Source organism: Pleurodeles waltl, chromosome 10 (assembly GCF_031143425.1).
Source record: "Pleurodeles waltl isolate 20211129_DDA chromosome 10, aPleWal1.hap1.20221129, whole genome shotgun sequence".
In the NCBI taxonomy this organism is placed as follows: domain Eukaryota; kingdom Metazoa; phylum Chordata; class Amphibia; order Caudata; family Salamandridae; genus Pleurodeles; species Pleurodeles waltl.
In genome coordinates, this window is record NC_090449.1 from 167,101,376 (window position 1) to 168,254,808 (window position 1,153,433).

At 43.0% G+C, this 1,153,433-nt stretch overlaps 1 protein-coding gene across 4 annotated transcripts; it reads right to left on the reverse strand.

Annotated features, from left to right (window-relative positions):
- Nucleotides 1-104,258: 104,258 nt before the first annotated feature.
- Nucleotides 104,259-835,320, reverse strand: CACNA1H (calcium voltage-gated channel subunit alpha1 H). Of its 4 annotated transcripts, none has more exons than XM_069210130.1 (34): nt 835,213-835,320; nt 826,668-826,801; nt 796,001-796,098; nt 759,853-760,012; nt 687,012-687,327; nt 594,541-594,633; nt 572,214-573,003; nt 563,377-563,798; nt 380,043-380,194; nt 375,884-376,069; nt 375,021-375,138; nt 374,143-374,298; nt 369,044-369,134; nt 363,968-364,188; nt 346,467-346,904; nt 330,090-330,190; nt 327,094-327,217; nt 318,299-318,367; nt 314,849-315,033; nt 299,374-299,500; nt 296,838-296,963; nt 285,939-286,028; nt 283,644-283,836; nt 244,882-245,033; nt 228,206-228,315; nt 190,718-190,851; nt 188,617-188,687; nt 172,859-172,937; nt 141,301-141,422; nt 132,727-133,062; nt 125,718-125,855; nt 115,951-116,131; nt 113,623-113,801; nt 104,259-107,990 (listed from the first exon to the last, which is right to left on the reverse strand). In XM_069210130.1, the coding sequence occupies exons 1-34, from the start codon at nt 835,303-835,305 to the stop codon at nt 106,788-106,790; spliced, it is 7,188 nt and encodes a 2,395-aa protein (XP_069066231.1). In that variant the 5' UTR covers nt 835,306-835,320; the 3' UTR covers nt 104,259-106,787. The 4 variants fall into 4 exon arrangements, with proteins under 4 accessions (XP_069066231.1, XP_069066230.1, XP_069066229.1 ...); XM_069210129.1 differs by having other exon boundaries at nt 283,623-283,836; XM_069210128.1 differs by lacking the exon at nt 125,718-125,855 and having other exon boundaries at nt 835,213-835,319.
- Nucleotides 835,321-1,153,433: the final 318,113 nt, after the last annotated feature.

Genomic DNA, 1,153,433 nt, shown 5'->3' on the forward strand with positions numbered 1-1,153,433 from the left:
TCTTCCCCTTCCATGATTCTAAGGCTTTCAGGATCTTTTCTTAACCATTGTCTCTCCTGGCATCCCCCAGACTCTGCTGCAGTTCATGTCAAGACCCTATCATCATCATCAGAAGTGGTGCTTGGACAAGATGGTGGATTAGTACCCTTCCTTTTTCTTGCTGAAGATCTGGGAGCCAATGATTCTACAAGAGGAGGTTCTTGCTCAGCAGGAAGCTCCTGTTCTGCTCCATCTTCAGGAAGATCTACTATTGGTGGCTGCTGTCTACGTTGCTCTGTTTCCTGAAACGATTGGGTACTACCTTGAGAAAGGGACAAATCAAATTCCAAGCCACTGAACTTCAGCACCGCCATGAGTGCAGTGGCTGCCTCACTGACACACATGGTCTTGGGCTTAGTTTGGGGTGGTGCTGTTGGTGCAGGAGTGTTGCTCCCAGGGTCATCCTCTGAGGCTGGCGTGGCAGGCACACATCTCCTGAAAAAGGTTGCAGTAAGCACGCAACTGGTGGAAACCTGCTTCTTCTTACTGACCACTTTCTTGGGAGCAGCAATCCCACTGCATACATGGGGATGGATTATCATGTGTGGCAACCAGCCAACTGCAAGAATATTGGCCACCTGGATGATAATATGTGGCATTACACCTCCTACAGCTCCAAGACAACTATGGTCTACCTGACAGCAGATTATTTGCCACTATGCAGTGGTTAAGCACTGGGTCTAGCACCTGTCAACGCAACCACACGTTATTAAACCGCTCACTTAATTTGAAAAATTGTTATTTACTAAATCAGGTAACAAACACTTGCTCACAGACATCTACACCTTTCTGAACTCACCAACTAAAAGCAGCGGGTCTGCAGCTCAGAAGAGGTGTGAGGCAGAATTAGAACGCACATTCTTACTTAGGGAATGGTCCAATATCCTCCATAAAGCTCACACCTCCTCCATTAGCAAGACTAAGAAAGAATTTATGCTGAAGCTGGCCCACTATTGGCATTACATCCCTTCATGGGTGGCGCTCTGGAAGGCTAGTGCTCCCGGCATATGTTGGTATAACTGTGGTCAGGTCGACACACTTACCCACCTCCTACGGAATGGCCCCAAACTCCCGAGGTATTGGGAAAGACGTCCTCAAATTTGTAGATGAGATTGTCATCACTGACATCCATGCTTCCCTCGCTACACTCTTGGAGCTTCCTAACCCACTGACCTACCCACTTAATTTAGTTAGAGGCAAGGCGAATACATTAGGCCTCTGGCCAGCTAGAAAAGCTCTCTTTACCAATTGGGGCAAGGATACTGAGCCCATGTACTTGAGCTGGCTGCGTAGACTGTCGGACACCTTGACAATAGAGAAGGTCACTGCCTCTGTGGAAGGGGGAATACCTCACTTCGATAGGATGTGGGGCCCTTCCATCCAGTTCCTAACCTGCAACTTCCAAGAACTCACCTGTCGCAGGTATCTCAGGGTGCTTAGACTGACTGGTCAGGAGCCCTAGGAACATGGATACAACCTTGCTGACCCACGCATCTAACGAAACTACACCAAACAATTTGATGGACATATACTTGCCTCCTGTTCACCGCTCTTCCCGTCTTCTCCCCAATACCTCACCTTCTTTCCCCTCCTCCACTTCAATATCTCTGTACCTCCCCACCTAGATATTGTTTCCTCTCATAACCACCCACACCAGCCAATGGTTGTAGGTGAGTGTATGTGTTTCTTGCAAAATTAATAGAGATTTGAACTATGAAAATTGACATTTCCTTGATAATATTGAGCATAGTCCTTGTCAGAAACCAGAGAAAGTCTAGTGCCAGAATCATAATGGAAACATCAATACCATTGAGACACACTGGGCCTCATTTACAAGGCTCGTGGGGCATAGTGACACAGAAAGTGCCTTGCTGTGCTGCCCTGCACCACCGAGGAAGGGAAGAAACGAGCTGAATCTAAAAGGTATGGCACATTTCTGTCCTCTCCTCCTGTGTTGGTATACAAACTGCAGCCATGTGCCAATGCAGGCACCATTGCACCGTGTTGCAAGGGTGCCTGCGTTGTGGGGATGATTGTTTTTGTGCAAGAAGAGACACAAAAACAATCAAAAGAAGTGTTTTACTCTTTCTGTGCTGCAGAATGGAGCAAATTTAGAAAGAGGAAAAAAGGGGGAGAAATAAAGATATTTCTCCTTGTTGGGTTACTCTTACGACATCCCTGAGGTGATGTAGGAATCTGACGCATTCCCAGACTTGTAACACCACAAACAACACCCATGGAATGCCGCTTCCATGCAGTGTTATGCATGAAAGTGGTCCATATTTACAAGGCCATGAAAAGCCACGCAAGGCAGCTTTGCGTGTCCTTGAAAATATGAACAGGCACAATGCGCAATCGAAGCATCAAGAAATAAATGCTCCGGTGGCACAGTGTGCTGCTAGGGCTTTCTAAATGAGGCCCACAGTATCCAAAGGATATTCACATTCAACACAGGATACATAATTGACATCATTTATGATTTGAAGTACTACATCTGTAAAACGCTTTCTCCTTTGAGATGTTAAATCTACAGCACTTTGCTAAATATCCTTTTTCCCACAAACCTTGCAAATAACCTTTGAGGCAGGACAATCTTTAAACTTGGCTAAAAAGTTTGGATTACCACACCTAAAGGAAGAAGCCTTATTTTTCATTACAGGGAGTGCAGAATTATTAGGCAAGTTGTATTTTTGAGGATTAATTTTATTATTGAACAACAACCATGTTCTCAATGAACCCAAAAAACTCATTAATATCAAAGCTGAATATTTTTGGAAGTAGTTTTTAGTTTGTTTTTAGTTTTAGCTATGTTAGGGGGATATCTGTGTGTGCAGGTGACTATTACTGTGCATAATTATTAGGCAACTTAACAAAAAAAAAATATATACCCATTTCAATTATTTATTATTACCAGTGAAACCAATATAACATCTCAACATTCACAAATATACATTTCTGACATTCAAAAACAAAACAAAAACAAATCAGTGACCAATATAGCCACCTTTCTTTGCAAGGACACTCAAAAGCCTGCCATCCATAGATTCTGTCAGTGTTTTGATCTGTTCACCATCAACATTGCGTGCAGCAGCAACCACAGCCTCCCAGACACTGTTCAGAGAGGTGTACTGTTTTCCCTCCTTGTAAATCTCACATTTGATGATGGACCACAGGTTCTCAATGGGGTTCAAATCAGGTGAACAAGGAGGCCATGTCATTAGATTTCCTTCTTTTATACCCTTTCTTGCCAGCCACGCTGTGGAGTACTTGGACGCGTGTGATGGAGCATTGTCCTGCATGAAAATCATGTTGTTTTTCTTGAAGGATGCAGACTTCTTCCTGTACCACTGCTTGAAGAAGGTGTCTTCCAGGAACTGGCAGTAGGACTGGGAGTTGAGCTTGACTCCATCCTCAACCCGAAAAGGCCCCACAAGCTCATCTTTGATGATACCAGCCCAAACCAGTACTCCACCTCCACCTTGCTGGCGTCTGAGTCGGACTGGAGCTCTCTGCCCTTTACCAATCCAGCCACGGGCCCATCCATCTGGCCCATCAAGACTCACTCTCATTTCATCAGTCCATAAAACCTTAGAAAAATCAGTCTTGAGATATTTATTGGCCCAGTCTTGACGTTTCAGCTTGTGTGTCTTGTTCAGTGGTGGTCGTCTTTCAGCCTTTCTTACCTTGGCCAAGTCTCTGAGTATTGCACACCTTGTGCTTTTGGGCACTCCAGTGATGTTGCAGCTCTGAAATATGGCCAAACTGGTGGCAAGTGGCATCGTGGCAGCTGCACGCTTGCCTTTTCTCAGTTCATGGGCAGTTATTTTGCGCCTTGGTTTTTCCACACGCTTCTTGCGACCCTGTTGACTATTTTGAATGAAACGCTTGATTGTTCGATGATCACACTTCAGAAGCTTTGCAATTTTAAGAGTGCTGCATCCCTCTGCAAGATATCTCACTATTTTTGACTTTTCTGAGCCTGTCAAGTCCTTCTTTTGACCCATTTTGCCAAAGGAAAGGAAGTTGCCTAATAATTATGCACACCTGATATAGGGTGTTGATGTCATTAGACCACACCCCTTCTCATTACAGAGATGCACATCACCTAATATGCTTAATTGGTAGTAGGCTTTCGAGCCTATACAGCTTGGAGTAAGACAACATGCATAAAGAGGATGATGTGGTCAAAATACTCATTTGCCTAATAATTCTGCACTCCCTGTAATGTGGGAGATTGTTTTTTTTTCAAACAAAACACAATGGTGGTCATTACAACCCTGGCGGTCGGTGTTAAAACTGCGGTAAGACCGCCAACAGGCCGGTGGTAAAAATGTGCAATTACGACCGTGGTGGAAACCGCCAACAAAGACAGCCACTTTAACACTCCGACCGCCACGGCAATACAAACAAACAGAGCGCCGGTCACCGCCAACAGGCGGGAGACAATGTACCGCCCACACTATTATGACAGGCCAATCCGCCACCTTTTCTGGGGCTGATTCACCGCGGATAAAAAAACGGCGGAAACAGGACTCCCGAAGGGAAAACGCTCACCTCTACACACCCCACGAGGAACGAGGACGCCATGGACCCGGAACTCCAAATTCAATCCTGGGAGTGCAAAGCCACAGTCTCTCAAGTCTCAACAGTGGGTGGTTTGACCACTGTTCAATCCTGGGGAGTGCAAAGCCACAGTCTCTCAAGTCTCTACAGTGGGTGGTTTGCCCACTGTTCAATCCTGGAGAGTGCAAAGCCACAGACTTTCAAGTCTCTACAGTGGGTGGTTTGCCCACTGTTCAATCCTGGGGAGTGCAAAGCCACTGGTTCTGGAGGGGGCATGGTGCACAGAGTGCTTCATCCTGCTAAGGACAGAGGTAGTGAATGACAGTCTCCACTGGTTCTGGAGGGGGCATGGTGCCCAGAGGTAGTGGATGACAGTGTCCACTGGTTCTGGAGGGGGCATGGTGCCCAGAGTGCATCATTCACCCCGTGACAGACTCAGTTGCGTCAGTGCCCTTGCCTCTCATGGGCCAGCGGTGCTTGAGATGGCGGTGCCCTGTTCAGCGGTGCTTAAGATGGCGGTGCCCTGTTCAGCGGTGCTTGAGATGGCGGTGCCCTGTTCAGTGGTGCTTGAGACGGCGGTGCCCTGTTCAGCAGTGCTTGAGGCATCGGTGCCCTGTTCAGCGGCGCTTGAGACGGCGGTGCCCTGTTCAGCAGCGCTTGAGACGGCGGTGCCCTGTTCAGCGGCGCTTGAGATAGCGGTGCCCTGTTCAGCGGTGCTTGAGACGGCGGTGCCCTGTTCAGCGGTGCTTGGGATGGCCGTCTCCATTGCAGGGTCTCAGCTGCTGGCGGTCCTTCATGGCCCAGCGGGGCATTTGCTGGCGGTCCTTCATGGCCCAGTGGGGCTTTTGCTGCGGTCCTTCATGACCCAGCGGGGCTTTTGCTGGCGGTCCTTCATGGCCCAGCGGGGCTAGTGCTGTTGGTGGCATCCTGGGCAGCTGGGCTGGTGGTGGCCTCCTGGGCAGCTGGGCTGGTGCTGGCGGTGGCCTCCTGGGCAGGTGGGCTGGTGCTGGCCTCCTGGGAAGGTGGGCTGGTGGTGGCCTCCTGGGCAGCTGGGCTGGTGCTGGCGGTGGCCTCCTGGGCAGCCGGGCTGGTGGTGGCGGTGGCCTCCTGGGCAGCGGGGCTGGTGCTGGCTGGGCTGGTGGTGGCGTTGGCCTCCTGGGCAGCTGGGCTGGTGCTGGCGGGCCCCTCCTGGGCAGGTGGGCTAGTGCTGGTGGTCCTGTCCTGGGCAGCTGGGCTTGTGCTGGAGGTGGCCTCCTGGGCAGCGGGGATGATGGCAGTCTTCTCTGCCGTGCTGCTCTTCCCAGACTTGCCGGGTTTCTTGTGGCCCTTCCCCACCTTGGAAGGTGTCGCAGCTGACTCCACACTCCCACCGGGACCCCTGGGAGCGGCTTTGGTGGCTGGAGTCTTCCCCCTCTCCCGCCGGGCACTGGCCAACTTCTGATGCTTCACAGGTGGGGGACTGTCTGTGCTGTGGCTCCGTGCCACACTGGCTGCCCTGGTGGCCAGTGCACTCCAGATTCCGGTGACTACAGGCACCACTGGTCCTGGAGATGTTGTGACTGAGGTGCTAGTTCGGGACCTAGGAGACGGACGGGGTGGGGGAGGTGTGGGAAAGAGGTCAAGGGTGGACAGGAAACATTTTTTGGACACAGTGGGACGGGTAGCTGGAGGGGGTTTGGGAGTGGAGGAAGAGGTGGTGGTTGTAGGAGGTGTACGTTTGGTGACTTTGGGTGAAGGTGCATGCGCTGGAGGCTGTTGTGAGGTGGATGGCTGTTGGGTGGGTGTATGCCTGTGTTTGTGTATCTTGGGAGGGGGCGTCAGAGACACACTGGGAGAGGACACAGGGGACGTGTGAATGGTAGTGGTGGTGGTGACTGCACGTGAGCGGGGTGTGGTGGTGGGTGTGCTGGAGAGGGACGTAGTGGCTGTAGAGGTAGTGCATGCAGGTGTGTGTGTAGACGAGACTGGGAGGAAGGAGGGAGATGAGGAGGAGGGGGACACAGTGGAGGCAGTGGATGTTGGTGTGTTTGTATGTGTGTGTTGCTTGCGTGAGTGCCTGTGCGATGTGTGGTGCTTATGTTTGCCAGAGCTTCCCTTGTGTGTTGACGTGTGTGCAGGCTGGTCTGTAGGTGTGCTTGGGATAGGCTGAGATGGAGGGGATTGGGTCTGGGTGGAGGAAGTTGGAGGGGGGAGTCTAGAGACTGGGACAATGGCTGCGATCAGTGCTGAGGCCAGAGTCTGAAAAGCTCGTTGAAGGGCCGCCTGACCAGAATGAATGCCCTTCAGGAATGCATTAGTTCATTGCAACTGCCTCTCTATACCCTGGATGGCATTGAAAATGGTAGACTGCCCAACAGTGAGGGACCTGAGGAGGTCAATGGCCTCTTCACTGTGGGCAGCAGGGGTGACTGGGGCAGGGCCTGAGGTGCCTGGGGCGAAGGTGATGCCCACCCTCCTGGGTGAGCGGGCACGGGGCAAAGGCTGAGGGGCTGCTGGGAGGGCGGTGCTGGTAGGGGAGTGGCGGCTGTACCTGTAGATGCGGGGGGCACAGATGTTGCCACCACCACAAGGGAGCTCCCATCAGAGGACGAGTCTGTGTCACTGGTGTCAGCTCCTGTCCCCGCCATGGAGCTCCCCTCGACCTCCGTCCCACTGGTGAACTCTGAGTCCGTAGTCTCCCCCTCCAGGGCCATGTGGGATGCAGCTTCCTCGTGCTCCGGTGCCACTGCTCCTCCGCCTGATGATGCTAATGCACACAAGAACAGGGAGACCGCAAAAAGGGGGGGGGGCAGAAGAAAGACATGTTGAGTGCATGCATTACCGCTACCGTTGGCGGACACAAAAGACACAGAAGCCCCCAGCACTACGCCGCGCTCTTGGGCTCCACTGTTCAATTACTGGGAAATGGCCTACAAGGCTATGGACGACATCTGCACACATAGATGACACAGGGGCATGACTAGGTGTACTTGGCACTCTACGGAGGTGGGGTGGGGTGCCACATGGCCTGCCTTTACGGGGGGTCTTGCCTACGGAACTCGCCCTGGCCTAGGGAAACCCACAGCCCACCTCCCCCACCCAGACACCTCCACTGTGCGCAAAGTCAGCAGAATGAGAGTGTACTCACCCCCTTGTGGCTGCTGTGATGCCCTCAAGCGCCCATCCAACTCCGTGTAGGCCACCGACAGGATCCTGAACATCAGGGGGGTCATGGTGCGAAGGGCACCCCTCCCACGTTGGGAGGCCATCCCCAGCTGAGCCTCCGCCATCTTCTTGCTCCAGCGGCGAATGACCTCCCATCTTTTCCGGCAGTGGGTGCTCCATCTGTGGTAGACTTCCAGGGTCCGTACGTCCTTGGCGATGGCACGCCAAATTTCTTTTTTCTGGTGGGCGCTGACCTACATGAAATGTACAGGGGAAAAAGAGAAGTTATTACCAACTGCACCGTCAAAGTGATTGGCCCCCATCCCTACCCTTGCCATGTGGCACATGCATTCACCTTCTTTCATGCACGCAGCACTCTCCCCCCTCCTTCTTACATCCAGCCCTCTCCACACAGGCATAGCCCATACAACATGCTCCCTGTGTACTTACCTGTTTGTCTGGAGGACCGTAGAGTAGCGTGTACTGGGGGAGGACCCCATCCACGAGCTTCTCCAACTCCACCGATGTGAAGGCAGGGGCCCTTTCCCCAGACACTCGAGCCATTGTCTCTTCCAGACCGAGGTCACAGCAGCACTTGCAGTGTAGGTCCTCTCCTGTCGAAGATCAGGTGTCGAGTGATTGAACAGATAGAAAATGGCGTTCACGTCCGCGGCGGTGCGTACCGTCACCGCCGGCGTACATCGTCATTGGCTCCTGGGACACATAGGGTCCAATGTTAACCAATGCAACATTGCGTCACGGTCTTTGACCGTCTACCGCGACGGTGTCCAACGCCAGCGTAGTTACCTCACATCCCATTGTCCTACTTTACAGGTCAGGCGGCCGCCATTTCAGGGGTCCACATGGCTTCATTTTCAACTGCGTCACACATACCTAGGCCTACACTCTACACACATACAGGCCATCTTTTGTGCATGAATGGTGTTCTGTGTAAACTGTGGGTACGTACCTCTGAGTTGTTTGACTCTGTGCTCGCTGTGCTCGCTGTTGTCCTTCATAGGCTCCGTCTGCTGGGACATGTGAGGAGATGGCGGCATCCTCCGGTGTACCGACCGTTGGTGGACCTGTCGACAATGGAGGAGCGACATGTGATTATCACATACAGGCTTGACCGTGCCACAACCAGGAACTGTGTACACAGTTGGAGCCAGACCTGATGTCAGCAACCCGCCATCCCACAGGAATCCCCCCCTCAAGTGCAGGTGCTGTCAGTGCTCCATTTCCTTGAAAGTGGGTCTTTTCAAACAACAGTGGCCATAGCATCAGGGATGTCCCAGCCTATGTTTTCCAACGTATTGTCCAGAGTGTTGTCTGCCCTTCTGAAACACATGCGGAGCTACATCGTTTTTCCTCAGGTGGATTTGCCTACAGTGAAAGGTGATTTCTATGCCCTGGGACACATCCCCAACATCATAGGTGCCATTGATGGGACCCATGTGGCTTTGGTCCCCCCCACAGGAGTGAACAGGTGTACAGAAACCGGAAGAGTTATCCTTCCATGAATGTACAGATGGTATGTTTGGCAGACCAGTACATCTCCCATGTGAATGCCATGTTCCCTGGCTCAGTTCATGACGCCTACATCCTGCGGAATAGCAGCATCCCTTATGTGATGGGTCAACTCCAGAGGCACCGTGTGTGGCTATTAGGTGAGCACCTGGAAGCAAGTCAGTGGGAATAGTTGTATGGGGCTGGGGATATCCCTCCAGGTTAGTGCGTGTCTAACAGTTGTCCCTCGCCATTTGCAGGTGACTCTGGTTACCCCAACCTGTCATGGCTACTGACCCCAGTGAGGAATCCCAGGACAAGGGAAGAGGAACGCTACAATGAGGCCCATGGGCGAACTAGGCAGGGTGATCAAGTGGACCTTCGGCCTCCTGAAGGCCAGGTTCAGGTGCCTCCATATGACAGGTGGATCTCTATTCTACTCACCAAAGAAGGTGTGCCAGATCATCATGGACTGCTGTATGCTTCACAACTTGGCTTTGCGACGACAGGTGTCTTTTCTGCAGGAGGATGGTCCAGATGCCGGTGTTGTGGCAGCTGTGGAGCCTGTTGATAGTGAAGATGAGGAAGCAGAGGAAGAAGACATGAACAACAGGGACTCAGTGATCCAGCAATATTTCCAGTGTGACACAGGTAAGAGTACAGACCTGCCTACTACATGTACTTTAACACTACTACCTCTCTACTGTCTGTCGTTTTCACCCAGTGTATGGACACTGAGTTGTCACTTTCCCTTACGATTTCACAGATGTAGGTCCCACTGTGTGACATCTGCTTAGATTCCTCATGGACTAGAGCTGTGTGACATAGGTATGTTGACATTACAATTGAAAGAGCATTTTGTCACTGTAATTGCTAATGCACTATTTCGAAATCACAGACAGACTCCTGATTGTTTTGTGCTTGAAGTGTGTTTATTTAAGTGCTCAATATTGGAGGGGGTAGTGAAATGGTGAGGGGTGATGGCGGAGGAATGTCCATTGCAGAGTCCAGTCTATTAGTCTCACAGGTGCATTGCCCATATGGGCATAGGAAGTGGAGCTGGGGCAGTTTAAGTATGGACAGGGTGACAAAGTGGGACAGTAGGATGACAATCAGGGTGGTCTCATTTCTTGGCGGGGTATTGGCATTGTGCTCTGTCTTGTTCCTGGATCTCAGGGACCGTTTGCGGGGTGGTTCTCCCTCTGCAGGTGGTGGGGTGCTGGTGTGGTGGTCCTGTGGCGGGGCGTCCTGTCCACTAGCGCCAGCGGAGGTGGTGGGCAGTTCATCATCCATGCTAGTGTCAGGGGCCCCTTGTAGTGCCACAGTGTCCCTCCTGGTGTTGAGTACTTCCTTCAGCACCCCAACACTGGTGCCCGGGGTGGAGCTGATGGTTCTGAGTTCCTCCCTGAAGCCCATATACTGTTCCTCCTGCAGGCGCTGGGTCTCCTGAAACTTGGCCAGTACCGTTGCGATCGTCTCCTGGGAGGGGTGGTAGGCTCCCATGATGGAGGAGAGGGCCTCGTGGAGAGTGAGTTCCATTGGCCTGTCCGCCCCCTGTCGCACAGCAGCCCTCCCAGTTCCCCTGTGTTCCTGGGCCTCCGTCCCCTGGACCGTGTGTCCACTGCCACTGCCCCCAGGTCACTATTGTTGTTGGGGTGGTGGGTTAGCCTGGGTTCCCTGTAGTGGTGGACACACAGCTGATTGACGTGTCCTGGGGACGGAGGTATGGGCCTGCTGGGTGGGTGCTGTGCAGGTGTTTCCAGAGGGGGGAAGGTCTGTGGTGGCCTGTGACTGGGTGAGGAGAACCGACTGTCCCGAGGTCCCCGATGGGCCAGGCTGGTTATCTAGATCCAGTTGGACAGAGCAACTGTCATCACTGTGGGCCTCTTCTGTTGGTGGTGTGGACACGTGTGGACCCTCCTGTCCGGTTACATCTGTGTGTGGCATGGTGTGCAATGGGCGGGTGACCGTGTACCCCAGTGCTTGCATTCCTGTGTGGGACCTTGTGTGATGATGGTTTAGGGGGTTGTATGGGTATGTGCAGTGGGCATGCTTTAGTGATGGGTGTCCATGCTTTGTTGTTGCATGCAGGGCCTGGTGTTGGGATGGGTGGTTTGTGATGTTGGGACATATGTGAAGAGTTGGGGTGCTGGGGGTGAGGGTGGGGGTATGTGCTGGCATGCAGGTAGGGTGGGTGATGTAATAATTAGGATTTGTCTTACCAGAGTCCATTCCTCCACCTACTCCTGCGAGGCCCTCAGGATGCAGAATCACCAAGACCTGCTCCTCCCATGTTGTTAGTTGTGGGGGAGGAGGTGGGGGTCCACCGCCAGTCCGCTGAACTGCCTGGCGGTGTCTTGAGACCACGGAACGCACCTTCCCCCATAGGTCGTTCCACCTCTTCCTGATGTCCTCCCGATTTCTTGGGTGCTGTCTCACTGCGTTGACCCTGTCCACTATTCTTCGTCATAGCTCCATGTTCCTTGCAATTGAGGTGTGCTGCACCTGTGATCCGAATAGCAGTGGCTCTACCCGGACGATTTCCTCCACCATGACCCTGAGCTCCTCCTCCGAGAACCTGGGGTGTCTTTGCCGTGCCATGGGGTGGTGTAGGTGATGTGTAGGGTGGAGTGTGTGGTGATAAGTGTGCTGATATGTAGTGGGGTGTTGTGTGAGGTGCGTGGAAGTTCTGTGGGTGATGGTGTTGTGTGCCTGTGGATGCTGTTGTTTTTGCTGGTGCTGTCTCTCTCTGGCCTTCTTTCTGAATTTTTGGTAGTAGGGGTTTGTGGGTGATGTGGGTGAGTGTTTTATATTGTATTGGGTGTGTGGGAGTGATGTGTGTATGTGTATTAGGTGTATGTATTTCGAATTGTCCAATGTGGCTGTGTTTTGCATGTGTGTGTGTATTTTGAGCGTGGCGGTGTGTACCGCCAATGGAATACAGCGATTGAAAGACCGCCACGTGGATTCATGTGTAATGATAGTGTTGGCGTATTTCTGTTGGCGTGACGGTGAAGGATTTGTTTTCACCAGTTAATCACTGACCTTTGGTGTGGCGGACTTGTGTGGGTGTCTGAATTTTGGCAGATTTCGAAATGTGGGTCATAATAGCTGTGGTGGAATTCTGCGGCCGCGGCGGTGTGTTGGCGGTCTTCTGCACAGCAGTAAGCGGCTTTTACCACCAATGTTGTAATGAGGGCCAATGTTTAGGGGCAACGTCTTTGTCTGTCTGCAGTTCTTGTATAGACAACAAAAAGTTTCTAAAACGTGTGACAGTTACGAGAACCTCATTGAGTTTGGGAACATTCTTTGTCCAAAGTTCATCTCTGACCTGGTCACATCTGCATTCCAACATGAATTTGTCCCTGATTTTTTCTTTTGTATTTTCTCCGATGTTACATGTTAAAGCTAATTTACATAAGGCAGTGACAAAGTCCTCAACAGATTCGTCTTCCCCTTGTCTCCTTTTCACAAAATAATAGCATTGTAAAATAATTAACACCTTAGGGAGAAAATGAACATCCAACCTCTTAATTGCTGACCCAAATTAATTTAAAGATTGTGAAGCATCACCTTCACCTTCAACACAATCAATGTCAAGTACATTTTCAAAAACTTCTTCTTGCCCTTCTGCCCCTAAAGAAGAAATTAACGCAGAAGGTTTTTTTTGAAGAATGATTTAGCCCACAAATCTTTAAATAGTTTATTAAAATGTTCTTCCATTTCTGCCATGAAAGTATAGACCTACCACGCAAAGGCAATAAGAGAGTAGGAGAAATGTTTTCCATAGTGAAGGTAAAATATAGGAACACAAAAAGAAAAACAACTAGAATAGGAAATAGGGAAGGAACAGAATGAAAGAGTGAAAAAAAAATAAACATAGGTCATATTTATGGCCATGCCACGCAGTGCATCACAGCAGGTCACCTTGCTGTGGTGCACTACGTGACGGGAAAAGGGCAGGAATGCACCATATTTAAGGCAATACAGCACATTCCTGTCCTTTCCACTGTGGTGTCATGCAATGGGCTGCCTAGCGGCAATGCTGGCACTCTTGGACCATGGTGAAAGTGTGCCTGCCTTGCATGCAGGATGGTCTTTGTGCAAGAAGGAACATCTTCCTGCAAAAAACAATCCCCTGAGGCTTTTTCCTCCCTCTCTATCTCTGTGCTCAGAATGGAGCACACATAGAATGAAAAAAAAGTTGGAGAAATCAAGATATTTCTCCTCATTACTCTTCACCTGGGAAGGCATATCTTTTTGGCAGATTTCGAGGTTTACCTGCGTTTGTGGCTCTAGGAATGTGTCAAAATCCATGGATGTTACATGGGAACTCTCTCTGGCGCAGAGGCAGAGTAAGGCAACGCAGCATTTGTGCTGTGTTATATTACTTGAGATTTATGAAGCCACGCAGGACCACTTACGGCAGCCTTGCATGACTTAATGAATCTCAATTTTCATTGGTGTCGCTCTTGCACCATGTTGCGTGGTGCAAGAGTGACGCAAAGGGACTCATAAATATGTCCCTCAGTTTACACCCCAGGACTCAAATAGGTACCCAAAAACCACCGCAAAATAACAAATTTTCTTCAGTGGAGTCCTTTTTTTCATTTTAGTCTTTCTTCTCATTTGTTGAAAAAATGACTGCAGGGTGAATCACAAGACGCAGGAAGTGAAACTTCCTTGAGTCTGAAATAGCTGAAGTGCTGAATTTCAGAGTACTAGGAAAATAATGACAGGGAAACAACGTGCAGCCATACGGAGATTAATAATTGGAAATACACATTTGGTAGGAGCAGGCGTGAATTTATTTTAATGTCATAACACATTGAAATCATCAACAGCTATAAGCAGTAAATCCATGGACTGGAGAACATGCACAGGCACCTCTTCTTTGGAAGTGTCAGACAGCCTGTTGCAGCGAGCCGTTGTTGCATTGTCCAAAAAACATCTTATGTAAAAAGAGCAAACTGGGGGCAGGAATGCAGCCCATGTGAGAATCGGCAAGATCAAACTTGCAGCAGGAATGCAGAGTGTGCGAGACTTATTGAAATTCCAGAGAGAAAGTGCTTAGATGTTGTGACCTTCTTCAGAGATAAGCTTCGGTTAGAAATTGTGGTTCTTTGCCACAAACGCTCTCAAATATGGGGCCAGATTTACAAGAAAATGGCGCATCAGTACTGCTAGTGCGTCTTGTCCTTAGTAAGTAAACTTACAAGGGGACCCGTATAGGTCGATGAATCTTTTGGATTGCATAGGGTATCCTAGTCAAGTATAGCGAGTAAAAAGACAGCTACAACAAATCAATCCAATCAACTTAAAATACCATGAACTAATCTAATCAGAAAACCCACCATCACTCATATGAAAGTTAGTTCTGTTTATTCCCCATTAATTACAACTATAATCATAAACCTTTATTCAACAATATCATGATTTCCAATTTTTATTATCAACATGAGCAATGAATTCTCAGCAACTTTATTAATATGCAACCAACGTTAAACAAAGCATAGCAGTTCATGAGCAATCAAATAATTCAGGAATATAAGTCAGTAAGTCTAAGTCACACTAAGTCACCCTTGTCAGCCTACCTGTCTCCAAACTAGCATCAGCATGTGGGTCTTCATGCGAAAACAATTTAGTCAAAATCATTAATTTGGAAAAATCTATCTAAAAGAGAAAAACATTTGAAACAGCACAGTTGGTACCTAGAAAGAAAAAGCATTCATTAATCAGTCAGGTTATAGATACCTATCCACAATAGATCAGCAACAAGTCAGTCTTCGTCTCCAGGTCATTAGTCATCAATAAGACTCGGGCTCACAGGAAGTAAGCCCAAGTTTCAGCACTTCGGACAGCGTCTCCTGACGTCATCAACTTTCGCCTCTCCATTCTGATTCTTCCCCTCATGTCATTACTTTTTATTAGGGTCTCTCATTCCATCCCACAATTTGCCCATTGGTCAACCTTATCAGGGGTTATGACTCTGACCTATAATTTTTGTTTACCACTTGTCTACATTATTTTGAGAGTCAAGTTCCATTAACATGATTGGGCCTCTTGTCGATGAGTACATCATGCGGTTCTTCGGGTAACAAAATTGTTTCTCCCAACTCTTAGTCTGTAGCTCTATTGTTTGAGTCCTGGGAAAGTACAATTAGCCTACTCTACACATAATTGTATCAATTTGTTCCGATCGTCTCCTGTCCGCTGGTGAGTTTGCAGATTTTTCTAGCAGTGTTTCATGGTGAACTCTGTGCAGTTCAAGGTCTCTTTTCTCCAGTTCCAGTCTACGGCAGCTCATCGCATCTCCACGTTTGAGAAAGCAAGGCCCAGTGCCGACTAGGCCTCTGGTATAGCTAATTTAAGGGTATGAAACATCATAAAATAAATTTATATCTCTCATTATAGCACATTACTACAATTATTCGCATTTCTCATTATTTTAGGACTGTTAACACAGATGGTGACCACTCCCCGTGGGCACATTTTGCACATTACACGTTATTTTCAATTACTGTTAATCAAATGACAAATTTTCTCATTAGTCATTATACGCAACTCAGTAGCATATTCTCATATTAGCATATCTGCTGCAACAGTATTGATGCATCACTTTTTTGCGTCACCCTTGCCCCATCTAACAACACCATGTGTGTGCCATATTTAGAATACGGTGCACCATGGCGGTCATTAGAACAATAGCGTCAACATTTTTGGTGTTATTGTGGCGCTTTGCTACACTAGCATCAAAAATGTTGATGATAGAGTAGCAAAATGTAGCAAAATGCAGGAAGGCCCATTGATTTCAATGGGTGCATCATTTTAACACCTGCTTGTAGAGTGTAGATTTCACTGCGACATTTTTGCTGGCCTCCTAATGCCAGAACGACCCCAAAGCATATATTATGCCTGACGCAGGCATAATGTGGTGCAATGGGCCCCAAAGTGGTGCAACTGGCTGCAAAGTGGCACAATACATACATTGTGCCACTTTGTCAAATATGGCATGATGAAAATTGCTTCCTTGAGCCACATAAGCGTAAGAAAATGACGCTAATGTGGAGCAAGCTAATGTGGGGCAAGGAGTACTAGGGCCTTGTAAACCTGGCCCCTGGTTTCAAAGAGATACAAATGCAGCCAATAGGCAATACACAAAGCAAGTAAAATGAGCACTGCATCAGTTTCCTTGAGTATCTTATGTCCAACACCATAAGTAAGGACAACTATTTCCTTTAGTTAGCACAGAAAAGTTAGTAAGTGTTGAAGTTTCTCCAAACCGACATAGGGAGGTTCAGCCACTCATCACCAATGTGGAAGAAAAAGACACTGTCGAAATTGCCAATTCAGGGTTGTTAGTTTATTGCAGAACATTGAAACCTCAACCACTGTAACACAGCTCTCATGGATCCACTTGCAACTGCCCTCACTTCATCTCAATCAAACATCATCATTCCAGCATTCTATCAGAACATACCACAGTGAGAAACAGAGGGAGATAGGCAGGAGAAAACATAGAAACAGGGAGAGGTACGCAGGAGCGACCATAATAACTTTACAAACATCCCACAGGTATATTATATGTACCGACCCATAATACATCATCACTGCCTTCAAGCACAGGAGGCATTTGTGATTCCAACAACTCTTTAATTCATTGATCTCCAGTACCCAGGAGCCATAAAGAGACTGTGTGAAATTAAGAAAGAAATCAACATTCATGCCACCATCAAGTCCAAGGTTTTAGAATAGTTTGAGAATTTCATTTAAAAAGATTTTAAAAAGGTGAATTTTTATACGAATATCAGAATGAAAAACATGACACCCAAAGAAGATTATTCTAAACAGACTAGCTCAAAACAGCAGTATAATCATATGTCTTGGGTGCAACAGTGGAACAGTTATGTTATGCCGATGAACAATACACGTATGAACACAAACTGGCAGAACAGACGCTGTCCTAAAACTGAATGAAAATTCCAACAGAGAATGCAGGAAAATACTGTTGAATGGACAATGCACGAGATCTGAGCTAGGTTTATATCTGAACATACAAAATTATTCTTGCAAGCTGAACATCCAATAATAAATCATATAAATATATGTATATATATTGCCTATCAAAAATCCCTAAGAATCTATTCTATTCACATGAGAGACTGAGGTGCATATTTATACCTGGCTTGTGCTGTTTTCGAAACTTTTGACGCTAAAACGGTGCATAGCTAACTTTTAGACCTGTCTAGCGTCAAAACATAGGGGTTAGCGTCATATTGTGGACGCGATAAACTACCTTGCGCTAATTATATGCATTACCAACCACAATAACACGCTAACCCTCTACTGCCGTATTTATAATGCAGCGCAAAAATGACATGCAAGGAGTAGGCGGAGCAAAATAATGCCGCTAAGCCTGGTTAGCACTATTATTTAATGCCTGGTTCTGAACACCATGGAATGGGCCCACAGACGCCCACCCCATGCCCCAGGAACACCCCACCCACACCAGAGGGACACCATAGGATGGGGGACCCCAACCTGGGTAAGTAAAGGTACGTTTTATTTTGTAATTTTTTTCTGTGCCATTGTGGGCCCCTTACATGGGGCCTCCTGCCTTGCACTAGGTATTGTGGCCTTGCCAGGGGGCACTGGTCCCCTGGTCTGGCAACTGGGGTGGACAGGACTCCTGTCTTTACTAAGACATGAGTCATGTTTGGGAGGTAGTGCATCAGAAAATGATGCTAGGCTGGTTGGCAGCATATTGATTGCTGCTAACCAGCCTAGCGTCATTTCTGGCACACTTGTGTCTTTTCCCCTCCAGCCATAACCCTCCCGCCGACTAGCTTCTTTTCTTTAGATGCTAGACTGATAAATTTGGCGTCCAGCTGGCACAATGGAATGGTACTACCAGGCACTATGGAATTTGACGCAAACTGCATAGATGCAGTTTTGCATCAAAATCCATAAATATGAGCCTGATTATCTCGGCTGTTGAATGTATACATGAACTCGTAGGCAAATATGGGGACCATCTCTTGAAAAAATGGTCAGATCAATGCCATCCTATATTAAGGATACTGGAGACTTACAAAAGTACAAAAAAAAAAGTTGAAGTATTCTCAGATTTACATAGCATGCACAAGGATTTAAGCTCCTTATATAACCTATCCTACAAAATGAGGATGTGGAGTGGGTCATTTTTAAAGTATTTTTATTGGCATTTTTCCATATAACGTACAATGTGAGCTTACAACTTGACATGTATATTAACGGCAGGATACCATACATTAAGAATACATTTAGACCACGTCTAACCAAGGTGAATGGCCTGTTTTCTGGGGGCCTCCCTTGGGAGCCTGACAATTCCTCCCAAACCCGAAGATTGTAGTTCAGTTCTGTACTCCCCCATATCAGTGCCCATGACCGGAAATGAGCATATTTCCACTGAACATGTTTTTTTTACCTGTTTATAACTTAGGGGATAGTTCCTTTTGTTCACAACTCTACTTCCAAAGGCTTGAAGACAAGTTTCTCTTTTTTTATCCACAACAGGCGTACAACGCTTTAGACAGGCATCAGTTCTGAATTCTTCAGCTCTTGATCTTTTGCTATTATTTGTAGTGGGTCTTTTTTATGCATCTTCATTAAATATTGTGGTCCTGAAGATGTCTTGTGAATTCACACCGTATAAGATTGAAATGTTGACGAACAACCCTATTTTTTACCTTCACAAGTTTTGCCTTAATACCAAGTAGGACATTTATGTGTTTTCACTGCAGAGTTGGTTTTCAGTACATTGTCAAATGTTAATGAGTAACAATTGAAGCTTTTTGGACAATACATTGTCAATGTACTATTTGTCATCATTGTCTTTGAACTCCATTATTTGTTTTCCAATAGAATCTAAGAAAAGTTGTTGCTTTTAAAAAGCATTTACGCCCGTCTGTGTGATTCATTTGACACTTTACTGTTACAAATTCATAACAATTTACATATGATGTCACACATGGGCATCGACAACTAATTTAAATGGTATAATTTATTTTGTTCAAATTATTCCCTTATTGGTAGTTTACCTCATAGTTGATACCCAAGCCTACAAGGGAATGTTGGGTAGCCCCTTTGTACACTATTAAACACTTCAAACAGTAAAACAGTGAAAACACCACACAAAAAGGATCCCGCACCATGTACACCATGTTAGGAAAATATAACTTAATAAATAAAACAAGACCAAAACAACAAAAATCCAATCATTACAACTTGAGTTATGACTTTTTCAGGAATAAACTGTAGACTAGTGCTTAGAAGCAAAAAGCACCAACCAGGAATATCTGGTTGCACCAGACTGGTGCCTAAAATCCTGGTTGCGGAGTGCCACAATGATTGGAGGCAAAGATGTGTTGTGCAGCCAAAGCGATGCTCTGGTTCTGAAAAGTTGTGAGGCTGCGGTGCAAGGTCCAATGGCGTCGTCATTGAGGATCCAGTCAAAGGGGCTTGTGATGCAAGGCAGATGTCAGGGATGCGTTGTGAAGCTGAGGCGATGTGTCGGTTCTGATGAGCAATGAACCTGCGATGCAGAGCTTTGGCATTGTAGTGAAGGCTGCCATCAATAAGTGATGTGAGGAGCTGCTACAGGGAAGCGTTGCTCAACAGAGGTTCTGAAGGTGCTGCGTCAAACCCAGAATGTGGGAGGGGATGTGTCAGTTATGCTCAAGGATGTACCGCTCAGCAGAGAGGATGAGTTGGTTTCACAGGGAAGCACTTTAGGCCCACTTCAAGGGTCCAGTACTGGGGTGTGCCACTTTTCAGGGTAGACTCACAGATAGCAGAGTACAGGTGCAGAAGAGGGGTGGTTGGAAATGTTTAATGCCACTAAGACTTCAGATCCAGAGGCCAGCCAACTAACCCTTGGAGTCACTCTGGGTACTGTTTGAAGAGATGCTGATCCAGTTCTTCTCACTCCCAGGCAAGAGGGCAGCAGGCAACTAGTCAGCACAGCAAAGCAGGGGTCCAGCAGAGTGCAGTCTAGCAGTCTTTCAGCAACACAGCAACTCTTCTTCTTGGCAGAGTATCCACAGCTCCACAAGTGTACTGAAGTGCTGGTGTCTGGGGTCCAATTTTTATACCCAGTGGTGCCTTTGATGTAAGGGAGACATCAAAGCCATGCCTTTGAAGTGCACACATTTCCTAACTTGGCTCGGCACTAACTACAGGGAGTATGCAGCCTTTTGTATGGTGACAGGACACAGCGTATTCAGGTGTATTGAGGCTATGTCTGGCTCCTCCCTCCCATCCTGCCCAGGATGGCCTATCAAGTCACAGATGGCCCATCAATTCACACCTAAGCTGCCACTGTGTGAGACTGTCTAAAGGGATTACACAGAGCCCAACTGCCAACTACACCCAGTCATTGACCAGTGACAGGATGCAGGAACCAAATGGTTAAGGCAAGAAAATGCCAACTTTCTAAAAGTGGTCTTTTCAGAATTTCAATTTAAAACCCAACTTCACCATTAGTTAGGGTGTTAAATTGTGATTTCAGTTACACAAAACACGAAGGAATCTTCTTCATGATCAGAGTATTTTATTACTATGACATGTAAAACTTAAAGGTACATGTCCAACTTTTTAAATACACTGCACCCCTCCCTTGGGGCTATCTAGGGCTCACCTTAGGGGAGACTTATATGTATTAAAAAGGAAGGGTTTGACCTGGCAAAATAAACCTCAAAATAGCATTTGAAACCAGTTTATAGGTTCTGCAATGGAAGACCTAAGACATGTTTAAAGGGCTACTTAAGTGGGTAGTGAAATCAGTTCTGCAGGCCCACTAGTAGGATTTCATTTACAGTTCCTGGCCACATCTAGTGCACTTTACTAGGGACTTATAAGTAAATTAAATATGCCAATTGGGTATATGGCAATGTTACCCTGTTTTAGGGAAAGAGCAAACGCATCTTAGCACTGGTCAGCAGTGGTAAAGTGCGTGGAATCCTAAGGCCAGCAAGCACTAAATCAGCAAAAACAGACAATATGAAGGCAAAAAGTTAGGAAAAACCACACCAAGGATGCCAGGACTAACATAAGTGTACTAAGAAACACATGCTGTTGTTGCCGTTGGCATTGCTAGCACAAGAATAAGTGTATAGTATGCAGCCAAGTGTTGCAGTACTGCTCAAGGGTGACTCAATGCTGTCTTTCATGAGATTTGTAATTGAAGTATATCTACTAATTGCACATAATAATGGAAGAGGGGTTGTCCAAGGACCAGCAAAGTAAATATGCATTTTTTCAGTAATTACACATCTTGACATGGGATGATAGAAGAGAAGCAGGGATGATGGAAGAGAAGCAGGGATGATGGATGAGAAGTAGGGATGATATGTGATGGATGAGAAGTAGGGATGATGGATGAGAAGCAGGGATGAGACACAGGGATGAGAAGTAGGGATGATGGATGAGAAGTAGGGATGATAGATGATTGATGAGAAGTAGGGACGATGTATGATGGATGAGAAGTAGGGATGATGGATCAGAAGTAGGGATGATGAAGAGAAGCAGGGAAGATGGATGAGAAGCAAGGATGAGAAGCAGGGATGAGAAGTAGGGATGATGGATGAGAAGAAGGGATGATGGATTATGGATGAGAAGTAGGGATGATGGATGAGAAGTAGGGATGATGGATGATGGATGAGAAGTAGGGATGATGGATGAGAAGTAGAGATGATATATGATGGATGAGAAGTAGGGATGATGGATGAGAAGTAGAGATGATATACAATGGATGAGAAGTAGGGATGATGGACCAGAAGTAGGGATGATAGAAGAGAAGCAGGGTTGATGGATGAGAAATAGGGATGATGTTTGATGGATAAGAAGTAGGGATGATGGATGAGAAGCAGGGATGAGAAGGAGGGATGAGGAGTGAGGAATGGGGATGTCCTAAAAAATGGATGCTGTACATCTGAGCCAGATAAATACCTGGTGGAATACTACCTTAAACTCTGCTCTGTGAATCTTTCTACATATGTTCATGGCAGGAATAAATTAGGGATGCTTACACTTGGAGATAGATCTGGCAAGGTTATGTCCTGCCAAAACCAGGCTTTCCCCCAGATCGCTTGTCTCCTATCACACAATTTATCTTATAAACACGGAAGTCAAACTACATTTAAGTTTTAGCTAATCACCTCCTATGTGTTCTGACCCACCTAGTCCACCAAGGCCAATATATGTTGTGGTCGCCTTGAGAGAGCAATACTTAGGAGCATATTTATATTATGTTTGCGCCGAATGTGCATCAAAAATGTTGCCGCACATTCGCGCAAACCGTGCACCATATTCAAACTTTGGCGCCCGACCCCGCCGACGTCAAAAAACCTCAGTGTGCGTCATTTTTTGGATGCGGGAAGCCGCCTTGCGTTAATGACATGCAAAATGATTTTAAGGCCTGGGCACCTTATTTATAATCCTGAGTCATTTTGACGCACAGGAGGGGGCGGGCCTTAAAAAATGTCGCACAGCCTGCTGTGCGCCGTTTTTTAATGCCTGGGTGAGGGCAGGCGTTAAGGGACCTGTGGGCTCACTTCCATGGTCTCAACCCATGGAAGCAGTCCAGAGGTGCCTTTCCCGGCCCCTAGGGACACCCGCTGCCACCCTCACCCGCCCCAGGAGGACACCCTTGGATGGTGGGACCCATCCCAGGTAAGTACAGGTAAGTTGAGGTAAGTATTATTTTTAATTTTTTTAAAGTGGCGGGGGGGGCAAATTTGGGCCCCCCTACATGCCACTGTGCCCAATGGCCATGCCCAGGAGACAGAAGTAACATGGGCATGGCCATTGGGCAAGGGGGCATGACTCCTGTCTTTGCTAAGACAGGAGTCATTTCAATCGGGGGTTGTGCATCAAAAAAGTGGCGCAAGTCCCGTTTGAGCCACGATTTTTGACTGAAACGTGACTTGCACCATTTTTTGACGCACAACCCCCATTTTCCCCTACGCCGGCGCTGCCTGGTTTGATTGATTTTTTTTTACTCTGACCAGCCCGCAGCGCCAGCTAACATCAATCCTTAAATAAGGCGCCCGCATGGTGCGTAGGAATGGCGTTAGCCGGCGGTAAATTATTTGACGCAAACCAGCGCCGGCGCTGGTTTGCGGCAAAACGTATAAATATGGATCTTGATCTATTGAAAATCAGAAAAGATTTCCTATAAAAAAAAGTATGCCTGAGCGAAATTTTAATTATACTGGGGTAATCCATCGGTGACTTCATGTCACGCATCTTACACCTTTACATCACATACATAACGACATGCCATCTGCTGTAAAGATATACCAAGAATGGCGCAATTCACAGTAAAAATTTACCATGCAAAAGACAGAACATGGTTTTTGCGTACAGTGCTTTTTTCGTTTAATGTGTCCTCATGGCAAAATTTGGTATGAGGACGCATTCGGTGCTAAATATAGCATAAAAATACAGATCTGCATTCCGCACAATTATACGTCTTTTTACATGTTGCCATAATTTCGTGTACGTACACAAAAGTAAATTGCGCAAATTTCACAACTCTACTCAAAAGGCACATATCTTTGGCGCATGTAATTAAATGAGTGTACTAATGCTTTAAAGGTGTACCTGTCGGCACCCAAGCCTATAAAACCGGAAGTACATATATCCTTGTTACAGTCACTACACCAAAGTGTCAGTAAATGTTGCCAGTGAGGTTTAACTGAGTCCATTAAACTACACATCCCACAATTCACTGACAATGCAGACGTAAATCCTTTTCTGGCCCTAGTTTATCAGTGAGACAAAACCCTGAACTTGTTTTTGCTGTATATGTGCCTGCTTGTAGGAGGCTGGACTGGCTTGTAGTGAGTACCAAGGGGTACTTGCACCTTGCACCAGGCCCAGTTATCCCTTATTAGTGTATAGGGTGTCTAGCAGCATAGGCTGATAGATAATGGTAGCTTAGCAGAGCAGCTTAGGCTGAACTAGGAGACGAGTGAAGCTCCTACAGTACCACTTAGTGTCATATGCACAATATCATAAGAAAACACAATACACAGATATACTAAAAATAAAGGTACTTTATTTTTATGACAATATGCCAAAGTATCTCAGAGTGTACCCTCAGTATGAAGATAGCAAATATACACAAGATATATGTACACAATACCAAAATATGCAGTAATAGTATTAGAAAATAGTGCAAACAATGTATAGTTACAATAGGATGCAATGGGGACACATAGGGATAGGGGCAACACAAACCATATACTCCAAAAGTGGAATGCGAACCACGAATGGACCCCAAACCTATGTGACCTTGTAGAGGGTCACTGGGACTATTAGAAAATAGTAAGGGTTAGAAAAATAGCTCACCCCAAGACCCTGAAAAGTGAGTGCAAAGTGCACTAAAGTTCCCCAAAGGACATAGAAGTCGTGATAGGGGAATTTTGCAGGAAAGACATCAACCAACAATGCAACAACGATGGATTTCCAGTCGAGGGTACCTGTGGAACAAGGGGACCAAGTCCAAAAGTCACAAGCAAGTCGGAGATGGGCAGATGCCCAGGAAATGCCAGCTGTGGGTGCAAAGAAGCTGCTACTGGACAGTAGAAGCTTGGGTTTCTGCAGGAACGACAAGGGCTAGATACTTCCTCTTCGGAGGACGGATCCCTCACGCTGTGGAGAGTCGTGAAGAAGTGTTTTCCCGCCGAAAGACTGCCAACAAGCCTTGCTAGCTGCAAATCATGCAGTAAGGGTTTTTGGATGCTGCTGTGGCCCAGGAGGGACCAGGATGTCGCCAATTGCGTCAGGGGACAGAGGGGGCGTCGAGCAAGACAAGGAGACCTCTCAGCAGCAGGCAGCACCCGCAGAAGTGCCAGAAACAGGCACTACGAGGATGTGTGAAACGGTGCTCACCCAAAGTTGCACAAAGGAGTCCCACGTCGCCGGAGAACAAGTTAGGAGGTTGTGCAATGCAGGTTAGAGTGCTGTGGACCCAGGCTGAACTGTGCATAAAGGATTTCTGCCCGAAGTGCACGGAGGCCGGAGTAGCTGCAAAAGTCGCGGTTCCCAGCAATGCAGTCTGGCGTGGGGAGGCAAGGACTTACCTCCACCAAACTTGGACTGAAGAGTCACTGGACTGTGGGAGTCACTTGGACAGAGTTGCTGGATTCAAGGGACCTCGCTCGTCGTGCTGAGAGGAGACCCAGGGGACCGGTGATGCAGTTCTTTGGTGCCTGCGGTTGCAGGGGGACGATTCCGTCGACCCACGGGAGATTTCTTCGGAGCTTCTAGTGCAGAGAGGAGGCAGACTACCCCCACAGCATGCACCACCAGGAAAACAGTCGAGAAGGCGGCAGGATCAGCGTTACAGAGTTGTAGTAGTCGTCTTCGCTACTATGTTGCAGTTTTGCAGGCTTCCAGCGCGGTCAGCAGTCGATTCCTTGGCAGAAGGTGAAGAGAGAGATGCAGAGGAACTCGGATGAGCTCTTGCATTCGTTATCTAAGGAATCCCAAGAGACAGAGACCCTAAATAGCCAGAAAAGAGGGTTTGGCTACCTAGGAGAGAGGATAGGCTAGCAACACCTGAAGGAGCCTATCAGAAGGAGTCTCTGACGTCACCTGATGGCACTGGCCACTCAGAGCAGTCCAGTGTGCCAGCAGCACCTCTGTTTCCAAGATGGCAGAGGTCTGGAGCACACTGGAGGAGCTCTGGGCACCTCCCAGGAGAGGTACAGGTCAAGGGAGTGGTCACTCCCCTTTCCTTTGTCCAGTTTCGCGCCAGAGCAGGGCTAAGGGGTCCCTGAACCGGTGTAGACTGGCTTATGCAGAAATGGGCACCATGTGTGCCCATGAAAGCATTTCCAGAGGCTGGGGGAGGCTACTCCTCCCCTGCCTTCACACCATTTTCCAAAGGGAGAGGGTGTAACACCCTCTCTCAGAGGAAGTCCTTTGTTCTGCCATCCTGGGCCAGGCCTGGCTGGACCCCAGGAGGGAAGAAGCCTGTCTGAGGGGTTGGCAGCAGCAGCAGCTGCAGTGAAACCCCAGGAAAGGCAGTTTGGCAGTACCAGGGTCTGTGCTACAGACCACTGGGATCATGGGATTGTGCCAACTATGCCAGGATGGTATAGAGGGGGCAATTCCATGATCATAGACATGTTACATGGCCATATTCGAAGTTACCATTGTGAAGCTACATATAGGTAGTGACCTATATGTAGTGCACGCGTGTAATGGTGTCCCCGCACTCACAAAGTCCGGGGAATTGGCCCTGAACAATGTGGGGGCACCTTGGCTAGTGCCAGGGTGCCCTCACACTAAGTAACTTTGCACCTAACCTTTACCAGGTAAAGGTTAGACATATAGGTGACTTATAAGTTACTTAAGTGCAGTGTAAAATGGCTGTGAAATTACGTGGACGTTATTTCACTCAGGCTGCAGTGGCAGGCCTGTGTAAGAATTGTCAGAGCTCCCTATGGGTGGCAAAAGAAATGCTGCAGCCCATAGGGATCTCCTGGAACCCCAATACCCTGGGTACCTTAGTACCATATACTAGGGGATTATAAGGGTGTTCCAGTAAGCCAATGTAAATTGCTAAAATTGGTCACTAGCCTGTTAGTGACAATTTGAAAGAAATGAGAGAGCATAACCACTGAGGTTCTGATTAGCAGAGCCTCAGTGAGACAGTTAGGCACCACACAGGGAACACATACATATAGGCCACAACCTTATGAGCACTGGGGTCCTGACTAGCAGGGTCCCAGTGACACATAACAAACATACTGAAAACATAGGGTTTTCACTATGAGCACTGGGCCCTGGCTAGCAGGATCCCAGTGAGACAGTGAAAACACCCTGACATACACTCACAAACAGGCCAAAAGTGGGGGTAACAAGGCTAGAAAGAGGCTACTTTCTCACACTGCTCCATACTCTTATTCACAAAAGGAGGGTATTGATTGTTAAGGGAATTGGCAGCAACAATTTATATTAAGCATTCACAGTTATTTCTAACAACATAAATATTCTCCCTTGAAAGATATATTCACTTTCAGATATTAGGGTTTTAAGTCCCGATGCTACAAAAGAACACTTGGATTCAGTCAGGGCAGAACAGTCACAATGGCGTGACCACGGAATTAAATCGGGCATTGCAATTAACTAAAACACAGAGAATTCCCTGGACAGTAGCCGATGACAGATTTATTTGGTTTATATACACCTTTGATTCAAATCAGAGAGCAAAAGTTCACCGAGATGCCATTTACACATTATTGTCAGTGAAAAAAAATATATTGATGCCTCTTTGCATTGTGGTCAGCTCCCGACAGTATGCCTTAAACATGCTACCATGTTATGTCCTCATTTTCTTTTTAAATACTTTGATCACTACGATGGATTCGGAAATGTATTGTTTGGCCTCCACAATTTTGGAGCTTGCCAAATTGCTCGCTTGGTAGCACCACAGGGGAAGTAGTGGTCTCCGGGGCAGGGGGTGGTTGATCTGCAGCACTATCAGATTATCCATTCTAGATTTCAAAAGGTCCATGGACAATACAAATGCCTTTACATTTAGTTTTTATCTTGCCACATTTGCCTTGTTCAAAGACAGAGGTCAACGCCAGGCTGTGTCTTCTAACAATCTGACTCTTCTGTATTTTTTTATGTGGCAAATTGTGTTTAATTTTCTTTCCCTGACTGAAAATGAAAGGATTTTGTATAGTGAATTATCTGATAATCTTGCTTGGGAACAGGGGATAAGAAAAGAAAAGCTGTGGAATGACAGTTTTTTTCTAACACACATTAAAATTCCAGCTAAATAATGACAAATATTTCTAATCATCATCATTTAGGAAAACACAAATGAAGAATATTTTTGTCATTCTTAAGTATAATGGAAACAAATATTTAATAGGATGAGAACAAAGCAACATACTATACCTGGTGATGTGTAAATGGTAAATATTCACACTAAAACCGATTCCCACACATTATTGTTTGCACAATACATAGTTTTTGTCATTAAAACTGCATGTCAGTTTAAATGTTGTGGCTATTTCGATGGAATATGTGCTGTCTGTAAAGGACGGTGCACTATGACACCATGCTTTTGTAAAATATTTGTGACAGTGTCCTCCAAAATGCACCACTAACTACATTCCACACCCTTAATACTCCCCTGCTGAATGGGTGTGACTCATTGGTCAGGCCTGCTCCTGTGTGATGCTTTGATTTTACAGAATCACTTTGACTTCAGTGATATAAAATTGATGCCAGCATCCCCACTCTGTTGTACTCAGTTAGTCTGCAGATTTGTATTCCGTACAAAACACCAACAAAGCTTTTGTAGTGATGGATCTTCTTCCTATCAGCTTTTCACTCATAGAGTTGATGTATTACTGACTTTTCTGGAAGTGCCGAATATCATACAGCTTGTGTGCTTCAACAAAAACTGCCTTCAGATTTGACTGTGGTTTTAGTCGTAGTTCTTCCACTTTTTCAGAGTTTACACCGATTTTCTTCATAGTAAATGATGAGGTTCTTGTTCTCCAACTACAAAAATAAGTCCGTCATATCCATCAATGAGGCACTTCAGCTGAGGATGGGTCGTACATTGGAGTAGTTCTACTCAAATATATGTTTAATCTTCTCACCAAAATCTCCAGCTGATTTCGAGCGCCAGACCATCTTCTTGTCTTTACATTTTTTATTGGAAATATTTGTTGATATTCTTTTGAGTGACAGTGGAGTTACACCTATTAGCCGAAATTGTGGCATGATGGGTGTAGGATCTCTCAATTGCCTTACATTCTAGATAGAGTACATGAGACTTTCACTTTTTTTCAAATTTGCTGCTGTCTAAGTCATTTGAGGGCATTGCAAGACCACATGCTACAATATTTTATCAATGGTCCTAGAATACAGTTTTTTGGGAACTGTATTGCAATCTACAGATTTCAAAACCACCAGTCTCTGGTGCTCATGCTACTTACCCTTCTTGATGTCAACTCTATTTCATCCTACAAAGGATAAAGCCAGTTACACCTTCAATCACAGTGAAGACTCCTCTTCTACAACATCGTCTTATTCTTCATCTGGTTCCTCAACCCCATATTTTCTGGATTCCAATTTCAATGTGGTGAATTGTTCTGTTCAATTTCTGCACACTAGTCAAAGTTTGTATATCGCTTTTTGCATAATGTTGTTTTGGTGTACATTGATTTTTTTTTTAACTACCTTATTGCATCTCTCTCCTGGCAAACCTTTCCTGGGACATTTGTGGAGGGTGAGTGGGTGGAAGTTGTAGGCTTTCTCTTTAGACCTTGGATTTGAGACCTACGATCTTTGGCTTCTGCTTTCAGGATGAAATATCTTATTGAGCTTATCTTAAAATGTCCTTTTCCCCAGATGCACTGAACAGTTATGATGTTTGTATTATTCTTGGATAGATTTTATATATAATTTTAGTTTTGCTTAGCAACGTTGTGTACCGGTCACATGTTTTATTCTCATCAACATGTTGGGGAACATGTCCTGCCTGTGCACACATTTTTATTAAGTGTACCGTTTTATAAAGTGACCATGTTTTCATACCGTAGGTGGAGAGGATAATTGCCATGCTGAGGGGCATTCTCAAGGACGAGGGTTAGAATCCTCTGCCTCTAGATTCAGGACCTGATTTAGGCCTCGGCAGAGGGCTTCCTCCGTCGCAGCGTTGACGGATATCCCAGCTGTCGAAATCTAAATACCATTGTTTTCTATGGTATTCAGATTTGGGCGGACAAAATAACCGTCACTGTTGTGACGGAGTAACCCGTCCATCGAGATCTTAAATCAGGCCCTTAGACTTAGAATTGGGTCATAGGCTGCACTCTCAGAAGGTACACTAGGAAAAGATATGCGGATTTGATAAATAATGATCCAATATCAGGACACTCACCATCAAGGCCTTTATGTAGATGGATCCAAGACTGCGTAGCACCATCCAAGGCTAGCATGCTACTCAGATTGAGATGGTGAAAGTGGGAAGGTCGTTTTTTCTGATGACCCAAAAGAGTGTGCCACATGGAACCATGTGATTATAAAATCTCGTAGATGGCTGTTGAACATATTGATGGTCAACATTTACTATTATTTTTTTGGTGATTGCATTATAAAGTGCTGTCAACTGTGATTCTGCATCGCACCTTTATGATGGCCAGATTGATTACTTTTAAGTGAAGATATTCTGGATGTCGGAGCAAGTAGCATACTTCTATAGTTTCTTGATTTCCTTTTTCAAAAGGCATTCTTTTATCTCATAGCTCTAGGTAGAACCAGTGTTTAACCCCTTCGCTGCCAGGCCTTTTCCCCCTCCTGTGCCGAGCCTTTTTTTGGCTATTTGGAGCAGTTCGCGCTTAAGCCCTCATAACTTTTTGTTCACATAAGCTACCCACGCCAAATTTGCATCCTTTTTTTCCAACATCCTAGGGATTCTAGAGGTACCCAGACTTTGTGGGTTCCCCAGAAGGAGGCCAAGAAATTAGCCAAAAAACAGTGAAAATTTCGTTTTTTTCAAAAAAATTGGAAAAATGGGCTGCAGAAGAAGGCTTGTGGTTTTTTCCCTGAAAAGGGCATCAACAAAGGGTTTGCGGTGATAAAATCACCAGCTTCCCAGCTTTCAGGAACAGGCAGACTTGAATCAGAAAACCCAATTTTTCAACACAATTTTCGCATTTTACTGGGACATACCCCATTTTTATGATTTTTTGTGCTTTCAGCCTCCTTCCAGTCAGTGACAGAAATGGGCATGAAACCAACGCTGGATCCCAGAAACCGCAACATTTTTGAAAAGTAGACAGAAATCTGAATTCAGCAAGGGGTAATTTGTGTAGATCCTACAAGGGTTTCCTACAGAAAATAACAACTGAAAAAGAAAAATATTGAAATTGAGGTGAAAAAAACATAATTTTTTCTCTACGTTTTACTCTGTAACTTTTTCCAGCAATGTTAGATTTTCTAAAGCAATATACCGTTACGTCTGCTGGACACTTCTGGTTGCGGGGATATATAGGGCTTATAGGTTCATAAAGAACTCTAGGTACCCAGAGCCAATAAATGACCTGCACCCTGCAGTGGGTTTTCAATCTATGCCGGGTATACAGCAATTCATTTGCTGAAATATAAAGAGTAAAAAATAGCTATCAAGAAAACCTTTGTATTTCCAAAAAGGGCACAAGATAAGGTGTTGAGAAGCAGTGGTTATTTGCACATCTCTGAATTCCGGGGTGCCCATACTAGCATGTGAATTACAGGGCATTTCTCAAATAGATGTCTTTTTTACACACTGTCTTCCATTTGGAAGGAAAAAATGTAGAGAAAGACAAGGGGCAATAACACTTGTTTTGCTATTCTATGTTCCCCCAAGTCTCCCAAAAAAATGATACCTCACTTGTGTGGGTAGGCCTAGCGCCCGCGACAGGATATGCCCCAAAACACAACGTGGACACATCACAGAAAACAGAGTTGTTTTTTGCAAAGTGCCTACCTGTAGATTTTGGCCTGTAGCTCAGCCGCCACCTAAGGAAACCTACCAAACCTGTGCATTTCTGAAAACTAGAGACCTAGGGGAATCCAAGATGGGGTGACTTGTGTGGCTCGGACCAGGATCTGTTACCCAGAATCCTTTGCAAACCTCAAACTTTGGCTAAAAAAACACATGTTCCTCACATTTCTGTGGCAGAAAGTTCTGGAATCTGAGAGGAGCCACAAATTTCCTTCCACCCAGCGTTCCCCCACGTCTCCCGATAAAAATGATACCTCACTTGTGTGGGTAGGCCTAGCGCCCGCGACAGAAAACGCCCCAAAGCGCAACATGGACACATCCAAATTTGTGAAGGAAAACAGAGGTGTTTTTTGCAAAGTGCCTACCTGTAGATTTTGGCCTGTAGCTCAGCCGCCACCTAGGGAAACCTACCAAACCTGTGCATTTCTGAAAACTAGAGACCTAGGGGAATCCAAGATGGGGTGACTTGTGTGGCTCGGACCAGGTTCTGTTACCCAGAATCCTTTGCAAACCTCAAACTTTGGCTAAAAAAACACATGTTCCTCACATTTCTGTGGCAGAAAGTTCTGGAATCTGAGAGGAGCCACAAATTTCCTTCCACCCAGCGTTCCCCCACGTCTCCCGATAAAAATGATACCTCACTTGTGTGGGTAGGCCTAGCGCCTGCGACAGAAAACGCCCCAAAGCGCAACATGGACACATCCAAATTTGTGAAGGAAAACAGAGGTGTTTTTTGCAAAGTGCCTACCTGTAGATTTTGGCCTGTAGCTCAGCAGCCACCTAGGGAAACCTACCAAACCTGTGCATTTCTGAAAACTAGAGACCTAGGGGAATCCAAGATGGGGTGACTTGTGTGGCTCGGACCAGGTTCTGTTACCCAGAATCCTTTGCAAACCTCAAAATTTGGCTTAAAAACACATGTTCCTCACATTTCTGTGGCAGAAAGTTCTGGAATCTGAGAGGAGCCACGAATTTCCTTCGACCCAGCGTTCCCCCACGTCTCCCGATAAAAATGATACCTCACTTGTGTGGGTAGGCCTAGCGCCCGTGACAGGAAATGCCCCAAAGCGCAATGTGGACACAGCCAAATTTTTGAAGGAAAACAGAGGTGTTTTTTGCAAAGTGCCTACCTGTAGATTTTGGCCTGTAGCTCAGCCGCCACCTAGAGAAACCTACCAAACCTGTGCATTTCTGAAAACTAGAGACCTAGGAGAATCCAAGATGGGGTGACTTGTGTGGCTCGGACCAGGTTCTGTTACCCAGAATCCTTTGCAAACCTCAAAATTTGGCTAAAAAAACACATGTTCCTAACATTTCTGTGGCAGAAAGTTCTGGAATCTGAGAGGAGCCACAAATTTCCTTCCACCCAGCGTTCCCCCACGTCTCCCGATAAAAATGATACCTCACTTGTGTGGGTAGGCCTAACGCCCGCAACAGGAAACGCCCCAAAGCGCAACGTGGACACATCCAAATTTGTGAAGGAAAACAGAGGTGTTTTTTGCAAAGTGCCTACCTGTAGATTTTGGCTTGTAGCTCAGCCGACACCTAGGGAAACCTACCAAACCTGTGCATTTCTGAAAACTAGAGACCTAGGGGAATCCAAGATGGGGGGACTTGTGTGGCTCGGACCAGGTTCTGTTACCCAGAATCCTTTGCAAACCTCAAAATTTGGCTAAAAAAACACATGTTCCTCACATTTCTGTGGCAGAAAGTTCTGGAATCTGAGAGGAGCCACGAATTTCCTTCCACCCAGCGTTCCCCCACGTCTCCCGATAAAAATGATACCTCACTTGTGTGGGTAGGCCTAGCGCCCGCGACAGGAAACGCCCCAAAGCGCAACGTGGACATATCCAAATTTGTGAAGGAAAACAGAGGTGTTTTTTGCAAAGTGCCTACCTGTAGGTTTTGGCTTGTAGCTCAGCCGCCACCTAGGGAAACCTACCAAACCTGTGCATTTCTGAAAACTAGAGACCTACGAGAATCCAAGATGGGGTGACTTGTGTGGCTCGGACTAGGTTCTATTACCCAGAATCCTTTGCAAAACTCAAAATTTGGTTAAAAAAACACATGTTCCTCACATTTCTGTGGCAGAAAGTTCTGGAATCTGAGAGGAGCCACGAATTTCCTTCCACCCAGCGTTCCCCCACGTCTCCCGATAAAAATGATACCTCACTTGTGTGGGTAGGCCTAGCGCCCGCGACAGGATACGCCCCAAAGCGCAACGTGGACACATCCAAATTTGTGAAGGAAAACAGAGGTGTTTTTTGCAAAGTGCCTACCTGTAGATTTTGGCCTGTAGCTCAGCCGCCACCTAGGGAAACCTACCAAACTTGTGCATTTCTGAAAACTGGAGACCTAGGGGAATCCAAGATGGGGTGACTTGTGTGGCTTGGACCAGGTTCTGTTACCCAGAATCCATTGCAAACCTCAAAATTTGGCTAAAAAAACACATGTTCCTCACATTTCTGTGGCAGAAAGTTCTGGAATCTGAGAGGAGCCACAAATTTCCTTCCACCCAGCGTTCCCCCACGTCTTACGATAAAAATGATACCTCACTTGTGTGGGTAGGCCTAGCGCCCGCGATAGGAGACACCCCAAAACGCAACGTGGACACATCACATTTTTTCATTGAAAACAGTGCCTACCTGTAGATTTTGACCTCTAGCTCAGCCGGCACCTAGGGAAACCTACCAAACCTGTGCATTTTTTAAAACTAGAGACCTAGGGGAATCCAAGATGGGGTGACTTGCGGGGCTCTGACCGGGTTCTGTTACCCAGAATCCTTTGCAAACCTCAAATTCTGTCTAAAAAAACACATTTTCCGCATATTTCGGTGACAGAAAGTTCTGGAATCTGAGTGGAGCCACAAATTTCCTTACACCCAGCGTTCCCCCAAGTCTCCCGATAAAAATGATACCTCACTTGTGTGGGTGGGCCAGGTGCCTGCAACAGAATAAGGCCCAAAACTTGTAGAGATAGAGGGGATAGCACAGCAAGTTTATAAGGACATATTCTTTTATACATCTTTAGACTGACTCTGCTTTGGGGACCCACATAAGTGAGGTGTCATTTTACTTGGGAGACTGAGGGGAACACTGGGGAGTAGGAATGTTGTGCTGGAGTGGTGATCCTACGAAGAAAAGTAAGGAAAATATTCTTTTTTAAGCACATTTTGAGGTTTACAGAGGAGTCTGGGTAAGAAAATGTTGGGGGATCCACGCAAGCCACACCTCCCTGGACTCCTTGGGGTGTCTAGTTTTAAAAAATGTCTGGGTTTGGTAGGTTTCCCTAGATGAAGACCGCACACAGGACCAAAAACATAGGTGCCCTCTCCCCCCCAAACACAGGTAGTTTTGTAATATATTGTTTTGATGTGCCCACATACGTCCGTGATGTGCCAAACACTAAAATTTTGAAAAGAAACACACTTAGGTTATGTGAAAAAGACCCCTCACCCACCAACCAAGTTGGTGGCATGCTTCATCATCGGGGACCCTCCTGAGGCACCTAGCGTGTCACAGGTGTGCTGCGACGCCTGATTACAGCGGAGCAGGTTTTGTCATTTTTACCACACATACTGGTTGGATTTGGCATGAGGGTGAGTGATGGTTCAGTGGATCAAATTTTACTAACAAGAGCTTTCACAAAAATTAAATGCACGGTTAGTAACTGAAAGGCAAAAAACTGAACCAATGACTCACAGCTCGTGAGCTGTAAAGCCGCGACAAGGCACCAACCGCTTTACAGTCCATTCACACAACTTTCATACATGACACACACAAGGCCATTCACACCGCCAGCCACGGGCCCAGCACATTACAACACTCACATCGACAGACAGCGCCACTCAAGGGCCCATCACTTACATACGCCCACATGCCTGATACAACAATCACAACAGCTGATGGGAGTGTGTGGACTGGTGTTTGGCTGGCAGTGTGTTGCAGTAGCCAACAGCAAGTCAATATGTACACTCTCAGCCAAGCCCCACTCCACACACAATGGCATCATTTTTTTTTTTTTTTTTAACAGAGGAACCCCTAACTAAGTAGAAAGAATTACAAAACTACAAACACAAAAGCTCTAACTAAGAACATGAGAGAAATGCTAACCATGAAACTAAACACATGAAAATACAAAACAGACATGAGTTTACACTCATGGTTGTTCCCAGAAATTCTTCTGGGTGTGGTAATTCTTAAAACAAGCACCGACACACAGCCCAGGCTTTGAAGGACAATCTGGGCAGTACATTTGAGTCTCCCTCCGGATACCTCTTCGAAAACACACTCTACATTTCTTAGCTGGAAAGTCTTTTTTGGGTGTGGGAGGAATGTGCTCAGCAAAGTGGCGATCTTTCAATCTAGCCACATCCTCCACCACTGCTTCTCTAGGAACTCTGGCCTGTTCCACCACAATAAGGCTCTCTATCACTGACTCCTGAAATTTCACAAATGTCATCTTTGACTCTGGAGACCTATCCCTAAACACAATAAAAGCATTGAAGGTTGCTAAGTGGAAGAGGTGAAGTGCTATCTTCTTATACCAAACGTAAGACTTACGAATAGCAGTATAAGGTTCCAACCTCTGGTCAACTCTATCTACACCTCCCATGTGCTTATTATAATCTAAAATGCACACAGGTTTGCGCACTTCAGCAACCTGGCCCCAAACAGTCACAGGGGAAATACTCTCATCATGGATGGTACTTAGCATGTAGACATCCCTCTTGTCTGAAAATTTCAAAGCTAGCAGCTCCTCGTTCCGCAAGGCACAGCACTGTCCTCTCTCAAGTTTTTTACAGACAAGCTCCCTTGGATAGCCTTTCCGGTTAGAACGGATTGTGCCACAAGCAACTGTGTCCACTCTAAACAATTCCTTGAACAATTGCACACCAGTGTAGAAGTTATCTACATACAAATGGTGACCTTTGTTGAACAGTCGTCTACCAAGATCCCACACAATTTTCTCAGTAACTCCAAAAGTGGGAGGACAACCAGGGGGGTCAATATTGGAATCCCTACCAGTGTACACACGGAAACTATACACATATCCTGTCCTACTTTCAGACAGCATATACAATTTAATTCCATATCGTGCCCTTTTGCTAGGAATGTACTGCCTAAAAACCAAACGACCCTTGAAGAGGACCAAAGACTCGTCCACACTTAACTCTTTGCCTGTAACATAGACCTCCGAAAACCGATCTACAAAATGATCAAATACAGGCCTAATCTAAAAAAGACGGTCAGAATCTGGGTGATCTCGTGGCAAGGCTAATGCATTGTCAACAAAATGCAGCATCCTAAGAAGAAGCAAATACCGATTACGACCCATGGTCGCTGGAAATATAGCTGTTGCCATCAAGGGACTAGTAGACCAATACGAAGCCAGTGACGGCTTCCTTATCAACCCCATCAAAAAAGTCAAACCCAAAAACTTTTTTAACTCCTCCAAATTTGTGGCAATCCACTGGGCAGCTCTAGAGTGTGGCCTAAGTCTAGCAGCGTTGTCCCTCAAATGCTGCTCCGCATACAAATTAGTCTGCTCAACAATCTCTTCCAAAAACATATCATCCATGAATAACTCAAAGAAATTGATAGGCATAAAGTTCTCTGTATTGGCGTTACACCCCGGGAGACCAGTAAAGGCAGGCAACTCTGGCTGCTCCATGTTTGGGGCAACCCAGACATCAGGTCTTATAACGGGAAACCTTTCAGCCCCAGGTTGCTGCACTATTGGCACATCAATGTCCTCCTCTAAAACAGGCCCTTCATCTGCACTGAGTGTGGCTTCATCATCAGAAGATTCCCCTCCAACAGAAACATCACTGCCAGAATCTCTGACTTCCTCCTCTGCCTCAGATGCAGAGTCTGTCTCATAGTCATGATCAGACTGTGACTCAAAAAGCATACCAACCACCTGCTGAGCGGTCATCCTGCGTCTAGCCATGATCTCTCCTGCTAAAATTAACTGGACAAATTCACCACCAACAACCAGCACTGTGTAAGACAAGTAACAAAGTGTAGCTTTGTTAGTAAGAGTTATAAACTCAAAAACTATACCTCTCACTTGCCTGAAAAAGCTTGATTCACCAGCAACTACACAGCAATCACCAATGATATCCCACTAAAAATAAAGAAAGAAAGGCAAATTAGAAATAAGACAAAACAAATATCATTGTGCACAAACCTAAGGACAATTTCACACACAATCCTGCATTTAGTACACGCCCTACAAACATGTCATTCAGGCATTGCAACAATACTCCTTTGGAGTAAATTGTTTTTACTTACCTAAAACATGCAACTGTGCAAACTGCAGGTCAACCACCGCCAAAACCGCAAGGAGCCACAGCAAATAAAGCAAAAGCTTTGAACTAGAACAAAAAGGAGGAAAACATTTTTTATCACAAATGCAAAGACTTCTTCAGTTGACAAACACCCCACCATCAAACATTTAGAAATTGGTGCCTAAGTGGATTCTGCCATAGGGGCAGATGGGCCTACTAAAAAAAAAGGCCTGTCTGCCCCAAGGAAGCCAGAAAATACCTTTAGTAGTGTGTCCCCATGGAGAGCGACCCTTGCCAAAGGGGACAGCCCTCAAACAAACAAAAAAACAAAAAAACACACACAACACTATCCCTGGTGCCTAAGTGGCTTCTGCCCCCCTTGGGGGCAGGTGCGCCTAAGAAAATAGGCCCATCTGCCCCCAGGGGGTGTAGAAATGGCCAACAGGTCAATGCCCCCCTTGGGGGGGCGCCCCGTGACCAAGGGGACGCCCCCCCACAAAAATAAACAAATTTAAAAAAATCCCTGGCGTTCTAGTGGTTTCTGCCCCCCTTGGGGGCAGACCAGCCTAAAAATAATAGGCTGATCTGTCTCCAAGGGGTGCAGAAATGGCCTGGGTACATGTGCCCCCAAAGTGGGGGGCGACCCTTGCCCAAGGCCCCCCCCATCCACTAACACACACACACACACACACACACACACACACTATCCCTGGTGTCTAAGTGGCTTCTGCCCCCCTTGGGGGCAGGTGGGCCTAACAAAATAGGCCCATCTGCCCCCAGGGGGTGTAGAAATGGCCAACAGGTCAATGCCCCCCTTGGGGGGGCGCCCCGTGACCAAGGGGACGCCCCCCCACAAAAATAAACAAATAAAAACAAATCCCTGGCGTTCTAGTGGTTTCTGCCCCCCTTGGGGGCAGACCAGCCTAAAAATAATAGGCTGATCTGTCTCCAAGGGGTGCAGAAATGGCCTGGGTACATGTGCCCCCAAAGTGGGGGGCGACCCTTGCCCAAGGCCCCCCCCCATCCACTAACACACACACACACACACACACTATCCCTGGTGTCTAAGTGGCTTCTGCCCCCCTTGGGGGCAGGTGGGCCTAACAAAATAGGCCCATCTGCCCCCAGGGGGTGTAGAAATGGCCAACAGGTCAATGTCCCCCTTGGTGGGGGCTCCCTGTGACCAAGGGGACGCCCCCCCACAAAAATAAACAAATAAAAAAAAATCCCTGGCGTTCTAGTGGTTTCTGCCCCCCTTGGGGGCAGTCCAGCCTAAAAATAATAGGCTGATCTGTCTCCAAGGGGTGCAGAAATGGCCTGGGTACATGTGCCCCCAAAGTGGGGGGCGACCCTTGCCCAAGGCCCCCCCCCATCCACTAACACACACTATCCCTGGTGTCTAAGTGGCTTCTGCCCCCCTTGGGGGCAGGTGGGCTTACAAAAATAGGCCCATCTGCCCCCAGGGGGGGCAGAAATGGCCAACAGGTCAATGCCCCTCTTGGGGGGGCGCCCCGTGCCCAAGGGGACGCCCCCCACAAAAATAAACACATAAAAAAAAATCCCTGGCGTTCTAGTGGTTTCTGCCCCCCTTGGGGCAGATCAGCCTAAAAATAATAGGCTGATCTGCCCTCAAGGGGGGCAGAAATGGCCCTAAAAGACATGCCCCCCAAAGGGGAGTGACCCTTGCCCAAGGGGGTGCCCCCCCATCCACTACACACACAATCCCTGGTGCCTAAGTGGCTTCTGCCCCCCTTGGGGGCAGATGGACCTAAAAAAAATAGGCCGATTTGCCCCCAAGGGGGGCAGAAAAGGCCAACAGTTCTCTGCCCCCTTGGGGGGGGCGCCCCTTGCCCAAGGGGGCACCCCCCCCACATAAATACACATAAAAATAAAAAACCCTGGTGATCCAGTGTTTTCTGCCCCCTGGGGGCAGATCTGGCTAAAAAGTAGCCAATCTGCCCTCAAGGGGGCAGAAATGGCCCTAAAAGACATGCCCCCCAAAGGGGAGCGACCCTTGCCCAAGGGGGCGCCCCCCCATCCACTACACACACAATCCCTGGTGCCTAAGTGGCTTCTGCCCCCCTTGGGGGCAGATGGACCTAAAAAAAATAGGCCGATCTGCCCCCCTTGGCCAACAGTTCTCTGCCCCCTTGGGGGGGGGCGCCCCTTGCCCAAGGGGGCACCCCCCCACACATAATGCACATAAAAATATAAATCCCTGGTGATCTAGTGTTTTCTGCCCCCCTTGGGGGCAGATCTAGCTAAAAAGTAGCCAATCTGCCCCCAAGGGGGGCAGAAATGTCCTAAGTAATTGCCCCCTAAAGGGGAGCGACCCTTGCCCAAGGGGCCGCTCCCCGCAAGCCGAAATCTGCAAATACATCCAAAAAAAAACAATCCCTGGTGTCTAGTGGGCATTCCTGCTGCCCGATCGCAATGCGATCGGGCAGCAGGAATGCTCAAAGAGACACCGGGGGAAAGGAAAAGCCTTTCCTTTCCCCCGGTGCCTCTTTAGCCCAAACCCCCCACCCACCGGGAAGAGGAACTCACCTCTTCACACCACGCCGCACAGGAAGCAAATGGCTTCCTGTGCGACGGCACCCGATAATGAAGTCAGCGCGCGATCGCGCGCTGACGTCATTATGGGGGGGTGGGGGGGGGGTCGGGGGTGGAGTTGGAAGGGCTTCCCCTTCCATCCCTGACTTTGGGGGGTGGGGGAAGCACACAGAGGGAGCGAGAGCGCTCCCTCTGGGCTGTGTGCCGAGGACGTAGTGGTTACGTCCTCGGCACAGCAGCACTGTGCCGCAGGACGTAACCACTACGTCCGCGGCACAGAAGGGGTTAAGCACTCACATGTTGCTCTATTTGTGGCATTAGTAATATGCATATTGAAGATTGCCATCTGCTTTTCTTTACTTTCACAGCAAATAGGGCACAACTGCACCCACTGAGATTGGAAACTGATGGACGCCTTGCTATCCTGGCCTTAAAACCCTTAAAATACTTTTCTAACCAAGCTTTCCCTTTATGGAGACCATTAGTAATGCACAAATAAGAATCAGAGGAAGAATGCCCATTTTCCATATAAGGCTACATGATCTGTAAAGGGTGAAATAGCGTTTTCCCTTTAAGTCCCTATTTTAACAAATGAAGATTGATTGCTAGGTAGAATGCTGGTTCTTCATATTCAGAACCACTATCAGCCAGCTCAATCTAAGTGAGCACATGATATTCAGCCTAATTTAAAGTAAGTCAGGGGAGTGGAAGTACATCAGTAGCTTGGTGGTGGTCTTGCCCCGCCAAACTCTGAGTTTCTTTCCTCTATTTATGTTTTCATGGGAGATTTCTAGTTTACATCAGTGGAACATGTACTGGCTGTGCTGGTATAAGACTTTGACTCGGCAACTTGTCCACCAGTGGGTTTCCAAGCCACAGTGACAGTTGTCCCGAGTGAGGCAAAACTGTCACTCTTTTTCACTGCATGGATGATATGGGCAGAGAAAATGCAGAATAACCTCCATGTGCAGTACAAAGCTCCCTGCACCTCAGGCCATTTAGTCTTGGTTCAGAGAAAACAAACTCCCACTTAGGGAGTATGCTTTCTCTGAACGAAGAGGATCGTCTAGCATGGTGCCTGCTCTGCAAACCTTCAGGGGCAGTCATGGTAGTGGGTCCTTTTACAGCACAGGGATCCTTGCTAAAAAGACATGGATCTCTCAATCGAGTAGGCAGCTCTCCACCAGGGCAGTGGCAGCATGTTGCCAAGGGGCATTTGAGCGGTACCAGGCTTTCTGAGTGGTCACACTCAATAATAGGGGAAATTTGGTCTTCAGAATGCATTACTGATTTCTTTGATCCTACTTCGTAAATTCTGTTTGATATTAATACTGCATGAAAAGAGTGTCGTTTCAAGAATAAACTCAGAGGAAGGATCTTACTTTCACACTAACCTACCAATAGGAGGGTCGTGTACACAAGGAAACGTGGCCACCACTGCACGACTGCGCTAGATTTAATTATTGAAAGCCTGATAAACATGAGGGTTATTAAAACAGCTGAGATTAAAGTTGACAAATATAACATAAATCCTCACGGATATTTAATACTGTTTCAGCTATCACGTGACCATGTCTCATCAAGTCTGTAATAGGAGTATTTGTTTTGAGGATGGTGTTGATAAATAGCTTGGGTTATATTTTAATACAAATTGTATTGCATTTTATCAATAGCGGGACATCTTCACACGTGTCTAAAGCTGCAACTATATACAACAAGTGGAAGAGCATTGCAAGATGTTTCTGCCGATGTTACATCTTTAATTCTTAATGTAAAGAGCAAACGACATGAACATTACCCTCCCTTCTCTTACTTTTTGTAAAACAGTTTCTAATTGGGTTTTACCGTATTACGATATAGCAACATCAGTCAACGGCGCATAGACATTATGTATGTGGTAAATATTAGGTTGGGTAACTGGCCTCTGTATCAGAAGCATAGTAGTGGCTCACCCTCCAGTGATCTCTTCCTGTGGCTCACTTGTTGCGTTGGTGTTGCAGTGGTACGAGGTCCCTGTTGCTGAGCCTACGCCCCATGCAAGGTGGTCATCACAAACCCCCCCCACTTCTCTGCTCTGGGTGTATCATGAATAGTATAAGAATGACGGAAGTGAGGGCAACCTGCTGGGGCTACGGAGTGCTACGAAAACTGGGGGGCACATAGAAGTGGTTGGGTGTGGTGCGTGGTCAACTGATGTAGATCATGTGGCTACATGAGCATTGGAGGGCTCTAGGTTAAGAGGCCTGTACCAGAGTGTGAGCGGGATGGCCTTGATGAAGAGGGAGGAGTGAAACTCAAGAACTTGGAACATATGAACCTGGACAACCAGTGAGCGACTGTGGTTACTGAGGATGAAAGTGATTGCTCAGTAGTAGTGGACCGACCGTGGAGGGGAGTCAGGAAGGTACGGGGTTGAGATGAGGGGGAGAAATATTCAGGAGGGTGGGAGTAGTGTCGCTTCTATTATATCGTTCAGTGGAACGGGGAACCAGATGGAGAATCTAGTGCTTTGAGGTGCTGGTACTGCAGTAGCATCACATCCGTTGCCGCCACTATTGGGTGTTGCTGGATCCTCAAGGCCTCCTCCCAATGTAAGGCTGAACTCTCTGCCTGCCGCCAGCAGGATACTGCTGAATGCCACTGGGCCTGCATCAGGGATGTGTGGCTTTCCAATTTAAGGCCAGAAGACGCTCGGCCAGCATGAGTACCAGGTTCGCAAAGTGTGCCCAAACTTTGTCGTGTTTTCACTTAGGATAAAGGCCCAGTGCTGTGGCCTCCCAGGATTTCAGGTTCTCTAGCTCAGTCACCTTGGCCAAGGTGGTGTGAATTCCATCCCAGAACAACAGTAATCTGGGGCAGGACCAGAGCATGTGTTGTAGGTCTGCAGCTGGGGCTGAGCACCGTGGATAGGTGAGGCTGTGCAGAACATTCTATTCACATGGGAGGGAGGGAGGTACGCTCGGTGTAGGAGCATGTATTGCATATTCTTAAAACAAGTTTTCCGGAACACTGTCTTGGGAAATTCCTGGACCTTAATCCCTTCAGATTCATGTAATGGCCTCCTCAGATCCTCTTCCCAGTGCTTCCTTTGTTGTGATAGGGGTGTATCCATGTGTACTCAAACAGATTTGTAGAGCCAGGTGACAAGGTGTCGCCCCTGTCCCTTTAGGTAGAGGGTGTGTATGACTGCGTGTTTTGCTGGTTCCTCAGCAAGAGGACCCCACAGGGAGCGCATCAGTGCCAAGAGATGCCCTTATGTGAGGAATTGATTGAGGGGAGTGAGTAGTGTTTGCAGAGCTGGTCAAAAATTAAGAGTTGACCGTCTCGGCAGAGGTCCCCTACTGTATTCATAGGTGTTCCTACCAGTCTATCAGCAGTCTGCTGTGAGTGGGCCCTGGGGGCTGGGGAGGCCATGTAATGGGCTTTTGGGGACTTAAGGGGTGACCTTACTCGTCAGTCTGTAGGTTCTGGTCAAACACGTATGGGCTATCCATCCTTTTAGGGACCAAGTGAGGAATAATTTGTTGGTGGGGTGTAAAAGCTGTCGCTGGACATGTTTCGGAAGCAGCCCATCTGCTGTACTGGTCTCAAACGTATGCGAACCTGCCAAACACCTTGCTATCCACTGTAGCTGTGCCGCTCGATAGGAGGATTCGGAGGACGGTGCCCCTAGTCCCCCTGACCTACAGGCATCTGCAGTTTACAGAGGGCCACTCGGTGCCTCCTGCCATTCCAGAAAAAGCCCCTCAACTCGAAAAAAAGGTGGGTTGAGGAAAAACAGGTACACTGATGAAATAGCGGAATAATTGAGGAAGAATTATCATCTTTGAGAGTGCTATCTTCACTGTAAGGGGTAGAGGGCGTCGCTGCCAAAAGCGTACCTGGATCATGAAGCAGTATAGGTTTGCTTCAGATTTCCCTCTAACAAGTCGACTCTGGAACGGTACAGCCTAACCCCCAGATGGTAAACAGCTTTGTTTATGGGTGTTTGATTAAAGTCAGATGAGTTTCAACCCCAAACCTACCCCTTCTCACCTGCAACTGGAGCATAACTGAAATCTGTGCTCTATCCTGACTGCTTCCATAAAAGCTGCAGAGCATCTTTTATTTGAATATAGCACTGTGCGGAAGATGGGAAACAAATTAGGTTACACATTGTGATACGCTTTCATAATATTTACAGTGCAATAGAAGGTGCTCCAACCTCAACAAATACATAGAAACCAAACAAGTCAGTCATTGTTTTGCTCTACATTTTAATAAACCATCACAAATTTGCACTAGAAAGATAACATCACAATAGCTAGGGGAAAAGTGTCCACAAAAACAACAGGGGAAGACACTTTCGTAGAATTTGTATAAAATAAATGACTTAGGCCCTCACTAGGAGTGGTGCAGTTTCATCCAGAGTTATATCTCTTGGTGGAATTACGTGACTCCTAATTGCATGTGCCCTCGGGCCAGAAATTGTTAGGTCTGCAAAATCTGGACACAATAATTCTGGGTCCAAGGAACACCAGATCTATCTTGATTCTGCAGGGGCTGTGGATATGGACTGGAATGAGGAATTCTATTCCTCTGGTATCACCACATCGAAAAATGCACTGAATTCATAATGAGAGCCTTAATGAATATTAAGAAGCGGCATAGATCTACACTCTTTTACCCCGGTATATAAGCACATGTTGAACTATTACTTAAACTAATGGTACTCTGTAGCAATTGCAGTTTCCCACTGTGCTACTACACTATTGTATCTCTGCTACATTATTATTTAAAAATAGAGGTTTGTTGTTCCTCTTGGAACTGGGGTATATACACGTATTGTCCAATTAGTTGTGGCTTGTGCGTGCTAATAGTGGTGGCCTGCAGGTTTAAAATATGGTGGGGTGCCATGGTGCCAAACTCCCCCGCGTCCAAGAGCAGGAATGGAAGGACTTTCTTCCTGCTCAGTAAAACAGGATTCCAACCAATCCTGGAGCTGTTCTCATGCTGTTTCCAGCATAAGAGCAGCTCCAGGATTTCTGGTAGCAGGCTCATTTCGAGGCTAGGGTCCTGTGCCAGCAATTCCCCAACTGTTTGACTGCACTGGGATTGCTGAGTCTACATTGCGCATGTTGGGCTAGCTGTAGCTAGACATCTGGCCAACCCGACATGCGCACTGAAAGGGTCAGCAGTCATTCTGCTATTGCAGGATGCAGCCCCACCCCATGCCCTCATGCTTTGCAGCATGAGCATAAGGGCAAAACAAAATGGTTTTGTCTGCTCCACTCACAGCAGGTGGGTGACGCTCCTCCGCTCCTTAGGAGGAATCGCCGCTGGGTGCTAAACATACTGTCTGTATATACTTATATAAACTTAGGGGAATGTTTAAGAGCCCCTAGCGTCACCTTAGTGCCGACAAAGCATCATTCCTCTGACGCTAAGGCAGTGCTTATGTGCCTTTGCTGGCGCGCCATATTTACAAAGTGGTGCAATGCATGCATTGTGCCACTTTATGGTGCAGCGCTTGGCAGTGGAAAATGGTGGTAATAAAAAGTATTTCAAGCCACTTTGTTTTCATGAAAACACTACTTTGTTTTTGATAGAACTGAATATATTTTTCCAAAATGAAAAACTCACATTGATCAGATATATGTGCTCAATTTTATAAACACAAAGGCTCATACATGGGGCAAAATGATTGCATTTCGAATTATATATTTAAATCTAATAGTTCACTCATAATTTACACTGTTGTCTGAGACCCTAATCTGTAACAATGGTGTACCCCCTCTTGTTTCCAAACCTGCAATGTAATCGTAACCTGAACTATAGGATTACCACACGACCCTAAAGCAGCTATTCACCGCAGGAGATTGTGAGATTTGTGTAGTTTTTGTATTTTGTTCACCCTGCCCCTTCCGAGACGTTTATCAGTCACAATACATGACTGAACATCTCTTGAAGGTGAAGGATGGAAGAATAAAAGGAAGAGGTGCGTTGATAGGCTCTAAAAAAATGACAACGCATGTAAAAATACATTCGTGAACTGCATGTATCTCGCTTAACCTTTAGGAAATGTTTTACATTTGTGCTGAAAAATACATTATTTTGAATCCACAATCTCAATATATTTTTGGGGGATGAAAACGTTGAAAACTTCTAGAGGTTGTAGGGGGTGGGATGTTGATTGGCTTGCTTGCCACATAGTGGAGCCTAAAATAAGTGCCTCTAAGAAACTGTGGCTTTTACCTTTTAAGCACATCTACGTGAAAAAGTATGCAGTAAAATGCACTCACTGGAAGATCTGCTTGAGTGAGTACTCTTCCCCGCAGACCCACCTCGATAAAGCTGGGCTTGCTTATGCTAATTAGTGGCAGGCATTTGTACTTCAACACTTTTAAAGTTCACCAGCCACCGCCAGGGCCAGACTGGGGACCCAGAAACAGCCCTGGTGAAAATGCTCAAACCAGTCTTGCTCCCCTAGTCTCCTTGTGCCATTTCTCTTTTTCAGCCATCCATTCTCTCTTTCTCCCTCTCACTCTTCTCCCTCTCTGGTCACGTGCTCTAAATCGTTCCACTCCCTACTTCTCTTTCTCTGTCTCTTGAAGTCTCTTCTGTGGCTGCTGCAACTATCCTCGAGGACCTGGGGAGAGTGACCGAACACCTGGAATGGCCGTGGGCTTTCAAAACTAGCTTCTATGAGCTCCTGCCCAGGGGGAAAAGCCAGGTGGAAAAAGGACAGTCCAGTCCTGCCTGCCACAGCTCAATGTGGTGGAGTCAATACCTCCACCCCCTGGCAAAGTGGGAGACTGTGCACCAGGGACTAAATGATGCTCTTTGTAAGAGCTGATAAAATGACCCATCCTACCTTTCCCTTTGGAGTATAGCTACATCATCTTTTGGGCTGAGGTGTTACAAGGCGAGAGCGTTCGGCATCATATAAAACTGATGCAGATTTTTTTGTAGCTCACTCAAATTCGGCTTTGAGCTACAGGGAATCACAGAGTAGAGGTGTAAAGGAGAGGCTCTTTGAATATATTTAAAAATGCACCACAGATAATTTGATATGTTCTATAATAAGATCAGCTACAGTCTTGCTAAACCAGGTACCTGGTCGATTCAACACAGTAGAGATTTTGGCACAAGCTCTACAGTATAGAGAGAACTTGATGTTTTACTTTAAATTTTCCTTCAGACTTTAATAGATTGACTTGATTTAACAAATCAAGACTAGCATGTTTACTTCGAGAAGTAGTTGTGGTGGAAATAAAATTATTTTGGGTGCAAATTCGGAGCTGGTTACAATTGATTGTCATTGAAGAACCTTTGATCTTGTTTCCTTTACCTTCATAGATGGACAATTTCAATAGACCAACTATTGAATTATTTTAGCTGCACATTCAACATTGATAGCAATACTTTTCCATTCTAAATTACTAAATTAAACTGTTAATATTTTATTTTGTGCATCAAGCTATGAATGATTCTTTACAAATAGCTTCAGAAATAGTTGTCTTTCCACCACCAATTTTCACTACTCTTCCCTTCAAAGTGGGAGAATCACACTGACCTACAGAAAACAATTTAAGATTGGAATACAGCCATTTGTTATAGAAATTACCGTTTGAAAAATTCCAAGAAGGGCTTTAATGTCTTGAGAATCAGGAAGCAACCATAATATAATGGATCATTCATAGCTTCTTGAGCCTGATAACTGTTGGCTTGTATGGAGTCCAGTTTATTATTAATGGGTGTGATGTGCTAACTTATTGTTAGTAACAGCATCACTTAAATTTCAGTTTTTGTTGATAGTCATTTAATGGCAGTCTCAAGTGCTTCAAGTGTTTTGCACATTTGCACATCAAATTTAGTACTGAGTTGATTGCAGGTGTTCTGGTTTGTTGTTACAAAACGAAAAAAGGAGAGTTAATCATAAAATAAAGGAACCTGGCTAATGTAATAAAAAAGAAGAGAGGTTTGATTTAATAGCGTTTCAATTGACTCCCATCCCAGCATGCTCCCGCTCTACAATGCAATTCCTGAAATACAATACAGAACCTCAGACACCGAAGCGAGTAAAAATATGGGCTGGAAATAAAAGAGAAAGCGAGATAGGCTGTCGGTTATGACGTTGCTCTGTGGCTCCTCCCGTCCGTCTTCAGAAAGCTGGAGACTGTTAATGGTTTAATTTGGCGTTGATTTATTCTGGTCTTTTTCAGGACTGCAAAAATAAGGTCACTCAGACGAAAACATTACTGTCTAGAGTTTCACTTCCTCTTCAAGTACTTTCAGCACAAGATTGATCAAGTTTTTCATATCTTTCCACCTAGTATGGCTGCATTTCATGTTGAAATATAATGAGTATTCAATGTATTCTTTTGGAAGTATCTCATCTTTATAAGACCTATAAAGGGGTTAAAAACAATACTGCTATTCATACCAGCAGTCACCTTCAGTGTCTCTGAGCTCAGCGGCTGTCTGTCAGAACTTCACCTGACCATTCTTGAAACCCCGACCTCACAATCGTCGTAGATACCAGAATGGTCATGATGAACATTCAGGCAGCATGCAACACATGGCCAAGGATGTAGCAGAAAGCTTTGTAGTAATATGAAAAGTGTTAACTCCGCGTTGCTAACTATTGCTTTTACTTTAAAGGTTATCAGTGGTTCTTCAAGATGAATGGACCTTGGATGTTTGGGCTGCTCTGCTACCACCTGAACCAAAATATGTAATCTTCTGCAAGCAGGTGCAGAACAAGACATTTCTTCCTTGCTTGGCACTCGAGAATTGGCTAGGCCTCCAAGGATGGATGCTGGTAATATATGAGCCCTGCACAAAATGGCTGGCAGATTTACAAGATACCCACATTTTATGGCAGGACCAGAGGCTCTGATTATGCTTCTTAAACTATACTACTACAAATATAGCAGCCAATATAAAAACAGTAACACATAAAAACACTACATTTCCCATGAGGATTTGAACCAAGCCACTAACCAACCCACCAATAGTCTGATGGCATAACATACAAAATAGAGGCACCATTTTAACTGCCTCTTTCTTTGCTGCTCCGCAGTCAAGATATGTGCCGATCTATTGTGCTTAACGTAAATATATGTTTCTATATGTATAAATTGTTTATACTCTGAACATGTGCAGTGTTCCTCTTTGAGCAGTACGGGGCGGATCCTGCCAATCAGCTAATGCAGCCACTCTGCAGCTCGCTCGCTCACCGCTCTTCTCCGGTGCTTGTTGCACCTTATTGCCATCCTTAAACCAGGGTTTTACCCCTTCTGTTTTGTTTCCATAAACGTTCTGATTTTGTTTACGTGCCTTCACATGCAGCTGCCTTAGCAGCAGTGGGCCCCTTCCAGGAGCGAGCTTACATGGGCAGCCCAATTGGGCTATGTGTGTGCTGCCTCTGTATCATCGATCAGAAGTCCTTGGTCAAATTAAGTTTGGCGACTTGTAAATTTAACTCCTGCTGCCAGCTATTTGCTCCTCTTTCCTGAGCTGGCTAGGGATGCAATAATTGATATTTTCAGGGTCTTCCCTTTTTTGTGTTGATTAAAGACCCTTGCTTCCCTGTGGGGATTTTGAGTCTGAGGACCCCTCCTCCAGTGAGCATGTCTGAGAATGAGACATTTGAGCAGGTCCTGGAAAGTTATGGCCCTAATAAAGATGAGGACCATTACTATGAAGAGGGTATGGAAGAAATCATTGATAAATCTGTACCAAAAACTATTGATAAAGCCCACTGTTCAGCTCTTCTTCCCATTTCTCAGTGCTTGTATGACCTGGCAAGGCGCTCCTATGGCAGTTCTCCATCTGGATTCCTTATCCTCCCGACAGCCCACCCCCTCTACCGTTCCTACCTCCTAGCCACATTCAGCTGTCATTAGTAAAGTGGCTCAATGAGTTTTGCCTGTCCATGTTCATAGTACCAGTGCAAACTCAGCCCCCTTTCCTCCACCAACTCCGCACCCTGCCAACGACTCTAATTCCAATTCACATTCTTACCAGGAATCTCGTGCTCACAAATGTTCAGAGAAACAAATGCTCAGTTCCCCACTACCTTCCTACACCTTTTACCTTTGACCCTTCTGAAATTGTGCATCCTAGATCCTCTAGTTGAAACCCTTCCCCTGCAGTGACAGATTACATGCATCTGAACCTTCGTAAAAGAGGTCAGATCCAGGTTCAAATCCAAAGGTCCTAGACCAAATCTACCCCATAAGACTGCTCTTACCCCTGATATTGACACATTCATGCTGGCTTTTCTTTAAAAATTCAATAAAGATCCCAAGAAAGGCATCAACCAAGCTCTTCAGGCTTGCCAGAATAAGCTCCTGGATGTCTCTGGGCCCTGAGCTAAGATCCTTAAACTGGCCCTGCACGCACAGGAAACAGGTGCTCATATCAACCCTGAGGTGCTGGCTTGGTGTTCACAACAAGCGACTTGCCTCTTGGGCAACTGTAACTGCGCTCTGGCCTCAGAGCACCACAAATCGGTTTTGATGCAGATCGATCCGCAATTGGTTGAACTGGCTTCAGCTGAACCAGGGTCCTTGGCTGAGGGTCAATTATTCGGAGATTGCTTTGTGAAGGGCATAACTAAATTTGTCTGCACTTTTACCTCTCTGAACAAATCACAGACCTCTTTAAAACCCATGTTCAGTCCTCTTTTTGGCTGGGCTGGCCATGGCAGAGGACAGGCGACTGGTCGCTTCAAGCAGCAATGTTCTCCAAGAGGTTGAAATGCAAGGGTTATGGTCAACACCCAGCCCAGGCGGGCTTCTCTATGAACAGATTTAGAGATTACAGAGGCCACTTTAAGAGCGGGATCAATAGAGGTTACAGTGCCTCAGATAATCAGTCTACGTGTAAGGAATCACAAATTTCCTTCTTTGCTTCCTCTGGGGACAGACTGAGACATTTTTCACACAAACTAGGCCAACATTTCTTCGGATTTCTGGGTGCTAGACACAGTACGAGTTTACCGTATAGAACTGTCTAAAGACCCAGTCCAACCCTCACTGCCTCTTCCTCTTTCTTTTTCCCAACAAGACGTGTCTTTTATAGACTCAGAGGCCCATATTTATACTTTTTCAGGGACACATTTGTGCCGCTTTTTGACGCAAAAGCGGCGCAAACTTACAAATACAATTGTATTTTCTAAGTTTGCGACGCTTTTGCATCAAAAAGCGGCGCAAATGCGGCCCTAAAAAAGCATAAATATGGGCCAGAAATTTTCGAGCTCTTAACAAAACAGGTTTCTGCAGCAATGTGTTCTTGGTCCAAAAGAAGGGTGGAGGTCAGAGACTTGTTCTCAATCTGAGACATTTCAATCTTTTTGTGATTTACCATCGTTTGAAGATGGAAGGCATCCATCTTTTGAGGGACTTGCTTCAGGAACATGCCATGATTCTGAGGGTTGCGGCGAAGGCAATTCCTCAAGTGGCAACATTGGTTCTGGTTCCTCTGATGTGGAAATTACAATCTTGGTTTCAGATTCTTCTGGAAATGTCAATTGCTCTTCCCATTCCTCTTCCTGTCTTCTTCCTGTCTTTCCACAGCTTCTCTCAGATCCAGTGAGATCCCCCACATTCTCTGGTTCTGCAGAATCAATTGACTCTCATGGCTTGGAAGATACTGGGAGACAAGGCTAGTTGGCAGGTCTTTCATCAGTGGCTACCGGGTTTATGCATCATGCTTGGACTCCTTTCACCTGAAAACGATACTCTTTGGCATGGAAGAGATGGGTGGGTTGGTGCCTTCTACGGAAGGTGGATCTTGTCTGCTTCGATTTAACAGATACTCTTAACTTCCTTTCAGAATGTACTGAATCTGAATTATGTTACAAGTCAGTAAATAATGTCAGATCAGATTTGTCCGTTGGTCACGATCTCATCGAAGGTAAACAGGTAGGTATCCACCCTATGGTGGGTAAGTTGGTAAAAGGTATTAGGATGGCTAATCCCCCCTAAACTGAGATATTCCCAATTTTGGGATGTTGCACAGGTTCTGTCTTTACTGGAGTCGTGACCTGCTAATTCTGATTTATCTTTGAAACAACTTTCTGCTAAATTGACAAGTTTTCATGTTTGATTTCATGCCGCTGGGTTTCAGATGTGCGGCCCTGAATCTTGCAGGTAGGCTGTTTTCACCAGAGGGTGTTTCATTTTTGATTTCCAAACGGACAAAAACTATGCCAAGGTCTATTGATTATCCTTCTTTTCCCCATAATGCAAAGCTATGTATGGTGCAATGTCTTAAAGTTTCTGAAGAACGTACTCTGGCACAAAGAACGGACCGTCTAGTCCTCTGTTGTTAGCTCTTCAGAAGCCCTTCCATCCATTCTCGGCAGCGAACTTGGCCTTTAAGTCCGTTGGGTGATGTCAGAGACTTGCATTGATGTTTTTCAATATGGTGCTCACTCAGTTAGGGGAGCCATGGTGTCAAAAGATTTTGCGTTGGGATCTAGGTTAGAAGATACTCTTCATGTTGCTTATTGGTCATCAGACTCTATGCTTAAGATTTTTTATTATAAACCTATTGTAGATGTTTCTTTTTTAAAAAAATTTTTTATTTAGAACACACAGCGGGTTACATGTTTGCAACATAAAAGAAGAGAAACAAAAATAAAAAAAGAGTTGTAAGTACATCAATGTTGTCATACAACGGAAACATACATTCTATTCTAAATCAATAGTCATAGTTTCTGCTTTTAAAGATCTCATATAAGATTACTTATTTAATTAACATATTCTCGAGGCCCCGAGAGCCATGCAGAAAAGGGTGCCCAAACTCTAGTGAGTCTTTTACCGGCCACTGCTCCTTTTAGTTCATACAGGCTATTCTCCAAGTGATACATAGATAAAAGTCGTGAAAACCATTGATTAAATCGTGGGGGATCTACATCACGCCACAGAGATGCTATGCAGCTGCGAAATACCGACATTGCTATGAACAGGAAATATCTATCTCGACTATTACAGACTGCATGATCAACTCCCAGCAAAACCATTTGAGGTGTCAGATAGATAGTCTGTTTCAAGATTTTCTTCAATATATTGGATATCCCGGTAATCAGACTTTCCAGTTTTACACATTGAAAAAACATATGACAGAGATCTGCATTCGGGCAACCACATCGTGGACACATGATTCCCATCGTTTTACCCCAGCTCGCAATCTTAGCAGGTGTATAGTATAAATTATACAATACCATAAAATGTTGAGCTTGCGGGCTCGCAGACAATAAAATGGTCCGTGTCATTTCCATAGATTCACAAACCTCTATCTCTTTAGCTCCAACCCGTCCTTCCCATTTTTTAACAAGTAAAACCCGGTCGTCCAATATAGCATTTAGAAGCAACGGATACAGGTTTTTAATGCCGCAGCTAGTGGGGTGTTGTGAAACTTCCATTAGTTTAATCTTGTCTATGTGCCAACCTTGGGTCATACTAGTTAGTAGAAAAGCTCTAATCTGTAAAAATTTTAAAAAAGTCTGTTTTTTCCAGCGCAAATTCCACACTCAGTTCCTCAAATGATTTGAAGTGGCTGCCAGAATGAAAAAGGTCCCCGACTTTATGAATGCCCCGGTTACTCCACCTCAAACAATAGTGGTCTTTAAATATCGCCGGAAACGTGGGAGTAATCCACAAGGGAGTGTAGTAGCAGATTCGTCCTATACCTATCTTGCGCTTAACCTGAGTCCATGCCTTAAATGCAGCATAGATTACCTTAAATTTAACCTTTTTGTAGTAGCTGGGTTCTAGAATCCGCAGAAAGACTGCATCTGCTTCTTTGCCCAAAATCAGGGTATATATCGAAGGGAGAGCATCTTGCCCGGATCTATCTGTGACATAAAGTGTCTGTGCATACTGAAGCACTGCTGCCAGATAATAAAGTTTAAAGTTGGGAAGTGCCCACCCCCCTTTCTCTCTAGGAAGAGTCATATAGTGGAAAGCCCGGCGCGGCTTTGTATAGGACCAAATGAAACTATTAACTAATCCCTCTATTAGTTTGAACCAGTCTTGCCCAATCTCTAGGGGGATTGTTCTAAAGAGATAGAGTATTTTGGGTAGAATGACCATTTTTATCACGTTGCAACGTCCCATAAGTGACAAATGTAGATTGTTAATGCGAGCGAGATCTTTCCTAGTCTTTGTTAAAATCGGGCCCATGTTTATTTTCACAACTTCGTCAAGGTTTACTGTGAGTTTAACACCTAAATATTGCACCTGTGTCAGCGCCCGCTCATCCTTAAAATCTATTGAGTCGTTCACCAACATTTGGCATTTACTTTTGTTCAGCAAATAGCCAGATCTTTTCCCAAACTGCAGGGCTTCCTGCTCTATTTCCAATATAGCAGTCCTGGGGTCCGTGGTCATCACCGCAATATCATCTGCATATGCTAAAATCTTAGTACACCCTCCTTTCAATGAGACTGGAATGATCCGATCATTCCTGATCATTCTCCTGATCAGGGGGTCAATATATAGCTCAAAAAGCAGTGGTGAACACGGGCACCCTTGTCGCATACCTCTCTGGATACTGATTGAGGTCGACTTTAGCCCGGCAACTTGTATCGTAGCCGTTGGTTTGTGGTAAAGCTGTTGAATTGCTTTAACAAACCCGGGACCGATGTTATTTTTACGCAAGACAGACCATAAAAAGGGCCAGTGAACCCGATCGAAAGCTTTTTCCGCATCTAGCAAGATTACTGCCATGGGAAGCTTGGCTGTTGCACTAACATCAAGTAACGTGATGACTCGTCTTATATGATCTGCCGTGCTCTTCCCCGGGATGAAGCCATGCTGCCATGGAGATGCTAAACCTGAGATTACTACACTCAGGCGACTGGCAAGTATTTTAGCATAAATTTTGGCATCGCTGTTAATGAGAGAAATTGGGCGATATGAACCAGGCTGCGTGGGTTCCTTGTCCTTTTTCAAAAAGACTACTATCTTAGCCTCCCCCCAGAAGGCCGGTTGAGGAGCCCCTGCTTGTACTTCAATAAATAAATTAAGCAACTGTTTACATATCTCCACAAAAAAAAACTTTGTAGAATTCCAGTGGAATTAAATCCCCCCCTGCCGCCTTCCCGCTTGCCAAGGCGCGAGTTGCTATCTCCAATTCTTCCAATGTCATAGGTGCTTCTAAAGCTGCCTTATCTTCCTCTCTTAACTGATCTGATATCTCATTGCCCGTAGCATCGATCCCTTCCTCTTCTTGGGGCTGTTCTTCCTGGGTATATAATTTTTGATAGAATCGTCTAAAAACTTCCATAATCTCTGGACCGTTGTGTACCATCCGCCCCTCTTCATTCACTAAACTTTTAATGCTCCCAAATACCTGCTTTTGTCTTATTCTTAAGGCCAGCTGTTGGCCCACTTTCCCGCTATACTCATAGCATTTCTGGCGATATACAAAAATTTTTGCAGCAGCCTTATCCATAAAAATCTTAGTGGATTATGCCTTAATGATATTCACCTCACACAGAATGTCTGCGATCTCTACTCCGCTGCGGATCACTTCCCCTAGTCGCTGCTCTGCTTTAACCAGCTTTGTCTGAACTCATTTTAACTGATCCATGCGTATTTTTTCCTTTCTTACCCCATAGCTCAGGGTTTCCCCTCTGACAGCAGCTTTGAATGTATCCCAAACTGTCTGGCAAGAAGCAGAGTCCTGATTTATCTTAAAGAATTCCGGGATCCATTCCTTCATTTTTTGGATATACCCTGGATCGGCTAATAGTGCCCTATCAAATGTCCAAGATCTAGGCTGCGGGCCCTTTCTCCCAATCTCTAAAGCCAAAACCAATGGGTTGTGGTCTGATATGATTCTAGGAAGTCTATTGATCCTTATTTGGTTTTGTAGAAAGGCTGTCACAAAAAAGTAGTCTAACCTGACTAATTTCTTATGCGGGGCAGAGAAAAAGGTGAACCCTGAGTCCTGCGGGCAACACAGCTGCCAGACGTCGATCAAGCCATGATTAATGGCCAATGATTGAAGTGCCCTAAAAACTTTATTCTTTCTAACCAGGTAGAGTGTTTGTTCCTGAATGGGTTCTTTATTATCTAAATGTATATTGAAATCTCCACACATTATGATAGGTGTTGCCCAGGTCGCCAGTTCTAAATTAAGCCAATCCAGTATCTCTGGATCATCTGTGTTGGATCCATAAATAGAACATAGAGTGAACCTTAGCCCCTTAGCCGAACATTCCAACAGAACCAGCCTGCCGAGTTTATCAGCGAATTGTTTTTGTATAACCAAAGTACTGATCCGAGTTAATATCGCAACCCCTCTAGTGGTTGTGTGTTGTCGTGTAAAAACCGCTAGCTTCCAGCCATAAAACTCCATTAGTTGCTTTTGTGTAACTGGGATATGTGTTTCCTGCATACAAATAATATCGACATTCCATGACTTGAAAACCTCTCCTACAAGCTGCCGTTTTTTTTTATTATTGAGCCCACAAACATTCACTGTGGCAATACGTATTTCACTTAACTGTCCCATTTTCATGGATGTTGGTCCTTCTGGCTCCCCTATATGCACCATTCAAATTTGCTGCTTTCACACCCTGTCCCTTTTTCCACTGATGAGAGCCATCCCCACTCCCCCTGCTGTGTTTCCCATTATCCTTTTTGTCCCTGTGACCCCCCCCCACCCTCCTTTAACCCACCCCCCAACCCTTACCCCTACAAATGGAATCGCCAGGCTCCTGAGCCTGTAAGATGGTATTTGCCAGTCCCGCTCCCGTTAGCTCACCCATACGTAAAAAAAACCTTCACACATCTATTACCAATCCTTACCCGCGGCCCCTATTCTTCACCCTCCCGATCGAAACCCTTGACCAATAAACAATTCAAAGAGAAAAGAAAAAAAAAAAGAAAAAAAAAAGGCCAAAAAGAGATACATGAAAAGAAAAAAAAATGGGAGAGTAGAGAGCGGAGTGAGGGGGGAGTTTACCTATCCCCAATCAGTATCACATACATTTATTGTACATGTTTCTTCTGTTGTGGTTGGTCAGCTTTGAACTAGCATAATCAGAGCCTCCGGTCCTGCCATAGAATAGAAAAGTTTCTAGGAATTTGCGACAAGAATTTTAGAATTTATTAAGGACATGGAGACAGGGATTATCCCACCCATTGAGAAAGGTAAGAGATTTGAGATCTTTCTCTGTTATGCACATATTGTTTTATTGGCCCAACCATTGTGATTTTATGTATGTTGGGAAAAGATTTATTTTACGTTTTCTTTGCAGGCTCTGAGTCCAAACAAAACTGAAGTGCCTCTGAAGAACTTTTTCCTGTGGAGAGCTCACATTTATTTGGTTGCTGTTTTTGTATTCCTTTTGCCGATCTTTCATTACTCTCTGTTTAGAGTGGTGGAACAGTTCTTGTTCACTTTTGGACATGGGTTTTCTTATTCCTTGGACTGCGTTTTTACATAGAAAGAGGCAGTTAAAATGGCGCCTCCATTTTGTATGTTATTCTTTCAGTCTGTTGGTGGGTTGATTAGAGGCATGGTTCAAAGCCTCATGGGAAATGTAGTGTTTTAATGTGTTACTTTTTTTTTATTCGCTGCTATATTTGGAGTAGTAATGTTTGAGAAACATAATCCTCGCCTCCGTGTCCTTAATAGAATCTAAAATTCTTGTTGCAAATGCTAGAAAATTTTCTAGTCCCATGAAAATCAGAATGCAGGAGATTCCATGAAACCGTTCAACAAGTCACAGTGACCACCTAACTCACCATGATTGGGTACCAACCAACTTAAGGGGTAACAAGTTCTTCTTGAGGGGATGCCTAGGTGTGGGCGATAAACTTTTCAAGTCCCAATTCCAGCTCTATTGATTTGTCTTTGGCCATAGAAGCAGATGAATTGTCTTTAATGATAGGAGCATGGCATAAAGACAGTGAAAAACTGTATGAAGTGAAAAGGAAGACTACAGCTTGCTGATGTTGTTAATGTTAATAAGTTTTCCGATTGGGCCCCATTTGTGTAATGTGTGTAAGATGGCAGTCCCTAACAATGTAGAGGAATAGCATTGCTTTCTTCTGTATTTGTATTCATCATTTCAGAAACACAGACAATGTTTGCAACTCCCTAAAATGCACATTGTCTGTTGTTTTAAGAGCCATAAGTCTCATTTATACAGTACGCAACACAAATGCTACATTGCCGCAGTTACAAGTTAGAAGCCAGAGCAAGCAAATCTATGCTGAACACCACTAGGTTATAAGTGTCTACAGAAAATAGCTTTTATCATTCTGCTTAATTTGCAATTAAAGAGCTTGCGTGCTCCTTCAGGAACTATTAATAATGTTTTTAAAGCATTCCTACAGAGTGCCATGAGACCCTGCTGAGCATAAATACAGTAATTACGCCTTCTGCTCTTATTACATATTTAAAGCCAGAAGCAGAGGTATCAACAGCCACCAGTTTCACTCTTTCAAGGAATCTAAAAAGTTTTAAGGACAGATTACATTCCTAAGTGAGCTATTGATGAGGATCCACTGGTTCTTACGGTACTTACTATGAAATGAGTTTCTAAAACATGAAGCCACTGCATGGAAAAAGCTGTGTTACAAATCATAGATGCTGCCTTTCTAATCACAGATAAAAATGACCCCTACCTCCTGATATTATTGGCCCTCTCAGCAGCTTTCAATATTGTTGACCACCCCACCTACATGTATACACTGCAGTGTGGAACTCACAGGAAACAATCTTCACTGGTGCTGAAGCAGGTGTTTTAACTAGAAATTATAAATGAGTGTTTATGTATTTTGAATGATTGAATTATGTAGAAAATGAATAACGTAGAAAAATAATGCACCTGTTTGAAAATGTGACCTCGGAGAATGGCCACCAGTGTTCACGATATGTACTAATTAATGAGTAATACTTACGAAATATTGCAAATGTAATAGACTAATGTAGTAATATGTCACATTAAGGGTTATGAAGTATGTTTTAGTTTATTCATTTTAATTGTAGGCCTTAACTTAGTGAGTGTCTTGGCCTAGTTTTGCCAGGACTCCTGCAGAAGCTGTATTTCTTAGCATTTAATAAAATTGCTGACAGAGTGAACTAAACTGTGAAATGTCCATTGTCTTGTTAAAAGTGCTTAACCAAAGCTTTCTGTGAGATCCAATGGACAGGAGATGATGTTCCTAGCAGTGTAACAATTTGTGTATAATGTGTGTGAGATGTACTTTCCCAGGACGAGAACAATGAAGACACTAACTGGAGCTGAAGAGGCAACAAAATTGTTACCTGACGAGCCGGATGATGAGGACATCGTAAAGTGGACCAATCAACTTCGTGTGAAGAGCGGAATATTGGAATTCATAGATTTGGTATAGAAATATTATTGGGTAGTGTATAAACGTATGATTGACTGACCAATAGGAAATTAGGGGATAGTTTAGGTGACTTTGATAGAACAACGCTACAGAGGACAATTATTCTGATTTTAGAATTCAGGGAATTACTGCGATATTGAGAGAGAAGAAGAGACTTAAGAACAGGCTCAAGATTCTGTCATTGGGCTCATACTCCCTGACTGAGAGCCTGATGCGTTGCTGATCGTTTGATGACCTGAGGATGAAGACTGATTCTGCTTGCTGACCCATACTGTGGATAGGTAGATATGACAATGTGACTGAAATACATTTTTATGACTTTCCTTTCTAGGTACCAACTGCGCTATTTTATTAGATCCATAGCTAGATGTTTTTCTAAATTTGTGTTCTAAATTTTTTTGCATGAAGCCCAACATGCTGATGCTAATCTGAGGTTAGGTGAGGGTATTCACATAATGACTGACGACTTTACAGTGACTAATGTTTGACGAGTTATCTTGCTGAATTCTATGTACGTGATTACTTCGTTGCAACTGACTCTGCTATTGATATGCACCAAAACCTTAGAATGTGTTGTGATTCAAGCTTTGATTAGATTGCGTTTCTTTCGCTGCTTTGGACAACCAGTTACTTTCTTATATGTGTTTCAATTGATTTTGAGATTAATCTACATGACTTTAGCATTGCTATTATAAGAGAAATAAACTTTCTAAACTTTTTTTATTATAAGAGAAATAAACTTTTTTTTATTATAAGAGAAATAAACTTTCTAAACTTTTTTTAAAGGTGTGGTTATTCATGGTTGAAAGGTCATGGTGCATGACATTTACTGACTCCATTGCTTATTCATTTTATTGATTTTTACTAATGAGTATCGTTTATTGGGTATTGATTATTGTTTATGTACTGGAACTATGGTAAGAACATCTTAAACGGGTCAAAAGGTTCATCGACCTATTCGCGTCCCCTTGTAAGTTTACTTATTAAGGTCAGACGTGCTAACACTGGTTCTCCCCCTACCTAGCCAACTGAGAACAGTTCATTCACATGGGCACCTCGAGATACCAGAGGGCCTGCTTGGCCCCTGTTATATTCATCCAAAATAAGCCTTTTGGGGATCTCTTCATATTTACGACATCTAAATTCACCAGTAGGCTGATGACACACAACTGTATGTGAAGTTCCACACATCTAGCACCTCAAACACTGTTTGAACATGATCTAGACATGGATGTCCAGCACCGATCTGAAGCTTCACCCCACCACAACCGGATTCCTGTTGTTCACTGAAGATCTGGAACACAATCCCTCTCTATATCAGGACTCTGCCAACCTTGCTCCAGATAATGAACGAGTTGAAGATTCTCCTGTCTAAAGAGCACATTATGATGCAGTAAAAGTCCACTTTTGATGTAAAAAACCAGCAACCCCTCCATTCTCATGTTGCTTTTGTCCCTGTACCGTACTCTACTTCCTTTCGGCTAAGATCATTCTATAAAAATACCACATAGACACATACACATTGGTTTTGAATTCAAGAACAAGATATGGACCATGTTGGCTGCACCTAAGGGAGTAAATAGCTCTACTCAAACGATGCAGGCAATAAGTTATTTACGGACTTTGCAGAATGAGACTTTTAAGATGGAGAAGATTGTCTAAAACTATACTCCAATATTAAAGCTTCTTCCAGTATAAGGGACAGAATGTGTCTGAAATAGGTCAGAATTTCATGAATTACAAGCAGTGAAGATGCTCAGCTGATTCGACCTGTGACGTTTGCAGAAGTTAAGGAGGTTTTAGCCAAAACACCTAAGGTTAAAGCTGCTAGGGCACAGAGTGCGCCAAGTCTTTCAGTCACCTGCAAACTAAAGCCATGTGACAGGGAAGAAGATTATTCTGCTTCCTTCAACTTATTTTAAAAAGGGGGTTTTCATTTCTCAAGACAGAAAAAGCTTCTAATTTTAATTGCATCATTTTGGCCTCTTTCTTAATTGAATGTTGATGGCAAAATCTGCAAGGCTTTATGATACCTGTAGCTACGTGTGATTCGAGGGGGCTGGAGCCATCTTAATTTTCAAGCTTATAAAATAATGGTCTATGCCTACTCTTCAAGTATTTAAGTTATTTTTGCAATTTGTACTGTCTTAGCTTTTTTGTCAGTCGCATCATTACAGTCCGAAATTGTGGTGTGGGACAACAGATGATTTAGCCAGATACCTGTACCTATGTCCTCAGATAGTTTTTATGGCATTCATTGATTCAGTTTGTACCACGCAGTTACCTTCATCCTTGCTATTCATGCCTAATAACAGTATCAGGATTTTCTAGCTTCGACATCAGTAGAAGACTTGTTTATTCTTTTAAGTGTTTGGCTCACTCTAAAGGGTGAACTGTCTTGCAACTGATGAGTAAGTAAACCCCTGCCTGTCTTCCTAAGTAAAAGAGAGCCTATCCCCACCGATGTCTTCAACTTCTACTTCACAATGTTGCCCGAGAACTGGTTCTTATAGCCTTCCGCTGACCCACATTCCACTAGGTTCAAAGTTGTGCCAAAGGAACCTGTGTGCCCCATGGAATTACCCTTCTGAGGATGGGGGGCACATAAGTTGCTGAGGCAGAGGATTCTGCTGTTGAATAATTTTTAGGGTACCTGTTGGAAGTAGAATTGTATCCTGCTTAACCCCGTAGAACTTCCTTCTAGAGGCTGAGGGGAACAGAAGTTCCTTCCTGAAGGCCCTTTAGACTGCCCATTTTTTTTGGGACCTGAAAGAAGACTTGTGGGACCATTTCATCTACTAGTAACCTTTCATTAGATCCTGAGGAGCATGCCTTGGAGATCTGATGATGTTTCTTTACGATAAAAGTGCTACTAGAACCTAAACATGCTATGTAAGTATACTAAAACTGGTGTAATTCTCAATTTTCCAGCAATTTTGTTCTGCCGCTGGCCCTAATGTTCTCTATGGATTCTAAAGTGGAGAAATCACGTTTTGGGAAACCCCATTAACATCCCCTTGAATAGTCTGTACTAAAATTTTTAGAGATCAACCAACGATGCATTAAGATTTTATTTTGTTCAGATATGTCAAATGGAAGCAATGTTACGGTTGAAAGAGGCTTAGATTAATTCAGCATTTCACTCATTATATTTGTGTTTTCTTGTTGGTTTTGTCATTTAGCCGCTGACAATGTAACAATCAACCTTAGGGCGGAGTAATTTTTACATCCCTTTCCATAAATGGTCAAGTGTGAGGGGTAACGTTTAGTAACAGCTGTCTTGCCTAAGTGCACCTTTAAAAAAAAAAAAATCCTGTAATGCGCTCAATCATCGGTTTTAAAATTATGAAAGGTGTGGGCGGCGACCTACAATAACCACATCGTCCCTCTCCAAATGGTGAGTGGGTGTGTACTGGCAGCTTAAAGCCTCCTCCTTGCCCAAGGATGTGAGGTAACCTTGACCTACTCCACCTTCAGCCTCAGACAAAATGTGTCAAGGAGGACCAGAGCCTCCTACCTTGCTGAAGAACAGCATGGCAAGATTTTACTTGCACTTGAGCATATTCCTGTTGTCCTTGTGTGCCACTGCCCCAAATATTATTTAACTGCAAGGAGGGAATTTAACTTACCCACCAGCCTTTCCAGAGGCATTTCTAACTTTATATAACATTCAACTTGCTCAAGGTCATGAGTATTTCTCTCCCTCCAACTTATCCAAAGTTAGATTAAATGGACCAAGGCAGTTTACAGCTGTCTCGCTATCTGTGTGCATTTGTATAGCGAGCAGGAGGATGGCTTTGAAATGTCACAACCCTTCTTCACCATGGAAATCTTTTTTTTTTTTTTAACGCATGTCTCTAGAAATGAGAGTTTTATTAAACTGTGCCTACGCGGTTTTACAATGGGCCCTATTTTTTATTAAAATGTACAGGTTTTTAGTAATTGTTAGAAAGGGAGTCTCTGGTTGGCAGTCAGTTTGTACTCTGTCCAAGCAGGGACCCTTACTCTAGTCAGGGCAATTGAAATACACACTTAGATAACCCCTGCTCACCCCCTTGGTAGCTTGACACAAGCAGTCAGGCTTATCTCAAAGGCAATGTGTAAAGTATTTGTACCAACACACTCAGTATTACAGTGAAAACACTACAAAATGGACACCACACCAGTTTAAAAAATAGGCAATATTTCTCTAAATCAAACAAGACCAAAACGACAAAAATCCAAAATACACAAGTCAAGAATTGAATTTTTTAAAGTAAAAAGAGTCTTACTTCATAGAAAACAATGGAAACGTTGTTGTTACACAAAGTACGTGGTTTGCATAAAAAATAAAGCCACGTGGGCGAGCGTGCGTCGAAACAGTTAGCGATGCATCGATTCCTTACACGCAAGTGAGGTCATGTGTAATTTCTTCTTCGGTCAGGTAGGCACTGCGTTGTTTTTCTCTCCTGCAAGAGAGCGGTGCATCGATTTCCAGAGAGGGCGCCTTGGATCCACGCAGGCTCACGATTACTTCGTGCCCAGCAACGATGCATGTGAAATCCATTCGCACGGTGACTGAACACCGCGCTGTGTGGGGTTTGCATCACTTTCAGTAGACGCAAGCAGGTGTTGCGTTGTTTCTCCAGCCGCGTTGCAGATGGCACATCGAAATGTTCCCGACACAGCTCCCTGTATGTGGATTTCCGTCCTTGTTCTACCAGCTTTACCTTTCAAGGGTCCAGGGACTGGATAGGGCACCACTTGGGAGGGCAGGAGTCTCAGCAGAATCTAGATGCTGGCAGAGAAAGTCTTTGATGGCCGTAAGACTTCAAAATAGGAGGCAAGCTCAGTCCAAGCCCTTGGAGATTCCTCACAAATTAAGTCTTTGTCCCCTTTCACAGGCAGAAGCAGCAACTGCAGGATAGCTGAACACATCACAGTCACAGGCAGGGGCCACACTTCTCCTTGGCAGAGGTTCCTATTGGTTCCGGAAACAAATCTTGAAGTAATCTAAAAATCTGGGGTTTTGGGTCCATTGCTTATACCCCTTTCTGCCTTTGAAGTAGGCAAACTTCGAAGGACAGACTCTATTGTTCACAAGATACTGCCTTGCCCAGGCCTGGCTCCAGACTCACACCAGGGCGTTGGAGACTGCATTCTGTGAGGGCAGGCACAGCCCATTCGGGTGTAAGTGACCACTGCTCTCTACACTCTAGCCCAGAAGGCTCTTCAGGATATGCAGGCTACACCCCAGCTCCCTTTGTGTCACTCTCTAGAGGGGATTCACAAACAGCCCAACTGTCAGTCTGACCCAGACAGGGAAAACACAAGCAGGCAGGGTCACAGACTGGTTTAAGCAAGAAAATGGCCACTTTCTAAAAGTGGCATTTTTAAACAGACAATTTAAAAAACAGCTTTACCAAAAGATGTATTTTTAAATTGTGAGTTCAGAGACCGCAAACTCCATACCTCCATCTGCTCTCAAAGGGAAACTGCACTTTAAGGATATTTTTAAAGACAGCCCCATGTTAACCTATGAGAGAGATAGGCCTTGCAACAGTGAAAAAACAAATTTGGCAGTATTTCACTGTTAGGACATGTAAAACACAACAGTACTTGTCCCACCTTTAACATACACTGCACCCTGTCCATGGGGCTACTTAGGGCCTACCTTGGAGTGCCTTAGATGCATGAAAAGGGACTGTTTGGGCCTGGCTAGTGGGTACACTTGCCAGGATGATTTGGCAGTTTGAAACTGTACATACAGACACTGTAGTGCCAGGTCTGAGACATGTTTATAGGGCTATTAATGTGGGTGGCACAACCAGGGCTTCAGGCCAACTAGTAGCATTTGATTTACAGGTCCTAGGCACCTCTAGTGCACTTTACTAGGGACTTACCTGTAAATCAAACATGGCAATCATGGAAAATCCAATTACACATACAGTTTACACTGGAGCACTTGCACTTTAGCACTGGTCAGCAGCGGTAAAGTGCCTAGAGTAACAAAACCAGCAAAAACAGAGTCCAGCAATAAAGGAAGCAAAGGCAAAAAAGACAGGGGAGTCCACGCCAAGGATGTCATGTCTAACAGTAATGTTAAAAGAGGATGCTGATTGAATCAATGTAGCATAGTTTGGTGCTGTTTAAAGCCATTATCATCCTTAGTGACCATTTGGATGGTCGCAAAGAAATCAAACTGAGACCAGATCTTCCACTGGACAAACATTTTCACAGGATAACTTCAGTGCAGTTTGGAAAATAGTTAATTGGTATAACATTATCCCTGTGAATTATGGGTTTTGAAACCACTGTTTTCGTGCAACAAAAGCATTCAAACATGAAACATATGTATTGTGCCTTGTGGATTAACAGGTTACCTGAACTCCACGAAGGCAATATAAACCATATTACCCGGTTAGCCATTATGTACCCTCTCTACATATAACAAAGTCTGGCCCAGATTTATGAGGGCCTAGCACCATCTAACAACACATTAGCATCATTTTTTTATGCTAATGTGTCGTTAGATGGCTAAAAACACCACGCCATATTTACAAAGTGGCGCAATCCATGCTTTATGCCACTTTGTAAACCCTTGCGCCACATTATGCCTGCACCAGGCATAATGTATGCAAGGGGGGCGTTCCCCCGTTAGGGGGGCCAAAAAAATGCCACAAAGAAATGTAAGTGATTTCTTTGCATCATTTTTTCTGGCATTTTTAACACCTGCTCAGAGTAGGCGTTAAAATGAGGCTCCCATTGTTTTCAATGGGCCTTTATGTGCTTTGCAGGATTAGCATCAACATTTTTTATGCTAATCCTGCAAAGCGCCAAACTAGTGTCAACCATTTTGACGCAAGTTCCCTAACTACCCCCATGGTGCACCGTATGTTAAATACGGTGCACGCATGGTGGAGTTAGGGGGTACTAAGGGGTGCAGGAAAAGTGGTGCTGCATATGATGCAGCACCACTTTTCTTAAAGATGACCCTCTGTTTTCATGGCTGTGTATATATGGTTTGGTGTAAATGTAGGATTGCTTACCAATTCTGTCAGAAATTTGTCAGTCTCAGTGTATTCAGCTGTGATTCTGTCAAGATGGGTGATTGTATGCTTCTTAGAAAAAATTCCAGGATCTAATATATCGTGTTACATAAATATTGCAACTAAAATATTGTGAACCAAAATACTGAATTTACATACCTCGTATGATACCTACAAAAACTATCAGAAAAATACTGTGGACCAGAAAATTGTCAAGAAATAGAAAAGTCTATATATCTATCTATCTATCTATCATATTTAAATTATTTTAAATATTAACATTTTAAATAATATATTCTTAAAATAAATATAAAAATATTCAAAATAATTGTAAAATAAATAATATGTATCATTAAAAATGAAAACAACATGCAAGCAACTAAAATAAAAATGCATTCATTATATATGATAAAATAAAACGTTTAAGAAGTCAGATTTACTATTCCCAATCCAATCAAAGGAACAGTAGGGAAAGTGTTGGATTTTGGGGAGGGGATCAAATCTACTATCCTCACTCCAATGTGAGCAAAAGCAGCAAACATATGTTTCATGTTCTTTGGAGAGGATAGATTTACTGTTTCAACTCCAACATAAAAATCAATTGGAAAGTGTTGGACTTTTGAGGAGTTAAATGCACTAATCCCATTTCAGTCTGAGCAACAGTAGCAAAAGTATTGGACTTTGGTTGGGTCACATGTGGAACTCTGCAAACTATACAAGAAAGAGCTGGGAAAGTGTTGGACTTTGGAGGGGTTAGATATACTATTCCCACTTCAGTCGGGGTAACAGCAGAGAAAGTTTTGGACTTGTAAAAGGGTACCGTTTACTATTCTCACTCAAACATAAGCAAAAACAGAGAAAGTATTTCACTTAGGAGAGGTTACATTTACTATTCCCACTCCAACATAAACAACAGTGCGAGTAAACTGTTTGACTTTTGAGGGGTTAGCTGTATTATTCATACTCCAATTTAAGCAACAGGAGGGAATGTGCTGGACATCCGATGGTTAGTTTTACTGTACCTACTCCAATCTAAGCAACAGCATAGAAAGTGTTGGACTTTGGACAGGTTAGAGTTTTACTCCAATTCCAATGTAAACATCAGTAAGGAAAGTGTTGAACTTTTAGGGGTTAGAATTACCACTTCATTCCTATTTAAGTAAATGTACGTAAACTGTTGGACTTTGGAGGGGTTAGATTTAATATTCCCACTCCCATGCAAGCAAAAGCAGGGGAAGTGGTGGACTTTAGAGAGGTAACATTTATCATTCCAACTCCCACATGAAAGACCCAAAACATTTAAATGTAGACTAAAATGAAAAATGTCAGCATATTAAAAATAACAGGATATATTCATTAATTATTTAAGGAAATAAAATTCAATAAAATTCTAAAAATACGTCTTTGGCAGAATTACTGAACCCAAGGGATGAACATCAACAGTGGAAGATGACATCTATGACTCGAAATCAAAGGTCTCTCATCTTATGTTTCAGATTGTGGAGCTGCGGGATCGGCGGGGGATGCCGAAAACTGATCTTGATGCAATATTCCTAGGTTGGTTGGCTTCTCTGAGGGCTCAGAAATGCTGAATCCTGCTGAATGCTTAACTTCTGGATGCCAACGGGTAAGTTGTCAACTTTGTTTGTGATGGAGGGGGCGCACAGAGCACTGACACCAAAGCCTACTCGCAGAGCCCCACATAGACACGTGATTGCTCAAACTCTCAATTTTGGGGATAGAGACTCCATCCTTTGCGAAGCCAGACAACTGAAGGACTTGCATTATGAAAATATTAAAATAATGGTGTTTTGGGACTAAACTATAGAAGTGCAGGCTGAACAAAGGTCATACACAGAGGTCAAATAAAAATTGAAGTCCATGAATGTGTGCTACATGCTTTTGTTCCCCACAAGTTTGAAAGTGATTTTTGAGGGCAAAACTGTTTTTTGACACACCAGAAGCTGCTTGGGACTGGCTCACAGAAGAAAGACAGATACGTCACCCAAATCGGTCTTCCCCGTTCGCTGGGTGAGCTCCCCACAGAAGAAACCTGTGACTGGCCAACTGAAATGGACGATCGGGAACAGCTCCTGCAAAGGTAGTGGACAGTTGGCGGCCTGGTCTCCGTCATCAGGTTAGGATACATCTGAACTACAGCTAAAGGCTCCACAGCAGACATCGCAGACTGACCTTGCATCCATCCAAACCACATTGTAATCCACTGACCCTGAAGACTCATCCCTCTAGGAGTCTGATGGCACCGGCATGGGGGATCGCTAACACCCTGGCGCCGGTTGGGGGGCATCCGGCTGTCTGCTAAGCTGAGAGGACCAGCTTGAACTAACGCTAAATGCAGCCTTTAACTGGACAATAGCTAGCCTGAGATCCTTAGAGGAGGAGGGAGTCCACCACTCCATGTCTTATTTACGTAATGTTTCAGGATTATGTGATAAGTTAAAGGGCAGCAGATGCTTCCAGGGTAGAAGTATGAGATGGAGTGCTGTTGGGGGGGGGGCAACATTGTTCTACAGTAATAGTTTTTGTTTGTATATGTTGTTTTATGATTGCCATTATGCCACACTACCACATTCAACATATTCTCAGCATTGACATGCACAGCAGCAACAACAATGGTGCCCTGCCACAAGTAATACGTGTGAGGTGTCCACCTTTCTGGCTTTGCTCTATCATGCCATCCTTCACAGACTTCCACATCTTATCTTGGAATATTAACAGTCTTTTAGACAGTATTAAGTGGTCCACAGTCCTGCGCTATGCTCACCACATCCTCTGGGCAATCCCGATGCTTCAAGAAACACACTTGCTGAGTACTCACTGCCCCTTATTGCTTTGTAAAGGGTGTGACAAGGCCTTCCACGCTGGCTTCTCGAGAGGCTCCAGGGGTGGCAATTTTATTTCACAGCTCCTTTCCCATGGTAATACCTAAAGCCTTCCCTGATGCTCAAGCCCAATATAGGCAGAGTGGAGGAGCAAAGCCTTAACCTGGTATGATTCTATGCCCCCCTGTTGACTAGTGAGCCATTTCGTCACACTCTAAAAAATCTCATCCTGCCGCTCCTGGGTTGTCCACGGTGGTGGGAAGTGATTTTAATGCTGTCCTGGAAACTCACGCTGACTCTACCGGAACATACCCCGAACACAGGTGTGTGAGGGCCCGTCAACTGACCAACTGGATGGGCACCCTTGGTTTAAATGACATATGGAGAATATGGCAACCCCGACAAAGACAAAACAAACATACACCAGCAGCCCACCAAGCTCATGCGCACATAGGCCCATATTTATACTTTTTGATGCAAAACTGCGCCAACGCAGTTTTGCGTCAAAAAAATTAGCGCCGGCTAATGCCATTCTGAAGCGCCATGCGGGCGCCGTATTTTTTCAATGACGTTAGCCGGCGTTAGCCGCCGGCGCTGTCTGGTGTGCGTTAAAAAAAACGATGTACACCAGGCAGCGCCGGCGTAGGGGGAAAATGGCGTATGGGCGTCCAGAAATGGTGCAAGTCAGGCTGAGGCAAAAAAATCGCCACAACCCGATTTGCGCCATTTTTTTACGACGCCCATCCCCCATTGAAATGACTCCTGTCTTAGCAAAGACAGGAGTCATGCCCCCTTGCCCAATGGCCATGCCCAGGGGACTTCTGTCCCCTGGGCATGGTCATTGGGCATAGTGGCATGTAGGGGGGCACAAATCAGGCCCCCCTATGCCACAAAAAAAAAAAAAAATACTTACCTGGACTTACCTTAATGTCCCTGGGGTGGGTCCCTCCATCCTTGGGTGTCCTCCTGGGGTGGGCAAGGGTGGCAGGGGGTGTCCCTGGGGCAGGGGAGGGCACCTCTGGGCTCATTCTGAGCCCACAGGTCCCTTAACGCCTGCCCTGACCCAGGCGCTAAAATCTGGCGCAAATGCGGGTTTTTTAGACCCGCCCACTCCCGGGCGTCATTTTTGCCCGGGAGTATAAATACGACGCATATGCATCGCAGTCATTTTTTAAGACGGGAACGCCTACCTTGCATATCATTAACGCAAGGAAGGTGTTCATACAAAAAAATGACGATAACTCCATGAACTTTGGCGCTAGAAGCGTCTAACGCCAAAGTATAAATATGGAGTCAGTTTTGCGTCGAATTTGCGTCGAAAAAAACGACGCCAATTCGGCACAAACGGAGTATAAATATGCCCCATAGATTTCATACTAATGCCAGTCAATGGGTGCATATACATGTCTCTCCGGGGTATTGTGGATCACTCCCCTGAGCTACTCCATCTAGGTTTTACGGCTCCTTCCCATGTGGTGTTTCAACATGCGACATCTTAAACACAAGAGTTACTCTTGTGCATTCTGAAAAGAGCTGAAGGCATACTTCCAAACCAATCAGGGAATGGTGGAATCAGCTGGCACCTAGTGGGCAGCCTGCAAAGCTACCATTAGAGGGTATGCCAAAAGTATTCTCCAGTCGAGGGAAAAAACAGGCTCCAACATGTGACTCATTTAGAGGCCCAAGCCCTGCGGCTGGAAATGCACTTTTCTGATGACCCCCAAGGTGAGGATTCCCAGCAACTTGCAGTTGCCCATGAAGAGATTCAGTACATCTCGCTAAAAGAAGCACACCAGATCGGTTGTGCTTCCAAGGCGAGAATATATGAGTGGGGATACAAGAACGGCAAACTGCTCTATTGGTCGGCCACCAGGCCCCTGATCTCCTGGGTGATCCCTGAAGTGCTGGACATTGGCACCACCCTACTACTGACAGTTGTATGCTGCGGTTCCAACACCAGATGCAGAACGGATCTCCCCATTGTTAGACAGCATTCCTTTAACTAAAATGTCACAGGCTCAGTGACATGACCTGGATCAGTCAATTACAACTGCAGAGATAACAGCCACTATCTTTGAACTGTCAACTGGAAAATCACCCAGCCTCCAATGTCTACTCTACAGAGTTTTACAGTGCATTTAGAGATATCCTCTCTCCGCATCTGCTTGCACTTTACAAAGAAGTCGATAACATAGATCATACGGCCACCATCAAGGTCATCATGAAGTGGAGCCCTCCGCCCCAAGCCTGCACCGCCTATCGGCCCATCTCACTGATTAATGGGGAAATTAAACTCTGCCATGATACTAGTCATTCCACTGAAAATAGTTCTAAGCACCCTCATCTACCCTGGTCAGTGTGGATTTATGCCAGCTAGGGGTACGAGCCATTGCCTCAGATGGCTCCATGTTGCATTGGCATACTGACACCTCCTGACATCATCCATAACTCTGCTGCTGATAGATTTTGAAAATATTAATGCACAAATGGTCTAGTAGGGGGAAGTATGTAACTAGACTTCCACGGCAATGATTTGGACTACACCTTCAATAGATAGGATAGAATATCAGAATAATTTATTATTGTAAAATATCCTCATTAAAAATGCAAATATTACCTATATTTTCCAAAATACAATAAAGCTTAAACATAGGTGATCCTTTTGGTGATAAGGTGCAGTGCAAGTGATTTAGTGAAATAGAATGTTCATAAGTATTTGTCTAAAAAATAAAGTTTGTACAAATGTCTGGTAGCAGTATATCAGATGAGGAGAATCAACACCAAGCAAAGGCAATGCTTAAGCCCTTTGCACAGTTCTTAATTAGGACCAGCCCATTGCAAATAGCTGTCGATGTTTCGACCCCTGAGGCAAGTTAGTGAAGGGTCATTATCAGGACTAAGAACTTTAACCAGGAGGCACCAAGGACAGGTAAGTGAAGCAACAGCCAAATTGGCATTAGTGAAGAATTTGTCCCTTTAAGGTTCTAGTGTGTTTGAGAGAAGGTCCTTTGTTTTTAAACCCTCTAAGTATCAAATTAAAGTAATTAATGAGACAAAACTGGAAAGTTGTCCAACTACTAAATGGACATAAGTAGAGAAATGTATGTCAGGACATTAATGGATTCACTTGTAATGTCTTGTGGAAAGAGGTGAAATCTACAATCTTTCACTTTCAGGAGATGAATTAGGCCTTGTAAAACGGCTCTGTGCAGCTGCAAGGAAACATCCCTTGCAGGCATAGCGATTGCAAAGATTGTGGCACGAGACAGCATTTGCCACGGTGGACTCGACCTTTTTCTCTCACGTCCGGCAGAAAGTGGGCCTGGATCCTTGCTTCTGTGGCTATGTTAAACTGCTTTATTCTAACACGACTGCATGGGTACAAATTAACAATGTGGTCTCAGATCTTTCCCTATAAGAGAAAGGGTTGCCCCCAGCCCCTCTCCTCATTGCCCTTGTCATTGAGCCTCTAATGTCACTTATTCATTGTGATGCACAGGTTTAGGGCTGGACACGGGACAGAGGCCATGATGACCTTATTGCTTTATATGCAGACAATGTCCTCCTGTTTCTGTCTAACCCCTCAGAGACTAGCCCGCACTGTCTTCATATTCTCCAGCTCTATGAAGAGGCCTCTGGCTTATATGTTAATCATTCCAAATCTGTGCTGGTCCTGTTCCATCCTGCTAGGTGTGTGTTGCATAGTAGACATCCATTCACGTGCAAAGCTTGAGCTTTTGTTACTTGGGGATTCATATTGAAGTCCTTCCTGATTTGGAGTGGAACCTTACCTTCACTCCGCTGATACAGAAAGTAAAAGCAGATCTGAAGAGAAATAACAGGAAGAATTGCACTCTATAAAATGATGATTCTGCTGAGTTTTTTATATCTTTTTCGAGATTTTCTACAGGCAGTGCCCCGCCAGTGGTTCAGGGAGTTGAAATTCTTGGTGCTGTTGCTCCTGTGGCAAAAATCCAGGCTGAGATTAGCCCCAGCTAAATGTCAACACGCACAATATGATGGGAGCCTGGGTATGGCCAACCTCTATTATCTGGCGTCTCAGACCTTTGCTATCAATAAATGGTTCAATGAGGGCTGGTCAGACCGAACATGGAGAGCATAGCAGACTTTGATGATGTGTTCGGGATGCTTTATGGAGCCCATATTTCTCAGATGCTTCCTGAGGTGACCTGGGTGGGTTGTCTCAGCTGATGAGCAGTGCTTCGCTAAACAGGCTGGGCCTTCAAATGCACATTGAAGTCCACCTTGTGGTTGCAGGAGAACACCCGCCTGGAGGGATTTACTCAATGGGAGACAATTGACATTTCCTTCCTGGAGGTGTCTGGTCTGGTACCATATGCACTCCTTTCAGGAGCATCAATCGGTCTATGCTCTGTCATCTATGCAGTTCCACAAATATCTTCAGTTGCACCACACATTAAGGGTGTATGTCTACCTGACTACAACACTCCCGGAACACAGTCCCTTGAAAGCTAAACTCCTGATTTGTGCGCTACCGAAAGGTGGAATCTCCCAAATCTACACTCCTCAACCATTAACTCCCCTAATACCTTTGCACCACTGTGAACTCAATTGGAGGAATGGGTGGGTCAGTTGGAGGATGATGACTGGAAGAATGGCAGGATGGCCCCCGCACATCACAATTTGTTTCTTGGCTACGACTAGTGCAAACATACTATATCCACTATGCCTATCTCACTCCCAGCCATCTGCACAGTGTATGCCTTCACCCTGGCCCCAAATGTTTCAGGTGTAGACTGGTGTGTGCAACAAAAGAAACCAGTACACGAAGGACGTAGCTGCCCCAAAAAGCACACTAAGATTTGGAGCAGTTGTGGGACCATTTTGCTCTTGGCACTTTCTTGTAAGCTCTTTGAGAACGTGTCCTTATGAGTTTGGATAATGCAGACTTTATGCTGTCAAAGTTACACGAGATCTAAGTACTGTTCTAATGGTGGTGGCCAGAAATGGCTGTTTGTGATATATGCTTTCTTGTAACCAAAATAATAATACTGTAAAGTTGTTTATAAAAAATGTGGACCAAAATGAAAATGTAAGCATATTTAAAAAAGAGACTATATTCATTAATTATTAAACTAACTAACATGTTAGAAATACAATTTTTATAGTACATATGAATTAAAAAATACTATAAAATATAACTATGTAAAGTAAATCCATTTTCCTTCCTACTTACAAAAAACACCAAACATCAATTGAAATTAATCAAAAAAATTGAAAAATGAAACAATATCAAGATAATATTATTTATTAAACAAAACAAATTAAAGCAATGAAGAAATATAAATCCATTAAAACGAATTAAATGAATTGATCAACTGATCAATTAAAACATAATTAAAATAATAATTACTCAATTAACTATTTACATAATTAACTGCCAATTAGTAAACTGAGCTACATAAGAATGTAACTAAAATGTTGATGTAACTAAAAATGTTAAACCAAAATTTACAATTTGCATACTTTTGCACCAAGCCACTACTAAATAAAACATTTCAAATTAAATTTAAAAAATGAACATTTCTCTTTAAAATTTGCAAACTATGCTAAACAAGTAATTGAAATATTATAATATAAATACTGTATATTGATACATTATTAATAGTTGTCAAATTAGTTAAAAAATACTTTTTTATAGAACTATATTGAATAAATATACTATGATATTTAAAACAAAAAGACATAAATATATGTAGCACATGTTCAATATCACAAAATTTCTCAATTTGAGAGGATGAGGGGGCGTAAGTAACCTACGGTGTTATATGCATCAGAAACAATGCTACCAAGTGTAATTAACTTGTTCTTCTAGTTAATATTGACTCCTGCAGATGAAGCAGCCACCAAAAGGAGGAAAAAGGAGGAATGCTGAGGACAAGAATCAAAATTAGAAAATGAAGGATTGCAAGATAGCCCTCCAAGAAAAGCTTCAGCTTGGAGTCATTATTCCTTCCTGTGGAGACGTTAGGCATGTGGTAGGTGCATGTTCTTTCTCATGTAGGCACGGTATTTCCTTTTTCGTTGGCCGGCCGAACAGTGCCTTAGGAAAGTGTAAGTATCTCCAAAACTTGGCAGTATGAACTAAAAGGTTTATACTAATCTTATCCACAGAGCCTATCATAAATCCCGGCCTCTTTTTCTATCAGAACTGATAAGTTCTTACTGCCCTGTGAGGACCGTTCAGTAAATTACTGCTCTTGTGTTTAAAGTATTGTTGTGTAACACAGTATGATCAGGGGGCAGGCCTTTCTGAGCAGTGCAGTCAATAATCTGGAATGAACTTGCTCTAGACATGGGAGCAATTTATACTTTTAACAGATTTAAGAAGGCAGCACATGTGCATCTTTTGTGCAGTCTTAAGTATCTTTCTCTATCATAGAGCTAGGATTGTTCGGTTCTCTTTTACTGCTGTTACAGTATTTTGGATATTTAATTATTGGTTCGAGCAGAGTTTTTTGGCCTACAATTTCTCTCCTTTTGGGTCATTAATAACACCAAAATGCTTCAGTGAATGCACGCTTAATAAATATACTACCACTACTACAATACTACTACTAGTAATAATAATTATTATTATAATAGAAATAATAAGCACAGCGAGCTGTGGGTCCTCTGATCTGGGGAAACACTATGGGAATGAAAGTCTCTCATAATTTATATAGCTGGTGTTCCTGCCGTTTATGGGTCTCGCCTACAGAGAGCTTGAGCTCCTTGAAAAGACCTCAAGACATCATTACACATTAAATACAACCCATAACAACATACCACACAACAAACAATCTTTAGAAGGGGGCTTTAGTTCATCGTTTTTCAGTCACTATCTGTGTTGCTACCCTCACTTGGCATTAAACATTTGTCTCTTTAAGGAGTGTTGAGGTAGGTAAAAAGTAGCCCTTTCGTGCGTGCGGCATTATTTATTATATGTTTTGGTAATATTGTCAGCTTCCTTGGGGGAACACATCTTAAGACACCACTTAAGACACAACAGCACTGAGTGCATCAAGAGTTCGGATTCACAGAGGATTAGTGAGAGTGGTCTCATCAGGAGCAGGGCCCTGCAGCCCCTGTGGCGCAGGCCGGCCCATAATGCTTGTGGGGTCCCTCACTCAGACCACTGAATATGGATATCTGTGGGGTAGAAGAAACTCAGGGACCCCACTGCACATCCTGCATGTGCCCCATCTTTTTTGTGGAAGGCCGCTGCTTGAATGTATAAACTTCAGAGATAAATAGTGTGCACAGCCCATTCATGAAAGGCAATATGGACTTCATAACCTCCTCCTTTCGTCCCTTGAAGCAAAGTGAGACATTTTTATTTCTGCTCTTGTGCTAGATGACTTTACCATGTGCTGCATCTTCCACAGATGTCACTTGTGACCACACGGTCAATGTATTTGATTGTAAGCTGGAAAAGTCCTGTTGATGTCACTGTTTGACTGACGTTTGGTGGCGGCTGAATAAATGTTTCTACTCCCTTCCCTTTGTAATTTCCATTGCTTTAAAACTGTTTTTATGTGGCTCGACAAATGCATCAAGAGGTGCTACCTAAGGCAAGCTCTCATCTTTCCCATCAATTTGTGGATAATTTTGACAAACGTCAGCATCCATAATAATACAGAGCTGCCAAATTTTCAGTTTGCTTACGTCTGACATTTCCATATTAGTAATATGTCGGACTGTGATATTTCAATGACTTTTGTGTGACACTTTGTGTGAGACCGTATTTGTGTGACAACCAGTCATGGCCATGAGATGAGGTAAATTTCATACACTACTGCCTCACGCGGAATGTTATGGTCTAGAAAGGGCCTTAAAAAAAGACATTGTACTTATACAACGTCACTAACTTAGTTTTAAGCTCTTTTTTATCTTGAAATGGCAAACCCTCAGAGATCGCTGGGAAAGTATGAGACTCGTTCCCAATAAGGCGGCGGAGCAAACCCCCCCTGCTTGTAAGCAGAAGGATAGGAAAAATAAAATGGTAATAATGAAGCCGTATTATCATTTTATTTTTCCTGGGAGCCAGGTTAGGGCAGGGTGGGGCGAGGCTGGGCTGGAGGGGGCCGGAGGAGGCTTGGACGGAGGAGTGGAGTGCACAAAAAATGCGCATGTCTGTTTGGCCGACTGTGTTAGGCCGGCCAAACAGACATGCGCACTTTGCATTTCTCCACCTGGGTGTATTGAGAAAGTGCACAGGCTTCCACTCCTTGTGTGAGCGCCAAAGCAGGGTGCTCACACCAACCATGACGCTGCTGTCGTACTGGTGACAGCAGCGTCGTGATTGGCTGGGAGCCTGTGTGCTGCCCAGAAGAGGACAGAGGAGACGCAAATGCATCTCCGGAAGAAAGGTAAGTGTTTTTTTTTATTCCCTGCCCTGCCACCCCCATTCAGTGGCAGCCACCACTGGTGGTGATGCGTGTTCATATATCCGACTGGTCAGAAGAGGTGCTGTGGAGGCATAATGCACAAGGCACCTTAAGGAATCTATTTATGTTTAGTGATTCTAAAACAGGGGGAAGTGATTTCATGTGGCAAGGTGGGCAAAAACTAGCAGCTGACCAGCTTTATAGAATTTAAGGCAGCTAACTGAAGTTCAATTATAGACCTTTTAATATTGTTAACTTTCAAGGGTACTTCCTGGCGTTCTTGTAGTTGTGGAAATGCAGTGCAACAGACAGAATGCATTGTGTGTTCTCACATGCAGCTGCCTCTTATGGCTTGCTTGTAGGCAAGGAAATTGCAAGTAAGAGAGTCAAGAGCAAGGGTCCTCAGTCGATCATTGGGAAGGAAGGGGCAAGCTCACATATGACAACCTCACTAGAGCAAGACAAACGTGATAAATGGCAGTTGTACGCCGGTATGTGACAGACTGGCATCTAGAATTTAGCTCACTAACTTTGATTGCTCCTGCAGGTTAATCATATGTGTTGATCGTCTCAGCTGTTAGTGAGGGGTGGGAGAGTGTGAGGTAGCGAGTACCACCATACAAATGTTAATTGTTTCTCTTGACAAAGGACAGTCTCCTCCTCAACCATACTGTGTCCCACAATACTCTTACCCACTCTCTCCCAGACAGTCTTAGTATGCCCTTCTGCTTGCTAGTGCAGACTTGCTGATCCATGGGCTCAAAGTAAAAAACTGCATATTTATAAGCCCCTAGAGCTACCTTGCACGCTCTAGCATATATTTTTTTTTATGCTAAGGCAGTGTTATGGAGGATTTTATCCTGTGCGTATATTTACAAAGTGCTGCATTGCGCCACTTTGTAAACCCTTGCGGCACATTATGCCTGAGCCAACACATGGAGGCCCAAAAAAATGGTGCAGTGAAATTTTTTTTAAAAAATCTGTCATTCTTAACGACTGCTCAGAGCAGGCATTAAAATGATGCACCCATTTTTTATTAATGGGCCTCCCTGTGCTTTGCTGCACTAGCGTCAACATTTTTGACACTAGTGTACCAAAGCGCCACAATAGCGTCAACATTTTTGGCACTATTGTCCTAACGACCACCATGGTGCGCCATATTGTAAATACGGTGCAACCATGGTGTTGTTAGGTGGGGCAGGAGAGACGCAAGAAAAGTGGCGCATCAGGACCGATGTGCCACTTTCTTGTAAATATGTCCCGAAGTTTGCAGCAGAGACCTTATCCATCTCCGGTAGTGACACAGAAGGTCTTGTGGAAGAAGCGTGCATGCGTGCACACACACACACACACACACACAAAAAGTACTCCGCAAACAGAACATTGCTACACAGTTCCACCTCTTTCCTCTTACTGAAGTACAAGTTACTCTTTTCTCTGTGTTTGAATTAGAGACCGGGCCCGTTAACATAGCAATCACCTCCCCCTCGAATCCCGAGCAGCACCTAAATCCTAACACATTTCAGCCTTTGGATTCATTTAATACAAGAGTGGAATGTAGCACCATGATGCTGACTTGCAAGTAGCTCGAATGATCAGACTGTCCAGGAAAGAAGTGCAACACTGTGTGACAATGAGGTTAGATGCAGAATTCAGAAAAACTACAGATTTTGCATTAGTGTAACCTGTGGTGAGTGACACTTGGCAAGATTTATTACAATATGTGCCCCACCATGTTTGGATTAATTACAATGATTTGATAATTTGGAGGTGCTAGTATCTTTGATCTTCTGCCTTTTCATTTTTTCAAAAGAAAGAATCTTTACTTGTTATGAATTATCAAGGTTTTTTTGTTGTTGTTTGCCAACGATGGCACCCCTACCCTGTTTGTTTTCCTACTTGTTATCATGCACCTTGTATGTGTATTTTCCCATTGTGCTGGGATGTTTTTGTCAATGGGTCTTCTGGGGTTATGCGCCACCATATTCTAGGGCAGTGAGTAAAAAGCTTTCAGTTGAGTCATGCAGCGCTTTGAACGGGTAAAGTTCGAATCAAGGGCTGACATCTCCACGTTTAGTCTATCATGGTATATCATCTAGGTAGACATGTCCTCTTCCTGGTTTATTTTCATGCTTGTAGTGTTGGGGGCCCTAGGCCCTCATGCTACGAAATAATGGTGATGCAGACACAGTAGTAGGGTGCTGTAAAACTGGCCCGGGGCCTATTTATTGGCAGGGTCACCTGACTGGTGATGCCTGTGTGAGATGGGTGTGGGTTGTGAGTGTAAGGCGAGCCCTCAGTCGAGTGGCTGGTGAAACACTAGCACGTGTCTCGCAGGACACTACATCCCTCCAAAACTTTATTGAAGAACAAAACAAAGTCTAACCTTTAAAAGAAAACACAATAACAAAACACCACCATTAGTCGCTTGACCTCGCGAAGGCAGGCCACACTATTGCAGGGGACAGCTGCAGCTGAGAGCGCCCGGACATCTCCGCACGAGTCCATGATTTAACCAGGTACAGCTGGGGACGAACACTGTGTGGAAGAAGTCCGGACTCTGTGACAGTCAGATGGTCGGTTAAGTGTCCACTCATGCACTGTGGCTCAGTCCTGTGGGCACTCGTGGCGAGGCTGGTAGTGTATACAGTTCACTTTTTTCGAATTGGGTGTATCATTCGAATTGGGTGCATCAGGAGAATTGGTGGTGTCCTCTGAGAATATGCTTCTTGAGACATCCTGGCTTCATGAAGGCAAATACCTCGAAGACGGATGACATCTGTGATGGTGTGAAGTCATCCTCTGAAGCCTTGCAACATCTTGATACTTTGTCGGTGGAGCAGCTTCTAGACCATCTCTCTTTTGTGGATTCTTCACCCGGAAACTTCCTTGAGGCCCTTTCAATGGACTGCCACGGGACTGGTGTAGACTGTTCTGGGCTGAGTGTGGGCCATCTCTAGGCCTCTGCAGGCTTTCCGACAGGAGCCACGGACAAGTCATTCGTGCAGCCACAAGGATGGGTGATTTGTAGTCAGTGTGCTTGCCAACATAGACCAGGTGTAGGTGGGCTCTCAGACGGTCTCAGGGCAATTGTCTCTCACATTGCCAGGAGGGTGTCTTGTTGGTGTTGTTGTATTGCGGAGGTGATGATCCACCTTGATGTTTATCTGCTCCTTTGATGGATACTGTGATGCACATGGTAATGATGGTGCTTGCCATTTGGTGACCTGGAAGACAAGTGATGTTGCTGGAGTGAGGGTGACTGGAGGAACTTCACCAATAGCTAGTGCAGTGTTTATTTTCCTCATGTGCAGTGATGCCATCTGCTTCAAGCAGCTGGTGACAGGTGCCTGGACAATCACATTGTGAAGCGTGGGGCAAGTACACAGTTCACGCATGTAGGCGTCTTATGTTTGTCACTCCCGCTGAGCTGTCTCCAGTGGCGTTGCTGCACCCCAGTGGCTGTCTTGTCTGTGGCTGCACTCTTCCTTTGTGGCATGAGTCCCCCATCTCTCCACCCTGTGATCTTTCACTCTTGTAGTCCTGTGGTCGTCAGGTGTTGCAGTGTGACAGGTGTTGTCACACAATCTCCTCTCTTCCTTCTTCACTGCGTGGTGTCGCGCCGCGCTCTCTTCTCCTTTGCTGTGGCACTTTCCCAGTGTTGCAGTGATGGCATCTTGCCACTCAGGGTGTGCGACTCTCCTCTTGCCTGTTGCGGGTTGCTGCTGACTCTGTCTTGAGGCAGTGTGGGGGAGGACACTTTCTTGATTCGTCACTGCCCGTTGCAGGGCAGTGATGGCGGTCACTTCCTTTCCCACCTCCTCTTCACTTGAGGGGCGCAGTGTTTGTACCTCAAGGCAGTTCCATTGCGGCACTAGGTCCTGCTTGAGCCTGGGTGTGCCTTTCAGGGTTGGTCGCTTCTCACGATCTGCTGTGTGATGGGCTAACGGTGGCCATCTTGTGTCGTGGTAAGGCCGGCTGGCACGGCCTCATCTCCCGTGTTTTACATCACGCTCTCGGGTCTCTGTCCATCTTCTCGGGTTTCTGCCCATGTTGTCAGCTTCGTTGTGCATCTCTCTGTGCACCTCTGACATTGCCCCTTTTTCTCCTGGAGTCTTTTGTTGACGCCTGACATGTCCCTCTCTTATCATTGCGGTGATGTCCATCACTGCTGGGGCATGTGGCGTTCTTTTGGCGGCGGATGGCTACCAGGGGCTGCGCAGGCCATGCGTGCTCTCCTAGTGCCTCACTTGGCAATTAAGTCAATTTCTCACTGTTGCAGTAGGCTGGGACAGCTGCAGTTTTCTCTTTTCCTGTGCAGCATCGTACCCATCTATTCCGTCTTCTGCACCGTTTCCGTTCGTGGGTGCGCTACTGGTCTTGCGCAGTCATTCTCTGGGGTGTTGCTGGCAACTTGCTTTTGCTTGCGCTTGTTTCCTGCTTCAAAATAGAAATAGGATGCAGTACCTTTCTTTGGTCACTAGATGCCACTGTGGAGCTTCTTTTCCAGCTTGAAGACAATCTTTCATCCCACCGGCCTCGTTTGTCAAAGCTGATGCCGGTGAGGAGCCATGCTGCCAGGGAGGAGTTCATCAGGCTGGAGGGGGCTGCAGGTAAGTGCATTTTTCTTCTTTTTTCCATATCTCTTCATTTTTTTCTTTGTTTTATTGTAAAAAAAAATTACAGCCTCGGTGTGAGGAGGCAGGAATACTGTGGTGGGGTCAGCTTTGTTGGTGCAGGCCGTCGCCGGCCTGTGCTGTGAGACCCCATTGGCATCTGATGTAGGCTTAGGTGGGGGGGTCTCCGGGCACTTTGCTTTGTCTTTGGTGCCTGTCAGCACCTCTCCCGGCGGCCGCAGCAGCATTCCCTCACACTGCGGTCACGTTACCTTCCTGTGGGTGGGGGCGGCCGGGCCCCGGCCATTGGTTTTTTAATATTTCAGGGTTGGCGACAGCACCTTTGTCTTGCTCGGCCGCAGCAGCCTTCCCTAATGCTGCAGGACGTTTCTGCTGTTAAGGGAGGGTGGGGGTGGCTCCTGGCATTTTTCACTCGGTGCGTGACAGCACCATTGCCCTCCCACGTCGCGGCAGCCTTCTCTAACGCTCGGGCCATTTTTTATTTTTTTTACACGGTGGTGGGGGCAGCCTTGGGCATTAGTGCAAGCTTCTTTCGGTGCACAACAGCACCATCATGTTCACAGTGACCACAGCCGTCCTGGCAGTGCTGTGGCCGCCACATCGACTGGTGGGTGCTTTTTAGCACCGTAGCGCTTCTCTTCACGGCCGCAGCCATCTTCTCAGTGCTGCAGGCCGTGTTGCTCAATGCCAGAGAGGCTTTCCTCATACCCACATGCTCACCTCATGCTCGGTGGGGTGCCGGGTGGCGCTCCCGTTCCCCTCCTTCCACGGGGTGGCATTCATGCTGGCAGCTCATGCGGAGCTGACTCTGACACAGGAAACTCTTCCCCCTTTGTGCAACATCGAAGTTGCTGCCAGTGCCCACGTGGAGTCATCGACCCTCGTCGCCAATGTAGTGTTGGGGGACCAAGGCCCTTATGCTATGAAATAACAGTGACTCAGACACAGCAGTAGGGTGTTGTAAAACTGGCCCTGGGCACGTGCGCCCAGCCTTTTTATTAGCAGGGTCACCTGACTGGTGACGCCTGTGTTGGATGGTCTGGGGTGTGAGTGTAAGGCCAGCCCTCAGCCGAGTGGCTGGTGAAACACTAGAACGTGTCCCGCAAGACACTACAATGCTGGCGCAATAGCTCAAACGGTTCTATGTTCCTTGATGCGATGTACAGGTTTGGGTCCTGCATGTGCCATGCTTTTCTTCATTTTTGGGAGATCTAGACGTTAAGAGTTATTACAATGGGTGCTAATAACAACTGTTATAACTGATTGGAATCCACATGTTAATGTTTGCTTATGACTGTGAGGGTGGACTTCCTATGCTTACTTAAGCCACATTATTTTTTAGGACATTTAGATGATTGAACTTGTTTATGATCTGCATTGTGTTGAGTTCCTGGCTCTGCTTCTTTTAGGCTATATGGCAGTGTTGGCATCCATGCTGATTTTAGTTTAGTTATTGCAATATTAGCTTGTGTTTTCATGCACTGCTTCATATCACACTGGAGCCTTTTCTAAGCAGTGCAAATTAAATGGTCCTTAATAAGATGCTGTCCTATAAGCAGTGAAATCGTGGCTTACCAAAGGCATAAGAAAAGATAAAAAGATCTCTTTATGGTTCTACCGGGATAAATAACTGGATTCGGCCGAGAATTACATTTTAATTTACAATTTCCCTGGAATTGACGAATTTACTTTCAGTGCAATGGGCGCAGTTAAACTGGGAGCTAGTAACATCTGTTATTACACAGCTCAGAAAGTGCAAGTGGGTATGAAGTGCTACGCGTGAAATGCTATTTAATACAAACACACACACTGTTGACTGCTTAAAATAAAATAAAGATTATCATTACGGATTTTCAAAAACTGCCTTGCATCATAGAAGAAGGATGGCTAAATACATGTCCATAGAGCATACAGAAGAAAACCAAAGGGCGTTACCCCAAAGTGAGAGTAAGAAGTTAACATTTACATCTGGTTCACACATATTGGTTTGCCACGGTTAAGCAAGCTTATCTCAAAACTATCTATTGACTTTTAATTACTGGATGTGTAACATCTGCTTAGCAGCAGTATACATGTTTGAAGTATTTTATATTCGGCACACAATGGAGTTATTTACATAGGTATTATACAGGAGGTCAAAAAGGAAGTTGAGTAATTGTGTAGTGATCTCACTATTAAGCGGTGGTCTGAGTCAGGTGTCTACTAGGTAAAGGATATTCAGCCTCATATTCAGGACTTTCCTCCCATAAGGCATATAAGTGTTTTGTACTCAATAATGGTCTGTACCTTAATTCTAACTTATGGTCAAACAGTGCCTGCCTCATGTAACTTTACATGGACACCGCTGTCACAGTTGGGCCTATGTGCAGGCTGGCTAAGTTAAGTTGTCCATAAAAGTCTACAAAAAGCACGTCTTTGATACATATGGCTCTTCACTGGGTGAACTGGTGATTATTAATTCCAATACACTGTAAAACTATGCGGCCTGTGACATATGACATGAAAGTCTTATACACATAGCACAGGTCATCTTATGTCTCGAGTTTGTTCGCTGGGGACCAGCCCAAGTGTTGTTGCTACTCTAAAGATCTATCAATGCTTAATACAAATTTAGAATGCGGACACAGGAACCAATTCAATTGTGTTTGGGTATGAAGATGTTTGATGTTAATAGGTTAGTTCTATCATCAAAAACCGAACCACAGAGGAGATGACCTACATTTCTAAGCCATATTCTATATTCAGCTAAACATTTCTCCAAACGGTTGGGTCTCTCGCTGCAGCATTGTTAGGATGGGCAAAACTTTGGATTGTTTGGTGCCAAACAAGTTTAGTTAATGCTTGACACGTGAGTTGTCCAAGTTTGTGACTATGCTGCACGTTTCCATGTGACTACTGGGGAATAAACATAATGGCAAACCATTACTTCTCAAGGTTGGGCTGGCACTGAGAGTTTCCTAGGTACAAATGTCGTCGTGGGGCAGTGGGTCAGCCTCCATCAGCAGTTGGCTCTCTTCCGATATGAGTGATGGCATTTTTGCCTGATCACACTGTTGGAGTGTAACTTTTATAATCAATATTAACATGAAAAGCTTGCAAAATAATGTATAATGAAGCCGCACAGAAAATGTATTAATATGGTACTAATGCGCACGTTTGAAATGTGCCCACGGGGAGTGGCCACCAATGTATACGATGATTAATGAAACTGACTAATAATGAGTTAATAATGTACTAATGTATGATTTAGTATTAGCATTATGAGCTATGTGTTAAGGTTTTGCTAAATTAATCACTAGGCCTTAGTTAGCAAGGGTCTGGGCCTAGCTGCCTGGTCTCATATTAAATGTGTTTTTCTAACGTGCAATGTGCTGTCTTCCTGAAGGACGTGAAGCTGTACTTTTCCAGAAGCTAGAGAGATGTGTGTGTAACCGTAGTAAATTCTTTCTTATGAGACCCGACTTGCTCAAGGAGACATTCTTGCTGAATGCAACAGTGTAATTCGCAAGAGGTGCAAGGTCGCCTGTACGAGGAGAGGACAATGGAACTACTGACTTGAGCGACAAGTGTAACTTTTCTTACCTGTCATTCTACCCGTTGAAGACGTCAATCACAGGAACCAATAAACTACATGAGAACTGTCTTAGGTGGAAAATTCTAGTAAGGTGTGTGATGGATCATTGGACAGAGACAACGATGCACCAAATATTGCCCAATGGGAAATTAGAGACTTGTTCGACAAGTTTGATATAACGGCGTGACACAAGGAGAAATCAGCCATTCTCTGTCATTCCTCTCACTTGACCATTCTTAGCCATCCTTTCTGCCACTTTAATGCAGGTACTTGCCTCTACTCTTGATACTCTGAAGAGACTTTGGGGGTCATTATGACCCTGGCGGAAGGCGGAGAAGCGGCGGTAAAACCGCCAACAGGCTGACGTTTTTTTTTTTGTATTATGACCATGGCGGTTACCGCCATGGTCATCCGCCGGTTCTCCGTTCCGCCCACCAGGGCGGAGACGACCGCCGGGCTGGAGACCAGGGTCTCCAGCCCGGCGGTCGTCACTATACCGCCTGCGGTATTTTGACCCGGCTTACCGCTATGGATTTCATGCGGTTTGAAACCGCCATGAAATCCATGGCGGTAAGCACTATCAGTGCCAGGGAATTCCTTTCCTGGCACTGATAGGGGTCTCCCCCACACCCCACCCCCACCCTGACTCCCTCCCCTACCCCCCCACCACCCCTGCCACCCCCCAGAGGTGGCAGGACCCCCCTCCCCACCCCGACCCCCAACATAACATCACTCATACACACACGACACGCACGCAGGCACCACCAACACACATACACGCACACACACCGACATACATGCAAACATCCACACACACACAGTCAGACACGCACATCCACATTCAAACATACACGCACACATCCATACAGACATACCTACAGACATACACACACTCATTCCCAAACACACAACACCCCCGCAAGCATACACACACTCACACACCCCCTCTACATACACAGACGCACACCCCCATGCACGCACACAACACACAACACCTCCCCACCCCCCTCCCCTAACGGACGATCGACTTACCTTGTCCGTCGATCCTCCGGGAGGGGACGGGATCCATGGGGGCTGCTCCGCCGACACCACACCACCAACAGAACACTGCCACGCCGAATCACAGGACGTGATTCGCTGGGCGGGATTCTGTTGGCGTGGCGGTGGAGGTGGAGCAACCTCCACTTCCCCGCCACCCGCCAGCATGGCTGTTGGCGGCTCTCCGTCCGTAAAAGGACGGAGAGCTGCCAACGGTCATAATAGGCCGAGCGGCAAACCGCCACCACTGGCGGTCTTCCGCACGGCAGTCCCTCGGCGGTCTTGGAAAAAGACCGCCGAGGTCAAAATGACCCCCCTTGTCTTGAGCCGTTTGATACCTTAAACCATCCTCACTTTCCTGCCTTACCCAATACTTACTTCTCCTCCTTATGAGGGAATAGCCTTTTGCCCTATCGTCCTGAGACTTTGCTGTTTATCCTGGCTGATGGCGAATCGACTGATGTCCTGAGGACGAAGACTGACGCTGTATGCTGCCCTATTTGGAGGGGTAACTATATGATGATGGAATTGTAATTGTCTGTTTGCCTTTTCTTTCTAGGTACCAACTGCTATTTTGATAGAGGCCACAGTTAGATGTTTTCCAAATTCATGTTGCTAAATTGTTTTGCATGAAGCCCAACATGCTGATGCTAATTCGAGGATAGTTAAGGAGTTCACTAATATCGGATGCAAATAGACAAATGACTGAATCTTTGCTTTGTTGAATAACGTGCTAATGATGCTCTGCTAAAATCAATTCATGTTGACGCCATGTTTTGTTGTAATGTTCATGATCTTTGCTTTGATAAAGTCTTATTCAAGTTGCCATATGGTAGTGTTGTTGATGTGTTTACTGTTATTGAGACTAATAAACTTGCTAGTAGAGTGTAACAAATAGGGAATAAATATCTTAATTCTTACTAGATTTGTGTGGTTATTCATGACTGAAAAGTCATGGTGTGTTTTGATTCTTATTAATGTAATTAACTAATTTGATTAATTTGTTATCGTGAATATTGATGAGGTTATTGATCTATTGATTGAAATGCTGAATAGATATCTCGTCCCATGGAGTCTCCAATCAGGGTCAAAAGATTAATTGGCCTAAAACGAGTGAAGTAGGATTTGCGCTTGCACAGCTTATGCATACCGCAGGTGAATTGTGAAGTCTGTGAGAATTTTAGGCCAGGTGATGTTTTAGTAGGAGTGTGCATACTCTGCAGTATGAGAGTAGGGAAGTCGGCGAACTTCATGTGAGTGTGGCGCCTTGTGCTCAAAAATTGTCCAAGTGGTTGTTGGTGATGTACGTACCCTGCATGGTCTAAGACTCCGGAGTATATTGATAAGTATATGAGACACTTGGTTTATGTTGTAATTTGCGCAGTTTAATAGGTCAATCGGGCGTGGTTGACGAGTTGAGTTTGAGTCAATGTGAGTGAATGAAAACTTCGATGGAGATTTGGTAAGTTCTAACGTGCACTAGGACAAACCATTGACAAGTCGAGAGTAAAATTTGCGGGTCAAATTTTGCTTGCAAGTGCGGGATCTGAGAAGGAGAGAGTAGCGGCTGCGACTTAAAGTGAAATCCCTTTAAAGTTCTGAAGCGATTGTGTTACCCTTTCCTGTAGTAAACCGGCAAATTTGAGTTTTTGTTAGTGCTCACAATATATTGCATTAGTTTGTGTGGATCGAGAGTGAGAAGGACTAGCTGCAAGACTTTGTCAGCCGCAGTGTGTGTGAGTGTGATATCATTGGAGCCGCGCTGGGATAGGTCGGTTAGTGAGAAGGGTCACGCAAGGATTGGCATCCGTCCGTGGGAGGCAATTGGTTGAGAAGGTAGGCGAAGAGAGTTCTGGGAATTAAAGTCACTTCCTGATTCAAGTGTTAGAGAAAATAAAAGACATAAAGATGAAGTTTTTCAAGGCTTTAAAGAGCGCCTTGAGGGGAGATATGTACATTACCGCGAGTGTGGGGGAGTCTACACCGCCAGAGGATACGCCAGCTTATACCGTAATGGAAGAGAGGGGAGTCGCGCCATGTCTTTGGCTAAAGCAGTGGTTGGTGCAAATAAACAGAGAAAGATCGGTGTTTAGCTTTTCCGGAGCATGGATCGTTCAATATAATGATTTTAGAGAATTTGCGGAAGGCATTAAATGAGCAAAAGCCACCTCCGAGACCAGCACAGTTTGAGGCGCTAGCAGTTTGGAAACTGATGGCCATACGACAACGGCAACAAACGTTTGAGAGGATGATGAGGAAAACAGAAAAGACACTAGCGGAGGCTAGGTGGGATAGTGAGCACAGGATGTGGAGAGGGGAAATAATAGACGGAGTTAAAATGTTTCCAGCAATAACTCAAGAAAGTGAAACACAGAGGGGTAAAGCCACCTGTAAGACGGATAAGGGCTCTAGAAAAGCAAAAGAGACTAAGAAGTCCTGGGCAGATGCAGATGACTCGGATAATGATGAGTTGCTTAATCAGTTGTTACATGATCGACCACCACCATATGCTATAGATGATAATAGACCAAGTACTAGTGCAGGTCCTGTAAATTCGACGCAAAACCAGGGAACAACAAACTAGGTACAGGTAAACACTGTTGCAACACCAGCTCCAATACAGAATAGTGTCAGTGTGTCTACTGCTCCAGAGATGCAGACACAGTTTCAGCCACCACCGGTTCAGAGGATCTATCCTGATGTCCCAATATTAGAGACAACTACGAGTTTGATGGTGCCGCGTGATCCGGCATATATGAGATCAAAGTTAGTACAGATTGAGCCAACTCCACTTTTACTGCCACAGGCACAGCAACAGCTGTTGCCGAATTGCACTTCGGTCACAGGACCGCAGACAGTCACAGCACCGATAATGAATCAGAATGTGGGAGTTAATCCTCCACAGGGTTTGGGAAGCAGGCAGGCGCCAGCCGCCATGTCCTTACCTATTACAGTTGGTCCACCAGTACCACTGTATGCACAGGCGAAGAGATGACAAGTGGAGGGTTCGTAGGGAGCTCTCTGGGGATGACTCCGGTAAAACAAACGGGAGAAAGATCTAGGTCCCTGATAGACTTCAGTCCGATTGGGATTCCTCCAGACACCATGAGACAATCAGATTTGGGACTGCTGACGCCGCAGATTCCAAGTGCGAATGTGCCGCAAACACCAATGATGCAGGCTTGAAATATCTTGTTGCAAGGTTTAACTGCGCAACAACTGAATGAATGGTTAGATAAGTTTAATTCACCACAGACTACTCCTGCAACAGCAAAGCGGTCAGAAAGAGAAAAATACCTGAACTTTGTGAGGTTGGGCATGGAAGCAGCTGAGCTAATTGAAGGGAGCATGGGAGTGAACAGGCTAGAATCGTATACTGAAGCAGAACTGAGGTATCTGTGCCCGAAGATAACTAAAGAGGTGAGCAAGGTACACCAGAGGTTAGCGAACTTGGCAGACAAATACGACATAGATCTAGAAAATACCAAACATCTGAAGAGGAGTTACAGTTAGACTTCGAGCCTAAGGATTTTGATCACATGAGATCTACTGGGATGAAGGCCCACCTCAAAGAAATACTACAGAGTGCACAAGTTTGGGGAGCCTTAGAGAAGTGGGAAGGCAGATGGGCAAAGAAGAGAGATAAAAGGTAAAGTGACTGCTTAGAACAGCAGCAGGTGAAAGCCGTGCCAGATACGGGTACAATAAAGATTTTGCCAAGGAGGGAGACAGCTGAAGGGGTTCTTGGCCATGTACCATGGTTGAGAGGTGACATTCTGTCTTTCACGAATGACTTTCCCAGGTTGAGGGAGAAGCCGATAGAGTGGTATCAGCAAACAGACAGGTTTGTGAAGCTTGCGAAGTGTCTTTGGGAAGACTTGAACACGCTGTTTGAGATCATAGTTCCAGCTGACCTGGCTTGAATGCAAAAGAAGTGTGGATTGGCCGACAGCAGAACCGGCAAGGGACAGAGTCACAGGAGCACCGTCTCCTGAGGTAATGAGGTACTACTATAAGGTGATTGAGTTCTTGAAGCAGAAAGTTTCGCCGCAGAATATTGATTGGCAAAAGATTGATCGAACAGCACAGGAGACCAAAGAGTCAATACATGCCTACTATGAGAGGTTGTTGAAGGCGTTCAAACACTACAGTGGTACAGTGGTTATAGAGCCGAAGGACATAAATCACCTAGGCCCTCATTCTGACCCTGGCGGTCGGCGGAGAGACGGCGGTCGGACCGCGAACAGACCGGCGGTATTAAAAATGGCATTCTGACCGCGGCGGTCCCCGCCGCGACCGACCGCTACTTCTCCACTCCGACCGCCGCGGCGGTCATGACCGCGGGGTTGGAGTTTGCGCACTCCGGCCCGGCGGTCGTCCCAAGACCGCCAAGGGTATTATGACCCTGCCTCCCGCCGCGGTTTCTTGCGGGCGGGAACCGCCGTGCGAACCATGGCGGTAAGCACTATCGGGGCCAGGGAATTCCTTCCCTGGCACTGATAGGGGTCTCCCCCACCCCCCACTACCCACCCGAGTCCTCCCCCCACACCCTCCACCCCCCTGCCACCCCCCAGAGGTGGTACGAACCCCCTCCCCACCCCCACCCCGACATGCACATACATGTACCCCGACATGCACACACCCCCAACATGCACATATACACACCCCCTACACACACATACACAACGGGGACACATACCCGCACACATACATGCCGACATGCGCACCTGCCGAACAGCACACATTACCCATAGACACAGCAGCACCCCCCGCCCGCATGCACGCACTCACACACCCCCTCTACACACTCACACGCACACCCCCATGCACGCCCACATCACACAACACCCCCCCACCCCCTCCCCTCACGGACGATCAACTTACCTTGTGCGTTGGTCCTCCGGGAGGCGACGGGAGCCATAGGGACGTGACCGCCAACAGAAGACCGCCAACAGAAGACCGCCACACGGAAATGTGGGTCGTAATTCTGTGGGCGGTGTTCTGCTGGCGTGGCGGTGGAGGTTGACCAGTCTCCACTTTCCCGCCGACCGCCAGTGTGGCTGCTGGCGGTTTTCCGGCGGAACGCTCCCAGCGGTCAGAATGCGCACAGCGGCACACCGCCGCGGTCGGCGGTCTTCACCGCGGCGGTAACTCAGCGGTCTTGCGAAAAGACCGCCAAGGTCAGAATGAGGGCCCTAGTGTTCAGGTTTGTTGAAGGGCTGAGACCTGAGATTAGTCAGATGCTTAGGAATCATTTGATCTGTTGGCAAGCAAAGCCGACTGATGGGGTGTTGCAGTATGCGAAGTACTGTAGTGACGAGATTGAGTTGAAGCAGAGAAAGTTGAAGGAGAAGGTGATGGTGATGCAAATTAAGGCACCCCAAGCAGGGATGCAGGGAAATAGCATACAGCAAATGGTGCAGCAGCCGCAAGGAGAAGGAATGTTACAGGCGCAAGTGAGAGGTAGAGGTCGAGGAGGTTTTGTGAACCGTGGTCCAGATTTGAATGATGTAGTAGTCCAAAATGATGTGCAGGGGATGAAGAAGGTGTTACCATGTCATGCTTGTAGGGGCGTTGGACACTGGAAGCGGGAATGTCCGATGATGGTGCAGGAGGGTGTTGTTCAACAAAGCAATGATGTCAATGCATTTGAAAATGTTAAAGGACCAAGCATGAGGGGTCCGAATCCGAACTTTCAGAATAACATGGTTCAGATGCAGGGTCCTCAACCCATGCAACAAGTGCAAATGCCACGTGTATAACCAGTGCAGATGCAGCAAGTGCAACAGCAGATTCCCGTGGTACCTAGACAGCAAATGCAGTTGCCCTTAGCACCAATGGGACAGCAACAGGTGATGCTTCCTCAACAGGTCACAGGTCAAGGAATGAGTCAAAACAACGCAGTACAACAATTCCCATTGCGTGGTGAGAATAGAATAAATTATGAATGGTAGGATGAAAGCTCAGATAGCGAGTAGTGCAGGCCTGCAGCGACCTTAGAAGTAGATCAGAGGGGACCCTATGTGGAAGGGAAGGCAATGGGTCACAATGTCTCATTCTTGGTTGACACACGAGCTACACGCTCTACAGTCAGAAGTGCAGAGGTTCCGAAGTTGCCTCTTTCAGGGCATACAATAAAGGTAGTAGGAGTGGCGAACCAGCTCCTGACTAACCCGATCACAGATCCGGTTCAGGTTGAGATTGGTACCTTCCAAGGATTGCACAAGTTTGTAGTCTGTGACTCAAGTCCCGTGTCCCTACTGGGAAGAGACTTAGGGGCATATTAATACTCTGTTTGCGCCGGATTTGCGTCGTTTCTTTTTACGCAAATCCGACGCAAAGCTAACTCCATATTTAAACTTTGACGCTAGACCCGTCTAGCGTCAAAATTCTTGGAGTTTGCGTCATTTTTTAGCGTGGGCACCTACCTTGCGTTAATGAGATGCAGGATAGGTGTTTCCACGCTAAAAATGACTCTGAGGCCTTTGCGCCTTATTTAAACTCCCGTGCAAAAATGACGCGCGGGAGGGGGCTGGCCTTAAAAAATGACACACAGCCGCATTTGCGTCATTTTTTAACGCCTGGTCAGGGCAGGCGTTAAGGGATCTGTGGGCTTGGAAGGAGCCCAGAGGTGCCCTCCCATGCCCCCAGGGACACCCCCTGCCACCCTCGCCCACCCCTGGAGGACACCCATGGATGGGGGGACCCATCTCAGGTAAGTACAGGTAAGTAGAGGTAAGTATTTTTATTTTTATTTTTAAGTGGAATAGGGGGGCCTAACTTGGGCCCCCCTACATGCCACTGTGCCCAGTGGCCATTGGGCAGTGGGGCATGACTCCTGTCTTTGCTAAGACAGGAGTCATTTCCATGGTGGTTGTGCGTAATAAAATGACGCAAGTCAGGTTAGCGTACATTTTTTGGACTCTAACCTGACTTGCACCATTTTTTGACGCCCAACCCCCATTATTCCCTACGCCAGCGCTGCCCGGTCCGCGTCATTTTTTTTTACGCTCACCAGGCAGCAGCGCCGGCTAGCGTCATTCCATAAATATGATGCCCGGCTGGGGCGTTGGAATGGGGTTAGCCCGCGTTACATTTTTTTACGCAAAACTGTGTTAGCGCAGTTTTGCATCAAAAAGTATAAATATGGCCCTTACTGTGCAAGACGAGGTGTTCTATCACCTGTTCTAACGAAGGGATTGAGGTACAGACAAACAGTGATGATGAAGGGGATGACAGACAAATACCAGAGACAGAGACAGAGACCACAGATGAGGAGTACCCCTTGATAAGCTTCTTCCCAATGTTCACAGTGACTGATCTGCCAGCAGATTTGCAGGGGACAGTTAAAGAGAAAGTGTGGGATTTGACAGGAAAGGAAGTGGGTCTGATAAAAGGTGTAGATCCAGTCAAAGTCAGTGTGAAGCCGAATGCTGTGTTTCCTCAAGTACCACAGTATCACATGACACAAGGTGTCCTGATACAGGTAACACAGATAATTGCAGACTTTGTGAAGCAAGGGGTCCTGAAAGAAGTGATGAGCAGCCCATGTAATTCACCTATAATGGGACTGAGAAAGCCTTGTGGGAAAGTTCGAATTGTCCAAGACTTGAGAAAGATTAACAACATAGTGGTGAAATGTTTCCCAGTGGTGCCAAATACAGCTGTGATTATGTTCCAGGTCCCATGCGATGCAGAGTGGTTCACAGTCGTGGACTTGTCCCAAGCATTCTTTTCTGTGCCTCTTCATAAGGACAGCCAATTTCTCTTCAGTTTCAAATTCTTGGACAAGGTTTACAGTTGGTGTTGAATTCTTCAAGGGTTTTCAGAATCACCTTCCATCTTCAATCAGATAGTGAAGAAGGATTTGGAGTCATTGGATCTGCCTTTTAATTCAACTCTAGTGCAGTACATTGATGATTTGTTAATTGCATCTAAGACAAGAGATGACTGCAAGTATGATACTATTGCCTTACTGAACCATTTGGGAAAAAACAGGCATATATTGTCCCCAAAGAAGCTGCATTACTGTCAGAAAGAGGTGAAATACTTAGGTCATCTAATTGAGAAAGGATCGAGGAAAATATCAAAGGAAAGAGTGACCGCCATATTGCAGATGAATCCCCCTACAGCTAGGAGAGACGTTAGGATGTTTTTGGGAATAGTGGGCTACTGTCGTCAGTGGATCCCAAATTTCTCAGTTATCTCTAAGCCATTGGTGAGGCTGACTGTTAAAGAGGTTAAAGATGGGCCAGGTGTTCTAACTTTGTCTGAGAAAGAAATGAAGGCATTCATAGAGTTGAGAGAGTGTATGTGCAGGGCTCTAGCTTTAGGTATGCCTGATTACATGAAGTCTTTTATCCTGTTTTGTCATGAACGTGATGCTTGTTCCTTGTCTGTCCTGACACAGGTCCATGGAGGTGCAAACCGACCAGTAGCATATTTTTCAGCTACATTGGACCCTGTTGCAGCAGCCTTACCGGGTTGTCTGCGTGCAGTACCAGCAGTTGGTCAAAGCCTCACACAGTGTGAAGGCATAGTGATGGGACATCCTTTGACAGCAATGGTCCCACACTCAGTTGATATTTTGTTAACCTGTACCAAGACGCAGCCTATGACAAATGCAAGATTGACAAAATATGAAATTATTATATTGGGGTCACCTAATGTAACTTTAAGGAGGTGTACAGTGCTGATCCCGGCAACATTGCTTCCAAATTAGAACACAGAGGTTGAGGATGCTGAAGAGGTAGAACATGATTGTCATGAGGTAACAGAACTGTGCCCCAAACCTAGACCTGACAGTAAAGATACCCAGTTGGAAGAAAATGACTACATTATCTTTGTTGATGGCTCATGCCTGAGAGACTCAGTAGGAGTACTGAGAGCCGGATATGCTGTGTGTACAATCACTGGTATCCTAGAAGCATCTTGGCTTGAAAGAGTATACTCTGCTCACGTGGCTGACTTGGTTGCTCTTACTAGGGCATGCCATGCCACTGACAAACTGAAGGTAACCATCTATACTGACAGCAGGTATGGATTTGGAATTGTCCATGATTTTGGCCAGCTATGGTCCCAGAGGGGTTTCGTGACTTCTTCTGGTTCTCCAGTGAAAAATGGCGAAAGAATTAGGGAGTTGTTGCATGTGATTCAGTTACCTCATGAAATTGCCGTGGTAAAATGCAGCGCTCATGTGAAATCACAAGACTTTGTGTCAATGGGAAATGGATATGCGGATCAAGTCACAAGATTGTGCGCATTGAACTGTATATCGTTTAAAGATCAGTGGGAATTGTTACCTGAAACAGAAAATGAGACATGCACAGGTTACGCTTTGAGGGTGGTTGACACATTGGAAGAATTGAAACTGTTGCAGGGACGTGCCAGCAGAGAAAAGAAACGTTCTTGTCTTAAGATGCAATGTGTACAAAGACCAGATGATTTGTGGGTGTCAGGCGAGGGGAAAATGGTTTTGCCGAACAGTCTTTTGTCACAGTTTGCAAGGTTTTATCATGGTCAAGCAGATATTGGGAGAGATGCCATGATTAGGTTGTTCAAAATTGACTGGTTTAACCCGAAATTCAGACGAGCTGCAGAAGTGATTTGTCACAGGTGCATCATCTGTCAGCAGATGAATGCGGGGAAAGGGACAGTGGTAAATTTGAGCCACATTGGGAGAGCAGGAGGTCCATTTAGCAGAATGCAGTTGGATTTATTGAAATGCCCGTGTGTGGAGGTTTGAGATACGCGTTGGTGATTGTGTGTATCTTTAGTCACTGGATTGAAGCATACCCCACACGTAGAAATGACAGTCTCACAGTAGCGAAGTTGCTGCTTAGGGAATTGATACCACGTTTCGGGTTTCCGATCTCTTTAGAATCAGATAGAGGAAGTCACTTTAACAATGAGGTGGTTAAGTTATTGTGCGCAGCATTGAACATTGAACAGAATCTGCATTGTAGTTACCGCCCGAAGCATCAGGATTAGTGGAACAGATGAATGGTACCTTGAAGTTGAGAATGGCAAAAATGTGTGCAGCTACAAATTTGAAATGGCCTGATGCATTGCCTTTGGTGCTAATGTCAATGAGAAATACACCCAACAAGAAAACAGGACTGTCTCCTCATGAAATTCCCATGGGCCGAGCTATGAGATTGCCTGCAGTAGCTGCAAAGGCTCTTGTGAATATCACGGATGATATGGTGTTGGACTACTGCAAGGGTCTGGCTGATGTGGTCCGCTCTTTCTCTCACCAGGTGGAAGCAACCACACTGGTGATCCTAAATACTATAGTGTAAAACTAGTTAAGGGGTTCTTTGAAGCGACAGTAACAATTAGTACATCGTATGCACACCGCAATAACTTGACATGTTTGCTTACACATGTAGAGAAAAACTTTCTAGATCACACGGAAGACAGAAGAAGGGCTTTGAAGGGGAAATTGGAGAAAGGCTTGAAGCAACAGTCTTTTATTAGTAGTGAGAGTTATAGTGCAGTTAGAGAGCAGGGCAAGTTAGCTTTAGATGCGTTACACGTAGGTAAGCTTTGCATAACGCGACCAAAGTCATATTATGACAATGTGTTTGTGGGAACGAGTGAATGTAAGCATGTGTTTTTGTTTCAGACTAAGTGGATGTTCATGTTAAATGGACAGGATCCAGCGATCCCTGGGATCTATTACATATGTGGACTTAATGCTTATTACCGTCTTCCAAAGGGATGGTATGGGACATGTTATTTGGGGATAGTTTTCCCAAAGATATATCAGTTGTAGGATTTGAAGAAGTTCCCGAAATTGTCTGAATTACATTGTGCTAGACAAAGGAGAGAGAGTGCTGCTTGTGTAGTAGGAGACATATTTGGGGCAATAATTCCTTCACTGGGAGTTATCTTGAATTCGATAAAGATTCGAAAGTTGTCTACTATTGTGGATAACATGCTGACAAATTTTACAGGAGCTATACTCCTGATGGATACTGAACTTGTCGCGGAGAGGGCTATGACTCTTCAAAACAGGCTTGCTTTAGACATTCTTTTAGCGAAAAATGGTGGAGTCTGTAAGATGCTTAATGAGCGACATTGTTGTGCCTATATTACGGATAATAGTAATGAGATTAGAAGTATGCTTACTAACCTAACAAGAGATAGTGCAGATTTGAAGGAACTGAAAGAACCAGGAGTTTGGGAGAAGGTGGAAAGGGAATTGCTAAAGTGGGAAGCTGGTTTAGTGATATTTGGCATGGAATATTGGGAAAAATATTACAGGGAATATTGACTGTTTTGGCTTGTTTATTTGGATTATGGTTGGCATGCAGAATTAGCAAAAGAATTAAATTGAAATGGGTGAAAAATAATCAGAGGATGGAAGAAAAGAAAAGGGAGAAATTGTTCAGAGGAAAATTTTATGTAACCAAAATGAGGGAAGAAATAGAAATGAAAGAGTTGAGAAGATGAATAAAGCTGTGAGGAAAGATTTGTGTGATGACAAGAGTCATCAGAGGAGGGATTGTTGGAGTGTAACTTTTATAATCAATATTAACATGAAAAGCTTGCAAAATAATGTATAATGAAGCCGCATAGAAAATGTATTAATATGGTACTAATGCACACGTTTGAAATGTGCCCACGTGGAGTGGCCATCAATGTATACGATGATTAATGAAACTGACTAAAAATGAGTTAATAATGTACTAATGTATGATTTTGTATTAGCATTATGAGCTATGTGTTAAGGTTTTGCTAAATTAATCACTAGGCCTTAGTTAGCAAGGGTCTGGGCCTAGCTGCCTGGTCTCATATTAAGGCCCATATTTATACTTTTTGACGCAAAACTGTGCCAACGCAGTTTTGCGACAAAAAAATTAGCGCCGGCTAACGCCATTCTGAAGTGCCATGCGGGCGCCGTATTTATTGAATGACGTTAGCCGGCGTTAGCCGCCGGCGCCGTCTGGTGTGCGTTAAAAAAAACGACGTACACCAGGCAGCGCCGGCGTAGGGGGATATGGGGCTTGGGCGTCAAGAAATGGGGCAAGTCAGGTTGAGGCAATTTTTTCGCCTCAACCCGATTTGCGCCATTTTTTTTCACTCCCAACCCCCATAGAAATGACTCCTGTCTTAGCAAAGACAGGAGTCATGCCCCCTTGCCCAATGGCCATGCCCAGGGGACTTCTGTCCCCTGGGCATGGTCATTGGGCATAGTGGCATGTAGGGGGGCACAAATCAGGCCCCCCTATGCCACAAAAAAAATAAAAATAAAAACACTTACCTGAACTTACCTTAATGTCCCTGGGATGGGTCCCTCCAGCCTTGGGTGTCCTCCTGGGGTGGGCATGGGTGACAGGGGGTGTCCCTGGGGCAGGGGAGGGCACCTCTGGGCTCCTTCAGAGCCCACAGGTCCCTTAACGCCTGCCTTTTGCAGGCACTAAAAAACTGCGCAAAAGCGGCCGTACGTCATTTTTTTTGACCCGCCCACTCCCGGGCGTGATTTTTGCCCGGGAGTATAAATCCGACGCACATGCCTCGGAGTCGATTTTTTAGACGGGAACGCCTACCTTGCATATAATTAACGCAAAGTAGGTGTCCACGCAAAAAAATGACGCAAACTCCATGGACTTTGGCGCTAGACGCGTCTAACGCCAAAGTATAAATATGGAGTTAGTTTTGCGTCTAAATTGCGTCAAAAAAAACGACGCAATTCCGGCGCAAACGGAGTATAAATATGCCCCTAAATGTGTTTTTCTAACGTGCAATGTGCTGTCTTCCTGAAGGACATGAAGCTGTACTTTTCCAGAAGCTAGAGAGATGTGTGTGTAACCGTGGTAAATTCTTTCTCATGAGACCCGACTTGCTCAAGGAGACATTCTTGCCGAATGCAACAGTGTAATTCACAACAGGTGCAAGGTCGCCTGTAGGAGGAGAGGACAATGGAACTACTGACTGGAGCGACAAGTGTAACTTTTCTTACGTGACATTGAACCCGTTGAAGACGTCAATCACAGGAACCAATAAACTATGTGAGAACTGACTTAGGTGGAAAATTCAAGTAAGGTGTGTGATGGATCATTGGACAGAGATAACGATGCACCAAATATTTCCCAATGGGAAATTAGAGACTTGTTCGACAAGTTTAATATAACGGCATGACACAAGGAGAATCAGCCATTCTCTGCCATTCCTCTCACTTGACCATTCTTAGCCATCCTTCCCGCCACTATAATGCTGCTACTTTCCTCTACTCTTGATACTCTGAATAGACTTTGGGGGTCATTACAACCTCGGCGGTCTGCATGGCAGACCGCCAAGGTTGCGGGCGCCAGAATACCGCCATTGCTGGCGGTATGGCTGGCTCCCTATTTTGACATTTCCGCTGGGCCAGCGGAAAAGTCACATCAACATTGCCGCTGGCTCGTAATTGAGCCTGCGGCAATGCTGATGTGCAGCGGGTGCAGTAGCACCCGTCGTGCATTTCACTGCCCGAAATTCGGGCAGTGAAATGTGCGACGGGGCTCTGCCTGGGGGCCCCTGCACTGCCCATGCCAAGTGCATGGGCAGTGCAGGGGCTCCTTGAGTCCCCTTACCGCCAGCCTCTTCCTGGCGGTGCAAACCGCCAGAAACAGGCTGGCGGTAGGGGAGTCATAATCCCCAGTGCAGCGCTGCTTGCAGCGCTGCCCTGGTGGATTATCACCGCCGGGGCTAAAATGGCGGTATACCGCCGGGGCTAAAATGGCGGTATACCGCCGGCCCCGGTGGTGCGACCGCGGCGCTACCGCCGCGGTCCAAATACGCCGGGAGGCACCGCCAGCCTGTTGGCGGTGCCCCCGTTGTTTTGGCCCTGGCGGTGAAAGACCACCAGGGTCATAATGACCCCCTTTGTCTTTAGCCGTTTGATACCTTAAACCATCCTCGCTTTCCTGCCTTGCCCGATACTTACTTCTCCTCCTTATGAGGGAAGAGCCTTTTGCCCTATTGTGCTGAAACTTTGCTGTTTATCCTGGCTGATGGCGAATCGACTGATGTCCTGAGGAGGAAGACTGACGCTGTATGCTGCCCTATTTGGAGGGGTAACTATATGATGATGAAATTGTAATTGTCTGTTTGCCTTTTCTTTCTAGGTACCAACTGCTATTTTGATAGAGGCCACAGTTAGATGTTTTCCAAATTCATGTTGCTAAATTGTTTTGGATGAAGCCCAACATGCTGATGCTAATTCGAGGATAGTTAAGGAGTTCACTAATATCGGATGCAAATAGACAAATGACTGAATCTTTGCTTTGTTGAATAACGTGCTAATGATACTCTGCTAAAATTGATTCATGTTGACGTCGTGTTTTGTTCTAATGTTCATGATCTTTGCTTTGATAAAGTCTTATTCAAATTGCCATATTGTAGTGTTGTTATGTGTTTACTGGTATTGAGACTAATAAACTTGCTAGTAGAGTGTAACAAATAGGGAATAAATATCTTAAATCTTACTAGATTTGTGTGGTTATTCATGACTGAAAAGTCATGGTGTGTTTTGATTCTTATTAATGTAATTAACTAATTTGATTAATTTGTTATCGTGAATATTGATGAGGTTATTGATCTATTAATTGAAATGCTGAATAGATATATCATCCCAAGGAGTCTCCAATCAGGGTCAAAATAGTTAATTGGCCTAAAACGAGCGCCCTTAGAAGATAAATTATCTAGATTGGGACGCGTTATCAGTTCCAAACACACTTGCCTGTTATGTAGCACCCACGCATATGTTTTAAACTTACATGCAATGGTTAGCATTTTTTGCAGGCATATTGCTTCCACGCTTAATTGTCAATATATTTTCTTTTTTTTTCTTATTATTTTTGCAGAGTATCCATGCAATAAAAATTAATCATAGCACTAGCTTGCCAAATCTGTACCTATAAGCTTTGCAAACGCCTGTTATATTTGTCCATGCAGTACCTATGTGCGTTTTTGGTCCCTATTTCTATGAAACCGCCAAACTACAGTTAGGTATCCTTATGGATATTTTGTGTGAGTTGTGAGTGGGGAGACTCTCAATGATCTCCCAAGCAACTAGTCTTAAGTGATTAGTCCCCCATACTTACACGCACTGGCTGGTGGCAGTATATTGATACTTTATGGGACACCTAGGTGTACCAGGGAAGCTGGCTACTGAGCTTCCTGTGTAATAGGAAGTCCCGGGGAAGTAATGTTTTTTTACTGCTCCTAATGCAGAGGTCTGGAAAATCCTGAAAATATTTCTAGAGAACTTTCAAAAAATTATGTTAAATGTTTCAAATGGTTCAAAATGTGAATTGGCAGTATCTCACATACATTCTCCACACAAGGGAAAACCTATGTAAACGTGCCCATTTCCAGTCAAAAAATATTTCTCTGGAAAATGTTTGGGTTTCTGGTCAGTACAATAGCCTGAGCAAAAAGTTTTTTGCGAATTTCATGTAATTGTACATTCACAAATATTGGAAATTTAGTAAGTGTCAAAACATTAAGGCTGTGCGAAATTGTAATTCTTGCAAAATTTATGAGCGGTCACCACCATTGTAAACCTTTGTGAACATTAGTGTGCATGAGTTATATTAACACAGTTTGTGATAATTATTGATGTACATGATTTTAGGGTTACCTGTAAGTGGTCGTGAACATCTGTCATGTAGTATGAATGGCCATTGAGAAATGGAGGATGAGTACTGCCCACAAAGGATAAGCCCTTGCACTACTTTTTCATCCTGTTTTTCTTTATTTTAGGTAGTAAGGAGGGACCTTGCCATGACATGGAGGAACTGGGTGCAAACAATGAATCTCCCACATTGTGGCAAGGGAAAGCTGTACATGATCGAAAGCCATTCACCGTTATTTCTCAAGACACCAGGCATAGTCACAGGGTATGACTGTAGACATCTCAAATTGTTTCTGAGGTCATTGGCGCTGGAGATGGGCATGTCTAAAGTCCATGCCTTGCACCAAGAGACCAATCTAAACGCTCAAAGAACACGCAGACCAAGTGAATTCTGGATCCACAGAATCTGGGCAGGAGGCATGTTTGGAGGCCATTCCCAGTGTCCTAAGCCAAAGCACAAATCGAAGGGCTATACACTGTGGATTCTGTGGCAGGAAGGCCTGATTTTAGAGCATGGATGAAGGCTATTCCCTGAACTCACTGCCTCTTGATGAAGGCCATTTACATGTTGATTTGGCAGTGACAAGACTGGGGAATGGGAATGGCTATAACCGGGGCCCCGTGGCCAGAACATGCTACACAGAGCCAAAGGTTTCCCACAGTGAGATGGTATTTGTTATAAAAGTGTAAAGAATTCCCGTTAACAAACTTGAGTTGAAGTGACGGTACGGTCATGATGCAAACTCTCAAAGCTTCTGAAATTTGCCAGATGTGGTGAGCTATGCAACCACAACTACCAGAGTGCCCTGCACAGGACATCACAATTCATAGACACAATGACACCAATACGTCTGCTTTGGGTGTTGGGCGACTCAGCACATTGTCTGGTCGAAAGACAGACCAAATACCCAAAATATCCAGGGCACAGCTAAAGGAAAAATATGGTAAGGTGTGATGGGGAGCTGTGGGAAAGAGAACTTTGCATGCATGAACTTTATGCGAATTCCATACAGTGCAAATATGCATTTGCAGAGAGAAGTAAGAAACACCACCAAGACGGTTAAACCTTTAGTCCATCTTCCAAAGGGACAGTTTATTAGTATCCTGACTTTAAGACATGGCCAAGGAAAATATATGAATAGTAGGACGTGAGCTCTTTGGATTAATTAATTTACTGATTTGAGAAGAAACATACTCAACAAACATTCCGCAATGGCAGCTGTAGGGCACTTGAAACAGAAACAAGAAATAAAAAGGTAGGCAAAGCATAGAAAAAAAGAGTAACTGAGATATTTAGGCATAAAACAATGTTTTCTTTCTGGACTAGTCTGGACTTCCATCATATCTGACCTGATTTGAAGACAACAAGGCGATCACCTCTCCAACTGTGCTCAGAGTGATCCCAAGCATAAAAGAATCCTGTGCAACTTGTGCCCCAAAAGTTGAATGCTAAGTCCTGATTGTGCTATTTAGTTCAATAGTTTACTTGCCAGATCATAGATTTTATTTTACTTACTCTGTAGCCAAATTTGTCACATATTCACAAGCCACATTTCCGTACCAAAAAGGCATCTCGACACTTTTCTGCCTGATAATATTCTATCGATTTTAGCAGCACGCAAGAGGAAAATATTAGCAACAATAGTCATTACGGTGGCATTTAATTGTATTCATACTAGACATTCCTACTTTTTTGCAGGTCCAGCTTCTGGCTCCCAGAGGAAGCATCTTCACGACCCGCAGATATTGGCTATCATGAATCAGGATATAAAATTGCACAAACTTTTTAACTGGCTCATCTATCTATGTATTACAATTCTGAGCCAAAACAGTAAAACGTTGAATATAGCATTTCCTTTTAATACCCAAAATATATAGAGATGTTTATTATTCAGGTGAGTGAGGCCTCTGGGAAACATTGACGAACGCCTTATCATTGCTACAATTCTATTGCATTTCGGATCAGAGACGGGCATTTCACAGTTCTTTACGCTCCTCCAGTGTAGGCACCTCATCGTTACAGATCTAAAGTCTACACATTAGTACCACCGTTGGGAAATGGCATTTTCATCTATCTAGCAGTAACACTCAAAGTACGATCGCATATTAAAGTTTTGAAGAAAGACCTGAAAATGGTATGATGCATAAAAATCAGACCTGCGATGCAAAATACCAGGTGGAGGCATTTTATAACCACAAACTAAATGAATCAGTTAGTATAAAAAATAACAGAGCTAACACACTTTGTTATTTTCTGTTTTCCGCGAGTACTAGTGTTTTAACATACAATGACATATCCCCGAGACATTTCTAAATGCACAATGTGGCGCCATTGTCTAACAAAAGTCCACCTGTTTGAGAGTCTCATTCCATTGCATAACAGCATTACATTTCCTCTTCGCTTCCTTCCAATTCTTTCCTCTCATTTGTTCAGTCTGGGCGTGGCATTGATGTCCGGATGTGACGCAAAGTGCCAGTCAACCCAGCACAGTCCAATCGGGGATGCTGTCCTTTTAATTCAGACCTGCCGGCGAAAACAAAAAAATAAAGGCACAGGAAGAATGGCAGGCATAAATGGGCGCTTGGGCTGAGGTGCCCACTGGAGTAAAGAAAGCATGACACAATTAGTGTAAAATGCCACAGAGCGGAAGTTATCAATGACAAAGCCTTACCATATATTTTTCACCATGATTAGCAACTCGCTCTTGGCTATCAGAAACAATGCACATCTTGAACAATAAACTATTTTGCTTCCTCCCGTAAATCTACCTTTTTTCCTTACAACATTTTTACAAGATTACATAACGCCATATTATTGCAACATTTAAAACAAAAGGCCGAACAATCCCAATTAAAAAAAAATACTAGGACGCTACTAAGTATTGATAACTTATTGCACTTGCAAAGGCTCAGCAGTAATTTGGTTTACTCCGCAAAGAGAGCTTTATAAAAAGAGAAGTGAAATACGGAAATATTCCCGGAAAGGAAAGTACAAGCAAGCAGGAGTTCAGGATGGAAGCCTTAACATAAGAGGGACATTGAGGGGTCTCCGCCTTCAATCAATTGCCACATAAAAGAACAGGAGAGAAACCACCATTCCCGTTTGGACGTGTGCAAAACATTTGAATCCTTTAGAAAAATATGTGCATTATGAAGACAAGAGATAAAGTCCGTTCTTAACATTTCTTTCTCTCACAAATACATTATTTCTATTTTATTTATACTGCTGATATACAGACAATGTACAGTTCACTTCTTCTCGGGCACTTCTGCATACTGTGCTGTCTACACAATAAAAAGTGCCAGAATAAAAAATAAAAATACAAAACAGAAAAAAGGAAACCAGTGAACCTGAATCAATGTGATTGAGGCTGTGTGGGAAGCTAAATCTGTGTCCGTTTAGAAAAAATAAACACACTAACAGCAAAGCCCATAAAGGTGTTTGCATAATTCCCCTTGAAATCTCTTTGTGCCAAACCACAGCACTCTGAATAGTGACTGCAACAGCAGGCCATTGAAAGTAGCCTTTTCAAACCCTTTCGTTCTGTTTTTTTTTGTTGCTGTTATAAAACAAGTCAGTCCCTGACTCTCTAAAAGCTATACTGGTTTGTCAACATCATCATCTGTAGTGTTAGCCATTCGGACTAGTACATGCCGTCTCATCGGGCTCTTAGGAATTCGAATGCCTATTGTCTCTTTATTCTGCTCAAGGTTCTCGCAGTGAGTTTTTAGGTGGTCTACTTTTATTTCTAATTCCACAGTGTCCGGCCTGATATCTACAGAGTCCACAGAAGAGGGTATCGACTGGCCATTGTCACAAAACAAATTTGGGAGACTGCTTCGAGGATTTGTGTCCGCCTGGTCAAAGGAGTAACTAGGCAATGTCAAATGTTCCCCCCGGCATGGCAGCTGCCCCCGCCGGTCTGTTTTAGAAGGTTGCTCCCCAGGCTGATTATCTCCAAGGTCCAAGGAGTCCCTGTAGGGGGCAGACTCACAAGATGGAGTCCTCCTCCGCAACATCATGTTGCTCTCCGAGACTTTGGTACGGGCAGCCGTGCCATTGTCGTCCTCCATGGGAGGCTCTATTGAAATGCAAGGGGGGCTCATCTTCTTCTTCCTCCGAACACCATGGAGATACTCAGGATCTGAATGCATGTGGATAGGAGGAGAGTCCTTCCCATCTATGGACTGTTCAAAGCAGGAATCTCCATCATCAATGGATGGACAGATCTCAATTGAGTGCCTTCTTTGGTCATCTGTCCATGTAGGTTTTGCCAAGAACCCATGAGTATCAATACTGTAAAACTTCTTCAAGTCTTTCTCTTTGCTTTCACTGCCAGTCAGGTTAGTTGTGCTGTTGCAACTCTTCAGGGGAACCGCAGGACGTGAACTTGAACCGATGAAAGGAGACACAGAGTGACTTCTCGTTTCGGACTGCCCTATCCAGTCTTCTGCTGAACTGTTAATGTTTCGCACCTCCTCATCAGCCAGGTCAGATGATTCGAACAGCGAGTCTTCATGGTCTATGCGCTCACGGTTTCTGCTGGAAGATCTACTGGGAATACTGTGCTGGCTATACACATTCTTGCGGGTGCGGACGCTTGATCGTCTACTGTGAGAGGAGAGCATGGGAGAAGACTGAGGGGTGCCCGATGGGGAAAGAGCAGGTGTGCAGATTAAAGGAGGAGCCAGTGTATTGGGCGATGGGATTTTCAAATGAAGGCTGTCACTGGAATCGGCCTGGAGCCCGTCCTTGGACTCACAGGCTTGGTGATCAATTGAGTCTGATCGAATGGCCTCCTGCAAAAGAGATACAGAATTAGTGATCAGGTGTGGTGTGGTTTCTGCACATTAAATGAATCCACCCTCTTATGTGTGTCTATCAACTATTCTGTTTCTTCCAATATCAATCAATTATTGTATCTATATTTTGATCTCATTATTTTGTGCTTAATAATATTATGGTTACGACTTTGATTTATTCTCAAACGTGAGAAGCAAAATGAACAAAAACAGAAGAAAAGTGAACTGATGTACCGTTAAACCATTTTTGAGATTATTAACATATTATTTAGACCCAAGCAATTATTCAATTATACCTTTTGATGTAGGAACATTGTAGAATAATACATCTTCAGATGAGAGAACAAAACAAAAAAAACGACTTCACTAAACATATTTGTAAGATTCCTGATACACCTGAACCGAAGGTTAGTCTCTAGAGCTAATAGTATACTATGTACACACAGATTCCTATTTAATTCTAAGCAGTCAAAAATATCATTCTTGTCACTGATGCAGCATATGGCTACTGCACGTATGTGAATAGTGTTGTACATGGAATCTGAGGCTGCTTGTGTTGAGGTCAGCCTAAGTGCAGGAGTCAGCTGACATTAATGAACAAACATGTCCCCTTCCTTGGATTTAGTCCACTAGTCCATTCCTTTCTCTTTGCATGCCTTGACTATGAGATACTCCAGTAACAGATATTCCATATTCCTAGCCTGTAGCCTGTTCCTTGAACAGTTAACTAACTTGGATGACATCTTGGATGTTTATAATCGCAGATCGTTATTACCAAAGGACTCAAAGCCCCCTTCCTATTAACCACATATTGGAGGTGCCAGGTGGGGACCCATTATGATGAGAAAGCTCCACCAGGTGGAGCCTCTGCACTTCATTAATAGGCAGTGGCAGTGGGACTTGATTTCCACTGGGCATATTCGAGTGGGCACTGAGAGGGGATACTACATCAAAAGTTAGACCAGCTTTTTTCTTGTCTAGACATTGGTGGAGTATGCCGGAGACACAGGTGTGTCACCACAAGACCTACTGACACGTAGGGCATGCAAGGTGAGACCATCCATCTTCAGGAAGTGACCAGAGAGACTCATCTATCTGTGGGGACATCACACAGTCCCCCTTCACCCAATGAAGAGATTTTCCACCTGCTAGGAAAAATAACTAGTCCTTGGGAAGGGGGCAGCAAGGAGAGTTTGCCCATTTTTCTTCTGGCTGTCCGGATGTAAAGGGGTGAAATGAGAAGCCAGTATTTTAAATCCAGATAATACTGTCTAATGGAGAAAAATACTGTACATAGTTCGCAAAAAGTGATGGACTGGAATATGGTCCATTGCCAGTGGCTAATAATTTGTTTGTAAATATTCTACCATCACCTTTGTCTTTACTACAGTGCAGGTGTGACGGTTTTGGGGGGATGCCCTGAAGTGGGTCCTGTGCTCACTCTGCTATGGGACTCAACCTATACCTCACTGATGAAGCCTCACTAGGCCAAAATCTGTCTAAGGGTGCCTGTGTTCCAGTTCAGAGAGGGTCTGACCTGACAGATCGTGCTGGACTGTTTCAAAGGCAGGAGGACCAAAACTGCTTAGCGTACAGCTGGTCTCAGTCTTGTGTGCCATAGTGGGGGGAAAACGCAGGGGCGGCTCTTCCATAAAGGCGGAGGAGTGTCGTCCCCCCGCCAGCAGCATCAGCTGCAATCCTTTCCCCCCAAAACAAAAATAAACTTTGTTTCTTATCGTTTTTATGGAAAAGGTTTGGGGCCTCGGGAGTGACTAGTTTGAGGGGGAGTGCTCTGAGCGCATGTATTTTTGGCTGGCTGTCTCGGGCCGGCCAAACACACATGTGCAAAGGGCCCTCTCCAGCCCAGCAACCTGGTTGCTGGGCTGGAGAGAGCCTGCACAGGCTCCCAGTGTGCCTGGGAGCGACATGGCTGGGTGCTCCTAGCCAATCCTAACGCTGCTCTGAGCAGCGTCAGGATTGGCGCAGGGCAGGCTGGGAGCCTGTGCCTGCAGGGAGAGAAGAGGAAAGGAGTAGCACGTTGGTGAAGGCAGTGGACGCAGCACAGGTAAGTGTTTTTTTAAATTTAATTTCCCCCTTCCCACCGTTAACCCTCCTTCCCATGTGCTCCGCCCGCTCCTTCAGTGTTGCGCTAGCAGCGACTTGAAAAACGATGGGTTGGTATGCGGCCAGAGCCACTGCAAGAGGCTTAGACCTTTTTAAAGCATTCCACCCATCACCTATGTGTTTTCCACAGGAAAAGTACCAGGAGCCTGGGATGTCACTACATTACTGTAACGACGGCAAATGTTTTGCAGGCAAATTGACATTAAGAGTCCATACTGCATGGTTTATTTCTCCTACATCATCTCCATTAGATTTTCTGCGTTCTTCTAGACAATTTAAACTGCAATAATACTTAAAAGTGTCTTCCCAAAATTAACTTAGTTTTGTCCTTATTCATAAAGTTGAGAAGTAAATAATTTGATTTATTTTCTTACCACAAATCTCGAATTTTGTTAATTAATAACTGTTTCTGGGACTGATTGGGAAGTGTGCTTGTTCACAGCCTGTGCATTATTGTTGTTTTGGATCACAAATCCAACTTTATCACCAATATATCACCTTACCGCAAGTGGAACAAGATCTCCAAGGAACAACTGATCTCCAACCTCGCCCAAGCTACACCCCCCATTACCAACGACCCCAACGCCTCCGCCCTCAACCTCACACGATGGCTTGACGTATGCGCTAACTCCCTTGCCCCACTCAAAAAAACCAACAACACCCGCATCAACAAGACAGCTATCTGGTTCACCGCAGAACTTCAGACCTCCAAACGAGAATGCCAGAAAATTGAGAAAGCCTGGAGCCAAGAACCATCAGTGAATAACTTCTCCGCCCTCAAATCAGCCATGCGCAAACACCACCAGCTCATCCGGACCACCAAACGATCCTTCTACAAGGAACGCATAGACAAGAACGCACACAACAGCAAGGAACTTTTCACCATAATTAAAGAACTCACCAAACCCCAATCCTGCGCCACTGACCCTCTGCACTCGCAAGACCTCTCCAGCTACTTGCACCGCAAGATCGCAGACATACACGAAATCTTCATATTGTCGCCACCCACCATCACCACACCGACGCAGCCAACCCCACAGCACCCTGCTGAACACCTGGACCCCCACCCACGATGAAGAAACCAGCAAAACCATGACCTCCATCCATTCAGGCTCCCCAACAGACCCCTGCCCCCACCACGTCTTCAATAAGGCCAGCCAAATCATCGCTCCCCAGCTCCGGGCCGTCATCAACAGTTGCTTCGAGACCGCAACCTTCCCAGATATTTGGAAACACGCCAAAGTCAATGCCCTGCTCAAAAAACCCAAAGCAGACCCTGAAGACCTCACAAACTACCGACCTATCTCTCTACTCCCCTTCCCCGTGAAGGTCATAGAGAAGATAGTAAACAAACAACTGTCCCGCTTCCTGGAGGACAACAACATACTCGACGTCTCCCAGTCTGGATTCCGCAAAAACCACAGCACCGAGACCACCCTCATCACCTGCACTGTCGACACCAGGACCAGAATGAACAAGGGTGAAACCGTTGCCCTCATCCTTCTAGACCTCTCCGCAGCATTCAACACCGTATGCCACCAAACCCTTCGCACACGCCTCTTCGACGCCGGAATTCGCCACAAAGCCCTGGACTAGCTCACCTCCTTCCTCTCTGAAAGAACCCAAAGAGTTCGCCTCCCTCCATTCTGGTCTAAAGCCACCAAGACATATGTGGAGTCCCCCAAGGATCCTCATTCAGCCCCACACTCTTCAAGATCTATGACACCCAGCTCATCCTCTCCCTCACGAGGAACCCATCTACCACCAAGAACAACCTACACGCCGGACTCCTCGCCATCGCTAGCTGGATGACAGCAAGCCACCTCAAACTAAACTCAGGAAAAACCAAGATCATCATCTTTGGACCCACAAGACAGCATGGAACGACTCATGGTGGCCTGCCACCCTAGGACCACCCCGACACCCACCACCCACGCACGCAATCTCGGCATCCTACTAGACTTGTCTCTCTCCATGACTCAGCAAATCAATGCCATATCATCCTCCTGCTTCAACACCCTCCGCATGCTATGCAAGACCTTCAAGTGGATTCCAATAGAAACCAGAAGAATGGTCACCCACACCCTCATCAGCAGCAGACTGGACTACAGCAACACCCTCTATGCAGGGACCACAGCCAAGCTTCAGAGAAAACTCCAGCGCACCCAGAACGCCGCCGCACATCTCATCCTCAACCTCCCTCACCACAAACACATCTCCGCCCACCTCAAATCCCTACATTGGCTGCCCATCAACAAAAGGATTGTCTTCAAAATCCTAATCCACGCTCACAAAGCAGTCCACAACACCGGATCGGCCTACCTCAACGCACGAATCAACTTCGACATCATGACCCGCCAGCTCTGCTCCGCCGAGCTCACCTTCGCAACAGTCCCCTGCATCCAACGCACCACCTCCGGTGGCAGGTCCTTCTCCCACCTCGCCGCCAAAACCTGGAACTCCCTTCCCACCAACCTACGTAAGACCCAGGACCTCCTAACTTTCAGAAAGCGCCTCAAAACATGGCTCTTCGAGCAGTAACATCCCCCCACCCATAGCGCCTTGAGACCCTACCGGGTGAGTTGCGCGCTTAAGAAATGTGATTGATTGATTGATATGGCAATGTTGATGTTTTTGCCCACAAACCGCATCCAGTTATTTATAATAACCATGGGATGATGTTAATTTTTTATGATAAATCAGGCAAAGGGATTTAGACATTTTGTCACAATAAAGAGATTTGATTATGGTTGATAATTTCATCATTTTAAAGTAGGAGGCAGTCCACCAGCACTGAGCATAAGGAACAGAGACACAGTAGTTTTTGAATATTTGGGTACATTCTGATTAGTGTGCATGCATGTTTGCTTGTCAGTAGATTATTTTTTAATTGGTAGGGACCAGGATGATTTTTGCTGCTCTTTTTCCAGGTACACCATTTAAAAAAACACAAAAGTAAAAAAATGTGATTGAAACAAAAGATGAAGATGTAGAAAACTAGCAAACATAACATATTTAATGGATGCACACAGTTTAAGAAAGATGAAAAAAATAATGCAACATGTGGTGTAATAAAGAACACCATGAAAATACAAAGAGAAAGATAGAGGCATCTGATTGGGTTGCATATTAAGTGAAGATATGTTTCTGCTTTTTCCCTTGACGCCATCAAGGTGATCACTTAATTAATGCAGAACATGTGTCGTTTATTGATGACAACAGAATCTGTAAGGGACTGATAACTCTGAAATAAAGTACTGATGATATCTGTTATTTAGCACTGTTATTGCAGTATTATTTGTTTTTCTGTACTAAATCAAACGCAGATGATATTACCATCTAGTCTTAGATCACTGTTTGGCAAAAATTCAACTTACATTGAAAATGTGTGATTCTTTAAAATATAATTTCAAAATAACATGCATGATGGAAGGGCTAAATATAATGAAAAAGAAACGCTGCTGTCTGAGTTTGTGTTCTCCGCCTTGATGTCCTCAATTATTACCTGTCTTTGGAGGAGCCTGTTGAGGCTAGGGGACCTGGAGACGGGTAGCGGGGCTGGGATCTTGGGCAGGTCAGGAGGTTCATGGTGGCATGACACGGCGGCTCGAGGTAGGCGCTCCAATGGGACACAAAGCGTTGACCCTGTTTCACCGGTCTGGGAATGAACGGAGGCCACCGAGCCTAGAAAGAAAAAAACACATTGTTGAAACAGATAATTTACAAAAACATATTTATTAGAGCACAGCATTTGAATGATACCTTAATTGTTTTTTTGTTTTTTTTAGCGGTTTTATAAGGGGCAAACAGCTAAAGGACATTAGGGTGCTTTACATGAGAACCAGAATATACATTTTTCTGTAGCAAACATTCATGTCACAAGAGCTTTTGGCGTTATCGAGCTATAAGGTCTAAGACAGGCTGCATTGAAACCTGCTAGTCATCACCCTTCAGCCAAGTTTTGAATCGCTATTTGAAAGTGACACACTGAAATGAGAAGACGATGATACTCAGTATTGTCTTCTATTCTTAGGTCATGCTAGTTCTATTAAAGTCTCACTTCTCCATCAAAGAAGTGCAAGGGCCTATCATTAACCCCTAGATTATCTTAATTTAGGCTCATTTAGTAAAGAGTAAGAGTAAGAAGGTGCTCATATACCACGATGTAAAATTTTGTAGAGAGTAAATTAACATAATTGGGGTGTTCCTTCAGCAATAATTTGTGGGCTTTACTTTTGAGACTTGGAATTGAGCCACTTATCAACTTTTATGACAACATCCCTACCGCTTCCAAAGGGACCCATGTCAATGAAATCTTCTGATGGGCAACAAGGTCCATTGAGATACCTTTCACAAAACATACTAAGGGATCCTGAGGAAAGCCTCCTTGGTTCTGCAATCAAATACTTCCAACTTGTTTTAATTTATAGAGAAGTATTTATATTTATTGTATGTAAACATAAGTACAGGTATACATTAAGAAAGTAGAAATCTATTATATCTTATCCAGTGACTATAATGAAATCATATTTTTCTTTCCTCAAATTGGAGATGCCCTAACGAGGTCTAAGCAGGGCAAATCAGTGGAAGCGTCTCAGGATAACACTAATTGTTTAAATCATTTCCATGCAGATTCTTTGTTTGCAAATTTTTATTATACGGATAGCCTGAAAATCTGCTATAAATCGGACCCTCAAGGACCTACATTGGTCAGCTGTGCCCCAAATGACCCCTTTATCAGACATTCTACCATGACCATTTTAAAACTTTCTGTTCTGGGACAATTTATTGTTAGTTTAAAAACACGTGGCAATCCATGCAAATCTGAACATCTTTTTTTGGTGTTAGTCATATTCTATACAATTTATACATTTAATTGAAGTTTGCGTAGGCAAATCATCTACACATTGCTAGATTGTAGTGTAAATGAAGGAATTCTGATGACTGTAAAACAAGGTATTATTTAACTAAAAAGTGTGTCTTGCTCCCATCCGTCCAATATGGATAGCACTGGTGCAGAATGATCCATTGAATGCAATGCTGGTGAATACACGAAGCTATCATTTAGCAATCAAGGAGAAAAATATTGTTGAATATGTATTTTGAAAAAAAAGCACCCCAAAAACACTTCTATCCGGTACAAGAACTCTTCTCCAAATAGAAAACTGATAATCCACATTCTTAGTCCTCTGCCTAGCTGTGTCACTTTCATTGCATTACATATTTTCCACTCCCATTTCTGTGTTAAGCTATCTTTTTTTCCTCCTGGATTCCAAATACGAGCCCATTATGAGAGGGCCAGAAAACAGGGTAGCTTGAAGAGAGGGAAAACCAAAGTTATTGGTAATTCCTGGGAAGGGATTGTGAGTTGATCATTGAGACTCCCCCGAGAAAGGAAGAATGAAGTGAGGACCTTTTTCTTGCAAGTATCCCCTATTTCACTTCCTGACCTTTCACATGGACTTTCCACCTGCTTGTAGTAGACAAAGTGTCGAGTTTGAACTCTCTCGACCGATGCTGTTTCCACTGGGCATGTAATCCCAATGGGTCTGATATCTCCCATTAATCAGACTTACCAGGCCACTTCTAATGAGGCCCTAGGTATTTATATTTCGGATTTCAGAACCATGGCTTAACTATCAAGGGATTTGTGGAGCTTCCACATGTTCGCATGACAGGTCGTCTTAGGGTACACAAAAGAATGCATGAGATGTAAACACCTGTGCCTTTTCATAAAGTTCCACAAGCAAACATTTGACATTAGATTGAACCTGGGGGTGCTATCCCTCTGCTGATGCTGTGCTGACAATATAAGCCATGCTTCTTCTCCTACCTGTGGGTGAAGCTTCCTCGTACGTTTCCACCTCGTGTAGGGGGTAGGGAGCTTTAGCCGGCATCACAGGACGGAACATATAGCTGTCGTTAGGCAGTGAGTGCATCCTAGAGACTGAGATCTTGCGCACTGTCAGCAGGTTCTGTGACCCCTTAGCATCCCTCATATAGGCTCCTTCACCCTGAAGATCAAAAATGGCATTGCAGTTAGTTCAACCATCATCTTGCCTTAAATGTAACATCCTGGCCTTGGATGGCCAACCTCTTTCAGCAGCCCTGATTAGCCCGATAACTTTATTTAGAACCAAAACCATCACATCAATGAACCACCTGCACACAGCTCCAGGCTTAGCACAGATATGACCAACATCCAGCTCTACAGAAAAACTCACTGATTCTCGCAAAATGAGTGAGTTTCCAGTTACACACACAAAGGTGGCAGCTGCATAAATAATTTATTTTGAGACATTTATGTTCCCCCTTTAACACTTTCAACACTAGCACCTTGTGTTCTACTCGTCTTATATACAGATGGTGCCGTTGCAAAGGGGGATTTTTTTATAGGAAACCAACGAGGCTCCTTAACTGAAGTTGAAAGGTTTTCTTATACTACCGACATCCAGTAGAAAGCGTAGGTCGTCAAGGGGGGAAATATTTAGTGCACACGAAACATGTAAGTGCAGGTACGCCCTTTTCTACTCATAACAGATAATCACTATTTATAAAGTAACAAGAGATCACAACTTATTAAAAATGATGGTCTTTCATCAGTGTGCCAAAATATGTAAGGAAGGATGCTAAGGCTTTTCTAAAAACATGTTTTCTGTCCTCATTAACTTCTTTACTTCTGGAGGAGTCTTACCTTCAAGACTTGAACATGGAAAGCTACAATAGTGGGTGGTTCTAGTGAACTAACTCATAATCGGCAACATAGGTGTATCTACACTTCCAGTTATCCCAGAGGCTACTAATGCATCCTCAAAAACAGACAGAATTATTGAATAGAAAATGGGTATGTGATGTGGTTTTATATCCCCTTGAATTAACCATGTGCAGTGTTTTCTTGCTTGAGCTTTACAGGAACTTCTAAGCCTGCTCTTTTACAACTTTTCTTAGTTTGAAGTCTCAACTGCTCACTTCGTCACATATTACCGACCATGAATCTGAGCACTGTAGCCAACCAAAAAGATAAATACACTTTGCCGATTATGTACAAATGTAATTATTGAGTCTTTGTCATTCTGTGTAGCATCATGACATAAATGGGGTCCCCATATTTGGAACTTACTCTGGTATGAATGTTATGTTATGTGTGTGGCTTTCCTGTAGGTAACTCCCAACCCACTCCTCCTGTCCATCTTCTTGTGGCGTGGTATTTGGCACAAGTGGTAATCTTCCTTTCTGTCTCGCAAGAGTATGGTACTTCTACATATGATATCACTTCAGTGGGGCGCACATTTTCCCGCAGCTGTAATGTAACAGCTTCGAGTTGGTAGACTGTGGGCCTCAGTTACAAGACCTTTGCGCCACAGTTGTGTAATTTTTATAGTCATAGTGGTGGCACTAAGCAGAGTTTTACACTGCTCCAGATTTACAAACTGACGCATTGGGCCAATGCGTCAGTTTGTAAACCCTTGCAGCACATTCCACCTGTGCCAGGTATATTGTATGCAAGGTAGGCATTCCAAAGCAAAAAGCCACACAGAACTGACGCAATGAAATTTACAACATTTCACTACATCATTCTGCGACTTCACGGCATCAAAATCTTAACGCCTGCTCAGAGCCAGTGTTAAACTGACACAGGGCTTTTGTCAATGTGAGCTTTCCTCACATTGGTGGAGTAGCATCATTTTACTTTTTTGATGCTAGTCAGCAATGCGTCAATTTAGCACCACAGATGCGTCAGAATTTCTGACGCATCTGTGAAAAAGTGCACTGTGGAGCTCTGTATAGTAAATACCGTGTATCAATGGTATTGTTAGGGAATCGTGTGGCAGCGCAAGACATTTGACGTTTCAAGGCCACATAGTCCATTTCTTGTAAATGACACCCTGTGAATCCAGTATTCTCATGTATTGCTTCCTATGGAAGTTGTAGATAAAACATAGAATTATGGATGGTTAGATATCAATAATGGGCTATTTTCCACTGCGGGGTTCTCAAGTCACATCATAAACACCGACAGCAATTATCTGCCATTATTCAGATGTCTGTCCCTCAGCAGCCACTGTATTGGACCAATGATCACATTCTCGTACTATCAACATCTCCATTATACTTCTGATGATTTATTGTATTTGGTGTGAAGCGAGTGTTCTGTATTTTGTTTTAGATGGTAATTTTGAAAAAACAGAAAGTGGAAAACAATTGAATGCTATGTTTCTGAAGCGTTTTGGCTTTCTAATGAAGTCATGAAATAAATACATTACTAATGTCATTATTTTCAATACTGCCTCCCATCTATATAACAAATTGAAAAGGTGGCCTGGGGGCCCACAGACCTGGCCAACCATCCGAGGGCAGAATTAGCCGTACTGAGGTACAGCAAAGACGATATAAATGAGAACAAGAACCAGTGCACTACAGTTTTAAATTGAAATGTGACACATGATTAAAGTACCCACAAAATGTACACAAAAAAATTGCTGTTATAAGTGGGTTCCATAGTTATCTTCTAGCGTGAACAGCGTTAATCACTGTAATTTTGCCACAGCAGCGAGAATCAAAGCTTGTTTTACACTGATGTACCCTCGTAATGCACATTTCTTCAGTTCGAGTCTGCACATTTCAGTAAAGGAATTTCAGGATACTCTGACAGGGTTCTCGAGAGACTACCTATGCTGTATTGGCTCCCCCTTCGACTTCGAGCAGAGACCATATCTTCTCCTGGCAAAGTGCTATTGGCTACCAAATTGGAGTAGCCTTTAATGAGTTGTTAGCCCATCCATCGGGTTTTATGAATTACTGCTTAGGTGTAATGGGAAATATAAAAAATTGTGATTACTGAATTATTTCCTGCATAGAGGAGTTCAGCTGAAGTATATGGCACTTCCAGGCAATCTACAGGTTTATAAAAGATGGGAAAAGGGAAAGAAAAGATCAGTTACTACCTACCACAGATACTTTACCTCCCTACCCTACATCATCACCAAAACAGCCACGTACACCAATATTTTCATCATGCATTCACCTCCATCACCACTAGCAAAATATGGCACCGCTGTACGTCTAAAACACCTATACCCCACAACACCACAAGCACACTGCAATGCCTATATTCTACCCCATGTACAGTACTATCTACTGTACTAGCCTCATCCTGCATAACCTACACCAAAAGCTACAAATATACCATCACCGATAGTGCCGCTTGCACCCTATGTGTCAATCCTGTAACACCCCTATACTTTATTTCACTAAACTCTGGCACATGCAGTACACTACAGTACCACTTATACCTACCCCAACACCCCGAATCTACGAACTACAACATCACCTCAATACTGCATCACCTACTACAATCTACAAGGTCCCCTAGTTCATTCACGAGCACCTACATACCACATCAACTACAAAACATGCTTGAAGGTTTTGCACCACTCGAGGCATGCTACATAACCACTTACAACCAATTTAACAGATTTCAGAAAGAAAAAACTTTTGCAGCCTGCCTAGCTTTAATTTTCATGAGGAGGGGGATTTTCGAATGTAACTAAATCATTATGTGGTAGTGACCTGACATTTACAGACAGCTCATTTTCCACTGAAATGGCCACTAAATGTGCCCCAATATGCAGTTTTACTGATAATACTATATTGCATATAAATAATAGTGTGTGGAAATTAGCTTCCATTGAATATTTACATTTATGTATGATCAATTAAAGTATCTTGATTTGTTTTTACCCTATTGCAAACTTTGTTTCCATCAGACTTCAGTTTTGCAAAAAATGTGCTTCATTGTTGCCTTCCTAATTGCTGAATGTGTACAGTTCATTTAGAGGTATTTACATTTTGTTGTGTGTTACAAATTGCATCCTACAGCCTTTCCTTTCATGGTTCGTGATTGCTACACAATTCACTTTACTTTTCTTTCTCTAACTACAAAGTGAGGGAGTTCGAAGTTCGTAAACATCAATCTCCTTGTTAAAAGTAAGCAGCGATTTATCAGAAGACACAGCCTAACGTTTGACCTCTGTGTTTGAAGTGCAGCAAATGTAACAAGATAGTTACAGAATGGAAAGGCATCTTTATTTATTGTTTGGACTTTCGACCCATAAAATTGGCTTGTGACCAACCAGTGAGTCTCCACCCACAGTTTGGGAAACTCTGCTCTATATTATGAACTGAACAGTGTTCTACACAACCACTATAATCTGCTAGTATGGGTGTGATGTTATTAATGCCTGGACTATGGTCTTTTGAGTACATGGTGGAAGAGCTCAGAGAAATTTCCTCTGGCATCCGAGGAGACCAAAACAGTACACAATTAGACAATTAGAGCAGAATTTTGTCAAACTAAACAACAAAAATCCTAAATAGGCTGTGAGAATGCTAATTAGAAAAAAGTGTAGTGGGGAATGGATGGCGAGCCATGCATAATGCTAAAGTATTTGCTTCACTTACAGAGGGAAACAACACAAAACAGGAACTCACACCCCGTTGAGCAAAATATATGAAATTTTTTCAGATATTAATCACTTATTTATCATCACAAGTCTCTTGTCTTCCATGGCACTGTAGGCTATCCTCACGGTCTACCACAACGCATCAATACGGCCAAAGACATGAGATCATGCTTCAAATTCCGTGTTCTTTCTATCCTCAGGTGCTCTGCTGAAAATCTGTGGTCGGTGGAATTTAGTAAAGTGGACACCTACATGTTCTGCATAGTGTTGAAACAACCAATACATGTCACACAGAAACGTAAAAATCTGGCAGATGGCAGTGGCTTTAGTTATCTTCTTCATTGTGAACTAGGCTAAACCACCGAACCACAGAGACTTCTTCTAAGGCCTCCTCTCCATATGAGTCAATCTTTTTCTCTGAGAGAGTAACACTGATTCTCTCACTAACACACTTGTTTGGGACACTTGGGCATGCATAAGGGATATGTGTGTTGGGTAGCATTGCACCTGTGGCCACCTATGTGAAAACAGCACTGAATATTGACACATTCATTTACTTGATCAGAGTCCCAGCGATATGCATTGAAGGTCTGTTTTATGTCCTATGAGTTAGTGTTTGGGCTGCTGCTATTTGTGGGGGAATCCATTGGATTTCCCACAATATGTCATTTTTGCACAGTTGGTACTTCTTAAACCCACATTCACTGCCTTTTTCGATACACTCATGTCAGTGACTCCATTCCTCAAAAATATACTAAGACTGATCCATCAGGACTCCTTGGTAACAATCCACATTCTATCAAGGGTTTTCTCCTACCGACTTTTGGCAAGGCTTTTACCAAGGTATGGTAATGGGAGTCATGAAAGAAGAAACACACCCTTTTAATGCTGCTCCGGGTTTTAAGCACCACACCGCTTCCAAGTACCTTCACTGGGCTTTATTTCCCAGGACTGTGTATTGCTGGCTGGTAACATTCCCCGTCTGCCAGAATAGATGGCATCTGTTTCCCGGCTACGTACGACTCTGGGTTAGGGCAGCCTTGAAAGATATTTTTGAAAACTAGGGCACAGTTCACTGCAGCCTGACATCCTGACTTTCTCAGGCAGGACATCCAGCTGCATAGAAAACAAGTATTTTCAATGCAACGGGTCTCGCATTTGCTCAAGTTAGAGCTATTAGCGTTGTAAAGAAAAAAAAACACAGCGCGATCGCACTATGTAAAATGCAGCGCGATCGCGCTAGAAAATAAACAGATAAAGTGGTGCGGACCTCAGGCTGAAAACATTGAGCCTCGTATGTTTTTAGTAGTTTACCGGTGCTGTGAAGGTGGGCTAAACATCGGAAAAGGCATGACGTATGCATGCCTTTAACAAATGAAAGCAAGCGGATTCTGAAAGGCAAGCCCACGAACCAATGAAAGTGACTGACATGGCCTGGGCTGGTTTCAAGCCCAACCAGAGATTACAGAATAGACGGAGCACTTTGCGCTCGCCCATAAAATGATAAGCTTTACTTTGTCGAAGTTTAGAGAGCGTCAGAAGAAGGTAAAGTTAATAGCTGGCAGTTCAGACACTTGGTTGCAGGAATTGTCCTTGTACTCCAGTTCTTTCAGTCCAGTATCGATAATCAGCTACAATTCTAACACCTATCATTTCTGCCTTGGTTATGGAGGACCATTCCAGCTCATGTCTGCGTGAAGATCATGTTTTATTCTTGCCTTCCCAGTATAATATCCAATCCGGGAAACCAGATTTGAAGTTTCTGCATCTTAACACACTACTATGAGTTTTTGCTTAGTCGAATGGGCTAGAAGATTGTTATGGTTTTGAACCTTTTCCTGTACTGGCTTTCGGCAGTACTTTCGATTGGGCATCATTATGTAGCATGTCTTACAGCTGGCGTAGAAAGTATGGCTGCTGCAAGAGCCACTCACTCTCACCCTATCTTAAGAAGGTAAAGGAGTGATTCTCAATGTTAAACCTTCAACAGCTCTAAACTGTCATCACAACTTATCATTGAGACATGTAACCCTGGCGCTCTAGTCAAAGACACAAACACCACTACTCAGTAATATGCTGACAATGCATCACTCTACCTTAAAGGCGCCGCCAAAAGAAGGTGTATTCTATTTGATGATGTGCCTATATTCCATTAATGAGCAAATGTGCCTACCAAACATAAAGCAAAACTACAGAAAATGTTGATTTGCTTCTCCTGCCCTATTACAACACCCACCAAGGAATAGATATCAGCCTGTCTGATCGATGGGATGATCTGTGCACTAATATCTAAATATGTGCATTGCCTTTTGAATAGCAAAACAGCACCTATAGCCTCACATTAAAAAAAAGTGAATGCGTCTCAAAACCAACTACACTTTTTGATATGCATAAATTAATCAGTTTCCAATACTGGTTTTTGGGCTTACTGTAGTCCAATCTGATATTGCCTACTGAAGTGCCCCTCCTATAGGCTATGCAACAATCTGATAAATGAATGACTTTAGGCATATGTTGCTTCAAACACATGGCATACGCCAAGTCGTTTTTCCTCTAAACTGGCTTTCTATAGAAAGTCAGTTTATTTTTTAGATGGATTGTCTAACATACAATACGTGTCAGAAATGGTGTTATTATTTTTTTTTGTTGGGGGTGGGGGGGAAACCCTACCAACTTAATAAACATAATCTGGTCAGGCCAAAACACAGTTCTTACAGAATCTAAACCCAATCTCTGGTAAAAATGGCACACGCATCAGGCAATTCCCCTTAGAAATGTGTGTTAAGTTCAAGCCCTAGTAACAATTTTAAAATCAAGACCATAACATGTCCAAACTTATTTGGAAAATAGGGGAAATGTAATGAGCAAAACATTGAGGTGGGGGAGCTCTAGATACAATTTTGTAATCTACAGAGCATGATTTCAGGTTTCAGGTGAACCACAATGGAGTGGAGGTTGGTTAAGCCAAGCAGATCGTCCAGACCAAAGAGTATAAATTATAAAATAGTCACTGAAATGGAAGTCAGAAACCTTTAGAATACAAAATATGTTTTGCTACATGGCAAAGGCACTTTACCTAGCCCTTTGTTAATGTAGTGCCTATAAACTCCAGCCCAGTTAGAGTACTCTGGTGTAGATACACACTACAGTCTACATATGACATTTAACTCCCATGCCCTTGACACATTTTCTGTGTCACCCGCTATGGTCTTTTAGGAAAGTTAAATAGAACATTTGCTTGAAAACAATTTTATCAATACTGTTTTAGAGCTATATCACATGCACTGTGGGACTGAATAGCAGTGCCACAGGGCACAAAGGCCTAATACCACCAAAAATAAGGTTCAGAAAAGGCAAAAAATCTGGGATGATCATGCAGAAGTGCCATTCACCCCAATTTCCCAAGGTACCTCTTGGACAAACGCAGCTTCTTCAGGGGCATCTGAGAGCTACACTGTGAGAATGTACTTTTCTGGGGGACCATGAGAATCTGAAGGTAGGTCTCATAACATTTCATCTGAAGGAACACCCATAGAATCGGACCCTCATGACCTCCTGATTTGCACCTAGCACCCCCAAATAATATTCAGAAAATAACTTAAATCATTACTTTCCTGGGTATACTCAGGTGGTTCCTACCCTCGCCCACCCACCTCTAATCATAGAGTGTTCAGAAGAACATGGGTGAAAGTCTTACTATCCACCTGCTGATATGCCCTAAATTGTGCAATTTTAACCCCAAGCCATGCACATATACTGTATATCTGTTCCATGACCCCATTTTCATAACAAACACCATTCTGAAATGGCTTGCTGTTCAACAACTCCTGTGGCAGTTCCTTCTCCTAAAGCACAATGCATGTCCTGTTTGTGCAGTGTATGGAAAGTATTCCAGTGTTCATTCTGTTTTCACTCTGAGTTCCATAATGATATTTAAGAAGGATAGCTTTTCTGTACAACCTCATATGTGCTGCCTCAATGGAGTTTCTACGTTTATCCCAAATAGACTGATTCTGAAGTGACTTTGATACTTTGGAGTACCATATTTTCTACAGTGTGCTTATATATGATGCATGGCATTTAATACCCTTAAAATAACTTTTCTGTTACAGTAGGTGTTCCTGTCATCCGTCAATTGTAATACTCAAGAAATAGACTTTGGTACCATTGAAATTCTATATATTCTGATACCCTTGATTTATGCTTTAAGCTTTGTAATCTTCTGCTCTCCATTCTCCACATAATTTATCATCTACTACTCTACAGGATATACAAATTCATGGCACACACTATAATAACCAGCAAAGAAATACTACATATTTGTTTTATTAGGATATAATATACAGTTAGCCATCACACGTTTCTCCTTCTCTCTATATATTTGGTGTAGTAGTACAGTTAACCCATGTCCTTTCACATAATTGCACATGGATCCACATTTACTTAAGTTGCATGGGTACTCGTACTACACCATGAATTTAGTACAGTGCATGTGGGCATTTATATTTGTTCATAAATAGATTTCAAACGTTTAGTAAATGTGTTCCTACAAGAGCACTCTACTCTCTCTACGGCCACTAGCATATACACTGAAACTTCAACTCAACCAATAATACTTTACTTGAACCTGGAGCAAAATCATTGAGATCCAGTTGGTAAAAGGGTTATTTTGTTTAAAAAAATAGACTTTTTCACTTAAGGCACATCTTGGCAAATCAGACACTGTCTCTATGATGCACATTGTTTCTTCTACTGTACATAGAAATACAAGAGAGTTGCCCTTTTCTCTTGCCATGGACTACTGGCTCAAGCTTTGGAATTCCATTGTCAGGTGCAGGTTACATGTGATACTTCTCTGAGCAGCTTGAAACAAGTCTGAAGGGGTGATCTTTAGTCTTTGGTGAGGACATGGATATTAAGGAAGCTGGAGGTATGGACACTTTTACACAGCAAACCATGTTTGTTACGATTAAAGAGCTGTTACTGGAAAATGCAAAAGCAGCACCTTGAGTTACAAAGAAGAGGAAAGAGCATAGGAAAGTGATAGGACCAGCACAAGCTACTAAAGGTGTGCATGACATACACGGCAAAGCTTCAGGCCACACACTACGGCACTACAATGCAGAAGCAGCAGTACCTCAATCACCTCTTGCCTGCTCCCCGAGGCCGAGTAGAGTGGAGGCATGGAGAAGGCTGATGCACTTTCCTTCGGGAGAGCCACTCCCTCCTCAGACTCTGGGATGGCTAAGGACACATTGTGCAGGCTCAGAGCCCCCTTCAGTGCAAAACATCAAGGAAATACATGAGTAAGGAACACACCTCCATAAGTGCCTCAGTGGAGAGCAGCTCTTCATAAGACACAATATCATGGGTCAGCCAAGTAACAATAAACTAAGCCTACCTTCTAAGATGCACCACTGTATCAACCAACTGCTCCCACCCTTAGGTGTTATTGCACAAAACTGGTTTATCATTCTATGCGGTAATGGACCATGAATTGTGGACTGAAAACATATAAAACCTATTTGTTACTGGGGTCAAGTATTTTGCTGGGTTTCTCCTTAATCTAGCCTTCATGTAATACTATTAGACACTGATTACAGGTTGTGTGTTAAATTCCGATTCCTCACAAATAGAAGTTTGTACAGGGATCAGAATTCTGAGCTGTATGAAAATAATCAGTCCCCCTTTCTATTGTGGTGGACGTTATCAGTGGAGAAAACCCAGATAAAAGGAAAAAACGAGGATTTTGGAGAGTTACATACCAATTAGCATGTTATGCCTAATTTAATATTCCAATACTCAAAATATGAAGTACTTACATCACCCTGGCCATAATTATGAATTGCCTGTTTCTTTCAGCCCCTGTGAAAACACATGTCTGCACAGGGACTGGAATCAAAAGGGTTCAGGTGAAAAATTATGCTTTATATATCATGTGTTTTATTCCTTTGTGCTCCCTTTTTATGTGGACCTCTTAAAAGTTTCAAATCATGAAATAAAAACTTGAACTTGTAAGATTTCCAGTAAAAAATAACAAAATCCAAATCTTTCTCCCCATCTGAATGGCATAAACTTGTGACTGCAGTTATTTAGGAGCTCAGATAAATACTGATCCCAGGGCTAATGGTTTTCAGCATGGCTGATAAATAACTCATTCCACTTCGGGCGTGTTATAAAGATTGCTCTGGTAAATACCTCACGTCAGGGTTATGGTATTTGCAGGGTGTGGTAAACACCTCACTCTACTAAGCACAACTTATAATGAGGGCATTAGAGAGTTGTAATTTTAGGTCCTAGTTATGGTCAGCTTGGAAATGGTGCGCTATTTCATCAGCCGCGGCTCCTTCGTTAGGGCGGAGGGGCATTACCCCCGCGCCAGAAGCAGCCACTGAAAGTCCGTTAGCAAACAAAATGATAATAAACCATATTTATTATTGTTTATTTGGTTAAAGGGGAGGGCACTGGAGATGATGAGGATATGAGGGGAGTGCACTCCCCTCAGTGTGCGTGTATGTTTGGCCAGCTATCTCAGACCGGTCAAACACACATGCACAGTAGGCGCTCCCTCCAGCCCAGCAACCCAGTTGCCAGGCGAGAGAGAGCAGGCACAGGCTCCCAGTCTGCCTGGGAGACCCCTGGCTGGGTGCTCCCAGCCAATCCTGCCACTGCTCTGAGCAGCATCAGGATTGGCTGGAGGGCAGGCTGGGAGAGGAGACGGAGGCACGACGTCAGACCACGACGTGCAGGTAGGTTTGTTTAAATTACATTTTACCCCATCCAACCCCTATAGCTCCCCCACCCCCCCATGCTGCACCCATCCCGCGTGAGGGCAGCGAGTCACATCTCTATTTCTTTCACCCGATTTATTCCAATACCACAAGGATTGTAGTTTATCAGGTGCAATAAACAGCACCCAATTACAACTATTGTCCGAAAAGTGGGGCATAACAAAAATCCTCATGTCCTCTATTTTACCGTTTCTTTCATTAGTATATTTCTTCACGTTTTACCTGCCAAAATTTACTGAGGAAAAATGCAGAGATGAGGTGCCTATGAAATGGATCCTAACTTTGATATGTTCAATGACAGGAGTTACACCACACATCCGAAATAACTGAGTTGACTGAAATCAAGGCCTCAGAAGTGTACTCCAAAAGAAAGTTTATCTCCTGCAAGTTAAGCAAGCATTCTCAAAAAGGCGAAAAGGGATATTTTCACCTTACCATAATGGTGAAGTGAGCAACTCTGGACTGGGAGAAGGATGCCTAGGAATGTGAACATAAAGTGCTTAATTCACTAAACTCCATGTCCATATAGGTTTCACTTTTATGGATAACAATCTACATGGGAAACCTAAAATGAAGGACCCTATGCTTTCAGATGGAATTTTTCAGGAGTGTAAAATGTGCCAGAATTACCAGAACTGTAATTTTCAGAAAGTAATTAAATCACGGATTCTCCCTGGGGTGGGGCTGTCAATGGGTACCATTGAAATATGTCTAAAAAACAAATTTGGAACTTTAAACAGAAATTGAGCTGTGACTTTCTCTAGTGATACTCCTGAAGTCCAGAATTTCACTAGTAAGTCAGGGATAGTGCAGGAGCAGGTCACACATACTCACGGAATAATATTTATCAACGTGTACTCGCAAGCATTCCTATCCTAAATCATTTTTCCATTCAAAGTAACCAAACATCCTTACTTTAAAGAACCTTTACAAGAAATGTCCCTAATGAGTTTTCCACATTAAGAAAAAGATGTTCAAGTCCAAAAACAAGAACAAGTATGGAGCTTGATGTTTTTCTTAACTTGGCTTGGAAAATTCCCACCTGCTGACATTTGCAGGTATAGAATTGGGAGGAACAGGTAAATGCCAGGAAATGAAAATTTTCATAGGTTTTCAGGCATACTTGGAGGTTATTTTGTGAATATCCAGAAATGAATAACGTTGAAAATATTGGTTTAAATCTGTTGCTCAATAAAAATATTTTTTTTGTAAAACTCTAGATTACAATCAATTCTCAAATTAATTTCTTACATGGCACATCAGTTTTAAAGTGTGAAAATTATTTAACATGTGAAAATCATTTATAAAAACCTATGACCAGGGCCACTGGAATTATACGATTGTGTGGCCGCGCGGATTTTCACATAATTACAGATTTGCCACATTGCTGCATAATCCATCATTTGCCACATAATCTGCAGATTTTAACAAAAAAAATGTTTCTAGCTCAAACGGTTCAAAAGTTACTAAAAGTGCAGTGACACGTGTTGCCACGTAGTGAAAGGCCCTTTTCAAAGCTGGACTGGGCACCTTTTCGTTGCTTATTGCTAAATCTGGGTATTAAAATGGTACTAACAAGGCACAACCACTGCCTAGACGGTGTTATGAAGTTTAACAATGTTGAAATAATGAAGTAATATTATTACAAAATGTGCAGCATTATGCCGCATAATTTGGCTTTTCCTGCAGCATAATTTACTAAGCACTGCCTCATACTTTGGCATTTTCATGCCGCATAATTCCAGTGGCCCTGCCTATGACTCTTAGAAGTGATTACATTTTTGACTCAGACTCCCAAATCTCGCATATAACCTACATTTCATCTGCAGATAACGATTCGAGGGAATATAATTTTGTCTGGTGGCTGTGCTGCTGACATTGAACGTGAAGATCTTGCAGCTAATCTTCGCTCCATCACTTGATTGGAAACAATATGTGGTTCTCTGCCAATTGCTTATTTATCTCTATGTGCCTAATTCTTTACACGTGTGTGAAATTCAGTGTCATTGTGAACTGATGCACACTGTTCCACTGCTGTGAATTGATTCACACTGTCCCGCTGCTCGGCAGCTACGTTCATACATTGGTGGACTATTTTCCGAACCTGCTAAAAGCACTTCTGAGCCTCGGCTAGCCCTCCCCCTGACAGTCTTGCCCAGCTGATTTTTGCCAAAGTGATTCCTAGTCAATGTTTTCACGATATAGGTCTATGAAGAGCCACCTTGGAGGAACAAAGGACCCAGACACAGATGAATACTAACATGATTTTTTAAAGAAAGTCCAAAAATATGGAATTCCCGTAGGTAACACAGCTGAGCTGCGGCTGCATTGAAAGAGACAAGCGCAATACCTACCAGCATTTTCTAAGCGAAAAAATGTGCACTAAAGTACACTGGCCTACACAATCGAACTGAGTAAAGAAGGGAGGGGATGCTACTAAGTTCAGAGAATGCAAATATGCACTAACCTAAGAGTGTACAAACACTAATTGCAGATTGTTGGGTGTTTATCAAATGCTTTTCAATTTAACCTAACTTTTATGTGATCACTACAGTGTCTGCTTTTCCCTCCCTGATTTTATGTCTTAGTCATTCAGACTCAACATCCATGAATTGACCGTTCACTATTTTATTATTATTTGATTTTGTTGACAAACATGATATCAGCAAGCGTTATTAATTCATGAGGTAAACTATCTCAGTAATATCACGTGCCAAAGTAATTATCAGAGCTCTCTGCGCTCTTGTCTCAGGGCAAATGGCTCTGTCAGGATTCTACTTCTAGGTGGGACCCATGTATTTCCAGAATAAAGTGGAATGGGAATATGGTGACGCTTTGCCAGCAGCTCAACTAACACATGGGCACCCGAAGTAGGATGATCTGGGGCCTTATCTACAAAGAATTGGCGTGGGGCAGCATCGCAAGTCCTGTTGCTTCGCTGCTCTATGCCAATTTAAAAGGGCGGGAATGCACCGCATGGACAAGATATGGTGCATTCCTGTCCCTTCAGCCAGCGCCGGTGCAGAAATTGCAGCCGAGCGCCAACACAGGCACCCTTGCACCATAGAGCAAGCATGTCTGTGTTGTTGATATGATTGGTTTGTCCAGAAAGGGGCTCCTTCCTCCACAAAAACTGTCACAAGGAGCATTTTCCTTGCTCTGTGCGTGCTGCAGAATGCAGCACATGTGGAAAGAGGTAAAAATTAGGAGCAATGTAAACATTTCTTCTTGTTACACCTGCTCTGGGTAGGTATTTGTTTGTGGCGCTGACCCAGTTTTACGCTTTGTTGTAAGTCTGGGGCAGTGTAAAAAAACAGTGAATGAGAACCACCCTTGGAATGCCTCCCCAACGCAGTGTGAGGCAACGCAGCTACTTGCTCTTCATTGTCTTACACCAGATCTACAAGGCCATGCAAATCACGCAGGGTGGCTTTGCATGGCCTTGTAGCTATGGGTCTGCAGTGTGTGCCACAGGAGCGTCAAAAAAGTTACACTCTGGTGGGGCATAAGGGCTTGCAAATAAGCCCCCTGGTGTCAGTGCTTAATTTGTGGTGTCTGCTGGTGCTCAGCACTCGCCATTAATTGATAACATCAGCACTTACTTATGACAGACCACCACATAGTGGTGCTGTCTGTCTATTTTGGAGCATAAACAGCAGTTTAACAAATAAATAAACACTTTAAAAAAATAATTCTAGAGTATCCAGGCCGTGTAATTTTAACTGCTTTCGGTGGCCTGCAATCTGTCATACTCGCACTGTTATAGTAGCCGGAGGTTTAATAGGCAGCATTTCTACTGGCATGTTGCAGTGATGGCACTTCCAGTCGGTAGTGCACGCTGTAGGGGTCTCCACAGCAATACTTTGGGGCCTGGCATGTGTTTATTTACAAACTAAGCACTGTCTTGTGTATATTACTGCTCAGACCTCTGGTTTGGTGCAAATGTTTCTAAGAGCTGCATTGGTATTGAGATGATGCTGCCACATTTAAATGTGTTTGGCTGTGAGATTTCTCCTTCACAATGGGGAGCTGCATTTTAGTATAGAACGCACTCCTGATAAAGAAAGCGAAAACAAATCCCTTAAGACCCCATTCTCTAGTTTACCGTGTTGCACAAAATTCTACCATTGTGCCAAGCAAGGCGCAGAGTGAGGCTGACCAGACCCTATATGTTCTTATCACTAGACTTCTGTTTTGTAATTTACAGAATATCATAAATAGGCTTACCTGCAGGCCCCAGGGGTTCAAAGCCTGGCATTAAGTGTATGTAGGGCACATAAGGAGCTCTGTACACACATGTGTATTTAGTCAGTGTAGAATTATTACATGGATAGTGTATCCTAATATCCTAGATAGCTTGTATGCCTTAGCGGTGTACCCTAGACAACGAGGAGTCTGATTTGTTCCCCGACAAAACCACCTCCTCCGTCTCTTGTCTGGAGTAACCTCATGCTGATGTCACAAAATGGTCCTGCAGCAGATTAGCCTTGTATGGAGGCGGGATTTTAAAACGTTATAATCCATCCTCCTAAATGAATTGATTCTCTGTGGTTTGCTGCGATTGAATCTTAATTTCATTCACTCTATTAGTTTCTTATTGTGTATAATTGCAGCTGTTGATACTCTCTCTTTATTGCTATATTGGTTTATTTCCAAATGCAGATGTGTTGAATGGTTGACTTTGTTACATGTTGGGATAAACATATTCATTTAACGTCCAGGAATGCGATTGCACTGTTCAACATTTATGTCATTGAATTCAATATTTAATTCCAAAGGGATATATTGAAACATAGAAAGCACACCCTATTGTAAAGTCACTTTTACAGAATGTGTGTGGAATGCGAGGGTTAGTAGGCCCTGGACTGTGGTTACTGTGCCCGCAGGGAGTTGCAATATCATCCTGAAATTATTTGAACGGAATAGAAGTGAATGAGTTGTGAGGATTCAGAGATTTTCTTCAGCAATCTTTCTATAATGCTTTCAAATGTTTGCCAACTTCCTGAGACTTTTTAAAACATGCTGGAAAATTCCCTATCATAACCCAGTTTTAGCAGGCACACTGTCTCACCAAAGGGGTTTGCAGAAACACTTTTTACACAAAATCTATTTTTCAGGCATTTATGGATTACAAACTCCTCGTTCTAAAGGAGTGATGTGGGTATTACTTCACTGATAGTCTAATGATTCATCTCCGTATTACCACTAATCTCTTATTCCCTCACTAAAATGAAATTGCCTGCGATTGGGAATCATATGTTTCTCTTCATGGCTTCGTAAGACAACAGTGGTTCATACACAAAGCATCGTGAACAATGCACGAAATGGAGAAATAAAAATATATGTTTGCTTTACCATTCCTAGCTTCGTCGAGGCCGGAAACTCAGACTTTAGGGTCTCCTGACTTCCAAACGTGGCTTTACTGTCGGGTATGGGCGTGCAGACCCCAGCACTACTGGGAGAGGTGACACCACGGGACCTTTCCATTTCCATCTCAATCTCAGCATCCATTTCTGCATCCTCCCTGGCTTCCTTGTTACTCTCCTCAAGGTGTTTCATGAGTACCGCCACCACAACATTGACGAGGACAAATTGGGCAATCAGGACAAAAGTGACAAAGTAGACCGGGGAGATGAAGGGCAGGTAGGTGAGGCAGTGCTTGTCATCAAGGGTGCATTCACGCAGAGTATCCTGGAAGAAAGAAAAATGAAATCGATTTTGATAGTATGTCAGTAACAGTGTACAAACCACAGTCGCAAAATGGAACATGGAAAATACATTTAAGTTTGATGGTCAAGTCACATTACAGATGTAGGTTCTACAAACAATGGTGCAGCAAAACAAACTCTTTTCTAAAAACATATGCCTGACATGATAGCTGCCAATTGCTGATACTGTTTCCACTGAAACGAGGATATTTATCTAAGATGTAAATTAGCTAGGCGCATTCTATCCGTCAATATTCTGATCTACAGCCATTGGGTGATATTTACCATGATCTCAGGATGTCTTCTCCCCTTGGGCCACTAAGATACCCCAATGTTCTAGGTCTTATTAAGTGTCCTTGATCTTTATCTTTCAGCCTGACCAACACAGAAGACATCTAATTGATCTTCTGTAAAGAAAAGCTTGTGTTGCCCTTGACCTAGTTGGCCTCCCCGCCTTGCCCAGGAATATTTTCAGGATTCCTTGAAATAATTAATTTCTTGCACACAGCATTTATATCCCTGTGGGACTTCAAAGTTTCTATTCTAAGCCCTTGCCTGCACCTTTCCTCTAGCTTGTGTATATAGATGTTCTTTAGTTTGAAAATAGGCCCGTCCAATCCAAGTCAGGAGAATCTGCAATGTGGATGAAAACCCAAGCTGGTAATACTACCTTTCTGTGGGTTCTAAAAGGTGTGCTTTTTCATATGACAGCTTTCATAGGTAATTCCCTACATTTAGTATATATGTTGATAGTGTGTGTTGGTAAAATAAAGCCATCAGAGACAAGCACGCCAATTTACTAGGATTTCAGCAGAGATACATCAGACTTAGGCTGGTAAAAGTCATATCATGTGTAATTAACAAAAACAGCCAAAGAAAGGGGCCTATGGATGAATAATCAATCCCATTTATACATGAGACAAGTGCAAATACAATTTGACAAAGATGTGAGATGTTGCTATATTCAGGGGAGCAAAAATGTTTCAGCCTACATGTAAATGAACTATCTCATAACCTTCAATGAAGGGAATCAGAAAGCCTTAATGCTGACCTCTTTGCACTCAAAGATGAAGTATACCAAACCATCCTACTTATCCAAAATGGATGGGTCTCAGGAGCAACTGACCAGGAAGACGTGCAGATAGTTGAATCCTTAAGTAAAAGGGTTCCCTGTGGAACACCTGTATTTTTCCTTGTTACTCTTTCCAGTCCACATTTACATCTAACCATCAGCTCAGATAACCAAGCACCAATGCTTTCAGTTTCAGATGTTAGCTAATGGTCTGAGGCTTGGGGTTTGGAAATGGGATTGCAAACCAGGCCAGACTAACACAGTACTTGCAATATGTCTATGATTGGATGCCTCACAAATTCCTCGTTCAATGGCATTCACCTTAGACCAATCACAACATTACAATGATCAGCTGATCCCACACTATTATCAGATCTGTTGCAAAAGGTCTATGACCTGTGGATTTATTTTTGACAGTGAGCACTCCTCCCCACAAGTGTAGTGGTTTAAGGATCCAGTCTCCAGCTTTCCAAGTTTCACAAAATTCAATCACTTGACCCAGCAAGCTGAAGTGTGAAGCTGGCAAGATCCTCTGTAAAGGCATGGTTAGACCCCATAGAGGTATAAACCGTTTTGTGAATTCCATTTTCTCTTTGGAAAATACACACAAATGTTAACATTCAAAATCCTCAAGCAATGGCATTTTCAAATGTTTCCCACATAGGGAAAATATTTTTTCACAGGGACATGTTATACGGTTCCTACTAAGATAATAGGACTGTGTAGTAGCAGAACAGATCTTCAGAAAGTAGGAGACTGAATCCTTCCAATACATCAGAGACTATTGGCCAGAATCCTGGTTAGCACACAGTGCCTCACCCAAACCCATAATCTTACCGAGGTAGAAGGTGATTGTGGCAGCCTAAACATAACAACTTTGACTCGCAAGGAAGTGGTGGAAACAGATCTCTCCCCTTTGTTTTATTACTCATGCATGCCCAGGTGAAACACAAGGGAGATACAAGATACGTTTTCAATACATTTATTGAAGCAATCATTGCCTTGCATAGGGAGAACGAGCTGTGATAATTAGGCAGATGAAACAAAGCAAAGTTACCAGCATTATGAGCATGGTAAATAGAATGAACAATCCAATCATGATGAATGATTTCTAGAGGTTTCTAAATAATCATAAGTCTGCACTGAGAGCATAGTGGGTGTACCCTCTGCCTTTGCCTGATATAAGGGATTAGCCTTAGCTCAATACCTGGAGAACAGTGTCAGGAGTCAGCCTGTAATATGAATGGCAATCCTTTTGGGAAGCTGGAAGTTAGTGCATGCAGAGCTGCGTGTTGAACACAGCATTCATGACAGGATGACAGGGTTGGAGTACACCTCTGCCCCTTCCGGGTCAGTGCATCGTTTATATAATCAAAGTGACACTGTGTTAGAGACATTTCTAGATATTAAAAGCTGTCTCTGAATGGGCAACACAAGCATTAGGATATCTTGTACTGTGTTCCTAGCTTTGGACAGAATGTACTGATTATATCCTGAGTAAGGCTAACTAAAACAAGTAACTCGTATAATCTATTTCTAGAATAATATCCTGCTAGCAAAATGTATAAAATGTCTCCGCTAAAAAGTTGATACAACTAAAAACATGTAAATTATAATATATAGAATGAAGATAAGATAGGGAACCAATGTGTGTTCAAGAGGGACTCACTACAGAGAAACCCCTTTCCTTACACCCCGAAAATTTGGGGGATTTTCATTGTCCGTTTTGACGCTGGAAACAGATATACTTCCCATGTTTCCAGGCTGGCTGTGATTAGAAAACCATTTGTGATAATCCACAAACTCACAGGTTTGTTGTGTGTGTGTGTGTGTGTGTGTGTGTATGTGTGTGTGAGTGTGTGCAAAACCTTTCAGGGAATCTCTTCCCTTGCATGCCCACTTTTCCTCCATAGGCGATTCACTCCCATCTAAAGTATAGACTCTGTGAAAGCACAAATAATTTTGTACAGGTCTGCCCTGTTTCTAATAGCTGTGCACTAAACATTTTTGTTTTTCATAAATAAACTTTGAAAGAGGGAATTTGTTTCTGAAAAACAAAAAAAATGAATGGCCATTTCAACTTAGGTATGTTCTTCCCTGGCGTGGGGGGTTGCGGGTTATTGTTTTATTTTATGTTGGTAGCAACAGAAAAAAAGGACATCAGACCATCCACTCTAATAAGGGTGGCAGTATGTTGCCCTTACTCTCATGGTCTGATGGCCTCTAGTCCATCAAACCTGCGGAATAAGTTTTCCAGTGGCAAAGCCAGCAGGGGCACAGCCTTAGTAAAACTGACAGTCTGAACGACTCATAATTGAGGGGATGGGCCATGGTTTTTGCAGACAGGGTACTCTTTCATGTTTGCATTTAGTACCTGTGTGCACAACCCTAAGTCAGGCCCTTAGCGAATACAGCCCACTGTGTTAAGACGTAGCTCTTGGAGTCTTACTCCTGTCAACTTGTGAACTTTCAGCGTTATTACTACTCCCTCACTCCACAGCTAACTACCCTTATATACCTGCATTACCAAATAATTTGGAGCTTCTAACATTTTTATGGACTGTACAAACACACTCTTTTAGTCTATGTTTGAAACATTAGTCTATTTACTAACTTTGCATATTTGATGTTTGATCATGCTCTAAAGTGACCACAGATTGACATGATTATGCTTAAGCAAACATTTTATGTAAAAAAGGAACACTCACAAATTGGTGAGCTTCTTGGTGTCAATAATCCTTTAAACAAGCACTTTTCACAATCACCTGTGCATCTTGCTTAGATCCAAATAAATCTTACCTCAGTGGTGGACAATGGGAGGTAAGTACACCAGTCTGTCAAGTTTTTATGGGGCTTATTTATGAGGGGTTGCTATGTGTATGAATATATTTGGAATGCAGAAAAAGGTACATTAATAAATGCTAACAGAATTTCAAACTTTTTATTGTTTTCCGCATAATTAATGTAATCGATGCATGGAATGCCCTCACCTACATTTATCATTTGGGTTAGTCAGGGCTTAAATGGAGCTGGTGTTTGCATTTGGGGCCCATCTGCACTCATTTTTGGGGACTGAAACTTAGCTTTCCTCAACAGACTTTGATCCAGAGCGTGAAAAAACGTACACAAGGGAGAAAAAAGGAGGGAGATAAAGAGGGAAAAACTGTGATAAAGTGAGAAACAAGAATGAAGAAGAGCCGGCAAAAGTGAGATAAAGAGGCATGGAGATCCTGGTGCCGGATGAAAGAGTCATGAGGTGCAATCATGACTAGGTAGCGTTGGTATTCAGCAGCATCGAAATTTTACAGCACCGGGTCCTGACCTCTGAGCATAACTTTGGGCCCTGGCGCTTGGGGTCTGATTTAGACTTTGGTGAATGGGTTACCTCTTCACAAACATGTCAGATATCCTGGTGCTGCATTACAGGGGCATTATATCCAAAGGCACTTCTAATATGGCAGATGCGATATCAGTCACAATTGTTATGGAGTAACTCATCCGCCGAACTCTAAATAAGTCCCAAAGGACCTGATTAGAAGTATAGGTGCTATTTATTGTACCAGGTAAACAATGATATCAGGAGGTTCGTCATTTATCGTGTGTGATAAACAGCACCTATTATGATGTTCTTGGTAATAACATGCAGATTTTGGTGATAAACTCATCAAAATCCTCATGATATGGTAATTACCATATGTTTTTTACCCTGTTAAATTATGGCACGTTTGACCTGCTGAAATGTAACAAAGGTTGAGGTATTAATTGCATTCAATAATTATCGGATGTGTTAAGTAACCCTGAACTGGTACTTCCAACCCATACGAACACGTGTTTAGGCACGGGTTGGAAAACAACTGACTCGTAGACAGGTCCTTAGTCTTTTACAAATTGGACACTGGTTATAACCCTTCAAACACAGGCCTATAAGGCCCTAATATGGGAGCATTATGATGAGCTCTTAATATATGCATGCATTCTAAAGCAATCTATGCAATCACCCAAACTCACGGGGACATATAGGGGGTGATTCTAAGTCTGGCGGGCGGCGGAGGCCGCCCGCCAGACTTCCCCCTCCAAAATACCGCTCCGCGGTCGAAAGACTGCTGAGGGTATTTTGGGTTTTGCACTGGGCTGGCGGGCGACCGCCAAAAGGCCGCCCGCCAGCCCAGTGCAAAACTACCTTCCCACGAGGACGCCGGCTCCGAATGGAGCCGGCGGAGTGGGAAGGTGCGACGGGTGCAGTGGCACCCGTCGCGAATTTCACTGTCTGCAATGCAGACAGTGAAATTCTTTGTGGGGCCCTCTTACGGGGGCCCCACGACAACCCATACCGCCATCCTGTTCCTGGCGGGCGAACCGCCAGGAACAGGATGGCGGTATGGGCTGTCAGAATCCCCATGGCGGCGCAGCGAGCTGCGCCGCCATGGAGGATTCAAATGGGCAGTGGAAAACCGGCGGGAGACCGCCGGTTTTCCACTTCTGACCGCGGTCAAACCGCCGCGGTCAGAATGCCCAGCGGGGCACCGCCAGCCTGTTGGCGGTGCCCCGTCATTTTAGCCCTGGCGGTCTTGGACCGCCAGGGTTAAAATGACCCCCATAGTCTAGTGATGAAATAAAGTGTTGTAAGAGAATGACATTTCCAATAGAATCAGATTAAATGGTGTAATAATGTTAATTGACTGCTGCTGTTAGGTTGAATGTATTAATTGTTCTAAAGTTTCGACTCGCTGTATGTGGATCAATACATGTTTTCAAAGTGATTTGTTCATAATCGCAAATAGCAGCATCCAGCTAAGAAATAACACAGGAGCATTACTCAGTGATTTGTTTGGCTTCCTTGATGAATTCCGATTCAGCAGCATCATTAAAGTGTTAATAACAACGCAAGGAATGGCTCCCCTGCAGTGTACTACACTGTGCAGTTATATGTTAAGAGGCAGTTAGAGCTTTCCTGGGCTTCCTCACCAGAGTTTTCATTAGTGGTTGTTAGAATTGGGAGGTTTTACGCATCTGCTTCTGAAAGAGCTCTTCATCTTGTCTCCCTAGTTCTTAAGCACATACTTTCGCTGTCACTAGAGTTAAGGGGGCCACTTAGATGAGTGCCAAATACATTTAAAAAACAAGTAAAACGAGGTATATTATCAGTTTTCAAAAGCAAACAGTAAACTAGGCACATACACACACAGGTCACGCATGCACGCGCGCACAGACACACACACACACACTCAAACACACACACACACTCATACACACACACACACACACACACACTCTCTCTCTCTCTCTCATCTACTCTCTCTTTCCTTTTCTTTCTAGAGTCTATTATTATTTTGCACTGTGGATTGCATGATGCTATATGATCGAAAATAATGCTCATTATGACATACGAGGTGCTATGTTAGCAAATGTACCACTAGGTGTCAGTGAGAAAGCTAAAACACAGCTTAGTGATGGAAGGGGAAGCTAGAGTCCAGTCTGGTAGTGGGGGTTATTTATCTGAGTTATAACTCATTGACATGAGGTTTGTCTTGTTCTTTCTCTTCTTAGAAGAAGGTTGGATAGCTTCACCTCCTCTCCAAGATATTAAGCATTGGAGGCTCTGGTTGGATAGCTTCACCTCCTCTCCAAGATATTAAGCATTGGGGGTTCTGGTTGGATGTGCAGCAAATGCATAGCTGGCTGTGAGCTATAGGGTCCTTACAAGCTAGTGTAGGCCATGCCATCTTGATCTGCGTCTCACATACAGAACGCTTCAAAAGGTGCGCCTGGCGGTATAATGAATAAACTGCCCTTAGGGCCTTTGTGAACTCTTGGCTGCCCTTGGGGTAGCGCAGTGAATGAAAGACGGGGTGACTGCTTCCACGCTACTCTACTATGTGTTTGACTGTGCAGGTACTTTAAAGAGGGGACAGATATCCACCTGCCGGCGGATCCAGTGAGTGACTGTACTCGCAGACACAGGGCATCTGGGGAGGTCCATGGGACCTGCTTTGCCCCTCTCAGATGGCAGCCTTCAGACAGCACACTAACAATGTGCCACCTTTTTGTGGTGCCCTGTCACTGTGATTCCTCAGGTACTCTCTGCCCATGCACCAACATCCGTAATAGGGTGCAGGAGTCACTCTATAAGTTGGTTCAGCATATTTCATGCTTTCTGTTTCAATCCTTCACTGTTGGGTTTTTGAGCCTGGAGAGCCTTGACACCTTTGGGTATTTGTGCACTTTACAAATTGCTTTTTTTATTTTTCTTCTCCTTCCTTCATTTATATGGGGCCACTCCTCCATGCAAATGAGAGAACACCCTTTCAAGATAGTGCCGGTGCTACATGTATGCGAGAGCTACCAGTATTACAGAAGGAGCTGCATAAGCCTCTGTGGCCACTTCTGTAATACCATAGTGCATTGAGGATGCACAAAGAGGGTACACATTCCTGGGCGCCCCTGGAGCACAATGCATGACGTGGCCTCTTGTGGCTATCTGCATGACATCATGAGTTTGTGCCCATCTTTAAAAATGTCTTTGCTTCTGTTTGCACTTGAGTCCAATTTCACACACGTTTTTGTTAACTTAAAAAATTAGAACCAAACAAATAGGCCTAGATTTAGCTTTGTGAAGATGGTATTTGAGGCAGGTGATAGGATGAGTCACATTTTGCTATAATGGTACATTGTTTTGTTTGCTCTGGTTGTGCATGTCTGCAGATCTCAGTTGTACTGCAGATGAGAGGGCTCAAGTCACACTTGTTGTGGTGAGTAGATGTGTATATTCTAGTTAAACTGGGTTCTTCCTGAATACCAGGAGTATGCCAGGAGTACACCTTGCATAATTCTTGCTTACTCTTGAAATTCGGGAGTAATGCTAGAGTAATATAAAATAAATTCACATCAAATTCTTTGTGAATCGGGCACACAAGGGCAGGAGAATACAGTTCATGTAAGTTGTGGTCCTGATAACTTACTTTTCATAAAGAAATGTTGCCTAATTAGCTCAAACACATAAAGCTAGATAACTCTTTTTGGGAAATGGGCATCATTCCCAGATGTAAAACAAACAGAGTAGAGTACACCCCTACTATCACCTCATGTATGTGCCAGAGAAAGGGCTGCATTAAGCTCCTCCCTTTCTCCCAGTGCTAACAATGATCATACCTTCATGATTCCATTCCAGTTGTCACCTGTAGAGACCCTGAAGAGTGTGAGAAAGGCCATCCCAAAGTTTTCAAAAGTTGCGTGTCGGCTCAGACCTTCACAGGGGTTCTCATCGTTGCACACTGTAAAAAGCAGACGGGAGAAAGGAAACACTGAGAAGAGCAGTTGTCATGAGTAGACTTTCATCACATCTTGCAGCCACTGAGCTTTCAACAGAGAAATTGAAACTGATTGCAGATGGATTCGAACCACAAGATCATCGGAACCATAGAATATGATGGCAAATAATGACGTTGAGGGTAAAATAGTTTTTCCCATTTCACATAAAACCATACATGATCTGGAAATGTATCCTCAGTTTTCTTTTAGCCCTTGTGTACCTTATTTGTGCCTGAATGCAGTCTCTGATTTCACATTCTTCCTGGTCAGGCACATTGCCTTCCTCAGACTCCTGCTTTTGTCCAGCAGATTTATGCTGTCATTTGGTACTGTGTACCTCCTCGAGCAACCTGATTGTCTAAATTAGGCTTCTCTAATGAGTAGCTTGTGAGCTGTCAGTCAATCTGCAGCTTCTTGTACGTTGTTCTACTATGTGCAACCGAGTCTTTAGAATTAGACTCTTTTGCATGGTTGCATTGATATGGGTATAACAAATCGACAAGTGTGCCATCAGGACAGAAATAGCTTGTGAATGAAGAAAAATGGTTTGAGTTTTCAAAATATATTTAAAGTTACTGCAGTGATAAATCATGCATTCTTGTGGAGAATTGTTAGTAATGTTATTATCTTGTGTCCATGGACATTCCTGCTATGACTTTTATATATTATCCATGTACAGACATTCCACATTTTACACTGAAAAGGCATTTTATAAACTTTATGCTGGCGACCCTGCCTGATGCACTGAGGGGATCACTGCTGGCCATCGTGCAAATTGTGGCAGATAGTGTAATCTTGTTTTATGTTTTCACTGCTCCAACTCTCATAATATTAGTAGCTCTGTGTGATTTTCTCTTATTACTGAAATTTAGGAGCCCCCTGGACTAAATCACATCTGCCAACTCATATTTTCTTCCAGGATGCTTACCATAAAGTGTGCGATTAGGCAAATCACATGTCATCAAAATATGGGATTTTGAAGTCATCGAGTACGATCTAGATTAAAAAACCCTAAATTCAAGTATCATCCCTGATTTGTAATAGAAAAATAGACTGGTTGTATTAACTTTGTCGATCTTCATGTGCAGTCTCTGACAGCATTGGCTGTATGCCAGAAAATCAATATCCGAAAAATAGATGTATTGTGGCCTAAATATTGTTTACAAAAGTATTGCTTCATCAGGTGTAGATTTCCTATTATTAACATTGATCCACCGAGTCTTAGATTTCCTTTAATTTGGCAATATTTTCATGAACAATATTTGGGATACTATAGGCCTGATTCACAGTTTGGTGGAGAGGGTACTCTGTCACTGTGGTTATGGAGTGCCTTCTCTGCCAAATTCTTGGTCTACTGCTCAGTTTAGTGCTCGGTGAACCAATAGTATGACGCTAAAGGAGCCTACTCAGGCTCGGTCACTGACATCTTCCTCCTACAACCTGACAGAGCATGGATAGTTAGAGGTAAAGCATTGAACCATCGGCCAACTTTTGTGTGGGTTATTGGATGGCTTTTTTATAGTCTGAAAACAAACCCACATGTTTATGTTTTCAGATGACTGACCCGGCTTTAGTGCTGGTGACAACCTGTGCAACAATCGTTTTGGTGCACCTCCCCCCATGTCCCATGGACTCCACCTTGCATTCCTTCTCTACCAGTGGGCAAAACTGTCCCTCATCTCTCCATAGCCCCTCTCACACATATTTAATTTGTTTTAAAGTGCTGGTAAAGGCTGGCTTTTCTAATCCAGTCAGTTACCCACATAAAATACAGATTTGTTCTTTGCAGCAGGCATATTAACCCTTTGTGCTACTTTATAGCAACTCAAAGGTTCCACTGGACAAAACTCCAACCCCTCTCTCTCTCTCTCTCTCTCTCTCTCTCTCTCTCTCTCTCTCTCTCTCTCTCTCTCTCAAGAGCATTCTTCACAAGAGTTATCTTGACATTTTTATTGCTGCTTGAAATCGGAACACACAAGGAACTCTGCATCAGGTGCTTTTAAATCGTAAGTTATTGTTCAACACATTGCCCCCTTGCTGTCACTGCCCCCCCAGGTCAGTGCCCAGTGCGACAGTGCACTGGTCGCACCCCCCTAGAGCCAGCCCTGTTTTTACCAGAAGTAGGGTTTCCATTTATGCATGCTGTTTTATCATTTATCCCGTATTGAGCTCTTAGCTCAAATCTTATCCTCTTCTGATTCGCAAGTCCCAGAAACAATCTAAGAACAAACAGCAAAATATGTTCATATCCGGTTATACATTCTGCTCCTTCTTCCTCTTCCTTTTTCATAGAATCATAATGGAGTCAGCACCAACTACCAAGGTTACAGTCCTCTGAAAGGCTTTATTGAAAGGTAAATGTCATCATGCCAGGAGATTTCTTCAGTGAAAATTGAACAGCACTGTTTAAATGAAAGATTACATGATTGACCACAAACCATTGTTTTAGTGCTAAATAAAAATTTAAAGTAAATAAAAGATGCAGGAACTACACTACCATAAAGATATGGGGACTCACTCAAGCCTCCCATACTAAAAACACAAACCTTTGAGAGTTCTGTGTTGGAAAGCTCCCTCAATGCTTGTTTTTGTCTTTGAAACCTCGCACTTTTGTAGCCAGTGGCCTGCACTTAGTGGAACAAGTAACTGGGTATTTCACCATTTGACCTGCTCTGTATCATTCAAAGACAGCACCCAAAAACAAGGTTACATTCTGCTGAAGAGCTTTAATGAAGCTCATAATGTCAGGAGGTTAACACTGGACAGTATTGTTTAAGTGAAATTAGAACATTGGAATGCTGGGGGCTCCACTGAAAACAATGGAGTGCTGCGGGCTTTTACTGGCTGGTAAAAGCCCGCAGCGCCAACATTCCAATGTTCGCTTTGTTCACAGCAACAGCTGTGAACAAAGCCTCACGGAGCCCAAGGGGATTTTAATCCCCTCGGGCTCCGTGAACATTTTTTTTTTTAATAGAACATTCTGCCCTGAGTGGCAGAATGTTCTAATAGCCTTAGAACCCGCCATAGCGGGCTCTACCGGCTATTAAAGTCCCTCTCCCTTGTTAAATGCCCTCGCCTTCGGCTCGGGCATTTAACGCGGGGAGCGGGCCTTTAATAGCCGGTAGAGCCCGATACGGCAGGTTCTAAGGCTATAGGGGAAAACCACTCTGAAAATTAATTGCTATATTACTGCTAAATGAATGCAGGAAAATCAAATCAAAGATGCAAGGACTATGTCTACCACAAGGTTATGGGTCCCTAGTGATGGCAACCGTGCTGTTGGCACACATTTGTGAAAAGTTTAATGATGTTTTATTGAAGGAGTACTACAGTCTGTCTTCAAATCTTTGAAAGATTATAATTGACAAGTGAGTTTCAGTCTGTCATGTTAACTGAGTCTCCACTACAAAAACTTAGGTTATGTATGTCTCCTCAAGTCCAGGCTTGTCCAGGCTTGTGACAAGCTGCACTCTCCCACTGTGCGCCTGACTCACAGACTTAAGTAGGCACATCAATGCAGAGTGGAGCAGTGCACCATATCCCTAAAAGTGTTCCTGAACTCCTTTTGTAAACAAACAGCATCCTTCATCTTTCTCCACGGACCATTCTGTCACCACAGTGATAAAAAAACAGACTGGATAGTAAGCAAAAAGCAACAGGTTCTGCTGACTGTACTATTACCTCAAGCAAACAAATGACCAAATTCTCCTCATTCAAAACTCCAAACATACGATCTGTTAGTTTTACTCAAGCTAAATCTTAGTGCATTTTTACATTCAGTTGCACTAACCCTGAGATAAATGGTATTCAAATAATCGTTCACAATCATCCACAAACTAAAGCAACTCCCTAAAAATGCCAAACAAATACTATCACATATTGCAATTTTCATGGGCTTGATCCTGCATCTGTAGTATAACCACTGGTCCACGATAATGTGGAAAAAGTGAAGAGAAAACACCCAAGACTTTCCACAGCATAACTTCATCTCCTGCTTTTAAACCTCATAATGGGTATCAAAATGACCAAAAGGAATGAAAGTATATCAATAACCTAAGAATGATACATAATCCACATATTCCACATCTCAATAAGAACAACAAATACTGATTTACATAAATGTCCCTTAAGCATACTGAACTTGGAAATGGATAAAACAAGATACCTCTGTCCTAATGCCTGGTTGCAGTAAAGCCATGGCCAGTCCCCTTCGTGCAGTACTTATAGAGGACGACACACTTCTAATGACACAGATCCTAATTAAAGGGAATGGTATGCTATCCCCTAGTAGTATCTATCTGTATACTAATCTTGTACTTGATTTGAAGTCTGCAATGTCCATAAGTAATTTGCTTACTTACTGTATTTTGTTAGGATCCTAATAACCACACAAACTGAGCAGATGACAATCCTCTGTGATGAGCCACAGAGGCTGATCCACAGTTTGGCAGACAATATACTCAACCACAGATATGGTGGAGAATCCTGCCTGCGAAACCGTGGGTCTGCTGGCTCTATCATGATCTGGCATACCATCTTCTTTTCGCTGGCAGTGTCCTCCCTGGCTCCACCATCTGAAATCTTACTTCCAAGTTCATAGTGAACAGATGCTGTCAGAGTAAGGGCCTGCCATATTTAGGAGGGATGGTTTAATGTTTTTATTCTGTCCATTAGCTCCTGCAAAAACCTGGCAATGTCAGTCAGAAAAAAAGCAAAATGGCCTCCACACCCGAAGGGAAAACTCCAAGGGTGTGGGGATCATTAGATTTTTGCTTTCAATGACAAGCTCACACTTTGGAGTTTGTTTCAGAAAAACAAAAATGTTTGGAGCACAGCACATGAATCCTAAAATTATGCTAGAATTCTTCTGTAACAAGTGCAACTGTGGCTTATTATTAGGAGCATTTCTTAAACTAGCACATTATAGCTATTTATAAACATTAAGGCCCTCATTACAACTCTGGCGGTCGGTGATAAAGTGGCAGTAATACCGCCAACAGGCCGGCAGTAAAAAACATGGGATTTGGACCATGGCAGTTACCGCCATCCAAAACCGCCACTTTAACACACCGACCACCAGGGTGGTAACAGCTGCTGGGCTGGAGACTTCGTTCTCCAGCCCGGTGGCTGTCACAATCCCACCCTTAGGATTACGTCCCGGCCTACCGCCATGGTTTTCGTGCCAATCTTACTGCCATGAAAACCATGGCGGTAGGCACTATCAGTGCCAGGGAATCCCTTCCCTGGCACTGATAGGGGTCTCCCTGCCCCCCTCCCCGTAGTCCTCCCCCGCCCTCCCCCTCTCTATCCTGCCCCCCGCACATATACACATCCACATGCGTACTCATATACACACATGCACACACGCATACACACCACCACCCACGCATGCAGACATACATACCCACACACCGCAACACACACCAACATACCTTGTCACACACATGCAATCACAACACACGACACTCACAATCACTCATTCACACATGAATCCTACGCGACTCACACCCGCAGGCACGCATTCCAACACATACACACACCCCCCCCCACATACACACAACAGCCCCCATCCCCCTCTCCAGTGGAGAACCATACTTACCTGCTTGCAGGGGGTCCTCCGGCTGGAGACGGTCGGCGGCACTGCTGTCAGCAGCAGCGTCCGCCAGCAAAACACCACCAGGCAGTATCATTGGTCATGATACGGTCGGCGGTGTTTTTCTGGCGTGGCGGTGCTGCTGTCAGCATCACCGCCTTACTGCCGTCCACCGCCGCCTTACCGCCGTCCACCGCCATGACCGTCGGCGGTGTTCTGCCAGCATTCTGGCGGAATACCGTTGGCAGTCATGATACTCGTAGACGGCTGGTAGCCACAGCGTGGTATGTTGGCGGCCGTCGCCGTTGCGGTAGGCGGTCAATACCGTCAATGTTGTAATGAGGGCCTAAATGACTAGACATTACTTTCTTTTATCTAGGAGTAATCAGTGTCTCAAAATCCAACTGATCCATCTTCTCTTTAGCTGTACTTAATAATGTCCTACTCTACAGATCTAGGTTCATTATTTTTGCTATCAGACCCAAATTTCAACTATTATAACTTTTCAATGTATGAGTGAGGTGTAATCCCAGTGGTATTTAAGGTTTAAAAGTTACCTGATCTCATCAAATGCTTAGGATCAGTTTTTAAGGTACAAATATTCTTCAATCCACACCATCTCAGGGATCTCTGTCACACACATTAAAGGCATAACTTTTACCCGGTATTGACATTTTGTAAATCTAATGGCGAGATGGATAGTGCAAACCCAATATATGAACATAATTAGTCCAGTATGTGTTTTCATATTTATTTGCTGTTTAGTTATACAGTTTTACTAAGCAAAAACCAGGCAAAAACTTGCCGCTATGTCACAATAAACAGGCTTGGTGATGAAAACACAGGGGCAGTAACAGTAACAGAAACAATGCAGAAAACAGAGAATAAGATAAATAAGAGTAATCAATTGAAAAGGTTAGCAATAGTGAACATTAGACAAGGTGTACTAACAGTAATGGGCTGGTACATAGGAAACCATGGAACAGGTATGGGAGGCAGGGCAATGTACGAGTTAAATTGAAAAAAGTAATCCAATGACAGCGGAATTACAGGGAAGTTTAACAAATCTGCAGGGGGCGAAGTGTGACCCAAAAACTAAATTATATATTGTATCAAAGAGACCATGGAGGGAAGAGATGATGTAGTGTAAGGGGCTTAATGTTGAAATAGTTGCCAGTATACAGTTTTGCAGGTACCCATCTCACCTATTCAGCCATTGCTTTCGAAATTACAACAAATGTGTCATCAATTTTAAGATACAATTTAACAATCTCTCATAAGGCAGAATAAAAATTTCTTTAAAATACGTCATTGAAATACTGGCATAAGAAGGGGTACCTGTCAGAACATATGATTCGACTCATATTGCGTATAAACAACTGCTACTGATGCGGTTCTTGGGCTACACTGAATAAGTAGTTAAAAATTGTACATTAAGGGCCAGATGTAGCAAGTTATGCTTTTGCGATTCTGAAATTAATTTCAGAATCGCAAAAGCATATGCAGAATGGTGTCTCAGACACCTTCTACGAATCGATATGGGGTCGCAAAGACCCACCTCATTAATATTAATGAGGTGGGTCGCATTTTGTGACCCCATAGCGATTCCCTGCACTCACAGGGATGGTGGCCTGCTGAAGTCCGCAGACCTCCATGTCTGTGACTGCTTTTTAAATAAAGCAGTTTTATTTTTCATTTTGCAGCCCGTTTTCCTTTAATAGTTGCACAATGAAAAAACTTCCGAAATCATTTGGTTTCGTTTTTTCAGAGCAGGCAGTGGTCCATAGGACCACTGCCTGCTCTGAAAAAATATTTCTGCCGACACTCACAAAGGGGAAGGGGTCCCATGGGGACCCCTTCCCTTTTGCAAATGTGTTACCACCAGTGTGACACTGGTGGTAACTGCGAGTTGCTTTGCGACCGCATTCGTGGTCACAAAGCAATTCTGAATTGCGATGCGAGTCGCAAATAGGAAGGGAACACCCCTTCCTATTTGCGAGTCGCATTCACAAATTGCGAGTCGGTACCGACTCGCAATTTGTGAATGAGCATCGCGTTAGGTCGTTTGCATGGCGCAAACTGCGATTTTCGCAGTTTGCACCATGCAAACGGTTTTGTACATCTGGCCCATACTCTCTTATCAGTGACTATAACTGAGCTGCCTCAATCTCTTCTATGCTATAGAAGCTGGTGAGAGGTAGACTCCATACTATTCTTAATCCAGGCAGGAGCAGTTTTAAATGTTTCAAAGGAAACATCCTGTAGCTTTATCATAAACTCAAAAGTGAGGTATCAATTACTGTAAATAGCTACCAAGTAAATGAAAATGTTTTCCAAGAAGGACTTTGTGCCACCAGTTATCAGACAACTGAGAGTCTTGTGTGTTATCAGCAGAGTGCAAAACCTCAGTATTACACGGTATAAATTAGGCAAAATGGCTCTCAGGTGCTCATTAAAGCTATTATTTTGAAGTATATTTGTCAAAGATCTGATCTAATTATTTTTAATATGGGAATTAGGATTTCTTTCTATTTGGATAGCTTTGGGGTTAATTGAAGTACAGTTAATAGTTGCATTTATAGGAGTAACTGCACCGCCTTTATCAGCAACTAAATGGTCAGGATTTACTTCCGCAAAATATACATATGACTTAGTGGTCACTTTTTGTGAAATTTGTGTACTGGGTACTCCTGAAAAAACGTTACCGTTTGTAGGTTAACTTCAGTTAAGACTCTCTGCATGTAAAGGCTCAAAATATAGTTAAAAACAAGGAAGCAAATATGGACTGTTTGGTTTTAAAACTCTCCCAGGCTCCCCTACAATATCATGAACTAACAAAAACGTTACCTTTTTTAGCAAAAACCTGTTCAAACTCCAAAATCATTCAACCAAATCGAGGGTAGTTTCAAGCAAGTTGCCTTGCATTACCAGTAAAAAGATATGCCTTTTGTATCACGTTTTGTAAAACTGATCCATATTAACTTTTGTACGTGATCTTATCTATCAAGCACATACCTAGCTCACTAGGAATAAGTACTATATGGTAATCGTGGTGGTGGAAAGTTGACGATTGTGTACATTAGTTGGAAATTTAGACTTTTGAATTGTACAAACTCATTTCATTTCATCTATTCACAACTGCTTTCCAAAGCAAGCATGCTTACAATTTTAGGTACTTGGAGATTAGGGGGGGGTCATTATGAGTTCGTCGGGTGCCAGTGCGGTCAAGTCCCCGCAGCCCTATTATGAGTTTCCCGCTGGGCCGGACTGTTTCCGCCCACTGGCCCAGCGGGAAACAGGGCTTTTACATTGATGCCGGCTCCTAATGGAGCCGGCGCCAATGTGGCGGCGCGGCAGGTGCAGCAGCCCCTGTTATGCATTTCACTGCCCGTTATTCAGGCAGTGAAATGCCCGACGGTGCTGTGCAAAGGGGCCCCTGCACTGGCCATGCCAAGTGCATGGTGTTGGACTTTTTCTCTTACGCAGGGTCATCCCCAGTCTTTTTGCCTCCTTTCTCCTGGTTTTTCTGACCTCTCGCTGTTGGCTCTAGGACTCTGAGCACTTTATCACTGTTGACCAGCGCTAAAGTGCAGGTGCTCTCCCATCTAAAGTTGGTATGATTGGCCTATACCTAATTGGCATATTTAATTTACCTATAAGTCCCTTGTACAGTGGTATCCCTATACCCAGGGCCTGAAATTAAATACTACTAGTGGGCCTGCAGCGCTGCTTGCCCCACCCACTGAAGTAGACTTTCAAACCTGTCTCAGGCCTGCTAGCGCAGGGCCTGTGTGCGTGGTTTTCTGCCACAGGGACCTGGCATCTAAATTTACTTACCAGGCCCAGAACTCCCCTTTTACTACATGTAAGTCACCCCTAAGGTACGCCCTAACTAGCCCTATGGGCAGGGTGCCATGTATGTAGAAAGGCAGGACATGTGCCAGGTTGCTTGGCCTGTCCTGGTAGTGACAAACAGCCTAACTTGGTGTCTCACTGCGTGAGTGCTGCCTTCTCATAGGACTGCATTAGAAATGCCCTGCCTTATGTGTAAGGGGTATTGTCTGATTTATAAGGGGTAGCGTAGGCATGTTTGGTATGGTTGTGATGGTGATAATAAATGCTGCTTACTGGTGTGGGTGTATTTTTTATTACTATCACAGAAATTGCACTTCTAGAAAGTGCGCATTTATCTGTGCTTATGACTCTGGTGTTTTGCAGCTTGACTCCAATCCACGTCTGGGCAGAGTGACAGATGGGGCTTTGTGCATACTTTTCAGACAGCCTGTACACAGGAAGGGTGGAGGTGTCACAGGCTGTCTGCATACTGCAGAGGTGCATCTGCATTCTGAATAGTCTTCCTGGGCTGAGAGAAGGGAGAGGCGGTGCACACCTACATTTGTAAAGGCTGTCCCCTGCCTTCACACAATAGGGTCATTAACCCCCCACTGATGTTTGGAGCCTGTGTTGAAAGGAGAGAGGGGGCACTCTCAGAACCAGTTGTAACTGGCTGGAACCTCCTCTCCCTACCATTGCAAAACACTGTAAGGACTGAGTATAAGTATAGGAGAATGTTCCCCACAATTTGGAGACTCTTGAAACATCTGGGAACTGGACACAGAAATGCTGGAAGGACTCACCAGGGACCGCTATGGACTGCTGTGCTGACCTGTGACCTGCTTGGTCACTGTAAAGGACTTGCCACTTGCTGCATCCTCTTTGTGCTGGCCTGTTGCTGGGCCCCTTCACCTGTGGGCCTTTTCTTGGAACTCTGCTCCCCAGGGGCAGGGTGCTCTGCCCCTGACCCCTGCATCCATCTTTAGCATGAAGAGTGCTTCAAGATCCTTTTTTAAGACTAAGCGCTTTGGAAAGCGCTTTATATCTGGAGGCCTAGCGCTTGAGGTAGAAAAGCGCTGCCTCTGTTGGTGGCCTAGCGCTTCAATCGCACTTTTTGCTATGCCAAAGAATCACCGCTGAGACCCGGGTTTCCTTTGTGGCGCTCGCCCTCTTGACAGAGCGTGTCCTGGTGCTCGAGATCACCGCCGCAACCCGGGGAAGCTGTGTTCTTAAAGCGCAAGGGAACGCGCTGACTAGTGCCATCGGGGCATGAAGAAAATTCTTCCATTGGTAAACACGGAGCCAATGTGGCACCGGAAGGCCATACCTTGGGCCGGAGCGCCATCCGGACGATAGGAAAGGAGGACGCCTCTCCCTCGCCCATTGAATCCTCGGAAGACTTCAGTTGAACTGCGGGCGGGCAGCAGCCTCATCGGAGGCTTGTCCGCACTGCAGATCCTTCAGGGCCCCTGCGAGGGCCAGTCTTAGCAGTAGAGGTCTCCCCCCCATAGAGGAGGGCCAGGACAGGCCCGGGGGAGACCCTCGGGGATCACAGGCCCCTGGAGGGGCCCATAACAAATTCGGAGGGGGTGCGTGATGCCCCCCTCCTCCCCCATTATTGCAAGGACATTGGCCCCCCCTTTCGTGAGGGCCGGTTGAGGCTCGGGGGGCCCTGAGTAATCACGGGTCCCTGGAGGGGCCCGCGCACAAAAGAGAGGAGGTGTGTGCAGCCCTCCTCAGGTCTACCAGATAAGGGAGGCCCCCGTTTTGCAAAGAGGAGCGCCTGGGGCCCCATTTTTCACCTTCTTCATTTGTTGGGCGCTGGAGGTGCCTTTATCATCTACCAGGTATTTCTAAGTGACAATGTATATACCAAAAGTTATTTTTAGAGACTTTATTGTATTATATGTTGCCTACCTGTTTTATGATGTTTTTATACATGTGTGCAAATGTTCCTTTTATGGACATGCTTGCTAATATGTTTTTCTAACTTGCCATATGTTTTCTAATGTTCCTACTATGGGCATTTTATGATATTCTTATGACAAGTGCTTTGGTGTAATAACGTGTTTCCTGACTACTGCTTATGTTGCAGAATACTGAGTAACCTGTGTGTTATGTGTAACTACTGCCAGTTTGCAGAGTAACTAATGTGTAACGTTCTGACAACTGCTAAGGTAGCATGATAGTACTGATATGTGATGTTTGGTCTGATAATTGCGTTGTGTACAATACAGTATATTTTCATATAATCTGGTGTTGTGTTTCCTTTGTGGTGGGGATATTGCATCATGTGTGTTGTGTGTATTGTGCAAACGCTTTACACATTGCCTCTGGGATAGGCCTGACTGCTCGTGCCAAGCTACCAAGGGGGTGAGCCGGGGTTATCTTGGACGTGTAACTCCCTTGCCCTGACTAGAATGGGTAAGTTCTGCCTGGCTGACGTGCACCCTAGCCAACCAGAAACCCCATTTCTAACACATGGGCAGTGCAGGGGCCCTAAGGTGGCCACCGAGTCCCCCATTCCGCCAGCCTTTCCATGGCAGTGTTAACTGCCATGGAAAGGCTGGCGGAATGGGACTCATAATCCCCAGGACAGCACTGCCATGGCGGATTTGAAACGCCGAGACTGCCAGGCTGCTGACGGCGGCGGCGATTCAACTGTGGCGCCTCTGCCATGGTCATGATATGTCGGGCGGACCGCCACTACCGTGGCTGTCCTCCTGCCACCATGAGTTTGGCGGTCCATGGACCGCCAAACTCAAAATGAGGGCCCAGGTGATTTGCTAACAATGACATAATTATGAGTCAAGTGTCTCATGCAGAATTTTAACCAATGTTCGCTGGTTCCCAGTGCAGCAGATTTCCCTCCAAACCTTATTGCCTTCTATGAGTACTGTCCCTTCATTCACTATCAAATATGTCACTTGGTTTTCTCACTGTAGGCAGTCCTCCTTATTTTGAAATAAAGGAGTCTGAGTCTGTCCCCATTCTAATGCCATAGGCCCTGAAATTCTTGCTTCTGTTTCTATATTTTATTTCAAAGAACTACTATCCCTTGATACTGTGATTATGTAGACTTTCTTCGGTTACTTTGTTAATTTAATGTTAGCCTTGTTCAAATGATCTAAGTAGTTATAGCTGTGTCCCATTTGAATTAAATATTTTTCAGCTTTACAACTTTAGAATTTTCTTGATTTCTATCACATCTGATTTTAGTTGCCTGTTGAAGTTCCTTCAAGCCCTTATTTTGTTTCTGATATTTGACTTTCAATATAGGAGACTAAGCCCCTGATTACACGATTGATGTCCCAACACGGGACCGCCTAACTCGCGGGGAGAACACCACCGCCATGCCAGTGGCGTCCTCCCCGAGTGTATTGCAATGTTCCCGTTGGGCTGACCGGTGAGAACATTGCAATACATGTTCCCACCTGTCAGTCCGGCGGGAACCGTGCTGCGGTATAGCATTCAGCTCCCTTAAGGGAGCCGAGAGCTATATTGTAGTACAAGGGGCGACGTCCAGCACCCTCAGAATGCACACTGTCTGCAAAACACTGTGCACTGCCCATGCATGGGCATGGGCAGAGCAAGGGCCCCCACCTGTGCCCCCTCCACTTGTTCTCTGCCAGCCTTTTTATGGTGGGGAAAGTGCCATGAAAAGGCTGGCAGAGAACAAGGTTGTAATCAGCCAGGTGGGGCTGAGTTCAGCTCAACCCTGGCTGACTGCAACCAAGACTGCTGTCAGCCTGTTGGGAACAGTTTTCCCAGGTGGTACGGCAGTCCTCTGGTGGGTCTGCCTGCCAGGGTAGTAATTGAGTGGTCGGACCGCCCTGCGTGCGGTGGTTTGACCATCAACGCGAGTGTGGTAGTCCGAGGACCGCCACTCTCGTTATGAGGCCCTTAGTATCATTTATTCCAATATTGTCAATTGCATTGGCATATTATAACTAGTTGTGGTTTTAAACTATTTGTACTCCCAAAGTGTCTCTTACTCAAGGAGGACTGGCCATTGTTGTCTACTTTGCTCATGTTCTACATCCCTTTAAAAGGTTAAATAGCCTACTCCCGTCTATTCTACCTTTTTTCCATAGTCCCGACCACTAAGAGTATGGCTTTGATTTTTAATTTAGTCATAATTAATGTTCTCTATGCACAGATCCTGGAGGAGCCATTTAGAAGATTATAGAAGCTGCGCCGTCCAAGCTCCAAGGATCTGGAACACCATCTTTTTTTAGATTTGCCAATTTTGCACTCTAATAGCCCTTGGAAAAGCACTAAAGTTCCTTCAAAGGCCCTGATTATCAGTGGGTTGATGTTTTAAACCTGTTTGCGTAGGGGTTGGAATTTTGAGTTAGGTGGTATTTATTGCATCTGGTAGAAATTATACTGGTACTTGCGCTTTAAACTTAGAAGAGTATAGTGCTCGAGAGCCAGATAACAATCAACAAATAAAGCGGAGCCAATAAGGAACATGTGTGTCACCCTCAGCTCCATTTTAAGGTCCCTGCTGGCCTTACCCTGGCCAGCGGCTCTTCCTAACTGCAGTGCAATATGTTCCCTCAATTACTCCATGCCTCGTGTTCGTTATCTTTATTTTGCAGAGCACATTTTCCCACAAGAGGTGCTTAACCAGAATAAAGTGAGCAATTGTATTTTTTTCCCCAGGTTTAATATCCTAATGAATGCAAACTGCATAAACAAATGTCCCCGTCCAATAAAACACAGGGTCATTAAGTTTTCATTACAAACACGCAGCAATCACTCTTGCTTGGATATTTCATTATGGCCCATTTGTCGCTGAAGCACATAATAAGAGCCTGGAGTCGGCTCTGAGGAGAGATGGATGCCTCCTGCCCCGTGGTGGGCGGAAGCTGCTGACAGCACATGCATGGGAGCAATGGCATGTGTAGGAGGGTGTGAGAAGATGGTGACTGTCTGGCACAGATGACTGCCAGTTGTTAATGCACTTATGGTATTGCACATACACTAATTTGCTGGTTCCTGGCAATTTCGTGACACTTATTTTATTCATCACTTATCAAGCTTGTGGATCTCACACTGCCTAACGAGGGCCTCATTATGGTCTGGCTTTGCAGCGCAGCTGTTGCCAGACAATTATGTATCACCAGGAGAGTGGCTTTGGTTCCACACACGTGTTGGGAGCCAGTTCAACAAGCGTTGATTGTGCAAACGTTGTGTGCTTTAACAAAAAAAGTGCTTACCCTCCACACAGCTGGGATCATTTTAATTATCCAGCTGCCTGAGTTTGACCTTTTAGGGGCACACATGACATTGCAATGCTGTTAAAGGGTCTTAGGTAACTAGGGGCCATATGTCTGAATACATTTTCCCATAGACATAAAATGGGTAAAACCCTTTGATACATCTGGCCCTAGATAACATATGGCATTTCTCTCTGGCAGTCAATAACTTGCATGGATTTTTAGGCCTGGCTTGACAGTGCATTTATAAGCCATGCCGACTGCATAGCCAATGATTGTTTAAAGTGTGGAAGGAACTGACAATCCTCCATTTTCTGAAAGAAATTCAAAATATGTAGAATCATTTGGCAGAATTTTCTCTACGTTACTATTGCTGTGGTGGAGGAAATTCAGCTGACAAGTGATTTTTGGGTACTCAGTGGGGGCATTTCAATGTAGCATATCGCAAGGGCGTGCTCAGTTAAATTTTTGCACTGCAGAGAAGGAGCGAGAAGCTGATTTGAGAGTGGAACACACTTTCCTGTCTGGATAGTCTTGTTGCATTTATATTCACTTTATGCTTCTGATGAGTTGATGAAGTTCTTTGGTGGATGGTCCGCATGCTACACCGTAGGTTAAGCTTGGTTGGAAAGGTGTAGATTTGTACCGTGTGCTATCTCAGCTGCCTTTTGTTGTTTTTGGTAATGAACATAATTGTGCTGTACCCAGTCAATATGTCATTTTGCACTGGGTTTTAGTTGATTTAAGTGGAAGGAGAGATGGGAGGAGTAAAATTATAACATAGTTGTGTCTGGTTCGCAGAGTCTGATCTACAAGTATAGCCTATGTGGGAACTGTTTAGTGTCCTTAGTGCTGTACGTAGTGGGCAGTAGTTGCTCTTTTTATTTTGCTGTAGTCCTATTGCTGCACCTTTGTGGGCAGCAGAATTAAAGACTGATAGTTTTGCATTGGCCATTTTTGCTAGGCCTGGGGAAGGTTTGGTTTTGGTATGTCAGTGGGTATGACAATTTATCTTGTGTTATCCACATCTTACTTGTTATGGGGTGGCTCCCTCTCTTGGTGTTTTGATTCGTCATCATCTATTATGGGAAGGGTAATGTTTTTACCATTTTTCAGATTTTCAAGTGGTCTTGGATCTTTCTTGTCTTTGCCAGGAAAAAGTTCCATCATTTTTCTAACTGTACATAAAAGGAAGTTCTATAGATGCGCACCCAAAAGGAAGTTCCACTGATGGGCAACTTCTAGTAGCAGGGGTGTAATGCCAAAGCAGGGGGTTCTATTCTGGCAACATCTTTGCAGTTTTACTTGAATGGTGGTTGGCTCTTTAATGCTGATGGTCTTCTGTGCAATGAAGAGTGCCTTGTAGGAAAATATTTTTTCACAGGTAGACAATAAAGTGCTTGGAGGGTTGTGAGATGTGGTCATGAAGGTGTGGGTGCTGTCTTGCTGATATTTGAACTACTTGAAGTGGATGGTTTAATTTCAGGAGTTAGGTATCTCGAAAGTGTTCAAGGCCTTTCTGGGGGGTAGGTCATTATTTGGCCTTATAGTTTTTCACCACTTGGGAGAACTGTCTAACAGCATTCTTCTGAGGTTTCTGGGGCTTGTTCAGTTTTTGCTCAAGAGCTTTAAAGTACTCTGCTCTGGAATATTCCCTGTTTCATTATATTAGACATATTGCTAACACATGGTCATTGGACAGCATGTATTGTGATGGCAAGTGACATACAGAAAGGCAACAAAAAGTGCAATATGGAAATGGCATAGTTCCTGACTCTTCTTTATGTGCCATAATTGGTGATAAATGCCCGCTTGAAGGAAAAGGATGTTTACACTTCTTTCCGCAAAAGGATAATGGATAGAAGTAGGTACATTTGACCTGGCAGGGACCTGCATTTGCCATTTTCTTTTATAAATCTTTGAAAGCATTAGTTGATGAGAAGTTTCTGCTGATACTACAACAATATGGAACAATTTGTGTCTCAGTATCAGAAAAACGAATTTCATATTCCATTTCGAAAACACTTAAAACAGTTTGTGTTGTGTATCTGGCATACCCAAGGGCAAAGAAGTCACATATATGATGACTGCAGCAATCTGCAAATGGGAGACATACCATTGCAGCACTGCAGATAATGCAACAAATCCCAGCTCAACTCAACACCCTTCGAGCCTTATTTAGAGTATTGTACTTTGTCACAAACGGGTTGGATGTCTCACCCGCTGAGTACAAATGTATTATAGTCAATAGCACTGGTACAGTTGTGGATGGGACATCCACCCCATTTGTGATCTCTGAATATGGATTATGAGTCTCTTATACTGAGATAGAGATCCACTCTTTTCTATGGTTGAGGATCCTCAGTACCTAGTGATCTTATGTCATGCCTTTTTTATTTGGTCGGCAGAATGTGAGGGATTAGGCTAAATGCAGATGTGTGGCATGGATGAAATGCAGTTTTGCAAATGTTTGCTCTCTGTACTCCAGAAGACTGCATGCAATCTCCTTTCTATGTTGATTGGTTACACTATACAATGATTTAGAGCTAGTTCGGTATGTTCTTGTCTCTCCATTTTAGGACACATACTTACTAACTGGTTTTGCACCCTTTAAAGTTGATTAACTGGTTTCTTTGAAAGAATAGCTATCAAAGTAGCGCCACACACTGTAATAAATACTTATTAAGTGTCATCGACTCCGGCAGTTTACAGTAGGCACCTCATAATTCTGTGCTTCTTCCAAAATATTCTTGCATGTGAGTTATATTGATATTGTGTGGTCATCTCTGGGCCATGTCAACACCTAATTAAGAAGCCTGTCTTTCACTAATCCTGTAGTAGATGCCATGCACAGCAATATTTGCTAGCTGCTGGCCGCACGCTTTGCATTTCACAGGGGTGAAGGCACTGTAAAACAACTATCTGCAGTGTATTTGGCAATTTTGTTGTAAATTATTTTTTGACACAGTCCCACCTGTGGCCATAATGATTTGTTGATCCAGAGTCATCTTGCGCATTAATGCCCCTGTGAATGGATTCACCCCAAACACCAACCTTATTGTCAAGGAACACATTGCCAGAGAGCCTGGTACCAGCTCTCCCTACTGAAGAAAGCAAAACTTTCAAAACTATACAAGTCCTTATACTTTTGCAAATGTATGCTGGAAATGCTCTACTCCATGGCTTCTCAGACTCATTCACCAGTATCTACAGATTAACTGCCTGCTTGATTTAATTATTTATTTCTACAGCAAAGAAACGTAATGCTCCCCCGACTGACCTCCCTTGGAGCGTCTTATGCAAGAATGACAGCCAAATAAGCCTGTAATTGGACAATTACTATGCTAACCTTTTATTGCACATAGCTTGATCTCTTAGTCACCCCTTGTTTTTATGTAAAAATCCAAATCCTAATGAATTGATCTCACTAAATAATGCCAAAACGTAAAGTTTTTCATAGATAGTATTTTATGGGGATGAAACATTTTTATGATATTGTATGCATGTTTTTTTATAACTGAGCAGTTATAAATAAACAATATAATGATTAGTAACAATGGGCCTCATTATGAGTCTAGCGGTCTTCACGGTCTGACCATCGACACCGCCAGGTTGCTGCCAGCTGACAGCCTGGTGGTCCCAGTGGTTGTAATCCACCAGGGCAGCACTGCCCTGGGATTACGAGTCCACATACCACCAGGCTTTCCATGGTGATATACACTGCCATGGAAAGGATGGCAGAATGGGGGAATCCGGGGCCCCTGGGGCCCCTGCACTGCCCTTGCACTTGGCATGGGCATTGCAGGGGCCCAAATGCACAGCCCGTCGTGCATTCCACTGCCAAAATTACGGGTCGTGGAATGCTTAACAGGTGCTGCTGCACCTGCCGCACCGCCACATTGGCACCGGCTCCATTAGGAGCCGGCGTCAAAGTTAAGGCTCTGTTCACCTCAGGGAGCGCGAGCGGAAACGCTGTTTCTGCCTGCCGGCCCTGCGGTGAACTCTTAATAGTGCCAGTGGTGCTCAGGGCGCACAGGTGACCTGATGGAGGAACGAGTTAGGCGGGTGGCCTCGGCCGCCCACCATACTCGTAATGAGGCCCAATGTCTTTTCAGGTCATCCACATACACAAAGCATGTCTCATGCAAGGCCTGAAGAAATTGATATCACCACATCCTCGTGGAACTCCAGTGCCTCATCTTGCCAGCATGCACCATTTTTTAAATCATGTGTATCCTTAATAAAGCCATCATGTCTGGCACTTCTGCCTACCTGCCTGACAGGCTCATCATTTCTGGTGGCTCTCAGCACACACACAGTCAGGGAACCATCAGCCTGAAGACAAATATGTGTAAAACGAAAAAAAACAAGTCAATAGTCCTTTTCCATCTATGCGCCCACTATCTGGAACAACATCCACATAAACATCAGGACCAGCTCAACCCTTCTGTAATTCAACAAAAAGTTCAGCACACGCCTCTTTAAAGAACACTCAATCATGGTGTTGCGACAATCAACAAACCAGCTACTTCTCAACTCACTTGTAGACTATATCCTTGCCTTTAACCCTGAACAGAGCTCTGCCGTCTTTTGAATATGTCTGCATTATAAAGAAACTACATATGTACATACTTTCATATGTACCTTTTCGGGCACGTGTTTGGTAAGTCTGTGATGACAACTGCTGCTTTACATTTGGTTACCTGTGTCAAGGCTATGTTACAGTCCTTCAACTTTAAACATGGACAGTTCTAATACTCTAACACGACACAAACATGAGACAAAGGTTCCAAGGAGCAGAAGCAGGACATGACACACCTCGAATTCTTATTTCAAACCCTGAATACACATCTCTGCTGATCCTGTGTCATCACAGTGGCTGTCTATGAGTGAGCATTGGCCAGTGACATAGCAATGGTGCCATAGGCCTTGGTGCAAACAAAGAAAATGACCTAGTGGTTTTTGGGTAGTAGATTACTGTAAACATCAAGATTCACTGCACTGTGCAGACCTCCGGGCCTGGTGTCACTGCACCTTTTGCGCTACTAATAGTTAAACATTGGTGTGAACACTTACACATAAACTGACATATATAAGTTGAATGTTGGTGTGGATTCTGGCTATTATCTACTAGTATCCAGATATGGTTTGAGTAGAAATCCGTGCTTGATGTAAGCATTACTTCTTTGAATGATAGATGTGTAAGAAAGTGGGTTAGTTCAGAGGGATGAGAATCCAACTCATGTAACAATCACAATCCTTTGTCAGGGTGAACCCCTGACTCACTAAATCATCCTGAGCTCAATGGCACAGACCTACAGTACAAAGCACACAGACTTAATGTAAAGGCAAAAAGAGAAGTATTTATGCACTTCTAAAACAGTAATAAATGTAATATGCTACACAAGAAAAATCTCAAATAAATTTTGAAAAATTGAGAATATGTTAATGAATAACAGACACCAGAAGTACAAAAAAACGAATCACTAGAACTGGAGTTATGAATTTTCTCAATTTCAAGTCAAAAAGAGTGCCAGAAATTGCTAAGCACCAAATGCGGTCATCTGATTGCGCAAGACTGGGACAAGGGTACATTTTAAGGCTGACTGTGATGGTACACAACAACATCAATACTGCCTCCCTGCCTGGAAGCCTCGCCAGAATAGGCCTCAAGCAACTGGTCACCACGCCAACACACATAGCTGGTCACACTCTCGACCCCATCTTTTCCGCCAGCAACAACATCTCTGTCGACAACACCTCCACTCTACACTGGACTGACCACGCCTGCATTCATTTCTCCATCACCACACCGACCATCCACCACCGCACTGTCCACTCCATGAGCAGGAAATGGAACCAGATCACTGAGGAACAGCTCGCTAACACTCTCATCAAGTCTCTTTTCCCCTCGTCACAGATGCAAACATCTCAGCACAGAACTTCTACCAATGGATCTTCGAACGCGCCAACACCCTAGCACCACTCCGAAAGACCTCAGCTAAACACAACCTTAAGAAGACCAGCTGGTTCTCCTCCACACTCCAGGACTCCAGGTGCACCTGCAGATGGCTAGAAAAAAGATGGAGAGACAACAAGTCCCCAGACGACCTCCTGGCCTTCAAATCCACCATCAAACCCACCACCACCTCATAAGATCCACCAGGAAAGACCCCCTGCAGGATTGTATCAGCGCCACCACACACAACACCAAAGAGCTCTTTGCCGTGGTCAAGGAGCTCGCCAAACCCCAGTCTGAAGTGGCAAACATATCTCCATCTCAGGACCTCTGTGACAGGCTAGCCACCTTCTTCCACCAGAAAATCAAAAACATCAACGATAGCTTTGGACACCAAGATCCTCCGAGCCCACCAATAACCCCTCAGCTCGGACCCTCTGAACCTTCACAGACCCTGCACTGCTGGACCACCCTCACCATGGAACCTGACCTGCTCCATCATGGGCAGCATCCTCTCCAAAGCCCTTTTGGACCCCTGTCCTCACCACATCATCAACAAAACTAACACCTCCATTGCAAGCCAACACCTCCATTGCACCTGAGCTCCGCCACACTCTACTGCTCCATCAGGACGGCTACCTTCCCTGAAGACTGGAATCATGCCAAGATTCTCCCTCTCCTGAAGTAACCTACAGCTGACCCCTTGGACCTCAAGATCTACCACCCCATCTCTCTGCTGCCTTTCCCAGCCAAGGTCATTGAAAAGGCCATCAATGTGCAGCTCAGCAAACACATTGAGGATAACAGCATCCTGGACATCTCCCAATCAGGGTTCAGGAGTAACCACAGCATGGAGACCACCCTCCTTGCTGCCACAGATGACATCTGCTCGCTCTTCGACCGCGGCCAAACAGCAGCCCTCATCCTACTGGACCTATCGGCCGCCTTCGACACAGTCTCATATCACATCCTCTGCTCCAGACTCCACAGAGCTGGCATCCACAGTAAAGCCCTACAATGGATACACTCCTTCCTGACCGGCAGAACACAGAGAGTCAGACTCCTGCTTTACCTGTCAGAACCTACAGAGATCAGCTGTGGAGTTCCACAGGGCTCCTCCCTGAGCCCCACACTCTTCATCATCTACATAGCCCCACTCATATCCACCCTTAGGAACCATGGACTGAACATTGTCTCCTATGCCAATGACACTCAGCTGATCATCTCACTGACTGAAAACCCCACAACTGCCCAGTAGAATATCCACAATGAGATGGAAGCCGTTGCTGCCTGGATAAAGGACAGCTGCCTCAATCTCAACTCAGACAAGACTGAGATCCTCATCCTGGGACCCTCCACATCAGCCTGGAATGACTCCTGGTGGCCTGCTTCCCGCTGCACACCCTACCCACATCAACACACCACGCTTGCATCCTCGGCTTCATCCTAGACTCATAGCTCACCATGACCCGTCAACTCAGCCGCTTCCTCCTGTTTTCACACACTCCAACTTCTCCAGAAGATTTTCAAATAGATCCCAAATCACTGTCACAAAACAGTAACCTATGCCTTGGTCACAAACAGATTCGTCTATGGGAATGCCCTCTACGCTGGCACCACCCAGAAGAACCTGAAGAAACTACAGCACATCCAAAACGCCACTGCCAGGCTCATCCTGTGAACACATCACCAGACACCTGAGGGACCTCCAGTGGCACCCCGTCAAGAAAGGGATCAACTTCAAACTCCTTGTCTACGCATACAAGGCGCTCCACGACCTAGGACCCACCTACCTCATCCACCACATCACCTTTTACTACCCCGCCAGACCTCTTCGCTCAACAGGCACTAGCCACCATACCCTGAATATGGAAGACCTCAGTTGGAGGAAGATCCTTCGCCTACCTCACAGCAAAGAGCTGGAACACCTTGCCTCTTCACCTTAGGCAGTCACCATTGTTGCCTCAATTCAGGAAGAACCTTAAGACCTGCTTCTTCAACTGAAGCTCAGAGGACCATCCCTTTTAGCGCCTTGAGACCCTTACGGGTGAGTAGTTGCGCTCTATAAGTATGATTGATTGATTGATAATTGACATGGGTCGTATACAAAGACCAGGTTCATCCCTGTCAAAAAATTACCTTTGCACTTAGAAATTATATGCACATCAAAAGCACTCAGTCAAACTAGGAGGTTTGCTGGAGTCAAGGGAAGGGGCTCACTATCAATAGAATGGAAACCTGCATTGGCACGTGTTCTTGGTGAAGTCGTTGGTTTAGGTGAGAAAGACTCACTGAGGGAAAAGTTCAAGTTTTTTGGCCCAGAGGCCTTCAGCGTTGATCGGAACTCCTTTAATGGAGGCACTAGTGAAGCTTTCTATGCCAGTATTAGAAACTGTTCCGGAGCTCAGGTTTTATGCAAGGCAGCAGGCTGGAGCCGAAGAGGGTTTGCATTGACAGAATAAGGCATCAAGTGGAGAACATAGAGGAATCTACAGCTAAGTTAGGCCCGATGGCAATGCACCCTTGTCAGATAGGTTGGGCAGGTTAGTCCCGGCGTCCCTACGGTTCTCCAGGTAAAGAGCTGGCAAAACCTTTCCAAGTCCCGAGATTTAGGGTCACACAGGAGGAGTGCACATGGGCCAGGACCTTGAGTAGAACACTTGAGGGTCAAGACTCACTCCAGCAGAGACTAGCAGCAGGGTCCAGGGCAGGTCCAGTTGCAACTGGCCAAATGTGGGTGCAGGAAAAAGTTCTCTTGATGTTTGTTCTGCCGCTGTAGCCCAAACATGAGATCTGCCTTCTGACCCTTAGAGTCACTTCTGGGGTCTGTGGTAAAAGGAAAGTAGGTTCAGTCTTCTCAGCTCTTCAAGCAGCAGGGTAGCCCTCTACTGAATCTTTCTTATGTCCAGCAGTATTCTGAGGAGTGTTCTGAAGAGGGGTAGTGGAGCTGCCACATTTATGCCAGGTGCCAGAATATGAGTGGGGAAAACTCCTGGCAACTCCCTAACCAATGGAATAAAAGCAGGGTTGACTCTACCCACTTTTTCAGCCCTTTCTGTGGGTTTTACTCTAAACTACCCACACAGTGCCCTCTCTCTATAAATACAATAGGCAGAGCCTTTTTTCATTGGTCATAGGTTCTTGTGCCTACCCAGGGGTGTGGCTGTGGAACTAGGCAACCCCCTGCCCTGTGGTCACCTTAAACAAGTTCTGGGGCAGCTCCCACTCCCCCAGAGATTGATGTAAGCCTGACCAGCAAGACAATAGAAGATGAAGACCCAGGCATGGCCTACACCTGCCTGTGACAATTATGTCCCCGGGCACAGGACCCAAGCCAACCTGTCAAGGAACAGCTCCTGACACCGAAACCCTCTATGGCTGCCCAGGGAACAATTCATGCCTCATGGCAGGTAGGCATCAGTGGCCAGGTAACAGTTGTAATACTTACAGAAGGGCTTTTAGAGGCTTTAGACAGGGATGGGTATTTTTTCTAAAATACCCTCTGCTTAATAGTTAAATACAATTTGACTTTACCAAGAAATTGAATTAAAGGAGCCCTTGAAATATTTCTCTAGCTATTTCCAAATCAAAAAAGCGTTATAAGGTGTAATCATATAATCCGGTGGCTTTCTATGCAAGCAGTCAGCTGTGACACAGTGAATGTAGCTTTTAGGCTTGCGCGCTGTAACAGCATTTGGAACATTATACTTTTATGTATCTCACTTTTAAATGCCATGTACCCTGCCCTTCTGGCATAAGGCCTATCTTAGAGGTGATCAATTAGCATATAAATGGAATGTTAGGCATGTCAAATGAGTCTAATTTGACTAGTAGAATAGGCTATTAAAAGCTTCTCTGTCAGACCACAATGGTAGGCCTGGGACAGGGTTGGTGGTGTAACTGCGTGTGTTGTATCCCACTAGTGATATTTCATTTACAGGTCTTGGATGCTCTTGGTAGCATATACTAGGGATTTCTAGGTAGGTTAAACATGCCACTATGGTGTGTACCAATGTTATCATGTATATGGGGGGAACACAAGCACTTTGTGGCTAGTTAGGAGGGCAAAGTGTACAGAGTTATATGGCTAACAAATAAGGTCAAACAGCAAAAGATGGTAATTTCCAACATGATGCTTTTAAATGCAACAGAAGCTCTGTGCTTCAAACGTTTTGGGAATTGATTATCGAAAGCACTCTGGGAATTCTAAGGCCTTTTCACCTCTTATCGGTCCAGTGGGGCACTTTGATATGGCAAACACACAGCATTCATCTCTGAAATGATGAATCCATAACACAGTGAAATGATGACAGCTTGAACATGACTGGTAAGAAGAATGAAGCCACATAGCCTCCTGCAGACGTGTTTGTCTAAAATGGATGCATGTTTATTGTTGCAAAGTGAGAAACTATGAATGAATGGATGTGGATTTATGTGCTCTCTCATGAAGAGGACGTATTTTTGTGATTTAGGGCCAGATGTATCAAAGGGTTTTTCCCATTCTGTGTCAAAGGGAAAATGTGTTCGTACATATGGCCCTTACTTACTTAACTGTCTGATGTCACACAGACTGATGTGCATTATAACATGTATTTGGAGACTGATTTTCAAATGTAAACAGAAAAATGACGACTATATTTCTGAAGCACAGCTCGAAATCTCCAAGCACATAGGGGACAATAGCTTTTGTGTTTCTGAAGCTAACCTCCTTGCGTTAGGGAGTTTCTTTCTGAAATGCAAAACACATACCAAGCAAACCACCAGATCATGGAGGCCTGCCCAGCATACATTTTTGCCGAATGTGCTCCTGTTTGGTTGGGCTAGTACTTCTGGCAAAAAAAGCATACCAGTGAGAATCTGACAGATGAGCTGCCACGGGGTATGATAAGGCGGGGCCTTCGCCAACCCAACTGTATCGTGACCCACCCACCATATCCTAATAACTCTCTAGTTATTTATATCATATTTAAGTCTGGTTATGTAATCTTTTGCCCACCTTATTAACTTACAAATCTTAAGTGTAAAATGTCACTTATTTGATGTATGGAAGCTACTTATAACTTATGATGCTTTTGTTTTTTATCAAAAGAGAGATTTTCTATCACAATTTCGTGTTCATATTTTGAAGGCCTTTGTGACCTTCCACCGGTGAAAACACTCAAGGCCACGGCCTTACAAATCCAATTACACGTTGGGTTTGTATGTATATTAAAGCAATCACCTTGTGTTGTAGTTGCTCGGTTTGCACTGTTCACATTTTTTCCGAAGCCCTTCTTATTGATGCATCCAAAATATTTAACACATGCTGTTTTTCAGGTCCGAAATGCACCATATTTTGCTTTATTCTGTATTGAGTGATCTTGTTAAATTTCTGAGTGTGCTGGGTAATTGAGAAGATCTATTTTAAGGACGTTACCTAGAGATTTATATTTAGTTTGTTCAGCACTAAAATACGTATTTATTATATTCTGGTTTATAGTGGTGACTGATTCATTGTTATAGGTTCTCATTTTATGTTTAAAATTAAATGTTAATATGGCAGTGAATGCTAATTTTACTTGGCAGAGTGCTTTGCATCACAAGGTTTTCTCATTTTCATAAACGATTGCCACTCTTTATGTTTTCATATTAGCAACCATATTTTACAAAAAAAGTGTTTCTTGCTATCAGTGTGACATCGGCCAATATAGTTCTAGAAATGAATCTACCTCCATGAAAGAGTGTAATCCCTGAAATTGACGTTCACCGAACCAGTCTCTTCTTGCCTGGATTCTAAGCCAATTAAACTCCCCACACTGAAAGGTACAACGAAATAGAGAAGGGGCTGCAGATGCCAACACAACCCCTTCTGTAATATATTTAGTTTGGGATAACATTGGCTTCTGTGAAATGTAAAGTGAGTATTTCCTCATTTGTATGGGAGTGTGTCCTGATACAGATGAGGGGACGACTTGGTGGCTTTCTGTGGTTTAGTAAATCTGGAGTAAAGCAAGGCAGCGCAAGTCACTGCCTTGCAATACGCTGCTCTAAGTGCGCGTTCCATGGGTGGAGCGTGGGTGATCCCAAGAATTTTGGTGCATTCCCAGATTTAGTAAGACTAGTAAACCTGAGAAAGCTTCAAAGTGCTACTCCTTCCCAGGTGATGTCTAACAAGAAGAAATATGCCTATTTTGCATCTAATTTCATCTTTCTAAGTGTGCTACATTCTGCACCACGCACAGAAAGAGGAAAAAGCCTCAGAGGATTGTTTTTGTGCGGTATTCCTTCCTGCACAAAAATAATCCTGCATGCAACTCAGGCATCCTTGTACCATGTTGAAATGTAAGGGGGGCAAAAAATTCTGCCCCACTGGTGAAGTTCGCAGAGTTTTGCCCAATCCGCGTTCCACTTGAAGTGTGGAGTTCCAACAAAGCTCTGCAAAACACAGCACGTAGGAGTTATTTCTTGAGCATGGTTCACCAACATTAAGTTGGCGAGCACGAGTGAGAACTTGCGTCCCCTTGTGTGATTTTTAGGCACTAGAACAGTAGATTTTTCAAGACAGGCAGTCCCACTCTGAGTTGGAAATCTACCTGAGCAGCAGAAAGAAGCAGTGCCATCTGGCGTGCCAAGTGGTGCAGTTTGAGCTGATTTCACAGTGCGAAGAAGCTCCCGGCACTAAACATCAGTGCAAGCAGCTCCACGTGCCCATATTCCACCTGCGGAACTCCATCAAATCTCACAGTTTTTATGTAACTCTGCAGAATTCTGCAGAGTAAAACTCTGCAAACTCCGTTCATCCCCTAGTACAAGGATGCCTGCATTGATGCTAGGCTGCACTCAGGCCCATATTTATACTTTTTTAGCATCGCATTTGCGCTGCTTTTTGATGCCAAAATGGCGCAAACTTACAAAATACAATTGTATTTTGCAAGTTTGTGCCGTTTTTTTCATCAAAAAGTGACGCAAATGAGGCACAAAAAAAGTATAAATATGGGTCTCAGTGTGCCAGTGCAGGAGAGAGCAGAAAAGGGTCATCTCTTAGTAGATATGGTGCATTCGTGCCCTCTCCCTGTCACACAATGCAGCACAGCAATTCTCTTACTACATTGTGTTGCATGTAAATCTAGTAAATCTGCCTCAGATGTTAAAATTCAAATTTCAGATAATACTGTTACTAGATTCCTTCGGAAACCCACGTCAACATAGCATACCCTACCTGTATGTAGGTGACACGTCTTTAATCCAATCCATTGTGCACCACTTACGGACACGTGTGTTGGAAAATAGCCCACTCTGAGTGGTCCCCCTATACCTTTTGCCTTCCTGACCTCATTTGTGTTGGCCTTAGGACACTGGGCACTTTACCACTACTAACAAGGGCTAAAGTGCATGTGCTCTGCCCATAACACGTGGTAACATTGGCTCATACCCATTTGTCATATTTCATTTACTTGTAAGTCCCTAGCAATGTGTGCTAAATGTGCCTATGATCTGTAAATTAAATGCTACTAGTGGGCTAGCAGCACTGATTGTGCCACCCACATAAGTAGCCCCTTAACCATGTCTGAAGCCTGCCATTGAAAGGCCTGTGTGTGCAGTGTCACTGCCACTTCTGCCTGGCATGTACAAATATTTGCCAAACCTTAAACTTCCCGTTTATTACATAGATGTCACCCCTAAGGAAGGCCCTAACTATCCAAGAGAGAAGGGTGCTGTATAAGTAAAAGGCAGAACATGTACTAGTAAGTTTTACACGCCCCTGTAGTGAAAAAATCCCAAAGTCGTTTTTCACTATTGTGAAGCCTGCTCCACTCATAGGTCAACTTTAGAAATTCCCTTATATACTGTTAAGTGGTAATTTCTGAGCTGAGAGGATGGGCATTGTAATGTTTGATATGGTTGGAATGGTAGTGAGAAATCCTGCGTACTGGTGAAGTTGGATTTAACATTACTATTTTAGAAATGCCACTTTCAGAAAGTAGGCATTTCTCTACTCTCACTGCTCTCAGTGCCTTACAGCCTGCCTCCAATCCACGTCTGGTTTGTGCTGGTTGACTGCTCTCCTGGTGCATTCCACCCAGACAGCCACAAACACAGGACACTCAACTGCGCCTGCGTTCATCTGCATACTGATGGGTCTTCCTCAGGAGGAAAGGTGAAGGGGCTCTCACTTACATTTCAAAGGTTAGTAGCCTGACCTCATACAAAGGACTGATAACCCCCCACAGATTTCCTGGGAGACAGGACTGGGTTGAAAGGGAAGCTAGTGCACTTTGAAACCACTCTTTGAAGTTTCCTCCACTTCAAAGGCACATTTGAGTATATCTACTGGCTCATGACCCCCTAAAATCAGACACGTCTGGACCAGCACCTGGACTCTGTCAGAGGGACTGCTGTGCTGCCCAAAGGACTTATATGGACTGCTTTTCTGGAAGGACTGCTTTCCTGCTTGTTGCCCTGCTGCTCCATGACTCTGCTGGAAGGATTTTGCCTTCCTCCGCAAGTGACCTCCAGGGGGTTGTACTGAGCTTGCCTCATGTTAAGGAAGTCTCAGGGCCATCAAAGACTTCACCAGAGACATAAAATCCATTGCGTCTGAAAAATCGTCACAACACCTGCAATAATCGATGCATTGCCTGCAGAATCGACGTAGCGCCTGTCTCGCGACTCAAAAATTGCTGCATCGCCTACCAAATTGACGCTGCACCTGTTTCATCATCGCAGCACATTTTGGATTTTCCACACATTGCCCCTGGGTGTCAAAATATCCCTGTACCTCAGTAAGGAGCCGATGCTGTGCACCAAAAAATCGACGCATCACCTTGCCTGCGAGGAAAGAATCGACCCATCACCTCCACCCCCTTGGAAGGATCAATGCATCACTTTACTCTCCGACGCATCACCTCCTCTGTGGCCCTCTGCGTCGTTATTTTTGAATGCATCCCAGGTAATTTGTGCGAAAAAGATACAACCATTGATTCCTATTGATTAGGACTTACCTAAACCTCTAACAGTCATATTTTGACTTGTGCAAATTGGATTTTTTTTGCATTGGTCTTATTTGATTCAGAAAAAGATTATCTATTTTTCTAAACTGGTGTGGAGTACTTCTTGTGGTGTTTCCACTGAGTTACTGTGTGAGTTATTGCACATATGCTTTACACATTGCATTCTGCATTAAGCCTGTCTGCCTGCTCTGTGCCAAGCTACCAGCAGGTGAGCACAGGATAATTTAGGTTGTGTTGTGAGTTACCCTGACTAGGACTTTGGTCCTTACTTGGACAGGGTGCATATCTCTGCCAACTAGAGGCCCAATTTCTAACAGATGTGTTGAATGATTAAATGAATTGGGACAGTGACAGTGAATATCCAAAACGAGGTCTGCAATGTAATACAGAGATGTAAGACAGGGTATAACTGAAATATATATAGCTGACAAAGATAGAATCATGGACCCAGACCTCTCGCATTACGCACGACATTCATGCCTAAGTTCATCTATTTGCTTGCAAATGACTGGGAATGTACCTCCTCTTTTCAGGTACCCCTAAAAAATGCTTTAGTGATAAATGAAACATGGAAAATCTTAAATTTTAAAAATAAAGTGTGTTTGTATAGATATTCAACCTTCCATCTGATTGCTTTGTTAAGGATGCTATGCCCTATTATAGCCATCATTAACATTATCCAATATTGGTAAGTTACTGGCAACATATTTATCGTAGGAGAAGAGAAAGTTCAGGCTACACATTCTACATTTCACACCATAACACCCACCACTGATCTGCCAATATCACTTCCAACTTCTGGCATTAGAGAGATAGTGGGACTCACTGAGAGCAGGCCTAAAATATTCTTCCAAAAATCAACATAAGGTGAGTCAAAAGGATAAAGAATCTTGAGTCACCCAGACACGCATACACACGCACACACTTTACTTGGCATGAACACAAAGACATTTTTTTATCCAAATATTGTGTATATTGACTTCACTGATGAGTACATTTTCTAATGTGTAGTGATATCCATTCGCACATTTCTATATTATGGTAAGGGCACTATTTTTAAATTGAACGCTTAAAAAACGTTTATGAAATTTGAGGGAATTTTGAAGCCCCCCTCCCAAAACACATTTCCCACATATGACCTAATATACCCATAGTTTGTCTCATGCGCTCGATAGGAGACATAAATTGTCAAGGGACACATAAACAAAGAAACACACTAAAACACGTATACACACAGGCACAACCCCACACACTCAAATACACCTGTTTAAAGGCACACAAAATCACACATATATATAGCTGTTTGCGAGCCATAGGGCTTTGCAGTGATCATTTTTCATACAAAATCAATAGAATTGCGAAGTATTTTCCCAGCATAACAGAGAAAGGATGAGTCAATCAATAGCATGACATGATGTGTATGGTGGAATCCACTTTGTTACCCTAATAGAAGTATCATTCTCCTCTATCAAAAAGCTAAAGACTATTTGTTGACAGTGCCTGCTGCAAATTAAGATGTTACGCCAATGTTCACTAAATCCCATCTGCCTACTCCATGTGCGGCTCACAAGTCCATCTCCCGCGCATGATTAGCGTGCTGCGGATAGCTTACTATTTGCCTGTGTCCCCTGGTGATCACAGCCGCCAATTTTGTAGTGAAACCCTGAAGGCAAGGGAAAGCTCTTGCCTGCAATTACAGTGGCATCCCAGGTGAAGGCTGCCTACAGGAAAGGATCAAGCAGATTTGAATACCTGGAGGAAAAAGATGCTGTGTGAACAGAGATAAAGCATTACTCACCTAGTTTCCCAAACAACTCCACTCCCAGGGCAGCATAGATAAAAAACAGCAGCATAAAAAGTAGGCCAAGGTTTCCTACCTACACAAGGAGAAAGCAAGAAGAAGAATTAGGTGTAGTTGGGTTCTATGATGAATGAAACAGGGTGCATAAACCTCATGGATATGTTCCATTGGCATGAAGCATTATTGTAACGAACAGTTGGGTGTTTGTTCACTCTAAACTTTCATCAACTATAGTAAAGATTGTGGTCTAGTCTGCTGAAAATATTAAATATAACATATTTGTACTGTACTCAGCATTTTATGAGGAACAACTTTACTCAATCAAAGGACTGTAGGAAATATCAGAAGAGCACACACGTTTGAAAGGATCAACTTTGCATTAACATTTTGGTAAGAATCCCTGGGCAAACTACATTAAAGCATGATAACAACAAAACAAATCACTCCCATTCCCCGACAAAACGGAATCACGGTCTAGCATCTTTGATGCAAACCACATGCCACTTATACAACTCAACAACAATGCAATTTTACAAGGCTACAGGCAACAGTCTTCATATGAGGGGCTATAATGTTGGTTAGATTCAGTATGTGACTTCAGTAGGTGTAGGAGATTAAATTGTTAAACTAGGGAACAGAGACCACAGAATTGATCTCAGCTGTGGCTGTGTGTACCCACAAAGCCAAAAATACCTGGTCCCTAAAAGGAGTGCTGGGCTGTGTGAGGAATCCATAACTTTCTCTTGGTAGATATGCACAAGCAGTATGATGTTCCTCCGAAAAAAAAACTTGGTACATGTGAAACAACACACCAGAAATACATTTCTAAACGAAGTTAGATAAAAATAGAAAACACAAAAAGTAAATTGACACAGAAAATGGTGATAATTGGGTGTAGATTTCAGGGATTGTTACAAAAACAGAAATTACCCCATACAAATAATAGGAAATGACAACTTAATGTGAGATTGTGAGGTGTGGTAACCCAAGACATAAGCACTCCTGACTGCCAAAACTCCTGACTGACATGCTGCCAGGCACAAGTGAGCGATTAGAATTGGTCAAAGCTTTTACCTTCCGACTTAGAAACTTCTCCAGTTACCAAATTTTTTGCCCATCAAGGCTGAACGCTATACCGAGAAGGGTTGTATAAAGTCAAACATATCTGTTGAGTAGTCTCGCTGTTGCTAAGATCTTCGCACCTGAGAGTGTCAAGGAGGATAAAAATTGTAAGATAAAGCCACTGAAATTATGTCTTTTTGGGGAGGCTTTGCTCCTTCTGCAAGTTTTCTGAAGATTAAATATTTCCGAAATCCCACCTTTTAAATTGTGACTTCCATTTGTTAATCCCAAAAGTCTGCTGATGTTCTAGACTGAGTTCCCAGACACCACTGATTCAGGTTATACAGGAGTGTTTCTTCTAACCCCAGTTCAAAGTTAATAGATACGTTTCCATTTCCAATTGGTTCCTGGGACTGCTCTTCGGCAGCACCCACTTGCTTTCTCTGCAGGTGTTTCTGCTCTGCTGAGGCATATGGGAACATTTTCATAGAGGCAGCCTGGAGAAATGCCTAGTTGTAACTAGTCCACTCATTTTCTTCAAAGCAGGTCACAATTTCCTCTGTCTCAGAACCTTCTTAACTCTCCAGATACAGGAGAGGTATTTGGCAGGGATAAGCAGGCTTTACTGCGAGAACCTGACCCCTATGCCTTTTGGAGTCTGTGACAGGCTATTACCAACAAAACAGCTTTCCGGACCAGTGGTTCAAGACAAACCAAGAGACAAAACTTTCCAAGTCCTTTGTCAGGCAGTGAGGAATTCTAAGTGCATCAATAAAAAAATGTTATTTTCTTCATCAGTTTGATTCACCTGTGTGTTATCAGTAGATAACACAATGTAAAGAATAATCCCATTCTTGATTAATAAAGACTCCTAAAATAACCAAACTAAAGTCCTGAGGACTTCCTTTTACATCTTGTGCTGCTGTACAATCCATTCTTTGTTGTCAGGAAAAGCTTTCAGGCAAGAGCTATCCCTGCTCACATTGCTCCTTTTTTAAAAGTCTCATATTCCAAGACTGCAAGACTGATTTGCATATGGCTGGTCTAAACTGGGGTGGCATGATGAGCAAAAGAATTGATGGATTAATCCCAGATCTGTGACTGGGGGGAAATGTGTGATTGGTTCCGTATTCCATCCATCATTTGTGTTTGTTTGCTTTTGTCGCTATAAGTGCGCTGGGTATGCCGAGACGTGGGTCCCGGGCTCACTATGCCACTGGATTTAAGCTAGCCAGGCTGATGAAGCGTGATACCCTGAAACTGGGCCCAGGATGCTTGTTTGTGGACCAGGGAGGACCTGGCCTGGCGGTTTGGGCTAGGCTGTTCGCATGGGGAACAGGGTGAAGAATGATTTGCATATGGCTGGGTCTAAACCGGGGTGGCTTAGTAAGCAAAAGAATTGATGGATTAATCCCAGATTCATGACTGGGGGTGAATATTTGATTGGTTCCGCATTCCGTCCATCATTTGTGTTTGTTTGCTTCTGTTACTATAAGTGCGCCGGGTATGCCCAGACATGGGCCCAGGCTCACTATGCCACTGGATTTAAGCTAGCCTGGTTGATGAAGGGTGATTCCCTGAAACTGGTCTCAGGATCCTTGTTTCTGGTCCAGGAAGGACCTGACCTGGCAGTTCGGGCTGTCCCCATATGGAAGAAGGTCAAGACTGATTTGCATATGGCTAGGTCTAAACTTGGTGGCTTGGCGAGCAAAAGAATTGATGGATTAATCCCAGATCTGTGAATTGGGGGGTGAATGTTTGATTGGTTCTGCATTCTGTCTGTCATTTGTGTTTGTTTGCTTGGTTCTGTCATAGGCAGCAATGACAGGAGCAAATGGCTGGTGCAAGTTGAAGTGGCCTCCTGACTAGGGCCCGGGCTTTTATTTTTTCACAAATTAAGCACAGGAGAACCTGTTCCTGACAAAGATTAGCAGTAATGAATTTACTACTACAGGGAGTGCAGAATTATTAGGCAAGTTGTATTTTTGAGGATTAATTTTATTATTGAACAACAACCATGTTCTCAATGAACCCAAAAAACTCATTAATATCAAAGCTGAATATTTTTGGAAGTAGTTTTTAGTTTGTTTTTAGTTTTAGCTATGTTAGGGGGATATCTGTGTGTGCAGGTGACTATTACTGTGCATAATTATTAGGCAACTCAACAAAAAAATATATATACCCATTTCAATTATTTATTATTACCAGTGAAACCAATATAACATCTCAACATTCACAAATATACATTTCTGACATTCAAAAACAAAAAAAAAAAAATCAGTGACCAATATAGCCACCTTTCTTTGCAAGGACACTCAAAAGCCTGCCATCCATGGATTCTGTCAGTGTTTTGATCTGTTCACCATCAACATTGCGTGCAGCAGCAACCACAGCCTCCCAGACACTGTTCAGAGAGGTGTACTGTTTTCCCTCCTTGTAAATCTCACATTTGATGATGGACCACAGGTTCTCAATGGGGTTCAGATCAGGTGAACAAGGAGGCCATGTCATTAGATTTCCTTCTTTTATACCCTTTCTTGCCAGCCACGCTGTGGAGTACTTGGACGCGTGTGATGGAGCATTGTCCTGCATGAAAATCATGTTTTTCTTGAAGGATGCAGACTTCTTCCTGTACCACTGCTTGAAGAAGGTGTCTTCCAGGAACTGGCAGTAGGACTGGGAGTTGAGCTTGACTCCATCCTCAACCCGAAAAGGCCCCACAAGCTCATCTTTGATGATACCAGCCCAAACCAGTACTCCACCTCCACCTTGCTGGCGTCTGAGTCGGACTGGAGCTCTCTGCCCTTTACCAATCCAGCCACGGGCCCATCCATCTGGCCCATCAAGACTCACTCTCATTTCATCAGTCCATAAAACCTTAGAAAAATCAGTCTTGAGATATTTCTTGGCCCAGTCTTGACGTTTCAGCTTGTGTGTCTTGTTCAGTGGTGGTCGTCTTTCAGCCTTTCTTACCTTGGCCATGTCTCTGAGTATTGCACACCTTGTGCTTTTGGGCACTCCAGTGATGTTGCAGCTCTGAAATATGGCCAAACTGGTGGCAAGTGGCATCGTGGCAGCTGCACGCTTGACTTTTCTCAGTTCATGGGCAGTTATTTTGCGCCTTGGTTTTTCCACACGCTTCTTGCGACCCTGTTGACTATTTTGAATGAAACGCTTGATTGTTCGATGATCACGCTTCAGAAGCTTTGCAATTTTAAGAGTGCTGCATCCCTCTGCAAGATATCTCACTATTTTTGACTTTTCTGAGCCTGTCAAGTCCTTCTTTTGACCCATTTTGCCAAAGGAAAGGAAGTTGCCTAATAATTATGCACACCTGATATAGGGTGTTGATGTCATTAGACCACACCCCTTCTCATTACAGAGATGCACATCACCTAATATGCTTAATTGGTAGTAGGCTTTCGAGCCTATACAGCTTGGAGTAAGACAACTTGCATAAAGAGGATGATGTGGTCAAAATACTCATTTGCCTAATAATTCTGCACTCCCTGTATTTTGACATTCACAAGGATTTTCCGGAGCCCTTGTTCAGAAAATAGAAACATCTAAAATCCTTTTACATTATGAGAGCCTCAAGGAAACCTTTTTCTTCACCCCGGCCCTCTGTATGTGCAGTTAGTATGACTCCGAAAAACCTTTACACATAAATTTTAATTTCACAAATGCGGGAATTTCGTGAACTATTGTGAAATAATGGTGCGATTTTGCACACTCGAATTATAATAAAACTTGCTACTCAATTGATTGTGAATAGGTACGAAGGAGCAGGGATGTTAACCTGCAACTGACATGCACTGTGCTTCTGATTCACAACTGCTGTTGGGCACCGAAGTAGAATGTGCGTGCACAAACTACGTCAGTCGTGAAAGCAAAACAAAATCAGGAATGCGGGATTGTTCCCTCACAAATGTGATTTGCTCACATGAAAATTCCTCCCTAAAATAGATTTTCCCAAGTGAGAAATTCTGTTTCAGGTGGTGGATTTGTGGGCATTCTTGGGTGGGTACTCCTGTAAAAGGTGGATTAGTTGTGATGGCCTGAATGGGTATGTATTCTTTGAAAGAAAGACTATACGACTAAATGGTGCCACCTAATGCGAAATACTCCAAAGATCTCAGACTTCCAGTGCAAACTCTGAGCAAAACACAGGTGGCACCAGAAAGTCACTATTCGACAATTAAATCACATCTTCCTCATTAATAAATAAGTGCTATAGAAGTGAAATAACACACTTCTCATTCACTTAAACTGCAATAAAAAACATGGGTTGCTTATCTGTGGGTACCACACACCCTTAAACTAGTGTCTAAACTTCAGTACCAGGAGATAAATCCGTGTGAATGTCTGTGGAACTCATGTCTGCGTCTGACGTGTCTCATGCACGAAAGAATTGGTGGCGGCTTTTTGGCGGGGTTCCATGCCCTTCTGTTTTCATGCCAAGCTTATTATCACCGTTTGCTGTGCCTTCAGTGGGCTCTATGTGTCTGTGAGGGGGAAAACGTGCACAATTTAGAGATTACCGTTGCCTGCAAACATCCGATAGAAATGTGTAGAAAGCGAAGCACCGCACGTCCCACAAAGCACCGGAATGACAGTTGAGCACCACAAGAGGACAAAAAAATGAACTCCTGAGGGGGTCACTTGAGAGTGTTTCCATATGCCCCGGCTATTACCTGTAAAAGCCTTTTGACAATGTTACGTCTGATTGGCTATATAAAGTGATTTCTGGCGACTCCCAGGGGAAGGCAGCTTCCCTCGGCTGAGGTAACTGTGCTGCCAGGCTGTAAAAAAGGCTGGCACATACCAGATGAATAAAAGAAGCAGAGTGCGCGGTGCGAGTCGCTTAATATGTAGAATGGAAGGCTGAAACAGAGCAATTCAACTGCAGACCGCGGGCTTCTGGAACCTTTCACTCCCAGCAACAGGGCGCTCAGTCAGTAGAAAGAGAAAGATGCTTAAACAAAGGGCTTAACTAACATTCAGATATTAAATATGCAGCCCTGCACGACCGAGGAAAAATAGTGCAGCACCGTTAAAGCCAGAATCTGAGGCTATTTTTATGGGAAAGGGTCAATGATTTGTAAATATTAATCAAAATTTACATAATGCGATTTTTAATCGTTATCTTCTTGCAGAACTGTAGCCGGCACGTGTTTCGCGCCTTTCAAAAGCACAAGGTGTCTTCATCAGGGCCAAGAGAAGGAATGAATGAACTGGAAGCCAGTTATGATACAGCATGTGTGTTTGCGCTGCTGCTCATTTTACTGTGCTGTACGAGTGTATAGGAATAACAGCCACTCGCGTAACAATTGCCCTCATGGTGCGGAGGCGGGCCCCGAGCTCCAGGGGCCCCCTCTGCACAGTACACTGTGCACGGGCGGTGGGCCCTTGGTCTGTGATCTCTTGACTGAGTGAGGGATGGGGGACCTCCATGTTCTTTGCAGGGTGGTCAAGTTTTGTTACGCCTCTGACGACAGCGTGGAAGGGACACACATGTGTTGTTGCAATTGATTCAAAGTGCTTCACTAGATACTGCAAACCAATGCTTGATAACCTTCAGCGGGTCCCTGGGGAAACAGCCAAGTGGTAATAGCCATGAGACTCTTTATATTTAGCAAGAGTTGCCCACTGTTTGTTCTTGCTGGCTCAACAGCTGGTTTAGGGCATCGCCAAGTATTGCACTGTGGTGCAAAGGCAAGCCAGCGCTTTCTTGCAGGAGATTTGTACTCATGGTCCATGCACCCTGTGGTACAAAGTTCAATGCAAAGGCACTCATCCAGGCATAATTCTCGAAAACATGTAGAAAGGCCATGCACTATTCTGCTGACCCCCCACTAAGACAGTGTTTCATTTGGTGCTTGGATTTCACACATACTCAGGTCACACATATGGCCGTTTGCTCTCTTAGCCCCTATTTACAACCTCTTTGCATACATAAAAGGGGATTGCCCTTAGGAAGTGGTGATATTTTAATTGCACCAGTGAAATTTGCGTCTTTCAGGACTGTAGCTTTATGCTTGTTATGCAAAGTTCCTGAAAGTATGCCATTTCACTACATTACATTGCAACTATGTGCCATTCGCCGTACAATTGTACCCCAGATGCACCATTTGGGTTAAAGATTTACTGCAAACACGTGAACAACAGAACGTGAGTGGATGTTGTACACAGTGTTTTTGTTTTTTTTGCAGTTCTTTTTAGAATACAGTGAGTCCTTGCTTCAAAAAAGTAAGACAAGGACGCTTTTTAGCCTAAAATCTAGTGCTAAGTAACAGGTTAACATTTTGCGTAGCTATGTGTAATTTTGCGTAACTTTGCTAAACATTTTGTGAATTTCACACACTCTTTGGCATTCAGCAACTTAAAGAAATGTCGACAATGTGCTTGAAGAAAAATAAAGAGAATTCCCCAGATGGAGCTGGTGAAGCATGCAATTTGAAGTAGTATTCAGAGGGAGTGGATGTGATAATGGGTGAGATGGTAAGTAGACCTGGGAGGGTGAAACACACTTCTGTCTGCAACATTTTCTGATACATGGTCATATTGGTGTTGTACTAAAAATGGTGGAAAACTTCACACAAATCAGTAGAACATTGGGAATTTGTTCACTTATATTTGCAATATCGTTCAGGGCAGTTCAAAGTAAAACATTTGCGTATATTGCACCATCTGAGATTTCTGTGATGAACATATTTTGCATATAGTGATGTGGAGAATAAGAATATTGTTCACTTGTATATATTTTTTGTAACATTTTTGAGGTGAAGAAAATATCAATCCTTTGTATCTCAGTCCTGAGGAGGACTGAATGAATGGCTGAAATGCATCTGGTACTTCAAAGGAAATAGATATGCGATGAGTATTTATTCACAAAGGGAATACATCGGCTTGCTTCAACTCAGAAGAAGGTGTTTATCTGAGGGACCAAACACACTGATACCAGTGAAGTAGTGTCGTTTTTGAGTGACCCTGGTGGTTGTCCGAAAATTCTCGTAATAATGAAAAAAATATTCGTTCTTTGTATCTTGGTCCTGAGGAGGACTGAATAAATGGCCGAAACACGCCGGGACAAATCAAAGGAAATGAGGAGTGTATACTCATGTAGCAAATACATGAGCTTACTTCCAATCAGGGGAAGGTGTTTATCGGAGAGACCGAACACACTGACACCAGCGTAGTGTAGTTTTTGATTCTTGCAGGTGGTCTTCGAAGACTCTTGTAATAGTGAAGAAATATCAGTCCTTTGTATTTTGGCCCTGAGGAGGTCTGAATGAATGGGCGAAACACGTCAACAATCGCTTGTTTAGAGGTTCAACTCAGCATTTAAGTATTGAACACATTAATTGGAAATCATCAAAAAGGGGGAGCCGTTAAAGTGCCTTTAAGGCTGAGGAAGGGACTATGTGGAACACTCCTTGAGTGTACCTTGAACAGAAAATTTTAACATTGGGACACTTAAAAGGAAATAGATATGTGAGGACTGTCCACGCAGGAAATACATCAGGTAACAATTATTTTTTTTAATGTACCCATTCCATTGAATACGATCAATAAATTGTGAAGATTCTAACCATTCTTACGAAATGCGTGAGCAACCTGGATCAAAAGGCAGAGATATGAATGAATTATATGTACCAATTGTAGCTTGATTCAGTGACAGGCCAAACTGATTAATTCCTGTTTCGCTGTTCAAGAATCTGCTCATCTATCCCTCTAGAAAAGTGTTAACTGTTCCCAGGTAGATTTAGGGTTATTCGGGAAATCCCTGTTCCTTCCGACCCTGTGCTTGCATCACCTGTTAGCATCAAATTTCTTTTGCGTGCAGAAGTTAATTGCCACTGCCTTGAACCATGAAGCAACGCATAACATCACATGATCGCTGGCGTAAAATATTACAAAATCTGGGCCCAAATGTAGAAATCATAGGGATGTGAACAGTGACGTACTGAACTTGAGGGGGCCCCTGCAAAGTTCATGGAGGAGGCCCTCCCACCCTCTGGGTCCCGTGAGGAGCTCTCACGCCTGTGGCCTGCCCTGTGCACAGTGCTGGAGGGAGCTCAGCTCTCCCCGAGGCTGCAGGGACTATTGTTACGCCATTGGATGTGACACTGTAAATATTTATACAATGAACAGCAATTGAATGTTAAATTGGCGTGTATGAAATTCAGATCATTTGAAATCTGCCTTTAAGCTCTGAGAGCCAATGTAAACAATTCACTCCTAAAGTCAGCACTCCAGATTTAAGCTAGAAGTGCAACACAAGCATGCCAGCTTTCAACTCTGGCCAGGACACACTGCCTGTTTCTGACAGACCCATGAAAGAAAATAATGTTTTTTTTGCTTTCCAGACAGACACAGGTTGTACGAAAATAGGACTAAATGTGTCATCTGTCATCCATAGGCACAGAGAGCCACATGTAGTAACTTTGCGCGTACCAAATAACGAATCTTTGTGAATCGTTATTTGGTAATGGGCCACAAAAAGACCTAACTCATGAATATTAATGAGGTAGGTCTTGGTTTGCGACCCACAAAAATTACAGGAATCGTAACCTGCTGGAGTTAGCAGACCACCATGTGTGTGATTGCTTTTCAATAAAGCATCTTTTTATTTTTAAATGCAGCCCATTTTCTTAAAGGAAAATGGGATGTGTTTCAAAAAGTAAAATGAAAAGTTTTCTTTTCATTTTTTTAGAGTCGGCAGTGGTCCGTGGGACAACTGCCTGATCTTAAAAAATATTTTTGCAACCGTTCTCAAAGGGGAAGGCGTCCCTTGGGAACCCCTTTGCATCTGCAAATGGGTTACCACCATTTTGAAGTTGGTGGTAAAAAGCTAATGCTTTGCGAATGCATTCAGTCGCAAAACAATTATACATATTCGGTATTATGATGGGATGCCCCAAAAATGTCCCTTCTTAATACTGAATCACACACAAACCCAAATTGAGATTTGGTAACAGGTTATTGAATCGCAGTTTGGGCTTAGTACATGTAAAAAGCCTTTTTTAGCAAAAGGCCCGATTATCGAAAAAAACGCTCCATACATCTGGCCCAGAGTCTATTTTTTGACTTTTGGGGCTTGCATGGAGGGAGGTGAGAAAGAAAGGGATTATGAGAAAGAGACTGTGTATTTTTAAGTGTTGCGTGTGTGAGAGGGTGTGTGTGTTAAGTATGCTTCGGCACTGTTAGATGTTCATCCACCGTCAACACCTAGGGGGATTCTCAAAGCATCAAAAAAGTGCTGGAACCGGGGTACAACAAAGCAAAAATGACCTTAATGAAAGCAAGGAAAATGGGCCCTCTTCACTCTGCGGAGCGAGGGGGTAAATGACAGCAATAACTGGGATGCAGTGGGACCGTCACAACTTTGGACCTGGTGCCACTGTACCTGCATCGCAAGTGATAGCTGCGGCCTGACCTAGATGAAACCCAGCCTGACCAGGACGAGGAGCCTTTAATAGGTTAATTAAATTAAAATCCAGTTTTCAGAGAAAATGTTTAAAAAATATTCAAATATGAAAAGTCTCTCAGATTCTCCAAGCTTTGGTGATTTAAGTAAAGATACTTTATTGATATTTGTGTAGTATAATGTAACCATCCATCAAATGTTGGTAATTTTGTCTCAAAGATTTTTTTCTAAGGTTGTATTACTTGAGTGAACCATGCTTAAATATTTCTTCTATTTTGCAGACATCTCTATAATAATTAGAGCACAACCGAACAGTAACGTAACACAAAACAAATTAAAAACACAGCAAACATACAATAGAGCAAAGCAATAAGAAAAGTAATAAAATAAGAAGAAAACACAACAATCTCACTGCAAAGAGCAATGACCCATTGAAATAAAGCACCACAAAAACACAGCAAGATACATCACCACCACAAAAATGCAAAAACAAATTACCACAAACTTTCTTTCCATTCTTTGCCACCTCCATAACTCTGGTTTCATCATACGGTGGTAAAAGCAAAACACTGCCTAGTTTACTACCATGGACTATAGGCAATCAAAAATGCTTGGTGCTCTAGCTGTCATTCTCTTCCTGATATTGTGTACCTCACACGTGCTCCGGGGAGTAATTGTGCACTACAAGTCAGGCTCTTCTACTGAGTAGCTTAAGCATTGTCTGGAATATGCTTTTTGAAGGCCCTAGAGAAGTGTTTCTTAACTTGGGGTCTAGGAGGTCCACTCATGGGGTCCCCTTCTGTTTTAGAAAATTGAAAAATATGAAAATTAATCAATAAAACATAATATAGTACATATACGTGAGGACTCAGTTGGAGATTTGAACACTTTTTCTAAATTTGATTGTGAACTCCACAAAATATTTCGGCATATAAGCAACTGTTTGAAGTATACTTGTTTTTGCACTTTTGTGTATTGTTTTGAGGTCTAAATCATAGAAAACGCTTAGGCCAGGGGTCCCCGCCTTCCAATAATGACACAGTGGGGGTTCCTGGATTCCAGTAATGTTTCAGTGGGGGTCCACGAAGTCAAAAGGTTAAAAAACGCTGCCCTGGAGTATCCACTCCCTCCTCACATCAGCTTTGTTCTGGGCTCACAAGTATGTGCAGCATTTCTTCACGCAGGGCTTTCCAGGGCTCTATCTCGCACCTGGAGAGTGAGTTTCTTTGGCGCACTCCAGCTGCAGGCAGTCTCCGGCTCATCCCTATGCCTGGCTGTTCCAGAGATTGTTATCTCTGCATCAACAGCCCCTACCTTGGAGGTTGAGCCGGCCATGCGCACAGTACACGGAACTCCCAGGGACACCTGTCAAGAGTCATTTCTCATGAAACGCAGCCGTTGCCAAGGTGCTGCTGGGGCACAGCAGCAGTGGTATCTGCTGCTACCACCCGAGCAATTCTTCTTCACCTTGGGAAAATATATCATCTGTAACTATTTTTCAATAATACTAATAATTAGAAACTGATGTAACCACACTGGGTCTATACCTGGATCTCTGAAAAAGTTAAAGACGACATCAGGATGAAATTGCAGCGCTCTGTTTTTAAATGATCAGGTTGAAGTGTATTTCAGAACCACAACTCATTCATTTCCATTAAGCTGCAAGGGTAGCTCAGTGAGTTGAACCTTCGCCGCTGAGAAATGCTGTTATATAAAGGAGGTTAAGTTTAAGTGGCATTGAGAATCTTAATTATAGAAGTATTTTTTAAATTAGTGTAGGCTGATGTAGTGGACTTTATGTTATTTTATGTGATGTTTCTAATGACATTTAGTGATACACCATGAAACACTTATTTATGTCAAATCCTTCTAAACCAAGTTTCTCCTACGAGTAGCTCATGAGCTACTGGCCGCTCTCCGACTAACTGTAAGTAGCTCTCGCGCAAGTAGTCCAGTGAACTAAATTTGGAGCTCTTACTTAGTTGAATTAATATATGTATACCAACATTGAAAAGCGCTTATTCATGAAGAACATTTGCTCATTTTCAGAACTCATTGATGTTTAGGAAAAAATGGTTGAATTCCAAAATATTTTTAAAGGTGACATTTGAGTGATAAAAATCAAAATGTGTCGAGGAGACTTATTACTAATAATATTAACTTGGTGCTGGGGCATTGCAGCTGTGGCTTTAGGTATTATCCATGTGGAGGCATTATAAACTGATAAAGCCTTTTTTTACTTTGCTGCTAGCAGCCATGTCTGATGCACTGAGGTCATTACTGCTGGCAATCTTGCATATGATGGCCACTATTGTAACCTTTCCTTATGTGGTTACCATTACTTCTCTAATAATATTAGTAACTCAGGCGGATTTTCATTTAACATTAGAAGGGCTTATCAGAGTAAAGGTTAGATTTCTCTGTTCTGCGATGTACTTCTGAACATGCATGCACCTAGTCCTTTCAGTGGTGCCCACTTAAGTGTCTTCAGTAAGTAGGACATGGTTAATAATCACTTAAACCTATACACCATAAACTTGCATGGCACAGCTTTGGGTTTTCCTGATAATAGCGGCAACTACCTTAAACAATGTCTTCTTCTGGAAGCTTAATCTACTTGTGACCACTGCACATTTGGAACTTTTAGGTTTTTATTGACTTCCATAAATTATAAAAATGGTGTTCCGGTTAGAATTAATCTAGCATTGAGTGCCTGACATAAGAGACCAAGACTGAAACACTCAGGCTCACACATGCACCAAAGTGCAATTCATTATTGTAAAAAAAATAGGTTACTGGTTGAGGGTGGTGCAAACCCCACTCAATCAGCAACCATAACCCTTGTCAGGGTGAAATCACAAGAAAAACACAAATTAACCTGTGCTGACCATCTTGTAGCTTGGCAAAGAGCACTCAGGCTTCACTTTTATATATAAAACAAGACCAAGACCAAAACAACAAAAATCCAATCAGTAGATCTGGAGATATGCAATTTAAAGATTTCAGTAAAAATAGCGCCAAAAAGCCTAAAGCGCCACCTGTGGCTATCTGGTCATGCGAGATAGGAAGAATGCCACAAGTTTAGGCTGACCATGATGGGGCACAGGTCAGACACAGTCACCAGGTTAGTCCCACAGAAAGGTTACCTTCTCACTCCACTGCAGAGTCCTGTTTGCAGAGGAGACAGCGCGAGGAGCAGGGAAGCCTTACGGACAGCCATCAATGTAGCACAAAGAGGAGGCTTGGTGTCGCAGACGGGAGGTCTCAGTAGTATGAAGATCCTGTTGTCATTTCAAACAGTCAAGAGAGTGTTTCATGATGTTGCTCTCCGTGATTGGTTGATTGTGTGGCAGGAAGGGTCAGTCTGATGGGACCTTGCGTTGGCGGGATTTGGGAGTGAGAAGGTTTCAGCACCAACGGGCCTGGTTGCGGTCGTGAAGTGCCCAAAAACTTCAATTTAGCCTCTCTGAGGCTATGTTAGAACTTGAAGGGTACCATTTGGGGGGCAGAGTCTTGCTTCAGCTGGATCTGGGTGCTGTTGTAGGTGGTTGTGAGCCTGTTATGTCCCTATGGCTCCTAACAGGTGGCCAGCAGAACAGTCCTTGGAGTCACTCTGGGAGTCCTGGGTTCAGGTGCTGGTCCAATCCCTCTGATTCAGGTCAGTAGGGCAACAATCCAGCAAGGCAGCAGTCCAACAAGGCAAGGAGGGCAGCAGTCCAGCAGGGTGGCAGTCCTTTCAGCAGCACAGCAGTCCTTCTTGCTGACAGATTGTCCACAGGTCTAGAAATTTACTGAAGAGTTGGTGTCTGAGGTACTATATTTATACCTGGTGCACTTCCTCTAGAAGGTGGGAGAAGCTCCTAGAGGTTTCCCTTTGATGTTCCCAGGCATCCTGCCTACCCTGCTCAGGATCCAGACTAACTACAGGGGGTATGCAGCCCTTTGTATGGAGGCAGGGCACAGCCTATTCAAGTATAAGTAGGACTGTGCCCACCTCTGCCCTTCCAGCCTGTCAGTGATGGACCATTCAGGCACAACTAAGCTCTCCAGTGTGTGTGGCTGTTGAGGAGGAATGCACAAAGCCCAACTGTCAGTGACACCAGTCATGTGACCAAGGCTTCACACACTAAAGAGCTAGGGCAGGAAAATGACAACTTAAAAAAAGTGGCATTTTCAAAATTGTAATTTGAAATTCGACATTATCATGAGAGAGAATTTTTCATTACAATTCCAATGCCACCAAATATGAACTGGCTACCCGTTCCCATTCAGAAATGATCACTTATTAAATGTAATACAATAACTCCAATGTTAGCCAATGGGAGAGGTAGATCTTTTAGTGATGAAAAACAAATGTACTAGTTTACTTAGTCATTACCAAGATAGGTAAAACTTAAAGTTACATGTCCTTCCTTTTACATACACTGCTTTCTGCCCTCTGGCTGTCCAGGGCATTCACTAGGGGTGAAATATGTATTAAAAAGGAAGGTCTGGGCCTGGCAAAAAGTTTATTTGGCCAGGTTGAAATGGCAGTTTAAAACTGCACACACAGGCTGCAATGACAAGCCTGAGATATGTTTGAAGGGCTACTTACGTGAGTGGTACAATCAGGGCTGCAGGCCCACTAGTAGCATTTAATTTACAGACCCTGTGTACATCTAGTACCACTTTATTAGTGACTTATAAGTAAATTAAATATGCCAATTTGGTACAAGCCAATGGTTTCACTTTTTCACGAAGTGAGTTCATGAAGTTTAGCACTGGCTAGCAGTGGGCAGAGTTCTAAGTCCAGCAAAAATGAGATCAGCAAAAACGGATGAGGAAGGCAAAATACTTGGGGGAAGACCACTCTAAGGCTGACATGTCTAACATGTATACTTGGTCCAAAAAAGCCAGTAGCCAGAACACTCAGTTCCACACATGATGCACATTGGAATTCAGTACAGTTGGCCCAAATTCAGGACTGAAGACTGTAAAATTCAGCACCACACATGCACCACAATGAAATTCAGTGTAGATACACTTTGTGCATCACAACCACTTGCACTTTACTTTCATGAATACAAGTTTACATAATCACCACAATGGGAACACAACTTGTCAGGGAGACGCTCATGCATATTGCGTGCCTGTTCATAGACATAGGATTTTCCAACAGACATTAAAAACGTAAGGTCACTTGAAACATTAGAACCTTCCTGTTAACTTCTGGCAATTGACACTTGGAACAATAGTAATAAAGAATAGAAAGTCCTGCTCTTACCTGGGGCAAAGCCTGTACCACAGTGTCCAGCAAAGCACGCATGCCAGTTGCCATTTTCAAGAGTTTGAGAACTAGAATTGAAAACCAGAGTTAAACTATTATTATAAAATATTTGCCTTCTTGCTTTGTAAGCAAAGTATCTGAGCGCTGTCTTCTAATGTCCGAGAAATATCGGATAACAAGTCCAATTTCAAACTTTCAAGAGGGTACTTGAGTAGCCATAATCATAGTTAAGAGTGGCCTACTAGCTCTTGGGATGGCAGAGTAATCATGTTAAAAAAAAGGTTAACAAAAATTGTTTCTGTAATAACAGAGAAGCGCATTCTTTTACTAGGAATTCAAATAAGATCACTGCCATTCTACTTGCTATCATTGATTATATTTCCATGAATTATAGTTATAGAACCTTTTTTTAAAAACCTTTCCATTTTGGAATTCCTACAAAATACTTGGCAGTCTAAATAAGATTCTTCAATAAAAAAATGGAGATTGCTCATTTACTTTCAGCGACACAGCATAGCCATCCCATGTATTCCAAAATAATCGGACATGTGTGAATTTCTACAGAAAGTCCAAACCTCAGACTGATAAATCAGCACAGAAATCTGAACTCCACAAAGTAAGAACAAAAGATGGGAAGTATAAATAATGATGCAGAAGTGGTAACATCCGTACTATGCCAGGCACTAGGGCAAAAGGCTTAAACTCATCCTCTGGAGGACACTTCAGTATCCCTGACTGTTCTTACCTCTAATTCCTTGTGATCTTTAGCATAATGCTGGGTTGCTGGGTTGCTTAGTTGTTTCTTAGTGAGTGTAGCATTTTTTAGTAAACCAACCACCCAACACTGTATTACGTTCACCAACTTGTTTTTCTTAGGCTAGTACACATCTAATAGATGCTCACAATTTCTTGTATCATTGAAAGAGTATCCATAAGGGAAATGCTTTCTAGCAATTGAAAATCAAACAATATATATAAAGTTGGCATCTTTATTCTGTAGCTGTAGGCAAAAGATTAGGTTTATTAATCAGGATATCTGAACATGTAATTGACCCTACTTGACTTTGAGCAAGGATCGTCAACCTTGACAACCAGTTCTTTCACAATTGAACAAGATCAAGTACTGTAGTTGTAGGCAAAGAGATTAGGTTTATCAATCAGGATATCTGAACATGCAATTGAACAATTTGACCGTGATCAAGGAAATTCTACTTTGAAAGCCAGTTCTTACACCTTTTGAACAAGATCAAGTACTCCAAATTCTATACATCATTAATGTCCTCCAAATGTCAGATTATGCGTAGATTATCATGAGTGACATGTACAGGTTGTTAAGCATCTGTTTGAAATTGCTAACTGGAAAAAAAACAACTAGAAATGAAATGTTTTTAAGTTCAGACTTGGACTCCTTTTTTGATTTGGAAAACAGAAATTGATCCATATTATGACCTTTGAAAAAATGCCCAGGATGCCCTGGTACGCAATCAGTGATAGAGTTTTCTTGTGTGAAAACTATGGTTACAACAGATGATTTCAACAAAAAGATAAATACATACTGTTCTTCAAGGAAAGCACAATAAAGAATATTTCAAACACAACTTGTGTGTCAGATGTTTGTAAAATTTACTCTAAAACTCAGCTTATAACATGAACCGGAAACAAATATATATATAGGATCAAGTAAACTATTGGATGTTCAGAGATTTTTTTTACTGGAACTTTGCATTGTTAATTGACTGATTACGATGCAATCATTAGCTAGTGGTATCTCTACGATGAAGTTGTGATATAGTAAGTAAATGCTGGTCATATCATACGAGCAGTCTTCCAGTAACTTAGAGCATTACTGGAGTAAATATGATATTGGGTAACTGTTTATAGTGCAGACTACTTTGTCATTAGTTCATTAAATCCACCGTCCAGGTAGACTGGGAACAACAGAATATAATTAAAAGGTAGATTTAATCTCTGCTGATGTACTTCTTTGGTTGACTTAAAATAGTATAGAAGCACCTCAAAGCAGGCAAATAAATTCTCCATGACTCTAACATCTGAACATCGCAAGCAGGTACCTCCATGTTAAGACAAAATATCTCACCTCGAGCAATCCTCAGAACTCTCATGATGCGGATAATAGTCGGGTTAATCGGGAGTGAAGCATTGATTTCGATTTCCTCCAATGTGATTCCCATGATGGATAGTAGCACTATGGCTAGATCCAGTTGGTTCCATCTATAGTCAAATGTAAACAGGGACAAGACACTCATGGAAAGGGATGCCAATCATGAAATTTAGGCAAAAAACACATAATAGCATGATGTCTGGGAATTATTGATTGAGCCATCACTAGTGGAGAAAAGGCCCCTTTTACAAAATACAACCATTTATAGATAACAAATCTGGGGCCAACTAAAAAAAAAGCATTCATGAGTATAAAAAGCAGTACTTCAAGAGGACTCTTCTACATACTCTTAATTGCCTTTGTTAATCAGCACTGAAGCATCTACTTCATTATTAGTAAACGTGCAAAAAAGTGCATATTCCTTTCTAATGGTACTATCAATGAATATTCCCAGCACATTCCCAGTTTGTATTTTGTAGGCCAATTCACAAAGGCAAGAGTACTGCAGGAAAATTACTTTACATACTCCAAAATGTTTTTCAGAACAGATCCCTTGGTCATTACATTTACAGTGCAGCAATCCCAGAGAGGATTCAAGCCATAATAAAAAATTCTCTACTACAAAATTTGGAGCACATATATGGATTGCTACTACAACTGTATTTGAAAGTAGACAAAATCTGTTTCTATAAAATAACTTTTGTACCAGTGGTGCTCTTTATGGTTCACAATTCTGCGCATCTCTTGGTTTCTACTTACTTTTAGTTTATTAATGTAACTGCTTCAGTGCTGGTTTTATTGTTTCTATAGGTAACTCACCAACCCAGTCCAGTGAGTCCCTTTAATATTTGTTCTCGTAATCTCTTCTTATTTTCACTTTTCCTTCATCTTCATTTTTCCGTCTATAGTAGTTTTAGCACCTTTATGTATGGGAGTTCTTAACATGATGCCTTACTTGACTATTCCTGTCATTAAAACTGCTTCTGTTAGCTTTCAAAGTACTATTCTTTGGTTTGTAGCATTCTGAATTCATTTAAGAAGCTAAAAGTTCAAAGAAAAATTAAAAAGCTGGAAATTACCATGATGGTTCTGTGATAACACCACCAATGAATACACACATTACATGTTTTATATTGTAGGAAACAAATTCCAAAGGGAAAATTAGAAGGGCAATTTACTGAGCGTTGCACAGATGTTGATGTGGGGCAGTTCTGTGATGCAATCATAGGCTTTTACAATGGTATGTAAATCGATACAGTATTTTGGTCGCTTTGCACCATGCCAGTTCCTGGTCAAAACATTAGTAAATTACCTCCTAAGCTTACATTTGAGGTTTGTAAAGGGCTATTTGTAGGCATTCGTTTTACAGTATTGAGCATTTGGTGCAGATAGCCCACTACTCAAGGCTGGGCATTTCCCCGCAAGGCTGGAAGGGTGGGGGGCACTTTTGTTTTTGGGTGCCGGTTTTGTAGCATTGCAGCAGTTTTAAAAGCACTGCAGAGTTCCTTGTATATTCAATAGTTCTCAGGCAACAATACAAGTGGCATGATAACCCTGATGATTAATCTACCTGCTGGAGAGAGGTCTGAGTTTTGTCTAGTGGCAGTTTTGAGTTATCTAAGGGAGTGCAGAGGGTTAATATGCCTGCACAGAAGAACTTGTACTATGTTACTGTGCAGTTCATAAGATACAATCATAATCTAGCGCAGTGAGCTATGAACGTCCATCAAAGAGCTGCATGTAAACTACATGGTACAGGTTAGAAAGTTATGTTTTTCCCAATCTTCCTCTTATTATTAAAGTCAACCCTAAGCACTATGTTATGTTCTGAATCCTGAGTTTCTGCTTACCCAGACCAAGCATTCTAAAACATGCCTACTAGTATGGATGGCATGTGAATCCTACACCTTGTAGTCCCCTTTGTCTTATGTAACATTTTCTATACACAGATATACACATGTGTGATTAATTTTCTGTGTGTGTGTGTGTGCTGTAAAGTGCTCTGACACCTGACACTGGTATGAAAAGCGCTATAAAACAAATAAAATCCATGTGAGAAAGGGACTATGGAGAGATGAGAGGCACTGTTGGAGGGTGATAGAAATAGAAGGAGAATCTTTGAAAAGCCCCAATAAAGTTTTCTGTATCCTGGTGCCCTGTAAGGTCATCATCATTGTGCTTTAAAAACTAACATAATTGAATATATAATTAAACGAATGCGCCATTTTTAGTTTTTCCTCTAATTGTCATGGGGAAGAACACTCCCCACCCTGCCACTACTCCAAAAACGTGTCCCAAGTTAATAAATATGCCTCAAAGTTTTTTAAGAACAATTAAACATTCCAGGAAATGAAGAACTAATTTTACCATGATTTTAAGTGTACGTTGAGATTTGTGATTGCATGGGTGAGAAATGGAAGGTAGCCGTCTGTATAATGTTAGATGAAGATGTAGGCGATAGCATGTTTTGTGTGAGATAGAACTGTGGAATGTGTAGGATGAGGCGCAAAGTCTTTTTTCAGTCTTTTCAAAAATATTTTTTATATCAGATGAGTAACACCAGAGTACATCCCCTGCTCGGCTCAACCAGAGCAGGGAAACTTACTACAAGTATTAAATGGCAGCAGATTGCAATAAAGGGCACAAGCTATGAACATAGAGGAAACATCACATGACTCCAATATATGTCACATAAGAACTTTTTGAGATAAAATGTTGACAAGAAATGAGTTGGTCGTGGGATCAGCAGGTTATCCCAAAAAAACTTCTTTAAAGGATGTTTGAGATTTTTATCTGATATGAGTTAAAAGAGAGTGACTTATGTAACGTAAATGATACAAAATGGAATCATGAATTAAATAACTTCTATGTACATTTTCTCCCAAATTAAAGATAGAATAATTAATTATGCAGCGTGCAGGGTGTATATAGAATTGAACAATGAATTAAATGGTTTCTAAGAAAATACCTTCAATAGACACACATGGATAGAATGAATTCCTGGAATTCAAATTTAAAATATTTTCAGTACCGCTAGATAAACAGCAGGACTCCAAAGTAAATCTGAGCCTTCCATATATGTCTGAAACACACGTGGCAAGATTGATATAACTGATAATGGCAAATAATTTTTGCATGTTCGAGACACAGTATTCCAGGCCTTCTCAAAATCAAAGCGTGGTGTTAGGGACAAATTATATAATAAAGACACACTGCCCTAAAGACTTTAGTAACTTCGGGCGTTGATGTAACATTAGTCCCCGCAGCACCAGTGGGGTGAGAGGGGCCCTGAGCTCTAGGTCCCCCTCAGCACAGAATAAGCTTGTGCATGCAATCATGCACCAAGCTACGGCTAGCACTGTGTACGGGGGGCGGGACCCTGGCATGAGAGCTCCTGACTGGGTCCTGGTGGGCTCTTCTATAAACTTTGCTGGAGGGCCTCTCTGGTTTTGTTATGCCACTGCTTAGGGGCAGATTTTAAGATTGGCCAGTGGCTCTCTTGCCCAGTGGATGGTATGGTTGCTATGCCACTGCGGCTCCACTAAAGGCGCAGTAAGGGCCTGATTACAACTATAGGTGCTATTTAGCACATCTGGTAAATACCATATGCTTGTCCCCGTTAAATGGCAACAGGTCTGACCTGCCGAAATGTAATGATAGCTGACTTATTTAACGCATCCGATGATCACTGGATGAGTTAAATTCCTTCAGCCACATAAATTCTTACCCATGCATAAACAGAGGTTTACTCATGGGTCAGAAATTAACCAGTAACTCGTAATCAGGGGCTAAGTCCGATTTTTTTTTACTTTTGAATAATGAACTCCTGAAAGTAGGCATTTGTTATTGAGAAACACAAAGTAATGGCCCTGATCCGCTAACAGTTTTCTGCATGTGCTTGGGGTCATTTCTCTTGTTTCGTTTTCAGGGCCACCAGCCTTTCTCTGGTGATACTGAAGAGGAAAACTTTACTCCTAAATTGGCTGGACATTCTGAAATACATTGACTGACAATACTTTGACAGGGGGAGGCGTTAGACAAGGGTTTCCAATGAAGTAGAGAGCTGATGCTCAACAATTGGAAAGCAAGTGCTTCTGCAGGTCCTAATACAGTGGAGGAATTGCATGTGTAGTGGATGGGGAATCCGCCAAACTCTAAATCCATCATTATATAATAAGTCCAAATAAGACAAAAAACCTGGTACAAGTGGCACTTGGAATCTATACTTAAGCACTGTAAAAGTACTCTGGGCCTTAAACATAAAATCTGAGTAGGTTGCCCAACACAGCATTCAGTGACTAGCCTATCTGGTACCCTCAAACAGACTGTCAATGACTGACTTGAAAAAGTGAAAGAATGACCTTCCTACAAGGAAGCTTTGTTGGCATGTGGAACTGTCTAACAAACAGGTCTCCTTTCAGTAGTGTCAGAGCACAATAGAACATTTACAGAGGAGAGGGGCTTCGCGAGCACCGTGCAAGATGGCCACCGGAACTTCCGTCCGGCCTTGGCTTTGTTTATATAAGTCGACGCACAGACTCCAGATAGCTATCTCTGGAGTTCAGATTTTTAAATCGGAATGTGTCATCCTTCTGTTGATGCCTCTGTTTTGTACCTGGAGGTGGAAAGTCTCCTGATAATAGCAGGGAAATGGATCACACTTAGGGCCTGATTACAACTTTGGAGGAGGTGTTAATCCGTCCCAAAAGTGACGGTAAAGTGGCGGATATACCACCAGCCGTATTACGAGTCCATTATATCCTATGGAACTCGTAATACGGCTGGTGGTATATCCGTCACTTTACTGTCACTTTTGGGACGGATTAACACCTCCTCCAAAGTTGTAATCAGGCCCATAATCTTCTGATGCCATCTTTACTGCCTGACAGGAATTTCAGAGGTGAACAGTGTCACCAACTCCTTTTCATTGCTTTTGCAGGATGCTTTAGCTAAAAAAATGCAAAGGGCTTTCCTGTCGGATTTTCTGAGGTGAAATGAAGTTCGTTTACCGGCCTTCCAATTTTTATATGCAAAGCATTCTAGTAAGGCATTTACTTACAATTGCTTACGTTACTAATGCTTCTATCTACAGTACCTGCAAATGTTCTATTAATTTAAACACAAAGATCTATTTTGGCTCTTTTTGACAAATTAACTTTGACTTATTTTATTTATGGCCAAACCGCCAGAGTCAAAAGATAAAGACTCTTCTTTTTACCTCTTATCTAAGGGTATTGCCCATCCCAAGGCTCAAAAGTTAAATTTGCCTCCTAAATTTGTGTTGTTTATAATGGACGGAGCAATGGAAATTGGAATAGGTTGCTTGCCCTCATCTTCTGCTGCAACTCCCAAGAAGCTTTCTGACACAGTTAAACGTCATAAAAAAGGCACAGTCACCTCCAAAGCAGCCTCACTTCTAAGGATTGAAGATAAACTTTCTTCTCATGACCCAAGTATTACTGCAACAGAACAAAGGATTACCAAGATTGAGCAATCCATTCCAAATGTGAACACACTTACTAAAGAAATTGAGACTCTCAAGCGGGCCACTGAGAATTTAGAAAACAGAAATAGAAGGAATAACCTCTGTTTATATGGTATCCAGGAGAACTCAGAATGACCAAATATGATTGCATTTTTACAATGGATACTACCTTCTATTGTTCAGTTACAAGACCATGGTCCACTCAATATACAAAGGGCACATCGTCTGGGTCCAAAGTCACCTACAAATGAGAAATACGTGAAGCCAAGGGGCATCATTATTCTTTTTCTTCAACATACCGATTTAATGCGGAATCTTGTAGCAGCTAAAAACACAAAAAGTCTACAATGGTCTGGCCATAAGGTCTTCCTTTCTCAAGATGTTTCTAATGCAACAGCTAACAGACGCAAACGTTTTTTGGAGTTTCGACCACAACTTAAATCTTTGAATAAAAGGTATAGCTTATTTCATCCTTATATCTTTGAGATAACATATAAGGAAACAGCTTATTCATTTGAAGATCCTGCTAAACTTCAAGACTTCCTTCATCAGCATTGCCATGAGGACATGGAACTTGGAGCTAAGCGAAATTACATTTAATTTTTTTGCATTTACTGTACTGAGTCTACTTTACCCTTCCTTCATGGTCCTTGCTGCTTGCTGTTATATCTTACCCCACGTATTTAAGTATTTGTTTATTTTTTGTATTATTCTCTAGAGTCGACAATTCCAGATTGTTTGTCTTCAGTGTCATTCATGTGTAGTGTTTGTCTGTTGATTATCATATATCCCTACCTCTGTTAACTTAGGTAAATCCTCTGATATGGTTTTGGTTCCATGTGTCCTAAACCTCTGTCTTTTATTATTGCATATATAATGTGGTTTCTTTTTAATTCTCACTATTAACACTAAGATTTTCTTTAGTCAGCGTCGAGTTCGGTCCCATCGTTTGTGGCTCTCCACTCTCTCTGTATCCTTTTGGATAAACCCCTATTCCTTAAGGTTTTTTCTGCAACCAAGGTTTCTTTTCCCTGAGTTGCCTTCTCTTCTATCATGCTTTTCAAGTTTTTTTTTTACCCTTTATCCTTCCTTTTCTTTCTTTCTATTCTTCTTTCAGGACTTTTTCTTCATTTCCAACACTTCTGATGTCTAAATTCAAGGAACTAAGTAATACTCCTAATGCATATAGATGGCTTTGCATGACACGCCACTCAGAATTACTTCTTGGAATGTTAAAGGTTTGAAGAACCCAGTTAAACTCCAACTTGTGCTTTCTCACCTTTCTTGTTTACACTGTCATTTAGCCCTTCTTCAAGAAACTCACATGACAAATGCAGATTCACATAAGCTTAAGAAACAATGGGTGGAGGAAATATATATTTGTTTGTCTGTTCAAGGTAAAAATGGGGTAACAAGCCTTTTTCATAAAAGACGAAACATTAACTTTGTCAAGCTAGAGACTGACAGTGATGGTCGCTGGGTCATTATACAATTTAAAATACATAATATTCTATATACTGTTTTGAATGTTTACAGGCCCATAACTCTAGTTTATGGAAAATGATTTCCCAAAGGATTTTAGTGTATCATACTGACAACTTCATCTTAGAAGGAGATTTTAATACTATATTTGATCCTTTTTTAGATCAAAAGTCCACAACCAAATCCATTCCGAACAATGCACATAAAGCCTTCATTTATACAATTAAACATAATGCTCTTTCTGATTCTTGAAGACTAGCCCACCCTTCTCTTCAGGAATACACTTTCTATTCTAATCCTCACAGATCCCAAACTAGAATAGATTACATTTTTCTTAGTAAACATCTTACACAATATATTCTACATTCAGAAATAGGCTCTATCTTAATTTCAGACCATGCTCCGGTCTCTACTGATATAGGCATTCCCCAGAAATCTTCTTTCAAATCTAGATGGAGGTTCAATAATTCTTTGCTTTCAGACACATTTTTCATATCCGCATTTAAAGAATTTATCTCTGAATACTATGATAATAACACAGGTGACACTTCCTTTTAATTTGTTTTGGATGCTTTTAAGTCTGCTTCCAGAGACTTTATTATCAATTAGATTTCCAAAAAACTGAAAAATATGGAGAAATAATCAGATTCCATCTTAAGTAATATTAAAGCACTGGAACATACGTTTTATACTTCCAAACAAAACAAACAGGACCTCCAAGACTTACTTGCTGCTAAGATTCAATTCAATAAAGTTACAGAAAAGGCATGTTAGACACTTTTAAAGATTAATGCTTGATACTAGGGAGGCAAGAACAAATCAGGTGCTCTTTTAGCTAACTATCTTAAAGGGAGAAAGGAAAAGAGTTCTGTTAAATCTATTGGTAATTCATCTGGCGATATTTTTTTAAATGATGCAGATATTATGAAAACATTTGCAGAAATTTATAAAAGCCTCTACACCCAAGAATCCATGCCTTTCGATGATCTAATTAGTAAATATTTTTCTCGTCCTTCAATACGCAAACACTCTCAAATTGATTTGTCTCTTTTAGATGCTCCATTAAATTGGATAAATTGTATTCAGCAGCCAGAAATCTTCCATCTGGTAAGACACCAGGGCCTGATGGATTTACTGTAGAATTCTACCTTCAATTCTCTAATCTAATTTTTCCTAAATTATTCAAACTACTTAATTATTAAATTACAAATAACAATTCATCTGGTACCTTCACAGAAGCAATGATTTACAGCATCCCTAAAAAAAAGAAAGAGATCTCTCTCAATGTAGCAATTATTGTCCTATTTCCCTTATAAATGCGGATTGTAAAATTTTTGCAAAGGCACTTGCCATTAGATTGAATAAGTTTATACCCGATTTGATCGAGGGCGAACAGTCGGGTTTTGTTAAAGACAGGAATATAGTAGTTAACTCATGTGTCTTTCTGAACATTCTCAGAAAAGCCCCAATCTTAAACATTCTTTAGCTGTGATTGCTCTGGATGCTGAAAAAGCATTTGACAGAGTCAACTGAAAATTTATGATTCAGGGACTACGCTGGCATGGTTTTGGTGCAGGATTCATTAAATTAATATCTTTATTATACTCTTCTCCACTCTCCTCTGTATTAGTAAATGAAATTCAATCATTATACTTTTCCTTAAAAAGGGGTACACAACAGTGATGCCCATTATCCCCATTGCTTTTCATATTAGCTTTAGAACTTTTTTTACATAGACTCACAAATTCAGACAATTTTTCTTGTTTTCATTATAGAAATGTCCATATTAAATGTATCACTTATGTTGATGACATTTAATTATACATTTCCAAACCTTTCCAATTTTTTTACCAATTGCATCAGTATTCAATTGTCTCAGGGTATAAGCTTAACATAAATAAATCCAAAATAATACCTTTAAATAAATGTTGTCTTTGAACTGAATTTGCAGGTACAGGTCTGGCTTGGAAACCTGACAAGATTAAATGCTTGGGAACATTATATGGTAATACTCTCAAAGACACTATTAAAATCAATATGGACATTTTGCTTTCCAAAATGACCAAGCTGTCCCAAAATTGGTCTCCTCTTTTTCTTTCTTGGTGGGGAAGACTTGATTACATTGAAATTATGTTTCTCCCAATTATCAACTTCTTTTAATGATGCTGCCTCTTAAAATACCTGGGAAATATTTTAAATCAATTGATAAGATTTTAGCACATTTCTTATGGAATGTCAAAACACCTCATATGTCTTTAAATTGTTTAAAGTTACCTAATAACTCAGGTGGAGTTAAATTTCCTAATTTTTGCCAGTATCATAAAGCATTTAATATTAAGCAATGTCAAGGATGCTTTCTAAATGATTTGCAGCCTCAAACTAAGATACGGTATCAATTAGAACAAGCTTTAATTTCTCCCTTCCTTCATGAACATGTCTTATGTATGTCACAGCCCCCTAAATATTGGATACCATCATTGCTTTCATTCTCATGGTCCCTATTCTGACCATATATCATCACTAACTCTTCTTCTAGAGGAAACTTTTTATGTAGTCCTATTTGGTACAATAAATATCTTTTACGTAATGGCAAGCCACTATTTTGGCGTACTTGGCTGCGCAAAGGTATTGTTATAGTCTCCCCACTCCTTCTTCCTGATTGTGTCATAATTCCCTTTAGTTTCCTTTCCTCCACTTATAACCTACCTCCCACATGTATTCAGCAATGCAAGATTCGAAACTACTTCTTTCACATGCCATAACATTTTCTTCCTCATCTTTACACCAAACTAATTCACAGTCATTCCTATATCCCATCACAACCTACTTCGAAGCAGCACTCATATATAAAACCCTCATAACTCCTTCAATAGATAGGCATACATTTAAAAAAGAAAAGCTATGGGAACAAGACCTACTTTCTGACTGGCCTATCTCCTTATGCCAACGAATATAGGATAGATTACACTCCACTGCATGCCCAGCAAATCTTTCTATTATTTTTACAATAGAATGTTTTATACACCAACTCACTTTTTTAAACTAAAAAATTTGAAAACTGACACTTGTTGGCGTTGTAACTCTAGTTCCAGAACCTATATTCATATGTTTTTTTCATGCTCCAAAGGTTACCCAATTTTGGGAAAATGTTTGGTCTACTATTGAAAAAATTATTCATTCCCAGGTTCCCTTTTCCATCAATGACCTTATCTTAGGAAGTCTGAGTAATCTCTGTCCATAATAAGAGGTGTCATAAATGAATAGATCTGCTTGTTGCCATCGCTTACCAGGTGATTACTTCCAACTGGAAGTCTACTGAAAATGTTTCCTATCTGCGGTGGTTGAACTTGACGGTGATCATAGCACACCTAGATCGCTACAATTAACCTTCCACTTTACTAGCGAACAAGAGGGAAAAATTATGGGAACCATTAATGTCATTTTTATCAAATACTGCTAAGATTCTTCATTAGGATTTTTTTTAGTCCTAGCAGATTACCTTACTCCATAGCTATATTTTATTAAATCTATTGTCTAATATTCCTTTTTATATACAAAAAGCTTTTAGCTTTGTGTTTTTATAGTTTCATACTTTGCTGTGTTATTCTTTTATAGCCTTGAAGTTGTGGTATACTTATCTTCATATAACTAATATTCTATACATATTGTTACTTATCATATATAGTTTTTACTTATTTTTCTTTCTTTGTTTCTTTTCTTTCTCACTCTTTTCACCTTTCCTCAAAATTCCTTTCTATTTTTACATTGTTATAATTTGTCTAACATACAGTTCATATATTAATGAGTACATTTCATTTGTACAAGTTATATTGGAGTTGCCATGAACAGTTTTATCAATATTACTTTATTTATTATTGAACTTTTGTACTGTAATAATCTTCCTCTTAATAAAAAGTATTAAACTTAAAAAAAGAACATTTACAGAGACTTTTTGGGTACTATATTGTGTTAGGCCCAAGAAAGCGTGCTACAGACTGCTGCTGAGAGTTGAAGGACACTATTTTGAGATCAACAATATAAAACCACAATAATATTGTATTCACTACATCTACTTCCCTCTACATTGTAAAGACAAGTATATAAATACTATTGTTAACTCGACCTCTACTGACCTTATGAGGTGGGTATCAATTTATTGAATAATTATATACTTACCTCACTACATAGTGGTAGTTCAAGGCCATTGGAGACGTCAAAAGATCGAAGGCCTTCAGTACGAAGTTCAAGTAGTACCAACAATTTAAAAGTAGAGAACATAACAAATTAAAATTCCCAAAACAAGATACCAAAGTCATCAAAATAGGTTAATCGGAACCTGAGATGTGATTTATTTTTTATTTTTTACAGAAAGCACTAAGTAGAAGCAAATCACCTAATAAAAGTCACTGTTACAGTTTGACTAGAACCTAGACATGATTTCCGGCTGACCACAATGGAGCAGAGGTCAGATATATCCTGCAGGCCATCCTAATCAAAGGTTTTACCTGCTTAGACTCTAAAATAGAAGCCTAGATCTTCCAAGGTTCAAGGCTGTACTTGGCAAGGGTTCCTTGAAGTCGGGTACATGGTCATTGAGCACTCACTAACGGCAATGTCATTTGAGCCAAAATTTCCAATTGGAATAAGCCTGGATTTCATGGCCAGCCTAGTATGCTTCATAAGTTGGTGGAAAGATTTGACAACTTACTCAATTTTTTTAAGTTGAACTCAATCTTCCAATGGAGCAAAGCCTGACAGTGTAGCTCACTGGGCTTGTCCCGGTTCTCTGGAGGTGGAAAAAAATGATTAAGACCCGACTTCTAAAAGTTCTGGAAAAGTTCCTTTTGTCAGTCCTTCAGTCTCCAGCTTCTTAAGGCAAGCTTTTAGGTACCTGGTCTCTCTACAGTCACATGACCTACAGTATATGGTCCTCTTGGAACCAGGAGTGCTTCTGATTTTTGTGTACCTGCAGGAAAACAAGAGGCCAACCACTTGATCCAAGGAGAGCAGTTCTAGTCCCTACCTGTTAACAGTTGTCAGGAGTACTTGAGTCCTTTTGTGACTCCTCTCCTTTAGCAGGAGTCAGGAGTCCTCTTCCAGCAGGGCCTTCATCTTCAGATGGAATCTTCCGAGGTCTAGGAATGTTCTGAGAAGAGGGTGCTGGATGTGTCAAATTTTTCATTGCACTAGCCTGTGACGGAAGAAATTCTACCAGCCAATCCAAACTCATCTTTCTTAGTCCGTCAACATATGCAGGACTTTATCTTTGTGATGCTTCAAAAATACTCAGGAGTGTTTGCTTCAAGACTGCAAAACCCAGCTGCAAGCAGGCACACATATTTTCAGCACTTAAGCTACTCTCCTATTCAGATGTACTCTCCTCCCACCTGACAGGGTGAAAACAGGTTCTCCCACCTGCTTTGAATAACATCCGGCTGTCTGGGAGGGTCCTGAGATTAACTAGGAGAAGCCATCTTTGGAATATCTGAGTCAAATGAGGTAGTGATACAGCCCCCCTTTATCCTGCTCTGTCTGTCTACTCCCAGAGAGCTAATCCCTGCCCAGTGTTCAGCTGCTAATAACCATTGGCCCTTCCTGGACTCAGAGGCCGTCACTTCACACAGGATGTGCGTTCTAGCTATTGTGGTGTGATTAGTGTCAGAACTGGTTTTAAGCCAGCTGTGGCTGGGACAGCCTGAAGTACATGTTTATAAAATTATTTTCCTGTTTACATTATTAAAAATCAGATTTCACCATTAAATCAGATTTTTAAATTCAACAAAGAAATACATAATTTGAACCATTTTTTCGAGTCTGTTCCTAAAAAAATGAGACAATGAATTGCTATTTGAGTCCATCCCATCTTAGCTTACTTGGGAAAATACCTAGTAGTGGACGTATAGAGAAGCTAAATTAGCCAAAAAAGGAGTTTCAGAAAAGAGATAATGCTTTAGAGGGGAAGTGCAGGTCCTTTACTACTGTTCAGTGGCAAATTGCACATAATGCCAGCAAAAATAGAGATGAGAAAAAGGAAAAAATCTAGGTGACCATGAAGAAAAGGTGGATTTGCTACAAAAGGGTTTCCCATTTGTGAATCATGACTAGGCCTGGGGTAAAATTTAAATTATGCTGGAGTAATCAAAGTAATTTTCGTAATTTCGTATTACTCTTTTGATGTAAAATTACCAATAATTACACAATTACACTTGTTCACGTAATTATGAGTAATTTGGCACAAAAATACAGGAACAACCAATTTAGCAAGATCAAGCGGCTGTTGGCTGCTCAGAGCAGGCGTTAAAATGATGCCCCCATAGTAATCAGTGGGCCTCCCTGTGCTTTGCTGCACTAGCATCGACATTTTTGATGCTAATGAAGCAAACAGCCACAATGGCATCAAAAAGTTTGACGATATTGTGCTAATGGTTGCTACGGTGCTCTGAATTATAAATATGGTGTAACCATAGTGTTGTTTGGTGGCAGTAGGGGGACGCAAGAAAAGTGGCACATCAGGACCGATGTGCCACTTTCTTGGAAGTCTACCCCATACTGCCCCGTGAAAGTGAGAACTAGCATAAACTTATTGGCCAGGCGTAAATCTGTCTGCTCAGTAACTATGACAGTCCTGATTGACTTGGGAACCCTTTTTTGACCAAATCAACATGTAAATTGTTTATTTATAATAGTCCTGATTGATTTAGGAATTCTTTTTCAGAAAATCATCACCTAAACTTTGTGGTTACAGTTCAGCATTACATATTATAAGGCAGTGTGCCCCTTGTTTGATACACTGACATTCAATGATCATTTATTTAAGAGTTCATGCAAAGGTTCAATTTGCTCTGAATTGTAGCAAATCCCCTTTTTCTCCATGATCTCTCCAGATGTTTGAGTTTTTATGGACCTAATTTTTTTGGTATCATGACTTGGTGCACTGTGATAGGGCCATGTGACAGTGTGTGGATTTTGTCCCCATAAATGTGTGGTAAAATATGTTACATCTAACTGACTTATTTAGCTCTTCAGTAGGACAGTAGTATGTTGGTGCAGGAAATGCACTTGAGATGTGGGATTTAAACATCACATATAGCATGCAGTGTATATCACTAAAATATATGGCTCAACAAAACACCATTATGTGCCGCCTGGCTGCAGTTGTTTAACCAATGTAGTAACACACGGCAGCAAAAACTGATCTGTCATATAGGACGTACATTAAAGTTACCCCTAAGAGTACTCTGTAATCAGACCAGGTTGGGTACTTAATGTATCAAACTGGAAAATTCTAAATATTATAATAGTATGCAGTGAAAAGCTGACAAAAGAAGTTTGTAACTGTGTAGAAAAAAATAGCTTCCCGTGAGCAGGACTGATTGTGATTTAAAGCCTATTTTTATAATTGTGACAAGAATGATTGTAGAAACGTATTTTTTGTTTTTAATCATGCATTCAATGATAAATGTAGTTTCTTGGTTTCGGTAGTGGAAACATAACTTAGAAAAAGTGTATTTTGTGTTGCCTCTAATCTAACAAAAGCTTAACCATTTCTGCTGGCTGCCTTTCCTCCAGACACTCTGATTAGTGCCCAATATAGCGTGACTTGCTGACCTGCTAGGGAGAAAGGCAACCACTTCTAAATAAAGGAAAACTATTATAGTACAAACACTGGGCTCCTAGATGGAGTGAGTGATGGAGAACCTGGCTGGTACAATGAGGATTTATGAGTAAGTTCACAGTAAAATAGAAGCGGAAGTCATGCAGACGTGGATTCTGAATTGGTTGCAGTTCTGTCAAGATTGGGCCTAAGGAATTCTCCTGCCATTGGCTAACACACAGGATACAAATGGCACCTCACCACCACTTCCACAGAAGATTTCATGACCTAAATTACACCTAATAACAGAAAGAACTCTACCTGACTTCTTGGGAATGATGGTTGACAGATTCTGGATCTCCAGTGACACCCTGGGATGCAAAGAGCTCTTCTTCAGATATAGGGCTGCCCCCTGTTCATCACAATAAAAGCAGAGAAGGGTTTTATCTTCAGGAGAAGAAGATCCATCTGGTGAATTGTGGGTAGACTGGACTGGACCCTATGAGAATCGTGTCTGAAAGGAGACATGGTGCATAGGAGCCTGGTCTGATGTCCTGGCACTCTAAGAGACCTGGGTGACTTTCCAGGCATTGAGTAGTATTGGGGCTGTTATTTGTAGATGACACCAGGGGTACAGCGACCCGTATCACCGTTGGAGGTGTGACTAGAGTTCCTCAGAAGAGCACCAAGAATACTAAATGCGCTTGAATATACAGTTATGGAAATTTACTGCCTGTGCACCTTTCTCCAGTCCACTGTAAGGCAAAAACAATTGCTTGTAACTTTTAATTGATGCAAGAGTAGTTTTTGGTGGCCTTTTTTGGGCAATGTTTTTTTAGACTGACAGTAACTATTGTACCTTCATTGTTCAACAGGGGCATTTTTTGCATTTTTTTTTTTAAAAACTTTAAAAATAGTGGCCTGATTTGGACTTTGATGGGCGCAAGTAAAACAGTTGGTATGGCACATTAATTCACTCCTACGGTACGGAGGGTTCTCTGCCTGCCGTTTCTAGAGATGTACACCGACCCAGCGGGCATCCCACTGTGTCAGTGCTTCCTATCAGTGTATTAAATGTTTGATAGACAGTACCGTCAACATGACAGTATGCCTGTCAAAATGTAAACATGTTTTTGTATTTTCAAAACATAATTTCAAAGCATGATTTCATTTTTGGAAATACAAAATCTAATGCCCCCGCACCAGTGCTTTCTCTCAGGGAGTGGAGGTCACTTTGCAGTTTTCACAGCCACTTGACACCAGATATTACATGCAATATGCAGCAGTGAAAACTGGCTTTACAGCTGCTCACCCTCAACCGGGCAACCAATTGAGTGGCCAAACCAACGTTGGCCTTTACTCCTTCAGATAAATGTATCAGCGACAGAGATGGAGCAGTCTCCGTTATAGAGTAGATTTCTTCTGCTCGTCACTCAGATCTCCTATTCCTACTGTAAGAAACTCATAGGACCCCACTAGGAATTATACAAAAATCATGAGAAGACAAACATTGGCGAAGCATAAACACAGTACACATTAACAGTGTAAAAGTAATAAGAAAGGTAATGTGCATATCTTTTTCAAAAAAGTTACAAAATACATATCACAAACATAAATTAAAAACACGAAATGATAGCAGAATTGGGAACATGGCTAGCCAGTCTTACCAGTAAAGTGGACTACTTTCTAAGCACAGGTACCCCTGTGCAAGAGCAAAATACTCTCATTGAGACCAATTTCCGTATGATGAAGGCTGTGGTGGGTGGTAGCAAAATCTGAAAGACACTTTAACAAATCAATCAATGTAGTGGGCTCTCTGAAATCCTCTCTATGACCACGGCCGGTGCTACCATAAGGCGAGGTAAGGCTTTTGCCATAAGGACTTGCCTGGTGTTGGTGCTGGATTACAGCACAAGGGTTGTACACAGTCTTTAAAGGGCGTGGGGAGCGCTCCAGGGTCAAAATTCTATTTCACATATTGACTTAAAAATTCATGGACAGTTCTTTGTGGAGTCAGTCTATAGAATGATCTTCCTATTTTATGAATGCATCATCATGTTCTTGAGGAATTATGCCTTTGCCTCCTAAGGGATGTGGAGGCCAGGTTTGTTATTCACTCTTTGGTTTAGATAAGGATGAACAGAAAGGGTTAAGCACTTTCGCCTAATAAAGCAATGGCAGATTCGTTTTCTTAGCTCACTCTGATATGATCATTTTATTGCAGGTCAGTGACGACGCCAGTGGCAGCGTATAACCAGAGAAGGCGGGAGGGACATGATACGTCCCCTGTGAGTGCACGACTTCCCCGATAAGGACTCTCTTTAATGTGGCTCTGAAAGCTGTAACTCGTGATCTCCTGCCGCCGAACGGCAGGTATTATATATTCCCGCCTTTTCCTGCCCCCGTTGACCTTGTCTCGTGCTGCGAGTCCTCTGACAGCCTGGCATACTCTGCGGCGTTGTAGGCCGCACGCTGGGCGCTGCTCTGCTGTGAGGAGCACTGCCCTTGCCACTGTACCCTTCCATTTCAAATGTCTGCATGATAAATAACAAGAATGAATTAGCAAGCTGCCTCCAGGTTATGAATGGATCACGTTTCACCACAGAATCCAAATGAGCTCACACATTTACGACACCACTGGATTCAAAGATAGAGTCGTGCTTTTTATCTTCCACTTTAGGGCGAGACGTGAACTGCCCTCCTCATACAAAGTGCCATTCTGTCAACCAGAGCCACTCACGCAAAAACATAAAGGGAGTCATTTACTACGTTTTTCACATGGACTAAGCTAGGGCCCGTCCTTAAGGGCAGAAGGGCAAGCCCCTCACCATTTTGTAGACATGAAGAGTGTCAGGCTGAGCAAAGGTCAGCCTGACAGACAGACTTCATGTTCAGGTCAGCCAGCCAAGCACTATGCATGTGCTAAATGTGCAGGCGCCTGGCTGCCTAAGCTGAACTTTGACACAGCCCTGTGGGTGTGACCGTCTCAGCCGCAAAGCACTGCGTTCTCCTCCCCCTCATGGCGAGGGGAGCATCACTGAAAAACTTGGACTAGGCTCTTCAGTTTTAAGCTCTGAAGTGCCAGGGCTGAGGAGGTGGCAGTCCCAGGAACCTCAGAGGCTTACCTCCCACCACCTGATCGGTTTTTATTTAACGTTTGGTGTGTGTGCGAATGTATGTGTATTTGTGTGTGCTGTGAATGTGTGTTTGCATGTGTATGTGCTTGTGAAGGGCGGGTGTATGTTTGCATGCTTGTCAATGCATGGGTGTGAGTGTGCATATAGATGAGTGAATCCATGTGTGTTCCTGTGTTGCCAGCCCGGGCCTTATTCTACTCAAATTGCCGACCACCACTGAACTTGGTGGAAAGCTATGAACAGCGTTGTCTCTATTTACTTACCATCATGAAAGCTCTCAGGCGCACAGCACATTGTGCAGCACTGCATGAGTTCTGCACAACCCTTAATAAGTCGAGGTTTGGTGCTCCATCGTTGAACCTAAATCCCTCACAGAGAGGCCTAAGTCCACAAGTTCAGAGTGAGAATGTCTCTGGCACTCCGACATTCATACTCAGACCGAGGCCCCACAATGAACCTGATACCCACATACTGACGCAGACCAAATGGAATATTCATCTTGAGAAGCATACCTTGCAATCACCCAGCAACTCTCGCATTAAACGGAATGTTTCGTCACTGAGCCTACATCTCTCACAGACTGAGAACGCCTCATTCATACTGAGATGCCCACATTCATCCTGAGACTTTCACAATAAGCTTAACCCCCACATTTTCACACTGAGAATGTCTAATGCAGCTTGAAATAAACAGACTGATACCCTCACAAACAGCCTGGAGCCCAAATATTCACAGTGAGTGCCTCTTCAGTCAAAGGCCTCTCACATTGTTTGGAAGTTAACCCGTTTGAGGCTGGCATACACAACATTATACTGTCACACCCATTTGGAGACTTTCACATTTAGAATGAGACTCTTACATTAAGCCAAAGGATGACTTTTGGCCAGTGCCCCTGGATGGATGTGGTTGTGAAGCTGCTGTGTTTTTCTCATAATTATAGATTTTTAGCATAATTCATCATCTACTGCAGGATTTGCAGATATCAACCAAACATTGTTTCCAGCTCAAGTGGTTCAAAAGTTACTAAAACGTCTGAGACATATGTTGCTGCACAGTGGCTGGTCCTTTGAAAAGGTTGACTGGTCACCTTTCTGTTGCTTATTCCTATATTTGGGTGTTAAACTGGTAGTAATGAAGTGCAACCAATGTCCAGACAGTGTAAACAAGTGTAAAACATGACAAAATAATGAAGTAATACTATCACAAAATGTGCTGTATTACGCCACAATAAGTTGCCTTTTCTTGCTGCATAGTTTCCTTACCCCTTGCCACATAATTTGGCCTTGCTCTGCCCCACAATTCAATTGGCTTTGCTTTTAGTATGATAATGTCGTGTATGAGAATGCCAAATTGAGCTAGAGGCTGTCACTTTAATCTGAGATTCTCACAAGTCATTAAGCGACTTATTGAAAATAATCAGCCTAAAGTTTTCATAAGAAGTCTGAGATTCGTGGCCATATTCAATGTCAGACTGTTTCACTTCCTTGCTCAGAGAGTTATATATACAATTTGAGAGACACTTATTTTCATTCGATTTTAAGAGTTGGGTGAAAAATCAAACATTCACATTCACACTCTCTTAACACAATACCATTTTGCTCTCTGCTTGAGGACCTTCATAATGTATAGTAAGTTGATGGTACATTTTATGCCTCATTGTATCACACGAGAGGCTAAACAAAATGTTAGTAAATTCTGTGACATTCTCACAACCAACATGCTCAAACCTGATTTAAGACTTTCGTATTTACCCCGATACTCTTAAGTGCCTAGCTGCTACATTCATCCTGACATTAATACATTCACCCTGACAAAATCACATTCATCCAAATGTGGCTTTAGATTGTTTCACTCAGTGCGAGACCTTCAACGCCGACCTCATCCAGGCCAGATTCTAGTATTCATTTTGAGATATTCACCCTGAGGCCGTAAATTCAACCAAAGCTTCTCACGTTCAGCGTTCTTAAATTGTAGCCAAAGCCATCATACTCAACCTGAGGCACACACAGATAGAGCCTGATACACAGGTCATCTTAAAGAGTTTTGAGACTCTTTGTGGGGCTTCCCTGTTCAGAATATCTTTGAATCTTATTCGCCATTTTCCATTTCAAGCCTCCAAAATACCAAACAATACTAAATTATACGTTGTTATCACAAACAGGGTCACACAGAAATAGTCAAATTATGTCTTGGGCAGGGCCAATCATCCTTAAGATGACACTGGGTAAAGAGAGACAGTCTGAGGTGGAGGTAGGTTGACAGAGAGCAAGAGGTTGAAATGGAGAAACTGAGGTGACATAAAGGGCAGGTTACTTTTCCCAGGAGGCACTCTGGGCAATCACCGACTTTGCCCATGCCTTAAAACATCTCTCACTCATGTTATATATGAGAGAGTCACACTTAGAATGAAACACTGACATTCTGTCCCAGACTCTCACATTCAGTTTGAATCTTGTATATAGCCGAAACGCTCTCTTGCTATCAGACACTCCGAAATCCTGACGAAGTTCTCCCACTTAGCCTGAGAGTGTTTCATGGTGCCTGAGACTGTCACATTCTACCTGTAGATTATTTTACTAACATGAGGTATTACATGAAAATGTTCATGCTACCTCCTACCAGGGGCAACATATTCTCCTCTTTAGAATATATTCAGAGTTCTAGAATACAAATGTTTGATGAGATGCGTTGAACATTGCAGTCTCAAACCTTGTCTCTCTTACTATCACATCCTGACTACAGCCCAGGGTATCTATTTGTAACTAAAGAAAAAGAGAGCACGATTTGAAAAGTGTGCACTTAAATCATGTTTTTCAGGACTTATTACTCTTTGTTGCTCATGGCCTTATTTTGTAAATGCGCATGTGCAGAGAAGAAGTACTGTGTACCGACCGACATTGTGCTGACCACTAACGAGAAAAAATTGCGGACTCTTACACAGCCTTGCACGCTAATGTGTGAAGATGTATGAGGGGTTTGCTGGTTTCACAGAGAATTCCCGATCTTTGGGGACTCCTCGAGGCTCTTCTCTGAGGGGCGCTCAAGTTCCTAATCACCAAATTAAAAATCTTTCGCGCCATTTTCCTTCGTCTGATGGAGGCTGGGAGCGGGCAGTGAGGTCACACTTTTTTAGAAGGCCAGCATGTTTCTTCTCTAAGTCAACTGAGGGAAATCATGAGGTTTGAAGGCACCTTCATAAACGCTAAGAATGCACAGCCCCTTATAATTTGATAAATAGCCTTATCCTGTCGTTCATGCATCCTTTACAGGAGAATGTGCAAATTGCTCATGGGACTCCATTATTTTCAAGAGGCAGGTCCAGCTTCACACGGAGAAACATCCATTACGCATTATGCAGTTTCAAGCCTCAGTGGGATCACACAAGTCAGTGCTTTCAGCCACAGCACAACTGGTGTGGCATTCATCTCACATGTCCCCTGTTGCTTTATCAGTGATCACTGGCATTTCTCATGGGACCTGTTTAGAAGTCTTACTTGCTTACCTCCGATCCTCTGTGCGCATAACATCTTCTCTCAGTTTGATTCCCCCCAGTGGCATCACACAGGCGTGAGTGATAGCTGCAGATATCCGAGTCCACAATACACTCAATTTTTGTGAGCATCACATTTTAGTTCTATTTTGCCATGTGGGACCTGTGAATAAGGGTCTGATCTTTGAAATCCAATTATTCTATGACTAAACATTTATACTACTGCTCAGAGACAACTGGGCGTATTTACGACGGATTTTGGAACATATAAAGTAGTGGTCCTAAAGCAATCTTACATACTCTTACATGTCTTTGTGTGGACTAAAACATTTGAAATGGAAATCAAATGGGAATACGCGTGGAATATTCATATAGAGTTAGCCCAAACAGGAAGGACTGGGCCTTCTTTGCACAATTACTAATGTGGCGTTGGACATTGCAGGTCTGAGTCACAAAGGCATGAAAGTGAGCATGAAAGAATACTCCTACTGTAATAATTTACACGTCAGAATTGCTTTTGTAAATCGACCCCTATATGACTGAAAAAGATGTCACAAACTTCAAATGTGTGCTCTAGCAGTGGTACTAAGAAGTTGGTATTAACACCAAAGCACAGGATAATTAGTGGAGCCCTTCTGAGACCCAACAGCACATGCAGAAATACGAATATAGACACAAATCAAACTAGCGACTTAAATGTAAGGGCTTTGTTCTTCAGCCCTGTCCATGGTGCTGAAACCTCCACACAGAAATCTCCCACTGCATCTACGTACATGTATGAAGAGTGATTGTACACTCAGACTTTCTATGACTGTATGACTCTATAAGGAAGTTGTTCATTTCGACCTACAATAATATCAGACCTACTACATTGACCTATCACTACCTTGTGAGGTACGCACATATTTACTATTCTTAATTCCAATACTTTCCCTGAGTGGTAAGTTGAAGTGGAACTAAGAATAGTAATTATGTACTCACCTCACGGTTTATTTGTAGGACGATGCAGTAGATATAATATAATTGTAATGTGATATACGACATGTGATAAAGAGACCCACCACTGTTTCATGTATTAAAGCACTGTGGTAATTGTATACAGCAGCATTGACTAAACTCCCAAGACACGATATGTACGATCAACAGATTTATGATATGATAAAACTCATCGAGATGTTATGCATAGAGTGTGGCGTACAGAGAATAAGCCCACAGCCCTTCAGGGGACCCTTTGCTATTGCAAGCGATGTGGTCTGGAGGTAGGGTTGTGCCAGCACAAAATCTTGTAAATCAATCAATCAGTGTTTGTTAAGTGCAACTACTCACCCGTGAGGGTCTCAAGGCGCTGAGGGGGGCGTGTTGCGTCCATCAGTACGGTGGTTCTTCAAAAAGCCATATCTTCAGCTCTTTCGTGAGGTTGAGGGAGGGTGTAATCTGTCTGAGGTGGGGAGGTAGGGCATTCCAGGCTGTGGTGGCGAGGTAGGAGAATGAATGTCCCCCTGTTCTTGTTTTTCTGATGTGGGGTACATCGGCGAGAGAGAGCTGGGCTGAGCGTAGGGTCCTGTGGGGTACGTGGAAATTGAGTGGCCTTTTCAGGTAGGCTGGTCCGGTGTCGTGGAGGGCTTTGTGTGCGTTGGTGAGGAACCACCACGAGTCACTCCACGTGTTGGGTTGAGGGCCCATGATGAGTACTTCAGTTTTGTCTGCCTTGAGTTCTGGGCAGCTGCTTTTCATCCAGTTGGCGACTGCTCCCATGCCTTCGCGGGAGTTCTGTCTGGCTGTGTTGGGGTCAATGGATAGGGAGAGGATGAGTTGGGTGTCGTCAGTGTAGGAGACTATGTTGAGTCCATAGTTTCTGACGATGGTGGCTAGTGGGGCCATGTAGATGTTAAACAGCATGGGGCTGAGGGAGGATCCCTCAGCAACTGCGCAGGAGGTAGGTGTGGGGTCCGAGAGCAAGGGGGGAAGTCTTACTCATTGAGTTCTGCTGGAGAGAAAAGATTGGATCCAGTTGAGGGCCTTGTCTGTGATGCGGGGCTCGTGAAGTCTGCATATCAGGGTGTGGTGGAAGACTGTGTTGAAGGCCTTAGAGAGGCAAAAAGATGCTCAGCTTTGTATAGTTGTGATAGCACTCTGCACCCCAGCTTTGCAGGCCTATGATGGACGAAGATCCCTCAAGACCCTGCCACCTGAGGTCTGCCAAGGGAATGTCACACTCTTCAGGATGATGCTTAAAAATGTATGGTAGAGCAGATTAGGGCATCTGCACCAAACAGTAATTAATTAATTAATTAATTAATCTTTATTTCGGCCAATTTGGCCATAAAAGATGTACACAAAAAACACACATATGAACATGTAGAACCATCAAGGAAAAGTAAACAGGAAACACATCAAATAAAAGACCATACAATTAAAAATAAAAACTTAAAATTAGATAGGAGCCTGCAACTTTAAAATACGGGTACGAATATGCCAGACATTGGTAAGGAATTTGGCTAGTGCAAACACAATTGGACCTGAAACATCAGTTTTTAAAATTCTGTACACCGGGAGGAACTCCCTAAAACCAAGGTTTCTAATAAGTGGTAGGAGCCAATATTTCCTGGCGGCCTTGTAAGTTGGACAAAACAAGACCACATGCAGATCGCTTTCCTCTGCTCCCACACATGTCGGACATAGCTTGGTAGATGGCAGTGTTGACCAGGAGCAGGTGTAAGATCGCAGAGGCAATGTGCCATATCTCCATTGGAGAAATAGCTTCCTGGCCAGCACAGGAGACATAGCATCCAGAACCCTCTCCAGGCGGTATGAGTCCTTGCTTTGCGCGAATACAGATGTTAATGACCCCTCATTCTTGCAGTCTAGGGCCATAGCTAATTTCTGCTCGTGGTAAGCACTGACCAAAGCTCTTCGTGGGATCCTTAGTGAGGCGTTAGCTGGATCCGACCACAGATCAGGGAGGCCCAATCCCATACAGGACTTTTTTATATATTTTATCCACGGGATCTGTAGAGCTTTAGGGTGGGTTAAAAACTCCCTCAGTTCCGCCCTATAAGAAGAGAGTTCTTCGGTGCTCCATAGCCTTCGCCAGAAGACTATGGGTCTGAGACCTAATTCATCTGCTATTGGTCTCAGACCCAAATCCATCCTGAGGGGGAGGAGCGGAGTACTGGACGGGAGTGCTACTATCTGTCTAATTAAGTTGTTCTCAGTTATAGACAAACTGCAGGAGGCTGTGTGACCCCACAGTTCCGCCCCGTACATCAGAGCTCCTCTAGCCTGTGCCTTGTATATCTGGATAAGCGGCCCCAGCGGTCGATATGTGGAGCTTCTCATCAACGAGCAATGCCGCCAGTGGTCTGCACTAATTTAAGATTAGCCCTAGTCTGGTGAGTTCCCCAGGACATGGTTTCATTCAACGTTACACCTAGATATTCAAAGGTGGAGACTCTCTCTAAACGTGAAGCTCCCAGTAAGGGGTTCGGGCGTGGTCTTGGGGTTGGGTTCATAACCATAAACTTGGTTTTGTTAGCATTGATTTCTAACCCCCTATCTGTGCAAAAAGCCACAAAAGAATCAAGGATCCTCTGTATCCCCATAGGGGTTTTGGACAGCAGCAGGGTGTCATCTGCAAACATGATTGCAGGCACCCTGCTGCCATTCAATTTTGGGGCATCAGTGTATTCAGTTCCATTGAGATGGGCGATTACCCCGTTGACGAAGAGGCAGAACAGGGTCGGTGCCAATACACAGCCCTGTCTAACCCCCCTGTCAACAGGGAATCTGTCCGTTAATTCCCCGTGTTTCCCGCACCTGACCCGGGCATAGTTATTATGGTGCAATCTCTTTAAAATTATCAGGATGTCTGGGGGGACCCCCATCTCAGCCAGAACACTCCAGAGTTTCCCTCTGGGCACGAGGTCGAACGCAGCCCTCAGGTCCACAAATATAGTGTATAAACTACCCCCTTCCAATATTGCTGCCCTCCAATAGATAACGTTCAGACGAAAAACCTGGTCCACTGTAGAAACTCCCTTTCTAAATCCCGCCTGATACGGACTGAGGGCACCCGTTTCTTCCACCCAGTCCTGAAGCCGATTCAGCAGTATCCTGCCAAACAGCTTCTGTGACACGTCAATTAGACTGATTGGTCTGTAGTTGGCTGGGAGCAGGGGCGAGCCCTTTTTAAATATAGGAACCACCTCTGCCCCCAGCCAAGTACTCGGAATTTCCATGCCACACAAAACTCCATTAATCACTGCAGCCAGATAGGGGGCCCAAACACCGGGCTCCTGCTTGAACAGGTCCCCGGGCAGGCCGTCCAATCCTGGCGCCTTTCCAGCTTTAAGTCCCATTAGTGCTACCTTCACCTCCCCCACTGTTATCAAATCCCCACCATACTCTACCAGTCCAGTACCGAAATCAATCTTAGTTTCTCCCTGCTCGGAACTGTAGAGAGACTGGAAGTGTGCCTGCCACACCCCTGCTGCAATATTTGGTTCTATTGCCGAATGGAGGTTCCCCGACCCCCCGTTTACTACTCTCCAAAACATTCGGTGGTCTCTTGTTGCGAGGGAAGTGGTAAGCTCCTCCCACTGGTTCTCCTCCCATTCGGTTTTAGCATGGATGACCAGTTTTTTATAAGCCCGTCTACTTTCTCGCAGCTTCTCTCTATCTGTTCCCTCCTTGATGCATCTGAGGAGTTCTCCCTTTGCCTTCCTACAGACTGCATTGTACCATAAGGAGTTATGTTGTTGGATCCTCTTCTGATTCTGGACCCTGGTAAAAAGCTCAGAGGCCGCTCCCTTTATAAGGTCCTCATGAGCCTGATATAATTTCTCATGGTGGACTATATTGCCCACATCGTTGGCTAGCTCTCCCACTTTTTCCAAAATGGGGATTAAACCTGCGTAGAGCTTCGAAAGTTTCACTTGGCTCGTAGCTAGTTTATCCCACCTGATTCTTCTCCTGTTATTGTCTAATAGTAGTTCAGGTTTGGACTCCCCCATGGTTGTTATGGAGGCCTTTGGCCCAGGATGGCTAAGATCGAGTTCAAGGGCGTTATGGTCACTATCCAGTCTCTCCACCACCCTAAAGTCCAGGATAGAAGACCAGTTCACTATCTGTACAAGAGCATAGTCCAAGCGGGACTCTCTTCCCACTCTGTTGTACGTGGTTTTGCTTGGTACATCAGACTTAATACGTCCATTGCAGGTTCTAATTCCATGCTTTAAGGTGAGAGCAGTAATCTGCAAAGCCACAGGCGTCCATGCCTTTGGGGAAGGTGCTACAACAGAGGGTACTGACCACCTGAACTCTTCTTCCGTGGGAAATCCCTCTACGAGACCGACCAACGGCTCGAAATGGGAATTTAAATCCCCTCCCACTATGTAAGGGATATCTCTTGGCATTTCCGCTAAATATACTGAAAGCTCCTCTATAGTGGGGGATTCACGCGAAGCTCCCACTGGCCTGGAGTAAATATTTATCAGGGCAAGTTTCGCTAGGTTCGGCCAGGCTAATAAAACCACTAGGATATCATCTGATGGCACCGGTAGGCGTGAAGCCTGACATCCTAAGTGGGAAGCCACCCAAGTTGTGAGTCCACCAGAGGGGCGGCCCTTACCCTCCCACCTAGCCGAGATGGAAAATGACTCATAACCTTGATGGTTGTAATCTTCCCTTGCCCAAGTCTCTTGGAACATGCAAACATCCCCGGACTCAATGTAAGTTATCCAATCTTGGGTGCCCAGTTTGCTGGCTAAACCAGCCACATTCCACCAAATTAGTCTCATGTGCGCTGGCGAAGCCACAGAACAGATTGCAGGGATGGAGTGGGGGGAAGAGCCAGTACCAAAGCCAGAAACTACACCAATTGCTCTAACAGGGTCATTTTCAGAAGTGGGTTCAGCCGGATCAGGCAGTTTACTGGGACCATTATCCAAGGTCACAGGATTTGAGTTCGGGTTTGGGGGCAGTCAGTCCACACCATCCAGACCATTCAGGCAGTTAAAACGATTGTGGTCCAAAAAGGGAGTCTCCGAAGGTCGATAAACTGGACGTGGAGCATATCCCCTGTATCTAGATCTTCGTTCCACCCTTGTCCAATTACCTTGTGACAAGTCATGGTGCAAACGAATGGGAGGGAAAAAGAAAGAAACTGGCAAAGTCTGTATGGTAGAATCCAGTGATCTATTTGACCCAGCACAAATGTATTGTACTGTTCCAGGGTCTCGAAAAGACACAATGATACAGTCCCCTGCTATTGATTTCCCCGACTTCCCCAACCATGGTACCCTTCTTACCATAATGATCTCATTGTTGAGGTGAGCTGGAAGAGGTCTGTTCCAATTCAACCATTTAATGGTTTTCCTCTTGAGTGAGTGATAGTTCTCATTTTCACCCAATTCTAGAGAGGGAACACCAGCCAACACCACCATGAGGCTGTTAGCCTCTGGTGGTAAGTCGGGTCCTCGTGGTCTAGGGGCAGGCTTACCAGGGAGTATACGTTGGAGTGCTGGGCCATCTGTTTCTGATGGTAGGATGTTAGAGTTAGTAGGTAAAATTGGAACTGGGATAGCCATAAGTGGCTGTAAAAGAGGGGCGGCAGTGGTGCCCAAGGGAGGCCCCGTGTGGATCGGTGGGTTTTGTATATTGGGGAAGGTTCCTATTGGTAGATTGGACTCAGTGGTTCTGCTCTGTTTGTTGTCCAAAATTTTCAGGGTGGTTAAAGTTGCCTCCAGAGTGGTCAGCCTGAATTCTATTTTCTGCAAGCTCTCGCTAATGGGCAACAAGAGTGATCTAATTAAAGATTCAATGCTCCCCAAAGAGCTACCGGGAAGTAATGTGTTAAGTGGGCTCTTCCCTTTGTCGCTAATGGAAGCAGTGGTAATAATATTAGTACCCTTGGGGGGAGTAGCCTTCTGCACATTAACTAAAGGCCTGTCCAACATAGGTACGGACTTGAGTGATTTTCCAAAATCAGAGTGGGGGATCTTTTTCTTCCCCTGACCACCCCTCATCTTCCTTCTGCGTTTATTTGGTGGTAGGTCATATACCTCTGCCACCACAGTTTGCTTTAGCTTATTAATCTTGATTTTGGCTCTGGTGTGTGTTTGGGTGAATAAGTCAACTGCCGAACTACTGGCAACTAATAGTGGAGTGGTGTCCGTAGTTTGTTTAGGAGGTGGGCCAGAAATGGGAGAACTATCCCGGAGTAATAGGGGAACGTCTTCTTGGGATGAAAGATCCGGGCTGCCATTGAGGGAACCTTCCTCTTGGGAGATAGGATAGGGAGTTATGTCACTGAGGGGCCTATTTTTCATGTGTTCAATCGAGCGACGACGCTCTGTCCTACGCATCTCCAGAGAGGTTTTGATTCCCCCATCATCCTTTACCGATTTAAAGTAATTGTCCAGAGTCCCAGTGTTGGCTCCCCCCTCCTTCGCTGCTGTTCCACCTAGGGCTGATGATGGCATACCCAGAACCTTTTTCGCATACCAAGTAGGATCAAGGAAATGCAGGTGAAAGAGAGTGGGCCCAGCCCAGCCTCCTGCGTGCCCTGACGGCCACAGACGGTCCCGCCCTTGTCCCGGGCTTATCCCCGGGCGCACCCGCGCGCTCCCGCGGCGCGGAAGTAGCTGTTTGAGTTTATAAGAGAAAAGTTAAGCTATGAGTAGGGCGGGGCTTGCAGGGAGAGCGGCCAGGTGACAAGAGGCGCGGGTTAACAGGACTGCTGGGAGACGTAGTCCTGTCCTGACGCTCGCAGCCCTGCACTCGCCCAGTCCCTCACTGAAACTGTCCGTAGGTTTTGCACTCACGCTGCAGCGGGACCCGCGAAGTAAAGGAGAGTCCAAAGGCAAACCAGCAGCAAACAGCAAGTCCGACGGTATCCGACGGTATCCCCTGGTTATGGTTTCCAAACAGTAATGCTCTTCAGAGCATTAAACTTCATATATTACTTATTACAGCTCTAGGAAAATGAATGCGTGGAGTGCAAAAAAGGGGCTGAAACTAGAGGATACCTTTTCATAGATGTTTCCTCACTATGAGGGCCCCAAATGTATCCAGTGCAGAGCCAAAGTATTAACACCTATGCGACCACCAGACTCAGGTATCAGTGAATAGTGTGTCAGGTTTCTCCTGAGGTATAAAATGTAGGAGGCATTTCCTCATTTTCTCGGTATAGAGCCTGAGGACCACACACAGCACGCAATCCATATTGTAGCACTTTTACATCAGCCAAGAGTACTGAAATATTAAGATGCTGAGGTGGCCTAAAAGCTGCAGTCACCTCGGGGAGTCTTAAGGAGTAGGCTGAAAACTGCCATGGAGCTCCTAGATGACTATCGCCAACTCAAAGACATTGCAAGACATTGCATGCACAGGTATCTTCCCCATGGGAAGGTACTTGTGCATGCAGAAAACCCAGCAATCAGTGGCACAGCTCTCGAGTGCTCCCACTCATGGAGGCGGGGCCTTTGAGAAACTCAAATGCTAGGGTGAATACAGAAAGCAGCATTTTAGGCCTTCCTTTATCAACCTCAAACCAGTAAGATGTATGCCGTTCAAAAGGTACTCCATCTGGTCTATAGACAATCTTCTACCGGCATTATACAGTTGTGTCCGTGTCTGTGGAAGAATGAAGCAGTGAAGACTGTCTGCATCCAGCTGCGCAGGTGTATTGATGTCTGCACGTGCCCATTCCACATGGGGAAAAAGGCACGCGCGTATGTCAGGACCGTGCACGACTATGGTAAATTTGATCTTGTAATCAGTGGCATGTAGAGGATTATATTGGCTGGCAGTTCAAACGCGGCTGCTTGACTCACAAGGCTATCGGTGGGCGTGAGAAATCTGAGCTTGCGCCCCTTTCACATCAGTATATTTCAGTCCTCTGCACGTGCCTTGAAAATCAGAATCTGTATTCCACGGATTAAGTGCTCTCTCCCATTGAGTTCTTATCGCTCTGAGCTTCCAGAATGACTTGTCTCTGGATCCTTGGACAATCAATGATAATGTGATTTTTGGAAAGGACTTAAACACTTGTATCTTCCGTGAATGTGGCAATTTGCTCTCCTTTTGCTTACTGAGTTGGCTGTTGTCCTTCACCACTGCATTAGTGTCTTGGCGCCTTGAAACATTCACAGATCCGAGCACTTTACAAGCAGGAAAACAAATAAATAGCTGTTTAAATATCATTGCTTAGTTATGCAAATATGGCTGCACCGGCCAGGCTTTCCTCACTTAAACAATGCGTGTCCACTTCGGGTGATGGCAGGTACGTGATTAAGTATTTTTCTAAACTAGATTTAAATCTAGGACACATCATTGTCAACCCATGGTCTTTCCGCGATGAACTACCGCAGTATTAAGGCCCATATTTATACTTTTTGACGCTAAACTGCGCTAACGCAGTTTAGCGTCAAAAAGTTTTGCGCCGTCTAACGCCATTCTGAAGCGCCATGCGGGCGCCGTATTTATGGAATGGCGTTAGACGGCGCAATCAGACCGGCGCTGCCTGGTTTGCGTGGGAAAAAACCACGTAGACCAGACAGCGCCGGCGTAGGGGGAAAATGGCGCATGGGCGTCTTAAAATGGGGCAAGTCAGGTTACGTCGAAAAAATCGTCTTAACCCGACTTGCGCCATTTTTTAACGACGCCCATCCCCCATCAACATGACTCCTATCATTGTAAAGATAGGAGTCATGCCCCCTTGCCCAATGGCCATGCCCAGGGGACTTCTGTCCCCTGGGCATGGTCATTGGGCATAGTGGCATGTAGGGGGGCACAAATAAGGCCCCCCTATGCCACAAAATATTATTAAAAAAAAAAAAAAAAAACTTACCTGAACTTACCTGAATGTCCCTGGGGTGGGTCCCTCCAGCCTTGGGTGTCCTCCTGGGGTGGGCAAGGGTGGCAGGGGGGGTCCCTGGGGGCAGGGGAGGGCACCTCTGGGCTCATTTTGAGCCCACTTGTCCCTTAACGCCATGCCTGACCCAGGCGTTAAAAAGCGGCGCAAATGCGCCGTTTTTAGCCACGCCCACTCCCGGGCGTCACTTTTGCCCGGGAGTATAAATACCACGTAAAGGCCTGGGAGTCATTTTTTAGACGGGAACGCCTCCCTTGCATATCATTAACGCAAGGAAGGGGTTCACGCTAAAAAATGACGCACATTCCGGGAACTTTGGCGCTATTCGCCTCTAACGCCATAGTATAAATATGGCGTTAGTTGGCGTTAGTTTTGCGTCGAAATTGCGTCAAAAAAAACGACGCAATTTCGGCGCAAACGGAGTATAAATATGGCCCTAAGTATGTAATATGTTCTGCAACATTAACTTGTGTAGCACGTCGACTACGACTATATCTTCAAAGGTAAGCATTTACAAGTAAGTATAGGTTTGCCCTTCTTAACTCCTACCTACTTCGACGATATCTATCTATCTATCTATCTATCTATCTATCTATCTATCTATCTATCTATCTATCTATCTATCTATCGTTGCTTCCTCTCTCACGCTTTACTTTCATATTCACCCTCACCCCATACCTCTGTATCCTCTCTCCATTGCCTTTGTTCAGTTCTCGCATCCCCTTTAGGTCTATATCTCTCACTTTCAAATTTGTCTCTCTCTTCCTAAATTTCCCTTTCTGTCCATTCCACAGTCCAGTCTGTTCACGTCTTCTCTCATTTGCACATCTTTCTCTCTTTTTTCAATCACTGCTCATGCTGCTAAACACTGCTTCTAAAAAACTGTGGCATGTTTCTCTCTCCATTCCTGCCTCAGGTCTCCATCCCTGCATGTCAAATTTCCTCCATTTCTGCATCTCCTCTGAATTATTTTCTCTTACATTCTATCTATCTATCTATCTATCTATCTATCTATCTATCTATCTATCTATCTATCTGTATATCTATCTATCTATCTATCTATCACACACAAGCACACATATATACAGACATATGGCGTATTTGCGATATATTTTGTGATAGTATATCGCATGATTATTTCTTTGTCACTTGATATTGTTACACATATCCCATTCTAAAGTGCGCGTCATACGTCATAGAAATAAAAACACACATTTGTATGTCAAGCTGAGCTAAGCAAATCACTTGATGTGACCAAGACAGCACTTGACAAGTTTATTCAGCGTCAGTGGGGATGAGAGCTGCATGTTATAGGGATATGTAAGTGAGGGACAGGCGGTGCTCCGAGTCAGATGGCTTACTCCATACAGCATCTGACCCCGCTGTCAGAAACCGACTACAGAGAATCAAGCTCGAGGACAGATTTTGCTCTTCACTATTCCCCACATGGCTTCCCAGTGTCATGTTTTGTTGAGCGCGGTTGAATAAGCAATGCGGTTGAGGCTAGACTTCCATGCTGATCTGGTCAAAGGGCGTCGTGGGGAGGTTAACAGTCTTGACTCCTGAGCAGGAGCCCTTCCTGAGGCATCAACAGGCCAGATAGGTACCCAATCACTGTGGAGAAGCAGCCCCAAGTCAGGAAATCATTTCATTGGATAAACCTATGTGGAGTGGTCACGAGACAGTGTGCCACAGGGCAAACGCGGGAAGCACGTAGAAGAGAGTAAGATGGGAATAAGTCTGATGTCGGGTGGCTCCGGAGGCTTCCTTTGGCCTTATCCATAGCTAATTACCTTTCCTAATTGCTTTACGTACTGATTCTGCTGTGGATAATTATTCTGGGATTTGTTTACTTCCGGGGAGGGGCTGACGATGAAAAAGGGAAATTTAGAGAGTAATTAAGGAGAGGAACCAATGTTGTCCACCACGTGATGCAGGATGGGATAAGAGTAGCTTCTCGGAGGGTTTAGGTCTCGTTATGTATTATATTTCAATGTGTGTAATATCAGTAGTGCATAGCATGCAGGACCTTTTTTCTATATGAAATCCATCTACATGTGTCGTCATAATATTAAGAAAAAAATAAGAGATTTTCATAATTTATAGTATGCAAATGAGAATATAATTTGCCTCTTACAATATGACAATTACAAATGTGTGGAGGTTTAAGTTATTGTTCCCCTTCTTCGGGGAATTCCCCACTGCAAGCTGTCTGATGTTGTCTTACGACACTATTAAAACAACCACAGAGTATACTCAAGCAGGTTGCTCCTTCATAGGTGACTCATCGCAATGTTACCTGAATGACAGCTTATACTTGCGAAAGAAACTCTTTTGTTTGATATGTGACCACTGAAGTTGCAAGGGGGTCGGTGGCAGTTTTGGCCCAGTAACTGACTGCATATCTGCACACCAGCAAAGCACCTGGGGTCAATTGTCAGAAAGTGTGTGACTATCCGGGATGCAATGTTTCAATTTTATGGTCTGGATCGTCAGCGCAGCTGTAACCAGACAATTACGTGAAGAACACTAAGGGGCTTTGTCTCCACCCATATGTTGGGAGCCAGGAGTACATGTCTCGATAGGGCAGACTTTTTGTGCTTCCACAAAAAAGTGCTTGCCCTCTACGCAGCTGTGATCATTTTGTTTATTTACCCAGCTGCCTGAGATTGAACTTTTAGGAACACTCACATGACACTGGAATGCTATTAAAGTATCTTAGATAATTCGGAAATGTATAGTGTTTCTCCTCTGGCAACAGCAAGGGTGAGAGTTGGGGGTCACTAACCTACATGGAAGTTGAGATCTGGCCAGAAGTTCAACTGTCACCTAACCTGTAAACCTTAACCAATATTATTCAACAGTTTTTTGCTTCCACGCTAATACATTTCCATTCCGATGCTATTTACATGTAATGCTTCTTATCACCATACCACATTTTTTAAGGCAGACCTATTGGCGTTGCCAGCTCTTGTTTAATTGTGCAAGCATGCAAAGTACTTCATGATGTTCAATTTCCTTTTTGTTGAGCAGGATAAGGTCTCACCCAATCAGCATAGAAAACCCTATATAAAAAGAGCAGGAATCCTCCAAATCCTCAGTCGAATCTATTAAAAATGTGTAATAACCAGTAATCATTCAATTTGGATTGAAGGCTAAAATCTCGTAGGAGCAGATGTTGAAAAGGTGTACGTTTATCTGCTAGGAATAAAACAAGCAGGATGATTAAGATTGGGTAAAGTCTAGCGATTACATCATAGGCAAGAACGATCTGAGAAGTTTCACTGCTCCAGGTAAAATAGCATTTTGCTTATTGGAGCACTTTAGAAGCAATGGAATAAACACATTTTGAAGGCCTATTTTAGTAATTTGTTGCCATCAGACGTCGCTAGTTTCAGTGCTGGTCCTTCCTTTAGGCAGAAGACAATGCACTCCAAAGATCATGAGGGAGGGAATCACGAGGATATATGTCCCACATCCTGCTTTCTCTAAATTCCATTTTCAGAGGGCATAACACCAGTGTTTATTTTGTGCTTGTTGTTTTCGGTGGGGAACATCAGCACTTATTTTTGAGGGCCGACACTTATTTTTCTGCCTCAAGCATTTACTGCGAGCAAAAGACACATAGGGGAAAGACAGAGGAAGAGAAAAATGAAAAAACGTCACAACTGGAGAAAGCAGAAAGCTGCAGCCTTGAGCAGAGGGGCAGGGAGTGGCTGTAAATGGAATGAAGAGGCCTGAGATGGCTTTAGGATTATGTTGCCTCAGTATCCTCTGCTCACACATTTAAATGCAGCAGCCACATGTTTAAGAGGAGGGCTTTGGGCACCGGCACGTTTTTATTTACAAAACCTAAGCACTGCCTAACACTATTGGGCTGGAAAATCCAATCAGAGGGTGTATCATACATTTTGTGCACAGATGAAGCAGAGAGCTGTTTCCATGCTTTCAATGAAATACGTGTCACAGCACATCAAACGCTTTGACTAACTTGGTAATTCCCGAGGACAGAGCATGAGATACGGGTAGCAGAGTTTAGAAACACAGGGTGTTTCCTCTTATCCACCTCATCAAGTTCCCTTGATGTATAGCAATATAAAGCAGCACAAAGCAGTTCTGGTGCTGAGAAAACAGCACCCTTACAGGCCAGAACAATTTTTTTTCTTTTCTATTAAGGAAAGGCATTCCAAAATGCCCACCATGTTTACGCAGTCATATGTGTGTGTATGCAGGATGCATGCAAGTACATATTGGTGCTTCGGCGGCCATTTCGGCATTTTTATTTCACTTTTCTATCGTGACGGATGTCCATTTTAGACCAGTAAATAAAACTGAAAGATAGTGCATGCAGCTCAAAAAAGGAAGGTAGAAGTTCAGTAGCACTTTGCAACTTCTAAGCGCTAGTAAACAAAAATTGAAAATAGGGAGCTTAAGGTGGAGCTTCGAGAAGGCGAAGGAGGAGTTAACAGAGATCATGTGGGGAGTGGAATATCAAGTGAGCAAGAGAGAGGCCACAGACCACAGAAATATATACACATCCCACAGGGTTTTCAAGGATAAAGCAATAGTCCCCTCATATAATCAGTGGGTGTATGAAACTCATAAAATCCAAACATTGTGATGTTGAAATGTTCCTGGGTGAGACACACACAAGAAAATGATGAAAAGATGTTGAATCAAGAGAAAACAACTGAGACTACTAAGCCATAATTTAGAGGCTCGACATGTAATATACGTAGTAGAAACAATCGTTTTTGCAACAGAGACCTAAAGTTGTGTGTAGCTTTGACCTAAAAAGTACATGTATGACGTAGTCAAAAGAGAAAGATGGCACTGGGTTAAGTCCACCTCATCCATTGGTGATCATGGGTTCTTCACGGTTCACCATTGCTTGGATGGGCTGGTCATCTGGTGAAATTCAGTGTTTTTTGTTTTTTAAGCATTCGTTTTTATCTTTTTGCAACACCTAACTATAATGGCACTCTAACCTTTGTTTTTTCAGTGAATTTCTATGATTTTTTTAAAAATGTAAACTAAGAATCTGATTATCATACCTAACTATAACATCACTTTGACCTTTGTTTTTTGGAGAATATTTGTTTTTTTTAATGTAAGGAAGATATTATTTCTATACCTATCTATAACATCACTTTAAGGGCAAATCTTATTACCCTGCCTAACTATAGCACCACTTTAACCATGGTTTCTTTCAGTGAGTTTCAAGGGATTTTTAATCATTTTTTAATTTCAAGGGATTTTCAATCATTTTTGATCATTCTTCCAACTCATCCTCTGCTATGTGCAGCTGTGGGTTGGCCTCTGTCCTGGTTTTGTCTCCAACACCCCACAGGCGGCAGTCCCCCTGCTGCACACAGTCTTTGACCATGTGCTGTCATTGGCTGACTGCCAGGCCAGCGGCCAGGCCCTGCAGAGGACCCAAAGCCAACGACCTACCCCCTGTTGTGCACAGCTGTCAGCAGTACACAGCAGGGGGTGACCACAGAGCCTGGTCTCTGTGTGTCCTGCTGTTGCTTGAGACTGCAGGTATGTTTGCCCATGTTTTGAGTACTTTGTGCTTTTGTTGTGGTTAGTGATAGTGCTTATGCAACACTGTGTTTTATAGGCTAAATTTGAAATGCAAAGCAAATTGTAGACATGCAGTCTAAAATGTGCTTTTCTTTTGGAGTACTTTGACACTAAAGTGCTGTTTCAACAAGACATGTTTAAAGAAAGATAATAAAGTGTAATACGGGAAAGCATATGTTTTTGAAGAGTTCTGCATTTACAAACACTGGGTCAGACTCATTGCTATATGGTTGCAAGAGGGATGGGCATTCAAGGGTGTGCTTGTCAAGTGTGATGAGTAATGCTCTGGGTACAGCACGGTCATTGTGAGAGCAGCACTGTCATTGGGAATTTTTTTTTTTCACACCAGCAACTAAAGTCAACTGATGTGCTAACTATCCATTTACCTTCTTATTTGTTTAGGGAAGTTATATCCTGCAAATGAATTTAACACTGTGATTTCATGATTTACAGGAATTTACAGGAAATAATTCACTTTCAGACCTCTTGTTTTTAAATATGAGTTTTGAAACCACTGGCAAACATTCATTAAGAAGGTGTACCTATGAAATATATAGATCTAGATATATATCACTCTTCTGGGACACGTTTTCATTGATATGTGTATTGGCTGGTATGTTCTACAAAGGATTTGCACTGGCAAATTGGTGCAAAAACGCAATTTAGTACCAGTTTGTTAGCCCAAATAAAAATGTTGGTAGAAAATTTCAGTGAACCAGTGAATGTTTAATAATTCGAAAATAATGGTGCTACCAGTGTAATGGATCCCCTGAAATAGTACAGACTTGTAGCAGATGCCAGCTCCAAGTATCATACCTGTCTTTAAAGAATCTTCTGAATCCAAATGCCACCAGCTTCAGGACAGCCTCAAAGACGAACACGATGGTGAAAACATAATTGCAGTACTTCAGGGCTTCTTCCAGGGACTGCAGAGAGAGTCAGAAATGAGAAGGGAAACAGTGAGAAGGGTTTCCGTCTAGTCTTGGAAAAATCCCTGTTGATACTCATTAAAAAACTATATAGCGTAAAGCGATCCTTTGTACATACATAATTTTATATTATATTCATCGACACAATCATGTTCAATGCTCTACATATGCTCTAAATCAGGGGTATGCAAACTTTTCACAATGAGATCTACTTTTGTTTAATGAAGGGCATCCCAGGCTACTAAAATTATTAGTCTTGTACACTGTAGACAAGAGTACATTGGTGGTCACCCTATGCAAGATTACCAGCTGTGATTACTTCAGTGCAAGATTGCCAACAGAAATGAAAATACGTAACAGCCACAGCTTCAATGCCCCCTAGCACAAAGGGAATAATGGTAGTAATAAGTCTACCATTGCTGCATGATATAACATTCAAATATCAGCTATAAATATATTTTTTAAATAATGGGTACAGAAAATACACACATTTTCACCTCAAATACAAACCTTTCAATTTTGGTATATGCACATTAATTCAACCAAGCAAAAGTTGCTAATTTAGTATGCTGGGCTGCATACAGGAGAGCTACTCTGAGGTAGCCGGAGAGCTACCAGTAGCTCACAAGCTACTCGCTGGAGAAGCCTGCTCTACATATTTTCGTGTTGGCCTGTTTTTTCATTTGTCTATTTATATATTGTTTTAGGACAGTCCTAGAGATCTAGAGTGTGATTCCAAAGTGTTCTGAGATTGTGGTAAAGCTGTTAGTGGTTGAGGCTAAACAGTTGCATGGGTTGAAATTTTATAACACATTTTATAGGCTAGTTTGTCATATCAGATTATGCATCAGTTTATGTACCTGTTCTGTAGCATGTGTTACATATTACATTGTCATTGCCACCATGAAAGCTTTGTGAAGTCTAGAGTTGCCATCAAGTTCTGCTAGACACCTAAGTTCAGTAGAGGGTGGGAGTCCATTGTTCATGGTTGCTTCTCTAGTTTATTTGGTGCAGACTTTTTTCTTTTGCTGCACCTTGAAGCTTTCTAAGTCATGAGAGGGTGATCTAAAAAACATGGGTTTTTCAATTTTCCCTAATGTCAAAGAGGTTTAGGATGCCATGATGGATTGGAGGAAGGTAGTTTTATGGATGATAGTTTGTGACCGAGAAGGGTGTGCTTCCTTTTGATTTACAGTTGTTTCTGGAAGGTTGTTCTAGAAAGAAAGAATGTCTACGAGAGTAGCTAGTGATTCCTCCCTGTAAGTAGTTAGGTACTGTGCATTCCATGATCTTGTATGTGAGGCATGGGAATGAAAAATTGATAGTGGCTTAAATGGACAGCCAGGCTTGGTTTCTGAGACAGGCTTGCCTGACTGCAGTTTTCATAGCACAATGGTCGGGTGTACAGTTGCATTCTTTTTGTTTGGCTTTCAAATATGCAAAGGTAAATTCAATTCACCTGACGTCAATGACATTCTTTACTGTAATATATGGGATAAAGTCCCCACTGCTGTATACTATCAGGATATTGTAAGACACTGGAAAGGTTCATGATCATATTGAGGAACGAAGATGAAAGCCTCTACAAACGTTTAATGAGGAATTAGGTGAATTGTGGCCATGTTATGTGTCTTTTGAAGATATTTTCTCCCCCTTGCCACACCGATGACACCCAGTAGCACAGCTGTTGACCAAGAATGTTCTTCTGTCCTTCAAGAATGGCCTGAAAACATTTCCTGTTCAGGTGGACAATATCCCACAAGGTTGATTGAACAAGCAGACAGTGTAGCTGGGGACAAGTCTGTTGACAGTGAGTCCAATGAAAATACAATTCTGCTACCAAAGCTTTGAGCAGGAGGCAATTGGGAATAAAAGCCTGTTTGGGATAGGGAGGGAGGCAGGGAGAAGGGGAGGCTATGGGATGTCAGAGGAGATCATTCCACGCTCCCCTATGAACAAGAAAAAGGCAGGCATGAGTCTGGGCTGTGCCTGTGACGAAGTCCTAGCCTGACTGGTAAAATCAGGACCATTGTTTTCTCACAATATAAACTTAAGTAGTGAACCACTGTACTTCTCATTATCAGGTCCATCATGTTTACACATATGGACATTTAATGCCACATTTAGAGTTTGCATGACCAGGCATACAACCTCTGACAAGCTGCTGTTAACAATTTGCTGTATTTAGAGTTGGGATACCAGGACATAAGAGTTTTCTTTTTTTAATTACGTTTCTGTATTGACTAAAGGAGAAACCACTTTCAAGGAGACATTTTTTGATGGTTATCATGCCAATGTTCAACAATGCTGGTGGAAATTCTGCTGGAATATGTGACCACTCTGGACACCCACCAGGACTACCAGGGGGACAGGGTATCTCTACTTTGCCATATTTATGGTCTTCTTTGTAATTTCGGGACACAGGGACCGTGACAGTGTCCTGTAATAGGAGAAGCAAAATTTTTCTCAATTTCAGCAAGCCAAACAGATCATTCAATACCTTAGCGCAACTAAAATGACTTGAGGGAGAAAATTCTCCCACTGCCAATCAGACGGTCCTATTTTTTAAATTTTGTTGACCGTGAGACTCCTGTGGGACTCCTGCAGAATCAACCATCTAGATATACCTAACTTTTAAACCATTTCATGACCATTCTATCACATCTTAAATGCAAATTTCTCAAAAACCCTAAAAGGACTTACAACACATAATGAAATGTATGCTTTTTGGGTAAAAGTCAAATGTTCTGCCACATTTGGTGTAATCCTGTTCAGTCATTTTTTCTGTATCTGAGAGCAGAGTTTCTGGAATTAATATGGAAAATCAATGTTGAGCCATGACACTTTTTCATGGCTTCTGCCTAATCGATAACCATGAAACTTTACTTGAAGGAGCTGAGAAGAACAAACTCCGGATCAGATTTATACTTTTTCATGCAAAACTGCGCTAGCGCAGTTTTGCGTGAAAAAGTATAGTGCCGGCTAACGCCATTACAAGACGCCGGCCAGGCACCATATTTATGGAATGGCGCTAGCTGGCGCTAATGTCCTGAAAAATGCCTCTAAGCAGTGTAGCACCATTTTCCAGTGCACAACCCTCATGGACATGGCTCTTGTCTTAGGAAAGACAGGAGCCATGCCCACCACCCCAATGGCCATGCCCAGGGGATGAATGTTCCCTGGGCATGGCCATTGGGGCCAGACCCCTGCTGGGGGCCACCGAGTGGGGAAAAAAAAATACTTACCGGGACTTACCTGAGATGGGTCTTCCATCCTGTGGTGTCCCTCTGGTGTGGGTGGAGGTGTCCCTGGGGCCAGGGAAGGGCACCTGTGGGCACTTTCCATGGTCTCTGACCATGGAAGTATGTCTACAGGTCCCCTTACGCCCATACCCAGACGTTAAATGCACTTAGCACCATTATTTGAGGCCCCCATCCCCCTTGCTGGATTTTAGCATGGGGGGATAAATATGGCGCAAAGGCCATATCGACCTTTTCTGGACAGGAGCGCCTACCTTGCATCTCATTTACGCAAGGTAGGTTTTCACGTTCAGAAAACAATGATAACTCCACAACTTTGGTGCTAGACATGTCTAGCGCAAAGGTATAATTATGGAGTTCGATTTTCGCTGAATGAGCGTTAAAAAAATTACGCAATTTAGCGCAAACTGAGTATAAATATGGGCCTCCATTTTTGGAAGGTGTCATGCAGATTCATCAAACAGCACTAGAGTCGTTAGCAAAATAAAAATGCTCTTCCTATAGATACTATAACTACACAGTGACGATCAACACCATATAAATATGTAATATATGTGTAACATGATATTCACAAATATACTAGAATTTATAGGGAGAGTGATTGGATTGTCCATTTCCTGCTAGCTTTGAGTATGGACAGTAAACATAAATGTAACCCAATAAAACATTATTAAGAGCAGCTGTACTTATAAACACACTGTCACCTATTCAAATTTCAGTTTTTTACCGGAGTACATCAAAACTGGCAAGAAAAAGCTAAAAATGTTTACTGGCTCACAGATTGCATGTAACAATTACTTTACACAGGAAAACAACTATATATCTATATACATATATTTTACACAGTGGGTACCTATATTACATGGTCCTATATTGCAAACCCATGAGTCCAAAGGCCAGTGGTGAATTAAGAAAAATAAATCTGTGAACTAAAATCTTTGAAAGCATTAGCAAACATGCAATTAGAATGCTTACCAATGCAATACAAGCATATTTATATATATACATATGTGCTGTAAGAATAGCAAGTAATAAATCATCATTTAAACGTGTGACTAATTTCCCTGTACTCTGCTTCTCTCCAGCCATGCGCTTAGGTCTGCTAAATTATCAGTTTTCAGCCAGTTATCAGGTGTGCAGCCCAGCTCCATTCCCCAGCTGCGCCGTAATGGCTGACTCAGGCAGCAGGCACATTTCTGCGTGACAGGGAAGCATTTTCTCCATTTAACCCCTTAGCTGCTGGGCCTTTTCCCCCCCAGTGCTGAGCCCTTTTTTGGCTATTTGGGGTAGTTCGCGCTTAGGGCTTCATAACTTTTTGTCCACATAAGCTAACCACGCCAAATCTGCGTCCTTTTTTTCCAACATCCTAGGGATTCTAATGGTACCCAGAGTTTGTGGTTTCCCCTGGAGGAGACCAAGAAAATAGCCAAAATACAGTGAAAATTTTGTTTTTTCCAAAAAAATGGGAAAAAAGGGCTGTCGAAGAAGGCTTGTGGTTTTTTCCCTGAAAATGCCATCAACAAAGGGTTTCTGGTGCTGAAATCACTATCTTCCCACCTTTCAGGAACGGGCAGACTTGAATCATAAAACCACATTTTTCAACACAAATTTGGCTTTTACTGGGACATACCCCATTTTTACTATGTTTGGTGCTTTCAGCCTCCTTCCAGTTAGTGACAGGAATGGGTGTGAAACCAATGCTGGATCCCAGAATGCTAAAACTAGACAACATTCTGAATTCAGCAAGGGGTCATTTGTGTAGATCCTACAAGGTTTTCTTACAGAAAATAACAGCTGAAATAAAAAAATATTGAAATTGAGCTGAAAACAACAGCCATTTTTCTTTATGTTTTACTCTGTAACTTTTTCCTGCGATGTCAGATTTCTGAAAGCTATATACCGTTTTGTCTGCTGGACTCTTCTGGTTGCGGGGATATAAAGGGCTTGTAGGTTCATCAAGAACCCTAGGTACCCAGAGCCAATAAATGAGCTGCACCCTGCAGTTGGTTTTCATTCTTTACTGGGTATGCAGCAATTCATTTGCTGAAATATGAAGAGTGAAAAAGAGGTATCAAGAAAACCTTTGCATTTCCAAAATGTGATCAAGATAAGGTTTTGAGGAGCAGTGGTTATTTGCACATCGCTGAATTCCGAGGTGCCCATACTAGCATGTGAATTGCAGGGCATTTCTCAAATAGACGTCTTTTTTACACACTCTCTTATATTTGGAAGGAAAAAATGTAGAGAAAGATAAGGGGCAATAACACTTGCTTTGCTATTCTATGTTCCCCCAAGTCTCCCGATAAAAATGATACCTCACTTGTGTGGGTAGGCCTAGTGCCCGCGACAGGAAATGCCCCAAAACACAACATGGACACATCCTATTTTTTTTATAGAAAACACAGCTGTTTTTTCCAAAGTGCCTACCTGTAGATTTTGGCCTCTAGCTCAGCCGGCACATAGGGAAACCTACCAAACCTGTGCATTTCTGAAAACTAGAGACCTAGGGGAATCCAAGGAGGGGTGATATGCGGGGCTCGGACCAGGTTCTGTTACCCAGAATCCTTTGCAAACCTCAAAAAGTGGCTAAAAAAACAAGTTTTCCTCACATTTCGGTGACAGAAAGTTCTGGAATCTGAGAGGAGCCACAAATTTCCTTCCACCCGGCGTTCCCCCAAGTCTCCCGATAAAAATGATACCTCACTTGTGTGGGTAGGCCTAGCACCTGTGACAGGAAACGCCCCAAAGCGCAACGTGGACACATCCAAATTTTTGGAAGAAAACAGAGGTGTTTTTTGAGAAGTGCCTACCTGTAGATTTTGGCCTCTAGCTCAGCCGGTACCTAGGGAAACCTACCAAACCTGTGCATTTCTGAAAACTAGAGACCTAGGGGAATCCAAGGAGGGGTGACTTGCGGGGCTCGGACCAGGTTCTGTTACCCAGAATCCTTTGCAAACCTCAAAAAGTGGCTAAAAAAACAAGTTTTCCTCACATTTCGGTGACAGAAAGTTCTGGAATCTGAGAGGAGCCACAAATTTCCTTCCACCCGGCGTTCCCCCAAGTCTCCCGATAAAAATGATACCTCACTTGTGTGGGTAGGCCTAGCACCTGTGTCAGGAAACGCCCCAAAGCGCAACGTGGACACATCCAAATTTTTGGAAGAAAACAGAGGTGTTTTTTGAGAAGTGCCTACCTGTAGATTTTGGCCTCTAGCTCAGCCGGCACCTAGGGAAACCTACCAAACCTGTGCATTTCTGAAAACTAGAGACCTAGGGGAATCCAAGGAGGGGTGACTTGCGGGGCTCGGACCAGGTTCTGTTACCCAGAATCCTTTGCAAACCTCAAAAAGTGGCTAAAAAAACAAGTTTTCCTCACATTTCGGTGACAGAAAGTTCTGGAATCTGAGAGGAGCCACAAATTTCCTTCGACCCGGCGTTCCCCCAAGTCTCCCGATAAAAATGATACCTCACTTGTGTGGGTAGGCCTAGCGCCTGCGACAGGAAACGCCCCAAAGCGCAACGTGGACACATCCAAATTTTTGGAAGAAAACAGAGGTGTTTTTTGAGAAGTGCCTACCTGTAGATTTTGGCCTCTAGCTCAGCCGGCACCTAGGGAAACCTACCAAACCTGTGCATTTCTGAAAACTAGAGACCTAGGGGAATCCAAGGAGGGGTGACTTGCGGGGCTCGGACCAGGTTCTGTTACCCAGAATCCTTTGCAAACCTCAAAAAGTGGCTAAAGAAACAAGTTTTCCTCACATTTCGGTGACAGAAAGTTCTGGAATCTGAGAGGAGCCACACATTTCCTTCCACCCGTCGTTCCCCCAAGTCTCCCGATAAAAATGATACCTCACTTGTGTGGGTAGGCCTAGCACCTGCAACAGGAAACGCCCCAAAGCGCAACGTGGACACATCCAAATTTTGGGAAGAAAACAGAGGTGTTTTTTGAGAAGTGCCTACCTGTAGATTTTGGCCTCTAGCTCAGCCGGCACCTAGGGAAACCTACCAAACCTGTGCATTTCTGAAAACTAGAGACCTAGGGGAATCCAAGGAGGGGTGACTTGCGGGGCTCGGACCAGGTTCTGTTACCCAGAATCCTTTGCAAACCTCAAAAAGTGGCTAAAAAAACAAGTTTTCATCACATTTCGGTGACAGAAAGTTCTGGAATCTGAGAGGAGCCACAAATTTCCTTCCACCCGGCGTTCCCCCAAGTCTCCCGATAAAAATGATACCTCACTTGTGTGGGTAGGCCTAGCGCCTGCGACAGGAAACGCCCCAAAGCGCCACGTGGACACATCAAAATTTTTGGAAGAAAACAGAGGTGTTTTTTGAGAAGTGCCTACCTGTAGATTTTGGCCTCTAGCTCAGCCGGCACCTAGGGAAACCTACCAAACCTGTGCATTTCTGAAAACTAGAGACCTAGGGGAATCCAAGGAGGGGTGACTTGCGGGGCTCGGACCAGGTTCTATTACCCAGAATCCTTTACAAACCTCAAAAAGTGGCTAAAAAAACAAGTTTTCCTCACATTTCGGTGACAGAAAGTTCTGGAATCTGAGAGGAGCCACAAATTTCCTTCCACCCGGCGTTCCCCTAAGTCTCCCGATAAAAATTATACCTCACTTGTGTGGGTAGGCCTAGCGCCCGCGACAGGAAATGCCCCAAAACAGAACGTGGACACATCACATTTTTTCATAGAATACAGTGCCTACCTGTGGATTTTGGCCTCTAGCTCAGCCGGCACCTGGGAAAACCTAGCAAACCAGCACATTTTTGAAAACTAGAAACCCAGGGGAATCCAAGATGAGGTGACTTGTGGGGCTCGGACCAGGTTCTGTTACCCAGAATCCTTTGCAAACCTCAAAATGTGGCTAAAATAACACGTTTTCCTCTCATTTCGGTGACAGAAAGTTCTGGAATCTGAGAGGAGCCACAAATTTCCTTCTACCCAGCGTTCCCCCAAGTCTCCCGATAAATATGATACCTCACTTGTGTGGTTAGGCCTGGTGCCTGCGACAGGAATAGATCACACAACGGTCAATGTTGGTCCTTACGTGAGGCAGCTGTTGACCCTGGGGTGATCCATTCCTGACACAGGCACTAGGTGTAGGCACTCAAGTGGGGTAGTGTTTTTATCTGGACAGGTGAGGAGTCACTGGGTGGTAGGAATGTTGTGGATCCCAGCATATTCCTGTAGTTTGTGTGACAGAAATGCGAGAAAAATAGAGTTTTTTTTCAACATTTCAGCTTTGCAGGGTATTCTGGGTAAGAAAACTTTGGGGAATCCACACAAGTCACACCTCTGTGGACTCCCCCGAATGTCTAGTTTCCAGAAATGTTTGGGTTTAGTGTGTTTCTCTATATGGCCGCCGAATCCAGGACCAAAAACACAGGTGCCTGCCTTACAAAACCAGTTTGTTTTGCCATAGACAATTTTGATGTCTCCACAATATGATTTGGGTGGTGGAATTTGGGGCTGAACTAAATTGGTGAGCTCCCAAGAGAGCACTCTCTCTCTGCTTGCCGCCGCATTCACCTGCTCTCTGGGTTGGCCTAACCCACTATTACCCAGTTGCACGAACAGCTTGCGAAGGGACAGCAGGACTGTCCTCATCACCTCCCTCATAATGTACTGGAAGAGGAGTTTTCGAATGGGACTCCTCTGACTGAAAAATCACTCCCAGAGTCTGCGCCATTGTCCTATCCCTCAGATGCTGTCTCAGTATCTGATGTCTCAGTCTCTGATCCTATGTCAGAGCGGTCCTCTATAACCCGAGTGCAGGCAGCAGTCATCCATCAAGATGCCATCTCTGCTATTGGCTAAACTGTTGCTCTAAAACACTAGCCTACGTAGACAGTCACAAAATCGATGGTGTGTGTGAGATACGTGCAACAGTAGAGGCCACCTTACCTGCGCTTCTTCCCTCAATCAGCACGTACTTTCAAGACACTCAAAAAACACCTTGTCACATACCATTCGTCACAGTCTTTAGCACCTCCTGCGCCCAGTCCAACAATCATTATTGGTGCTCCCACTCCCTCCTCCTCGGATTCCCTCATTACCACCCAGCAAAAGTGCCCTTCATCTCTCCATAGACTTTACTAATGTACTCAGCTATTTACATAAAATACAGATGTGCTCTTTGCAGTAGGCATATAAACCTTCTGCGCTTCTTTATGGCACTAAAACTGCCACTAGACAAGTCGGACCCTTCTCCCCCCAGGGAAACCACACACATATTGACAAAAGTGATATATATATGACAGCCAACCACCTGAAACTCAACTCAAGCAAAACCGAAATAATCCTCTTTGGCCCACACAAAAACACCTGGGAACCCCCATGGTGGCCCACCACGCTAGGCCCTGCACCCACCCCCGCCAACCACGCACGCAACCTCAGCATCATCCTAGACTCCTCCCTCTCGATGACCCAACAAATCAACGCTCTTACCTCCTCATGCTTCAACAAACTCCGTATACTGAAAAACATTCAAATGGATCCCCACAGAGACCAGAAAAACTGTCACTCACGCACTCATCAGCAGCAGGCTTGATTACGGAAACGCCCTCTACGCCGGCACCACTCTAAAACTCAAGTGCAAACTACACGCATCCAGAACTCAGCAGCACGACTCATCCTCGACCTCCGCCGACACCAACACATCTCTCCACACCTCAAATCCCTCCACTGGCTCCCCATTGACAAAAGGATCACCTTCAAGATCCTCATCCTCGCACACAAATCACTCCACAACACAGGCCCTGCCTACCTCAACGAGAGTCACATTCCACACCCTCACACGAAAAGTCCGCTCAGCTGACCTCTCTCTCGCCTCTGTCCCCCGCATCAAACACACCACCACCGGGGGCAGATCCTTCTCCTACATTGCACCCAAAACCTGGAACGCACTCACAACCCACCTTCGCAAGACCCAAAACCTACTTCTTTTCAGGAAGGGCCTCAAAACCTGGCTTTTTGAACAGTGAACCTCCCAGCCCCTTTCCCTCCCCCCGTCCTCCCCCCCCAGCGCCTTGAGACCCTCACAGGTGAGTAGCGCGCTTTATAAATCTCTTTGATACAGATCTACCTCTATATATATATATATATAAATATATATATATATATATACATATATATATCTACATAGATATATCTATAGATATATCCATGTACCTAGATATATCTATCTACATAGATATATACATAGATATATACATATATTTTTTTTAAGTAGTTGTATGGTTTCCTTGGGGGCCAAAATGGCCCCCAGGGAAACCCTACAACATCTAAAAAAAAAATGCCCCCACAGGGGGTCACCCTGCCCACGGGCGACCCCCTGTCATTTCATTTTTTTTTTTTTTAAACAAAAAAAAAATCCCCTGGGGGGGGCACGATCGCGCCCCCCCCCCCCAGGGGGCACGATCGCACCCCCCCCCCCCCAGGGGGCTCCTACTTTTAAAAAAATAAATAAAATTATGCCGGGGGGGCGGCCCGTTTTCTGGGGGGGCCGCCCCCCAAAAGTGAAAATCCCTGGTGTCTAGTGGGGTTTCCTGGCCCCCGATCACAGCTGCATCGGGGGCCAGGAAACACTTTCAGGAAGGCCTCGTAAGAAAGGGGAGACTCTCCCCTTTCTTACGAGGCCTTCCCGAACGTGTAAAAGGCCGTTTTCCCCATCAAAGCAGGAAGCGGCCGCAAGGCTGCTTCCTGCTTTGATGGGGAAAACACCTTTGCAACGTCAGCAAAGGGGTGGGTGGGGGACGGGGGGAGACACGGTAGCTTCCGTGTCTCCCCAGGGAAGAAAAAAAAAAAAAGAAAAATCCTCGGGTGCGACGCACCCGAGGATTTATTAATGCCCTTCCTGGTGTCGGCCACTGGTCGTGACCCGCACCAGGGAGGGTGTGTGGGCGTCGGCCAGTGGCTGACGCCCGCACCTAAGCGGTTAAAGGTGTCGCAAATCACTCCTCCAAGCCGTGTACTTCTAAGCTACAGTTTATCCTCTGCTGCGATTCTTGCTTGAGGGCTTACTCACTCCAATGATGTCATTTCCAGATGGCACTATTCTGGCCTTAGAAATGGTTTAATAAAAGGCTCCAATGTTACTTCAACAAAAGAATATCACAGGAAACAGAGATCTTCTCACCATGGTTCCAAATAAACTTATTGCCTTTATGCAAGTCTTTTAACTACTTGATATCATTATGACTTTTGGTGCTTACATTATGGCTTATTTGATTTACAAAACCAAATCTTCATAACTGTTAAACCTGGCATCCTTTGCGTGGTTTCCCTTGTCTTTTTGCCCCTGCCTCCTGTATTTTTTACTGTGTTCTGGATTTCGTTTTTGCTGGTTTTGGTACTCTGGGCACTTTAGCACTGCTGATCAGTGCTTAAGTGCAAGTGCTTCTTGTGTAAATTGTGATTATGATTGATTATCCATGATTAGCATATTTAATTCGCTAGTAAGTCCCTGGTATAGTTAACCCTGTGTGCCCACGGACTGTAGATAAAATGCTACTTGTGGGCCTGCAGTACTGATTGTACTTCCCACGTGAGTAGCCCTGCAAACATGCCTCAAATGTGCCACTGTAGTGTCTGTGTGCAGTTTTAAACTGCCATGTCGACCTGGGGAGTGCACGTACTTGCCAGGCCCAAACCTTTCCTTTTAGTACATGTAGAGCACCCCTAAGGTAGGCCCACGGTAGCCCCATAGGCAGGGTGCAGTGTATTTAAAATGCATGACATGTACTGGTGTGTTTTACATCTCCTGATAGTGAGGTACTGCCCAATTCGGTTTTCGCTATTGAAAGGCCTATCTCTCCCATAGGTTAACATGGGGATTGCCTTGAAATATCTCTTAAGCTTAATTTTCCAATTTTGTAGCAATGGTGGTTTTTAACTTGTATTTTTGAAAATGCCACTTTTAGAAAATTTGCATTTTCTTGTTTAACCATTCTGTGCCTCTGCCTGGCACAGTTGAGCTGGTTGTGAATTCACTCTAGACAATCATACAAAGAGAGCTGATCTTTGCATATCCTGACAGGTCTTCCTGGGCTAGAGTGGTGGGAGGAGCTCACACTTGCACCTGAATAAGACTGTGCCTGTCCTTACACAATGCAGTCTCCAACCCTCTGGAGTTTGTCTGGGACCAGCGCAGGAAAGGCAGGGTCTTGTGCATTACAAAGACTTTCCTTTGAAGTTTGCCTACTTCAAGGGCAGAAATGAGTATAAGTATTGGACCCAAAGCCGCCGACTTTTAGAACACTTCTGGATCAAGAGGAGACTCTACCAAGGAGAAGAGCTGAAGAGCTATGAGGAGGAGTACTGACCCTTTGCTGTATGTGTTTGCTGGGTTGGTGTGCAGTTGCTGCTTCTGCATTAGAGAGGAGAACAACTGGACTTTGCTGTATATCCTGATTGTGATGTTTCTCAAAGGGCTTGGACTGAGCTTGCCTCCTGTTAAGAAGTCTCAGGGACATCAAAGACTTCACTTGCCAGCCCCTGGGTTCTCTTACTGAGGACCCTGACTTGCCATTGGTGTCCACTTCAGTTCGGGAGTCAAATCTGGCATAAAACAAGAAGAAACAGGCACATCGACATTGGACGACTCCAGGACCGGTGCCGCTGCTCGACTCTGCACCACTGCCTGCACCCGAAAGCGTGGTCCCCGCTGAAGTGTGACAACGGCAACTGACACCGCAGACCTGACGCAGCCGCAGCACCTCTGAAGTCCTGCAGCACCATGAGTCCTATGTGCTATATCACCGACGTCCATGACACCCGACTCAGCCACGACTCCTGTGGTCCCGTGGTGCGACTACGTACCCGAGAGTTCGCCCCATTGCATCTTGACTCACTGGAGTAATCAACACCACTGGATTGTAAGGAACTGATGCCTCACTGTCGATGCCACCTCACCTCTGCTGCCTCTGTAAGGAACCAACACCTCACCTCCTCTGCCTGCGTAGCAGTAAGGAACCGATACCTCACCTCCTGCGCAGCAGTACAGAACCAACATTGTACCGGCTCTAGTGATGCATCACCTCTGAGCCTTCGTGCCAAGTCTTTGACTGTGCCTCATTTCTAAGGTACTGTACCTGGGGTGCGTGCGACCCCGTGGCTGGCACCACAATCCCTCGTGAGTGGTGTCGGGCTGTTGGGAACGACGCCAAGGTAGCACCAGTTGGAGCTATTTTGTCTCTGAGCTTTTTATAGAGACTTAACCTTTAAAAATGTGTATCTTTGCTTGTATATTTTGGATTTTTGTCATTCTGGTTTTGTTTTACGTAGATAAATATTGGCTATTTTGCTAAACTGGTGGCGTGTCCATTTGTAGTGTTGTCACTGTGTTATTGTGCATGGGTACAAATACTTAACACATTGCCTTTGAGATAAGCCTGACTGCTCATGCCAAGCTACCAAGAGGGTGAGCAGGGATTATCTTAAGAGTGTGATTCCCTTACCCTGACTAGAGTGAGGGTCTCTACTTGGACAGGGTGTAAACTGACAGCCAACTAGAGACCCCATTTCTAGCAAAAGTGCTACAGGAAGTTCTGAAAGGTTAGTAAAGCACACACAGGTTGAAGGGGCCCCAGTTGCTTTATGGAATTATGGCTTTGAAGCTAAGTCATTTGTTCAAAAGACTTCCAAAGTAAAGTGTCTAGAAGAGAGAATGTCTGTTGAGCAGCTCAGCATGTGGAATAGGCATTTAAGGGTTTAGTAGTGTTTTTTTTTATCCAATGTTTGCAAATTATATAGCACAAAGTGAAACTGAATGCATTGGAGAGCTTTATATGAGCATCATTTACATTACACATGGTCCTGCTTATTTGTTTTATGAACAGGGAATTTAAGTGATTTGTCCAGAATCATACTCTGTTGAGCCGACGCTGAGGATCATACCTAGTTCCCGAGTTCCAGAGTCAGCAGCTGTGGCCGTAATGCCACGTGCTCAGAAAATGTCTCTCCCTCTGAAAACCAAAAAATAAAGCCGTTTCTGAGGACTGGAAGCAGGGCAGTAGGCTGCTTTCCTAAATGGTTATGGTCCAGGATATTCTTATAGGATGGAAATTAGGCCTTGGCGGAATTTCAATTGAGCCAGAGTAATCAGAGTTGTTTTGTTAATTCAATATTACTCTTTGATGCAGAATTACCAATATTACCACAATTACTCCTGCTTACAGAGTTTCTGCCCGCTGGCCCAACGGGAAACACCCCACAACATTGATGCAGGCTCATAATAAATCCAGCGGCAATGCTGCGGTGCGTAGGGTGCACCAGCACCCGTCGCGCTTTTCACTGCCTGCACCCCGTCTCTGCCAGCTTTTACATAGCAGGGCTACTGCCATGTAAACGCCAGCGGAGAAGGGACTCATAATCCCCAGGGAAGTGCTGATTGCAGTGCTGCCCTGGTGAATTAGGGCCACCAGCACCGCCAGCCCCTCCAGTGGAGGAGAAGTGGCATTGCTGGTGGCCAACCGTGACGCATCCATCACGGTCGTAATGTGGCCTTCGGACCGCCACATTGTCAGTGGCCGACCGCCACCACGGCCCTGGTGGTCTTAAGACTGCAAGGGTCGTAATGAGGCCCTTTGTTTGCAACAAACTATGTTAAGAAAAAAATTAAAGAGTCACCGCCTCAGTGTGCACATTCAGCGATCTCAGTCTGTGCGGCCAACGGCAGTGCCGTAACAAGGCGGGGTCAGAGGGAACATTGTTTCCGAGGCTTGTTTTCAGGGTCACTCTATTGCAGCTCTATTCATGGAAGCAAACATGACCCTTCATGCCTTCAATACTGCGGAGACCAGGATAAACACATCCATTTGCAGAAGCATATGTGACATTAGCAGCAAAGGACAGCCAAGAGTAGCAGATGCAAACCTCAACTACACCTAATTGACGTCCATGCATGTTTTTGAATTTAAAGAAGCTCATAAACAGTAACTAAATTATTGACCAGCACAATGGCTCTCACTGAACGATCTGAGTTGGCAGTCATGTGTCCTGCAATCACCTAGCTTGCTGGTGATGTTATGCTATTTATGTTATGATATCAGCACTTGTGTATAGCTCTTCCGACTAATAATGAGGCACTGTAGTGCCTTATATGCTGCAACCAACTCAAATTCAGTTAGTACATTCTGTGATCAAGGTTGAAATTAGTTGATATATTTTAACTCAGGGAAGATTCTTTTGTAAATATATTCTTGTACCAGAGAAATAAAAGATGCTTATTGTCACCCAGCTCAATGTCTTTTATTTTATCTATCTTGAAAGGCCAAGAGGACCTATTTTGTCTGAACATAAAATAAGAGAGATAATTAAGTAAAGACTGTTACTGAATACTCAATGGCTTTTATAGTAACAAGATGGGAAACATACGTTTCCATGCTGGACACATAACATATATTGTCCAGGGTCATTTCTACCCTCCACAGTCCTAGGGAAGATATCACTTCAAAATAAACAGAAGTTGAAGTTAAGCCTTTTTCTTTATTTCTAAAAGCTCACAATAAAGTGATAATATGAAGGTATGTCTCTCAATATGCATAAGCAAAATTTCAATCACTCAACAAAGATGTTTGACAATCACGTATGTATTTGGCCATTTTTGAGGCTCCTCTTGTGGATGTACTTTACATGCCGTTAATGCCTACTTTTTTTTAGACAAGAAAATAAATGCAGGAGTTCAAGTTTTCCTTAGGATTTCACCATCAGCGCTTCCAGTTGTCAGTATTGCTAAATAGCAAGGATGCCTACTTTTGATTCCACCTCAAGCCTCTTTCTTCCACCATCCACCATCTCATGTCCCTTTATCTCGCTTGTGCAGATTCCTTTTAATCTGTTTCTACCTTTGCCACTCTGTTCCTATCTTTCTCCTCCTCCCTCTTTCTTCCCTTTCTACCCTTCTCTCTCTTGCTTTGGTTCAAAGTCTAATGATGAACAGAAAGTCTAGATCCTCAAAAAATGAGTCCTGGTGCCCACCACCTGTAATCACCGACACAAATTAGGCAATGTGTGCTATGAGAGCAAGAAGCTCAAGAATTATACATTTGGTTTCAAGACATCTGCAATCCCTGTGTTCAGCTTGGAAAAAATAAGGTATCAGTATAATTGTGTTTGTTTTTATATATTATATATTGCTGAATCCATCAGCACTGTCATGCACAGAGAAAAGATACCACAATGAATTTGTTTAGGAATTCAACCAACAGATAATGCAGACAGAATGAGATAATAGAACTGTGCGTGCTCCTGACCTTGTCAGCGGTTGCCACTGGAGGCAATCAGTCATTGTATCCCTTACCTCAGGTTGGTTGTAGTGCTCCATGGACATTGTAATGACATTGATGCCGATGATGAATGTGATGAACAGGTCCAAGTAGTGGCTTGTGCAGAGCGTATGGATATACCTCCGGACGGGGGAGTAGTCGGCATAGTACGGCCTTCGCTGTGCCTCTGGGGAAAAGGAGAGAGCACACACGATCAATTAACACACTATCCAGTGGACCAGACTGCTCATGGGGATAAAATGTACTGTATCATTGTCCGCTGGGACATCACCCAGGGCTTTCTTCAGGACTGCTCTCATGATCTAGAGAGAAAAGGTGACAAGCAGAGAAAGAGATACAAAATCAGCAGTGAAACCCCAGGCAGAAGTCTGACCAAACTACCAGGAAGAGTTTAAAATGCCCCCTTAGGGAATCTGCAACTGGGAAACACAAAATATAGCATAATAAATGACACGTAAACAGAAACATGCCCTGCCTGTTTTGGCCTGTTTATGCAATATGTGGGGAATATAATTTATGATACGTTAGTCTAATAACGTTATAAATGGGAAGGCGTGGTTATGCTACAGTCTATTAAGGCGGAACTCATTTTATCTAACATGGTGGCTCAGTATCAAAAGGAACTTGGAGATGGTTATTATTTCAGGTAAGGTTTCCAAACGTATCCGTCCTATCTACCCCAGCCAAGCTGTCTAAACTGAGATGCAGTCGGAAGGTTATGTTATGTTGTTATGTTATGTTGTTTTACTCTTTCCTAAGTCATGTTATGTCATGTTATGTTAGATTGAGTTAAGTTATTTCAAATGATTGGTAAAGAACATGGAGCTGAGGGTTTGTATGCCCATTTGTTTATGTTAAACTGTATGTAGAGTTATGCAAATGAATAAGGTTATGTAGTAATTGTTTATTATGTGTATCTCCAGGTCACTAACGAATGTGGGAAATGTCACTAAAACTATATTTTGTAAACAATATTTTTCAGGATTTTTCGTGAATGATATGAATAGTTTTTGTAATTTCTCTGTATACAGTTTCCTTTCATTTCAACTTAGTCTCAAACTCTGTCTACTTTAATTCTGTTTTCATTAATTGTTTGGTCTTTGCCCTGCAAAGTGTATCTTTCAATGTGCTATACCTTTTCTGTGGAGTGTATCTAAATAGGCATTTATTTGATAACTAACTGATTTCGCTAGTTTTAAGTGGGCCTTTCATTACATTTTCTGGCACAGTCGGGAAAGGAAAGGGGACTTTTTAAGACAGTTTCTATAAAATATTTATGGAGTGAGACGATTAAACGGTTAACATTTTCGACGTTCTATATTCCTTAAACACGGAATATTGGAATGAAAATTCAAAGATGTCACGTAGCCTGTGTCTTACTGACTTCAAGAAGTAGTACAACACACATATTCTGAAATATCGCCTCGCTTGGGGCTCTGAAACCATGCCGCCTAACAACACTAACCATTTCACTTAAGGTGAAACATAGATAGGAACCTAAAACACAGCATTTTGTAAGCCACTCTCGTTTTGTGACAATGCATTTGTGCTCAAAGCCCCAGTCCTACACTAGTCATCATAGTCTCTTGTCCCACACTTCTTTTTTACAGGGGTTTGATTTAATGTTGACATAAGACAAATATATTCTGTTTTAGAACTTACGCTTTATACTGTGTGGCAATGTATAGGACATCCAAATGTTGCATAGTTGGAAATTACCCATGGGGCATTCGTTTGCCTACCATTACCTGCCCTTGTGCTCACTTCACTGTCACCCCAGGTTCTTGGGCGCACCTCATAAATACATTCACAAATGAGGACAAACATGGACACTATATCACCCAAAGAAAGCAAACAAGCTTTGGTCAAGTGAATAGATTTCACATCCTAAGCTGCTGACTATACCAACACTTGTTTGTAAGGCAATGTTTAAAAAAGGTTAAAAAAAACAAACAAACTGTCAGAGGCAAAACAAACCCATATCTTAAGGTATTTAAAAAATGTACATTGGATTCAATATTTTCAATCTATGTAAACAGCATGGCTTACTTTTCAAATACATTTAGAGTAGAAAACCCTGAGCCAATATAAAAAAGAATATGGAATGTGGAATGCAAAAATGTAAAGGAAAACATCTGTCAATGCCAAATTGTGTTATCCACAGGACTCAGAACTGAAGCAAATTTTTCAGCCATTTGGTGCTTGAAGCAGACTATTGGGCTGATTTCCAGCAGCCCAGCCCCTTCACTGCACTGAATGCTGCCTTGATGTGCCAAGACCCGGTATTTCATGCAACATGTGAATACAGAAAAAAAATCTAACTGCTAAAGTCTGGTGTGAAGTCGAACCACATCGAAAATATATAGCTGTTGTGATGGTTTTAAAGATGATCTGGTATGGCTGGGGAGCAGCACTGAGTGTGCAGTCGATGGGATCTTTAGTGGGTAAGAAGCATATGAGTGAGAGAGCAAGAAAGCACGTGTACGCCCTTGGAATGCTCAAAAAACGAACAAAGCAGTTTCCTGAAGTCAGCTGCTGAAGGATACAAGGCATGTGATCAAATAGATAGAAGAGCGGCTACGATCTAGAGGAGGAACAATCACATGAAGGGGAAGGGAAGCCACTACATAAGAACCAATCAAATGAGATTGAAAAGAAAACCAACCAATGGTGGGAAGACCTAAGTCCACTGTAAGTATGAGCTCTGTACACAATGGCCCTCATTCTGACCCTGGCGGTCGGCGGAGAGACGGCGGTCGGACCGCGAACAGACCGGCGGTATTAAAAATGGCATTCTGACCGCGGCGGTCCCCGCCGCGACCGACCGCTACTTCTCCACTCCGACCGCCGCGGCGGTCATGACCGCGGGGCTGGAGTTTGCGCACTCCGGCCCGGCGGTCGTCCCAAGACCGCCAAGGGTATTATGACCCTGCCTACCGCCGCGGTTTCTTGCGGGCGGGAACCGCCGTGCGAACCATGGCGGTAAGCACTATCGGGCCAGGGAATTCTTTCCCTGGCACTGATAGGGGTCTCCCCCACCCCCCACTACCCACCCGAGTCCTCCCCCCACACCCTCCACCCCCCTGCCACCCCCCAGAGGTGGTACGAACCCCCTCCCCACCCCCACCCCGACATGCACATACATGTACCCCGACATGCACACACCCCCAACATGCACATATACACACCCCCTACACACACATACACAACGGGGACACATACCCGCACACATACATGCCGACATGCGCACCTGCCGAACAGCACACATTACCCATAGACACAGCAGCACCCCCCGCCCGCATACACGCACTCACACACCCCCTCTACACACTCACACGCACACCCCCATGCACGCCCACATCACACAACACCCCCCCACACCCTCCCCTCACGGACGATCAACTTACCTTGTGCGTTGGTCCTCCGGGAGGCGACGGGAGCCATAGGGACGTGACCGCCAACAGAAGACCGCCAACAGAAGACCGCCACACAGAAATGTGGGTCGTAATTCTGTGGGCGGTGTTCTGCTGGCGTGGCGGTGGAGGTTGACCAGTCTCCACTTTCCCGCCGACCGCCAGTGTGGCTGCTGGCGGTTTTCCGGCGGAACGCTCCCAGCGGTCAGAATGTGCACAGCGGCACACCGCCGCGGTCGGCGGTCTTCACCGCGGCGGTAACTCAGCGGTCTTGCGAAAAGACCGCCAAGGTCAGAATGAGGGCCAATATGTCTTCAACAACAGATCAAAGCTGTTTGTGGGGAAGATCTAAACAAATCAGCCAAAGTGGGGGAAATTGGATGACAAGCTCAATATAAAGAGAAAAAAGAAAGCAGGCTAGCCTTATGGATGACTCTGACCCATATGTTAATTCATTATTTTGATCTACTCATTCAAAATGTCAGTGGCTAATGTACAGAAAGTTCAATGGGCCTGCTTTAATTGGCATGACATTCAAAAGACCATAAGCACTAAAGACAGCCTGGAACCATACAACATAATTCTTGTATTTGCATTAAAGGATCTTGGAACTATGCAACATAACTCCTGTATCTTTATCAAAGGACCATTTTACATATTAGGTGTGTGATTCTCAAAATCTTTAATGTGCTTATTCAAACATATGCACATAAAACATGACATGTTCGCTCATGGGTTAACGGGCTTGAATATTTAATGCTGGGTTCACGGCTTTAATGTATGGGGAGGCCTTTGATCTTCCTGCTGGCCAGCAGAGTAATTTACCTGTCCCCACAGGGAGGACAAAGGCCTGGAATCCGATTATGGCTGGTTATGGGAAATATGACAATTCTTAAAGAACCATAAGGAGTGTAAATATGATGAAAGTGGCTATGGGGCTACATGTAGGATGCGTGTGTATCCTAAAATTGATACCTCACTGGATCCTCTATGCCTAAGTGGGGCAAAACTGTACTTTGGTGTATATAATGTGTAATTCAGTTAAGCATCACTAACTTTCATTAAGGGCTACATTTCTACAGTTTGAATGCTGATTCACATTATAAGGACTACAGAAGGTCAGCACCAAAGGATTCTTTGTGCAATGGCCTAACTGTATCTCATATGCAGAGCTCACACACATGCACACAAGCATGTGCTCATGTCTTTACATGTAACCAGCTCAGAGCCTCTTACCATAGCTACCTAGCAGTGGACCTTCTCTTAAAAGGTCAACACAGGTAGTTAGCAGTCTCAGTCGATTTCCAAAGGATTTACCATGAGCGAGACTCAGGTAGTGAGACCAACTCATGGTAAAAGTCCAAAAACCAGACAGTCAAAAGTGAAAAATCCAGCAGGATTATATGGGTAAAATTAATTTGGCAACAATGGTCATAAGTGACATCTAGTGAGTGTCACCCAGGTTATGTGGTGGAATGGTCCTTTTGTAGGTGGTTTCTGCATTGTTTGTAAATCTGCTGTGGACTTTGGGATCTTTATGCGACAGAGAATGTTTTTTCAATTAACTAGGAACACTGTCGGCTATAGGCATGTGCTTGCTTTCTCTTTCTGAGGTGACACCAACATCCTTTGCCTTAAACACCTTTGAAGGAAAGACAAGGGGGTTTCAAACCTATGATGGTTTACACTCAAATGTTAGTAAATCTGGTAGCAAGTTAGATCATTTACCAAACTGAAACTTAAAGTTTGCTCCTTACTTATCTTCAGTAAGTACTTTAAGCTTAACCTGGAGTAAGTCAGGAAATGTACCTGGAAAATTAGAGGCAAATGATTTCGAATTTTTGTCAGTTTGTTAGTATTCCTTAAAAGAGAAACATGTCTCCAAATGATAGGAAAATATAACTTTTTCACTTTGTACTTGGCTGTGAATGATGTACATATCCTTAAGTATCTTTTTTTGCTATGAAAGCACTTTTTAAATTCTTTTTATTGAATTTATAAATAAGCGTGATGAAATACATATCTGTCATGAAGTCAAAAATAGAAAATCAACCCCAGCATATAAGTGTAACTGGATGTATCATATATAATACTGCAGCAAAAAAAAAAAAACCTTTGAGAGAACGAAACACAAGGCAAACCCTAGGGGAGTTGGTGGTTGTGACCAGACTTTAAGAGAGCGAGAAATCCCCTAAATGGCTTCCTTCCATATCCTCCTGAAATGGTGACACTGCTCATCAAAATCGATAACCAGACATTCAAGAAGGCCCATATTAATAAATTCATGCCACCAGAGCAGAAGATTAGGAGCCTGAGCCAACATTCTGGCCAGATTCAATCAAGCTAGAAAGATAGCACAGAAAGCACAGAAATAGATACCACTTAAATGACTAGGTAAAAGAGGTGAATGGCTGAGTATAATTAGTTTGGCATCCCACCTCAGGGTGATCGGACAGAGCAGATTAAGTTTATCAAAAACTTTATACCATTATTTAAGAGATAGGAGGGTACCTAGCAAAAATGTGAACGGTGTCAGCCCGGTCACCGGAGTATTGAAAGCACTTGGAGTCTGCCTTCAGATTCATGATAGATGGACAGTAGGGAGTATAGTAGAGTTCATTAATGAATTTGAACTGATGAATTTTAAACAAAGAGTCATTTAAAATCGTATGGGACAAGACACCGGACGTAATAAGGACTACAAGATGTCGGCCCCATGTTTCTGCCAAAGTCTGGAAAATGTCCACTCATTGTTGGAACTCCACTGCCTCAATCAGTTTGTAGGCCCAGCTAATACCATTCTTGGGGGAGTATCTTCCTCAGATAGTCAAGAAAAGTATTAGCAGAGCAATCAGTATCAGTCCCCTGCAGAACCATTACAAAGTGGCGAACTTGCAGACAACGGAGGAACCCTGTGCTAGGGAGCAGGAATTGTTGGGACAATGTCTGGAAAGAAAGAAAACAATCTCCCTCAAAAAAGAGCCCAGTGTGAGTAATCCAGATGCCTGCCAGCAGTTGATAAAGATATCATGCGTCAGTCATGGAAAATTAGGATTGTAACCTAGATGGGAGTATGCATTTTCAAAGAGGGCCAAATAGAATGAAAGACCTTCAATGTCTTGAAACAAGTCCGCTTGAAGCAGACTGTGTCAATAGTGTCAGTATGTGGGATAATCGCACTCCCCCAGGGGAGATATTCCAGAAAAGCATGTCCTAGCCCCCATGGTTCACACCCCAGTACTTTGACTAAGTGGGATGTAAATGCTGATAAAAAATAAATGTGCAGATTGAGTTGCGAAAGTCCCCCTTCGAGGCTAGGCTGCTGCAACACCTGTATCTTGGACCAGGGCTTTTAGTGCCCCCACATAAATCTTTGCTATACTGCTTTGTAAAAAAATATTTAAATAGATACAGAGGTATATACCGAAAAAGTTCTAAGTAGCGTGGAACGATAATCATCTTAATTAGGTTGCATCATCCTATTAAACTGATATGTAAGCAATGAGACTTACTAAATATCTTCTGCAGAGTGCCTCAAAGTTAAATTCAATTACCTCCTCCATTTTCAAAGAGATTTCAACCCCCAAATACGGTGCAGAATCATCCCAATGGCCATCATCTCCAGAAGGCCCAATATTGGCTAGGACCAGAATTTTATCAAGATTAACCTTGTATCCCAAAATAACTCCAAAGTTGTTAACCACTTGCTCAATAGCTAACAATGAATCAACAGTGGCAGATGCCATAATGAGATAATCTGCATAGGCGAGCACTTAGAGTTCAAGTTGGTGAATCTGCAATGAAATAATATCCCTCAAGCTCCTCAAGGCTTGGATATAAGGATCAATATAGAGCACAAAAAGCAGAGGAGGAAGTGGTCATCCCAGACATGTCCCACGGTTTATCTGAATTGTATCAGTGGGCAGGCCTAAACATAACACGCAGGCAGTAAGATTCTGATAGAGCTGTTGAACCCAGGTGATAAAATGCAGACCGAACCCCTTTTGCAGCCGTAATGGCCCAAAGAAATAGCCATGACACCCGGTCAAAAGCCTTTTCAATGTCCAACATTATAGCCCTGTCTGGGCTACCCTGAGCACACCCTGCTTCTAGGGCAGTAGTCTTAGTATTGACATGCACCGTGGTGTCCCGCTCTGAAACAAAACCGTGTCAATTCTTATCAACAAGATCTGTAATGTTGGCCAAGATTCAAATGTAAATTTTGGAATCTGCTTTGATCAAAGATATAGGCCTAAAAGAGACACAAAGTAAGGGATGGTTCCCTTTTTTAGGAAATATTTCAATATTAGCCTCTGTCCACGATCTGGGAATATTCCCAAGTTATTCAAAAGAGTTAAATCACAAATGATCAGACCCACAAGATGTGATAATCAAGAATAAAGTTAAAGCACCAGTTGTTCTGGAATACAAGCCTTACCTTGTGCCAACTGGATAATAGTGCCTCCTACTTTAGAGGCCAATATTAAACACTGCACAGTGGACAGTTTCTGATGATGGTGCAGCTGAAGAAACTGATAAATTGCCTCCGCAGATGGGATTACTTTCTCATCATAGAGCTTCTGATAGAAGTGGCAAAACTCCTCCCTGATGAGAGCTAGATCAGCTACTACATCCCAACAAGGGGTCTTAATCCCAGCGATACCAAATGAGTTGGCTCTATCTCTAACCTGAAATGACAGTATTGGTCCCATTTCTTCGCTGTTTTGAAAAAAAGTTAGTTGTTTAGCCCAAGCCTTCTTCATGACATTATCAAGCATACGTTCCTTTAGAGAAGATTGAGTGATTACGAACTGATCCATCAAGGGAACAAGAGATCGCCAGTCTTGAGAGATTGTCCTGCTAGACATAAGTGAGTCCAGATGGATAAGGGTAAACTGAATATTGGCCTCTGTCAATGCAGCCTGCTTCTGAAGAAGGGCAGCTTAAATAATGGTATGGTCCCTGAAAAAAGCTTTAAATGGGTCCCATATCATAAGAAAAGATGCTGAGTCCTTTTTACTTTTTAAAAAAGCTTGGCTTCCTCAAGCATAGAATGATTATATGCTTCATCCAAGAGAAGTTTCCGGTCAAACGTCCAAGGCCGAGACTTGAGATTTAATAATGTCCCCTCTACCCAAACAAAAAGAGACAAGAAATTGTGATCTGATATAATCCTAGGATTCAGAAGAATCCTGAGATAAGGCATAAGAGAATGATTGGCAAGTAACATATCTATCCGTGAGAAGGACCTACAAGAGGCAGGTAGTATGTGAACCCATGTTCTCTCACTTGAACACCAAACATCATCGGATTCAATTAGCAGGGCAGCTCTAACCGACTTCTTAGACCTATAGATAGTCGTCCTTGTGTAGTTATCCCCTTGACCACAATAAGAGGAGTCAACACATGGATTAAGAGTGACATTAAAATCGCCACATATTATCGGAGGTTCCGGCCATAGATGCAGTTCAGACAGCAAGCTTTTGAAAACCCCGGGATCGTCAGTGTTGGCCCCATAAAAAACACACAGTATGAAGTGGTGTTGGCCTTTATTAACCATTGGAACATGCCAAAGCCCACCCATGTCTCTACAATGGTCTATAAGTGTCCAGCTTTTATTCCAAGCCAATAAAGCAATCTCTCTCTGTGAAGAAGTAAAGCAGGCTGAAGCCAGGACCTGGTGCCCTAGGTCTTCGAGGAGAGAAGTCTGTGTAGGGTGGAGATTAAATCCTGTAACCCAGCTAATTGCAGATAAAGATAGTGTAGCTACTCTTTTATTAGCTTATGCTTATTGGATGCCTTCAGCCCATTTAAAGAAAGAATATTAACTCACTGGTCAAGTCCACCACCCTGACTAGGTCTTAACATACTGGAACAGACAACCAGCACACCCAGTTAAATAATGAAGAATCATTCTGCATAACACATTTTCAGAGGAAGCATTAGGGCATATGACCTTTTTCTTGCTGCACTGCACCCCTCAAACTCCATCCCTGAAAAGAGACCAGGTGAGAAAAGAGATAACCCCAACCGCTCCTGCTAACACAACCCCAACCCCAATCCCTCCCCAGACCCCAGATCCCCCGACCCTTCCCTCCTGAGCTATTCCCCATACAAAAAAGGGTCCTCCCATTCTCCTTCGTGATTATTAATAATTGCAGCTATTAGGGGCCCAGGAGGGCCCGGGCCAATGGAAAGAAAAGAAAAGCAATCAACAGCAACCACCCAGGAAAGAGAAACATTCATAGGTGCTGTCAAATATTAAGTAGAGAAATACTAAAAAGGTAACACAACCCTATCCCCCTCTACAGTGGCAGAGAAGTTTAAAAAAACTGCTAAAAACCTCTAGACCATCCAGCTTGAGAATAAAGGCAAGCTAAGACCTGCTAGGAAAAGGATGTGTGCAAGGGATTTCCCCCAACTCCACCCTTCAGTGAACCAATCCCAGCCCAGCAAACAGTTCCCAACCTGTACTCCTGGTGCACCTCATATGATAAACAGCCCAGATAGAAATCAGAGTAACAAGTCAGGCACGTAGAAGCCTTTCTCAACCCCCAGGCTGCCATTTCGACACCAGCTTTGGAACTTTCAGACCCTCATAGCAAAAAAAAGTCACCCCACCATGCGTATCCGTAGGGTTGCCGGTTCCATTCGCGAGATGACTACCCTCAGCTTTTGAAGTGCTGGAATATACGCCCAAAGCTGCCATTGCCTCACAACCATTTGATGTGAGAAGTCAGAGCGGACAAAGAATTCCACCCCACAGGTTTTGACGGGTCGCTTTGGGGTAGTGGCGTGGTATATTTCTCATGATAAAGTTCCCTATCTATAAGCCAAAATGGCCCGTAGGTACTGAGATGGCTTGCTGGGTCATTTAAAAGGAAAGCGAAGAGCCCTATGAATGATACAGTCTATATCCCAGTTAAACCCCCGAAACAAGTGAACCACAAAGATTTGTAGGTCGTCCCATTTCATGCCTTCTGGAACCCCAAGGATCCGGAGGTTGTTCCTATGTAACCTATTTTCAAGGTCTTCCACCCTTGATGAAAGTGAAGCAACCTGTTTGTCCTGCTGAGAGATCTTTGCAATGGATACCTCCACCATTGTTTTTAAGGGCCTATTGAGATGCTGCCACTGCGGACCACTCAAGACTATAGGATATCCATGTTCTTTGAGAGCTTCCGAAGGACCACTTAGGTTTTCGGATGAGCGGCCTTTAAAGCCAGGGAGTCCTTCTTATATTCCTCCTGATGATGCAGCAGAAGATGATAGATCGCAGCCAGGGTTAGTGCATCCTGTGCTGACCCTGGCCGCTGACATCCCTGTGGAGATGGCAGTGGATAAGTTTGGTCTCTGGACTGAGATAAGGCTCCGGTAGGTGATATGGTAGAGGGTATTGACATCAATGGTAAGCAGTTGTTAGGTGTCAACTTGGTGCCATCTTGACCCACAGTAGCTCTTCTGCCTCCACCACTGTGTCAGGGTTAGCATCAATAATGCCTTGGTCGAAAACATTTAGCACAAGGTCCTCTGGTCTGTGGGATCATCCTCCAACCTAATCCCTTTCATAAATACAGATAGTAAACTGGGAGCGAGGTCAGTGTTCGGAGAAGTTTCCTCTAGAAGTGATGAGTCGTTTGCGACCAGTACTGTTTCGCCACTTGATCCACCCCCTTGTCCTAGTCACTATCAGATAAATCCAAGAAAGAAAAAAAGTCTCCAGTGTGTCCCCAAGCCCAGTGTGATGCCAATGTTGACAGTCTTTTGAGATTCCCAGGCTGAGAGGGCACAAGGGATTTTTGTAGGGATACTTGCAGAGATGGGCAAGAAGAGCTAATACTTCAAGTTGATTAGCCCTAGAACCCTGCGAGGCAGCCAGTTCAGACATCTCTGTCTCCAATATACTCTCCATAGTGGACAACTCCAGTATAGGAAAGGAGGACTCTGGTTCTATTTTCTGGATTAGATCTTGGACCTAGGCAGCCATCCCTTTTCTGCGTAGGCCAGTATCCCTCCTCAGTTCAACAGGCCCAAGGAGTGTGAGGGGGTCTACGAAAGAGTCCAGTGTCTGCTGTGATCGAAGGGCAGCCTTCCCCTTCTGTAGACCGCTAGGTCCCTCTCCAGCTAGTGTAACATCCTCAGATTCGCACCCTGCACTCTCCTTTGTTCCTTTCTCCGCTAGCGTCAGAGTTGTATTTGTCCCCTTCTCCAGGGCATCAGTTGCTGCTGTGAGAGAATGAATAGCCCCCTTGCCCACTCGGGGTCCACCGCGAATGCTGTAAGTGCCCTCACTGTTTGCCAGACAAATGGCTCTTTTTTCCACCCACACTGGAAGCAATATGGGACCTGGTTATGTCCAGCCCACCTCCTCTCTTTGTCCCTCCCTTTGCAGGCATGTTGCTCCACGAAGAAATTATACTTAAGCAGGTGCCAAGCATAGGTACCAGGAGCCAGCAAGCTAGATCCGCCTCTTCTTGCAGCAACCTCAGGGGCAAGCCAGCCAACAGGAAGGGCAGTAAAAAAGGGGGATATACAGTTAAAAAAAAACAAGAATAAGGCTCCAAAGTTCAACAAAGTTCAACAATGTATCTGCATAGGGCCACAGTATATGTCTGTATCTGTTCTTGGGCAGGCAGAGAAAAGTTTCACAAAGAGAGCTAGAGTCTGCAACAAAGCAGGAGCCACAGGGGAAAGCAATCACCTTTTTACTCCACCAAGAAAGTGCCTGCAACTGGAGCTGAACCAGAGTCTGGGAGCCTGAGAGCTCTGACATGAAGTCTGCCTCATTGAGTGGATGAAAACACCCTGAAATGAATCCTGGCCACCATAGCCCAGAATGAGACCAGGAGGGTCAGAAATGGACGTTTTCAATTGTTGTACCTTTCTAATATTTCGGACTTTTTGATGTAGATGATCAAAGAGGCATGCTTAGAGTCATATTCATGCTTTTAGGTGGCAGAAAATGCACAGTTTGAGATTTTGTAAAAGTTGTTTAATAAAATGGTCCATTTGGTAGCACTGAAGCCTTAAACAGTGATTAAACGCTGCGGGAAGTGATTTAAACAGCACTTGGAGTCATTTTGAATACAAGCAAAAAAATTCAAGATTTGTGATGAAAATCGACGGCGCCTCTCCCAGGCACCTCTCCCAGCTTCTTCTATACGCAATCACCAAGGCAGACTGCACGACCTCGTCAGCCACTAAAACCGCCTCCGCTGTAACCCTCCTCCGTGCATCGGCCACAGTCTGCAGTCCAGGTAAGCAGGGTCCTTCGCTCATCTAAGGACCAGCAAGGGTTCATCAAAAAGTTATTCAGAGCCAAGAGTGTTGCACCACCAGCACCCCATTCCTTAGCTTTATCGCATACCTAGGTTGGAAAGTGAGGGTAGGGGTCTGCAATCATCCAATCATACTTCATGTTTCTCGAAAGCAGAAAGCAGATATCGGACAAAAGGTAGGTACTCCTCGCACTCTCACAGAGCCGACCCACCCACCGGTCACTAGCATCCTAGCCCCGAGCCAACATCATCCCAGCACACCAACCTGTCAAGCACAGCAGCCCATCTTCTTAAGTATCTTGAGTCATGCGTGATTTAAACACATGAAACAAACAAAGTATATGAATTAGTCAAAGTGTAACTCATGTAGGCATAACTTTGTAAAATTGTCACACTTATGTGAACCTTTGTGAATTGACCTCTTTTTTGTCTGCCTACTCTCAAAGCTGTTCTATCTTTGTCAATCTTTTATATATTCAGAAAGAGTATAAGAATTAGCCAGGAATTGCAATAACGCTTGAGGTTGCACTCTGCTGTCTTCCAATGTGAATTTCACTTACAACTCACGTACATTGGGTTTACTGTGCTTGTGAGAATAGATTCTATGTTAAAATACATAAAAATATCAAAAGAATTGAAAACACAGAAAGAATACTGAAAGGATAAGCACCAGAAATCTTTCTTGTAAATATGTATTAATAGCTAACATGTCTGGGGGCAATATTTCGAGAATTCATTACCATCAGTGGTCTAGAAACGGTTGGAAACAGTCTTGGCTCAACTTATTTTTGCAACCAAATTATCGGTTACATCAGCAAATACCCTGGATTTCGCACAATTTGGATGAAGTAGCAATTTTAAGATAGGATTTTTTATATACTTAGTGCACAAGGACATACAAGTCTACATTTGATCTGTCTCACAATTCAGTTGCTCTTCCCCTAGCCTTCAAATTTATGATTTTTTCAAAAACAACCCACTGCACAGGTTTATGTGGCCCTCATTTCCGGTTTCCACATTGGCCATGCCATTTGGTCCAGCTTTTGGAATCAATTGAACCACATCTTCAGCCAGGTGATGTTACCAGAGGTCCTCAGTCTCATTATTGCATTGTTGCACAGCATACCCTATTCCACTATCAAATGTCCACAGCTCAAGCAGCACAATGGTAACATGTTAAATGAGTTTCAAATGCACTGCCTTCGTGCCACAAGTACACCGCATTAGCACCACAGCACTCTTCTAGAGTCCTTGTACTTGATCATGTTGCAATCACAGGGAAGTGAGCTGGATTAAGAAAACATGGGCACACTTACTGCACTGCCCTCTAGCGGGGCGATAAAAAGTTGTTCTCATCGCAGAGATCCGGGTATCTAGGTTCTTTAGGAATCAAGATAAGTTAAAAAAATATCCAATGCCAAAGCACTTTTTTAAAATAAATGCCAGGTGATTGATCATCCAGCAGGAAAGGAGATGCAGACTGCATCAACAATGAGCGGATCATTAGTGAATGGCTGCACACGAGGTAGGCCCACATCACGAAGGCGCAGCCATACCGGTGCACAATGCAGAGGTCCAAGTAACCATGCATTCCAGCCAGAAGGAGACATTTAGAGATATATCCAGCACCACAATGCTTTACTCAATTGTCGGGCAACTGGCCGTCAGCAGGATCCTAGATGTGGATTGGATGAAGAATAAAGGGCTGCATTTACCTTGGGCTGTCACTATGTGGATGTGAGGCAGGGAGTCGCTGCGGCGTAAGTTCACACTACAAAAGTCCATGTAACCAAGAACCACAGAAATCAGAAACACTGATTGATTCTGTTCCATCAATTTTATCGGTTTAATTAAAAGGTCTGCCAGGGGAAGCGCAAGGAAGCCCTCAACTTTAGTCATGGGGTCTGATATAAATCTTTGTTAAAAATTCGAAATCACGTTTAAGAAGAAAATACTGAAAATGTAAAAACAAAAATATCTGAAACAATAAAATACTCGAAATACAGAATGGAAAATGGAAACTGAAAATACCCTGCATCAAAGTAAGAAAGAATATTGTATTCAAATACTGTGAAAGTGTATATAATAGTTTTCTTCTTTTGAACGGAGACTGCACCAAGCCTTACAAACTGTCCTTCTTCATTTGCACTCTCTTACATTAACTCATTTTGAACTTTCAGTATTATTAGCTAGATTCTCCGAAAAGTTGGAAATTCGGCTGAATTACTACTCCTTGTATAGCAAGTGTCTGACTTTTATTCAAATTCAGAAACAATTCTGGGAATACCCCTGGCAAGCTTCGTCAGTCCCAGTTTTCCAGGAGTGCTTCTGGAATTCCATGTTAAATTCAAAGTTATTCACACTTAGATGCATTTTGCATGTCTAAATCTAAAAGTATAAAGTTGCACACAGGAAAATATTCTCAAAAGTACATTTCCAAATTTCATGTTGTCTTTCTCCACGAGGAAAATATTTTCCTCTATTTGGAAAGTCCATCCCATTAACCCTAATTATTGGATTTGTTTCCACCTCTCCTCTTCCCCTCCTGATTTACTCTTCCCTTTGAGAAGAGTAAATCATTAACCACGTCAATGGAGCAAATGTGCCCGACGTGCTATAATACAACAAACCTGCACGTTTGGGTGCGTCCCCCAACGCATCTCCGTAATGGAATGTCCACAATATAGTCCCCGGAGCAGATATGTTCATATGTAATATTAGATCACGCACTACATGTGAGCATATATGTTACCATATGTCAGCCTATATTTTGTGAATAGCAAATGTGCATTTACAGTCGTAAATTGAGGTAATTGCAAAATTAAGTTATTTTTAAGTGAGCAAATATCTTTGAGAAGTTGCTCCTCTATAATTTAGGCAGTATATGTTTACCCTCAGTCCCTTTGTTACATTTTCTGTACATTTATGTATAAGTGTTTTCACAAATTACAGCAATGGTGTAGCACTATTTTAGTCAATGGAAGTTACTGTATGCACAAAGTTGTGGCAGGGATTCTAGTTTGGAGGATGCAGATATAATTTGTGCAGCAGGTGCAGAAGCACTGGGCCGATGGGGGTGAGGAACCCACTGCTTACAGCTTTCTTTCATTACTCAGCTGGGGGCATAGCGGGCCTTTTTCATTGCTTATCTAACATGATTTTCTTTCTGCACCACTGCTGTAGGATTTTGTATTAGCCAGAGGTAAGACTGACCTTAATGAGTATGTATGATAAATTGTTTTGAGAGGAGTGTTGCTTTGTCTAATAGACTTTAATATAATACCCAAGTTGGATTTTCTAATTATGTTATTTTTTGTAATTGTATATACATTTGATGGGAAGTGGCACTTTAGGTAATAAAACACAGCTTTGATTTTCCACTCTAAGCAGAGACTAATTATTCCATGTTTACTCACACTGACATTTAACTGAACACGAGCAAATGTCTTGGCAGCACTCTGACCCCGGAAGCACTGTCGCTGCTAGGAGTGAAAGGCCACATGAAGTAGTCCCAGACAATATTGCAGTGGGTAGGGTCTTGTCCCAGTGACACATGTTCATGAACCCCAGCATCTGTAAACATCTCCACAATATTTCTGTTCATCGGCTTTGCCACAGTGTGTAGACAATTGTGATCCTCTTGAGTAATGATTAGTGATAATAGCGAATACATGCTTCTCATTAATGCCTGCTGCGTGCACAGAGCCCGGCAGCAGGATCTCTGAATCAGAAGCATTAATTGCTGGTACAGTAGCGAAACAAGGGTACAATTTCCCTTAGTAAGAGAAATGAAAATGTCCCTACCTACGAGCTTGGCAGAAAGACAACTATCATTGGGGGCAGTGGACCGCTCATGCTCCTGGGACCCCATACCAGTGCACTCGTAGCACTGCACTGACCATAGTGAAACCCCTCACGGGTACCATGGCTCATATTTATACTTTTTTTTGCGCAGCATTTGCATCATTCATTCATGCAAAATTGGCGTAAACTTACAAAATACATTTGGGCCCATATTTGTACTTTTTTAACGCCGCATTTGCGCCACTTTTTGATGCAAAATCAGCGCAAATTTACAAAATACAGTTGTATTTTATACGTTTGCGCTGCTTTTGTGTCAAAAGGCAGCCCTAAAAAAGTATAACTATGGGCCTTGTATTTTGTAAGTTTTGCGTTAAAAAGGGGTGCAAATACGGCACTAAAAAGTATAAATATGGGCCCATGTGTCTATAGTGGATAACGCTCTACACAGACTGTGCACCAACCAATGGAATTCAATGTCATCTAAAATATTGGCAGGGAAGTGTACATTTATGATGCGAATTGAAGCAGGGGTAAATAAATCGTTTTTTTCGTGTTGGTCTTAAAATCCAAGAACGTTTGCAGTGGCAGCCAAGGTTATTCCATGCAAGAAGCTAGCTGTGAAATGATTAACCCATTGGAATCAATGATCGTTTCACATCTAATATGGCCCTAATAGACCTTCAATTTACCAAAGTAATAATCAGCTCTAAGTGCCACCACAGTTGCCTTTTGACACCTGGACTCCGAAGTCTCAGTGCCAAAAGGCCACCCTGGTAGCATGTTTCTATGTGGAAGCTATTTTAACTTAACATTACTACAACAAAAGATGGAAGGAAGCAGGTATTTACTGCCAAGTATTAGAGCTAATCATATTGCGTGAACATGAAATCCTACGCCTACAAAATTGGAAATATTTCACTACTTTTGCAAGTGATGTTTGTCACAGTGTTGAGCGAATGATTCATTGCTCATGCATCATCCCCCCAATATATTGTAATCAACAGTGGCAGATTTGCATTAAAAGGCATGTGTTACACGACAAGCTTTTCAGCTACTTGCTTAAAGGTTCAGTGAAGGTTTACCATCATTCAGTTCATATATGGGGATATTAAGCAGAACCTTCTTTCTTCTTTTGTCACTAGTCTATAAGTGGAATATCCAGAAAGGATTAGCATTCAAGGAGAAGATTTTGGTATAGAACACAGACTCATAAATTACACTCAAGATAATATAAGATTGGTTAAGAGATTTAAATGTGACCTGTTGGAATTAATTGAATGGTAATTCATGGTGACTGCAGATGTTCATACCTGCATATCCCCCTAGCTCAGTCTCCCTGGGGTGGCTATCTGTCAATAAAATTCCAGTTGACTTACTACATTTTATAAGTATAATTTCCAAATGGGAAGAGATAATTCCTTTAAGTTGAGTGCATCCGGAATCACAATTTAAAATCTTAGCTTACGATGAAGTCAGATTTTAAATTACAATTCTAAAAATTTCACTTTCAGAAAGTTGGCATTTTCTCAATGTCTCTGTTCACATAACTGGGTGTAGTTGACAGTTCGGTTTTGTGTATTTCTCCTAGACAGCCACGCGCAATGGAAGCTTAGGCGTGGCTTGATGGGCCACCTACAGTAGGTTGGAAGGGGAGGAGAGTATACAGCCTCACTTACACCTGAATAGGCTGTGTCCGGCCAACAAGCACAGGGCTTAACAACCCTGTATTGTTACGCCAGCCAGATTGGAGCCAGGGGAGGCAGGGAATCCCTTGCACTTCAAAGCCACGGTCTAGACATTTCTCCCACCTTTCAGACCCAGTGCACCAAGATATAAATACTGGACCCACCAGTTCAGTACACTTCTGCACCCGTGGATACTCTGCCAGGAAAAAGGATTGCTGTGCTGCTGAAAGACAGCCCCCTGTTGGACTGCACTCTGCTGGGCTCCTGCTTTGCTGTGCTGACCTGCTGACCTCTTGCCCAGTTAAGATGGTCTGGAACTGCATTTCCTGAACCCAGAACCCAGAGTGACTACAAGGGTTAGTTGGCTGACATCCTGATCTGAAGTCTCAGGGACATGAAATACTTCCATTCACCCTGCTTCTGCACCTGGACTCTGCCACTAGTGATTCTATCCTTCCAGGTCAGAACAGATGCATCCCCTCGGCTGAGCCACGCATCTTCAAGCAGAACCAATGCATAACTGATGCTGCATAGATTGTCCTTGTTGCGAAAGAGTTGCATCACTGCTGCATTCTGCATCTTTTGTTTGACGCATCTCATCCGGAACCAGTGTTAGGTGACAGAGCTCCAAAGCAGAAGCTCACATTTATCATTGACAGCAGCTTCTATGCCACCACCAAAAGCTCTGCATTGCAGCCTCAATGCTTATCAGAACCGACGTATTGCCTCGACTGAGCAACGCATCCCAGACACCGGCATTCATGTCGCAAGCCCTCCTGCTGGGATCCTTGACATTGATGCAGGAGGACTTTACATTGCAGACTTCGCTGCATCTCACAACTGACACCTCACCCCAGCTTTGTGATGCATTTTCGACTCAGATACATGCAGCACTCTGCAACCAGGATTCAAAGTCTCTATTCAGCAGGCCTAACAGGGTCCCTGTCACTGGCCATGCCACAACACAGTTGGCCTGAGTTTGTGAATTGGTCTAGTGCAACCAGATATCCCCAACAGTGCTTTGTGTTTTTTGGCACAGTTTTTGCTTAAAGCATTACAATTCAATATTTACGGTTCAACAAATTGTAGTTTTGTCATTTTGGACTTGTTTTATTTATTAAAATCTAGTCTAGTTTTCTAACTCTGTTGTTGACCCCCTTTTGTGGGCATTTGTCAGTGTGTTACTGTTTGAAGTGTTGAATAAATACTTTTTACATTGCCTCTAAGTTAAGCCTGACTGCTCTATGCCAAGTTACCGGGGGGTTAAGCACAGGTTAATTTCGGATTTGCTTGTGTCTTATCCTGACAAGTACGGTAGTTGCTGCTTGACCAAGGATCACTCCTAGTAAACAACATTTCCAAATTCTAACACCACAAAAATAAAAAGCTTTCCTACCAGTTTCATCTTTAGGCAAGGGGACACATGGGACATCTCATTATAATTAATACACCCATGACATCCAAGCCACTGCTCTGGAGAAAGTAGCTGTACTCAGAGCCAGGATCTCAGGGTGAAAAACAACTTTGCCTTTTCCTCAGTGCAATAATAAACACATTGTTTCCTTTGAAGATCACTTGTGACTTATGTAGTATTTGTCTACACACTGGGATGCCAGGGAGGTGTTTCTGACCTTTCTGTCGTCAATTTGAGTCACTGCGGCTTAGTTCCGTTGACAGATCAGGAAAACAAGATTGTTTTGTTTGTGTGTTCACTTTTAATTAGGTATTGAAATAAATTTTGTTTCAGAAAAATCAACTTAGCCATAAAAAAACATTCCTGGATTCGCTCTGATTCATCCTGCCTGCTCATTACTGAATCAAAATATATAAATTCATGTAAATCAAAATGAACTCAGAGTTCAGCTTCTGAGATGCAGCCAGCACCATTGGAAATATGGGACATGGGAAGGCCAAACTATAGGGTGGGGTTGACTAAATTTTGCAGCAGGAAAAAACAAATTATGCACTGTAAGGCAGAAAATTCTGTGATAGGATTAATTCATTATTTTGTTGCTTTTACAAAGTAATACCTCCTATTCACCTCACTATTAACATGTTAGCACACAAATACATCAATAAGTAGAAGAAAGGTGACCACTAAACCTTTGGGCAGCGCCATTGGTTGACCTGTTTGAGCTAGAAACATTTCTTGACAAAATATGCAAAATATGCAAAATATGCAGCAGATCACGGTTTATGAGGTATATGTGGCAAAGCCATAATTATGCAGAAGTCACAGAAAAGCACAATTCCAGTGGCTCTAGCTGTAGCTCTGATGACCACAGCCATCTCAGTCTCTATACAGGATCTACAACCAATTGGCTGGTCTTTAGGCCTCAATAAACATATCTGTCTCAGCCCAAAAGCATTTTAAGTACCAAGTGACAGTCCAGCCAACTCACCAAACTTTTTATAACTTTTCTGCAGAATTTGTTACCTTTTTAAAAATCCTGTGGAGGATTCCTCAACTCACAGACCAGTGTACGTGTATGTTTTTAAAAATGCATGTGAGGAGAGCAGGTCCTTTTTGAGAATCCCTGTTGGAGAGATCTGGCCCCATGTGCAATGCATAATTTCTATTCATTTCTATTATCTATGAGATAACAACACTGTTAGAAATGGCGTCTCTGGTTGGCAGTCAGTTTGCACTCTGTCCAAGCTGGAACACTCACTCTAGTCAGGGTAAGTGAGTTGCACTCCTAAAACAACCCCTTCTTACCCCCTTGGGAGCTTAGCACAAGTGGTTAGGCTTATATCAAAGGCAATGTGTAAAGTATTTGTACCAACACACAAAATAACACAGTGAAAACACTACAAAATGGACACCACACCAGTTTAATGAAACAGCCAATATTTATCTAAATCAAACAAGACTATAATGACAAAAAACCGACATACACAAGCCAAGATATTAATTTTTAAAATAAAAAGAGTCTTTCCCCATGTAAAACAATGTAAACGTTGTTGTTACACAAAGTACCTGGTTTGCATCAAAAATAAAGCCACACGGGCAAGCATGTGTCGGAAAGGTCAGCGATGTGTCAATTCCTTACTCGTAAGTGAGGCCATGCATCATTTCTTGTCGGGTCTGATAGGTGGTGAGTCGTTTTTTCCTCCCTCAGGATAGCAATCTGTCGATTTCCGGAAGGGGCACCTTGGATCCATGCAGGTTTGTGATGAGTTTGATGGCCAGCGAGGGTGTGTGTGAAATCTGGCTGCATGGGATGGAAAAACTCTGCTGTGAAGGGTTGTGTCATTTTTACTGCCGCATTGCAGGTTGTGCGTCCAGATTTTCCTCATACAGTCTCCTGTGCGTGGATTCCAGCCTTTTTCTACCAGCTTCACATTTCAAGGGCCCAGGAACCACATAGGGTACCACTTGGCAGGGCAGGAGTATCAGCAGAGAGTCCAAGTGCTTGCAGAGGAAGTCTTTGATGGCTCTGAGACTTCAAAATATGAGACAAGCTCAGTTCAAGACCTTGGAGACACTTCACAAGCAGGAATATACCACAAAGTCCAGTGTTTGTCCTCTTTCAGACATGAGAAGTAGCTGCAGGCAAAGCCAACAAAGCACAGTCACAGGCAAAGGGGCTGTACTCCTCCTCCAGCTCTTCTCCTTGGCAGAGGTTCTTCATGGTTTCGGAAGTAATCTGAAAATCTGGGGATTTGGGTCCACTACTTATACCCCTTTCTGCCTTTGAAGTAGGTAAACTTCAAAGGAAAGTCTCTGTTGTTTACAATATCCTGCCTTGCCCAGGCCTGGTTCCAAACTCACAACAGGGGGTTGGAGACTGTATTGTGTGAGGGCAGGCACAGCCCATTCAGGTGCAAGTGACCACTCCTCCCTCCACTCCAGCCCAGATGGCCCATCAGGCTATGCAGGCTACACCCCAGCTTCCTTTGTGACACTGTCTAGTGGAGATTCACAAACAGCCCAACTGTCAGTCTGACCCAGACAGGGAATACACAAGAGGCAGAGTCACAGAATGGTATAAGCAAGAAAATGCCCACTTTCTAAAAGTTGCGTTTTCAAACTGATAATCCAAAAAACAACTTTACTAAAAGATGTATTTTTAATTGTGAGTTCAGAGACACCAAGACCATCATTATGAACACGGTGGTGTTTACCGCCGTGTTCAGGCTGGTTGTCATATCACTGACCGCCAGCCCCCCGGGCCCCCACCGGACGCGTAAAGAACATTCTGCTGGGCCGGTGGGCGGAAACATTGTTCCCGCCTGCTGGCCCAGCAGAATGCATGGCCGGGACATTGCCGTTGGCTGCCATCAATGCCTCTGTGCGGCGGGTTCAGCTGCACCTATCACGCAGATCACTGCCCGTAAATCAGGCCGTGACCTGCGCGATAAAGCACTGCCCAGGGGCCCCTGCACTGCCCATCCCAAGCACATGGGCAGTGCAGGGGCCCCCAGGGGGGCCCCCGAGCACCCCTTCCGCCAGCCTTTCCGTTGCGCGGGAACCTGCCAGGGAAAGGCTGGTGCCAGAAGGGATCATTATCCCACAGGCAGCGCTGCTTGCAGCTCTGCCCTGTCGGACAATGATTCCCTCCACCGTTAGGAGGTGGCAGGCTGGCGGTGGAGGAGGGCTGCCCTCCCTGTGTTGTTCATATGGCGGTTCAGACCGCCATGCCGGTGGCGGTCTTTTCACCCACCGCCGGCATTGCTGTATGAACGGCCAGGGATCATAATGACCCCCCAAGTTCCATAGCTCTATCGGCTCCCAACAGGAAATTGCATTTAAAAGATATTTAGAGGTAGCCCCCGTTTTAACTTAAGAGAGAGATAGGCCTTGCAACAGTGAAAAACACATTTAGCAGTATTTCACTGTTAGGACATGTAAAACACTTCAGTACATGCCCCACCTTTAACATACACTGCACCTTGCCCCTGGGGCTACCTAGGGCCTACCTTAGGGGTGCCTTACATGTATAAAAAGGGATGGTTTGGGCATGGCAAATTGCCAGGTCAAATTGGCAGTTTAAGACTGCACACACAGACACCTAGGTGGCAGGTTTGAGACATGTTTACAGGGCTACTGACGTGGGTGCCACAATCAGTGCTGCAGGTCCACCAGTAGCATTTGATTTACCGGCCCTGGGCACCTCAGGTGCACTTTACTAGGGACTCACTAGTAATTCAAACATGCCAATCCTGAAAAAGCCAATTACACATACAATTTACACAGGGAGCACTTTCACTTTAGCACTGGTCAGCAGTGATAAAGTGTTCTGAGTACCAAAAACATTGAAAACAAAGTCCAGCACACAGCCAAATCATAGGAAGCAGAGGCAAAAAGTCAGGGGAGTCCACGCCAAGGATGCCAGGTCTAACAAACACTATATAAAGATAATGGATAATGAACAGGCAGCTACGCCTAAAGCAGGAGTACAGCTACAGGTATAGCCCGGGAGTTATTATCTCTGTATGGGAGGAGATCAGGGCAGCTTTGCCCTGTACCTTTCCATTTCTCCTTTTCCCTTTCCCTGAGCCTATCACCCTTGTCCCCCAACCCCTCTTCCTTCCCCTCCCTTCACTTTCTTTTCCCAGGGAGAAAACCTGGTGACGGATTGCACAATTAAATCCCTTTCTGGGAATTCCGCAGAAAGTGGCAGCACTTGTTTAAACTGGATACAACACGCTTTCATTTAAAATTTGCACACTGCATTATGGCCATGCAGGATTTCTATGATAGACCACGAACGACTTTATGTATGTGGTAATTGTATAGTACAAACCTAGGCGAAAGGCTAAAGAGAGTGTACATGATTATGGGCCAAGATACAGTAAAGAGTATTTGCAGGGGTAGCTTGCTTCTGATAGTGGGAGTGGATGGTTACTGTTAAATGACACATGTTCTTTAAAGAGATGTGTCTTCATCTCATTCATAAACTGAAGCTGTATTGGAGCTACCCTGATGGTTTACAGAGATGCCATTCCATATTCTGGCTGTATAGATAGAGAAGGCCTTTGCCTAGATTCTACACTTCTGTGTTTCCAGTCTGAAGGTGTCATGGCAGTGGGTGTATTAAGAGCCACAAGAATTAGTGAGCTTGGCAGCCAGAATTAAAATGTAAAATGCTGATCTGAAAAAAAAGAAGTATTACTATGTAAAACTAATAGTGTACAAAGTAACACAAAGGCACTAATCGTTGGGTACCAATAATTGGCAGAGTTTAGTTCTTTTCCTACATTTAGGCTTTAGCACTGCCCCTCCCTCCAACCAACATTGTAATTTTGCCTTGTAAGCACTGGCTTCTGCTGAGAATGGATGCAAATTGCACGTTAGGAGTTCATCCAGTGAGGTCGTGGCTTTGAAATTGGATGTATACATTTTTTTAAAATTAAAAACAGTAATAGAAGACCCAAGTTTCATGTGAAAATCCAAACACTGAGAACTTTGCCACTTTACAGTTGTTATTAGTGTATTTGTGATCATTTCAGGACGTTAGTGAGAGCAACCCTGAAATTTCGCAAGCATATGCAGACCATCCTTCAAAATCAGGAGGAGGTAAAAAGACCTTTTTCTGGTTCGCAGAGCTTGTAGAAGGGAACGCCAGACATGACATTTAGACCCAGCTTATGACCAGCACTGGTCAAATATCCATCATTAAGAATATCTGCCAGTGTCTGAGTCTGCCAGGCAGAAGCAACTTGGAACCCAAGGGAGTAATGCAGGCCTCTGCAACCTGGGGGTTTATGGGTCCATCACCCTCCAAGGGGACCCCTTTCAGCCTAAGGTCTGTGCATTGCAATGAGGTAAGGGAGTCTCGAGGGTCCCTCTTCACATTCTGCAGGAGGACTCTGTCATTTTACGGTACTCCACTGCTTGGAACAGTTCCATACTTAAGAACTTCAAGTTGATTCCTTGGCATCAGGGTTTCCCAATGATATTTATATTATTTCAGAAAGCCGGTAGTAGCAGTCTAACTGATGGCATTTTCGGAAGAGCTAGGATCATTAATACCTAATTTTTTAAGCCAAAAACCTTTGACCTTTAGCACAATTGACATTTTCCTGACTGTTTTACCATCAGTTCAACCAAGAAGAATCCAAAATGGCAGCCACTTTGTAGAAAACTGCCTTACCGATCTGTGTGCAGCCCTTCCTCATAAACCTCACGTGCTTCCTTTATTATTGCCACAAGAGCATGCTGACCAATCTATCTGCAGCCCTTCCTCATAACCCTCATGTGCTTCCTTTTTTGTTGTCACAGGTGTGACTAAAACCTATGGATTCTTTGCTACTGAATACAAGTTCTATTTCCCACAAGCTACTTCGGCGAGGACACGACCCCTTGCTCAAGGCTCAAAAAACTTTACAGGTGAAAACTGCTAATTTATTAATTAAAAAAAAGATATAGAGCACAACAAGCATATGTGCGAAAAAATCATAAACGTGCAACAGTACCTCTAAAACGAAATCTCCTCGTTGGGCTTGCCTTGCCTGGCTACCGCACCAGTACAAGGAGAGAGGATTGCTTGATCCAGGCTGCCTCTGAATATTTCATGCGGGGAGAATGATGCGCCAGCCGGAGGGCGAGATTTAATGCCAGAATTAATGCCCAGACTGGGAGATCACTCTTCATTAAATCCTAAGGGTTGGCTGGAACAGCTAACAGTAGTTAAATGCTCTTCAGGTGAAAGTAATATGATAAATTATGCAAGCCTTGGTAAATAGCAAAAAAGGAGGTATCACTTGAAAGGGCCCCCTGGTGATCATGAAGCCGACATATTATATCGAAATAGTTGCTCCTTTAATTCTCAGTCAATTTCTGCATTTTGTTATAGATATAGGCTGCCTTTTCTGAGCCTTCTGCCCTCACATTGTGTTATGTTTACGGACCGAAAACGCTCCCTAAACATAGCAGAATGTGCGGACAGGAGGTTGAGAAAGCCGTTAAAACCTTTTGATTTCAAATACTATACAAATGCAGAATATTAGAGGATCAAAGGAGTTAAACAAAAACTAGCTTTCCACCAGAGGTCATATATAGAAATAATTTGGAATCCTCGTGGGAGCTTGTGGTTAATGCCTTGTTTTGAGGGTTAGAGGCTGGTAAAGTTTTGTCCTAGCACGTTGTCTGGTAAGGTTTGTACTACTCTTGATCATACAAGAAAGCCTTGCTGCACACCACGGTGGTCATTTTGTCTTTGGCAATGTGTAACCAAGTTCTATAGTGGGAAAGATTTTCCTTGGCCCAGGTGGCCTGATCTCTGGCTCTATACATTCATTTATGGATAGTGAATCAAAAGTTGGTGATGTCAGCAGGTGACTGCATTTCCACCCACATAGATGATGTTCCTCACTCTTAATGGAGCAGTTCTCTGAAATTATTATTTTCCTTTACCGCCTCTTAGTGAGTGGTGGGGAAATATGTGTGGCTATGCTCATGTGATCATTTGAGGATAGTGTTAATCAACGCAGGGTGGATTACAGTGTAACACCACTCATCTTTGTGTTAGCACTCAATTGCCCTTCACTAGCTCAGACTAGTCATGGGGGCCAGAAAAGCAAAGAGGGCACATTTCTGAGGATATTAATCTGTGGATTATGAGGATGCTAACAAATATATCAAAATTATAGTAAATGAGGCAATAATGTTTTAAAGGATAGTGCATCTGGAGCTAATGTGTGTACACTAAGCACCGCACACTATGGTGCATACAGTCAAATGTACACAGGTGAAGACCTTTTAATAATAGCACTTGGACAGCTAATGCATGCAAGTAAAACGTTTTAATTTACTATGTATGTTCTTGAGCAACTGATTCTCTACATTTTACACCCTCTGAACAATTGGAGAAGGAACTGCAGTTTGTTAGTGCTTAGATACGACATTAACTGCTTTAAGGGGGATATATTAGCAAATATTGAGACAGGGATTCCACACAATGGCAGTGGGTTGCCAAATGTTATTACTTTGGGGAGTTGTGCTTCACTGCCCTCCTACTCCACATACTGGGATACTGGGATACTGGGGTTCTGGAGCCTTTTTCCTTTTTGTGTCCGTGTGATGATCCTTCATGTGCTTCTCCTGGGGGGGGGAGGGGGGAATGGTCCAGTAGGGTGCAACTTATTCATGGACCATATGCCATGTTATCACCTGGAAGTGACAGTGGAGCAGGGGAATTGCATCTCTTAGTCTGCGGGGAGGGACGGTGATGGGGGGGGCGACACCACCTTTTTTTTATTACCATCTCCTAGGGAAATGGTAGTTGGTGACACACAACAGCCAACAAATCCATTCACCCTAATCACCTAAATGTGCTGGCAGATTCTTTCGGCGGGCATAATCCGAGGTAAATAGCTTGACAACCTAACTCTTATTTCCTTTAGCTCCCCTAGTCTCTTCATGAGAGTAGATCATGGACATTGAACTCCCTGGATGGGGAAAGACTGACTTCATCGTCCAGACACTCTATCTAAAGCTAGGTATGTGGCTGGCTGGAAGGGGCACTGACATGCTGGTCCTGCAGATCCTCCAGCATTTGGGCCCAATGGACTGTACAGCTACAGGTGTGGCCAATAAGGCCACCGGACCCTTTTAGGGAGGGTGTATTGAATCGGTTACCTAGTTTCGAGCTTATATACTATGTTGTTTCCGTGTATGCATTTCTTATACTCTGGCGCTATGTAAAATATAAACATTGCAGTTGCAGATTCAGCTTGTTGGCTCTTGTGCCTCTTCCTGGGGTGGGGATGTAAACAAACAGAAGTACAATTACCTCTTTCTCAGTGACTATTGGATATGATTTTATGTATTTGTCTGACAGGTTGTAACAAGTTTTGCAATATTCAAAAATGTCAAGTGGGTTGATCTGTAATTTAAGTCACTGGAAAGCTACTGCCTCAGTGAACATCTAACACTGAGGTCTCTGTGTGATTCTGGATGACTACACTCTTCGACAATGTGCTAGGTTGTGACTACTAGGTGGTTATGTTTATGGTTGCCTGGTCACAAAAATTATTTGCACACGTGAGTCTCATATAAAAAGAGTGAGCCAACATAAGACAGAGTTAGTCAAGGGAGGGAAAGGGAGAGTAGGAATGGTAGGTTAATCTTATCATATGAAGCTATGCTTTTAAGCATTGGTTATTCTAGATGGTTTATGAAAGCAAACAGATTAGAGAATACAAACACATTGTAGAACACAATGTGAAGAAATTAGTGCAGCGTTTTTGAAAATATGTGTTTTTGTCTTTGTTGAGCAATGATAGAACAATTTATTAAAAATAAAAAGTCCTTAATTCCGTTGTCATTGCTTTTGTGTTGGAATGTTTCTGGGGCAGTGTTAGACTTCGCATCCTTGGTGTGGTCTCCCCTAACTTTTTGCCTCTGCTTCCCAGGTTGTTTCTCTGTGCTGGACTCTATTTTTGCTATTTTGTTTGTTCTGGACACTTTACTACTGCTGACCAGTGCTAAAGTGTAAGTGTTCCCTGTATTAATTATATGTGTAATTGGCTTTCCACGACTGGCATATTTGATTTACTAGTAAGTACCTGGTAAAGTGCACTGGAGGTGCCTAGGGCCTGTGAATCAAATGCTATTAGTGGGCCTTATCATGTAGTGTGCCACCCACATGATAAGCCCTGTAAACATGGTTCAGACCTGTAACTGCAGTGTCTGTGTGTGCAGTTTTAAACTGCCAATTCGACCTGGCAAGCCCAGGCCTAAACCTTCCCTTTTTCTTCATGTAATGCACCCCTAAGGTATGACCATAGGTAGCCCCATGGGCAGGGTGCAGTGTATGTTAAAGGTGGGACATGTACTGATGTCTTTTACATGTCTTAACAGTAAAATACTCCTAAATTCAGTTTTCACTGTTGCAAGGCCTATCTGTCTCATAGGTTAACATTGGGGATGCCTCAAAATATTATTAAAGTGAAGATCCCATTGGGAGCAGATAGAAATAAGGAGTATAGGGTCTCTGAACTCCCAATTTAAAAATACATCTTTTAGTAAAGTTTGTTTTTAGATTGTCTGTTTGAAAATGCCACTTTTAGAAAGTAGGCGTTCTCTTGCTTAAACCATTATGTGACTCTGCTTGTTTGTGTATTGCCTGTCTGGGTCAGACTGACAGTTGGACTGTTTGCTAATCTCCTCCAGAAAGTGACACAAAGGAAGCTAGGGTGTATCCTGCATATCCCGATGAGCTATCTGGGCTGGAGGGAAAAAGAGGAGTGATCACTTACACCTGAATGGGCTGTGCCTCCCCTCACACAATGCAGTCTCCAACCCCCTGTTGTGAGTCTGGAGCCTGGCCTGGGCAAGGCAGGATCTTACAAACAAGAGAGACTTTCCTTTGACGTTTGCCAAGTTCAAAGGCAGAAAGGGGTATACATATTGGACCAAAACCCCCTGGAAATCAGATTACTTCTGGAACCAAAAGGAACCTCTGCCAAGTATAAGAACTGGAGAGCTGGAAGAGGAGTACTGTCCCTTTGCCAGTGACTGCTTTGCTGGGTTGGCCTGCAGTAGCTGCTTCAGCCTGAGAGAGGACAAAGACTGACTTTTGGGTGACTTCCCACTGGTGAAGAATCTCAAGGACTTAAACTGAGCTTGCCTCCTGTTGTTGAAGTCTCAGGGACATCAAAGACTTCTCTCTGCTGAGACTCCTGCCCTGCCAAGTGGTGCCCTAACCTGTCTCTGGGCCCTTGAAAGGTGAAGCTGGTGGAAAAGGACAGAAATTCATGCACAGAAGACCGTGCGGGGAAACTTTCGATGCACCAACCTCGCGGCTAAAATTGATGCTCCACTGCATTGTGGCTAGGAGATCGATGCATTGCGGATGGAGAAGCAACATGCAACACTCGCTGGCAGTTGCTGATAACAACACAAGCCCCATGTAGCACGGTTTCCTGACATCATGTGACCGGATTTCGAACAGAACATCGTTGGACGTTAAAAATCAATGCAAAGCCTGCCCGGACCCGAGGTGCCCGCCTGGGAATCGACACATCGCTCTCTTGCGGGAGAGAGAAAATGACACACGCCGACCCGACCAGAGAAGGAACAACGCACAGTCTTGATTGTGAGTGAGAAATCGACGAATTGATGGTCTTTTCCGATGACCGCTCACCTGTGCGTCTTTATTTTTTACGCTAACCAGGTACCTTATATAACAACAGCATTCTCAATGTTTTCTATGGATTAAGACTCTTATTATTTTTAAAATTCATATCTTGACTTGTGTATCGTGAATTTTTGTGGTTTTGTTCTTGTTTGATTTAGATAAATATTACCTATTTTTCTAAACTGGTGTGGTGTCCATTTTGTAGTCTTTTCACTGTACTGCTGCATGTGTTGGTACAAATACTTGGCACATTGCTTCTAGGGTTAAGCCTTTCTGCTCATGCCAAGCTACCAAGGGGGTGAGCGGGTGTTAACCAGGTGTGTTTCTCCTTTACCCTGACTAGAGTGAGGGTCCCTGCCTGGACGGAGTGTAAACTGACTGCCAATCAGAGACCCCATTTCTTATAGGCAGTAAGTTAATCATTTCTTGGAGGTGAGAAACACTTTTTGTTTAGTTTACAAGACTTAAATTGTTTCAGGAAATGGGGGTGGACCCTGCTGGGAGAAAAATAAATGAAAGAACAAAGATTGGAGCTTTGTGGAAAAAAGAGATGGGAAAAGAGCAGGCAAGTAAGTAGGAAAGAGTGAAGACAGAAAGAACATGACTAGATAGATTGAGAAATATGGCTAGATTCACTTAACAAAAGCGTTAAAGATAAACAGCTATGGCATGCATATGCTTAAATTGTTTTGGTGAGCCACACATCCCTATAGACACATTTTAGTATTCCTGTGGGTTTTCCGAATGGCAGAAATGTGCAAAATCACATTTTCTTATAAGATTTTGCTCTCTATCCTCCACCCACTTGAATCATGGGAGGTACTCTTTCATTTCACACATTGGGTAGGCATTATATCCTGCTTTTCACAAGGATACTTTTTATGCTTTTGAGGATGGTAATTGTCCTGTAAAGTATATGAATGCCTGCAAAATATTGAGACCTATTCATAAAAGATAAATTTGCTTATGTAGATCTCCTAAATTGTAGATCAACTCCTACTCCTAGGTTGAAATCTCTTCATGGATGGATTTGCCATTTGCATGTGTAGAGTTACTCACAGATATAGACCTATGGGTCCTCCTACTCAAATGAGGGTGTAAAAACTCTTAAGCCTGGATTTACAGCCAAAATGTACTACTAGTACTTTTAGTGCCTGCTGTGGAGACCTCTGCCACTTGGAAGGAGATCTCCACCTTTATAAAGTAATCAGCAATTTAAAGAAAATTAGGGCCTCATTTACAAGTTTTTGCTGCAGGGCAGCGCAGCAAGTCATTTTACTGGGCTGCCTGCGTCAAAATCGAATCGGCAGGAATGCGCCATATTAATGAAATACAGCACATTCCTGTCCCTTCTGCCTGCTCACAAATTAGTGCCTACCGCCAAAGCAGGCACCTTTGCACCATGTTGCAAGGGAGTATGCATTGTTAGCATGATTGTTTTTGTGCAGGAAGGAAAACCTTCATGCATAAAAACACTCAATAGAGGTGTTTTCCTCTTTCTATGTGTGCTGCAGAATGCTTTGCTTTGCACTGCCTTACCTTACCCCTTATCTATGAGGCCATGAAAGGCTACACAGGGTGACTGTGCGTCACCTCATAGGTATAACTGAGAGGCCTGCGCCACTGGAACATCATAAAAAGTGATGCTCTGGTAGCGCAGGCCTTCTGTAAATGAGGCCCTTAGTTTGAAATGAAAAGAAATGCAGATTATTAGTCTTACAGTATAAAAATAACAGTAAACAGGAACCGCACACTTGCACTGAAAGTTAACATATTCAATTTGTACTTATGGTATTTTTAAACATTTTATTTCACTTATTTAAAATGATAACTTTTCTTCTCCACCTTTACAGAATTATTTGTGTTAAATTTAACACAGTTTTGGACGGAAGTTATGTATTATTTTATTTGTAATTTGAATTAAAACAGGAGTTTTAATTTACAATATATGTTATTGATATGTTATTATGTGTATTAAAAGATGAACATTTCTTATGTATTTGAAAAAATATTACAAAATAAACTTAAACTGAACGTACTAATATTATGATAATAATTAATTCAACATGTTATATCATTTACATATTAAATAATTTAATTCATTTTGTACATTTCTTGTACGTTAGTGATATTGCCTGTCTTTTATACCTATGGAAGTGTATTGCTGTACCAATGGTTAGCCATGTGTGGTGCTTGACTTAAAAAAGGCTGCACTGAATTGGAGTACATTAGATCCTCTTTTGCTAGTAGAAGTACTGTATTAAATTTACATGTGTATTTTACAAATTTCAATTGTCTTAACTTTTAAGATGATGCGTGCTTTGTATTAGCATGTCCCTCCCTAAACTTTTTCACTTCCCTGTAACCCCACACCTTTTGTAGCAATTATTCCCCAATTTCAACACCTACCATATATCTCTACCACATTTACTACAAAATCTACACTGTTGTGGGTGAAGATCTCAGCAACAGGGGCAGAGATTTTTGTACCAAAAAGATAGGTGGGTTAGAGGCAGAGATCTCTGGCCAGAGGCTTGTGAATTTCATTTTGGGGTATGAAAAGTAGTACTACTTTTCGTACACCAAAATGTCTTTTGTGAATAGGACCTATTGCTGGTTCCCTACATTTTTCTGAATTGTCACCCAACAACACTCCAACTTCCATACCAGACATAGATTTAATCTATTTAACAAACCACAAATCTGGTGCATTGTACATATGGTAGTAATTCTAATAGGTGAGCAGAAGTATCCACTCATATTGACTTTGCCCCTAAGGATCATGGCATTTGTGCCAGCAGAGATATGTGCACACAAAATACCTTCTTCCATACAAAAAAGAAAGCCTGATAAGGAGGGAGAGTGATTGATAGATAGATAGATAGATAGATAGATAGATAGATAGATAGATAGATAGATATTTTCTGGCTATATGATCAGTGAATTGGTTTTTGCAGCTTTAGTCCCAACTGGGCTTCTAATTATTTAAACATTTCTTATAATTGATGTAATCGACCTTTTTGAGTTAGGGGAGTCATGGTCAGTTTTGCAAATTCCATTGTATCAAAATGAGGCAGACAAAAGTATGACAGACATTATCATGCCACACTCTAGGATCTGATGAAGGATAGCAAAAAGATGTATTAAATTATCATTAGAAACTGAGAATTCCAAATAATTCAAATCCATATGATCCTTCTGAGACAATTACAATGAGGAAAACGTTATAAAAAAGCACTTTCACAGACTTTATCTTAGCTCCCCTTGACCAATCTCCAACATTTCAGAATCATCTCTCAGGTAAATAAGAATTTTAATTCTAAATTTGGTAAAGATTGGTAAAGGAGGCAAAGTTTGCAAAAGTCCAAGACGCCGGGGCTTATTTACAAGAGGCCTGTGCCACCGGTGCGTCACTTTCTGTGATGTACTAGAGGTGCTGATTGCTGACCCATAACTACAGGGCCATGCAAAGCCACTTCACCTGGTTTTACATGGCCTGGTAGATATGGAGTAAGGCAATGAAGCACTAGTTGCTGCATTGCCTTACTTTGCATCCGGGAGGCATTCCATGAGTGTTGCGGTGGGTGTCCCCATGATGACACCCATGGATTTTGACGCATTCCCAGATTTACAAGGTTTTGTAAACCTGGGAATGTGTCAAAGGCCTACGCCTCCCCAAGACTGCATAAGGGTGACGCAACGGGGGAAATAACATTATGGCTCCCCGTTTTTTCCTCTTTCTATGTGTTCTGTATTCTGCAACACACATAGAAGGGGGAAAACGTCTCTCCTGATTATTCTTGTGCAGGAAGGTGTACCTTCCTGCACAGAAACAATCATCCCCAAAACACATGCATCCCTGCACCATGGTGCAAGGGTGCCTGCGTTAGCGTATGGCAGCAATTTGTGCATCAGCGCAGGGGACAGGGACAGGAATGCACTGTATGTTGAAGATACGTTGCATTCCTGCCATTTTGTTTTGACACAGGGCAGCACAGCAAGATGGCTTGAGCTGCTGCCATGCACCAAAAGCTTGTAAATGAGGCCCTAAATTTAGAACTCCTTCTGTGAATTTTGTTCAGACTAAAATTAAGCAACGTGTATGTCATGGTGTTTTCGGTACAAAAAATATCCTACAAGGCAGAATGTTTAGAACTGGTTGAGAATCATGGATACAAATGGGATGTATCACACATAAGGAGTAGGTTGCTAGTGCCGCTTCAGAACTCTTCAACAAACTTTCCAGAGAAAAATTGCGTAGGCATCTCTGACTACATGGACATAATAATTAGTACACACCTCTTGCCATGTGCCGTTAACAGCTACATGCTTACTTCGTAATGAGAATTGTAAAAATGGCCCACAATCAAATGGTACAAGTCAGGTTTTGTATAGGTGAGTGGTACAAACATGAAATGAAAAGGTCCACTACCAAAAGTTGCAAACTGTGCTTGGTGTTATATGTATGAAACACACAATACAAAGTTTCACCACATGAACGGTGTCACCCATGCACACGGTCCACAGTGCAAAGCTCTGTCCCATTTGTAGGACGCTGAGTGGTACCCAAAGAGCACAGCCAGAGCCAATTATCTGGGGTCAATGTCATGCACATACCACAACCCACAGGCCTTGACTGATGCACTTAAGTGGCACACAGTTCTGGCACACAGTTCATGGCTAGAGTCGATACTGCATGTTAGTGAGAAGATTTATTTATAGTTGTTCAGACACCCCATGTCAGCCACTGGCTGCATGGTTCAGCTCACAGCTTGCTCTACTCACTGACTTAAATGGTTGTCCATCAGCCATGGTTGCTGCGCATGGCACAAAGTGCATGTGAAGTACTTATAAAAGTAGTTTCTATCCACAATATGCAGTAGTCCCTCCTGACTAAACCTACCTCTACCCTGCCTGAGCCGCTCCAGTGGCTCACTCCTTCCTCCGTCCTATTTTTTTTTTTTAAATGAATTTATTATTTTTATATTGGGCCTTTTAGTTTTGAAATGCTACCAGGCCGCTTACTGCACATATATTTGCTGTTTTGATTTCCATGGAGCACAGTCGGGCACCATCTACATCTTCCGCAGCATGTTTTATGTTAGCGTGCCCCGGTACAATTGGTAACTGCATGTCATAATGTATGTGTGTGCATATGTCAATACACATATGTCGTGACACATGCTCACATGGCATCCACCATGGGTTCCTTGACAATTTGGCTGCCTTGTGTATGCATCACCATGGATCTGCATGCATTTGCTATCACGTGCCGCGACCAAAAATACTTTGTCAAAGCCAATAGATCAGCACTCACCTTTAAAGTCAAGACCCACTGACTTTGCTGTGCTTATTTATTTTAAAGATGACTTTCCTCTCTTTTAATCAGGCATAACGTGAGGGTAAAACTGAGTTAATGAAATGAACATCGACAGCCCTATGTAGGCTTCAAACTAAAATTCCAGTGCTATTCATTTTATTTTGGTGGGATTCATAAAACCATCCAGTACAAACAGAAATCCCTTGGGGAACTTATATGTCACGAACAGACACAAAACTGTAACACACAAAACACACCATCAGAGAAACACGCAATATGTATTACAATACTATCACCACCAACACAGGCAAGCATCTTTCTGAGTCTGCCGAGTTTTGCCAACTGGAAAGGCCTTCACATTTAAAAGAGATTACTTTGCCTTTTGCCACTAGAAATTACAGCAGGTATTCCTTTCATGTGACTGTGAATCACAAAAGCCTTATATTTTGCCCTTACACACTACAAGACGAAAGGGAGGATTAAATATTTTTTTTGTGCAAAGCACTGAAGCAACCAAGGTTGGTGCTTTGTATTACGCAAGGAAGAGGCAGTCTTGTCTATTGAAAATGGTCTGCTGCTAGTGTCGGTCCCTGCGCTGGTGCACAAACAGGAGGCCTAGCACCATGTACATCCTTTACACCACGGTGCTGAGGTGTGGTTGTGCTGTGTAGCATAGAATTTGTACAGGCAGCAGTGCAAAGTCTATGCTAGACAAATGCTTATACCTTCCACACACTGTGTGTGAGCTGCACCGTGCAGCACACATACAATGTGTGTAATGTTTGGAGAAGTTAAGGCCTCAAGCACTGTGGATGCTTGCACCGATTTGTCAAGTTACACCTCAGTAACGCTCTCTTGATGCAAAGTAGTATAAAGCAGCGCAAAGTTTAGTTTGTGATGAGAAAGGAGCACCTTTCCAGTGCAAAATACCATTGGCACTGAAAAGTAAATACCATTGCAAGAGTTTGCACCACTTTGTGTCACTTTGGGGGTTATTCTAACTTTGGAGGAGGTGTTAATCCGTCCCAAAAGTGACGGAAAAGTGACGGATTTACCACCAGCCGTATTACGAGTCCATTATATCCTATGGAACTCGTAATACGGCTGGTGGTATATCCGTCACTTTACCGTCACTTTTGGGACGGATTAACACTCCTCCAAAGTTAGAATAACCCCCTTTGTGTACTGCTGCTAAGGAGCAAACACTCGTCCTAGTATATCTTGCTCACTCTGTTATAGTTGTTAATTGTTAATTACTTACTTTTTCAGTATTTGCTTTAAGGTACACAGTAACCCACATTTTATTTTTAAGACATTTCCTTAAAAGAAATACTGGAGTGTATAGATCTCCTGCAAGAAATAAACTTCAATAACTTTACCTAACTCTCTAGAAAAAAGTGCTTATGGTTGCATAAGGTTGAGTGGCTCTCAATAGTTTTCTTGTTTACTTATTCTAAATCTCTGGCCCAGGCCTATCTCCTATCTCTTGTGTGTGGCCCTTGAATCTGAAAAGGAGTCCGTTATCTCAAACTCATGGTCTCCTTGGACGTGTCCTGCAACCGCCAGCGAGTTCTTCGCTAAACGATGCAGAGATATCCTTCATTGAGACAAGACCTTTCTAGATCCAGTTGACTGACTAGCAATTCGCTCTCCACCTGAGCCAAATGAATGCAATTCACCTATCTGCCCCTTAACCAAACAAACAAAATTCCTTTTATTTGCAATGACTGCAGTCCCAATTCAATCACCAGGCTGCACAGTTCAGCATTCAAGGAGCTCCACACATCAGGGCGCTGATTTACCCACATGAAGAGCTACTTTAATACCAAAAGCTTATTTTCAAATTCAGCAATTTAAACATGAAATCCAATGAATTGTGCTGCTGAGGTCGAATGCCAGATCTGCTCAGTTGAAGATTGGATTGGGAAACCCTTATTTCTGAGCAGTGCTGCGCAGGCTCTGTGGTTGGCTGCTTTCACAGTAAATAACACCCACCTCACAGCGGGGAATAGACTTCCAGCGATGGGATTTTTTCCAGGATTTATGCAGTTTTCTAAAAGTGTTTCCTTATTCCAGAGCCACATTAACTTTGAAGTCTGTGTCAGCTCACATTACCGAACTGCTCTGCAAAGGGCAAGCCATGTGTGAAACCTCTCAGAAGGTGAAACTAAACCCAGGCACCCAAACTAAATTCAACTCCTCTAAAAATAAAAAGGTTCAAAAAGATGTGCCAACAAATCATGAAAACGTCAAGCTTATACTGGATACTAAATGAAATGGGGCTCTTTGAGGGGGCAATGCACTACATGTACATTAAAATGTGTTCTATTTGGAAACATTTGACAACAATTTATGTTTCTCCCAATGTGTTTGTTTTGTGGAGAGTGTAGGTCAAAGGTTTCTTGCGAATGTCAAAACATGTCCCATGATGTGTCAGCTTCGGACCTTTTGCCGGATTTCCTTCATAGTACTTGCAATAGTTGTACCTCCAGTTTAAAATTTCAAGTGTGTGGTAATTTATTATCATGCATAACTGGCAACATCAGTTTGATGATGACACCAGCTCACTGATTACTTGTTGATCAAACCAAACCATTAATGAGAGCAAGTATTTGAAACTTAGAGGTCATTCATGGCATCAGGGGGTTGATGTCAACATCCCCGGAAGATACACAGAAATCTATAATCTACTATTGCCATGCAGCAGTTAAGCAATTCGCAAGAAAAAAATGAAAACAGAGCCCAAACTCACCGACTTGCAGTATCTTGTTGAAAATCAATTTTCAAGAGAGCAAGGCTCACACAACTGTGGGTCATTTTGAAATTGGTAGGGGTTATATCTTTCACAAAAAATCTATTTTAAATGTATTTTGTAGGCATTTTCTCGTCTCGTTTGTCGCTTGGTCTCTTAACAGGCTATTTTAGCAGTCATGCCCACATGCAGCATGGGCCTAGCATGCAGGGGCATGCGTTGGGATTGTAAAGCGCTAATGCAATACTGTTCTGCTGTAATCTACAGACATATATATTTAATTTGTATATATATTTATGTACATATAAATATATATACAGATATATATATTTCTCTAGGATTGTTATTATCTCAGGTTTTATTTTGGAAGCAGGCAGGGCTCAGAAAGATTTTTTTGTAGCATAGTCTACCGACCAGACATGTACATCGCCTTACTCCTGCGCTTTTTCTCCAGACGGCGCTGGCGTTTCTCCTCCCGGCGCCGGGCCTCCTCGGCCTCTTGGTGCTGTCGGCACTTATGGAAGTTCTCTACCACCACCCCTACGAACATGTTGAGCACGAAGAAGCTGACGATGAGCAGGAAGGAGATGAAGTAGAGGAGCATCCAAGGGTTGTTGTTCCGCACTGGCTGAAAGTAGGTAGAAAAAGAGGAGCCAGTCAGTTTGGACAGAAGAGGAGAATAGGGGGTGGTGTGCGGACAATGCATTGGTTGGATTAATCAGCTGTTACCTGGGTTGGATAGTAAGGAAGGGGCTTCAGAAAGAGTGTGAGTCACTTAAGCTGACAGATCTTTAATCAATGAAATATTTGAGTGCAGTAAATCTTTGTGGTGGTAGGAATTGGATGATAATTTTTCATATGTTATTGCATAAATTGAGTCCAATGCAGAGGTTGGCCAGCTTACAAAAACTGCTTAATTGGAGCTGTTTGTTTCTTGCTTTTGCTAACATGAACAGATATGCTATTTAGAACAAAAAAATGAGCTTGTGGTGGTTTGCTATGTTGATTATTTTATTTTTATGCCAATTTGTGCTGTCTCCCAGCAGAAAGAATCAACTGTCGTTTTAAGTCCATTGTCAATATTTAAAACTGTGATAAATGGTACACCTGTAAAAAGTAGCATAGGCCAAACAAATATACTTAGCTACGTATTTTTTTAATCCATCCCTGTGTATAAGGAGAAGAAACAACATTGGGTTGGTATAAAAGTTCCCCTGCACTCTATTGTTTTGAGGTGGGAAAACTGAACAAAGGAGACAAATATATTATATTCGAATACAGGAATTAAAAAAGCAAGCTACCCAGGGACGTCACTCATTGCACATTCCTTCTGAGTTATAGGCTGAGAAGAGGTCCTGGGGTCATAAATCGGAGCTGTACTGGTGCTTGTTGGGGGACCAGAACTTACCTACAAAATGCAAAATACTAAACCAGTTAGCCTGAATGCTTAGTGGTTTAGTTTGTGGGAATAGGAAATGGAACTTTGGAATATGATCAGTTTTTACAGGTAGCAATACCTTGCATCATGCTTGATTTAACAAAATAAAAGCTAAATAAGCAATGCATGTCAAATTATGATCCTCTATGGATTCTGATATTGTAATCAGGGTCAAATTCAGTAACAGACCCTATAAGTGTTTTCCTCCGGGCATCAGAGATCATAAAGCTAAACGTTTACCATTTCTTGGTACAAAATATTGTAATGCAAGCGTTACATTGATGCATCTCCTTCAAGATGGAGAACAAAGAGAGAGAAGAGTGTAGCACGAGGGATCTGAAGGTGAGTAGAAGCAGATTTCTTCCTCAATGTCCATGATCGTGTTGGGATCATCTAGAGCTGTCAGACGACTGGCTGTAAAGTAAATCCAACTGTGTGCAGGAGCCAAATACCTCAAATAGGTTGTCAAGAAAACATATATTTTTTATTTTTGATGGGCCAAACTTCACTGACATTGATATGTGGGAGTTGAGGTTAAAGGTGGATTTGAGGAGGTTACCTCTGAAATAAAGGTGAATTAGAGGAGGCTCCCCATGAAGCTATTGTGACAAACAAAATAAAACTGTTGGAATATTTTCTTGCTAACTGGGTCAAGGTCATGAGATTTAATAATGGCTTTCTTTATTTTCACCTACTTAAATTTACAACAAAGAACACAGATTTTTTAAAACTTTACGTTGGATTTTGAGCCACACAAACAGATATTGTTAAAAAAACAATTGCCTTTAGCAAACTGATGTCTATTGGTGATACTGCGCTGAATGATAGTTTGCAATGAAATATTTGTAAAAAAAAACGTACAATGAGTCATCATTCATTATCAAAAATGTCACATGTTTTAGTTAGCTGTAATGCTGTTGGTTTGACAGTATTGTGATATTTTATCCACTATCCCTGTGATTGTAATGACATGACAAAACTGGTTTTCTGATATTTACTATCACGGAGGGAACCAGATTACTGCTATTATTGGATCTTTATGGGCACTGACGCATGATCTGTAACTATTGGGGAGTAGTATTCATTGAGGAATCTATTGTGGTCATGATATCTGTTTATTAATGTTTTTTGTACCCTGAAGACATAAGTTCCCCCAAATTTCTCACTCAGATTTGATCTCATCTCTTTGATGATATTGGCTCATTTATAATTACTGCCTTATGGCAAATGCTTTACAAACATTGATTAAACAAACAATTTTAGTCAAGAGTGATATTTATACCCCTTCATACCTGAACATCAATGGCTACTGCATCTAGGCCATCATACATGATGTTTACCCAGCCATCCTTGGAGGACAGAACAAACAATGACATCAGTGCCTGGAAGGAAAAGACATATGCACTTAACTCATTCTGATCCTTAACTCATACAGAAGGTTGCTGACTGGCAGCAATACATTTGAAGGAAAAAAAGTGGAAGGGCATAAAGTTTTTCTATTGATGTCCCCGCTAGAAATACCCTATGCCACTCTTGCATACTACAATGAAAGGTTTTGCCAATATAGTTCTGCCTGTTTCTAAGGCACAGTTCCTGAGATATGTACTTCTGCCCAATAAGATCTGCACAGTTCTGTAGAAACGATAGCTCATACATTTATGTTTTACCTTTGCTTTCTTTTTTCGCTCTCTAACACCTATTATGGAAAACAAACTGCAAGTATCAAAGTTTAGAACATTAAGAAAACATGAGGTTACTTACCTGCCATGTATCAACTTGAGAGTTGCTATTTGGTTTGACCGGGTTTCTAAATCTGATTTTAAAGTTGGACATTTCCTTTTTTTAAAACATTTTTACTAAAGTTTTGCAGATAGAAAGCAGCATATTACGAGGATTCTGTGCAGAGCAATAATCTAGGCCTCGGAATAACTGATGAGACCAACGATAGCATATTAAATAGCATTCAAATACTCGAATACAGAGGATAAGGCATAAACCAATAGTATAAATTAATGCGTTTCAACAGATATAAAGTCCATTCAATACCTGACAGTGCCTAATAGAAATGCCACCATTTCCATGAAGCCATTCATAGCTACACCCACCTAAGATGAAATACGAATAGGGAATTGTCAGGACCAAGTTTTTAGGAGGGAAGAGACCAACACATGCCTAACCCTAAAAAGCCAGCAAATCCTTCATTTTAGCATCAAAAAATCAATTGGTCCCCCACCCCCACTCACAGACCTGTTATTTTACCCTAACAGTTCTCTAAAACTAAGATCCGCTAATTACATTCCTGTGAGCATCCACTCTAAGAGAGGTGCTCAATCCAATTGCCCTTTTTGCTTCTATTTTATCATAGAGCCATTTCCAAATTAAAGTTGGCCAACAGCCTGACAAACCACTGCTGAAAAGTTGAAGGATCCTTGTCAAGCCATAGTGACGCAATGCACAAGCACACCACTGCCTTGGCTATAAATATAAATGTCTAAGCATCATCAGGAACAACTTCACTATGAACGCTCAGCTGGATAAGTTGAGGGGTTAATTCAATATCAATACCCAAGCAAGAGTAAAAAAATCAGATATCCCTCTGCACAACAGTTCTAGGTGCAGACAACTGCTGAACATGTGTGTGGCGTCTCCCTCTGGAATTTGGCAGCAGGACATGTAATACCTGTTGTCCTTCCCCAGCTGGCCATTCTATGGGGCATCTAGTACAAATCATAGAACATCTTATAGTGTTGTGTCCGTAGGTTTGCTGACAGCAATGTGATACAGGCCAACTCTAATGATTCTAAAAAAGCGCAGTCTGTCAGCCTCCAGTCTATTCTGCCATTTTCCCAATTGTCTTTTGAGATCGTCAGAGCAAGGGTATACAAATCACAAACAAAATCACTATACAGGTACCTGATGGAATAAGACTCGCTCTGAATCAACTGATCAAGCAGCTCTATCTTCTGAAAACCCCAAGCACCCCCTCACTCCCATTGTGGGTTAGACATTCCCAGATTTGTAAATACTTAAAAAAATCATGCTGGAGTATTTCAAATCTACCCTGCAATTCCTCAAATGAAATTAAAAAGAACTATCCAAATCGCCCAACCTCTCTATTCCATGGAAATCCCAATCTGACACAGAGGAGCCTCAGAAGATATCAGGTGGTAACAGGTTTCTTTGCAAGGGAGGATAGTGATGAAAATGTCCCAAACCCAGTTCTCTACGGTGCGAGAGCCAAATCCTATGAGCACCATATATGGTGTTAAACCGTACTTTCTTCAAGTAGCTGGGTTCCACCCACCAAAGAAAACTTCCCCTAGCCTCTTTCCCCAGCAAAACCTCATGCATAGATGGAATTCCACCCACTGTGCCATCAAACGCCTCCCCTCCCCCTTTTTAAATCCGGAACTGCCCAGCCACCTCTATCCCTAGGTAAGGTTAAGTATTTAAGTATTTAAACACCCCTTCTGGCCTTTGAATATGTCCACATAAACCGTATCATCATATTATTCATAACTTTAAACCGACAATTAATAAATTTGAGGGGGATACCTCAGAAGAAATACAATATTTTCTGTAAGAAAATCATCTTGATAATATTGCTGCAATCCACTACTATGTAGCAATTTATGACTACCTGAGTTTTACTTCTGTTACTCAGTTAGCCTGAGAAGGTTCCTAAAGTCTGTGCAGGGTCTTCAATTTGCCTTAAAGCCTCTGGGGGACAAGATGTCACGAATGCCCCATCATCTGCATGAGCAATCACTTTGGTGTCCCTACCCTGAAAATGCATTCAGGAAATCAAGGGATTTATCTCCAATTTCGAGATAAGGGTGTTGATATAAGATGCAAATAATAAAGGGAAACAAGGACTTCCCTGCCTGGTGCCATGTTGATTTGAATTACACCTGAATGTCTCCTCTTAGAAATAGTCTTGCAGTTGGTTTATGATACAGTGCTCTCACTGCTTTAACAAAGCCCGGCCAAATTCCATAGCACCCCAAAGCTAACCACAAAAAAATCCAAGGAAACCCTATCAAAAGCTTTTTCTGCATCTAGCAAAGGCATAGGGCTCCCAGAGACCGCCACTGCATCAAAAAGCATTATAACATGGCAGGTGTAGTCTGTCATTCCCCTCCCAGGAATACACCAGGGGGAGACTAGTTTACCAATGACCTGCCCCAGACATGAGGCTAGGATTTTATTATGAAGTTTTGTGTCGTCTTCCTTATTTCAGAGTGGATGTTTTTTTGCCTAGCTCGAACCACCAGCTGGTGGCCAACCCATTCACTATATTTGTACCTCTCCCTTTTCCATACCATAAATTTCTCAGCAGCCTTCTTACTCAAAATGTCTGTTATTACAGCCCCAGCCCGGGCTACCTTCGCATGAGATTCATCAACATCTGCCCCGATGGAGGCAGCTGAGATTAATGGAGACTCCACACCTCAAGGACCGTGTAGAGCTCAGTAAGCCACAACCTTTCATTATTTTTGATGAGACAGTCCGAAATTAAGAGTTTCCCCATGAATACCAGTCTTAAAGGCATCCCTAATTGTGCCTACAGAGGCGGTCCCTCAATTAATCTCCAGCAATTCTAGAATCCAGCAACTCATATGATGTATATAACTTTCATGAAGGAGAAGTGCCCGATCAAAAGTTCAGTCCTGGATCATAGGCTGCAGACCGTTCCCCGCGAATCCTAGCACCAATGGAATATGGTCGGACATGACTCTGGGAAAATTTTCAATCTTAGCCCTCTGAAAAAAGAGTATGTGAAACCAACATGTAGTCCAGGCAGGTATGGATTCTATGTGGTGCAGAAGAGTAGGTATACCCCAGATCTGGCTTTTTAAGTTTGTACCAGGCATCGGTCAGCCCATGATTATTTCCTAGGTGGATTAAATACTCAAAACGTACAAATATAGAAGATGGGTTATCACGAAATTTCTGCATGTGAACGCCCTTTTTACCCTAGTAACGGTTTATGGGTAAGCCGTTGATGACCCGACATGGTTTGAATGGTTGAATAACTAACTGGCCCTCTGGTCTACTCTGATCGCACCTTGCGGGGACTTTAACTTTAATGGCAAAGAGGGCTGGTTAGATAGAGGGGCTTGTTATCATACAGGCCGTAAAGCTAAAACTGGACATTCCAACGTTAGAAGAGCCCTCTGGGATTAATTCTGTAAGTGTTCCATGGAGGATGTTTGCTTGAAGTATGACGCTGGATGGGCCCAGCATGGTTCTAAACAGAAAAAGATAGGTGAGGCAGTGGCACTTCCTCCTTTGAGATGTGTGTTGTGTTCTGTTGGTTTTTGTTATATCATGATCAGCCACTAGTTTAACCAGCTGTACATCCATTCATGCAGCTGTTCTCTATAAACAGGAAAATTCAAGTAGAAAGTGTAGGTGTATGAAAGTCAGTTGGAAGAAGACAGCAGGCACAAGGTGATGACTCACAAATATAAAGTGTTTTTGTACTCTGAAATACAAGGGCATAGTAAAATATTGTATTAAAGTAAAAAGCCAGATTTGTAGCAATTGATAAAGAAACACAAGTAGGAAAGTGAGAAGGCAAGTCCGTTTTCAATGGTTGTACACATCGTAATTTAACAAGCAGAGTAACATTTTGAAGTAAGACATTTGAAGGTCACCAGCTACCGGTGGTCGCTACTATGGGCCATATGTACTAAAGCATTTTCCCATAGACACAGAATGGATAAAACCCTTTGGTACATCTGGCCCTAAGTTCCTTCAAACTGTATGAGATTTCCAACTTTGAGATTAACTAGTATTTCTCGATTCGCTATCACGAGCGAGTGGCATCGTTAGTCGGTCACTTGTCACAACTGTGACCGAATGGTACCCCTGTGAGTCCTTTGCCTGCCCTCTAGAGGCATCAGTAATATTTTGATTTAAAAAGTAATATTTTTACCATTGTTCTATCCAATTTTGCGATGTCACAATGACCAACACAGTGAGATGTCACTTCCTATGGTATAATCCATGGTCCGTGGCATGCCTTATGTCACTCTGTTACCCCATTTTTAGGAGATGTGATACCACTGAATATTTAAATTAAACTGAATCATAGAGGAGAAACCTGCACACCTCATTGCATTGTAGGGCCGAATTCATTTGAGCTATAGACCACCAAAAAATTTACAATAACATCTCAAGGGGACCAACTACAAATGCAAATATAATCAACAAAAGATGCAATTTCCTAAAGAACATATTTCCTGCTTTTGTAAAGCAGAAGGGCGGAAACTATATTACCATCAGGTCGAAACATGCAGTAAACTGATTTCACACAAATGTTCCTGCTTATATAATAATTGGAGAAAATACTTATTCGTGTGTTTTCAAATGTGAAATGCTACACGAACTTTCAAACAGAATAATTTACCCTTTTATTAAGAGTAGTAAAATATTGTACAGTCCACTGCTTCTATATTTTTTCAAAAACGTTTATTCATAGATTTAAGTTGCTTTTGAGTCATTGTTGAATGCTCAATTAAAAAAGTTGTAAGCCTTATATATGTTATGTACATTTTCACAGTCCCTTACCTTTTTTTAGTCAAGGAGCAAAAATATTCCTGTAATTTAAATTAGAGCAGTTGCTACATTCACGAATCTGTAAGCACCTAAAATGTAGCAGATAAGTTAGCCCGGTTATTTTGGCCCAGTTAAAGGTTTTGTAGACATAGCCCAGATCAATATACCAATTAAATATAAATACATACATATATCGTTAAATAAATAAATACAGTTGCTAAATTGGAACATAAAATGAGAGCATATGGCTCATTGATGTATGTAACTACCATCTGAGGATGACATCTTTGACTTCTAAAGCGTACGCCTTATATCATCTTACCATATTAATTTTGCAAATTCTCTCTAAACCTGCAGTGCCTTTGCAGTCTGAACACAGTAGAAACTTCTTTAACCAAGGTTTTATGACCCACCCAAAGACTATGCCTACGGCCACAGAACAGCAGATGCGCACCTGTGCCCTGAGCTAGACAGCGCAAACATACACCTAGCAAGAACGAATGTGGAAGTGCAAGAGCAGCAGACTCATCTTAAAAAATAGAATATAGGCTTAAGTATTTCAAGCCTATACAATCTTGATCGATTTTATTTAAATACAGGTGGAACAATCTTAATTTTACTAACATTCCTTAAGCTCAGATCTTTTTGACAAATGTAAAAACTATTGATAAAGAAATACTTATTACCTGGATCAATAACTGGATCCAGGGGCTGCTCCTCCGCTGTGTTGGCGTCGCCCCCGCCAGCAACAGCCTAAACTATGTTTATTATCATTTTCTTGTAAAAGGGGCGGGCCACGAGTGATGACAGGGTCGGAGGGGGAATGCATGCACCTCAGTGCGCATGTATGTTTGGCCAGCCGTCTCGGGCCAGCCAAACACACATGTACACTAGGCTTTCTCGCACCCCGCACTGCGTTGCGGGGTTGGAGACAGCAGGCAGAGACTCTCACTCTGCCTTGCAGTGCCCTGACTGGGTACTCCATCTACTCCCAACGCTGCTTTCATGCTGCCAGCAGCATGAAAGCTGCAATTTGATTGGACGCAGGGCAGGTTGGGAGCCTGTGCCTTTAGTGGAGGACCGAGGAGCAGCGTGGCGAGAGAGGTATTTTGAAAAATTATTATAGATATATTTTGTTGTCGTCCCCCCACCTCCTGCCATATGCTGCCTGCCCCTTTTCCCTCATGCAAGCTGCCACAGACTGGATCAAAGATTAGGGAATGAAAGATGAATATAGTAATGCACTACTGTAATTCACCAATACAATGGTCAGTGCTATTGCAATAGCAGCCATTTTCAATTAAAAAAATGGCTGCTCTTGTTGCAAAGCAATGTGGTTACTGAGGTCAATGCAGACTGCCAAAGGAACTACCTAATGAGTTAAATCAACAGGGAAAATAAGGGATGGGAGGGATGACAAGAGGAAAATTCTAAGATTTAAAAAACACATACCTTTATAACAACGTTTGGCCTGGCTGAGACACACAACCCTAGATTACCTGCCTGTATCTGCAGCCTATGATTTACTGGCTTTTTAACATAAAGAAGCACAGTCTGCAAAGATGCTGATAGACGCTGCCTGAAGTGTGCTTGTTCCATTAGCCCACCTCTATTTAGGGAACATCTTTAGTAAGTAACAGAGATCGGGCTGCCTTGCTCTCCCTTCCATATAAACTAAATTCATAATCTAAGGAGAAGCAGCCATTGTGCATCTGGCTCAAGGTTAGAGACACAGGTCCCTTATTAAAATCTACTTTAAGATGTTGTCTCACCAAGCTTCAGTGATACATTTGCAATTCTGAAAACCTGTTCAAATGAGGGGAACATGCTGATGCATGGAGTTTAATGCCGAGAGGTGACAGAGGTCGAGTTTCCAGTTAGCTGTGAAGTGAGACCTTGTGCAGTTCCTGGACATGTTGTGCAGGAAATCGATTTTGTGAAGGGGGCCCTTGAGAAGAATTCTGGGTATTTCTTCAGGCTTTATTGAAATCAAGCCCTTATCTGCCCTTTGTCCTTTCACAGGGGCAGCAGCTGCAGGATGATTAGCGTTGAGAATACTTAATAGAAAAACGTGAAATGGTTGCTCCAGTTACATAATGGTCCTAAATTGAGACTATAATTGCAGGGGAGAATCAGAAAACATTGTGCTGTTATGGATAATTAGTACTCCGCTGGAACGATGAGAATTTGGTCTCATGATAACCAAGAGTTTATACCAATTACCCAGAAACTCAACACTTTTCAAAGGATGCAAAAACATGTGCGTGGATGGTGTCGCGATGCAACACGATTTGGTGCTAAGCGTACGGGTCTTTATATTACTAAGTAAACTAATGCTATATTTTGCCTGTGCAAACTTTAGTCCAAAACCTTATCCATGCAATTTGATTCTTTGAGCAGGAGACCCTCTGTGTGTGACAAGTATTTAAACCAAGCCAAGCCTGCAAAGCCAGATTATGCCACTGCCAAAAGAGGTTCTTGCACCCAAGTTGCACTTCCACACAGCATCACCTGGAGCCTAAGACTTTGAGCTGAAAGTACTGGGGTTCAGTCCCACCTTGGCCAGCCTCAGATCCAGAGTTTGACCCACTTTTTGATACTTCCTTGTTAGAGACTCACAGAAAGTTGCTACAAGGCCAAACCTCTGCAGCCATCGGTCACCCTTGTTGACAGTTCTACATCAATTGCCTTGACCCATCTCAAGCCAGATTTCCGACGCTGGATCCTGCACCTTCGAGTTTCTGAGCAAACTTGCAGTGAAATGCATGCTTTAAGCCACTGGTTGGAATTCATGCTATACTTTCAACTAGAACCTGAATACCGGAGTATGCTATTTGTTGATTTGTAATATTCATCCAACATATATTCATGTTTACCCATTTTTCCTAGTGTGTAGCTTGGCTTGTATTTATTATTTTTTCACTGACTTGTTTAGAAGTGTTAGCTTTTTATTTCATGATTGTACTTTTGTATTTCTTGCTGCTGTACACATGCTGCACACATTTTCTCTCAGGACACCTTTCAGTTTAGAACAAGCTATCAAAGGCGAGTCAAGAACTTCTTACAGAAAACGGATTAGCTTTCACATTGTTTAGGCCTTATTTGATCTCCGTCATAATTTATTTCAAGACTGTTGTTTCTCCCCCTCTCAACCTAACAGTCTAATGCCCTACACCCAGGGCCAGTTTTAGGGCGGTGCGACCGGTGCTGACCTGGCCTCAGGGGGGCGCTGTATTTAGTAATAACTTACGAAATTTGCAATTTAAAAGCACCTGCTGAAAAGTTCCATGTGCGTCCAGCCTTCAGGAAGCAATTAAAATGTCAAGATAACTCCTCTGATTAATGTTAGCCAGTGGCAGTTTTGACTTGCCATAAAGTAGCGCAGAGGGTTAATATACCTGCTGTAAAAAACAGATCTGTATTTTATGCGAGTAGCTGAGTAGGTTAGGAAAGACAGCTTTTACAAGCGCTTTCAAACAAATGATAGTGTGTGAGAGGGTTTATAGAGAGATGAGGTGCACTTTTGCTGAGCGGTAGTGAGAGAATCTGAGGAGGTGTCATGGGATAGGGGGGCGCCAAAAAAGATTGCTGCACCGGGTGCCACCAGCGCTAAAGCCAGCCCTGCCTACACTAGTTAAAAAGATTGGTTCTGATTCAACGGACTAAAAAGCCACTCCTCTCCTATCCTAACTACTCTACCCCACACAAACCTTTGCTGTACTCTCCAATCCATTATCTCCCCTACTATCTGGCACCAACCTGCCTCTGAACATGCCATACTATCTGGACCCAACCCATGGCATTTCCCACTAGCCCTCTGCCTTCTTTAATTTTGTTGTGATCGTAAGACAATCCGCCTTCTCCCACCTGTTCCTTATACCTGTCCCAGATTCACCCTGTTACTCATACAACCTCCTTGTTTAGTGTCCATTCCTCATTGTTGGGTTCACCGTTGCTTTGTAGCCAGGTTTGTGATATAAATGACTCCATGCATATATATATACATATACAATAAGTTCAATATCTCAAAGTTGCCTCAGCTAGTCGTAGCTCTCAATGCATTTTCATCTCTGCTTTGAATTTATTAGTATGAACCACTATAGCAAGCATGCTCAAACAATACCAATGTTAATTTTGTACTTTTTAAAATCTATTTAATTTATAATCTTTGCAAAAATATATCTCTGCAATCCTTTGCCACAGGTACAAACCTGTTCCAAGAGCGACCCTTGGATCCATATGTTTTTGAGTGGCTCAAACCATTGCTTAATTTGTAAAAAAATAAGTGCCAGAGTCCTTGTTCGGAAGCCACTTCTGCCGGCACCCTCCATTGCAGCCGTTATCTCTGCTAACCACAGTAACAATATAACAACTAACCTTCCCACTTGTACATGTGTGCAATTCTGACTATTCCAGGCCCCCAAAGCTATAAGAATGGCTTTGATAGCATGTACTAAGACCTAGTAGTGATTCAGTATTCGGTTACCCAAACCCTAAATGGGTTTAGAAATGTATTATGAATCGCTATGTCAAAGTAGCAAGATTACTACGTCCCTTTGAAATTGCAATTCTTTATGCAATGCACCATTGTTTCATGGCTGAAGTCCAAATGTAAAATATTAAAAGCCATTGACTTACTAGTTGGGTTGGAAACCCATTTGGAAAAGATAAGGGGGTCCTGATCGGACTTCTTCCCATTTGAACATGTAAAAAAAGTTTGGCAAAGATTTACAAAGACTTTTCTTCAGATCTGTGTTACTTCATTAATTCAGCGCCAACACAAAGTGTTGCAACCCAATCCCCTTGCATTACTTTTCATCAAGGAGGCATTCCATTGATGGTGCATTGGCGTTCCGGTGCACCTACCAATAGGTTTTGACATACATTCCTATCTACAAAGAGTTGTAGACATTAATTTAAGCCAAAATCATGCCCCTTCCCTCCCAATCATCCTCGTTTTTTCAGACCATTATTACAAAGGTGGATGTGCAAAATTCCAGTGTGGTCACAAAAATACTGGTCAGAAATTACGACCAGTATTTTGGGATCAGTGATTATTAAATCCGGCCTAATATTCTTATTATAAGCTGGAATATAAATGTGGTTGGTATGAACCCACACCGCATGTGAAATAGGTAACTTTAAATTTCCCACAAGGTCATTTTTTAATGCATATTGAACTAGGAAACAACTGTGTCGTGCTTGGCTCTAAGTTAGACAAACAGCACCACCATGTGGCAGTGTCTCATAAGTGCAAGTGCTGACAATTAAGTGCAGGTGCTGACCTTTGGAAACCACCCGCTCAAAGTACACACTGGCTTGAGAGCAGGTTGGAATCATTAGAGACATTCTGGAGCCTGAAAGCCATGGAGCTACATTGATTTGTGTTGATACAAAACCCCTTTTCAAAAGTGGTTTGAATCTGATTGAGGGGGTCTCACTCACATAGACCCACAAAAAAACCTTTCATCTGCAACTGTGTATAAATATGTAAATGACTGGTGCGTTTCAATTTAAACTTTTTCTAGACTTTCTGCTTATATGGGAAAATGTCAACATACCACAGTGTTACAAGGCAATCGACCTAGTCCTGTTGTACCAGTGATATTGAAAGGTCTCTTACATACCTGACCCAAGTTGTCAAAATTGTACTTTCGCCGGACCCACTTGTATCGTGCTTGGATGCAATCTGATCTGTTGGTGATGTTTTTGGTGTCCAGCCCTTCGCAGTAGTAAAATTTACCCTTAAACAGCTGAAACAAGAAGGAAAATATGTGAGGTGACGTGCCAGAGTCACGCTAAAAGTATATCAATGAAAAATGGCGTACTAAGAGCCTTTGAGACAATGTGACACCCATGCCAACATACCCAGGAAAATGTTTATTTTCTGGAAGGCCTGATGACAACCAGTGACATTAGGTTTTATAAAAAAAATCGTAGTTCAGTCCAAGAAAATAAAAACCTATCTTTCTTCGTCTCACATGCACTTAAAACAGGTTAAATCTACAAAATCGTATAACATGGTTCTGCTGTTTTTTTTAGTGCTTTGGAGAAGACTTGATGCAATTTTACCCCATCTCCTGGGTAGATACTGACCAGGCAATGCATAGGTGTTCCAAATTAAAAGTAAGAGAAAACATAACGTATAAAATATTGCCTCTTAGAAAGATTGTCAGCTTTCCCCACCTCATGTTGATACATGAAGACATAGGGGCTCATTATGAACATTGCGGAAAACCCCGCCGTGTTCATGCTGGCGGTCTTTTCATAGACTACTAGCCCCCTTGAGGCCCCGCCGGCCGAATTACAAACATTCAGCTGGGCCGGCGGGCGGAAACAGTGTTTCCACCCGCCAGCCCAGCAGAATGCAGGGCCGGGACATTGCCGACGGCTCCACATGGAGCTGTCGTCAATGCCTCAGTGAGGCGGGTGCAGCAGCACCCTTCGTGTTTACGGGCAGTGACCTACGTGACGGGGCACTGCACGGGGGCCCCTGCACTGCCCATACCAAGTGCATAGGCAGTACAGGGCCCCCCAGAGCACCACTTCGCCAGCCTTTTCCTGGTGGGGGAACCCGCCAGGGAAATGCTGGGGGAACAGAGTCCATTATCCAGAGGGCTGTGCTGCTTGCAGAGCTGCCCTGTTGGATAATGATACCCGCCATCGTCAGGCTGCCTGTGTTCATAATATGGCGGTTCAGACCGCCATGCCGGTGGCAGTCTTTTCCGCTGCTGCCGGCATGGCGGTCTGAACCGCCGGGTTCATTATGAGCCCCATAATGCCTAAATTCCAAAGGGGGTGTTCTTGCAGATTGCTGAAATTGGTAGGAAAAGGGGTCAGCATTTTCTTGAAAGATAAAAGACTACACCTAGCACTGCACACACCTAATTGAACTTAGCATACCAAATGAAATTTAATGTCTCCACAAATATGGAGGTGTAAGTTGCAACTTTATATTGGTCTAAACATGAGACCCCTGAATACTTGATTTCCCTAAGCTGTGATGCATTCCTTACCTAATAGTTTGCTCATATATGTCGGGGCACCAACAGTAAAGGTGAAATGCCAAGAGCATAAAATGGATTCCCAAGGGTAGTAATGTTGAGGCCACATATCAGGGCAAAGTTTGGGGGGAAACATGAAGAAGATGAAGCGTGCATCTGTCCAGCTTGTTTAAAACACAGTGCTACCCTTGGGATTCATGGATGTAGTGTGACCGGTGAGGATCCCATGATATGATGCAGTTTAGGACTGGGACCTACCAACTGGGATCCAAGTGAAAAGTGAGTTTATGGTAATATCTGGGCAACCTCAATACATGGATGGGGGCTACAACCCAACTAACCACTGTCACAAAAATATAACTGTGCAACATTTAGCAAAAACAAAGGGAAACAGGGCCTGTAGAAGTCTCTGAGAGGATACATTGGGTAGAATTGCCACTCTCCATGGTTGGATTCTTCACCTCGGGACAGCCCCCGTCATAGAGGGGGGAAGATTAATCTGCTGTATTACAATCATATTATTTCCTAAGGAGATTATAATATGTCAGGCGGAATTTCGGTCACATTTGTGACAGAATATTCCATCCACCAAAATCATAATTAGGCCCCAAGAAAAGTTGGATCAAATCCCTAGGCAAGTAATTTAGACCACAATACCTTATGGTCGGCCCTGACAAAAGCAGAACTAGATTTTTGATCAGCTGTTTTGATTGTATTCACAAATATACTTCCCTTTGGCAATTCCCCGTGTAGTCTTGAAAACATTTTTGGGGGACTTCCTTGATCAGGTTTTACCAAATTTAGCATTATCAATGTAAATTAAATGAAACTTAGATTTATATAGCGTGGCTTATCACCTGTGAGGCTCTCAAGGCGCTGTCTATTTTGCACAAGGAGATTAAGTGATTTGCCCAGAATCATGGGACATTGCGCTGATGCTGAGGCTCGAACCCAGACCTTCAGAATGTAAAGCTCCTGTACTTTTGTTTGCAAAGCTTACTGCAGTTTGGTGATGAACCAGTGTGTCAAACCTTACCACCATTGAACAAACTTTAAACCCATGAGCTAGTCATCCCCTGCAATCATATTCAGACATTATCCCCTTCTTACTGCCTAGTGCTAACCATTCTATGGCCAACTGTGCTTGTGAAGATCTCACCTGTACTCCAAGAATCCCAAAGATAATGAAAAAAGCACAACAGATAAGGACAATGTTCCCAATGGGTCTTAGAGATGATATCAAGGTCTCCACCACCAGCTTGAGGCCAGGAGCTCGGCTGATGACACTGAAAAAAATAAGAAATAAGTTATTCACATATTTGTAATTAACAGTGCAAAACTGAAGCACACAAGGAGGACTGATCTATTGTTACACACAAGGATAATTTAGGCGGCACACTGTGAACTAAAGGATATGAATACTTCAGAACTGACGTAAATTCATAAAAAATGAAAGACACAGAAGAACTGATATCACACAACAGGTGACCCTTGATGAAATCACAGAAAGAGGATTCACATGATCATTAATCAAGGTAACATCACAAGATGTGACATACCATCACATTTTGCCCATACAAAATCACAGAAAGTGGATGAAAAATCCTGCAATACGCATTAAACAAATAACTATCATAGTTCAGTGAACTAGACAAAATATAGGCATAGATGTCACAATCACAATTCTAAACTTAGGCATCTACAACTAATTATTAGCACTAAATGATACACCTATTAACAATCATAGTGCCACAGAGTACCCAGACATTAGCTCCTATGGGGTTTGCACAAATGATCCTACTTCTTATGAGAATGCAAACTCAACTGGGCATATTTGGCACTTGAGAACTAATAGAAAATTGCAAATTCCTCATCCTAATACATGCATACACTCTTCTGAATTTAAGATGATATGTTGTGTTATCAGCATTTTCATGGCACACTTCTCATTTCATTTTTGTGGCATCAAAGTTCTGCTGGAAGTCAGGAGGTTCTCTTACAGGGTTTTGGTAGGCCCTGGTCATTGTGAACGCATGTCAAAGTGTCTGGTGTGTATGCAATAAGGATATTTTCAGTGATGTGTTTAGTAGTCATGTCCGATGTGGAATAAAAGGAATAACCACTCCTGCAAGGAGCTCTGGGTGTTGTGATTTTGTCAGGGTGATGAGCTGTAGGCCCTTTCAGTTATTCTCATTTTACAAAGGTGAATGATGGTCCTTTGCCTGGATAGAGAGCATCACCGTGCAGAGAAGACAGATTAGTGAAATTATGTTTGCATGATATATATTTAAGGTTTTCTTGTAATTTTGCTTGGTTGAAGTCACTGAAGCAAAAAAGTCTACTTAGAAGTCATGCACAAAGAAACATTGACACAGAGGGCCTGATTTAAATGTTGGAGAGGAAACTGAGTTGTAACGGTGACAAGGTCCCCTCTCTGCCAACATAATGGTCTGTCTAATTTTTATTTAGGTGGACTCAAAATTGACGAGAACTTTGACCACAGCAGAGATGGAGTAGGCTCCACCATGGTCAAAGTTTTCTGATGCCCCTATCCAGTAACAGCCAGCAGAGACTAGGCCAAATCTCCACCCATTTAATATAATTGGCTGGACATATAGTTGTTTTTCTATGCCGCTCAACGTCAGGATAAACCTGGCAATAAGAGGTACTGAAAAGTCTCAATGCCCCCTAGTGAGGGGGCATTATTTTGTTTTTCAACTGCAGTTTACTTTTTGAAAATAAAAAAAAATGCAACATTGAAACTTTGTAGCTTTGCCATACTGCTCCGTTATGTTTGACAGAGCCGTTCAGCAAAGTTACAATGCACTGACAGAAACCATCTTGATGGAAGTTCCTGTCAGTGCTTGAAACGTCTGTTGGCCCATTTCAAAATTTGCTGGGTGACACCTCTGTCACCCTGGCAGAGGATGGTCTTACTGGCAAAAATTAAATGAGGCCCACAGTCCCTTATAAAAAATAGTTCTGTTCTATTTTTTTTAATAAAAATATACTAATTAACAACATTCACAGCTATACCTGCCAAATGTGTTATGTCCTCATTGTCCTTACTCTTCCTAGTCCCTACTCATAAAGAAAGCCATGTGAAAATCCCAAATGGTCTAGACATATGTACTCAACCACCACACTGTGAGGCACATCCTTTGAAAAGAGATAAAGAGACCTGATAGTCAACAAGGAGAGAAACAGAATTATCTGCAGAACCAGAGGCATTATGGGCAATTAATCCTTTTGTGGGTCTATTGTCAGGTGGGTGTAGGAATTAAAAAAACAAAAAAGCAAGCTGGAGAAGGGTCTATCCAGGAGGTGCAGTCTCCCCATGAGCAGAGCATGGCATAAGGAAGGGAGAAGCAGAGTCATGGGATTACTGGTAATAAATCAAAGCATTATAAAAAACACTCTTTCAGAAGACTTTTATAAACTCAGCTATTCTGATTGTTTCTGATCTAGACTAGGATACCCATTCTTGCAATATTTACTGCTTGTGTTGCCCCTCCACATTCACAGTCCAATGTGTTACCCTCACAAGTCAATGTATCTTATGATTTATTTTTCCCAATGTGGCCATCTGAATATGATGATGGCTCGTTGTAAAGTGAAGTAATATATTTTGATACATTAGAGCTATATAGAAGTATTTCAAAATGTTAATATTGTCCAGCTTCTTGACTTCTAGTGATACATTCAGCTATTACTGTAACAACATAGTTTAGCTAACGTTACACATTAATTCTCTCACTCTGTCCTTTCTATGCCTCCTTCTGCACTATTTTATCATATGTTTGCTTGAATGATCTCGCTGTTCAAAGCCATAGCCAATCTGTGAAAGTCCTGCACATTTGCAGGCAATTAGGAAGGGATGAAAGTCTTTTCAACCATCTAGCTCAATTCACTTTTATCATGCTATTGTGAATGAGAAACATAAAGAAGTCATCCAGTGTGAGCCATTAGATGGTGAGGCACGTAGTTGATGCCTTGCAATTGATATGACCCACAAGGAGTTTCATTTGAGCTCATGGGCACTCCATTCACCAGTATGCTGATGTATTATTTTTGATATTCTCCTTCTTCTTATTATTAGTTTTAATAGGACTTTTGATAGGCACATATCACAATTAGGTTCTAAAGTTCAGTGATCTCCTATGTTCTACTATAGTGATGCTACATGTGATTTTGAACAGAAAACTCATTCTGCTAATTGAAATGTTTGGGGATGGGGTGGGGACGAGGTATAATTTGACTTTATCCACTATAATTGAGGGACTAAGGTTCCTTGCAGAATTAAGCAAGTCTAGCCCTGACTTCCTCTGGTAGTCAATGTTATTCCTTTTTGGCTTGGGAAACAAGACTACTCATTTTGAGGTCTACTTTAGCTCTGACACCCATGTTTTACGTTTCCTGCAAAATGGAGGGTGTTTTTCATATGAAATCACTGTTTAGCCTATTTATATCCCTCTTACGTTTAGTTGAATGTATTGGATGATTTCTTGCAGATGCGTGAGCTGGAAAGTAATATTCCAAGAGGTGTAGTCTGCTTAGATGTGTATTTAGAGAGGCTTAGCTATCCAGGGCACTATGGGCCTGATTTATACTTTTTTAGCACTGCATTTGCATCATTTTTTGACGCAAAAGCGGCACAAACTTACAAAAAATAATTGGACGCAAATGGGGTGCTAAAAAATATAAATCAGCCCGTAAGTTTTTTGATTCGTCTTTTGGGAGGATAAGCTGGCTGAACATTTGGTGGAGATTCCAATAGGATCAAGTGAGAACCTTTCAGTATGTTTTAGTCCATAAAGAAGAAACTCTGTTTTACCTCAATTTATTTTGAACGGAGCTGTGCTTCACTCAGTCATTCAACTCTTCGCGTAAATTAAATCAAGCACCTGAGAAACTGTGTTTACATCAATTAAAATTAGATGTATTACCATTCCTTGAAAGCACTTTCAGCAAACCCACGTTCCTTCCAAATAAAGGCAAAACTTGGACATTCCTGGTTCAGTCATTAGAAATATGGGTGTGTCAATATGTTTTAGCGCCTCAGGTAGTCATCCAGGTGAAATTGCTGTGATATATTTTTCAGATAATTGACTGAAAATAGATATTATTATACAGGACCTGTCAAAGTCAAGTAACTTTCAGCTGTTTCTTCAGAGAATAGTCTGTCATTTTCTTGCATTGCCAGTCATTAGGTTAGTGGTGGGAGAAATGCTTTTCCTGACCCGTCTTTTGTAACACATTGCTAAAAAGCATATCTAGGTATGCTCAGGTGAAGATCTACATGTCACAGCCTGTTCCCAGCTGTGGTGGGACGTTCCATCATATTACATCTGTCCATTGGCTCCCATTAGGGATCAAGCTGGAGGCTACGCTTGTGTGGTCTTTAATGAGGGTGAGCCAGGGACTCCCACCAATTTAGCAGAAACATGTAACATTTCATGAGGTACACGAGCATCAGAAATGGTGACATTATGAATTTTTAATCTGCTATATTGAAACTGCTTAGACCTATGAAGCAGTGATTCACAGTATGGTCTGCCAGTATCATTAAGGTGATTCTCTAAAACGTTATTTAAAAAATGTATTCACAGTTTCTATTAGATTCCTAAGCTGATAGTTTCTTAAAAGCTTTTGTTTTTTTGGTTATTATATTCTGTAGTATGGTGTTCTTAGGTATAGGCAGAGTTTGCTATTAGGGCAGGCTGCACTTGCCTTCTGTTGTTCCATTTTTGTTTTGCAAAGCTATGGTGCTTTTGTGTTTATAAAATGTTTTTAACACTTTTAAATAAATTATCAAATAATATTTAGATACTTCTGTGCAGACTATAAAAGATATACTAAGATAAGTGAGCCTCATAGTTAGTCAAATGAACAATGGGGGTGTTGAACGGGGTGTACAGCCTGTGTAAAGTGGGCAAAATAAAGTAAAGACACAAGTGCTTTGTTTGGTGGCATGTTCATAATGACAAGGAGGGAGGTCCCGCTGCCAAGAACATTGTAATGGGAAAACCACTTTAAAATTAATAAAATTTATTCTAAAATATGTTAAAAGAAGCCTATGGTTTACATTCTCTATCCATCCCAAATATGGCTCAAGGGATTTAATAGTGAAAATCTGCAAATAAAAGTCCACCAATTTAATTTCCACAGCACCTATTTACCTCTCCTCCCCACAACGGATTGCATACCTAGATTTCACAATCAGCTTAGCATTCTTTGGGAGTTGAACCAATCATTTAATTCTAAATTCTGAAGACACAATTTTACATACATCAACCGCAGTATCTTATTCACATTTTCTAGAGCTAGACAATCTGACATACAGACTCTGACTAATGCTGCTTCTGGGTTTTGCCAACACTTAATCCACAATAATAAGAGTGGCAAGATTTGTATTTGGCCATTTATATAGAGGAGGCCCACCTCCTCATGGCATATAAAATTTGCTGTGTTTTTTGTGACTGCAATCTACCTACGGGTTAAAGGCATTCTCAATATGTTGGAGATTATCTGATTTTTGGTAACCCCAAACCCATGCCCCATAGATAGCTGCAGCAATACATTTAGCTTTATACAGGGAAATCATCTCTGCCAGATGTTTATGGCCTAATGACCTAGTGATCCAAAAGATACCCTCCACATTCCTTTCCAGTTGTTGAGCTTTTGCAAAAGTGTGAAGTTTCCACCCTAGGGGTGAGCTAAAAACGATACCTAAATAACTAAAATCCTTTGTATGTTTTAAAATGCTACCCCCCATTCTAAAGTGCATAGATTTAATGCGTAAAGGCCCACAAGTCACGGTATAAGATTTTGAATACTTTACTTTCAGGTCCAAACCTTCCATTTATTCGGTAAAAAGATCTAATAGCTTCTGCAAAGCAATTGGGGTGCATGGAATTAAAACTGCATCATCCGCATACAAAAGTCTTGGCACGGGATGATCCCCCACCTTTGGGATGGCCTCACCTACCTGAGGTAAGTAATCTGAGATAACATTAATATATATTAAGAACAAGAAAGGTGCTGAAATTCAGCCCTGTCTAATGCCTTTCATGGACTTTATTGGAGACAATAATTCCCCTTGTGGGTCATATCGGACCGATACATTAAGATCATGGTGCAGGCGTCTCAATAAAATGAGCAAATTTGAATCTACCCCCATTGTCTGCATGATCTTCCATAATTTATCCCTATTGACCAAATCAAAGGTGCTTGACAGGTCAATGAATGCCATATGAATGACCCTACCTTTAGCCTTCACACATTTACTGGTAATGAAACTTAAATTTAATGTTTGCTCCACAGTCCCTCTGCCCGCCCTAAACCTGGTTTTGTGCGGCTGTTAAAACCTTATTCTCTATGGCCCACGTTAGATGGATGAGAATCACCCTTCCCAGGATTTTTGCTGTTACGTCTATAAGAGATATTGGCCTAAACCACACTGGGTATGATTTAACTCTTTTTGAAAATGGGGACATGAATGGCCATTTTCCATGAATAAGGGATTTCCCCCACCACAGCACTTCTTAGGTTTGGCACAACTGGGGCCCCGTAGATCTGTATTTGCTTTAAAAATATCAATAGGGACCCTGTCTGGACCAGGGGCTTTCCTGGAGGTAGATTTTCCAAGTGCAGAAAGTACCTCACTAATTTCTATGGGAAAGTCTATTGGTACTGGGACTGGCTCTGGTTGAGGGGAACAATCAGAGGCACCATAAGGGGGCCGGCCTCTTTCAGTTGATTGAAAAATAACCATGAAGTGTGTCACCCACTGGGCCTCTGGAATTATAGCTTCCAGTTTGGGCATATCACACTCTGAAAAATAAGGATGATTTATGATGGCCTAAAACCTCGCACTATCCCTGAATGATGAGGCCAGGGCAAGCTCTTCCCAGGCCTTATCTCTTATAGACCTCGTCCTTTCTTCCACGCAGACTGATAATCACGCCTAGCCTTTTTAACATTCACAGGGTTGCGCAGAGACTTTGTAGCACTGCCTTTAAATACTTATGCGCCGCCGAGCAGGCGGCCTTAAACCAGCAATGCAAAGAGATCCTAGGGCGGGGATTATGGATACCCAAACCTATGGAAATCGCTTCACATAGAATTTTAAATTCTGTTAGGACTGAGCTATTAGTACGATTCTCCTCCAAACATGTCAAAATGGACTCTATATTATCATGGACGATTTTCTTAGTAAAGCTAACAGGATCAACCTTTGACCAGTTAAGCCAAGGATTTTTGTGTATTTTTTACTCCAAAGTAAAACATAAGGGCTTATGATCACTAAGACAATTTGCCACTATATTAAAATTAAGAACTAGAGATACACTAGCTACAGATATTAATATAAAATCTATAGTACTCCGTGCAGCCCCCCTATAAAAGTTGGGATCTGGTCAATATTGTTTGACTGGCCCCTCCAAGAATAATAAGGTCATATGTCAATATTAGCATATTCAAAGTGGCCCCCAACTTAGTATGTTTAAAATGAGCCCTAGCCTCGCATTCGCCTGGTAAAAAAACACAAACATGACTATTTCCAATATGGCATAAAGTGAAATTAAAATCCTCTACCCATATTAAGATTATGTTTTTCCCCTGATAAGCGAAAAAGGTGTTAATAAAGTCATCAAAATCACTCAACTATTTTCTACTTTATAGTGGAGAAAGTTATTATAGAAATTTATCAACAAAATGTCATATTCATCTGACCATGAAATCAATGATACCAGAAACTGTGGGGAAGACAATTTATGGGCAACATGTATGTTTGGAATTTTAAAAACAACAAAAGTAACAAGACCAACACATGCCCTTCCTGACAAGGAAGCAAGAGCAGGTTGAAACAAAGATGTGAAACCACCTGTATAAAAGGTATCTAACATCCATGTTTCTTGAACACAGAGAATATCAACAGACGCAACAAACATTTGCTAGTCTGGATTCTTTAATTTGGTACGGGTGCCTGCAATATTCCAAGTTGCTATTGTCATCACCTCTTGTTGAATTTAGAATCTCTAATTACCTCAGCCTCTAGATTTACACCCCCCATTCCATGAAGGGATAGAGCTGAGCCCCACTTAGCATTGGGCCCGATGTTTGTAATGGGTCACATTGGTCCAGAGGAAAAGAGGGGGGGCTTTCCCAAGGTTCATAATTCCCCCTTGATTTGAGTGATCCATTTAATGGGGCCTCAATATAAGAGGACCCACACTATTACAGGCCTCTACGGTGACTCTACCATCCACCGTTCCCAACATATGGTCAAACTCCCTTGGTGAAAGGGGGCTGGCCCACTAACACCCCCCATTTTTAAATACCCACTGTTAAGTGGGTCATCCATATCATTCTTGTTGCTGTTTGGGCACCCAGGAGACGCCTTACTAACTAGTCAGCCAACCTCATTAAGAATGTCCACCAGTCAAGAAAATCACTTTGGGATCACAGCTGCGACCTCTGCCCTGTCCCTTGAGACCCTGGCATTGCCTTGCAAGCCCTGGCCTCAGAGGTTGCTAAATCAGTGCCAGGAACATAGGGGCTGCTCCAAACTCCTTGTTTTTTGTCAATTGTTTCAATACACTAATAGTGAATAATATATAATTATTCACAATTAGAGTAATAAAGAATGGAGTGCAATTAGCTGTAATATAACCCTACCTGCCACCTGAGGTAAGAAAAATTCTAAATGTATGCTGTGTGCGTCCTTGCAGGTGACAGAGTATTAATTTGAGAGCAAGTATGTGCATGTGTGAATGTTTGTGTAGGTGTAATCAGGTGTGTGAGTGAAAGTAAAGGTCAAAAGGCATTTGATGTCACTTTTGCTAACCCTGTCATTTTGGTGAATTGACGTTCCTGGTACAAATCCAAAAACAGAACGAAAGCCTTTGGCCAATGTAACAATCTGTTGACATTCACATTTGTCTTCCTGACTTTTCCAAATTTCAATTCACTAAGTTATTTTCCATCAAGAACAACTAGACCCTAATCTTCTGTCAGGTGTGGGGATGAATGCAGGGGGTGTAAGGGATGTAATGACACAAGTTTCAGGAGAAATAAAGGATAAAATGCACAATAATGTCTCCAGCTAGCACACATGCAGAATATAATTGTCGGTGTTTTATATTTTCTCATCGTCTTGTATTTGTTTATTGAACATTAACTTATGACAGGCATACAATTACACCATAACTGGATTTTAAGGGATTAAATCAGGATACCGAGAATGAACTGGGACCTGCAGGTTATGAAATTGCAGTGGTGCATATTGGGGGGCATATCGCCTTAAAAATGTGCAGCTACCAAATTCCTGAGGGGGCATCTCACCCTTAAAATGTGCAGCCACCAATTCCTGAACGGAGCACTGAAGGACGACTGCCCATGAATCTTCAGGATCAATCTACTGAAATTTACATAATAGAGCTGTGGGACCGAAACACATTGGCTGGATGTGACCTACGTATTGTTGCATCTCCAACGGATGTAAATTTGTTAGCCAATCTGGCTGTGATCATTCTCATAAAGCTGGAGCATGACACATGGCACACTTGAATACATCACAGCGCTGTTCAGCTGGCTCCCCCGGGCTGCAATACAAGGCCAGTTGTTATGGAGAAGGCACTTGGGAAATTTAGTAACATTTGGACGAGTGCTGCTCTCACTCTTACCCTGCTGTCTCTGCTGAAATTATTGACAATGTGTTAATTGTTGTTGGTGAATTAGAATTGAATGGACAAGCTTTATCATTGACAGCTGTAGCGCAGCATGTTTTGTGCCTCGCTGTGTAGGAAGAATGTTCCTGTAAGGATGGAAATTCAAACTACACACACAGAACATTGGCTGTGTACCAGGAACCCAAAGTTGAAGAACGGGCCATCAAAATGAGTGCTTGTTTAAGGATTATAGCAGATTGTTGGCTTCTTGGGGGGGAACATTTTTTTCACCCAAGCACCATAGATGTGTTTTTTGTGTTGACAATTGTAACAAAAATCTAATCTTGGGCCTTGCCCAGGACCTAAAATGTGACTTATTTTTCACAGCCAGCGGGAAAGATAGAAAATGTTGGGTCTTAGCCTTAATTTGTCATTTGCAGGTACCCTTAAGGGGGTACCTTGATGTGTACAATATTGCTTGACCATAATTGCAAGAGTGTAGTACACCCTTGAAGGTGAGAGATGCAACATTGACATGTGTGAGATTTCAGACTTTGACTATGTCACTAAAACAACAGCTGTCACAGTAATGGAAAAGGAAGTCATTTATGCTGCTAACTAACAATATGGGAGAATTTGCAGAAGATGGCAGGGTTGTAGAGTGGACATGTCCAACAGAAAACATGGTCGGGTAACTATGGACCTTGCAACACCTAATTAGCTTTAATATAATATTTTTTTCAAGCAATGACATGGCAACATTCTTTTCCACACCTGTTCTCTATAGTTTTCCATTGCAGTAGATGATGCCAGATCGACGCCAATTAGTATGCACGGCCGTAATGGTTAAACTGAATTCAGATAACAAATCACTGTTGTAACTCCGACCCTTTGCACTTCATGCACCTTTAATTGGAAAAGCGTATCTTGAGTTAATTAGGTGCATTTTGATTAGAGTGATTACTGAGACAGCGAGAAGAAATTTCCCCTGTGCAATGAATATGAAATGCTTCTTACACAACAAAGGTCAGAGAGGGCCGAATCTATGCAAGATATATTCATAAGGTACATTTTCATTAAATTAATCGAAATGAAACATTTCCAGAGTGATTATCTAGCAAACCTGGTATGGCGCCAGATGTTTTGGGGCCTGCACTGAACACCCCCACATTATGAGCTTGCACAGGTTCCCTTGCAATGAAGTATTTGCTCATTCATTCTTGGTCTATTATTTTTTTGAAACTACAAGTTGCTATGTAATGTCCTTTACAAGAGATTGATTGCAGGTATGGTGGACAAAGTCACCCTTAATTGCTGCCATCTACTGGGGAGCATGAGTTGAGGTGACTGAGAGGGATGCAGAGTGGGATAGCAGGAATGCATTGTTCACTTTCTTTGGACATTTATCAGTGAGCCTTGGTCTCCTCTCAAGTAGCAATTGAGTGTTTGGTTATGCAGAAATGGCTGATTGTCCAAGTGCAGTCCTCTACTTAACATTACCTCATTTTCACCTGTAATTACAGGTGGATTTGAACTAAGTATGCTCTCAAAAATGTTGCTCTCTCCAATAACTTTCCCAGTGCAATCAATTCTACATGAGTTTTAATGTCACATCCAAAAACTTCTGCTAGCATCAAAGGCTGTACACGAAAGTAGTGCCTATTGTTCATGTTTTTTTTTAGTATTCAACACAATACATTGAAAATATGCTCAGCACAAATTTGTAATTTTCAACTAATTCCCAGTAGGGGCCCAGTTGAAGGCATGCAGCCAAAACGCGTTGGGCATTTCATTTTTAATTGATGTTTGCACTCTTTAAAAAAATTGGCCTTCAAGCAAATTAACCCTGGATCACCCTACATTTCCAACTTTGGTCGAATCAATGCTGTGCTGCTGTGTTAGTAGTCCAAAAGTAGGACTCGGTGTGGAGAAATATATATATATATTATATACATAACCTTGTGGCGGTCGCCACTAGGTAGTTATAGTTAGGACCTAGTTTCTATAGAAACAGTGTTTTTTTTTTTGCTAATAACTTTGGCACCATCTGATGAATCTCCACGAAATTCTCCAAGAAAATACAACACTGACTTCAACATTTGTCTGGAAGGTTTCAGAGTGATCTGTCAAGCGGGGGCCGAGATAAAGGAGGATGCCAAATGCTTTTTCCTGTTTATTTTTCCATAGGGATTTTGAACAGCGATAGCGTCCACACAACTGGACAGAATTACACCAAATTTGGCAGAAAGGTAACTCTTGGTCCAGAAAGAGGCTTTTTTGTTATTTGCTTTAAATCCATTCAGTAGATTTTGAGACATTAAAGAAAATCCAATTTCTTTTATATAGGGACACGAATACTTCGCGAGCCTTCCTGATCGCGTGCTAAGATCTGATTGACTGACAAAACACTTCATCAAGGAAACCTTGGCAGCCATGTTGGGAGTTGGCTTCAGTCGAGTCGCAGAAAAAAAAAACATAGAAAAAAGAAAAAGGTCAAGGGTAGGGACACTCTGACCCCTTAGCTATGGTGAAAATTGTGCCAGAAGTAGCAGCAGGCCAGCAGTTCCGTGGATTTTTTTTTAAAAACTTCCTGCGCTTCATAATACAGAGGACCCCCGGGCGCACCATGCCCCGGGGCATTGCCATTTTAATGCTGGGGCGCCTGGTCCACCCGCTTCCCTGGGGACCCCCACCTGTCTGGGGCAGTAATGAAAACTAATATAGGGGGGCTGCCAAACCCCCCTGCAGTCCTGGGGACCACCACTTCCTCGGGGCACTAATGAAAACTAATGTGGGGGCCCACATTAATTTTTACCCTCATTTTTTTCTTTTTCTATGTGTGCTGCAATCTGCATGTACGCATTATTATGTATAATAAAAGTATTTGTCCTTTTTTTTTAAACAAATCACTGACTGCCCAATTATTTATTGAGTGATGTTGTTGCATGCCAGTAAATTGGGATTACTTGTCCACACCACTTCCCCTGAGTAGGCCTTGGAATGCTCTGCTTTGCTACCCTGAGAAAGGCCTGTGCTACAATAGGGTACATGGTTCCCAGACAAAAACATAGAAAAAAGAAAAGGGTCAAGGGTAGGGACACTCAGATTTTTTTTTTAAAAACTTCCTGCGCTTCATAATAAAGAGGTCCCAGGGTGCAACATTCCCCGGGGCATTACCATTTTAATGCAAGGGGCGCCCAGGCCACCCGCTTCCCTGGGGACCCCCACCTGTCCGGGGCACTAATGAAAACAAATATAGGGGGGCTGCCCAGTCCCCCTGCAGCCCTGGGGACCGCCACTGCCCCGGGGCACTAATGAGAACTAATGTGGGGGCCCACATTAATTTGTACCCTCATTGTTTCCTTTTTATATTTGTGCTGCATTCTGCATGTATGTATTATTATGTATCATAAAAGTATTTGTCCTTTTTAAAAAAAAATCACTGACTGCCCAATTATTTATTGAGTGACGCTATTGCATGCCAGCAAATTGGGATTACTTGTCCACACCACTTCCCCTGAGTAGGCCTTGGAATGCTCTGCTTCGCTACCCTGAGAAAGTCCTGTGCTACAATAGGGTACATGGTTCCCAGCAAAAAGACATATTAGTGCAGACATATTACTGTTGCAGGAATCACATCCTTCACAACTAATAACCCAATTTCTTACAATAGAGTTTGCTGGTTTGCTGCAATTTTTTGTAACAATAGTAGAGTAGAGTCTCTGGGAATACTAACCAGAATGTGCACAGAAAGAGTGTATCCACCCACCACCTAAGGAGGCTACTGTGTTCTTACCTGTTCTTAGTTATGGGATGCTGCCTACTGTCCTTAAGGAGGATCTGTGTAGTAAGCTACAACTAGGTCTCTATCATTCACCCAAAGAGTGTGTTCTGAGTGTTGTGTGTGTAGTATGTTCCATGCATGTTTTTGTGACTTTGAAACAATGTACAGGGTGAATGGTGAATTTTTGAAGGCCACAATGCATAACTGGAAACAATTGGAGATCTTATCCAGTTTCTGCTAGCTACATCAGACAAATCCACATATACACATGACTGTTAATGCTCAAACTAGCATGGCTCCTGCCTGTATGGGCTACAGTTGTGCAGCCATAATTAATACGTCAAAGATAAAATCATCATGAAGGGAAGACAAAGTAATCCAAAACAAGAGAATGGAAAGAATGGGGAAGTGGGCAAAGGCAAGGAAAGGAAAGGCAAGGAAAGGCAAGGAAAGGAAAGGAAAGGAAAGGAAAGGAAAGGAAAGGAAAGGAAAGGAAAGGAAAGGAAAGGAAAGGAAAGGAAAGGAAAGGAAAGGAAAGGAAAGGAAAGGAATGGAAAGGAAATATTGTGGCATAATAGAGGAATGCGCAAGAGGGGGACCTAACTGGAGCTAAGTGCCTGATTTAGATATTGGCAGATGGGTTACTCCATCATAACGGTGACAGATATCCCATCTGCTGAAACCTAAATCCCATTGAATATAATGGGATTTAGGTTTTGGCTGACTAAATATCCAACACCATTTAGATTAGGATTCTAAAAGAATGAATCAGTGAGTCCAGTAAAAAGCATTTCGTGTTTCATAGGAATCTAAGAGTTGGAATTAGCAAAAAACATGGTATTTTTCAAAGAACTTATAGAGAGCGTTTCACCTTGCATAAAACTCTAAAAAGAGTGACCCAGTGGGGGGCAGGAAAAAGCATGAACTGTTCGATATGCAGGGATGTGCTTCAAGAGCTCCTTGATAGACCTCTATATTTCTTATTGATGGGTGACTCTATATTGGTATTGATGGGTGACATTGTGCAAGACCATAAAAGTTACGATTGTGAGCATTTCCTACTGTGTGATGCTGTTCCTGCACCAGGAGCTTGCCTTGCAATGCAAAGAGCCACTGGTGAAGAGAAATTCAATAAGGCAGAACTTTCTAAAAGTGATGCAGATACTTCTTTTGCCTTTCACCTACTACCGGTTACTACCACTCTGAGACATATACAGCATTCCTACCCTATTGGTGTTCATTCTAGGGATTATGTGAGACAGTTGAGAAGTCAAAGATACTGGGAAAAGGCAAATATATAATTTGTGTTATATTGTAAAGTGCCATCATACTTTATTGTACCTAAGCAAGATATACAACCCTAAAATGAAATGGTGTAGGCCTGCTTTTGAGTCAACAGAACAGGTCAAAATTCCAGAGTCTGAAACTCAAAAAAGGGAAAACAATGAAAGATAGATAGAGTTCCTCACAAAGATAATTATTGATGAAAAGTAATATATGGCAGCAATATTTCTTAGTGCAGACCTTTGTGAAAAAGCTGACTACCATTGCACACGTTTGAGATATTGGCTGCATCTTTATTACATAGTTTCGAACATGGGTAAGTTCTCGGGAATTCGCTTCATATGTATCAAAAGGCATGATTCTTTCTGACACAGTCAAACCATGGCATGTGGAAAAGGGAAGACACTTACTATCTGGATCAGACACAAAGCAAATGTGAATATTCTCTATCAGCAACACATAAACTGTAGTCAAAATTCTCTTTTAAGACTGCCAATACATGTCACTTAACTGAAGCAAAGCAAATTAATTTGCATTCAATTATTTTATTTGCGTAACTATGTTGATTCTAGCTTCTTCCTTTCTTTTAATAAATCTTAACCTTTTAATCCTTACATTTACTTAAATTTGTAGATATACACAGGTATTACCACCACTTCTCAGCTCCTGACAACTTCAGTTGCTTTGAGATGCACCATCAACAATATTTGTCGAATTATTTATTACCTTCTAATTATTGGACCATGAGAAAACCTTTGTGAAGTTCAGACTGAGACCCTCCATAAAGCCTAGCATCCAGACGTACTCAGATTCTTAATATTACAAGGTGTATGATAGTTGCTATCCTGTCACACATTCTTATAACACATTTAATCAATTGTAAAGCTCAAAGGTACCGTAAAGGGCGCAGAGTCCGCAGCAATCTCAGCACTCGAAGGATTCCCAGAATCTTGTTCCCTCCAGCAGAAGCCAAGGAGACAATGATGTCGATGATCGAAACAAAGACCAGGACACCATCCAGGACATTCCAACTGCTTTGAAGGTAAGCGTTCTCACCAGAGAAGAATCCCAGGGCCACCACCTGCAATGACAACAGAAGATCTGATAATGTGGTTCCTTCTAACCCTGCGATTCTTAACCAGTGGTCCAGGGACCCCTGGGGGTCCGCGAAGCATACTCAGGGGGCCTTTGACTGCTTTGAAAATTAAATGATATTAACATGTTAATAAAGTGTATATAAATTAAAAATACAAAATTTAAAATTTTAAAACCTTCTGAAAATGTGAAGGAATTCGAAATTAGAGGCTAAAACTTTGGCTGGCATCCTCAGATTGATTTGTGGGACAGTGCAAGTACATCAAACAGGATATAGTATGGACACAGTAGTTTTAATTGGATTTAGTAAAGCTCCCAGCTTCCCATTAAAATTAAAATTTGACTTTTTAAAATTCGTTTGTGAATTAAATAAAATGTTTCATCATTTGTATACTGGTTTGTTGTCCAATAATCATCGCCTAGACTGGGGTCCCCAGCTTCCAGTAATGACTCAGTGGGGGTTGACAAATTCCATATTTATTCAGTGGAGGTTCCCGGATTCCAGTAATGATTGAGTGGGGGGAGGGGGTCCTCAGACATCAAATGGTTAAGATCCACTGCTTTAACTATATCTAACCCATTGCATTCTTTGGAGCTAGTAAACACATGTTATTATCGAGATGTCAAGGATAAGGCTCACTTCCAGTACATAAACTGCAAGTTTATGAATAAACGCTGCTGTAAAGGCTTAAAACATTTACTGTTGAAAATACAGGCCTAATGATATGTCTTACTGAAGAGACTGCAGTGCCTGGACTAATTTGCACTGTAGAACACCTAGGTCTATAGAGACATATTGCTGTATATAAAGCATGCCATGGCTAACTTCCACTGTGGGAAATGCATTGCTTTAGAAACCCATAATGTAGAAGTTTGTGAGATCTGGGCTAACATTCACTATGGAAATGCAGGCCCATGGAATCCCTTCAACGTATGGACAGCAAGATAAGTGCTGACCTCCACTGTAGAACATGCAGGTCTATGGAAACATGTCATTGCAGAGACTGCAGGCCCTATCAGACCACCACCGACAGAAATGAAGATCTCTAGGAACCCATCCACAAGATTGCAGAAACAGGGCTAACTTTCACTGTGGGAAATTCATGTCAGGGTAGAGACTGGAAGACAATTACTAAGCTCAACTATACAAAATACAAACTTTAGATAGATGACTCCCACTGCAGTGACTGTAAGGGCAGTGGTAACATCCACTTTAGAGATTTCAAGTTTACTGAGATATATATCTGAAGATAGTCTAAGGCCCGGGCTACCCCCCGCTATGGAAAATGCAGATCTGTGGGTGCATGTCACTGTGGAATGTGCACATCCAGCTCTGACATTCAACACAGAAAATGAGAGTTTCTGAGTATAGGTCACTGGGGAACCAGCACATCTAGGGCTAACATTCATTCTAGAAAATGCAGGTCTGTAGATACATGACACTGTGAAACCTGCACCTCCAAGACTGACATTCATCACAGAAAATGCAGGTCTGTGAATCCGTCACTGTGCAACCAGCACCTTTATTCATCGCAGAAAATGTAGGTCTGTAATACATGTCACTGTGGAACCAGCACACCTAGGGCTAACATTAATCACAGAAAATACAGGTTTATGGATTCATGCCACTTTGGAACCAGGACACCTAGGGCTAACATTAATCACAAAAAATACAGGTTTATGGATTCATGCCACTGTGCAGCCTGGGCACCCGGGGCTAACAGTCACCAGAGAGCATACAGGGTTATGGATAGAGGTCACACTTTAGCCTGTGCACATAGGGTTAACAGTCATCACAGAACATACAGGTTTCTGGATACATGAACATGTGCAGCCTGCGCACCCAGGGCTAACAGTCAACAGAGAACATACAGGTTTATGGATACATGAACCTGTGCAACCTGCACACCCAGGGCTAACAGTCAACAGAGAACATACAAGGTTATGGATACATGTCACTGTGAAGCCTGCAAACCCAGGGCTAACATTCATCACAGAACATACAGGTCTATGGATGTGCACCCTGCATACCCAGGGTTAACAGTCATCACAGAACATACAGGTTTATGAATATATGAATCTGTGCACCCTGCACACCCAGGGCTAACATTCATCGCAGAACATACAGGTCTATGGATGTGCACCCTGCATACCCAGGGTTAACAGTCATCACAGAACATACAGGTTTATGAATATATGAACCTGTGCACCCTGCACACACAGGGCTAACATTCATCACAGAACATGCAGGTCTATGGATGTGCACCCTGCATACCCAGGGTTAACAGTCATCACAGAACATACAGGTTTATGAATACATGAACCTGTGCAACCTGCACACCCAGGGCTAACATTCATCGCAGAAATTGCAGGTCTGCGGATGTCACTGTGGAACCTACAAGGCCAGGGGGGACTTTCATTACAGAAACTACATATCTGTGGGTATTTCAGTGTGGGATCTACAAGGACAGGGAAATTCTTCATCCCAGAAATGTATTATCTGTTGATACATGTTTCTGCGAAACCTACAAAGTAAGGGCTAACCTCTACATTGGAACGTATTGAGATTAGAAGGTCACAGACTGATTTAGCTTTCTCATTTAAGTTTTTGGTGTTTCGTGGTAAAACTGTGCGTTTTATCATCATCTACTCCGGAAGCATGGCTGTGACTCAACTTTAAACTTACACTAAGAAGCTTTTATGAAGGGGCAGGAAAATGTTACAACCAGAAAATAACCAGACATTTTAAGTGGTCAGTGAGGACCATGGAAAGAAGTCACGAAAGTCTGAGTGCGTGGCGCCGCTGCTACCCCACTGTGTTTTCACCCATTACAGCCACCCAATCAATGAGGACTCCCTTAGTAAACATGGAATTACCAAGCAATCAACAAGACTGCGCCAGTGCACGAATCAAAAAATCCAGTCAAACATCATTACAGGAGGCTGTGTCTGAAATCAGGAAATGAAAGTTGATGATGAGACAGGCAGCGCTGGCGCAGCCAATCAAAACACACCATCGGTATTTAGCCTTTCAAATGTTGTTTTTCGCTCTTGAACTGATTATAACAATGAATTGCCAAATGACATAAGCTGTCATTTATCACAAGGTTCAGCCATAATGCTATGCCCGCGTGGCCGTCAAAACACCATCAGAAGCATGGAGTGAACATGCGAAAGGTAACGTGGGGAGACAGCAACAGGGTGTGATAAACGCAAAGTTTTGGGTTCGCAATAAATATAGCAGAAATCACCTTGACCGTCATCTCGGCAACGAAAATCGCAGTGAAAATGTAGTTCGAGACACTGAGAAAGATGCGTTCCTGTAAAAGATAAAAAACAAACAAAATACTTTACTATGTAGTCCAGAGTAGGATACTATCTTCATGATACAATGGACAGATGTGCAGGTTATGATTTTAGAAGCGACTGGGCATTTTAGAATTCATCTGAGCAGGTCTTCCTTGCAGTTGTTATGCAGTGCTTTTCAGGTCATTAGAGGAGTGTTTTTTTTCAAGGCCCATACACAAAGACCACAGTAAACATACAAACCATTAAAACCAGAGGGTCCAATAAAAATCAAACATCTGCACCAGCAGGTTTACTAACTCGCATGGGTGCAGATTTCCGAATTTTAGGAATTTCACAATGGTTTCCAAGAACACAAATTTCAACCACCAAATGTCACAGTTTTCTCATAGTACTCCTGTAAATTGTATATGAATTTCTAATTGTCAAGTCAGGACAGCACAGATAAAGACATCTTCAAATCAGTCCTAAGACGCTACCACCAGCAGATATGGAAACCAAGCACACGGCTCTTGCAGACTGCATCGACATCAGCACTAAAAACAGCAAGGAAATCTTCACCATTCTCAAAGATTTCTCTGCGTCTCCAACAGCATCACACTCTCACAAGACCTTTACAACAAGCTCTTGGAATTCTTCTGTAACTAAATCGCCTCCATACAGAGTAAATTTGACCCTCAACCAGTCCGCATCACCATCGCAACTCAACTTCACATCACCGATGAACACAAACCCTGACCTCGTGGTTCATCACCATTGTCAACATTTCTGCTACAGTGTATAACCATCCACTTGAGGGCCCCACCTGACCCTTGCGCTCACCACACCTTTATCAAAGGACTCCTACCTATCAGGCAAGCACTAACACCTCAGTGCCTCCATCAACACAAGCATATTACCAGATACTTGGAAACCATTATGCCCCTGCTCAAGAAACCATCTGATTTCCCAGCCATGCTTTCCAACTTCAGAACCATCCCCCCTACCATACACAGCAAAGATCTTAGAGAAACTAATCAACCAGAGCCTCACTGGCCACCTTAGAACCTGCCAGCTCCTTGAAGGCATGCAGGCTGGATTCAGGCCCAACCATGGTACAAAAGTCACTTTTCACCACCACTGATGACATCTGCTTGATCCTTCACAGAGGAGACGCAGCAGCCCTTATTCTACTGGACCTCTCTGCAGCATTTGACGTGGTCTCACATCCCATACTGATAAGGCACCTGCCTGAGATTAGGATCCAAAGATTCACTTACCACTAGATCTGCTCCTTCTGAACGTATAGAACACAAGCTGTCAGCTTGGTATCTTAGTGCTTCGGAGCCCGCAAACTAATCAGCAGAGTGCCTCAGGGTTCATCGTGCAGCCTCACCCTCTTCAATGCATTAATGACCCCTCTGGCTACAGTCATTCACACACATGACATCAACATTCTCTCCTACACCTTCGGCAACAACACGTAACACACAGACTTCCTCTCAGACAAGACTCCCAACAGAAGACGAAAGTTCACTGCCTGCATAACCGAAGTCGCTAACTGGATGAAAGCCAACTGTCTCATGCTCAACAATTACAAGCCAAATATTTATGATTTTCAGAAAGAACACATCAACATGGGACTCCAACTGGTGGCCCTCTGAAAGCTGACCTACACCCAGACCCAACACTCCAGGAACCTTGGAATAATCATCAATAGCAAACTGAACATGACTGCACACATCAACACCATTACTGCATTCTGTTTCCACATCCTGAAGATGCTGATAAATATTTTCGAATGACTCCAAAGAAGCATCAGAAAAACTGTCACTTTCACCCTAGTCACCAGCAAATTTGATTGTGGGAGCACTCCTTATGTGAAGATCACCAAGCAACTCACTAGAAGACTACAAACCATCCAAATTGCAGTAGCCAAACTTATCCTCAACCTCCCGCACAGAACTCACATCACACTACACCTCAGGGAACTACACTTGGTCCCGAAACACAAATACGCCCAATACAAACTCCTCACACATATTCAAGGTACTAGTATGGGTGGGTGGAATTGGGGAGGGGAATTTGATTCTTCAGAATTTTGCAGAATTCCATCGACATTCCTGAGATTCTGCGGAATTCCACAATGGGGGTGGAGTGGGCATTTGCCACTATTTTCTTGCACAACATGCACTCTTGTTTCCAAATATGGATACAAGGATGCATTTTGCGCTAAGAAAATAGCGCAGCCAAATACCACTCAATGACCTTACAGACTTTGCAGTGATTACTGCAGAGTATGTAAGGGCGCCACTGGGGTATGCACAGTAATGGTTTCTAAACAGGGCTGCAATAGGGAGAAGTCCCTCTATGTTTACAAAACACTGCAGATTAAACTTTGAAAAACAATTTACAAACCAACTATTGCAGATTAATTCCACAGGCAGAGCGGTAGAATTTATTAATAATTCTGCACTACAACAGTAATGCGGAATTACCAAATTCCTCCAAATCTGCTGGGTGAAATTAAAAAATTCCACCCAGGTCTAGGAACTACACAACATAGACCCGCAGCTTCCTGAATAGTCGAATCATCTTCCAGCAACCACCCAGACACTTGTGCTCTGCAGGACTCCTACTTGCACATATTTCATGCATACACAGAAACAGATCAGGAGGAAGGGCATTCTCTAACATTGCCCCTAAAGCGTGGAATGGTCTCCTACTCTATGTCAGATCCTCCTCCTCTCTTCTTAATTTCACCAAGAACCTGAAGATCTGGCTCTTCAACTAATCAATATACCATAAGCAAGACTAGGGACCCACACCTGCTCAGTGCCAGGACACCCTTGAGGGTGGTAGTGCTTTTTACAAATACACATAACATTTGCGGTCATGCGAAAGGTATTTCTGCATGCACAATTGTACATAGTGTACATCTGCACTTGTAAAAATGTTTGTTTTTCTCTCCCAGGAAAATATTTTTCATATGGAGACAACACCTCCCCCACAAGCCTATCAAGTTTGATGATGTTCTCGTATCATTCCAACCTGACTAGGAATTTACACCTTCTCTGGTATGGGTAAAATGTCTGATCATTTTCTGGGTGGGAATGAGTCAAAATGTGTTTCTGACTTCCTAAGCTTTCAAAGATCTCTCTCTCTATGAACATCCACTCCCCAGCCATGAGTAGGGTTTTACCACTAAATATCAATGCCATGAATATTGTGATACAAAAATATTGTTGACAAAATATCAAAGACAAAAATATCAAAAGGTAAGTTCATATAGAGGAAGTATAGATCTACCATTCCTAACTGTGCATCTATATACCTTGAAGATATATATATATATATGTACATAGAAGATACATAAATGTGGAGTTAGGTAAAGAAAATCTATACATAGCATTGGTATTTTGAATTTGATATTTTGTCGTTGATATTTGTACATCTCATATTCCTCGCTTTAATATTTGGGGAACATGTTTGGAGTAGGATTTAAACATGTGTAATTTTACATCACACTTCTATTAAACAGGTGAGCACCTAAATAAAATAACCACAAACTTTGTCAGGTCAGTGCTTAATTTGAGCCAGTGGTTATCAATGCCTGGCACAACAATTAACTGTCAACACCGGCAGTTATGATAGTCTACCACATGGTGGCACTGTTTGTCTCATTTAGAGATAAGCCAAAGCACAGTTCTGAGTTAACTCAATACACCTTTAAATGGCTAATACTTGCCAACCAAGCCATTCTTATAGCTTTGTGGGCCTGGAATCGCCTGAATAGTCACACTGCTAGGAGTGTGATGGTACTACGTCTGTTGGTACTGCCATGGCAGGGGCAATGTTTGGTGGACCCTGCAGTAGCCTACTGACAAGGGCCATGGCATTTCATTTTTTTTACAAAATAAGCACTGGTCAGGGTGGACCCTTAAAGTAAATAAATTAATCTGAGCTCAATTTCTTGGTTACTATGGTACCGAGCAGTAGAGGGCAAAATCTGCTGTGGCATCTGGTTGTAATTGATTGGTTCCTAGGCACAGGTTAAGGCTGACCACAATGGAGTATAGGTTGGATAGCGAAAACAGGTTTGACACAGCCGGAGGTTTATCCTTCATACTTATGGCCTGATTTAGAGTTTGATGGATGAGGTTACTCCCTCACAAATGTGAAGGATATCCCGTCCATTGTATTAAGATCTTATTATATCCTATGGGAGTTGTAATATGTGATGGAGTAACCTGTCCTACAAACTCTAAATCAGGCCCTTATTATCCAAAATGGTAGCTCAAATTCCTCAGTGGGGCAAGGCAGCAGGCTGTGGCTGAAGTGGGTTTCATGTCATCAGATAGCCGTAGAACGAGTCTCGGTGATGCCGTTGACATTTGGAGGGGAAAGTTCCAAGTGGAAAAAAATTGAATTTCACACCCAGAGAAGGCCCCTCACTGCCTGAATACTTTTGGCGCCCTCACCTGGTGAAGATTTTTACCTTCGGACTCAGTCACTTTTTTTGGAGCTCGGATACTTTCGAAGAGGAAAGGCTGCAGGCTTTAGTCAAAGAGGGATCCACAAGGTTGGATAGCTTCTCTGCGGGGGTCCCACTCAATTGGATTGGCATTGTGGAAAAGCTCTGGGTGACAGCAACCCAAATTGTTGGCCCAGTAGCAAAGCACCTTCATCGGATCAGCTTGCCAGGTTTGTCCCGGACCTCCAGAGCTCTTTGAAGTGAAAATGTTTTCACATACCAGGCTTCAGGAAAAGTTAGAAGTACATTCTAACACCAGCCTAAAGTCTAGCCCTCACTCCAGAAGAGGACAGCAACAGAATCCAGGGTAGGTCCAGTTGGAACAGGTCAGCTGGCCAGTTGCAGAAAGGCCTCTAGTATTTGTTTTGTGTTCCTGTGGTTTGAATTGGTGGGCAGTTTTATGACCTTGGAGCCTACTACTTTGCCCGGGGTACAAGGAAGTGAGCAGGTCCTGTCTTCTTGGCTCTTCTCACGTCACAGACAGGAGGTCCGGTCCTCTTCTCTTCTACCACAGGTTTAGATAGCGTTCTGTGGAGGATACTGCAGCCTGTGGGCCACTCCACAACCAATGGGAATACTACCCACTTTTGTGGCATTTCCTATTTGCCCTACTGCAAACAATACCCATAATGCCTTAATAATATTTAAAAGGAAGGGTTAGGCCTGGGGTCAAGGGGGTTACTTCGACAGTTTGAATTTGCAATTTTAAAACTGTACAGTCAGGCTCTTTATGGTAGGCAGCAGTCATGTTTAGATGATCACTTTAGTGAATGGCACAATGGGTGCTGTGGTTACTAGTGAAATTTAACTTACAGGCCTTGGGCCAATTTCCTAATGCTGAAAGTGGGAGCATAGGTAGTTTACCACCACTGGTTAGTAGGGGGTAAAACACACGAAGATCTACAGCCAGCAAAAACAAGGCAAAAATCTGGGGGGCACATCAAAAGGATTGAAATTTCCAACAATAATGTGGTATATGTTGCATGTCTAATTCCCTTAGCTGGTGAAAATTCAGGTTCATTGAAGACCAATACTGGAAACAATCCATGTGGGCATGCAAGTGAGACTCACATGCATAAATGTGTTTGACAATCTCACTCATAACAAACATAAAATCAAAACACTGCAAATTCAGAGGGGAAAAAGTGGCTGGGGAAGCAAAAAAAGACACAAGATGAGAGTATAATTAAATGAGTGAGCATTACTGTTTTTGCAGTTTTATAAAGGGTGCACATGGTTCAATTGCATAAGACTGCTTTACATAAACACCAGAATGCAGTACACAAGATCATATTCCTTTTAGGCCTGGGGAGGTTAAAAGATTTGCCCAGAATTATGAGACATTGAGCTGACAATGTATTCAAACGTTGTTCACCAGTACCAAAGTTTGCAGCTCTGGTAGTTAGGTCCACCACCCCAATGTGACTTATTGGCACCTAAATATTAGTTTATAATTTTGCAATAGGTCCAATAGCAAATCATCCACATGATTTGTTGTGCAGGAGTAAACGAGCATAACACAAATTATCAGCTCATTTTGGCAGCAACAATAAGGATTTACTAGGAAGGCAGCTGCCACTTCACATCAAAGCTAGACTGATAAAGGCTGTTTAATACCTCTGAGAGGCGGGTGTGGGTGAGGGAAGGCAGTGGGACCGGGCACCTGTATGCGTGAATCACAGAGACCACACAACCCACTCATTGCCTTCCACATGAAACAAGTTGCTCAAACACCTTCAACTTATTTAAGGACAAATTGGCCAATTGAGACATCTGGGAAAACTTCCAACTCAGAGTCTGATTCACAGAAAATTAGCCAACCATGTTTTGTTTTCCTTTTCTGTCAAGTACTAATACGTTTGAGCTGAAAATAGACTGAAATATCATACTGAGCTGCTTTGGAAACAGTTCAAAAATGGTTCTCGAGAATTAAATGCTTGGCATACGTTTTAAACTGATATTTTCTATGCCATTGTCAGCATGTTCTCAACATGTTCTCTGTTTGTTATTCAGAGTTTTTTGGTGGGTTGACTTTTTCTTGTTATGTAACTGGATGTAGATATCATCTATAGGAATCATTAATAAAGTAAATATACATGTGCCATTTTTTGTACACTGCGTGAGGAAGATCTAGGCCCACTTATATTGACGCCTTCCTTACTAGGTCCTCGGGCATGATTCACAATTTATTTGTCCACCAAGTTTGACATATGTCTGAAGATAGCACCATTTACATAGCTACAAACTTCTTCACCTTGAACAACAGAAACTGCAGTCCCACCCAGCCTCCTACCATCAACAGATGGCAGTGCTCAGGTAGAAAGCATCAGCAGCCTTTTACTAACATGGCTCACAGTAAATTACTAAGGGAAGGATTGCAAAGATTCTTCTTTACTTCAGTGTCAGTCTACATCCTCCAGTTGCATGAATGTAAACAATACACTTCCACTCTCTAAAGAAGCTACCTTCATCCTCCATCTTGTGCAGTGCTAAACCAGAGGCAACCAAAATGGATTACACTGGCCTCAGCACTCAGAATCATAACACATATTCTACTACAAACATGTACTACGCATTCACGGCACGCACACAAAACACACCCATTCTCTCTCTCGCTCTCTCTCTCTCTTTCTTCATGCACACGGACGATCAGAGGTCAGCACAAGGTTCTGGGTGTTCACATCAAATAAGAACTTTATATGAGAGGGGTAGAAGACTGCATTGTTCTTGAAAAAATCTGGTCACACTAAAGATTCACAAAACTTGTTACACTGTCACCATCACTGCCACCAATAATTTATGTGTCTCGCCAATGTCATTGACCTATGCTTACTGTTTTGTACACCCCTTCAGGTGACAGAAGAGATTTTGGACCTGACATTACCAGGGACAGGTCTAAACCTCTGCGCACAGGCTAAAATAGAAAGTGATATCAGTCACACATGCTGTTATGCACACAGAGCAGCAATTCCCACCTGTTTACTGTTCAGGGGATATTTCTCAAAATATACACACACACACAAACAAAACACAAACGCAAACACACATACATATTAATTGGTAGACAAATGGGGTAATACTGTGACCATCATATTGGGCTAGATAACTGATGTTTAGAAGTGGACTGGAAGGCTTTGCATTGCATAATTCCCTGTTCTTCACATCCACTGTTAGTTGGTAATGTTCTTATGTTATTGTCAGTTGAGGTCACCTGAGACAGACTTGAAAAAAAGTAATACAATAAATAGAGACAAACTCTACTCTCAGTCCAATTCACAGTGGGCAGCTTCAGAAATGAAAAATCAGTTGACACTAATATGCACTTTGTAGCTCTAAAGGATGCATGAAGAACATAGCTATGTTTAATTTGAACCATTACAAGTGTCCAAGTATATGTCTACTAAAGAAAAGGGAACACTTAATACATAATGTCATGGTCCTTCTGAGACTGGGCTGCACTGGCCTGGAGTTCCTTTATTGGTTTTACATTGTGGAAAGCACTCTTTATGACTATTTGAATCTCACAGAGAATGAACTACAAGAGTGAAAACAAATCTGGGGCAGCACCGTCATAAGATGGCTCCTTGCTACTTGTAGACTAACTGTGGCAGCTTTTTTGGAAGTATAAAAAAAAACATTTCAAGATAGCCACTGCTCATTGTTGATTTTACTGAATGCTTCCACTACAACTCTGCAAGCACTGGCAAAGCCAACAGCTGATAGCCAATCATCTTGAAATGTTATTTTCTATACTTTCAAGATGGTCGCTACATGCATATTGATGTAATATGACATCCATCTTGGAACAGTATAACAATATTATTTGTATACTTATTATTATAGCATTCCAAGATGGCCATGACACTGCTCTTGCAGTCAAAGTCACTGCCATCGTGGCAGCATATAAATCACAATCTTGAACAGGCTTCCCCCACTATTGACTTTACAGTTCTACAAACATTGACAAACTAATACAGGCAATGAACAAGCATTGGCAAGCAAGACTGGTTTACTTTGTTAATGTTTCTTACACTTTGTCAAGGTTGCCAGGAGCTTGAGCTGGTTGGCCAGACATTTCAGTGGTGCAGAATAGGGTCTATTCCACTGATCTACCTCATTGGTTGGGATATCTGTGCTCTGCAAAAGCCTAATCCTGAAACACACCTCTTTTTGCTCTAGAACCTAGACTACAAACCAAGGAAGAGGTGGGAACAATAGTTTACTCACTGTGCTGTTAACATGAATATCAGGTCTCTCCATGGCAATGGTGATGCAGTTTAAGAAGATGAAGACCAGGACCACATGGTCAAACATTTTGTGGGTGATAACCTTTTGACACATAGCACGAAACCTATTGAAGCAGAAAGGAATAAAAAGGGAGTAAGAAAGAGAACCGATTAACATATACTTACCACCATTCTACAAGGTGACATAAATACAGAGCACCGTCTTCTTTTTTTTTAATGCTAGAAAACTTTGCTCATAGTGGAAACTTATGTATGTTCTAAATCAGGGTCTCTCTAATGTAATTGTAAATAGACCACTGTGACATATGCAACAAACATGAATTTTCATTTTATTTGCTTTTCTGACTCCGTCAAACTAACTTTGTTCTTCTGCATAGGTAATTTGTTACTCTTTACTACTATACTATACTATACTATCTATACTATACTATTCTATACATTACTATACTAAGAGAATTCGTAGAGCATATGGCGATCCCAGTGCTAGATAAGGCAACATTGACTTAACAGCCTGTAGTGTGGGAGCTAGTTACCAAATAGTCACGTTTTTAGTAGTTTCCAGAAAGTACATTCATTGCCTGTTGACTGCAAAGGCAGTGAGTTCTAAAGCTTGGGGGCAATGATATAAAATGATCTGCCTCAGCTTCTGGATCTTCGGATGCGAATGACAATGACCCTCTGATTGGAAGATCGGAGGGCCCTCTTTGGGGTGTAAAGGGTTATGAACTGATGGGAAATGAAAGGTCTCAGTCCTCAAAGTACTCTACAGGCAATACACAAAGCCTTACATTTGATTCCCTGGGAAACTGGTAACCAATGAAGGTCCCTAAGCCCTTGCTTCACTGATGTATGTCTTAGTATTTGTAACGGTGTCCATTGAGCTGTATTCTGCACTACTTGTAGTTTTCTAATGACTGCTTTGGCAGCTCCCAGGAAGAGAGAGTTGTCATAGTCCAGTTGAGAGAGAATGGATTACTAGTCTGCTGGATGTCATGGAAGAAGATGGATGATTTTTAAAGCATCCTGAGAATTCTAAAGCAGCAGGTTGAGAGTTTGATGGCATGAGTCTCCATTGATAAGGTTTTGTTCAGAATCATCAGTTCAGTTTTATTTCCGATCAGCTTCAGGCAGGACTTGCCTATCCAATTGCAAACTACCTCCATACAAGGCCCTAGAGTGGAAAAAGACTACTCCTAGCCTGGGGTCAGCAGTACAACCAATTGGGTATTGTCCGCATACAATGCTATTGAGATTCCAAATGGTCTAATGATATCTGCCAGGGGCTGCATGTATAAATTAAAAAGTATAGGGCTTAAAGAGGAGCCCTGTGGTACTACATCATGGATAGGAAATGTATCAGAACAAAAGAACTGCTCAAAAACCTGGAAGGATCTATTGTAGAGAAAAGAACTGAGTCACTCCAGGGCAGTTACTGCAACTTTGGCACTGTGAACCCTTTCCGGAAGGGTGTTGTGGTTTACTGTGTCGAAGGCGGCACTTAAGCCGAGAAGGATAATGGCTACAATGCCACTTTGATCGGCCCACATTTTACTATCCTTCACCACTGCTAGAGAGGCAGTTTTGGTGCTGTGTTTGGGACGAAAACTGTTTTGGGTGGGATGAAATAGATTGTTCTTTAAAAGAATTTGGAGAGATGCATAGTAATGTGTCTTTCCAACCCTCTATTCGGTCCTGGAAGCAGAGATATAGGTTGATATTTTTGCCAATCAGGTGGGATCTGCGTCTGGTTTCTTTAAGATGGCTTTGACTATTGCATGCCTACAGGCCACAGGGACCGTTCCCTTTTCCAAGGACGGATTGGCCATTACAAGGAGGATAGGGAAAATAAGTTCAGCGCTTAAAGATGGGATCTTATGTGGAGAAGGATCGCAAGGTAAGCCAGATTTAACTTGGCTGAAAATAGTCACAAACCTTTTGTAGGATAGAGGAGGGCTTGCTCTTTGGCAGCATAAAGGGTAATTTAGATCATAGCAGATGGTTTTCTGGGGTTGCTTAGTGGGCAGAGGTCATTCTTCTGCACACACAACAGAAGAAAGACCATATTAAAGTTCAAAGCTGGAGCAGAGGTTTTTTCACTCAGAGAATAAGACTGTGGTCGTGATGAGTAAGAAGTTTTCTCTCTGCATGTGGTGACCATTGTTAATATTCCCTGCTTTAGTCAGGTATGAAACGCATGCAGAACCACTGCAGTGAGAATCTACATCAGGAAGGCCAGGGTAGAAAGGGTGGACCTACTGATGCATCAAGTCAGGAACCTTGCGGCAGCCGGTGTGCCACAGATTGTCTGTCTGCAGACACCTTAAATAGAGGTTTCTTCAACAGTCAATTACCAGTTAACTATCTTCTAAATTAGACAGGGGTACACAGGTATGGTGGACAATAGCCACACAAATGGTTGAGGATCCCAAGCCCTGCTAATTTGAAGTGGGGCTTGAGTTCCACCGAATCCTAAAGGGGTTCTAAATTCCTTAGCTTATTACTGTCGTACTTTTGTTTTTTTCTTTTATGTAATTAAAAGCTATTTTAGTATTTTATCTAGATAAGTACATTGTAAACCCACTTGCATCTGCTTTCTCCAAAGGTTTTAATAAAAATGTTCATATATGTTGCCGTATAAGGGTGTTTAAGTTTAGTGCATTGTTCCTAACTGTAAGGGCATATGCTATTTTAATTGTTTCCTTGTATGCAGCTTTCATTGTGTATCTTTTTCCCCCAAAAGTTCATGTTTGGAAGTGCCTCAGCTACAGGTGCATTAAAGGTATTCCCTGTATAGTGTCACAATGAAGCATTGAAACAACACAAAAATGGAGGCAGAAGGAAGAGTCATCAGCTGCACTTACTAGAATTGGTCCCATATTAGATGAGGGTGATAATGCAAGAGATGGTAATAGGGATCTATTGTTGAGGAGTTTAGGGGTGCTGGGAACGCTGATGGTTTAGCTGTCAATGGCTTACCGGTTCTGAGGGGAAAACAAGTAGAGTGACCAGTCTTCGTGAGTCTTGCACCATTCTGGCTTGTACGGCTCCAGAATTTTCTGAACCCTATAACAGAAACTCTGGGGGAGAGTGAAAAAGAAAGGACACAAGGTGAGATCGGTTTCAATATTTACTACAAAAAGTGAACTCTATAGTGCTTAGTCCTATATTTCGTCGTATTTTTCCATTTAGAGTATTGCCCCTTTTCAATGCCTGGTGCAGCAAGCACCAGATCTACAACTACACATATTATCTCTCAAACAGGAATAGTGATCGTAACCAAAAAAGTCTAGCTCGCTCTGACAATGTGGGTCTAAGCTTAGGATAAACATACTGACAGTGGAATCAGACACGCAGATGTGATCATTATCAAGCGTTATTGCATGGACCAGTGAACAATAACAGCTGTTAATCATCCTTTCCCCAGTTATACGCCCAATATTACGATGAAGGCACATAATAATGGGGTAGAAGGGTAAATTAAAGCTGCTTTGGCCCTGCATGTGTGGGCAACAAGACTATTAGCATCTTCCACCTAATTCGGGGAATGTAGCGGGAGTAGGCGGTGCCTCACACCCGAATCATTGAAGAAAGGTGCCCTCTTGTTTCTAGTGTGACGCTCCATCTTCCCCCTCCTTTGAAGATGCTGATTCAATATGGCTGTCCGGGTTCCTTTCCATGATTTGCTAAAAGCGATTCTAAGCTTGATTGTCACACAGAAGTAGAAAGAACAAGTTTTATTTACTTTTTTTTACTATTTTCCTCTGGCACAGGAGGTCGAAGATCTCGGACACCTGTGTCTAAATTGACAGCAGGAAAAGGAGGCAAAAGGAGCACTGCAGTGGAGTTGTTCGCCTCCTTAGTCTTTATTCGAGTGCCAACCCCAGCACTTGTCAGGAGGGGACAGGGGGCAACACAGAAAACTTCCTTTGAAGGCTTGTAGCAGTATCTATAGTCTTCAAAGGGAGCATTTTGATTGGCTGGCCACCTCCCAACGTTCCATCCAGGGTGCTTAATGCCATTACTCTTTGTACTTGTGTGCGCCTCTGACTTGGCTGGTTCGCAGGGGGTAGACATGGAAAAGCCCAGAAAATATATTAAGAATAAAAAATCTGCATTAAGAATCAGACCACATTAGATTATTAACCTATGAAAAATATTTACAGAGCTAATTTCAGACTTCAGTTCATTATTTATTAAGAGAAGCCGTATTTATTTTTTAATATGCATTGGCACCGTGCTGGTGGTTACTTGATGCCCTTTGACGTATTAATTCACTGATTTAACAGATGTCTTTCTCAAGCACTGTAATTTGTGCAAATGTCTGTCAGTCTTTTTGGCTTGCAATATTATCGGTAACATATTATTTCACCTTGTGGGTGATAAACAGGGCCAAATATTAGCATCAAGCTAGGCTGGCTGATGAAGTGAGATACCCTGAAACCTGTCCCAGGATGCTTGTTTCCGGTCCAGGGAGGAGCTGGCTTGGCAGTTCGGGCTGGACTGTTCCCATGAGGAACAGGGTCAAGACAGATTTGCATATGGCTGGTTCCAAACTGGGGTGGCATGGTGAGCAAAAGAACAATGGATTAAACCCAGATCTATGACTGGGGGTGAGTGCTTGAAAAGTTTCAGGACTCCATCCATCATCCTTTTGTGTTGCTAAAGTTGCCATAAGTGGGAAGGGTATGCCCAGACACGGGTCCCTTGCTCACTGTGCCACTGGATTCAAGCTAGCCTGGCTGATGAAGGGATCAAATATAAGCATCAGTATTAATTTAGTCGATTACAGATTTTAATTCAGACCACAAAATTAGGAACAAAAAAACAGTGGTTTATGTTTCTTCTACTCCCCTGTTGGAATCAACACTCTTGGCTCATGATCGATGAGAAAAGGTACACACCTCACAAAATCTCACATTTGCTACATTCTTTTCTTCAGTCATAGTGAAGATGGCATCCAGTGTGACTTGACAATAGCCCTGTGTAGGACAGCGAAGAGCTTTTTTTTTTTTTTTTTTTAATACACTTGCATCTTTGGTAAAGGGTTTACCTTTTGCTTCAAGGTTCATGAGCTATAGATCCTCTCCCCCTTTTGAGACCGATACATGTATTCCTTATCTCTCTGGTCCCAAACACAGTCAATTCACTCTGACTATCAATCTGCCCTACCTGTCAGCATGGGGAACATCATTTTGTTCAGTGATTCCCAAAGGAATCCTGACAATTAATCCGCCTTTCTTTAATTGCACCGTCTTTCCGTCGGGTCGCTTCTTTAAGAAACTGGAACGACTAAACCAATTCGAATCGTGAACAAAGGAGTCTGGGGAAACCTCCATAATTAAGTAAGCAATGCCTTGTGGTCTCCAGCGATTGGTAAAAGGGTAGATCGGCTCTGCATGACCTGCTCCACCGTCAGTCTCCCTTCAAATGACGAGTGTTCCAGCCACTCAGGAGCTTCACACTGAACCCCCTATTGTGACATCACCAGCTGTGACCTAACAGGCTGAAGTCACGTGACTACTACATCTCCACGGATACACATAGGCTCAAATGCTATAGTATAACTTATAAAATAGAGCTCCTTTCAGCAGAGGATGTCACCTGCCCTTCCAGAAACTCACATTTTGTACAAGACATTGTGTGAAAATGTCTCAATCGATACATAGAGTCAATCAAGAAATTTCAGAAAGTCCATAGTGATGTCATTTTGAATACAAACTATAAATCACTGACGAATTTTTCAGCTTTCATCCAATATCTCTAGGTTGCATGGTGACCGCTGCAATCCAACATCCTCGGCTCAGGTGTATTTGTTTTTTAATTATCTTATTCATTTTTGTTACTAACTACAAGTATTTTTAGTGTAGTGTGCTGCTTTCATCATTTTCACATTATGCCAAATTTGTCTCATCAGGTTTTTGGCAGATTGGCATTTGTCACTTTGAAAGAATCTACCCATGATGCTACACATCACAAACACTACTTCCATGAACGCTACTGCATCAAAAGATACCAGACTGTTCAGTGATGTGACAATAAGAACCACCAGAAGATAGAGTATTTGGCCACATCCTGACCACTTTCCCATTTCCAACCATTTGCCAGTAGTGCGTATCCTTTATCTATTGATAACGGTGTGGGTGCCTATTTTGTTTTACTAAAAATACACGTGTTTTGTATTCAATATCTGTACATTAAGATCATCTTTCTAACCCCTGTAACCTGCATGAGCAGGAATATCTGTAGTTTCAAATGAATGGGTTTTTGAATCCAAAGGAGTATTTCATTTGAAATTAAATCTCAGCTTCCAGCGGTGGGAAAGTATGGTGGTATGTATGTGTAAACACTTTTTATTTAATCCTTAAGGGTGTGTCTGTTTCATTAGACAAGCAGTGGAACGTTAGTCAACCAGCCCTATTCATAAAGCGTAATTTCAGCTAGGCCTAGGTTTTTTTTTTTTTTTTTATAATGGAGCACGCTGGTCCTTGTAGTTTCTAGGAGTGGGCATTCATTGTGTAATGCAGTGTAATGTAATCACTTGGAATTACCTGAGAATTACGTGAGTTTACACATAATTGTGCAAGAAGAGGAATCCTGCAGTTAGCATTATTTCTTAGTGCAGAAATGCCTCCTCACATCCAAATGGGCATGAGAATGTATTGTGCACTAAGCAATCACGCTAATTGCAACAGAACAATAGTAGCGAGTGCAAGCAGCCGATCGCGCTTACTAAATGTGCTTTTGGGGTAAGTTTTTCCCCAACTTGCTCCTGGACTATAGCATTATTTTGTTAGCACAAGATGCTCTCTCATGTCCAAAATGGGTGCTAGAATTCATTTTGCTCTGGGAAATAGCTCTAAATGCAATGGAAAATGAATGGCAAACACGAGTGCCACTCGTGATTGCTAAGCATGCTCTTACAGTAGGACTTATTCCCTCCACATTGCTCATAGCTATGCGAGCAGGAGTAATCACGTAATTCTTGGTAATTCAGCTCAATGAGTAGTGGAAGATTACTTAGATTTCTTTGGTGTAGTTGAAATTCCATCCAGACATCGTAGTTTCAGGTTTTCTCTGAAAGTACGTGTCTAAGGGCCAGATGTAGAAAGGCTTTAACGCGTCGCAAACAGCGAAAATCACTGTTTGCGAGGAGCAAAACCCACATTGCGATGCCCATTCCCAATTTGCGAGTCGGTAACCTGGTAACCGACTCGCAAAATGGGACTGCGAGTTGCAAATAGGAAGCGGTGTTCCCCTTTCTGTTTGCGAGTCGCAGCGCGATGTAGGATTGCTTTGTGACCGTGAACGCGGTCGCAAAGCAATCGCAGTTACCACTAGTGTCACACTGGTGGTAACCCATTCGCAAAAGGGAAAGGGTCCCCATGGGACCCCTTCCCCTTTGTGAATGGCCTTGAAAACATTTTTTCAGAGCAGGCAGTGGTCCTATGAACCACTTCCTGCTCTGAAAAAATGAAACTAACACGTTTCATTTTTTTCATTTTGTAACGCATCTCCTTTTCTTTTAAGGAAAACGGGCTGTATTACAAAAAAAAAACTGATTTATTTAAAAGCAGTCACAGACATGGAGGTCTGCTGTCTCCAGCAGGCCACCATCCCTGTGAGTGCTGCGACTCGCAAGGGGGTCGCAAATTGCGACCCACCTCATTAATATTAATGAGGTGGGCCTTTGCGACTCACAGATGGTGTCAGGGACACCATCCTGCATCTGGCATTTCGACTCGCAAATTGCGAGTTGCTCAGACTCGCAATTTGCGAGTCGCAATGCCTGATTTTCCTACATCTGGCCCTAAGTGCCTTTATATCCTTAACGCCTTTGGATAAAAAACAGGATTGGCTGACTATTAAATAGGATAATAAATAAGTCCTATTGTTACATTCGAACATCCTATTGTAACTTTGACCATTTATCACCATCTGGCTGCTCTGGACAGGTGGTCTTTTTGTACAACGCAGTCTTTTGATTGAGATTTCTACTTTCTACCTGCACTTATAATAAATATCTACACATCATCTTCCAAGAATGAACTTTCTACTTATTCTTGAACATTATCAGGATCAGGATTCATGCTATTGGTGTGCCCTGGCCACTCTTCTTTCAATATTTAGGCAACCACCCACTCTTCAGTGTGTGGCCCTCCGACACCTGTGGTGGCAGGTGTTAGGGCTAGCCTGGCACCCAACACCATATTGTTTAAATTTTATGACTTCGCTCGGATTTCACTATTGACATACGCTTTGCAGATGTGCAAGCACTCTCTGGCATCCGCCACCTTCTTCGATTGGCTGACTATTACCCTGACGACATGGGGACAGTAGACAGATAGAATTTGAAGCCATGCTTTCTTTTGCTATTTGGGTATTCAATTCATAGTCATTAGCTGGGAGTAGCTGAAGGCTTTTAAAAGACCTTTTCTAATCCGGCAGCCAATGTATTTGATTGATTTCCATGACTTTTTCCTCTCCCCAAACGGCACACTTAGTGATGCTATAATATACCACAGAACTCTGTTAATTAGAACATGATGCTTTACACTGAAGGCATTTTGACACATTCTTCACTAAAACGTTTCAACAAGACATGACACTAACATCGATCGCCTGCTTACACTTTCTTTAGCAGAAAAGATGTCAAATATTTATATACTCACACAAGTACTTGAACATGCGCAGTTACCCACATACCACTCACACAAAAAGAAAACAAATACCAGGCCTGGTGCCAAACCAACTGTTTGGCCTTATGGCCTGCTTGGGGTGAATCCAGTTCTTAACTTGAAAAAAAATGTAAGTTCGAGGGCCAATGGCGGGCTCATGAGGCCACTGATGTTTGCAATACCACGTGGATTTGCCGTTGATGCCAAATGCCTGTGTTAATGCACCCTAATAAGCATTACAATTAAACAAATGGGAGTTTGGACTATTTCAGGCGACTCACAGCTATACGAATGGCCCTGAAATGTTACGTTTTTTAAAATGCATATTTAATTGATAAACTGGTGCCCTCTTCCCAAAAACAGACAGACAGAGCCACCATGTGGTGGACTGTCAAAAATTAGCATTGGTGTTCAAATGTAAGGACTTGCGCTTGTGTTAAGCACCAGCAAACACCAGCACAAATTAAGCAATGGGCATTTTCAAGCTTTTTTTCTTAATTCTTGTTTTGGGTCTGCATAGCCTGAATGGGACCATGGTCTACTGTGTTGCCATACAGACTTGGCAAGCTAAGGATACCAACATTTTTGCAAAATGTTGATTTTGTTTTTGGGAATAGATAGCACTGTACAAATCTATTTTATATATACATAATAACGTAATACTGTCAATAATACTATTATCAATACCACAATGATGATCAAATAATAATAGTAATCATAATCGGATGAAGCAGTGGTGAGAACTTATGAACACTTAGGTAAAGTCCTTCCAAACTTGCTTTTTGTCATTACTTCTTGGGGCTCTTTAATGAAGCAAACTTTAAAACCACAACATTTTGCATAGGGCTTTTATCTTTCTCCAATATCCATCAATATAATTAATCGCAAAACATCAAGCCCACTCTAAAGTCCTCTCTAAACACCAACATGTTATATTTTAAAAGGTCTTGACTAACATAATTTTCATTGTATTTCCAAAGCTCTGCTAACCTTTCAAAAAAGCTTCAGTTTATTCATGAAGGGAATGACAAGCCAGGCTTCCATGCCTAATACAGTTATCGTAAGAAGGTGGGGCTATCCGCATTTTCAGTTTCCTTGGTTGCTGCATGGCCTAAACATGAAGGGATCAATTCACAAGCGCATTTTTGAGTACACGTTAGCACTCAACTAGTATTATTAACTTCATGTACTGTTAAATGCAAATCATCAAGGTGCAGAATTATATTCTGAACATACTTGGTCAAAACTTTGAAGGTGTATTGTTGCCATTCGAACGGCTTGTCTCTGATCGTGCCATCTGGTGGGCCACGTTTTTCAAGTTAAAATAAATTGAAATTGAATTGAAACTGAAATTAAAGTGTTCAAACTAAGCACTGCTGGTAACTCGCCAGACAACTCCTTCCCCCACAGTTATTGATACATGTGGTATTGGTAAATCAGGGGTAACAGTTACCAGGAATAACAAGTGGGACCCTGAGGGTTTTCTTAGAAATTAGAAAAACAGGAACATTTATGATTATGGTCTCGATCGTCATGGTTATTTCTCATTTTTTCCCTGTATTTCACCTCGAGACTCCACCTGCCTTTAGCAGCACAGATCGGAGGAATTACTGTGGACGTCGTAATTCGGATGGGGTGGTAACTCAAGTTATGGGCGCCCATGAAATTGAAAGGGCACTCGTAAGGAAGTCCCTAATTTGTTAGTAATTCTATATCATATGATAACTCCCTAAAGCAGGGCAAAGTGGCCCCTCCAATTACACTGCGTTTCGTCCTATTACTTATTTTTTCCAAGTGGATAAGTACAAACCATTTGTTTGCAGTTGTCCTGCAAACAACACATCTCTCACAGCCTGCAGGGGATCCATGGTGTTTCTTCCCACTGTCAGAGGTAGTGGGTGACTGGTAGCTTTTTGGGTGCACTTCCGGAGGGGACAGTATTGGGGTGGCTGATAAGGGCACCCGGTGGGTTGAGCACAACTGGCAGCTTATGGAGTGTGATATTGGTCACTGCATCCAGCCCTGTCCCTTAGGAGGATTGGGAAGGTTTACAAGGTTCCCACCAGAGCTTTGCACACAAGTGGCATCTTAGTGAGCATAAGAGTGCTTCTCTGTCCAGTAAGGCTCGCTTTTCCTAGTCGAGTAGGCACGGGGAACTGGGAGGTACAGCGTGCCAGCCATTTATGTGGCAAGGGTGTCATGGGCCCCATGCAAGCCTTCTGCTTCACCCTGGGTGCTAAAAAGCAACATTTATTAGGTTGTATTTGACCTTCTACACCCCTAGGCTCAGGTGCCACTGCACCTGCTGCACCGTTGACTGCTATGACCCTGTGGATACTCTGTCCCCCACCATGCTATCGCAGCACGTCACAAACATTGTGCCCATTCCTGAAGCACTTCTTCCCGGTGAGCTGGGATTAACCACATATGATTTTTCAATATTTGCCAGTGCCTGTGTAGCTGGTTGCAATAGCAAAGCAAAGCAACAACCAGAGAGACTTAAACAATATTTCCTCTTATGCACGGTTGTGTTTTCGAGAAAATAGCGCTCAATTCCCTCCGTGGCTAATGTTTTCAGGAAGTGCTTGCTTAAAGGCTGTGTTTATAATCTGGCACCTTTGGAAGAATGTATTTACAGTCAAAACGGGTTACTATGAGGCAGTTGGCAAGCAGATGTGTTATAAAAAAAATCCTATAATATTGAGGTCTCGCTACAGTTAGATTAATTACAAATTACGTTTGTTTGATTTAAAAGTTAAAGAGTAATCTGACATACCGTTGTTAAACAATTAAGAAATACAAAGTGCGAGAGTACTTTCAGTTATTTGATTGCTCATTTTATTCTTTTTATTCCAAAACTAATTGTTCTATCTTAATTTTATTTGGCATATTTGCAGACTGAGCCTCGAAATCCTTGACGCATTCTGTATCACATAAACCAAGGTACAGCTGACTGTAATCTAGTGCCACCCATATGAACAACTGTGTGCTGTTTCCGACTTGCATTTTTGTGACCATTAAATTATTTTACAGTCTGAGGGCCAGATGTACAAAATATTTTAACAGTCGCTAATTCTCCAGTTCAACATTTGAGGTGTTAAAAAAATTATTTTTTTATGTACACATCTCATTTTAGGTTTTAGAAAAGTTTTTCGGAATCGCAAAACGAGATTCCGATTGGATTCCGGTTTGGTATCTGAAATGGCGTGGTGTAGGTGTCCTTTCCAAATAACTAATAAAAATCTTACGTGTTCATATTTTCTGACCGAAATCTGGTCACAAAATAATTATATTCAACCAACACTTCAAGGGGGTGGGTAATGCATTTGGAAAAGAAAAGGGGTCCCATTGGAAACCCTTCTACTTTGTGATAAAAAGTTTGGTGAGAAGTAGGCAGTGGTTCTGCTGTAAACTGTCAATTGTTAAATTTAAAAAAGATGTAGTAAACGTTTCTTTTTAATTGCAGTCCTGCTTTCTTTAAGGAAAATTGGGTGTATCTAATAAATTGCCTCATTAAAAAGCAATCACAGACATGGCAGTCTGCTGATCCCAGCAGGTCACCATCCCTGTCATTTCCTCCAATTGTAGTGAGTCATAATTTGCAAACTACCTCATAAACATCCATGAGGCAGGTTGGAATTTTTACCCAGTGCAATTCTGATTTTTGACAGTCGACTGAACCCAGGGGCCAAAACGACTGAACAAGAAGACCTTTTGGCTCAAATCACCAGCAGTGAAGTTTGTCCAGGACATTCCTGATCAAAAACTGCCCCTGCAACCAGAAAGAGGACTGGAAAAGATATGATTCCAGGAATGCACTTAGGGTCTGATAAACAAAATTTCCAATGGCAAAAAGTGGGTGCAAATTGCAAACCAACTTTTTGAGAATTGAAAGGAATTTTATGAACCGGCCAATGTACTTAGGGATCGGTTCACAGAATTATGAAAAATACCGGGTCTCAATCTGACCCACCTCATCAAAATGTATCAGGTAGGTTGTAAATTGTCACTCACTATGATAAATTGCCACCGGAGGGCTGGTGACCTGCTGGACTCAGCAAACCACTATATCTGTGATCACATTTTAAACAAAGTCCTCAAAGGAAATGGGGCTGCATTGAAAAAAAAGCTTTTTTGTTGTTTGAGATTTGCCTACTCCCCAACAAACATGTTTTTAATATTCATAAAGAAGGGAGTCCCATTCCCATTTGCAAATAGTTAAACACCTCCTTTGAGCTTTTGGTACCATTTTCAAGCAGATTTCAGTCGCAAAACATACCTTAGCAAATTACTATTTGAAGGGATGCCATAAAAACTCCCATTCCAAACAGGAACGGATTTCTAAACCCATTTTGTGATTCAGTAACATGTTAAATATGTGTATAATACACAACAAAAACCTACTTTATGCTTGCGAACCCTATGCTTTTGCGAATCTGAGGGTTTGAAACTGTAAAATGGCTTGTACCACGATATAGTCCCAAATCAATCAGTACAGACACAGGTGGGACCCTGGAGGATGGGTCTACACTGAACTTTGAACAAAAACAAGTGCTGATCTGCAGGAATAAAAACATGGCCATTTATCTAAGGGGCCCTTTAAAGAGCATGGGACTATTAGACTCATACCAGTTCACAACACACTGTTGTTCTATTAGTTGTTTACTGTAATACTGTGAGTCAAGTGCGAGAACCCACTGTGATCTAATGATCCCAAGTGAGGAAGAATAAGTTGCTTTCTACAACATCATCATAGAGGCATAAAGGGATTTTAGCGTTGAAAATAAAAGCAACATGTTTGATTGATTAGTCGTGTGAATGCTACAGTTTTCTACCAGATGGTGCTCGTGTGAAGAAACAATAAAAATAGCAACATGACATAACATACCATAGCATAACACAATAGAGCTTGTTATTTATTGTACAATGCATGATCTTTGATTCGGTGGATGGAGAGCACAGAGGAAATGGGCCACATTTAAGCACCTCTTGTTGGTTTTTGGCTGTTTATGAAAGTCCGTGAGTCAGGCTAGAGAGAAGGAAACCTGAGGCTCAGACTCTTGCTCCTTGAAGGAAATTGTATTTTTCTAGGCCTCATACAGAAAATGTGTAGAAAGAAAGGGCAAGGACAAGGGGCAGTGAGTACCCAGAGGAAAAAGTGGGAGTGGAAATGAAGGAATTTGAGTCCCTTTACATGCACAACAGGGTGCCATGTGAGACTCTGTTGCATTTGTGAGTAATAATAATTGTAATTATAATAATCAGCTTTTTTAATATAGTGCTTCAACCTACACTTCAGCTGATTTTAGGCACTGCAAATGATGGGTGCTAATATTACTCATTTTAATGGTGCTCCATGTACGACCCCAGAAGGATGGAAGGCTGAGATGGCCTTGCTAGGATTGGAATTTGTTATCTGTAAATCGCAGCAGACATCTTGTTAACTTACTGTACCATCTTGCCAGCTCTTAGGAAAGGAGAGGGCTTGACACCATTGGGACCCTAATTGGGGCATGAGTAAGCAGTCCCACATGTGACCGTGGGAACTTAGGCCCATATTTATACTTTTTTAGCACCGCATTTGCATCGCTTTTTGGCGCAAAAGCGGCGCAAACTTACAAAATGCAATTGTATTTTGTAAGTTTGCACCGCTTTTGCATCAAAAAGCGGCGCAAATGCGGCGCTAAAAAAGTATAAATATGGGCCTTAATCTCTCTTTTCACTATAACCTGATTTTTACAGCTGGGTATGAATGGAGGCAGTAGATTGCAGTCTTTACGCTCAAATGAGATGGGGTTGCTTCTCTGTGTGTAATATCAGCCATTATTGAGAATAGTGGACATCAAACACTGGGTCTAAATTGGATTTAGTTTGCTGCATTCATTGTCTTTGACAAGCCTCTGGCAGTGGCTCTGCAGGAGAGGGTGCACGTGTAACACACATTAATGGATTTGAGGATGCCGATGCTGTGTCATGTCTCTGCTGCCATTAATGTGTATGTCTCACAGCAGGAGAAAGGGTGAACCTCCGATGCAACTTTATAATGCAAATACTGTAGTTCTGTCAGAGACAGGGTTGTTTTTGGCCGACAGGCAGTTCTTAATTTGTAAAATAATGAGTGTCAGTGCCTAAAGAGCTGCTCAGAAGCCCACTTCCGAGGATATTAAATGTGAAAGCGCCAACTATCTTGTGTGAACCCTGGAAACCACCTCAGGCCTCCTTAGTGGACTTCAAGACACTCTCTGCCCTTTTATCTCACTTTTGCAGGTTCCTGATTTTGCCTTTCGTGAAGGTATTTGTGTCTTTCCTTTCTTACTACTTTCCCGTTTGCAGGTTCCTGCTTTCTCCTTTAGCAAAGTTTTTTCTGACTTTCTCACCTTCTACTTTCCCATTTCCCGTTGCACTCAGATAATGTCTGATGAGGAAAAATAAGTGCTGGTCCCTAAAAATGAGAGCTGCTTCGGCATCCACTGGCTTAAATGAAGCACTGGCGGACTACCCTCCCAACCCAAGAGATACAGAAGAATCCTGGCTCAGGTATGGTTGTAGCTTGTTATTGTTTCTGTGAGAGATTTCCTGACAGGAGCAATCAGAGGGGCAGTTCATGCTGGCCTGCATCTAACACTTCTAAAATATTTGCAGATCTACTGCGATCTGGTAAGCCTGTCTCTACCAGTCATGACACTGTAGGAACAACTGGCGCTGTCCGCTGTCTACTTTGTTATTCGCTGCAGCTAATGAGTCTAAAGCGGTATGCTGTTACATTGAGATATCGAAATGAAAGCTAACAAATGGGACTCAACACGATTAATCAAAAACAAATCTCTCTCTCTCTCTCTCTCTCTCTCTCTCTCTATATATATATATATATATATATATATATATATATGTGTATATCTAAAGATTAGAAAACCACGCTGCCTGGCAGGAGACTGCGGGTATTTAAAAAAATGCTACACTGCCCTGTGAGGAAATTTCCTCATCCACAGTGCTGTTGATGTTCCAAGGTACCCCATTTCCCTGTGGGGTTGCTTTCTTCATCAGGTCCATGATGGTATGAGAAATGCCACAATGACGTGGAGGAACAGAGATTGCTCTTAGAAAGGAGAAGAGTTGAAATGTTTAATTAAAAAAAAAATCTGAGGAACTCACTCCCAGATGTTTGTACAAAGAAAAACCTGTGAGGATAAGTTAATAGTGCAACATGTTTATCTGGTTCAACTATTGTAGCAAGCCGTATAAGTTATTATTTTGAGTATTAAAATATGTATCTACGAATTGTAAAAAAATTAACAAAAAGAAAACAAGAATATATAAAGAGTTCATCTAATTTATGAATAATGCTGAAGTTGATGTTTACATCCTAATTAGATATAGTTTTTCACACAGAGCACATGACTGCAACATCATTTTTTAACTTGATATCACATTTTGTTGGTCTGAGGTGTAAATCAAAACACAGGCAGGGCGGACTCTATGATTTATAAAAGAAAACAAAGTTTCATTTTTAGAGAAGTTTGAAACCATAACGCAACAGGTCAGAAAAGGAAATTGCACGTCACATCTTGATCAAGAACAACGGGCCTGATTATGAGATTAGCGGATGGGGTGACCCGTCCACAGAACCTCCGACAGGGAGGTTGCCACCATACTGGCTACCTCCCTGCCCGGCCCATTCCGACTTTCCCGCTGGACTAACGGGCAGAAACCTTGCCCAGCGGGAAAGTCGCGGCAGCACTGCTGCCAGATCATAATCGAGCTGGCGGCAATGCTTCTGCCCGCCGGATGCACCAGCAGCCTCGCAATGCTCTGAGCATTGCCAGAGTGCTGGGCTGGGGGACCCCTGCACTGCCCATGCTAACTGCATGGGCAGTGCAGCAGGCTCCCCTGTGGCCCCCTGCACCTGTTTTCCACCAGCCTTTTCATGGCTGAGAAACCGCCATGAAAAGGCTGGCGGAGAACGAGATCATCATTAGCAGATTCCGAACTCCGCCACCGTCAGCCCGTAGGGATCGAAGATCCCAACAGAGATGGTGGTAGGTTGGCGGAGCTGCTTGCTAACCTTGTAATATGGTGGTCGGACTGCAACAACTGCGACGGTCCGATAGCCACCTCAAGTGAGTCGGTCCGAGGTCCGCAACACTCGTAATCTGGCCTTATATTACATATATCATAAAATCATTGAGGAATAGATGAATATAAATAAAAATCCACTATCTGTGTATATTAAAAATGTGAGTCCTTGGCAGTCATTTATGTCAAACCTGTGTCAGGACACAAGAAAAGTCCTATCATATAGCATTTCTGATTGTTCTATTACCTTCCCTCCTTTGTCACTGTCATTCAATGGGATGTGTCTTTGGAAATACCCATCAATTAGGGAGGTGGAAAGCTCAGAAAAATGCCAAATATTCTTTGCCTCAATTATTTGCAAATATAAATGTCTTCCTAATTAGAGATAAAAATCCGATATTGATCCAGGATGAGGGCTCATATTTTTGTGTTTATGATTGTTTTTAATTTGTGGAAAATCTTAAAATTCACCCTTTCGGCAATACAAGCCAATACAGTGTCCTTGATTTTGCTATGTGGCTCTCTGGAATGACTAATCATATATATTTTTAAAATCTAGACTTTGGCTTGTTTATTGAATGCCTCTGCAAGCTTTGTGGTATGTTTTGAGAGCCTAAATTAGCCTGCTCAACTTTGAGAATCACCTGAATTTCCCAGAGAGAAACCTACATATTTTAATACCAGTTTTTTTTTCAAATTGAGCGATATCAATTCTTGTCCTATGGCTTTCCATGTCACTTCCACTATCCCTACAAAGGCAATAAAACAAAGTCAGTGTCAAGCTTTTAACCAAAAGGTGTTTCCATTCTAGACCTTTTCCCCATTAATGAGAATGAATATATATTCTGAAGATTTGAGAAAGAAGGTATGGGTGTATTAATTACCCACCCACTCCCAAGGTCTTAAAACCATGTTATATTTTAGTGACTCGACAACTGTGCAACCAACACAAGCACCCAGAAACACCTATCTTCATTCACAGGAGGGATGGTAGATCAGCTGTACCATTTATCACTTCTTGTCTAATCTTCTGTGCCTCGAGCACTTGCAACCAACTGTATTCAATGCTTTTCATAACCCGTGAAGCTCCTCTTATTGAAATCTAACCCTCTTATAGAAATCAAACCAGCAGCCGCTCAGCAGCATGTTATAATGACAAGCATAAAATCTCAAACAGCAAATCTCCAGGAATAGGACTGAATAATGCGAGCACCTCTCTAAAGTTACAGAGGCAGAACACTAACTGCAAATTGCCATTAATGGAAAGGCTACTGTTGAAGAAAGCAAGATTTCCTCATTACACTTACCACCTCCTCAAAATTGCTACCATCTGGCAGATAATTTCCATCGAGGATGAGCAAATATTTCTATTACTTGTGAAATCAACACCCGTGAAGAGGTAATTCTGCCTGTAATCCCTTTATAGTGAACTGCAGACTTCTGCATGGACTTACCACCATTTGACCTTCACCTCGATCCTGAGAGCTCATTACATTGTTTTATTCAGGGGTTCGTCCTTGCTAAACCGAAGAAGGGAATTGTCACCCCACTGCTCAAAAGTCCATGTTGCTAAATTATTGGTCCATAAATAGTCTAAGCATCATCTCCAACCTTATCAGCTCCAAATCAGTGGAGTAATATCCTGCAAATAGCATCTAATCAATCAGTTTAGACCTTGGAGTGTAAATGAAGCTGTGCTTCTGGGCACATGGAACAACTTCATTGCAAAAGTGCATGAGGTGGCACGTCCATTCTAATTTTGGATCCTCTAATTTTAAGGTGTTATGTCAAGCAGCAAAACTGTGTTTTGCAGCCACTGGATGACGCCAAAGGTAATTTTTGTAGGTCCCATTGTTTTGGGCTCTGCTCTTAGGACTCAGTTGTTGTTCCAATAACAGTATGTTTTGAATTGAGGGGTTGAGCTCCGGTGTACCTCCGTAACGACCAGTTCTGCACCACTGCAGAGTATCAATTGTAATTACCAATGATTATAACATCCCTGTAGCTGAACAGGTCTGGTAATATCAGTTGCCCTCCCTTGCTCCCATTTGGCCCTCCCGTATCCAAGCAGCATCTTGTAACCAGTGGTAGGGCTTCCTGTCAGTACAGAGAGGTACTTAGGAGTTTGATGCGTTATTCCCGCCTGAATGTTATCAGATTAAATTTGATTATTTTCTTTCCCATCAAATAAAGCTTTAGTATTATATAATATGATTTGCAAGAGTGCTAAGCCTTGGGCTGATCAAGATTTGTTGATATGCTCAAATCCGCCTTCTGGACATAGCCACTCTACCTTTTGTTTGTAGTTTGAGGTCATCTGCTAACTTTCAAAATGTTAATATAATTGTACAATAAACTTATAAAATCTTTAATTTAAAAAACTGTCACCATTAATAGCTTTACCATGCACACACATGACGTCCTACTTGTGATTTCAATCAGATTAATTTTTCATCCAGATTAGGGATAGGTATAATAGCAGTGAGGAGCAAGCAAATCACACGGCCACTCAACGCAACACAGCTCTTTGCTAGAAGAACACAAAGGAATGTATCCATCTTTATAGAGATATTACAAACATGTCCCCATAGAAGATTCAACTTACATCATCCATGTCATCATCGTAGTCCAGTGGCTCCTCTTTGTGGTTGTCGATGCGCATGAATAGATCGCTGGGCACGTGCACTATTTTGCCATTGCAGTCTGGGTATTCTGATGGCAAAATGGCTGCCATTGGTCCAATGCTGAGGGAGTGGCGCAATGTGGGCACTTGGAGAAGCTCAGGCATTTCCATGGATGCTCGGGTGTCAAGCGACTCTGCCCGCCGGAGCATGGAAATCCGGCTTCTCGTGTTTGACTTACAATCATCAGAATCATCATCGGTGCTTCCTTTTCCTTCACCAGACAGAAGCGACTCTCTCTCCCCTGACTGGCTCTTCCTCTTGATGCTTGGAGCTCTGCCTAGGCTGTTCCAACTTGAGCGCCGACTCCCCCAGTTACTGTATGTGCCCCAGGGCGGACATGGAGAGCTACGGAGGCTTGACTGAGAATACAAAGGTAGAAAAAAGGGACATCACTCAGGTTAGCAATTACACTTTACAACTGATTTTGCTAAAGATTTTGACAATTCAACCCAAATTCAGAGAGAGGCCACCTAAAAATCTCAAAATATTTTACTTACAAACCCTTCCTCTCACAGTTCACATTTCTGGGGAGGATCACTTTATTAAAAGAGTTCACAACATTTCTAATTTCCATTTTTTTTCTGAAAATGTGCCAAATAGCATGAAAATAAAAATAGTATCTTGACACATGTTAAGTTTCTTTGTAATTTTCCATTTGCTTTTTAAGAGATGAGGTAAGGTCAATAAAATGACTGAGACTTCATTAGCTGCACTGAAGTGTATCATGCATCAAATATATCTTTTTAAGATAGTACATCATTTAACCAGTGCTCAGTAACATGCACCCTTGACATTCCTGTCTTTTAAGAGTCAGTGGTAGGAGTACATATTTTTATGTTTACTTGATCAACCGAGTAGCTTTAAAAAAGCTTTTAAACCTAAAGCCCTCAGTTGTTTTATCAGTTTGATGAGTACACTGCATGTGCCATCTGGGGTGTAGCTACTAATAATGCAGCCAGTGCAATGTTCAAGGGAGGGAGTGGGCCCAGGCTCCCCTGCACCAGCTAATGTTATTTCAGAGGCTGCCTGTTCTGATTTTTCTTTTATGGCACAGTGCATGCCAGGTGCTTGTCTGTGTTTTCTTTTCAGGAGGAGGGTTACAGACGGAGCAGAGGATAAAGGAACAATAAAGAAGCTGGGGAGCGAGGCTAGGCCAACCAGCAAGATGGCCACCACTGGGTGAGGCTCTGCTGGGCTGGGGGCCTAATTCCTAAATTTATCCTGGAGAGTGGCCTCCTGTGTTCTGATTTCGACAGGAGCGGGTCCCGGAGGCTCTTCTCGAGCTGCGTGCCGCCTCTGCATTGGCTAGTGGTGGCGGGAGGTGCCGAGTACTCCTAATGGAGAAAAGGCGGGCCTGAGGACGTGGGAGACCCGCTGGAGTGAGGTGGGGCCGGCGATCAGGCAGATCGAGGTGTGCTGGGGGCCGCATTGTCTCCCCTGGCGGGTCCCGCTGGCACGGCAGTGCTGTTTGCAGATTGGCAGCTGAGTTGAGGCGGTGAACGGCCGACTTTCCCTCTTGAGGCCGGAGTAGGGGCGGACCGCGGCCTTGAGGGGAGCGGGACCTGCGCTGGGTTCCGGTGCGGGTTCTCCGGACTGCCATAAGCAGAAAAGAGATGAGTGCGGGCTGGCTGGTTGCTGCTGGGGCCGCTCAGGCGTGACGCTCGGGCCGTGGTGAGGAGTGTGGCTCCCTGCCGTTGGGAATGGGCCCGGCCGCGCGGGAGGTGAGCATGGCCTTGCTGCTGGGGGCTCACGACGCTGGAGGGCCCTGATGCGTATATAGTGATGGATCCTGCTGCCTGAGGCAGAGAATCTGAGGTAGCGGCTGTATTTAGTACATGGGCGATGTGGTCTTCCCCAGCTGGAGGCTCCATCAGTAGTTACGTCGGACCGCGGGCCTCCTGGGTTGCTGGGGGGGCTGCCTGGTTTTGATACTGCCTCTGGGACTATACTTACTGGGCTGCATCTGCATTAGAGGTGTGGCTGCTGATGTGGACGTGTTTTGGAACCTCGGGATGTTTGGGGCCCGGCTGCAGCAGGCCAGTGCATTAAGTGCGGAGACATGTGAGGGACGACTGGACCGAGTAGGTGAGCCGGGCTGCCCTACTGACCGGCAGAGACTGTTGGATTCCGGAGACCCTTGGTGACTGTGTTTGGGGTCGGGGTGCTGCCCTTCACCCTGGTTGTGCCGAGCTGGTGCTGCCGCATTGGGGGAGTTAGCTGGTGCTCTTTGGCTGCCTGGATCTTACATCCTCTGTTGTCCACTTGAGTCGGCTGCGCCGCGGGTCTCTGGCTGCTGGATCCACATAGGGGCGGAAGATGGGAAAGGTGGAGCAGAGACAGGCAAAGCTCACATTTGAAGGGGGTACGAATTGGTGGAGATACCGGCAGAGGAGGGGTCCCCGGTTGCTTCTGTCAAAGCTATGTTCCTAGACCTTAAGAATAGCCTCGCTGGCATTGATGCTAACTTGATCACCTGACGGAGCAAGTGGATCGGATTAAGGCTCAGGTGGATGATCATGATTCCCGGTTTGACCACCTGGAGGCACATAAGTCGGAGCTGGAGGATCAGCGCCGTGGAGATGGTGAACAATTGCTGTGTATGGAGCGCGTACTGGAAGTTATTCGTAACAAAAACAAGGATTTGGAGGCACGGTCGCGCCGTAATAACAATAACATTCGCATAGTTGGCCTTCCGGAGTCCACGGCCATGGGAAGGATGGAAGATTTTGTGGAAAACATGCTATCTGACCTCTTCCCTGGAGAACTCTCCCGGCTGCTGGTGATAGAGAGAGCTCATAGATGGTTGGGTCCTCGGCCTGGTACGCCCGCACGGCCTATTATTGTGCATTTGTTGAACTACCGAGACAAGGATACTATTCTTAGGCTGGCGAGGGAGTGGAGGCCGGTGATTTACAAAAACACTGAACTGAGTATATTTCCTGATTATACCCCAGGGGTACAGGCTGCTCGTAGAGCTTTCTTGCCGATTAAACGCACTCTGAGCCAGACAGGAGCTAGATACTCTCTCATTTACCCTGCTAAGCTGAGAGTGCAGCATGAGGGCAAATTGCATTTCTTCACAGACCCAAAATTGGCGACTACTTTTGCCAAAACTGTGCCAGAAAAGACAACGTCAGGAAGTCCGAAGGCCTCTAGAGCTGAGAGAGATATCCTGAGTGATAATGACTAAAATGGTGTGATGATGATGGTTGGGGTCATCTCTCTGGAGGCTGTGTGGGGGTGCCATGTCACTGTGATAATTATTTCTATGGGCTGCTCTGATGTATAATTCGTTAGCGGGCCCTTTGCCCCCCCCCGTCCCGTTATGGATGGTGGTTTGGATGGCCGGGCTCGCGCCCCTTGGATGAGTCCTCCTACTATGTAATTCGCTGTGTTTGGGGTTACAGATTTGAGGGTAGGTAGGATTTCTACTTTGACCCGATTGGGGGGTCTGCGTGGGGGGGTAATGCTCTGGTTATTGTATACTTTTTCCTTTCTTTTTTCTCTCTCTTTGCTCCTTTGCATGCATGTGGTAGGAGCTTATAATGAGATGCTGTGGGTGTGCGGTTCATTTGGCTAGAGGTTGCAATGGTACATGGAGATGTGATACCGGTGCGCTGTCTTACTTGGAATGTGCATGGACTGAATGATGGGCGTAAGGTGCGGGTACTGTCAGCTTATGTGAAGCGGCATGAGATTGACATATGCATGCTGCAGGAGACCCATTTAGTGGCGCCAACCAAGAATCGGTTGAAGGCTGTTGGACCTGGCTTTTTGACAGGGTCATCCCCAAACTTTTTGCCTCCTTCCTCCTATTTTTTCTGACCTGTTGTTGGCTTTTGAACTCTGGGCACTTTACCACTGCTAACCAGTGCTAAAGTGCATATGCTCTCTGTGTAAATTGTACTGTTGATTGGTTTATCCATGATTGGCTATTTAATTTACTTGTAAGACCCAAGTAGAGTGCACTATATGTGCCTAGGGCCTGTAGATTAAATGCTACTAGTGGGCCTGCAGCACTGGTTGTGCCACCCACTTCAGTAGCCCCTTAACCTTGTCTCAGGCTTGCCATTGCAAGGCCTGTGTGTGCAGTCTCACTACCACTTCGACTTGGCATTTAAAAGTACTTGCCAAGCCTAGAACTCCCCTTTTTCTACATATAAGTCACCCCTAATGTGTGCCCTAGGTAACCCCTAGAACAGGGTGCTGTGTGGGTAAAAGGCAGGACATGTACCTATGTAGTTTATATGTCCTGGTAGTGTAAAACTCCTAAATTCGTTTTTACACTACTGTGAGGCCTTCTCCCTTCATAGGCTAGCATTGGGGCTGCCCTCATACATTGTTGAAGTGGCAGCTAATGATCTGAAAGGAGCAGGAAGGTCATATTTAGTATGGCCAGAATGGTAATACAAAATCCTGCTGACTGGTGAAGTCGGATTTAATATTACTATTCTAGAAATGCCACTTTTAGAAAGTGAGCATTTCTTTGCACTTAAATCTTTCTGTGCCTTACAATCTACGTCTGGCTAGGTTTAGTTGACAGCTCCTTGTGCATTCACTCAGACACACCCCAAACACAGGGTACTCAGCCTCACTTGCATACATCTGCATTTTGAATGGGTCTTCCTGGGCTGGGAGGGTGGAGGGCCTGCCCTCACACAAAGGACTGCCACGCCCCCTACTGGGACCCTGGCACACAGGATTGAACTGAAAGGGGACCTGGTGCAGTTCTTAGCCACTCTTTGAAGTCACCCCCACTTCAAAGGCACAATTTAGTATAAAACAGGGCCTCTGCCCTACCTCATCAGACACTTGCTGGAGAAGAAACCTGAACCAGAACCTACATCCTGCCAAGAAGAACTGCCTGGCTGCCTAAAGGACTCACCTGTCTGCTTTCTACAAAGGACTGCTGTCTTGCTGTTGGCCTGCTGCCTTGCTGAACTCTTGTCTGGCTGTAAAAGTGCTCTCCAAGGGCTTGGATAGTGCTTGCCTCCTGTTCCCTGAAGTCTCAGGACCAAAAAGACTTCTCTTTTTCATTTGGACTCTTCGTGCACCGAAATTTCCGACGCACAGCTTGTTCCACTGTGAAAAATTCACTGCACACCGATCCAGAAAGACGCTGCTCGACGCGACGCCTGCGGTGCGACCGGAACTTAGACGCACGGCCTCGCATGGACAATGCCGCCCGACTTCCAGAGGGGAAATCGACGCGACGCCTGCCGTGAGAAAGAAAATTCCACACACAGCCTCCCGGAACGACGCGCAGCCGGTTAACAAGCCGAAGAATCCACACACAGACACTGGGACATCTGGTAATCCTGCGATCCATAGAAGGAGACGGTTCGCGTGCCGGAAAACAACGCACATCTTCCCCGAGTGAAAAATAACAACGCAAGTCCGTGTGTGAAGGGGCGCAACCGACGCACACATCATTTTTCCTCCCGTAGAACGACGCACGTCTCCCTGCGTGAAAAATAACGACGCAAGTCCGTGTGTGAAGGTGCGTAACCGGCGCACACACCATTTTTCCACGCATCTCCTCTTCTGCGGCCCTCTGCGGAGATTTTCCACTCCAAACCAGGTACTTTGTGCTTGAAAGAGACTTTGTTTACTTTTTAAAGACTTAAGACACTTCATATCACTTTTTAGTGATATCTTTACAAATTCATATTGCATCTTTGATCGTTTTGACCTGAAAATACCCAGATAAATATTATATATTTTTCTAAACATTGTATGGTGTATTTTTGTGGTGCTATATTGTGTTATTGTATGATTTATTGCACAAACGCTTTACACATTGCCTTCTAAATTAAGCCTGACTTCTCGTGCCAAGCTACCAGAGGGTGGGCACAGGATAATTTGGATTGTGTGTGACTTACCCTTACTAGAGTGAGGGTTCTTGCTTGGACAGAGGGTAACCTGACTGCCTGTGTGTGCAGTTTCACTGCCATTTCGACTTGGCATTTAAAAGTACTTGCCAAGCCTAAAACTCCCCTTTTTCTACATATAAGTCACCCCTACTGTGTGCCCTAAGTAACCCCTAGAGCAGGGTGCTGTGTGGGTAAAAGGCAGGACATGTACCTATGTAGTTTATATGTCCTGGTAGTGTAAAACTCCTAAATTCGTTTTTACACTACTTTATTTATTGCACAAACGCTTTTCACATTGCCTTCAAAGTTAAGCCTGACTGCTCGTGCCAAGCTACCAGAGGGTGGGCACAGGATAATTTGGATTGTGTGTGACTTACCCTGACTAGAGTAAGGGTTCTTGCTTGGACAGAGGGTAACCTGACCGCCAACCAAAAACCCAATTTCTAACAAAGGCCGACTGGATCGGAGAGTACCACTGAGCGGTGTTTTCGCGCAATGCGGGAGGGGTGGCGATTCTGCTGCGGAGGGGGCTGCAGTGCTGCACGCAGAGGGTAATTGTGGACCCCAATGGCCGTTACGTCATGATGAGTGGCACTTTATTAGATAGAAAATGCAGACTCGATTTATGATCCTAATACCGATGACCCCAAATTTTTCAGGTAAGTTTGGCGGCTGATTGAGTCGTTGGGGAACGGACCATTGATCTGGGGAGGGGATTTTAATGTGATCCTGTACCCGAGGCAGACTGCGAAAGCCTAGCCAGGGTGCAGCACGTCACAGCTGCTAAGGCTCTGTCATCTGTAATGGATGAGGGCGCTCTGGTGGACATATGGAGGGCGAAGCATGGGACAGCCAGAGAGGGCACCTGTGTTAATTATTCTCAAAACGGCTGGTCCCGCATTGATGGATGAAGGACGTGGAACTCTGGACACAGTCAGTTGAGAATATGGTGCGCACCCTGTCGGATCACTTGCCGGTCAAGTTGGTGCTGGCAGTGCCGGGGGGTCCTGGACGTGCATTCAAGTGGCGTTTACCGCATGGTGCACTACGAGATCAGGTGTTTTGGGAGGAAATCCGCAAGGCCATTATTCATTATTTTGCTGAGAACTGCGGATCAGTGAATTCAGCAGGAACTCTCTGGGAGGCATTTTAGGTGGTAATTTGTGGTATATGCCTCTCTAAACAGCATGGTGTGCTGAAGATGATGCATCAGGATTTGGCGGACCTGGAGGCTCAGACAGTAGAAATGGAAAAACGTCTTGTTGTGGACTGGTCTGGGGATACACTGGCGGCTTTGAGGGGCGCTGTGTCACAATATAAGGAGGCTGCGTTGCGCGATATCTGTTTTTTGGGGAAACCTGCCAAGGTGAGGAGATATGGGGAGGGTGAGAGGGCGGGACGTACATTGGCGAGTTTGCTGCGTGAGCCATGGGCCAGTAACTACATTGTTGAATTGAATAGAGCGTCCGGCGAGCGGGTGGTGGGAACGGATGGGATCATGCAGGTTTTTACTGATTTTTAAGCAGAACTGTATGCGGAGCCTTCTAGACTGGATGTTGAGGCAGCACAGGACTACTCCGCGATTAGTTTGCTGTGGTTTGATGAATCACACAGTTCATATCTTGATGTTCCTTTCTCTGTGGAAGATGTAAAGCAGGTGATTCGTAGTTTGCCCAGGGATAAGGCTCATGGCCTGGATGGCCTAACTTCGTCCTTTTATAAGGAATATGCGGACATCCTAGCGCCACACCTTTTGGAGGTTTACGCAGAGTCTCTTGAGACTGGGGTTCTTCCCGCCTCTCTCGGTGAGGCCTTGAATGTCATGATTCTAAAGTCTGGAAAGGATCCATGCAGTTGTGACTCGTATCGATCGCTCTCCTTGATCAAGATAAATAATCAAATCTGAGCTAAGATGATAGCGGCACGATTACAGCCTTTCCTTCCGAAGCTGGTGTTACTGGATCAGTCTGGTTTTGTACCAGGCCGGACTACGTCATATAATCTACGTACGTACTTCGCTGTAGCGAGTACGATTGAAGCTGAGGATGATGCGGCAGCAGTGTTTTTAGACGCTACCAAAGCCTTTGATTCTCTGGCGTGGACGTATATGTTTGCGCTACTAGCCTGAGTAAGAATGAGCGCAAGGTTTGTCCAATTGATTCGCTTGCTGTATTCAGAACCTTCTGCTAGGATGCAAGTAAACAGAATTGTTTTTGACTCCTTTTGGGTGGCCTGGGGTACTCAGCAGGGTGCCCTCCTTCTCCGCTGCTTTTTGCAATAGCGATGGAGCCACTGGCCGCATGTCTGAGACAGCATCATAATCATAGAGGGCTGGCGTTTCGCCAACGCCCAATATTATGTATGTGGATGATATAGCTCTGTATGTTCGTGAGCCGCGGCATCATCTTGATTCTCTGCTGGATGAGATAGTGAGGTTTGGTGCCTTCTCCGGAACTACGATCGACTGGTCTAAGTGGGTGGTGATGCCCCTCTCCACGGGAACGCCACGATCTTCCTCCAAGTATCCTATTGGATGGGCCGATGGCTCGGTGCGCTACCTGAGCGTTGGGCTGAGCAGAGAAGTGGAGACACTTTGGTCTGCAAATTATGGCAAGGCAATGGCATGGTTGGAGGACAGGGTGGAGATGTGGCGCTCGCTGCTGCTCTCGCTTACTGGGCGTGTCATGATAGCTAAAATGGTGGTGCTGCCCAAATTTTTATACTTGTTTGTGAACTTACCTCTTGTTCTAACTGCAAACTTTTTGCAGAGGCTCCGTTCCGCTCTGATACGGTTAGCTTGGGCTGGAGGGCAGCCCAGAATTTCATGGGAAAATTTGACACTCCCATTTGAATTGGGTGGCCTTGCTGCTCCGGTTTTAGAGCTTTACTACCACTGTGCGCAGGCTCACTTTGCACATGTCTGGATCCATTCCGTTAGATATTTGCCGCATCTTGCACCAGAAAGTGATTCGGTGTGGCCGGACGGGCTGTCGCGGGTGCTTGGGAACCCGTCTCAGCCCAGACCGCGTGGGGTAGACACGGTGGCCTGTACGGCTCGGGCCTGGACTGCATTGCTGCGCCGGGCGGGGGTACATGAGCCATTCGCCCCATCGATGTCGGTGCTTGATGTAGCGGATGGGCAGATGTTTTGGGATGCCCGGCAGCGCAAATTTCTCCGTGAATCAAACTTAACTACATTGGGACACTGGTTTGCGGAGGGGCGGTTTCTTGCTACGGAGATAGCGCTGGGGGACGGACGAGATACTGCGTTACATTGGTTGTATGTGCTGCGAATTGGTGCAATGCTCCGCACACGCTTCCCTTGCTTCCCTGAGGCCCCGTTGGCGTGTCAGGCACTGGAGTTAATATATCGAGCGCAATCACCACGCAAACTTATTACCATGCTTTATAATTGCTTGCAGAGCGAGAGGATGGGGACAGAGATTACTGCCAACGCACAGTGGGAGGTGGACATAGGTGAGGCCATATCTGCTGAGATGTGGAGAAAATGCTGTGCGCATATGAGAGTGCTGTCCCCCAATTATAGGCTGCGCCTTATCCATTTCAAAATTTTGCATCACTTATGCTACACCCCCGTAGTTTGCATGGTATGGGTCTGCGCGCAGATGCTTGTTGCACAAGGTGTGGTGCCCCAGATGCGTATTTTGTGCATCTAGCGGGCAGTTGTGCGGACGTGCATGCTGACTGGATTGAGGTGCTGCAGATGATTGAGGAGATGACTTGTCTTGCCTGCCCTTTACCCCTAAACTTGCGCTTCTTGGCTATGTGGAGGAGATACCGTTAGCACATAGGAGGCTGGTGGGTCTACTGCTGCTGTGATGTGCTGAGGACACGGGCGGCCCCTCCGTGGATCTGAATGGCTGCGGGATGCGTTGTTTTACCAAGAACAACTAATGATTTATTGGGAGCTGATGCCTGAGGGATCCCGACCTAGGGACATATGGACTCTGCTGCACTGTTTCTTAGAGCCCAACCTGTGAGACTGTAGATGGTGAGCTGCACCTTGTCACGAACACAGAGGTTCAGAATCCTGCCTCTGGCATCCATGTGCCTTTGCAGATACACTGGAATGGATGACTGTTTTGGCTTTCGGTGTCTTTCTTTATCCTTACCTTTCTTTATTCCTTACTGTTTGTTTTTGGTTGTGTTTTATAGCCCTATAGATATATCCCAGATGTTGTTCCTTGCCTTTATGATAGTAAACTTTTTTGCGCACCCGTTGGCGGCTGCAGAAAATGGACACATTGGACTGGGTATAGGGGCAGATTGCTCCCTGTAATTTATATAGGATGTGCTGATATATATATATGTTCTTTGATTGCTGTGCAGGCATATGTAAGAAATAGCTTTAGCCATCTTCGTGAGATGGGCTGGTTCTGTTATTTGTTAAACTTAATAAAAAGAAAATTAAAAAAAAAGAAGTGAGAGGACAGGAAGAAAGAAAAGGAGAGGGTGAAAGAACAGGCAAGAGGGCAGGAAAAGTGACAGTATGGGAAATTTAAATAAGGTTGAGCGAGAAAGAAAAAGAAATAAGGATGAGCAAAGTAGACAAGGGAAACGGAGAAAAAGGAACCAGAAATAAGGATAGAAAGAAGGAGGGAGATGAGGATGATTGAGAGACAGAAGGGGGAGAGAGAGAGGTTCAGGAAGGGGATAGAGATGAGAGCATTGATTGGATGGGGAGTTTGGAGGAGAGCAGGGTGGTGGTAGGGTGGTAGGGTGGTGGGATGGAAAGATAAGTGGAGTGACGAAGTTGGAGACCTGTAAATTATATTAATGTAACAGGTGCAGTGATACCTGGGTCCACAAGTGTGATGGGCGTGTATCCCCACATTTATAGCAATATTTTATTACTGACTGGTGGGCCTAGTTCCATTACTTGCAGTAGGGCCTATGAACCCTTGACTAAGCCACTTCACGCCATGTATGTAGAGGTTTTTCTGTAAGATGCTAGATTCCATAACTGACTTTCTCATGCATATACTTGAGGACCTGTATTCTGCCACACACTGCAGGTGGGTGCATGAAATGTATCATGATTCTTTTCGGACTACTTTTTATGTTTGTTCGACAGACAGCTTTAGTTGTCTGATGTGATGTCTTATGATGAAAGACCTATTGTGTACTGTATCACTGCTCATGAGTTGGCTTTCCTGTCAATGCTATTTGCTTGCTTCTTATTCAACGGCATTCCTTCCTTTTCATGTGTTTGTACTTCCCCTGCAACAAATCTGAACCCACCCTGCAACATTGTTGCTTGTGAAGAAGCGATCCCTGTGATGAAGCATGCCACCTCGTGTGGATGATGGCTCTTGCATCCAGCAGAAACACGCATCTAGAGTACTACAAACCAAGAGAGGCATGGATTCCTTTCCTTTGATCAAAGAGCTACAATATTTTTCTTGTTTACTCACGAATCTGGTAGGCCTTTTCAAAGCAACCTTCTCACTATGCCCACAAGCAGGCCTTGCTGCATAATGAGCCCCTTTTCATGTGGGAATTTTGAAAAGGTGCAGTCTATATCTAAGAACATCACGAACCACAACTCTTCACCACAATCCAGTATGAAAATGGGTTGTATATAGAACTTCCTGACAATGTACTTTAACACCCACAGCTGATGCAGAATGTGGAAATTAGGTTCTAGACAAAGACTTCCATGCAGAAACACTTGCCGCCAGTGCAAGTAACAACAACATATTTTATGCAAACACTTGAAAGACCTAGGTATTTACTGACTTGGTTCGAATGCAGTTCAGCTAATTCTGTTACAATCTTTAGGCTTAAAAATCTCAATTATGAATTAGTGACATAATACAACTTATATTTTGATATAGGCTCAGATGATGTTTTGAATTTTTAATTGGTCTCCCACTTGTGAGTATGCAAAATGTTTAGCTTTGCATTCGCTTATTGTGTGTCTTGTATTTTTTTCAGTGTAAACCATAAAAATGTTTCTTTTTTTATATCTGTCTCAATGAATCACACTTTTTCTCATTGGGGGTTACAGTGTGTTTTAAACATGATAAATTGTATATCATAAGGGGGTCATGTTAGCCCTAAAACTGGTTTTATAATTTGGAAAGTCACTCTCTCTGTGACCTCCATGTCTAGATGAGGTTGTACATTAGATTGATCCACCACTCTTATCATACATAATTTGAATGGGGTGCTGCAACGACCATCGAAAATGAAAGAAAATGCAATGCTATGGTCCCTCCTCATTTTTTGTATGGAGCTGAAGTATTGGGCTTAGGCACAAACACAGAGCAGGAGAAAACAGAAGCTCATATTCTCAAAATACTCTTGGGACTCCCTAAATGTTCAATGGTTCAAGCTATTAGGACGGAAGCCAATATATAATCATGGAAATGAATTATAATATTCTTAAGCATTTGTTTCTGGCATAAACCATTTGATCAGTCAATTTAAAAAATGTTAAGTTACTGCGTGAATGAAATTATGATCAGTGAGCTAAGGTGGGCAAGCGCTATAAGGGATCGCCTCACGCAGTTTGCATCCTCAAAGTGGAGAAGTACGACATTGAGAATTTTCTTTTACCTTCCAGGGAGGAATTCAAAGGTAAAGGCAAGATAGAATCAAGGATCAAAGAGTTTACTTACCTCTAGAAATATCAAGGGTTTATCTGAGGCCAACCTAGGAGGATTTAATGGTCTTTCCATACTTGATGGTGCTTCCCAATCGGGCAATGAGCAATGCCATATTACGAGCATGGCTGAATCCGCTCCATTCAATTGTTATGAGGGCAGACCAGCTTTTGAAAACAGATGGAACTTGTAGTTTTATCCTTAAAATGTAATGTGAGACAGTACAGATTTTGTCAGATTGTTTACATTTTTTGGCTTAAAGGTGTAAGTTATTCATACTGGTTTTATTGAAACATAGGATTACGACACAAGGAGACGCCATAAGGTTTTTATTTCATGTGGAATTTTTAAATGTGCGGTGGGCAGATGTTTAATGGCTCTAGCTACATAGGAAGCATTTACATTTACTTTAATTGTTCATGCTTGGTATTTAAGCCTGTAAATTGATTTTATCAGTTTTTCCTTTGTTTTTTAGATATATGTTTAAAAAGCCCAAGGTCTAAATAAACTATTTTTTTATCTGTCTGTATGGTAAACTTTGTGTGAGCTGCTGTTTGTATCACTGTTGTCTCTCAAAAGACTCTGTTCTCAGCAACTTTTTCAGAATAGGTACGTAGCAGCAGTCATATAAACCAAAGCTCCTCCAAAAGCAACTTACTAAACCATTGGCAGTAGAAAGGAACAGATAAAGCTGGAATGTGCCCTGTGCCTGCATCAAAAGTGTCCTGTTTTCACATTAGTGTCTTCACATAAAGGTAATATTAAAGTAATTATAACAGAAAACAAAAACACTGGCACTGAAAGGAAATACCTTGTGTGTCGATGTGCTCATTGTGAGAGAGAAAACTGCAGTCAATCAAAATAAAGTTAACTATCCCTTTGACACGTGTTGTATGCTGTAGTGGGCAGAAGCAACATGTTGAGTGACACAACAGATTAATGGGTGAAGAGAGGTGGCTGAAACCCTGTTTAAGTAAGTATGTTATACTTATAATCTTAGTCAATCAAAAGGTACTGTCTGATGACAGAACTAAAATCCCTTTAGGGACTAGCTCTGTGTATATTTGTAATCATATCTAGGAAATATGCATTAATTTCCAGTGGTGGACACGTATTTGAACTAACATTGCTGTGACTGACGTTACCATTTTAAACCATAAATCACTGGTTCCAATCTCATCAGGGCTGACTCAATGTAACATCCATCTGTGGTAGTGAGAAAGAATATGACTGAGTCGCTTAGCAATAATATTTATTATTTAGGCAACAGAGTTTATGGTGTTGGCTACGTAATTGGGAATCCTTTGTGTTACTGACCGAGATATCAAACTAGCATATTAAAAAGCTGATACTTCGTAAAAACTATGATCCTCTGCTAATTAATTAACTGATTTTACAGAATTGCAAAGGAGGAGAGTCATCAGAGGACCTGCACTGATTTTTAAACATGTTTTCAGGCCTGCTAGTACTTGAGAAGGAGCCAGGTTGGCAAAGATATTTCCACAGTAAGCATTGGGATGGAAATGTGCCTGACACTAGGTGTGGGGGCGCTTAGCCTTCAACAGCCTTGAGAGAGTTCTTGTGTTCTCATGCATATTCATTGCAACTTCTTATCACTTCTGAAATTAACAAATACATTGCCAGTCAATGCTGAATGTGCATTGACATGCATAGATGTCTGTATCCAGGATCATAATTTGGCCACGATGAGTCACAATAGTAAATGCTATTGTTAGTTGCCATTTATATAGTAGACAAACTGAAATTAACAGTGCAGGACTTTATTCTATTAGGCATTCCCCTGGAGGGCTGGAGTCTTTGGAGACATGCTTTTGAAGCCATGTGGTCGCTGCTGATAACTCTGCAATTTATTAAGCTCCCATATTTGGCATCACAGCTCTTTCGGTAGTCTGATGATAATTTTCCAAATAGTTCAGAGGTTTCCGTCAAAGAGCCAAAGTTTGGTTTTGTGTGTGGAGATCTGTAGTCAATGGGGTTAAGGAATGCACCCCCATTTGGGTCAGTGTGTCATATTTAGTGAATTGTGGGTTTAAGTAGTGAAGAAAAACGATATATGAGGTGATTATGTATCCGTTATTGCCAAGCAAACATATATATGTATATATATGCAAAAAAGAATAGAGAACTCTGGGTAGTTCCCAAATTTAGGTGGAGAGCAGCTCTCGTAAGGAGCACCCTGCAACACCTGCGACACTCTAGATTTGCTCACCTCAAATGTCTGTTTGTCTAGCAAGGTTTTTGAGCATAGGATCAGCACTGTGCTATCCACGCCAAGCTAGATAGTGCCAAAGTCTTTTGCCATTTGTACAGCAAAGTCTTTAAGCATAGGTTTGACACAGTGTCAACCTTGCCGAGCTGTAAAATGACAAAAGCCATTTACTACTCCAGGCACAGTATTACAGCTTAGCTGCTCTCCACCTAAATTTGGGAACTACCCAGAGTATTAGGGTAGTGTTGGGTTTCCGTAGGGATTTTTGCTGCATTCTGTTGCAGTAAGTTGTGTATTGGATCTTGGCATATAGTGGTGATGTTTATGGTGTTATGGGTTTACATGTCAGAGGTTATGAGTGGAGTGAACAGAGTCAGGCTCCCCATCTGATGATGCTACGAGTTTCCAGGTTTAGGTACAACACTTGTGAGTGGGCGCTGGTATATACGCTACAGGGTTTAATTAACAGTATATTTTACTTTTGCCGTTAATGACCCACAGCAAAGCCTTCAGTGGTAGGGAAGAAGTGGAAAAAACTCGGGTCCTATTAACAGGCTAAAGTACCTTTTATTGATGTACAGTCACCTGCAACAGAGAAATGTACCTCACTCGTGGTGGTACTGTAGTTCTGGACAGTTACATGCCAATTAAATGCCTTTTTAATGTATCACAACGCAGGTCCATTAATAAAGTGAACCTCCAAAAAAAGGCAGTACTTCACTGGGCATAGCCATCACACTTAGGGTGTTGCACTGAGGAACACAAAAAAGCCATGGGTGGGCTGTTTGAATTAATCCCAGCCAATAGTTTTACCATCATGTTTTTGTTTTGCTCTATTTGACGCCCTGTGTGTGACCAGCATGCCCAGACATCTATCCGTGCTCTCTGTGCCACAGACTCAAGTTGCATCACACTGATGAAGTCCATAAAGACTGAAACCAGCCTGGAGGTACTTGTGTTCCTGTTCACAGGGGACCTGGACTGGTCCTTTGGCTTGGACTGTTCCTATTGGAGCAAAGCCAAAACCGATTTGATGAGGCTGGATCCTGTCTGAGATGCAAAGGAACAGTGGGCGGGAAAGCAAACCAAATTAATTATTAATGGTTTACATTAATTCAAGGATTTCATCCATCACTTTTTTGGGGTTCACCCCAGTGTCTATTGGACCTGTCACTGAGCAGTGCTGACTCTCATTTTAACACTTGATGGCACTGTCGTTCAAAACGTAGACCACTCATACATAACCAGGGAAGGATCCAGAAATGTGGAGTGTAGGTTGATGGTGAACTATTTCATGTGCCTTCTAGTCAAGGAATAACTTTTTTCAGTCAAATCATGGATATACAGACTGTTACTGCAAGGGCAAGAACAATGGCACACCATGGTGTAACTACAGCCCAGTGATATAACTTGGAGGAGACTGCTGAGGGATGGGAGTTTCCCTTTCTCTCAGTAGGATGCAAAAATGGTAGCACGAGTAAAGTATTGGTCCCCATGCTGAGTGATTACAGGGTTATCAAACTAAATATATGACAATTTTATGGTAAACTTTGTTGACAGAGAGTATTGCAGATACGAAAGGAATCATCTTCTATAAAGATTTTTGTGGCTACTGATTTCCTTTTAGTAAAAATAACACAATCAGTGCGGCCTTGTCTCTACTTGAACTACCTGATCTTAAAGAATTGTATTGGCTATCAGTGGCACATAGAATAATGTCTAAAATCCACTGCATTGTCTTCAATGCTCAGATGGGAATCAGACCACGGTCCCCGCCATTTGCTGTCTAAGAACTTTGTCCAGAAGAGAAATCTGAGATTCACCATAGATTATCTAATCATTGAGGTCTAGTTTAACTGAAAATCCCATGATGGAAAATAAGTTTACATCAAGGAATATCAGCTCTGGAAGAAGGTCCACTCAAGCTGAAAAAGATACATCAACTAAACTTGCCAAACTTCAGAAAGAAGCTAAAAACCTGCCTCTTCAAAAACGGATTCCCACGTCAATAAAGATTCTGACACTACACACTATCCCAGTGTATGATGAGACCTCTTTTCTTACAGGCAAGGCCCCCTAACCTGATCATTTGGCCTCTATTACCTGACAGATGAAAAATTTGGTGATTATTTCATCCTATGAAAAATGACAAGTAGTCACCAGAATCTGCATCCTCATGCATATTCTCTCATACCAGACAGAGTAGATATCAGTACTTTACAAAATCTCAAAAATATATCAAATAAACAAGTAGATATTTCCATGGTTGGAAGAGGATAAACACAGTGGTGTAGTTAGTGTGTCATGGTCTGTAGCGCAAGGAAGGAACTGGGCTTGCTGGCCACTGTCTAAACTGTAAAATACAGCAATAATCAGGGTTCAGAGAGCAATTTATACCTCTGGTCCCCACGGCCACTGCAGCTTTTGCACCAATTGAAGCTATGCCCTTGGCTAAATGTAAAACAGAGGAAGCTGCTATGTTATATCTTAAGAAGGCAAGTTTGCAAAATGATATACATTTGAACGTTCATTATTATTCAAAAGAAAATGTATACAAAAGTTGTAATATGTGTTTTGTCTTGGTGATATTACGGTAAAACGTTACTTGTAAAAATAACTATCAAAATAGACTATTAGAATAGACTGAAATAAACAACATAAAGATCTGAGAAATGTAAGAAAGCACCTACCAAGGACTTCTGATCACAGATGGACGGGTCAAGGGAAGCGTTGCTTTCTCGTCTGGAGTCTACGTATGTGTGCACTGAATCCATGTAGGGGGAACTCTTTGGTGTGGGCATTGGTGTTGCTGCAGTGCGCATGATGATCGGAGGTGGCATGCTTACACGAGAATCCATTCGAGGGTCCAGGTGTCCATTTGGGGTCACAGTGAGGGAGCACATCTTCATCTCTACAACAGTGGTACATTCTAGTTAATCATGATAATCCTTACACACCAACAAATAGAAAACAAAATGTGTCAAGCATTGTAGACCTTTCTCTAAATTCAGAACAATGGAGCCAGAGAAGCCTAGGCTAAAGGTCTAAATTAGAGTTTGGTGGGTGTGTTACTTTGATGCAAACAGGAGAGTATCCATCCCACCTAATTTCATGAGTGTTATATTTTATGCCACTTGTAATAGGGCAAAGGAATATCTGTTACATTTGTGACATGGTAACCTGTCTGCAAAACTCTAAATCAGTCCTTAAGTCTCCTTTGCAAGCCTGTTGTAGGCAGCTCGTAGCGTGGCACAGAGCTTATCGCTGACGCAATGTGTAAAGCAAAGACACAGCACTTCCCCGTCACAACCATGCTGCTGGGCTCAAAGGAGACTTCACACGCAGTGTATGTTTAAAAAGATTGCATTCAACACACAACTTGTCAACACAGTAGGGTTATAATGTAACTCTAGGACTATGCCCCAATTTGCAGTGGAAGCCATGATATGAGGCCCAGCTGTGTTAGACACTACTGCTGTATATACACATGAGGAAATGGTGCATTCCCTCCCCGCACCCACATAAGGTGCAAAAAAGTTATTAGCACAGGACCCATCCTAGAATTCCCCACAATCAGTGTAACACATAAATTCAGGGTGCACCCAGTTTCCAAACGTCAGCAGCAAAAGTTACATACAAGGTTTACAACACATTCGCACAGCAGTGTGACCAAAACTGCACTAGTAAGACATAATGCCAACTGTGAGAACTCTCTGACAGGATAAACATGACCATCAGCACCAATGACCATCAGCACCACGTGCTGCCTTTGCATTCACCCACATTCACTGTCGCACATCCCCTCTGCACCGTCGTGCTGTGCCATAGGTATCAGTTAGTGTGTGCACACACTCATATGCACTCGCTCCTGACACCCTAATGAGGTGCCCTGATATCCGAATAGTGGATGACACTGTGTTTGCAAGCACCTTAGGTCCCCAAACAGCCCCTCACCCACCAATCAGCTTCAGCTATCCCGCCCTTCCATGAACCAAAGATTGCAGCAACCTTTCCCTGGTTACTGGGCCGCTTGTGGCTAAGGCACCAGTGTCAGCGTTCCTGGGTCAAGGTGGGGGAAAGGAAAGATAACAGCTGGTAAACAATTAAGTAGGAGACGTTTAAGCTTTCCAGAGGAGGTTTACTCAGAGGTCTGCAAAACAGAGGTGGAGGGTCACTGGGGCTGCCGTCAGATACAGAGGTGCCCAGCCAAGCCAGGCAGTTCAATGTTACCAATTTCAGTGCATCTGTAATGGAGAGACACCATCAGGGTTTGTTGATGTGAGTTGTCCTCAACCCCTCAAGTTGCACATGACAAGGTACTAGGCCCGCACCTCCTGTACCAGGAGATGCCACTTCTGGGGCACCAAGACTCAAGTGACCCCAGAAGGTTATGATTCCATGTGAAAAGTCCTCATTGCTGTACCGCCATAAAAAGGAAGCACAATGTCATGGATCTCCTGATCTGAGTTGCCCTGACTATATGATCATTCACAAGCCAGTTCCTAAGGTGGTACCTCCTCGGACAAGGGCACCAGTTTGGTGCATGATGACTTGAACAGCACTAGACCCTCCTAGACCCTCCCACAATGGATGTAAATCCTGCACCCCTTTAGGAGGCACAACGTCTAGCGCATGAAGTCTTGAGTAGCACTAGACCATCCATTCACACTCGAAACTTGGTTTCCGTATCTCTCTGGAGTACATGATGACTTGTAGTCGCACCAGACTCCCCGGTCACACACCTCTGTGCAAGTTCAGGCATGCCATATGAGGCCAAGTGCAGCACAACTCAGGCTGCACCCCGATCTCCAAGGGTTGTAACCAATGAACAGGGCACTGCACACAATGAGCATGTACCAAAGGCTCACGTAAGAGAAATGCGCCACACTCAACAATAGTGGGCCCAACTGGGACCTGCACCGGGTGACCCTGTTCACACCAACACAATACTTCAGCATGCAGTGGTCCCCCGCAATAAAGGGCCACTCTTTTGAAGTGCGGGCATTCCTTAGGAAGCAACTCACTAGGCGGTTCCTGTCTCCAGACACAATCCCTAGGCCACGTTAACTCCACTGCTGCCAGGTGAAGTCCAACATATGACATAGATGCAGCAGACAACACCGTTCTCCAGATATTACTGGTCATGGAGGACTTTGATGTCCCTGAGACCTCCTCAGAGAACAGGGGGCAAGACAACCTGCACTTAGGGAGTTACCCTTCGAGATGCTCCACAGCAGCAAGCAATCAGCCCCAGGCCAGTCTCTAAGCAGGAAGGGGAGTGCGGATCCCCTCCGCGGACAGATCCTCCTGGGCACAACAACTTCCTCTGGCAGTGTGCTCACACAGTCCAGCAACACCAGTCCCATGTTGCTGTAAAGGTTCATTTGCCTTGCAGAATTCGAGTACCCTCAGTTATACTAGATAGTTTCTTTGAAGCTGGGGTTGGTTTGAAGGGTTTTCCTTTGAACCACAGATGTCTCCCCTAAATCTCCTCCTTGTGCACACTCTTTCTCTCTTGCGAGGTCATGCTCTGGCTTTGAGAGGCCAAGTGTCAAAAACCTCTCCCCCCATTCTACCTATCTAGGCCCCAAATGGCAGGGATCTGGCATTTTAGATGTCCGAGTTTTATAGCAGTCACCTGGGAAATGCACTGATGTGCTCTACCCCGTGACCCATAGTATGACGTAATTTAAAAGGCACCAGAACATAGAAATGCCCACTTCCCTGAAATCCACTACTGCAGCCAGGCTTAATAATCATTCTCCCATGTTACCTTATGGGTAGACCAGCACTCATAGGTAGTGCAAACAAACAAGGCCACTTCCTGGGCACATATGCTCTGGCACACGACCAAACCTTCAGGGCATTTTGGGCACATTCATTAAAGCCACTGCAAACGTGCTTATGTGCTAATACTGCCATGCTCACTTCTTATATTAAGGTGCCCGTGAGCAAATGTGCGCACCCTGGTAAGTGATGCCAGCTCCTGTACACCCAGGCGAGGGTTACTTCTAGATGGATGGAAGGATGGTGCTGCCACTTTCAGGCTGTGCTTCCAGTGGTGAAGTGCACAAGGCTGGTAGGACCAGCAAAAACTTCACAGAGAAAAGCGAAAAATTTTGAGGAACACTACCTCTGAGTGTCAGGTCTAACAAGGCCTCATGCTAATCTTACCTAGTAATATTAGACTCTGGACATATTACATTAAACTACTTCATGTAAGATCAGTAGACTTCAGGAAGATATTGATAAAGTTACTTTTAATAGCTCGCTCAAACCATTTCAGCCTTTTTTGTCACCAGCATACGCACCCCCACACGTCCACTCACTTCCTGACACACACCCTGACTCACTCACGCACTTCCTGGCACACTCCCTCACCCGACCGCATGCATGCATACAAACATCCCGTCCAACCGCACAAATATATACAAACACCCCCACCCGACCGCATGCATACATACAAACAGCCCCACCCGATTGCCGACACCCAGACATGCACCCCCTCCGCATTCATACACACACACACACCCCCTCCGCATACATGCACACATATAGACACACACACATGCACGCACATTCATCCTGACACACACACCTACATGCTCGCATACATACACGCACACACCACACACATGCACCTACCACACACACACACATGGATATAAAGTTTCTGTCAGTTGACAGAGGCAGAGGAACTGTTGCAGATAAACTGGCTCTGGCCTGAACCTGTTTTTTGGGCTTGGCAAACAATCTTGAAATCCACTTTTTTTTAAATAATCTCTGAGTCATCAGTTTCATTCTGAGGACATGGTGTAATTCTTTATTTTGTTCTTTGTGAAATCAATTGTCTGTCTAAGCAGGACGCTTTTAGACAGGTGGAGCTGTGGTAGACTACTGGTTGCTTAGCTATGAATGGAAAATAAGATTAGCCTCACTACTCTCACCTTGGACAATGTCAGAAAACAGATTGCATGAATTAGGTGTAAAAAGAAGAGGTAGCAGAACCTGATGCCATTTTGAAGTCACCTGTTAATGCTTAGGAATAAAACATATTGCATGCATGAGATTGTTACACATGATCCAGCTGTTTTGTAGAAACACATTATTATATTGTATTGAATATGATGCCAATATTGACCGCTTTCCTTGTATTCTTTGAAATGTAGAAAGCAAGTGCACACAAGATTCTATTGGGGTCATAAAGCGGAGGATGGTAGCAAGAAATCTGATAACATATGGGGAATGTTTCATCTGTCCACCTCCTATGATTCTCTCCATTTAGAAGTTGGTGATCCGTGGTTGTCCCAATGACAGAGCCTCCACTGGCTTTGACAGTGGAGCGGCCGCCGGTTAAGAATGGTCCATCCTTTGTAATTTCTACCCGTGCTTTTCTGTGTTGTGATTCCACTAACCCCATAACAGTTATGGTAAGAAAATCTTTTAAATGTCCCTCAGATACAAAAATAAAACTCTGGGCATGCCAGGGGCATAAATTCATGATTTTTCAAATTGGATCCCCACTGGGGGATCTATCTCTAGGTATCACATAAGTGATAAAAGTGCCACCATGGATGAACTGCCGTCGGTGGTTTTTCCCCAAACCATCTTTCACAGAACACATTTTGTGAAAAAATCTCTCAGCTACAAATGTGGTCCAGGTTGCTGCGATTAGGCAGCTGCAATACCAACGTTTAAATGTCTCTTCTATAAAAAAAGAATTATGAATCATAGGCGACATTAGGAAATTACATTTGCATTCCCACCTGCTGCGCGCAAGTCCTTGAACTTTTCCAAATCTTCATCAAAGTTACCGGATGCCTTGTCTTCCTCTGCCTCAGATCTGGTGGCATCACCCTGTGCACAAAACATATAATACACTTGCATCATACAGCAGACGTGTTTATGGTTAGGGCTTCCGTTTTATTGCATTTATTTTTTTTAATTCCGACTACATCAATATATCTATTATTTTGTACACATTTCACCAGGATCTTGGCGTTGTGGGTTTTGTAGTTCACACAGTCCATTTGTGTGAATGTTCAGCTTAATTCATTCACCCTTTTTCCTGTTTTCTTTTTAAATCAAGTTGAGTTTTATCAAATGTGGTTATATTTATGAGAGTTTAGGTTATCCTTATCAAGGACTGGGCCACCAATGGTCTAATTTTTTTTAAATCATTCTGGTTTATGCAAATTATAGACCTCAATGTGTGATATGAATGTCTATATTCGCTATTCCCTTCGTTTGCTTTTAGTTCACATTTTGTTAATCTTTCCTAGTTCGTTATATTGTCAATTACTGCAACAGCACCCCCGAATTAATATATTTTGTCTTTCATTTAAATTCTCGCAACAATTTTGTACAGAACATATATCAACTAAAGGTGACATTTGACTCATCATCTGCATAGAGTCTTTATTTACAATATTTTAATATACTTGGATTCCAGTTGCCTAATGTCTTCGTTTTGTAATCCCCCCCAACTTTCGTATTCTATCACTTAATTATTTGTAAAGTACCTTATACTTTACCATTTGTTATAACTCATTATGCAGCGTTTTGCCATAGTGTATGTTTGATCTCTGGGATTAATTGCATGTAGGTGGTCTTAAATTCACTAATTAAGAGGACATGCTGTGCTCCCTTCATATTTTAAACCAATACATACTTAGTTTCACATGTGATGTGGCTCAAAATGTTCATAGTTCTGCATTCTCTGTTCACATAAATCTGATGTTGACCCCCATCTTGCACGTTTTGCACTGATTGCATTTCCAGAATCCAATATTTTGACGCATTAGTCAGCTGTGTGGTTTGCTTGCCCAACCTACAAAGTGGCTTCTCACCAGGTGGTCTTTAATCCAGGGTGCTTTCTTGCAGGAAACCTACTTGTACATTACTGCAGTAGCATGGGAGTGAAGCTTGAGCTGTGACTTCCGTACTTAGGTACATTTTTGTTTATATCTGCACTACGCAGTTGCATCCTTTCAGCCTATCACTGGGGGTTCAGCCAGTGTCCCGTCACTGCTGCCAAAAAAGGCTCTCAATAAATCCGTAACTTACTTAAAGCTGTATGATATTTTGGAAGAATATTTTCAATTGCGCTCTGTAACCATACATTTTGTATATAATAGCCAAATCAATGTGAACCTTTTCAGAAAAGTGAGCTTTTTGCAGAAATGGTGAGGGGTTTGAGGTAATAAGCGCTATATAAATGGAATTATAAAACAACTCAGCACGATAGAAAATACACATTAGGAACCTAAAATCACAAGGGATAAGTAGTCAGTATGCTACAACAAACAACATAAAATCACTACTGCTAAAACATCATGAGCAAAACTGACCTATGAGAATGGGCAGAGCAGAAAGAATGACTACACAAGCCATAGATCGGACATGACTACTGCTAAAATTGTGGGTCTCAAACTATGTGATTGGATAACTTCGCCAAGTCAGTCAAAATGCAAAGGAGAGGCAAAGAGATTGAGGAAATTCAATTTGAATTGCTCAAACTCTTAAGGGTGATTGTCTTCTATGAATCTTTTCACTTAGTTCTAACCTGGTTGCTATTTCCTCTTCGTTGGACACAAGATGGCAGAAATGGAGCAGCACTCAAAAGAATAGCGGAAGAGGAAAGATGTAAAATAGGGCAGAGAACAAGACTCATGCATTGGACTGCAAATTGTTCTGCAAAGTGGAAGCAAACATCAGGCATTCCTACAGTGTACTTGGAAAAAGAGAATATTCACACTTGCTGAAGTTGTGATGGTCTAACTCATCTCAGGATTTCAAGAAGTGTCCAGATATATCATTTTAGACTGAACTCAATTGGCAACAATGAGGGCCAATGTCTAACCTCATGTGGTCCTCGGGCAACGTAGCTTATGAACAACTAGTGCCTAAATTGCTGGGTTTGTTATGTTGAAGCAATTTGGGGAAAGGCGGCTGTACCATTGTGCACACAGTAATCAGTTATTTAGGGATTAGCAGTAGAGCATCTCTGATAAGAACAGCGGTTGCTTGGAGCCTGGACAGCATACCAGGTGGGTGGAATGCTGGGATTGTTGGGGTAAACCCTTGACCTATGCACCAATGTGAATACGAAGTGGATAATGTTTTCTGTCTCCTTCTTGCTGCATTGTGTTGGTTTCAAGGTACTATTCTGAATGTGGGGCATCAGGTCAGGTTTAAGGTTTAAAATAACCCGATCCAACCCTCTGTTCTCCCTCTCTGCCCACACCACTCAGATTCTGTGAGAGTGTGATGACTATCATGCAGGTGGCTCTTGACTCCCTTTAGTTGAGGCAGGCGAGGTCAGGCAGGAGAGGGAGGATGGAGAATCCTGCATTAGGTGTGAAGCTGGAACGGAAGACCGTGTGGAAGGTCTGCTCCATATACCCAAAGGTTGGTACTGCCTCTGTCTCTCTGTAGGGGTTCCACATTAGACACTTCATACCTCTCAGTTCCTCTGCTCAGCACAGCAACCACAGACTGGCATGCACATCCATAAGCTGTCGGATGAGATGAGGGGAGAGTAGTGGTTAATTTGTGGTGGTGGTTGCAGGCTGAGAGTGGGCCACACTGTTGAGCATGGGCTTCTGAAGTGGGTCAATCGTGGTCACCACCACTATAATACTACTGGATACTGGGACATAATGTGATGGTAATGAATGGTAGTTGACAGTCTTCTACAGAACAGAGTTGTCTGCAAAGAGTTAGGTTTTTGCTAGCAGTCAGGCTATCTCACTAATTGGGATCACATAGTCTTCTGGCAAACTTCATCAAATACAGAACTTTAAAAATTTTTATTTTCTCGTACTAAGTAAAGTTGGTATTCAAGAAGGTTGTATGTCCAGCTTTTTGGCAATGCATTACTATGTAAGATCAAGATTGTGGACATTGTACTGCAATGTTTACCTTTCAGAAAGGCAGAACATGACCTTTCATGTGTTTAAATAGAATGAATGTCAAAGACACGAAGTTGTGTTCGCTCAAAGGTGGCACAGGCCGTGTAAGGAAATCAAAATATTTCCCAAGAGAAGGTATGGTTGGTAGAAAGTAAAATGGTGAACTTTGTGTAAACCTGTTCTCTCTCAAAGAGCAACTTACCTCTGTATTCTTGTATTCAAACTTTAAGGTTGACAATCAAACAGGAAAATGTATAATGTATCCCTTTAATTCAGAATGTTAAAACAGGAACTGTGCTATACCAGCACATACATTAAGTACAGTATTAAAGATGATTCAATTCGGTACCAACCCATATGTAGACTTTGAATACCCCAGCGGAAGGCTCTTGCACCTGCTTCTCCCTTTCAAGCCTATTAGACAACCTGCATCACCTATAGATAACCTATATATTCATGTGATATTTTTACAGTAAAATACGTATTTCACACAGTATGTGCTGCCTCACAGCTCATTAATTCAACATTGGCACCTCTCATTATCAGACGCCTGTTTAGTTGATACAGAGCATTTGTGTCATCGCTGCCCTGAAGGCACAAACAACTCATAGCTGTAACATGCAAAGGTGTTATTTTCTGTGGCTTACCATAACAGCTCGCACAAAGGAAAAGATGTTTCAAATCCCACAGGACAGCGAAAAAAGACATTTGCATGTACGGTGGGATTTGAATGAAAAAAAATTAAACATGTTTTCTTCCTTTGCGTCTGAGATGAATAATTCATTATTCTTTCTCTTCTTCTGAGTTTTTGCTTCTTTCACTGAAACAGACGAGAAGCGAAAACTAACCGTCTCCCTTGGTTCATATGAATAAGAAGATCGTTGGCAAATTCCTTGGATTGCCCACTCCTACTAGTCCCGGGCAAATGTTTTGCAACGGTGAGATAACCTAGCTTACTTTTCGGTATTTTCCACCACTCTTTTTGAGCAAATTGCCTGAAATTACACCATTAAGCTACATCACACATATTTCCGTCCGTGAGAGGAAAAATCCTGTCATGGGAGCAACAAATAGAACACGGGAGCCCGCTGTTCACATCGTGTGCGTTATCACATTATTTTTTAAAGTAAAATGCTTCCTTGAGTCCAAATTGGATACAAGGGTGCATTTTGCACTAAAAAATGGGAATACATTTTGGATTTTGGTGATCATGTAAGGATATTAAATGTGATTTGTGGTAGTTAATTTTTATTCAGGCCAGTGGCAATATGGAACAAAAACACAGCTTTTTTACGTTTTTGAAATAGCAAATGGAAAGTTGGCAGATAAAGCTGTCAACCAGTCTGATCCAGGAAGTGCCTATCTCCATGAAACAGAAGATCAGGGTTTGGAATTATACATAAGGGGAACTTTAGGGATGACAGCTCCCCAAGATGGTCTTTTTAAAGTAGAAAATGCATCATAAATGCTCCATAGACCAGAAAACTTAAAATAGTTGACATTAGGGCAACCACATAGACTTGATCAGTGGTATGCTTGGGGTTCTGCATTAAAAAAGTAAAGTGTATTTTTTTAATGGAAAAAATGGCCTGAAAATGCTGACTGTAAAAGCTATCTACCCTCTTTGCAAAACATGTTGCCTTATCCTTTATACAATACAATACAATTTGTAAAGCGTATAGCTGCTTCCATTTACGTTATTGATTGGTGTTACAGACCTACATTCTAATTACTGTAGCTAATGGCAAACAGGATCCACCAAGCCCATCTAAACTCTCATTTATCCTACTTAATGTCATACTGCAGTGCTTCCCTAAAATGTCTTTGGGAAACGGTTGGGTTAAGTTATTTCATGCATCAACCAATCTCATAGTTAAAAAATAAATGTCCTTGCATTTTCTTAAGAAAGCATGGCTGCAGCTTTCAGAGTTTACAATTTACTAAAATCTTACCTCTGCCTGGAAGCCTTCTACCAGGATGGCTACTAGGAGGTTAAAAAGTACATAGTTGCCAAAGGTCATGAGTGCCACAAAGTAGAGTGCAGCCCAGGAGGAGGTGGAAGCCATTCCGTTGTAGAGGACCACGTTCCAGTCTTCTTGAGTGAGAATCTACATAGGAGTATAGACACCAGATTAATCTTTTATCAGCAGCTAACGCAACAGCAGTTCACGCATTTATTTTGATAGACCTCTCTGCAGGTGCCTTCCTTTGCTTTAAGTTGTACATTTAATGAAGATCCACTCAAAAACAAAGAACTACTTGGTCTTTGTTTTCAATGGTGCTGCAAATTTGAGTTCACTGCTGCTGAGGTCCTAATTTCCTGGGATCATCAGACGTCTGCTCTCCAAGAAGCGTTGACTCAGACATCAAGCCGACCATCTATGGGTTTGTGTCAATGCCAGAATTTGGGTGGGACGCTGAGCCCCAAGCATGATGACCCTTGCCCTTCAAAGACAGGAAGACAGGAAGTCTGAGCTTCAACCTCTGAAACCAGAAGTCCATCATATCCTCTGGCTGACAAATCCCAAATCCTGCCAAATAAGGTACACTTGGAGTTCTAGAGCATGTAGGCGCTCACAAGTATTACATAGAGAAAATCCATTGCTCTGCATGGAGTTGGAGAAAAAGGGGCTCAGATAAAATGGAACGCAAGTCATTTTTATCTGTGGTCAAACCATTACTTTTTCTTTTAAAGCTCTAACGCTTGGACACATAATAAAATAACTGCAAACAACATATTTATCTTAAAAGGAGAAGCCATCACAAAGCATATAAATGTGCAAAGAAAATGGTAACACATTGAAGAAATCAGGTACCATCTTGGTCTTACCTGGAAGACTGTGACAATGGCCCACAGCAAAGAATCAAAGTTCTTTCTGTCCGGAATAGTGTCCCCAGTTTCAGTCTTCAAGCTAAACTTACAGCCAAAAAGATGCATTCCCAGTATGCTGTGGATAGAAAACGTGGTCAGAAGGTTGTGCATATATAAGATATATATAAATTACTCTAAAAGAATTTGATAACTTAGTATGTACATTGAGACAAATCTATCCCCCATCAATGATTTGTGGTTTTAGGGCGACTTTAAGTGTAATACAATCAGAGCAGAGCACAGTCTACCACAACGTATGATAACTTAACATAATATTCTGAACGTCCCATCAGATTTGGAGAATAAAAGGCAATCTAAAGTCAATTGGAAAGATAAGCCGTCAGTTGGAGGAGTGATAGCAATATAATTCAGATGGGTGGAGGAGAGGGAAGGGATTCCTTGTTCTACTCCTGGAAAAGACATCCGAATCCTCTGTTGGTTGCTGTTACTATAAGCGCCCACACACAGTTTAAAGAATAAACCATTATGCAGATATAAATAGTTCATAATAATAATTATGACAATACACTGCACACATGTTTTTAAAATGACTTACCATTTAGAATCTTATGTTGTATTTTTCTGTGTGCATGCTGCAGCATTTCCAGTTTGACAGTACAGTCAGTACTCCCAAATTGGATATTAATGTACACACAATGTGCACAGAACCACCTGATTACTCTTTTAATAGAAGTCTTCTAAACCAAGCAAAGTGGCCTTCATGTCTCCTATATATATTAAATGTATATCTTTCACTAGAGCTAAAACTAATAACATGAATTCCCAGAAGACCTGAAGTGAAGGTCCAACCAGCGTTATACCTGAAGATGAAGATGAAAAGCATAAGCAGCATGCAGAAGGTGGCCACATTGTCCATTGTCTTCATCAGGACCACTAGCTGTCTCCGTAGAGCAGGCATGAACCTCACTAGCTTCAAAACTCGAAGTAGTCGAAAAGTTCTCAACACAGAGAGGCCTCCGTCTGACTGCCCAATGATCTCCCAAACACTGCAAGGGGAAAAAGAACCATCCTTGTTAGAATGGAAACTGATGAGAACTTCTGTCAGGTCAAATGTACCAACATAGGTTAAAAAGGGAGGATGGAAGCACAAGTCACTGAAGCAACCACCAAAATAGAGAAGGGCAGAGTTCTTTTGAAAGAGTTCTGTTTTATACTCTTTTGGTCATGCACTTGGTTCTTTAAATTAGTCCAGCTGTGATCCCCAAAATGAATGTTACGTAAAGCTATAAGGCAACTAGAAAGCATCAAGTAGGGGTTAGGTGTATAGAGTTAGGTGCAGAGATATCGGGTGGAACAAATTAAGGATTTTGACTGGGATCTCTGCACCTAAATTGATAGAATCTTGTCCAGTAATGTGTGGTAAAATAACTTGACACTTGATCTGTCATTAATAATAATAATAATAATAATAATAATAGTAATAATGGTTCTGATATTATTATTATTAATAATAATAATAATAATAATAATAATAATAATAATAATAATAATAATAATAGTACCAGCATCAGATGAAGAAGACTAAGTAGGAGAAGAGAAAAAGATGATATAGGAACTTTTGTCAGTAGACCCTAAAATCTTTCTCATTCAATGGGAAGTGTTTTATTCAACACACAGGTTCTTCATTTAGGTACCAAAATTCTCTTTAATTGGCTGTTGCAGGGAAAAAAATGCGCTACACCTGTCCTCAAAGTATGAGATTCTTGACCTCAAATGTCCTTTAACTCTGCTTTTAAACTGATTTAATATTGCACTGTAACAATTATATCGCACGTTGAGCCCCATTTTGGGGCATGGAAGCTCCTTTTCAGATGGGTAGCGTGCTACACTGTACTGGAGTTGGCGAAATGACCATTATCCATGAACATTTTAAAAGGCAGCAAAAATCCATAATACATACACCCCGTGATGAGGAAAGAAGTGGGTGAACTATCAACATCACTAAATAATAAAAACTTTAAGAAGCCAAAATTTCAAACGTCAGAGTACTACTGTATTTTTGTAAATCTGTTCAAAAAGCTGTTTATCTATCCCCCAGGAGGCTAGAAACTTTGTTCACAAAATGCTGTAACTTTAGTCTTATTCTTCCTTCCTTGCACCTCAGTAGCCACAGTTTTAGAGAATCATTGTAAATACACGCCCACCTCTATCTCAAATTGACAAAATCTTTAAGTGGACCAGCCTGTATAGGCTCTCTGAGCTGCAGTGCTTCTAATGTAAGGAAAGTCATGTGGTGGGTAGAAATCTTACACTGTTGTCGCTAGCTGCATATCACGACTTGCGCGACACATATGGACCCAAAAATCGAGTAGTATGTGGGTTCATGCAAGGGAAAAGGCCAATGGAAAGGTGATCTGGAATCAATTCATGCTCAGCTACAGCAGGGGGTGAAGAACCCAGTGACAGAGTGATAATCCCATGAATAAACATACCTTGCCATTGAACTGTGAAATAATTCTGGATGCGGGGTGCATGTGACCTTAATGCCGATGCTACACATTACTACTAAATGCAGCGATTCCTAGTGGCAGGTCAGTTTCAGGATATAATTGCGGTCATGGATGTCAACCATCATCTCTTTCTCAGATTTAAGGGGGTAGTACTGTCAGCCTTGGAGGAAAAGGTACAATGTGTGTATATGTTCAATCTTTTGGAGTTCACAAGGAGTTCCAAGAGCACTCCTAGAAATTCGTGACAGGCACAGCTTTTTAGGACTCCCCTTGAAAAACTTGAACCCCTACTTAGGTACAAGAAAGCAGCTTTCCATGTTTCGTTGTAGTGACAGCTCACACTTATGGGCATCAGGGCTCCACCCCTTTGTTTTCTGACCTTTTTTTATTACACCTATGGTGAATAACAGTCTATTGTTTACTGTTGATAAGATAAAGATGTACTGGCTTTCAGGTCCCGCATCAGCCTGAAGCAATGACTTTCTTTATGGGTGCTGTAGGTATATAGAGGCACCTGTGCTAGCGGAGACAGCTTTTCAGGCATTAGGAGGTTCCAGCCCTTATGGTCATTGGTTTAACACCTCAGTGCTGCCCCTTTTGTGACCTACTGCAGCTTCACTCGCACAGGTAGCATCAGGAGTTTTAGACTTAAGACTCAATGCCCAGGGTTAGCACTTAATCATCCAGTTGAGCCACTCATGCCAATCTCATCACAGTGGAGGTGAGGTTAGGAGCCTCACTGACCCCATCCTACTCTGAGAAGAGTTGTGCAAGAGAGTGGTGAAAAATCAAGACGCTAAAAGCTGAAGCCTGCCCATGACCCTACGGGCTCCAGCTTTCAGTCTCTGCTTCAGTGCCAAACCTGGGTGGGAGCAGTGTTCCTACCAGGGGTCACTGTGCGAGCAGCGGAGGAGCTGAAGCAGACTAGCGCAGGCAGTTTAAGTGAAAAAAGATCTATCAAATTTTGTGTGCAAGCATGGAGGTGAGAGAGAGTCTATGTGTGTGAAAGAGCGTATGTGTGTGTGTCTGCGAACGTAAGTGAGAGAAAGAGAGTGAGTGACACAGGAAGTTAGTGACAACATGTGACACTGAGGGTCAACATGTTGTCACTAGCTTCCTGTGTCACTCACTCTCTTTCTCTCACAACTGCATATGAAAGTCAGTGAGTGTGTAGGTGTTTGTGTGAGCGTGTTACACTTGTAAGTGTGCTGCTGGCCCTGAAATACTGGAAGCCATACTTGATATATCAGGTACCCATGCCAATCTACTGTTGCCAGCATATTTAATATACTTAATGGGATAAGAGCACCTGTGACAAAATGCTGATTCTAGCGATCTAGAGGTAATATTTGGTATATTAAAGACCTTTGGCCAAAGGCTAGCAGTGGTGTAGTGGACATAATTCTCGGCAAAGGGAGAATCCGTGGAAAACTGATGACACTGGAGTTTTTGGATTTAATTCCTGGGGCACCTGTATCCAAATGCTGGAGCTAGCGTACTGGACCTAATTGCTGTCAAAATGCCGACACTGGCATATTGATGGTAGTCCTAGGCATTGAGGACACCTGTGGTAAAATGCCGACACTGGCATCTTGATGGTAGTTCTAGGCACTGAGGACAACTGTGGTGAATGCTGGCACTGGAAAACTGGTGGTGATTCCTGTCATCTAGAACATCCGTAGTAAAATTCGGACATTGGCAGCAAACACCTTGGTGAACTACAAATATGGTTTTTCCCTTTATAAATGTGTTATTTGCGGTTGTCAATTACATTTACACGGAGTACAGTTTTGAGACTAGGGCTTGTGTTTTTAAAAAAAAAGCTGAAACTAACATTTAGTTAAGTTGGCATGAGGTGTAGCTGCATAATCACCCTTCGAGAAAATTCCAATTTTTGCTTTTTCTGTTTTGTTTGTTGTCAATTAACATCTGGCAGGGGAATAGAGAGATTACAAGCCCAGCTTTGCTCTATCACAGTAATCACGAAAAGCAATTTCACTTGCGCAGCAACTCTTGACAAAAACACACCGATCCGCCAGTCGCAGGCAGCACATCTGATATTGCGTTTCCTCTCTCCGCAGCAATAACCAAATAAAAACAAGTCAAAACAATCTCTCGCTGTTAAAACCTGCTCCTTCCAGCGTGTTGCATTTAATTCCATATGCTTCGAGCGCAGCAGCAGAAAAGAGAGGAATTCACTTCAGAGCCGATCTCATCACCGAGCTAATCATGGGAAGATTTGCCAGACGTCCAGGTGCGGGGTGGTAAGAAATCACCCCTCGCTTTTCATCTGCCGCCACTTCCTGTATGTCAGGGGGCATCTCATGAAACGCAACCTATGAAAGCCACAAACTTATATCCAGCGCGGCCCGCTGCCTTTTCAGCAATATTACAAGATTATATGAAGTGATCTCCTTAAGCCTGTCAATGCAAGACAAGGCCGACCCCGAGAGACTTTCAGAGTTTCAGCAACACAGCAAGGGGAGGAAGAAAAGTGGAGTATATTGACCTGATGATGACGATGATCCCATCGAAGATATTATAAGGATTCTTGATGTAGCCGAACATGCCAAAGGCCAAAAGCTTGAGAACCATCTCCAGGGCGAACATGCTCGTGAAGACAATGTTGCTGATCTCCAGGGAGTTTGTCAGCTCTTCTGGCTGCAAAACAAGAAGGCAAGAAATCATTTGTATGTTTCCTGGGGCTGTACATGTGAACTTTGACCTCTAGATATGTATGGATGTTGAATATGAAACAAAAAAGAATGATACACCTTGGGAAATAGACATAAGCAGAACAGGACTTTCTTAGATGTAGTTGGAAGATGTCTACCAAGGAAGAGCATCAACAAACTCAGAAACATCTTCCCAAGCCTGAAGATAACATGCAATCACAGAAAGAATCCAATTATCAAAGACATTTTACAATTTGGTAAGACAAGTTAAGCAAGTGTTAAAACTTTCAGATTTATTTAAGACTAATACATTTAAAATGAGTAAATGTAAGAGCATTTAAGTAAATTCTAAGAGTTTTGGATTCACCTGTCAATCCATGGCAGTGCTCGAAACTAACTCAAGACTTCAGCCTTACCAAGAAACAAGGCTCCCGAGATCAACTCCTATGAGCCAACTGGATACTCATACACCTAAAATGATGTGATTTCTAAGCATATCTCTCCAAGTGTAAGACTACATGCGTTAGAATGCCCGCTTCTCTCACCAAGACTTGTAAAATACCATCTAAAGTTCTACAGACGCTCCCATATTCAATGTACGATCTCTATTCCCAAGACATGAAGACCGGGCTTCCTGAGAGCCCACATCTACCAACAGCTCAAACATCTGGTTTCACACCATGGGTCTTCTGGTCTGCACCGATGTAGGCTTTTGGTTCTAAGTTACCCTTGTGAACATCAACATCGTTATCTCAAACTTACTATGCACGACTTCAGCTGGATCACCCTAGTCCTTATGTACCCTTTAGACTATTCCCCTACCACGGACTAAGGTGGTGATTCTGTGGCTATGTCGCCCGTGTCCCTTTTACACAACCCAAATGAATACAGAAATAAAATATTTATGTAAAGGAATCTCTTGTGTATGCAATTAAAATCCAGCTCATTTTTTTATGTTTAATACAGGATATGAAGATGTTTACCTAACACAAGAACAAAGAGTGAGTGACTATTCTTTTTTAAATTTATTTGCAGATCTCGAGGGCAGAAGGTGGTGTCTTTCACATGAGGATTTTAACTTGAGAAATCAGCTAATCAGGTCTGTTCCAAAGAGATCTTTATCTGTTGTGTGGACTTCCTTGTGCTGATAATGAGCCTTAACGGTGATACATTATGATATATTTCAAGAAAATACAAAGTTAGATTTATTGACACAGGAATGTGAAGTAAAATAAAGCAAGATCATATTTCTGGTGTATATTCAGTATGAAATGAGGGAGGTGAGTTTTTTTCTTTTCAGCTACATTAATGCACTTTCAGGTATATTCCATTTCAACTAAACAATGGAGCAATTGGGCATTACACTGTTTTTGAAATGCGCCATCTCTGTTGTAATCGAAAAGAATAACCTTCTCCATGTCTAGGATACCTTCAGCAGTGTAACAAAACTTGAGTAGGCCGCCCTTTGCAAAGAACATGGAGGACCCCCCCCTCCGAACTCACTCAGGAGCTCTCAGGCCAGGGTACAGTGCTGAGGGGGCTCCCTGGAGCTCAGGGCCCCCTCCAACACCATGAAGCTGCTGGATCCTTTTTTACGCCACTGGATATATTAATCTTTTTATCTGCATTACCTACAGTATTTTGAACTCATGCAAACAGAGGTACCCTATTCATGTACATATCTAGAGCAAAGCTGACTTTTCGCACCCTCTGCACCTGAGGTCTCAGCATGCACGGAAATTGCACTGGAAATTAGAGACATTGCAAGCAACATTTTTCTTTTTTTCCCTTTCACTTTCACTTTCGAAATCTGAATTTCCATAACAATTATTTTTTCCCTACAACCATTTAAAAAAAGGGATTATCTCCCATATACGTGGCATCACTTCACCCTAGATAATTCAGTTGCATGTTTGGAAGTCCCCTCCACCCTTGATCATTCAGTTGTATTTTTGGAAGTCCCCTCCACCCTTGATCATTCAGTTGCATGTTTGGAAGTCACCCCCACCCTTGAACATTCACTTGCATGTTTGGAAGTCACCTCCACCCTTGATCATTCAGTTGTATGTTTGGAAGTCCCCTCCACCCTTGATCATTCAGTTGCCTGTTTGGAAGTATAGGTAAGTATGTAAAAGGTACTGCAATCGTTTTGTAAATAAAACATGAATTTGTGGGTGCTCACCTCATGATATTATGTTTTCCGGGCCACATATCATGAGACTTCCCTCAGTTACTCTTCTGGATGCCAACTTAAGGTACTATTTATAGTAGGCAAACCCTAGCAGGAGTTGTAGAATTTCAGCATGCATAATTGATAGCGCCACATGGAAAACAGATTGAGTGAATCATCCGTCACTATTCCATGCAGTGTTTAAGGCTTTTTTCAAGCAGAAGCTTGACCTACATATAGAAAAAGTTTTGCAAATCACAAGCCATTTTTATAGCAGTTTAATAGCTCTTTAAAATCTTTTGGACAATGGATGTGTTCAGCTATGAGGTGAAGACTGGGAGGAGAAAGCCATTCAAAGATTTTTGTTAGAACCCTCCATCTGAAAAAACCTGATGGGACCAGGGCCCTTGTTATGCAATGTATTTCCCCATAGACACAGAATGTATAAAACCTGTTGTTATATCAGCCTGTAGAATCCTACCCCAGACTAAGTTTTATTTCTGGTAAAGTACATATTATGCACTTTTTGTGACAGTTAAACCATTAAGGTATTATTCAGAATGGCATGCGCGTTGAGCAGGAGCTGCAAAAGAATGAAGTCTGGGCAGAAAGTTGCTGTTTGAAAATCTTAGGCGCGTATTTATTATTTTTTAGTGCCGCATTTGCGCCGCTTTTTGACGCAAAAGCGGAGCAAACTTACAAAATACAATTCTATTTTGTAAGTCTGCTCCGCTTTTATGTAAAAAAATGATGCAAATGCGGTGCAAAAAAAAGTCTAAATATGGGCCTTAGTTGTTAATAGACATCTATCCCAGAGAGTGGATGGTCTTGCTACACAATCAAAATAGGAGATGGGAGAATCATAAGCAGTGCAGTGATCAAACAAACAAACAATTATTGAATTTCTGAGCACATCCAATTTTAGGTAAAAAAAAAACAACATTTTTTATACCTTCCTACATCCTCCAGTTTTGTAACTCTGCAATGACTCACACACAGCTGCGCCACCGCCTGCTGGAGTCTCAAATTAAACTTTTCATTGAGGTGGTGGGAGGCGTGTGGTTTATTCTAAAGCCTTTAAAAGGTCACTGGCGTGTCACACGCCTAAGTTTGAATCTTCTTTTACCAAACTCGCTCTCTTGTTGCCCCCTGTAAATCAGAAGATGTAATTCTAATGGACTGTTCTGAAGTTATTGCCTCTAAGACAATCAAAGCTACTCATCACAATGCTGTGTGGATTTATCCAATGGTAGGGATAGGCTGCCTTCCCTCTCGTCAAGGCATGGGTCTTGGTAACTGGTACCGAATGCTAGGACCGACAGGAGACTCAATCCTGTCTGTGATGTGTCGAAGAGCGGCATTCCCTTCAAGCGTTGCCCTTAGTGTGAAGCTCTAATTCCTGAACCTGCAACACTTAGATTATTCACTGAATAAAAAGAGAAGGGAGATTTTAATTGCAGCCACCTGATAAAAGGGAACACATTAAAGAAAATCCTCGTTGGGTGACGTTGGGTGGGGAGTAAATATATCAGAGACCATAAAGCAATATGACAAGTGTAGCACAATATATGTTCTTTTGTGGAATGTTATGTTTGGATCAGAGTGGCTGTTGCTTCCCGGTGCTGCTTAGCTTGGATGTGAATAAATCTACTCTGCAAGAACACGATTCAATGTTTTATTACTCCCACAATTTTGCAATAAGCTACTACTGGTGAACTCATGTATGGCAAGCTCTACACACTAAACCAGTGGTACCCAACCTTTTGACTTCTGTGGCTCTGCAGTTTATCATTACTGGTACCCGGGGACCCCCACTGAATTATTTGTGGAATTCGGGGACCCAACTGAGTCATTACTGGAAGACGGGAACCCCAGACTAAACACTGTCGATGATTTCAAATGCAAAATAATACACAACAAATACAGAAACAAGCATTAATCTAGCTCATACACAAATGATAACACATTTCATTTAATTTGCAAACAAATTTAAATACAAAAATGCAAACTGGAAATTTAATCGGAAGGTTGGAGCTTTTCCAAATTCAGTTGAAGCCACGCATCGCCCATATTATATTGTTTGATGCAGCTGCACTGCTCCCATGAATCAATCTGAGGATGCTAATATAATTTTTAGCCTCCAGTTTCAAATTCCTTGACATGTACAGTTTGTTTTAAAATTTTCAAATTTGCATTTAGCTACTTTATGTATAGACACTTTATAAATTTGATAATATTTAATTTCTAAGCATTTGCGGACCCCCACGGGTCCCTGGACCACAGGTTGGGAACCACTGCACTGCACTGACTTGTGCCCTAAGGTAACTATAACTTGCACCCTAGCCATGCACAGTTTTCGTATCAATAATGTTATTGCAAACATTGCAGTGATATCAAAGTTGCCATACAAGGTCTCATCAATGACATAATATGTGGAGTAATTAGGGCGCATGTTATAGTTACTTGAAAGCTCTCTAACTATAACAGCTGAATTTCTATGGTTTTGTACGAGTAAATTCAGAACCTGTCTATAAGGTCCCTGTAACCTTTGTTTTTTTGTGAATTTGTCTGTTTTTTTAATGTAAAGTAACTTTAATATATATATGTTATTCCAACCCACTCCGGGCACGGCAGGTGTTGGTCTCAAGGCTTTGCCTTGCAGCCAGGCCTTGCAGCCAAGCCCTTATAACCACCAACCTAGCGCCAAGCATGGACTTTGGCCATGCTCAGTGCAAGTTAGCCACAGGGCCTGTCTCTGTCAGTGGATGTGTGAGTGTGTCCGTGAGTGTCTGAGTGGGTCTGAAAGTGGGTGGGTGAGTCTAAGAGTGGGTCTGAGTGTGTGCATGAGAATCTGAGTAGGTGTGTGAGTGGGCGCCTGAGCCTCTGTGTGCATGTAGGAGTGAATGAATTAGTGTATGAATGAGTCTATGTTTTTTTTCCAAATTTTTTCATAATCACAAATATTTTGTCAATAATTTGAGGAAATTCACGAAAAATCATGAATTTTCATGAATATTGCACGATGTAATGCAAAATTATGTTAAACCTATAATTTGCCCCTAAAACACACCTAGAACATACCGCTGAGGTCACAGTACCCTCACCCTGACCCTTATGCCACTTTCAATTTTAATTTTTACCCCCTGGGAATGTGTTTCATGAAACAAAATGGTAGTCATAACTTTCTAGTCTGGTGGTGGTCAGCCAATTGGAATGCTTCTTATCAACATGCACTCATGAAAGTTCGCAATTTTCACGAAATATTTGTGGCCATTGATATACAACTGTATTTTCCCTTAAATATCTCCTAACCTACTACATGGATTTACACCAAACACCAAAAATCACAATCTGTGTACCGGCAGCTAGCTTTCTGCCAAAATTAGTGTAATTCCGTCCAGTGGTTCGAGCTGTAGACGTGTTGACAGGTCCCATGGGAATAGCCATGGGAAACACAATGTTTATTGAGCCCTCTTTTCCTCTAGCCTCTGCTTGACGATTCACCCTGAAACTTCCTGTGCACAACAAGAATCACTGGGCCACTTTTTGTGGAAAATTTCATGAAGATTCGTCAAACAGTGCCAATGATATAGGCAAGTCAAAAAACACTTATTCAATGGAAATATGGTCTAACTATAACTACCTAGTGTAGACTGCCAGTAGGTAATATATATATATATATATATATATATATATTTATATATATATATATATATATATATATATATATATATATATATATAAGTTTACTGGGTTTATGGAAGAGAGGAGGAAGTTGTGATAGTGGTTAAGCATACGTGTGTTCTATGTGATCCATGTTCTTTAATAGAATGCTATGTTTTGATCACAGTGACAGTTGGTTCCCGATGCTGCTTAGCTTGGGCATGAATACATCTACTCTGCTAAAACAACAACGACTTCATGGTTTATTATATTACTTCCACAGAAGCACGCTTCCATAGCCAAGGTTTAGGAACACCATGGCCATCTGCAAACCGAGGAAAAGCGCCAGATCCAGATGCGGCATGTGCGTCAGAGTTCTAATTACTATTACTTGACTGCAAAATCTGACAGATCCTCAACAGTCACTTTACTCTTGGTATTTCGCTATAGTTCACTCTCTGCTTATTTGACCATTAACCTATGTTATTTTCTCCCCCTTTTTGTTCCTTCTGTCTTCTGGATCCCTTTCCCTTTATTGGTGAGTCCTTCTTTGTTTATCGCTATGTCCGTGTGTATCTGTGTTCAGACCTCCTTTCTCCCAGTAAAGTGTGGGTTTCCATCTTCGGCTCCTTTGCAGGATCTGCCGCATTGTTTCCTGCGTTTGAGGTCTCTCATCTTATTAGCCTTATGTCTAATATATGCTCCTTGTTATTGTCCGCTAGGTTATTATGTTCTCTCACCCTTAGGAGGAGGCCTTGATATCCTTAAACCTGGCCTTGAGATTCTGTGACTCTGAGTTCCATTCTTGGTTTTCTGAGTCCCAGGCTGCAGGAGTGAGCCTCTCTATCTCTCGTCTTACCTTCTTTAACCATTAGCCTGGGTCTTCGCTGACACCAGTGATCCAGTGCAGGAAGTTGAGTCCACCTCTGGAGGGAGACAAATGGGTCGACCTCGACATCCACAATCTCAGAACACTTTGTTCATGAAATTAAGACCAAGGAAACATTTTTGTTCTGCATCCCTATTAGCCCTCTGTAACATTCTGATATCTGATTTAAACATCCTGTATCTTGTTACTGAATGTATTTCTGTTGCATTGCTGCATCTTTCTGGGCTTGGAGTTGTTTGTAAGAGCAATGTGGAATGGTTTCCCTTCTCATTTATTTGGCTTGAGAAGTGACTGACACACTGAGGGGCATATTTAAGTAAAGTGGCTCTGAACCTAGTTGAGCGCCACTTTCCTAGTGCCCCTTAGCGCCCCTCTACCGCCACCATGTGTGTGCCATATCTAAGGTACGGCACACCATAGCGCAGGGTAGGGGACAATAGCGTCATTTTTGTTGATGCTATTGATGTACTCTGCGGGAGTAGCACCAAAATATTAGTGCCACTCCTGCAGAGTACATAGGGGCCCAATGTAAATAATGGAAGCCCTATTTTAACGCCTGCTCTGAGTAGGTGTTAAAATATGCCAAAAAAATGACGTAAAGAAATCCGTTAGATTTCCTTATGCCATTTTTTTGCCCCCCCCCTTAACAGGGGAATGCCCCCATTGCATACAATAGGCCTGGCGCAGGCATAATGTAGCGCAAAGGGTTACAAAGGGGTGGATGCATGCATTACACCACTTAGTAAATATGGAGTGAGAGTTTTGGCCTTGTTGGGCCACATTAGCATAAAAAAATGACGCTAATGTGGTTAAGGTTGACGCTAGTGGCTTAAAAATATGCCCCTGAGAGCACTGTTAATGCACACACAACCTAGCAGAGACTCTGAGAACTGTAGTAATCTCTCCCTGAAACAAGAAAGGATCTTTTCCTGACTTGCCATTAGTGTGCCATGGGTATCAATAATGGGTAGTGAGGGCTAGTAGGTCATATCCCTGGAATGCCCTATGATACCCTTGTGACTTGTATTTCTCCGTCTGTTCCCTGGAGCCATGAGGCAATTCCAGGAACAGGACTCTAAAACCCACAATTTATTTATGTGGTTTCTACTCTTCCTATTTTCCCTTAACACCTCATCAGCAAACAGCAGGCAATTGTGGGGTTAAGGGTGGGTCGAAGTGGCAATACTATGATGTCACGAGGGTCAAAGGGTGTGTTACTTCACGTCTGTTACCCTGGGATTTTGATGCATCAACATCATTGAAAGTTCTCGACTTTATTACACATGGGGATGTTTTAGAAATAGAAAAGAAATTAGTTTTATTCAATTAAAAATTCATTGTTTTTCTGACTTGCCTATTTGTTTTATCTTCTATTTTGATGTGAGTGGGAAGAAAACTGATATTGTTCTTCTTGACAAGCATGCCAAACATATTTACACCAGCAGAAAAGTCCATACACTGTAGAGAAGGAAGTACCAGACTATAACTGTGAAATTATGCTGGCGATCCCTACTTTAGGAGACCACACATTAGTGAACAATTAATGTAGAAGGCACTGCTATTCTATGGGTAGAGATGCAACCAGGCACCAAATAATGTCTGTGTCTGAGTTTATTCTCCTGCTTTTTGCCTCTTCCAAAGGCAGGCAGAAAGGTGTATTTTTCTGGGTTCAGACAACTCAGATATAGAACTCGGTTCCTGCTAGAATAAGAAAAACTCACAACCATCTCCAATTTTAGAGAAATTGAAAGGCCTTTTTCTTCCCAGGCGCAGGGACACTATATTAAAGTTAATTTGCAAATATAACTTAGAAAGGGCGTATCCAGGAGAAAATCCCTCCACTTTGAACTGTGTCCTAAACTACTCTGCGCATGTGGCTGAGGCAAGCAAACCTGCCAGTTGTTCAGGAGATTGCTCCATCCGGAGAGAATTTAAAAATTCTTAAATGCCCTTCCTTTTCTCCACCCTTTTGTAAGTCTTTGGTCCTTTCTTTCCCCTTTCTCCATTCTTCTTTCTGTCGTTTTCTATCTTTTTTCATTCCTTCTTTCCATTCTCTCTGCACTTTCTTCCATCGATCCATCCGCCCATCATCTTGCTGCCTTTTCGATGCACCTACCCACCTCTTCATCTTTCTTTCTTTTTAGCCATCCTTGCTTTTATTTTTCGCATCCATCCATCTTACCTTCCTTCTTTCCATCCATCGCTATGTTTTCTCTCCATCCATTCATTTCTCCATACATCCATCGACCATTCTTCTCCCATCCATTCAACTCTAGATGCATCCATCCTCCCACCATCCTTCTCATCACCTCTCCTTCCCTCAGTCCTTCCTTATCTCCCTTCTTTCCTCGACAGAGATCTTCTTTATGAGCTTATTGGAGGTCAAAGTAGAAGGCATCATAAGCAACAAGCTAAAAGTTTCATATTACACTGAACTGTCCAGTGACATCCACCACTGTTCAAGCTGCTAATGTGGGGGTTAACAATGCCCCGCATCCCCTTGCGCGACTGTGTCTGTTCGCACGATATTCTTTGGACCTTTTGCTTTTGAGCAGCAACCCTCAGGTTACAGGCTTTCAGCCCTCATTCAGTTCCCTCAGCATCTTCCACATGGGCCTAATCGCAGCCAGTGTTGGCTAAAACAATAGTAGACAGAACCCTGGTCCAAATAGATGCTCGTTTCGACCCCTTGCTTAGCATGACCCAATATAATAAAGTTACAGAACTATGCAATACACATTGAGATAACACTGTGCTTCTTATATTTACAGGTAAAATGGTGGGGGGGATTTTACTTTAGAGGGTTTCTCAGAAATCTACAATAAGCAACTCCCAGTCAAAAATGTTAACATACTCTCGGGGGGGGGGGGGAAATCTGTGCACTTTGCTCTGGTTAGATTCTCGACATCCTTAGTCTCGTGAGATTTACCTAAACCCACCTCAGAACATGGAGGCAGATAGAAAAAAGAAACAAGTTTACAGAAATTCAGATTTAGGGAAATTAGAGTCCAGTGACATGGACAGTATGAGCCTAGATCTCTAATTCTTCATCAGTCCCAAACTTGTATATAGAATTACTTAAGCGCCTGTTTCAAAGATTTAGGCCCATATTTATACTTTTTGAGCGCCGCATTTCCGTCTTTTTTTTACGCAAAAGCGGCGCAGACTTACAAAATACCATTGTATTTTGCGCCGCTAAAAAAGTATAAATACGGGACTTAGTGCTCAGGGCTTTCTATAGTTAGTTTATGTATTTATGTTATTGTCTGTAGAGCCTTACAAGCGGCTAATTCCCGACTACAAAATGTTTCTGACTGTGACAATAAGTGTAGGCTGTTCTCCAGCAAGATTGTTGGCGGACAATCCCAAAATAAGCAGAAAAATCTCTCACTGCTTGTTTTTTTAAGGATTTTCGCGCTCTGTTATGCATTCAAATACAAAGAACAAAGGTTGAGCTGAACATCACTGAACATGTTTCGATGACAGCGGGTCATAAAGAAATCGAAAATACGCCAAAGGTAGTTAAAAGTACATGTTTGGGCATTTCTCAACTTCAGCATTCCTTTGTCAGCCTGTACTGTTCAAGTATCTCTTGTCACGTTACAATTTTTTTCAGAAGGTTTGAATAGCTGCCAATTTTTTTTTTTTTTTTCAAATTAACCCCAAGAGGCTCCTGCTAAGTTGTGTGTGTGTGTGTGTGGAATAGTGTAGAGGCGACCATTAGTAACCACAACACAGAATGGAGTGAACTTTGGATGCTACACTGCTTTTCACTAAACAATAATAAATCTGCCCAGTAATGTGATATCATGAACTTGACAGTTTCTTTAGCTGTGGAAGACTCGCTTGGGCATCGTAGGGATGCAGTAGGCTAATCACTGTGGCTGTAGGATGATCGGTGGCAGCCTCATCTCCACCACACTACAGCGTCTTCCATCACTGCTTTTATTCCAGTTCTAGGAAACTGTGGTTAGGAGGGTGGAGGTGAAATTGATGCCAGTCTTTCCCACCAAAAAATGGTAGGAGAGAGGTAGCCTTCCATGGGGCATATTCACTATAGGCAGGTATAAAATCTGCACGAGTAAATGATGCAGAAATGCACATTTCTAAATTGAACTTTTTCTCTGCCATAAGTTAAATATTGAATATGTAGGCCCCGATTTACTAAAGGTTTGTGTTGGTGTTCACATGATGCAAAGCAGAGGAAACAGTAACAACAGGTCAACTTGAGAGTGACCCCTGACCTGATTTAAGGCCAGGTTTCACCCTACACGCCCTGCAGCTCCTCCTGTTTGCCTCCGTGTCCCCGACCCAGCCCTCGCTGCTGCTGTGAGATCAAGGCCCTCCACCACCCACAGGCACCTGCCTGCGCCTCATCCCTGGTGTCTAGTGGTTGCCGTAAGTACTGTGTGTCTGTCCTGTAACCTGTCTTTTTGTTAATTGTGCCATCCATTTTTCCTCTTTTTGGGCCTTTTCTGTTCTCTAACTCTTTTTTGTGCCTTTCCTCATCTTTTTGTCCATTTCGACGATTTTTGGCTCTTTTCGCTCTCTCCGTTCAAGCCGCTGCGTCCCCTGCGGCCCAGTCCCCCTCATGCCCCCAGTTGCCCACCGCTCTCCGCCTCCCGCCTCCCAACTGCTCCTCCCTCCCAACTCCCCTTTTTAATGGCGGTGACAGCAACTCCTCAGCCTTGCTCAACAACCTCACTGACCTCGGTCTCAAACAACTCGTCACAACACCCACCCACTCAGCCGGCCACACACTCGGCCCCATTTTCTCCACCAGCAGCCACATCACCTTCACCCATACCACCGAACTCCACTGGACTGACCACTGCTGTGTCCAATTCTCCTTCCAGAAACCCACCGCTCACCACCACCAGCAACGGACCCCTCGCCGCAGCTGGAACAAGATCTCAAAGGACCAACTGATCTCCACCCTCGCCCACGTCCCGCCACCCAACACCAGCAACCCCAATACCGCCACCCTCAACCTCAAACAATGGCTAGAAGACTGGGCCAACACCCTTGCTCCACTTAGGAAATCAACCAACACCCGCACCAGCAAGAAAGCACCCTGGTTCACCGCCGACCTTCAGGCCTCCAAGTGGGAGTGCCGGAAAACCGAGAAGATCTGGCGCCAAGAACAAACAGAGAGCAACCATGCTGCCCTCAAGACTGCCATCTGCAAGCATCACCAGCTCATCCGGACCACCAAAAGATCATTATACAAAGAACTATTCGACAACAATGCACACGACAGCAAGGAGCTCTTCACCAACCCCAAATCCTGCTCCGCTAACCCCGCCCCGCTCGCAAGACCTCTGCAACTCACTCGCCACCTTTTTTCCCTGTAAGATCACGGACATCCACTGCAGTTTCGTCTCCCCGATTCCCACGACCACCGCTGCCAACGCCACCCCCAATGCACCCAACCACACCAACTTCCTGAGTGCCTGGACCCACACCAACGACGAGGACACCACCAAGACCATGAGCACCATCCACTCCGGATCACCCGCTGACCCCTGCCCTCACAATGTCTTCAATAAAGCCAGCCAAATCATCACCCCCCAGCTCCGTACCATCATCAACAGCTCCTTCGAGACCGCGACCTTCCCGGAGAGCTGGAAACACGCCAAAGTCAACGTCCTCCTCATAAAAACCCAAGGCAGACCCCGAAGACCTCAAGAATTACTGGCCCATCTCCCTACTCCCCTTCCCAGCGAAGGTCATTGAGAAGATAGTCAACAGCCAACTATTACTCTTCTTGGGGGACAACAGCCTGCTCGGCATCTCCCAATCCGGCTTCTGCAAGAACCACAGCACCGAGACCACTCTCATCGCCGTTACCAATGACATCAGGATCATGCTTGACAAAGGTGAAACCGTGGCCCTCCTCCTCCTTGACCTCTCGGCAGCCTTCAACACCGTCTGTCGCCACACACTTCGCACACGCCTCAACGACACTGGAATCCGCCACAAGGCTCTGGACTGGATCACATCCTTCCTCTCTGGCAGAACTCAAAGAGTCTGCCTCCCTCCATTCCTGTCGAAAGCCACCAAGACCATATGCGGAGTACCCCAAGGTTCCTCTCTCAGCCCCACCCTTTTCAACGTCTACATGGCGCCACTCACCAACATCATCCGATCCCATGGCCTTAACATCGTCTCCTACGTGGACGACACACAACTGATCCTCTCACTCACGAAGGACCCTGCCACCGCCAAGACCAACCTCCACAACGGACTTCACGCCATCGCCAACTGGATGGAGGTAAGCCACCTCAAACTGAACTCGGATAAGACCGAGATTGTCATCTTCGGCTCCAACAAATCAGCATGGGACGACTCCTGGTGGCCTGCCACTCTAGGAGCCGCTCCAACTCCCACCACCCATGCACGCAACCTCAGCTTCATAACGGACTCATCGCTCACTATGACCCAGCAAGTCAACGCCATCTCATCCTCATGTTTCAACACCCTCAGCATGCTTCGCAAGACCTTCAGATGGATCCCCATTGAAACCAGAAGAACGGTCACCCACGCCCTCGTTAGCAGTAGACTGGACTACAGCAACGCACTCTATGCGGGAACAACGGGTAAGCTCCAGAGGAAACTTCAGTGCATTCAGAACGCCTCAGCACCCCTCATCCTTAACATCCCTCGCGATGAACACATCTCAGCCCACCTCAGAGACCTTCATTGGCTCCCCGTCAACAAAAGGATCATCTTCAAAATCCTGATCCATGCTCATAAGGCTCTCCATGACCCCGGCCCTGCCTACCTCAACGAGCGTCTCAACTTCCACGTCCCCACTCGCCAGCTCCGCTCCGCCAACCTCGCCGTCACCACCGTCCCCCGCATCCACCGTACCACTACCGGCGGCTGATCCTTTTCCCACCTCGCTGCCAAAAGCTGGAACTCCCTCCCCGTCAACCTACCTCTGACCCAGGACCTCCTGACCTTCAGGAAGCGTATCAAGACCTGGTTGTTCGAGCAGTAGCACCCCCCCGTTAGTGCCTTGAGACCCTATCGGGTGGGTTGCGCGCTTAACAAATGATTGATTGATTGATTGATTGAACTTACACACCAATGCTATTTCTGAACTGATAGTTTTATTTTGTGAAGCACTAATTCCACTTTGCACTAACCCCTGGTTAATGTATTGAGGAGCGGAGTGTCTGAGGTGGGCCACTGCAAAAACCATAGGTTTTCATGAAAAGCTAGACCTGCTACATTAGCATAATCTGGCTTTGCCCCAAATCCCATCACCTAGAGAAAGCAAGGGGTCAAACGGTATAATGCTTAATATTCCAGGGTGTAATGTGTGCTTTAAACTAAAACACACATATTACACGTTTAGCCTCTGCACAGTGGTGTAAGAATTTGTTTTGAAGGGCATACCTCCAGGAAAATACACCATTTGTGTCATAGTATGAAGCTGAGTGTCACACAAAACATCTTGAATTGGCAAGGGTACCACTGATGACGTCATCAGAAGAGCTGTGCTATGTTCTGCCCTTCTTGCAGCACAGTGTGCAATATTCAGACTGTGGTCATTTGTGTGCAGGGCAGTAAATCTGGGCCTACATAAAAAGTCTAGGCTATTGCAACCCCCTCCCATAGTTCCCCATAATGCACTGGTTGTTCTTTTCACTTTTCCACACAGTTACACCTGCCTGTAATGGGGTAATTTTATGTGTCCGTGGTTGTCAACTACCTTAAATTTTTTGCTAATATACTTAACTTTACAGGTTCATGAGCGTGGACTGTTTTGTGGACCTTCCCCCATCACCCCCAATAGTTGAAATGTGACAGGGTTTCCACCATTGTAAGTACAATTTGTATCCGTAAAAAAATACAAGCCCTCACTTTGTTCATAAGGATGCAAACTTTAGCACTTAAGTGTACTTCTTCTTCAGTTAAGTTCCGCTTAAGAATGCGAATTGTGTCACTAACATTTACAGTATACTTTCCTTCAAGAATTTCAACCTCTTACAGACGCATCTAATGGAGCAATGAGCAATGTTGCTGAATAGGGCTAACCAAGCAATTGTCAGATCTATACACAGCCTAAGATAGCCAAATAAATCTGAAGACTGTGATCTTAATTTGGTATAGCACACAATATTATCGAAAAAAATAAGTTACTGTCGTTTTTATTCACACCGACATAACATTTTTTTCCACATTTTTTCTTCGAATTTTAAAATATTTTGTATAATGTGAATTGTATTTTAAAGCAAAACTGGCTGTGTAAAATCAGCCATTTCAATACAATGAAAAAATAGATTTGCAATCAAGGTCTAGGTAAATTCAAAGGAAGTGGCTCTCAAGTAACACCTCTGGTCGATACACTCTGGAAATTCCAGAGCTGAGGATTAAGCTGTGAAGAACGGCCAGTGCCTTAAAGATCTTACCAATCACTTTAATATGGACATGTGACTAGGTTCATAATTGTACTATTGTCAATATGTTTGAGTTACATAGTGAGACAGCTGCCACACTATCTTTTAGGTCTCCAGCAGGTTTCTAAAGCTACCTGTTGAACTCATGCTCAGGACTTCGCACTCAAAGGACCCACATTAAGTGATGCTGCCAATCCAAATTAGCAAACATTCAGACATGGGAATAAAGCCTAGAAAGTTAAGAACAAAGCTTTGGCTTCACCCACTCATTCCCAATGCCAAACCAACATGGCTGCCTGCCTAAACACAAACAGTTAAAAGGCTCTGCTAATATCCTAGGTATTCCAAAAACCTTTCCCCACATAAATTCTGTTGCAACTAAAATAGGCCTGCTTTTCTCCAGGTGTACCTAGCCTTCTTCCCCTCCTAATTTGCATAGTCTTTTAGGGCCCCGGTTGTTTTTCCAATCGTCCAGCCTAGCCACCCATGTAGAATCTTACAGCTAAACAAGACTGATGATATCCCAGATATGTCCAAACTATCTTCCTTCCCCATCATCACAGAGCTAGTAAAAAATGTAATTCTACATTAAAACCATTAAGGACCCTTCAAAATTCCAGTGACACCTTAGTGGAACCTTTTCTATCAAATTATATAAAGAGTTCAGTCTTATTTTTTTCAATCAACAACTTGCGAGATATTAGCAAAACATTTAATTAAATATTTCTGATTGGTCAAGCCAGTACCTTAATTGATCAGACATCTGGTCGATGTGTATTGTGGTTGTCGACGTTCAGCATCTGTTCTCTACTGCGGATTCATCGCATCACTGAGCACGTGCTCAATGAAAATCCTCAAGGCTGATATCTATTCATTTTTTGTTACCCTGATGATATGTATGAATTCTTTGTTAAAAAAATGTGAATTCCTGTTACCCACAAGATATCAGGAGTGAACTCCAGACATAAAACCTTGGCTCATCCCTTGTTGCAACCTTGTAAATCCTGTCCTATTTACATTCTGTGTTTCCCTGTAGGAGTGTTGGAGGAGACCACCACAACACAATGTAGCTACACTCTGAACAGAAGTTTTTTAGCTGGCAATGTATGTAGCACAAAAAAACAGGAAAAGCAACAGAGTTCAGATTTTAGAGTTGTTGCAAAGGACTTAAACAATGGTGTCAAATAAAATACAATAAATATCTGAAGATGTTGTCCTCCTTTAGAGGGCTGATTTAGAATCTCTAATGTTATAGACAGTGATGTATTTACTTCTTTGACTTTTTAGGTCGAGCATAGCAGCGCACATGCGCTGCTTTTCCGATGTGTTGGCATGTATCTGGGCTTTTAACAGTGCCCACCACATGCCCATCACTACGACTCGTTCGTTGGCTTGCCCTTCAAAAATCCTTTGATGACATTGGTAAATAGTTTTCCTTTGTCCCTCTTTGGGGAGGTTTTGTTACTGCCTTGGCCATTGACCCTTTTACGTTCTGTGTGTCTCTTCACGCTGATGCTCATGGTGTCCATGGCGCTGTGAATTGGCTCACTTATGGCAACCCTTTTACTTTTCATTTTCAGTTTATGTGGCAAGGAAAGTCTGGTTAGGAGAGTACAACGCTAATAGCTCTAACTCGAATAAATGTGAGACCCACTGCATTTCAAATGCTTGTTTACTTTATGTTCCCTTGCAGTACTGGAATGAGGCCAAGGGTGAACTAAAACAATGCATAAACAAGCTCTATCCAACCCAGTAGCGTAGGTGCTTGTATGGTCACTAATTTCCCTTAGAGATAAGGTATAAAAGGGTCAGTGGCTGCCTTAACTCACAAACGGATCTGGTAAAGTTCAGGAGACCGCACTGCAAGTTTTTTCTCACAACAGAGTACTTGCAAGCTCCATTCATACACAGAACAGACAGAGTACAGGAAAAAGTGCTGCTGGCTTTCTTCACAACAGAGTTTGCAGCATCCTTTCATCATGAAGCATGCATAATACAGTTATGAAATATCCTGCAACAGGCAATAATCCTTCCATGAAAGTCACAAAACAGGCAGCAGAAGTCCACGATTCACTCACTCACAGACTCAAAGTGCATTATCAGCACAAACTTCCTTCACCCAGGCATTCAAAAAATGTAAGACAGTAGAATGTTTTTTGTTGCTGAGCCACACCAGTGTTTGGGACACATTGGCGTCCTGGAGGGGTAGTCGACCACGGGAGGTCTCCCCCTTGGGAAGATTGCAGAATGGTGCAGTCTGAGGACTGAGTGCGCTATTTTGGGCTACAAGAAGGTCAAGGGGTATATAACCCGACTTTTTGAGGGGGCCAGCATCATGTTGTCTTTGGTTACACGGTGGTTGATCATGAAAGGACATTATTTTATTACTATTTTTAACATTATTAGGAAAGCTCCTGCTGTGTTTTCATTCTTGCTTCTTTCCAGCAGTTGCTAACTCTTTACCAGGCATAACACGTGAATAAAAACATTTTTTAATTAGGATTTCTGATATGTGCTTTTTTGAAAATGCGCAAAGAGTGCATTTCCACACAACTAATCACAGTTCATAAAGTACTTTAATACAGCATATTTGAATTGAAAATGCAGATAATTACGCATGTCTACATACTGGTTTTGCTGCACATGCGGCGACTACCCAATAATTTTCTAGAGCTGAGTTTCTGACCAAGACGTCTAAGCCAGAAAGTGGTTTTGAGAAAAACAATGGGAGCGGCAGTTCTTTTGGGTATATCGCTTTCTGGGTTAAAACAACTGATTTGGAATTGCAACGTGAAACATACTTCCCCTCCAGATTCGTGAAACATAAAGCTCGTGTCCTTTTTAGACTGAATGCATCACTACTAAAAAAATCGAGATCCAATATGAATACATTTCCGTAGGTGGAGTTGTTCCTACAAGGGGCGTAGCTTGGTCAGTAAGATTGGGGGGGGGGGGGATCACTAAGTGAGAGAAACACAATATTTTGTATAATAATGAACATTTTTAGCGCTTTCAAAACAGAGATGACAGTGTGTCTGTGTTTTTGTCAGTGTGTGCCTAAATGCCTGGTGAAATCGGACAAACCCCTCACCATATGGACTAAAAGCAACATTACCCAACTCTTCTTCGGAAAATACATTTATTACGGGTGTGTAATACTCCAAACACCCCACTGAAGCTACACCCCTGACTGATATCTTTAGAGAGGCTGGGTAAAAACATTCCTGAAGGACTACACTCCTGGTTGAAAGTAGAAACAAATGTTCCTTTTACCAGGAAACTCCTGCCTCTGGTGCTACGTCGATGTTTGGCTGCTGTTAGCTATCTTATTCTAAATTAACCGTCTAGGCCTGAACACGTTTGTGACTGAGGCCCAGAAAGCATGGGGTCCTTGGCAGAGAGCCACCTCTGCCTCACCCTTGTTACAGGTTGATTGCATTATCACATTACCAGAATTTCTAGCTTGTTTGTTGTACTTTATGATAAGTGGCAGAAGAAACAAGAGCCGTAAGTATGGGGCAGAGGAAACAAAAGAGCCATGATCCTACTCTGTGGCATACTTTTCCTGTGATAGTCCTTTACTGTTCTCTGGAAGCACCCGTTTCCACTCTCAGCAGTGCAAGCCTAAAATGAAAACGCTGCTGAAAGTTGGATGCCTGAAGTCTTGTCAAAGTAAACAGAAAAGTGATAGATGAAATGTTTGAATTAATCTCAGCCACTGGTAATTACTCGGGCGCATCCCCATCCATTGTTCTTTTGCATACCACACAACTTCAGTTTGGACCCAGCCATACCAAATCAGTCTTGACTCTGCTCAAATGGGAAAAATCAAGCCCAAACTGTTGAATCAGGCCAGGTCCTCCCTGAACCAGAACACAAGCAACCCAGGACTGATTTCACCCCTGTAGTGCTCAGTCGGGTATAGCTGGTTACAGTGATGCAGTGTGCACTGAACCCACACCTAGGCGTACCTATAGTGTGACACACTAAAATAGTAAACAAATGATGGATGTAATGCTTGAATTAATCTCAGCCACTGGTAATCACATCATTATTTTGCCCACCATGCCACCTCGCCCAGCCATATGCAAATCATTCTTGACTGTGCTCCAGTGGGAATAGTCCAGCCCAAACTCCAGTATCCTTAAAGCGGGTCAACAATAACAGTCTAACATTGAATTACTTATGTTCTTCCACTAAAGTGAGATATAGAAAATATAGAGAATGAACTTTTAGTTCTGTGTTTCCTGTAGGCCACTCAGGCAGTATGAGTAACATTTGCACTTATAACCCACACAGCTAACATCATCATCAATAATAAAGAAAAAGGTTGGCTCAAAAATAGAGCCAGTTTGCTGTCATGAATATAAAATTCAGCCTCTCTGAGGCCACACTAAGGGTCCAGGAGCTGAGGGGCACCACAAGGGGGGCAGGGTTTGTTCCAGCTGGATCTGGGGACTGGCTCAGGTGGTTGGGAGCTTGTTGTGCCCCTGTAGCTCTGAACAGGAGGCCAGCAGACTAGTCCTTGGAGTCACTCTGGGAGTCCTGGGTACAGGTGCAGGCCAAAATCCCTCTCACTCAGACAGTAAGGCACCAGGGCAGAAATCCAGCATGGCAGCAGTCCAGTAGAATGATAGTCCTTTCATCAGCAAAGCAGTCTTTCTTTTTGGCAGAGTCTCCACGCATCCAGAAATGTACTCAAGAGTTGGTGTCTGACGTCCAATATTTATACGTGGTTCTGTCTTTGAATTGAGGGAAGCTTCTAGAGGTTTCCCTTTCAAGTCCACAGGCACACTCTCTTCCCTGCCCTGGCTCTACATAAAATACAGAGGGCATGCAGCCCTTTGTATGGAGGCAAAGCACAGCCTATTTAAGTGTAAGTGGGCTGTGCCCAACTCCGCCCTCCCATCCTGCCACTGATGGTCCATCCAGGCACACTTAGGCTCTCTATTGTGCATGGCTGTCCAGGAAGATTTCACAAAGCCCAGCTGTCAGTTGCACCCAGTCATGTGACCCAGAGATAGACTGCAGGAACCAAATGGCTTAGAGAGAAAAAATGTCAACTTTCTAAAAGTTTTCAATATTGTAATCCAAAATCCAGCTTTACCATAAGATAGGATCTTTCATTACAATTCCAAAGATACCAAACATGAACTGGATAGCTATTTCCATTTTGAAATTACAACATATTAAATGTAACAAGGTAACCCCAATGTTATTCTATGGGAGAGGCAGCCTTGCAATAGTGAAAAAACAATTTAAGGGTTTTTCACTACCATGACATGCAAAACGTAAATGTACATGTCCTACGTTTTAATTACATTGCACCCTGCTCTGTGTGCTGTATGGAGTCTATCCTAGGGAGGAGTTATATATATTAGAATCACAAAAGGTTTACTTGGCCATGTCAAAATGGCAGCTAAAATCTGTACACAAGCTGTAATTGAAGGCCTGAGACATGTTCAAAGGGCTACTTAAGTGGGTGGCACAATCAGTGATGCAGGTCCACTAGTAATGTTCTATTTACAGGCTCTGAGCATAGCTAATGCTACTTTACTATGGACTTAGAATTAAATTAAATATGCCAATTGGGTTTAAGCCAATTCTACCATGTTTAGAGGAGAGAGCAAAAGCTCTTTAACAAATGTTAGCCGTGATAAGGTGCACAGGGTCCTAAGGCCAGACCCTGTAGCCAACCCCCCTAACCACCCAACCTCACGCTGCGCATGGACCTTTTGGCAATGAGTGGTGGGAGATGGCCACAGCCTGTCTACCTAGCTTGAGAGTGTCTGGGTGTGAGAGTGGGTGCATCAGTGTCTTCATAGGTGTGTCAGTTTCTGTATGGGTCTGTGAGTGGGTATCTGAGTGTTTCAGTGGGTCTATGAGTGGGTGTGTGAGAGTCTGAGTGAGTGTGTGTCTGAGTGGGTCTGTGAGTGAGGGTGTGAAGATCTGAGTGGGGCTGTGAGTGGTTCATGAGGGTCTGAGTGGGGCTGTGAGTGGGTGCGTGGGTCTCTAAGTGGGTCTGTGCGTGGGTGCGAAGGATCTGAGTGGGTGAAAGAGATTGAAAAAGAGAAATTGAGAGAGAGAGAACGAGAGTGAAAGGGGGAGAGAGAGTGTATTTTTCAGGATTTGGTGAATGATATACTTAAAAAGAGATATTTCTGGACAAATTTAAAAGAAACATATATTTGCTAATTAAAAAGAGTCAGATCATCTTTCTTTATGAACCTTAAACTTTTGAATTTGAAAACAAATTAGAGAAATGAGCAAAGATACACCTGGACTAGAACCCTCAACCTTCAAATTGAGGCTCTGGGACCTTAACCATTACACCACAAGTGTCTCCTTACTTGCTGTTTCCAGACATATCTATGACATTCAACCCACACGTGTGAAAGGAAAGAAATGTGAATGTTCCAGTCAAAACACTAGTGAAATAACAAACACACTGCCAAGCGATACTAGGATTTGACCCTTCAGCCTCCCAAGTAACAGCACAAGATCTCGACCATTAATCCAGAAGTGACTATATTCTGCTTTGCATCCAAACATAAGTATAACATTTGCCCAAAACATCTGGCTTATTCTCTAAAGTCATTGCAAGGAGAGACCATTGCAATGACAATTTATCTCTCTTCCATCCCAATATGGGATGGAAGAGAGAGAGAGGGAGTGACAGGACAGTGGAGGGAGCCTCAAGGTCCAGTGACCTAGCCAGCTCCCCATATCCTGCGGGAGCCAGCCTTACTCCCCCAAGCAGGGAATTCCTTTAAATCGCAGCTCCCTGCTTGTGGGACCAATATTTCATCTGTTTCCCTGGGCACATATTTGCATGCAGGGAAGCAGATGAAAACTCCACTTTCTGACAGCTGGAGTTGTTTGACAGTTCTCACTGTCAGAAAGCAAACAATTATGTCCTGCCTGGGGGTGGGCACCCCGGAATATAGTAAGAGCCGGCCAAGGGGGATGGTGGTCCCCAAGGCCAATATTGACTTCTCAAGGGGGGAGGCCATGTGGCCCCTTTCCAACGGCTATTGCCCCGGGGAGGTGGTGGTCCCCAGGGCTTGAGCATCTGAAACGGGCCCCCTTCATACTTTTGTTCTATCCCCAGGGAGGTGGTGATTCCTGGGGCTACTGGGGGACCGTGAGCCCCACCCCCACATCTATTTGAGATTTTGCCAGGGGGAGGTGGTAGCCCCCGGGGCTGCAGGGAGGCCATGTGCCCCCACATTAGAAAAGAAACACAAATTATGGACGGAATGTGGAACCGATCAAACATTCACCCCAGTCACAGATCTGAGTTTAATCCATCAATTATTTTGCTCTCCATGACACCCCCAGTTTGGACCCAGCCATATGCAAATCAGTCTTGACCCTGTTCCCCATGGGAGCAGTCAAGCCCGAACTGCCAGGCCAGTATCTCCCTGGAACAGAAACAAGCATCCTGGGACTGATTTCAGGGTATGACCCTTCATCAGCCAGGCTAGCTTGAATCCAGTGCATAGTGAGCTCGGGACCCACGTCTGGGCATACCCGGCACACTAAAGGCGACAAAAGCAAAGAAACACAAATGATCGACGGAATGCAGAATCAATCAAACATTCACCCCCAGTCACAAATCTGGGTTTAATCCATCAATTCTTTTGCTCACCATGACACCCCAGTTTGGACCCAGCCATATGCAAATCAGTCTTGACCCTGTTCCCCATGGGAGCAGTCCAGCCCGAACTGCCAGGCCAGGTCCTCCCTAGACCGGAAACAAGCATCCTGGGACCGGTTTCAGGGTATCACCCTTCATGAGCCAGGCTAGCTTGAATCCAGTGGCATAGTGATCCCGGGACCCACGTCACCCTGACCCCTTAGCTCTGGTGCTCGGAAAGCAAAAAAACATTTTTTATTTTTTTTTGGCAGGAACTACAGCAGATCCGTGGATCTGATGAAAATTAGAAAAATAAAGCAAGCTCAGGGTTGCGCACTTGTTTAACTGTAGCCCCCGGGTGGGCTAAGTCCCAGGGCCATTACCATTATGAAATGCAGAGGGCAACCCCCTGCAGCCCCAGGGACCACCACCTCACTGGGGCTTCGAAAAATTGAAATGCAGGGGTTTTCCCCACCCCCACTGCAGCCTCCGGAACTGCCACCTCCCTAGGGCTGCAAACAATTGTAAAGGGGGGCTGCCCGCCCCCGCAGCTCTGTGGACCACCACCTCCCCAGGGCTTTCAAGTAATTTAATGCGAGGGGGCTGCCCAGCCTCCCCACAGCCCCAGAGACCACCATCTCCTGGGACTCTAAATAAATCTAATGGAGGGGTGCCTGGCCCCTCCTGCAGCCCTGGGGACTTCCACCTCCCCAGGGCTTTTTATTAAAACCATCTAACGTGGGGGAGGCTGCATGGACTCCCGCAGCCCCAGGGACCGCCACCTCCCTGGGACTTTAAATTAATCTAATACAGGAGGGCAGCAGGGTACCACCTGATAGCCCCAGGAACCATCACCTCCCCGGGTCTTTAACAAATCTAATGGGGGGAAGTCCCACTGCAACACCAGGCACCACCACCTCCCCAGGGCTAATTCTAAAACAAATAGGGGGGGCGTTTTTGAGCCTTGGGCCCCAGAGATCACTAACTCCTGGGTCTGCTAATGTTTGAGGGGGTTGTGTGCCACCCCTCGAAGAGCCAATAATATCCCTGGGGTCTGTCATCCCCCACAGCTGGCTCCTGCTGTGTTCCAGGATGCCCACCCCCAGGACAGAGCTGTTTGCTGTGACTTGGTGAGCTGACAGCTCCCGCCAAGTTACAGTAAACACTCAGCTCACCGTGAGTGAGAGCTGTCAAACAGTTCTCCCTCACTGCGAGCAGAGGTTTCCTCTGTTTTCTGCCCGTGGATATGCAGGCAGAGAGACAGAGGAAACATTGCACCCTCTCTGTGACAGCAATGTCGGCTCCCACAGGAGGTGAGGAGCCGGCTGGGATTGTGGGGGGGCCTTGAGGCTCCCCCTGAGGTCCCCAACATTGTGACTGGGAGCCCCTCTCCCCAAAAAAACAATTAATAAATAGGCCAGGCCCGAGGGATGGGGTCCCCGGGTTCAAGATTGGCCTGGGGAGGAGGGCCAATTGGCCACCCTCCCCAAAGGAATAAATAAGGCAGGGCTCCGCAGGGTTAAGTGTTTAAAAGGGTTGGCTGGCACCGAACATAGCCAAAGGCTGTGCATGGTTGTGGTTGGATTAATGTATAGTAATGAAAATTACTTTACGTTAAAAAATATATATATATTTATATAGATAGATTAATAGATACATTCATCTGTATATATATATCTATGTATATATATATAAATATATATCACATCACTTGTGAAAGGAGGTGGGTACGCCTGCGCACAAATAACATTTACATTTCCTTCTGCCATAACCACTTGTGTCCTGACTGGGAGAGACATATCCACTTGTGTCCTGACTGGGAGAGAGAGGTAATCAGTCAGACAGGCTCCCTTAGCCATGCCCCATACTCCCTGGATGGAGCGGGCTGTGCACTCTCCTCCACCCAGAACCCTCCTTATGGGCTCTGCTAGGAGAGTAGCAAAGAACACACTGAAAAGGGACATAGTGGAGACATTTGCGAGTTCTTGCAATGTTATGTTTATTTCTTATATATATATATATATATATATATATATATATATATATATATATATATATATATATATATATATATATATATATATATATATATATATATATAAACATAACATTGCAAGAACTCGCAAATGTCTCCACTATGTCCCTTTTCAGTGTGTTCTTTGCTACTCTCCTAGCAGAGCCCATAAGGAGGGTTCTGGGTGGAGGAGAGTGCACAGCCCGCTCCATCCAGGGAGTATGGGGCATGGCTAAGGGAGCCTGTCTGACTGATTACCTCTCTCTCCCAGTCAGGACACAAGTGGATATGTCTCTCCCAGTCAGGACACAAGTGGTTATGGCAGAAGGAAATGTAAATGTTATTTGTGCGCAGGCGTACCCACCTCCTTTCACAAGTGATGTTGGGTTGCTATGGTTGAGGAAGTGGGTTGGTTGTTCATATTTGTGTTACGCTATGTATGTAGTAGTCACTAGGAGTAGGAGGAGAAAGAAACACAGATCGAGTTAAAGGAGGTATGTTAGGCCTGAAAGTGGGGAAGAGACATAGGTTGGTGAATAATAATGGGCAGCTCCGGCCATGTAGTGACCTGGCTAGCCAGGACTGCAGAAGAATCAAGAGCAGAAGGAAAAGAAAGGGGTCTGAAGGCCTGGGTCGGTGTTGAAGAGTTAAAGAGGGGAAGAAATGATTAAGTCAAGGCGAGGAGGAAAGAGCTGAAAGGGGGTGTGTTCATTGTTTGTGGATAAGTAGTACTTAAGAGTTTAATGTTAGTTTAGTGTCTAGGGCATTATAGTTTGTAAGGCATTAGTCAAAGTACTTGTTTTTCAATCTCAACCTGCTTTCGAAATAAAGAAACCTTTTTTCACAAACTAAAGAGAGATTATCTGATGATTTTTCTCATTTAGCATTAATACACTGCTCTGGGGTATTTTTGTATTTTTAGACCAATAGCCTATACAGCTCACGTGTATGCATATTTAAATAAATTTAAAGGAAAGATCAAATCAAACACACGCTCACATGGAAGTCACTTTAGGCATGCACTGAGAATGACTGATCTTTATACATATCACAAATTTATTCAAGAATAAAATTGTGATTTTAAGAGGCATGGGCACAATTTCCATTCTACCTGCGTAATGTAGGATATGCATGTTAGTCAAATAAACCTGAAAATACCACCTTTATTCCGCATGGTGTATTTTTGCTGCATTTACAGTAACGTTATCGTAGAAGCATGGGAACAACTTGTGTATTTTGCACATCTTTTAGTGAAAAATGCTTCCCTGCGTGCAAAGTACACACAATGATGAATTTAACGCTAAAATATAGTGATAAATGCTGGTTTTACATTTTGTGTAAGTTTGCCTAGTTTTTACAGAATTTCACGTAATTACAGAAAAGCTAATTTTGCACACCCCTTCTTGTGATCAGCGATTCTGTACGGGAACACGAACCACTGACATCCCCTGGCTACAGGCTCCTATTATTTCTTTGTCTATCGTGCCCTAAAACTGTCAGAATTCAGTATTTTTCAAGGCAGTATAAGAAAAGCCCGCAGGTTTCACGACCATGATGAGCAAAACGCAATACTCTCCCATTATACATTGTGTTGGACCTGGCTTTTTAACAGGGACATCCCCAAACTTTTTGCCTCCTTCCTCCTATTTTTTCTGACCTGTTGTTGTTGGCTTTTGACATCTGGGCACTTTACCACTGCTAACCAGTGCTAAAGTGCATATGCTCTCTGTGTAAATTGTACTACTGATTGGTTTATCCATGATTGACTATTTAATTTACTTGTAAGTCCCTGGTAGAGTGCACTACATGTGCCTAGGGCAGGTAGATTAAATGCTACTAGTGGGCCTGCAGCACTGGTTGTGCCACCCACCTCAGTAGCCCCTTAACCCTGTCTCAGGCCTGCCATTGCAAGGCCTGTGTGTGCAGTTTCACTGCCACTTCGACTTGGCATTTAAAAGTACTTGCCAAGCCTAGAACTCCCCTTTTTCTACATATAAGTCATCCCTAATGTGTGCCCTAGGTAACCCCTAGAGCAGGGTGCTGTGTAGGTAAAAGGCAGGACATGTACCTGTGTAGTTATATGTCCTGGTAGTGTAAAACTCCTAAATTCGTTTTTACACTACTGTGAGGCCTACTCCTTTCATAGGCTAACATTGGGGCTGCCCTCATACACTGTTGAAGTGGCAGCTGCTGATCTGAAAGGAGCAGGAAGGTCATATTTAGTATGGCCAGAATGGTAATACAAAATCCTGCTGACTGGTGAAGTCGGATTTGATATTACTATACTAGAAATGCCACTTTTAGAAAGTGAGCATTTCTTTGCACTAAAATCTTGTTGTGCCCTTCAATCCACGTCTGGCTAGGTTTAGTTGACAGCTCCTTGTGCATTCACTCAGACACACCCCAAACACAGGGTACTCAGCCTCACTTGCATACATCTGCATTTTGAATGGGTCTTCCTGGGCTGGGAGGGTGGAGGGCCTGCCCTCACACAAAGGACTGCCACACCCCCTACTGGGACTCTGGCAGACAGGATTGAACTGAAAGGGGGCTTGGTGCATTTCTTAGACACTCTTTGAAGTCACCCCCACTTCAAAGGCACAACTTAGTATAAAACAGGGCCTCTGCCCTACCTCATCGGACACTTGCTGGAGAAGAAACCTGAACCAGAAACTACATCCTGCCAAGAAGAACTGCCTGGCTGCTCAAAGGACTCACCTGTCTGCTTTTCTACAAAGGACTGCTGCCTTGCTGTTGGCCTGCTGCCTTGCTGAACTCTTTCTCTCCAAGGGCTTGGATAGAGCTTGCCTCCTGTTCCCTGAAGTCTCAGGACCAAAAAGACTTCTCTCTTCCTCTTGGACGCTCCGTGCGCCGAACTTTTCGACGCACAGCTTGTTCCGCGGCAAGAAAAACGCCGCACACCGACGCTGATTGACGCGACGTCTTCGGGGCGACCGAAACTTTGACGCACGGCCTCGCAAGGACAAAGCCGCCCGACTTCCCGGGAGAAATCGACGCGACGCCTGCCGTGAGATCAAAACTTTGACGCACGACCTCGCAAGGACAACGCTGCCCGACTCCGCAGGAGAAATCGACGCGACGCCTGCCGTGAGATCGAAACTTTGACGCACGGCCTCGCAAGGACAACGCCGCCCGACTTTCCAGGAGAAATCGACGCGACGCCTGCCGTGAGATCAAGACTTTGACGCACGGCCTCGCAAAGACAACGCCGCCCGACTCCGCAGGAGAAATCGACGCGACGCCTGCCGTGAGATCAAAACTTCGACGCGCAGCCCCGCAGAACGCCGCGCAGCCGGAAAACAAGCAGGAAAATCCACGCACAGACCCGGGACATCTGGTACTCCCCGCAAACCACAGTAAGAGACTGTCCGCGCGCCGGAAGACGACGCCCGACTCCCCGCGTGGAAAATAACGACGCAAGTCCGTGTGTGCTGAGGAGAAATCGACGCACACACCAGTTTTCCACGCACCTCTTCTCCTGTGGCCCTCTGAGGAGATTTTCCACCAGAAACCAGGTACTTTGTGTTTGAAAGAGACTTTGTTTACGTTCTAAAGACTTAAGACACTTTCTATCACTTTTCAGTGATATCTTTACAAATTCGTATTGCAACTTTGATCGTTTTGACCTGAAGATACCCAGATAAATATTATATATTTTTCTAAACACTGTGTGGTGTATTTTTGTGGTGTTATGCTTTGGTGTTGTATGATTTATTGCACAAATGCTTTACACATTGCCTTCTAAGTTAAGCCTGACTGCTCGTGCCAAGCTACCGGAGGGTGAGCACAGGCTGATTTTGGATTGTGTGTGACTTACCCTGACTAGAGTGAGGGTTCTTGCTTGGACAGAGGGCAACCTGACTGCCAACCAAAAACCCCATTTCTAACACATTGAAAATAAGCACTTTGCTCCTGGAGGTTTACGTCTTTATTTCTTTTTCCCCCTTGCTTTTTTTTCATAACTAGCAATTACTTCCGCCATGGGGCAGGCCTCTGAACGGCCAGCTGAACTCGGCTGCGTCTAAGAAGAAAGAGGAAAGACTAATCGTAAGGCTAATTATCGCGAGAGCAACGGACCACTGCGTGTCTCTCGATTTAACAAGGGAATTCCAAAGTCAGCTAAAATCAATGCTGAATACCCAGCCAATTGTTGCCTTACACTGAAACTGCACTGTGCCTTTCTAACAGGGAAAGGTTTTGGGGCCTTATTACAAAGCTGGTGGTCCTAGGACCGCGGTGGCGGTCTGACCACCACAACTGTTGCCGTCCAACTGCCATTTTACAACCCTGGCAGGCGGACCTGCCCAGAGACCGCTGTTCCCACCAGGAACATTGTTCCCGTCGGGATGACGGTGGTCGGACTTGTAACCAGCCAGGGAGGCACTGGACTCAGCGCTGCCTGCCTGATTACAACCCCACTTTCTGCCAGCCTTTTGATGGAGGGGACCTCGCAATACAAAGGCTGGCGGAAAGCCAGTGCCGGGGCCCCCATGTCCAGCACCGACAGAACACACACTGTCTGCACTGCAGACATTGCACAATCCAAAGGAGCTGGTGCACTAGGATATCGGCCTCGGCTCTGAAAGCCGAGGCCAGTATCCTAGCACTGTTCCCGCTGGTAAGCCGGGCGGGAATGCGTATTACAATGTTACCACCAGTCAGCCCAGTGGGAATGTTGTTATACGCTCGGGAGCGGCGCCACCGGTATGATAGTGGTACCCTCCCCACAGCTTTGGCGGTCCGCTTTTAGGACCGCCAAAGTCGTAATGAGGCCCTAGGTCTTTTTTAACCCCATTATAAATTAGTACCCTACCCTTTTTGAATAAGTGTGACAGGCATAACTGGGTCCGTACAGACATAAAATCATAGTATATGATGGGAGTGACCAGCAATGAATTCCAGAGGAAAGCCAAAACTGTAAAATATATATTTTTAGAATTTTTACTGGGGTAATCGAAGTTCTAAGTAATATTGGTCCTGGTAATAAACAGACCTGCAGGAGCATTTTTTCAAAATTTCACAGAATTGAAATATGTCAGCGATATTTTCATTTGTATTTGTATGGACACCTCTCCAAGTGTTTAAACGTTAAATGTGCCACCCCTACTGCGGAGATACATTCGTTTATTCCAGCAAAGCAGATTTGCAAATGCTAGTTAATTTTTGTAAATTCAAAACTAGGATGACTCTTTTTGTAGAACCTGCATTATTTTTGTAAACTTTATATGTAGAGACCCTACATCCACCTGCAAATGCGGTGCAGAGGATACAAAGGCACACAGCTTGTTGTCACTTCACAGGTACTTTAGAGAGGCATGATTTTGACTTTGGTCAGTGTCTAGATTTAAGAGCTGCACATGCACAGTAAGAATGCCAGATATGCTGGTCTGTTCCTGTATTTACATAAATACCAATTTAAATATCATTATTTTGTTCTACTGTTCATATTATACATTGACAATAAACCATATGAGTGTAAATCTATGCGCAGGATGTGTTTACATAGAATAGTGAAGGTTACAAGGCGTAGAAGTTACATGTCCTTCATAGCTCTCTGTGCAATATTAGAAGGATTACAATTTATGAACTGCTAGTAACAAAAGGATCCCTGTGATAAAAGCAGTAGCCTATTTACTCATCTACATAAAATAAAAATCTATCATGATGTGCCTTGCAGGAGACATGTTAATCCTCTATGCTACTTTGATTCAAAACTTAGACTAGATACGACACATGTAACCACTAGAGTTACCTTCCCATTATTATTATTCCCTGAAATTTACAGGGCATACAAAGCTCTCTGCAGCAGGTGCCTTAACCCCATAAGATTTTTTTTAAATATAGCCTTTGCTACCAATTAAACAAAACAGATTTATTGCCAAGTTCCTCCTTGTGTCAATTTCTTTGAGCAGGGATTAAAAAAAAAAAATGTTGAAATTTAGGCCCAGATTTTGCGTCGGGGTTGTGTCACTTTTTATGCACAACCCCAATGCAAAATCCAATTTGTTAAATCTGGTAATTCGCTCAAATATACTTGTTATAGACTTGATACATAACAAACATACATGTGAGACCTTAGATCAGATCACTTCTTGTGATGTCACTTCCTGTGAGGTTATGGGTTGTAATGCCACTTCCTGTGATGTTGTTTCCTGTGATGCCACATGCGATGTCACGCATCTTGATACAGTCTAACTTGGTGAGTCCTCCCACTTCTTTTTTTAGGACTTGTGCCATGAAAAACAGGAATATGTGATCATGACTTCTGTGTCTGCTACTCTTGATCCAAATAAGGAGGTCACCTACTAATTCAAAAAGTCTTACAGGATTATAGTTCTCTATGACCATTCAAAAGAGATAAAATATATTTGTATAGAAGGACTATCACCCACATCAATCGTGGGCCATGCTTCATCTTTCGGTCCTAGTTCAGGAAGTCTAACACCGCGAGGTGGGCTCAACCCCACATTTGGACGGAGCACTTTGATATTTATATTCAGTGATCTTGAAATTGCAGTGGATTACAGGAAGCACGTTAGGCAAAATTCCAAGATGGAACTTTGGAATAAGTGTGACAATGGTGTCCACTTACCTATAACCTCCTATATGGCCATCTTAACCTGAATTACACATTGTCAGATGACAATGACTCATGTGGTTGTGTACATTTTTGTATGGAATTAATGCATGAACCTTTGATTGATTCTAACCAAAAATAAGGTGAGTAGGTCAGAGAGAGTGAGACAGTTGAGCCTAACTGACTAGGGCTCTTGGTACTGAAAAAAGACAGGTTACTCACTGGGCAATGAAAAGCCACCTGAAACATGTAAACCTCAATTATATGTTGGAGTACTAATTATTTCCTTGAACATCTACTCTTGTCTTTTTTAACCTGCCAAATATCCCCTAGAAATAAAGAAACAGAAACACAAGATTTCATTAGCCATTTTTAATCTTTTTTAGGATCCCTAAATATAAATATCAAAGTGCCGTCTCCAAAAACGGGGTTGTTTCATCATGATATGAGCTAGAGACTTACACTTTAAAAAAATGATAGCACTGTTCTAATAAATGTAATATTGCCTTACCATCTAAGCACTATTACACTACATGAATATTGACTCTGCTGACACTATGCTAATGCCATTGGAAGAAGGTAGGACAAACTAGCACGGGTATTAGACTTTCTAGGTGAGTACTCAATGGTGAAGCACAGGCAGCATAAAAAACACACTTTATTTAAATGCTATCACAGACATGGTGATCGGTTGACCCCAGCAGACCAGCATGCCAGTAATGACATCCAATTAGAGTGGGTTGCAATTTGCAAACTACCTCAAACTGATGAGGTCGTTCGAACTGCAAACCGACATGACCTACTGGTACATAAGGTTGGTCCGCAAAACTAGAATCAATTCACAAAGAGTTGGTGAACAATTTCTGACTACGTTTTGCAAATTGATCATTGTACTCGGGCCCTGGGTCTGCTTCTAGTTAAAGGGAGAGCCGTAGCTGCAAAGTGCAGCTCCATCTTAAATGATGCACTGTCCCGAGGGACAGCAGATACTGTTATGTAACCAGGCACACTGTCCCGTTTGCACCTGGAAAACCCAGTTAAGCATTTGTATGTTTCAGATTGGGACCGTACAAATGATCTGTAACTCGATACTTAATGTTGTAGTGACATCTGAAGGCAGTGCCCCTTGACTGGATACATGATCCAAAGAAGTGGAACGTTCCACTGCTTGCAACACACCTTAGTGGTTCTTTCAGGCTGCTCCACTTACAAAGACTCTTTGGTGTAATCTTTTGTTTTTGCTGATGTCGTTTGGAAGATTTGAGTGGTGGAATGTCTATCTATTTTAGATGGAAAGTACTTTGAAAATATTAAGTGCTCACAGAGTTGTTGTATTTTGGGGGCCCCCTAGGGTAATGGATTTCTATAAATCAAGATAATGTTGCAGGAAAGTATAGGGAATGTCTCCGGTTAGGCAAGTGTTTACAGTACTGACAGGCACACATTGTGTAGCCTACTGGGTTAATGCATCTGCTGCTAAAGAACTTTGTGCAGTTATTTTTAAAAGTGGCTGCTATCGCAACTGGACATTAAACGTGCTTTTCCTTTCTTCATAGCGCATGTAAATAGGACCTTAAGTACCACAGAGGTAAAAGCCACCAGACCTCAAAGTGAAATAATGAGGGAAGACAGCAAAAAGATGGATTTCCCTACAGTATCCTTTAAGACGAATGCACCCGTCTAAAGACTTTGAAAGGAAACAGTCCCTGCACAGTTTCATGCTCAGGCATGGGACCGCTCAAAGTGCTCGGGTGAAATGTGTGTTTAAAAAGTGCTTTGGCATTAGTTATTAAGCTACACGGCCAGAAGTAATGAGGGGGAAGTACAGTTGCTAATAGATCACAACCTCAGTACACAGGTTCCAGGTTTGTTAATTTGGTAATTAGTTGTTTTATTCGTTCATTGAAAGAGTTATTAACTTCCCGTCTAAGCTACCACTCTTTTATGAATGTGTCTTGACAGCACTCTTGACACAAACTGTTTGAAAATTGATTATATGTGTTACATTGGGCTATATTAGCCATCTATTGATGTATTGGTGCATTACATACTATGTGGTGCATCTCAACTAAGATTCTAGAGTGGTTAACTTTTCTTTACACTGCACATAACATGTAACAACTCAAAGACTCAACTTATTATCTTTTCATATGTAGTGCCTAATTTAAAGTTTGGCAGCCTGGTTACTAGGTCACAAACATGATGGATATTCCATGCACCATATTACAATGGCATTATATTCCATGGCTCTTCTATTAAGGCCCTTGGATTATGTAATATCTTTGTGATGGAATACCTGTCAAACAAACTCTAAATCAGCGCTTAATTTCTGCTCTGTCCTTACTCCAACTTCAATTCTACACATCGGTCTAATTAGTATGGCAGTCACTGGTTTCCCTGTAACTGGGAGACAGACCTTTTTATGAACAAATTGAATATCTCTGGGAGTACTTGAACTTTCTCAGCTCTGCCAGAGCCTGCTTTTTGTGTTTGCATCCAGAACATCCCTTGAGATGTGGACAAAGAAGACAAATAGTGTGCAATCTCACAAGGCTTCCCCTGACACAGTGCTCAATAAATACAAACGCCTTCTATTATTGTTTATTCCTTTGTAAGCAGGAGCAAGAGGCAAAAGATGCAGATACAATTCAGTAAAAGTCAACGCATGGTCTGTTAAATTCAAAAAGAAGTATGTTCATGTCATAGTGTGAAGAGAAATTGGAGTCTTGTATAGGATGCAAAACACTGGACATGTGCGATGATACTACAGATGTTGAGCCGGGGCATGATCCGAAAATCTGGAGATGCACTAGATGACAAGGCCCAGGGCCCCGGATTTTTACTGGATCTGGCACAGATCAGCAGAGATGAAGCTTCAGTGGCTCCTTGAATGGATGGACTTGCTCACTTTTTAAACCACAATTGTTCTTGGTACTATAGATATGGTGAGTGGGCCTGGGTGGAACTCGCAGGGTTTCACTCAGGGGAATTTCATGGAGTAACTGTGCAGGATTCTTTGGATTTCCACAAGCGAGCAGAATTTGGGCATGTTGCACTGTTCATGCTGATATTTAGCACTGGGAGCATGCTCTGCAATGTAAACTTAGTTTGAGAAAAGCAGCACATGGCATGCCAGAGGGTGCTGCTTCTTTCGGCCAGTTGAGTAGCTTTTCTACAAAACCAGCAGCTTTCTTAATGCGAATGGTCATGGCCCGAAGCGACCATCTACATTGAGAAAACTCACCAGGAGGAGTTCTAGTGCCCGGAAATCACACTAGGGGACACAAAGTCTTGCTTGTGCTCGCCAACTTAATTTTGGAGAGCCAAACGCTAGAAAAAACTCCATCAGCCAGCACTTGGCCGAGTTTTGCTGGGACTCCATACTCCAATTGGTACGCAGAGTGGGTAATACTCTGTGAACTCTGCCGGCAGTGCGAATGTTTCGCCCACCTCTAATGGTAAGAGAAGGAAGATCTGAAATCAGATGTGATTAATTATTTAGTACAGCAAACTATACCACAGTATGAACTCTACAAACTGATGTCAAGCCTTTTGTACCATTGAGACAAGAATGCTTTGAATATATGTCTGATCACCTGCTAAGGGAAAGATATGTAGCTGATGCTAATTTTACATCTGGACATCCTTAACCAGAAGTCATCTACCACGTTGGGATATAAGGGTGAAAAAGCAAAGTGTAGGAAGCAGTTGTTTGAAGTTGGGTAGCATCTAAAGTCAGGGTTTTTGATTCTAAATCACCAAAACTAGCTAAGGATATTCTTGCTCTAAGTATTTGTAACTTGAACCTTCTTGTTTAGACCACGATCAAGTTATACTAAGAAATGGTAATTTCATATTTTTCTGTGAGTAATGGACAGAGGACGACTGACATGGGGATCGTCCCCACACTCCAGTTGAGTTTTAATAGCTGCAGCCAACAATATGGCTGCTTTTGTGAGAAGCACCATTATATTTCATTGAATGTATTAAATGCTGTCCCAGTTTATTAACTTATAACCATACCTAACACCTCATGGTTTGTGATTAAAGGTAATAAGGAGTTGTCCAAAGACTTATTAGTGGGCTCCTACTTCCTAGTGAGCAGATCTCTTTGGGTCAAAGCGGCTCATTTTCATTTCACTGCCTTTGAGTTGCATTCAGGCAATTCATCCAAGCTTGAATCCAATGTCTTGCATAGCAAGAAGTTTATCTTTTGCCAAGAGGTCTCGCTACGAACTGATTGTATACATAAATTGGATGGTTCTGGAAAGTACATTATTTGTACAGGAGAATTTGTTCTAGAGTTACTAGAGTATGCACTTGTACCAGACCTAAGTGAACTGACGTAATTTCTGGTGTGTCGAAAGAGCCAAGGATTAATCCACCGAAACACAATAGAAATGCTAAAGGGTGGCACACAACATTCCCGATGAGAATGTGCATTGTGTAAACACTTGCTAAAGAGTTTTACATCAGAGAGGTGGAGAAATGCTTACAACACTTTTCAATATAGTTTACATATAGCATCTTATTAAAGTTTTAAAAATCCTCTTTGTGGTGGAGTGGCTCATCCTACAATGGGGCTTAAAAAGGGAGACCATGCAAAGGGTGAATTAAAAATCTGCGTTGGCAACCAGTTTATGCAATAGTGAAACACGAGAAGATTTTACCTCAATCCCCAGCAAAAGATTCAGAAAAGCCAAGTAAGGTCAATGCTCTTGCACAGGAGATGAGCTCATCAGATTACCTAGTCTATCAAAACCTATTCAAGTAGCGACCACAGGAGGGAAAAGATTTGGGCCCATATTTATACTTTTTTAGCGCCGCGTTTGCACCTCGTTTTGACACACAAACGGCGCAAACTTACAAAATACAAGCGTCAAAATGCGGCGCAAACGCGGTGCTAAAAAAGTATAAATATGGGCCTTGATTTGCAATTCAGGCTCATACTATTTCGAATAGGCACCTGAAGGAAAGCAATGCAGAAACTGTAGAAGAAACTGAAAAAGGTTCATTTTTGGTAATCAAGATTAGTTTGTTGACTTTACAGATGTTGACATCATTTAGAGGCACCAGTGTGTGGAGGTGGTCCACCCAACAGGGAGCCAAGCACCTAAGTGACCAAAACTGGGTTTAAATCCCTGAGATCATAACCCATGCACTTGTCCCCTGTGTAGGTTCAATCTTTGCTCTACACTCTTTTGCTGATTAAATTCCTTACGAGGCACAGAAGTTGACGACAGAGAAGAGTGGGACAAAATGTGCTGGTTGCAGTGAATACCTTGTACCAGTTCTCCTCTGTTTACAAGGCATCCCTGAGTAGTTCTAAATCCAGATAATGTGTTGGGGTTTGAAGCACCTCGAAAATAATTTTACCTGGGGACCGCACAGCAACTTGAAACACGACCTACAAAGATAAGTAGGCTCACCAAGTGGACAGTTGTGCGTCCAGATGTTTAGAAAGCTGCCTGTGCTTGGTAATTCCACATTTCATTCTAGATTGGAGTCCTCCACCTGGCAAGCCCTCTGCTTGCCCTTATAGTAATGCTTGCAGCTGCCTCTGTACGGGGTATTGATGTCCGCTGAGGAGGCAGTGAGTGTGCGCGTTACGTACATCCTCATGATTGATGGTGGCCAACAAGCTACTCGGCCATGTGCCCCACTGACTCTCAAGGGGCTAACAAGGGCGTCAGTGGCAGCCACGGATATTCTGATTGACGCGCAGACATAATTTCCGGGCAGGATTTGCGGAGACATCAGCATCTGTATATTGTCAAGGAGCCCAGCAGTTGCCAAGATACACAGGGATCTCGAAAATGGCATTTGGCCCTGAACACGAAAGCCAATCATGACAACACAGAGACATCATTAATGTGCCGTGTGTGTCCGCGGGGGAGAGCTCTGTGTGCGCGGAGATAATCCGTTAAACCGGGCCACGGATAATAATGCCGTCTCTGCCTTTTCATCCGCGCTTATCACCGCGCTGATCAATATCTGGCCGTATCGTTGGCGGGCATTACGTGGCGTCCACTGAGCAGCTCCCTCCGCGCGCTTACAAAGGGAAGTCTCTTCTGCCGATAGAGATACAGCGCTGTCTGCATAATGAACTTTCCTGACAGTTCACTTTTTGTCGGTCTGTCAGCTGACGCGGCACTGAGACAAGATGTAACATTCATTTGTGTCTGTATAATAATTTGATTTTTATATACGCTGTATATATAAATGTGCTGTTTCCAAGCTATAAATGATAGGGTTTACTGTTATCCAATTTAATGATACAGCTGAAGCAGGCTGACCCAGCCTTTATTGGGTCTGTACAATAACTTGCTTTTCTACAGTTCTACATAACTCAACTTGCTGTTCCTAAGCACTATAAACCATAGAGGTTACTATTATGCAGTTTAATGATACTCAGTACACCAACCTTAAATGGGGAAATGCGGGTTTGCTCTTGTTAGTATGTGTTCTTGGGATGTATTGGGTACAGTGGATGTCCACATGAATGAGCTATCTTGCAGCTTCAGGGATGTGCGTAAAAACAAGGACAGTGGGTCATAATACACACCAAAGTGATGCCAGCCGAAGAAAGTATGTATGCCATGCCTGCCCACATTATGAGGATACGTCAGTCCTGGTTTGAAATCCTGAGAACTGCCCCTGGGATCCCACCTGTCACCATGTACCTGTCCAACTGTCTGGACTGAGTGCTCAGCTGAGGGGGCCCCCTGGAGCTCAAGCGCCCCTCTGCACCACGGGGGATGCGGTGGCCTATGTTACACCACTGGGACACTACAGGATGGGTGGACTGCATTCAAAGCTTTCTGGCCTGTGACCTTCTGGTTTAGGACTGTTTTACTGTAGGGGTATGCATTTCTCATTATAAGCACTTCTAAAAGTCAAAGCCATTGGGAAGACCATCAAGCCTGACCTTATCATTATGCTAACATGTAGAAACGCAGGCAAACACGAACAGCGATTGAACCCATTGCAAGCACAAATGATGATTACCAAGCTAAAGCGAGACCTACAGGCTTTGCTAGTGCTTGGGAATACATAGCATAAAGGATAACTTTATGAATAAAATACATATGGAAGATGAAAAATTGAATATGACAGTGTAATTATCGAGTGTACATTTGGGATGTAAAAGAACCCCTTCATGCATGACATTTGATGCACTTTCTGTAAGGCTGATTGATGCACTAAACATCCTATAGCAGGAAGAGAGAGAAATACTACCCTAGTGGCAGCCAAAGCCCACTCAGTATGTTTGAAAGGAATGGAAACGTTAGGTCACAGCAAACAGCTGTCCTGCAAGACAGACCTAAAAGTATATTTCTAAGGCTGTGACTTGCAGAATACCTGTGCTGGCACACTTCCTACACATTGGCTGGAAAATGACTGTGGTCACCTCTACATAGCTCACATTTACAATGGATAGGGCTGACCTCAGTATTTAGCTCATCCCCAAATGTTCTCTACCCTGCATCCCGTGAGTTTCATGTACCACATTACATCTTTGGTTGCACTGTGGACACTCATGGGTTGGATGTGCCTCCCTGTGTCAAGGGCCAGCATTTCTTGAGGTTATAGCAGGCTTGCAAGGTTATAGAGCAAGGGTCTGTATAAACCTTCCTTAGAGCATCTGTGACTCCATTGTACAGAAAGGGCCACTAAGTGGTTTTATTTCAGCAGATTTGGCCAGTCGTGTAATAGAGATTGTGAGAACGTGCAGTTGTATGCATCAATCATCTCTGCACATTGATGTCCCTTTAAGTGCTGCATTGTGGTCACTAGTTACCAGAGCTTTGGCTCAAGAGGTTACATCTGTGCAGTCATTTATATCTCTTTAGCAGAATCTTCCTTAAGGAATGTTAAAATTAGGTAAATGTGAAATTATTTTTACTTCAGCGTGATCTCATATAAGAATATTACAATGTGCAAAATATTTTACATTTTCACCATACTACATAGCACACACTTTCACATGTTTTTTGTCCATAGGAGATTAAGGTATACCTTCGCAGAGAAAAGTTATTTGAGGCATTGCAAATTGCATTTCATGTAACAAGCATAATTAAGTAACATTTTGCATGCTGTGTGAAATTTGTTTTGCAAATTTCGCCCACCCGTAGTTAAAATCTCTTAAATCATCACCTCATATTTGCTTAGAATTTGTGAAACAAAGTTGGAGAAAGTGGAAAGAAGTCAGCATAGTATCAAGGGGAAAAGTTCACTTAGAAGACAAAATACCCTGAAAGGTAACAGGCCGAAACTGATTCTGTGGATGACAGCGCGTGTCAACTGGAGCTGCAAATCGTCAATCACCGAAGACAAGATGAATGAGCAAGGCGCAAATACATCACTTGCAGCGAAAGAGAACATTGGATTGTCCTCTGAAACACACAGGCGATTCTCAGGGGCGTTCTATCAAGCAACTCTAAGGAGCTCAAGGTGAGTCGATGCCCACAAGTCAAGTGCAAAGTTGTGTGTCTTTACTTCGATGTGATATGTGAAGTTATGAGAGATGATTTTCAAACTTGGTGAAATCTGCAAATTAAGAAACGTTAGAAAAAAGTCAACCTAAATGGACTTTGCGAGAAAAAAACAATCAACTTAGTAAATTGCTGACATTTTCAGCACAGAAGATACACTACACTTTCAGGGGCGGCTCCTCCGTGAGAGTGAAGGAGCGTTGCGCTAAAAAAATGTCCCCAGAGCTGAAAAAATAAAATGGTAAAAAAGTTTATTTATTACCATTTTATTTTTCAGCACCCCACCCTGAACTGAGTGTCAAGACGGGGCAACAGCTGCTGACTGGCAGCAGCAGGGAGCTCTGCCCTTTAGTTTAAAGTGTGCATGTCCCTTTGGCCAGTCGTCTTGCGGCGGCCAGCCTTACATTCGCACTTTAAACTTCTGTAACCCAGCTGTCTTAAGACATCTGGGTTAGAGAAAGCACAGGCCTTCACAGAGGCCGCTCTCTCCAATTCTGACACTGCTCTTATGCTGTTTAACAGCATGAGAGCAGTGCCTGGGTTGGTTAATACAGTTTCCTCATTCCGAGTTCGAGAGAAGAGGAGTACGCTGAGAGGACAGCGTGAAATTAAAGTGCCTTTTTAAAATATTTTTATTATTGCACCGCCACCCCACCACTGTAAATGCACGCCAGTCGCCGCTTCTCACTTTATCCCTTTATTTTACTAAAAATAGAATGTGTTAATAGGAAGCAATATAAGTTTCACCCTAACCTGCCTGGCCGCCTATCTTATTTTGTGACAGAGGGCAAAAGTATTGCCTTTAGCAATTGCACACAATGTTCCCTTGTCATATTTTCTCCCTCCAGTGATAACAGTTGGAGTTCCTTCCTTTTGCATCAGATCTCCATCACAGACGGTGTTCACACATCAAACCTTAGAATATCCCATTTGTGACCTATAACATCACAATAACGTCATCGCAAAGGCTGTAGATCAATGAGACAAAACAGACATAGGTTCCTGAACAAGATACCTCTTCAAATCTGTTCCACTGTTTCGTACGTTGCCTTAGGAAGGGTGCTGAAGACCTATTGGTTTTGGTCAATGCTCCTTTGTTACTCTATCTTCTTTAGTCACATTGAATCATTAGTTTTACTCTTCAGTGCCAAGAAATCTACTGGTAATCACTGTGCTCTGTAAAATCCAAAATTCCAAACAAATTAACTCAAACCAGAACTGATGCACGCAAAACGTGTTAAGCCAACTGATTAACATGATTGAGAGAGGACATGTGGAACAGCTGGCTAATTATGTTTTGTAGGCGTCTGATCTGATTTAATTTGGTTTGAATTTTAGTCTTATAGAGCGCGGTGATCACCCATAGGATTCTTGCCACCGAAAAGGAAAACCAAATGATACAAGGTGACTACACAAGATGGACGGGAGAGGCCTTGTCAAGAAATTAGAACGTGGGAGTAAGACAAGATTTCAACCTCCAACAGAGGTTCAAGAGGAGGTTGAGAGAAGGCAGGAAAAACCTTTTAAGAGCTGCTGATAGCAAAGTATACACCAGGACGATGACTGGTACCCAGATCCACTACCAAGAACAACACATTAAATATTGTCATCTCCTTTGTGACGTGACCCATATTCTGCTTTGTATGCTTTAAAAGTATTACAATTCTTTTCTTTGTATTCTTTCATAAGGTAGGCCTGGTTCTGGAGCCGTGCTCCCCTAACAGCATGCACACACTGGTGTGACTGGATCATACCACATGAGCAAGATATCTCAAAACAGCATTCATATTGGGAATGTTCACAGTGAAATGCCAGACGCAATTCTTTTTTTCAAGGGAATACATGAAAAAAATATTGTTAGTTAAGCGGAAATTCCTATTGATTGGTAAAATCTGGTAGCTCTAAGCTTGACTTGGTACACATTTTGAATGCTGCAAGATCCAAAATTATTGCCATCTATTTAGTTTGTCTAATGGACAACTGAGCAAACAGTTTTTGTAAGATTCAATCAACTCTTGATCTGTAGTTTGGGCCAAAATTTCCAACAGCTATTTCCAGATGATACAGCGTAGTATTCAATATGATAGTGATCTCGGTGTCATGGTGACCACCTCAAACAACCTCCACACTTGCTTGTCTTCGTCTGCCAGATCTAGAATCAGATGTGTTAAACTTACATGACCTGGGTGCAGCTGACCACAAGGCCACAAGTCCTGACCTTATAGATCCTTGTTAGAGATGGAGCCATGACTATCACATGAAATTGTGTGATTTTGTTCATTTGCTGAATAAGAGAGAATGGTGGCTACAAGCACCAGAATAGATTAGTTTGTTAATGACACTGGTGCAGATGAGGAGCCCTGGTGACATTGAGATTACACCACCGCTTTGCTTTGTGGTGAGTCTGTAAATCTGCTCTGCAAAGCATTGACGGACCGCTCACACTGTCTACGAAATACCCAATGTCAATAGGCTGTACTAGGAGAGCTGTAAGTAAGAGCATGTACACATCTTATAATAAGAAGAAAAAAAGCGGTCTGTAGCTGGAATCCACATAAACATCAGGAGTTTATTCAATGCATTTAACTCTGCTTGGTGGGTTAACACGCCTGCATCACAGAACTCTTCGCAAACTACAGAAACCATCCAGGACACCCCAACATTTCCTATTTCCTAAATCGGTAAAATAAGTTTCAATGAGTTGCAACAAAGACATTTTTGCTGTCCGTCCTTCTAGAATGAACTATTTACTGCTGATAGAAAATAATATATATATATTACATATCAGGTAGCCAGTGTATTATTCTACTCATCCATAATATCCACCCTCTTAATGTCCATTTCCATCCATCAATCCATTCATCCATCCATCCCCTATTTGTTCCAAATAGAATGAATGAGTGTACCAGGGAACTTTGGTTCATCCTTGTAAATACTTTTAAAAAGTACGCATATTAAACCTACTATTTCTTTTCCACAGACTCTTTATTACCAAATCATTTTTTACGCAGGCATCAGCTTGTTCCCTTTTTATCTGCCTGTTAGTTAATTTATGGCTCTGCGAATCACGTAATTTCTCTCCGTGAAGTACTTGGTGACACATCTCTTAGAGAGGAGCTGTAAAATAAAACGGCGTTATATTTCTGTATGACTAGGCACTAAATTCAAGTCACTGAGCATTGCGCCTGACTCCCAGCACTGATCCTTCCAGGGCTAAGCAGGCAGAGAAGGCCAGGATTGCCTCTGATGTGCAACCACCGAAGCACATCATTGATTCAATATAAAAACAATCACACCAAACAAGCAGTAAGGCATCCTTCTCCCTGCAGACATGGTATCTCAGGCACTGGACCTGGAATTAAACACCACTTTCAATTTACACGCGAGGGTCCATTGTCGCACGTGCGTTTCGTTTAACGTCGGAAGGCGCGAAATGGAACTTGCTACGAGAGCACTCATTTACTCGCGATGTTTACTAATTTCCAGTGGTGTAGCGAAACTTGAGGCGGGGGGGGGGGCGCGTCCATGCAAAGCAAATGGAGGCCCCTTCCCTGAATTCAATCAGGAGCTCCCAGGCCAGGGTACTGTGGTGAGAGGGCACCTGGAGCTCGAACCCTTCCCCCTCCCTGCACTGTGGGGACCTTTGTTATGCATCTGCTCGTTTGTCTTGAGCGGGGAACTTCAACCTGGGGGGCGGGCATCCTGGGAGGACCTCAAGTGATTGGGGGGGAGGCAGGCTCTAAAGAAGCATTGTCCTGATAACAGTGCTTTGTCTTAAGTGGGGAAAAATGAGCAGTAGTAAACGCTCTGTATTGGGACATTTTTATGGTCGAGCCTGTGCCTGTGTCGCATGCGCTTGCGGTATTAGAAAACGGCTCGGATCACTGTCACTGTCGACGTCACGTCTGTGTCTTTCATTGGCACGTTGGCTTGCCTGTTAGAATATGCTTGCTTTGATTAGTAGAAGGCACGCATACGTCATGCCTTTTCCCGTGGTTAGCCCTCCTCGAGTGCAGCGACCAAGTACAGAAAACATGCTAGGCTCGCTGTTTCCTGTTAGGTTTGTGGACTACTTTTTCTCTATTTTCGCTGCGCGATCTCGCTTGGCAGAAGTCGAGCGTTTTGCATACTATCGACCCTGTTACACAGTTAATTGCACTTTTGCCGGTCATGTTCATAATAGCACTTTTGCCGATAGGTAATATTACGAGTGAACTGTAGCAGCGTGTTCGAGCTGTTTTTTTCTTTTAATGCAAGAAAAATCCAGTTGGGAGTTTACAACTGGTAATAGCTGTAACTCGGACAAATGTGAGACTCTAGTGCATTGCAAATGCTTGTTTTGTCTTTGCATCCAAGCTGGGTGTTTTTGCCAAAAGGCGAGGGACTGTGGCATAATGGTTTGAGTGGCAGACCCTGATGCAGAGATCTGGCCTTGGACCAGATAATTCTCGTCTCAGTGCCTAATCTAATTAATGGGTCCCACTCTGTAACTCTGGGCAATAGCTTGCTTAATCTCCACAACATCCCTGACAGTGCTTGGATGCGTGGCCTTCACCAGGAGTGGGTGCCTCACAGGGAAAAGCCAGGAGAGGTTCCACAGCAGTATGCATACAGCACCTTGAGACACTAATGGGTGAGTAGTGCGCTATGCGAAGATTACATTTACGTTCAAACCCCACCACCCCTATTTCTAATAATTACACTGTGGATACTCTTACAAGTTAGTAACACCTGCCTAACCAGAACAGTATGTTTGGCAAACATGTATTTAATTGCATTTACAAAAAGATAACAGAACATAATTGCAATGTTGAAATAAGCCTAGACATATTTAAACATTACCAACTTAATAGAATAATTCAGAAAAATTATGAGGGGTGTCTGATTATTTTGTTTCCACTTGGTGGGGGTACAACATTAAAAAGCTTGCAGACCACTGAGCTAGAGGCAGTGGTGTAACAAAGGCCCCAGCAGCCCCTGTGGTGCGGGTGAGGGCAGCGAGCTCCAAGGGGCCCCCCAGCACAATATACTTCGCACGGGCGGCAGGCTCCTGACTGGGTCTAGGGGAAAGGGGCCCACTCCAGGGATTTTGCAGGGGGGCCCTTCAAGTTTTGTTAGGTCACTGTCTAGAGGAAGGTGAGCTGACCCTGTAAAAGGGAGAGATGAGTCATTGGCCCAAAAAAACGGTGCACGAGCAGAGACATGAATATGTTTGCCACGTAAATTGTGCAATAGACGTCCTGTAAAACTATGATAAAGTATCTCCGAAATACAACAAAAGTGTATTTCTTTAAGCATTTCACCAGTCCCTACTACTGAAGGATTGGACTGTTTATTTACCACTTGCGGTGCACCACCTATTTCTGTCTAACCCCGTGCCAAGCCTCTAGCTCGAGTCCAGCTCGAGTTTTAGTGACTTGCCCATCTCTGTTTGTCTTACATAGTGCCATAATGTTAGAGTGAGTAGGAAAGGAGCATCAAATCAAATACTATGGTTGGGCAAAGACCTTTAGCCTTTGCTGGTGAAGTAAAGTTTAGGAAATTTACATCTGCGAAATCATGTGAAGCTTTCTGATTTGGCCTAGCTTTCCTCATACGAGGATTGCATGACTGTATTGACATCCCTGTTACCCAAAAGCAAGATGTCCCCCAAGTGAATGACAGGATATTCTGCAACTGGGAAAAACATCCATGGACCTTGAAGTGGGGACAGAGTGGGTGTTGGCGCTTGGGTGGGAGGAGGAGTCAGAGTTCCTAGACGTTCAATTATACAGAGGGCTGGGCCACAGGAATATTTGCATAAGGCGTGCAATGTGGCCTGGGACCGTGCATAGGCAGGGTTTGGACAAGAAATGTACAGAGTGTAGGGGATTTGATTGGAGGAAACCTTCAGGAAAGTATGCCGTAAATGGTCTCTGAAATTCTCCCTCTTCATAGGTTGACCAGATATTCAGAGGCAGAATCCTGAACGGCTATTGATCCAGAATCAGGAATACATGATGGCACCAACCAAGGACATTCAAAGATAAAGCACCCACAGGCACAGAAGGGCTACCCTACAACTTTCCACAAATATATTTTTGAAAAACTACATATAAAAAAGACAAAGAGCAGTGTTTTAAAGCTTGAGCTCCTTGTTCATTTCGAAAAGGTTTAACATACAATGGAGATCTCAAGTTGCCCCACATCATACATGCCAAGCTCACACAGTCCATTTTTCTTTACATTCTGGGACTCGTAGTCCTGAATTAATAGTGGGCCAAAAAAACATATTAGGCACCAGCAAGAAAATGAAAATAATAGTTCTGGATAAGCTTCAATTAGTATTCCTACAAGAGTGAGCAGAAGGTGCTAGTGAGATTGGCATCGGTCAGTGATGGGAAATATTTGCAGTCTTACTAGGAATCAGAAAGAAAGAAAAATAATCTTGGCCCTATTTTTGACTTTATATATAGAATTGCATTAACCTCTGTTGGCTGAAATCCATTAGATGAATATACCCCCTCCTGCATGCGGTGATGAGCCTGACCCACAAACCTCACTTGCAAACCGAACATATATTTTCTAAGCAAAAAAGATTAGGACAGAAGAAAAGCCTTTGAAAAATCAAGACTGTTCAGACAATCTGAGATGTTTGGTCCCCTCCATAATTTATAAAGGTTGATACATTTTAAAAATAGAATTGTGAAATTGTGAGTGTTTTGGAGTTCACGTCTTTGCATGCTGCTTTAAAATAACCCCAACCAAATTGCAGCATATATATTCCTATAAAATTAAAATTCCACAATAGGGGCAGAGATCAGGAGTGATGTCAGTGAACAGTTGCAGCACTCGGGTGGTGCTCCCAAATGTGGGCATCTGAGTTGTGGCACTACAATAACTCGAGGGAAAGGGACTAATTCCATAAACTATCTAGTGGGTGGAGCTTATAGCGCACAGATCGCCCATCAAAGCACAACCAAGCTTGCTTCCGAAGCTGAATGCAGAAAAAAATCCTGGTTCTGGTTAAAGGTTCATCTGAGCCTCTTTGTGTGCTAGAATGAAGGAGGGCATGGCCACACCTAACACTTATTGGAATTATTAAGACTGCATCTGTGAAGGCTGCTTTCTAAAAGCTGTTATAAGTGGATAATTTATTGAACTAAAAGTGCTTGACACAATCCGCTGGAGAGACCTGAGCTCGCTTCAGCTTAGACATACAGTGTCTTAAAGAAAGGTGTTAGAGTTTAAAAGCAATCTAAAACCAATAATAAAAGCAAAGTAAAGTAGACTACGAGAAAATGGAGAGGGTTATTAGGAGATTCCTGGTAAGAAGGAGGCACTTAGTGGTTTTCAATATCTGCAGCCATGGAAGAAACGAAAAACACAGTGGACAATGAGGTAAAGTGTGATAAAGACTATGAAAGACAGGCATCAAAGTAAATCCCCCATGCTTCAGTATTTTTATGCCCCTAAATATATTGCTGAAAATACAAAGAACGATTCCAAACCTTTAAATTTTTATGTCTGAGCGACCCTAGGCTTCTTTCAAAAGGTATGAAATCTTTTAACAGTAGAAATGTAGGGTCTGATTCACAAGGGTAAACTTACACTTTGTGTAAGTTTAGTATTATTTTTACCAGTGCAGAGTCTCCACAAATAAAAAGATAGGACAGCCTTATCTTCATATGTGCTGAGACTGTGCACTCATAAGATACTACTGGCAAACCTCTTTGTGAATAGTAAACAATTGTAAACACACAAAAGTGTAAGTTTACCTTTGTGAATTAGACCCACTGTTTCCATCTTAAAAGTAAATTTGACCCTTCGATTAAAGAACATTATAGAAAGCCCAAACTCCTTCTTGGAATGGCATTAACGATCTCTTTCTGATAAGCTGAAAACACTTGTGAGAAATCTGGGTTGGATCGTCCAAGGGCAATTCAAAGTTACTAGGCCCCATTTGCAACAAGGGGTCCTGCGCTCCTAATGTCCTTAAGCAAGGACCAAGTGAGGACTAAGGCCCATACTTATGCTTTTTTAGCGCCGCATTTGCATCATTTTTTGACGCAAAAGCAGTGCAAACTTACAAACCACAATTGTATTCTAAATGTTTTAGATTGCTGTGGGGGAAGGGATCTTGTGGTGGCTTCCCACACTCCTGACAGCCGATGCAAAATATCAAATCTTCTGATGCCTCTGCCCTTTTAGAGCGCCACAAACCACCATTTCCTACTTTTTACAGTCCATCGAAAGCGTTTAGAGGTGATTCTTCAACCAGAGATAAGCTGGTGATATGGCTGCCATGTCCCAGTACATTTTCCTTTACCACTTAACGTTTTTTAAAAGTGTGCTGGAACAATTATAGCGATGGGAATCCCTGTTTCCTTTGTGGGGTAACCATGGAAAACTGATTGTGACTTTGTTGTGGCTCTTGTGCATTGTGGTCAGAGATGGCTCCTTGCTCACCCTGGCTCTTATCCTGTAGTGGTGGCCAAGTGAGCATGATATAGCTCCTCTCCCCATCTGCCCACACTGTCACTGGGAGAAGAGTGATGAGCCCAGCAGCGCTTAAATGCACAGGGTGTGCCTAACAAGACCCTCTCCTCACATGGCCACCATGAGGGACTTGCCAGCATTAGGGTTGGGGACGACCTAAAAATCCTGTTGGGGAGCACATGATGCATGGTCGAGGCCCTGTTCCTCAGGGTATAAAAGTGCTTAACATGAGCAGCTGGAAAATGTCAGGATGTTCATGGCCCAATGCTCACATTTGATGCTCTTTGGCTCTCCTTGCTGTAGCCCCAATCTTCTTAGAAGGAGTCGGCAGACCTCATGGAGTTCTACTCCGCGGAATTCCGCGGAGTTGGCTTACAACTGTGTGGAATTCCAGAGTTCCGCATGCTGCAAAGTGCCGCCTGCCCTACGTGGCACCCTGGCCCGAATGCACCTGATATGAGAAGCGCCAAACAGGGTCAGGCCTGGTTACTCAACCCCATCCTTGCTTAACACTTCTGAGATCGGGTGCATTCAGGTCAGAGTCCTAGGTAACGAAAGAGCTTTGTGTCTTGCACTCCTGTCCTGGCTTTTGACCTCTGCCTTATTGCTGCGGCCTCCACAATTCCCAGACAGCCCACTTTCCCTGCTTGCACTCATTAATGATCCAAAACTTCGGCCACTTGCTGAGTGCTTGTGTCTCTAGAAGGAATATTGAATAACCCCATCCTAGATAACCTTTAGTCAGAACCTGTCTGCTGAAGTCCAAGTGAACCCTATTCCAGAAGGATCCCAGCAAGTCCATCCTCTACTGTCTCCAGTGAGATGGGAGCTGGTGCCATTAGCTCTGACAAAGAGACCACCAGATGTCTACGGACTACAACTCAGATTTCTTTAATTTCAGACAGTGGTCAATCATGTTGTGGGTCAGTCTTTCTTCTTCTGGTTATCCTCTCTACTAAAAGTTGGAACACTTGAGCAGGAATCTAAAAATGAAAGTCGAAGTCCTTAGCCAAAACACATATGCAACATCACCCATCCATCTCTTTGGTGACTACATCCTGAAGTCTGCCTGTCCTGATCTTGTGTACTGTCTGAACATTCCGCCCAGCCTTGTCAAATTGCCTGATCACCCTATGGACATTACATCCTTGCCTATTCCTCTCCTAGGATAAAGTCAATCCATTGCGATGGCCATACTGTTAAGGGAGAAGCTTAGAATTGTCTGCTAAAAAGCAGAGTAAAGCGATTTTGACCAGCAGTGTAGTTCAAATCCCGATTTCCGTTAAGGATTGCTAAGTAAAATTTGTCAAGTTTTAAAATACATAGGACAAAACTGTCACTGAAGGTGCGTTCAGGACCAACAAAAATGGAAAAAAAAAATTCAGTGGATCACATGTGTTGTGGCAAAAGTTGCATTTTAGGCACATTTTATATAAAAAAGGTAATAATTATTAAAACACCACAGCTTCAACACTTTCTCCAAGTTAAAATTGAACATTTCTTCTTGGACTTTCATTTGAATTATGAAGTCATAACTAATTTAATGTGGAGCCTAAATGCAATCTGTGCACAGATACCCGGTTGAGATCGACAAGTAGGTCCTATCTTAGCCTTCACACATAAACATGTGAATGTGTGTCACGATCAACCAGCTCAGAGCCCCTTAACCGGGCTGTACACAGCAACTGACCTTATATTAAAAGGCAGACACCGCCAGCTGCAGCTTAAGGGCCCTTTAACAGCAGCTTACAGTAGGGGTGGCTCCATTTGGAAGACTCACTCACATCAGATGTTCAAAAGCACATGTTGAAAAACCAGAAGGTACAAAATAAAAAAGGCTCAAGATTATACGGGAAGGAATCCACTTCCACACTAATCAAAAGTATGTAGTGTGGCTATTAATACATGAGGTCTTCCTATTCTGTTTGATCATGTGTAAAATAGCACATTATTAGAGAACGTGTAGTCATAGAACGTGTATCTTTTTATATGACAAGGCAACAGACACGTGATTACTGATGCCTTTCTGGTGTGGACCAATATTGTCAAATTTTCCAGATATTGATAGCAGTCACAATGATCATAAATGCTACTACTTTTTGCGTTTCCCCTAAATGGTCTCAATTATATGTAACTTGGAAAAAATGAAATTGACAGACATTGGTGATCTAGTTTGCTGTGTCTAATGAGCTGAAAGGACATGGAGGTCAAGCCAGTCTCTTACCAACTGAAGCGAAGATTTTGAAAAGTGAGAAGAGACACTGGTGGTTAATGAGGTAATTCACCATTGTACTCAGTCGAGTTTAAAGGAATTCACACACTGAAATACAAGCAAACACACCGAGTGAAACGCTATGCCTTGCTGGTTGGCTGTCTCTCCTTCTTGGCTGAGGCTAAATTTACACTTTACAATGGCCAGGACCTGGTTTAGTGATCAAATCTCAATTCATGTGGATGCTACATATAGTAATCTGGAATTGTCATTAAATAGTGACAACATTTGGGGCTAAAAAGGGGCTGAATTTGTTAACAGGCATACAATCTCACTAGACAATAGTGTCATGTGGTGGACTGGGGCACAAGGGGATCCACCAAAGTGACTGTACTGTGGAGGGAATGTAGTTAACAGTGACATAGACAGTGCAAAGAGCAGGGGTTGAAAGGACAGTGTCAGGATCTGGGGCTCTGATAGAGGACAGCAGAGACAGTAATCCACCTGCGGCTCTTTGTGACCAATCACAACAGTTTGAATAATTTCCTACTACCACAAATGGGAGCTGAGATACATAAAATGCGTGAAGTTGTGTATCGCTGACTTCACAGTTTTGCAAACCCCTAATCCTGACCTCTAAATCATCTGCCAGCACAACCTGAACTCATGTGACCTTCTCATGTACATAGACCTCCACTGCTTGCCCTCTTCTACAGCTCACCAGTGGTTTTTTGGGTTTCACCTCGTTCACTCATCCAGGCCTTTTCAATGGTGATAATCCTTCTCTCCGCCAGAGGCTGCCCCCTTTCATTTAAGGCACCCTGCCATTTTGTTAAACATAAATATTGACAGAAGAAATATTGTGCCATCACTATCAGATTGAAACAATGGTTGCCAGGTGCAAAAATTATTGGTTATTGGTTTCCAGCTTAGTATTTTATTTCACTTTGAAGATCTCCTCCATCTGTCACAAGACGTTTGAATACATGCAGTAAAGCAATATATTTTTAAGTTAGGAGAACTCCTAAAGGTCACCAATTTGTCACTCAGTATTTCACACCAAAATATAAAAACCTTGCTTATGCGGTTATGTTGACAATATGTTAGCGGAAGATCATGGAGGAATGTATGTGCCAACCCCAACGTTCTATTACTGTGCCTCTCAATCCATGATTCTCAATCAGTTGCCCAACTACTGCAGCAGTTGCTAAAGAGGGTGGGCACTGACCCTCATTTCTGAGGGATGTGCCTATTGTTCTGCCTTGTCCCAAGGAAGAGGGGAGGGGAGGGGAGAAAGGAGGAGTGTGACAATGATAGACAAATATGGGACAAAGGGAGAAAGCAGGGGTTAAAAAGAAGCTGCAGCAGTGACCTAAAGAGAGAAGAAGCAAAGGAGAGTGGAAGAAAGAGGCAAGTGATGGAATTAGGACATTGGTGTTCGGAAACACCAGCTGCGGTCTACGAAGAAAGAAGGACATTCTTTTACAAATTAAGCACCGTAGCCACACCCTAACCTTCACTCCAAATCCTCATCCTTTTCAAAGAAATAATTGAAAACAAATGTCTATGAATCATTTTCTTTACAGACTGAGCTTAAGTCATAGAGAAGGATATTAAAAAGGTAGACGGTTTGATTCCATCTTCAGTGGCTAAAGTGCATAAAAAGTCACTTTGATGGGAACTTCGGGGGCAGGAACATTTCTTTCCAGCTGGGCCATCTTGGGTGGGGTGAGCTCCCTAAATTCAGTCTTGTGTAACTCCTAACAAGTCTAGTTGGGGCAGCTGAACATCAGTGGAATAGAGCAGGAACTTACAGTTGTTTGGCCCTTGATTGCAATCCCATGAAGCACCCTAAGATGTATGCGGAGGGCGCGTCTCCCATCCACTTGGTCTCATCATACATCTAGTGGGCGTTTTCACTGAACGCCGCTGTATATCAAGGAAACAATTTACAAACAAGCTAAGCTTTGTCACTGCGTAGTCCCATCTGATGTGTTATCTATAATTGGTACATGGAAGATAGTGTCTGAACAATTTTAATTTAAAAGTCCATTGCAGTCCTGCTCCGGGCACTAATTAAAATGTTTGCTAATCTACAATCTCCTTAAATGAAATCTCAGTTTGTAGGCAGAAGCAGAGGAAAGGCATTTGCTCTTGAAACTCGCGAAACCAGCCAGACAAGAGGACTGAGAGGAGGAGATGGAGGGCAGGAGAGAGGATTGCATTCCTATGATGCTTTTCTGTACGCCATACTACTCATCAATTCCTCATAGACTTTATGGCTACTGAAATTGTCCACTGCACCAAATGCGAGCAAGGGCGTAACGCAGGTCACAGCAGACCCTGCGGCGCAGGGGGACCCTCAATACTGAGCGAGCCCCCAAACCCTTTAGAAGGGCCCCATACAGCCCAACGAAAATTAACATTTGTGAGAAATAAGAGACTCGGGCTCCTCTGCACATTCTGCAAGGGGAGGGGCGGGGGGGACGGTTACATAATTTTACATCACACCAGTGAGTTCGTGGGCTAATATGTTGTGGTCATGTCCTAACGCACTTACTCACTCATTTCTGATTATTGTAAGTAAATATCTTTACTATCAATATTGGTCAATTCTCGTTTCTATTTGATATCCGTGTAAATAGATACAACTATTAAAAGGGGCAGAAAAGGTAAAACCTTGGCCTGAAAACTTGGAAGAAGTTGTAAACTTTACTGAGATGAAGATAAGTGACACTTTGGCCATGTCAAGTTTTCCGCTATTGGCCCACTAAACGAGGCTAGTTTCAAGCTACAGGACATCCTGTCCTTGAAGGACTTGAAAACAACTACGGACATTAAGGGATGGCATATGATGGACCGGGGACGAGGTGCAGGCTCTCACAAAGTACAAGGGGGATGAACCTTGGAGACCGTCGCAGGAGATGTGGGAGACATTAGCCCGGGGGGACCTTGATGAGAGGGAATCCGACATAATATGATGTGAGTGTTAGGATGGGGCAAAATATTATTTTTTAAAAAAACAACTTCAATTTGAAGAAAGTCAGGGCATTCATTATTATAAATAGAAATGTGACTTAAAAAACGTATTTAGTAACTGATTTGAATGGAACCTCTACACCTTTCAACAAGCGACTTACACAATTTTTAGAGTCCATTTAGACTTAGAGGCAGATTTAAGAAACGTGGTGCTGCACCTAGTGCAGTGCCACTTTCCTTGTGCCCCTTAGCACCCCTCTACCACCACCATGTGTGTGCCGTTTTTAAAAGACGGCGCACCATGGCACCGCGTACGTGGCAATAGTGTCATTTTTTTTACACTGTTGATGTACTCTGCAGGAATAGTGCAAAAATGTTGGCATTACTTCTGCAGGGTACATAGGGGACCATTATGAATAATGGTATGCCCCTTTTAACACCTGCTCTGAACAGGTGTTAAAAGTGCCCAAAAAATGTAACAGATTTCCTTGCGCCATTTTTTCAGCCCCCCCATAATGGGGGAACTTCCCCTTGAATAAATTATGCCTGGCACAGGCATAATGTGGCGCAAGGGTTTACAAAGTGGTGGAGTGCATGCACGCACCACTTTGTAAAATGGAGTGGGGAAAATGCCACTTTAGTGCCGCCTTAGCGTAAAAAAATGACTTAATGGCGGTGCTAAGGTTGCACTAGGGGCTCTTGAATCTGCTCCTTAGTATCTCATTTGTGGTTAATATGCAGATTCCAGCTTACCAGTGAGCACACCCTGTCAGTGGATCTGATCCCAGTGAAAAAGATGTCCTTTCTTTACTTCTCCGCAGTTTATGAACTAGAATGCAAGTGAGTAATTTACAGTTGGCTAATGAGACAGAACACCATGGTCCACTTCTCTACACCTGTGGTTCTACAGATTCAGTGTGTAAGCCTTTGAAGGATCATGGGGTGGACAGCACCTATAATCAAGCTATTTCAACTAGCAGTGCTTAATTTGAGCCAGTGGTTTACAGTGTTTGGAATTGGCATTTAACTATCAGCACTGCTCTTATGGAAGTCCCCCACATGGTGGCACTCTCTGTCTAATTTCGAGATGAGCACAACAATAGTGTTTAAAAAGTCATTGTACATTAAACATGGGTAATATCTGCTGCTAATGCCATTATATAGCTTTGGATGGACTGGAATAGTCTGAATTGTCACACTGGTAGGTGTGCGCTGGCTAGTACTTGTGCTGGTACTCTCATTGGTAATGCTGGCAGGGGCAATAGGTGATGCAGTCTCTGGCCTCCCAAAGAGTGCCCTGGCACTTAATATTTTACAAATTAATTACTGCAGGCGAGGCTTGCCGAGAACAAGACTCATTTTTGCCCTGCTGTGAGTCTAGAGCATAATATGGCCATCACACACACACATTCTTTTAGTTAGTGTGAAACCCACAAAATGCGCAATGAGCTCCAGCAAGGCCAAGGGACGTGAGAGGAGAGAGGTAAGGCAGCTTTGAAGTAAAGAAGGGGGGAGAAGACTATTTACCATTGGGTCCCTAGAAGAGCGCAGCCCATTGCTCAGATGCCCAATCGCTTCTCTCCAAGTAAATTTCAGTCTTCCAAATTTGGGTGACATGTTGAATATCTCCAGGATAAGAAGATTCTTAATCTGTTTATGCAGATAGTCATAATGATTAACCCATGATAGTTATAATGATTAACACTTGTCTATGGTTCTTGGTGGCTACCACCCTAGCTTGCCAACAGCCAATCTATTCACATGATTTGCAGTCATCTGCATTCTTCTGCCTTATTCACTGCAGTTCCTTCTCATCAGAGACTGTCTTGACAACAGGACTTGACCACTGCTCTCAGACAAATATACGACAGCCACTTCCAAGAATGGGACTGAAGGATAGAGAAAAGTAGGCACAGTTAGAGGTCAAAAATACTAATAATGAGATAAGCTGGAATGACACATCAAGGCCACATACTACATGGCCTCCCTGCTGCTTTACCCTACTGATACTCTGATTTCACATAGTACATAGCCATGCTCATAGAGGTATGCACGAGCCACCCTGCACCATTTCAACACATAAGATCTAGGTGGAAAATCGGATGGGTCCCCGGTTTAATTCATGCACCATAAATAATGTCATCATAAAGTTTTACATCTTGACTACACACATTGCCCAAAACCTAATCTAGTTCAATTGCCCAATTTTCTCAGGATCAATATTATCATACTTTTGAAGCCAGAGATCTCAAACGAAAAGTCCAGCCCCAGTTCAAATTTGCTAGCAATTCTGATTTCAAACCTGTTTCCCCACCCTTTGTTACTCGAAGCTTGAGGCCTGAAGTAGAACTATGAAGGTGTCTGTTGCTGTCTTACCGAGTGAGTGATGCATCACCCATCCACTCAAGCCCTTTAAAATCACTAGTGCATCAGTGTGCTAGGGGTGTGACTCTGGCTCAGCTATGGTGTCAGAATCATAGGTAAGATACTATAAAAACAGCACATGAAGGCTTATCCTAAACCCTCTAGCTCTAATTCCATATGAGAACACATAGGGAGTAGTAGACACACCTAGATTCAGGGAAGGATGACAAAGAATTGTGGGATACCATTAAGTAATCCTTCATTTAAATAATTGGTTTATGTGTTGTGTCAGTCTCACTTTCCCCAGTATTCTACATGCACATACACTGTCCTTTCCTTGAGAAAGTACAAACAACTGTTCCCCAAGAATCTTAAAACACATCCTCCTGAATTGTGCATTCCCCTTTTGGAACATTGAGTATACTGCATAGATTACATAACATAACATGTGCATTAGTACAACATATGTTTACCCCATGGATCAGATGAATGCTAATTGATACACATTCATGATCACTTAATGCTATGGTATTTTATTAACCACGAAAAGGTGAAAGGATCAGTTGTCCCACCATGATTCAAATTTGTGACCATGAGGGCGAACACAGATTTTTGAAGCGGAGCCATAAGATCACTGAGAATATTTGGAATACAGTGGTGCATCACTGGCGCTGCTAGTGGTTCGACGCTGCGGTCATAATTTGATGGTCGGACCACCGCATTGGTGGCGATCCGACCGCCACTGCAACCCTACTAGTCATTAGGCTGCATGGGTCATAATGAGGCCCTATATATGGTGCAGCATGCTATCTGTGATAAAGTGCTCAGCATCCCATATGAGAGTAGAAAGCACTACATAAATGTTACAATGCAATGCAATTGACAAAAAACATTTGCTAACTATTTCTTTCAATGGCAAGATTTTCAAATACGTTAAAAACCAGAAACTATGAATCTTCCTGAAAATTGACTCAATTGTTTCAGTTGACACCTTATCCGAAAGGAATACTGATACCGTAATTGACATAGAATTTTACGGAAATATATCACTGAAGTTTGGGCATTATATAATGTGTGAGCTGAAATGAATTTTTCTGCTTTGTGTTCCTACAATACTGTGTACTACTGCATCTGTCTGCAGTAGGCAAACCATACTAATTAGATTAGCGCTTTGTGCAAACAAGCACTAGCAAATAAACAACACAACAACATTTCAAAACGCAACACCAAGCATATTTTATGCGTAGCAACATTTTCTACAAAATTAAAAGGAAATAATGCTGGTCACCCCTGAAGGAACCTGAGCTCCTCTCTCCTTTAATTAAAAGTGTCTCTTGAAGTGAAATGATAACAGTTTAATTTAAGACAGTTGATAACCCTTTTTCTTTTTGATTAAACCGTGTAATCCTCTCATGTTCCAAAGAATAGCTTCACCTGTCTGCAGTGTGACAAGAAACGCATTTATAATAACTATTTTCCCAAATGTATATCTGTGGAACAACAAATGCAAAACAGTTTTACTAATACGTGCCGCTGGGCATACAAACGTTTTTAAAACCCTTTGTGAAGGGAGTGTGTTGGAGGGATTAAACAGCTCAGGCCAGAAGAAAGAACTTGTCTGTGATTGATATGGGAGAAGTGAAACCTAAACTGAAAGATCAAATTCTCAGACCAAGCCATTAATGTTATAAAGTTATGTTTTGAACTTTGGAATACTGAGAGTTCAATTGAGGACATTTAAGTGGCAGAGGGCATCTTCATTGCAGACAATAGAGTGCAGAGGGCCAATAATGACTACAGGTCTTCTGATCCAACATTCTAATATTGGTCTTTGTGTTGCTCGCTGTTTAATTCAGAACTTTCTGCTCTCCGTGGGTGGGTATGTTTTTCTATAGCCTTATGACTCGATGCTGAGGGCTATACTGGTTGTTATAGGCCCAGAACGTGAGTTGTAGGCCGGAGCTGAAGACAAGGGCCTATAGCGAGGGAGAGGGCCTTTAACAACTGGTATAGCCTGAGGGAGAAGGTCTATAATGTTATTGGAACATTCCACCCACTGGGGCTAGAAAGTTTCAAATTAAAGAGGGAGAAACAGAAAGACAAACATTGGAATGCTGGATCAGAAGTGTATTCCAGCCATTATTAGCCATGAGTCCCTTCACTGTCTTCAGTGCCGCTCTCAACATTCCATGTTTTTATAGCAGTTGAGCCCTTGTGCCTGGAGCTATAAAGGCCACCTTTGTTACAGGTCACTGTCTGCTGCTTCGGTTTAGCACTGAAAGAAACGGCCTCTAGCACTAGTATAGTCATCAGAAGAGGGATATAAAGCTATTTCGTTTAAAATACATTTGTATAGTGCACATCTGCCATTCCCACTGTATTATTAACAGTGTAAATGTTGGTCCTTTGAGAATCAGTATGCATGACTTGATTGTGTACATCATGATGGGTCATGGCGTTTGATTTGATTAGCTGGAAGTGTTCACCAAATTGAAATGAGCTTCCTAGCACTTAGCATAGCATGTGATCATGTGCTTTGGGTGTTACATGTGTAAGGAAGCGGTAAAGCCCACTAACCACATCCCTCCGAAAGTAAAATCATACACTCACAGCTCGTGGAATAAGACAGCGTCACCTACACATCTAATATGACTTCTAATGATTTTCTGCAATTGACTCCCCTGTTCGAACTTCACAGCCCAGCTTGCACGCAGCAGAATCTTAGAAATGGACCACAACAGCGAAAGCAGACCAGTATTGTGTTACATTGTGTACGCTTTATGGAGAATTGGGTGTTGCCACTTAGACCTTCATAAGGAGTGGCCAGGAATTTCACCCAGTAACTTCAACCGTGTGGTGTTACAGAGAGCAGTGGTAACGTTCCACAGAAAAAAGAGGGATTCCCAGGAGAAATAGGAATACTGCACCAAATTCCGCTGGTAAATCCTTGTTCTTCTCTGGAAGTTCACCTGAAGATTTTTGCTGCTTTTAACTCTTTTTCTTTTTGATTAAACCTGTAATCCTCTCATGTTCCAAAGAATAGCTTCACCTGTCTGCGGTGTGACAAGAAACGCATTTATAATAACTATTTTCCCAAATGTATATCTGTGGAACAACAAATGCAAAACAGTTTTACTAACACGTGCCGCTGGGCATACAAACGTTTTTAAACGCCTTTGTGAAGGGAGTGTGTTGGAGGGATTAAACAGCTCAGGCCAGAAGAAAGAACTGTTCTGTGATTGATGTGGGAGAAGTGAAACCTAAACTGAAAGATCAAATTCTCAGACCAAGCCGTTAATGCGATAAAGTTATTTTTTTGAAGAGCTTGACGTCCCAAAATAATCTTGAAAACTTGTAATTCCAGTGGTGCCAGTAACTCTCATTCTATGTAATTCCATCGAGCATAAGAAAAAGGCTTTGAGTGGGTATTAATGTTAAAAAAAAATGTCCAGTGTGCTATATAGGTTTAAAAATTATTCCTGTGTCTATTCAAAGGACATACGTGGAACTCAATAATGACTGCCATTGCTAAATGTGACAGAAAATAATAATGTCCTAAAAATGCACATTAGTCTTCCCAGAAAAAGTGGAAAAGTTCTAAGAGCCAATAACAGATTTCATTGCAAATCAAGTTTCACAATGGCCTCATTTAAAGACAAGCAACTAGTTTTTGCATCCTTTGCAAATTTATTGGCTTGAAATAGCTGATGTGAAATGATTCCGAACCTGTGGTAGTCCCTTCAACAGTAATTTTAAAGGGAGGAGCAACAGTGCCTCCCTAGAATCACCAACAGTTTTGGTCGTCAGCTCTACCAGACAAAACATGGGCTAAAAGCCTTCTTAATTACAATTATTTACGGACCTAAAGGAAACTAACCTTTTAGCTTAAAATGCTTACATGTCACGGATGGTTAAAATGCAACCATTAAGCATAGAACCCAATGAAGATGACCTACTCTATTTGAGATAACAAGTTCTGTACTGCATATTTTAATTTAGTATAGCCATCAGAAGAGGGATATAAAGCCCTCTTATTAGAAACATTTGTATAGTGCCCATTACTACAAGGATTACGAGCCCTCAAGCAATGCTTTGCTTTTGATTTTTTTTTATATGCGTGTAAGGTATGGATGGTGGTTATATGCTAGTAGTTGAGCAGATGTGATTGGAGGAGAGAACAGGTGTAACACTATAAGTTCAACAAACATTTTGAATAATGTATATTCTCAATTTGATGAAATGGTATTGTTTTGTGTAAATATCTGAGAATCAGTAATCTGCAATAACAATCATCATTTTGTTAGAGAAATAATTTGAATAGAATAGTTGAATTTAATATTTTTTTTAAATATGTGTAAGTTGAAGTGAAACCAGTGAAAGCTTAATGTGCTTACTGTCTCTTATATCACAAACCTCAGTGCTTTTTTGTGATATCTACTATGACTGCCTCATAAGTCATCCTTTTCTGTTGTCAGTTCCCACCTTTCACCTGCCTTCTAAAATTTAGGACTCTTGTCTCAAGATCCCCGAGTAAGTGGGAATGATCATCTCCAAAACAGCTTAACCAAATTCTGCTATTATTAGATCCAGTTTCAGTCACTGAAATAACTAAAGAATAACCTCATATCCTTTCCTATCCTTTCGGACACATCTGATGACATAACTCTTCTCCGAATAATTTTTCATCTTGGTTATTTTTTTATTTATAAGACTTTAATAGCGCACGGCTACCCAGAAAATACCTTTCCAGCGCTAAGCCACAACAAATAACTATGCACCATTGAGCAGATCTTTCCAACAACAGAATTAAAGCAACCAGGTTTTTAATTCCCTATGGAAGACCTAAAGAAAGCGACATGCTCTCAGAGCAGGGGTTAAGGAATTCCTCAGGTTCGGCCCTAGGAAGAAAAAGGCTCAATCTCCTCAACGTGATTTCCTAACTCTGGGGACTACTGCAAAATCAAGATTGCTTGAGTGCAGAGAACGGCTGAGCAAATATGGTAACACAAGCTGTTTGAGATATATGGACTGGAGTTAGATAGCCACTTGTGCACATAGCATAAAACTTTGATTTGAACACCACATTCAGTTGGCAGACAGTGGAGTTCCTGGAGCACACTGGCAGTGGAGGAGAACTTGGGGGAGTGAAGAAAGAGTCTTGCAGCAACGTTGTACACAATCTGAAGTGGCTTGTGCAGATCCTTAGAAACACCTACATAAAGAAGGTTTCCGTAGTCCAAACTAGAAATAACCCTGGCCCTGGATAATGTTTTTTTGGGCAGAGACTGCAAGACAACACAGAATTTTCCTGAGCCTCATAAAATACCAAAGCAGGTAGAGGCCACCTTGGTAATTTGATGACTAAAGGACAACCTTCCATCAAGCCAGACCCCTAAATTCTTAAACATGGATTAAGGACTAGGAACAGTGCCCATAGCCTCAGGCCACAGATGAGGGCACCATAGGTAAGGAGAGTTGCCTAGAAGCAAGATCTCTGTCTTTTAGTTTGAGGGAATTAGCATTGATCCAGGAAGAAACTTGTATAAGATATCTGTTCAGGGCATCTTCACTGCGATTCTCCTGGGACAATGAGACAATGATCTGAGTGTCGCCAGCATGTGAAAAAAAAGTAAGATCGCAGTTATTAACAGTATCTGCAAATGGCCTTAGGTAAAGGTTGAAAATGGCTGGACTATGTGTGGATCCCTGAGGGACACCAGAAGGTAGCGTGTTTAACTTTGGTTGGTGTTGATGAGTGTGAACCTGGAAACCCCTATCTTGTAGGAAAGAGCCCAGCCAAGACAGGGTTGTGTCCTGCACACCCATATCCTCCAATCTTTGAAGAAGAGTGTGTGATTCATTATGTCAAAGGCTGCGCTGGGATCTAAAAGAATCAGTGGAGCAGTGCCACCATCGTCAATGCGGCAGTCTTGTCAGAACTATTCAAGGGGCCACAGGGCATATAGTAGCTACTGGCCCAACCTTAGGGGTTGAGGCTTTTTGATTCTGTTGGCCCACGGTCCTGCCTACTATGAATCCTGAGAAACTGGGCTAAGTACCCCATCAGCACTTGACGTTTAGTGGTAGTGCAGGTGGAGGACTTTGAGAGTTCTCGAAGGGTAGGTAGACTCAGAGGGGAGAACACAGGCTCACAACTGAAAATATGCTCAGTAGCAGCAATAAATGATTATCTAGTCAAATACTAAGGAGTATTTATAAACTAGCACAAAGTAAAAATCAGCATTCACAAACCATATACATAGTCCCTTGAGGTCAGGGCTTCAGTTTGTTTAACAGACAGGCTCCAGAGTCCCACTCCCCTCTTGCTAGCATTCCCCATTCACTATGTAATACTAAGGTTAAGGTCCACTTGTAGACGAGTCTTAGGGGTCCAACTTCAAATCTGAATAAGCCAAAAGTGATTCAGTGCCAAAGCACTATATGGCAGGCAAGTTCACCTATGGCTGTGTGGCCCTTAAATCATTCTTACTCGCACCAGCAGAACCTGCACAACCGCAGTCGCCCAGCGCACCCCCATCATGAGTGCTGAAGCTGCAGCAGCTGACTCTGGGGAGTTGTTCACACAGTACCCTGCAGGTGCATAGGCCGGGTGCCCTCGAGTTTTCTCACAAGTGGTTCTGAAAATGCAGCAGCTGGAGGGTTCTCAACACTTCGCCGATGCTGGTAAGTTTCCTTGGATCCTCCTACAAGTGGCAGGAGGAACTTAACACTCCTGGTGCTGGTCCTCAGTTGGGGCTGGTCCCGCATGGTTCACCACAGTGGTTTCATCCTCTACACGGTGTCTCAATCAGACCATGGTCCTTTCCTTTTTGCATGGCCTTACCTCACACACAGGGTTACTGACTTCACAGCACACATGGGCAATGGCCTGACTGGCTTTGCAGTCTTCTTTACAGTGACCCAACCGACATGCAGGGTTGCTGACTTCCTTCTGCACAAGGGCTATGACTCGATCAGTGCAAAAGCCATTCTCCTCACACCTTGCTTCAGAGATCCAGTCGCCATGGTCTCCTAATGGACCTCACTCCCTCCAGCACTCTCCTCTCCCTCACAGGGCACACTGATCTTGGAAAGCAGGCAGGCACTGATGCTCCAGGCTCCAGGCGCAGGCAATTTTGGATTCCCCAGGTGATGTCCCCTCATCAAGCTGGGAAACTGGCATGCCTCAGCCTCCTGCCCTGGTCACAGGTAAAAGTCTTGCAGAGCTTCTATTCATCGCACGGTCTGACTGACTGATTGACAGTTGACATTGTTTGGAGGCCTTGAGCTCCCTTTATATAGTCCCTTTTTCAGCCTGCCTATAGCCTTCTCATCTGCTTGCTCCATTCTCACTCTCACATCCTTTGTCCCCATTTGTCAATGGTATGCATGCGTCAGTCTCAGCCCGTTCCAATGCTGTTTCCAGGACTGTAGGAGGCTGGCCTGGCTTGTAGTGGGTACCAGAGGTACTTACACCTTGTGCCAGGTCCAGTTATCCCTTATTAGTGTAGAAGAGGTGTTTCTAGCAGCTAGGCTGATAGAAGGTAGCTATGGCAAAGCAGCTTAAGCTGAACTAGGAGACATTTAAAGCTCCTACTATACCACTGGTGCCATATGCACAATATCATAAGAAAACACAATACACAGAAGTACTAAAAATAAAGGTACTTTATTTTTATGACAATATGCCAAAAGTATTTCAGTAAGTACCCTCAGTATGAGGATAAGTTATATACACAAAATATATGTACACAAACCAAAATTAGGTAAGTAATAGCAAGAAAAGTAATGCAAACAGTGTAGAATTACAATACATTGAAATAGGAGCACATAGGTATAGGGGCAACACAAACCATATACTCCAAAAGTGTAATGCGAACCACAAATGGACCCCAAACCTATGTGAGCTTGTAGAGGGTCGCTGGGACTGTAAGAAAACAGTGAGGGTTAGAAAAATAGCCCACCCCAAGACCCTGAAAGGTAGGTGTAAAGTGCACCTACTACCCCCAGAGAGCACAGAAGTTGTGATAGGGGGATTCTGCAGGAAGAACAAACACCAGCAATGCAACAACAGTGTATTTCCAGACCTGAGTACCTGTAAGACAAGGGGACCAAGTCCAATAGTCGCAACAGTGTCGAGAGTGGGCAGGAGCCCAGGAAATGCAAGCTGAGGGTGCAAGGAAGCTGCCACTGGATGGAAGAAGCTTGGAGTTCTGCAAGAAAGAAGAAAGCTAGGAACTTCTCCTTGGGAGGACAGATGTCTCACGTCGTGATGAAGCGTACAGTGGTGTTCTCACGCAGAAAGACTGCAAACAAGCCTTGCTAGCTGCAAGGGTCATGGTAGAGGTTTTTGGGTGCTGCTGTGGCACAGGAGAGACCAGGATGTCGTCACTTGGAGGAGGAGACAGAGGGGGCACCCACCAACTCAGAAAGCCCTCACAGAAGCAGGCAGCACCTGCAGAAGTACCTGAACAGACACTTGGAATGAAAGTGAAATGGAGTCCATGCGAAGTCACTAAAGGGAGTCCCAAGACGCCGGAGGACAACTCAGAAGGTTGTGCAGTGCAGGACGAAGTGTCGGGGACCAAGGCTTGGCTGTGCACAAAGGAAATCCTGGAAGAGTGCACAGGAGCAGGAGCAGCTGCAAATCATGCGGTACCCAGCAATGCAGTCTAGCGTGGGGTGGCAAGGACTTACCTCCACCAAACTTGAACTGAAGAGTCACTGGATTGCAGGATTCACTTGGACAGAGTTGCTGAGTTCAAGGGACCACGCTCATCAGGATGAGAGGGGACCCAGAGGACCAGTGTTGCAGTCTTTTGGTGGCTGCGTTAGCAGGGGGAAGATTCCGTTGACCCACGGGAGATTTCTTTGGAGCTTCTGGTGCAGGGTGAAGGCAGGCTACCCCCAGAGCATGCAACACCTGGAAACAGTCGAGAAAGCCGGCAGGATGAGGCGATACAAGGTTGCTAGTAGTCGTCTTGCTACTTTGTTGCGGTTTTGCAGGCGTCCTGAGCAGTCAGCGGTCAATCCTTTGGTAGAAGGTGAAGAGGGAGATGCAGAGGAACTCTGATGAGCTCTTGCAATCGTTATCTAAAGAATTCCTCAAAGCAGAGACCCTAAATAGCCAGAAAAGGAGGTTTGGCAACCAAGGAAGGAGGATTGGCTACCAAGAGAGGTAAGAGCCTATCAGAAGGAGCCTCTGACGTCACCTGATGGCACTGGCCACTCAGAGCAGTCCATTGTGCCCCCAATACCTCTGTTTACAAGATGGCAGAGGTCTGGGACACACTGGAGGAGCTCTGGGCACCTCCTCTGGGAGGTGCAGGCCAGGGGAGTGGTCACTCCCCTTTCCTTTGCCCAGTTTCGAACCAGAGCAGGGCTGGGGGATCCCTGAACCGGTGTAGACTGGCTTATGCAGAGATGGGCACCATCTGTGCCCATCAAAGCATTTCCAGAGGCTGGGGGAGGCTACTCCTCCCTAGCCTTCACACCTATTTCCAAAGGGAGAGGGTGTAACACCCTCTCTCAGAGGAAATCCTTTGTTCTGCCTTCCTGGGCCAGGGCTGCCTGGACCCCAGGAGGGCAGAAACCTGTCTGAGGGGTTGGCAGCAGCAGCAGCTACAGTGGAGACCCCGGAAAGGCAGTTTGGCAGTACCCGGGTACTGTGCTAGAGACCCGGGGGATCATGGAATTGTCCTCCCAATACCAGAATGGTATTGGGGTGACAATTCCATGATCTTAGACATGTTACATGGCCATGTTCGGAGTTACCATTGTGATGCTATACGTAGGTAGTGACCTATGTACAGTGTACGCGTGTAATGGTGTCCCCGCACTCACAAAGTCCGGGGAATTTGCCCTGAATGATGTGGGGGCACCTTGGCTAGTGCCAGGGTGCCCACACACTAAGTAACTTTGCAACCAACCTTCACCAGGTGAAGGTTAGACATATAGGTGACTTATAAGTTACTTAAGTGCAGTGGTAAATGGCTGTGAAATAACGTGGACGTTATTTCACGCAGGCTGCAATGGCAGGCCTGTGTAAGAATTGTAAGAGCTCCCTATGGGTGGCAAAAGAAATGCTGCAGCCCATAGGGATCTCCTGGAACCCCAATACCCTGGGTACCTCAGTACCATATACTAGGGAATTATATGGGTGTACCAGTATGCCAATGTGAATTGGTAAATTTAGTCACTAGCCTGTTAGTGACAAATTTGAAGAGCATAACCACTGAGGTTCTGGTTAGCAGAGCCTCAGTGAGACAGTTAGGCATCACACAGGGAACACATACAGGGCACATACTTATGAGCACTGGGGCCCTGCCTGGCAGGGTCCCAGTGACACATAGACTAAAACAACATATATACAGTGAAATATGGGGGTAACATGACAGGCAAGATTGTACTTTCCTACAAGGACACACACAGTCCTTGAGTTGCTGTGGGTTCTGTGGGCAGGATGGCATTTTATCTCAGCCTCATCAGAGTATTTTACAGGTCTTTAAAAGACCATTTACATTCTGGTTAATGAGGATTTGTAATATATTTGCTGAATACCTTCAGCAAGGGTTCATGTTTTGCAGGGGCCCAAGCCTTTTAAGATTATGCTTCTTTCATGAGGCGTGTTCATGTTGTTTGTTAACTTTCTGCATGCCTCTGCGGTCCCTAATTCACCACTGCTGTTGCTGCTCCGTCAGTTGTGCCGCTCCCGGCCTGATCCCAGCTGTTTCTGCTTGCTTTCCCACCCCCTGCCATCCCAAGACACCCTGTGTCCTGCTTTGATAGTACCACCAGCATCCCTCTCTCCTCCCTCCTGTTGGTTGTTTACTATTTTGACAATGCCCTTCAGAAATGATTGCCTGTTCGGCCTCCCACATGAAAGGAGCTTGTAAATTCAAAGTCAGCATTTTTGTGTTTCTGTATCCCTTCTTTTTTGTGCCCAATGAAGACGCTGAGTGACTCCTCACGGTCCTAGCCCATCTTGGGGAAGCAGATTTTAACAGTGCAGCAAGAAACGCATTAAGCGGGCCCCAGTTTAACGCCTCCCGGTGAAGCTCTCGGTATCTGTAGGGAGCCCCATTGTTTGCCATTTGCCTTTTAGTTTTTTTTTTAATGTGCTCCTCAGCTGCATCTGGAATGCTTTCATGAAAATTAATTTTGTCATAAAAGCATAAGCACATTGCTTCCACAAACGTGCTGTAAATTGGTTCATAAAACACTGAGGAGCAGACATAGGCTTTTGTGCATGTTGGTCTGTTTATTTGCAAATTTACTAATTAAAAATTGCTTCTCCCACCCCGTCAGTCCTTTTCTTTATTTAAACCCCAAGCTCTCCAAAATCCTTTATTGCTCTTCTACCCATTAGGCCCTCCTTGGCTACAGCCCACTCGGGCTTTGACTGTTGGCCACTGCTTCCACACCCATTGGCACCCCAACCCCTCACTGTTGTGTTCTTTAAATAAATAAAGAAAATATAGCCAGGATTCTAAGGGAAGTCGTATGTGCCAGTGCTCATGGGAAAAGGCACTTATTGCATTTTCAGGTCAGTAAAACTAATGCAAGCAAAGCCCTGGACCTGCTCTGCAGCCTATGCTTCACCACAAGCTCACAATGTAAGCTATGTGTGCTGCTGTGTATGCTGCACAAATAGCGCTTGGTTAAGAAATGAGATCCTATGTGCTATAGGTGGTGATTGATATTTGCCCTTGTTCTGGGCCAAATCTGGAGGCTCGAATTGACGGCTTGCAGAAGCTTACTTTTGGCACCACTGAGATCCGAGTCCCTGCATCCACCTCGCTAAATAAGCCATGGTGTGTTTCAGATCACCTGGCATCACTACACTCAGAGCGTGCTTTAATATATAACTTTCCCCCATGCCTTGCAGTCTCATAACTGAACTGCAACCAGGGAGAGATGAAAAAGCTGACTGCTCCAACAAGACATCTGATGCAATTCCATACCCGCAGAAGGTTCTTTAACCTACCCTGCTATCCTGCTATATCTTTACAGTGTTAAAAGTCACACAATGGTGCTCATCTTTTAAGTATGCACTTCCTATAGGGCACTTTTATTTGTGAAGTTTCTGTGTTTCATCCTGCCACGGTACAGCATTTCCATGGTGTAACAAAGACAAGTGTTACTATTATATAGTTACTGGTATTGACTGAACTCCAAGGACCCAGCATGGTTGCCGGTAATCTGATCCTGATACTTTCAAGTTACACACAGACCTGGTACTTTAAATTATACAGTGATTGCAAAAGCGGGAGGAATATTTCACCATTGCACTTACCAGGTTATTCATTTTGTGTTCATCAGTGTTACTCATAACATTGTTGCAAACGGAAATAAAAGACGGACGGGCACTCCTTGTCTCAAGGTATCCTCTTACTGAACAGTCACATAACTCTCCTGCTAACTGTGCCTAGGATGGAGAACAGCTTTGTGTGTCAGAAGACAGCACGCTGAGTTGGCTGCCATGCTGAGAGAGAACGACAGTTCTACCAGTTTCTCAAAATGTGCTAAAATGCAAATTATTTTACTCAGGTTTTAAACTGCATTTGAGTCACTCATTGCTTCCTTTGTGCTCCAAGAGGACACCATGGGGCAGAATAAGGTTAAGATAAAATAAATATTACCACAGTTGTTTACCTTTCAGAGACCAGTGTACCATTCATGTCACAACTAGCGTACAATGCAATGATTGTCCACAGTATATACTCTGGTTTATCAGTTACAGCTTGTCACCTCGTGACTGTCCTGATTTATTCTTGTGTTGCTTTAGTTCCTTCAATATATTTATTGTTATAGTTTGATAGTTTGTGTTCATTCTTTATTGCTAATGGTTGTGCCATTGTCACTAAACACAAGCAGTTCGATCCCATAACAGGTAAGCAGCAATTACGGGTTGAATAATGGATGTTTTAACCAATCAAGTAACCTACGCTAAATACCACTCCACAGAACATGGCTAAAAGACAATACCATTGAAAACGACAATATATCTCGGATTGCTAAGACCTACTGGCTTTGCCAATGCTTGTTTGGTCTAATAAGTCAAATGTAGTACTAGAAAACCGGAGCTCTAACTTCATTTTGGGGGAAACAGTAGGATTGCGGCATATGAAATAACCTTCATGCTTTCTCTGAGATACCTTACAAAGTCATAATGGGCTAAACATCATTCTTAATCCCACTAAAAAAAACAAATGCACATTTCTATTTGTATTTCTAGGTTACAAGAGCTCTTTCTCACATTCTATAATCTATTTTGACTACTCAACCAAGCTCCAGGATATCACTTAATGTAATTGTGTGCTAGAAAAATAGATAAGATAAATGCATACATAAATTCCACACGTGGATGAGTTGCGACCTGCAAGAGCCATCACATTGCTAGGTAGGTCATGCTAGGGAGAGTATTCTACCTTTTAATTGGTGAAATAATGAATTCATGACTTCCTTCCTGTGAAGTTCATTGAATAAACAGACCAATTGGTAGATGACTACAGTACAAAGGAGGCAGAGGCAAATATCAGGTGCACTATTATGTGACGATTTCCATGAAAGGATAGACGAATTTCAAATATATTTAACAATAAAGGTGGACTAATCATTTGCAAGGTAAAGAGTTGGTCCCTTAATGGGGACAAAAAAAAACACAGAAAGAAGGATCAGCAATAAAGGACATTAATTAGGAATGTTTGATTTGACATAACATAACTTTCAGCTGCTTTTATCTGTTTAGAAAGGAGGAAAGTCTCAATCTTAGGAAGCCAAGAATAAAGTTCAACTTTGGGAGCCCCCTACAGTAACAATGCTTGATTGCATAGAATGCAGGCACTGCTCGTCAAGAATGTCCACCTCACAGAAAGTTTTGACTGAAGGAAAGAGCCTATGTGCAGAAAAGGAAACTGAAAATTGTTTATATAAATACAATTTATAGTATTTACATTGAGGTGGGATTACAATGTGGTGGGTAAAATGGGCCCACTCTCCACAATATCCCTTTTGCTGCCTGACCTTAAGGGGGTCCTGAGTTTTATTTTGCCACCACATTTTTGTGAAGGTCCCAGTTTTCACCTTGGTTTGTACCCTATCCAAGGCGGAACCCTCACTCTAGTCAGTGGAAGGGAGTCACACAGCTGAGATAACCCCTTCTCACCCCCTTGGTAGCCTGGCATGAGCAGTCAGGCTCATCTCTGACCAATGTGTAAATTATTTGTGCACAAACACAGAGACACACACACACATACACAAGCAACAATACGAATTTTCAAAAATGAAATCTTAGTAAAGCGTTTTTGATTTTGAGATCAATAGAAGAAAGCACTGTTCATGTATGCGCCACCGGTCGTGGCAGGCCAGTCTTGCTCACAATGATCCGCCTATGAACTTGAACCCTGATCTGATCCCTGAGCTGTAAATTCAGACTCAATGCACATCCCTTCTTTGGCCTGTGGCTGAAACTAATTCCAGCATTCCATTTATCACTTGCTGCGCCCCTCTTCCTTGTTCGACATTACACCTGAGAATCACACCTACGAGAATGGACAGCTGCCAAACATAAAATTATGTTCTCATTTTTCAATGCCAGCAAACAAATCACTTAGCTGATAGCTTCTTTCAATCTGCGGCAAATTGGGTCATTTTTAAAACAGTGGTGCTGGCTTTAAGGTCTTAATCTAATTGACTGAAGCCATACATAGGCACACAAATAGTTAATAAGTGAACGAGTGACCTAGATCATTATATGTGAAATATATCCCACAGTTCCAACTGCAATATGTTTTCCTAGGCAAAACTGCATATTTCTGAATTAAACCGAAAATACAAATGGGATCGCATGACGTAGGTCTATATACATGCCTAGAGGGTGGAAAGGAGAGGAGGCAATTTTGGGACCTGGTGTACGCTCAGAAAAAAAACCTTTTCATCAGAAGTTGATGAACTGCTGATTAATGAGGGATGTCTGGAGATCCCCCGAAGTCTTATAAGTTGGAGATTCGCAGCTGTTCTCTCTTCATTGTGATTGCCACTCGTTCTTTGCTCATTTTCTCGTCAAAGGCGTCGTTTCGGCTTTCAAACAGTCAGCTTCATTCTTCCCTTCACAAAGACCTCTATATGGCTAAATGCAACGAACATTTGCACTTTTCTGCATAAATAACGGTTCCTAGTGACCGAGGAATAGCGGTAGGAGAGATTACTAACTGCTCCACTATATGTACAAAATTCTGAAATCCGTGTATTGCTCTGGGCAGAAGATACAGACACTCCACAAAATCCAACGATGCTCAATAAAATGGCTCCATATTTTGATATAATAGAAGTTCCCTAATATTATCAAATCTTTTGGCTATATATAGGAATTATTTATTAATAATATTAATACAAGATTCTTTATATATTCCTTTACTCCTGTGTGTTGCTCTAATGTCTGCATTCTAATTGCTCTGTGGATGACAGCCAGGAGAAAGGGAGCGGGTGGGTGAATAGAGAGAGTGAGACAGCAAGTGTTAGAACGAGCGAGGCAGAGATAAAGCGTAAAAGGGAGAGGCAGGGAGAGCAACAGAGAGACAGAGAAAGAGAGAAGGAGGGATAGGATACGGATGGAGAAAGAGAAAGGGATAGGATGCATGTGTGTGCAGTGCATGGGTAGCACATGTGTGGAAATGGGACTGTGTGTGTTGCATACATCCGAATACTGTGGTTAGTAGGATCCATTTTGGATGCCCCTGGTTTGGCATTGTGCAAGATGGAAGTTGAGGGCAGCTTCCCTAGCCAGTGGAAGTGTACTGCCTGCATTTCTGTGGCTGGAGGATGAAGAACCAGACACTGATGTGAAGAAGATGGTTGCCTGGCCACGTACAAATTCCATGAAGTACTTGTTAGCCTTGTACTTCTAGATTCGTTTGTCTTCAGGCAGTGACATTTAGTGGCTGATAGAGGTGGTGGGTGGGACTGCACTTGTTGTTGGTGAAGAAGGTTCTAGGCTGGGCCTGACCTTTTGTCTGTCTCTGATTACTGGCTCTGGAGGCTGAGGCCAGCCAGGTGCAGAGAAGTCACACTTGCTTGTGCCCATGTTTTAGACACTTCTGCTGGGAGCCAGCCTCAGTTCCACTTATTTTGAGAGCCATCACTTTGCATAAAGGCTGTATCTTGAAAACAGCCTGGTGGAACTGACAGTTGAAAGAAAACAAACTCAAAGCGGTTATGAAGCCTTAGACAATGGACCCAGATTCCTGTTTGGAAAATGTGCAAACCTGTGGCACCCAAATCATCCCATTTGGCTCCAGTCCAAGTTCTTTTTTTATCAAAGGCGGGAGTGCTTCACTGAGTACTCAAAGAGCTGCTGTGCATCTGGGACTACCTGACATCCATTCTAAGAATAGGGAGGACATCACCAAATGTCACCTTGATGAGGGAGGGAAGAAGACTCCTTGGTACGGCTGAGGAGAAACTACTCCAGGAGGGGAGGCCCAACATGTTGTTGGGATAAGGAGCTCCCAGAAGAACCTGATGACTCCAAGAGAGCAGTCTCAGAGTGACCCGTGATATGCAGAGGTCCCCCTTCTCTCTGTGCAGTTCCTGAGTGAGCTGTAGAAAGACTGTACAAGAGCATGAAATCCTGTTTTGCCCAGCAGCCTGCTGTGTGCTCTAGGGAATGGTTCTTTTGCTGCCAAAGAAGAGAAGAAGATCAGCTCGCCACCAAAGCAGAAAGCCATGATCAGCCAGGAGGACACATGTACTCTTTAGTCATCGCCTTGAGAGATTCAGCTTGGAGGCTGCAACTACCACAGCAGAGTGCTTGTCTGAAGCAGACCTGGAGGGATGCCACTCCCAATGACTAGTGCTGCCACACTGTGGTACTCTGAGAAAGACTCAATGCCATGAGGGTGAGAATGCTATCCATGACTGCCACACAGCCTGGACAGCCCAAGACAAGCACTAAGGCCAAGATTTATACTTTTTGACGCAAACCTGCGTTAGCGCAGGTTTGCGTCAAAAAGTATAGCGCTGGCTGCGCCATTTCAGGACGCCAACCGGGCGCCATTTCTAAGAAATGGTGCAAGCCAACACTAAGGCCTGGTTAGCATCAAAATAAATGACGCTAACCGGGTAGGGGAAGCGTAGAGCAAACTGAAGGTTATGCGGGAAAGAATGCCGCTAGTCAGGTTAGAGCAAATAAAATGACTCTAACCTGACTAGCGTCATTTTTTTGATGCACAACCCCCATGGACGTGTCTCCTATCTTAGTAAAGACAGGTCATGCACCCCAGCCCAATGGCTATGCCCAGGGGACTTACGTCCCCTGGGCATGGCCATTGGGCACAGTGCGATGTAGGGGGGCCCACGTTAGGCACCCCTATGGCACTTTTAAAATAAAATCAAAAAACTTACCTGGACTTACCTGGGATGGGTCCCCTCATCCTTAGGTGTCCTCCAGGTGTGGGTGGGGGTGCCCCTGGGTGCAGGGAGGGGCACCTGTGGGCTGTTTCCGTGGTCTCTGCCCTCCTGCTCCCGTGCGTGATTTTTGCACGGGAGGATAAATAAGGCGTTAGGGCCTTTGAGACATTTTTTGCCCGGGAACACCTACCTTGCATCTCATTGATGCAAGGTAGTTTTCCGCAGGCAAAAAATGACTTTAACTCCAATATTTTGGTGCTAGACATGTCTAGCAACAAAATATAAATATGGAGTTACGTTTGCGCAGGATTTGCGTAAAACAAATGACAGATATCCGCCACAAACAGAGTATAAATATGCCCCGTTGTGTCTCTAAATAAAAATTTATAGCTACATAACAGTCAGAGGCACTTCTAGAATGGCATATTTTCCATTCTGAAAATGGGGTGTGTAATCAGAGATACATGTAGAGGACCAACCTGTTTAGGTAGAATGTACATCGCAGCATTGTGATCAATGCATTTGCTTAAAATGTTACGATCTGTGAGAGGTTTAATTGTATGCTGTGATCCATTAGAATAATCTCTCCAGCTGGGGAAACTGACTTGGAGTGCTCACTTTTTTATAGATATTTAGTCAATGTCTCTTTGCACCTTTGGCCACAGGCCGGTTATAACCAATGGTCTTGTGAACAGTTTTGTGTTTCCACAGGTAAGTGACAAAAATCCACACATGGAAACCAGTTGTGGCTCACTGTGGCTACAGGGGAAATTATTAAAATAAAAGGAATACATTTTTTTAAACTTACCTCCGCTTTCGCTCCACTGCTCCTCTGTCTCCTCAGGCTGCTGGTACAGGCTCCCAGCCTGCCCAGTGTCCACTCCCGATGCTGCTCAGAGCAGCGACAGTATTGATGGGAGCGCCCAGCTAGGACGCTCCCAGGCAGACTAGGAGCCTGTGCTTGCTCTATCCAGCCTGGTAACACAGTGCCAGGCTGGATAGAGCACACTGCGCATGTGTGTTTGGCCGGCCCGAGGCGCTGCATTCCCCTCAGTGCTTGCCATCCCCAATGCTCCGCCCCTTTAACTTAGTTTATTATCCTTTCATTGTCAAAAGATTTGCAGCGCTTGCTGCTGATGTGGGGGCGACGCTCCTCCGCCATAGTGGAGGAGCCGCCACTGGTGGAAACTGTGTTCCGCTTTTACATCATGCTGCAGATACAGCACTTTCTTACAGCAACATTCTAACTGCACTTCAGAGGACTACTGATCGAAGCGTTGAGCTGATCCCACAGGAGCATTGCTCCTGTGAAGTTTGTGGTAAGTGACAAAAAAACCTAGCATTGCAGCACAGCGATAGCACCAGCATATCCCTAAGGGACGGTAAGGAGGCTTGCTTTATTGAACCACCAGTAGAGACCCTCAATGACAACTGTATTGTAGCTGGGAGGGTGGGCAGTAATCCTCACAGCGACGGGCAGACTCCCTGCATGATTTGTAAGTGTTGCTTCCAACAACTTTTTGGCGCTCTTCGCAGGCTCACTTCCACTGCAATGTGTCCTCCTCTGCACCCATTTACCACATTTATCCAAAGGATGGGTGCAAACCAACTTCAATAATGCTCAACAGTTAGAAGGTTTGCACTTTTCATAACTGTAAATGTATAATTTGTACATGGCTGCTGAAACACGGGAAGAATCAATATATTCTGCATTGGAACACTTTGTACAACCATAATGACAAAGTATTATATCAGACTGAACAAAACATAACCCTAGACCCACATATTTAAAAGTTATTGCACATTCTAAGCGCAGTACTGAGCCAAGTCCTTGGAATTCTTGATAGACACTAAATGTTCTCTCTGTGGATGCGCTGAAAAGAAAGTACAGCCTGTGTAATAGCAGCTATCTCTTGCGAGATGGATGAAGCCTTTCCTTCTATTTGAGAACTTCCACTCTGTGTTCTGGCTCCTATTATTCCTCAGAGGAGTCTGGAAATCTAATCTTCCATGGGCTTCCTAAATGTGCCCTTTAATCTACGAAGGGTGCTTTAAAGTTCTATTGATGGAACACGAAAGTAACTTAGGATCACCCTTACTCATAACCTCCTGCATGTTTACCCATCAATGTCAGCTATCAACTCACATTGGGGTGCTTAATTTTAGGCCTGTGCGGAGTGAATGGAGTTTGTCTTTGCGGAATTCCACAGAGTTGAAAAAAACCTCTGGGTAATTCCACAAATTCAGAGTTCCGTGTCCCACGGAGTCCTTCCGAATGTGCGCATCTCGGAAGGGCTATGCAGGGTCGGGCCTGGTCAGGCAAGCCCTACCCCTTCTTAGTGCTTCCGAGATAGGCACATTCAGGAGGGCTATAGGCAGTGAAAGCTGCCGTTTCAGGCCTCTTGTGCACCGGCCTGTCCCGTGTGCAATGCACACAGGACAGGCCACTGTCCAATGTGCAATGCACATGGGACATGCCTGAATCCTGGCCAGGGCTGTAGGCAGCAAAGGAAAGCTGCAGTTTTAGGCCTCTTGTGCACCAGCCTGCCCCGTGTGCACTGCATACGGGACAGGCCAGTGCACAAGACGCCTGAAACGGCAGGTTTCATTGCCTACGGCCCTCGCCTGAATTCAGGCCATGACCGTAGGCAGCGAAAGCTGCCGATCCAGTCCTTGTTTGTGCCCAGTGTGCACAAACAACAACAACAAAAGAGATTAGGATTTACCAGGGTCTTACCAGGGTCTTCCTGGGGGTCTTCCGACGGCGATGAGTTTCAATGCAGCTGCCTCCCTCTGGTCTGCTCTGGTGCGTGCTGCAGCCCACACTGGGCTGCAGTGTGCAAAGGATGAGCTCCGCCCCACTGGCGGGGCTAGCGGAGTTTTTTGGATAACTCCCCGTGCACCCTTACTTAATTTATGTAGCCTCAAACAAGGCCCCTAAGACCAACAAACTCACCCTGGCTGGCATGTCCCATGTTACTGGTAGTGAGGTGCTTCTGGGCCTGGAAAGACTGAAGATTTAAAAACTCTTATCTCTGTGGCAGCAGTCTTGGTGGCAGCCTCAATTTTTGGAACACAGATTAAACAGTCATAACAGCACTAACTTGCAAGTTTTATTTTCTTTATTGTGTTATTCTTGTTGTGTCACGCTGATACAGCCCATCTGCCTAGTTTTCCTATTCTATCTTTAAGGAGTTTGTGAATATGTTGTCATAGTAATGCAGTTCTCGGTCAGGAAGCCAGGACACCGATGGCTCTTTAAAAAACCTAAATGAATTACATACCTTGTAAGATAGTGGGGCACAAATGTATGAGAAGCACACGCCTTGAAGTGTGGAACATCGGCAAATGAGAATGCTGAATTTCAAAATGAGAATTAGAGAAAGTCTGAAAGTGATGATGCTTAAAACAAAGCACTAAAAGGGGTCATAGTGGTTTTCTTGTGCCACTGCCCTTCTGAGTCCCAGGATCTGCATGGCCATAGTAAGGGGTGACTTGCTATTGGATCCCTGACTCTAAATAAGGGGTAGATTAACTTATTACCTTTCCACGAAGTCATGAGAAGCTGGAAAGAGTGAAGTTGAAGTTTATGAGGTTGAAGTTTCACTCATTTGCCCGACTTTGCTCCAGAAAAGGTTAATTCAACAACGACCTGCCGACCTGAGGGTTTCCTTCAGAAGCATGTCACTTCCATGAAGGGCCTGATGACATTCTGTGGTAGGAAATGTGTCAGGCCACCTTCAGCCTTCAGCACACAGGGTAGAAAGTGTCAGGCGGTAGGTGGGGTTTGACTGTCTTCGGTAGGGAACCTGACAGGGCACTTTGTGTGTAGGTCTGGTAATTTAAGTTCAGGTATGCGACCTAGGGCTAAGGTAGTTGACGATTCAAGAGAGACTTAGGGCTTTGCCAGTGGCCGTTGGACAGAAGGACTTTGGCCAAGAGTAAATGTAAAGTTGTGAGTCGATTGCTTTGCAAATTTTCCCACATCCCTATTCCACGTAGGGGAAAATGCAGCCAGGGGGACTTTGTCGCTTATAACTGTTGGATGAGTTCTGATTACTTTGTAAAGATGTCTATTGGAAAATAATTTTTAAGAAGATGTTTTTGAGGTGGAAATCCAAGATGGACAGTTATTACAAATATGCAGCTAGCTAAACAGAAAAAGCCCTCTTGCCTCTCTAGTCTGCTGAAGCCCTCATTGTGAGTGGCCTGATAAATAACACAGAGCGCAGTAACTCCTGTTACTGCAGATTTCACAACTAGGAGTTTTGGGGCTAACATCGCACAGTTTTTGCCCCATAAAATTCAACAGTCACACCGGCCAAAATATGTCATGGAAAAAATGACTACTAATTACAATTAGAAGGGGGGTTTGTGTTTTAAGTAACACAATCCGAACGTTAGTTTCAATTGTCGGAGAAAAATCATAAATGGGAGGAATTTAAGCAGTCAAATAAATATCGGCCCAAAAAACAGGCCACTGGTAGAAAAGGACAACAAAGTGTTTCCCCTGAACTTAGGAACGCGCCTGGAAGAGCGGGTGGCTGAGGACACTCGGAGAATATTTGATTCAAGATAGTTTTTTTTTTCGTGATAGAGGCCTCAAAGGGAAATTGCAGAGACTTAACCCTATTAAAGATTGAAATAAGAGCCAGCGAAGCGTGTATGTCTCTTTACAGATGTTAATTTAGTTGTCAGAGGTGACGAACCTGAACTGTTATCTAATGTGCTAGGGATATGTGACTACTGGGCAACGGGAGCAGGTGCCCAGCATCCACTCCACCTGGGCCGCACCGGGATGGAATTAGAAGGGCTTCCGTAGGCTACACATGTCCTTGTCCCTAGTGGAGGTGGGCCTGCTCTGCACAACTATTGGGTTGTCCCGACTAACCCGACAGCTGCACCGTAGCACCTCTCTACCTCAGTGTGCCAACTCCCATCCATTTATGCAATCTGATTGGTCGCTTCCCTCGAGCGCTTTGTCATAGCTAATAGATGGAAGACGTCAACCGCCTGGAGTGTCAAAACCTGTCGGTGAAACCAGCAGATGGCGAGTCGCAGACACGCTGCTGTCAGGTTCCCAGAATTGAATAATTGATGCGCTGTTTGTCAAAAGCACATGAATCATGTTACCTACAAGGCTAACGTATACATGAAAGGAAACCGATGTGAAGAAAATATATTAGAGGCAGGTCCTTGGTCCTGAAGCAAGCATCCGGTGATGCTTCAATCGGTGCAGCACCGCTACTTTTGACACATATCTTAATCAAAATGTACACGTTTCTTTTCCTTATTGGGACTCATTATTTTATAACTCTAGAATTGACCATACGAGCATGTTACTTATGACCCGTAAGATTTCATTCTCTTATCACTGGTCTTAATTTCCTCAAATGAGGTCACATCATCTGCTGCCATTAATAGTGTGGTGATCTCATATCATGTTTTTCCGAAACTGACCCAAGGTTGAGAGTGCATAACAGCCCATTGGCAAAACATCTGTTATTATAGTAATAGCAGATTGATGAGAAAGAAACTGCTTAGAATTTGAAACAAAGGACTTTGCTAGTGTATGACATGGCCTTTGTCAACTCGCCAAATCAAAAGCCTTGCAGCCTCGTAAAGAGGTTGCCCTACCCTCAAGATATTGCCACAAGGACGTATTTTGTGGAAACAAATGCATCAAAAATACAGTTGCCGTGAATAGAAACCACTCACGTTCTGGAAGTTTGCATAGTTCCTAATTTTGGTGCAAACTGTATGTGTAATTGCACAATGAGGTGTAAGGTCAATTTGTAAATCTCGTGTAATTAGCATAATGTAATAACATTTAGTTTTGTTCCTACATGAAGACGTACAACGAAACCATAGGTAGTGTTGCCAAAAACTGATGGATTATACCGAGATCTGTGACTGGGGGTGAATGTTTGATTTGCTCTGCATTCCATCTATCATCTGTTGTTTTTGCATTTGTTGCTTCAAGTGGGAAGGGTATGCCCAGACGTGGGACCCGTGCTTGCTATGCCACCAGATTCAAGCTAGCTTGGCTGAGGAAGGGTGATACCCTGAAACCGGTCCCAGGAAGCTTGTTTCTGGTCCAAGGAGGACCTGGCCTGGCAATTTTCGCTGGACTGTTCCCATGGGGAACAGGGTCAAACTGATTTGCATACGGCTGGGTCCAAACTGGAATGGCATGGTAAGCAAAAATACTGATGGATTAAACTCAGATCTGTGACTGGTGGTGAATGTTTGATTTGCTCTGCATTCTGTCCATCATCTGTTGTTTTTGCATTTGTCACCCCAAGTGGGAAGGATAGGCCCAAATGTGGGACCCGTGCTTGCTTTGACACCAGATTCGAGCTAGTCTGGCTGATGAAGGTTGATACCTTGAAACCTGTCTCAGGATGCTTGTTTCTGATCCAAGGAATATCTGGCCTGGCAGTTTGGGCCGGACTGTTCCCATGGTGAACAGGGTAAAGACTGATTTGCAAATAACTGGGTCCAAACTTCAATGGCATGTCAAGCAAAAAACTGATGGATTAAACCCAGATCTGTGACTGGGGGTGAATGTTTGATTTGCTCTGCATTCCATCTGTCATCTGTTGTTTTTCCACATGAGGTCCCCTCATAAAGTGACTCAAGCCCCAGCCTCAACCTACATCCTGGCAGCGTCACATTGACAACATAGCCTCATGCTTCCTACCCTCATGAAGAGACCTCACACGTTTGTTTCATGTCATGTGCCCTATTGGAGGGACACCCTAGTCTGTAATGTTCCTTCTTAAAAGGGCTCACACCATACCCTTAAGTCATGTCCCTTCAAGAAACGTCATTGTCTACCACAAAGTATGTATTCCCATGGAGAGCCTTGCACCCTAACTTAATGCACTGTGTGCTCAGGAAAAGGCTACTGCCGTAGTATCAAATTATGTACCACCATTAAAAGACCATTACCATAATTTCAAGGCATAGCTCTTCATTCACAGACTCACACCCTAGTCATTTACCCTCTTTAAGAGGCTCACGCCTAACTTATCCTTGTGTTGCAACTTACATTCACAACCTAACGTCATCTACCCTCATGAAGAGTCATACTCTGACCTCACAATATGGACCCTCCTCATTAGATATGCACCGTAGGCTAAGGTCATGTACCCTGACTGATTTTCGATTCTTAACTTCAAGCTATGTCCATCATCAATGCAATCGCTTGCTCCTCTGAAGTTGTGTACCGCTATAAAGAGACTCCAAGCCTAGCCTCAAGTCACGTACACTCAAGTAGAGACTCTGGGCTGATCCACAAAGGCACTTACGTGTTGTGGCGGAATCCTGAGAGCTGAGACTCCACACTTGTAACTTTAATACACATAAGTACCACCGTGAATCGGGCCCTCGTACTTTAAAGTCAAATATGTACCCAAGTAAAGAGACCTAGGCCAAAGCATCAAGTAACTTACCCTTGTGAAGAGACTCACATTCCAACCTAAAGCCATGTACCCTCATGAAGAGATTCATACTCTGACCTCACGACATGTACCCTCCTAATTAGATGTGCACAATACCCTCAAGTCATGTACCCTCATGAAAAAAGTCACATCTGATTTACATCCAATCCCTATTCTCAAGCTATGGACACAGGTGAATGGAATCAATCCCTCCTCTCTAGTTATGTACCTTTAACTTGGGACTCTCAGTAAGCCTCAAGCCGTGCACACCCATGTAGAGACTCATTCTTTTAACTCAAGAATGTACCCTCTAAAAAATACTGTCCCTATCCCTCAGGACAAGCACGCTTGTGAGGCTTAGAGTCATGAGTTGTCCACTGGACCCTGATTTTATGTGATTCAACAAAAAGATGTTAGAAGAAGTAGGGTTAAAAGAAGCAGTAACATTAATTTTTAAACAACTCAAATTAAGGCAAGTGTGGGTATTTTTGTTTCCCTCTTCCATTCTTTCTTTAAAGCATCAATTCATGACAATAAAAGGGAATTAAAGTGGTCTCCAGATATTAGGGCTGTCTTTTGTATTTTGTCTGAATCTTTCCCTTTTGGCTATCCCTACTGCCTCCCTGTGATGCTTCGCTCTATCATTTATCCCTAAGCTCATTCTCTCTCTTTCTATACTTTCCCCAGTCTTCCTCCCTCTACCATTCATCTCTCTGTATCTGTCTTTTGAACCTTTTCTCCTCCTTCTCTCTCTCTCCCTCGCTTACACTGTCTCTCCCACCCTCCGTCTCATTTCCTAAAGCATTGCTAGCTGTCTATGGGGTATTTGACATAGCATAATGTATATCTGTTTCTGACTGTTTTTTGTCCACCATCTTCCTTCTCATGCTCTCACCCTTGCCCCATCGCCTTCTCATGTGATTCATGTCTACCCATTCTCTCTCCCTTCCTGAGTACGGGCATGTTTTTAGGCCAGGGGGTCTCAGAATGAAAAGGCACAGTCTTTCTTCACAAATACTGCTTCATGTTGTGGCGGGGGGAAGCATAAACCAGGGGGTCAGTGAATGTACCTGGAAGTGGGTGGTCATGTAGAAATCTTATTGTAGTTTCCTCTACAGTGGGACACCGGTGAACACCTCCTCAAGCAGCAGGAGCCTCGTTCTGACTGCACGCAAGAGAATTATCACGTGCTGCTTCCATCAAGCGCACAAGTTACTAAACACCAGCCTTCTACTTTAACTTTTCAGCCAACCTTGATAGAAAGAAGAGTCATGCTGAATCATTCAAAGCTAAATATTCCAAGAAAAGTAGACCAACAACTGAGCAGGTTAGATGCTGCAAGCAGAGGGAAGACGCTACCAGGAAAATACAGGGCCCAATAAAGTTTCAGCAGAATACCGCCCCACAAATCATGTGGCACTAGACTGTCAATCATCTAAAATAACGTATGCCCACAACAATGTTCATGTCTATCACCCTGAGACACCCTAACCAGAGGCAGCCCGTTGTTCATGTCTCCACTGCATAACTTACCAATCCATGGGCAGAACCATGAGCCATCTGAGCCATAGATAATAGCGTGGTATAATATTTGCATACTTTTCTTTTGTATAATTACACAAAATTTGAAAAATTATATGGAACTATGCAAACCATAAACTTGGCTTTTAGCGCTATTTTTAGCGCAAGACGTGCCCTTTGCGTCCCTTTTGGCTACAAAGATTTAGTTTGCAATAAAAACGATCTGAAATTACACTTAATGCGAACAGCAGCAGCTGCCCACGGATTTCTTCGCTGGATGGACGGAAAGTTACTCAGCATTGCATAATGGCATAATTTCTGGCACTTCATGTAGTAGGCATAATGAGAAATGCTGGAAATGAGGTGAAATTATGCCAGCCTCATGAAAATTTCAGCCGGACCGGACAAGCCAAGTGTGACACTTAGACAACTTCAGGCAGCTGAGTTACAATACCACTCCAAGGATCTCGCAGAGGTCAAAACATGGCATCGGAAACTCTTTCTGTAAAGAGTGGAGGACTGCTCGATGGCAATACACTATTTTGACTCGAGCTTAGTAAAACCTTGCACCGGAGCTGATTTCAAGAGACTAATAACAAAGAATCAGAGCCATTTTTATGATTGCACAGAAATTCATATATGCTTGCCTTCAATTAATGAGAAAAACAAGCCCAACAGACACAACCAATACGGAAGCCAAGAAACTCTTCTTATCACAAGTCTGGCTTGAGAGTGGGGTGGTGGAACAAAGTGAGCGAGTAGTTAGTGTGAATTATATACTGGATATGTTGATTACTCTAGAGTCTATAAGAATGGCACAAATTGTCTAGATTTTCTGAGGCTATGTGCCGGAGAAAAGCTACGCATGTTGACGCAAAGTGGCGCATGGAATTTACCATCCAGCACAAAAGATACTTGCATTGGAAAGGTGGCATGTTTTTAGAGCCACAACATCAGTGAACTATCAGCCTGCTCTCTCCTTTGCATTGTTGTGAAAGGCTGTGTGTTGTTTAATGTAACCTCGTTTGAGCGTGAGCTCAGAGGATGACAGCATTAGTAGGCTTATGGTAGATACTGCTCTGCAGTGTATTTTTCTCCTGCAGCAAAAGCATACCCGGAGACGCAGAGCAGAGGTAGGTGCTCTTGAGGCCTGTCTGACACCCATACCTGCCGATCAATACATTGGCAGGATTACATAGGCTCTCTGCTTTTTCCGATGGGGCCCACCCTTGAATCTGGCGAGGGTTCCTGTACCACAAAGTTTACATAATTTACCATAACTGTGAGGATAGGAATGATTTAATGACTTTTTTTGAGGTCCTGACAAATCGCACCAAGATCTGTATAGACTTATTTCAGCGAGAAACATGTTGACCTTCTATATTAGGGCAGCGTAGGAACGTCCCACCCTGCCACACACATACTTGATCCCTAGACTACAGGGTTCTGTAATATTATATATTATTCCATAAATAGGGTAAGACAGACATTATTCTTACTTCCCCTGACCATTTCTCTTTTTAATCTTGACAGAGGCCCATATTCCTAATAAATCACTTTACTATAGGGTCCAACTTGTCAATTTTAAACATTTCTTCTCACCAATCCCCTTATTTTCATCTACGGCAACTTTCTTTAAAAAGGTCTCTGGTAAAGAGCCTCCAGGAGGGGCCCATCAGATATAGGCGGCGGTCTGACGAGGAGCAAAGCCCGATGATGAAGCATGTCACCAATTGGTGAGTGAGGGCTATAGTTCCTGATATAGGTTATCTACAGGGACTGCTCTGGATCTCTCCTACTTTCGGGTGAAATCCATACAGATATAATTCTTTTGGAACTGGGCATCCTTTGTTCTGAAAAACAGTGCACCACAACAGATTTAGACCCAGATTTATTAAGGTTTTGCCTTGCACTTGCACCACACAAGGAGACACAGGACAATGCTAAAACTAGAATGAGATTTACCAAGCCACACGGCGCCGCCTTGCTTGGCCCTACGTGGCTTGGTAAGTCTGGAGTAACGCAGGTCAGTGAGTCATTGGCTTGCGTTAGTCTGCATGTTGGAGGCGTTACATGGGAGGAGGATGGGTATTCTCAAGGATTTAACCATGTATTCTAAAGCATTCCCAGATTTACCAATACTGGTGGTCCTGGGAATGCCTCACAAGTCAAGTGTAAGCAGTCCCAGCAGAGGTGCAATGAGGAGAAATATCTTCATTTGTCCTAAGCGTGCTGCAATCCTGCCTAGAACACAGGCACCCTTGCTTCATGGCGCAAGGGTACCTGCGTTAGTGCTATGCTGCAGATTGCGTGCCAGTGCAGGTACAGGACAGGAGTGTGCCATATCATGATAAAAATGGTGCACTCCTGCCTTCTACTTTTCAGGCAATTCTGCCCAGCAAGTTGTCTTGCTGCAGTGTGTTGCGTGAAAAAATGGTAAATCTGGCCCTTAGTTGATGTGCTGTGTTACGTTAAAAATTAGTAAATACGGACCATAGTGTACATCGATGTTCCAAATACATATCACTTCTCATTTCAAATTATTGTGATCTGTCAGTGTGCCAGCATCAGTGATGTATCTGCTCTGTTATTGTACGATGTGAGGTCCCTAAAGGCTGAGACTCAGGGACCCACAAATTAGCCGTGATAATGATCATCCTATTCTGCTTCAGGCTAAATTCTGAACAAATTTGCTACTGCACATTTCAAGTTGTTATACAACTACATTGGCCATCATTTGCAATGTTATTACATTTAAGTTATTGCTGGATATATATCTACCTCTAGTTCAATTAGCGAGAATTTTTATGGAGCACGTTCTAGTGCATTCTGAATGTGACCCATGAACATAGCCCTCTGATTGAGTGAGTTCGGCTAGTATTTATAAGAAATTCCTGTAAAAAAAGATTTTGCGGACTGGTAATAGACATTGTGAAGGACGACAGAGCCCAGTACTTCGTAAAGCTTCTGGGCAACTTCCTTTTGGGATCTCTTGGTAAAAAATAACAGTAAGACAACTCGATCTGTGACATTTTAGGTAACTGTGTGCCAAAAAAGGGAGAAAAACAAGTCCTTCTTAGGACCTAATATGTTCAGTGCCAGGTGTGCTCCACTGCGAAGCAAGATGGATGCTAGAGGGTCAAGGTGACCTCAGACACATCCATTCGGCAGGACATGGTGTCCGTTCCTATTGCTGTGGGGCCTGGTGCCCTTAAGATGGACGCAGAGGACAACACCTTCCTAACCAATCATTGAATGGGTCACAGAAACATGCACTGAATTTTGATTGCTGCAATGTTATATTTTAACTTGATGTGTTTTATACATAACATGCTTATAATATATGTCAAGTTTATGTAGGTATAACATTATTTGCATAAACAGTAACTACACTTTATGTTATTGAATGTGATGCTGTAGTAGAGACACACAGGGCTCTTTCTAGGTATTGTTGCTTGCATTGAATACAGTGGGGCAATGGCAATGTTATCAATTGTGGATACTAGGGCGTGCTTCAAAGTTGCACTTCTTCACTGTCACTGGTAAGGGGTCTGAGCATGCTCTTTGCACTGAGGGGAGTTTCTACCACATCTTTAAAAACCCACTTTCCTTTGGAGTTGAATTTAAAACAGATTATTTACACACGTCTTTAGCCATAGATTGCATGCTGTCGCAAAAACCTACTTGCTATAGTACCTAAAGTCCAGCATTACCTCGAATTACTATTTCTTTCCTTTAATTTGAATGCACATTTGCTTACCTTATAAGCCTATTCTATTCATAAACTACTCTAAAATATCAAGCTTTTTTTAGCCACCATTGCTTTTCATGTCCCCTCTCCATCCCAGTGATCACACATAAGTCACTAATGTACCACAAACAAAACTACAGCATCTACGTTTTTCCCTTAGCATGCAAAAGTAACTCCAATACCCAATGGAATGGCACTAACTGGGCTACCTGGAAGCGTGCTATCCACCATAAAGCACTTCGGCCCCTCATTAGGGGTAATAGGCGCTATATTCAATCAGAACAATCCACAGATAGAGTTTATAGCAGATGCAGGGTATGGCTAGCGGAAACTCTGTGGTCTTGGATGGTAATTTCCAAAACCTAGATTGTCTAAGAGCCCTTATACACATCTGAAGGATCATCTAAGGGTAGTGGAACAAAAAACATGAGAAGTATGCTCTTAAGGTGCAACTAAAACATGGAAAACAATGCAGGCACAGATTCACTATCATTTAGATTAAGTGCTAATTGACTCAAACAACTGCATCAATCAACTTTCTAGCACTAAAATATTTTAGCTTTGAAAATTGATGCTCGTTGCAATGTCAAAATCCCTTAGCAAAATGCAAGCTCTCCCTAAGATCTATGCAAAGGGCAACTTAACAAGGTTCAGCAGGGCAACCACCACTAACCTTTGATGAAATTCAGACCTACTAAAGTAGTGTGAGATAGCTTTGTGTCAACTCTTAATACCAAATGAAAGCAGGCACAACAAAGGGGAAGTGGGATACTTCTTCCATGTTTCAAAATGTATCAAATGATTTCTGCGGAACCAAATATGGTATGAAACTCATCCTTCTCCAGTTGGTCCTTGTTCTGAAATTTGTAATCAGGATGTTCCTTCAGTATAAATCTAAAGCTACATTCCCCTGGCTTATTGTTCCACCAAAGCACAATGCTAGGTGTCACAACAAACAGTACTTCTTTTGTGACAAAGCTACCGTTGACCTCATTGGCGCACAACCCTTCGTACATATGGCACTCCAAAATTATTTATTGGGTACTCACAGCAGCACTGCATTGTGCAAACATCAATAAGTCTAGGCCACAATCAATTAAAAAGTGTTTAGGTTACAAGGCTCATAAATTGCTTCTGACTACTTACTGCTCATTACCTGGTTCTCCCTGTAAGCTCCCCTGAGCTGACCTTAACATTTACAAAGACATAAACCAAACAATTTATTTTGAGAATCAACTACTTAGTGCAGGTGCCAAATGTGGTACACCTGGACAGAATGTTGCAGACCTGCCAACTAAAAAAAATTACACTGTGAGGAAGATACAGGCCTTAATGCTTTAGAGGTCCTTCTGTTCCCTCCCCTACAAATTCCGACCCCTAAAAAAAAAAAATGCTAAACCTGCTACCAATGTCCTGGGTTGATTTCGAACCCTTCCTGGCATTGGGTGCTTAGAGGCCTTTAGGGTGAGCTGGAAACCCACTGAGCATATGGATTCCACTTTGTCTTTCCTTCTGCTGTATGATATCAGCTCGACACAGGATCCCGTTCGAAATGTGCTGATATCGTGTGACCCCCGGTGGCACAGCGTGAGTTGGTGGTCTGTTGTTGCCATGGGCTCAATCATATACTCACAATCTGAAGAGTCTCTTTTCAATCAGCTAGAGCAAAACCCGTCCAGCCCAGCTCTCTGCGAAGAAAATCCACGAGCAGACAAAATAAAAACTGCAATGGGACTGGTGAGGAGCCTGCAGAAATGTGTTTTCTCTTACCCGTCCAGTTAAACTTTGATGCTTCCATTAGCTTTTTAATAAAACCCTTATTTTCACTGAAAGCCAGGCACGAATACGTGATGGATAAGAGATACTGAACCATAGTGGTGCTAGGATGTTTCTAAAAAGCATAAATCATCTGCTCCGTCCGCCCCCGCCCTCTGAAATCAAAGGCACATCAAAGAGCGCCAATATTTTTGTCTGAAAACGTTGATAACCATACTAAACGTGTCAATGTGGCGCTGGTTAAACTTGCATGTTTATGCCCGGGCTGCCCAAAGATGGTCATAAACACGCATCTTTCAGAAAACAGGTTGCCAGAAAAATATGTGCTGTCACTTCCACCTGGTTTCATAAAGTCATTTTGTTTCAATCTGGAAGATTAGCAAGAAGTCATGTTTGACAACCATTCAAAAAGCCAGCCGCCAGATATCATAATCATTAATTATGTGGGACATTTCATTTGTAGTGAAATGACATCGATGCTGTATTGCTCCAAATGGACGTCATTTTCTAATTGTTTTTAGGCATAAAGCGTGTTTTTCAACTGTTGAAAACAGCACGTGGAGTACAGGATTTTAATAACGAAGTAACATCATGTTCCTTCTGTTTACACAGACCATACTACATTGGTTTAAGACAACACCACTTTGGAGGTATTAAGTTAACTCAATGGCTTTGTGCAGAACTCAGCTCACATTTTATAATTTTGCCAAGACCAACATAGCCGCTTACTGATTTAAGGTCAATAAACTGACCTTTGTTTAGAGTGTAATAATATCACATTTGTGGTGCATGCTTAAAATGATCAATTTTATGTTGGGGAGATTTTCAATTTAAAGCAAGCGGAAGTGTGTCATGTGGCTGTGTGCATTAATACCCAGCATAAAGGACATTATACACATACATTACTTCCATTTCGTTATTCGGTGTTGCACGTTGCACATCACAGGGAAGCATTTGATTGATCCCACGTTTTCTGGCTGCACATTGTGCAATTCACCCACTAGATGGGTATCTCGTTTTCTCTCCTGCTTTGCATGAAATGTTAATGATTTGTCTTTAACTTTTGGCACCAGAGAGTGGGTGGCAGACAGAGGCCACATGTAAGCTCGGCTCGTTTTGGGATTGAGAGCCAAGGAGGACCTCGAGCTGAGCTCGAGCCAGGCATCTTTGTCTTGAACTAGAGGCAGGCGAGCCACTGAAGGCCATGCATCTAGCAGTCAGCAGATAGCTCACCTCTATTTTTAATAACACCAAAGTATAGTAGATTATGTCTAAGCAGTGCATGAGTAGGCATTCTTACACTGCAGGTGACACAGAGCTACTTCATGAGCAGGGAACTCAATATGCTGCTTATTAACTGAAAGAGTGCCTGGTTCCTGGACCAGAACATGCAAATAGTAAAGATTCATATCAGTGGTATAGATGTGATACCACAAATGAGGAGTGCTGGACCCTTACTGCTTTGGGTCCCGGTGACACTGCATCAACTGCACTAATGATCTCTCACCCCCACTTATGATGAAGCCTTATTCTTGCATATTCCATGGCAGGACGGACAAGTGCAATTGAGGAATGCAGGAGTGCAACATTTGCACCTCGATCACATCATTTGCATCTCGATCACCAAGGTTCATGTTCCAGAAACTCTACTCTTCATGAAAACAGGGGCAAAACCAGTTTTCTCTGGTTCGTTGCTTGTTTAATATGTGTTAGGGCAAACACATTTACCCCAGTGAATGTTTCAGAAGGATTATTGCACCAGGACAATACTGAGGGTCTAATTTAGGTCTCGGTGGAGGGAAATACTCTGTCACAAAACTGATGAATATCCCATCCACGATATTATGATCCTATTATCTCCTAAGGGGATCACTATAGGAGGAGGGGATGTCCATCACATTTGTGACAGAGTATTCCCGCCGCCAAGACCTACATCAGGCCCTGAGTAAGTAATGAAAATGCATTTGATTTTAAAAAAATGATAAAGTACAGGAATTGAAAGCACAATAGCTCAAAAAGGCACAGAAAAATAATAATAATATTAACTTTAAAAAAAATAGAGCTATGAAATGGGAGGAATGTTAATTAAACACTAAGTTGTAAATAACAGATGTTATTATTGTCTAGTGTAATGAAAATCAATTTAACAAACTTGCAAGGATGGTAGGATCATACAGTCTTGCGTAAATTTTGTGATCTACAAGGCTTAGTGGCAACCATTCAACTCACTGACCCATTCTTCCAGGTAACAAAAATGAGAAAATACAAGTCTGTGAAGCTATTGCTATATATTAGCCGAACGCTTTTTGGCTTATAAATCTTATGTCTGCCACAGACATTTTAACGAGGAAATCTGAGTTCACCAATAATTTTCAAACATTCTCTACTACAGTGGTCTGTTTGTAACGTGCAATTCACGAGTTGCATTGCAAGTAACGTTAATGCACCTGCTGCACAAATGTGGGTATAACCACAATATTATTATTTTTTGCAAGGCTTTGAAAAAAGTATGAACTGAAATTCAAGACACACATGACCTGGGCAAGCGATCTCAAACTTCGGATGTTGCACATAAAATGTCATCTTGATGTTTGGGGACTAGTTAAAACTAGATCACAAACAAAAAAACGTGATCTGCATATAAGCAATAGTAGAATGTTTCTAAGACAGTTTTCCAAACTCGCAGTAGGAAATAGGATGTTCGGGGTTATCATAATACTATGGGACTCATCTACAAGAAACTGATGCATTGTCATTGATGCATCAGATTTCTTACGCCTGCCGCAAATCCCCTAATGACACCATGGATGCACTGTATTTACAAGACAGAGTCCATGGCATATGTTTTCACAGAAATTTAGCTTTATTTGTTGGTGCTAAAATGACGCATTGCTGGAGTTGCATTGTTAAACTGATGCAACTCCAGCAATGCGAGGAAAGTCCCATTGTAAAAAGACCTGTGTCAATTTTACTCCTGGTCTGAGCAGACGGTAACATTCTATTGCAGTGAGGCCGTGGAGTGATGCAGTGAAAAGTTGTAAATTTCACTGCATCGGTTCTACGGGCTTATTCAGTGGGAATGCCTACCCTGCACACATTATACCTGGTGCAGGTATAATGTGACACAGGGCTTTACATACTCACATATTGGGCCCAATGCATCAGTTTGTAAATATAGAGCAGTGTAGTGTACTGCTAGTACTGCTGTTGCATCAAAAATTAAAAAAATGACACAGTGGCGGTGCAAGGGGCTTGCAAATGAGGCCCTATATTTTGTACTATTCCACTCTCCAAGAATAGTAAAAGTGTGTTTCAACATTGGCAGAATAGATTCTAAGGAAAAAAGAAATAAAACACATAATTCCATACAGAGGGGCCTATTCACAGTGGTAAACATAAAATTGAGAAAATATGTACGTTCAGGTTTATTCTTATATTTTAGCAAATTTACTACTTTAGGCTATTCACCATATATGTTTAAATGTACAACAAAGCCTAGGCATACATGTTTAAACCCCCTGAAAATAGGGGGTGGAGAATAATTTATGAGTGTAAAGTCACCTCTTGTAACTTTTCACATGTAGGCCTAGGGCATGGCCCACGGAGCAGAGGTCTCCCAATGGTGAAGTTTACAGAAAGGTTTATGAAAGTTTGTTTTTCTTAAAAAAATAGTAAAAATATTTGAAGGTAAATATTAATGTAAATTAATTTCAAATATGCATTTTTAATGTAGAAGGATTAAAAAAAATTCTACAGCATTATCAACTTAAATATGAATCAAATATTTTTTATTTTTAATATCTTAATTTAGATTGAACTTATTTTTCATAAGATTGAAATAACAAAACAACTTAAAGTACAGAAGTAATATTTATTTATTATGTAGTAAAATTATAAAATGGTTTGTACAAAATTATTTTAAATTAATTGACCGAATTAAAGAACTATATTCACTCTAAATTTTGAATACAAAAAGTATATCAATATTTTTTACAATAAATATGAATTCTGTTTTATTCATATATAAAATTACATTACGTGTATTTCTATTTCTAATATGTTACAATAAGTTAATATAATTCAGCACAAGTTGCTATGAGTTTTTATTTAAGTCCTTAACTCCATTATTTTGTACAGAAGGATGTTGCAGTACCACTACCCGTTCCAGTGGTTGGCCATGTGTGGTTCTTGACTTACTTCCCCTCTGAGCTGGAGTACATGTACTACTAAGTTGGGTCCTTTTTGGTTGTCACAATGATAAAAGTGCAGTTTGTGAATCATAACGGGCCTACTCCTTTGCGGTGGGTCCATGTCCCTTCCTAGCCCTTCCTTAAGCCATCTTTACTCCTCCTTTAACATCTCACCTTTAGTAGGACATATTCTCCATTTTCCAGACACTCTTCGTTGCCCCTCCCGTATTTACTACTAAAAGGTAAACCTATGTGTGTGGAGCTCTCCCTCTGTATATAAATGAGAGGGGAGGCGGAGGCACTGACCCCTCCGTGTAAGTTTGTGAACAGAATTTCGCAGGCAGTGTGTTTAGTGGCCCTACTTTAGAACCAATGTAAAGAAGTACTACAAAATACAGTTTGAGAATAGGGCCCATAAATTTGAAATTCAGGGCAGTCTTGCTAAGTGGGGCCAGCTAGGACCTACAGACCCTCAACTATTCCAAATCTATGTGTGAGACATAGTTTATTGTCTGTGCTTTTCAGCATCTGTAATCGTGGACGTCCTATTATAAATTCAGGGCTAAACATCCCAGAATGCTAAGAAAAACTCTCGACTGGAAGTGCCCTTTAAACATGAAATAAGGACTTAAAGAGACCTCTTGAAGTGTGATTATACTGTATAAAGTGCCCTAAGCACATTCCCTGCTTTCTCTTACAGACATAAATTTGAAAACAAGGGTGTTGTGTGCTTCTTTCCTCCTCTCCCACTCCACCCGTCTCCCACCACATCCCAAAAAAGAGTGGCCACTGACCAGGGAGGAATTAATGCTTACCGTGCACTCCTCACCCCAAAGTAGGTCTGCCTTTATAGTCTAAAGCAGTGGTTCCCAACCTGTGGTCCGGGGACCCCTGGGGGTCCGCGAAGCCTTCTCAGGGGGTCCGCAACTGCTTAGAAAATTTTAAAATATTCATAAATATTGACAAATTAGGTTCCAAACTTCCAGTAATGACTCAGTGGGGGGGTCCCCGGCTTCCAATGATGATTCAGTTGGGGTCCCTGGGTTCAATTAATGATAAAGTGGGGGTCCACATAAGTCAAAAGGTTGGGAACCACTGGTCTAAAGAACTGACCTACAAACAAACAAGTTAAAACTTCATTTGGGACATAAATTATAAGTGTCTTCATTTTAAACGTGAAAGAGTACACTCAGATTGTTAGTGAGTCATCAGGTCTCAATGATTGTTAATCACTGCTCTGTGGTTTGGGAATGGGAACAGAGGTTATTCTAACACAAATGCTTCACAGAACCAGAGGGGCATGCATCTGTGTCTTCTTTGTTGCTAATCCCAGGTGAAACATGATACTGAGGCCGAAGTACTTGTCTGACCCAGATCCCCGTTACCGGGCAAGGAACGCACATGTTAAGCCTGGACGAAATTTTATTTATGCTGGCGAAATTCACAAAATTCACAAATTTTATATTGCGCAAAATTCAGGATATTTCTCAAAATCATGCATTGTGTGAGTTCACGTAACATTTTTTTTACCTGAGTGCACACCTCGCATGAAAATGCGGACTATCATTAGGAGACGAATTTTCACAAAAAAGGTCTCACTGAAGCATATTGTTTCGTTGAACCAGCTTTTTGTTGGTATTTCACAAGAATTTTTTTTTACCTTCAGTGAATGTTTGAGTACAAAAAAGTGATATATAAACCAGTAAACGAAAGCATAATGGTTTGAAAGTTTCAGGGAATTTCACATAATGTTGTGAGAAACAATTACATGATTTCACACATTCACAAATCAGGCTATCCACTTAACTCCAGAGCATGCCAAGTTAAGTCCAGATTCCAGTGCCCTGTGGTGGATGGATCTCATTTGTTTCTTGAGTGGGATTTTGCCCGAAAATAGGCTTTTTATCGAGTATTCACTTTAGCTGATTGAACACCACAGCGTGGTCACAGACGGACCAATGCAGATTTTTCTGAGCGTTTTTTTTAATTCTTCTTCAAACCTTCTCAAAATGTCTGCATTCCATGAGTCCTTATATAGTCAAACAGCCACACTTTCTGGCCAAAGTTTCACTGGGACTTGGTGTGCTTTCTGCATGTGAAACTGAGAACACAGCACCCACATTTCATTTAGCAGCAGTCTAAGTATAGGCTGGCAGCTGTCTGCCAGCCTAGCTAAACCTCTCTGAAAGTATCTCCGGAACACTCTGTTCTTAGGTTTTTGGCTTGGTGAACCCAACAACGTTTTTTCTAGTCTGCTCCCCCTAACCTTTTTAATGATAACTTGCTCCCTTTTCAAATATTTCACAGGCCATGCTTTCAGTGGTTCTTATTGGTGAACACAATTGGCAGTCTATTATTTACTGTCAAACTCTCCTAGAATTTCTAGAAGTCCTTCTAGTTTTGCTCCGACAGACCTCTTTTGATCAGTTGGTAGGGTGTTTTCCTCACAGTTTGATCTTGCCTGTGAGGAAGAACCTCAGTTCATTTGTGTTTCTTCAGTTCTGTGTGTATGGTGTGGGGTCTTTACATTTCTGTGAGGCCGTCTATATTATTACATACATCTCTGCCATGTATGTTGCATCTGTCTGTATTTTTCTCAGGCTGCTGTGCTTTCCATATATTTGCAGCAGGACCTGTCATGTGTCTTTACAGTTGGCTAGTTCTCTGTTTGCTGTTGTTAGCATGCTAGCTATGCTACCCTTGTGCATTCTTATGCAATGGACAAAGGGCCAGATGTAGCAAAGGGTTTTACCCATTCTGTGTCTATGGGAAAATGTGTTCGTACATATGACCCAAAGTATCACTAGTCTAGGGTGGAAAAAAGTGTGCCCTTATTGCACTATAGCATTGTGTGAGCCTCCCCCTCACCAAAGTAGTCCATACTCACTGATCCATCTTTCATGAATCTGTGCCATGCAGGAGAGTCAGTGGCTTAACGGAACTAGACGGGGCACCCTTGCACAGAAATGGAAAGGGAGCCTCCAGAATCACTAAGGGCATGTGCTGTGCTGAGGGGGGGCCCTGGAGCACGGGACCCCCCCACACTGTGGGCTCTCCGGGGACCTTTGATATGCCTCTGACGAGAGTGAAGACGTATTACAATGTTTATTATCATATTATAGTGGTGTTAAAAAAAATTAAGGTTTTTTAAATGCTCATTCCAAAAATGAGACACGTATTTCAAAGGCTTTTCAAAGTGTTGCGCGTTCATATAAATGTTTTTAATGCTATAACATAAGAACTAGCAGAGCCAAAGCCTCTGTGTTTTAAACATATATGCTGTATAATGATAAATATGGGTACTAACACACATATGCAAATAATGTTGCATACCCACATGCCTGCACACACTCACACACACAAACACACACATGCCTGCGTGCATTCAAACAGACGCCACACTGGCTCTGCATACCATGGTACTTCTCACAATTACTGTGCTGACCTTGACACTGGCCTCCCACACAATGCACCCTAATAATGATGCTGTCCACCTTAACATTCTCCACACTGACTCTAGTAACCCTGATACTGCCCATTGCTCCCCCTGCTCCCAACACTGACCCTTTTAATTAAGGCTATTCAGACAACGCCTCAGAATGGGTTGTTTTCCTGTCTGACATTGCCCACCTTACAATACCCCCTCGCCTGCCCTGACACTACAGACCATGAACCTTCTCATCCCAGTAGTGTTCGCTATGGCATTGACCACCTAAACACTCCCTTTGATGATACTGGCACCCTCAAAAATCAGATGCAGTATTTCCTATTAACACAGAACACTCTGACATCTCCACCACAGACACAGCTGTCAGTTAACCTATGCATGTTGAACACCCTGACACATCACACTCACACAACCAATGCTGACACCATAAACAATGACACCCCGCACCCTGACACTGCGTTTTTAGCAATACCCATCATGACACAGAAGACACTGGAGAGCACATGCTGACACTACACTCCCTAACACTACCCACTAAAACTACAAACTGTGACGCGGCAAACATTGACACTGGCCATTGTGACAGTGGCTACTATGACCCTACTGCCCTGAGAGTGCCCACTCCTTCACCACCCCTGAGGTGAAGGTAGTTTATATAAGGACACCTTCATGCACAAAACAATGCCCTGAGGCATTTTCCTCTTTTTGTGTGTACTCCAAGAATGCAGCACACATAGAAAGAGGAAGTAAAGAAGAGAAACAAATATATTTCTCCTCATTATGCTTCACCTGGGGAGCAGTTTTGGTGCATTCCCAGGTCTACCACTAATGGTAAATCTGGGAAAGCATCAAAATCCATAGGTGTTGCTAGAGAACACCCATACACCACCCATGGAACACTTACGTGGGGCAGAGTAACTTAATGAAGCGATATGCACTCAGTTGCATTATTCTGGATCTATCAAGCCACTCAGGGTGACCTTGCATTGCTTGATAAATTGCATTTTGTAGTTGCGTAGTTCTTGTACTCCATTGCATGCAGCAAGAGTGAAGCACCTTGTTCATACATAAGGCCCATTGCGTTTTCACCTTGGAAGTTGTATTTGAATACATTCACTATAAGATGCTGCGACACCACAGACACTACTAGGAGACTAATGGCTAGATGTAAGAAGCTTTTTTGCATTCGCAAACAGCCCGATTCACAGAATCGGTTAATTTGTGAATGCAAAAAGGCCATTTTCAAATTTACAAAGTCCAAATTGCGATTTCGTAATCTGTTACCAAACCGCAATTTGGGATTGAGAATTGGTACTTGGAAGAGGCGTGTTTAGGGCATCCCTACCTAACACTGATTCGCATTGGTAGGGGCAATTGGTTTGTGACTGAAAAGCGGCTGCAAAACATTTGCATTTTACCACCAACTTCAACTTGGTGGTAAGCCGATCATAAAGGGGAAGAGGTACCCGTGGGCTCCCTTCCCATTGGAGAATGAAATATAAAATGTTTTTTTTAAGAGCACACAGTGATCCCACAGACCACTGCATACTCTTAAAAAATGAAACTGAACATTTTTTATTTTTTGAATAGATTCCATTTTCCTTTAAGGAAAATGGGCTTAATTTGAAACAGACATGGTGGTCTGCTGACCCCAGCAGGGTACCATCACATTTTGTGATTCCCAATGGGTCCCAAACTAAGACCTGCCTCATTAATATTCATGAGGTACGTCTATTTCCCACCCACTGGGAATCACAGAACGTGTATAGCACACTTTTGTACATTACTGTTTGCGATTACCAAATAGCAAATTGAAAAAAAATGCAATTTGGTAATCGCAGACACTAAGCTTCAAACATTAAGGGCCACATGTAGCAAAGTTCAGATTTGCGACTCTCAAATTGGGAGTCAGAGCGACTTGCAATTTGGGAGTCACAAATCCGAATGTAGGGCAGTGTCCTTGACACTAATTATGATTCGCAAGGGGGTCGCAAATGCCCACCTCGTGAATATTCATGAGGTAGGTCGCAATTTGCGACCCCCTTGGGAATGGCGGCCCTCACAGGGATGGTGGCCTGCTGGAGACAGCAGACCACCATGTCTGTGACTGCTTTTCAATAAAGCAGTTTTTATTTTTTTTGTAATGCAGCCCGTTTTCCTTAAAGGAAAACGAGATGCATTACAAAAACAAAAAATTATACGTTTTTGTTTCATTTTTTCAGAGCAGGCAGTGGTCCGTAGGTCCACTGCCTGTTCTGAAAAAATGTTTTCTGTGACATTCACAAAGGGGAAGGGCTCCTAGGGGGACCCCTTCCCATTTGCGAATGTGTTACCACCAGTGTGACACTGGTTGTAACTGCGATTGCTTTGCGACCGCATTCACAGTCACAAAGCAGTCCTACATCGCACTGCAAGTTGCAATTAGGAAGGGAACACCCCTTTCTAATTGCGAGTCACAAACCCGTTTTGCGATTCGGTAACAATGTTACCGAATCGCAAAACTGGGTTTGTGCATCGGTAAGTGCTTTTTGCACGTCTTAACCAGCCAAATTCGCTGTTTGCGAGGTGCAAAAAGCTAGGTACATGTGGCCCCTAGCCCCAAAACAAATTACAGATCAGTCTTGGTTCTCACACTGTAACTACTTTCCATTAGTACGGAGATAGTTAAAAACATACTGAAAGAAGCTACAAATGCCCTACCTCTTTAATGTGTTAATTTCCATTGCAACCCAAGAAACCAATGCAGATAGGTTGTGGCTTTCACACTGTGATAAATTATTAGATGTAAATACAAAGTTAAAACTTTAAATAGCAACTAAAGATTAATCAATTCCAATTAGGGCCTCCTTCCTATTTGTTTTCCTTTTCTAAATTTGAGGGTTTCACTGTGAAATGTACATGGAAAAAGACAACTTTCGAATGCAGTGAATCTGTGCTGCTTGCAACTCCGATTTGGGTGTAAACTCTTCTTTGCATTGGAATTACTGGGGAACTCATTACAATGCCCATAGTATGCCCTTTCCCATACGGTGTGCAGGACCATAGATTATATATAGTCTTCCAGGGAAAATATTTTAGGTACACTCACAGTTAGGTGTACGCGCTAGGCACAATATTTGACATATCAAATAGCAGATGCTGTGTTCCCAGTGCAGGTGTGAACCTGTGCTTGCACTAGGAACAGTACGTTAGTGAAAGGTGGACCGGCTACCAGGAACAGCTAGTGCCCCTTTCACTCTGCAGGTGGCAACCCGGCAAGTGTTTTAAAGGTTAACAGAGATCCCCTTGCAGTTAGGTGCAGTGAGTGACTTGGTCCCCCCAGTAGGAAGGTGTCTAGGGCAGTGGTTTCCAACCTTTTGACTTCTGAGAACCCCCACTTCATCATTACTGGAACCCGGGGACTGCCACTGAATCATTACTGGAATCCGGGGACCACCCCCACTAAGTCATTACTGAAAATTGGGGACCTAATCTGTTAATTTTATTTACTTTTCTAAGCAGTCATGGTCCCCATGAGGAGGCTTTGTGGATCCCCAGGGGTTCCCGGACCTTAGGTTCGGAACCACTGGTCTAGGGCATTTCTGCAGCCTACTTCTCCCCGTTCAATGCTACCCTTGAGAGCACTGACTGCTCTAACTCTGCATGGTGCACAGTCAGAGACAGGCGCGACCCATCGTTTAGGGCGGAGGGGCCACGCCCCCCCATCTTTTGCCCCTCAATTAGAGTGCAGGTCAGGCTGAACAAAGGTCAGCCTGACAGACACTCTTCATGTTCAGGTCAGGCAGCCAGGAGCAAGACATGTGCGATTTGCACAGACTCCTGCTGCCTGAGCTGAACTTTGTTGCGCTGAAGAGGTCACAGCTGCTATGGACGTGACCTCTTCGGCTCAGCAAAGGTGCCTTGAGGCCCTCCCCCGAGTGACGAGGGAAGCGTCACCCATTGACTTCGACCTGGGCGCTTCAGGTGTAAGCCCTGAAATATCCAGGACGAGTGTCAATCAGTGACACCTCGTCACAAAGTGGGGTGGGATCAGCAGTCTCACTGACCCCATCCCACTCTGTGACGAAGTTGGGACTGCTGCCTTCCCTCATTGGCTGACCTAAGGTCAGCCAGCGAGGGAAGGCAGCAGTCCCAACCCTCCTGGGACCTCCGAGGCTGAAGGTAAGTGTGTGTTTATATGATCTTTTTAAATGCATGTTGTGTGCGTGCATGTTTGAATGTTGATGAGTGTTGTTAATGGATGTGTGTGCATGCGTGTGTGTGTGAAAGAATGAGTGCGGGTCTGCTGCCTGCCCCCCTCCCTCCTAAAACTGCCGGCCGCCACTGGTCAGAGAGCCCCGGGATGGTTTCTTCACCTCTTTATCTGCGTTTCTAATTCAGAACAGGTGCAAAGGCAATGGATCGATACATTTGCATGCTGGCATACACATGAAGGTGCACCACTTGTGAGCACATTAGTGCAAATATAGCACTGGCACAATCTGTGTTACAGAAAAGGCCACACAAGCATTTGAGGCCCCTTCTATAATCCCACTGTAGACCACAAGCACAAAAGGAGAACACACCTGTTGTACCCCCAGGACATTCTCTATATTATGGTTTCTTTACTGTGACAGAATGGTAACTCTTCTGGCATGTCTCTGCTTTCACACCACAGTTGTATTACATACTTATAAACTGAGTAGTGTTGATAAATAGCAATGCCGATCGATTATCACGCACAGAACACGTGCTTGGCATATGTTTCCCTACATACTCCTGAAATCAACTAAACACATTTCAAGTCACACCCCTATGCTTCACATTATAGAAAAGCAGGCCGGTTGGCTCCATCAGTGCTTTCTTTTTTGCAACGTCTTTGAATTGACCGTATAAGTTAACATTAAATGATGGATACCTCGGCAACTTTGGGTGAATATTTTTCTCTGAATATGAAATTGGAGGAGCTGCAGTGAAGTGTTCGTCCTTGAGACAAGGTTGGATGCGCTCTCAGCGACAGATATTAGGCTCGAGTGTTCCTGTCTAGCAGTGTAGATACTGCATGTTGATATGACTAGACAGCTCTCATCGCTCTGGCCAAGGATGTTGCTAGGCATGCCTTTCGAGGAGGTGCAATACTTCCCTAGCGAAGCCCAAGCCCTTTACCAAGCTCATCCTCGTGGGAAAAGAGTGCAGCCTGTTCGCTACAGATAAGCTACCTTTCATCACCGTAGTGACATATGCAGGAGACCTCTCTCGTATGCCAACAGCCGTGACACACACCTCACACAGGAGGGTGCTGGGAAAGATGGCGGCACAGAGGAAAATGAAGCCTGACTGAGACCTGCTCGTTGTCTCACCTTCTTGCAGTCTGAATGTACCACCTTCCAGTCACCTTCGCCTTCAAGCCACCCACAAGCTCAGCTCGCGCACCCACACGTTTACTCGGTGCTTAATGGCCAGGAGTGTCTGGTGGTGGATGAAAGACTTGGTAGTCGGCATCACGACATTTGATACCACGAGCAGCGCCCTTCTCAGCAAAACTTTGGGCCCTGACACTTATTCTTGTACACATTCAGCACTGTAATAGTTACCAGTGCCATGCGTAGATAGCAAATTGTTTGATCTGAGGAGAGGGTGAGTCTACCTGGTGATTTGAGGAGACTGTTAAAATTAATTTACATACATATTTGTAGTGCTGTGGGCGTGTTTTTGCCCACGGATAACGGCTTAACAGTATAAGGAGTTCTCTTGCATGGACATATCAAATAGCGAGTACGAGTCACCTAGCGCCCTTCAGAAGTGCATGTAATAAAGCACTTCATACTCGTGCAATATCAACAGTCCAGTGTGTGCTATTAAAGGCTATGATGTTACAGGATTGTGGTGGTCTGCGTATGTTTAAGAAGCTGTCTGTCTGTGTCTGTATACGTGTGTGTTTGTGTGCCTATCAGTGCCTGAGGGTGTCTGGCTGTTTGCTGTGTTTTTAAGTCTGTGTTTGTGAATGCCTCTGTGAATGCTTGCTTACATTGTATGCCTATATATAATGTTTGCGTTTATTTATTCTGTGTTTTTGTGCCTGCATTTCCTTTTCTAAATTTCTGTGTGTATATATGGGCTTATATCAGTGTTTGTGCATTTTTAGATCTATCTATCTATCTATCTATCTATCTATCTATCTATCTATCTATCTATCTATCTATCTATCTATCTATCTATTTTTGTACAGGAATACTTATTTTTTGAGTGCATTCGTGTTTCTATTGTGTGTTTGTGTTTGTGCCTAGGTAAATTCAGGTATATTTTGTGCGTCATGGCTGTTAGTGGGTGATCCTGAGCACGGAGATCAATTGACTGATGGTGGGCTGGGGCAGCATAGCCCGAGTCAGACACCTGACCGCAGAAATCGCGCGGGGATTGAACACATTAGTGGTGCAGAAAGATCGATCGTGCCGATCGCGCCTCGCTAATTCCACTGGTGCATAAGGAGATATTATCCCATCAGCATTACAAGTACTTAGATACTTTGCTTACTTAAAACAGGTGAAATGTTCTGGGGGAAATTCACCTCACGTATTACTCCCTATATAACACATAATCATCCATACCAGAGAGCAATTCCTTTATCAAAAATACCGATTCCAGCTGTATCGGTGGTTCTGAGGCAAGAGGGTCTCTAGGCCAAAAAACAGCCCGTTTGTAAACAGCCCAACAGAGAGGGCTACAGGAACTATTTGATTTTGTGGCTGCAGCGTTTTCTGTATATATACCTTTTCCGCATTTGCCACATAATTTATAATATTCTGCATTATCTGAAGATTTTAATAAAAACAACACCATTCAGCTGCTCCTCAATACGCCTACTGTGCTTGCGGGCAGAAGGGAACATTTCTCAAATTTCATCGCACCCAAGATCTGGAACCATCTGGAACCAGCTTCTTCTTTTCATCAAGCCCCGGCTTTCTCTTCCCTCATTCAGAAAGATCATACCAACCACCTCTCCCAGACGCCTGCTTGAAGATCCTTATAACTAACCTTAACTACCGAATACAGAGTCCCATTTCTGAACTGCAGATCGATTAAACAATGAGTTGATGGATTTCACTGACTGTAAAAACTACGATGATCTTCCACACTGCACACGGATCCCCGAAGTGCGGGCTCAACCTACGGGTTTACACCCCATTCCACTGGTCATAGCCCCAAAAAATGCAATCCGAAGGGATCCTAAGTAATTACTTGTAATTATTGTTGGCTCGGCAGAGGGGCCAAGGACTGATCGCCCGGGGAGTCTGACTGCCTGCTAAAGGCGCTCCCTCAGCCACACAGAGGTGTTGCTATTGTGCCATTGTTCAGTTCTCTTTCATCCGCATGAACTCAATATTTATTTTTCTAGATGTGTGTGTGGGGGAGTTGGGCACAAAGAGTACATTCAAATTGCCCCCCTCTTCCATTAAAAAAAGTTTAAAGAACACTTTCATTCTGAGCTCCAGTGTAAACCTCTGGTCAATCCTCGGCCTCTCCTTTGTTTGTTTCTTGTGTCACAATGATGAAGCGGCCTCATTAGAAGGCAACCCGAGGCACAACTTTCCTCTGACTAGGCAGAGAAGTTTCTCCCTGACCATCAATGTGAGCGGCGCAGAACATGAAAGTCTGGAGAAATACCACCCACTTCTTCGGGAGGTTTATGTAAGTGCAAAAGGAAATAATGTAAACGATCCAGTATGCTGAGCGATTGAGGGGCACCACTAGCACAAACCTTACCACAAAACAATGGAACTTCAGTACGTTCCATGTATGCTTGTGTGTAAGTACTGGGTTTATGAGGAGGAAGCCTAACTATAAAGCAATGAAGTGCAATGGGTGCTGAGAAGACAGGGAGACATCCGGTATATGAAGGGGTGTGGATGATGGGGAGGGTAATTGTTTGTCCCAGGGGACACTAGCGGGCTCAGATCATGGAGGTGGAGTACTTTTTTCAGAGGAGGATGAGTGGGGCACTGAAACAATGCCTCATTCATGAAAATATGAGCTTTCGCCTCTTTCAGAGCTGGAGAAGGTATTTGATCTAGGATGGTGCTCCTAAGTCAGGGTCATACATGAGAAGGCTTGGTGTCTCGTCTTTTTCTTCTCACAGTTTCAGATTTTTAGTTTTGGGTGCTGCTGCATTCTGCCTGTGTTCCGTCTGTGGTTTTGATTTGCCAGGTATGTGGGAGTTCTGGTGTTGATGATTTTGTGTGTGACAAAGGCTGTTATCAATGTGTTTCATGCGTGTGGTGGAAGCCAATGAAATCTTCTGGACTTTGAAGTTACTCTGTCATATTTGCAAAGGGCTTGCATGACATGTGTTGCTACATAGAAGATGCTCTACATTGGTGTTAGATGAGTTGCAGAAATGACTTACAGCAGGGAGCTAATGCCATTCAGATGGGACAAGAACAGTGCCCATATGATCGATCTGCAGATTTTGCAGAGTTGATGACTTGACCTGAGTAAACAATATGTGAGCTGAAGAAGTTTATTAAGATATTCCCGCCCCAATGTCACATAATAATTGTTAGACCTTGCATCCTTGGTGTGATCTCCCCTCTTTTTTGCCTCTGTTTCCCAGGTTTTGACTGTGTGCTGAACTCTGTTTTTGGTACTCTGGGCACTTTACCACTGCTGACCAGTGCTAAAGTGTAGGTGCTCCTGGGTAAAATGTATGTGTAATTGGCTTTCCATGATTGGCATATTTGATGTATTAGTAAGTCCCTAGTAAAGTGCACTATAGGTGCCCAGGGCCTGTAAATCAAATGCTACTAGTGGGCCTGCAGCACTGGTTATGCCACCCACCTGAGTAGCCCTGTAAACATGTCCCAGACCCGTCACTGCAGTGACTGTATGTACAGTTCTAAACTGCCAGTTCGACCTGGCAAGTGTGCCCACTTGCCATGCCCAAACCTTTTCTTTTTATACATGTAGGGCACCCCTAACGTAGACCCTAGGCACCCCCATGGGCAGGGTGCAGTGTATTTTAAAGGTGGCACATGTACTGATGTGTTTTACATGTCCTAACAGCGAAATACTGCCAAATTCTGTTTTCACTGTTGCAAGGCCTATCTCTCTCAGAGGTTAACATGGGGGCTGTCTTTATATAACTTTTTAGTGTAAATTCCCTTTGGGAGCAGATGGAAATATGGAGTTTGGTGTCTTTTAACTCACAATTTAAAAATACATCTTTTGGAAAAGTTGTTTTTTAAATTGTCAGTTTGAAAATGCCACTTTTAGACCATTCTGTGACTCTGCCTGTTTGTGGATTACCTGTCTGGGTCAGACTGTCAGTTGGGCTTTTTGTGAATCCCCTCTAGACAGTGAGACAAAGGGAGCTGGGGTGTAGCCTGCATATCCTGATGAGCAATCTGGGCTAGAGTGGAGGGAGGAGTGGTCACTTACATCTGAACAGGATGTGCCTAGCCTCACACAGTGCAGTCTCCAACCCCCAGGTGTGTGTCTGGGGCTTGGCCTGGGCAAGGCAGGATCCTGTAAACAACAGAGACTTTCCTTTGAAGTTTGCCCAATGGACCCAAAACCCAAGACTTTAGATTTTTTCAAGATAATTTCTGGGATCAAGAAGAGCCTCTGCCAAGGAGAAGAGCTGAAGATCTGAGGAGAATTTCTGCCCCTGCCTGTGACTGTGCTTTGTTGGGCTATCCTGCATTTGCTGCTTCTGCCTGTGAAAGGGGACAAAGACTGGCTTTTGTTGTGCATTCCTGCTTGAAAAGAATCTCCAAGGCTTCAACTGAGTTTGCCTACTGTTTTAAAGTCTCAGGGCATCATGACTGGCCAACGCCAGCACAATCACAACAGAGTGCGTGATATTCCTAAAAGCTCTCCCTTACTATCACCATCCTTTGAGATAAGAGGTTACAATGTTGCTATATTCAAAAGGTATGTAAAGTCAAATCTTCTCCCATCCGGGCTTTAGTGAAACAATAATACAGATGAAGTGTAGTTATGTCTTTAAGATACACTTATGTTGTCCCATTTTCACTACATGCCTCTAATTTGCTGTTAAAAACATCTGAATAAGGTTATTGTTTTCCTTTTCAGTAACTCAGGTTCGGTTGTTTTCTTCCATACATTTTGCAATCATTATTCCATGTTATTTAGAGGACAATTACAATCAGGCTTGCTACCTGGTAGATATTTTACAGTCATAGCCAATATTTTTACATTATAGCCAGTAAAAATGTTCTGAAAATTAGCAGGTCATTATTTTTAAATATTTGCAAGATAAACTAAACCCCTTCTGTGCCGAGGACGTAGTGGTTACGTCCTTCGGCACAGTGCTGCTGTGCCGAGGACGTAACCACTATGTCCTCGGCACACAGCCCAGAGGGAGCACTCTCGCTCCCTCTGTGAGCTTCCCCCCACCCCCCCAAAGTCAGGGATGGAAGGGGAAGCCCTTCCCTTCCACCCTAGACCCCCCCACCTCCCCTGTGACGTCAGCGCGCACAGGGGGAGTAGTCACAGGGTCAAAGATAGTCACAGGGTCTCCCCCATAGCACTGGAAGCTCTGCTTCCAGCGCGAATGAAAGAGAAATTCTCAGCATTTCTCTTTCAATCACGTGGGGGAGGCCCGGAGAGGCTTCAAAGGTTTGTATTTCCTTCCCTTTGAAGTCTCTCCCAGGGTTTCAAAAGCCAGATTGCTTGCAATCCGGCTTTTGAAACCCCACTAGACACCTGGGATTTTTTTGGGGGGAAATTGACATAAAGGGAGTGACCCCCTTGGGCAAGGGTCGCTCCCAGGGGGGGCATTTTTTTGGGAAGGCCTTTTCTTCCCCCCCTACGGGCAGATGAGCCTATTATTAGGCCCATCTGCCCCCAGGGGGGGCAGAAACCTCTAGGCACCAGGGATCATTTTTTCTTTTTTTTTTTTTGTTTTGTTTTGGTTCTGTTTTAGGTGGGGAGCGACCCCTTAGGCAAGGGTCGCTCCACTAGGGGGCAAATTATATTTAGGCCATTTCTGCCCCCCCTTGGGGGCAGATTGGCCTATTTTGATGAGGCCAATCTGCCCCCAAGGGGGGCAGAAACCACTAGACACCAGGGATTTATTTATTTTTTTGAAATGGACACAAGGGAGCGACCCCTTTGGCAAGGGTCGCTCTGGGGGGGGGGTGTTGGGAAGGCCTTTTCTGCCCTCCCTGGGGGCAGAAAGGGGGGCCCCCAGAGGGGCCCCAGGGATATATTTTTTTCTTTTGTTTTTGTTTATGTTTTTGATTTAGGTGTGGGGAGTGACCCCTTAGGCAAGGGTCACTCCCCTAGGGGGCAAATTATATTTAGGCCATTTCTGCCCCCCTTGGGGGCACATTGGCCTATTTTTATGAGGCCAATCTGCCCCCAAGGGGCACAGAAACCACTAGACACCAGGGAGGTTTTTTTTTTTTACATGAATTTCCCGCAAGGGGAGCGACCCCTTAGGCAAGCGTCGCTCCCTGGGGGGGGGGGGGATTATTTTAGGCCATTTCTGCCCCCCAGGGGGGTAGATCGGACGATTTTGATTAGGCTGATCTGCCCCCAAGGGGGGCAGAAACCACTAGGCATCAGGGATTTTTAGTTTTTTTTTGTTTTACAGATGGGGAGCGACCCCTTGGACAAGGGTTGCTCCCCTGGAGGGGAAAATTTTATTTTGGCCATTTCTGCCCCCTTTGGGGGCAGATCGGCCGATTTTTACTACACCAATCTGCCCCCAAGGGGGACAGAAACCACTAGGCACCGGGGTTATTTTTTTTGGCGCCAATGTCACGCAAGGGGAGTGACCCTGTAGGCAAGGGTTGCTCCCGTGGGGGGGGGCAAATTTATTTTAGGCCGTTTCTGCCCCCCCTGGGGGCAGATCGGCCTATTATTATTAGGCCGATATGCCCCCGGGGGGGCAGAAACCTCTAGGCACAGGGCAAATATTTTTTTGTTTGTGTTTGTTAGTTTTTTTTAGAGATGGGGAGCGACCCCTTAGGCAAGGGTCGCTCCCCTGGGGGGCAAATTGTATTTAGACCATTTCTGCCCCCTTTGGGGGCAGATTGGCCGATTGTAGGTCAATCTGCCCCCAAGGGGGCAGAAACCACTAGGCACCGGGGATTTTTTTTTTGGTGCCAATTTCATGCAGGGGGAGCGACCCCGTAGGCAAGGGTCGCTCCTAGGGGGGTGGGGGGGCAAATTTATTTTAGGCCATTTCCGCCCCCCCTGGGGGCAGATCGGCCTTTTGTTATTAGGCCGATCTGCCCCCAGGGGGGGCAGAAACCTCTAGGCGCCAGGGCAAATTGTTTTTTTGTGGTTTTTTGTTTGTTTGTTTGTTTAGAGATGGGGGGCGACCCATTAGGCAAGGGTCGCTCCCCTGGGGGACAAATTGTATTTAGACCATTTCTGCCCCCCTTGGGGGCAGATTGGTCGATTTTAGGTCAATCTGCCCCCAAGGGGGCAGAAACCACTAGGCACCGGGGATTTCTTTTTAGCGCCAATGTCACGCAGGGGGAGCGACCCCTTAGGCAAGGGTCGCTCCCGGGGGGAGGGTTGGGGGGCACAAAGTTATTTTAGGCCATTTCTGCCCCCCCGGGGCCTGCTGAGCTAGAGGCCAAAACCCACAGGTAGCCACTGTTTTCTATGAAAAAATGTGATGTGTCCACGTTGTGTTTTGGGCCATTTCCTGTCGCGGGCGCTATGCCTACCCACACAAGTGAGGTATCATTTTTATCGGGAGACTTGGGGGAACGCTGGGTGGAAGGAAATTTGTGTCTCCTCTCAGATTCCAGAACTTTCTGTCACCGAAATGTGAGGAAAACGTGTTTTTTTAGCTAAATTTTGAGGTTTGCAAAGGATTCTGGGTAACAGAACCTGGTCAGAGCCCCACAAGTCACCCCATCTTGGATCCCCCTAGGTCTCTAGTTTTCAAAAATGCACAGGTTTGGTAGGTTTCACTAGGTGCCGGTTGAGCTAGAGGCCAAAATCTACAGGTAGGCACTTTGCAAAAAACACCTCTGTTTTCTTTAAAAAAATGTGATGTGTCCACGTTGTGTTTTGGGGCGTTTCCTGTCACGGGCGCTAGGCCTACCAACACAAGTGAGGTATCATTTTTATCGGGAGACTTGGGGGAACGCTGGGTGGAAGGAAATTTGTGGCTCCTCTCTGATTCCAGAACTTTCTGTCACCAAAATTTGAGGAAAATGTGTTTTTTTAGCCAAATTTTGAGGTTTGCAAAGGATTCTCGGTAACAGAACCTGGTCAGAGCCCCACAAGTCACCCCATCTTGGATTCCCCTAGGTCTCTAGTTTTCAAAAATGCACAAGTTTGGTAGGTTTCCCTAGGTGCCGGCTGAGCTAGAGGCCAAAATCTGCAGGTAGGCACTTTGCAAAAAACACCTCTGTTTTCTTGAAAAAAATGTGATGTGTCCACGTTGCGTTTTGGGGGATTTCCTGTCGCGGGCGCTAGGCCTACCCACACAAGTGAGGTATAATTTTTATCGGGAGACTTGGGGGAACGCTGGGTGGAAGGAAATTTGTGGCTCCTCTCTGATTCCAGAACCTTCTGTCACCAAAATTTGAGGAAAATGTGTTTTTTTAGCCACATTTTGAGGTTTGCAAAGGATTCTGGGTAACAGAACCTGGTCAGAACCCCACAAGTCACCTCAACTTGGATTCCCCTAGGTCTCTAGTTTTAAAAAATGCACAGGTTTGGTAGGTTTCCCTAGGTGCCGGCTGAGCTAGAGGCCGAAATCTACAGGTAGGCACTTTGCAAAAAACACCTCTGTTTTCTTTCAAAAAATGTGATGTGTCCACGTTGTGTTTTGGGGCGTTTCCTGTCGCGGGCGCTAGGCCTACCCACACAAGTGAGGTATCATTTTTATCGGGAGACTTGGGGGAACGCTGGGTGGAAGGAAATTTGTGGCTCCTCTCTGGTTCCAGAACTTTCTGTCACCAAAATTTGAGGAAAATGTGTTTTTGTAGCCAAAGTTTGAGGTTTGCAAAGGATTCTGGGAAACAGAACCTGGTCAGAGCCCCACAAGTCACCCCATCTTGGATTCCCCTAGGTCTCTAGTTTTCAAAAATGCACAGGTTTGGTAGGTTTCCCTAGGTGCCGGCTGAGCTAGAGGCCAAAATCTGCAGGTAGGCACTTTGCAAAAAACACCTCTGTTTTCTTTAAAAAAATGTGATGTGTCCACGTTGCGTTTTGGGGCATTTCCTGTTGCGGGCGCTAGGCCTACCCACACAAGTGAGGTATCATTTTTATCGGGAGACTTGGGGGAACGCTGGGTGGAAGGAAATTTGTGGCTCCTCTCTGATTCCAGAACTTTGTGTCACCAATATTTGAGGAAAATGTGTTTTTTTAGCCAAAGTTTGAGGTTTGCAAAGGATTCTGGGTAACAGAACCTGGTCAGAGCCCCACAAGTCACCTCATCTTAGATTCCCCTAGGTCTCTAGTTTAAAAAAATGCACAGGTTTGGTAGGTTTCCCTAGGTGCCGGCTGAGCTAGAGGCCGAAATCTACAGGTAGGCACTTTGCAAAATCTGTTTTCTTTCAAAAAATGTGATGTGCCCACGTTGTGTTTTGGGGCATTTCTGTCGCGAGCGCTAGGCCTACCCACACAAGTGAGGTATCATTTTTATAGGGAGACTTGGGGGAACATAGATTAGCAAAACAGGTGTTATTGCCCCTTGTCTTTCTTTACATTTTTTCCTTCCAATTATAAGAGAGTGTGTAAAAAAGACATCTATTTGAGAAATGCCCTGTAATTCACATGCTAATATGGTCACCCCGGAATTCAGAGATGTGCAAATAACCACTGCTCCTCAACACCTTATCTTGTGCCCTTTTTGGAAATACAAAGGTTTTCTTGATAGCTATTTTTCACTCTTTATATTTCAGCAAATGAATTGCTGTATACCCAGTATAGAATGAAAATGCACTGCAGGGTGCAGTTCATTTATTGGCCGTGGGTACCTAGGGTTCTTGATGAACCTACAAGCCCTATATATCCCCGCAACCATAGGAGTCCAGCAGGCGTAACAGTATATTGCTTTCGAAAATCTGACATTGTAGGAAAAAGTTACAGAGAAAAAATTTTCTGATTCAAGTCTGCCTGTTCCTGAAAGGTGGGAAGCTGGTGATGTTAGCACAGCAAACCCTTTGTTGATGCCATTTTCAGGGAAAAAACCACAAGCCATCTTCTGCAGCCCCTTTTTCCAATTTTTTTGAAAAAAACAAACTTTTCTCTGTATTTTGGCTAATTTCTTGGCCTCCTTCAGGGGAACCCACAAAGTCTGGGTACCTCTAGAATCCCTAGGATGTTGGAAAAAAAGGACGCAAATTTGGCGTGGGTAGCTTATGTGAACAAAAAGTTATGAGGGCCTAAGCGCGAGCTGCCCCAAATAGCCAAAAAAAGGCTCGGCACAGGAGGGGGAAAAGGCCTGGCAGCGAAGGGTTTAAACAGCAAATACAAAAATAAATACAAAAATAAATCACATAATTAGTATTTAAGAGATGTTCCTTTATAAAAACAGGTGTAAATTTATCAATCTAAAAAAACCCCAGATAATTTTACAGAAACTCAAATAATTGTTCTTGGCTCGCACAGATTATCAAAACATAAACAAATAGTATTTTTCTTCAGGATAAATGGCAACCCTACGTAGAAGCTACTAAGTCTTAATTGACAAAGTCCCTCTGTCCAATCCATTGTTAAAAAGACTCTCCTTAGGTCATCAATTGATACAGACTGCATGCTGCATACTAGTAGAAACAAACCACAAATAATAAATTATCAATTAAATATATCACATGAAAACATAGTGATTGTGCATAAAATGGGTACAGTCTGCTGAATGTATTTGTTTATTTATTTTTGTATTTATTACATAGTTTTATATAGCACTCAGTCAGTTAAAAGAGTATGAATGGGTTTTGTAATCAACAATGGTTACACAGAAATTGGAGGGTTTGCAGTCCTGTCAGAGAGAACCCATAATCAACAACAAACATTTGGGTAGCCCATTATTACAGTAGACTTCATACCAACTGAGAAAATTAGAGTATAAACATTCAATTCACAGATTAGTATTCCATATTTTGCACACAGACAGAGAGCTGCTAATCTCTTGACTGAGAGACATAAATTGAGACAAAAATATATTGTAATCCTTTTTATAGTTATTGTAATAACATCAGGAGCAACATCTTAAAATGCAGCTACAACTTCCAGCTGTTCAGGGAAAATACAATAGAAGGCAGTGTGAGGGCTTATTCCAACATCAACCTTAGCCCTATACGATACATTTTAACATACTCCCTGGCGATCTCCAAATTGCCTTAAAACTATCACTTTGTAGAGTCAATAAATACTTTGAGGCTGGACGGAATGCAATGTTGAAAAATGTTCACTTGATTTAATTTTAATAGTCATTTAGGAATTATCTAAACTGTTCCAGGGATTGGAAAAAGCAACAGAGAAAATCAGTGTCCTCTTATCCAAACAGTTTAAACCAAAAGATCTATAAAACATCCATGAAGACTCCCAATCAAATTTAGAAAAATACACCAATGAAATCCAAAATCATAAAGCCAATAAGTTTCGGCACTACACATATGATTGTAAAATCAATTAATTGTACTTGTTGGCAGATACATATGTTATGAAAAGAACATGAAACACAATGCAACTTCCTCAAATGAGAATGCAAGTGAATCTGGCAATAATAGGTCTTTAAAACCTCAAAGGAAAATGCCAAATATTACAAGAAAAGCAGATCAAACATCCACAGCAGGACCACAATAGATTGTGACAGTCAGTAAGACAGAGGGATAGAATACAACAACCAATATATCAACGTGAGAAGGACTACATCAGGAAATTACTTCCACATCCAATACATGAAGTCAAGAAGCAAAAGTGTTTTTAGAGCAAGATCCTCACAAAACAAGAAGGATGATCTGAAAAAATCATTACAGTGCAACAGCCTCGTGGTCAACATACCGGGATATTCTTTATCTAAAATACAAAACAAAATCACTGGAAATGTGCACTTCGTTTTTTTCCAACTTACAATTCCAACAAATTGGAAAAGAAGATCTACTTCTATAAGTTAATGAAGAAACTCATACTCAGACATCTTTTCCATTCACTGAACTTACAGATAGCATGAAAAAGCCATTCTAAAAAGAGTTTAAGAAAATGTAAAATGACACACCTTCCTGTGGCCATAAAGTATTGTAAACTTTCGAAAACATAGTCCTTGGGGAGATTTTAAAGTTGAACTTCTGATCTAAGACATTTAAAGGAAATCTCACACACAAGGAAAATACAGCAATTCAAAGATTAGCCTATTATAAAACTATAGTAATTAAGACAGCAGATAAGGGAGGTGCTGTAGTCACAGTGAACAAGGACTTCTATGACTTTAAGCTTACCCATCATTTAAACAATAGAAGCTCTTATTTGAAACAAAATGAAAATACAATCAAGGACATCCAAAAAACTGAAAGCAACATTCTGGAATGAGTGATAGGATATCGGCGGTGGTGTAACTGAAAACATAACCATTTTTTTAAAACAAGAGAGTCCTACAATGGTGCATTTAAATTTACTTCCCAAAGTGCAAGAGAACTTAAACAAACCCACACATGAGACTCATTGTATCAGCATGGGATTCTGTATAACAACAAATTGGTAGATTCTTGGATTACTACTTGCAACCTATTGTAGAGTTCGTGTCTACATATATCAAAGACACAGGAGATTTGTAAAGAACAATATAAGCAGGAATAACCTTTACCATGGGATAAGAGATACTATGTACCATGGACGTGAATTTTCTATGCACATCAACTTCACACCAAGCATGACTAGAAGTATTTAAATTGGTCATAAATTGGGCAGACTTAAAAATCCACTAGATGAAGTCAACAGTGTCTTCTGGAACTTCTAAAATTGTCCCTGTATTAAAACGTATTTCACAAGGTACAGCATAATTACCTTTTCAATATAAACGGATCCATTCTGGCTCATTTCCATATTTTAATGCATAAATCTGAAACAGAGCAGAACCTCATAAAAGAAGACTGGACCCTGGCTTTAAATGACATCTTACTTATATGGAACAAATCAAAGAAATAACTCACTGAACACTTTAGCAAATTGAACTAGAGTTAACAGAATATCACCTTCACTTAAGAAATTTACATCCAAGGAAAGAGTTATGGATGGTAAAATTGTCTTACATGAACAAGGATTGAAACACAATTGCACAGTAAACCCACTGTTTCAAATAAAATGTTACACTTTGATTTGTTTGAATCTTGAACTTTTACAGAAAACATAAATTTTCACAATTCATAAAAGAAAAATGCATAACATCCTGGAAAAACACATCAACCAAGAACTTGCACACCTTCTTGTTGACACATGACTGTCTGGATACCTCCCAGCATGGTTTCCGGAAAAATCATAGTATGGAGTCCGCCCTGATCACCATCACAGATTCAATCAGAAAACAGGTAGACGTGGGTGTGGTGCCATCTTAATTCTGTTGGATCTGTCGGCGGCGTTTGATATCATCTTGCCCCAGATTCTGACACATCGCTCACATCAGGCAGGGCTGAGCTCTGAGCATCCAGGAGAAATTTCTCCAAAATAGAACAATGTCAGTTAGTTGTGAAGACTACAGCTCAGCTCCATTTCAGCTTACCCGTGGAGTTCATCATCTCTTAGTCCTACCCTTTTTAATTTGTATGTGGCTCCTCTGGTTAAAATAGTGTGATCCTTCAACTTTCAGATGTCTTCGTATGCTGACGATGCCCAAATTATTGTCTCCTTTCAAGGCAATGTGCATATTACAACCAATAGGTTTCAATCCTTTATGAAATAAATCAGAAGCTGGATGAAAACGAATGGGAACAAAACAGAGGTAATCATCTTTGGGGCAAATACCTCCATTTGGACTCATAACTGGTTGCCTGAGACATGTGAGACCCTACCCACTACCATCTCTGCAGCAAACAATCTTGGGATTATTTGCGGCTCAGCCCCACTTAAACCTCCTTCTCCCTCTTTGTTATCATATACTTAGGGTTCATGGAGCTGCGAGAGATTCTATAAGCTTCCTCTACACTCACACGCGAAGGACCATTAGCACATATGGAGCTCACTTTCTCGGCTGAGGAAGTAGAAAGAATTTTGTCTTCAGTATCCTCATTTGGTGAGACAACAACATCAGATCATGTGGGAGACAGTAAGGATTGGGACGAACTCAACACCCTTAAAAGGAATTGAGTAAAAATCATGATCCATGGGATCATGATGTCAGAGTACCTGACAGCAAATGCAGCCCCACAGGGCCTAATAGTAAGAAATGAACCTTTTATTTTCCAGCATGACAAAATAAAAATAAAAATAAAAGATTGGTCACTTATTTTGTGGAGTGCACCCAGGATTCGCTAATTTTATTCACTGAAACAGCAACACGACTCTCGGAGGAACTAAAGGGAGAGATCCTCACTCTAGAGGTCGGTCTCAAAGCATACATGTCCACAGGGGCTCTCAAGAAGGGCTTAGAAGAATTGAGTCAATCCATCAATGAATATGAGGTGTATTTAAAACAGACTAAGCATCAGAAACTTAAAAAAGATGTAGGGAAATTTTCACATGAAAAAGCATACCCCATGCACACCCAGGGTACAACACAGACTACGGGTCATCCGATTCAGGCTCCAGCAATTCAGACCCTAATATGAGGGCTCAATATCCAGGGAGATGGTACAACAGAAGAAACAGGAGGGCTGGCTTTAGATCAGGGAGAGGGTGGGCCATGTATCCCATGCACCCATCCCCCTGTACACAAGCCCCCCTACCACCTCAGTTATACCCTCCACATGTTGTATAGTTTCTCATTATCCTAATGATACTTCTGGATTTGGGCGGCGGAATCACTTGTATTGCAGGGGACAGAGTCTTATCACACACCATGTGACACCTGTCGGCCTAATCCATCTTTTGTTCTGGCTAACTAGCAGTGCCTCTCTCCACCCAAGAACAGGGATGATTGGGCAACTGGGTGCATGGCCTAAATGACTCCTCAGGGAAATCGTGGTTAATCAAATCCAATCCATTTCTCTCAGTTACAGTAGTCTCACATATGCAAGGACAATCAGAGGCAGAGTATAGTTCAATAAAGTTTTATTGAAGTAACTGTATCTTAGATAATAAAGCATGTATTGCAATAACTAGGACAATGAAGCTCAACAGGATTAAAAATAACTGTGACAAGGAGAGTAAAACACAAAAATAACGCTACCACATTGTCACCAACATTGTTAAGGATAGTCCCTACCTAAACTATCTTAGAGCACAGCATGTTAAGCTCTAATTCTGCCCTCTAGGTTTCCCCTGGGAAGACATAATTCCTCATACCTGAGCAAGAGGCCTGTAGTTTACATAAACAAACAGCTGAGATAAGCAATCAGCATACAGTCATGGCCATCTGGCTGGAATCTCACTCTAACGTAACATGGGCCAAAGTAGTGTTTTTATAATAAAACAGCTGATGTTCCAAGAAAGGATGCCCACGTAAGATTGTATATGTTTCTGTGACCATTGGAGACAAAGCATACCACTTTTGCCGGCAACCTATCTTACTGCAGCCCTGAGAAAAGCATAGAGTGAAAGAAATGTCTTGTTTAAGAACGTAGTGCTGACTTAGGCAAAGAACAGCTAGATGGAGAAAATAAAACAAGACCGCAAATGTGGCTACTGTTAAAATAATGTAATGAAGGCAAAATAAGACATATCTAGGTTAAAGTACACAGCGGCATGCCTAGATTGCTAAAATAACGTGTATAAAACTATCGCTAAAATGGCTACACAACACACATTTTGAACATTGGGAATCACAGGTGGATCAATTTTCACAATACCGTCCACCTTTTTTAGGATCAGGGCAAGGACGCCCAAGGGGAAAATCAAAGCAAAAAACCCAGGTCCGATTGGCACCCGACCAAGTACAGAGGAGGGTGGTGACACAAAGCATGACATTGGAGAACACACAGGGTCTGGACAATCAACCAGGCACCAGCAACCGCACAGTCTAGTGTTAAATTTGAGTGAGTTAACATTAACCCACGCACAGATATGTGTCCTCGAGAAGGGTCTGGGTTTTGACCCACCTGCCCTGTTAGACAAATTCAGATTATGCATAAAAGTAAATGAGTTCATCAGAAAGATTAAGCTAAGATCCCTTTTTGAGTGTCGGCCACCTGCTGACGGTTCTACATTGGGGGACACTGGTCTACACAACAAGTTGTGCTTCACCCCCCCCAGCACATCCATTCAAGTAGAAATTCTTGCCTTTGAACAAGCAGTCCTGAAGGACATTAATGAGATTAATCTTGACACTTTTAAGGTATTCCATTATACAATAAGGGACCAAAAGAAAGCATTACAGGAACTAGCCAATAACATCAATATTGTCATTAAACCAGCAGATAAGGGAGGTGCCATCATCATCATGACCACAGAAAACTATCGGAAAGAGCGCTTGAGACTACTGGGAGACACACACAACAATGAGAAACTCACAGAAGATCCCATAGAATTCCTCAAGACTAAGATCACAAGTATGGTGGAGAAAGCTTTAGAGTACGACTGGATCTCCCAGAAAGAAGGTGATTTCCTAATTATCCAAAATCCATTGACTCCTTATTTTTATACCATTCCTAAAATTCCTACAAATCTTGGAACACCCCCTGGTAGACCTATTGCATCTGGTATCAATTCAGTCTAGGAACCTCTGTCCCGTTTTGCTGACCCCTTCCTAAGACCCATAGCGCAGAACACAGACACATACCTGAAAGACACAAAAGATGTGTTGTGTCTTTTAAAAGATAGACTCTTTGACCCTGCAACTGAAACACTGATAGTTCTGGATGTGGAAAGCCTATACATAAGTCTCCCTCACTCTGACACAATGTGCATAATCGAGGAGGTAATATTTTATATAGATTGGGACTACCAAACACCAGGTAACATGGCTATGGAATGTTGTTTCAGGGTCTTAACACATTTTTTTTTTAATTTGAAGGAAATCTATACCTTCAAAAACATGGGATGAGTATGGGGAGCACCTTTGCTTCAAGTTTGGCCTGCCTCTACGTCTACCATCTTGAGACAGAGAGAATTCTAAAGTCCACTAACCCATACAGAGATAGCATTGTACTATGGAAGAGATACATTGATGACATATTGGTCTTCTGGAAAGGTGAAAAGACACGAGTAGAGCCTTTTTTGGCTTGGCTCAATAGGCAGGATCAGTTCTTGAGATTCACTCACACCAAAAGCAAGGAACAATTGGTCTTCCTTGACCATAATATCATAGCAACCAATGGGACCCTCAAAACGACCACCCATAAAAAACCAACAGCTAAAAGCTGTATATTACTTTCTGCAGTGCCCATTCCCGCCATTTGAAGGAGAACCTCCTGTTTGGACAGTTCCACAAATTAAGGAGGAATTGCTCTGAGGTGTCTGACTACAAGCAGCGAGCCCAGAACCTAGCATCAAAATTGGAGGCAAGGAAATACCCCCCAAAATCATTACCCAGACCATGGCATGAGCAAACAACAACATCAGAGAAGCCCTTTTGGACCCTCCTCCACAAAAGGAGAAAGAAGAAAGACCTATATGACTCACAACATTTAATGTAGCCTCTAATCAAGTGAGCAAGATCATAAACAAACATTGGCACATTTTTAATAGTGGCTCGTTGAAGATTCCCAAACCTATGTTTTCACACAAACATGGCAAAAATCTCAGGGACATATTAGTGCATTTTCGCCCAAGCCTGTCCAAGAAAAAACTGGATGGCAACAACTATTTACCACCACCCACAGGACATTATCCATGTGGGAACTGTAGCATGTGCCATCTAACAAATACTACCAAAAGGGTCACCTTCAATGACAATAAAACATAGGAAATCAGGGATTTCTCCAACTGAACCACCAAACGAGCAGTATACATGATCACTTGCCTATGCAACTTACATTATATAGGGATGACCAACTGCAAAGTAAAAAGTTGCACCTCTGAACATTGGAGGAATCTGAAATGTGGCTGATCCACCACAAAAATGTCCACTCATTACCTGGAAAAAAGCACATACGGTGGAGGATTACCGATGGGTTATCCTTCAACACTACAAAAAAATCAATAGTGAACCCTTCCTACTTGAAAGAGAACAACGTTGGGTCCTTAAGTTATGCACACACAAACAAGGCCTCAATGAAAATATCCCTTGAGGCTAGCTAATGAAACACTAACATCCATGTAACCCCACAACTGTAACATAAAATAAGCAGGGCCATTTTTCTTTGACACTGATACCAATATACGTGACTATCACCTTACATACATGAAAAACAGGAGTCTCAGACCTATTCACAACCTATTTGAACTCCCACCCCTGCCCCTTCAACTTTCCTATACCATGTTCACTTTGGTGATTCCAATAAAATATATTTTCGATCCTGTTATTATTATTTTTTGGGGGACATCCACATGGTTATCTTTTCCTGGGATACATAGCACCTACTCCCCTTAAAAAGTGCAGCCCCTTTTTTCCGGTACTTTAGCAACTTTTGTGCCAAAGCAGGCACTGACGAGTGATACCTAAGTTGGGGTTCCTCGCAGACCTACATCGGCCTACTGGAGGCCGCCATTTTGGGAATTGAGTGGTTTAGTGCCACGCGCTACTGCAGGTTCAGACGCTTCAGCTGCAGTGAGTTTATAAACTTGACTCACAAGTGAGTCACGGTGTTTCAGACCCTGGGGAGGTGAGCATTAGGCACAAGGAGGAAGGGAGTGTTGCTTTCACGAAGTAAGTGCTTTAACCGCTCTTTGCAACACACCATTAAAGGGGCCATTTGGTGAGTCTAATATTCTACATATATTTTCATTGTGTGGCTACAAGCACACCCCACTCCTGAAGGCTCTATGATATGAGAACGTAGATACTAAAAAGTAGGTCACTCATGCACCATGTGTGCGATTTTAGAGGTGTTTCACGCATCCCTGTGTGTTTACATGTTTTTAAAGTGTAGTATGTTCAGTATATGTCTTTTGTATAATACAAGATATTCACGAGTGCTTTTTTTCCACAAGTGGGGGTGTAGTTTGCAAATTAGTGGCACCACATCTATAAGCAATAAAAATAGCAGCCCCAAATATACAAGGGCCATGACAACTTTTGCTCTTTCGTTTCCACAGGTATCTCAGAATGACATCAGTACCATTGGGTATTATTTTTCTCTAGTTAAGTGAGCTACACTGCACCAAAGGGCATTCAGTGCTACTGGTCTTACCAGTGGTAGTCAATTAAGGAGTGATATTAGGGAGTCCGTCTTGGTCCTGAAGAGAAGTGTAGGGGTGGACTCCGAAACATGCAGATCAGCCAAGAGGTAAGGTACGTAGTATACCCAACCTTTGATGCCCCCTTTTTAATCATACCGCCCCTGTGAGACATATTAAATTAGTAATACCACCCAGAGGCAGATATTTTAATTTCAACCCCTATCCCTCTCGAACATTCACAATGAGAAAACGACATCATTGCTCCCACATATTTTGTCGGTCATAGCACGCCCCGTTCTGCATTGGAACGGGAGGAAACCCAATGACGAAACAGGCCACCAAGGGGTAACCTTGGAGGGTGAGGGTTTTTCACACATTAAAAAAACAGTTTCTTTCCCTTGTCCACCCTGTGGAATCTCTGTGGGCTGGGCCTTTTTGGAATGTTATCTATTAAGAGGTGTTTCATCTTTAAGGCATTGTGCCTGACTCACGAGGCCCTTTATTCTCAAGGTTTAGGATATTTGCAAGCTGCCATCAATTGGTAAACTCCCAACCGCCCTCTAAAATCAGCCGGGTTTAGACCGGCACAGGCTTGGAGGAGAAAAGAGTTAAATGGGGAGAAAGGGCCTTTTCTGTTGCTGCTGCCAAGTTATGGAACTCCCTCCCATTCAAAATTAAGGGGATCTCACCCCTTCTGCTATTTTGAAAGCATCCGAAGTCTTGGTTGTTTTCATTATAGGTTTCTAATCTGCATTAGCCTCTTTTTAACTGCTTAGCGCTTCAATACCTCTGGTCTGAATGCGATTTACAAATAACAAAATATATAAAAAACAAATCCAACACAGAGACGATCGGGAAAACAAGACAATGTGTGAAACATTCATTCAAAGAGGCCAGCCTAAAAAACACTGCTGACAAGGCATGTAAAATAATAGACAATATACCAAGAATCACCTTACTTTCAGATCAAAACAAGACCAAAAGCACAAGACCCCTAATGATACTGAAATACTCTCAAAAGAGCAGAAAGATCGAAGCTATTAATCGGAATCATTGGAGATGCACTGAGATAGATGAGAGTCTGAGTCACATCTGGAGGGTGACGGTACGAATAAAAGAAGTAAAAATCTGAAAGAACTCTATAACAAGAAAACAAGAAATAAAACAGAAATGCATTCAGAGGAACATTACCATGACACAACTGCACTTTGTATAACAATACGATAAAGCTGAGTTACTCATCTTTGTTTGACATGATGTAATGCTTGCATTATTTCAAGTGCCCTTTAGGCCTTGATGCATAGGACAAAGAAAGATATGCATAACAGAGAAAAATAGCACAATAAAAAGCAAGAACACTAAGTCAAGAGAGGCCTTACATTTTAAGGTACACCACCATCAGGTGTCACTACTGAGATTCCAAGTACTAGACCAAGTGACAGACTGTTTCCAATGGTGGAATTGATCTAAGACATTATTACCAATGGGGACAGTTCTGAAAAGGCTGGATGCAGAGCACCCAAGAAGAAATTAATTGATTACAGTTGCCACTTATAAAAACAATCTGGTTTTAAGATTATTATGCCTTGTTCTACTATTATACATGACTGTTTCGGATCAAGCAGACCATCTTTAGAATTTCAGGACTTTTATCTGTACCCGCTAGAGGACTTTGCACTCTATCATAGACATGTCATAGATCTGAATGAGGTTCTAACCAGACTTTCACATATAAATAAAGGACTCAACTGTAATCGGTGACATAGTGCTTTGAGCATGACGGTTGCTGTCCTGGTTTATAGCTTTCCCTGCATTCTTCCCGGGGTAAGATGCATTCATCACTCCTTGTGGATACTCATGTCTATTCTTCATGGTAATGATAAGGTGAGCACTTGGAACTCATCTTTATACAGGGAGTGCAGAATTATTAGGCAAATGAGTATTTTGACCACATCATCCTCTTTATGCATGTTGTCTTACTCCAAGCTGTATAGGCTCGAAAGCCTACTACCAATTAAGCATATTAGGTGATGTGCATCTCTGTAATGAGAAGGGGTGTGGTCTAATGACATCAACACCCTATATCAGGTGTGCATAATTATTAGGCAACTTCCTTTCCTTTGGCAAAATGGGTCAAAAGAAGGACTTGACAGGCTCAGAAAAGTCAAAAATAGTGAGATATCTTGCAGAGGGATGCAGCACTCTTAAAATTGCAAAGCTTCTGAAGCGTGATCATCAAACAATCAAGCGTTTCATTCAAAATAGTCAACAGGGTCGCAAGAAGCGTGTGGAAAAACCAAGGCGCAAAATAACTGCCCATGAACTGAGAAAAGTCAAGCGTGCAGCTGCCACGATGCCACTTGCCACCAGTTTGGCCATATTTCAGAGCTGCAACATCACTGGAGTGCCCAAAAGCACAAGGTGTGCAATACTCAGAGACATGGCCAAGGTAAGAAAGGATGAAAGACGACCACCACTGAACAAGACACACAAGCTGAAACGTCAAGACTGGGCCAAGAAATATCTCAAGACTGATTTTTCTAAGGTTTTATGGACTGATGAAATGAGAGTGAGTCTTGATGGGTCAGATGGATGGGCCCGTGGCTGGATTGGTAAAGGGCAGAGAGCTCCAGTCCGACTCAGACGCCAGCAAGGTGGAGGTGGAGTACTGGTTTGGGCTGGTATCATCAAAGATGAGCTTGTGGGGCCTTTTCGGGTTGAGGATGGAGTCAAGCTCAACTCCCAGTCCTACTGCCAGTTCCTGGAAGACACCTTCTTCAAGCAGTGGTGCAGGAAGAAGTCTGCATCCTTCAAGAAAAACATGATTTTCATGCAGGACAATGCTCCATCACACGCGTCCAAGTACTCCACAGCGTGGCTGGCAAGAAAGGGTATAAAAGAAGGAAATCTAATGACATGGCCTCCTTGTTCACCTGATCTGAACCCCATTGAGAACCTGTGGTCCATCATCAACTGTGAGATTTACAAGGAGGGAAAACAGTACACCTCTCTGAACAGTGTCTGGGAGGCTGTGGTTGCTGCTGCACGCAATGTTGATGGTGAACAGATCAAAACACTGACAGAATCCATGGATGGCAGGCTTTTGAGTGTCCTTGCAAAGATAGGTGGCTATATTGGTCACTGATTTGTTTTTGTTTTGTTTTTGAATGTCAGAAATGTATATTTGTGAATGTTGAGATGTTATATTGGTTTCACTGGTAATGATAAATAATTAAAATGGGTATATATTTTTTTTTGTTAAGTTGCCTAATAATTATGCACAGTGATAGTCACCTGCACACACAGATATCCCCCTAACATAGCTAAAACTAAAAACAAACTAAAAACTACTTCCAAAAATATTCAGTTTTGATATTAATTAGTTTTTTGGGTTCATTGAGAACATGGTTGTTGTTCAATAATAAAATTAATCCTCAAAAATACAACTTGCCTAATAATTCTGCACTCCCTGTATAAAAATATTACACAGAACTACTTCTGATGGATAAGTCTATCTGTACATATAACTAGCAAGCTGGATAGCGTGAACCAAAATATAGATTTATACATTGTGCACATCTGTTAATACTATAGAAATGCAATGGGAGTTCTCATTTTGTGACTCATGGCTGCCTCTGTTGTAGATTTGGAACTGTATTACAGAAAGTGCTCCAGGGGCTCAATGGGGATGTAGCCCACTTTGTATGTCCCCACGGAACTTTGATATAACAGAAGGGGCCACAGGCGCTTGTGTGACCCTTTCTGTAATACTGATATTGGTGGTGCACATGTAGTGCCAGCGGTATCATGAGAGGGCGTTCCCTCATTTGCATGAGATCATGGCAAACATGCCTTTGGGATGCACACTGAAAGTTCACTACAAAAAGGTGGCGTCAGCCTTCTGGAAGGGAGAAAGGGGTCCCATGAATCCCCCTCCCAGACACCCCCTTGCAGTCCCCCACCGCACTCGCCTCTAATCCCTCTTGAACGTGCAGACTGGTTTCTGCCTGCAGTGTGAAAGCAGCCACTCTGTATTTCACTTCAACGCGCTGCCCCTAGAGCAGCATAAGTTCACAGCTGTCCTGAGGGAAGCACAGTCACCCCATAGGGCGTAACAGGTAAACTGCAACTTTATGGTATTATGGGCCCAGGTATACTTCTATGGAGAGATCAAAGAAACTCAAAATGCTTTGGAAATTACTAGGGGCATATTTATAAGCCCCTTGTGCCCCTAATGCCGCCTTACCATCATTTTGTTTATGCTAAGGCGGCGCTAACCAGTCCCCACCCTGTGCTTTATTTACAAAGTGGCACAATACAAGCATTGTGCACTTTGTAATCCCTTACGCCACATTGTACCTGCGCCAGGTATAAAGTGTGCAAGGGGGACATTTCCGTCACAGGGAGGCCCAAAAAAATGGCGCAGTGAAATTTAGAATATTTCACTGCGCCATTCTAGCCTTATTTTTTAAAGTCTGCTCAGGGCAAGCGTTAAAGTGATGCTAGTGCATTAACCTAGGGGCCTCCCTGTGCTTTTCTGGAATAAGACCAACATTTTTGGTGCTAGTCCAGCAAAGCGTTATAATAGCGGCAAACATTTTGACACTATTGTCCTAACGTATGCCATGGTGTGCTGTATTGTAAATACAGCGCTACCATGGTGTTGTTATGGGGTCTCAGGGTGACGCAAGGAAACTGGTGCATCAGCTCTGATGCACCAGTTCCTTGTAAATATGCCCCTACTACTATATTAGAAGAAAAATGAACTGTAAACAAGAATTTATTTGTTGAATATAAGTAAAAGCTTTTGGTTCGAAGTGGAGCAATGCCTACAATCTCCAGGTCAAGAATGGTGAAAAAATACGACAGAAAGCACTGTGAGGGCTTACACAGTGTGGCTGGAGGCACACTAAAATTTCTCTCTGAAACAAACAAGTGTACTAAGTAACAGGTTAAAAGCATGTGCTAGACTGAGGGGACTTCTATATTGATTATATGTTCTGATAGTTTTTGATGGCTGTGTAATGAGGTGATAAAAGTATGCTCTGATCCCCCTCAAAAGACGACAAAAGTGCTTAATGGATTAAAGATAGCAACTCTCCATCAACCTTGATAGCTGAAATCAATTTCTGTGGTTTATAAACAATGGAGATGCCTAGATAAGGTATGTGCAACTTATGTACAGTAGTAAATGTGGGCTTTAATGGCCTATTGACTGAAGCATTTGATAGGTACAGAAGGGGTGAAAGGGATTAGAGGGGGCATGCACGTACACAGGAAATTAATAATTGACTTCTAAATGTCACTGATTTTCAAGTGTACAGAACTGGAATATTATCTATTTTTGATCACTCATAGTGGTGAGCAGGCAAAGGGACTTATTTAGAGTTTGGAAGATGGGATACTCCATCAATATGTAGCAGTTTTGCCTTTGCCATATTACAAGTGCAATAGGCTACAATACACGTGTAAAGCAGTGGATGGAACATCCGCAATGTTTGTTATGGCATATCCTTTACACCAAAATTTACATAAGGATCACCCTCATACAGACCATGGGGGTAGGTTTACAAAGTATAAACAAAGAGCATAACACAACTATTCACAGATAAAGCTTTGTGAATCGGGCCAAAATGCTGTCTACATGAACAGCAGTGTGTGCTGTAAAATTATATATATGCAGGATTGTTTTTCACGCCTACATCCCTTGTGAGCACTCAACTCTGAATGTGTCTGCTGGCTTGTTCCATATATAGTTCGTTGAAGCCCTAGAAAATTCTGTCACTACACAATTGAAGGCAACACTCCGTAATGAGGGTCAGACTGGGACAGAAAATAGGCCCAGGCCAAAAATAAATGCAGACTCCATTAGTTAATTAAAAAGCTTAAAAAGTGGCCCAGGTTTGCAAATTGGAACAGTTTTGAACTTATAAGTTCACACTGTATAAGTAATTTGCTAGGTATGGAAGACTGCACAGAGTTGAGCTTGCTACAGGAAATGTTTGTGGTAAAATCAGGGAAATCAATAGTAAAACTGGCCAACCAGACCACAAAACAGGCTGGCAAATAGTCAACAAGCATCTGCAAAGCCAATAGGTCTCGCCTATGCAACAACTCGTGGCTTTGCCAATGTGTTTTAGCCATGGTGTTCAACAGCGTGGCTGCTGTTCAACATGGCTAATGGTTAGTGGCATAGAGGAGAGTGGCGTGGATTGTTGTAGAGTAGAATTGTGAAGAGTATAGTAGAGTGTTGTAGCATGAAGTGACAGAGAGTGTTGTGTACTGGAGTGGCATAGTGTGGACTTACATAGAGTGGCATAAAGTTTAGTGGACTGGTTTAGGGTGCCTTGGTATAGAGTGTTGCAGAGTATAGTGGCGTAGAGTGGAGTGGTGTTGAGTGCAGTGACATTGAATTCAGCTGCATACAATGTAGCATAACAGAATGCAATGGCGAAGATTAGAGTGGTGCATAAGATAGTGCAGTTGTGCATAGTGGAGTGTTGCAGAGTGGGGTGGCACGGAGTGGAGAGGCAAAGAGAGTGGAGTGTGGCTGAGTAGAGTGGCATAGAGTACAGTGGCGTAGAGTGCACTGGCATAGAGTAGAGTGGTGCAGAGTAGAGTAGAGTAGAGTTGAGTCGTGCAGAGGGCAGTGGCACAGAGTAGAATTGAGTGGCATAGAGGACAGTGGAATAGAGTGCAGCATAGAGTTAAGTGACAGAGTGCAGTGGCATAGAGTGGTGCAGAGTAGAGCCGCATAGAGTGGTGCAGAGTAGCGTATAGTGCCATAAAGGACAGTGGCATAGAGTGCAGTGGCAATGAGAGAAATAATGCAGAGTAGAGTGGCGTAGAATTCAGTGATGGAGAGTGCAGTGTTGCAGTGGTGTAGATTGGAGTAGAGTGTCATATAGAGCAGTGGCATAGAGTACAGTGATGCGGAGTAGAGCACAGAGGTGTAGAATGCAGTGACAGAGGAGTAGAGTGGCATAGAGTGCAGTGGCATATAGCAGATTGCTTCAAAGTAGAGTGAAGTAGTGTAGAGAGAAGTAGTGCAGGGTAGAGTGCAGTTGCGTAGAGCGGCATAGAGTGTAATGGCATTCAGTAAAGTGGTGCAGAGTACAGTGGTATAGAGTGCAGTAGTGAAGAGTAGATTATAATGGCATACAGTGGATTGGCATAGAGTGTTGGAGCATATAGTTGAGTGTTACAGAGTGAAGTGCATTGGTGTAGAGGGAAATGGCTTTGAGTGCAGTGGCGTAGAGTGCAATCTTGCAAAGTGGCGTAGAGTACAGTGGCGTGGAGTGGAGTTGTCTAGAATAGATTGGTGTGGACTAGACTGGAGTGATGTAGAATGCAGTGGCAAAGAGTGCAGTGGTGTAGAGTATAGTGGTGAAGAGTGCATTGGAATAGAGTAGAGTGGTACAGGGTAGAGTAGCGAGGCATAGCATGAAGTGGGTAGAATGCAGTGGCATAGAGTGGAGTGGTGCAGAGTGCAGTGGCAATGAGGAGTGTAAAGTGGAGTGGTGCAGAGTAGAGTGCAGTGTTGTGCAGTGGTGCAGAGTAGAGTGGAGTAGCACCAGAGTGGAGTATTCATGGTGTGGTAGCACACTGTCATTACAGACAAGACATTTTCAATTGAAATGACCATTACATTTGCATAGACATACAGTTGTTCTAATAAAGCTATGCAGTGCACAGGTGAAAATGTGTCGCAATTGCATCACCTAGTTTAATGCTTTGTTTTGATCGTATTATAGTATTTGTTTCCAACACCCTTCGGAAATGCAATATGTGCTTCGTTTGTGCGTTCATAATTCTGATATGTACTGAAATAATTAACTGTTTATTTAAATGCTGTCATGTGCTAGACAAAATCTCTTTCCTACCCCCAGTGTCCAGCAAGATTGTCACATAAATGCTCTAACTTTGAAGTCAGATTAAGAAACGAAAACAAGCACCCTTGGATGACAGCACCTGACATTTGACCTTGATTGTGAATGCACAAAATATGTAATAAGATAAGAAAAAAGATTTAAAGGCCTTTTAACAGAAAGCAAGTTCATATAAAAATACAGTAAGCACAGTTTAGGCAACACGTTGGACAAACTGAACCTGGAGAGCCTAAAGGAAAGAAAGCCAGCAAATTGAAAGCCAGAAAGTGTGAGTTACAAACCATAAAGCCAATGGTAATCAATGAGCGGAATTCATTCCTTGGTCAACTTTCTGAAAGTCCCCACAATGTCTTTAGCAAAGCAGACAGCTATGCTGGCTAGTAGGCTGCGACCTAAACTTCTGTCCCAGACACTGACCTGTCAGATCAGGCCTTCGGGTACTGACTGATAGCCCTACAGGCCAGTTCAACCATGTATAGTAGAGCAGTTAGAGTTTGTGTTTAGAGAATCTATTGGTGAGCCTATTAAATAATGGCATATTACGTTTAGAATAACCATGTATCTTAATTATTGGTTCATGCAACAGTTTTACTATCTCTTAATGTTGTAAATAGGAGGTGTAATTAATACACTCACTTTATTGAACCTAGAATTTTTGGAGTCTGAGCTGAAGTTTCCAATAATTATATTCAAGACCTGCTGATCCCCATTTGAGGTCAGACGCAAGTGTTTAATTCACTCTATATGTTCCTAGCCTGTTGACCTTAACAATATAAGGCCAAGACAAAGAACTCGTGATTAAGGCAGTGTTGCTTATTCTGAAAATCACATATTATCGTCTGCACTCATAATGAACATAATCTGATGAAGATTCCATCCACAATTACACATTTATTCTAAATCATTGCCTAGTCTGTAATGAGCACATTAACCTAAATGCATACTAAAATGATTATGGAAAACGATACACGTGTTCCACGTTTATTTGAGTAGCCTAATAAATCAAGCCCACATTTTCCTCATTAGGTTGTAACATAAATGTTGGAAAAATGCACATACTGCACATATTTATGGTTTGCTCTAATTTCAAGTGTTTCCCGGATATTCTCGATATTTTCTTTAAAACATTCCCACCTTCACATTTTTACTGTGACGAGGGCCTGCACCAGGCTAGTCCCCTCTCAGGTGGATGCATAACCGAAAATGGATGGCCAGATGAGGACATAGACCATCAGAGGAGGGCGAAATTGAGAGGTCAGCGACCTTGCATGTTCGGAATTTTATTTTTAAATTGTGTGAGCTTTTCGACGTCAGCAAAGTAAAAAAGAAATAATAAATTCGGTTTCAAAATTCATCCTGAATTGTAGCACAACTATCCAAGCCACGTATGGCTGGGAGCAGTAACCACTTACCTTTTCTGTCAGTTGCACAACAGTAAATCTCAACTAGAAATTCCACAGAGGTATGGGGTAACATTGCTGAGCGGGATTTCCACACTGAAACTCAGGTGACAATAAAAAACACAAATCCTATCAGTGTTGACGGGGACATCAGACTGAGTTGATGGATGAAGGGAAATTAAGTCAGTCTCAGAACTTTGGGGAACTGCATCCTTGTTTGTAAAGGGTGAAATTCTCTAAATATGCACATGTATGAGTCTATAATTAAAACTATGTTCCCTGTATATGATCCTTACAAACAGCATTTCAAAAGGGGGACCCCATACAAATATATGGAGGGTTACCATCTTGAAGAGGGATCTTCATCCCGTGAAGATCTCGCTAGGAAGGAAAAGTGTAGCATTTGTCGCCTGGTGTAGTGTGGTTATAGCACTGGCCACAAATAGGACAGAGGAAGCCATTTTAATTTTGGTAGGAGGCCCGCCAGCTGGACAACTGAACGGAAGTCATGGCCTCTGCTCCTCCGGTAGAGGAGCAGCTGCCATGTTGTGTTTGATACAGATATCAGTCCTTTAAGTGCATCCACCTATGCTACTGTAGCACAGAAGGCGGAGAAAGAGCACAGCGGGTGCTCTGTTGAACTGATGCAACTCACCACACAATTTAGTTTTTTTAAAACATGCACAAAAGAACGAGTTTTTTTTGTAAACAAAAGGTTCTTAATTGTGGTAAGGTCTGGTTGAGACCCCATTCATCAAAGGTGCATTCACTAATATTGGCAGGTTATTGGAAGTCATTTGACAGAAGATTCAACATGCAAAAGTATATATGTGGATTGAGCTAGTACACATATTTGTGACCTCACATTATTGTTCACAGCTGGTTTACAGTCATACAAATGGTAGAGTGGATTAGAGCATTCATTTCAGAGGTTTGTTGTAACCTTGGGGCCACAGGATAGTCCCATGCTGGAACGCTTCAGCCTGTCATTCTTCTGAGGTCGAAAAATTGGACACCCTTTATTTGGGTAATAGTATCACTTGTTATCACCATCTACAGTTAATTCAAGTCATAGACTACATTATGAAAATTAGCCAATCAGAAAAATCCAGGTTGATACGCTTAACAGAATTCTATCAGAGCACACTTCTGTCACAGCCAGCCCCCAGCAGGCATATATGTCTAATCATCTAAGAAAAGTATGATGGCTGGGTCAGGATATAGTTTTAAACACTAAAAGAAAGTGGCCCCAAAAGTGAATAAAGGGCCATATTATGGAAAGGATACGCTATCCCTGTGTGTGCCAGGTGTAAAAAGGGCCAGTATGACTATTACAATGAATAAGCAGCCTCAAACTCATCCGGACCTGGCGTCCAGCACATTCAGTAAAATACAGAGTGACTGCTTCAAAGCTGCTCTATGTTTCAGAGCATAGCAGAGCTTAGCAGAGGAGGGGACATGCACCTGCACTTTAAAGAAGGAAGAGAGCTCCTCCTTCAGTGAGCAACTGCACCTGCCTGCAGGGGGATATCTGATCTGGGTGGTCCATGGCCCACCCACCCAAGTGAGCTGCACCTTTTTTGTGGCGCACTGTGAGTACGCCTTATAAGGGCCTATTTATGTCAGCACCAGCATGTGTAATACGGCCCTGGCACAGAGGTGTAGAGATTCCCTCCTTCAATTTGGGCCTTTTCCCATGCAAAGGAGGGAACATATTCTCATGATAGCGCTGGTGCTACATAAATGCCAGAACTATCAGTATAACAGAAAGGGGAGCACAAGCATCTGCGGCCTCTTCTGTACTACAGCAGTGCCCCGGGGGCGCACAAAGTAGGTACACATGCCCTTTGTGTCCAGGGCACAATGTATAATATGGCCCAAGATATATACAAAAATGACCCACATTTGCAAATTGAGGCAGTGCTAAACATGTAAAGATATGCTGTGTAGGTGTTTTGCCAGGTAAGAGAGACACCTGGATTTGTGATTATTGTGGGCAATGTTTGTAGTGATATCACGGAAATCAACAGTAAAAACTGGCCTGGCAAACCATAAAACAGGCCCACAAAAAGCCATACAGCCTACACAAAAACTTGTCAGACTAGTCCTTCGAGCAATGTCAGATGCCCAGTAGGTAGGTCTGACCCTGTATGATGGGGATGGAATGGAAAAGAGTTCATTTTTTTTCAGAAGAAAAAGAATGTGGACATAAACACTTACCACACCAAATGGGTACTTAATTGAAAATAAATATGCCCCCATGCCTACTGCACTGTAACCCTCCAGCCTGATGGGTCCATCCTGGGTTTCTCCAGCTCTTGACCATTACCCAGGATGTGGAAATACACCCTTCTGGGTGGACTCCTGCCCCCTTGTTAGCCCGCGGCTCTCCCAGTGCCTTTCCCATTGTTTTGCCATGAGTTGAGGTTCCCTTTGTTTTGGCCGTGCTTTGTTAAGTGACACCGAGATTATCTGTTCTCATATTATGTATCGCTCATGTTTGTCTCAATTAAGAGTCTTTCAGACTTTAAAAAAAGAAAATGAATAGATATCAAGTAAACACTAATAACCCATCTTCTAATATATGTAGTTCCTCATTTACAATATCAGCAGCAAACTACTAGTAACAAAAATCAAAGGACAGATACAGACTAGGATAAATATGCAAGTGTCTGAAATCTTTGATTGTTTCATGCATTGAGAGCGTGGTTTGGAAATGTTGCTTCCTTTGATGGAAAAAAGTAATTCTCCACCTGTAGAGGTACACAATACATACAGAAATGAAGGAATGTCTCTCTAAGGCTACTGTAAGTAGCTCAGAAGATAACGTTAGTGAAACTATTTCTATCACCTTATGTGTTCTGTAGAGTCTTTAAAAGTTTGCTTGGTACATCAAGACTCCTCCCTTGCTGTGCCAAGAGAGTTAATAAACAGTTGAAGCAATGGAACAGCCAAGATAAAGCATGATAGAAAATACTGTCCTGCGAAATTCCTCAGTGCTTAATTTGTTCTAGTGATTGCAGCTGGGTGGGCACCACCCCTCATTTTTAAGAATTTAGACTAATTTTTCTTCACCTGAGCATCGAAGAACAAGAAACGGAAACACAATAAATGGAAAAAAAACAACAAGGAGAGAGATACCAAAATAGTGGCAAAAGGCAACTATGACAAAGTACCTGCAAAAGTAAGGTAAAGAGACCAAAAGTGTAGGGCGGTGGAAGAAAGTAGCATGTGGTGGAATTACGACGAGGCAGCCTCAGCAAAGGTGATATACAACATGGTGGCCTCCAGCAAAAAGGGGGGCCCAGCGGGAGTGGCAACACTTAATAGCAACTGCTGAAGGTATTTTGAATTTTGGCAGAAACTGCGAGTGGCACGGAAAGCCTGCGTATCCCAGCTTCTTCTGGTATTGGATGGTGGAGTTTGTGGAGTCATCAGGGTTGCTGCAGGGGTACCAGGGGGCACATTTATACTCTGTTGCACCAAATTAGTGTCATTTTTTTTACTCTAATTCGGTGCAAAACTAACTCCATATTTATACTTTGGTGCTAGACCCATCTAGCACCAAATTTATACAGTTAAAGTCATTTTTTGGAAGTGGAAACCTACCTTGCCTTAATGAGATGCAAGGTAGGCGTTCCAGTGCAAAAAATGACTCTATGGCCTTAACGCCATATTTATACTCCCGTGCAAAAAGGGTGCACGGGAGGGAGGAGGGGTCAAAAAATGGTGCAAAGCTTGCTTTGCCCTGTTTTTTAACTCCTGGGTCAAGGCAGGCGTTAGGGGACCTGTGGGCCTATTTCCATGGTGGAACACCATGGAATAAGCCCGCATGTGTCCTCCCCAGGCCCCAGGGGCACCCCTACCCACACAAGAGGAACTGCGGAGGATGGGGGACCCCATCAGGTAAGTATTGCATTTTATTTTTTAAAGTGCCATAGGAGGCCCTGTAATGGGCCCCCATACATGGCACAGGGTGCAATGGCCATGCCCCGGGGACCCTTGTCCCCTGTGCCGGCCATTGCGGTTGTGGGCATGACTCCTGCCTTTTCTAAGGCAGGAGTCATGTGGCATGGTAGATTTAGCACCATAAAATGACGCTAATCTGGTTAGAGTCATTTTTATTTTACTTTAACCTGCCTAAAGTAATTTTTTGGGTGCTAAACCCCCTTCTTCTATACCTCCAGCCCCACCTGACTAAAGTCATTTTTTTGACTCTAGCGTACCCTTTGCACCGGCTTGCACCATTCCATAAATATGGTGCTCAGCTGGTGCACAGAAATGGGGCAAGACTGTGCTAAACTTTTTGGTGCAAAACTGCTTTAGTGCAGTTTTGCACCAAAAAGTATAAATAAGGGCCCAGGTGTTCAGCATTTACACTATAAAGGATGGGGTACTGCCCTCTTTCCTGGACTGGTGACCTGCAGCTGAACCTTTCAGCCCCCTTCAACATTGTCCCTCGGTTGTCCCACCCTCCCATCATCAATGTCAACTGTTTGACAGTTTTTGACTCATTTTCTTAATGTGTTGTATCTCACAACTGTTTCATAATTTGGTAAATATGTTTTTTAATGTTGGTCTTTTTTGTTGCAATTTGCAGAGAAGACTCATTGTTGGCAATAAAGCAAATAGGCACCTCAGCATCTGACATTCAAAACTTAGATGACATTTTCCTATTCAGGGGCAGAAGTGTTGCAGTGACCAGGGAGGGCTGAGGATGGGCACTAACTCGACTGTCTCTTGCCTTCCACAGGTTCTTCCCAGTACTGCTTTGGGGAAGTGGATGAGTTGGTGCTGGGTCCAGGGGACTCAGAAATAGCTTGGTTGCCAAGGCCCATCTCCCAAAGGGTGCCAAGGGTTATTCTTTGGGTTGGCTCTGGCATGGTGTTCTTTAGTGTCTCTGCGTACAATTTGGCGCGGACTGCCATTGCGGTGGGGAGCAGGTGAACTTGTCCTGTGAGAAATTAATCAGGGATACAAGGAGCAGTGGCAGGGACCATAGGTCAAGTTGGAAGTACCAGGTGGTCAACCATGACTCCAGTGAATTTTCTGGTTAGGTGACCAAATGTCTAGTTTTAACACCAATAATTGATGTATATATGTTTGGAATCTTATGATGCAATGTTTGCTTTTCAACCTTGTTTGTAAATAAATATGGCTTGAGAATTTCATTCTCACAACCAACAATGGTGAGTCTCAGGATGAGTTTTTAATGAGGGGCAGGGACGGAACATATCTGCTTACGTGGTCTTGTTCTTCTGTCTCCCTTGCCCAGCCTCGCTTTTGGGGGTTGGGGAGGAGGTGGGATTGTCACTTATCTAATGGTATTCAGTATCACAGAATTCGGCAACGCCGAAGGTGAGCTCTGTTGCAAAACATGGGATGCTGCAGATTTTTTTCACAAATTAATCAGTAATATTCACAGATATTCGACGTTTTAGCTTCACAAACACATTTTTTTTTCGTTGGGGACCATATCCCGGGGAAGCTTCTTGCTGCAAAGTAGGCTCTGTACCGCAAGCGCAAACCCAATTATTCAGGGCCAAATAAAGCCCCCTGGAGACCTACCCCATAAGCAAAGTGTCAACCTCAAGAAATATTTACTGGAAATATGTCCAAATGTGCTTCTAATAAGCAGAATTTACAGCACTGCAGCATAATCGTGCCTCCTTTCTTCTGGTACTTCAGAAGCAGCTCCATCCGCTTCATCAATTCACTGGACAAAGAGTGTGCGCTGTAACTTACATATGAATGCATAAAGTAGTTGCCAGTCACAAAGAATGCCCAGTAAGTGGTGCCAGTTGAATCTAATTGTCTGCAGACATAATTAAGGGCTAGCAATCGACTCTGTATTTTGCATTCTTTATTCGGGCAGCTCATTTGCAAGCTGGCGACCACCCACAACAAAGGAGCCAGCCAATTAACCTTTGAAATCGAAGCCCTTCAACTAATGATTTGTGTCCCGCACCCACCGCATTCGCGAGCTGGTAGTAGATGCACCACTGAGACAAAAGTAGGTCGCCGCGTGCCATCACTAAGCTTGGGCATCAAACTCCAAATAATGGAGGAAGTTCTTTCTTCCATCCTGTCCTCAATTATCGACGGCGGCATGGCTCTTCAGAGGCCGCACTTTTATCTTCGGCTAAAAGACGCCTCAAGGCTAATGGTGTCTTCTGGGAATTGTTGCAGTGTGTAGTCCTTTATAAATCTCTGTACTTCTCTCTCTTCGCCTTTCTCCTTTGCCATGGACCCCCCTTCGGTCCCCATTACCCATCGATAATTCCACATAGGTTTTGAAGGATTCGTATATTGATGACAATTGGCAGAGTTCATCAACCAACATGGTTCAGGAACACGTGTTAACTTCTCAAAAATATTAACTATGTGAGGTGGTGGAGGGATTGGAGGTGGTGGGTTTTGTGCCTAGCACTGCCTAAACAGCACTTAGACCCAGCCCACTCCCCTGTCCCCACCATAAGAGACCCACACAAGCTTCTTTGGGTTACCAGCTTATGTGGTGCTCACCATGTGACATTGTTCCTTTACTGGGTGACCGTGTAAAGAGAGTCAACATCATGTGCCACACAGTGACCGTGTGTGAGTTGGCAGGTCTGGCTAATGGTATGACAAATAGAAAATATTTTTTCGCAACCTTCCTTAACTCTAAGGAACACTTTGCAACTGCATGATGGTTGCACAGTTGTTTTTGCTTGCCACATTTGTCTGAATATTAGGAATTTCTGACAAAGTATGTTGCTAAACTTCTTGTGAGCAATAGCCTTGTGCATGAACAAGTTCCACGAAAGACAAACTGACAGAAAAATTCTGCAGATATTAGCCAATGCACATTGAAATGTGTCACCGAGGGTAAACCCAAAGAGGAAAAAAGAGCTTGGCTGGGTTTGATTGGTATTCTACCTCAATATTCATTTTTCAGTATCACATTTCATGCTCTTCACTCCACATTAAAGGACCTTGACGATTGATGTATGTTAAAGGTATGTAAATGTGGATTTAAAAATAATAATCACATTTACCTTATCTTAGTACCATCACATTGTGGTGCTTGATATTCTGCATGCGATAATATTGCAGAACAATATTTTGGCACTAGACTGTGACATACCATTTATTTAGAACAAAACTTATCTGATGAAAAGGCAGTGCTTAATTTGTAAATAAAAACGTGCGGTGCCCAAAGCTCTCCCTTGAAACATGCGGCTGCGGCAATTAAATGTGCAAGCAAAGCATACTAAGGCAGAGTAATCCTGAAGCCATCTCAAGCCTCTTTAATCCATTCACAGCTATTCCCTGCCCCTTCAGCTCACTATTGTGGCTTTCTGCTTTCTCCCTTTGTGACGCTTTTTTGTTTTTATCTTCCCCCACCTTTCCCATATGTGTTGTTTGTTCGCAGTAAATGGTTGAGGCAGAAAAATATGTGCTGGCCCTAAGTGCTGGTGCCCCGCATGGAAAACCACTGGGTCAAATTAAGCACTGTCAAAGGGTATGGCCCGTTTACAGAGCATTCTTTGCCACACCTCACATATATGAAGCAGTTTTTCCTCAGAGGTCAGTACCACAGATGCTATTTTTGGCATTGTATAATGCAAGACTTTACCAGGTAGGTAAGTTATAATTTTTTTTAATGACATAAGCACTTGTTATATGTGTGTGTATGTATGTGTATAAATGTATATATTTCTATATATACATATATTTAAAATTATATATAAATATCTATTAATAAAATACTTATGCAATTTAAAAAAATAAGGGGTTTTACTTTTCATGTGTGGGTACAGGTAAAGAGAAGTAAAGGGATTTTGGGGTTCAGGGACTGATAAGGCACAGCACGGGATTTTCTGAGTTAAAGGGTCGCATGGGGTTCTTAGGTTTCAGGGATAGATAGGGCTTAATCTAAATAATGGGTTTTTAGGGTCATGGATGGGTAGGTGTAATGTATTTTAGGGTCATGGAAGGATAGGGTTTGAGTGATCAGGGATGGGTAGAGGTTAGGGGTACTAATGGGTTCTTAGGTTTCAGGGATGGGTAGTGGTAAGGAGTAGTAAGGTGTTTTGTGGTTTTAAAGGTTGGTTGCGGTAAGGGGCAGGAATGGTTTTTTAGAGTTCATATAAGGGGTAGTAAGGCCTTTAAAGGGTTTGGTGGGATGTGGAGAGGTGTTTATACTAACCCACACGCACATATTTATACAAAAAATAAAACTTAATGTGGCCTTATGATACTGGTACTGAAATATCTGATTGGTTGGCCACAATACTGAAGAAAATGTTACAGATGCCACTACAAGACTCAGGGACTCAGTCCCTGAGTTCGGAAAATCTTTGGAAAAAACCCTTAATGGGAGAGGCTGGGCCACAAGGTCTTCTGTGGAGGGGTACCACCAAATAAATATTTCAGGTCACCTGTACCAGAGTACTAGCACCTGATAAAGCACTACCCAGTTCAGCACCCCCTGAGAAGGACTCAATCTTCAAGATAGTTGAGTATTTTGGATGACACACTCAATTTATACATTTTTAATGATAGCGGAAATGTGTTTTGTAATATTGATTAACTCCTTTAATTCAGATAGGTGCTTCTTTTCTGCTGTGGGGTTGTCAGACACTTGATTTATAAAAAGTTGTTAATTGTTTTTATTTGTTTTGAGTCTCATGTTTTGATTCTGTTTTATAATGGCACAACCTCATATTCCTATTGGGGTGAACTACAGAGCACCAGCTACATGGTTTTTCTTTGTTAATGGTTTCCCTAACCCGGGAGGGAATGGAGTAATAGTTGTTGTAAATTCACATGCTGCATACCCTTTGGAAATATTTTACTCATGGGTGGAAAATGATGCCATGTATCCAAACACAGGAAACTTTCATACATATAATGTTGCTCACATTCCGGCTAAATGTGAACCAGTGTTTTGACTTAGAATGCCAAGAACATCAAGCATGGCTTGGTGGTCATCTACCTCATGTAGTTCAGAATGTTAGACTCAGTCCCTTGAGAAACAAAGGGCCTACCGGGTCTATATTGGCTGGGTATACAGCTTATCCTGGCATAGTAAACATGACAGCTGCAGAAGTAAGACAGTTACTAAAGCAGACAGTGGCCATCAGTGGGGGACTTCAAAAGTATGTACTACATTGGACTGTTACAGGAGCGTGTGTTCCTGTTCCTGCACAACATCTGGCTCCCACTGTGAAGGCAAAGAATCCACAGATTATTACTGTCTTTGTCGGCAAAATCCTCTCAAAGCAAGACAAGATTCGCTTTTGAATCACTCGTAAAACTAGCCGGCTAGAAGTGGTTTATCCACACACCCACGCAGGAAAGACATGGGATGTTAAGTATGTGGATCTCACTTGGTATAGTTCCAACAGTAACCGATCTTTCTTCTTGGGGTACATTATTTGTGGGTATTTATACTACTTATGACACATCCTCACTAGTGGTATTACCAGAGATGTTAAATAACATGCAAGACAAGCATGGATCGTTCTTGGTTTGGAAATCCTGAAATACATTTGCATCCGCACAAAAAGTGGCTCTCTTAAAATCAGTGTCTTAACAATAGCCACCGCAGCCCCTACACCGCAGTGTGGGGGGCTCTGAGCCAAATGAGCCCCCTCCTGCCCTGTGCAAGGGCAGCATGCCACTGGCCTAAGAGCTCAAGGCCGGATCTGGAACGTGGGGGTCCCCTCCATGTGTTTTATGGGGGGCGGCCCCTCAAGTTTCCTTACACCACTGCCTACAATGTTAGTAAATCTGGGCTCCAATGTCCACTTCATTCACTTCAGAGAGAGGCTACTGGTGCTGGAGTTACATACTAGAACTTTCCATTCAGCATCTTCTACCCTAGTTAGTGGCATCACTAAAGCTCTCTTATGAGTGGTTAGTTTGGGAGAAACGGCTTCAGTTTTCTCCTTGTGTTGTCCTCATGTCTTGCCTCCTTCAATGACATCATTTTATGTTTCCTGGACCTCCCAATATCTATCCTCCCATCTGTTGTCTTCCCCCAGGATCAGGTAACCATCATGTACTTGTTATTTTCATAAACATGCATTAACAGATGCTCCAACATGCAATTATTATAGGCAAGTGCAACTGCAATTGTACAGACGCTGTACCTACAAGCATAAGAAAGCAGCGACAGCTAGAGCACTACAGTCCACCCGCAGTGCCGCTGGTCATAGAGTGTATGTAGGATTGTCATGTTTCACTCCAGGATTTTCGCTCCATGCGAGGGGCTGATACCTTTAATCAGGATGAATATCCTATGACCAAGGGCGACTGTAACTGACTTTCTGGGAGCTGCATGGTTGCGCTGGTGTTCTTTTTTATCTGTTTCAATGTGACATGATAGCTGGAGACAAATGTCAGAAAGAAGGGCCTGGACTAGGTAGTTATAGACTAGTTCAGCGACTTATTGCTGTCAGTGCCCCCGATGTGTAGGACCAGTGATTGTGATTGGCCCCAGTAGCTAGCACACAGATCCTGTGCCCATTAACAAAAACCATGCCCATGGCTGACAGTCACTTCCGTGACATACAAATGAAGGAAGTTGATGGCAAGTCCTCAGGACACCGCACACGTTATTACAGACTGTGCGCATATTTCACAGGCACCCATGGGCTATGGCTCTGATGGGAATGGGATGAGATCTGAACACCCGTGTGCACAGTGGCCAGCCCCACCACCAGTCATGAGCTCTGCATTCTGCTGGCCTCAATGAAGACAGTGCTCTATGGGTGGATGTTACTTGGGCCACTGAAGGTGGGCACAGGAAAGGGTGGACCTGATGCCACTGCCTCTGAATTCTCCAGCACTGCAGGGGGTTGCAGTGAGAGTGGCAGTGATGGGAGATGACAGGGAGAGAGTGACTGCTCTTCAGCATGCGAGGCAGCAGACTCTTTCCTTAACCATTACCAATGATAAATGGTCAAGAAAAAATGTAGACATCCACGAAATGCCATCGGCTGATCTGAAACGTGACGTACACATCACTGTTGCCACTTCTGTAGGAGGCTCCCCCCAATCCCCTGTCTGCATAATGTTTCCTAGTTGCTGTCTCTGTTTTCACATGAGTTCTGGCAGAGAATAGGGCTGTATACCAAAAGATATATTTTGTTTGCAGTGTCAGCAAATCCAGCAATTGAAGTCTTGATCTCAGAGTTACCCCCAGGCTACAAAGCTTTCCAACATTCATGTTCTTATCGCCCCAGGCTCTGGAACACATTCTATTCCAAGCGTGTGTAACATGAGGCTCCCAGGCTCATGCAGGCTGTTTGTTAGCACGTCTTTGAATCAGGAATATGGCAGGGATACAATTCTAGTTTATTTCCTACTTGTTTCTCTCAGATATGAGTTCCCTAATAAAACAAATAATTATTTCTCTACAACTTAAAGGCACCTTCTCTTGATCTATCTAGCCACAGTTTACCAAAGCTGAAATGAACAGAAAACAAATAATTAAAATTAAGCAGTGGCGTACAATCTGTGGGCCACAATTTCTGCAAGTCTCTTAAAATAGCCCCTGTGCAAGAGAAATACATACATTCGCGAGACAACCCTAAGGGCAGAAGAGTAGGCCTGGGGCTAAGACAGTTTCCACATATTGCTCTGCAGGGCTCTGTGGTCCACTTTCATACAGGTGATACCCAACCGAGCTGGAGGCACATCAGAGCCCATCACCTCATTCCCAGCTGCATCTACAATGGGCCACAGCTATGGCTGTTGGATAGATAAGCATCTTTGCTTGGAAACCAGTCTACGATGGCTGCACACAGGCCACCACTCAGCACATGAATCATTGCACATTCTAGAACGGTAGCTTTGATGAGCGTGCTCTGTTGAGCAGGAGAACACATTGTCCCCTAGAGTCTTGTACTTTTCTCTGTGTTATGGTTTTATACCCTCCAGCATGAATGTGCATGCTGAAAATGATTGTTGCTTAATTACATATATTCTTGTTAATAGTATTTCGAGAACAACTAGCTCTACATTGTCAGAAGGGCATGCATCCAGTTCTGTTTTTCGTATACTTGTAGGTCCATCCTTCTTTATTTTTTTGCAGTTTTATATGGTATGGACATGAGAGAGATTTACATGAGCATCAAGCCGCATTACACAGTTTTGGGTACAAGGAGATCGCATAGATTTGCCCAGAATCACAGGATGCTGAGCTGAGGCCTATACTCTCTGGTTCTCCAGTTTCAAAGTCAGCGTCTCTGGCCATTATGCCACGTCTCCTTATTTTTATAATGCAGAATATATAGCTACAGGTCAGATCTTCTAGGCTAAAAGACAAGCCTTGGCAAAGGTGCGTAGTTCATTGTACCAGCTGAGAACTCGGATGATCTGACATGGTTTGTCCACAGTCCAAAGACTTGTTTTCTAGAGAAACGTGCCTGCTACATTTTTAAAAAGTAGGAAAAGAATTGCATTTGGCCATTACAATAGAAAACCGTCTTGAGCACGGGCTTTGAATGCATTCGTGCTTTATCGAGTCTGCAATCTAAGTGGCTGCTCAAATGTTTTCCACAGCTATTTCTGCTATGTATTTTCAAAGACAAGAACACAAGGATCTGATGCCAGTAAATAAAGTGCAAAGTTAAGGTGTCATTAAAAAAAAGTAATAGAAGAGAAGTGATAATCAAACAGATGTCTGTCTCCATTAAAGAGCACTTTCCCATGTTGGGATCTTCAGTATTTCCATAATTTTGCCTGCAGCGTTGATTGATGATGCCTTTTTAACTTTGCTAGAACAATGCATACAACCTCTGTGTTCATTTGAGAATAATCTGATCAATGTAGCCATGCAAGAATTTGTAGCATTTGTATATATCAGACAGAGAGGTGATCCCTTTCCGTTGCTTGCCTTTCAAACGCATTCCTTTACCACGAACCCTTTGACACCCATATGCCTTTACCAGTCATGCCTTTGCCATGCAAGTTATGTCTATTTAACTTAAGTTAAATCAATCAATCTATCTATCTATCTATCTATCTATCTATCTATCTATCTATCTATCTATCTATCTATCTATCTATCTATCTACGGTTTTGCTGCTTGCACTGGCGTAGGCTGGGCAACCTATGTTTGCTCTTGCTTTGTGAGAGCAATTTCAGAACTTCCACCAAGTAGGAGTAAACACTGAGTATGCGGAGCATAAAAAATTATGGATGTTTCCCTTGTATCCCTGCCCACACTGAAGCGGGCACAGAAACAGATGAAAAGATTGCTCCCGCCTGCAATGAACTGCATTTCAAGCTACTCCCTGTAAGCGGGATGAATGCTGGATCCCTAAAGAGGAAAGGGGCTGGCTAGGGCTGCAGGGTCTTGGCCCCCCATAGCCTCAACCATAGTGTGATGGGTACCCTGGGTGGGCTCCAAGGCACCCTGGCTGGGCCCCAGGGGATGATGTCCCCAGAACCGATATTGTCCTGCAACAGGGGGGCTGCATGCCCCCCTCCTCCTATTGCAACACAGCCTGGCTCTAGGAGATGGGGGTCCTTGGGGCCAAATCGACCCTGGGAGGGGGGCTACTTGCCCCCTCCCCATGTTTGCAGTATAGCTGGGTCGGAGGAATGTGGTTCCTGTAGTAAACATTGGCCAAAGGAGGGAGGTTGCGTGCTCCTTTCCCTCATAATTATTATGGCAAGCCCCAGGTGAGGGGGTCCATGGATCCAAAATTGGACTAGGGAGGGGGGGGCACATGCTCCCTCCCCTAAACAAGTGTGCTGGACCCAGGGGAAGAGGTCCCCGGGGCCAAAATTGGCCCAGTGAGGGGGCACTGCCCCCCCACAAAATGTGCTGGACCCCTGGGGAATGTGGTCCATGGGGTTGAAATCAGCCACGGAGGGGGGCTGCATGTCCCTCTCCCCAATAAATATGGTGCCAGACCTCAGGGGATGGGATCCCTGGGGCCAAAGTCAGCCTGGAGTGGGGGGGCTGCATGCTCCCTTCACCCTGAAATATCTTGATGGGCCCCAGGGCATGGGGTCCTTGGGGCCAAAAGAAGCCAGGGGAAGGGGGTTCCTGTTCCCCACTAAAAATGCACCAGGTCCTGGGGGGATGGGGTCCCTGGGGCCAAAAACGGCCTGCAGAGGGGGACCACAGGGTGGCTGCCTTTGGGAGGTTGGCCAGAGGGCCTGGCCAGGCCCTGCCGCCAAACCCCTGCTGCACATGGCCATAGGCCATACACAGGGTGGGGTTGCCTGCATGTGAGGGGTTGGCTGCATGCCAGTGTTTTTGATTAACGTATGGTAGTTAAATATTATTTTATGTTAAAAAACCCTAGAAATTAACTGAAGAAAAAACAAAGGCTAAGGGGACGTTGTGGTTAGAAAATAGCAAACAATATAGAAATTCATTGAAAACAACAAATGTTACAGGGATGTTATAGCTAGGAGATAGAATTTAAAAAATAGACCTTAGAAATTCACCAAAAACACAAAAGTAACAGGGACGTTATAGTTAGGTTCAGATTTAACACACATAAAATCATAGAAATTCAGAAATGATAGTTATCTCAAGAAACTATAACTCATGTCCTAAGGTAACTATATCTATCCATGCTTGACAGGTCCCGCATTCAGAAAACTGCCTTTGCTTGCTGTGACATGGCTGCAGCTGTCAAAGCTGCAGCCAAGCCACAGCAAACAACTATGTCCAGAGGGTGGGCACCCCATGACATAGGAGGAGCAGGCCCTGAAGGGTGGTGGTCCCCAGGGCAATCAGTGGCTCCTCGAGGGGGGCTGCACGTCCCACCCTGCAACATGGAGATAGCCCCGGGGAGGTGGTGGTCCCCAGGGCTGCGGGAGGCAGTGTGTCCCCGTGCACAATGAGGTCAATGCTCGCTGGGAAGTGGTGGTCCCTGGGGCTATGGGGGGAGGGGTGGCCCTCGGGTCTTGTCCCACTCTGGAGAGTCAAAAAAACTGAAGCCCACGCTTCATTTTGTAAATTATATTTTCACCGGAAATAACAGCTTTTCCTTCAGAAACTAGGTACTAACTATACCTACCTAGTGATAGATAGATAGATAGATAGATAGATAGATAGATAGATAGATAGATAGATAGATAGATAGATAGATACTAAGCGTACTTACCTGCTTACTTGCTTGGTAAAGGCTTGCATTGAAAAGGCATATGCGTGGTAAAGGCATATGCGACGTAAAGGATTCTGGGTAAAAAAATTGCGTAGAAAAAACAGCTTTGTAAAGGCTGCGTCTCTCCCTCGCTTTCCTCAGGATCTCTTTATGTCATTTCTTATGGAGGTGGCCCATCAATGTAGGAAAACAAGGAAGCTAACAGGGGAACCACATGTGCGGAAAAACATTTAAAACGAAAAAAGATGACAATATTGCCTAGTTCACCAGGCCGTCATTTTCTTGTCCATTACTGAACCTGCTTCCCTACAGAGTTGGAGCACTTATATACTGTAAGCTGTAGTTCTGAAGTTCTTTAGTATGTCTATTATCATTTGTTCCCTGCTGAAATGTTATGTGATGCTTTTATGATGGCAATATCTTAAATACAAGTTTTGAAGCCAGATTAGTCACAGGTCTGATGTCAGAGCACTGAAACACCAAATTCGAAGTTAGAGCTCTGGCGAGATGCTATTTCTCTCAAGACTCCAGAGACCTACGATCAGCGCCAGCTTTCTGCTCTCAAACTGAGTATGAAAACTTCAACTGTGGGAAGGGAGTCAGTAAAGAGGTAAATGCTCAGAGAGCAGTGGAGAGAGAGCTTAACTTGTTAAAAAAACATACGTTCTAGGGATCAATTTATTTCTCAAGAGGCCAACATGGCTCACATCACCCACTGCCCCTAACAGCTAAGCCAAATACAAGTTCCATTGCTAACTACTAACCATCATACTAACAGATGTGCAATATTTTTGGGGTTTTCAGGGCGTAGACTCGCCAGTTTCCTCATGCTTCTGAAGTACATGGCATTTTAAAACACTCTGCCCAGCTTTTAAAAAATGCCACCAAGTGGTGGACTGCCATAATTAATGTCTGTTGTTTAGATAAGTGCCAGTGCTGAGCACTGACAAACACTGGGCAAACTTACGCACAATAATGGGGAAGGAAGGTCAGCAAGGCAGCAAGTATTGAATTTGTTTCAGGCTGGAAACGAAAGGAGGAGGTAAAAACCAAAGGTGGATTTGGAAGCTGGCAGGATGCTAGCTATTTTATTTTATTTTTTTAAAGAAAATCTTTTGCCAATGTTTGCTAGCAACCATATTTTACATACCTACTAAAATTACATGGCACTCCGTACTAGAGTTAATGTGTATTAGAGGAGGAAGAGGTATATAATACAGGTAAAGGACAAATGTCTTTGGGCTCATTTGCCCGCCCATACATGTCACACAACACATTAGCATCAACTCCTAAAACAACTGAGAGGCGTCCTGGTAGCCTAACACAATGCGGCTTCTCTGGTACTGATACTGAGAGAAGGAGCAATGTCCTACCTTTTAGGCCAAGTCCCCTTCGGAGGGATTGGAGCAGATCAAGAGCTAACGAATATCTATATGTGAAGCATTTAAGACACCATGTAATACACACAATGACATTCTAATCCAAGTAGGTAAGAAGGACATATAGACTGTGCCTCCTCCCTCTATATAGTTATGAGGTTAGTGAGGAGATGCAATGACCAGATTACTCAGCTAGGGCTATTCATCGCCACATATTATGTTCAGCTGCAACAGTTTACAGCACTTTGTAGCCCATCGGAACTTGGTTTGTGAGCATGAAAATCACACAATAATCATAATTAAATATATCTTATGACAATATATCCAGTGAATATCACATAGTTGTTAGTTAACTAACTTTCAAATAAATTGAATTAATAGCCTAAATCACTAGTTTTTCACTAATATTATCTCATACCAGCTGCTGCAGCACAGTTACAAACTATTACCAAGGAAATATGAAAATCACCAACTCATTTGGCCAATTATGTAAGTCAGTCTCTGCTTTACTTAAGAGATGGATATGAACTATGTGGAGTGATTCGACCAGTTGTTTTCTTTAATGAAAGGAGACTGAATATTGAAGATTCTGACAGAAGTCCATAAATTGAGGAAAACCAGAATTTGGTAGTAAGCTGTTAACTTGCATAACCCGATGGAAGCCTATTAACAGTAAGTGAAAGGAGGAGTATTTTTTTTAACTCTGAGAAAAGTTTTTTATTTATCCAGATGGTGGACATCGCCCTCTAGGGATAGACTTGCTCACACAAGAAAAGGCAAATGCAGTCTTTAGTGCAAACGCACCACTCTTCAGGGTGTATGTTTGGCATTTGTGAGTACCATCTTTGGTGAAAAAACATAAAAGCAGAATCAAGGAGTCATCCACGGGTTACATTTTTCCATTCCAAATAGTTTGACTTTTTGAGGCAGGCACTCATCTGTGAAAGCAAGTCTTGCCTGACCTTCAATGAATCCAAACCTTTGTATTTAACTTATTTAACCTGTGGACTGCACGTTAGCTTGCAGAGACTTGTGCCTGACACCGAACCTCCCTGGAATGCTACCTTTCCCTGCTTCAGTTTGCCCTACCACTGAGAGCCACTGCTACCACAGAGCTTTTCTGTCAATCACTCTTTGTTAGAAATGGGGTCTTTGGTTGACAGTCAGGTTACCCCCTGTTCAAGCAAGGACCCTCACTCTAGCCAGGGTAAAAGAGAATCTCACTCAGCTAACCCCTGCTTACCCCCTTGGTAGCTTGGCAGAGCAGTAGGCTTAACCTCAGAGTGCTAGGTGTAAAGTATTTGTACCAACACACACAGTAACTTAATGAAAACACTACAAAATGACACAACACAGGTTTAGAAAAATAGGAATTATTTATCTAAACAAAACAAGACCAAAATGAAAAAAATCTACAATCCACAAGTCAAGTTATCAATTAAAAAGCAAAAAGAGTCTTTATGTAGTTTAAAACACACACTAACATGCTTAGCGTGAAAATGTACCTTGGATGCATCACAAATAACCCCATACGGGTGAGTGTGTGTCAAAAAGGGATTGCGATGCATCGATTTCACTCACGAGCGAGACCTTGCGTCATTTCTCCTTTCGTCGGGTTGGGGTGTGTCATTTTTTCTCTCCACAGGAGAGCGATGCGTCGATCCGGTCAGCACTCTCGGGTCCGGGCTGGCCTTGCGTTGTTTTTACATGCCCAGCGGTACTTGCATCAGAAATCCAGCCGCACGATGATCCGAAAACCATGCAGCGCGGGTTGCGATCTCACCAGCCTCCATCAGCGATGCTGCATGTCGTTTCTCCAGCTTCGTGTGTCAATTCTTCGATCGCGTTGCAGATGAGCGTCGATTTTCAGCCGCAGAGTCAGCGGCGCAGTGTTTCTTCAGCCGCAGATCGGAGTTGCGTCGATCTTTTCGCCACACAGCACTCTGTGCGTGGATTTCCTCCTCTTAGGCTGCCAGCTTCTCCTTTCAGGGTCCCAGGAACTGGATGGGCACCACAAGACAGAGTAGGAGTCTCTTCAGAGACTCCAGGTGCTGGCAGAGAGAAGTCTTTGCTGTCCCTGAGACTTCAAACAACAGGAGGCAAGCTCTAAATCAAGCCCTTGGATTTTTCTTCTCAAGATGGAAGGCACACAAAGTCCAGTCTTTGCCTTCTTACTCTGGTAGAAGCAGCAACTGCAGGATAGCTCCACAAAGCACAGTCATAGGCAGGGCAGCTCTTCTTCCTCAGCACTTCAGCTCTTCTCCAGGTAGAGGTTCCTCCTGGTTTCCAGAAGTGTTCTAAAGTCTGTGGTTTTGGGTGACCTTCTTATACCCAATTTCTCCTTTGAAGTAGGCCTACTTCAAAGTAAAGTCTCTTTTGAATGTGAAATCCTGCCTTGCCCAGGCCAGGCCCCAGACACTCACCAGGGGGTTGGAGACTGCATTGTGTGAGGGCAGGCACGCCCCTTCAGGTGTGAGTGACCACTCTTCCCCTCCCTCCTAGCACCCTATGGCTCATCAGGATATGCAGGCTACACCCTAGCTCCCTTTGTGCCACTGTCTAGTGTGAGGTACAACCAGCCCAACTGTCAAACTGACCCAGACAGGGAATCCACAAACAGGCAGAGTCACAGAAATGATATAAGAAAGAAAATGCTCAAAGTGGCATTTTCAAACACACAATCCTAAAATCAACTTTACTAAAAAGATGTATTTTTAAATTGTGAGCTCAGAGACTCCAAACTCCACATGTCCATCCACTCCCAAAGGGAATTTATACTTTAATCAGATTTAAAGGTAGCCCCCATGTTAACCTATGAGAGGGACAGGCTTTGCAACAGTAAAAAACGAATTTAGCGATATTTCACTGTCAGGACATATAACACACATTACTATATGTCCTACCTTAACCATACACTGCACCCTGCCCTTGGGGCTACCTAGGGCCAACCTTAGGGGTGTCTGACATATAAGAAAAGGGAAGGTTTAGGCCTGACAAGTGGGTACACTTGCCAAGTTGAATTTACAGTTAACACTGCACACACAGACACTGCAATGGCAGGTCGTAGACATGATTACAGAGCTATTTATGTGGGTGACACACCCAGTGCTGCAGGTCCACTAGTAGCATTTGATTTACAGGCCCTGGCACCCCTAGTGCACTTTACTAGGGACTTACTAGTGAATCAAATATGCCAATCATGGATAAGCTAATTACATACAAATTTTGTAAAGGAGCACCTGCACTTTAGCAGTGGTTAGTAGTGGTAAAGTGCCCAGAGTAACAAAAACAGCAAAATCAGTGTCGGGCACACATCAAAAACCTGGGGAACAGAGGCAAAAAGTTAAGGGAGACCACGCCAAGGATGAAAAGTCTAACACTCTTAAACTCTATGGAAGATGCTGCCAGCAGCAACACCAACACAGTACTTGAGGAGGGCCATCCTTAATGAATACCACATTTTACGCAACTTCTACACAGCTCATACAGGTCCCTGGTACTAGTGCAGATATGTTGACTGTAGGGTTGGCCGATAACTTCTGCTCCGCCGGTAAAGTTGGCAGAATTTTGATCACCTCTTGTAAAGTGGAGTTCTGGACATTCTGCAAACTGCCACGAGGAGGAGTTTTTCTCACTCGTGGCAAACCAATGATACGTTGGCAAGTACGAGTGATATATTAACGCACCAGCACAATTGTCAATCAGCAGGAGGGCACCCAGCGAGGTTTCTGCAGACAGAAACATTTGAGTCAGAAAACTGCTGCTCAAGTAGAAAATCTACTTGGGTGGCAGCAAAATCAACTTGAGAAGCAACACCTTCTGGAGAGCTGTTTGGTGCTGTTAGTGCTGAAATTTCAGAGTGGAACATGCACTAAAAGTCAGCACAAGCATACCTATTTTTGCCCACTTGCACAACTCCACAGTGAAACTCCCTGAGTTCTGCCCACCCCTAGTTCACTGTCCCAAGCGCTAAGTTACATTTGCAAACCTTCCAAATGGCCCAATCTGGACGAGATCACATTGCCAACACCATGGAGTTATCTCCTGAGACAAACGCCTTTGGCTTCTGGCTCCTTAAGACAATAAACAAACCGAAAGGCCATATAACAACAGTGCCAGTTACATCACTCAAGGACTGTAACTTGTGGTGATACAAATTTTAAAGGACACAACATGCAGTGTTTGAGGGGGCTGGCCCATGCCCCTTTCCCAATGTATTATCAGGCCACCAAAAGATCAGTCAGGTACCTAAAGCTGCCTCTGCTGGTTCCAAGATCCAACTCTACAGCTTGCTGTGTAACTCTGCCAAATACATGCCCCACTCTCTACCAATCCCATCATGCTTTCGGTCTTTTACCTTAACTGTAGATCATAAAAGCCTGGGCACGCTCACTCATATCCACACAGATTAATAATAACTGCTTTACATATATTAGATTATATTTGAGGTGTGGCTGGTAAAATAATACTATTCTCTGCAGAACTTTCAGCAGTGCCTGGAGGTAAATTCACAAAATATTACACACAAAAAGCAATTCATGGAATCCCCTTCCTCAATAGACATTATTTAGTGGTCGCAAGGGGTCTCAGCTGTAACCCCCAACTTGTGACTTGTGACCCGGGCACTACCTTTTCAGCCTCTCATCTCACAGGGGTAAAACAGTGCTAAGAAAATAATTTAAATAGTGTTCTGCTAAACACTGTAATTTTCCTCAGCTCTGGGGTTACACATTCAGAGCCCTGAAAAAAATTCAAAAGTGTCATGCGCATCCTTTCAAAATACAAAACAAACTCAAACAAATTAAATAATACATACCGTTTAAAAACCTTTTCCAGCTTATGAATATAAGAAAAATATGTACCATTATCTCTTTGCTCGGTAATTGTGATAGTTTCTTTCAAGTGATCATAAAGCAAAAGTTAGAACAATGGTGAGGTGTAAATCAAGCAGGTAACATAGTTTATATGTAATATGTGGCCCATACGAAGTATTGATGGGCCTGACCAGTATTGTTTTTTTTTTTCTTAAATCTCTTTTTTGTGCAGCTCCTTGAGATTTAGCAATATATTTTCTCTGGAAGGCCTACACTAGGCTTCCGAGAGATCAATTATTGTGCTGTTATTAGGATTAAGATCGTGTAGCGTCACTTCATGAGACTGCAAATCCCACGTCACATGGTGTCACTTCGTGTAATGTCACTGATACCAAAGGGTGTGTGTTGTGTCACTTCTGTTCCACCTGATGTTGCGGCGAATCAACAACTGTGCCTTCCTCACTTAACTCCCATCCCTGGTTCATGTTAGAGGGCTCAGTTACATCATTGCTGTGGGACATAGGGGCAATTTATTTGTGAAAGGGTTTCATACAGATAGCCTACATTATAAGCATAACGATAAACAATGGCTCCATTTTGATATTTTTTTTAACTTGATTGACATAAGCTATTAAACCCTGGTGGTTTCCTCTCTGAGTTGTAATGCCCATATCCCTTTCATAGGAGCGTAGGTTCAAATACCACCTCTGCCGACTGCTCCCTGTGTGACCTCGGTGAACCTCTTTCTCATCCCCATTCCTTTCCTTTCCTGCACCCCGTTTCACTGAGCCTACAGAGAAGCTGCCTGCATCTGCTTCGCTTGCCGGAGCTGCACTGCACAACTCTCACTGCACAACTGTAATTGAATTCCTTTTGCAAGCATAGCGGATTGATTGGATGTCTACAAGCAGCCGAGGTGTATTGTCTACGGATGGAAACCAGAACCCTACATGCTAACATACTTTTCAACCAGGGTAGAAAGAAACATTCATTCTTTGCATGAAAATATTTTATTTTTGATTCCATGTATTAACCTAATCACCATGTTCTCAAAGCAGATGTTTGTCCCAGTAGCCAGTCAGAATTTACTCGATACTGATACCTCCCATCGTGCTGATCCTGCACTGTGAAGATAAAAAGGTGTATTACTATGACTCTTTGTAAGGAAATGCCTCCTTGGCATGGTTGCCCCCTGACTTTTTGCCTTTGCTGATGCTATGTTTACAATTGAAAGTGTGCTGAGGCCTGCTAACCAGGCCCCAGCACCAGTGTTCTTTCCCTAACCTGTACTTTTGTATCCACAATTGGCAGACCCTGGCATCCAGATAAGTCCCTTGTAACTGGTACTTCTAGTACCAAGGGCCCTGATGCCAAGGAAGGTCTCTAAGGGCTGCAGCATGTCTTATGCCACCCTGGAGACCTCTCACTCAGCACAGACACACTGCTTACCAGCTTGTGTGTGCTAGTGAGGACAAAACGAGTAAGTCGACATGGCACTCCCCTCAGGGTGCCATGCCAGCCTCTCACTGCCTATGCAGTATAGGTAAGACACCCCTCTAGCAGGCCTTACAGCCCTAAGGCAGGGTGCACTATACCATAGGTGAGGGTACCAGTGCATGAGCATGGTACCCCTACAGTGTCTAAACAAAACCTTAGACATTGTAAGTGCAGGGTAGCCATAAGAGTATATGGTCTGGGAGTCTGTCAAACACGAACTCCACAGCACCATAATGGCTACACTGAAAACTGGGAAGTTTGGTATCAAACTTCTCAGCACAATAAATGCACACTGATGCCAGTGTACATTTTATTGTAAAATACACCACAGAGGGCACCTTAGAGGTGCCCCCTGAAACTTAACCGACTGTCTGTGTAGGCTGACTAGTTCCAGCAGCCTGCCACACCAGAGACATGTTGCTGGCCCCATGGGGAGAGTGCCTTTGTCACTCTGAGGCCAGTAACAAAGCCTGCACTGGGTGGAGATGCTAACACCTCCCCCAGGCAGGAGCTGTGACACCTGGCGGTGAGCCTCAAAGGCTCACCCCTTTGTCACAGCCCAGCAGGGCACTCCAGCTTAGTGGAGTTGCCCGCCCCCTCCGGCCACGGCCCCCACTTTTGGCGGCAAGGCTGGAGGGAACAAAGAAAGCAACAAGGAGGAGTCACTGGCCAGTCAGGACAGCCCCTAAGGTGTCCTGAGCTGAGGTGACTCTGACTTTTAGAAATCCTCCATCTTGCAGATGGAGGATTCCCCCAATAGGGTTAGGATTGTGACCCCCTCCCCTTGGGAGGAGGCACAAAGAGGGTGTACCCACCCTCAGGGCTAGTAGCCATTGGCTACTAACCCCCCAGACCTAAACACGCCCTTAAATTTAGTATTTAAGGGCTACCCTGAACCCTAGAAGATTAGATTCCTGCAACTACAAGAAGAAGGACTGCCTAGCTGAAAAACCCCTGCAGAGGAAGACCAGAAGACGACAACTGCCTTGGCTCCAGAAACTCACCGGCCTGTCTCCTGCCTTCCAAAGATCCTGCTCCAGCGACGCCTTCCAAAGGGACCAGCGACCTCGACATCCTCTGAGGACTGCCCCTGCTTCGAAAAGACAAGAAACTCCCGAGGACAGCGGACCTGCTCCAAGAAAGGCTGCAACTTTGTTTCCAGCAGCTTTAAAGAACCCTGCAAGCTCCCCGCAAAAGGCGTGAGACTTGCAACACTGCACCCGGCGACCCCGACTCGGCTGGTGGCGATCCAACACCTCAGGAGGGACCCCAGGACTACTCTAAGACTGTGAGTACAAAAACCTGTCCCCCCTGAGCCCCCACAGCGCCGCCTGCAGAGGGAATCCCGAGGCTTCCCCTGACCGCGACTCTTTGAATCCTAAGTCCCGACACCTGGGAGAGACCCTGCACCCGCAGCCCCCAGGACCTGAAGGACCGGACTTTCACTGGAGGAGTGACCCCCAGGAGTCCCTCTCCCTTGCCCAAGTGGAGGTTTCCCCGAGGAACCCCCCCCTTGCCTGCCTGCAGCGCTGAAGAGATCCCTAGATCTCCCATTGACTTCCATTACAAACCCGACGCTTGTTTCTACACTGCACCCGGCCGCCCCCGCGCTGCTGAGGGTGAAATTTCTGTGTGGACTTGTGTCCCCCCCGGTGCCCTACAAAACCCCCCTGGTCTGCCCTCCGAAGACGCGGGTACTTACCTGCAAGCAGACCGGAACCGGGGCACCCCCTTCTCTCCATTCTAGCCTATGTGTTTTGGGCACCACTTTGAACTCTGCACCTGACCGGCCCTGAGCTGCTGGTGTGGTGACTTTGGGGTTGCTCTGAACCCCCAACGGTGGGCTACCTTGGACCAAGAACTGAACCCTGTAAGTGTCTTACTTACCTGGTAAAACTAACAAATACTTACCTCCCCTAGGAACTGTGAAAATTGCACTAAGTGTCCACTTTTAAAACAGCTATTTGTGAATAACTTGAAAAGTATACATGCAATTTTGATGATTTGAAGTTCCTAAAGTACTTACCTGCAATACCTTTCGAATGAGCTATTACATGTAGAATTTGAACCTGTGGTTCTTAAAATAAACTAAGAAAAGATATTTTTCTATACAAAAATCTATTGGCTGGATTTGTCTCTGAGTGTGTGTACCTCATTTATTGTCTATGTGTATGTACAACAAATGCTTAACACTACTCCTTGGATAAGCCTACTGCTCGACCACACTACCACAAAATAGAGCATTAGTATTATCTATTTTTACCACTATTTTACCTCTAAGGGGAACCCTTGGACTCTGTGCATGCTATTCCTTACTTTGAAATAGCACATACAGAGCCAACTTCCTACATTGGTGGATCAGCGGTGGGGTACAAGACTTTGCATTTGCTGGACTACTCAGCCAATACCTGATCACACGACAAATTCCAAAATTGTCATTAGAAATTGATTTTTGCAATTTGAAAAGTTTTCTAAATTCTTAAAAGACCTGCTAGGGCCTTGTGTTAGATCCTGTTTAGCATTTCTTTTAGAGTTTAAAAGTTTGTAAAAGTTTGAATTAGATTCTAGAACCAGTTTTAGTTTCTTAAAAAGTATTCCAACTTTTAGAAGCATAATGTCTAGCACAGATGTGAATGTGGTGGAACTCGACACCACACCTTACCTCCATCTACAGATGAGAGAGCTAAGGTCACTCTGTAAACTAAAGAAAATAGCAATGGGCCCCAAACCTACCAAAGTACAGCTCCAGGAGCTTTTGGCAGAGTTTGAAAAGGCCAACCCCTCTGAGGATGGCAACTCAGAGGATGAAGATAGTGACTTGGAGGGAAATTCCCCCCCTCCAGTCCTACTTAGGGAGAGCAGGGCTTCTCAAGCCCTGACTCCACAAATAATAGTCAGAGATGCTGGTTCCCTCACAGGAGGGACCAACAACTCTGAAATCACTGAGGATAACTCCAGTGAAGAGGACATCCAGTTAGCCAGGATGGCCAAAAGATTGGCTTTGGAAAGACAGATCCTAGCCATAGAGAGGGAAAGACAAGAGATGGGCCTAGGACCCATCAATGGTGGCAGCAACATAAATAGGGTCAGAGATTCTCCTGACATGTTGAAAATCCCCAAAGGGATTGTAACTAAATATGAAGATGGTGATGACATCACCAAATGGTTCACAGCTTTTGAGAGGGCTTGTGTAACCAGAAAAGTGAACAGATCTCACTGGGGTGCTCTCCTTTGGGAAATGTTCACAGGAAAGTGTAGGGATAGACTCCTCACACTCTCTGGACAAGATGCAGAATCTTATGACCTCATGAAGGGTACCCTGATTGAGGGCTTTGGATTCTCCACTGAGGAGTACAGGATTAGGTTCAGGGGGGCTCAAAAATCCTCGAGCCAGACCTGGGTTGACTTTGTTGACTACTCAGTGAAAACACTAGATGGTTGGATTCAAGGCAGTGGTGTAAGTAATTATGATGGGCTGTACAATTTATTTGTGAAAGAACACCTGTTAAGTAATTGTTTCAATGATAAACTGCATCAGCATCTGGTAGACCTAGGACCAATTTCTCCCCAAGAATTGGGAAAGAAGGCGGACCATTGGGTCAAGACAAGGGTGTCCAAGACTTCAACAGGGGGTGACCAAAAGAAAGGGGTCACGAAGACTCCCCAGCAGAAGGGTGATGAGACAACCAAAACTAAAAATAGTAAAGAGTCTTCCACAGGCCCCCAAAAACCTGCACAGGAGGGTGGGCCCAGAGCCTCTTCACAAAACAATGGGTACAAGGGTAAAAACTTTGATCCCAAAAAGGCCTGGTGTCATAGCTGTAAACAGCATGGACACCAAACTGGAGACAAGGCCTGTCCCAAGAAAGGTTCCACTCCAAACTCCCATCCAGGTAACACTGGTATGGCTAGTCTCCAAGTGGGATCAACAGTGTGCCCAGAGCAAATCAGGGTCCACACTGAAGCTACTCTAGTTTCTGAGGGTGGGGTGGATTTAGCCACACTAGCTGTCTGGCCGCCTAACATGCAAAAATACAGACAGCAACTCTTAATTAATGGGACTAGAATAGAGGGCCTGAGGGATACAGGTGCCAGTGTCACCATGGTGACAGAGAAACTGGTTTCCCCTGGCCAATACCTGACTGGAAAAACTTACACAGTCACCAACGCTGACAATCAGAGAAAAGTACATCCCATGGCAATGGTTACTTTAGAATGGGGAGGGGTCAATGGCCTGAAGCAGGTGGTGGTCTCCTCAAATATCCCAGTGGACTGTCTGCTTGGAAATGACCTGGAGTCCTCAGCATGGGCTGAGGTAGAGCTAAAAACCCATGCAGCAATGCTGGGTATCCCTGAACTGGTGTGTGTGAAAACAAGAGCACAATGCAAGGCACAGGGTGAAAAAGTAGAGCTGGAGTCTGGAAAAATGGCCCAGCCTACCAAGAGAACAGGAAAGTCAGTTGGGAAACCAACTGCAACACAGCAAAAGAAAGGGAACCTCTCTTCTCAGGAAGAAGTTCTGCCCTCTGAGGGAACTGAGCCTTTGGAGCTTGAACCTTATCAGGTTGAGCTCTTAGGCCCAGGGGGACCCTCAAGGGAGGAGCTGTGTAAGGGACAAGAAACCTGTCCCTCTCTTGAAGGCCTTAGGCAGCAAGCTGCTGAAGAGTCCAAAGGCAAGAAAAATGGAACACATAGGGTCTATTGGGAAGATGGGCTCCTGTACACTGAGGCCAGAGACCCCAAACCTGGTGCCACTAGGAGAGTGGTAGTGCCTCAGCTGTTCAGAGAGTTCATCCTAACATTGGCCCATGACATTCCCCTTGCTGGACATTTGGGACAAACCAAGACGTGGGAGAGGTTAGTCAACCACTTCTACTGGCCCAATATGTCCAACATGGTTAAGGAGTTTTGCCTCTCCTGCCCCACCTGTCAAGCCAGTGGTAAGACAGGTGGGCATCCAAAGGCCCCCCTCATTCCACTTCCTGTGGTGGGGGTGCCCTTTGAAAGAGTGGGTGTGGACATAGTTGGTCCACTGGAACCTCCCACAGCCTCAGGAAATATGTATATCCTGGTAGTAGTGGATCATGCTACCAGGTATCCTGAAGCTATTCCCCTTAGGTCGACTACTGCCCCTGCAGTAGCCAAGGCCCTCATTGGTATCTTTACCAGAGTGGGTTTCCCTAAGGAGGTGGTGTCTGACAGAGGTACCAACTTCATGTCAGCATACCTAAAGCACATGTGGAATGAGTGTGGAGTGACTTATAAATTCACTACACCTTACCATCCACAAACTAATGGCTTAGTTGAGAGATTCAACAAGACATTAAAGGGCATGATCATGGGGCTCCCAGAAAAACTCAAAAGGAGATGGGATGTCCTCCTGCCATGTCTGCTTTTCGCTTACAGGGAGGTACCACAGAAGGGAGTAGGGTTCTCACCCTTTGAACTTCTGTTTGGTCATCCTGTAAGGGGACCACTTGCCCTTGTTAAAGAAGGCTGGGAGAGACCTCTCCATGAGCCTAAACAGGACATAGTGGACTATGTACTTGGCCTTCGCTCTAGAATGGCAGAGTACATGGAAAAGGCAACCAAAAACCTTGAGGCCAGCCAACAACTCCAGAAGTTTTGGTATGACCAAAAGGCTGCACTGGTTGAGTTCCAACCAGGGCAGAAAGTCTGGGTTCTGGAGCCTGTGGCTCCCAGGGCACTCCAGGACAAATGGAGTGGCCCTTACCCAGTGCTAGAGAGGAAGAGTCAGGTCACCTACCTGGTGGACCTGGGCACAAGCAGGAGCCCCAAGAGGGTGATCCATGTGAACCGCCTTAAGCTCTTCCATGACAGGGCTGATGTGAATCTGTTAATGGTAACAGATGAGGATCAGGAGGCAGAGAGTGAACCTCTCCCTGATCTTCTGTCATCAGACCCAAAAGATGGCACAGTAGATGGAGTGATCTACTCAGACACCCTCTCTGGCCAACAGCAGGCTGATTGTAGGAGAGTCCTACAACAGTTTCCTGAGCTTTTCTCCCTAACCCCTGGTCAGACACACCTATGTACCCATGATGTGGACACAGGAGACAGCATGCCTGTCAAGAACAAAATCTTCAGACAGTCTGACCATGTTAAGGAAAGCATCAAGATGGAAGTCCACAAGATGCTGGAATTGGGAGTGATTGAGCGCTCTGACAGCCCCTGGGCTAGCCCAGTGGTCTTAGTCCCCAAACCTCACACCAAAGATGGAAAGAAAGAGATGAGGTTTTGTGTGGACTACAGAGGGCTCAACTCTGTCACCAAGACAGATGCCCATCCAATTCCAAGAGCTGATGAGCTCATTGATAAGTTAGGTGCTGCCAAATTTCTAAGTACCTTTGACTTGACAGCAGGGTACTGGCAAATAAAAATGGCGCCTGGAGCAAAAGAAAAGACAGCATTCTCCACACCTGATGGGCATTATCAGTTTACTGTTATGCCCTTTGGTTTAAAGAATGCCCCTGCCACCTTCCAAAGGTTGGTGAATCAAGTCCTTGCTGGCTTGGAGTCCTTTAGCACAGCTTATCTTGATGATATTGCTGTCTTTAGCTCCACCTGGCAGGATCACCTGGTCCACCTGAAGAAGGTTTTGAAGGCTCTGCAATCTGCAGGCCTCTCTATCAAGGCATCCAAATGCCAGATAGGGCAGGGAACTGTGGTTTACTTGGGCCACCTTGTAGGTGGAGGCCAAGTTCAGCCACTCCAACCCAAGATCCAGACCATTCTGGACTGGGTAGCTCCAAAAACCCAGACTCAAGTCAGGGCATTCCTTGGCTTGACTGGGTACTACAGGAGGTTTGTGAAGGGATATGGATCCATTGTGACAGCCCTCACTGAGCTCACCTCCAAGAAAATGCCCAAGAAAGTGAACTGGACTGTGGACTGCCAACAGGCCTTTGACACCCTGAAACAGGCAATGTGCTCAGCACCAGTTCTCAAAGCTCCAGATTATTCTAAGCAGTTCATTGTGCAGACTGATGCCTCTGAACATGGGATAGGGGCAGTTTTGTCCCAAACAAATGATGATGGCCTTGACCAGCCTGTTGCTTTCATTAGCAGGAGGTTACTCCCCAGGGAGCAGCGTTGGAGTGCCATTGAGAGGGAGGCCTTTGCTGTGGTTTGGTCCCTGAAGAAGCTGAGACCATACCTCTTTGGGACTCACTTCCTAGTTCAAACCGACCACAGACCTCTCAAATGGCTGATGCAAATGAAAGGTGAAAATCCTAAACTGTTGAGGTGGTCCATCTCCCTACAGGGAATGGACTTTATAGTGGAACACAGACCTGGGACTGCCCATGCCAATGCAGATGGCCTTTCCAGGTTCTTCCACTTAGAAAATGAAGACTCTCTTGGGAAAGGTTAGTCTCATCCTCTTTCGTTTGGGGGGGGGTTGTGTAAGGAAATGCCTCCTTGGCATGGTTGCCCCCTGACTTTTTGCCTTTGCTGATGCTATGTTTACAATTGAAAGTGTGCTGAGGCCTGCTAACCAGGCCCCAGCACCAGTGTTCTTTCCCTAACCTGTACTTTTGTATCCACAATTGGCAGACCCTGGCATCCAGATAAGTCCCTTGTAACTGGTACTTCTAGTACCAAGGGCCCTGATGCCAAGGAAGGTCTCTAAGGGCTGCAGCATGTCTTATGCCACCCTGGAGACCTCTCACTCAGCACAGACACACTGCTTACCAGCTTGTGTGTGCTAGTGAGGACAAAACGAGTAAGTCGACATGGCACTCCCCTCAGGGTGCCATGCCAGCCTCTCACTGCCTATGCAGTATAGGTAAGACACCCCTCTAGCAGGCCTTACAGCCCTAAGGCAGGGTGCACTATACCATAGGTGAGGGTACCAGTGCATGAGCATGGTACCCCTACAGTGTCTAAACAAAACCTTAGACATTGTAAGTGCAGGGTAGCCATAAGAGTATATGGTCTGGGAGTCTGTCAAACACGAACTCCACAGCACCATAATGGCTACACTGAAAACTGGGAAGTTTGGTATCAAACTTCTCAGCACAATAAATGCACACTGATGCCAGTGTACATTTTATTGTAAAATACACCACAGAGGGCACCTTAGAGGTGCCCCCTGAAACTTAACCGACTGTCTGTGTAGGCTGACTAGTTCCAGCAGCCTGCCACACCAGAGACATGTTGCTGGCCCCATGGGGAGAGTGCCTTTGTCACTCTGAGGCCAGTAACAAAGCCTGCACTGGGTGGAGATGCTAACACCTCCCCCAGGCAGGAGCTGTGACACCTGGCGGTGAGCCTCAAAGGCTCACCCCTTTGTCACAGCCCAGCAGGGCACTCCAGCTTAGTGGAGTTGCCCGCCCCCTCCGGCCACGGCCCCCACTTTTGGCGGCAAGGCTGGAGGGAACAAAGAAAGCAACAAGGAGGAGTCACTGGCCAGTCAGGACAGCCCCTAAGGTGTCCTGAGCTGAGGTGACTCTGACTTTTAGAAATCCTCCATCTTGCAGATGGAGGATTCCCCCAATAGGGTTAGGATTGTGACCCCCTCCCCTTGGGAGGAGGCACAAAGAGGGTGTACCCACCCTCAGGGCTAGTAGCCATTGGCTACTAACCCCCCAGACCTAAACACGCCCTTAAATTTAGTATTTAAGGGCTACCCTGAACCCTAGAAGATTAGATTCCTGCAACTACAAGAAGAAGGACTGCCTAGCTGAAAAACCCCTGCAGAGGAAGACCAGAAGACGACAACTGCCTTGGCTCCAGAAACTCACCGGCCTGTCTCCTGCCTTCCAAAGATCCTGCTCCAGCGACGCCTTCCAAAGGGACCAGCGACCTCGACATCCTCTGAGGACTGCCCCTGCTTCGAAAAGACAAGAAACTCCCGAGGACAGCGGACCTGCTCCAAGAAAGGCTGCAACTTTGTTTCCAGCAGCTTTAAAGAACCCTGCAAGCTCCCCGCAAAAGGCGTGAGACTTGCAACACTGCACCCGGCGACCCCGACTCGGCTGGTGGCGATCCAACACCTCAGGAGGGACCCCAGGACTACTCTAAGACTGTGAGTACAAAAACCTGTCCCCCCTGAGCCCCCACAGCGCCGCCTGCAGAGGGAATCCCGAGGCTTCCCCTGACCGCGACTCTTTGAATCCTAAGTCCCGACACCTGGGAGAGACCCTGCACCCGCAGCCCCCAGGACCTGAAGGACCGGACTTTCACTGGAGGAGTGACCCCCAGGAGTCCCTCTCCCTTGCCCAAGTGGAGGTTTCCCCGAGGAACCCCCCCCTTGCCTGCCTGCAGCGCTGAAGAGATCCCTAGATCTCCCATTGACTTCCATTACAAACCCGACGCTTGTTTCTACACTGCACCCGGCCGCCCCCGCGCTGCTGAGGGTGAAATTTCTGTGTGGACTTGTGTCCCCCCCGGTGCCCTACAAAACCCCCCTGGTCTGCCCTCCGAAGACGCGGGTACTTACCTGCAAGCAGACCGGAACCGGGGCACCCCCTTCTCTCCATTCTAGCCTATGTGTTTTGGGCACCACTTTGAACTCTGCACCTGACCGGCCCTGAGCTGCTGGTGTGGTGACTTTGGGGTTGCTCTGAACCCCCAACGGTGGGCTACCTTGGACCAAGAACTGAACCCTGTAAGTGTCTTACTTACCTGGTAAAACTAACAAATACTTACCTCCCCTAGGAACTGTGAAAATTGCACTAAGTGTCCACTTTTAAAACAGCTATTTGTGAATAACTTGAAAAGTATACATGCAATTTTGATGATTTGAAGTTCCTAAAGTACTTACCTGCAATACCTTTCGAATGAGCTATTACATGTAGAATTTGAACCTGTGGTTCTTAAAATAAACTAAGAAAAGATATTTTTCTATACAAAAATCTATTGGCTGGATTTGTCTCTGAGTGTGTGTACCTCATTTATTGTCTATGTGTATGTACAACAAATGCTTAACACTACTCCTTGGATAAGCCTACTGCTCGACCACACTACCACAAAATAGAGCATTAGTATTATCTATTTTTACCACTATTTTACCTCTAAGGGGAACCCTTGGACTCTGTGCATGCTATTCCTTACTTTGAAATAGCACATACAGAGCCAACTTCCTACACTCTTGGATACAACTTCTAAACTTCTTAACTTCCCAGTTTTTCTGCTGTGTCCTTTATTTCTGCTGATTATAGAACTGTGGTGATTTTCAAGGATGTGTTAAAGTTTTCACTGATTAATAAGGTGCACGGAAGGAAAGTGCAGGTGTGTGGGCACCCCAATTTGGGTTACCACCCTCCTTAGAGCGCATGCTTGCCTTGCCCGCTTTCTTTTAGAGATTTCCTTTTCGTCTTATTTGCCCCAACTGTTTGCTGGGTCTTGGCTTCTGGTTCCTGATGACCAGAGAAACAAGCCGCACTGGTCCTGACTGCATCCATTGCCACAGTGACCTTTCCATGGCCTCGTTGCGTCAGCTTACAATCAGTTGAAAGGGGGCTGCTGCAGCAAGCTGAAAACAAAATGGTAGTGAGAGATACACTAGGACAGCAGTCTTCAAACTTTTTAATGTCACGCCTGCAGTGAAAAAAATATGATCAGGCCCCTCTATGAATTTTTCACAGTTATTCTATTAAATTGTCAGTGTTTAAATATGGGTAGAATTACTTAAACATTTCAGATAAGGTCTGTCCTATTTTAAAAATGCAATTAAATAGATTACACCACACATACTATTCTGATCAGGCAGGCCTCACTAACGTGTAAAATTATTCACAGAATGTTTATTAGAAGTGGGGGTTTTGAAGAGTATTTGCAGTCCCTTCCCTTTTGACGTATACTCCCAGCTTAGATACAAACGACAAAACATGTCACTGATGGCCCATTACTGAGCGCTTTACTGCTGTTCAGCTTAAAACAAAAGCATAATGCTTCTTTTGGTCAGAGCCTGGCACTCCCCCTGGGATCTCTTGAGGCCCCCTTAGGGGGGCTCGCCCACCACTATGAAGACTCCTGCACTAGAAGAAAGCACGAGTGGATGTGGCTAAGGTGTTCTAACAGTCGAAAAGTAAGCCCAGCACCATGCAGGTGATGAGGAATAAAGAAGTCAAGGGTTCGAGCCCTGGTGTTCTCGATGGGGGTTGGATGCTGTAATGTTCTTTTGCTTCCTTTTGTATAAATTCTAAAGGAAGATAATTGTCCTTTCTCCAGACCCTCCTTAGTGAAAGTGAGGTTGTAATTTAGTAGCCTGATAATGATTGGGGGTAAAGAACAGGGTTATATTAGATTATTTTGAGAATTAAACATCAGTAAATCCTGTGCTGATGCTCAACGTACTAGGACGATGATAATACCAGACAAGGGGTTGACACTAAGGTAGGGTACAAAGCAAATAAATACACAGCACTTAGATCATATTTGAGGGTGAAGGATTGTATGTCTTTCAAATGTTTTTTGAGGAGGATCACATAAGACATGAAGATAGAGAAACAATTACACCTGAATGGAATTCCAGGAAACAAAATAACAATAAAATTATGTGGGGAGAGTCTGATTGCAACATTGTTTAAATTTCTGGGCTAATGCATGCCTTCAGGTTTGGTGGGCCTTTTTGAAGGAAGTATAAATACGGGGCAGAATATGGTGCCCGGTTTTAAATAGAGTTGCTTGATGCGAGCCATTCATGCATCACAATAACAAGGAAAAGACCACCTTGTGATTAGATCCAATACATGGTTAAGCCCTTTGGTAATGATTTGTTGATAAACAATAGTTTGACATATACACTATTAAAGCTGGTGGATCTGGATGCATATTTTTACATACCAAACACAGGGGAGAAGACAATTATTTTTTTACAAATTGACTAATGACTGTAAGTTGCTTATTACGCGTCCAGATATACTCATGGGGAGTTGTGTTTTTTGAAGAAGGTATTGATTTTATATTTGTGACAGCTTTTAAAAATAGGATATTGTATACATTGATGGAGAGTCTGTGAGTAATGCTGTTTGTAGTAAATTTAATATGTAGATTCAGGCAAATCAACCGAGTTAATTAGCAAGGTGAGATGAATAGTCAATAATATTGTTTTACAGTACATAAGCTGTAGTGCTGCAATGTACTAGAACTACCAACCTATCTATGAAGTAGTTTTCTAGTACAAATACATTGCATTTTTGAACTATTGTATTTCTAGTTTAAAAAAAAAAAACAAAGATCGAGTTTGTCTCCAAATTACATTAAAAAGAAATTATGAATTTGATATTTCATTGCATCACACTTAGGTAATTTACAAGACATGAATGGGTCCAGTTAGGGTACATTTTCTTTCAAGGATGATCATTTAGGGGGATGGAAGGGAATACAACCAAGTCCCACATATATAAGGAAAAGTTGGCATTTTAGATAGGAGTTTCACATAGTTATCCATTTCAATTAAGATTATTATAGAATTGGAGCAGTTGAAGTGTGAAATGTTTATCTATTATCAGCACTTATCGGCTGGTCACTTTGTGCAAATGTTACTGGTCCCTTACAATTGCAGGGATTCTTGTTTCTATCTTCACTAAGATATGTGGTGTACATTACAGGGACACATGTATTTGGGGACCCTTAACAGTGGACCAGGATTTGTAATGATATATATAATTAATGGATTGTTTTTAATTGAATGTGCCTACTTACAGTATGAATATGTATGTTCATTACACCCTTGAAAAAGAGGTTTTTAACTCGAAACACATGTTGGCTCTGTCGGTGAAAAATTTGACAAAATGAATTAAAATAAATTGATTTGGAATAAACTATTTGGAGTACATCATCCTTGGTTGATTTTGATAGTGACCTTCATTAAGGAACAAGTGGATCTGACCACTTCTTTAGTCTCCAGCATCATCTAAGAAACACATAAGAGGAGAAGGAGTCTTTGATTTGATGTACTAGCTCACCAACGTTTTGACAAAATAATACCTTACCGAGTCAAGTGTCCCCCTGGCACAGATTACATTTTTCATGAGTAATGCGACATTCTTGAATTAAGACTAATGGTGAGCTGCTTAAGTAACAATAAGTAGTTTATTTGTATGCAGTTTTTTAAGGTACATAAATCGCCCAGAGATACTAAGGCATTTTAAGTTATTAAGAGCATTAAAACATCAAGGCTAAGACAGAATTTTAGCAGCAGGTACATCAAAATGTACTGTTGCTGGTGGGAGGGAAATTTGATTCTAATCACAAAGTGATATAGCCAAAAGATTTTAATAAAAAATGTAAAAAATGGCAATTACGTAGCCATTTCTGGAGGAAATGTTTAAGTTATTTTTGAAAGTGTCAAGCAAAGGATCTGTGCGTACCTCCATTAGGATTTAATTCTATATTTTGGGTATACTTTCAGAGAAATACCAGAGAAAGATGACTTTCTGTTTCCTGATTTTCAGTGGCTCCAAAAGTATGGATTCAGTACTCTTATCACAAGATGGTTAGCTTTTGAGTTTCATTTAAGGCTTTGTGTGTGATGGAAGTCACTTGCAATATGCTTCACGCTTCAATCGGTTATCATAAAGAATGATGAGCACTTGGGTAAAAGGGTCAGCTCATCTGAATCCTGATCTCAATTTCCCTACAGCTTTGAGGACGGTAGCATTCAAGGATGCACATAAATCAAAGGAAAAAAAAATCAACACATTTTTTCCAGTGTTTAACTAGCTTACATGTTCTTTTTCCCCCATATTTTCTTCCTCACCTGCTCTTCTTTCCCATATATTCCTTCTCACAACCTGCTTCCTTTTTGCCTTCATGGTACATCCTTACCAAAAACTCAAATTAACAGTGTCCTGATGTATTAACATGCAAGTAGAACATCTTTACATGAAACATATTAGCATTTTATTATGTGAATGATAAAAAAAATTGCAGAGCACCATATTCAGCAAGAGTTGTGTGATGATAATGTCATTCACTGCACTTAAAAAACTGTTTAACCTCAATGCTAGACATTTCGCTGCAGTGCAAAGATGACCCATTGGTGTTTAATGCGAGAAGAGTATTTTCAGTAAATCCTTTAGTCCAATTGCCATGCGAGAACAACACCTTAAGGGCAATCCACATAAGATTTGTAATCTTGCAGCAGTTACTCATTTTTCAGGTAGGAATACCACAAACAATTCTACTTGCCCCTTCTTGAGACTGGCTTCACTTGGCCATAGGATTTTCAGAAAAGCTATGTCATTGCATTTTAGTTGTTTTGGATTTGCGTGAATACATGTTGGTGTTTGAATGCTACTGCTCCGTTTGCATAAACTACATAGCAGTAGGCACTCAGCGGTGAAAAGGGATTTTGATTGGTCACCTGACTCAACAACAGTTCAGCTGCACAGACCCACAAAGTGCTATCATTCATCACACGAGCATCGGCACAAACAATTAGTACATCTATGGCCAACTATCTATTAAGAATGATTACCTAAGAATCCAATAGGGTTAATCTTAGATCGCTCTGGACGTCAATGTATTCTCCAAGGACATCTAATGTGAACAATAAGAGTAAAAAATATTGGCAATTCTGAATTGAATTAAATTTATATTGAAGACTGGCAATATCTCTCGAAGTCAATAGTGCTATTTGTAGATTAGACAATTAAGTTGAAGTGAAATATATGTAAGATGTATTTAACTTTGTGTAAAGTGTTGATGAGATGCATGAAATTCTGGAAGTTCAATGTGCATTGTATTTTTGTGGATGTAGTTTTGATGTTCCGTATTTGCACACCATTCTGTAATACAGATGAAAACAACTGTTTTATGAACACGATGATAAAATTCACGAAACAAATCACTAAAACGCATGTATGAAATCAGACATTCTGCAGCCATTTTTCTCTTAACATTTTCATAATCAGTTCATCTAATTTTAGTAGAAAATAAATATTCTTCGTGACTTTGTACCCACACTCTACAGCTACTTATCACATAATTCCTGCATATGCTCAAAATCAAAGCACAAGCAGTGTAACAAATATAAAATGAACAGCACCCTAATTTAATTTTGAGTTTCCTTGGGAAAAGCTCAAGTTACGCCAACTTGAACCTTGCTTGTAACTGATTCTCGGTTTAACAGAACAATCCAGTCCAAGAATCAAGCAAAAAATGAATTGACAGCTTCAAGATGAGTCCGACAAAACTGTTCCCCTGTGGTGCTGTAAATTCAGGGGAATTCAGAATGCTTCACTTTGCTTAGATTCAACAGGATCGGGATTTCAGCATCTCAGTTTGCTCTCTTACAAATATCAGCAATACCCACATGGCACGAAATTTATTCAACTAAAACACTTTCCCGTCAATGCTGCCATTAAGATATACTTGGATGTTGTTTTTTAATAACTTACAGCAAAATACAACAAAACACCTTTTTGACTGAAAAGGTCATATACACTGAACTTGTAACATGCAAAAGATATTTTGTTGACATTTTCACAATAAAACAATAGCAGCATAGAACATAACAGGAAGAAGATGACAGAAGAGGGAACAGGTGAAGATGAGAAAAATGGGGTAGCAGAAGAAATGAAGAAAGACAGTAACAAAAAACGAAAAAAAGATTGAAAGCAAAATAGAAAAAAGCAAAAGAAATTACAAAGTTTGAGAGGATAGTAAATGGGTTGGAAAATAAATCAAGGAAACATAATTTGGGACAAACAGAAAACAGAAAATGTGATGCAAACTTTTGGCAAATGACCGTCACTGTCGGGTTACACTAAACATTTAGGGGGTCATTTTAACCCTGGCGGCTAAAGTGAACGGTACGGAGACCCATATTTTGACCGCAGCGCTACCTGGGCCGGCGGTTTCCCGCCGTTTTAGCCCCGGCGGTGATATGACTCCCCTACCGTCAGCCTGTTTCTGGCGGTTTGCACCGCCAGGAAGAGGCTGGCGGTAAGGGGAGTTCTGGGGCCCCCTAACAGGGCCCCGTGCAGCTTTTCACTGTCTGCATAGCAGACAGTGAAAAGCACGACGGGTGCTACTGCACCCGTCGCACGGCCGCAACACCGCCGGCTCCATTAGGAGCCAGCTCCTATGTTGCGGGCGCATCCCCGCTGGGCCGGCGGGCGTAAACTAGGTTTGCGCCCGCCGGCCCAGCGGGGATGTTGTAATGGGGACCGCGGGAGTGCGCCCGCATTGGCGGCCGCACGACCGCCGCCCGCCAAGCTTGTAATGACCCCCTTAGTCTTCCTCCTCCTCTTTTTCTGACTTCGTTTGGTTGGCTTTTTCTGTGCACTTTACTACTGTTAACCAGTGCTAAAGTGCTTGTGCTCTCACCTTATAATATGGTAACATTGACTTATCCACACTTGGCATCCACCCTAGGCATATTCAATTTACTTATAATTCAGTAGTAAAGTGCATTATATGTGCCCAGAGCCTGAAAACTGAAAGCTACCAGTGGGCCTGCAAAACTGATTGTGTCACCCACTTAGGTAGCCCTTTAAACATGTCTCAGGCCTGCTGCTGCACAGCCTGTGGGTGCAGTTTACTGCCACTTTGATTTGGTATTTAAAACTACTTGTCAAGCCTTAAACATTACTTTTATCACCACTAAGGTAGCCCAAATGGCAGTGTGCTGCGTAAATAAAATCTACTTTTAAGTTATATAAGCCACATTTGTTTTTCACTACTGTGAGGCCTACTCCTCTCATAGGCTGCATTGGGAATTTCTTAATACACTTTTAAGCTGTAATTAGGTAGGAGTAGCTGCATCATGTTTCGTATCTTTGGACTGGCAATGATAAATTCTCCTTGATGGTAAAGTGGGATTTATCATTACTATTTTAGAAATTCCACTTTTGTAAAGCGGACATTTCTCTTTTCTTACACCTGCATAGGTAGTGTCCTGTGTCCCACACAAAGATCTGACTACCCCCTACTAATAGTCTTGAACCAAAGCTAGGAATAAAGGAGGACCGGAGCACTTTAAGGGCCTGCTTTGAAGTCAACCCTACTTCAAAGGCACAACTGGCTATATTTACTGGGCCTCTGACCCTACCAGGAAAGTGGACCTGTGACAAACTCTGTCAGGTGTAAGGACTGCTGTGCCAGAAAATTGCCTCTCTGCTGGACTACTGCCCTGGGAGGACTGCTTTCTGCTTTAAAGAGCTGCCATGCTGCTTGGTGATCTCTAAACTTCTGAGGACAAGGACTGGACCCATCTAACTTGAACCCAGAGTGACTTCAAGGGCTTGTTAGCTTGACCCCTGTTCTGAAGTCTCAGAGCCATTAAAGACTTTCTTCAACCCTGCAACAGCACCAGGAACTTATGCATTTCACTTTGATGCTGAAGCAGCTGCTGCTCGATGACATAGCTTCAACAGACTGTGTGGCTCAACGACGATGGAGTGCATGTATCGGAACCGACACAACACCTTCATTCATGGGATTAACATTGACGCATCACCTCCTCTGCTCCATGCCTTGAGTCTTCGACATTGATGCTTTCCCCATCCGAGATACTTTTTTCAGCGGGACTTGAACGAATCCTGTAGCCAGCCTGCCCTCCATCGCAGTCGGTCTGAACTTTGGATTTACCCAGCGCGACCTCAAGTAACCTCTAAGCACTATTGTCTTCTAAACACTACCTTTTGATTTATTCTTTAAAAAATCATAACTCTGGTTCTACTCATTGGATTTGTTTTTACATTTTTGGTCTTGTTTCACTCATAAAAATATAATCTATTTTTCTAACTCTTTGTGGAGTATTTTGTGGTGTTTTCATTGTGTTACTGTATGAAAGTGTTACACAAATACTTTACACTTTGCATCTTTAGATATTGTTAGAAATGGGGTATTTGGTTGACAGTCAGGTTACCCCCTGTTCAAGCAAGGACCCTCACTCTAGTCAGGGTAAAAGAGAATCACCCTCAGCTAACCCCTGCTTACCCCCTTGGTAGCTTGGCAGAGCAGTAGGCTTAACTTCAGAGCGCTAGGTGTAAAGTATTTGTACCAACACACACAGTAACTTAATGAAAACACTACAAAATGACACAACACCGGTTTAGAAACATGGGAAATATTTATCTAAACAAAACAAGACCAAAACGACAAAAATCCCACATACACAAGTCAAGTTATGAATTTTTAAAAGTTAAACTCAAAAATAGAGCTTAGACGCAAAAAAATGCTTAGATGAGATGTTAACACGGCGTCGTGACGGAGTAGTTCCCAACAAGCCGACACCAGCGGCGCCGGACACAGAGTCGTGTAGACCCCCAAGTACAGTACCTTTGGTGAAGAGTGAAAACAAGCCGATGCGCGAAGTCGGGAATCGCGGCGTCTGTGTGAAGCGTTTAATCCGTGCACTTCGAGCGGCGTCGGTCACGAAGTGGTGCTGCGACTTCCACGGAGTCGCGGACTTCAGCGGGGCTGCTGAAGCGTCGGGCCTGCGAAGAGCGTCGCGTTCCAGCGAAGGTCACAGTGTCAGGTGCAGGCGGCGTTACCGGATTCAGCAGCGGCGTCGGTCCGAAGTCGTCCGAAGTCGATTTCCTTGGATTTCCACCAGCTTTCCTTTCAAGGGCCCAGGGACTGGGTAGGACACCACTTGTCAGAGCAGGAGTCTCTCCAGAGACTCCAGGTGCTGGTAGAGAGAAGTCTTTGCTATCCCTGAGACTTCAAACAACAGGAGGCAAGCTCTAAATCAAGCCCTTGGAGATTTCTTCACAAGATGGAAGGCACACAAAGTCCAGTCTTTGCCCTCTTACTCTGGCAGAAGCAGCACTGCAGGAAAGCTCCACAAAGCGCAGTCACAGGCAGGGCAGCAATTCTTCCTCAGCTATCAGCTCTTCTCCAGGCAGAGGTTCCTCTTGGTTCCAGAAGTGTTTCTAAAGTCTGTAGATTTGGGTGCCCTTCTTATACCCATTTTAGTCTTTGAAGTCACCTTTCTTCAAAGGGGACTCACACCTACTTGTGAAATCCTGCCTTGCCCAGGCAAGGCCTCAGACACACACCAGGGGGTTGGAGCCGGCATTGTTAGAGGCAGGCACAGTCCTTTCAGATGAGAGTGACCACTCCACCCCTCCCTCCTAGCAGAGATGGCTAATCAGGAAATGCAGGTTACACCCCAGCTCCCTTTGTGTCACTGTCTGGTGTGAGGTGAAAAACAACCAACTGTCAAACTGACCCAGACAGGGAATCCACAAACAAGGCAGAGTCACAGAATGGTTTAAGCAAGAAAATGCTCACTTTCTAAAAGTGGCATTTTCAAACGCACAATCTTAAAATCAACTTTACTAAACGATGTATTTTTAAATTGTGAGTTCAGGGACCCCAAACTCCACATGTCCATCTACTCTCTAGGCGAATCTACACTTTAATCATATTTAAAGGTAGCCCCCATATTATCCTATGAGAGAGACAGGCTTTGCAACAGTGAAAAACAAAATTGGCAGTATTTCACTGTCAGGACATATAAACCACATTACTATATGTCCTACCTTATCCATACACTGCACCCTGCCCTTGGGGCTACCTAGGGCCTACCTTAGGGGTGCCTTACATGTAAGAAAAGGGAAGGTTTAGACCTGGCAAGTGGGTACACTTGCCAAGTCGAATTTACAGTGTACAAATACACACACAGACACTGCAGTGGCAGGTCTGAGACATGATTACAGAGCTACTTATGTGGGTGGCACAACCAGTGCTGCAGGCCCACTAGTAGCATTTGATTTACAGGCCCTGGGCACCTCTAGTGCACTTTACTAGGGACTTAACAGTAAAACAAATATGCCAATCATGGAGAACCAATTACGTACACATTTTAAACAGGAGCACTTGCACTTTAGCACTGGTTAGCAGTGGTAAAGTGCCCAGAGTAACAAAAACAATAAAATCAGAGTCCAGCACACATCAACAACCTGGGGAACAGAGGCAAAAAGTTAAGGGAGACCATGCCAAGGATGAAAAGTCTAACACGTGTCCCCCCCAGCTAAAAGTGGGGAGCAACTACCCAACCTCATGGGAGTTCTCATCACTAAGGCGGAAGAACCTGGACAGACCATCAGCATTGGCGTGCTCCGTACCAGGACAATGTTCCACCGTAAAGTCCATCCCCTGAAGGGAAATGGACCACCTCAACAGTTTTGGATTCTCACCCCTCATCTGCATTAACCATCTGAGGGGCCTGTGGTCGGTCTGAACTCGGAAGTGAGCCCCAAACAAGTAGGGTCTTAGCTTCTTCAGTGCCCAGACCACAGCAAACGCTTCGCGTTCTATGGCACTCCACCTACGTTCCCTGGGTAGTAACCTCCTGCTAATGAAGGCTACGGGTTGATCTAGGCCCTCTTCATTAAGTTGTGAGAGTACTGCTCCAATACCATGCTCTGAGGCGTCTGTTTGCACAACAAACTCCTTGGAGTAGTCAGGTGCCTGCAGCACAGGTGCTGTGCACATGGCAGCCTTCAGGGCATCAAAAGCGTTCTGGCAAGCCTCTGTCCAGATCACTTTCTTGGGTTGCTTCTTAGAAGTCAACTCTGTTAAGGGGGTAACAATGGTACCATATCCCTTAACAAACCTCCTGTAATATCCTGTGAGACCTAAAAAGGCTCTCACTTCAGTCTGGGTCTTGGGAGGCTCCCAAGCCATAATCGTGTCAATCTTAGGCTGTAGGGGTGCCACCTGGCCACTCCCCACCTGGTGTCCTAAGTACACCACAGAACCCTGCCCTATTTGGCACTTGCTCGCCTTAATAGTGAGGCCTGCCTTCTGCAGGGCCTCTAACACTCTCCAGAGGTGTTGCAGGTGTTCCTCCCATGTGGAACTAAACACAGCAATGTCATCCAGGTAGGCGGCGCTGAACTCATCCAGTCCTGCCAACACCTGGTTGACCAACCTCTGAAAGGTGGCAGGGGCATTCTTCATCCCAAAGGGCATCACATTGAAGTGGAAGTGCCCATCTGGGGTAGAGAATGCTGACCTCTCCTTTGCCCCCTCAGTTAAGGCAATCTGCCAGTACCCAGATGTTAAATCAAACGTACTGAGGTACTTGGCAGCTCCTAACCGATCAATGAGCTCATCAGCTCGGGGGATGGGGTGTGCGTCAGTCTTGCTGACCGCATTGAGACCCCGGTAGTCCACACAGAACCTAAGTTCTGGAGTGGCACCAGGAGCAGCAGCCTTTGGGACCAAAACCACTGGGCTGGCCCAAGGACTGCTGGAGTGCTCAATAACCCCTAGGGTTAAAATGTTGGAGACTTCCTCCTTAATGCAAGCCCTGACCCTGTCAGTCACCCTGTAAACCTTATGTTTAACAGGTGTACTGTCCCCAGTGTCCACATCATGTGTGCACAGGTGTGTGACTCCTGGGATCAGGGAAAACAGCGAGGCGAACTGTCCCAGCACATGGCGACAGTCCCTCTGCTGTTCCTCAGTCAGGGAGGGGGAGAGGATCACTCCCTCCACAGACCCATCTTTCTCTCCTGCAGACAGGAGGTCAGGAAGAGGCTCACTCTCTTCCTCCACCCCGTCATCTGTCGCTAGGAGCATGGATAGCTCAGTTCGCTCAAAGTGTGGTTTGAGGCGGTTGACATGTAGGACCCTCAAAGGGTTCCTGGGGGATTGCAAGTCTACCAGATAGGTGACCTCGCTCTTTCTTTCCACCACCTCAAAAGGCCCAGTCCACTTATCTTGGAGAGCCCTAGGCTCCACTGGTGCCATGACCCACACTTTTTGTCCAGGCTGAAACTCAACCAGAGTGGCATTCTGATCGTACCACCATTTCATATCCTCCTGGCTTGCTTCCAGGTTCTCCTGAGCGAGACTCCTGAAGCGGGCAGTCTGGTTTCTTAGTGCCAGCATGTAGCTAAATACATCCTGGGGTGGTTTACTAGGAGCTTTCTCCAAAGCCTCCTTCACCAGACTGAGCGGTCCCCTCACAGGGTGGCCATAGATGAGCTCAAAGGGGCTAAAGCCAAGTCCCTTTTGAGGCACCTCCCTGTAAGCGAACAGAAGGCATGGCAAGAGGACGTCCCACTTACGCCTCAAGGGCTCTGACAGGCCCTGAATCATGCCTTTCAAGGTGCGGTTGAATCTCTCAACCAGACCATTACTTTGAGGGTGGTAAGGGGTGGTGAACTTGTAGGTTACCCCACACACCTTCCACAGAGACTTCATATAAGTGGATATGAAGTTTGTACCTCTATCAGATACCACCTCCTTGGGGAACCCCATGCGGGTAAAAACCCCCATCAAGGCACGTCCCACCACGGGGGCAGTGACCGTCCTTAGAGGAATGGCTTCTGGGTACCGCGTGGCATGGTCCACCAAGACCAGGATGAACCTGTTGCCCATGGCTGTCTTGGGATCCAGAGGCCCCACAATGTCAATTCCTACCCTTTCAAAGGGAGTACTGACTACAGGTAAAGGTTGGAGGGGAGCTTTGCATTTCCCCCCACTCTTGCCACTTGCCTGACAAGTCTGACAAGACCTACAATAAGCAGCTGACTGCTTGTGCATCAAGGGCCAGTAAAAGTGGGAGACAAGCCTTTTATAGGTCTTGTCCTGCCCTAGATGTCCTGCCAAAGGCACATCATGAGCCAAACCCAGTAGGAAGGCCTTGAAGCACTGGGGTACCACCAGCATACGAGCTGACCCAGGCTCAGGAACCTTAGGCTCACTGTACAGGAGGCCATCCTCCCAATAAATCAGGTGAGTACCTGGCGCCTCGCCAGCCGCCTGGGCTGCAGCCTGCTGCCGCAGCCCCTCAAGAGTAGGGCACTCCTTCTGCGCTGTGCAGAATGCTTCCCTGGTGGGTCCCCCTTCCTGCTGCCACTGCGACAGCTCAGGGACCTCCCCCAGTTCAGCCACCTGCTCCCCTGTAGGTTCCGGGGCGTCACCCTCAGGCTCCGCCTCCTCCCGGACCGTGGGAACCTCGGGGGCCGGTTTCCCACGCCCCCTGCCCTTCCTCTTCTTGGCGGTCCCCTGGGCCACTGTTTCAGGCTCCAGGGGCTCTTGACTACCCTGATTGGCTGCCATAGACCGGGTGGATACACATACCCACCCAGGCAGACCCAACATCTCCAAGTGAGACCTGTGTTCCACCTCCTTCCAAGGGGAATCCTCCAGGTCGTTACCTAGCAAACAATCAACAGGCATGGTTGGACTCACAGCTACTTTCCAGGAACCTGAGACCCCCCCCATTCAAAGGGAACCTGCGCCACTCTGCAGAGGCGCTCAGAGTTGTCTACCGCAATTACTTGGTGAAGTACCCGGGGATCAATCTGCTCTTCAGACACCAGGTGACTCCTCACTGTAGTCACACTGGCTCCTGTGTCTCTCAGAGCCTCCACCCTCTGTCCATTGATGGTCACCCATTGCCTGTACTTCTTAGTGTTATCAGGCACTAGGTTTCTCTGGACCATCTCACTGTCCCCTAGTGAGACAAGGGTCATTTCTGCTGGTTCCCACCCACCTGAAACCAACTCCTCCCCAAGCGCTACACTGGCCAAACCCTGGGACGGTGCACCAGTGGGTGCCGGTGTACTTTTGGGGTATTTGGGGTCCCGCTCACATGACCCACCTGGTCACATGCATAGCACTTACGTGGGGGACCACCTGCCACTGGCTTCCCTTTGGACAACCATGGCTTCTTTTCACTGGGGGGTTGGGAATCCTTACCCTGGGAATCAGTTTGGGGCCCTTTAGAGAACTCCCCCTGTTTGCCCTTACCCCCCCTTTCTTCTGAGAGGGACCCTGCCCACCCTTGGCGTGGTCTCCCCCATACCTTTTTTGGACCCTGGTGCTCTCCCAGCGGTCCGCTTCCTGCGCAAGCTTCCTGGGGTCAGTCAGCTTGCTGTCAATGAGGTGCTGGCGCAGCTCTGGAAAACATAAACTGTACAAGTGCTCCCAAGCAATTAAATTGTAAAGCCCCTCATACGTGTTTACCTTACTGCCCTTCACCCAACCATCCAGTGACCTGCAAAAAGAATCAACACATTCCAACCATGTTTGGGATTCCTTTCTCTTGTAGGATCTAAACTTCTCCTTGTACTGCTCAGGGGTGAGACCATACCTGGTGAGTAAGGCCTCCTTCATGACAGGGCAGGTGAGACTCTGAGCATCCCCTAAGGCCGTCAGTGTGTCCCTCCCCTCTGCCTCAAAATGCTTCCACAGGGCTGCCCCCCAATGAGCTTCAGGGACCAGGTTCATGTGGAGAGCTGACTCATAACCCTTGAACCACAAGTAGATATCATCCTCCCTCTTATAATCCCTCACAAGGTCTTTTGGGATGTGTACCCTTCTCTCAGGCTGCACTGTAGGATTGCTGCCACCATCTCTACTGGACTGGCTTCTATGATCCATCTCTTTCAAGCTAAGCTCATGAGCCATTGCTAACTTCCTCTCTTCAAAGGCTAGCCTCCTCTGCTCCAATTGGTATTCCCTTTCTGCCTGTCTGTCCTGTAACTCTTCAGGTGTCAGACCCTTGGAGGATACACTGCTACTTGCCCTAGAGACTCTTTCCCTGGGAATAACAGGCCCCCCCAATATACCATTATGTACTGATTGCTCTCCCTCCTCATCCTCACCCTCCTCGTCATCCTCAGTGTGCCCTCCATTGCTTCTGGTTGTCACCCAGGCCCTCAGCGCCTTTTTCAGCTCATCCTTCTTGGAAGAGCTCTTAATGGGACAACCACAATTTTTACAAAACTGCTTTAGCTGAGCCTTGTTATAACTATCCAATTGCTTCAGGTCAAAAACAGCTTCAACTGGTGCATCTCCAAGTAGAGACATGATAAAAGGTTAAAAGAGTGCAAAGTTCCAAATGCAGAAAAGCAAGTTCTCAAATGAAGTTCCAGAAAAGTCAATCACCGGATCAGAGAAAAAGGAAACTGAATGCAGAGCAAAAACAGTCCAAATAGAGAAAAACAAAAATCACAAGACTAGTAGTATGTGGTCACGTAGTGGTCTGAACTCAAAACAGTAGTGTACACTTAATCACTGTATGTGAAGTACAAATACAAGTCCAAATCCCAACCGCTGATCACCAAACAAGTAGTATGTGGTCACGTAGTGGTCTGAACTCACACAGTAGTGTACACTTAATCACTGTATGTCAAGTACAAATACAAGTCCAAATCCCAACTGCTGATCACCAATGTTAGAAATGGGGTCTTTGGTTGACAGTCAGGTTACCCCCTGTTCAAGCAAGGACCCTCACTCTAGTCAGGGTAAAAGAGAAACACCCTCAGCTAACCCCTGCTTACCCCCTTGGTAGCTTGGCAGAGCAGTAGGCTTAACTTCAGAGCGCTAGGTGTAAAGTATTTGTACCAACACACACAATAACTTAATGAAAACACTACAAAATGACACAACACCGGTTTAGAAAAATAGGAAATATTTATCTAAACAAAACAAGACCAAAACGACAAAAATCCGACATACACAAGTCAAGTTATGAATTTTTAAAAGTTAAACTCAAAAATAGCACTTAGAAGCAAAAAAATGCTTAGATGAGATGTTAACACGGCGTCGTGACGGAGTAGTTCCCAACAAGCCGACACCAGCGGCGCCGGACACAGAGTCGTGTAGACCCCCAAGTACAGTACCTTTGGTGAAGAGTGAAAACAAGCCGATGCGCGAAGTCGGGAATCGCGGCGTCTGTGTGAAGCGTTTAATCCGTGCACTTCGAGCGGCGTCGGTCACGAAGTGGTGCTGCGACTTCCACGGAGTCACGGACTTCAGCGGGGCTGCTGCGGCGTCGGGCCTGCGAAGAGCGTCGTGTTCCAGCGAAGGTCAGGTGCAGGCGGCGTTACCGGATTCAGCAGCGGCGTCGGTCCGAAGTCGTCCGAAGTCGATTTCCTTGGATTTCCACCAGCTCTCCTTTCAAGGGCCCAGGGACTGGGTAGGGCACCACTTGTCAGAGCAGGAGTCTCTCTAGAGACTCCAGGTGCTGGTAGAGAGAAGTCTTTGCGATCCCTGAGACTTCAAACAACAGGAGGCAAGCTCTAAATCAAGCCCTTGGAGATTTCTTCACAAGATGGAAGGCACACAAAGTCCAGTCTTTGCCCTCTTACTCTGGCAGAAGCAGCACTGCAGGAAAGCTCCACAAAGCACAGTCACAGGCAGGGCAGCAATTCTTCCTCAGCTATCAGCTCTTCTCCAGGCAGAGGTTCCTCTTGGTTCCAGAAGTGTTTCTAAAGTCTGTAGATTTGGGTGCCCTTCTTATACCCATTTTAGTCTTTGAAGTCACCTTTCTTCAAAGGGGACTCACACCTACTTGTGAAATCCTGCCTTGCCCAGGCAAGGCCTCAGACACACACCAGGGGGTTGGAGCCGGCATTGTTAGAGGCAGGCACAGTCCTTTCAGATGAGAGTGACCACTCCACCCCTCCCTCCTAGCAGAGATGGCTAATCAGGAAATGCAGGTTACACCCCAGCTCTCTTTGTGTCACTGTCTGGTGTAAGGTGAAAAACAACCAACTGTCAAACTGACCCAGACAGGGAATCCACAAACAAGGCAGAGTCACAAAATGGTTTAAGCAAGAAAATGCTCACTTTCTAAAAGTGGCATTTTCAAACGCACAATCTTAAAATCAACTTTACTAAAAGATGTATTTTTAAATTGTGAGTTCAGGGACCCCAAACTCCACATGTCCATCTACTCTCTAGGGGAATCTACACTTTAATCATATTTAAAGGTAGCCCCCATATTATCCTATGAGAGAGACAGGCTTTGCAACAGTGAAAAACAAAATTGGCAGTATTTCACTGTCAGGACATATAAACCACATTACTATATGTCCTACCTTATCCATACACTGCACGCTGCCCTTGGGGCTACCTAGGGCCTACCTTAGGGGTGCCTTACATGTAAGAAAAGGGAAGGTTTAGACCTGGCAAGTGGGTACACTTGCCAAGTCGAATTTACAGTGTAAAAATACACACACAGACACTGCAGTGGCAGGTCTGAGACATGATTACAGAGCTACTTATGTGGGTGGCACAACCAGTGCTGCAGGCCCACTAGTAGCATTTGATTTACAGGCCCTGGGCACCTCTAGTGCACTTTACTAGGGACTTAACAGTAAAACAAATATGCCAATCATGGAGAACCAATTATGTACACATTTTAAACAGGAGCACTTGCACTTTAGCACTGGTTAGCAGTGGTAAAGTGCCCAGAGTAACAAAAACAATAAAATCAGAGTCCAGCACACATCAACAACCTGGGGAACAGAGGCAAAAAGTTAAGGGAGACCACGCCAAGGATGAAAAGTCTCACAGATATGACTGACTGCTCTGTGCCAAGCTACCAGAGGGTGAGCACAGGCTATCTTTTAGTGTGTATCTGACTTACCCTGACTAGGGTAATGGTCCCTACTTTGATTGGGTGCATACCCCTACCAACTAGGGCCCCAATTCTAACACATACAATGGCTATTAATTTAGATAACAGACAGAATGAATACAAGAGAACATCAAAGCTGAAAGGAAATCGGAAAGCAAATAGGAAAAGGATAGAAGGAATGAAAGCAAGTAAATTAAATAACTAATCTAAATATGAACAAGAGGAACAGAAAGAAAAAATAAACAAACAAAAAAAGATGGAACAGAAAATTTTCAAGTAATCAGTGAAAAAGCAGAGAGAATATTAAGAAGATTAAGAAAGAATAAGGCACACAGAAAAAAGGCAGAAAACTGGAATAAGTGATAATGTGAGCAAAATTGCATTGATAGGAAAAATATTGAAAACATGTGAAATACAAATGCACTGGAAAGAGATGCAGAAGAAATAAGGAAGAAAGAATTGAAGAAAGACATTTAGGGATGAAGGAATTAAGCAGTTGATGAAAGAAAATGTTTAACCTGCATGCTTCTGCAAAGCACCTACCACTGCACGCTAGCCCAACACTGTGCCAGTCAATAACTGTCCCAAGCAATAAGTTTCACTTTGCCTCTCAGTCTCGCTCTTTCTTCCTGCTATACCCTTTGTCTCTTTCTCTATATATGTCTTTCTCTCATCCTCTATTTCTCTTTCTGTTTCCCTGTATCACCCTTCCACCTAGAGCATTTCAAGAAGCTTGATTCTGGGTCTTTCACTTTCCAGGGCTTTCACAAAGCACTTTGGCAGTGGCTCTTTCTTCTGTCTTATCCAAGTCCTTTTTTACAGTCCTTCAGCAAACACATGTGTAGTGTAATCACTGTGTTTCTGCATAGACGTGTAGGGGAATCACTGTGCGTCAGGGAAGGTATTAGTAGGGGAATTACTGTAGTGGCGTAACATTAGCCCCAGTAGTGCGGGGATCCCTGAGCTCCATTGGGCCCCCTCAGACAGTACACTGCCTTGGTCTGGGAGTTGTTAGGTGGTAAGCTGGGGAGGAGACCCCCCCTACATGTACCCTCCGGGGGGGGCTCAAGTTTCACAATGCCACTGAATCACCGTGCTTCAGCGAAGACGTGTAGGGGGAACACTGTGCTTCGTCACAGATGTGCAGGGCAATGACTGCTTCAGAGAACATTGGAATCACTGTGTTTCAGCATAGACATGTGTAGGGGAATCTGTACTTCCGTGAAGGATTGCACAGGGAAATGCAAGGATACTTCTAAACGTGTTTAAACCGGAGCAGAGAGAAGTGTGTGTGTGTGTGTCAGGGAGTTGAGGGAGGGGGGGGCGGTTTGATTGATAAGTTAAAGACATTCAAATTGCTAATGGAAATAGGAGATGACCATTTTCAGTACAATTTACAATAAGATACTTAAAGGTAAGGTTAAGAGTAAATTAAGAAAATCTTGATGGATGCCTAGGACAGCCGTCCAGTGGAATTTATGTTGATAAAACAGTAATAGTTCAATAGGCCAACAATAAACAAGTTAGTGTGTCAGGGGCATGGCATGGAGCCAGATGTACATAGTTGTGGCTTTGCAATTACCAATAAGTGAATTTTTGCGATTTGCTATTTGGAAATCGCAAACACCCATATATCAATGTCTGTTTAACACATTGTGCGAGTCACATTGGGTTGCAGATAGACCTAGTCTATTCATATTTATGAGGTAGTTCTTGCTTTGCAACCCACTGTGAATTGCAGAAATCACAGGGATGGTAGGTCTCGCTTTGAGACCCACTGTGAATTGCAGAAATCACAGGGATGGTAGGTCTCGCTTTGAGACCCATTGTGAATTGCAGAAATCACAGGGATGGTAGGTCTCACTTTGAGACCCATTGTGAATTGCAGAAATCTCAGGGATGGTCAGAAGAAAACTATGTCTGTGACTGCTTTTCATTAAAGCATTTTTCTAAATGCAGCACATTTTCCTTAAAGGAATCATGGGATGTGTTTCAAAAACAAAAATTAAAACTTTTCTTTTCATTTTTTAAAGATAGACAGTGGTCCGTGGAAACCACTGCCTGTTCTTAAAAATGTTTTCAAGAATGTTGAAACCAATGTTGTGGTCCCTTGGGGATACCTTCCCATTCTGAATGGGTTAATACCAACTCAGAGCTGGTGGTAAAATGCCAATGTTTTGCAACCGCACTTCAGTCGTAAAACATTTAAACATACTACTGCGAGTCGATATTAGGAAGGGACACCCTAAACATGGCCCCTCCTAATACCGAATCACAAACCCTATTTGCAATTCGGTAATAGGTTACCAAATCACAATTAGGGCCTTTGTACATTTTTAAATGCTTTTTTACGGTCACAACTGTTTTAGTTCTAAGAATCTGGCCATGTGGGACCTAAAAAAATCTTCGTACATCTGACCCACAGAAAGAAGCATTGGAAAGCCAATAGGTCTGCTGCTGGCCTTTTGGCTTTGCCTGTGTTTGTTTTGTTCTGTTGGATTATGTAAAACGTTATTGTTGTGAGATCTGCGGAATATTGAGAAATAAAAATAAAATACATAAAAGCAAAGATATTTGGGTCTCAGAAAGTACAGACTTTGGAAGGCCCTGGCACTGAAGGGAATAATTTTGGATGTGCTCCTTGTGAAAAGGGAGCATACTATCTTTCACTGTAAAGTTAACCAATGGCTGAAGTGGGCTGGCCCACTGCCGCTTGATGCAGTGTGATAAAGAAACATGTAAATGGCACAACAACAGAAGAATGGATAAAGAAGGCTAGCTGAGAGCTCAAATGTATAATTGTAATAAAATCAAACGGCCTTTGAGAATCCCAGACCCAAAAGTCAACTTTCCTTTATTTTCCAACACTGGTTATTCCCGCAAACAAATTTATTTGTAGCTGTAACTGTAGCTGCAGCTATATAGAATTTATAAGTGAGTATTTAAAACTGTTACTGTCATTATTTGCTGGGTTACAATTATGTGAATACGCTCTCTGAGTTTTGAACCAGTTTGTGATGGCTGCATTCATGGCAAAGAATGAAACTCAACTGCTTGGCTTCAGATGAATTCTTTGGGCCAGCTGATCTGGATCTTCTTCAAAATGATGTATTTAGGTAGCATACTCCTGCATCACATTCCAGACTAAAACCATCAGAAAGCCATATCACATAGAAGCACATGTAAAATATTCCATAAAGCAGACAAAAAAACTTACAACAAAGCAAAAAATGCTGCAAAAATAGGAAGAAATAAAAATATCAAACCTTGAATTCTAAAGAAAAGACAAATATAGGATTTAGGTTCCTTCTTAAACTGTAACTACTGAGGAATAGCACACAAAAATGGCAGCAAAATAGTTAAAGCGAACACACAGGAAGTCTAGACCAGAGTTCTATAAATCTGAAATTTTACGAGTCAAATAATTGACTAGCTACAGGATGATCATCTCCCCTTTGTCTCCTCAATTCAGCAACAATCTTATAAGACAGTAAACCAATCTTCAAAAATAATTCTAACCTCTCAAGTAAGACAGTACAATGTGCAGAGGTTAGGGAACAGGTAAGTATGAGTACCTACCACCGGTCTGGTTGCTGTATGTTGAATACCCATCCAAGGTAAAAGAGAAGCCTTAGGAAACATGACTGCAGTAATGATTGGTAAAGTTACCTAGGTCAAGGCAATCTTGGCAGCATCAGCTTTCACCGCAACAAACATTTAGCCCCATATTTATATTTTTTTAGTGCCACAGTTGCATCATTTTTTTAATGCAAAAGCGGCGCAAACTTACAAAATACAATTATATTTTGTAAGTTTGTGCCGCTTTTGCGTAAAAAAATGACGCAAATACGGTGCTAAAAAAGTATAAATATGGACCTTACAGTGTAATAAATGTGCCTATTGGCGAATACCACAACAAACTTTGCCAACCGCTCAAAATACAATGCAGTAATGACTTACCTGCTCATGGTATTCAATCCCCATGCTCAAAGTGTTGATCAAGATGGCAATCATAATTCCACGGTTGAAGTATTTGCTGTCGACGATCCTCTGCAGCCTATTGCTGAAGGCGGTCATTAGTTTTGTGACTTTATTTCCCTCCTTTGGCTTCTTTTTCCTGTTTCTCCTCTTCTGCCGCCGTTGCTGCTGCTGCTGCAGTTGATCCCTTATATCCCCGTGCCGTAGGTCCTGCGTGAACTCGTAGACACCGTTGGTATCGGAGTCACCACTCTCTGATTCACTGAACTCAAACTCGGGGTTCTCCAGGATACTTGCACAGTAGGGGCAACTCTGCAGTTCACATGACAGTGGGCTTGGCTGGGCACTGGGCATGGGGCAGGGCACACTCATGCTGGAGTGCCTGCTGGATGTCCTACAGAGGCCTGGAAACAAAGAATATGCATAGCACATCAGTCTGGAATGCAATCTTGTCTTGCTCATTTTGGTTCAGAAAGCAAACTATCTTAAAATATTCTGCTTAGCACTGGTCATAATATAAGCACAAACGGATCCAGTCAAGACCTTACTCATCAAATCGTTTGTATATGTTGACATTAAACCACCAAGGGCGAGAGACTGAATTTTTCAGAATGGTGGCTCTGCTATGCCCACTTTGTTTCATCCTCTTCTTAAGGTCAACCATAATGTAAATAGTACTGCGATGCCTCTAGCTGAGAGGTTGATATGTTGATTTAGTCAACAGCACTAAAGCAAAGAGTGGTATTCGGATATGTATGGTAGACCAGTGATTGTCTGCTCGCAGTAGCCATCGAGCCAATGACATGCTTACATTCTTCTCTAGGTATGAGTAAAGCCAGGCTTCCCAATGTGCTTGATTCCATACAGGTAGGGCCTCTGCAGTCACATGCTCCATATACCAGGATCAGGGATTCATCAGTGACTCTCTGATTCCACTCGCAGGAAATTTGCCCAGAGCCTACTTTTGATGTTTGCTGTTGGCCCTCAATCTGCAGGTGCCCGCTTCAATGCAGCACGGCCTCTGCAGGATTACTAATGCACCAGTACTTGATATGTTCCACACATTCATGGGAAAAGCCTACGCCATACTCTGGTGTCACCCTAGAGTTTTTTTGGTGCAAAACAAAAATATCCATCAGATCCCACAGAGCTTGGACCATGATACATGCATGCAGCTGTAACTCTCAACTTCCTCTTGCTATATTGTAGGCTTAATCCTTACCAACCCACCACGTCATCAGGTTCAGCACATCATTCCCATGATTTTATCCAATGGGTTATATTCACTTACATCATTAGCTGAATAACCTGTATCCACTTTCATGCAATTACTGCTGCATGGAATTATTGGGAACCAGATCTTACTCCTTTTGCAGTTTTTAGATTTCCAAAAACGACCACTCATACTTATATGAAGCAGATTTGCATTTTGAACACACACGTTTAGTGGGATCAGAAAGGTTCAGAGTCTGCAACGGGAACAATAGATTCCTGTTCGCAGGATAGCAATTTTACCATGCATGAGGCACATTTTCATACAACTGATCCTCATTTAGGTAAGAATATCTTTCATTTGCATGTCAATATGATTTCTTTCTCTATGCCCTGGTTGTCCTGGAAACCTGACCTCAAAGGTAGAATCACATCCCGTGAGAGATATTTTAATGGCCTCGAACTACGTTGCTTTATATTTGCATTCAGTATGTGTATTTCAAATTAAAATGTTTCACCGTTCATTAGACATTCTATATACATTCTCTTAAACAAAGATCAATAAACACACAATAAGGTAGACAAACAATGAAAGACCCTAACATATATGTCTACACAACCAAAGGTCACACACTATTGATATTTAAATATTTTTTACCACACAGAAGGCTGGAATCATTGATTCTCCCTAGCCACTCAGGGCAGAGTGGAATAGTCATCACTCACTACAGCGAACAAGGTGAGAAAATGTGGGATTGTGCTTGAGTGGCCGCTGTCGTGTGGTTGCTTCTCATATAACCGAGTACTCAGAGGAGATATGAAGAAGAGGCATCAGTTACACAGAGAGTCTTGAACCTACAGGAAACCTATAGAAGTCTTCCAAACTAAGGCAATGGAACACAGTTGACTAGTTTGCTGTGCTAGACCTTTTCTATGTACATGTGTACATAGTGAGGATCTAGATTTTTCTTAAACACTTTGGTCTGTCAATTGGGAGAATTTGTCTTCCTCCACAGATTATCAGTGAACAAATGGATCTTGTTTAAGACACTGGGGCCCATATTTATACCTTTTTAGCGCCGCATTTGCGTCAGTTTGTGACGCTAAGGAGGCGCAAATTTACAAAATACATTTGTATTTTGTAAGTTTGCACCACTTTTGCGTCAAAAAGCGGCACAAATGCAGCGCTAAAAAAGTATAAATATGGGTCTGGGTGTGATGCACAAGGACCATGCTGGCATTGCCCTGAGTGGGTCAGCTCTTGACGTCATCCCAAAGTGCCATCTCACATGCTTCTTCCCTCACAGGTTTCATCGCACCATAACAGACACTCTTTCTTAGTTCTTATTCCTATTCCAAATATACCAGAGGCGAAACGCTCTGACTGTGTGAGCACAGGGTGAGCAGTGTTACTCTGGGTGTGTAAAGTGAGGCACATTGAAGCCACACCTATTGCCAGTGCTTGTTCTTGAATGTTGCCAGACATTATTTGTAAGTGGGGATTCAGCAACAGGATGCCTCACAAAATGGAACAAAACGTAACAATCTTGTTACTTTGTTACTCACCTGAATACATTAAACCAACAAAGTGAAAACATTCATTGGGAAACAGAAAAATAACACTAACTATGGCACCTTTAGGATGACACATGAGAAATGCTCAACCGCAGGCAACAGATATTTGTTTGATACTATTTTTTCCATCCACACTGAACACACACTTTGGTTAGAACCAGACTCTCGAGACAGTTGGAATGTCAAGCTTTTGGTAACAGTTGCTGTTGTGAGAATGCCATTGCTCACTGTGATATAGCAAGGTACAGAATTAAGCACCATTATTGCTATTACTAATCAGGTTGCACGCTCATTCTGCTGACTTGTAGTTTCTTCCTGAAGGGGTACATTTGTCCAACAGTACTATTGTCTGGTTTGTATATTTTGTTTAAGTCAGTGGCCACGGTGATGGTGGTGGTGTTGGGGAGAGCGGTGTGCACACTGAAAGTATGCAAACAGTATGAAGAAAGGCATGATTCTTCTATACTCATCTACAGACTTCTGTCAGAGAGAGAAGAGGGGGGCGTTCACATCGTAGGGCCGCATGCTGGTTTGGGGAGAGGCACGAGCCAACAGAGAAGGCAGCTGTAGCCATCTATGTGGTCTTCTCATCCCATCAACGTCTCTGAGACATTAACAGGCTACCAAACATTTCCTATCCTTAGTGGCCGCTCATGGCGGTGAGAGTAGCAGTAGAAGGTGACGCGGAGCAGTGGAGACCTCAAGAAGTACATCTGCGAGTCACGAGTTCCTGTCAGCAAGACCATTAGAATGATCAGGATCCCTGGCAGGAATTGCAGCCCTGAAGCAGTCAGGGCTAGGCTGGCTAATAGAGGAACAGCCCTAACAGAGCTAGCACTGCTTGGTGAGCACAGTTTCTGCCTGATGTACACAGCATGATGTACTTGGACCACAGTGCCCCTCATAGGGTCAGCAACACCGCAAATAATATATTGTCAATCATTCTCAATCTAACATTTAATACCTAGTTGACATGATTAATGTTTCCAGGTTACCCAACTGTATTCAACCGCAGACACCCGTAGCAGTAACCACAACCTGCCTATATGCATGTTTTTTTTTTTTATATTCAGGACTCTTATATCAGTATATTAGTATATTTATTTTCATTGGTCTTCATCATCCTCACTGTCTTCGCTGCCCTTGACCACAAGTCAATTGACCGGAGGGCAAATGATGGCTAACTAGTCATTCTACCCTCCATTTATTTGCCCCTTTAAGAGAACATGCTGTGTCCAACAGAACATGACTATTCAGGGGCAGCTCTGAATACCAAAGTGGTTGCTGTGCCCAAGATTGGCCAGTGTCCTTATTAAGAGAGCCAGCGAATTGAATACTCTTGAGCCCTAGTCTCAGGCCCTGCCTGTGACCTTGCCTGAGACTTCTTTGTGTCCAACGTATGAGAGCCCAATGGCAATTACCAAAACGTGTAGCAGTAACGGAGGAAGATGCAGAAGATCATGAGTTTATTTAGTGGATTATTGTCACCCAAAGGTTCTCTGTTATTCAAAATATTGAGAAAATTGGGAGAAAAATGTTCATCACAAAAGCCCCAAGAGGATCTTTCTCCATCCTAGCCATTGTCTCCCACGAAGAGGTTTGTATTCTGGATATCCTGGAGAGAAGTAGCAGAAAGAGGGGAAGATTGGGGAACAAAGGCATGAAGGGGATGAGAGAAGGGACCAGGGGCAATTCCTTCACAATGGAGAAGGAGCATCTCCCCCCCGGCTGAGCCAGCAGCTGAAAAATAAAACAATAGTACGGGGTGGGCTGGGCCACAGGATGGGAGAGACTGGAGGGGGAGGGGACTGCACGTTTGTTTGGCCGGCCGTCTTAGGCCAGCCAAACACACATGCGTACTAAGGTTTCTCCAATGCAGCTGTGTTACACAAATGGGTTGGAGAAACTGCACAGACTCCCATGCAGTGTCTGAGTGGCAGACCAAGCCGCTCAGACCAATCCTGGCACTGCTCTCATACTAGGTTTAGAATGAGAGCAGCACAAGGATTGCATGGGGACCCTAGGCTGGTATCCTCAGTCTTTTATTATTGCTTTGCTTAAATTCCAGAGGGTTTAATACAAAGATTTGCCAAATGATATGTGTTGGTGATATATATTTGTGGGAGGAGTAGGGGCTTGTGTGGGTTTCATTTTGACATCCGGTGTCACCAGGGTGTTCAAGGGAAGGGAGGCCTGCTCCTCCTCATAGTGCTGGAGGTCACAGGTGGGACTAGGCAGTGTTTATGCTTGCAACCCCTGCCTCTTTTTCAAACCACCATTTTCCAAGGTACAGATCCACAGCTGGTAAAAGGCAGGTCCAGTATTTGTGGACTCAGAAATTATTTGCCTGCAAACAGCAGATATCACTTGGAATTGTCCATAGGGGTACCACCCTTTGGGAGACCAATGCAGTCAACTTGTAATGGAGTCCTCAGGGATATTTGTAAGGCCTGGTGTGGTCTGTGCAGCCGGGGTTACTTCTGTGCAGAGACCCCCCAAGATGCAGCTAAACTCTCCATCACCGAGACAAGTTTTAGGCTTGTAGATCTCTGGCAGATTGGGCTTTACTTTCTGTAAAAACTTGGCACGGAGCAAGAAAATATCTCGCAAAGCTGTACCGTCTAGGAACCCCCAAAGTACATCCTGTTCTTGTCTTCCCGTTTCCAGCAAAGGAGAAAACATCGCCTCGCTTTCAGAGCCGTCTCACCAGACAGAAGACTTCCACTAATGGAACACTTTCTTTTCATATTTCTACATAGCTGTTTAGTCCTCGCAAATCTGTGCAATTAAGCCTAAGTGTTTACATTTTTTCAAGCTGCAGAGCTCCATCGCTCATGATCTTCCTCCACTTTGCGGCTTATTGGAGAGGGTGAAAGGTAATGCGAGATTCATCGCCGGCACTATTCATGTTTCGTTTGAAGACCAAAGTGTCAGACGCAGACCGGCCTCTTGTTACGGCCCTAATCACTGTAGTCTGTGAACTGACAGGCGCCCATTAGTGGTGCATTCAGAAGGTGGTTCATCTATTTATGTGCACGGAGTTTCCTAGACCACAGGATCTGTAGGGTTTCAGAGGTGCTTCATAAAAAGGCTGTGTCAGAACACCATCTATAGAAATATCGTCTGACATAAATGCAATGTCCTTAACATTGTTTACAAAAATACAGTGCTGAATTTGGCACTTATTTTTGAGGGCAGACACTTATTTTCTACATCAGGCAATTACTCAGTGGCAGCCGTCACTCAACAGGTGTGGCGGGGCGGGACAGAGCAGGGGTGGAGGTGGTGGTGAAAAAACATTTATTTTAAACTCTTAACTTTAGGGAAGTCCTCGTCCTTTTCTCTGCTGCACACAGACTTTGAGGCAATCACAAAGCTGCTGTCACCAGCATGACAAAGCTTTGTGAGTCTGAGGGGCCTGCTTTGCCGCTCTGACTGGGAGAGGGATCCTGGGCATGTTCTCCACTAGAGAACATGCAGAGTGCGCATGTCTGTTTGGCAGGCCCAACACGGCTGGCCAAACAGACATGCGCACTTTGTGGTGCACAGCCCTCCTCCGGCCCCCTCCCTCCAACCCAGCCTCGCCCCTTACTCCTAGGAAAAATAAAATGATAATAAGCTCACATTGTTATCATTTTATTCTTCCTTTCCCTACAATCCAGTCGGATGACGCTCCTCCACCTTAGCTGAAGAGCCTCCCCTGCAATTACTGCAAGCAAAAGACACTTATGGGAAAGACGGAGCAAAGAAAGACGGAAAAGCATCACAAAGGGTTAAAGAAGAAAGCTGCAAGACTGAGCTGAAGGGGCAAGAAGAGCCTGTAAATGGACTAAAGAGGCCTGAGTTGGCTTTGGGTTTACACTGCCTCAGTATTCTGTGCTCGCACATTTAAATGCAGCCGCCATGTGTTTCTGAGGAGAGCTATGGGCACTGGCATCTTTTTATCGACAAATTAACCACTGCATACATACTGTCTTATTTGGTATTTTCTATATTAACTCCAATCTGACGATATGTTTTCAACAGCATTTTGGAAACACTATTTTTGTTAGATCCGAGCATAATATCTGTTAAACTGATATAATCATTTATAATTTCGAATTAAGATTGTTACACCAAACTGCTAAAATGAGGCTATTGTGCCAGGGCACGTTCAAGGCTCAAATTTAGCATGAGTGCACAGGAACAATGCAAAAGACCGGAAGATGACCAGTTGTTATTTCTGGCATTGTGTTCTTTTCACTGTTTGTTAATATGAAATACTTACTCGCCTCACACAACCTTTTTCAATAACTTTGCATAGTTACGTAAAAGCAAATTACATGAATTTCACACACCCCTAATTTAAGTCGAACAATATTTTGGCAAAGGTATTCTGGTACCACACCTTTAAGAAACACAAGGCATTATGGGATTATTGTGAGTTTGAAGGGTGGGCCACCCAACAAGGAATTATGACACACCCATACAACACCAGATTACCTTTGAGTGTTTTAATGGTCTTGTGCTTCAGCACCCTGAAGTATGTAAGAATATCAAACACACAAAAGGTGATGGAAGGAATGCTTGCAATTTGTCTAACCATTGGAAATCGCTCTGGATAGCAATCCAACCCATATGAGAGTAAGAAAAGCAGTCTTGACTCTGCTCTAATAACAAGAGTCCACCTAAACTGCCAGGCCAGGTCCTCCCTCACCTGGACCACAAGCAATCTTAGACTGTATTTGGGCTGATTGGGGCTCCTCAGTAAAGTGTAGCTTGGTTCCAGTAGCACATTGAGCACGAAACCCATTTCTTGGCATACCTTTGCCACTTAGGGTGGTAGATTAAACACATAAAAGGTGAAAGATAGAACGCTTGCAGTTTGTCTAAGGACTGGCAATCGCTCAGGGTAGAATTCCAACCCATCGTTCTTTTGCCCACCATGCCACCTGAGTTTGGACCGATCCATATGCAAATCAGTCTTGACTCTGCTCCAGTAGGAACACTCCATTTCAAACTGTCAGGCTAGGTATTCCCAATACCATTAATTTAATAAATTTGTAGAAAGGGCAACATTTTGTAAGATCCTCATATTTGGAGAAGTACACCACAAAACTTCCTAGTCTAAGTGCTAATTGTCATTTTCACAGATCATGTTGTTATGAGTGGTTTACGGATTCAAAGTTTGGCAACAGTGACATAGCCTTTCATTCTTTCAAGGTCACTAAATTGAGGACTATTGAGTTTGGTATTAAAACATCCATTGTTTAGATGGCAATTAATAATTCAGTTTATCTCATTCTCTCTAAGAATGGCCTTTTTAATACTATATTTATCATTATTGTTGTTGTTATTATATGAGCCAGCATGACAATAGTCAGTCAGTGACAAATTGCATCAAAACTATGCTTTGGGATAGCCTGTGAAAATAAATGTGACTCCCATATCTAGGGCAGCATTGAGCTTTTTTCACTGCCACTTACGGCTAGGATTTTGCAGACAGTGATGAGCAGTAAAATTTAACCTGTATGTCCATCTATCTAAATTAGGTGGTCAGCTCCTATTCTGTCGGGCTGTCTGAGGCTGCTGTAACCATGACGTAGACAGATTCATCTCTGCCACGGTTATACCAATGGTCCTTCCAAATATAATCAGGTGGGGAGCCATTCAACGCCATTGCGAAGGACTATTCTTACCACCGATATATAAATCTGGTCCTTAATCACTGACTATGAATGCTGTGGTAGGTTTTTATGAAACTTGCTATGCTCTCACTATACCATCTGAAGAGTAACAGCTGAGGAAACAGTCGCTATATCCAATCAACTGCAATATTAGCAATTTTGCCCTAACGTTAATAGTCAGAGAATAATTACATTTCCACATTATAGCACTTACCTGATATAAAATAGTATGACATTTCCACTCCATTACAAATGTATGGGAGATTCTACTTAAGACATTTTAACTTGTCATTATTTCCCTTCCTAATGAATTATTCTCGGGAAATATGTTTTCCTGCCTACTAATGAAAATCAATTTTTCCTTACCATGTTCTCCTATCAAGTAACTGTGCTTTCCGTAGGGATCAGTACTCAAGCTCATAGGGCTGTTGATCAGTGTTACAGGGGTACTATTGCTTCTCCTCCCCCGAGGTCCTGGAACAGGACTGATTTTGCTGCCTGGAGAAGGCATGATGGTTGGATAGTTCATGTTGGTGTGGTTGATGAGCCCAGCAGTCAGTTTGATGTTTGGTGAGGCACTGGAAGACTTACATTTCACTGGGGCTCCTTCTACATGGCAGTCTGCATGATAAATACTATGAACTGACTCTGAGCTTGGAGCTGAACTTTGCAGCCCTGGGGATGGGGGCGGCAGCATGAGCTGACTCCGAGGCTTTAAGACCTTCATCTCCAGATCACAGATCTCAGGGCTTGGTCTTTGGCCCCGAGGGCTTCCATTGCTAATGTGGTAGTGGTGATGGTGGTGGTGATGATGGTGGTGAATCAAGTGATGGATGGAGGTGATCCTTCGCCTGCTCCTGCGGCTGCGACCTTGCCCATTTGCAGCACTGTTTGGGTTCACCTTTTTCCGCCTCTTGTTCTGCCAGTTGCTGTACAAGCGGACTGTCCTTCGCTTCACTTTCCTGAAGATGTGGCAGATGTACTTGAGCAATTCCTCATAGCAGCTGCCTGGCTCTGAGAAGCTAGCAATTGTGCTGTCATTGGACAGGTAGCGGGCCCGTTGCTCCTGCATCAGCTGGTTCTCCCGCTGCTTGGTCTCCGAAAATTGTGTTGCTATCACAACCAGGCACAAGTTAATCATGAAGAAAGAACCAACCTGTAGCAATGAGAAAGAAACTGGGTCAGAACAGAATGAACAATCACATTCCACATCACAGTATTACCAATTCTTAGCAAGGGGTACAGAGGCAATTACATGACACACATCATTTCACTAAAGGTACCATTACATCAAATCTAGAATCCTTGATTTTGAGAGATTTTCTCACTAGATTGCAGCACTAATTTCCAGGATTGCACATATCACTGGTCTGCACATTGGAGCACAAAGTAGGCACTTGGTCTAAACTTTTAGAGGACTCATAATTAAAATCAAAATAGGTAATTGCAGACCACTAAGAAGGTATGTGTGACCTGTATCAAGTCAAAAAAGAATCACACAAATCATGGCGCTCTCAAAACGTTTGATGGTTTATGTTTGGGTTGGGTCAGCTCTTAAATATGCTTTCCAAACAATATATGAATCAAAAATATGTTTATGCTACATACATTATTGGGAAGTGTAATCTATCCTCAATGTGCTCTATGGGTTGGTGTTGTCTTTCTGAAGAGTCCTACCTCTGAAGGGAAGACAGGCTTTGGTGTGGCTTCTGTTGAAACCGCAGAAGCGGACACAGACCTGATAGGTGGAGTTGGAGGAACAGGTCCATAAGTTGAGGTAGGATATAAAAGAAAATACATCAATGATTGCTATCCACAGTAATGGAAAATATGATGGCTGGTCAGTTGGTCAATGAGCAATATTAAGACCAGCAGCTTACATAATGGAAAAAGGAACTGGACTAAAGAAGTTTAATGGAAATCTTTGAATGTGGAGAGATTTAGTGCACACTGAAGTGCAGGCACTGAGGAGGTGTAGGGCTTGGAGATGAAAGCTGACAAGCACAGGTTTCACCACAATGATTTCACAGAACTGAACGCAAACCAATGTGAAGGCAGATTGGAAAGAAGAACCTTCAAAACAATTTCTATTAATTTATTTGACCAACATATCATTAGATTATTAAACTTTTACAAAGTGTACATTACATATGCCTTGATTTGGTGTGACTATCAAACCACACAATTCACCTCCAAATACTCAACCGACTTATAAACAAGTACAAAATATTTATATTTCCCAGTTAAATGTGAAAGGCTGCGTTATAGATTGTGGGGCATATTTAACAAGTAGTTGTGTCACAAAAGGGCGCACGGGTGTCAAAACTACTAAGTTACATTTATCAAGCCATGCAAGGCCACCTTGCATGGCCCTGTGTGGCTTAATCAATATAGAGAAACGGAACACAGCACAAATTACTGCATTGTGCTCTCTGCCCTGGCAAGGAGTGCCATGGGGCGGAGCCACAGGTGTTCCCACACATCCACCCATGGATTTTGTTGCATTCCTAAATTTACCATTACTGGGAGATCTAGGAATGTGTCAAAATGCTATGTCTCCTTATATGAAGCATAACAAGGAGAAATATCTTTGTTTATCCTGTTTTTTCCACTTTCTATGTGTACTACAGAATGCCGCACACATAAAAAGAGGAAAATACTGTAAAGGATTGTTTTAATGCAGCAAGGTACCCCTTCCAGTACAAAAACAATTCTGCCTGAAATGCAAGCACACTTCCACCAGGGCACAAGGTTGCCTGTGTTGGTGCTAGGCAGCCAAAACAATGTCAGTGCAAGGAAAGGACATGAATGCACCATATTAAAAATGCCACATTCCTGCCCTTTCACACAGCAAAGGAAGGTGACTTGCTGCGCTGCATGAAATATTGATAAATGTGCCCCAATATATTTCAAGGTTGCAATATATTTTTGCTCAAAAGAATAGACTTTCCATTTGACCAGTTATTTTTAAATGGTCAACAAATGTAATGTTGCTTAACTGTTTACATACAGCATTGCTCTTCACTACAAACTTAGCACCCAAATCAAAGAGGAATTAAATTGTACTTAAATGTGAAAATGACTCCATTTATGAGTTCAAGGTATTCACAAGAGATGACTTTTCAATCGCAACTCCTTTTCCTCATATGCCGATATAGCCCCAAAATATAGTGATTTTGCTGTCTGACTGAATGTCACTCTAGAAATCTGACGTTCTATGGGTATTCTCAAGCTCCTTTCAGACCCCTTGATACACTGCAAATGATTGACTATTTGTGCAAATCCATTTCTAGAGTGAGAACACCTCCAAATTGGAGGAGATGCAGAGGAGAATGGTATCTCCACATGGAACATATTTCACGAAATGTAGAAAAGAAATTGTGCTATTGCATTGCACAAATTCCTCTACATTGTAATAAAGAATCTACAAAAAAACTGCCAGAATTATGCCTGGAAAGTCACAACTTTTACAGTTTTCCAGGTGCACTCCTGGAAAACGTTATGAATGACTTAAAGTTGTAAATTATCAACTTTCTTTGTGAATAGGGTACAAAACTAAGCTCCAGCAGTAATAATATGGTCTGTAATCTTTGCTGTAGGTGATTGCTGTGTGCCTGCATGTGGAGGCAACTTTCAGAATAGTCTTTACTTTAATAGTCATTACTGAAAGCTGGGGACCTAATCTACTAATATTATGTAGTTTTCTAAGCAGTCATAGAACCCCCTGAGGAGGCTTCGTGGACTCCCAGGGGTCCCCGGACACTAGGTTGGGAATCACTGTTGTAGAGAAAGCATTAAACTAACGTCCCCCACCTAAACGTATGGTAGGGTAAATTCTGCCAGTGATTAGTTTACAGATTTATAATTTTCTCAATACATTTTAGGATTTTCCATTAGTACTGAACTCTAAATCAGCGCTTAGTTTCTATTTTTTCCTGTGAATAATAAGTAGGCACTGTCTTTGAACCCTGCAACTTCCATATCTGACTAGAATACTATGGCCATGTTTGCACACCACCAGAATCAGAAAGGTAGGGGAACTGACATCACTTGGACTTTGACAGGATGACATTAGTGGAAATTCCCAAATGAACATGATATCCAACGAATGCCATTGTCTGCCATTACTCAAAAGATCTTTATTTAATTGCAAGACTTCTACAAACATTACTGAATAGTGGAAAAGGAAACACAAAAAAACATTTAACAAACAAATAAAAGCTAAAGTTATGATTACATTTAAAGGATCAGAAAACGTAACTCTCTCACAATGTAATGAAACCTCATGGGTTGCAAGGAGAAATAGAGTGATAGCAATCAGTACTTTCACCTTCCAAAAACAGATGTCCTACCCCCAACAGGACTAAAGTGGAAAGTGGGAACTTGTGCAACACTTAGGCTTCATTAATAGGCTGGTGGTAGTCAAGACCGCCACATCACAAGCTGTGGGGTTTGGCAGAAGCCAAACCTCCACAATGCCGCCTGGCTCGCCGGTGCGGGTGCACCAACGCGGTCGGCGGTGAGCTCCTCCAGCCCTGCAGCAGGCCTCAACCTGCCAGCCGTATTACAAGGCTGAAGACCACCAGACTTTCTGTGGCAGTCACCCCGCCACAAAAACCATGGCGGTAACACATCCAGCGACAGAATTCCCATTCTGTCGCCGGCACACACGTCCCCACACCTCCATGCACCTCCCCACCCGTCCACACACTTACAAACCCCTCCACCCCTCCACACATTTCCAAACACCCCCCCAACCATACACATCAATCCAAGCACCCACATCTGCACTCACACTGTCGTACACACACCCCTACTCACACATATGCACGCCCCTCCGCAAACATTCACACCTCCCTCCCCCTGCACCATACACTCTCCCGCTCTCCCTGTTCACTCACTCAAACACATGCACACACACCCAATTTCCCATCCACATTCACACCCCACCCCCTCCACGCATGCATACATTCACACACTACCGCCTCTGCATACGCACACTTGCACACATGCACCCTCACTCACTAGCAGACTTGCACACATGCACCCACATTCGCACACACATGCACCCAACACTCCCCCCCCTTCGGACAATCACTTACCTTCTCCATCGAGGAGGTCGTCTAGGAGGGGATGGGTCAAGGTGGTTTTGCACCGCCAGCCCCACCACACCAGCAAGACTCCTCCAAGCTGTATTATGGCTCGTAATGCAATGGCTGGAGTCTTGCTGCCGTGGCAGTGCTGTTGATGCAACCGCCTCTTCAGAGTCAGACTTCGGCCCATAAATTGGTGGAAGTCCTCCATGTCTCCAAATATGGCGGTCAGCAGACCGCCAGTACTGGTGGTCTGTTGGCTGCAGTGGTCTCACAAAAAGACAGCCAAAGCTGTAATGAGGGCAGTAATGTAGCAAAGAATTTCACTGAGGAAGATCTCAACACTGTCCAAATGTGGGGTTGGAAGAGAACAATTGAACTACCACTCCCACAGGAATCCAACAGGCATGTCCCACTCACAAAATAGGGGAGCGGGTAAAGGAATGTGTGGACCAATGGTAGGAACCCGGCACCCCATTGCAAGATGAGTGGGTATGATTGCAGTGACATGGAGCTGGATTTACAGGGCTAAGAAAAATAAAAGGACCATCTTTTGCGGACTGAGAACATTTTATTATCCTGAAGTGGCAGATCCGGTCTTTTAAATAAGGGCACCAAAGCATACAAAAAACTCACCCATCTTCCCTCAGTTGTTATAATGCAATGGCAACAGGAACACTGTCTATTGGTGTAACCCGAGGCATTACCTGTAAGTCACTTGGCAGCATCATTTTTATGAGGCCGACTGATACTGGGTTATACATTCATATGGAATTTAAAAGTTGTAATAACTTCATATAGTTTCGGGGACAAAGGAAGTTAGACTCCTCAGTTTCGGCTGAAATAGTTAAGGAGCCTGACCCTTGTTAATGGCCTCTTCTTGATAGAAGTGGCAGATCTTTCAATCGAAAATCTCCATTCCATCATATTATGGATGCCTACTAACGGCATCCATTAAAGCCTCCTAACATAATTCTAAAATGCTTGCTTGATGACCTTTCCACCTAAAAATGTAATTAGCCCGTAGTGGTTATGAAATATGCTTCCACTTGTGGCTGGTTTTAAACCCTATATGTGGGGCTGTATTCCTTTCCTTCTCTGTGTCAAGATATTTCTAATAAAATGGCAGTAATTGTGTGTGGTCTGTGTGTTACACAACCGCGTCAGTGATGAGAGATGAGGAGGTCCCTGTACGAGTGTGTCTCTTCCTCCACTGCACACAGTGCCACTCTGTTTCACGTAGCTGGTCTTTTTTTCCTGATTATAAGATGGTACAATGCTCAATTCGAGCCTCGGAGGCCCTGGCTCTAAGTGCTCCTAAAATGCAGTAAAGTAATTAAGGGGCATCAAAGCAATTTTCCTAATAAACCAGGGAAATGGGATGTTGGCATAGGTGCAGCCCTCCCACACTTACCTCCCTCTCCACCATGGGAAAGCTTTATGAGGTCCCATCAGCACTGCCATCCTGGTGTGACATAGTGCATCCTCTGCCCCGAACCCGTGCCCATCCTCCAGATACAGCGCTCCTTCCTCTGCCATTTACCATCTACTCAAACAAGGTGGTCATTTTCAGTGAACGGAACAGGTAGTTGTGAAAAAGTATCCAGTATTCCAGAGTCCACAAGTTCCAGGGAAAATAAGTAGTGATCCCTTTTTGATGCAGGGATACCCGATGGAACTAGAGAGTCTGTCCCCCTCACCACCAGGCATCCATACACCAAATAACCAGCAACAGGTAATGAGGCCTAAGTGTCCATATCAGACCTCACGACCCAGATGTGTTTTATTGAATCCTACCAGCACCACCACTTACTCTTATTGCTGCCTAATCTTTCCACAGTGATTTTATAATCCACATAAATCTGTCTAGAAACCCTCTCATGATCAGGGACTGTTGTCATGCGTCCGAGGTGTGGTGTTACTTTGGAAAGGTTCGGCCATTTCCCGTTGTTCAGCACTTGGTGAGCACCTGCTGCCAGCAGCCGAGGAGGTACTGCAGCGAAACAGGCGGGTTGTCAGGAAACTTTCATGTTTAGAAATAATGTTCTAGGGTATGTTTTTTTCTCTACAGTATGAAATACAATACTCTGTGACACGGCAGCAGAAACAAACAACTGTGACTGATCCTCCTTTTTGAGCAATTACAGGAACAAATCCAAGCACAGAAAGCCAGGAGCGGCCAAGGTTAGGGTAGTAAAGGACAGAGAGTGGATGGAGACCTCATTCTTGTGGTTTGGCTCTGAGCGCGGAAGCTGTGCTTCACTGCGCCTACCAGGAGCAGTCAATGCCTGGATCCAGGCGCTCCAGAGCCGCGACGGCTCCACTAAGCCGATGTTCACACATCTACCATACATCCATCAGAGCAGAGGCCACACAAATTGTGGTACTGGCTTGTACCTGGTGTATATAACCAGGCAATGAAAGGCATAGGCAGTGTACTGCACACTGGCCAAATATTTGAAGCGCTCGCCAAGGTCATCTCCCTGAAAGAAAGGAGACGCGGACTTCCTCAGACATAAACATAATTTCAGCAAAAAGGCAGACTTCAACAATTATTAGAGATAAATCCGAACCATTTTCAGTTGCGAACGTGCCGGCACCAAACAAATGATCCTTAGCAGGGGGAGTGAGTATCTGGCAGAGAACGCCTTATTGTGGCGGGAGGCTTTACAAACAGTCCTATTACTTGCGGTGAGTGAAGGTTCACTGATCGCCCATACATAGTCCTTGCACAGTTGCTCTGCTTTGATATGAGACACCAGCACCAAAGTTCCAGCCATCCCCACAGCACCAATAACACCAAAGAACCCACTGAATCTGTATAGGTGTATATTCTTTTCCAAAAAATTGATTTACTGTCCTATATTGGTTGCAGAGTCAATGTTTAATTTGAGCCAGAGGTTGCAGATAGGACCCACCAGCACTCATTTTTGGGGATTTGCACTTATTCTATCTCAAGAAACTTTAACCCAGAGCAAGAGAAAGGAAAACTCAAAAGAGGAAAGAACGAGGAAGAGAAAGATGAAGGAAAACCTTGACAAAGGGAAAACGCACGAATGAAAAGGAACCTGAAAGAGTAAGATAAAGACGCAGGGAGTGTCTGGTGGAGGGTTAAAGTGGCATGAGGTACAATCAAAATGGCACAGCATTGGTATGTGGCACACCAAGCTCCAATAGCGCCAGCCTCAGGCTTCTGAACAAAACTTTGGGCACCAGAACTTAAAACTTAATATTATACAAATTAAGCACTGTGATTGGCCAATGGTAAAAAGTAGGGAACGTCACCAATAAAAATAATCTTTATATTTATTGTGCTGACCTGCTTTGCCACAAAATGTTGAAGAGTAATGGAGATGCACCATACTCACAAACAGGGAAGTTAGAAGGGGAGAATCCTATTAGTGTCCCTGACGTGCATCGGTAAAAAGAGCATTTTAAAATTAAGAAGAGAGAATTGGTGGGAAGGTGTATCATGGACCTCTTCCAGAATACTTGAAAGACAAAAACAACAGAAATTGAATGCTATTTTGGAAAATGAAGGAAAGTGTCATTTTCCATAATTATTTAAACCTAGAAGACTTTTGCTTTGTTTAGCTTTCATGAGAAACCATATGCAATAAAAAAAAAAATTAAAACATAGTTTTCACTGCCCTGATGTAAGATCAGTGAAAAATGAGTTTAGTTTTTCATTGCTCTGGAGTCAGAGTAAGGAACAAGATGTTTTTTGGAGCTGTGCATGGGTGAATTCTGATCTATCACTGCACAAGCATCTCCAAAGACTAGATGAAAGGAGTGGAATGGCGGATTTCCGTCTTCTCTGCCTCTGCACACCTGTAGACCTGACTAAGTCAGGAATCCAAGTGGTGATGTGGTACCTCTAACTGCTTTATATCTGGACCAAAAAGAACTCCAGGGGTCCAAAAATTCAATTGTAATACAAAATTGTATTTTGTAAGTTTGTGCCGCTTTTGGGTCAGAAAACTACGTAAATACGACGCTAAAAAAGTATAAATTTGGGCCTTAGTGTGAGCACTGCCCATGACATCAAGTAACTGGTATTAACTCTGGCGCTTGTCATGTGGGGAAAGGGAGTACCTAAATGCCAAGATATCAGTTTGCAGGGGACTTGGAAATCATTGAACCTGGCCTGTTCTCTCAATGAAACTAAATAGCATGGCTCTTGAAAGAGAGGGCGAGGTAAGGTAAAAGTATGGAAGGGGCTAGTTATTTTTTCAAATATTTTTTATGGAAAGGAGGGGCGGCCAGATGGAGGAAGAAGCAGTGGTAGGGCAGCCGGGCCAAAATTAACTAAGGTTTGAACTGAGGCAAGTGTGACGTGTCCTAATTTTGTGGTGTGCATCCAGACCTTTTAATGGTAAGTAAATTATTGCAAAGATTTACGGTGCACTAGCCATGTAATCGCCCCCATATTCTATAAAACAACGTTTAGGTGTGTGAGAAGTGTGGAAAGAGAAGAAAGAACATTTTGCAAGCAGCACTCTATGATATATTTTTCTGTGCGCATCTCATCCATCAGATTATCCATACGCAAAGCTGACAGGAGTATCACACCTTTTCAAAGAGGGCTGTTCCCTAGTAAGTCCTAGATATTCTGCTATTTCCTTTATGCACTTTGGTTCTGGACCACTGACCTCATGTGCATCTAGGTATTGTATTTTGAACCAATCACATACGCAAAAAGTTACTTTTTTATCAACAGGATTTCTACTGTGATATTGCATCCACCATATTTGAGTAGGGCAATGGCAGATGGGAAAGGTTCACAGTGCTTTGCTTATTGACACTAAATTTCATCAGTATACTTAAATTAATATACCTAATCAATAATGCTATGCACGAGAACCATCACTACAAACATCATATGAGCATGTATGCATTTATGTGAGAAACTGTTAGCATAATATATACGTAACATGATGGTTATCTAGCAGCTGAGTAATTTAACCATTAACATACTTTCTGCATATGTATACAATGGCAAACACTTGTTTTCCCTAGACATCTGCGCTTAGGTTGCTTATGTTCAGCAGTTGGGTGAGAGGGGAACTCTTCCAAATATGGTACTCTGTCATACATCTGAGGAAAGTTTGTATGAGTCCATGTTTGTAACTCTGGTGTCCCCTCCCTCTAGCTGAGGTTTACGCATTTGATGGGCTCCTAGCGACGGTCTTCGTCAGAGTGGGGACTAGTCACAGTATGTTGTGTTTCTCTGATAATATTGGAAATTGGTTTTCTGTGGGAATGTGCCTGGAATCTGGTGATTTCAGTTTGGTATATACTTCTCAGTTTAATTACTAAGTTCTGTCAAATAAATTAGCCTTGCAGTTTGGTCTTGAGTGAGGGATCCAGGACTAAAAATCGCCCTGTTAGTTTTTTTTTTTTGTGTGTGACTCTAGCTCACTGAGAATACCATACATGCCATAAGAAGGTTCTTATTGCTGTGGTTGAAGGTACGCCTTGCTCCCTATCATGATGAAGGCTGTTGTAAGCAGCCCTTCATGAATGGGTGGTACTCCAAGGTGAAACTGCCACTGTTGTATAATCACAAGGACGAAGTTGGTGCAAGGGGATGGAAACAATAAAGCCAAAACTAGTGATGATTAGGTGTGGAAATTACACCTGAAAAGATCCACACTTCCTATATTGTGACCATGAAGCAGGCATCCAAGCACTTGCTACCAAAAATGTAGTAGGTAAAGGCAAATATCAAGAAGATACCAATGCTTCTTCGAGGACCCAGCAAACCAACAAATCACCAAAAGGAAAAGGGTAAATACTCTGCAGCACCTAGCTACCTAAATACTGAGATTCCATACAGATCCATTAACCTTTGCTTATGAAAAATATGAACAGAAAGGTGAGACTCATTGTAAGTAAGCGCCTCTTCTTGACATGGTTACCCCCCTCTTTTTGCCTGATATCTGAGGGTATTTCAACTGAAAGCCCACTGGGATCCTGTTAACCAGGTCCCCAGTGCCACATCTCTTTCCCAAAACTGCACAGTTGTTTAAATGGCACCCCTGCTACCTAGGGCATGGGGTACTAAAGAGGACCCCTGAGGGCTGCAGCACCTTAAGAGACCCCTCACCAAGCACATGACTGGCTGCCATGGCAGTCTGCGTGTCTTGGTGCAGAAACAAGTGAAAACACAATATGGCACTGTGCCCTAGCACTGCAGGCAATATATGTAGGTTACCCCTCTGGACCCAGCCAAGATGTTGGGCACTTAACCGAACGGCTTCGACAGGGCCTGCCACGAGATCCTGACAAACAGCTCTCCCCGGGATCCAGCAGGACAATCCACGCAGACCGGGAAAGCATGATCTGGCGCGAAGCGGGCGAGCCAGAATTTGTCCCCCCGGACCCATTCGCGCGACGGGGAAGGAGCGGCCTCAGCGCGCGCTGGAGCTCGGCCCTGAAGCCGCAGGCTCGAGTTGAGTGGCGTCGCCAGGGGAGAAGGTGAGGAGTCGCGGGCTGCGGCAGGCCTCGAGCAGACACCGGTGAGACCTGGGGATGTGCTGGGGAGACGCCCGGGGTCCCCTCCTGACTCGGGCCTCGGTGGGACTGCCTCACCCCCTTGAGGATCAGGGGTCGGCGTTCGGAGCTCCGAACCCCTGCGCGCTAAGCAAGAGGGCGGCGGCCGGGGAGCAAAGTCCTGGACGTGGGACTTGGCTGGTGTCCAGCATGGGACAAGAGATTTCCCAGCCCCTGGCATACCCTGCATAGAGTGAAGGGAGTGAAGGGAGCTGCCGCTGGGCCCTGCCTGCCATCTGATGGAGTGGATCTGCTGTGGCCGGGTAGTGGATGCGGCCGGAGCTGGAGGGGGCAACGACTGCTTCACGAGCAGATGAGAAGCAGGCAGACTCACTCTGGGCACTGAAGAGACACCCCAGGGCACTGGCCCTCCCACATGGACTTTTGGCACACCGCAGTGATGCCGCAGTCACGTACTGGAGGGGGTACTAGCAGCTGACCCCCAAACGACTTGAATTGGCATACTGAGGGGGCAGAGAGCACGCCCACTTGGTGGGCACCGGTGGGGGGAGTAGCCATCGGACAAGGGAATGGTCATTGCGACATAAGCAGGACCTACCGGAATGTGCCACGACCGTAGCCATCGAGAATCAGAAGCAACCGCAATAGAGGCCCCACTCCAGCGGGGCACTTAAATTACAGTTTAGCGCACCGCAGATGCCATCCAGGACCCGTAACAAGGGCCACATGACGAGCCGCAGAACCCCAACCAAATGCAGAGGGGAACACACCCGAGACCTCAACCATCCAACAGTGCAAGCCACACTTGATAAAATACTAGGTGCCATTGAGTAACCCTGCAACGCGATATCAATCAGGTGGCAGTAAAGGTGGGCCTTCTGAGAGCGGACCACCAAAAGCTGACAGAGAGAGTGCAGGAGGCAGAAACTACACTGACGGAACTTACCCCAAAACACGAGGACCTGGCAGCCACAGTAATCAACCTAACCGACCGAGTCCTCCACCTAGAGCAACAGGCAGAAGATATGGAAGGAAGAAGCTGCAGGAACAACGTGCGGGTAGTTGGCCTACCAGAAGGAGGGGATGGAACAAACATGGTAGAGTTCCTAGAAGAGTGGCTGTGAACGGTGGTAGCACCAGAAAGCCTGACTCCATTTTTATCCCTGGAGCGTGTGCCCCGGGTGCCCTCGAGACCCCTGGAGCCGGGAAGACCGCCCCGGGTAGTGGTGGACAAACTAGTGCACTACAAAGACAGAGACGCCCTGCTCCAGCGTGCCAGAGAAGCCGGACCCTTCAGGGCAGAGAATGGTGAGGTGACGCTGTTGCCGGATTTCACACTGGAAGTACAAACTAGATGGGCTTCCTTCCTGACAGTGAAGAGGACACTTAGGGAAGAAGGGATCTAGTACTCACTCCTCTTCCCGGCCAAGCTGAGGGTGATTGTCGATGACCAAACTATGTTTTTCCGGAAACCTGAGGAGGGATGGGAATGGCTAGAGACACGTGGAATAGAAGAAGGGCGCTGAGGCGGGAGTGACGGGACCGGGCGGACCCTCCATGGGGGACAGAGGAGACAGCGGAACAGACGCTGCCCAAGGGGTGAACCGACCCGGGCCCAGAAAGACCTTGCTAAAAGAGCGGCTTTGAAGGCGTCTGCATCCATAAGTAAGGAGGTGTCCTCACAGGACGGTAGTGGAGGAGAATCGGACTGGGCCTCTGTGTCCTCGATGGGAGGCTCGGGCTGCTCCGTGTCTGCTCCGAGGGTGACCCCCCCAAACGGCAGGCAAACTGGGCTGAACGAATCCATAATCCGGACTTGAGGTGAGGAGCACAGTACAAACAGCAGGCCCTGAGGGCATTGAGCTACCACTCCCCACATGTGTCTTGGCCACTCAGCTTAAGATGGCGAGATCCACACCTAACTTGTTGACTAAGTTGCACTGTTGCATTCTTTTATGGGCTACCTACAGTTGTAGAGGCGCCCTGGGGAGTTGGGAGTTACAGTTTTATGTTTTGATGGTGATGTCGCAGTCGAGGGTCACATATATACAGGAAATGCAGGTGGGGGGCCGGGCTCGAGGTCTGGGCGGGTGTGTGGTCCGCTGCAGACACATTACTATGACAGAGTACAATATACTAACATGGAATATAAGGGGGATGGGGGTCACCTGCTAAACGACACAGAGTGTTAGCCTACTTGAAAAGGCGGGGCATCCATGTGGCCCTAATAGGAAACGCATCTCGTCGCAAACTAAATTGAAAAATTAAGACGTAGATGGAGAGGGCAGGTATATGCTACCAAATACTCGGCTTATGCCAGGGCACCCCTGGTGTGGGTTAGAGCGAGAGTCCCCTTTGAAGCTACCTCGACGGATATAGACCAAGAGGGCAGGTTTGTAACAGTGAAGGGGAAGCTACATGGAGCACAGATTGCCCTGGTTAGTGTATATGCCCCTAACCAAGACCAGATCCACTTCATGCAGCACCTTTCGAGTCATATCATCCGCCAACAAGGTGAGGAGCTATTGATTTGGGGGGGACTTTCACAGCATAATGGACATTGACCTTGATCGTTCCACTCCCCCGTTAGCAGGCGCACTAACACACAAAATAGCTAAAAACCTGAGGGATTGGATGAGGGCCTGAAAGATGGTAGATGTTTGGCACAACCAACACCCGGAGGAAAGGGACTACTCCTATTACTCATGCCTACACCGGGTCCACACCAGGATAGATAGGATAGTATGCTCATCCTCAATAGCGCAGGAAATGACACACACTGAATATTTAGGGCGCACCCCCTCTGATCATAGCCCCCTCATGCTCACATGGAGGGCGATCAACGATAGACCCCCCATACCAATGTAGAGATTGACCCCGGCAGCACTGTAAGACCAGGCGTACAGAGAAGCGCTCCGCTCTTACCTGACGAGCCATATCACTATTAATAAGGGATCCGCGTCAGCTAGACATGTGGAGTGGGAGGCACTTAGGGTGGTGACTAGGGGTTATTGCCTTGGACAGACAGTCGGAATTAGACGCACATTGGAGCGGGAATTGAATAAGCTAGACAAGATCATACATGAAGGAGAAGGAGGGGGGAGCAGAGAGGCGATTGAACACGACAGGTACAAGGAAGCAAAGAAGACCCCCTCACAGGTCGAGGAGCAGTTGAGATGCCATAGTATGCAGAGACACTTGGCCTCAGTGCAGGTGGAGGAGGGCAGATCAGGAAAGATGTTAGCTTGGCTAGTGAGACCGAGAGGGGGAGGACACCTATCATAGGAGTGCGGGATATGAAGGGGGAGAGCAGAAACACACCGGGGGCCATAAATGATGCCTTTAGAGAGTATTACACTTTCCTCTACAGGAGCCCAGAAGCACCCGAGACAGAATCATTTGACGCTTATCTGCACCCACTACCCTTGAATAGACTGGAGTATGAGGAGAGGGACAGGCAGGGGGGACCAGTGACTTTAGAGGAAGTGCAGGAGGCCATCATGCAGTTAGCATTGGGGAAGACCCCGGGTACAGACGGGCTCCCAATGGACTTCTATAAGAGGTACTCGGCCTTGCTGGCACCCCAATTGGTGGAAATGTACACAGAGGCATTCCAGCGAGGCCGTCTGCCGGACTCAATGAGGGAGGCCCTGGTGGTCCCTCTCCCCAAGTTGGACTCGGGTGACATGTCTGTGACTGACTTCCACCCATTATCAATGTTGAACAGTGACTTCAAGATTCAAAGCAAACTTATGGCCAGCCGACTGCTTCTACATATATCCAATTTGATCCATGAGGATCAAAACGGGTTTGTACCTGCACGCAATACATTGCTAAATCTTAGATGCCTTTTTGACATCTTGCACATGCTGCATGAAGAGAAGCCCCCTATAGGGATGCTCCTCGCGATCGACTTTGAGAAGGCCTTTGACTCGATCAAATGGGACTATCTGAGGAATGTTATGCGTCGGATGGGACTGGGGGAAGGATGGGTGAGATGGGTGGACCTGCTATATGAAGCTCAACTGGCAAGAGTAAGGACGGTCAGGACGGTGTCGGAAACTTATCCTATATACAGAGGCACCAGGCAGGGGTGCCCATTATCCCCATTGTTATTTGCTTTAGCTATTGAGCCTCTGGTGACCAGACTACGGACGGAGGGCAGGGGCAGGGGAGTGGAATGGGGACAGGATGAACATATTATCTCACTCTACGCCGATGACATCCTGATCTACCTAAGGGAGGGTGAATCGGGGCTACCATGGGCACTAGATAATTTGGACCACTTTGGAGGACTATCCGGCCTGCGACTTTATAGGGGCAAGACCTTTGTATTTCCCTTGACAGCAGGAAGTCCGAGCACCCCATCCTGCCCATGAGGACATGGAATGGGCACCACACACCTTCAAATATTTGGGCATACAGGTGTTCAGGGCACTCAGTTCGCTTCAGGCATCTGTGGGATTTTGGTGATCTCTTAAATTATCCATAGTGGCCAGAGTATCATTATCCAAGATAATTATGCTGCCACGCCTCCTTTATTACTTTACCAACTTACCGGTGTTACTCCCCCTGATGTGGTTTAGGGAGCTGAACAGCCTTCTCAGGGACCTTATTTGGGATGGTGGTCGCAGACGCACTGCGCTCACGATCATGTGTAGACCGACTAGTGCAAGGGGATTGGGAGTCCTGGATTTTGAACTTTATTATCTGGCATGTCAGCTACAGTGGATCTCCAGATGGTGCACTGGGGAGGGTCGCCTGGACAGGTACACACCTAACGGCGTGATAGATACAGAGTGGATCATAGCACAAATGATAGGTTGACGAGTGAAAGCGCAGGAAGGGAGTGTCATGACGAAGGTAGCACTCTTGTGCTGGAAGAGATGCTCGCGACGTGTGGGAGCGGGGTGCCCTTACTCTGCAGCATTGCCTTTATCTGTGATAACACAGGGCACCAAGGAGGGCACCTTGCTGGGTTCGGGGCTGGGAGTTTGGGCCAAAGCAGGGGTAGAGAGTATAGGGGACCTCTTCTGAGACAGGGTATTGAGGTCCTTCACAGAAATGACTGATCAAAATGGAATACCAGCTGGGCAATTTTTACTACATCAATACCTGTTCCATCACATAAAGGTACACTGGGGCACGGTTAATGTGGAACCTACCACACACCGGATCCTGCACCTCCTGCTAAACTCCAGAGTCAATTTTCACCTGGTGTCTGGGCTGTATAAGGCCCAAAATGACGACACACTTGACCCACTGCAGACGCTGAGGGAGAGATGGGAAAAGACACTAGGCAGAGATATTTCGCAGGTGGAGTGGAGGAGGGTTCTGGCATATCCGCGGGTGGTCTCACGAAATACACGACTTCTATACAAATAGTATAACTACACCCACAGAACATACCTTACCACGCACCGGCTGAACCTTATATACGAGGGTGAACTCAGGGGGTACCCCAGATGCGGCAAAGTGGATGCGGATCTGGACCACATGATGTGGCACTGCCCGAACTCCAGCAGAGCTGGAGGGCAGCATTGACTGACCTGGAGGGCCTTTTGGGCGCTACTCTGGGACTGACCCCTTCTGTGTGCCTGCTGGGCTTGTACCCGGGACCGTCACTTGGGAAGATAGGCAACCGATTCCTAGACTTGGCTTTAGTGTTATTTAGGAGACGGATCACATTAGGTTGGAAATAGCCAAGGGCCCCCCCCCCATGGAGGAATGGAGACGGGACCTATCAAAGTGGACAAGGGCCGAACTGTAGGTATTACAACGCGAGGAGGCTCGGGGAGTGAGCCAAACGCCCCTTGCTCCGACCTGGGAAGAGGCACTGACCAAATGGGAGAGTAGGGACTGGGAAGCAGGAACACCGACAGGAGGGTTGGGGGTTCAGGGACACACTGAACCTTAACACTAAAGGGGACACCCTGAACTACCCCTCCTCAAACGGGCTATGAGTGAAAGAGACAGAGGAGAAGGTGGGCAGACCTGGAGGGCACCAGCGGATATGGATACCGTAAGGGACGATAGGCAAAGGGAGTACCCCAGTTCCCCCTGGTGAAGCCGCCATCCAATAGGGAAATCACAGAGGCAGCGACTGAACCCGGCACTCCGCCCGGTGGAGAGCCCTTGGCCCGCACCCTTACAACTAGTAGTCAGAACTCACCCTCTCTGCGATACACCACCATGTATATAGTTGGTTTAGTTTTAAGTGTATGATTGGTATGTGACCAAGAGAATGATAGCAAGATGCACGACTCAGGAGACCATGCGCAACCAATACGCAAATGACACACAGAGCCAAGACCATACAGAGACTGAGCATCAGATCTGAGTGGGAACCCAGCAAATGATATGTTAGAGACTAACAGGGGAAACTGTTGCAGCTTGTATAATTGTGTGAATAAATGTATGTATATACAATGAACAGAATTGACTATGTACACCAATAAAATGTTAATAAAAACAATTTTTAAAAAACGTAGGTTACCCCTCTAGCAGGCCTGACAGCCCTAAGGCATAGTGTATTATATTACATGTGAGGGCATATCTGCACAAGCAGATATATCCCTGCTATGTCTTTGTCAATTCTCATCCATAGTAAGTGACCAGGGAAGCCATTTTAAATGCATGTGCTGGACACTGGCCAATTTGAGTTTCTATAGATACATGATGGATTCATTGAAGTCAGGGATGCTTTGTATCAAACATCTCGCATTGGTGACCCCACACTGATGCCAGTGTTAGATTTACCAATACATGCACCCAGAGGGCCCCTCAAAGCTGTTCCCTGAAAACCTACCAGATTCTGGTGTGCTCGCTGAACAGATTCTGCTAGCCTGCCACCCAAAACACCATTCTGGATCCCTAGGATAGAAACCCTCTGCTCTCAGGAAGCCCAGAACAAAGGACTTTCCAAGAAGAGGGTGTAACACCGTCCCCTCCACAGGATGGCCTGCTGATTAGCCTTCCTGAGGCTGCAAGCCTTAAAGAGCTTCTGCCTTTGAAATGTGAATCTGGCTCCCCCCACAGGAGAAGAAGCCATCCCCACCCATGTCCAGAATCCATTTGGCACCAGGACAGGCAGTAAAATTAGTTAGTCAAGTAGACATGCCCCCCCGGGTTAGTACCACCCATAAGGTGAGCCACTGCTAGGTGGGAACAATTTTTCACAGGTAGCAATTTTTTAGATGTCATACCTAGGAATTGTGGGGCAGGGTTATGCCCACTTCCCACAGGAAGTGGTCATATAGGGTGTGTAGTGAACCCAAGGGTCAGGACCCCATTGGCTGCTACACTACACACCCATAATGCCCCTATAGTGAGTATTTAGATGAGCCCCTGTGCACCACAGAAGCAGATCCTGATGACCTAATAAAACCAAGGACAACGAAGAGTTGCAACAGCAGACAAGGAGAAAAGAAGCAGCTGACCTGTTACCAACCCCACTGGCTTGTCTGCATCCCTTGTCTAAATCTGCCCCAAAGTTGACTCATCCTGCAGCTGTGACTCCAGAAACCCGGGAGGACTGCCTGCCTTTGACAAAGACTCAAGACCTTCCCCAAACAGTGGACTTGTTCTACAAAAACCTCCAAAGAACAGACCGAGAAGCCTCCAGAACCACCAAAATCCGACAAAAGAAGTCACCACTGTACCAGCTGTCTCCAACATGATAACAAGTGGACCTCCACTGCTAACAAGTTTTCCCAGCCCTCCAGAGTCTGAGTCCATTTTGGTTTCACCCCTCCTGGACTCCCCTATGACGCCTGCAGCTTCTGCACTCAGCCCCCCATCTACTGCGACTGTCCCGGTCAAAAGACCTGAGCCGTGGAGAAGAGGGCCAAAGGTGCCTATCTGTGCCCGAGCATTGTGAGGCCTAAGTCCCACTGTTAGTTCTGACCAACTGGCCTCCTGGCCAGAGCCTGCAGCGTCTTTTCACAGTGACCAATCTCAATAGGAAGGCATTGGGGACCCAATGCTGTTTTGCACTCTGCACCTGGCCGCCCCAGTGCCACTGAGGGTGTATTGTGGGTGATGCCTTGGACCTTTCCCACTAGTCACCTTAAACCCAGGAGGTTGGTCTTGTAAGTTGCTGTGCTCTAGCTATTTGCACACCTTGCTTTTCCTCCCATTGGATAACATTGCAGAATTCAAACATTTCAATGTTCACTTTTTAAAGTGAAAGTAATTCCTATTTAGAAATGTACTTACCTGAACGACATTTCTCTGATGCCTAAACACATATAAAGATACCTGCTATTTTTTATAAATTGGTGTGGATCTTCTTCTTGAGTCATGTGTCTCATTTATTGACTATTGTGTGTATTTATAGATATCTTGCACTCCTCTGTGTTAACCATAAGGCTGCTTGACCACACTAACCCTAAATAGAGCACTTTGGGATTGCATAGCAAGCCCTGTCAACTCACTGTGGAACCCCTGACCCTTTACACGGTATTCACATACGACTTAAAGGGCCAGCGTCCTACACTCATGGATTATGTTAGCACGTGGGTGGGGTACACCTGAATTTTTATTCTGACAATTTCTCTTTGTAGATTTATGCCAGCAAATCTATCGACCAGACCTATTGCTAAAAATATAAATAAAGTCAGCTTTAGGTCTATCTCTTTTAACCATCGGATGTCTTCGAGCAGCATCTATGACCTACTGGCTTGAGATTTTATTTATTGGCTCAACCCAGCGGAGTCATCATCTCTTTTCAAATGCTATTGGCTGTTCGACTGTGTACTCTGTTCCTGCTTGAGTTCTTGCATTGAGCTTTATATGGACTACTTTACAAGGGTAGCCCTCTTCGGGCGCTGCTGTTGGCTCGATCCTATTTGTCTCTCTCTGATGTGATAACACCATGAGTTAGCACATTAAACTCAGGACTGTTAGCTTTGCCATTGCCTGTCATTGTTATGTTGCTGTCTTGCAATTTTTGGCTTTTCATACAGATGTGACTGCTACTTTTAAGGGCAAATTCTTCCCATAAGTTATCTTTTAGTGTAAATATAGCAGAATACCTAATGAACGAAATCTGGGAGAAGGGTATTGATTCTAAAAAAAAATTGAATAACATTTTCACGTACCTTGCTCCTTTAGCAGACAAAAAAAGTTAATTGCATTTTTCCCTCATTTTCATTTTACAACGATTGCTCTTTCTGCGAGAAACCTAGATTGTCTTTCATTTTTTATTGCCTATGTCCAATGTTACGGAAATCAGTACTTCCTGTGAGATTTATATTAGTTTTTTTTAAAGTTTGTTCTTTTAAACTGTCCACCTGAGACGACTTTATAGTCTGAAAAATCAGACATAAAATGTTTCCATCTTTATGGGGTAATTCTAGCCTCCTTCTGTCTCCTATTCACGAATGCCAAGTCATGCACCGCTCATCCACCTCCAGATGTTGCTGTAGAAGTGTGTACGGGACGCTTGTAGGTGACAAAATTATTTGAACAGTAGTTGAATGCATATTTAGCTGTCCGCACATTGGTGTTCTTCAATTTTCTGTGACAAATGGGCAAACTGATGAAAAAGTGTATCACTCAAGTGGTCATAGGCCCGCTTTTCTACAGGCTGCGTGCGTCCAGCCAGGCCCCCAAGACTAATCATGTGACTGGAGGAGGGGAAGAGGGCATTACTTTTTCATTTCACTCTACCACCAATGGGCTGCCACCTGCTCTGCACTAGCATTGCCCAGTGGGTAAGCCTTAAAAGGAAGTTTCCAATGACATTGGTGCTGGATCTGTGTGGGCTCAAAGTCCATAATACGAAAAACCTTTGCAGTCGTGCGACATCAAGAAAGGAAATATGTTTGAACCATTTTTGCTGTAAGTGTGATATACATGAATGGGTCAAATTATATTTTCATAGGGGTATTTATGGAAAAACTAATTTCACATTATTTTTATAATTTGTACATAATAAGTGCAGAATATCAGTTTCTTCACATTTCAGATGTGAATGATGGTACCACGGCAAAAGCAGCTTTCGACATTTCTTATCACATATGCGATAAGAACAGAGCATATCACTCTGCTCTATTTTGCTTACATGAAATAACTGCCCATGGATCGGGCTTTCTTCTTAAAATCGACTAAAAACTGTATGACACTCGTATCATTCTATGGTAATAATTATATATGTTTACAATGAATTCACAATTAATTACCTCTTTTTTTTCTTTTGTGCAAAAAGTTTTGAAATATGGAGTGGCCAAACGTGATTGTTCCGTTCCTTATTACACGTGAGGCAAAATTGTGCAAAACGAATTATTTCTCATGTTTTTCCACCTGTGCATAATTTCTTCGATAGGGCCATAATAGCTTCAGTTAGCAGGGAGGATATTGCGCCGACCGAGGATCACCCTAGTCTTGCTTGAGTGAACGGAACTTACCATCTGATCCTGTGATCTGGGTAGCCCTGCAGGTTCTTGGGAGCAGTAGTATTCAAGTGCTCTAGTGCCATTGATAGAGCATTTTCTAGTGTCAAGCAGAACTAGCTTTGAGAAAAAGTGTGATCTCTAAGTAAAAGGCCAAAACTGAAACCATTTGCGGTGAATTACTTTACCTAAGCTAGGGGTATTACAGAATTGAGCCACACCTTTTCACAGCTAAATATTGTTGAATTCGGCCTAAAGCATTTAGGTTGAACATTTTGTTCAGTGATCGCGTATCTGACAGCTGACTCCTATTGCTCAAGTACAGTTTATCTTTTTTTGTCTATCTTAGCTCTGCTGATGTCATTTCATTTTGCGTGGGTGTCCTACGTAAGGAGAAAGATATATATATATATATATATATATATATATATTTATATATATATATATATATATATATATATATATATGCACACACACAAGGAAAGACAAAACCAATTAGGGAAATATGTCAGCCACACCATGCTGCAAAATCAAAGGGGGGAGCTTGCTTGCAAGTATTAGTGAGGCTATTTCAGTTGTTTAGGTCTTTGTTGCACTTATCCGGTTTGGTGGTTGATCTTCAATCAAACAAAAATAAAACACATTTCACAAGCTTAAGAGGCAAAGCATGCTGAAGGGAATGATACTTACGATTATAAGTAATATAAAATATATAAAATTGTAAAAAGAGTGGGCATCCATAACATAGTACATGATGTCAACCCAACCTTCCAGGGTTATAACCTAGAGAAAGACAAAAAAAGAATGTAAAGAGTTACAAATATAAGAAAAAACAGTTTTTATTTTATACAAGGATAAAGTATCACCGTCATACATTATAAGGTATATTGCAAGTCACCAAGAAGTTCCATAACCATATAGAAGAAAGAAGCTGAAGGGTGAGTTACTATATAGGTTTATGGATCTCTGAGGAGATTTGCAATTTCCTTATCATGTATGTCGGGGGTCCTTTATTCCATATAATACATGGTCAGACCATTACCATTTGAACACACCACATAAAACCCCTGGTGCCTATCTCTTTCGTATGAAAGAGCAAACATGATTGTAAACAGGAAGAATAAAAATAACACTTTTTGTGCAAAATTAGACATCAAAACCTGTTGCTCATTTGTTGCAAACAGATAGTAAATACAGTTCAATAAAAGTCAGTTCTTTAATGTATAGAAGCATTAAGAAAGTTTCTAGCTTTTCTCTATCTAAGGCGTAGAAAAAAGAAACATGCCCTCTCTGCCTGTCACTGTAAGCTTAAAAAATAGAGCAGAAGAAAGAAAAGCAATGGTCTGTTTTTGTTGCATAAAACAGCTGCCTCATTTATGTTCTGTGACCTGATCTGCCTTCACCTTGGCTGCTGGCTCTGGCCGCAGGCATTGCAGGCATTGTGACATCAGAACTAGTCGAGTTGTTTGTAATCAGGGAATGGGTGCATCACAAGCCTCCAATTATAAAGAAATTAGAGACTGGTGTTTATACAGGGATTACCGAATCCCATGTATTATAACCCAAAAACATAAAAAGCATTGGCAAAACCAACAGGTCTCGTCTATGAAACAGCTATTGGCTTTCTCAATGTGTTTTAGCCATGTTGTTCACCAGCGTGGCTGCTGTCCAGCATGGCTAAAGGTTAGTGGCATAGAGGAGATTGGCATGGAGTGTTGTGGTGTGAAATAGCTAAAAGAGGAGTAGAGGTCTGTAAAGTGGAGTGGCAGAGAGTGTTGTGTATTGGAGCGGCATAGTGTGTAGTTGAGTAGAGTGGCATACAATGGAGTGGTATAGAGTAGAGTGGACTGGTGTAGAGAGCATTAACATTGGGTGCAGTGGCACTGACCGCAGTGGCATTGAATTTAGCGGCATGCAATGTGCAATGTACAATGTTGTGGCATAGATTAGAGTGGTGCACAGTAGACTTCAGTGGTGCAGAGTGGAGAGGTTGAGAGTGGAGTGGTGCAGAGTGGAGTGGCACAGAGTAGTGTGAGGCAGAGGAGCATGGCATAGAGTGCAGTGGCATAGAGGGCAGTGGTGTAAAGTGGCAGAGTGGTGCAGAGTTGAGTGTCTTAGGGCTTAGTGATGCAGAGGGCAGTGGCACAGATAAGAGTTGAGTGGCATAGAATGCAGTGGCGTAGAGTGCAGAGTAGATTTGAGTGGCACAGAGTGCAGTGGCTTAGAGTGGTGCATGTAGAGTAAAATGGTGCAGAGTAGAGTTAAGTGCCATAGAGTGCAGTGCTGTAAAGTGGAGTATTGCAGAATGGCGGAGAATGCAGTGTTACAGAGTAGAGTGTCAGAGTCCAATGGTGTAGAATAGAGTATAGTGGCATAGAGAGCAGTGGCATAGAGTACAGTGATGCAGAGTAGAGTGCAGTGCCATAGAGTGCAGTGACATAGAGTTCAGTTGTGTAGAGTGCAAAGGTGTAGGGTGCAGTGGTTAAGAGGAAAGTGGTGTAGAGTGTAGTGGTATAGAGTGGAGTGGCTCAGATTGGAGTAGAGTGGTGTAGAATGTAGTGCCATAAAACACAAGTTTTCAGAGGAGATGAAGTAGTGTAGAGTGAAGTGTGCAGGGTAGAGTGCAGTTGCGTGGAGAGGCATAGAGTGTAATGGTGTAGAGTAAATTGGTGTAGTGTGCATTAGCAAAGAGTTCAGTGGTGCCGAGTAGATTAGAATGGCATGTAGTTGACTGGCGCAGAATGCAGGGGCATTGAGTTGAGTGATACACAGTAAAGTGCATTAGCATTGAGTGTAATGGCATAGAGTACAGTGATGTACTGTGGAGTTGTGTAGACTAGATTGGTGTTGCCTAGACTGGAGTGGTGTATAGTGAAGTGGTGTAGAGTAGAGTGGTGAACAGTATATTGGCAGAGAATAGAGTGGGACAGGGTGGAGTAGAGAGGTGTAGCATTAAGTGGCACAGAATGCAGTGGTGCAGAGTGAAGTGATGCAGAGTGCAGTGGCGTGGAGTGGTTTATAGTGGAGTGGTTTAGGGTAGAGTGCAGTGGTGTTGAGTGGAGCAGAGTGGAGTGGAGTGGCATACATTAGAGTATTCATGGTGTGGTAGCACACTGCCATTACAAACAACACATTTTCAATTGAAAAGACCATTACATTTGCACAGACTTATAGTTTACTAATAAAACTATACAGTGCACGAACGAAAATGTGTAGAAATTGCATTACCAAGTTTAATGATTTGTTTTGTTCGTATTAAAGTATTTGTGTCCGAAACACTTTAGAAATAACAAAAATGTACTTCATTTCTTGGTTCATAATGCTGAGATAATCTGAAATACTTATACAGTTCATTTAAATGTTGATGTGTGCCAAAAATAACTCTTTTCTAACCCCAGTATCTAGCAAGATTGTCACATAAATCCTCTCACTTTGAAGTCAAAGAAAGAGAACTAAACAAGCACCCTTGGAAGACAGCGCCTGTCATTTGACCTTGGTTTTTTAATGCAAAGCAAATATGATGAGATAAGGACAAGATTTAAAGGCCTGTTAACAGAAAGTGAGTTTGTGGAAAAATACAGAAAACAAGGTTTTGGCAATGGGAGGGGCGAACTGAACCTGGAGAGCCTAAAGCAAATAAAGCCAGTAATTGGAAAGCCAGAAAGCCACATTTATAAACCACTAAGCCAATGGTAATCAAAGAGTGGAATGCATTCCTAGATCAACTTTCTTTAGCAAACCAGATAGGGGCACTTTCTAGTACGCTCCGACATAAAAATGCCCCGGTTTAGTCCACTATTGCATTCACCTTTACACCAACAGACAATGTAAACATGACACTTGCTATGAGGACTAGTGTAAAAATGTACTTCCTGTTCAGTGATTGCAAAAACTGATGCATAATTTTGTTAACAGCATTTCAAACGTATGTAATATGCCTATGATGTCACCTGCTGTCTGCTGCTAACAGTTTTTAAGCTGTTGTAATGGGGACTGTATTTGCCCATTAAAAGAAATATATAAGAGAAAGAAAAATAAAGCTCAGAAAGGCATTAGATGGCCAGAAAGGGCTGTGACAAGAGGGATACGAAATTTGTATTTTTTCCCGTAAAATACAAGGCATTTTGAAAAATATTGTGTATTAAGGGAAATCAAATTCTTCAGTTTCTCCAGTAACTTTCCTCTTCAGCAGCAAACATCGCACAAAAAAAGACACACAAGATACAGGCACCAGACTGGTTTGAGGGGACAGTAACTCTTTTGAGGAAAACAATTTCTCTTGGCAAGGCATTTTCTACTTGAACCAGAGTCCTCTGGGCACAAAATTTGTGTTATTATTTTGCATTGCAATTGGATTTATGTAGCGCTTACTACCTCTTTTGAGGCATTCAAGCTCTTTATGGTATGTGAAAAATGACAAACTTTTGGCAAATTTTGCATAATGCAAAATTTGAATATTGCTAACTGTGATAGAGTTGTATTCATGAACAGCACAGACTATACATTTAGCAGTTAAAATAATTTTCCTTAACTCTATTATCTAATGAATGTCGCCATTTTTTCTGCAAGAGGGTAACAACAACCGCCATGGCATAGGTGTGGCTCACAGTGACTTTGCTGTGACCAACTCTTAGAGCACTACTGACTTACTCCTGAATTTGTTTCCTAACCTGGTAGGACCATATCCTGGCCTGATATCAGCTGAGATCACCAGATCCCTATTTATGTTTTTTTCTGCTATTTTGTGTTTATTTGTGAAGCATTTGTTTGCAATGCTTCTTGGCACTTAGATAACACAACAGTAAATAAGGCTCATTAAAAGGGAGATTAGGACCACAAAAGAAGGACGATATAAAAATAACCAAAAAGACCAAGGTAAAGAACAATGACTTCTCAGCAAATAACATTACTGATTATAAAGCCACGTCTTCATAAGCTTCCTAAAACTAAGCAATGAAGCTCTTGGCTTTGGCCACCATTTGTAGAAAAACCCTGGTCACTGATGTTGATCGTACTACTATTAGGGATAAAGAGTCCCACACTTGAAGAGAACAAAGTGTTTGATTTGGTTTATGCCCACTAAATGTAATGGCCAAGACGTCAGGGACTTTCTGATGTGTGACCCTGTTGGTAATCATCATAGCTGAAAAATAACTCAGGACTAAACTCAGAACCAATGTACAATGTGGGAAATATGGATGTTGTTGTCACAATGATCATGATTGGACAGGCCCAAAGGCGAATGTGCAGCCATATTCTGTAACACTTTTAACTTGTAACTTCATTCTTGCAGTGTGGTCAGAAAGTTAACATTAGCGTAACTGAACCATGACTGAACGAGGGTGTTAAGAACTGTCACCTGACGCTGGGGTTCAATGATATGGTAAGATTCCTGTGAGTGCCTTAATTTGTAGGAACCAAACACTGACAACCTGGTCCATCTGGTTGTTGAGGGAATCAATGACATCAATATGGATGCCTCAGTTGCAAATGGAGCTGACCGAGGCAGGTGGCAAACCAGATACTAAGGGTCAGATGGCAGAGCTCCACAACAGAGTGGGGTTTCATTATTGATAAGAAGCTCAGTCTTAAAAGGACTGAACTACAGAAAGTCATCTGACATACACTAGCGTGTGAGGGAAAGACAGTGGCAATGACAGTATGCAGCTACCACCAGCCTTAGCACCTGTCAGCGGAGGTTGGCCAGAGATTTATTTTGTGTTATTGGCACAAATGTAAAATCTAACCCTGTCCTGGTGAAGACAATTGGCCATGGTTCACAATTAAAGGTTATACAATAACGGGGGCAGAATGAATCCCTGAGAGACACAATCAGAAATGTATTACTGATAAAGCAGAGAGGAGATAATGCAATTAACTCTCTCCTGTCTACCAGGGTGAATATAGTCCATCCAAGAACTTTTCCCACCAGACTAACTTCACTTAGTCTTGCAACAAGAGTGGCAAATACTTTGGTGTTGAAGATGCAACAGAAATCAGGCATCGTTAGCAGTTTGACACTGCCTCTATTTGGCAACTTTCTCACAATGACAGACACCATTAATCTAACGATCTTAGTGCTTCTCCCCAGCCAAAAGACAGCATTGAAGGAATTCAGGAACCTGGTGTCTTCCACATGTCTCGGGAGCTGGACAAAGACATGTTCTTCAAGATCTTGCCAAAGTACAGTAGCAAGAAGATTGGATGGAAAGTATTGGCATCATTGACACACAGTGATGTTTTATAATTAGTGGCCTTACTATTGTTGAACTTGCCTCAAATGAGAGCAAATTTACTAGACAGTTTGTGTAAAGCATGCATCCATTGTTCAGAGCCTTCAAACTGAGTAGGAGAAGACCAGAAACCCACAGCCCAGACAACGAGAAAAGCCTTGGAGAACTTATTTTTCCTTGGGAATGTTGTGCTTACGCAGATTGTCATTATCAGTGGAGCAAACAACCCAAAAATGAGGATTCTTGAATTCAGGGTTCGCCAGAGGCATCCAACCATCAAAGGCACGCCTAAAACGAATAGCCTCGAATCCTCATCCTACGCTTCCTGTAAAAAATGTTTAATGATGTCTCATATGAATCCAACCGTATGTGTCTTCACCAAACACGTGTGAAGCTGCAATTCTGGAAAAAGATCATACACCAATTTCAATCCAACAAAATGCATACACCTGGGTAAGCTACATTCTATATGTAGTACTGGACTGAACAGTCATACAACACTGGGACAATTGTAGGTACTTTCTATTATGTAGTGACTTTAAAGACAGAAACATGTGCATTTGGTTTCAGTTGGTTATTTTTCTCTTTTACTTAATATTCACACCCTTTATCGCTGCTCCTTCATTTTTCTTTTAGTTGTACTATATAATTCTTCTCTTTTTATTTATACTGCTTTGGGTCTTTAGATTACATATTTTTTAACTGAATTCTTCTTTGTTTAATTTGTTAGAGAGAACTTCCATTTTTCTCTAAAGATTGCCATGCCGCTTGGGAAAGATGATCAAAGATGAACTAATGTTTTCCCTATGGATGCCTGTGTGCCTATTGGATAATTCTGTTTTGGCAGTTTGTGAGACTAAACCCATGAAAGGTTATAGGAGGAATGCTAGCAATTGAACTAACCTATGGCAATTGCTGGGGTCGCATTACGACCAATTGTTCTTTTGCCCACTATCCCACATCAGCTTACATCTACCCATATACAGATCAGTCTTTGTCCTGTTCCAGTAAGAACAGTCCTGCAAGAACTGCGAAACCAGGTCCACTCTGAACTGGAAGATAAGCACCCCAGGGATGGTTTTGGCCAAATTGTTCCCCTTAGATCTGGTGCAGCTCGGTTTCAGTGGTACAGTGAGCATGAGACCCACATCTGGGTATAGGCTTGTCCACTTAGGACGCAAAATGAAACACACAAAAGGTGATGGGAGGAATGATGTCCTGTGTGCCTTTTGGATTCTAGTTTTGGAAGTTTGCAAGTTTTGCCAAAACTCACATCAAGGATGTCTTTTGTCACTGATGGCCAGCGATTTTCTTAAAACAAACCAGATCATAACAAAATACCACAGCATACACATGACATAAAGTAAACACGTTAAAAATACCATTGCACGCTGTATTAAAAGAGCATTACACAAACGGTCAACAGAAACTACATGCTACTAGTTTAGGGTGAATACATTTGGATTACAGCTTTCATTTTTTTGAGGTTTCTTTAAACTTCACATATTCAAAACGGTCATTACTTTTGTTTGTAACATACTTTCTTCAATGTTAATAGTAAATAGTCATAGTTTTGTAGATACTCTAAGACCCTGGGGAATGTTTTTGTTAATGACATAACAACTGAGCTTAAGGCTTGTGGTGATTTACGTGGCTCACCAAGAAACCTACAAGTCAGATGGCCTGGATGAGGTCCTGATGTTAGGCGCCACAATGTAAAAACTCTTCTGGAGCCCCACTTGTAGCCAGTCAGAATTCAAGATTCATCTTCTCTTTGTTTTTGGCATGCCTCCTCGACAGAAGACAAAGAGCCAAGTACGAAAGAATAGCACTGAGGTTAGGAGTTTCTAGCCATGTGGAAATGATCCAATAGCCTTAAGATATTAGTTAAGTAAGGGCTTGAGTTATTTTTTCTCCGGGGCTCTGGTCTTTGCTATTATGCAGCTGTCCATATTACATTCACAGGCAGATTTCGTGTTTTAGTTTTAGTGAAAGTGGACATTCTGCAAATGATGTCACGGCAGGTCTCAAACCCCAAGCGTACATAAAGAAAGCTGTGTTTTTTCCTTCACACTCGATGTATGTCCCTTTAAAAAGATATCTGCATTAGTTCAGTATGAGCTTTCTCTGCCACACACAAGGTTCCCTAGTGCCAAGGTTTGCATAGCACGATAGAGACATGTAAGCCGTTCACAGTATACAAATGTTTCTGTGTTTTATTACTGTTTCCAGTTTTCATAAAATTAAATATTACACCTGACAGAGAAAGGCTTCTCCTGGGACGACTTCCGCCCAGGCAGGCGGGTTTTCTTGGATAAAGTGCTCAATTTCTAACAACATCGGGAATAAAACGAAAAAAACAAAATAACATCTTCTAACAACACCTGCAGTTGGAAACAGTAATCGCTGGAATACCCAAGCGTTTGTTCTGATTAATCAAAATACACAGAAAGTTAATCTGCTCGCTGATACCTTACACATTCGACTGGATCAGTGCCAGCGGCACGAGCTGGCATGGGTAGCTCTCCGAAAAAGTTGTACATCATGCGGGCCCTTTGTGGTTTTCGCAAACCTCGCTGCCCTGTGTGCCAGCAGCTGCCACGAGCCAGCAAAACCAGGCCTTCAAAACGCACGGAAAAGCGCCATTTTTCAGACACTGGCAGTCTGTTGACTGCAGCGGCTTCAGCGGTCTTTGTAATGAGGCCCTTAGTCATCAACAAAAACACATCCATCCATTCAGGGTTTTGGATAGAGAGATGGCTAAGAAAAACATTAAGTAGTGACCCCTCTCTTCTCTGAGATTGCTTGAACTATACTTTATTAAAAAATAGTTAAATGTGCGCCTTAGAAAGGTCATACTATAGATGCACATTGCATGCCTAGGATTACCACCATTAAGCCCCTGTCAGCATTATATAATTATGCCATATATGTCCAAAATAAACCATAATTCAGTGGCGGCTCCTTTGCAATGGAGGAGTAGCATCGCTCCGCAGGCTCAGAGCCAGCTGCAGAAAAATAAAACAACATATCACATCATTTTATTTGTCTGCTGCTGACTGAGCCATTGAGTGCGGGGAGGGGTGGGGTTGGGCCATGGGAGGGGGAGAGTGGATTGTGCCCTTAACTGCAGATGCCGGCCAAACAGACATGCACAGTTAGGTTTCTCCAACCCTGCAGTATTTGATAGCCGGGTTGGATAAACAGCACAGACTTCCTGTCCCTGAGCGAGTGGAACACCATCCGGCTCAGGCCAATCCTGCAATATTCTCATGCTAGGTAATAGCAAGACAGCAGCATGAGGATTGCACAGGGAGTCTTTCATGCTATCCCTGAGACTGCTGGGACGAGGAAGCAGAGGAGCGCGAGGCGGCTGGCAGCACCAGGTAAGTGAGCTTTTTTTAACTCCTCCCCATGCTCCCTCCCTCATGCTACCCCACCGCACCCCGCCTCGCACCTCCTCCACCCACCCCACCAATTATAATTGATGTCAGTCGCTGCTGCCATTACTTACAATGAAAATGTATGCCATGGTGGCATATCAGGTTTGTGCACAGTGCAGTGGGTATCCTTGATAAGCCTACAATTACCACAATAATGCAATGGTCTCGATTATGCTCGGTTTGTGTACCACAGTACACCTTACACAGTAATGTCCACAGTACTCCAGGAATGGCCACCCAGCTGTCAAAATAATCAATGTGCTATGGATTGACATAATTATGCCATGGATGCTCAAAATATTTCTAAAATTACTACCATTCTGGGAGGACCATGATTATCAAAGAAATTGAACTCATCATAGCATAGATGCCCAAAGTCTTTCGCAAATCATAACCATTATGTTAGGGCAAACAATATGGTCAAAGTTGACACCATAATACCATGGATGTCAGCAGTAGAGCAGAAAGTTTCACCATTAAACTCAGGACAATATTAAGCTAGGGAAGTGACGATCATGCCATGCACACATGCAATTTGAATATGCTAACAATTGCCACCATCGTGTAGGGGCTGCCATAAACCTGGTGTGAGTACCATTGTGCAATGGATGTCCACAGTATGACAGAATCTCCACAATTGTCGAATGGATGTCCACAATATGGCAATATTTATCATCTGAGAGTCAGGCCCACTATTGTGAAAGGGATACTCTCAACTTGTCAACAATTAACACCATTATGCAACAGATGCTCGCAATGTGCAATAAATAATGACATGATGACCATATTGCCAGTACCATCATTATGCCATGGATGGGCACCATTGTGCCAAAGGTATCAACAATATGTTAAGAATGAGTGACATGCTACCAGGACAGTATATCAGAGGTAGGCACCATCTTAACAGAAGGTCCTCCAAATGACAAGGAATTACACCACTATGACAGGGCTGGTTTTATAATGGAGCCTGATGCTATCATAAGATTGATTCCGACAGTATGCCATGAAATACCACTATTATGCAAGATCCAGTATAATTATGGATAAGCATCATGTATTGATGCCCAAAAGTCACCAAGAAATACCACCATTATGGAAGGGCCAGCATTATACTATGGGTGGGCACAGGGAAGTGGATTAACTCTCATAAATGTACACACACTTGGATAAGCCTAAAAAAATACGGCACCCAGCAGACATATACCTCTTGCCAGAACAATTGGTAAATGTGACTGGAATATTCCTCGGAATTCGGTAAAATGTGTATTTTATCCAATATTCTTGACATATTTATTCTGCCCCCAAAAAACCTATCTTAACTTACAGTACAATGGTTCATTGTGGTACTTAATTCTCACATGACAGTAACAGTGACATGCAAAAGCTAAAAGTCCAGCTAAAGCTGTGCATTCAACACATCAGTTCAACCTAACACCCCACTTCCTATTGCATTCCAATGCAAACATTATAGAAAACCAGCCAAAACAATCTGGCAAATACACAACAGCTGAACCAAGCATAATAAACCCACTCCCATAAACCTAAAGGTGAATGGCATCTATGCACAGGAATTGAGACAAAAGGGTCCTATTCAGAAAGGCATTTTGTTGTCCACTTACATGTACTCTTACATTCCTTTGTGATTTAGCACCAAAACATCTAACATTAGAATAAGAGAGGAATATTCAGGAGTTTTTCATATACAATTAGTAGAAATAAAAAGCACTGTGGCTTATTTGCACTTTAACTAATATTGAATTGAACATCTCAAGTCTGATTCACAAAGGCATATAACAGTACATAAAAGATTAGCAAAAACCCTCCCAAATTCCAGGCATCGAAACCCCACCATACCAATGCAACAATGGTGCAATTCAACACCTATACCTTAATTTAGCTTCACTTGCCTATTTCCTCTATAAGACAGTAACTTTACAAAAAGGATAAACTCCTGTACTTTTTGATGATCCTATTTTTATGGACTGCTTGGGTACAGTAGTGTCCTCAGGTGGGTGATTTTTTTTCATGGCAGACCATTTCCAAAGCACTGCTGTGTTTCGGTTTTCCTCCTCATTAGACGCGTTGATTTATGGGGCCCCCCAGGGATTTTCTGTAAACCCATGTCTTTTTAATGTATACCTCAATCTGCTGGCAAACCTCATCGAAACACACCAAAAATTCAATGGCAACATGATAAGCTGGGGAGAGAAAGTAGGAGTGAACACAGCGATCTCTGACAACATCAGTCATTCTGGTTCCAGATTTGAATCATAAATGTTTTTATTGTTTCATGTTTTACAGTAATTTGCAAAATCCATAGTCCGAGTCCTAAAACAAACAAGCGTTTGGAAAGCCAATAGGCTTCTCCCTTGTTTTTTTATTTTTTTTCTAACTACATTACAAAATATTAGAATTTTTTTATAATAATGTTTGTTTTAAATTTGATAAACTGTTATTAGTTGTTTATGTTGTGATGTATGTTGAGTTAATAACCAATAACATAAACAACAATTAACGGTTTATCAAATTTAAAACAAACATTATTATAACATTTTTCAAATATTTGTAATCCAGTTAGATAGAAAGAGAAAGAAAGAAGACAGAGAGACGGCAGGAAAGAAAGAAGAATGGTATCAAAGAAAGAAGACAGAGAAGATGGCATGTGGCGAAGAAGAAATAAGATGACAGCAAAGAAAGAAGACAGAGAATATGGCATGCAGCGAAGAAGAAAGAAGACGGCAGCGAATAAAGAAGACAGAGAAGACAGCATGTGGTGACAGAGAAAGAAGAAGGGCAGTGCAGAAAGAAAACAGAGAAGACAGCAGATGGTGAAGAAGAAAGAAGATGGCAGCGAAGAAAGTAGACAGAGAAGACAGCATGCGGCGAAGACAAGACAAGAAGGGCAGCAAAGAAAGAAGACAGAGAAGATGGCATGCAGCAAAGAAGAAAGAAGAAAAGCAGCAGAGAAAAAAAGAAGATGGCATGCAGCGAAGAAGAAAGAAGAAGGGCAGTAAAGAAAGAAGACATGCGGTGGAGAAGAAAGAAGTTGGCGGCAAAGAAAGAAGATGTCAGCAAAGAAAGAAGACACCATGCAGAAAGTAAAAAGAACTACCTTCAGCATCATAGCCAGAGGAAGGGCACTGGCCAGTGTCCAATGGGAAGTGACTAGAAGGAGTACTTGGTCCAGAGGCAACATAATGGCATGAGTGGCAAAGACAGCAGGAAGTGTAGCAGACGACATGCAGATGAGGTGCTGGCCAATCAGATACATTTAGATTAAAGCAACGTTGCACCAAGTCAATGGTAAGTTCTGGAAAGGGGCGGTTTCTAGGACCCTTTTAAATTTTTCAACAAAAGATTTCACAAGCACAGTGTGCAAGCGCACATGTGAAGGTGAAAGCTAAAAAGAAGAAAAAAAAAGGAAAAAGGGTCAAGATATTTATACCCTAAGCCTCTAGCCTTGGTCCAGTGGTACTCCCTGGGACCCCTCCAAGGCTTAAAAGTTTTTTTTTTTAAATCACGAAATCCGTGTCTGGATCCACAATTCTTGTTGTGATTTTTTTTTTAAATGCGGTGTCCCATGGTTCTAACTGATTTTGCCCCCGGGTGGGCCAGGTCCTGGTGGCATTTTGGGCAAGAATAGGAGGGGGGCTCACAGGGCCCCACTCCTAGGACTTTCAGAAGCCCTGGGGACTGCCACCTCCCCGGTGCAGTGTATTAAGTATGGAGGGGTCTGTGCGGCCACCCTGCACCCTGGGGATCACCACCTCTCTAGGGCAAATAAAAAATAAATAGGGGGGCAGCGTGGCCCCGCTCCTGGAGCCAAATATGACCCTGGGAACCACCACCCCCCAGGGCCACCTCCTGCTACCGCCGAGGTGCCCTCCCTCAGGAGGCAGGTGTTTGCTTTTGCTTGACGGGAGCTAACAGCTCCCACCAAGCAAAAGCAAAAACTCTACTTTCAGCAAGTGGGAGCTTTAAAAATGCTCTTGCTTGCTGAAAGCAGAATCTTCATCTCTTTCCCTGACTGCGTGTTAGTGGGCAGGGAATGAGACACATTGCACCCACTCACAGGAAGCTACTATGCATGAGTGCAGAAGCAATGCCGGCTCCCGTATGAGCCGGTGGGACAGCGAGGGACTTTAGACTTCCACCACAGTCTCCATAGGTTTTGACCATGTGCTCTGGGCACCCTTGAATATATGGCTGGGCCCCGGCCGATGGGAGCCCCGGGGCCAAAATAGGCCTGGGGGAGCTACATGGCCCTCTCCCTTTGAAAAAAAAGGATTTTAACCCGGAGTGGTGGTGGTCCCCGGGGCCCGAGGGGGTCTTTGCAGCCCCCCAAAAATATATTTTTTAAATGTAGTACTGGAGATTAGTTGGTCCCCGGGACCCTGGGGGTCTACATGCCCCCCCATAGATTTATTAGTATGAAGCCCAAGGGAAGTGGTGGTCCCCGGTGGCCCGGGGGGTCTGTGCAACCCCCCATATATTTTCTTAGTATTGTCCAGGGGAGGTGGTGGCCCCTGGGACTGAGGATTGGTCTGTACAGTCCCCCTAAGTTTTTTTTTATTATGTAGCCCTATGAAGTGGTGGTCTCCAGGGCCCAGTGGTCAATGCGGTCCCCGTATGTTTTTAGATATTTTGTCCCAAGGAGATGGTGGTCCCCGGGACCCATGGGAGGGGTCAGCATGGCTCCCCTAAATGTTTTTATTGTGTAGCCATGGGGAGGTGATGATCTTCGGAGCCTGGGGGGGGGTCGTTGCAGCCCCCCTAAATTTATATATGTAATATTGCCCCCTTTAAGAACCACACCCCTACGGTTGTGTGCGGTACGGGGTTTGGAGCTTAAAGGGGATGCCAGGGCCTGTGTCCACCCCCCGCAGTACATGGCCAAAGGCCGTGCGTGGCACAGGGTTGGTGTGGCTATGGGGGGTTGGCTGTAGGGCCTGGTGTGGTCAACCTCCTCCATCACAGCCAAAGGCCATGCATGACACAGAGTTGGATGGTTATGGGGGTTTGGCCGCAGGACCACGTGACCACAGGGCATGGTCGCTGGCTGCAGACCCCCCCAAGTTTTTTCTTTAATGTAGTCGGAGGGAGGAGGTAGTCCCCGGTGCCCTGTGCAGCCCCTATGTATTTGTTTCAAGTTGTCTTGTGGAGGTGGTGGTCCCCAGGAATCAGGGAGGTCGGTGCAGCTCCCCTAAGTTTTTTACTATGTAGCCCCAGGGAAATGGTTGTCCCCAAGGCCCGGGGGGGCCATGAGGCTCCTTTAAATATATATATTTAATGTGTCCCCCATTAAGCTCCAAGCCACTTTGGTCTGGAGTGGTTCATGGTTTGGAACTTAAAGGGGGTTGGTAGCAGTGCCTGGTCCCTGACCAGGCTCTGCAGCCAACCCCAACTGCACACGGCACATGGCACAGAATTGGTGTGGTTATATGGGGTTGGCTGCAGGGCCTGGCCACAGGCTGAATTTCTATGGTTTTGTGGGAGTAAAATGTAAATCTGACTATAACGTCCCTATAACTTCATTTTTTTCAAGCGAATTTCTATTTTTTTAATTCAGTTTCGGAAATATAATGTCCCTGAAACTTTTTTTTTTATCATAAAGTAAGATCTCATTACCATACCTAAATATATTGTTAGTTTAACCTTTATTTTGACCAGTATATATATATATATATATATATATATATATATATATATATATATCTCTACGAGGACTCCCCTGATCTGTTCCATGGTGGTAACAGACGGCTGACATGTTTCAGCATTTTCACGTTCAACCGGACCATAGAGTCCATGCGTTAACACAGTTTATTTAAAACACTACTCGGTGCAAGTCCATCATCAGTTACCATTAAAAATAAATAGGGGATTCACATGCTCTTTACAAGGACAACTTTATACAACCATTTAACTTTTACATTTTCTACATGTTTTTGCATTAAACTTGTTAATCAAACATTTGATGCTATTGTGAAGTATATTTCTTTTTGTTTTTTCTCATAATTATACTAGTTGATTTAAACAAACAGTACCATTTCAGCATGATCTTGATCAATAGCAGACAGTTCCAAATTACAAGGCATTCATCTCTACAGGCTTTTTAAGACATGTCTAAGAATTACTTTGCACTTCTCATACCTATCATAAGGTTACCTCAAAAAGTGATCTAAAGTACTAAGGGCTAGATTTAAGAGGGCCTTGCGCCATTCTAACACACCATTAGTGTCGTTTTTTTAAGCTAATATGGGGTTAGAAAGCCAAAAACACTGCACAATATTTACAAAGTGGTGCAATGCATTCATTGCACCACTTTGTAACCCTTTGCGTTATATTATGCCTGCGACAGGCATAATGTATGTAAAGGGGGCATTCCCCCATGGGGGGGTTAATGGTGGAAGAAAACCTAAGAGATTTCTTTGGGTCATTGTTTTCAGCACTTTTAACAACTGCTCAGAGCGGGCGTTAAAAGGAGGCTTTCTTTGGTTTCAATGGGCCTCTGGGTGCTTCGCAGATTTAACATCAACATTTTTTATGCTAATCCTGCAAAGCGCCAGACTAGCTTAAAAAATTATGACGCTGGTACCCTTAATTACTGCCATGGTGCACCGTATTATAAATACGGCGCACACATGGTGGCATTAGGGGGCGATAAGAGGCGCAAGAAAAGTGGTGCTGCACTAGGTGCAGCGCCTCTTTTCATAAATCTGCCCCAAAATATAGGACAAACTCATGTCAATTACTTCTATAACTCACAGGCTCGCAATGCACTCCTGAGTACCCCACATTACACCACTCATGACATGTTCTATGACATCATTGATAACTTTACAGGAACATTTGCAGTAAAATAGTTCATGAAAAAACTGTGCATCATGGGGGCGCGAGTTATAGTTACCTAAGGGCACGTATTATAATCATTTTAAATTATCATAAAAATAATTGCTGAATGTCTATTGTTTTGTGTGTGTAAAATCCGAACCTAACTATGACGTCCCTGTAACCTTTGTTTTTTTCAGTAAAAAAAAATATATATATATACATATGTGAATGAACAAGGCAGAAAATTGAGTTTATTCCATGATAGGGGTGAGACGGATTTTTTTTTAAAATTATTGTAAGTGTATTAAGAGGCGAATGGAATACACTCATCAACTTGCTATATTTTGACCCTAAAGATCTCTAACTCTAGCATCCCTACTTGCCAAAATGTGACATCCTGGCCAAATGACTTGACCTCATTTCAGGAGCATTCAGAAATTGAAAGACGGCGGTATTGGAGATGTACAATATTCGAAAAGGCTCTGCTAGGTAGTTGTGTGGTCCAATTTTGTGGCGGGCAGAACTGTTATACGCTTCTGATGGGACTGAGGCCAAGCGTACACTCTGAGTTAATTTTTGTATGCAAATTTGTGTATGGGCTGCCCTCATCCCAGAGTACCAGACAACCTTACAGCTTGTGAAATTAAAGCAAAGTGAATGCATTAACAATATGATAACAAATGCAAGAGAACTACCTCTTTCCAATTCTGAAACAGTATAAGACATTAAGAACCTCAATTGTTGTTGTGCAGGCTTTCCTCCACGAGGGGAGTGAAGGGCACAGCTTCCCATGCGTGCAGGTGGTGGTGGGCTACCCATGAAACATTAAGGCCCATATTTATGCAAAATGGAGCTCAACTGCGCTAGCACAGTAGTGTGTCATTTTTTTTTAAACACGAGCTAGCACCATATTTATAAAATGATGCATGATGACGCTAAAGAATGGCTAGCATCTCAAAAAAATATGCTAGCCGGTGACAGATGGTGTTAGGAGAAATGGCACTAGTGGGTCAAAAACAATGTTAGGCTGATTAGCAGCAAAATATCTGCCGCTAGTCAGCCTAGCGTAATTTTTTGACACACAAGCAGACAAAATATTACTCCTGTCTAAGTATAGACAGGAGTCACTATCACTACCCCATTCCCACCACAGGGGACCAGTGGTCCCCAGGGTAACCCCAACATACCCAGTGCCAGACACGGGGGCATGTAAAGGGCCCCCAGTGGCACACCACACACATACACTTACACTTATCTGCAACTTACCTGGGATGGGCTCCCTCCTCCTGTCGTGTCCCTGTGGTGTGAGTGGTGGTGATGCTGGGGGTTGGGGTGGGCATCTTTGTGCCCATTCCATGATGTTTTCCCATGGAAATGGGCCTACCAGCACATTAACGCCTGGTCTGACCAGGCGTTAAATAATGACGCTAATCAGGCTTACCACCATTATTTAGGCCTGCCTTCTAGTTGTGTGTCGTTTCTCCATCGGGTGTTAAATATGGTGCTTGGGTCCTACTGTCACTTTTAGCAAGGGAACGCCTACCTTGTATCTCATTCATGCAAGGTGGGTTGGCACTTCCTTGAAATGGCGCTAACTCCAATATTTTGATGCTAGGCATCAAAATATAAATATGGATCTTAGTTAGCGCCACTTTAGCATCAAAATTAAAGAAGCTAAGGAGACGCTAACTTTCCATAAATATGGGCCTAATTGAGGCTTTAATGTCTAATACAATGGGTACTCAAAAACATTTTCCCAAGGGCTATAAAGTGTGGAGTATGTGTGACCGAGGGTCGTATTGATGTCAACAAGGTGGTGTTTGTGGGGTGGGCGGTTGGCAGTAAGGCAGGTGCAGGGGAAGTGAAGCATATACATCTAGTGGCTGAATTGAGCAATGTGAAATCAGAAAACCTGGGATAAATCCTGGCTTCCCCAGTTAACCAAATTGTGCAAACCTAGACAATTGTATTGTCCTTGAAATACATGACTTCAGGATGTGTGCCGTACAAAACGTTCTCCTGTTTTTGATTTAATAAACTATAATATTGTTTATAGATAATAGGAACTCATTCCACTCAAAGAGTGCAAATAACAACTGACATGACACATAGTTCACTTTTGGCATTGTTGTTAGGGTGCAGGGAAGAATTTATGTTTCTACATTAATTTTTTAAAAACATATTTTTAATAAAGAAAATGCTTGTCAATGTACTGCTGTATTAAGATGTACTGAAGTTAAACAGTTATGCATGTTAATGAAATACTTTTTAAACTTTGAAGAGACTATTACTTTTTACACATTTGCTTCAAGATGTCTTCAAAAATAAAGGTATTCCTTTAGTAAAGCGGTGCAGGACAAACTATTTACTTACTTTCTTTAACTTCAGTTACCCATTGAAAAAATGCTTGATAGTTTAACTCATTTTCCTTTTAATGCTGAGTTAATTAAACAGCAGCCCAGCGCTGCGGTTGACTAGAGGGGCAATACTTTGAGTATTGCTGGTCTAATACTACCGCAAAACATCTAGAAAACCCCAACTGTGTATCAGTGCATTTGTTGGTGCAGTGAATTTGATGAAAGCCAGATGAATGCTAAGCAGGTGTCATGTTTGTTTGATTCAGTTGCATTCTTAGTTTGTTTTTCTAAAACAAACTCCCAAAGCAGGGTTGTATTTCAGGAGAACAATAGAAAATGGCCCTGATGTAAAGGGATTTGTCTCCTTGTGAGCAGGACCATTGGTTGTTTTTCCTACCCTTGCCTTGCATGGTGGACTCAGGCAGAGAAGATCAGTGGTGGTAGGAGGACCTTATACAGGATCAGGCTATCAACACTGTCAAACTTGTGGCAGTCTGGGTGCCAGGACAAGGATTTCTAACAACCGAGCCAATTGAAGCTCAGTTGTCAGAAACCCAGGTGCTCCAATGACTCTGAGTGAAGTGTGGGAACCTGCAAATTTGACGAGGTGGGTACTCCAAAAATTCATGGTGACTCTTGCACCCTGAAAAACTCTAAATTTGGCCCTGTGACAAGTGTTGAGGGTAATTAATGGTTATTAATTGGATATTTGGGTGGTACATTGTATTAGTACCACAAAACTGTGTCACTGAACCTGACTTTCTGGGGCGTTTTTAAAGTGAAGGTCTCTCAGAGGAGTGATGGTGATCTAAAGGATATTGCCACCATGTTGGTTCTCGAGGGCTCTCATTGTGTCTGGGAAATGAGGGTGACTCAGACCACATGTGGGTTCTATTTCCCTTCCACCCTGCCTGCTAAGGCCAGGCGGCTGACGTGGCACTGAGCCACCCGCTCCTGCAACCCCTTATACATTAAGTTGCTGGTGAGTTGTTTAATGGATCTGAAGGCGAAGGTCTCCTATCGCCTTACTTAGAATGAGAGGCTTCACAAGAATCATTCAGTAGCCATAAACTGCAGTATGCTATCATCTTTAATCTTATTTCCTGCTTACGGCTTAGAAAATGACTTAGAAAAAAGAGAATGTCATGGCTGCATAGGGTAGCTTTATGACACTAAAAAAGTGACATGATTGCATCCAGTAAAAAATGCATTGTAAAGCAAAAAGCAAATGGCCAGACAGACATTTCAGAATGTGGGACCCCCCAGTCATAAAAGAGCTAAGTGTAAAATGCATTTTCTCCTTGGGATTAATTCACAAACGCCTTGCTGCCCTAGTTTGTGGTGAATCCATTTTTAGTTTTCCATTGGGCACAGGAGTTAGCTTAGCCTTTGTCTTGCCAGCTTGTTGACCCCGGCACCTAGTGACCTTTTACCCACTTAGCATGCTCTGTTTTATTTATTTTATTTTATTTTATTATTTCTTTTGGTAATTCCCAGCTGCCTACATTTTATAAGACATATTTTGCTTTTGATTATCAGTGCCATTCTGAGAACGCGTTGTTATCAGCAATGTACGTAGGTATTGTCATCATGTCCCTTTCTCACTTACGTTTGACAGGAACATAATGCGCGCTTGTTAGGAATTGTTTATGTAATTGCCGACACAGGTCTGCCACTGTACCAGTTGTTTAGGAACATACCTGTGTCAGGGATTCCACCAGAGGTGTATAAATGCACCTCACACGGACAAGGCCATTAGAGGGGTTCCTTGCAGATGCCATTGATGCTGCACGTCACCTTGCTGCAGAACTCAGCCTTTGTGTCTTCGCAGAGTCTGACCTAGAGACCTCATTCCAAGGTGACGAGGGATGGGCGGTGCTTCTCATGGACATAGTACTGGCAGATAAAGGTTTATCATACCTAGCTCTCTTTAGGGTAGAGATTAGGCTTTCTTTATTAGGAAGTGCCTATCTTATGTTTATTTCAATGTGGTGAGGGTTTTCATATTCCCAACTCTCATCTTCGCGATTTTGCTTTTATTATTGCTCATTATCCTAATCATTGCAATTCATGCATTTTACTGTAGATTACAGTGTGTTCAATAAATATATTGAAAACTTTCCTGCATCTCTTTCATTGTCTATGTGTGTATAAGACTTTTTGCTAACGAGTGAAAAGGGTAACTTCCGTTCCACCACGACTCCTCTGAGAAGTTGCATCTAGAGTCCATGCGCAAGGCTGCCAGAAATCCCCTTTACTGTCTGATTTTTGGTGAGGTACTGCTAGTGAGCCGGGAGGGTTGGAATGACAGTTGCAACTTATTGTAGGAGTGACTCCGTTGCCCACAAACAAAAGTGCTGCCGCCCCTAAACCAGCAGTCTCACTAAGGAGCAAGAGTCCAGCTACGACAATTTCTACTGATTGGTATTTCTCAGTACTGTTTCAACTATTCCTACACATATCCTAAAAGAAGAGTCTTAACAAATTTGATGATACTTTTGGATGGAGAAGGAAAGTTTGCATTTCTGAAGCAAAACTATGCAACAATTTTAAATGTTTCAAAAAAAAGTTAATGGACCTTAGTTTTGATTTTAGACAATGGCTGGATTTAGAGTTGCTCTCTACACAGGGGATTTATGAGCCTAGTGCAGATGTTCACCATGTGTGTGAGACATAATGCCCACCAGTCTATTGTGCACACGTGTTCATTCACAATAGGCCTATCTTTTCCAGTATTTTAAACATAAACAATAAAAATATGAGAGACGGGAAAGGCCTGTTCCTCTAATGCAAGGAAACTCTAAGCCAGATGGGCTTTGGAGAGAAATCAGATGCTGTATCTTCACTGCTTGGCCATCATCAAAAGATCACTCAAGACTGAGCCTGCTCTGAAGGTCAGTCTTCTGGACCTGACATTTTATGGCATTGAAGGAGCGGCTTAATGTCTCCATGTGGCTTTGCCTGTGAAGATGTGATGCCAGTGTCGTCCAGGACTGGGCTGCCAATCATCATAATTGAATCTTCCATCACTTTCCCTCCAGCTGTCTCTTGGCCTGGCCCGTATCTCATGCAGATCTTCCACAAAATTAGAGCATGCTTTCCACTTCGCCTTGCCTTATGGCGTGTTGATAAACAATTTCATATCACATTTATGAAAGCTTCAAGCATTGCTCCAGGAACTGGTTTGCCACGCCTGGTCGTGATTAATTATTACCCTGCACTGAATTTAATTGTGAACAATACATTTCTCGAATTGATATCAAGGAACAGAATCTTCGGGCTATTTACATTGTTACTAACTACCAGAGAGCTCTGATTTCTTTCGTTGGGAGTCAAATTTGTTCTGTGAAATACAAAAAAGTACTGACAAAGTCTGAAACAATTCCCCTAAGCAGAAGACATTGAAGCAGTTGTAATCTGAAGATATCAGTTGTAGAAAACAACTGAAAGCTCCTGTGAAAACTTTCTGCCACTTGAGGGGGTGGTCAGTGTCTTTTAGCCCCTGAATAAACGGGCTTTATCTGGTTTTCACATGGAAGAAAAGGATTCCAAACCATTTTAACAATTTTGGAAAGCATTTGGAGAGATCAAAGGCAAGGCACATAGGGGATGGTTAGGAGTGCCCCGGAGAGGTTTACAATAATCGCCTGAGTTTAGATGTTATTGTGAGCAATACATTCTGCCTTTCAGGAGTTTTTCCTCAAACATAAGGCACAATATGAAAACGTTGGTGCTTTCTCCACCAAAACCCTCATGTCCTGGTATTTCTCAGACATTTTTCACCTGTTAAAGTCCTGCAAGTGTGACCTTCAGAAATTTACCAAGGGGTCCGATCTTTCAGGAATGTGACTAAAACTCTAAGCAAGTAGCAATACAGTTCTCTCCTTTCCCCTCATTGCAGACCATGATATATTTGGCCGCCAGTTGAGCACCAGATCCTTGAGGATGTATGAGGGCCAGCTGAACTGATGTCTAAGGAATACATGGGTGTGCCTGAAGGCCAGATGATGCCCTCTGAAGAATAGCTGGTTGCATCTGGATGTAAACTCTGAGGTCCGGCTTATGGTGTCGAAGGGTAAAACAAGGGTCTTTTTAGGGCATGCTGGAGGTTTCTGAAGGCATACTGAGGTTTTATATGGGCAGTCTGGGGAGAATTATGATCAGCTAGGATTGACTGAAGACAGGCCCAGGGACAAACTATGGGGGTGATTCCAGTAGCCGCACGCAATAACGCGGCCCCCATTCCAACATTCCCGCTGGGCCGGCGGGTGCTAACCAAGTCTGCGCCCGCAGGCCCAGCGGGAATGAGGCCGCAACACAGGAGCCGGCGGTGTTGCGGCCGTGCGACGGGTGCAGTTGCACCCGTCGCGCTTTTCACTGTCTGCCATGCAGACAGTGAAAAGCAGGCCGGGGCCCTGTTAGGGGGCCCCTGCACTGCCCATGCCAGTGGCATGGGCAGTGCAGGGGCCCCCATGGGCCCCAGGACACCCCTTACTGCCAGCCTCTTCCTGGTGGTATAAACCGCCAGAAACAGGCTGGCGGTAAGGGGGTCATAATCCCCAGGGCAGCGCTGCCCTGGCGGATTATCACCGCCGGGGGAAAATCGGCGGGAAACCGCCAGCCCCGGCGGTGCGACCGCGGCTTTACCGCCATGGTCAGAATGTGAAATTAAGCACCGCCAGCCTGTTGGCAGTGCTTCCGTCATTCTTGCCCTGGCGGTCCAAGACCGCCAGGGTCAGAATGACCCCCTATATGTATTGGATGGCTTCCAATGACGACTGATGGCCACTTGAGATAGTTTAATGGCAGCTGAGGGTAGGGGAAGAATATGGTCTTTGAGAGCATACAGATGGATTCTAAGAGCATATTCGAAGTATATGAGGGCACAACAAGGGTTTCTGAAATCACATTTTAGTTGTTTAAGCTCCATATGACGGTCTCTGGGGAAAGAGTGAGAGACAACTGAAGGTGTCTAAGGGTCAAATGGTGGTGTTTTAAGACAACCTCCTAGGGATCTCTGAGGTTTGATTGGGCATTTCAGAGAGTGGTCAAGAGGTGTTTTACCAATGGGTGATAGTGTCTAGTGGCAGACCAAGGAAGGATCTAGAAAGCCTGGAGGGAATGTCTGAAGGCAGACTGTGAGTCTCTGAGGGACAGCTATTTTGGGTTTCATGATCAGCTCAGGGTGTTAATGTAGGCAATGGGCTGGCTAAGCTAGTTAATAGTCAAATTAGGCTATCTAAAGGCTGACTAAGTCTGAGGGTCTTTAGGGATGCTGAGGATCACTTATGGCCAGGTTTGGATAATTGCAAGGTAGGTGGAAGGCATTTGAGAGTAGGCTGAGAGTGTCTCAAGGGAGACAAAGGTTTTCAATAGCCTGATTGAGAGTCCCTGTGTGTACGGTACGGTTCTTTGAGGACCATCTAGGTGTGTTTAAGGCCTTACTGCAAGTGTCTGACAAAAATAGATGGGTGATACAAACCTCTTGGTGGGCTAGATGTAAGTGTTCAAGACTCATTTAGAGTTCTCTGAACCTCTTTGAGGGTGGATTGAGTGTGTCTATAGTCCAGCTTTGGCTGTTTGAAGGCTGGCTGCTGAGGACCTTTAACTGTCAACATGTTGAGGTGAGGTGTGGATTGCTGACGGGACACAAGGAGGTCTGAAGGCCAGCCAAGGGTTCTCACGATATCCTAAAGGTCTTTCAGACCTTTAGGATATCGAGAGAACCCTTGGCTCGCACGATATCCTAAAGGCTCTCGCGAGGTCCAAGTGAGGATCTCTAAGAGCTCGCCACAGGAGTATAAGGACCCGCCTGATGCAACTGAGAGCACACTGGATGCATACTGGATATCTCTGATGGCTTCCTGCAGGTTTCTGAGGCAAACAGAGAGCTTCCAAAGGTACACCAGTGGTGTTTATGTAGCATCTGTGGGTACATGAAGGTAGGCAATAGTTTTAAGATATTAGAACAGTGGAGAAAGTCAGAATGCTGCCTTGGAGTCTCTGAGTCACTGGTAACTATTTCTGTAAGAATGCTGAGTGTTTCTGAGGTACATCTGGTGGTATGCAATAACTAGCTCTGGGTATCTGAATATAAATAGGGAGCTGGCGGGCGGGTGGAGGTCCATCTGGGGGTATCTGTTGACCAACTGCATTGACAGATTGCTGACTAATGTTATCTGAGGTCGTTTGCATTTTTAATTTATGCTTACATTGTGAACAGTGAAAAGTGAATGAAAAGTCCCATATGCATTTGCGGTTGATTTAAAAGTGAAATCTGGGTCCTGAACCGACATGGTACTTTGCATAACGTTGCAGGAGCTTATTTGCACACTTTCTTCACACCTGGTGATACCTGCATGTATTCTGTGTGCTATTTTTCTACCATGCTGGTGGTATCTTCTCTGTCAGCATTTATAATTAACTTGAATACATTTCCTTTTGCAGCATGAACGCCAGTGCTTGTGGGAGTCAAATTGACAGATTGAGGCTTGTGCTTTGCATTCTCCGTGGTCACATGGCTCTGTTTTTTTCATGCAGCTTTTAGTGTGACTGTTCTATTAGTTCTTGTTACAGGCCAAAGTAGTAATCTTGATAATCAGATTCAACACATTACACAAACAAAGGGTTGAACCTCAAAGGCAGCTGCAGGCTGGTTAGAATGTGTGAATAACAGAGAATATTTTGATTACTGTTAAATTAAGATACCAGGTACAAGTTTGCACATCCAGAATTATTAGCATGGTTGCATCCAATAAAATATACCAAATTACAAGAAAATAGCTGACAGTGTTACTTTTGATGGCAGGGAGTGCCCCAGCAGCAAAACTTAATTCTGCCAGATGCACCAAACAACCTTGTATCGCTTCTAGTGAAGTAAACAGATTTATACCGCTTAAAGTCGGCCACTGGAATTATGCGAGAAATGGAGTTACATTATGTTGCAGAGTTGATGAAATTATGTGACAAGAAAAGCTCAAATATGGCACAATATGCAGCACTTTTTACTTATTATTTTACCATTTTTACAAAACCAAAACTTCTGGGAAAAAGTTTCACATCATTAATACCAATGTTACACCTAAATACCACAATAAGCAGCAGATAGATTACTATTAAAGGTTTACAAAGGGTCTACCACTTTGCTGCAACACGTGTGGCTTCATTTTCAGTAACTTTTGATCCGGTTGAGCTAGAAACATTGTTTTAATTAAAATCTGCAGAGTATGCTGCCAATGATGTATTATGAGGTTAATGCAGGAAATCTATAATTATGCGGGAAACACTGTGGCCCACAATCACATAATCACAGTGGCCCTTACAATATTCCGACCTTTATCATTCATAGTAGATAGTTGTGGTTATACAGATTGCACTAAGGAGTCAGGTGTCCATATTTATTAGAAAGAAGATGGCCTGTCAAATCTTTGCTAATGAAAGTTGTCAGTTATTGGCGTATCTAATTTCCTTTGTGTCCTACAGACTCTACATGTGTCTCCTCTCCCTGTTAGTTTGTCAGATCGCAACGTGTGGTTTTCTTTACCATATTAAGTGATTGCAGAGGGGTAAGGGGCTTTGCAGTCTGCAGTTACTTGTTGGTACCACGCTGGTGGTGGTCAATAAATGTCAGGTCTTCCATCCTTTAATTATAGGACACTCTTTTTGGAAACTTAGTAGGTAAATGTATACCTTTGAATAACAAACTGTTTTTTATTTTGTTCATGGTTTTTATAGGCAGAACTTTGCGTTCTTAATAGGGAGGTATATTTAACCATGGTCTTTACAATGGCTAGAATTGGAAAGAAGCCCTCATGGTTTAAGGCTACATTTGCGTGTGCCTATTGTGACAGGACTGTCAGCGGAGATACATTAAAGCAGATATGAGTAGAAAGCATACTGGGGGAAAAGCTAAAGAATATGGATTGGAAAATGTTCATCGTTACTTCAATCCAAGACTAGTTTAATTGGGAAAGATGTGAAGGAAGGTAGATTAAAGCAGCCAAACACCCTTTGAACAACAAAAAAACATATCAAAGAGAAGACTTTGGATCCCGTGCCGCAAAGATTGGTGTTCTTGAAAATAAGAAGGGCGGGTGAATTTAAAAAAACACGCTTAACCATATGAGACCAAACACAGAACAAAAGTTAAGGCAATGGATTTAGATAATCCGATTCAAGCATCAGATGACGCCTGGATACCATGAAATGATATCCCCAGATTGATGAAGTTGAACGTGCGCGTCAAATCACCAAAGTGCCTGGGATAGCGGAAGTGACGTCACATGCCATTTGAGCCTTACTTTGACTCACATACACATGCTTAGGCACACTCACACACTCTCTCAGGAAAACAGTCACCCACAATTACGCATACAATATATATTTAAAAGCGTTTTTACTTACCTTAGCTGTCAGATGGTGCCATATTCCAGCTAATTATACTCCATTTGAATTACACTAATAGTGAAAAACAGTACTCACTAATTCGCAATAGAAATATTGACAGAAAACCAGGGAAGCGTAACCGCTACCGACATCCTGGACTTCGAGCAGTCGCTGTGCCCCTGTGTTCCAGGGACTCGAAGGCCAGGGATTGCAAAGGGACCGCCATGGGGTGCAAGGGGAAAACCAGGAGCCTCCGCTGCAACCCTGGAGACCCCTAAATGACATCCATGAAGTTGAAATTAACTAAAACATGACGTTCTTTAGTGTGACAGGACGGTTATTTTTGGCTGCATTAATTTGGTCACCCTAATTATGTATCTGATTAACACCAAAGTAGAAGTTTTAAGAACAATGAAATTGATCTGTGTTTCTTTCAATTGAATCCGAATCTCCCTGTTGTTTGCCACCATGTGTGACACATTCGCTGCTAAATTCTGCTAAAGTGCTTTAGGATGCATTCAACCCTCTCAACTAAATGGTGTTTTTATCCTGTTAGCCTAATGATGTTACAAATGCACAACACTTCATAAATTAGCCTTTAAATTATACCATATTTGACCGGTTTATTTATTACGCCTCCACATAATCACTACACTTGATCCAACTCCTTCTGACTATACCACCTCGATACACGGGCCACACACATGCACAACAGGATATTTTATCAACTTCGAACATCCCCCCACCTCACCCCTCGCCCCCACATGCCCTGCCCTGTTCAAACCTGCATGCTGAATTAACTATCGCTGTACTTGGTCTGTCTAAGGTATGGCATACTACCTCCTGAAACCCCAATGTAATCAGACAAGTAGAAAGACTGTTAAACAAGAGTCCACGAAAGAATGTCACAATCTCAGGAGGGAAAATCCATAGACATAAAAAAACACTCCTTGCAGGATGAAGAACTCCACAAGGTAAATGGAAAATACCAGGTACCAGGACATACATTTAAGAAGATTCACCTTTTATTACAAGAAACGGAACTAGCTAGTGTCAAATGCAAAGAACTGCCGAAACACAGCTGTGTTGTGATACACAACCAACCAAACTTGAGCCCTTATATATAAAATGAACAGGTATAGGAAATGACGAAAAACCTCATGTACAATACCCATGATGGATTGGGAAACTAAAGGAAAAAAACAGCCATATAGGAAAGAGAAGAAAACAAAGGAAAAAACAGGACTACCTTCCGGGGCCCCTTTAAGGCCCACCTGTAAACTTTCAGGCAGTGATTGCATTTTTTGAGGTAAGTTCCCCTGAAGACGACCAGTGGCACCCTCCAGAAGCAAGGAGCTGAGACACTCCAGTAAAACGAGCCCAAGGTAAGTGGTTTCCCTTGCCTACAGATGCAGGCTTCTGAAGGTGTCTCAGGGTACCCTGGTACCACAGTATTGCAGCTCTTTGGAGCTGGGACACCACAGGCCCTGAACGTTAGCAAAAGGCTACTTTCATAGCACACCCACTCTTACAAGAGGAATCAGTGACACAAATCTTAACAATGGTCGATCTAGGAAAGGTGCCATCACCCAGCCTGTAGTTAACATGCTAGAGGCCCTCTCCTTCACAGTTTCACTTTATGAACCGCTAGAAAATATGATTTTATACCAGGTCCAAACTTTTTAGAGGTGCAGTTGACTTATAAGTAAGCTGGCACTTCTTCCACTGTGAATGACTTTGAAGGAATTGGTTGTTGAATAAAGGGATCACCTTATACATTTCCTTGCTCTAGTTTCCTTTCTAAAAGTGTACAGCTTTTGCTGTCGTTACTAATCATTTGTATGACCAGACTAACACAAAGCTGTTACTTTTCCTGGTTTTGTTAGTATTGATCTTTGCGCAGAGCTCAAGAAGGTCAATTTCAAACAGATGCCGACATTAATATATTACTCAGTTTCCATTGCACCATCTTTCACTATCCTGTGAGGAAGAGGATACCTAGTATGTGCTGAAAGTAAAATGAATGGAGAGATAATGGCTCGAATTTACTAAAGGTTTGCACCGGCACTCGCATGATGGATCCCCTTTCAAATGCAAAAGCTATTTTGCGTCACAGTTTTACCCTTGTACAGCACACAAACGTTGTTTCACCAAACCTCTACCAAAAGGAGTGCGTGACTGGGATGGACTTTTTCAAAAACTAAAGGTTTGCCACAAAAGACAGATCTGGTGAAATATTGGGCCTTCCTTTGTCACAAATTCTAATTCCTGCTTGTTTCCATAATCTTTTCATAGGATATTTTAAAAGTATACAGTTGTACAGATGTTTTATATGATGTACAGTGGGATCATGGCTATGAAAAGCTCATCAGAAAATGTCTCCCCACCCACTACAAAAATAAACCACCATCCCACCCCAAACAACTCCAACCAATATGAGAGATGGAAGAGTGAGCGCAAGCTATGCCCCAGAGTATACCATGTGTGCATCAGTACATCATATTGCAACTTGTGTTCTAGCCAAATTAGAGACCGTGTGGAGAGACCGCTGATTGAAGATGTGTAAGCTTTGCCGCCTATTGGTGAATTCTCTCTGTTGTGTGTAATGTTAAATGGTTAAGTGAAAAGCTACAGTTCCTACAATCTGGGGGGTGCAAAGCATGTGGTGAATTCCAGTCTAGACAGGGAGTCAATCAGCAGCTTCCATGAATTTCTTTTCAAAATGGGATATATTATGAGTTACCTGTTCCATGGCAGTATGTACCACAGTTTGTTGAAACATTATGTAATGGGGGAAGATCCCTCTTTTTCGAGGTTAGGTCAATGAATAGATTTTTCACACATACTATATGTCTTCTATTGTCATATCTTCCATAATATCTTCTATTCTAAGATTAAGATTCCGGGATCCTCTGGGATTCGGTACACCGGGGTCCCTTTTATGTGCCTCAGGATTTCCTTCCAGAAGGCCTGGATCACCAAAAGGACCAACAGATATGTATGTATGTTCCAGGTGCCTCTTCATAGTGTCATCACATGTCAGAGACAGACATGTACTTGAGAAGTACAGGTGTTAGATACTTGTTACATCCATGTGTAGGCAATTCTCTTTGTGGAATAGAGCAATGTGTTTTCAAGATCTCCTTCCATAATCTATACCATTGTTTAACCCGGGTTGCAGCCTCAGAATCGCGATTTCTATCTGTGGTAAAGGGAATTTCCAGGCTGATTTTCTATCTTGAAAAGTTTGATACACTCTTATATAAGGTCCTGGAACCCAAAAAGTTCTTAAAGCTAACTTTTCAAAGGGATTGAAAGGTCTAATGGTGGCTATTGCATTAGGCAAGGAAAGCGCCAAGAGGCCAATTGAAGGTTTTGGAGAGGGACACTGAATTATTGTTTGTATTGTTCAAAGGAATGTGTGGTGCCTCCAGAAAAAAGTTTACATAGGACTCAACACTGCCCCACGCTCCACTCCCGGAAGGACAGGGATGCGGTTGCAGGAGAAAAATCTGGGTTTATAGAGATGGGGGTATTTGGGGAAGGGACCATCATGAGCCCTTACCTGGATGCCCCATGGTCCCATATCTCAAGGACAGTTTTCATTGGAGTAAAAAGTTAGGTATTTCTATGTCTGTGTTGCTTCTCAACCCAGGGCAAGTCCCAGAGAGGTTGGCACACTATCACTCATCCATTCCTTTTCACTTTCACTCACCACTTATTCTGATATGTATCTCAGATGTGATACCAAATATTATCTCAAAAGGTGGTGGAACTCCAGAGCCCCACTCTCCCTAGGAGCCATCAAGAGTGTTGAGGAGATGTGAGGCTTTTTGTCCCCCCCCAAAAAAAGCATTTAGGGGCATATTTACAAGCCCCTAGTGCTATCTTGTGCTGCCCTAGCATCACTTTTTTGACGCTAAGGCAGCATTAAGGAGGCCTTTCTCCCACACTGTACTTACAAAATGACACAATGCTTGCATTGTGCCAATTTGTAATCCCTTAGCACCACATTATGCCTCTGCCAGGCATAATGTATGCAAGGGGGTATTCTGATGCAGGGAGGCCCGAAAAAATGGCGCAGAGAAATGAACACCACTTCACTATGCCATTTTTGCCATCATTTCTAACACCTATTCAAAGCAAGCATGGAAACGACAGACCCATGTTAATCAATGGGCCTCCCTGTGCTTTGCTGCACAAGCGTCACAATTTGATGCTAGTGCAGTTAAGCACCACAATAGAGTCCAAAATGTTGATGATATTGTCCTAATGAACGCCATGGTGTGACATCTTGTAAATATGACGCAACCATGGTATCGTTAGGTAGGGAAGGGCAACGCCAGAAAAGTGGCGTATTGCGCCACTCTCTATGTAAATATGCTCCTTCCTTTTTTGTAGGAAGCCTATATATCTCTGGTGGGAATAAATGCTAGGAGGAACTGGCAGAGGTACAACAACATAGCGTGAATGTTCTTCTTGATAACATTGATTCAATCCAGCCAGGATATATAGAGAAGACACAAATGACAGAGGTCTTCTAGAACTTCTCCACATAATTCGCGCCAATTAGCACTGGTCCTGATCTCCGAGGCTATCATACTGGTGAGGCCTATCTAATAGAGGTGGTTGTTCAGTGGAAGGGGGCGAGGCTTCGAAGCATGGGTACCTCTACCGGCTGTATCATATTTTTGCTTATAGTCCTGGAAGCGTGGCATCAATTCAAAGTGATCAAATAGGTCTCCCATAACTGGGAGGGATGAACAGTGGTAGGACAGGAACAAGTCATCAGCAAAAAAATTAAGCTTTTTGCAATTCTCCCCAAAACGAATGTATATCCTGGTGTGTGCCAGCAAGGGCAAGGAGGAGGGCAGACACCACTGTCTGGTTCCACTGAATGGCCAAATGGACAGGATCAATGGCCGTTTATCCTATTGATGCAGTGGGTGTTGTGTATCCTGCTGCAGTCCAGCCCTTTATTCAGCCTTCCAGTTGAAGATTACCCAGGTCCACTTTCAGGTAAACTACGCAGACCCAGCCGAATACTCTTTCAGTATGGAGCCTATGGTCTTTTTCAACTAAATGGGCCAGTTTCTTCACGCTGTGCATTCCCTGCCTCTCACGGATAAAACCAGCTCCAACAGTATTGATCAGCTTGGGTAGGTGCATTACCAGGACTTTAACGTAGATCTTTGCCTCTGTTTTCAGAAATACGAACGGCCTGTAGGATGCGTATTGCTCAGGGTCTTTCCACTTTGAGGTTTAATGCAATTTCAGCTTCGCACACAGTAGAAGTCAGTGCAGTGATTTACGTGAAACAATTCAACAGTGACAGCATGTGGTGTCCCAGGAGTGGGAAGAATGGCTTGTAAAACTTAAAGAGGAAGCCTTCTGGCCTGGACTTTTCCCCAATGGCAATATTATTAGTTGGTCTGGATGAAATTATAGTCGCGCCGGTGTAATTCTCGTTATTTTGGGAATTTTGCATTGCGTTTGTTTTGCTAAAATCCTTAAATTATGTAATTCCACCATGTCACGTAATTACGCACCATTAGTAGTAAATTGAATGAGAGCTGCTGTTGCTTGCTGTGCCTTTATTTTTTGCACTTTTTTTAGAGCAAAATGCATCTTTGTTTCAAAAAATTACACGAGGACACATTTAATGCAGATGTATAGCGCTAAGCGATAGACTATTATTTGGTGTAATTACACATAATTTTGCCAACATTTCGTAAAATTATACAACAACAAACTACGCAGATTTCACACACTCATAATTTTTGTGTGCTTGCCTTAACTCTGAAATATTTACGGGGATTTAGGGGTCCCTGCAGAGGGCCACCCAGGTGCAGCTGTCTAAGTAGATAGTTATGTCTGTGGCCTTTGTCTCCTTGCTATATAAAGATTAAATACAAGTTTGTGAAGGCTTCCTGATTTCCGGTGCCCTTGTTGCCCAAGAGCCATAAGCATTTTAACTTTATTAACGTTTGCTTTTACCTTTTGAAGGCGGATTTTCCGTGCCAGAAAGATTCCCATTTTTCCCCTTGTAAAAAGGTGCCCTGTTTGAGCAGAAACCTTTCAGGCAGGTTAATTTTGTGTGCTCAGCGGGGCTGCCTCTGTCAGGATTGTTTAGGAAGAGTTAGAGAAGGCTTTTAGAAGGGAGGCCAGATGATGGTGCACACCCACTGATAGCAATAGTTCAACAAGCTACTGGGGCCCTGCTGAGCCCAACAACTGACAGGACCCCATCTCATAGAATCCTGCCCTGGCCAGGCCAGTGTGTAGTGGTGGCTTCTACTTCTAGCTAGGGCTTAGTGCAGCCTGGTCTGCAGCACCTGACATCGATATGGTTCATGGGGGCAGGGCTTCTAAGGTCCAGCCACTCAAGCCCATGATGCTGCCCTTCTCAGTTGTCTGGCGGCTGCGCTCAGGGCTGATTCGGTTTAGGCTGGGTGCATAAAAGAGAGAAGAAGATTGTTGCTGTGTCTGCACAAGTTGTGCGACAGGCCATCGCAAAAGATGCCCCAGGGTCTCCTGCTTCTTGGAACCCAAGGATCATTTTGCTGTCATTGCGGCTTGATCTGGTACCTGTAAAGGACACCACTCTGAGGGACTTGTTGTCTGGAAGGGGTGTTTTGTAGGTGGCTAGGGCTGTGCCAGAGTAAAGCAGTGCTGCCAAATGTCCTTCTCCATTTCAGGCTTGGTTAGGCCCCGCCAATGCCTCTTTTAACCAACTCAGTGATGAGGACAAGTAATATCTTGTCTGAATCACTTAGAGTCCCCTATGCCATTTTTGCGGGCCCGGTAACGGGGGCACACTGCCCTTGCATATATTTTGCCTGGCGCAGGTATAATGTGGCACAAGGGTTTACAAAGTGGCGCAATGCGTGCATTACACCACTTTGTAAATATGGCGCAGCGTTTTTTGCCACACTATTGCCACATTAGCATAAATAAAGATGGTAATGTGGTGATAGTTGGCGCTGGGCCCTTCTTAAAATTGGGACTGAGTGTGATAAACCTGTATGACTGGATAAATGTTCACAGGTCAAAGCTTCCAATATTTGCATGGGAAAAATACCAGATAAAAGTTGTAACATACAACAATTATCACACACAATAAATTCTGTACCCCTTAGTGTTGTTTTTTAATTGTGTGAGATAGTTATCACACTAAAATTGCACCACTCATATTGAGGCTTTAGAGTATTCAACAGCACAAACTCATGGGAAAATTAGACAGTGTCTGTGGCAGCTAGCTGTTCAGGGAAATCTTCTAAATAAAATAGAAAGCTTCCATAGAACAACAAGAAAGTCATCACAATCTGGCCCTGTCCCAGAATCAAAGGGTTCTTATAAATAATTGTTGCCTAGGAAATTATCTAAGCCACAGGTTCAGTATGGTGTTATCCCATTTTCAGTTTCTTTTTTTAATCAAAGAAATCCACATAAATGACATTAAATGTTGGCGTTATCCCATTTTGTAAGAAAGTATCGAGAATCTTCAGCATCACATTAAAATAGGAAATTCAACTAATATTCAATATTTCTGAACAATAAGCTATACACCAACCGAAGAGTGTAAGCTCTGCAACAGTACAGTGAAAAAACACTGAAGAACCTTGAATATTTGCACCAGTTAGGAACACTGGGACGTTCATTCACAATACATGCACAATTGAAAAATACAGTTACATCAGCCCGTCTTTTGTTTTGTGTAGCCTGAGGAGAGTGAATACATCAAAGGGGAACACAATGAGAAGGGGGAAGGAAGGAGAGAAGTAAGCAACATCAAAACAGTATCCACGTTAACTAAAACGTCAATTTTGAGAAAATGTGGCATGTGGGAAAACTGGACTGATGGCAGAAGCCCCCCTCACTATTTGCCCCTGTTTTTAGCTGATACTGGTGTTTTCTGACTCATACTGTGCCCAGGGCACTGAGAACCCATTCCAGGGCCAGTGCAATGTTTAAAATGGCATACGCAAATTAGAAATAATTAATTGGTTCTGGCAACCTATCTATAGTATATGGTAAGGCATGTAGGTTTAGGGACCCCATGGTAGATAGGGCCCCCTGGGTGCACTGCTGGGGTCCCTGGCATCACTACAAAGGAAGGTCTGCCTTACTGGCTGCTTGTAAGTTAAAAATAACCCCAAATTCCACTTTGGAATTAAAAGTATTTCTAAAGTCTCAAACTACCTTATTTTTACATATAAGTCCCTCTTATGATCTGCCCAAGGTGCCCCAAGGTTGGGTGCAGTATAAATATCGGCAGGAACATTATGAAAGATGTTTTATAAGCCCTGGTGAGGGAAAAACAGCCAAATTCATTTCACCCATTTTAGTCAATAGGATCAATAGGCGAACACTTTTAAAACAATAAAGTCTTATTTCCAATAGAGATGAGCTAAATATATCAAGTTTGGCACCAAATGCAATGTTATAATAAATCCAACAACTTGTCCATGTTGAAGTTAATATATCTAGCACAGGGAAAGTGTTTTAGAACTCTTTCTGAAAGTTACCAAATTCAGCCCTGCAGTGCCCTTTCCCGATTGGTCTGCCTTTGACAGCCTAAGCCAGGCTACCATAATGAGGTGTAAAGTGGTCTGGGGTGAGACAAAGGAGGCATCTGGTGGGAGCAGAACTGTTGCAGCAGATTGCAGAGCAGCATGGGGGGAGAGAAGCCAAACTGGTCTTCAAAGGAGGGAAAACCACTTGGGACACAAACTGGACCTCCCCCTTTTCCTGCTCCCCCAGACAGATGGAATCCTCAATGATTAGATTAGGAGAGGGGTTTTAGGGAGATTTAGCCATACCATTGGGTGGATTCAGCCAGATCTAACCTCCAAGGAGGAATTATGTCCATGTTGGATTTTTAGAGAATGTTGCTTTCTGGGATTGATTTATTCCACACTTCACAGGAAGTGGTCATCCCAAAGGGTGGCGACCTGCACCCCATTGGACAGGGGCACCCACCATCTCCCCCACCCAGGAGCAAGGGTAAAAATGGCAGACTTGTCCCACAGTTCAAATCCCTGCTGGAAGAAGATACTGGAGAAGAAGGACTGTTGGACCCCTTGCCTGCACCTGAAGATCTGCACTTACAAGGACTGCACCAGCTTTACACTTTGGGCTTCACCAAGAAGAGGCCGTTGTCTTGCTCCAAGAGTGGACTCCCTGTAACCTACAGGTACAAAGGAGCTGACCAGAGGCTCGAGGTACAGATGAGAATTTCAGATTCCTCCCGCTGAAAGCTACGGAGCTCCAGACTTCCAGGATTTGACCAGGGCCTCACGGAAAGGCAACCCGACTACATTGTGCCGAAATAGGCTTTCTGAGGAGGACCTCATGATGTTGAGGAAGAAAAGCTCCAGAAAAGTTTCTAAGTGTGAAGGCAAAACTTTGACCGAGGCCTCACGCTGAGTTTATCCGAGCAGAGCTCCATTGCGGTCGGCCTCAACTTTTGACTTTGCTCCAGTTTAGTGTGACCAGGTGTCCCCGGTTGGTGCTTTTCGTTTTTAGGCGCTAGAAAGCATTTTGTCATTTAATCCTTAAAAAATTCATATCTCTTGTTCCCTACATAGAACATTGTCCTTTTGGTGTCATGTTAAAGCTAAAAATATTTCCTATTCATAGAAATTGACATGGGATTTTTTATTGTGTGTTGTGTTTTACGTATTTACTGTTTTGCTGATATTAAATGCTTCACGCACCTGTCTCCTAAATTAAGCCTAACTGCTCATGGGCCAAGCTACCAAGGGTCGAGTAAGGATTATTTTACTGAGACCTTGACTGGATCTAGAGGGGGGTTGTGGCCTATTGCTAAGTGTAGGTACCTCCCCGCCCTTACCAATAACCCACTTTCAAAATGGCACACTGAAACTACATTAATAAACGTGCTTCTCCACATTATATAAAACCTGTTTAAACTACAATTAAATTAATTGAACATTTGCATCTTCAATCTATCACAAAAATCCTTAGTTCTCAATATTAATTGTCACCCAATATTATGAGTCTAAAAAATCACTTACAACTGTATTAAAGGCTCCTTGGAGCTAGGGAGACCACTCTGCTCCATGTCAACCTGGACACTGTTTCCAGATATGGATATAGGGGGTCATTCCGACCCCGGCGGTCAAGGACCGCCGGGGCCGGGGTCGGCGGGAGCACCGCCAACAGGCTGGCGGTGCCCCGCAGGGCATTCTGACCGTGGCGGTTTGGCCGTGGTCAGAACAGGAAAACCGGCGGTGTCCCGCCGGTTTTCCGCTGCCCTGGGAATCCTCCAAGCTGCGCCACCATGGGGGATTCCGACCCCCTCACCGCCATCCTGTTCCTGGCGGTTCCGACCGCCAGGAACAGGATGGCGGTGAGGGGTGTCGTGGGGCCCCTGGGGGCCCCTGCAGTGCCCATGCCAATGGCATGGGCACTGCAGGGGCCCCCGTAAGAGGGCCCCACTTTGTATTTCAGTGTCTGCTTTGCAGACACTGAAATACGCGACGGGTGCCACTGCACCCGTCGCACATCCTCCACTCCGCCAGCTCCATTCGGAGCCGGCATCCTCATGGAGGGGTGTTTCCCACTGGGCTGGCGGGCGGCCTTTTGGCGGTCGCCCACCAGCCCAGTGGGAAACCCAGAATACCCGCGGCGGTCTTTTGACCGCGCAGCGGTATTCTGGCAGTTCCCTCCAGGCGGGCGGCTCCCGCCGCCCGCCGGGGTCAGAATGACCGCCATAGTGCCAATATTGTCCCATCGTTAATAACTCACATGAAACTACATCCCCCCCTCTGTTAAATAAAAACATTAATTTTTTAAATAATATATACAGAATCATAACTTTTCAATGAGCCTTTGTGGCACTCTGATTTCTCATCCGGATCATGTCTTCGGAAACTGGGAACCGGCAATAGGAGTGTCCATGATATTTATTGGTGATGCAGGAATAACAGCAGTCAGGGGTTTTTCAATGGTCCTTTCAGAACCAATCTCTATGTTAACATCAGTATCTGACGAGTGATGAGCTGCATGTCGGAAATGCGAGGAATCTTGCGTAATGGACTTCCCAGGATGTTGGACAGTCGCCATGTGTCCTTTGCTAGTTAGGACATGGAAGGTCTCAGACTTAACAATTTCTCGGCTAACTGACAAGCACTTGATCTCCTCTAGAGAAAATAATGTCTTTTGCATGTTGTCGCTTGTCTGTAGGCCTTCATTTACTTTGTGCAATCCATGTCTTTAGTACAGATTTCTTTTTCAGTGCTTGATCCTGTGTTGGTCCATTGAGGTAACTTGGTCGTCATTGTTCTCCCAAACATCAAGGTTGCTAGGCTTTCACCTGTGGTAGAGTGAGTAGTTGAACAGTAAGCTTTATTTAATGTACTCATGAAATGTTCAACAAGGCCATTGACCCTTGGCTAAAGAGGTATGCTCTTCTGATACTTCACATAAAAGTGACTGAGAAAGTCTCTGAATCGTCAGCTATTGAAAGATGAGCCGTTATCAAATTTTTAAATTACAGAACTGCCCCTGTCGCAAAGATGGCATCTAATTTCTCAATGACTCTCTCTTGAAAGATAGATGAGAGATCTTCTATCAATGGAAAATGGGAGTATTAATCAACAATCACCATCGGATGATGATAATTGTCAAGCAGACCCAAAAAATAAACAGAAATGCTTTCCCGTACATGTTTTGGCAACTCTGACATGCTTAAGGGATGTTGAATGGTTTCCAATAACAGGCAGTGGAATAGATGACAGACCTTCAGCTCTCCTTCAACTCTTTCATCGCAATCGATAAGGGAAACAGACTCAGTCTTGGAGAGCTTGTTTTGCGGCAGCTAGTCTGTGATGTTCCTCTTGGGCCACTTCAATTATCTGTTGTTACAGACTGTCTGGAATAACAATTCTCAAAACCTTCAAGATAATGCCTTTTTGAGTCATAGACAGTTCATCTTTGACATTTTTAAACTTCTGATATTCACAGGTCGAGAGTGCTGGTACCAAGACTGATGTGTAATAATATCTTTCAGTTTTAAGATGTTGCTAAGTTGACTTGAAGCAGTTATAATTTGCTCCAATTAAATGGCAGCTTGTGTGTTTGATTTCACAATTAAGTTTGTGTAGAATCCAGCCGTATTGAAAAGGCGCACCATGACACTGTATAGGCAATCTGGAGAAGTAGTCAGCAGGGTTTTGATCTTTCCCTGGACGGTACACCATTGTGTAATTGTATTCTTGTAATCGTTGACTTCAAAGCTCAATGTGAGAAGGCATCTTGGCCTTTGGATTTCCAAAGATGGTCAGAGATGCTTGATGTTATGTCACAAGTGTAAAAGGATTTTCATATATTAACACGTGAAAATGTTCACAAGGTCACACCACTATTAAACTTTCTTTCTCAGGTTGTGAACAAGCATGTTCAGTTTGGGACAAACCTTTGCTTGCATATGCTAAAATATGTCTTCAAGCATTTGAGTCTCTGCTGTGATGTGGAAGGATTGCATATAACCCGACTGGGTTAGTGGCAACAACAGCTTATGTATGGAGCTTTGGAGTAAAATATGCCATTTCACTAATGTTCTTCATAACTTGTTTGATTCTCTTGAAGCATTGTTCGATTTCATGTGACCAATGGAATGAAACATTATTTTTCATCAAGTTTCAAAATGGAGCATTCACAGGGGAAAACTCTGGTATGTATCTGGAACAGTAACTGGCCATACAAAGGAATGAACGTAACATGGAAACATCTTGTGTGGGACTGGCAGTTGTGAATGCTTGCACTTTAGCTGGATTGAGTGTCATACTCCCATCAGAAAAGATATTGGCAAATAACTTTAGATTTGTCTTATTAAATTCATATTTCTCAGCATTCAAAGTTATACTTGCATCAACTAGTGAACAAAACACTTGCTTGAGAGCTTTATCATGCATCTTCTGTGTAGCTCCAAAAACGAATATGTCATCACTATAGTTGAAAGCATTCATGACAGGCTGTATGATATGCTGAATGACATCTTATAAAATTTCTGCAGCGGATGACACACTGAAATGTAGGGCCTGATCTAGAGTTTGTTCGATGGGTTACTCCATCACAAACGTGACGGATGTACCGTCCGCTGTATTACGATCTCCATAGGCTGTAATGGGACCGTAATACGACAAGATGGGTTATCTGTCACGTTTGTGAGAGAGTAACCCCATAAACCAAACTCTAAATCAGGCCCTTAGTCTTTTATATCAAAATAGACCAATATGTCTAGAAAAAGTTGTAATACACCTGCAATTCTCATGAGTGTCAACCGATGATATCCTGTATTTAACTCAAGGCGAGAGAAGACCTTTGCACCATTAAATTGTGTAATCATGTCAGCAGTGTGCGGACCTGGATGCTGTTCTTTTTCAATGGCCTTGTTCGCTTGATGCATATCCACACAGATGCAGAAAGATCCTTCATTGTCTTATTGGACCAGTAGAACCTCAGTGATATCAAGTTTAAGTTATGATTCGAGTTCCTTTTCAACAGCTTTCTGTAAATGAAATGCGATTGGTTTGAGTCTTTGAGCAACCAGACGAATGTCCTCATTAATATGTAACTATACATATAGTTAAGTTTTCTTAACCCATGAAACAACAAAGGGAACTGACTTACTATTTTGTGATGAGCACTCATGTTATAGTCCACTGAGATCAGTACAATATCAGCAGCTGTGCTGAAACTGACTAAACAGCCGTTTGACGCTGTACCTTGAAGCACATGAATGAGAGTTTGCACATTTGTCTTCTTGTGTTTCATCATCACTACAAATGAATCTTCACTTTTCAACGGCATAGATGCAGCCCATGTATATACTTTAGTTTTAGATTGACCCAGACACGGTAATGGAGATAGTTCATTCTATTTCTCCTCTTGCATAATGTTTATCGATACACCACTGTCATTAATGAAAAATAGTGAACAACCTTTTACTTTCAGTGTAATCTTCTATCAAAATTTGAATGACTTTAATGCTGTTTCATGTCAACTTTTCATTGACTGGCATTTTTCTTCACATTAGGCAAGTCCAACATGTCCATATTTTTCTGAGGTAAACATCAACATTGCACAATCATCTTCTTCACTTTCACTTGATATTGATACTGAAGAACATATTCGGTGGAGACATCACTTTTTGTCCTTCATCCTTGTGCTTCTTTCTTGTTCATGACTGATTCACTTTGGGCACCTCTGGCTTCCATGTCAGCAGATTGTCGATAGACACGCTCTTCAGCTCTGACAGCCATGAGAACGTGCTCCAGACTATGAGATTCTCCCAGCATTCGTTCTCTGAATGAATCTGACAGCCATCCGTCAATAACTCTGAGATGTATTGCTTCCTCATTAAATTCATTGAGCGTACAGTGTCTGATGAGCGTATCCAGTCTCTAATCACAACTGTTTATGGTTTCACCACCTCTTTGTCATTCTTGACTGAAATTTATACCTTCTGTAATCTACACTATGCACTGGATTGAATTTGAAATGAAAGGCTTCTTCAATTTCACAGTATATAACTTTGTCAGCTGGCAGCATTTTCTTTATGACTTCATTTACACCCTCACCAGCAAGATTCTGAAGTTATTTGATAATCTTCGTGTAATCTGTTTCTTCTAGTGATCCAAGCAGTCCATCTATCACCCATATTCTGCTTTGTGGCAGTATCAAATGGTGGTGGTGGTTTCAGAAAGACAGTGGCATTATAACTGTTTACAGTATTGGCTGACACTGAGAATGGAGTTCTCTCTGACTCCTTTTGGAGGTCTTGGTGAACTTGGTTACGCACATCATCTCTGAGGTCTTTGCTACGTGTTGTACTCTGGGTCATCTTTGATACCTGCGGGAAACGCGGCCTCTTTCTTTGTCTCCATTGGAAAAACAGTCTTCCGCTATTCCGATCACTGCTCTCGGTCTCTCAGTCTTTAATCCTGTGGGGTTGTTCTGAGCCCCCCTCAGCAGCTTTGGTGGCATGAGAGTTTGGTGTGGATGGCACTGGGCACTTCTCCTCGGCCACTTCACCCAGTGTTGCGGTGTGATGACTCTCTTTAACCAGTTCTGGTAATCAGACAGCTGTTTCTTTTATCTGAATTACTTTGTTTTTAGGCATCCTTTTGTGCTTTTTGACACCCGATTGATCTCTGCTTGGCAGCTTTTCCGATCACAGCGTTATCTTGCAATTTGGCATTCACCTTGAATGGAATTGAATTGTAACCTCTGCATGATGATTAGACTAGCTTAAAGAAATAATGAAATAATAATATAGTGAAATAATGTTGCCTAGATTCTTATATACATTTCATATACTTAAGGGAGCTGCTTTCTCTGAATTCTAAATTCATTAACATATAAGATAAGGGAATGGATATGCTATTTTGAGGTAACTCTAGAAAAAGGTGGCAGTAGTCATGCTCTCAGTTTCAGCAACAATGGGGTTTAGAAACTTATACATTTGATATATATTAATTTGCAGCTCACCTGCACCATAATGTTCAAAGGTAAGAGGATGTTGGATTAGGTATTGTTACAGGGTAAGACAGGCATTAGATGACCTTGAAAAATGAGGACACCCAACAGGACTTGGGCCAGGGCTTGATAATAACTGAACATTGGCTGTCCACTTGCCCTCAGAGCCTACAACATGTCTTCCAATACTTTATGCAGGCATCTAAAATGTACACACATCAAAATGACGGTCATAAGGTTGTTTACTCCTGTTTTAACACTTAAAAAACTAGGGAGAGATATAAAGTACTAATTGTGTATTGTTTAGAATTTGACGTACACTCATGGGCAGCTAGGGATCAATGAAGCGTGTGCCTAGAAATACCTACTGCAATAAGAGTTTCCTAGAATGCTTACATAGTGAAATGACAGCTCAAAAACAATAAAAATCTCAATCAAATAACATTTGAGCATACAAAATTCTTCACCAGGGAGAAATTCAGGAAATTAGATTCCATATACTGTCTGAGACATAGAGCTAAGGCATATATTGCAGTACCATGTTCGAGAATTACCTACTGAAGGAACTCCTCTAGGAGGATTACGTTGTAACTTGTGATAGGGGTGAAAAAGCTAACTTATCCATTCAAACTCTGTGTGGAATTATACCCTTTGCCCAAGATTGCTCATTGTTGAGCAAACAAAATGCTAAGGTTTAGGGGCAGTACAATGAAAGTTACTGACACATTTATTTACCAAGGGGCTATGCTATGCTCCGTGATGTGCCAAATCGATTTGTAAAGCATTCAGACACCCAGAAAGGCTACTTGGCTCTATCTGACAGGGCTAGTTTCAGCAGTTTCTAGAGTGCATTAGTAGATTTGACCGTTTTTTAGTTTCTTGTCATACGTTATGAAATGATAATGCTTCGAACCAGATAAGTTCAAAGATAATGTATCTGCCAGTGCTTAATTTGTAAAAGAATAGGTGATGGGACAATAGCTTTTGCTCAGAAGTCCACAACAGGTTCTACAGAATGTCAGGGGTGCCAAAAAGCAAACCTCCCTAGTCTTGATTCCACCACATGCCTTTTTTATCTACCACCTGCACTCCCTGGCCCTTTATCTCACTCTTGCAACCTCTTTTTCAGCCCACTTTCTCACTTTGCCACTGTTTTTCTGTATTTCTCTTCTTTCTTCGCCCCCTTTAGTGTTTTTCTTTCTCTTGCCTGGGTCAAAGTGTGATGAGGAAAAATAAGTGCCAGTGTGGCAAAATCAGTGCCAGTTGCCCCACCTACAACCACCGGCTCAAACTAAGCACTTGTCACTGCACAGCATTTGGCCTTAAGTTGGTAAGACATCATTAGTTGCTGAAGTCTCTGAAATAAGCTTTATCCTGTGTCAGCCGTTATAGTTATAGCTATCTCAAGTAACTATAACTCGTGCCCTAAGGTAACTGTAACTCGTGCCCCTGCCATGCACAGTTTTCTCATCAATAATTTTACTGCAAATTTTGCAGTGATATTATCAATTATGTCATATAAGATGTTATGAGTGATGGTGGGGTAATTAGCAGTGCATGGCGAGGGTGCAGGTTATACTTACCTCAGGGCACAAGTTATATTTACTCGAGATAACTATAACTTCTGAATTTCAATGGTTTTGTGCAAGTAAAACGTGAACCTAACTATAACATCCCTGTAACCTTTGTTTTTTAGGTGAATGTCTACATTTTTAAAATGTTATTTCCTAACTATAATGTCCGTGTAACCTTTGGCTTTCCCAGTGAATTTTTATATATTTGTTTTATGTTAAGTAATATTTTGTTACCTTACATTAACCCAAGCATTGCCACGGCTGAGATTGGTTGCAGGGCCTGCCCTGCGGCCATGCCCTGTAGCCAACCCCCCATAAGAATCCTACCCCACGTCATCCATACCCTTTGGCTGTGCATGGTGGGGGTTAGCTTCAGGGCATGGCCTATCGCCAGACCATGTGGCCTACCCCTATAAGCACCCATCACGTGCCTGAACGCCCTTTGTCCGTGTGCAGCAGGGATCGCCTGCAGGGCCTGGCCCTGTGGTCAGCCTCTTACGAGTACCCAACCTCGCACCACACATGGCCTTTGGCCACAGGCCCTGCATCAAACACCCTATAAGCACCCAACCCTCCTCGTCCATGACCAAAGGCCTTGCATGGCATGTGGTTGGGTGCTTATACTGGGAGCCCGCAGGGCCTGGCTGTAGGACAGGCCCTATGACCAACCTCCACTTTGCATGCAGGTTTGAGTGCTTATAGGGTTCTCACCTCAGGGCCAGGGCCTACAGCCAACCCCCACTAGGGGTGGAGGTCCTCAGGGCCATTAATGGCCCCGTCCTTTAGTTTGCACAGGCCAGCCCCAGGGAAGTGGTGAGGAAGTATGGCCTGGGGTGGGGAGTGCGGTAACCCTCCCAGTTTCAATTATATCACAGGCTCAGGGGTGGTGGTTGTGCCTGGGGATCTGGGGGTCTACACGCCCCCCTGCAAATAATTTAATTTAGCCCAGAGGAGGTGGTGGTCACCGGTGCTTCCAAGAGCCACAAGAGGGGTGGGTCCATGTAGCCCTCCTCCATTATAAAAATCAAGCCCCAGGAAGGTGGTGGTCCCTGGGGCTACAAAGAGCCTTAGTAGGGGACCCTGTGCACCCCTCCTTCTTTTTTAGTGCTCCATTTCCCCTGGACCTGGCCCAGACCACCCTTGTTTCTTTTTTTATTTTCACTGTATCTGCAGATCCTCCATCAATTTCAGCAAAGAATTATATGATTTTTTTTTTTCACCTTGGTGAGGTCACTAGTGGACCTAAGCACCTGGCTAGGGGGTCAGGGTTTTCCTTCCCTGACCCATTTTCTTTTTCTTTAATGTTTTCTTTTGGGACGCAGCTGAGTCCGAGTCCCAAAATGGCTCCCAACATTTCCTAGTTGAAGTGTTGGCAGCCAATCAGATATCATCATGAGATCTCTGGGATCCACAAAGCTGCCTGGTCCGTAGATATACAAATTTGGGTTTCCTTTACTTACTCTAAAATTACTGAACAGATTTACACCAAATCACAAAACGCATACTTTCTGGACCAAGAGCTAGCTTTCTGCCAAATTTAGTGTAATCCCATCTAGCGATTCAAGATGTAGTCTTTTTCAAAATCCCTATGTCAAATTACATAGGGAAAATGCATTTTGTTACCCCTCCCCCCCCTTTTTCTTGGCCTTTGCTTGACGAATCACCCTCAAACTTTCAAGACAACAGCTCAGGTGAGCGGTGTACTAATTTGAAAATGTTGTGAAGATTTGTCAAACTATGCCAAAGTTATGGGCAAAACAAAAAATGCTTTTCCTATGGAAACTAGGTCCTAACTGTAACTACCTACTGGTGACCGCCATTAGGTAATATATGTATGTTTGTGTGTGTGTGTGTATACACGCACACATATATGATGAGGTGGAAGAGGAGAGAGAGCCTATCCCTGACAAGCTATTTTACAAGGAACATGATGGGTTAATGGAGGGTGTCAACCTCTCCCCAACCCCGACTCCAGAACAGCAGAGGGGAGTGTTGCCAGTTGCTGGGACAGTTTGCCTATCTGATCTCCCTCACCCCCGGGCTTACACATTTGTAAAAGTCGAACCCCCAAAAAAAGAAGTAGTGCATGTTGCTTATACTCAATACATCATTAATTTGTCACACATAGTGAGTGATGTGGAAAAACAAATTCTCTCTTTTGGCTTGCTGTTTTGCCATGAGAGTTCATTCAATAACAGGCAAACGAAAATAGATGTTTTCAAATTTATACACAATCTAAAGTTGAAATTTCATGCATGCCGAGACAAGAAACAAGCTAAGCTGCCTGTGATGAGCACTCAACATCATCAAGGCTTGAATGTCTCAGATATGGATCTGTTGAGGGAACTCACTGAGCTTCAGAGTGAGTGCCTGGGCTAACCCTTTTGTATATTGTTGCCATTTCAGTTTAAAAAAAGAGATCTGATTGTATAAGGGAGCCTTTTATCCTGGTATCCATTTCTAAACCGTGGTTCCAATTTAGGAGGCACAGTACCAAGAAATCTCAATGGCTTGCACAAGACAAAACTTTTCTTCCTGTGGTACCTATTTCAGGATGTGTACAGCAATCTCCATGACCTGAATATTAACAAAAAGGGACATATATTGGTGCTGGGAAAGCATGCCCTCAGCCGCAGGTCTTTGGTGGAGGACCTTCAAAGACCCATCCCCTAGGTTTACACTTCTTAAAAAAGAGAAAAAGGTGGCATGTTTCCCAACCTTGATTTCTGACAGACAAATCCTGTTGCAGCCAATCGCAGGTGCTGCTGTCCCTAGGTGACATTTTAAGTTTGGGGGAGTCACGATTCAGACATCAGAATCTGAGGTAAGCGTAGGACATGATGCTTGCTTAAGATTCTCAAATCAAAATAGGCACCTGCAAAAAAACGCTAAATAAACATTAAAGGCTTGGCAAAAGAACAAGCGCCATGGGGCAAGCCTTGTGTGCAATAGGAGTTGACCCTGGATCCCCTGCTGTGCTCGACTGAAAGGGATGTGCAGCGGTGGTTGTCTGCCCACTCCAGCTGAGAGCAGGATTGCATCCAAGTGTAAAAGAAATGGCCGAATTCTGTGTGCAGTGGGGCTTGCCCACTCACTGCTGACTGGGCACAGGGCCTGGCACCAGGTCAGGCCCTGCAACAAACCCAGCCACCTGAAGGCCATATGCAGCAGCGACTGGCTTCTATTGCAGGTAAAGTGTCAATTTTGGATTCAGGCCAGGCAATGCTGCTACCCCTTGTAATGTACGGCTGAAGGTCATGCTTGAGGGGATTGGCCATCCGTGGTGGGTTGGGTGCAGGGACTGGTGGAAGGTTGGGCTGAGTGGCCAGCCCTTGATGTGCACAGCTGTGCACTGTGGGTGTTGCTCGACTGGTGCAGGTTAAGCACAGGACCTGGCCAAAAGCCCTCACGCTCACTCACTCTCTCCCTCTTTCTTCCAGTTTCTCTCTTTCTGTCTCAAAGCTATTAACTCTGGTAATATATTATTATACCGAATTTAAAATTCTTCCAATAAAATGAATACCTAAGGTAATAGAATGCAAGCCCATAGTAAATGCACATCACAACTGGGTTAATTTGTCTACCTTCACTTCTTGGCTGGTTTCTGTCCCGAATAGTTTGTTTCAAATCGAATTAATTAACGTCTAAGTTAGGATGCACGAACAAATGTGGAGACATTTTTAGCAGTATATTGTAGTAGCGGATAAAGGCAAATCGTTCACCCACAATCCACTGTGAATTTCGAAACATCATCTGAGAGGCTTACACCTGATATTAGTAAGGCGTAAATCCCCAACACACAGTGAGATGATGTCCAGTCCATGAAAGGCAGGATATCCTGCAAGTTAGAAACCTCATAGGTAAAGATATGCTGGATCGGGGGTGGGGTGTGAGGCATAAACAAAGTGTGGGATATGGAAGCTGTCTCATGATATGGATAGTTCAAGAAGTAGGTGGTTAACAAAAGGACTTCTGGTTCTATTGTTTACAACAGGCCCTTTTCAAGCTACTTTTACATGCATAATCAATTTCTGGTTATTCCACATTTTTGTACAAGTAAACCTGCATTGAAAGGCCAGTCTCCATCAGTGGCGAAAAACAACTCCTACTGAGCGGTCTCTGCAATGCAATTCTTTATATCCATCTCCTTGGATTTCACTTCATGGTAATCTGTAATCTATAGTGCTGTATTTTCTGTTCTTACTTTGGGTCAGAATTGAGTGATTAATGTCTTCTCCCAAGATGTCTTGCTTCATGGTTCCAGCGACCCTTTCATTAAATTAGACCATTTAATTTAGCATCATTTTTTGTTCTCCTTTATGACCTTTAGATGGATTGGGTCGAAATCGGACTTGAGTCTAGGAGTTAAATGAGTGATTGTGCAACTGTTGCTCTGTTCACAAGATAGACTGAGCACACAGAGACCTCCCAATGAACAATGTGTAGTGTGAGCTGTGATCCACAGAGGGCCTCCATCTCCCCACGACTGTTCAATGAATACATTCCCTTTTTTGAGTCGTCAGATCAGTACTGGATCATTTTCTAGGTAGACAGCGAAAAGGTCCAAATCTATGTCTATTTAAAAATGACAATTCCTCCAATTAAAGGTCAACTTAGCATGTGCAAGTGCCGACGTTACTTCCAAAACTGGACGCAAGAAAGCTTTGCAAGTGCCAACTGTTCAGAAACTGAAAACCTAATCCTAGGAAATCCACTTAACTGGACATCCAGAGTAGGACTCTCACCTGTCACACACCAGGCAACTAAACATCTGAGGATCCCTTACCATTTTAATCTGAATATGCAACTCCCCATGTGCTGCAAAATTCTTCCACTCCTATAAACCAAGATGGCTTGTCAAGGGGCAGCTTGACCACTTCAACGTGATGTACACAGGCCTTCTGAAGAAGCATACAGAGGGAGTACCAAGGCTTCAAAATGAACCCACAAGGTCGTGCCTGAACTGTGTGACCAGCCCTGAAAGCACTCCTCCAACGCCACTGGATTTCATGATCACTTTTAAGGAGCAATGTATTTTCCATAAGACCTACTGGTAAAGTGGCCCTGCATACCATTCTCGCTTCAAGTATCCCTTTAATTTTGACATTTTCAGGGAGGTCGTTTCATTGAAAGCTTTTCCCTGGGCCTGATAGGGCTTGTTGCCTCATCCTGTTGCAATGTAACAGCTGTGTTTATTTTAGTTCCTATTTATTTTTTTCCATTAATATTTCTGTATGTCTAGATGAGGCAGAGCACTTTCGAAAATAAATAAATATTTTGTGGCATAGCAAGTGAAAAAGGGGAACTCAACAACCGTGTGAGCAGGTTTACAGTAAATTTAAATTCAAGATGGATGAGAACATTTATGAGTAGTGCCTGACGTCCAATGAAGCGTGAATATTCGGCATTCGCTCTGTATTGCCATTAGACCACACATACTACAGTATGTAAGAGGAATACCCAGCCAAGGTGTGTGACGACCGGATAGTTTTAACAGGGATTATGATCAAATACATATGTCTGCAAGAATATGCCTTATACGAACAACCAACTTGTGAATGTATTAAAATCACTCTGGGCTCGGTTCACAGGGGTGGTTTTGTCCAAAAATGTGTTTTTAAAGGCTGAAAACACCACCATTTACAACAGCCAGGGATGCAGAGATTTCTGGTCAATTAAACGATTTACTGCTGCAGATTTTTCCAGCACAAATTCAGAGAAATCTGCATTCCTAAGTCTCAGTCAAGGGATTGGGCCTGTGGCTGCTCACACTTGCTGTTTGCCCTGGAGTTTTGGAAATATCCACAAACGCATACATTTCTGAGCATTCCCTAACTCCTAGCTTGCCCCTCCTCACTCTAGTAAAGGTCAGAGAGACATGAAGGGGAATTGATCACACCAACAGCTCAGGTGAATAGTGTGGAAGGACTTTCTCTACCGGGAAAAAAATGTTTTGTCCATGGAGAGAAATAAGTGCATTCACACATGAGGCTCCGTTCCCCCGATGATGAATTCAATGCTATGCAGAATTCTGCAGGGGGGACAAGGCCCTGTGGTACATGTCACAAGACTTTGCAAGGCACTGATTTCTAGGTATTCTACTAGGAATGTTGTAAATACCAAAAGTAGTAGACCTGCACCACAGGCGTACTTGTCTAAGTACTGGTTTACTACTTTTTATTGAATGTTGTCCCTTGTGTGTCCTGGGGAAAGAGGATCAGAGCAACTGTAAACCACATAAAAAGTAAAGTATGCGACAACTCTACATTCTGTGAGATTAATAAAAAAAACTGACTTGGAATGACCATGTTCTGCTTGCAATAGACACCAGGGGCACTATTACAGATAGGGCGCTCTTTTCCTGTTTGCGCTATGGCTCACCTTTAAGCAGGTGCACCGGGTGCAATTAGGGAAAGTGCACTCTGTTGTGTTGAATGAGCTGCCCTCAGGGCAGCCTCAAACATGTGCTTCCCCTAGAGTGGCGTGTTCAAGAGAATATGGAGCATCTGTTTAAAATCTGCTCCTTTTTAAGAGGGTTTAGAGATCCTCTTGCAGGCAGGTGCAGTGAGTCACTGCACCCACCTACAAGGGGATGTTGTGGGGGGAGTCTATTGGAATCCCTTTAATCCTCCAGAGGGATGCTCTTTCAGTGTACCTCCTAAGGGCATGTTTGCTTCTGCGCCCCAGAAGGTAGTAGAGCAATGGCGCAGATGCAAAGAGATTCCCTCATGCCACATGAAACGAGAAAATGCCCTCTAATGATAGCACTTGCGCTACATGTGCCCCAGTGCACAAGTGTTTATGGCCCTTTCTGTAATGCCATATTGACCTGAGGGTGCACAAAGTGGGAACAAATGCCCGTTGCGCCCCTGGGGCGCTTCTGTAACACAGCCCTTGATGGTCTGACAAATTCATCAGAAAGACTTAACCTCGCCAAAAGCAAAACCTTCCTGACAGTGTCCAGTAAGGAGGTAGTCTAGAGACCACTTCCTTCTGTTTTATTTGACCACCCTAATGTTCCACTCATTTTGTCCATTTTGCCCGTGAAATATTTCACTGTGACAGTTAAGTGCATGTTTCTCCATCACTGGCATTAGGAGCAAGCATTAAATTAATAGATGTCACTGCCTGGCCCCTTTTCTACAGTCACTGACAACACATCCTCAAGTTGTCAAATTATCTCTGCCACGTAACATCTATTTTGGTGTGTCTCTTCTCATCTAGCCTCCTAAAGAGTTCTTGTGTGAATGCCACATCAGTTTATATCTGGACAGAAAATTCTCCATGTAAGTGTTCTCTTTGAGAAAAGATATTGACTGACTGCCCCAATGCAAAGTTCTTCAAACTATATGATCCTGATCCCTTTAGGCACAAAAAATAGCCAGGCCCCTCAAGTTTTGTATCCTACTACATTTTTAATAAGAAACGTTGAGCAGCCTTCATGTCACATTATAGGTCAAATGTTGTTAGAGGATAAACTCCAAGACGTAAGAATAATCATGAAATTCATCTGCATACTAGTGGTAGGCGGAACTAGAGGAGTTACGCAAAAACTCTGCAAGATTCCATGGAGTCCCACCAATGAGCGTAAAATGTGCATGTCACACTGCTCGCTCTCAAATTTAGTGCTAGTAGTGGGAACAGCACTGGGAAATCAGCGTAAATGGCGCCATGCAGTGGGCAAGCGTGCATGCCATTTGAGTTGATTTTGCTACCACTTGACTAGAAAATGTACTTCAGCAGCAGCAAATTGCTTGAGAAGCAGCCCTTTGGCGCAAACAAAATTGTGCTAAGGGTCACTCAACCTCACTTGCGTTTGACAGCTGTTAGTGCGTCGGACCTTAATAAGTAAACTTACAAGAGGACACGAATAAGTCGATGAACCTTTTGACTCACATTTAAGATGCTCCCACCATAGATTCAGTATATGTAGAACGATAATCAGTAATCAAACAATATCCTTAATAATCAATGATAATCAATAGCATTAGTAATCAACAGGAGTCAGTAATTATCACACACCATGACCTTTCAGTCATGAATAACCACACCTTTTAGTAAAAGTTAGAATATATATTTCCCTATTTTAACAATGCTAATGTCACGTAAAATAATCTCAAGATCAAATGATAAACATACAGGAACATCACTTGCTGCCCAAATCTGCAAAAGAAACTTAATCTAATCAAAGTTTGAACAATTACACATTCTAAGGTTACTGTGCAAATTAATAACAAGAGCAATTGCGCAAACGATATCACATACATTTGGATTCAGCAAAGGAAAGACATCGACTATTACCCCCTATTAGTGAGGATCCTTATCTAACACTAGATTAGCATTAGCATGTTGGGCTTCATGTGAAACAGTTTTCACCAACACAAATTTAGAAAACATCTAACAATGGCTCTATCAAAATAGTGTGGTTGGTACCCACAAAAAAAAAAGCAAATAGGCATAACAAAACAGATGTGTAACAGTATACCTCTCCTCAATTGGATCAGCAAGCTAAGATATTCTTCGTCATCAGGACATCAGTTTGGTCAGGAAGGCATCAGAATTCAACATCAAAGTTCAGAAAATGCAAAGTCTTTAAGCATTGAAGTAAAGCACTTCTCTAGAAGCTCAGTAAAGTAATGGCCTTTCGGCAAGAAGAAAATGGCCAAATGCAGTGTATTCCATCAGTGCAGTTAGATTTCCTAACATTACTTCCCAAGTCCCTATTGGTCAAGGGATCGCATGTACACACTTTATCCAATAAAACTACAACTTCAAATCTATCATTTCTACTAGTATTCGGTTCACATGTAGCTGATTGGCTTCTCTTGTAATGTCCTCATCGTCCGGCTCGTCAAGTAACAATATTGTTGCAGCTTATACTCCAGTCAGTGACTCCATTGTTCTCCTCCTGAGAAAGTCAGTCTTATACACATTACACTTATATTGTTACATTTAGCAAGAACACCGTCTTTAAGCAAGCGGTTCTCATGAGAAAGACTTTAGCTACGGGCACATTTAGTGAGGACAGTGGAAAATAACAGTTTAAATTCTGTAAGAAGACCCTTTATTGATTGGTTTAGAAATACAGCTTGACATGAGGCCGTACAACTAGGCCAAGACCTCCGCTAAGTTAAGACCTACAAATAATAAAGCTAATACATAATGCATAACCCTTAATATGATGTACTGCTACATCAATGAAACATAAGCTCTGTATTTCATATTAATAAGCCATTAATAAGTATACTTTGTGAATATTGGCGGCCACTCACGTGGACACATTTTCAAATGTGTGCATTATTTTTCTCTATATTATTACATTTTCTACACAAATCCATTACTCAGAATACATGAATATTCATTAATGTTTTTATTAAAAAACCTGCTCTAACACAGCTCATATTTCTGGACCATGGCTGGAAAAAAATTCCACCACACACTGATTTGTGGAATTTGTCCAGAACTCCATGTTACAGGAAGTTGCCAAATCCTGCTGATTCTGCAGTGTGTCCTTCTAGGTATAGGACAGATGGAGCAGTTGATGATTTCTTCACAAAAAAGGAACAAGCATGTCATATTGAAGAATAGTGGAAGAATCCCTCTTACACAAAGAGTAGACAAAGCATTGGCAATAGCCATGCAAGTGAGAGGTAAATGTATTTGGTCCCGAAGGTGCAGTGACACCAGTGCCCAGGTGTTACATTGACCAAGTGCACCAAATTTATGGCTATGTTGTACTGTCCAGACAGACTCGGAGGGCCCATTTGCTATGCTTGTATTAAGGCCCATGGCATAATTTCTACATGAAACATGACATCTTCCCTGAAAACACGGAGTAGGTGTATCAGGAAACATCAGTTTAAGCTCCACTCACACATGAAACAGTGACAGCATAAACGGTAGCAATTCAAGTTTAACTCACTGTCAGTACACATAGATTGTGGGCAGAAGAAAGATTTATATGAGATCAGAGGGCTACTCTGGGAACCTCCTGACTTGAGTAGAGGATGCAGGCAGATGCGCTGGCAGAAACTGGCCACTGGGCCCTTCTGTCACTAACAATAAGTGCAGGAGAGAGGATGGGGTAGCAGCCTGCTTATCTTTTTGAGGTAGGGTCCTCACTCTACCCTGTCACTCATGAAAGCTGTACTGTCATTCACCAGAGCTCATCTGCAGCCCTTCAAACCAGTTAGATTCAGCATCCACTCACTCTCCTTAAGCTGTTATGAAGGTCCTCAGATTGTTACCATAGATGATCTCCCAGCTTGCTTGAGCTCCTAACTGGCCCCTGTTATTATGCCTGACCTCCCAAGCCCTCATCCCTCTCTCATAGTCCCTAAAAAAACCATAAATAAACGTAGCCTCATCTAAGTTAAACCTCAACCAACAATATGCTATTTCCCAGCTATCCTCAGAGTCCTTCCTCGAGTCCTAAGACGCCTCTATTAGGTCTCAGACAATCTTGATTGTGAAGAAACAACTGTTTAGTTTGATCTTCTTTCACCCAGGTTGCCAGGGATAATGGACCCTTACCTATTTTGTGCTCTGGGTACTGAACACTCGGTATGAGATCTGTGTCTGTCAACCACCTATGCGAGAATGTGCATCTGGATTTCCAAAGACACGCTTAAACTGGCCTTATCTTGTTATGGTTCCCTTTTGCTGAACCTCAAAGCACATAAGAGACCTGTAACCATCTCAGAGAGCCCCTTTCCTAGCTTTGCACAGTTAGCCCTCACATATGAACCATCAGAGCCCGTAAAACTTATTGTATTGGCTGTTAAAACCTACTCTCAGACCTGAAGAGCACCTCATCAGTACTTAGACCCTGCCTGATCACCCCGAAATATCCTCAAAGCACTTCTGATAGATCCTATCCCTGAGCACTGTGTGAGGCGGGACATATGCATTCTCAATTTAATTTGGTGGTTTCATCTTATGTGATTTAGATACCAAAGCAACCTTCTCATGCCACTACTTTAAATTCTAATTGACATATCAGAATTGTAAATGTCCCTCCTCATTACATTTTGCAGTGCATCTCAAGGTGACATGGAAGTAGTCATACGAAAATGCTAGACAGGCCATCATATTAAAGCAGCCCGCTCAACATTATGTTTGTGTTTTGGAAACAAAACACCAAAACACAAAAGTATATGGCTGAAAACAAAAAAACAAAAAAGCAGTGCCCTCTCTTACATGTAATTCTCTATGGGTTTCTCACAGCAGATGTAACCTATGGGAGGGTGTAGGAGGCTGGCCTGGCTTATAGGGGTACCTTGTGGTACTTACACCCTATGCCAGGTCCAGTTATCCCTTATTAGCAGAATAGAGGTGTTTCTAGCAGCTTAGGGTGATAGAAGGTAGCTATGGCAAAGCATCTTAGGCTGAACTAGGAGACATGCAAAGCTCCTACTATACCACTTATATCATATAGCACAATATCATAAGAAAACACAATACTCAGAGTTACTAAAAATAAAGGTACTTTATTTTTATGACAATTTGCCAAATGTATCTCAGAGAATACCCTAACTTAGAAGGTAAGTAATATACACAAGTTATATGTACACAAACCCAAAACAGGTAAGTAACAGTAAGAAAAGTAGTGCAAATAATGTAGAATCACAATAGGATGCAATAGGTGAACATAGGTCTAGGGGCAACACAAACCATATACTCCAAAAGTGGAATGCAAATCACAAATGGACCCCAGACCTATGGGAGCTTGTACAGGGTCGCTGGGACTCTAAGAAAACAGTCAGGGTGTCCAAGATACCCCACCCCAAGACCCTGAAAAGTTGGAGTAAAATTACCTTACTACCCCAGAAAGACACAATAGTCGTGATAGGGGGATTCTGCAAGAACCACAAGCACCAGCAAAACACTGAAGGCGGATTCCTGGATGTGAGGACCTGCAAGGCAAGTGGACCAAGTCCAAGAGTCGCAATAGTGTCCAGGGGGGAAGGAGCCCAGGAAACCCCAGATGAAGGTGCAAAGGGGCTGCCTCTGGGTGGAAGAAGCCAAAGATTCTGCAACAATGAAAAGGGCTAGAACTTCTCCTTTGGATGGAAGCTGTCCCATGGTGTGCTGGATGTTGCAGAAGTTTTTCCACGCAGAAATACTACAAACAAGCCTTGCTAGCTGCAAGGGTTGCGGTAGAGATTTTTGGGTGCTGCTGGGGACCAGGAAGGACCAGGAAGTCATCCCTTGGAGGAGGAGACAGAGGAGGCACTCAGCAACTCAGAGAGCCCCTGCAGAAGCAGGCAGCACCTGCAGAAGTACTGGAGAAGGCACTTAGAATATTTGTGAAACTGGAGTCACAAAAGGAGGGTCCCATGACGTCGGAGTCCAACTCAGAGGGTGAGCACTGCAGGACGGAGTGCTGGGGACCCAGGCTAGGCTGGTCACAAAGGAATCCTTGGAGAAGTGCACAGAAGCCAGAGTAGCTGCAAATCACGCAGTACACAGGTTTGCAGTCTGGCGTGGGGAGGCAAGGACTTACCACCACCAAACTTGGACTGAAGGATCACTGGACTGTGGGGGTCACTTGGATCCAGCTCCTGTGTTCCAGGGACCACGCTCGTCAGGATGAGAGGGGACCCAGAGGACCGGTGATGCAGTCTTTTGGTGCCTGCGTTAGCAGGGGAAGATTCCGTCGACCCACAGATGATTTCTTCTTGGCTTCCAGTGCAGGTTAAAGGCAGACAGCCCTCAGAGCATGCACCACCAGGAAACAGTCGAGAAAGCCGGCAGGATGAGGCGCTACAATGTTGCTGGTAGTCATCTTGCTACTTTGTTGCGGTTTTGCAGGTGTCCTGGAGCAGTCAGCGGTCGATCCTTGGCAGAAGTTGAAGAGGGAAGTGCAGAGGAACTCTGGTGAGCTCTTGCATTCGTTATCTGAAGAATACCCCAGAGGAGAGACCCTAAATAGCCAGAAAAGGAGGTTTGGCTACCAAGAACGGAGGTTAGGCTACCAAGAGAGGTACGAGCCTATCAGAGAGGGTCTCTGACGTCACCTGCTGGCACTGGCCACTCAGAGCAGTCCAGTGTACCCCCAACACCTCTGAATCCAAGATGGCAGAGGTCTGGGACACACTGTAGGTGCTCCGGGCACCTCCCCTGGGAGGTACTGGTCAGGGGAGTGGTCCCTCCCCTTTCCTTTGTCCAGTTTCACGCCAGAGCAGGGCTGGGGGATCCCTGAACCGGTGTAGACTGGCCTATGCAGAGATGGGCACCATCTGTGCCCATCAAAGCATTCCCAGAGGCTGGAGGAGGCTACGCCTCCCCAGCCCTTCACACCTATTTCCAAAGGGAGAGGGTGTAACACCCTCTCTCAGAGGAAATAATTTGTTCTGCCTTCCTGGGCCGGGTCTGCCCAGACCCCAGGAGGGCAGAATCCTTTCTGAGGGGTTGGCAGCAGCAGCAGCTGCAGTGGAAACCCCGGAAAGGCAGTTTGGCAGTACCCGGGTTCTGTGCTAGAGACCCGGGGGATCATGGAGTTGTCCCCCCAATATCAGAATGGTATGGGGTGACAATTCCATGATCTTAGACATGTTACAAGGCCATGTTCGGAGTTACCATTTTGACGCTACAGTGACCTATGTGCAGTGCACGCGTGTAATGGTGACCCCGCACTCACAAAGTTCGGGGAATTTGCCCTGAACGATGTGGGGGCACCTTGGCTAGTGCCAGGGTGCTCACACACTAATTAACTTGACACCCAACCTTCACCAAGTGAGGGTTAGACATATAGGTGACTTATAAGTTACTTATGTGCAGTGAAAAATGGCAGTGAAATAACGTGGACATTATTTCACTCAGGCTGGAGTGGCAGGCCTGTGTAAGAATTGCCTGAGCTCCCTACGAGTGGCAAAAGAAATGCTGCAGCCCATAGAGATCTCCTGGAACCCCAATACCCTGGGTACCCAAGTACCATGTACAAGGGGATTATATGGGTGTACCAGTGTGCCAATGAGAATTGGTAAATGTAGTCACTAGCCTGCAGTGACAAATTTAGAAAGCAGAGAGACTATAAACACTGAGGTTCTGGTTATCAGAGCCTGAGTGATACAGTTAGGCACCACACAGGGAATACATATAGGCCACAAACTTATGAGCACTGGGGTCCTGGCTAGCAGGATCCCGGTGACACATATCAAACACACTGACAACATAGGGTCTTCACTATGAGCACTGGGCCCTGGCTAGCAGGATCCCAGTGAAACAGTAAAAACACCCTGACATATACTCACAAACAGGCCAAAAGTGGGGGTAACAAGGCTAGAAAGGGGCTACCTTCCTACACAGGGTCCCTCTCACTTATCAAATCAATCATGTAATAGGGCCAAAACGCCTGTTACTATAGCTTACGATAGTCATTTTCAATTATTAACAAAATTTTCAAACATCAATAATTTTCAAGCTGAAGAGTCACTTGCAAAAGTTAAAGTTGCTGAGTTATATTTATTTCTCCTGAATAACTCCAAGTTTCTGACTCCAAACTTTCAGTTTGGGACTTTTAACACCGTGATTGGCTTATTTGCCCTTCATTTTGATCTCACATTTGAAAAAACAAAAGCCAGTGGGCTTCTTCTGGAACCTCATATAACTATCTGGCATGCATACTTTGTCATGTACGTCATTTAGATTCCTGACATATGGAATGGCCAAATGTTTAGACACGGAATCTATTGAATTTCAAACATGTTTCCAAATTAAACGTTTTAAGTGATTGATTTCTAATTAATTGTTTTTTTCTGATACACACCTGAAAGCTCTTATTGATAGGACATTAAGAGGAAAATAGCCTCACTGTTGGAAAAATGCTTTCCACGCTATTTTGATACTTCTCTTTACTTACATCTTTCAATTTGCAATTTTTCACTGCCACCCACCCCCCATCTAAGTCAAGAACCCTGATAGTCCCTCCAGGGTGTAGGCATACTCCATCGACAAATATTCAAATGCACAATGCAAAACTCAACCCAAAGCAAACTCTGAGCCAAGCAGAACACTATTTGCCTTTGCCTAGGACGTTCTTCTACTAAATAATGCAACATCATTATCTCTCAGCAAACACATCCAGGGTGTTAAATGAAATCCCCGGCTCCGATGATGAATCAGCCCCAATTCCATATTCATGAGCTTTGATTTACCAAGGATAATTATTCTTAGTTCTTGTTGGAGAGACCATCTTCTTGCATACAGGGAAATTGCTCAACTGCTTGACTAAAAAAATGAGCCTGTGACTGTTCCAGTCCTTCAGAGGAATTTGAATAGGAAAGTAAAGTAAATCTGCCCTCTGACATGCCCTCTTGGTAGTGTTAGAACTTCAGAAGGGGCCTGTCCTTCTATGTCACAACCCTTGACATGAAGAGTAGTGGAAATCTTGAGTGAATGGCTAATACTGCACGAAGATGCAAGTGCCACTTGCCATTTCCTTAAAGGTCTTGCTGCAAACATGTTATATCGCTGACTAAGGTAAAAAAAGCGCTCATCCATAAGGATGGGTTTGCAGTTTACAAGATGGGAAGCCAGAGCTTTTTGCCAGCTAATTATTAACACCATTCAAAATCATAGACAAAGCAATGAGTTTTTTTAATTGGGTAATAATGCTGGATTTTAATGTAGGTAGGCTAGAAAATACTCAGCACACATTGAAAAATGAATTTCATATAACAGTTAGGGGTGTGCGCAATTCTCGTAATTTGCTTTTGTGGAATTACATGAATTTACTGGACAATTACAGGAAATTACACTGAATTACTCAAAATGAAAATATGGCATCAGATGCTATATTTTAGGGTGAAATGCGTCATAGTTTCAATTTTGGAGAGGAAAATGCATTTTACGTTAAACAAATAGCACTGAAAACACAAGTTCTGTGAATGACAGTCACTCATCTTCTGGTTATTTGCATTATTCCCATGCAACGACGCTATAATTTCACCCAGGTAATTACATGACATGGCATAATGGCGTAATAACGGGAACTTTTGCCCAACAAACATAAGTGAAATTTCCAAATTACACGAATTACAGTAGTATAATTGAAATTTCGCCGAAGGCCCAATTACAATCTGTGCCTCATATGACTTTCAGTTGGAGCCAACTAAAAGACCCATCTTTGAGCACCTGCTGCCCACGGGATGAACAAAATCTGTTTCCGACCTCAGCCATGATTGTTGCCACCTGGGAATTGAATGAAAAAAAGGTCAAGCTGCACTTCTTCAGGAACAACGGATGAGGGCGCAGTGACGTGTTTCTCTCTGGCCAGCCAGATGGCGAAGAAAGCCAGAGATCCTCCTCCGAAGACCTTATACCTCTTTGGTCCTCTGCGGTAACTGGCAGAATTTCATCCAATCCCTAGAGGCAGTAGCAGAAAATGTCAAATCAGGTTTATGTACCATGCTTGGAATTCCTACCCGAGTCCTAGAAACTTCTGACTTTCAGGAATTTCCTCACCTCTCTCTGGAAAATCCCTAATTACCTCACGAATCATACCGACCTCACAAGTCAATGAGTGACAAGCAGCATGTCCATGTTTTAATGCCCATTATCAGTCACTTGCAGATGGATATCTGTTGATTGGTTTCCAAGCAGCTGCAGACTCATTTCGTTTTCTAATCCACCCTGCAGGAGGAAGCGCCTTGGATCCAGGCAGAGGATGGCAGGGCCTCGAGACCAGAGGTCAGAGAGACTCTCATCCCCCTTGCGGCCTTGCCCTGGGGTGTGGAATCTAGATTGCTGTTTCTCAGTTGTTGCATTATCCCTAGACCCATCGGAATACTCAATGTAAGAAACACAAAGTGCAATCTGGGGGATAAATGAATACGATGGAGTCCCATTCTGGTGGCTTGTCTTATAGGATGATTTTGCAGACTTGTTTTGTTGCCACCGACATATTGCAAGCTTGTTAAGTATGCACATTCGGGACATTAGTGAATAAAATCAGTGAGGGCAGTTTACCTAGCAAGAAGGCAAATACAACTTCTGTTTGCTAATCACGGCTCTTTCATCAGCATCAGGCCTGCCAGCTGTTAGTGTGTGCACACATTCTTCCTTTATATTACAAGGCAATAGACAAATAATTGCTGCTTCGACAAAGAAATTAGCAGTTCCTTGTTATTTTGCATAAGCCTCGTGCTGTTTGAGCCGCAGAATTAATCACTGAAAAAGGTAAAATAGATGTAAGCACTCAGGCTGAGTGCTCAGCCTAGCCGAATGCCTGTGTTTGTATCTGAATGGACAGGCTCCTCGTGGATGCTGTAGCTACAAGCATGCGAGGCTGCGTTATAGAAGGGGTGCACTGTCCGTGTTTGCACCGCGGGGCACCTTGGACCGTGCCCACCAGATCAAACAGACACGGTGCACCCGTATTACTACTAAAATGCTGCCCCCAGGACAGCCGCAAGCTCGTAGCTACTCTAGAAGGAGCACATGATTGGAAGGCAGAGCATCTGAGTGAAGCAGCCTCTCTGTCCTTATCAGTGCACGAGGCACCAGGCCTGCTTTGCAAAGCGGGGCAGACATCACCGTGCAGGCAGAAGCGGTGAGTTACAGCACCCGCCTGCAGGCCATGTCTCAGGGCTCCACGGGAACCACTTTCCTCCCTTTCAGAGGGCATTCTTTGAGGGTGCACTGGCTCTGCACAACAGTATGTGAGCCTCCTGAGAGCCTCAGTGTTATAGTTGTGCCTGCATGTTCTGTATTACAGACTAGGTTGTGCAAGAATCTGCTTTCCCTTCTTAATACCAAAGTTGGCCTTGGTTCACAGAAAGAATGTGCACACTCGAGTGCATCTGATGTGGGCTATGCACCTTCAGTCTGGAGAGAAACATCCAGCTTCTTTTAGCGATGTCTGCCCGTGAATGGGGAGTTTGTTATGGGAAAAAAAAATAATGGGCCCAATTCACTAAGGCAAATACCTCCTTTTATTCCTACAAAAAAATCGCAAAAAGATACCGTTCAGGTGTAAATGGTTTTACCACTGCAAATTTCTCTGCCACAAGTGTAAGAAAAATCTGCAGAACTAAATTCCATGCAAGGTTTCAGAAATTGGTATAATAATGTGTGATTAGCCTAGTCCAGTGGTTCCCAACCTTTTGACTTCTGTGGACCCCCAGACCACAGGTTGGGAACCACTGGCCTAGTCAATTTATGAAAATACACAAACATGTACAGGGGTGGATATTCACAACCTGAAATATGACCCTGAGGGATTTACTTGTGGAAGTAGCTTGACTTCCAGGATAGAAAGGGGAATTAATTACCCCCAAATTTGGTGGGTATGTAGGAGAATGTTAAGTTACTTACCGGTGATCTTCATTACTCCTGGTCCAGTAGTACTCGTCCCATTCATTATGTTATGGAGAGAAATCTCTCCATGACAGAAAAACCTTTTGCCCCCATTTTCCACTTTTTGCTGGTGTTTTCCTGACCCTGATGGTGCCCTGGGTACTGCTAACCAGTCCCAGGGCCTGTGCTCTGTGTAAAATCAGTATGCAAATTAGGCTAATTATAATTGGCTAAGTCAACCTACCTATAAGTCCCCAGTATATGGTAGGACATGTAGGTTTAGGGAGCCCAGCATAGGTAGTGCACCCATAGGTGCACTGCTGAGGTGCCCAGTGTCATTTTAAAGGCAGGCCTGCCTTGTTGTCTGCTTTTAAATTAAAGTTATATGCAAATTCGACTGTGCAATTAAAAGTAGTTCCAAAGTCTGAAACTACCTTATTTTTACATATAAGTCACCCCTAAGGTGTGCCCTATGTGCCCCTAGTGCTAGGTACCATGTAACTATAAGCAGGGACCTTATAAAAATAGTTTTTATAAGCCCTGGTGAGGTAAAACAGCCAAATTCGTTTTCCTCTCATTGTAGTGAATGGCCTCCATAGGCTAGAATGGGGAGACTTTATTTTAATTTTTAAAGTCCCCATAAGTAACATATACAAGAAGTTTGGTATCAAATTAATTGTTATAATAAATCCCACAACGTCCAGTTGTGGGATTTAATATAACTTGTTCAGGTAAAGAGTTTTAAACTTTACCTGAAACGTTGCCAACTTCAGTCCTGCAGTGTTTTTGCTGCTGTGCTCTGATTGGCCAGCCTCTGGCAGCCTGCCTAGGCTGCCTTGATGAGGTGTGAAGTGGCCTGATCCCACACAAAGAGATGTGCCTGGGGGAGGAGCTCTCCCCTTAGCAGATGGTGAAGCAGGAAGGGTGAGGGCTGCCAAACTGGTCTTCAAAGGCAGAGAAGGACATTTGGAGCAACCCAGCAACACCCTCACATCCTGCAAACCCAGACAATTAGGTGCCCCCTAGATAAGATTAGGAGAGGGCAGGAGAGGGGTGTGTTTGGGATTTTTAGCCACACCAGTGGGTGGGCTCAGCCAGATGTAACCTCCACAAATCACTTTCAGCCATGATGGATTTTTGAGGAATGTTGCTCTCTGGGATTGATTTTTGCCACACTTCCCAGGAAGTGGTCGTCACAGGGGGAAGGAACCTGCCCCTGATTGGAGAACCAGGACCCCCTGTTTTTTGCCCAGGAGCAAGGATAAAACTGGCAGACCTGCACCCACACCTCAGATCCATATCAGATTTAAACAAGGAAGAACTACAGAAGAAGAAGGACTTCCCTGCTGGACCCCTGACCTGCACCTAGACACTGCACTCTGGAGGACTGCACCAGCTGCATACTTGGGCTTCACCACTAAAAGGACTTTACCTGTCTTCTACTGCTTCAGGAAGGGACTCCCTGTTTGCTACAGGGACAAAGGAGCTGCCCAGAGTCCCCTGCATCAAGTCCTGCGAGCAGAGCCCAGCTGACCAGCGTCCAGTGGCCATTTGAGGATTCTGACCAGGTGCATTCTGGGAATTGTAGTCCCTACTCCTAAGGAGCAACTCAGAGCTTCTGGAACCTTGGGTCAAGTTGTGGACATGTCAAGGACACAAAAAGGACCTCTGGAAATAGATCCAGAAGTTTGGAGACGTTTGGAGCAACTCCATAAGTTGAAGAGGTGCATTGTGGGAGCTGTAGTCCCAGAACCAAAGAGGCACACCAGAGCCTCTGAACCCTTGGCTGGTTCTGTGGACCACTTTCCTGAATCAAACATTTCTGAAAGTAAGTGTGACAGTGTTACCTCATGGGTGGCCTGAACTCTGGACTTTGTTCCTTTCCAGTGTGACCTTTTTAACCGTTTGAGCTCTAGTTGCTTCTATGCGCTAGAATGCATTCATTCTTTAAAAAAATCATATCTCCGATTCCCCTTATCCAATTCTATTTGTTTTGGTGTCATTTTAAAGATAAAAATACAATCTATTTTAATAAATTGATTTTGGATTTTTAAACTGTTTCCTCTGTTTTATTTAATTACTGTTTTGTGATATTTGAATTCTTTACGCTTTGTGTCCTAAGTTAAGCCTTGTCACTCGTTGCCAAGCTACCAAGGGTTGAGCTAGGTTTAATTTACTGAGACCTAACTGGACCTAAGTGGAGGTTAGTGGCCTATTCCTAAGTATAAGGTACTTACCTTCCCTTACCAATAACCCATTTCCCAACAACCGGCCTGAGAGACTGACTATCAAAGAACCACAAGGGCTAACACAGGTACATGCCAAAAAGTGATTTAACAAAAAAACACCAAATTAGAAGCAAACTGCCTGAAGAACCCCTAATCCAAAATGAAGGTCATCCCCTAACACATTCTGGAGACGATAGTTGGAAACAAAGGTATTAGCCACAGCCCAAGTTGCTGCCCGACAAATCTCAGAGAAGGAGACCCCTTTAATTTCTGCCCAGGAAGTGGCCACATGTCTGGTAGATCGACCCTGCACACCATTGGGAGGAGGCATCCCAGCCAAAGAATAGGCCAACTCAATAACCTGCTTCAGCCATCTACCGATTGAAAGAGAGAACACTCCCAAAGAAGAGGAACCAAAGTAGAGGAAAAGAGAATCAGACTTACGAAAAGGGTGAGTCCTGTCAAGAGCCCGATGAACATCCATCAAAGACCAATCCAGATCCCCGCTCCCAGAGACTCTGCCTGCAAGGAAGGGAGAACAATCTCCTGGGAACGATGGAATTGAGAAACCACCTTGGGAACAAAGGTTGAATCCATGCGCAAGACCACGCCATCCTCGGAAAAAAGACATAAAGGGTTCCCGAGCCAATAAAGCCCCCAACTCCCCCATACGCCTAGCTGAGGTGATAGCACCCAAAAACACCACTTTGAAAGTAAAAAATGTAATATCAGTGGTTTACAGAGGCTCAAAAGGGGAGGAGACCAATGAGCGAAGCACAAGAGGCTAAACCCACAACAGAAAAAGAGGTTTCACCAAAGGACGGGAAAGAAAAAAGCCTTTCAACAGCCGAGAAACCAAATCATCCAAATCTGCCAGATTACCCCACGGAGCCTGAAAAGCTTTAATAGCAGCCCACTGAGCCCGTAATGTAGATACAGAAAGGTGCTTTTCAAAACCTTCCCACAAAAACTGAAGAACCATAGGCAAGGAACACTCCAGTGAAGACAACCCAAGAGTAGAACACCATTTCTGAAAATTACCCAAGTGCCGAGCATAGGACTTCAAAGTAGAGGGCCTACGGGACTGTTGAATGGCCACTGCTAAATGCCTAGGAATTCCCTTGTGCTGTAACCCTTGCCTTTCAACTTCCAGACCGAAAGCCGAAGCTTCCAGAGAGGAAGAGGCAGAACAGACCGTAGAGGGAAGGGTAACGGAGTAAGAAACCAAGAACCTGAACAGCCAGCAACTAGATCACCGGAAACCAGGACCTCCAAGGCCAAAACGGAACCACCAAAATCACACACCTGTCCTCTCGTAACAGACGGGCCAGAAACCGGGGAATGAGAGAAATAGGCGGGAACGCATACAACAGCCTGTCTGGCCAAGGAACCGTCAAGGCATCCACTCCCCACGCACCTGACTGAGGAATCTGGGAGCAGAAAAGAGGAACCTGAGCATTGAACCGGGAAGTAAAGAGGTCGGGGTAAGGTACACCAAACCATTCGCACACCCTGAGAAATGCATCTGGGGAAAGCGAAATGTCCACTAAGGGGGGAAAACATCTGCTGAGAGAGTCCGCCACACTGTAGTCCAACCCCCTCACATGCACAGCAACCATGGGCTGAAGGGAGAGTTCACCCCAATGAAACAAACGCTGCACCACCTGTTAGAGAGACTGGAACCGAATCCCAACCTGGTTGTTGATGTAGGCTACTGTTACCATGTTGTCAGAACAAATCTCCAAGTGATGACCCAGAAGAGCAGGCTATAACCCCATACAAGACCTGAAGACAGCCAGGAGTTCCCTCCAATAGGATAAACGCTTCCCCTCTGGAGGAGATCAGCGGGCCTGCAGGGACCTGTTGCCCAAGGTTTCCCCCCACCCCAAAGAGCTGGCATCCATAGTGAACACCACCGGAGGAGAGGGTTGTAACGGAACTCCTTTCTCCAGATGGGAGCACACAGTCCACCAATGCAGGTCCGGGTGAACCACCAAGGAAACAGGAACTTCCAGGTAGTACAGTTGCACTTGATGATCCCAAAAGGAAAGCAGATGAATACACAAAGAACGAAGATGAATTCGAGCCCAAGGAACAGTAAAGACTGCAGCAGCCATAAGACCCAACAACTGAAGCCACAACCGAACTGGGGCAGCTTCTCGTGACAAGAACTCCAGAGCAAGAGACTGCAAGACATGTATCCGAGAGACAAGAAGAAACCCTCGGTTGAGATCTGTGTGGAAGCGAGCCCCAATAAATGTCAGATCTTGAGATGGAAGCAGTTGGCATTTGGCCCAATTGAGGAGAACCCCATGACTCTGTAGAGTGGAACACACCAGCTGAGGGTCCTGTATCAGCCAGGCAGGAGCAGGAGCGTGAATCAACCAATTGTCGAGATACAGGTACAAATGGACACCTTGGAGATGCAAGGAGGCCACCAGTAGAGCCACAACCTTTGTGAACACACAGAGAGCAGACTGGAGTCCAAATGGAAGGACTGTGAACTGATAATGACACCCCTGAAGACAGAACAAGAGATATTGTTGAGATAATGGATGAATTGGAACTTGTAAGCATCCTGAAGATCCAGGGTGCACATAAAATGACCCTGAAGGACTAACGGAATGATTCTCTGTAAAGTCTCCATCTTGAAGGGGACATGTCGGACAAACTGGTTCAGAGCCTTCAAATCCAAAACCAGCCTAAAGCCCCCCGTATATTTTAGAACCAGGAAAAGAATTGAATAAAAACAGAGACCCTGCTCTGCCTGCGGGACGGGCACCACTCCCTTCTTCTGTAGCAATGAACAAATACCCAGTCGAAAAGTCTCCTGCTTGCTTGGGACGGAAGCCCAAGGAGTAGGACACACCACTGACGGAAGTGGAACTGACAGAAACTCGATCTGATAACCCTGGCTAACAATTTCCAGAACCCATTGATCTGAGGAGGTGAGATCTCATGCCGGGAGAAAATGTAGCAAACGCCCCCCAACCTTGGGATCTGGAAGTCATATAGTCAGAACCGAGACTTAGGAGGGGGAGGGGGGGATTTGTGCTTCTTGTCCTTACCCCTACCCATAGAAAAGCGTCCTTGCGACCTCACAAACTGACGCCTAGAGGGAGCCGGAACTGGAGATCTCCTATGAAACAAACATTGATCACCCAAGGAGGACCGAAAAGAAGAAGAATGCTTTTTCTCCTTAAACAGTTTATGCAATTTCTCCGCCAGTTCAACCCCAAACAATACATTGCCTTAGAAAGAAAGCCGCAAAGCAGAGGCATGCTGCGCAGCATTACTCTTCCAATCCCTCAGGACAAGATTCCGGGGAGCAGATACATAAGCCCCTTCCGCCTGGGCTGATGCCCGCACCACATCAAAGGAAATATCCAACAGAAATTCCACCTGACGTTCAATAAAGGACATGAGCTCAGAGCTGTCCGAGGACCCATCCAGTGCATTATTCAGGGCTTTGAGATCAGACAAGAGAGATTAAGCAACATAAGTCCCATAAATGCAAGCCCGGAATGCCAGGTGCGTCCCAGCATAATATTTCTTCAGGGACACATCCACCTTCTTGTCTACAGAATCCCTAATCACAGCATCCTCAGCCAAGCACGTACGGTTAACCAAACTGGCGACACAAGAGTCAATTGGAACAGAGTCTGGCAACACCTGGGCCATATCCTGAAATGGTACAAATTGGCCATAAACCGTGGAAGAAGAATTTTGTCAGGATCATTCCACTCCCTGCTAATCACCTCCTGAATACAAGGATGAATAGGGAGATCCACAGGTAGAGTACTCTGAAATTGGCGCAAAAGAGAGCCAGACCAAGTCTCAGGAGCATCAACCTCAGGTAAGTCCATGTTCAACTTCACATGCTTCATCAAAGGAGGCAACAACTCTTTGGAAACATATTTGCCCTTCTGTTCCTCCGGAGAAGGACCATCTAACTCAGAACTGGAGGAGGGAGACGTAGCTACCCCAGATGGAACCACCACAGGAAGAGCTGCTTGAAACTCCAAGAATGTCTCTCTAATAAGTTTGCGTAGGTGGGCATCATCTCTCTTTCTGCTCCTCCGAGCATGCCCATGGGAAGAGGAGGAGGATGAAGAAGAAAAAGAAGAGGAGGAGGAAGAAACCTCCACATGCTTCCTTTTAGCTGTGTGCTTTCCCATACCAACACACGTTGCACCTCCAAAAACCGGAGCCAGTAACTGATCAGGAACCAGAAGGAAGGAGTGTTAAAAAACAGAAGAACCCCTCTCCCCTCTCCCCCCCAAAAAAAAATTGGGGGAAAAAAACGACATGCACCACAAGCCCCACCCCTACCAGGAGTCCCGGAGGAAAGCGCTCCGCAAAAAAATCCATAAAGTCAGCACGGATTGCGTTCGTGGTGCTAAATCACAGAGTGAGCTGCTCAGCATTCCTATTCCCTCCTGCTAACAGAACTCAGCAGAATCTTGTGGAGTTTTTTGTACCTCCGTGGAATATCGTTGAGTGACATTCGATGAGTTCCAGGCAACCCTTACTTTTTTCACAGGGAAATAAGTTTTCCCAACATAGAAACAAAAATATGCCTTTGCATTTTCGGCTGTTAGTAAGCAGTGTGAAAACTACTCTATGTATTGCTAACCAGTGACTGGTGCTGTTGACTGGTCCAAACAATGACCCTCATCCTAGTGTGTCAGAGCCTTAGGCTCCCCAAAACAAGTCAATGGCTAAAGGAACCGATTCAAAACCCACTGTGTACTGAATGTCAAGGATTTTACTGACATGAAGTATGTCCAACTTTTCAACCTCTATGTATACAGGACAAACAAGCATTGGCTAAGCCAATATGTCTGGACAATATGTCTTGACATTAACAGCCATGTTCTGACCTAATGGCTCGTCCAATTCTTGTTTTAATCAATAGGGTAAACAAAATTTAAACTGAATGCTACTGCAGCAAAGCCCATGCACATGCATTCACATACAAGGTTGGCTGTGTTGAAAAGCTTCTTCTAACTAAAAAAACATTTCTAGGTGGCAGAGATGCACATGCATTTACTTGCAGGGGCCATGACACAACAGCAACCATTTGCTAAGTGTTTTTAAATATGAGAAAAAATATTCCAAGATGGCCGCAGGTGCATCATGACGCACCCACATGCCTGGCAGTCACCTGGGAGATATATTTATTATTGAGAAAAAGCAATCCAATGGTGCTACCAATGCCCATGCATACATAGTAGTGTTCTGGTGCACATTCAGTTTTTTTTTTTTTTTTTTACTTCAAATTATCATTTAAAGACGCCAACAGGCATTTCAGAACGGTAAATTAAAAGAAAAAGTCTGTGCGAGATGCTGCAAAAAACAAAAGATGCAACTAGCCAGGTAGGAATGAGCAACTGTCAGTGCCTCAAATATTAAAAACTTCTTTTTTTTAAACCTAAAATGTACGAAATCCATCAAAATGTGAGTGGCAGAGGGAGAGGAGCAATATATTAGTACCTTGGTAAGGATGGGTGGTTTTGAGCAAATGGGAAGAGAGAGAGAGAGAAGAAAGTCATGCACTCCAGCAAAAATGAAGAAAGAAAATGGAAAATGAAATGAAATGGAAAATAAAAAGGAACACAAAAAACGATTCTCTGACATTAGCAGTGGCAGGATACAACTCATCAATTCAAAATGATGCTAAAGAAGCCATGCTCTGGGTGTAGGTAAATAAAGGGAGAAAAGCAATACATTATGAGCACTGAACTGAGATGTACAATAAATCTATGGAATCTTGCTTGACTCAAAGGCCACTGCAAGCATTACTGTATTATAGACAATAGGTTTTCAACAACAGACTACTGAAGCTGCCTGAGCTCTCATGTGAGACCAAGCAACTACACCCATGCTAGCAGGAATCTTCACCAAATCAAATCAAATCAAATCATTTGCATTTATAAAGCGCGCTGATCACCCGTGCGGGTCTCAAGGCGCTAGGGACAAAGGGGGTGGTTATCGCTGCTCGAACAGCCAGGTCTTTAGGAGTCTCCGGAAAGCGGAGTGGTCCTGGGTGGTCCTGAGGCTGGTGGGGAGGGAGTTCCAGGTCTTGGCCGCCAGGAAGGAGAAAGATCTCCCACCCGCCATGGAGCATCGGATGCGATGGACGGCGGCGAATGCGAGGCCAGAGGAGCGGAGGGGGCGGGTGGGGACGTAGAGGTTGAGGCGTCTGTTGAGGTATTCCGGTCCCTTGTCGTGGAGGGCTTTGTGTGCGTGGGTGAGAAGTCGGAAGGTGATCCTTTTGCTGACTGGGAGCCAATGCAGGTGTCTCAGGTGTGTGGAGATGTGGCTGCTGCGGGGTACGTCGAGGATGAGGCGGGCTGAGGCGTTTTGAATGCGTTGTAGGCGATTTTGGAGTTTGGCTGTGGTCCCGGCGTAGAGGGTGTTGCCGTAGTCCAGGCGGCTCGTGACGAGGGCGTGGGTCACAGTTTTTCTGGTGTCGGCGGGGATCCAGCGGAAGATCTTGCGGAGCATGCGGAGGGTGAGGAAGCAGGCGGAGGACACGGCGTTGACTTGCTTGGTCATGGTGAGAAGAGGGTCCAAGATGAAGCCGAGTTTGCGGGCGTGGTCTGCGGGGGTCGGTGCGGTGCCGAGGGCCGTGGGCCACCAGGAGTCGTCCCAGGCGGACGGGTGTTGCCGAGGATGAGGACTTCCGTTTTTTCAGAGTTTAGCTTTAGGCGGCTGAGCCTCATCCAATCTGCGACGTCCTTCATACCCTCTTGTAGGTTGGTCTTGGCGCTGGCGGGGTCCTTGGTGAGGGAGAGTATAAGTTGGGTGTCGTCGGCGTAGGAGGTGATGATGATGTCGTGCTTGCGTACGATGTTGGCGAGGGGGCTCATGTAGACATTGAAGAGTGTCGGGCTGAGTGATGAGCCTTGAGGTACGCCGCAGATGATCTCAGTGGGTTCTGAGCGAAACGGAGGGAGGTAGACTCTTTGGGAGCGGTTTGCGAGGAAGGAGGCGATCCAGTCCAGGGCCTGGTCTTGGATCCCGGTGGAGCAGAGGCGGGTGATTAGGGTGCGGTGACAGACGGTGTCAAAGGCAGCCGAGAGGTCGAGAAGTGTGAGGGCGACTGTTTCACCGTTGTCCATCAGGGTTCTGATGTCGTCTGTGACTGAGATGAGGGCGGTTGCAGTGCGGTTTCAGTGCACAGGTGGAATGTCATTGGCTTCACTGTTCATAGGCTCCAGGGAGCCAAGATTACAATTTTGAAGGTCACCTGTATTGCTGCTTTTGGGCTGTATCTGTTCTGTGAGGTAGGGGATGCTGTGTGGGAGGGAATGCATCGCAATAACAGTTGTATAGCTTTTCTTTGAAGGAGGGACACAGTCTCCCCCTGAGTCTTTCCTGCTGTACATGTTGTATGTGCAGGGGAAGCTCGCTGTGCTGCTTGCGAGGTATGACTCTTCTTGGAGGGAGGGAAGCTCGCAGCGCTGCACCCGTGCTGTACATGGTCTTGAGGCAAGGAAGCTTAGACTACTTCTACACCCACGTTGAGGATGTAAAGAAGCATGCACTACTGACGTCGGTGCTTTTACTATTCTTTGAACCTGACTGAAAGCTGCGCTGTTGTGTGGTGTGAGGAAGATTGCTGCTGTCTGCTTAGTGTGTGTGTGGTGAAACATTGGTTAGCTGCTGCGTCCAGCTGCTCTATGTCTGTTAATTGTGTTATTTGCTTGAACTGCTGCTGTTGCTGCTGCGATTGTGTTCTCTGTTAGTGAAGGATAGGTAAAACCTTTTTTTGGCTGCACAAAAGCGCAAAACATTGCTACTGATGACTCTAATTCTATGGTGCTTGCTACTTCACGTTTTCCGTCACGAGTGCCTGGGAATAATATCTGCGCCTACTCTCCACTTCACCTGACTTCAATGAGTCAGGTGCCAATCCTGATTAGGGCACAGTTAGGAGTTTGTTTTTGAAATGGTATTACAATGTGTAGTGAGACCACACTTTTTCTCCATATAAATTCTGCCAGATAAAACGTAACGGAATCTGTGTGGAGATAAAAATATCACTCATTCTAAGTTTGGCTGCGTCAAACTATAGAAAACACGTGGTGTTACCAAGTTATTCCACATTCTGAGTCCAGAAATTGGAGTACAATATAGTCAGTGGCGGAACAAAGGCCCCCGCAGGCCCCGCGATGCGGGAGTGGGGAGCTGGGCGAGTTCCAGGGGTCCCCCTCAGCACAGTACACTGTGCACAGAGGACAGGCCTCTGACTGGGTCCTGGTGGGAGCGGGTCCCTCCAGGTACTTCGCAGTCTCCCCCCCCACCACACCCCCACACGTTTCCTTACGCCACTGAATATCGTTCGTATTAAATACCACACCCCACGGTGCAATATTACGTCCAACAATTAAAGGGCATACAACAGGGGCCTCAGCATTCTACAGGTGATATACGTCGCTGGCGTCGCGGCTGACGTCCTCACATATATGTCAACAGGGAGTAGTTGCTGGGGGCAACATATTATAAACAATTCCAGTTTTTTAGTGCGCTTCCTCCACCATCCAGAATTCGAAGGAGAAATCTGCTCGCCGTCCAATTTAATAAAATGCGGTCGTTCAGCCGATCTCTTATGCGGCAGTGACCTAAAAAAAAAACAGCAGCGCATGACAGACGATTCACAAGCTTTTCTAGGAAAACGGTAGTTTAATTGGGCTTTAGCTCCTGTAAGATTTAAAACAGCTCTCCCTCTGCTCAGTCACCACATGTCTCAGAAACTGCAGTGGCCTGCTTTTCATTTCCCAGCAGGCGCTGTCACAGCTACCCCTCTCCGCCCCCCCCCCCCCCCTCCCGTTTCCGTGTGGTGTGAGTCTTTGAACTTCCCACAGCTTTCAAACGAAAACGAGGACATTAGACAAGAATATATCTTTCATTTTTATTCTCTTTGCTGTTTGATATCGGATCAAACAGGTTAAAGTAATGGGGCACTGATAGTATCCCATGGCAACGCGGGATTCGCTGTCACATGAGGCTTCACGGCAGGAATCTCTCTGGTGGAATAATTCCCTAGATTTAAAGTACCAAGCAGGGATTTAATGGTTGAGGCATGTAATGCAGAGCAAAGTGGACTGCAGTACTGAACTGTCAGTTGTCCAGTTGCAACCCTGAACTCGTTTGCGGCATGTTCACTAAAAAAAAAAAAAAAAAAAAGGCTACAGGTACCTCATAGTTAGGAAATAGAATTTAAAAAAACATAGAAATTCACTTAAAAAAAAAAAAAAATGTTATAGGGACCTTAAAGTTAAGTTCTGAATTTACTCCAACAAAACCATAGAAATTATAGAGAAGTTGTAGAGTTATTTAAAGTAACTATAACTTGCCCCCTAAGGTAACTATAACTCGTGTCCCGGCCATGCACAGTTTTTCCTCAATAATTTGACTGCTAATGTTTCATTATATTTTTGTTGACGTTATAAAAGTTGTCATGAGTTCTGTAAAATCTCGAGTAATTACCAGTGCATGCAAGGGTGCAAGTTATGGCTACCTTAGGGCGCGAGTTATAGTTACTGCAGTCAGTTGCAGCCGTCAACCCCCTATAACCACTCAACCCTGCGTCACGCATGACCTTTGTCCTCATAGGGATTTTGACCACCACTACAGCCCGAATCGCTGGAAAGACTTACACCAAATTTGTCAGAAATGTAGCTCTAGGTCCAGAAAGAGCCCTATTTAGGTTGAGTGTAAGAGTATGGCCTTCCGTATACTTTTACAATACTTACTTTTGTGGGTTTAAAGCCATTTCATTTGTTAATTTCAGTGTTATTTAAAATCCTTGCCTGCTAGTGGTCAGTCATGTCTCTGTCCTTCCTTTTTCTCTTTGGGAGCAGGGACTAGCCACTGTATAATTATGCTTTTTCATGTACATCTGTTTTTTGGGGCAGTTTTTTTCCTTGGTTTCCTGCTAATGTGAGTCAATGTGCTTACAAAGCTCAGCTTGAGGGCACCGTACAAGCACCCTAATGCTTCATCCATAGTGCTTAAATCGCACTTCCCCATTTCGTATTCTAGCTTGTCCCGCCAATCAATCACGCTCTTCCCACTGTCGCTTGTTAACTCCTGTACCACCATGGCCACTTGCCCCATACCTGCTTGTTTTCTTTTCCCTCGCCACTTCCAGTGCAGTGGAACTTGGAAAAGTAGGGTTCAGGTGACAGGGACGGGTGGCAGCCATCTGACTGTGCTGTGCAGGTGGGAGGGGCAGTGGCAGCTCAACAGAAAGAGAAAGGTCAGGCAGTGGAAGGTCCATGGATCATGGTGTGCAAAAAGGAGGAAGCAGGGGCATGAATACAATCAGAGGGCAGGGAAAATGAGGGTACGGAGAGCAAGGGCAATAATGGGGCATAGAATTGGGCAGCAGAGGGCAGGAGGAGTGAGCAGAGACATCAAGCTAAATGGAGGACAATGGCAACACATGGACCTTGCAGGGCAGGAGGGAGGGGATTGGAGCAGAGACTCGGGCAAAGAGGGTAGGGAGGAAGTAGATGGGACAGCAAGCTAAGCATTCAGGGCAGGCGGGAAGGGCAGTGGCAGAACAACAGCCACACATGGTTGTAATGAGGGAGCAGGGGCATGGCCCCTGACGGATGGCAAGGCAAAGGGGAACAGGAGCAGCAAGCTATGGTGGGGCAGCACAATGCCAGGACAGGCCCTCAATCCAACCCCCCACCATGCATTGTGATGGGCATCTCACGTAATGTTACAGAAAGCCTAGAAATTCACAGAAAAAAACAAAGGTACAGGGACGTTATAGTTAGGAAACAGAGCTTTAAAAACCTTCAAAATTCACAAAAAACAACAAAGGTTATAGGGGTGTTACAGTTAGGTCCGGAAATTCACATGCACAATACCACAAAAATTCAGCTGTTATAGTTATAGTTATTTCAAGTAACTATAACTCGCTCCCTAGGGTAACTAGACCTTCTGGCCTCGCCATACACTGCCAAATACCCCAGATATTACATCACCCATGACATCTTCTATGGCATCACTGACAATATCACTGTGACATTTGCAGTAAAATTATTGATGAGAAATCTGTGCAAGGCAAGGGCACAAGTTATAGTTACCTTAATTCATGAATTATAGTTACTTGAAATAACTAACTATAACAGCTGAATTTCTATGGTTTGTGCATGTAAAATCTGAACATTACTATAACATCCCTATAACCCATGTTTTATTTTTACCTTTTGGATTTCTACTGTGTATGTATTTATGTATATATATATCCAAAGGTTACAGAGACGTTATAGTTAAGCTCAAATTTTAAACGTACTAAACCATAGGAATTCACCAGTTTTAGCTATAGTTATCTCAAGTAACTAAAATTTGTGCCCTGGGTAACTATAACTCGTGCCCTCCCCACCTCCCTGGGGCAATCAGAAATATTAAAGCGGGTGCCCATGAGGCCCACACCCGAGCCCCAGGGACCACCACCTCCCCAGGGAAAATCATTGCTTTAATGTGAGGGAGGCCTGACATTCTGTATGTGGGGGGGTGTGGCCCCCACAGCCCCGGGCGCCACCACCTTCCTGGGGCAAAATACAATCTGCATGTGGGGAACCATGTGCCCCCCCCACATCCCCAGGGACTTCCACCTTCCTGAGACTGTATAAGTTGGAGGGTGGACACATAGCCCCCTTGAGGAGCCATAGATGGCCCAGGGGATGGCCATCCCCCAGGGCCAGCTCCTGCTATGTTTCAGGATGCCCATGCCCTGGTACATAGCAGTTTGCTGTGACTTGGCGGAAAGTCAGAGCAAACACTCTGCTCACAGCAAGTGAGAGCTGTCAAACAGCTCTCACTTGCTGCGAGTGGAGGTTTCCTCTGAAACAGAAAAAACAATTGCTTTCAAAGAGAGGTAGCTGCATCTTTAGCAGCTCCCTCTCCAGCAGGAGGTGGAGAGCCAGTAGAGACCGGGGGGGGGGGGGGGCATTGAGGCTCCCCTAGCAGTCCCCACCCATTTTAGCTTAGTGCCTTTGGGGGCACCCAGATGACATGCCCAGGCCCTGAGGATTGGGACCCTCGGGCCGAAATCAGCTGGGGGAGGGAAGCTGTGTAGCCCCCCTTCAAAAAAAATTTTTTTTTAGAAGACTAGACCGTGGCGGTGCGGCCCCCCCCTCCTCCCCCAAAAAATAAAATGTTTAGGCCAGGCCCCAGGGGATGGGGTTCCCGGGGATGAGATTAGCCTGGGGAAGGTGAGCTATGTGCCCCCTCTTCCCCAACAAAAAAATCTTTTGGAAGGCTGGGCCCTGGGGGGTGGTGTCCCTAGGCTGAAATTAGCCAATGGAGGGGGATCGTGTGGCCACACTCTCCCCCCCCCCAAATAAATATTTTAGAAGGCCAGACCCCGGGGAATAGGGTCCCCAGGGCCAAAATCGGCCAGGAGAGGGGGGCCCCACATACTTGGGGCCAACTCCCACTGCGCATGGCCAAAGGTCATGCGCAGCATGGGTGGTTAGCAGGGTTGGCAGCAGGGACTGGCCACATGCCAGGCCCTGCGGCCAACCCCCACTGTGCATGGTAAAAGGTTGAGTGGTTATAGGGGGTTGGGCGCAGGGCCTGGTTGCCACAGACGGATGTTGATTTAACGTATAGTAATGAAAATGACTTTACAATAAAAAAACATAGAAATTTACTGAAAAAACTAAGTTTACAGGTACGTTATAATTAGGAAACAGAATTAAGAAAACATTAAAATTCACTTTAGAAAAACAAAGGGTACTGAGCTATAGTTAGGCTCACATTTAAATGTACAAAACCATAGAAAAGTGCATGTTAAGTAACTTAAACTTGACTAAGGTAACTATAACTCATGCTCTCGCCATGCACTGCTAATTACCCCACAAATTACGGCACTCATGACATCACTGATAACATCATTGATAATATCAATGTAATATTTGAAGTAAAAGTTTTGACTAAAAAACTGTGCATGGTGGGGGTGTGAGTTATAGTTACCTTGGGGCACGAGTTATAATTACTTGAGATAACTCTAACAGGTGAATTTCTATGGTTTTGTGCAAGTAAATTCAGAACCTAAGTATAGAGTCCCTGTAAGCTTTGTTTTTTCAAGTGAACAGACACACGCACATATATATATATGTATATATTCCAGTGATAAAAAATAGGTTTCATTGATGAGTCATTGACCTTTAATTAATTGTATTATTGTATCATAATAAATCTCATTTTCAAAAAATAAATTCAGTTTTTAACGTATTTTTAAAAATATTTAAATTAAATAAATAAATCAATTATTGTTTAAACTTATTACTTAGATTTAAATTAATTTTTCATTATTTTATTATTTAAATTATTTAATACTCTTTTAATCTGACGATTTATATGCTGTTCTGTCTATTTCATTAGTTCGTGCTTAATATGTATCATTTTAAATTGTGTTACATTTACATAGAACATTAAAATATTTTGAAACATTTCTTTTTAAATAAATAAACTTTACAACATGTCCCTATACTTTACTAGAAGTAGATTTTTACCCGAGTGGTGAAAATAACCAGCAATAGGTGAAAGGTTACCAGTAGCCAATTTACACTCAAACGTTCATTCATATGAGGCTCCATCCCTCATTGGAGGGGGTAGAGACATATAAATCTACACCTCTGTCTAAATTTCTACTCACAAAATTACACAATTATGCCCGCTCTAATAATTACAAATAATTTAGGATGAAAATGCCTACTGCATGAGCACAGGAACAGAACTAGGGTGGCTGCTTGCTGCTTTTATGTTCTGTTGCATTCTGTGCTATTTTCATCCTTAGGTCCATTATGAATGCTAGGGTGCATTTTGCACTAAGAACATTACGCTAATTTACACTGCATTGATGGGTGAAGGAATGGGTGACAGTGTGAATGGATGAAAGGAAGCATGGGTGGGTAAAAGGGTGGTTGGGTGAAAGAATGTGTGGGTCCATGGAAGTGTGGATGGGTGAAAGGATGTGAGTCAGTGAAAGGGTGGATATGTAAAAGGACGTTTGAATGGGTGAAATGGTGGATGGGTGAAAGGATGCATTGATGGGTGGGTGGATGGATGGGTGAAAGGGTGGGTGAAATGCTGGCTGGATGGATGGATGGGTGGGGAAAGCTAATGATGGACAAAAGAATGAATGGATGACAGAATGTAAAGGTGAAATGGTGTATATCAGCGGTTGGATGGAAAGATGAAAGGATGACTGAATATATGGTTGAATAAAAAAGACGAGGGAGCTCTTCTAGGGATGGTCAAGCTCACTTGCGTTGCTTGTTTAGTGCCATCTGAGCTTTGATTCAAAGTATGGGGGGTACTTTAATTGTCTGGCTGCTCCCTTTATTGCACTGCAGCATGTTACTTGGGTTACTCCCAGCCCTACACAATATCCTAGCAAAAAATGATGGTAGTAAAAGCAAATGAGCAACTGTGCAAAGAAAAACCTGTGCAGTTCCTTAATTTTCCCTTCTCTGAATTCTGCTAAATCCACAATATGGTTCAGTTAGAACAGTCGCGGCTCGCGGCAGGGTGAAGGGGTGGGGCAGCGAAGGGGAAGGGCGAAAAATAATAAGATAAAATAAAACAAAAAAAACGTACCTGTTTTGCCACGCCGCCTCCGAACCGCTCATCATCTGCAGGGACAGGCTCAGGCTCCCAGCCTGCCCTGCGTCCAATCCTGCCGGTGTGTTCATGCTGCCAGCAGCATTTAAGCAGCAGTAGGATTGAACAGAGTGCCCTGGCTGGGTGTTCTGAGGCAGAGTGGGAGCTCTGACTGCTCTCTCCAATCCGGCACTGCGGTGCTGGGTTGGACAGCCTACTGCGCATGTATGTTTGGCCAGCCTGAGACAGCCGGCCAAACATACATGCACACTGAGGGGGAGTACTGTTCACTCCCCCTCAGTCACTGTTACGCCGGTGGCCACGCTGCTTTTGCAGTAAAACATTTGTAAAAGTTTTGCAGTTGCTGTTGCTGGCGGGGGAGCGACGCTCCTCCACCATAGCGAGGAGCCGCCCCCGAATTACAAGAGTGTTTTCTGAACCTGTTGAGGATAACTATTATGGGAATGGACAGGGCAGAGTCAATGATTGACACTCCTCCCAACTTGCTATTAATTTGTTGAATCCTTCCCAAGCCGATACTCCAAAAAGATCATCTTACTCACCACATTTGATAACATTTCCTACAGTAGGACTAACAGATTCGGCACTGAAGGATGCTCCAACTCGTGAACCAGGTGCCATAGGTGCTTTTGCTTTATCACCCTCCTGTACTCTACCCTACAGTTCCTTTCCTTTAGAAATGGAAGTACTGATGGTCCCAATGGTCTAGTAACCTAGTGAGAAAGATTGGGATGCACTAGATATTTTACATCTTGGAGCCAGGACTATTCAGAGGTATCTCAGGACAATGGTGCAAAGGTGTGTGTATAGTGCTAGGCTGTCTGTCCGCAAGAGCTGAGGAGGAGAGCAGCAAAAGGCCATATTTAGTAAGTATGGCGCTTAGCTGTGCTCTTCCCCAAGCGCAACGCAGCACCTTCTTTTGCACCGCAGCACTGCACTATATTTTGGTAAACCTGCATCTAAGTTAATTACCTCTTCAGCACTCTAAAACCACTTCTGTGTCAATGGGAAAACACTGAAAGATAGATTCCACAGCACTCTCGGGGTGATAGGAAAATGTAAATAAGCAGCAATAATAATAATAATAATAATGAGCGGAACAATCATGGTGATGCTAAACCATTATTACTGCCACTAGGCCCTAATGCATTAGATGATAGGTTTACGGCTGTACATTAAAAGCATTCAAATGGCTGCCACAGCATCATCACCATCTACGTACCACCTCCTTTGGTTTATTGTGCAGCGGCCTAATTAATTTGTGTAATTGGCATCTGAAAGGGCTCCACGTAGCAGCTATAAAACCGAATTAGTCTATTACCCGATAAATGAGGAGAATCAGAAACATGAATGCATTGGCAGTTCAAAGAGTGGACATTAATAGCCTTTGGAACGTGCATGGGGCTGGCACGCTTCGCGCGCTCTTTCATTAGATGTGCTGGCTGCATTGTCAACCCGGATCTTGGAACACAATCTTATATGTACTGCATTAATGATGTGGGCCACGTGCCATTGTTTTGTTTCATTCTGCAGGTGCCTCATTATAATGGCTTCCCAAGCCATTCGGAGCCAAGGGGTCATTGACTCTTCATAGTGATGGTTCGGGGTCTCTCCACACTGACGTAGGCTACATTCCCGCCTTCTGTGTTTTTATTTGTGCTTTTAGTTGAACAGCATCCGTTTTTGACTGGATTCATTTGCCTCCCGGGTGAAAGTTCACATTGATGGATGTTAGTCATAACTCATTTAAAAATGAATTCAGTGATTCCGTAGCAAACATTTGTAATGGTGTTGCTTGTACCCACCACAGAAGGGTATAGTTGCCCTGCTATGTCAGAGTTTGGGTAAAGGGTTATCCAAGGGATAAAAGCCTGTTGTGCCTAAGTGGAGGGGCCTTTGAGGCCAACACTTTCTCCCGGTCACTTTTGTTTCCTTTTTTTTTTAGACACTTTGAAACATTAAAGTCGGGTTGCCTTGCAGTCCCCCAGAAGGAGTAGTTCCCCATCACTAGACCCACTTTTGGCCCCTTCACTTTTTGAGCTGACAGGCAGACTCCATCACCTGTATTCCCCAACTTAACTATCACACCAAGGCGTGCATGTACCTTCCCAGCATCTGCAGCCATTATGGGGTTAGGCTAACAACCCGGACCTTCACTCCCCCCCCCCCCCCAGAAACAGTCCCCTTTCTATGATTTTTAGGAATTTGGGAAAAAGCTGCCCTGAACCTCATTCCGAAGAGGGCAACTCTCAGAATCCATCGTAGGTGAAGGGGGGTTCTCCTCAAGTGCAGAACAAGCAATATATATATATATATAAAATTACCATGTTTTCACTAAATAATGTTTCCCGCCCAGTTGATAAAGAGTTGATTTGAAGACTCTTGACAAACTATCACACGAAAAAGCCTCAAATGCTCATTTGAGGGAGAAACCAAACTTACTGGGGAAACTAGGACTCAAGCCCTTAACCTTCAGGCTGAGAGTCCTATGCCTTAACCATTAAACCGCCAGTGACTTAGGAGCTGCTCAGCAACAGGGCCAGTCGACCAAAACAAGCAAGTTTAAAATGCAAGCAGCAAAGAAAAAGGCCTTGCAACCCAGCTATGGCCTACCCCTACAACTGTACCCAGGAGTCCACCAGATAATGGTGACTGCAGATCATTTGTCTCCTGACAGCAGCCCACGCAAAGTAGAGCAGTGCCCTGCACCTTCTTAAAAACTGGAAAAAAGCAAAGAGTGATGACCTATTGGGAAATGGTGCATGCAGCTCAATGTGGGGCAAAAAATATCTTCTTTCCAAGAGGACCAAGGTTCTTGGTGCTGCTCAAAGGAGAGCAGACCAAGCGGGTAAAAGACCAGCCCAATGGGGAGGAGGTAATGTGGAAAACCTGGCAGCAGTGCAAGGTGAAGCAGGACAAAAAGCCAAAAGCAGACAAACAAGAAGAATTCCAGGGACGTGTGTCCAGAGGTCAGCTGCAGAGCAGCCAGGCAAGGAAAAGCGGGGTACTGCACGGACCTCCCAGCTTAAATGTTCTCTGTCTTCCTACAGCTCTGACCCAAATGCCCACAACCACCAATCACGATGGAATCTGGGTTTTGTTTGCTTTCCAAAGCACCCGTGGCTCCTGCTGATAGTCAAAGTACAACACAATGACAACGCTGCTGCGCGTTCCCCTTCTTCTCCGTCATGCCCACACCTATATGGCAGGACTCTAATTTTGGTGCTGTCCTTGTTTAAAGTTTCTGGACTCTTTCACAGGATCCACATAGATATGAGGGGCTATTTTTTCTGGCCAGCGGGCTTCCTAGACAGTGCTAGCTGGCTAGTCAGTGATGTAGGGCAGCTTTTTGTCATGAACAGCACTGGTCCATCTTTCTCCCAAGCTCAGGAAGAAGCCCTTGCACAAGTGTCTCTACATCACAACTTGCATTGCCGCTACAGGCTAACGTTGAGGACCACCGTACTTCTGTCCCTACAGTTCGTGATGAAATGTGAGATTATTTATGACTGATTTGTGAGAAGTCTGGTAAAACCTAAGATGAAGTCCTGGAAAGGATAAGAGGCTGTGGGGGAAAAAAGTGTCTGCCTCTTGATTGGAAAGGCACTGTGCAGAAATGTGTCCTGCCATTAGCATAACCTCTCAGTGGAGCCCAGATTGTTAGATTGGCACCGCTGGAGAGAAGAAACATCTGATTTTAAGCAGGGGAGATCCTTGCTATGGCCACAGCTGGAGACCATTCCATGGATAAAAGCTTGCATGAGTTTTGAACATATCCCTCAAAAAATGGGGCAGATTCATAAAAGCATTCATCATTACAGGAAGTAGTATTCTTGTAGTACTCTATTATGTACTCTTACGTGTCTTGATGAATATCCAATAAAAGTTCAAAGAGGACACAGTTCTTGCTATTTGTACCACCTGTGCAAGAGTACTCTATAAATGTTGCCATCACATCCCAAGTTGCAAAGGCATGCAAAAGTACGTAAAATAATAGTAAAAAGAAGAACTCTATGTACTCCTAAATGCCTTTGTAAATAGCTTCCGTGTGTTAAAAATTAAAGACTAGTTGAACACTTTGCTGCAGTCACACCCAAGGTGAGACTACTTTTGATATCAAGTATCCCTTGTATCTTTCTTTTATTAAGAAAGCACACGTTCATTCGGAAGTCAGCCCATTAAACTTAAATAGAAATATGAAGAATAAGAAAAAATACAACCCATCAAAATTCTAAAAAAACACAAGTTTTAGGTTTAAAGCTCAACATTCTTAATTGCTTAAACAAATCCCTTTTCAAAAGCAACACCTCGGTTGTGCAAAAATCTAGTTAATTTTGTTGCGGCTACCCAGAAGGATATCCCATATTTTAAAATATTGATTATTTAAACTTATGGCATTATACCAAATGAGAGATATGCATGTCAATCAGCCCCTAATACTTTCACCCAGACTTCGGTGATTTGCTTTGTGTCTACAACTCAATCTCTCTCTGTCACTGTAGTATCATTTCACTGTAGAGCAGGGGTCCTCACACTGGGTGCTGCCCCCCCTAGGGGGGCCTGAAGTGATTCAGGCCTGGTGGCAGGTTCCGGCCAAAAGAAGCATTATGTAGATGACAGTGCTTTGTTTGAAGCAGAAAAAAAATATTTTAAAAAAGATATCAGAACTTAACTGCAATGTATAAATAAGTCTAGACATGTTTAAACATTGCCAACTTAATAGAATAATTTAAAATAATTCTGAGGGGGGCCCAATGATTTTTGTTTTTTCCACGGGGGGCATGAATGGCAATGCATCCTTAAACATTTTGAAAAACCCTGCTGTAGAGAAACGCCTCAAGCCTTGCCCTACCATCCCCCTGGAGATTTCATGTGGAAAACAGTTATGCTTAAATTCAGTTTTTTCACTGCCATCCTGGATCATCACACTCCAGCCCTGTTGCATGGCTCCTTCAAACTATGGTCCAGATTTACTAACACTTTGCACCAGTTTCTGCTGGGTTTGTAACACAAACCTGGCACAAAGGGTGTGGTGGCCTTTACTTTCAACTCAAATCCAAATTTAAATTGGAAAGTTGACCAGAGTGACGCTGTGTGCTTCTTTGCATCAATGGGCTTTCAATTTGTGACACATGATTCTTCCCATTCAACCACCCATGGGGTTTCTTGCAAATCCTTATCTACTAACATTGACATACAGAGATTTGCACCAAAACTTAGACCTCCTTGAGGCAGGCGTAACCGCGGAGCAATTTTTAAAGCGCTACATTTTTACAATTTTGCACATATGTTTCACTGTACACAAAGAGGGATTTTTTTATAAAGTATAGTTTCACTGCAGGATGAGCACCCTTCCAATGCAAAACCTATGCATGATCAAACGTGTGCACTCTTGCTTGTGGTACACCAACTCAGTGAGACAGAAAAACAGCGCCATGTTTTAAGAGACTCAGAGCTGTTTTTATCTTCACTTTGAGGTAACCCAGTGCAGCAGCTATGGTTGCTGCGCTGTGCTGCGCCAGAAGCTAGTGAATTTGTCATTAAGTGTTGTTGTTAGATCAATGGACTATGTTCAGCACATTATAACATGGACTTCTTGAAATTTGTGTAATTTGTTTTTGCTTAGTTGCCTGAAGTTGAGGGAACATTCTGCAAAATCTAGTGCACTTATGTGAAATGCAAAAACTGAGGCTTTGAACTGAAAAATATAAGATAAACTCTACTAGCAGCAGTTGCGCTTATTCATTGGTGTTGTCCTCGCCCTCTAGCATTAAAGGTTTGCAGCGAACGGCGGGTAATTATGCAACATGGCAAATTAATGTCATTTCAGGAATTTCATATTACAGGCATAACACAAAACTGCATCAATTACAGGAGATCACGCCAGCGGAACATAAATTTCATCCTAGCCTAATTATAACATCAGTGAGGGCCAATGGACAACAGCGGGGACAAGTAGTGCACTTCTAGGATGGCAGTAGGGAGCTGTAGTAACTCGTCTGGAGGAGCTGCTCCAGAGATGACTCATTACTGCAAAGGATCTTTCAGGCAGACCTTCTTGTATCTTTCAGGAATTTAAAAGACCCTCTGGGTCTCTTATTTGACTGGGGCAGTGTTTTTGTTTCTTTGAAGGACTTTAGACAGGGCGTGGGGAAATGCGCTTTCCAAGTCAAGCTTGTTCTTCTGCTGTGTCATGATTTTAACAAATCTAGGCACATTTTTATACTTATATAGCACAGCATTTGCATTTTTTTTTTGCGAAAGCGCCGCAAATTTACAAAATCTAAGGCCCATATTTATACCTTTTTAGTGCTGCATTTGCGTCTTTTTTTGACGCAAAAGCGGGGCAATCTTACAAAATACAATTATATTTTGTTAGTTTCTGCCGCTTTTGCGTAAAAAAATAACACAAATGCGGCTCTAAAAAAGGATAAAAATGGGCCCTATTGTATTTTGTAAGTTTGCGCCACTTTTGCGTCACAAAATGATGCAAATGCGGCACTAAAAAAGTATAAATATGGGCCTTAGTGTGCAAGTGGACAATACTAAACAACAAACGTAATGTATGTGGAATGTGAAAAATAACCATGTTTTCCAGTAAAACCACAGATACATGTTTCTGTCCACACACACTCCGTCACACCTTGGCATCAACAATTCATTCTCATATTCTCTTTCTCTCTCTCTTTATAATTCGTGGAATTTTACATTGTGAGATACACTTACGAATGAGTTAGTTCTACTCATACTGATGAATTTTCACATTTGCATGTTTAGCACCTCAGGTGCGATTCTAGACACTCCATTCTTGGACAGTCTGCAAAAGTAGGCAAGCAACCACAAACTGATATGTTTGTAAGGATCTCATACACATTGCAGCTTCTCCCTCACCGTGAATCACAATCTGGAAATACACACAAACGCCTCCGTGTCAAAAGGGTGTGTGTGCTTTTCCTGGGTGAAGGAGGGAGAGGAATGGAAAAGGGAAGAGACCAACGTTTAATGATGGTAGTGAATGAAGGAATTGTTATATGGGAAAATTATCTGCTCTGTAAAGGAAATATACATTTGCAAATGAACATTTGTGGAATATTAATGCTTGCAGAGTTCTCTCTATAGAATGTTTGCATGCACAAAGGTTATGTACTGGAGTGTTCCAGGAAATCTACAAAGGAGCAAGCCATCATGGGTTACTCAAGGCATTTTTGTGACTTCCTTAAAAGTTGGAAATGTGCTTAAAATGTAGGAGTAATCAGATGGAAAAAAAATATGACTTCACTTTTTGGCCCTTGGGAGCCTGTGTCGTGTAACTGAAATATTTCTGCTGCAATATGTGTTCTCTATAAAACGGACGACTGCTCGTAGGGTCTAGGATACCAATTCCCTAGAAAAGAATCCTATGATGGAAAAGCTCAAAACTCTCCTGCAGGCACAACCACTCACAACTTTACTTTCTATGAAGCCCACAGGCTGCAACTGCAATTTTGGCCCGTCGCCCTGAGAGGGTGGAGAGCAAACTCTTACCTTTGCTCAGTTAAAAAGATGTACTACCTTCCTCAAAGGTAATTTGCAGGCATATTTAATCATCAACAGTGGGAAGTGCTTGTCATTTCACATAAACTTGCTTGTTAGGCACTGCAGATTTATCTAACAAGAGGCCTCATGCTCACAGATGCGATACACAAACATGCATGGATAGATTTTACGCACAGAAACACACACTGATTCATGCAGGCGGGCTTGGAAACACACTTTTCAAAACAGACATGGAATAATTCACCATGAGCAGCGCGAAAGATGTGGACGTCATCATCAGTGACTTGCAATAGCGCCATGGATCCTAAGGCAAGGAAGGGAAATGGCAGCTCCCTAGACACTGGTAGTGTAGTTTAAGACAGTTATAGTTGGATTTTAGGGGATTCCTCATACCCCTTGGCCCCGGTGCCACTGCACCTGCTGCACCATTGGCCTCTAGTCATCTCGCTTTCTTAGTGCAGACATGCCTGTAGACTTTTTAAATTAGGTGTCTTTGACCGACACACCATCTGTCTTCCAAATGCTAAAGTGAATATATGCTGGAACCACAGATGTGAGGTGAAGTGCAGGCCAAGTGATCTGCTCTCCTTCCCACCAGCAGATTTCACTTACTCAGTGACTCACGGGCTCTCCTGCAGTTCAGGAGACAACTGATGAAGAGGAAAGGCAGGGAAGGAGGGAGAAAGAGCACAGCTGAATATTTAATTAACACCTGAAATAGTCCTTCAATTCAATATACCTGCAAACACTGAAACCGAAAGACTGCTGAATGTTTCAAACAAGGTCTTCAATTGATAGTAAAAGCAATTTGATATACATATTTGGGATAAAATTTAGGAAGTTTTTGAACCAAATGAATAACATTTTAATTCTTATGTAAGAAGACAAGATAGATTTAATGTGTGAATTCCAGGGATATTTTTGGCAAACTAAGGACAAATTAGCTCGAATTTTGTAAAATCTTAAGATATAAAATGGTTACATTTGAAAAGCACTTGGAAAAAAATCAAATAAGTATAAAAGGTTATAGCAAACGTTTTGGTGACAGTGTTTTTTGAGGGTGGATGATTGTACGTGGAGTCAATTAGAGGTCTCTGTCGCAACTATGACCAATTGCCTCCACTAGCTGGGCACCTATTCCTTCAGCTGTGATCCTTGCTGACACGGGCAGCCTTCAAGTGTAACAGCAACAAGCGGGGGGTTTTAGGAGCTCACTTTTCTCATTTGAGTTTTCCCTACAGATATCTCTAATAGCCATTTCTGAAGCATCCTACAAGTTACAATAAGCTTAAAACAGGGATTGGAAACTCCAAGTTTACGAGCATCACCAGTGTCGACACTTCACAACCCTATATCTGCAAGGATGGATGGAGGGCAAATCTGTGATGCTCTAAAATTCCAAGTAATAGAAATGTCACATGTGTGCCACACACCAAAGCAGATATGACAAGTGTAGTGCTACTGGTATTACAGCATCTGCTTGTCATAGGATGAATTAATAGCACACTGACACAACCACTGAGAAGGTATAGAGGATCCAGTCATCTGCTTCAACCATCAAGGTTATTCCAGGTCCAATGCCCATAGAGTATTCAAGGCAAACCTTTTGTTCAATGCATTCTGTAAATGTTTTCAAGGTTCCTAGCATGGTACAGCAGTTTTGGATGCCAGTTGAGTATGCACGAGAGTGCAAACACATAGACTGTATTATATTGTGTTATATTTGGCATTTGAGTAGCACTTTCTTACCATTGATGAGATCCAAAGAGCTTTCTTGATGGACCAATAAGTAGCTCTGGAGTTTGTTATGTATGGTAGGAAAAGTGTTAGGTTGAAACACTACCTATCAGTTATATGTATGGTGTTTTGTATGAGATTCAGAGGTGTGCTTTAACCAAGTCATGGCAGGCATTAAGCAAGGCCTTAGGCATGAAGGCCAGATGAAAAACATGTTTAAGGAACAGCATCACAATATTCTTACATGTACATGTTGTGACTGAATCCAGTCAAATCCTATCATATGAAATACCCACATTTGAATTGATTGTCAGAAAGCTAGACAAAGGCTGATTATTTGTATTTTCACAGAGGATGTTCCAAATTCAGCATCAATATAAAAAGAAAGAGATACATCCCACAAATGTTTTAAATGGGGAAAGATCAAGAACCTGGCCACTCAGGTTATGAGATTTATTCTTCTCCATTAGATCCTGTTTTGGGATTTTAGGAAGACTGGTCATGGCCATGGAGATGATCTTGACAAAGACTTTTTGAACTGAAAACCAATGTGTGAAATGGAGGTCTGGGGTATTGAGGCAATCTTTGCTCAGATATAGAGCCTGACTGGCTGTGGCAATCTGGATTTGTTGGAGCCCCCGATAATTAGGTATTTGTGATTGCAATATAAAACTCACTGACATTGTGAAGACTTGGGAACAATAGAACTATTGTAGTGGGGCACTTCAGGAGAATGGTAGGTGATGAAAGATACTGCACAATATTCTCAAGGACTACTGAGTAATTTTAGCCACCTGATTAACCTTAATTTTGAGTGCTAGGTTGCAGTCTAATATCACATTGAGTTTCTTCACTACCATCAAGGTAATATCTCCTGCGGTCATGAACTAGCAGGGTCCCATGTTTGCTATAATACCATGGGATGCTCTTAATTTTATGGCATTGTAGTTTCAGGCGATTCTTAAACAACACATTTTGGACATTCATGGAGGGAGTGGCTGTGGAATTCAATATTGTAAAAGTATGTGGAACATGATAAATTTGAAAGAGTTCTGAGAGTGGGGACAGCTAAATTTTGAAGCATTTTTTAGACGCCACCTCTGTTTCAGGAGCTTGATGCTTGTAACTCTATACTTTGTAGAAACGTTGTGCTAAGGAAGAGTCAAAAGTAGTACAATTATTACAATGCTATCACAAAGTGTAAGAGTAAATTTGCATGTGTAGATTTACTTGCATGTAAGTTTAACTTTGCGATTAGGCCCCACAGTCTAATGAGTTTTTGAAATTTCTCTTTCTGATTGTCTGGCGCTGGTCCTTGATTGACTTCACAAAGTCAATAATCCAGTTCTAGTTAACCCTAATAGAAGAGTGGAGCACACACACCACTGACACAACTTTGCAGCGCTATAAAATACCCTTATCCCACTTGACTCACGGTTGTATCCACAAGTCACAATGGATTGTCTTTCAATGCATTACTGACGATACCCAGTCATAGCCAGTCAAATAAGGTTTAAAAAAATGGAAAATACTGTTGAATGTTGGGATTGTCAAACTTCTTGGGTATTGGTGGAGTTTCTCCCCAATAGATCTGGACTTTTCAACCAAATATAACAGGTGTCCTGAATGTATTACAAGAAATGCTAAACAATACTCTGATGGCTTATTTAATGGTATCAATTAACACCGGTGTATCAGTGTTGGATTGTTTTGATCAGATGTAGGAAGGCATGTGTTAACCCAGCAACCAAATGCAAAATGCTCTTAAGAGGGAACATCTTTGAAGCAAGTACTACTGCAAAACAGAGTATTTATAATCCTGAATGGTACACAGACTGAATACCAGAAGTCTGAATATGACAGAAATGCTTTGATGGTCAGTTTAGAGGTAAAGGTTGATAAGAACGAGAAAGAAGCGCATTAAAAATGTGAAAATGCAGCTACAGATTAGAATCAAGGATAAATCTTAGCAACACGGTGAAGAATTATACCCTGCTCAATGAGTGACGAAATTAAATTAAAGAAGAGGTAAGAGAAAAAATAAGAACAAATGAAAATTATTCATTTTCTCACTAATGTGGGAAACACATATTTTATATAAGGCAGTTCCGTCAGTATTAGAAAAAATAAAGGGTCCTTAATATGACATAAGAATATGAGGCAGGAATATTGGAGATACAATTTCTAGTAATGATTTTCTGTCCCTCAATATTTTGATAAGCATTGTGCCAATGGCCTCCCTATGAATGACTTGCCTTCTATTTTTTAGAGAGAATATCTGACTCCGCAGAAACTGATTACAGTAAACAAGTGTATCTTTTATTCTCTTTTGGATATTTAGCAAAAGTAATACACTAAGCAGGAGACAGCCCTAATCAATCTGGGTGGATAATGTGTGCAGGTCTTTAACAAATTGGGAATAGAAAGTGTGATTCAATATTAAGGAAAGGCATTACAGTCCTACAGAAAGTGCTGCAATACACCAAAACAGTATTTAGCCCTTGATATACCTCCGGCACTGCTATGCATTTAATACAATACCATCAACATATTAACTGTAGGGATTAAACACCTCTAATTATGCAAGAACAGTACTCATTTACAAGACTTCAATCCAATCTATAAGCCAGAACAGGTGCTTCTCTGAAGGACTTCACTACTATTTATAAGACAGAGGGCCTGATTTAAAGTTTAGCCGAGGGGTTGCTCTCTCACAAACATGACAGATATCCCCGCCGCCGAACTACGATTCCGATGGGATATCATGGGATTGTAACATGGTGAATGGGATATCCTTCATGTTTGTGATGGAGTGACCCCATCCGTCAAACTCTAAATCAGGCCCTACATCTTCACTGCTCTTCAGAACCTCAGTACGTTTTTTAAGAGCAGAACTATCTCACCTATGCAGGATTTTTGTAGATTTTATAAAAAATACAATCAACTCAGCACAAAACAGATGCCAGAGTAAGTAAACCTTTATGCCACTGAAATTATATGACTATCGTACTCAGAATATATAGATAGAGGAATCCCTCCAATGGTCACTTCTGTGCCCGGATATTATTTCCATACCTGCTGTGCACAATGTAGTGACTGAGTCTATCAGAACAATTGCTGACACTGTTAATGCTGAAAGAAGACAGCCTATCCAGCCATTAAAACATCACCACAGCTTGAGTGGCCTGATACATTTGGAATGCTCTGCTCTGCAAATAACATAACATAACATAACATAACATAACATAACATAACATATCATACCATAACATAACATAACATAAAATAACATTGCTCAATATGGTGCACTGAGCATATTGTTGGAAATAATCAATCAAAATGGCTGAGAGTGAATTTAGCCTGTCTCCCAACCTCAGGTGGGGGTGGCCCTAAGATTCCCTCACTAGGATAAAAAAATTATATTTTAGAAACAATATTTTTATTGTGGAAATCATGAGTCCTGACCTTCCCTTGCTCGCATGCATACCTAATGTAATGTCTATGACCTCACAATATGTATACTAATACACACAATACCTAACACCAAAATGTAATTAAATATCAACACATAATAAAACCTTGTGGCTCCCCTCAAGCGCAATCCAACAGTAAGAGCCCAACTACAGGCCAGCTGGTATGCAGAGGAAATCAGGCTGATGATGCGCCACTACAAACAATTGGAGCCTAAATTGAGAACAATTCAAAACACCACAGACAAAGACACCTTCACGTCCACCCTAAGATGCTACCACCAGCAGATACAGAACACCAAGCGCACAGTTGTTGCAGATCACATCAGCGCCAGCACTAACATCATTAAGGAAATCTTTACCATCATCAAAGATTTTGCCTCGCCTCCTGCCGCCTCCAACAACATCACCCTCTTGCAAGACCTTTGCAATAAGCTCTCAGACTTCTTCTGTAGCAAAGTTACCTTTACATATGGCAACTTTGATCTTCAACCGGACCCTGTCACCATCTCAACTCCATTAGTTTAGCATTTTGTATTACAACATGACTCATAGATTTGTAACTGAAGACTGTTAAGTACCACAGACTCCTTCCAAGACACACATTTTACCATGAGCATGACTCATAAACCCAGAACCATTTTACGAGAAGTCAGAAAGCTAAAAACCTCTTTACAAGGTTTGCGTCCTACAAGAGCCTTACGACTAGGGGTCATATAACCAATAAATTCAGACCTCGTAACTATCACAGCTTCTCTACCAGGGCTGGCGATTTTGAAGTTACATAAACAAAGTAAGCAACTTTTAGCCATTTTTTAAATGAGTCTAAAAAAACTCACAGTTACCTCACAAGGGCTTTGATTTTTTTTATATATATAAGGAACACAGTTCAAATGTCTTACCTGAAAAATTGCAATCCAGGCGTAACCTATGTTATCAAAATTAATAGCTCCTTTGTGCGGATTGACCTCCCCTGTCTTGCAAGTGTTATAATATTGGTTCCAGTTTATACAGCTGTTCCTGGTGCCAACATCCATGTGGTACCAGTTGTGGTTTTCCAAGTCCACGCTTAGTGAGCATTCCAACCCAGATTCTTTCTTCGGAGGGACATCGTGGCACCTCAACATGCCATTGTCCCGGACGGTAGAGCAGATGAAGGGATTGTCTTCAGTTTCATCTAATTGATAATAAGGTCGCAGAGAGGAGATGTTGTAGTTTCTACAAGCAAAAAGAGAATAAAATAATTAATGATTTAACATGCTCCTTGTTTATCATGCATTGTCAATCATATATACTGTATCCCAAGTCTCGGAATCAGGTACTAGAAGAAGATATGCTTTTTTCCTATGGCCTTGAACTGCATTACTCGAAGGAGACATTTTGGAGAGACAGCTGAGCCACTTTGCAGGCTCCCACTTAGCTATGCCAGTAATCACATGGGCCACATGTATGAATATTAGGTTTTGCGAGTCGCATTTTGCGAGTCGCAAAACCTGATGTACAACAGTGTCAATGACATTGTTTGCGATTCCCAATGGGGTCGCAAATGACCTACCTCATAAATATTCATGAGGTAGGTCTCAATTTGCGACCCAATTGCGAATACCCACCCTTATTCGGATGCTGGCCTGCTGGGGACTTCATGCTCCAAACAAATATTTTCGCACCATTCTCAAAGGGGAGAGGGTCTCATGAGGACCCCTTCCCGTTTGCGAATGGATTAGCACCAATTTGAAATCGGTGCTAACTGCAATTGTTTTGTGCCCGCATTCACTGTCACAGAACAATCATACCTCACACTGCGACTCACAATTGGAAGGGTAAACCCCTTCCTAATTGCGAATCGCAAACCTATTTTGCGATTCGGTAAATAGATTACCGAATCACAAAAAAGGGTTTGTGCATACCAAAATGCTTTTTTCTTGTCGCAAATGGCCCCATTCTGTGAATGGGGTCGTTTGCAACAAGAAAAAAGGTACATACATCTGGCCCCATATTCTCACACAGGTAGAGTCAAATTAGACAAGCAATGGCAAAGCCAAAAGGTCTGGCTTTAATTTGCAAAATTAAGCAAACAACATTTGTACACACTTGTGCTATCATATTCAATCCAGACCTAGTGGCTTTGCCAAATATTATTTATTAGTGTATTTTGAACATTTAAAAAGCTTCTTAAGGTGAAATAACTAAACACAAATGCTTGATATATAGATTGCATGTATTCTTTCAATGTGTGATTAGCCTGAGTAGGTTTGAGATGTTAACAGTCCTCATGCATTTCATTGCTAGCGCTCAGTAGGAGGCAGAATGATACATCTAACAGACAGTAGCATGAGGAGAAAGCCCACTGTAAGTACATTTTTAAATATTATAACAATAGGCCATGGAGAGAGCTGCACTGTTAAACCAGACTGACAAACGAGAGAAGCACCATCAGACAACCTGCCATTTTACAGGTAAGAAGCAAATATACCAGGAAAAAGGCCACATCTCTTCCATACTGTTCCATATTATGCGGTTTATATAGGGCATGTTGGACTGCAATCACCTGATTTACTGTAGGCATATGAATGACAACTGGAAATATGCAGTTACAACTCCCCTGTTTGCTATGTGCATGTTAAAGGAATCCCAAAGTCCACCGAGCGATATTTTCTCAGGCACACTATTAAAACACACGGAAAACTTAAAATAATAACCAATCTTTTCCAGGTTTTCATGCATTTAAGGAATTCATTACCACAAAATATACCCATAGCATCAGAGCCTACTGCTGACGTTTATACTTGAATAAAGTGAAACACATGTCCCACTAAATCTGCCCCCGTATGTACGCTGCTGCACGTATAAATGAGTCCATGACACCCAAACCACTCCACCCCCATTGTCTTCCCATAGTTCTGCCCGCTTGCCGTTTTGAAATAGATCAAGAGAGCACAACAGGGTTTGGTACGCAGCCCCGTGACGCCGGGCTGAGGCTACGGAAGTAGCACGGAGTGTGCGGTGCATTTGTGAAGCACTGCGTCACACCAGCGTGTACCTGATTGGGCAAGACCAGAAACACGCTACCAGAACGTGTGGAGTGGAGCTGTAAACTGCGCCGCAATCCGACGACGATTAATTTCCGCTATAAGTAAATGCCTGCATTAAAGGGGTCGGGTGACAGATTTCCCTCCTCTTTCTAATCTGTGTTCCTGTGCTATATGCATGTGTTTTTGCTCTCGTAGGGTGTATTAATTATTTTATTTGAATCCGTGGATGCCTTCAAGGAGAGGGTTTTTTGCTCTCTTCATGCATGGGTATTTTCCCATGCCTTGTGCTAGAAAGGTAGGATATGTTTTGGAGCACTGATACTCAGTACTTTTTGGTGTCCCTTTTGTTTTCTATTTAGTGGTGATTCGAGGGCTATCCTATACTCCGGCCTCAGTATCCTTCACATAAGTACAACGTGGACTGGACACAGGGCCGGCTTTAGGGGTGCGAGTGGTTCGGCCGCACTTACCAAACTTACGAGTTAAAAGCACCTGCTGAAGAGTTCCTTGTGCGCCCAGGCTTCAGGTAAAAATTAAAATGTCAAGATACCTCTTGGATTAATGTTCCTGCTAGGGAGAGAGATGGGAGTTTTGTCTAGGGTCAGCTTAGACTTGCAATAAAGTAGCACAGAGGGTTAATAAGCCTGTTGCAAAGAACAGAACTATATTTTATGTGGATAGCTGCTTGGATTAGAAAAGCCTGCCTTTACAGGCGCTTTAAAATAAATGAGCGTATGTGAAAGGGGGGCTATGAAGAGATGAGGGGCATATTTGCCAGGTGGTAGTGAGGGAATCTGAGGAGGTGGTCATGGGGTGGAGAGGGTGCCAAAAAAGACTGTCGCACAGGGTGCCACCAGCGCTAAGGCCGGTTCTAACTGGACAGACACTAGGGGATTATTTTGGTAATTACCAATATGCATGTAGAGTTGGTATATCGAATGCAGTTCTTTCTGTTCTGATGCATGCACAGATTTAGGTGGTTCGGTCTATTTCGACATCGTTTTAGCCACCTTTTTTGTTCTGGTTTTTAAGCAGATGGTCAATGGCAAATAAGTTTTACAAATGTTGACTAGACTCATGATGATAACAGATATATGTTTATTTATATGTATGCTTGTCTTATTTCAATTAAAGGAACACATGCTCCTTAAAATGCCCTGAAGGGGCCATTGACAACTAGGTTGAAACCTGTCAACACCTTCTATTTCACAAGAAGTCCTCAATTAAAAATCAAGATATTGCAAAAGGAGAAAAAGACCATCAGCCACAATCCAGATTGTGTGTGAGATAATTGGATCACCTGGCAATAAGGTCTTTAACAATACAGTCTACCTTACTGAGGGACCAAACAGGTTGGACTATATATATTTGGTCATCATCCTTTTTATAAGTTTTAATATAAGAAGTTGCGTGGAAAAGTGTATTGAGTTTCTCATATGTTTGGCAACAACTAAGTGGTGTTTAGTTATTTACAGTACGTGCCTAATATACTAATGGCTTTTTTTCTGTACTGTGTCTGTGATTTTTTTTGTAAATCCTATATAAAAAGGAGTATAATAAAAAATAGATTTGACACAATAATTGAGATATTATTGTTGACAAAATGGTTTATGAATTTATCCCTCTGTTGTCAAAATTTCGTTTTTACATGGTTAGTGGTCCAATACCTTAGAGGGTTAAGTTGCGTAGCCCCTTGAGTTTCTAGACAACTTCTTCTTTCCAGCCATCCTGCCAGAAAGATACACAGGAATGTACGCCTAAACCAGCCAGACACTTCCAGGGTTTCTGGTATGTGTCACCATATCAAGGGCACGAATATTGATTTGGACACATTTTGCCTCCAGAATGTCAACTAACAAAATATGACCAGAAGGTAAGACTCACATCAGTGTGTAAGATGTCTGCAGTTCAAAGAGAGCTAGTTGTATACGTTTCTATTTACTCTTTGTACAAGAGTAGAGCTTGGAGCTGTACTTTAAAGGGTGTCAAACGTCCTCTGTCAAATGGCCGTGAACATGGATGTAAGTGATCCTCTGGGAGCCTTTTTCTGAGGAGGGTTTTTATCAGTTGTATGGTGTCTTTGGTGGGTGGCAGTCAAGTAAGAGATGTTCTAGAGCTTAAAATGCCAAATGCTTTAGGAAGCCTCATATCTGTGGGCAGGTAGCACCGCTCTTGAGCAAGGAAGAGAGTGAAGGAAATAACTGGTGAGCTAGAGTGAGTGCAGCCAGAGACAGGACATTGAGACCACTGCCCAAACTATATTTTACTTTATGCAGAATAATATCTACCTTTTAAAAAGGTAATTCTTACTACATATTAAACACTCACCCATGCTCAGTCATGCTGAGATATTTTCTTTATTCTCCCTAGTTAGTCATATGCTGCAAGAAGGTGTAGCTGTCTTTTTCTCTGCCAACGTTAGAAACATATACGTTTTTAAAGCAGCACAGTGTTGTGTAAATTGTAAATTGCTGCAGCTTCACTTGTAAAAAAACACTTCTGATCAGGCTCCCCTTCTTTTCGATATAGGTGTGCTTCACTTTACATTCCAAATAGGATCAGTATCCAACTGTGTCCAACAATTACCAGGTACACTGATAGGAGAATCGAATAGTGTTCAATTCAATACTTCAATTTCAAAACCTGGTTCACTTCCTGTTTTAGAAATCCTAGCCCAGTTTGGATTGGGGCATAGCTACTTCTTAATTGTTTTCATCAGGGTTTCCCACCATGTGGGTGGCAAAATCTTTACTGCAAGTCCACATGGGCTATTTTATCTTATATGCAGCCTGCACTGAATGTGTGCATTTCTACAGCCGACTCAATAAGATGGGAACTATGACAATTAAACAGCCAAAAGAGTTACCATGTTTTATGGAAGGAGAAAACATCTGAAGCAGTAATATGATCCTTGTTAGAAATTTGGTTCCTGATTAACAGAGTTATGCACCCTGTCAAGCAGGAACTACAATCCTAGTCAGGTTAAGTCAGACACACAACCTAAATTAACCTGTGCTCAACCCCAGGTAGCTTGGCACAAAACAGTCATGCTTAACTTAAGAGGCAATGTTTAAAGTATTTGTGCAACACTTCAAACAGTAAAACAGTGAAAACATTGTGCAAACAGATTTCACACCTAATTAGTAAAATAGATCTTAATTTACTGAACACACTAAGACCATATGTAATAAGTGGAAGTTGAAAGATGAGTTTTTAAAGATTCAACTTAGTTGTAGTGCCTGAAAGCATAAAATTCCAAGCAGGGCTATCTGTTCATGCTAGACCAGGTGAAATCCAAATGTTCAGGCCCACCGCAATGGAGGAGCATGGGTCAGATGCAGTTCCAGACAAGTCTGCTGAAGTTGTACCTTTTCAAGGGCTAAACCAAGAGTCCTGTTCGCATCTGGATCAAGGAAAGCATTGCTGCAGGTGGTCAGCAGGCACGAGGAGTTGGCCAGGCATTGTGAACAGGTGGGTTGGAGCCTCGCAATCACAAGCAGTAATACTGATGTGCGAGGAGATGAGCTTGTGGTGGCCCGTGCTGACTTTTTGGGTGGGCAGCATGGTTCTGGTGTGAATGGGCCCGTTTACAGTCAAGAAGAGCACAAAAGCTTGATTTCAGGATCCACAACTTCATGTCCAAGGGCCAAGGGCCTGAGAGATGCCTCTTGGGGTTCAGGAGCTTGTTGAAGAGAGGTCTAGGAGCTGTGGTTAGTCTCTTTTGTTCTGAGGCTCAGATCAGGAGGCCAGAAGACTAGCCATTTGAATCACTCTGGGATCCTGGGTTCACAATGGAGGGTTGCAGGTCCAGTTCCCTTTCTCTAGGCAAGAGGGCAGCTGGCAGAAGGTCAGGTCAGCTCAGCAAAGCAGGAGCGCAGCAGAGTAGGAGCTCTGCAGAGTGGGGGTCCTTGCAGAAGCACAGCAGTCCTTCTTTCTGACAGAATATCCACAGGTCCAGAAGTTCACTGAAATGGTGGTGTCTGATGTCCAGCATTTATACTTTGGTGTGATGGTTCTGGAAGGAGGAAGAAGCTTCTAGACAGTGGCTTTGAAGTGCAGGGCATCACCTTTCTCCCCTGCTCTCGCTCCAAGCTGGCTTGAGTGACAATACAGGATCATTAGGCCATTTGTGTGTGGAAAGGGCTCAGTCCATTCAGGTGCAAGTGAGAGGCTGTGCTTAGCACCGCCCCCATCAAGACAGTTAATGGCCCATCAGGGAACATCAAGTCACACCTAAGCTCTTATTATGCAGTTGTCTAGAGGGAATGCACAAGCCCTGCTGTCACCTCACCCCAGATGTGTATTGGAGATATGCTGCTGGCCCACAGGGCTTAGGAGCAGGTAATTGCCAACTCTCTAAAAGTGGCATTTTCAAAATTGTAATAGTAAATCTGACTTTATCATTAAAAAGGATTAATCATTACAGTTCCATAGGAACTAAACATGACAGGTCTACCCTTCCAAATTGGGAAGTACAGCTTTTTCAAAATAATAAGGAATCTCCAATGTTATCCTATGATAAGGATAGGCCTCACAGTAGTGAAAAACACATTTGAGGGTTTTCCACTAATAGGACATAAAAAAATTAAAAGGACATGTCCTACCTTTTAATTACATAGCACCCTGCCTTCTGGGCTACCTAAAGACTACCTTAGGGGTGACTTATATGTAATAAAAGGGGAGCTTAAGGCTTGGCAAGGGGTTATAAATGCCAAGTCAACATGGCAGTTTAAGATGCATACAAAGGATCAGCAATTGCAGGCCTGAGATGTGTAAAGGGCTACTTAAGTGGGTGGCACAATCAGTGCTGCAGGCCCACTAGTAGCATTTAATATACAGGCCCTGGGCACTTGTAGTGCAGTTTACTAGGGACTTATAAGTACATTAAGTATGCCAATTGGGTATATGCCTAACAAACCACGCTTTAGGGAGAGAGCACAAGCACTTTAGCACTGGTTAGAAGTGGTAAAGTTACACAGAGTCCTAAGGCCAATGGAATAAATTCAGCAAAGAGTTGAGGGGAAAAAGAGAAACAGTGTGGGGATGACCCTAGAGAGAGGGCCATTTCCAACAAGCCTGTTTCATTTAATATCCTAATCCAGTTCAGTGTGCAATCATTATCCTGTTTAGTAGTTGCACAGACACAGAAGGTGTCTAGATATTTTCTTGTGCTGAATTTGCACCTTTTCTAATAAATCAGTTGATTTGGAAAATCTACAAATAAATTCATGGGGTGCAACAGCACAACTAGAAAACAAGAAAGGCAGTCACTCTCTTGTTGGCCGGCTGTGCTGTCTGCAGCTCATGTATGAACACAGGGCTCTTCTGAGGTATGCACTGTATATGGCACAATTTAAGGGTAACCAAATGCAAGGATTCCATTTGTCTCTATGCAGCAAACTGAATGGGATCATGTGATGCTCAACTAATCTGGTCCACAAAAATCAAAGGGAATAGGGAGACATATCCAACATGATGGATTTTGTACAAACATGTTTAAAGATTTGCAGATCATCAAAATTGCAATTGATTTCCATATGTTTTTTGGTTGTGTCTGGTTACACTGAAACTATCACAATAAATGAGTCAAAATGCACAAGATTTGGACAAGGACTTTTCATCCACCCCCGATTCCAGTGAGAGTGTCCTGCGGTGTTAGTGTATGAGCATGGACATGTCCAGATGGCCATATGTCTTGCCACACTGCCGAATGCTCATGAAGTGGACTTTAGCAGTGACCAGTGCCAGCATCTGAAATACATATGGTACAATAAATTGTACATGTTTGTGATGGAGTACATGTTTGTGACAGTGATTCTCAAAGTAAGATCTGGGGGCCTCATGCGGCCCTCCAGATCTTTACATGCATGCCCCCAGTGAAACTGCAGCACTAGGTTGTTGTTTACTTTATAGAGCACTAACATTCATAAAAATATTAAATACATGGTAAGTATTTATTTACAGTGGAACTGAAGTAAACAAAAAGGTGTACAGAAGGTGCCCTGTACCACTTTAAGCACTTTATACTTCATTTTTAAAGTCATTTTGTAACAACCATGCAAAAATATATTTGAGTCTCTTCAAAGTTAAAAAAAAAGATTTTGTTAGCAAGCAAACACATTTTACCTTAGTACATCAGATGTAAATCAGTGCATTGAGAATTCTTTTTGCTTCAAAAGTAACAGTTTTCAAACATGACTTTAGAAAGATTCATGCCTCCCCACACCCTAACAACAATGCCAATAGTGAGCTAAGATGTAAGTCAGTTGTTATGTGACCCTCTGGCTGGGGTGGATTGATATTATATATGGACTACATATAGACTATTCAATCAAACACAAGAGGTAGTGTTATACAGTGCACATCCTGAAGTCATATATTTCAAGGTCATCTTATATGTGATAATGAAGGAAAATGGAAGGAAAGTGAAATAAAACAATTGCCTAGGATTACACAATTTTGTCAAGTGGGGAAGCCGGGAAACATCCCAGGTGCAATTCAACCACTAGATGTACATGCGTCACTTCCTTACATCCACCTTACACCTCCCCTGCCCCGACCACCACCCTGCTGTCATCAATGCCCTTGGTCATAGTTTTTGGCCCCTTGGAAAATGTTTGTGAGTACCCATGTTTGTGGCAAGTAACTCAAGATCAGGACGTAAATAGTTTTCATTGCACAAATCTGATGATTGAACCAATAAAAAAGCACAAAGATTGCATTTACCCTTGCAATGCTTCATATGTCTTTTTCGAGGGTCGCTGCATTTTTATTCATTTCTGGAGCAGATAAAGTCACAGCCAAGCATCTCTTTCATGTTTGCACAGTGGTCCCTCAATCCCAACAGGAGATCGTGCCCTTTTCATCGAAACCCCTACTAATCTGAATCCTAATCTGCGCCCATACACTCTTAATGCTCCATTTACACCTGCTGACTGATGTTTTCTGATTTGATACTTTTATGTCCTTACTTGATTGCAGACTTTTAACATTTAATCAACAGAGCGCTGCAAGATGACCCTCCGCGAGTGCAATAAGAGGCGCAGTGCGCACAGCACTATGCTATGCCTCATACCCCACTTCAGTGGACTCATACGGAGAGTCATTTTCGAAACTACCCACGACACTGACCGCTCCTGGCACAAAATCACTCCTTATGGGATTGCCTTAAGGGAGGGAAAATATCCATGCCCGTTCACTCATTAGACTTTCAGCTCCCAAAACTACCTAGGGAATTAATTAGTGTGAACTCTAAATGTGGCTTTAGGGTTGCTGCTGTCAAGAAGCTCGATTACCACCGCACATGCATGTTTCAGGTACAATGCACATTGTCACAGGCTGAACATGACACAACCGCCCTAAGCACCAGACCACTCATGCATAATGCAATTATAACCACCACACTCGAGGCCCACACTAAAGTGGGCCTGTGTGGAGGGAAACCCCATGCAGAACAACTTCTCCCTATGGAGGAAAACCAGTTATTAAAAACTCCAGATGAGAACTATATCCCCACTTCTGTAGACCTTTGGAAACCACTATCAAAAAAGAACGGCGAACATCTGCCACAGCCCCCATAAACTTTCCCAGGAGCATGAAAAATATTGAAATTAACGACAGCTTTCTCTTTAGGCCTCGATCCCCCTTAATTGGTCTGGGATTAGCTATAAGGTATTGCATCGGTAAGATAATTGGCTGTTTTAATTGCAGTCCTGTTGATATGTGGTTTCTACTCGCTCACAACTCCATTCATTGCACTGCAGTTTCTAGATGCTACCGCGGATTTAACAGTACGACCATTATAGTAATGAAAAAAAAAAAAATAAATTATACGTCATGACGTGCTGTTCTCCTTTCTCCTTTTGTTCCAGCTGAAAACATCTGACAAGGTCGGAATTTCAGAGAATTACGTTTTTGTTTCGATTGATGGAAGTTAGCGTTCAGCGGATACTTTTCCTAAAAGGTGCTGTCGAAATTTAAAAGTGTGAAGTGGCAATGCACGTGCTTGAAACTGCAGCTGGGGTTGAGCAAGAAGGACATTACACTTCAGATCGGATGGCACTTTATCGTAATTAAAAACAATTCAGTGGAATAAATTGAGCTGAGACATTATCTGCTCTGCCACAGAAGAACAGTTCATATTCTTTATGAAGAACAGTAGGTGAACAAGCATTGTTAAAACCCATAGGTTTTCGGCTTTCTTAATGCTTTTTTTTATTTTTGCAAAAGTTCACTGATGGGGAAGCTGATGTCAATATAAAAAAATTGGTTAAAACTTAAAAAAAGCACACAATGCCATAGTAGTCCCTGGTGCAGAAGGGGACTCCTTTGTGTGTGGATGTGTTCCATGTGAAAGGTCAGAATGCCAACACTCAGAGTAAAGTCAACAAATGGCTGAAGTAGCCTTACCCGTTGCCCATGCTGTGTGCTGTAGTGGTCAGAAGTAAAACGTGAATGAACCAGTAACGAAACAATGGATGGGGGGGGGGGCTTAAAACCCTTATAAGTAAGTATATAGTACAAATATTTTTTGGAAAAATCAAAAGGTCTTGGCTAATACCAAACTTACAAATCCGCCAGATTGCAACCCTGCCTTTGCGAAAAGGAAAGAATTTACCATAATTACATAAGCAGGGGTAATGAAGGTGCTAACACAACCAAAAAGTAATTGCTTCCAAAGTACTTCCATTTAATTTTTTGCCTTCAAACCTCTTAAAAAGCATTGTGTAGGACACATTAATTTAAAACCTTTTACTTCGTGTTTGTCAGTCTTGGGTGAGTTTGTTTTTCTTTGTTTATATCATAAGTTGCACGTAACAAGCAGGGAGGAAGACAATTTTTTCCCGTGCAAATTGGAGTAATACTAAGAAAATTACTTTTTGTGTTAATTTCCATTTACCAGTCATCTGCACGAAAACTAACGTCTCCTACAAAAATCATGTCTCATACTAATGGGATCCTGGTTTGAGTGGAAAATGTCGGGAGGCTATGGTCCTCTTCAGTTTTACAATTCCTGTGAGACATTTTCTGCTCACAGGGAAAGGTTACACGAAAAAGTATAATTGAGGCAAAATAAATGTTGCCGAGTGGTGAACCCCAATAATTGGGCATTATGTGAGATTGATCCCAGGTCTTGTAATTATGCCCTGCTTGACCATGAGTTCTTTTTGTGGTTCATACACTCTGGTTCTAGCTACTTGTAATAGGTAACTTCCTTCCATTCAGTTTTCACCTTCGACATGTGGGGATGGAATGTATCTGTGACCTGTTGACATTTGACCTGTCAACAGGCATATAAGCTTAGCGGTTACCTTTTTATAAAGCGCTTTTGAATGTCTGTTGTGAAATTTATCTCACTGTACATGGATTTAACCGCATGAGTTCAGCATTTGGCATATTGTGTGAATCTAAAAGTACAAACCATTATGAGGTGAAAAGAATGTCCACAAGAAACAGTTTAGACAGTGCTTTGTGTCAGCCCATTTCAAAACATTGTCTTTTTCTGCTCTCCTTTCAGGGCACTGGCTTGAGACATTGTCCTGTACATCTTAGATCAGTTCATAAGGGACTGACCATATAACCTCATTCTAATGCATGCTTATGTGTCTTTCTACCTCCTGTGAAGTCTTTCCATTCCAGAGAATGATAACTGTTTTCTCTCCATTTCTCTCTTTCTCTGCTGCCTTTTCTCTGCATGCACCAGTGGCCATCTTTGAATGGCTTTGGTATACTTACCAGAAACGATACCAAAAGAAAACAAGTATTGGCAAAGTCCCACATATGAAAATTGATTGGTTTTTGTCAATGCTTGTTTTACTATATGTTAGTCTTTGCCAATGCTTGTTGTCCTATATATTCTTATATTAGGATCTGACGAGGGCTTTGCTGCCCTCAGGATAAAGATTCTTGTTAGGAAGAATCATTCGGTGTGCTAAAGACACTTCTGACCCTGCACAGAGGTGGAGGGAGATGACATGAACTGGCACCGATCTCCTTCATTTCTTTGAGATTAATTATGGTGGTATTTCTAGGAGACTGGGTGACTGAAAGCTCCTCTAATGGTCTTCTTAAAGTATGTAAGGGCAATGGTATATATTGACTTAAACTAAATCACAATAAAACAAAGGACAAGTAGTTCAGTTTAAAAAACATAAACTTTCTAATCCTGCTTCCACTGAAGCAATATTTCTTACTAGGCCTGAGCAAAATGTATATTAAGCAGCCATAATTCATATAATTTGGGAATTTTGCATTATGCGTTCTACAAAAAATGTGCTAAATGATTCCATCACAACACACCGTCCGCCAATCCGCATAAGACCCCACCAGGTAAGCGCTGCCCCTGACCTGGATACCTCAAGGGGAAAGGAAATGAGGAAGCCAAGAAACACCTGTGCCTGGGCCTCAAGTCTGACTGCAAAGAGATGGGTTACACCTGGAGTCAGACTGAAAGAAAAGTCCAGGACAGAGATGGCTGGAGAATCCTATTTGATGGCCTATATCCAAGGACAGGCAGACAGCATAAGTAAAATACCATTACATTTTTTGTAATTATATGCCATTGGATATAAAAAAATACTGCAAAAACTCCATTTGGGGTAAAGATTTACTGCAAATGCATAGGCAAAAAACAAATTAGGAATGGCTGTTCACAGTGCTTTTGTTTTTTGCAATTTTGGGGGGGCAAAATGTGTCTTTGTGGCAATAATTGATGTGAGGATACATTTTGTGCTAAACATAATGTTAAACGACGGATTTGCATTTCACACAAAATTTCAGAAACTTCATGTAATTTTGTGAAAGCACATAATGGAAATTTTACACCCTACTAGTCCTAATCTGGAGTTCAGCTGCCACTGCAAGACCATGGGTAAGAGGTGAAGCAGTTCACTAACCAGTGCCTCATAGGTGAGTTGATGCCATTACCCATTGACCGAAATAAATATGTAATAATGGTAATAAGACACTTCTATTGGGCAGTAACCAAAATCCATACTGGGAAGGCAATCATTGTGAACTGACTATGGCCACTCTTTTTATACTCTGTAACTCTTGCAAATTGCCACAATTACTAGTTTTACCTTGAAAATAAGCCATGACGTGGATTTTCATCTGCATGTTTGGGTATTTAATGGGCATTTTTTAACTGGAGGAGCCTTGACCTGCCAAAACGTATCAGGCGCAAAATGTGACTGTTGGTAAAATCAGACAAACTTATAATTCTGACACAATGGCAAACAGTGGTCATGGCTGTAGGAATTTTACAAGGCGCTCATAATTGAGGTATTTGCATCAAGGTCTCCATCTCAGATGCCTGCAAATATGCCAGAAGGAAAAATAAGCTGGTACACAGAAGAAGAACGACTGCTCCAAACAGAGGTCACTGTTGCTTGCTGTGTGATGATTACTCTCGATATTTTAAGGAGGTAGGACTGGTCTTTCCCATAGAATTTTGTCCAGGCACTCGAAGACAGAAGCAAAAAAAAGGAACAGGATTAACTGCCCTTGTCAAAGTTGTTGCAACAAATTATATTTTTCATTTTCAGTTTGGTAATGATCTGTCCAGAACACTAACATTTGCTAACATGCCGAATATTGCAAATAAATCAACTGTTAAGGCCTCAACTCAATTTCTCTTCACCAAATCAGTGCCCCGGTAGCCCACTAAATGTTCCTTTAACATAGATGATCCGTATTACAGTTTTTTTCAAACAGAAGAAGTAATTAATTTAAAAAAAAAGTAAAGTAGATAATAAAAAAAAAAGGTAAAACAACGTTGAAATCAGAAAAGCCTGCTGCCAGTGCTTCCAAAATGCGTTATAGTTTCAATGCTCAACAGGCAAGGATGGCTTGCTCCTGAAACAGGCTGCGTGGGCTGCATCGGCGCGTGGGCGCGCAAGTTCCCAGTGTCAATTATCTCTGTAAGCCCTCGCGAAGCTCTGCCGCCTGTACAGGCCAAGAGCGCGACCAGGAGAGCCTCCAGCCCAGAAGAGGAAGCTTTAATAAAGTCTGGAGAAAATGCTGCAGGGACTCTGCTGGCTTTCTCTAATTTCGTGCTTGAATCTACCTGGAAATCGTGAGGCGTGCGGCAGATGGTGTGGTGTGTGGGAAAGAACAACACATGCGTTGAAATATACAGATGTAAACATGGCGCACTCTTTGTCATTTGAGGAGTGAGCTGAAACAATGGGTGGTCATTATGACTTTGATCATGGCTTGGTCCTAAAGAGCTAAGGGTACAGTGGATCAATGATAAAAGTACAAGCTATTATTCTTTACTTTATATATAGTTATTGCAAGTCAACAATGAGTCCATGACTGAGTAATAAATCCCAAGAACAAGTTCATTTTCAGAGTTGAGAAACTCCGAAGTGACTTATAATATTTTTCTTACATTTGGACAGAGAGTATATTATGTCTTATAATGGTCATATTAATGCCCTTCTGTCAAAACCTTAACTTGCTCTTTCATATGGAATGGATATTATGAGCTTAGATATGTGGAAAGGATCAGGTATCTGTGGTGAGAAATTAAACACACCAAAAAGCGAACTGTATGTTTTTTGTGCAAAACTGCATTAACAGCAGGTACATGTAATCAACTTCCAAGGAAAGGCTACAGTCCAGAATTCATGATAACAAGTAGAGAGATTCACCTTTTTATGAAAAGATCTTTAGCCTGGCAAAAAAATTAACATACCGAAATAATTTTCTCTTTTATACTAATGACTGTTCATATCAGTTGTCAGCTGACAGCAGGGAGTACGATATCACATTTTAAATGTAATAAATTATAATACCTCAAAACATGGCTCTTAGAATGAGGCCCAGACCCACCACCAGTGCTTTGAGACCCCCACTGGTGAGTAGTTGCGCTTTACAAAAACTGATTGATTAATTGATACATGGGATTCTGCAATCTCTGTATGAATGCACATTTCTAATTTCTTTATAATCCGCTACTATTGATGCACTCAGTGTTTATAAAGGAAAGAGGCAAGATCTCTAGTATTATAAGTTATCATCACAATGCCTTCTGCCTGCAGCCAAGGTGAAGGCACCTCAGGTCATGGAGCATAATTGACACAGTGTTTAAAGCAATTGCATTGCTTTTCTTTAATCTACTCTATTTTAATAGCTTACAATGACAAGCAGAAAGAACATGTTTTTTTTTTTTTTGTTGCACTGATTGGATTGAGAAAAGATAGAAACTTTTGGTATGTTTCTACATATTCTGAGCTTCTGCAGCTTTTTAAAAGAAAAACAACAAACTTGTGCCGAACTGCATCTAATATCTGTTTGCAATAAATATCTAACAGGTTTTGGATATGTTTAATTTTGCACCAGAGGGTTTATGTTTATTTTTCATGTTTGCAAACATGCTCACTCTTTCATAGGAAAGAGCTGCACGCCAAATATGTAAGGGGTTTGTGGGAAAGGTGATGGAGTTTCCATGTATTATATGGGATGGCATACATGATTGGGATATTGCAAGTCATCTTAGAGTTCCCTTACCTCATAAAGAAACTTGGTCTCCGACCTCGTTCCTATATATGGTTATGGAACTACTCGGTGACTTGCAATATCTTTATAATACACGGCAGGGTGCTCTTTATCCCCTATATTATGGCAATGTAGCTACATTGTATTCGTATTTCCAGTGATGAGAAATATCTCAGCTAGACTGTGATGAGCATCTAGACTGCAAATAAGAAAGTTAAAGACAGTTTTGCATAAATGTATTGCAGACTTTTACATACATTTACCCTTCTTTGAGTGTACATTTTCTGCTGGTATATATTCAAATTGGAAATTACAGACATTCTTTGTATTCTTTGTGCTTAACAATATTATCATGAGAAGTTGGGGGCACATGTACAAAGTTCTGAATTAACAATTGCCTAAATGCGATTTCCTGTGAATTGGAATTAGGAATTTTCTATTTCAAATGTATGTAACCCTTTAGAATTTGATTAGTGATTCGTAGTGGGTTGCAAATCAATCTACCTAATGAATACTGATGAGGTAAGTTGCAATTTGTGACCCATTAGGAATCACAGCCATCAAAGGGATGGTGGTCTGCTGGGCCCAACAGACCACCAAGTCTGTGATTACTTTTAAATACAGCAAACTGTTTTTTTCAACACAGCCCATTTTCTTTAAAGGAAAATGGGATGCATTTAGAAAGAAAAAAAAAACCGTTTAAGTTTCATTTTTGAAGGGCAGCACGGACCACTGGCTGCTCTTAAAAAATATTTTTCCAAGCATTCTCAAAGCGGAAGAGGTCCGTTAGGGACCCCTTCCCATTTGCTAATAGGCTACCACCATCTTTCTGTTGGTGGTGAACTGCAAATGTTTTGTGACCACATTTCAGAGGTGAAACATTCGTAGATACCATTCTGCTTTGGTATTAGGAAGGGATGCTCTCAATACACCCCTTACTAATAACAAATAGCAAAACACAAATTATGAAACAGTAACAATTTACTGTAGCACAATTTGGGCTTTGTACATCCCAAGTTGCATTTTTCCTGTTGCAAACGGCCTGATTCTGCAAACCGGACTGTTTGCGACAAGAAAATTGCTTCGTAACTGTGGCCTTTAATGGCCTGCAATACATTTCTTTCTTGATTTAGAATACTGAAACCAAAGCCTAATCAAAGTGCATGATGATGGCTTTGGTAAAGAGGAAAGGGGAAAAGCCACTTACAAATGGTCCAAATGCAGACAGACGAAGTCATGTGCAAGTGTACAAGATTCAAGGATATATAAAGTATCACTGCCACAAGGTAAATCATCTAACTAATTTAGATGTTTTAAAAGAACAAGAAAGTACACAGTGTACACTGGTCACAGAACAAACACTCAGCAGTGCCACTTCCCTCTAATCCTCTTGGGTTTTAATTAGGGATTTAACTCAGTGTCTTCTGGGATAACTGTTTGTTCCACCCGCACACTCTTTTCAACCCTCTAAGTCCACTTTGGTCCAATTCTTACTATAGTCTACATCTCAGCAACTTAGGTTGAAGATGGTCCATTTTTTGAAGGCTGTCATAGCATGATGGGCCCATTTATGTTTCTCTGTCTCCTGTTCAAGGCACTAAGATTGGAGTGAGTCTAAAAGGAAGAGAGGCAGATTGCAGGTGTGAGCTGGAACTTTAGCCAATGTGATATTTCGACTGATAGCTAAGCTGCTGTAGTATTTGTTTGTCCAATACATATGAGACAAATCTCAGTAGTAGCCCAAACCTTTATAGCTTCAGCAGAAATGCTCCCATTGCGAAAGCTTTCTTAACTAGAGAATTGGTAGTAGCGACTCTAAGCTGCAGATCTAACCCTCTATTGTTAGTGAAAGCATTTGGCAGGCTATAATTTAGCCCCTCTTGACCGACATTAAACCTGGTAAAACATCGATGTGAAACTAAGAATGTTCAATTCTGCTTGGAAGATCTATCAATAAGGTCAGACATAGAGGTCAACCCGAACATGTAATATGACTTTAATTCTGCAATGCAATGATTAGGAAACCATGATGCAACAATTACACAATAAAATATCACCAAAGGCAGCTTGCTTTCAGAACTTTCCATAAAGCACAACGATCTTTGGAATATGAAATTCTTGTCAGTGTGTTTGTAATAAAAAGCTCAGCAAGCATATGCATATGTTAACGTCTATTAACTGATCTAGGTAATCTGGAGGTCCACACCTGAATTCCCAAGCCAAACATTTGACTGGCTGGAACAGGTTACAAGTTCTGAAAACGTGCAATCAATAAACAGACTTGTGAATCCTTCAAGAGAAAAGTTTGTCAAAATTGTGTTGCAGTTCTGAGCGCAACACCCATACCTGAGCATTGCTCACAAACAATGGTTTCTGACCTTCTTTTGAGTGTTTGGATCCTGCATGAAGTATTTCTAAGTGCACTAGCTCATTAAAAAAATATATTTTTTTACCTATCTGTCTTACTTGTGTTATTAAGTATGTAAGAGGAGCAGAAAGATAATCAACAAAATGTCTGGTGGCTGTGGAGTTTATGAGAACAGAGGATCCAGAAGGAGCAGAGATCTCTCTTTGCTGCTAAAGACCTACCCGCGTGGAGCATAGTGACAGGATGTCTAGGACTTATCTGAGAGCGACTTGGCCTGAATGTTTCAGCTTGATTTGCAAGAATCTAACTTACAGGACTTAAACATTAGATTTCCAGCGAGCAATATTCAATGCTGCTGAAAACATAGCAAAGTTTCTTAATAATATTGTGAGGCTGCGTTGAGGTACTTTTATTGTTCTGGAGAAGAGGTGACCTCTTTGGCCTATGCCTGCCAGCATCTATACCTTGTAGGTTTTCTGATCTCATTGAGCTTGAAACTGGCAGCATTGACAGTGATGTCAACATGCAAGACCAGTACAGGCAACAGGTTTCATACAATCAGGTCCAGCTATCATCCATCTTGTCACAGCAGCTTGTGAGAAAAGTCTGTAAGATCAGGTATGCGCTTTCACACCCCATGATATAAGGCCCTGAGTCTGATGAGAACCCAGGGGACAGGTTTTGTACCAGAGGAATGAACCATCAACCAAATAATTCAAAATAAGGATTAGTTGACCTGTTGAACTTTTTTAGTAGTGTTTTACCTTTGACACAGAACTGTCGATGTCATCCTCTTTGTTTACTTCTTTGTCCGCACATTTGTAGCTCACAACATGTGTTGGAATGTACAATCTTAAACTATCATGTGCAAGCGTTTGGTTTCATCTCTTGTGCATCAATCATTTTATTTGTAATTCTTGTCCTCGCCATTACTAAGTGGGGTAACTGTTATTCATATCTGTTTTTGTGCCCCAGTAGCCTGATCCACCACATCAGTGCATTACAGTGTGCCTCTTGCTTTATGAACAATTATTTATGTTATTCTGTAATCATCATCTTATTTACTCCCAGCCACAGATCTCCATCTTCAGCAATGCCTGACTTCTGTTGCCACTTGGGCCAACTGGGTCTCATGCCATCCTTAAGCATGGTCATGGGGATCACTATAGGAGTGGAAATTAGGAGACTTTCCCCACACAGTTAACAATGGAGATTGCCTTCATATTGTTCCACTAAGTATTTAAATATTTGCTTAGCCTTATTTGAATCCCCAGTACTCACAGAAATGAATTGCAGTTTTAACCTCACTTCTAGGTACGTTTTTTGTAAGGAACTATGGCTGCCCCTCAGCACTTCCATCAGAAGCCATTTTTGATTCGCTCTGGGAGGTCACAAGTTTTTTTTCTTTTTTTAACAGGAGCTTTGTCACGTAATGTATTAATATGTCTATGAGCACTCATCCCATTCAGTCTGCCAGGAGGAGTTCATACATCACTCCTGTGACTCCGTGGTGAAGGAGGCAATCAGTCATATTCTTCCCCTTTGAAAAAGTAGCAGCTTCTGAATTTGTGGATGAAAACATTTTCTTTACAACTATATTATTTTGCAGCTCTTGCTTTGGATCACAACTAGCAAAAGTAGAAAAATTACATAAAATGTACTCATTATTGAGCTTGGATTATAATTGAGGGTGAGCACTATGTAAATACATGAATGAAATTTAATTATCAACAAGGGTTTCAGTTTTCATGCTATAACAAGGTGTTCTAATTAAACGCTGAGTAGAGAATAGGATTGAAAGAACAAATTTATAGTAACTAATTTATCTGTGGTCGGCCAAGTGAACCATTCATTATGGAGATTTTACATCAGTTCTGTGAACTGTGGAAAAGGTACCCATTGTTTTTTTGAGTGTTTTAAAGTACAATACCATTTTTCTCAGAATACCATTCAGTTAATGCAACACTAGTTGTCTGTCACTCGTGTAGTCTCCCAGCAAGCCTACATGTCCAACATCCATTGATCAATTGGACAGCTTTTGAATGCTATCAAATTATTAACTTAAGTCTTACTTGTTTATTGTGAACTTGGTGACCTCCATTCTTCGGCACTCCCTCAAAATGCTACATTAGTCTGGTCTGACAATTTATCTTGTTAAACCATGAATGTGTAACCTTTAATTCAATATTCAATGTCATTATTTTTTTTTTAGTTTTATAAGCTATTTCCAAACCAATGAGATGATGTGGGTTGGACTGTAATTGACAGTAAGCATTTTTGCTGAGTGAGAGCAATCTCTTTTTTGCGATATAAAAATATACATTTTTGAAGGCTGCACTACCATTACAGCCTTTATTTGTTGCAAAATGTATTTTTTCTGTAAATGTAGGTCTCACGCCATTAGGGACTAAACCAATCTTAAGCATGGGAAGTACTACTACAGAACTATTCTTCATACTCTTATATGCCTCTATAACTCGGCCCAGAAAGTCCAACTCCATATTAGTAAAAGTGCAGAATGTGCTGTCTATTTGTACCAACTCCGTGTAAATATTCTCTGAATGTTCCCATTTTATTGCCATTTTAGATGTTTTAGGGCCAATTCACAAATACATGTAAGCCTAAGTAAAAGAGTACTACAAGAGTATTACTTTACAAACTCCAAAATGTGTTTGTGAATTGGCCCCGCAAAGTCTGCAAAGATTTAAAACAATAGGTGTCAGTAAAACCTTAGCCAGAGGAAATTCTGCAAAAAAGTGGAATGAAGTCTGCAGTGAAAATCATTGTAATGAAATGAGCAGATGCTGCATGTTATGAAAACTCATTCTATACTCTGACCTCCTAAGAACCTTTGTGAAGCTGGGGCTCATGTACGAAGGTGGGCGCTAATGGTTAGAGGGAACTGGGGACATGTTCATCCAATTAGAATTCCTCCTTGATGAGAACATAAGATTAGCAAAGGCAGCAGCTGGGCAGAGAATAACAAATAGAAACTATGCAACAAAACCATCGCCTTGTGCATTTTTAACATACACGTGCCTAGCAGATGGAAGGCAGAGTTAAAACAATTTACAGCTCACGATGATTGGTTGCTCTTCTCGACCTCACCTCTGGACAGGGGCTTTAAAACAGGCAGACAACAGAGGTATGGATTTACCAAAGGACTCGTGCAAAAAATTCAAAAGCTTTTAACGAAAAAGGCTGTCCCTCTTAGGCCGTTGTGACTGTCTTTTCCCACACTAGACTAGTTCTCTCTCACTGTCAGCAATGAGGTAGTTAAGAAACCATTCACAGAAAGACTTCCACTGGCGTTGCATGGCCTACACCGTACTTGTGAATGAACTCATGCACCACCAGGCTATCTTTGATGAGCATTGAGTTACACTTCTTTATACTGAACAGTCCTAGATTTGACCACAACCCTGTAAATTCAAAACCTCTGTATTTGTGGTAGTGTACTTTGAAAAGCTCTTTTCTGATGAACTGCTTGTGGGGGCATATAGTGAATGTTACAGCAATTACTACCAATTACTAGTTTGAAAAGGATACTTAGAAGCACACTCTTCCAGAGGCCTCAAAAGAGGCATGCCTAGGTAGCTAGATTGTCTTCTGTGTGGATCCTCAATACTGTTGATGTGTGGCAGTGGAAGACAATGGACCCAAAAGGTATTTTACATTGTTGGAAAAAAAATCACGAGGCATTTTTTCTTATTTCACTGGGCATGATCATACAGTATTTGAGGAAAAGAGAGGTGGAATATCTTGGTTGCAAAAAGCCTGACTCCTGTTCAGGACACTAGCCAGGCGCAGAAACCTAGATCAGGTGAAAGGGAAGGGTGGAGTTGGGGTATTGGTTAGAATAGGGCAATGGGGAGACCAGGTCATTAACCTAAGGCTCAGGGCAGGTGAAGAATCTCCGATGAGGCTATACCAGCAACAAAAACACATTTTGACTCAAAATTGATAAGTACGTTGTTTTGTGCTTCAGTAGTCATAGTCAATGGCAGGTGGAGACACGTTATTGCCCACAGACATTTACTTAATTTACATTTCCTAGCTGTCATTGTGATCTTGAACCTGTCATTAACAATTTTCCTACTCTTTGTCAGCGCTATCACAATCTTTTCTGTTAAATGTCCAATGAGACACTCAACCATCAAGGACAAACCAAATTTACTATTTGACCACATTCTCAATTTGTCACATCATGGCTTGGATTTCTGCCCCTGTTTGGAAATTTAAGTTTTAGCTAGTTCCTCCAATGTGTACTGAGAACTTCAATAACAGGTATTTCGTTCTAGATGTCACTACTGGCACTGTCCTGGCAAATGAATGATGGCTTACCTAAAACTGGATCTTCACTTTGAACGATCAGATATCTGATCTGTTAAAAACATCAAGATTGAAGACTGGAGATTGTGGCTCAGGAATCCCCATAGCGCTTTTTGTAAGCCCTTTGTGGTCTTCGGCTAACACTTTCTGACATGATTTCCAAATTTCATATCATATGTGAGAGACAGAACAGTAGATTTGTATGTGATGGAATAAAGCAGTGGTGTTCACAAGATTTGAAGTCCTTTTAGGCAAGATGTTGACTGCTTAGGTCTTCCCCTACAGCTACTCACCCCACTGCTCCTAGCACTAAACGCGATGTGGGGGTGCTAACCCACAGAGTATATGAAGCCAAAGAAGAAGGAGGGAAGGAAATTAAGCTCATCGCCAGACTTAATTCAGCAGCTCACGTACCATGACAGGGTACTCCTGAAGTTCCTGATCTGCATCCTTGGCAGTGAAGTGATCCGGCAGTGGGTTGCAATGGCAATGTCTCGAACCACTCATCCTGCAGTCTTACGGTTACCAAGGGAGGTTGTGTTGCGACAGCATTGTCTTGAACCACCCCTTGTGCAGCCTCCGGCTATCAAAGGGGGTTGGAGCTCAAGTCTTTCCAAGGAGGAACAAGGAAGTCCTGAGGGCTAAAGGACACATCATTGCACTGACTCTGCATGTGAGTATGCCACCTAAGAGAATGCATCCAGCACGGGACTTAGGGGAGGCTTCAGTTGTCCAGCAGCAGTGCAAGGTGGTCTGTGCACAAACATGGATGGCAATTTGTTGGAGGTGTCAAGGACGGGATTCAACCTTAGGCCCCGGGTGGCACTTAATTTTTTTGCAGATGCTGGTGTCTGACAATCAGTTGCCGTGAGGTCTCAAGAGCGGTAAGCCCAAGTCTTCCTTAGCTGGGTTCCTTAATACAGCTCCTGCCATAGCTCCAGAGCCTATCTATGTAGCCCTACCAGAAGGCACAGAGCAGTTGGGAATGATCATTAGTGATCTGGGGCAATCTAGCTTGCAGTCTGGCATGCAGGACTCTGTAATCCCACCTCAAAGGTTTTCCCAGATCCACAAATGAGTCCACCTTACATCACACCTTGGGCACTAAAAGACTTTCATTTGGCACGTTGCAAGATCCCATATGCAAACTGGGACCAAGGACCAGCTATCTTAATGAGCCCCTCAGTGTGCCTCAGGGCTGTATGCCTAGCCCAGTGACTGTCAGGGTGAGCAAAATACTGTGAATACTGTGAATGTAGCTGTGGTTTTGCATTCCCAGGCTGGTTTGACAATACAGAGGAAGAAAGTCAAGGAGAATAACCAATGTCAGATTTTATCATAGGCATGTCAAGAAGTTAAAACGGCTATAAGGGAACATGGGGTGGCGGACACTTCGGAGGTCAGGGATACATTCTTCTCGAACCAAGTTTCTTAATTTCACCATCCTGCCGGAATGGCCCTTTCATGGGGCTCCTCATAGGCTAGCTTTTCTCATTCACAACTCTACAGCATATTTTTTCTTTTTCCTTTTTATCTGGGGTTATGTTTTCAGTCTTTTGACTTGGAGGTATGAGAGGGGTACAGGGCTGTGCTTCACTGCCTTTAAAATTATTAGGCACACAGTTGTTGGTGGATGGAAAGGGGTAGCGGGAATGGTGAGAATGAAAGTCATTGCTCACGCCACAGTTGGCGTGACTGCCTCAGGAGTTGGGTGGGGGCAGGGGGATGATGGGACAGGAGTTCTGGGTCAGGGGGGTTTCATGGAGGGGGCTTGGGGACGGGGATGGGGGGGCAGGGGGTTGGTGGTGGTTGGGATTATGATGGATGCAGGGGGTTTGCACAAGAGAAGACGCACTCCTCTGGGTATTTGGAAGAAAGAAATTATTCTTTATGCTCTTGCATAATTAGAAAGAGGAAATCGAGCAAGGGCCACTGGCTCTTTTGTTCTGTTATTTGTATGGCACGATTACATATAGCAACAGTTAACATCTGTGGCCTAAACAATGGCAATAAAAGATGCAAGGTAACCCTGGACTTAAAGTTCCTGTGAGAAGATATTATCTGCCTGCAGGAAACCCACATAGAAGGCGCCAGAAGAAATTTACTTGATTTCCTCTGGTTTTCACTGGTGGTGGGAACAACCCAAGCTGTCAGATCTCAGGGTGTGGCTATCTTGGCGCAAAGTCAGCTATCCTGCTTTGAGGGCAGTTCAGCAGATAGCCATGGTAGGTGGGCTCTCACTGAATTTAGTAATTTTGGGCGGTCATTTACAATTTGTTCTGATTATGTTTCGATACTCGATGATCCATCATGTTTCGACTGGCTGACAGGGGAGCTAGCACGGTGGCCGACTCCGATTATAATCGCTGGGAATCTTAATATGGACATGACGGGGTGATCTGGAGGACAGGGCTCAAGTCTATAAAGGTCACAAACCTAAAGTCGTTCAATCTTTGGTTCAGTTGGCCACTGACCACAGGCTCATCAACACTTGGCCTCAGATTAGTTCATCTGATCCTGGATATACATATTACTCAGTGTTGCATAAAAAGCATGTCCGACTAGACTATTTCCTAGTCTCCCGCTGCCTGCTACAGAGATCTCAGATTGAGAAATACCCAAGGAGAATGCCCAACCATAATCCCTTGGTATTTGAGTCTTTAGGGGTGTTAGACCTGCCACCATTTAACTGTATATTTGAAAGAGCGTTACTACTAGATGTGGAGTACGTTTCACATATTTAATGTATTCCAGAGTTTTTTGGGTTCAAGGTAGGAAGTGCATTGCCGTTAGTGGTCTAGGATGTTGTGAATGTGATGGTCATGGGGGGGGGCAATCAACTTTAGTCGCAGCAACCAGAAAAAAAAGAGGTCAATGGGTTAAGCAACTGTATAAAGAATTAGAAAGAGATGAGACTCAGTTAATTTTAGCAAAGTCAGTCAGGGATTTGGAAAAGGCGCAAGTGGTGGTGATGTTGATAAAAGCAGTTGTTTGTAATATTTCTTCACAGCAAGCTGCAGAAAATGTTTTGGCATGGAGACAGGAGTGCACGAGTACAGTGAGTAGGTAGGGCACTTGCTAGCGATCTTCTCTAAGCAGAAGGAGTCTCAGCAGGAGATCGAGGAAATTATGGAAGTGCAGGGCAGGGTGGTCAATGATCGGGCCAGTATCCGGGAGGCCTCTGAGAATATTATGAGAAGATCTATAAAACCAAACTAGACAAACCAGGTAATGGGGAGTGTTGGCAATTTCTAAATGGATGTCCTCCTAATACAATATCTTGAGAAGACAGTGGTTTTCTGGACGCTCCTGTAACAGAGGAGGAAATCGAGACCACCTTAAAGGATTTGGCTACAGGGAAAGCTGCCGGTACAGATAAGCTTCCTCTCGAGTTCTACAAAACATTTTTCCCCTACTTAAAGTATTCATACCTGAGCTGTTTCTCTTGGTACAATTCAAACACTTTGCTCCGGAGTCATGGTCTGTGTCCAATATCGTAGTCTTTCTTAAAAAGAATAAACCTCCCTGGGACCTGGGGTCATATCGACTGATCACGTTAATTAACAGTGATGCAAAACTCTACTTGAAAACCCTGGCTTTGCGGCTTAGTCAAGTTATAGGTAAATTGGTTTCACCCCAACAACACGGTTTCATTCCTGGGTGAGGGACCATAGATCATATAGCAGGAGTTACAGGAGACCCCACAGCGCTTATTCTATTGGATGCCAAAAAAGCGTTTAACAGAGTCTCCTCGAGCTTCTTATGGACAATAATGAGAAAATACAGATTTATCCGGGTATCATTAAAGCGGTAAGATCCATGTATCATAGTCCTACTGCAAGGGTTCAGATCATGCGTGGACAGTCTGGTCAGTTAAATATCCTGAGGGGAACCAGACCTGGATGCCTATGCTCCCTTCCATTGTTTGCCTTATACATTGATCCATTGATCAGGAAGATGGAGTCTAATTATCTTATAAAGCCAGTACATTCACAGGGATGGGATACTAAGCTTCTTCCTTACGTGGATGATGTTGCTTGTGCTACATTGGATCCCGGTCCGGCATTAGAGGAGATTGAGCGAGAAGCGACAGCACTCAGCAGGGTCTCAGGCTATTCACGTAACTAGGATAAGACCCAAGTGGTGATCCATAAACACTTGCAATTTCAGGATCCATGAGTAGTGGAGAAGGCTACATACTCGGCTATCACCATTACGGCAGATCTTGATAGGGTCATAGAGATCAACTTGGCTCCAGTTCTACAGAAAGCTAAGTTGGATTTCAGAGAACTAGTAATTTGCATTTATCTATTGTTGGCCACAGCGATATAGTTAAAATGGTATCTCTGCCCAGAATGCTGTATCTATTTAGAGCTATCTTGTTAAAATTTGACCATGGTTGATTTAAAGATCTTGACAGGCTGGTGGGAAGATTTTTATTGGCATATGGCAAAATTAGGAGATCTTTAATGTTCCTAACACTGCCCAGGGATGGAGGTGGTTAGGCGGTCCCGAATTTTAGGCACTACTATTGGGTGATGGCCCTACAGTTCATACGGCCCCTCGTAGGGGGGAGAAGATCAGTGGTGCAGAAAGGAATTTCCATCTACTTTTGAGCTATTGATGAGTAAAGAGGACTTGGGGTGCTTGATACAGCAGATAGATCCTAGTTACTACAAGAAGGTTCGATTTGAGACATTGAAGGCTGCTTACAAGATCTGGACAGCTGTGCATAAATACTAGGCCTGGGCCCCACTTTCGCGAAACTATATCCTCCTGAGGATTTTTGGGATACCTATATTGTGAGCTGGAATAGGCGAGGATCAAAAGGCTGGGGGATTTTTTGCTAATTGTAGTATAGCTCCCTCCAGATGAGGTTCGAGCTGACCCATTGGAAATTCTTTAAATACTTGCAAATGTGTGATGTTTTATATAGAAAGGGGGGGCTAGTGGTTTCTCTGTGGTTAAGCTGGTGGGTTTCTTAGAACAGGAGGGCAAAAGTTCAACTAGCCAGATTTATGAGGGCTTAAACTCCCTCTCTAGCAATGATTTAAAGAAAAGCAGTGGAAATGGAGCAAAAAGTTAGGTTCCACTTTTGTTCCTTCCTCGAGTCTCTGGAATTGTCGTACACGGTTTTGTGTTCAGCAGGACTAGAAGCCCAACACTATAAAACTATCTTTGACCTTTACTATACTCCCGCCAAAAATCGCTGTGTGGGGAAGTTATGTTGATATCTCTTGCCCCCACTGTCGGCAGAAAACGGCTGATTTAAGTCATATGTGCTGCATCTGCCCTACTCTCGAGTCACTTGCAAAGGGGGTCTCAAAGTTCCTGGATGTTTCCCTGGGTATCATTATTGTTCTGACTCCCCAACTGGTTCTTCTGGGAGTTCATCATGACATGGTCCCCAGGCACCTCCAACCTTTTCTCTTTGTAGCAATGGCTGTGTTGAGACTTTGCATTGCTTCAGAGTGGCTGGACATGAATCCACCCCCCAAACACACCCAGCAGCAGTGTTTTTCAAGATTATTGGAATTGTCTAGTTTAGAAAGGGAGGTATATTCTCATAAGGGCAAGAGAGGGAGGTTGAAGGGGAGGAGGATCTGGGCCAATTTTTGGGACTGGGCAGATTTTTACCAAGGGGTTCAGCAACCCAGTAGGTAGGTGTGACATCCGCCCCACATATTACTGTTAGATTGGGTAGTTTCTCTTTTTTAATGAATTGTTAGAGGGGAATATTATGTTTCATAAGGTTGGTCGTGATCAACAGCTCTAGGGTGTCACCTGATTATGATCTCCATTAAGTGGGTTTTATCACTCAGTAACCTTGCCCCAGAGTACTTCTGGGGGTGCCTTCACAACTATGTTATTTTTCTCTATCTTATTCTCCTGGTTGGGCCCCCACAATAACTGGAAATGCTTGCAGCTGGGTTTCAAGCTAAATACATGCTGAATAAACTGTACCAATATGTATGATTATGATTTTTTTTGTCCCGTTCTCTTTGTTTCCTTAGTGGAGGTGTGGTGTATATTTAATTATCTGAGGGAGAATGTATACATTTTCTTTATTATTATCCTCTTGTGCAATTATGAAAAATTTGCAAGAAAAATACTTTTTTTTCAATGAAGTCCTTTCAAAATGACTGGTTTAATGTCCACATCATCAAATGTGTCAAAATGCTAAATATGAAAAACATGCAGCTGTGTAAATAGGAAGGAATTGGAGAATTCAGTGAACTCTACCATTCACCATCTCTGAGGTCTCCTGGTCACTCTGGCCTGAACACTTCGTTGTTTCAGTCACAATTCAGTTTCCCTGATCAGCTTAATAGCTCAGGCTTATTCAAAGGGATTGCCTTTGTGATGGTCATTAGCTGCTTCCATTCTTCCATAATGATAGTTCTCCTTGCTCCTATTTATTCTCCTGCTCATCATACATTCCACATCTTTTTTGACTGACATCTGATTACTTCTACACTCCATTCTCAAGTTCCCAGTGAGCAGATCCTCCACTCTGTGTTAAATCTTTGCACTATTGTACTTGTAGCCATGTTTGTTCCACTGTAAGCTCAGGACTGCGAGTACCATAATGCAAAAAAACTGGTTTGGACAAGCTACTTATCCACGGAATTGGGATACTTCAGAGCTATGCATTTTGAGCTAGGGTCCAACCCACACCTCACTAATACCTTACAAATACGTTTATGATATTGGTCTCAATGCAATTGCTGTATTACAAAAATCTATCTCAAATGTCTAGAATACAATTATTTTTCTCACAATTAATGCAGGTTCTGAAGTCACCAGTTAGTAAGTGCACAAACAAAACAAAACAAACCACCACAAATGTCAATAAAGAAAGAAAACCAGATGATCAACCAATGTATTGCAGCATGCTGGTTTATGACAGATTAGCACCTGCACTTTGTACTGCAGCTAAGGTTTGTTTGCTCCAGTTGTTTGTTTAACCAACCCCTTCCTGTGTGATTCATACTTTGAGGTTAGTGCGCATTAGTTACTAAGGGAGGTACTCAAATCATATCTCCAGAGGGGTGGAACTGCACTCGGTATGGCCATGTCACTTATAAATGTGTGAGCACGTTGTTAATGTCGCAATATGTTTTGTAAGGGTTCTTTGAAGAGATTGTAATAGATTTTAAGACTTGCACTCGGGGAGGCCTCTTGATATATTTATTCAGTTCACACATACTACTGCTTACTTCTCAGGATCTCCTTATCAACTGACAAGTATACATTCTGACCCCCTTCACATTCTAGCATAGAACTCTCCCCTTCACATTCCAACATTCCATCATTACATTTCGACCCTCCTTTTTTTTTTTAAGAAAGGAAAAGAAAAGTAGGAGAAAAGCTCTTCTGAATAACAATACATCTATTTGCTCAACAATGTTCAATGAATCCATCTGGGTTCTTGAGCAAATGTTCCACATGCTAATTATCCAGCTGTATATGTTCTTGCTCATTAGCTGCCCTTATATTTTTTTAACAAGGATTTATTCCCTGTTACCATTCTGCTTTCATCTCTTGTCCTCACTGCAGTTGTATGAACTTTTGTCACTTTCAAAGAGGTAGGACGAAATCTACTTTGCGAATTTATTATTTGCTGTTGTTTTACTTATACCAAATCTCTTACTTGGTACTCTTGATCTTGAATATTTATCCTACAATCTGCACAATGTTTCATTTGTTTTTAGCTTCATTGTCCCTTTCCTTTATTTCAGCATGGTCTTTTGGTGGATTGGATGGGAGATGTGGCAAACACGTTTTCTCAGACTGACCAAACATCAACTCAGAGGAGCATTTCCCTGTGAATCCATGAAGAGTAGTTCGATAATCATGCACAACTTGGCATGATGCTTGATTTATTGAAATCTGAGAAAGTTTTGTTTTTTGTAGTCTTCTTAATGTTTGCCATTAGTCTTCTCACCATCCCATGTGCTTGAGGCCACTGGTATTCCTCAAGTAGAATAAATATCATCAAGAACAGGAAGCACAGCTGAGGTTGACGCCCATTATGCCACCTTTACAATTGGGAAACAAGAACATTCATCAATTATTGCTAGTAAATAATGCCCGGAGTCAACTGGCGATACTGCATGATCTGTTTTAGATATTCAGTACTTCAGTCTTTGATCCATTTAAGCAGAGGTTACTCACATCATCCAAATGCAAATGTGTCTTAGAAAGTAAGGGAGGTTATCGTGGTAGCAAATTTAATTGACCAAAAAGTAATGAAGTAGGACTTTATCTGCATACATTTAAAATGCAATTGATATTGTATTTTAAATTCTTTCATTGACCATAAAAATTACTCCTGAAACATTAAACTAGCAAAAAGGATGATCCATCCTTATAGTTCTCTAATTAAATTTGGTTGCAACCAGACTTGTCTTCCTGTAAAGTTCAGTTTGATAGATGTTCAACACCAGCACAGCCCCTTGCACTGAACCGTTGATGTTTGTTGTGCAAAATGAATACACACATCACCTTGGTTAACCTTTTGAGAGGATCTTGATTATTGGGCTACTCCTAGCTAGTAAAAATTCCCTCCCCTCTCTCCCACTCCCTTTCCTTTCCCTTCCCTCCTCCATCCTTTTTTTTTTCTTCTACTCCTTCCCCCTCCTCCCCTCTCCTTTCTCTTCCCCTTCTTTCTCCTTCCCTTCCCTCCCCTGCCCTTCCCTTCTCTTTACCCAAAAATGACCAAATAGGTTTCACCTGAGGAAAAGATGGTTTGATCAGAATTGTCTCACAGAACTAGGAAATTGAATAGTTGATGGTGGCTTGAGCTAGAAACATTCACAACACAATTAAAAAAATGATGAGACAGTTGTAAGGAAAGTGTACATTAGACCGTTTTTTTCTCACAGAGATGGTGATAAAGGGGATTTTGGGATGTGAAAGTCATTATTATCATGCAGATAGCCATGAAACAAGTAGGTATTGCTGTAAGCACACGAGCTAGTTATAAAACAAAAGCACATCTTTACCCACCACTGGTTGTGTTCACAGTTTGAAAATGCATGCATCTTTATTACAGGTTTGTTGCATCCCAGATTTCTAGCGAGATAGAAGCCTGTTTTCCTTTTCTTGTGAACTTTGTCTGTTCCCCATTTTCCAAATTTCCTGTTACATTTTGAGTGACTTCTCATTGTCAGTCTCCCAGTTTCCAGTCACCTGCTCTTCCATTTTGTTTTATCTCTGTCCATTCTTTCAATTCAATTCTTAGCTCTCTTTATATCCTGTAACTTCTCTCCTGATTAGTCTAGCCTGAAGAAAATACACCAAGGTGACAGCTGGATGCAAACATGTGAGGAGCCTATTGATAAGGGTATTATTTGGCCATAAACATAGGTTTCTGGCCGAAAAATCTTACTTATGCCTGCTAGAAATTTACAAAGGAATATAAAAAGCGTCGAGCTGGCAGTGCACAGTATTAAATCTCACTCAAGGGGTGGGGAAAGGGTTTGTGTTTTTTCTTCAGAGGTTTGTGGATGTCAAACGTATGACATTGTGGGCATTCCAAAACGTTAATCCAACACCTTTACTTCTTTAAAATGGTCAGAGATTTGCTAGTGCTGGAGAACGTTAAGGGGAAAAGATCCTCTAGATTTACTGGTGGTGTATGGGAGGAACTTTTTCCTTGAGGAAAATGTTTCCTTTGGAGAAAAAAGTTTTCTTTTGTGCAAGTATCTGCATTTCTCCCTATGTGGATCTTAGCAGTCTTAACATTCTACATGGGAGGAATGGGACCACGATGGGAAACGGTCACATGACATTCCAAGTAGTATGCCTGGAAACCTTTACTTGGTGCACAGCTTACTTCTTTGTGAATAGTACTGTCGGCCACTGGCAATTACTTGGGGCTCACTTTCCAACCATTTTTTTTTTACTCACTATGTCATTGTAGATAGAAACCTGCCCTATGTCAGCCAGCATTACAACCTTTCATTGTTTGCCCACTGTGCCATTTAAAAAAAGACTGCCTCCTTTATGCAAATCAGTAATGATCGTCTCCTCTTGAGAAAAGCCCATTCATAATTTCCAGGTGAGGGCTCCCTCCAGAAGGGACCACAAGCAATCCCAGGCTGGTTTTGGCCTACTTATTCCTCATCATAGAAGTATTGTTTGGATCCTATGGAACAGTGAGCAAGGGGCCATGTCCAAGCATGCCCTTGACCACTAAAGGCATTACAAAATTCACACAAACTTTGATGAGAGGAAAGCTTGCAAAAAATCTAACCACTGGCATTAGCTCAGGGTAGCATTTCAACCTATTGTTTTTGCCCACTATATCACGCTAGACAAAAGCCCACCTTAAGCTAATTACTAATGACCCTACTTCAATGGGAAGCGTCCTGCCCTAACTGTCTTCAATAGGAACAGTCCATATCCCCTCTTCTACTGTAATGTGCCCTCAATTCTTGTTATCAGCATACAATAATAATAGATTCAGTCTGATTTCTTACATCTACTCCCCTGTCATACAAAGATGTTTACCTTAAACTTCCTGATCTTTCAATCCTGTATTTCTTTCCTGTGAGATTCTGACAACGTATTACCTAGAACCTGATATCAGGTACTCTGGATTTTTTTTATTTTCTACCTGTTGTTAAGTGATATCGAGACCCTTTATCCTGACTCTACAAATGCATTAGGCTTCTCCTGATGTCCTACTGCCCTTCTTCCTTAGCTCTTAACTTGCCTCTAAATTGGGATCAACATGAGCTTGTATATTTACTGGCCTAAAACGCCAGGAAATCCTAATTTGTTTTAAGTCAAAATACCTAATATTAGAATTAAGTCTGTGTTATATATTCAAGGGGCTCTCTGGAGGTGCTACCCAAAATGCTTCTCTTAATTCTTTCTTAGAGAAACAAATCAACCAAAACCTCATTGACCACCTCAGCATCTGCCAGCTACTTGATGCCACACAGCCTGGATTCAGGCCAAACCACAGTACAGGGACATCACTCATTGCTGGCACAGACATCATCTGCATGATTCTTGAGAGAGGAGAGACAGCGGCCTTCATTCTTCTGGACCTCTATGCATCATTTGACACAGTCTCACACCTCATCCTCACCAGATGCCTGCACCAGATTGACACCTAATAACCTGCTCTCTGCTGGATTTGAACACAACCTATTAGTCTGGCACTTTACTCCTCAGCAGTCCACAAACTCAACTGCAGAGTCCCTCCAGGTTCAGCGCTTTGCCCAACCTCTTCAAAATATTCATAATCCCTCTGTCCAATGTCAGCCATACACACATCAACATTCTCTTATACATACAACACACAACCCATACTCTTGATCTCTCTCTCCCGGGCAAGGCCCCCAACACAAGTTAATTGCCTGCATGATCGAAGTCGCTAACTGGATGAAAGGCAACAGTTTCAAGCTCAATATGGACAATACAGAAGTAGTTATCTTCAGCAAGACCACCTCACCATGGGAATCCAACTGGTAGCCGGCTAAACCCGGACCCACACCCAGAACCCAGGCCAGCAACCTCAGAATAATCATCAACAGGAAACTGGAAATGACTGAACAAGTCAATGCCATCACTGCATACTGCTTCTACACCCTGAAGATGCTGAGGAAGATCTCCAAATAGCTACCAAGCAGGAAACACTATCACTCATGCCCTAGTTACCAGCAAGTTGGAATATGGGAACACCCTGTATGCTTGGATCACCAAGCAACTCTCTAGAAAGTTACAGACAATCCAGAATTCGGTAGCCAGACTCAGACTCATCCTCCCACATATAACTCACTTTACACCACACCTCAGGGAACTGCACTGGTTTCCAGTGCACAAAGATGCTCAATTCAGACTCCTCACACATCCATTTAAGGCACTCCACAACTTCTGTCCCACCTGTCGGAATAGTAGCAGTTCCTTCCACCAATCATCCTCAGACCTCCACTCCGCAGAACCTCTAACCAACATCTCAAGCACACAACAGATCAGATCAATAGGACAAGCATTCTCTTTCATTGTTCCTAAGGCGTGGAAAAAAATTCCTCTCCGTATCAGAGCCTTCTCCTCTCTTCTTGAATTCCACAGGAAGCTGAAGACCTGGCTTTTCAATTAATTAACCTACTATAGGTAGGGATAGGCATGCATACCTGCTCATCACCAGGATATTCTCATGTGTGAAAATACACTTTACAAATACACATAACATAACACTCAGTTTAAACCTGGAAACTGCTTTGCTCGGGCATCATTCATACCACTGAAAGTTTTGCTTTTGTTGTTGTACAGATGAAGGAGCAACAAATGACACTGATAACATTTAGTAATGTTCTGTTGCATCACCACAGAAAGGTTGAGCGTGAATAATCAATGAAGAGAAAACACCAGTCAACTGAGCTTTTTAGTTTTGTAAAGATCAGAGAGTGGAACAAATAACCTTTCCTGAAAGTAGTTCATCACAGACAGCGGCGAGCCTCACTTCCAGCCAAGACAAGAAAGTTCATCTTTGGTATTTAAAAACTACAAAAACTTTGGTTGAAGAATGTGGCCAATAAAGGAAATGTATTCCACCTGCAAGGTGGTTGGCCTCTTTGGAGGAGGGCTGGTAATAGTCACCATTCAGCCACCATTTTGAAACACTAGTAACCCCATAAGTGACATAAAGTGTTACACGGAAGCAGCTAGAGGGCATTTGGAGCATAGCATTGGACTGGGAAGAGATAAAAGATAAGTGATTAGGCAAAAGAAAATGGAGTAGAGTTAAGGTGAACAGAAGCTGGACCGAATGATAACAAATGGCTCCAGTTAACAATTAGGCAGAAGTACAAAGTTGTAGGGGAAGCGGTAAAGCAGCGTTTGCTGTGCCAGAAATCTGGAGGAAGCACCCTTATCCACACAAATAACACATACTGCCATTCTTCCATTAGAAATGGAGTTGTGACAGAAGCATACAAAGGAATGTTAAGGAAAATGGAAGGCAATTGACGCAATGCAGTGGGAACACTCCTGTTGTGTCCTTATATGATGCAGAGATGGGATAGAATGTCTGCAGCTGTGATGAATGCCAAGGCAGAGATGAAGAGGGAGGTAACAATTTTGTACTGTTCACTTCTGCTGTTGGATTTGTTGATCATTTCTTCTTAATTCTTTCAAGAGAATGCATGTGCATTTTATGATGGTGTAAATTTGCATTTCAACACTTCAGGCAGTGAATGTGCAGTTACTGAATGATTCAAGGAGTGATGGGGCAGAAAATAATACCATGTGAGGAAATAAAGAGCCCCATACCCATTCTTACTACAGAATAATACCCAATTATGAGTGCTAATTAGTTATCTCTGGTACAACATACACTCATTTGAACACTGTTAGGCCTTGTATCTCATCAAGTAATGATCATCAAACAACGTGAGATGGTAGAGCCTTCACTATTATTTGTAATCTGAATGATCAGACTTCAGTTTACTTCCTGATCATCCCCACATCGAATCCCATTCACTCTACTACCACAAGTGACTTTACAGAGACGCTACTTACACGCCGATGTTTCTTTTCTGGAACTCATCTGAATTACTCTACACTCTTTTTAATGACCATATGAGGAGGGTTAAAACTAATGTTTTAATGGAGGGACATTGGACCTCATTACAAATTAAAGGTTAAACTCCAATTCAGAATTAAGACTTGTGTGATAATTGTCACACCCTCGCAGTTTTCCCCTGATAGATTCTGGCAGGTCACACATGCTGTAATTTATCAGGGAAAATGCTCTGAAAAAAAAGAAAAAACATGAATACTTCAAAGTGTTAAAACTCCATTATACACATTAAACCGATTTTTCTTTTGAAAACTCACAATAGTAGACATTTACCACATGTGTTAATTACTTCACACTCGGGTAACACATTTTACTGCATGTGGTACATACGCCAACATATTTTGCCCAGCTTGGAATGAGCGTCTTAATTGGTAAATAGTTGTGGTTCACGGGATATAAATAGAAAATAGCTGTTTCCTTGACCTTATATGGCTGAGGGCCCTATTAGTGAGTTAGAACTGTGAGGTCAAGAGAGGAAAGGTGACCATGAGGGCTCATAGGGAATTTGATGCCAAACACTAAAATAAAGTTGGATGTGGGGTCCACAGATTTATAGAACGCTGGATGTAAAGGCAAATGCTGCTCTAATACCACTGTCTGTATGCTGATGTTGAATCATTTAATAGTAATGAGTGTTATTATTATGATTATGTAATAGAAGTCTGATTAGGGTATTTTTTAGTTTGCAAGATATTGGGCTTGATGTTTGTTAGACCTAACAGCCTTAGAGTGCTTTTTACACCAATCTTTTGCCTACCTCCTCCACATTTATGACCTCATTTCTGCTAGTATTAGGACTAACCAGTGCTAAAGTCCTTTAAACAAGATAGTACTGGTTTATCCCCAATTGGCACATTTAGTTTACTTATAAGTCCCTAGTAATTTACACTACATGTTCCCAGGGCATGTAAATGAAATGCTACTTGTTGGCCTGTAGCACTGATTGTGCCACCCATTTAAGTAGCTCTCTAACCATGGCTCAGGTCTTCCATTGCAGAGCCTGTGAATGCTGTCTAACACTGCCATGTCGACCTGGCAAAATTACCACTTTGTCAGGCCCAAACTTCCCTGTTTATACATATGTCAAGCAGTCCAGTAAGGGGACGGACTAGGCGCACAGCGAGCTCCTCATTTGACGTTTGTGTGACTATAAGGGGACACTCCCCCTCCCGGAGTCCTGGGGCAAGTAGCCTTTAGTTTTGGGGCCTATGATAGGTAGTTCCTCGCTTCAGGTAGGCCACATCACTTCTCATAACATTCTACCCACACTCCCATTGAGTGGAGGAGGTTTTCTTTGTAATGCATGACTTTAAGGGATCCTAGGCCCTGAAGAATGCCCCTAGGCCTTCCTTGGCTCATTGTAGAGGGCAGAAACATGTTGGCCATTTATTAGTTTTAGATAGGTGATCCAGTGAGTCCTTACTCTCACAGAGGTGTCCCAGCTCAGTTTTTAAATACACCAGTAGACACCATTATTAAAAGTGTATTTTTCACACAGGTGACTGTCTAGGTGTTTTTAAATTTACCCTAGTTTAGCTAGATCCCATAATTTCCAGAAAGTGAAAAATGTATGCACTCCCTCCCGTTCTTTTAACGGTGAGGTTGAGTACGCCAAGGTGGCATTGCTCTACCTGGGTGGGGCTAGGTGGTCAAATGATGAAGCATAACACTATATAGTGTGTGAGATCACCTAGTCCGTAAAGGAAACACCCCCCAGCATCACCCACAACCTTTCACAGCACTCATACACCATCCACTCATCAAGTGAGTTTAAGGAGCACCAGGGAACCTTCCCCTGGGTGCAGCTCCTTCTTATAGATAAACCCCATACTCTTTTGTGTCATTACCACTAATGTAGACCCTCGACAACCCAGAGGACAGGGTGCAGTGTATTTAAAAGGCAGGACACATACCATTACGTTTTACATTTCCTGGTAGTGTAAAGCTCTTAAATCCATTTATCACTACTGCAAGGCCTATCTCTCCTATGGGATAACATTGGAATTGCCCTATTACATTTTATAAGCAGAATTTTTAAATGGAAAGAGATACTTCCTTCAAGTTGTGTGTCTCTAGAATCACAATTTAACAACTTAACTGATAGTGAAGTTGGATTTTAAATTGTAATTCTGAAAATGCCACTTTTAGAAAGTTGGCATTTTCTTGCCTTAGCCATTTGGTACCTGCAGCCTGCCTCTGGCCACATGACTGGGTGTAGTTAGCAACTGGAATTTGTGTATGACCTCTACACAGCCACACACAATACGAGCTTAGGTGTGACTTGATGGGCCATTATGGGTGGGACGGGAGGGAGGAGCTGGACCCAGCCTCACTTACACCTGAATATGATGTCCTGTCCCCACACAGAGGGCTGCATACCTCCTGTAGTTATTCTAGAGCCAGGGCAGAAATGGCACTTTTAGTGGCACAAGTCCTTGCATCTCTCATCGAGGACAACCCTTATGACGACATCGAGACTTTGCATTGCCTTGACTGCACAACTCATTCTCAACATCGGCCTTTGCACTGCAAGCCGCATCAATGCAACAGGACCTCACATTGCAGCCTTGCTGCATCTTCAACTGATGCACTGCCTTGGCCTCACAACACATCTTCGACGCAGATCCATGCAATGGTCTGCACCATCTGTGCCCTTCAAAGCATTTCCAGAGGCTCTGGGAGGCTACCCCTTCCAAGCCTGTAACACCTATTTCCAAAGGGAGAGGGTGTAACACCCCCCTCCCAAAGGAAATACATTGTTCTGCGTTCCTGGGACTGAGCTGCTCAGACCCCAGGAGGCCAGAAACCTGTCTGTGAGGTGGCAGCAGATGTAGCTGCAGTGCAAGCCTCAGAGAGCTGGTTGGCAGTACTGGGGGTCCATGGTGGAGCCCCCAGGATGCATGGGATTGGTCCCCCAATACCATATTTGGAATGGGAGAACAATTCCATGATCTTAGACACCTCACATGGCCATATTCGGAGTTACCTTTGTGAAGCAACATATAGGTATTGACCTATATGTAGTGCACGCGTGTAATGGTATCCCTGCACTCACGAAGTCTGGGAATTGGCCCTGGACAGTGTAGGGGCACCTTTGCTAGTGCCCTCACACTTAGTAACTTTGCACCTAGCCTTTAGGAAATGAAGGTTAGACATATTGATGACTTATAAGTTGCTTAAGTGCAGTGAAAATGGCTGTGAAATAGTGTGTGCACTATTTCACTCAGGCTGCAGTTGCAGTCCTGAAGAAAGGTTTGTCTGAGCTCCTTATGGGTGTCAAAAGAAATGCTGCAGCCCATAGGGATCTCCTGGAACCCCACTGCCCTGGGTACCTAGGTACCATATACTAGGGACTTATAAGAGGGGTCCAGTATGCTAATTGGGATTGGAACATAAAGTCACTAAACTATAGTGACTAATTTGGAAGCAGAGAGAGCATAAACACTGGAGTTCTGGTTAGCAGAACTTCAGTGACACAGTTAGCACTACTGATATCACACACATTAGGCCACAAACTATGAGCACTGGGGTCCTGGCTAGGGGTCCTGGCTAGCAGGATCCCAGTGAGACAGGCAAAACACACTGACAAACAGGGTTTTAACTATGAGCACTAGGGTCCTGGCTAGGAGGATCCCAGTGAGACAGTAAAAACTCACTAACTCACACTCCCCCAAGTGAGGATAACCAGGCTAGAAAGAGGCTACTTTCTCACAGAAGGGTGAGAGGGAAGCAACAGATGAGGTAGGAGATCAAAGGAAGACACTACTCGTGGTTTGAGGTGTGAAATGGGAAACAGCACTCGGGGAAGAACACAAAAATTCATGCATACCCATGGAGTGCTAAAAGTAAAATAAAAAGTTATTTTCATGAATGTATGTAGTGAAAGAATAGAAGTCGCCCAAACAAAAGGATGTCGAAGATGCTATGTTATATGGTAGGGGCAGAGGAAGTGAAATAAAAGCCATCAAATAAGAAGCAAACAAATGATATTGAGAAGAAAGCCAGCCAATGATAACAAAAGAGCTGACCTAAAATCCACTGTAAGTATTGGTATTGTCCACAACATGTCTTTTGACAAAAGATAGCTGACCAGCTATGATGGCCATATTTACATGTTGTTGGCTGGTGTGATTGTGGTGGCCACGTGTTGTAGAAACGGCAGGGCCTTAACGTGTTTATTGAAGACGAAGGCAGAGTTTATATGAATAGATGTACAAGATACATGTGCATTGCCCTGGGTGGTTGTTGGGTGGATCCTATGTATTAGTCGTGGGGTAAGGCCACTACATTGCTTTAGGGAGTTGAGAAGTGTGGCCTACTGGTCTATTTGAGGACCTCTATTCCACCCTGTCACTTACTTGTTTCCCTGGGCCATCAGCATATACTTGCACACAACGACCTAGCTGCATGATCAACACACAATATTTTATTGGTATGTATACATGTATGTGATATTTGTGCAGGGCAAACCTAATTAAAAGTCAGCTGACTGTTGCACGGGGTGAAAGGCAAAAATACAGTCAACGAGTGATTAAGGGTGGAGCTGGATTGTTACTTTGTGGTCAAGGGGAATTTGTGAGGTCATGCAACTATTTTAGCTAGGAATTCAAGTTTAAATTTATCTTTCTACTTCTGGCTGAGAGCTGTTAAAATTGCGTCTCACTAACGACTTCAGAGTTAATAGCCATTTCTCAAGGGTTACAGAGAGTGTAGATTATGGAACAGGCATCAGCCCCTATCGAATCACATCCTCAATTGAGCAGATTGAAATAATATCTAAAAAAAGATCTAAACCATGGAAGGGAGTTTAAGAGACTAAAAGCTATTTCTGAGAATCCTTCCTCTTAAGCTTCAGTGCCGGAGGTAGCTTTGGAATCGCTGCAAAGTTTGGCTTTGAATTGATTCTTCAGCAACCTTCGAAATAAAGCAGCACTATAAATTCGGATTCCTCGTCTCCTTGTTATGAAAATACTTTTTGAAAGGTCTCTACTATAAGTTAAACGATGTTATTTAAATGAAGAGATCTGTTCTGCTTTTTCCTAAAGTGTTCCGCCATACGGCACCATTTGCAAACTCTCCTTCAGATGTCATATGTAGATGGCTGAAGAAGGGAGGCCCTTAAGACTTTCAGAAGATATCACAAAATCGTTCTCCGCTTTGGACAAAAACCTGTCAGTGGAGATAAAAATTTGTGATATCAACAACGCTCTTTCAAAGAATGCTCTTCCCAGAGTAAGTAGTTGTTTTACAAAACGTTTAAGGCAGATATTGTCACTCACCAAATTGGTACTCTTTTTTAGTAATGTCAAGCAGTAGGGTGAAAGGCTGAGTCAGTACACATGCCGCTGCGTGAACCACTGAAGAAATAGAAACCTGAACTAGAAAGTTTACATTGAAATTGTGTCATATGGTACACGGTATATCCCACACACATTCTAGGAACCCCAGGGGTCATTTGGTCAAGTCAACCTAAAAAATGGCACAGCTTTTAGCTGGGCTATGGCTGTTCTTTTCCTGTATTCAGGAGCGTAGCTTCAGGGGGTGTTTGGGGTGTTGCACCCCCTACCAAATGTATTTCTGGGGTTGTGTACAGGTGCTTTCAGTCGGGTGTGGCGAGGTGCCTGCCGGATTTCACGAGGGAATTTTACATAAACACAGACAAAAACGTACACACACTGTCTCCCTTTCTGCTTTGAAAGTCTTTAAAAAAGTTTCTTATTTTACAAAATATTGTTTTCTCTCACTTACTACCACTGCCAATCTACACTTGTTTCCCTTTCCACTGTCCCTTTAGCCCCTCTGATGTGCCATGCTTGTCATATCTGTTGGAAAGTCTGAAGCCCCCCCACCACAGTCTTACTGATCAAGCTACGCCCCTGCCAGAATTGTGCCTATGTTTTTGCCTATAGGATAATGGGTACTCTCTCAGAATACTGCACTATAGTAGAACAAGGAAAAAAAGAGTGCCTTGATTATTAGTCAAGATTGTCTGTGACACACCCTGTTGGTAATACTTAGGTGGTACTGTTTGGGGTAGATTTGTGCTGTGTGTGGGTGTGTTTTCCCTGCTGCATGCCTAATGCGTATGTTCCTGACACTGCACCCTCAGCAACTGTGCTGTACCTTACAGTAATAAAGCAGTACCTTACAGTAATAAAGCAATAAGCATTAATGTGAAAGAACATCTTGGGCACACAACGAGCACACTTTGGCACATACCAGTAGCCCACAATTGCCTTTCTGAGCCAGTCCTTCAGGAACTGTGAGATGAGTCAATCCAAGACAGACTAGCACTGTCCTTGTCTGCTCACTATTGCCTAATACATCTCTGGCAGCAAATGGTCCAAGATTTCACTTGCACTAGATCCACATGATATAATTATTTTTAATTTAGTATCACCTACATAACTTAGTCACATTAAGGGCTCTTCAATGGGTCAAGCGACAATAAAAAACAATAAAAAAAAAATCAACACATTCAACAAACAGTTGTAAAACTGTGTACAGTGGTTTTTCCAACTGCTTGACCGCTGGAGGGAAGGTTTGTGTGTCTGAATGTCAGCAAGTGTATATTGTTTTGTGCATTTGTATGTTGAGAGGGCTTACTTAATTAGTAGTGGCTTAGCTATTTCCTGGGTAGCCTTTAGTTGCGATGTGGCTCTTAGGTGGAGATCCAAGGCACTGGACAGTAATTTGCTTATTAAATGTACTCTGACCACCATCTTTCTTCTGACCTTTGCTTGAGGTTGGCTTTGTCTCAGAATTCTAGCTGGGGTGTAGTGCAGTCTATCTTTGAAAATGGCATGACCCATTTTGCACTTAATTCCTTCTAACATGAAATACTCAATCCCCCGCCTGCTCTTAAACTGTCTGCTAAAAAACACCAGATCAGGTGCTAGCACTTACATTACCATTCATCTGAATATGGGGTAAAGGTTGACTGCCTTTGTATCAAAAGATGTATGTGAGGGAACTCTGTCCCAACATTGGATGCACTGATACTCTTAGGAATAAATATGGCTTTCCAATTTTGAGCAGCTGCCAGTCGGTGGATTTGCAGGAATCTACAAAGAACCCCAGTTGTTCTCATTTATCTGTTTTCAGGGGTGTCACAGCTACAGCCTCAAAATCACTATCCCTCCGAAAGCATTACTCCCTAGGGAATGCTAATTGGGCTAGTATTGCAGCCTGCACATTCAAATCCAACTAGATGAAAGCCAAGAGATTTCAAAATGGTACATTGTACAGAAGTCTCTAGAGCAGGCTACCTCTAGTGGAGAACTATATCCTGGAATGCATTTACTTGGTAAAAAGGCAAATTCTCATATTTATGTGGTTAAACAAAAGCCATCTTCTTCACTTTTGACAAAGACCCTTACTTCGTGCTCTTGGACCTAATTTCTCAACAGGCCATTTTCAGAAATTTGTTCTTTGGAGATTTGTTGATTCAATTTTTAAAACAAATTCACTCATACTATTGGAGAAGGCCTGTTGGCAGAGTGGTAAACCACTTCTTTGTGTTCTATAAACTCCAGGATGTTGAATGAATTGTGTTGAATTGTATGTTGATCAAACTTTACTTATGGACTAACAACCTGCAACTGGTGTTCACCTGCAATTGCTATCAAGTAGAGACAGGATGCGGTAAAGAGGGGAAAAAGATGGAGGAAATTATACTTAGAAATTGGTAAAGGAAACTATCTCATTCGAAATAAGTTACTCGGGCACTAAATCTCGATTTATAAAAAATGGACGCCAATATTGCCAGAATGATCACTAATGAAAATTACCTAATCTAACATTTGTCAGTACTACAACTGAGCCTCTCATTATGAGTGGCCTCTTAATTTCAATGTGGTCAGTAGCTGCAATTTGTGGCCCCATTTGGATTAGGCGGTCTCTGGAAACACTGAAGATCTCTTTACTTTCACCTGGAGATTTTAGATGTCAAAAACCAACAAAGTCTCCCTGTGAGCATACTGTACAGGTATCAGACCTGGAATTACTGGTTACTTGCATAAGTCTTCATTTCTTAGTGGACCATCCGAGTCCAACTTGCAACTTGCTCGATTTTCCACAACCTTGGAGTTATTGGTAGCTTTGGTAGTGGGAACTCTGGGAGTGGAGCATATCTGGCTCGCTTGCTGGGCCAATCATTATGAGGGCCTAAGTTGTTTTAAGTTCAAGATAGTGAAGAAGGGGCAGATTTTTGTTCCTCTGAGAGACTTCTGGGTAGATTAGGCCTTTCCCCGCTCATAGAATGCACAAAGGGAGAAGGTGCCCACGGGACACCAGACAAAGGTCTACTCCGGGTGGGAATCAATATTTATCTCTTCCAGACAAACCTGAAGGCAAAGAAGCAGAAAGCAGCCCTTTCTCATCTTAGGATGTCAACTTTCCATCAGGCTCCCATCCAACGTTGTCTTGATTGGTGAGTAACATCTACAGTCTACAATGATATTGCTTACAAAGAACACAGCATTCATTGTCAGTCAGTGAACATTACATATTATGTATAAAATGGGTGCTCATGTTACAGCAATAATATTTTTGTTACTTTGGTACTTATTCATTTTGGATGCTGTATTTTTTATCATTATTGAATGTATATATATATATATATAATGTTATTTTGTTTAAAGAGCCTCAGTTTGTTATATATATATATATATATGTAATATACACACCGCGACGTGCTCTTCAGTTGGTGCGATGCGCGAGAGCTGACCGTCCTCTCGATAAACCTGATAAACAAAATCTCATGGCAGCGCACTCTGTTAAGGTGGATTAACTTGACTTCATTTATTTAGTGCACCTATCGTTATGACATTGAGTTCATACATAAAGGACACTGGTGATTTATTGAAAATTCTGACGAATGTAGATTGGAGCGATGAATATTTATTGGTTACCATTGATGTAGTCTCTTTGTACACATCTATCAATCATGATATTGGTTTGAATGTGTGTGAATATTTTTTAAGACAAAGAAACATTGCTGAGTTAGAACATTCAAAAATGTTATTCTCTATGATAGATATGTGTCTTAAAAACAATATATGTGTGTTTAATCATGAAATCTATCAACAAACATGTGGGACAGCAATGGGGATTTCCCTTTCTCCAAATTATGCCAACCTAGTAATGGGTTGGTGGGAGAGAGAAGTGGCATGGGGCAAAGAAAATGATGTATATATGGATAAAAGTGCCCTATGGGTACGTTTCATTGATGACCTGTTTATTATCTGGCATGGCTCAAAGGAAGAATTTAAGACATACTTTTCCAATCTAAATAGAAATGACATATGATTACAATTCACATGCATATTGAGTAAAACTTTGATTGATGTTTTGGACATCACAATTTATGTGGAGAATGATAAATTAGAAACAACAGTCTTTCGAAAGGAAACTGCGACAAATAGCATGTTGCATGGGAAAAGTTTTCATCCCAAATCATTAATATAAAGTATCCCATACGGCAAACTGGTTAGAATGCAAAGAAACTGCTCCAGTGAAAGGGAAGTGCAATCAAAATATAAGGAGACTATATCTAGGTTCAGAAGAAGAGGATACAATAATAAAATGCTAGCAAAGAACTTAGAAAGAATGAATCCTGTTAATCGGGATGAGTTGTTATTTTAAAAACATTCCAGTGCAAAGGAGAAGTCATTTGATGAGAACAGAGTAAGGATGATAATGAATTATACTAAGGAAAGTGGCTTGATAAAGAATATATTATGTAAACACTGGCATGTGATATGTAGGGATCCAGATTTGGGACCCAAGGTAGGCTCAGGACCAATGATCACGTATCGGAAGGCACCATCAATAAAAGATTATATAGTGAAAAGCCACTTATCTCTAAAAATTCAAAACTCCTGGTTAACTGAACAACAACTGGGTTTTATTAAATGTAACAATTGTAAAGCTTGCAGGATTGGAAAATCAATAACATTTGTGACAATGCCTAATGGAGCTGATATACATATTAAGCATAGAATAACCTGCAATACCAAATTTACTATGTATGTGATTGAATGCCATTGTGGTGCAAAATATGTGGGAAGTACAATATGCATGCTTAAAAAGAGAATTTTAGAACACATTAGAGCCATCAAGCATAATGATTTAACCTATGCTGTAACTAAACATCTCAAAACACATGGCAACAATGATTGGAAAACTTTAAGGTATTATGGGTTAGATCATATTCCAGAACATGAAAGAGGTGGTGATAGGGTCAGGAAACTAGAATCCAGATATATCTTTAAAATGAGGACTAAGATACCGTTTGGGATGAATAACGATGAGGAACTTTTTGTACATCTTTGATTAATAAGTGGAATAATAAGGATGAGATTGTTGTTTCAATAGTCACAAGCACAATGTTATTTAAATAAGATACAAAAAGTAGGATCTTGTATACTATATAATCGGCCATGCTTTAATGTCAAACAGTAATTAACAATTGAATTCCAAATAATTGTGTAGAAACTACTCACCATTTTCAAGGGAGTTGAGGATTTGTAATTAGAGCACATTTTTCATATATATGAAGTGGTCCTTTTTTGTTGGGTTTATCATAAATGAATGTTTATGTGAATTAAGGTACACATTCAATGTATTTTGGTTTATCATGTCATTGCAATTTGATATACAAACATTAATTTATTGGCTGAAAATAGCGGCGTACCAAAATATCCATAATGCATTGTAAAAGATAATTGAGCACGAAAGTATAAATAATGACAAAAAGAAAGGACTTTGAAACTATGAAGAAGACTGATTAGTCGAAACGCGTTGTTTCTTTTGTTTGTTGCACTAAATAAATGAAGTCAAGTTAATCCACCTTAACAGAATGCGCTCCCATGAGATTTTGTTTATCGGATTTATCGAGAGCACGGTCAGCTCTCGCGCATCGCACCAACTGAAGAGCGCGTCGCGGTGTGTGGCCGCATTGTTGAGAATATATAGATATATATATATAAACTTTGAGGCTCTTTAAACAAAATAACATTATATATAATATATATTATATAAACTGAGGCTCTTTAAAAAATAACAATATATATGTGTATATATATACACACACATACATGAACACACACACACACATATATATATACAGTAATAATGATTAAAAAAATAAAGCACCCAAAATCCCTAAATGAATAAGTACCAAAGTAACAAATGTATTATTGTTGTACTGTATTATGAGCACCCATTTTATACACAATATCTAATGTTCACAATCACTGACTGACCATGAATGCTGTTTTCCTTGTAAACAAAGAGAATGCAGAGGGTCGTGATTCTCCAAAAAAAATCTGGATTACTCAGTTAACACTGTTCATAGTCAATAATCAATTACACACTCCAAAAATCCCATAAAAAACAATACAAATTGTGTACACTTTAGGGAACTAATTCTGGATTCCATCACAGCAGAATAAAGTGTCTCTGCATTTAGAGTTATATTAACAGGAAGATATGCTTATCTTCTTGTTTAGGCTTAGGAACAGCCAGTTTCTTAAAAATATGTCTTGTGACTTAGAAATCCTTGAACTCTTGATCAATGTTCCCAGAATAAGAGACAGATCTGGACACTGATTGACCACAGACAGTAGGCTCACTCACAGGTGACATTTGTATATGAGATCATAGGCATAAGGTGAAAGACTAGGGGCCAGATGTATAACCATTTCATTTTGCAAGTCTCTAAATGCAGTTCCTTCCGAATTGCAATTAGAGACTCGCAAAATTAAATTTAGAAATGTGTCTCATACACATTTAGCAATCCCCAAATGAGCTAGCTCATTTATATTCATGAGGTAGGTCACAATTGACAACGCCAATAGCAGCACTCACAGGGATGACGGCTTCATGGGGACAGCAGACCACCATGTCTGCGACTGCTTTTTAAATAAAGCATTTGTTTGTACTGCTGACCGTTTTTCTTAAAGGAAAACAGGATGCATTACAAACAAAAAAATAAAAAGTTTCTTTTTCATTTTTTCAGAGTAAGCAGTGGTCCGTGAGCTCTGAAAAAATGTTGCCATCCCCATTCACCAAGGAAAAGGGGCCCCGTGGGCACCTCTTCCCGTTTGCGAATAGGATATGAGGAGTTACCACAAACTTCGAAGAACATAGATGTGAAGTTAACCTCTGAGTAGCACAAACATCTTGAACCTCACATTGAGCTTGTCCTTGGCTGGTGGAGGTTTACCTGGGAGCCAAATATAATGAGTAGTCCCTTATGCCTTTAACTGAGAAGAATGAAAAATAGTATCAATTATCCAAGTAGAAGGTAACCTAAACTGAAAAAACCCAGGGTTAACTTGATTGGTTAGCACAAACGTACCAAATTTGTAGTTCAAATTTAACTGGTACAGCATGAAAAGTGGAAGAAAGGAGCAGATATCCAAGCCTTCTTCCAAGGACAAAAAGGAAAACAGTTTGTCTTTTAAATAGAAGCTTGCTTCTTCATCATAATCTTAGCATGATATAAATGATCTGAAATAGGCACTCCCTCTCTCTTCAGCTGACTAGAGAATTCTGTAGTAGCAGGAATCAGAGAATCAACTCAAGAAGAAGATGGAAAATCACCTAGGTGGAAATCTCACATATGAAAGAATGATGAAACTTTAGCAGCACTTTGGCCCTCATTACAACCTTGGCGAGCGGCGGAGGCCGCCCGCCAAGGTTGGATTGCCGAGCGGCTGCCTATGTGGCCGCAATCCAGCTGGCCGCATTACAACATCCCCGCTGGGCCGGCAGGCGGAAACAGAGTTTCCGCGGATGTCGGCTGTAACATTGGAGCCAGCTCCTAATGGAGCCAGCGGTGTTGTGGCTGTGCGACGGGTGCAGCAGTCTCTACCGCCATGGACAGGCTGGTGGGAAGGGGAGTCATAATCCCCTGGGCAGCGCTGCCCTGACGGATTAAAACCGCTGGGACAACCGTGGCGGGAAAACGCCGGTCCCGGCGGTGCGACCACAGCGCTACTGCAGTGGTCATAATACGGCAGATTGTACCACCAGCCTGTTGGCGGTACAATCGCCAAAACAACCCTGGCGGTCTTTGACCGCCATGGTTGTAATGAGGCCCTATGATTTGCATTACCATAGGAAAATTCTCTAACTGGCAGGTAAGAGAACCAAACATCCTGATTTGCATGACAGTAGCATCACTAATATTGATCCAGACTCTAATTTGTGTGTTTTGTATATTCATTTGATTGGGGATGATAATCAGAGGATAAGCCCTGTTCAAATCCAAAAGCTTTACTTAAAGTGATGCAAAAATGTGATGGATATTGAGTTCTTCAATCTCAGATGATCATATGAGATAATAAATGAAGACTGTTCTGGGCTTTGACATCAATGTTCCTTCCTTGTAATAGCTATTTGTACTTCATGCGCTTGGAGATGTGTTGCAGCAGAAGTGAAGGCCGACAGGGGCAAGGTAAAGGTTATAAAATTGTTCTTAAATGATAATAAATCATGGAAAACTGTCCAGTAGCGAAGGAACTTCTCCCACTGACTGAATTCACAGTAACTGAAGTGTTTTCTCCTGGAGGAGACACAGCGAATGGAAGTAAGAAACATTCAGTAACATAGTATACAGTTTCTTCTAATCTGTAGATTTCGAAAGTTAAACTACATGGTACCCTGCAGGTTTAAGAATTATACAAGCAAGCATTGGCAAAGCAAAAAGGTCTGGTTTGAATTTTCAGTTCTGATTATAATATTTAAAAACACCTGATGAGGTGAAGAAAGAATGAACCATTAGTTGCTGTGTTCAAGGTATCTGTGAGATTTAAAAAAAACATGTGTGACATTAGACTGTACTTCAAAGATGCTATATAGTCGCATATGCTTCGCAAATCAAGAAACCTATAAGGTGGAATGGCATACCAGACAGACAATAACATGGAAGGAAGAGTAAATCTTTCTGAAGGGGCCAAAGTCCACTCTATATATGTTTTAATGAATTGATAACATGATGTCCTGCAGACAGCCATGCTGCAAAGACAGACCTAAAAAGAAGCACTTACAACATGACTGTGCTGTATTAAGCACTCTTTTTTGACGAATAATTAACAAGAAGGGTGTTATATCAAAGAATGCAGGGGCATTCTGGAATCCACAGGTATTATGAAAATCTAGTGGGTTACATAATTTAAAATCATAGTGAAATTTGGAAGTAAAACACAATTTACTTAATTGGTGCATGGAGAAAAATATATTTATAATTTTGAATGAATTAGATGTGCTTTAGCTCAACCTGAGGCAAGGTCTTCAAGTGCATTACAAATTATTTTCGAATCTGCATAGACCTGCTTGGGGTGAAGTTGCACTGAACGTATATTGAGTTAATTTCCTATTAAAGTTCATTGTGTGATGGGAACTGTAATATGTGTGACAGGGAGTGTGAAGTGGTCAAATACACCAAGGACACCTCATTGTGTTAATTGAATAGCTAAGCCTCGGGCACTCTGAAATCTGAACACGCTGTGCCTAGCATCTGCCTGCACATTGAACGCAAAAGTGTAAAAAATTGATCTTTCAAAGTTAATTCATTGGCTTTTAAATAGCTCTAAGTGCTGCTGATATGCCAGAGATGGACCGAATCACATTGCATGATGGGTCATCTTCAGCTTAATGGAAATAAACAAAAAAAACATGTGTGTATCATGCAGGGCACAGCGATTAATGTCCCACTAGGAAAGCATTCTGTTTTGCTCTCAGAAAAACGCTCCAATCTGATGGAAATCATGGGCATTGCAATCTCCCCAGACAGAGAATCAGAATTATTAGAGGTTTCCCATAGCCAGTATTTAAAAAATGCATATAATTGCTTCTGGGTGCAAAGACAAAAGACAAGTGAGAATTCCCAGGCACATATGCTAAGTTGTTGTCCTAATGTATTCATTTAAAAAATATATTTAATGGAAAAGCAGAATTATTTGATTTGCAGAGTCCCATAAATCTGAAGGGAGGAATTTTAAATGAAGTAACTGATTCAAGTGCTCTTTCTGCTTTAGACACAAGGATCAAGTCAACATCTGATAAATTGTTAAAATCTTTTTTTCAAGTGATTAAGAAGACAAATGCACCCCCTAAAACTAACATTTCCAGAATCTGGCCATGCACTTCTTTGGTGCAGAATCCCTTTTCTATGATTACTGATGTACAAATGTAAGGGTGCACATTTTGGGACATTGATTCTGTATGTTTTGTTGACCTTCACAAAGGTGCTAAACATAATGAACTTTGCCAAATTTTAAAAACCGGTAAAAAGATTTCATGGGGAAAGCCCTGCAAATATCAGCTTTTACACAGTTAAATTTGCCACATTTTTGTTGGAAACATTACTCAACTTCACTGGCAGAGTTTCAAATTCTCAGACTACTAGTACTGAGGTGGATTCACTTCAAATATTGTTGCTCAACACATTTAAGGATTTTTAAATACACTATTGCGTCACTAGTCTTACAATTGTGGATGAAAACAGAGCGCATATCTAAAAGTATCTGCTTTTTTTATGTAAAAGTGGAAAGTGAAATCTATTCTGTTCTTTTCATGGTTTTATTTTGTAAGGCTCAGGAAAACATCCTTGGAGTTGGGGATTGGCTATATTGCCTTTGGCCATAGATGATATTCAAATATCCATTACTTCTTCAAAGATCTTGCTGCAGTCAAAATAGGGGATGATAAGATAATAGGTTTGTTTTCTAGAGCATCTTTGCAGGACTTAATTTCCTCTTATGTAACTGTGTTGCAAGTTTTAAATGTTTGTGTTGGTATACCTATTTCATAAACACATTCCTGCAGCAAGAATTTAACCAAAAAACACCAGCTTTTTAAGATGCACTCATTTATTGTATGATAAAGGTACTTAAAGATCTTTCATAAATATTATATCAAATAAGGACACTACTACCAGCGACAAACAGAGATAGATCACCTTGGTGTTCTTGAAGGAATGATCAAGTCTCTGGAATGTATATCAGTGTTAGTGTATGTAGGTCTGTTAGTGCTCTAGAAAGGCCATATTTCTGGGATAGCCAATGCCTATGCAAGTGATTCCGATAAAACATTTCTGATATATATATATTCAGTTGTTGCAGATATCCTGTAAGTATAGCAGTATCTGACACTTGAGGATCTCTCCTGAACTACTCTGCCTTATCAAATCATTTTAAATGCTCATCAAATCATGTCAATGTCACACAATTTCCCCTTCAATTTCTCTCTTAATCAGAACTCCAAATCTACTTTGATTGCAATAAACTATACATTACATACATTTATTTTCTATTATGTTGAAGAGCAAGTATAGTAAAGAGGAATTCCCATGCCAATGAAAAGTAAAAGAAGAAGTCACATGCTGCAGAGACATGCTGAATGCAAAAATGTGAATTTTCTACTTCCCATTTCTGATTTTTTAGGAGATTCTGTGAGTCAGAAAAAGTTTGGGGTCAATTTGGGATATCTGTGGATCTCAAACAGATCTAGATCTTCCACTGTACAGATTGAACAGTTAGATTTATATGTGTACAACAAGCACCTCACTGCTTAGTAGGTCAGGCAAAACAATCTTTATAGAAGTGTTATGTTTTCCGTATTGTTCTCTATTTTTACAGGCCATGCTTTTGGGCTATTCTGTTCCTGTCACTGATGGATGACAGATAACAACATTAAATGTAGGTTTTGCATGTCAGGTGTGGAATTGATTAGTCTGTTGGCACGAGCTTTGTAATAGATGGGTGGGTAATCTCTTTACTATTTTTTATTTCCTCACTGTACCGGCAGCTGTGGCCTTTTCTGAACCTTAGATCACTTTTTAAAGAAATTGTTCACTCATTCTGCCAAATAATAAGAGGTTGGCAACTAAGGAATACAATATAGACTAAGGCAAAAATCACAGGGTGATGGATTTAGGATTTTTGCAGTTTAACATAGAGAATAGTAAAAAAAAAAGTTCATAAAGAAGCTGCACTGTATGATATGGTTTTGACAATCCATTTGTAAATGTTCTTCTTGCATGATGAATGATATTTACAAGTATGCATTTTTAATTTAATGAGTAAATTTAATTTAATGAGTAAAAGTAGTATTGCATTGCTAATATGCAACACTGAATATAGTTTATTATATAAAACTGCTTGAAGCTGGGGCTTTACCAAATGTTAAAGGGCCTCCTGAGAAGAAGGTTAAATGTTTAGTGAAGCCTGAAGAAGGAGAGCTGCATTTCACTCACTGCAGGTTGAATATTCTAAATTGAACAGAGAGAAACACTGCCTTGCACTCACAGTAAGCAAAGCAGTCTTAGGGAACACTGTAACCGGAACATATCTTTGTTAATACAGACTCCTTTATTTTAAATGAGAAGCAATAGGCCATATTATGCATAGTGTCCGGGCTTTTGCTCCCGATTTGTGTGCTGTAAGACCGGACAGCCTTAGTGTGGTCATTACCCAATTTTGTGCCTGCTTCCCTCTATTTTTCCTGACACTGTTTTTGCTGGTTTTAGGACTCTGCGCACTTTACAACTGCTGTCCAGTGCTAAAGTGCATATGCTCTCTCCACTAAACATGGTAACATTGGTTCCTACCCAATTTGCGTATTTAATTTACCAGTAAATCTCTAGTAAAGTGCAGTACATGTGCTGAGAACCTGTAAATTAAATGCTACTAGTGGGCCTGCAGCTCTGATTGTGCTACCCACATAAGTAGCCTCATTACCATGTCTCAGGCCTGCCATTGCGAGGCCTGTGAGTGTAGTTTTACTGCCACTTCAACTTGGCATTTAAAAATACTTGCCAAGCCTTAACCTACCCCTTTTCTACCTATACTTCACCCCTAAATTAGTCCTTAGGTAACCCATAGGACAGGGTGATATGTAGGTAAAAGGCATGACATGCATTTATGTGTTTTACATGTTCTGGTAGTGAAAAACTCATAAATGTGTTTTCCACTACTGTGAGGCCTGCTCCTCTAATAGACTAGCATTAGGACTACCCTTGTATACTTTTAAGTGGTAGATTATGATCTGGCAGGAGTAGTCCTGTCATGTTTAGTATTGCTAGGGTGGCAATAGAAGATCCTGCTTACTTGTGAAGTTGGATTTAATATTACTATTTTAGAAATGTTACTTTTAGAAAGTGGGCATTTCTCAGCATGTACTGCCATCTGTGCCTTACAGCCTGCCTCCAATCCATGTCTGATCTATGCTGGTTGACAGCTCCCCTTGTGCATTCCACCCAGACAGCCATGAACACTTTACTCTCAGTCATATCTGTAGTCATCTGCATACTGAATGGGTCTCCCTGAGCAGGAAGGGTGGAGGAGCGCTCTCTTACATTTCAAAGGCCAGTGGCCTGCCCTCACACAAAGGACTGATAACCCCCTACAGGGATCCTGGCAGACAGGACTGGGCTGAAATGGGAACTTGTGTGCTTCAAAACCACTCTTTGAAGTTTCCCCCACTTCAAAGGCATTTTTGGGTATATATTAACTGGGTCTCTGACCCCACCAAATCAGACACTTCTGGATCTACACTGAACTTTGTCAGAGGAACGGCCTGGCTGCCCAAAGGCCTCATCTGGACTGCTTTGCTGAGAAGGACTGCTGCACTGCTGTTGCCCTGCTGCCTGCCTACCTCTGACTTTGCTGGAAGTACTCTGCCATCCCCAAGGGTGCTCCCCAAGGGCTTGGATTGAGTTCGCCTTCTGTTCTGAATTCTCAGGGACAGCAAAGACTTTATCTATTAGCTTTCAGCTAGTTTTACGACTTCCGCTATGCCTTTAACAACTTCAGCGATGCCAGCACCAACGCCACAGCCTGCTGCAGCTCAGTGGACATCTCTGCACGCGACACCCGTGGCCGCGATGCCTCTGACATCACGCAGTGTGATCACGACACTGTGAAGTCAACTCATTTTGACCCACTGGATTCATTGACCCACCAAGTCATAAAGAACCAACATCTTGCCACCAATTTGGCACCAGCTCCTCCTGCAACTGGACGGAACCTATGTCTCACCTCCCCTGCCTCGCAGTACGGAACCAATGCCTCATCTCCCCGGAGACCATAAGGGACTGACAACGCACCGGCCCCGGTGATGACTCATCTCCATGACTCCGTGCAACGTCTTTATTTTTTTGTTTTCAAAGGTACTGTACCTGGGTGTCTGTGTGATTCTGTAACCAGCACCTGTGGAATCGGACTATTGGGAATGACTCCGTCAACGATGCTGTGATAGCCCCACTTGGAGCTATTGTGTTTATAAGCACATATATTGGGATTTAATATTTAAAAATTCCTAACTTGGCTTGTGTACATGAGATTTTCATTGTTCCAATCTTATTCTATTCAGATAATTATTATCTATTGTTCTAAACCTATGAGGTGTATTTGTGTGGTGTTTTCACTGTGTGACTGTCTGAGATATTGCACAAATCCTTTACACATTACCTTCTAATTTAAGCCTACTGGCTCTGTGCCAAGCTACCAGAGGATGGGCACAGGATAATTTGGGTTGTGTTGTGACTTACCCTGACTAGGATTGTGGTCCCTACTTGGACAAGGGTGTATACCTCTACGAACTAGAGACCCAATTTCTAACATGTGAGCTCAGGGCAATATCTTTATTACAGCAGTGGCTGTGGGAGCTTGTGAGGCCCCTTCAGTAAAACTGACAGACCTGGCACACGTGACATAGTCCTATCTTAAGTGGGCACTCTAATATTTGTGAGAGTATCACTTTTCCATTGCACCCATGCCCTATTAAGTAGGCAGTCTCAGAGGCAAACAGGCCCTTAGGAGGTGCACTGACAGTGTGCCACGAAGAGGTGGCATATTGTTAATCTGCTGCCTGAAGAAAGCTCTGGGAATAGGGAAAGTGGTGGTTGTAGTCACTCACTGCACACGCCTAAAGGGGGATCTCTGTTTCCTCTTTAAAGTGCACATGGCTGCTGTCTGCACCTTGAAACACAGAGCGGCTTTGAGGCATCTGCTCCATATTTCACTGAATGTGCTGCCTGAGGGCAGCCATCAGTCCAAGGCTACTCTGGGGGCAGTGCATTCAGAAAAATATGGCACACTGTCTTGGTCTGTGCCAGGCATACTTTTTTGAAAAGTGCATCTGGCACAGACCAGAAAAATGTACCTGTTCTGTAATTCAGTCCCTATCAATAGAGGAGAATTTCATTTCCTGCGTATGGCTTAATTCCTACAGTCTCAAAGCATATCTTGACAATCTTGAACACATCAAAGGACAGGATGCAGATTTATGATGCCTACCTCATGTGGCTGATTTGTTTTGACAACAAAGATAATGAAAATATTTGAAATATAAGGCATATTCCACATAAACAACCAAAGACAAAGGGTCTGAAGTTAACTGTCAGCCTTTTTGCTGTGTCAGTGCTTGTTTTGTGAAGGTTTTTGCAAAACTTTATTGGTCAGTAAACTGTTCGGACTTGTAAACCTAAAAAGCAATGTATAAAAACAAAAATAATTTCGGGTCTCATAAAGCCCTCATTGCCTTAATAATATTTATTGGCATTGAAGGGAATCACTTCATGTGTGGATGTGAACCTTGAAAAAGGATCCAACACCATCATTCACAGTAGAGTTAGTCAACAAGTGAAGTTGGCAGACCCATTGTCCCATTAGTGGATGAAAAAAAAAATATGAATGACACAAAAACAGGTCAATGGATGAAGAGGGCTGACTGAAAGACCCTTTAAGTATTTTATAGATACAATTTTAATTATGTCAAAAGGAGACAGTGCGTACATTCTGTGTGTAAAAGGAGACAGTGTGTAAATTCCATTTACCCAGCTCATCCTCTCCCTTACCGATAACCGATCCACCACCAGGATATTGCTGACTGGAAGAAGCCTGAGAGAAAACTGCATTCAACACTGCATTCCCTTACTTTTGTTTTCTTACCATTTCTGAACATCACGTATGCACCCTAGGATACCTTGGAACTAGTTGGTCAGTGATCATTCGAGATACCTTGAAATACTGCTATCGTCCAATTACATCAAGAAAAGCCAGGTTTTTAAGAGTTTCTGAGAAAGATTTCTCATTTAAAGTCACTTTTGAAATCTGAGAACATTCACCAACAAAGTTTTCTCTGAGGCTGAACTGCATCTAGGGATACAAAATGAATATAGCTAGGTTATCAGATTAGGGCTGTCATCGTTTAGTTCTTCATGTACCAATCACAGTGACTTAAATCTAATTCCTGTGTTTTGTTAAGCCTACTGCGATGGATTCATGTTCCCTAATATTTGGAATCGGTCTAGCCGTCGCATTCTGGACCAGATGCAATTTCTTAGCTAATATAGCTGCTAACCCCTGGTAAATTGAAGTTCAACAATACGGCCTGGAAGCTACAAAGGCATTAGTGATCTGTGTTCTTTTCTAGATATTGAAAAAAGAAATCATCAAAACCTGAAGTTGAAAAAAAAGGTCTTCGTCACTGAACTAACGTCTTCTGACATTGTGAACCCTGAGTCAAATTTGAGTCCCAGGGTCTTAACACCATGGACCTAAATTGGTGTTTGGCAAAGAGATAGAGGTCACAATGCATGTTCCCATACTGATAACTGAAGGTATGGAGCAAACATTTGAATTTTAAATGTTTTTGAAAAATCCAGTGAGCTAGCTTTTCCCAAGCAGTTATGTAAATGAGCTCCTATATTAGGATCGCTAAGGACCTATGGGTTTCATCTGTACAAATGAGTACAATCATTCCAGGGGGGTTGAATAAATGGGTCAGTGGCCCCATATATAAGTTGCACAGTGAAGCTAAGGTCACCAACTCTAGCAACACCCCAATCTTCAAAAGCTTTGTGTTATGGCGAGTATGGTCCAAATTTAGCTTGATTGGTGCGATCAGCCCCTAAAGCTTTGGCATACTTTTATACGATCTCAATGACACCGAAGCTCTTTCATGTGATTTATCATTCCTTAAACTAGATGATCTGCTTTCGGTTATCAGAGCTAGCCAGTCTTCAACATTTTAAGTGAAAACTGGCTAAATGTCTCAAGCAGCATTAGTGGCTTCTCATTTAATGTACTCAACTAGTAGGAACAAGGAAAACTAACAAGTGTCTCTATTTTTTTTATTTAAAAAAACTGCCTAGGAAGGGAAGGGGCTGTTCAGACACAAAAGAAGATGCTTGAAAATTGAGAACACCATAAATTATTTGCCTGGTAAACTGAAATGTGGTAGAGTGTAGGTGGAGTTCTGCAACAGCAAACTAGGAGACAATGTGTGTGTCTGTCTATACATGTGGGCATGTGAATGCGGGTATGTGGGTGTATGTGGGTCTGCCTTAGTGTGTGTTTGTGTGTATGTGTAGGTGTGCGTGTGTGTGCATGTGCCTTTGTGCGTGAGCTGTGTGCCTGTATATGCGTGTCTTTATTGTGTTCCTGTGTATATGTGTTAACGCACTGATTTGTGAGGGGATACACTTGATCTCTTTGTCGTGCAGCTGTAAAATCGCAACAGTACCATATCTGCTAACGAAGGTCTCTCTGATGCATTAGATTGTTGATTTATAGTGATCTGCGGCAGTGCTTAATTTGTAAATAAAAACGTGCTGGTCAGTAAGATTGGGGGAGGGGAGACCTTCAGATTTTCCAACAAATATGACAAGCATGGCGCATCAGAGGGGCTAAAGGGACAGTGGAAAGGGAAACAAGTGTAGATTGGCAGTGGTAGTAAGTGAGAGAAACCAATATTTTGTCAAATAAGCAACTTTTTTAAGACTTTCAAAGCAGAAAGGGAGACAGTGTGTGTACTTTTTTGTCTGTGTTCATGTAAAATTCCTTTGTGAAATCCGGCAGGCACCTCACCACACCCAAATGAAAGCACCTGTACACAACTATTACCACAAATACATTTAGAAGGGGGGGCAACACCCCAAACACCCCCTGAAGCTATGCCCTGAATACAGGAAAAGAACAGCCACTGTTCAGCTAAAATCTGTGCCATTTTGTGGGTTGACTTTTTATAATTGACCAAATGTCCTCTGTGGTTCCTAGAATGTGTGTGGGATATACTATGTACCATATGGCACAGTTTCAATGTAATCTTTCTAGTTCAGGTTTCTATTTCTGTAGTGCTTCACGCAGCCCCAGGTGGACTGACTCAGCCTTTCATCCTTCTGCTTGACATTACTAAAAAGAGTACCAATTTGGTGAGTGACAATATCCTCACCAGGTGCTTAATCTGTAAATAAAAACGTGCTGGTGCTCAAAGCCCCTCCACTCAAACACACGCTACTGCAATGAAATGTGCGAACACACAATACTGAGGCAGCGTAATCCTGAAGCCATCTTGGGCCTCTTCAATCCATTTACAGCCACTCCCTGCCCCTTCAGCTCACTCTTGCAGCTTTCTGCTTTCTTCCATTGTGATGCTTTTTCGTTTTTCTCTTCCTCCATCTTTCCCTTATGTGTCTTTTGCTCTCAGAAAATGTTTGAGTCAGAAAAATAAGTGCCGGCCCTCATAAATAGGTGCCAGTGCTCCGCACCGGAAACAAGAAGTGCAAATTAAGCACTGATATGCGGTGTCCTACGCGATTTTTCATATTCTTTTTACATGTATGTGGTCATGTGAACTAATTTGATTGCATTTCATTATACAACAATAGTGATTGACACTTGCATGTATATTCATATTTGTAGTTCTGTATGTGTTTTATTATTCAATATATTTTGTACAAGTTAAAAAGGAAGAAAAAATGAAAGAACAAAATTAGATTTTTTTTTTTTTTAGAGAAATAGACTTTCTCTTAGTCTATCAACTTCTGTTGTACAATTTTGGCCTGATATTCACAGTTCACTTTTCTCTAGACATCAGTTGTTACCCTACCCTCACATTTCTGATACTTATCCTACTTGAGATGGGAGCACAATGGCATTCTGTAAAAAGGCATCCAGCCATCTACTGAGCAAAATCCAGACGTCAGGCTTTCTTCTACTGCTTTTCTCTGTGCCTATTAAGGGCTGAGTTTTCAAAAATGGTGGCCACTAACCACTGTTTCGGATACAATAAAACTCCTTAAAAAATAGCATTTTGAAGTTAAAATCAAACGCTTTTCTGCTGCTATTTTGTTCTTTTCTGGCTTTACTTTTTCATTCGGAATGACGGTATTGGAAATACAAAATTAAAGAGACTTAAGAACCCAAATTTATGAGAATGTTTATCCTGGATTTATGAAGTATATTTTTTGGGTATCCAACTCAAGAATAAGAGGACTCGATTAAGGATCAAAGCTACCAGATATTCAATATTCAGCTGAGCACTAAAATACATTGCGATGGAGAGAGCTGCATTGAAGACAGTGGAGCGGCTCAGGGCCAATAATAGCTGGTAAAGGCCTTTTCCAACATGACAACGTTTTTCTTTATGTTGCTCCCTTTTTATAGTATTAATGCCCTTCTGCTTTGGTGCATAGCTGCTGTGAAAGACCCTCACCCTCATTACAGGTCCTGACTTAGGCACACAACTCAGGTTTAGGGCATTTAACAACCGATATATCTCTCAGCAGTGGGCTACAATGCTATATTATTGAGCCCTTTTCTGCTCCATCTGTGGGAACACCTACATGTATGTTTTTAGAAGAATCTGTTGTCATTTGTTTGAAGATGACCATTGTAAAAAGTGGTTCTTACCATGGTGTCCAATGTCATATAATCAGAAGGTCCGCAACTGTTTAGATAATGGAATAATATTAGCAACTGATAAAGTACAGGCATATAGAAAAGCAAAATGTGAAATTTAAAAAAATGTTTTGTAAATATCAAGGAATTTAAGGATCGAGGGTAAAAAATAAGTTGGTTTACCTAGTGTGAATAGGGGGAGCAATGCAAGTAGAGCAACTAGAATCTAGTATAAACTATGGGCGGCACCGAAGCGCCAACATACCCATATAAAAAGCACTCATACATTAGACTCAAAAAAGGCAAAGTGACATGCTAGAGTATAATATATTGCTTTGTCTTTTAGAATTTTATTTTTTTTAAAGTTCCAACTTTCACCATTAAATTTAAAATATTGACTTATTTTATGTATGAACTAAATAATGTATTTCATAATGTTTTCTTGATGTGATTTTGTTTCTATATTTTTGTATATTGATTTCAAATTCACATAGAAGTAATGCTTAGACGAGGTCCCTAGCTTCCAGCAGTGATTCATGGCTGTCCACAGAAGTTAAAGGGTTAACTGCTGCTGGTTTAGATTATTCCTGACTCTAGAGATAGAAGCAAATGAGATGCCAGCCGGAGCCCTTCCACAACACTAGGTCTCCTTTAAGTGATATCTTATTAATGCCTTACACTAAATCTTGATGAGGCTGCTTCTCTCTGTGGAGATAGAGGTATTGATAAGCGATATGTAGATGAGTACAAAGAAGCAGACTGCCAGTTCCTCACTCAGAGAGAAATAAATACCTCCCCCCCCCCCGACTAGTGCAAGAGAAATGCCTTTCACTAACAGGCTTTGTCAACTTATCACACTAAGTTGCAGTCTTTGGTTATTCCTAAACAGACCCTTCGGAATAGCTCAGTTAGTGAGCACAAATGTGCTTCATAATAGACAGTGCCCTTGTGAACTGAGTTGTCCTTAGAGCTAATGGCTATTTATTGGATGCTGAGCAGATCGCAGGAGGCGAAGCCTTCAGGCTCTGTGACTGTGTTTAGAAGAATTAATTGATGCATGGGCAAGGACTGTAGAGCTGGAACAGATATACTGACGGCCAGTATCCGGTGTGAGAACCTGACCTGACTTAATTCATTGAAGGTCACTTTCTTTCTTTCTTTCTTTCTTTCTTTCTTTCTTTCTTTCTTTCTTTCTTTCTTTCTTTCTTTCTTTCTTTCCTTCCTTCCTTCCTTCTTGCTTCTTCTTTCTTTCTTTCTTTCTTCTTTCTTTCTTTCTTTCTTTCTTTCTTTCTTTCTTTCTTTCTTTTTCTTTCTTTGTCTCTTTCTTTCTCTTTCTCTCACTTGTCTCTATTACTCCCTCCATTTTTTAGTGTATTTTTTTCACCTCGTTCTCAGTATTTGTCCAGCTTTCTCTCTCATTCACCTGTTCCTTCATGACTCAACATTGACATGTCAATTGTGCGGCATGTGCAGTGACACCAAGGAGTGTCAGCCCTCCACCCTGCTTTTTACTACCGAACCAGGAGTAGTGGGTCCATTTTCCTTCGTTAAACTGTGGCCATTTGCACCTTTGCTACTCCATTGCACGTTGTCACCTTTCATGCACTCTTTATGTAGAAATGGATCTCATCGCCTAGGGACAGAGACAACTGTGTTAGCCTTTTTACTCCAATGGGAAGCCTAAAATCAGATTCTGGCTTATTCAAGTTACACGAAAAGCACAGGATGCGCACAAACCAAGAATTTATAGAATTGTGCATTTTCCAGATCGTCTTCAAAGTAGTTCCAGTTGCCTAAAACAGAGACTGAGCTTCTGCGTACTGGATATAGGTTGTGACAGACTCAAGGGCAGTCAGTATATTAAATGAGACTTTTAACAATTTTACGTTTTTAATGAATTTTTGTTCCGTTCATTCTGAAAATAATGCCATTCAGTAAAAGTACATGGTGTTGTCATACTTCTGAGGTGTATACTTTTAGAGAAGGTGTTTGGGTTACCTTATATAAAATGGTGGATCTCTAGAGGATCCTTAACAGAACTTAGTCATATCTTTTTAATCTGTTGGACAGATCTGTCCGTATAGACCAGCCCAGGAGAGTGCATTGCTATCACCAGAGGAAGTATGACAGAAAGGCGATGTTCGGTGGCAGTGTTGTGGTAACAAGTCTGACATGTGCCCAGCTGTACGAAAGGCGTAAGTCTCCGATATACAAGATTAACAGTAAAATACACCCCTAAAATGGGTGCAATAGGCTCGTAAAGCCACAGGCCCCTGAGGCAATGCACCTGCTGCACTACTGATAGCTACACTCCCATTTGGAGTTGTTGAAATCTGCACCCGCACAGTGTTCACTGTAGCCCAGTGAGGCATTTCATATTATTCCCATCCTGTCGAATCTGTACTTCATTGGAAGACATTTGTCTCTAAAGCCTATATTATATTTAAGGGACATTATTGACCCGAATAGATGCTATGGATGCTACATGAACTTGGAAGAAGTTAAGTACAGGATGGCTCACCTTTTTGAAGTAATTGATGCTGACAGAGTAGGAAATACCAGTATAAAAAATATCCTTTTACATTGTTTAGGTTAAGACATCTTTAGACACTGCAAGGGTCTGTAGCACCAGAACATGGAGTTAGAAAGGAAATTGCTGAGACTGAACATTATTATGAGCACAATAATAGTTTTGTTATAGTGTGATTTAAGTTTAACACAAGTGAGCAGAGTGATCTGGAAACTTTTGGTGGCTTTCCTGTGGCTTGGTACACATCATCTGCTTCATGTAATTTTCAGGTTCTCTAGGCCGCGATGTTGAAACATTAAATTATAACCCATGATAACAATCCATGCAGGCGTGGTTGTGGACGACGAGTGTCCCCCGTTAGATGAATTCATCCCTACTAACAAAGGTATACTGCAATAAATGATGGGTCAACAATGTGAATGAAGAGAAATGTGGGTGTGCAGTGTGCAGTCTTTATAAAGAGCAGAAGACATAGGACTATTCTGAAGATTCTGAGGGGAAGCAGAAAACCATATAACTGTGCTACCTATGTGTGATATATTCACATGACATATTCTTCAAAGTCTCCCCTGCTTTTAATAAGCAGTACAGAGAATGTGAGAGGGAGGGTCATTTAGTAGTAGTGTTCAGAGAAAAAAGCAAGGTCGTCAGACCTGCAAATTCCCTTGGTCCCAGTGTGTGACACACGATATTGGCTTCCATCACACAGTCCCCGGTGAGGAGCCAATATCACACAGTGGCAGAGAAAACCAGCTGAAAATATCTGTAAACAGTGGTTTTCAGCTCGTTTTTGGAGGCTTTTACCTGCAGATTTCCATTCATGGGTATGAAAACACCCCAGGACATCAACAACAGTCTCACCACGCTTTTGTTTCTTTGTTTTTGGAGGAGGGCGTTTGGGGCCGGGGTGGGAGCAAAAGTACCTCTTAGGTGCTTCTCAGCATGAGGCCATGCACCCTCTAAGGCTCCGCTCCCGCCTCACACTGTGAGATTTTTCTTGAAGTTGTCAGGTCTAGGTCTTGCTAATTAAATTCTTAAAACTAGGGTTTTTTCATTGCAGTAAGGTGTCAGAAATGATGAGAATTGTTCTATAGGTATGTCTTGGTGGGTCAGGCACAAAAGCATGAGGATAAAAGACTTGTGCTTGATGGATAGACTGGTTGTTGATATCACAATTATAGCTCACCAGAGTTCTCTTATGTTATCATTAGGGATAAAGAGTTAAACAAACTATTAGATCTCATAGTATGGTTATCAGGGAATTTGAGACATTTGTGAAAGACAAGGGCCTAGATTTATGCTAAAGTGGCACAGCGCCGTGCTGCACCAAAAATAGCAGCGCTGTGCTGGGTCACTTTTGAAACGCATTGTGTACCGTACTTAGAGGAATACAGCACACAGTGTTTCCCCCTGCGCTGGCGATGAATTAAGCTGCCTAGTGCCAACGCAAGCATCCTTGCACCATAGTGCAAGGGTGTCTGCGTTGAAGGGGTAGATTGTTAATGTGCAGAAAGGTGTCCCTTCCTACACATAAATAATCTATAATGGTGATTAGGCACTTCTATGTGTGCTGCAAAATGCAGCACACATAGAACTACCAAAGTATCATTTTGAATGATTGTTTATGTGCAAGAATGTGTTCCTTCCTGCACGTAAACAATCGTCCATGGCATTTTGCTTCTTCTATGTGTGCTGCAGATTGCACCACACATAGAAAAAGCAAAAAAAATGAACAGGAATAAAAGCATTCCTCCTCGTTTTGCCATGCTAAAGCAACACTTGGGGTTGCATTATTTTTGGCGCTGCCTCAGGCTTACGACAACTCATAAATCTGAGGAAGCATCAAAAGCAATGGATGTTTTGTTGGAACACCCACAGCAACAGCCACGGCACGCCCCTCTGATGCAGAAAACTGCTTCGGAGGGGCCTATATTTACAAGGAGGTGAAACGCCACAAAAAAGTGGCTTTACTCCTCCTTGTACATATGGAGCAGTACTTAGCGCCATGGGAGCGTCACAAAAAGTGACACCCCGGTGGCGCTAGGGGCTCTTAAATATGCCCAAAGTCTCTTGGCGTGTTTATTTCAAGAGATTGATATGGCATCATAAAAGCTCAGAAGAAAAAAAAATGATGTTCCAGGCGGATGTGAAAGGGGTCAAGATTTTGGGATTAGAGACCATACAATATTACAGAGTAAACTGAATGAATGTGTCTATGAAGTGATTCTTGCCCTTAGCGAAAGGATTCTGGTATACAGGTTATTTCTCTAGATTATTTCATTTACCAATTGTGAATCTTAAAGGATTGAGAGCATGAAGTTTGCGTGAAGACCGAGCACAGCAGTCCTCATGGGACGCAAAGTGTGAGGAGAGTTCATTGCTGTGAGGAAAGGCATAAATAATATGCTGGAAGAAATGAACAGCAATGTATCATAAAGAGGTGGAGTACTCTAGATGGCTTTCCAATGTATGTCTAGCCCACTGGGAGGATAACAGCTAGAAACACTTAATTGACCTTTGATGGTGAATGTACATGTCTTGCCCAAATGCTTTTTAAAGTGGACCATGCTAGAATGGACAACTGTGTTCTTCACTCTGGATGTTCCTTCTAGTTACCATCAGGGTGTTCACCTTCGAGAGGCTAGAGCGCTTACAATGCTCATCACGACCCAAGTGCTATACTAGTTGAAGAGGCTGCCAATCTAACTAGGCCTCTGTGGCTTCTGTATTGTAAAGAACAATGAACAACATTGTTAAGGAGATGGACAGAGATTGCATATAGATTGTATGGCAAGTTCAAGATTCCCCATTGTTTGAACATGATGCTGTTGGCATTATGTCTAAAGACAAAAGAGCTGATCATCATAGACAGCTGGTGGTCATTCTGGGGTGTTTTATTCTTAATTATTTTATATCTCTTTACAAGAAGAAGAGTATTTTGTTTGGCTCTTGTTGGTTGCCTTCACTCAGTTTGTGTGTATGACTGATATCTTTGGGAATTTCGGAATGTGGAACTTCAAGTCCTTGATGTCAATTTTTAGTTACAGGTGGAAAAGTGAATGATGAGTCTTTTTTGGAATAGTGTAGTGGTTCATCCTGGTTTCAATAAAGGGATTATACACATTGTCTCAATTCGCTCAACTTTGCAGATCTCTTTCATAACCTATCAAGTCGAAAAATGTTCCATTTAAGCAAAAGAACTACATTTAAAGGCTTTCTTCATGAGGGGATACTTACCTTTCTCAATCTTCACTGTTCAGCCTGTTAGCCTTTCCCAGTTAAACTTCAACAAAGTGGTCAATGTTGCAGGCACCAATACATCTATAAATTTGTTCCTGTACAGTTCCTCATACTTTTAAAACAAATGAATGACTTTGCTGAATACTCAAAAATATCTCCCAGTGCATATTTTGGGTGTTGATACTACCTCATGACATTACCAACATTTTGAGACCAGTTTTTAATTTTATGCTACTACCTAAACGCTAACTGGTTTGTGCAGTCCCGTGGGTCACACAGCAAACCATGCATTTAATATTAATTAGGGAGTTTGCTACATGCAACCCTTTGTGATTGACTGCAAACTCAAGTATATTGGTCTTCAAGAACAGCAGACAACCAATCATGTGCTTGGATTCCCAAAATCGTTTTTAAATCAGTCTGTAATCCTTAAAGGAAAATCATCAAGCGAGCAAGTTATGTTCTCTCAATACTCTGCACTGCTGCCTACACCCCTCTATGCTGGCAGTGCCATTATGAAAGGGCATGGTGCCCCTTTTGCAAACCAGTTAGCACCTCCTTTGAGGAGTTGGTAACTGATAAATGGCTTGTGATGGAAACTGAGGTTGCAAACCACTTTATTTACAATGCTGAATCACAATTCTGAAGGAACCCCCTTCTTGAACTTTTCTAATTGTAGTATGGATAAGTAAATACAACTTGCAAGTCTTAAATAATTTTCTGATTTGCAGACTGAGGTTCATACATAACGAAAAAAAAATTGGAGTTGCAAACCGTGTGATTTTCTGACATGTAGACCGGGAAACTACCATCATAATATTTGTCCATAATAACAGACAGGCGACTTTGTATTTCCTCCGCTTTATAGGTGTTCCTATCCTGAAAAGCCCTCAGCTCACAAACATGAAGAGATTTGCTTACATTCAAACCTTTATACCACTAGCATATTTCAGAGGTAAATAAACGAACTTACAATTACAAATTAATATTTTGTGAATCATGAGGTTGAACTTTCTCTCATGATTACTACTATTCATTCCTCCCTGTACCATCTTCCAGAAGCCTGCGTAATGACTCTGTATGTAATACGAGGCGTGGTCTAGACAGGTCTATTTCACATTTTTCCCCATGTCCAATTAGCCCACCTTGACTCTTCCATCCATCTACTACCTCAATGATAGGGTTTGTGTGGTTGGAGATCCAAAATAATCTGCATAACTTTCAGTGGTTAATCTTTGCTTTACTTGTTGAGATGCCCTACCACATCTCTATAGCTACTGTTAACTTTTACCATTTTCACAGAGTCTTTGGGGACCAGGCAGGTCAGTTGCTTTTGCGTGGGTAGGGAAATGGTGAGACTAACATAGCCGACATTGTTATTTTTAACCTTAATCGTTGTATCGCAGAATATGACGGACAGAAATATCTGCCTACAAACGTATCTTAGCCTGATATTGATAAATAACATATTATGAAGGTAAGTATGTGTAGATAAATGTAGATTTATAATTATTATTACCACATCTTTCTAAATTGAATTGTCAATGAATATATACATATGTGGAATTAAGAATAATAAACTTGTTTTAGCATTCATAATATTTTTATAGTCAATATTTTGACAACAATATTTCTGTAGGATGATATTTAGCCCTTACTGTTCCAATAGTATGGCACGTGGGTATCATAGGTGGATTCTGAACAAGATCACTTGGTCAGAAAAGGAAGTTTTCAGCACCCCAAACCTACCCTGTGGTGGCTGCACTACTGAAGAAAATAGTGTTCCCCAGACATTACTTCTGTCTCTTTCTGACTTTTCTAAATGGCTGTGTGCAAGGGATGAGTCACACATGACGGCACCATGACAGGACAAAGAAGATGGAAATTTGCTGCATCATGGGGGAGGGGACATAATTAAAAAAACATAAGGGGGGGTGTTTCTCCTAACCTGGACTTTTTGAAAATAAACGAGGAACCGGGTGAAGGGTCACAGAGGTCTCTGCCATTAAATAGGCATGGGCTTGATATTACTATCTTAAGAGAATATTTGGGTCACTTTCAGCAGTTCACAAACTGAGGGCTTAGACAGACTCATAAGCGCCTCCACCACTTTGTAGAGATTGTCGTCCTTGTCTTCTGAAGGGTTGGTTCTTTGCAGGGAAGTGTCAAACCCAACATGAAATGAGGATCCTCAAAGAAAATGTCGAAAGAAATGCAATATGCGCTGGAAAAAAATGAATAATAAAAGCCTGACTTCCGCTCTTCTGCATATATCTAACTTTACTTTGGTTAAAGTTCAAAGGTTTTCCTGACTCAGTCAGAGACAAGCTTGTGAAGCCGCTTCTTAGCTAATGTTCATTTCATGGTTCATTTCGGAGCCAAAGACATAAAGAGCATTTTTTAAAAAAAAAGGAAAGTAGAAGCGAGACATGTTTGGAGAAGAGGAGAAAAGAGTTGGGGCACAGAAGACATGTGATGAAAGGGGAGAGGAGAGGAGAGGAGAGGAGAAGAGAGGAGGAGGGGCAGTGAGGTGTAGGGTGCGGAGGGGAGGACATAGGATAGGATGGTATGGGATGGGAGACGCCAGTGAAGGGAAAGTGAGAGGAGGAAGAAATGGCGAAGGAATGATCATACGAGGCCGGCGGAAAGGAGTGTCAGGTACAGAGTAGCACCAATAACGAGAATAGAAAAACAGGCAATGATCGGAACAGGTATGGAGACAAGAATGTTGGAGAAAAAATACAGAGGTGATGTTGGGATGGAGGAAATATGACATGCAGGGGTGGAGACGTGAGGCAGGAATGGAGAGAGAAAATTGTGACAGTGTTTGGGAGGGGAATAGAGCCAGTGTTTAGCAGAATAAGCAGGGATTGAAAGAAGAGAGAAAGAAGTGCAAATGATAGAATACATGAACAGAATAGTCTGTGGGATGGACAGAAATGGAAATTAAGGAAGAGAGAGACAAACTTTGAAGGTGGGTGATATATACCTAAAGGAGATGAGAGGCCTGAAAAGGGGAAATGGAGAGAGGATAATGAGGAATGGATAGATAGATAGATAGATAGATAGATAGATAGAGAGATAGATAGATAAATAGATAGATAGATGTTTTGAAGAGAATGGTTTGAAAATTGAGTGGGAGAGGGGATAAAGAGAATGAAAGAAAATGGTAAGGACTCAAGAAGACATCGGTGAAAGAGATGGAAGTAGGGAATTACATGGATAGGATTATAAAGGGAGGCAAAAGAGAAACGAGCACGTGAAAGAGGAAGATAACGGTTCTAACAGAAGGAGAGTGGTGGGGAAAAGAAGATGGGGCAAAATGGAAAGGAGAGCGTAGCAATGTAGGATAAGGAGAGTGAGGTAGGTGTTACTGGGCGTCATGGAGTGAAAGAAGGGGTGAGGAAGCAATGGAGGGTAGAATCGTGCTCTGAAAGTCCAGGATCGGAGAGAAAGATTTGGGAGAAAGAGATGTAATTAGAATAACCTGGCTGATGACGGGGATAGAGGGCCATCCGATGAGAGGAGGTTAAATCCCAAACATAATATTGGACGTGAAATATAAACAGAAGACAGAAAAAGGTATTGAATCAATAAGAAATAAAAATAGAAAATCAAAAAGAAAACGTGAAATAGAAAAAGTAAGAGAAGTGGGGAAAGAAGGGATACAGAGATATAAACAGAGGTATGAGAGCGTTCGAGTGGGAAACCAGAGGTACATTCATTTAAGAATATATTGTGAGCTACAATGTCAATGACAGTCTCAAAAACTCTTTTCTTAATTGTTTTGTGCTTGGAATTCTGTGTAGGGGATCAACAGCAGCTGCTCCCTATTGATGGCAGAACGCAGCCATTACAATCTTGTTCCTCATACAAAGAGCCTTCCCATCTTCCTGTGCCAGTTGTCATTTTTGCACTTTCATCTTAATGTCCAAACTCTAAAATGCAGCAGTGAATTTCTTTTTCTACTTCCAAATTTTTCATCTTTGCCCTTTCAACCTTATTTTTTTTTGTTTAAATTAGTATTTATTGTTATTGATGATAACATGTTGTAAACTAAACAAGAAATTCATTGATTCACTTATCATTGAGTCGCAAAAAATACACCATCACTCAGCGATTATGGGTAGAGAGGAAAATTATCACCAGGTTGTTATCCAGGGACATCTTAAGGATTTTGGGGGCCCTGGGCCAAACTGATTTTGGGGGCCCTGTTCATTATAGGTTTGAATTTGTTCCAGCTCTATCATACCCTCTTGGGCAGAGCCATTAAAAATTCTTATCAGGGACAGCAAGGGAGTAGCCAGAAAGTCAAAATACCCCTCACTTTAAATCAAAGCTTTTATGGCACCAAGCAAACAAAGAAAGTAAACATGTCTCTACCATCCAAGCATATATCCATTCATCTTTCCACCCACCTGCTGATATCCACAATTTCGCCTTTACATTCTGTCATCCATTTATTCTTTCATCTCTTTTCAGTCTTTCACCATTCAGTCTGTCTACCCATCTATATCCAAACCTATGCATCCATCCAGCCATCCTTTCACTCATCCATCTCTCTACCCACCCTTTCACTCATCCATCATCCATCCTTTCAGTCCTTCATCCATCATCCAAACCTTTCAGTCATTCATCCTTCATCCATCCTTTCTGTCACCCATCCATCCGTCCACCCATCCATCCATGCCTCCATCCACCCATCCATCCACACTTCTACTTGGTCCTTCCATCATTACACTCCATTCATCCTCCCTTTCATTCACTTACCCACCATCCATCCATCCAACCATCCATCCATCGTTTTACTCAGTCATCCAAACATGTATCCTTTAATTAATCCTTCATCCAACCACTCATCCATCCATTTACACTTTCACTCATCCATCCATCCAATCACTATTCATCCATGCTTTCAATCATCTGTCTATCCAGCCATCCATTTTTTCAATCATCCACCCATTCTTTCACTCATCCATTCATCCTTCCATCCATCTAGCCACTCTTCCACTCCACCCATCCATCCAGCAACCTTCTCTCATCATCCATCCACCCTTTCACTCATTCATCCATTTACCCTTTCATCCATCTATCCACCATCACTTCCATTCATCTATCCATTCTTTCACATCCACACTCCACACTTAGATCCATCCTTCCAAATCAGCTCCTTTTCACACATCCATTGTTTCACTCATCCATCCTTACATCCACGTTTTCGCTCATTAACTTGTCCACCCATCCATCTACCCATTCATCATCCACCCTTTCACTCAGACACCTATCCTTCAGTCCTTTCACTCACTCAACCAAGCACCCACTGTTTCACATTATTTATGAGCCTTTGTCTGCCTAGCTGCAGCCAGAAGAGGCTCGTCAACAGTGCTTAATTTGTAAATAAAAACGTGCCGGTGCCCAAAGCTTTCCTCTGAAACACACGACTGCTGCAATTGAATGTGCGAGCACGGAATACGCGTACTCCTGAAGCCATCTCTGGCCTCTTTAATCAATTTACAGCCACTCCCTGCCTCTTCAGCTCACTCTTTCAGCTTTCTGCTTTCTCCCTTTGTGACACTTTTTCGTTTTTCTCTTCCTCCGTTTTTACCAAATGTGCCTTTTGCTTGCAGTAAATGCTAGAGGCAAAACAAATAAGTGCCTGCCCTCAAAAATAAGTGCCCAGCACCCGAAAACACGAACACAAATTAAGCAGTGTTCATCAAGAATTCCAAGCCCGCTTTAGCTGATAAAGTGGGTTGGAGTGGGGGTGGGGGAGGTTCATGCCACCCCTGAGAGATAGTGACGTGTGTTTTCAATATTGTAACACAGCAGCAGCTCTGTAATATTATTGCGCTTAATCTCTGGGATCACTTCTTATATGTGAGGTCCAGTTTTGATCTAAAAGAAACTGTTTCATGGTTGTTGTTTGAAACACAAACACAACATTTCTCTGCAAAAAAAAAAAAACATCACCCACATTAAAAATAAATGAAAGGAAAACGGTATTTAAAACAAACAATTGTTTAATGCAATGAATCAGGGCAAGACTCTCTGCAGGGAAGAGCTGGACCTTGAAAGCCTGGGGCCTTGGGTCATAGCCCACTTTGACAATGCCTTAAATCGTCTCTGCTGCGATCAAATATATCTCTCCAGATCAAGAACATTAATACAAACTTTCATAAAAACAGATAATTTGACAGTTGTCTTTTTTCCACCCTCCTTCTTACCTAAACTACACTAGTTTAACACTTCATTGGTATTTTATCAGTAGTTAAATAGAAAAACATTTAAGTCACTTAAAACAGGTAAATAAAGGCACAAAACATGTAACAAGTAAGCAAACGTGGATAAGTGAAAGACCCTTTTCTGTAAGACAGTAACGAGTTGTACATCAGCCCCACATGCAGTCAGTTCATTCAGGAAATTGGGATGTCAACTTTACTTACAGCACAAAATTCTGGTCGAGAAAACACCTGTTCCGCAGAAGCCCCGCCCAGAGCTGCACACCAACAATCCCGAAGATGAAAAAGACAAAGAAACAGAGGAGGAGGACGTTGCCTAACATAGGCAGAGTGTCTAAGAGCAGGGTCACCAGTATTCTCATACCTGTAGGGAGAAGAGAGAGGAACAGGTTAATGATGTCTAGTCCAAAGGAAATGGCTGCAATCAGCATCTTTGGGATTGCATATCATGAAAATGTGAGCGTGTGCATCCCAATCCCCTCTTTTCAACAAGTAGATCTAGGCATTATTGTAGAAGGTGACAATATTAAACAGTTGTATGCAACAGGCAGATTCACAGAGGTCATAGACCTTTATTGTTTTCAATAGGTGAACAACAACTTCTGTCTGGATTTTTTCACTGCATCAGATTATACTGCCTCCAAGCCTGGATTTGTTCTACATGTTAAGAGACAGGTCAAAGGCATTTTCTTCAGAAGATCCTTCATTCTGCTGAGGAATGCCCGATGTGTACATATCTAATTGACTTGGGACCAATCAGGATGGAAATTAACAGAACCCACACTGAAATAACTAAGCTGGTGGATAGTAGAGTTATCCGGAGATGTTCCTTTTAATTGTTAACTAAGACCTAGATTTATTTTTGTACCACAAGGAGGCACAATGGCTGTTTTCAGGTTTGAAAATCCTCTTGAAAATGGATCTAATTTTAGAAGAAGGCATTGTCTTGGATGATTCTGTGGAGTAAGGTGGTCTGATGTCTCGACTCATACAATGTTTAAATAGATGTACACTGTCTTCTCTGTCTACCATTGAATGCTTTCAACCGTTGGAGCGTTCCAGTGGGAAAGCAGAGGTAGATTCATTTAAGAATATATTGTGAGCTACAATGTCAATGACATTCTCAAAAACTCTTTTCGTCATTGTTTTATTCTTGGAATTCTGTAGGGGATCAACAGCAGCTGCTCCCTATTGATAGCAGAATGACCTACAAGCTTGCATGTTTGAAGCATAAACGTTTAAACTCTGTGCATTACCACTCTGGCAAGAAAAGTAAACATTTCACGGGCTTCTCAAAAACTTCTTAGTTCTCATGCTCTCTCTCTCCTTAAAAACATGGGGGCTTGTATACAAGCCCCATGAGCAGTCGGTGTATCACTTTTTGTGATGCACTAGGAGGGTAGACTGCAGGCCCATATCTACAAGGCCGCATAAAGCTACATTGTGTGGCTTTCAATTGCCGTGTAGGTATGGTGTAAGGCAAGGCAACGCAAGTCACTGCGTTGCCTTGCACTGCATCAGGGAGGCATCCCATGGGCTTTGTGGTGGGTTTTTCCATACAACACCCATGGGTTTAGGATAATTCCCAGATTTACAAGGCCTAGTAAACCTGGGATCGCATCAAAAGTTTACGCTTCCCCAGGGGAGGTGCAAAGAGGAGAAATATCTTTATTTATTTTTGTTTTTTACTCTTTCTAAGCATGCTGCATTCTGCAGCACACTTAGAAGAGGAACACGCCTCTATGGGTTCTTTTTGTGCTGGACGGTATCCCTCCCTTCACAGGAACAATCCTGTCTGTGACACAGGCATCCATGCACCTGTGAAGGGGGGATGACAAAAATTTGTCGTATCTTTTTGATACAGCATATTTCTGCCCTTTCCCTGTGGTGCACGGCAGCGCAGCAAGATCAGCAATTATTTTTAATCATTTGAGGAAGGAAGGGTGGAGGAACAGCTGAAAAAAAAATCACAAAACTGCTACAAATATGCTCTTCGGGTCTCTTTGCTTATATTATGGTAGCCGCTTGTGATGAAATGCTTGGGAAAGATGCACTGCTGCAGTGTATCAAGACTAGTGATACTAAAAGCAGAACTGTGAGAAAGACAAACTCACATCTGCATTTAGAAGCACATAGTTTGAGATTACGGTGTAAAAAAGGGCATGAGTTTCTCTTTCCAGGGCTAGAGCATGTCCGATTTTTGGGATAGACACGGATTTCAATTATTCCCATTTAAGGTCAAAAAATGTATTTAAATTTCATGTGTATGTCTTAAAAATCTAAAATTATACGCCAAACACACTCCTTTATTTATGAGGTTTAATACCTGTGCTGACTACTGATGTGTCATATCTCCAAATGACATATGAAATGTATCTTTAATGTCTGGTTCCCCACTTCACGACCTAGTCACACTTAACTCATGGACCTTCCAGTCCTGTTTCAGCTGTATAGTTGATAATTCGTGTTTCCATACATATTCAATAACAATTTTCTCCATTGTGTTATCAATGTTCAAATATTTGTATATGTATTTCAAAACACTCATAATTGTTCCAAGTTTATTTTGCATGAAATTCATCCAAATCTTCCAATGAACTCAATAAATCCATGTACATTACAATAACTAATGCATTGTAGGTCTAATAATCCTTCTTCAGGGGTCTGTGAAGACTATAAACTCTATGTCAGCACAGAAAAGCAGCTCAATAATAAAAAAGAAAATGCTATCCTTCATTCTCTAAATACAGGTGAGCTGCTACTTTCTGCATAAAAACTAAGTATGACTGTGTTAGTCAGGTCCTATTAATTTCCTCCAAGAAACATGCAAACAAGAACCTATAGTAAACACTAATGCTTCTTCTAATAGCCCGAACTCCAGATCAACAAGAGACTCATAAGTGAAATGTCAATCCCTGCATATACCATGATCCATCATGTTTAACGTTAAGTATAAGGCTTTGATTTCACAAATACAATGTGCATGATGGATCATGGTATACGCAGGGATTGTTCAGGCTATTAAATGGAGCATCTTTTTTACTATAGGTTGTTTGTTTGTTTTTCAATAAATAACAAGTATTTGAACATTGATAATGCAATGGAGAAAACTCTTACTGTTTTTAGTACATCAGGTACCTAGTACTTATACTGGAAAGTGCCTTTAATGTGGAGGGTGACTACAAAGAGTTCTTGTGAAGTGCACAGGTCCCCCTTTCAGGTCAGCCTCAGCACCAGTCTTACAGTGGGTACAAGCAGGAGTATAAATGGTTACAATAAATTGAAAATAAAGTACCCTGGCTTTGCATGGTTTGTAAATGTCTTAGTGGTTGGTTACTACGTATTTCCGTTTGAACCATGTAATCTGCTCAAGGTCACACTGAGTATCCAGAGACCTGCCAACTTCAGAAGAAAATCTACTATGTGAGGAGGGGGTGTGGCCTTGGAGGGGGCGGGTCTTTATGCAGAGAAATTCCCAAGAGTGCTTTCTGCTTCCTTCCCCCATCCCCTGCCCCGTTGACCTGCTCCTTTAACCAAAAAATATGTGAACAAAAGGTTGTTGAGGCTACTGGTGATGCCCTCGGGTGCTTTTACACCTCGTAATGGACACACCTGCTTGCAGCCTCAAAAGGTGAGCTGCAAATCAAAAGAAGAAGTTTGTAGCTCCTTGTGAAAGGTGCACAGGTCCTCCTGACAGTGCATTCCAGTAGGAGATGCATAACAGCGGGAGGTGGTGCTCTTGCACAGGACTGGGATTGGGCTGACTTGGTTTTCAGACTTTTATGGTCAATTCGGAGGATGTCTCCACGGATGTCTCCACTTTTAGGATGTTTGATGTATTCATATGAGCACAAATCGCAAGGAAAATGGAGTCAAAATAATGCAGTCTAATTCGAATGATATTTGGGCTACAAGTGGGAGCTAATGTAGGTATTTTAGTGGTGGAGTAATGACAATAAATTTGCAGATGCTTTGAGTTTAAATGGGCTGTGGTGTGGAGATCGGCCTTAATGGGTGCAAGAGTGTATTTATTGACTCTGAGGAGAGTTGCATATTTGTAGCCGAAGCGGGAGATAACCATAGTTTGGACGACAAGTCAAAAGTTAGTGAAGCAGAGAAAACATTTTTTTTTAGGGAAATTACAGGTAGTCTGACAGATCTGGTGATTTGGTTGATGTGGGATTTTATTACAGGGGTAGTTTTGAAAGGGTAAAGTAGTTAGAACGAGTCTAAGGTGGTCCAGTCAATCAAAAGCCTATTGATTTTACTACGAGAAATGGGCTGTAACCATTGGGGGCGATTCATAAAGTGCCTTCACACTTGTGTCGGAGACCACACAGTAGGGTGGAAGCCCCGCACTTGTGGCCGGACCTCTCTAATAGGTAATTGCAGTACGCAGGTCCTGCCACAGGTGCGGGAACCCTGAGATGAGTGCGGGCCCCCTGCCACAACTGCGTGGCCTCCACAAGTGATGAGGCTCTTTGTGAATTGGGCCCAGAGTCTTCTAGTCCTTCAAAGGCACTCAAAGTTGCATCTGTAGTTGTGCAGTTTGTACACAAAGCTCAATTCAATCTCGTTCAGATTAAACTAGAAGTTGTTGATGGCCGTCCAGCCGTATAACTTTTCTAACAGGACAATCAGAATGTAGGTCAAACCGAGTGATCCCTCACTGTTCCATCCCCTCATTAGTCCATTTCTTCGGGGTGGGGGCGGTGGTTTCCCTTGTTCGCTATAATTATGATTATTTTCTATTTCAAACGTGACCAGGACCCAGGAGCACCTGTTCTTTTCATCCTCTGCGGGTTCCTTCTCCTGTTGTACCATGAAACACGTGTTTTTCAATCAAACAACAAGCCTCTTTCTCTCATCGTTTGCCAGATGCATTGCCTCATCTGTAGCGCTCCAGTGAATTATGGATGAATTTTGCAGATGCCTGGGATTTATTTAGAAAAATCAAAATAGATCTTTTTTTCCCTTGTCGGGCCACGCTGAAAAACTCCCCTGAGACGGCCTCGAAGAATACAGAACACAGTGGAGAGAACTGGAGATACTGATATAAATAAGCGCTGAATGTTTCATGTTCACATCTCAGGTAGCTTTGGGAGAGTCAATGAAGAAGGGGCGACCAGCCAAGCCGCTCAGGAGTGTCTGTTCCAATGGGTTGCTTGTACGGATGGGTGAAATCGCACTTTATTTCTCATAAGTTCTATGAACAATTTTGTAATTTTGGAATCCTACGTCTGCATGAAAAGCTGGACTTTTGCGACAGTCTATGACGCAGAAGGTCAACTTGTAGATAACAATTCTGCATGCCTTTGTCCATGTAACCTCGTACAGAAAAAACAGTTTGAAATGTGACCTTTACAGATAAAAAAGTCTGCCTACATTTACCTTCTCGGTTGGGTGTGAGTAGAGTAACAATTATTGTGCGACCTGGAGAAAATTATCTTGCAATTAATAGAAAAAACGTTTATGCGTTAAAGCAAACTTATAGCTGAAACGTTTCAAAGTTCATGAAAAAATTAAATTGGTAACCTTAAAAACTTTGTCGTTTAATAAAACACACACTCCTACCCACATCATCTTGCACTAATAATCTCGAATGACATAACTCTCCATAAAAAAATAAAAAAACAGTTTCTCAAAAGTGGTCCAAAACGTGTTCTAAAACTTTTAAAATGTAATTAAGTTAAGTCCAATCCTCCGATGGTATCAGCATTGAGAGTGACAGCGTTACAATATCCATTGTTTCGTCTTTGACATTCCTAGGTTTAAGTGCTATGTAAAACTAGCATTAGCAAAGGTAATACGTTTGATGATTATCCTGTGGGTTTTGACTTTGCCGGTGCTTATTTGTTTAGTGGGGAGTGAGTAGAGATAAAACATCTGAAACATGGATGTTGTAGGAAAAGGTTGCTTTCTTGTCTGTAGCATTTATTTTTAGATGCTTCTGTTAGTGCTCGCTCCCTAGTTCTATGAGGCCGCTCACAGATTGTAAAATATTCCCTCATGCATCACAGTGGAGGCCAAAAGACACACCTATGCACCCAACTGATAAATGTGGGAGCAAAATACTCCTGGTCACTGATCTAAGATGGAATTTACAATGTCACAAGCAAATTAGTGAAAGTGCCAAAGCAAAACAAGCCAATGGCTGAGGAGGCTAACCCAAATCTTCTCAGAGTAAACAGAAAACACAATATTTTTGCAATGAATGGTAAAAGTTATAAACTTCAATCTTAAAAGAATATACAAATTGCAGTAAAAAATGTATGTGCTTTGAAATCAAAATCTAGACAATTATTTTCTTGGTGATAGATGAAAATTGTAGGGGGTAAAAAAGTGCAAGAAACCTACTCTTTTTCAGAATAAAGTTCACATGAAAAATGCATGATCATGTTAAACAAATGACTCATGTGAATTCAAAAGATGTAACTAAAACAGGGTAGACAGAGCCTTCCATAAAATCACTAGGCGCCCTACTTTCAAACTCATCTCTCAGACGAATGGCAATAATCCCACTCCAAGCCCCATCAGTCACCTTTCAGTTGTGTATGGAAAGGCACCACAATACATCAAGAACAGATATTCCCTAGGCCAATCCACAATCAGTGTTTTATCGACTGACAAACCCGCCTCCAGAAGTACTAATTCTCCACATCGACACCACATTTAGGTGTGCCTTTTGCCAACTAATCCTGGCCCTGTGAAACAGATCAGATGGTAGGATTTATGATCAGCATTGTCTGGAGGAACAGTGTGAAGAAGTACATTCTATACTAGGCCAAGGGAAGTGGATAAGACTGGGGCACTTGTTCAACCACCTCCAATATCAGTAATGTTGGCATCGATCAGGACTTGTGCTTCACGAATATTACATGTGGAAATATTGAGTGTATAATAGGGTGACCACCTCCATTCAGGGCATTGTGAACACTGATTTATGTGTGATAGCCTCATGCATCCTGGTTGTTGTGGTTTTGTGTTGTTTACATTGAACTAATTAGGCTAGCACACCAGAATTTGGTGATTTGTAGGAGAAACATTAAGGATTGGAAACATTGATAATAACCTGGAGTCAGGCAGTCACCCTGGTTTATAGTTCAACTTTCTACAAGAAGGCCTGAGTAAGCAGCTGAGCTACCTCAAGTGTTCATTCCAAATGGGTACACCGGTCTGAAATATTATAACATGGAGATAGCTCATCTGAAACTTCATGTCAGATCTCACACCAAGTCCAGTGTGGTTTCAGTTAAGGTTGTACTTAAGTACTCTAGTGAGGGCAAAGGTGGCTTCTGTACCATCAAAGGGTGACAAACAATGTGCAATCTTTTCTAATAGCTTGTCCCAGCAAGAGTAGATAGCTAGCGTCTTTCACAGAACGTTAAGGAGGTACGGTGATCTAGTTTGTGTCTCTTAAATGGTGAGGGAATCAATTTTTAGTTTTGTAGGTCCGTGCTGTTCAGACTTTCTCATGAATTCAAGAGAGTGCACTTGTGCTGGAGTCGTCAACAGCAAGATTTGTGGAGAGTCCAGCTAGCCAGTGAATGCAATTATTGCTTGTTGCTATCATAGCTTCACAATGAATTGGGAGTTGGTCACTGAAACCCCAGTAGTGTTGTTCACCTGCAGTGTGAGCACTACCAATCTATTCAATGACACTTCAAGCCCCAAATCCTATTATCGAATCTTTACAATGTCCTGATCTAACATGCTTTTGATGTCATATAACTGTGAGGTAGGGCTTACCTAGCCATAGACCAATTTCTAAGTGGAATTGTTTCTGTGAGCAATAATATCTTATGTTTGCTGTGAGTGGTGGTTGCTGGAGTAATTGTAAAAAGATAACAGCAGAGAAGAGATCAGCTTACCCAGGTAAGAAAATCTCTGTACTTAATTTATTGCAAAGTTTGTTTATATGACTTCCGCTGCTCTACCACAACTGTTTAAATAGTATTCATAAAGGACAATCAAACCAAAAGTCCTTGGAGGAGGACGGGAAAATAGTTTAACGTAAAGGACTGCTGTTCTTTTTGATGTTCTTTTTAAGGGTCACCAGATTTAAATTTGAAGTAGAGAATTGTGGGTCTTTTGTGAATGATGGTTTGTCAGTGAATAGATTATTTTCTCAAAACACGACAATTGGGGAGGAGGGGAGCATAAACGAGTATTCACAACACCCCTATTCTCGATCTATACCACAGAAATATGGTTGCTCCAGGGAAGTCACCTTCTCAATTCCGTCATACATGAACACGTCTTAAGGTCAATTCCTGAGCTCACAAGGCCTCACTAGGGTCATTTCCATTTATGGAAGTAGAAGCCTCACACACCTAATGGTGTCATGCTTCATCCTTGGCTCCTACACACCACCCTGGTAGGATCAATACCGCAGGGTGTTATTTTCATCATATATGGGAATAGCCTTCAAGGAAAGTCAAGCCTAACGCAGGAGGACTTCCAGAGGAGGACTTCGGTTTTAACAGGACTCAGCTGATGCCGTTGAAAAATCAACACAAGACTACCATTTTACCTGCCCCTATAAATCTATTTTATCTACTCAATTTACGTTGCTGGTTTGCTATCTTTTTCTAACTTGGATATCAGTATTGCTGAATAATTTTCTCTGTATTACGGAATTTTGTTTTGGATCTCTTATTACTGTTTCCATAGTGTAAATTATGACATTTATTTATACCTTTGTTTGTTTGGCCTGGAACCTGGGTCTCCTGCATTTGTTTGCACATTACAGATATTAAATTATACAATGCAGTACAATTAATGCTTGGTGAACAGACACATAGTCATGATGTTATAGTAATTTCTCTGCTTAAATGGCTTTTTTCATCCGCGTGAAAGGAGAGATCTCTGGGGAATTAAAATAGAATTGCAGAGCTTTACTGTGTAGAAATCGTTTCTGTCTGATCACGACTAAGCCAGTGTTAGGGCACCTGGTATCCTTCCCTACCAGCCCAACACCCCTCTCACCACACACACTCCACTACCATGCCACTATTCCACTTATCACAGTAAGGGGCATATTTATACTCCGTTTGCGCAGGATTTGCGTCGTTTTTTTTACGCAAATTCGACGCAAAACTAACTCCATATTTATACTCTGGCGTTAGATGCGTCTAGCGCCAAAGTCCATGGAGTTTGCGTCACTTTTTAGCGTGGACACCTACTTTGCGTTAATGATATGCAAGGTAGGCGTTCCCGTCTAAAAAATTGACTCCGAGGCATGTGCGCCGTATTTACACTCCCGGGCAAAAATCACGCCCGGGAGTGGGCGGGTCAAAAAAAATGACGTCCAGCCGCTTTTGCGTCGTTTTTTAGCGCCTGGTCAGGGCAGGCGTTAAGGGACCTGTGGGCTCAGAAGGAGCCCAGAGGTGCCCTCCCATGCCCCCAGGGACCCCCCCTGTCACCCTTGCCCACCCCAGGAGGACGCCTCAGGATGGAGGGACCCATCCCAGGGAACATAAGGTAAGTTCAGGTAAGTAATTTTCTTATTTTTTTTTGTGGCATAGGGGGGCCCGATTTGTGCCCCCCTACATGCCACTATGCCCAATGACCATGCCCAGGGGACAGAAGTCCCCTGGGCATGGCCATTGGGCAAGGGGCATGACTCCTGTCTTTGCTAAGACAGGAGTCATTTCAATGGGGGTTGGGAGTCGAAAAAAATGGCGCAAATCGGGTTGAGGCGATAATTTTGCCTCAGCCTGACTTGCCCCATTTTTTGGCACCCAAGCTCCATATTCCCCTACGCCGGCGCTGCCTGGTGTACGTCATTTTTTTTCACGCACACCAGGCAGCGCCGCCGGCTAACGTCATTGTATAAATACGGCGCCCGCATGGCGCTTCAGAATGGCGTTAGCTGGCGTTAACTTTTTCGACGCACAACTGCGTTGGCGCAGTTGTGCGTCGAAAAGTATAAATATGGCCCTAGGTGTCATTGAAGTGGTACGCTCATAGGAATAGAGAATAACGTGGGAACTGATGTGTCCACATAGTTATTCCCACTGTTCCATGCAGTGACATTGGCCAGATACAGTAATTTTGGCAGTCAGAAATCTCCAGAAGGAACTATTCCTGCCTTGTCTTAGGTCCCTAAATGGTGGTTAAATGGCAAGTTGAATAAATAGAGAATGTACTTGTAGTTGGCCAAGACGGTTCAAGCGGCAATTTTTTCCATGTGGTACAGAGATGTCCATGCCTTGGCAAGTCTGGGATGTGATTGGAAGCACACTGCCAATAAAATAAAAATATAACTGCCAGGGAATAAAAACGAAGGAGAAAAGATACCCGGAAAAAGAACAGCAATAGAAAGGGACAGCCACATACATAAAAAAAGAGGAAAAAAACACGGTTGCAATAAGAGAATGAGCGAAGCAAAAATTTACGAGGAAAAGTTTGATAAGAAGGAGGCATATTGGGATGAAGAGTAGATGACAGAGCACTCAAAAAAAGAGAATGAATGAGTTGGGAACGCATTAAGTGGAATCAAAATCACCGAATATTAGTTAAAGCTTTATAAACTAGAATTCCACCTCACCACTAAACTCCGAATCTGAAAGGTTGTTACTGGAGATAGGCTAGGTGCAAGAGACAAGCATAGGTTTGTTACATATGAGAGATATACTTATCCAGTTCTGTTTTAATTATTTTATTCTGGCAAGCTTTGCTTCGTCCCTACAAAATGTAGGACTACAAGTCCAAGAAGGCAATGAAAACTAATTGATCCACTCATGCCTTAGTGGTACAATTTGAGTACTCCGATATTGCCTATAAAGGGAGCTGCATTGATCTTTTACATGCTAGTAAAGAAGAGGAATTACTACCTACAAACCTTGAAGACTTTTTTTTACAAACCCTTGTATTTACCTAATTTGACTTTTCTCCTTTTATAATTAAGTATGCCTGTAGCTTTTGCCAATTGCATTCGCTCGTTATTGATTAATACTAGCATTGTTACCAGTAGGCACATCCGACATTTCTGTATACATAGTTTCTATAAGGTGCACAGACCCATTATTTGGGTCAAAGGTTAGATAGTCTCAAATGTGATCGAGTGTTCAAAGGACATGTGATGTCTGGTGAAATTATGTTTTGTCTGTTGCTAGGGATTTATGGTTTGAGGTCAAATGAGACACACCTGCAAAAGCTCACAGATTTGTAAATATAATTAAACAGAACATTATAAGACCCTCATAATGGTAGTGTTCATTCTGCTGTAATGGATTACATGACCTAAGAAAATAGCATATCTTGTGTTCTTCCTTCCTAGAAATGATAATTGCGCTATTGCTGATACTTCTATTTCATGTAGTTCAAATTTTAGCAAGTTGATATTCAATAAAAGATTTGTTTAAATATTCACTGTCTCATGTGTTCCTTCGTTCCTCCTCCCATGAATATTAGAGACTATAAAGTGTCCCCACTGGCCAGGAGGGAGGGGTGGGAGTTGCATGGACCCTGTCATGGCGTCCATCTGTGCTATACTCCAAGTACAGAAAGGTGTCACTCGCCACTGCTTTATTACTCTGCTGCTGTCTCAAAGGTGCCACTGCAGCCCAAGACCTGAGCAGACTGGAACTCTTTTTAAGAGCCAGATTTACCTAGAAGTGATGCATTGCAATGTTGCAACTAGAGCTGCTGTGCTGCGTTGTGTGAATGTGAGAGAACCAAGAGCAGCACGGTGTGTACTAGGATGTGGTGCTGTCCTCCTCTCTCCTTAGCCTGGTACACTTTTGGTGTTCATAAACCAGCAAAATCACCCTTGCGTCAGGGTGCAAGGGTCATAGGAGCATAATTACATGCCCCTAGCAACGCTGTGCAATGCACCATATTTACAAGGTGGTGTTAAGCCACTTTTTGTAGCTTAATGCCAAGTGTAAACATGAGTCCATCTGATGCAGTATTCTGCGGCACAGGGGCGTGCAATGGGTGTTGTGGGCGTTTCACCGCACCACCCATTGCTTTTAAAACTGCCCCAGATTTACAACGATTCATAAATCTGAGGCAGCGCCAAAAACTACAGCCACCCCAGGGGCTGCGTTAGAATGGTGTAAGGAGGAGAAATTATTTTATTTCTCCTTGTTTTTGCCTTATCTATGTGTGCTGCGTTCTGCAGTACACATAGAAGAGCAAAAGGCCATTAATGATTGTTTAGGTGCATAAAGGTGTCCTTCCAGTTAATTGTAAATATGCCCCTTAGTGTTCTGTAAAGTATAGGTTTGTACAGCAATGGGAACCTTCCAGTACAAAAATTATGCTTCAAGGCGTTTCTCATTTTGTATGTGTGCTATACAATGCAGCACACCTGCAAAGTCAAACAAATGGTGGCAGAGAAGAGTTAGGTTGCCGCTGAGCCAGCGTGCTAGAAACCTTTTGTTCCACAGCTAGTGTGGTCTCTTCCATCACTTGGGGGTCAGTAACTTCCCGAACTTGGGTCAGGATTTAGACAACCCCAGGTCAGGCTTTAGAAATACCCAAGTATACTTTACTGTGAGGATTTGGATATGTGTGATTTGGATACCTTTTGCTAAGGCTACACCTATTTTCCACCATCTCAAGTAGATTATGTTTTCGTTTTTCGGTCCTGGAGAGTTGCACAGATCGACATCGACACTTGAGGCAAGAAACACACACACTAACTTATGAGCTGGATGGGACCATAACTTCCACATTCTGCCACCCACTGCTTTTTACCACACCAAGAGAACCCACCCAGTCAATTTAATTGGGTATCTCTTGGATATTTTTAATCCACAAGTCACACTACAACAATCAACATCTAGAGCACCTCCACCGCACACCTCACATCGATATCTCTTGCTCAAAAGACCTCTGGAAAAGAGCCCCCTTGAGGAACCCATTGGGCTTTGCAGTGCTGGCCCAATGAGGAGCTGTCTGATGATGAAACATGACTCCCACCTGAATGTGTGAAGGCTTTTGCTTCTGATCAATCATATCCCCTGATCTGTTGGCTCAGTTCCTCTGGCCTAGACTTTCTTTCTCTTCCTCTTCCCTTTCTCCTTTCTTAAGATCTGCATAACTATTGTTCTACAGTCCTCTCTCCTTGGGACACGTAAGGCATTCATAAACCAGCACAGACAGCCTTGCGTCATGATGCAAGGGTCTTAGTGCTCTCTAAAGTATAGATTTGTACAGGAAGGGGTACCTTCCACTATAAAAATGATGCTTTAAGTCTTTTCCCATTTTGTAGGTGTGCTGTACAATGCAAAGTCAAAAAAATGAGAAGTGAAAACATTTCTCCTTGTTGCTCCATTCTAGAGGAGGTGGATGATTTGTCCTCAAATCTCTGTCTACAATTTATGGTAGATAGGAATTTGGAACAAAACCCAGTGGATGCTGTATGGGAAGAAATATCCAGGCACCAGAATTGATGCAAAATAACGTAAGGCAGTAGATTGTGAAACTTTGTATTACTTTGGCTTATTGTCTAACACAAATCTGCGGTGGATAGTAAATCCCTTCTTATCAATTCACGCCGACTTTGTGCTTCTAAAGAAATGCAAATCCAATTCAAACCTTTAGTAAATCTGGGCCCAACTCTCTGCATTGCTGTGCATGTCAATTACCATGGATTGCAGCAATATTTAGGACATCCCACATAATAAATGTTTTTTGAAAAGAGCAAATCAAATGACAGTGTTTAAATCAATTTTACATCCTTGTTTATTGCCATCTTGTTATCAGTTCTGTGAATTCAGAACTGGTGGTTCCCACTAAAGCACAACTACTTTAAACAGAAATCTCAATTGGCTCAATTCACATGACATGTCACAGGGACATGGATGTCATTTAGGGGTCGCCAGGGGTCGCAGGTGTGACCCCTGGCTTGCCCTTTCATACCCCTGACACTTCCTGTGCGGCCCATGGCCTCAGAGGGGACAAATTCAGTGCCAGGAGCACAGCGGCACCTCGCCCTTATTGGGGCTCAGCTCTGTTTGTTTTCAGTCAATTTTAATTACACTAACAGTGAGTAATATATAATTATTCGCTATTAGCATAATAAAAATGGAGTACAATTAGTTGGAGCATGCCCTTACATGGCAGCTGAGGTAACTAAAAGATGCTTCTCAATGTATGTTGTGTGCGTGCTTGCGGGTGAGAGTGTGATGTGTGAGAGAGAGTGTGTATGTAAGTATAAATTTGTGTGTATGTGTAAGTATGTGTGTGTGAGTGAAAGTAGAGGTCAAAAAGCATGTGATGTCACTTCCGCTACCCCAGGCATTTTGGTGAATTGACGTCCATGCACAGGGAGTGCACATTATCAGCTTTGACTGGACCAAGCCATGCAAGGGCATCCTAAAAATAGTACTCAATATCTCCCTCATCAAACCAGGGTTGCAGTCTTTCTGATCAGAAACTGTTAAAGCCTGCATGTCACCGAGAGGAGCCTTGCCTGACCTGAGAAAATATCCAGTCCATCCTGGGAAAAGGACCTTCGAGCTATAAAAACAAAACAGAGACTACACAACTCCTCTTGCTTGCTACTGCACACATAGGGCCAGATTTACAAGGCCCTAGCGCCTCCTTGTGCCACCATGTAGTCATTTTTTCTGCTAATGTGTCCCAAGGAGGCATTTTTCGACGCACAATATTTGCAAAGTGGCACGATGCATGCATTGCCCCACTTTGTGACCCTGTGCGCCACATTATGCCTGCTTCAGGCATAATATATGCAAGAGGGGCATTGAAGCGTTAGGAGGCCCGCAAAAGCTACAAGATTTAATTGCGCCATTTTTGGTGTTATTTTTAATGCCTGCTCGAAGCAGGTGTTAAAGTGATGCACCCATTGTAATCAATGAGACTCCCTACACTTTGCTGCACTAGCTTCAAAAGTTATGACACTGGTGCAGCAAAGCGCTACAATAGCATCAAACAATATGACGATATTGGCCTAACGTGCTCCGTATTGTAAATACGGCTCACACATGGTGTTGTTAGGTGGGGCAGGGGCGAGGCAAGAAAACTGACGCATCAGCACTGATGTGCCACTTTCTTGTAAATATGCCCCATAGAGTCCATTTGAAGTTACACGGAGGACAGCTTTGGGGAAAACAATAACAACAATCGCATGTTATTATCATGTGTAATCCCTGCAACACACTATTCTGCAACAAAATTCAGAAACCCAATCCTAGTAACAAAGGGCACTCTGAAGCCCTGTCTTCATCTAAACACACATTCAGGAAGCTAGAAAATACCATGTGTTTGCCCGGGTTCCTTGAAGTCATTTTTGCCCTTAAAACCAAACCATATGTTCAGCCTACAAAAATGTAATCTGCCAAGTCAAATCAGAACATATGGGGTGGAAAATTAAAGTGAAGTGCTGTTTGCACAACCCCACTCCCACCCTCCTCCCAGTTTTCATCCTAGAAAGTGAAACAACATGTATATTGATCTCTCAAACTCTCAAAACCCAATCACATTGGCCTCTAACATCCCTCCTCGCAATGCGGCCTTAGGCAAACCTTTAAGACTCTGATGGAAGGTGATATAACTGTCTCACTTCAAAGCAGCATCCTTTGTTTATTTATTTATTTATTTATTTGGCCTAAATCGGTCATAACAAATACATAAAACAAGACCAGAAAAAAACTTACAATAAAAAAGGTTCCCCAAGAAAGAAGAACAGAGAGTAAACAGGGACTTCAAGATCAGCATTCACTGATTTTCTCCTAAATTGCTGTAAAGTCCCATCCACGTTCGGTGGAACTTTCTAAGCGACTGTACCCCTCTAACTCTGGCATGCGCTAGTTCCAGCTCATATACCTGTCGGAAGTTTGCCCACCAGTCTGTGACAAGGGGTGAGTTTGGGGGTACCAAGCATCTAGTGATGCAAAGTCTAGCTACGACTCTAAGAATAGACAGCAACTGTGTTAGCACAATATCATTCCAATTCTGTACCGCAACAGAATGTGTGTGTTAGCTGAATGTCAGATCCACAACACTGCGCTATTAACTGACTCACCCCTGCCCAAAACCCCTGCAGAGCTGGATACGTCTCAAACATATGTAAGGTATCTGCAGTTAAAAACTGCCCTTAGGGCATTTGGTTTTATCCGTGCTGATTCTCACGCCCCATCGCATAAGTTTCTCTGGTGTGTAATATAATAAACAGGTACTCTTACATTGTTGCAGTTTCAGCTTCACAGAATGGACAGATTCCTCCACCGTTTTCATGGCCCGAGATATTTCTGAGGGAAGAATCTCACAGCCAAGCATCTTATTCCACTTAGAGGCTAGCAATAGTCAGTCATCCACCCTAGACTGGCAAAACCCTAAGTCAATTTTGCTAATAAGTGACTTATTACAAGTGCTGTGCAGGGAGTCAGCAAGACTAATAGGAGTCTCACACCCAGAAAAGAAATAACTTTGTAGCCGTAAATACTGAAAAAAGCATTGTTGGGGAATATCGTAGGCAGCCTATAACTCATGAAACATGCAAAACCCATTCAGATCGTATAATTGTCCAACAGTTTCCACCTCCAATCTAGCCCACACACTACCCAATTTTTCATGGAATACAGCTAGGAAAGCTGGATTCTTCCATAGTGGTGCATAACGAATTATTAGTCCAAGAGAATATTTTACACAAATCTATGCCAAATGTGAACAATATTCTTAATGATCTTAAATCTGATGCATTTTTTAACTGGGATCTGTTAGGCTGTAAAGAAAAAAACTTAATACAGATCCCAACGCTATATGATACGCTTGAGCGGAGAGGTCTGGTTATGTAGCCATGAGCAGATTCCGAAGCTAGCCAGCAAATGCTTCCCAGTAGTGAGTTTTATCAACATTAAGCTTGTAGCCAGAAAGTGCCCTGTATAGCTCTGCTTCTGTAATGACACATTTCATGGCTCCATTGGATTAGATGCATAAACTGCGAATGCATCTGGATACGCCATAATCTTATACTCAGAATCCACTGAGACCCGGGGCTGTACTCCATTGTTATTAAGTAGAGACAGCAAGTAAGGCTCAAGGTATAAGGCAAACAAAAGTTGAGAAAGTGAGTACCCCTTTTGAGTGCCATGCCTTATCATCAAAAACCTAGAAGAAATCCCTTAGCAAACCTGCCTTGCACACGGATCCCGATAAAGAGATTGCATCCATCTGCAAAACCGGCTACCAATCCCAAAAGCACCCATCACCACTCATAGGGAGTCCGTGACAACCCTATTAAATGCTTTCTTCGTGTCTAGTAGAATCATACTCAGCTTCATACCAAGTTTTCCCAAAATATCAAAAGCCATAATGGCTGTATTGATATGACCGGTGGTGTCCTGCCCAGGAATAATGTAGTGCTGCTGATCTGATACCAATCCTGTCATGAGGGGAGAGACCTAAGTGGCTAACACTTTAGCAAATATTTTAGCATTGGCATTAGTCAGTGATATAGAATGATGTGACCCTCTCTCTTCAGGTGGCTTACCCTTCTTTGGAAATATAATAATGTTTGTCCTATTCCAAGTGTCCGGGACTGCGCCAGTTTGATTGATGTACTGCATGACAGTCATGAGAAGAGGAAGAATTGTATCCTTGAAAAAATTATAGAACTCAAGGGGAATAGAATCTTCCCCTGTAGCCTTGCCTGCAGGCAGAGACCCCAACGGCCCCTCTATTTCCCTGATAGTAAAGTCCGCCTGCAGCCCCGCACTAGAAGAGTCCCCCACTCAAGGTAGTCTACAACTTTGAATATATGCTTCCTGCTCAGCCAACCCTAAATCCTGGAACTGGCCATACAATTCCTGATAAAAAAGAAAAAATTGCTTGGAAATATCACAAGGGTCAGCCCGTCACTACCTCTAATTCTTGGAATGTCATTTTTTGCCTTTTTGTCAGAGATTTGATCCCTGTACTCGTATTGAAGGGTCTTGTATTTAACATAATTAGCTGCAGCTTTCTTTTTGAGATTTTGCCCTAACAGGGACCGTTTATGGGACAGTTGTAATTGGAGCTCCTGCTCGTCGGATGTGCCAATGCCCCCCCTGCAAATAGCCCTGGCGTGCATAGTCTCCAGCCGAATAATTTCTTGTCCCAGCAGCTTCAGTTCCCTTGATGTAGTAGAGTTAGCCCTGTAGATGAAATGCTCCGTAATCCCCCGAATATAAGCTTACATAGTATCCCAGGCTGTACCTATATTGATCCCAAGAAATTACGTAAGGGAACACGTAACCAAATTTACGGTATTCAATGTTATTTAGGAGATGTAATGGAAAGGTGAACTGATGCTTCTCCCTTCTCCTCCCCAGACATTTAATTGAGAGTAATATAGGGTTATGATCAAAGGTAGCTCTAGGGAAGACCTCCATATCCATATCCTGAACCAAGATCCTCCAGCCAAAATTCATGTCTATCCTAGAGTACTGTTTGTAAGGAGACAAGAAGAAAGTAAACCCCAGGGAATTTGGGTAAGATGCCCGCCAGATGGCTGTGAGCCCATGAAGACGTGCAAGCTCCCATACCACTGCTCTGATTTTAACCCTGAGAGGCATGGCAGAACGATTTGTTGAATCAACACTGTAATCCATAATACAATTGAAATCCCCCATTATAAGTAGTTCCTTGGACCACCCCAACAATTCTATGGCAAACCGATTCAAAAACTTCAGATCATCTATGTTTGGGCCATATATCAAACAAATAACATATTTCTGACCATATATCATGAGCTGTGCTACTGCCTATCTCCCCCGAGAGTCTGCCAATGTTTTTAGAACCTTGACTGCTAAGTTCTTAGCTACCATAACAGCAACCCCTCTAATAGAGACATATTAAGGAGTACAAATAATATTTTTATACCCCATCTGTGCTAGTAGAGAGGGAGCTATACAAGCCAAATGGGTCTCTGTAAGTGCAACCAAATGCAGGGTGTACGTCTTAATTTCCTCCAGGACTAGTCAACGCTTGTTAGAAAAGTTGAGGTCTAACACATTCCAGCACATACACTTAGGCATATTCATAAAACAGTACCCATTGACCATTTTTAACTACCACCAGCCAAGAAACCATATTGACAGCACACATACTCACACCAGCACTCATTATGAACTGTAAGCGCCTGAATTCTATGTGAAAGACAAGACAGTTCAGACCTTTTCCCCCACTGATCCTACATGATTCAATTTGTGATCATGACACCCCTCACCTCCCCCTTCCAAATCTCCCTCCCTGAACCCCCCCATCCCTGTGCCCAGCAGGGAGATACCTCCCCATCGCTTTGGCTGCACTTTGAAGCAGGCAGACAGTGGAGTACCTCCCCAAACCCTTCACCCGCTGCTGACCAACACAGTCTACCACCTTCAAACAGAAAAAAGCAAAAATGAAGAGAAAAGACAGAGAACAAAAGGGGGGACCGATTCAACATTAGAGAGCTACTACAAAAGGAGAGCATTTCTTTCCCCTCCCCCCTCCTTTTAGTGACCATCTGAGTAACTATTTCAGAACTTTTCAGACTGCTTAGAAGTTGTGCAGCTTCTTGCTCTGTAAGGCAGATCCTTGTTTGGCCATCCTTGATAACCTTTAGTCTAGCAGGCTCCTGTAAAAATGCTTGAGCCCTGGCGACCTTGAAAGGATCCATCAGCGGACAAAGCTTCCATCTTCTATCCACTATAAATTTATATGGATATGACTGAACAAAAATGGAGATAGAATCCACAACGACCAAGAGGGGAGGGCGAGATTTCAAATAAATTGCTTGTCTTAACAAATAGTTACTATTATAGATGAGAATCGGTCGCGGAGCCGTAGAACTGCTATTTGCCCTGAGAGCATCTTTGCTCTGACTCATAGGCAGCCAATGTACCCACTGAATTATGAAGGCGAAGTCTCAGTTTAATAGATCTGGGAAAGCCCTCCCAAACATTGCAAAATGTACTGACTTGGATCATCTCCTTGCCTCCCATCTGGGACCCCAAAAACCCATAAATTGTTTCGTCTTTGATGATTTTCCAGGTCCTCAGTCTTGGACTGCACATGCCCCCAGATGATGATCGTGACCTACCACTGTTTTTGCAATCAGAGAGCCAGAATCTTCCATGTTCTATACTTGCTGTTGTAGGTCCAAAACTTCCATGCCGAGAGCGGTTACTTTAACAATGACCTCCAGCAAAGCTTGCTGAATTGATGTATTGTCCACCCTGACCTGGACCTAATGTTGCTGTTTCTGCCATCTGGACCTGGATCAGCTGCATGATTGAAGATAGAGATGGCTCCGGTGTTCCTTTCTCCAGAAGAGCATTAGTAAATAAGGCTGGTGAGGGAGGGGGGCATCCTAAAACATTAAGGCTATCCCCGGGAGGTGATGAACTTGATGTACTTGAAGGGCCGATACGGGTAGGTTTGCATGCCATGGCGCCTTTCAACTCCTTTCTAGATTTCAACATATGCCTTGAGGTTGATGATAGGCAACTGTTTAATGATTTCACCTCCCCCTTTGAGGTGACCCAGTCCCATAATGAACTACCAGTAGTGCAGCTACTTGCCACTCCTCTCTTCCCACAAGAGAAAACAGCCTTGTCAGTCTTGCTAACTCCACTGGTCTTGCCACTGGCCTTGCCAGGTTCAGGGTCTCTGTGTGTTTCCTTCACCATGGGTGGTCTCATATCATCCGGCTGACTCTTTGGGGGGATCACTTGTGAGATGCTATCCTGTTCCAGAGACTCTGTGCTAGTAATAGAGGTTGCAGGAATGATTTTAGCTCCTTGGGCCCCATCACTGCCCCCTCTTCCCTGGATAGAGTGGATAGAATGAATAGAATGATATGTAGAGCACGTAGGGCCAGCCATGAGAGATAATAGAGGCCCCTGGTTCTTTTTGACAGTATGTTGGGTAAGAACCGTCTGTTGAGCTAGGACAGCACCTTTCAATATCTCCGCCCCAACTTGCCCTACTTGTCCGTCGGGTAGATCTGTTCATATAACTCCATTGCGGCCTCCCCCCGTTACCACACTGCTCAAGCGCCCCAACTCAGTAGCAGGATCTGTGGTCTTGTCAGCATTCGCTAGAATGGATGCAGCGGGAGAGGGGGTCATCATTGACTATCTGTACTTGCAGCAACCGCCGAGGAAGCAGAAGAAAGATTCAAACTCACTTCAAATTTATCAGCATTAACAATGTTATTTGTCTCGGTTTCAGTCTCCCTGCAACAACGTAGTAGTGCCCTAGCCTCCAACAGCCCAGTAACATGTTCTCTTCAATTACAGGCAACCTAAGTTTCTTCAATCCACAATAGTCAACGGTGACAGCAGTCAACAAGGCATCAGCCAGATGACATTAATGGTCCTCCAGCTTGCAGTCAGAGCAAATGAGCAGCCCCATCTGACTCCAGGAGCTTCAGCACAGGGAAAACCCAAGGAGCGATTGCCTGGCAACGGTGAGACACCTCCAGGTGCCTCAGCCACCTGCTCTGCATTTTTTTGCCCCCGCGACCCCCTCAGCCACCTCTGGATGCGTGGGTTCGTGACTGGGCCATGATGCCTAAACTGTCAGCGCCCGCCACGCAGAAAGAAAGAGGGCGTGTAGTGGACCAGAACATTTCTAAAGATCAGTGCAATGACAGCCCAATGCTGCCCGGCCCAGTGATTCTGCATCCACGTTCCCTATTCCAAACTCCTGCGGTAGACGCCGAACAAATCACTCTGGCAAGCACAAGGTAGTTGTTTCTGGTCCAGGGAGGACCTGGCCTGGCAGTTCGGGCTGGGCTGTTCCCATGGGGAACAGGGTCAAAATTGATTTGCATATGGCTGGGTCCAAATTAAAATGGAATGGCAAGCAAAAAAAAATGATGGATTAACCCCAGATCTGTGACTGAGGGTGAATGTTTGATTTGTTCTGCATTCCATCCATCATCTGTTGTTTTTGCATTTGTTGCCCCAAGTGGGAAGGGTATGCCCAGACGTAGGTCCCGTGCTTGCTATACCTCCAGATTCAAGCTAGCCTAGCTGATGAAGGGTGATACCCTGAAGCCAGTCCCAGGATGCTTTTTTCTGGTTCAGGGAGGACCTGGCCTGTTAGTTCGGGCTGGACTGCTCCCATGGGTAACAGGGTCAAAATGGATTTGCATATGCCTGGGTCCAAACTGAAATGGCATGGCAAGCAAAAAAGGTGATGGATTAAACCCAGATCTTTGACTGTGGGTGAATGTTTGATTTGTTCTGCATTCCGTCCATCATCTGTTGTTTTTGCATTTGTCGCCCCAAGTGGGAAGGGTATGTCCAGACATGGGTCCTGTGCTTGCTATGCCACCAGATTCAAGCTAGCCTGGCTGATGAAGGGTGATACCCCGAAACCGGTTCCAGGATGCTTCTTTCTGGTCCATGGAGGACCTGGCCTGGCAGTTCGGGCTGGACTGTTCCCATGGGGAACAGGGTCAAGACTGATTTGCATATGACTGGGTCCAAACTGAAATGGCATGGTGAGCAAAAAAACTGATGGTTTAAACCCAGATCTGTGACTGGGGTGAATGTTTGATTTGTTCTGCATTCCGTCCATCATCTGTTGTTTTAGCACTGAAGGAGCAGCAGGTGAGAGAGAGGGGAGGAGCTCTTCGTGGTGAGATCAACCCACCACCTTCTCCCCCACTAAACCTGCACACACTCTCAAAGCATTATCCTATGACAATGACATTGCTCTTAGCCACCAAGTGCTACTTTCTACACACAAATGGCATCTCAGATGCTGCTCTCAAATGGTCTGCCCCATTCTTTGCAAAGTTGCAACAATATGTTTACATTTACTCCCTAAATTCCTTCCAGTGAAATAAAGGGTCTCTCTAAGTTACACCCTAGCCTCGACAAAGTTTAGTCTCTAGAACATGAAGATCCTGTAATGGATCCCATACTCTAAATCTGCAAGCGACAATAACTAACTCCCAGCTCTCTGTAAATTGCTTTGCTATCCTGAAGTTAGATCAGTGATTTATAAGTGCCCGAAAATAAATTAAAATAATAGCCATGCACCAGTCCTTATAGGGCAACAGCCAATGTTCCTCCAGAATTAATCTCCAGAGTGCTCACTGTCCAGGAACCACAGACTGAGATATGTTTTTGTCAATCTATGGTTCGATTCGAAAAAGCATGGGAGCAGTTCTCCTGACAAATAAAACCCTAAAACATGCGATCCTCATAAGGCTGCAGGGACGATCAAGACCAGAATCAGATTCTGACCCACTTCTGAAAGAAAATTGAGCCCGTAGGACAACAGTTTACAACTTTAAAACAAGAATGCACAGTTTGAATCGTAACCAAATATCTCAGGCTGTATTATAGAAACTTAGCACCAGTACAAAGAAAAGCAGAATTAAAAAAAAAAAAAAAAAAAACAGGACAGATCACTTTGCACCACTATTGCTGCTTGCACAATAAGGATGAAGAAAACTGTGAAAACCCATCCAAAACTGCATTGGAACAAGCATACGTATGCCAAACCCATTTCACATTTCTATGTGTTTTAATAATAAGATGTGAATACACTATATTTCCACTTTAAATCTGGAAGAGGCTCTTTTGTTTACAGAAACAATAGTTCATGTACTATGGCTTGTTTGCTCAAATCTCTACCACACACACACAATTATAATCATACATATGTGTTAAATGTATTCTGCCATCTGTTTTCTCAATTGCATCACAACAAACCCTTTGTGTAATATTGGCTGGAGCAAACATTACAGGCACAATTACTTAGGACAGAAATAGCAAAACAGTGTGAAATGGTTTGTACTCAGATTTTCACTGGAGGAAGGTTTCCTTAAAATGTCCCCTTGATGCAGCAACCCTGCTCTCTCACACTTAGGCACTGTAAGTAGGTGAATGGGAGGTACAGCACCCCCAAAAAAGCAATGCTGAGGTTCAAAATGTGAATGAGCAATAAAGAGGTCATTACATTTTGTTTTTATCTTGTCACATTTGTTGTGCATTTAAAGACAAAGGTCAAATGTCAGGTTATGTCTTCTAATAAATTGCTTCTCATTGTTTTAAGAGAGAGGATGGCGCTTTCTTTCTCTGACTTCAATGTTATTTGATTTTATGAAGTGAATTATGTGACAACCTTACTGGGGTACAGAAAGTTTGAAAGGAAACATTTACATACCTATATATGGCTTGTACACATATTTCAAATGATATCACCTATTAGGAAAGCACATGAGTCACATTTGTGTTGTAATCCTATTTGTGATGGAAACAAAGGGAACACAGATCATAAAAAATCAAGATAACTTTGTTGGTGATGAGAAATTATTATTATTTGTGGAGCCTGATATCCACACATTAATGTTTGTAAACTATAGTTTTATGAGTAAAACTGCTTTTCTATGCACATTTAGTGCCCAATGTAATAGAAAATGAGTTGCTTGTAAATGACAGTGTGCTACCACACCATGCTTTAGTAACATATTTGTGACATTATGCTCCGCAATGCTCTAAAAGCGACATACTACACCTATACTACTCTCATTCTGAATAGACGTGGCTCATTTGCTACACTGGTTCTTTGTGTGATGCTTTGATTTTTCACAATCGCTATGACTACAGATATATACAAGTAATGGCAGCCCCATCATACTCTTGAGAATTGTCCCAGAGCCACCGCTCCTACCAAAGTGGCTTTATAAACTAACACATCAGTATCATCATCAACAACTACAGGTGACCTTCTTACCATAGTGGAAGAGGAGTGCAAGCCCTTCCGGCCTTGCTAGACTACTTTCCTGCATCAAATACTTTGGACTGAGAGGGCCCTCTGAGTCCATCATTGGAGAGATGAGAGTGAACCAGCCCAAATTTGAAAAACCCATAAGGCAACTCTCACTCATCTATAGTTCAGCTCCAGGCCCTGAATACTGGAATGTTGTCTAACAGCTCTTTAGCATATGTATGAGACCCCCATCAGGGATACGTCTGTCAAGAATGCAGCCTCAGAAACCCAGCCGGTGAACTAACACCCTGTAGACTAAGCTGTATAGGTGTGTAAAGTACCAACATTTTTCACGCATGTATTTCTTGTAATCATTGCAAACATATCTACTGCATGTAGGTGGCAAAGTTCTCCGCAAGTGGATTTTCACCAGTCCCCCTTTTAATTTGTTGGGAGAAAAAAAGAGTTTGCCGCCATCCAGTTGGAAAGCCACAAAGAAAATGGACTTACAGGTAACTCTCAAGAAAATGACACATCTTTTTTTCGGTGCCATCTAGTACTCTTGAGGGAATATTGCTGGTCTGTGGGGTAGTTGTTCCAGGGCATAGGCACAGAAAAAGGGAAATGCTGCAAACTGGGGTTGTGCAATTGCTAGGATTTGCTCTTCTGCTTTAAAATGTCACCTATCCTTCCACAGCACAATAAGGAGACGGTGCACGGCGGATCTACTCAATGGACGCTGATTTGGGGTTATTTATGCTAACCACTGTCCTATAAGATAACGCGTTACAGAAAGTGGGAGAGCAAGTACATCATACGCTACTTGTGATGGGTGTAATAGTAACGCAGACGTTCTATACCGCGTGTTCTTTCTAAACTGCGGATTATAATGAGCGATTGGGCGCTGGACATCTCTTCGGGTTTTCAGTGGGGGCTTTTGGATCAACCCGGGGTCACTTGTAAAGCAAGCCTTGTGCATATTGCATGGTATTTTGAATTATAGCTGTGACTAAACACATCACAGGCAGAGCTTAACAGCAACAGAAATCTGGGGTGAGGTGCTATATAAACACGATGTAATAAAAACAAAGCAGACGACCACTTAAAGCACAGAGATTCTGCGTCGTGCTGCTAGACTGACCCCAAATCCATTTTACAACAACTCTTGACATTTCTTAAAACAGACACTATATAAAAATCTCTTGTAAACTCACACCACGAGCAGACAGCCCACACGCAAATGTCTATAAAAATGTACAGTGACTTCTACAAAAAATCCTTCTAAAAAGCCAATTAAGAACAGAACCTTTCTTGAGAGTTTTAGTTTAATCTGGCGCCTGCCATGTTTCAGTTCTAGTCGATTCGCCTAGATAGGATTTCAGTTTTGCCAACACACACATACAGTGGCAAGTGTGTAATACAATATCTCCTCTGCTCAGACGGTGAGGAGCCGATATCACTCGGTGGGAGACACCATGACCTGCAAACCCCTGTGTAGTGTGGGTTTCCGACTCACATTTGGAGTCTGGGTACTTCGGATGTTGATTGGTGTGGCCGGAGGGGGATGGAGGGGGGGGGGGGGGGGAGAGGGGAGAGGGGGGACAAAACGCCCCAGCAGCCTCGGAAGCTATTGTTTGTGAGTTATGGTGGAAGCCAGTTCCCAGCACAAAGCCCCGCCCCATAATGCTGCCTGATAAAAACAATGGGATTACGACCCTGCACCCTCAGCAGACTCCGCCCATTAAAGCCCTCACCTCCTCTGAAATGGTGAAATGTATCTGAAAATTGGAAGGATAGCAATTTATATTTTTGAACAAAGTGTGATTGTTTGTTTACTGCAGAAAGTGTGGTGGCCTGTGGAGATTTCCCACTCATCAACCATCTTCGTTATCAAGTCGGAGCGGGACCTGTAAGTGTTTAACCGGATGCTGTGAGAGATAAACCGAGTTTCCTCTAGCACGACCGTGTGATTCCCACTGAAAGCCAATCTCTTACAATTCCCCAATTTATAAACTGCATTAGAAAGCCTGTGGGTAGGATTCTGACGTCAGATGGCTCTATCGAGAGTGAATCGTAAACGCTTCTCTGTGGAGAACATAACACCTACAACACTGAAGCAGGCATAGAAAAACAATTTAGTCTATTGTTTTCAATTAACCAACACCAATTTATTCTGTGTATAAGAACTACTATAAATCGCATCAACAAGTGAGAAATCAGATGATGAGGTTAAGTACATATTCTATAAGAGGCCACATTTCCGACCACAAAACAATTACCATGTAGCTAGACAAATCGGAAAAATAGCACAAATACAGTTATCAAAAAGCCTAAAAAAGGTCAGTAAATAATGTCAGAAAGTTTAGTACCAATTATATAGAAAGTGCTGTAGATTGCAGTTAGAAACTGATTTCCATTTTTTTGCTACACTATGAATATGTAAATCATATCCGTGTGCGAAGAATATGTAATAATTCGTTTTGCGGTATTCAGGTTGCTAAGCCATTAGCCTTGGCACCTGTGCTCCAACAGTAGAACGTGGACAAGGAAAAATACATTTTGAAGAAATCTGAGATCTACCTGCAATTACTCTGTCTCTTCAAGAGATGATTCAAATTTAAAGAGAATGAATGGGTTTATCATAGCCATATTGAATGGTGAGTGCTGTTTTACACAGGAAGTGATCACGTTTATGCTTCATGCTTTTAAATTAGTTGTGATTTTGGAGCAGATGGTATTTCCTAAGTTTTGGTTATATAGGGCCAGATGTATGAAAGGATTTTACCCATTCTGTCTATGGGAAAAAGCTTTCGTACATATGGCCCTTAGTGTGTCTATTTCTTTGGATATGATTATATTATAAGGCACTAAAAAGTCTTTGATCTCACACTTTGGTATTAAGGCAACTCATCTTCATCACATGTACTTTTTCAAAGCGGATTATGAAAATCAAGGCATGGAGTAGAATTTCCAGTTAACTTTATTATTTTCAAACTTTGTGAGCCCCTAAAAAGCCGCTTTCGGTTGCTACTTCTGTGATAAATAAAAAAATATAAAGAAGGACAAGGAAAAAAATCAACGACTATGAGAAAGTTGTTTCTGACCTGGAAAAAAACAAACTATTTTTCGAATTTGAATCTCTGGTTTTTGGACCTCTACTGTAAACTTCTGTAATGGAGTCTCACTTCCTGCAAATTTCTGTTTGTGCACCCATGTTCAGGCTAAGCAAGGAAGACTTGTCTGATGTGGCCTGCCGTTTGTGTACAGGTAACACTGAGGCATGCAGGACCCATAGTAAATTGATTATGGCGTGCTAAGACCTTATAAATCACGTGGGAATCCAAAAGGAAATGCCCCCTTTCGCTTTGGCTGAAATGTAAAATATACAAGGTCTAACCAGTTTTTCATTTTGGGTAAAACGTGCCTAAAACTCAACTTTTGATTGACATGACATGAGAAAGCCACTGACTTGTCTTTCAATTACAAACCCAGGTAACAAATGCATATCCAGAGTTAGTTTTTCTATTTTTACTTTAAAATAGAGCATATTTCCTCGAGCAAGTGCTAATACACTTCATGCCTTGATTTTACCTGCTTGGCCAAGTTAATTACTGGAATGGCTGTCGGTTCCACACTCCTCCTAAACAACAGACCCATCCTGAGGGGAAATAGAGCGTGGTGAAGAAATATGTACTCCCCAAAAGAGGCAAAGAGTGAACGTAAAGACATCTGGTTGGAGTCACAAGCGAGGGCATTTTTCTTTGAAGTGTAAGAGGGGAGAAACCAGATGTGACTGGAAGGAGTCTGGCTTAGAGTGGTCTTTCCCAATATTCCTTCAAACTGCTATCTTGATTCTTTATACACTGTGCGGGGGCACAGGTGCCAAGGCTAATGGCTTGGCATCCTGTGGGCTCACCCTAGGAAGTGCCGGTCAGATGTGAAGGGTTGATGTGGCATCTCCGAGTTGGGCAGGGATTTTCATTATCTTGAACTCTTCACATCCTTTTTTATTAAATGAATGCAAATGGAAGTACCTTTGATAGGACTAGAACAACCACCAAAGTAGAAATAGACACAGCTTGCGTATGAACCCCTCTAAAGTGTGTGGGGAATCCTAAGTCTCTAATTTTTACGTTTTGCTTGGCAAGATTGGGAGGTCGCTCCTTTTTTTGGTGCTCACAGACAAAGCATGGGATAGGCTTCTGCTCTCTGTGTGTGCTATTCAGTAGAGGCACATTTTAGGAAGGAACTTAAAGCACATCTTTTCTTGTTGAATTTATTGTGAGTGGCTGTTCTGATCGAGGCAGAGTAGCTCTGGGACACTCCTTTGGAGTAGGTGTGTGCTTTATAAATTAGAGCCAAGCATTCCTTCATTCATTCACTCTGAACTTGTATTCTTTGACTTTTGCTGGCCTCTGGCTTCTGAACATGTGGTACTACCCCCCCACCACCTCTTTATGGCAGTAGAGGTGGACTTGTTGGGGAACATGAACAAGAGATTTCGCCAAGGTCTTCTGTGGACTGGTCCTGGCTATGGTTGCCCTTTTATGATTATTATATACTTCTGCTTGACACACATGTATTCTACAATTGACTGGAACCCTAGATGCTTGACAGTGCAGGAAGGGACAGTGGTCTGACTAGTGGACTCCTGGGTACTGCTGGAAGTCCTGTGTCAGGAGATCATTAAGGGATGGGACAGGAGGGCAGGTCCGATGCTCTTTCAATTAACTCCAACAAAGAGAAAGGAAGCAGCAGTAAAATATGTAACCATCAATCAAATTAAATCAAAACTTGAGATCTAGGAGTCTCTATAAGAAACCTTTTGTTGGGTGCAACACAGCGCCAGAGTACAACACCATAAAAATTGGCTCATTGAGACCAGAGATATGTAACCTGACAGCTAGTGAGCAGCATTTCCAGATCCTGGCAGGACTACCAGGCCCAGGAAATCACTACTGCAGCCTTGTTTGCATTCTATCCACAGGGGAACGTGTGAGCTGTAGTCCCCACCCCCACCAATCTCCCCTGAGACCATGAAGCAAATTGAAGCTGATGCATTTATCTAGTAATTTCCCTTTGGGCTGGAGGACTATAGCAATCACTCAGCTGCAGAAGCTTCTGGGGTTGACTACATCGCTGGTCAAGTGGTGGGTAGAGAGGTGGCACCCCAGCATTCTCACATCAAAAGATGGGTGACCCTGGAGAGATTATACATAACTTCAAGTGTTCCCAAGACTGAACTACTACTGTGTCCCGGAAGTGAATGCAGTAATTAAATTGCTGGATTATCTGTGATTGCTAGATAACCTGACTTAATAGTAGAAATAAAGGTTTTCATTCAATTGTTTGCTGTTTTGTACTGTTTGCTATTGGAAACATGGCAGATCCTGTTGGCATCACTGCCTAATGGTGAAAGTCAAAATATGTGCATATGTATGTGAGAGCGTACTGAACAGTTCTATTTTTGGGTGTATGGCGACAGCCTACGACCAAGCGACTAGGCCTGAATTTCTATCATTTGATATTACCTATTAGTTATAAGCACATATGGGGACGGTGTGGGTGTATAGTTTGTGGTCTGCTGGAGCACAAGCTCTTAAAGGTGTCTCAACCTAAGGTAATTAGTCCACAACCAGGGGGTTATTTCAGTACTGTGACCATTCTTTACAGTGTGTCTTTTAAAATGCCAACTAGTATGTATTTGTAACTCTGTGCATAGTAATATGTTCTGAATGTATTAAAATACTTTATTTTTTTAAAGAAAAGGCGTTGACTGAGCATTTGTATTAATGTTAGTTGTTCTGCTGCTGAGATCTGAGTTCGTACCCCACAACACCTCTCAGACTACACTTCAAGGCCTCTCTGCCTTGATACATTAAGGCACAAATTTAAGGAGGGCCTAGCATCACATTAATGTGATTTTCTTTATGCTAATGTGGCGTTAGGTTGGCAAAAACAAGTGTAAAATGTACAAAGTGGTGCAATACGCCACATTATGCCTGCATCAGGCATTATGTATGCATGGGGGCATTCCTCCATTAGGATTTATGAAATTCCAATGCACCAGTTTTCTCTCCATTTTTAACGCCTGCTCAGTGCAGGGTTAAATTGAGGCACCCCACTGTTTATAATGGGTCTCTTTGTACCTTGCAGGATTACCGCCAAATGTTTTAGCGCTAATCCTACAAAGTACCAGAATAGCATCAGACATTATGACACTACTGATCCTAATGTGCGCCATCGTGCTCTGTATCATAAATACAGTGCACACATGGTGGCGTTAGGTGGGTGCTATGAAGCTCAAGAAAAGTGGCTCTTCATATAATGATGGGCCACTTTTCTGAAATAGGGGCATTAGAGTCAAGATGTAAAAGAGGTTCTTGGTTCCCAGTTGTGTGGCCCAGTAAGGGAACTTAGGACACCAGAAGCAAAAGATCCTGTTTGTATCAATTTAGGACAATTACGTCAGATTTCCATGGGACTCTCCAATATACATTTCACACAGTGACAAAATTCTAATTTAGGCTTTCTTAAATTCCCAATGATCTTTGCTCTTTTCTGTCTTTATAGTCAGCCTCTAATTGCCAGGCATTTCAGGGTCATGTGACACCGCAGGCTTAGCATGCTGCAAGTTGCCTGGTATTCAATAAAATCCTTCTGTTAATTTTGAATGCAATGTGAGGTGCTAACCCAATCTAAAAGCATAACACTGAAGAGCACTGTCAGACTAGCATAAGCAAGTGACACACCAAAAGTTCAAGAGGTGAGGACCTTAGATTCTTCCGACTGTGTTTTAATTCACAAGAACAAGCACTGGACACTGGGCAGTGATATAGTTGTGTCTAATAAAAAAGACACACTGCACAAAACTAGTTTAACTCATGGATGTGTTGCCCTGTGTATGCACAAAGTTGACTGGTTAGCATTGTCTCACTGACTCGACATGAACAAACTAAGGAGGTACTTGCATACTCAATCTATGTTGCTCAGAAGTACCACAAACTAAAATTGCTTTGTGGAAAACCTGTTACTGTACCCTATGTTTTTTCCTTTAATTTTACAGCCCAGTCCACGTTTGGTCCATTGAAATGAGGAATAACATGCAGTTTCAGTTTTACTACACTGGCAAATTTCATGTTTCCTCCTTTTCCAGACTGTAAATGTCGCAATTGGAACCTTTTTTTCTGTCTTACAAATTCTTCCTCCTACCACCGGTGAAATTGCTCAAAATAAAACCTCTGTTCACACGCCCAGGTCTCACAGTGCCAAATCGGGCACAAACACCTGCTGCCACCTGGAAGGACATTGTCTTTATGACAACAGAGATACTTGAAGCGTGTCCTGACTATGCATGTTGACGTAGATCTGACCCATTATGTTCTGATGTCTGTGCTTCATTTGTACTCTATTACTTGAGGGTTCCTGAAGGGTAGGGATAACTAAACATGATTGTGCTTGAACAGAAAGTGAAGAGAAAAAATGAAAGGAAAACGTGTAATGGAATATAAAGCTTCTGACCCAGCAGAAACTTGCTTCTTCTTGCATCATCTACCTTCAAAAAGTGGCCATGCTCGATTATGGGCTTCGGAAATACAATTAAGCTGATGCTGTCAATCACATTTTGGTACTTAAATACTGTGTGGTAATTAGATGTCTATCTACTTTAATGTATCATTTAAGCTGCTCCCTAGCTAACTCCTTCACCATAAGCTTTAGAACCCAAAAGGGAACTCACTATCATCTCCTCAAATTAACATTTATTTATTTATTAATCATTATTATTTATTAATCCTGTGACCAATTAGGAATTTCAACGCATCTTCCCATGCCTTCACATCCAACTAAATGTGTGTATAATTGGTCATCAGATTTCCCTCTAGGTCATTATTTAGGGGGGGTGGTGGGGGGGGGGGGGGTTCTATAGCTGCTGGAAGAGAAGGTGCAAATGAATGAGTAGTAATGAAGTTTACCCAAAACAAAAGCCTCCTCTTAGGCAATGGATGCATTTTAAAATCTCATCAGTCACACTTTGCATCTTTGATATGTTTTCCTTTCTTTACTTTGCCAAGTTGATTTAAAGTAAACTAAAGCAGTTATCTCCTTACTCTTCGCTCAGAGGAATCTGAAATAAAACCCACACCCGACTGTAGTCACACTTTAATCGTCAACTAAATTATGCTAACACATTCCTCTGCTTTAAAGATGCTTGGAACACAACGGTATCTTCGGGTTCTTGAAAGAACGCCGTTTGAATCCACTCAGAATTTGAAAAAAAAAGAAAATATTCAGACACATATACAAATGTCAGACGTGAACGCACCCTTGTCCCTTTAGAGCAGAATCTTTATGTATGGCAAAGCAGGCACCAGAGACAACATACCTCTTAGAGGTCTCTTGCTCCTGTAGTGAATCCTATCTTGTTTCACTGGGAAGCAGGAGTTAGCTTAGCCTTCTGGCTTGCAGACCTGTGCCCCCGTCACCCAGTGACGTTTACCCTACTTAGCTTGCTCTGTTTTAGCGCAATTATTTAATTACATCTTTTAAAGATGGCTGCATTGTTTTTAGTTAGGACAATGTTTTAAGGCGTCACTATCACCGCCAGAAGATAGATAAGATATAGGTGTTCACATTAGATACTTTCCCACTTTGTGCTTTCGAGGAATTGTTTATGTAATTGTCCCCCACAAACCTGTCTTGTTATCTATTGTTTGGGAACAAGCCTACGTTAGGAGTCTGAGCAGATCTCTATAAATGCACCTCACATAGACAGATAATCAGGGGGATTCCTACCAAATGCCATTGACGCTATCCATGCTGCACGTCGCCTTGACGCTAACTCAGTCTTCGTGTCCCTACGGAGTCTGAGCTAGAGACCTAATTTCAAGGTAACAAGGGTTGGGGGGCTCTTCTCTTGGACATGGAGTTGGCAGATTAGGTTTAACACACCTAGCTCTCTTTAGGTTAGAGATTAGGTTCATCATGCTAGGGTATTAGGACATATTTCACATCTCATGTCATTTTATGTTGTTTCAAGATGGTGGGGGTCTTTGTATTAATGACTCTCGTGTTCACAATTCTGTTTCTTGCATTATTCATTATCCTTATCATTGCAGCCCATGCAACTTATCGTAGATTGCATTTTTTTAAAATAAAACCTATTGAAAACTTTACTGCATCTCCTTCATTGCCTTTGTTTGATTGAGACATGTTGTTCATGTGAGAAAGGGGTAATCTCTGTTTAACCACAACACCCCTTGAGATGTCTCATTCTTGTGTCCATGCGTAAAGGCTGGCACACATCACCTTTTACTGTTTGGGTGTTTGGTGAGGTGCTCCTTGTGAGCCAGGAGGGTTGGGACAACAGTTGCAACTTGTTGTAGAACTGGCATAGTCGCCTACAAACATAAGTACTGTCATCCTTAAACCAGCAGTCTTGCCTAGAGCAAGAGACAAACTACGACATTCCGCTCAGCTTATACAGACACATGGGCTGCTGGGACACGCAGTACTTTAATTTCCTCGTTCTGTTGAAGTTGCCTGCTAAATTATCTATATGTTGCCAAACCATGAATTGTGTTTAAAGATGGTTACATTTATAAAGCAACCCTGGTACGAAATCATGTTACATAACGCTTAAAAGAGATAAGCATACCCGAAACCTATCAATTTTAAGGGTTGCTGCATAAAAACAATTTTTCAAAAGGCAAAATGATAAAATGTCTATGTTAAAGTGAAATTAAAATGCAGTACTACTACAGAAGCTACTGATAACACTGTCACTAGTTTCCTTTTGTTTAACAATTATACTAATGCATAGTTCATACATATATCTAAAGTATGACTCTCATATCAAGTTTGGCCATGGTTAGCAATTTTCATGTTATAGTTAATCACAGTTAAAGGATGTTCATGTCAAGTTAGTCACATGTGCTTTCTTCTCTCTTGAGACATGCAAAGATGTAAACTTTTGAGCAAATCTATTTGTTCTACATCTGATAGAACCTGAATTTAGCACTGCTTTTAGAGGCTTTACTTGCTGACACCTGCTGCTTAACTTCCTCAAACTCATTTGAATCCTTAACTTAGCATTAGAGAATTTCCCTTGGGGAGGCGACGGGGTGACTGAATCTCATTTGATTTACATATGACATTCCTATAATAACTTGTTCTTTATTTTGCTCATTTAACTCACTTTTCATTGTACAGAAAATTATATTATAAGGAAACTCCTGATCTATGACAACTTTGATTAAATTGAATTTGTAACATTACCAATCCGATAATAAACCTTTATGGTTTGCAAATCCAATATTCTGTGTTGTCCTTGTGGGCAAATTGTACTTCACTGTCCTAGATATATAGTTAAATTGTTGCTATTAAGCCTCAATTCGAGACTAAGGTCCGTCCACTCGAGTGCAGCTTGTACTTCAATTTGCATGAAAGATTTGCACTGTGCAAACCCCAGCCTGTGCTGCTTCAGTACCTTGTTTCCCTTCCGCTGTGCAACTTGCCAACAGGCTACATATTAGTAAATGTAGATTTGAGTACAAGCAATGTGCTTAACAAATAAAGAGGCTACCTTATTTTCATATATATGATGCAAATCACCATAAAACCCAGGTCCATTTCACAACGTTATATGAGCACCCATTTCAACACTGATGACCCAACAATTGTATTTGCCACAGATCACCAAAACTTTAAGGTTTTTGTAATTGCAATTAGATTTTGCTTATCTGTATATTCCACAAATATGGTGGAATTAGTGTTTGGTGAAAACATACCACAAGGAGTATATAAGTGAGTATACCACCCACTGCACTTTGTTGCCCTTCCCAGCACTGGGAAAAGTTTGATGCTGCACTTAAAGGTTGTGGAGGCTGCTGTTTTACAAATCTTTGCAAACGTATAATTTTCTAAGCTTGCAATGTTTAATGACAAACTAGATCATGTTGCCAGTCCCCTAAATGTACATCTTTGCACCTCCTTTATTTAAATATAATCTTATCTGATAATCATTTATCTGAATCCATAAAACGTCTTGCAGATTAATCTGTCATTCATGCCTCTTACCTAATAAACCTTTCAGTTGTGAAAGCCACTCAGACAGATTTGTCAGGTTTGCAGTGTGCACTGCAACGCTATTTTGCATAAGAATGATATCCGTTTTACCCTAACTACTGATTTATCTCATCCAAATGCCACGTGAACTAGGTATGTATAGTTCTATAACTTAGATAATTTGAGAACATGATGTACTTTGATTTGAGCTTGCTTGCATGTCACAATGTCATGGTTAACATATTGCCCAACAAACGTTCTGCATCCACCACATTGCTAACCTATATGTTGTCATTGTAAGTATGTCTAGTGAAGCACAGACTTACTATTCTTAACACTACATCTAGTTACATGATGATATAGTGGTAGTCAAAATTATGAATGTGATTTCTTAGGTCGATATATCTATCACAATGCAGAAACCTATGTCTCACATTGTGGGTAAAGACTAAAACAACATGCACGGAGTGGCTATATAAAATTTAAAAAAACTGACAAACTCATAATATGCATTCAAAACATAAATCTCAAGGAGGAACATACTTGCTCCTTCTGGTAAGGTTTTTTCAATCGTATGTTTTCAATTTAGAAACCATAGGTGAAGAATGGTACTTACTTGGAACCCTGTTAATGGCTCTTAGGGGCCTGAGTACTCGGACAGTCCGGATTGCAGACAGGCTCACATTGTGTCCATCTAGAGAATATTCCATCATCCTGTGGGAAGAGACCAAAGATTAATTGCATCAACAGAAGCAGGGGGATGGTTTAGCTTCACATGAATATGTTTTAATTTAAGGATTAATGTTAGTGAAGTTGTTAATGTTGGTAATCTATGCAATTATTATAGCAGCTTAGCCCACTGCCAATTGCTATACTTGTTGTTAAAGGCCCGGAAATCGAGGTGTCTGCCAGAGGCACAGATGAGGGCCTAAATCAAGAGAGAGGACATTTACGAGGGATATAGCTCGAGCAGAAGGGACATGATGACATTCCGTCCACTTAAGGTGAAAATGTTTTAAATTAAAAGGAGAGAAACAGAAATAAAAATGTTAAAATGTTGAAGCAGAAAGCCTGTTCCTGCCATTATGGCCCTGATTGACTTCCTTGTCTTCAATGGAGCTCTCAACATTCCAATGTTCAAATTATTTAATTTGGTTCTTATGCAGATTTAACACCATTCTGCAACCACTTCAAGACTAGAGTGTATTTTCGCAGACGTCTGTAATGCACATTGCTACCATGCACTTTGCAGTGGGAAATACAGTACTGCATGAAACTAGGAAAGTAGACAACTGAAAATATAGATATCAAGGGGGTTATTACAACTTTGGAGGAGGTGTTAATCCGTCCCAAAAGTGACGGTAAAGTGACGGATATACCACCAGCCGTATTACGAGTCCATTATATCCTATGGAACTCGTAATACGGCTGGTGGTATATCCGTCACATTTGGGACGGATTAACACCTCCTCCAAAGTTGTAATAACCCCCCAAATCTAAAATGCATGCTAAATAAATGGTGACTATGCAAACAAAATCTGCATACGGAAGTATCAATGTTTCATACAATCCAATATAAATCATTCATCCAAATGTATTGGGAATGGAGTCAGGTAAAGATTATTGACAAGTATTGTCTGGTGTATTCATCCATATGGTCTATCATTCAGTTATATTGATTATTTCTATTTGAATTTAGACAGCGATGAGGCACGCAAAATCTGTAGCTCCACATACAAAAAAGTATTAAATCTGGATCCCTAGATTTTTTTATCCACCTTCGGGAGCAGATTACTACTTTATGGAATTCTCCAACTGTACACGTGTTCCAGGTGCAGATTAATGGCATACTACTAGGATTGTTGGAAGTATCAGGTGCAGTTCCTGTAGATTCCTATTCCCCCTATATGGTGTTCTCTATAGACGAGAAGCCCACAGAGGGTAAATAGAGTTCCCCTGTTCAAAAGCACAAAATGATCACTTTGCAAATGCAAATTTATTTCTCTGCAGAGATTGCTTTTACCCAATGAGGAAACCCTTCTCCTATATTTCCATCAAATATGGGGTGACACTTTCCCCACCCTTTCTTAAAAGGGGTGTTACAACAGCCTTGGCTGGAATACACCTCCAACTATTTCCAAGAATGTTAGGGATTGAAATACAGTTTGGGGATGCTCACAGACATCCATGTTTGTGGGTGTTTCTGAACTTCCAAGGCAAACAACACCCTGGAACACCCTCTTCCGACCACTTGAGTGGCATTATACTTGTGGTAGCAATGTCTGCGCTTAAAAAACCTTTTAAACTTGTCAGGAATCCATTGTAGATTCCTCTTAGGCATGAAAAGATAAATACAGTAGGAAACTTACATTTTTGTCCAAAGTTACCCAAGTGAGATGGGCTCTATGTTTTCCTATAACAAAATTGGGCAATGCAAATTAACTAAATAGGGTCTATAAAATAATCTTTGTGTTGTTAGCAGCCAGTGAAGCCTCCAACTCAGCAATTCACCTTCTGCCATTATCTTTCTCTTATGCATTGACACAAAGGCTTATACAGGTAGAAGGAAGCTTGTAGTCCTTCTAATCCTTAACTCAAAATTAATTAATGGAAGTAATTATGAATTGTATGAAGGTTGAGCTATCATCAGCTTCAGAGCCCAGAGGCAAGATTGGGAATGCTTCATCCTGGGTGATATTTTCCATCAGAACTTCTAGTTTCCTCAGCTCTATCACGCCTCAGTTGTGAGAGTACAGTGACCATCTCACTCTCGGTCATGACTGATAATGTCTCTGGACATGTACTTTTCACCTAGAGCATTTATTGAATAGGTGTTCAGGTCTGATTTAGAGTTGGGAAGACAGGTCCCCCCTTCACAAACGTGATGGATATCCCAAACACTTTATTACATGTTATATAGGGTATAATGGCGAGTACAAAATCTATTTTAAAGCAACTTCTTAATAATGCCTGTTTCTCAAACGCAGGGTTGTGTACCATTCTTTTTTATGAAACACCATCATCCAATCATTCTAAAATGAATTCCTGAAATGGTATCATGAATTTTGAGAATTCTTTTTGACAGCATTACCCAGATGCTCTCTGCAAACGTGCAAATTAGATGTGTAAATTGTTTTTCTGATATGTGGTCTGCTAGAAATAGGGTCTTTGGTTGGCAGTCAGGTTACCCCCTGTCCAAGCAAGGACCCTCACTCTAGTCAGGGTAAGTCACACACAATCCAAAATATCCTGTGCCCACTCTCTGGTAGCTTGGCACTGAGCAGTCAGGATTAACTTAGAAGGCAATGTGTAAAGTATTTGTGCAATAAATCATGCAATAGGCAGCGGAGTTGTGTCGATTCGGTGGGCGTTCGTCGAAATTTCTACTGCACGGCCGGTACTACGTCGATTTCTCTCTGGAAGTCGGGCTGCGTCATTCCAGCTCGGCTGTGCGTCGATCCAGTGGGCTGTGCGTTGAATTTCCGGTCGCTACACTGGTTCTGCGTCGATCTTCTCGATGCGAAGTCGAGCTGTGTCGTTCCGGTTCGTCGTGCAATGAATTTTTCACCGCGGTGCAGGCTGTGCGTCATTTCTGGCAGGCTGTGCATCGAATTTCCCCACACAAGGAGTCCATCTTGTAGAGATTAAGGGGGTTATTCCAACTTTGGAGGAGGTGTTAATCCGTCCCAAAAGTGACGGTAAAGTGACGGATATACCACCAGCCGTATTACGAGTTCCATAGGATATAATGGACTCGTAATACGGCTGGTGGTAAATCCGTCACTTTTCCGTCACTTTTGGGACGGATTAACACCTCCTCCAAAGTTGGAATAACCCCCTAAGTCTTTTTGGTCCTGAGACTTCAGGGAACAGGAGGCAAGCTCTATCCAAGCCTTTGGACAGCACTTCTTCACTACAGCCAGAGAGCAGCAAGGCAGCAGGGCAACAGCAAGGCAGCAGTCCTTCACAGAAAGCAGACAGGTGAGTCCTTTGGGCAGTGAGGCAAGATGCAGGTTCTGGTTCAGGTTTCTTCTCCTGGAAGTGTTTGAGTTGCTAGGGGCAGAGGCCCTGTTTAAATACCCAAATGTGCCTTTGAAGTGGGGGAGACTTCAAAGAGTGGCTTAGAAGTGCACAAGGTCCCCTTTCAGTCCAATCCTGTCTGCCAGGGTCCCAGTAGGGGTGTGGCAGTCCTTTGTGTGAGGGCAGGCAACTGTCCTTTGACATGCAAGTGTCAGGCCCTCCACCCTCCAGCCCGGGAAGACCCTTTCAAAATGCAGATGTATGCAAGTGAGGCTGAGTATCCTGTGTTTGGGTGTGTCTGAGTGAATGCACAAGGGAGCTGTCAACTAAACCCAGCCAGATGTGGATTGCAAGGCACAGAAGGATTTAAGAGCAGAGAAATGCTCACTTTTTAAAAGTGGCATTTCAAAGTTGTAATATTAAATCCAACTTCACCAGTCAGCAGGATTTTGTATCACCATTCTGGACATACTAAATATGACCGTCCTACTCCTTTCAGATCAGCAGCTACCACTAAAACAATATATGAGGGCAGCCCCAATGTTAGCCTATGAAGGGAGAAGGCCTCACAGCAGTGTAAAAACGAATTTAGGAGTTTTACACTATCAGGACATGTAAACTACACAGGTACATTTCCTGCCGTTTGCCTACACAGCACCCTGGCCTATGGTTTACCTAGGGCATTCCTTACAGGTGACTTACATGTAGAAAAGGGGGAGTTTTAGTCTTGGCAAGTACTTTTAAAGGCCAAGTCGAATTGGCAGTGAAACTGCACACACAGGCCTTGCAATGGCAGTCCTGAGACAAGGTTAAGGAGCAACCTAAGTGGGTGGCACAATCAGTGCTGCAGGCCCACTAGTAGCATTTAATCTACAGGCCCTGGGCACACATAGTGCACTTTACTAGGGACTTATAAGTAATCCGATTGGGTATGATCCAGTGTTACCATGTTTAAAGGGAGAGAGCATATGCACTTTAGCACTGGTCAGCAGTGGTAAAGTGTGCAGAGTCTTAAAACCAGCAGAAACAGTATCTAAAAAGTGGAGGGAGGCAGGCAAAAAGTTAGTGGTGACCACCCTAAGGCTGTCAGGTCTAACACGGTCTATCTGGACAGATGTGTATAGTGTGTCCCACGTCGTTGAAATATATCTTCCTGTCCTCCTCTTAAAGAAAGTCATCAGCATTTTTTCTCCTTCCACACTGGTGAGAGCATACTTCCATCTCTCTGACAAAACCCTATAGCTAGAAAACCTATTAACACATGTCTTTAAGCTTTCATGGAAACACCTTTCTGTGGCTGCAGAGTTTTCTGAATGTATCACCTATAGAACGTCACTTAGGAATGTTTCTAAACCTGGCCCAGGAGAAGTACCTTGGAACAAGCGCAAATGCAGGCAGGTCTCCATATTCGCAAAAGACCCATATAGCGTATCTTTACAAGTTCAAAATGGCCACAATTTTCAAATGTGGGTTGCTTTTTTTTGTCTGATTTGCTAATGGGTGCCTCTTTTACCTTGATCACTGGGGCTACTTTCTGTTGTAGTCTGACCCTGGGATCAAGCATGCCCTCCTGACACTCTTGAATATATACAAATATGTACTTTAGTGCAATCTGGTTTTGGCAACTACCAGGTGCTCCTACATTCTGGTGTGACTTCCGGCCAAAAGGACATGATTGACTTACTCCTAATTACGCAAATACATCCTACATTTTCAACTTAAACATTTAGGTGTGGTTTTAACACATTCGATTAGAAATGACAAATAACCTAGGCAACTTTTTAGATGGTTCCTATGTCAAACTGCACAGTGATAGCATAATGCTTAGTCATTGTTACTCCACCTCCCTCCCAATCCGGTTAACATGCATCTTCTTACTATATTCCCAAACATGTGCTTTGACATTGTATGTTGTAGCAATTTGAGTAAAAAAATTGACAATGTTCTTTCAAACGTTTTGGGCATTGTAGGATTTTCCACACAAAACCACCAAGATTTACTCAACAGGCTAACATAACCAGTAGAAAAGGAGTTGAAGCAGCCATATTAAATATGAAAATATTAAGGGTGATGTCATATCCAGTTGGCACTGTTCCCTATTTCACTATTCCCTGTCCTTTCAGTGGAGTGGAGCACTCACGAGGAGAGTGTATCTGTCTTTTTACCATATGTCCTTAAACTGGCCATCTCTAAATCAGACACCTAAAATGTACTAGCCTTAATAAAGTAATAATTGAACTCAGTACCTCTAAGACGTTGGAGGTATTCCGGCTTGAAATGTAGATTTTCCTAGTAATTTATGACGGAAAGTCTTAATTTTATTAAAGACACGGAGGCGAATATTATGCGTTCTTTTCATGCTTTATTTAAATAGCAGCAGTCAAGAAAACTACAACTCCCAGCAGAGTTAGCGACCTCGTAACCAATGGGAGTAAAACTGTAAAGGCAACCAGCCAATCACAACAATACATGAACTATAGAGAGTACGCTTGACTGCGCACAGCCCTCTTTTCTTGAGCGAGCAAATTTAGTTAGAAACATAAAACAACGGATAGATGAGTCCAATAATAGCAAATGCCAATGAGATTGAACAGAAGTCCTGCAGCATAGTGATGATGCGAACTGTATGTGGATGAATTTGTAGATCCCTCGAAGTTTGCGATGATACGTCCTGCGCCGTCCCGCTGCATGATGAGAGAATAGAGCCGGTAGATTCATGCTGAAGCTGGCGGAAGAGCCGGAGTCGCTGGGAGGGAAGAAACAAAGTACAGATTAAAAGCAGTACTTGTGGCGGGATAATATTCGCCTCCGTGTCTTTAATAAAATTAAGACTTTCCGTCATAAATTACTAGGAAAATCTACATTTTATGACAAGACCGGAGGCTCTTATTATGCGCGTTTAAAGCTTATCAACAACAATAGTAGCGGCAGATGTAACAGGTTTACAGTAAAAGGTTTTAAACACGTTATCATTGGACCAATCTGCGGACCTGAGAATGTGCTCCAAGCTGGAACCCAAGGCAAAAGCCTTGGAGGCCATGGCACCCCTGGCTGAATGAGCCCCAAACACTGAAATATCAATCCCGGCCAGAGACATAATCCATTTGACCCATCGAGCCAACGTAGCCGCAGACACAGGCTTATGGGGCTTACGAAATGATATTAACAATTGGGAAGATGAAGACGTTCTCAGGACCGCAGTTCTTTTTTCATATTCTTTTAAACAAAGACCCACACAGAGATTTGGTTTATCTGGAAAGAAAGGATAAAAGACCGAATGTAGATTAGTCTTAGTACGTCTGGAGATATGAAACATAACTCCCGATGGCAAATATTGACGGGCGGAAACATCCAAGGACTTAACGTCCGACGTTCTCTTCATGGATATTAAACACAGAAGCATAGTAAGTTTAGCAGACAGCATTTTGAGTGTTAGGAAAGAATTATCCGGCCAATTGACAATAAAGTTCAATACCAGTGAAACGTCCCAAAGATGTGAGTATTTAGCAGAAGGGGGTCTGGAAAGCTTAACGCCTTTCAGGAGGCGACAGATCAAAGGGTGGGAACCGATCGGAGTACCTTCCACTAGAGAATGATTAACAGATATTGCCGATCTGTATAGATTGATTGTCCGATAAGATTTGCCTAGACCCGCCTGGGCGGCTAGAAAGTTAATAATCAGGTTGACATCCGCTGAAACGGGATTGGCACATTGTCCCACACACCAGCTTGACCAAAGAGCCCAAGCTGACTCGTATGCTCGTCTTGTGCCTGGTGCCCATGCATTGTTAATAAATTCCGTAGCTTCTGACGAAATCGGGAAGGATTGTTGGGAAGGCCGGAAACAAACCATGCTGACAGAGTTAGGGAACCGTCTAGAATTAGATTGTGGGGACGCCCGACTGGGTCCAGGAGAAGAGATGGGAAATTCGGAAGAAGAATTGGAAAATCTACCGCAAGTTCGAGAAGAGGAGGAAACCAGATCTGTGATTGCCAAAAGGGAGCCAGAAGAACCAAGGACGCCTGTTGGCGTCGGACTTGATTTAGAACCCTGTTGATAAGGATAAAAGGAGGAAACGCATAGTTTAGAGACTGAGACCAGTCTTGAAGGAACGCGTCCGTGGCTAGGGCTAGAGGATCTGGACGCCAACTGAAGAAACGGGGAAGCCGAGCGTTGAGTCTGGAAGCAAATAGATCTATCTGAAATGGGCCCCACTTCCTCTCGAGATACCGGAAAGCTGAGCGGTGCAACATCCAGTCGCTGTAATCGGATAAATGACGAGAATGCCAGTCTGCAGTGGCGTTCAAGGAACCTGGAAGATATACGGCTATGAGAGAAAACTTGTGAGCCAGGCAAAATTCCCAAAGACTCTTGGCCAGAAGTGCCAACGGTCTGGATCTGGTGCCCCCGAGGTGATTGATATACCGAACTGCCGCGATGTTGTCCATACGAAGCAGGATAGAGCATTGAGCTCTGTTTTTTGTAAAGCTTTTGATCGCAAAGGAGCCTGCAAGAAGCTCTAAACAATTTATGTGCAATCTGGACTCCCCTGCGGACCATGTACCGCCAGTCGATATCGCCCCACACCGGGCGCCCCAGCCTGTGAGACTTGCATCTGATTCTAATACAAGATCTGGCACAGAGGGGAAGATGCACCTGCCGTTCCAGGCTTCTAAATGGGATATCCACCATTGGATTTCCATTTGCGATTCTTGGTCGAGAGTCACGAGGTCGGAAAAAGCCAAACCTCGGCGAAGATGAAGAATCTTGAGGCGTTGTAGAGCGCGGTAATGAAGGGGCCCCGGGAAGATAGCCTGAATGGAAGAAGCGAGGAGACCTACCACCCTTGCAAGGGCTCTGAGAGAAATAGAGTCTTTTTGAAGAGTTAAAGCTAGCTCCTTTTTGATTGCTGAGATCTTTGCCTGAGGGAGGAGCAAGGAAGCTGACACAGAATCTATCTGGAAGCCCAGGAACTCTATCTGTTGTGAAGGTATGATTGCTGATTTCTCGAGATTTATTAGGAAACCCAGATCTGAAAGAAGGGTAGAAGTTATGTGAAGGTGATTCAGAAGAGAAGCCTTGTTCTGGTGCATAATCAGAATGTCGTCCAGATAAATGATAAGTCTGATGCCTAACGACCTGAGATAAGCTACCACTGGTTTCAATAACTTTGTAAAGCACCAGGGAGCGGAAGACAGGCCAAACGGAAGGGAGGAAAAATGAAAAGTTTCTGAATTCCACTGAAATTGAAAGAATTTCCTGTGGGAAGGATGAATGGGAATGGTTAAGTATGCGTCTTGTAAATCCAATCTGACTAGCCAGTCGAATTGGAGCAAAATATCCCTGAGATGGATGATAGTCTCCATCTTGAAATGACGATAAACTACGAATTGGTTGAAGGCCTTCAAATTGATCACTGGACGAAGTTTCTTGTTCTTCTTGGGAGAGGAGGGGGAGAGGATTGAAAGGGGGGAGAAAGAAGTTCTATGCGATATCCCTGTACTGTGGAAAGAACCCATGGGTCGGAAGAAATTGATTCCCACTTCTTTTGAAAGAAACGAAGCCGACCTCCCACGGGAAGGCCAGAAGGTTGGTTTACCTTGGTTGTTGGCCGATCTGGCGAAACGTTGGCCGCGACCGCGGAATCCCCTTGACTGCTGGGGGTAAAATTGAGGCTTGAACTCTTGTTGGTAGGTGCCATAAGAGTTTGGATATGCTCTGGAGCCTTGGTTCCTGTAGGGACGGCCGGTAAAGCGACTCCTACCTCTACCGGCCCGGGCGAAAACCCGCTGATTGAAAACCTTTTTCATCGATTGCTGAGCCTTATCAATAGACGAGAAGGTTGAAACAAACCGGTTTAGATCCTTGATGAAGGAACTGCCAAACGGATTGCCCTCAGCGTGGACACCGGGGTCCCGAGTGGCGAGATTGGCCAGTTTAGGATCCATCTTTAAGAGAAGACCCTTCCGTCTCTCATGAATTATTGCCGAATTAGCATTTCCTAAGAGGCAAAAGGCCCGTTGGATCCATAGCGAGAGATCTGCAGGGTCGATTGACCCGTTTTCCATCCTTGCTGTTTCGGCCAGATCGAAAATCCTCGCTAGAGGTCCTACCACATCCAAAAGCTTATCCTGGCACGTGGTCCAGGCTTTATCAACTCCCTTACGGGGGTCCTTTCCGTATTTTGTAAAAAATGTGATGAGACTCTCATCTATAATTGGAGTGGCCGTGATGTTAGAGTCCAATGCCGGTCTGGGGCATTCCGATTTCAATTTGGCCCGAGTCTGCTTATCCAGGGGCAACCGTAAACGAGCGGAAATATATGCGCCAACATGGTCCAACGGGAGCCATTCCGTTGAATTTGGGTGGTGGATAAGGGATGGGTCGAACATAGGAACGCCATCGGCGTCCATTACACTGGAAGTGGGTTCGTTTGAAGAAATTTTTGCCCTTTTTCGAGGTGGGGAAGGAAGTGAAATTGCCTCATCCGGGTTATCAGACTGGTCTGACATGTCCATATCATCATCATCTGTGTCCAAAATTTTTTCAATCACTAATTTACTTGGCGCTGAAATATGCTTCGCTTTGTTCTTGCATTTTTTGTGAGGTGTCGCAATGGGCACCGAAATCCCCTCCTTGGAAGGAGGCCTTGGAGGAAACAAGTCCTCATCCTGGTGTGAGCAAAGCTCACTTGCCTTAACTGCGCCCTTACGTGATTTGTTCGACAATATTTTCCTTTTTCTGCTTTCCCCCGCAGAATGGGCCTTGGCTTTGGACACCATGGACAATACTGAATTTTCGATGTTCTTAGACATCTTATCCATCGTTGCTTTAAAAGCACTTTTCATGGAGGAATGTATAAACTCACTTATATCTTGTTTGAGCAAATCCTCCTCCTCCCCTGATTCTGACAACGAAGGGGAATTAGAATTCATTATTATCTTGACAATTTAGACCAAGAACGGATGAAATAGAGTAAAAATCACCAAAACTGGTTAATGAAGAGTTAACTAAGGAGCAAAACGCTCCCAACTGAACAGGCACGCCCCCAAGGGCTGGAACAGAGTCTAATGGGCGGAGACAAGGCGTGTTCCCTGAGGCGAGAGACGCGTGAAGAATTTCAGAGGAAACCCGACCGTCGAAGGGGCCTGACGCGGTAAGCTTTCCTCAGCCGCGCAATGCCGTGCGCGCCGCTGACAGGAGCAGGGACAGCTGTTCGAACGCGACCGTTGAGTCGCGCTCGACAGCAGGACCTGAATAACTTGACGGTGGAGGGGGGGGGGGGGGAAGAAAAATAGACGCGTGAAAGCGCGCGACACTAAAAAGGTTGGAAACCTTTAATTTATCTGCATTTCGGCAGAAATGTAACTAACACATACCAACATAAGCATAAAACAATTCCTGAGGAAACAAAGAGAGTACTTATCTCGACTGCGCAGCAGCAAGAAAAGAGGGCTGTGCGCAGTCAAGCGTACTCTCTATAGTTCATGTATTGTTGTGATTGGCTGGTTGCCTTTACAGTTTTACTCCCATTGGTTACGAGGTCGCTAACTCTGCTGGGAGTTGTAGTTTTCTTGACTGCTGCTATTTAAATAAAGCATGAAAAGAACGCATAATAAGAGCCTCCGGTCTTGTCATAAAATTTGGAAATTTTACCATCAGTATATGTGCTAGTAAATATTGTCATATGGTCATTATTTTAACAGTCATCTGCTTTTTATTGTTTCTGTCTGGACTATATTTTAAGGTCCTTGGCTTCACACTGAACTCTTGGAAGACACTAAAAGATTAAAAGGACAGGGATTTATTTAAAACGTTAAATGGCGTGGTGTCTAGGACAAAGAAGGCTGACTATAAATAGCCCTTCACATCTTTTTTCACACCCAGAAAAGGTTTGGAAGCAGCGTACACTGTGTGAAAATGGACCACTCCTTAGAATTTATGACAATATACAGAAAAACAAAAGCTGATTATTTCCCAAAGAATGTGCAAAAACTGTAGATACGAATTTATTCATTCAATTTACTGTACCTTCAAGTTTCAACCTTTATTGTTCAGAGTATTCTCGCCTCAGGCGTGCAGATAACTTCTTTAAGCACCTGAAGATCCATCTGGTCTGGCTGTGAGCGGCCTACAGGCTTCTTAGTGCCTGATTACGACCTTGGCGGAGGAGATTACTCTGTCACAAACATAACGGATATCCTGTTCGCCGTATTACAAGTTCCATTATATCCTATGAAACTTGTGTGTTGGCAGATGGGATATCTGCCATGTTGGTGTTGGAGAAATCCCCTCCACTAAGGTCGTAATCAGGCCCTTAGGGCCTGAGTACTTGTCAATTGCACTTTAATTTAGAGGTTGGCAGAACTCATGGAATTTGACACAGCAGAAATCTGTGGAGTTACACAAAAATTCTGTGAAATTCTGAAGAGTTCTGCCAACGGGTGGAAATAGGTACATTGAGCTGCTTGTGCTGAGATTTAGTGCTGGTAGCGCGTTTCCATACTGAACAGTCAGTGTTAACCGCACCACGCGGTGGGACAGAGGATGCAGCTACTCAACTTAATTGCTGTTGCTCAAGTACATTTTCTACTTGAGCTGCAGCCTTCTAACCGCAAATGGTCGCTACTACCCGCGATCTCCCACATTAGGAAAATCTCCTAATGACCAGAAATTGAGCTAGTGGATGCCAACTCTTGTTCACCAACTTGCCGTTCTGAAGCCACACAAGAGAAAAAAATCGAATTTACTGTGATTGGCAGAATTTGGACAGAACTGCATTACAAGAGTGAAGTAGAGTTCCCAAAATTCCACCTATCCTGTGAACGGAGCAGAATATTCCACTCTTCCGTACTCTTATGCATGATCTGGTCTATGCATTCTCCACCTTAATTGTATAATGAGCCCAGTTACCACCTTTAACTTGTCCTTAATTAACTCTAGCTTTGTGATCAATAACATAAATCGACTTTGGTGAAACCTGTTGAGCTGAACTGGGATTGTTTTGGACCAGGGGTTGGCCTAAATGTTGATGAGAGAAGAAAGAGATGCTTTACATTTGTTGAAAGAGACTGCTTAGACACATAGGCCCTCATTCTGACCTTGGCGGGCGGCGGAGGCCGCCCGCCAAAGTACCGCCGTCAGGTTACCGTTCCGCGGTCGAAAGACCGCGGCGGTAATTCTGACTTTCCCGCTGGGCTGGCGGGCGGTCTCGTTCAGACCGCCAGCCAGCCCAGCGGGAAAGAGGCTTCCACGATGAAGCCGGCTCGGAATCGAGCCGGCGGAGTGGAAGCTGTGCGACGGGTGCAGTTGCACCCGTCGCGTATTTCACTGTCTGCGCAGCAGACAGTGAAATACATGTAGGGGCCCTCTTACGGGGGCCCCTGCAATGCCCATGCCAGTGGCATGGGCACTGCAGGGGCCCCCAGGGGCCCCGCGACCCCCCCCTACCGCCATCCGGATCTCGGCGGTCCGACCGCCGGGATCTGGATGGCGGTAGGGGGGGTCAGAATCCCCGCGGCGGTGCAGCAAGCTGCGCCGCCGCGGAGGATTCAATGGGGCCGCGGTACACTGGCGGGACCCCGCCAGTGGTGCCGGTCCGACCGCGGCTTTACCGCCGCGGTCGGAATCCCCAATGAAGCACCGCCGGCTTGTCGGCGGTGCTCCCGCGGTCCTCCGCCCTGGCGGTCAAAGACCGCCAGGGTCAGAATGAGGGCCATAATTTATTATCAACATTCAGATTGCAATGTATAGTAGCTTATGCCGGAATATTCCAACTATGACCACGTGGATACGCCGCTGCATCCTAGGATTATAGGATTTTATTTTCAAACTCCATGAAAGGAACTTTACTCACAGGTGAGAAATGTTTACTCCTTTGTAATGCAGATTTCTGCATATTATATCTTATAAAATTGTTAAAGGCTTTCAATATTTCATTTAAGAGATCGTCAATTTCTTTTACACAAAGCAATTACATTCTTCTTCAAGCTGGGAGTGTGATCTACGTTTGGGGCCACTGGAAACACAAGTCAAGATAAGGTAATTTAGGAGTCAAATTACAACAAGATCCCTGAAGGTTTTCTTTTTTTAGTGTATAGAAAGTCCCCCAGCAGGCAATAAGTTATTTTGCCTGGAATCCTGAAAATCCACATGATTCTTGTTCGCAGATGTTGGAACGTTTGTGAATTTGATGTTGAAATATAAAAAGGCAATTCGACTTCAAAAAGCTTGTTGTTTTATTGGTGGGTCTTCAAGCTCTAGTTAGGTTATTGATGTAAGTTTGTTGGTATGTTATAGGGGGATAACATATTATGTATGTGCTAATGATAAGGCATGTAAACTACCAGGGCTCTAATTTTGGCTTCTCTTTGTAGGTTGTTTAGGGAGGTTCGTGTCGTGGGGATGTCTCCTTTGTGCATGCCAACAAAGATGTGAATGGCCATATTTTGGATTCTCTCTAATTGGTGTAGATCATTAGCTATTAGATCAGTAGAAAGGAAACTGACTTGGTATGGAATCAGGTTTAAGGGGTCAGTATGAAGGTATCTCACTACATGCAAAACTTTACTTATGTAGGCAATACGTTAGGGGCACATGGGAGTGTTTCTAGTGAACTCCCTATGTCTCATTTTGTCACCTGACCATCTCCCAGGGACTGTGTCTTATGTTGACACACTCACCATTACTTTTTTTCCAGGCCCAAGACTGATCCTGCCCTGATATTAATTAGTGACTCTTTCTTTGCCCAGTTCTATCACTTTCTCTTTGGCGTCATATCCTTATGTTGGTCTGGATTATTCTGCTTCCTTTGTTCCATTTCCCCACCAACGTTTTCTGCTTTTTCCCTTTTTGCTCAGTTTCACCACCTTCGGTATTTCTACTACATCACCCCAGCCTACTCCATTATGCCTCTCAGCATCGTCCCCGTTACACAGTATAACAAACGCAACAATGGTTCCACTCAACAAAAGGTGGACATGGATGTGAAGCTGAGCATAAATATTTCAATGTGCAATTGCAAAAGAACGCATTCCAGAACAAAGAAAAGATGCAAACCATGAGAACTTGTGTTCGGCAAAAGTAAAAACGCATGAACGAGGTGAAAAATTGGGCAGTGCTCAGTGCAGAAAACATAAACATACGAACAAGTTAATTTTACAAAGCCGGAAATACCTTTAAAATAACAAGTGGCGTTTAAATGGGAACAGTAATGACCGAAACATATAATCAGAATACATCCAAAGCAGCAAATGAGTTCGTGGCTACATGCATAAGGTTGAAGGTTTGACTCAGCCGTGTTCACCTACGAGTCATAATCAGAACAAAGTAAACACTTGGTTTATGATCGTTCTATGCTGTACTCCTTATGGCACAGGAGCAGTAATTCAAGCATTTTCCACAAATGCATCTGATGGTAGTTATTTTGTTCTCGATTGGAAACATACTCAGCCTCTGTGTCCGTCTTTCTCATTCTCTTACAGACACTAGAATACAAATTGTATCCTCCTTCTCTTGCTATCCGCCTACTGCATTCTCTCTCACACTTTTGTTATCTATCTTTCTTTTTCTTGTTCTCGATCTTCTTTAGCTATCAATGTCTATCCCCCCTCTCAGGCCTTCATGGGTTGCATCACTCTAGGATTTATGAGAAAGTAAAGTGAGCGTTAGACACACAAGACATCCCATAGATGCACTTCGTGTACTCCTAAAAATAACTTCATCACAACCTTGTAGCTCTGAAGAAAGGAAAATGGGAGAGGGGTGCTATAGTGTTGGCAGGGGAAGGAGGAAGCTTAAACCGCTTCACGCTGAAGTTCACAAGGAGCCTAATGAAGCAGACACGCGGAACCATGTTCGGGGGTGGAAACTCGTCTGAGTACCGCGTGTCCCTGTCAGCGGGGATCTATTTATTTGGGAGGCATTGCTGTTTTTTTGACTTATCAACAGTTCTGTGCTGGTCCCTCTGTTATTAGTGTAATCAGCTCACTTAAGAAAGCTGAACAGGGCAAGCGGAAGGCTGGGCAGCCGCCTCTCAGCACTGTGCCGCCTCAGGGAAGGGCCTCTTAATAGCTCTATTGCTCCCAAGTCCACTTACAGAAGAAAGAAACCCACTTATTAGGTTGGCGTTCCCGCCGTTAAAACTGCAATTACCTCAGAAGCTTCAAAATAAGTTACCCAAGCACCGTGCAATTAGAGCCTCTCTAATTTTATTCCTGGGTTCTGAAGGAGATAATGAGCAACGCGTGAGGTGGGTTGCTGAACACGGTAGAGTGAGCTGCCGTTATCAAGATTCACTCCAACGGTGATAAGAAGGTGGTAGGAGTGGTGGAGAAAAACATGACTATCCAAGATGGAAACTCCCTGATTGGGTGTAAGTGTGAATAAAAGATTACATACATTATGTGCATGCCTAGTAAGGAACATGCCTCCCTATGACCTGCAGCTCAGGAGAAGCTGAGGAACTGTTATATGTCATGTTTCAAAGTTTCTATTATTGGTTTAGAATGTGAAAATTGAAACATCATGATGCAACCTAAACGGACTCCACCGTTGTTATAGAAACATGCAGTTACATCACATTGCATAACAGGATTCCTAACGCCAGCAAGGCTCAACCCAGGGCTGACATCCCCACTACCTCTGATCCATTTCTGTGTCTGCCACATCCTACTGAGCTGACATTCATGGAGGCCATTTTCCCATTTACCCATGCCAACATACCCTTTTCCTTCCTCTGCTGGCCTCATTTGCTCCAAGTTCATGTTTCCTGACTGGTCTTGTTCCAGATCTTACTTGTTAAGTTGGCAATTCAAAGGGTAATATCGCTGTGTTCACAGTCACTTGTCCCTCCTTACGGGACCATTCACTGAAAAAGAAGAAAGCTTGTTCCCTTACAGTATCAGCAAAAACTACTGATAAGGTTTCTGAAAAGAACCTTTTTTTAATATCTTGTCCTATTCTAAAACCTATTTTGCAGTCATTCATTAGATGACTCATTTAACTATCGTTTTCACGTTTTCTTTTACAAAACCTAACTCCTGTAGATTTCAACCAGGTCTAATTATATCCAAGAACTTCCGGCCCTACCTACCAAGAGCTGTTGCAGTTGAATTCTCTGTGCTTCTACCTTGCACGTCTATTATTGGAAGGTAGTCAGAGCACATGCTCTTACAAAGGTTAGTACGAACTTCTGCTTCATTTCTTAATTTGAGCCGGTGGTTGCTGGTGGGGGCACCTATTTGTGAGGACTCACACTTGTTTTGCCGCACCAGATATTTGCTGATGGCAAGCAAGGGAAAAATGCGCAGATCGGAAAGACGGAAGAAGCGAACAAGATCAAAAAACGCCCTAAAAGGACAAAACATAATCTGCAAAAGTAAGGTGAAGGGGGCAGGGAGTGACTGATAGGACATAAAGGAGGTATGACTAGGATTTATATAAGCGATTAGATTACCAGATCTCATGCAGTTACAGGTTACTCAAGCTATGTAATAAAAAGTGTTATTACTCGAAGATGAGTTCTGTCAGTTTTGGCATGTGCAGGTTCTTTGAAGATAATTGTTTTCTGGTATAAGACTATATAATGGCAGTAAAATTCACTGTTTAATTAATGCCACAATAGACACTAGCTGCAGTGGTAACTGCATTGCCAACACAGACAATATAATTAATGCTAGTTCTCACCAGATTAAGAAAAAGTACTCCCCAATCAGTTACATTTGCTGGCCATATTATCATTTTCACAGAGCTGCTCTTCAAAAGCTAAAACGTAGAACCAGGTTCTACAGATTGGCAAGTTAGTTATTTGTAGATATGAAACACTCGTTTAGTAGGGTGTGAGATCTACAGCGACCCTAGTGGTTGTATCTTAGTGACACTCTATGTATTTCTCTGCCATTCATGTCACAAACTCACTATCCATGTTACTGCATTTTCTCTATTTGGTCAGGAGGGGCAACCTAATCTTACATGACTTGTTTTTAAAGTATATGGTGAACCTATACCCTTAACAATACAACATTCGCCAATGTAAATGTGCCTAGCATCACACAAGGAGACTTGAGAATCATATAATCTGTAATATGTGTATCTGATTGAGAAGCTTTACAGCTTTTTTTATACGGAAAATCTTTGGGAGTCAGGGATTTGACTTTGATGATATATGCTCAGCAGTACCACTGTTCTCCATTCCAAGTACAGATGGTGTGAGTCTGCCAGACCTCTGACAAGGTCTGTTTATCTTAACAATTACTAAAACACACCTATTGATGGTTTATGTCCCTTCTGGTGACAGTACTTTAGGTTTGAATGACATCTGTGACTATATGGGCTATTAGAATTGACATCCATAGGACGGTCTACCCCAATCTTTTTGACTGTTTGCCTCACATATTTGCTGTATCTTTTTGTTGGCCTTAGGACTCTGAGCACATGACTGCGGCTGACCAGTGCTAAAGTGCATGTCCTTCTCTCCCAAAACATGGTAACATTTGTGTACACGCAATTGGCATATTTAATTTACTTGTAAGTCCCTTGTAAAGTGGTATACCATCTACCCAGGGCCTGTAAATTAAATGCTACTTGTGTGCCTGCAGCACTGATTGTGCCACCCAGACAAGTAGCCCTCAAACCTGTCTCAGGCTTGCCATTGCAGAGCCTGTGTGCGCAGTTTCACTGCCACTTCGACTAGTCATTTTAAACCTTTTGCTAAGCCTTAAACTCCCCTTTTATTACATATAAGTCCCCCCTAAGGTAGGCCCTCATAGCCCATAGGGCTTGGTGCTATGAAAGTAAAAGGCAGGACATGCAAGTTGTAAGTTTTCCACTACTGTTAGGCCTACCACTTTCATAGGCTAACATTGCAAATTCCTTACTATACCTTTACGCTGTAATTCCGGATCAGAACGCAGTAGCTACATCATATTTCAAATTATTGGAATAGTAATGATAAATCCTCTTTACTGGTATAGTCAAATTTAATATTACTATTTTGGAAATGCCACTTTTAGAAAGTGGGCATTTCTCTGCTCTTACTGGTCTGTGTGCCTAACAGCTTGTCTCCAATACACGTCTGCGTTGGGTGACAGCTACTCTTTGTGCATTCCCTCTAGACAGCCACAAACGCAGTAAGGGTGGGTATGATAAAGGGCTCATCTGCATTCATCTGCATGCTTATGGGTCTTCTTAGGCAGGAAGGATGGAGGGGAGCTGACACACTTGAATAGGGAAGTGCCTGTCCCACAAAAAGGGCTGATTACGCCCAACTGGTAGTGTGGAGCCAGGGCTGGGGTGAAAGGAGGACCTGTGTACTTCAAAGAGCTGCATTGAAGTTAACTCCACTTCAAAGGCACATTTGGGTATAAGTACTAGGGCTCTGATCACAGCAAATCAGTAAACTACTGGACCTGGGAAGAACTCTGCTGTAGTAAAGACTGCTGTGCTGTAAGGATTGCCACTTTGCCTTGACTGACTGTTCTAAGGAACTGCTTCTCTGCTCTGCTGAGCTACCCTGCTGCCTACTGATCTTTGCCCTGCTGAAGACAAGGACTGGACCCATCTCACTTGAACCCAGAGTGACTCCAGCGGCTTGCCCCCTGTACTTCTGCAGTCTCAGGGACATCAAAGACTGTCTGCAACTCTCCTGGTGCTGCCGGACTCTGCCATCTGTTAGTTCTGCCCTTGTATGAGGTGTCTCTCTCCAATACTGGACCTCAGAAGTGGGTTTTGCAGCTGCTTTCTGCTAAAAATGGACACATCATCACCACTGCGCCGGTCAGAACCGACAAATCACCCCTTAGATGCAGAAGCAGAGGCTGTTCGATGACAGCGGATCACAGCCTATGTGGTCCAACAAAGGCGTTCTGCATGCCTCAAAAGTGACATATTGGATTCATTTCTACAGGGCTCAACGCAGATGCAGGACCTGACTGCTTTAAAAATATTACTGCATCACTTTTGCATTTGCTCTTCGACGTTGATGCTTGCTCCATGCAAGCTACTTCTTCAGTGGACCCTTCATGGGTTCTGTAGCCAGCCTACCCTCAATCGCGCTGAGCCTGAACTTTGGATTCACTAGTTCCTAGTGACCTCAAGTAACCTTTTTGACCGCTAGTGACTTCCAAGGACTATTTTTTTGTTTAATCTTTACAAATTAATATTTCAACTTCTACTGAAAGGATTTTTATAATTCTGGTCTTGTATTACGCAGATAAATATCCTCTGTTTTTCTAAACCTTTAAGGAGTCTTTTTGTGGTGCTTTCTTTGAATTACTGGGTGTGTGATGCATAAATACGTTACAAATTGCCTCTTATGTTAAGCCTGACTGCTCCATGCTAAGCTACGAAAGGGTGAGCACAGGTTAATTTAAAATACATTAAACATTCTCTGACTAGCATTCTGGTCCATATTTGGACAGGATGCAAAGTTCTGCCAACTAGAGACCCATTTTTTATCATTTGCCAAGAAAAATAAGCTTTTCTTGAAAGAGCATCCAAAGCAGTTGTAGCCACTTGATGAGGGCATTGGGACTCAGTCCCTTTTAATTGCTCAGCCAAATAGCTTTTTATATTATGTTTAATAATTGTGATTTCAATATATTAAAAATAAATTTTACAAAGATGCCAGCTAAGGCAGTGCAAAAAGCACTCAAACCAAATCCCATTCTGTATCTGATCCATAACCAAGATTAGAATTTTCCAGTAGGTACTACAATTATCATCAGAATGAGAACAGTTATTAGGTGTAATGTCACACTTTAAAACATTCCAAAACATGTGTGCTCTAATCCCTGGGATAAAATCATTATACCTGTCATGTGATCTTCATATGTGGTGAAGCAATGTGTTAAAGCAGCCTATGATGGTAATGTCTTAATTTCTTAAAGAGAAATGTTTGTGCTTCAATTTTTTAATGGATGAATGTGAGGTAACTGATAATCAACATAATGTGTTGTCCCTGAAGGGTATATCACATAGGAAATCATATGGTGTCCTTTGGCCAGCCACCTATAACCAGCCAACCCTGTGCCACACACAGCCTTTGCCCATGCTCACCGGGGTTGGCCACAGGGTCTGGCCTGTGACCAGTCCCTGCGGTCAACCCCCTTGAAGCTCCAAACCCTGTGCCATGCATGACCAAAGCAGTTTGGAGCTTTAAGGGAACAACATTAAATATATATACTTAGATTGGTCACAGGGGCCACCCTATGCCCTGGGGACCACCACCTCCAAAATAATTTTAAAAACAATGTGGGGGGGCTGTGTGGATGCCCCGGCTCCCGGGGACCACCACCTCCCATGGTCCGTGACAACATAAAAAAATGTATGGGGAGTTGCACTGTCCGCACAGTGCCCCAGGGATCACTACCTCCCTGGAGCTACATTTTTTAAAATATGGGGTGGGTGTGGGCCCCCATACCACCACCTCCCTGAGGCTATTCTTATAATATTTAAAGGAGGGCCATAAGGACACCCCAGATCCCGGGGACCACCACCTTCATGGCACAAAATAAATAAATATGGGGGGGTGCATGGAACCCCCCATGCCCTAGGGAACACCACCTCCCTGGGGCTACAACTTAAAAAATATGGGGAGAGCACGGCCTCCATGCCTTGGGGACCACCACCTTCCAGGGGCTATTCTAATAATATTTTAAAGGGGGGGCATAAGGACTCCCAGGCCTTGGGGACCACCACCTCCTTGGGGCCAAATGTTGATTTTATTAAATGACGGGGAGCGATGTGGGCTGCTTTCTTAGGCCGATTTCAGTACCCAGGAAAATCTATGGGGATTGCAAAGGGAGCCTCAAGATCCCCGCGGTTCACCGTCTCCCATCTCCAGTGGGGGCGGACATTGCAGCTGCACGCAGGGAGCTGCTTTAAATAGCAGTTCGATGCAATGTAGGAGCAATGTTTTCATCTCTTTTCCTGCTGGCATGTTAGAGGGAAGGGAAAGGGATGAAATATCCGACTTTTAGCAAGCGGGAGCAGTTTGACACTTCCCGCTTGCTGAAAGTGGATTTTTTGCTCCTACACAATGGGAGTTGTAAGCTCCTACCAAGCAAAAGCAAACAGCTACCTCCTGAGGGTGAGCACCTTTGAAGGTAGAAGAAGTACGGCATTGGGAGGTGGCAGCCTCCTGGCCATAAATGGCTTGAGGAGGGGTGCTGGGCAGGCTTGAGGAGGGGTGCTGGGCAGCCCCCTCCTTATATTGTGTTTGCCCCAGGAGGTGGCAGTCCCCAGGGCCAGGGGGGGCCCCATGGGAGCCCCTGCCTATATTTCAAGGCATTTTCACTGCAGAGGTGGAGGTCCCCAGGGCCCGGGGGGTCCGTGGGCCCTCCCTTACACTTCAAGACATTTGCCCTGAAGAGGTGTCAGGTCCCCTTCATATATTTCAAGGCATTTTACCTGGGGAGGTGGCAGTCCCCGGTGCTAGGGGGGGCACGCAGCCCCCCACATATATTTCAATGCATTTACCCTGGAGGGTAGCAGTCCCCATGGTTTGGGGGGCTGCGTGAGCCCCTCGCATACATTTGAAAGCATTTGCCCCAGGGAGGCACCAGAGGGGCTGCCTGAGCACCTCGCACACATTACATTCATTGCCCCATAGAGGTGACAGTCACTGGGGTAAGGGGAGACAAGCAGACCCCCTGCATACATTTTGAAGCATTTGCCCTGGGGAGGTGTTGGTCCCCAGGGCACGGAGTGGTCGTGAGGGCCTCCTGCATACATTGCAAAGCACTTGCCTGGTGGAGGTGGTTATGCCCGGGGCGTTAAACATGCAGCTCCCTGTGTGCAAGAGCAATCGTTTCATCTCCTTCCCTGCCCGCATCTCTGTGGGCAAGGAAAGAGATGGAACCTCTCCTTTGACAGCTTTGGTCTGCAGGAAGTGGAGTGTTTGCTCTGACTTGGCAGGAGTTGTCAAAGCTCCTGCCAAGTCACAGCAATATCTATGTTCCGGGGTGGGCACCACAGGACATAGCAGGAGTTGGCCCTGGTAAGGTGATGGTCCCCACCATTTTGACTGAATTGCCCCGGGATGGTGGTGGTCCCCGGAATGAGGGTGGGGCTGCACGGCTCCCTCGCATATAATAGAAACGTAGTCCCTGGGGCCTGAGAGGGTTCACAGGATCCACCCCTACTATTGTAAATGTATCTTGCCTCGGGAAGGTGGTGGTCCCCAAAGGGGCCACGTGGCCCCCCTGCCTACATTTTCATCATCACCCTGAGGAGGTGGTGGTCCCAGAGGCTCATATAAGCCCTTGGTGGGGGGCCCAATGTGCTCCCCTCCTTTTTTAAGCCCCCAACTCCCCCGGGACTTGGCCCACCTGGGGGCCAGGTAAAAGAAAAAGGGCTGGAAACTGAGTTTAAAAAAAAGAAATCTCAGAAAAATCAGTGGATCCATCCACAGTTTTTTTCCAAGATTATTTTTCAAAAAAATATTTTATAGCTCTGGCAGGGTCCTTCTGGACCCCTGCACCCAGGCTAGGGATCAAAGTGTCCCTACACTCGCCCCTTTTCTTTTTATTGTATTTTTTTGTGGGACTCGGCTGAAGCAGAGTCCCCAAATGACTGCCAACACTTAATTGTTGAATTGTTGGCAGTCAGTCGGATGTCAGGATTAATTGGATACAGGGAGGATCTGCGCCCCTAGATATCTATATTTTTTACCTTTAATATCTCCAAAACTACTGAAGGGGTTTACACCAAATCACACAAAGCAGAATCTGTGGAACAGGATCTAGCTTCATGCCAAATCTATTATAATTCCTTTCAGCGGTTTGGGCTTTAGGCATGTCCAAACATAAGTGGGCAAAATGCATTTTGGGACCCCCCCTTTTTCTCAGCCCCCTCTTGACGGATCACCCTGAAATTTTAAAGACAGCAGCTGAACCAACTAAAGTATACGTTTTGAAAATGTCTTGGAGATTCGTGAAGCGGCACTAAAGTTATATATACACATATGTATATATACTGCCCAAAAAAGTATTCCTGACAATCTTGTTTTACAGGGTAAGTTTCAGGGTGTTCCGTCAAGCTGGGGCTGAGAAAAATTGGGGGGCAGGGGTCAAAAAAGTTGCATTTCCCATGTCAATTCCAGGGATTTTAAACATGACTACAGCCCGAACTGCTAAACGGAATTACACCAAATTTGGCAGAAAGGTAGCTTTTAGTCCAGAAAGAAGCCCTTTTCTTGTTTGGAGTAAATTCGTTCAGTAGTTTTTGAGAAATTAAAAGAAAAAGAAATATAGACATCTAGAGACACAAAGAATTCATGAATAATAATAATCTTGCGCAGAGAGATGACTGATTGGCTGTCAACCAGAAAGAATTGGCAGCCATTTTGGGACTCAGCTTCAGCCGAGTCCCACAAAACAAGTTAAAAAATAGGACAAGGGGCCAGTGTAGAGACACCCTGACCTCCTTGCTCTGGTGTGGGGTACAAGAGGGACCCACAGGAGACAAAAAACACTTTTTTTAAACATTCTTGCCACAAACTTGTGATAACTTTGTGGCAAGAAAAACAAGCACGGTCTCCAACACAGTCTGTGGGACCGCCATTCCCCCAGGGCAGAAGTAGAAATCAAATGCAGGGGCCACTCCACACACCCCCGCAGCCCTGGGGGCCACCTTGTCTCAAGTAACTATAACCTGTGTCCTAATGTAACTATAACTTGCGTGCCCGTAATGCACAGTTTTTTCATCAAAAATGTTACTACAAATACTATATTAATATTATTAGTGATGTTATCAAAGATGTCATGAGTGCTGTAATTTGTGGGGTAATTAGCATTGCATGGCCAGGGAACAAAGTTATAGCTACTTTAGGGCACGAGTTATAGTTACTTGAGATACATTTAACTATAACAAGTGAATCACTGTGGTTTTGTATGTTCAAAATGTGAGCCAAACCACAACCTCCCTGTAACCTTTGTTTTTTAGTGAATTTTTATGATTTTTAAAAATATTTTTCCTAACTATAATGTCACTATAACCTGTGTTTTTTTTTCAGTGAATTTCTGTGTTTTTATTCACGTAAACTAATTTTCATTACTTTACATTAATCCGCCTTTAACCTCTGGACAGTTGCGGATGATCACAGGGCCTGGCCTGTGGTCAGACCTTGCGGAAAACCCCTATGGCCACCGAAACCTGGGCTGTGCATGAAGTTTGGCCATGCGCAGTGGGGGTTGTCCGAAGGGCATAGCCTGCTGCCTGTCCCGGAGATCAAACCCTATGACCATCCAACCCCACGCTGGCCGTGCACCTCAGGGGTTGGCCACAGGGCTCTTGCAGCCAACCCCTATAAAATCCCAACCCTGAGTGCCCCCCCTCCTCAGGTCGATATCTGCCCAGGACACACCATTCCCCAGGGCCCAGCATAAATATTTCATTTTTTGGGGGGGTTGGGGGCATGTAGCCCCCCTCCCCAGGCCGATTTCAGCCCCGGGAACTCGTCCCCTGGGACGTGGCCTAATTATTTTATTTTATTGGGAGGGAGGGGGACTAATCTGCCCTCCTCCCCAGGCTAATCTTGGCACTGGAGACCCCTTCCCCCAGGGCTCGGCCTAATCATTTTTATTATTTCGGGGAGGGGGCCGCGTGGTCCTCCCTCCCCAGGGTCGATCTTGGCCCCTGGGACCCCATCCCCTGCGGGCCGGACACATGACCTGGGTGTCCCCAGGGCACCCAGTCTCAATGCTGGGGACCGAGGCGGGAGCCTGATGACCTCCACAGTCCCTGTTGGCTCCCCGTCTCCTGCAGGAGCCAGCATTGCTGTCACAGAGAGAGAAATGCTATAGCAGGTCCCTCTCTTTGAGAGCAGGTTCATCTGTGTGTCTGCCTGCATCTCTGCGGGCAGGCAGACAGAGAAAACCTCTGCTCCGATGTAGGGAGAACTGATTTACAGCTCTCCCTTCTTTAGATCAGAGTGTTTACTGTGGCTTGGTGGCACACAAACAGCTATGTCACGGGGTGGACACCCCAGGACATAGCAGAAGGTGACCCTGGGGGGTAGCGGTCACCAGGTCCATCATAGACTTTCCCCCCCTCCAACATAGAATAGCCCCAGGGAGGTGGTGGTCCCCAGGGCTGCAGGGTGGCCATATCGGACCCTGTTCTATTTTTTTTTACAGTTTTCCCCAGTGCCTGAGGCTAAACTCCTATAAGCACCCAACCTTGCACCACGCACAGCGGATGTTGCCCGCAAGACCTGGCCTGCAGCCGCACACTGTGGCCAACCCTCCTAACTGCCCAACCCCACACTGTGCCATGCGTGGTGAAAGCTGGCTGTGGCCTCTCTGGGAGTGGGAATAGGTGTGAGAGAGTGTATCTGGGTCTGAGAGTCGGTATGAGAGTGTCTGCCTGGGTGTGAGAGTGCATACATCTGTGTTTTAGTGGATGTGTCAGTGTGTGTGTGTGCAGGTCTGTGAGTGGGTGCATGAGGTTGTCAGTGGGTGTGTGAGAGTCTGAGTGGGTCTGTGAGTGGGTGCGTAACTGTCTGAGTGGGTCTGTGAGTGGGTGCGTGAGGGCCTGACTAGGGCTGTGAGTGGGTGCATGAGGGTCTCAGTAGGTCTGTGAGTGGGTGCATGAATCTCTGAGTGGGTCTGTGAGTGGGTGCATAAGTGTCTGATTGGGAGTGGAGTGGGAGAAATAGATTAAAAGAGAGAGAGAAAGAGAGTGAGAGGGAGTGAGACAAAGAGTTTTTTTTAGGTTTTGATGTATGATATACTTAGAATGAGATATTTCTACAGAATTTAAAAGAAAAATCTATTTGACATTTAAAAAGTGTAAGATCACCTTTCAGTATGATCCTTAAACATTTGCACTTCAAAAAAAATGGAGGGAAATGACTAGGGATACACCTGGACTCAAACCCTCAACACTCAGTGTGAGGGTCTGTGACCTTCACAGTTGAGCTATTCATTTTTTAAAAATATTTGTTTTAGCCCTTTATGGGCTATCTGGGACCGAAGGTGGAGCCTGAAGGCCTCCCCGGCAGTCCCATTGCTCCAGCAAGCAGGGAGCTGCTTCAAGTAGCAGCTTCGTTGTTGCTGGAGCAATGCTTTCATCTCTGTTCCCTGCAAGCATATCTGTGTGCAAGGAACAGAGATGTAAACTCTGCTTTCTGCTAGCGGGACCTGTTTGACAGGTCCCACTGTCAGAAAGTGTACTTGTTTGCTTTTGTTTGGTGGGAGTGGTCAGCTCCCACCAAGCAAAAGCGATCGGTTATTTCGAGGGTGTGGGCACCCCGGGACATAGCAGGAGCCGGCCCTGGGGGGGTGGCAGTCCCCATGACCATCATTGGCTCCTTTAGGGGGTCCGCGTAGCCCCCTCCAACAAGTATGGCCTAGAGAGGTTGTGGTCCCAGGGATACAGGGTGTCTGAAACTGATCCCCTTCACTTTTTTAAATATTTGCCCCGGGGAGGTGGTGGTCGCTGGGGCAGTGGGGGGACGTTTGGGCCTCCCTGCTCTTAATATTAAGAAAGCCCTGGTGAAGATGTGGTTCCCGGGGCTGGGGGGGGCAGGCCCACCCTTATTTATTTCATAAAGCCCGGAGGGAGTAGCAGTCCCCAGGGTAGCTGGGGGGCCATACTTGTGTTACTTAATTAAAGCTCTGGGAAGGTGGAGGTCCCTGGGGTTGTGGGAGAGGCCGATGAGCCTCCCCACTCCAATAATTAATTTAGTCCCAGGGAAGTTGTGGTCTCTGGGGCAATGGAGGTGACGGTGTCTCGGGCTGCTGGAGGGGGCCAGGCACCCCAGCATTACAATAAAAGAATACCTCCAGGGCTTGGCTCACCCGGGCGCTTAAAAAAGATGAAGCACAGGAGCCCCCGCTTTGTTTTATTTTTGTTTTTGCCAGATCCATGGATCTGCCGTGACTTATGGTGAGAATTTAACTGTGGACCCAACCACCAGAGCTAAGGGGTCAGGGTGTCTGTACTCTGGCCCCGTTTCCTTTTTTTTTTTTTACTTTTTTTTCTGGGACTCAGCTGCCGAGTCCCAACATGGCTGTCAACACTTCCTGGTTGTAGTATTGACAGCCAATCAGATCTCATCATGAGATCGGGATATGTTGTGAATCCTTTGCGTCTCAATATATACAAATGTCTTTTCCCCTTAATTTCTCAAAAACTGCCAGATGAATTTACACCAAAAAAAAACAAGCATTTACAATGTAATGGGTCTCGCATATTTCAAACAATTAATTGTCATCTTTTGACAATAGCGCCCACGAGCAAAGTAAAGTAAAGTTAGCTTTAAAAAATAAAACTTTGCAAATTTGTACTTGCTGGGCATGTTTTTACCAGTCACAAGCCTTCTTTTTGCAGGGCACTCAAAGTTAAAAAGAACAAATAGTACCTCGAGCATGTCGGTAGCAGTGGACTGGCACTGATTAAATTGCATCTATTAGTGTTTGATACCTGCTCCACACAGAGAAATGGAAGCCATGCCAGGCATGCCTTGACGAATTACGAGGCTGTAAAGAAAAGCACCATGCAAACCAACAAATGGTGAGCGACAGGCAGGCTCCAATCACTGTACTCAGCACAGCAGAGTCTTTCAAGCGAGACGCGTGAGCTAGCGCATGCACTCACAGGCTCAACCCACAAAAAACATCTCTTTCTGGACCAGGATTTACCTTTCTGCCAAATCTGGTGTAATTCCATCCAGTAGTTTTGGCGCTATCACTGTTCAATTTTTCCTAAGGAAAACTGAATGGGAAAAAAGTGTTCTGGGACCCCTCCTTTTTGTCCCCCCTAGTTCCTCCTCCCAACCCCCCAATCTAAGAAACTTGTGCCTGACTATAACTACCTGGTGGAGGCCGCCACTAGGTAATATATATATATATATGTATGCAATCACAAATTCCTTTTCACTGAAGCAGAGCTGTTGACTAATCAAGGAAAAGCAACATCGCCCCAGAATAATATTACTTGACAACAGGGGAAATGGCAATGAAAGGCCTCTTCAGAGTGACATGGAGATTTGTAATCATTTTTTAAGTAACTCTCCTATTTTCGTTCTTCTGGCCAGTCAGCCCTTTTATTGTGCTTAACTGGCTGAGGGATAAGAAATTCTACGGATTTGGTTTCTCAGTGGCTTTTCTTACATGAAAAAAAATTCTGGGAAAACATTCTCAGGTGGAAGGGAGTCATAGGTGATATCTAAAGTAGTGTAACCAACTTGAATCATAACAAACTGAAGAGAATGATTCCAGCAGAAGAATACATGTCAAGTAGCTGAGTCAGTATGCGCTGTAGCCGCTAACGGTTGTATGACGGAACACCGACTTTGAAAACAACTAGTGCCTTAAGAACGAGGTCGGAACACCGACCTCGTTCTTACTACTAATGATTTTACCACAAATGCCTTAACAACGATATTTCGTTGTAAAGGCATTCCTGATAAAATCATTACTAATAGGCACCATTCACCCTACCTCCCTCACCCCACCACCCCAACCCCACCCCAAAACCTAAAACCCCCTGACCCCCCACCCCCTCCCCAAAACCAAGAATGCCCCACCCCCACCCCAAAACCTAAAACCCCCTAACCCCCACCCCCTCCCCCAAACCAAAAACGCCCCAACCCCACCCCAAAACCTAAAACCCCCTAACCCCCCGCCCCCTCCCCAAAAACAAAAATGCCCCACCCCCCCAACCCCACCCCAAAACCTTAAACCCCCTAACCCCCACCCCCTCCCCAAAACCAGAAACGCCCCACCCCCCCAACCCCACCCCAAAACCTAAAACCCCCTGACCCCCCACCCCCTCCCCAAAACCTAAACCCACCACTTACCTTAGTCGACCCCTTGTCACCTGCGTCGTCCTCCTTCGCCAACTCCCTTCTTTGTACCTTAACCATGCATGTTCGTTGTTCAGAACATACGTAGTTAAGGCACAAAATAACGGAGTCGTGGTTAAAAAAAGCATTGTTGCGCTTTCGTTAACCACGACTCTCGTAAAAAAAAATCATAATAAAGGATGTTTCCCGCCGCTAACCACATTAGGCTTTTTCTGGTTAGCTTTAACATAAACAAGTGCTCAGAGAAACAGAGAACCTGCATCCTGTGTGAATCACTAATGGCCTCACATTTTTATTGGAGCTCATTTTGGATAGTATAAAGGAAGAAAAAAGTCTGTGTGTGGGGGCTGAGTCTATCGCCGGCAGACACTGGATGGGTATTCCTTGAATCATCAGGTAATCATTTTAAAAATGGTTCTTTCAGACACATTTATTTGAAGAGACTACATGTTATGAAGCGTTTGAAGTAAGCTTAACATTTTTCAATTGGCCGGATAAATGTGTTTCCTGAAAAACCTCTGAGAGGGTTGCAGTCTGTTTTATTTATATTAAGGTGACTGCACAGAGGAGTCACAAACATCCCGTTTTAGCTCTATGGTCTAAAAAAGGAGCGTGGGAATGTCACCCTTCACTTCAGATTTAAAATGTGCTGAGAGTAAAAGTGGTTGAACATATATTATAGGCGTATATAGTAATATGACTATAATGTAGAGCTCTCAGATCATATTTTAAAATTACAGTTCATATAAAGGTATTTAGAAGTCGAAATTACGTCCCCCTTTTTTTTTTTATTATTGTAGCAACCAATGAAACCAGTTTCAATGACTGGGGTTAAACTCGGCAGACTAGTGTAGTTTTGAGGGTATTGCTGCCCTCAGCATTTGCTGGTTACAGTTTTCAATCACTGTTTATTTAGCTAAACAAATTACAGTGGTCATTCAATGAAACAAAAAATGAGTAAATATGCATTATTACACCACTTATAAAGTTTAAGGAAAATTCAACAGAGCCTGAACCATGGTCAGTTTTGTGGTATAGATCACAGGCACATCCTGAAATACAGCAGAGGGCAGGTGAATCGCACACATTAAGGAGGCATTGCTCTGTGTCTAAGAGCACAGATGTATGTTTTTGTCTCTGTCCCACTAGCAATATAACATATTTGTATTGATCGTCACCATTCAGATTTTTACAAATTCATCACAACCTGTTTCAAGTACAATACGTTTATTATTAAGAATGGTGAGTGAACGGTTTCAATAGCATGACAGCCTCAGCTGAACTGTCCACTTTCATGTGTGTTCGTGACCAGGGTGAAGGAATGCTTCCCACTCTACGAGTTTCTAAAGAGTTCACCAGTAGGTCATAGTAGATATTTTCTGGCATGTGGAAGGAAACTAGACATTTTTTGACCCTTGGAAAAGTGCAAATGTATCAGCCCTGGCCACTCACCCTGCCATCACGATGAAAAAATCCAGACGGTTCCACGTGTCTCCAAGATAACACTTCTGTCCAAAGATCCCTAGAGCGACCATTTTGATCACCATCTCCACAGCAAAGAAGGCAAAGATGAAGTCGTCGAATGCCTGTACAGTAAACACATAACAAAAACACAGAATGTGAGCTAAAACGTGATCCCTGACACACAAAGGAGTGTGTACTTTTCCATCTGCCAGCAGATAATTGTGACATGCACTCTATGTGGAATGCAAAACTCAGCAAGGGGAACGCACAAGGATATCATGCTGTTTTCATAATTTCGTTGAGATCAGTAGTCACAAAAACACACAACAACAGTGACAGTTACAAAAATGAAATTATCTCTATGGAGAAGTTCTGCCCATACACGCCATTAAGATCTGAAATCTTTACTGCTAACTATCTTTCTTCCTGTTTAGTCTGTTTGTGAAATACGTAGTGATTACACCTTCATTAAACTCAGTCAGAATGTCTGTAGCATCATTCAGATCAAGCGCACAAGGTACACAAATCAAAACAGAAACATGGTAATTATTTCTAGATCTGGGTAATACGGGTGTATAATGCTATTGTTTCACAGAAAGCATGTTTGAACTCTTTTTTTTTTGCATCTTAAGGAAGAACCTCAATCAAAAACTCTAATTTCTGTACCTTGATGGAGGCCAAGCCTAACAAAAAATGTGACTTTATTGACATATCTGCTGAATAGTTTTTGAAAAATTGAGGAGGTAATCGTCAATTAACACTTAATTCTAAACTTTGATGGAGGCCTGGCCTAACTAAAAAAAAAAAAAAAAATTATTAATATATCTTCTAAATTCCTTTTATAAAATTCAGGTGGTAATGATGTTTTAGGCTCCTTAAATAATACTGGAAGTGGTGCAATAGTCTTCCTTATGGAAACAGCATTCAACTTCATGTGGACTTTTAGTTTGGAATGACATTCGCTTCCTAGAACTCCTTTCACTAATATACTTTATGGTCAATATGTCAAGCTATTGACAGAGCTATGATCTAGACCAAGCGATTAATCCCATAACGTGCATGTTCTGGCACGGCCGGCCTCTTCTACTTCCTTCCAAAGTCATAACTCATCAGCATCCTTTCAGGAAGGAAATAAACCTGCCTGATGGAAGAAACACGTGAATAGCACCTCTGGATGTGAAACCTGCTTTCGGTATGAGCGAGGAATACTAAATGAAAGATGAGAAATCACACACTTTATTGCGTATTTTCCATGACAAGAATGACAATTCTAATTCATACTTCTCATGGGAACTGTAAACCAATTGTTTCTGATGGGTTGTGCAGTCCCGAGGACTCAGGATGAATCCTTACACTTTGTGATGTGTTGTCACACAGTCACTTCAGGTCTTCTTTCCAAGCCACTTCAAAGGGACATCTAACACTACAAGCACTGGCATAGCCAATAGTTTTCACCTTTAGGACATTATAAGTATTTAGCCATGCATCACATTAAACCTTTATCAGAAATAAGCAGTGTTTGTGCTTTTTTTCCATGCACTTGGCATTAGACTGTAATGGTCAGAACATTCCTTAGAGGGCACCACAATAAAAATAGTTTTTGGAAAAAGCAGAGTCTTGTATCCATATAGTCAGCCCCTAGGGGGAATAACCACATGAAAAGAGAAGAATAGAGAAAACTGTAGTGTAACCATATATTCAACCCCTGGAGGACATAATGCATTACCCATTTTCAGGTCTATCAGGCCTCCTAGAATATTATTACATTCAAGCCCTTTAGAACACAAACTACTCACAGCTATAAAGCAAAACCTCCAGCCATGAGAGAGCTTAAAAAGACATTGAATGGTTGGAGAGGTTATGATTTTGGGGTCACCCCAGCCTAGTGTGGTGACCCAGAAGATGAGCGGGACAGAACGAGCATGTCACACTTAACATCTTGGTGATGGTCCCATTGCCCTAGGACCACCACAAGCTGCATTATAAGCAAAAATGTGTTGTAAAAGAATGCCCCGCAAAGCATTATGGGGCGTGTTTCAGGAGAACGGTGAATATTGTTGTATCGGCTCTCCTGATGTTCCGAGAGAGCTGCATTGAGGGTTTTCCTTCTGTTTTTTCAATTTAAAAGGTGCCTGTCTGTACATTTTCCAACTGCTAAACTTGGGAAGAATTTAGAAATGGGGCTGCAAATTTAACCGGTGCTCATGTAAAGGGCTCCAATTTTCCAGTATAGCTTGCGCTATATAAATAAATGAAAAAGAATCCCCCTCCAGCTTGCATCCTTTGTCGGGGGCAGACACAGCAAAGTAACAGTGAGATGCTAGAGGAACAAACAAAATACCACCACAAGTGTGAAGGTGAGAGGCAAAATTAAAAAGTAGTACACCCACACTAAGGTATATGACCGATCGTGCAATAATCCATGTCCAAGGGGTAACAAAACAGCCTCAAGGCGGGACAAACCTAAACCATCTACCTAACAAACCAAAGGAATTTTGAAAGGCAGGCCAAAGAACGAATTAAAGAGATGGGTGTGTGATGTGCATGGTGAAAGCCCACAGAAGTAGATTACAGCATGTCGAGACACAACACATGTGTGCTGCTTACGCTCGACCTAATAATATAGTTATTCACCTCTCTTAACCAAAGCTGCTTCACCAGCAATCATCACCAATCAGATTTCAAAAACATCCTTCTGTTTGAAAACATCTGATAGGGTTTTGAGACCTTTTGTGGCATTATTTATGACATCCCCCTATTAAATGCTAGATAGGAGTAGCTTCAGTTACATTGTGAGGACAGGTTGTCTTGTGCCTAAATTGTCAGTTTTACCCCAGAGTTTCTTGAGCTCTAATCCTGGATTTCTCACTAGGCCAAATTTCGTGATCAAGGGCATTTCCTTCTCTCTTTCCATAATGTCTGTTAAATATAAAACCTATTATAGGGAAAAAAGTTAACACCCTGACATTCGTGCAAACCTGCTGTTAATCTCTTTTCCTGATTGGCACTGTGGTTTTCCACATGCACACAACAATATGCAAGTCCAAAGAGGGTGTTCCTTGTTTTCCGACGTTTCACCTGCAAATTACAAAAGCCTTCTGCATTAGGTGTACTGCACACCCACAGTGCAACCTCGCACTGGTTTACAGTGTCTGTTACAATGCTTTGGGAGAGGCGTGGATGTAACCAATCAAGAAGCGAAAGAGGTTCAGAGGCTTTTTTACCTGTTCCTTGAGGAATTAGTTTACAAAAAACCCCAATGTCCGTTCTCTTTCACCTAAGTAGATACATTTACTCACCTTCTACAACCCTGTGATAGCATTTGTTTAGTTCCATGCAGTGGCGCTGCATTAATTTGCGTAGTGGGTGGGCTCCTTAAGAAGGACATGGATGGACATTGAAGATTTTATATGAAATAAAGGCTACCCTACCATGTTTCATTATGCACATGACATTCTCAGGGAGATTCCTCTTGCAGTGCCATGCAGCCTGTCTGGGTAAGACGAAGGAACCCACAGTCGGCCTCAGCCCGTCCTGAGCGCTGCAGAGGACAAAGGAGTCATAGAAATAAGGTTTTTGTATGATGTCCCTGCTTGGCGAGGCTGGTCCATCCTGCCTCAAAAAGAGTTTAGTGATTTTAATCCATCTGTACATTGCACAGTAAATCGAGCCCTAGTACTGAACCCAGCTGTTACTGGTTTTCCTACATGTGTCCCGTTGAACAGTGCAACCGTCTTTCTTCATTTCCTCTTTTCATTTGTTTGAAGCAATACAAGGTGTGTGGGGCGTTGGTAAAAATTGTGCACCTTTCTCATCCACAGTTTCCTGGTTCTTGTTCTCTCCATCCTCAATTTCCAGCTTCATGATGTCTCTGGGCAGCACACCACTGGTACATGCCAGAAAGGGTAGCACAGCCGAGGCATTCCAGGGCGGATGGTGCCAGTCATAATTTTGATAACCAAAAAAAAGGTCATATCTAGGGGTGTGGCACCGTGGTTAGGGCTTCCTCTGCAGACAGCTTCCACAAGGTGCAAACCATAGTGGGTAATTTAGGATGGGTAGTGGGTAATTAAAACTGGGACACTGATGGTTCTCAAAGAACTGGATTTGGTGAATGGCTGTTGAGCAACACCAGAATCCTCATCTTCCAATGCTGTTCCTAATAGTTATTTTTAAAAATAAGCAATACTATGCATTTTGCATCCTATCACTAGTTTTTTTTAAAAAAGTATGCAGATTTGGAATGGTGTGTATTTGCCGGTTGGCACAGCCCTAATTAAGACCTGTCTGAAAATCACAGAGAGATGCCTCAGGAAGTGTACAGTGTCTGCCCAGGAACATAAATTGGTATAACCTATTGGCGCTTATGTTTTCTCCTATTTTCTGAAGAAATTCCACAAAGTTGTGCCTTCCTAAGGACTGCCAGAATTATGGGATGTGAACGTCTGATTCTGCTGCTAATGACTCCTGAAATGAATGCGAACCTCACACTTAGGGCCTGATTACAATGGTAGGTGCTATTTATCACACCTGATAAATACCGATACCATGGTGTATATTATTTATTGAGTGAGACAAGTAGCACCTGTTAGGAGTCTCTGGAGAATAACATGCTGATTTTGGTGTATAACACACACAAATCCACATGATACAGTAAACACAGTGTGCTTTTCCCCTGTTAAATTTTGTCAGGTTTGATCTGCCAAAATGTAAAGAAAGTTGAGGTATTTAATGCATCTGATAATTAGCAGCTGTGTTAAAAACACTCACCCTGAAATTCAGACCCCTGAGCAAACAGGGGGTTATACTGGGTTGGAAATCAATGACCCACTTATAATCATCATCTTAGACCCAGTTCCTTTTACTTGTATTAACTGAATTGTAAGTTCTCTTCGTGTGCTCATGCCACATAAAATGACATCAAAAGCATTTGATGAGATGTGTCCCTCTATAATGTTGTACACTCAGGGGACTAGCTTTGATGCCATGAGATTGTACTACTGAACATCGACCCCCCAGGAATGACCTGGTAAAAGAATATCAAGGGACAAAATATCAAAAGGTAAGTGCAGACCTCAAACTATAGACTTACTGTTCCTAACTCTACATACTATCACCTTGAAGATATTTGTACCATGTCAGTATATTTTTATATATATATATATATATATATATATATATATATATATATATATATATATAGTTAGTTAGGTCCTGAAAATCTAGATGAACATGTCAATTTATTTTTAAAGATTTTATTTCTTCAACATTGTGTCCCATTGATATTCTGGGATTGATATTCAGGATGCATACCATGCTAGGATAATCCCAACACGATGAGCCATCTTGCATCTCACTGAGTTTTTGTATACCTCTGCAGAATTCTATGGAGTACAACCCCGTGAGTTCCGCCCACCACTACTTCTGACCACTGTAGTCACATTGTTTAGACACTGAAACTTAGACCGTAAGACTTTATCAAAAATGTATAGTGAATTCAATCAAGAATACATGTTGCCGAGATTCTACCGGTGTTGTCCCACAAGCACATATATCAGATGACCAGGTAGCAGTAAGAAACAGTTGAGAGAGCCTGCACCAGGGTGTAAGAGCACTTCACCAACACATACTGAGAGGCATCAATTCGAAGCAAAATGACAGTCATGAATACACTCATGAAGAGACATCCCACATGCACAATTGGACAAATTAAATAATATTATGTTGTTTGGGGAATTGTCCTCAGACAGAGCAATGTTGAAGTCAAACAATGAACCTCTTATGATATAATGACCTAAAAGACCCTAATAGAACTATTTTTTATTAGTTGAAATCCCAGTTCGTGTTAAGGATGTGGGTTTTGAAACTTTACAATATTTTTTAAAGATTCTTAGCAGCCTGGACTCAAAACCACCGAAGCCCCCCTTTGCTTGCAACCAGGGGCGCAGATAACCTTTGGAAAGTAGAGAGCTATCATAGCACTTTTGATAAATTCTGTTTTCTACTGTTGTTGCACTGAGATAGGTATGTAAACAAAGCGAAAGTAAGAGAGTTGCGGCTTGAAGGTTGCCAACGTTACACCAGTCATAGAAATCGATCTGATGTAAAAACATTGTCCTTAGGACTCAGTGCTATTTACAATGTTCTCCCTTACAATGTAAGTGTTTTACCACTAAATAGGGAAATTCGCCATTTAAAACATTTGAATCAGTGTAAACTTGATTGAAGGTCGTGTTTTTGAAAGGATATAGCGTAAACACGAGGTTTAGTTTATTGTGTGAGATTACTGAATCAAACAGTAGTTTTAGTCCTCAGGGTGGGTGAGGGAGGGTTGGGGTCGTTTTTTTGTGTTTTTTAAGAGGGCTGTTGTAGAATACAACTACACATGCCATTACCACATATTCCTTTACTAAGCATGATTTTAGGACAAAATTTGTTGTAAAGGCATGTATGGTAAAGGCATGCATGGGAACGGCGACGTTGTGGTACCGACTGCATTGTTAAGGCGTTCGAGGTTCTGGCATACAATCTTCCATAATAGCTAAGGGGTAGTAACATGCAAATCTGTCCTAGTATTGTCACAATAGAAACAGTATTGCCCAAACTGCAAGGCCACATGACCTTTAAAAGGATGTAGAAATAACTACAGACATGCTTAGGCCACGTTGGGCCTCATCAGTGACAGACTGGTTTTATCTCTATAGACGGCAAGCTACAGGACCCATATCTAGGGGTACTTGTGCCAGCTTCAGAGGAAACATAGCTTAGCATAGCTGGTTCAGAGTTACTTTAGCTGTACTTTACTCAACATACTTAAATATGCCTGGGCTTGCCTTTATCCTACTCAGAGGATACTTTGCCTAGTAGTTTAGACTGAATTGAACTTTTTAGGAAGGAGCAAAGACTAACTTGCATGTGGTTGATCGCTGCCTGTATTTGTCTTTTAAGCGTTTATGGAATTGAGTGTCCAGAGCAAATGGTAGTCATTAAAAGTAATTACAGCATTTCTGTGCAACAATTTTAGTCTTTCTCTTAAAAAGGTAGAACTGGAAACAAAGCATGTGAAGGGTGCTGACCCAGGATTCCCACAGAAACAATGGGCTAAGACAGCATTGTTATTTCTTGACATCTATTTAGTACTGTTCCTCTTACCCAGACAAATCTCATCCGAAAGGCCACTGGCTCTGTAATAGGTGCTATAATTGATTGGACAGGAGAGTTCTTCACCAGCCACATTTAATAAAGCATTGCAAAGGAAATTAATAAATCTGGTCATTAGCTCAGGTCTGTCACCAGAAACACGGTTTGATCTTTATAATCCTTATTATCGTATAGGTCATTTACTTTTTGTAACCTGGGTGGAATGCCATAAGACAAGGCTGCATTTTGCCTCGCTTTTGTTTGCTTATCACTGCAAGAAAGTCCCTGGTGTAAGTGAAGCTCACTATACGTTCTCTAAAGATACTAAAAGGATCATCAGCAGTGGAGGATTCTTCTCCTGCAATCTGGAGTCAACGCCAAGTGTCATCCTTTATGGGAATCAAAGTCCTAATTTCTTAAGCAAGCACTGGTCCCTTCTCTACTGTGAGAGGAAGGAAAACATGATCTTACTTAACCGCAGGGCAGGGTTAAAAAGGAAGGGTAGCGTCACTTGGGGTTTGGAAAATGCATAGTTAGAGACAGAGCCCCTAAGGTAAGAATGACTTTTGACTATCACTTAAGGAAGACTTCCTCTAGTAGATTTTTTTAAACCTACACCTTCCACTCAACAGCAGTAGTTGTCAATAGCAATGTTTCCTGGAGCAATATGATTTTTTGCCTATTAATGGGGCGGTGTTTGACCCTCACCTTCTCATTGGTATCTTCAGTCAACGTCCGGAAGTCAATAAACACTCTGAAGTAACTATTCCGTCTTCTGGAGGATAAAAAGGGACTAATTTTTTAATAAAAATTGGGTCCCATTTCTCCAAAGCAGCACGTTTACCAGATCAAATGAAAAGAGTAGTATTATCAGTCAAATCTTATTCCCATCTCAGCGACAGCATTATTAATTGGTCATTTGTTTCTTGTGTATTTGATGGAATGTTGGGACTCAAGGATGTCAAACATTAAACAAACAATTTACATAATTGTTATGTGCAGACAGAAACCCTAAAACATTGTTCATGTGGTCCAATTTAATGTAGGAAGCACTTCAGGAGCATGCAGGGGCAGCTGGGGAGAATGGACAGATGTTACACAAACCATGTAAATGTAGACTACATTCACAATATAAGGGAAAATCACTTTGTATGTTATGTCACCTTTGGACATATAAGCATAGGAGCATAGCAGGTAAATAAATAGTAATGTTTACAGGACAGACCCCCTTCATCAAGCTAAAAGAAAAGACAAAACAAAATGGCGTATTTCTGATGGAATATGTAGGAATCCTGAAAGGTAGCTTCATTTATGTGATATTCATTTATTATGTTAAAATGAAATTGATATACAAAGGTTAAATGTGTGAAGAGGTTGTAAGAGGTTCTCTTACCTCCAGTATGGTGCACCGCTCTGACTCACACTTCACATCTTCACAAGGCTGAAACATCCCAAGAGTCACACAGTTCAGAAGGATGACCAGCATACTGAAGTGCTCGAACCAGGTGCAGAGATTGAGTTAAGGAAAACAGTCCAGAAGCATTGTACATTTAAGACCATCAAACAGAGGTGCAAACAAACAACTACACGACCCGCCATGCTGTAGCACACCAAACGCATGACATTTTCTGGTAGAAGAGTTCTTGAAGGGCAAATGAAGGCGATAACACAGATTCCACTGCCACATTTAAGTGAACAATTGTTGACTAGTGTTTCACATTAAGACAGGACCTCAGTATTGACACACTTAACCACAAGAAATGTTAACGTTAGATAATCAAATCCAGTGGCGGCCAGCAGCTTTAGGAGGGAGGGGGGTGGGTGGGAAGCACACACACACACTCATTCCTTCACACACAGACATGCATGCGCATCCATTAACAACACTCATAACATTTAAACATGCATGCACGCACCAAACATTCATTTTAAGAGTTCACACACACTTATTCTTTCACACACACGCATGCACGCACATCCATTAACACTCATAACATTCAAACATGCACGCACGCACCAAACATTCATTCTAAAACATCACACACACACACTTGTTCATTCGCACACGCACGCACAATTATTAACACTCATAACATTCAAACATGCACGCACACACCAAACATTCATTTTAAAAGATCATACACACTCATTCTTTCACACACACATGCATGTAAATCCATTAACAACACTCATAACATTCAAACATGCACGCACGCATGAAACATTCATTTTAAAACATCACACACACACTTACCTTCAGCCTCGGGGTCCCAGGAGGGTTGGGACTGCTGCCTTCCCCCACTGGCTGACCTTAGGCATATTATTTTTAATAAAATCTGGATTTGGGTAAGCCTTTGCCACTTTGATGTAAATTAAATGCTCCATCCTTATTTCCTCCCAACTTTGATATGTTGGGCAGCTCCCCAGCTTTATACTATATCACTGTTATAGTTAAGTTTATTTCTAAACTCTGATTTTTGCTAAATCAGCCACCAATATTATCCATTTTTGTGTGTCATGTATCCTTCAGTGTATAGCCACCTCCACTTCTGCTCCGCTGAAGAAAAGTAAAGTAAACAAGCATTTGCAATGCAATGGGTCTCACATTTGCTCAAGTTAGAGCTATTAGTATTATGAACTCCAAACCGTACTTTTCTTGCCATATAAATTGAAAATGAAAAGTATTACTGTTTCACATAAGTGAGCAGATTCAAAGCGCTACAGCATGAGCGTGAATGAGACACAAAAAATGAATAAGAAGTTTCTTTGCAGTCAAACGTATCGGCAAAAGTGCAATTAGCCATGTAACAGGGTCGATGGCCAAGGCTGTAACCAAACTGCCCCAAAGAGGGACAAGAGTAAAGCATTTACCAATGATAAAACATTTTTGAAGGGCAAGCCTGTGAACGAGTGATAGTACTGGCTGTGAGGTTGGCGTGGTTAAAAGCCCAAATAGATAACATCATGTCGGAAAAGTAGCACTTGTGTGCTGCTATGCTTAACCTAGAAAATTAAGGGCCAGATGTATTAAGCTTTTTTGGGTTTGCAAACAGGCCGAGCCCGTTTGAAACTGCAAAAATGTATTTTAGTAGGTTTGAAACTCAAACTGCGATTATGGAAAATGTAACCAAATCAAAGTTTGGGTTTGTGACTAAATACCAATTTGGTACTTGGAAGGAATATGTTCAGGACATCCCTTGCAAATGCCAAACATTATAGATTAATGTTTTGCGACTGAATTTCGGCTGCAAAACATTGATAATTTACCAACTACAAACATGTAGTGGTAACACATTCGTAAATGGGAAGGGGTCCACTTGGGATCCCATTCCCTTTGTGAATGTAGAAATAAGTTTGTGTAAGAGGATGCAGTGATACAGATGACCACAGCAACATCTTAAACAAAGAAAAATAAAAATAAAAAACGTTTTTTTCCAGTACATTCTAGTCTTCTTTAAAAAAAAAAATTGGCTACATTTAAAAAAAAGATTGCTTTATTTAAAAGCAAAACAGATATGGTGATGTGTTAACCACAGCATACCATCATCCCACTGAGTGCTGGAATTCATAGTGGGTCATACTTTGTGACTTACTTCATTGGTATTCATGAGGTCGGTTCAAATGCAACCTCTGCATTTTGGTAATTTGTGAACCAACCAATTCGTACATAGCTTGGTTCACAAATTACCACTGTGGTCAAAAAAATGATGCCCGTAAATTGGGACAAGTATTTTGCAACCAGTTGTGTGTACGTCTTGCCCTAAGTGACTCAAAAATATCGAAACCAAGAATTTTGAATTACACAGCCAATAGCTTCAAAATTAAATGATAGCAAAATATAGTATTTTTATCGTTCTATATTTTTTGATAAATAAATAGCCTGATGATTCTGGTACTAGTTTTTCCTGAATGTTGCCCCATAAACTGTGTAGGACAATGTGCAAGGCGATATAACTAATGTGTTTTAACCTCGGGAACTGCATTTGATTAACTCTACATAAAAGGAATTTCGAAGTTGTAACTTGTATCCCAGCTTCATATTTTCAGGGCGAAAATAACTCAGATAAAATCTAGACACCATAAATCAGAGGAAATGCTATGAGAGGTACCGCTCAGTAAGGAAGCACCTTTGAAAAATTATTTTGTGGTACCACCGATGTGGGACAAAATGAATGACCCCAGATCTCAGATCCATGTGCAGCAAATGTCAAGCCCTATGCCCTGTATATTTGGATTGCTAAATCAAGAGAATGGCTATCAAATGCATGGATACAGCATTGTACTCTTCCCACCACTTGAGAGGGAGATGGGAGACAGGTGACCAACTTTTGTAGATCTGTAAACTCAGGTTAACATACAAGATGACTCCTTAGCAGCCTAAGTAGTAAACCAATTATTCCTAAAATCATGAGCTTGGCTTTAATATCAGTAGTCGTTGATAGTTTATGATTCGATTCATCATCTATAGAAGAAAAAGTCTCAACTAGTTAGGCAGGATTGCCTACTAGGACCCACAGTCTACATCCTATTTTTTAAACAAATCTGAAGCCATGCTTAGAAGAGTTTCCCATAACTGTTGCTATAGGGAGAGTTTGAGGACCCCATCACTGATCCAAATAGCGTTCTACTCATACTACAAAGTGAGACATCCATGATCTGACCGGTAAAGGAACGGTGCTCATAACAGATAAGCCAATGGTTATCTATTTTAATGAAAATGGTTTGCTTCCAAAGTATTGTAAAATAAGTTATTTTAATACTTCTGACTCATTCACACACACACCTTAGACCTCTTGTTACAGACTTTGCTCTTTATCCGTAGCTATTTTGGCCCATATTTACTAAGGCTTTGAGCAGATGCGACGTGACACAAAGTGGTGCATGAAATTTACTGTGCAAAGCAGACTTTGTTTTGTACTAGAATGGAGTACTTCATCAGAAGAGAAAATGCTCTATGTTCCTTTGTTATACTTTCTGTGGGCTTTACTGGAGTGGTTCAGCGCAAACACCTATAGATTTAGATACAAAGTCTGATCTACTAAGAAAGCCAGATTGATCTTCGCATCAAAAACTAACGCTTACTTGAAACAGTCGTAAACAAGTGAAAGATGCTCGTTTCTTTAAAAAAAGGACACCTTGCATGTGTTTTGCAGTGCATAGCACGCTTCCCATGTTCACAACCCAACTGAGTTTGTCTAGGCATACGAGTTTGTACTCAAAGGGTACGCTACCTGCACACGCTCACCTCTCCACCGTGGTGTATGGCTGTGTGTTAGCGCAAGGCAGATTTATTAGAGTGTCAGTGCAGGGCATAACAGCAGCGGTAGGTAGATAAAGCTCTACTCAGTGTTCCCCCTTATGTAAAGCAACGCAGCAAATGTGGGTTCTGCGTTGTGTTGCAGAATCTTGGACTTATTGCTTAAGTTTTCTCAATGTTTATCAGTTTAATTCTGGTCTTGTTGGAAAATTATTCTTTATGCATGTTCTGGAACTTTTACAATGCTTTGTTAAATGCACTTTGTTAGATGGCTCTGTGGATGTTTCCACAATTTAAAATGTCCACCCATCGTAATCCTATGGGAACTCAGATGCACCCACATTTAACAGTCACTTCTTGTGGCAGAAAATCAGGTCTGCTGGTAGATTACCCATAGTAGCAATTACCATCCGAACCGTCAAAATAAACGTCTGTCTTTTGAGTTATCAGATATCACCCTTTGATCACTTAAAATTCACTTGGGTATTAAAAAAAAGGTTCGAGAATCTCCTCTTTGCTTCCAACCTTAGCTTTCACAAATGTAGTTTCCACATGCACACTTTTGTGAGGCCTTCTGTACTCTGTAGCTTATCTCGACATGCTTGTTTTGTACTAAATCTAACATACTCGAGCAGATGCGATGTGTTTGCAGGGGAATATGTCATATTTTGCGTTGTTAAAATGTTCTTCGTAGAAAAAGGCCTCAACAAAATCAGCCGGTGAACCGCAAGCTGCGCCTGACTCCCACCTCTCTGCCCACAAGGTCCCTTCCAGGTACCTCTATTTATGCCATTCCAGCAATAAAACACACTCAAAATAAATTGCTTCTCTATAGAGAGGAAAAAAAACAATACAGGTCCTTGCGTCCAAGTGCGCGGCTGATTTGACGGTAAGAAAAATGTCTGTTTAGATAAAACACCATTAACAACATCACAGCCAGGGCAATCTCCACCGTCTGCAAGATTTCAAACTCACGGCAACCTCTCCATGCCCCTCCTCGCTAAGGCAGTGATAAATTGTGTTTATTTGTGTGTGAGCTGTGAGTCCCAAACTTTTATCACAGCAACAGACCACCAAAGCATTTCAGACACTCAGCTCCAGCCAAGAGGTCTCTCTGGAAATGAGATCGGCGTGTACCGCGCTGAGGAAGGCTCTCAACACCTCCAGCTGCAGACAAGCTTTCTTGGACAAACACGTTTTTGGCCCACTAAGAAAAGCTGCTCAGTTTAGGCTTGATTGGTAGGTTAGCTCAATGGGTGGGGGCACCTGCTGCTGAGATAATCATCTGTGTAAGCGGAGAGGTGAAAGTAGACAACAATTTTGAGGAGGGTAAAAGCAGCGCTGTATATTCTAAACATTTATCGAAAGGTAAAAACTAGAGTGACCCTCACTAGGGGTGCCTAATTCTGATGGGCTCATTAACTTCAGGTACCCGTGGCAATCAGAATTCTGGGGCCAGGAAAAACAGTGATTACTCTCGGCCACTCATAAAAAGACCCAATAGGAGCCGCATCTAATCTGTTTGTTAGTTACATTTCCCTAAGCCATATGAGGGAATGCTGGGAGTCAATGTGAAAGAAGATTGAGATAAGTGCTAGAAAGAGACTGAAAACACAAGAATAAGAGGGTGGGAAATTTGGTGACAGTTATACCAAACGCCATAAAAAGAGAAATCTTGTGACACAGTGATGGTTCTGCATGAAGCAGTGTAAGTGAAAGCAAAGCCAGTGTTAGAGAAAGACAGTGCTGGAAATAACAAGTGCCAGAATAAAAGAAAGCCTGTGACTTCAGAGAAAGTAGAATGAAGCTTTAGAAATGTAGTAAAATAGCTACATAAGATTTGTCTGTAGCCTATGGGTATGTGAACTTAGCAACATTAAAGGCTTTGTCTCCTACAAGGCCCCATCCTCTTACATGTCTCCTAGACCACGCTGCCCACCACGCCCACTAAAGGCTCCACATCGAAAGACAGAACAAGATATACCCTGAATTTCAAATATGTCTACCTATGTTTTCAACATCCACAACATAATTTCGATCACTCTGCAAACACTTCTGACATGCCTTTATGTCTACTGAGTAAAGGCTTGGGCCACCATCATACCAATGACTTTTTGGGACCCGTACTTTATCTTCTGCAAATACAATGAATGCATGAGGAACGCATGGGTGCAGAGATGGTGGGGTGGAGGATTTGTATTCATTGTCCTCTAGTCCATATAGTCCTGAGAATGTTCAGGCCCACCTTAGAGGGAGTCCTTCAAAAGCATGTCAATGTTTGTATTGCCTGCCCAATAGCATCCTTGGTATTCAATGTATTAACCGCTTTGGAAATAAATACCCCTCCTTCCTATGGACATGCCTGACTTGGCTCAACAGGTGCTCGTAATAACATACTGAAATATCCTGCTTGGTCAATTTAACATCTGGAAAAAGGCCATTCAAAGTATGCCACCTAAGGGATAATTGAGAACGTGGATCATGTAAACCTGACGTATCTGGAATGGAGCACTGGTAGTGCAGTTCTTATGGTTTAGATCTGGTCCACGGAGAACACCATTCTCCTTGTGAATTCCTCTACATTCTCAGGCAGCCTGACCACATCATCTTCAAATTTGGCATCACAAAACAACTGGGAATTAAAGTGATCCCTGCCAGGACGCATAATCTCAAATTACAATGGCAAACTCCGCAAGATTTTCATTGCAAACTACACAAATCAGTGTAGCTCTGGTATTGTTTTATTGTCCTCTCTTAAGCAATGTAACTCCAAATTCACTGAAGCTCGGTCTAATTAGTGATTCATTGACCACAATAGGTGAACTTATTCTGATTATGTAAATCAAAGGGTATGAAGTTATCCCTAAATCAAACTCAGTGGAACAGAGATAATTGTGGTGAACATACAGTGAGCATAAGGGCCTCATTCAAGGTTGCCCTTTAAATCCATTGAGGTCAGTAACTTCGGCTACCAGAAGCACATAAAGTCCTCAGGTCAAAATTCAGGAAAAAAGGAGAGGGACTCTGGACTGAAATTACCCGTTCCCAGAGGAATTTATTCCTCATTTCTAAGGTCACCCTCAGAATCCCATTTATAATCCATGGTAACATGCTCCCAGAATTTCCCGTACACCTACTATTGGTACCCAGTCTTACCGAGGATGTTGCCTGGCAACCCATAAAGAGGTCTCAATTAAGATGGCAGAAGTTTTAAATTCAACTGACTGGAACATGCGTAATTTAAAATTCTAAATAACCGTAGAAGTAAAAAGTGTGATATGTTTTATCTACATGTTTGACTGCTTTTGATTTTGTTAATAACTGCCACTCTTCGATTTGTTGCTAAAGTTCAATGAACTCCTTCTGCGTCACTTTCTGGGTTTGTTGGCAGAAGTGATTGGAATACATTAAACTGCAATCATCCTGTCATTCATTCATCCTCACTCACCATCATTAGCTACAGCCCTCAGTTCAGAGTCATATTCATTATTGCTCTTGTTACAATACCTCTTTATTTTTCTAGACTGGGAACTGAATCAAAGAACACAACAATAATAACACACATATGTCCTATTTTTTTAAATCAATAATTCTAATGACAGCCATGTGTGTTGCGTTCTCCATTGCTGTGGCCTAGACGGAAGAAGCACTATGAGCATTTCAGCATGTGTCAGTAACAGCTAGCACGTAGGGTTACCACTTGGTTAGTTTTGTAAGTGTATGACCAGAATTGTAATGTTTTTTATTTTTTAAATATTTTTTATATTTTAATATTTTTTTAACAGTACAAAAATTAGACAAAAACACCTGAAGCCGGTATTTTTCTCCTTATTAATAAATACATGAACAGTGAATATAAGAGGAAAACACTTTACAATATGTTCTAGAGCTGCGTAATGATAACTGACCGATATTTGAAGTAAACACAAAATAATGACCGTCTTAGTAATGAAAATAGGTTCTATACAGTTTTTTTTACATATCATGTGTGGGCTTGCACGTGGTCCTGGAATCGTAAACAAATGGCTGGTATTTGTCTGTAGAAAAGGTGACAACCCTATTTGCATGTCAGTTCTATTCTATGTTATCTAGAGCCTGAGGGGTGCCCAGATGTTCAAGAAACACATCACACCGAGAACAGAGCACAGCAAGCAGCCTGCCACCAGCCTGTATACAGCATGCTCCTGCCTGGCCGCCTCTGAGCTCCGGTGCTTGTAGCACACATGGTTTGTGTTTCATTTGCCTGTTAGATGCTCTTAAATGGCTCACTGGGATGTGTCGGATGACAACTGGAGTGCATCCAAGTTGTATGAACCTAGACCTCAGGAGACAGGATAGCTTCCACTGCCTGCTTATTAATTAATAGGAGACATGCCTCATAACTAAAGATGTAAAACCGCACTCTGCTTTCTTAGATCAATTTTCCCAAGGAAAATCTATCAGTTTCCTCCCATTTCTCTTTGAGGAAAACATTTTCATTTATTTCAGTTAGAGTCAAACCCATACATTTGTAGCCCTGAAGATTCATCAGAAAAGAAATGGAACCCTTTGCCTGTTTCTTCTTTAAGACAATGCTCCCCTCTCTGTCATCGTTGCTTCCTCGAATTTGCGACCTACACAGAAATGCAGCAGTGCAGTGAGGTTGCAGTTTTACTTAAAATAAGTAGAAGATATTCGGGAAGCTTCCAGGAATGGCCAAATAAGTGAATAAATGTAGTTTTGAACCAGAAACGTTTGAAGTACACATTGCAAGGGCAGGCAATCCTTTTTGTTTTTTTCTATCTAATCCAATCTCTTTTCCCTATTAAGTATGTAGGCATTGATTTTCTAAAATATTAAATTAAAAGAATATGATAGCGATGGTGGGCCTTACCTTGTAACAGACTCAGAGCTTAAGTTCTCACCTTATGCAAATACACCTTAACCTACTTAAGGCTGGCCAGGTTTTACTCGAGATGGGCGGGGCTGGCAGTCATCTGACATGGGTGTGGCTAGCTATCATCTGACATGGGAGTGGCTAGATATCATCTGACATGGGTGTGGCTAGCTATCATCTTACATGGGAGTGGCTAGCTGTCACTTGACATGCAGATAAGCTCCTGATGTGGGCTTTTAGACTTCCAAGAAAAACCTGCCCACCATGGGTGCTGGAGTAGGGTGACATTTGTGAATAATATTTGTGTGAATGTTTTATCTCTCAATATTATGGGTACAGTACATGTGACAAAGGTGAGTGTGAATGGATTATGGGGGTCATTCTGACCCTGGCGGTCCATGACCGCCAGGGCCGGGGACCGCGGAAGCACCGCCAACAGGCTGGCGGTGCTTCCAGGGCCATTACCGCCGCGGTCAGAAAAGGGCAACTGGCGGTTTCCAGCCGGTTTACCCCTGGCCCAAGGAATCCGCCATGGCGGCGCTGCTTGCAGCACCGCCATGGGGATTCCGACCCCCTTCCCGCCATCCTGGTCCTGGCGGTAAATACCGCCAGGAACAGGATGGCGGGAACGGGTGTCGTGGGGCCCCTGGGGGCCCCTGCACTGCCCATGCCACTGGCATGGGCAGTGCAGGGTCCCCCTCACAGGGCCCCATAATGATTTTCAGTGTCTGCAAAGCAGACACTGAAAATCGCGACGGGTGCCACTGCACCCGTCGCACACCAGCAACTCCGCCGGCTCCATTCGAAGCCGGCTTCATCGTTGCTGGGGCTTTCCCGCTGGCCCGGCGGGCGGCCTTTTGGCAGTCGCCCGCCGGCCCAGCGGGAAAGCCGAATGGCCGCCGCGGTCTTTTGACCGCGGTGCGGTCATTCGGCGGTAACCGCATGGCGGGCGGCTCCTGCCGCGGTTGGAATGACCGCCTACGTGTGTTTGTATGATTGTTGCATGCAATAAAGTCAACCTTTTAGCCCTGTTCACCCCAATTGTTTTGACTGCTACTGGTGGTAACAAACTATGAACCCTGGTCTATGCAAAGGTTTATGGTAATTAGGTATAATTACAATTGGCAATGACAGACTCCTGTAAGTCCCTACTATATAATAAGGCAAGGGGGATTCACACTACCTATACATCTCTAGTATATAATAGGGCAGGGAAGTTTAGAGGCCCAGTAAATTTCCTACACTGGAATGTGCACTACTGTGTTGCTATGCAGACTGTCTTTAAAAGTAAAATAGACACACATTTAACTTTGGAATTAAAGGTACTTCCAAAGTGATAATCTACCTTATTTTTTACAAATGTCACCCCTAAGGTCTCCCCTAGGTGCCCCGGGAGTGGGCTGCCAGGTAACTATAAGCAGGGGCATTATAAACAATGTTTTATATGCCCTTGTGAGGGAGAAACTGGCCATTTCATTTACCCCATTGTGGATTCCTAGCTTCATAGGTTCACAATGGAATGTTTTTATTTAAGTATAAATATTGTTAGGAGGGAGCTAGAAGTGTCATTCAATGACTCCAAATATTGGTAATGATAAATTCAACAAGTTGCCACTGTTGAAGTTATCATAATTATTACGGAAAATAAGTTATAAGTCTTTCTTTTCTGTGAGCCAATGTTCAGCCTCCTAGAGGCCTCTCCTGATTTGTCAGTCTTAACAGGATTACGCAGGCAGCTTTGATGAGGTGATAAGTTGCCTGCATAGAGCAGAGGTGATCTGGTGGGGGTGGGGCTCTGCAGCTGCAGAGCTCAGGCCAGAAAAGGGGCTAGAAAATCAAACTGGGCTTAAAAGAGAACCGGACAGAACGGAATGTCAGCCAGGCATACCCCCTCACCCTGTACCCACAAGACAAATAGCAGGCATAGGAATGGAATTTGCAAATGGTCTGGAGGGGGGAGTGTTAATGGAAATGAGCCACACCAGTAGGTTGTTTTAGCCAGAAATTGCTCCTCGGGAGAGGAATCCTCTATCTTGTATTTTTAAAGTGCAGTGTTTTGTGGGACATGAATACGCCACACTTTGGTTTAAGCCTTCATGCGTTGAGGTGGCACACTGCATTTCATTGGACAGGGGTGTCCCCCTTCCTTGTCCCCAGACCATTGAATAAATATGTGAGAACAGCATATCAACTCAGATCTGCTGCCTGAAACCACAAGGAGGAAGACTAACCTGCTAGAACCATGGTGTGCACCCTAGGGACTGATCTCTATGAAGGAGTGCTCCTGCTGCACACTGGGAATTACAGACTTGAAGTCCTTGCTTCTAAAAGGATTAAGGGGTGGACTGCCTTAAAGCAACAGTTTAACAGAGCTTCCCTGCACCATTTCCACAAACGTCCCCAGCATGGCATGTGTCCAGTGTTCTTTTAAGGATTTTGCCAGGTGCATTGTGGGAACTGTGGTCCAAAATTCCAAGGACTATCTCAGAGCTTGTAACCATTAAATTTGTGTTTTGGACACTTCGAACGTCTCAAGGGGAGCTTCAAGAAGAAGTTCCAGAAGTTTGGAGAAGTTTGGAGCAACGTTTGGAAAAGGCTCCATAAGGTGACTGACCCGTCCACGAGAGTCAAGCCGCCACTGATGAACGGTAACCCGGACTGAATTTCAGGCTCCTCCCACTGAGGCTCCGAAGCTTTTCCCCCAACAGCGAGACTTCCAGGACTTGACCGAGGTCCCCGCAGAAAAGCAAGCTGATGACATTCCATTGGAATTTGGCCTGACGAGGAGCCTCGTCTGACGACTAGAGAAAAAACCCAGAAAAACAACTCAAACTGTGACTTGGTCCCAGTCTAGCATGACCAGATGTCACGCTAGACTGCTATTAGCTTTTAGCTATAAGCTTTTAAGCACTCGAAAGCACATTTTTTGATTGAATCTTTAAAAATTAATATCTCCGGTTCCCTATATTGGATTTTTGTTGTTTTAGCACGATTTTAAAGATAAAAATATTTCCTATTTTTATAAGTTGTTGTGGGGTTTTTATTGTGTGTTGTGTCTTACTTATTTACTGTATTGGTGTATTTAAATGCCTTACATACCTGTCTCCTAAGTTATGCCTGCCTGCTTGAGCCAGCTATTAAGGGTTGAGCCAGGGGCTAATGTATTGAGACCCTGACTGGACCTTATGTTGGGGTGGTGGCCTTGTTACTAGTGATGGGTGTATACTTATCCTTACTAGTAACCCGCCTCCAACAATGGATCTATCACAGAGGAACGTATCCATGTAAATGGGGAGTAATGGTCATCACCAGATCGTCCCCCACCACTTTTTAGGGCACCGCCTTTGCACAGCTAAAGTGTTTCACCTACTCTCACCTTGATGTCCTGCCCAGAGCATAACAGACATGAAAAGGGGTACTTGGGGAGAGGAAGTGACAGGCGGGCTAAGAGAAAAACTATAATTACTGGCCACAGGTTGGTCAAACAAAAACAGAAATAGGTGTCTGCTGTCTGATTGGGACTGTTTGCCTGGAGCTTGAGGTTCACTTCTGTGCTCAGGTACCACAAGCAGCCACTCAGCCCACAATTACGTGTGGCTCACCCAGACCTACCCACCACCCAGAGACCTCAGTTGTTGGAAATGTCCTGATACTCCAGTGTAGTTCTTGAGAATTATTATACTATTGAATATTGACCCCAGAATATCGGGTTACAAGAATATCAAAGGGAGAATATAGAGGAACAAAATATGGAACGGTAAGTGCATACAGATTTACTAATCTTAACAATACATCTATGTACCTTGAAGATATATGTACTACTTAAGTACATATATGTGGGTTAGGTATAGAAAATCAAGATTTTCTTACCTGTGAATATTCTTTTTTGAATAGTTTGTCCTCAATATCGTGTTCCATAGATATTCTAAGGACAATAATTAGAGTGGACACCATTGAGAACCAACTGTGTGGATTTCTCTTCTGTCATCTCATCCACTCATCAAACTTAAGTTTCAAACAGAGTGATATGAAAAGCAGTCGGCTCTACAGACTCTTTAATGTGACAAAGTAGCCAATACCTGAGCTCTCTAGCCTTTAGAGAACAGTCTGAGATTGCTTCTAGTGCCTTGCTTCTCTTGAGACCGGCTTGGGAGTGCAATTGAAGCAGTAAACACAGATGTAAGAAGATGGCCTACATTTACAAAGTCATTAGCAATTTCTGCTAGTATCATCAATCCCTTCGCAAAACAAGCTGCAGACCCTTTTCAGGGCTGAGCAGACGGGTACGGTTCTTTTAGTGGCCATGGAAACTTCAATGTTCAGAGGGGAAAGAAGAAGGTGCTCCACTTTTTTTGAAACAATCAGTTTGTAGTAATCAAGTCGGCAGATAAGAACTGCTACATTCTTGATCACTTCCAGTCCCCGACGCCCCCAGTCTGCATCCCTTCAACCTGTCCACATGTAATGCATTAACAAAACAGGCAGTGGATGCCCTGATAATATACAGCAGATAATGTAATCTGACCTGGAGCCATTAGTGCGCGTGCCGTGACGTAGGCCTTGCTGCTTGTGAGCTGGAATCAATATAACAGCACCCGTTCTGCTAGCACTGGTAAGTGCTTCCATCACCTCTTGACCAAGATGGAGGATATGGAGGAAATACATTTCTTCTCTGGCTCTTGAGTTAGGGTGTGTGAAATTGAGGGCAAGCATAACGTGAAATGTCTGATATTTTTTTATACTCTTACAAATTCCCGATATGCTGTTAGTTTTAAGGGCACCTGGATTTATGATCTCTTGTTATTTTCCCATAATACGGGCATCCTGATACCCTGAAGTGGTAGGACCACTATGGGATTTAATGAAGGTCAAAGCCTTGTATTCATCCAATATTTTTCACTTCTAGTGGTCTTTCCATTTAGGTAATCTAATCATTTGGTGCTGCAATTTCGACTAAACCATGTCGTGGTGCTTCTCTTGGCTCAATACGGACATGGAAGAAATCCACTTTGAACTTTCCTCTTTTTCCATCTTTTAATTGTAAACACAGGTGAGCCTCTGTTACCTCAATCTTTTCCAAGCTTTGCCTTTTGTCGTCCACTTCTGGCAGTAGGCTGTTCTTTTTCTGATCAAGGCAATAGGTCACTTCTTGAGTTGCTCGCTTTTAACTTTGCATTCCTCGGCCTCCTCTACTTTTCTAAATGGATTGTGGCTCATACCTCTTGCTTTGCCCTCCTTTGCTTACCTCGTCACTAGATGTGATGCCTTCACCACTGAGTTCCACCTGCTTTGCTGCTTCATGTAAAGCAAGCCATGTCTGAATTAGGCCCAAAAACCACTCATGCTCTAATCAGTTTCATCTCAGTGAACCAGAAGAGCATCGATTACACTATGAACCACCCTTACAATGTGTTTGTATGTAAACAACAGCACACAAAGAATTATAGACACATCAGGTGTCGTAAATCTGGAGTGCATTGTTGCTGTAAGGTTACACATTTTGAACCTGGGAATATGGAACTATGACTGTATTAAAGCCAAAGCACTAGCCTTTATTGTAAATAGAAGGATAGCAATACCTGTCTATTGACTGAATTGCACAATGTTCACCAAGAAACACATGCAAACAATCCTGGCTTTCCCACGTGACACAATTATGAGATTCTAGTCAATTATTTGATTTCGCCTTACTTCTGATCACACATAAAATCACTTTAAATACATGCGTGCTTTAAGAAAGACGTTCAAAAATGTCTTGTTTGAATCAATAGACAATGTCATTGCTCTCTCTAAAATAACAGCCTGGGCCACATATAAGATGCAATTGATAACTGACTTGACTCTTAGTTCTTCTTAAGTTGTTGCAAGAAAACTAAAGATCACAGCAGGCATCCAGTTTCGAAGTTGCAAAGGAAACAGTTTTAAAGTGAACTCACAAACAAGCTCATCAGTTTGCAGTGGAAATCAGCACTTACAAGGAGATAATGCCAGTTTGGGAGACAAAACTGTTGTCTGGCCATAATACAGACAAACATTGGCAAAGCCATTACGCCTCCCATTGGATTGGTGTCTGACCTTTTGGCTTTGCCAATGCCTATTGTGTTTGTGGATGTGTTTTGTATGAATGTACACATTGTATGAAAACCACACATTTCATCAGTAGCCTAGAAAAAGGGACTACTTATTGTGTGGATGTGTACATTGTGCAGAAACAGAATGCATCACTCACGGTTAGGTAAGCCAAAGGCTGGGGTGGGATGAACCTGTGCCCGTGCTTTGCTGGGTGAAATGCAACTACAGCAGACAAATGGATGAAGCGGGCTACTTTAAGTATATATGCATAGTGCACATATTTTGGTACTGGATGCAAAAGTTCTTGTCTCATGCCAGACCAAAACAAGAATCACCAAAGACAATAGCTCAGGCATTGGCTACCAGCCTTTTTACACCTCTTGTTTTGGTTTTTGCAAAACGTTACTGTCTGAAAAGGTTCCAGGTCTCATCAGTCTAAAAAGACAAAAATGTTATCTTGATCTCAAAATAGCAGACATTGCAATAGAAGTTCCTGGTCCTGAAGGGAACTACTTTGTGTGTTTATTTGTTCTTGTGAAAGGGCAGAAAGCCGTAACTCAAAGTGAAGTCAGCCAATGGCCGAAGTTGGGTGCCCCGTAATGCATGCTTTAGTGGCTGGAAGAAAAATGTGAATGACAGAACCACAGACCAATGGGTGAAGTCTGGCTGAAAATCTCTATAGGTAACTATGTTATACACATAATTTTAGTAAAATCAAAAGGTCTTGGCTAACACAGACTTAAAAAGGCTTTTTGGTCTGGTATTGGCTGACAGCCTCTTGCACTTGGAAAAGAATGACAGAAAGAAAGAATGAAAGAAAGAAAAAACAAATTAGGCAGAAAAGAAAGAGGATGACAAGAAAGAAAGAAGAAGGTAAGAAAGAAAAAAGGAAAGAAAATAAAGGAAGAAAGGAAGGAAAGGAAGGTGATAGGCAAGAACAAAAGAAAGTGGAAAGCGAGAATGAAAGAAAAATGGGAAAAAATTAAGGAAAGAAAAAATAAAATAAAGAAAGAGGAAAGATAAATAGAAAGAAAAAAGAAAGAGTGAGGAAGGAAAAGGAAAGAAGGACAGAAAAAGGAAAAAAAGAAAGGAAGAGGAAGGCATGACATAAAAGAAAGAAAGAGGAAGGCAAGACATGAAGAAGGAAAGAAAGACAAAGGCAAGACAGAAAGAAAGAAGAAGGCAAGAAAGAAAGAAAGAAAGGGGAAAGCAAGAAAGAAACATAAAAGAACATAGGAAGACAAAAGAAAAAACAAAAAAGAAAGAGCAAGAATGAAGGAAAGAAGGAAAGAAAGAGGAAGGAAGAGAAGAAAAGAAAGGCAGAAAGAAGGAAAGAAAAAAGAAAGGAGGGAAGAGTAACAAAAAAGAAGAACGGACAGAAGGAGAAAAGAAGGGAGAAAGAAAGAAAGAAAGAAAGAAAGAAAGAAAGAAAGAAAGAAAGAAAGAAAGAAAGAAAGAAAGAAAGAAAGAAAGAAAGAAAGAAAGAAAGCGATAGGCAGTTAGGGTTGCATAGGTAGAGCACTCCTCATGAACTTATATTCAGAATTCATGTGAAATGCTGGGGAAGTGTGAAAAAGCATGAGGTATATAAATAAACAAGGGCTGATTTAGAATGAATTTACAGTCACATTAGCAGGAGCAGGAACTGATAAAGCTGGAATGTGCCCTGTGCTCTCTGGCAGCTAATCAAAGAAAGGCAAAGCTAAAGTAATAATAAAGTAAACACAAGCACACTGGCACTGAAGGGAACTACCTTGTGTGAGGATGTACTCTTTGTGAAAGGGCTAAATACAGTCACTCAAAGCGAAGGTAGCCAAGGACTGAAATAGGCTGACCCAGTGCCCCATGCTGTTATGTGCGGAAGCAAAATGTGAATGAAACAAACCAAGACCAATAGCAAAGGAGAAGTGGCAAAAATCCCCTTTATGTAAGTATATTATGCATATAATTTCAATTAAATCTAAAGGTCTTGGTTAACGCCAGACCTGATGTGTCGAAACTGCACCGGGTATTAGTAGCCCAATAATAGCCAATAATCAATTGGTATTGCAAAGATAGGTGTAACTTTGTACCGCTGCTATCAAAACCTGGTCACGTTCTCACCCTGCAGAGAATTAATGCACATCCTTTGTGGCTGGTGCTTTCACGGTGCTGTAATAATGAATATTGCTAGTTTGAATAGTTCGGGGCCTTTCCCACATAATGTATTCCACTGATTGTAAGGAGGCCTCCCGGAGGCAAGCGTCGCTTCTTTTGTTCGATTGTATAACACCAGTTAGTTCAACAAGATGCTGCCTCCCGGGCTCATGGGAGCAGACAATGGAATTACTAATTAAAAACAGGAAAGAATACCATGCGCCCCTGCATGAGTTAGAGACAATTAGTGGATTATGGGAGTGGTTACGATTTGTGGTGGTGGTAGGGGTCAGAGGTCAGGTGATTGAATAAAGTACTACAAACATCTTTAGAAGGATGTGAGCGCATCAATCAGGACAGATCTGGGGTTTGTATACAAGAAAACTACACTGTATTTATTCCTATATCTTATTTGTGAGTGATTGTGCCAACCAAACATGGTGCTTTTGTTTTTTGAGACAGGTGATATTTTTCCTACTTAGCAGGGATGCATGAAACTGCGTAATTTTGTTTTATGAAATTTTGTGAATATGGGGCACAATATGCATTGACGGCATATGGCATGAAATATTCACGTGAGAAGCAAATTTCGCGTAAAAATTCACAAAAGTTGCTGACAGAAGAGTAGTTCAAGCAGTAAATGTCACTTGGCGAAGCAAAAAACGATGCAATATTGCATCATGAAATTTTGCGCCATGTGAAAACTGAAAATTGTTCAAGTATTGTGATTTGAAATCACTCTGTACCTGGCTCTAAGTATGTATCGCCTCAGTGACCAGGCTGATGAACTATTTGTGCCAACTTAGATTTAACAAAATGTTCTGCAGTTGTCAATGGAATCTCAATAATCAGTGGTAGAAGACGGAGGTGGTGGAGGGTGGTGGGATTTGGGAGGGGGCTGGAGGGTGGCGTTGGTAGGATGGGTAAGACAAAAAAGACAAAATAATGGGACACATATTTATTGAACAATGTATTGCTTATAACCACTGTAGAGTTCATTATGTGCTATATGGGCAGTGGTGGCCGCTTAGGAAAAGTAGTGGTAGGGTGGGTGGAGGGGGGAGCACAAATAAAAAAAATGAATGAACAAAACAGAAGTTCACTCACCTGTGAATGGGTTCCGCCTCTGTTCTGTCTTCTTCTCTTCTTGGTAGCACGGAAGCACATAGGCTCCTCGACTCCCCTAAGCCAATTACAACTTTGCTGCCACCAGCATGACAGCAGTGTCGTGATTGGTCTGAGCAGCCTGGTTCAGCACTTAGACAGGAAGTGGGAGCCTGTGCCTGTTCCTCACCCGGCTGTGCAATACAGCCAGTTAGATAAAAGCTAAGCATGTCTGTTAGGCCGACACAAGACTGCCAGCCCAACTGTCATGCGCCCTTATGGTGCACATAGCACTCCTCCTCTCTGTGACACAGCACAGCCCGGCCTTAACCTGGTATCGCACTGAAAAATAAAATGATAATAACATGGTGTTGCTATCATTTTATTTTTCCTTTTTTGCACTGCTCAGAGCAGTGGAGAGACGCTCCTCACCCTTAGCAGAGGAGCTGTTGCTGTTTATAGGTCATGCATTGAACTGCTATAAAGGGGAACAAACTCTTTGCATGGAAGACAAGGGTCTGAGGGGCACTTTCCACCTCGGTTACAAGTGAATGTGAGGGCACCATGGATGTTTATTCACCAAAACCCCAAGGGTTTCAGAAAGGTCATAAAAACCCGTTAACACTCAGTAATACCTCAAAGTCGATCGTTTCAACCATAACGGCCTCTGGGTGATTATGGAGGGGGCAAAGAGAGGGAACAGCAGAAAGGAACCAGGGCTCAGAAAGCCCTATTTCTTTTGTCACTGCCACTTTGCCCATGACCCCAGACACCAGAAGTTGAAGGCCGTCAGTGGTTCCCAAAGCAACCACCAGATGGCGCCCAAGCATTAGAGCCACACATACCAGCATTTATATCTTTCCAGTAGAGGGGGCTGCCTAGGGTGTAGCGCGTTTTACCATAAGGTGAAACCGTGAAAGGCCTGTTTCTTTTCCTATTTAGAGAATGAACTGGGGAGCTTAACAATACAATTTACACATTCCTCGCCCCAAAGTATCCAACGTCAGTGAGATAATTCGGTAACCGTTTAATCAACCTGGGATGGGAGAGGACCTGCCCGCTGTTAATGTGCTGTGAGCTGCCGCGTATATACTGATCTACTATACTTTGCCCCACTGAGCTTTCATTCTGCAAGCAACCTGGACAGCAGTGGATGTGTGTTTCGCTTGAAAACACGTTGGCAGCAGCGCATTACGGCCCGTATTTATACTTTTTTAGCGCCGCATTTGCGCCGCTTTTTGACGCAAAAGCGGCGCAAATTTACGAAATCCAATTGTATTTTGTAAGTTTGCGCCGCTTTTGCGTCAAAAAGCGGCGCAAATGCGGCGCTAAAAAAGTATAAATACGGGCCTACATCACTTAGGATGCATGAAAATTGTGAGTGAAGTGGTTGTGGAAGAAAAGGGGCGATGCAAGAGAATGAGAAACCTAATGACACAGAGTTGGATGCCGACGAAGATTACCAATTTTGCACTTCAGTAAGTTTGCAAATTGCTGTGAACTTCACAAAGTATGACTGCAGGAGAAAACAAGACATTGCAGAAGATTTGTCGAATAAACATTGGGGTTTTATAGAGTTTTTTCTAAAAAAAAAAATTGTGAAATTCTGTTTCTTGTTTTTTTAAATGTTGCAATTTTTAGCAAAGTTTGGCAATGGCTGCAAAGTTCTGAATAAAAGCAGGCTAGATGAAACCGTTTGTAACATTGTGCACTGCACGCCTTAATCCAAATGTATCTTTTCCGGATTACATTGATGCTGTGTATTTTAGCACAGACATTGAAGGTCGCAGTGACGGAAAGGATTTACAAAAGTCCCTAACGACTTAACTTGAAATAGCATGAATGCTCTTCATACAGAATTGAAAACATGTTGCCTTTGAAGACGTACTTTTAAGGTTGTGCATCCTACATATCCAGCCTAAACTATCGATGGGACAAAATATCGAGGATCAAATGTCGAAAAAAAAATATCAACTGGTAAGTCTAGATCTTCCTATACCTAACTTAACTGATATGTAATGTACCTACGTGGCACACACATCCCCAAAGTAGGTAGATGTGAAGTTAGGAATAGTAAATATACACTTTTCTATGTGCACCTACAGTTTGATATTTAGCACGGCTATATTCTGTCCTTAATATTCTTGCAGCTCAATACTTTTGGTGTCAATATTCAGTAGGACATCCCACGTAAGGGGTGACTAAGAGGTGCTTCAGACTGGAAGGATGTGTAAGAGTGGGGTACATGGAGGGAGAGGGCAGTGAGGTGCAGACATTATAAACCCCTCAAATGAATATTTACTATTAACAAGAGAGTTGTGTCTTAGATAATCATGGGCATAAATATTGTGCTACAAAAATATTGTAGCCAAAATCGGTACCAAAAAAATTGTTAAGGTAAGTAGGTACAGTACAGATTTATGATTCTTAACTTCACATCCATTAACGCTGAAAAAAAGAATAAAATCTATCTATCTATCTATCTATCTATCTATCTATCTATCTATCTATCTATCTATCTATCTATATATATATATATATATATATATATATAAAATTATCTTCGAGGAGCATCTATTAAACCTATGTTTCCCCTATATATACTTTCTGTGAAGGCATTTTAGTAGCCAATATTTTTGCCTCAATATTTTTCCCACGACATTATGAAATTTAACCTACCTAGAGATGCTCACTTGCATTTCACACTTGTTACATAGCTTTGAGCATGAAAGCTCCCAGATAAAAGATCACAGCGAAACTTCTTATGGTCTTAGAGATGCTAAGCGACTTAGTAGTTTTTCCATTATCTTTCACTTTGCAGACCAAGAGTTTAATATATAAGTGGCTATGACATTGGAAAAACACAGCATGTTAGGGAATCTAGGAAATATCTTTGTCTCCGCGCTGTGACTTATTTTCCAATAGTTCATAAAAAATGATATAATTCATGAACAAAATGTGTACAACTAAATGAAAGCGTATTTGTTTTAAAGAAGAAAAGTTGTAGGTTGTGACTTCAGAGTGACCCAAGTTTAGTTTCTGTGCAGGTAAGTTTAAAGTAAGATGATGGTACAGTGTTACAGTGCCATATAAATCAGGGGCGTCAAACTAAAACTGAACATGTAGGTAGATATATAAATACCACACATCCACTCGATTTTTAGCTGATGTGCTCTTCACCACAATTTTCAGGATGCACCACTGCAAGATCAGCAGAGAAGCAGTTTCTGGATGGGTGCATCATTTCAGCTCTACTCATACCTCAGAGAGGGAAGAGTTTGGAATTATTGGTGAATCTTTTCGGAAAAAAACACCCTTTGGCTGACTGTGCTGAATGTAATCTATTACAAATGGAGAACTGAGGTCTCCTCTCCTCTTGTACCTGCATATCTCAACATTACTACAATTTATTGATTCACCATGGAACAGCAAAAGTACGATTTCAGGAAAAGTGCGCACTGTCGCACATTTCCTTTGAAGAAATTTACTGTGTACTTTTTTTCATTTTTTGAAGGGCATCAAAGACACAACTTCTCAACTGCCTTCATTTATTAGTCTCATCATTCTTTGGCTTATATCTTCACAGACGTTTGAGTGAAATGCCTCCCAGAAACGTCAGTGGGCTACCCTCCCTGATATCCTCCCACACCCTCGAAAGAATTGTCATCCTTGTTGATTTGAATGTGTTCACTCTCCAAAAACACTTAATTGCACTCATGTGTGGGCCTTGGAAGGTTGACAGGATCAACTTTCACAGATGTTCAATAACATCCAATGAAAAGACACTAGGGCTCTCCTTGTACTTGTGAAATTAATTTAAATAGATGGTCCAATAGAGGTATTCACTGTTGGAACCAAATATCCCTATACCAAGTTCGATGCTGCCAAAAACCAGCACCCTTGGGTAACGTCTGCCAGCCGTGTGGTGAAATGCACAGTAACCTGTGTATTTAAGTTACTCTGCTAGCACACCTGATGGGATTGATATCGGAGGATTGATCTGCTAATCCTCTTGTCACTTTCATTGATTCCCTTCTTCATAAATTAAGATCATTCTGTAGGACTGTACCTGAAACCATAGGGTTGAAATTGACTTTGCAACCAATCTGCGCTGGTGCTGATAGTACACTGCTTGCGGGATGCCTCAGCGTGTGGCTGTGGGCGTGGCTCAGGTGTCATTAGTGGACAGCTCCCGGTTGGATGCACAACCGGTTATTTCTTATGTGCACTGTGTCTGGCTTTGTGGAGAACTCCAGTGTCTCTCAGAGAGTTGCAGGTTACGTTCACTGATCATTGGCATATCACAACACCACAGTCTGGGAGTTTCAAATATTAAGTAAAATAAGACCCATAAAAAAGAAAATAGCTCCATGAACCTCATTTTAACACAGAACAATGCATTGTGCAAAACAGTCCCAAACAGCTCACAAGTTAATAAGTGCATAGGTCTGTGGTGCTGCAGAATGCTGGTGTTGCAGAAGACCAAGGCTGACAGGTTTTGACTCTACCTCATGCCTCCTTTTTTCGACCACCCTACACCTCCTGGTTCTTTATCCTACTCTTGCAGGTTCTTTTTCATCTCTGCTTTCTCTCTTTGTTGCTATTTCCATTAATTAGCTTCCCTTTTGTTTCTTCCATTTTTGACTTTTCTTCAAATGAACTGTCATAAATTGTATTGGTGATTTGTTTTGTGCATGATTGCCATATCTAATTTACTAGTAAGTCCCTTGTAAAGTGCACTATGTGTGCCCAGGGCCTGTAAATCAAATGCTGCTAGTGGGCCTGTTGCACTGATTGTGTCACCCATATGGGTAGCCCTGCAAAAATGTCTCAAATTTGCTACAGCAGTGTCTGTCTGTGCATTTTTAAACGGCTTGTTTGACCTGGCAAGTGCACTGACTTGCCAGGCCCAAACCATCCCTTTTGCTACATGTAAGTCACCCCGAAGGAAGGCCCAAGGCAGCTCCATGGGCAGGTTGCAGTGTATTAAAAGGTAATCCATGTACTGGTGTGTTTTACATGTCCTGGTAGTGAAGTACTGCTAAATTAATTTTTTTACTATTGCAAGGCCTGTCTCTCCCATAGGGTAACATTGGGATTGTCTTGAAACTTCTTTGAAGTGTAATTTCCCATTGGGAGCAGACAGAGATGTTGAATTTGGGGTATCTGAACTCACAATTCAAAAATACATCTTTTGGTGAAGTTGGTTTTTGAATAGTGAGTTTGGAAATGCCATTTTTAGAAAATGGGTATTTTCCTGCTTGATCATGAAAGACGTTTCTTTGAAGTTTGCCTACTTCAAAGACAGAAATGGGTAAATGTAATGAACCTCTGACAACACATAGTTAGAATCCTTCTGCACTGAGGAAACTCTTCCAGGAAGTTACCCGTTGCTTTGTTGTGCTGGCCTGCTGGCCTGCTGCTTGCTGCTTCTGTCCTAGGAGTGAAAGGACTGGACATTGCTTTCTACATCCTGCTTCCAAAGGTTCTCCAAGGGTTTGGACTAAGCTTTCCTCCTCTTACGAAGTCAAAGTAACATTAAAGACTTCAACAGCCAGTGCCTGGGCTCTTCTGCTGAGAGTCCTAACTTCTGGGCCGCTAGAAAGTCAAGCTGGAGATCTGAAGGAGAAAATTCATGTATCACTGTGCCGGAAAAATCTACACAGCGCCTGTCTCGTGGCTAAAAACTCAACACAGCACCTGTCCCGGAGCCACAGAATCGACGCAGCGCCTGTTTCACTGCTGTTCTATCAACAGAGCGCATCTGGATTTTCTACACATCGTCCCTGGGCACCAATTTTTCACTGCCCCCGCACCGCAGTAAGGAATGGAGGCTGCATGTCTGGAAATCGACGCATCACCTTTCCTGTGAGGAAGGAATCAGCACATCACCTCCTCTGCCAGTAAGGAACCAACGATCATCTCACCTGCGAGGAAAAAATTGATGCATTACCACCCCTGCACAGTAAGGAATGCATTGCTTTGTTTTTCTGGTGCCTCATACTCCTGTGGCCCGCATCGTCTCTGTTTTTGATGCATTCCATGTACTGTCTGCTAAAGTGATACATCTATTTATTCCTATGTATTAAGGCTTGCTTAAACTGTTAAAAAGAGATATTTTTGCTTGTGTATGTTGGATTTTTGTAATTTTGTCTTCTTTTACTCAGATAAATATTGGCTATTGTTTGAGACCGCTGTGGAGTCCTTTCGTGTTTTTTTCATTGCCTCCAAGATAAGCCTAACTGCTTGAGCCAAGCTACCAAGGTGGTGAGCAGGGATTATCTGAGCTGTGTGACTCCCTTAGCCTCACTAGAGTGAGGGTCCCTACTTGGACAGGGTGCTAACCACTGCTAAATAGAGACCCCATTTCTAACAAAAAGGAATTCAAATTAGGCAGGAAACTAACAACTCACTGAATTTCCTGTAGCTTGCTTTTCTTCCCCCACCTTAGCCGCTCAGCTGTAAATAGATGGTTGTTAAGAAGAGTAGGATTTAAACAATAGGTCAACCTTCTGGCATCATTTCAGGTCAAGGGATGTGTGATGTCACTTCCACTACCTCTGTCATTTTCTGAAGTGACATGAACTTAAGAAAAAAACGTACTACCCACCACACATGCCTGTCACAACTATCACAATGCACTAAAACGTTTTATAGGACACATTCATTTTGATTTCTCACAGTCAAAGTTGTTTCCTAAGATTCATTTTCTCAACCTAGCAGGTCTATAACAGATGCTATACAAGTAAAAACAGGCAGCTTTGGTGGCAGGAACCATATTATGTACTGCCAGGTAGTTTGCATGTGTCTTTTCTTCAAACACGAGGATACCCTGGCCAAGCCATAACCATGCCTCCTTACTTCTAATAATCCATTTGATTAAAAGGAATCAGTAGAAACATGTCAATGGAATCCAGTGGTGTAACAAAACTTGAGCCTCCCCCCTGCAAAGTCCCTTAAGGTGGCCCCCCTCCCTCCTGGTCCCAGTCAAGGGCCTGACGCCCGTGCACAGTGTGCTGTGCTGAAGGGGCCCTCTGCAGCTCGGGGCGGGGGCTTTTGTTACGCCACTATTGGAATTGGCTCAAAGGCAGAGTGTCCCTGTGAATCCATCGTTCACAATTAAAGTGATATGGACTCGTTCAATAATAATGTAAAAAACACTGCCTGCGGCACAACTGGCGACCCTGCAGGTCACCTTATTTCCCCAGGGATGGCACAAGAATTAGTTTATTGAGAAGGGGGTGATAGCAAGTGAATGAGCAAGTGAATGAGTGATCTGTGCGCCGTGATGTCTATTTTCTGGGCCATCTGTCTTACGTTTTTTCTGACAACGCTAATTGCACAAAAGCACCATCTCTGTTAAGCCATAGCTTTATCGTTTAGGCAGTGAGTCTGTATGCACGGGTTACATTTTTCTGTGATATGGTTCAATGTAGTCGGCAAACATGCAATCAATTAGGGTTCAATAAAAGTGGCAACTCTCAAGCCTGGCTGGTTCTTGGATAACCCTTGGCACTGCCCTTATTGCCCCCGGTATTTGCTGTCATGAGGGCCGTGACAGACACAGAATGGTACACAGTTCTAAGAGTCCTGCTTAATTTATTTAAGTTATATGTTCCTAATCGTTTAGCATTAGATTGTTTTTCAAGGAGGCACCAGGGCTCAGTCCCCTTTTTAGGTCTCACCTACTTGACAGTGCATGTGCTGTCAGTGGCAAGGCATTCTGTTAGTTTGCAGTGGGCTTAATGTCCATCCACTGCTTTCCACTGGGTGGCTTCATTGTCACTCTCATTTGTTTGCTTTCTATTCATTACCTTGGGCGGGTTTCCCTCTACTTTGTCTTTTTGACCCTCCCCTGGAACATGGAAGCATTTCTTGCATGCTTCCCCTGCTCATTTGAGGAGCTACTTTTGTAATTTAGCATCAGAGTGCACAGGTCTTCCAGGAGTCTCCCTATTGTGCTTCTCTCCTCCCCTCGCGCTCCATGGTACAGTCTCTCCTCGCTCGTGTGCTTCTACATTACCAGCTCCCGTGGCTCTCCCGGTGGTTTATCTCCCAGCCTGTGCTCTATGTTTCACTCTTTCTCCATACCCAGCATCCTCTGTAATGCTCCTGCCACATGCACATTGGTGTTTCTTCTGCCTGCCCTCAGTGTTGCTTCTCCTACCCTCCTGTTGCTTAGCTCCACTGCCGAATTCCTGGATTCCAATCTCCCCACTGCGTCCCACAGTGTCCTCGCCCTTTGTGACTACCAGAGATGCTGAGGACATTTGGATCTGCTTGTGCAGGGAACAAATGACCTGCATGACTTTTGGATCAACTTGTGGATCAACCCACTTGGGGAACAAATACTGCAGCTGCACTTTTAAAGGGGTGCAGTAGCATCAAAAGCCCGGGGACCTACCATTCCGGCCTCAGGTGTAACAATGTAGGCAAGACCCTCAGCTTTCTTACACTGAAATTAATGACTTCACCTCTGACATGTAACACCACCTGTACCCCTGGTCTGCCAGAGACGCTGCAGGGGAACATTTCTGCTTGGCATCTCATTCCACAGTGGGTGTACACACATACTGTCAAATACTACCAAAACTAACCTTAACATAATTGCTGCAAACACATTCTAATGTATTCAATCACCAATGCGACTGCTTTTTGATTCGGCTCTGAGTTTTGTTCCTTCAATGTTGAGTGACATTATCTTTGGCTTCTATTTCTCATATAATGATCTCTATTTGTTTTCCATGTGCTGTCCTTGTGTTGGGACTTCACTGTTGCACATCATTATTGCTCATTGCTTATTTTCAATTTTCTTCCTCCTTCATTTAACCATATTGCTGGAGGATACTACCCCGGCCACCCCCTCCCCACCTTGCTGCAGGGTAAGAGATAACTGTGTAAAAAGAGTGCAAAAACAGTGTTCCCATAGCATTGTTTGTTTTTTTACCTAAAAGAAGATCAAAATGTAAAATTTTATGGGAAGGGTGTCACAGAGAAAAGAAGAATTCAAACTAGCACCATGATGTGTGATGTCCTGTAGTGATGTATGCTGGCTGCTTCGTAGCATTCCTCAATTAGCCAGGATTTGTGAGTGCTTGTTATCAGTTTGATATAAATGAGTAACAGCAGCTATTTTGTTGTAAAAAATTAGAAATGGGAATTGCAAATGGTACATGTGTGACCATCCCAATGTGTGCATTTAAGAGAGGTCAATGGCGCGATGAGCACGTAATCTGAACACTGGTATTGCCCACTGACTCACACTGCCTTCAGTCTCAGCACCAGCGCTCTCAATCCTTCTCTATTTTTAACACCATCCCACAACAAGAACTCATCCGGACACCTGCAGGTGACTCAGATCACATGAATCAAACTAGCTTGGAAAATCAAATAGCTCAGCCATTATAATAATAATTAGTAAATTCAGTTCCAAATGTTAACAAATTTAAGTTTTACTTTCTTAAAATAAGCAATCTATAAATATGCAATGTACGTACTGTTATATATTCATCCATATATTGGCAAAAGCAATAGGTCCAAAATGCAAGACCTACTGGCTTTGCCAATGCTTGTTATTATGGTCAAAATGTGGTTGGTGTCACTTCTACCCCTGGCACTATGATAAATTCATGTCCAGGCCTGCAACTTCGGTTGAGAAATTTCCACACGAGTCGTCAAAACGTAAAACCCTCGGCCACCTTTCTGGACTTTACCAGTATGTGGCAACTCCCATTAATACATCTTGTCAATGTTTAAGTGGCACTCTCCTTTAAATTCAGGAAATAAAGATATTGGGCCCTACTCACAAAACCAATTCTGGAGTAGATAAAGTTGCACTACTTTATTAATTCTAAAGTTCAATTTACACACCACCGACAGATGTCTCTGCCTCTTTTATCTTTTCTGTATGATGATCTCTGACCAGTGGCAGAGATCTCTGTACACATAGGTATAGGCTATAGCAGTAAGTGTGAAAGAGACAAACAGGAGTGGTTGGAAAATGGGGAACAATTACTACAATATGGGGAAAAGGTGGGGAAATTAAAGGAAGGGTTCAAAGAGGGACATGCCAAAATAAAATCATTCCCACAATAGAATAGGTAAACTCCTGTTTCCAAATAGATACATACATTTACTTTTCCAGTACTGCCTACAAACTAGGCTTAAATGTACTATACCCTAGTCTTGGAGAAAGTCAAACACCATGGAGGGCCTGCCACTGATACTGCAATACACTTCCATAGAAATCAATTGATGCAGGGAATAATAGGAATGGATTTGCGAGATATCCCTTCTCAAATCAAAAAGTAGGCGTGTATATTGTTGATGTCTGCTTGGAATGTTTATTTGCATTTAATATCTTACATATTTCCTAATAGTAAAATATTGAAATTTGACAACATCCCTCTTCAGATATAGGAAAATGTAGCTCTCCCCATTGTACATTATTAATTTATGTGTGACACCTCTCCAAATCTACAGTAAATTGGTGACATTTGGACCACACGCCCTTTACATCATTACACTTATTAATGTACCAGCTATGAGAAACTCCATAGTATATAGGTATAACATTTGTAGCTCAGCACAGTGATAGAACACTTTTTGCAGGCAGGGACCCTTTCTGCACAATCCGATGCTAGTCATGCTTTGGGTTGAGCAGTTGCCAGCTTCCCTTTCAGTGCACTTTCCAAGTCTGCAGCGATAGGTCACAGCAAAACGTGTGTGCCTTAGAAGGAGAGACTATGCATGGACTGCTCTGAAGCACGCTTCCCATTGGAACAAAGCACAGAGCTGGCATCCCTCCTCAGAGTTTAGCTGGCAGTGGTGGGTTCTTGTTTAACAATGGATCAGCCTGCATTGTGTGCCCTGTATGGTTCTGTGGTTTGCCAAAGTCAGGCTTCCCCTCAGAGCTGGATAATTGATGACTGTGCTCCTTGCAGGAGGACAAGCCTTCTCCTGTATGCGGTATGGGTGTGAAGGAATGAAACAGCTCACTCAGCTCCAATTCACCAATTTAGTTTTCAAAATGTTCCATACTTTGTCAGAGATTGACATTAATGGTTATTGTGGAACCATTAGACCCTGTCTTCCTGCCTCTGCCGACTGGTAGTTTTGGCATTACCAGTGCTTTTGAACCAAACCAGTTCTAATCAAAGCCCTGCGGTTCGAGTGCATCATGGGGGCCTTGCTAAAGCAGCACAGGGGCCAGCTCCTACATCAAGGCACTATGTTCACGTGTATGTGTCTCACTGTGAAATTGTTGTATTTTTTCCTCTTCCTCCTTTCTCTTTCTTCTTGCTGCATTTCACTGTTCTCTGGTGTGTAGAACAGCATGCTTCTATTCTTCTTTGGGCAGCATCCATTTAGGTTTTTCTTATGGGGTGCCATCAGCACCCGCTGCACATCGACATTGCCGCCGGCTCTATTACGAGCCGGCAGCAATGTTGATGTGACATTTCCGCTGGGCCAGCGGACGGTAACACTGTTACCGTCCGCTGGCCCAGCGGAAATGTCATAATAGGGAGCCAGGAATACCGCCGGCAATGGTGGTATTCTGTCTCCTGCGGCCTCGGCGGTCTTTTTGCAAGACCGCCGAGGTCGTAATGACCCCCTGAATGTGTGTGATTATTATGACACACATTAAGATTATGTCATGAGCTGCAATTTGAAAATCACACTTACGTGACTGTATATGCAGTATATAATTTGAAAGCTGACTGCTTCATTTCACATCAGCTTGCTACAGATGTCTAAGAACTTTAAGAAGGTTGAAAACGATGTATTTAATTTACCGTTGTTATTACAGAAGGACACAATTTAATGGAATAAAAATAATTGAAAATCAGCCACTTTCTGTGAATTGCTTTTCCTAGGAGTTTCTAACAATAGTGAAATTATGTTATAAAAGTCAAGCACACAGAGATAGGTAGAGGGGAATCTCCATGCCAGGTGACACTCTGACAAGCTGAATGGAATTATATCTCTGCCAGTTAAAGGCTACAACACAGGGGGCATTTAGCCTCTGCTCACTTATCAGTAAGCTTAACGTCTGGGAGGTGAATATAGCAGACTTTAAAACTGCATTGAACATAAGCTCTATTGTTCAAACAGGTATGCAGGTGTTTACCATCTCTTAGAAATTGTTGTATTTGTTTTCTGTAGTGCTAGAATTAGACTGGTGCTTCAAAATAGCAAAATGAGTGTAAGATTGCTTTAGAATTATCACAACACCATGTTAGAGTGGTTCCTTTCATTTATGCTTTCAATGAACATTGCTGCTGTCATTTTATTTATTGTTATTGTGGTTACAAAACATTTTGTGTGCGCTAGCCAAGGATTCTGATTTTAGCAAATATTTAAAATGCATCTCTCATGTTCTACTTTTTGGGAGTTTTGAGATCCACTAAATATCCCTCTAAGGTGACATGCCTAATCGAGGGGTAGGTGGAATATTTCATTCACCCACGGAATTGGTGAAATTTAGTGACTCTGTGTTACTCTCGTAATGCAGAGTTCCGGCCAAATTCCGTCAATCGAGGTGTGGCGGAATATTTTCCATCGAAGCTCAAGAAATGTGAGCGAGCGAGTCTCTATTTTGTAATGCAGGTGGTAGTGGTGAGAAAGCTGCTTCTTGAGTAGATTTGCTGCAACTCAAGTAGATCTTCTTCTCAAGCAGCAGCAAAATGAGCTCGAATGGCTTCATGCTCTTGATCATCCAATGGTGCAGTTTGCACTGATCTTTCAGCATTGCACGAGCTATTGGTTCTAAATTGCAGAACCACATGCATATGTTCACCCATTAGTGGAACTCCACAGAATTTTGTAGCATTGTAGGTAATTCAGTGAAATTCCGCAAAGTGAATCTCCTTGAGTTCCACCCATCCCTGGTCTAATATCTCATAGAAATGATCAATACCTGAAATAACATCTTGTTCTAATGCTGCTCAGTGGATTAGGGATTGATTGCAGTACAACACAATTTCTGGTTCAGGTAGGCACATTGACTAAGTCCTTGGTGCCAGAGGGTCTAAGATAATGTCCTCTTTGTTTGTAAACAATCCATATTAAGTATCAACTTTTGCAACCCCTCATCTCTCCGTCATCACCCCCAACCTCTTTCTCTTCTGTACACTATTTCTTGTTACCATACTCCCCTTATGCTCTCTACGTTATATCTAACAATCACCTTAAGTTATGGCTTGGCCTGTGCTTCTTCAGTGTCTTTGTGAGTGTGGCAGATTGTCTTTGAGTCATTATGGCAGTCTGCATGTGATGTCTACTGTGCTGTCCTATTGAAAGCTTGTTCGGTGTAGAGCAGGTTCTATCTTTGACAATTGAGAGACAGATTTAGTCAGGAGCTGAGCTGAGATAACATCTATGATCCTGGTGTATTGTCTGAGTAAATACTCTCCTCTACTTTTACTTTTGAGGTGTGTCAACTGGTAAGACTCTATATTTCCACTTGCGCGTCTAGGCTATAGAGCGTGCTTACACCTGAACCCTGTGTTTACCCACATCACATCTTTGTTTGTATCCTGCACACTGTCTTCTGTCGTTTATTTACAATATTTTACATACATTTATATATAACTTTCCTCACAATTCTTCTTTAAAAGTTCATGTACAACTTTGCTTTAAGGATATTATAACCTTCATAATGAGCTATGATGGTACGAAATACTTAATATTCCTTAGAATTTGATTCTGAAGTAAGATACTTCAGTCTTCCTTCCTACCGAGGTTGGGATTGGGAACTGAGCACTACTTAATTGGGCAATGTGAATACCTCTAACATACAGCAACTAGAAATTACAAACATGCAGTCTGGGGTGCTATAAAAAAAAAAAAATTTTATTTTAATTTTATTTGTTTTATAAAATTCACATCAGTTTCTTACTGTAACAAATTTAGAAAGTTGGTTGTGCTGTTCGTCGTGAGAAGACTATGGCCCTCATTCTGACCCTGGCGGTCTTTGACCGCCAGGGCGGAGGACCGCGGGAGCACCGCCGACAAGCCGGCGGTGCTCCAATGGGGATTCCGACCGCGGCGGTAAAGCCGCGGTCGGACCGGCACCACTGGCGGGGTCCCGCCAGTGTACCGCGGCCCCATTGAATCCTCCGCGGCGGCGCAGCTTGCTGCACCGCCGCGGGGATTCTGACCCCCCCTACCGCCATCCAGATCCCGGCGGTCGGACCGCCGAGATCCGGATGGCGGTAGGGGGGGTCGCGGGGCCCCTGGGGGCCCCTGCAGTGCCCATGCCACTGGCATGGGCATTGCAGGTGCCCCCGTAAGAGGGCCCCTACATGTATTTCACTGTCTGCTGCGCAGACAGTGAAATACGCGACGGGTGCAACTGCACCCGTCGCACAGCTTCCCCTCCGCCGGCTCGATTCCGAGCCGGCTTCATCGTGGAAGCCTCTTTCCCGCTGGGCTGGCTGGCCGTCTGAAGGAGACCGCCCGCCAGCCCAGCGGGAAAGTCAGAATTACCGCCGCGGTCTTTCGACCGCGGAACGGTAACCTGACGGCGGGACTTTGGCGGGCGGCCTCCGCCGCCCGCCAAGGTCAGAATGAGGGCCTATGTCTACTTCAATCCTCGACATCCGCAGAAGTAAAAAAGACTTTGAAAACCTGAAAATAGGAGTGGAATGGCAATCATTTTGGTCGTACATGCTGCAGCTTGAATTGTGTTTCTGCTTGAATAGCGAGATTCATTATAGCCTAAACCAAAGGTGCTCTTTTGATAGACATGGAGCGAGGCAAGGTTGAGAGAGCACCTTCGAAATAGAACATGGGGTCTACAGAGTGTGCAGAGATCTCATAAGTGTTCACTCTTTTTAAAAAAAATATTAAAAAGTGTTCTATCAATTCATGTGCAGATGGATGAGAGAAATCACAATATGTTTTTCAACATGTTTGAAAATTATGTGCATATACATGACTTTTTGTGGAAGAGGGTTGCTTGTATCTTGTATGAAAACTGAAAGTGGGGTAATATGTCTTGTTTCAAACTCACATAAGATATTTGCAGGGTGTTTGGTCTCATAAAAAAGTCTCTTGTCTTCTGTTGGCTGGTGTCCTGAGACATTTTCTGCTTGACCAAGTATCTAATTACAACAAATCACGCAAAATTGCACAGAGTTTGCTTAACATAAAGTTGGCAAACGTTGCATGATTTCACCAACGTAAAATAAATCATACCCATCCCCAGTAGTGATACTCAATCAGTCATTGATGTAAATTTATCCTTAGGTCTGTATTACTGGAAATTCAAAAAACAGAAATGAAAGGAAATCGATTTGTATTTTTTTGCTGTATTTGAAACACATAAAGGAAGAACACTGGAATTTCTCCAAATTAAGGCTTTGTAGCATGGAATTAATTACCTTCACAGTACGATTTCTTTTTTTCTATATTTCTAATTTGAGAAAAAGATTCAATTAATTTTCCAAATATGAACCATGGAGTTAAAAGTCGAAGACAACACCAACTTGTTTAGTTTTTTCATTAGATCAGCAACAAAATCTGTTTGTTCTGTTTTTCTTATGTTTGTTTATGAACCTTGATGTGTTTGATAAAACATCTGTTACACACATCAAATGATTTTGAAGAAAAGGAAATGTTACAAATGTTGAGCAATCATTCCTCAGATTTTGTCGCTGTGAAAACATGTTTCTATAAATGAGTTATATTAGACCCGACAGCCTTAGGGTGGTCTACCACTCTACTTTTTGCCTGCATCCTTCCATTTTCTGAGCTCAGTTTTGCTGGATTTAGGGCTGTGTGCGCACTCTACCACTGCTAACCAGAGCTAAAGAGCCTGTGCTCTATCCCCTAAAACATGATAACATTGGCTCATACCCAATTGGTGTAGTTAGTGCACTACATGTGCCAAGGGCCTGTAAATTAAATGCTACTAGTGAGCCTGCAGCATTAATTGTACCACCCACTTACATAGCCCTCAACCATGCCTCAGGCCTGCCATTGCAGAGCCTGTATGTGCAGTTTTAAACTGCCATGCTGACCTGTCAAGTTAAACCTCTTGCCAGGCCCAAACTTCCATTTTGTACATATAGGCCACCCCCAGGGTAGGCTGTATATGACCACAGGGCACGGTGCAATGTATATAAAAGGCAGGACATGTACTTTTAGGTTTTAAATGTCCTGGCAGTGAAAAACTCCTAAATTCATTTTTCACACCTGCAATACCTATTTCTCCCATAGGAAACATTAGGATAACCTTAGTAAGTGTAATTCCCAATCTGGAGGAGATATGTTTGTCAAGTTTGGTGTCTCTGAACTCATAATTTAAAACCACAACTTATGGTGAAGTCAGATTTTAAAATGCAGTTCTAAAAATGCCACTTTTAGAAAGTTGGCATTTTCTTGCGTTAGCCTCTTGGTGCCTAGTGCCTAGTGTTTGTCTCCAATACACATCTGGGGTGGGTGACATCTGGGCTTGTCCATTCCCTGTAGACAGCCACAGTCAAAGGATGCTTAGGTGTGGCTGATAGGCCACCAAGATCCTGATGGGCCATCGTGGACAGGATGGGAAGGAAGGGCTGACACACCTGAATGGACAGTGGCTTGCCACTCACAAAGGGCTGCATATCCCCTGTAAAGAATACAGAGCCAGAACAAGAAGATAGGACCTCTGTGCACTTGAAAGACGGTTCATTATAGTCACAACTGGGTAAAGGTACTGGAACTCTGACACCTTCAACTCAGTACACTTCTGGACCTGTGGATACTCTGCTAGGAAGAAGGGCTGTTGTGCTGTTATAAGGACTGCTACTCTGCTGAGCTGCTACTCTGCTGGACTCCTGCTTTGCTGAGATGACCTGCTGCCTGATGCCCTCTTGCCTGGGAGTGAGAAGGACTGGACCTGCATCTCTACACCCCATGACCAAAGTGACTCCAAGGGCCTGCTGCCTTGCCTCCTATTTTCTGAAGACTCAGGGACGCAAAAGACTTCCAACTTATCTGCTACAGCTCCTGGACCTAGCTTCAATCAGCTTCTGACTCCCAAGAGGTGCCCCTCCAGTCTTGGGCCTTTGAAAGTGGTTTTCGCGTCCGTGGACCATCGGCAGCGACTATTCCCTTGCTCCGGGTAAACTTCTTCCTTGTAAACGGGATTTTTGGCTCAAAACTGAGGTGGTGAAACTTCAGTGGGATTGGTCTGTGACTTTTTCCCGGACCTGTCCTCCATTGCGTTCAGCCTGAAATGTTTAACTTCACCCTTTCTAGTGTGACCATATAGCCCCGGTTAGCGCTTTGTGCTCTTAATGACTATATTACATTTTAATCTTTAAGATTCACATCTGGACTTTTACTTGTTGGATTTTTGTCATTTTCGTCTTGTTTTACTCATAACATTATGCTCCATAAAGTAGATGTATTTATGTGCATTGTTTTAATTCATTTATTGTTTGAAGTGTTACACAAATATCTTACACATTTTCTCTTGAGGTAAACCTGACTGCTCTGTGCCATAGCAGAGGCTGGGCACAGGTTAATTTATGGTATGTGTCTGACTTACCCTGATTAGGATTGCGATTCCTGCTTGGACAGAGTGAATACCACTGTCAACCCGAAATTCAATTTCTAACAACTGGGGCATGTTTTGCTCTGAACCATTTTGCACTAGCAGCACAATCGTGCCAAACAGATTTACTTCATGTTTGCACAAGTGCAACCTTTCTCTAATATCGCTGAACAGCTGAAGTCTGAACACCTAAAAACTGCAGTCAGCACATGTGACAGGTAATTGAGTTTACACACAGGGATAACATGTGAAGGTTTGTGGCTGATGTGTCCCCTCTTCCAAATTAACCTCCCCATGCAACATTTATGCTCTATGAATATAGACTATAATTATCTGAGATAAAACAATCCGTTTGCTTTTTCGGAGTCTAAATAGCAAAACATTTCTGCTGCAATATTCTCTGTTAGGCTAAGAGGATGGGAAATGTCGGCTGACCTTTTACTTTCTAACCTTAAATAGCAAACCATCCTGAAAAGGCCTGGGGGCCTGGCCTTAAAATAAGAATGTTTCTCAGCCACTTTAAAGGGTATCTCTCAAACGTCAACAGAGCACTGCAGAAGCAATATTGGTTCGTTCTCACACGGGCTTTGAATATTGTGCTCCTTGTCTCAGAATTATGACTTCATGAAGCTGCAGAGAACAGATGATCCTTTTGCTAAACAAAGAGATGCTCATTTTATGAATCATGAGGATGAAGGAGTACATTACGAGTGGTCCAGTGTTTGGGCCCATATTTATTGAATGGTATAGATCTGCTGGGTCGGAATTTACTCGGTCCGATATATACCTCCAATTTACAAATTTGGCCTCAATTATCGGAGCCGAACATAAAGATGATGGAGCTTAATGCATCTAAATCCTCAGGTCCCCAGGATTATCGGGCATTTTTCCCTTGATAAACTCCCATAATACTGACTGGCATTAATATTCAAACTCTTACGTGTGGTCCATGCAGTAACAAGAGTTATGAACATATTGCAACTATGTGACCCGCTCATATTGAGGGCTACGTATTCTCATCATGATCTGGTCACATGTCTAAACCAAAAAAGTATCACACTAGTTATAAAAAATAATGTAAGCATTGAGACATTTCACAGAACCATTTAGTGGTGAACCCTTTATGGCTTGTGAAGTTCATTTTATTTTTATTTTATCTCCTCTGATGGGAGTTCTCTGCAGCCTGATCTGCACACAGGGAAATAAAACAGATCATATCGCTCCTCTCATAATTGATCATCATTGATTGTTTCTGGAGTCAAGCATTACACACATAATCCTCTGCACAACATGCAAGGTAGTTAATCCGCACCAAAATCACAGCTTATTTCAGAGCTTACTTTCAAAATAGCCTGCTGGCTGGCTGGGGCGGCTCCTCTGTGAGAGTGGAGGAGCGTTGCCCCCCTAAAAGAAAATGCCCCCAGAGCAAAAATATAAAGTGATAATAAAGTTTATTTATTACCTTTTTATTTTTCAGCACCTGAACCGAGTATCAGGAAGGAGAAGGGCAATAGCTGCTGACTGGCAGCATCAGTAACCTCCGCACTTTAGTTTAAAGAGCGCAAGTCTGTTTCACCAGCCTGACATGCACACTTTAAACTTCTCTAAACCAACTGGGTTAGAGAAAGGCCAAGTCACCAGCGCTCTTGTGAGTGTGAGAGAGGTCGTTCCCTCCAATCCTGACCCTGCCCTCATGCTTTCTAACAGCATGAGAGCAGCACCGGGATTGGTTAGTAGTTACCTAAATCCACATTTGAGAGGAGAGGAGAATAGTACGCCGTAAGCACAGCGTGAAGGTAAGTACCTTTTTTAAAAAAAGAAATGTGTTATTATACCCCCTGCCACCCCACCCCACCACTGTAAATGCGAGCCAACCGTCACTGCTAGTTGGTGCTGGCAAATTCTTGAGGTGCTGAATGCCAAGCTGCCTAGTCTTAATACCACTTCATGCCCATTTCTTTTTCTCCTCTGCACTAACATGCTCAGGCACGGATACAAGTTTTCATGGATGATTGCATTGTGTCACTGACCTTGTATTATGGCTTTAGCGTGGTGCCATTTTGTTGCTTAATGCGCACACAGGAGGTGCAGACTTGAGAACAGCCAACAGAGTTTCTTAAGACCTAGCAGGAGCTTCACCATGGAGTCTTGCTTCCACAACCTTGCACTCACCCAGCCCTCTCCCATTGAAGGTGACAATGGGAGACATTGGCTTTGCTACTGCTTGCATACATTGGGTCCAATTCGCAAAGGTAATTTAGGTATACTAAAGTTACGAGTGCAGAGTCTTCACCCTCATAGCAGAATCTCTGCAAGGTGCACTGCGGAGAGTGCGCCGTGTGGAGAATCCTCCCACAGTACATGTAAGTACCTTTGTGAATTGGGCCCATTGTCTGTAGAAGTAGAAGAAACAGGAAAATTCACCTCTTTCATTCATTGCTTTCATTGATGGCTGGAATTCCTTCCAGCCCTTCTGCTGCTATAATAATAATTATTAAATGTTCTGCAGCTGCAGTCATTTGAAAAAACATTATTTGTAAAATGAATCAAATACAATGAAAAATGTGCAGCCAAACTTGGGTCTGTCCTTGTTATGAGAGTAAAAAAATCATGCTTGAGATTATATACATCAGAAGTTTTTTCAACAAGCACAAACTAACAAAGTCACATCCTCAGAGTCTCCTACACTTCCAGCACCTTCAGAATATTTATCTCTGATTATGCAAAATCAACAAGCATCTTGTGCACTGAGAACACCAAGTGTCAGTTCAGTTCCTGCCTGCAGTAATTACTTTGCCTTGCCTGAGACCGACCTTGAGTGGGTTTTACAATGTAAACCACTTAATTCCTGGTTTGCCTAACAATAGGAAGCAAATATTTATAAAAATGCACAGTTCATCTCAAGAGATCCTTCAACGTAAGTAATAAGTAACAAGGTGCAGGACAAACATAAGCGTGTGTACTGTGGCCATAGAATCATAAGTATTGGTGCATACAATAATATGTGCAAAGTTGATATAATCATACATGTAAGTCTATGAGCAAATGTTCCCTACTTTTACCCGCAAGAGATTTCCAGATGGATTACTGTCAGGTGAAGCCCATCTATGGGTGTACACATATCTTCTAAAACAGTGGTCTTCAAACGTTTTTTGCTTTGAGCCCCCCTAAGCAAAATGTTTTGGTGTTGGGCCCCCTTCAACCTCTATGGCACAGATTTGGAAAGGGGGAGGGATGATCACATGAGACGGGAGTCATGAGATTGTTTACGAGGTGCTTTTCTTTTGCTTGTAATCCACACTAAATGTGGGACTTATTGAAAAAGTAACAGCATTAAACAAGAACAGGATTGACCAAACACATTGCTCCTTATAATTCAGGTGATATGGGCCCCAGTGCAATGCCACCTGTTGCACTAATGATGGCTGTAGCCACAAGAAGCCCCACCATGTCTGACCATCAGTTCAATCTTGAAACAAGCCGTGTCTGTTTCTGAAAACAAATGAGCTACTGCTTGCTGCTCCCTTGTTTTGTGCCAAAGGCACCATCTGACCTGATACTAAGAAGGAAAATGAGCCCCATGCCCATTTTTTATTGTAAAACATTCATAATTGTGATGTAGTGCCCCCCTAGGCAAAAGTGTCAGTCCACCTGGTTCACTAATGATAGCTACTGCCTACTGTCACCTCTGACCTTTGTTAGATGTTCCCATCTCACAACATCCTTCTCCCTCCCATCTCTTACCATTCCTCTACCTCTCAGATGCCCTAATCAAGTTGTCTCCTCTACTTCATTTGTACCCTCTCTTGGCCATTGTCCCTAGTCTCAAAGAAACACTGCCACTGCAAGTATGTTCTGGGCCTCTCTTGCAGCTGCAGCACCAATGATACCCACAGCTATGCAAAGCAGGCTTTCTACTCTGCCAACTTAACAGGGCCAGACCAGATACTAAAAGCAAGCTTTTGACATTTTGTGTAAAAATTAACAACAAAATGCAATTTTAGCTTCCCTTCCCTGCAGTTGTTGCTTGGGCTCTGTTTTGTGCCCAACATCAGTGTTCTGGGCCCTAATGGTAGCAAGGAAAATGCACCCCATGTTCTTTCTCATAGTAAGACAGCCAAAACGGAAGTTCAGCGCCCACTCACAGTGTATGTGTGTAGGGGGACTCCTATGCTGTGAAGCAAATAGTGTAGAACTAAAGCAGAAACATGCCTTCTCACCAACGTTCCTGCTACCTGAAAGAAATGTAAATGTGTGCAGTGGTTAAACAGCAAATATAAAGCCTGCTTTGGAGCCAGTGGAGGTTTTAATTAATGAAGTCACTCAGATTTACAGAGACAAATATTCATTCTATTTGAGAGGTGATTCATGTGTCCATTAAAAGGACTGCTCCCTTTTAAAGGGCACATGCAAAAATATTTACACTCGATATAGTCTGAATGTTTATCACTAAAATGTATATTTTTAAAGCACTTGTTGTATCTGACACAGTATTTTGCAGCAGCCTGTATTTTACAGTGTAGTACAATTTCAAAATAATTACATTAACGGTTCTTTATGTCACAGACTGGGACCTTGAAGCACTATAAACCAGTCACTCACTGCATCAATCAGGATTTAATTCTGTGACTCTGGTCACACATGAAGACAGGGCCGGCTTCAGCGTTGGCGGTGCCGGTGCAATTGTTTTTTTTTTGGTGCCTTGCACCCATAATCCACAAATTCCCTCACTACCATTCTTCCACAATGCCCCTCATCTCTCCATTGCCCCCTCTGACATACATTTCATTTTTATAGCGCTGCTCATAGTTCACTCAATCAGTTCTGTGATCTGCATGGTACACATTCTTTGCAGAAGGCAAAAAACCCTCTGCCCTACTTTATGAAACTGATGGATGCACAAGGAAGTTCATGAAGTTCACATGCTCTTAAACCTATAAGTTGTCTTTAAACCCAGCCTCCCATCAAACTCAGAGCCAGGTGCATCTGCACCAGTTGCACCACCCTAAAGTCAACCCCACACAAAGACATCTGCAGTGATCACATCAGCCAAATGAGGTTTCATAAGGTAAAAGAGTATATTTCTTTGTGATTAGTTTAACTTGCATTTATTTTTCATTTAAGGTGTGTGCATGTTTTATATGCACTTACCTGAAGGTGAAAAAAAGATAAAATGCTGATTTATTTTTCTTTTTAGCCATGTCTTTGCCCCGCTTTCACACTTACTGACCCTGCTCCATGTCACTCAGTAGCACACATGTTTAATGGACTTTAACTGCTGCATGTAGATGAAGACAGCTTAGAAAGGTGCCTTACCACGCTTCCAGGCTATCTTCACTTACAATTAATTGCAAAGATATTTGCACCCAATGGGAACATGTCCGCAGCCCCCCAGGAGTGCGCACCCCACAATTTGAAGACCTCTTCTCTACAATGTGAAATTTGGACCATAAATCCCACTGAAGGAGTGAGATTTAAGGAGTGGTTAGTCTTGGGTATTTGTGAGCTCCCACAAACACCAACATTTGTGAACTTTTACAAACCTCTCACATTCCCAGCCTGGTAAGGGTTTTATTTTTACTCCAGCCAATGTATGACATAAATCCTTTCCACAGGGGAAGGCATATGGATCACCCTCACAGTTGGTGTTGGGGAGGAGGAGATGAGGAAAGAGTTTCTCTATGTTGAAAACTATTTTCCTCGCAGATAATTTTTTTAAAAAAAATTCATTCGCAAAGGGGATTTCTTTGCTTCTGTGTGCAATTCTCTGCCATGGAGGTCTCTGTACAGAGGGAATGAATCCTGATTGGAAATCACACGAAATTCGAAAGGAAAAATAACTCACACCTGAACCATTTGCAACGGTTCTTTACGGAAATGGTGGCCTCCTCAAAGCAGTAACTCACCCTTGGACGTAGATTTACTACTCTGTTTGTGAATCAGCCCTTATAGTTGCTTAGTATGATTCAGCTAATGGTCAGAATATGATCACTTGTGGTCCAACAGGAGGTGAGATACACCAGATATACAGAGTTGTGCCAAGCTTCTTTTAAAGATTAAGAGATGTCATTACAATATACCCCTAAATATTATGATCGTAATTATCACATATTAGGAATCTTTATTTTGCTGCAGGTACCACATTTGAATGGAACCTAATCCACAATAAAGGACTTGCACTGAAGAATCTTTTTGCTCCTCATTCATCACCACCAAAGGCACTAAATACCATATATAAGTAAATCAGAGTATTAATAGTGGCAATCAAGTCGTAGACTCCAACAATATTCTAAATGTTGTTGTCTACAACATCAAGCTGCACTGTCAGCCAACCTTATGCAAATCAAACCTGCCAGCCTGCTCTGTGTTAAAATCAGAGAAAACCAATAATTGTACATTTTCCCACTTCCCATTCTACCAAAGGAATTGACCATCCAACTTAAAAACATTTAATGTGCACATAAGAGCAATCCCGAAATAAAACTATGAACCCACTGTAATCCAACACTGATCTGACCCCAATAAGAACCAGGCTAATCTCATATTAACAGACAGAAATCCTCTGGCAATTTAAAACACGTTAAAACGACATGCTCGTCTAGTCCCAGAGTCAACAGCTGATACTAAACACAGGCAGATGTCCTCTAAAATACCTGGAACCAATCACCTGTAGCACACTTCCGGTGAACTCAACAAGTAACCCAGAACACTTTTCTGGACACACCTGAATACCCACCTGTTTACACACAACCAGAATAAGGAGCTTTGGATCGGTACACGCCCCATACCGCACATATGCAGAGAAACCTCACACATAAACACCCACACATACACACACAAAACCCGATGCCCTCGAAAAGTGTGTATGCCACACCAGTAAACGTAAAATAACAATTGAAATATAATTCATCGTTGGATATTACTGTACGGCTGCTTCTAATAAAAGGCTGCAATGATACACAAGAAGGGTTTATTTCAAGTGGGCCCATGTTAACCTATGTGACATATGTCTAATTGTGCCAGGGACGTTCAGGGGTCTCCTCTATGAAATGTGGAATGCACAAAATATGTTCTAATGACCACCAGTCTATTGTTAAAATGCAGTTTTCATGGCAATAATTCATTAATGGTTGAAAAATCTAGGAAATGTTTATTAGTCGTTTTTCCGACCTAATTGTATCAAATCGGTTCATTTGCCAAATGATTTAATACCGCTTTCAAGATTTCCTTCTCACTGATCAAGCCAGCGAAATGGCAGTACACTTATAGTTTTCCATATGGGGAATAACACACGAACTTATGAGAGAGCTGCAGCAGCTAAGCCTAGCTAGAATTGTAATCACCATTCAACATTGAGGGAAACCAACATTTGAGAAAATAGGGTGTTCAACTAGGAGAACCGAAACATTGGGTTGTTCTTCTCTGCGTTTGTTTTCTGTTTTATAAGCAGAGTCTTTGGAAACACCTACAATTTAAGAAGAAAAAGTGAATTTGTCTATAGGCTTGTCATTCTATTCTGTGAAAGTGTCTAGTAGGGTAAGAATATATGGTGTTTGGCAGAATTTAAGGTAGAACAGAAATCCCCAATTCATTCATACTTTCAGAAGACTACTTGGGGTAGGGGAAGATATAAAGCGCATTTCTGGGACAGCGCAAAAGCCATAGGATCTTACGAAAGGTCAGCCTGCCTCCCTATATCCTCCATAGATCATTATGCTGCAAATCCTCAGCATTATACGGTTTCGCTGAACCACCTCAGTGGTAATAATCTCTCATTAGGCCAAGCTGCATGAGCTCTCCTCTTGACAGGGGCTGTCAGGAGCTGACAGCACTCCTATTCCATCAGCCTGCAGCCTGCCATGCTGTTGTCTCAGTTTAGGACTAGCCGGCGGGCAGGAGATGGAAGCAGTGGGCTCCTGATTCCTCAATCAGCATTGCTACTGATTTTAATGAGTTGACCTATGTCGGAAGAAGCGCAAGGAAAGATTCATGTGAATGGTTTCTAGATGTGTGCTTTAAGCTGAAAATGGGTCAGGTGTACAGAGGCAGACCACAGCTACTGATCGTGATTCTGCAAAGCTGCCTTACGCTCACTGAACGAACCTGCTGAGTGACATCAGAACTATGCAAGAATGAACTACACAGGTGCACCTTTTCTGTAGATTGACAGACGAATGAGAGGTTGGACTGTGGGCGGCTCTGATGGAATTCCATCCACACACAGTAATGATTTTTTATAATAAATATACTGTGCTGATAGCATTTAAAGTTCTGCAAGGCCTTAAGAGGGTTTTCTTAACAAAGACCTGTGCTGTCTGCAAAAAATGGTTGCACGTCACAAAATTTTGTAACAAAATATCACACTCTCTCTCTCTCTCTTTCTCTTTCTCTCTCTCTCTCTATATATATATATATATGTATATATATATATATATACATATATATATATATATACATATATACATATATATGTATAGAGCTAGAGATAGAGAGAGAGATAATGGTTAAAAACCAAAAAACACTACAAATTGCTTATTATAGTTAAGTCAAATAACTATAACTTCCAGCCTGTCATGCAGTGCTTATGACCTCACATAGTACATCACACATCAATCAATCAATCAAAGGCATTTGTATAGCGCACTGCTCACCCGGAGGGTCTCAAGGCGCTGGGGGGGGGGAAAACGCTACTGCTCGAACAGCCAGGTCTTGAGTTGCTTCCTGAAGGCGAGATGGTCTTGCGTTGTCCGGAGGTGGATGGGGAGGGAGTTCCATGTCTTGGCTGCCAGGTAGGAGAAGGATCTTCCTCCGGCGGTGGCTCTGCGGATGCGGGGGACGGTGGCGAGAGCGAGGCTGGCGGAGCGGAGCTGGCGGGTGGGCTTGTGGAAGGTCAGGCGGCTGTTGAGGAACTTGGGGCCCAGGTCGTGGAGGGCCTTGTGTGCGTGGGTGAGGAGTCGGAACGTGATTCTTTTGTTGACGGGGAGCCAGTGCAGGTCTCTCAGGTGTTCGGAGATGTGGCTGTGTCGGGGGATGTCCAGGATGAGTCGTGCTGAGGCGTTCTGGATCCGTTGGAGTTTCTTCTGGAGTTTGGCGGCGGTGCCGGCGTAGAGGGCGTTCCCGTAGTCCAGCCGACTGGTGACGAGGGCCTGGGTGACCGTCTTCCTGGTCTCGGTGGGGATCCACCGGAAGATCTTTCGAAGCATGCGCAGGGTGTTGAAGCATGAAGATGAGACGGCGTTGACTTGTCTGGTCATCGAGAGGGAGGAGTCCAGGATGAAGCCTAGGTTGCGAGCGTGGTCCGTTGGCTTGGGGGTGGCTCCCAGGGCGGGGGGCCACCAGGAGTCGTCCCAGGCGGATGGTGATGATCCCAGGATGAGGACCTCCGTCTTGTCTGAGTTCAGTTTCAGGCGGCTGTTCTTCATCCATTCGGCGACGTCTTTCATCCCTTCGTGTAGGCTGGCTCTGGCGGCGTCCGGGTCGCTGGTGAGGGAGAGGATCAGCTGGGTGTCGTCGGCGTAGGTGATGATCTTGAGGTTGTGTTGACGTGCGATGGTTGCGAGGGGGCTCATATAGACGTTGAAGAGGGTGGGGCTGAGCGATGACCCTTGTGGAACTCCGCAGATGACTTCGGTGGCCGCTGACCGGAACGGGGGGAGGCGGACTCTCTGGGTTCTTCCGGCGAGGAATGAGGCGATCCACTCCAGGGCCTTCCCCTGGATGCCGGTGTTGTTCAGGCGCTGTACCAGGGTGCGGTGGCAGACAGTGTCGAACGCTGCGGAGAGGTCCAGGAGGATGAGGGCCGCAGTTTCCCCATTGTCCATTAGGGATCTGATGTCGTCTGTGGCTGCGATGAGGGCGGTCTCCGTGCTGTGGTTGGCTCGGAAGCCGGATTGCGAGTGGTCGAGGGATCCGTTGGTCTCGAGGAAGGCAGCTAGCTGTCTGTTGACGGTCTTCTCGATGACTTTGGCAGGAAACGGGAGGAGCGAGATGGGGCGGTAGTTCTTGAGGTCGGAGGGGTCTGCAGTTGGTTTCTTCAGCAGGGCACTGATCTCGGCGTGTTTCCAGCACTCCGGGAAGGTGGCGGTGTTGAAGGAGGCGTTGACGATGTCACGGAGGTGGGGTGCGATGATGTGGTCAGCCGTGTTGAAGATGTGGTGTGGGCAGGGGTCCATAGGGGATCCGGAGTGGATGGTGTTCATTGTGCGTGTTGTGTCTTCGGTGCTGACTGGGGTCCAGGTGCGGAGGGTGGCGGTGGGGGGCATCGGTTCGGTGGTGGGGTTTGTGGTTGGTGGGCCGAAGCTGTTGTGAATGTTGGCGATCTTGTCGTGGAAGAAGGCTGCGAGGGAGTCGCAGAGGTCTTGCGAGGGAGTGATGTCATTGTTTCCGGCGTCGGGGTTGGAGAGCTCTTTGACGATGCTGAAGAGTTCCTTGCTGTTGTGGGTGTTGTTGTCCAGTCGTTCCTTGAAGGCTGTCTTCTTTGTGGCGCGGATCAGTTGGTGGTGTTTGCGGGTGGCGTGTTTGAGGGCCGTCATGTTGTCTGTGGTCTGGTTGGTGCGCCAGGTGTTCTCCAGGGAGCGGCAGTTCTTCTTGGAGGTGATGAGCTCGTCGGTGAACCAGGAGGCTTTCTTGCTGCTGCGTCTGCTGGGGGGGTTCTTCTTCAGTGGTGCGAGGGCGTCTGCGCAGTTGGTGATCCACTGTGTGAGGTTGTTGGCGGCTTCGTTGGGGTCCGTTGAGCTGGTGGGGGGGTTCTGGCTGAGGAAGGTGGTGAGCTGGTCGCCGGTGATCTTGTTCCAGCTCCTGCGGGGGGTTTGTTGAGGGTGGTGGTGGGTCGTCGTTTTACTGAAGCTGAAGTGGACGCAGCTGTGGTCAGTCCACTGGAGATTGGTGGAGTGGCTGAAGGTGACATATTTGCTGGATGAGAAGACTGGGTCAAGCGTGTGGCCGGCGTGGTGTGTAGGGGTGGTTACCAGTTGCTTGAGTCCGAGGTTGGCCAGGTTGTCCAGTAGAGCAGTGGTGTTGCGGTCCTTGTCGTCCTCCAGGTGGAAGTTGAGGTCCCCCAGGAGGATGTAGTCGGTGGAATTGATGGCGTGGGGGCTGACGAAGTCTGTGATGTCTTCGCTGAACTGTGTGCGTGGTCCCGGTGGTCTGTAGATGAGGGTGCCTCTGAGCGTGGTCTTGGGGTTGGTGTGTATCTGGAAGTGGAGGTGTTCGGCGGAGGTGAAGGTGTCATCAGAGTTGGTCGTGATGCGGATGGTGTTCTTGTGGATGATGGCGATGCCTCCTCCTGTCTGGTTGACGCGGTCCCTCCTGGTGATTTTGTAGCCTTCTGGGACGGCGATGGCGACGTCGGGTGCTGAGGAGGCGTTCATCCAGGTTTCTGTCAGGAAGGCGATGTCTGGTGCTGTCGAGTCGAGGAGGTTCCAGAGTTCGACGGCATGCCTGTGAACGGAGCGGGTGTTGAGCAGGATGCACATCAGGTGTTTGTTGCTGGGGCTCGGTTTAGTAGGTGCAGTGTTGGGTCGTAGGCTGGTGAAGCGGCAGGTCAGGCAGGTGAAGGGTCCGTGGGTGCGTCTCGGGGTGGCTCGGTAGCAGGCGGTGTTTCGGCCGGCGTTGAGTGCGTGGAGGGTTCTGGCATCGTAGCTGTGCAGGGTGTGCTGGCGAGGGCGAGGACCAGGGGGTCTGGCGCTGGGCGCGGTCCAGGCGCGGACGGGCGCAGACGGGCTTACCTTTGGCGCACCTTCGGCGCTCAGTCGGAGCTCCCGCTGCGCGCGTCCGCTGCGCGGTCGCTCTGGGGGCGTCATAAGTAAGGAGCCGGGAGGGAGGAGCAGCTGGGTGGCGGGAGCGGTCCGGCGAATGGAATCACAGGGGGGCGGGGCCGCAGGGAGGCAGCGGCGGGAAATCCCAGGAGCAGCGAGCGAGCGAAGGAATCTGCAGGCAGGAGGCGGCAAAGGCAGGCAGGAGCGGCAGCAGTGAGTGGGGCGACCAAGCCCTGTGGAGGGCATGACATGTTTAAATTGCATCATTGATGACATCACTGATGTCTTCTCAAATGACATCATTGAGTACATCACTGCCATCATGGGATCAGGTTGTGAACGTTAAACATGATTCTACTGGTTAATTTGGATGCATCCATGGCCACTTTTCTGATTGCTTCCATGCCCTTCCATGTCTCTTCTCAGTGGGTGTCCTTTTGATGCTTCAGGTACGTCATCAAGAAAGTGTTCTATATGTTCATTCTCAGTACCACTAAAATTAGTTTTCCATTTCAATGTCTTGCTGTTCTTGGCTTTACAGCTGTACTGATTCATACACAAGTTGTTCCAATTCCATATTTTTCTAACGCACATAAACTATATTGAAGGAAAGGTTCCTCTGATGTTGTGCCCTTCTACAATGCAAAGGATATCCGCGTGCTATACAAGTATTCCCTTTGTGTTGAAGAAAGCATGTTCTTGGCACTACTTTGCCTATGACTCATCCACTGCTGGTCTACTTAGCTTACCAATGTATTGCTTTTGTTGATGGATTTACTGAGGGGAAACGCATAGAGGCCTAATCACAAAAGCATGTATGAGTACAGGAGGTAGTACTACAGCTGTACTTTTTCATGTACATGTAAATACCTTTGTGGATCAGCCCCGAAACATCTAGCGGCTTATTAGTATAAAGTGCAAAGAGCGCACAGCCCTTTCTTTTTGTTACTATTGAATATGATTTTTCCTGAATATACTTATTCTATTCCCAATTAAGGTGTTCTGCAATGAATTCAGTAGGGCAGGTAAGATTCTGTAAAGCAATACTTCAAGAATACTACCTGAGTTACTCTGAATGCCTTGTAAATAGACACATTAGAGTGTAATTTTCGAAAAAAAAAGTCTGATGTTTACTTATATGGACGTATACCCACATTGTAGTTACATTTGGCACTATTTTGAAATCTCAAAGTTTTAGTCTTAAACATTTGCTATCATCACAGACTCTCAAGGGAATTTACAGATGTAAATATTATCATACATTTAAATGCACGGATGTAACACTGAACTATATTTGTGCACTCATACATTTATTCTGTTTCCCAAGAACATGATTACCTTTTATAAGGAAACTCTATCCATTACACCCTTTCCAGTTGTGGGTGTGCTTTCTCCATGCTCCCATCTTCACGCCTTTTACAGGTGTAGTGCCCAACTATTTTCAGAGTTGGAAACTTTTTGCATACGTTTTGTAAATACCCGAAAAAGTCTTAAATTCTGGTGTTCACTACACTTTGGAAGTATACCCTCACCCAGCCACCAATACACCAACATTTTACCAAAGATGCAGAATTTTCTGTGTGAAGAAATTTATTTATCACCGAGTAAATTGCATTTGAACTCTCTCTTAAATGAAAGTGTGTACATTACTAGTACAAACGTATCGTTAAGAATTGAGAGCATGGGAAATGTAAACTAAATACGCAGTTCGATAATATCTTTGTACCAGAATTAAGGCACTCAGATAGGATTCACACTTTGAAGAACTTAGGCCCAGTAGTCTAGTGTCTGAAAATATCACTTTCATGCCAAGTGATAATTAACCTGTGTGTTCATGGGAAATCAGCCAACTTAATTTAAAAATACCAGACAATACTTTGCAACAGCTGTCTCATGGCCTGAATGATTAGGCGGGTCTTCCCATTTCCTGGAGCTTTATTTAAACAAGACACCGGGCCTGATCTAAAGCAGAAAATATAAAAAAAAATTAGCTCTGAAGCTGTTCATATGTTGTGCAGAAAGAATTTACAAATATATATGACATATTCCATTAAAGACAGAACAGTGCTCTTGAAAATAACTTTTCTTGCGGTTCTGAGCTAAATAGCTAAGGGTGTGCCAGTTTCTGTTGTGTAACTCCTTGATGTGTGGAGAAGTGTGACTCCTTGATGAAGTAGATGCAGAAATGGCTCTTTTCCAGGAGGATTGCGTCTGCAGATTCCCGCTGTGCTGCACTTGTATTCAAAGTGCAGGTCACATTTATAAAATGGTACCTGCCTCAAGGATGGGATGTTGCAGAGTTTTATTTCTGCAAACTCTATGTAGGTATTTTCAAATCTCCGTAAGGCTTGCTAATGTCAAGAGTGTTTCAAAATGTGAACAGATTATTGTGATAGAAATCTCACTACAGATGGTATTGGAAATACATCAAGAATTACAGTAAACAACATTTTTGGTCGGAGAGTTGTCACCCCACAAAATCTTTGCCGGAAAGTTATTTCACAAAAAATTGTTTACATGAATGTTTACCAGTATCTCAGGTTTTGCTAAGTTTACAGACCTTTGTAAAGTGTAAATGTTGTAATCTTCCTCCAACGGAAATGTTTTCCCTACATTTAGTGAGAACGAGTCTGGCGAGTGTGGTAATAACCGCGAGGACATTTACTTTCACAATGGCCTTTTCCACTGGCAGTGGCATTTTGTTTTTAGCCTTTTCCATGACTACACACAGTCAACATCAGGCTTTTCTCTTGTGAACGGATGAAAAATAAAGGGTAGCCTCTTCTTCCCACAAACAGAATGGCACATTTGATTAAGAAAGTAACATAAGCTAAATAAGGTTCTGTTATGCATTTTCAGCCAGCCTGAAAGCATTACTATAAGCTTAGCTGCAGCAGGAGAATTCCCTACCCACGGACTTTGATGCACTATTCTCCAAAGAAGACGTTCAAGTGAGGCAAGTTGGAAGAGGTGCAGATGAGGGGGAGAAATTTACCCCAAAAAGCAAGTTAGGCATTCCCTAACAAATTATTAACTGGCAACAGGGGATGACACACCTCCATTACCTCTTTTTTATTCGGCCCAGTTTATGATTAAAAACGCAGCAGCAGTAATATTAATAACAAAAGCAATAATATTAATAACAAAAGCAATAATATATGGGATAAAGTGCCTCCTTCTGTATAATATACGAGTATTGCAAATCACCAAGGAGTTTCATGCTCTATAAAGAAACGAGACTGAAAGACGAGTTCCTTTAGCAGGTTATGGAACTCTGAGGTGCCTTGCAATATCCTTATAATGTGCAGCAGGGGGTACTTTATTCCTTCTAATTTATGGTCATACCGTCACCCTAAACATTAACCACTTGAACCCATGATGTCTAGTTTTTTTTTTTTTTAAGTTTCATTGCAGACAGGACAAACAAAAGCAGAATACAGTAAAATAAATACACTAAAAAGCATTTAGTTATTTTGTTAAATGATACTATAATCAGTTCAATGTAGCTCAGGTTAAAAAGGTGTTCCTCAGACTTTTTCCAATGACCTAAAGTTTGAAAAAACATAAGTTTGTTGCCATCGATATCCCATTTTGGGTGATCAATTTGTTCTATTTAGAAAAAAGATATCAGAAAAAGGAAAAGTTAGTTCCAACTGTCCCTGTTTAAACTTCAGCTGTAACTATGCTCTCACCATAGGCATTGTGACCTCAGATCTCAGTTGTAGTAGCAACAATCTAATTTTTATATTGCAGGTGACTAAAGACATCAAAACTCAAATGTAATAAGGAAGGTAGAGATTAGCTTTTTGTAGTGGTTGCCAGAACCCATATATTATAAAAATATTAATGATTGCCATTTTGTATACAGGGATTACTGCTATTCCAATGCCACTGGTGGCACTGTAAATAATATGAGTGTTTAAGTAGGGCAAGATTTTGTCTTAACATCATGAAGATTTTTTAACTCTGCGCAATCTTCCTGAACTTAATACAGTCTGTAAACTGTAAATAGTGGGAGAGAAAATCTACTGAAAGTAACTTTTCTGCAGAATATGCCCGCAAAAACACATTTCGCTCAAACATTATCTTGCATAAAAGTTCCTATGAGAAAAATTCTCTTGCATTTTTTTCTGTGTAAATCAAGTGGACTAAAGTGAACGAAACAGATGAAACCCAACAAATCGTTTCCATTCTGTTGAATCTATATCATAACGTGGTCCTCAGGACACGACTTATACATGCTCCACCCCTCTGTGTCCACTTGAGTTTTCTATCTGCCAACTTTCCACAATGCCCCTCTGGCCTCTGCAGCCCAGATATATTGCAGAACCCTCCTTTTTGTCTTCCAACATCTCTTGCTTTCAACTTTTATGGAGATTAACCTCAATTTCTTAATGCCTTGGAAACCTTGCAACCCCATGCAAGCTCTTGTATTGCCGCTGTTTCCTTTCTTGCCACTTTTCATACTATACCACAGCTTCACCAACCTTTTCCCTTCAGGCTGCCCCATTATTTAATATTTTGGTAGTGTCCCTCCCCCTGTGCTCTGTATTAGCCCTTGAAGTCCTCCCTTTTACCTACCATTTTTTTTGACCCATTGTGTTGCTGTTCTCCCTAATTGCTTAATGACCACTTGTTGCTTTTGGGTGACAGGCCAGTAATGGCCAGCTTGAAATAGGTGTCCGTGACCCTGGGTGGGTTTGTGGGTTCATTTTTCCACCATCTGCCTCCATAGCCATTTTCCATGACCTGCCTCAGGGATCATAGGCCCGCTTCCTCTGAGCATTCCCATCCATGTATCTGACTTTCTCCTCTGTGTTTTTTTTCCCCAGAGTCCTACCTTGATTGTGGAAATCTTGTCCTTGTTGACGTCCTCTTTTTAGGGGTGAGGGCAAAGCACTCCGTCCCTCTTCTAATATCTCTTTAGATGGATTTTAACCACGCCCATGTTACGTCAGTCACTTTCATTGATTTGTGGGCTTGTCTTTTAAAGTCCGCTTGTTTTTATTTGTGAAAGGCATGCATACGTCATGCCTTTTCTGGCATTTAGCCCTACTCGAGAGCACCAGTAAACTACTGGAAACATACAAGGCTCCATGTTTTCCGTATGGTTTCTGGACTACTTTTTCTCTTTATTTCACAGCGCGATTGCGCTTGTTTTTTTAATTTAATGTGGCAAGACAAGTCCGGTTGGGAGTTTACAACGCTAATAGCTCTAATGCGACGTAATGCGAGACCTGTTGCATTGCAAATGCTTGTTTTACCCTGGCTGTAGCTCTTATCACACTCATTACATATCTGTTGCAAAACTGCTCCTAGTGAACGCTCCTATTTACCCACCCATTTGCAAGCTCTGCTATGGTCATCAAGTGCTTTCTCTGTGCTGCATTCCCCTCACTCTTGTATTTCCATGCACATTTCCTGTGCCCACGTGGGCTGCTACTTACCCTACATTGGGGTCTTATTTAAGATACTCTGTCCCCTCTGATTTGCACCATCAAAGACTACAAACAGAAGATCGCTTGAGTAGAGGAAGAGGACTCCAACAAATTCTTCAGTGAGAGTCGAATATAAGAACATATTATGTGGGTGTGTGTGCAGAGGTCAGACGCTGTTTTGACAACCAGAGACAGATTTTGTCCCCACCCAGGTGAAGAAGCACATCTTGCTACTTTTTAATAATTAGAACAGTAAAACTGATAAGAGTACTAATAAGAATCACAACAACACAAATAACGAGTATTATTATTAGAAGTAGTAGTCGTATTTGAAATTTTGCTAACATTTCTGTTTAGTATTGTTACTATTATTCCTAGCAGCATTTGATGTAAAATGTAACATTATTTTCACTGTTAATTTAGTAATAGTTCACAGTGTGATACAATTTGATTATTATAATTATTATCCCCATTACTATTAGAAGTATTATTGTGATTATTATTACATTTATTATTATTATCGTCATTATTATCACATGTATTAGTAGCAGTATCGCACTACACGCAGACACACCACTGGGGCTGAAAGTAGGGCTCACGGACTCCACAAACGTCACGAGCCCTGCTCTGCCAGGTCCACAAGAGAAACATTTAAATCGTTATGGCCAAGATAGATCTGCCTGGCTGGAGGGCCCCACAGGGACCCCTCCGATAATATTGTTCAGAACTCTGCTCGTCTCATACACTCCGGCTTCAGAGGGGAGGGGGCAGCGCCCGTTGCCCGCACCCCCGAGGCTCGCAATACCATTTATTTTAATTCACTTGTAAGCAGATGAAACTCTCCCCCGAACAGCTGAGTGCCGCTCCGGTAATAACTTCACCGCGGATTTGCCCAGGGAGAGGCATCCATCACTGACAGGGGCTGCGGCCCTCTCGGTGCGGGCTGACGGATGAGGCCGCCGTGCGGAGGAGAGCCTTACAGGGCAATCAGGGGCTTTCCTCCAGCGAGGCGGAGCGCCACCAAGACGGCCCCCGCCAACAAACAAACAAATTCATAACACCACCACCGCGCCTGCCACTTTAAAGAGAGTCGTCAATCATGCATTCCATGGCCGCTGGCATTGTTTTTTTTACTTTTTTGCCTACGTTTTGTAAAGAAATACGCATAAGTCACTCGCAGATCGTATCAAGGGGGTCCATATTAGCTAGAAGTGAACGAACCTAATATTGACTGATGGTTTTCCTGCTACGTAGGACCCGGAACTCTGGTCGCGGTGGAAACTCTGTGGGGAGTCCTTGTGCTTGACAGTGGCACAAACAGATGGACTGGGATGTAAAATGGGCAGGAGTAGGAAAGATCTGAGGCCACTCTACCCTGTGTCTCTGCAGCCCTCGTGACCCACCGGGTAAACACTGATGTAACCAGGCCTGAGAGTTACTGAATGTGCAATAATCACACCCCTTGGCGTTTCTTAACTCTGAATGAGGGAAAACGTGGTAATACCGTATGTTTTATTCAGTTTTGAGGTTCATAAACTCAAAATGTGTGGTGTTTCTGCACACGATTTTTACCAGGTTTAGGCGATGAAAGGCATGAGGGCACCGAACACCTGTTGTGAACAATATTATCATACCAGTGCTGTTTAATTTGTAAATAAAAACAAGCCAGTGCTCAGAGCTTTACTTTAAAACACGCGTTTTTTGCATTTAAATGTGCGAACACGGAATACTGAGGCAGCGTAATCTTGAAGCCATCTACGGTCTCTTTAATTCGTTCAGGGTCACTCCCTGCACCTTCAGATCACTCTTGCAACTTTCTACTTTCTCTCTTTTTGACCCTTTTTCGTTTTTTTCTCCCTCCGTTTTTCCCATGTATCTTTTGATCGCAGTAAATGCTTGAGGCAGAACAATAAGAGCCGGCCCTCAAAACTAAGTGCCGATGCTGCGTACCGGCTCAAATTAAGCACTGCATACCAGTCATAATCCTGAATCAGGAGGAGTTTACAAGAAAAAAACAGAACTATGCAAAGTAAGCCCTGGAGACCAATGTTTTCCAGCGCCTACATTTCATAGTTTTCTGATTGGCACAGCTCGCCTGTTCCCATCCCAGTCCTTAGTAAGTATGAAAACAAGGGGTGCACCTCAGACTGACAGTGGGGTAATTGAAGGGGACTAGGTATAGCACTGTCTAACGTGACAGGAAGTCCTGATTGCTCATATCTCTCATAACACTCCTTGACCATCTATGTGCCTGGCTGAGCTGGGCACATGATACAAAAGTACAACATTATAACGCTAAGGCAAGACATCTGGCTTTGTGAATACTTGTGGAAGGTGGGCGCTAGTTTTGTCATTCAAGAGAAGTTGGTTCGATTTTTGGATTTATTTACAAAATGACTCAATCACAGACATACGTCTTCTTATGTTCACTATTTTTTTTAAAGCATGCAATCTAATTTATGAGGTTGCTTTTATTGCTTGAAAACCTGTGTGCACATAGGGAAATATTAAAAAAAAACCCTTGTGAAACAAAAAACTGAAAACTGAAATTCAATCAAAACAATTTAAGATTAGTTTAGACGAGTGTAAAGTAGTATTGCAATAAGAAAATGCTTTTGTTGAAAGTAAATATGTGCAAATAATTAGCAATTAGTAGTTTACTAAAAGAGTGGAACCCTTTCAGAAAAGAATAGTTAAAGACTTCCCCATCATCCTATCACTTCACGGATCTTCTGGGGAAAAGATTTTGGGGCAGGTGAGGGTGAACCTACAGCTGCGAGAGCACCTAAGGAATATATACACCTCACCGAGGGGCGTAGATAGTTCTCAAATGCATGAGTACTTGGATGGACTCCGGCTGCCCCGCCTTACCGAAGCTCAAGTTGAGGAGTTGGAGGGGACGGTGTTGCTGGAGGAGATACAGAAGGCACTGGCGGGTGTGGCATCGGGGAAAGCGCCTGGTCCGATGGGATACCGGTTGAATTCTACCAAACATATTCTGCAGTGGTTCTTCCCCAATTGTTGGAAATGCTTCATTAGTCACTAGTGAAGGCCTTTTGCCAACACACATGAGAGAAGCATTTATAGTTATGTTACCGAAACCAAGGAAAGATGTTGAGGACCCAGGGTCCTATAGACCGCTGTCCATGCTTAATGTTGATGTAAAATTGTTAACTAAGGTACTGGAAAATTGATTAAGTCAAGTGGTGACTCATTTAGTGCAGGGAGATCAATGCAGATTCATAACTGGGAGAGGGACCCACATGAACTTACGGAGCCTATCGCATATGATGCATGAGACTCGTGACTCTGCTCTCTGTGCAGCACTGGTGGCTTTAGATATAGAAAAGGCATTTGATACTTTATGCTGGGAATACCTATGGGAGGTACTGCGCAGGTTGGCATAGGTCCCGACTTCCTATCATGGGTGCGTCTGTTATATGCAGCACCATGGGCAGGGTTGCTTACATGGGCGAAAAGTGTCAGACTCCTTTACTATTGAATGGGTCATGCGAAAGGGATGTCCCTTGTTGCTTCTGCTGTTCGTGTTGGCCATGGAGCCCCTGGCCATACAGCTGCAGATAGGCCTGGATAGGTGGGGCATCCGAGTAGGGACTAGAAAACACATTATATCACTGTATGCAGATGAAGCTATAGTGTACATTACAGACACGGAACAATCAGTCCCACTCTTTTTAAGCATAATGGATGCTTTTGGTCAGGTATCGGGCCTCCGGGTTAACCGTCGGAAGACGATGTTATTCCCTATGGCAGGTCTGTTGATGGTGGTGGCATGAGAATTACCACAATTGGATCTGGCTTGGGAGACTGAGTCCTTTCAATATTTGGGCATGCAGGTAGCACATTCCCCTCAACTACAATATAATTTGAACATGGGGAGAGTGATTGAAGGTCTCTGTACCTCTATCCAATTTTGGACTTCCCTCCCGCTATCGGTTATGGGTAGAATCGCACTTAGTAAAATGATCTCACTCCCGCGGCTCCTGTATGTTATGCAAAAGTCGTTCTGTGAACTACCCCCTTTGCTGTTTCGACAGTTAGATAAACTACTACTATCCCTAGTCAGGGCAGGTAAGAGATGCAGAGTCCACATGGAGGTACTGAAGCTGGACCTGGCTGATGGGGCCTGGTGCTACCAGACCTACATTTATATTAATTGGCAGGTTTGCTACAGTATGCAGCCCGGTGGTGTGACAATGCCCCCATCTGGGAAACAGAATTGTTATATGGCTCTATATGTGTGTCGCATCTACCCTACCTTCTAATGGGCGGCTCTAGGCTTCCGCGGGATGCCCACTACCTAGTAGAGCAGGTGTGGCGGGTATGGGAGCGGGCTGTTGTTCAGGTTCTGCGCAGAGTGCCATATGTGCGCCTAGTTCCACTATGGTGGATACGGCCCTTTGCCAGATCAAAGGTGGACTTTGTACAGTGGCGTGCAGGGGGCTGTAACAATGCAGGGGATTTATATCAAAATGGCATGTTTATTGTGTGTGAGGAAGCTGAATTCCTTTTTGGAATCGACCAGAGACAATTCCTGCAATAGGCAAGCATAGCGCAGACGGCTCAGGAGATTTGGACGTCCTTTCCCGGGGAACCTACCGAATCCCACCTCGTATTGGCACTTATTGACCCTGGCAGTGACCGAGGTCTGCTCTTTCGAATATAAGGCCCTAAAAGTAGTTAGGCTGATAGACATAAAGGGGACTAGAGACGGGATGCAAACCTGGGAACGCCACTTACGGATGGGGAATGGAATAGGACTTGTTCCCTAGTACGGGATGCGACTAGCATCGCTAGATTTAAGTTGGCACACTTTTATTATTTACATAAAGCATACCTGACACCTCAACGCTTACATAGAATATTCCCATCAAGGCCTGATAGATGTGCTCGCTGTGGCTAGCCTTCAGCTACTTTTGAGCACATTACGTGGATCTGTAGCTCTATCCAACCCTATTTGGCGCAGGGTGGTGAAGACACTGAGAGAGCGTTGGCAGCTGTTAGGGTGCAGGTTACCGTGAGACATTGCCTGCTGGGTCTACTCCCCATTCCCAAAAAGGGCGCAAAATGGCATACAGATTTGTGCAGTTGGAGCTTATTCTGGCTAAGAGACACATTGTTCTCCGGTGGCCCAGCCCAATTCCTCCACTACATATTACAAGGCTAGGTGATTTCTTTGAATGGACGACTGCGGAGGAGTGCCGATTACGTAGGTTCGTGTGGATAAACCCCCGGAGCGTCATTTGGAGGTCAAGCGGAGTATGATTGATAGGCTGCCCAGACAGCGTGAGAGTGATGGAGAGGACTCCTTAACAAATGCTTCCACTAGTTGAGCTCTGACTCTTTTTTGGCCAATCGGGCAATGCGTTTGTGAGCTATGGGTGAATGGTTGTGAGTTTCCGAAGGATGGGGTCCTCCTGCCCCTCCCTCTTGGTTTCTGTGTCCCCATAAGATATCCCTCCCGTCTCTCACCTAAGTTGAAGTGCCTGCTCGTCCGCAGACTGGCGGCCTACTGCCCCTCCCAGGGCACCTTCCCCGTCTGAGCCCGATGGTTTGGATGATTGGACGATAACCGTTGCTCTCTCTTCAGGTTTATCTCTGATAAATAAATCTTACTGTATTAATGTTCAAATACTGTTAAGTAGTTAAAATTTTAATGCATTATGCACTGCAAAAGTTTAATGTATTATGCACTGCAATTGTTGTAGATAATGATACTCGCCTCTATAATTTCCGAGTTCTATAAGACTTGAGAAAGCCTATTGTATTGCCATCATTGTGTTGTTTATCCATACACACTGTGTTGTAGCATTACATACAAAGATGGAAACTAGGACAATAAAATGGCTTGGACATTAGGCCTGAACGGCTGAACAGAAATGTAACACTAAAGTAATGTGGTTACATTACAGTGAAATTTTTAATGCATTATGTTATATTGTATAAATAAAAATGTTTAAAAAAAAAAGACCTGCATTGTCATGAAACACACAACCACATTCTCTTGTAGCTCCTTTTCCATCAGAAACTTGGAAACTTCAGCATCTCCTTTGTTTTAAAAGGCAAAGTACAGTATAACTTTAAGAGCTAACACAATTGCAATACAAATGGGACACTAGGGGTCAGTGCAGCAGTGACATACTCTCATCTACCACGGATTTTTTTTTTTTTTAAATCTATGCAATATTTTGTGCAATGTTTAGCATTAAAGCATTCCAACGAACCACAGTAAGACATATTTAAGTTATTGTAGGTCGGCACATGAAAAACAAATCTGTAGTTCGTGCTATTTACTATTATAATTTCCCTGGCATACCTTATGGCCTGCTCGAAAGTCAAGGATCAGTTTTTAAAGTGTGAGAGGTCAGATTGGGGTGCTGCTGAGCCGCCGTGGTGATGGCACTGGCACTCACACAGAGGAGCTATGCACTTCAGCTTTATAAAAGTGCAGCAAAATCAAAAACTGGAAACAGTTTGCAACTAAATAAGGAACAACAATGGTGTTTCTCTTCTGAAGTGGTTCCACATGAAAGCTGTGGTCAGGCTCTATGTGTGAGCCACAACTTTTCCTGGCTGGTCTCATAAGTAGGGAAACAAAACACTCCACAAAGGACCCAAAGCCTCAACAAGAACACCCATCCCTTCACACACTCATTTTATAATCCTCATAGCCTTTCTTACTGGTTACCATAGACCCCTAGTAGGCCTGAACCCCATGATATTTCCCTTACCACCCCTCACATCAGGACCGGCTGTAGTGCGGTGCGGCTGCACCGGGCGCTGGCCTCAAGTGGGGGCGCTGACCTCAGGGGGTGCTATGTTTAGCAATAACTTACGGCTGAAATGTTGCTTGTGCATCCAACCTTCAGGAGACAATGAAAATGTCAAGATACCTCTTGTGATTAAAGTTCCTTCCGGGGAGAGAGATGGGAGTTTTGTCTAGTTGCAGCTTTGACTCACCATAAAATAGCATAGATACTTAAAGTACCTGCTGCAAAGAACAGAAGTATATTCTATGTGGATACCTGAGTGGATTAGTATAGTCATCCTTTACGCAAATGCTTTAAAACAAATGAATGTATGTGGAAGGGTGGCCATGGAGAGATGAGGGACACATTTTCTGGGTGGTAGTGAGTGAATCAAAGGAGGTGGTCATGAGGTGGGGACATCAAAAAAGACTGTCGCACAGGGTGCCACCAGCGCTAAAGCCGGCCTTGCCTCACATATCCTCTTGCAGCCCTTCACAAAAGAACCACAGATACCAAAATAACTACCACATCTCTCTTCCCAGCTCTTACAATCACTAAATCCTGTCAGGTAGAGAGGAAATCACTCCACCATCTACATATGGTGAAGCCTCTCTCACCGGTCCAACTCCCATCTTATAGCATAGTGTTAGAAATCACAGTCTCTGGTTGGCAGAGGTATGCACCCGACCAAGTAGGGGCCACAATTCTAGTTAGGGCAAGTCAAAACACAAACTAAATTATCCTCTGCTCACACTCGGGTAGCTTGGCACAGAGCAGGCAGCCCTAACTTAGAAAGCAATGTGTAAAGTTTTTGTGCAATGACTAATACAGTAACACAGTGAAATACCAAAAAAATGACTAAACACAAGGTGTGAAAAATAGAGGTTATTTATCTGAGTGAATCAAAACCATAACTGCACAAATCCAACAAGCGTACATTGAGATATTTACTGGTACAAGTATTCATGCAGTGCATTAGGAAACAGTTGAACTCCTCTTAGAGGTGATACAGTAATATCTCAATACGGGTCCATGGGCTGTGTATGGGCACCGGGAAGAGGGCCACCAGTGATGGATCACATGGGACTGGTTAGTTCAGTACCTGTGAATGAGATGTGGCCATACTCAGCAACTCAGCTCCAGAAAAAATGGTGAGCAGAAACACTCCTCTTAGGATGTTTGTTGCAGTCCACAAGGAAGGATTCCAATTGCAGAGTGGTTTTGGGGTGTGTAGGTGGCACCGCACTCGCGAAATGGGACTCTGGGTCAGTAGGCACCACTTCAGAAGAGCGACATGCGGCTGCGAATAAACACTGCGCTCGCTAAGACGAATCCGTGACAGCAGACACAACTTTAGGAAGAGCGGCACAGGGGCTGGGAAGGAGCACAGTGCTCATTAGTGGTAGTCCATGACAACAGGCACAACTTCGGAAAACCAGCACGGGGGCTGTGAAGAAGCATCACTCTCACTAGCCATAATCCTTGACAACAGGCACAACTTCAGAGGAGCAGCTGTGTCAAGTTCATCCTGGTCAAAGCGGAGCAGGGGTTGGATGGAGCGCCGTTCATGATATCTTTGATGTCTTTGAGACCTTGGGGAAAACATGGGGCAAGCCCTTGGAGATCACTCAGGTGGGAAGGTAAAGCACTTTTAGCATTGTTAGAGAACAGCAGGCAGCAGGGTAACAAGGAGAAGAGCAGTACTTCCAGGACAGCCATCAGGTTTAGTCTGGTTTTGTCGATCTGAGGACGTGGCAGACTGGGATTGTCCCCTGGGCAAAGATGATTGGTCAAAGCACACCTACACTGTATTCACATGGCACACACCTAGACAAGTACATGCTAGGTTCACTTAGGGAGACCTGCCTGGTGGTTTGAAGGTCACACAGGTGTTAAACCATTAGCTGACACTGTCCCTGCACACTGCAGCTGTTGCTTACACAGGATCATCGAGCCTCAGATTTCCTACCTTGTGGTTAGATTCAGGTTTCACGCCTTGTAAAGGTTATTCATTCTTCCATGGTCCTGAGAAGGCCCATACTTGAGAGGGGCCAAACGCATCAACATCTTTATTGGAGGAGTTTCTTCAAATTTGGAATTAATTGAGAAGAGAATATGGTACTCACACTGAATAATCTGAGGTCATGAGTGTGCTCACAGTGTGAATCCTTGCGGAACTACCTCCTTTGTAGACCGTTTTTTTTAAACAGACACCTACAGCCAGCTTTATAAAAACAGTTTTGAAGTTTGAAGTCAGGTGTTTTTCTCCATATTTTATTCATGTAGCCATTAGGTTGGCTTTGTGATTTTTTTTTACGTTGTGTTGAATGTTATATGTTATACATAGTGTAAAGTATTTTGACATTAACTGTGAGGCAATGAATTCTGAATTCAGGTTTAATAATTCTGAGGTGGAGTAGATTATGTTAGGCAAACAGATTAAAAACGTATTTGGTGCTTCAGGAAATAGTGTTCATTTCCAGTGACTAATTGATGCTTCAACTGATGTATTAAGCAGCTCTTGGACAATTCTTCGCTATATACCACTTGCTGTTTTCACAGTTGGGTCCTTTGGGAAGCACAGCAGTTCTTCTAAAATGGGTTCCGTTCCAGGTCCAGTAGTGTCTGATTTGCTGGGGATCAGAGGCCCAGTACTTATACCCAAATATGTCTTTTGAGTGGGGGAGACCTAAAATACTGGTTGGGAGTGCACTGGTTCCCATTCAGCCCAATGCTGCCTGTCAATTTATCTTTGGGGGCATCATTTCCTTGTGTGGGGCCCTCCACCCTTTTTGCCCAGGAAGAACCATCAGTATTAAGATGAATGCATATGTAGCTGAGTGTCCTGTGTTTATGGCTGTCTGGATGGAATGCACAAAGGGAGCTGTCATCCAGCACAGACCAGACGTGGATTGGAGACAGTCTGTAAGGTACACATAGCTATAAGAGCAGAGAAATGCCTACTTTCTAAAAGTGGCATTTCTAAAATAGCAATGTAAAATCCAATTTTATCAATAACAAGGATTTATCAATACCATTCCAAAGATATGAAACATAAGGTAGCCGCTTCTTCCTAATCAGGAATTACAGCTTTAAAGTATTTTTCGGAGAACCCAATGCTGGCCTATGAGAGTAGCAGGTTTCCCAATAGTGAAAAACAACTTTTGGAGTTTTTGACTACCAGGACATGTGAAGCGTAACATTACATGTCCTGCCCTTAACATGTACTGCACCCTGCCCTGTCACACAGGGTCTACTGTGGGGTGACATATGTAATAAAAGGGGGAGGGGGTTGAGGCTTGGCAAAGGTTTTTAAATGCTAGGTCGAGTTGCCAAAAAAAAGTGCACACACATGCATTGCAATGGTAGGCCTAAGCCACAGTTAAGGGTGCTGCACGCCCACTAGTAGCATTCAATTTACAAGGCAGGGGTACATATAGTGAACTTTACTAGGGACTTATAGGTAAACTAAATATGTCAATTGGGTAGGAGACTATTTTACCACTTTTAGGGGAGAGACCACAAGCACTTTAGCACTGGGCAGGAGTGGTAAAGTGCAGAGTCCTAAAAACTGCAAAAGTGAGATCAGGAAAATGGAGGGAGGAAGGCAAAAAAGTTGGGGAAGACAACCCTAAGGCTGTCAGGTGTAACACATAGTCACTCACATTTACCCCCTGCAGTGCTTGAAAGGCCTGCGTGGTGCCCCATCAGCCCTTAGAAAAGACCGTTCACTGCAGTTCACCATATTTATGGCACTGGTGGACAGACAACTTTAGCTGTTGTAAAATTATTATTATAAAATCGTAATAAAGATACATATATGTATACATAGTGGGGATATGCCTCTTCATCCATTGATCACCTCAAGTGTCATTCACAATATTTATTAACCCTCCCAAGCCTACAACATGGAGCTATGGGTCAGTTCACATCAGCCATTGGCCAGGGCTTTAATTGGGCTGGGTCCTTCCAAGTCTCAGATCCATTAATAATTCAAAATGGATATTGAAGCGGTTCCCTGTAGGGCACTATCTGGAAGTCCTTAACTTTACTGTTAAATAACACATATCGATTTTTAAAATAATTAATGCAAAGTATGTTAAGGTATTCCATGTCAGTGATCTAGGGCCTAATGACTAATACAGCAGTCCTAAGACAGCCATACTCGCGGGGGCGATCCGACCACCACAATCTTGGCAGTCTGACTACCAGAATATGATCCTGGCAGTTGGACCATGAGAAGATCGCAGAGACTGCCAGGATTATGGATCCTGGCGGGTTGGCGGCGGCGGTGCAAGTCATGGTCAAGTACGGCAGTGCTATTGTCGGCACTGCCGTGCTGATCAGGACTTGCCTTTACACCAGCCTTTTCATGGCAAGCCCTGCCATGAAAAGGCTGGAAGGCTTGCGGAAAGGCAGGAAAGGGGCCCCACAGGGGGTGGCCCTGCACTGCCTATAACCATGTTGTGGGCAGTCCAGGGGCACCCCTATCAGCATACCCGGAATGCGCACTGTCTACCGCAGCAGACCATGCAGAATGCGCACTGTCAGCCATTGTAGACAGTGAGCATTCTGGGTGTGCTGCCGGCACTGACAGTGCAGCGGAATTGACATCAGCTCTCAGGTAGAGCCGAGGCTAATGCCACTGCACTGTCGGTGCAGGCCAACCCGGCGGGGAAGTCATAATAAGGCATTGGAGAGGCCCCCGGCTTTGTGGCCACCTCCCCACCACTGTATTTGTGGGTCCAGCGGATTCACCACCAGGATCGTAATCAGCCCCTTAGTTCCTATTTATATTTCATGTTTTACTTAATCTTGCACCAAAATATGAGACGTGGTGCATTCTATAAGGATCACAAATATTTAGTTAGCTGTTTAAGCCACACCCTTAATTATATATGCCACACCCTTTTTAGCAAATGCCCCCTTTTTACATCCCACTAAAGCCCTGTTATTGGCACCTTTCACTGCATAAATGTGTTATACTCTTGCAAGTTTACTCATCAGCTTAAATAGAAGTGCCTTTCAGTATCAGGGCCTTTAGGCTAACCTCTTCCTTCTCTATTGTTTTAACTTCAATGATTTTAATTTCATTCTGTAATGGGTCATTTTACTTACTTTTATTTCAAACATATGCACTCCACTTGTGGGAAGAAGCATTTTTACTTTTTTACTATTTATTTGTTACTCTTAATGTCTATTCCATATGGTTGCAAAAACAAGAACAAATAGCAAGATTCTCAAGGCTAAACGAATATTATTTTTTCATGTTCAAGGGTAATGTGGTATTATCTTACTAATACGATGAACATAACTCTTTAACTTGTGCTGAAACCTTGGAGGGTACCAATCCTCCTTTAAACTGTTTTTTAGTGAATCTAGGGCCAGATGTAGCAATTTCCGATTTTGCGAATTGGAAATTGCGAGTCGGTGCGACTCGCAATTTCCGAGTCACAAAATCAGATGCAGAACGGTGTCTCAGACACTGTCTACGAATCTCAATGGGGTCGCAAAGACCCACCTCATTAATATTAATGAGGTGGGTCGCATTTTGCGACCCCATTGAGATTCCCTGCACTCACTGGGATGGTGGCCTGCTGGAGACAGCAGACCTCCATGTCTGTGACTGCTTTTTAAATAAAGCAGTTTTCCTTAAGGAAAAACGAGTTGCAATACCAAAAAAATAACGAAACCATTTGGTTTCAGTTTTTCAGAGTAGGCTGCCTGCTGTGAAAAAATATTACTGGCGACATTCTCAAAGGGGAAGGGGTCCCATGGGGACCCCTTCCCTTTTGCGAATGAGTTACCACCAGTGTGACACTGGTGGTAACTGCGAATTGCTTTGCGACCGCGTTCGCTGTCACAAAGCAATTTGGCATTGCGGTGCGAGTCGCAAATAGGAAGGGAACACCCCTTCCTTTTTGCGAGTCGCATTCCCATTTTGCAAGTTGGTACCAACTCGCAAAATGGGAATGAGCATCGCGATGCACGTTTTGCATGGCGCAAACTGCGATTTTCGCAGTATGCGCCGTGCAAAAAGCTACCTACATCTGGCCCTTAATTCGTTGCTTATACATTTTTGAGCATTTATTGAACTGTTATTAAAAAACTGTTGATTTCATTTGTATCCTAGTATTTGCTATTGGTACTTCAAAGTTTCAATAGACATACAACTCTCCATGTTGTGTCTGGCTGGTGGGCTTACTCTAATGTTCAGCAACCTAAATGCTGTGACTGGATCAAACAGAAATGATTTCCAAATGATCCACTGAAAGTTTTCCAAAGGGACGATAAATAAAATCCGGGATTTGTGAGATTGAACTCCGAACTCTGACATCAATATATCCATAGAAAAGATAATTTTCTTTTCAAAGACAGGAGCAATTTCCTAATATGTCTATTTTACCTGCTTTGACTCTCCGTGTTCCTCCAAAATACCCCTAGGTCAAACGTTCGTGTCATCGCTCACGTCCATGAGAGTAGCGCGCAAGCCGCGGAATCCCGGGACCAACTAAAGTCGTCACTATGGGAATAGTGATTAACACCTGCACACATCATTAACGAATGAGGTCAGCAAGAAAGATAGATCACCAAGGGGAGCAAAGGAGGAAAGACAGATGGAAGAAGGGGCGACTGCTTCATAATGATAGATCTGCATCCTGTCAATCCTGCCCTAGTGACTGGGAACAGAAGTATCTAGAGAAAATAATACTGCGTGAACTGGGTGGAGGGAGGGAATGCAGGTTATGGTCAGGTACCAGAAAAAACTAAAGTCACTGGTATATTAGTCGGGGGTATCAACTGAGTGTGAACCGTGGGTTTTGGTGTGCATTAAAGGGAGATGGTGCTTGAATTTATTTCTAAACACTGGCCCTGATAAATAAATTAGGACCCGCAACAAAATAGGTCTGCTGATTGTGTGGCATTGATGGTTTGAATCGGATGATCTCCAGCCCACAAATTGTGCACCCATGAAAAAACAATTGTGCAATGTTTGGTATGTTACATGTGTGAAACTTGCACACAACTCGTCTTTATACACATCTTAGTGGGAGATAATGTGATAACATCACTTACCACCCGCATTGAATGGTGGGCTAAGAGTACAAATGGGTCTAAATTGGGCAGAAAATGTCCAGACACAAACTCAAGGAACACACAGCTTGTGTACAAGTTGCAATGCTGAGTCTACCACAAACAGATATTTGCTCTTAATTCTGTATTTGCACATTAGCTGAGGTAGGAGTGCACACACCTTATTGCAAAGTCTTTTTTCACTTTTAGATTGATTTCTTGCAATAGGTGATTAGAACTGTGCCACATTCACCCTCTTGGCACAGTTCTGATTGACAACCTGAAATCCCACCCCCAGCCAATGATATAAAGGTTTATTTGAATAGATGGTCCCAAAGATTCTGCTTCTTGACAGATAGATGGGGAAGCAGTCTCAATCTTTTGGCTTTGTGCCAACATCTTGCCCAAGGACAGTAAGAAAGGATACTCTATACAGATGGGGTGAGGAGGACGTTTTAGACACAACCTATAAGGGCATTGTACTCACAGGTCTTCAAGTAAAGAAATTCTAGACACACACTTTACCACCACCAAATCTCACCAATGATTAATACCCTGCCTTGATAATTTAGAGCCTGAATACTAAAGATCATTGACGAATGAGGGTCTGTGGTCCGTGTAAAGTAAATCAATGACGTTTTTGTGGATCTTTTTTTACTGGCCATGCATGACCCGTTACAATCTCTATGCCTGCGATGCCAGCCACATTGGAGGAGAACTACACGATTTGATCTTTATCAGCACAACTAGCCCTCAATGCAGAATGTTTTACTCCACCCCAGAACCTCTCCCTGATCTAACAACAGACTGCGGCCTTACACGTGCACTCTTAATTGACCACTCACATTCTTTACTGTGAGAAGCACACACATGGCTGGAGTCACGTATAGAAATGACTGCCAGAGGAGAATATAGGCTACGGAACTTTCTTTTTAAAAGTCTAATGTGAATTCAGCATGTTTTTTCTGGTAGGTCAACATTTCTGAGTTTCGAGTATTCCATTGACAATCAAGGACATCTTAGGTTAGCGAGATTTGTATGACCCACATAACTTAAGCCATTTTAAAATTTCCACATACGCGTGTTTCAAGAAACCAGGGGGCATATTTATACTTAGTTTGCGCCGGAATTGCGTCGTTTTTTTTTACGCAATTCCGACGCAAAACTAACTCCATATTTATACTTTGGCGTTAGACGCGTCTAGCGCCAAAGTCCATGGAGTTTGCGTCATTTTTTAGCGTGGACACCTACTTTGCGTTAATGAGATGCAAGGTAGGCGTTCCCGTCTAAAAAATTGACTCCGAGGCATGTGCGCCGTATTTACACTCCCGGGCAAAATTCACGCCCGGGAGTGGGCGGGTCAAAAAAAATTACGTACGGCCGCTTTTGCGCCGTTTTTTAGCGCCTGGAAAAGGCAGGCGTTAAGGGACCTGTGGGCTCTGAAGGAGCCCAGAGGTGCCCTCCCATGCCCCCAGGGACACCCCCTGTCACCCTTGCCCACCCCAGGAGGACACCCAAGGATGGAGGGACCCATCCCTGGAAACTTAAGGTAAGTTCAGGTAGGTATTTTTTTTTTTTTTTTGGGTGGCATAAGGGGGCCTGATTTGTGCCCCCCTACATGCCACTATGCCCAATGACCATGCCCAGGGGACATAAGTCCCCTGGGCATGGCCATTGGGCAAGGGGGCATGACTCCTGTCTTTGCTAAGACAGGAGTGATTTCAATGGGGGTTGGGAGTGAAAAAAAATGGCGCAAATCGGGTTGAGGCGAACAATTTGCCTCAGCCTGACTTGCCCCATTTTTTGGCGCCCAAGCTCCATATCCCCCTACGCCGGCGCTGCCTGGTGTACGTCGTTTTTTTCCACGCACACCAGGCAGCGCGGGCGGCTAACGCCGGCTAACGTCATTGATTAAATACGGCGCCCGCATGGCGCTTCAGAATGGCGTTAGCCGGCGATAATTTTTTTGACGCAAAACTGCGTTAGCGCAGCTTTGCGTCAAAAAGTATAAATATGGGCCCAGGTCTCTCAGAGGCTTTCCTGGGTTCAGTGCTTGCTCAGACGTGAAACCTCTAACACTGAAAGGCAGAGAGAGGCAAGTTTTCACACATTCCGAGCAGGATAATTTAGCAGCCTCTGGTAGAAACCCTTTTAGTTAGCCCAGTTACATTTCCTTGCCTTGATGGCGCATTGCCTGTGTTTTCTACTGTGGTAAATTGTAGTCCAAATTTATGTGTACAATGTCCCTATGTTTTTGCTTTATAAGATCTGGTCACTATAAGTCTAAGTGTAGAGCACATTTCGCTTAGAAACTCCGGAAATCTGATATCACCATTCATGTAATTACAAATACTGGCATTTGAGGAAAAGTCGGCAACGATTGTTGTTGAAAATAGCTTTTCATCAAGCACTGCAAATCATACTTCTTTCTGTGCTCACAATTCTTTCTGGTTAATTTGTTATCCTAGTACAAGACTGCACAAACGGGAAAGCATGATGAAAATTCCATCTATTTCAAGTGAGAAAAAATTCACCCTCACTCCTTTGGAATGCTCAGAACTGGTTCGGAATCTAGAATGAACACCTGTAAAACATCAAAGACATAAAAGCAGTCCTAGTGTTGCAGAATGAAAATTCCCGAGACTGTCTTATGAAAATGTGTAGGTGGCAGGATTGCACAGTATATAATGTAAAATTATGGTGTGATGTAGGACTGCATCGCAGGGTTGAGAAAACAGAACATGGCCACTACTTTAGTAATTCAAAGGGCCTTGTTGCAGCACTTGCCAGTAAGCTGGGCTTCCACTGGGATGTGCAGTGCATCCATCTCACAATTGAATGGATGCAGGGGGCCCCAGGGGGACCCTCGCACTGCCCATGCACTTGGCATGGGCAGCGCAGGTGCCCCCCTGGCCAGCGCTGTGGCAATGTTCACTGTCTGCTTTACAGACAGCATTGCGAGGGTGCTGGTGCACCCTGTGCACTACAGCATTGCCGCTGGCTCTATTACAAGCTGGAGACAATGCTGTATGCCATTTCCCGCTGGGCCAGCAGGCGGAAACTGAGGTTTCTGCCTGCTGACCCAGCGGGAATATCGTAATGGGACTGGCGGGGAGGCAGCCACAATGGCAGCAACCTCCCCGTTGGGATTTTGGTGGACAGGTTTCTCCGTCTGCTGAAATCGTAATAAGGCCCACAGTCTCTTCTCTCATCTCTGCTATATTACATTGCTGTCACGGCCATAACACAGGCCCGGCAGGCTGCGCGTGCACTGGGAGAAATCTTTCAGGGACCCTTAACCCTTTTAGGGAGCCCCTATTAAGCACAAGGCCAAAGAATATATGTGGGATAAGGGATATGTAAGGGCCCTGCTTAACATTCATCAAGGGGCGGGGGCATTATTTGCATTACATCAATGACTGTTATGGTTTGTTTCCAGAGAACGGGGGTGGAGGCACTTGTGGGCAGTGGAATCCTGGCCAAATCCCTCTAATGGCCTAGAGTGTCCACTTCTATGTTGTGGAAGCAAGAAGCGACCCCTCTCCTCCTGCTACAACAGATCTGTCCATTGGTCCTCAGAACTCTTTAGCTAAATGTCCTGGCAGGTGCAAAATACAGGTGTCTTGGTCCTATTTCAAAGTCAGACAGAGGCTTTATTTACAATGAGCTCAATATGGTTACACAGAATGGGTCCCTGCTGAGGCCCCCCATTTTATGATGATGCCCTTTCTAGGCGGTAGCTTCTTTGTAATAGAAAGCTTTGTCATTTGGCCATATGACCTAATTTACTGCCTTATCCATACGGTGATCAAAGAAGGGTATTTATTCAATTTTGCAGCAACCCCCTTGTTCTCTGCCTTTTCCTTATTTACAGATAAATTCCACTGATCGCTTCCATTGATATTTTGCACATTATTTGCCATTTAAAATCAAAGCTCACTCTCTATAGCTCTTTTTCTAATTCAGCTTTTCTCTTTTTTAATCAAATAAATCAATAGAAGAATCTACTTAGCCCATTTAATTGTCTTAATTTTAACATAGATCTTACTGTGAAGAACATTGCCTGTTATTGCGCGCGAGGGTGAAGTGCAGTTTATTTAGGTTTCAGACGTTCCCTCGTAGATGGAACCCACACTAACACTGTGCCCATTTTGTGATTTTACAGCACAAACGAAAATCGAAATGAGAGTAAAACCTCCTCTCAGTAGAGGGACCATTATCCTCAAACATAATGGTGTGTAGACTAGTTCCTGTTCTTCAGTAAATAAATGTCACATTTGATCGAGGTTTTAGGCAGAAACACCATGATTGCAAAACTATTATGTAGCAATACTGCTCTCTTTGATGTGGGGCCGAGCTGGTGTAACACGCCTTCACAACAGGCTGTGCCATTAACCAGTCAATTGCAACAACCCTACTCCCAACGCACTAAAACACAGACATAAGTAATTAAATATTTAGAAAAGATAACCAGGGCTATTATGTTGCAGGCACCCGTGATTCTGGAGCATTGGGGTCACATATGCGCTCTGGGAATGGCCCTAAACCGCTGGCCTTAGTAGAACTCACCTTTTTGGGAAGGTTCAGTCTCAAATCCCATCCCTGACTGAAAACCAATAAGGACCGGGATGATAGTCACCAGATGTGCGGCAGGAATGCAATGGGCCCTAATGCAAGCAAGGAAAATGGACTGTGGTCCTCTCCGATTGAGTAGTAATATGGTCATAACTGGAGTAAAGTGTGCCATTTCACACAAGTGGGACACCGTGCCACTGCACCTGCCACCACATTCATAGCTGTGATCATGCACATCAACCTCAAAAATATACAAAGACCAACATAAATGTTAGTGCACAGCCAAAGGACTTGTAAATATCAGTCTGAAGGCATTTGAAAGATACCTGGCACCATGAAATAACCTCCACAGGGCAAGTGTGTGACAGGGATTAGTGGGCTGTTATGCAAGCAAAGAAATAAGACTCAGTCTGTCCCTCTTAGGTAGCAAAACACAGTTATGGCAGGGAGGGGGGAGCCTTACATTCTTTACCCTGGTGCCACTGCAGCTGCAACATTAACAATAATGTCCCCCGCCACATTCACAATATGTCCTTGCAAGGCCATGGACACCAACAGGCCTAAGATGCTGTGCAACACAAAAGGATTATGGATGGAGTGCTGAAACTTTTCAAACACTCACCCCCAGTCACAGATCTGGGTTTAATCCATCGTTCTTTTGCTCACCACGCCACCCAAGTCTGGACCAAGCCATAGGCAAATCAGTCTTGACCCTGTTCCCCCACTGGAACAGTCCAGCCCGAGCTGCAGGCCAGGTCCTCCCTGGACCGGAAACAAGCATCCTGGGGCAAGTTTCGGGTATCACCCCTCATCAGTCAGGCTAACTTGATGTCTTTAAAGATGTCTTTGTGCTTTTCTATTTTAGTACGTGTGTTTTGAATTGCTTTGCCCATTTTATTTTTTCCAGAACATTTTGGTTTTGTTACGAATATGTCGGTGTACTATCTACGTTTCTTCATTACTATTCTGACTACTCCATCTCGTTTGAGATGATTCTGCTACAGTAACAATGCCTCGCTGTTGCTCACAGCTGCGGCTGCAGTATGTCTCAAACTCAAAAGAACCTCTAATAGTAGGCAGACTGTGAAAGAACTACTGATTGAGCGTCACTTCCGCCTGACACTGCAGCTAGGCGAAGGCACCTGTCTCACATGCAATGTGTCCCCAGCTACCCAGGAAAATAATGCTTGCACTGCACCCGAAACCAATTATTTCTTCAACTGGGGAGGTTTGTGAGTACAAGTTCATTTTTACTTCCTCTAATAAAGGAACTGTCAGTTAAAAGTCACCAGCTGTGACTGATGGCAGGATCCTTGGTATATGATTTTTATTGGTGTTGTAAATTTTATTTTCCTGAGTGTTTTATCGGTCTGTAAGTTTATAAAGCCATTATGTTAAAGTTTGGTTGTAATGCTGTAATTATAGGCCTCAGTGTCTTTTGTTGATATGCACAAGGCTTGAGAGTGCGGCAAAATGCACTGTTAACAGAGTGGGCTCTAACCTTCAATTTAATCCAATCTAAACTCATTTGTAAGGTGCATCCAACAAAGGTCAGAAGCCGAAGATAAGGAAAAGTTCCAAAAGAAAACCTTGAAGAGGAATTATTTGACGTACTGTGTAAATTCTAGAGACTATTTTGTGCTGGTGCTCTGACTGGCTGCAACAAATATGTATTGCCTGCCTGCTAAACTAAATATCTATTACCTGCACGGACTCTAGTGACCGTGGACTAGGGGTGTGGTGGGGTTACAAAAATTCGGGATCGGTTTCAGTGGCTTCTTGACATTTTAAGATCTGTAAATACAAAAAAATATTTAAAGATATATTGCACAAAAGTATTTTTTAAGGCGGTGGGTCCAACAGCAAAATGCTGCCTGGTCCTCCAAACAAAAACTAGTAATAAAAATAAAATATTAACAAAAACACAGCATATGGAGGAGTGGGTATGTGGGAAGCAACAGTTTTTGGGCAACAGTGGAGCATGAAGACAATCAGCACAATACTGTGGGAGAAGCAAACAAGCGAGAAAACAAAGTGGCGTGGGGGATAATTTGTAAGGGGAGAACCACATAAGATAGAGCTTGCAACATAAGGGAGACAGCAGCACAGAGCACAAGTGTGGGTATTTGGTGGGGGAGGGAACAGAGTTAGAAAACATGTGGATTCACATAGAGCGTCTAAGCAAAAAGAAAAAAAAAGTAGTTCCATAAAAGTGAGCAGTGGAAGGATACAATCAGGATGGACAAAGAGGATCTGCTCCAGGGAACGGACAATCACAAGATGGAACACGATGGACAAGAAAAGTAATCGAAAAGGAAGGAAAAAATGAGAGTGACAACAATGTCAACCAAAGGTAATTAATGGGTTTGCTATAAGCCCACTGCAAGTTTTTGGTAAGCTCATAATAGGCATTTTCTAACGAGAGATCTTGCGCCATCTATTAGGTGAGACCTAAAATAACTCTAATCCACACCATAAGAAGTTATTTTTGTGAATAAAAGCCAAATAAATTTGGATAGCTTGCTGAGGGCCAGCAGGCTTCAAGGAGTATCCACTATGGATACAGCAAACAATGCATCTAGTAAACTCCTACTTGGCAATGACGTAAGACACCACTACTCCTTCACAGTTTCCATCCCCAATGGAAAAGCACTTTTCCCTATTCACAAACTCAGTAAAAACTGCTCCATAGTCAACACTGCAGGAACCGTGTTGTTGATTTTGTCGGACAGGCATCTCTCACATACAGCACTTATGAATAAATCATGCAAATTGTAGATCATTAAAGATTCATGCACAAAGTATATCTGGTGCTCTGGGAATGGTTCCCTGTTGTGGACTTATTCCTTGTCTTGGTAGAAAAGCACTCTATGGAAACAAATATCTGTTGTGTGCAGCTTTACCACCCCAGAGGGCTGAAAGGTTAACCTCGGCTGCTGCAGTCAGGGCTTTTTGTCAGCTGTTGTATTCAACAGACCTCTGTGTCAAACCTATGGAATCAGGGTGTTGACTAGCGCTGCTCATTTGGAGCTTGGTAACCTTGTAGGTATCATCTCAAGTGAGTCCCAATATCTTTACTGACTCACAAACTTTGATGGTACTAGCAGCCGGGAAGGTAAATCATTTACAATCATTCTCAGTATAGAGGGTGTTAAGCAAATGGAGCAGCAAGGTCGAAAGTGCTCTTGAAACAGGTCATTGGTGGAAAATCAGGTGACAGTACAAGTGAGAGCATATTAGAGGTAAGATCACAAAAATACTACCATAAATCTTGTCAATGCCTAACCTCCTCCAATCCAACAAGGACTTGACTGGGACAGATAATAGTTCTGGGCACCAAAATAAGAATAGCCCCCTTCGTGACCTGAATACATATATTTACTCATTGAGGTAGTTTTGAACTTGTAAAGGGGTGCTGCATATAGTTTTTGCAAGGTATGAAATATTACATAGACTTGAGACTGCTTCAGGCAATGTTTGTTTTAATATCAGGGAAATGAACACTAAAAAAACGCACAGCGGACCATAAATGAGCCCCACACCAGCTGAAAAAGTGGCCCACACACCGAAAAGGCCAACAAACCCGTCTGGTACTGCCTGATTGCCCTAAAGGCCAGTCTGACCCTGATATTATTGAGTTGATGCCTCCACTGCTCTTTTGTTGCTTACACTCCTCACCCAGCTCCACCGATAAGATCATTGTGTTAACTTCCAAATCATGACGCACCCAGATAATTCCACTGCACTGATTCCTTGAGTGCCATTCAAATACCGTAGGTTACCTTATTTAGTGTTCATACCACAGTCAGTGGTACAATGAAATGATGGGGGTCCCCTGCAGACAAGGAAGATGGACCCCTGAGTCTGTCATATCTCAGATATGCATTGGCCTTGGGTGGAATGGGGCCCTCCTGAAGTGTTGCTTGGGACCAAAAAGATTGAGACAGTATTCCAAGTCATCAGTCCCGTGACCCTGCAAAGGCACACCTGTACTGTATTATTTAAACATCAGGGACCACAGAAGTGGAAGCCAAGTGCCCCACAAATGTCAAGGAAGAGCCATGATAATGGTGCTATGGTGAGAACAACAGATGCAACAATACAATGGCGCAATGACATACAATAATAACTACAACAGTTGGAAAAGTGTTAGCCACAGGTTCGGTGCAGGTAAAAACGTTACCTGCAAAATTGCATGAATTGAGAAACTGTGATTCATCAGAGCTTTTCCATCTTCAGTCTCCACAGCTGACCACCTCCACCCCTCTGTAAAGTGCAGGGGGCATAGAGGGACAATGGCGTATGAGACAGGACATAGTGCAAGAGCTGGAACTTTTGCAGCCGTAGCTGTAACTGCATGCCATTTACAGGAGAATGGGGTGATGGCTCATGGTAACTTTTAGATTGAAACCGGGTCAATGTATCAGAGGAAGATGCAAGGAATGTTTCAATGTAGAGGCCACTGTGGAGCATTTCTGACAAAAACCTGCCACCAAGCCTTGGCAAACCACTAGCTGAAATCGTGTCCCTGTTTTCTAAAAAAATACAAGGTCACAAAGTTTTACCAAAAGATTTGCAGAGTTGCAAGTCGACACACTGCATACCTTTTGCACACCTCTAGTTGCACATGCAGAAACGAAATGTATCATCTTCGCCACTATTCTGAGCTCAGACTGACTGGATACACAGCTATATCATACATATAGGCCCAGTTTAGAGAAAAGTGGCGCTTCATGTCATGATGCACCACTTTTCTTGTAGCCCATTGCACCCCCCTATGCCACCATGTGTGTGCAGTATTTAACATACAGCACACCATTGCATGGGTTAAGGACAATAGCACAAATAATATTTTATGCTATTGTTTTACTTTGCAGGAATGCACCAAAAATGGTGTGCCTCATTTTAACGCCTGCTCTGTTCAGGCATTAAAAATGCTGCAAACAGTGATGCAGTGGAATCTCCTAGATTACACTGTTCTATTTTTGCGGTTCCCCCTAATGGAAAACGTCCCCTTGCTGCATTATGCCTGGCGCGGGCATAATGTGGTGCAAAGGTTTACGAAATGGTGCAGCGTTGTTGCCACACTATCACCACATTAACTTAAAAATAATGCTGCTAATGTAGTGATAGTTGGTGCTAGGCCCTCTTTAATTTAGGCCTCAGTTTGTATAGTTTTATAGAGCCAACACTTTAGGTAACCTTTCTTCTGCTGCCCATCCCCTCAAATTGCTCGAATTTGTTCAGTATGTTTCACATTTTATGGTGATGTCTCCCCAGATGACACTCACATTTTGTATATTGGCAGCCTTGGCAGCTGATCTGCTGATGGAACTGACATTTTTTACTAGATGTTTCTATGTTCTTGGAGCATTTTGTGTATCTGGTCTGTGACTCAGACCCCTGAATGTATGGTGACTGTGCATGTGCAGGCAGGATGTGAATTTTATAATTTGAGTTTCTAATTGTCCCTGCTTAGCTTTGGTAGTCAAACCCACTTCCTTTTCCCCATTCCTTTGTTTAGGAAGTTGAGGCACATTTTAGGGATTTCAACTTGTGTGTTCTTGAGGAGCCACTGTAAAAAGAGACACTTTCCTCCTTCCTGCTACTCATTTTTCTTTCTCATGGTGAAGGTGGAATGATTGGTTGAGGAGACAATATTTGAGACTCCGTTTGTGGCGACTATAAAAAATCTTTTGTCTGTTCTTATTTTATTTTATTTTATTTTAATGTATTTATAAAGTGCAACAGTTATCCCTTAGGGGATGTTGTGGTGCTAGGTAGACGCCAACCTATCGTTTAAAGGAACTTTCTGCTCCAAAAAACATCATACAGGTTTTTAACCAATTAAGGGTCAGGTTTTTAATTCTTTCCTAAATCTGGTATGATCCTAAATAAATCAGATGTCCAAAGGGAGGGAGTTCCACTGAGCGGCGGCCAAGTAAGAAAAAGCTTAGCCCCCTGATCTGACCATCCTTTTTCATTTGGCTTTAGCTAGGGACAAGTTCTGAGATCTCCGATCCCGGGAGGGATTGTAAAATTCCACTCTGACTTGCAGGGTCTCTGGACCCCATTGTGTAGGGCTTTATGAGCATGGCATAAGGGTTTGAAATGAATTCTCTTCCACATAAGCAGACAATGTAGGAAGGATAAGCAAGCCAATGCAGAACCAAAACTTCCCATATAACAGATTATCTTGGCTACAGCATTTTGCAGTCTTGTGATCAGGTAATTAGCCATGCACACAAATAGAGCATTGCCATAATCCAGCATACTCACTACGAGGACTTGGACTGTGGTTTTTCACCAACCAATTGGGATCCATTTGAAGAACCTTCTGAAAAGTTTCAGAATACCAAAGCATTTGGCACATGTAGCCCTGACATATTTTTGCATAAAAAGTCGTTCATCAATGATAACCCCCAAGTTCTTTGCCGATTTCTTGGTCGTCTGAATCTCCCCCCTAATGGCTCAGGCCACCAAGCTGCAACCCAAATCAAATGTACACCACCAAAAAGCAGGGTTTCTGTTTTCTCAGCATTAAGGGTCAGATGTATCAAACATTTTTGTGATCGGTCGTTTGCAAAAGCAAAAATTCATTTTGGTATGTAACAAGTCCAATTTGCGATTTGGTAACATGTTAGCCCAGCAGGCCACTATCTCTGTGATTGTACCCATTTGCAATGGCTCGCAAATTGCAACCTAGCTCATGAATATTGATGAGGTCGGTCCATTAGCGAGCCCTTTTGAATTGCCGTTTGAAACTCCTGGAGTTTCATGCATTCCAATAGTGATTACTTAATTGCAATTCGCAAAAAATTGCAATTAGGTAATCGCTATTGCATAAAATGATACATTTGGCCCTTAGTTTCTGTCAGTGCTTTGTCATCTATCCCACTATATCGGTGAGGCATCTCAGTATATTGCTGCGGGTCTCATTGTAGTTCTCCCAAGTGATATCATCAGCTGGGCATCGTCAGCATAAGAAGTGATCTCAAAGCTCCATTCCTGATGATTTTTGCCAACGTAGCAACATAAATATTAAAAAGAGTGGGGCTCAGAGAGGAGTCAGGATCTCTTGTCAAAAGAGGGTAGATTGCCTGACTAGATCTTTTGGATGCTTGGGATCTTCAGTCATCTAAACTGTCTGTTCCCTTTAAATTGCTGTTTCTGGTAATGCAACTCAATGCCTCTCCTAATTCAAATCTGCACGAGGACAGACTGTTCTTCTTAGAAATACAGAATATTTCAGTTGTCCTAACCAGAAAGACTGCCAAAAAATATCACATATTTGATTCAGCTGACTCTAAACTGTTGCTGTTCAATACATACTCACTGTGCAGCACATTATAGTCCAAGCACCCTTCATTTAGGAATCACCTAGCAACAATATGGGGTCCACCCACCATTCATTGCAAAGTCACCATGCAACATTAATGACAAAGTCACTGTGGGGCATATTGTGGTCCAAGATCCAGGCTCCGGGTAAACTGTGGTTGTTACTTTTTGAAATTCATAAAGCGAGTGCCACAAAAGAAGCATTTGAAATCCAGCAGTTTGAATTGAGGCACCTCAAACAATGAGAGACTTAGCCACCAAAAATATACTTTTTGATCTACTATCAGCCCGCAAGCCTCTGTCCTAGTAATCAGCCTGAAAGTCAAGTCCACATGTCGGGTTGCAGTCTTTGCTCACAGCTCCAAATATGGTTGAATCAAAACAAGCGGTAAAATGACTAAGTCCAGTATTTTAAGAGAGAGAAAAACATCTTAAAAGTAATGTTAAAGAAAAATGTGTCAGACTCTAAATGAAGAAAATTTTTTAAAATGTAATAGCAATCCTGAGAGCTAATGAACACTAAAAAGCAATTTACAACAGACAATTAATATGGATGTGAACACCATAACCACAATATGATACGATGATTACGAGTTTCAGTCCTAGATGTTCCACCTGATTTTTGCAATAAATTCTAGGCTATTCCCAGTCACAAATGTCACTTGTTTTTAGCAGGAGGACTATGTGACCGGTAAAGCATGTGGTATTGCCTGCTGCTCTTGTAGCTGGTTCAGTTTCCCACCTATTAATAATGAGGGCTATACTGCAGAAGGTAAAACCTGCATTCATATGCAGTGGTATTTCCATAGAAACATACGCAGAAGTACTGCTCCACACAAGCCATAATGAGGGCCTGAGAGTTAGTTATGATATGTTGGTTCCTTAGTCAAAACGTTTGCTAAAATGAAGGAAGGACTTCAGTGGAAGCAACTGTTATTCAGTATTTGGCATCCAGACAGGAAAAGCACCAGCAGGCGTCCTCACCTCTCAGTGTTACACCAACAATGTATCAAGAATAAAGATGGTGTGAGAAGGGCCTCCAGGCAGAGGCCCTCAAAGAGGTCGAGGCCCTCTCTGTACATGCTTCAACAAGGACATGTTTTCATCAATAACTTCCAATCAGTTGTATCATCATTTACACTGGTTACCAAATTTTATTGCAGCAACTGTATTTGTGCTTTTTATGTATTTTTTCAAATATTTCTAATGTTTATTTTTCCATTGCTTTATTTCTATTCTAGTTTGGGTTTTTCGGCTTTTTATTTATGATTTCCCCCAATTCTCATGCAAAGCTGTGAGTTTATCCGGCTGCCAAGAAACTAAGAACCTTGAAGAGTTTAAAGAAACTGCTGTTTCCCTTCTTAAATGATATATTAAAGAAAACTTTTGAAGGACAGGTTGCTTTGAGAATAACCAAAGCAACTTTCCAGCCCTTTAATTTAGTGAGCCAGTGCTAGAAAAGAGAAGGATTCTCAGCCAGATCTTGGATCCAGCAGTAATTGGGTGAGTGGGTGCATGAGGGTGTCAGTGGGTCTGTGAGTGAGAGCATGAGAGTCTGAGTGGGGCTCTGAGTGGGTACACAAAGGTCTGAGTGGGTCTATGAGTGGCTGCGTAAGGGTCAGAGTGGGTGTGTAAGTGGGAGAAAGATATTGAAAGCTAAAAAGAGAGAGAGAAAGAGAGGGAGAGGGAGAGAGATAGAGATTTTTTTAGGCTTTGATGGATGATATACTTAGAATGAGATATTTCTACACAAATTGAAAAGTAAAATCTATTTGTCAATTAAAAAGAGTAAGATTACCTTTTAGTATGAGCCTTTAACATTTCACTTGAACAAAAAATAAAGAAAGGAATTGGCTCTTGATACACCTGGAGTCAAACCCCCAACTATCAGTGTGAAAGTTTCTCACCGTGAACATTAGGCTATCTTTTTTTTTTTTTTTTAAACCTTTTTATTGCCCTTTATGGGCTATCCTGGACTGCGGGGGGAGCATCAAGGCCTCCCCTGCGGTCCCTGGCTATTTTTTATTTTTTCACCACCTATTGACTATCTGAGACCGTGGGGGGAGACTTAAGGCCTCCCCCACAGTCCCAGCTGGCTCCCGCCTCCTGCGTGAGCTGGCATTGCTCCAGCAAGCAGGTAGCTGCTATTCATAGCAGCTACCTGCTTGCTGGAGCAATGTTTTCATCTGTCTTCCCTGCATGCATATCTGCATTTCTGACAGCACACACAGAAAGAGCAAAATGCCATGGGTGATTGTTTATGTGCAGGAAGGTGTCCCTGGCAGCTTAATTCAGCACTGGGGGAAATGCAGGGGTGAGCCGTATTCGCCTAAATACGGCGCATCTGTTTGTTTCAAAATTGGTGTAGCACGGTGCTGCTATTTTTGGGGCAGCACCGTGCTGCACCATTTTTTAATAAATCAGTGCCTTGGTCCTTACTATAACTACCTAGTGGGACCTCCACTAGGTTTACAGGTCTATGTATATATATATATATATATATATATATATATATATATATATATATATATATAAGGCTGTTGGATCTTGCTCATGGTGCGTCTATCTTGACTTCCCCCTTTTGTGCTGCCACTTCTAAACTAAATCGCCAATTTATGAGATTCAAAGGTAATTTCTTTTCCATTTCCATTACTTTACTGAAGAAAGTGAAAAGCCAGTACAGACATGTAACGTAATGCCTTTGTAGATGCGTAGAGACCAACATTTAGGTTTGAGTACCTATGTGTTAGTTATTCAAAAATGCTCGCTGTATAAATACATGCAAGCAATCTATCATGCAATAGTCTGTAGGTAGAAGGAAAGGAACAAAATATGTTTCATTAATGTCCTTCATTTTTTATCTTCCCTCTTTTCAATGTTGGTCATAGATCACATAGGTCACTCCGGAATGCTAATCCAGAGTACCACAAATGTAGTTGTTATCATTAAACGGTGCAACAATCTACAACCCAAAGAGTTGGTAAACTGTAGACCTGTGTAAAAAAAATAAACAAAAAATGATAAAGTTGTTCAAAGCGTAGAACTGATCTCACACGGACTCTCATCTCTCCCAGCCATCTATCAGTTTGAAAGAGTAACTGTGAACTCGGTGGTGTCCTTCAAAAAAGAGATGCCCTCCTTCGTTGTTGTAATTGCCACTTCTCCCAGGAGGAATTAAACTGTTTTGATAGAGGGGACCAATCGACTCCTAGCAGCTCGTTAGCGGATGGTACTGAGCTCCAAAGACTCAGTGTCAGGTATACAGAGACCTTCCGTCAGTCTGCATCACTTGGGGCTAGACAATGAACATTTGATATACAGGCTAAAAATAAATGATAGGTACCAATAGGGCTTTGGATCCTTAATGCATTTTATGCTTATAATGCCAAATTGGGATAGCTATTGGCCCACCCTGATTTTTGGTGATTAATACTAGCCAACCTTGAGCTGTTAGTATAAATACTAGGCTATTATGATTTGTTAGGATGAATACAACCCTACAATACTTATCTAGTGTGAATACTAGCCTACCATGATTCGTTGTGATGAATACTATCAGACAATGACTTTTAGGATGAATGCTAGTCTACCATGATTTGTTAGGGGGGTACTATCTGCACCATGATTAGGTGTGATGAGTACTAGCTTACCGTTATTTGTTAGAATGAATAATAGCCTAACATGATTTGTTAGTGTGACTTCTGTCCTACCGTGATTTGGTGTGATGAATACTAGCCTACCATGATTTGTAAGGGTGAATATTAGTTTGCCATGATTTGTTAGGATAAATACTAGTCTACCATGATTTATTGGGATGAATGAAAGCCTACTATGATTTGTTGTGAATAATACTAGCCTACTCTTATTTGTTATGATGAATACTAGCCTACCATGATTTATTGTGAATAATACTAGCCTACTATGGTTTGTTGTGATGAATACTAGCCTACCATGATTTCTTAGGATGCATACTAAACTGCCATGTTTCGTCAGGCTGGGCACCAGATTACCATGATTTGCAAGATGAGTACTAGCATACCATGGTTTCGGGGAAATATTAATAGCCTATGTTGATTTAATGGGATGAATAGTAGCCTACCATGATGTGCTACAATTAATTATTGCTAACTGTAATTTGATAAAAAGAATAGTATAGTCCCATAGGTTGGAAGAATGGATACAATCCTACCATGAATTGTTTGGATACATACTAGACTACAATGAGTTGGTGTGAAGAATTCTTGCCTATCATAATTTGTTGGGATGAATACTAGCCTACCATGATTTGTTGGGATAAATACTAGTGTAGCATGACTGGTTGAGATGAATACTAGCCTACAATTATTTGTTGTGCTCCTTCCTTCTTGCTTAGCAGATTATACAATAAAATAATAGATTATACAATAAAATAATAAAAGAGATGAACAAGCAGAGTGACTGGTCTAGTAGTAAGTGTATTGTACAGGACACAGGTTTGAATCCAAGCTTCGTCTTCTTTTCATCTTGAGGTGGTCTTTTATTTGAGTTTGCCAGACTACATTATGTTAAGCTGCTCCTTAGAGGTCAAAACTATTCCATACGATGTCCTTTATAATATATGCTGGCATTATATACCACTCTCCTGCCATCAATGGACCACCTCACATCCCGTCCCAATGGCATGCATTGCAACTAAGAGGGCTAAAACTGCTACAAGGCTTGTGCTCATGTCAGAGGCTACATTCATTTGTTCACTATTTATATTAGCCACTACCTTCATAAAATCTCACTGAGATGCATCCACATTCTACAGTATGAGCAGGGCCCTCCAGTAATGACTGGAAGGGAAGGTTGGCATGAGAATGTGGCGAGGATGACAGAGATTACCTCAGGATTTTAAAGGTGTCTTTGAAACCCATCTACAATGATGTTCAAAACGGAGAACTTCATTGACATGCTTGTAAGCGCCTCATCACAAGTGGACTTGACAAATCCCAATTCAGGTGCAAACTCTGTAGTGTGATTATATCAAGATTCTACTTTGGGGCATTATTGGGTAACGTGTGAGTGTTTGACTAAATATATTTCACCAGGTAAAATCTAACACCAATCCTGCAGGTAGACTCCTCACATTCTGTATTTGTCTACAGGAGAAACTTTATTGGCACATTTACTTAGAGGAATGCACAAATTGTGCATGAAATTGAAAGCATCTCACAATGAGGTTCTCAATTTCGTGTACTATATCCTTCTTACTATCCAACTCATTGGCCCTTTTGCTTTGCTCTCTCACAAGCAGCCTGATCCGAAAAGAAAATAGAACATCCTTAAGCACAATTTTCTGTGAAAAAATTGTGGCAAAATACCGTTCCAGATTCATAGAATAAAATGTGGTGCAAGTCTGCCCTCACAAATGGGATTTGAAATTATGTGTGGTATAATGTACTTGCTGTGTGAGCACATTTTCCTACCAGTGATACGTAGTCGTTGTGGGATACCTTGGTGAGTGCATCACATAAAAGTTGTCAAATGCTAACATGCTTGCATGATAACAGGCATGGGTCAATAATCTGTAGGTTGTGCCTCACCCTGAACACTCTTGTAAATGTTCTTGCATCAAGGGCATGCACAACCGCGTTTTGACAATTTTATTAACAAACCTAGGGCCATATTTATACTTTTTGACGCAAAACTGCGCCAACACAGTTTTGCGCCAAAAAAATTAGCGCCGGCTAACGCCATTCTGAAGCGCCATGCGGGCGCCGTATTTATTGAATGACGTTAGCCGGCGTTAGCCGCCGGCGCTGTCTGGTGTGCGTTAAAAAAAACGACGTACACCAGGCAGCGCCTGCCTAGGGGGAAAATGGAGTATGGGCGTCCACAAATGGTGCAAGTCAGGCTGAGGCAAAAAAATCGCCTCAACCCGATTTGCGCCATTTTTTTACGACTCCCAACCCCCATTGAAATGACTCCTGTCTTAGCAAAGACAGGAGTCATGCCCCCTTGCCCAATGGCCATGCCCAGGGGACTTCTGTCCCCTGGGCATGGTCATTGGGCATAGTGGCATGTAGGGGGGCACAAATCAGGCCCCCCTATGCCACAAAAAAAAATTAAAAAAAATACTTACCTGAACTTACCTTAATGTCCCTGGGGTGGGTCCCTCCATCCTTGGGTGTCCTCCTGGGGTGGGCAAGGGTGGCAGGGGGTGTCCCTGGGGGCAGGGGAGGGCACCTCTGGGCTCCTTCTGAGCCCACAGGTCCCTTAACGCCTGCCCTGACCCAGGCGCTAAAATCCGGCGCAAATGCGGGTTTTTTAGACCCGCCCACTCCCGGGCGTCATTTTTGCCCGGGAGTATAAATACGACGCATATGCATCGGAGTCATTTTTTAAGACTGTAACGCCTACCTTGCATATCATTAACGCAAGGAAGGTGTTCACGCAAAAAAATGACGCTAACTCCATGAACTTTGGCGCTAGACGCGTCTAACGCCAAAGTATAAATATGGAGTTAGTTTTGCGTCGAATTTGCGTCGAAAAAAACTACGCAAATTCGGCGCAAACGGAGTATAAATATGCCCCCTAATCACTCATTTTGCGGCAGGCACAGTTTTCTAGACTTTATGAACAATCTGATTGGAAGCCCTAGCTTTGCTGCAAGGCTGCTGTTGTACCTTCCACCTAAAACAATACATTTTGAAAATTGCTGTGTTTGAAGAAATAACGAGAAGCCAAGCTCCATGCTTTAAACAGAATTAAGAAACACTTAAAGTAAATTTCTATTTTTCTATAACGCCATCCGTACACCAGCCCATAACTAAACTGAAACTTATAAACATGTAATCCTCTTTTCCACACTCAAAGACTCCAGGGCAAATAACAGTATGCAGAGAGGACAGCCCTGGTCCATAACATTTTTAATCAGCCAAGACTCAGAGACACCGCCCACAGTGTTCTCTTGGATAGTCTAGTGTGTGTGCAGCATCCTAACCCATCTCAGGATCAAGGGCCTGATTTAGATATTGGCGGAGGTTACTCCATCATAATGGTGTCAGATATCCTGTCCCTACTATCGAAATCCCATTTGATGTAATGAGATTTAGATATTGGTGGATGCGATATCCATCACCGTTGTGATAGAGTAACTCATCCGCCTATATCAAAATCAGGCCCCCGTCTCAGATGCCCATCCCCTCCCGCACAGCAAATATACTCAATGTAATATATGCACACCTTTTTCCATGTCTATAGATATTACTATTGCCATTTACTGGGTGTGTGAGCACTCCCCTAGAAAGTTCAAAAGTCACAAAGTGTTCATTACTGTTTCCCTTACAGTATGAAGTCTGCTTGGTTAGGATGGGCCAATCCCAACAGCAACGGGGAGATTATATTTGCTAGTTCCTTGCCTAATATACTAAAATCTGAATCAAATATGGAGAGAGGCCAAACAAATATCAATTCAAGGTGTTCCATCATGGATTAGGAATATCACAATGATGGTCTCTCTTGTAAATTATGGCAAGATGCCTACAAAAATGCATGATTGTCTACAGTTTTCACCATTGGTGCTATCTCCTAGTGTACCCTGTATTTTATGTCTTGTTTCAAGTTGCCTCATTCTGCAAAGTACAAGCTGCAAAAATGTCTCAAATCTGCTTCTTCGTATCTGCAACAGTGCACATTTTCTGTGAGTGAGCTCCAGACCTTCAGTCTGCTTTCAGATGTGACTGACAGCAGTCCATCAGACAGCTGCATAATAGATCAAGGCACTATCACCAAGATATGATGAGACTGTCAGCATTCACCTACCAGGACTCATTGAGACTGCGTTCAATGGCTGATGGTCGACCAGGTCAGTGGAATCTATGTCTTCCCCCACTGGTGAAATGCCAGATTTATAGATCTCTGCCTGCCTTGGGGGGATCTCTAAAGGACCTATTCACAAGAGACCCCGCAGTCGTGTCGTGGTCTCGGCACTCAGAGCAGAATCTCTGCACAGCAGCTTTCATTTAAGAGATTCCACCATGAGTGTACAGACTCTGCCACAACTGTGGAACCTCCGCCACGACTGCGGGATCTCTTTGTGAATCGTGCCCTGTGTTTTCAGAGCAACGACTGCTGGACCTGATGTTGTACTGGCCCCACTGGGCAAACTGTTTTGTTTTTCAGAAATAAATTCTCAAAACAGGTAATGTATGTAAATGGATAACTGTACCCCCACTCCCCCCACTGAGTTTCTGCTCTGGGAAATCTGTGCTTCGCCCACCTTTAAATGAGCAAATTTGGTGGGGCAGGACTCCCATCGATTTACAATGGGGGCCCTGTCTGCCAGACTCTAAATGTGGCCCCAAAATCTTACCTGGACAATAATTTATATAAATTTAAGAAGGCAAAGAGTCTCATTTATTGGGTCTTGCCGTGGTATGGCTCGTGCTCTTTATTTCTAGATTCTCCTGAAAGGTAGAGATGCAAACCTGCCTCCTAGGACCTGAATGTCACAATTGAGGATGAATGTAAATATTTAACACTGGATGTGAGGTATTTTGTTCTGCACTTAAAGCAATGCAACCAGGCCCCCTTGTCTGTGATTTATAACCCTGCGAGATTGTGAGATGGATGGGCCAGAACAGGAAAGTACACATTCAAAGTTAAGTTAAAGGATGTCTGCAGACTGGACTTGAGAGGAAAAAGTGAGTCATAGCGATGGAGTCGATAAAGATCACTGACAGTAAAGGCAACATGCACTCTTATAATGGCCGCCAAGTGCGCATATGACAATAGTGTAAAGAATACCTGTCACTGTACAATGCATCAGCTAGACAAGAGCTCTTCAAGGTGAGAGCTCTTCAATATTCTGGCCACCTCAGAATCTTAGAAAAAGTAATTCATGGCAAGACCAAAACCATCACCTGCCAAAAACTGGAACGATGACTGGTTGATATGCTTTTTACTTAGAGGAACTTAAATAAATTGGTTGAAGGTTGCACTAGGGTGCTCTTTTTATGTTCATGTAGATAAGTGGCAAGTGGAGGCTTGACAGAGATACTGTGAGCAACAAACTTCTTTCCTGCATTGGGATTAAGGGGAAATTGGACTCTGCTAATTGAGTGAATTGATAAGTGATTATTTATGGTTAATGACTGAGGGTGAGAACCTGTTGGATCTTGATACTCCAAAATTAATGTCTTAAAGTTAGGACTAATACATCATTTTGAATTACCTAAACAAGACTATCTGTTTCAATGGTGTAACAAATACGATGGCAAAGGTCACTTGCAAGAGAACCGCTCATCAAGTTTCATCTCCAACTAACCCTCAGAGAGAAATACTGCAGTTGGTGGAGGAACAACAACGCAAAGGGGTAAACATAGGGAAGCAGAATTATCTGCAATGTTATGGCGGCCATAAGGTGGGCTGTAGGTGAGGCTTTGTTCTCGTAATAACATTTTTGAACACATAGCTGGTATTTTCACAAAATTCTTTGCTGTTGCTGCCAAAGCGGACTCTTTTAAAGTTTCACATACCACAAACAGTGCCGTGGTGGAGCTGTGGTGGTGACTCTCCACACACACTTTTTGAGTATACATTTTATTGTATCTGTATTTATAAAATATTTCCATACCCACTGTGTGGCCTAACTCTTTTTTCAAGTTTTAAATAAGTGGCTACTTTCTATGCACCCTTAACAAGGTCACAGACCACAGTGGTGTTCACAAGGTTCCTGGGCACCGTTTGAGTATAAGGTTCAAAGTAGGGCTATGTGAAATCTGCATAATTTGCCTTCCTGTATTTACGTAAAAGTTTGGGACAATTATGAAAAGTTTCAAATAATTATGCAAAATGCACAACCTGTATTTGGGGTATAATTTAGCACAAAATGCACCCTTGCATCCATTTTGGATGTGAGCAAGCATTTTGCACTTAAAATTAGCACAAAAAACCCACAAGCGCCACCAACAGCAGCCACTTGAACTCAGGTCACTCATGTTGTTCCTGTGCGCACTGACTTTCGGCTGCAAACGGAGTGTAATTATGTGGCATGCACTAATAGCGCAATTCTTTGTAACAAGTGCAAAAGAAAAATAAAAAAATTATGTGAAATCACAACTTCGTAGCAGAAATTTCACTGGGGACAATCTGAAATGGTCCTGGAAGTGATGTGACGCCAAGGACCCACCAGAAGAATGATTTTACGGAGAGCTGCACTGACATCCCCAATGTCCATCCTGCTGGCACTTGTGTGCGTCATCTGCACATATGTAGACGTCATGTACCAATAACTTGAGATTGTGTAGGATCCTCAGTAAAATGAGTCAGTGGGGACAGAGCCAGGGCCCACGATTCACAAATAAATCATGCACACCAGCGCAGCAAGTGAAGTTGGAGTGCAGCGTTGTGTGAACTGGGGACAGCACCACAGCACCATGTTTACAAAGAGGTGGTACTGTTCTACTCTCTTTCTGTGGTGGTGCGATTTATGCTGCCATGCACCAAATCAGACACCCTTGCACCATAAGGCAAGGGGGTCAGGTTTGTGGTCATCATAGTTTTTGTGAAGGAACAGGTCCCTTCTGGCACAAGAACTATGCTGAAAGTCTATTTCCTCCTCGTATGTGTACTATTTCTTCTTGTTACACCAGCCTCAGAGAGGTGCTAGGATTTGCAGCAAATCCATGTCTACAGGTCTTTGTAGATATAGATTTCCATCAAAATCCATGGGTGGATGCATGGAAACACCCATGCACCACCCATGGAACATCTCCTTGAAGCAAAGTAATGAAATACAGAGCATTATGTTGCGCTGCATTACTTTGGGTAACAATCCAATGCAAGTTGTGACCTGCGTTTGATTATAAATACCAACTCAACGCTTTGTCTCGGGTAAACCTTAAATTAACGCAATTCGCACGCAAATTGTTTATAAATCTGGTCTCATGTGTTGATTGCTTATCGAAATCCTTAGTGGTTGTTAATTTTTCTTATTTTCTTCAGTAAGGCGTTCCAGAGTGCACGTCGCACAGACATTGCTACCAGGCAGTGAAAGCTAGCTAAAACCTGGTAACTTGCACGATACAAAGAGACTGTGAGGTTCCAATAATTATCACATTTTCATTAGGTGTGAGTTCTGTGCCACAGAAGTCATGCACAAGCTGATTTCTGACATCTGAAGCGCCTTTGGAATTAAGTCTGCAGACTGGCATGGTTGGTAGAAGTCAGGATAACCTAGCAGCTGTGCTCTGCCTGCGGGCACCCTGCGTGCTCCACACCCACGCGCCCTGCAGTCATCACATCACCAGGGATACGGCAGAAGGCAGCAAAGCTACCACGGGCACAGAGAAAAGCATCCTTTGTCAGCAGCCAGGCGAAAAGCACAGAAAAATCACAACCACCAACATCGGGAGACAAGTGTTAAACCAGCGAAGGCGATGCAAAAAGAACAAAAACTGAGATCCTGTCTCTGGTCCTTTTGTGTGTTTCTATACCCTTTCCCCGCCCCCTCTCAAAATGTAGTAAGCACAAATAGATTAAATCCATGCAGTGGATACTACATAATCTGCGGTTTGCACCGAAAATTAGTGGATTTTCTGTTACCTCTAAACTCTCTAAATGAGGAGGCATCAAAATCAAAGACCTTGATTTTGGACCTGAATCTTCCAACAGTGTGATCTTCGGCAAAGCAACTAACCTCCCTGCGCCTGAGGTTCCCTAAATGCAAACACTGGGGATACAAACAAACGTAGCGAACGTCAGCTTTAGTCACTACTGAGCATAGCCCATACCTTTCTGCAATGACCCATGTCTGACTTGGGTCCTGGAAACAATCAAAATGTATGCACAGGATAATAGGAGAGCTGCCCTCAGAAATGTGAATTACAGGTACGTTGCTACAGTGTACTAGAGCCTAGGTCACGCACCCCGCGGGAAATAAAAGAATACTGCAGCGTCAGAGCGCTGGAGGAATTCTCTCTTGGAAGCTGATGCATGCTTTCTACACATAGCGGCAACATTGAAGGGTTTCACCGATCTGTGGTCTGGTGAAGCCTCATACTGTACTGTCACGGGTGGGGTGATCTATACATCTTCCTATCCATGAAACACAGCTTCACAAAGTAAACAGACTTCGTGTATTATTGAATAATTTTCTAAGAGAAAATAAAAATAAATGATAGGCGCATCACTTCTTAAGTGCGCTACCATCGTTTTCACGTGTGGTTTGAAACCTCGAAGTGCGTAAAGCTATCACGTTCAGTTTCATCTGCTGGTGTGCTGGGCTTGGAACATAACAGAATACTTGATCGAACCAAATTACATTCCTTTATAAACTATGAAGCTTGAAAGTAAGAGCTTCTACGCGCTTGTAAGCCAAACCAAAACTGACGTTAGACCGAAGATAGAAAAGTGAGAGAGAAAGAAAGCAGGGGAGATTCAGAGAAAAACAGAAAGAGAGACGAAGGAGACAGGTAAGAGTGTGGAGGGAGGGGATAGGCGAAGGGGGGAGAAAGGGGAGCGAAAGGGAAGCGAGAGAGGGGAGAGGCAGAGAGACAGAGAAGAATCAGAGAGAGGTGCAGAACAGTGAGGTTTAGTCAGAGAGAAGGGGAGAACATGGAAAACGAAAGATATAGGGAGGAAGGGGGGAGAGGGGTGGAGAGGAAAATGGGTGAGAGATAAGAGTAAAGAGGGAGAGGGGTAGAAGAGACACACAGGGAAACGTAAAGGACGCGAAGGGGACACAAAGGGACAGAGAGAGAGAGAGAGAAGTAGAGGTGTCAGAGAGAAAGAAAAGAGACAGAGAGAAAGAAAGGGGAGAGAGATGGAACAGGGAGAGAGCAAAAGAGAGAGGCAGCGAAAGGTCAGGCTGAGAAAGATACACCGGAAGACATGGAAATGAAAAGAGAGCGATAGAGAGAGAGAGCGAGAAGAATGAGATAGAGAGACAGATGTGGGAGAGATAGAAGAGAGTGAGGGTGGAAACAGATCATAAACGGAGATCGCACGAAGAGCGTAAACAAACACAACGCCACGGGCTTCTTACGTCAGTTATATGCCCAATGTGCAGTTGCTAAGTAACCACCTGCGCCTCTAAGGCAAAAAGTACCGAGCACAAAGCGCTGAAGAGCGGCTGGTTTGGAGCGGGTACCGGAGCTGGCAGTGGGCACATGTTCGAGTCTGTCATCCCTCTCCCCGTCTCACCTCGCCCGCTCTCTACTTTCCGCCTTTCTCTGCACTCACAGACTCTCTCTCCTAAACGGATAATCTCCATGTCCCACCCGTCCCCCTACCAGGCAGCAGTTACACTGTCCTGTCCTGCGGCTGATTCTCATACGTGTGTGGAAGTTGTTTCACCGCCCTCGCGCGCGCACACACTCACTTACCATCGTTCACGCGCGAACAAAAACGCACGCACCCGAGTAGACACATGCACGCGCACACACACACACACAGACGAATATGATTATGCAATGTGCTTGCTTCCTGGAGTTACCCAGGCATGCGTGAGTGTCAAACATCCACAATACTCTTTAGCTCCTGGAGAGTATTCACAGGCGAGAAAGCCTTTTCTTTCAAGTCATCCTTCAGACACTGTACCTCAAGTCTCTGCCTTTCACACGTTATGTGTCAGTACAATCGCTGTAGCCCAGTTTCGCACTGTCCTTGCATCGCCCACGCTTTTCTCCTTTCTTAAACCATCTCTTCTTCTATCACTCTAGTTGTTTGGTTGGCTCTCATTCATCTTGATGTTTTTTCTGCCTTTCTCTCTCCCATCCTGCCTAATGTATCTCTATTAATCGCTTGCTAGTTCTTTTTCTCTCACTGTTTTTTCGTGTCCTCTTTCTTTTTTGTGCTTCCTTTCTTTATTCCTTCTCTCTCTCTCCCCCTCCCCCTGTCAATTCTTTCTGTTTTTTTCTCTGTTTATTTCTCTTTTATCTCTCTCTTTCGTTGTCTCTTATCCACATTCTCGCTTTGTCTCGCAGTTGCACTCACTCTTTATGTGCCTATCTTTCTCCTCCTTATTTTCTCATCTGAGTATGTATTATTTTCATTCTCTTCATCTCTTTTCTCTCTTTCTCTCCATTTCTCTCTTCCAGTGTCTCAATTTATCTCTTCCTGCGCCAATCAACTCTTTGCCTATGCTCAGAGGCTCTCTCTATTTCTCTTTTTCCTCCTCCCTCAGTTTCTCGTTGCCTTCTTTCTCTCTTACTTCCTCCCTGTCACTCCTCTGGGTCTCTTTACCCTCCTCTCTTATTACTCTCGTTCCCATTTTCAGTCACTCATCTTTTTCACTCTCTCCTTTTCTCTCATGCTTTCATCTCTCATCCCTATCTCTGTTTCATTCTACCTTACGTACCATCTCTTACTTTCTCATCTCTTTCTCATTTCATTCCATTATTTCCTTGTTCTCTTTCATCTCTCTCTCTTGCTCTGTTTATCTCACTCTCAGGTATCTCTCTGTTTTACTTTCTGAACTCTTTCTCTCTGTTCTTTCAGCTTTATCATCTCTGCCTCTCTTGATGTCCAACATCTCTTCTCGGCCTCACTTTCAGTCTTGTGCTATTTTACTCTGAGCTGCCTTATTTCTTACCCTATCTCAGGCCTAGTCTATCTCAACTTGCTCTTTCTGCCTCTAACTATTTGGGATTGATATCAAAACATTTCTCCCCGATGTTTTTAAAGTAGTACTTGCTCTAAGTGCCTGTTACCACCATATTGGAAACAGGATTCTGAAGGTGGTAATCAGGGCCAGACGCGGCAGCCAAAAGTTGCCCTAGCAAAAATACCCAAACCTGTACCCTTCTCTTCCTCTCCTTTCTCCATCTATCTTTTTTATCTCTCCATTCTCTCTCTCATCACCTCCTCTTTCACCTGTTCCTCCCAGACCGTTCTCCCAATCAACCTCTCCCCCTTAAATCCTCCCTTGTCTGCTACAATTAACCGCAATGTGCTGGGGGAGTCACAGAGGCACCTGCAGTGGCCCTGGTCTTTAAAAATTGGCATCCAGTGGCCCCAGTCCTCCAAGGAAATTCCAGATGGAATAAAAGGCCAGTCCAGACCTGGTACTAATGTATGAGAAGGATGTGTGCTTATATTTGCAGTGTGGCATTTTGTTGTAATGCTGAAGCATTCTGTTATTTTTCGTGGTGCTGTCTTTTTGTGCTGCATCATTGCAATGTGATTTAGTTCTGTTGTACAACAGTTTTTGTGTTGCATTCTGTTTTTACTTTTTTATTGTGCCATTCTATTTTAGAATTGTTGTACGGTGTTTTGAGTATGTTTGTGTGTTGCCCTTTGTTGTTTTTATTTAAATACGTCAACAAATGCTGTTATATGTCCATCCAAAAGCAGCACGTCTTGACAGCTCCCGTAACAAACAACCATCGACTACTTTCGAAGCGGCTCCTGCTTTTTAACTACTGAAGACACCGAACAGCTCCAAACTGTGGCCACCACCAGTGCACGCTCTCTCACTTCTCCGTCTCACCCCTTCACACCACCTTCCCCATGAATAATGAGTATTAGGAAGAAAGAAAGGTTTATGACAGTCAATTACTGGCTCAGTGATGAACTACCGAGTGCTGCCTGCTCCAGATAACACTCCAGGCGCCGCTTACCGGAAGAGGCGGCACACGATGCTGTGGATATGTACAGATGATGCTAAAATGTTGTATTTCAGTAAAGCATGTGCAGTTTTGTTCTTTACAAAGTGATGAATCGGCAAAATGCAGGCTTAATAATCATTCAAGAGCCCTCAGTTTCACAATGGATTTTTGAAGTCAGTATTATGAAAAAAAAGGTGATTGGCTCAGGGCCTAAGAATTAATGTTCGTGCATAATATAGATACACACATGTCCTATTAAACAGAATACTCTCCAGGCACGTGAAATCCTTGCCGGTATAGAAACTGATGTCACAACTGATAAAGGGATTCCCACAAGATTACAAAATATAGGGGGTCATTACAACCCTGGCGGTCAAAGACCGCCAGGGCTGTTGTGGCGATTGCACCGCCAACAGGCTGGCGGTGCAATCCAGGGAATTATGACCGTGGCCGAAGCGCCGCGGTCGCACCACCGGGGCCGGCAGTTTCCTGCCACATGTGCCCCTCCGGTGATAATCCACCTGGGCAGAGCTGCTTGCAGCGCTGCCCAGGGGATTATGAGTCCCCGACCGCCAGCCTTTTCCTGGCGGTTTGAACCGCCAGGAAAAGGCTGGTGGTACGGGGAGTCGCGGGGCCCCTCACAGGGCCCCTGCATAGCAGACAGTGAAAAGCGCGATGGGTGCAACTGCACCCATCGCACGGCCGCAACACCGCCGGCTCCATTTGGAGCCGGCTCCTGTGTTGCGGCCGAGATCCCCGCCGGCGCAGCGGGGATCTCATAATGACCGCGGCGGGAGTGCGGCCACATTGGCGGCCGCCCAGCGGTCAGATCTTGGCAGGCGGCTGAAGCCGCCCGCCAAGGTCATAATGAGGGCCATAGTCATTTTAGGAACCTGGAAACCATGAGATGGAGCTGGATTTCTCAGCGTGCAAATCTAGCCTTTACTCCTTTTAAGTGTAATCCTTGGACATTTTGTCTCCACTGATACTCAGTAAACATATTGGTAATTCCGTTGGTCTAACTTAGATACAACACTTATTGTGGTTGTGGCCGTATTGTAGGAAACTAAGGCCATGGATCCCTCTTCTCATCACGTAGTGGTATAGAACTTATGCAAATAATTCAAATGTGAAAAAAGATAAAAAAACAAGGCACATAACATGCAACAATCAAAATTTATGGAATGAACTAGATGAAAAAAAAGACAACATTTAAGTAACTTAGCTGAAGTAGTTTCAGTTACTCCGCCAAATGCTGGAAAAGCCCCTGATGCAGAGCTGTGATTAATATTTTATAAATGAACACATATTTCGTTTTTTTTCAATTTTATGATTATTTTTTCCAATTAAAAGTTCCAGTTCTGATGCTCATGCAGCTTCTTGGCATATTATGTAATGCACCATTTGAAGTTTTATTCTTGTGGCATTTGGCAATTGCCATCCTAACAGTTTCAGTGATGGAACAGATAAGCACTTGAGGTGCGTGATAATTACTGCTTGTCCAGTGGAATTGACAGAATTTTGGCCACTCCGCTTTATTTTTGTAACACTGAGTTTCGGTCAAATTCAGTCAACCACCGCATGGCAACTTTTTTTCTCGCACCCGGATCACCAACAGTAAGTTGCCAAGCACAAGAGAGAATTGGCATCCCCAGCATCCCCAGCATCCCCAGCATCCCCAGCATAATTTTCAGGTGCTAGGAGGACACTCAGTGAGATTTTCCCATTGCAGTTGTAATTGTTGGCTGTGAGAAAGCACCACACAAGGAGAAAATCTACACTATTGGCAGCAACACCAACTCGAGAAGCAGAGCCCTCTGGCATGCTGTGTGGTGCAGTTTGCACTGATTTGTCAGTGAGGAATGAGCTCCTGGGGCTAAAAATCAGCACAGGCAGCACAACATGCTGATTTCCCTTTGTTCACAGAACTCCACAGAATATCACAAAGTTTTCATGTATCTCTGTGGAATTCCATGGAGTGAAACTCTGCAAGTTCTGATCATCCCTAATAAATATTTGCAAATGTGTATCTGTCAACTAGCATATTTGGCAGTACCAAAAAGGCTCACTGACAGAGTTAGCATAACAAGCTTCTTAAGAGTTTTCTCATAAATTGTTGTCCAATATCATGAAGAATAGGACAAGAAAAAATGGCCGTGAACAACAATAATATCTGACCATTTGAACAATTTAATTTGTTTCTTGGATTTTTCAGGGCCTGGTCTATAAGATGGATCATTGCATGATGTTGACATCAATATTTGATATTAGTGAAAGCGGTTATAAACAATGCCAGAATGGTGATCCAAAGATGGTGCTCAATTATTTCCTTTTCATTTCTCAATTTAGAAGACAAGATGTTTCTCCTGTCATTGTAAGTTGCATGTTTTTCAATAAACTATGAGATTATTTTGTTCATATTTATGGAATTGTATATATTAGCCAGAAAAGGATCAGTGGGAATGAATAAACACTCCCATATCTTTAAATGTGTGCACATGTGTTTTAACTGTAGATACTGAAACTGAGATAAGATGTTATAGGTTTGCTGGAGAAACCAATCAAAGGACCTTAAGTGATTACAATTTTCAATTATATTGCCAATTTAAAGTAATAAATCAGAAGCTGGAATAAACATTCACCAAAGCACTTGGGTCAGGCTGTCATTACGGTTGGCCTTCAGGAGATGATATCCCCCAGGTGGATAGTTGTGAGCTATGTGGGATGATACAATTCTGAGCTACGTGGGATGGTACAATTTCCCTATTTCCAGAGAGAAAATCTAAGATATATGGGAGAAGCTCATCAGAGCGAGCCTGGGAAATCAGACATTATTCGAAGGAGATGAAAGCTCCAGTTGAAATGAAATTTGAAGCTATCCATATATATACAGCTAATGACATTATACAGAACTTCCAGCCACTAATGAAGTTACGCAGCTGGCGTACATTCATCAAACCCGCCCAGCATGCCAATGGTAAAAATAGCAGCTGACTGATTTCCTGTTAGTATTTTCTTTTGTAGATGGTTGAAATGTGATGTGCAATTTTCACAAAGCTCCGTCCTGTGGGTGAAAATAGTATTTCACCCAATATTACAATATTGAATTTAATTTTATTTTCGCTCACCACCTGCTGATGTGTGACTTTGTTGTAATTCTCCTGCCATGAAGCAGTAAAAATCAAACATTGGGCGACCCTGCCAGAGTTTCCCACATTGGATTGAGGATCCTGAATCATTTTTGCTATATTTCTCAGCCATAGAACATGCACACCACCTAATTCCGCCAGAAATCACCCACAGCAACATTTACAAATTCAGTGGTGAAGTTCTTTGATGACATATGAGTTTGAAGGGGCTAACTGAAATTCAACTTTTACTAGATTTGACAAAATTTAAATATACATTTTTTATCCAGAATATTACGATTATCCAACAAAAGTCGAAAAGGTAAAGTTTCTATGCTGAAAAGGCTGTTTCAGGCAGAAATGTCTGTCTTTCACATACTACCCTTAATGAAATTGAACTAAAATAGTTGCCTTTTGGTATTCCGCTGTTTGCTGCCTTATTCATTCGAATAGGTAAGATGTGCTGATAAAAACAGATGAGAATCCAATAAATGCCAGAACAATAAAGCACAAGAATCATTTTTATTACTTTTCTGAAGTTAGATTATTTACTAATAGAAATTTAATAAATGGGGTCGGAGACAAATAATCGCCTAACTATTCTATATTGATCTCAATGCTAAATATTTTATTGATTATCAGGAACCCCCTAGCATTTGGCAGGTTCAGGTCATTTCCCTCCTTTCAATTGAAGGGGACCCTGGATTCCTCAAGGGCACTTCCCAATCAGATGTAGAGTTCTTGAAGCTAGCAACTCACGTTGCATACATGGAATACTATTCATGGAATTCTGCAATCCTTGTATGAACGTCTGTCTCTAATTTCTTTATAGTAGGTGACTTCTGATGACCCAGTCACCGATTACAAAGAAAATAAGTCAGAACTTGACTGTATTAAGTTATTGCAATCGAGTTCTGATTTCACAATGCCTTCAATAATGATAGAAAAGTTAAAGTTACAATATTTCTGATTACGACTTCGGCCGAGGGGATTACTCCATCCCAAATGTGACGAGTATCCCACCCCCCTGAATTCCGAGTCCATTACATACTATGGAACTCGTAATATGGCGGACGGTATATCTGTCATGTTTGGGACAGAGTAATTCCCGCGCTGAAGTCGTAATCAGGCCCTTAATCACCAACATTTTAAGTGGTTTGTGGGAAAGTTAATGGTGGAACCATGCATTATATGGGATAAAAAACCTCCTGCATATGTGACAAGTATATCACAATTAACCTCGGATCCTTGTAATGAGCAGCAAGGGGTACTTTGTCTCTTATATAATTTCCTGCTTATGTGTTTATCATGTCTTTTGAAGTATGTGTTTGTTTTAATGTTAAGTATTTTTATTTATATTTGTCTAGAACACCCCTGGTATGGCAATGGCTTCAAGATATACGCAGGTGGGACCCATGCACTAATCTGAAATGAGCTACTCTTTATCGTCTGCCCGCCCTGCCCCCTATTAACAGTTACAATAGATCTGGCACATTTAGCTGAAATGTGATTGGCTCTCTGTTGTGTCGAAGTGTCAGTCCTCTGAAGGCACCAGGATGTTCAGCACCTGGACAGCTCCCTGCTTTGACGGGCACATATAAACCATTACAAGGATTGAATGCAGATATAATAATAGCTGTTTTTTTGTTAAAGAAAGAAAAGGCAAATTATATGGCATAATGTGGCATATGTTTTATAGTATTACTTCAGTAATTTGTCATTCTTGCACACGATAATACTATCTGGACAATTATTTCACCTCATTAGTGCCAGTTTAAGAAGTAAATACAGAAAAAAGCTACGGAAAGTTGACAAGTTAACATTTAAGGAGAACCTTCCAATTCACACGAATGTATGATGGATTTTTTTTTTTACTTTCATCCATTTGTACTAGAAACCTTTTTTACAAACTGCAGATTATGCAGTTGATGTTGGAGTATTGAGCAAATGCAGCAAATTGATAACTGTGCAACAACAGACATGGTCACAGAATCACATGATTCCAGTGACCCTTTATATAACAGTTCATACCACACTTCTGCAAGTTTCTGCACTAGAAATGTAAAGGTGCTCATTTACTGGTCTCTAGAGGGTGACAGCTTGAGTGGAAGTGACAACGATTCAAAGGTGCCCTACAGAACACAGAAAATATCAACTGAAATCACTTGGCCATCGTGATGGATATAATTAGCTGTAGAGATTGGGGTTTACCATGTAACTGCCTACTGGTTTTAGTGACTCTTCAGATTTCTCTTTGCTCTTACAATATTATTCTACCTTATATCTGTGCCTTGTCTAACCAGTTAGATCTCTGTTCTATGTGCTTGCTGATAACAGTTCTGTTGATTTAGTAGTGTTTCACTGGAGTAGACCTTGCACATGTCTCTTTCTAACAAGCGTTGCATGTTTGTCTTTGTTCCAGAACATTATTTCCTCTGGCCTATGCACATGCATATGCTGTCTTTGTGCCCCTGTGGTATATACAAATATTTCATTGCTCCAGCTAACCTCCAGATTAAACAGATCTCCCTACTACTATTACTGCTGATGAAGGAGCTACATTGTAACTGCAGCTATCCTGTGGACCACCCGTAACCTGTCCTTTGGGAGAAGTGGCTTCTTTAGTAGATATAGGAGGGAGCAGAGGGCTGTTCCAATAATTTATCCCTCTCTCCAATCTCTAGAAAGCAACCAGCAGCCCTGGCAAGGCCAATAGAAGTAGCACTGGTTGTCTGGATTTTGGCTTTGTCAATTTCTTTTTGTTTTGTCATGGTTTTTGCAAGAATGTGGGTGAAACTGCTGGACCATTGTCATTCTACAAATAAGAAAATGGGTAAATGCAAAATATTTTTTAATCTCAAAAAGTATACATTGCCATAGTAGTCCCTGGCAACAATACCAACTACTTCATATGTGGAGTGCTCTTTCTCAAAGGGCCTAAAGGGAGAATACGTCACTCATGATGAATTTGCCTATATGTAGTAGCAGTAGATGGCAAATGTATAGACCAATGGATAGAGAGACCTTACTGAATAATCCCTATAAGTAAAAATAAGACATATAATTTTAGTAAAATTAAAAGGCTTTGCTAATGCCTGAGCTAAATTGGACACTGGGGGAGGTGAAAGGAGAGACAGACATGGGGGCAGAGAAAAAGATAAAGAAATACAAAGTGTAAAAGAAAGGGTGGGTAGACAGAGAGCACAAGAAATGGAAATATTGATCATTTCCATTAAAAAAAACACAGAGACTAAAGCTCTTCTCTGAACAAGACATGCACACTTGCATATGTAACATATTTGAACACTGTAAATATACAATAAGTTATGGTTAGACCCTTCAACATTGATATGGGTTTCTTGACAATTCATGCTTTTCAGAATTCATGTATTGTCGTCATGCCTTTTCAGGTCACCATCTTAACTCTCTACATGGAACCCCTCACACTCTTCTTACTAACAACAAAGTCAAAATTCACCACTCTAGTTCATGGTCCCCTGCACTTTAGACATGCCACACTTCAAACACTACCTGTACCTCACCCAGACTGGATGTGCAGCTCCTACCTTGAACATTGCCCCTCAAAATTACATTTTCCTATTTGCCAAGAACAAAAAAACGAACCTGGTTCAATGATATGAATCTGACTGAATTTGAACCCCAGCTTTTACTCAATTCCAAGTTACATGGATTTACCTTGGACATCAATCTCATCCCCAAACAACACATGCCCACAAGAATCTAAAATATCTGGTACCTTCCTCCTCTACCAAAGAAAGTAGAGTCACTCCCCACCCTATCTCCAGACCTGACATTCATACCTTTGTACTCTGGCATTGATGCTGTCAATGCTCTAAACTGAAGCTATTTAGAAATCACAGTGGACCCCCCTCGCACCCCCCCTTCCCCACATTAATGGCTTTCTAAAAATGCAGCAATCCTCGTCAAAGGACTGACGAAGAATGACGTCCAAAATATCATTGAGTTTCACTGGTTCCCTTTCATTCACACATCTTCAAACCCAACTGGATGATCTATGAACTCATCACGAGCAGCATCCCTGTCTTTCTGGCTAACAAGGTCACTTCTTCTAGTGTCTCTCTGCACACCTGCAGCCAGGATACAATTAGACTGGGGATAAAGTAGTACGAAGAAAAAAAAAGCAAAAGCTTTCTCGTTCTATGTGTCCAGGATCTGGCATGACATTCCTCTGTCTACGAGGACTGTATCAATTCTTTAAAATGTAGCCTAGAGCACAAGGCCCACCTCACTGCATCATGACACTGTATTAGTTGACTTCCATTTCAGAACTTAGCACCCCACCTGTCACACATTGGATCTCTCTTTCCCGTTCACCCAGCACTTCTTTACCCTGCACCGAGCTCAATTGTCTTTCCGCTAGGTTTGTGCTATACAAATACAACATACATCCTCATAGTGCCTCACCAGCACTCCTACCGACGAATTGGGGTGGCCAGTTATAGTAGTCGCCACCTCTACCTTGCAGTTTGGCATCCCCTGTTCTTGGCACCACTGGCCCTAAGGGCAGGAAAAATTGATTTATTTTGTTCTGAGCTTGGGCTGTTTTCCGCATAACTTTGGCAGCTTTTGCCACTTAACCGATTATTTCCTGTATGATGTGCAGATTTAAATAAAGAAGAAATTGTTTCCGGTTAAAAGGCATCAAAGGTTACTAAAAATGCGGCTACTCATGTTGCTGAGCAGCTTAAGGCCCTTCACAAAGGTTCAATTGGCATCTTTCTGTTGCTTATTGCTTCATTTGGGGGTCAAAGTGGTAATAACAAGGTAAAACTTCTGTCCGGCTAGTGTTAAAACTGACAAAATAATGATGCAATGTTATCACAATGCCCTACCCTGAGCCGCATAATTTGCTTTTTCTTGCCTGATAATTTATTAAAATCTGCCGCATAATTTGGTCCTACCTCTGCCGCTCACTTCCAGAGACCCCCCCTAATATCGACTACGCATAAAATAGAACAGTCGAGCCCAATAAGGCGTCAGCCCTGTGGCATTACGAAAGCTTAAAGTGGGGCTCTGCTATCCCTGGCATTGGTATGCCAACACAATTCAACATCAGCGCCAGCCCCTGCATCTTTCAGCACAGGCCGCGCTTCCTTCATTCCCTGCGCCGCCTTGTTTCAGGCTAGCACAAACAGGATTCACGGTGGCCTGTTCCAGCACTGACAGGGCCGTGGTTGTCATCACGATTACTGCGCAGTTACTTAACAACTGGAAAATCCCAAAGGTTTTCTTGACAACGAAACACTGGCATGACTCAGGCAGTCTCTATGGCAATACTGACGGGGCAAATCTGCAGCACAGCTCTCCTGCAGATATTTCCGTTCACAGAGAAATCTGCGGCCAAGAAAGCGCGCGGAGCCGCGAGCCGCCCTGTGAGGCAAGGTGCTGAGCGCGCGCTGCCTCGGAAGATGCGTATCTGCAGGGTGTGGCGGCGGGAGGCGGGCCCGGTCACACGACTTGTACGGAGTCACAGTCGTGCCCGAAGTTTGTGGTGCATTATAGATGCGTGTGTGATGTTATATCTGACCTCGCGCAGTCATAACACATGTGGCATCCAAAACCAGGAACCAAATATAGGGATTAGTCCAGTAAACTTTTCATTCCTTAAAGGTCCAGTTTTTTTTTGTATTGCTTTAAAAAAACGGAGTTAGATATTTACGATTCACTTTATTAGCATTGCCATCAGTTCTCAGGTAACCTTTTTTTATTTATTGAAATAAGGCTTAGATCAGAAACGTTGGTACATTCATATGATTCAGCAGTAGAATAGCGCTATGATTAATTCGTATAGACACCTGTTACCGGTGGCTCTAGCTTGTTCACAGACTGGTTGTATATTGTTAGGATAGATTTTATAAACAGTCTAGTTTAATAATGGTTTGTGTTACTTAATGTTGTGATGGTCTATCTTTCACTTATGGTTCAAAGGTATATGCGTGCGTGTGTGTGTTAACCTATTCAAGGAATTGTAACAAATTTAGAGCCAAAAAGTCTGATCAGCTCATAACGCTTGAATTTAGAGATCAAAAGAGAGTGGATTAAATTAGACCCAAAATGGCAATGGATACGGGTTTGAATTTAATGAGGATCACAATAGGTCACAACTAGAGGTTACTAAGGAAATTTAACCTCAAACTTGGGGAGCTGGCAAGGTGAGGTTGGTTAGCGGGTGGGAAGAGGCAAGGAAAAACTGAAAACCAGCAGCCTGCCTGAAAATGGCGGGTTTGTAAAGCAAACGGAACCACAGTCACCTTCCCAGAACCAGCTTGGTGTCATACCTGCGTCTGCTAAAGCACGGGGTCAAAAGAAGAGCGAAATGCCAACTAGTGAGCGAGGGATGACAAATACACAGGGCAAGATCATCTCTTAGGCCTGCTCTCCCTGGCCCTATGTTCAGTGCTTTATTTGTGTCTGTCATTGCAGGGTGTCGCACGAGCACTCATTTGTTGGGACCTGGACATATTTTTCACGGTCAGGGTTTTAGGCAGGACACCGGAATGGAATGCAACAAAGGGAGAAGGAAGGAGGAAGACAAAGATGGGAAATGGAGACAAAGGAAGAAAGAGGGGGTGACGCATAACTTTCTAGAGTCCGATGTAGAAGCAAGAAGTGTAGGGAGGTGGAAGAAAGAAGCATCAGGTGGAATCAAGATCAGGCAGTCTTGGTTTTTACCCGTATAGCGTTTAGCATTGCTTGAGGTGAGGTCACTGAAAATCATTGGACCTATGCACTTATTATTTATTATATATGTGGCTACTACCGTTTATTTCAGTTTCTGAGTCTCATAATCCACTAGTATGACATAGCAACAGTTGATAACAAAACTTGTTACCCACTGTTGTGATGTCATAAAGGCCCTTCAGGCCAGGCTGACGGTATCTCTGAGAGCCCGGCAGCCAGCTTTGCTTGTCTGCTTCGAATGAAAGCAGAAAACGCAGCTGCAGGGAAGGTGGTTGGGGTTGGTTAGGAATTGCAGGTACGGTTCTTTGTTTTAAATTAGGGACAGCGAGAAGAGGATGTGTTATGTATTGCTCACTATTACTCCTCTGTGCCACCGTAGCAGTTGAAAGCAGGGGAAGATGATTTTGGAACCAAGCATAACATAAAATTGCAGATGGGTAAAAAAGTGAACTACAGGGATATTTTTCACCTCCGGGTGCCCCATGACATAACAGACAACTCAAGCTTCACTCACATTGTCTATTTGACATCACTCAGAATCCCTAGGTAAAAAACATCTCTATAATTCAATGTTACACATCTATAAATTTATTTATTTGCTTATTTTTGCCAAAATAAGCACTCCCTAAGTACCTTAATGTTCCAAGGCTGTGGGGCATATAATTGAGATCTTTGTTAAGAAATAAAAATAGCGAGTGGAGTGATGACTGAGCTGTAGCTAGGATGCAGGGGAAGCGGTGTCAGGTTGAGAACAGCAATGGGCTAAAAAGATGGAACTGTGAAACCATGGCCCCACTCAACCAGGGGGCCATGTGTGTTAATGGGCAAGCTACTTTGTCCAGTGGAGAGCTGGACTGGCCTTTTGGGCGGTTGGAACTGCAAGTTCAGCCCATTTGACAGAGTCAGTGTCCTTTCACGCTGGCTGTGACAGACTGCTCCAAAAGCCAGTTCAAAACTGGTCAGGCTCTGGACATCTATTCCTTACTTGTGTATTGTTGGCACAGTTCTTCTTTGCATTACAAGCCCTTCCCATTTTATGCCTTCATCCATTGTAGCTTTTTTAAAAGAATAGCACAGGACTACTGAGGAAAGTCCTCAGATTCTGCCTGGAGCGTTATCATTTTATTTTTCAGGTGAGCCAGGTTAGGGTTGGGCGGGGATGGAGGGAGGAGTGATTAGTGCACCAAAAGTACGAATGTGTGTTTGGCCAGCCATGTTGCACATCCGGGAGGAGAAACTGCACAGGCCTTCACTCCCTCCATGACAGCTGAAGGAGGTCGTTCACACCAATCACAATGCTGATGACATCAGCTTCGTGATTGGCTGAGGGGAGTCTAGGAGCCTGTGTTTTTCCCGGACGAAGAGGACAGAGGAGACAAACCCGTCTCTGGAGGAAACAGGTAAGTGTTTTTTTTTTTTTTAATCCACTCCGTCACCCCACCCCCATTCAGTGCCAGCTGCCGCTGCAAAAGGGTGCCCACAAAACAGAAATACTTGACCTAATCCCTAGGAGTAGCTATCAACAGCACAGCTGGGACATAAAACGGAATCACAGGATCTGAAAGACCACTGCATGGGGAAAGGAGAGAGGAGAAGAGAGGGAGAAGACGAGACAAGACAAGACACACACTTCAGTAACTCCAGCACTTATAGAAAGGTGCCTTATAAGGCGAGGTGATATGGGGGTTCAATAGTGTTAGTGGCACAGTGCACGTCATGGGTGTCTTGTGATCGAACACCATCCTAGAGTTTCTCATCTTCCTTGCTGGCCTTAGGGCCCATGGCAACCTAACTGTATATGTAGGTATTGCAGAGGCCGCCATTCCATCTTCGGAGGATGGCACCCAAGCAGGTGGCGGAAGTGGTCCGGGTGCCCAAAATAGTCTGGTTCTGTGATAATGCGGAGGAGTTCCAGGGCCTGTGCGTGTCCTGCTGTAAACAGCGGCAAAAACAGGGCTCTCTGATGAAGAGTTGAGGACGTCCAGGGCTTCTGCTGGCAGATTCTTGCCGGATGACTAACAGAGTGATGATCCCCCAGGGATGGGCCCGGCTGGGTTGAAGGATTACAGGCCTCCGTATTACGCCCATAAACCACGCTCCAGCCGCAAAATCTGAAAACCTCATTGCGTGGCGCGACGCACAGGCCACAGCCAATCAACGGCGCTAGAACTAGAGGTGTGACGTGTGAGGCAGGGCCCCCAGACCTACAGGTAATTCAGAAAGATAGTGGAAAAACAATGTGCCCTTTTAAACAGGTTTCTTTTCACAGCAGCACTCGCTGTTTGTTCAACTGCAGTAGAAGGTCAATGGTAGTGTGAGCCCAGATACCAACTTTGATCCAACCACTGCACGTTAGCTGGTTGTCTATGCCTTGGTTTGCACTGTGTCTTTAAAGAGGTGGCTTTGCTAACTTTTGTCACTTTTGTGATCAGGTTCTCTGGAAGAGGAACATTTGTGGCATGTGAATGGCACCAATGTTAAAATGCTCCACTTTTAAAGTTCACAATTAAAACAAGCATTTGAAATGCAGCGGGTCTCGCGTTTGCTCGTTTTAGAGCTGATAGTGTTGTAAACTCCTAACCCGACTTTTCACTGGTAATGAAACCTATCGGCAAAAGTGCATTTATGTACGTAACCAGAAAAAGTGCAATTAACTGTGTAACAGGGCCGATATTATATAAAGCGCTCGACTTCTGCCAAGTGAAATCGCGCTGGGAAAATAGAGAAAAAGTAGCCCACGAGCCAGACAGAAAACAGCGAGCCTTGCATGTTTTCTGTACTTGGTCGATACACTCGAGGAGGGCTATCCACCTGAAAAGGCATGACATGTGCATGCCTTCCACTAATGAAATCAAGCAGATTCTAACAGGCAAGCCCACAAGCCAATGACAGACACTGATGTGAAGTGGACAGGGCTCCGAGCCCTTTTTAATTACTAAAGCATCTCGCTTAGCGAAACGCATGTGCAAGCGCATGCGACGCAGGCTCGACCCTAAAAATGAGGCAAATTAAGACCTTTCAGTGGAAAGCTTGTTTTGAAGTAGGATGGAGTAGTTAGCTAACAATCTGATTTATTAATGGCCTCTTTCAAATAATTATTTTTAAATAAAAAATGAAACAATATATCCACATATTTCAGGATACTGCACCAAAACACTGAGGCATAATGCATCAAAGAAACACATTTCACAAAAATGGCGACTATCATTTCATCTACCCCCTTCCCTCCTACAAACACATGTGCCACACAATGTTTTTTGTTCATTTACTGAACTCACTCATTTAGTAACCACAGGATTTTCAAAATCCCCATCATTTTAGTGATCTGATGCTCCTACACAGAACCACGAGTCAGATATTGTTCCATCACCACTGCAGCAAATTAAATGCATTTTTGTTTCAAGACTGGGAATGGGAAGTGAAAGTTCTAAGTCAAGAAAAATAGACATGCCAAGACATTCAACATTTTAAAGGTGGTCTAGGATTTTCAACAAGCAGCCTAGAAAGCGTCTGCTCTGCCCATGAAATAAGTTTGCAAGAGGTCTGCAAGCAGAACTGTTTGCTTCATCTTAGAAGCAGACACATCGAAGTACTTCATAATCAGGAGGCAGATCCCTGACAGTCCTAGGTGAAAGTTTACACTATCCTAAATGCTGATAAGAAATGTGTCCTTTCAAGTGATTTGCTATGTCGTCGATTGTGGAGATGATTCATTTGAGAAGGTGAATTTCAGACAGGATTGAAGGCATAAAGTTTTGTTTTACAGCAAGTAATAAGATTATCTACAGGGCCGGGTTTGTCTGAAACTCTAGTACCGATAAAGCAAAATCTGCCAAGTGCGAAGCTCGAGCCTTCCATGACCATTCTGACCCTATATCTCCCGGTTTCCTCACAGGCAAGACCCTCTTCTGAATCTTGGTTGCAGAGTTCCAGTCAACCACCAGCTTACATGAGCCTCTTTCGGTCCAAGATCCAGATGTTAGAGAGTTATGCTTATGCTCCTATACCCAGTGCTTAATTTGTAAATATAAAAGTGCTGGTGCTCAGAGCTCTCCTATGAAACACGCGGCTGCTGCAGTTAAATGTGTGAGCACGGAATACTGAGGCAGCGTAATCCTGAAGCCATCTCGGGCCTCTTCAATCCATTTAAAGCCACTCCCAGTGCTTCAGCCCACTCTTGCAGCGTTCTGCTTTCTCCCATTGTGACACTTTTTAGTTTTTCTCTTCCTCCGTCTTTCCCATGTCTGTCTTTTGCTTGCAGCAAATGCTTGAAGCAGAAGCCTCGGCCCTCAAAAATAAGTTCTGGTGCTCAGCACCGGAAACAACAAGTACAAATTAAGCACTGCCTATACCACGTATTTTTGAACGTTTATGCAGAAGGGGTAGCAATAAATCTGCATAATAGGATGAGTGCCATTTGAAGGAGAAGAACTAAATCCATTATGTGTCACTGTACACTGTCCATTAAAACACCAGCATAGGGAATCATCCCCAATATTAACCACTGGTCTCATGGAATTCTGTAAACATTGTAGGTTCATCAATTTATCCCTGTCACAGATCGACAAACTTTCAATGACCTCAATTATTCATTGGTTTTCCTCCCATAGGTCCAGTACACCATTCTAAGCAGTACCTCACACGGTACGTCGAGGGCAGTAGATGTGGGAAAAAGAATAGTATACATATACTTGCATTGACAATGTTGTGCCGGGCAGTGTAGTAAATGCAATTTTCTGTACGGTGATATATATTAACATCAATATAGTGAAATACAGGCACCCCATTTCAAACTTATTTCTCATGTTAAAGTAATGTTTTCTGCATCCTGTTGCTGCCTCACCTAAATATAATGTACTTAAGCACTGTTTCATGGTCATGCTAACTTATGTATATGGTCACAGCACACACTATGTCCTGGATGTCTCTAGAAGAGGAGGGGTGTTCAACAGACGAACAAAAGTTGTGTGAATGGATCTTATAATCAGGTGCATTTGGTGATTTCCTGGTAAAGACAATGGTTGGGAGTAGTCTTTCCATTGTATAGACGAATGTGGATCAGGGTTTGTCACTACATTCTGCAGTAAGTAAACTAAAATCAGAAAAATGTGACCTGAGATGGGATGATATAAGGACGGGGCAAAACAAGGGAAGAAAATCCCTCTGAGTTCTCCATCTGTCTACAACTGTCTAAACATTTGAAGATGTTGGCTCTTGAAGGGTTTAAATGCATTAGATCTAGCATTCTCTCATGCCTGCTGCTCCTTAATTCTACATGACTGTAAGGGTGACAAAGAAAGTAGAAATGAAATGTGAAAGTTTCACATAGCACGGGTTGCCATGTTGGACAGATTAATACTCCCATCTCTTCTATGTTAAAACTTGTTGGAAAAGGGAATTGTTTTTGAAGTTATTTTGTAAGTTGACATGTCAGAATAAATATCTATTTATTAGTAAAATGTATTAGGTGTGCAAGAAATGACACCATACCTTACAGAAGTAGCGTGAATAGTAAAACACCTTTAAAATATTGGTGCATGGCAGCCAGTTAAGGCGCAAGTGCGTTGTCTAGTAAGAATGAACTTCAAGTAAGACCTATCGTAATTGGACTTAAAAAATTTGCATATCGGTCAGAGGCAGCTAATTGGGAAGAAGAGGCAGACTGAGTGTTTGGTGCTGTAGGACAGGATATACCACAAGTAGTAAAAATGTCGAGTCTCCTTCCCTGTTTATCATAAGGACCAAGTCCTTTGTGTTACAGTTCAGGTGACAGGTACAGATGAGTGGACATTTTCATCAAAAGTGACTAGGGCGGATTGTTAGCCTTTTTTTTTATAGCTCACTGCATGACCGAGTTTAGATTAAACAAATGCTGAATCTACTCCTTTGCTAAGAGGGCGGTTTGGTGTTTGGACATCCTCCGCGCTCAAATTGTTATATTCTAAAAAGGTTTAGGGCAGCCTACCAGAACTACTGAAGCAGAAAACTTCGAGTTACCACTGTGATGTTTTTACTCTGATGTGGGTGTGGAAGAGATTCCCAAAAACAGCAAGTTAAACTGGCAAATCATTTCCACTTCAGCCTTACTTAAAAAATAAATCTCCCATCAAGCAGTCATAAAAAAGCCAAAAGATAAACATATTAAGTATCTTTTAATATAATTTAACAGAGATGGAGGCACATGCATAGAGGTTCCAATTGAAATTCTTAATGTAGCTTCCTTGCATATTAATGTTCATTGTGCACAACTCTGTGGAGCCCTCCTTGAAGAGTTCGACACAGCATGACGCACTTTTTGAATCAAAAGCAATGTAGCGCTTCATTGGCTCCAGTGGTAAGACTATTTTTCTTTAAACTCTTTCTTGTCATCAATAGGATTGGGAATCCTCACATTGCCTTAGAAAAAAACATTCTAGGGATCTAGATCCACAATCAGAAAATCTTGAAACTAAGCTGTGGGCCATAAGTGATGTTTGTGTAGTGATCAAGTGGTGGATTGTGACCATCTGGAATCAAAATTGCATGTTGGTATGTATCTGGGTTTTTAACCACACCCACCTCACTCCTATCACTATCACTCGTTCATGGGCTTCCCTTTCAAAAATCCTTTATTTTAGTTGGCAAATGCTTTACGTTTGTCCCTCCTTGGGGCGGGTAAGTTACTGCCTTGGACATCGCCGCTGTTACATGGCTAATTGCACTTTTGCCAATACGTTTGACTGCGAGCAAACTTCTTTCTCCTTTTGTGTCCTCCTTCACGCTAATGCCTTGGCTGTTTGACTCAGCTCGCTTATGTGAAACTGTATTACTTTTCATTTTCAATTTATGAGGCAAGAAAAGTCCGGTTAGGAGTTTACAACGCTAATAGCTCGAACTCGAGCAAATGCGAGACCCGTTGCATTGCTAATGCTTGTTTCTTTTTTGTCCTCAAATCTGTTACTCTCTGTGCCAGGTTTCTGAGTGGGATATCTAAACAAATATCTAAACAAAACTGATACTGCACCAGTGGGATTGTAATAAAGGTGAATATTATTATTTGTTTGCTATTTAAAAAACAGTTACAGTTTTTTACCAGTTCCTCGTCAGAGTTATATTATTGTGATTCCTAGACGTATTTCCTTATTACTAGCATTATTCATTTCTCCAATTCATTTTAAATATCTTGAAAGCATTCAAATATCTATATGCTAAACGCCTGGAGTTGCTGAGAAAAGGCCCAGCATTACATTGCGACCTACAAAGTTCACAACAGACTTTGAATATTTATGATAAAAAAGGCAGGAGACAGGGTGATTAAACTGAGTCTCCAGTTGATAACCAGAACATGGCTCTGGGTGCCAAGCATCTGCTCAGCCCTTCTTCACAAACAGCTATAGATTAGCATGGGTCTCCACCTGCCAAGCAGCTTCTGTGAATATGATATAAAATAAGCTATAGATGAATAATATGTTTTAAGGTAATCAACCAGTGAAGGAAGAGTGGCCTTTGAAAGTGAAGCATTTAGTCTTTTTTTTTGGAAAGGGGGAGGTCTGGATAACAGCGTATTGTTCCTTCACTTTTTAAGTGGATTTAGAAATTTAGAATTCATTGTATATATATTGCGCAGTGGTGATCGGAACAGTGCAGTTATAGTTAGGTCAACTTTTCCATAGGAAAGGCTTTATTTGTTTTGCTGATAATGTTGGCTCCATTAAACGAGTTTTCAGAAAATGTTTTTTCAAAAAACGTTCATCCTAATCGGGGTCTTTACAGAAAGATTTGCTCCGATTCATCAAGCGGCGACCTTGAAAATGGGGTGCCCCAAAATGACTGCTTACTATGTTAATTCCTTTAGGAATTTTTCCTTTCTAATACAGAAAAAACGCATGAAGGCAGTTACACTCAATTTTGGCAAAAGGTAAGAAATTTACTCAGAAAGTGTACTTTTTGTGATTTAATTTAAAACTGGTCAGCCCTTTTAGAGAAATGAGTGTTTAAAGAGGGCCTTGATTTGGGCATGAAGGTGTTAACCATCAGAAAAAGATAGGTATAGCTGGACATGAGGTCCCGCAGGAGAATTATGTCATTATTTATGCCATTTAATATGGCATGAGTGATATAATAGGTGAGGTCACAATCAGTGCATGGTGGGGGCGAAAACATTGTTTGTTCACTAACTACAAATGGGAAATTTCAATGGTATTACAGATTTTAAACAATAGTTCATCACTGAAAAAAAAATTAAAGGTTAAAGTGGAGTTATATTTAAGGATGGTAATATGATGTTAATTTATGTTGGAAAAAACTGTAGAAAATTACTGAAAAAGTACTATCATTTAAAAGTAAAAACAAACAGGAAATTCACCGGTTATACTCTTCTTGATGATAATGATGCTAATTAGTTCCTGTCATAGAACACGAATCTGTTTAATCTGCAGGACTCATTTCATGCTGCATCTACACTGCCTAATGTATGGTGGAACATTTTCTAAAGTAACATCTTTAACGGAGAAGGGCGTTCAACCATCATTCCCTTTCAATACAATCTTCTGCTTGTAAAGGCTGCGGCTTAAGCACAAGAAAGGAGTTCCCCTTGGCAGGTGGAGACATGCTAATCTGCAGCTGTTTATGAGGAACGGCTGAGCAGATGCTTTTCCCTTTTCTCACTCCCTCTTTTTGTCCATCCTGTGTCATTTTTTGCACCGAATCCTCTGGAGTTTATGGAGGGGTCACATTGCAGATCATGAGCAGTTTATTGCATTGTTCAGAGGGTGCATCCAACATAGACTGATCATTGCACATGTTCCAGAAAAAACATAATTTCTAGAGTCCATGCCTTAGAACCCCAGCGTTGTGCATGTGTTGGAGACACACCAGAGGGACTTTTGATATACCCGCTGAACTATCTTTCTTCATAGGTGCCTCTCAAACCTTTGAAATGTTTCTAAATCCTCCTTGAGACCACTACACCCCTGGCCAAAAGGCACCGCATGGAGGAACACTTAGAGTGTGACACTTCTTTTCTGTGTCTATATATTGCAGCTACTGGGCATTCCTTCATACAGCAAGGTCCTAGCACCACGTAAATCAGGAAACACGCACCTTTCATTGTGAGGGTGGTCAACTCAGCACCCATGCAATGGGTAAGAAAGAAGGAGCCACACAAATATTTGTATCAACTTTCATAACACAAAATTAGCCTAGGGCTCCAAACCAGCTGCAAGCGCTAGTTCTCTATCGAGCCAATGTCAATAAATGATCCCCTACTGTTCACAGAGTGCAGTTCACTTTCCCAGTTCAATAGCTTTAACAGGAAAATAGGTTACATTAGAACAATTCTAGATTGGTGCCGCTCCTTTAAGGGTCTTCATCTGACTATATGATGATATGAGGGACTCTGCAAATGTGAAGGGCTATGATTTTTTTTCAGAAGGCTTCGAGTTAAAAGCTGGAGTATGATCCAGGCAGTGCTTAATTTGAAAAAGAATAAGTGCTGTGGCCCAAAGTTTTGCCCCGAAGCCCATGGCAGGTGCAATTGAATTTCGACGTGGTGAATATCAAGGCTGCTTCACATCATAACTGTTTTAGCCATTCCTAGATACTCCTTGCCTAATTATGTCAATCTGGTGGGTTATTTTCGTCCCTACTTTCTTTCCTTCTCATATTTTTGGGCCTTTCTTATTCTCTGTTTTTCCCCCCATTTGTGTTTTTCTCTATCTTGTTCTGGGTCAAAGTCTGATAAGGAAAAATAAGTGCCAGTCCCCAAAAAAGACTGTCTGTGGGCCTCATCTGCAACCACACCCGACATTAAACACCAACATCATGGATGCCCTAAGTAGAAATCAAGGCACCTGCTCCTGGAGAGGGTAGGATGCACTCACTACACTAACTCGGTACACTGTGGGGCTGGCATGAACACATCTTCCAGGCCTGCGTTTAGCTCCCAGTCCACCAGTGAAGAGTCTGGCTGACAGCCTCGCAAGAGCGCATTATGCAGCACTCCCTAATGCATGCAGATGGATGCTAATGCTGGCGCCTCATCAGAGCCGCTTTTCCAAGAGATGAAAAGTCTCCACCTTGATATTCAGTCCTTGAATGATAGTTGTCACTTTCAGTGATGAGCCTGAATGCTCTTTAACGAGGCGGCTAAATTGGATTCTGATTAGCCCACTGGTACCAGTAGTAGTGCCGAGCAGGGCATGATTTGTCTGCTCACCTCTCTCTCTCGCTCGCTCGTCTTACTTAACCTCGGAAGGGAGGTGCTGTTCTCTCTGTCCCTAAATACCCCGTGCATCATGCACCGCTTTCAACAGGGAAACACGGTGGGGAGGGGCTAACATAGGAAGATATCGACATTTGGCCAGTGTTTTTGCAGCACAGTGAAATTTTGTGCTTTACCCCAAGGCCTTTAACATATAAGGCAAAATGTTGCCATGCCTTTCATTGTGCTACGCCACGTAAGAACCTGAGTCAGAATTTGGTACATCTGTATCAGGTTTCCTCATTGTGCCTCCAGGGGAAGTGACAGAGGGGGAAAAGCCATCCACACCCAGGAAATGACCTTGGGGACCAGATTCCCTGAATAGGTCCCTCATTATGACTAAAAGACTAGCAACAGATCGCCATTCCTCAAACCCGCCAACTCATGTGATGCCACCAAGTGTCAACGATATTGGCTCTCTTCACACAGTGATGTAAAAAGCTGCACTGCCTCAATGTTTCATAGGAGCTGACGTGAAATCCGAAACTGCTGCACAGCCAGGCCACAAGTCGGTGGTACACGCAGGTATGCAGCGTCCACCCACTATTTTCACAGGGTGGATGCCGTACACCCTGCAAGAAGTGGGACCCAATGAAATATGCTGAACATGTCCTGGTAGAGTTTTCAGCCATCAGGATACATTCAGCAGTGCCTGAAAATTGTCTGCTCTAATTTCAAGCAGCAACGTGCAGGCGGCTGAGGGGGCTTTCATGTTTCAGACCCCTGCTGAACCCATCACAAAGGTCGAATTTAAGGGGCTATCAGGCCTCCTTTTGTTCCACTGCCCTGACTGAGGATATCTGATTCTCACACCTAGATTCAAATGCAAAGGAGAGGAAACAAAGATGCACAGCTTGTTGTAATCACTTCACAAATATTTAAGGAAAGCACACATTTTTGGTGTTCAGCCCGTTTATATAAGGGATAGGCATGCACCGTAAGAATTTCAGATGTGTTGGTCTGTCGTATTTTTAGACAAATAACAATTTGTTTTATTTCTTTTATAGTGCTACTCACCCTAGTGCAGGGTGTCAGCGCTTTGCATCAGATGTACACATTATACACTGACAATAAATTCTATGAATGTGTAAATTAATATACAAGATGTGTCACATAAGACAGTGACGGTCACACAGTGTAGCAATCACATTTCCTTCATAGCTTGCTGTGCTATATCAGAAGGATTAAAATTTACAAACTGAGAATAACAAAAACATGTCTGTTTTAAAAGTAGTAACTCACTTACTGAAGGACAGAAAATAAAAATCTTTCATCTGCAGATGCTTTGCAGGAGACACATTAACCCTCTACGCCACGTTGAGTCAAAACTGGGACTATGGAAAATACAGGTCTCTCCAGCAAATACATTACCCTCCAAGTTATCTTACCAATATTATTGTTCCCTTGGATTTACTAGGAACACAAAGATCTCTGCAGCAGGTGCCTTTACCCCATAAGATATTTTAAAATGCAGACTTTGCAACCAATTAAGCATAATAGATGTACTGCTACACTTCTCCTTGTTGTTAACTTCTTTGTAGCAGAATTAAAAAAACAAAAATGTATAAATTGAGGCCTACATATTGTGTCAGGGTTGGATCATGATTTTGTCACAAACCAGACACAAAATCTCATTTGTTAAATTTCATAATGTGCTCAAATGTACTCATGATAGACCTGCAAAACGTGTGTGAAGAGTTAAGATCAGATGTTGTTTCTTTTGATGTCACTTCCTGTGAGGTCATGGCTTGTGATATCACTTCCTGTGATGTCAGGCACCATGATGTCACTGGCATACTGCCTAACGTGGTTAGTCCCCCCAATTTCTTTTTTTAGGACTTGTGCCCGGTGTACAGCAAAAGATTTCATGATTTCTTCTGACTTTGAGATTCTTTTTAACAATAGAGGAGTTCAGAATGAGCATTCATCCCAGTTGTTCATATAACAAACGTTTTTTTGTTTTGTTTTTTTTTAAATATATTTTTATTAACTTTTCACTGTTTTACATATGCAATACATTTCGTGCCATTAACTGGTTTCCATTAAATTCACATTTGTAATTTGCAGCAAACCAGTCCCGGTATGCTTGATACGCTTGTGATTCTTAGATTTTCACTCTTCCCGTGTGCGTGCTGGAAATCTAGTTTACTCTTGTGTCTATTTAACAGTTTTAACTAACAAACCCTATTATTTTAACGTGGTGGCGCTATTGTGAGACGGTGCCCTCCATTGCTGGGATGAGTTCTTTTTTCCTCTTTTTTTGTTGTTGTTTTTTTTGCTTTTTCCCATAGAGGTCGGGCCGGTGCCACCCCAAATCCCTCGTCTCTACCCACTCGGTCTTGGATAACTGTGCCTTGGGATGGGTCTGTCTATTCCCTATTGCGCAGTGTTACGCTCGCCTGTTTCCTTCACTTTTCCATCCCATGTGGTCCCCGACCTTCCTCCCAATCCCTTTCACCTCTAGCGTTACCTCCAACTCGCCTTGTTGCTTCATGTCCCATATCACTGGTTATTCTGGTCCTACCCCTATCTCCCCTCCTTCTCTTGTCCAATTGTCCCATTCTAATATTATTTCTTCCCAAGCCGGAGCAATAGGGATTTGGCGCAGGCCCCTCGCTTCCTCGCTTTTAAGCACTTGTAATTCGGCTCTAGCCCATTTCGTCACATCGAGCCTCCAATCACCTGTTGTTGGGCGCCTGGGGGACTTCCAGCCCAGCATGATCCGTCTCTTATAAAGACCCAGTGCAAGGTCCAGAAAGCGCCCCTTCACCTTCCCGAGTGGGACACCCAATTTCACACGCAGTAAGCATATAGTTGGGGATAGAGTCAGCTCTATTTCTAATACTCGTGCTAGGTCCGCTAGCGCTGCAACCCATCCCTGCTGGAGTTCTGGGCAGTTCCACACCATGTGATCAAAGTCTGCGCTTACGTCCTCACATCTGGGGCATGTCTTTGGGGTTCCACCGTAAATTAGTGTCAGTCGGTGCGGGGTAAGATATGTTCTATGAATATAATTGTACTGTATGTATCTCAACCGGGTGTTTCGAGAGACCGTCCGGGGGTATGCTAGAGCCCTGCCCCATTCCGTGTCCGTTAATTCCCTGCCCACCGTCCTTTCCCATCTTTCTCTCTGGGGCTGCATTGCATCCAGTGCTTCCTCATTTTGGGCCATATAAATTTTAGCAATTAAGTGGCATTCCCCCCCAGATACCAATAGGAGATGTAACACTCTGTGTGTGGGGGGTTCTGCATTAATCGTCCCCCAATGTTCTTTAAGTGTGTGTATTAGTTTCCGATGCTGGAGGAACTGTCCCATTGGGACTCCCGCTTCTGTTAGTTCCGTGAAGGACCTCATCACCCCCCCTCTGAAGAGCTCCCCCACTGTTGCCACACCTGCCTTCTTCCAGGGTCCCAGCCCCAAGCCCACCAGATTCCTCTCATCTGTGTCTTCCCTCAGCACTGAAAGCGGTAGCGCCGGAGAGTATGGCTGTCCTACCCCTACTCTTCTCGCACTTCTCTTCCAGCACGCTGCTGCTACTCTCGTCATCAGACTGTCTGCTTGCTTAGTCCTTTTCATGCTTATCATATGAGCAGCAATCCTCTCTGTTCCAATCTCTCCATGTGCGGTATATCTGTCCAGTTGTCCCCTTCCGCTCAGCCATCCTGCAACCCATTGTAATTGGGAAGCTAAGTAATAGAATTCAAAGTCAGGGACTCCCAGACCCCCCAAGTGCGTTGGTCTACAGAGTGTCGAGAGTGCCGTGCGCCTGCGGCCGTCGTCCCATATGAGTTCCCTGATCAGTGTATTAAGTTTGCGGAACCACGTCGTTGCGATCAGTAGTGGTAAGTTTGCAAAGTAATAGAGTAGGCAGGGCAGTATTATCATTTTAGTCAGTGAGACTCTCGCCATTATGGTTAGCCTCAGTGAACGCCAGAATCTCACAGAGGCACGTAGAGATCGGAGCGCCCTTCCAAGATTACCGTCACGTAGGTCCCCCATCTCATGGAACACCTGTATTCCCAGGTACTTAAAGGTCCTCGGCGCCCAGCCCACATCCATCGGGCACGAGACGGGGCGGTCACAGTTTGTCAGCAAAGGGAAGACATATGTTTTGCCTCTATTGAGTCGCAGCCCCGACAGGGTCCCGAAATGCTCCAAAGCCTCCAGAGCCCAGGGGAGTCCCGTCTCTCCATCCTTGAGGTAGATAAGTATATCATCTGCATAGAGGGAAACTGTATGTTCTACCTGCCCCCATTGTATCCCTTTACCCGCACCGTCTCTTCGCAGCTGGGCCGCCAGTGGCTCGATGGCCATGGCGAGTAGTAGAGGCGACAGTGGGCATCCCTGCCTGGTGCCCCTGTGTATTGGGTAGGTGTCGGACACCGTCCTGCCTGTCCTTACCCTAGCCATGGGGGATGCATATAGCAGATCCACCCATATTACCCAACCCTCCCCTAACCCCATTTGCCTCATCACTGCTCTCAAGTAATCCCACCTGATCGAGTCAAAAGCCTTTTTCGAAATCTACAGCAAGCAACACACCCGCCACAGGTTTCACTTCCCTGGTCATATGTAAGATAGCGAATAGGCGCCTTAGATTGAGGGATGTGCTCCGGTTCGGGACAAACCCGTTCTGGTCCTCATGTATCAGCGTGGGTAAGTAGTCGAGCAACCGGGTGGCCATGACTTTGCTGAGTATTTTGAAATCGTTGTTCAGCATTGACAGGGGGCAAAAGTCAGCAATCGACGCCTCTTTGGACTTGGTTTTTTGTAGGGGGATCACCAGTGCTTCTCTCAGCGTGGCCAGCAACTCGCCTCGGCTCAACGCCTCAGAATACATTTCCACCAATCGGGGGGCCAATAAGGTACCGTACTTCTTGTAAAAGTCCATGGGTAGGCCGTCCGTCCCTGGGGTCTTCCCAGGTACTAGTTGCGATATAGCATCACACACCTCCTCTACTGTCACAGGGGCTCCCAGTCCCTCTCGCTCCTCATTTGTCAGCGTTGGCAGGGGGAGTCGTTGTAAAAATATATCAAGGGCGGGGACATTCAGTTCACCGGGTTTCCTATATAGGTGAGTATTGTACCCTTTGAAGGCGTCATTTATGGCACCCGGGCTATGTCTTCTCTCTCCGTCCATGGCTATCACCCTTGTGATAGGCTCACCCTCCCCTCCCGGCCTTGCCAGCCACGCCAGCATTTTACCTGATCTACCCTCTTCTGAGTGTAGTGAGGCCAGGTATTTTTTCATATTGTGGCACCGGAGTTGCTCCTCAGCCTGGGAGTGGGCTCTCCTTGCCTGGGCATACCTCTCCTTTTCCTGTTCGTCTATTCTCTGTCTCCGTTCCGCTTCATGCATTTCCTTCTCTAGTCTAGTCAATTCCCGTTCAAGTGTACGTCTTACCCCGATTGTCTGTCCCATACAATACCCCCTGGTTGTTACTTTAAGAGTCTCCCACTCTATGGATCTATAATCAGTGGATTTATTAATTTTAATATGGTCAGCTAGGTACATGCGAAGTTCGTCTCTATATGTGTGGTCCTCCAAGGCTCCAGGAGCCAGCCTCCACATCAGGATGGGGGGCCTATCCTCCTTCATTCTCCAGGTCACTAGTAGGGGGTTATGATCAGACAGCGTACGTCCAAATACTCAGAGAGGACCATTCCTTGCATTATCGTTGCTGTGCAGACCACTCTGTCTATTCTAGTGTGTACTCGGTGGAGTCCTGAATAGTATGAATAATCTTTTTCAGCAGGGTGCTGCTCACGCCATATGTCTAGTAGTCCCCATGTGTCTAGCCATTCCCTTAGTCTTTGGGCTACTTTACATATCATTGCTCCGGACAGTGGTGGGGTAGAGCAGTCCAGGTCTGTATCCAGTACACTATTGAAATCCCACCCAATCAAGAGACCTCCCACCGCTCCTGCGTGAGTTGGCCTGATAACCGTGTCAGGAAAGGAACCTGATCCTGATTAGGGGCGTATATACAGCTCAGGACAATCGGTATTCCGTGTAATCTTCCCTCTAAAACCACAAACCTGCCCTCGGGATCAATGTTGGTGGATTCTACTTCAAAGGGGACCCCAACACGCATCCAGATCAGCACCCCCCTGGAAAATGCTGAGTATTCCGTGGCGAACACCTGTCCTCTCCATCTGCGCCTTAGCTTTTCCACTTCCCCTTTTGCCAAATGGGTCTCTTGTAGCAACGCCACTTGAATACCCCTCCTTTTTAGGTAGGAAAGTATTTTATGTCTCTTGTTTGGCGTTCCCATCCCTCGCACATTCCATGTTATTAGGTTATACTCTGCCATGACGGAGGGACAGTCGCACCATTGCTTTCCCGGCCCGCCTCAATGGTCGGCGTCCCCTGGGTGACTAGATAACTAACCCAGACAAGCCACCTCCCATAGTGCGCAACCAAACCAAACAAATATGTAACCCAACTCCCCTTCCGCAGGGCGCCTTTCAAACGGAGGGCTGCCCAAAAAATTGTGCAACCGTGCAACTCAATCAAACATTTAACTCTAGGTCTTGCCAGTCTGTCGGAAAGGACGAGATTCTGGTTGGGGGGGCCATACCCGGAGGGGCCTCATAATCGCGTTCCTTCCTCGCCTCGGGGATCCGTTGTGTACTCCAATATCAAAGATCGTCCGCCGTCTTCGGGGTCACCCTCGGGTGCATCACCGAGCAGGCCGATCCCCCCACGGAAGACACCACTGTGTCGTCTGACTCTCCACCTGAGCCCTCCAGAGGTGACTCTTCTCCGCTCATAGAAGCAGCTGCCTCTATAGCTGCCTTTTTCCCCATCTCCTTCTGTGACTTGGTTGGCGCCAAGCGAAGACGGCCCCCGTTTCGCCGTTTTCCCGAGCCTCGACGGGCTCCACCCCCATTCGGGCTCCCACTCGCATGTCGGCCCACCTGGGCCCCCGAGCCTTCAGCCATTCCCACACCCCCTCGGGGGTCTGGAAGAATGTAGTTTTACCGTCTATTGCCACTTTCAGTTTGGCCGGGAAGAGAAGCGAGTATTAGATTCCCTCGTCCCTTAAGGCCCTCTTAACTGCCAGGAATGAAGCTCGTTTGGTCTGGACGTCCAATGTGAAGTCCGGAAACAATGTCACCTCCCCGTTCACCACCTTAAAGGGGCCCACTTCTCTGGATCTTTGTAGGAGGATGTCTCTGTCTCTGTAGTGCAATAGTCTGGCTATTACCACGCGAGGAGGCCGGCCCGGGGCCAGGGGTCTCGAGGGCACCCGGTGCGCTCGCTCCAGAGTGTAGAAGGGGGTCAGGCAGCCCGGCGCCACGACTGTGCGCAACCATTCCTCCAGGAATTTCATCATATTTGCACCCTCAGCCCCCTCCGGCAATCCCACCATTCGCACGTTGTTCCTGCTGCTTCTTCCTTCTGCATCCTCTGCTCTTTGCTCCAGACGTGCAACCCTGTCCGCAAGGTACGTCACCTCAGCTTTTAGGTCTTTTTGTTGTGGTGCAATTTCGGCCAAAGTGTTCTCTGTTTCCTTTACTCTGTCCACCAGTCTGTGGTGGTCTGCCCTCAGTAGTCCGACTTCAACTGCGACCTGATTGATGTTGCGCTGTAGCGTGGATTTTGTATCTTCTATTGCACCCAAGATCTTGTCTAAGGTGTCCTGTACCGTGGGTTGTGGAGGGTCCTGTGGCTCCCCTCCCCTGCATTCAGTGGGTGGTGTACTGTCCATGGTTTTACTTTTGTGGCGATTCTTGGGTGACATTAGGTGTTCAGGGGGGCGCGCCGCGCGGACCAGGGTGGCTATTGTTATGCTCGCTCTTCTGTTCGGGTCCTCCCCTCCTGATCCAGCCCGGATTGGGTTGTGTCCCTCGGTCTGTGCCTTCACGGACTGCTGAGAGGTCGCCCGTTCCGCTTCTTGCGCTCAGGAGGTCCCTTGTGCTCTTGGGGTGTCCCGGATTCCCCCCACCAGTCGGTCGTTCACGTTCACCAGGGCTCAACAGAGGTCCGTATTTCCTGCGTTCACCCTCCCTCAGCGCAGGGTTCTGTTCCACTTGACTTTGTTTGGGGGGACCCCAGTCGGGTCGCTGTTTTCTTTTTTTTTTTTTTTTTTGGGGGTGGGGGGGGGGAGGCTCGCCTCCCTCCCCCTCTTTACACTTTATTCAGCAGTCTTGATTTCTTCATTTTTTTTATTTTTATTTTTTCTGGGGAGGGCTCTCCTGATATTCTTCCTCGTCGTCTGCTGTTATGTCTTTTTTCCTTCTTTCCCCAGAGCTTTTCAAAGCTAAGGGGGCAGCGCGCAGGGGCTCCGAAATCCAGCTCCAATCTGTATTATGGGCACCGGCCGGCCCTCAACCCAGGGTCCGCCGGCTCCCCTCGCCGCCAGCGCCGAGTCTGGGCCGTGTCCCCAGCCCCGGCGCGCCCCCAGCTCACCTCAAGCTCGAGCTGCGCGTCGGAGCCGCTCCCCGGTCCCCCGCTGCTGTTTTCGGCCAGCCGTTACAACCTCCGATTTCACCCGCGTAGGGGGCCCGTTCTCAGCAGGTCACGCGCCTGCACGCAAGTCCGCGGCTTTTTTAGGGCAGATCCGGCCTCCGGCTCCGGAGTCTCCGACTCCTTCCGGATCAGCACATAAGCGTCCGGAACGGGCTCCGCGGCTCCCCTCTGTCTCCTCAGGCTCCCCCGCTCTGTGATTGCGGGATACCCCGAGGCTACGTTCGGTATTTGTGGATAAACTGCAGGCCCCTCCGGAGCTCCAGAATCAAGCGTGCGCCATCATCCTTTGCGTGGCCACGCCCCCTCTTCATATAACAAACTTAATAATAATATAATTTGTTTTCCCTGATTACACGTGGTGGGCTTAATTCCAGCCCGGTGCAAACTTATATGGGATCTACAGTTATAACAATCTGGAAGTTTTCCCACAAAAAGGGCAAAATATACTGAATTTGGGGGCAGATTTATGAAAAGTGGCATTGCACCTGGTGCTGCGCGACTTTTCCTGCGCCCTTTAGCCACCATGGTAGCGCCAAATTTTAATTAGGGTGAATAGCGTCATAATTTTTTACGCTAGTCCGGCACTTTGCAGGATTAGCATAAAAAATGATGACACTAATCCTGCAAAGCACCCAGAGGCCCATTGTAATCAATGGGACCCTCTTTTTAATGCCTCCACTTAACAGGCATTAAAAATGCATATAAAAATGGTCCCTTAGCACCAAAACACCCCCCTTGCATATATTATGCCTGGCGCAGGCATAATGTGGCGCAAGCATTGCACCACTTTGTAAATATGGCGCAGCATTTTTTCCCCTTTCAATGACACATTAGCATAAAAAATAAATAACACTATTGTGGTGTTGGAACAGCGCAAGGCCAGCATAAATCTGGCCCTCTGTGTGTCAAAGAGAAATCCTGCACCTTGTTCCTCATTTCCAGCTTGAACACCCCCACCCCACTAGGGTCAGAACCCAGGTCATTAAAGCTTGGAAGAATTACTCACAAGTGCACCTGTGCTTTTCTTTTGATGTGAACCACACACTGTGCACTAATTAGAAGTTGTGTTTTTTCAGTTTCTTGCAGATTGAGAGTGAGAATCCTGTTACAATGTGATGACTGCTTTCTAAGTGGGACACCTGTGCAGGAACCATTTAGTATGATTGAGCTGCGTGCGGAATTAGTGAGGTGTTTCATGCAAAGCCAAGACCGCCTGCGAAAATATGCACCTTTGCAAATGGTTTTAAGAGTGTTAGACAGCAGCAGGATATGGGAATTGTTTTCTTCTTACAAGGAGGCAACACGAAATTACATTGTTTCATTAGGAGGCGCAGAACATAGCCTTTTCTGAAACAATCTCCAAATTTGTCATAAATTGTGGCGGCTCAGGACGATCATCATGCACAGATTCTAAACTCTTGATGTTGTAAATTGGTGTTCAGAAATCTCTTTTAGATGAGAACCAGATTCTACAAAAACAAGGGGAGTGTAAGGCAAGGGGTGTTTTCAATGTAGTTTTCAAAGGAGTGATGGTGGCACTAATGGGGGAAGATGAAGGCTTCATCAAATTTAACAGCCCGGGCATAAATTCAGCTTGTTGTTCTGGGTGGGACCACATTCACTCAGATCCACGGGAATTTTCTGTTTTAGGGAGATTTAATGTTTAAGACCCCACAAGTGCTCATTTGTGAGATCAGCATGCAATTTTCCTCATCAGACTTTGACTGCAGAGCAACAGAGTGAAAAACACAAAAGGGGAAAAGCAGGAGGAAGAACAATACAGAAAAACAGTGACAAAGAAAGGAGGAATGAAAAAGAGATTAAAAAGTGTGATAAAGGAACAGAGAGTGCCTAGTGGTTGATGAAAGCGGCATGAAGTAGAATCAAGACACAATCAAGATTATGCTGCTTTGGTATTTATGACCTTCAGGCGTTTGATAATGCTGCCTTCCGGGCTTCATAGCAAAACTTTCTGGTCCAGCATTTGTTGTTCAACAAATTAGGCCCTGTTAAATCGCATTGTGCAGACATAGAAATCAAGGTGGGATTGAAAGTCGGAGCACAGGGAGTATTGAACCTAATGCTGAATTCCTTTTACGTCAATTTCACTATTTCACATCTGGTTCAGTTATTGGAAATATAAATGTGAACGCTGGGGGTGCTAGAAGCCCGTTATCAAAGGTATGAGACCCAGAAATTATGTTTCTGGTTCACTGAATTGAGCTTTCACTTACTGCCAATGCAACATTCTACATTTGTCTTGTAACTGCTTGGCTTAGAAGTAATGACAAAAAATTAACAGAGGCAAGAAATTATATAAAAGTGCATTTGTGCTCAAATAAGAAACTGTAATTTTTAATTTAAGAAATGAGAGCAATGTGATGTATTTCTACTGATGAAACAAAACTGAGCAATGACTTCATGCAGTTTAACAAGGGATAACACTCAGCAAGCGATGTCATCACAAATCTCAAAACCCAACCAGACATCATCTAACAACTAATAAAGACCGCTGTCTTTTTTGAAGTTTGGTAAAGAAATGCTGTATAAAAGACAATTATTTGATCCTTGGTCCATGGACACATGAACTTAGAAAATGACTCAAGGTGATGTAACAACAAGTGCATACAACACCACAGGAGGCATCCTTAGTGAAACACATTCCACTTATTGGAGATAGTCATTTGTGATAGACTTGTTTTCACATGTAGGTTGGTACCAGAGAGCTCTATAGCAGTGGTTTTTAAACGTCTTCAGGTTGAGTCTTGAAACACATATTATGTTGTCCTCAAAAATTACTGACCTGCTAGATAAGTGTGTAAGAAATAAACTATTAAATGAGAACTTAGCATCAAGTTACACATGTGTTGGTAGATCGAAATTGTAGACATACCCTACTGTGTAATAGTGGTTGTTATCTATGCATTTCTAGTCGTTGTAAAATACTGTGACTGAAGTAGAGTTGTTTCTCGAGGATATATCAGGCAAGGTGGGAAACTCAGTTTTGAAGAATCACAGAGAAAACGCAATTTCAGTTATACTTATTTTTTTAAACATGCATTTGAATTTTAAAACATTACTAGTGATCCTAGAGAGCAGGTTAAACATTTCTAGAAGGACACAGTGGAGATTATATTTGCATTTTTTTTAAATAAAAAATGATGATCACTATTACCCTTTATTCACAGTTGTGCCTTTTTAAAGGACATTTAGGAAAGCATATTGCAGTGATGTTGTTTGAATTTGTAACTCAGCTCCTCATTTTAAATCTGATTGTTGGCCAGCTGGCCTGGCAATTCAGCAGATGCTATAACCTCTGCTACCCAGGCAGAGGACCACCTGCCAGATTTAGAGATCTTGGGATCTTTGTGGCTTCAGAGGAACCATCACTGCTGCAGCTCCTTTGAACCCCCTGATCCGTTGTTATGCAACCACTATTCTTGATGCACCCACTTGGCAAAGTATTTTGTTCTGCAAAACCAAACAACAATAACCCTATGTCTGGGGAAATGTTTCCATGTTTTGGATGGTCTTTGTGCGATTTCCCTTCCTAGGATCACTATGTTTTTCATGGCATGAAACCGAGTGAAAGCCACTCTACCTTACATGGAGCATAGGATCCATCACTATGACCCGTCGGTCCTGTGTTGGTTGCGCCACAAGGTCAAGTTTCTCTGAACTGGGGGACAATAAGAGTCCACTGATGAAAATCCAGTGGTTTCACCATCTCTATTTATGACACAGAAACCATACGTTTTCGTAAAACAAGACATTCAGTATTGTAAGGCAAATGCACCATTCAACCAGATTCTAAGTGACCCCTTAAGTTGTTTTGCCCTTCTTTAAAATATTGGTTCATGCAACATTGGTTCTGTCAGGGTAATATATGTATTTTAAGGAGGAGCGGATTCAGCCATGAATTTCTTGATAGCCTTAGCCGGATACTCATTTAGTTGACTGTGCCCACAGGCAGTGCTTTAAATGGGCCGGTACTGTCCGGTACTGAGTACCAGCACTTTTTTATTTTGAAAGGGAGAGTACCGGCACATCTCAAGAAAAACGTAGTGCTTTTAATTGGAGAGTACCGGCACTTCTCGGAAACAAGCAGGTACTCTGGCACAGAGTACCTGCACTTTAATTTTTCCATTTCAAGCACTGCCCACAGGTGGAGACCTACCACCCTTTTGTGGCACTATGAGTATTTGTTTTCCATCAAAGCCTGATGATAGCTTAAGAACCCTTGGTGACCCCTGAAACCACCAATGTTGGACACGTCCCTTGTCTGACACAGCAATTAATCATTTTTGTGATTACCAGAGTTTCAACAGTCTGACCAGACAGTGATTTGAGAAGCTGAGATTTCAGTGGCTAAAATTGTTATTGGTCTTTTTTTGTATGAGTACATCTCCGCCTGATATCACTTTCTTGATTTTATTTTGGGATTGAAAAATTGTTTGAACTCTATTTAATAAAATCTCCTCCAATCTCTCCTTCTCTCTGTGTTTGTGTGTGTGTCTCTCACTCTCTGCCTTTCTATTTCTTGCCCTATCATTTTCCTTTCTCTTTTACCTCCCACTCTGCTTTTCTTACTTTTTCATTAATCGGAGTAGTGGCTATCCCTCTATGCTACTACTGTGATACAGTGGTCTAATTGGTGTGTGAGATAAATGTAATAAAAATAATTAATAAATAAAAAGTTACTTGAAGGAACCACCAGTTGAGTAAACATCTTCTGATACATAAAGGATCATATTTAACAAAACATGGGAGAAGGGTTGTGCGTTTTGTGGCCAAGGTAAGTGTTTAGCTTCAAGAGTCAATATGGTCAATTCTGAAGAAAAATACAGTGGAATGGAGGCCAAGAAAATTCAAGTTTTTTATCTGGAACCAAAGTTCCATAATAAAAATAGTAATCATTTTTCGTTTTTGTTCTGCAAAAGATTGACGTCGAGGTCCTCACGTGCAGGCTCTACACCAGTGCTTGTTGACAAGGACACACGTTTGAACTAATTAACCGAAACCACACTTCCAGTCCCTGCACCAGTCATCTAGTGACAGTGTAATCTCAGAATCTTGGTTTTTCATGGAAATAAAAGAGGTACTCCCTAGAGGCTGTTACAGGACCACATGTCAGGGCTTGAGTCATGGTTCATGCGTGGGGGAGAGACTCCAGTGGATATGAGAGTCATAAAGACAAACAGGCTCAGCATGGCTAGCTGTATTTTTACCACACACTATACATAGGACAGTGGCTGAAATACTGACTTTGATGTGCTATTTTCAGCATGTCTCATTCCCTTAGCCTGACGGTCTTTCTCAGTCCACGGAGACTGCCTTCCATAAAACGGCAGGTGGCTTTAGATTGCTTCAATGTGCTCATAAAAAGAGACTAAAGAACAACTTAAAAAATAAAGGAGATTTACAGACGTGCACAAGTTGATGACCTGCACCTTTGCATACCAGCATCCTGCGCTAGTCTTTGGAAATAGATAAGACATCTTTTTAACAAAGGAAACGCTGGGAATGAAGCCACTTCCTGTCCCCAGCATGAAAGGTCAAATGCTGCGTGTAAGTGTGAGAAGTGGAAGTTTAACAAAAGATCAGCTCGTTCCCTCAAATGTCTGTTTTTAATGTGAATAAAGACAAACATTTGCGGATGTGCATCTGTACAAGACGATAGTGAAATATTAACTACAGATTTCTTTTCCAATAACAGCAATGAGCTGAGCCATGACAAATAGTTTTGGTCTTGGTGTCTTGAAAACCCCAATAAACAGCTTGTAGAATACTATGTGAACCAACTAGAGGAAGGTGTGTAACATTTATGTTTATAATGGGAAAATGAGAATTATTTTCAGATTTATTTTTGGGGACCGGCACTAATTGTTCCTCATTAGGTATTGACCTAGAGCAAGAAAGGGAAAACACACAAACGGGAAATAAGGAGGGAGATAAAACTGTCACAAAGGGAGAACGCGTGGAACACCAAGAGTAAACACAGAGGCAGGGACTTTCTGGCAGCGGGCTGAGGCCCAACATTTCATTGCACTGGGTGTGCTTCTGAGCAGAGCTTTGAGTGCCAGCACTCATTCTATCGAAAATAAGGCACTAGTTCTCACTTCCTGTTTCAAGAGTGAAGTCCTGGGGGTTATTGACCTCTGAGAAAGAGATTTTTTCATGCAGAAAGAGTGTCGATCACCAGAGGGCAACAAAAGGTGTTCCCTACTTTCTGCCCCTTTACTACGGTCTGGGTGATTTTAGTATAAGCTATTTACAAGAGCACATGCTCACACAATCTAGTAGCACTGGCTTCAAACAATATCACTTCCTTGATCAGTGGGAAAAACATAGCATCTTCCTATTTTTATAGCATTCCACTTACGATTGGTGCTTTTTCCATCAAAGATTTGCAAAGAGTGCCATATCGTTTACTTTTAAAGAGACGGGAATATTACCATGAGTATGTCATAAATTGAAAGAAACATGTTTTTCCCACTGTAAAGTTTGTAAGCAATATTTAGGAAACAATATTGATATATTCACTAAAATTGGTGTTGTGTTCTCTTTCATACTTTGGAAAGGACAGCTTTACCCCGTCCTTTAGCAGGAATGGCTTTCATTTGTGAATCACAATTGGATAAAAACAACATTGACCAAAAATAATATAGCATGAGTATCGTTTGTAAAACTATTGCTTCATTGAGTAGATGTTCTACTATTACCTCCAGTGGGGTGAAAAAAAAGAAATTAATATTTAAACACAATATTTTTATCAGATGGTATTTAGACCACAATTTTCTGGTGTCATGCAGTGGATTGTACTGTTTCCAGAAACATTTTGTGAACACCTTCAAAGGTATGAATTTATGCATAGTACCAGGAATTCCCACGCCTCGCTGTAAAACTGTGTATTGTCATGTTTCTCTCCCATTACACAGACATACTTGCACACAAAAACAAGCAGACATGCCTAAGTTCACACTGCTCAAGAGTTACTCATGAGGCCTATCCTGGTCAGCTAAAGTAGGGCTAAAGTTATGACTGAGCCAGTTCTAGGACAATACTTGTGTGCATGATGGAATTTAAAAAGGTGAATGGGCACACACATACAACAACACTGGCAACTGACACTCAAAAAAATGCAATTTCATCAAGAGTGATTATGATTGTTGCCTGAAGTCACTACAAGAGCATTTTGGGATTCCATTGTATGCTGTGTCTGGGTGTATTCCCATTTACAATATGCTTCATTTATCAGAATCTCAATGTGTGGTTTCAGGTCCTTCCAGAGGTCAAGACAACCTTTTGTCTATTGATTACTCCAGGCATTGTTCCAGCTTTTTGTATGAAATTGGGTTCTTGAGTGAGGGGGTGGAATCCTAAACTCAGGCATCTATGACAGACATTGTCAGAGTGACCACAAAAGTCACTAAATTAACCTGTGTTTAACCCTCTGGTAGCTTGGGACAAAGCAGACAGGCTTAACTTAGAGGCATGTGTAAAGTAGGCAGGCAGGTCCAGGCTGGTCTAGTTGCAGCTGGTCAGTTAGGTAGTTGAAGGGAGTCCTCTGAAGCCCTTTGTGTTCCTGTAGCTCACACAGGATGTCAGACAACTGACCCATGGAGTCACTCCTGCTAGCCTGGGATGAAAGCAAGCATGTCCAGTCTTCTTTCACGGACAAGAAGGAAGTCCTTTAAGCAGCAGGGCAGTGCTTCTTCTGTAACCTCCACAGGTCCAGCAGGGCTCTGGAAAGTAGCTCTGGAGGCCCAATATTTATACCTGGTGCCATCCAGTTTGTGGCAAAAATACATGTCTTACTCCCACATCTACACCTGGAAAGTTCTCCTTTTTCTCCTGTTTAGTCTTTAGACTGTCTGAGGTGACAAAAGGCATAGCTGGCCTAGTGTCAAGTTCCTTTGCTCCTGCATTAGGCAAAGTTCCCCATGTCTCATCATAGCCACAACTAAGCCCTCTTTGTGTTACCATCTGAAAGCAATAGACTTAACCCAACAGCAAAACCATTCACAGTCATGCGACCCAGGACACTGGCAGACGCCACAGATGGTTTGGAGAAGAAAACACACACATCCTAAAAGTACATTTTCAGGATTGTAACTTAAAATCCGACTTCACTATTAAAGAGGATTTTAAGTTGCAATACATTTGAGTGTAAACAGCATATCCCTATCTGCTCTCAATCCAAAGTTAGCATTTATTAAATGAAATAAGGTAACCCAGTGTTAGTCAATGGGAGAGATAGGCCTTAAAATAGTGAAAAACAACTATAGGATTTTTTCACTGCCAGGACATGTAAAACCTAAGTATCCATGTCCTACTTATTAACTACAGTATACCCAGTCCTATGAGCCTTTAAGGCCTACCGAGGAGGTGACTTATATGTATTAAAAAGGAAGGTTTAGGCCTGACAAAAGGTTTATTTTGCCAGGTGAAGTGGCACTTCACAATTGCACTGCAGGCTGCAGTGGCAGGCCTGAGATATGTTTTACTTTAGTAGGTGCCACAATGTGTGCTTCAGTCCTCTAGTAGTATTTAATATACAGGATCTGGGTACATGTAGTACCATTTACCCGGGGCGTACCAGTAAATTCAATGTGCCAGTTAGCACTTTAGCACTGGTTAGCAGTGGTAAAGTGACAGAGGCCTAAAACAAAAAACAAAAACACATTCAATAAAATAGTAATGGTGGACGTCAAAAGTTTGGGGGGATTCTTTGCAAAGGATGTCAGGTACAACACTGTAATTAACATGGCATCTCAAAACTTTAGTGCATGGCCTTTAGGCTACTCCAGTGATACTCAAAGTATGGCCCAGGGCCCACATGCAGCCCTCCTGACCTTCACCTGCAATCCTCAGCTGAATGTCAGGACTGGGATGCTGAGATCACTAAAAATCATAAATATGTTAATCAGTTAGACAAATGTTTATTTATACTAATTGAAATAAAAGAAAAGAAGCAAATAAGTGGCCTGCATCATTTAACTTTAGGAACACATTCATTTTTAAGACATCTTTCAACAAACGGGTAAAAATAAAGTCTCTTCAAAATAAAGAAAAAACATTTACATGCTTTTCACCATAGTACAATAAATTATATCAGTGCTTTGATATGTATTTTTTAAAAGTGACAATTTTCAAAATGAACATAGAAACAGTCATGCCTCCTCCCAACTTTGCAACAATGCCAATCGTGAACTAAGAGGCATGTCAGTTATCTTGAGGATACCTCTGGGTGGTGTGGGTTGTTATTATAGATGGACAACATTAGATTTGAATAAATCAAACACAATAGAAGCTATGTACAGCATGTATCTTGACTTCATGTATTTCAAGGTACTCTTATATGTCAAGTGAAGAAAAAAGAGGTATAGTGACATTATTCAATTGTCTAGGATCACACAATTTGGTCAAGCGGGGAAGCCATGATTAATAGTAAATGTTAAGGTTTCACATTGTGCACTTCTATTTTATTAAATAATATTCAGTAGGTGGAAGGGTATCCATAGGTGCCCATCTACACTTTCATAAACATTATTCTACATATATCTCATCCACACTATGGTGTCTCAAAGGGGACAGGTGGCCACCACCCTTTTGACAATTTAATAATTATGTTACTTCCTTTTTACACTTGACTCTCCCGAGGTAGTGATAGCAAGCAGAAAAGGCTTACCCCAATGTTCGGTAGAGGGACTGTGACTCAGATAAAGCATAACAAAAAGCCCCACTGTCACTGTGCTGGCATAAATGCAGCCCTGGGGCACACTACAGACCTTACTTTGTGGCTCCTTAGAGAATGATTGCCAGTACCCATGGGCTACAGTAATGCCCTGTGTACCCTGTTTTTTCAATGAGTGGATTAATATAGCAGGCACCTTTCCCAAACACAACTGCAAAATGTTAACAATTACTTAATATAGGCAGGCTACAGAACACAACTCATATGTTAACAATTCTCTACACTATAGACTTTTGACTCCCATTCTTCAAGAGTCACTGTGACTTTCAGATAGTTTTCCTGTCCTGCAAGATCGACAGAAACATGAATTTCAGTATCTGTAGGCCCGTTTGACGTGTCAGGTGAACAATGCTTACTTTGTCCTTACTTGATGGGCATTGGATCTTCCTCTAAACACTCCTCAACTGGGTCTTCAAGTCATCGGGCAAAAACATGTGGCTCTCCCTTGTCGGAGATCTGGTGAAGCTAGAACACCTTGAAACGCCTTGAGTTGTACCTGAGTTGCTTATATGAAACTCAGAGACATTTTCAGGCACTGGAAAAATGGCACTTGCCCAGGGCTCCTGCATTCCAAAGAGTATACGGGGAACATGAACTTTCTCTCTGGCTGTCTATTTCTGTATGTCAACCTCCCTCCTCTCTATCTACCTCTGCCTCAGTCTATTTTTGTCGAATATTATCTAAAGGACTTTGGGGTACGTGGCAAGGCATACTTCAGCTGTTTTAGATTTGCCTCCCTCCATTGCTGACAATTTGTTTGACATCATGCAGATGCGAATTAGCTGAAAATGTGTGATAAAATCCAAAGTTGTTTTGAGCAGGGCTACCTAAAATCTCTTTAGCCCATGGCCCCAAAAATCCTTATGGTGACAGTGGTAAACTCACTTGTTATTTTATTAATCTGAATCAGGCTCAAAAAACACATGTAATATGTAGTTCCATAAACATTTTTGTATTCTTCACCTAAACAAAAAATATTTTTAACTGAAAAAGTGAAGGTAAGGAGTGGTTCGGTTTGCTTAGAATGCTCATAACACTCCCTTGATATCACTGAGGATAGTCACTCGTCTGATGATTTTCATCTCTAATCATAAATATTTAGCATTTCGTAAATCACTCATTACAGCACTTTAACATTTCCAGGCAAGATGAGTAAGAGGAGGACCGGGACCAATTCCACAAAGCTGAAAGAATAATAAATCATGTTCGAGGGGGTCATTGTACAATGGAATATTAAAGGCGTGGAATATCGAGATAAGCTAGTATTGTGGACAAAATATTGAGGGTCACAAATATTATGTATAGAGAGAAAGTATAGATTAACTATTCTTAAATCTATGCACCGTGAAGACATATATAATGACAAGGTACAGAAATGAGGAGTTATTTATAGTAAATCTATACTTACATACCCTTCAATATTGGGTCCTTTGATGTTGGGTCCACAATATTTGGTGCCATTCAGATTCCTTCCTTGATATTCCTGTGGTACACCCAAGGTGGTAACAGCTTCCTCTTAAATTGTCAATAAAAGACTTTCAAAGAAAACAATCAGCTTACAAAACACAGATCAACTTCTGGTTGACGTTCCAAATATTCCTTTTCACACACTATGTTAATGCATAGCATTGAGTGCAGTTGTAGTGAGTGCTACACAAAAATCCACTCTTTCATAATGGGAACCTAATTTCTTATTCAAAGGGGTCTCCTACATATGTAAATGGAATCTTTACTGAGATACTGTGTGGGGGAAATAATGATTAAAATGACAAAGACATACAGCACACACAGCAGTTTGCTACCACAAAGGTTGTCATGGAGCTGGAAGAAACTCTGAAATCCAAGACAGAGCATGTAAAGTGTCAAAGAGAAAAGTCAGGATACCAAGTGCAAAAAGCAGGGACCAAAAGGAAAGCAAAAAAAGACTTTAGTGAAGGCATCAGTGCGGTGCCTGCTTTGCAGTCATTTGTCATCCCTGCTAAAGGTCATCAACCTCCTTTTAAAAAACAATTCTTAATAACAGATTGGTGTTTGAAATGTTCTCCATTAAAGAGGCAATTTCCACACATATCCAATATCTGGCCGTGACATTTTTGTATGAATGTGCGCAAATATTGACTCCCACAAAGGATCTCGCAGGCTTTTCTCTTGCTAGATTAGCTGAACAAATAGCAGGCAAATGGGAATGATAAGGAAACCTTTTTGCAGAAAGGATACTGTTGCGTATTACACTGACAGTGAACGGCTCATCAACAACAGCATTCCAGCTTGTCGTTCAATCACTTGACTAATAAACAGCCGTCCTACATGTTTCAATCACAAGACATATTTGTCTTTTATTCAGCTGTCCTACTTCTATTTCTCTCACATGCCCCTTAACCACTATCCTACTTCCGTTTCAGTTACATGCCCACAACTGTTAGCCAGCTTTAATTTCCATCAACTGCTCTTATGTCTGCTTTGCAAATGACTTTCGACCACAATTAAAGTTCTTTTTCAGTCACACTGCTCTCGGCAATTATCTGATTTCGCTTTAAATCTCACGACCCCAGCGATTATTTTATTGCTCGTTCAATCACATTAACCTACTCAGTTTCACATATATAAATCGCTCTTGCCATGTGCAAAAGAAAAAACATTACGTTGTCTTGGACAACTCTGCATATTTATATTTTGCGAATATTACGAGGAAGCACGATATTAAATCGGGGGCTGTTTGCCGTCTACTACCAATTTGACATAGAGAGGATGGGACTTTCTTCCTAAGCTACACAATTGAAGCCCGGTGTATATCTGACGTGATTAAAAGCCATTACATCTACTAGCATGTTCAACAACCTATGTGAAATTAATTTGTTCATTGCATTCTGGTCCCATCAGCTACATGTGAAAATAAAAGGAAAACATGCACAATCACCTTTGTCAGCATTCTGTATATGGCCCTAATGTCTACAGGGGTGCAAAAGATTGAATGGGCTCATTCGCCCACGTGAGAAGGGTCGAGATGACTTAATACAACAGTCTGTTAACGCTTCTACAGGCATGTTCTGTGTTGTACCAGTGTAGATTGAAAGATTGGCTCTTAACCAAATAATCTTCATATTGCACCTTTCACATGTTATGAATTGGCCATGGGTGTTGAAAGTGTGAAGTATCTTCCGAGTGCAATTGTGACATTGCAGTCGATGTTCATTGTCTCTCACAAGAACAAAGGATGACACCACACTGATCTTGATTCAACTGTGGTCTGACACCTTCAAGGATATTTATCAGTAACCAGTGAACATCACATCCCGTGTAGGGGATGCTGTCAATGTACCTCATAATGCATGTGCACCCAGTGATTGGATGATAATTATTTACGCTAGTGGTATACACCAAAGTACAGGATACCAATGTTGAAATTACAGGTGTGCACAATTCCATAATTTCATAAAATATGTGACATTTCGAGAAAATGAAGAGAAACTTCACCTACATTTTGTGAAATATACTTTGGGCTATCTTGGGGAAAAATACTTATGAGGCATACCTAAAATTCAAAAATCACTGAAGACGCTGGCAAGTGGATTGTTTGGAATAGAAAATCTATCCTGTGACATATTATCTGCTCACATCAATTTTCCAGTAGAGATTTTCTGCTTGAACCAGTCGCAGAAGCACAAAAAAAACATGCAAAATTATGCAGTTGCGAAATTTTATGTAATCCAAGTATAGTAAATTTGCACAAATTACACAAGCTATGTGAGTGTAACAGAAATTTGATTTGGCACAGTCCTAGAGAAAAGTGACACATTGAAGGAGAGCCTGCAACCAAAATATATATGATGATGGCTGCCTTCATAATCTTGAATAATGTCTTTCATGCTTTACGTATTACAGATATATACACAGAATCATAGCGAAGATTGTAAGTTACAAACAACTTTGCTCGTAAGCACATCTTATAATGCGCATGTGTACACTATAGTAGGAGTGGCACATGGTTATAGGGATCTTCTGGTCCTGAAGAAAGTCATTTGACCCTGTTGGGCATTTAGCAGGATTGCTGAAAAGTGTAGGCCTGTGATGTGGGAGATCATAATAATCTCGGTCCACATCCACCTTTGTTTATATTCTTACCTAAGGCTCCCATAATATATTATGACCTTTTGTGGTGGGAGAACTTAAGATAATGTAACACTCCTGATCCCTGTAAAATCAACACAAACAAGCTCCGCTGTAACTCAGTTATCGAAGCACACTCAGCTGCATTAGGTGTCTCGGTGGGAACGCTATGATCTAGCATGTCACTAACTAGTTTTAGTGGGTGAGGGTTATTTAAAAACCTAGTAGGTTTCCTTGCTCAACTGAGCAAGGGGTGCCACAGGATTTCGAATTGTGGTAGCAGACTCTTTTTCTGTTTCAGTGTTTGTAGAATTTGATGGGGAAGTGGAGCGAGCCTTCACCCTTCCCACTCTCCCTTTTATACTTAGTACCTAGAGAAAAGTGAGCTAATTGTATGTATTCCAAAATCCCACCCTGTGTCCTGCTGAATAGCAAAGTCTCTCAAATTGTAACTCTGCCACATGTGAAAATGGTGAAATGGTAAACGAGCTATAATCTCATGAGGAATCTGCAAATTAGCATTAACTGAACATTGATTCAATTATGAATACATTACAGAATAATTAATTGGAGAGCACATTAGATTAAAGTGATCCATTGAACCTTGAAAGATGTGGGCTCTTAGGAGATCAGCTGCCACCTTTCAGAGAATAGATAGTGAAATTGCAAGAGATAGCTGATCACTAAAATAAAACACAAACCTCAATTATGCAGGCTAAACTTCATGCTGTTCTGATCCATCTGAAGGATACCCCTCTATGTGTAGAGTTCTTACTACTCAAAAGCAGTAAGAGGACATAGCTGATTTTAATATCAGACATGGGGTTAAGAGGCAGGATAAAGACTAAAATCTGAGAAGTGGTATCAGTGATCGATTGAGTGAGGCAAGATGGAGTACTTCTACAGTTCCGGGAATACCACAGCACCACACGTGGTCAAGCACATTCTGACAGGCAGGCAATGCACAGATAGAGAACACTCAGCAAATATATGGATGCAGGTTGATATACATGTAGGATCTGAGAAAAAGGAAATTCTCCCAGATTCTGGTCAACGTACTAGAATTTCCCAATAAAAAAAGATCAGTTTTATTGGCACTCAGACAAAACCTCCAAAGAAAGTCGCAAACAAACAAATAAACAATTTAAACAGACTTAAACATGACATTTGATGTGTTTAAGGATCAAAGAGTAGCTGAATATGTGGCATCTTCTGAAAATCAAAGTGTTGGATTTACTATGCCTTTTTTGTAGGGGCTCATGCAACACATAAAGGCTCAAATGGCAGTGAAGATCAACTTTCACACACAAACATTATTTTACAAAATAAAGTTGATGCAAACATGCTGACAAATGGATTTGGATTTCACAGCACCCAACTCCTGATAATGTATCCAATGCATAGTGTGCCAAGAACAGAGGAAACACAGCTAAAACTCCACACACATCCAGATCTACTGTAGCATGACCTGGCTTTGCCTCCTAACACCAAATGGAACCAGCATCAAACACTGGGCAAGCAACTATTTCCACAAATAAAGGGAAAATTATCAAGTTACACATTTTGTGCGACATGCCGTTATGCAGATGCCTGCACAGAGAAATTTGTAGTGGAGTTTGTGCCTCAAGTACGAATCACAGGCAAGACACTGCCATCTTTTGCAATTTTCTCGCATTCACAAAGCAGCGCTGTGGTTTTTCAAGCAGAACTACCGGAGAGTTATCAAATCTGGTGCAAAGTTGCTAAAAAGATATGCGGATTTCAAAATCATGATTGTAAATGGTCTGTTTGGGTGGGCCTAGGAGTCCTTATGTGTCATGAAAGTCTAGGATTTCTATCTCTGTGTATTTTTGTCCATTCCATGCACCATTCACCGCATCTTCTCATTGCCAGAAACGTGTCCTTTGTCTAAAATTACACATGTTAAGAAAGGAAAGAAATGTCTTGGCTCAAGAAGATTCAGTTTCCATAATCGGGACGTAGAAACCAAAAGGAGGAATGTATTAGCACAGCAGCTTGCTACAGTGCTGCAGTAATTCGATCTCCAGTAAGCCTAACATTGTTATTTGAAAATCTTTAGAAATCAGATTTGACGAGATACGATTTAACAAAGGGCAGAAGGTTTCCTAAATTCTTCATCCTTTTCGGTTTATGTCTTTTCTTCAACAAAGATAGTTCTGATGCCAGTGTTATAGTCTAGGTCAGCTGGTGAGCTATCCTGTTCTTCACTCTTGGGGACTGCGCGTCTGTCGGCTTGTGTGTAACATGTGTACACGGTATAGATAAGTGCACTGATCCTGAATGAGACATGCTGATCTACGAGAAATTCCTGCTTCACATTGAGAGCTCTGCACATCCAGATTGCAAAATAGTTTCACAAGAAGCTATCCATATCTGAAGACATTCTCTCTTATTTGCTTCAAAAATCCTCACTTTCAAAAGTGCAATATTTGCAGATCCCTCTGTGGAGCACCTTCCCTGTCTATTCAGAGTTTTAAATCCCTTGTTAAGAACAGGAACCTTGGAGACACCGGTACCTGTATCCCACAACTCATATGCACCATCTCAGTGCACCACTCTCCTCTCTGTGTTCTCACTCCTCATTATGTCTAGTCCCCTGACACTCTCCCCCCACTCAACTTCCACACAGTATTTTTTAAATGTTATTGTTTATAATGCGCGGACATGGCCTAGAGGCATCAGGGTGCTTTGCAAGAGAACAGTTGCCAAACAGTCACAGCAGGAGTATATTAGAGATACTCTTAGAAATGGGGGTTCTGGTTGGGTAAGGTTTGCACTCTAGTCAGGGCGAGTAAGTTACACATCAGAAGTAACCTGTGCTCACCCCCTGGTAGCGTGGCACAGAGCAGTCAGGCTTATCCTCAGAGGTCAAGTGTGCAGCATTTGCGCAACACACTCCCACTAGTGACAAAATACAAACACCACAAAAGAGACTCCATACAGGATTATATAAAATATGCTTTCTATATATGCTTGTATATGTCACAGAAACCATAACGACATGGTTCATAAGTACCTGGCACATCATGCATGGGCCATAGGTTTGCTATAGGGCTCTCACCAATATGCAATACTCCCAAAAGTGGGTCAAGAGATACCTATTTTCAGATAGGGCTCATGATCCTGGGCAATGCACGGCCAAAAACAACATACTTTGGTAACTACCAAGAGCATGCAGTGAAGCAGAGAAGCCCACATATCCTAGGAGGCAAACATGGATTCAGGAATTCCTGCCCTCCTATTGGGGGGGTTACAGTTACTTTTATGGGTATAGTTGAAATGAATGCCTTCTTAACCATTTACAGTTGCTGAGTATACTAATAAGGTATCACAGGATAAACTCCTCATTGTCGTGATATCACAAGTCAAACAAAATGACCGGAAAAGTCAGGGAAATTAACATTACATGGTATGTAATAAATACGGTATAGTAAAACATAAGTTGTAGAACACCTGTGCTCCTATTTTTCACATTGTAAAGTCCGGCGAGCCTTGAGGGGGCCCAGTTGCACTTAGAATAAGGTGTAGGGTGCCAGAGGACCTGCACATCTACTACACTCAATACAGTAATCTGATGTTGCTCCTAGCAAAGATTCTATGCCACCTTCGGGCCTTCCTTCAAGGTTTACCCGCAACGCCAAGTGTACCCAAGTACTCGAAGAAGTCACACCAGAGTGGGGGCAAAGACTCCAAAATCATGCAGGAGACCTTGCTGGGTCTCCCGCTTCTCAGGCGTATAACACAGCCACCCACCTGGTCTCGGAAATCACCGTCCCCTCTCTAGCACTGAGGAGACCCAGGGCCATGCACCCGGTGAGGAGATGAAGGAGGTGAGCAGAAAAGCAATCCATTGAGGCCCTTATGCCACTCAGCACTTAGTAAGTAGCAGGGCAACAACAGAACTGCAGTCCAGATGAGTCATCTCGTACAGTGCAGCAGTCCTTCTGACAGAGGTTCGGTCCCAGTTCCAAAAGTGCTCTAAAATCATTGGGTCAGAATCCCTCTACTTATACTCCAAAATGTGTTTGTTTAGGGGGTGACTTCAAAGGTGACTTTTCAAGTGTAATACAACCTCTTTCAAACCAGCCCTGGCTCCATTCATCTGTGGGGGAATGGAAAGGGGGTAAATCAGCCCTTTGTGTGAGGGCAGGATACAGCCTATTGTCATATAAGGTGTGACCGACCATTCCTCTTCACACCCCAGGATGACTCTGATTATGCAGATGCCTCTTCTGTTACACCTAGCACCTCCTGTGTTGTGACTGTCTGCAAGGTATGCACAAAGTGTAACTGTCACTCTGCCCTAGACATGGATAGGAGTCAGGCTGCAAAGCACTAGAGTCATAAGCACAGAAAAATGCCCACTTTATGAAAGTGGCATTTCTAACATAGTAATGTAAAGTCCACCTACACCAGCAAAAAGGATTTCTCACTACCATTCCAAACATACCAAACATGTCCATGCTACTCCTTTCAGATCAGAAATTAATATTTAGAGATAAGGGAATTCCCAATGCTAACTAATGAGAGGAGCAGCCCTCACAGTAGTGAAAAATGAAATAGGCTGTTTGTCACTACTAGGACATGTAAACCATATAAGTCCCACCTTTTAAATACACACCACCCTGCTGATATGGCTATCTAGGACCTACCTTAGGGGTGAGGTAGGTGTAGAAAAAAGGGAGTTTAGGCCTTGGCAATTAGTTTGGTTTGCCAAGTCAATGTGGCAGTAAACTGTGCATGCAGGCCCTGCAGTTGCAGGCCACAGACACTTTTGAAAGGATACTTCTGTAGGTGGCACAAACAGCTATGCAGGCCCACTGGTAGCATTTAATTTGCAGGCCCTGGGTATATGGTATATCACATTACGAGTGACTTACAGGTATATTAAATATGCCAAACAGGTGTAAGCCAATTATGCCAAGTTTTAGTGGAGAGAGCACGTGCACATGCACCTTAGCACTGTTTAACAATGGCAAAGTGCCCAGAGTCCTATAGCCCAAAACAAAGGTCAGAAAAAAAGGAGGAGGAATGCAAAATGTTTGGGGACAGTCCTGAAAAAGGGCCATATCCAACATATACAAACTTGCATCAAGAGTAAGTGGTCGAAAAGCTGTGCATGTGTGGAGTTCACAAATAAACAGTACAGGAGTGCAATTGAGATAAAACACTAGAAAGGTTAAAAGAAACATCCAGGAACAACTAGTAGCAAGAGGAATGTAATCTATGTGTCTTTAAAGAGGAGAGCTTTGCAATATTCTTTAAAGGTAGCAAAGCATGTGGTCTTCCACAGGGTGGGATAGAGGGAGTTGGAAATTCCTGAGGTGCTTCTTGAGAATGACTGATTCATGATTCATACTGTTTTAGATGTATAGGGTGGTACCCAGCAGAAGGGACTGAGTCTTTTTTAACCCCTTTTGTGCCCCTAATGTTGAATCTTCCAGTTAGGTACGTAGACTAAGAGGAGAGCAGTGCCTTGTGTGTGGTGTAAGCACTTTTACTCTGGGCTCTCGCCTCAGCAGGCAGAGTGGGGCAGTAGGAGGAGTGTGTCAGGAGCTAGGAAACTGTATCATTTTATCTTGGAAGAGGTTATTGCCTGTCTCGTATTTCTGCATTTTATTCCTCTATCTGCTCTACTGCAACCTAATTAGGCTCTCTCTGCTTATACACAATAATAGGTCTATTTAATGCATGTTCAAATGTGCTTGCTTCTACTCTTGATCACCTACGGGGCCAACATGTCACTTTTTACCCTCCCAGCTCAACACTTCTGTAAAATAATTGCTTTTTTCCATTTGCCACCACATATATGATTGTTGTTGCTGTTCTCCAACTAGTGACCATGTAGGTCTCTCACCTCATAATGTATAATTTATAGATATTTGGGGATGACTATTGCGATATAACCTTACACCTGCTTCTTCCCTCTGTCAGATGAACTACTCTACTACCTTGTTACCCTATATTTTATATCATTATAACTATATTCTGTTGTATTGTTATCCAGTATGCAAGGGACTGGGAGTTATAAGAACGTTCAGAAAATTTCAAACCCATGTTGCACTAAGAGAGCATAGAACGGAGGAATTAAGTGGTCTCTGCATGAGGGCTAGTGGTCTCGGATTCCTTCAATAATTTTGACCATTTTCAGCAAGTCTAAGACAGAGGACAAGAAAACTAAAAGCTTAAAGACTACTGAGCCACGCCTTATTTCTGGGCAAAACTTGGAGTAGGCAACAATTTTCACAGCCAATAAGATCCAAATACCTTGATGTCCGATTTTATCAAGTGGGACGATTATCCATTCCGGCACTAGGACAGTGCTGGTCTTCAAGCCTCTAGAACCGGCCTTCAGGAGTAGAATGGTGTCACACAGGATTAGATATTTGCAGAAAATCTTGAATCCTGCCGCCCACACTGCCTTTAGAAGGGATTGTTATGTTTACAGCTGTCTCCACTGCGCCCCTTTCTTAAGCACTCACCAAGGCTCCTTGTACAGATGAGCTCTTAGATTTTGGGCAAAAAGTGAAGCACTCCATTGTTGGAAACCAATCCAATTCTTTCCGCACCTAGAGATATTTCAGAACAGTGCAAACCTCCAAAAGGGAGTATATTTGCAATGTGCCTCCAAAAAGTTTGTGTAGAATTATTTTCATTTGTATAAATGTCATTATTTTGCCGATGTCACCGGTTAGAACAAAACCCACGCCAATGCCTGCAAACAGACAATACAAAGGTTAATTCAAATTAAAGTAATGCCCTCATTTTTAGATCCCTAACAGCGTACTATTGATTGGAAGCCTACCAAAAATAAACTTAAATTAGATCACTGCGTCTGTCAATAACTGTTTCCTTTATCCCTGGCAAACGCTATCCTCCCATCCAAGAGCTTAGAGCATAAACTCACAGGTCAACTAAGGTGATTTTCAGTGCTTATTTTTTGTTTTATAATCTCCAGCTGCAATAAAAATTGCCGCATTCTGATCATCTGGTTAGCGGTTAATGTGTAAAAGATACAAAAATATATATTAGTGCAAGACTCAAACGTTTTCTTCGGACCCCCTCCACCCCCGCCGAATACCAACTCAGCCTTGTCTTGTTTCCCCCTCATATTTCTTTTTTCCCACAACTGACGCTTCCTGTTTCTTGATCTTACTCCTTCAAGTTCTTTATATCTCTGTTTCCTTCATTTGCTTCCCTTTCCCTAGCTTTCTCTTCTCGCTTCTTTCTCCAGTTTTTGTTTTTCTCTCTAGTGCATTGGGCCAAAGAGTGAGGATCGATAAGTTCGACCCATTAAAACAGTTGCCCCACCCCACCAGCACAAATTAATCTCAGCAGGTAGTGGCTGTTCCATGAAGAGTTTCTGATTGCTGAAGTAAATGGAAGTTCTCTTTCAATGTAGGGGTGGCTCCTCCGCTATGGAGGAGGAGCATCGCCTCCCCCTGCCAGAAGCCGTGGCACAGCAGCTGCAAAACCTTTACTAAAAAACAACAATAACTATGTTTATTATTGTTTTCTTGTAAAAGAGGCAGGGCCACGGGCTATGACGAGCACAGAGGGAGAGTGCACAGCACTCCCCCTCAGTGCTCATGTATGGTTGGCCGTCCATCTTGGGCTGACCAAACACACATGTGCACTGGGCTCTCTCCAACCCAGCAACACAGGCATTGCATTGCTGGGTTGGAGACAGCAGGCGGAGACTTTCACTTTGCATCGGAACACCCTGGCTGGGCGCTCCGTCCAATCCTAACGCTGCTTTCATGCTGCCAACAGCATGAAAGCAGCATTAGGACTGGATGCAGGGCAGGCTGGGAGCCTGAGCCTGCACTGCAGTCAAGGACTGAGGATCGGCGCTGCACAGCAAGAAAGGTACGTTTAAAAAATATGTATACATATACTTTGGGGGTCATTCTGACCCTGGCGGCCGGTGGCCGCCAGGGCCACCGACCACGGGAGCACCGCCAACAGGCTGGCGGTGCTCCCACGAGCATTCTGACTGCGGCGGTTCAGCCGCGGTCAGAAGCGGAAAGCCGGCGGTCTCCCGCCAACTTTCCGCTGCTCGGGGGAATCCTCCATGGCGGCGGAGCGCGCTCCGCCGCCATGGGGATTCAGACACCCCCTACCGCCATCCTGTTCATGGCGGGAAACCCGCCATGAACAGGATGGCGGTAGGGGGTGCCGCGGGGCCCCTGGGGGCCCCTGCAGTGCCCATGCCAATGGCATGGGCACTGCAGGGGCCCCCGTAAGAGGGCCCCGCAAAGTATTTCAGTGTCTGCTTTGCAGACACTGAAATACGCGACGGGTGCAACTGCACCCGTCGCACCCCTGCAACTACGCCGGCTCAATTCTGAGCCGGCGTCCTCGTTGCAGGGGCATTTCCTCTGGGCCGGCGGGCGCTCTTTTGGAGAGCGCCCGCCGGCCCAGAGGAAATGTCTGAATGGCCGCCGCGGTCTTCTGACCGCGGTGCGGTCATTTGCCGGCGGTACCTTGACGGACGGCCTCCGCCGTCCGCCAAGGTCAGAATCAGGGCCTTTGTGTTTTCCTCCGCCACGCGCTGCCCTGCCCCTTTTCCCACCCGCGAGCTGCCACTATTCGGATGCAGTCCACAAAACCATCCACTTTCCCCAAGACCCGTGATCGCTTCTCAGCAGTGAATTTTGAAATGTGGAGATGATCACTGTAATTACTTTTGTTGCTATAAAGTACGTAGGGCAGTTCTTTTTGTGGATATTACATTAGAACAACCTAATTCCAGAGATATTTAACCTTAAATTCCACCTTTCAATTCAACTCACGTTCATCAAATAATATTGTAAGTGCAGGTGAGTGAAAAACATGCCAGATATTCAGTAGGCGCGTGAGAAATTCACCTAATTTGCTTTAGCCTAATTACATCATATTTTGGTAAAATTATGAAATACATATAATTATGATAATGCTAATTATGATGATGCTAATGATAATAATCTTAATCTTCCATTCAGTGCTATATGTAGAACAAAATGAGTCCTAGTGTCAAATTTTGACATAAAGATGCCTTTCTCAATAAAAAAAAAATAGTACGAAAAACATAGGTGGCATGAGAACCGCCGCTTGCATTGAGACCATTTGCGTTAATATTGCACGCTCAAAGTAAAATTTCGTCACGAATGGAGTGTAATTTAATGACGTGACATATTGGCATAATTTCAGGATTTTTGCATAACAAACATAATGTAAAATTACGCAAATTGAGTTTGCCAATGTCACCGGTTAGAACAAAACCCACGCCAATGCCTGCAAATAGACAATACAAAGGTTCATTCAAATTAAAGTAATGCCCTCAAATTGCGCAAAATTGAGTCTGTGTAATTTAAGGGCCGCCTGAGCACAGTGTTCAGGATAATCATTTAAGGTAAGTTTTCAAACACGTTTCCGAATGTACATCCCTCACAGTCAGCGACAGGCTTGAAAATTGCCAAGAGTCCATCCTCATGACATACCAGTCAAATTGTAAGCTTTTATATGAAGAAAACCTGTCTTATGTTACTACCGAACCTCTCCTAAGTGTCGAGTTTCAGTTGTGCCAACATACTCAATATTGCCATTAACGTTGCATGCTATTGGTATTTAAATGTCTCTATGGTTTCACTTTTATCCAGACAATGCCAATTATTGAAGATTTTTATCTCTTTTTATTTAATTCCGGTGCCATGATTTTACCACGTTTGCATCTTTAGTCTGAGCTGTCCAAGGACATGGAGTTGATATTGGGTACTGCTAGTCTGGATGGATAGATTCTACTCGGCGGAGTAAAGCTCTGGAATTGGGGCAGTTCAGCCACCTTCGAATGTTCTGTCCAGGGAGTGCAACTCTCTGTTCTTCTTGTGGAGCCCTCCACCCAGGTAGAAGCCTCGCGCCCCAACCTTGGAATACCCAGGATAATCTTAGTGATTAGACCTACCATTTAGTCCAATATTTTCATATTAAGCAAATAAGACTTGCCATAGCTTTAGCCAATCACATGGTCTGAGGCAAGTCAAGCCTCTCTGATTCCAAGCATGAAAAGGTGTGACATAAGGAAAGAACAATACATTATTATTACTATAGCTGGAGAAACGATTAAAAAGAGTAAACTGTTCACATTGTAGAAGAAAGTACAGCTATGGAGGTCAGAGATCAAGGTTAACAGACTGGTTATCATCGAGCCACAAATCTCTTTTTATAAGCATACCTCCAGTTTTGCTCAAAAGGGGTCATGAGTCAAATGTTTACCCTCACAATTTGTGCACGTAAAACCTGTTGTAAATCAGAAGTGCACACTGTGTGTAAAAATGGTTTGCGCTCCCCTGAACCAGGCAAAATTATGTACAAAAGGTGCATAATTCCCCAATACACAGGAAGGTGGGGTGAAGCCTGTAGTTGTGGTTATCATCCAGTGCACAATGTACACCCTCTTGCAGACCCTCGATTTGCATGAGAATTTTAATCATAGCCTGCATGAACAACAAATGCATGAATTAAGTCCAGAGAGGTACAGGACAATTTACAGCCCAGTGTTGGCACCGATTAGATCATGTCATGCATGTCGTGCCGCATTGAAACCCACATTGTATTATTTCGTTGCGCCTATTGCGCAATGGCACATCGTGTGTGCATCATCTTTCCAATTCCAGTCTGGCACTAACTCATTTCAGGCATGCACATAGAGAATTCTGGTTAAGAAGCAATAGTGTTGACCCAGTTTTTCCATCCAGCTCTGGTAAAAGTGATTTATTTCGTAGAGTTAAGTTGTTCCCTCTTCTCTCAATCATTTGCTTGCCTTCATCCATTTCTCTTTTATTTTGCAGAGCACACGTTGTCGATGTATTGCTGGTCATTTACACTATTGTCATAAATGACTCCAGTTAAAGGGACGTTAATGGTCTCAGTTTTCATCAGCTCTAGCGATTCAATGCATGATAGCTTACTGATCAATAGCATGTTTCATGTGAAAAGGGATCAAGAAACAAAAGGTCCTTCAAAATTAATCTCGCTGTTGCTAATCATTGTAATGCAGGCTATTGATGTGCATATGCTTCAAAATGTCCCCACGCTCTTCAAATGGTTAAACACTACTACTTGCAATGACCACAGACATGAAATATGCCAGGTGTGTCACGGAAGAAGAGAGTTATCATTTGATAAGACCAAATGGTTCTCTCCAGCTACATTAGGCAGTGCAAATATTTGGCTCTTCTACTCTCCATACAACACATGTCCAGTCATGTAGATCGAAAAGCTGCCTACATTGATCAACTCCACAAAAGACCGTGTAGGGGAAATCCTGCAGTCGTGTTTACAGTATCACTCTATTGATTGGTACAACGTGCACTGCCATCCACTTGTGACATTTAACCTACAGGCCCTGAAAGCACTTTTCTACCATATACCAGAGGCTTATAGTTAAGTTAATTATGCCAGTCAGGAGTGTGTCATTTTCGTTATGTTTAAAGGGAATCAGAGGTACTTTACCACTAGTTAGCAGGGGGAAAATGCTCAGAGGTCTACAGCCAGCAAAAACAGTCAAGACATAAATCTGGGGGTAAACCATCCAAACAATGGTAATTTCCAACAGGACCTTTGATGTTTGCAATTGTTGTTCTATAGTTGAATGTAAATCCTTACTTTTTGTATTGGTGACAGATACAGCCCTTTACAATAAAACACTTGATGTACCATAAAGGTCAAACAGTTGCAAAAAGGTTTAGTACATTGACATGGAAGGTCTTTAAAAAAACTTCTTATTGATTATACTACCTCCACTTTGTCCCCCATTTCTTCTAACTTCCTCCAAAACACCAGTCACCTTCTGTACTACCTATTCAGTGGATCTGGAGAAGCTGCTTGTGAAGAATGAGTCATTGCCATCTGTAGCGTGGCAGTGCTGGTTCAAACTGCAAATTTGACTTGTAAAAATAACCCTTTTTAACAGGCATGTATTTCCTATTAACTATTAATAAGTCACCCTTAAGTAGGCCTTACTTCCTAAAAGGCAAGGTGCATAGTATTTAAAAGTAGGACATGTAAATGTTTAATGTTAAACATGTGCTTAGAGTGAAAAGGCCTTAAAAGCCATTTTTACTGTTGCAACTTTGAATGAAATATTGCATTCTCAGGCAGGGAAACAGCTGCAACGTCCATTTTTTTACATTTTTTTTTTTTTTAAATTACAACCCCAATTCACTAATAAAGTTAAATTTGTAATACACATTTTGGAAAAGGTTCTTTTGGAAAGTCACATTTTTCCTGCCTAAAGCCTCTGGATGCCCATTTGCATAAGCCCAAATGTCACCTGAATATCTCCCTTGATGAGGTGTAATATTGTTTACAGAGCTGAGGCAAATACCTTGGGTGCTTGGAGGTGTTCCACTCCTCTGGCATAATGGCCATCTGGGCTGTGCCCAGGACCGTTATTAACCTAAAAGAGACCTGCCCTGGCAAATGCACTGTTAGCTGGCACCTGGATAAGGCTCTCATTTCTGCCCCAGTCTCCCCCAGCCAGACTGACTACAAATCCAGTGGGAAGGAGGTGCCCACATAACCGGTTTACAGTGACCACATAGGAGGGCTACTCATTTCTCTGGCCACACCTCTGGAGTGGCACACAGGATCTTCACAAGGGGAGAAGTATTAAATTAAGGCATGGAGGGGCATTGTGGATTATTTGCAGTAAGACACACGGGAAATACTGCAAAAGTGGCAAGGTTTCCCATGGGAACTGCTACTCTATTGGTTAGGGAGGGGCCAGGAGTCACTTCCCACCCACAGGCTAGTTCCAGGTGTAAATGTGGAACCCACAGTACCATTCTCAGAAAGACTTTCTGGACCTGTGGAAGAACAATAACGGACTGGACCTACTGTCTGTGACCTGATAAGAACCTTGAAATCTGAGCCTGTTTTCTCTCTTGTACCCAGTACAAAGAGGTGGACTCCAAGAGTCATAAGGCTAACCTGTTGTTCAAGCTACACAACAAGCAGCCTTTCCTGCAACTGCCCAGATGATTAGTTCCAGCTGACCTGCCCTGGACCCTGCTTATAGCCTCTGCTGAAGAGAGCCTTGACCCCAAGTCCTATCCTCAATTTGCTGGAATATTGTCTGGTGTCACAATTTACTCCTCCTAACCTATCCTAAATCTTGGGACTTAGAAGATTTCTGGTTACAAAGAACTCCAGAAGACAGACCCCCAGCCTGCCTGGCCAATCCAAAAAAGGTGCATTGCACTGGGGGAAAGATTTGGGTTGCTCCTGCTTAGAGCTTTTCCACAGAAATGAATCAGATTGAATTGGATTCCTTAAAGAGGATATCTGGCTTCATTGAACCTTTTTTGGCATATCCTGCAGAGTTGCTTGCTAGAAGAATGCGAGAGCTAAAAAACGGACTAAGTCCGAAGTTAGAAACCTCCAATATGTGAAAGTGAGGGACATCCTCTGGTTGTGAAATTCAAATTTGTGCTCCGAGTTTTCCAAGCAAATGTCAACAGCTTCACAGAGACCTCATCAATTGGTTAGTTGATGATGTGAAGCCCCCTTTGGCCACAGTCAGCTGCCTTGCCCCATTGAGGATTCTTGATTTCCATTTTGGAGACTGAGGGATTGTTGTAAGTGTGGAGGAAAGGATACTCCAGCCCAAAAGCGGACCTTCAGTATGTGAGAGGCTGAGACTGCGCTTTCTTCACAGCTAACTCACACCTGGACAAAGTAAAATCTGTCAGAGGTTTTGCTATTTGACCGCCTGCCCTATTTACAGTGGGAAAACAAATGGCATGCTTTTAATTTTGATTATCACCATCCAAGACGTAGCAGTAAGAGGCTGATACTTATCTCTCTCAGCTGAATTTAATCTGTCATGGGGTAGTTCTCCAGGTTTTCTGTGTGGCAGAAATAACAAGCATTTTCAATGCAACAGGGCTTGCATTTGCTCGAGTTGGAGCTATTTGCATTGTAAGCTCCTAACCTAACTTTTCTTGCCACACAAATTAAAAGAAAAAAAACACAGCGCGATCGCGCTATGTAAAATGCAGCACGATCGTGCTGAAATTGAAAACGAAAAAACAGAGCACGGTCGCGCTATGTAAACCCCAGCGCGATCGCGCTGCGGGGAAAATGAACAGATAAAGTAGTCCAGAAACCAGGCTCGAAACATTGAGCCTCGTTTGTATCTAGTAGTTTACCGGTGCTGTGTAGGCGGGCTAAACACCAGAAAAGGCATGACGTATGCATGCCTTTCATAAATGAAAGCAAGCTGATTTTAAAGAGCAAGCCCAGGAACCAATGAAAGAGCCTGATGTGACCTGGGCGTGGTTTGAAGCCCAAAGAGAGATTACTTTATGGACGGAGCGCTTGGCGCTCGCCCATAATAATAAACCATGATTATGAGGTGATCGAATTTCAAACTTTTGCCATTGAAATTAGATGAAGTTCAAAAGTATCACCTCAATGAAACTGGGCAACGTTTGCTAACTTTGCTTGCCATTGTTAAGGGGAATTTTATAGTACTCAGCTGTGCTACAAGTGACAATTTCCTGCGGCAACACTGCGTGTGGGTGGGAAATCCTGTGACCGGAAATCATGTCTGAGCTTGCAAACATCCACAGATCACACATGTTGGAGGAGGACAAAGTAGGGAGTGGGTGCAGGCAATGCAGGCTACTGGAGGAGTTTGGGAGGGGAACGTAAGGAATGGTGCTGGAGAAGCAGGACAAAACATTGACAGTGTTGGAAGCATAAGTAGACTCAGGACTTTGCCCTGCATTGGAAAGCTGAGCCAGAGGACAGACTACAAGTTGTTGCAGCTTTCTCCCACTGCAGTGAGCATCCCTTCACTGCAACAGACTTAGTACTCGCTGAAAAGAAGGCCACAATACATATCGCTTTTTCATACATTTTTCGAAAATATAATGTAGCTTTGCAAGTCAACAGACATTTGAACTTCGCTCACGCTTATCATGCAGACTATAGGATACAGTTGTTAATATGATTACATTACTGTGCAGTGATGAAGGGAAAAGAGGGAGGAAAGAAGAGAGACGCATCCTGTCTACAGTACCCTGCTACGATGGGAATCGAAGAGTGGAGGGTTGATGGACCAGTAAAACCCTGGCAGATATTCAAATGAGAATCATAGAATTTATTGTTGAATGAGCTTAAAAACCCTCAGAAAAGTGGCTGCTTTGATATGAAACTGCATATTTCGAAGGACAAGTGGGTGTAACCAAATAAAGGTTAAGTGTAAGAATACAACTGTGGACTAAACTTGCATAGATGTTCCTAAGTTCAATAGCGCTTACAGAATGAAGTCTCCTTTTTTAGTCCTAAACGTTCAAATAAATTCGACTTCAATTGAAGAGTTAAGACTTGGTCAGCCAATGTAAGCAGCTCATGCAACCTACACCACAGGTTTTGTTTTTCAGCAATAGATCTATGAGCCATAGCAAGCATTAGTTAGATCTTCTTAATCACAAATTGGAAATAAATTATTCCCTGATCTTGCCTTAATGTTGCCTTCAATTCTAACTTCTCCATAAAGACTGGTTTCTCAAAGAAAGACAAACTTTGATTTTTAATCAATAAGAATACTGGCTCATGATAATTTGAAGATTTCAAATTGGCATTTCATGTGAAAGATCAGCAATCAACGATCAACCGATAAACAGTGTCTACACCATATTACCAATCATAGTTATAGTAACAAAAATAGGTCTTATGTTGAGAGGAGTGAAAAGTAGTCATCAGAGAAGTAAACACATTTAACAGCACTACTACTCCCCCTTAGTGGAAGACATGTTATTAGTGTCACTTTTTTGGAGACACAAATCCGTTGTGCATGTCTCACCAGCAGGATCATTCATGCCCCAGATTCCCTTGCATGTATTACCATATAAAATGTAATCTCTCTTAACTGTTTAAATATTATTTAATTCAAGCAACTGACAATTTGCACCAAAACCTGCATGGGGAGAATTAGTGTATCTGTTTGCTTCTGAATTTCCCTCAATAATTGACTTTCTTGACCAAGAAGTGGGGATGAACTATATTTCACTGATGGTGGTGTATAGATCCAGCTTAGAATGGTCCCTATCTCTTCTCAAGGATGATAATCAATTCCTGAGCTTGATCTCAGATAGAACATTAAGAATATGCATTATTCATCCAATGTTTATGAAATCCACCGAAGATTTACCACCTAGATTTGCTCTCAATGTGCATCAAGATGCCACACTACTCAGCTAAAACTGAACACTTCCTCTTCCTCAGAAAGGCAGACACTAACATTGTATGTAGTTGATATTTAGGACTGAATGCCTACTGATGCCTTATTTATACTTTAATTCTGAGATGTCTGAACATAGTATCAGATTATGGAATTGCTGCAAATAATGTGTTATCTTGTTTGCTATATTTTATCTTAGAAAACAAATCACCAGTGGACGAACTAAATGACAATTCTACAGGGAAATGAATACTATTGAGAGAAATGTGTGTTGTTTTCTGCAAAATAAATGCAATTTTCATGAAATATCATGTATTACTGAAATACATTTTAGTGGCCATGTCCCATGCAAAGAGGAAATTTCTCTTGATGTGTTATATTTTAGTCAAACCAGTCTCCTGGGCAAACATCAGAGTCAGGCTGGGACAAAAAATAGGCACCGTCACCAAAAATAAAAGTGTCCCTCATTAACAAACAGATAGCTAAAAAAAAAGTGGAAAACATTTGCAAATTAGACCAGCTTTGTGCTTGTAAAGACATACTGTATAAGGATTTTGCAAGCTATGGCATTTGCATGGCATTCGTGTTTGCTGCAGGCAATGCTTTAGGTAATATAGGGGAAATCAACAGAAACATCAACCCCATCTGTCCATGAAAATGACCCACAAACTGATAAAATAAACAGCCCACACCCTAGTCTGTCAGACCAGCCCATCAGGTACTGCCTGATTGCCCTCTAGGCCAGTCCGACACTGGAAAAATCACAAGAAATTTGCATTATGCAAAATGACATGAATTTGGCACTTTTCACTCGTCTTGAAATTTGCCAATTATTTCTGCAAGAATATTCCAGTGTCACAAAAAATGTACTATTTTAGAAATAACGTACATATCAGTAAATGAAAAGGGAGAATGCAACTCTGTTGAGAGGCAACATAATGTCCCTACTCTACCAAGATTAGATTAAAATATTTTTAGCTTTCAATCGTCTTCTTAACAAAATAATAGCTCATTGCTAAGTTTCCAGAATGGTTTGCCAGGCTTCTATAGCAGAGAAGATGGTTTAAAATTATGTCACTCGTTTTGCTTATTATACCTGGAAGTAAGCGGAGTCTCTAACAAGACCGGCAGATGCAGAAGAAAAGACTGGAATGGTGGAAACCCTTCTCTGGATAATGCTTGTTGTCAGAGAACAATTTACTTGCGTAGTTCCACAGAGATATGACACCTTTAATCTATCTGTTTGATGTATATGCTCGTTTATCCTCTGGCCTCGTTCATAAGGTGGGTATGAGGCTACAGGCTGATACGGAGGACACAATACTTTACATTACACTCAAAGCAAACCCTTCATTGTTAAGCTCCTAATTTAGCAACATCTTTTTTCCAAGGTTGCCCACTATGCAGCATAATTGGCTGAACTTCAGCACTGCCAGAAAGGAACAGATTCAGCTGCAGGGTACTCATCATTTGGGAGATCCCAGCTGAGTCTCCACTTAAATATAGTGGAGAGGGAAATTCAAATAATCCTTCTTGAAAATGGTGAGATCCGTTAATTCTGACACAATAAAACCACCTGGAAGTTGACTCCAGCACTCTGCCAGCATGGCAGAGTTTGTCCTACAGGACTCTGTTGTCCATGACGGCAAAGACAAAACATATCCCTGGATGACATATTAACCTGTGAAGAGTTTGGGCAAATTGTAGCTTGAATTAACCAGCAGAACTCCTGGAGATGTGTTTTGACATGTTCCTGTAGTTAGATGTTAATCATTTCTCAACAATTTTGGTCAAGAATGGAAGGACATAGATCAAAACAAGTGATAAGATTATTCAGTACTGCATACATGATGGCAAAAGTACAAGAGGATGGAAATGATCCTCTAGTGAGAGAAGAATTAAATATTTTATGGGAGGATATATAATTTCAAAATGTATTGACATCAATATGAAATGTGGGATTTGGATTGTCAATAGGCAAATAGGTTTATGTCATTAAAACCAGTGCAAACAAATAAGTTTAACTAATTTTGTTCTGGATACAGAGAGCTAGGATTGCTTCTTCATCATCGATGCAGAGGGCTTGATTTGCTTGTTCATTAGAGATACTGGATATGTTGTTTTCTCTTCTCAGTTGCATATACCTAGTTTGCTCATTTGGAGGGTTGCGCCTCCTCTTTGTCTATAGAGATAGAAGGTGAGCTGCCTTTCTGTTTAACCACAAATATGGCTGTTGTTGACCTTTATTCACAGATGCACCTGTCTCTGATTGCTCTGATTGACTTACCCTAGGTGATACACAAGGCTGTGCTTGATCTTTCCTGGCTGATGCTAAGTCTGTATCTAACATTTCGTGACAGATACAAAAAGGTGAGCCTTCTCTTTGTAGGTCTATATGCTGATTTAGGTTATTGTTTTGTTTCGTGAGTGGTCTTTTTCTTTCCTTGAAGATACCCAGGTGTGGTCTTATTCATTGTGAAAGAGGGTATGACACTGTTTGCATAATGGTACAAGGGTCTCTTCAAGGTTTTTTCTTCCAGATGCTCACAGTATTACACAATACTAATTTGAGAGAATCTCTTTCTTGCACATGTTATCTTTTGGATTACTGTACCTTCTCTGATTAATCCTTTTTTTTGGTGTACATATGCACAGCACCCACTGCCTAGCTGTCTGGAATGTGCAAAATGTGCATAATTTGGTTTTGTGCAATTACCTGAAATTTTGAAAAATTATGCATTATTACAAAAAAACGAACTGTAGACATTTTAGTAAAATTTGAACATGTGGACGAATTTTGCGCAAAGAAACCCCCAAAAAACACAAGTTCAGCTGTCAACTGCCACTCATGGCGTGGTTTCTCGCATCATTCATGTGTGCTTGCACTAAATTGGTGTTGCTAACTGTGCATAATTATGTGATGTGGCATAACAGCATAATTTCAGGGATCAGTCTAACAAAATCAAGGGGGGCAGGGAGATTTAAGCCAAAGGGTCCCCATGTAGGGCTGGCCAGACATTGCAGCGCTGGTCTGACGAGGAACTGGCCCTATGATGAAGCACGACATCCAACGAATGTGTCAGGGCTTTCGCTTCTAATTTAAGAAGTGTTCTTCTTTGAACCTGTGCATACTCTATAAATATTCATTCTGTTTAGGAACAGTGTACTCTTTTCTGACGTATTAATTTCAGGGATCTTCTGTAACAAATGTAATGTGAAATTACATGAGATTACGTTAGTATAGTTGAGAATTCACCTTGGTCTATTGTCACATATCCTCATCCATTCCACTGCTATATGCAATGATGTAAGATAAGATAGAAGCACCTCTCTGATTTTTCACACATGACAAAAACGTTTCAGTTATAGTCTCACAATAAAAACAACAATCTGCCAACAACAGACTCCCCCATGGTGTAATAAGCTACCTCTTGTTAAATGTGCTTCAGTGCCCAACACCGTGACATGAAGTTCTATCTAAACACTTCAGTGCAATTACTGATATAATCAGAAATGGATCTGATCTACTTTTCTTTCCAGTCGACCATATGGATTGCTATATTCTAAAAAATGCAGATTATGGGTGCGTGCACCCTCCTAAAGGATACTGAGCTTGCTACTTCCCTAAAAGTCCAAACAGGACTACCTGGCTCTTTTGGTAAAGTTCCACATGTTGAAACTTTACGTTTTTTGTGAAGATAATTGGCCTGCTATCTTGTTCTTTTCTAAAGATGTTGTCTCCTACCATACCCTTTTTCTCAAAATGCACAGCATACTTAATTGACCTTTCTTAAAGCTGCTCAGTTTGGTAAGTAGCTTTTTTCAGTAAACATAAACAATCAGACACCTTCTCCTTTCCGTACGGATACACAGCGGCTGTCTTGTTTTTTTCTGTACAGATACAAAGCTGTTCTATGTTCTAAGTACTTCATTTTGTGCATGACTCACCCCAGTAGGAATATCTCAGCACTGTGCTGTAATTGACCAGGAAGAGAAACTCTAGAACATTCATGTTTTCAGCCGAATTTTGAAAAAGGTTGAAATTGAGACAGGAACGGATACCAGAAGAAGGGCATTCTACTGAAAAGGAGCTACGTAGAAAGTAGCCCTACCCCCAAATTTACCACTACGTATGCCAGGGATCTGTAGCAAAGCTTTAATGGAGATCTTAGCTGTCTAATGGGCCTCTAGATCTTAAATTTTGTTGTAAATATACAGGCCAGGCTTGTTGATACAAGGTCTTGTGGGTTAGGCAACACAGTTTAAAGATTGCACATTTTTATTGGCAACCAGTGCAGAGTTTTAAGAATAGGCTGAAGGTGATCAGAGTGTCATATTGCATAATAATCTAGCAGGGGTATTTTGCACCACCTGCAGTTTGGCTACCAATGAAGTAATAGCGGCCGCCAACAATGCATTGCCATAATCCAGGTGATTTATAATCTGAACTAGTGCATTCCTGGGGGTGGAAAGCTGCCAAGGGAAAACAATTTTCATCAATTTCATTGTGGCAAAGCACATGCCACATGTTGTGTTGACCTACTCTCATAGATAACTCCTGGTCAATTTTTACTCTGTTTTTCACTAGCTGCACAGGAAGGGGAGCAGGGCGGAGATAGGCGGGCCACCAATCTGGTGACCACAGTTCCAGTGCTTTCCCAAACAGTGTGATCTCGGATCTGTCACTATTTAACTAGAGACAATTCAAAGTCATCTAGTTAGCAATTTCTCTCATACAATGCTTGAATCACTGCTGTGTCTGGTTTGGATCCAGTCCGAAGGTAATAAACAACTGATGTCATCGATATGACACGATCTTCACTCCGCAGGATCCCACTACATGAGCCAAAGGGCTACATATATGTTGAACAGTGTAGGACTCAAACAAGAGCCTTGTGTGACTCCCTTATCGACTAATATCTTCCTAGATTTAAAAGGTCCCAAGCATACTTGTTGGAAATGAGTGCTGAGTAAATCGCTTAGCCACATCAGAGCCCTGCCATGGATACCTGCTTCATGTGATCTGTTGATAAGAATAGAGTGGGAGACTGTGTCAAACACTGCTGATAAATCCAATAGGACAAGTACAACTGGGGTCCCTATGTCAAGTGCCATTCAGATATCCATGACAGCTACCGGTGCCGACTCCGTACTGTGTAATCCACGAAAGTCTGGCTGTGAAGGATGTAAACTCACGCTGTCCTCTAAAAAGTCTGCTAATTGTTTACTGACATGGGATTCCAGGATCTTACCAAGCAGGGGGTATAGTGACAATGGTCTATAGCCTGCTAGTTCCTCTGAGCTAGCAGAGGGCTTTTTAAGAAAGGGTTTTATTTGTAGAGTGGTGGAGGTTAGTGACAAATTGAACAACACCTTTACTGAAGGTGCCAAGCACTGTGCTAAACTGAAGTGATTCTAGGAGGGTAGAGGTCTTGCGGGGAATCTGATTTTGCTAGAGACAGCCATTTCTACACTTCTTACACAGAATAGAGTTAAAAAGGCAGATGAGGTTGTTTCCAAACCGGTATCATATCTGAAGGTTGCAAACTTACTGGAAAGTTTTTATAAATTGTGTTTCTTTTATTTTCAAAAAAGTTGGCAATCAAATCACAAAGATTCTGTGGCTCGGGGATAGACGTAGAACAGGCCTGAGGTTTCACAAAGCTATTTAGCATGTTATGTAACTCCTTTGCAGAGTTGCCCACTAGAGTGATTTTGGAGATGATGTAGCTTTTTCTAGTTGTTTTAATCTGCTTATGATGGCTTGGGAGCCTCTCTCGATATGCTGCTTTATCAATAAGGGATTTAGTAGCCCGCAAATGCGTTTCTGACTGCTTACATAGTATATTTTCTTGGTGTAATTCTTTGGAGTACTGAAGTGCCTGGTTCCTACAAACCGAGAAGAACCGAAGTTTCTTCAGAGGGGCTAGTTGATCAAAAGTGGTTATTAAAGACTTGTGGTAAGCCTCTGATGCTGTCTCTATATCTATCAAGGGTGTCAGTGAGGCTTCATGAAACAATTCTACAAAGGATTCAGTGATCACTGCCTTCCATGAGCGGCATGACTTACATATTTGTTCTTTGCGTTTTACCAGTTTACATTGCCATGGGATGAGAAATTTTATTAGATAGCGATCAGACTACATGATTGGCTTAGGACAATCTCTTGCTACTCCCTTTTCATTAGAAAAAATAAACTCCGGAGTGTGTCCCGCTCTATGTGTTAGGCTGATGACTATTTGTTTAATCCCTAGAGCCTCCATATCAGCTAAAAACCGAACTACTACAGGGTCATTCAGGTCCTCAGTATGATAGTTAAAGACTCCTAATAAGAGAAACGTATTGGTGGATACAATACTGGATGCAATATGTTCCGTTAGCAACTGACAAAAATCACTTTTTGACCCTGAAGGACGATAGACCAGTGCCCCTCTCAAACCTTCTGTTGCTGTTTTGCCAATTTCAAAGTACACAACTCAAGCCGCTCCAACATTAATGAGTCAATTATGGCAGTTTGTATTGAGTTATGAAAAGTGATCACAATAGCCCCTCCTGAGTGTTTCTCCCTGTCTAGTTTGATTAATGAATACTGATCTGGTATTGATAAAGTTATATTAGGAAGCTCTGGATCACATAACCAAGTTTCGGTAAAGAAGAACAACATGGGATTAGAAAAGGTGATTAGGTCCCAAATCTCTATTGAATGTTTCACCATAGACCTAAAATTGCAAATTAGACTAACTAGTTTTTCTTTACCCATCTTAAAAGGGTTTACCATCGCCTCTGTTGAATTGGCATAGGTGCTACACTGTCACCTTGAATGGAAAACTTTACACCAGAACTTTCATTTACACCAGGGTACAAGCTAGTGATTGCTGGTCTAGCCCTACTATAGGTGCTAGTCAGAGAGTCTAAGCTTGAGAAAGCACACATTCTGCAGCTCAGTGGTCCCCCTAACAATGAGAACAGTTGCCTGCAGCAGAAAATAGGAATACGATAATTCATTAAAGCTTCCCTTAAAAATAACATTTCTGACGACAAATACTTATGCATCATTTTTCCTGGCTAAGTAACTAAAATGCCACGAGGGGTGAAAGGAAAATAGGCAGTAGTCCTGTAATCTGGCATCATCCAGGTGCAGATGGGCTTGCCTTTGGTGCACCAGTGGTGTGTCTGCGCCCTGCAGCTGCCTTAATAGTGTGCCACCTTGTTAGTCCCCCAAGGTCTAGACCAATGACCTGCCCAAGATGGCGACAGTCTAGTGGCCAACAGGAAGAAAGTAGCGCATGCCCAGAAAGGGGAAAGGACAAGCTCTGACTTTCTCCTCACTAAGGGTACAAGCCACAGAGGAAACAGAGAGCAGAAATGACCCAGAAAGTTCAAGGTGCGAAATGTTAGCAGCTGTTTTCAACTTTCAATGTCCCTGTTGGAAAATGGGTTATTGGTAAGGGCAGGTAGGTACCTACACTTAGCAATAGGCCACTAACCTCCACTTAGGTCCAGTTAGGTCTTGGTAAATTAAACCCAGCTCAACCCTTGGTATTTTGGAAACGAGCGACAAGACTTAACTTAGGAGACAGAGTGTAAAGCATTCAAATATCACAAAACAGTAATTAAATAAAACACAGGAAACAGTTCAAAAATACAACACCAATTTATAAAAATAGACTATATTTTTATCTTTAAAATGACACAAAAACGAATAAAATCGGATAAGGGGAACCGGAGATATGACTTTTTAAAGAATTATTGTTTTTTTAGCTCCTAGAAACTAAAAGCGCCAATTGGGTCATCCGGTTGCACCTCGACCAGGGCAAAGTCAAGGTTTAAGGCCGACCCCGATGGAGCCCTGCTCGGCTACAGCTCGCGGAAGGCCTCGGTCAAAGTTTACCTTCGGAATTAGTCTCTTTTCTGAAGATTTTCTTCAGCGGGACGAACCTGCCAGTCCAATCCGACGTCCTGGAACTCTTCTCAGGATACGCGTAGCGGGAATCCTCTGTGAAGATTTTTACCTTTGGACTTAGTTGTTTTTTCGAGGTCAAAATCCTTCGACTGGGGTAAACCTGGCTCTTGATCCGACGTCCCTGGAGCCCTCCTTGGATACGCTGGCTGGGAGGTCCCGGTCAACTTTTTACCTTCGGACTTGGGCCCATATTTATACTTTTTTAGCAGCGTATTTGCACCGCATTTTGACGCAAAAACGGCGCAAACTTACAAAATACAATTGTATTTTGTAAGTTTGCGACGCTTTTGCGTAAAAAAATGGCGCATATGCAGCGCTAAAAAAGTATAAATATGGGCTTTAGTCTCTTTTTTGGAGATTTTCTTCACTAGGACGAACCAGCAAATCAGGCCGGGTCGCAGGTTGAGGCAAGCCGGCTAGAGTTGCCGCAGCGGGTCGGTCCCTCTATGGAGCTTTGTTTTCAAAAGTTCTCCAAACTTCTGGGGCTTCTCCCAGATGTTCTTTTAAGGTTCTTTTGGGGTCCACAGCTCACCACAAGGGTCCAGAAGTTCTTAGATGATCCTTGGGGGTGTGGACTACAACTCCCAGAATGCACCTGGCGCACACTCCATTTTGGCCACTGGGCAGTGGTCAGCTGGTTGATTCCTTCAGGAGTTGGTGTAGGGGACTCTGGTTAGCAATTTTTCACCTGTAGCAAACAGGGAGTCCCTCCTTGAACCAGTTGAAGCCAGGCAAAGTCCTTCTTGTGGTGAAGCCCAAGTGTGCAGCTGGTTCAGTCCTTCAGAGTGCAGGTTCTAGGTGCAGGCCAGGGGTCCAGCAGGGCAGTTCTTCTTCTCCTTTGGTTCTTCCTTGTTGGAATCTGATGGAGATCTGGTAGGGAACTGAGGTGTGGGTGCAGGTCTGCCAGTTTTATCTTTGCTCCTGGGTGAAAAACAGGGGGGTCCTGATTCTCCAATCAGGTGCAGGGTCCTTCCCCCTGTGATGACCACTTCCTGGGAAGTGTGGCAAAAATAAATCCCAGGAGGCAACATTCTTCAAAAATCCATCATGGCTGAAAATGATTTTTTGAGGTTACATCTGGCTGAGCCCACCCACTGATGTGGCTAAAAATCATAAACACACCCCTCTCCTGCCCTCTCCTAATCTAATCAAGGGGGCACCTAGTTGTCTGGGATTGCAGGATGTGGGCGTGTTGCTGGGTTGCTCCAAATGTTCTTCTCTGCCTTTGAAGACCAGTTTGGCAGCCTTCCCCCTTCCTGCCTGACCATCTGCTGAGGGGAAATTCCCTCCCGCAGGCACATCTCTTTGTGTGAAGCCAGGCCAATTCACACCTCATCAAGGCAGCCCGGCCTGGCTGCCAGAGGCTGGCCAATCAGGGCACAGTAGCAAAAACAATGCAGGGCTGAAATTGGCAACTTTTCAGGTGAAGTTTAAAACTCTTTACCTGAACAAGTTATATTAAATCCAACAACTGGACGTTGTGGGATTTATTATAACAATTTATTCGATACCAAACTCTTGGTATCCATTACTTAAGGGGACTTTTTAAATTAAAATAAAGTCTCCCCATTCTAGCCTATGGAGGCCATTCACTACAATGAGGGAAAAACGAATTTGGCTGTTTTTACCTCACCAGGGCTTATAAAACTACTTTTATAAGGTCCCTGCTTATAGTTACATGGCACCAAGCCCTAAGGGCACATAGGGCACACCTTAGGGGTGATGAATATGTAAAAATAAGGTAGTTTAAGACTTTGGAACTACTTTTAATTCCAAAGTCGAATTTGCATATAACGTTAAATTAAAAGCAGCCAGCAAGGCAGGCCTGCCTTTAAAATGACACTGGGCACCTCAGCAGTGCACATATGGGTGTACTACCTATGCTGTGGTGCCTAAACCTACATGCCTATCATATACTATGGAATTATAGGTAGGTTGACTTAGCCAATTATAATTAGCCTAATTTGCATACTGATTTTACACAGAGCACAGGCCCTGGGACTGGTTAGCAGTACCCAGGGCACCATCAGAGTCAGGAAAACACCAGCAAAAAGTGGAAAATGGGGGCAAAAAGTTAGGGGGCCTCTGCAATAAGCCCTGTTTTCTCACAGTCCCCGTAGTATTAATTGTTCCCTCCAGTTTGTTATGCCCCAAACAAGTCCAAAACACAACACTAACAATCAGCTGATATCTTCTTCTTTTAAAACAGATACACAGTTGCTATCTTGACCTTTCTGTACAGATCTACAACTGATATCTCTTTCTTCTATACAAATAGACAGTATGCTATTTGTTCCTTCTGTACAGACACACAACATACTACCTTGTCCTTTCTGTACAGACACACAGTTGCTATCCTGTTCTTTCTGTATAGATACACAGCTGCTATCATATTCTTCCTGTATGGATACACAGCTGCTATCTTGGTCTTTCTGTACAGACACACAGGCTGCTATCTTGTTCTTTCTGTACTTACAAACAGCTGGTATCTTGGTCTTTCCGTACAGACACACAGCTGCAATTGTGTATGTTCTATACAGATACACAGGCTGCACTCTTGTTCTTTGGGTAAAGATGCTCAGCCTGCTATCGCGTTCTTTCTCTACAAATGCATAGCCTGCTATCTTGTTCTTTCATTACAGATACTCAGCTGCTATCTTCTTCTCCCTATACCGATACACAGTAGCTACCCTGTTCTCTCTGTGTAGATACACAGCAGCTATATGGTTCTTTATGTGCAAATACAGAACTACTATTGTGTTATTTCTGTACAGACACATAGCCTGCCATCTTGTTCTTTCCGTACAGGCACACGGTTGCTATGTTGTTCTTTCTGTAAAGTCACAGCCTCCATCTTGTTCTTTCTCTACAGATACACAGGCTGCACTATTGTTCTTTCCGTCTAGATACTGAGTATGTAACTTTACTCTGTCCATAAAAATACACAGCCTCCTACGTGGCTCCTTCCTTTAAGTAATTGTGATTGAGCAGTGCTTCTTACAATGACTAGGGGGCTCATTCTGACCGGAAGCACCACCAACAGGCTGGCGGTGCTTCCTTTTGTATTCCGACCGCGGCTGTGAAGCTGCGGTCGCCCAGCCGGGTCCGGCGGTTTTCCGACGGATTACCCCCGGCTGGGAGAATCCTCCATGGCGGCGCTGCTTGCAGCGCCGCCATGGGGATTCCGACTCCCTTCCCGCCAGCCTGTTTCTGGCGGTTTTCACCGCCAGAACCAGGATGGCGGGAACGGGTGTCGTGGGGCCCCTGGGGGCCCCTGCACTGCCCATGCCGCTGGCATGGGCAGTGCAGGGGCCCCCTAACAGGGCCCCAGAAAGATTTTCACTGTCTGCATTGCAGACAGTGAAAATCGCGACGGGTGCAACTGCACCCGTCGCACCCCTGAAACTCCGCCGGCTCCATTCAGAGCCGGCTTCATTGTTGCAGGGCCTTTCCCACTGGGCCGGCGGGCGCTCCTTTGGCGGGCCAGCCAAACTCGGAATGAGGGCCTAGGTATTGAAAACGCACAGGCTGCCTACTTGTTCCTAGGATCTTGATACATGGGCGGGATTGCTCTGTCTCACATGTACCTCACCTCAGTTCATTAGATAATAAAGATAGAAAAAGGCAGTGTTCCTCAACACATCTCCCCCTCTGCCCACTTTCTCCCATACCGCTTGATTGAAAAGCTGCACATGCGCAGTTTCTGTTTGTGCCCTACTTCGAGTTGAAATTCTTTGACAAAGAGCTGCAAAAAGGCTGAATGAAGAATGTTTCTTGGAGAATGCACCCCAGCCACTCTACTATAGAATTAATGGCACTTCGAGTAATTCTGGGCAGCGTCCCAGGGCAGGGAACGTTCCTTCATGGAATGCAAGCCAGGAACAGGCCAAGGCTGCCTCTTGTGAAAAAGATGCCTTCCGTTTAGAAATAGCATTACTGAGACTTCAGTCTGAGCGGAATAAATTACAGTGGAGGCATAGGTCTCCATTTTCAGTCTATCCATCCTAGAACTGGGGCACATTTAAAACATTATTTGTTTGTATGTTTTAGATTGGGCTCATCCGCGCAGCATTATTTGATGTGGACAACCAAGAGACCTAGAAGCCATATAAATGGCAGGAATGCACAGCACAAATGCTGATATCATAATACAACAGTCTACCAGGTGCAAATCTCATCTCATAGCGTGCAAATAAATAACACGAAGGCTAAAGAAAGCTTTAACCCTGCATGATAATCATCCTACCCAAGGCTGAAATTCACCCTTATTTATCGGTGTTCTCAAAATAATTATAAGAATCTGACTAAAGAAAACATTTTTTTTTCCTTATCTTGCATGCACTCTACCCTAATTCCATCAGACACAGAGCCCACACAAAAAAGAGGCATTGATCTTCTAGGTCAGTCATTTAATTCTGACTAAGATTGATACATTTCACATAGTATTGATCTGGTACTCAGAAGATATTCTACAGCAGAGAACCAGTAAATGCTTATGCCCAGGATGCTCTAGATGACCCCCAAAAGACCCCAAAAAAGACCCCATTATCACACATTGGGTGTGACTAATTATCAACAGAGCAAGGAAGTCAAACATCCTGGCACCAGCCCTGATGGCAATCCAGGCAAAATGCTCAAGTGATAACAATTTGAGCCCAGGGGAAGTTTAAGTGTGTTGCCCAGATAAAACAACTGATAATCTTCACCAATAAACATTTTTGGAACAAATTACCAGTCTGCACGTGAATCAACACTGCTTCCGCCATCGTCAGTTCTATATGCTGAGTCCAAAGAAACATTTCGGAGAATCTACCATGACTGCATATGCTTCACCTGCAATTCAGAGTTCACCTCCTAACATGGCATCCAACACACAACGCCATCTTTGGTGGTGTTCCGAGTAAACATGAGGCCCCTGTTAAAGAACACCTGCCCGAGCGCATAAGTTGAACACGCCCCCCCTGTAGGAGCAGGTGGGCCTGCAATCCTTCAGGAGGACCCATTCAGCACAAGGTTAAAGAATATGGGTCAGATATGGGAGACTTACGTTCCCTTCATCGCATTTTGCAAAGGAGGGTGCGTAGTTGTGAGTTACACACATTCATACGGAAGGCAAACAACATCTATCCCTTAACCAGGACCCGAAGTAAAAGAAACCTCTATGCTTTCCCTTAGTGAGCAGTATGCGACACGGGTCTCACGAGGGCAGACAAAGAAGCTCTGTTTGTCTCATTGTATGCATAATTTGCTCAATAAGAACCCCCACCTTGCAGGGTTTGAGATGCCCACTCTAAGAGAACAGCTTGTGCTGATTTCACAGCCGGACTCCTGCCTCGCGCTGTCCGCTGAAGACGACCAGGAGAGTAAACAGGCCGCGCTCAGGCCTAATTAAATGGCGCAGCAGAAATATGCATGGGCCTTGGCCAGGGGCCACGTGGCGGCGGATTCATTAAACCTGACAGTTTAATATGCTCAGAAACACTCGCGCTTCGGCAGGACGAGAGCTAGGAAAGTGTTTAAATGTGCTTGCAATGTAATTACAGTGCAGGCTTCTCAGAACACAGACGCAGAAAAAAGGCTTACACAGGCACGGAATGAGCTTTCATGTGATGGCTGCTTTTGCTTGCTTGTGCCTGGCCATCCTGTTGTAGATGGGCGTTTGCAGCAGAAACAGTGTACCCCCACTTCATGCCTGTCTACCAACCCGCACGGCAGGGGTTCCATGTGAATAGGTCAATCGGATCGCTTCATGTCACCAGGTCACCTTTCCATTACTGGACTTTGATTTTCCTTCATAATCAGGTCTGTTGGTACAACTGGTTCAATTGCAATTAAGAAGACCACGATTCCGACAATGGCCTGATATTTACTAAGTCCAGGGATGAAAAGGGCTGTCACAGTGGCATGAAGCCATCTGGGCATCCTAAATATAAGGAGAGTAAGTGCTCAAAGAGGAAACTGAAAGGTCAAAACGAAAACCCCCAACACACACAATGGGAGGGATATTGAATGGCGTACTGACACTTACTCAATTGCAGTGACTCTTAGAATAGGGTGGGCAGGCTCAAACCAGTGAGCTTGTCTCCTTTGCCACAGGGTAAAGGCCAGACTTGTGGCAACCTCCAGTGCTGGTTGTCCATGACTCGGAAGTAATGCTAGATTATTATTTGCCAGGTCCTATGGCCTGTTTCAGTTTTGCTTATTCTAGAACTCAACCAAGCCTAGTAGAAAGCAAGAGGAGTACAGCAGCAACCACTGTAAACACTGTATCCCAGTCTACCAGAGGTTTTATTCCCGTCGGAAAGATACTCAGATACAATTATCCGCAACCCAAGCTATTAGCATTCTTCCTTCGCAGTGTAGTTTTTCTGAAGTCTGAAAGAGGGTAAAACTACAAGAAACAGAAGCCATCATTTTTGCTTTGTGAAAACAACAACCCATCTATAGACTTCAATGGATACCAGAATTTTTCAGAGTAGTTTGTAAATAGATTCCAGCGTACATGTAGAGTATGAGTCCTAAGGGGATCAAAACTGAATTGTGCATGCTGCCTCGAGAGATCCCTTTGTGGGAACTCAAATTACAGAGATGTATGGATTTTCTTTTTTTTTGTTGCCAATAACATCATACAAGAACTGACATTAATCAACCACAGTATAGCATGGCATCTTCAGGACGTTCTCTGGTTCATAAAAAAAAATGTTTCACACAAGCAAACAGCAGTCACAATGCCGGCCCAGCCCCTCCAACCCATCCTGTACATTCCCCCCTCTGTCCAACTGTACGCCACCTGGTTTCTGAATGTTCCACCCATCAGTCACCCTGTTCTCAACTCCAACCACAGACCCCATGCTTTATCAAACTTTTACGGACATCCCCGCAATTGATACATTGTCCACTCCTCTAGCTTAAACCAGTTTATGTTCTGCTCTCATCTGGTTGAGCTCGGAGACCTTTCCATGCCAGAGATTTAAGAATTGTGTGAATGTAAATTATTCACTCCTAAAAAAAATATGGTGATTTAGCTACTTCTTACTCTGCTTGGAGTGACTCAATTCGGAGGGTCACAATAAATATGCTTGTTTCACTTACCAACTGTGCCTGGTAGTTTTCGACCATCGTCCTTGGTAGCCACCGCCCACAGTATCTGTTGCCTTCAGCACAACTTAAAGTCAAAGGATGACTTTACTAGTTGCCATGCACTCACATTGGTATGAAACAGTGACTGAGTTGGTTGTCAACATTTGCGTCATGACTTCACAATGGGTCTGCTCTTTACCCCTCACTCACCTCAGAGTGGTGCATGACTGCTGGTTGTCCCCAGCCAGTCACCTCACATTGAAGCTGTGATCTAGCTAGTTGCCTCCCACTCAATCTAGAGCAGCTCAAAGGCTGTGCATGTTGTTGCCGCTAACCTCAAATTGAAATAGGGACTTCTACTTGCCCCACACACTTTCATTGATACAGTGCGCTACTTGTCGCCGTCCAACACAATGTGACTCAATGGCTGTGTTTGTGCCAAAGTCACAACTGTGTCACAATGACTGTGTTTGTTGTCTACAGTTCAACACAAAGACACAATAACTGTGTTAATTATCCCCTGACCTACAACAGTGAAGCAGTGACTATGTTAATCGTCCACAGTAACACGACTGATAGCTTTCCCAACTCACAACAGTGACACAATGATTTTGTTAATTGTTCTCAGTTCACAACAATGAAACAATAAGTGTGATATTTGTTACGAATACAAAGCATTGACACAACTGTGTTAATTGCCGTGAAATCACATCATTGAAACTATGAATGTGTTAGTCATTCCCAACTCCTCCTAGAAGCACAATGGCTGTATTCGTTGTTCAGAACTCAACTGTGACACAAGGACTCTGTTAGCTGACCCGACTCACAATACTAAGACATTGATTGCTAGCTTTCCACTCCAGAGACACAATGGCCTAGCTTGGCTAGGTGTTTCACACTCAGTCTAGAGTGCCACGATGGCTGCACATGATGTGCAGATCTACCTCACATTGATACAATCACCTTGCTAGTTGTCACCTCACTCACCTGAGTGTGACCCAGTGACCACTACCGATTGTAAGTGATTTCCTTCTAATAACAATAAATGATGTGTGTGCGCCCATGACACGGCTTCTCCCTTACGTCTCTCGTTGGACGCTCCAGGAACAGGAAGTCAATGCAACAGGCAGTGAAAATGTAAGGAGTAGCGAGGAATCAGGTGGCAATCCCGCCTTGGAAAAATGCCATGCATATTATTTTTTTTAGGCCCATACACCACTTACTTTCTGTGCTGAAATCCCCTTAGACCTTAATACAGTCTTAGCCAGGAGGGTGTGATTATCTGTCTCCTGGCTTATGACGTGTTGTTAATTACAGTAGGCCGCACTTTTCTCGTAGACCAAGCATGGGTTTCACAACAAATCGAGGAAGAACAGTTTCCCAGAGACTGTGGGCTTGACAAATTAGTTGTTATATTTAGATAAAGCTTCTTTTAGGCCCCGTGCACTTGAAACCTTTCCATTGGAGCATTCACAATGCAAAGCTTTGTACTAAATGAAAAAGATGTAATTTTCCTCCCCCATGAAGAACACAAAATTGTTTTATATGGATCGCCAGACCTGACACAGCACTAAATGCTGCTACTGGGCATTACTAACATAGTCCAATCACAGGTAAAACGTCCACATTATCAAGCAGTCGTAACATGGCCCTAGAGTGCAAAGACCCTTGACAGGAGCATGGCTATTCTGGACAAAATGCGTTGATTCTACTGGCTGGAACATCCTACTGTGTTATCCATAGGACACAATTAATGTTCCGGGAACTGCCGGAAACAGAACTGAGGATTCATTGGATTGTTTACGCCTAAGAATGTTCGGTAGATTGTCATTACTTCCGGGTTCTGCATTTTAGCTGATTTGTAATTAATACTAGCGGATACGCTGAAGTTTGATGTATTGTTACAGGTTTACACAGAGTACTTATATGATCATGTTAAAAGCCGCAGACAGGATTAGAGTGATGAATACATGTTGTGACTACACAATAGGCTTACAAAAAAGAAAAGAAATCAAGGGAAGTGAGCCAAATATTAAAAAAAAAAAAAGCAGAGCTTCCAAGAAACCGCGAATGATGAGCGGCTTTGCGTGGAAGGAACTAATACCTTGGCCCGTGGTAATGTGTTTCTTGTTTCCTCAAAAGCTTGAGGGAGAGGGTTTATGTCTAAGATGAGAGAATGGGATCTTTCGAGTTTCGAAAAGTGGCCCTGCTGGGAAATGTAGTTCTCTGTAGGATCAAAGTTTCCTCAACCTTTGCTTTCATGGTAGGGAATATGCAATATATTTTCCATGCTAGCTAGGTCTGATGGTTGTGTGCTTACCCTTTCTGAACCTTCGTTATGTTATGTTACATCACATTATGTCATGTTCTGTTCTTCTATGCCATGTGACAGAAATGTGTACAGTGCTCTTAAGTCAAGACCTTGCAGCGCTATCGAAATTTCGAGTGGCCTCCTGATCTGGACTCAGTTATACAATCACAGATTAGAGTCTGTTTCTCATGACTTAAGTTAGATCAATTGCAGTGTGGGCATGGTTACTATAATGTGCTGGGTTTAAAAACGTTTATACCTTCACATCATATAAGTATTTCATTCACACTGTATCAGAAATTAATCTCAGTCCTCTGTCCATGCACACTGGCCTCAGAGCTATTTCTGTGAAGCATAAAGCTTGAATAAGCAGCATCTAACCAGATGGGTAGTGGTCCTTTGGACTGAAAGTTGTGCTGTTTGAGGTGGAAGATAACGTGACCTGTGGTCCCTGAGAGCTAGCTCTTCTATTAGAGGGGTGGAAGTACAAAATGTAAAAAAAGACACAGTGTGGTGTAATGGATAGGCCATCGTTCTGTTAAGGTCAACTTCCCCCCTGTAGAGCTCCAACCTAAAGATCTACTGTTCGTCTAAAAACCTGGTAACATCACTAAATACATAGGCAAAGCCTGCAACCGTGCAAATCACAGGTATTGCATGGACGCTTAAGGAATACATATATGGATAGGCCATCATTCTGTTAAGGTCAACGTGCCCTGTGCAGAGGTCTAATCTATAGGTCCATGGTTCACGTCAAAACTGGTAACCACGAAGAAAAGACAAAGCTTGCAACTGCACACCACAGGGATTCCACATATGTCTTAGGCATACATATAATGCTCCAACTCATTAAGAAAAACTGTTGTGTTGGTAAAAGCCTTGCAAAAGATGTAATCAGCAAAAGCAACAATCCACCTGGATGTACCTATCTGTATAACCCTGTTTTAACATGGATGATAGGCTTGAAATTCCAATATTATGCCAGCTACTTTAACACATGTGCTTCATTTAAAAATTGTAAACTACATTTCCTTGTTTCACCTGGCTGGAGCTGTGGCCGCGGTAATGAGTGTGTGCCCGGAATACTCAATTAACCTTTTCTTACTCACCAGATCTCAGCAGGGTAACCGCATATTATACTTCACTGCTTAATCTGTAAAAGAATAAGTGCTGGTGTCAAAGGATTTGCTTATGAGCCAGCAGTCAGTGCCACTGAATGTTGAGGTGCTGAATACAAAAGCTGGGTAGTCTTGATTCCACTTCATGCCTCTTTTATTTACCACCAACAATGCTTGCCAATTTATCTCACACTTTTAGGTTCTTTTTCATCTCGCTTCCTTTCTTGGGCACTGTTTTTCCCTCTTTCTCTTCTGCCTTTTTTCCTCCTGTTGTGTGTTTCTCTAGCTTAGGTGTCTGCCACAAAAGGTTGCTGATTGGCTCTATCTCCAACCATCAGTTCGAATTAAGCACTATCATGAACCATATCAGGATCTTTAATCCTCTAATCTCTTAAATCCCTCTAACCCTGTGGGAAAGAGAAGTTTTAAGGCCTGGACAAAGCTGGCTCTGGCTCAGGACCCCAGCCTTCTAGGGGCCCGCATGAAGAAGCCAACTCTGTTTTACAGAAAGTCTTGCCCTGTTGACCGTGAATCTATCTTAAACTGATTATTTTAAATACCATTTCATTTTGCAGGGAAATGTTTTGTTTCATGCAAAATCCATAAAAACGTTTCTTTTAGATCACAATAGGACCTCATTTACGAGAAATGGGAGGGTGTCACAGAGATTATTCACAGTAATATTAGTGAGCTGCTGCTCTTTTACAATAATGAAAACACACATCACCATACCTGAACTTTAAATGCAAACACATTTAGAATTTTCACAACTGATCATGTGCAGTGTCAGTGAGCTGGTCAAAGAGGGCGCAAAAGAGCTGAAGTTCAATCATAAATTTATAGCTGCTCCAAACTGGTGCCCACAAAATAGGTTTGGCCCAGGGCCGCCGAAATTCTTAAGATGTCCCTGCTGTGGGAGTCTTGTGCATTTAATCCACCCCACCCCCAAAAACAGAAAATGTCACTCAATCTGCTGACCACTTTTTGAATTCCTTTCTAGCCTCTATACTTCCTCTGGCAAATGATTTTCCTGAGGATGATAGCGGTTTCCCTCTGCAGCCAATCACCAGACAGCAACAGGGTGAGTTACTCAAAGCAATGTCACCTATTAGGATGCTGCAGCATGGGTTGTAAGTCAGATTAACGTGTACAAAAATACCCATCTACAAAAATATTGGAGCAAGACTATCTACTGCCACAATATCATGCGGGTGAGTATAAATATCGCTATGTTAGATTGTTTGTATTAACTCCACGTACCATGAATATGTATATATTGGCAAGGTACATATATGTGGAGTTAAGAGTAGTACATCTCTACTTACATATTTACACTGACATTCACACTGGCCTAAAAGAAAAGATGACCTTTTAAACATACATGTGTTACCCACAGTGGAACAAAATAAAATGACAACAGAATCTAATATACAATGAGGCTGGTATATTAGGTAAAAGTTGTTCCTTCTCTTTGCAAGCCAGCAAAGATTTTAACTCCTTTCACCTTCACATAAGGAAATTGCAAAACCACCTGAACACCCTCAAAGCATAAAACATGTCTCTTCAAGCTTTAGACCCCTTTGTGAGACTTAACTCTCTACAGCACAGTAATGAACAATCCACTAACACAGTAGCTTGACTTAAAATAAGACACACAAAAGTCAAGAGCAAGAAGAACAGACGATGGATGCAATGCTGAGAAATTAAAACATTCACCCCGAGTCACAAAGATTTGGGTTTAACCCATCAATTTATTTGCCCACACGCCACCCCAGTTTGGACCCAGCCGTAAGCAAATCAGGCTTCACCCTGTTTCCCATGGGAACAGTCTGGCCTGAACTGCCAAGCCATGTCCTCCCTGGACGGAAAGCAAATATCCTGGGACCAGTTTCAGAGTATCACCCTTCATCAGCCAGGTTAGCTTGAATCCAGTGGTGCAGAGCGCATGGGACCACATCAGGGCATACCCTTCACACTTAGGGGGATAAAAGCAAAAAGAACAGATGATGGATGGAATGTTGAACAATGCAAACATTGACCCCAGTCACAAAGATCTGGGTTTAATCCATCATTTTTTTGCCCACCACACCACCTGAGTTTGGACCCAGCCATATGCAAATCAGTCTTGACACTGTTCCCCATGGGAACAGTCCACTCTGAACTGCCAAACTAGGTCCTCCCAGGACCGCAAACAAGCATCCCACAAAAGTCATGGAGTTCTGTTGTAGTCTACTGAAGACCCACAAATTGTTTCAACCTCCACACCCACCATGCTTTAATTCAAAGACCAAAAATGCTGAATAAATGTCCCATAGAGGTGCATAATCCCATTCCACAAGCTCTATCACATGGGCATGCGTACTCGCAGAGACAAGTTCCCTGCAAATCACTGACATTACCAAAGTGTCAAGACCTCTCACATCACATCAATCTCTTCCAACATAGGACATACTACAACCATATGCTCTTCTAACCACACAGGTTTACCTGCAGTCACTCTGGACAGCTTGAGTGGTGCAGGGTTAAGCTTGTGGCAGTTGTGCGCTATACAAATACTAGATAGTGTATAATTAACAAATATGCTTATAAAGTGTAACAGTCTCTGGAATATAGCGCTACACTGATTTTGATGTCTAAAAATTTTCTAGTTCTTAGAGAATTTGCACTACCCACTATAATCCAAAGAGATATGATGGATATTAATCTCTTTCCCAGCTTTGTCAATGAAACATTCTGTCATCTCCAATGCATTGCAATCGGTAGTAGACTGCTTGTCAACACTGCCCTCAACTCCAATGCTTATGAATAGGCAGGGTGTGTGAGAAGGAATTGCATATCAGAATACTGCACACATGTATATTGTTTCCAAAAATATTGCTGATTTGTGTGCAATTACTATTATCATCTCCAATGGGGTGATATATTTGTAAATAAATATTACACCACAACATTTATGTTCAACAGTATTCTAACAATTATATCCTAGTACCACAAGGGTGTTACTGACGACACACACACACGATTTCCATTCAAGTGGGGGGGCAGTCATAACTGCATGTTCCTCAATTACTTTTCCCTTTGTTCTGCTGCCAGACTGTCTGCACTTGGTTAAATGACATTTCAAATCAACAGCGTCAAGACAAGGTCAACGTGCAAGCTCCACTCTTTACAGCTGGTGGCAGTGCTCATGTGCATCTTCTGGGTTTTTCAAAAGCCATATTAGTAATTGATAGCGTTAGGAGTTGTGTAGTGCAAGCCACATCACCAGTAGAAACTGTGATAATGGTATCCAAGAGGTGATACATGATTTGTTGTAGCAAAAAAGAACAATACAGAGATGCCTAGAGCATCAATGAAGTGTGGCTGAAGCATTGAAACACATCGCTACCCATAATGCATTTGAAGTTCGTTGAATGTAGAGACAACATAGAAGCCCTCTGCTCAAAAGCTACACAGTTTATAGGAAACATGAGTTAGCCACAGTAGTTCAGAGTACTCATTTTTTTGGTAGAGGCAGCAAGAAGGGACTTTTTAAGGAGACGCACAATGGGATCACTGGGAAGGCAGTGAACACTCAGGAAGGCATAAGGTATGGCCATTGACAAAACTTGCCATTGGTTTTCAAGCCCACTACAGACGCCGAAGGGTAGTTAAAGGCACCTAATGGCAGTTTAAGGCCAATATTTATACCTTTTCAGCACCGAATTTGCGCCGCTTTTTGATGCAAAAGCGGCACAATCTTACAAAATTCAATAGAATTTTGTAAGTTTGCGCCACTTATGCGTGAAAAAATTACGCAAACGCGGCGTTAAAAAAGTATAAATATGGGCCTAAGTGTCTTTATGGGCGTGAAGGGTACCAAAACACTTTTATAACTTTTACCAGTGTAAACGAAGATGTTTTCGACAGAAAAACTATGGAGGGTTTAAATAAGATGCATTTACTCTTTTGTTGAGATAGTATACCTTTGAGAAGTACCTACTCAAACTATGGGGGAACAATTGGCATTCGTAAATGTCTTATTTTGGGGCACTTCTGAATTAGCCCCCTAGCTGTGTGCTTTCTGGCGCCCAACTGCGAATAAATCTGCACTGCATTGCAAGGTAAACTAGACCACTCTTAGTCAACTATCTAGATATCTGCAGGGAGTGGAAAACAACACTTCTGATGTGGTTCCACAGCGGCCTTTGAGGAATGGTAAATTACAAGGAAAAGAAATTGGAACTGTGCAAATTGGCCTATTAAATCTATATTAAAGTTAACAGGATCCCCAGTTTCAATTACAAGTATACAACGTACTGATGGGTGTTCATTAAACTTCGCAAGCATATACAGTGTTTCCGAGTCTAATCGATTCACCTATTTCGTGCTTTCTCTTCAAACAATCTTTCTCCTGACGTGCAACATTTCCCGGCATTAGGCAATCTCATTAATATTACCCACATGAAGTAATAGCGTGCATTGTATGTGGTCGCACTTCTGTATCAAAGTTTAGTAGAGATCTCAAAAGGTTTTCAACAATGAATTTTCATCTACATTGTAGATATTTCTCATTACTTGAGAATGGTACCACGGGAGATTTAAATTTCCACATTTATTTTCAAGACTTTTGTTGTTTCTACACAGGAACAGTGCAGGGATCTTCGAAGTTCCAGTCAGAATAGCATTAAGTCTTTGGAATGCTCCCCATCTGTTAATGAAAAGGCATTTTTTGGACTTATCTTGTAATTTTGTGCCACCTACTGGTAAATCCGTATGGCCACTGCCTCATGGAAGCACCCGCCCCGGGTTTTTATGTGTAAATTTGATGACATACAAAGATAGTAATAAAATGAATGTTTGACGAAGAATTTCAATCTATGTAGAACTGCATAAAGATTTGTAGTTGCCTGAAGAGAGCTCCAGGTGGAAGCTATACCAGATTCATAGGGAAAGTACCTTAAATTATACATGTTGCTAAGATAGGTGAGTTAAAATGAGGTAGGACTTTTGGGGTTTATCTATATTTTATTTTAGGTTAAACGGAGTATTGGTAGAGTATGGTGCTTCCCATAAGGCGCAATGGAGCTCAGTCTATATCATTTGGAAAATTCATAGAAGGCGATATGGCTTCAGAGGAATGTGGAACAATTACACAGCACAGAAGTTAGCAAATACAGCTTAGCTTGATACTGGGCATGGACACCCGTAGGTGGCATAAAGGTGGGCTGGGGGGCGCTTGCCCGCACTGGATTTAGGTACAGTCTGGTGTGCAGGCTCACAGTGCAGTGTAGCACAAACATTCTGCAGGAGCCCATGGTAAGGGGTGAAAGATTAACCAAAGATCCCTTTATAGACCAAAAGTTTGTGCAAGCAACAGGAATTTACCCCATGATTCATATTAACTCAAGCTCATGGCTTTCCTGAATTTTTTAAGTGATGGGCTTTTGCCCCAGGAGTTCATGGCTGCTCCTCTTTGAACATAGAAACAGCTGAAGGTAGAGCCACTTTTATCACCGATATGTCAAGGGCTTCAGTGTCCACGTTCAGAACATTTCCTTGTCGTGGCACAACAAACTTTGCCCAAGTCAGAAAGACTCTCAACAGAAACCTTATATTCAACACTATCAAACACCACTGTGAGTTTCTTATTCATCTAGAGACACAACGAATGTAGGTGCTAGGGAGAGACCAGAGGCAATATGCTGCTTCCTTAAAAAATATATTGGTTAAGAGGGATCTGGCAATTACCCTTAAGGAAAGATGTAGAACTACACACCTCTACCAAATTGCTTAATTTATGAAAAAAATAAGTTTCAGGGGCCTGATGTTTTTCTTAGCGGGCCCTCAAGAATTGACAAATTCCAAGGCCACCTAGTCTTGATTCCACCACATGCCCCTTTCTTTCATCAGTCCACTTTTCCTGTCTTTTTATCACATTATTGCAAGTTTTCTTGTATTCCTGCTTCTTCTGCTTGTCTCTGATTTCCTATGTTTCTCTTCCTCCTTCCTTCTCCCAAGAGGTCAAAGTCTAATGATGAAACATAAGTCCTGGTCCCCAAAAAGAGTCCCAGTGCCCACCAGTTGCACTGGAATGAAGTACTGTATGAGTGTGTTGCTATCCCATTCCTTCTTGTATCGTTTGCCTCTATCCCTGCCCTACTCCCTCATTTCCATCTAAGAGCTTGCTCCTTCTCTTTTGCCCATATCGGGTTTCTCTTCGCACATACTTTACATGATATATTCTTAATTCTCCTCGATTGCCGTCTTTCGTGTCTTCATTCCCTCTCTGCTTGCTCCCTGCCCTTGATTTATTGGTTTATGTAAACAGAATAAGTACATTTGTTTATCTGCGAGAACGAAGTTTCTTCCCACGTCTGTATTACTAATTTGAAAGGTAGCAAAGGTATTGATTAGAAGGAACTGATGGTTCCCACCAAGCACTCAATAGCATTCTCTTCTAAAGTCGACATGAATGCAGGAAGTTAGCAGTAAATCTTGTCTCAATCCCAACATGAGAGGAAAAACACCCTGTGCTATTGCAGAAAAGCTGCACAAATTGTAAGGTGGGGATACATCTTGTAAGGTTTCTTCAGCTTCCACTCATATTCTTAGAGTGTATTGTAAATTCCTCTTTACCTGAAAGAACCTTCCGCGTGTCCAAAAATATTTGATAGTTTTGAAGTAATTCACATCTAACCTTAAACTCCTCATCCAAATCTAACAAAACCATGAGTCTACGTGGTGTTAAAAGCATATTGTTTAGAAGTAGTAATTATAGTAGCAGTAGAATTGGTATTAGTAGTTGTTGTAGTAGTAGCAATATTAATAGTAGTATTAATAGTAGCACCGTTATATTACTAATAGTAGTTGTAATAGTAGTACAAGTAGCAGTAGTGGTAGTAAAGATATTAGTAGTAGTTGTAATGGTAGTAATATTAATAGTAGTAATAGAAACAGTACTAGTTGTATTGGCAGTAGTAGTTATAATATTAGTAATATTAATAGTAACAGTAGTAGTTTAATGAGGTAATAGTAATAGAAGTAGCAGTAGCAATAATAAAAGTAACAATAATGTTACTAATATTGGTAGTAATAGTAGTAGTAGTGCGCATATTAAATTTATATCTGAACATGCAACAATGTTGGACCAGGTCAAGCATCAAGGTGCACACGTAACAATAAAGACATACTGCTATGGCCCCTCTTTGTTGCAATATCCAAGTCTTACATTGGTTCTTTGTAAGCATCCGCCTCTGCCACATAGGCAAAGCACATAGGCATGACACATGAACTTTAAATACATTGAAATCAGTTATTCAGTAATTTCTCCATACTGTCATGAGTGGGAATGAAAAACATGTAGCTTTTGAGCTAAAAGCTATGCGGTCCACTGATACACTTTTGTGTGTTGAAGCGGAGGATGGCTCCATATACATTTTCTCTGCTCCTCTCACCAGTTCAATCTTGAGGGCTTTGTTAGCCCACTTTCACAGGTGGCCCCTTCACTTCCCACTATTCTGAGGCATGTTGAGATTCACGTTGCATGAAGAAGAGGTACAAACATTATGATCCTTAGGTTGAAGATTCTCATGCTTTACTTGTGCATTTTTAATTTGTCTCCTAGCATCAGAACACCTTGAACATACTGTAAAAATGCATCAATCAGATATTTTTGAGCACTGAGTACAGTTCAGGAAAGCATGAGAAAAAGCTGGTTTTCTGGAGGAGCACTTCCTAAAACTGTGTCCAGTTTAAGACTGTAACCCTGTAACCATCTCAAAAGACAAGGATGAATTTGATCAGTGTTCTGCTGATGTTTTCAATAAGGAGGCATTATCTCTTTTGGACAGGGACCTAGGGGAGAAGGCAGAGACTGTCTCTCTTTAAATGTGACCTGAGAATGAGGTAAGACTGTCACCTAAGCTAACCGTAAAACTAAAGGGCTTCCAGGTCACTATGTTGCTGCCTCTTGAATCCCAGCATGAGATTATCCAATATCCTCTTCGCCTTTAAACTCTCTTCATAAGGTGGACTCAGTCTCAAGCTCCCGGCTCGTAGACTGAACCTGTCTGTGAGAATTAACATTGTAGTTTGCAGCAAATTAGAAAGGCAATGCTGGCATGGCCTAGTGTGCAAAACACATTGTTGAGAGAGAGAGTAAGACAGAGAGAGAGAGTAAGAGAAAGAGAGTGTGCAGGTGTGTGTGTGTGTGTGTGTGCACATTCATGCGTCCATGTGTTTGTCCTTATGGATGAGCGTACATGTGTGTGTTTATTTGATGGTCAGTCAGTGACTGCACCCTAAACTTGTTTTTTATTTAAGGGAACACATCAACTGAATATCCCTTTGTTACTCATCTGTCTTAAGATGCAGATATAGCAGCACTCACAGATCAGATCTGACTCACAGATCCGTCATTAATTTCTGATGTAACTCCAGAGCCTGAGCTCGCAACTGCAGAACTAGGAAGCAGGTCGTCTGGGCAGATGCAGGGGAGTCTCTGGAGCTTGTTATACCACTGTAGCTCTGAAAGGGGTTAGTCAGCTGACCTTTGCAGTCATTTCACCTTGGGATGAAGGGTGCAGGTCCAGTCTTCCTTCTCAGCAAGCACAGCAAGCCTCAAGCAGCAGGGCATCCTTCGTCAGTGGTATCCACATGTCCAGGAGTGTGGAACAGAGTGGATCTGAGGGTCCTCTTTTTATACCTGCTGCCCGCTTTGTAGTGACAGAAGCATCCTGAGTTTCCCCCTAGAGTAGTGTTTGGAATTTCATTCCTCCCTGCCATGGTCCAAGTCTGTTTGGGGCAAAATAGGTTAGTGTGAAGTCCTTTGTGTGTGAGATGAACCAGTGTCTTTGAAGTGCAAGTGTGGTAGGCGAGAGCTCCGCCCTTCCATCCTGCCAAAATATGGCACTTCCAGCTCCAATATCATGATACTGTCTGGGAGAAATACTCAAAGGCGAAATCCCAACTACATTTAGTCATGTGACCCAGAAACAGGCTACAGGGACCAAATGGATAGGAGAAGAAAATGCCAGCTTTCTTAAAGTAGCATTTTCAGAATTGTGACTTAAAATCCAACTTTACCATAAAATAGTGTTTTAATTTACAATCCCTCAGACACACATGGATTTCCAACCTGCTCCCAACCAAACGTTATCACTTATTAAATGTAATAAGATAACCTAAATGTTATCCTATGTGTTAGTCCTGGAATTTGCTGGTTCGGTATCCCTGACTTTTTGCTTTCTGACCTCCTGCTTTGACTGTGTACTTAACTTCGCTCTTGCTGGTTTTATGACTCTGAACACTTTACTACTGCTATCTAGTTCTAGAGTGCATGTGCTCTGTGTCTAAAACAGGATAACATTGGCTTCTGCATGATTGGCATATTTGATTTACTAGTAAGTCCCGAGTAAAATGCACTATGTGTGCCCAGGGACTATAAGTCAAATGCTACTAGTGGGCCTGCAGCACTGGTTGTGCCACCCACTCCGGTAGCCTTTCAAACATGCCTCAGACCTGCCATCGCAGAGCGTGTATGAGCAGTTTAACCTGCCATTTCAACTCGGTCAGGGTACCCACTTTCCAGGCCTAACCCTTCCTTTTTATTGCATGTAAGACACCTCTAAGGGAGGCCCTGGTTAGCCCCAAGGGCAGGGTGCAGTGCATTTAAGTTTCACATGTCCAAGTAGTTAAAAACTCTTAAATGTGCTTTTCACTATAGCAAGGACAATCTCTCACATAGGCTAGTATGGGGATTGCCTAAAATCATCGTTTAAGTATAATTTCCAAATGGGAAAAGATAGAAAATGAAGTTTGGTGTCTTTTGCCTCACAATTTAAAAACACATCTTTTGGTAAAGGTGGTTTTTAAATTGCAGTTCTGAAAATACCACTTTTAGAAAGTTGTCAGTTTCTCACTTCAACCACCCTGTGCCTTAGCTTGCCTCCAATCCATGTCTTGTCTGTTTAAGGTTGGGCGACAGCTACCTTTGTTCAGTCCATCCAGACAACCAAAATATAGGACATTCAACTGTCTGTGCATTCCATTTGCATATTAAAGGGTCTTCCTGTGCAGGAAGGGTGACAATCTTCTCACTTACACTTCAAAGGGTAGCGGTCTGGATCTGCATAAGGGACTGATAACCCCCCACAGACATCCTGACAGACACGACTGGGCTGAAAGGGAACTGGAGCACTTCAAAACCACTCTTTGAAGTCTCCCCATCTTCAAAGGCACATTTGGAAATACGTACTGAGCCTCTGACACTATATCCTTGGAATACTTCAGGACTGAGGACATTCTACCAAGAAGAAGGACCACAGTATTGTCAGGAGGGATTACCACTTGCTGTTCACTCTGCTTTGTTGGCCTGCTGCCTGCTACTTCTTGCCTGTGAGTGAGAGGACTGGATCTAACTCTCTACATCCTGCAATCTAAAGTTTCTCCAAAAGCCTGACCGAGCTTGCCTCCTGTTTCTGAAGTCTGAGGGACATCAAAGACTTCATCTGCATCTCGCTGCCAGCACTTGGGCTCCTCTGCTGTGAGTCCTGCTCTGCCAAGTGGTGCCAAACCCAGTCCTGGTCCCTTGAAGGTGAGTGTGGTGCTGCCACAAAAGGACTGATGCAATGACAGTGGTGCGTCACTTTGGAATCAACACATCCCGCTGCAGAATTACCGCTTTGCCGGTGCATGTACCAAAGCAATGGACATCGCTCGCCAACTGCACAATACAATGACCCCGACTTACAATGCAGCCCTGGCTTGGCTGGCGCAGCACTGATGCATTGTAATCAGTACTCATCATTACTGGACATCAAAGCATCAATGAGGTTGCCCTGTCAGGAAACAATGCATCGCCTACAAGTGTGATGCATTCCCTCCTCTTAATCAACTCATCGATGCAAAAAAGGTACTATCAGTGTGTCTGCTCGACTCCTTTACCCACCAGCACTCCATCGCGGTTTGGCTGCACTTTTGAATTTGTCCCGGTCCAGCGTAAGCAGATAGTTCTGGTTGAAGCTTCTGTCTTCTAAGCACTGCATTTTGATTTAGTATTCGAAAATGTATAATTTGACTTGTGTATATTGGATTTTTGTAGTTTTGGTCTTGTTTGGCTCTGATAAATATTTCCTATATTTCTAATATAGTGTGGAGTCCTTTTTTTGGTGTTTTCACCGTGTTACTGTGTGTGTGTCTCTGTGTGTGTATCTGTGTGTGTGTGTGTGTACAAATACTTTACACATTGCTTCTTGGGTTTTGCCTGACTGCTCTGTGCCAAGCTATCAGAGAGTGAGCACAGGTAAACTTTTAGTGTGTATCTTGCTTGCCCTGACTATGATTGTGGCCTCTACTTGGACAGAGTGCAAACTTCTGCCAATTTCTAAAACTATGGGAGAGGTAAATAGGAGGGTGAAATCAAAAGGTTTGGGAATGACCGTGCAGAGAGGGCTAGGTCCAGAAACAAGCTTACAGGAAAGAGGTTAAATATGGAGGTAGTGAGGTGAAACAGTGGTTGTGAGATACTTCTTGTGATGTCACTTATTGAGAGGGTGCACATTATCTGTGATAATAAGTCTACACTTTTTTCAGAGTGTACTGCAATCAGACCTCAACTCATCTTCGTATGCCAAAATACTGAGGGGTCTTCACTGACCACAGAGACTACAGTTGTAATCTCCAGCAGGGAGAGGTGGAGTGAAGAAACAGTTCAAGGATTTCAGCATCATCAATCCAAAGATTCCTTCCCATATATCAACTAGTTTGAGGAGATCTGTTTCCTTTTAATCTGGTCCCTGCTTTGCCACTTATGGACAATTCAAAATGGACAGACTTAGATAGAGCAAAAAGAGACATACAGTATTACAGACGCATCAACTGTGATTCATGAATATAGGACTTCTTTGGAGTAGCCCTCTCCATCCACCAAGAAAATGCAGCATCTTTAGTTATTTCTAATTAGAGTAACACTTAGAGTAACTATTTTCAGATCAGAAATCTGGTTGAAATATCCAGATGTCACTCATCTCCAAGAACTAGACCATGCCTAAAACACCTCTCTTTGATTAAGAATCCTAGGGGCAGATTAATCAATATTTCATGTAACTTGCTGTTTGCTGTGCTGCGCGAAAGGGAAAGGGCATTATATGATGCATTCCTGTCCTTTCCTTGTGCTGGTGCACTTTTAGCTGCTTTATGTCAATGCAGGCAACCTTGTGTCACGGTGCAAAGGTGCCTATGTTGCAGGCAGGAATGTTTTTGTGCAAGAAGGGACACCTTCCTGCTCCACCTATGGCATAACTCTCTGGAGCAGAGTACCGCAAGGCAGCGACTTGAGCTGCCTTGCCTTACTCCACATTTACCAACTCTGCATGGCCGCTCAAGGTGGTTTTGTGTGGCTTGGTAAACCTGACTTTAGTGTTGATTTGTCTTTGGGTTACCTCAAAAAATCTGGCCTTTAATGACTAGAGAGGTGTTCTTATATCTTGTGACACCTATTCTACACTTTACAGGTGTACAGGTGATCCAGTTATCACCAAGCTTTCTGCAGTAAAGTAATATGGGCTGATTCACACAAAAATAAATAAACTAATTGAACAGGTTTGAAAAGATAAACATATTGGTAGCAAAGGAAGTTACTTATAGGATCTGAATAGAGACAACTATCTATCGATTGGTCTTCAATGCATTTTTAAATTATGTTGAAGGGAATCGAAAATAAGTGATAGGATTTTCAGTTTGAATTAGTAGCACAGCTATCATGTTACCTATTCTTCAAATGATATTAAATGAGAATTTTGGCTCAACCCACAGGAGTATTGGTCCTTCAAATTATGGTACTGGATGCTGGGTGCCTCATTGTACCTCATAGTGAGTACTTGCATTGCAATACATGTGGTATTGTTTAGCATCTGGAAAAATATACTCAATTGTAAAACATTCAATTCTTTATCTTTTAAATGCTTTGTATGCAGAAGGAAATAATTTTGTGTGTTTTACTGCAATAGTTTTTCTAAAATGTCTTTGTCAAGACTTGATTGCAAGCCATTACTACCACCACTTGTACTGCCACCACCATTATCACTACCATTAAACACCAACACCTTACCAACACCATAACAACCACCAATACCACTGCCACAGTTACCACCACAAGGCCATTTGTATGTGACAGATTTTGCATGGTTTACTACTTGAAAGCCAGACCCATTTTCCTTGGCAATGATTATTTCTGTTGGCACAAAACATTCCTTGACGTTGATAGTTAGAGTGAAATAAATTAGATTAAATCAAAAAAATCTGTGAAGGGACTCATAATGTAGCAATAAAGACGTTGTTCAGTTAAGTGGGAAACTTAGAATTCAGAGTGAAAATTTCCTGGGGGGCTAAGCACATTGAGAAGCAAAGTCTTTAACGATGAATAATAAAAGAGTGGCATTGGAGTTGCCTAAAGCGCCTTTCACACTAAATTCTACACTATTAAAGAGTTCGACAGCACCTGTCCATCAAATAGCAATGCAGCAAAGCATTTAACCACACGTCTCTTTGTGTACCTTCCGACAGTGCGGTCTACAACAGTTTACCCACCCTTCACATAAAAGGTCCGGGCTATCTCTTTACGTCTCTTTTCATTCACGTAAGCACATTTTAACGTTAACTGTATAGGTCTGTATCCATGCTATTAATATTAATGAGACTGCACCATAATAAACAAATATATTTTGTCCACAATTTATATAAATTGAGCTCTGTGGCTCCCCACATGCAATCATGGACTGTAATGCATCCTTAAGCATTATCATGGTGACATTATTTTACAATTGGGGTGCACTTTTGAAAGTAAATACTACAAGATTCAGTAGTATACTAGAGAAGAGAGACTGGAGGAATACTCCCTGCAGGTGTTTGCTGGGACAGAGGTTTTTGTACGGGGTAGGTGAGTTAATCCACCAGGGTGGGGGGACGGAAGATTCCCCCAAGAGTGTGAGAACTAAATCTCATCAAAACAGACCTCAAAGCCAGGCAGCATCTTGGGGGAGGGAAAAAACTGTGATATCACCCCAAGCGGCAGCAGGAAATCACCCCTTCGCTCAGGGCCTTCTTTAAAGCACAGGGGAGTGTATCTGAGCCTCCAGTTGCACCCCCCTCGCCCCGCATCCCAGCGGAGTCATAGACAGGAGTATGGAGGACAAAAACAAGGGGCAATCGGAGATGGTTTCTACATTATTTGCTTTGGAACCTAGTAGAAACTTGCTGGTCGCAGGAGGAGGGAGGCCCAGCAAAACTATTAAACCCCGACTACGATAGGTGTGGCTGAAGCCCTGAGACTGCTTACCGATGAACCAGGCAACCTCCAAGAGCCCCAAGGTGAGGTAGGATTTGGAGCTTTGATCCTCCACGAGTGCAGGAGCCCCCAGGCTACTCATATGGTCAATGAGAAACTACAGAGTTCACAAGCTGGCTCCCTGGAGGTGCTGTTGCAGTCTTTCACAAAAGAGATTAGGAATGGCTTCTAAGTATCCCAGGCTAATCAGAAAGAGATACAGGAAGTCTGTGAAGGATTAGCAGATAAGCTGGATGTATTGTCACAAAGAACTCAGGACCTGGAAGACCATGTAAAAGAGTTACAAGCGATGTCCGTAAGGAACAGGCAAGAGATAGATCAATTAAAGGAGAAAAATAGAGTCTTGACAAGCTTGTATCTTTAAAGAGCCTGGAACATTAACACAGATTTCACATGAAATGAAGTAAGAGATATAAGATGCAACTCCACCGGGAAAGTGTTGAGGGAATCCTCGGAGGTGCAAAAGGTCTTTGCAAATTTCTTTTGGTCCTTATATACCGAAGACCCAGCGAAAATAATATCATTAAGACCGGACTGGCTGGAAGATTTGCAAATGGGAAAACTTGCTGAGGAAGAGAAAGTAGAGTTAGAGGAGACAATAACATCAGAGGAGGTGCTGCAGGTCACTTGCAAGGGCAAAAAGGGAAGGTGGCAGGGCTTGGCGGGTCGCCTATTGAATTCTATCAAGGGATGAAGGAGATAATTAACCCGGTCTTAACTAAGCTATTCAACGGCATTCTTAAAGGAGATACCCCCCTTCCTAAATCATGGGAGGAAGCAGTGATTACCCTTATACTAAAACCAGGGAAGGATCCCCTGACATGTGAATCATAGGCCAATTTCATTATTGAATAATGACTATAAGTTATTTTCAAACATCTTGGCTAAAAGGTTGGGTAAGGTAGCGGGGAAATTGATCCTGGAAGATCAGAAGGGATTCTTAAAGCGAATGCATATGCATGAGCTATCTCACAAACTGATTAGGGCTATAGACTTGGCAAAGGCAAAAAAGTCCCTCTGCCCATAATAACCCTAGATGCTACCAAGGCTTTCGACAGAGTGAGCTGGGGATTTCTAAATACCCTTTTAGTATATCTTAATTTTGGGTAAAGCTTTTGAAGGGTACTGAGAGACATCTATAACACCCTGTGAGCTAGATTACTGCTAAATGAGAATTTAACCACGTAATTTAAAATTATTTGGGGCACTAGACAGGGCTGTCCACTCTCCCCATTGTTATTTAGGGCCAGATGTAGGTACAAAGCAAATTGCGACTCGCAAATTGCAACTCGCAATTTGCCATGCAGAAAGGTGTCTCTGACACCTTCTGCGACTCGCAATGGGGTCGCAAAGACCCACCTCATTAATATTAATGAGGTGGGTCGCAGTTTGCGACCCCATTGCGAGTCTGGGCACTCACGGGGATGGTGGCCTGCTTTTTAATAAAGCAGTTTTTTTTTTTTCCATCAGCAGCACGTTTTCCTTAAAGGAAAACAAGCTGCACTTGGAAAAAAAAACGAAACCTTTTGTTTCTGATTTTTTCAGAGTAGGCAGTGGTCCATAGGACCACTGCTTGCTCTGAAAAAATATTTTTGTGTACATTCACAAAGGGGAAGGGGTCCCATGGGGACCCCTTCCCGTTTGCGAATGTGTTACCATCCACTTCAAGTGGATGGTAACTGCGAGTTCATTGCAAATCAACTTGCATCGCGTTGCGAGTCGCAAATAGGAAGGAACACCCCTTCCTATTTGCGAGTCGGAAACGCATGTTGCGAGTCGGTTCCGACTCGCAAAATGTGTTTCTGCGTAGCGTATAGGCTTTTGCGCCTCGCAAACGGCGTTTTTTGGCCGTTTGCGAGGCGCAAAAGCCTTGCTACATCTGGCCCTTAATCTCTATATTGAGCCGCTAGCTTTAATGATTAGGAAGGATCAGTTAATTAAGCCATTTACCCATGTTAACTGGGAAAAGAAAATATCATTATATGCGGACGATATTATGATCTACACTACTTATCTGCCTTCTATGCTGGATAGGTTATAACACGTGACGCTACAATTTTGCAAGGTGTCCGGGTATTGAGTTAACATGGTTAAAATTGATATTATGACATGGAATACGGATGAGGAGCATAGTTTAGAAAAAACAGAAATAAAATATTTGGGCGTCAAGATTTGTAATGACTTGGAGGCTATTGCAGACATAAACTTTATTTGCGTTGCAAGAGAGGGTTAACAAGCTCCCATTAACTTTAAATGGAAGAGTAAATCTAATAAAAATGTCCATCCTCCCAAAACTCACTTTCCTTTTCAATATAATACCTCGACATTTTAAGAAGACCGAGATACAAAAATCACAATCTAAACTTGACTCTTTCATTTGGGCTTCAAAGGGAATCAGAATTGCAAGAAGGAAGCTTATAAGGAAGTATGATAGAGGAGGTATAGCCTTGCCAGATATTCAACTATACGCCTCGGATTTTAAGTTAAAGAAAGCAAAATATCTGCTATCAGAGTAAAGGGGAAATCAGCTAAGGATGGTTATGTTAGAAGGAGTGGGAGGAGATGGGTTAAAATTCATGTATAAATTTGTCCACCCCCGATTTTACAAAAAAGTAAGACTGAAAGTTCTTCCGGTGGCTGCTCAGCTATGGGCTCAGATAAAGAAAACAACAACCTTGTCAGACTATAGTGGTTATGCTCCTGTGTGGGACTCTCCTGGTACACCAGAGTGCCTCAAGGATTATTTATCACTCCCTCTAAAAGAGGCCAGCATTGTAGAATGAGATTAGCTGCTCCAAAATGGGAAACTTAATTCCTGGGAGGAACTTGGGGCAAAGACGCGGGGATCACTATCAGAGTTAAAATGTTATCAACTACAAAGCTGGGCTCAGTCGTTAGGAGAAGTGGGTGCCGATACAAATGAAATGGAGGAGCTGTTGGTCAAAGGACCAATTTGCACAAAAGAAGTGTCAGCCTATTATAGGTTATTTTTGGAAAGTCTAGATCAAGATCAGGATATCTCTGCCCCTTATGGAGTGAACTTCTTCCAAATGAAGATGTCACCCGTTTATGGTTAGTCTCATGGTGCCTGCTTTATCAAGTGGTAAAACCACTGTATTTAAGAAGAATTCACCTTTTTTTCCTCCACAGGTCGTATTACACCCCTAAGAAAATAGGCAAATTCAGACCTGCAGAGAACATGGGTGCAGGAAATGCGGCTCTCCTATGGCAGATGACCTACATATATTTGTTTTCTGTTTTCACATTCAGAACTTCTGGGTAGAGGTTAGGGGGTGTTAAATGAGGTACTACATCTACAGTTTGATATGACTCCGGAATTGATCCTCTGTGGCTGGTCTACCAAGATAGGAAGTTTGTATGGTCACAAAAGAAGCCTTCTGTTTTTTTATATTGTTGGGTCGAAGGGAGATTTGCAGGCAATGGACATCTCCAAAAGCTCCCTCCAAATCTGAATGGCTGAGCGCTGTGGTTAACATAAGTAAGGTCAACTCAAATCGGTCTAGTGCAAAGGATGTGGCAAAGTTGTGGAGTCCCTGGGTAAGGTGGTTGAAGCGGGGGTGCCATTACGATAAAACATCATGCTTGTAACAGTCTGATGATTAAAGCCATATGGGATTAAGACATGGCAGAGGGTGGGTACACCCATAAGCGTGGCTTCTTCCTTCCTGGACTTCCTGCTCTGAGTGCTTGGATCTTTGAGGGGGTGCTCAAACAGAGTAAAGATCTTGGAGCTCAGAATGGAAGTATTCAGGGAAAATGAGGACACCCAAAAAAAATATTCTGTATTCTTTCTTTATTAACAAGTATTCCCCATATCAAATCCCATTTCAAATCCTGGGCTATGATCCATTTTTGAGAAAGACATGGTAAAAATAATAAAATAGTACTGAAGAGAAATCTCTTGTAAAAAGTACTTAGCAGTCTTTTTGGTAAGAAATCATTTTTTCCAATTTTAATGAGCCATTGAATTCATAGTTTTTCTTCATTGTATTCTGTTTTCTAAAATAGGGCCACAGACTTCCATTCAGTAGAATAAAACGGTAAACTTGGCTGAGACACAAATGCTTTAAATGTGACTAGATAATTTCTAAATCTGAAGCTATAAAGAGCCCTGTTACCATCCGTTGATATACTTGTGTCTAAATGCGAAAAAGAGTGAAGCAAAGTGAATTACTCCGAACTAAACTTCCTTGACCAGAGTTCAGACCCTGTTGTAGCATACTTCAATGCTTTCCTAAGAGATCATAACTCCTCCTTTGCAAAAGAAGCTGTAGAGGTTCATAAGGCATCAGGATTTTACATCTCAGAAAAATCTTTTTCGACTATACTTTACATACATTGAAACATTTGTTTCATTGTGTTACATAACCTTTTTTTCTGATCATTTGTTCCTTGCAAGATGTGTTTTTTCTGATGTTGCTTTTGTTCTGGCATGTCTGTAATTTGAGGATAAAAGTGGATTCGTATTCCATTTTTCTGCTTGGCCATTTGTTTCAAATGTCTAACCAGTGCAAAGATAATGACATCAAGCAATATATCATGGCTTGTACTGAGTCAAAAAAATAATTTTTGCAATGTTTGGGGAAGACATACCGGATACTTTGAGGAAGGAAAATCGAAGTGGAAAAGTTGGGAACAAATGTGAAACTAGAAACTTGAAATGTCCTGTAGTCACACAGCAGGGGCTCAAAGAGACAACTGATCTGACTGAGTTGCTCGTTCTCTCCTCCTGTTTCCATTTCTAAGCCTGCAATCAACTGAAAAAATGCAATCCACATTAGAACAAGGTCATTATATCTAGGATCCATGCTTCTGATGGCCTTATTAACTAAAGATGTGCACCACTCTCAAAGTAAGGAAACCCACAGCATTAATTTATTGACTATTTTGAGGGTCCGCAGGCTCAATCCTAAATTGTGTTTCTTTGCTTTGCCACTCAACCTTCAGTAAATAAAGGCTGAAACCTTTCCGACTGAGATCTTCTCCTGCGTCCTCTCTAATCTTGCTGTTCTATTATACTTTCACATATGGGGACAGGTGAGGAACAGAACGGATGGCTTCATAGGTCTGCTGAGAAGGTATGAATATATAAAAAATACCAATATAAATTCCGTCTGCTTTAGAACTCATTTCAAACATGCTGGTTTGCAACCTGCTGATCGTAACCTTTAGCCTGTTCATAAGAGGATATTTCCCTGGTGAACCCCAGGCAATAAGATTACATGCCAGTGACGTGTGCCCTCCTCCGCGCCATTGTCTGATGCTGCGGGATCTCCAGGGTGCAGGTAAAATAGAAATTCCTTTTGCAGCATCAGTACATTGATGCTCAAGATGATCATGTATCAGCCATTGTTGGTTACGTACACATGGGATATGTTTCTTCTTTTTTCCTGTTTTCGTGTTGTTTTACTCAAACAAGATCTCGGTTTTTTTTAATTTGAGGACCTAAAATAACAGATCTCTGAATTGTACTAAGTGACATTTAAGTCATATGTATCTACATATTAAAATAATATATTTTGACCTTATGATTTTCAATACTTAATTAATATGAATTATATGAACAATAATTGTATAGGAAGGCAACAATAAAAAATAAAAAAAAACATATCACATGCCTACAAAAAACAAAACACATAAAAATCATCAGATCACTGTTTTCAGCAATAACATTATATGTATACTGAACCAAGAGGATTCTGGTAACTTCTGCTTAAATTGCAAGATACATTGCAAATTATAAGGCATTAACGAGTCAACTGGCACAGAGAATTCTCGATATGGAAATAGTAGCAATAATCCAGAATTGATAAAGTGACCACCATGTGATAGTGATAGTTAATGACTCAGTTTCAGGGCAACAGATTACAGTTAGAGAGTTGTAGAGCACAGCTGTAACATGAATTTGCAAAGCCAATAGATGTTTAACATGTGTAAACACAGTCATTCACAAATGGTGTTTGTGTGCATTGCATGGATAAATATTGTTCAACGCATTAAAGAAAGGCTTTTTAGCTTTGTCAATGCCATGAAAAAAATAGTGAAATAAAAAGGATTGCTTTGAAGCTAGAACACATATAGGAGAGAAAGAATTCAGTGTGACGAAAATGGTGATAAATAGGCGTACTTTTCAGATTTAAAATATTTCCTTGTGCATTCCAATGGAAGCACTTCTTAGAAAATGGAATGATGCACTCATTAACCAATTGCACGAGGTGAATGAGAAATGCTGCTTTGGGTAGAACCAAAGCTCCCTCTGTGTATTTTGAAGAATTGGTGACGATAGGTCACTCAGACAGCTGCACAGTTACGACAGACCTAAAAATCATAAAACTCCTAGAATAGTACATGGGGACAGTTGCTGCAAACATGCATCACCAGTACTGTCCCTATTGGTAAAGACTTGGTTTTAGTTGTTAGACTGGAGATCCAATTCAGTCTTTCCTGCTAGATGGAACTGTGTGATTGTGGACAGCGTATTTGCTTCCCTGTGCCGACGTTTAATACTGGCCCAATCTGGAAGTCATTAGAAGCAGGACACTCCCTAAAGACCTATTCACATTTTTTTTATTTAAATTCATCTATTTATTAAAAAATAATACACCAACATTTCCCTCACTACACTGAATGAGAAAACACAAGAGCCCACTTGTGGTAAAATGTTGGAAAGAACTACCAAAGAAGAGCATTTTAGTCCCTGTCTCTTAGCTAGAAACCGGGTCCTGTCATTTAATCAGGCACTAGACTTGAGTATTTCATTGAAAGGTGTATTCTCTCTTGTACTTCAGTTCAGAAACTGCCATGATTTGTGAGTTTCTGCCAAAAGCTTGGAGAACAGGCAGCTTTTGCATAATGGTCTCTTTTCTATCTTAAATTTACTCTATGTCCCATAACCAGTAAATTTCTTGAAAAGTTTTTTTTTTTCAAATACAAAAACTCGATCTTCAGGTGGGCATGACTTTCAGTACCAGACCTTTCAGCTACCTGGAAGAAAAATATTGGGGTAGATTTAAGAGCCCCTAGCACCACTCTAACACCACATTAGAGTCATTCTTTTTTTACGCTAATGTGGCGTTCGAAGGCAAAAAACACTGCACCATATTATAACCCCTTGCGCAATATTATGCCTCCGCCAGTCACAATGTATGCAAAGGGGGTGTTCCCCTGTTAGTGGGGCCAAAAAAATGGTGCAAAGAAATCTAAGAGATTTTGTTGTGTCATTTTTTTGCAGGACTTTTTACGGCTGCTCAGAGCAGGCATTAAAAGGAGGCTTGCATTGGTTACAATGGACCTCTGGGTGCTTTGCAGGATTAACGTCAGAATTATTTACATTAATCCTGTGAAGCGATGAACTAGCATAAAAAATTCTGATGCTGGTGCCCTAACTACCGCCATGTTGCTCTGTATATTAAATATGGTGCACACCAGGTGGTGGTGTTAGGGGCGCTAAGGAGCGCAAAAAAGTGGCGCTGCACTAGATGCAGCGCCACTTTTCAGAAATCTGCCCCTAAGACTGTTATGTCTCTCTCAATGGGTTGATTGACAGACTCTGACTTCGTGACCTCATCTCACCTAAGCCAAATTCTTTGAACTCATGAAAAAAAATCTTTACTTCACATTGGTGTTTGACTTTCAAACTATCAGATTCAGTCATTTGATAAAAATGAAGAGAGACATGGGAGCACGAGTAGATAGTGAGAAAGGGAAACGCTAAAGATTATATAAACATGTGTGACTTAAGATTCATATTCCCTAAGGTGGACTTTATCACCAGTCAGGGTAAATAACCAAGTTAAATATGCGAAAAGTTGATTTTCAACATTTAGCAATTTTTTTTAAAATTTAGATAAAAGTGATACTTATTATTACAACAGAACGGTGTCAATACAGTGGATACGAAGGTGAACAAATTATATACAGCTAGGTCCCTTACCAGCCATCAAAGTTCATCTTTTACATTCCTATTTTTCCAGAAGCTTCTTTTTTTCAGATGTGTATTAGGCAGGTTGAAATGCCCATTATGCCCACTTATTCTCTCCTAAATTCAGCAAACTCAAATTACTTTTGCTAAACAAAATACCCGAAATTACGGTAATAAACTACGTAATGTAATTATGAACATTTTGTGGAAAAATTTAGTGCAGGCACACCAGAACAGCGCAAATGATCAGAACGCGGGAGGCTGTCTGTGGATTTTATTTTAGAATAGTTCATATTTTTTTTCTTAAAATGTCACAAAATTATGCAAATGCAAATCTCATGAATTTATTGCAACGCAAGATCACATGTATGATGAACTCTGCGACCCATGCGAGATGCGGAAGTTCGGAACACCTCACCAATGACTTTTTTCCTTCAGTCCACAGGGTCAGGCAAACAGATTGATCTCCCGAGTAAAGCGTGAGACCTGGAGACGCAGCACGTTACGCAATCAACGCAGAAGGCCTGCTGCCAGCACAGAGCAGAGAGATTGACAGGAGGAAAGCAGGTAGGAGGCAGCTGTTCCATCTCCCAGAGTCTCAAAGCAGAGTCACTATTCCTGGGAGGCGCAGGGAAGGTGCGTATGCACACGCCCTGGTGGGGAGGGATGCAGCCAGGAACGGCAAACAACAACAGATCTGAATTTATGAACACGGTATCTGCAAAGTGGACTGCTAAAGAGATTATTATGCTCCAGCAGTGATTATTATTTCCATTAGTAAGACAGTCTCCTCCAGGTGCAAGATCAAGATTCAAAGCTTTAAATGTCAACTATTTTTTTTTAATTCTTGAAACAGTACAGTTGTTATTATGCTATTTGTCTTCAGTAGTCATATGCCCCTCAAAATACAAAGAGAGGTAAAGTACGGAGTTGTCAGAATCACTAACGCTACAGACATTCACTTGCTGGAGTTCAGATGCTACTACTGAACAGCGGCACCAACAATATCATGGTACAAGAATATGGAGGACAGAATATTTTAGGACAAAATATTGCAAGGTAAGTGCATTTAGGAAAATATAGATTTACTATTTGTAACTCCACATCTATGTACTTTGAAGCTATACGTACCAAGTAGACACATAGAAGTGGAGTTAGTTATAGAACATCTAGAACATAGGTACACATAAACATTTTCCCTGGGGCCACAAATGATGGCCTGAAGTGAGCCTGAGGGCCACATTGATGCTATCAGGATGGGAGTGCAGCTTTATGGGTGGCTAAATAGTGCAGGATACTTTATTTTCTTCTTTTCCTTTACTCCAGTTAGCTTGTAAATTAAAGCCTCCTCCTTTATTTAACATAGTTCTAAGTGTTAGTGCTCTCTGAAGTAAACAGCAGCCCAGTGCTGCTTTATTCCGGGGCCTCATGTGAAGGTTAGGAGGGCCACAGGTGACCCCAGGGCCGTACTTTGAGTATCACTGATCTAAAAAATACCTACCAGTTGATACTTTATTTTTGATATTTTCAATTTTCTGTCCTCACTACTTTCCCCCATCAATATTGCGGTTTTGATATTCAGGATGCAAACCTGGAGTTCAACTTTCAATAGTCTACTCAAAGCCGAATGCTACTTAGGTTTCAATGGAGACGTAAACTAACACATTTAAATATTTGCAAGTGAGATACTGCTCATTCATTTACATGTGTCACAAATAGAGCTGAATGTTTCAGAGTCTTGGAAAATAAATTTGCATTATCACAGTACTGAGTAGCTGGGACACCTGAATACTTCTCATTATCCAGAACACCTAACCTGTTATTGCAACTAAAAAGCATAATTATTTTAGTTGTTCTCATTCTCCTCATTGAAAAAAAGCAAGTAAAATTTGCAACATGCAAAATGCCAACTGAATTTCAAATTATTGCAGTAAGATTCAGAACACAGGGTCATACCCTGACTTGTACAGACCAGTTACAGTAAAAGGACAATTTTTGCTGGTGTCTGGGGTGGGAGGTGGTTATCTGTTTTGCCAGCTGGTGGTTTGTGATGGGAGTGCCATATTTGTGTTCCAATGAGTTTCCATCCCTTGCCCAACTTGTCTGGCTTGTGGGATTGTAAACTCTTTAGGGCTATTGGAGAAAAAATTGAGGTTTTCGGTATTCTTGCAAATGTGCACAGCCTTCGCCACTGATGAGCTTGTGAGCCACATGAATTCTTCAGTTGAGATTGTCTTACAGAATTGATTGAATTGTTCTTACATTCCTTTTTCTGGTTGCCACGTTTGCTTTGCACCACAATGTTGGAGTTATTGGAGAGAGCTGTTTCTGGCAAACTCAGGACGATGATTCTGAAGACGAAGGAATGTCTGATGGGACCATGGTAGGAGTTATATCTCATTGAGCTTTCTTACAGGAAAACCAAAATGGATCTCTAAGGCAAATGAAGCAGTGTATTCAATGAATTATTATGACACTCAGAAATGAACTGAGAGCAGCAGTAGCTGCACCTCAAACTAGGAGGGTAGTTTGGGTAGAGACTGTCCAGTGTGAGTGAAGTACAGATGACATTGCAAACCAAAATAAGCCATTTAAAGAGCACAATTTATCTTCTTAAAAAGTGAGGGGAACCTGTAATCAAGGAATAGCCATTAAGTCAAGTCATCCAAGTACCGTATACATCTGTGTTTGACGTTATGAGTATGAATTCCAATGGGTCCACTTAGCTGTTTGTCGTGTTGTACTCAACGAAATGTGTACCACTGAGTTGCGTCATAATGTACATCTGCCATCCAAGAGACTTCCAAGGTTAAACATGAGTTTTTAAAATGAACTTGTAGTATTATAACCCTGAACAATCTTTATGGAATCAAAGATGGCTAAATCTAACTGCTAACTGATTGTAGCTGTTTTCACACTTGAAATTCAGAAGATGTTTTGCTATCAGCCCAATGTTTAACAGTTCTGTAATCTTCAGGAAAGCCAGCAGCAGTCACCAGGTGAGATCTGTTTTGGTTTAGTAACTTTACAACACCAAGGAAATGTCTCGAACCAAGACCACAGAAGGGCTTCAAGTTGATCATGGTCATGATTGTGAAGGTATGGCTTGTATAGCTGTGAGAAATCTTTCACAATAATGAACAACTGTTGCACTCATGCTTACATGAATAGTGTCACAGTGGCTTGGTGCATTTGGTGTGGTTCTTGAAACATTTGTGGCCCTTGGAATGCTAGCAGCAAGTCTGAATCTGAAGATCCAATTACATAGTTTCTCAAATTTGATAGAAAACTGAGCGATTGCATGGGCATCTTATATTTGTGCTTTTAATCTCAAACTGTATTCAGAAATATTTTTACTGAAGAAGACCTGGAGACACCTGGAAAACCACCAACACATTTTGAGCTACTTTGTGTGAATGCCACTTGACTGTGACTACGTCTGTGAGAATCTGTTTCCACTGCATGCTATCAATATTCCAAAAGCTATCACAGCAATAAAATAGGCTGTATTTTGGAATTATGTATAGGGAAAAGTCAATTGGCATAAATATTGTGTCCTGAATATTGTTTACAAAAATCGCCCCAATGGGTGTAGATGTTTTAATATTATGTCCAATACTACAATATTATTGTAGACTATATTTAGGACACAATATATATGTCAGGCTATAGTCTGACTGCAATATCAACAACAGAGCTATCACACTTAGGATTTTAGAGTAAATTTATCTCTTTAAACCGGTGATGAAGGAACAATAAAGATCAAATTTAGAGGCTGCACACACTTCCAAGTTCATTTCACAAAATACATCAACTGCTGCCAAAGCCCTCACTCCTGCTGTATTATTGATTTTGTAGGCTCAATGCACAATAAAAGTGTCCCTTTTAACAGCATTCTCTATCAAGAATGAACATTTATCCCATTGCCTGGTATTGGCCTATTATTCTTTACATTCAAGGATGTTGTCCTGGTGCTCTTTAGCTGCAGGGGTTCCTGACTGAGCCCTCGTTGCATGTCATAATCTGCCACGCCTAGTTGTCTGAATTAGATTCAACAATGATTTGGCTGCTGCATGAACCACTTGTCTGTGTGCTGATGAAAGAAGACTATTGCACCTAACACCAGGACTTGCCGACATCTCCCTTCATCCGATATAAAGAATTATGGAGGGGTAACAGTGAATTACGACGATGTTTTTCACTGAGGTGTCCTGAGTGTAGTCAAATAGACAACAAGAGCAAATCGTAAGTTGTCTGTGATGTCATTCACAACTCCAAGGTGAAAAACATCCCATTAGTTCACTTTTTACCCATCTATAATTTTGTGCATTGTATGGACCCCATAATCATCTAACCATGCTTTCAACTACTGTGCAGGGCCAGAAGATAACTGGAGAGCTATACATAACATGCCCTCTCCTCCCTGACACAAATGTGGAAAATAATTATCTTACCTGCTATCCTTGACCAAAACCCACTACCTTCCCTGCCTTTCTTCCCCTTCTGCAGCTCTGCTCTGCTTTCAAAGCAGACAAGAGGAGCTGCACTGACAGGCTCCAGAGAGCTCTGTCACCTGGCCTGGAAGGGAAGGCCTCTATGACATTACAGAAGTGGGTAATCAGTTCTGTTATCAACGGTTGTTATGTCATAGCAAGGAGTTATGACTTTCAGAAACTGAAATAAATGATAGAGGCTCTCTATGACGGCCATACAACACAAAACGATAGTCATGTCCAATTCACTGTAACAATCTGCAGACAACGGTCTGATCACCATGACTACTGACTTTTCCGAAAGTGGAGAAAACATCCGAATCATCACCTTAAATATCAAGTCTACTCATTCACCTACTCTTTTGTACTCATTTTAGCGACCTAAGAAAGAGGATTGCCTGAGTCAGCCCTACTGGATTTCACTATGTGAAATGCATGTTAGAGAGATACTGCTTCACCATGTGATTAACCCTCTATCCTACCTGATTAGGTGACACCATTTATGTTACAAGTAACTGTGTGCCAGGTATTTACTTGAATCTGTAGACTCCAGCAACTCATTTTTTAAATATTTTTTAAATACGGCAATCCAATATTTTTGTCAATGATCATCACTTTCTTCTGAAGTTTGCTTGAGCATGTTCACTATTTACTTTCATTCATAAACAATTGTGATAACAGTTGTAGTTGTATAGTAGAGGTGGAAACACAGTTTTGTATAACCTCTAGGAAGTAACGTGTGACATTATTTACAGATATTTTGAAAAAAATTGCATAGGCGCTTATTAAAAGTAAATGTTGATACACATGCTATCTTAAATTCAGCTTGTGGTGAAAGTTTTGAGGTACTTCAGGTTTCAAACTCGAGGAAAGATGCATGTACCTAAAGTATTGGTTTAAGATACTGTCTTTGTTTTTGAAAACTGTCAGTTCAACAAAATATACAGCTTCTGTTTTGAGGACTGTGATTATTGAAAACTGACTAGTTTACTACTCTGCATGTGTGTCATAATGCCTGAATAATTCTGGCGGTTTATATCATATCTTGTCCAAGAATTATGTAAGAGATGAAATTTTGCATGAGTGAGCCCCTCCTATGCTGGCAGCTGGGTGCAATACTCCATACGCTTGTCCTGATAAAGATTCCATGGGCACAACTCCAATACGCCTGACACAATGAGTTTCGATCATGTTTCTGTGCACTGTACCTCTGTAGGCCTACATTGCCTTGATGAAGGCATAACATTGGAGGTAATACCTTGCCATCGTGCAGTGAGCTCAATAGGCTCATTGGGAATGTTTGCAGGCAACATCTCAGAATCTAGGTAACAAGTTCATGCTCTGTTTCTTTATATAATCCCCTTGACATTGTCACAACATTGTTCTGATGGTTGTGGTACCAGTTATTAGGAGTGCATCTGTGTACGAATGTTTGTGTGTGTGCTCCTCTTCATGGTTATGTTCACATGGTTTTGCACGTTTGTGAGTGTGTTCATCTATGTGTGTCTATGTGTGTGTGCATGTGTTCTAGTGCGTGAATTTCATCTACATGTGTGTACAAGGTATGTGTGTAAATAGTTGCATGTGTGTGCATGTCTGTGTATGAGGTGTCTGTGTCCATGCGTTTGTATTAATACAATTTGTGGACCTACAGTGACTTCTGACTGACAAGTGCCTGAATAGTAGGACAAATAGTGAGGTAGCTTAGAATTAGAATCGTACAAAATGGGATACCAAAATGGACTTTTGCACAAGGCTCAATAATAAGGTAAAAAATGAGTGATGATATAGACACTAAAAATTGTCTGGCTACTTTGCCCGTATAACATCATAAAAGAAAATGGCCCTCACAATTATACGTATAGCGATTGTGAATCTAAAGTTAGGCATCCATCACATCATTCACATGTTTTTCTGTTCGGGAATGCCAAAAGTGGTACAAATTCTGAATTTTTGTTGACCCCTGGTGAAGTATGAGAAACTTTTAATGGATGCAGTAAGAAAATACCTTATGATGTAAATAAAAAAGTATGATGTACTGCCCTTGTAAACTAACAAATTATTTTTTGTTTCAGGTTTCTGAAATTAGGAAAAGATGATGTGTTCTTAATTAGTAAAAATGTCTATTAAAAGAAGATATGAATTTGTACATATTAATGAAGAGTTTATAACTAGTACACAAAATGTTGGAAATGAGATTGATTGTGCTCTGTATATATTGTGTCAACAAGATTTACCAAACGCTTTAGTGTATCCAGCTAATAGTAAACGATCGGATAATGGAATTCTGTAGAAAAAGGTTGATTGCCGATCTACTGGCTTTTGACTAAATAAAAAGACTTCCATCAATCATCAAAATAAAATTGTTAAAAAATTATGATGTAGATGAACAACTGTTAAATGAAAACTGTGGAAAATTCCGTAAAATGTGTCGAAACAAATTTGACAAACAAGGTTATAAAAAAAACGAAACTAGTTCAAGACAGTTTTCAAGAGAGTACTTCAAGATGTGCGTATGCTTCATTTATAGTTGGTGATTTGAAAGATAGATGTTTCCTCTGTGACTAAGAGTCAGGGACAGAGCTTATAAATGTGCATACATTTGAAGTGAGAAATTGAGTTCGAGATGCTGAAGTTGCTTTAAGTGACTCAAATGTACTCGCCAAGTTAAGTGGTGGTGATATGGTTGCAGCCGAAGCGAAGTACCACAAAAAATGTCTTGATAGTTTTAATAACCGGCTTCGGCAAATACAGAACAAACAACAAATTGATATTGATCTATGACCTGGTATTAGGTGAAATTGTAAACTTTATCAAAGATTCACTTCAAAATTCTGAAGTATCACCAGTATGTACTTTATCTAACATCAAATCACTCATAGTTTATCATATGACAGGATTAGGTGTAGAAAACATAGACAAATATGTACACAGCACATGAGTAAAAGAAAAGATTCTTACATTCAAACCAGAACTTACAGCTGAATGAAAAGGGAGAGATATTCTTCTAATACGCAAAAACGATTTAGGAAAAAATATATTTAGTATCTGTAAATGAAATGCTCTTCAGGATGGTGTCTACCTGGCCAAAGTACCTGCTATTATTTGGATAGAAATGTTTCAACTCGAAGTAGATGGATTTAGTGGACAGTTTGAGCAAAATTGCCAAGAAAAGTCAGTAGGGACTGCTATACTAAACGTAAAACGAATGCTTATGGAAGGTTGTAACATTTCAACTTGCAGCAGTGTAAATGATAAGAGGAGTGCAGCTTTGTCAGCCTCACAGCTTGTTCGGTATCATACCAGTAAGTGTAAGAAGGCAAATCCTAAAGAAAACATCCACCACAAAAAAGATAATGAAATTCCACTACCTCTGTATATTGGGCTAATGGTGCATGCTAAAATTCAAAAATGGTTATTAGTTGACAAACTGTAACTCTGCAAATGATCTGTCCTTGGATGTTTCCTATGGAACCACACTATGCCAGGAGGAAGCCAGTGTTCATTAAATGCTTGCCGAGCTACAAACAAGAATTCCAGATATTTAGGAAGAATTTTCAAACTGATATTTTGTTGCTCATAAAAGTGGTAGACCTTATTCCTGCATATCTCATGATCTGATGCATGAGCATTGAAACAAGGATATAAAATCAGACACAGGCATTTGGTATTCTTGTTAATTCTAGTGCATTGATGAAATGGATGGTGTCTGGACCTGTAATTGCCAACTTACTGGTACAAGTTGATGAAGAAATGTGATTGAGTGAAAATAAAAATAACTATGGTCACCATGAAGACAACGTTTCTTGCAGCGCTCAATTTGTAAATGATATTAAGGAACTTACATAAGTGTTTTTAGCATGGTAACAGAATGCCTATGGTACTAGTGAAAATCGTATGAATATTGCATTGATCTTAATCATGAGTGATAATGCAAATAAACTGTGTGCATTACTGACAACTGGGGAGAACTCAGTATGGACCGTTTGTTCAAGAACGCCTGGTACACTGATAAAAATCTCGTTTTTAACCTATACCTAGAAACAAGCTATGTTTATTTCACAAGGCAGTCCCAAAAATCCACAAAGTATCCATCTTAAAAAGGGACTTCTCACTTTTCAATGGACTGTATATTGCTTGCAAAGATAGAGAATGAGATCTAAAGGAATTTGTCACCCATGAGAATCTTGATTATCCCCTTTCACTTTCTGAGGAGGGATTGCTAAGAAAAGGGACAAAGTCTGACATCATCTTTTGTTTGGAAAAGCTTAGTGGTGCTTTAGTTAACATGAATAACATTCTAGACACTGCAAGTTGTGTTATTATTGAGGGATCAGCAATAATCAATTTCTTAAAATAACAATGTACACAATTTTCCAGCCATATGTAATAACCATACTTAGGAAATTGAAATGAGTAGACTTAGTATTTGACCGTTACATAGTAGGGGCTCTGAAAAAGGAAGAAAGAAATGTGTAAAAGGTTCAACAAAGATACCAAACAACTGGGTGACTTTTCTACAAAATGAAAATAACAAAAATAATGTGTTCAAATTCTTGGCTTCCACCTTTTTGAGTCTTGAGATACCACTGGGTAAAATTGTAGAACTGACAAAAGATAATGTGGTGAATATTCCCGTAAATCTGAATGTATTGGAGCTCAGACCGTTATCAAGAAGAAGCTGATACCAGAATACTATTACATGCAAAGCATGCTAGTGAAAGTGGCCAGAAGTCTGTAACCATATGTACTGTTGATTCCAATTTAGCAGTTATTGCTCTTTATGAGAGATTGAAATCTTTCAAATTTGTGGTTTGATATTGGTATTTGGAAACATCAAAGGTGACTGCCTATCCATGAGTATGCTAATATTCTTGGTAAAAGTGTTTGTGATGGTATTTTGTTTTTTCATGCATTTACGGGTTGCAACACTGTATCTGCATTTGTATTTGCAAGTCTTGGCAAGAAAACAGGTTGGGGAACATGAGAAAGTATTCAGGCTGTCACAGAAACATTTATTAAGCTCTCTTATTGCCCACTAGATATTTCAAATAATAGTTTCAGTCAGCTCAGCTTCAGCAATTTGTAATTAGATTATAAAATAAGAACATTAAAACAGATTCTGTTAGCTAGTGTCGAAGAATGATGGTAACCAAACCTAATCGCTCTTTACAAAATGTGCCACCAAGTGAGGTTGCTCTTTTACAGCACAGCAAGAGAGCTATTTCCCAAGCCAGTTATGTGTGGTCTCAGTGGTGGAATGTGTATCCTGATATACCCGATCCACTTCAGTGGGGATGGCAGAGGGAAGATTCTGGATATGAACATCTGTTGTCACTTTTGCCTGATGATTCAAAATACTGCAAGGAACTAGTTAAGTGTGGATGTAAAACATAGTCTACCCATGCTTGTAAATGTCAACAATTGTCTCTTCCATGTACTAGTCTTTGTGTTTGTGGTGGACAGTGCAATCAGGAGGACATGTTTTAGATGGCTGGCCAAATTGTAACCTTTAAAAAACTGTTGACTAGACTAACAATAGACATTAATAACAATATCATTTGTATCTTTGTTTTTTTTTCAATAAAAATGTTTTAATGTTTAAATGTTACAAAATCCATTTTTAGATTATAACAAAAAATATAGCAAGAATATCCAAGGTGTCATTTAAAATGTTGTAATAGAAATTTGGTACAGCCTGTATATGGGGCCCAAGTGCCCTTAAAATAGTAATAACATATAGTGGACATATTTTGATGAACCATGATTTTAGTTTGAAATTTTTATCTTTAGCCGTTCAAACGTTAAGGGGGTGAGCAAGTTATGTGGAACACCCTGTATATTTACCACATATCTACATACTTATCATGGTGTACTATTAGTCAATTAAATTGCAACAGCTTTGAAATCATTAGCTAAAAAAAAAATACAGTTATGTGCTGGAAGACTACTATTACATTTATGATAATTTACTGCCCCTTGTGATGGCCATTTTGTATTATGGCATCACACGCTTAAAATGGGGAGGGTCAGAATTTTGGGGTCTATATAACAAATCAATGTTCATATGATTACCTAACACTGTGCCAAGTGCCATATTAGTATCACATTTTGCACAATTCTGGTGGTTTTTTACTCTAAGTTACCTCACTAGAATGGCCTCAGCAGCTAGAGGGCACCGAAACAGAAGAGGAGGAATGAATCAAACTGGAGCTACAATCAGGCCAGAATCTGCAACTAATGAACAATTATATTGAGCCAAACAAGAGCTGACCCATCTTCTGAGCTAAATTTAATTGTATTAAAAAGGCACACACTTCCAAAGTCAGAAGCCAATGTACAACAAGCATTTGTAATAAGCAATAGGTCTCAACATTTGCTTGTGTTAGAGCTATTGGCATTGTGGATTCACAACTGGACTTTTCTTGCTTCATAAATTGGTCAACCCTATCCCATAATTTCATCTTTTCCTGCTATATAATTCCAATGGCCCTGCATACAAGTAAACCACTTCCATTTACCCTCTTCCTCTATTTGTAGCAAAAAAAGAAAATATTGCCATTTAGCATTCTAATTTAAATATGCCATCTGAATTCCAATAGAATATCATTTTCACCACCCCAACATCAGAGTTGTTGGCTGATGTTAGAAATGGGGTCTTTGGTTGTCAGTCCGGTTACCCCCTGTCGAAGCAAGGACCCTCACTCTAGTCAGGGAAAAGGGGAAACACACCTGGTTAACCCCCTCTCACCCTCTTGGTAGTTTGGCACGAGCAGAAAGGCTTAACTCAGAAGCAATGTGTAAAAGTATTTGTACCAACATACACAGCAATACAGTGAAAACACTACAAGATGGACACCACACCAGTTTAAGAAAATTGGTAAAATGTATCTAAATCAAACAAGACCAAAATGACAAAAATCCAACATACTCAAGTCAAGATCTGAATTTTCAAATTAAAAAAAAGTGTTACTCCATAGAAAACAATGGAAATGTTGATTTTACACAAAGTAACTAGGTTGCATCAAAAATAAAGCCGCATGGGTGAGTGTGCCTTAGAAAATTCAGCGATGCGTCAATTCTTTGCTCGCAAGTGAGGCAGCATATCGTTTCTTCTCCATTCGGGTAGGCAATACTTTATTTTTTCCCTCTCAAGAGAGCAATCCATTGATTTCCGGACATGGCATCATGGATCCGCACAGGTTCACTATGACTTTGACACCCAGCTCCGATGCGTGAGAAATACAGTTGCATGGTGTTAGAAAACCCTGCTGAGTGGGGTTTGCGTCCTTATCAGCTGCAAGTGGGTGTTGCGTCGCTTCTCCAGCCGAGATGCGTTGATCTCCCAGCCATGATGCAGGTGGAGCATTGATTTTATCTGCGAAGCGAGTGGCGCATCGTTTTTCAGACGTGTTGCAGGTGGTGCGTCAAAAATTTCCAGCACGGTGTTCTGTGTCTGGATTTCAGCCTTGTTCTGCCAACTTCACCTCTCAAGGGCCCAGGGAGTGGATAGGACACCACTTGGCACGGCAGGAGACTCAGCAGAGAGTACAGGTGCTGGCAGAGGAAGTCTTCGATGGCCCTGAGACTTCAAAACAGGAGGCAAGCTCAATCCAAGTCCTTGGAGATTCTTCTCAAGCACGAAGGCACAATAATGTCCAGTCTTGGTCCCCTTTCACAGGCAGAAGCAGCAACTGCAGGATAGCCCAGCAAAGCCCAGCCACCAGCAGTGTCAGCTCTTGTCCTTGGCAGAGGTTCCTCTTGAATCCAGAAGTGATCTAAAAATATGGGGCTTTGGGTCCAATACTTATACAACTTTCTGCCTTTGAAGTAAGCACATTTCAAAGGAAAGTCTCTGTTGTTTACAGGATCCTGCCTTGCCCAGGCAAGGCCCCAGACACACATCAGGGGGTTGGATACTTCATTGTGTGCGGGAAGGCACAGCCCATTTGGGTGTAAGTGACCATTCCTCTCTCCACTCCAGCCCAGCTGGCTCATCTGGATATGCAGGCTACACCCCAGCTCCCCTTCTGGCACTGTCTAGAGGACATTCACAAACAGCCCAACTGTCAGTTTGACCCAGACAGGCAGAGTCACTGAATGGTTAAGGCAAGAAAATACCTACTTTATAAAAGTGGCCTTTTCAAACTAACAATCTAAAAATCTACTTCACTAACAGATGTATTTTTAAATTGTGAGTTCAGAGACCCCAAACTCCATTTTTCTAACTGCTCTCAAAGGGAAAATGCGCTATACGAATATTTAAAGGCAGCCACCATGTTAACCTATGAGAGAGACAGGCCTTGACAGTGAAAAACAAATTTGGCAGTATTTCACTGTTCGGTCATGTTAAACACATCAGTACATGTCCCACCATTAAAATACATTGCATCTTGACCATGGGGCTACCTAGGGCCTACCTTAGGGGTGCCTTACATGTACAAAAAGGGAAGGTTTAAAACTGCATACACAGACACTGCAGTGGCAGGTCTGAGCCATGTTTTCAGGGTTACTTATGAGGGTGGCACAATCAGTGCTGCAGGCCCATTAGTAGCATTTGATTTACAGGCCCTAGGCACCTCTAGTTCACTTTACTAGGGACTTATTAGTAAAACAAATATGTTTATCATGAAAAAGCCAATTACACATGTAATTTTCACATAGGTAGCACTTGAACTTTAGCACTGGTCAGCAGTAGTAAATTGTACAGGGTAACAAAAACAGAGTTCATCACACAGCAACAACCTGGGAAGCAGAGGCAAAAAGTTAGGGGAGACCAAGCCAAGGATGCCAGGTCTAACAGCTGGCTAAAACAATTCCCTGAAAAAGACACAAGACAGCCACGGAGGAGTAACAAGAGAAATAAACTAGAAGGGTCACCCAAACATATCAAGAGTGTTCAAACAGCCATAGTGTAAAAAGGATGTTAAGATGGCCTGAATTATGGTCATAACGGTAGTAAAGAGAGATTATTAAAACATATACAAATATCATATAGACCTTTATCAGAAATATACTTTTGGCATTAGACTGTAATGCTCAAAACAGCCCCATAGTTTATGAAAGGAAGGCATTCCCCCATTAGGGGGGGGGCAGAAAAAAGGGCGCAAAGAAATCTAAAAGATTTCTTGGCATCATTTTTTCTGCATTTTTAACGCCTGCTCAGAGCAGGCATTAAAAGGAGGCCCACCGTTGTCTACAACATTTTGGCGCTAACACTGAACAGTACATCAATAGCACTAAAAATTCTGCCGCTATTGCCACCTACCCTGTGCCATGGTGCGCCGTATTTTAAATATGGCACACACATGGTGGCGGTAGTGGGGTGCTACGGGATGCAAGGAAAGTGGCACTGCACTGGGTGCAGCGCCACTTTTCTTAAATCTGCCCCTTGGTCATGTAACTATATTGTCAGCCCTAAGAGGGTATAACCTTATGAAAAAAATACTGGAGAAAGTAATGCAGTTTCACCATATACTAAGCCCACAGAGGGATTTTTTAGGGTTAGCAGGCCTTCTGCATTGATATTTCAAACAAGGCATTTAAAACAAAACTTCTCCCAGCTGTAAAACAAACGTTGTAGGCATGAGAAAGCTTAAAAGACAGTGAATGGTGGGAGGGGTTATTATTTTAGGGTTCCCACTATCCTAGTTGGGACCCAGAGATGATGTAGGCAGAAAGAGCATTTTGAAGGTGATCTCCTTGTCCTAGGACCACCACAGGCTGAGTTAGGAGCAAGAATGTTTTTTTTAAGTAATGCTCTGCAAAGCATTATGGGGTGAGTTTTCGTGCCACAAATATTATAGTATGTTGACTGCAATGCTTAAAACAGCACCTAGAGAACACCACAATAAAAATAGCATTTGGAAGAAACATGGACATGTAACCATGCAGTCATCCCTTAGAGAGCATAATCGCATAAAAAAAGAATGGGAAAAACTAATGCAGTATAACTATATTTTTAGACCCTAGAGCGTATAGTGCATTATACATCTTCAAGGAAAGCAGAACTATGAAAATGATATTATAAACAAAGCCCATAAAACATAACTAGTCTCAGCTGTAACTCGCCATGAGTACGCTTAAAAAAAAATCAATGGTGGTAGAGGTTATTATTTTGTAGTCCCCACTTACAATCAATCAATCAAGGATTTATAAAGCACACTAATCACCCGTTAGGGTCTCAAGGCGCTGGGGGGGAAGCTACTGGTCGTAAAGCCATAGTGTGGGGACCCAGAAATGACCTAAACAGAAGGAGTGTGTTGTGCTGAATGTTTTGGTGGTGGTCCCTTTGTACTAGGACCACCTAAGACTGAGTTATGAGCAAAAATGTTTTGAAAAAGAATGCTTGTAAAGCATTATGGGACGCATTTCCCGAGTGCAGTGAATATTGTAGTATCGTCTCTCCTACTGTGCCGGGAGAGCCACTTTCACTTTGAGGATTTCTGTTTTAGTGAAGCATTCACCAGTTTATGGTGTTTAAAGGGGAGAGCCACAAGAAATTAGACTAATTAGGTAACTGTGAACAATATGACCAGCGCTCTAATACCGCTGATCAAGTTCACGCTGTTGTGCCTGTTTGCACTGTGAGCACCCTGGCTGCCATGCAGCACAAAGGGGAGAGACAAAAGAAATAGTTCTCCCATGTTGAAGTTTATCGGCAAACATGCAATAATCCATGTAAGAGGGGCAGTCTGCAAGGCGTGACAAAAACTGCCTCAAGGTGGGACAAACATAAAGCAATTACCAATGACATCAAGTGATTTTTGAAAGGCAAGCCCATGAACGAGTTACAGTGTAGGAATGAGGTGGGCACAGTTAAAAGCCCACAATACTTAAAACAGGTCGAAGCACTTGCGCACACAACTTAAAAGTAACTAATTTAGCCTTTGCATGCAAAATGATGTAAACAATTAAAGCTGAAAAATATGACTGTTACCCACCCAGTGGGTTCAATTTGCTATCTCAGAAAGAATACCTCCAGTCAAACACAAAGAAAAGGTGAAAGTGGTAATTGTTATGATGATCACATAATACGCTTTCTTCTGCATTATAGGTCACCCAGCAATATAACTCATGGTCATGGTGGCAATGAAGCATTTCATTATGTATGCAAACTGCGTAAGCCTCAATTCAACCCTTTCTCTTCTGTAAGGTTGATGTGTGCAACACTGGCGAACTTTAATTAATAGCAGGTTTTTTATTTAAAAATTCCTGCATCTTTGAGAACTTTACAAAGCCACTAAGTTTAAAACATAAATGGTTAAAAATATCCAAAAATATGTTTTCCTTACATTTCAACAAAACAATTGTCTATTCTTCAAAAATGTAAAATCAAACTATTTTCTCAACTTTAAAGACAAAGAAAGTCACAGAATAACAATGACAAAACAGAGGCAGCCAATCAGCAGACAGGAATGGGCTCCACTTTCTCCTTCAAAATATGACTTGTGTGTAAGACGTCATACAATGCAGACAAACTGCCTCTATCAACAGTGCTTGCTGCTGCAAGGGTCAAGGTGGGATGGAGGGCGGATGGCCGGGGGAAACAATAAATAAAAAAAAAGTACCTGTTCTGCCGCATGATGGCGTCCCAGAAGTCCCTGGGACACTAGCACAGGCTCCCCGTGCAACCTTGGCACTGCTTCCATGCTATACCTAGCATGAGAGCAGTGCCAGGACTGGTCTAAGTGGCTTGGTCTGCCACTCAAACAGCACATTGGAGTACACAGCCGGGTTGGAGAAACCTAGGAGCGCATGTCTGTTTGGCTGGCCTAAGACGGCTCGCCAAACTAACATGCGCACTTTGGTGCACTTCACTCCTCCTCCCCCCACCCATGGCCCAGCAAGGCTCCTCCATGCACAAGCTGGCTCAGCCAGCAGCTGAAAAATAAAAATTATAATAAAATATTGATTTGTTTTTCAGTGGCTGCCTCTTAGCCAGTGGGGCGATGCTCCTTCCCCATTGTGGAGGAGCTGCCGCTGTCTAGCAATTGTTCCTTAAAGACACCAGAAAATATGAACTATGACAATACTGCAGTTTTTTTTCCAGAGCAAAACTCACTTGTTTAACTTATTTTTACTTCTGTTCAGATTGATACTATTGTGCAGTGTTGGACTCGCTGTGTCGAGGCACCATATATAAAATACATAAAATGACTGAAAAGTTTTTGGCACCTGGACGGCTGATTATTTCATCTGAAATTGAAAGTGGCCCTTTGTGGAGATCAACCGGCAGAAAGCTGCTCAAGTGACAAGGTGTAACGGAGGCCCAAGCAACTCCTGGATCACGCCGTGGACACCCCAACAATGTAGAGGTCCCCAACCATTCATGAATCGCCCATTAAGCCCAAAGCTGAAAAATATCTGTGAGCTATGGGAGACTCAGCGTCCCAATCATCACACGCTTCAGGGCGTGCCATCATTTTGTATTAAAGCTACGGAGGAGCAGCAAGGAGTCTTAATGACCTTCCATGGCCGTCAACATGAAGGATAATATTGAGGGTCACTGGATCCTGCTGCCTGGCTGTTTTCTGAGCAGTGCGTCTTCCAAGGTTGGGATAGGCTATATGTCTAGATACACCCACCCTGCCATTGGAGGATCGGTCTTCCAATGGGAGAGGAGTAAAATTAAAATGTTATTATGTCATTGTAATGAAGCATGGTCCTACATTTATACCCAGAGTAATACCTTAAAATGTATGAAAGTGTTCTAAAGCAAATCTCTCTGTCACACAGTGGGTCTTATACCTGCTCCGTAAAACTGCTAGAAAATAAATAAAACAACTAACTGAATCAACAACATAGCATGGGTAATTCAAAGCATACTTTCAACCAGAAGAGTATGCTGGGGCTGAATAATAGTTATTTATAATTACACAAATCAACTGTACCAGTTTTTAGCTACAGAAGGATGAAAGGCTGATTGAGCCCTCAAAGACCTGAGTTAGAAATAGGTCAAACACAGATCCCAACAGGGAAAGCATTAGTCCACTGAGCTACCAGCCAAATTGTTTTGTATGTATGTATTTATATTTACTTAGAGCATTGGTGTTCAACAAGTTAATTTGGATCTTATACCTTTGAATGCCATACTCTTTTAGTTATAAATATAGTTTACAAACAAGTATTCCATTGGGTATCGAGTTACTATCACTAACTCCAAAGGGGTGATATCGTGGTAAACTATATTTAGGACACAATAATTAAGTCTGCTGATATTCTGACTATGATACTGATACCACCCCAATAGTACATTCATTTGCAATCTCAATCCAATATTAACTGTAGTTATTTCCCTGGGAGAAAGCCCTTTACCCCTTGTCAATGACAGCAGTGACCACTGGCAGAGGAGCAACCATGCCTATGGAGAAGTAACAGTATTGTGTGCATAGTTAACAAAGCTGTAAAGTAAAACTTCTCGCAAACATAACAAAATAAATAATCTGTTCATGTTAAATGTCAACAGCTGGGGCAAGTAGATACCGTGTCTGTGACAAAATAAAAATGGGTTGAAGAAACTGCAGTTTCTGGCCTTTTTAAACCTTCTTAATGATGCATTTTATTTTCTGGGAAGACTTCTAAAACACCTTCATAACACTGATGAAGTTAGAAAGCACTCTCATCCACACTGTGGTACTGTATGTCCACGGTTGTTAAGGCTTTGATTGCACTTAGGCCTGCCCAAATGCACTTCTGCGGCTAGTCCTGACTGCCAGGCCTTGAGTCTCAGAAGCACAATTATAGTCCACTAACCTTCATCCAAAGGTGTATGGATTGTTTTTTTTCTTCCTTTTGGAAAAGTTTTCTGGTTTGTTACCATCTGTGACATTTTTATTACATGGGAAGATAATTTGCAGTGTATATTGAGATAATATAACAAAACAGAAATAGGTTACATTTCGGTACGTGATCTATGACAGTGGTTCCCAACCTCCTAAGGGGGTCCGTCACTGCTTAGAAAATTATATAACATTAACAGATTAGGTCCCCAGCTTCCAGTAATTATTCATTGGGGGGTCCCCGGATTTCAATAATGATTCCGTGTGGGTCCCTGAATTCCAGTAATGATAAATTGGGGGTCCAAAGAAGTCAAAAGGTTGGGAACCACTGATCTATGACATTAAAGGTTCACTAAACCCTTATAGATCTGACTGTCAGAGTTAACCATGTGAATGTGTCTAGTCATCACATACCTGCCCGGGTCATGCTTTAACATAGGGTTGTCTACATCTGCCCTAAAGATGTTGTAGGGGACAGATTGGCTCAATTGACCTAGTCGAGAGCTCTTGGGAGGTGACTGTGGACTCACCTGGTGGGAAGGTATGTAGGGGATCACAATGTGGCTAAACATCCTTGCAATGGTACCCAAACCAAAATATTTTATTCAGTGGTACGTCACTGTGGGATATTAGAATCAGAAGGGTGTGATCGCTTAAGCATTAATGTTCCCAAATACCTGGAATCAGTTGACATATTTCACGTGTCTCTATGGGCCCCCAGGGGTCTTCCGCAGGACTAAGATCCCTTATAGATTACCGCTCTCAATTTGACACGCTCATTGAAAAGTTCAATGAGATAAACTACAAAAAAAAAATGTCAACTTTGGTACTCATGTCAGATGTAACACAGCTGCGTCCCAAAAGGACACCGTAAGTATAGATAATCAATATCCCACAAAAGCAGGATTAATGGTGTGCACTGTAGTCAGACTTCAGCAAGGGAACCGATAGGGTAATGGCCAGCATCCCCTGAGAAACCTTTGACCTAGCATTATGCAACTCCCAGTCCACTAACAACTCACGGGTTTGCTTTTTTGCTACACAAGCGAATCAATGTTATACCTTGTATTGGAGGGAAGAATGAAAGGTTTTGGAGTGTAGCATAGCATCAAAGCCTGGCCAGGTCCCCTGCTGTCATTTTAATTGTTCTGTCATGGTTATAGACAAGCAGCAGCATCTTGAATTAATCAAGCTGTTAATACATGCGGCTGAGCGATCTTGTTCTGAGTGAGACTGATGTAAGAGAAAAGAACTAAGGAAGGAAAGACTGAGTTTGGTTAGGTGCTTTTACTTAACCCTAACTTTGCACATGGGTGCTTCAGAATGCTGAGATACAGTGAAGGCATACAGATCCAGCCACCATTTCTCCGTGTGACCTATGCCTGCTCAGGGCCATAAATTTTAACAAAATAAATCAAAATTGCCAACCTGTTGCAGTAACCAGATAAGTGGACTATGATAACATAAAAGAACCAGCAGAGTTGTTCAAAGCTGCCAGCTTACTGAAAACCATAAACTGTGTGCCTATCTCTTGAGGCTCCTCATCCAACTCACTGCCAAGCAAAGCATCCCATAACACAATAACCGCATCTCCATGGGCATCACACAGGACATGGAAAAGGTTTCCACTTAGATCAAAAACAAAGAGGACACACTTCCAACCACACACCCTCCATAGTGTGGCATTCTACACATGTAGGCATGTGCTCCAGCGCCCCCATGTGGACGGTAAGCTCTGTATGAATGTTGCATTACAATACAGTGCAGCAATGCCACAACATGGTGCATCAGGGGTGCGTGCTGTCAAATTTGTTGTCACGTGCAGCACAAAGATAATATCTGGTGATCAGAGGAAGATTTTGAATGGCCACAAATGGCTGAGTTTTATATATTATGCACGTAGGTGACATGAATAGCGTAAGCAGTCCTAAAAGTAGGTTTTTACAGGCAAAAATGTCACCTAAAGGTGAAGTTGGAGAAGGGAGAAAAAACATACCTCTTTAAGAATTTGCAGCGTTTGTCATTTTCGGGAAACTTCACCTGATGAATTTTAATGTTGTGCATCCTTATTATAAACCTGTGCTGAACCAGGCTCATTTGTCAAGCTGTTCTGAGGGCCATATTTTCCGTAGAACAATTCTCCAATCGAGTGTATTACATGGCAGGGGAATTTTTATACTGCTTTCTTATACTTTACAAGGACTAAAGCACTTGCGGGACAACGAGTAAATATCTACTCTGTGTGTAATGCAGAATAAGTGTTGTGTGAGTTGTGGACTGTAAGCAGAAGCACTGCAAATATGCAGTTGTCTGCTGTGGCATTTTCTGCATGATTATGGGTACAACACACCTGCCACATAATTCTAAATCTAAAGCATAATTTGCAGCTGTCACCTAAGAAAGGGTGTCTCTTTCTCAAGCAGATCTAAAGTTACTTAATAAATTGCTTAATCACTTGTACCACAAGAAACGTGTTTTGGCGATGTTTGTGAGTCTTGAGGTGGGCTCCAATCATTTTGCAACACCATATCATAGTTCACGAGTTTGTAGGGAATAACATGCCGATTTTGGTGTTTAATTTTCCAAACTCCGCATGATACGCTAAATAGCGTACAATTTCCGCTGTTACATTTCGGCAGGGTTAACCTGCCTAAATTTGACAACAGCGGAGGTATTTAACGCATCAAATAATTATTGGATGGGCCAAATACAGCCAAGCTCGTAATTCCGATCTGTGCATGAACAGAGGTTTACGCACGGTCAGAATTTACGGGCCATTCGTAATCATGCCAGTGATGCGCTTGACAAACAGGTGACGTAAACAGGAGCTGTCAGAGAGCTTAGAAGCTGTATGCAGACGAGACCACTTCGTCGCCCCTTGGCGACTGCAGTTCCAGATAAAGGCAGACATTTGTCTATTGTATGTTTCCCTGATAGGGTTGGTCTGCATGTCACTCATGCAGATAACACTTCAAGAAGGCATGCAAAAATGTGCTTCATTATCGAGTAACTCAGTCCGGCGAGTTAAACATAGCCAGTGCTCAGTTTGACAGACTTTAGGCTTAATTGCATGAGGTGCCCGAGATCTAGCAGGCAGCAGTCCGTTATCAGCAGATAATGACCGTGAGTGGCTGTGCCAGTGCCCGGGGCTCGTGTGATGAAGCCTCACTTCCTTCTCCCGAGCATTCCACGAGGCCGCGACCTTTGCCTGAAACAAACCTCTGGACAGTGAGATTAGGCGCAATCAGTGAAAGTGACGGGTTGATTACAGTGAAGTGTTTTGAATGGTTACAAAAGGCTGATGTCTGCTTCCATAATGTCTTAATCCTGTTTTGTGAATGTTCCACTGCTAGGCACCTTAATGCTCGGAAAAGCCTCAGGCTAAACGTGAAATAGCCAAGAATCGCGTAAATTGTTCAATACAATCACCGTAGTGCACAGCAGTGGGAAATTATAATTAATATTTAATGTTACAAAAAAAAGTTTTAATGTCCCGTTGTGCACAGTGATTTCATATTCAAAGTGCAAGGATCCTGTAAGTAAGTGCCTGAGTCAGATTCGTGCTGATCAGATCTGGAGGGTGTTTCCCAACAACTTGGGTGGCCTTTCATGACTATTTTTACTAAAATCGTGTGAATCATGTTTCCTCCATTAAAAATGCGCACTGCAGAAAAAAAGCTTCAGGGCTGAAGGACAAATGTTCTTCAAGTCTCATAGCTGGTACGTTCCTCCATTGTGGCATCTGGAATCTGAAGAACAGATGATCTTTCATACACAACGCAAGACTGGATTTATTGAAATGTTGTGCAATATAGTGCAGCAATCAAAGCTGCTTCAATGTGCAAAGATGCGCACATAGTGCAGTCAAACAGTCAAACCTACAGTGATAAGGCACCGCTGCTGAAACCATGGCATTGGCACTCAACCTGGCTGCTTAGCCAAACATAAACATAGATAAAACATAGATAAAAGACAACATGTGTATATAATATTATATCTATCTATCTATCTATCTATCTATCTATCTATCTATCTATCTATCTATCTATCTATCTATCTATATGTGTATGGGACTATTTCTTGTATTCTGATATAAATGTGTGTACACAATTATGTGTGTGTGCGTGCTTCTATATATATATATGTAAATACCTTTTTATATAAAAGTAAAACCTTCAACACCTTCTTTTCCCTCAATTCTCTAACTCATCCCAAACCTTTCATCCTACAATGGACTCCAAACATGCTTCCAAACGTTTCTCTCTTTCTACCTACTCATACAACTAACAGGTGCACGTGTCCAAACAACATCTCACATCTTTCTTTTGATAATCCACTTCAGTTTATCTGTCCCAATTCAGAATATTACATGAAGTGCATGAGGTCTGAAGAACATATACTTAATTCACAAAATTCAATTTACAATTACAACATGGCATTCTATTGACAGGAAGACAAGATGGCACTTTCGCTGTATGTTTAACTGCACATAAATGAATTGCATTACAGGTACAGCAATTGTTGCCTACTGCTTATATTGCAGAATGCAGGAGCATCACCATTGTGTTAAGGGTCAGTTGTGCCACACGGTGTTTTTGTTTGTAATCAGATGTTTGGTGAATGCCAATGTCCTCTGGGTATTGTGATTTCAAAAGTAATTTTTAGAACACCCAATACTTATTTTTGTGCAGGGAGCTTGTAATTAAATCACGGGGGCAATTTTGCTCTCTGAAAAAACACCACCACAGAGGCATCATTTCTTCTGGCTTGCTTTGAAGCAGAAGACACCAAACAGCATGAGCCATAGAAAATGTAAAGGGACCAATAACAGAATATCAGAGTGAACTATCATGTTTTTGTTAATATAGACTCGGATTCAGAGATATCACCAATAGGAAGTTGGTCAATGGGTACTGCAGATGACGATTGTGATGATGCTTTCTTTTGTAATTGTTATTGAAAACACTGCTTGATATGGCCATTAATTATACAATTTCTTGTTTTGTCAATAGTTTAAATAATTCCCGCCCATAATAATATGACATTTAATCCTATTTGATATTCTGAATTGTGTCAGTGTTGCTTACTCTGCCTTGTGTGGTCTTTATTACAAACACTGCCCACTACAGCAGTTAATGCTAAACCCCTTTCTGTATAGCTATCATTTTATAACCTTTTGATATGTCCATTATTTGGAATATTACATTATTTAATATTTATTTCTGATCCAACAAGTTATAGTCATATATATTTTTTCCATGTCTGAATATGAAAGCGAGTGTGACAAAAATGCTATGCGTGAGAGTGTTTTATTCTTATACTGTCAATACTGTATAAGTGTCACCTGAAGATGTTTGCGGGTCCCCATAGGAGGGGTAAGCCTGCTTGTGAGGAGTCAAGCCATGTGGGGGGCATTGGTGGGGGGTCAAATTTGCCTTCTTAATGGATGGGAAAGATTCTTCCACTGCCTTTAAGTTTATGTCTGTTTTCAGTTGCTCAAATCATTACGACAAAAACATAAAAAATGTGATTTAGTTATAGTCTATAAATTACAAAATGTTTCACCTGATATTGATTGGATTCAGCACACCAAACAATTTCTGTTTATCCTTATTGCAGGTACCCCAGAGATTATTAAAGCTGAGTCAGCCAAAACAAACATTGAAGTCTGCAAACCTTGTGCAGCTCCTACACAGCTGAGTGTTTACATTCCACTTAGGGCGATTGAAGTCCCATCAAACACCTCTTGGCACCGTACAACACTTTTCCATTGTTTCCATCACTTGGATGAGCTGAGGAGGTTGTAGAGATGGGTGGGCTGACAGCAATCTTCCAATACCCCTAAACCATACCACTAGACCAGATGCCCAGGGTCAGTCTCCCACAACTTCTGCATTGTGCCTGGACCTGGATACAAGTAGTCTGTTGTACCTTCCCTGCCATCTCAAGGCTCAATCCTTTGGAACTCCCTGCCTTTGTGCCCTTCCCTGTGTGCTGACAGACACATTGCACTCAAATACAGTGACTTGTGGATAAATGAATGTGGACTCAAGATAACAGAGACTTTAACCAGGATTTTTCTAACAAGGTTCTTTGTATGATTCCAGGATATATAAAATCTAGAAAAGAGAAAGCTACAAAGACAGAGAAAAGAGATAGATAGATAGATAGATAGATAGATAGATAGATAGATAGATAGATAGATAGATAGATAGATAAAGTAAAGAGAAACAGTGAGACAAAGAGAGAGGGTGAGAGAGAGAGAGTGAAGCAGAGAGAGTGGGGCATGTGGTAAGAGAGGTTGGTTAATAGAAAGATAGACTAAAGATAAACACACAGAGAGCAATAGGTACAAGGAGTGAAAGTTAGACTGACTGTGAATAAATGGAAGAGATGGAGAGAGAAAGAGATGAATAGAAAGAGAGAGGCGGGCTGATGCAAGCAGAGAGTGTGGGAGTGTGTATAGATGGCTTTACATAGGTTTCTATGTTCAGTTTTATTTCATGGCTGTGTTAGAAGCTCACAAGTTGTGTCACTCTGTGATAGTGGGACTCCGTAAGCGTGCTTCCTTGCTAAGAGCGCATCTATGCTGAAAAATGAATACTTCTTGTTCATAACAAACCAATTCAAGTGTAAAAACTGTTCTTTCTTTAGCAGATCACTGCTTCAGAGACTCAAAGGGCCAGTTGAATAAATTCAATTGGCAGTGATCCACATCCATGAATCTCCTTTGAGGACAGTAGGAAGAGATATACCAATGCCCTTGGTGAAACGTCTTAGAACAATATAACAAAAAAGGACTTTCATATGACAAGATTTATTGCACCACATGCTCACAACATTGCACAATGGGCCTGCTTCAATCGTCTCAACTTTGCAAGCAGTCAGCAGGGACAATTCTCAGAAATTTAACTCTCCTGAGTTATTTCTTCTCAGCACGAAGATAACAGATTTTCATGTGGGTAGTGATGACCGATGTTGCAGAAAGAAGACTTCCATGATGATGAGCTGTGGGCCAGCAAGACCATCAAGACAAATACAGGCAACCCGATGGATTCCTCTCTATGCCGTCCCTGTATCAAGGATTGTTTTAAAAGTAGCTTACTTTGGACCGTAAAGTGATTTACTTAGAGTTTGTTGGATGGGTTACTCTGTCACAAACAAACATATCCCGTGCACAGTATTACAAGTGCAATAGGATACAATGCACTTGTAATAAGACAGACAGTATACCCTTCATTTGTGACAAAGCAACCCATCTGCTGAACTCTAAATCAGGCCCAAAGTTTAAGACTCTGGGCTGATCCACACATAAAGCATTAAAAACACATTTTTGTTTGTTTTGAAGATCTTGGTTCATATTCAAGTTTGTAAATCAGTCAGATTAGCAGATTCTTGGATTCGAAATCAGTCTGATTAGCAGCAAACTTAATGCCAACCAACCTTTTAGAAGGGCCAGACAGGGACAGGAAATTGGTCTGGGCAAGAAAAATAAAACTGGTCCCTGTTAGTGAGTTGGAAAGCTAAAAAAGTGGCCCATGTTTGCATCTTGGGGCAGTTTTGAACTTGTAAAAAAACTATAGATAGATGTTTTGCAAGATATGCAAGACCTGCATGGATTGAGCTTGCTACTGCCAATGTTTGTTTTAATATCAGGGTAATCAAGAGTAAAAATCAGCCCACCAGATGATAAAACAGGCCAACAAACAGACAGCCAAACAATGGCCCATACATTGACCTGTCAGACTAGACAATCGGGCACTGCTTGATTGCCCGGTGGCCCAATCTGAGCATGCCCAGTAGTAAACTTGTGGGCTCGCTCACATGTTCTTGTTCGGAATAGCAGAATTGTATTTGGTGAAACTCTCTTTGTTCATCGTAACCTGTGGTGTATTAATCATGGAATGGGGATACAAGCATATGTTTTATTGAGTCTGAGCCAGTGCCCTGTGTTGCTCAAATCCAGAGAACAACAAAGAGGCTCAGCAGTTTTAAGGCAAAGATGAAGATCTGTACCACACAGTAGGGAAACTATCTCTAGTTCATTGATTATACCCTCAACAATCTTTGCTATAACCCTTATGACGGGATGGCTTTACTGTGCTGTTTGGGTTATGTTTAAAGATATTGAGGTTTCTCGGTAGAACGTCTATAGTGTATTAGCTAGGAAAACCCCTTCATTTATTTTACTCTGCAACAGTCTCATATGAATTTTTGTTTAAAAGGTTTTGTTTTATATATAGTTGTCTTACATAGAGCAAACTTTACCCATGTGGGTATCAAAGCACTGTAGATAACTGTGAAATAACTCAAACTCTAGTTACACTACACAACTGCGCTTTACAAGGAGTACCCATGGGTAAGCATGAATATATCATGTAGATTACAATAGACTGCATGGACATTAATACAGCTTCAATACACAGTTCATATGGAAAAGAGTAACTGTCACATGTTAGTTTAAAATTAAGTTTTGCACACTTTGGACAAATTTCAGATATTATGAGTTACAGTTTAAAGTGTAGCTTACAGTAACAATTTGGTATTTGGTTCACAAGTTTACTACCTAAAGGCATATGTTAACTTAACCTCTTGTCTGGTTCTTTGTCGAATTAGATTTTTTTTGTCTTGTGCTCACTAGGTTGACAAGTTTCTGTTTGAACCTTTTTTTCTGACTCTGTGGGGGATTTTTGTGTCCTTTTTGAAGATATGTAATTGAATTTAAAAAAGCCCCTTTAGCCCAGAAAAAAGAAAAAGTCTTGTTGAAGAGAACTTAGATCCCCTTTTGGACAGATCTGAAAAGCCTCAATTTAGCAATCTCTATTAAGACACCACAACTGATGAACTTGAACATGAAAAGTATACAAAACAGGTCCAGAAGGGCTGGCTCCATTATAGATGTATAGGATACTCACATATGATTGTAACCCGGAAGTTTGGTGCAAAGAGCAGACAGTCACCCGGAAGTGACACTGTTTGACTAGAGTCGCGTGCCAAGTCCCAAGAGCAGCAAGAACCGCAAGAGCCGCAAGGAGTCGCAAGGGCGAGAAAAGCCGCCGTGGCCCCGGGGGAGGGGCCCCTTTTAGGTCAGAAGTGCTGCTGAAGCCCGGTTCTGGAGTACGGCCGGAGCCACGGTAATTGCAGCAATTCTGAGCAGAGCAGATCTCAACCTTCTGGGAAGGAGGTGGTGAGGTGAGGTGCTGACAGTGGCAGCGTCGGTGCCAGAGCTTGGTGGTGGTTGTTGGGGGGTGCTGTTAGAGCGTGGAGTGGCTAGGGGTTCCCTCCGCTCCCGCCCCCCTGCTTTCCTGCTCTCCTGCTCCCTCCCTCTGCCACCCTTTCCCCGAGCACCCCTTAAGGGATCATCCCTAAGAGGAGTGTGTGTGAACATTGGAGCTTTCTGCTCCCCTACCTCGTTACCCCTCTGATGAAAATAAATAAAAGGAGGCCAGTAAGACAGGAGCCCTCCCGCGCCCCCGCTGATCACCATCGCAGACAATAAGGGTTTGCATTGCTTTCCGGAGGACAGAAAGGCACGGCACAGAGCTTTGATCGCGGAGCAGTTCAGAACACCCCTCGCTTCGGCTCCCTCGCTACCTAGCATCATGGATGCCCCTGATCTCTATGGTTGCCCATAGTATGGAGTGTGGAGCTGCTTGGAATCCCTCTGTCCCATCTGCTTCTATTCCCCTCTTCCTCCTACTCACAGAACATCACAGTAGGATCGTGAGATTGCGATTGCTTTCCTGTTTTGGATGCCTTTATAAGGAATAAGAGTTAGGGCCTGGCACCGTCAGCCTCGATTGAGTGCAGTTCTTCCAGCACTTACTGGTTGGTTTTCAAACGGGCATCTCTCAAAACGGGTGCACGTGGCTATGGAGCTACGTGTATTTGCATTTGAACACAGTCGCCGCCCAAAGGGAACTGCGGCAGGAAATTTTTTATGGGGAAGAAAGGGGAGTATATATGCTAAGTGAGCTTTTCTCTTCAGGCAAGGATAACTGCCAAACGCCTCAGGAGGTGCAGGACTTTTCTCAGTCGCGCATGTAAAAATGCAAAGTCTAATCCCATGCAGAATAAAGGCATCTCCCATTTGGAAATAAAAATAATAAACTCCATCCTTCCTTTCGTTCAAAAGGAGCACTCAGGAGTACTAGCCGTCAAGGATGACAAGGATGACAACGATCCAGTAGTCAGCCGTCTTGCCGCTAAGGAGTCTGATTCGAGCCCTGAAAGAGGGGTGGTGATCAACCAAACCCCGCCCCTGGCGAACAGGGCTTGAAATTGCTGGAATTTTTGTTGGAGCTGAAGATTTCACTCTTCCTGACATTGAAACTAACTTGAACTATATTTATGGATCAAGGAACCACTTGGCTGGCTGTCCTAAGACCACAGTGGATAGCAATCTGAAACTTAGTACCCCCGGTCTAAGGCTATTTAGCAGTACGCCTTCTGAGCATTCTCTCACCCCTACAATAACCTCCCTGACGCCAGAACTCGTGTGCTCTCCGAATCTCCCAAGTGGCCCTCCAGATAAAAAAAATTTTCATTGGGAGTCCTTTAAAAGTCTCGAAAAGAATTATATCCTCAATCTTGGGTCTCTTAAAAAAATCAATTAATAATTCTGATCATACTCAAGACATTTTACTATCTATATTGAAAGCTATGTTATATCAAAAGGTCTCTAAATTAAGCTGTGATGGGAAATCTTTTAGGGCCATGAAGGAAGTTTAAAAAAAAGGGGGCGGCATGATACTAGTTTGAATTCGTTCACATCACAGGGTACTCAGGCAGGAAAACTTCAAGTTCACTGGAATTCTTCAAATTTAGAGGATTCCCTTGCTCAGGAGAGCGAGGTCATTTCCCTAGAAAACCTTTTCTTTAGCCCGCTCCCTTTAAGTATTGTGGCCCTAGTGTGCCTGAACCCGTTTCTCCAACAAATGAGTTAAATCTCCCAGTGGCCCATTTTCCCATTTTTATGCCCAAAGGGAACCCTCACTCCGCGACGACGAAGCTTAAGGGGATCTTGACCCTAAAAACTACTAAAGAGAAGAAAAAAGGGAAAAAAGGGGAAAAAAGGGGATAAACTGAGAAAACTGAGAATTTAAAAAATAAATCCAAGAAAGGTTAAGTTCGAGGACAAGAGCCCTAGTGAAATCAATCCTCTGCGGGAAGAACAAGAATTTGATTTGGTGTTGAGGTCGGAGAGGCCAAAGGGGGTGAGATCGGTTGGATCTCCTTCCATTCTGGGAGAACACGATTTGATACCTCATTGGGATACGCAACAGACTACTACATTAGTCGCTGGGAACATGTTATCTGATCCAAATTTTCAACCTATTTCCTTTTGTAATTTGAATGCTAATGCAGTGGCAATGAACCCTACCTTGGTTCCTTATAAAGGTGGGGTAGTGCACAGTGAAAAAAAAAATACTCAAGGTCATATAGAGACTCCTGAATGCCTAGATTTTTCTGCTTTATTTTATATGAATTTAATTTTAAACCGACACTCATGAATCTCTTGCTTCACCGGTATCGATGATTTAAAATTCATCGACAGCAGTGATATTCTTCGGGTTTTCCTCGATCAGAGTATAGGAGTATTAAATTCAAAAGTCTGTTTTTTCTAAAACTATTATAAACCTGATTTTACTTAACTGTGAAAAATTGCAATGTAGAGGGATAGATGTGGTCCCAATATGGGGTAAGGAAGTCCCTCTTAATCAGCAGTGGTCCCTCCCGGTGCAGACTTCAATGGTACCCACTCCTACCAAATGCCTGGTCAGATTGCGTTCCCCTTGGAAAATGTAAAAGTTTCACTTCTTCATGGGGAAAGAGTGGTGAAGCTTATGGAGGAGGTCCCCTCTCATCTCTCAGGTCTCAATGAGAGAAATTGGGGCTGGTTGGCAAGGGCTTTAAATAGCACCTGGAGAAAGGGGATGTTTTCACAACCTAGTTATTAACCAGTGCTCTCCATGGTCTCTAGGAATGCTGCAGGAATAGGGAACCATTCTGAAAAATTAGATCTTATTTGCTCTCTACAGGCGGACTTAATCTGAATCCAAGAGACCTGGAGCGTATCCGATTTCACTTGTCCTAGGTACTCAGTGATAAGTATAAAGGCACAACCCTCCAAAAAAGGGCATGCACAAGGGGGCATCGCTATGCTGTTAAGTAATAAACATGAATGGGAATATGTTAGTCTCCCGGTCTCCTCAATTTTTTTTCAGATAATAAGAGTGTATCCAATAGTGGAGAATGGTAAGAAAACCCCTATGTTAATAGTAAATGTGTGTATCCCACCAGATAAGGTCCATGAGGGAGCTCTTTTGTACATGTTTAGGCATATTTCTGAAATATGTTCTAGCTTACATGCGGATGAGTCATTGATAATGGGGGATCTAAATTGTAAAATTTCTAATGTATCTCTTTCCACCTTCTGTGACCTAGAAAGGAAAACTGCTTTAAATACACCTTCCATCTTATTTCCCCTTAGAATCAGGTCGGACAAAAGGGGTATCTACCTTTTGAAAGGTCTGAGGGATTTTTGTTGTATTATTTTAAATGGACGATTTCGTTCAGACTCTCCGGCAGCTTTCACACAAAAACCCACACAAAAAGTTCCATTATTGATTATATTTGGGGTTCCTATATTACTGCTCAATCAGTAGTGGATATGATAGTGAAGGATACTCCTTTAAGTAACCATAAGATTCCGATCCGCTTGTTAAAAATGAAGCTTCCTTCCATAGAACCCTGGAATTTTAGGGGCAATGATATTAGTTTTTGTGGGAATACGGGTAGAATGTTTTGGACACCTCCCAAAATGTGAGCTGTTAAAAAAGAACTCGATTGCTCAGTGAGAGATATCCATGAATGGTACATGGATCTGTTAAATTATTTTTCTAAACTCATTGAATCTATAACTGAAAGTGATCCATATCAACGATGTAAGTCCCCACAAAAAAAGGTAAAACAATATATTCTATTGTTGAATAGAGAAATTAATAAATTGGTAAGGAGACAGTATACATGGGAGTCCAATTACAGGAGTAGGAGAATATCCTTACTGAAAAGAAGAAGAGCGCAAGTGAAGCTAACCATTAGGAAGGCAGAGGAGATGTTGGTGGCACTGAGGGAAGCCGCGGTATAAAAAAACTCCTGTAAATTCTGGGCTATTATTTCTAAAGGTTGTGGTAAGTGCTCCCCCAAAAGCTGAGGCTGAATGGAGGAAGTACATAATCTCCCTTTATGCAGAAAAATCCTGAGAAAGAGCCCTGGGAAATGGACTTGAACATAGGGGCTAGAACTGAAGTGGACTGCTGGTGTCCACTGTCTGTGATGTAGATTGAGGGGATAATTACGTCGATGCGGGCATTCGGAGCAATGGGTCCTGACGTAGTCCCGATGTCATTAATTAAACAGAAACAGCTGCTCTTGGCAAAAATTCTCCACCCAGTTTATTTCCACATTAGAGTCCCTGAATCTTGGATTGGGAGTGTTATTGTCCCATTATGCAATAAGGGAGATAAATATTTGCCCAAGAATTACCGCCAAATTGCACTGTTGGATGCAACTGGCAAGATATTCGCAAAAAGCATATTAATGCATTTATCCTCTAGGGTCGAAGAAAATGGGATACTCCCTTTGGAGCAAGCAGGTTAGGAGGGGGACAGGGTTTGTCATCTAAATTCCCCACAAGAAATGGGCTGAAGCAAGGTTGTTTATTGGCTCCACTATTATTCTCCCTATACATCTTTGATTTGCCCCGTTCCTTGCAGAATGTAGATGGTTTTGCTCCCAAAATTGGAGTTCCTTCACTCTCCTGCCTCTTGTATGCAGATGATATAGTAGTGATTGACCTCACTCGGAAAGGTCCTCTTTGCTTAATGACCAACATCACATGCATAATAACGCTACTAAGACTCTATCTCAATCACAAGGTTTAGTGGTCCTTTTTAATGTAGTTGGTCGGCGTCATTTTCGACACTTATTAACTGCATACCAAACAAAGATCCCAGCGACCCTCTTGTATGCTTTGGAATGTACAGAGATTTCTAAATGGAATTTTCTCAACAGGATAGAAGGCAAAATTCTGAGACGCTTAGTTGCGGTAACAACTCAGCCTCAGTGGCGGTCCTTAGGATTTAATTTAGTATTAAGAGCACTTTTGTTCTGGATCTATCGGCGGTGGTCTGGAGGGCTTATAGCCTTGTTTTTAAGAAACTTCAATCTGGCTATGAATTTGTTGGAGCTTGATACGAGCTCCATTCCATCGTTGCCTCCTCTCATTTTGAAAAAAACGTTGAAAGAAGTGACGTGGTCCAAAAGCTTCTCTTTGGACTTAGGTGCTTGCCATCCAAAGAGGAGACTGGCCACGCTTACTAAAACAGCAACCTTTAAACAACCTCAGCCATACCTGTCCTGGAACCTTCATCATGGGGTGAGGCATCTGCTCATTTTGCTGAGATTGGATAAATTACCTCTCAGAGAGCTAACTTCTAAATGGGATGGATCTGATAATAACTGTGATCCTTGTCAATTGGGTATACAGAATGTAAATCATGTATTATTTGTCTCTCCGGCTCTAGCAACACAGGATTTTTAAATTCTTCCAGTCGGATTTTTAAATTCTTCCAGTCCTTGTTAAATGTTTTTTTAACTTAAGATAACTGTAATCCACCTATTAAGGCAGCTCTGAGAATCATTATCAGTTGTTATTCTGTGCACTAAGGGAGTGGAGCTTTATTCTATTTCCATTCTATTGTGGGGTAGAGCACGATGATATCCTATAATGCAGCCCTGTTGGGCTGCGGGTTGGCTTATGGGGATTTAAAAGATCACCTTACATTCTGGAATGTAAATGTACATTGCACAATTGTCTTTTTTAGAAAATATTAATGTCTGCTGGAGTCTTTTTATAAGTGTGGTCTCTTTCAGGGTACTGTCTTGTACTGATTGATGCACTTTAGTAATTTTTTTTTTTTAAAGAGTTAAAGGGGTTGATACCCCCTTTTTCCAAATATAGACCAAGCTTGACAATATTTATTATCCTTCCTTGCAATAAGGCCAATAAAACCATTGTCTTAGAACTGTTGAGAATTTTATGATTCGTTTGGAATATGTAAAGGATGAAAAGCTCAATATCTCTACTATGCTTGTACTGCTGGTGGCGATGACCTATAAAATTCATGCTCGCATTTTATCCATGCTTAGAAAACACACTTGAGGGATGCACGTAAAAGCAGCAGAGCCGACCGGGCACCTCAATAGTGTTTAATGTGTGAAAAAAATAAGTGCGGAGGTTAAAAAACTCTGCTTAGAAGCCTTTAATTCACTACTAGACTCAGTCTTTCCCTTTATGTCACGCTTGAGAGTTCTTGCTTTCTTCCTTTGTGACGATTTTCCGTCGTTCTCTTTCTCCTCTATCTTTCCACTTTGTATGTGTTTCCCTCTCTTGCTCTTGGTTAATGCCTGATGCGAAAAAGAAATGCCAGTCCCCAGAAATGAGTGCCATGTCTCCAACCGTTTGTAACCAGTTCAAATTAAGCACAGCTCGGAAGGAGAGTGTTCCACGCGCGTGGGTGGAACGCAGCTGTAATTGGGCCCTGAACCGCGGGACGGCTCGAACCTGCTGCTGTTCCCTGGTTTTATGGACACCGTCCCTGCACTGCCAGACACGGCAGCACTTCACGGGAGGCACCGCAAAGGCAGTCTGCAAGAAGGGCCTGTTAATTACTGAGCCCGCTGTAATTATATCTTTAAAGTTGTCCCTCATCAAGCTGTAATTTTACAGCGCATTAATTAAAGTGCCCTGGCATCGCGTTTCACAGCCTCAGCTCGTTTCCAGTCGCACCCACCTTGCGGTCCATAGTGCAGGGGGATTCAGAGAGTAAATTAAAAATTAGAAGCGAAGGGAATAAAACAATGCCGAAGACGAGGTTGGGGCGAAGGAGGGTAGGAGACAGCTTGGCAGGTGCCACGCTGCTGATTGAAGGGGAAGTTTCATTTACCGCAGGGAAACCTCCTTCGATAATTATGTGACAATGGCTTTTCTATACCGGTTGAAATAAAACAATATCACACAGCTGCACCCGTGTGGTAAATGGAATATGCCATCCATCTCAAACAGCAGGTACACAGCAATGAGAGTGAGTGATTGTTTAAGAGAGTATAAGCTGAGTAAGGAAGGGGTGGACACAGATGGAGAGAGAGGGACACGCTAGAATGGGGAGAGTGATGGGAAAAAGGCTGGGGATGAGTCTAACCAGTGGGTGAATGGAAATATTAGTTTTTAAATTAAAGTGTATTGGAGTCGGAGGTGAGGGAGGGGGGATATGAGGGAAGAAGGAATGAGTGCACAGAAGCATGAGTGACATAGGATGTGCCTGCAGAGCATATGGGGCCCAATCACTAGTTCCCTGTTAACTCCGCTGGACATTCCAGGGCTGAATTTCAGATTTCAGCCAATAGCAGGATAGTAAATGGAGCAGGGAGGCTGGTGCAGGTCAGGCTCTGTTCATCTAGGGGCATTGAGGCCATCTGTTGCCATAGCTAGCTGTGGCCGGGCTGACAAGGACATTATCTGCCCCAAGGTGCCAAAGGAGGCGGTTGAGACCTGGACTGTGTCGTCCCTCCAGCTGTAGTTATACCTAATAGTATTCTGCAGTCTGTTACATCGGGCCTTATGTTTCCAGACAGGGTCATTTGAGGTCTAGAAACACTAGACCAATCATGGTTGCATGATGGGGTGGCCAGTGGGATACGGCTCCCAGGATTTCAAAATGAGGCCATTGGTGGGCGGACACAAGCAAAGGCTGGCTTTACCTTCCTCCAGCTAGATGTAAAAGGTGATCTCCCTTTATAGACAGTGAGTGGGGCACTCATGTCCACCCTCAACCCTTCAACTTGTCCTCAGGAAGTGACCCATGATCATGTATGGAAGGAGATAGAATAGACAGAACTAGAAGAATAGGAAAGGAATGAGTGCACGAGGGACAGAATCAATGACAGAGTAATGAAGTGGGGGGGGGGTTAAGAGACTGCCGCCCAGGTTGAGAGGGAGAGGGGTGCATGCCAAGAAAGGGAGTGAGAGCTGTAAAGAGAATCTTGGAGTGAGCAGAAGGGCAGGAAGGAAGACTGAAGAAAGGCGAATCAAGTCCAGAAGGCACTCACTTTAAACCATCTCCCAAAGATTTTTCATTCAGTCATGCAACATCTTACAATTCATGACATGGCTCCAACCTATCTAAAAACTTAAAAATGATGAAGAAAGAAATGCAATAATGAAGATGTTCAGTTGTCCCACAGCTTCCTGTGCATGATCCCTGGGATGTGTGCTTATTAAACAGTACAAATTTGCATTAGTACAGAATCCACAGAATTATGGATGAGTGCCAGGGGAGAGACCTCCTAGTTTAACATCTTACCAGGGAGGGCAATAATGTCACCCTTGAGGTCGTACTGAAACATATAGCATCAGCAACCCAGTCATCATAAGGTATGAAGTTGAGCAACAGAGTACAAAGGGTAAAAATTTGATACCTCTCCACCATGAGTGCAGCGTAGAGATCCTTCTTGTCTTTCATGGGCCCATTTAAAATATACTTGCGCCACAGACCGATCCAAAGCATAATAAATGACTGCAGTACAAATGCACACTGGCATTCACAAGGCACACATCCCTAATTAGATTTTATGTGACCCACACATACATTTAGAGCACTTTAAGACTGGGAACTCCAATGATTCTGATGACATGAAGATGCTGCACCCTGCGAACATAGTGATTGTTTTCCTCTCCCTCCACTGGTAGCTTCTGACTCACGAGAGGCTGTAGGAAGGATACAGAGGCAAGCTAAATGGGAAGGTAGTAAGAACAGGGAAATCAATAACATTTTTAATTCCCTGGAACTTGTAATACAGTTCCTACTGTCCAGGGGCTATATACAGTTTTTTCTTGATCTGCAGTCTTATCTAAAATGTGATAAGTTAGAAGGCATGTGGTTAGGGAAAAGTGAGGTGGAAGAAAGTTATCTACAGATCCCTCCTACTTACTGCCCGTTATGGCCACTGGCATGTGGGACATCAAAAAGATTCCTCAACTTCTGTCTGTCTTGGGGACATTTCTATACGGTGCCCCAGACATGGTTCAGGGTCTTCATTTCTGTTTCTACAGTTCGCCTCCAGGTGGTTTTTAGCGTGCCTCTATTCCGCTTGCTTTCTGGGGTCCATTGGAGCGCTGCTCTTGTTCTCCTCTAATTGCATGTCCTATCCATCTCCAACTGTTTTTTCATAATAATGGTGTCCATGCTCTCTTGCTTAGTCAGAGATCTCTCTAGGGCTGGTAATTGTTTTTCTGCAGTCTAAAGGTCAGAGTCCATCTTTTCTAAGTTTCAGGGTCACGGATGACCATGATTTTCCCAATGAATTGTATTTTGCTGAAGGGACATGGGTGATCCTTTTGACTGATGCTGCGGGTTCACTTCTAGTAGCGAATGTGTTTGCTCAGTATTTTGGGCAGAGACTAGCATACTCTGTGGGTTACACAAATTACCTTGATAGTAAGTGTAAGGAAATGCCTCCTTGGCATGGTTACCCCCTGACTTTTTGCCTTTGCTGATGCCAAGTTATGATTTGAAAGTGTGCTGCGGCCTGCTAACCAGGCCCCAGCAACAGTGTTCTTTCCCTAAAACTGTACCTTTGTTTCCACAATTGGCACACCCTGGCATCCAGGTAAGCCCCTTGTAACTGGTACCACTGGTACCAAGGGCCCTGATGCCAGGGAAGGTCTCTAAGGGCTGCAGCATGTCTTATGCCACCCTGGGGACCCCTCACTCAGCACAGACACACTGCTTGCCAGCTTGTGTGTGCTGGTGGGGAGAGAATGACTAAGTCGACATGGCACTCCCCTCAGAGTGCCATGCCAACCTCACACTGCCTATGGCATAGATATGTCACCCCTCTAACAGGCCTTACAGCCCTAAGGCAGGGAGCACTATACCATAGGTGAGGGCATAGGTGCATGAGCACTATGCCCCTACAGTGTCTAAGCAAAACCTTAGACATTGTAAGTGCAGGGTAGCCATAAGAGTATATGGTCTGGGAGTCTGTCATACACAAACTCCACAGCACCATAAAGGCTACACTGAAAACTGGGAAGTTTGGTATCAATCTTCTCAGCACAATAAATGCACACTGATGCCAGTGTACATTTTATTGTGAAATACACCCCAGAGGGCATCTTAGAGATGCCCCCTGAAACCATACCCGACTTCCAGTGTGGGCTGACTAGTTTTGCCAGCCTGCCACACATCAGACATGTTGCTGGCCACATGGGGAGAGTGCCTTTGTCACTCTGTGGCTAGTAACAAAGCCTGTACTGGGTGGAGGTGCTTCTCACCTCCCCCTGCAGGAACTGTAACACCTGGCGGTGAGCCTCAAAGGCTCACCCCCTTTGTTACGGCGCCCCAGGGCACTCCAGCTAGTGGAGATGCCTGCCCCTTCCGGCCACGGCCCCACTTTTGGCGGCAAGGCCGGAGGAGATAATGAGAAAAACAAGGAGGAGTCACTGGCCAGTCAGGCCAACCCCTAAGGTGTCCTGAGCTGAGGTGACTGTGACTTTTAGAAATTCTCCATCTTGCAGATGGAGGATTCCCCCAATAGGATTAGGGATGTGCCCCCCTCCCCTCAGGGAGGAGGCACAAAGAGGGTGTAGCCACCCTCAGGGCTAGTAGCCATTGACTACTAACCCCCAGACCTAAACACACCCCTAAATTGAGTATTTAGGGGCTCCCAGAACCTAGCAAGATAGATTCCTGCAACCTGAAGACCAATAAGGACTGCTGACCTGAAAGCCCTGCAGAGAAGACGGAGACACCAACTGCTTTGGCCCCAGCCCTACCGTCCTGTCTCCCACTTCAAGAAAAACTGCAACAGCGACGCGTTCCCCAGGGTTCAGCGACCTCTGAAGCCTCAGAGGACTACCCTGCATCTAAAAGGACCAAGAACTCCCGAGGACAGCGGCTCTGCTCCAAAGAAAAAACAACTTTGCAACAAAGAAACAAACTTTAAAGGACTGCACATTTCCCGCCGGAAGCGTGAGACTTTCCACTCTGCACCCGACGCCCCCTGCTCGACCTGCGGAGAACCAACACTACAGGGAGGACTCCCCGGTGACTGCGACCCTGTGAGTAGCCAGAGTTGACCCCCGTGAGCCCCACCAGCGACGCCTGCAGAGGGAATCCAGAGGCTCCCCCTGACCGTGACTGCCTGCTTCTAAAAACCCGACACCTGGTAAAGACACTGAACCCGCAGCCCCCAGGACCTGAAGGATCCGACCTCCAGTGCAGAAGCAACCCCCAGGTAGCCCTCTCCCTTGCCCAGGTGGTGGCTTCCCCGAGGAGCCCCCCCCCTTGCCTGCCTGCTTCGCTGAAGAGACCCCCGGGTCTCCCATTGAACTGCATTGCAAACCCAACGCCTGTTTGTACTCTGCACCCGGCCACCCCCGTGCCGCTGAGGGTGTACTTTTTGTGCTGACTTGTGTCCCCCCTGGTGCCCTACAAAACCCCCCTGGTCTGCCCTCCGAAGTCGCGGGCACCTACCTGCTGGCAGACTGGAACCGGGGCACCCCCTTCTCCATTGAAGCCTATGTGTTTTGGGCACCACTTTGACCTCTGCACCTGACCGTCCCTGAGCTGCTGGGGTGGTAACTTTGGGGTTGCCCTGAACCCCCAACGGTGGGCTACCTGGGACCCAACTTTGAACCCTGTAGGTGGTTTACTTACCTGCAAAACTAACCACTACTTACCTCTCCCAGGAACTGTTGAAATTTGCACTGTCTAGTTTTAAAACAGCTTATTGCCATTTTTGCCAAACTGTACATGCTATTTTGCTGATTCAAAGTTCCTATGATACCTGAGTGAAGCACCTTTCATTTAAAGTATTGATTGTAAATCTTGAACCTGTGGTTCTTAAAATAAATTAAGGAAATATATTTTTCTATACAAAAACCTATTGGCCTGGAATTGTCTTTGAGTGTGTGTTCCTCATTTATTGCCTGTGAGTGTACAACAAATGCTTAAAACTACCCTCTGATAAACCTACTGCTCGACCACACTACCACAAAAAAGAGCATTAGAATTATCTCTTGTGCCACTATCTTACCTCTAAGGGGAACCCTTGGACTCTGTGCATGCTATTTCTTTCTTTGAAATAGTACATACAGAGCCAACTTCCTACAGTAAGTGTCTATAACATGGGATGCTAGAGTCTGTGTTTAATGTGTGGGTACAACTGGTTAGCAGTCTGACACTGGTTTGAAACTCACATCATCATGTGGACATTTAGTTCACAGTACACACTCTATAAAGATTTCCCTTAATCAAACGAATACAGTCACAAATGTAAATTATCATACAGATGAAATTACATATTAAATTACCATTACTACTTTAACAGAGACAACTGTGAATGTACTATAATTTATCTGGTAAATACTGTCTTATTTTTTAAACATATTTTACACTTCAATTTTCCTGTTCATTGGTTTAATTGTGTGAGGTTGTAAGCATTGCATTTGGTGTGCAAGTTAAGGTCTGCCATAATCATAATTTGCAAATTTCAGTGGTTTGTCAGTTCCAAAGCATGCCAGCACTTTACCTCTGCCTTTTATAGGTGAATTCCTGAAGGCTTTTTTTATTCATAAGTTACATCAAAGCCAACCATAACTTAAATCTTTGTCTTTTTCAGTAAATTCAGTTTTTTTTAATCCTGAATCACATCCAAGAAGTCATTGTATCCAACCCTGTATGTGTGGAATGTGCCCACTGTGCTAATCTTGCCAAGGATGGCCAACCACCACTGCAAGGCCTTCCACCATTCGCAGCGGGGTTGGTTGCAGGGCATAGCCTCTGACCAGGCCCTTCACCAACCCATCAGCAGGAAGCTAAGTCTTACTGTACATAGACTTTGATGTGTAAAGAAGGTTTTGGCTACAGGTCTGACCTCACACAGCTTTTATTGCAGTCAGGCCCTCCATTCAACTCACTCCAAAGAGCAAGCCTCCTCCGCACAGCCTTTGGCCTTGTTCAGTGGGCTTTAGTCTTAAGCCATGTCCTGCATCATATTTGCCATAGGCAACCAAACTCCGCTGCACAAGGCCTCTGAATGGACTGCACTGTGCTTTTGGCCAAGTGCAGCAGTAGGGCACAGAATACATTCTCCTCATTTTTTTACTGCATTTGTGCATCTAAGGATACATTTGTTAGGATAGTTAGCTTGAAAAGGCTATTTTGTTCAAAGTGCAATAAGAAAAGGGCACTGGCTGCAATTAGAATGTATATGGGTTGTTTACTTTTAATTAATTAATTGTTGATTAAACAATGGACAAAGGTGAGGGCTAGTGGTCTTATGAGAGTCAGTGAATCAAGCATTTGCTCTAAAATAATGCACTTACTGTATTTTCCAGACAATTTGCAAAATAAGGTGTATAATTTACCAATGTTACTGAAAATATGTTCTAATTAGAATGAATAAAACAATACTGTCTAGAATGTGCCACAGAATTTGAATGTTTTTGCTGCACAAGTTAGATAACCTTGCCGCAGGATTTGGTCCTTTAAGCCACATCATCCTAGTAGCCATAGCAATAGTAAAGTCAGCAGACTGGATTGGGAGTGATATGTGTGATGATATAATCCACGTCACAGGGAGCTGTGAAATATTTTCCATAGTTCCTGGTTCTAGGTATATACATATGTTGATACCCACATGTACACACACCCCATACGCATATGCACTGCATAAAAAGACATACATATACACGGGTACATAGGCACAACACGTGCATGAATACACACACACAAAAACATACAAGACACCTGGTATGTGACTGACCTTTCCCCAACTCTGCAGGCCTTTCGAATATGCCTACTGGTTGAGAAGTCTCAAGCCTCTCCTCTGGCTCCTAGATCCCAAGACCTTATTTAAAAAAAAAAAAAAACATTTATAATTGAGCCTTTGTGGTTTGTGTTCTTAATTATTTGATGAACTGGCTGTGTGAATTTGCAAGTTTATCATTTGATCAGCCTCTGCATTCAGCCAGTGACAATTTCTTTTACCATGCACAGTGGATGTGGTTGAAAGAAACTGCTGAAAGCATTAAGAAAATCCATAGAAAAATTGTAGCTGAGCCGCTCCTTATACAATCTTATAAATCACTTCTTAAGTTGCAGATTAAAGCAACCTACACAATGCGTTCTGCTTTTAAGCATCCCTCCCTACTCCTGCCAGCGAGGACTAATGCAGCTTCATTAAAATTTCCATTTCAGACTGTGGAGGTTTCTTCCTGGGGTCTCCATAGGGGTTTCACTTGTGAAACCAATTGTAGTTCCTCTACTTTAATGATTCTCTTTCGGTGAGAGCTGACTGTGCTAAACACAGGGAGCACATGGGTTCTGCAGAGTGAATAACCACACTCTTTGCACAAACACTATGATAGCCTTCACGAGGTCCAGGTAAGCCATTATACCTTCTCATGCAAACAGCGAGTGCCAGCAAAACACATTCTTGTGAGACTTAATGATACCTTTGGGCAAAGCAAAACACTGAAGTATAACGTGTTTTATTCTGCACAGACGCAGACAAAACCTTTGTAATATTTGATTTAATAGTTGCTATACGGGACAAATCTCGCTTGAAATAAGAGCAACCTGTAAAATTATTTTCATACAGCGTACATAATTACATAAATTGAATGTTCGACAATGTGTGCTTCAATTTGATAATATAGGACTAAATTAAGCTGTTCTCTTTATTATTGCAATAGGTATACTTTCACTCAGATAAAAGAAATGCCTATTCACATAGGTGTTCCCCATGTAATGATAGGAGCCTGCACCACTCAATGAACCTTTTCAATTTTTGGATATGCAAATGGTTAAGGAAATGCTCCTGGAGTAGAAAAGAAAGTAAAATGCATACGAAATGCTCACATTGTGTGACCTTCCCATGTACCATAAGAGAACGGACCTTGGGGAAAGGCTATGAGGAGCTCATAGGCACTCGAGTCCCTGGTCCATCACCATATTCAGGCCAGGGGTGGAAACTGGTAGATGTGGCTGCTGGTGCTGTGCCCTCTGTATTTCCACCAATCAGGCTCTGCCCCTGGTAATTGTGGAAGCTGCATCCAAAAATCAATCAGGAGTACCAATGGCCCATTGATAGGCCATTGGTTCCTCCTCTAAGGATCACCATTTTCTGATATTATTCCACAATCTCTGGACCACAGTTACATTGTACACTTGAATGCATGTTTTGTAAAATAATACCCTGCTCAATGGTGTACTGTTTGGATGTGCACCTTTCCTGCTATAGCACAATCCCATTGTGCACATCCTGTAATGCAGCTATCTGGTCCTTCAATGGCCGGTATATGAAAAGGCCACATTGGCCTTTTTAATGTCATTCTTAATAAATCAATATGTCATACATTGCAGTGATGCATGGTCTTTGCTCATGGCCATGCTTGCAATGCATATGCCTGATTTACACTCTTTTGTGATTTATGGTCTGTTGTTTCACTACTTTTCAGGTTTGACCTTTTTGACACCCAGCACTATTTCGTGTTGCCTGAAACTAGTGTTCTTCCTGAAACAACTTCTAGCAAGGCAAACAGCTGGTTCAGGGTGTTGCTAGAAAAAACAAAAAAATAATCTGCTGTCCTGCATGCAAAAATAAAATCCTTCAACCGGCCTTCAGCTGCCCCAAAGAATCCCTCTGCCTACATTTGCACTCACATCCTTTGGCTACATGCTTGTGCTTACCAGGCTGACTCATTTCCCTCAGCGGAGTCTGACAATTGAGGTTTGCAATGTAGCAACTAAAGGGTCTCTTCATTGTATGATTGAGCGTGTATCTCAGCTGGCTGAATCCGCATTTACCTTGTGTATGCTGTTGCCCAAGAGACAGGACTAATTTGCACTATTTGGTCAAAGGTGACTGCAACTTGTGCAGTGTGGGGCCACCTTGAATGAGGAACTCCAGATGCACCACTCACTGATCAGACGCGCAGACCCTTAATTGCCTAGGGCACTCAGACTCCATGAGGCCCACACATGCTGACTCACGACCAGTATACGAACTTGAGCACAGGTTCCAGTAAAAATGATAGCCTGATCAACCTATGCTGCGTGTATGCTCTGCAACAGCAATGCAGGCCAGTGCAGGCTGCAAGAACTGGAGAACAGTGCCTGTTGTGCAGTGACATTATTGGTTGCTACCCTATGGGGTTCATAATGCTTATTACTGTGCAGGGCTCTTAATGCGTATTGGAGAGAGAAGCCATTAATGGCCATTACTGAGTGAGGCCCCTAGTACTTATTAGTTGTTTGAGAGTGGGGCTGCGTATGCTCTTTACATAGTGAGACTATTAATGTTTATTACAGTCTGCGCCCATTATTGCTTGTTATTCAGCAGGGCCGTTAAAGTTCATTATTGACTGAGGCCATTATTATTGTTGCTCACGTTAGGATGAAATGAAACCACCAATTGCAGATACCAGAGTGGGCTGGGTGGGCCTGGGCACAATCATTCACATTTTACATATTCACAGGCCCGCCTTCTTCAACAACTAGGTCTCAGGGAAAAACTCAGGAGCTCAAAGGAGAGAAGAGCTCTGTGAATCACAAAGGTTTTTTCCCTGATAAAACATGCTTACGTACACAAGTACTCGAAGAATCTACTTGGTGAGTCGAGTATAGCTATTCAGGCATAGTTTCAATTAAAGACATGAGTAAGACTCAATTGCTCATAAAAAGGTCTGTGAATTGGGCCAACGCTTTTATTAGAATTGCTGCTGTACAGGACAATTTAAAGCCTTTGATCAGCCAGGAGTGCATTTTTGTGGTTTTTACCTTCTTTCTGCACCAGGATCGTGGACTATTTCATACAGATGATCAAAAGTTGAATCTTCCATTTGAAACTTTATGTACCATGTTCAAAGTTTCATGATTTTTAATTCAATAGTCTCCAACTATTAATCAAATTCCAACAACTAGAAATGCAATACTTGAATGTTCTAACTTTTATTCCAATTGGGCTGTGAACATTTAAACATGTTGTTGCAAATATACTATTGAAACTGATACTTCTGAGGAGGAAGCTACACATTTATTTAGTGAAGAAAAGGATTGTCTGATATGGTGCTATCAACAGTAACTCCTTCGTGGTTTTCAACATGGCAAACGATAGGTACATTTCTACAGAACCCCAGCGAGGGGATTATTCACTTAGTTGAACCACAATGGTTGCCTTTCTCCACGCGGCTTACTGGTAGGAAACCCTTGTCTTCTTCACGCAAGCGATAATCAAATTAGCATGATGATATCAGACATTATTCGATGTGTCACACGGTTATTTAAGCTAAATGACTGTGCAATGGTCCTGTCACTGCGGTACAAAATGGAAGCACTCGCGCAGTAATTTCTTTTCTAAGTTGATTATGAATGAGACAATCGAACGGCTAATAGATAGGCGGAGCGCTATCGCAAGAGGCTGGCGATACCACCACATTAACATCAATGGACCTCGAAAATGATAAATGCGTCTGTGAAAATTACTGTGTTGTCTTTACATTATAACCCAATTGAAAACAAATCACTCATTGATCATTTGCGGTACTAAAATGAAAGCCAAAGCCCTCCTGTGTCCTTTGTAGAGACAAACAGATATAGACATGAACTAGGAGCCCCCTCCCAAAACAGCAGACGTGTACATGACCCAAAAGCTAATCTTGGCAATTAGAATCATGCCCCCTACCGTTATACAATGACTTTCACACAGCACACCTTTGTGAATCCTCTGTATTGATATGATTTTCTGTGCTGAAAAGTACTCTGAAGTAACTAGAAGAGAACAATTTGGCACTGTAGAAATGCTGCTATCAATAGGTAAGTAGGTTATTTAGAGGTGTTTACTCTTCTCCATTGGAAGTGCAAGTGGAAGTAAATCACATGTAAATCTGCAATTTCTGGGTTTTGCTTTCTCACCCAAGGATAGAAAAAACACACTCTAGTGTCAACAAACAATCTGTGAAATAAAGGATCAGCCCCATTCACAATGTCTTTTGAACAGCCAATGAGAATGTTTTTTTTCTGAAGAATCCACCTCTGGTTGGTTGAAGGCAGCGAGCCAGAACTGCAGAAACAGCAGGCTGATTTAGTAGTTATTCTGACTGAGCAGTTCTGATTGGCTGTCCCTACCAAGTTGACCATATTAGACTATGGTGGTCATTCTGACCCTGGCGGTCTTTGACCGCCAGGGCGGAGGACCGCGGGAGCACCGCCGACAGGCCGGCGGTGCTCCAATGGGGATTCCGACCGCGGCGGTAAAGCCGCGGTCGGACCGGCACCACTGGCGGGGTCCCGCCAGTGTACCGCGGCCCCATTGAATCCTCCGCGGCGGCGCAGCTTGCTGCACCGCCGCGGGGATTCCGACCCCCCCTACCGCCATCCAGATCCCGGCGGTCGGACCGCCGAGATCCGGATGGCGGTAGGGGGGGTCGCGGGGCCCCTGGGGGCCCCTGCAGTGCCCATGCCACTGGCATGGGCATTGCAGGGGCCCCCGTAAGAGGGCCCCTACATGTATTTCACTGTCTGCTGCGCAGACAGTGAAATACGCGACGGGTGCAACTGCACCCGTCGCACAGCTTCCACTCCGCCGGCTCGATTCCGAGCCGGCTTCATCGTGGAAGCCTCTTTCCCGCTTGGCTGGCTGGCGGTCTGAAGGCTACCGCCCGCCAGCCCAGCGGGAAAGTCAGAATTACCGCCGCGGTCTTTCGACCGCGGAACGGTAACCTGACGGCGGGACTTTGGCGGGCGGCCTCCGCCGCCCGCCAAGGTCAGAATGAGGGCCTATGTCTCTGTGACTAAATCATTCTGAATGGTCCCTGACAGGCCGCTCAGGCTAACCATGCTCAGTCTCTGCCTTTCCTACCCAATTTACGGCCCAGAGAGGTGCAGGCAGACCAAATACAAGCAATTCTACCATATGTGGCAATAGAATCCCATGTTATTCAAAGAGTAAAATTAGTGAACTTTGGTCTACCAAATTTCATCTTGCACATAACCTAAAAATGAGAGTCTTATGCTTAATTCCCTTTTCAGCAACAAAGGTTCACCCATACCTAGTTATATACACAAAGACAAAAATAAAACAAATGTTGGTGGCAAAAAGGGAGGAAAAATAACTCTTGTCAACAATATTGAGGATGATATTACCCAGTGGTGGGTCTTCAGCTAGGGCGGAGGAGCGTCCCCCCCCACCGCCAGCAGCAACCGCTGCAATTCCTTTAACAAGAAAAGGATAATGAACCTAATTTTTTATTCTTTACTTGTTAAAGGGTGGGGCATGCAGGGTGATGAGTAGTGAGGGGAGTGCACTGTGCACTCCCCTCACTGCGCATGTATGTTTGGCCGGCCGTCTTGGGCCGGCCAAACACACATGCGCGGTAGGCTCTCTCCAGCCCGGCTGGAACCCCCACAAGCCGCGACCGGCATTACCAACACATAATTGATTATTGGGCAATTAGTATGTTGGTATGACAGAAACACAGGCAGGCAACAGATGTCACAATCATGATCATAATATACAAATGGAGACAAAGAAATAAGCACTCCCAAAGTCCATAGACTTTGCCTTTAAAATGTGACCTATTGGCTTTGCCAGTGTCAGTAAAATGTTATTTACAAAAGTAAACATTCAAAATACTGAAGGAAATGCAAACACATTGTGTGGGTCTTAAAACTGTATATTGAATTCAATGTATTCATTCTTTATAAATGGAATGATGTGTTTGTCAAATACTTTCCAATTAGGAAACCTGAAAAGAATAAGGATGAGTCAATATGTAAAGGGGACCACTTGCCTGAACTTAATGGAGTTTCCACAAGATTCAGCCATTGGGTCTCATGTAGCAGCCCAGGGAGCTAATGTATGAGCCCCCAAGAGAAATGTTGTGCTAATTACTCCTTCTGTTTCAGATCTAGCTGAGTGAGCGAAGTAGATGGACCTTGGACCTTCCTGTAGTACCAAAAGCTTTTGTTTGTGAAAACTCGTGCTTTCATGCAATATGTGGAATGTAGGATGTTAGAAATTGGGTCTCTAAAGGGCACCATGTCCAAGTAGGGACCACAATCCGAGTCAGGGTAAGTCACAACACAATCTAAATTATCCTGGGCTCACCCTCTGGTAGCTTGGCATAGAGCAGGGAGGCTTAACTTAGCAGGCAATGTGAAGAGTATTTGTACCATAATTCATACAGGAACACAGTGAAAACACCACAAAAAGACTCTGCACCAGGTTACAAAAATAGTTTATAATTTGATAAATAAGACCAGAATAACCAAACTCAACTGTGTAGAATTCGAGATAGGAATTTTCAAAGAATAAATGCAAAATAGTGCTTAGAATCAAATAGCTCTTTTAAGGCTTACTTTAGGTTATGCTGAACTGGGGCGAAGTCAAAGTTTAGGCAGACTTCAATGGAGTGCAGATGGGCTATAGAACCCATGCAGGCCACGGGGAACAAAGTACCTTTCCTGGTGCAATAGCGAGATGCGCAGTGAGATGCCTCAATCGAATCCACACAGGGATGACACTGCGTTGATCTGTTCCATGCAGTGATGGTGATGAATCGGTTCTGAAGACAAGCGCTGTAGCTGAGATGCATTGGTTCCGAAGTGCCATGCATTATCTTTCTCCACATAGTAGAGGGACACATCGATCTCTGTAGACTGCTGAGGTAACTAAGAGAGATTCCGATTCATCGGGCTTTCAAGGCAATGTGTTGGTTCCAAGAGCGATGCACCGCTTCTACTCCCTCAACTGGGTCGATGTGCCAGCTCTGCTACACGTTGAAACAAGATGCATTGATTTCTGCGATGCAAGTATCAGTGTTCACTTTCAGTGAACCAGGCACAGGAGCAGGCATTGAGACTTTGATATGCCTGAGTCTCAAGTAACTGGAGGCAAGCCAACAAATCCTTGAAGATCACATGTGGTGCAAGGCAGAGTCCAACTCTTCCTCAGCAGGGTCAGAGATCAGCAGGCAGCCTGGTAATACAGAAGAAAAGCAGTCCTTCCAGATCAGAAGTGGAGCAGAGTAACAGTCCTTGTTGCAGTACAGCAATTCTTCTGACAGAGTCCAGTTGGAAGTCCAAAAGTGTCTGATTCTGTGGAGTCAGAGACCCAGTCCTTTTACCCAGTTGTGCCTTTGAATTTGGGGAGACTTCAAAGGAGGGTTTTTGAAGTGCACAGAGGCCCTTTCTTCCTAACTCTAGCCCCAGAATACTAGTAGGGGTTAATTAGTCCATTGTGTGGGGACAGCACTGTCTATTCAGCTGTAAGTGCCATACCCTCCCACCCTTCTTGCCCAGGAAGAGCCATCACAATGCAGATGAATGCAGATGAGTGCTCAGAAACACTTAATCTTCCTGTGTTTGTGGTTGTCTAGAGGGAAAAAAAGCGCAGCTGTCACCCACCCTGACATGAAGTGGAGGCTGGCTGCAGCCACACAGAGAGCTTTAAGAGCAGAGAAATGTCCAGCTTCTAAAATAGTAATGTTAAATCCAACTTTACCATTAAAGAGGATTTATCATTACCATTCTACAGATATGAAAAAGGATACAGCTACTCCTTTTTAATCAGGAATTATGACTTAAAATATATTAAGGAACTTCCAATGTTACCCTATGAGAGAAGTAGGCTTCATAGTAGTACAAAATTGATGTTTTTTACTACCAGGACATATAAAACATAAAGGTAGATACCCTACCTTTTACTTACACAGCACCTTGCCCTATGGGCCTACCTTAGGGGTGATGTGTGTAATAAAAGGGAAGTTTAAGTCTTCCAAAGGGTTTTAAATGCCAAGTCGAAGTGGCAATAAAACTCCCACCTAGTCTCTGTAATAGCTTGCATAAGACATGGCGGAGGGGCTATTTATGTGGGTGGCAAAATAAGTGCTGCAGGCCCCGCTAATAGCATTTGATTTACAGGTTCTGGGCACAGGTAATTCACTTTACTAGAGACTTATAAGTAAATTAAATATGCCAATTGGGTATGAGCCAATATCACCATGTTTAAAAGAGAGAGCACACAAACTAGTCCTGGTCAGTAGTGGTAAAGTGCACAGAGTCCTAAAACCAGCTAAAGCAAGGTCAGAAAAATGGAGGGAAGCAGGCAAAAAGTTAGGGGAAGACCACCCTAAGGTTGTCAGGTCTAACATATTTGATAAAACAAAAGCAGCCCTTAAAGTCTGATCTTGAGCTATACCCCGGCAAAAATATGTTGCTGTGCTTTTTCAGAGAAGCCGGGAGGTATGAGTGGCAACAGTGTGGTGCTGGTGGTTTAACTGATACGGGGAAGCACACAAGGGAGAGAAGGCTAGTGTTCTCTGAAGGAGTGCTGAATTACAAAGAAAAAAGTAGTTCCCTAATTGTGGGCAGTGGAAGTGTGCAAGTCAGCCAGTCAAAACGATCATAAAAAGACTATGCTCCAGGGTAGGGACAAACACATGAAGAGAAAGGAAAGTCATCAAATAACAAAGCAAATGGGGGTCCCAATAAAGCCAGCTAATGGTGAGCACTGGACAGGTTGCAAACCAACAGTAAATTCATGATAGCACTCTCTAATAGACAAGGCCTAAACACTAATGTTCTTTTCTACAAATGTGATGTTGATTGATAGCAGCTAATACCAAACGCAGAGCTGTTCTGTAACTAGGAAACATATTAGAAACAAGTTTACACTAGTTAAAAAGGATAACTCCATTTTGCTGCTTGTGTTATAGGGAATGGAGTAAACACACTATGTTCAAATTAATATTACAGTGAGATTTTTGCACTAAGGCAAATCGAGGCAGTAGACTGTGAGAAAAAATTCTAAATGTGTATAACATACGTATGGTTTATCAACCATTACATGTGTTTAATAATGTTTAACGAATAAATCATTTTCCATTAAATTGTTTCAAAAAGACATAGGGGGTCATTCCGACCCTGGCGGTCCATGACCGCCATGGCGGAGGGCGGCGGAAGCACCGCCAACAGGCTGGCGGTGCTTCCTGGGCTACCGCCGCGGTCAGAAAAGGGGAACCAGCGGTTTCCCGCCGGTTTTCCCCTGGCCCAGGGAATCCGCCATGGCGGCGCTGCTTGCAGCACCGCCATGGGGATTCCGACCCCCTTCCCGCCAGCCTGTTTCTGGCGGTGTCCACCGCCAGAACCAGGATGGCGGGAATGGGCGCCGTGGGGCCCCTGGGGGCCCCTGCACTGCCCATGCCACTGGCAGGGCAGTGCAGTGTTAGTGCAGTGCAGGGGCCCCCTAACAGGGCCCCACAAAGATTTTCACTGTCTGTTTTGCAGACAGTGAAAATCGCGACGGGTGCCACTGAACCCGTCGCACCCCTGCAACTCCGCCGGCTCCATTCGGAGCCGGCTTCCTCGTTGCAGGGGCTTTCCAGCTGGGCCAGCGAACGGCCTTTTGGTGGTCGCCCGCCGGCCCAGCGGGAAAGTTGGAATGACCGCCGCGGTCTTTTGACCGTGGTGCGGTCATTCGGCGGTAACCGCATGGCGGGCGGCGACCGCCGCCCGCCGGGGTCAGAATGACCGCCATAATGATTTTGCACTAAATTTGCTACTTATGAAAAGAAAAAAAAATAGAGTAAACTTATTTTACCACAATCTCAAGTCCACCTAGCACAATTGAAAAGTTTTGAGAAGGTATCTTCCCAATTTGTTCTACAAGCACGACAAAGATAATGAAAGAAGCTAATTGCGCGTTTTATTTGCTAGCTAACTTGGAGGAACACAATTTGATAGTTTCTCATTGTATGGCTGTACATGAATTTGTCCACTGGAGCTGAAATATCATTACAAATAATTTAGCTACATTTCACTCCAACAGTCACATATCAGTTTTCTTTCCTACAGGCTTTTGGGTTGACTATAAAGCACTCTGAAATTACTTCACCTAACCTAAACCTTGAGCTGAAATTCATGTTTAGCTAGAACTGCCTCAAGGGATATCAGGACTTGTCTACACCCAGGCTTATTACACTCTACCTCTCTTCTTTTCATGGCAAAGTTTCCGTTAAGCTGCTAGAAAGTGTGATATGTTCTGCACCAACCACCCCAAAATGCATTTAGAGACTGTGGCCATATTTTTGGGGAACTGGCATAGGATAGCGCCTCAAGACTTCTTGCTGCGCTGCCCTACGCCAAGGTGAAAGGGCAGGAATGCACCGTATTTATGAAATACGGCGCATCCTGTCTTTTCCCCCTGTTCTGGCAAACAATTGGCTGCCTGCCGCGAATGCAGACACCCTTGCACCACGGTGTAATGGTGCCTTTGTGGTATGCAGGATTGTGTTTTTGCAAGAAGAGGCACCTTGCTGCACGAACACAATCCCAAGAGGCATGTTACTCTTTCTATGTGTGCTACAGAATGCAGCACACAAGGGAGAAGGAAAAAAGGAGGAGAAATTACAATTTGTCTCCTCGTTACACCTGCTCTGGAGAGGTGTAAGGTTTTGGTGCTGCCCCAGGTTTGCATGATTAAGTAAATCTGGGGCAGCGTCAAAACCCATGGTGTTGCATAAATTTGTTTTCACTGCAATGCCCATGGAACGTCTCACAGATGCAGAGTAAGGCAATACAGTGACTTACACTGCTTTGTCTTACTCATATCTATGAACTGATGAAAAGCCATCTAAAGTGGCTTTGCGTGGCGTCATAGATATGGTTGAGAGGCTTGCACCACCAGAGTGTCTAAAAAAGTGAGGCTCAAGCCTCTCATAAATATACCCCTCTGTTCACAGAAGATACATCCACCTAGGCGACCTCAACTTCCATTTGGAACAAAACAACGACCCCAACACCACCACCCTGCTCGACAACCTCGCCAACCTCGGCCTCAAACAACTGGTGAACACCGCCACCCACATCGCCGGACACACACTTGACCCTATCTTCTCCGCCAGCAAACATGTCTTCTTCAGCCACACCTCCGCTCTACACTGGACCGACCACAGCTGTGTCCACTTCACATTCCGACGCGAGACCCGCCACCTCCGCACTCAACCCATCCCTCGTCGACAGTGGAACAAGATCCCCGAAGAGCAACTCTTCTCAGCACTCGCCGCCAACCAACCCACCCTCACCACCGACCCCAACGACGCAGCCCTCAGCCTCACAAACTGGATCTCCAACTGCGCAGACAACCTTGCTCCCCTCAAACGCACGCATCGACAGACCAACACCAAAAAACCTCTCTGGTTCTCTGACACCCTCAAAGAATCAAAGAAAACTTGTCGCGCCCACGAGAAGGCCTGGCGCAAGGACCACACCGCTGACAACATGACCGCCCTCAAGAACGCTACCCGCGAACACCACCGCCTGATCCGCGCTGCTAAAAAGAACTTTTTCACTGACAGACTGGACAAAAACAGCCACAACAGCAGAGAACTCTTCAGCATCGTCAAGGAGTTCTCCAACCCCAACGCCAACGCCAATGCCGTCACGCCCTCACAGGATTTGTGCGAATCCCTCGCCACTTTCTTCCATCGCAAGATCAGTGACCTCCACGACAGCTTCGGACACCAGACCCAACATAACACCACCGAACCCGCACCCCCCGCCATTACCCTCAACAACTGGACCCACATCAACACTCAAGAAACCAAATCCATCATGAACTCTATCCACTCCGGCGCCCCTTCGGACCCCTGCCCTCACTTCATCTTTAACAAAGCTGACGACATCATCGCCCGCACCTCCAGTCAGTCTTCAACTCTTCTTTTTCTTCTGCTACCTTCCCCGAATGCTGGAAACACGCCGAAGTAAAGAAACCTACGGCTGACCCGAGCGACCTGAAAAACTTCCGCCCCATCTCTCTTCTGCCTTTCCCAGCCAAGGTAATAGAGAAGACCGTCAACAAACAGCTGACCACCTTCCTGGAAAACAACAACCTGCTCGACCCTTCACAAACCGGATTCCGAACCAACCACAGCACGGAAACCGCCCTCATCTCAGTCACTGACGACATCAGAACCCTGATGGACAATGGTGAAACAGTCGCCCTCATTCTCCTCGACCTCTCGGCTGCCTTCGACACCGTCTGTCACCGCACCCTAATCACCCGCCTCCGCTCCACCGGAATCCAAGGCCAGGCCCTGGAATGGATCGCCTCCTTCCTCTTAAACCGTTCCCAAAGAGTTTACCTCCCTCCGTTTCGCTCAGAACCCACCGAGATCATCTGCGGCGTACCTCAAGGCTCATCGCTCAGCCCGACACTCTTCAATGTCTACATGAGCCCCCTCGCCGACATCGTTCGCAAGCACGACATCATCATCACCTCCTACGCCGACAACACACAACTTATACTCTCCCTCACCAAGGACCCCGCCAGCGCCAAGACCAACCTACAAGAGGGTATGAAGAACGTCGCAGATTGGATGAGGCTCAGCCGCCTAAAGCTGAACTCTGAAAAAACGGATGTCCTCATCCTCGGCAACACCCCGTCCGCCTGGGACGACTCCTGGTGGCCCACGGCCCTCGGCACCGCACCGACCCCCACAGACCACGCCCGCAACCTCGGCTTCATCTTGGACCCTCTTCTCACCATGACCAAGCAAGTCAACGCCGTGTCCTCCGCCTGCTTCCTCACCCTCCGCATGCTCCGCAAGATCTTCCGCTGGATCCCCGCCGACACTAGAAAAACCGTGACCCACGTCCTCGTCACGAGCCGCCTGGACTACGGCAACACCCTCTACGCCGGGACCACAGCCAAACTCCAAAATCGCCTGCAACGCATTCAAAACGCATCGGCACGCTCATCCTCGATGTACCCCGCAACTGCCACATCTCCGCACACCTGAGACACCTGCATTGGCTCCCAGTCAGCAAAAGGATCACCTTTCGACTTCTCACCCACGCACACAAAGCCCTCCACAACAAGGGATCGGAATACCTCAACCGACGCCTCAGCTTCTACGTCCCCACCCGCCTCCTCCGTTCCTCTGGTCTCGCACTCGCTGCCGTCCCTTGCATCCGCCGCTCCACGGCGGGTGGGAGATCTTTTTCCTTCCTGGCGGCCAAGACCTGGAACTCCCTCCCCACCAGCCTCAGGTCCACCCAGGACCACCCCGCTTTCCGGAGACTCCTAAAAACCTGGCTATTCGAGCAGCAGTAACCCCCCCTTTCCCCTAGCGCCTTGAGACCCGCACGGGTGAGTAGCGCGCTTTATAAATGTTAATGATTTGATTTGATTTGATACAGTATATTTGAAAAGGTTAAAATTCCAATTCTGAGCAATATGGTTCAAACAACTTATTTCTAGATTACAAGTATCTTGACTCTCATGGTCGAGCTGCTGGCCTCAAGTGGTCGATAACTCAAGGTTTCAGTGATGCTAGCTATGAAGATCATTTGGACACATGGATATTTCTCTTATTTAAACGCTTTGCAAATTTAAAAAGATTGCTAGTGTTTTTGTTTAAAAAGCATTGCAATATTTCTAAAGGATAGCTTTTGCATCTTTATATACCTCTAAAACTATGCTGTTGTTTAAAAAATTGTAACATTGGCCCATTACAAATAATTCAATAATCTGCTTCACATCTGCATGCTTTCATCATGAATTTATGTCATGTATCATGGTCCACATTTATATGTTTGTGTCCCTTTCCCTGCTTGTTTTAAAAGAGTCCACGAATTCTTCGCACATGCATAGAAATGAAACTAGAAATTATGGATAACATGGTTCATGGGTAGAAAATGGATAACAGACGTGATTGGACAACATGGAGTTAAGGAAACCGTCACACAAGATATTACTATCAGATAATATGAGCAACAATATGGCGGTCTGTGCTTTCAATACTCCAGAAAGAAGACCAATGAAACAGTGTATGTTGATAGACTGGAAATATTTTCGAAGATAAGTGGGAGACGGCCAAGGCAAAGATGCAGCTTCATAAATAAAGTGCTTTGCAGAGGTGATGTTAGAAAAGTAATTGGTCTGACTCCATCCATCATTACAATCAGCCCTTTGTAAAAGATGTCCAAAAGATACATTGCATATCATTGTCCCGAGTTATCCATTTTTTACATCCTACAACCGTCAACAATCACTTAGCTAGTGTTAAGCTTATCCATCTGCCATTCTGCATCTTCATTCACTTGGGTGGTAGAACTGCACTGCAAACAACTGTTGAATGAACAGTATACGGTGCCTTGAAGTAAGTTTAGTGTGCTCTGAAATTCACATTCACTAAAGTTCAAGAGTAAACACTGAAAGCAAGCTTTAAAATGTATTTTCTTATTGAGAAATTTACGAATGAAAGGTATCACGTATGACAGGACAAAGGTTTGGTGCTAGTCTTGAAGATTCATGGTTCTACATTTGAGAAGCAAATTAATAAGAATTAACTGAATTATTATCATTTGCATTGCTCAATTGTAAACAAGTTGAGGACATTGCCCGTTTCCTACGTGTCCTTCTTATTATAACAGTTCATAAATCACAAACATCCAATCTATAGTGATTTTGGAGAGTGACAACTGTGTGGCTTATTATTCAGTAATACAGCTGGCACCCCATAATTAGCTAGTGGAGGGTATTAGCCAGCACTGAAGGGATGAACACACATGGTCATCCTCTCCCATCCGCCTTAAGTTTTCTATCTGTGGCAGGTTCCCCGAGGTAAAGGCATTCTCTTGTGCGTGGCCGTGGGGGAGGACATGTGAAGGCCCTGGGCAAATTCAGAAGAAAGAGTTTATGCTGGGTAAACAGTGGTCTCAGAGTGCCAGACTGCCACACATCTGTCTTTTTTGGCTCTTCTTCCTTTCCCTCGCTTGCCCAGATTGGTAATTTTAATAATAACTCGTTCTATTTTGTTTAAAGGGCACTGAATACCACACTTCTTCTATATCTAAGCTCTTGTAAATAACAGATGGTACTTTTCCAGAATTGATGGTACTCAACGTACTCATACCAGGAGGAGGGAAGTCTGAACCTAGCTTGCCAGGATCCAAACTCATGACCTTCAGAACATTGGTTCACTCCACAGTACAACCTCTGCCTTGTTATCACATAGTAGAAATATACTCAGTTCTAGGATCTTAGCTTGTGGTCCTCCATACAAATTGGAAAAAAGTGTCACTATGTTATTATCATTTAAGTTGAAATAAAAAAAAGCAAGATTCAAGTCTCCCCTGAAAACACTGTAAGGTTCAATTAAGGGAACGACCTGTCTGATCAGTTCAACCAAGCAAAGCTCATTTATTTAATCACAAGTGCTGGCGGATCCTAATCCCAGGGGAACCCCTCTCTTTGTGCCATGATTGCCTGTAAATTGTCAACACTCCAAATTAAATATGTGGCCAGATGTTATAAACATTTGCATCTTCCCTCCTCCAAAACAACCCTCTTCTTCACCCCCGCCCCCTCTGGTAAACTGATAAGTTTAAAACTGTTTCAAAAATTGCACAAGGAATATCTTGCAAAGTTGATGGGGTTGTCATACAGAAGTCGCAGCAGCCACACTTGGGACTCTAGGGTTTAATTAAAAGACCTTCGTCTCTTCCGCTACCGTAGATTTTGCACTGTTTCCAACCCTCCCCTCCACCTGCCTATGGTTTGATACTCTGAGGATTACAAAGGGAACATTTTCCTGCCTTTTTAATGAAGCAAATTTGTCCAAGCGGTGTGCTGTTTCCTGACAGTTCAGAGCACATGTGAAGAAAGCACACTTTTACAGGAGGTTAGCAGAGTTGGGTCATTAATAATTAATATAATGGCCTTTTTGTTTTAAGCTAGAAATTATTGTGTTAGGAAAGTATTGTTCCTGGCCTTCCATTTTCAATGTTGAAATATTCTGGACACGTGTCCCACCTTTACTCCTTTATGTAGAATCTTTTGAAGATGGTGGAAATGTAACTAATAGCTCCATATTTTGGGTCTGTCTTAGAAGACTGTTTTAACTGTGTTGCTGGTCTCTAGAAATCCATAACAAAACATAAATAAATAATTGATACATATATACATACACAGAGAGGCATTGAATCATTCTTCTTTCATTCATTGGCCTCCTCAACTGTCATTCTAATTTTACTTCTGCCCACATAGCATGAGGTAATAGATCAGCCCACTGTCAACGTTGGTCTCTTGAAGCATGAGTGATGCTTTACCTTCATATTTGCACATGCTCCTAAAAATATGTGCCCATAGTGCCAGGGCTGGTGGGGCAATGCATTAGTTTACCAATGCATATTTTTCTTTTCTTTATCCTTTTTCTATTCTTTGTCCTTTTCCTTATTATTGAGTCCCTGTGTGTTTAAACGCGATCTTAAGTTTACAGTAATTCAAAACCAATAGTACTGTTTCCTTTTGACAATAAGAATGAGATTTTACTGTGATGTGCATAAAAACTAAAAGGGTTTCAATATTTGTTCCAGGAATGTTTAGTATTGTTCCATTAAAAGTATATGCATTTGTTTTTTATAATGTAAAAGTTTCGTTGCAATCCCACAGCCACCAGATGTAGTAGGCAGAACGTTTTCTTTTTTCCTCTTTTAGGTTTTTGGCAAAGCAAATAACCACCAAACTAGCTGGATAGGGTCAAATCTACTGGCTTGCCAATATTAGTTACCTAAATTGTACACCAATAGAAATGTTTCAGAAGGCCATGTGGACAATGAAGAGGTTCAGGTAGTACTGGCCTTGTTAAGACATTACGGGCCATATGTACGAAACTTTGGCTTTGTGATTTCCAAATAGCGAACTTGTGGAAATTGCTATTAGGAAATTCCAAAATAAAATGTAAGTAGGAATGTATTCCTCTAATAGAGATTTCTACAGCTTCGCAATTGCAATTAGGAAATCACAATTTAGAAATCTCTAAATTTAAATTTCCTTATAGCAAATCTCAAATTAGGAAAGTCATTTTACCCTAGGTTTGTGCTGCAAATGCAGCCATGCGTTCACCCCTGTCACCCACTCAACAGCCTCCCATGACAGAGAGGAGCAGGGAGTGTTCCCTTCTGCCAGCACACCACCTCTGCTTTTCTTTCAACCATCACTGACTTACCCCCCACTCCAATCAATTTACCACCATATGGTACATCAAAACGGATTCATCCTCAAAATAGGGAAACTGCATCTGGATTTGGACCTGGTAATGCTAGGCCCACATGTTACTCCCCATCCTGGGAGGAAATATTCGTAATAGTTGGAATTATGTGCAAGGATACTGGTCTGGAAATGTTACTGCCAGTAATACGGTATCCCTTCACATATATCCACCCACCTCATACCCGGGGCCCAAGTGGCACGGTATTTTGACTAACACAGCCCTATTTCTACTCAGTTGGAAAGAGCACTGCATATATTGTTTATTAGCTTACATAAGGGAGCATGATAAAGTCTTCGCCATCGCCCAGGTGTGACTACTGTTATAGCACATGGCATTACAGAGGTGGAGAAGTGTGGCACAATGGTTAGAGAGGCAGACCCTGATGCAGAGATCTAGCCCGGGACCAGGGTTCAATTCCCGCTTCGGTGGTTTTTGGACTCAATTTCCCTGGACAGGAGATTTCTCGCCTCAGTGCCTAAACTAATTCATGGGTCTCACTCTGCAACTCTGGGCAATAGCTTGCTTAATCTCCACAACGGCCCCAACAGTGCTGGGATACCCGGCTTCACCTTGGGGGTTGTCCAGGAGTGGGCACCTCACAGGGAAAAGCGAGGAGGGGTTCCACAGTGGTATGCGTTCAGCGCCTCGATACCTCAGGGTCGAAGTGTGCTTTACAAGTACGAATTTACATTACAGATACAGGTGGCTAAGCATGTGTGATGTTGAAAATAGGTGTTCAGATTTGACAGCATAAGTTTTTTAATGTGGTAAATCATAGTGCCCCTGTAATATTGGTAAGGCATTTTTTGGATCATGCAAGAGATTTCTTTACAGACATGCAGTGGCTGATGAACTGTGCAACTATAATGTGAAGAACCTGGACAAAGCATGGGGCATGCATTGTCTTACCAACCATTTGGTAGGATTCACATTGGAGCCATTGCCACTGTGGCATCACCTACTCTACTTACTCTCATTGGTCAATCCCCATTAGTATTTGAGACCCATAGTGAGGATGCAAACAATAGCTTGTTTATGAATAACTTGCACTTGACCAAGCCACAGTGAATGGCTAGTACAATGAGTCGATTTAATTGTTGGTGGACGGAGTAATCTCCGTTGGACTGCAGGAGGACTTAACATCCGCCAGGTAGAGACTATTCAGCCCACCAAATTTGGAAATGATCGTCAAGCGGGCAGTCATTTCTGAAACATTGTCAGGAACCACAGTTGCAGCGGTTCCTGTCAGTGCTGTCTACGGTTTGGTGCATGGCTCCATCAACATGACGGAGCACTGCACCAAACTGCTTTCTTTATTATTTTCCAAAAGAAAATCCAGCACCTAGATTTTCAGTTTGAAAATAAATAAAAAAAACTCTCCCATGACCATGGGAGTCCTCTCTCATGATGAGGGGACAATTTAGGAGTTTTCACTGCCCCTTACTGCCAGGGTTTTGCTGGAAGTGAGGGGCAGTGAAAACTGACCTCTAACTCTGCCCATCCAAACCAGGTGGTCTCAGGTCTGCAAAGTAGAGCTCTGCCAGTTTTGTGGAGGCAGCAGAACCTGTACTTAAATATGCCAAAAGTCTGTTCAATGATGGACTGTTGTTGTCTTATGTCCACTGTTGTACTGTTTTCACTTCTGGTTCTTGGAGTCATGTATGGAGGCATATGCACTGTCTCCCTAAAGAGCGTGAGGAGGATAAACTATTATGTCACTTTTCACAAACAGTTCTGCCCACTGTATGCATTGAATCAGCAATTCTCATTCCAAGTAATAAGCAATCTCCAAATTTACCCTTAGACAGTTGGTTATGTATTCCACTGCGGCGGAACATGAAGGAGTGATGGGTGCTGCCTTGAAATCTGCATACAAGGTCAGTTATGATACATGAGGCATAATACGCTACCTGGACATTGTGTGAATGTGTGCTTTTCTTATTTCTATGAATTCAGTTGCAAACGTGGAGATATGGCAATATGTGTGCCATCAAACACAGCGATTACACTGGGAAACTATGCTAATGCCTGTAAGACATTACTTTGGTCTGTGTAAATATTGGGGCATATTTGGTAAACATCTGTATTTGTTTACTTTGCTAACTATGATGTCCAGAAAACTGTGACAAAACCTAGAAAATGAAACTTGTGACACCTCCTGCCACCGCTGTGACTCCCTGGTGACTGCCTGGTGCCAAAGGGTATAGACAACACTATACCTGCTCATGTGGTGGGTTTTTTCATTGCTTCTGCTGTCGGGTCTGTAGCTGAGGTTGTGACTCAGCAATTAATTCCAAAATTGCCTCACTATTGAGTCTGTAATTCTCATCTATCTCCTCCTCAGTCTGTTCAAAAAGGGTAATCCTCATCCTAAACATCCTCGTCTATCTCTGCCTCCTTCTCTGCATAACGACCAAGATCCTCATCCACCTTGCCAAGACATACAAAGCCACCATTCTGAATGAGCAAGATGAATTTTGGGAGAGTTTTTTTAGTCTGCACCCAGTTACAACCAGATCCATATTGATGGTAATTGCATTTCCTAAATAGCCATTTTGTTACTATTCACAATTAGGAAATTCTTTACACATAGTGCTAGTGATTCGCTATTTGGAAGTTCCCATTTGGGATTTCCTATTTGCTATTTCCAAATAGGGAATCGCTATCTACTAGATAGAAATCTCATTTTGCACCACCGCAAGTGTGTTTCGTACATACCAAAATGGCATTTTTTATTTCCTAACAGCCCTATATAGCAATTCACACCGTCAAGAAATGCGAAATGCCTTCGTATATATGGCCCTTTGTAGTAAAATTCAATTGTGTTTTCATATTTCTCAAAAATATTCCAATAACCTTCCTCAACATAGCCTCAAACATTAGTGGATGCACTAAAATCTGACTCAAGTTTTCTTTCCAGTGACTGGATGAGCCAAGGCCTAGTTCGTAAATGCTCCTAATAGTCAAAGTGCATACGGCCTCTGTAGTGGTGCTGTGACAATGTTCAAATCGAGCTAAAGCATTTTTGTGTCTGACTGAAATTATTAATTTCTCTCTTTTCATCCACACAGACTCCCTGTTATGTTGCTGGAGGAATCGGAAGAGTCAATGTGTGTAGGGACAGAAATGCACCCTGCATGGTAAACAGACACTGCCCTCAGTGTTCAATTGAATTGTAAAGCTGATAGGAATATTATTTTGGCCTTGGGATCACACTAGTCTAGAGTATGCCAGTCAATGACAGTGCAAGTACAGGACCCATTGAGTATTCTGGAGCGGTGCACCAAGCACAGCGTTTTAGCAGACAGTGAGCAGTTGTTCCTTTCCTGGATCTATCGTGTAGAGTGGTGGCAGCAGAGTATTGTGTTGGCAATTCATATTGAGACTGGACTGTTTTCTCTCTGGTAGTGAGAGAGCTGTGTAAATATTCATTGTTATGAAAAATTAAGGGCCTGCCTCTGCAATCTTGTTTCTTTATTGAGTGTATATGTGTCCTGTGTGATTTATGTATGGTGGTAAGACTATGTATGTTTGTGTGTGAGTCTGAGTGTTGAAGCCAGTGGGGTCCATTATCGATTCCTCCATTCTTGGCATGGGACAACATGGAGGATGAGGAGAGCTTTCCCGAACAGAGGAATTGTACTGCTGGCATTCTTTTAGCCAAAGGGTGGAGATTAAGGTGCCAAAAACAGCAAGATGGAGGTAGGGCTACTTTGAGAAATTCCACAAAGAGATTGGGACCAATTTATCCAGGATTCATGCAATGCAGCAAGCACTTTGCTGCAGTGTGATGTGTGAAAGGGACAGGGCAGGAATGCACCATATTTGACATTATATTGTGCATTCCTGTCCTCTTCTTGTGCTGGCACACAATGTGCGCCAACACAGGTCCCCTTATTCCTTGGTTCAAGGATGACTGCGTTGCATGCAGGATTAGTTTTGTGCAGGAAGGAGAACCTTCCTGCACATAAACAATCCCTAGAGGCATTTCGTTGTTGTAAGTGTCTTGCAGAGCAGCACACTGAGAAAGAGGAAACAACAAGGAGAAATAAAGATACTTTTCCTCGTTACACCTCTGGTGGTAAGGCATACTATTCTGATGCATTCCCTGGTCCACCGCTGTTGGTAAATCTGGGAATGTTTCAGAATACAAGGTTGAATGCATTGAAACACCCACACTCTGCTGATTTAACGCCCCACACCATGCAGTGTGACGCCAGGCAGTGACTTCCACTGCCTTGCGTTACACCAGATTTACCAAGCCATGCAGAGCCACCCATGGGGGCCTTGCATGGCTTGGTAAATCTGAATCAAGGTTTTGTGTTGCCCTCCGTCCCTTTGCACAAGGGTGATGCCAAAAGTTGATAAATTTGGTCCTTTGCTAGCAGGCGGCTGCTGATGCTTCATCAACTAACCCATCCGAGTCTGTGTATCTGAATACAGTTCGTATCCTTCAGAAATCACTTTAACTTTGAGAATTACCTTCACCCCCTTTTGGAAATTAAATCTTTCCTCTTTTCTTAAGCTCTCCACCGTTACTGCTCACCATTTGTATATGGCCGAGGACCACCAGGTACTTGACAGATTTTATAAGGACCTGGAATATTTGAAAGCAAGACATTTGGAAATTAGAGTAGACATTGACTCCACGCCAAAGCATCCGCCTTATCACTGTCAACTCAGATGACAGCAAGGACACTTCACCAAAATACTGCAACATGAATTTATGAAATGGAATTAGGAGTCTTTCCCCTGATTGTCTGATGCGCAGATTCAGTAAGAAACAGGCATGACAACGAATCACCCATCAGTGGTGTCACCCAAAAGGCAGGCCCTGACAAATAGTGTATGTATGTAAGCACTGTCTAGAATTACAGATTCCGCAGTGGTTTAACGCTTTGGTACAGCTTCAGTCTATTTTTGTTTTCTATAGAGCTAGCTTTCTTTGCATTATCTTGTGTGAGATTGAGCTGATCAAAACTATGCTTCAAACAGCACCACACTAGAGCGGAGCCTGAAGCAACAATCTTAGCTGACGGCGCCCTGCACAGAACAGCTGCAAACCACCATCACTAACTGTGCCAGCATCGCTGTGCGCAAGCAGGCTACAACTGGCCGAGTGACGTAGACTCTGCGCCTCGAAGTGGGAAGTCAAGAACGCCACCAGGAAGTGCTCAAACTCCCTGATATATGAGGCAAGGGACTCTGCATTAAAAAATTCCAGTCTGATGAAATGCCAAGAATCTCCCTCTCTGTCCGAGGCACCAGTTGGCTGTTCTACAGGGAAACCATTAACTGTGGCACAGAATTCGCAGTGGTGCATTTCTATCCTCAGTTTCCAGTGGTTGCTCCACTTAAACGCTTTGCACATTACATTTATACCTTACAATTGTGGGTGTTTTTTGAGCCAGTATTTTTTTGTAAATGAAGAGAAGCAAGGGAATACGTTTGATGGAGAAACCACATTCTGGAGTGACCCAGCCAGCTCACAGAGGCACATAAGTCCGATTATCTCCAATAATAAGAATGAGTTTAACACCCGTATGTGGTGACATTTGAAAAACATCTTAACAAAATTACAGGATGCCATAAAATACAGGTTTCTAAAGCCGCAGAGATATTTGTCTTCAGACTCTAACGTAGTTTTCACAACAAATACAAGCATTACACAAACATCTCAACGTTTGACATTATTCGAATTTCGCTAAAATCAGAGTTCTTGCAAAGATTTTAATATTATGTAGGCTGGAATTATCAAATAAAAAGTATTGATGAGTCACAATATCGTGACCTGAATATGAAGGGACAAAATATCGAAAGTAGGTTTGCCTAGGTTTTCTATACCTAAAGCCACATAAACACAACTGGTGATTTATATATCTTCAAGGCACATGCATGTGGAGTTAAGAATAGTATATTCATACATTCCTCTGTGCATTTACTATTCAATATTTGATCTCTCAATATTAAGGTCAAAATGTTGGGTCTCGTCGATATTTTCACTTTGATGATCACTACTACAATCCTTTAATATCTTTTAATTCTCCTTTTTGGATCGAGCAGTATGCTCTTGTAATTTAGAGTCTCTTTTCCTCACGGTTATTGAGTCCCCCATGGAGAAAAGCTATACAAGGTATCAACTTGAGTACAAATAAATCCTCTTTATGTTCCCTGCTGTACATTTTGAGAATTGATGATGAGGGACAGAGGAAGTGAACAGAAACGTTATTTTGTTTTGTTAATTGGAGAAACCTCCAGCACATTGTATTTTAAGCAAAGGTTCACATGTGGGGAAAAGCTATGCTTTGGTGTAGGTGACGGAAAGCAGGAACCCCATGATCTACATGATAACCAATATTATCAACTTTTCGAAGCTATGCTTGCATAATAACATCTTCTCACATTCTTAGAGGAGACCTTGGCCCACCACATTAAAAGGGGAAGGTTAGAACTCCTTCCTAAAATGTATTTACATAGAATGCTTTCATCGAACCTGACTGTCGACGAGAGTAAGACATCAACAGACAAGCCTCTGCAAATCACAGCTGAGCAGATGGCTTGATTATTGGTGGAACCTGCAGTGCAGATTGAACTGAGGTTGTGGTAGGTGATGGAAGTAGCAATGGCGGTTCCTCATTCTTCTGGCTACTGCTCTATTTCTTAAGTCTGTTATGGGAGGGCCATTTGTTTTAGAGGGAACAAGGGAAGGTAAAAACACTTATAGAGTGAGATACTAGTTCAGTTATGCAGGAAGACATATTATGTAGACAACATGGTATATATCAATATTAGAACATTGGGATTTTGAAACTCCATTGAAGACATTGAAGTGGCTCTGAGCTTATAATGGCTGGCATAAGTCTGCTGCTCCGGCATTCCAATGTTTGTCATTCTGTTTCTCCCTTCTTAAGTCAGAAGATTCTACCCTTACTGGGTGGAATGTTCTAATAGTCTTATAGCCCTTAGGCTTTGGGCTTTAGCTGTCATGAATGGTCCGCTTCCCCATTATAGGCCTTCACCTGTGACTCAGGCCTATAACTCATGTTCAGGTACTCTAATAACCTGTATAGCCCTGAGAAGCTACTTTGAAATCTATATTTTGCATCAATGTGAGATTTAAGTGTTGAATATGTTGCCCGTGTTCACGGTGTGTATTGGAAGGGAGTTTGGTAAAAATGAGGGGAAAGGTAAGTATGAACTATAACGTAGTCTTAAGGGCTCTTCAAAAATAGAGGTGTTTGACGCCAATCAGCTTCTGTTATTTCATTCTGGTTTGTGTATGTTTTGACTTGACTGTGCTGACAAACTGTTTTGTAGGCTGTGTTGCTTTTGTTTATTGTTCAAGGTTGTGACGTAGGTTGGGTTGCTTTACTGCTTGCAATAAGGGCTCCACCTGGACTCCTGCCATATTTTTCCTGCATGTGGGACACATACATAGTTTGCAAATTCTTCAAAAACACGTTGACAAAGGTGGCTTTTTCTGACTTCACCTCACTACACAGGCAGAGTAAAACCTGTTCCTCCACTCACATAGAAGCAATCAAACATGATTTGGCCATAATAAACTGCTATGTTGATAAATCTAGTCAACCTAGTTGCACATCCGACCTACTTACAGTTGAACAAGGGTCTCTTCTGGTGTTTCACAAGTTTCAACCAAAAAAATATCCTTGCTACACCCAGTGTCCAGAACCGCTATATTACAACTGAATTCAGTTAAAACTCCCGTCAGTGATTGACCTGTGATTGAACCGGAATTTCCTGCACAGTAGTTCTATCTGCTCTCAAACGTTTTTTCTTTTGAGGAAGAGGTGCCCCATTGACCCAGTGTGGACAAACCGCGTTAGGATAAAGAAAAAAACGATATTTCTGCTTAAAGTGTAGGATTTCAATTTTGGCGACATAAATTAACTAAACATCGGCAGACTTCAACAGTATTCTGCATCGATATGAAATAAAAAGGACCGCCAGTTAATAACAGCAGGGCTTAAATTATGTGCTCTGCAATTTCCCCATAAATTCCCTGGGTCCTCACAATGGTTGCCTGGCAACAGGGCACTCGTTTATGAAAGCGCCCCAAGAGAGAAATCCCTGCACAGTTTGTTAAAAGAAATTTCATGTCTGTCAGGCAAAACAGTTCAATAAAATCGCGCTTTTCTTTGCTCTCTCGTTTTGTTGGGCAGTTGTGAGCCCGCCAATTGTTACTGTCACAAATAAAACCTACTACGGGAGACTATGGCCACAGCAGCGTGCCCCGCTGGAGGGTTCTGGGGTTCAGGGTTCATTGTGAAGAGGCTCCAAGACGTGCCACAAGGCAGCTTTACCGAGCCGCAGGTTTCCCTCTCCTACACACCTATGCATTATCCTATCCAAACTATTGTGTCTTGTTTTCAAAGCCTCCTGCTACACAGCCACAATTTTACACTGCCACCTAGAGGCAGGCGTGGATATAACTCCAAACTGTCTGAGGACCACTGTCTTGAGACTCCCTCATCTGCCCTGCTCTGCCCTACACTAAACACCCCCTACAGAAAAGAGCCCTTGGTCTACACCACCATTACCCACCCACTTGATAAGCATGTAGTTACCATGACACTGATACGCTAGCACAGAAGTCTCCAACCTTTTCTATAAAATGGGCTAAGAATGTTCAATGGAAATCATCCTGAGTTCTATTTTTATTAGAGGTCTAATAGTGGCAAATCCGACAATAATGCATTAGTGGCAGCAGTGATGACCTCAGTGCATCAGACAGGGGTGCCAGCAATAACGTAAAAAAGCATTAGCGATGCAACGGGTTTTGCCTTTGCTCGAGTTAGAGCTATTTGTGTTTTAAAACTCCTAACTGGACTTTTCTTGCCACATAAACTGAAAAGTAAAACAGTTTTACATAAGCAAGCCGATGACCATAATGAAGCGTGAAGGAGACACACAAAAGGAAACAGAAGTTCGCTCACAGTGAAACGTATTGGCAAAGGTGAAATTATACATGTAACCGGCAAAAGTGTAATTAGCCATGTAACCAGCAAAAGTGCAATTAGCCATGTAACAGGGTGGATGTTATGTAAAGCACTCAACTACTGCCCAGCGAGACTGCGCTCCCAGTGAAATAAAGAGAAAAAGTAGTCCAGCAACCATACAGAAAGCCTGGAGCCTCGTATGTTTTCAGTAGTTGGCCGTGCGTTCCAGGAAGGCTAAACACCAGAAAAAGCATGACGTATGCATGCCTTTCACTAATTAAATGAAGCAAATTTTAAAAGGCAAGTTTTCGAACCAACCAAACTGATGGATGTGGTTAAAAGCCCATAAAGATTACACCAGGTACAGAGCGCTTTGCGCTCGACCCTAAAAAGGGATTTGTCAGTGTAGAATATTTCCACATCAGTGGTTCTTAAACTTTTGATTTCTGTGGACCCCCACATTGCAGGATTCTGGAGACCTTTAATGAATCTTCATTACAACCCGGGGGTGGGCTCTACTGAGTCATCACTGGAAGAAGAGCACACCTCCCTAAGCTTTTTCAATGATTTTACCCTCAAAACAATATACAAAAATATAGACTCAAGCTTTCTTAAACATACACAAGTGTTGAAATATTGTCTTTAATTCACAAACAAATATAAAAAAACTCAAAATCTTTATTTTAATGGAGAGGTTGGAAGTTAGCCAACTATCATCGATACTATGTTCTGTAGGATGCACTTGCATTGCTCCAGAAATCAATGTGAGGATACCAGCTTAACTTTTAGCCTCAAGTTTCAAATTACTTCACAATTACAGAACGTTTAAACATTTTACAACTTACAATTTGCTTCTTCATTTACATACTCTTTATTAATCTGATTAAATTCTTTAATTTAGTAAGCAGTCTTGGATTCCCTAAGTAGGTATGATGGACCCGACCCCTAGGGGTCTGCAGACCACATGTTTAGACCACCACTCTACATGGTTAGCATGTAACACACAACCTGCAGTGCCTCTGGAACCAAGATACTAAGTTACACAGTATGATTTATCACTCAGATCCCACCATTACATATATCTTGGAATTTCATCAGTTTTTCTCCAAACATCTGCCTTTACTATCAGTTTAATCTCGAATACATACACAATTTCCGATCCTGGTACACATATATATATATATATATATATATATATATATATATATATATATATATCATTATTCAGGCAAGAAAAAGCATCTAGTTCAGTAGACTGGGCTGGACTACTAGTAGCCCATGAGCTAATCATTGGAGAAGGTTGCACTAGCTCATCAATTACATTCTTTAGGGAAGGGAAGCAGTACTGGACACTTCTTATCGTAAGTACATGCAAGTGACCCAATGCCAGCTCTCCTTACCATTGAAAGCACTCCCTTAACTCAAAACCAACTACTGTGTGAAACTAACCAGAGCTTCTATCAGACCAGACCTAGATTACTGCAATATGAGGGGGCATTTTTGCTGAAGGCACCAAAACTTTAGAGCCAAATCTGGGCTTTTCTGGCTACCATTCAAAGCCTTGATAAAATTCAAGGTTCATTCCAGCATCCTCAAAGCCTACTGGGTAAAAGGACCACTGCATGTCACCTGTGCTTCAGGTAAATCCTGACAGCGGAGCTGTTCAGACTTCATTTCTAAACTGACCTTCCAGACATTCAAGGTGTTGTAATTGCAGAACATCGGCTATTGGCACCCGCCCTATTTAGCTGGACGTTTACTCCCAATATATTACTTTCATCAGAAAAAAAGAACATTACTCATATCATTGCTCATCATAAACATTCTAAATAAACATTAAGTATAAAAGTAAATAAACTCATTATTTATAGACATGACTGAAGATATTGGAGGTAAGAGAGAGGAAATAACTTAACCAGGGTCAGGCAATGTGACAATTTAGGGACTGGAATAGGAACTGAAGTACTCTATGTTAAAAATAAAGCATTTTGGCTTTTAGACCACATCTTATCCTTAGAATGCCCCTTTGGAAATGTGGACCTTCCTAGCAGTCAAAATGTATAGCATACAGCAGTGGTTTCCAACCTGTGGTCCAGGAATCCCTGGGGGTCCGTGAAGCCTTTTCAGGGGGTCCACGACCGCTTAAAAAACTAAATAAGATTAACAGCTTTCAGTACCTACTCAGTGAGGGGGCCCCATATTCCAATAATGATTCAGTGGGGGTCCTCGGTATCCAGTAATGATAACATGGGGGTCCACAAAAGTCAAAAGGTTGGGAATCACTGGCATACGGGGGTATAGGCCGAAACAGAAAAAGCTTCTGTAAGTATACAGCAAATTGTAGCTTTCATTAATACAAGCAACTGTTCTGAGTTGAAAGAATGAAAATTAGGACTGACAGATGTTTATTTTCTTGTTTTCTGAGATAGAACATTAGAGAATATCTAGATGAATTTTCCCCAAGACATTATTGCGCTATGTGGAGAACACTGGATGAATTTTGATGGCTATGTAAATAAAATATACATTTGACACGATTCATGAAAAAAATATAAAAGCACAGGCAGAGAACGACCATACCTAAGAATTCACAAAGGGGAAATGCAGCCTCACGTGCAAATGCATATTTTTATTCAGAGAGAAAACATTATTCCTAAAGGAGAAAGCCCTTGCCCAAGATCCCCACCAAACTACACCCAGCTCAGGAAAAAAAAGCATTTGATTCCTTTTCCACAATGAAGACTTTATTTTTCTACCACAGAGCAAACTGAATCAGTGAGTTTATTTATCAGTGCATAACTTGCAACAAAACCAAGTGCAGTGGCCAAACTGTTTCTTATGAGCCTGTCACCAGTGCTGCGGAATGCAGGGCTCGCTGCACAGAAAGACTGCCTACGCTTGATTTCATCTCATGTATTTTTATTCCATCATCCTGAACCTCCTGTCTCTTCAGCTCACTCTTGCAGGTACTTTGTTTATCCCGGCAAGAGTGGAGAAAGCCCTTTGTCCCTGTTTTTTTATTGTTCTCTTCCTCCTTCGCTCTCCCTTTTCTATACTTCTTTCTCTTGTTTTAATCAAAGTCTGATGATGAAAATAAGTCTTGGCTCCCAGAAATCTATGCCAGTGCCCACCACCTGAAACACCTGCACAAATTAAGCACTACACTTAGTACTCATGAAAGCTACTGGATTAAGAGTGTGGCAGCTCAGTCAGTTCACACCCATCCCAATTTCAACATGCTGCACGCGAGTGGGCATCAACAAACTTGAAGATACTTTAAACCTCAGCCTTTTTGCTGCTACTGTCAGCTTGAGCCATTGTATTAGTGTTTTTTATGAAGTAGACCCCTTCTTAAGATGAAACCACTTCACATACTCTAGCCAACAAATGACTTGATCATGACAATCCCTTTACAGTTCCTCCCTACCGCAGAATAAAACTAGATCCTACAGCTGGTGGGCACTTTACTACTCTATCCAAGTACTGCAACTTCAACATAAAGGTGAAATCACCTCTCTTGAAGGAGAACTTTCGGTCCGTACTCAAATTTCTAACCAAAAGCACTGATAATTCTGGGACTCGTACTCCCATACTTGTAATTGGTAATGTGAAGCAATACGTCACAGTGAGTTTGGTTTTGGCTGCACTCCCATGATTGTCTGTAGGTCACATTCATGGTATTGTAGAGCTGTCTTGTACAGGTAGGCAGCTCTCTAAAGACATTAGCCTTTTGACAGCTGCTACACTGAAAGCCTGAACTCAACCACTCTATCCAGACAAGGAAGTGCCCGAAAAACGACCTGCTTTGGGGGAGGGGGAGCATCTTCATGCTTAGAAGGAGAACTGATTGATAGATCCATGTCGCGAGGAAGCCAAGCTCCAGATCAAGAGTTGTTCTGTACCAAAGAACTGTAATCTAGTCCCTTAGTCCAAAAGGGTCAATTTGAATGACCTATAACTGTCTCTTCCAAGATGCCGCAGGTTATGGAATGAAAGCTGAGAACTGGAGTCAGTAGGTCTTGGTAAAATAGTGGCCTTTGTCTACCCTACGTAAACGCTATTCCCACACCATCCCCACGTCAAGTGCATCATTCTAGAGTTCTGAACTTTATCGGTCCCAGGAGTACAGATGCAAGAACCTCCTGACAGAAAAATGAAAGCAATTAAAAAGCTGCTCACTCTTCAGATATAGGTCTTAGCTATCTGTTTGAAACATTTCCTTGGTAGATAGACAAGGTTCAAAAGAGAGGGCAAGGACGATTATTCGGTGGCAGAACAACAATTCAAAACAAAATGCTGCCCAGTGAGATATGTTCTGGAGAACGCTTACCAATCTTCTGCTGGTGCGCAATGCATTGTGGGAATTACGGGTGCTTAATGCAGTAAAAATCAGCAGTTGCAAAGTGACATGAAGCCGGAAAATCTAACATAAGTGCAGAAGAGCTGGATCCTGCTTACTTTTTCAATATGTCCACAAATTATAAATTTACAGACAATCTGGCATTAATATTTTCCTCTGGCACCTACCTTGGGCACCAGTGAAGTGAAGTGAAGAACTACGTAATTAGACGAGAGATACAGGGAATGATATAAAGTCATGATGTGTTTTCACGAGAATGGTTTTGGCCATGTGCCCTTCCGAATAACATCTGAGTAAACCAATTTCCCTAGAGTTTTATATTAGGCTGCGGTACCATGCTACATTTATGGCCTACTCCCACTGGTTTAAATCAATAAACCATAATTCAGCGATTAGCAAGTGCAGAAACTTCCAAACAGTTTACCTTTTCTCATTAGCTCATAAAACAAATGTATTTCCCAATACAAATGCTATTAATTCGCGTTTATTTGTGAGGGGCAATAACAAGTGATACATCAGAAACTGCAAATGTTTTGTTTGGGAAACAGTAACTCACCAAAATGAAAAAAAATTATGGTTGCTATTTTTGATTGGGTTATAGAAAAGCAGTCAATTTAAAGTGGCTATGTCACAGGGAAATGCAATATTCTAACTAAGATAAGGTTAGTAGAATTTATGCAATGTCGGGAAGAAGCTAAGAATTTAACAATTCTTTAAATGTATATACATACCACGAAACCCCTAAAAATGTATGCAAGTGGTTCGGAGAGCTACAAATGGATGACGAAGCTGAAAGATGTAGACATTTTAACAGTTGGGGGGGGGTGGTGTTTAATAAAGATGAGTGCGTATATATTGTTTATAGAACATTTAGAGGTTGTCTTTGATATTAGATAGAAGGCAAACCTGGATACTGGTTCCTGGGACTGAGAAAAGTTCCGGAGCACTGTAAAAACGTTGATGGTTGTTTTAGATTTAAAATTAAGGAGCGAAAGGCTGTCTCTTTGCAGGACCAATTTTTGGAACTCCTTACCTTACGAGAAAAAAAACTGACAGCCTGTAAAAATGATTGAAATCACACCTTTTTATATATGAATTGGACGGCACACACCCGGAGACCCTCCAAGGTGCAGGGTAGATACTTATTGACACATACATCAGCACCTGATAGGTGTCCAGCAGAACAACCTCTGCACATATGTGGTGTCCTCAAAGTAAGATTATGTGTTCTAAATAAGAAGACATTTATGTGAAGACCATATTATACCAACAGATAATATTTAAGGGTGTGACAGATACTTGTACACTGGTCTATTGATAATGTGTCAGATATAATCTGGACACACACCCAGACGAATGCACGCACACACACACACACACACACCTTCCACTCATGATCCACATTGAACTTGAGCTGCAGACATATAATGCAGATCTCCTGATCCTCCTCTGGCTTTAAATAATCTTCTTGGTTATCAGTTTCCTCCATGCGCATACACTTACCTAACTAGAAGGGCGTCTATGCATTATTATCCTACATCCACACTCCAGCGCGCCAACGTGAACCGCAAAATTATAAAGCCAAGACAAGATTTGAATGCATGCTGTTGTTCTGTAACCAAACTGCTTAATCCCCTTCTTTTTTTGCTGTCTCCATTCAAAGGCTTTGCAATTGTCTTTTCAGCGAGATTCTGGAATAAACAATGATAACTTGCCCAAGGCTGCATGCTGTCAATGTGCTTGCATTCTGTCTTGTTAAGAGTCTTACATTAGCTTAAAAATGTTGGAGCCTGGCTAGGCATACTATGTTTCTCTCTCCCTGGGGGTATCAGCATTGCCCGTTATCCCTATCATGCAGCACTGGTGCCCCCGAGGGCTGATAATTGACACAGATCCTCACTATGTATGAAAGAACAAGACATGTAATACCATAGGGATAACGAGGATCCCTAGGGTGGCTGTGGAGGGTAGTAATGGAGAGAAAGGATTAAATGAAGCTTTGGAGACATTTTAAAATCAAGCTAATTCAGTGTATGGACAGTACAAAAGAAACAACATAGCACCAGAAAATATATTTGATAGGAGGTGATCAAAAACTAATGGCTGTACAGGACTGAATGAGTCAACGAGGTCAGCCTTCATGACAAAGCAACCATACTGATAATCAAAGTTATAAATTTAGTTACCAGGTGTAGTTGATTTAGAGGGTTTAGAGAGCATTCATTGACATTGCAGTTCAACCCAATGGGTCTGGCTTGATAGGAGAAGATGTCTTTTTCAAACTACAAGGCCTATGCTTTTGGCACTTCATAGTGGTGAGGGGCTATGCTACAGATGACCAACCATTGTGTCCTTCCACGACCAACGACCAACAATTGTATCCTTCCACAACCAAAGACCAACCGCTGCATCCTTCCACAACGAAATGGCCTTGAGGCTCTACGTCATAAACCTATCTCTATTCCCCAGTCAACAACATATATATATGTAGCATGATTTTTAACTACTCAAGCTGAGTTTATCCACCATAGAAAGATGGAAGGCTAAATGGATCCACCAAGATTGAAAGCTGTGATTGCAGGTCACGCTTACATTGCAGCTCCCCAACTTACTGTTCTATCTTGCCTGTTTAATGTGGGACTGCTCTGCTCATTGCTGCATACATACCACTTTTTCTTAGTATATCATACAGGTTGTGTCTTAGTCTTAACCTTTAAATAGAAAACACCATTACACACCATCACCTTTCCAGGCCAACTATTGTAAGCAACCATGTGGCAGCCATTGGCGCTCATTATATGTGTACCTATGCTGTCTAGCTGGAGTGCTGTACCATATATATGTGAAAATTATATAGGATTGGGAACAATGTGGAACAAAATGCAACACGTTCTTGTGTGTGGCATCCGGTGTCTGAGAGGTACTAGAAGCTCCTTATCCATGGTGGGTGAGGTCGGTTCAGGAGAGGCGGCAGCCGCGGCTTTAGCTTGTCCTTTGGTACTAATGGCATCACTCTTGTGACTTATGGCTCCTGTGACTGCAAAGCAGTGCCAAGGAGAAGAGAAGTCTCCATCTAGGTCTTTTGAAATGAAATCGTCTGAGGATGGGTCAGTTGAAACTCTAAACAGTTGCAGTGCAAACTGTTACAATGTGTTCAGTTCACCTTGACATCCCACCTTCTGGAGAAAAAATAATTTCAGGTTCCAGTGAAGACTAATAATAATGATAGTAAAAAAATGAGCGTGGGACTGGACGATGTGAAATCACGTAAACTTCTGTTCGCTCAGTCACAACTTAGCACCCATAGTGACTTCCTGTGGATTCGTCACATTTGTATAACTTCGGCTGAAACTTGAACCCCAGAACAATATTTCCATTTTTTTTGCTCGGTTAAGGCACTGCTTTGGGTCTGCACTCTGTTTTCTAACAGCTGGGCATTAATATACATTAATACTTCTCATTAACTGCTAATGGACTTCTACTTCACCAAGCGATTGCAGCTCATCTGTTGATTGCAATCATGCAAAATTAATGCTCAGCAAAAGATAAATCTTCAACTCGCATCCCTCATTAGAAAACTCCACGGAGGACGCGGCACAGCGCATCTGCAGCTACAAGACCCTGTCAAATTACAACTGTCCCGATGGGTGACAAATGGCTCACCAGCAAAAGACTCTTAAATTTAGAATGACAGCTAGAATTCAGTCTGACATAGCCCCAAATGAATGTTCCCTCTGACTCTGAAGCAAGTCAAACAAAGTTTCAGAATGTGTGGTCGAGCTGAAGAATTCCAGAGCTCCCTAGTTGGAGGACCTTCAGATCCTCGTGGTAATGTGATAATAGGTATTGTTTGTTGTTTTGACGTTTGCCTCTGTACCTGGGGAGATCTGACTGGTGTCACAATTACAAGGCTCATGGATAGAGGCAGACTCCATTTCTGTGCAGCAGTTAGGAGCAGGTCGATCCAAACATGTATCTTAGAGTTTGATACTAGGTCATGGCTCTGATTACGACATAGACGGAATTTGATGCAGAGATTCCTTGCAATGGGAAAACATTTCCGGCCTCTATCTCAGCATGGAATTCCAACTAGAATGGGGAATAACTGTGCTGACATTAAAATACCATGTACAAATCTGCATGGTATGCCTTATTCCGGGGAGTTTAACGTCCAGTTTTAATTCCTGCTCTGAGTAGGTGGTAAATCGGAGAAAGGGACCAATGGCTTACCTGGGGTTTGGGGGTGGCAGGAAGGGAGCCAATAGGGTGAAGGAGGAAAGGGGAAAATAGTTTGCCAGAGGGGAGCATGTGGCAGAGCACTGCATGTGCAATTTCCAGCACGTAAAATTGAGTCTAGTGTTCCTGAACTAGGGAAAACTGGATGTGGCATCACCGAACGGTTCATCATGAGGCAAAGCAGTATCCCACTGACAGATACTGCTCTGCCTGATGTGTAATCACGAACTAAGGGCAAGATATGCTAATATTTTGTTTGCAAAATTGGGCTGCAAACTGTGCACTGACTTTGTGTGGATGAAATCAGATTTTGCAAACTGACCCATGAATATGTCAGTTTGCACAATTCCACAGACCTCATTAAAATGCATGACGTATAAGTTGCAAACTGCACCTCAGTTTGATTGGAGGCCCTCACAGCGATGGTGGCCTGCTAGTGCCAGGAGACCACCTTTTTGTTTCAAATGCAACCCATTTCCCTTCAAGTAAATGGGGCTGTGTTCTTAAAAAAAATGCTAATCTTTTTTTAAGTTTGTTTAAAACCTTGGAGCACTCCCATCTTTATTATTGTATGTTTTCTTTGTCTGTGAGAAAGTTCACTATCCTACTGTCCAGGAAGCAGTACGTGGAGAAGAATATGCTATCCTTGTAGTGTTTTTGTTAAGAAGTGCATGATGCTGCTAACTGTGCTGAAGAGCTTGTGCATGAGGGAAGCTTGCCCGCTGCTGCCTATGTTGTGACAATAGGATGTACTGAAGCTGCATGCCCTGTACCTGTTTTGTTTGTGAGGAACTCAAGCGCTGCTGCTCCCACAGTGGACCTGTACAGTGTATATTAATAAACTCAGATGAATTTTTGACTTTGTCAACACTACTTCAAGGTAAGACCATGGAGCAGATTTACTGATATTTCATGAAACGCGGTGCAGCAATGGAGGTTGATTGTTGATAAACCTGGTTATATGTGTTTACCCACTATGTTTTCTTCAAGCTATGCTAGGACCTTCCTTCTTAAACTTGTAGAAGTACCAATAAGAGAGTTGCGTACCACTACTGATCATAGGTGCAGTGACCACAATTGTTGCTTTTGGGTAGCATGTGCCAACGTGCTAGTGCATGTCTAATTACTCATGAAACAATTGTTTTCTAGATTTAGGTGCAACGGCTGCACTTGGTTTAGAGATCAGACCATTTCTTCAAGGCTTTAGTTTTTAATCAATATCACAAGATCTGAAATAGCTTTGTTAATGGAGGTACCTTAACAGGTGCTGGCTAAAAGGAATCCGACCTCTTGTCTTTACTGGATATAGCGATCCTCTGTTTTTCGACAGGGGAAAAGAACACTTCTTTTGTCTCATCTGAGACCACCAGTGCTCATTATTTTACCATTGACTCCACGAATCCCAGGTGATCAGTATATAATGTGCCTTCTCTGCTGTTCTCCCATTGTAGATGCTTTTAAACGGTCAGAAAGTGACAGTGGCAGACATTACTGACAGGTGGCGCTGCTATGCAACCTTAGGAATGCACAAGGTGAGGCAGAGTTTAAAAGGAATGAAGCTGTGAAGGTGTATTGTGGATCTGGGAATAAATTGTGGATCAATTTATCAACACTACATGAAACCAGTGAGTGCACGGAGGGGGGCGCAAGTTTATCTATGGAGTTTCCTGTAGAAGACTGGGATCCACTGTTCCATCAAAGGTCAGAGACTAAACCACACCACAGTCAACTCATAGACCCAGTGACGTGAACATGCACTCCTGACTCATCATATTTGTGGCGGAAAACCACGAAACCGGGACTCCTTTGGTGGCATCTATGGTGACAACCCACTGCATGCAGCTAGTAGTCAAGGGGACATGGCCAACCTACATTGTTATGTTAGATTTAAGTAGACTGAGTATTCCTCTCTTGATCTCGCAAGAGAGGAATACTCTACTTAAATCTAGCATAACACTATTTTTGGAAAAGGCTTAAAAGATACTATCAAACATTTTATAAGGGTACCCCAAAATACATCCATAATAGGCTTTGCCATTACCGGCCTGCAAGACCATTAAGATTGCCAGAAGCCCTTTTGATTGAAACCCGCAGGTGCAGATTTGTGACGGTGGGGGGAGGGGTACGCTTTTTCACCTTCTTAGCTTCTGAGGCCTAGTGAGACCTTCCTCTCATTCTTTGTCAAACAGGCATTGAAAGCCAGTTCTGAGCACAACTTAAAATAAGGCTATTTAGTTTTTAACATCACGTTGTTATTATGCCTGGAAAACTGCGTCTAGCTCCGCGACGCTTTGTTTGACAGCTGTGTGCTTTATACATTTGATTCGATCTGATTCCCACTGGTAGGCCTGTCCGTGGCCCATCACAGGAGTGTGAGTATTCTGCAACCAAAGTCTATGTCCCAGTAGAAAAGTAATTAGTAAACCACCAGAGTCTTAAAAGACTTGAAGGTCTTGCAAAATACAGAGCATCTTATGCAATCTGCACCGTTCTGGTAACATATTGCAGCAAACTACACTGTAAGCGAGCACCCGAGGAAGCCAGAGAAAGAAGATCATTGATCTGGGTATAGTTCAGCATTTAAAGTTGGCTATCCTTGTCAGCAAGATGCATGACAAATGAATATGCCCATTAAGCGGCAGGAGCTAGAAGTAACATTTATTTTCATAAATAATGAATGTATGAATACAGCACTATGTTTAATTAGTGTAAAATTGCATGCAAAGTATTCTTATTTAGTTACCCTTAGATATTAAGAGACTCACTGAGGCATAGGAAGACAAGGGGATGCTTCCAAGATCACACAAGGCGCTAAGCATCCAAATGTGAACTTCAATGGAAGATTTTTTTTGTTCCAATATCTTTTCTGTGAGGCCATCTCTTTTTTGTGTAAGGCGTGCTGTACATTCCAAACCATGATAATGGCAATGTATTCTTAATAAGTCAACTAATGCTCTTATTCTTCTTTTTTTCTGGAAGACATTATGTGTCTGGCAACAATTATTCAGAAGGGAGGACTAAGAAATGTTGATTGATCTGATGTCTGACTCCACTATTCCACCTCCCTGTACATATGTCACGGCGGCTGTAGAAGGCAAGCTTTGAATCTTTCAGTTTTTTGGCAACTGACACCCTAAACTGTGAAAGCAAAACCACCATATAAGGGCACTACAGGCAGAGTTAGAGAAAATATTTGAATACTTCTAAGACACCTGAGAAGACTGGAGGATTTTCTCTTGAATAAAACAAAATAATAAACTTTATTTTTGGCAGTGGGTGAGGTAAAAAGAGAAGGAGGCTGTCTAGAGAGACAAAAAACAGCTACTTTTTTTGCATTTCCGAAGCGTCAATTAGAAAACGGTGCCTAGATCTTGGCTGAAACTCTTCCTTGCACATAGTGCTGCTTTCTGCGTAAACATTGTAAAGTTTCCGTGTGTCCATGTGGTGGGATGTGAGTCTCCACCTTTGCTTTCTTGACCGCTTGTGTGAGAATGTGTGTATCTCACATCAAATATCATTGTGGGTGTGTGTATAGAGGAGAGAAAGCTGTGAAGAGAGAGAGGAGACAGAGATAGAGATACACCTCTGTTGTCTCTGTAGCTGCCCCCCTGTATATTTTAGCCTGTTTGTGTGTGTGCGTGTGTGGATGTGTGTGTGTGTGTGTGTGTGAGAGAGAGAGAGAGTGAGAGAGAGAGAGAGGGAGAAGCTCGGCGAGACCAGATAGCGAGAGGGATATTTTTCAGTATTTGTAACCCTGAAAGAGTGTGTGGGGATATCTGAGGGAGCGCGAGAGAGGGGGAGATTCGGTAAGAGCGGAGCCACAGAGCAAGAAAGATTGTTTGTCTGTGTAGCTGTCCTCCTGTCTATCTCAGATTACATTTCTGTGAAAGTGTGTGTAAAAGTGTGGGTGGGTGTCTGTGTGTGTGCGTGTGTTGTTCACACATATTGCTTAAACTGATTTTATGCCAGATTATGCTTGTAAAACAAACTCTTTGCAAAGGCCTGCTTCCCAACCTGCACGTCCACCACTAGAATATTCAGGCGCAGGTAACTTCCTCATCAAAGAGTGAAGAAATGTCTGACACCGGGGAATTACAGTAGGATCCGCTCACTGCAGTGTTGAAAATTGCTCTTGAGGCAATACTGCCCCCTGGGCTTCCATAGCCATGCTATTTAAAAACGTAATAGGTGTGTCTGACAAAAGCCCACTTTCTGTGCCCATGCGGCTAGAGTTCTCATTAACTTTGCACAGCATCGATGTGGCTGCTTAGCATTTTTACAAATCCCTCACCGTGAAATACCATTATTGACCGACTCGTGAGATGCAAACTAAAGGATAGAAGGCACTGAATTTCACATGCTACAGGTGAGATGCTGGGTCTGTGGAATGGTCTCTGAGTTTATATTTGGCTCTTGGAATCTTTTTATAGCCTGTGGGTTATGCAGGCTATTTGGAGAGGTGAAAATGCTCTCATGAGATGCCTCTTAAGTTTACGTTGGGTCAATTTCCAATCACAAACACTGGAACAAGTCATCCCACAATTAAAACAAGTAGCAAACTGAATAAATTGTAAGCCAGCCTTCATCTACCACTGTGTTTTCTGGAAAAGAAGACCAAGACACAATCGATATCAAGCAACGTGGCACAAGCCCTTTTCCCCTTGATAAATATACTCAAATCTGGTTGCCCCGCTGTTGGCTATTGTGGAACATAACTTTAAAGATCTTTCCAATGAGCAGAAACTAATCACAGATTTAAAAAAATATATTTATAGACCTTTGCAGGAAACTTTTTGAATGTTAATCCCTAGATTCGTTCTTCCTTAAGCAGTTTCTGAGCAATCCTCAAGTCTTAAAATTCCATGCTGTCAATTTGCAGGCCCATTTGTATGTGTGAGTCCTAGTTATTGATTCAAATGGCTGAACACAGGAGTGCGAAGTATTGAGAAAAGATGTTCTTGCACTTGTAAATACTTTGCAATAGCACCCGACTATTGTGTGAGCAAATTACCATCAACAGATTGGAAATGAGTGGTCTATGGAATTATATCCCTTCTAAATGTGGAAACACACAAACCAAAGAATGTGTCTATATTTCCTCTTTGACCACTTCTCACCTTTGTAATAATCAGAGATTTACTCCTTCTAAATATAAGAAGTGAAAGAGAACACTCCTAAAATGATCTTGGCGTAAGTGATGGAGTTTTTGCACAACAGAAATAGAGTTTAATATAAAAAGAAATTATAAAAGTTTTCCTGAATACATGGAAAAGCTGTCACTGCCGCAAATTACCGGGTGTACTTCTAGAAGGTTGTGAATCACCACCAGTGTGAGGTTGCAGATTTACATCTTGAATCATGTGGAGGTTCATTATTTTTGCCTGGTGTGGCTTTTCTTCACCCCTTTTAATTTGTCCACACCGCATCCTTACCGCTCTGCATTTTCTCTTACTTACATTTTTTATTTCTAAGTCATTCAATACAAGTGACCAGGCCATCAGTTCAGTATTCCCACACCTGGCAATTACCAATACTTCAGAACTCGGTAACTCCCATATGTATTATCAATCAATCAATCAATCAATCAGGGATTTGTAAAGCATACTACTCACCCGTGAGGGTTTCAAGGTGGTGAGGAGGGGAGGGGGAGAAGGTAGGGGGGGAGGTGCTGCTACTGCTGGAACAGCCAGGTCTTAAGAAGTTTCCTGAAGGTAATGAGGTCTTTGGTCTGGCGCAGGTGGGTGGGAAGAGTGTTCCATGTTTAGGCGGCGAGGTATGAAAATGATCTACCGCCGGTTGTAGTTCTGCGGACGCGAGGGATGGTTGTGAGGGTTAGGTCAGCGGAGCAGAGATGCCGGGTCGGGGTGTAGAAGGAGAGTCGTTTGTTGAGGTATTCTGATCAGGTGTTGTGCAGTGCTTTGTGAGTGTGGGTGAGGAGTTTGAAGATGATTCTCTTGTTGACTGGGAGCCAGTGCAGGTTTTTCAGGTGGTCTGTGATGTGGCAGTGGTGGGGATGTCCAGGATGAGGCATGTGGAGGCATTCTGGATGCGTTGCAGCCTCTTCTGGAGTTTGGCCATGGTTCCTGCATAAAGGGCATTGCCGTAGTCCAGTTTGCTTCTTATGAGGGCTTGGGCGACCGTTCTTCTGGTTTCGGTGGGTATCCATTTGTAGATCTTTCGGAGCATGTGGATGGTGTTCAAGCAGGAGGAGGAGATGGTATTGACTTGCTGGGTCATGGACATGAATTACCCCCTGCTTGTAAGGAGAGGTTAAGAAGGGACTTATTTGTGGTGCTAGTTCACTAAAACGAATTCACGAAACAAATAAAATACAGTCCATGAAATGAGTCTCTGGCTTGATACATTGTATTAACATTTCTTAAATTATTCAGTTTAAAATTTTCGTGTGAAAATTAATCTTTTTTATTTAAAAATCAAAGAAAAGATTTTGGGTTTGAAGACTGCACCGCTCAATACTCCCTTAATAAGGAGAAGGGCGTGCCTTTATATTACTCAGCTGGGTGGTTTGTCCATTCAAATAAAATAACTTTCTTGAGTAAGCAGCTAAGCTTCTGTAACAACATGACATTTATACAGGAATACATATACAAGTCTAAAAAAACAGAAGTTGGGGGGGATTAACCAAGTTAGGCAGTATACAATTGACATCATGGTGAGTGACATCACAGTGCGTGACATCACGGTGCATGACATCGCACGTGGCATCATTGGAAGTAGCTTCACAACCCATGACCTCACACAAAGAGGCATCACAAGAAATGACATTAGATCTTAACACTTCACATATATGTATAGCAGGTCTATCATGAGTATATTTGAGCATATTACAATATTTAACAAATGAGATTTGGCGTCAGGGTTGAGCCAAAAAAGTGATGCAACCCAGATTCAAAATCTGGGCCTCAACTTATGCATTTATTTTGTAAAACTCTGCCACAAAGAAATTAACAACAAGGAGGAAAGTGGCAGTAAATCTGTTCTGCTTATTTGGTTGCAAAGTCTGCATTTCAAATATCTTATAGGGTTAAGGCGCCTGCTGCAGAGATTCTTGTGTGCCCATTAAATATCAGGGAATAACACTAATGGGAAGATAACTCTGGATGTTAACATATTTGCTGGAGAGATCTGTGTTTTGCCGAGCCCTGTTTGGAATCAAAGTAGCATAGAGGGTTAACATGTCTACTGCAAAGCACATGATGCAACATGAAGATGACACATTTTCATCTTATGAAGGTAGGTAAGTGGTTTACTGTTTTTAATACAAAAAGCCTTTTGTTACTTGCAGTTCATAAATTGTACTCCTTCTAATATAGCACAGTGAGCTATGAAGGACATGTGATTCCTACCCCCAGTCACCCTCACTGTCTTCTGAAACACACTCTGCACTGAATTTTGATTTATATTTATATGGTTTACTTTCAATGAATGATGTGAATGTGTGATGTAATGCGCTCTGTCACCCCGCATTGGGATGAGTAGCGCTACAGAAGAAATAAAACAAAATAGTGGCATTTAAATTGTTATTAGTGTAAATACTTAGACAGACAAACACATCTGACATTCTTACACTGTGTGCGTATGTCCTATATGTACAGGGATAGAACAAAGTCAAAAGTGTGCCTCTCTTGAGTACCTGTGAAGTGTTAAGCTGTGTACCTTTTTTCCACCCCATTTCATTTAGGTCCAAGGCTCCTGTTACCACCCGCTAGGATACTCCAACAAAATGAGGCCTAATGGCCCTTTAAGTTCTGCCTTTGTTATGGGCCAGGCAAGAATATGATAAACCCCCTCTCTTCATGCTCATTGCTGCTCTGAACAAAATCAGACAACATGCAAGGGCTGCTAAATGTGTCCAGGTGTCTGAAAACTACACCAGAACAAATGTATAATATTTCTGTGGGGCCCAACCATTGGCAGGGTCGACACCCTACCACAAGCGTGGGTAGGCACTGTCTTCCCATGTCTACCCTCCCCTTGTGCACTGACATTGATTTGGTCTCCTTATTCCAGACTCCACACTCACCGATTGTGGCCTTGAGTAGGTGGAACAAAGTATTCTGTTCTCACACAACCAGTGCTATTTTTTCCTGTTGAGATGTCGGGCACATATATTGAGAAGAGTTATGTATCCTTGAATGTAGTGAGATGCTTTACACCCATGCTTAGTGTGCTCAATGTGTATTTTAGCCTGTGCTAACAGATGATATCTTTTGTGCATTGATATGCACTGATATGATATGGTATGCATTGTGGGCTCAAGGCCGCTGGTGAGTGATTATTCCCAACTTTACCATAACAAAGGCATCAGTTTTTTTGAAAGAAATTAGATTCTCGTTCCTTAGTTTGGATAAACTTGTGAAGATCTCAAATACTCCTCGTAGACCAATTATCTACTATATATATAAATATAAAACTACACAAACTCAAAAGGGTTTTCAGGTTCTAATTATACTGTTTACTACTAAGCACAATTTTCTTACAAAATCATTTATGTTAAGAAATGCCATATTTTTTTGCCACTTATTAAAGGGGTTCATCCACTGACTGATGTCACAATACATCTCAAAACCCAAGCAGACATCATCAAACAAACAACCATTCTAGACTTTTCGTTGCTGATGACTGTTAGTAACACAGGGCTCGGTGAAGAGAACTGTTATTTTACCCTTGGCTGGATCGACCCTTTAAGAGTTCCATCACATCCTGTTTCACTTTGACTAACAGACCTATCTGCTACACTCTTACGACTATAAACTGTTCAAGCAGCTAGACATGGTGGATTGATTCAGTCTTCTTTCTACATATATAACCTACTTGACCCTTAAAATTACCCACCATCTGTGCATCACTTTCCACAGCTGAATTTGATTAAAACACATTTTCACAAATTCCATTGTCCTTTCACACAATTGAAATACTGTGGAATCACACCCAGGAAAATGCTAGGCACATCCACTGGCTCTGGGCTGCACAATGTTAACCAAGCAATCAAACAAAAATTGGATGTTTCTGTTGTCTATCAACAGTGGTATCCCACGTTATTTAGTGGCATTCATAGTACTTTAGGATGTTTCCTGGGACATATTTCACAAGATGAAAAGAAGGACCATACATGTGGTTATTAGGACTAGCCATGACCCCAAGTCTCAGAGCCAGATATCTATAGGTCAAACTTGGCAACCAGATAGGATCAGTCATCCTATGTTCTTCCTCCGTCTCCTCTGATATCTGATTCCTTCCTAACCCTGGAAGAATACATTTTTCAGCAATGGAAACCACCAATGAATGACACATTGACAGTTTAGCTTTACTGTAACTGCCCCTTCGAAAATGTATCTTCATGTAAAGGTTATCAGTACTCTGTACACAGACTCATAGCTGAGAGGATATCTTCAAACCCAGTCACCCCGACATGGACATCCACTGATGACCTGTGAATATCGTAGTATTGTAAAAACCTTTTTTTCTTCGCACACAAATGTATCTACTAAAAAAGCTTCCAAATAAAGTTGCAATACTTTAAGGCACCATGCCTCAGTATGATCTCCCTATGCAGCCAATGAAATTCTGTTTCACCCTCCCAAAACATTAACTAAAGTTAGCACAACCAATAATGTGTACAAAATATACATTTTGTCCACTTTAGTTGCACATAATCATTTGACAATCAGTTTAAAATAGATCAACAGTACAACAGAAGTCAAGATTCCCCATAATCCACTTTATACATGTGACAAAATGAGAACAATTATGTAGACATATGAAATTTTACACGGTATCTTATAAGGGTAGGTGACTGATTTAAGAGCCACATTGCACATCACAGGTCAGGACAGTAGTGTAGAGTGCAAGGGGGGCAGATCTTGAGAAATATGATATCCGAGTACAGATGGATCCATATTGGTGTAGCAAAGGAGGTTCTATAGGGAAGCGTGTGTCCGGGTTAGTGGCTTCATAAATAACATACGAAGGATTGTGGTGTGTATGCTGGAGGTGGGGCAGATAAGACTCACTTACTACAAGAAACAGCTGCATTAATCAATGCAAGAGGTTACTTTATTTTGGCAACATAGATAATGATGGGATGGAACATAACGTGTCAAAAAGGCCCCCTTGGTGTATCCAGCACAGTCTTGTATATCACAGACCCTCTTGAAAGCCATGTTGCCCTTTTTGCTTCTGGTGGTCAGTGTCTAGTATTACAGTTTCAACTTAAATATGTAATCTTAACAACACAGCTGAAGTGTGAACTAACATTACAATGTATTTTCTGTGTTAAATCACTGACATAAACTGATCCAGAAAGAACCCATACTAGCAGTATGGTCATTTAAAATAGGATACCTCAATTGATAAAAATGGGTGTGTGAATCATCCCAAGTCAGGTTGTTGCAAATAAAGCATGAGGGGAGGTGTAGGAAGAAAAATACTTCAAAATGATATTACACTGAGGAAGGCACAGGTTCGAGATTGTTTTATTTTAAATAAATAATGAAAGAATGAATGAAAATATTTATTGGGATATTACTGAAGAGCATTTCAAATACACACACGTACAGACAAATAACATTAAAAAGATCTGTAATTAAAATCCGAAGTAAACTGAGAGAGCAAGCCGATGCGTCTATGTTTCCTAATTTGTATCTACATCCAATTAGGTTCATGATAAAAGCCCTCCACAACTGTTAGATGGCCCTAACATGTAAGGTGCATGTGCATTGTGCTTTCGCCCAACAGGTGGGTAAAGCGTAACAGGTGCAAGTGCTTAACTGTCTCTGTCCATATTATTACAGATAGGACTACAAAGAAAATCTCTCAATTCAATGGAAAAAGAAGAATTTCAATAATTCCATAGTCTTACCCCCACCAGAAGTGCAGCAGACATTTTCTGCCTCCACTGATCCACACTGTGTGTGTGTGTGTGTGAGTGTACACACCCTTTGGAAAGAGAGTATCTTTTATGTTTTCACTAATAGTTTCTTAAATTGCTATGCACCACTCATAGGCAGGTTCATGTCCTAATGAAAAAGAGGAGACAGAGTCAGAAAACTGAGTGCCTACTTTTGATGATGGAAAGTTAGTTACTTTATCAACTACAACAGCCACGTTCAATTTGCGGTTTCATAGGCCTCGGGATATGGATGGGGAGTCCATTTTCCTTCTCTCCACCAACACTCAAGGTGAAATTTTGACAAAGGAGGGTCAGTACACAAGGTGATTTTATATTACCTTGTTCACAGTCTGCATTTGTGCAATGGATGCGTGGTGGATGAGTGTGGTCTCAGTTCCTTCCAGTACTTGTAGTAATCTTGCTTTTCTCTAGTTGTCAGACTGTTACACCCATGTGCCCATGCCTCAAACAGTCATGGGTTTTACCGATACATCCATCTTGGGTTCTTGTCTGGATTAAAATGCAGAACTCCTTTAATAGATATTGGAGCACCTAGCAGATATCAAATAAAACAATGACAAAAGATGACCCAGGTAACACACAAGGCCATTAATGCTAAACTACTGCAAGATATTCTATTAGCTATACCTTCCTGTGGTCTTAACAATATGGAAATATTCCAACCAGTTATTTTAACCACTGGCTCTACAACGCCCATACCATGGTTTGAGAACAGTAAACACTAGAACTAGAGTAAAGCGACCTATGGATATTTCTCAGCAGATCAGCCTTTAGCCTCAATCATTCCAGTTTTGAAAAGATTCCACAATTTTAGCATGCTGGTCGCAATGTGTCCAGTCTGCTTAGTTTTAAAATGAATGCTCTATATTCAACAGTCTTGCAATTTCCAACATTTCACTCACAGTGGAAACCCATTTAAAATATAGTGGGCTAAAACAACAGGTTGTTATTTTACAAAATAGCCAATGTTAGCTTGCCATGGCAATTCATTACAGCTTTGCAGATGCAGAGTTTTCACAACCCCTGTGCACGCTGTGTCAGGACAAATATTGAGCCTGCTACATTAGTTCTGCTTAATAGGGTGAAATGCTTCCAAGCCCATGTTGTGAGGATACCACTGACCTATTATTCTCTCAGAACTGCAGAGAAGGCAAAATTGCTGTATTAATATCCCACCTGGTGGCACAATCAAAATAATTGATGCTCAGAAAATTAACATGAATTAGAGGTATGTGAGTTCTATGAAAGCTTTCCTGTAACAGGCGATACAAGGGCCACCATGACTCATTCCTACACGAAGACTGTCTTTCAAAAACTGCTTGGATATCAACCATTGTTGACTTTCTCTTGGGCTTTCAGGAAACATTGCAATAGAAGCAATGCACAGAGTCCCACATCTTTTTGAAGCAAAACCTATGTAGATGTCGTCTGCAATAAATTACTCTACAGACAATCACAGTGTGTCATCCTGATTCACAGATGGCTAAGTGATGCACAAGAGACATATGCTTGCCAAAAATCACACAGAATATCTGACTGCTAGAGCCTCGTACTCATTAATCTTGATTCCAAACACAGTATTTTCATTTGTGTATGCATTTAAGTGTTTTTTAATAGGACATCACACTATATGGCCAACTTTAGACAAGTACATTCACCAAGCATGTCCCTTGAACGCCATGCTGACTTATGATTGACCAATAGTTATTTTTTCTGCAGTTCAAACGATAGTGGCAATGCTTGATGAACCCTAACTCTTCATCAGAAGCTGGAAATGTGTTATTCACTTTCTGTCTGGTAGATGATGACGTTTTGGTATTAGTGTCCCATCTGTAATCCCTAATATTCTGATTCCTCGGGAAAAGTAGTACTATCATTACTCGATTTCAATAATAATTCTATCATAAAATTCTGATAAAAGTCTCAGTGTTCCTCAGCAAAAATAAGATCCATTACCTGCAGCCCACATACCTGACTATGGTGAGGATATTAAATTGCACATTAAAAAATCTAACATACACAATTTAGGACCTGATGCACAGTACCCTTTTTCACAGACTGGCATTTGCTAATTGATCAACAACTGGTTTGCTGACATATTTTGCGATGGAACTGATGTACTTGTCGTTTACATCACAAAATGTCAATTTGCAGGAGATCGCAAAACAACCTCTTGCCTGATGAATATTACTGATATAATATGACTTCATGTTATGCCTGACAAATTAACATGGGCTGACTTTTTTTAATAATAAGCTCTCTTGGAAAGTTCTATTAAGGAGTACATTCAGTGTCCTTCTACATCACTCTCTGCCCCCACAAGCGCACGCCACAAGTCCCAAAAGGGAAGCTACCTCATATTCACCACCTCCCCTTTGCAAATTCCCAGGTCTGGGTGTCAGATATGTGACTGCAATTCCAGACATAACCACTGACAAAATATATTGCGCTGGCAACCGGAGGGAGATGATGTTTTCACGCCCCTCCCAATTTGTGATTTGGAATTAGTCACGTACTTTAAATACTAATTTTAAAATGTGACATAGCTTTTTGCAGCCACAAAGCCTGTCATTTTGCAAATAGCAGATTTAACAGCAAAAACGTTTGCAGATTGGGCTCATCTTTCAGACCTTCTCATAAACAAATACCCTTAATGATGTATGTTTTACCAATGTGAACACTGAAATTGTACAATCAAAAGTTTGTAATATATAAGTAAATGTAGAGTTCAGATAGCAATTCAGCGACATATGTTTTATGAAATTAAGTTCGACCTGTCTTTCAATATGGATAGGAATGTGAACAGTGTCACTACTATTTGATCTGATAACATAATAAGCTAGATTTGCGACCTAAATTGTCAATAAGAGAGTGTGGTTGGAATATAGTCAGTGGTCCATAATGTAAATAAAAGGGGGAAGGTTTACTTAATGTAACTTCTTATGTCGAATGTGTAGAGTTTGAAATAGGAATCAGATGGGTATTTTGGTGGAGAAACTGAGTTATTCTATTAGGTTGTTTACAACAGTATTGCGGCCAGAAACACTGCAAATGTAAAATATTCGAAAATTAGAATATCACCCAACACAGTATTGTCAAGGTGAGCATAGCTAGGTAAGTACAGATTTACTATTGTTATCGTCACATCAATTTGCTGTGAAAATACATATTTTGCCTACATGGGATCTATAACATTTTCAACAACATTTTCACTTGTTGCCAGATGATTAATAGGGGCAGGCCAAAACCAAAACATTGCGAAACAATGAAACAATTCCAATATATCGAATCAGACGCCTACAAATTGATGACAGGTCAAGATAAGTCTGCCATCTCAGTGTCATTCTATGGTGGCACAACATATCCCATTATTGCACTGATTTTCTTGTTGCATGACCACTAATATATGTGTCATGCTTCTGCATGTGTACTTTTCCCGATTGTATGCAATGTTTTCTACCTCTTAGTTCATTACGTTTTAGTGCAACCTTTGTGTGAGTAACTTGTATATGTTACTTCTAAGTCTTACACTTCCGATCCTACGCCTTTATTAGGACCATTCTTGCTTCTGATACTTTTGGGTTTGTAGTACTAAGGTTGGTGATTTTTTTTATATTATGCTAATCCTCTGAACCTCCCTTTTTCACATAATATGTAATCCTTGCATACATCTTTGTGAGACTTGCAAGAGAACATTCCATTCAATATCTTGTAGCCCTCCACTGGTCCATACCAATTACTCTTCCTCCTTGTTGAGATGTGACCATAGTCAGTTCAATATAGTGTTATAGGGGTACTGAAAACAAAATCCTTTTGCTGCCTTCTCCATTTAACTGACAGGTTCCTCTTTGTCTGCCATTACAACTTTCACAGGTTTTGGTAAGTTTGAAACACAAAATATGATAATCCATAGGTTACTTTACAACTTAAACGTATTTAACACATATACCTTTAGTACTGCTTCCTAGGATTCCCTATGTCCCAATGCTTTACTTTGTATTTGCTTTCATTGACGCCACTGCCTGGATTTTATGGAAGACTATTGAGAAAGTTCTGAAGGTTACTGAAAAGTCCCGGCCATGAATGGCATGCTGTTAAGAAAAGCTGAACATTTTTTTATTATCAAATTCACCCTGTGCAAAACATGGTCCCGATACTTCAGTGACAGGGGTATTACTCCCCCCCCCGAAGACACTTGAGATAAAATTGGATCTCTCCTACTCCGTGGTAAACGTATTGCCTCGTCTTACAAATGAAATTCTTCATCACACACTTGTTGTACTGGGCATCTAATAAACTTTTTAAACTAAAACTGAAGTACACTGACACTTGCTGGTCATGCAGAACACAGATGCTCTTTTCATGTCCTCACCTCATACTGATACAACAATGCGGCCCTGTCTAGTAAAGTATTCGGCACAAGAATCTCCCTGGATTTTCGAGCTATTGTGCTCAGTCCTCATGCAGCGGGGGGGTAGCCTCTCCTCCTTCCAGACAACGGTCTCATTCTCTTTGTTTTGTTGACCACCATTGCACTTAATGTTATTCTACTTCATTGGAAATACTTCATATTTTTGCTTCATACTTGGTGGGCTTCAGTCACATACCTTAGAAGCACACACATTGCCCAATCCCACCACAGTAGCACCCAAGCCCTATCTCTGCGCATTTGGGGAACCTTGGACTCCTTCATTAATAAGATATGGTAGCAGTCCTCTGGCCTCCCCTTACTCCCAGTGCCAATTATCATGGTTGGACAATGTCCCGATTGTGGCCTTTGCGACCTATTACTTGGGGCGCCTTCTCTTTTTCTGTGAATACTCTCCGATTCCCTTTCCCGACTCTCTTTCCTCTGCTATTCCACTCTCGTTTCTACCTCACACCCCTTGAATCTCCTTGCGCATTGTTCTTTATCTCCTGCACAGTTTCAGCTGAGTACTGACTATTACAGGACTGGAAAATGATGAATGTAGATTAACCATTTACTTTATATGTAGTACAAGGGTCAGTTTTACAGTTATTAAGAGTTCTTTACTAAGATGTCACTATGCCATTGTTCCTCTAATAAAAAAATGCTTAATGTTGCACCTATGTGCATGAACATCAGATAACAACCTAGCTTATTGTAATGTGCTTAGGAAACCCTCTCTTTTTTGTACCTTTTGAAAATACCAATAAAGGTTTTGGAACAAAAAAGAATATCTGAGAAACTTGGACAGAATACAAATATGTACAAGTAATCTTATTTCAAGAGGGAAAACGTGTGGCTAGTCACAAGGAAGATGGCAATCCATTTCAAAGATTTCACGCAAGTCTCTATATAAAGGAAATATAGTACACTGGTGTCAATTTTTGACATCGTTTTGGAGCAGCCATGTTGGATGTATTTACCTAAAATGCTGCTAAACTGGAATCATTTAAACAGCTTGCCATTAGCATAAAATTCTGAGTGGTTCCAGCCCTCGTGGACCCACAAAAGCACTGCTGTCCTAATTAATGTAGAAAATAACTTTAGTGGTCATTATTATTTATATCACTGAAACAGGCCAGAAACGTCCAGCAACATGACTCGCCTGCAGAGAGATCTGCACAGGATGAACTACTCCTAAAAGTTAAATGCAAATTATTAATGCGAACTTTGTTGGAGGAATATGAATATTCATGTTCTCATTTGGCTCCCTCTTGGGCTCTCTGATCTCTTCCAGGCTCTCACTTGACATACTGAAGCTAAAAAATGCAGCACATCAGTGGTATTTAAGGCACTGGTCTTTGGAATGGAAATATGAATGTCTGTTTTTTATACAAAGCTTAATATAACTGTCCAAAATGTTTCTATTTGCTCCTGAATTTTTAAGTTAGAAAAGAGGTGAGGGCGAAGCAATATGACTAAGCATTCACAATTTCTTTTAATCATGGGAGTTGTAATTAGAATTCATGTTCCTGGGTGCACAGCCAATTAATGTCTAACTAGACCACACCTCATCAGTTTTATGTCATGAGATCATTAGCAAAAATAACATTTGAGAGTAATATCATGCCCCAAACACAGACATATAATCACCTGGGCTGACAGACTTTCTATTGTTACCTTCAATTAAAAAATAGTTTTGCAAATGATGTTTAGGACGCAAAGTTTCTTTCAGACTATTTTTATCCCAATATTCTGGAATCAAATTATCCATACGATCACTTCCATTGATGGTTGAAGGTGGCACAAAATAAAAATGTAGCATGGTTCGTACAAGGAGGAAAAATATCATCTCAATTATAAAAGTCTTCAATTATTTATTTATTAGTTACTTGTGAGGCTTTCTGGCTGCTTCATAGAAAAAGACAGAAAATAGGAGTATGAGGATAGGGTAAATAGAGAGTAGTCAGGTAACTCACTTCTCCTGAATGTAACCTTCCCATAACTGGAAAATGTGTATATTTGATAAATAAAGGTTGAGCTCTAGAGCATTACAGTGCATTGTTGAGGGTGCTCCATTTATTGTTAAATGTCCTCCACCTGTGTTGGAGGGATGAGTGTCTATAATGAAGGTGAAGCCTTTAACAACAGGCAGAAGTGCTTTAAGCTATTGGAATTTGCCGCACATCGAGGGCAGAATGTTCCAAGTTAAACAGGGAGAAAGAAAAAGACCAACATTGGGTGATTAGAGCTGCCAATATGTATTGCCTTTATTGGCCTTCTGCCATGTCATTGTCTTCAATAGAGCTCCCAACATTTAACTGTTCTAATGAACATTATCAAATGATTTCAGCTCTGATGTAGCACCAAGCTGCCAACATATGGTCCCTATTGATAGATGCAACAGGTATTGCTAGGGTTTATCTCCTCTGTAGCCATCAGGATGATTGAATGTTGCAGCAGATTCCTATCTGTTCCATTTCATTACGCACTCTCTCCCCGGAAGAATGTAATTCGTTTCTATAGGTGCACACTTTACATCCAGAATGACACCCATCAATGAGATCAACTAAAGGCTGATTGGCTATCTACCTAAATCTACAAATCACTAACCGTAATTAGCAAAGTTTCTCTTGGAGCACCCACTTGCTCACGAAAATCAATTCAACCTAACACACTCTAAGAAATCTTCACTCTACAAATCATAACCTCTGTAGCAGCCTGCAGGAGGGCTCTTAGGTACCCAAAATCAGCATCCTCGTGAGTCGCATGCTATATTCAATGTTCTGTTTTAATTGTGTTTTTATGAATAGCAGTACTAAATCGAAAAAAGTAGAAGTTAGAATAAATTGTTTTTAAAAGTCCAATCCTTTTAGCCCCTAGAATTTGAAGTCTGAATGCGTTTGGTTAGCCATGTATTGCTAGTCGTCTTTAAAATGTACTTTTCCCTCTAAGCACTTCTTGTTATCCAAGGCAACACCTTTAAGCACTAACTCTCAGTATATTTCGCCCTGATAGATGAATTCTTGAGCTTTGGCAGAAACATGCAAGCTATAGGTACACCTCTCAGAACTGACCAATGAGTATCAAAACCTTAATGTTTGTCAGCAGTAAAACATGGATGTCTGTGTTCTTCCTCAGGATTAAATATGCTCTTCAGTGATTCCAGACACCTTCTGCAACCCATATTCCCATCCTTCCTCTTTCTGATTGACATGACTGCAGCACTCTGGTTAAAGCATGTGGCCCCCCAAGTCACAAAGACAGCTGCAATCACAACACATACAGGGAGATGACTTGATTTACGAGTGTAAGAATTTTACGAAAGTTAAGGTTCACTCAAAATTAATATATACATGTACAACATAACCACAATGTGGTGCAATACTATTAAGTGGTAAACATCATATAAGTGGTAAACCCTTCCAGGTATATAGAGTGGTCCCCGAAGTGCAGTGGATGCCCTGGAAAATCTAGGAGCATTCAAAATATATGGGTTTCAGGGTATTCACAAATTTCTGTGTGACTCATTCCGACCCTGGAAACAGCCACCGAATTACTATTGTCAAGGGCAGGAGTAAATTCATTTTAAGCTTAAGACCTAGAATGGAAACCCCTCACAACTGAGGAGCGGTGCCACAAAAAAAGTTTCTCCTTGTGGTTTCTTAACCTATGGAGAAAAATATCAATACTAATGAAATTGCTTTTATGACTTTACATTGTTTGCATGCACATTTGTACACATATACCCATGTACCCACGTAGAATTAGACATGTTGTATTGCCTCTGGAAAGACGTAACTATAGTCGTGCAAAGAGAGATTTTTAGGTTGCAAAGTTGGAGACTTGGGTTTTGTGTGTGACAATGTAAACTTTTTAGAGTTGTCTGTACAAAGCGGAGTCTGTTTTGAGCCACTCAACGAGGAACAGCTAGGGTAGAAATGTACTTGTATAAAAATGTGAGCAACTAACACTTGTGAGAGAAAACTAGGTGAGCGACCAGACGGAAACAGTAATGTAACTTATAGGTTGGCCAATAACTGTGAACTCCTAGAGAAAGCATTTCAGTAATAAAAAAAAACTGTTGACCTCAGATAAAACCTGCACCTTTGACATTTTCCATGAAGTACTCTACCAATGAAATGTGCATTCCAGAAATTCGACTGTTGCATTTGTTCTGTTTAGCTTCTTACACTTCTATTTAACAATGGTTAAATAAAAACGGAGACTATTTTAAATACAGACAACATACACATGATAATGTCTCAAATATTTCATTAGAATCAGCTGTTTAAAAACTAACTACACGCAAATGCTGCTTTACAATCCAAATCTTCTAATTTTTATATTTAGTTTTTTGATGTGTAAAATGCCGAATTCTTACCTCTGCAAACCATAGCTCGTTTTTTTGCGGTCAAAAATAAAGGTCCTTCATTCCAGTCCAACACCAGCCACTAACAGTTGAAGTGTTAAACCCTGTCCCTGCCCTGGGCTACTTTTATGTTTTTAATTAATGCTGCTAATTACATACAATGATACGTATAATTAATTAATGTACTTATTTATTCATGTATTTATTTTATTATTTATGTGGGTACTATTTATAGATGTTTTACTTACTTATATGAAGTGAAGTTAAATTCTGGAGCTGTTGGTACGCTCTGCAGCAGAACAACAAAAACGGTTATGTCAGCCCCTTATATAGAACCTTGACGTAACAAGACATGGTAATAGGTATGAAAGAAGATCAACAACTCAACAAAACTCTCTGCTGAAAGCACAGATGATTGAATTAAGAGAATGAGAAGATCATAGCAAACTCTAAGCTACAGAGGAAAGGAGGTTCGGGAGGCAACAAGAGAAAATGCAAAGATGAAAGGCAACTGTGGCTGATTGGGGAGGGCTGAATAGCCACAGACCTAGATCTGAGGAAAGAGCAAGGTGACAGAAAAGACATAAAGTGGGATAAAGACGGTGAAAGTGGACAAATACCTTCTGATTTGATGTAATGTGATTTCAGCTGAGATCGAAGGTAATGTGATATTACTTTTGCCGACCCTATATTTCTGGTTACATGTCACTCTGAAATGGCGTCCAATATCGCTTGTAAAGTATTGACCACTCTATACATCTTTCATGATGGCTTAAATAAATAAAAAAAACTACACTTTCACTGCGAGTGAAACTCTTTTGCTCAAATCACCTCACATACCTAGAACACTTCAATGCAATTTATCTACCAATCAGAAATTCATGTTCAGGATAAAAATGGGGCTGGGATTTTTTAAAATAATTTTTTAGCCCAAATTTAAAACTGCTTGATGATGGTCATTAGGTTACAGCACAAACCAGACATTTCTCCTGGTGACACTGTATTGAGCAGCAGTAAGGTTCCATAGTCTAGTTTCCTGCAACCTGGAGTTAACTTGAACAGTAAAAAAAAGTGATTTGGTTTTTCCAGTGTGCTTTATACATTTCCTTTCCTTACTGGCTTCCCTTCAGCACCATTCCACATAAGCCTGCCATGATGAAATGTTATTGAAGGTATGACCATTAAGGCAAAACCTTTTAGAGAGGGTGAGGTTTGGTTTTGTAGTTGGACTTCAATGCACTGCAACTCCAAAAAGAACCACTAACTAGAATCCACCAGTGGGGTTGTAGGAATCTGGGTCTATATATGGTGCACTATAAAGAAGTACACCCTGCAGAGAAACCAGTGGATCCCCAGTTGGTTTGCAGAGGCAAAGGTAGATAGGACTAATGCTCTAATTTGTGCTAGTGTGGGCGAGCAGTTAGGCTTATCGGAGGGTAGTGCTAAGCATTTGTTGTAAGCACAGAAGCAATAAATGAGACACACACTCAAAGAATAAAACTGAGACCAAGTTAGAAAAATAATACTTTTGTTTATATATAATTAGAGCCCAAGAACTTCGTCATAAACTAAGTACGTTTTCAAGCATAAATACTTTTTTGTTTAAAAAATCCACACAGTGCAATGTTTGAGTTCTTTAATGTTAACCTATGGAGGAAAACAATGTTGACCAAACATACAGTCAACAACGGCTTAGAACCCAAACTCAGTGCGTTAAGGTAAGTAATGGGCACTGATCATAACCACACTAGCAGGTCACTCAGGGCAGCACTGGGGCAGCCAGGTGCAGGGGTGCAGGGGTGCAGTAAGGCATCGGGCGCCCAGTGGTTTTCAATGGGAAACGATCTAATGAAAACAGGTTGCAGGCTCTGGCTCAGAATCCAGTTAGGGACAACAAACAGGTGGGTTGTAGACATGAGATTCTCGGGGACGTAGGTGCACCTTTGGTCCTTTTCTCCAGGGCCCAAGGAAGACAGATGCAGGGGTGTCCTTAGGCGTTTGGTTTCTCCATCTGGGAGCAGCAGTGGTCAGACGGTTCTGTGTGTTGAGGCTCCAGTCGCCGTCAGGGAGTCAGGCAGGGCTGAAACCAGGGTGGACACAAGCTCGCGGGAGCTGGTGGAGATCATTGGAATCAGTGGCCCATCCAAGATTGGGTCATGGGCGACAGGTGCAGTTGTTGCTTGAGATGTCTCTCACCACAAGGCCGTGGGAGAGGGGACCTGAGTGCAGAGGCTGCAGAAGACTCAGGGGAGTCCAAGATGGGTGAGACCACGATGGACTAGGACTCTGGGCAGCTGGGAAGCCTTTCTGGCACCGAGGTTTAGCTTCACCTCAGGTGGTGGACGTTGGATGCAGTGGTCACTTCGGGTGTCAGTCTTTGCTGTTCAGGAGGCTGACGAGTCCTTTCTTGAGACTTCGTTGCAGAGCAAATCCGCTTCTCACAGGAGTATGAATATTTATGGAAGGCAGGCAGTCCTCCTTGGTTTCTGGAGGCTCAACTGCAGGACAAGTCGTCTTTTTGGGTAAAGTCCGTCAAGGTCAGCAGGCAGGTGGTGGATTGGTACCAGGTAAGCTGCTTCTTATTTATGTCTCCTGGAGGTGTGACTCTTCTTTGTCCTTTTCTTCTTAGATCATCAGGATCTAAGTTCTAGGGTTCAGGGATGCTACCAAAATACTCAATTTAGGGGTGTTACAGGTAGCGTCAGCCAATGGGCTGACCACCTTTAGTGCCTACACCCTATCTATGGTCATAAGTGGTCATAACTCTAATCCTAAAGGCCTAATTCCTTCCAAACAAAGATGGAGGAATTTAAAACGTGATGTCCACTTCAGCTCGTCCACCTTAGGGGTGGGACTAGCACGAAGTGGGTACACCTCCTAATCTGTCTAATTTTCCTGCCTGTTCTGCCGCCAAAAGTGGGGTCAGCATGGGGGTGGTAATCTCCTCCATTTGGCGAGACTAGGGCTGCATTTCAAAGGTGGCAAGGCTTTTGAAGCTTCCCCCCTGGAATGTCCATCCTTCCTGGTTAACACCTCCACCCAGCACAGGCTTTTGCCTCTGGCCCTCGAGAGTGCTGGCTCTCACCTTGGGGGTGGGCCAGATGTGTGTTTAATGTGGCTGAACTGGTCAGGGCAAGCCAGCCAACACACTAGTAGCTGGCAGGTTTTCAGGGGGCACTTCTAAGGTGCCCTCTGGTTGCAGTTATTAATACATCCCTCAATGGAATAAGTGAGGGTTTATTATTCTGAGATTTTGATACCGAACATCCCTGGGTTCAGAGAAGCCATTGTGTAGCTGGAAAACTCTAATGACCAGTGTCCAGCACATGCATTAAAAATCATTTCCCTATTCACTTACTAGGTCTAAGAATTGGCAGAGACAAAGCAGGGGCATATGGCTTCATGCACATATGCCCTCACATGTGTCAGGATGCACCCTGCCTCAGGGGTGACTTACACCTAGCACATGCAGTTGTATGGGACCTGACCCACAGGAGAGTGTGACAGGTCGTGTTTTCAATTTTATCTGTACCTACACACGCAGTCTGCAATGGCAGCACTGTGTTGGTTTGGTGAGGGGTGCCTGGAAGTGGCACAACTGGTGCTGCAGCCCTCAGGGACCTTCCTTAGTACCTTATGCCCTAGGTACCAGGGGTACCATTTACTACAGATTTACAGAGGTTGCTAAAGAGTGTGCCAATTGTGCAAAGCAACTGTGCAGTTTTTGGAAAGGGCACCAGGGACCTGGTTAACAGGGACCTGGTGCACTAACTGTCGGAATTACCTGAGGTACTAGGAAAAAATGTGGGTTTAACCATACCAAAAAGGGTGCTGTCCTACAGGTTTGCTCTCCCTAACAAGCACAAACAGGACTTTTGAGTGGGTCAGTTACAACTCTGATCTTGTTCGTTACTGCCACCTCTGTCGCCCGTCTACCTCTCAGGTTCAATCCAACACACAAACAATGGTGAAGATGCTCATGTATTGGCATTGGAATCCAACTACAAATTAAGCCAGGCCAAATGAAATTAAAGCACATTTCCTAATTAAATTAATTAAGTTAAACAAAATTAATTGAAAATATTGAAATTATATTAATGACATTAAATTAAATCAATGGAATCAAAGTGCAATACCTAATTAAATTAATAAAACTAAATGAAATTAATTGAAATGAATGAAATGAAATTAATGAAATAAAAATTAACTTCCTATACTTCCTAACGTAATGGATGACTACTTTTTGGGAAAGATATCACTACAGCTTTAAAGGTGGGCACATGCCCTCTATGCACCAACACAGTGAAATAGGTGAGAGTTGGACTACAGCTTGTGAACACTTAACTAGCTTCCTAGATTGGTTGATGAAGACATTATCAGTATAAGTGGCAGATGACAGCCTCAGTAACTTACACTGTGGCCTACAGAATTGACTCTGCTTTTCCATCACCGAGTCAAAAATGTTTGGAGGGTGGTGTAAATTACTGGCACATAGGAGCGGACTGTGAGGTTATTTCCCAATTTTGGCAAGATGTCCTGCCGTATAGGTCGGGGTTCTTCATAAGACGACTAGTCAAATCCCCCCAGCTTAGCCTGTTGGGGCTCCTATTGCTCAAGAAGAACGCTCACCCTTATCAATGGCTGATGATGGTGCCTTATTGGGACTGCACCTGACTTTGTAAGATGACTTCTCCTGTGTGGGAGTCAGCTTCCCACATGGTGGGAAATGATGCTGTTTGTGTATTTCTCCACGCAGAACCATCCTCCATTTTCTGGAAACCCGAACACTGTCTCCCCTACATCGAACACTGTTAAGGCACTGATGCCGCACAGAGCAGTATCGCATCCCGCACGAGCCCGATGACGCAAACTGTTTAATGCAGAGAGCTCTACCTAATTACAGCTTGGAGATACAGATCATGTTTGCAGCGCAGCCTTGATTTAAAAGAGGAAAAACCTAAGAACGTGCAAAAATATATTTCTTTTTCTAACCATGAATATTTATCGTCTGTCAGTTTTGTATCTCTTAAAAGCTATCTTTCCACCTTGCCATGTATCTGTAGAGATTTCTAGAATTAATTTGGTGCATGATCAGAGTTCAAACGTGACAGAGAAACATGTACCGGTGATTAACCATTATAGGTCAAAAACTGTGTTCACACTGGCCTCCCAGTGTCGAGAATAAAATATAGCCCTCTTTCCCAGCCCTGCATTTGTAACAACCAGAACAATAAGAATTCCAGAATGTTACTTTGTTTGATGATGTCTTGTTGGGTTTTGGCACCTATAGTGACATCATTTACCCCTTTAACAACCACATTTATAAGGGGAGGACAAAACCTCTGCACTCATTGGTAACGCCCACATCATTCTATTCATCCTATTGTCCAAGAAAGGAATTGGGAATGACTGTGAGGGGTGGGACAGTCAAATGAACCCAGTTGCTTTGATACTGCAAATATTAAATAGTATGAAAGCTTTTTGCCAAGGAGTTCATGTGGGTTTGAATTCAGCACACAGTGCCATTTCAGCACTTGGACCTATGTTTTAGTAATCCTGCGCCTACAAATGTAGTTGCTTAGATCGTGTGGATATGGTTTGGGATGTGAGCAGCTCCCTGAATTAACAGAGAATATACATCTTCATCAGACCAGATTTTGTTATATTATTTTATGTTCTAAAAGATGTAAAGAGTTCTCTACCGAGCAAGTAGTCATGACAGTTGAGTTAAGTGTAGTTAAACATAGATTAGAATTAAGGAAGAAATGTGTCAAGTCGTTTTTCACTGTCTAAGTGAGGTTTTACGGGAGAGTGGTAAGGAATTCCACAGAGGTCCAATAATAAAAATAAGCAGCTGCTCGGATGAGGTTTACAAGATCCAGGAACTGACAGCAAGAAATTCTTAGCTACCTTAAGAGGTCGCCTCAGCTTATATCTAACCAGTCATTCAGTTTGCCAATGAAATCAGGAGACATTCCATAAAAAGACTGATAGAAATACGTAAAAGTGTGAAAGAGCCGAGGGCCTGAATTGGCAGTCAATGTACAAATCCCAGAATAGGAGAAGAGTGCCTAAATCGTGGTGCCATGGTAACCATGCAGGCCGCTTGGTTTTGAATAGACTGTAAACAAGGAGACAAGGAACTTTCAATACTGAAATAAGCACTGCTTCAGTAATCTAATCTGGACATGATAAGAGAAGCGACAACAGTATGTCAAACATAATGTGAAAGATAAGGAAGGAAAAGGCACAGGAGACACTCCTGAAGAAATGTGACATTGAATTTGGTGTGAGACATTGATTTTGCCACACGGGTCCTTCACGGGTTGACAAGGTTTGGGGAGGGGTAGAACCCGAAAGCCAGAATGAAGGCTTCCAAAATTTGAGATTGTTACAAGTTATCAAGCTCTCGTTTTTATTGATGTTCATGCGTATCGCAGGGAGACTCTTTTGTATTTAGAAAAGGGCTCGGAGCCCTGTCAACTTCACGTCAGTGTTTTTTATTGGTTTGTGGGCTTGCCTGATAAAATCTGCTTGCTTTCATTAGTCGAAGGCAGGCATAACTGATTCCTTTTCCGGTGGCTAGCCCTTTTCCAGCGCAGAGACCAAGTACAGAAAACATGCGAGGCTCGCTGTTTTCCATCGGGCTCGTGGACTTCTTTTTCTCTAATTTACGAGCGCGATCTCGCTTGGCAGAAGTCGAGCGCTTTACATAGTTAATTTCACTTTTTCGGGTTATGTGCACTTTTGCCCGATAGGTGAAAAGTCGGGTTAGGAGTTTACAACGCGATCAGCTCTAACATGAGCAAACGCGAGATCCGTTGCATTGTAAATGCTTGTTTTATCAGTGGTAATCTATCCACAAAGGAACAGAGAGCGAGTGCATTGAAATAAAAGGTTTCATAGTGAGGGTCACTCAATCTGAAAAAAAATCTGAATGTCACCACTGTACAGTGAAAGTGAATAAAAAAACAGAGGGGGGAGAGGTATAAGATATACATGAAAGAAATAGGGAGAGAATCGGGAACCTAATGGTACTTTCCATTTTCTGAAGCACCAGGTAATATTCTAACCTTTCATCTGCACAGTTATTTTCATCAGACATTTGTAGGTGCATAGTGCTTAAATAGGGAGTGTTACTATTATGAAACTCAATGTTACTCTTGTGACTTACCTCAGCACAGGAAATTTGTAACTAAATACATAATGTTGCTATATATTGGTCTCTGTTGTCGGTGCAAGCTGAAAGTAACTGAGCTTTCATGCCAGCATATGCTACGTTTAGATACTCATTGTGAACGCATTACCAAGACTTAGGGAGTGGGGCAATTATTCACTCGTTTTTAGTTTTAGCACTTGAGAAGAAGCCTTTGTCCGGTGTCAAGAGAGCTTAAAATGTGAAGTTTGCCCTTAGCCTCCACTCATGATGTGATGGATGTGTGTGTTGTGTTCCATTGACTGCAGTGACGATATCTCCAGGATGTGTTACCAGAATATCAAAAACAAAATATCAGCTGATGGAAATATAGAGTCCTACATGTCATTCACAAACATATTGCCCGGTTGGAGATAATATTATAAGATCTATACCCAATGGGGCAATATTTTGAAACATAATAGCTTGACTTGCAACCAAATGTGGGCTTCACAGTATGGACCCCTGCGAAAAACAGGCTGAGGGATTCATTAAGACGTCAATGCTAATTGAAAATCACTCTGATTGGATCAAATTCTAGAGGAACATTAAACATGCAGGAAAATCCACAGACAGAAGCCCTCATTACGAGTCTGGTGGTTTTAAGACTGCCAGACTTGCTGTGGCGATCCTACTGCCACAGTCATGGCCGTCCAACCGCCACATTACAACCGTTGTGGAGGCGCCACTGTCTGACCCCCAACACCACGAGGTTGCCGACAGTCAACAGCCTGGAGGTCTCTGTGATTGTAATCCGCCAGGTTGGCGCTGTATGCAGCGCCACCCTGGGGATTACGACTCCCCAATCCAGCGGTTGGGCTTCCATGGAAAGGCTGGCAGAATGGGAGCATAGGGAGCCCCCTGGGTGCTCCTGCACTGCCCATGAACTTGGCATGGGCAGTGCAGGGGCCCACATGGACAGCCCTGTTGCTCTTTCCAATACCCGAATTACGGGCAGTGGAAAGCGTGGCAGATGCTGCAGCACCCGCCAAACCGCCACATTGCTGCCGGCTCGATTACGAGCCGGCCTCGATGTTATGGCCCTGTCTCCCACTGGGCTGGTGGGCGGAAACGCTGTTTTCACCCACTGGCCCAGAGGAAAACTTATAATAGGGGCGGTGGTGTTCTGGTCGCGCTGGTGGTCAGATGGCGGTATGAGTTTGGCAAGAAGACTCCGCTGCCCGCCAGCTCATAACGAGGGCCAGAGTATTGTCTACTATAAGGCAGTGTGGGGAAAATATTCCACTGGTAGATTCCCCTGAACCACACAGATTTACCTCGCCCTCCAGTAATTTTTGCCACCTAACTCAAAGAGGTCATTAGATACTATTGTTGGATCATTTACACATAAATGATTGTGAACACCTAAATGTCAAAACATTTTCTCTATCACCCAGGGTAACTTTAGTTGCTGCATTCCTTTCTCTATTTCCTCAGTCCTCGATACTAGAATTAGAGTTAGCCTGGCAAATTTGTTTAAATTGTGTGATTGTACAGCTACACATGGAGATTAAAATCACCATATGTTAATCTCAGCAAGGTTACATTTTCAAGATGTTATAGTGTGATTATTAAGATAAATATCAACGACAATAACGAACAGTGAAACTGCAAGTGCCAACGCCACATACAGATTTCCCCACACACCTTTCCAAGGCAACATTGTCATAGCAAGGGTGAAATGGACCCTTGACAAGCATGATAATAGAGTCATGTAACAAAGGTATAATTGGCCCTAAATGAGCACTGATAATGGGTCATGATAGTAGGGGAGCCTTGGGCCCTTTGTGAGCAAGGACGGTGAGCCATTGCGTCAAGGGTGCCATGAGCCCTGGACATGCAATGATAATGGGTCATCTTAGCAAGGGTGTCATGGAAACCAGAATAGCAACGATAACAGGAAGAATTAGTTCTGGTTACAAAGTAAAATACAGCATTAAACAGGGTCTCAGTGGGCCTCTTAGGAATCTGGACCCTGGTGCAACTGCACCTTCTGCACTATTGTTTACTACACCCCTACAAGGAATCATCCACGAGATAATACTTTCCATTATCTTACTTCGCACATTTTCTAAATCTGTAAGATTGAGTGGTTGCCAGACTGGAAGGGAAGATTGTTGTATATTTCGGGACCTCCTGAGGCCATTGAGTATTTATTGCTTGTAAGATCTTTTTAGGGCTGCTTGAGGAGAGCTCTTGAAAAACAACTCTAGAAATCGAAGATAGGAAGATTTGAAGTTTTCTCTTCACAGTGCACAGGCCTTTGCCATTGATATTATTAAACGATGGGTGGGATTTTGAAATGGTTGTTGAAGTTGAATTGTATCTGGTGCAGTCTATGCAGGGTAGCAGAGGTGGGCATTTCCTAAAGTTAAGGATTATTGTATTCGAATCTGCTCAAGAAAGGTGGATTATTCCAGGATTGAACCAATCACAGCTGAGGTCAGAATGTTTTGCAATGGACGAGGAGAAAAAGAAGGACTGGCCGGTGGCTCTGAAATCACACAGATCACACAGTAAGTCAAACAGGGTTTCCACTACAATATGCAGAACCCCTGACTACAATGCAGCAGTTAACTGATAGACCCATTTTGTGCTACCATCATTCCCGGGTGCCCGAATCTGAAATAAAAAGCACACTAGCGGCGAGAGATGACTGATGTATGAGCTAATGTCGTCTCTTAAATATTACTGTTTTCTAATCCGAAATGATAAAAAAAACAGGAATAAACTCTTTTGAAAATCGCACCCGTTTTCCTCCCATTAGATAGCGTGGCAGTAAAAAACGCACACTTAGCATGCAGACTAGCAAAGCTCGGAATGCGCGTCTCGGAGGAGATGTACCGGTTAATGTCAATTAAGTTCAGCGATGTGTGTATTAGCACATATTTATTTATGCTGGTGCTTTGATCTCTTACTCTCAGATGGTTTTTCATTTCAAAAGTGTCTGGAAAAAGAAGGGCCTGAGGAGCCGTCATGAATCGAGATATCAGACCGTTTGAACTAAGACAGGACTTTCACACGCCCCCTGAAGCCTAAATTTGATTTGAGATCTGTGAGAAGCCAGAGGTGCACTCTGCGTTCAGAAGGACAAGAGTGGGTGGAGTTTAAAGTGGCATATTTTCCATCACTCAAGAGATCGGGCCCCAGAAATAGCTCCAGATCCACTTCTGGTCTCCAATTGGATGGCACAGTGCTTGTGGTTGAGGACCCCAATCAGTATCCATTGGGTGATCCATTTAGAAGAAGGGAGGGGATAATAAGGGACCTTTCTTCCATATGGGGCCGCATCTGGAATTCCCAGGTTAGTGATAAAACAGCAGGTCTAGTACATTTCACCCAGGGACTTCGGCTGCTGAAAGCAACCAAAATTTTGATCTGGAACTCAGGGGCAGCTCCTCCGTTTGGGAGGAGGAGCATTGCCCCCCCACTTCCCTGCCAAGCGTGACATCTGCAAAACCTTAACCAGAAGCGACCATAAACTTTGTTTATGAAAGTTTTCTGGTAAAGGGTGCTGGGCCACAGAGTGAAGAGGAGTGACGGGGCTGCAGAGAGCGCATGTGTGTTTAGCCGGCCGTCTCGCGCCGGCCAAAAACACACGTGCACAGGGCTCTATCCAGCCCAGCAACACAGTTGCTAGGCTGGAGAGAGCCTGCACAGGCGCCCACTCTGCCTTGGAGAACCCTGGCTGGGCGCTCCCAGCCAACCCTGATGCTGCTCTGAGCAGCGTCAGGATTGGCCGCAGGGCAGGCTGGGAGCCTGTGACTGCAGGATCCGGAGTCGAAAGAAAGGAGCGGCAGCGAGGGAAGGTAATTGGTTGTTTTTTTTAAATAAAATTAAATAAATGTTTATTTCCCCCCCTGTCCATGCCGCCCTACCCCTTTCGCACCCCGCGAGCCACTATTGGTGGAACTACAGGTAGAATACAGGAATTACTGGGAAAACTGTGCCAGGAATTACCAATTCTACAGTGATTCGTAATTTCTCAGCAGTACCTAACAGTTCTACTTTCAATCATTGCTAATTCGGCACTCTCACTTGCCTATAATAACATGATTCTTGGTCCAGTGGCAAAGCTGCATTTAATAGCGGCCTCTCCAAGTTCCAGTGTCAACAACTTAGCCTCTTGACCACTCCTCCTCCTATATAGGCGTCTGTGAGTATCAGAATGCAAATGAAAAAGAGACTGAATGAGATACTCACAACTGACGTGGGGTGAATTGAGAGCAGTTAGGCCATCTTTGCAACAACGTTTGCGGTGTATAATACAGTGTCATGCCATGCTATGTCGGGTTGCATTATGCAGGCCTTGAATTGTCGTTAAGACTGCTTCCAAGGGGCCCTTAATAAATTGAGGTCTAATGTTTTGGGCAGCGACAATGAAGCAATGAAAAAAATATAAATATATCTATTTTATTTATTTAATTGTATCAAAGGGGTTACTGTTTCCAAGTTCTGAAGAAGGGCACGACACACACCCCCACAGCCTGTGTGGTGCTGGAAGTCCTACCCTAATTTTGCTGTATGGTCTGCCATTTTGAGGTTTGAGATAGCAGAACTCAGCCTGGTTGGGCCATCCTGGGGCAAGTCCAGGCTTCATCTCAGGGTGGATTGAGCTGGTAGGTAGATACAAATGTGAAGTTTGTGAGCCATTTGTACAGTATTAAGGCATCTTCGTCAGATGTTAAGCAACGGATGGAGCTTATTTATTTTATTTACTTATTAGTTGTGTTATAAAGAGTAATATGTCCCCAGTCAGATTTCAGAGCATTGCACAGAGCAGCTGAAAACATGAGGCAGAGACGTCAATCAAGTATTGACCATGGCAGAATAACACACACATTATTGCAAAGTATAATGATTAGTTTAGGATATTTTCAGAGGTAAAAATTGACTGTGCGGGTGATGTATAATACATGATGAGAGAAACACGTTACCAACAACGTAGAGTGCAAATGCCACATCAACACAATTTCTCTTAGTAAAGCATCAATAAGTGGCACAGTTATAACAAGCATTTGCAATGCAACGGGTCTCGCGTTTGCTCATGTTAGAGCTGATAGCGCTGTAAACTCCTAAACCCGACTTTTCACCTATCTGCAAAAGTGCATTTATGTACGTAAGCCGAAACAGTGCATTTAACTATGTAAAGCGCTCGACTTCTGCCAAGCGAAATCGCGCTAGTAAATTAGAGAAAAAGTAGTCCACGAGCCGGACAGAAAACAGCGAGCCTCGCATGTTTTCTGTACTTGGTCGATGTGCTCGAGGAGGGCTAGCCACCGGAAAAGGCATGACGTACGCATGCCTTCGACTAATGAAAGCAAGCAGATTTTAATAGGCAATCCCACTAACCAATGAAAAACACTGACGTGACGTCGACAGGGCTCCGAGCCCTTTTCTAAACCCTAAAGCGTCTCGCTGCAATACGCATGCGCGAGCACATGCAACGCCGGCTCGACCCTAAAAATGATCACATATTCTTGCAGTGTAGCAGTGGCAGTTGAGAAGCATGGACTCAGCAGAATTACTTAAATATAAATATTGTTCGACATCAGCACATTGGTCCTCCAAAGAAACAAAGGGGAAGACACAACTGCATCACAAAATACAAGGCTCATATGATAAAAGGGAGTGACAGCACCATGGATGCCGGGAGTCACAAGTTTAGTGTGTGAGTGTGTGAGTATGTATAGGCATTTCCACTATATACATATATATATACTTAGTGAATCCATAAGGACAGAACTCAGCAATGTATAAAACACCACATAGTTCCTTATCAAAATCCATACTTAAAAAAAGAAAACCGAATCGACAGCAAAATAAAAAAAAAATACTTTTGAAAATTTAAACCATATGTCAGTTTACTTTTTAACACACATACTTTCGAACAATATTCGTGTTCTGAATGTAATTTACAAAAATAACATCCCCCTGTTTGTAGATTTTCTGTTATCACTTCCCGTGGGGCGATATTTGTTAAGTGATTTTAAGAGGACGCAATATTTTTGTCACACTGAATTTAACCCACAATATTCTGGTTCTGCACCAAATTTAAAACTTGAAGTATCAGCTTTTGCTCTGAAGAAATTGTTTAACAGAAACCTCCAAACCCCAGTTTTATGGAATACCGAAGCCATCAGACAGTTTAAACCCGGGGAATTCTTTATAAAAAATATCAGTTATTTATGCAATGTATTGATTTCCACAGCGGTAAACTGCAAGTAGGCGCTTCATAGACTATAATCCTGTTTGTTGCCTTCAATCTATGAAAATCATGCACGGAAATGAATTTTTCAAACGTTGTTGACAGCAAATTATGAGTCTCATTAAAATCGACTTTCATATTGTATAGAATACATGAGTTTGAAAGGTAGGAGACCTTAAAGAGATCAATAAATGGGTTTATCGGGCGCTATAATTTGGTCATAACTCAGTGCAATTTCGTGTGAGCGGTCAGCTGGTTAGGTAGTAAGGTATTTCCTCATAGAAACAGAATTCCCGTGTCATTTACGTTATCAGGAGTGCAAATTAAACAGGAGTGATCTGGTATGCAACTAAAGAATCCAATCAAAACCGTGTACTTGCTAATGATTGCATTTCTTTTCATTTGACCCCAAGGCTGTGCCTGCTGGTATTGGGCTGCAACAGACTTTATTGATTTCCCGTGAGTATCAATCGATGAGGTGAATGCACCAGCATAAAGTTTGGATTTTTTTTGATTCAGTTAGTGGAAGGGATTTTTTTAAGCCAAGGTAAGACGAGACTTTTGAGATTTCGCCATAAGTGACCCCCTTTGGGAGACAGTTTGACGTTACCAAGTGTTCTCTTTCCTGCACCATCCCTTTCAGTCTCACAGCAGTAAAACAGGTGCAAGGGCCTCATGTTCACATGCTCAGAAGCTAAATTGACATTTCTTGCAGTGGCATGGAATCTTACAATGATGGTAGGACCCTTCCACTTAATAGGATTTCTGGTTACCCTGCGAGGGTGGTGTTGGCTTCAGATATGAACATCTACTGCCAGTTGATAAACCTATTCTACAAACATTCGTTCTGCTTAGGTGGGTCCCCACCTTACCGCAGTAAGTGATCATTTGGCTAGAAGAGTCTGTTGGTGGAAGCAATTAACATATGAATAAGATTTATGTGGCCTATTCAAAACATTTAGAGAAATTTGAGGAGTGATATGGTATAGACTCTGTTCCGAAATATGACTGAACGGAATGAGTTTACTAAAAAAAAAAAAAAAAAAAAAATCAAAGGCCCACTAATGAATTAATTTGAAAATGTTGTTACAACCAGTTTATTTGTATATTTTTATAGCTGATGCAGAGCAACATGACAGGTGACATGACAGGCTTATACCACATTTCATTGCTTAATAATCGTAGTAATATTTAATATGTACATGTTTTGTTTAAGCAAGAGAATAATGCCACAGCACATTTCTGATATGTACATCGATTATTCTGAAGGGACAATAACTATACATGTAAGCACACATGGGAAGATAGAGGCATTAGTCAACCCAAACAGAACAAGAAGCCGACATCGGTGACTAAGCCTAGAAACACTTAGGAGACTTAGGACCTCCTTACGAGGACTACCACTCTCACAGTGACAGTCAGACTGCTGCAGTTGTGGCGGTCCGACTGCCATATTACAAACCTGGTGGGCGGACCCGTCAGGGGACCGCTGTCTCCTCTGGTAACATGGTTCCAGACAGTCTAGCGACGGTCTGAGTTGTACTCAGCTAGGGCAGTGCTGAGTTCAGTGCCGCCTGACTGATTACAACTCAACTTTCCACAAGCCTTCTCATGGTGGGACCCTGCCATGAGAAGGCTTACAGAAAGCCAGTGCTGGTGGCCACAGGTGGGTGTGGCGGTGGTGTGCTCCCCACGAATTGGCAGTCCCGCGATGGAACCGCCAAAGTCATAATAAGGCCCTTAACCCAGTAGGCAGAGCTTAAATTGTAGAAATTTAATTCCCAGGGCCCAAGGTGCTTCTCAGGAGGCCTCTATGGTTGGCACCACCGCTGTTTCTGCCAGCTATGCTAAATAGTAATGATCACACAATACAAGTGTGACATTTGGACTACTCCAGGTCACCTGGCCCGGATCCACTGCATTTATGTTTTTTGAGGTATACTAAATTTATTGTTTATGAGCTCTCCTAAAAAATATACACACAGCACCACCATGTGGTAGACTGTCATAAATAAGTGCCAGTGTTTACAAACAAGTGCCGGTGCTAAACACAGGCAAACACCAGCACAAATTAAGCACTGCCAGTAGTAGCCTGGTAGCAGAGCCAAGTGATTAACTTTGGTAGCTTAGGTGTGTCTGCCAACCGGCCTCCCCCATAACCATCTCTGATAAAAGTCACCAACAGTGTGATAAATTAGTGAGATTGTCCGTATTGTCCAAATTTATGGTATAAATGCTAAAGTTACCATTATTGGATTATTATAAGAGCTCAAAATATGACACATCCCACCATAATATTGATGCATAGGACAGATGGATAAACAGATTTGTTTGGGAGTCGGAAAGAGAAAATAACAGGAACAGAGAGCATCTCCTATGTCTTTAATAGGCAACATACCCTAACCAAAATAGTTTACCTTTCTGCCCTGAGCACTTGAGTCCATCTTCTATAGTCCACAAAACAAGTCAGCTTTGGCATTTGGAGGATCGATAATATACTGCTAATAATGTCAGTTGGCTGTCACATGATAAATGTCTGCAGCTGTCACGTGGAAAGGCAGTGTGGACCCATTTCTTTATTGACCACGTTACCCACTGCTTGTGACCAAAAGCGCACCAGAATATACATTAGCCTAGATGAGGAGCCAAAGATATTTTTGGAGGGCAGTGGGAAGACAGGGAAGAAACGCAGGCATACATAGAAGTGTTGTATGGTGCTAGGTTGTCTGCTAGATAAATGAGTAGACATAATTATTTCTTTTCTTATGAAACCGTAACAGATTTTGCTCTTCTCTCAGGGTTAGGGTTTCACAGGATGGGTCATACATTGTAATGTAGCAGCTGCCAACTGAGGAATGTTGCCATCAACACTGATGGTGCATAGTTATGTTCATGTGATGTATATGGCAATTTCTGCATATTTTCATACATTATTTTTCTGAAGAGTGCTTATTAACTTTACTTATTACTTCGTGTGATGGGGATCTCTGGAGCAGGAAAGAGTGCATTACATAGTGCAGTTTTGCTGCCAAAACAAGACCAAGACAAATGCGTGGTGAAAAGGTTATCACATATTTCCTCTCTTTTACACAGATGTAAGTGACTAAGGGTGGGATTAAACATTTGGCAGAAAGGGTACTCTGCTGCAACTATTGGCCTGCCTCGCTGGACAACCAGGTTTATGCTGATGGATGAAATTTACTCAGTCGGTATAAATCTTCCTCTGATGGCCCAAGAGAGTACAGGCTATTAGACCGTCCAACCATCTGCCCAATTAACAGTGGGTGGTCAGATTACTTTTTTTTACTGTCCATAAATATCCTGGCAGTGATGGATAGTAAAAAAATCAAAAATGACCCCCACACCATTGGGAGAGAACTTCCATGGTGTTGAACCATTAGTTTTTACTTTTCCAGAAACAAACTCCTGCTTTGGGTGTTTGGCTTTGAAAATGTAAAAAACATTTATATAATGTGTAAAATAACCTCACCAATGACAGACACACATTAAACTTTTGAATCGCTGTCTATGGACTGCCATGATGACCACCAACCTCTAAATTACATTTCAAGTTACAGGCAGTGACCAGAAGCATTTTGTTATGGAGTGGCACACACGAACAACTATGCAGCACAACACAATGTGATGCAATGGGACAAGCAAATCCCCCTCAGGGTTCCTGAAACGTCACTGACCTTCCTGTTGCAGAAGGCACAAGCTCACCAGAAACCTTCCAGAGTTCTCTACCAGTGCCCCCGCTTTGGAAGAGTTAAACGAAACTAAAAAGAAGCTGGATGATTGAAAGCAACTGACATACGACTTCAACAAAGCCACATACAAGGCATGATTTACCTCTCAAAGTATTCAAATATTAAATACATTATTTACAAAATAAATGCTTAGATGGTCAGAGGAAAACTTTTTTTCCGAGCCACTTGCAAAAAGGTTAACATCTGATGATGTGAGAGCAAATGAGAAACCTTTGAAATGCGCAAATGCAGTAAGTTATTATGAATTTGTGAGTAAACATTCACTATGTGCAGTAGCATGCACAACAGTTAAAGGTACAAACTGAAAGGCAATTACTGCTTACTCGAAAGGCAAGACAGGAAAAATGGAAAATTATGCGATTTCACGTAAAAAGCAATTCATACAATATTTGGGACCTGATTAGCTTACACAGTAAAAATAGCATCGTTAAGAAACTCGTTTACTAGGCCAGGTGCAAGCCTGAAAGGGACATCCCCGTTCAATAATTTACATATTTGCAGAGTCTACGTTTTCTACACCTACACTACTTTCTGTCCAATTACAGAGAAATGGGGTAGCTTCTAGGAAAAAAATATTCCCACTAGAGATCGAGCATTTCAGGAGGCAGGCAGGTTTGGAACCGAGGAATAATTAGCAGGGGCTTTGGGAGATCGCATCCCTTCTCAGCATCCTGACCTGAACAGGCCGCAGCATCTCTAGAGGGACGTCAAGAGCCCAGGGTAGGTTGGGAAAGCATTTGTTTCTCTACATTTATGGAGCACTTGACAGGTGGACTTGGTTTTGTCTTGTCCCTTATTGTGTGAGTGAGATGACCCATTCCAGACGCCTACACAATATGAAGTATCCAAATTTCGTCACACGCAACGGTCTGCCTTCACTCTGGTCCCTTGGGTTTAGCTAGCTGCAGGCCACAATTGAGAGCCTGTTGTTTTCGCTGGCCAGCATTCCATCTAAAAGTTATGGAGGCAGATTTAAGAGCCCATTGAGCCATAATATTGCCACTTTTGCAGCATTTTTTTACAATAATGTGGTGATATTATGGCAAAAACACCACACCAGTTTACAAAGTGGTGCAATGCATGCATTCCACCCCTTTGTAACCCCTTGTGCCACATTATGCCTGCGCCAGGCATAATGTATGCAAGGGGGGGTGTTCCTGCATTAGGGGTGCCTAAAAAATGACGCAAAGTAATATTAAATATTTTTTGCTTTTTTTTGCCATTTTGAATGTCTGCTCAGAGCTGGCATTCAAAGAAGGCACATCGTTAATTACAATGGACCCATTTTTACTGTTCAGGGTTGGTGCCAAAATGTTGGCGCTAACCCTGACCAATATATCAATAGCGTTAAAAATTCTGACACTATTGCCTCTTACCCTGCACCATGGCGTGCCGTATTTTAAATATGGGGCACACATGATGGCGGTAGTGGGGCGCTAGGGAGCTCAAGGAAAGTGACACTGCACTGGGTGAAAGGCCACTTTTCTTAAACCTGCCCCCTAGTTTGAAACATTTTTGGCACACACCTGGATAAATTTCATTTCCTACATCTTTTCTTATATTAACTTCTGCTTGAATAAAGCTGAAAAAGAGGGTCAGATTATTTGTCAGCAGTGACTAAATTATGTATCAAGAAAAGGCAAATCAAAGAGCAAAATGTGGCAATGGTATTCTGCTGTTTTTTTTCATTTGAACACATTAATACTGTCTTGGCAAGCGTTTCCTATCATTAGTACCAGTTTAACAATTGAGTACACCAATGACCGACTGAATGGTGCCTGGTAAACCTTCAGAAAATGTTTGCCAGTAGGCGCCACCACAGAAGGTGTTTTCTTTGAGTAACTATTGATCCATGTTAGGGTAAATAAGACAGAATAAAACATGCAGTTGTTCATTGTATTTCATAGTCTATCCACTGTATAAAAGCATCAACAGGCATTCCCCATTCAGTGATAGAGAATAAAAGTCCTCTGTACTTAGTCAATCCCACATGACAATTTTGTTTGATATAAATAAATTTGTTGTTGATTTTGTTGTTTTGTAAAAAAAAAAAAAAAGTAAATGATGTGCATTATAAACATAAATCAATGTAAGGTAAGGAAAGTAATGTGTGAGGACCTAACAAAAACATATAAACACCACTTTCAATTAACATTCTTATATCTATTGTTATAAGTAGAAAAATTGAATGTTCAATTTAAAATCTGTTGAATAGAAGTGATTTGATGTGCCAACACTGTTGTGTGATCCTAGATGGCATCATCATCAGGATTGTCAGGGAGTGTCACCATTGCAGACAGTGTGCCATTTGACCGTATAGGATACAAAAACATTTATAATAACTAGGAGTGGAGGGAGCAATCCCTCTGCAGAGCAGTACTTTAAATGGAAATATAGAAGTACTGGAACTCACTGTTTGGAGTGCTTGTTTGCTCCTGAGAAGTGCCGGTACTCTCTCATTAAAAATATGCAGCAGAGCTGAGAAGTGTAGGTTCTTTTTGTTTCAAATCGAATAAGCACAGGTACTCGATACCAAATAGTACCTTCCCTTTTAAAGCAGTATTACAGACGATTGCCAAATTCAGTAATCGATGTAGGACCACAGCATTTGGCTGTCGTGGTCGATCCAGTTCCTACTTGTGACTTAGCCTGACGGAATTGTTCCCTTCCATTATTAATTCTTTGACATTTCTTGTCGTTTGGCACTACCAACCATCTGAGTTTCAACATTTTTTTAATCGGTAAAAATATGTAGCAAATGAAGAATTATGTGGCAAGTGCAGTAAACACGCAGTAACGCAGAAATTCATGCATCAAAAGAATCCTATAATTTTAGTGGGCTTACCTGTGCAGATCCCTCATACAACACCTTAGTTCAGACAAACCTATGCAACCCATATACACCACTATATATATGAGAGTGAACTGTTGATCCACAGGACGACGAGACTTTGCAGATTTTCATATATCCATATGACCTACACTTAATTCAATGAATTAAAATAGGAATAGTTTACATGGGAATTGACTGTCCTTAATATCTAGTCTTTCTCTGTCCAGCCTGGAACACCAAAGCACAACTGTGGCCATCCGTTATGTTGAGTCAGCCAGGTGTGATGTGGGAAGCCTTCTCAGATAGAGCACATCTGTCAAGAAGGATGATCCCTCACTAGCAGTTCAAAAGCTCTTAGTGCTTCTTTATGGAGGATTTAGAAATGTGGGCTGTGTGTCCTGGTTCTTCTTCTAAATCTTGATGGATGGCATTGCCAGGGGAAGGCTCACGTGGCTGCTGAATGCTGTTCCATGCTGGATAATATGGTATTGTTTAACTAACAGGAACAGTCGCGACTCTAAATTAATTACGACAGATTTCCTTGAAGTGTGATTCTGTTTAAAAGTAGTTTACTCCATGTTTCATGGTTTTGTGTAATCAAGGTAACTTCTTCATTGTTGCAAAATCTCCAGGAAAACCTTCCTACTTTTTAAAGTATGAGTTCTGCCCTGCACTTTATCTGTTTAAACCTGTTTACAAAGGAGGAGGAGACTCATACATTTACGTTCATTGCCATAGTTCTTCCATTGTAAATAAACTTCGCTGGTAAGTGGAAGTCTCGTTGGTAGACCAAAGTAGGCCAGTAGACACAAAGGCAGTTAGTAATTGATGGCTACTTGGCCTTACAGAGAGTTCTTGAAATTAGCTAGGGGTGGGCAATTTTTTGCATAATTTGCTTTTGCATAATTACATGAAATTTCTGCAAAATAGTGTATAACTACACGTAGTTACGTGAAATGCAGATTGATGATATTGTACTATACATCAACCAGAAATGTATCCTCTTCAGCCCTGAATTTTTGGCATGAGGGCTCATTTTGCAGTACAAAAAGCACTGCGAACGACAGCCAGTCTCACTTTGTTGCTCCTGTGCCCTTGCAGTACATTTTACCGTGAATGGTGGGAAATTATGCTATGTGGAGCAAATATGCAAATTAAGCCAAAGAAAAATACATTTTGCCCTAATGTTTTGATCTATTATAATTGAAAAATACACATGTAGGGTAATGATTATTCAACAGCAGGGTGTATTGCATTATATCTTAACACGTGCTGCACTTGACATTGGTGCAAAGACAGAGAACCGAGGAAGCTAGGATGCAGTTCTGTGCAACAGAGTAAAGACTAGGCTAGGCAAGACTTTGAAGCTGTTGAGATATGCCTTGCTCCTAGCTGATATCCTGGCCTAGCTGCCTGTGTATCAATATAACAACTTTTAGATATTAAAGTTTACATTCACATGTTCTTACTGGTGGTATATAATTTTAGGAATTTGAAAAGTTTGCCTAACACTAAAACTAAGAAATGTGGTATTTGGCAAGATTTGCTTCTTAAACATTTACTCTACAAGAATTTATAATAGAGGCTTACATGTTCAGCAGTTCTTAACTTCAAAATAAACCGGTTCTTGGTTGTCTTGCCATTTCCTAAGTGGAAAGACTGGCATATACTCATCATTATCTCAGGGAAATCACTAATCTAATTCATACTATCGACATCACCGAGGAGGGCTTCTTCACAATCATTAGTCTGGTTAGAAACATCTATTCCTCTTTGGACACAAGCATGCCTTTCTAATTACAAGTCAGTATTAGTGACTCTGCTAGGTATAAAGAGACACACGTATTTTTGCCCAAAAGTTGAGACTTCTGCCATCTTCTTGAAAAAAGTTGTTCAGTTTTGAGGTTGCTTTGGAATAAAACTGTGTCGGTTAGACTGGAACCATAACAACACCTCCTTAATGTGCAGTTGCTAAATAAGTTGCCAAACCCTGTTCGGGTGGCCACGAGTCAAGGACGGGTTAATTACCCTCTGCCATAAGAGCTGTGGTAAATTGCCTTTGATGTCCTGTGAGCCATCCTAATATGACACTGGAATAGGGCCAAATACAACCCCTTCAGCCCTGACCTTTAGTGGTAGTGATGGCAAGCAATCACAGGCTTTCAGTGAGATAGGGTGGGGAAGCACATTTCTATACTTTAATAATCACCCAGCAATACAATAATTGAATAACCAACCAGGTGCTTTAATTTGAGAGGAGAAAAAGTCCTTTCATTTACATACTTAAAACTAGTTCTCCACAGCATATAAATCAGTCACTATTCTTGTCCTTTTGCATGGGATACTGTGTCTTGTTTTCTGTCACACCTTGCCCCTCTCTCAGGTGCCCCCCATTTGATAGGTCTAGTTAGGCCTGCTTTTGGGGTTTGAGTGTCTCTTGAGCATGTATCAAGGCATAGGTGCAGATTGCCCCAGACATCTGTTCTAGCACTAAATTCATAAGTAAGTCTCTGCTGCTGTACAGTCTCCTCACAGAGCAGGCCTTAAAGTCTATTTTTCAGCATTGACAGGGAGCAGCACATTTACTGATTTGCCACTGCACCATTTGGGGTTTTGACCCATAATCCAGCGGAAGAGCATGAAACTCTGCTTCTTACAGCAAGGCCAGATTTTAGGTGATGTCGCCTCACCTCTGGGAAGCTGACTGTCAGTTAGACACCAGCTCTGGCTGCACAGTAGTCTTCTGAATACTCTGTGTCTTGGCTGAGGAGAACTTGGAACTGGAACATCAGGTCAGAGACAAAAGGCTCACAACAAATGAAGGACTCCTTCTAACCTGAACAACTGTAACTGCAGTCCCATCATTCACCCCACGAACATACCAAATGGCATTGTTACAGGAGAACTAATTAGCAGCTGCACCCAATTAAAATACCTAACTAAATTTCTAAAGGAGCCCTGTCTCCTCTCTCCCCAGTTCATTTTCTTGGACTCCATGCTCCAGCTTCAGGAATCAGCAGCATGATTCCATATTTTGGGAAAAGAACCTCACCTCCATCTTGTGTGCAGGAATAGGGCAGAGGCTTCTAAATAGAATCTAAAGGCCTCCAGTACTATTGCTTTGGCATACATAGAAACAGAACTTTACAGAGTGAGAAAGTAGGCTTCCACTCAAGTGAAAAAAGTAAAAAGGTCTGGTGACAACTATGGATTCACACAATTTTTTATGCTGCCACGACCACTCTACATGCTAAAACTATGACATGGACAGTGGTCCACTGTCAGTCAAATGAGGGCCCATTTTAGGGCAACGCCCCTCAGGTCACACAAACTCATTCATGTCGGGGAAGGCTTAGACCTCCACACTCACACACACACACACACATTTTAGAGGAGTATCAAAATAAAAAATAAAACTAGCATACCACAAATTTGTAGCAGTACACTCAGGGCACAGGGGCATGACTGTAAATGGCACAGGGGGAATTACTGCCCCAACTTAAGTCAACCAATGAAATCAAAGTTTTCCCCTAGATAACAGTTTGCTGAGGTCAACTGATCATGTTGAAGCCCTTAGTCAGAGGGATCCCAGCAGATTCAGATGGATCCGAGCAGACTGTCACATGACAGTCATCCACACCTTAGCCACAAGCAAGTTCGACTACGGCAACACCCTCTACGCCGGTACCTCAACGAGAAACATAAAAAAACTACAACTCATCCAGAACATCGCCGCCAGACTCATTCTGGACCTCCCACACTGAGAACACATCTCCCAACACCTGAGGACCCTCCACTTGCTCGCAGGTAAGAAAATTAATCACCTTCAAGCTACTCACCCACACCTACAAGGCCTCACATAACGCAGGACCAGCCTACCTGAACCACTGCGTCTCCTTCCACACCCCGCCAGATCCCTTTGCTCTGCCCAGATGGCCCTGGCCACCATCCCTCACCTCTGCAAAAAACACCACCGGAGGACGATCCTTCACCTACATTCCAGAAAAGAGCTGGAACAACCTCCCCCTGCACCTCAAACAAAGCCAGTCTCTCACCATCTTCAGGAAGAACCTTAGGACATGGCTCTTCGGATGGGGCTCCTTTCCTCCCCCCAGTGCTTTGAGACGCTCACAGGTGAGTAGCCGTGCTTTACAAAAACTGATTGATTGATTGATTTGTTTTAAACCAATTTACAGAATATTTAGATAAAAAGAGGTCTTGAATGTAGAAACATTGTTGGAATTAACAAACCTGAACCTCATAGGTTATTCAGTAAGATCTTGGGATATGTAAAATTTACAGAGTTCATGATGTTTAAAGAAATGCGAAAAGGCTAAAAGTAGGTTCTGAATGGGACAAAATAGGCAAAAACCTAGTATGAGAGGTGGCATTTGCTTGCAAAGAGGTTTTATCAGGATTCTCTACCTACAACTGTGTTTTTGAGTAGGTTAACCCATCCTCAAATGTGTGCAATGATAATTTGTTCATGCAACCCATCTAATTTTCATTTTTAGTTGAAAAATTCCACACTCTTTCCCCGTGTGGTAATATTCAATGTAAAGAAAAACAAATAGCACAGAAAGACCCACGAAAGGCGTAAAACAAATGTAGGGCCAGATTGATCAAAGATTTGCAATGGCTGTGCATATTGAAGTTGTCGCAAGGCAACACTTCATTAAACGAGACTTTTAAAGCCTGAGGTAATTTGAACACCTGCATGACTTTGTAAAGAAAGTAACACAACACGGCTGCTTGTGATATGTCAGTTACATTTCGCTGTGGTAGGCACTTCGTGGGTGAAGCATGAGAGTTCCTATGCATCCATCCATGACATTTAAAGTAATAACAGATTTAATAAAGGCAGTACACCCGAGATAGTGCCAAAATGGTGCGTATACAGCAGAGAGGTCTAACAAGGTGAACTATATTGATTTCTCCTCGTTATTTCCTCCTTCTATGTGTGATTTATTTTGCAGCACACAAATAAAGAGAATAAGAATTTTCGGGTTGTTTTGTGCAGGAATGTATCCCTCCCGCACAAAAACAACCCTGCCCACAATGCTGGCAGGTGTAAGGATGGCTGTATTGCACTAGGCAGCCACAAGTGCACCACTGCCAAGAGAGAGACAAACTTTGCCATATCTTTGTAAACATAGTGCAGCTCTGCCCACTCCTTTTCATGAAATACAGCACAACAACTTCCCTTGAAACACTGCATTGCATTAAATTTGAGTAAATATGTGAGAAGCATAAGTCGATATTCACATCTGCAACATGGGTTCAGCAAAGAGAAAAACCCTGCAGCAGCTGTCTTTCTGAAGGAAGAAAGGAAGTAGAGGTATATAAGTGGCTGTTCTCATCATGACGAGCCAATCAATGGGATCGATTTGGCAATATGTTTGGCTGTCACTGCTGCAGACATCATACACTACTAATCTCATTTTGAGGAAAACCTCAAAACATTATTACCTCATTTTTTACCAATAAGTAGCACATATTGAGGTATCCTGTCAGTTTCAAGAGACATATGAGGGGACATTTAAAAAACGTAATTGTGTTGTGGAAAGGAAGTTGGAGATGGCAAAAATATATTCTCCTCATTCGATGCCCCCTGGGCTGCAGAAACAAACTGAACAGGAACGCTAGACAGAACCTTCACTGTTGACTGACAAGTCCTCGATAAAATTACTGACCTTATTTCCTCAAGGTCACTGTGGGTCAAAACTCTAGTATTGCCTTTAGTTTTATTCCACAATGTCCACACAAGAGCTTCTGCCTTTTTCAATGCATTTTTGTGTATTTTAATGTTATTTTTTGGTCTGGCCTTACTGAAATTAAATGCATAATAAACTTACAATTAGGGGCCTTCAGAAGGCCCTCTTCATACGCTGATGTGTTATTGTGGCAGTCACAATTTGTTCGCCCACTAAAGCGTACAACATGGGGCAATGGGTCAGAGCACTTCAACCATTTGCGAACTTCATTCAAAGTGGTGCATTCTGCACTTGCACATGGAGCACATCAACAAACAAAATAGTTCCTTTCAATGCCGGGGACTGTAATGGTACTTTGTGCTTTTTGAGATCAGTTTTTTTAAAGATTGACAAGGCAGCTTCCCCAGCAATAAAGTTTAGCAAAAAACATGACAAAACAAAACAAACATTGACAAAGCTAAAAGTCTGTTCACCAATGTTAGATGTATTGGCTTTGCCGGTGCTTGTTGTATCTGTTTTTCGGCAGCATTGCCAACTGGCTCAATACTTTGATCCACTGATAAAGTATATTCAGTGCTTCATTAGTGGAAAACCATTTGGCAGAGGCCCAACGTTTTACATTAAAGACCACCACCACACTGCTGAATGTAAGGGTTGTTGAATACAAAGGCTGTCTTTATTTGATTTCACCTAGTGCCATCTTCTTCCACCACCCTACATGATCTGTCTCTTCTTTCTTACTCAGCTTCTTTGCATTCCTGCTTTCTCTTTTTGCCAATTTTACTGTTACTCTTCCTCTTCCTTTCTCCATTTTCTACAGTTCTCTCTCTTTACCTGATAATGAAATTAAAGCCCAAACCCTCAAAAGTGAATGCCTGTGCCCACCACCTGCAATCCTCGGCACAAAAAAAGCTTTGAATCTATTCAGATATTATTCTATTCACTGTTAAATAACAGCCTCTTGACACACTTCAGCCAGTTATTGTAAACAAGACTTGCCAAAGGGGTAGTCTTCGATATTAGAGCATTTTGCACCAGTGAGTCCATCTGGATGAAAAATTATGGGACACTTTTAAATATTAGCAGTCAAGCCTCTAATTGACCTTTGTGGCAGAGGCATTTTGACGATGACCAGGCCAGCCAAGTTAATCAAGTCTGCCATTTTCACTGACATTTCATTCGAGATTTCTCCCAGGAAAATGGCAAGAAATGCCTCAAGGAAAAATGACATATGGTCTACCTTGTCTGTATGGCTGACCTGTTGTCACTTACGTGATTCCAGAGGACCAAGGAATTGTTTCCCTTCAGGAACTAATGCCCTCATGTGTGGGGAATTTTCTTCCAGAATGTAGAGATCAACTCAAGGTGTTTTTGTCTTTGATGACCAAAGTTTACATGGCCTTCCCAAACAGAGAGGTTCTAATAGAAATGATGTCGGTGGGACCACCCTAAATTTTATTGTCCCTCTAATGCCCTGTCCATCAGCATCAGAGTCACCAACTGGATTTTCTTGATAAATGAGCTACCAAAAGCTTCTACACGAAGCACACCACCTTCCACCAACTCTAAACGATGTGCGGGAGGCACACTTCAAGGCTTGGAGTTTCCATATTTTTTAAGGATATGCTGTATCTACACACCTGTAAATGTAGCCCTCAGTATTTGTGGTGTAGAAGTAAACACTTTGAAATCCGGAATGGACAGGTTGATTGGGCTTTACCAACAGTGGTAAGGTCAGTCAGAGAACCCAATGGCTGCATGATTTCAACAATCATCACAAAATTCACTGTTGATCTAGAGATCACGCGTTTGAATCTTGATAAGGCGAACACAGTAATATCAACATCTGTTATTTATTGTACTTAGAACCGGTGAAAATTATGTATAAAGTGCTCAATAAAAAATACTAAAAACAACAGATGATGGACAGAATACGGAAAAAATCAAACTTTCACCCCAGTCACAGATCTGGTTTTAATCCATCAGTTTGTTTGTTAACCATGCCATTCCAGTTTGAACCCAGCAATATGCAAATCAGTCTTGACCCCAAGCCCCATGGGAACAGTCTGGCCTGAACTGACAGGCCTTCCCTGGACCATAAGCAAACATTCTGGGACCAGTTTTGGGGTATCCCCCCTCATCATCCAGAATAGCTTGAATCTGGAGGCATGGTGAGCACCGGACCCACGTCTGTGCATACCCTTCCCACTTAGAGCGACCAATGCAAAAACAACAGATGATGGATGGAATGCAGAACAAATCAAACATTCACCCCCAGCCACAGATCTGAGTTCAATCCATCATTTTCTTTTTTTTCTCACCATGCCATTCCAGTATGAACCCAGCCATATGAAAATCATTCTTGACCCTGCCCCCCATGGGAACAGTCCAGCCTGAACTGCCAGGACAGGTCTTCCCTGGACCAAAAACAAGCATCCTGAGACCGGTTTCGGGGTATCACCCCTCATCGGCCAGGCTAGCTTGAATCTGGTGGCATAGCGAGCATGGGACCCACTTCTGGGTATACCCTTACCACTTATGGTGGCAGATGCAAAAACAACAGATGATTGATGGAATGTGGAACAAATCAAACCTGGCTGATGAAGGGTGATGCCCTGAAACAGGTCCCAGAATGCTTGTTTCCGGTTTGATAATCATTGCTGTTAGTGTGTCGTGCAGTTCCTACTATAGTAATAAGACTGTGTTTTTAGGGCAGCAGCACCACAGAGTGTGGAAGACTGAGTCCACTCCACACCACTTTGGAAACTGTCAGCCTGACTCCTGGCTAGCCCACAGTGCCTCAGGAGGCAGTCATTTATGGCAACCTAAACCTGACACTCTGACTCCTCAGTGAGGTTGCGATGAACAGATCATATCACTTTCACTGATTCAGTGAATCACACATGCCAAGGCAGAACATGAGATGCAAACTGAATTTTAATATATTTATCGAAGCAATTACACCCTAGTAGAAAAAGCATGAGCTCCAATAATAAGGCAGATGAAACAAAGTTTGGTAATCATCATTACAACCAGTAAAAAGAGGATAAACATCACATCCATTTTGTATGATTCTGGACAGTCCAAAGATTCCTTCCTACACCCTATGTCTAGGTCTGAGTGTATAGTGTTAACCTTTCTGCCAGTCCCAATCTAAGGGAGTAACCCCAATCCCACACCTGAATGTGATAGCAAGGGTCTGTCTGTTGCCTGGATGGTAATCCT

What these genes read in the sequence shown, in the direction of transcription:
- CACNA1H (XM_069210129.1), bottom strand. Translation starts at nt 835,305, where the DNA reads ATGCTGGTCATCCTTCTGAACTGTGTGACTCTTGGGATGTTTCAGCCT. An exon ending in TTACTTGATAGGAGAACATG is followed by an intron (nt 563,799 to 572,213) that starts GTAAGGAAAAAT and finishes CTTTGTTTCCAG; the next exon opens with GCCTCTGTAGGACATCCAGC. An exon ending in AGCACTACAACCAACCTGAG is followed by an intron (nt 228,316 to 244,881) that starts GTAAGGGATACA and finishes CTCTCTCTGCAG; the next exon opens with TCCCTGGAAGAAGCCCTGAA.